Genomic DNA, 1,153,433 nt, shown 5'->3' with positions numbered 1-1,153,433 from the left:
CTCATCGTACAACATGCCACTAATCTTCTTCGTACATTACGTAAATCTTCACCCTTATCCGTGCTTTGGAAAACTGCATAAGCTTTGATCTTGGCAAGTGTCCAAGTGGAAGGGAATTCCATAGCTGCATGGCAACCACTGAGAGAGTGAGTCTGCACTTTCTGAAATAGTTTAGGCTGAAAAAAGAAGTGTCACTTGCCTCCAGTTCTGTGTCTTCCTGATGCAGAGGTAAGATAAAAACTCTGGAGTATATACTATTGATCTACTTTTTATATTTTCAACAGACATGTGGCTAGTGGTCCTTCTGTCTGTGTGTGTGTGCGCATGCGCGCATCTGCGTGTGAACCTAGGCCAGGCTCTGTCATGCTGCCACAGAAAGATACAGATATCAGGTTCTGTGGTGACGCCCGTAGAAGTGCCCATAAACCTGAAGATAGCAAAAAGCTGAAGTAACTGAGGCCCAGAGTCACTTCCTTTTCCTTCATCTCAGCTCCCCACAATGGAAAGAAAGCACTACAAATTTTACACAGCTATTTCTCCATGGTATATCTCTAAACTCCTATTTCTTCTTTGCTAAATTAGTGGTTTTGCTCTATTATTATTTATTTATTTATTTATTTATTTATTTCATTTCTATACCGCCCAATAGCCGAAGCTCTCTGGGCGGTTCACAAAATGCTTTTTCTAGCCACAAAAATGATGCTTGAGTATATATTCTTTGTGACCTTTTTGATGTAGGCCTAGAAATACATCCACGCATCGAAGCCTTCAACAGCTTCTCGGGAATTCTAACCACAAAGCACTGCAATTTTGTTTCCAGGTCCAATGTGCAGTTTTTGAATTTTATAACTGCAGGGAATCCTTTCCACATCAATGTTCTGCATGCCTGCCACTGAATCTCTGTGCATTGAAGAGGATTCTGGGAATGTAGAAATGTTCTAGAATGGGCAAATCCCTCTCCTCCCCCAGTTCCTCTCAAACACTTCTTGTCATTATCTTGTAATGCACATACTATTCCATACAAATCGTGTAACAGCAGCATCACACCACAACCACTCCAGTTATAAGAAGCAGTGTGTTTGGACCAGCCTTCCTCAACCTGGTGCCTTCCATAAGTTTTGGACTACAACCTCCATCATCCCTGTCCATGGGGTATGCTGGCTGATGGCAGTTGTAGTCCAAAATATCTAGACAGCATCAGGTTGGGGAAGGCTAGTTTAAACTTTCACCACCTCAGTAAATATGTCTTTTCTGGTTATTTTTAATGTTTCACTATGATTTTATCTATACTTTCTATTTTATAAACTTTTTGTACACCACCTCGGATGGCTTCAGAACATCAGTATAGAAATACAATAAATCAATAAATAAGAATATATTGATGGAATAATGAGGCAAGCGAATTTCATTAACTGAGACTGCCCAAAATTTCCTAATAACAAACATCCATGGAGAGTTGTCATTTCAAAACGGACTGCTTATATACGTTCATTCCACAACAATTAAAATACATACTCCTCAGCAGTCTATTACCTGAATACAAGGATTTAAAAATATAAAACACCAGAAAGGAACAGGCTTTCTGTCATCCTGCTACCCCAGGGGGCAAGACTAGATCAAATGTGCCTAAGTTACAGCAGACTACATTATGGTTGAACATTAGGAGAAACTTCTAAATGGTAAGAGCATCTCAACAATGGTACCAATTACCTAGCAGGGTGGGCTCCACCTCACTGAAGATCTGTTGGGGAGGCTCTTGCTTTGCATTTCCTGCATTGAGCAGGGGGTTGGATGCGATATATTACAAGGCTCCCTCCAAGTCTATGGGTGCTTCCAGACAAGGCTTTATAGCACCATTGTCCTGCCTCATTCAGAGCATTTGGGGGGGAGTGGGTGTCCTAGATTATGATGTCTTCCACTCATAGCTCTCTTGCATTTTCCCCACCACTACTTCTGTCTTTTCTTACCATGGAAAATCCATTAAATAAAAAGAAATGGGGAGCTTTTGGATTGGTAGCTCCAGGAGTCCTCCATCTGGAAACACCCTATGGATTCTAAGCCACATCATTCAGCGCATCTAGGCACACACATTCTGGTGCCAATCTCAGCCATGGCAAAGGCACAAACATTGTTTCATGTTGATTCACCACAGGCATAATGCTCAAAATACTTCCCTTGCATATTTGTTTAATATATATATTTTTTTAAGAAATGGTAGAACTTTTTGCAAATCAAATTGCTGTCATGTGCATCATGTGGCAGCACTCCGTATACATATTAAACTTCCTTGAAAGCATTGATAAAAGTCAGCATCTAACTAACTAAGGGTGCAATCCTATGCATGCTTAGACAGAAGAAGTCCTACAACTCCCAGCATGACCCAGGATGTGTTTCCACCAGCGAGTTACTCCAACCTGGCTGCACAGTGAGGTCTCTGTGTTTCCATGAAGTCGTGGCCATTCAGCCCCAGCCCCGCATTTTATCGCGGAAAAAACACTTCTTCTGAGACTGGTTATAGTCTGACTTTTCCTGCTTGCTTCGGCTCCATTACTGAGCTGTTATCACAAGCAGCTGCGTGTGAAGGAGAGGGGGAGATGATACTAAAGGGAGCAGTCAGGCAGAGATGAAGAGATGCAGTCATAAGCACCCTGGCATATACCTGCAGTGACCGCCCAGTATCCCTATGACGTTCCCAGTCAAGGTGGTGACTGGGACGGCTTCATGGAGAGATGGAGAGTTGTTAAGATGTTAAGGCACATCCACAGTTTAGGGGGAGATAGTACTGGAGGGAGCAGTCAGGCAGAGATGAAGACATGCACTCATAAGCACCCCTGGGGTGCAGTGTCCACTCACCCTGGGTATCCCTATGACGTTCCCAGTCATGGTGGCAGCAGGGAAATCAGGAGAGCCACAAAGATGGCTTCACCGAGAGTCATTAAGGCGGCTTCACACAGAGACGGAGAGTCATTAAGTCGCTAAGTTGCATCCCTGCTTTAGGGGAAGAAAGGGCTTAAAAGGGGAGGAGCTGCACACAGCTTTTTCACTCCTCTGTTAAAGTGCAAGTGCGCTTTAAAACTCACTTTAAAGGGAAAAAAACAAAAGGGCTGTAGCGGAGCAGAAGGGGGGGGCGAGGGAGGCAGAGATGAAGAGATGCACAACTAGTACATCATCCACTGGCTCTGTTCGCCATTTCCTCCCTGTGTATTTCCCCTTTAGTGCTTTGTCCCGCTTTGTGTGGGCATGTGCTAGGGGGTGTTACTTCTGAGTAAACTCACTGGCTGTACAGCTTTCCTTTCCTGGGAGTAACTGCCACTGACATCTGTGTGGCTTGCTTCTGAGTAGGCATGGATAGGAGTGCAACCCCTTCAATGCATTTACTTGGGGTCTCCATTCTCAGCCATGAAGAAGAAAGGCTTGACAGTTAGGATTTCAATGGGTATTTAAAGTGCCTTCGATTGGGAAGCCAGTGAGCCACTACTTCTTTTTCTAGCCCACCCTGCAGGGTCGTTGGGAAGCCAGAATAAGGGGGAAGAGCAACAACAGTGGGGGGGGGAGGCAGCCACCAACTGGAGCGGAGCACAAAGGGACGAGGGAGGGGGAATTGGCAAGAGGAGGAGGCAGGAACACTGATGAGGTAATCTGGCCCAACCCAGATTCTACCCAGCCATCAAGAAAATAATTCAATTAGAGCTCAGTGGAAACAGCACAGAGACCCATGCTACAGCAATGATAAGCTGGGTCTTTAAGGACTGTGGAAACAGGAAAAAGAGAAGATGCGATTGGGGAAACATCACAACAAAGTTGCAAACAAAGTGAAGCGGACAGTGTGGAAACACACCTCCAGTCAGCATGACTGGATGGGGAATGCTGGCAGTTGTAGAACTTTTTTTCTGTCTAAACATGCATAGGCTTGTGTCTTATCAATTACACCTGGTACTTGGGCATATCCTGCAATTGTACCTATTTAACAGATACAGCAACTTCCTCATGGGCTATGTATCAACTGAACATATGAAATCAACATAAATAGCTACCTTACACAGAGTCCACCTAGCCCACTACAGTTTACTTTGACTGCAAGCAGGTTTCTATCCTCTCAGGCAGATGTCTTTCCCAGTTCTGCTACCCGAGACCCTTTATCTGGGACCTTGTGCATCCAAACCATGTAGGGTGGCCAGGTGTCCTACTTTACAGAGAACAGTTCCAGGCCGCCCAGTCTAATTCTGGTTTAAAGTTGAAAAACCATAAGAAGGCAGAGCAAAGGCCTTGAAGTTGCCCATTAAGAGTTAGCACTTTGGCAGCCGACTGAGCAGGCACACAGGTCACCTGGCCATAGCCTTCCCTACTCTGGAAAGAAGTATTGTGTTTCCCTCTAAACTGAAATTGTTCTTTCTGAATTTGGCACCTCTCTCTCTCTCTCTCTCTGCATATGTAAATGTTATGCAAATTGGTATTCTCTTTTGCCCTATTTTTTGGCCATGCCTTTTCTCTGTTTTGGCGATGCGTAAAGCGGCCACCCTAAAATCATGAGCTCTACTACTGAGATAAGGCCCATTGAGGACAGGTGTTATGGACTAAACTTGTACTCAAAGCATTAGTTTATTCTTCAGCAACACCCGCATCTCATTTCTTTGCTAATGAGCATGGAATTGTGCACACCTCATATTTTGATATCCAAGAATGAATGTACATAACGCTGCCAGAACAGCAGGGCCACCCCTGTCATGAGGCAGGATGAGGCAGCCCACCTCTGGCAGCAGATTTTGAGATGCCATCAAAAAATGCCATGGCAGTAAACTGACATGATATATATTTTTATTACTGTGGGGTGAGCTATTTAGCTTTTCTTCCTCAGGCACCAAAATATTTTGGGCCATCCCTGACCAGAAACCTGTTATTTCAAAAGAAATGTCCCTCATTCCTGAACATCCTGGCAGCTCTATCAAATGTAAAACGAATATGTGATCCATCCAGGCTACATTTTGACTACGTTCGGACAATCATAACTCAGTTTAATAAGCTGAGTTATGAACAAGGCTTTTGCCTGCACCCCTTTGCTCCTCCCTTAATGGAGGGAGTGAACAAACCAGGAAGTGCTCAATTAACTATCCTTTCCCACTTTGTCCAAACCAGAATATTAAACCATGGTTGGAAGTTGGTTTAATATCCTGGCTTGTTCTAAAGCTGGTAACCATGGTTTTCGAGGAAACTATAGCTAAATTAAGTCTGTTTTGTTTGGCTGCATATACACCTCCTTCAGTCCTCTATTCATGGTGTATGAACGGAGAGGAATGAAAATACTTTATCTACAGGCAAAAATCTCATTCATATCTCAGCTTATTAAGCTGAGATATGATTCTCCAGATTCTCTAGGACAAGCTTTAGAATCCTCTTTTTGATCCGCTAAGTCTTATTTTTTCCCCTGACACTGAGCGAAATATTTATATTTATATACATATACATATGTGCATGATCTACATGCACAGTTCTCCTCTGTATCTGTGCTTCACAGCATGGTTTTAAAATCATAGCCAGAATCTTCAAAACATCATAAGCTGTCTATCTTATTATTGGGATGAGGCTGATGGTCTGGAAAAGCTGTTTGAAAAGATACTAGAGTCAATGGAAGTCACCCACCGCTCACTTTTGCTTGCTCACAATGGTATCATTTTCACTGATTGATTGATTGATTTGATTTATATCCCAACTTAACACTGAAAAATAACAAGCAGCTTCTTAACCAGCACTTCAACCCTACACATATTCCATTGGAAGAAAATCCAGTGAAACTTGCCTTGAAGTCTGCATAAGATTGCAGACTTCTAATAAACAAGCGTTCCTACCATCATCAAGGTAGGGGTGGAGTTATTTCCCCTATAGCATGGAAACTTTGATTACTTGAGTCATCTGAAGCTACTGTGCCGACTGTTCTGATTGTTGTAAGATACAAACTGTTCTCCAGCATATACATATGTAAGTTCACCGCAAGTTAATTGGTGGGGAGTTATAGAATCATTGGCCCTGCCATGCAACAGAGATGACTGACTGATCCTACATTCTAACACTGAACCCATTTGCCGAGTGTAGGTCCTTATGCAGCCAAAACAGCAACACTGATGTAAAAGGAGGAGGTATCAGCAGGCTTGAGGGAAATCCAAAGTTCAGAGAAGTACAAGAAGCATTAAGAAAAAAAAAATCCCTAAGGGGGTGGGGGTGGGAACCAAAACAGTCCAATGAAGAACATTCTCAGTGGTCACAGAAAGGTAACTGATTATTGGGGTGGGGGGAACAGAAAACTGGTGTGAGGGAGGAGTAATGGAATGGAGTATGTTGGAAAAAGGCATGGCTGGCTGGAACTCTGAACAGGAGCGCTCCACGCAGCAACATTTTGTTGCAGGTCACACCTGTCCTTTCGACATGGATTATTTACCTGTATTAGTAGCAGCTCTGGGATTCTTTGCCTTAGAACACAGCTGCATTGGATGGAATGCAACAAAAATCCAGTACTACTGCCTATCCTTTGGTTTGAACACCATAAAAGCTAGATTTCCGTGTGAAGTATATGTCTTACTTTTTAAGCTTTACTTCAAAATAAAAGAAAATCTCATGATAAGGATCATTCAAATATTTCACCCAGTTACTTTTTTATATCTTTAAACTGCATATCCATTTTTTCATGCAACAACCATAGCTGAATTCAAGACCTGTTTCTTTTGGAGGTAAATGAGTATGAGACATCCACGTCCAACTAAATTCACCTGAGCCCACAGGCTAAAAAACTAAAGATACATGTTCTGCAAAACCAGCACATCTGAAGTACAATAGCTTAGCCACAAAAACACATGTGTGGCATACAATCATCATATGGAATGCACCCCCCCAAATTCATTTCTCCAACAAATGGACTTGTTCAGCAACCTCAATAACTCATTTAGAAACATCAGAAGCTGAAATTAGCTAGTAGTACTAATAATGGCCCCACTAAAATGCTAGGGGAGTTTATGACGTGTCATCAGTTGTCTACAGTGAAAGAGAAGCTTCTATAACAGCGATTGCTGGTGGGTACATGACGTGTCATCAGTTGTTTTCATTCATTCATTTATTATATTTCTATGCTGCCCCACAGCCAAAGCTCCCTGGACAATGAACAAAAATTAAAAAAAACATTAAAATACATTATATAAAATATAAAACCATTCACGTAATAATATAGAACAAATAACACACACAACAACAACATAGATCTAAAACAAAAACAATCAGCCAGAGACAATCAAGAGACTCATTATACGCTGCCAAATGCCTGAGAGAAGAGGGACGTTTTAACCTGGTGTCGAAAAGATGACAATGTTGGCGCCAGGTGGGCCTTGTCAGGGAGATTATTCCATAAATGGGGAGCCACTACGAAGAAGGCCCTCTCCCTTGTTGCCACCCTCTGAGCCTCCTGCAGAAGAGGCTCCTGGAGGAGGGCCTTAGATGCAGAGCATAGAGTGTGGGTCGTAGGGATGTACGAAACTTACCTGTTTCGTAAGTGGCATCCGCAGTGGGGGGGGGAGGCGCTCCATCCCTCCACCCGGAATCCTCCCCGGCTGGCTCCATGGCGACTCCGCAGAGCCACTGGCTGGGTGCATCCACAGCCGGACATCCGGCTATGGCAGGTCTGCGGATGCAAATGGCAGCTGGCGTAGCGGCCGCCATTTGCATCTCTTCGCTGAGCCATGATAGGCTACGTAAATACTTACGTAACCTATCACGGCAAAGAGCGGGGACGCAAATGGCACAGCAGCCGCCATTTGCATCCCTGCTCTTTGCTGTGATAGGCTACGTAAATATTTACGTAGCCTATCACAGCTCAGCAAAGGGATGCAAATGGCGGCCGGTGTAGTGGACGCCATTTGCGGCCACAGCCCGGCAGCCGCCAGAGCCGCCACTGCCACTGCCCCCACCGCCAGAGCTGCAGCCAGGTAGGCTCCGTTCCGGGGGGCTTCCGTGGGGTGGTGGGGCAGGTTGCTCCGTTCCACCACGGATTCCAGGGGACCGAATTCACTGGAATTCGGCCTCCTGGGGATCCGTGGCGGAATTCTCTGACATCCCTAGCAGGTTGGTTCACACCGGGAGAGGCGTTCCATCAGGTACTGTGGTCCCGAGCTGTGTAGGGCTTTATAAGTCAAAACCAGCACTTTGAATTCAGCTCAGAAGCATATAGGCAGCCAGTGCAAGCGGGCTTCTCATCCCTGTTATCAGTCTGGCTGCTGCATTTTACTCAAGCTGCAGCTTCCAAACCATCTTCAAAGGCAGCCCCGTGTAGAGTGCACTGCAGTAATCTAACACGGAGGTTACCAGAGCATAGACAGCTAAAGCCAGGTTATCCTTGTCCAGATAGGGGCATAGCTGGGCCACCAACCAAAGGTGGTAGAAGGCACTCTGTGCCACTGAGGCTACCTGAGACTTAAGTGACAAAGATGGTTCCAGGAGGATCCCCAAGCTATGAATCTGCTCCTTCAGGGGGAGTGCAACCCATTCCAGAACAGACTGAGTACCCTCCCTCTGGTCAGGAGAAACACCCACTAACAGCATCTCAGTCTTGTCTAGATTAAGTTTCAGTTTATTAGCCCTCATCCAGTCCATTGTCGCACCCAAGAACCAATTTAGCACATCCACGCATCACCTGAAGAAGATGAAAAGGAGAAATAGAGCTGCGTGCCATCAGCATACTGATGACAGCACACTCCAAAACTCCGGATGACCGCACTCAACAGTTTCATGTTGAGTGCTGTTTCAAGTATGAATAAAAGTTGTCCCATGGAAGGAATAAAAGCAAGAAATCTCTCTCTGGATGATGGAAAGTAAGATATTAGAAAGGAAATTTCAATCACATATGGAGAGAATGTCCCTTATTAAAGAAGTATTGGGTGGAAAATTGATAATCTAATAAAGATTTTAGGATGTGAAACTCCACTTGATCAAGCATTTTTCTTGTTAAATTATATGGTTGTTTCTGTCTATCAGGAACATAAAGAATTAACTTCTTTCTTATATGGTTGCCGCAGCAAGAATATTAAATGCCAAAATATGGAGATCATTAATTATGCCTACAATATGTGAGTGGATAGAAAAAAAATTGTGAACTTGCTCTTACAACTAAATGAACACATTATATGAGAACAAAAGGAAAAAAAGACAATGACAAGACAATTTTATAATGAACTCAATACCATTTATTGAATTTTGTAAGAATTTCTTGCTTTCAAAAACACAATGTGATTTTTCTATATTTTGAATCTCGTGATTATGTGATCTATTTTTAATTGTATTCGGAGGGGGGAGGTTTGAATTCTAACGAAAGATAGCTTAAAACAAGTATATTGTTTCCTGTTTAATATTTGAAAATAATTATATTAGATAAGATCAGGTATGCCTTTTAAAAATACATATTATTTTAAAAATGGAAAAGGAAACAAGAGATTAGTTGACTAAGAGGAGCAAGTACAAAGAATCACCAGGCTGACCTCCTGTGTGAAGTAGTCAAACTCTACTACAACCTTTACGGCTGCAACTTTTAGCCCAGAACTGGGGAACAGATGGCGCTCCAGATGTTTCTGGGCTACAGTTCCCTTCATCCCTGACCACTGGCCATGCTGGCTGAGGCTGATGGGTGTTGTAGTACAATAACATCTGGATGGCCAATAGTTCCCTAGCCCTCCAGGTGTTAAATGGTTTGTTTTAATTGATTTGCTATTCGATTAAAACCCTCCTGAATAAAAAGGTGCCACTTATTAATCAGGTAACATAAAGTTATATTATTTTTTAATATAACATACTTATTTTAAACAACTGTAACTAGCCTGCACTACCTTTGGGTTTCCCCTTCTTTCTCATGGAGGATAGAATACTTCTAAGAGCTGGTGCCTGTTGCAGCACATACTTGTTTTTATTGATTTATTACGTTTCTATACTGCCCCATAGCCAAAGCTCTGTGGGTGCGTCAAAAAAAATTAAAACCCTAAAATACAGCATGATAAAAACATATTATCAAACCTTGAAAAGTTTAAACAATAAGACCAAAGTAAAAACCAGCAGCCAGGTAAAGATCTATCCAAAAACTAGAGCTGTGTGTAAATGGTCTCTCGAAATTCTCCGTCGTAGTTGTGGGCTGAGAAATTGGGGGGACAATTTCACTGAATTTCTCCAGGGGGAAGAGAAATCCTCAACAGCTTCTCACAGGCACAGCTCGCCATTGGCAAGGATTGTAGCACAGCCTTTTTCTTTTTCATGGGTTTGGGGGGGGGGGTTTGCTGCCACTGCAAATGGCAAGGCTGGAGGCATTTTGCACCCACCATAATGCAGGTGTGAAGGGGACAGTGTTGCATCTAGCTCCACAGAAGAAGTATCCAGTGCTGTGCCAAAATCTGTCCTCCAATTTCCTCAAAGTTTTCTTCCCACATGAAAGAGGCTTTCATTTTTCTACCTCATTTTCAGGGCATTTTATAATTTTTTTGAATTCCCTTTGCTGGTGTTTTTGAGCTTACCTAATCATTGCAAGGCGGCCAAAGGTGCTCTTTCTTCCTCTTCTTCTTCCTCTTCTTCTTCCTATTCCACCTCTCTTCATTGCTCCACAGCCTTTCTGGCTACTGGTGCTTCCTATTCTGAAAAAGCCCTATGGTGGGAGGAATTACCCTATGATGTCTTCCCCTGGGCTTTAATTTAAATGCAGGAAGCCAAGGAGGCTATAGGCAGCTGGAGAGATGATTGTACAATGAAAAACAGGTCACTTGCACACACTCTACCTCCTAAGTAACATAAGCACAAGAAACCTGAACCCAAGCCATGAGAATGTCTCCAAATTTTTCTTCACCACTGAATTTCTTTTCAAAAGCCATTTCTTTTCTATCAAACTGAATGAGAATGTTCAAGAAAATGTGGGAACAATTTTTGGCACAGCACTACTAAAAACACAATGGTCGGGTCTGGACACTTGCAGGGGCAAAAGAACCCATTGCGGGTTCTTCCCCCACCCCCACATATGCGTGACCACAATTTGCATACTTACTCACGATGCAGCACGGGTTGCCATATCATCCAAACCCAGCGCATGGTGCAGCGGGGATGGCTTCTTACCTACCCCACAACCCATGGCTTGCAGTAGGGGTTGTGGGCTGGGTAAGAAGCCAGCCCCATGATGCTGTGTGTTGGGTTCTGTGCTGCATCATGGGTAAGTATGCAAATCATGGTCACGTGCACAGCACATACGGGAGTGGAAGAAGAACCCACAATGGGTTCTTTGGCCCCCATGATCGTCCAAATGCAGCCAATAACACATTGAAAAATAAAATTGAAAGACTAAAAAGCCTAAGAGGAAAAAAAGGTGAAGTACCAGAGGACTGGAGGAGGGCAAATGTTGCCCCATCTTCAAAAAGGGCAACAAGGAAGATCCGAGGAATTCCAGACCAGTGAGTCTGACATCACTATCTTGGAAGATTCTATAGCAGATAATAAAGCCCTTGATCTGTAGGCACCTTGACCCTAATGCAGTGATCACTAGAAACCAGCATGGATTTATCAAGAACAAGTCCTGCCAGACTAATCTTATTTCATTTTTCAATTTGGAAGCTTCCTCAGTAGATTGTGGAAATGCTCTGGCCATAATACATCTTGACTTCAGCAAAGCATTTGACAAAGTACTCCATGATATCCTGAACAAGCTAGTTAAGTGTGGAGTGGGTGGCATTACTACTAGATGGATCCACAGCTGGCTAGAGAATTGTACTCAAAGAGTGCTTGTCAGCGTTTTTTTCATCAAACAGCAGGGAGGTATCGAGTGGGGTACCACAGGGCTCAGTCCTCGGGCCTGTACTTTTCAACATTTTTATTAATGACTTGGAGGATGCTTATCACATTTTCAGATGACACAAAATTGGGTGTAATAGCTAATACCTTAGAAGACAGAAACAACATACAGAATTATCTTGATAGGTTAGAAGACTGAGCAGAAAATAAGAGACTGCAAGAAAAGTGCAAAGTTCTTCGCATAGGAAAAAGAAACCAAAAGCAAAAGTATACGATGGGGGAGGCAATAGTATGTGTGAAAAGGATCTTGGAGTTGTAGTCGATCACAAGCTGAATATGAGTCAGCAGTGTGATGTGGCTGCAAAAAAAGCAAATGCAATTTTAGGTTGCATCAACAGCAGTATAGTTTCAAAATCACAGGAAGTAATAGTTCCACTCTACTCTGTGCTGGTCAGACTTCACCTCTAATACTATGTCCAGTTCTGGATACACTTCACTTTAAGAAGGATTGAGATAACCTGAAACAAGTTCAGAGAAAGGCAACAAAGATGATCAGGGGACTAGAAACTAACTAAGTCCTATGAGGAAAGAGTGAAGGAACTGGGTATGTTTAGCCTTGAGAAGAGAAGACAGATATGACAGCAGTTTTCAAGTACCCAAAGGGTTGTCACACAGAAGAGGGCTGAAACCTGTTCTCTGTCATCCAAGACTGGAGGACATGAAATAACAGGCTTCAGTTACAGGAAGGCAGATTTCAGTTAAACATCAGGAAAAACTTCTTAACAGTCAGGGCAGGCAGACAATGGAGCCAAGTGCCTAGGGAGGTGGTGGGCTTTCTGTCACTGGAGTATTCAAGCAGAAACTAGACAGCCACCTGTCAGGGATGCTTTAAACTGGATTCCTGCACTGAGGAGGGGGTTAGCCTCGATGACCTAAATGCCCCCTTCCAGCTCTATAATTCACCTGATGCCAAAAGGACTACAACGTAGGTGACAGGCGAGCCTCTCTGGGGAGGGTATTCCACAATCAGGGTGCTATCACTGAAAAGGCACTCTCCTCTCCATATGTGTTGGGGATGCCCTAGCTCTGAATTCCCAGCATCAAGCAGAGGGTTGGATTTGATGGTTTACAAAGCCCCCTCCAAGTCTATCAGCTCATGATTTCTTTATCCAGACTTATAGCCTGTCTGTCCACAAGAACGTGCCCAAGAGTTTATCTCTGGATATAACTTCTATTGTACGATCCAACAAACTTCAGCTCCTGCAGAAACCTCACTAAGGACATAATAAGAGCTGTGCTGGAACAGATCAAATGCCTATCTATGCCAGCATTCTGCTCCCCCATTGGCCAAACAGATGCCTATGGGAAGGCCACAAGCAAGTCATCAGTGCAGTCACACCCACCAGTCTGTGTTCCCCAGCAACTGTTATTGAGAGGCATACGTGACGGTAATATATAGCCATCATGACTAATAGCCATTGATATCCTCCATAAATTTGTCTAATTCTCTTTTAAAGCTGTCCAAATTGGTTGCCACCACTACATGTTGTGGTAGCAAATTCCATAGCCTAACTAAGAACTAACTGTGTTTCCCATATATAAAGAGAACATAAGAAGAGCCATGCTGGATCAGACTAAAGGTCCATCTAGACTAGCATTCTGTTCAAACAGTGGCCAACCAGATTCCTATGGGTAGCCCACAAGTAAAGAAAGGGGAATGGAAGAGAACTATGCCCTGTGTGAAGAAATACTTCCTTTAATCTGTCTGGAATCCACACTATTTAGCTTCATTAGATGACTCCATTGGGTTCTAGTATTATGAGAGAGAGAGAGAGAGAGAGAGAGAGAGAGAGAAGTTCCTATCCACTTTTTCCACTTTCACTCCCGACATACCACTGTTTGATGTGCAGTGTGTGTGTGTGTGTGTGTGTGTGTGTACATGACTGTTGGTTCCCGCATCACAAAGGTCAGGAATCCACAGTTAATTAAGCTGTCAGGAATAAATGCTGCTGTCAAAAGACTTGTTATCACAGCTTCAAATGTTAAGTTGCAGAACAAGAATAGCATGTTTTAATGCTACCAAAAGATAAAGGAAAATATGCCTGGCTTTCTGTACCCATGGAAACTGCTGACCAAATTGACTGGACAACTTTAGGATAACAAATATTTAAAAGGGATATTTTCAGAATTCTAACAATCAATTAACATTATGTTCAAAATTAGCTCCTTTCCTCTTGTTTAATACAACACAGCAGCATTTACAATCACTTTATATAAATGGTGTGCCACAGCATTAAAAACAACCTTTATGTATACTGCAATCAAAAGAACTCCAAAATAAACCACACTCATCCGCTGTTACTTCTTAAAAGGCTATCGTGGATAACATTAGGATAGGGCCAGCATCCAGGGTTGGCATGGTGGGGCACCTGCCGAGGGCCCACACCCCAGCAGGGGCCCACTGACAAGACCCCTTTGGAGTTGCTGCTGCTCCTCCTCCTCACCACTGCAACCTCCTTGTTTACCCGCCTCTTGCTCTGGCCCAGACAACAATAGTGATGACAAGGAAGATGCCACTGCTAGCTTGCTCCCTGGCTGTCTGTAAGCGAGCAAGTGGTGTTAATGATGAGGAAGAGGCAGAGGATCAAGAGCAGCTGGTAACAACAGCAGGGAGAAGGTAGGCCCACTGAGGGTGTGGGCCCATTGAGGGTGTCTTGCCCAGAGGCCTGCAAAAACCTGGAGCCAGCACTGTGCTAGGAGTTGCTAATTGCACAGCACTGTGCCTTCGAAGACTCTCAGTAGCCAGTCTGATCTTCAGAAAACAATCACGCCAGGCCAAAGGGTTGCATCCTCCCTAACTTTATGCTTTGCCCGAGGGGAGCCGTGTGTCCTGCTCTGGAGTGGATTGCACTCCCTTTGAAGGGGCTTCAGAGGGCAGTCCTCTGTATCAAGGGTGGGGAGCCTATTTTTGTCCAGGGGGTGAATTGCTCCCCCAGACTGATGAGGTGGGCCAGATGATGTCAGGGGGCAGGTCCATGCCACAAAACCCCTGCTCCTGACATTGTCTGACCCGTCACCCATTTCGCCTTTCTCCATGCAGAGAGAGGCACAGAATTCCATGGCAAGGGACTTGCCGATACCTGGAGGAGCAGCTCCTTCAGGTGCCGGGCAAGTTAGGGCACCATCTCCACATGCCGCTCGCTGTCCTGATCCAGGTGGCCTGTGCTGCATGAAGGCTCACTTGTCCGGTACCTAGAGAAGCAGCTCCTCCATGCGCCCGCCAAGTCAGGCACCTCCTTTGCACGCTGCTTGCTGTCCCAATCCTCCAAGCACCAAGTCACCAATTGGGAGTGACAAGTGCCAATGATGAGAGGACGATGAGAGGCATGTGAAGCCGGATATCTGCTGTTATCTCTGATCACTGATCGAAGATCATAGCAGGGATTCCCCTTTGCTCTGCTCCCCCTCCAAATGATCAGAGCTAACAGTAGGGATTCCTCTCTGGAGAAAGTCAAGGGGGCTCCGCAGACTGGAGGTTCCCCCCACCCCTGTTCTATTTAAAGGTGTTTTCTATTTGTAGGGCTGCCCTCACCAAGTCTTCTTTAAAGATAAAAGAAAAACAGGAACGGAGGGCAGCAGGGCCCTTGAAGTTCCCCATCAACAGTTAGTGCCGTGACAACAGACTGAGCAGGCACACAGGTCACCTGGTCACAGTCTTCTCCGCTATGGTGACATGAGTATTTCTATTTAAAATATTTTATTTATTTATTTATTTATTTATTTATTTATTGCATTTCTATCCCGCCTTTTTTCCTCTTGCAAGGAACCCAAGGCGGCTTACATTCTCCTCCTCCTCCTCCATTTTATCCTCACAACAACAACCTTGGGAGGTAGGTTGGGCTGAGAGTCTGTGACTGGCCCAAAGTCACCCTGTGAGCTTCCACGGCCGAGTGGGGATTAGAACCTGGTTCTCCCAGCTCCCAGTCCAACACTCTCGCCACTACACCACACTGGCTATTTAAATTATAATAACCATTTCTCAATTTGCATCTATGCATATAAATCAGCATGCGTACATTTTATGCAAATCTGTGCCACGGTAGTTTGTTTGCATACTTTCTGTTTTGGCAGTGCGTAAGTGGCTACCTTACCTCTGATCCATTTTGTAAGTGACGTTTCATTCTTAGGCCATTTCACACATTAAACCAGCCCATGTTTGCCACCAAGACAAAGGGCTTCTTCACAGGCGCTTTTATCCTGCTATTGGGATTATTCACTCATGAAGGTTTGCAGGTCCTTTTCATGACATCATCAACCTCCAGGGCACATCCAGAGGTATTTCCCAGTTATTCCATGTTTAAAAGATTTGGAGAAAGTGAGGTATCAAAATACATTGGATTGTTGTGCTATTAAAACAGCCACTAGATGGCGCTGTTTCATTGAGTGCTATGAACCTTGGACATTAAAAACTCCCCCTCTCAGCAATCACGTGGTCGCCATCTGGAAGCCCGCAGTAAACACAGAAAGGCTCCACAACAGGATTTTGTGGATTTTTTCTTTAATGTAAAGGCAGCCAAAGCAGCAGCCAATCCCGACTTCGGACAGAGTATACCTTGATGATACTTGTATTTTCAACACGCTTGTTTGACGCATTCACACTTTACAGTTTGAGGTGCATACTTGGAAAAAAATCTTGGGTGCACACCTAAAAAACGTAATCTGCGAAGAGACTCTTAAGAAGTGAGACAGTTGGCCTGTTCTTACATGTGACAATGGTTTCTTTTCACCTCTCAAATTAAACAACTGACACAGCTTATTATTTTTGCTGTCAGTTTATTTTTATTTATTGCTTTCTTTAGCCGATCAGGCCATCCGCATACAAAAACAAACAGAATTCTCATATCAACCAAAAAGGAAACCAAAACACAAATTACAAATAAAATAATCAACAAAAAACAAATTAAAAATATTTTAAAATCCTAAAACAATATTTGCCAGCATGTTATTACCATGTTTACAGATTTAATTTTTTTTAACAGTCAATTACTTTCACCTCTCCAGGGCTCGACTGACAAACTTAGCAGTCCTAAATGATATATAATGATCTGTTCTCAGTTTATATGTTTTTATGTTGTTTTACTCTGCTGATATTGCCTTTCTCTGCTGTTGCAATAATATTTTTGATGTGCTAATGTGATTCTGTGATCTGTGTTACTGTAGATTGTTTCAACCACCCAGACAGCTTCGGCTATTGGGCGGTATAGAAATAAATACATACATACATACGTTGTGAGCTGCCTTGAAAGGGATAACCCTAAAAGGTGGCCTATAAATACTGAAATAAACAAATAAATTCAATCAAGTTTTGCTGGTGGCCACTTGGAATGCCTACTAAAACAGTTTTGCCACAACTTGTCTTCAAAAGCAAGAATCTGCTCAACCACACTGCAAGGACACTTGCTAGAACACTCTTCAGTGTCTTATATGATTGCTTTTCTTCACATCTATTGCATTTATGATATCAGTAATAAAACGTGGGCCAAGATCACACCAGGGAGATATGATGAATACTGAACACTGGATCCTTATCATTAATTTGTGTTTGGAGAACCTCAAGATCCTAATCTCAGAGCAGTCTTTCATTTTAGCAATCAGTCATTTATTCTTGACAGCTTATCTACAAGTTTGCAAAAGCACCATTACCCAGAAGCTAAACCAGCATTGCTGAGATCTCCCTGCAGATAAGGCAACTATTTACATAATCTAAAATGTGCATACCAAAAGTTGAACGTTACCTTCTCAGTAAAGGGTAACGCAGTGGTGGTCAAAGTGCAGTACAAAGGGCTTCCAAGCTGCAAAGTTTTCACGTGCAGCTCTCAGATGCTATCAAAGGGAAGGCTATGTCCTACCTCCAGTATCAGAGGCAGTGAGCCTATGTACACCAGTTGCTGGGGAACATGGGTGGGAGGGTGCTGTTGTGCTCATGCCCTGCTTGTGGGTTCGTGGTTGACAGCTGGTTGACCACTGTGTGAACAGAATGCTGGACGAGATGGACCCTTGGTCTGATCCAGCAGGGCTCTTCTTATGTTCTTAAGGATATTTTATAACACTAACAGCATGAACCTATGCATGCTTACTCAAAAGTAAGCACTACTGTGTGAGATGAGCCTTACTTGCAGTGAAGTAGCCATTACAGCAGGTATAGCTCACAACAATATATTGTTGATGGGAAATCCCCCCCGCCCCCCAGCTACTGTGAGGATTGCAGTTCAGAGGGAACAGGTAGGGTATCTAAGGGAAATGCCAGATGAGGTCATCGTCCCTACTAACCAAAAAGTCCCAGTGCTCTGACCCTGCGAGCCCCAGCTCCACTACCACACTGCCATGAGATCAGGACTGAGCAACTTCTTTGGCCCTGAGGGAAGCGTGAGGTGCTGGGTGGTAGGTCAGAATCGCTGCTTCCCAATGCTATGAGCAGCATGGAAGAAATCATCCCAGCTGCTTTGGGGTTGCTAGGGGAGAGGCCTAAAGCCTTCCTCCAGCAATCCCAATTGAGATCACTGTCCTAGCACAGCTAACAGTGGTCTTTTCCCTGCAGCCCAGCTGATCACCTGGGCTGCAGGGGAAAGTGGGTGGGGCTCCCTGAACAACCCCTCCTTCTAAGAGAAGGGCCATGGCTCAGTGGTAGAAGACATGCTTTCCATGTAGAAGGTCCCATGTTCAGTTCCCAGCATCTCCAGGTAGGGCTGGAGATGGTCCGAATGCAGCCAATATGGGCACAATACGAAAAAGTGCTTCCCACAATAGCAGCAGTGGTGAGTGAGCGCCAACCATGATTTGCTCCCATATACAAAACAGATCAAAATCAACCCTAGGAAAATCATGATGACATCACTGCTTATGGGAGTGGCAAATCAAGGCCAAATCCTTCAGCTCCACAATGGAACCTTCAGTGCTCCAATGGTCTACTTAGAAAAGGATCTTGGAATTGTTGTAGATCACCAGCTGAATATGAGTCAACGTGATGTGGCTGCAAAAAAGGCTAATGTTATTTTGGGCTGCATTAATAGAAGCATAGCTTCCAAATTCTGGGAAGTACTAGTTCCCTTCTATGCAGCACTGGTTTGGCCTCATCTGGAGTACTGGGTCCAGTTCTGGGCACTGCACTTTAAGAAGGATGCGGACAAGCTGGAGAGGGTTCAGAGGAGGGCAACACAGATGATCAGGAGACTGGAAACAAAGCCCTATGAAGAGAGACTCAAAGAACTGGGCATGTTTAGCCTTGAGAAAAGAAGACTGAGGGGAGATATGATAGCACTCGTCAAGTACTTGAAACGTTGTCACAGAGAGGAAGGCCAGGATCTCTTCTCGATCATCCCAGAATGCAGGACACAGAAGACAACAATGGACAATAGGCGCATGCACTGCAATGGAGAGAACAGCTCTGACAGCACCCAATAATAGTCTTCAGACACATGTAGGAAGAAAGCCAGACTATGAAGCACATGGTCTTCGATGTCTATATACTAATGCCCAGAGTATTGGAAACAAACAGAACGAACTTGAACTCTTAATACAAGAGGGAAATTATGACCTGATAGGTATAACTGAGACTTGGTGGGATGACTCTCATGACTGGAATACAGGAATTTGAGGATATAACTTGTTCAAAAAGAACAGGAGGAACAGAAAGGGAGGTGGGGTTGCACTGTATGTGAAAAATACATATCTCTGTACAGAAATACAGGAGGAGGAGCTTGGTAGCCCCATCGAGAGCATCTGGGTTGAAATAAATGGAGCAAAGAATAAAAGGAACCTGGTGGTCGGAGTCTACTACCAGCCACCCAATCAAGGAGAAGACAAGGATGAAACTTTTGAAAAGCAAATAGCCAATGTTTTAAGGAAGCATGATGTAGTAGTAATGGGGGACTTCAATTTCCCTGATATTTGTTGGGAGACAAATTCTGCAAAACATGGCCCCTCCAGGAAATTCCTGACTTGTGTGGCGGATAACTTCCTCCTACAGAAAGTAGAGGAAGGAACTAGAGGATCGGCTATCCTTGACTTGATCCTAACCAACAGAGATGACTTAGTGGATAAAGTAGCAGTTACAGGAACTGGGGGAAAGCGACCATGTTGTACTTGAGTTCTTGGTTCTAAGGGAAGCAAAAGCCGAGTGTAGTCAAACGCGTACCCTGGATTTTAGGAAAGCTGATTTTCATAAACTCAGAACAATGATCAGTAAGGTCCCATGGCAAGCGATGCTAGCAAGAAAAGGAGTCCAAGATGGGTGGGAGCTTTTAAAAAAGGAAATTCTCAAGGCACAATCACAAGCAATTCCAACAAGAAGAAAAGGTGGAAGACAACAGAAGAAGCCAATGTGGCTTCACAAAAAGCTTAGGGATGACCTGAAAACACAAAAGGACACATTTAGGAAGTGGAAAGAAGGCCAAGTAACAAAGGAAGAGTACAGGCAGATAGCACAGAATTGCAGGGATGGCGTCAGGAAGGCTAAAGCTGAGAATGAGCTGAGGTTAGCAAGGGATGTTAAAAACAACAAAAAGGCTTTCTTCAGCTACGTGCATAGTAAAAGGCAGAGGAAAGAAATGGTGGTTCAGCTATTAAATAAGGAGGGCAAAACAATAACAGATGACAAAGAAAAGGCAGAGGTGCTCAATTCCTACTTTGGCTCAGTCTTCTCCCAATAGAGGGTCTATGACCCCCCTGGCAAAGGCGAAGTACAGGCTGAAGGGGCAGGATTGCAGCTTGAGATCGACAGGCATATGGTCAAGGAACACCTCATTACTTTGAATGAGTTCAAATCTCCAGGACCAGATGAACTGCATCCTAGAGTCATAAAGGAACTGGCAGAAGAACTCTCAGAACCGCTGTCTATTCTCTTTGAGAAATCATGGAGGACGGGGGAAGTGCCAGATGACTGGAGGAGGGCTAACGTTGTCCCTATCTTCAAAAAGGGTAAAAAGGAGGAACCTGGGAACTACAGACCAGTCAGTCTGACATCAATCCCTGCGGAAATTCTGGAGCAGATCATAAAGCAATCCATCTGGAAGCACCTTGACAACAATGCTGTGATTACTCGAAGCCAACATGGATTTGTCAAAAACAAGTCCTGCCAGACAAATCTGATCTCATTTTTTGATCAAGTAACCTCCCTTGTAGACCGTGGGAATGCTGTAGACATCATATACCTCGACTTCAGCAAAGCTTTCGACAAAGTGCCCCATGATATCCTGATGAGCAAACTAGCTCAAAGTGGGCTAGATGAAACAACAATCCGGTGGATCCACAGTTGGCTACAGAATCGGACTCAAAGAGTGCTTATCAATGGGACCTTCTCAAACTGGGGAGAAGTAACGAGTGGGGTACCGCAGGGCTCAGTCCTGGGCCCAGTGCTCTTCAACATTTTTATTAATGACTTGGAGGAGGAGGTGCAGGGAATGCTGATCAAATTTGCAGATGACACAAAATTGGGAGGGATAGCTAATACTTTGGAAGACAGAAACAAAATTCAGAGTGATCTGGATAGACTGGAGCGCTGGGCAGAAAACAATAGAATGACATTTAATAGGGACAAATGCCAAGTTCTGCATCGAGGAAAAAGAAACCAAATGCACAGTTACAAGATGGGGGATACGTGGCTCAACCACACTACAAGCGAGAAGGATCTTGGAATTGTTGTCGATCACAAGCTGAATATGAGCCAACAATGTGATGTGGCTGCAAAAAAGGCCAATGCTATTTTGGGCTGCATTCATAGAAGCATCGCTTCCAAATCCTGGGAAGTACTAGTTCCCCTCTACTCAGCACTGGTTAGGCCTCATCTGGAGTACTGTGTCCAGTTCTGGGCACCACACTTTAAGAAGGATGCAGACAAACTGGAGAGGGTTCAGAGGAGGGCAACAAAGATGATCAGGGGACTGGAAACAAAGCCCTATGAAGACAGACTGAAAGAACTGGGCATGTTTAGCCTTGAGAAGAGAAGACTGAGGGGAGACATGATAGCACTCTTCAAGTACTTGAAAGGTTGTCACAGAGAAGAAGGCCAGGATCTCTTCTTGATCATCCCAGAGTGCAGGACACGGAATAATGGGCTCAAGTTACAGGAAGCCAGATTCCGGCTGAACATCAGGAAAAACTTCCTGACTGTAAGAGCAATACGACAATGGAACCAATTATCTGGGGAGGTGGTGGGCTCTCCCACACTGGAGGCCTTCAAGATGAGGCTGGACAGCCATTTGTCAGGGATGCTCTGACTTGGATTCCTGCATTGAGCAGGGGGTTGGACTCGATGGCCTTGTAGGCCCCTTCCAACCCTACTATTCTATGATTCTATAAGAATGGGCTCAAGTTACAGGAAGCCACTGAACATCAGGAGAAACTTCCTGACCGTTAGAGCAATACGACAATGGAACCAATTCCCTAGGGAGGTGGTGGGCTCTGCCACACTGGAGGCATTCAAGATGAGGCTGGACAGCCATCTGTCGGGGATGCTCTGACCTGGATTCCTGCACTGAGCAGGGGGTTGGACTTGATGGTCTTGTAGACCCCTTCCAACCCTACTATTCTATGATTCTATGATTGGTTATTCCTGTTGCCGGCATCCTACTCTGGAGCTATTGAACACATCCCACCTTTGGCTATTTGGTGCTGCCACGGAATGTTTTGAGTTAACTTGAAACAACCCCCTATGGTGAAAATAATGAAAACCCTAAAACATTCCCCTGAACCACCATATCAGCAATTCAACTATTAGGGCTTGGCAAGGTAGCTCGCTATTTTCTAAAGAAAATATAAAAAGACAACAGTCTGCTTCATAAAATACAACCATTGCCTACCACTAAGGAAAATCATATAGACCAATGATACATAGCTGTCTCTTCCATTTTGGATCCAGATATGTTGTGCACATGGGCAAAATGTTATCTCAGGAGAGTAATGATTGGTAAAATTATTATTTGTCTTTAGTCAAAACAAACAGTGTCCAAGCAATTAAGTGCCCTTTTAATGGATGACTATGCATTTCTTTTTAAATGCTTACGTAGCGTAGCTTTATCTCAACTGCAGTTTTTGCATTTTGATTTCTAAGTATTAGAGAGTTTTATACCTGATGCTATTGTGCATGTATTCTGGAGAGTTTCCATATGTTGGGGCATTGTCCTTATGTGTGGTTGTTCAAAAGAAACTTTATCACACAGTTTTTCACAAATCTAATGTTACTGTTCATTTTTGTCTAGGGTTGTTTTTTGTTTTTGCTTTTATATAAACATCCAAGACAGATGACACCCTTTCACTTAAATGCAAACATGATACGGATGCATTCAGAAACAGGTGCAGCTATCAGATCAAGAAAAAAAAAAGGTAAGGGCCTAACATCGTCCTGAATTTTGGCATTCCAAAACACTGGAAACAAACACTGTCCATTTCCATATGAACCTGTTTTGGGTACTGTATTCTTTGGACTTCAGCGTGGTAGTCAATATCCTTTGCACACTCTGCACAGTTTTCTAAGCATTGTACAAAGATTAAGAAAACAACACAGTCCCTTCCAGCAGGGTTACAATTTAACTGACACCATCCAAAGGGAAAAAGGAATAAAGAGGACACAGTAAAACAAGCAAATTCAGACATGGATGGAGGGCAGTACCCAATACTGGCGCTGCACTCCTGCTCGATCTGTTGCGCAAGCGGGACCCACCGGTCGCACAACAGAAAGCTAGCGGTTAAAATAGCAACCCCAGAAACAAGCAGAACTTGTTTCTGGATCAGAACAGTTCAGCAGAGCTTCCTTCTGCAAACTCCGCTCACCTGTCATTCTCCAAATGCGCTTTTCCACTTGTTCCAGGTGGCTTTTAGAACCGCTAGGCCCCCATTGCATTAGTGGTGGGTCCCACTGGTGCATGGGCAGGCTTGGATACCGCCCAGAGTCCACAAAAGCTTGTGCCAGAATAAATTTGTTAGTCTTTAAGGTGCCACAAGACTCTCTGTTGTTAATACAGCTTGGGACCAAGCCTGGGACCAGGCTAGCTGAAAGACCGCCTTCTCCCATATGAGCCTACTTGGTTCTTAAGATCTTCTGGAGAGGCCCTTGTTTCAAGACCGCCACCTTCAAAGGCACATTTGGTGGCCATGTGAAAGAGGGCCTTCTTGGTGGCCGCTCCCTGGTTGTGAAACTCCCTGCTGAGGGAGGCTAGGTTCTCTCCCTCTTTGCTGTCCTTCTGCTGGCAGGCAAAGACTGCTTTATTCAAGTGGGCCTTTGGTGTGTAAGGGGCCTGTTGGGTTGGAGCCTGTTTTACTCTGTTACTGTTCTGGTTTTTGTTGTGTTTAATATATTTGTTTCATTATTGTTTTTATCAAATGTTATTAGTGATTTTAAGCACCCTTGAGTGCCATTTTTGTAGAAAGGCAGGGTACAAGTCAAACAAACAAATAAATAATAAATGAATACTTCATCATTATGTTAATGTTTCAGGGGCGGGCAGAATGGCCCCTGGGAGCGACAGTCCTGTAGACCCCCTCTGAGTTACCTGCCCTTTTTTACAGAGGACGGTCCTCTGTTGGAAGGTGTCTTCACTTTGAAGGGCTGCCCATTCCAAGTCCTGTTTAAAGACAGAGAACCATTAGAGGGGAGACCGGAGGTCTTGATGTTGACCATAAGCAGTTCACACCTGGACAGCCAACTGAGCAAGCACTCAAGTCACCAGGTCAACCATTCCCACTATGGTGAGATGTAGTGTATTTTTATTTAAATCACAGTCATCATTTCTAAATAGCCTTCTGTACATATAAATTAGCATATGCAAATGTTATGCGAATCTGTCCCCTCTTTTGTGATGATGCATTTCCTCTTTTTTGGCCATGCATAGGAGGTCACTCTACCTCTGAGAAGGGAAGTGAAAGAGACGTCTTTCTCATCATAGGCTTTTGCCATTTCTGCAATGATCACTAATTGAACTACCACTTCCCTGTAAGTTTCTTCTACATCTTAGTGCATGTAATTTAATGCTACACATTGTGGTGGCCATTGGCTATGAGCAATACGTTTTGTATATGTAATACTACACGGAATGGCCTGCAGGAATTTCCTGTTATTTATGCAATACAAAGTAAAACGTTCCTCCAAAAGCTTTTTATCTTTTCACATTTCTCCAAAAAAATATGCACAAACAAACAAACAAAAATATGTGGGATTCCCTACTGAACCATACTGTTCATCTTGTAGATTTTCCCAGTGAACTGTTGGATGCAGGCTGAAAGAAACACATCCTTTTGGTGCCATTTTCTAACAATATAATCCTATACATTTCTGCTCAGAAATCCCATTGAGTTCAGTAGGGCTTTCTTTCAGGTAAGTGAGCATAGATTGCTAGAATAAGCAACAGCCATTAGTTAAAATCCACTGTATGGAGGAGAAAAGCCAACAAGGGTACAATCGTATCCATGTTTAGACATTAAAAAAGTCCTATAACTCCCAGCATCCCCCAGTCAGCATGGGGATGCTGGCAGTGGGAGGACTTTTTTCTGTCTAAATATGCATAGGATTGCACCCTAAATGGTTAATGCATGTAGGGAGTTGGGTTGCTAGGGGTTTTGGTTTCGCTTGTGTCTACCTACTTTACTTTAGTTGTTAGAAAAAGATGCCGGTTAACATTAAGTAAAAGTCCTGTTAAAGCTTGCGGCTGTCTTCTGTCTCAAGTGAGGTCAGACAAAACCTACTCTGCAACAAGAATTGCAGCCTGCCTAAATCTGCTTTTGCACACAAGTTTTTGAGTTATGATTTTCTGCCCTGCGTTGCTCACCTCGTATCACAACAGTCTGCATTTCCCCAGTGCCCCTCCATATCATTGACTGCTGATGGCTGGAGACAGGAAACATAGAACGTTGTGGCATCATAATCCAAGCTAAAATCTTCTAATGCTACCCTCTGGAAATTCTTAAAGAGAAATCCCCGTGAGTGCATTTGCTTGGAACAACTTGGTCCCTGTTAATCCAGTTTTTCCTTCTTTAGGGGCAGCCGCAGCCTTGGGAGCCATGAGGCCCACACAAAGGTGCACTTTAGCCCATCAAACCTGTTCGTTTCCATACAGCCAGTGTGAATTCCTCTTGCAGATCTCATGGGAATCTCAAAACAAAATTCACAAAGCACTGCAGCAAATTGGGGACTTCTTTGCAGAATGAGCTTTCTATAGACGATTTAGAGGACTGCAGAGTTCTCAGCTGCAGGAAGAAGACCCAGAGATGGCGGAGGGTTGAGCTACACAGCAGGAAAAATGAGCAAATGACTCTATGTACCATTAAGTACGCTGATTAAGTAGTGTGCACTATGTGAAAGTTCATGTCACAAAACACCAGTAAATCCAAGCTGCAAGCAATAGTGCTTGGGTAGTGGTGTATATGAGTGGCAGGGGGGAGGGTGGCCACTTATGCATTGCTGAAAAGAGGATATGTGTCTTCAAAACAGAGGCCAAAAGTGGACACCAATTTCCATACAATTTGCATGTGCTGACTGGTATGTACGGATGAAAATGAAGAGATAATTACTATATAATTTCAATCAGAAGACTTAAATCAGAAGACATAGTAGGGAAGTTTGTGACCTCCTGTGTGACTGCTCAGTCTGCTGTCCAGGTGTTAATTGTTGATGGGGAACTTCACGGTCCAGCTCTACTTCCTTAAGGTCCTTTATCTTTATACCAGATTTGGAGCATCTCTACACCAGCCTAAAATCCTGAATTTAAAATGGGGCTTTCTACTTCTGTTTTAAATGCAGGATCATGATGGACCCTCTTTACATGCTCTCTTTCCCCTTTATCTGAGTCTTTCATATGTTTCATTATACAGCCACTAGCTGGCGCTGTGGTCTAGCGCCTCTTTTTGCAGGTTTTCCTCTTTTCACGAGAGAACTCAAATGGAACTCAAGAGCTGTAATTTGATAGCTCATTATCTCCGATCTTTTAAAAAATGGAATAAAGGTATGCAGGACGCCTTGGAGGTTGATGATGTCATCTAAAGGACCCGCAAACTTCTGTGAGTAACCAATCTCGACAACAGGATAAAAGCTCTGTGTGGAGAAGCCCTTGGACTGGACAGCCTTTCAAATGGAGGACTGTAAAATAGGACACCTAGCCACCCTAGGGTTGGTTGCTACAGACCAAAGTACCTACTTGGAAATCTGTAACTAACAGGAAATACCAACCAGGTCAACCCCTGGACTCATAAAAGGATCAAGGTATGGAGGGGTGGATAACCTATGCCTACATCCCGATGGCATCCTTAGTATTCTTGTTGTGTGGGTCTAACCTTTTCCTCTCTACATCTGATCTGGCCAGTGGAGGCTGGTGACTCCAATGTCAGTTGGCTGGTGAATCTGCTCCGGGTTTCAGTTAGAACCAGTCAGAACTCTAAAGGGGCTATAGCTCCTTTAGAGTTCTGACTGAAACCCGGAGCAGATTCACCAGCCCACTGACATCGGAGCCACTGGCCTCCACTGGATCTGACACATCAGCCACTGCAGTCCTCTCTTGCATCCTCTTGTAGTGCCTACAGCAGTACGGGCGCTACTGAATTTCGGCAGCCCAGATATAAGAGAAAGAGTGGGAGACATCTCTACAGGTATCGAGAGCTCAAAAATGCTGGCTCCCACAGAGCTCAAATTCCCATTTAAGTGGGCCTGCCGAGCTCCAGTTACTGGAAACACATTTTAAGGACTTGGCAATGCCAACTATTTTATTCATTTTCTAGTAAACACCTTCAAGAGCCCTTCAGGACCTTCAAGATACTCTTGCATCTATTCTTCACAGCACGGCATTTCTCCTCTCCAGCTGTTGACATAGTTGTGACATTTACTTTCCAAGGAAAAGAGGCTGGGTAATGCCTCTCCAACCAACAGCAGCCAACCTTGGCTAAACAATAGGAGTCGTCTAGATTGGGTCATCATACCCATGCCCATCTCCCACAAAACAGATTATCTGCACTGATACAGATTCTCTGATAGGACAGAATATGGGCTCCTTCACACAGAGCTTTTATCCTGCTATTGAGAATGCTCACTCACAGAAGTTTGCGGGTCCTTTTCATGACATCGTTAACATCCAGGGCACATCCAGAGGTATTTCCTGGTTTTTCCATCTCAAATAGATCTGGAACTAATGAACCATTTTTTAAACTCGAAATGTAATGTGATTAAAACAGCCACTAGATGGCACTGTTTCACTGATGTCTACGGAACATTGAAAATTAAAAGCTCCTCTCAGCAATCACATGGTCACTGTCTGGGAGCCCACAATAAATGTGGAAAGCTCCAGAATGGCAGGACTATGGGGGTTTTCTTTAGTGTAAAGGCAGCCTATCTATCTATCTATCTATCTATCCATCCATCCATCCATCCATCGAGAGAGAAGCCTGCTGCTAGTGGCATAAGCATACAGCTGGATCATACCTGTAGGGGTTTTTTATTTTTTAAAATTGGCAAGCCTAACAATCCCGCTGCGAGAATGGCTGGTCCTACACCAATTTCTCTGTCTACAGCCTGGTTTGAAACTGTGATTTGCTGGTTCAGATGTAACAGGGATTTGCTAAAAGCCAAAAAGTCACTAGTCAAGCAGAGCATGCGAGGGGAGAGGGGAGAGGAAGGGCTCATTCATGTAATGCCAAACCATGCTTTGGTGTTACAGCTGATCCAACCCACGAAGTAAGATGGGTTCAGTAGGTGCACAGTGCCTTTGCCACAACATAATGAAACAAGAGGGTGCTTAGATATCGGGGATTAAAGGGAAAGGCCTCCCAGATCAGAGAGGTGCTGTTTTTTCAAACAGTCCTGAGCCCCCAGAAACTCCTTTGTGACAAATTCAGCACTGGTGCATAGATTAGATTTAGCACTGGTGCATAGATCCTACAAGCTAGGCTTCAGCAGTATGTGAACCGAGAACTACCGGAAGTACAAGCTGGGTTTCGAAGAGGCAGAGGAACTAGAGATCAAATTGCCAACATTCGCTGCATCATGGAGAAAGCAAGAGAATTCCAGAAAAACGTCTATTTCTGCTTCATTGACTACGCTAAAGCCTTTGATTGTGTGGATCGCAACAAACTCTGGCAAATTCTTAAAGAGATGGGAGTACCAGACCACCTTACCTGTCTCCTGAGAAACCTGTACGAGGGTCAAGAAGCAACAGTAAGAACCAGACATGGAACAACCGATTGGTTCAAAATTGGGAAAGGAGTACGACAAGGCTGCATATTGTCACCCTGCTTATTTAATTTATATGCAGAGTACATCATGAGAAATGCCGGGTTGGATGAATCACAGGTCAGAATTAAGATTGCTGGGAGAATTATCAACAACCTCCGATATGCAGACGATACCACCCTAATGGCAGAAAGCGAAGAGGATCTCAAGAGCCTCTTGTTGAGGGTGAAAGAGGAGAGTGCAAAAGCTGGTTTGAAACTCAACATTAAAAAAACGAAGATCATGGCATCTGGCCCCTTCACTTCCTGGCATATAGAAGGGGAAGAAATGGAAGCAGTGACAGATTTTACTTTCTTGGGCTCCAAGATCACGGCAGACGGTGACTGTAGCCATGAAATTAAAAGATGCTTGCTCCTTGGGAGGAAAGCTATGGCAAACCTAGACAGCATAGTCAGAAGCAGAGACATCACCTTGCCGACAAAGGTCCGTCTAATCAAAGCTATGGTTTTCCCAGTAGTAATGTATGGCTGTGAGAGCTGGACTATAAGGAAGGCTGAGCGCCAAAGAATTGATGCTTTCGAACTGTGGTGCTGGAGAAGACTCTTACGAGTCCCCTGGACTGCAAGGAGGTCAAAATCAGTCAATCCGAAAGGAAATCAACCCTGAGTGCTCATTGGAAGGACAGATACTGAAGCTGAAGCTCAAGTATTTTGGCCACCTAATGTGAAGAGAAAACTCTCTGGAAAAGACCCTGATGCTGGGAAAGACTGAGGGCAAAAGGAGAAGGGGACGGCAGAGGATGAGATGGCTAGATAGCATCACCGATGCAATGAATATGAACTTGAGCACGCTCCGGGACAGAGCGCAGGACAGGAAGGCCTGGCGTGCTATGGTCCATGGGGTCACGAAGAGTCGGACACGACTGAACAACAACAAGCATAGATTAGGATTTATTTTTTTTAACAAAGACAGAAGATATATTTCCCTCATCACCTATTCTATGAAGTGCCTCATTCATATTCCCCTCTTGGCACAGAATACTTGCCTAACCTAGACACTCACCTACTTACTATCAGGACAGTTTCCTCCCCTATGGGTTGATCTCCCTTCTTCCGTATCTAAATGCCATCAACTAGCTCTGCTCAGTAGCAGAAGCTGATTCCTTGGTATTCTGATTTGCATGACATGCAAATGATGCAGCCCAATTTTGACTTGCATGTGGCAGCCCCCGCAATTCACATACTAAAATGGCTGTTTCTGCACATGATATTTTCACATGGAACCTAACACTTCTTTTCCCTAAATTGCTGGCAGTGATACATTGGGGAAAAATAGAACAATTCATTTCCCACTGTATACTAGATTTAAGTTACCTAGGGTGCAATCCTGCAGGTGTAGACAGAAAAAAGTCCTAAAACTCCCAGCATGCCCCAGCCAAGGGCATGCTGGGAGTTGTGGGACTTTTTCTGTCTACACCTGCATAGGATTGTACCCTTAATTTATTTGTTCTGCAGAACTATTGTCTTGGGAGAGAATCAACAGAACAGCAGAGAGCGGTATTAAAGGAAGTCTTCCCCATACAGGCACCAAGAGTCAGCATGGCTGGGCACCTGCAGAGGGCCCACACGGCAGGTGGGCTTACTGACAAGAGCCCCCTGCACATGCTCCTCCTCTTACAACCTGCTCTTTCACTCTCTATTACTCTGGCCCAGACAATGGTGGTAGTGTGAAGGAAGGAGAAAGAAATGCCACTGCCTATTCGCTCACTGGCTGTCTGCCGGGCAAGCAAGCTGGTGGTAGTGAGGAGGAGGAGGGGGCAACAATGCTGGTAAGAAGGTAGACTCACTGACGAAGGGCCCCCCACTGATGATGTCTTGCTCCAGGTCCTCCAAAACCTGGAGCTGGTACTGTCCCCATTCTTCAAACAGTTAACTTCACCAGGGACAAGATAAGGTAGTCTCAGCCTCAGGCTCTCCATTTTCAAGCATAAGCATTAAAACTTCCACAGAGGATGTTCTGCCTCGGCACACAGTTAAACAGTCTGAAACAAGCTGAGCAGAAAAGTAACACTGTTTTACTGATGGAATTGCTGTGTATGATAATGTGCGAATCATGCTGCAGCTGCTACAGAAAACAGTATTTTAAATACCGAAGATGGTATCTATAGTTTAGGAATGGTAACATAGCCTATAAGAAGGCTTTTCTCGCATTGGGGTGTGGGGTGGGGTGTCATCTGGATTTAGTTATAATCCTTTTCTATGTGTGTGTGTGTGGGGCATCTATCCTAAATGTTCTTTCCCTATAATGGAGAGCCAGCGTGGTGTAATGGCTAGAGTGCTGGACTGGGAGCCGGGAGATCAGGGTTCTAGTCCCCACTCAGCCATGGAAGCTCACTGGGTGACTTTGGGCCAGTCACAGACTCTCAGCCCAACCCACCTTGCAGGGTTGTTGTTATGAGGATAAAATGGAGAGGAGGAGGAGGAGGAGGAGAATGTAAGCTGCCTTGTGTTCCTTGCAAGAGGAAAAAAGGCAGGATATAAATGCAATCAATCAATCAATCAAGTCTTCCAGAGAAGTTGATAGTTCACCTAAGGCTTCACATAATACATTCAAATTATAGTCAATATTGTTGGCAGTGGTGTGGTCATATTGGTTCATACTTTCATCTTTGGTGGGAATGTTCTACAGTGCGGGAGTTTTGGAACATGGCTGCTGAGTATTGTCAGGAATTTCTTCACCTTAGACCACTGGTAACTCCTAAAGCAATGCTGCTTCATCTTTTTGAACCTAGCAATCCTGGATTCCTGTGTAAAGACCTTTTTAAGCATTTGTATACAGCTGCAAAGTTATGTATAGTATGTAACTGGAAGTCTCCAAAGCAACCAACTAAAGAGCAGTGGACTGATAAAATTTGGGAGACTATGAGTATGTATAAACTTACTCAGCAAGTGCAGTGAGCAGGGAATCCTACTTGAAGAATAATATTATGGCACCATGGTTTCCATTTACTTTCTGTGTTGAAGCTCTTCAAACTTTTGATAAAATTCCAACCAAGTGCAGTTGCCTATATTTTTTCTGATTCATACACACATACACACGAAATGACATACACTCCCAGACACTCCTTTTATGTGTTGTATTTTACTTTCATCAGGTATTGAGCTCCTACTTAGGCCATTTGACTGTAGATGTTCCCTAAGCATATCAGTTATAGACTAAGGTTTATCATTCATGAGCACAGTTAAGAACAAGAACTTTCCCCTCCCAAATGCTGATTGTTTAGCAGGCACTTCTTGGAGACAGAGAATGTATCCAAAGACCATCCACAGATCGTTATGCCAATGCTGAGCACCTCATTGCAGGGAACTGATGAAATAAGAGTGATCCAAAGGAAACTGATGCACCTGGGAAACATAAAGCACAACCCTGTCCTCCATTTATACTGGCTGGGGGAAGATAGGATCCCAACTATGTCACGCCAACATTAGAGACCATCACAGTAGCAGGGCCATTGGATGGATCTGCCCAACAGACACTGTTACCCAGCTCTTAGGTCAGTTGATAGTCTTCAACAAGCTGTTGCCTCTCAACAATGGCTCTCCATCTGTAATGGGGATACAATCCTGTGTGCACTTTCCTGGGAGTAAGCCCCATTGAACATAGTGGGACTTATTTCTGAGTAGGCATGCATAGGAGTTCACACAGTAAGTGACCGATCTGAGGGACCCTATTGAAAAACCAATCGGATGTACAAACAGCAGGTTTGAGATTATGATGTAAAATGATGACACTCTTTGCAGATTAAAATGATGTAAATTGAGTACTATTGCACTGTAATTAATTTAACATACAAGCATTTATTGTCTTCCAATGGAAATCTATTTTTCTATATGATCCATTAGGGTTCTTTTTCTTCCCCTGTTCAATTTGATTAGAAATTAGTTCTTCTGACAAATTTCTAGATGGAAGGCAGTATAGTAGCCTTGACAGCACCTGCCCCCCTAAATAAAACCCCATAAATTATGTCAAACAAGGTACAGTACATGAACCATCATGGCTAGGTAAGTAGAACTTAGACTGGCAACTTCCAGTGGCTTCAATGGAACAAAATTGGTATAAAAACAAGCACGCTGGTTTATGCGATTTGTGAACGATACTCTCAATAAAACTGCTTCAAGCTTTCTCATTCCAAAAGCTCTGCAATAATCTTACCCATTCAGCATACTAAGGACAGAGGATGAATTTGGATATTATTGCTTTTCAGGACCTCCCACATTTCATTTTGGCATATGTTGCAACAAGAATCTGTTTGCTTTTGTTTTTCATTTCATAGCTGTTTGTTCACCACAATGGTGTACAACTGTTCTCAGAAAAAACACCCAGACATTTGCACAGCAAATATTATCTGCTTAAGCAAAATAATGAATTGTAGAATAAAGCTTTGTTGATAGGCAAACAATCTCATTCCTCAGACATCACTCTGGTAGAACCCCAGCCCATGTCCCAGAGTGGGGTAGGCAACCTAGTGCCCTCCAGATGCCTTGGACTACAACTCCCAACATCCCTGACCATTGGCCATGTTGGCTGGGGCTAATGGGAATTGTAGTCCAAAATGTCTCAAGGGCATCAGTTTGCCTGTCCCTTTCCTATACCATCATTTAGTCACGTACAGGCCAGATGGCAGCACTGGGCATTCTAGGACAGCTGTCATAGGACCCATTGCCATTTAAACCTACCTGGGTCCTCCACATCAGGGCTGTACATCTGGGAGCCTCCATTTTAATTACCCACAATGCCCCAGAGTGTTACTACATCAGGTGGCCCAAGGCATTGTGGTAAATTTAAATGGCAGCTACCCGTCACCCTTGCTGCTGCTGCCCCCGCTGCTAAATAAGCCTGAGAGGGCACATCAACCTGGAGCTGGCCCTGGCTTCCTGGTCTTTGATCACAAGAGCTCTCTTATCCCTTCATCAGTGCCGGCTCCAGCTTTTGGGAGGCTCTCAGGCAAGGCCTCCTCTCCAAGGCACTGCTGCTCACTTCCTCTGGGCCCAATACACACAACTGCCCAGAATACAGGCTGCTGCTCCATCTCCTAATTTTTCTCATTGCTTGGATGCTCGGAGAGGGCAGGTGAACAGGCAATGGCAGCAAGGAAGAAGATGATGAAAAGCAGGAACAGGAGGCTCCAGAGAGTGGCTGTGGGCAGATGGGCCTCAGCAGGTGCCCAACAATGTCTGCACCTGATGCCAGCCATGACTGCACTTGCTTGCTGCAACTAAAAGATGGCAGAACGACAATGAAAAGCATCTGTGTGTAATATAAAACCCTCTCGGCTGAACTCCTAAGCTACAATCCATACATATAATCATTATCACTGTAGCCCGTGGCTTTAAGCACACTTAACTCTTTATGTTGGATTTTGCCCTAGTGCTCAAACTGATTGCTTTGTCCAATCTAGGATCCTGCTTCATTCCTGCTTCAACCCTCCTGATGGCACACCATCTTGATCTTCTTGCCTCTAGTTCTCAACCTGGCTGTACATCCTGACAGTGATCTCTGTGCTTGACATCTGAGTGTAGAGCCTTCCCCTGGCTTTCATCCCAATGGCAACCTAGATGTCACTAGTAATTTTAGTCCTAGGCTTAGTCATCCTGCTTTGAAAAACCACATAAAATGTTCTGCTCAATTTATCACTACCCATCCTATCTCCATATTTAGGACCTGGAATATGCTCCCATTTGTACTTATATACATACATGTGGTGTTTTGGGGAGGGTGGGTGGGGGTTGCTGTGTTTTCTAAAATTTAATATTATAGCCTGCCCCCTCTGCCTCTTCCAGTTTGTGCTCTGGTTATACCTGCAAAAACCTCAACCCATATCTTTAGTCTCAGAGCCCAAGAACATTTTGCTAGTGTATGAGGGCCAGTTTAAATTTGTCCTTTAATAATCAGCATACAAATAACTTCTGCCTGTTTATTATTAGAAGCTAGAGTACAGTTGCTACTGTATGCTGACAACTAGATTTCTGTCACCCTCTTCTCACGTTGTTTCGACAGGCGCTCTTTATCTCTAGGAATAGACTAGGGTTTCTTTTTTAAAAATTAAACAAGAACACTCCACTTTTAGGTTGGCTGGAAAAACAAAAGTAGGTGGGGGACTATGAAAAATTGGATACAGTTTTTGTGATAAAGGCAAAGAGAATGCCAGCTTCTGATATCACCAGTAATTTCCAGCTATTTATAGAGTGACAAGAGTTTATAAAGGTGCAATCCTATGCATGTTTAGGCAGAAAGAAGTCCTACAACTCCCAGCATGCCCCAGCCAGCATGACTTTTCGTAGGACTTTTTTCTGTCTAAATATGCATAGGATTGTGCCGTAAGAGAGTGTAGTTAGTTTTTGAGAGACTGGATGGCTTAGGCTGGGCCTGCATAACTTGTGACCCACCAGACCAAAAGAAGCCCGTCAGCGATGTTTTAAAGGCTGCCAGGTGCTTAACAATCACTTTTTTTGTTTGCAGACAAGCAACAAAAGCAGAACGTTTTTTGAGCTCCCAATAAGCCACGATGCACGGCTGTTTGGTTCCATTTGGTGTCATGGTCCCAAGTTGTATTAACTTAAGTTTGGCTATGGCTGTATTCAAGATCTGCACCTGGAACATCTTCTTGAGGCTATTCATGTTCAAAAACTACCCACTCTTTGGGAACTCAGCCATCATGCCTTCAGCTGGCATGATTTTCCCACAGCATGCAACTGCCCCCTGCTGTAAGGCTTAGGACCTCCCCTCTTACTTTTAAAAAGTACATTTTTTAAATTCTCCAGGTGCCTTTGAAGAACCACAGTCTATCTCCCTTTTAGACTGTATTCCCTTCCTTCACCTTTAAACATGAGGCAGTATTTTTATATGATTCTATTATTTTAATATTATTCCATTATTTTGTGTATGAGCTTTAAAGCATTCCAAGGACCCGCCTGGGGGGGGGGGGAGACAGACGAAGAAGAGAACCATACAAATATTGGAATAATATTATTACTCATGTGCAAAATACCAATCATGATATGTGTGTGTGCGTGTGTGGTGGGAAAGGCAGTATATCGCAGGGTTGTGCGACACACTGCAAAACTCATGCAGGCCCTGCTGGTGAAGAGTGGACCATCCAGTAGGTTCTGGCCCACTGCATCATCACTCGCAATGCAGTGCTTTAATTTTTTCTCATAAGAATAAATGTTGAAAAAGCAGACGAATGGGTCACTATGGTAGTGTGGGTTAAAACTGTTCTCTGCTTGTACTGACAACAGCCATTAGGAATCAATCTATCTTCACAGTTCCAACCTGGAATCCAATTCTTGGTCACATCAATGTGTGACAGAATTTTAGGAGAGCAAATGGAATTTTGAAAGTGGCTGGGGAGGGGGGATCATAGAGGCACTCTCTTGTAAAATATACATTGCATCTTACTGGCCAAATGTCCCACCCATTTCCACTTCAGCATCAACACACAAGCTAAGAACATGGATGTAAACCTCTTTAATCTCATTGTGAATATATCCAAGAACAGTTCAAAGTTGAAGTCTGGGCATGAAAACTAACGTCCTTTTTATATCCAGCAACTTTTCATAGCTGTGTGTATGTTTCTAAATAAAAGGCACTTGTAAAGAAAACTGAATCCATTTGCAGATCAATATGAACTACAGCAGAGAGAGGGCAAACCACCTTCAAGCTCTTATATACATTTTACAAATATCAGATTTAATGGAAGAAGCTCTGGGAGAACATGGGAGGCCCACCAATGAATGGCAACATCCTGGGGAGCCTCCTGTAAAATGTGAGTGAATGTGGGCCTGGCCGTTCCACACTGGACAACTAATGTGGAAGCATCCTAGGTTTGTTTGTGCCTTACTGACCATTTCCTTTGACAAGAGGGTGATGAGCACACCATGGAGACTACAGCAGTTTTTGGAAAAGGTCATTCAAGGAAAATGTCAGTATTCAGAAGAGGCTACAACTGGGGCAGGCAACCTCCTTTCGTCTGGTGGCCAGATCATCTGCCTGGACTGGACTGGTGGACCAGATGATATCAAGGGGGTGGGGCCCACTCTGAAGCCCCTCCCCTCCCATCATGTCACGAGGTGCAATCCCACCCACTTCCCTGCCCCCCAATGCAGTGAAAGCAACTTGGACAGTGCTTGCTGGAGCCAGCTCCTGAAAGTGCCAGTCAAGAGGGGCGCATCCTTCCTTCCTTAATTGGGGCCCAAGCAGCATGGGAAGGGACTTGCGTGGACCTTGCAGGACCCAGTACTGAGTCCAGTTCTGGGTGCCACACTTTAAGAAGGATGCAAACAAACTGGAGAGGGTTCAGAGGAGGGCAACATAGATGATCAGGGGACTGGAAACAAAGCCCTATGAGGAGAGACTGAAAGAACTGGGCATGTTTAGCCTTGCGAAGAGAAGAATGAGGGGAGATAGGATAGCTCTTGTCTCGTCAAGTACTTGAAAGGTTGTCACAAAGAAGAAGGCCAGGATCTCTTCTCGATCATCCCAGAGTACAGAGTCCATAGTTTGATTATGCATTGGAACAATGGTGCAATGAACAATAGGAGGCTTGCAATGACATAGCACTATCTGAAGTCAGCTGCCAAGTCCCAGCTCAATCTGCCATGAAATGGACAAGGTAGTACCGTCTCTGGAGTGAGTCTAGAGCTGACGTGAGAAGACTTCAGGTTTCTGGTATCTAGTTTGTATTTTTACTAGAATCTCAAGGTCCATCAAGTGGAGTCAGGTGGAAAATAGTGTCTCATGGCAGACACAGACTATGTGAATTAAAGAACAGGGATTAGGGTGGAGGATTTGGGGCCCAACTATGGATGCAGTTTTAATATTTTTAAATATTGTTTTAATATTGTTGAAAGAAGCAAAGGGCTTGGGCCCTATTCCTTCCAGTCCTCCCCTATTAGGGTATTACATTCTTTTGTCCACCGGTACAATCAGAAGTATAGTTTCATTCAGTATTGACTGAGCCAACATTTTTTAGAAAATAATTCTCTTTTTTCACCCTTCCACCAAAAATTGTTGGACAATTCCATATTGACCCAGAAAATATTCAGCGAAATCCTCCCTCCTTCCCAAATTTTACAGCCTCACACAAATATCACGGAGAATTGGGGGGACAGACGGATGCATTTTTACTCAGCCCTAGATGTGTTCCTAGAAGATCTCCCCTAGGATGTCGCTGAGCAATTTAGACACTACCCCAGAAAAGGCAAGGCCACCACCCATATTTATTTATTTAGAGGAGTATGTTTGAATTGCCCCACCTCCAATCAATGAGCACTTGGGGCAATAAAAACAACAAGAAGAATAAAATACATACCAATACAAAAACCTAAAACAATTTTTCAAAACCAGGGATTAATCATAAAAACATTAAGTATTAAAAGTTCAGTGGAACAATATCGGCTCCACCAGCCATCTAAACGACACTAAAGAGGAGGCTGGCCTAACCTCTTCAGTGCTGGCTCCAGGTTTCTGAGGGTCCTTGGGCAAGACATCCTCCATGGGCCCCCTCCCTCCGCGAGTCCACCTTCTCACTACCATTGTCATCAGCTGCTATTGCTCCACATTCACTTTCTCAGCTTTGCTACTACTTGCTTGCTTAACAGTCAGAGAATATGACAAAACAGGACTGTTGGGTCATGCACAGCATCCAAGCCTTTTGTAGGAGTTAGCTGGTATCTAACTAGCATTCAGAACAGCAGTCCTGTTTATTTCTTTTTGATTATGGTAAATGGTGGCTATAGGTGGAAGGAGCTAATCATCTTTGAATGTAGGAGCGTATGTTCTTTCCCTCCTTTTTTGCATTCAGCTACCAGCCGCATGATGAGGATTATAGAGTTTGAATAGGTAATATTTACTGGTTCCATGTAGGAAGTTTAACATCATGAGAACATGTTTTAGTAAAGGCTGTAATTACTGTTTGTATTTTTCCCACTGAGGAGGAGCGGTTTGGCCAAAATGCGTTTGGGAAATAGGCACTGTATATTTGTACAGCCTTTTGATTTATGTTGTAACTATGTATATGTGATAAAGTGATGAACTGCTAATCAACTGTTTTAAATTTTGTGTGAAATATCAGTATTTATATCAACGTTTTGTTGTATTTTTTTAATACACACAATTTTCCTTTAACCTATTCTGTTTTGTTATGTGTTAGTAGTTAAGGACAGAACCATTTTACTGGTGTTTGACAAGTAGAGAGCCAGTGAGCAAATTGGCAGGGGCATCCGCTGCCCCTCCTTCTCACCAGCACCGTTGTCTGGGCCAGAGTGAGAGGCACGCCAACGAGCAGGTTGCAGTTTTTTTAAATCAGTTTTTTAATTATGAAATTAAACCAAACCAAACCAAACAAACATAAAACATAAAAGTATAACAACATATTCTAAAATCTTCAGTTTCAAATATCACAATATTCTAAGGAGAGAAAAAGAAAAAAAAATGGTTATACAGAAACTTCAGTAAAAGCAGACCAGATAATCAAATATAAGTCCACTTGCAAGTTACGCCTGTATACCACTCTTTCAAATTTTGATAGTGTTGTTAAGTCTTCAACCCACTGCATTATAGGTGGCGAGCTTTTATCCTTAGTATAGTAGTATCAGTCTTTTAGCAACCACAAGGGTGCAAAAGATCCATTTACGCTGACCATGTGTCACATTCCAAAACACAGGTAAGTAATTTAGGGTGCAATCCTATTGGGATAGGCAGCCGCCTCCAAACTCGGAGGTGACCACCTATCCAATGCAGGGCAGGAGCTGCACCGAGGGGATTGTAACCCCTCTACGCTTCAGCCACCCTGCATTTGCGGCTAGACAGCCTATTTTGGCTGTGTTGCCATGGGAAGTCGGAGCGGGGGGTGGGGCAGATGCCGGACAACACATAGGAAGTGTCAGAAAGGCACTTCCTCCCCCCGCCCCGCTCCCAGGAACGCTCCATTTTCGCTGCCAATCCACGCTGCGTACAAGGCAGCATGGGGGGGGTGGGGGTCGGTTCCCAGGAGCCGACCTATCCTATGGCCGTCTACCCGCTGACTAGAGGCCATAAGATTGCACCTTTAAGAGAACATTTACATCAATAAATATTAAAGAGCTTTCCAAGACAAAATTTATTATAATAACTTAGGGTTGCAGTGTTGAAGAAGATGAGCAAGTCCAGGGGATTCCTGTCAGTGTGTGGACCCTCAGCAGGTGCCTAACCATGCCTACCCTTGATGCTGGCCCTGAGGGAATTCCACAACTGGGGTGCTAATGATGACAGAACACCCAGTAAGGTGTCTGAAACTCATCTTAAGCTTGCCAAGGCAAGTTGTCATGGGAGGAATGTGGATTTATTTATCCCACCCATAGGAGTGAATAGCAGCCATTTGCGCCTACGGAGTAACCGGGTTCATGCATGGGCACCACTGGGAGAGGTGCTATTTGTTCTAGGCTGCTCCTATTAACATCCACTGGATCTGTCTGCAGTGTAACAGGATTGGATGTTTGTGTGATATCCTGATGGACACCTCTGGGTACAACTGGGAAAAACTACAGTAGCTGGGAAAGTAGCAAAGGACAACCCTTCTCCAGCTTCTTCCTCGGCAGATCACAATAAAATGCAACACTAACTGTCCTTGACATTTGGGAACTGGCAAGCACAGGACAGTAGCTGCCAAATTACACAAGCTCAAAACAGTCCCAGGGAGTACAAATGGAATGTACTTATAGCTCCAATTAAAACAGAGCATTTTTTCTTAATGAAGCAGTTAAGTTTTCTTTTATTAATGAACTGATGAGTCCACTGATGAAGGGACACACACACACACACACACACACACACACCAGAGTATCTCAGAGAAGAAGTTCTTCTTGCAGTAAAGCACTCTTTCCTGGTCACAACAGGAGGGGGGGAAAAACCTTGCCCTGTACATCATTAACTTGCACGTGCCCCAAGTTAGACTTAATGATGTTTTAAGACTAATTACGACTTTCTAATTTCATTACCTCAGATGGGCCGCACCCTTTGACAATGCAAACTCGTGGTGGAAAAGATATGGTAACAAAAGGCTAAGAATAGATCAGAAATGCAGGAAGTTTGCTCTGGGATTTTTTTTATATATATATATATATATATATATATATATATATATATATATGCGCGGACAATGTTTTACTGCACCGAAGTCACGCTGGAAAAATGGCCTTGATTTAAAAAAGGAAGAGAGAGAGAGAGAGGGAGGACAAGAGAAAGCTACAAGCACTCAGAGGAGATTATCCATTTCAATTGCTAAATGGGAAGCTCTGCTCTTGTATTTTTACCACTGCTCGTCTGCAAATTACTTTTAATTGGAAATAATTTAGCTTTTTATTTCATTATCTAGCACAGCAGACAAAAGGGACAACAAATTTGTTTTACAGCTGCTCCAGCACTTGCTCTGTCCATTAACACAGACAAATCAAGGCCAATTAAAGCTCTTAAGTCACATTTTCAGAATATATTGTTCTAAATGTTCTCTGAGCAGCACATGATGGCAACTGGATGCACACTAAAGTATTTCGTGCTTCCTCACATTTCTGGAAGTTCGTGTATTTTTAACAATATTGTACTGACCAGCTTTCCCCAACCTGGCACCCTCAAGATGTGTTTAGACTACAACCCCCATCATCCACAGTCAGCATGTGTACTGGGGGAGTTGTAGTCCAAACACATCTGGGGGCACCAAGTTGAAGGCTGGCATAGACTTTGTGCATGTGTTTGTTTTGTCCAAATCAAACAAAAAAGGCACAGCATGTGATAACACAAGCACTTTGGATTTTAAACTAGTGAAAAACAGGAGACGAGACTATCTGAAAGCTTTCTTCTCCTTTCCTTTCCTTCCTTCCTTTTTTAATTACTCCTTTTCTGAAAAGAGAAAACATAGAAGATCCCCTCCTGGACTGAGACGATTGGCCACAGTTGTCCAAGCCTTGCACCTTCTAGGCTGGTTTACTGTACTGTAATGCAGAATAACATGGGGGTGCCTTTGAAGTCTGTTTGGAAACTGCAGCTAGTCCAGAACACAGCAGCTAGGCTGCTAACAGGAACTGGGCAACCAGATCGTATCAACTGAAGCTGTATTGAAACAACTTCTTTGGCTCCCAATATGTTTGCAAGCTCAATACAAAGTGCTGCTTTTGATCTTTAAAGCTTTATATGACTTAGGGCTCAGATATTTGCTGGACCTCCTTCTCTCCTATCAATCCACCTGTCCACTGAGATTGTCATTTGGGGCGTTTCTCTGGGTCTGATGCCAGTGGAAGTACTGTGGGTGGCTACGAGAAAGAGAGAGAGACTTTTCAATGGTGGTTCCTCATCTTTTTTATGGTTATCTGAATGCACACTTGCTGTTTCCATTGTTTTCGTATTTGTGCTTTTTGTTATACCTTACACGGTATTTTATCTATACTGTTAGCTGCTCTAGAATAGCATGACCACTTATGCATCGCCAAAAAAGAGGAAATGCATCACCGAGAAAGGGGACAAAAGAGGATACCAATTTGCATTACATTTCCATATGAAATTTGCTTGTATAGATGCACATTTATAAATAATATCTATAATTGGAATAGAAATACAATATCTCACCGGAGTGGAAAAGACTGACTAGGTGACCTGTGTCTCAGTCTGCTATGTCCAGATGCTAACTATTGATGGACCAACTCTCCCTCCTTCTGGTTCTTTGACTTTGAACCAGATTTGGCCCAGACAGTTCATCAAACCGAGGACATCTTCAAATAGAGGACTGTCCTCTGCCAGCTCACCAAAATAAGAAACTATCCTCTGTAGAACAGGACACCTAGCCACCCTACTAGAAACATACATCTATGCTGAAGGTGGGGAATATAAATTATATACAGAAATAAACAGATAAATCACCACAAATAACAACTGGTTTTCATTCATAAATGCATGAGACAATGAACAATTCTGTTATATAATTTGACCTTCAGCACACACCCTGCTTTTTATTATAAGGTTTGCCTCAAGCTGCAATATTTCAGTAGCTTGACATGCAACAGGAACTGATCTCCTTGAGAAAAGTGTTCAGAATAAAGAAACTCAATTCAGTGCGCCGGCCCTACAATTAGGCAGAGTGAGGCAGCTGCTTCAGGTGGCAGAAGCTGAGAGCCAGGGAGCAGCAAGAAGGTGCTGAAGGACAACACTGTGTGTGCTACATGGCCTGCTCTACATCACCTACACTAGCCTACTGCCCTCAGGTGCAGTGGAGGACACTGCCCTGTCTCCAGGGCTGAAGTAAAATTCAACTGCCAGCCTAGCTGGCTGTTATACATGGAAGGGGTGGCGTGGGGGTTGCCATCTTGTCCTTCACCTCAGGCAGCAAAATGTCTTGGGCAGGCCCTGTTAAGTCTGATTCTCTTGCTGAACCACATCCACTCTCGGGCAGCCTTCCCCAGCCTGATTTCCTCCAGATGTGTTGGACTGCAACTCCCATAATCCCCAGCCAGCATGGCCATGCTGGCTGGGGATTATGGGAGTTGCAGTCCAACACATCTGGAGGAAATCCGGCTTGGGAAGGCTAGTCTACAACATGGGTGGGGAACCTGTGCCCCTCCAGATGATGTTGGACTACAACTCCCATCATGTCTTACCAATGGTCATGCTGGCTGGGGCTGATGGGAGTTGCAGTCCAGCTACATCTGGAGGTCCACAGGTTCCCCAAACCTGGTCTAGCAGATGGGGAGATGGGAGATGGTAGGTGAATTGTTCCTCTGCCTTCCTCTTTCCCAGCTCAGTTCTAAGAATCCAAAATAACTCCCTCAAGCATACAATCCTTGGGTAAGTCCATGGGAAGATCAGCCCAAGTGGATGACTGCATCCTGTGGATTAGCTAGGGATGTTAGATCCCCATTCAAATTTCTGCCTGGATTAAAGGTTCCCAAATTACACAACGACATCATCCATTGACTCTTGTCTATCCATAAGTGAAAGATATCATATATAGTTCTGATGTAGCTCATATATATGTGAATGAAAATACTGGGTGTTTATGTTTTCTCTTTTCAGACATGAAAACAAGACTGTCTGCACAGCAAACAAGATCTTGTTTGCAGAGCAGCACCAGAGATCAAGTGATCCATCTCTCCCCCAGCCCCCATACCTGATTTCCAGACAGACTGCTGCATATGTGCATTTTACAGTTTCTCTCTCTCCCCGCACCTGACAGGTTAGCTAAGCACAGGAGTGCATATGTACATTGATGAAGACACCACACAAGGAGGAATCTTGATGTCATTGCACAAACATTTGCATTGTCATTTAATCAACACATCCATGCAAAATAGATGCATCATGAGAAGTATATTTAATAAATCAAATCTAGCTCTCTTATGTAAAACTCTTTAATAACAGGTAATATCTGAATAATGTGGAGAAAGGTAGGAGCTGACATTTACTATGACTGTTTCTGCTGTGTTCACTCTATATATGTTAAATGTAACTGTGGGCCCAATTCAGAGACTTATAAATAGCATTTTCCCTGGTTGCAAGTATGAATTGCACCCCCAGGCAGGGAAGCTTTATAGAAGTTGACTGTGTACTTCTCTCAGGCCTATGGTAGATAGGCAAGCTTAGCATGCACTAAGACCTTATTTTCGTCTTATACTAACATCTACTAACATCCTCATGATGCAAGATAAACCTTTTATGGCTCATAAAACTCGATGCAAGATAAACCTTTTTATGGCTTCTGGGAGGAAAATGGAATCAACGGATCTGTCATGGTCATGCAGATGCAAATTCAAAGATGTTCAGATTTCTGTGGAATTAATATTCCTCCACTAGGTGAATGAGACTAGAGAAAACTCTGTAAGGCAAGTTCCATTTTATACGAGTAGTTAAAAACACACACCCTGACGCCCAGGAGAAAATACACTACCTTTTAATTATTGGCTGAAATTAAACAGTGGGAATAACTCTACATTGCAGGTGTACCCAAGGAGATAGCCTTCTTCAATTTGAGGACTACAAAATATAGGAAAATTCTAGCAGCTTTTGCTCAGAAAAGGACAAATAATTGACTTCATTCATATGCCTCTTTATTTCAACACATATTTATTTGTTGCCCCTTGAATAAAAAATCTTCTCGATGGCACAGAACATAAATTATTCACATGCACAATCAATCTACAAAACATAAAATGCTGGTATAAACATACAAGAAAAAACAATGGAGCAGGATGGGCAGATTTTTAAAGCCTTAGTAAAAAGTGTTATCCTCCGGTTAATGGAATGTAAATAATGCAGCAGCTAGGTGAGTCTTCTTGGGGAACATATCACCAAAAAGGCCCTGCCCCAACAGACTAAACTCCAGAATGGTAGGTAATAGATAAAACAAAGCCTCAGCAGATGATGTAAAGCAGGGATGGGAGGGCCTCTTTCAGCCTGAGGGCCATTCAATTTTAGAGGAGTTCTTAGGGGCCACATTCCAGTGGTTTTGAGAATGGGGAGGGGGGAGAGATGTGCACAAAAGCTGGGAAACCACCAACAATCAGCGGTTGGGGGACAGGGGCATGGCCTTCCAGGGAATGCCAGACAGCCAAATTTGGCCTCCGGGCCTGAGGTTCCCCATCCCTCATGTAAAGGAATGGGGAGGGTCATACAGGAGTCACTCTGTTAGATTTCATATCTTAAGGATGTCTGAATCAGCAAAATGTGAGCACACCAAAGTTTTCTGAATTCCATCTTGAAACTCGTTCTGACTTGAGTCTGTATCAACTGTGAGCTTTGTTTTTTTTCTTTTCATGTGAAAATCCATCTATATTTTCATGCACATTTTTCCAAATGTATGGGTCACTTGTGTGCATTTTTCATGTGCATTTTTCAAATGGACGCATGCTGCCAAACGCTTTTTTTTTGTTCCCCAAATCACAATGCAAGTTTGGAAATGTACGGACTTTAACTGCAGACTGCATTCAAGCCTGCGTTCGGTTCAAAAGGTACAAACGGGGTAAATCCTGATCAAAAACTGAAATTAATTTCTCGTACATCCCTATCACACCTTAAACAGTCTCAAGATATGGGATTTTTCCAGAGTGAGCGAGAGCTGGATGCAGCGACCATGATAAAGTTAAGCAAGTCTGTCTTTTCAGTGTCTGAACAGGATATTGCCTGGGAACGTTTTTACACTGCCTTGAATTCCAGTTTGGAAGGAAGGAAAGATATAAATAAAATACTACAGAAAAACAGACCATTTATTACGTATATTAATTGCTTGGATACATATGAAATCAAAATATTGTGACTGACTGTAGTAATAGTGGGCGACTCCTTGCTGCATGGGATCGAAACCCAAGTATGTCGCGAAGACTGATAGACTCGCAGGTATGCTGTCTCTCAGGAGGATGGATTAGAGACATGACTGAAGGGGTGCCTACACTCATAAAGCCCATTGACAGGTATCCCTTCACTTGATCCTAACCAACAGAGATGACTTAGTGGAGAAAGAAGCAGTTACAGGAACTCTGGGGGGAAGTGACCATGTTATACTTGAGTTCTTGGTTCTGAAGGAAGCAAAAACCTAGTGTAGCCAAAAGCGTCCCCTGGATTTTAGGAAAGCCAATTTTAATAAACTCAGAACAATGATAAGTAAGGTCCCATGGCAAGCGACTCTAATGAGAAAAGGAGTCCAAGATGGGTGTGAGTTTTTAAAAAAGGAAATTCTCAAGGCACAATTACAAACAATTCCAAAAAGAAAAAAGGCGGAAGATACCAGAAGAAGCCAATGTGGCTTCACAAAAAGCTTAGAGATGACCTGAAAACAAAAAAGCAGCACACATATAGGAAATGGAAGGAAGGCCAAGCTACAAAGGAAGAATACAGGGAGGTAGCAGAGAGTGGAAGGGATGGTGTCAGGGATGGCGTCAGCTTGTTGTCGATCACAAGCTGAATATAAGCCAACAATGTGATGTGGCTGCAAAAAAGGCAAATGGTATTTTGAGCTGCATTAATAGAAGTATAGCTTCCAAATCCCAGGAAGTACTAGTTCCCCTCTACTCAGCACTGCTGAGGCCTCATCTGGAGTACTGTGTCCAGTTCTGGGCACCACACTTTAAGAAGGATGCAGACAAGCTGGAGAGGGTTCAGAGGAGGGCAACAAAGATGATCAGGGGACTGGAAACAAAGCCCAATGAAGACAGACTGAAAGAACTGGGCATGTTTACCTTGAGAAGAGAAGACTGGGGGAGATAGGATAGCACTCTTCAAGGACTTGAAAGGCTGTCACAGAGAGAAAGGCCAGGCTCTCTTCTCAATCATCCCAGAGTGCAGGACACGGAATAATGGGCTCAAGTTACAGGAAGCCAGATTCCGGCTAAACATCAGGAAAAGCTTCCTGACTGTTACAGCAACACAACAATGGAACCAATAACGTAGGGAGATGGTGGGCTCTCCCACACTGGAGGCATTCAAGATGAAGCTGGACAGCCATCTGTCAGAGATGCTTTGACTTAGATTCCTGCACTGAGCAGGGGGTTGGACTCGATGGTCTTATAGGCTGTTTCCGATTCTATGATTGGTTCACAACACTGTCTGAATTTCATTATTATGGGTAGGGATGTACGAAATTGGCCTTACCTGGCTCCGCGGGGTTCTGCTGAGGGGGGGGGAGGCGCTCCGTCCCTCCCCCCCAGAATCCTGGCTGGCCGGATCCGCTCTGCAGGGATTCCGCGGAGCCGCCGGCCGGCTCCACCAGCAGCCGGACATCTGGCCTCTGGCTAGCAGGGACACAAATGGCAGCGGCCATAGCCGCTGCCATTTGCGTCCCTGTACTCAGCCGTGATAGGCTACGTAAATCTTTACGTAGCCTATCACGTCTGACTTAAAAAAAAAAAAACCGCGCGTATGCAAATGGCGGCGGCTATGGCCGCTGCCGTTTGCATTCCTTATTTTGGCCCGTCTTAGTCTACGTAAATATTTACGTAGACTAAGACAGTGAAAATAAGGGGAACGCAAATAGCGTAGCGGATTTGCGTAAGCGCGTTGTTTTTTTTTAAAGTCAGATGTGATAGGCTAGGTAAAGATTTACATAGCTTATCACATCTTCTTCTTTTTTTTAACACTGGAAATAGCAGCGGCGGCGGCCAGTCGGAAGACTGGCCGCTGCCGCTGCCGAAGCCGCTGCCGCCGCCACCCGGAAGATCCGCCCCAGGTAAGCCTCGTCCCGGGGGGGATCCACAGGGGGGCAGTGGGTGGCAGGCCATTCCGCCACGGAGTTTGGGGGGCCGAATGCACTGGCAATGAGCCTCACCGAGATCCGTGGCAGAATTCTCTGCCATCCCTAATTATGGGAAGCTATCCTTGTAACCACTTCATTCATGACAAAAAGTCTTAGAAATACATAGCTATGGAAGAGAATGAAAATGTTCTTTGTGAGACTGTTACTCCACTCCTACCCAGAAATTGTTCTGTGATAGAGACATATTAAATGTTCATAAATAAATCTTTCAATATTCACTGAGCATGGGAAAATCTTGCTGGCAAATAAATAAGCAGTACTTCCATTGTTTGTTTGTTTTAAATCAGAGTTAAGTTACAATCCCATTAATTTCAAAGACTGATCTGATCTTCTCTTCAATTTTCCCATTGAAATCACTGGGACTTAAACATACTCAACAACATTGGCTGGATTGTGTCCTAAACGATTATCATAAAAAGGGATTCATGATATCATAAAAAAGGATTCATGATATCTTGATATTTCTTGAGAAATACTTTTGAAGCATCTGCATGATATTATAATGAATTACTTTTAAGTCAGCTTCTGCGGAAATCATTATAAAGACTTAATGCAAAATCTTGTATAGTTTAAAAGATATAAGGCTATCAATAGCTATTAGTCATGATAACTATATAACACCTCCATGCCTTAGAATTCCAGTTCCTGGGGGAAACAGAAGAAACATCATAGCACCTTGTGGTAGTGAATCCCATAGTTTAACTATGCACTGTGTGAAGAGGTACTTCCCTTTATCAGTCTTGAATCCCCCACCAGTCAGCTTCATAGGATGACCCTGGGTTATAGTATTACTTTTCTCTCTCTGCTTTCTCCACACCATGAATAATTATGTCCCTGCTCCCATTTTTTTAGGGTGGTCAGTATCCTACTTTACAGATGACAGTCTGCTATTTGAAGGCATTCTCGGTTTGAAGAAATGCCCAGTCCAAGTCTGGTTTAAAGACAAAAGAACCATGAGAGGGGAGAGCTGGGCCTTGAAGTTGACCATCAACAGTTAGCACCTGGACAGGAGACTGAGTAGGCACCATGGTCACCTGGTTACACTAATTCACACTAATAATTATTTTTAAATTTGCAAATATACACATATAAATTAGGATGTGCAAATTGCTACTCCCTCTTGTCCTCTTTTTGGGTGATACATTTCCTGCTTTTGGGCAATTCATACATGGACAACCTATCCTTGGGGTACATCCTTTCTTTGGGAGACCCTACTGGTTACATCCCTGTACATCAAAACTGGTCTTAAGTGGGGAGCAGCTACAGTCCCTGTTCTGATGCTGGCAACCTTAGAATCCCCTCCCTCCACCAATGGTGATGTAAAGCTCCTAATTTTGGTGTGTTTCAACTGGAAATACTATTAGAAATGAAAATTCTAGAAAATACAGTCAATGCTCTCTCTCAAACTAAAATAGGCCCGAGTGAAATGGAAAGGGAAACTTGACTTCTTGTAGCCAGTATTGTAGCAGTAGAATCTATATTGAGCTTTTAAGAGAGCCGTCATCCCGCGCCCCCTCCGTTCTTTTCATTCTTTATTGAGTTCAAAAGTCAACGCTTTCCCAAAGACTCATGATGCCTGGCACACATGTCCATTTAGAGCTCCCAAAGTTTAGTTATATAGAACAGGCTGAACCTTCTTCCTATCTGACAGTCCCATAGGAGCCAACTGAGTTCACTGTAACTAAAGAGGGGAGAAAAAAGCAGGGCAGGATAACCTCAAAAGTTGCACATAAACACTACTGTATTTACATGAGCTTCCACCACTGCAAATATATTTCCGCTGGCTCTTGTTATGAGTAAGACACGAAGTGAAACGGATGTAAAATACAAAAGGGGGACTTCTTTCTCTCCTCTCTCTCTCCACAAAAGTGACACAGGACACTCACTGAGGTTTTCCTTCTGTCAGGGAGCATAGATAGCACTATTCGGAATGGGCGGACCTACATAACACACATGGTCCATATTCATCACTATTTGAATATCACGATTCCATAGAAGTGCAAAAAGGAACACCTAATGTGGTACTGCCTCCAGAATTCAGTTTATTGAGAAACCTGGCTTTATTTTTTAAAGTGAACAATCCATCCCCTCCCTTCTTCACGCCTCCACGTACAATTTGTTGTTGTTGTTCAGTTGTTTAGTCGTGTCCAACTCTTTGTGACCCCATGGACCATAGCACGTCAGGCCTTCCTGTCCTCTGCTCTCTCCCAGAGTGTGCTCAAGTCCATATTCATTGCATCGGTAATGCTATCTAGCCATCTCATCCTCTGCCGTCCCCTTCTCCTTTTGCCTTCAATCTTTCCCAGCATCAGGGTCTTTTCCAGGGAGTTTTCTCTTCGCATTAGTTGACCAAAATATTTGAGCTTCAGCTTCGGTATCTGTCCTTCCAATGAGCACTCAGGGTTGATTTCCTTTAGGATGGACTGATCTGACCTCCTTGCAGTCCAGGAAGTAAGAGTCCTCCCCAGCACCACAGTTCGAAAGCATCAGTTCTTCGGCGCTCAGCCTTCCTTATAGTCCAGCTCTCACAGCCATACGTTACTACTGGGAAAACCATAGCTTTGATTAGACGGACCTTTGTTGGCAAGGTGATGTCTCTGCTTCTTACTATGCTGTCTAGGTTGGCCATAGCTTTCCTCCCAAGGAGCAAGCGTCTTTTAATTTCATGGCTACAGTCACCGTCTGCGGTGATCTTGGAGCCCAAGAAAGTAAAATCTGTCACTGCTTCCATTTCTTCCCCTTCTATATGCCAGGAAGTGATGGGGCCAGATGCCATGATCTTAGTTCTTTTAATGTTGAGTTTCAAACCAGCTTTTGTACTCTCCACTTTCACCCTCAACAAGAGGCTCTTGAGATCCTCTTCGCTTTCTGCCATTAGGGTGGTATTGTCTGCATATCTGAGGTTGTTGATAATTCTCCCGGCAATTTTAATACCGACCTGTGATTCATCCAACCTGATAGAAGATGACTGGATGCATTTCTGCAAATATTTGTATTGTAGTGACTGCATTAGTCACTCTCTTAGAACTTGAAGCACACTATTAAGTATGCTTTGATTTTTTCTCTCTGGCTAGCATGCCCTATCGGCAGAATTGTTTTAGCAATCTGAGTGCCTATACTTTGTATTTCTATTTTCTCTTTGGAAGTCTGTAATAAACCAAAGATGCTTTCCTTCCCTCCCATGCTTTGGGGGAAGAAGGTGGGAAAAGAGTATTTTAGGAAAAATCTAGAAAGCATCAGTTCCCAAGTGCTGGGCTGGAAATCTGTTCAGCGGTTCACTAGACTGTCTACAGTTAAGTTATGGTTCAACACAAACACATAGAAAATCAATCATAACCTGAAATGCTGCATATTTTAGCCACATGTGATTTAATCATTTTTATGTCATTCTCACAAAACAACAACATGGACGCCCACTGACAACTGATGGATACGTTGCACTTATTCTACAATCTTGGTATTCAAAGAATGTTTCCTTCCAGTACAAGAAAATGTAGTCAGACCCAGAAAAATGCTGATGATTATTAATTACATTTATATCCCACCTTTCTTTCATCCTAGGGAGCCGAAGGCGCTGTACACAATCCCCCTCCTCTCCATTTTATCCTCACAACAACCACCCTGTGAGGTAGGTTGGGCTGAGTCTGCGACTGGTCCAAAGTCACCCAGTGAGCTTCCATGGCCGAGTGGGGACTAAAACCTGGATCTCCTGACTCCCAGTCCAACACTCTAGCCATTAAACCACACTGACACTGTGCCAGGCTTATGAATGATGACAACAGGAAAATGAAATTTCACTGTTGTTCCTGATCACGTGGTGCTTTTTGCCATCCCATTTTCAATCACATTTCTATAAGTATGGAAGTGGCAAGTCCCACTTCTCTCAATGGCATTTACTTTTGAATAAAATCTAAAGCTGTGTACCTCTCAAAATTTTCCACCCTATTTGTGGGCAGAGACATTGGGGTGGGGTGGGGGACCATTTCAGTGGATTTGTCCAAGAAGAGTAGAAATTCTCCAACAGTTTACTGGGAGTGGGGTTCACTGCTAGCACTGGCAGGAGCACAGCTTCTTTCTTTGTTTCCTAAGGTTTTATGTTTTTGTGTTTTTGCTGCTGCTGCTGCACTTGAAGCGGTGTGGTCAATTTTCATTCTCCAGTCCCTCAGACCTAGCGTAGTTCCAGGGAAAGTGGAGGAGTACATATGGAGAAAACTCTGCAGACTGCTCTTTGGGTGGGTGTGAGAAAAAGAAAAAAATCAGACATTTTCAGAAAAATGTCTTCGGAGACATTTTGATTCAGCTGTACAGTAAGCTTACATAGGATCAGAGCATAGTGTGCAGGATTCCTTGCCAATGAGCAAGATCCAACCAAACTTAGGCACACAGACCCTACTTATCTCAACAGGAGAAAAAGATAAGTACACATTTCATTCCAGACAAGAATTCCAGTCATTCTAACCTCAGCATTTCCGCCATTTTGCTCTGCGGATTTGTTAAGTCAATAATTTTCATGCTTGACTGCAGGGTGGTGGAGGAAGAATTAACGGAGTTTCTTAAGCATTCTGTAGATGGAAAACAAGACCAAATGGTACTGTATTGTTATTAAGCATGAAAAGCCTTACCTGCCTGGTTTTCCAATTTGTCAAGATGTGATTCACTAGTAGCAATTACCACTTAAACTATGTCAGAAGGTCCAAAGAATGCGAAGCTCAGAGCCAGTACAAAAACCAAAACTTCACTTCAGTCCTATCGTGCTAGGCTTTGGATTCTTGAGGGGAAAAAATGGAATCCAGCACAAGAAACCATTTTGAAGAGTATTTCTGCTGAGCTGTGTGGAGGGCCAAGTTTTGTGAAAGTGATTCTTGGTTGACCAACTTCAGACAAAGACATCATAACCAACACCCAAGCCATGCTTCTTGTTGTGTTGATGCAGCTAGACTGACCTCTGAGCCTATCTAGCTGATTTAACAGAGGTGGGTGGGGATGGCAATGAAAAAAACTGTAGGAGCCTGTGGATCCTCGCCTCTCCCCTCCCCACCTATTGTCTCACCCCTTTATTAACTAGCAGTGATTCAATGGAAAAGTATTTATTTATTTATTTATTTCATTTCTATACCACCCAATAACCGAAGCTCTTTGGGCAGTTAACAACAATTAAAACCACTAATACAGTATAAAAACAATATAAAATATAAAAGCATTAAAACTACAGAATAAAAGAACAACCAGCATAAAAACCAGCAGCGATGCAGAGATTTAAAATACAGTAACAAATTTAAAACAGCAGAGCTAGAAGACTAGAATGCTAAAATTCCTGGGAAAATAAAAAGGTCTTCACCTGGCACTGGAAAGAGTACAACGTAGGTGACAGGCAAACCTCTCTAAGGAGCTCATTCCACAACTGGGGTGCCACAGCAGAAAAGGCCCTCTTCTGCAGGGGCAGAAGTAGCATGGTCAATCCAGCTGAGAGAGCTCTGTTGCAGGGGTGGTGGGGTGGCCTAAGAAGTAATGCTTCCAACCAAGACCATAAGTACATGCTCAAAAGCCAACATTTTCCTGCTCTGAGTTTTAGCCAGAGCCAGGTACAGCCTCTTCAGTTTCATACCCACTTCGGAGTCCTCAACCTGAGAATTCTGTGGTAGGTAGGGATGGCGGAGAATTTCTCCACGAATCTCAGGGAGGCCGAATGCCAACGCATTCGGCCCCCGAAATTGGTGGTGAAATTCTCCGCCACCCCCCCCCCCCGGGATGGGACTTACCTCCTTCGAATATCCCTCTCGGCGGCGGGTCCCAGCAGCGTTTCGGTGGGGGCGGCGGCCGGTCTTCCGACCGGCTGCCGCCACCGCCACCATTACAAAGTAAAGTAAAAAAAAAACACAAAAACACGTGATAGGCTACGTAACGATTTATGAAGCCTATCACGGCTAGATTTTCAAAGTCAGCCGTGTGATAGGCTACGTAAATCTTTACGTAGCCTATCACGGCTGACTTTGGAAAAAAAAAAGCGCGTACGCAAATGCGTTCCTTATTTGGGCAGGGGTAGTCTACGTAAAGATTTACGTAGACTACGGCGAAAATAAGGGCAACGCAAATAGCGTTGCCCTTATTTTCGCCATAGTCTACGTAAATCTTTACGTAGACTACCCCTGCCCAAATAAGGAACGCATTTGCGTACGCGCTTTTTTTTTTCTTCAAAGTCAGCCATGATAGGCTACGTAAAGATTTACATAGCCTATCACGGCTGACTTTGAAAATCTAGCCGTGATAGGCTACGTAAATCGTTACATAGCCTATCACGTGTTGTGTTTTTTTTAATTTACTTTTTTTATTTTGCGGCCGGGGAGACGGGACGCTCCCCCCGGGCCTGAATTTCGGCAGCAAGGGATGGGGCACCTCCCCCCCGGCCTGAATTTCGGCCGCGAGGGGCGCCTCCCCCCCGCCAAGAACTTCGGGGGGAGAACCGAAGCGCCTCCCCCCCACCGCGAAGCAAGCTGCGGGACCAGGTAAGGGACTTTCGTCCATCCTTAGTGGTAGGTAATTTGTTTGTTCACTGGTCAGTGTTGCTAATAAAGAAACAATAGTCTCAGTCTTAATTTGCCTAACAGTAGCCACAGTCTCCAAGTAAGCCAGAAGTGGTTTGCACATAATTTGACTGCCGAGCGAAATTATTTCCCTTTCAGAACAGAACGGGAGGAAGTTTTTCTCTGTTCTTCAAGGTGACTAATATATTGTGCTATAATCCCCCCCCCCCACTGTTTTACAGAACTTGTGGAGTCAGAGGGGTCAGAAAAGCCACCCCATTTCATGTATACAAAAGAATTAATGAGCATCTTTCTCTGGTGCTCTCCAGATGCTTTTGACTACATCTCCCATCAGCCCCAGACAGCATGGCTAATGGTCAGGAAGGCTGTGAGTTGTAGTCCAAAGCATGTGGAGGGCGCCGGATTGAGGAAGGCTGCTCTACCCTCTTTGCGGAACTGTTTTGCAACTACAAGCAAGGCTGTTTGCTGAATCGAAGAAACAAACAACCCGTCTCTGTAATGCAATATTTTAGTAAGCTCTCTCCCCCACACACACCCCACCCCGCCTTCGCAGAAGATTAGAACAGGAATGTCCCAACTGCCTTTTTGCACAGCTGAGGCAGTCAAAAGTCACACTCTTCCAAATGCCCTCAATTCCCATGGAAAGTCCGTTTAATTAGTAATTCTTTGCATAGCACTTACACCGTGCAAGAGGCTTTAGAGCCTCTTTTCTCGTTCTCTTGTACAACCTTGTGGAGCAGGCTGCTATCGCAGACAGGCAGAAGTTTAACAGAATTTCAGTCTGACTTGTATCCCAACGATCAAAATCTTCTGAAATGCCTCCAAAATCTCACCTAGGCTTAAACTAGTTTCTTGAGTCTCTTTCAGACGTTGGTTGTTCACACAGGAATAAAGACTGGGTAGCTGCTACAACGGAGTCCTTTGTAATATCAAACAGACTTCTATGAAAGCTAGGAGAATCCCAGGAACCTGGTCACAGAGGCCCTAAAGCAGCCTTCCCTAACCTGGTGCCCTCCAGATGTGTTGGCTACAACTCCCAGGGTGGTCATGGTGTTTGGGGCTGATGGAAGTTGTAGTCCAACACATCTGGAGGACACCAAGTTGGAGCAGATGTCCGAAAGGACAGTCCTATTCGAGCAGTGATGGGGAATGCGTGGCCTTCCCAGATGTTGTTGGACTGCAAGCCCATCACCCCTCACCATTGGCTATGATGGCTAATGGGAGTTCCAGTCCAACAACATCTGGAGGACAGCACATTCCCCATCACTGCTCAAATAGGACTATCCTTCAAGAAAGCCTGCCCCAAGGGGCCCTCCAGATGTGCTGGGCTACAACTCCTATCATCCCCAGCCACCATGAGCAACTTGACAGTTGCAGCCCAACATATTCGGAGGGCACCAGTTTGCTTTAGGGCCTCTGTGGCCAGGTATTAGAGCATCCCCCTTCTTGGTCAATAAATAGCAGCTGGGGGGGAAGCCCGAGAGGCCTTGGGGTGGAGGATGGATCATCTAACTCTTTCTCTCCCTGCCATGGTCCCAGCAGTATTTCTTCTCAGTAGGTGCTGTTCGCATTTCAAAGGAAGCTTCCATTGGCACCAATGGGGTTTCCCTTTAAAAGCAAAGAGCAGAGTTAAACTTCACCTCTCTACCCTCCTCATGTAGTTTTGACGCTGCTCCCCACAGCTGCAATTTACATAGCTATTAAATGTGCACATTAATTGCATTTACATCTAGTAATCCCCCGACATTATGATTTTCATATTGGGAGCACCATACACTTTAGATTAAATAGCTTATATCCCGCTTTTCTCCAAAGATGGACCCAAAGAGGCTTAGAAAGATGAACAGGACCAGCATGCTCACCACTACTGCACATGACTGATAACTCTTCCATATCCAAGTGCCACATCAGCTCCACCATTTTGGATGTGGATGTCATGTTGCTGCACTCAAATGAAAACCCAACGGCTCAGGACATAAAACATCAGCCATCATGGATGTGAATACATTGTTCATAGCTAATGTGTTACTTATGTATACTAGCTCCATCCTGTTGGTGGATAACCGTGACGTACAAAAAGTCTTGGCACCTGTAAACCGACAGCAGTTGAGAAGGGGGTCTATGTATTTTAGCTCATGCACAGATACTACCAAGTACAAACTCCTTTTTGAAATTATCAGGAAATACCAGATTCCTCTCTATTATGATTTTTTAGGGCTGACTTGAATATTTCGTTCCTCCAATGACACATTTGATCCCAGCCCTGGCACCACATACAACACTTCAGCCTGTGGAAGTGAGAGGTCTAACAATGAAATCAGCAGACCGCTGCCTCTGCTTGAGGTATTTCTCTTCCATTACCCTGTACCCTCAGGAATTCCAGGGCAACTGTATTGCACCTTTATTTATTTATTAATTATATTTATATCTCACCTTTCTTCCGTCATGGAACTCAAGGTGGCTACAAGCGGTTCCCAGGTGGTCTCCCCTCCAAGCACTGACCAGACTCAGACCTGCTTAGCTTCAGCAAGGTGGCTGCCTCATGTGCCTTCAGACTATGCTCTGGGACCTGAGACTATGCCCTGTATCAATTGCCAGCTCCAGTTCACGTGGGTATTGACTTCCAGTATGCCACAATGGATAAAGAACAGCATTTTATTTTTCTTATAAAGTAACAGTAACAGTTCATGTTCCTCTACAGTCAAGTAAAATAATTAAACCAACACACACAAGGATACTACATTCCATTTCCCTCAGCTTTCAGCCCAGTTCCCTCCTTCAGCCTCCCACTGTCATAACTCTCTCCCTCTCCCTTTCAGCTGTCAAAATCCTCTCAGAATGAGAGATGTATGAGAAATTCATTTTTGCTCACAAAACATGCAAGCATGCCCTGTTTGAAGCACTGAGTGCAAGCACATGTCCGCCAAAAATATTCAATAATTGTTGAACACATGCTCACGTTTGTCTCGTCCTGATTTCCAGTTTGATTTGCACAAATTTCCTTCATGGACTAAATCAGCCCCGCTTTAGTGTCTAGAGGAAAGTTGTGCAAATTAGGAAATTGTGCTAATCTAAAAAAAACTTGCGCAAATCTCCCCAAATCTCTCCACATGGGCAGGAGGGTGCTGTTGCACTCGTGCCCTCCTTGTGGATTTCCCATGGACAGCTGGTTGGCCACTGTGTGAACAGAATGCTGAACCAGATGGACCCTTAGTCTGATCCAGCACAGCTCTTCTTACATTCTACCATTCGACTGTTGCTCAATTTCTGCATGTTTCTGGACAGCAGACTGAACAGGCAGACACACAGCTCACCTGGTCACAGTATTCCCCACTATGGTGAGATGCACCGCATGTCTCTTTAAATGTATAGCCATGATGTCTAAATTTGCATTGATATATAAAAATTTGCATATGCAAATTGTATGCAAATCACAGTCCCTTTAATTATGCAAATTACAGTCCCTTTTCTTCCAATGTAGAACTCAAAGTGGCTACACATGGTTCCCAGGTGATCTCCCCTTCAAGCACGGACCCAACCCAGACTTGCTTAGCTTCAGCAAGGTGTCTGCCTCACATTTTTTAGACAGAAAAAAAGTCCTACCACTCCCAGCATTCCTGAGAGTTGAGAAGTGGGTATGTTGGGAGTTGTAGGACTTCTTTGTGTCTAAATATGTATAGGATTGTGCCCTAAGTTGTTTTAATATTTCACATTGCAAGATGCCCTGGAAGCTCTTTTGGGGCCAAAATGGAACTCAGAAATACTTTTTTAAAATAAAATTAATTAATTAATTAATAGGTGTGAGTTTATTTTCTGCACAGCTTTCTGAATGAAGAGACAGGCATCTCCTAGTAACTGTCTTCCTTTCTGAGCACTTTGACTTTTAAAGGGCTTTTTTCCCAACCCAGGGTTAACTAGGTTTCCCCATGTTTGAGAAGAAGCAAACACAACCCTCAGGGTTTTCTTCTAACGCTGTAGCCTGCCCAGCAGTCCATAAAACTGCCAGCTTCTTATCATGGGGTGATGCTGATTCTAGGTGGCATTTTATCTCTGTAATCCTTTTTGTGAGAGATGTGGTACCAAAATTATGGCAGCAATTGACCTACTGCAGTCAGAAAAAAATCCGTTTTCCTATTAGCAGAAAAGAAAAAAGAATTCTTATGCTTACTCATGGGAAAGGGATTGTTTCCCTTTAAAACAATAAAAAGCAAAGATGCAGCATCCCAAACAACTATGATTTTAGAGCCCAGGCTAATCATTATGCCAAGAACTATTCTGCACACACATGCATACTGGAAGAGGAAGCGGGTGAAGTCAGTATAAGATGTTGATGCTGATTTCTCCATGAACAAAAACTAGACAATGGGGGTATGACATTGACACCCAACACAAAAAGCACACCATGTTAACAGTAAGCCATGACTGCATTTCATATATGGTTTCTTCTTCTTTTAGATAGGAGCACAGGGAGGGAAGACAGATCAGGCCTGGGAATGGAGGTTGAACCCTCCCCACCCCAACTTCCAATGTTTTGGTCCCAACACAGCTAGATTTTTATGTGCAGAAATCTTTTGGGGGGGGGTTAGGGGGGAGCATTCCATCTTCTGAGCCCTTACTTACACTCCTGTGATACACTAGGGTGGCCACTTAGGAATCACCAAAAGGAGGAAAAACATCAACCAAAAAGGAGGACAAAAGCGGACAGTGATTTGCATAGAGTTTGTATATGGTAATTGATATGCATACATGCTAATTTAGAAATAATTATTATAATTTAAATAAAAATACAGTACATCTCGGCATAGTGGGGGAGACTGTGACCAGGTGAGCTGTGTGCCTGCCTGCTCAGTCTGCTGTTCAGGGGCTTACCGTTGATGGGCAACTGTTCTTAGGGTTCTTTATCTTTAAAACAGAATAGGACAGGACAGCCCTTCAAACAGATGATGCCTTCAAACAGAAGACGGTCCTCTGGCAGCCCATCAAATAGAGGACTGTCCTCTGGGGGGAAAAAAGGAGACATGGGCACCCTATGTACACTCATGTTTGCCACCTCATCTGTTGTTTGTAAGAACTAGGAATTAGTCGTGCCTTCAAAATGTGAACTAGCAAAGTCTGTGGTTTAATTCTCACCACAGCCGTGAACTCACTAGGTGGCCATCCTGATCACCAGTTACTGATAACTTGTGGACTGTTACTCTGCTTATCTGGTATGCGTTTAACCTTTACCCAGACGACAGGTCATAGGTCTTTTCAGATCTTCTCCATTACATGAAGAACAAATGTGGGAGGGGGCTGCACCCACCAGCCCCGCCGCCACCAGCATCGCCACACCTCAATGACCCTGCGCCAGACCTCTGCTCAGAGAGTTGAACATATGAAATTGGATGCCTACAGCATGCACGTAGGTGCCCCTTTTCAAACTTTGAGTTCTCCCCATGGAGTCTGGGGCAGGGCCGGTGGGGTGCAGCAATGTTGCTGGCGTAGCCATCCAGCAACACACACACACACACACACACACACACACACCTGTTAAAGGAGGATGCCACTTCACGCATCTAACAAAGTGGACTTAATAGTCCATGAAAGCTTTATGTCTTAGAAATCTGTCTTTAACATGCCATAAGACTCTGTTGTTGTTTCAGGTAGCCATAGGAAGTTCACTTTCTCTCAGCCTCAAATCCCATCTGTCATAGAGGCCTACTTTGCAAGTATTCAGATGACATATAAGACGCAGATAAATGAATAAAGTGAGAACGTTTGTGTCTCAATGCTGCCTTCACACCACACCCTTTTTCCTGGAAGACCTTCCTGCTACCCCTAGATATGTAGCTGCCTGTCGTAGTTATCCGGCGTTGTAGGAAAAGTATCCTGCGCCACATCAAAAGCACATTTTCACCCATTCCAATGTTCTGAGTCCAAACAAAACAAGGGGTAAAGCACACTGAGCCCTAGCCCCCTGGTTCAGAACTGATCTCTCCCCATTAGGGTTTTCACATGTTTTGCTTGCAAAAGCCACACCGATGACAGAGCAAGAAGTTCAGCACTGGGAAGATTCCAACACAAGGGCCAAACATTTCCAGCATTCAGCACCCTCCTTGCTTTAATCTCTGAGCTCAGACACCTTCAGACGTAGACTTATCTGCCTCAGCATGCCTTTGATGGAGAGCAGTATCTCTGTGCCACAACTACAGCTGAGTGATGGATGCAAGGAGCTCCAATAAAGATATCGCTCCAATGTCTCTTTTGCTGTTCAGATCTGATGCCTTCACGAACTAGAACTGGCATAAAGTGCAACCCAGCTGTTACATAAACAAAACAAAAAAGTGTTTCCCCATGTCTGAAAGCAGATTACTTTGCATCTAAATACAGATCGCATGCAGCAAAGAACAAAACCACAAACCTATTTCAGAGCACAATCCTGGGCATTCTATCTAAGCTTAAAAAGGAAGTGTGTTTGTCAAACCTAGGCTTTAAAAGCTCTTAACTGCTACATTAAAACCTGCATTACTGGCAATTTCAAAGGACCTCAAAGAAACCTCTGTGGTTGAATATAGAGGTCCAATTCTAGTCTACCTTAATATTTGTTTATTTAGAATTCTCAGGGTGCATTTCCTTTAGGAATGTCTTTAGCCAGCATGTCCATCTCGCAGTGTTTGAAACATATCTCTCCTTGCACATTTGTGCTGTTCAGAATTTAAGCACTGATTCAAACAAATGGAAAATGTTGAACGTGATAACGTAGATGATATACAACAGGTCTCAATCAAGATTCACAATTTATGCTGAACTGTTTTAATATCATAAAATGAAATTGCTTTAAATATATTTATAATATTAGATATAAAATATAGATATATATTCTCATCTATTCATTTGAAGTTTATTACATTTATTTATTTTATTAAAAACATTCACTCACTGTCTTTCAGTTAAAACTTCCATGGAGGCTTACATGCATATAAAAAAAACAAAATTAAAATACTGTCTATAAAGGCAACAAAGATCAACAGCAGATGCAGTAAACTGCAGCAAGCAGTTGTCACAAATCAGCAGTCAAAATATCCCAAAAGCTCAACAAAAAAGGTTCTCCTTGGCCTGAAACCCAAGGGCCACCAAGGAAGGAATGAAGCAGACATTCCATAGGGAGAGTGTTCCACAGTTTTAGTGCCTTCGCAGAGAAGACCCTCTTTATTTATCTGGAGTTATTCCATAAAAGTTGAAAGATATTTGTATATAATGTATACAATCCTCAATTCCTTTTTCAAAGTTCCTTCCACTTTTATAACCCAAATATGGTATTAATGACCTTGAACTTCATATACTGATCATTTTGCTTGAGGGACCTGCAAAAGTATTAAATCTTTTCAGTTTGAGGGGTCTACAATAAAACTAAACTTTTCAGATTCAGTAAAACCCAAAACATGGGGCTCACTTTTAAAGTCTTTCGCTTTTGCTACATAGATAAATCATTTACTTCCTCTTCTTTTTTCTTAAAACAAACCAACAAACACAAATATGAAACAAACTCCAAATATGGTGTACATATGGCTTCTTTATGAAACCTTGGGAAACCTGGCTAAGGATGATCCACCATAGCAACGGTAATCAGACAGCAAATAAAAAAAAAATCGTCCAGTGTGACTATATATTCAGCTCAAAAAGGTATGGCTCTCATTTAGAAAATGACAGTGTTCCTTGCTGTCATTTTAATCTGTAGAGATATGGCGTGCTGAGTTCAACAAAGAAAATGATGTGCACTTTCCCCCTTTTTCCCCATGAGTGACAATTACAGTCACTATAATGAAAGGATTAATCCATATCCAGGTATATTTCCATTATTATTTCATAAACATCTGTCCCTATTTATCCCAAAGGTTAAAGTGTTTGTTTTTTTCAAAGTTGTTGTTAATATTTATACAGCACTGTGAACTTGCATGGCGCTTTGCTGAGTAAGACACAAGGTCCTGCCCCAAGGAGATTACAGTATAAATTTGGACAGTGGGGAAAGACCACAGAAGAAGGGCAAGAAGACAAGGTAACAGGGGGAAAATATGCATGAGTTCAGCTACACTTGGAGCCTCCAAGGTGATGCCCATGGGCACCAATAGGCTCACAGATATCTCTCTTGCTGCCTGCCAGGCTACCCACCCCTCATTATTTTTATTTTATTTCTTAAGATGTTTTTCTTTTTCTTTTTTAACTGAGACACTGGTATGCTGCAAAGCAAAGTGCTACCCTCCCGTGCCATCTTTATTTGGGTTCCAAAGGGTTCTGGAGCTCAAAGCCCACCTCTGCCTTGTACTTAGGTTCTTAGGCAAGTTACGATTCTTTTAGTCTCATCCGTTTTGTGACCGGCCATGCCCACCATGGCAGCCATTTTATGAATGGGCAAACCCCACCTCCATGGCAGCCATGTTGTGAGAGCACTCACAACACTCTCTCAAAATCCCAAGTATGCCCACTGACCCAGAAAGGTTGGGGACCCCTAAACATGTACTTTCAGCTTCAACAGGAGATGAAGAGACCAAAGGGTAGGCCAAAGACTTCACAGTTGAGATGGGTTTTGAAGAGAGAGAGAAGCTGGGCAGAGTTGGGGTCAGCATAGTCAAGGGCCTGCAGAGGTCCACTCCTGGCAGGGGGCTCAACACTTGAGGAATCTCTGGCCTCTGGTCTTTCTCTTCCTCATTCTTGCCCAGTTGCCTGCCCTATTCCCTGTGGCCAAGGAGTGGGGGAAAACCACTGCCGCCTGCTTATTCACTACCCTCTCCTCTGAGCATCAACTAGGATTGGACTGAAGCTGGTCCAAGCCCACCGCCACGCAGAGACAAAGGCAGCCAAGCCACCAAGCCCTCCTCCTCTCTGATATTGTCACTCATCCACTTTCTCCCAGAGGCATATGAGTGAAGAGCAGCCTGCATACTTGCCAGCCCTATGCCTAAAAAAGTAAATATAGGCACCCCTATACACATGCATGTGCGCACACACACACACACACACACATATATATATGAACTCAGTGTTGTAAAAATATAAAGCAGCCCGAGTGATTTCTCCAGCAGCATTGCCATGAACACTTACTCCCCTTCTATTATTCCAGCACACCTGCATAACAACAGCATCTGCACGTCTTTGCGGTAGGCCATTCAAGATAATGAAAAATCTATAGGAAAGGAAAGCTGGCACCTCAGATTTGCAAACAAATGTATTTGGGATGATGCAGTCTCACAGAATTTAGTGGCTCTCAACTTCTAGGGATCGGTGAGAATTTCATTTCAGTTTGTTTTTCATAAGAACATACCGACATTCGCAAAAAGTCTTCATATTTGGGATGGAAAGGACCTGAGATTTAAAAAGTGTGACTGTGAGAGAAATGGAAACTGAGAGATTTGTCCATCTAGGCCCAGGGCTTTAAGGGCTTAGCTCTTAAGAGTCTAGGTCTGAATCCCTGCTTAGTCAAAGGTGTTGGTAGTGCTGCATTAGGGTTTCCACTGCTTTTTTCTGCAAGCTCCTCATCTTTAACAATTATATGGAAGGAAGATACAATGTTGTCTTCTCCACGCTGGGTATTGCTGTACTTATTGAAACTGGCTGATGCACATGGGTGAGAATTTCTTTCAGTTTGTTGTTGATAGGAATTTATCAAAATTTGCAAATTTCTTTGTATCTGAGATGGAAAGAACTTGAGATTAAAAAAAATGAATGTGGGAGAAAGCAAAACTGAGAGATTCATCTATCCCTGTCAGCTTCTGAGGCGATGCTTAGAGACAGAACACCTTGATCCACCTGTCCTGGTTAGCCGCCATTAGCACATCACTTACACTAGGATAATGCTACATTCGGCACTGTGTAGATTTAAGAGCAATCCAAGTTGAACTGCACACCGCAAACTAGCACTGCAGTTCTAACAGCAGATATGATGCAGTCCTCAAAGCTCTCAACCAGGCTAATAACCAAAATGTTTTGATGTAACGAGTCTAAGGATATCGTGTGTGGGTACTGGCAAGCTGGGGGGTGGGGGGATTTTTGTTGGCATTTTAAAAACATTTAACCCACCTTATGACCCTATAGTGCCCTCAAGGCAGTTTTATGAGAACTGTAAAAACAAAACCACGATATTAAGGCAATCTACACCAAGCAGAAACCTAAATATAAGCTAAGGTTACGATTCTATACACATAGTTGAGAGCAAGCCACCCTTGGCTCAGTTGGGCTAACTTTTGAGTAAACATGCAGTTGATTAGGCTGTAAAGCTAAATGACAGTTTTAAATATAAAAATAATAAATACATGTTGATTAAGTTTTATAAATAAATAAATAAATACATAAATAAATAAATAAATAAATGGAATGGACAAATCTGTCTATTTTGATTTCTCACAGCTTCTCATTTTCCCAATTTTTAAGTTTGGTTCATCCCGAATTTTGAAAATGTTTCCAAAAAGTTTGCATGAAAATTCTTGTGCACATCTCTCCTAATACATGAATTTAGGGTAAATAATGTTGCCTAATATACACATTTTTGAAAGGAATTTTTTGCAAGCAGTATGCCTATATACACCAATTGGGCCATACACAGGGAACATGGGAAGAAGGGTGCTGTTTTACTCATGTCCTGCTTGTGGGTTTCCTGGCTGGCCACTGTGTGAACAGAATGCTGGACTAGATGGACCTTGGTCTGAGCCAGCATGGCTCTTATGTTTTTATGCTCTTAATTTTCCTAATAGAATATATTTTGAACATTATTTTCACTAATATATACCTTTTTGTAGGAATTTTTTAATTAGAGAACTCCATTACAAAATTTGGAAAAGAACTCTTAACAGAGAGAAAGCCCCATTGAACTCCTCGGGACTTACTTTTGAGCAAACATGCATAGAACTGGGCTGTGAATCCTGCCCTGTTAGGCTGCTCAAAGCCCACTGGATTCAATGGGCTGTTTTGATTATTATTATTGCAATAGAAAAGAGGGATACAAATAATAAATGAAACTAAAACTAAACTAAAATAGAATTGAAGTATGAGAAGTGCTTGTTAGATTGTAATCACTCCCTCTAATAGTGAAACTCAGGTGGTAAGTGCCAACAGAAATGGAGCCAAAACAGAGCCATTGAGAAGCCACAGAGGTATTGACATGCGGAGGGGAATCCCAAAATTTGCAGGACTACAAAAAAAAAAAAGTTTAAAAAATTGAAGGGGGGCAACAACAACAACAACAACAACAACAACAACCAAAACAAGCCCAAAGATGACTGAGAATGGACTAGAACGGCTAGCTGGAAGCCCGAACAGGAGCATTCCTGTTAGGAGGGAGGACACACTGCATTTTGTTACAGGTCCAACTTGTCATGGACTGTTGAGGAATCAGTAGTTTCCATGTTTACTTTAGTGCTTTTCAAAAGCTTTGATTTCCTCCACACCCCACGCACCCCACTGTGCAAAATATTTGCTTAGCTATATATATGTGCTGAGGGTGGAATTATAGTAATACAGAATTAAAACCTTCCATGTTTTGCATATCAGATAACCTTTGTGGTTGGCTTTTGACCCTTCATGGGTTCAACCTTGTATTGGGCTTAAAATACATGGCTCTATGGCTAGAAACACGGCCTACCGATTTTACAATGTCTGACTCAGAAAGCCTCAAACTGCTGCCATATCTGCATGAGCAATGTCACCTAACAGTGTCACCCTGAGTGACTCACTGGGGCTTCTCAGGTAAGCCGGCCTACTTGGCCAAGAGTTTGAGACATGTGCCATGTTAACAGCAGAACAGCCGGACCAAATGCACACAGTTATAACAAGCAGTGAGGAAATATTATGCAAGACCACAGGAAGTCAGAGGAGACAGTATTCTGGGCAGGCCTGGCAAGCAGTCTGTGTGAACTTCAGCTAACAAGCAGACCTCGATCATTGGCGCCAAATCGAGCAGAGAACATTCCTAATGCTTCTGAGGATAATGCTCCACATGTCTTTGCCAGTGGGCTGTACTCCAGAATGTTGTGTACCTGACGGAAATCAGATAAACTAACTCAGGTCTCTCTCTCTCTCTCTCTCTCTCTCTCTGACTTTGCCAACTGTTCTTTTTTTTTGGTTGTGGGGAGGGAAAGGAGAGGGGCATTCATTCAATATTTGTTAAAGTGGGAAATACATTGCTCAAACAACGGCTTTGTTAATTGACTTACCTCTCCCACTCTTAGCTATGGTAAATAACCTTACAAAGCAAAAAACAAAAACATTTTTCTCAATTAATTCCTGTTTTCCATGTACCTTTGCCCATGGCTCTATTGAATTTTCAGCCAAAGTGAACCCAGCTGGTGAGTATATTGTTGCCTGATATGTGATTGCTTGCACAAATACACTGTTCTTCAGAGGTTCATTGGTCAGCAACTGGTCGGTAGCTAATTTTGCTAGGAAGACCACACTGAGAAGGGAGGAAAGGGAAGATGGTATCCCACTTCCAAAGATGAACTGCTGCCAAACCCCATTTGCACAAATGCTGTATATCCACATCCATCTTTTTAGTAATTAGGGCTAGCAATTTGGAATCTGGAAGACAAACTGAGAGGGCTGGTTCAGCCTACTTGTTCAACCACAGTTTAGTAATTAGAAGTCCTATGTCCGAATACCTGAAAATATGTACAGAGTCCTATTAATTCCAGTTGAATGTCATAGAATCATAGAATAGTAGGGTTGGAAGGGGCCTATAAGACCATCGAGTCCAACCCCCTGTTCAATGCAGGAACCCATGCCAAAGCATCCCTGACAGATGGCTGTCCAGTTTCATCTTGAATGCCTCCGAGAGCCCACTACCTCCCCAGGTAATTGGTTCCACTGTTGTATTGCTCTACAGTCAGGAAGTTTTCCCTGATGTTCAGCCAGAATCTGGCTTCCTGTAATTTGAGCCCATTCTTCCGTGTCCTGCACTCTGGGATGATCGAGAAGAGATCCTGGCCTTCTTTGTGACAACCTTTCAAGTACTTGAACAGCACTATCATATCTCCCCTCAGCTTCTCTTCTCGAGGCTAAACATGCCCAGTTCTTTCAGTCTCTCCTCATAGGGCTTTGTTTCCAGTCCCCCGATCATCTTCGTTGCCCTCCTCTGAACCCTCTCCAATTTGTCTGCATCCTTCTTCAAGTGTGGTGCCTAGAACTGGACACAGTACTCCAGATGAGGCCTAACCAGTGCTGGGTAGAGGGGAACTAGTACTTCCCGGGATTTGGAAGCTATGCTTCTATTAATGCAGCTCAAAATACCATTTGCCTTTTTTGCAGCCACATCATATTGTTGGCTCATATCCAGCTTGTGATCGACAACAATTCCAAGATCCTTCTTGCTTGTAGTATTGTTGAGCCAAGTATCCCCGATCTTGTAACTGTGCATTTGGTTTCTTTTTCCAAGGTGCAGAACCTGGCATTTATCCCTATTAAATGTCATTCTGTTGTTTTCTGTCCAACACTCCAGCCTATCAAGATCACTTTGAATTTTGTTTCTGTCTTCCAGGGTATTAGCTATTCTGCCCAATTTGTGTCACCTGCAAAGTTGATCAGCACTCCATGCACCTGCCCCTCCAAGTCATTCATAAAAATGTTGAAGAGCACTGGGCCCAGGACTAAGCCCTGCGGTACCCCGTTCGTTACCTCTCCCCAGTTTGAGAAGGTCCCATTGAAAAGCACTCTTTGAGTCCGATTCTGTAGCCAACTGTGGATCCACAAGATCGTTGTTTCATCTAGCCCATTTTAGCTAGTTTACTTATCAGGATATCATGGGGCACTTTGTCGAAAGCTTTGCTGAAGTCGAGGTATATTATGTTCACAGCATTCCCACAGTCCATAAGGGAGGCTACGTGATCAAAAAATGAGATCACATCACCATGAGGTCTGGCAGAATTTGTTCTTGACAAATCCATGTTGGCTTCGAGTAATCACTGCATTGTTTTCAAGGTGCTTACAGCTTTATAATCTGCTCCAGAATTTTCCCGGAGATTGATGTCATACTGACTGGTCTGTAGTTCCCAGGTTCCTCCTTTTTGCCCGTTTTGAAGATAGAGACAACATTAGCCCTCCTCCAGTCATCTGGCACTTCACCTGTCCTCCATGATTTCTTTAGGGATGTATGAAAGGGACTTACCTTGTCCCGCAGCTTTTTTTGCGGTGGGGGGGAGGCACTTCGCTTCTCCCCCCGAAGTTCATTCGAGGGGGGGGTGTCTTCCCGAAATTCAGGCCGGGCGGGAGGCGCCCCATCCCTCGCCGGCGAAAGTCAGGCCAGGTAGAAGCGCCCCGTCTACCCGGCCGCGAAAAAAAACCCAAAAAACACCACCCCCGTGATAGGCTACATTACATAGGGATGGCGGAGAATTTCTCCCCGAAATTTCGGGGGGCCGAGCGCCAACGTGTTCAGCCCCCTGAAAAAGTTTTGGGGAGAAATTCTCCGTACCCCCCCGCCCCCCGCATGCCCCCCGGGACAGGACTTACCTTTCCCGAATGTCCCTCCCGGCAGCGGGTCCCGGCGGCGGTTCGTCGGGTCTTCGTCAGGGGCCGCCGCCATTCCAATAAAACTAAAAAAAAAAAACACCCCCGTGATAGGCTACGTGACGATTAACGTAGCCTATCATGGCTAGATTTGCAAAGTCAGCCGTGATAGGCTACGTAAATCGTCACGTAGCCTATCACGGATGACTTTAAAAAAAAAAAAGCACGTACGGCTAATGGCGGCCCCCATAGGGAGCCACCATTCACGTTCCTTATTTGGTCGCTGTAGTCTACGTAAAGATTACGTAGACTACGGCGAAAATAAGGGCAACACTATTTGCGTTGCCCTTATTTTCGCTGTAGTCTACGTAAAGATTTACGTAGACTACAGCGACCAAATAAGGAATGCAAATGGCGGCTCCCTATGGGGGCCACCATTTGCGTACACGCTTTTTTTTTTAAGTCACCCGTGATAGGCTACGTGACGATTTACATAGCCTATCATGGCTGACTTTGCAGATCTAGCCGTGATAGGCTACGTTAATCGTCACGTAGCCTATCACGGGGGCGTTTTTGTTTTTGTTTTACTTTTTATTTCGCGGCCGGCCGAGGCGCCTCCTCCCCGGCCTGAATTTCGGCCGGGCGAGGCGGGAAGCCTCCCCCCCGGCCTGAATTTCAGCCGGGCGAGGCGGGAAGCCTCCCCCCCCGGCCTGAACTTCGCGGGGAGAGCAGTGAAGCACCTCCCCCCCACCGCGAAAAGCTGCGAGACCAGGTAAGTGGCTTTCGTGCACTCCTAGCTATGTAATGATTAACGTGGCCTATCACGGCTAGATTTGCAAAGTCAGCCGTGATAGGCTACGTTAATCGTCACGTAGCCTATCACGGGTGACTTTGAAAAAAAAAAAAGCATGTACGCAAATGGCGGCACCCATAGGGCGTTGCCCTTATTTTCGCCGTAGTCTACGTAAATCTTTACGTAGACTACAGGGACCAAATAAGGAACGCAAATGGTGGCTCCCTATGGGGCCCCCATTTGCGTACGCGCTTTTTTTTTTTCCAAAGTCACCCGTGATAGGCTACGTGACGATTAACGTAGCCTATCACAGCTGACTTTGCAAATCTAGCCTTGATAGGCCACATTAATCGTTACATAGCCTATCACGGGGGTGGTTTGTTTGTTTTTTTAACTTTCCTTGTAATGCCGCCCCCGCCCCTGATGAAGACCTGATGAACCGCTGCCGGGACCCGCCGCTGGGAGGGACATTCATGAAAGGTGAGTCCCATCCCGGGGGGGGCGGGGGGGCGGAGAATTTCACCACTGATTTCGGGGGGCCGAATGCGTTGGCACTCGGCCCCCCAAAGTTTCAGGGAGAAATTCTCCCCCATCCCTAGATTTCTTAAAGAGAACAGACAGTGGTTCTGAGAGTTCTTCTGCCAGTTCCTTTATTACTCTAGGATACAGTTCATCAGGCCCTGGAGATTTGAACTCATTCAGAGTAATTAGGTGTTCCTTGACATATGCCTATCGATCTCAAGCTGCAATTCTGCCCCTTCAGCCTGTACTTCGCCTTTGCCAGGGGGCTGATAGACCCTCTTTCAGGAGAAGACTGAGCTGAAGTAGGAATTGAGCACTTCTGCCTTTTCTTTGTCATCTGTTATCATTTTGCCATCCTTATTTAATGGTTGAACCACCATTTCTTTTTGTTTTTTACTATGCACATATCTGAAAAATCCTTTGTGTTGCTTTTAGCATAGCATCCCTTGCTAACCTTAGCTCGTTCTCAGCTTTAGCCTTCCTGATGCCATCCCTGCAATTCTGTGCTACCTGTTTGTACTCTTCCTTTGTAGACTGGCCTTCCTTACACTTCCTATATGTGTGCTTTTTTGTTTTCAGGTCATCTCTAAGATTTTTGTGAAGCCACATTGGCTTCTTCTGGTGTCTTCCGCCCTTTTTCTTGTTGGAATTGTTTGTAATTGTGCCTTGAGAATTTCCTTTTTTAAAAGCTCCCACCCATCTTGGACTCCTTTTCTCGTTGTTCTGAGTTTATTAAAAGTGGCTTTCCTAAAATCCAGAGCGTTTGGCTACACTTGGCTTTTGCTTCCTTTAGAACCAAGAACTCAAGTACAACATGGTCACTTTCCCCCAGAGTTCCCTTAACTGCTACTTTATCCACTAAGTCATCTCTGTTGGTTAGGATCAAGTTAAGGACAGATGATCCTCTAGTTCCTTCCTCCACTTTATGTAGGAGGACGTTATTAGCAACACAAGTCAGGAATTTCTTGGAAGGGCCATGTTTTGCAGAATTTGTCTCCCAACAAATATTGAAGGAATATTGAAATACTGAAGCCCTTGAAATATTGAAATTGAAGTCCTCCATTACTACTATATCTTGCTTCCTTGAAACATTGGCAATTTGCTTTTCAAAAGTTTCACCCTTGTCTTCTCCTTGATTGGGTGGCCAGTAGTAGACTCCGACCACCATGTTCCTTTTATTCTTTGCTCCATTTATTTTAACCCAGATGCTCCCGATGGCACTACCGAACTCATTGGGTTTTGGGGAGCTGCAGATACTATTTGAAAGTTGCATTAAGAAGAGGGAGAGAAATCCTAGGTTTGGCCCAGAATCTTTGGCTCTGATCCTCCTAAAAGATAGTGATGGGTAGGGTTGGAATTCTGTGCATACTTACCAGGAAATAACAGGGCAATCCTATGGTTCCTGGGTGAGAAAAACCCTTCTGAGGCTATATTTAAAAATGGCATTGCCACAGAACTAGGGTAGCTATTTACATATTGGCAACAAGAAGACAAAAGAGGACACAAATCTGCATATAATTGGCATATGCTGATTGATATGCATGGGGCAAATTTAGAAACAATGGCTATAATTTAAATAGAAATACAATACCTCATTCTTGCTACAGAGGGGAAGACTTGTGACCAGGTGACCTGTGTGGTGTGCCTCCTCAGTCTGCTGTTCAGGCGCTAACTGTTGATGGACAACTTCAAGGCTCATGCTCTCCTTTCTTATAGTTCTTTATCTTTACTGGCCTCGGACAGCACATTGTTAAAATATGGAATTCGCTGCCACAAGACATACTGATGGCCACCAATTTGGGTGGCTTTAACAAGTGGTTAGACAAATTCCTGGTGGAGAAGGCTATCAATGGCTACTAGTCCTGATAGCTACATGCTACCAGTATCAGAGGCAGTATGCCTCTGTACACCAGCTGCTGAGAAACATGAGTGGGGAGGGTGCTGTTGCACTTAGATCCTACTTGTGGGTTTCCCGTGGACAGCTGGTTGGCCACTGTGTGAACAGAATGCTGGAATAGATGGACCCTTGGTCCTATTCAGCAGGGCTCTTCGTATGCTCTTCTGTTCTTATGACAGCCCTTCAAATAAAGGACTGACCTCTTTAAAGAAAGACACATGGACACCCTACACCAAACCTATGTTTACTCTTCAAGATCACATTACAAGTGACCTCCTTATTATTAACAACTTGAAGGATGCTGCAAGATTTCTTGTGGCTGGGAAAGCACCCTAGAATGACCACTAATGTTATAAGGGCACAATGCTATGCATGTTTAGACAGGAAAAAAGTCCTACAACTTCCAGCATGGCCCACCCAGCTGTGCTGGCAGGGGAACACTGGGAGTTGAAGAACGTTTCCCTGCCTAAACATGCATAGCAGTGTACCCTAAATCACTTACTGATGGTGGATTGTCATTTCAATCAATATGTACACAGCCCAGGAACTGCGGTTATTGGGCAGTTTAAAAGTACAGAAAATAAATAAATAAAATTGATATTATCACATGGCAATGTTAGGTCAGGTCACTCGAAAGGTTGGTAAGCAGAAGAGAGATTTTTGTTACGTGAACACCAGGATGTTTCCATTCCTCTTCAATATATGTTAAGGCACAAGTGATGGCGTGGGCACCTGATTCCATCTGGGAATCCGGCGGAGTCCCCCCCACCAGCACCCCTGAGCCCTGCTTGCTGAACCCCTGCCCCCGCTCACCCCCTGCCTGTGCTCATTGAGCTGCCCACACTCACCCCAGGGGCCTCGTCAAGCTCCGCGGTCGCCATTTTTTGAGAAATACATACAACGGCAATCGCAAAATTGCACATACTTGAGTATGCACGAAAATGCGCATTTTTGCAAATTTTTGTGTATTTGCATATGCACAAAAATGCACATTTTGTGAAAATGCACATTTTTACACACACACATATGCACATTTGCAAAAATGTGCATTTTGCACATACACAAATATGCACATTTTTGTGATTGCTATTTTATTTTTCAACAAATGGCAACTACGGAGCTCACCAAGGCTGCTGGGGTGAGTGCAGGCTGCTCGCCAAGCATGGGAAGGGCTTGAGCACGGTCCGGGGACCGGCAGCAGGAGCTGAGTGGGCGCCCAGAGAACCCGGACAGGGGTAGGCTCACACATCCCTATATGGCACTGCCGTTAAAAAAAAAAAAAAAAAGACATCAAAATTATTAGATGTAATCTCTATACAAGAATTTTATACTGTATCTGGACCAAGTTCAGGAGTAAAAATTCTGCTTTAAGCCATATGAACACAGAGGCCCAATTCGGAATGAATAGTCCAAGCTTCATAAACCATGAGAAAGTGGAAATTAACATCAGGGCTGAGCAGTCCTACCTCACCCCTCCCGTCCTCCAATCATGCACCAGCTTATTTTCCCAATGTGCTAGCGTACAGTAAACCAGGGTTTCCCAGTCTATCAATCTATCTATCTACACACACGCGCATGCACGCGCATGCACACACACAACAATTTTAGCACTCGAGTGCATTATAGTGTTCCCTACAAAGTCCACCACATATGCTGCTTAATAAATCTAAACAAGAGGTGTACACCCATAGCTGACCCAATTGTGCAAACTGGCACATGGTAGAACCCTCATAAGAGGAGACTGCAGGAATCACCTGTCTGAAAATGATCCAATGTGAAAAGCTCCCTGCAAACATAAATTTCATATCAAGAAGGCTAGGATAGACGCCTTTTGGTTGACATGTTAGCTTTCCACATGTGGGGAGCTTTTAATATGGGGGCATATTCAAACATCCATTCCCCATATGCTGTCTGGAATATTGCAGTTCTTTGAGAGGACCATACCAGTATCTGAATCAGCTTTCAGACTTTTTGGAGAGCAATGCCAGAGAAGAGCCCTGTAATTCTTTTTCTTCTCCATCTTCCACTGGAATACACTTAGGATAATTTTAATTATGCTTTCATATGTCAACTAAAATGGTTTTTCAATATATTGCATCTGAATGTAACAGAGGACCAGGGAAACTGGATTCAAACCCCTTCTCATCCACAACGCTTGCTAGGTACCTTATGTCAGGGGCTGTTCACAAAATAATCAGTGGTTTAGTGTGGGTTGTTGTTGAACCGGGGGGGTGTTGAACCATGGGTTAGCATGTTGTCTGAACCCAGGACATTTTCCGCAGGGTGGTTTGTTAATCATGCAGTGTGGTTTGTTAACCATACTGAACAACCCAACAACAAACCATGGGTTCTCAAGGTGGCTTGTTCGAGAAAAATAAGACACACTGCATGGTTATCAAGCCACCCTGTGGAAAATGCCCTGAGTTCAGACAACACGCTAACCCACGGTTCAACAAACACATGGTTCAACAACAACCCACACTCAACCACTGAGTGTGGGTTACTGTGTTGTGCAAAACTCTCTCTCTCTGCCTAATCTACTTCATGGGGTTGGTTTGAAGATTAAATTGGTGGAGGAGAACCCAGTAAACTGCCCTGAGGTCCTTGGAGGACAGCCAGAATAAAAAAGATTTTTTTTAAAAATGAAGTAATTGGATTTTTTAAAACCACCTCTCCAGTTGACTATGAATGTACAGGGGGCAGGGTGCTGCAGTTACAAATTATAACCCTGCCTCCTTGGTGCTACTTAAAAAATGAAAATATCCTCATTAAACCCTCATATAAACATTATGATTTTCTTTGATCTAAGCTGAAGCAAAGAACAAAGACATTCCAAGTTTGGTCTTAAGTCCAACAAGATGGACTAATGTTTTTTCAAAGTCTAGTAACTTCCATCAACATAAAGAACCTTGAAGAATACAAGGTAATTCTCAAGGGAGGTCTAAACATATAATCATGAATCAACTGTAAAATATATATTGGGGAAAAGTTTACATGACCTTTCCACTATTTCACATACCCTCCAAAATAAAACACAAAAAAACCAGTTTGACTATAAGTCAACCTAAGATGAAACTGAATGTTAAATGACTCTTGTGTAAGGTTCCATTGGCACCCAGATCATCAACTCCCATTTATTCTGTCCATTTTTGGAGTCTTCGGAATGTGCTGACCCATTCAGACACCAGTGCAATCACTGACAAGACCAGTTCAACTCATACACATTTCAACCAAAGTTGACACATACACTGAGTTCTCTCTGGGGAGGGGGGAGCAGGGAGGCAGAATAATGGCCATTTGAACTGAAATAGATAGATTCCATTAATCTGTGAGAATCAGAATTTTTATTTTAAAAAAGATAAGAGGAACCTTCTAATTTGATGTTTAATTTATCTAAATTTCCATCTCACCCTAATCCAAAGGCTTGGGATGAGTAATAATTGATTAAAATAGAACAGAAAAAATGCTATTATATTTTTGCCAGTTGTGGTTTCCTTCCATCCTTCAAGTCAGTAAATTGAATAAGTACCTTCACCACATCAAGAATCGAAAGCTGCATGCAAACAGGGATCAAATTTGATATATCTTCTTACTCAAATTTCATAAACATGAAGTAGGAAAGCAGCTGGAAAATGGCTAAGGCACACATCTTTGTAACACCGGAATGGTCAGATGTGAGCATGGAACACGGATTTTGCATTACTGTCTGGCTTTTTAGACATTGTAAGTACACATCTTCAGACATTTTCTGGTTGCTTCCTTACTTCTTTTTGGAAAACACAAATAGCACTGGAAACAGCTCTAAGAGATCACCCATTTGTACTTTTCCTCCCTCCAAACCTTGGAAAAAAGGAACAAGGGATCTTCAAAACTTCTGCTCCCCACTCCTCAATATACAAACAAAATAGAACACACATATCAGTAGATATATAGTACTCTGATTTGCATAAATTTTTAATAGCAAAATTTGAATTTTCTGGTCACAGAATGTGGAATTTTCTATGCAGAATATCACACCACATACATATTCATCTGATATAGCAAGATAAGCCATGGTACATTTCAACTAACATGAGCAACTGGTGTGTGTTTGTTTTTTCCTTCGATCTGGCTGCTTCTGTAAATGTCCCTTTTGGAAACAATGCCAATTGCTTCCCACTCCCACCCCCCATCATGTGAACTAGGAGAGTTTGAAGAGTCCAAGGGTTTAGGTGCTTTCAGAATGTCAACACAATTAAATAAGCAAAACAGTTACCCTTCACAGAACCAACTTCTGCTGGTAAATAAAACCCTACAAATTGAATCAAGGTATAATTTAACGTATTGTGTACATCACATTCTACAGATTCAAGATGACAACAACAATCTATGTCCATCATCCACAACAATAGGTCCATCATATCCAAGGTATATTCATTGTGCTTTAATCCCTCGGTACTTACCTAGCCAATTGTTTCCAACGGTATTTAATCTCTACAAAGATGTTGTCATAAAGGTCACATCAGAACTGATGCAAAAGCCATTGAAAATTACATGTTGCTCAATGGGTGCCACTTACATAGAGAGATATGAGGGGGTGGCATGGCAGGAAAAGTTACACTGCAGATTGCAAGATAGCATAGGTGTCATACTTTAACCACACCTTCCCATTAATTCTAAGTCATTGCCATTATTAATTGATGGTAGTAATAGGCCCAAATGGCGATCTGTGTTACTTTTTGCAAACCAGGTATGTAAGACAGAAGCTGATCTAAACAAGGTTATCAAAGCTAAGGCAAGACAAAAAGATAAGATTGGGAACCAAAAGCCAAGGCAGCTTTTGTTTCACCAAGACTAAAGAAGATGAAGCCCTCTGTTAGACTTGTTGAATTTAGAAAGCTTTAGATGACCTTTCACAATTATCTTGCAAGACAGAGATAAGATTGATGGATTTGTTTTTACTTCACACCAGCGGGCCAGCTTTTTCCAAGTCGTGTGGATTCCATGGACTTGCGGGTTGATTTTTTTTTACTTCTGGGGGGAATTTCTGCAAATGCACACTTGCGTAAGTACACTCTTGCACTAATGCACATTAGCGCCAGTGCAAATGTGCAGATGAATGAAATCTTGTACAAAAAATCCAATTCTGTCAATGAGCAAACCACAGACCGAAAGATGCCTGACAATCTGCAAAACACAGATGGAATGGTCTTAACAAAATCCATACATCCCTGCTATCAACAAGCGAACAGAAAAGTTCCAAAACACACACACAAACCAACTGCAACCAGTGCTGGCTCCACGTTGTGGAGGGCCCTTGGGCAAGGCACCCTCCATGGGCCCCCTCCCTCAATGAGTCTACCTCTGCCTGCTGTTGTCACCAGCTTGCTCCCCCTCCTCTTTCTCACCATCGCGACCACTTGCTTCCTTGACAGGCAGACAGCCAGTGAGCAAGTCGGCAGGGGCATCTCCCGCTCCTCTTTCTCACCACTGCCACCATCGTCTGAGCCAGAGCGACAAGCAGGGGAACAAGCAGGTTGCAATATTGAAGAAGAGGAACAACTCCAGGAGGCTCTTTTCAGGGGGCCCCTTCTGTGGGCCCTTGGCAGTGGCCTGACCACGCCTACTCTTGAAACCAGCCCTGACAACCTCAGCACAGCAGGGTTTTGTGCTTCCGTTTTGGTCATTTGGCGAAAGCTGCGCAAAGAGTCTCTATGTGAGTAACAAACAAAAGAAAAGTAAATGGAAGAGGAGTTTCTCCAAGACACCAATATAAAATTTCCTGACATTTCCCCACCCCCACTGCTTATTCCCCAGGGTTCCCCAGCCCTGCCTTTGAAGTCAATACATGCCCATACAAAGAGTGATTTTGACTCTGCCATTGTGACTTATTTCTAGCACACTTAATGCTCACCATTATGCAACAGTTCAGGGCAACTCTGAGAAACAACAATAGAAAGAATAGTTTTAATTCAAACATTCGAATTTATTAGTAACAAAAAAGAAGAGTGTCTTGCCAACTCTTTTGAGAGCTACGAAAAACAAAACATAAGAGGTGTAGCAACATGACAATTTAAATACTGAAATGTTCATTGGAACTTATTAATGCTGCCACACTGAGAAAGATAGTGCTAACAATTTTGCTAATAAAAAATACATGCACATAGAGAGCAAAACAACATTCTGGCATGAAAGCACCCTTTTGTCTATTCACCTGGGTAAGTAAGAGTTGCTTATGCAGCGGTTTTTCTAAATGGATGAGAGCTGTTTGAGGTATTTCCAACCCACTTTCAGAAACAAAAGCTTGAACATAGCCTGCAATAAAATAAATTAAAATATAATAATATATAAACTGTTAAAAAAAACAACCCCGATAACACCATTCAATAATAAAACTGTGAGAAAAGCAGCGGGGGAGCGGGAGACCAAAAGGGCAGATAATTACAAATCAAATCAGCGGATAAAAGGACTGGCCAAGTCTCCATTAAAAGCCATGAAAGACACGTGAGAACAGCACCAACTTTGCCTGGTGCCAAAAAGTTAACAAGGAAGGCACCTGGCAAACATGCCTGGTAAGAGAGTTCCACAGTTTGGCTGCCACCACTCAGGAGACCTTCTCTCCAGTAGTCACCTGGCCAGCTTCTTTCTCCCCCATCCCCTTTCAGACGTCTACGTTCCACAAATGATTAACAAGGTATGGATGGACAGGCAGAAGGCTTAAGAAAAAAAAGTATGACCTAGAAACATTTGAGAATTTATTTGCAAGGCCAAAAGCTATTCAAATTAATGTACAAGTCTGGGGGTAGGGGTTTGTTGTAGTCTTACTAAAAGAAACCCGGCTAAAGCCTTATAAATATAAATGAACAAACTGCTTCCACAATAGTCATCAAGGACAATCTAGTCCACAACCATTCTGTTTCCACCAGCAGCCTACCAGATTTTATTCCTTTAAAAAGGTGACATGTGCTGAAATGATAAGCTTAATTAATAGGCTGTATAGTTCACACTGCTGGAAACATCTAAGTCATCAAGGTGATTTCTTTATCACATGTGGGGGACATAATCTAATGCAAAAAAAAGCCCTGGAGGAAGCTAACAATGTAGATGGAAGGAATCCTAGATTATACCAAAAGATGGATCTAATTACTCATTTCTTAACATATACAAAAGGCTTGGGACCATGTTACTTGAAGGACTGCCTTCTCCCACATGAACGTGTCCAGCTGTTGGGATCTTCCAGAGAGGCCCTTCTCTATAGGCTACTCAGGCAGACCACTCACATGTTCTATCAACGTGTGAGTGGGGTGCCACAACTAGCCCCACCCCCAATATCACTCACTCCAACTGACACTGCCCCCTGGTGGCCATTCAGTGCAAACATCTATAGCAAGGAAGCCTTCACATGTACGATTATATGTGAGAAGGCCTCCATGCTACCTAGAACCCTGATCGTGCAAGGTTCCAGATTGCATGGAGGCCTTCACATGTACAGGTGTACGTGCGAAGGGTCCCTCCATCCCACCAGTCATTTGCAGTGTATGAATAGATGTCGGGAGCTGGGCTGGTTCGCACAGCCCCACTCACACACAGACATGTGCCTTCTGTCTTGTGAAGATTCCATGTGCATTTGGCGAGAAACTGGGAGATGGCCTTCCCAGCAGCTGCACACAGGCTATGGAACTCCTTTACAAGGGAGGGTATCTAATATAACTTGTTTATCTTAAAAATTGATCAGTTCTTTAATATGCATTTTAGTTATGGTTTGTTAATAGACCTTGAGGCACCTCTTCTTTAAGTGCTTCTTGATATTTTTTTTGGTCCAAAAAGAAAATTATAACCCAACCTTCTGACCCCAAAATGGGACCTCCGGGACAACTAGCTTTCAGAGTAAAACTAAAAACAATATAAAACCAATTAAACCAATTAAACCAACAAGCAGCATCAACAAAAATCCAACAGCAACAGAAGCACATAATAGAAGCCAAGCTAAAGCCATTTATTATGGGGGGTTCCTAACAGAATCTCTTCAGACTTTTTCTTCCTGCAATCTCTCTTGTAAACTTCAGCTTTTACTAAAACATGAAGGTCACTGAAAACGCAAGTTCTGCCGAGATATCTGATGGTCTGGATTCCAACAGAGTGCGTTGCTTAAACAACTATGGAACAAAAACATGTCTCAGTATCTCTTTACTCAGAACTTTAGAACATAATACCAGAATGTAAGAAGCGCCATGCTGGATTAGACAAAGAGTCCATCTAGTCCAGCATTCTGTTCACACAGTAGCCAACCAGCTGTCCACAGGAAGGACATGAGTGCAACAGTACCCTCCCGGCCATGATTCTGAGTAAGTGGTGTATGTAGGCATACTGCCTCTGATACTGGAAGTAGCATATAACTATCAGGACTAGTGGCAATCAATAGCCTTCTCCTCCATGAATTTGTCCAATCCCCTTTTAAAGCCATCCAAATTGGTAGCCATCACTACACCTTGTGGAAGTGAATTCCATAGTTTAACTATGCACGGTGTGAAGAAATACTTCCTTTCATCTGTCCTGAATCTCCCACCAATCAGCTTCATGGGATAACCCTGAGGTTCTAGTATTATGAGAAAGGGAGAATAATGTCTCCCTATCCACTTTTGTTACACCATGCAAGGTTTTGTACACCTCTATCATGTCTCCCCTTACTTGCCTCTTTTCTAAGATAAACTGCCCCAGATGTTGTACCCTTTCCTTGTAGGGGGTTGCTCCAGCCCCTTGATCATTTTAGTTGCCCTTTTCTGCACTTCTTCCAACTCTACAATATCCTTTTTTAGGTGTGATGACCAGAAATCTGCACAGTATTCAGAGTTCAGCCACACCATAGGCTTGCATAAGAGCAGTACGATTTTGGGAGCTTTATTTTCAGTTCCTTTCCTAATTATGCCTAAAATGGAATTTGCCTTTTTTTTCTTTTTCTTTTTTTTAAAGTGGCTGCACACTGGGTCAACGTTTTCATTGAGCTGTCCACCACAACCACAAGATCTCTTTCTTGGTCATTCACTCCTGCCTCAGATCTCATCAGCTTATAAATGAAGTTGGGATATTTTGCCCCAACATGCATCACTTTACACTTGCTCACACTGAACCACATTTATCATTCTGATGCCCGTTCTCCCAGTTCCGAGAGACCCTTTTGGAGCTCCTCACAATCCCTTTTTGTTTTAACCACCCTAAATAATTTGGTGTTATCAGCAAACATGACCACTTCAGTCCTTACTCCTAATTCCAGACCATTTATGAACAAGTTGTGAATTTTCTTTCCCAAAATGCCCATTGCTCCATTAAGGGTTGTTGTTATTTTTTAATAGCCAGTGGGTGTAAAAGCAAACGTAAAAATGATAGACCTCATAAGTAATCAGAATTGAGCAAAGGTGGAGATGGGGTATCTGGTAGGATGGGATTCTGTACAGTATCTTAGAAAATGAGGCATTAGTAAAATAGTGGAAGACAAAGGCTAGTAAGGAATAAGCTGGACGCACTGTCTTAATTAGCATGAAACAAAGACAAATGGGGGAGACACATTTTTGTTTGTATGGTTGAACTTTATTATGTTTGATGCTGATACCGCTATTGTATTGTTCATGATAAGTCAATAAAAGTTTTTTTACATGAAAGTACCAGCAGGGAGGGAACAGCCAGCTGAGCCTGGGATGTACTGCATTACAGTGGTTTCGCTCCTACTTGGATAGTCTGCTCCAGAAGGTGGTGCTTGGTGGATATTACCGAGCTCTGTGGATTCCCTCCAGTATGAAGTTTCACAGGGGTCAATTTTGTCCCCCATGCTATTTAACATCTACATGAAACCACTGAGTGGGGTCATCTGGAGTCTTGGAGTGTCATCAGTATGCTAATGACACGCAACTCTATTTCTCTTTTTCATCTTCTTCAGCTGAGGCTGTGGATGTGCTAGATCAGTGCCTGGTTGCAACAATGGATGAGAGCTAATAAACTGAAACTCAATCCAGACAAGACTGAGATCCTGTTAATGGGTAGGTTTTTTGACTGGATGGAGGGTGCTCAACTTGTTCTGGATGGGATTATTTCCCCCCTGAAGGAGCAGGTCCATAACTTGGGGGTTCTCCTGGAGCTATCTTTGTCACTTGAGGCTCAAATGGCCTCAGTGGCACGGAGTGCCTTCTACCAACTTTGGATGATGGCCCAGCTATGCTCTTATCTGGACAGGGATAGCCTTGTTTTAGTAGTCTATGCTCTGCTAACCACCAAGTTAGATTACTGCAATGCACACTATGTGAGGCTGCTGTTGAAGACTGTTCAGGTTGTGCAAAAAGCAGTGGCCAAACTGATAATGAGGACCAGAAGGTCCAAATATATAACACTGATTCTGGTCCATTTGCACTGGCTGCCTGTATATTTCTGAGTCCAATTCAAGGTGCTGGCTTTGACCTATAAAGCCTTACACAGCTTGGGACCACAATACCTGACAGAGTGCCTCTCCCAGCATGAACATACCCATATACCGCACTCATCATTTGAGGCCATCCTCCGAGGAAGGCTGGGAAGGTGGCAACAAAGGAGAGTGCCTTCTCAGTGGTGGCACCTCAGTTACTGGAACCATCTCCCCAGTGAGGCCCGCCTGGTGCCAGCATTGTCACCTTTTCAGGACCATGTTAAGACTTTCCTCTACTGTCAGGCATTTGGCAGCATAAGGTTTTTAACCAGGTCCTAGGATTTCTTATCGCGGATTATTAAAATAGTTTATATGTATCTGTGTGTGTGTTGTCTGTTTATATGTTTGTATGTAAATGGTTTTTTATATTATGTACAATATTGTATTTTTAAGGCTTTTAATCTCTGCAAACTGCTCAGAGAGCGTTGCTTATTGTGTAGTATAGAAATGTAATAAATGAAATAAATAAATAAATAAATAAATTTATTACATCTGCCCACCAAATACAAAACCTACTCCCAGGCATTTAATGGCATATGATGGGGCATTTATGCCAGCTGTCAGAACAGGTCTAGTATTTCACTGAAATTGTTTTTAGCTGTTTTAATTGGTTTTTAAATTTTATACATTTAAATTTTTATGTTATATTTATCTTGTGATTGTTGTGAACTGCCCAGAGGGCTTCGGCCATTGGGCAGTATTGAAATTATTATTATTATTATTATTATTATTATTGCCAGAGAAATGATCGGCACACACCTGTGCCATGGGATGGCTGCAGCTGGGTGTATGACAAAGCAACTCTACTGGAGAGAAGCTAAGTCACACAGATTGAGCAATGCTGGATGTAAGCATGGTATATCCGGTACTTTCCTGCTCACAGCCTCTCGCATAGTGTGATCTATATTGAGCACTAGGTGTATTTCAAAACAGCAAAGGAGATTGGACTAGATGATAGGTCTTTTTGGCCTCCCAAGTTTATAATTCTATAAGTCTACTTAGAATAGGGATGTTAGAGAATTCCACCACGGATCCCAGGGGGGCCGAATTCCAGTGAATTCAGCCCCCTGGAATCCGTGGTGGAACGGAGCAACCCGCCCCACCACCCTGTGAAAGCCCCATGAAACAGAGCCTACCTGGCTGCGGCTGTGGCTGCAGCGGTGGCTCCGGCTGCTGCCGGGCTGGTGCAGACGCAAATGGCATCCTGAGTAGGGGACACCATTTGCGTCCCTATGGTAGCCCGTGATAGGCTACGTAAATATTTACGTAGCCTATCACGGGCTACCATAGGGACGTAAATGGTGTCCCCTACTCAGGACACCATTTGCATCCGCACCAGCCCGGCAGCGGCTGGAGGCCCCGCTGCGGGTTGGCCTGGCCGGTGGCTCCGCAGCCTGGCCACAGAGCGGAGCCGGCCGGGCAGGATTCCAGTGGGGAGGAACGGATCACCTCCCCCCCTCGCCGAGGATTTCGGGGGGAGGGATGGAGTGCCTCCCCCCCACCGCGGATGTCCCTGGACAAAACCAGGTAAGTGTTTCGTACATCCCTAACTTAGAGGGCTATAAAACCCTAATTGCAGTGGTAGGAGATAAGCTACACGCAGCTCATGACACCTGAGTGCATTCAACCAGCTTGTGTTAGAATACTGTGAATTCCATAGGGATGTACAGATTCCCCATCATCCGTTCCAGTGGGGAATCTGCGGGGGGGGGACACACGATCCATTCCTCTCCCCCGGAATCCGTGCAGCACGCTTCTACTCCGCGAGGATTCCACAGAGCTGAGGGCCGCCCCATTCCACCATTCACATGCCCCGAATTCCCCCATTTTCCCCCTGCTCCCCGAACTTACATAAATAATTCCATAAGTACCGCCCAAAAATCCTTTTTGTGCACCCGCCATCGGTCTCCATAAGCCTTGGGTCATAGGGAAAATACCTATTTATTTTCGTTAAAAGGGTAAAGCCCTTCACGGGGATTCCCCACGTAACTTCCGGTCACCTGACCTCACCAGACCTGTCCTGACCTCACCTCACCTCGCCAGACCTGTCCTGTCCTGTTCCTCACCTCACCGGACCGGACCTCACTTCCACAGACAATAAACAGAAAAGATGGAGGATTTCCGTGGAGTTCAAGACTCGGCCCCAGCGAAAGAAAGCCTTGGGTCACAGGGAAAATGCCTCGCAAAAAGGGTAAAGCTGCGTTCTTCTTCCTCCATTTCCAATTTATGGATTTCTTTTCGTAATTATTTTCGTAAAATCCGCCGTTCAGCAGACCAAAAAAAAAGGGTCCGTGTGAGCTCCGGTCCGAGTCAACCAGGCTGCTCCGTTCTGAGGAGGATTCCACGGACTGGACTTGTCAGAATTCAATCCCATTTAAAATTAGTGCGGAATTCTCTGACATCCCTAGAATTCCAGTATCCTATTTATTTTAAAAAATGCTTCCTAACCAACACAGATGACAAGAATAAGGTAGAAAATTGGATGGCAAAATTAGCACAGATTGAAAGCATGGAGTCAAACAACAAGAAGCTCAGATTTGTTACAAAACAAGGTGTTCCGATGTATACACGAGCACCTTTGTGAACAAACCTTCCCATTTATTTCACTGTTGGGGGGCAGACCCATGACATACACCAGAGATGGGCCACACACAGCCCATGGATTGCATACCACCTGCCACGGCCATTTGTGTGACCTCCCCCCAGCCTCTGCCAATGCAGAATCTTAGTGATTCTGCTGGGAAACAAGATATGCAGAAATTGTGTGCCTTGTTTCCCAGCAAAACTGGGCTCCCAATAGCCTGCCAAACAACTGTTTGATGGGCTGTCAGGAGTGCAATTCTGCTGGAAAACAAGGCAAGCACTCCTTGCGCACCTTGTTTCCTAGCAAAACTGCTGTGATTCCGGTGTCAATGGCCATTTCCTTTAGTGACTGGGAAGGAGTGCAGTCCCTGCAGGTTTCTGGGGGAAGAGCAATGCGGCCCCCCGAACCGCAGAAGTTGCCCACCTCTGATGTTCATAAATGGCAACCCATACCACTGAAGTGAGCACATGCAGATTTCAGTCACACATCAGAGCTGCCATGAACCAAAAAGAATAAGACAGAACAAGGATGCTTTTTCCTTCCCCAAACATCATGATTTGTAGATCAAGACTGATGTAGGCTTTCTTCCTTAGAGGGTAAACACTTCAGAGTAAGAATATTTGTAATCTCATAATTTTACTCTTTAGCCATTTTATTTTATCTGCTTATTTAGGGAATTGATATAGCACCCTTCAGGTTAAAAAAAAGATCCCAGAGCAGTTTTACCAAAAAAATATTAGTAAGAAGTTAAGCACAGAATCATAGGGTGGGAAGGGGCCTACAAGACCATCGAGTTCAACCCCCTGTTCAATACAGGAAGCCTGATTCCCAGGCAGTCTCCCTTCCAAGTACTAACCAGAGCTGACCCTGCTTAGTTTCCAAGATCAGATGAGATCAGGCACATCCAGCCCTTTGCAAGAACATTAATTAAAAGGCCAAACTGAGATCTAAAATCCCTGGTCCCTGCCTACCATCCACCTCACCTCCAGCGCCAGAGGGGATGGGAAGAACAGCAACAGCACATGATCTTAACATCCAGAAGGATCGCTTTGGAGAGAGGCGGTCCTTTAGGTCAGTGGAAGGGAACCTATGGCCCGCCAAACAGTATTGGACTCCAATTTCCATTAGCCCCTGCCAGCATCGCCAATAGTCAGGGATGATGGGAGGTCAACAACTTCTCAGGGGGCCCAGCTTCCCCACCCTTGCTTTAGGTTTCTAGGACCCAAGCCAAACTGGCAGCCATTGAAGTTCTTTGAATAGTTTTCTATTTAAAAGCATCCAGCCCAGCAGCCAACCCAAAAGCACAACAATAAATAAAATGTGCCCAATACCACAATTAAAAAATGCCTCAATTAAAACCTTAGATGTTAAAACTACTTGAAATCACAATACTTGCATCATAAAGTCATAATCTAAATAAAAACAGCATTAGAAAACATATGAACAGGGAGAAAAGGCCATAGTTGAACAGCAGGAAAGGTCTTCTACTACAGTCTTTTACTAACTGGCAGGGTTCTAGTATTGCTACAAACAGATTGTGGACAGCTGTATTTCCCTTTTAATGGAAGTCCTATAAGAATCTCCAAACCAGCCAATGGACCAACCTGCCATTAGGATTTTGAGGAGTGTATAAAGATATCATGCTTAATCTACAGACTTATTTTTTTATCACAAAATTTTATTTTCAAATAAAGTTAACAAAATAAAGGCAACAAAAAGAAGATATAGAACAATAAATCAAGATTGCTAAAGAAATAAAAGAATTAATTAATTATAATTCTCAGTCTATCACCGATATGCTTATGGAACATCTACAGTAAAAGGCTGTAGGAGCTCAGTACATAATGAAAGAGTAAAAATACAATTTATACAGAATATAAAAGGAGTGTGTGTGAATGTGTTATTTTGTGTGTATGTCAGAAAAAAATACAGGCAACTTTTAAAAAATAAAATATATAGGCATATATTTTGTTTAGATAGATAGTGCTCATTGGAAGGACAGACACTGAAGCTGAAACTCAAATATTTTGGCCACCTAATGCGAAGAGAAAGGTCACTGGAAAAGACCCTGATGCTGGGAAAGATTGAAAGCAAAAGGAGAAAGGGACAGCAGAGGATGAGATGGCTGGATAGCATCACCAGCGCAATGAATATGAACTTGAGCACACTCCGGGCGAGAGCGGAGGACAGGAAGGCCTGGCGTGCTATGGTTGGACACGACTTAACGACTTAACAACAACTTACTATCTATTGTATGCTTTTTATGTTTTTAAATTTTGCGTATTGTATTTTTAATGTTTTTAATCTTTGTAAACTGCCCAGAGAGCTTTGGCTATGGGACGGTATAAAAATGTAAATAATAATAATAATGATAACTGTACTTGCTTGGAATTTGATGAAAAGTTTGAAGAGCTTCAACACAGGAAATAAATGGAAACCATGGTGCCATAATATCTTTCTTAATATCTACAGACTCATAATGCCTGGGCACTATGCTGATCTTTGCACCTTGATTTTTTTACCCAACACCATGTTTTTTAATTAGTGTATATTAAATGTGTTTAGTAGATTTTTAGATCTCAGGCTGACTTTTGTAATATTCTGCCATTGTCAGTAAGTAATCAGATTGTACATATAAAATACATCAGTCACTCTTTAGGTTATACACTGATATAGCTATTATGCTCTGCTTTTCGTTTTTCAGTCCTCTTTTGGGGCAGGGAACAATAGACTGTTTCATTTTTTTGGCCACCCATGCCCTGTTTTTCATTGCTTTTTTTTTTTCCAGTACAGAGACTACTGTGCCCACCAACTATATTTTGGCATCTTTCATGCCAGCAAAAGTGGAGATAAAATGATAATGTTGTGCAAATAGAAGCATGTAAATTAGCTGTGAGTGACTGAAAACATAGCCCATAAATAGGACTGTGGAAAGTACCTGTAAAGGTGAAGAAAGCTACATTCTGAGTTGATATCAATGGCTTTGCTTTTTTTTTTTAAATCCAGCATAAACAAAAATCATGGTATTTTCAAGGCATCTCCAAGGAACTTCAAAATACTGAAAAAGCTAATTCAATTGATAACATCAAGGATTTGTTTATATGGAGGGTAATCTAATTGTGAATACACATGGCTAGGAGATTTATTGACAATGTTATCCGGAGGTGGGATATTTCAAGGATCAGTCTGTGATTTTCCATACAAAATGAGAGTACGAACAAGCAGCATGTTATTTGAAATTAAAAGTGCAGTAAACATGTGCCACTTATTGCTGCCATTAAGTATGGCTAACCTAATCAGTAGCAAAATCAAACGCAAGCCATCTTGCTTAACTGTGACAAAATCACGTTTATGGAAACTACTTTAGAGCCTCTTAAAAATATGACCTTCAGACTTCCTTTTATCTCAGGCAGCAAATGTTTGCTGAGATGCCAAGTGCACAAATCGTAGATTCTAGAACACTTACAGTTGAAGCGCTATTGAATCCATTCATGCAAAATTCTCATGATTCTTGGATTGGATGGCCTTTTACTTTTTTGTACACAGCACTGACTGATTTGGAGCTTGTGTACCTAAATACAGACAACAGCTTTGTGCTGTTACGAGAACAGGTGTTACCCAGGGAAGGCGTAATCATGATGTTAGGTAAGCTTCAAAGCATAGCCCCATTCCAAATTGGGCTCAGGCTGAGTAACAGAGCAAAAGAGCTTGTTTGATATCCATCCATACTGATCCTTACATGGGGCTCCTTTGAAATTTGCTACAGTTCAGAATGTGGTGGCTGTCTCTCCTCCCAAGACAGAGGAACATGTGGACACGTTTCCAAGAATAGGAAAATCAGACAATATCCATAAAACTTAGCCACTATGAATGGCTAAACAGAAAGGATTATGGTCAGGTTTAGAGGTATGTTTAGCTCATGTTCCCCAACCTGGTGCCCTACAGGTGTCTGTCTGGTGGTCGTTAAAAATAAATAAATTGGGGGCTCTTTTAAGGGCCAAAAGCCAGCATATAAAAAATCTTGCAAATACATGAATAAATAAAATTTCAATCTTGCAAATACATGAATAAATAAAATTTCAACCCCTACTTTCCACCTATAAGGGTCCACAAGCTGGCTACCAACATAAAGCAAGAAACTAAAATAAGATCAAGCAATAATAAACCAATCAAGTAAAGAGAAAGCATTGAGCAATAGACAATAAAACCACAACAAGCTATGAAAAAAAACAGAAGCAAACAACTGAACACTCAATTATCCCAAAAGCTCTCAAAAGTAGTTGCATTTAGACTTCACGATAAACCCTAGTTTATCATGAAGAGAATGAGCCACAGCAAAACTCGGGCTTGTGCGATCTCCCCTCTCCTCCGGCATGACTGTGAGGAGGAGATGGGAAACTTTTGCTTCCATTTTCGATTAAAATGTTTTAATTTCAACTATGCTTTGTTGAAAAAAGTCATTTTCGATTGAAATTGCCTTGCTTCAAACAAACCATAGTTAAGGTTAACCACAGTTTGTCAGGTTTGGATGAAATGACAAGCTGCCGTTAATCAAAAACAGAAGCAAAAGTTTCTGAACTCCTCCTCACAGCTGCACCAGAGGAGAGGGAAGGGAGGGACGGGGAGAGGAGAGCCTTATCAGCCAAATGCAGCCATCTGAGAGCCAAGCTACAAGTTCTGCTAATTGCACAGATGTAGCTGAGCCTGATATTTTTCTTTACTCCAGTGTAGCTGCTTGCAGTCCTGAATCGGATCAGGACCAGCATGCTCCAGGAGCAAAGGATTAAACCTTCCCTTCACACCATCTGTTCCTCCCCCCCCCCCGCCAAAAAATATTCCAACACCCCTCTCCCATGAGGGGTTTAAAGGAAGAAAGAAAAGTCTCCATTGGAATGTTTTTTCTCTAGTGGTAAGTAATACTAAAACTCAGTTGATGCTGCTCAGCAGAGGTAGCAGGAAAAGTTCATAAGGACTTTGCTTTCTGAATCACAGCCTTCTTCAATCTGGCACCATCCAGATGTGTTGTACTACAACTACCATCATCCCCAGCCAGCATGGCTGGGGCTGATGGGGGTTGTAGTTCAACACATCTGGATGGTGCTAGGTTGAAGAAGGCTGCTGCAGCAAGAGGATCTGCATGTTTTCATTGACAAAAGGACTATCTCACTCCCGCTTGTTAAAATAGACATGCTACATAAGAACATATATCTATCAGTTCACCTAATCCAGCATTGTCTACTAAGACTGGCAGTGGTTCTCCAGGGTCTGAGCATGATGTTCTCCTAGTACTTTTTCCCATTATCCAATCTAAGTGGAGGTACTACCCACTGAATCTTGGATTTGGCATGTGCTCTACCACCTACTCAACAGTAGTTCATTGTGGGTTTGCATATACGTACCTTTGTCCCCAAGATGAGATTGAGGGCTTCTCCACATCAGGCTTTTTATCCCACAATTTACCGGGACTTCTGCTCCTGGATTCTTTACAAATTAAGATCAGCTCCTTACACAAACTTTTCTTTCTGGGACTTCCTTTGTCTGCATGTTCTACATGTTTCATTATATAGCCACTAAATGGTGCTGTGGTATAGCAGAAGTGTGTAATTTCCCACAGCCATTAAAGAGGAATAACACTTATTATCACATTATCCACAGTCTTTTAAAAACCAAGTAAACATCAGAAAGCACAGGAGAAGCCCTGGAGGTTGATGACATCATGTAAAGGACTCACAAATTTCTGTGAGTGACCAATCACGAGCGTGCAATAAAAGCTTCATGTAGAAATGCTCTGAGAGTGGCCCTCGGGCTCACTTGCTCCCCTCCCCTCTTTTCCTCACTGTAAACCAGTCCTCCCCAACCTAGTGCCCTCCAGATGTTTTAGACTAGAAGTCCCAGGATTCCTAAGGCTAGGGCTGATGGGGCATTGAGGTTCACAACCTCTGGAGGGCACCAGGTTCGGGGAGGCTGCTATAAACAGGTAAACTGGGGAAACTGTACATTGTTCAGAAGGCTGGACCTCCTGGTTGACTGATAACCTCCTATCTGCCATGAAGGGAACAGAGAGAAGTCTCTATCTAGATAGAATACTGGAGGTGAAGTAACACCACAATGGAGTATTAAGGGGTATACGTCACTTGAGCACCACAATCAACGGCAGCAAAGTTGTGTTTTAGGGGAGGATCCTACTATAAAAAGATATGCCCCTTATGAATTTAATCTATGAACAAGTCTCCTCTGACTTCAGCTGAGGGGGATCCGGCCCCTTGAAGTCAACAAAAGTTTAAAAGATGCAAACAAGTAGGCAGACCACTTCCCAGAACAGCCATGTTAAGCCACCTCTCTCTTACTTCTCACGACAGAGGGATGTAAAGGGTGGGATCCCACAAAGATCTGTATTGCTACCAATGCTTTTTAACTTATTCACAAATGATCTGGAATTGGAAGTGAGCAGCAGGGTGGCCAAATCTGCCAATCACACCAAACGATTTAGGGTGGTTAAAACAATAAGGGATTGTGAGGACATCCAAAAGGGTCTCTCCAAACTGGGAGAATGGGCATCAAAATAATAAATGTGGTTCCGTGTGAGCAAGTGTAAAGTGATGCATGTTGGGGCAAAATCCCAGATTCACATATATGCTAGCGGGATCTGAGCTAGCGGTGACTGACCAAGAAAGAGATCTTGTGCTTGGGGTTGTACCCCTTGCCTCTGTCTTCCTCCCCTCCAGTCCCTTGTTGCCTACTCCTTTGCCAAAATTTGGACTTAAGCTCCTTGGGGCAGAAACAAGTCTTTTTTGTCCAGGCTACTTTGTAAAAAAGGATGTATTTTAATGGCACTAACCATCATCATCTTTCTTCCCATTGCCACTTCACCCAGGAAAAAGCAACACTATTATCCTAACACTTTATGGCAGATAGATAGTTGGATGGATGGATGGATGGATGGATGGAAAAAGCAGCTTAGGCTCACTTACTTGGAAGCAAGTCCCATTGAACTCATGGGGCTTACTTCTGAGTAGGCATGTACAGGATTGCACTGTTAAGTTTTAGAACTGCCAAAAGAAGCAGCTGTCGCTACTGCCAACTCCTGATTCAGTGCTGCAGGGTCTGATATTCCTCTAACATGCACATTTATTCTCAATAACTTGTGTTCCAAATTAATGATTCGTGGAACAGAGAAAAGGCATTGCCAACATTCATCAGGAAGAAAAGGCAAAAAACAAACAAACAAACAGAGTAGCACACTGATAATGCAGAGAGTGTCTGAACTTTATTCTTTTCACTCCAGCCAACACTGGCAACATTCTGCATCCAATAATCCAAATTAACTCCTAGTAGACAAAACAGCAAGATCTACTTGGCCTTGTAAACGCCTTCAGCAACAGCAACAACACAATGTTTCATTACTTTTTAAAGACCACACAGAGACTCTGACTAAGTGAAAAACCAAGAGCTTTCATGAATTCAACTTAAAATATTCTCATAACACCGGAACAGCACATTTAAAAAGAAAACAGGAAATGTATCCCAACAAGAAGTAGACGTTTGGCCATATTAGTCTAGAGCATGGTGACATGCGGCGCTCAGAATTACATATACAGTATAAAAAAATCATGCTCACTCAGATGGAAGTCTCACTGTGCTCAATGGGACTTACTCCCAGGTAAGTGTATATAGGATTGCAGGCTTAGTGTTACTGATTTACTAAAGGGGTTCAGAACCTCAGGCCTGAAGGCCAAATCTGGCCCTCCTGGGGGCCAAATCCGGCCCTCTCAGGTTCCCCAGATAGCCATGTTCTCCTCCCCTTGGCCCCACCCTATTTTCCCCCAACCACCCATCAGTTGGTGGTTTCCTGGCTTTTGTGCAGTTTTTCAACCATTCTAAGAAGTTGAAATCCCCCTCCTAAGGCTTAGCTACTGGCAGCGAGACCTTTAAGCTAAAATATGCTGGAATTTGGGCCCCACCCCTTTTGCCTTTGGCCCCACCCACCACTGGAACGCGGCCCCCAAGAGCTTAACTGAAATGGAATTCAGCCCATGGGCTGAAAGACATTCAACACCCCTGATTTACTAGATGGCCAGTATGGCAGAGTACTCTTTATTTTACAATGACAAAACTTCACTGGACGCACAGCACATTCTTTTTTTCAGAACCCCTCTGGTGTCCTAACAAGACACAGAACAGATATAGGAGCTCCCCAAAGTGTCTGGAAGAGACCCCTGGAGTTTTCATGTTAGGTATGAATCACCCTTAATTTTCCCTATTTTGATATGGCAATTTGACACTACAGAGAATACATTTTCTTTAAGACTTGAACACTCCTTATCCATTATATGCTCCTACACTCGTGAAAAAAAACACACTAAACCCCAATTGCAAAAGCATATATATTTATTATTTATTTGATTTATATCCCGCCTTTTTTTCCTCCTAAGGAATGCAAGGCAGCGTACATAATCCCTCTCCATTTTATTCTTACAACAACAACCCTGTGAGGTAGGTTGGGCTGAGAGTCTGTGACTGGCCTAAAGTCACCCAGTGAGCTTCCACGGCCAAGTGGGGACTAGAACCCGGATCTTCTGATTTCCAGTCTAACACTCCAGTCGCTACACCACACCGGCTTAAAAAAACAATGATATATTCGACAGACTTGAATTTAATACACAAAAATTATGAAACTGTAATGAGAGTTGTGGTTTATATTCCAGGGATGCAACTATATTGGGAGGTTATCTGGGATCTGTAAAGATTCCCTTGTTGATTCATAGATCACAAACACCAACCCCCATACTTTATTCCTGTACTTGGTCTTCAACAACAGCAAAAACCCACCTGGGAGTATGAATTTCTTTTTAAAAACAAAATACAATATTGAATAGTTAATACCTCCTTTTCTTAAGTGCTGTATCAACATAATTGTTAGGCTGTTAAATGAGACCTTTTTACTAAGTTGGTGTCATATAAACCCCCAATGCTCCGCCATTCATCCTCCTCAATACACTTTTAGTCAAATAAGAAGAAATGTAACGCAAACACACACACACACACACACACACACTAGGAGGGGAGGGTGGAAGACCACAAGCAATGAACCACTCTGTTGTAGAATACGTGGGCTATGAGGTGACACAGATCAAGGGGGGAACATTTTACATATGTTATACCCCTTTGGAGTCAGTTATTATACTCCCAAAGGCACAGGCAGGTTAACTATTCAGTACAGTAAGTCGGGAAATATGTCAAAGCAGAACCAAAAGTGGCACGCCTTCCTTCTACACTAGCCAGGTTTCCCTCCTTTGAAACCATCAGCTCCACCCCTCAAAGAAAAGGGACCGCGCTGGAGGACCAATGCTACAGTCCCATGCATATGTTCTATACAGCTCAAGATGGCTTCGATTTCAGATTTTCTCTATGCCTCTGGGAATCTCTGTACAGAGCTATATTCCCTCAGCTCAGGGACAGCCCTACCGTTAGACAGAGTGAGGTGTGCACCTCAGGGAGGCGGTTTGGGGTGTCATGAAAAGGCAGTAAGTTGTCAGTTATCACTGTCATCATCATCAAGAATAATGAAGATGATGATGACGATGACGACGATGAATTGTTTCCAGGAGGAAATGCTTGTGAGATTTACTGCCTCAGGTGCCAAAATAAGTAGGCCATAAGCACGTTGAATTGTGGGTAGGGTAGCCACTTACACATCACAAAAAATATCGGCGAAAAAGAACACAGACTTGCATAATATGTGCATATGCTAAGTTGTATGTAAAAATGCAAATTTCAAAATAATTGCTGTAATTTGTACTGAATAATAATAACATTAATAATAATAACTAATAATAATAACAAAATACAACATGAGAGTGGGAAAGTTAATGTGACCAAGTGACCTGTGTGCCTGCTCAGTCTGCTGTCCAAATGTTAAATGCTGATGACTTCAAGGCCCCAGCTATCCCTTCCTAGGGGTCTTGTATCTTTAAACCAGACTTGGACTGGACAGCCTTCAAACAGTTTTGTCCTCTGGCAGTCCTTCAAATCATAGACTCAAAGAGTTGGAAGGTGCCTCAGAGATCATCTATTCCAACCCCCTGTTAAGTGCAGATTCTGCACAGCAGGGTGCAACTGCAGCATCCCTGACCGACAGCCAATAAAGGACTGTCATCTGTAAAGCAGGACACACGGATACACTACTGGGGTGGGGTGAGGGTTGGAGAGCACCATCTGCTCTTCCCCCTCAAGTATCAAAATGTCTAGGGCCATCCCTATTCCCTCCCTCCCCCTTGCACACACATATATACATGAACTCTCCTTGAAAAGCCACCAAGATCAAAAAGATTATTTTCCTCACGTGAGCCATAACCCAAAGTTCCACAATGTTCCATTGTACACATGGAGCTCCACATACACAGTGCAAACCGCCCCTTTCTCTTCCATGCAGGCATGGAACACTCCCAGACTATAAAAAAGAATAGAATGGCTCCTACCTGCCTGGATTTCTGTGTATAGTGCAGGATCAGTAACTCTCTCTATATCTGAGAATTACCTTTCTATTATTCATGGTTAAAGCAGAGTCCAATACGCCATTGTAAATTGAAAGCTTCTACCAACAGAAGTGAGCCAAATAAAACGATATAACCTTAAATCTATTTTGTATGTCTTAGATAACAGACTAAACAAGATATGTACACAAAAGATTTGAAGCCCTCTCAGTGTTACTGGAAAGTTAGAAAAAGACAGCGATCTTCTAGCCTAATCCTTTTCTTTTAACAGCACCAGGACATGATCCCAGCCAATGTTAAGCATGTTTGAATCCTGTTGAAGTCAGTGGAAAATATTCTAAAGCGTTTAAGGCTACAATCTAATACACATTTACCTGGGAATAAGTGCCAGTAAATTCACTGTAGCTTACCTCTAAGTAGACAAGCATAGGATTGCACTGCAAGACCCACTGAACTCAATGAATTTACTTTTGAGTGGACACACATAGGACTGTGCTGTTATTTTAGCTGGATTGTGGCCCAGATTTCTCTTTTCAGGGATGGATACATGGGGTAATTTGTTTAAAACAATTGTGGCAACTCACAGGTAAGCCTGGTTGATGGGGCCTGAGTCACTTCTCCATTACAAGAATTCAAAGATAGTTATAAATTTAAAATTAGGGTTACAAGCTTTAATGGATTCATCAATAAGTTATCTGAAGCTTTAGCTGATTAATCAATGAGGCTGAGATTGGAAAAACCAACCTTATTTAATTTTTTTAGCCACTGAATTCTGGTGCATTGCTATAATCAAGAATAACGAAGAACATAACAAAGAAGCCCTTTCCTTCTAGCAAATCGGTGGTATCTGTTTAAGAAATGGTGTGTTGTGTCATGCTTCCTTCAATATCCTAAAAAAAACAACAACACCCTTCTATACTGAGGTTTGGTGATATGCCAAGTTTGGCAATACAGCAAGTTGATTTACATGTGATGAATCAACTAAAAATATCTAGCTATTTGGAAATGAATAATTGATATTAGTTGATTTAATGCAGGGGTAGGCAGAAGGTTGATCTCCAGACTTTTTGGACTTCAACTCCCAGAAGCCCCTGCCAGCATGGCCAATGGTCAGGAGTGCTGGGAGTTGAAGTGGAAAACATCTGGAGATTTACTTTCTGCCCACCCCTAGTTTAATGTACATGTTAAGTGTTTCCTTACAGTAATACATCTCATAATTGTACAGCACTTTTCCTAAGTGCTCAAAGAGTATTGCATACATTCTCACAGTCATCCTTTGAAAAATCCTGTATGCATATATTATTATCCCTTTATTATAGATTTGGGGGGGGGGAGAACTGAGGCCAAGAGACTGTGGCTACCCAGTGTGTGAGCTGAGATTCAAGCTCATACCTCAAGTTCTTCATCATGATGTTATACTAACAGTGCAATCCGATCCATGTCTACTCAGAAGTGAGCCCCATTAAGTTCAATGGGAGTTACTTCCAGGTAAGTGTTTATAGGATTGCAGCCTAACTCACTGATAGCAGTAAATGATGGATAAAACAATGGGGCATAGCCAAACGTATGGTGGAGAAAGCTATGTATGTTCTTACACAGTCTTCCCCTACTTGGAGCCGCCCAGATGTACTGGACTACATCTCCTATAATTCCCAGCCAGCATGGCCATTGACCAGGGATAGTGGGAACTGTAGTCCAACACATCTGGAGGGCACTATGCTGGGAAAGGCTGTTCTTAATTCTCCCTTTGTAATCAGGGGTTAGATCCAGATTTAGTCATACTTACAGCAGACCCGCTGAAATCAATGGGACTTAAGTGAGTCATGACTGACTTAAGTCCCATTAATTTCAGTGAATCTATTCTAAGTATCACTAAGGGTGCAAAGCTATGTATGTTTAGACAGAAAAAGTCCTACAATTCCCAACATTCCCCAGCCAGCCATGCTACCTAGGGAATGCTGGGAGTTGTAGGACTTTTTTTTTCAGTCTAAACATGCATAGGATTACACCCTAAATCTTGATCCAGGCCAGTATGACTCAAAATGCTTATTAGGTCTAAGCATTTTGCGCCCATTAACAATACTTTTTCTTTTGGTAATTTTACCATCACAAAGGCATTAATCATGCCTTTATTAGACACCATAGATATATACTTTATGCATTTAGCCTACTTTAATTCTCTTTATGACAGATTTGCAGCGATAGTATATTAAGAATATAGTTCATTCTCTGTGCAGAATATCAAAGGATATTAAGAATAAGATACTGTCTTCCACGTAAAGGAGCCAGTCACATTTTTAAAGGTATTTATTTGACATAATAATAATGTGCATACTGGTAAAGCATAGTGTGCATTGGAGGTCTGGACTTAAAATAGTTCACATAAATGTATCACAATTAGTACTGTCCATTGACCACTGCATGGAGACTGAGCAATACCCCCTTCCCAACCTAAACCCACTTAAGGTAGCAACCAGAAAGTCATGTGAGCCAGGCTTAAAACCCAGAAATACACTGTGCTTCAGACAAGGCTTCCATTGCCCATTTCATTCACAGAACTTCACACAGGGTCCAGATGACAATACTGTATCTTCCACTCATAAACCTCCCATGTTTTTGCACTTCTTCCATCTTTTATCTTATCACAGAAAATTAGTTAAGGAAAAACAAGACAGAATAGCTGCACAATGCCTTGTGACTGATAGCGTTAGAAGCCCTGTATCTGGAAGCACCTACACTGTGCTCAGGCACATCCTGAGCATGTCAATGAAAAAGCAGACAAGCAAATGATTGTTAGGGGGATGGGGGAAGGGGGTGCATTGAAGAGTCATTGTTTCTCCTCAGCCCCAGGCCCGACCTTAGGAAGGAGTCAAGAAAACCCTAACTACTGATAGCACCCCTAGTTAACATATACATTTGAACTTATGGGGGTGGTTATACATAACTACACATATAGGACTCTTCTTGAACCTGGTGCCGTCCAGATGTTTTGGGCTAGAGCTCCCAGGATTCCTGACCATTGGCTATGCTGGCTGGGGCTGATGGGAACTGAAGTCCAAAACATCTGGGGAGCACCAGTTTCGGGGAGGCAGACATATAACCTGATACACAACAGACTGTGATTAGTCCTTAGGTGCAAATAGCTAGTCATACTTAGAGCACACCCATTGAAATCAATGGGACATACTAAGTCCCATTGATTTCAGTGGGTTTACTCTGATTAAATCTGGAACCAATCCCTAGTATTTATGGCCTTGACTACATTTTGAAAATAGGCTACAATAACGCAGACTCTCCAACTTTGCCTCTGTATTATATCCTAGCTTGTTTTTGTTATTGCTTGCATTCCAGACTACACATATACACACCATCATTACAGAAAAAATTAAAGTGTTGCCTATGAAATGCCTGAGAGCTAAAAAGGCACAAGGCAGCCATCACAAAGGAAAACATGCAACCAGTGTGTCGTAGCGGTTAGAGTGTTGGACTGAGACTTGAGAGATCCAAGTTCTAGTCCCCAGTCAGCCATGAAGCTCACTGGGTGACCTTGGGCCAGTCACTGGCTCTCAGCCTAACCTACCTCACAGGGTTGTTGTGAGGATAAAATGGAAAGGAGGAGGATTATGTGAGATGCCTTGGGTTCCTTGCAGCAAAAAAGGCTAGATATAATATAAATAAATAAAACAAACAAACAAAAGCCAATGGATTATCACATCAACTTCCAGCACTCTGTATCCGGTCTTAGGTTTGCAATATTGACACAAAACATGACCTAGGAGAAATTCTGGTACTCTATTTTGCCAGATTTCCCAATTACATGTGATAGCTAGCTCCCTCCCTCCCTCCCTCTTTCACTCAACAAATACACAGCAGTGTATGTTGATCTTTGCCAATCTTGTAAAAGAAATACACAGTTACATAACGTATCACCTATGACCTGCCTTCAGAACTGGACGAAGACTGCTCTGTTGCAGTCTCTCCCTCTTCACCTATCCTTTACAGAAGGGTAATAAATGACTTTATCAAGATTAAATCAGTAACGTTATTGCAAACCACACTGTATGAATGTATAGGAAGAGGCAATGAGACCAAGGGTGTTCTAACACAACTGCAAGACTTCCAAGAGAGTAGTCATGATCGCTTGTGGGCTGTGATTTAAAACTTTATTATTTCATTATGTTTCTAAGGGCCCAAACAAACATTACTTTAACCTAGCTGTGAACTAGGAAGTCTCTAGCTCAAATCTGCCTCTGCCATGAACACACCGGGTGATGGCTCTCTGTATTCTTATCTGTAATGTGGGGATGACGATGAACGTTTCTATACCACCCATAGCCGAAGCTCTCTGGGCAGTTTACAGAAGTTAAAACATTAGAATACAGTATATGAAGTTTAAATACCATTGACATAAAAGCATACGGACAATACATACAAACAACATATAACTGAAAACATTTTAACAAAAATAAAATGAAAATCCAACAATAAAACAACACAGCTTAAAAACAGTATACAAGACTCAGCAAAAGAAACAAAAGTTCCAAAAAGGGAAGTCTGCTGGGATGCTGTAGCTTCATCCTGCATTGCAGAGCCTGCACTGGGCAAGGGCTTGGACCAGACTCACAGGGGTGGAAGAGACCTTGGAGACCATCTAGACACTAGATTCAATTATCTCTAAGCTGCCTCCCAACTCTATGATATTTCATCCCTGAACAGGCATCAATGGGGGAAGGGAGAAAATTCAACCCAGTTTCCAAGAAGGGGCAGGCAGGATGGCTACAAATAGGTTTGAGGGACAGCGACATTTAGAATGCATCCAAAAAGTGGCCATCCATTGAGATGGGAGGAGCATCTTCACAGGCCTATAGCCGGGAGGGGGGGCTGGGGAGGCTGCCCTCCCTAATTTTTCCCTGCCCCCCTATATTTTTTAGAAAGAAATAATTAAAAAACAGTTTACAATTCTGTCTTTAAATGGCCTGCAAACCAGATGAACTGTCCCCCTACTTGTCCCCCCCACCCCGGAACTTTTATGCTATCTACGGGCCTGCATCTTTGTGGACACAAGCCTTTAAGGAAGATGAACCACAGTCAAAATTCCCGCTTTACACAATAGGCAGTTTGTAATGAGGTGGGGAGTAAGAAGGGGGATAGAAGCGGCCAGGGAGGGTGGGAGCTGGTTTGATGAGACATGGATGGAGCTGGTGTCTGTGTGCCTGTGTGTGTGAGAGAGAGAGGGGGGTGGGGTGGTTGTGCAATCTGAATTAAGAAACCCTTTAACTGCCTGGAAGCTGCTGGACCTCTCCCAAAGCAGATCAGCTTGAGATCCAAAGGGGTGGCTTGTTGTTGCCACAAAAAAATGAACAAGTTGCTCGGGGTACCTTAAAGACTTGAGGCGCCACAAGACTAATTCAAATTAACTCCCCTGCCTTCGACACCCTCGCGCATCTAGTACTGCACATTTAAGGCAGCTTTTCAACCAACCCAAGAGCTGACCCACAAAAACGTCCTCTCTACAGAACCAATCCCTCCCTGAACTCTCCTTGCCCTGCTGATGATGAACACTTAGTTCAATCTGGTGTCACTCCACAAGTCTTTGCGGTGTTGCACCAGTGTTGCGGTGTTGCCATGGCGGTGGCGCTCTTTCAGCTGATCCTGTCCAGAAATGTTATGTGGCGGCAATCCCCCACCCCTCCGCAAAAAAAAAACAAAAATCACTTCTTGAATTCTACTGAAGCCCCTGGAATCAGGAGTACTCAGGAGTAAGCAACTGATGACACGCAACCAACGCAAGGGATAAATAAGAGTGAACTTGGGTCCAAGGAGCACGGAAGGCTGGCCCTTTACTTCCCATCCTAGCTGAAAATTCAGCATGAAACTTAATATTTCTCTCTTGTCGGTGTGTAAATATATGCCGGATTAACGTTGAACTGGTTCACTAAAGGCCCACAGGAATGGGGGTTGGAGCAGATGATCTCTGGAGACCTCTCCCACTCCCTGAAGTGCTAGAATTTCAGCCTATGGCAAGAGGGAAAAAATGATGCAAAGTGGCCAAGGCTGTTTGCTGGATTTTAGTAGCTTGCTGCTCTCTTCCTCAGAACTCTCTCTGGAGAAGGTCGACAGCCGCTTTCTCCCTCCTAAACGCAGTTCTGCCTCAAACTCCCACTGCGTGAAGTGCAAATCAGTCCAGTAACTAAAATCATTAGCCTCACGCGTTCACCAACTCAGGATCGGGGCCATTCCTTTGCTTTAGTAGCAGCAAGCGGCTTTCCAGGACAGGTTTGGAAGCATCTTGTGAGTGTCACCCAAACCAGCCCAGGCGCTGGAGGCAAACCTTTAAACGCACACGGTCACGAACACCCGCGGAGAAGCAAAGACCGGGCATTCTGCTTCACTTGAGTGGACGACTTCGCTCATTACGAGAAACCGGGGAGCGACCCAGCCAGAAATAAGCGCTTGTAAACCCCACGGAGGTCAAGGGCAGGATTCAGCATGGGCTGCCCCCTCATCCCTTGAAATCAGCGGGACCTCCGAAGACGTGAGCTCTGCGTATTTTACTGAACAAGGCGTGCTATGATCCATTCCTGCCCAATTGAAGCACCCTTAGGTCCCGTTGAGTCCAAGGCATGGAAGCACACGCTGAACCCTTGCCGTTAAAAATACTTAACTTGGGCTAGATCGTCCCAATCTTAAAAAAAAAAAAAAAGCAAAAAAGCAAACACGAACGAGCGAATCGTACATCTTTCCAACCAGACGAGGCTTCTCAGATCGCATTCTGCTTTGAAAACAAAACAGAAACGCAACACAACACAACCACTCGCCCCGCATTTCTTGTTTTCTCTGGGATCGCCCTTTCTAGGGCAGATGCCCATTCGTGTCACACCACCACGGAGGCCTTCCCGTCGAAGAAACTCCGCTCAAGAAAGCTGCTGCTATTAATTATTATTAATTTATTTTATTATTATTATTATTATTTATTATAATTATTAATAATTATTATTTATTTTAGATCAAGTTGACCTAGTAGGGCGGGCGACAGCTCAGCCAGAGAGGGCAACTTTGAAACAGCGGCTCCACCGCTTTACTGCGCAGGGAGGAAAAAAAGATATTATTTTCTTCCTTTTTTAAAAAAAACCTGCTGTTCGGATGCCTCCATCCATCCCCCCCCCCCCCCGCCGCCCCCTTGCCTTACCTCTTCTTTTCCTTCTCCGCTGTCATGCTGGAAGTAGCCGCCGCCGCCGCTCTTGCTGCGTCCCCGGCTCCCCGCCGGCTGGTTAACCCCAAGCGCAAGGCTAGGAAGAACAAGCCGGTCCCCGTGGGCGTCGGGCTCGGCAAGGGCAGCGCGGGCGGGCGCCCGCGGCTCCGGGCAGGGGGCCTGGCTCGGCTGGGCGGGCGGGCGGGGAGGCCCCTGGCGGCCTCTGGCGGGCGCGGGGCCGGGCTGCCGGCTCTGCGGCGTCGCGCTGCTCCGCGCTCCAGGAGGCGGGCGGCTTCCTCGCGCCGCCAAGGGCCGCCGGCTGCGCGCTCCCTCGCAAGGCTGCCGAGGCGGCAAGGAGCAGCAGCAGGAGCCGGAGGGGGGGGGAGGAGGCGGCGCCGCCGACCTCAGGCTGCAGTCCCGCCCGGCCGCCCCCGAGCTGACCATACAGTCTCAGGACACTGCCGAGGACTGCACAGCCCGCTCAGGGGAGAGCGCCCGGCGCGCGCTGCCCCGCTCTGCCTGGGCGTCGGGAGGTCTGCGGAGGCTGCGCGGCGTCCCGGGCTCCCTTTAAGCCGTCGAGCCTCGGCGGGGCGCGCGGAGGGGGCAGGCGCGGGCTGCCGAGCCGCGGGCTCCGGCACCAGCTGGAGCCGACGACGGGCCGTCCGCCAATGGGCGGGCGAGGCGCCGGGCTCCGGGCCCGCCTCTCCCTCCTCCGCCGAGCGAGTTGCCGGGGCTCGTTGGCGGGAGGGCAGCGGAGGGAGCTGGCCCTGCGCGGCGGCGGGGCCAGCCGCGGGCAGGCGAGGGGGAGGCGGCGAGGGCGGAGGGCGGCCCCCGCCGCTGCCCGGGGCGAGGTCTGCGCTGGCGCTTTCCATCGGCGCTGAAGGGCGCTGCTCGCTCTTGGGCGAGTGCTGCATTCCGTGTCCCGCTGCTCCGGAGTTGTTGCCAGTGGAGGCTGGTGGCTCCGATGCCACTGGGGTGATAAGTCTGCACAAGTTTCAGTCAGAACGCCAAAGGAGCTCTCCAAGGTGCTTTGCTTGCTGTAGAGTTCTGACTGGGACGTGGAGCGGGTTCACCGCCCCGCCTTGGATAGCCGCTTTAGAGTTCTGACTGAAACCCCGAGCAGGGGCGCTGCCCGGCTAACGTTGGAGCCCCCAGCCTCCGCTGGTTATTTTCTGCTTTTTATCCTGCATAATAAAGGTATGAATGTGCGAGAGGGATATAGCGTCACCATGATGGGATTGTATCAATATGACACCCCTGTTGTATAGATCTGGCCCTAGGTGGCATATAAATAATGGTGACACAGTAATAATAAATGGGTCCATCTGGCCCAGTGTGCTTTACACCGAGTCAGACTGTTGGTCTATCTAGCCCAATACTGTCAATACTGGGAGTGGCTCTCCTGGGTTTCAGGCAGGAGTTTTTCCAGCCCTACCTGGAGATGCCGGGGATCAAACCTGGGATCAACGGCAGTTAAAATATCCGCTCTACCACTGAGCCACGGCCTGGCCCCTCCCGTTCAGAGTTCCACAGTCTAGGTGTGGCCACACAGAAGGCCTTAGGTTTTGGTTTGTTTTCTTTTATTCTTTCCTGGTATATGGTCGAACTGGGGTATAAAAATACTCAAAGTTACTATTGTTTGTTGTTACTTGTGCTATCCTTCATTCTCTTCATCTTTGTAGTTTTATGTTTCTGTTTGCTTTTCTTGTTGATATTGGTAGGTGCCTCAAAGGCCTGTGGATGAAAAGGCAGGCCAAAAAATAACAATAAAATAAAATTATGCTCTTAAAAAATAAACTATCTCGGCTCAGCCACAAAGCTCACCGCTCTTTCTTGGGTTAACCTACCTCACAGGGTTGTTATGAAGATAAAAGGGGAGGATCCTGTAAGCTGCCTTGAGTTCCTTGGGGAAGGGTGGGATAAAATAAACAAATATCCCTACATGGTAGGTGAAAGGATGGAGGTGAGAGCAAATTTGTTCACTGTGCAGTATGAGGTGGTAGAATTCTGGATTGTACCACTTCAGGCCATATCCCTGGGTGTAAAAAGCTCCTTGCATGCAGTATACTATCAGACCATGGGCTAAGCTAGAGGCCTTTCTCTCTGATGTGCAATTTATCATGCATTATGTACAAAATAACCAAGGGAGCAATTCTGTGGCCGCTAGACACTGTCCAGAGGGCCGTAGGATTTTTCTGTTTCTGGGAACCGAGGTCAGAGCCATGGCTCCGACTTTGGTTCCCAGAAACTGCACTCCCCGCCCCACCGTTGCTGGTGCAGTTCTCTCCGCATTGGCTACATCTTCAAGCCCAGAAAAAGGGGCTGTCCTGGGGCAGGGCAGAGAGGAGACCGCAGAAGTTGCGTTATACAGCTTCCTATGTGCTGCATGGCCTCCTTCCCACCCTGAAGCCACGGCTAGACAGGCGAAATCGGCCATCTAGCCAAAAACGCAGGGCGGCCAAAGCACGGAGGAGAGGATTGCCTCAGTGCTCCAGCCGCCCTGCACTGGATACTCAGCAGCCTCCGACTTTGGAGGCTGCCGATTATCTCAGTAGGATTGTGCCCTGAGAGTCCCTTCTCACTAGGGATGGCATAAAAAAAAAGGTAAAGGTGTCCCCAACCAGTCGTGTCCGACTCTAGGGTGCGGTGCTCATCTCCATTTCTAAGCCAAAGAGCCAGCGCTGTCCGAAGACGCTTCCGTGGTCGTGTGGCCGGCATGACTGAACACCGAGGTGCACGGAACGCTGTTACCTTTCCCGCCGAGGCAGCACCTAGTTATCTACTTGCAATTTCTTGCTTTCGAACTGCTAGGTTGGCAGGAGCTGGGACTGAAGACGGGAGCTCACTCCGTCACGCAGCACTCGGGTCTCGAACTGCTGTCCTGCCGACCTTCCGGTCTGCAGTTCAGCGTCTTAACCACTAAGCCACCGCGGCCCCATAGGGATGGCATACTAATAATTTAACCTGTCAAATAATGACAGATGCATGATCAGTTGACCACTTATTATTTGACTCTGGTCAAAGGATGCTACTGTATCAGTAGCAGCTTTTTTCTTTTTTCATCATGGTCTCATTGGCTAGCAAGAGGAAGAGTGAGGGCTGCACAGTCCTGCAGAGATCAGGGACAAACCTAGCAGCAGGGCAAAACGTCTCCTATTGTCCACCTGCTAGAATTGCAAGCATCTTCAAACAGGAACACCGTCAACAGGAGGCAAAGGTCACTGCCTAGGACCTTCCCTCCCACCATCTCATCTTGCTTTCTGCAGGCGCCAGGGGGACTCCCCTTCAAATGTTCTGATTCTTCCATAAAGCTCCTATGAGAGATATTGGACTGAAGTCTAGAATTTTTTTATACAATTTTTTTAATTGAATTTCAGTCATATTAACAAAGCAAAATCAAACCAAACCAAACCAAAATAGAAACTAAAATACAACAAATTCCATCAGGATTACATCTTCTTGACATACACAGATAGTTCTTATCAGTGCTACTAGATATTTTATCAGATGGACTCAGGATTATTCTTCATCTATTTTCTTCCTTATAAAAGCCATACGGTTTTATAGTGCGAGGGAATCGAATATTGATGTTCTGTTCTGTTCGTATACGCGATAAAGTCAAACCGTATCACACAGAATGAATCATGTTTGCTTTGACCCCTGTCCACCTTCAACTTGTGCAATATTTTTTTCCATTATGGCAATTTGCCAGACCATGGCATACCAATAATCTAATCCCTGGAAGGTGAATCCCTTCCAAAACCTAGCTATCGTGGATCTGGCAGCTACAAGGAAATGAGTAATCGGCTCCTTACTGTTTAAATCACTGGCCTCCCCTATAAACAAGTTTAATACTGCTAGACTTGGCATATGTGGGATATTTGGGTTTGTAATATGGCCCATCTCTGCTGCCACTGCCTGCCAGAATGGTTGGGTTCTGCACAATCCGACCACACGTGCCGGTACGTGCCTGACTCCTGGCACCCCCTCCAACAGTGAGGAGAAGTTGAGTATGTCATAAGTGAGAGATGCCTTGGAGTCAGATACCACCCATGGACTATTTTCAGTGACATTTCTCCAGTTCGGGCTGATATTGATTTATATGGAGGCTTATCCCATAGTTGTTGCCACAACTGGCAACAAGTCTAGAAATTTTTTAACCATTAAAAAGTTAATTGCTTTGTTTCACAATAACAGTTAACAGATTTGTTTTTGTAATTAGCATAAATGTTGATGATCCCAGTATCTTTGTTCCTGTTCTATTAAAGTTAATGCTTAAAATAATAATAATAACAACAACAACAACAATACTTGACTGTTATTTGACAACATTTGACTTGGTCGATTGACAAACACTTTCTTAAAATGGGGAAAATGCCCAACCTTACTTCCCACATTACCTTTGGGTTGCAGGAAGGAGCCATGTGGATAACAAGTCATGCCTGGGCTGTGGGGGGGAGCCCATGTGTACAGCTCCTCCCCTTCCAGCATTGCCCCTCCCAGAAACTGAGTACATGGTCGCACTGTGAAATCCCTTCCCAAATCCAAAGCCCTGCCAAATCGTTGCAGCCGCAGCAGAAAGTGGGGCTAGCTTTTCCCCACTTTTCCTTACCTTTTCCCCCCCATTGACAGAATGGGGGGATTCTTCTTTCTCCTTCTTCTTCTTTCCCTCCTATTGATGGCAAGGAGAGGGAATTAATTATGCCAGTTGCAGGGCTGCCTTGGGGAAAATGTTATTTTAATCCCCCCCGCCTAAGATTCCCAGCATAGTTATTTTTTCCATTCCTTATTAAAATGACTAATGTATCTTTTATTGATAGACATGTAGGGATGATCCACGTCATGCTCAGTTTCCCAATATGTGTCAAGAGTCACCATATCATAATATGTGGAGAAAACATTATTATTATTTATTCAATTTATAGCCCCACTATAAATTGAATATTCTAGGCGGTGTACAAAGTTAAAAACAATTTAACAAAAAATCCAACAATAAAAACAACACAGCATAAAAACCATATACAAGAGTCAACAAAGGAACGAGACTTCTAAAAAGGGAAGGCCTGCTGGAATAATAGCATCTTTAATGCCTGCTTAAAAACCTTCTACGAGGTCAGCAGGCGCATTTCAACTGGCAGGTCATTCCACAACTGAGGGGTGGCAAAGGAAACGGTCCTTTTGCGTGTGGCTGCCAGTGTCACATTAGGCAGATGCAGCAGAGAGCCCTCAGAGGACCCTAGGTGGCGGGCTGGGATGTAGGGGAGGAGGCGCTCCCTAAGGTACCTTGGACCAAGACCATGTAAGGCCCTAAAGGTAAGCAACAACACTTTATATTGTGCTCAGAAACAAATTGGCAGCCAGTGTAAAGATTTTAAAACCACTGTAATATGCATTCCTGACAGTTTTAATTTTCTTCTATAGTGTCGTGTGCTTCTGGGCTTGTTCTGGTTATACATTTATGTATTTAGCAATATCTCTGAATCATTTACATTAAAGAAATTTCTAAGCGATGTGAAATGTCTTTATACAGAAGACGAAATTACCTCCTGGGAATGCCTATTGGAAAAAGTCTGTTTTCAGTAGGTGCCTAAAATCTGGAAGGGCTTAATCATAACATTTATTATTTGCTTCAGCATCTCCCTTTTCCCACCTCTCGCCTGTTCGAAGTCCTCATACCGCTACCACCTTGGTCCCTTGTTAGGAAAAGAAAGAGTTCAAGGCATGAAGAGAGGAATCAGTTACAGTCATGGGGAATAAAAAATACCAAAGACCAGAAAAAGCTGCGCAGCTGGACATGGTTCCCGATTAATTTTTAAAAATATATTTTAATATAGTGCTTCTAATTGCTTGGGACAACTTTTGTCTGCTGTAGGACAGATAAACAGACTAAAACACAGTGAATCCAACAGTGTAAATATTGGACTGTTGCTTGACTCATCTAACTCTTAACTACATTACATTTTAATTTAATTAATATCAGCTGGTTTAGGAAACAATCACAAGTTTCAGAACCCGTATTAGTGGAATACTTTTATTAGGCTAGCCAAAAGATCACCAAAAGTGTGCAAGCTTTTGAAATCTCCAGATCTCTTCATCAGGCAAGATATTGTAAAAAGCAGGTTTGGGACAGGGGCAGGGGAGCAAAAAAACTGACAATAACAATATCTGGCTTTCTACTGTGTTGGGTTGTGCATATTGATTTTTCATCCGTTCTTCTCTGCACCGTTCTATATATTGTCTTACGTTGTGCAAATGTAGGGAAGTTCCCTCTTCTTGTCAGACTACACCTGTAGCATAGGAGAGCCTACAGCAATATAGGGCAGTGATTTATGGATGGGGGTAGGGTTGGAAGACAGGGGAAATCCCCTCGTCCAGCCTGTAAATAATGGCTCCTTGTTCCCTGACTTTTTACCAGAATGACGATTTCCCAACTGATAGAATTTATTAGCCACCCATGCTTTGCTAATCAAATTGTGTCTCCTTGTTCAGTTCAGTCCCCATCTCCCTATTTTTCTTGGGCTTTCCACATTTTACTACCTGAGCAAGGCATTGCACTCTAAGCACCCGCTAGTCCTGTTTGGCTGGAAAGAAACAATCCAACAGTTACCCTAAATACTCACTTGTATCTTCCTTTCCTATCTCCAACACATAACTGTGTTGTTTGTGCGCATAAATGTTTCCCCTCTTCTTCCCCTATTGAATATGTGATGCTTGTCTTGATTTATTTTCATGCACAGCTGGACCTTTGTCCCCAATGCTACCTTCCCTTTGCTTCAGATGTGCTAGTACCAAAACAGGTCCTAAGTTATGGTCTGAAAGCACATGAAGCAGCCACTTTTCTGAAGCTAAGCGGATCTGAGTCTGGTTTTGGAGGAGAGACCATTTGGGACCCACACGTAGCTACCTTGAGTTCCACAATGGAAGAAGGGTGGGATATAAATGTAATAACTAAATAAAAGCAGGTATTACTTTAAACCTGTATCTAGCAGCTCTGTCTTCTTCCCATTTTTTTCTCTAGAGTAGGTGTAGAGTCCCAGCCTGGATTGGCCCCCTGCACCTACTCTAGAGTAAAAATAAAAAAGCCTTCTTATATTTATTTAAGGAGCAATCCTATGGCCGCTAGTTAGTGGCTAGACAGCCATAGGATATCTGGTTTTCCGGGAACTGACCTCAGAGCCTGCGCTCCGAGGTCAGTTCCTGGAGAACCAACCTTCCCCCCGCTTCCATGCTACCTCGCAGGCAGTGTGGAACAGCCCCATGCTCCACACTCGGAAGAAGAGTGCGGAGCAGCAAAAATGGGGCATTCTGGGGTGGGGAAGGCAAAAATGCTGGTACAACACATCCTATGTGTCGTCTGGCAGCCTCCTCCCCCACTCCGTCTTCCCATGGCTTCCTGAAATCAGCTGTCTAGCCACAAATGCAGGGCATGAGAAGTGCAGAGGGAATTATTCCCTCTGTGCTTCTCCTGCCCTGCATTGGATAGGCAGTCACCTCTGAGTTTGGAGGCGGCGGTCTATCCCCATGGGATTGCACCCTTACTTACTTATAAATTTATGCTTTGATTTATTGATTGATTTATAAATTTATGAGTTGCCTTCTGGCCCAAATAAATGAAAACTGAAAACAATTTAAATGCGCTTAAAAACTTTAAAATAATTTGAAAACTTTAAAAAACATTTTAAACTTTAAAAACAAATTTAAGACTTTAGAATATCACCAACAGCAGAATTAAGAGTGGGAGATAATCTTAAAAATACAGTGGGGAGCTAATGCATTTACAGAGCAACTCTATGGCCCCTGGAAGAGCCTCCCAGGGACAACAGGATGTGGCGGATTCCCCCTCCCAAGGCCGTAGACACTTCCCCTACCCCCATCCCCTTGCAGCCACCACAGAAAGCACTGCAGTGGCTGCTCCTCTGAGGTGGCAGCAATGACCTCCAAAGAGCTCTGAGAGGGCAAAAAGGGGGCGGAACAGGGGGAGGGGAAAGGAGAGTAGAGGTGTGGATCCACAGGATCCTACAGTCTCTCCATCATCATCTCCGCCCATAGCAAGTAAGTCAAATAGACTCAAAGGCCCATCTACCTGAAATTACTTTTTTAAACCCTGTGAGGTAGGTTAGGCTGAGAGTCTGTGACTGGCCTAAAGTCACCCAGTGAGCTTCTATGGCTGAGTGGGGACTAGAACCCGGATCTCTTGACTCCCAGTCCAACACTCTAGCCACTACGCCACACTGACTCTTAAAATACTAAAAAGCCACATAGAACAAGACAGCTTTAACAGCTTGCCTAAAACTGAACAAAGAAGGGGCCAGGCTAATTTCCTTTGGGAGAGAGTTCTAGTTCTTTAGCTGCTAGATATGGATTTAAAGGAACATCTGTTTTGGCCCTTAGATCTCTGAGTTTTGGCCCTTACATCTCCTGGGGTCCAGGAGAACAAAGTATAATGTACCCCTTTTATGAAACATATTTCAGTGACAACATAAGATGATTATTTTCATTTCCCTCACTGCATACCTCACCACTGTGCCTGAACAAGTCCACAAGGCTGCTTTAAGTAAAATCAATTAAAAAAATTAAAACATCCCAAATACAGCCCCAAATCAAAGACTAAAATTAAAGGACAGTAGTAAACGCTACTAGGATGTTTTTTTCTGCCCTAAAGCATCTCACCTTCAGAATAAGCACAGACAGCCTGTGCTTCCAAAACTGCCGTTGAACCCCCCCACACACACACACTGGCCAGTTTCCTAATCTAAGGGCCTTACGTGGCCAGTCCTAGTGGACTTGATGGACTTTGATTACAGACAGACCATAACTCTGATAGATTGATTGACTTTGATTGACTGATTGCAGACAGTCCAATAATCAAAGTTAACTGGATGTTATACAAGTAAATTAAAAAATGAAATATAAAATAAAAAAAGAATAACATAGCACAAGTTAAATAACATAAAGTGAAATCAGCAGCAAGGGGTAAAAACACTGCAGCACATAATAACCAAAGTAAGACCATCAGCAAAAAAAACCCAAACAGTGCAGAGATCTAAAACCACTAAAATAGTTATTTAAATGCTTGGGAGAATATAAAAGCTTTCACCTGGTGCCAAAAAAGACCATAACATAAGCGCCAAGTTAGCCTCTCTGGGGAGGGCATTCTACTGACGGGGTGCTGCCACTAAAAAGGCCCTCTCCCTTGTAGCCATCTGCCTTACGTCATTTGGGGCACCTGGAGGAGGGCCTTGGATTATGACCTTAAGCTCCAGGTAGGTAAATACAGTCAGGGCCAGGAATATTGGAACAAGGATAACTGTTTTGGCAGTTGGCCTCCATGCACCACCACTAGGGGTGGACGAAAGTCACTTACCTGTCCTCGAAGGACGTTCGCGGTGGGGGGGAGGCGCTTCGCTGCTCCCCCCGCGAAGTTCCGGCCGGGGGGGAGGCTTCCCGCCTCGGCCCAGCCGAAATTCAGGCCGGGGGGGAGGCTTCCCGCCTCGGCCCAGCCGAAATTCAGGCCGGGGAGGAGGCTTCCCGCCTCGCCCGGCCGCGAACGCGAAAGTTAAAAAAAAAAAACACAACGCCCCCTGATAGGCTACGTGACGATTCACGTAGCCTATCACGGCTAGATCTGCAAAGTCAGCCGTGATAGGCTACATCAATCGTCACGTAGCCTATCACGGGTGACTTAAAAAAAAAAAAAAAGCGCGTACGCTAATGGCGGCCCCCATAGGGAGCCGCCATTCGCGTTCCTTATTTAGTCGCTGTAGTCTACGTAAATGTTTACGTAGACTACGGCAAAAATAAGGGCAACGCAAATAGTGTTGCCCTTATTTTCGCCGTAGTCTACGTAAACATTTACATAGACTACAGCAACCAAATAAGGAACGGGAATGACGGCTCCCTATGGGGGCCGCCATTATCCGTACACACTTTTTTTTTTTTAAAGTCACCTGTGATAGGCTACGTGACGATTGACGTAGCCTATCACGGCTGACTTTGCAAATCTAGCCGTGATAGGCTACGTGAATCGTCACGTAGCCTATCAGGGGGCGTTGTTTTTTTTTTCTTTTATTGCAATGGCGGTGGCGGCAGCCGGTCGAAAGACCGGCTGCCGCTCCCGCCCTGCTCGAACACCCGCCGAACCGCCGGCCGGACCCGCCACCGGGAGGGACATTCGGTGAAGGTAAGTCCCGTCCCGGGGGGGGGTGCAGGGGGCGGGGGGGTTCGGAGGATTTCTCCCCGAAACTTGTTCGGGGGGCCGAACACGTTGGCGCTCGGCCCCCCGAAGTTTCGGGGAGAAATTCTCCGCCAACCCTAACCACCACATTGAAGTTGAAAGGAAACACACCCAGATGGGAGTGAAGTCAGGACTTTCAGCTGTAATTCAAGGGGTTTGACAAAAGTGGGGCACTAACCATTCAGGAAGTACAGCCAGTGGCCTACACACACACACCCATTGTTGGTGGCTCATAAGTAATGGAACGAATGGCTGACAAGCAGCTGCATGGCCAGGTGTGCCCTGTTTCCTGGGTAGCCCATGACCAATCAAGCAGATAAAAGGCCTGGAGGTGGTTCTGAGTGTTACATTTGCATTTGGGAGCTGTTTACTGGAACTCCCAGCATGAGGCCCAAAGAGGTGTCCATGCGTGTGAAGGAGGCCATCATTAGGCTGAGGAAATAAAATAAACCCATCCGAGAGATAGCAAAAACAGTGGGAGTGGCCAACACAACAGTTTGGAACATCCTGAAAAAGAAGGCATTAACTGGCAAGCTCAGCAACAGCAAAAGGTCTGGCAGGCCATGGAAGACAAATAAAGTGGATGACCGCAGAATTCTGCTCATGGTGAAGAGGAATCCTTTCACAACATCTAGCCAGGTCAAGAATGTTCTTGAGGAGGTGGGCATGTCATTGTCAACATCTACAGGCAAGAGACGGCTTTATGAATGTAAATACAGAGGCTTCACAACAAGGTGCAAACCACTGGTAACGCTCAAGAACCGAAAGGCCAGATTAGCCTTTGCCAGCAAACACGTAAAAAGGCCTGCCCTGTTCTGGAATAAGATTCTTTGGACTGATGAAACCAAGATTAACTTGTACCAGAATGATGGGAAGAGAAAAGTATGGAGAAGGAAAGCAACAGCTCATGATCCAAAGCATACCACATAATCTGTCAAACATGGTGGAGGCAGTTTTATGGCATGGGCATGTATGGCTGCCAATGGAACCGGGTCACTGGTGTTTACTGATGACCTGACTGCTGATAAAAGCAGCAGGATGAATTCTGAAGTGTCTAGGGCTATACTTTCTGCTCAGATTCAGCCGAATGCTGCCAAACTGATAGGACGCCGATTCATGTTGCAGATGGATGATGACCCAAAACATACAGCAAAAGCTACCCCAGAGTTTCTCCAGGCAAAGTAGTGGGATGTTCTTCAATGGCCAAGTCAGTCACCTGATCTCAACCCAACAGAGCATGCTTTTCAGTTACTGAAGACAAGACTGAAGGCAGAAAGACCCACAAACAAGCAGCGGCTGAAGGCAGCTGCAGTAAAGGCCTGGCAAACCATCTTGAGGGAGGAAACTCAGCATTTGGTCATGTCCATGGGTTCCAGACTTCAGGCAGTCATTGACTGCAAAAGATTTTCATCCAGGTATTAAAGGCGATCCTCAAGTTTGAAATTATGTTGGTTTCTTCCATTACTTATGAGCCACCAACGATGGGTGTGTGTGTATGCCACTGGCTGTCCTTCCTGAAGGGTTAGTGCCCCACTTTTGTCAAACCCCTTGCATTAGAGCTGAAAGTCCTGACTTCGCTCCCATCTGGGTGTGTTTCCTTTCAATTTCAATGTGGTGGTGTACAGAGGCCAACTGCCAAAACAGTTATCCTTGTTCCAATATTTCTGGCACTGACTGTATATGGGAGGAGACACTCCTTCAGGTAACCTGGCCCCAACCCATTTAAGACCCTAAAGTTTAAAACCAGCACTTTGAATTTGGCCTGGAAAGGGACTGGTAGTGGAGTTGGCAGAGCACTGGCATAATATGAACTTGTGGGCACACTCTTCAAATGTCTGCTGTCATGCAGAAGATGGAGCAGACTTGTTTTCTGTTGGGCCAGAGGGTAGAACTGGAGAACAAGTGGCTGGAAATAGCAAGGATGCAGATTTTCCACAAAACATTATGAGAAACTTAACAGTAAGAGCTGTTGGATGGTTAACTAACTGCGTTGGGAGGTGGTGGGCTCTCCGTCACAGCCAGTATTTAAGCAGAAGCTAGAAAGCGATTGTTTGGGGTTGCTGTAATTGCAGCCTGCATTGCAGAACCTGCATTGAGTAGGGAGTTGAACCAGATGACCTCCAAGGTCCCTTCCAATTCTATTATAAGAATTCCACAGGGTGGATGCGACCACCAAAAAGCCTTGCTTCTCTGCTGGCAAGCCTTATATCTGAAGGCTGAAACACTCCAAACTGGGACTCATCTGATGATGACTACAATCATCATGTGTGTGTTTTTTACCCCCTTTAAAAACTCATCTTTGCTAGCTTTCATTGTTATTGTTTGGTTGTTGTAATTTTTCTTACTGTTCCTTTCTGGGAAAGCAGTGTATACATCTTTTAAAATAAAATAAATCTCGGCAAATATGCTTCCTCATACACTGAATAATGTGATTCCTCTGAAGGGCTCAGTTTACATCACTCAGTGTACACCATCAACAGCACTTAATCCCAAACAAGTGTGCATAGGAGTCCAGTCTTGGGGGGACACCGCCAGCCAGTGTAGACAACATTGGGCTACAAGGACAAATAGTCTGACTTGGAATAAGGCAGTTTCCTATATGTATTCATGTATTACAACTAGGGATGTCGGACAGATCTGCAATGGATTCAAATCAGTTTGGATTTCTATGAATCCAACCTGTGGATTCTGCAGCGGACCGGCTTTTTCCAAATTGCATGGATTCTGCAGATTTGCAGACTGGTTTTCTTTTTTAGGGGGGAATTCACACTTGTGCTAATGTGCACTTGCACCAATGCACATTAGCACAAGCACTAATGCGCATTAGTGGAAGTGAAATGAAATTCTTGTACATTCCTAAAAAAAAAAGAACTGCCATTGAGTGGATGATGGAATGAAAGGTGCCTGACAATCCTCAAAACACAAATGGAATGGATTTAACAAAATCCGTACATCCCTAATTACAACCATCATCACATACCTTTCAAAATTTCACAGTTGTGATACCACTGTGATATGTGTAATGCCCATGGCATATTCTCACCTGAAGAACCATTGTTTGATCCTTCCTCCACTGTTTCATATTGCTGGAAGCTCTTCACTATGGTGTCTTCATTTATCCTGCACTGCATGTACCTTTGGGTTCATGTGCATGCATTTGCATGCATGCACACTAGGATGACGATATGTCCTACTTTGCAGACAACAGTCCTCTATTTGAAGATGTCTCTATTTGAAGGGATGTCCAGTCCAAATACAATTTAAAGACAAAGAACTGGAAGAAGGGAGAGCAGCAGGGGCCTTGAACTTGCCCATCAGCTGCTACCACCTGGACAGCAAACTGAGCAGTCACACATGTCATCAGGGCTAGATCTACACTACTGCTTTATAACGGTATTGAAGTACACTGATAACTGTTGGGGCACATTGCACTTTTGATATACCTTTGATATACCGTAGTGTTATTTCCTGCTTTTTATTCCACATTATCCAATATACCACAACAAATGTCATTGTGTGTCCTACAAGGTATAAATGCACAAGAGTGATATAGCATTACCATGATGGGATCGTAATGATATAACACAAGGTGAAGATCTGGCCCTGGTTATAATCTTTTCCACTGTGATGAGATGCATTATATTTCTATTTAAATTATTATTTCTAAATGTATATCTATCTATGCAGATAAATTAGCATGTGCATATTTTATGCAAATCTGTGTCCTCCTCTGTCCTCTGGCTATTTGACGGTATTGAAATGTAATATAAATCAATCAATCAATCAATCTTCCCCTCTTTTTTGATTATGTCTGTGTGGCCTGTCTACTTCCATTTAGAAGCACCCCTGGCTATGGGGGCTGAAGCCTGGAGAACGATAAGTCTCACAACTCATACAAACTAACATTTTTTAAAGGTGTCTCCCAAATCTCCTTCAAAAGTAAAAGAGGGTCAGTGAAAACCAGGTGTCTCTCCCTGTTAAACAGGAATGGTCAGAACATACACCACTAGTAAACTCGGCTTTCTCATCTGAAGAGTCAAGCATGCCTGCAAAGCAAAAACCTGATCGTATGGTAACAGAATCTAAACAAAGTCAATCTGCAAATATTTGAAACTTCAGTTAACCAGAATGTGTGTGTGTTGGGAGGAGGGTCTAAATTTAGCCTACAGATAATAGAAGAACATAGCAAGATCAAAGAACCAGGTCACTCATTCCCTAGATTAACTGAACTTTAGGATTTGTGCTGATCTGAGCTGAATTCAAAGCTTGTTTTCTGTATCTGATTCTAGGATAAACACTCCTCTTCACAGTCAGACAAGTAAAATATTTCAACTGGCTCAATGGGAAGGCACACAAACAGCCAAGATTCAGATAGGCCGGGCCTATCTGCCAGTAGTGAGCCCAAGAGGTCTTGTTTTGCATGCTTGGGTTTGAATTACAGCTTCATGGACTGGGGAACAGAAATAGTTGGTCCCTAGGCAATGCTGGTGGTCTTCAAAGCCCCTCTCCCTTTGATAGCTTAAAAAATTGAATTTATGTGATGCATAGCAGAAGTAGCAGCCAGGTACTAAACAGACAGGTAGCCTAGAGTTTTCTGCATTGGTTGTGAATTGCCAATAGGGTTGAAGCACCGGGACATTATGATTAGCAGGGATGATTAAGTCATATGCCTCCCCCCTTAGACTTTGCTGTTCCCTCTGAGTTTAGCTGCAATCCCCACAGCAGCTCCGAAGTGGGAGCCGATTTTCCCAGCAGCAATATATTGTTGTGAGTTATCCCTGTAATGCAAAGTAGTTTGGGGTGGCCCGGTCTTAAAAGGGCCATTAAGAACCATTAGCTTGACAGAAGACCTGCTCCTAGTAGAGATGGAAACGGCTAGAACTGGTTTGTGGATATGAACCAATACAGCTGCCTGTATTTTTGGACTCTCCTTGGGGGCATTGCTATGGGGACTGTTATTATGAGCTGCATGTCAAAATTTTCCACTACACCACTGTGAATGGCCCGCAACATACCTACTGTAATGAGCAGAGTAATCTTAATTGGGGGTGAGGAGTTACATGGGAGGAGATCTGCCAATTCCCAAGCCCTGTCTGCTCACTGTGGCCAGGGTGGGAAGTGGTGGTAGAGGCTTTCTTCTCAGCTTTTAACTAGCAGTGTTTCTTAAAAAAAAAAAAAAAAAAGAACTCCTCCCATTGAAAGCAATGAGAGGAAACTTAACTACACCAGCTTCAGAGTGGCGCAATCTGGGGGCATGTCAGGATAGCAAGGGGGCTTTGGATCCAGTGAACCCAAGGCTGCTCCCCGATACACCCCTGGAATGCCCCATTTCAGCCTCTGCTGCTGCCAAGAATACCACTGGCAGTACACTTACACCCATGGAGCTTTCCCTAGGTGCACCAGGGGCCTCTGGGGTGGACATGCTGCCCTGCCAGGAGACCGCCTCTCCACCGCTTCCTCCCAGTCCTAACCCCCTCAGCCAGCCTTCGGTGGAGGTTAGGATTGCTCTGTAAACCTGTAGCCAGGATTTGCTCCTCCTCGTCTTCAGCACTGCAACCTTCTTGTTCACCTGCCTCGTGCTCTGCCCCAGACAATTGTGGTGGCACGTAGTAGTAGTAGTAGTAATGATAGCAACAACAACAATAATAGTAATGGGTTTTTTGTTGTCTGCCCTGAGGTGTATATGAAAGGTAGGAAATCATCATTCTCTCCATTTCTGATGTAGAGGATTGAGTGCCATTACGTATGTAGCCGAAATAGCGCCACCCACGCATAAGACGGAGGAGGTATCAGCAGGTGTGTCTCCCCTGTGTGACCCACCAGTGCCTAAGTGGTTTCCCCAGTCTCTCTCTCTCCTCCTTCCCTCTTCCCCTTCGCTGGCTGCCAACTATTTTTTCTGCTCCCTCCTGGGCCGGGGAAGGCTTTTCTCTCCTGCTCAGAGAGTGGAGTCACAGAAGCGCTATAGCCCACCATACTCTGTGGGTTTTCTCTCAACTTCTTGAGAGAGAAACCATGGAGTATGGAGGGCTAGAACATCTTTTGCTGTTCTGTCTCACTGTACCTCATGGTTTCTCTTTCAAAAATAAGATCCTTGAGTGTGAAAGCATGGAGTACTGTGGGCTAGAATGGCAAAAGACCCTATGTAGTTTCTCTGTCAAGAATCTGAAAGAGATTCATGAAGCAAGGCGGGCTAGAGGGGTTCCCTTTCCTCCCAGGGAGGGGGAGTCATGGGGGGAGGGGAGGTTTGACCTGTAAAAAGGCAAAGAGGGGAAGTGCGCACGTGCGTGTGCGTGTGTGTGTGTGTGGAGTCTCTGTGTGCGCATGTGCGCACAAAAGTCAGATAGTGGGGGGGAGTGTGTGTCCCTGTGTATCTGAGACACAGTGAGTGTGTGTAGGGGGAAGGTTCTGTGCATGTGTGTGTGTGTGTGTGTGAGAGAGAGAGAGGGGGGGGAGAGAGAGAGAGAGAGAAGCTAGGGTGGCCACTTATAAATCGCCAAAAAGAGGAAACACATCACCAAAATAGAGGACAAAAGAGAACAGTGATTTGCATAAAATTTTCACATGCTAATTTACATGTATAGATGCAGATTTTGAAATTATATTATAATTTCAATAGAAATACAGTACATCTCATCATCGTGGGGAAGACTGTGACCAGGGGACCCATGTGCCTGCAAGTTCAGGCGGCTGCTCAAGTGTTAACTGTGGATGGGCAACAGTTCTGATGGTTCTTGATCTTTAAACCAGAACTGGGCAGGACAGTCCTTCAAATGGAGAATGCCTTCAAATAGAGGACTGTAAAAGAGGACACCTGGCCACCCTAAGTCCCACATGCTGTCCAGGGCCAGCCCAGACCCTGCCCACTGCTGTGTCTGCCCAGGCCCTCCTCCAGCATGCGATCTCCGACCTGCTGCCACATGCGGCCCTCGGAGGCAAAAAGGTTGCCCACTCATGCTTTAAAGGCATCTCTGGAGACTTGAAGCTGTGAGCACAAAGATTGTCATGTACCCCTTTGCCCACATATTTTTGCCTTAACCAGCCACAAGAACCCTCTGCTTCTGTTTTCTAGATAGAATAGGGCTGAACAGAAACCTGGGCACTCCTGCTGAACTGGATTATGAACTGCAGCCCAAAACACAACATGTTTTCTTGTATGCTACTGCAAAAAGAGAGAGGGGTGGAGGGAGAGAAAACAGACCACATTTCAGTAATACTTGCATAGTTTCAACACTGAGCTCTTCAGACTGGTGGCGTCTCACTGTCGCAGAGGGCTTTCACTGTTTTAGTGCTGGCTGTAACATGCAACTCTTATTACTTGTTTTTAAACTTTGCATATTGTATTTTAATGTTTTAACTTTTGTAAACCGCCTAGACAGCTTCGGCTATGGGGCGGTATAGAAATGTAATTAACAACAACAACAACTCACCCCCCCCCCACTCCCTGCCCCATGAAATGGAAGGTGGTGGAGCTATCCTTGCTATTGGAGATCACTTTTTAAAAAGTCCTAATGGCATATACTAGAACAGCCTTCCCTAAACTGGTGCCCTCAAGATGTGTTGGACTACAACTCCCACCATTCCCCACCCAATATCCTCCAACCAGCATGACTGGCAGGGGACGCTGGGAACTGTAGTCCAGTACATCTGGAGGTCGTCAGGTTGGGGAAGGCTGCACTAGAATATATGAGTCCACAGCCTCCAGCGGGGAAAAGCAGGTGTGGAGAGAGGCTCCACACAAATGGGGGAGATTAAAGACGTGCGCTGGAATGATATCACATGAGTGCTGTTTAATAAGGCACCCGCCAGGGACACTCATGCAAGCACACAGGGCTGTCCCAAGATAATTTGCTGCCTGAGGCAAAGGTCAAGATGGGGCCCCTCCCCATCTTCTGTGTACAGAGATTGGCTGGATTGGCACCTGAAACGTACTTCCACACCTGTGAAACGACAGTGTCTGCCACCCCACCTGAGACAGCAGGGTAGGTTAGGGCAGGGGTTCCCAACTTTTTTAGACCCAACCTTTTATTTGGGAATTTGAGAAACTGCTGTGGGCACCACCACAAAATGGTTCCCACAGAGGATGTGGCTATTCACATAATGGCTGCCATCGGGGTGTGGCTAGTCAAAAGAGTAGAGGGGGGAGAGAAATAGTGAGGCTAGAGGCTGGGAAGGAGTGGAAAATAGCAGGGCAAAGTGGCAGAGGAGAGAGAAAGAGTGAGGGTAGAGCTGGGGGTGGAAGAGTGAGTGAGGTAAAAAGGTGGTGGGGAAGAAATAGCAAGGCTAGAGGCTGGAAGTGGAGAGAAACAACAAAATAAAGGGGTGAGTGGGAGAGAAAGAGCAAGGCTAGGGGTTAGGAAGGGAGAGAAGGCTAGGGACAGGGAATGGAGAGAAATAATGAGGAAAGGGACTGGGTGGAGTGAAACAGCAAGGCTAGAGGCTAGGAGTGGAGAGAGAGACAGAGAGAGAAAGCGCGCAAAGGGAAAAGGTCATTGTGGATGGAAGAAGATTGGGTGGGGCCAGGAAGAAACTCTTTCTTTCTCTTCCTGCTTGCTGAACAGCTGATCAGTGGCAGGTTCAGGAATAGGAAGGAGAACTTGGTGCCCTAACTTTTTTTTTTCCATTAAAAATATTTTTTTGACAGGGGCAGGGAGTGGAGAGCTTTATGGGCACCAGTGGAGGTCTTTGCAGGTGCCACATTAAGGACTCCTTATTTAGGTGGCCCAGGGCAAGTTGCATAGTATATACAGCTTTGTCCTCCAACAGCGGGGAACAGGCAGGGAGTTTGGGAGGAACAGCCAGGAGGCTGTTGCCACTGTCCCCCAGCATCTGCTGCCTGAGCAGTCACCTCACTCTACGTAATGGAGGGCCTGGCCCTGCAACCACAGTCCCCAGGACAAAACCCAGAGAATAGTCACACTTGCTGGCCCCAAATTGCTATTCTCCAGCAGCCTCAGAAAATCTTTACCCATTCCTGAAAACCAGTGATTTGCCAGCAGAAAGCAGATATCAGCTGAACACTGAGTACCCACTGCATCATCTCCCCACAAGGACAGCCCTTGTGGTGTATTGGATGCGTGTTGGATTTAGAATAGAGGGATTCTGGTTAAATTCTCTGTCCAACAATGAAGCTCACTGGCTGACTTTCAGCTAGTTTCTATGTCTCAGGCTAACCTATGCAGGGTTGTGGTGAGGAGAAAGGGGTGGCGTGCATATTCCCATGAGCTTCTAGGAGGATTAGTGGGATTTCAAAAGCAGTTGTCTGGAAGCCCCCATTGCAAGCCATTCATCCTTGGCCAACACTGGTAATACCTAAGATATGGTGGAAAGTCAGTCATTCAAAGCTGATGGAATTTCCAAAGCCAATCATTTCTTAAATATGAATGGAAGACAGCTTTCTGCACCAGATACGACCATTTTGAATATACCGTCATGCCGTTTGGGTTATGCAACGCTACCGTTGACTTCCAGCACTTTATGAATGACATCTTCCAGGACTTCTTAGACTGCTTCCTAGTGATTTACCTGGATGACATTCTTATCTTCTCACACCACCCCCGGGAACATGAGAACCACATACGGTCAGTGTTACAGCAGCTAAGACAACATCACTTACTCACCAAGCTGGAGAAGTGCGAGTTTGACCTGGTGACCATCAACTTCCTGGGCCACCATATCTCCACCTCCGGAATTCAGATGAACCCAGCAAAAGTAGAGACCATCTTGCAGTGGCAGGCCCCCCGCTGTGTGAAGGACATACAACGTCTCCTTGGCTTTGCCAACTACTACCGGCTAGGGATGTCAGAGAATTCCACCACGGACTCCAGTGAGGCCGGATTCTTTAGAATTCACCCCCCCGGAATCTGTGGCAGAACAGCCTCTCCCCCCCCCCGCCACCCCACAGAATCCCCCCAGGACGGAGCTTACCTGGCAGCTGCGGCAGCTCCAGCTGGTCTCTTGGCCAGCCGCTGCTGGGCTGCTGTGGCCGCAAATGGCGGCCGTCGTAGCAGCTGCCATTTGCGTGCTTGCCTACTGTGATAGGCTACCCTAACCCTAACCCTAGCCCTAACCCTATCACGGCAAAAAGCAGGGACACAAATGGCCATCATTTGCGTCCCTGCTCTTTGCCGTGATAGGCTACGTAAATACTTACATAGCCTATCACGGCTGACTGCAATCACGCAAATGGCATCCAGGACGTCCCTGCATCCCTGCTTTTACATGATAGGCTACACAGATATTTGCGTAGCCTATCGCATTAATTAAAAGCACGGATGCAAATGGCATCCAGGACGCCATTTGCAGCCATAAAAGCCTTAGTTTAAGGTAAATGCAGCCATTTACAGATGCATTTACCTTAAACTAAGGCCTTTATGACAGCAAATGGCGTCCCGGATGCCATTTGCATTTGTGCTTTTAATTAACATGATAGGCTTTTAATTAACGTGTCCCGGACGCCATTTGCGGCAGCAGTGAATCTGGCCCACCAGTGATACAGCAATGGCAGCCGTATTGCTGGCACTTTGGAGCCGGCCGGCAAGGAGGATCCAGCCAGCGAGGATTCCTCGTGGAGGCAGAGGTAAGTCTTCTGATCCTCTACAGACTCCATGGACTTCAAAAGAATCCAGCCTCACTGGGGTCTGTGGAGGATTTCTCCCCCATCCCTACTCAGCAGGCATTTCAACGCCTTAGGACGGCATTCACCTCCGCCCCATCTTGCAACAACCTGATCCCATCCAGCCTTTCATTGTAGAATCGGATGCCTCTGACAAAGCTGTGGCAGCAGTCCTGTTACAGCCAGTGGCAAAAGGCCAGACTCTACTCCCCTATGCCTTCCATTCGAGAAAGCTCATCCCATCCGAATGGAATTACACCATTTGGGAGAAGGAGCTCTTGGCCATCAAAGTGGCATTTGAGGTGTGGTGCCACTTGCTAGAAGGGGCCCATCATCTGGTGCAAGTATGAATGGATCACCGAAACCTGGAGTACTTGCAAAGTGCCCGGAAACTTAACCAATGCCAGATCTAGTGGTCTCTTTTCTTTTCTCGGTTCAACTTCACATTCACCTACCTCCCAGGACACCAGAATAAACAGGCAGGTGCACTCTCCCGGAAGCCCAAGTACCGAGCCAAGACCACTAGTCATCCTCTGCAGTCTATCCTCCACCCAGAAAACTTTGCAGCCACCCAGCAACACCCATCTCTGGTGGACTGGGTACAGGGGCTGCAGCAGAGTGACCCCTATGTACCAGCGCATCGGCCAGAATCCCAGTCTGGAACCCCGATGACCAACAAACCCTTCTCGATGCAGGATGGCCTGCTGTACCATCGACACCGCCTGTATATTCCTCCTGGGGCCGTACAGGGGGAGGTGCTCCAGCTTTGCCATGACAGTTGACCAGCTGGTCACTTTGGGACCTATAAGACTCTACACCTAGTTTTGTGGGAATTCTTGTGGCCTCAGGTACGAGTGGATGTCAAAGACTATGTGGCAGCTTGTGACACTTGTTGACAGGCTAAGGTTGCTCCTGGGTGGCCACCTGGCCTTTTGCTTCTACTTCCCACTCCTCTGGGGCCATGGCGATCAGTATCCTTGGACTCCATCACCAACCTGCCCAGCTCCAAGGGAATGACCACGATTCTTGTCGTGGTGGACCTGTTCACCAAGATGGCCCACTTCCTCCCATGTGCCGGTCTCCCCTCAGCTCAGGTGACAGCCCGGATGTTCCTGACCCAGGTGTTCCATCTTCATGGTCTTCCGGATCATCTGATGTCGGACCGAAGGACCTAATTCATGGTCCGGTTCTGGCAAGCCTTGTTTTGGGCCTTTGATGTGCAAGTTCACTTGTCCTCAGTGCATCACCCTCAATCAGATGGCCAGACAGAGCGCACCATGCCACACTGGAGCAGTATTTACAATTAGGGATGTCAGAGAATTCCGCCATGGATATCGGTGAGGCCGAATGCCAGCGCATTTGGCCCCCCGAACTCCGTGGCAGAACGGCCTGCCCCCCCGCCCCCCCCGCGGATCCTCCCTGGGGTGAGACTTACCTGGGGCGGATGTTCCGGGCAGCGGTGGCTGGTCTTCCAACTGGCTGCCTCCACCGCCATTTGCAGTCTTGTCGTGTTTTTCCCCCCCACACAAGATGTGATAGGCTACGTAAAGATTTACGTAGCCTGTCATGGCTGGGTAAAAAACAAACACCCGCATACGCAAATGGCGGCAACTACGGCCGCCGCCATTTGCATTCCTTATTTTTGGCCATCTTAGTCTACGTAAATATTTACATAGACTATGACGGTGAAAATAAAGGGGAACGCAAATAGCATAGCGGGTGCTATTTGCGTCCCTTTTTGATTCGCCGTTTTAGCCTACTTAACTATTTGCGTACGCCATTTGCGTACGCGTTTTTTTTGGTTTTTTATCCAGAGCCCTCTGTGGCCGGAAATCCGGCTGCGGACGGCTCTGGCCTGGGCCTGGCTGGCTGCTCCGTGGAGCTGCCGCAGAGCACAGCCAGCCATGGAGGATTCCGGGGGGGAGGAACGGATCGCCTCCCCCCCTGTTGAGGATTCCGGGGGGAGGGACGGAACGCCTCCCACCCCATCAACATAATCCACAGAAAGGTAAGTGACTTTCGTACATCCCTATTTATGATGCTACATCGATTTCCAGCAAGATGATTGGGTAGATCTACTCCCACTGGCAGAATCTGCATACAACAATTCCCTGCATGCCTCCACCCAGCAGGCCCTGTTCTTCACCACCTATGGCTACCACCCCAGATTTTTCCCGTCAGTGGTCCCACCCTCCCCGGTCCCCACAGCAGACTGCATGATGCAGGAATTGAAGACCATACAGGCAGTCCTGAGAGAACAACTAGACCAAGTGAAGGAGGCATACAAGCAATTTGCTGACCGCCACTGCCAAGTGGGCCTGCCGCTGAAGGTAGGGGACAAAGTGTGGCTTTCCACCAAGTTCCTGTGGACCTCAAGGCCGTCCTGGAAGCTAGACGCATGTCACATTGGTCCTTTCCTCATCACCCAGCAAATCAACCCAGTAGCCTTCCAGCTGCAACTCCCTGCATCCCTCATTCTTCACCCCGTGTTCCACCATTCATTGCTTGTTCTGCCCCCCCGACTTCACCCCCTGTGTGCTTGACCGCAGCCTCCACTGCCGGTGCAGGTGGATGGGGAGGAGGAGTTTGAAGTCGCAGAAATTCTGGACTCTCGCTGGCATGGCGGCTGGCTCCAGTAGCTGATTGACTGGAAGGGGTACAGTCCAGAGGAGCGTTCCTGGGAAGACGCGGTCCAAGTCCACGCCCCCTGGCTGGTTCGCCAGTTCCGCTGGCAATACCCAGCCAAGCCAGGGATGGGGAGTGGTGGAGGAAGAATAAGCCTGGGGAGGGGGATAGTGTCATGCCCCGCTGGACTGCTCCGAGGATGAAGGGGAAGAGCAGGCTCCAGACCCAGGGGTAGGGACCAGCACAAAAGGAGCCCGAGCCCCCGAGCCCCCCATGGAGGTTCCAGGCCCAGTTGCAGTCTCCCCAGAGGATTCGGAGGACGAAATGCCACTGACTCCTGCAGAACGAAGGCAGATGCATGTCCAGGAGCAATGTAGGCAAGCCTCTGTCTGTTTAAGACAGAGAGGCTCTCAGAGGCAGGAGAACTGGTTAGATACAGCTGCCTCAAGTCGTGGCCGTTAAAAGGGGTTGGCAGGCTGGGGCGAGACCGCTGAAGAAGCAACGTCGTGTCACACGCCGGATCTCAGCCTCAGCCCTTGTGCGCTGCTGTGCTCATGTTTCCTCTTGTGTTTCCTCGTGTGTTTTGGACCCAGGATTGGATAACGGACTTCTCTTCGCCTCGATGCTTTGGACTCACTGCCTAGGTAAAATATCCCTTGCTACACGCCACTTTTTCACTTCCCAGCCTAAGACAGGTTTGCAGCCCTGTTATCAGCCTGTGATTTATTGCCGCTAGCTGCAATCAGCTGGCAGAAGCTGACAGTAATATCCAGCACAGATTGTAGCAGGCCATGTATATTTATTTCCCTGCCGGCTGTTTTAACTCGGCTTACTGAGAATGCAAGCTTATACAAATGAGGAAATATTAGGCTTTTTTAGTCCATCTCAAGAACCCTCCTTGTGTGGGCTTTATTACAAAGATTAACATGAAGGGACTGAGACACAGGGATGGATGTCAAAGCTTCCATCTACAGAGGTTTTTTATCTTTGGACTCATCTTTCACTGTAAAGCTCCACAACAGAGAGGAGAAAAATTCATAACGTGAATCTTGCAACACCTTCTCAAACAAGTCTTCGAAGAAGAGTCGACCAAATGAGGAGATGGGGGGCAGCAGGTTGTGGGGGGCAGCAGGTTGTGGAAAGCTGCACTAAATTAACAAAGGTGACAGAAAGGATGTGGTGTAGACTGGGCCTCCTCTTTGGCCAGCACTCAGTGGCAGATGTCTCTCAAACACATGCTAAATCAGGATAAACCACTTAAAAAACTCGTTCTGCCCCAACAAATATAGAATTTTGTTTTTTTTAATTGCCAGAGGTGTGTGAATAAAAATAGCTTGAGGTTTCACTCTTTGCAGCCCTTGACAAGTCTCATTTTCAAGTTTCCCCTTGCACCCTGGAGGTTGCAGTCTCAGATTCTTAAAGAATCACATGACCAAAGGAGCTCTGACTTTAACAACAAACATCAGGTACCGTGTGACTTTTGACCTTGTGGTTGGGGATGACAAGATGAAGAAGAATGTGATTTGTAGGTTGCTCGGAGTGGGTTTTGCAGAAGTGGTGGCTTGGGTGTGTATGTGTCTTTCTTAATTTATATAAATTGCACAGGGGTAATTAACACCAAAAAAGGTGATATCATGTCATTTTTACAGCTACTTTTCTTCTATATAATTAACTTGCAAAATCTACTGTAGTTACATTGAACCAAATCATTAGAATCATTATCAATTAATTATCCTCTGTTTATACAGCACTATCAGTGTATATGGCATTTTAGAGTGCAAGAGAGGCAAGAGGCAGGTCCGTGTCCTGAGGAACTTACGATCTACATTTAAACAATAAAAACCAAGGATGACCACATTGGTCTAAGAGGGAAAATCCATGATTGGGCAATATCTTGTATTAGGACCAACCAAAATGCCACCAAAGTGTGTGCAAGCTTTTGAGTTCTCCAAAACTCTTCATCATGCTAGGTGGCAAAAAAGGGGTGTGTGTGGATTTAGGGATGAATATCTGGCCTAATTTGGGGACTTTTCTGTTTCTTCTCCCATCCCCTACTTTTTGTGCCACCTAGCCCAGGGGTGCAGAGGTTCAGTCTGCAGAGGTTCAGGAAATCTGTTCCTCCAGGGATTCCCCAGATGGCCACGCCCCTTCCCTTGGTCCCACCCCCTTTCCCCCAATGACCAATCATTTGGTGGTTTCTCAGATTTTGTGCCATTTCTTCCCATGCTAAAAAGTTGAAATGCCTGTCCTAAGGCCTAGTTCCTAGCAGTAAGAGCTTTAAGCTAAAGTGTGCTGGTATTTTGACTCCATTTCTTTTGCCTTCAGTTCCACCCACCACCGGAATGCAGCCCCGGAGACCTTCTCCATAACAGAATTTAGCCCTCAGGCTGAAAGAGGTTCTGCACCCCTGACGTAGCCTGATGAAGAGTTCTGGAGAACTCAGAAGATTGCACACGCTCCTGTGGCATTTTGGTTGGTCCTAATAAAGGTGTTCCCCATTAAAAGCATGTAACACCTGTGGTCCACATGCCAAATTGCTCCCTCCAAAAACTTTTCTTGTTTTAACAGATGTTGTTTTATGGGCTTCCATATAATCTTTAGTTAGCCCTTTACAGTGCTTCCTAACAATACATGGAACAGTATGATTCACACCTGCTAGGCAGTTTGTGGAACGGCCATAGCCAAGTGGTAGAGAACATGCTTTGTGTATTTCATACATACATATGTACTTCTTCACACAGCGCATACTTGAATTATGGAATTCGCTACCACAAGATGCAGTGATGGCCACCAATTTGGATGGCTTTAAAAGGGGGTTAGACAATCCCTGGAGGAGAAGGCTATCAGTGGCTACTAGTCCTGATGGCCATGTGCTACCTCCAGTACCAGAGGCAGTAAGCCTGTGTACACCAATTGCTGGGGAACATGGTCGGGAGGATGCTGTTGTACTTGTGTCCTGCTCGTGGGTTCCCGGTTGACAGCTGGTTGGCCACTGTGTGAACAGAATGCTGGACTAGATGGATGCTTGGCCTGATCCAGCAGGGCTCTTCTTATGTCACTATGCAAAAGATCCGGGGTTCAATTCCTTGCATCTCCAGGTAGGGCTGGGAAAGACTAGGAATGTTGGAGGAATCTGTCTGGGAGGTGGAGCAGCTCGCCGAGCTTTCTTCAGCTCGGCCCCCTGCCCCTGTACCTTTTCCTCTGTGAGGAAACAGCCAATTGAGTCACTGGAAACACTGGCGGGTGTGTGTGTGTGCTTTATCTTTGCCTCAGTCCCAGTGATCCTGAAGCTGAGATTGCTGTTTCCTCGCTGCTATTAGCGCTCTGGTTATTGCTCAGAGCACTCTGGCTCTAGAACCTGGAGTGGGGGAGTCTTGAGCCTTGACCCCCCTACCAGTGACCTGGATCAGGGTCACTGGGGGAGTGGGGCAAGGGGAAGAAATTTTCAGCACCCCTACCCCAGAGATCCCATCCCCAGCAGGTGTGGAGGAGAGCTTTAAACCTCCCCATCCCTGCATGCTGGGGGGGGGGGGGGCGGTGGTGAGGAAAAAGTGTGTGTGCATGCGTGTGCGTACGTGCATGTATAAGCATGGGGGCATGTGTGTGCAGCCACCAACCCAGCTGTATGTGGCCCTCAGAGCCAAAAGCATTCCCCCCCGCCTCCTGCTGCGGACAATCCTGAGCTAGATGGCCTGACTTATTAAAAGGCAGCTTCCTAAGTTTCAAGTTATACGCAACCGCAACTTTAGCTTATTGTCTAGTTTGGCCTTTCTAGTGCTGTAAACTGATTACCTGTATCTGAAGTACCTGGTGTTTGGGGAACACATGCTCAGAAAAGTCTTGTAGAACCTTAAAGACTATCTTATTAGTTATGGCATAAGATTTTCTGGGCTAGAACCCACTTTCTCATATGCACTGAATGAACTTGCTGTAGTCCATGGCAGCTTAACTCTGTTGGTCTTTAACCTGCCTTAGGACACACATGAGGATTTGCTGTTAAAGACTAAAACAACTACCCCTCTGATGTTTGGGGAGTGCCCAGAAGGTCAGAATATAGACCAGGAATGAAGAAGAAGCAAAAATTCCTCACAGTGACAGCAAGGTAAGCAATATGGTGCTTTATGGCTGGTATACACAAAACTGAAAAGGGAAGTAGCAATTTAAAGTCCAATGGTGAAGACTAGCTCCTCGGGCCTGTAAGTCAGAGTCACTGAGCTAACCCTTTAAGGATTGCTTTTGTACAAGGAATACAGGAAACCACCTTATGCCAAATGGGACTGTTTTTCCACTTAGCCTGCCAGTATTGTCTACCCCTGACAGAGGCTCTTCACGAGCAAAAGGCCAAACTAGATGTAAGGATGCGATTGCATGCTTGGTTTTTATTTTGGTTTTGTTTCATAGAATCATGGAATAGTAGGGTTGGAAGGGGCCTGCAAGACCATCGAGTCCAACCCCCTGCTCAATGCAGGGATCCAAGTCAAAGCATCCCTGACAGATGGCTGTCCAGCCTCGTCTTGAACGCCACCAGTGTGAGAGAGCCCACCACCTCCCTAGGGAATTTGTTCCATTGTCGTATTGCTCTAACAGGAAGTTCTTCCTGATGTTCAGCCAGAATCTGGCTTCATGTAACTTGAGCCCATTCTTCCGTGGCCTGCACTCCAGGATGATCAAGAAGAGATCCTGGCCTTCTTCTCTGTGACAACCTTTCAAGTACTTGAAAAGCGCTATCATATCTCCCCTCAGTCTTCTCTTCTCAAGGCTAAACATGCCCAGTTCTTTCAGTCTCTCTTCATAGGGCTTGGTTTCCAGTCCCCTGATCATCTTCGTAGCCCTCCTCTGAACCCTCTCCAGTTTGTCTGCATCCTTCTTAAAGTGTGGTGCCCAAAACTTGACACAGTAGCCCAGATGAGGCCTAACCGTTGCTGAGTAGAGGGGAACTAGTACTTCCCAGAATTTGGAAGCTATACTTCTATTAATGCAGCCCAAAATAACATTGGCCTTTTTTGCAGCCACATCACACTGTTGGCTCATATTCAGGTTGTGATCTACAACAATTCCAAGATCCTTCTCGCTTGTAGTGTTGTTGAGCCACATATCCTCCATCTTGTAACTGTGCATTAGGTTTCTTTTTCCTAGGTGCAGAACTCGGCATTTATCCCTATTAAATGTCATTCTGTTGTTTTCTGCCCAGCACTCCAGTCTATCCAGATCACTTTGAATTTTGTTTCTGTCTTCCAAAGTATTAGCTATCCCTCCCAATTTTGTGTCATCTGCAAATTCGATCAGCATTCCCTGCACCTGCTCCTCCAAGTCATTAATAAAAATGTTGAAGAGCACTGGGCCCAGGACTGAGCCCTGCGGTACCCTGCTTGTTACCTCTCCCCAGTTTGACAAGATCCCATTGAGAACCACTCTTTGAGTCTGATTCTGTAGCCAACTGTGGATCCACTGGATCGTTGTTTCATCTAGCCCACTTTGAGCTAGTTTGCTCATCAGGATATCATGGGGCACTTTGTTGAAAGCTTTGCTGAAATCAAGGTATATTATGTCTACAGCATTCCCACAGTCCACAAGGGAGGTTACTTGATCAAAAAATTAGATCAGATTAGTCTGGCAGGATTTGTTCTTGAAAAATCCATGTTGGCTTCGAGTAATCACTGCATTGTTTTCAAGGTGCTTACAGATGGATTGCTTTATCATCTGCTCCAGAATTTTCCCAGGGATTGATGTCAGACTGACTGGTCTGTAGTTCCCAGGTTCCTCCTTTTTACCCTTTTTGAAGATAGGGACAACATTAGCCCTCCTCCAGTCATCTGGCACTTCCCCCATCCTCCATGATTTCTCAAAGATAATAGACAGTGGCTCTGAGAGTTCTTCTGCCAGATCCTTTATTACTCTAGGATGCAGTTCATCTGGCCCTGGAGATCTGAACTCATTGACCATATGCCTATCGATTTCAAGCTGCAATCCTGCCCCTTTAGGCTGTACTTCGCCTTTACCAGAGGGGTCATAGACCCTCTTTTGGGAGAAGACTGAGCCAAAGTAGGAATTGAGCACTTCTGCCTTTTCTTTGTCATTTGTTATCATTTTGTCAGCCTTATTTAATAGCTGAACCACCATTTCTTTCCTCTGTCTTTTACTATGCACGTAGCTGAAGAAAGCCTTTTTGTTGCTTTTAGCCTCAGCTCGTTCTCAGCTTTAGCCTTCCTGACGCCATCCCTGCCATTCTGTGCTACCTGCCTGTACTCTTCCTTTGTTGCTTGGCCTTCTCTCCACTTCCTATATGTGTACTTTGTTTTTGGGTCATCTCTAAGCTTTTTGTGAAGTCACATTGGCTTCTTCTTCCACCTTTTTTTCTTGTTGTCTTCCACCTTTTTTTTTGTTGGAATTGTTTGTAATTGTGCCTTTAGAATTTCCTTTTTTAAAAGCTCCCACCCATCTTGGACTCCTTTTCTCATTAGAGTCACTTGCCATGGGACCTTACTGATCATTGTTCTGAGTTTATTAAAAACAGCTTTCCTGAAATCCATGGTACGCGTTTTGCTACAATCGGCTTTTGCTTCCTTTAGAACCAAGAACTCAAGTATAACATGGTCGCTTTCCCCCAGAGTTCATGTAACTAGTACTTTCTCCACTAAGTCATCTCTGTTGGTTAGGATGAAGTCAAGGATAGCCAATCCTCTATTTCCTTCCTCTACTTTCTGTAGGAGGAAGTTATCTGCCACACAAGTCAGGAATTTCCTGGAGGGGCTATGTTTTGCGGAATTTGTCTCCCGACATATATCGTGGAAACTGAAGTCCCCCATTACTACTACATCTTGATTCCTTGAAACATTGGCTATTTGCTTTTCAAAAGTTTAATCCTTGTCATCTCCTTGCTTGTGTGGCCAATAGTAGACTCCAACCACCAGGTTCTTTTTATTCTTTGCTCCATTTATTTTAACCTAGATGCTCTTGATGGGGCTACCAAGCTCATCCTCCTGTATTTCTGTGCAGAGATACGTATGTATTTTTCACATATAGTGCAACCCCACGTCCCTTTCTGTTCCTCCTGTTCTTTCTGAACAAGTTATATCCATCAATTGCTGTATTCCAGTCATGAGAGTCACCCCACCAAGTCTCTTTTACACCTATCAAGTCAAAATTTCCCTTCTGTATTAAGAGTTCAAGTTCGTTCTGTTTGTTTCCCATACTCTGGGCATTAGTATATAGACATCGAAGACCATGTGCTTCATAGTCTGGCTTTCTTCCTACATGTTTGTGAAGGCTATTATTGGGCGCTATTAGAGCTGTTCTCTCCATTGCGGTGCATGAGCCTTTGTCCATTGTTACCCCCAACTTTACGTCTCCCTTCCCCGTAGGATTCAGTTTAAAGCCCTCCTGATGATACTGTGGCCAAACACATTCTTCCTAGCCTTTGTGAGGTGCAACCCATCCCTTGCCAACAGCCCATCTTCCAGGAAGTATAGCCCGTGGTCCCAGAATCCAAATCTCTCTCGTCGGCACCACCTTCGTAGCCAGTCATTCACCCGGAGTATTTTTCTTTCCCTTTCTATCCCTCTTCTAACTACTGGAAGGATAGATGAGAAAAATATCTGGGCCTCAAAGTTCTTGAGCTTCCTTCCCAAAGCTTCAAAGTCTGACGTGATTTCTTCGTAGCACCGCTTGGCGGTATCATTTGTTCCCACATGGATGAGAAGAAAGGGATACCTGTCAGTGGGCTTTACGAGTGCAGGCAACCCTTCAGTCACAACTCTAATCCATCTTCCCTGGAGACAGCATACTTGGCGAGTCCACGGGTTTCCTTGGTTTAAAAAGCAGCCACAAGGGGGGGGGGGTAGGGACCTGGATCAGGGCCATGGCATGCAGGGAGGGGAGAGGCAGGACCAGCATCAAGGGTCAGCACCTGCCGAGGGCCCACACGTCAGCAGGGGCATCTGCCTGGCAAGCAAGCTGGTGGTAACAACAAGGAGGAGGAGTTGGACTCACTGAGGGAGGGGCCCGTTGAGGGAGTGTTGCTCAAGGCCCCTGCAGGACCTGGAGCTGGCACTGGGGGGAAAGGATTTAACCCTATGCTGCCAACATGGTCCTGATCTGGATTGGGTCCCCCACTAGCTGTTCTTTGCCCCATCTTGTCATTGGACTTGGGCAGCAAAAACCATCAGGTGGCTAAACAGGGGCGGTGTCAGCTCCTGGCACCCTTAGGCAGCTGCCCAGGCCCTGGGCCCCTCTGCTAAGTGCTGTTGACACTCGGAGCAGCAACGGGCAGCTGGACCGAGCCACCCTTTGAATTTCTAACAGTGCCCCCAATCTAGCGTGGTTCTGGAGCATGTGGGAAATTAAAAGGGGGGCGAGATCCAGCTGCCCGGTGCTGCTTAGTGCACAGCCACCACAGCCAGGTAAGTCCACCAGGGCCCAGTGACCAAAGCGTGGGCCTGCCAGGGGAGACTTTGCCCAGGGCCCTGCAAAGCTGGAGCTGGGCCTGATGGTTAAATCCACAAGGCTCCAAAGTCCAGCGACCACTCAGATATACTGTCACACTTTTAAAAATCCAGTCCAGCTCAAGGAAGGCATTTCCTGTTCCAGACCAGGGTGGCTTTTCTTTGTCTTTTACAGAGGAGAGGACAGCCCTCTGTTCGAAGGTGTCCTCTATTTGAAGGGCTATCGTGTCCAATTCCAGTTTAAAGGCACAATCCTATGCATACTTAGACAGAAAAAAAGGCCTACACCTCCCAGCATGCCCCAGACAGCATGGCTGGCTGGGGCATGCTGGGAGTTGTGGCCTCTTTTTCTGTCTAAACATGCATAGGATCGAGCCCTAAAGAACTGTTTCCATCAACAGTTAGCACCCAAAGAGCAGACTGAACAGGCAGGCGCACAGGTCATGTGGTCACAGTCTTCTTCACTATGGTGAGATGTACCGTATTTCTATTTAAATTATAATAATTATTTCTATATTTGCATCTATCCATAAAAATTAGGATATGCACATTCTATGCAAATTTGCGTCCTTTCTGGCTCTCTTCTTTGGTGGTGTTTCCTCCTTTTTGGTGATTCAGAAGTGGCCACCCTATGTGTCCCCAATGTCTCAGTGGCCAAAGAAACAACAAGTGATTCCAAAGAATTAACTAGGACGTAATGGGGCTGTTAACACAGCACGCTAACCCACACTCACTAGTTGAGTGTGGGTTGTTGTTGAACTGTGGGTTGTTTGTTGAATCATGGGTTAGAGTCTGAACCCAGGACATTTTCCAGAGGGTGGCTTGTTAACCACCCTGAACAACCTCACAACAAACCATGGGTTCTCGAGGTGGCTTGTTCGAGAAAAAATAAGCCATACTGCATGGTTAACAAGCCACCCTGCAGAAAATGTCCTGGGTTCAGACAAGAAACTAACCCAGGGTTCAATAAACAACCCACGGTTCAACCACAACCCACACTGAGTGTGGGTTAGTGTGTTGTGCAAACCCAGTCAATGCCTGTAGAACTCTATATACATACATACATAGGCAGAGTGGCTAGAATCCAAGGTTCATTGGCCCAAGTACCCATAATCCTTATTTTCCATTTACCTCTGCTTTCACCAGGTAATGGTTTGCTCATGACAAAGGTGTTAGTTATGCAGAAACTGACCATTGTTGGTATTATGGCTAGCCCTGCACATTCATCTTTTCTTTTCTTTCTCTCCCCACCCCTCCTGTGTTTAGTGGCCTTCATGGAAAATGCTGACCAAATGGCACAAAGTGCTAAGAGATATAGAATGATCTACTTATGTTACCAAACCAAGGAAAAAGGTGTTAAAAAATGGGTAAGGGTGACAGTTTATCATTGGACCACAAATAAAAGGCTTTCGGGAGGTGTCCTATCAGCAAACAATATCAGCAAACAATTACAGATGGTAAACATTTACATGAGTAGGCAGCAAACATCACCAGCGACCATGTTCCGGTGTTTGGTTCATTGCCTTTCATTACATTTTGGATTTATAGGTACGCATCGCAATGTGCCGGAGATCACACTTCACGATACTGTGTATGCTAAAAGATGATGCAATAGACATGTTGAGCACCATGAAAGAGGCCAATGAAACTGGAGGTCAAATCTGATGGACATGAGGATGCTAGCTGTAGTAGGTATCAAGATTTGATCTCTAGGATGCTGATGGGAAATATGCAGTTTTAAAATAGGTAGCATGGTTAAAAATAGGTAGCATTTGTCATCGTCCCCCCTGTGTCTGTGTGTGTGTGTGTGTGTGTGCGCGTGTGCGCGCATCTCTCTCTTCAATAGGCAAAGGAAGAGTGTTCATTAATTCATGCTTACACAATACACCAAAAATTTATTGTGTAGTATTTTAGTTATATTGCCTATTCCAATATTTATTTATTTATTTATTTATTTATTTATTTATTTATTATTCTTATTTTGAATCCAGTTGTGCCTTCAGAAGGGCTTTTGACTCAGTAGAGGACTCGACTAATGGAAGAGGAGAGGAGGTAATTCCCCCTCTCCCCCTGTACCCGCAGAGATGTGCTCCATAATGTTGGGGTACCCTCTAGAACAGTAGAACAGTGTGGAAGGAGCTACAAGGGAAGGGGGGATTGGAAAAAATAATCCCCTCCCCTCCTTTTCTATTAACAGAACCCTCCACTAGATCAAATTCTCTCCTCCTCCTTCTTTAATTTGTACCTGAGTTTTCTTTCTGTATGCACTACATTCAAGGCAGCCTACCCCACCACCTTATACCCTGGGACTGACAGATGTTGCAAACCCACACATCTGGAGGGCACCAGGTTGAGGAAGGCTGACATACTGGAGACAGAGGCAGTGAGTCTGAAGACAGTCCCAATGACTTCAATGGGAGACTGTTATTGTTACACACATGTTTAATTCATCCATTCAAATCAGTGGGACTTAACTGTGGTTGCATCATGCCCTATGCAAGGGGATATGGGTATCCTTGGTTCAGAAAGGAAAGGTTCCTCCTGTGCAAATGCTGGGTCATTACTGACCCCTAGAGGGACACCGCTTACGCTGGTGTTTTCGTGGCAGACTATAGCGGGGTGGTTTGCCATTGCCTTCCCCAGTTGTGACTACCTTTCCCCCAGCAAGCTGGGTACTCATTTTACCGACCTTGGAAGGATGGAAGGCTGAGTCGACCTGAGCCGGCTACCTGAGACCCGGCTTCCTCTGGGATCGAACTCAGGTCATGGGGAGAGTTTCGGTTACAATACTGCCACCTACCACTCTGCGCCACACGAGGCTCATCCTTGGTTCAGACCTTAGTGTACACTAGACACAGCTCTGACAATACATTATAAGGAAATATATTATATCTCAGTGGCACAAGAACAAAGCCATTGAAAATTGCCTCTCAAGGTGGTGTTGCTTTTAAAGGGCACAGTCTAGCCAAGTTAGGCACTTTTAAGTCTCACTGATTTCACTGAAAGTTAAACGTATGTGTAATTTCCCCATTGAAATCAATGGGACTTAGAATTGCTCAACTTTGGCTGGTTTGCACCCAGTCTTAATAGCATAAGCTATCATGTGACTTTCATAAGGAAAATTCATAATACTACTTAATTTCTGTAAGTTAGCAGGCCCAAGGAACACCATCCATTTTAATTAGGGCTATATGTACCTTACACTTTAAAGCAATGCCCCCCATTAAATTCTGCCCCAAAGTAAATACATTTCTGCACCAAGAAAAGTTGAGTTCTGCAACTTGCATAAATTATGCTGACCAAGCAAATTTGCGTATGAACCAAATCCAGTTCCCAGTGCCATGTTTTATTTTTGTCCCGAATCCACCCAGCACTGGAGCCAGGTCAGATTATACATCTCCCCAGTCCAGACCATTCACATGCAGGGAATGAGAATGCACTTGCCCCCTACACATGCCTAGGCCAAAATTGTGCAGTTGGTTACTACAGTTGATTAAGGAAATAAACTGTAATGTTGGTCTCTGTGCATTGGATTTTATGCACGTTTTGCATGCAAATGGGTGTGATCAGGAAGAGGCATCATCTGATGTAGCCCCCCTTTTTACCTTATGGAAAGGCTGCCTGCAGGCCAAATGGAATAAACAGTGTCAAATGTGAAACCCAGACCTGTGGATAAGGATGTTCCTAAACACTGCAGACAAGACCCTCATCTAAATAAGACATTTCACTGTGTGTGAAGTATACCAAGAGCAGCAGGATAATCTGCACAGCTTTTCATCCAAGTCTCTTTCTTAGCTCTCTTAGGGCACAATCCTATGCATGTTTAGACAGAAGAAAGTCCTAGAACTCCCAGCATTCCCCAGCCAGCTGGGAGTTGTAGGACTTTCTTCTGTCTAAACATGCATAGGATTGCGCCCTTAAACATGTAAGCAAGGAGTCACCTGTGGGCTCGGTCAAAAAGATCCAGGGACCAAGATATAGCAGCCATTCATCAGAGATCTAACACACAGGAATGGGAAACCCCAGGGGTATCATAATGTTATTCCCTTAAAATGTAGAGCTTGTCTATATTTCTATTTGTAAAAAGCCCTGAGCAGCTTATGGGTTGTATCCAATGGTACTCCTACTTAGAGTAGACCCATTGGAACAAATGGGACTTAAATTAGACTAACATTGGATACAACCCTATGGCATAATCCAACAATGTTTATACACTCTTAAGTCCAACTGCTTTCAATGACAGAGTTAAGCACCATCAATATGCGGATGACACCCAGCTCTACCTCTCTTTCTCATCAAAACCAGGTGAGGCAGTGGCTGTTCTGAACCAGTGCCTGGGCACGGTAATGGACTGGATGAGGGCTAATAAACTGAAACTCAATCCAGACAAGACGGAGGTACTGTTAGTGGGTGGTTCGTCTGCCCGGCTAGGTGATATTCAACCTGTTCTGGAGGGGGTTGCACTCCCCCTAAAGGATCAGGTTCGTAGTTTGGGGGTGCTCTTGGATCCAGAACTGTCACTTGAGGCACAGGTGAACTCAGTGGCACGGAGCACTTTTTATCAGCTTAGGCTGGTATACCAACTACGCCCTTATCTGGACAGAGATAGCCTAGCTACAGTTATCCATGCTCTGATAACTTCTCGTCTGGATTACTGCAATGCGTTATACGTGGGGCTGCCTTTGAAAACGGTCCGGAAACTTCAGCTGGTCCAAAATAGGGCAGCAAGATTGTTAACAGGGACTGGCCTGCGAGCTCATATTACGCCAGTACTTTTCCAGCTGCACTGGCTGCCAGTCCATTTCTGGGCCCGATTCAAAGTGCTAGTGTTAACATTCAAAGCCCTTAACGGCTTGGGGCCAGGTTACCTGAAGGATCGCCTCCTCCCATATGTGCCTGCCCGGACCTTAAGATCATCATCAGCGGCCCTTCTCCGTGAGCCCCTGCCGAAGGAAGTGAGGCGGGTGGCTACTCGGAGGAGGGCTTTTTCTGTTGTGGCACCCCGGCTCTGGAATGAGCTCCCTAGTGAGGTTCGCCTGGCGCCTACATTGTACTCCTTTCGGCGCCAGGTGAAGACCTTTTTATTTTCCCAGGCATTTTAGCTTTCTAAATTTTTATCTTTGCTGTTTTAAATCTGTATTTTAAACTCCTGTACTGCTGCTAGGTTTTATTGTGGTTGTATTGTTATATTGTGGTTTTAATGTTCTATATATTTTAAATTGTTTTATTGTGTGTTGTTTGGTTTTAGTTTTTGTGAACCGCCCAGAGAGCTTCGGCTATTGGGCGGTATAGAAATGAAATAAATAAATAAATAAATAAATAAAGCACAAGCATTCCACGACGCCATTGCATTCTGCTCCACCAGCAGAGTTAAAAGTTTAAAAGAAAAAGTATCACTGTTGGCTATGATCCTAGGCATCCTCACTAGAAAGACATCCCATTGAAGTCTCTAAAATATGATCAAGTGGCTGGAGCAACTCTCCTATGAGAAAAGGTTACAACATCTGGGACTGTTTAGCTTAGAAAAGAGGCGAGTAAGGGGAGATATGATTGTTGTTGTTCGGTCGTTAAGTCGTGTCCGACTCTTCGTGACCAGGCCTTCCTGTCCTCCGCTCTCTCCCGGAGCATGCTCAAGTTCATGGAGATATGATAGAATTGTACAAAACTATGCATGATGTGGAGAAAGTGGATAGGGAGACATTTTTCTAGAACCTGGGGTTCTAGAATCATGAATCACCAATCATGAAGCTGATTGGTGGGAGGTTCAGGACAGATAAAGGGAAGTATTTCTTCACACAGTGCAATTGGATGGCTTTAAAAGGGGATTGGACAAGTTCATGGAACAGGAGACTATCAATGGCTACTAGTCCTGATGGCTATATGCTACCTCCAGTATCAGAGGTAGTACGTCTATGTACACCAGTTGCTGGGGGATATGGACGGCAGGGTGCTGGTGCACTCAAGTCCTGCTTGTGGGTTTCCCAAAAGCAGCTGGTTGGATACCATGCTAACAGTATGCTGGACTAGATGGACCTTGGTCTGATCCAGCAGGAGTCTTCTTATGTTCTTAAGTCTGTAACACTTCTGAAGGAATCATGTTTACTGATAAGACCATGAGAAGATATCTGCAGGATCAGACAAAAGCATCCTGGTTCCCATAGTGGCCAACCAGATGCTATGGGAAGCCCACAAGCAGGACATGAAGGCAATACCCATCTCCCACAGTTGTTCCCCAGCAGCTCGTAATTCAGAGCATATTGACTGATCCTGGAGGTAACTTATAGCCATCCTGACTGGGAGTCCTTGATAGACTTATCCTCCATAATTTCTCCCGTTCCCCTTCAAAGCCACCTGAACTAGTGGCCAGCATCACATCTTGTGGCAGCAATCCCACAAATTAATTGCACCGGCCTTCTCCAACCTGGTACCCTCCAGATGTGTTGAACTACAACTCCAACCATCCCCCAGCCAGCTATGCATCAGGTTGAGGAAGGGTGAATTATGTGTTACACGAAGAAGGACTCCCTTTTGTCTGTCCTCTGAATCTCCTGCCAGTCCGTTTCAGTGGATGAGCCCAACTTCTAGGGCTTCTTCACACAGAGGTTTTATCCTGCTATTGAGATTGCTCACTCACAGAGGTTTGCAGGCCCTTCAGATGATGTCGTCCACCTCCAGGGTGATTCCTACACTAAATGATATTTATTCCATTTTTTAAAAAAGATCAGAGATAATGAGGTATCAAATTACTCCACTTGCATTCCACCTGAGTTCCCTCCATGATAAAGGAAAAGCCGCAAGAAGAGGAGCTAGATCACAGCACCATCTAGTGGCTATATAATGAAACACATGGAAGACTGAGATAAGGTGGAGAATGGGGGGGAAAGGGGAGGGGGAAAAGGAAGCCTGGGTAAAGGGAGTCTGTTGTGATTCTGCATTTAAAATGGAAGCAGAAAGCCCCGTTTTAAATGTGGGATTTTAGGCTGGTATAGAGAGGCTCCTAGTATGATGAGAGAAGAAAGAAAAATGTGACCCACCTAGTCCAAAATTGTATATTCCAGGAGTGGGCAGACTTCAGGCTTGCAGGATCATCTGTGTGTGTGTGTGCGTGTGTATACTAGAACTGAGACCCAGCAACCAGAGCCTGGTACAAAAGACATACGCTTAGAATTAAAGAATTCTGAGCCTAGGAATTTGTTTTTGAGTAGCAGAACAGTACGGAGCTCACAGTCCTTGAACACAAATGTCTACTCCTAGTTCCCCCAAGTTTTCTTCATTTCCAAAGTATAATTTAGGACGGGATGGGGTGATTTTATTGCTACTATTGTCAAACAATTAGGTGTCTGAAATCCTAACTGATCTATTGCAAATGTCCCAGAGATGCATCAGGAGATTTGGATCTACCTTCTGCCCACCCCGTGTCTACTCTGCAAGGTTTTTTTCCCCCAGCCCGAGATCTTTCCTAGCTCTGCCCCTTGGAGATGCCAACAAGTGACTCTGGGGCCTTCTGCATGCAAAGCGTGTATGTCATGATACCATTGGGATGCTCCACTTCTGGAGTAGTTGCATTCATGTGGATGGGATTTGCATAATGCCACCCTCATGGGTGAGCGGCTTGGTACTTCCATTCTTTATGACACATCTTGAGGCTAGAATCCAGGCTTCTCCTTTGTAGGTGCCATTTGGTTTTTGCCTGAAAAAACAGCTTCACCAATGTCCAAAGCTCCTCTACACATCAGGCCCACTAGACATTGCCTTATTATTGTTCTCATTCTCGTCCCTAAACAGGTCCAAAGTCTAAGCCACCTACGTCACTACGGGCAGATAGAGCCTCTGAATGTACTCGCTGGTTTAAAAAGATTAGGAGAAAGACACTCAAAGTTAATGCATCTCTATCTTAGGTTGTCTTCTTCCTAGGTGTAATCAAAAGCCACTGAGCAAAGTCCAGTATGCTGATACGGTATATAAGGCTCAGGGATTGCAGGAATGTGGGTCTCATGCAGACCCCACTGAAGTTAAGGCTGCCTTATATATGATGTTCGCCCTACGAAGGTGAAGACCTGTGTAGGAAGAAAGCTCTCACACACCTGTGTACATTGTGATGAGTGCAAATCACAAATGAGAGCCAGTGTGGTGTACTGGTTGGAGCGTTGGACTAGGACTGGCGAGACCTGCGTTCTAATCCCCACTTGGCCATGTAGCTCACTGGCTGACTTTGGGCCACTCACTGACTCTTAGCCTTACAGGGTTGTTGTGAGGATAAAATGGAGAGGAGGAAGGCCATGTAAGCAGCTTTGGGTTTCTTGCAAGAGAAAAAAAAGTGGGATATAAAAGTAATAATAAAAATAAAAACTGGGATAGTATCAGTATATGGCATCCTCTGGCTTGGTGGGCCCAAGTAGGACCCACTCGTGCTGAAACATGCCCATGAATTGAGTCTGTTCATTTCTTCCAGTTTTTTTTTTTTAACTAGCTGTAAGCTGCCCAACAGATAAAATTTCCTCCTGCCCACCTGTGTAAATTTCTCCCAGTGTCCCATATAGGGTGGCCATGTGTCCTACTTTATAGAGGACAGTCCTCTATTGGAAGGGCTATCCAAGAACAGTTCTCTGTTCTGAAGACATCCTCTTGAAGGTCGGTCCAGTTCAAGGCCAGTTGAAATATCAAGAACCCTGAGAAGGGGGGACAGAAATCTTGACATGGCTAGTACTTAGATATCAGACTAAGCAGGCAGGCACATGGGTTCAATGAGTACCGCATGGCTCGGCCTGCCGCCATTTTTATTTCTGACCCAACCACCTAGAGCTCATGAGAATTTGACTGCTACTGCTGCCAGGTAAGTCCACCGAGGGGGAGGGGTGACACTGATATAGGAGGGGGTCCACCAAAGGGCACTTTGCCAAGATCCCTCTCAAAATGGTGCTGGCCCTGAAGCCTGGTCAATCCATGCGGGAAAGTGGTAGAATCTTGAAGCAGGAGAGTGGATTGCACCACTTCAGGCTGCAGGTAGGGGCGGCCATTTTGAATGCCCCCTTGTAAATATTTCCTTCAGATAAAAATCTAGCACACCAGAGAGCAAGGTTCTATTCCAGCCTGCTCCCAGCTGCAGCAGTTTTTTATACACAGGGAGATTTGGTTTGTTTTTTTTTCCCACAGGGAAGCATTTACAATATGATTCCCCCACCTATAGTCTGAAACTTGTTACAGTCCATTGTATTGCCCTCAGGCGTCTGCCATTTCAGTACCACCCCATTCTAATCTACTGCATGCGTTGACCCCAGCTTCAGAGATAGCCAAAATGAGTTAAACCCTCTGAAGATAAGACTGTGTCAATTCTGCCCAGTGCCTAGCACATAGTTGGCCCTGAATAAATGTTAAACAGTGACCCTAGTCAAGTTAAACCTTTCATTGGGCTACGTTCAGTTGGTGAAGTAGTGGTATACTCCTTCCCCAAGTGGAAGCAATAAAAAAGTATCACTCTCATAGGGCGCAGTCCAACTCCTTCCTCATCTTGACACCAAAGTCAGGAGAGGATCTACCTCAGAATAGATCATAACCTTTCCCTTGCTTGCCGTACTGGCATTGCAATGCAGTCGGCAATTCATAATAAGCTGAAGCAGTAGGGATATTGGAGAATTCCGCCACGGACTCCAGTGAGGCCGGATTCTTTAGAATCCGGCCCCCCAGAGTCCGTGGTGGAACAGACTACCCCCCTGCCACCCCCTGAAATCCCCCCCGGAACGGACCTACCTGGTGGCGGCGGCAGCTCCGGGTCATCTTCTGGCTGCTGCTGGGCTGCGGCCGCAAATGGCGGCCGCTACGCCGGCCGCCATTTGCGTCCCTGCCAAGCCATGATAGGCTACGTAAGTATCTATGTAGCCTATCATGGCAAAAGGCAGGGACGCAAATGGCGGTCGCTACGCCATTTGCGTCCCTGTCTTTTGCCGTGATAGGCTACGTAGATAGGCTACGTACGGCAAAGAGCAGGGACACAAATGGCGGCCGGTGTAGTGGCCGCCATTTCGGGCCGCAGCTCGGCAGCGGCCGGAAGTCTGGCTGTGGCCGGGGAGGATTCCAGGGGGGAGGGACAGATTGCCTCCCCCTCCAACCGCAGACTGCCGGCCGGAACGGGGTAAGTGCTTCGCACACCCCTATGAAGCAGTGCCACGTGTGAAAGCCTGGGAAAGCTTAGAGGTGAGGTAGAGGTCAGCCCAACATATCATGTCACATGCATTGCTGCAGTGATGAGGTAGAAGACGGTGCATTGCAGCAGTGACCAGAACCATGCTAACATTGGTCCCAGGGCATAGTCTGAAGGCATGTGAGGCAGCCACCTTGCTGAAGCCTAGCAGGTTTGGGTCTAGTCAGTGCTTGGAGGGGAGACCACCTGGGAACCACATGTAGCCACCTTGAGTTCCATGACAGAAGAAAGGTGTGATATAAATGTAATAAAGAAATAAATAAACATTGTACATTTCTGCAGCATCATACTGCAAATCCTGTATTATGAGCAAGGGGAGCAGTGTTTGACAGGTATGTTTTTGTGCACAACCCATGGCATAACACAACATGGTGTTCTATCTCAATTTTCATGCCAGATTTTCATTTTGATGTATTCATTTAATCCACACCGACCATTCCTGTTGGTGTCGGACAGGTTAGCTTAGAAAGATGGTGAGTAAGGGAAGACATGATAGAGAAGTGCAAAATTATGCACGGTGTGAAGAAAGTGGATAGAGAGACATTTTTCTTCCTCCCTTGGAATACTAGAACCCAGGGTCAAACCATGAAGCTGCTTGGTGGGAGCTTCAGGACAAATAAAAGGAAGTACGCACAGCACATAGTTTAATGATGGAATTCCCTTCCACAAGATGTAGTGATGGCCACCCATTTGGATGGCTTCAAAAGGGGATTAGACAAATTCCTGGAGGAGAAGGCTATCAATGGCTACCAGTCATGATGGCTATATATTACCTCCAGTATGAGAGGCAGTATACCTAAGTACACCGGTTGCTGGGGAACATGGACAAGAGGGTGCTGTTCACTCACGTCCAGCTTGTGGGTTTCCCATAAGCAGCTGGCTGGCTACTGTGTGAATAGAATGCTGGACTAAATGGACCTTGGTCTGTTCACCATGGCTTGTCTTACGTTCTTACGATTTTTGGAAACTCAGATCTGTCCCCTAGTCTATACCATAGGAGCCTTTCCCCAACCCCCACTCCCCCCAGCTGCATGGTGTTAAATTTGCACAAATCAGGGATGCTCTTATGTTGACCTCAGGTCCAGTGATACAGTTTGGGGGGGGGGGGTGGAGAGAGAGAAACCTGCCAATCCTGCCTGACTTGCCAAAGTTGCGGCCATACAGGCCTGACAACTATTTGAAAAATGTAATTGAAGGCTTCGCTTATGTGCCTGCAGCTTCCTTGTCTACAAAAAAAATCTCTCTTTCTTTCTCCCTTCCCTGTCCCACTTTCCTTATCCTTGAGATATATGATGGCCTGGACTACACATACAGCAGAATGAGGGGGTAGAACAGATTTTACCACATCAGACTGCAGGTGGGACGCACCATTGTTGAATTCTCCTCTATGTAACCATCTCCCTAGAAGTAAACAGATAAAAAACACAACACCTAGGATTGGAACGGCCACTTGTGTGGGAAAATGCATCACCCAAAAAAGAAGATGAGATTAGCATAGCATCTGCATATGCTAATGTTTTTCTATATATGCAAAGTTAAAATATTGGGTTGGATCCAGGATCTGTCTTCTGCTCACATAAGGTACCTTTGCCTGATTTTCGGGGATCCCCCATAGCTCACCCCACTGAGCAGGGTCCCCCAACCCTCTGTGTAGCATTATTGGGGGGCTGGATGGGCAGCTGTGGGAAGAGGAGATGGGGAGGTCTGCTTCTGCCAGCCCAGTTGTATGTGCCTCGCTGTGGATCCAACCCAATTGCCCCAAGGAGGAGGAGCTAGAGCTCCCAGGGACGGATGTTGGCACTGAACCATCTATATCAGGAGGCTTGGGGGAGCCTGGGCCCTCAGGGGAGAGGACCATGGGTCCCATAAGTCTCCTGATATAGATAGTTGCAGCTGCAGCTGGTGCGGAATGCAGTGGCTCACCTGATTAAAGGCAGCCACCAGCATGATCGCATCACTCCAGTGCTAAGGAGTTGCATTAGCGATGAGTTGTTTTCTGGGCCAAATTCAAGGTGTTGGTTTTGATGCTTAGAACCCTATGCGGTTCTAGCCCAGCCTATCTCAAGAAGCGCCTCCAGCAACACCAGACAGGCCGCTTAACAAGATCTGCCTCGGATGGCCTTCTCTCTGTCCCATCAGCCAGGACAGCTAGGCTGGTGAGAACGAGGGAGAGGGCCTTCTTTGTGGTGGCCCCCACGCTGTGGAACTCCCTCCCTAGGCAACTCAACCATGCCCCCTCTTTAATGAGCTTCTGCCACACACTGAAAACCTTTGTTGTTCAGGCAGGCATTTGGGGTGGGGTATTTTTAGAAAATGATGTTCTAATGTCTAATTTTACTGTTTTAGACTGTTTGTACTGTTGTACATCGCCCAGAGTGGCCAGGTGACCGGCCAGATGGGTGATTAAGACATTTAATAAGCAGCTAACTAACTAAATAAATAAATAGTTCAGTTGCATCATCCATCCCTGGGAGCTCTAGCTCCGAGGAGGATGAGAAGGAGGAGGAGGAATCCTGCAGCAGGGGCATGGCAGGTTCAAACATCACAACAACCTGCACCCGGCAAGGGTAATTAGGTGAACTGGGCTGCACGCAACTGGCATGTGTGGGGGTGGTTAATAAGCCAGTGTGGCTTATTAACCACCCTCGTGTCGTGTGAACCCTGTCAATCTCTTTCCTCCTCCCTTGCCTTATCTCTGTGTTTGTTATCGTCCTCTGGTTAGTTACTATTTGAGGAGAAGAAATGCTTCGCTCCGCTCCACCTTCAGTTGTCTTTTTGTGTACGAACGATGATCTCTGCCCCAATCTCTGATATTTTCGTGTCTGTCAAGTCCACATGTTCAGAGCTGTGTCTGCATATGTTTGCGATAATGCCCAGCCCGAGATGTTTGCTGCCTGAGGCAGAGCAGAGGAGCACACGGCACCCACCCAAGTCAAGTTACCTCGTATCTAAAACCAGGTAAGTTATTTTGGCACACGAAGCAGAAAATCCCACAAGTGCCTCTTCTTATCCCTGGCAGTGAAAAATGCAAGAATAACAAATGAAGGGCACAATTAAGGGCATGCTGGGAATTGTAAGACTTTTCCCCATCTAAATATAGGATTGCACCATAAGCACAAATAAATAATCTGCTGCCCTTTCTAGACACCCCAAATCTGCTGACTGAGGCCACTGCCTCTGGTTAATGGTAGCACTGGCCCTGTGTGTGATTGAGGCAGTGACGTGGCAGTCTGTTTATAGTTTGGATTGATCATGAAATTTGTTGCCTTGCCCATTCATTACCAAAAATCTTTTCAAGTGCAAAATTTCTCCAGGGATTGTGGGGGGATGGGTTTCTTGCTGACATCGCATAGGGCCAACCAATCAGCATTATGTACAGCCTTCTACTTAAAACAGTAGAATGCTAGATTTGGTAACATGAAGGTCATCTAGTCCAGCCCCCTGCTCAGTGCAGGCATCTTGCAACTACAGATGGCAACTACAGTGCAGACATCTCGCAACTACATCCCTGACAGATGGCCATCCAGCCTCTGCTTAAATATTTCCAGCAAAGAAGAGCCCACCACTTTGTGAGGCTGTTCCAACAGTTCTTCTCATTGGGACATTTCTCCTCATGCTTAGCCAAACTCTGCTTCCTTGCCATTTCTATCCATTGATTCTTGTCCTGCCTCTGGAACAGGGCCAGCCCAAGATGTTTTGCTGACTAAGGAGAAGAGCAAGTAGGGATGTCAGAGAATTCCGCCACGGATCTCGGGGAGGCCGAATGCCAGCGCATTCGGCCCCCCGAAATCGGTGGCGGAACGGTCTGCCCCCCCCGCCCCTCCCAGGACGAGACTTACCTGGGGTAGATCTTCCTGGTGGCGGCGGTGGCTCCGGCGGCGGCTCTGGTGACGATTCGGTGGTGGCCGCAGCGGCAGCTGGTCTTCCGACCGGCCGCCACCGCCGCCATTTCCAGTTAAAAAAAACAAAAAAGATGTGATAGGCTACGTAAAAATTTACGTAGCCTATCACGGCTAGGTTTTTAAAAAAAAACCGTGATAACCTACATAAATGTTTACATAGCCTATCACGGCTGACTTAAAAAAACACCAAAAAATGCGTGTACGCAAATGGCAGCGGCTGTGGCCGCTGCCATTTGCATACGCGCGTTTTTGTTTTTCTTTTTAAGTCAGCCATGATAGGCTATGTAAACATTTACATAGCCTATCACAGCTGACTGCAGGGATGCAAACGGCGGTGGCTATGGCCGCCGCCATTTGTGCCCCTGCTAGCCAGCGGCTGGATGTCCGGCTGCTGGCGGAGCCGGCCGGTGGCTCCACAGAATCCCTGCGGAGCACAGCCGGCCGGCCAGGATTCCGGAGGGGGAGGAACGGAGCACCTCCCCCCCCGTCCAGTATTCCGGGGGGAGGGACGGAGCGCCTCCCCCCCCACCATCAACATAATCCGCGAAAGGTAAGTGACTTTCGTACATCCCTAAGAGCAAGATGGTGCTCTCTCCCATTTCAGTGATGATGGGACAGCATCCTCCACTGCACCTGAAGGCAGCAGGCTAACTTAACAGGTGCAGAGCAGGCCACACGGCACACAGGTCTCTCCTCTAACACCTTGCTGCTTCATTCTGCATAACGGTAGGGCCAGCCTACTCCACTTCCAGTACAATGAGCTTTCAGCTATTGGATAGGTATAGGCACAGCTATCCTCCCCGCTGCCCCCGTGCTTAACCCTGGAAAGGAATAGGTACGTTTGGATTGAATGGCCCCTCCAGGAAATTCCTGACTTGTGTGGTGGATAACTTCCTCCTACAGAAAGTAGAGGAAGGAACTAGAGGATCGGCTATCCTTGACTTGATCCTAACCAACAGAGATGACTTAGTGGATAAAGTAGCAGTTACAGGAACTCTGGGGGAAAGCGACCATGTTGTACTTGAGTTCTTGGTTCTAAGGGAAGCAAAAGCTGAATGTAGTCAAACGCGTACCCTGGATTTTAGGAAAGCTGATTTTCATAAACTCAGAACAATGATCAGTAAGGTCCCATGGCAAGCGATGCTAGCGAGAAAAGGAGTCCAAGATGGGTGGGAAATTCAGGCTGGGGAGGAGGCTTCCCGCCTTGCCCGGCTGCGAACGCAAAATTTTGAAAAAAAAACAAAAACGCCCCCTGATAGGCTACGTGACGATTCACGTAGCCTATCATGGCTAGATCTGCAAAGTCAGCCGTGATAGGCTACGTCAATCGTCACGTAGCCTATCACGGGTGACTTAAAAAAAAAAAACGCGTACGCTAATAGCGGCCCCCATAGGGAGCCGCCATTCGCGTTCCTTATTTAGTCGCTGTAGTCTGCGTAAATGTTTACGTAGACTACGGCGAAAATAAGGGCAACGCAAATAGCGTTGCCCTTATTTTCGCCGTAGTCTACGTAAATCTTTACGTAGACTACAGCGACCAAATAAGGAACGGGAATGGCGGCTCCCTATGGGGGCCGCCATTATCCGTACACACTTTTTTTTTTTTTTAAAGTCACCCGTGATAGGCTACGTGACGATTGACGTAGCCTATCACGGCTGACTTTGCAAATCTAGCCATGATAGGCTACGTGAATCGTCACGTAGCCTATCAGGGGGCGTTTTGTTTTTTTTTCTTTCATTGCAATGGCGGCGGCGGCAGCCGGTCGAAAGACCGGCTGCCGCTCCCGCCCCGCTCGAACACCCGCCGAACCACCTGCCGGACCCACCGCCGGGACGGACATTCGGCGAAGGTAAGTCCCGTCCCGGGGGGGGGCGGGGGCGAGGGGGGGCGGAGGATTTCTCCCCGAAACTTGTTCGGGGGGCCGAACACGTTGGCGCTCGGCCCCCCAAAGTTTCGGGGAGAAATTCTCCGCCATCCCTAGGCTTAGGCCTCATCAGTTCTGGGCACCACACTTGAAGAAGGATGCAGACAAACTGGAGAGGGTTCAGAGGAGGGCAACAAAGATGATCAGGGGACTGGAAACAAAGCCCTATGAAGAGAGACTGAAAGAACTGGGCATGTTTAGCCTTGAGAAGAGAAGACTGAGGGGAGATATGATAGCGCTCTTCAAGTACTTGAAAGGTTGTCACAGAGAAGGCCAGGATCTCTTCTCGATCATCCCAGAGTGCAGGACACGGAATAATGGGCTCAAGTTACAGGAAGCCAGATTCCGGCTGAACATCAGGAAAAACTTCCTGACTGTAAGAGCAATACGACAATGGAACCAATTACCTGGGGAGGTGGTGGGCTCTCCCACACTGGAGGCCTTCAAGATGAGGCTGGACAGCCATTTGTCAGGGATACTCTTGACTTGGATTCCTGCATTGAGCAGGGGGTTGGACTCGATGGCCTTGTAGGCCCCTTCCAAACCTACTATTCTATGTTTCTATGATTCTACGAATGCAATGGGGGCACTTCCAAAATGGCCTCCGCTGGTCTAAAAATGTTATGTCTATCTTCAGCTTCAGTGTCCTTAGGTCATTCATTATTTCTCAGTCTAATCTTCTTCACAGGGTTGCTGTGAGGAAAAATGAGGTGGGGGAGAATCCAGTACTGTTCTTGAGCTCCTTGGAGAAATGGTGGTACATAATATAAGAATATATATTTCAATAGATTTTATTAAGTCAGCTGTTATCTTCCTTTTAAAATTTGCCACTAGCCTGTGACATCACACACACACACAAACACACACACACACACCATAACTGTATTTTATTAATTAAAAAGTTGCTATTTTACACAACACATCATGCATCTTCAAAACCAAATTCTCCACTTTATATTTTTCATTTTCTGGCATTTTGGAATTTTACTGTGCCCGCATGATACCTTATCAGACTCAAATTTTGCTCTCTAGTAAGGCATGTACAATTCCAGCAGGTTTTGGCAAAACTGGAATCAAGGACATCCCACTGCTTGTAAATTGTAAAGAGTACAGAGTTCCGTTTAGGATGAAAGGCAGCATATAAAATGAAACCTATTATTATTGTTATGTCATTATTATTATGGGTAAAATCAAATGCCTTTTGGGGAATATAATTAGATCGTTATGTTAGAGGATTGCTGCTAGAGATGATTTGGCTGCAGTTATGTCAGCACTTCCAATATAAACCCTCTTTCTAAAGCCTCTATTACTCAGTAAGCAAAATTAGGGCTTAGAAAGAAAATCTGGTAGAAGAAATCTCAGCATAGGCAACACCAGCAGAGAGCAGGGGTGGGCAAGGTTTCCCTGACAAATTACTTGGCCCTGCACCCCAAACCTCAGGGCTGAACTAAGCATTCAGCAGCAAATGTGGGTCTGGAAACCCAGGTCATCACCAGTGGCACCGTCAAGTCAGGACTTTGCGGCAGTAGTCCTGGGCCCCACTCATCGGAATGAGCAGGAAGGCCCCAAACACAGCAGGGCTGGCTTATCACATTTTGAAGTAAGTTTAGTAAGGCACGTCACCTTCTAAAAAGCCTCTCCAATCCTCCGGTAAGACAATTAAGCCCACAGTCTAAAATTGTTGAAGTGCACCACTGATCACTACTTCTCACATGGGAGTGAGGTTGCAGTGGAGAAGTGGCAGCTGGAGGTGCTTAACCCTTCCCCTGCCTGCTAGTTTTCCCCTCCAAGCCCCCCCCCTCCCTGTAGCCACTTTCCCCCACTTTACATGGCAAACACAAGTCTAGGAACAAAGCAGGGAGGGGCTGCAAGGGGAAAGTAGCAGCTGGGGGAGAGGGTGGAGCGTTAGGCCCCACAATTTGGGCCCTGCAATTCCCCATGCAACCGCTGCTTTGCAGCAGAGAACTGATGGCCCAGGTTCCTAGACCCCTGTTTGCCAACAGATCGTTTCTTCACTCCTCAGAAAGCTCCTCACTCTGTATGCTCCCCTTTGTCTCTCCTCACTAGTTAACACTGGTGGGAAGAGCCCTGTTCAGGACAACTAGTCAAAGGAGAATAGTTGTGAGAAGTAACAGGGCCTTTTCTTCAATAGCCCCCAGGCAAACTGGAAGAAGCTTCCAGAGGATGCACATCAGCGTGGTTCTTTGTTGAGGCTTAGGAAGCTTTGTAAGGACCAGCTTTCTAAGCAAGCTTTTGGGAATTGATCTGTTCTTTCTTTCTTTTGCTATTTAAACCAATTCTTTCTTTTTTAAATGTGTTGAAGCTAATTTATATCCTATCTTTCCATACACAGATGCCCAAGCTGGCTAACAATGTAATATCCATAAAACATTTTTAAAAACAAACAGATTAAATGCAGACTAGATGGCAGATAAAACTAACCAGGAAGGTTAAGCATGGGACTGAAATAAATGTGTCTTCAAAATATGATGGGTACTACAGAGCCAGCCCAAGTCAATTTGCTATATGAGGCAAAGGACAAGAGCAACACCCCGCCTCCACCCCCACGCCCACAATTCCACATACCAAAGCCAACCAGGCTGGCGTTTAGCTCTTACTTCAAAACTGGCAACGGGGCAGTCTCTTCCACGGCACCTGAGGGCAGCAGGCTCACTTAGGGGGCACAGGGCACGCTGCATGGTACGCACGGCTCCGTCCTTCAACAGAGGAGAATGGCTGGAGGGCTCAGGTGGAATGGCTGGGAGCTGCCATAGCTGCCCCCACAAACACCCAGCATCCACCAGTTGAGGCAGCTACCATACTCTGCCTTATGGTAAGACCGGCCAGGCAAGGAATATCTGTTCTTCTTCCCCCAGTTAACAGCCAAGCTCTTGTATTCTGGACCAGCTGCCATTTCCAAGCAGTCTTCATAGGCAACCCCACATATTTCATGCATTCTGGTAATCTATCATGAGCCACTGTTCTGAATGTATCTCCTGAATGAGGAGGCGGGCCCAGAACAGTGATTCATGGAAAGGTACAACAGGCAACCTCATTTAACTCTGCATCATGACTGAATGATCCAATCACACAAATGAGGAGACAGGATTACCCTTTACCAGCAGAGGTGATTACAGCAGAAGGAGATTAAAGATCCATTGTAGGAAGTAACAGGGCCTTTTCTGCAATAGCTCCAAAGAAATAAGTAAAGAGGAGTGAAACGTGCAGAAGTGCTCACAGAAGCCTTGAATTATTAGCACTCAGAAGTAGTAAGTTCCATGGAGTTCAATGGTGCTTACTCCCAGGTAAGTGAGTATAGCATTGCAGCCTGATTTCATGTATTTTCATGCCTCTTAGGGGTTCTCCTCCAGCATGCTAGTGTGAGCAGTGCAGTCACAAATTTGGGACCACTGCTGTTAAAAGTAGGGCTGCATCTTGATGAACATTTCTTTAATTAATCATATGAATTTTAATTTGCATACCAGATTAATTTGTATATGGGTAAAAAAAAACACAAGCACATTATCATTATTATATTGTAAATAATATTTTAAAAAAACTGCTCTGCATTTCATTGTGGTACATTTTTAGTCAACTAAGGGTGCAATCCTATGCATGTTTAGGTGGAAAAAAAAGTCCTACCACTCCCAGCATTCCCCAGCCAGCATGGCTGGCTGGGGAATGCTGGGAATGCTGGCACTTTTTCCATCTAAACATGTGAAGGATTGCACCCTAAAAGTGTTTTACTTAATTAATCCAACCCAAACTTTCCCAACCTGGTGCCCTCCAGATGTGTTGGATCTGCGCAGTCAGCATGGGAATGAATGATGGGAGTTGCTGTCCAATACATCTGGAGGGCACCAGGTTGGGGAAGGTTGATCTAACCAATTAATCCATTCGTGGAGAATGTTTTTCAGCTCAAGGGCTGCATTCCTTTAGGACTAACCTTCCAGAGGCCTCATGCCAGCAGTGGGCAAGGCCAAAGCAAAAAGTGGGCAGGGCTACACACGTATCCCACACTCACATGGACACACAAAACATATGCACACATTCCTACACATACAACACAACACACACACACATTCTTACACATCCTCCTGTAACAAACACACCCATGCTCTCTCACACACGCCCCCCACCACAGCAGTTGGGCTTCCTAGCTGGCCTGCAGCATCCCCTCTTCAGTGCAAGCCACATCCAACTGCCAGTATCCCACCTACGGATCAATCAGTTCCGTGTTGCAGCCTTAATGTAAAAGATTCCAGTATCTTCAATATTTTGTTTTATTGAAATATGTCATGTAGTACATCCCAAGTGAATTAATATTTTCAGGCAGGGCCAATGCCCAGAGAGGGAAGACCCATCTCTATGTTAAAATTAATATTTGTGCAAAGCTTTGAAGCTGCAAAGTAGTGTATTTTGTGTTCTACAATAATGATGCCAATTATAAACATTAAAAGAAGGCTCAAAACGTTAGGTAGCAGAAGCCAAACTTTCTTCTTGTTGTTTGATGTGTTACCAAAAAGATCCATAGAAATGGCCTTAGTGAGAAGATGCTCCACAGGTATTTTATTGGTCTGTAGCCTGAAGCCATCTGTGGGTGGAGTCAAAGAATAGTGCAAGCAATATTAACACCCAGGGAAAAACAGAGGGTTCCATCTGTATGCCATGCAGCTGGGGATGGGGAAGAAATTTGTTTGGCTTGCTTTTTAATTTTGCATTTTCAAACCAACACATGGTGCAAAACTCAGTGTTCCTTCAAAATGTGCACGTCTCCAAATTTTGCAGTGGAATTCTCCAATCAAAACATGTGTACACAAATGTGTATATTAGAGGACAGTGCGCACAAAAATGCACATTATTGAAAATAACATTAAAATGCATTATATTAGGAAAATTGCATGTACAAATGTGTACTTTAGGAAAAACTGTGTATAAAAATGCATGTATCAGGAAAAACACACAAAAATGTGTACGCATTTTTATGCAAACTTTTTTTAAATTAAAAGTTCAGGATGATTCAAAGTTCAGATTAGAAAAGTCTCAAAATTGGGGACAAACTGACTTTAAGTTTGGAAACAGGAGGAACCGAGAGAAGCCAAAATGGGCAGATGCATTCATTGTTACATCCTGCACAACAGATATCCCTGCATGTACTTGCACTGGCCATGTAACAGAAAATCAACTAAGGATTCTGAATCCCCAAAGGCCACTGTGCCTGCGGCATACGTGACCCAGAGTCAGACGCAGTTTTGTGGGGACCCTTGTGCAAGATGCTGTCAGAGGTAGTGGAGGCTGGTGGCTGTGATGTCAGTGGGGTGGCAAATCAGCTCTGGGTTTCAGTCAGAACTCTAAAGAGGGCATTGCCCTTGGATAGCTCTTCTAGAGTTCTGACTGAAACCTGGAATGGATTCACCGCCCCACTGACGTCGGAGCCATCAGCTTCCATTGGATCAGGGTGCAGAACCTCTTTCATCCCAAGGGCCAAATTCCATTTCATGGAAGCTCTCAGGGGCTGCATGTGAGTACTGCGTGGTGCTGAAGGCACAACAGGGCAAGCCAGAAATACCAGCGTATTTTAGCTTAAAGTTCTTACTGCTAGTAATTAAGCCTTGGGAGAGTATTTTAAGTAGGGATGGTGGAGAATTCCGCCACGGATCTCAGTGAGGTTGAATGCTGGTGCAATCCGTGGCTGAACGAAGCCCCCCCTGCCCAACCACCCTGTGAAAGGTGCGCGAAACGGAGCACCTACCTGGTGCCGTTTGCACTGCTTTGTGAATGGTGGCCGCATCTGCGGCCACCATTCACTTCACGATTTTTGCCGTGATGGGCAAAATACTTACATAGCCTATCACGGGTAATGCAGGGATGCCATTTGCGTCCCTGCGGAGGCCGTGATAGGCTATGTAAATATTTACATAGCCTATCACGGGGAAAAAAAGGGAATGCAAATGGTGGCTGCCGTAGCCGCCGCCATTTGCATTCCCTTTTTTCACCCTGATTGGCTACGTAAATATTTACGTAGCCTATCATGGTGAAAAAAAGTGATGCAAATGGCAGCAGCTACGGCAGCCGCCATTTGCGTCCCTGCGCAAACAAGCAGCGGCCAGATGTCGCTGTGGGCAGCCCTGGCCGGCGGCTCTGTGGAGTCACCGTGGAGCAGAGCCAGCAGGCAAGGATTTCGGGGGGGGGGGACGGAGCACCTCCCCCCCCCCCGGATGTCACGAAATGAAACAGGTGAGTTGTTTCGTACATCCCTAGTTTTAAGCAATCCAACCCAAGCTTTCCCAACCTGGTGCCCTCTAGATGTGTTGGGCTGCAACCCCCAGCATTCCCAGCCAGCATGGGAATGAATGATGGGAGTTGCTGTCCAACACATCAGGAGGGCACCAGGTTGGGGAAGGTTGATCTAACCAATTAATCCATTCGTGGGGAAAGTTTTTCAGCTCGAGGGCTGCAGTCCTTGGTGACTAACCTTCTGGGGGCCGCATGCCAGCAGTGGGCAGGGCTAAAGCAAGAAGTGGGTAGGACTACACACGCATCCCACGCACGCATGCACACACAAAACATATACACACATTCCTACACACACACACACACACAACGCAACACACATGCATTTTACACATCTTTGTGTAACAAACACACCCATGCTTTCTCACACACGGATTCCCCCAATGATCCAATTTCATCATTGTCCACATAACCCAATTGTGAATTATCATGTTTTCAATGGTCAGCTGCTAAAGGTCTAAACCGGGGTGCAGAATCTCAGCCCCAAGGCTGAATTCCATTTCGGAGAAACTTTCAGGGGCCACATTCCAGTGGTGGGTGGGACCAAAGACAAAATAGACCAGCAAAATTTAAACTTAAAGTTCTTACTGCTAGTAATTAAGCCTTGGGAGAGGCATTTCAACCTTTGAGAATCAGGAAGACGCTGCACAAAAGCCAGGAAACCACCAAATGACTGGTCGTTGCGGGGAAGGGGGCGGGGTTGGGGGAAGGGGTGAGATTGGGGTCTTGCCTCAGAGGTTCTGCCCCCACTGGCTTGTAGAGCCCAAACACCAGTGCTGTCTGTCTCTGCACTCTTCTCAGTCTTTGACTCTGGCTCCAAACTGCGGTCGCTCTTCACACACAGACATCCCCATCACAGCTCGCTCAGTGGGGAGAGGCATCCCCCTTTCCACTGCTTCCCAGGTGGCAGAAGAAAGGACATTGGCAACCAATCTCCCTTCCCTTCCTGCTCTCACTTCCTCTCCCATCTTGCATGTTGTCAGCCCAGCAGACGATAAATAAAAGCAGGCAACCAATAGTTTTGCCCATGTCTGTACACTTCAGATCCTGTCCAGCCACCCCAGCAATGGTGTAATTTTTTTAAAGTCTTAGTACTGTTTATGTTGGTCTTACAGGCCCACCCTTCTTATAAGCCCCATTTAGCATCACCCCCACCCATCTTAGGCCACACCTCTTCTTTAAAAAGATGAATAACTATACCACAAAGAAAAGTACCCCAGAGGAAGCACAGATTATATATGTCCCATTCTGAAAATGCTAAGTTTCACAAATAATGAAACCACCAGCCAATGAGGGCTGCATGCCTGTGCACACTTTCCTGGGAGTAAGTCCCACTGAACACAGCGGGACTTGCTTCTGCGTAGGCATGCATACGACTAAGGTCCGGGGCAGCCCATTTAGCACCACAGCCTCCCATCTTAAACCATGCCGCTCCTTTAAAGAGAGACAGAGATGAAGTAATATTGATAAATGCAAAGGAAAGTCCCTCTGCAGAAGTACAGATTGATGGCCCTTCTCCAGTACTGCAAGTCTCAGTGCAGCCTGTGGCCACACGCTTTCTTCCCAGGGCAAATAGCAGCCTGGGGAGGTCTGGACTGAGACCACAGCAGGGACAAAGGGACAAAGCCAGCCCCCCCCCCCCGGCGATCCTGTGGTTCCCCTGATCCAGACCCCCCACCCCCATCCCTGGTGGTTGGTATTTACTAAACAAAAACGAAGCTCACAAGGGCCAATCACATGTGTAACATCACATCTAGTTTGGGCCTTATTATTGAGGAGTAGAGACCCACACTGGACCAAACCTTGGCATCCCCATTTTTAAAATTAAACACTTCTCAGCCTTCTTGGATAGTATGTCAAGAACACAGCCCAAATGTTTGTTTGTTCATTAAAAAAAAAAAAAAAATGCCACACATTGAACTCCTATAGATCAAGAGGAGGGCAACCTCTGGCCTGCAGACCTAATCTGGCCTGTGTAGGTTTGGGCATCCTCCATTGGCTCCTCACCCTCACCCACCCCATGCCCTGCCCACTGACCTAGGGAGAGAAAGCCCCATGTTATCTCTGATCTCTGGAAGCAGGACCATTACACTAGTCCAGTGGAAAAATTAAGTAATTTTTCCTCTTCCCTCCCCATCACCTTGTCCTTGTGTATTATGTGTTCTTAGATTGTAAGCCTGAGGGCAGGGGCAGTCTTGTTTTACTGATTGCATGTCAGCCACTCTGGGAGCCTTTTGGCTAAGGAACAGGACAAAAATGCTTTAAATAAATAAACATAAACTTTACAGCATACCTAATATTTACTGCTCCCATGGAGCTGAATGGGAATTATGCCCAGTTAATGCGCTTAGGATCGCAGTCTTAAGTGACTAGTGAGCTCATTACTTGTGAACTTTTTCCTTTTTGGAATGGAGCTTAAACAATTGCACAAACATAAATATGACAACTTCCAGAGGAGTAACTGTGTTGAATTCAGTGAAGATGATGGACTCTGTCCAGATGAGAGGCGTGGTTGCTTCTGCTCTCCAGGTCTTGTAGATGGCCTATCAGTGAAGACGAACATGTTATTACCCAAATGCTATCAATTCATTAATCTAAGGAGCCTCATTTTGTGGAGACGGCAGAAGCCATCAGACAGTTGCATAAGCAGCACTAGCTGCTGGTACCTGTCAAGAGTTTAACTTCACCGAGCTCAGCTAGAGAGAGATCTGCAATGCTGATTGGGAGGGCAAAATGTTGCCCCTTCATCTGCAATGCACACAAATTCCTGCGGACCTCTTGCCCCACCCTGAGCCTGCCTGCTTGGAAAAATCTGAGAAATTGCATAGGAACTGCCCTTGAGGCGACAGGTGAGGAGTTCCAACAGCCGCCTGATGGTGAAAGATGGGCATAATTATCATGATTACGTTAATACATGCCGTCCTTACAGTGTCAGCATTAGCAGAGAAGACAGTCTGAGATGGATGGACAGGAGAGGTATGGGAGATCACGAGACAGATATGTCTTTGGACCAACATGGGAGCTTCCAAGCATGAAGTTCAGCATTAACAAGGGTTTCTTTCACCCTCTTCATACGTTAGCCCAGAAAAGTAGCAATGATAGCCTGTAGCAGCAAATGACAAGAATCTGTGTGTAGGGCATTTCCATAGGAACAATGGCAAGAGCTATGATCACATCTTCCCCCTTATTTCATTGCCTATAAATTGCAAACCATGCAACATATTGCTGTGGAGGCAAATTTGAGCTTGCCTCTTAATGTATAATTCTATCTTCAAAGGAGATCTTGCTTCAATTGTTTTGTAATGCAGATGTAAAACCTACATTAACCAGAATTAATTTCCAGGAAGACAGCTATGTTAATTCTGCTGCAGCAAAACCAACCAAGGGTCTTGTGGCACCTTAGAGACTAACACATCTCTGATGGCATACGCTTTCATGGACCAGTATTAATTGTCACTGTCAGTATTTCGCTTTACGTCATTGTCACTGTTCTTTTTACGCTTGTTTCCCTCTGACCTCCCCACTCCCACCCCAACCATGTGGGTGTATACTTGCCAATTCTGGATTGCACCATGCATCTGATGAAGTGGACTCTGGCCCACCAAAAGTATACCATGCATTTGTTAGTCTTTAAGGTGCCACAAGACTCTTTGCTGCTACTTACTGGAACGTACATTAGCATTAGAACTGCCCCTCCCCTGAGTTCTCTTCTGTGTTTAGCATAATCAGATGTTGACATAAATAGTGGGCCAACACCGAAAGGCAGTAAACAAACAAAAAAATCATCTATGAAAAATGCTTTGAAGGTACCAGTCCAGAGCAGCATGCATATGCTTCTGCATTCAAGCATGCACTCTGCTGCAATGTTATTAGGCCAACATTGTGCTTACTACTCTCAGCTCTAGTGACACTGATCAGAGGATTTGAGGAAAGAGGGGAAAGATGGCCCATGCACGCCCCTTCTTTCTAAAACATGATGTAATTTTTGATGCAGATAACAAAAAGGAAGAACACTTCTTAATAATACAATAGAAATAGAAGTTAAGATTTTGTTTTTTAAAAAAGAGAAAATGTAAATGTAAAATTCAACTCACTGAATAGAATTCTTAGATTGTTTCACAGACAGTCCCATGGGACAATGTGCGTAAAACCCAACAGGAGGATTGCTACAACAGAGGAAATTTGGGGCTGTATGGCATAGTCCTGGGGAGTTACTGGACATACATCTTGATAGGAATGCAGTCGGAGGCAGGAAAGGCTCTGCATAAGAGATAATGGCTGCCTTTCAATGTCATGATAAACCATGGTTTATTGTGACAGAATGAGAGTAGCCTCCTCCCAGGTTTGCACCCACCCCACCCCACCACTTCTGGCATGGCCATGAGGAGGAGTTTGGAAGCTTTCTCTTCCATTTTTTAAAATTAACCCCAGCTTGGCATACCATCTGAGCCTGACAAGCTGTGGTTAATCTCAACTATCGTTTATTTGAAACACGACAACCTCAAACTATGGTTTGGTTAATCACACTGCAGGGTTTCAATGTAATGGGAAACTGTGGTTAATAAAAAACTGGAGGTGAAAGCTTCTGATCTCCTCCTGATACAGTGGTATGGTCGTACGTTTTGAAGGGCAGGCACTCATCATGACTGCCCCCATAGCCATGCCCTCAAGGAGAGTCCAAAAATTACAGACAGCTGTGTTGATCCAAATCAGCAAGCCAGTTCTAGCAGTTTTCATCTCTACCTGGAGCAGGTCTTTTGTAAAGCCAATGGGACTTAATTGCCTATTCAAGAACAAACCACCCAAAATAATTTGCATTACAACAGGGAAGAATATATTGTTCCTGTGAAAACCCATTTTCCCACAGCTGCTGTGGAGATTGCAGCTAAACTTTTGTTTCTTAAGTTCATTGTATTGTATTTTGTAGTTTTTGCATTTATTTTTATGAATTGTTGTTAACCAACCAGCGAGCCTTGGCTACTGGGCAGTATAGAAATGAATGAATGAATGAATGAATGCTTGGAGGTAACAGGGGATTCAGGGGAGGGTGGCAAATGACATCAGTGTCCCTGCTAATAAAAAAGTGCCTACGCTGTGTCCCTGTGAGCCCTGACTCCACTACAACACTGTCCTCACAGTCACACCAGTGGAGGAGAGGGGAAGAGGGAGTGCATGAGCGAAGGAGGGAAGCTAAGCTGTATCTCAAGAAATGAATATATTCTGAAGTTTATGGGACTGGGACCATCAAAATGTTTCCAGGAGTATTTAGTATGGAGCACATCATTGGCTGTAATATAATAACGTTAAGGAAAATGGACAATCAGCTAGGGATTTACAAAGATGTCACTGTCCAGTCCGGGGGGGGGGGTCTGGTGCGAGGCAATTTGGGCCGCTTGGGGCCCTGCAGAGTCCTCCAGAGCCCTGCTGCATCCACTGGAGTTGGAGGAGCAGATCTTCGGCTTTCTAAAAAACATGATATGCCAGTGGCGGCTGTCTTCAGCCTATCATGGGAAAATTACAGCTATAAATGGCATATTTTACGCCAATTGTGGTCGTAAAGCACTTACTTTTACCTAAATTGCAGCTGTTTACAGCTGTATTTAAGTAAAAGTAAGTGCTTTATGGCTGCAAATGGCATACAATATGCCATTTATGGCTGTAACTTTCCTGTGATAAGCAAATGGCAGCCGCCATTAGCATGTCACATTTTTTAGGAAGCTGGACAGCCGCCCAGCTGGAACTCCTCCAGACCCCGTAGTAAGTGCAGCCAGTCCGCTGCAGACTTCAGAGGTCAGATTCTTTGGAATTCAGCTTCATTTGAATCCGCGGTGGATTTCTCCAGCATCCCTACAATCAGCCCCCTCTGCAAACCCCCCGCCAAACCCAGCTTTTTTTCTCATGAAAATTTTATTATATTTCAAAATAAGTTTAACAAAATAAAGGAAACAAAAAGTAGAAGAAGAATGTACATAATAATAAATCAAAATCACTAAAGAAACAAAGGAATTCAGCAATGATAAATCTTAGTCTATAACTGATATGCTTATGGAACATCTACCATAAAATGACCTAAGTAGGAGCTCAATATCCAATGAAAGTAAAAATAGAAGTTCTACAACTTATAAAAGGTACGTGCGTAAGTGTAGGTCATGTTGTGTGTGCGTATTATTAATGAGAAAAAATACAGGCAACTGTACTTTGTTGGAACTTAATCAAAAGTTTGAAGTGCCTCAACATAGGAAATGAAAACCATGGTGCCATTATATCATGCTTTGAGGTAGGGTTCCTTGCTTGCTGCACTTGCTGAGTAAGTTTATACACACTCATAGTCTCCCAAACTGTATTAATCCACTGCGCTTTAGTTGAAGGATCAACTAAATCACAAGCCAGCTGAAAGTCATGTCTCAAACTTCCCAAATACTCTGCTACATCATGAAAAAGGGGCTGCAGCAATCTTGGTGCAGTTGAACCCAAGCCATAGTGTGCCCAACAAAAGACCAGAGGCCACTGTAGTACTAAGGAGACCTTGGAATTCAGATCTTATCAACAGACTGCGAACTTGCAATGTGAGATGACTGTCTGGATAAGTGAGACTCATGAAGCATCTCTACACCAGCCTAAAATCTTGCATTTAAAATGGGGCTTTCTGCTTCCATTTTAAGTGCAGGACCACAACAGACTCCCTTTACATGGACTTTCTCTGCCCCTTTCCCCCTCCTCCTTTTCCTCCTTATCTGAGTCTTCCATGGGTTTCATTGGTCTAGCCCCTCTTCTTGTGGCTTTTCCTTTTTCACGGAAGGAAATCAAGCAGAACTCAAGCGCTGTAATTTGATAACTCATTATCTCCGATCTTCTAAAAAACGGAATAAAGGTCATTTAGTGCAGGAGTCACCCTGGAGGTTAACAGCATCATCTAAAGGGCCTGCAAACCTCCGTGAGTAACCAATCTCAATAGCAGGATAAAAGCTCTGTGTGAAGAAGCCCGTGGTGAGTGATGGTAGGAGCAGCAAGGTGTCTTAAGGGCTGGCTGCACCATTTTAAAAAAATGAAAACCTCTGTTCAGAACCTGTCCAAATGCACATAGCAGGCCATGCTACAGCCATTAGTCTGAGATGCTGCTTTGTTCTAGTTCAGTATTTTAGTGCATTTTTTTAATTCTTCAACTTTGTTTCAGGAAATTGTGAATTTGGATGCTCATCAAAGGATTCCTCAAAAAGCTTCCTCAAAACTCAGTGTGCCCATCCTCGCCTGCATTGTGCAGCCATAGGAGAGCATTGGCTGTGCTCTAAGGTGCACTCCCAGGTCATCCAGGACAATGACGAGGCCCAATACGCACATGGCCAGCAGTCCATGTGAACTGAATATGTGAATAGTATGTGCATGCACTAAAACATGCTGCAGAATTTTCTACTATGCACAGAGATGCCCCTGCACATGTCAGCGTGGAAAGGGTTCCCTGAAGGCATGTTTGGAAAATCACAGCTCTAGGGTGGTATCCCTGTGAAATCCGATTGGGAAATCAGCTCAGCAAAGACCCCTTCGTTGCATGTTTAGTTGACCCTACCATTGCACTTATCAGTCATGACGCACAGTTGCAGGCTAATCCAGAAGAACAGGAAAATCTCTAAATTGCACAATAGAAGTCAGTGACTGGCAGCCTCTGGGGCAGCTCTAGCCCTCTTAGAGGTACATTCTAGCCTCCTAGTTGGCAGTAGTGCAGCTATGGCTGTACTTTGGGCCAAGACCAAGGTGCCCCACAGGCCAGTCCCCCACAAAGGACAAATGATGGGGTGATCAGAGGCACACTAGGACCCAGTGGGACTGATGCTGCTTACCGCAGCCCCCTTCCTCTCTCCTCATTTTTCTAAAAAAACATTTAATATTTGAGGGCAATTGGCTGGGCATGCATGTGGTTACAGATGCTCATGTTATTGTTTTTATTTGAAATATATATTATCCTTTTCTACAACAAAATGGTGCCTATTCCCAGGTAAATGTGCTTATCAACAGTGCAGCAGAAGAAAACTCCATTTTGGTCCTGAAGTCATGATGCTGCCATGATTTAAGTGAGGTTAAAATGTGAAACTGCACATGCTCAGAGTATTTCTCGAATTAGCATGTTTGGCAAACACGTCCCCTCTCCCCCCTATGTTCTATTAGGAATGCAGAAGCAGCTGAAAAGCATGGAATGGCAGTGGGGGGAGGACAGAAGAGAACTGCTAATTGCGTGCTTCATAACGGAAGTAATACTCGCTGTCACAAATCCCTTGGCCCCCTCTATTCTTAAGCACTCACGCACACACAAATGGAGGGGCTTCAGTCTCACGCCTTTACTTCATTATTCACAAGTTCATTACAGATGCAAATGCTCCAAGACTCTCTGGCTACAAAGTAATGCCGCCAGGGGATTCAGATGGGATCACCGAAAGTTGCCCGCAGTTTGAAAGGGAGGCTTTCTGGCTAGGCTAACTTAGGGAGGGGGTCCCGCCCCTCGCGTGATGCTTCCCTGCATAGCCTCCCACGCATCGCTAACCGGTTCAACTGTCTGAGCTCCGCCCCTGACGTTTCCCTCTTAGCTCTGCGCCGCCTGGCATCTCTTAGGTCACAGTCCTCAAGCCCCTCCTCCTCCTGCTCGCTGCTTCTCACAGAGGGGGGCAAGGAGGAAACTTCATGCCCAGCCATCTGGGAGTTGGTAACCTGAGAAGCACGCCTACCCATATCTGAACTGGCTTGTGAAAATTCCTCCCCCAGTTCCACGGAATCCCCCCAGGATGGCACTTACCTGGGGCAGATGCGGTGGATGCGGCGGCAGCAGCGGTTGGTCTCCTGGCCGGCTGCAGCAGGACTGCTGCCGCCACCATTGGCGTCCTTGCAGCCGTGATAGGCTACATAAGAATTTACGTAGCCTATCACGGCTAACCTCAAAAAACACACAAAAAACCCCGCAGCGTATGCAAATGGCAGCAGCTACGGCAGCCGCCATTTGCATTCCCTACTTTTCGCCGATTTATCTTACATAAATATTTACGTAAGATAAAATGGCGAAAAGAAAGGGGAACACAAATAGCGTAGTGGATGCTATTTGCGTTCCCTTATTTTTCGCCGTTCTAGCCTACGTAAATATTTACGTAGGCCAGAACGGCGAAAAATAAAGGAACGCAAATAGCGTCCACTACGCTATTTGCGTTCCCCTGTTTTTCACCATTTTATCTTATGTAAATATTTACGTAAGATAAATCGGCGAAAAACAGGGAACGCAAATGGCGGCCGCCGCAGCCGCCGCCATTTGCATACGCTGCGTTGTTTTGGGGTTTTTTTGAGGTTAGCCATGATAGGCTACGTAAATTCTTACGTAGCGTATCACGGCTGTCTGGCTGGATGCAAATGGCGGCCGCTACAGCAGCCGCCATTTGCGTCCACACCATCCCATCCGCGGCCGGAAATCCAGCTGCGGACGGCCCTGGCCAGCTGCTCCATGGCCTGGCCGCGGAGCGGAGCCAGCCATCAAGGATTCCGGGGGGAGGAGCGGATCGCCTCCCCCCCGTCGAAGATTCCAGGGGGAGGGATGGAGCGCCTCCCCCCCCACCACGAAAGATTCCACGAAAAGGTGAGTTTCGTACATCCCTAATGAAACTCTTACCTGGCTCCGCACCGGGCAATCCACGGTGGGGGGGGAGGCGCTCCATCCCTCCCCCCGGAATCCTCCCTGGCTGGCTCTGCTCTGCGGTGACTCTGCAGAGCCGCCAGCCAGGGCCACCCGCAGCCGGACATCTGGCCGCTGGGCTGCACAGGGACGCAAATGGCGGCCACTGTAGCTGCTGCCATTTGCGTCCGTGTCTTTAGCCATGATAGGCTACGTAAATATATATGTAGCCTATCACGGCTAAAGACACGGATGCAAATGGCGGCGGCTACGCCATTTGCATCCCTGGCCTGAGCCATGATAGGCTACGTAGATAGGCTACAGAAGTATCTACGTAGCCTATCATGGCTTGTCAGGGACGCAACTGGCGGCTGGCGTAGCGGCCACCATTTGCGGCTCCAGCCCAGCAGCAGCTGGAGCCGCCGGAGCCGCCGCCGGAGCCTCCGCCACCGGAACCGCAGCCGGAGCTGCAGCCAGGTAGGCTCCCTTTCACAGGGCTTTTGCGGGGTGGTGGGGCAGGTTGATCCATTCCACCACGGAATCCGGGGGGGGGCAAATTCACTGGAATTCAGCCTCCCTGGGATCCGTGGCGGAATTATCTAACATCCCTACCCAGTTCTGGCTGCTCCTCTTCTGAATCTGAGCTGCTAACTACCTCCCCACACTCAGAATCAATCCTTACACTCATCACCATCTAAAGGGGGGTGCTTGTAAGACCATTCAGTCCAGGGTCTAAAACTACCTAGCTGCACGATTGCTGGTTGGCAACACAACTAGAGTGGCTGTTTGTAAATCACCAAAAAACAAGAGGTTGAAAGAGGGCACAGATTTGCATAATGTTTGCATATGCTTATTTATAAAGATAGATACAAATTTAGAAATTATTATTATAATTTAAATAAAAATACAATACATCTCATCATAGTAGGGGAAACTGTGACCAGGTGACCTGCCCCCTTGCTCATTTGCTGTCCAGGTGCTGTTGATGAGCAGTTCTTCCTTCTCATGGTCCTTTATCTTTAAACCAGACTTGCACTGGACAGCCCTTCAAGCAAAGGGTGCCTTCAAAATAGAGGATGGTCCTCTGGAAGCCCTGCAAATAGAGGACTGTTACAGAGGATAGTCTCTTCTACAGAGACGAGGATGTATGGCTACCAAACACAGCAAGGGGCTGGGGGGAGCATGTACCCACTGAACTTGCTAGCAGCCCTCTTGGGGAGTGTAGTTGGGTCATGGCCCACAACGCTCTATCTGCTTCCCCAAGGGGCTCAGATCCAAAAGCTGGTAAACTCCTGGTGTAGCACATGGAATTAGCCTGCAGGACTGGATCCAGGTTTGAGGGGGCCTTCAACTAAATACTCTCTGCTGGGATCCCTCCTATGACAGTGGTAGGTTTTATTATTGTTACCCCAAACCAGTAGGTCAGAGGAAAAATGGCCTGGGTTCAGAATACCTCAGGTACTGCTTGTCTCATATGACCCTACCTGACAGCTAAGATGTTCCTCAGAATTGCTTCTCTGGGTGCCCCCGGCCATGGAGTTTAAGCAGGTAGTTACCACGGATTGGGCCTTTTCTATGGTTGCACCCTAACTGTGGAACTCCCCCCCCACCACAGGGAGATCTGTCTGGAACCTTCTTTATTGTCCTTTAGGCACCAGGCAGAGTCCTGCTTCAGTGGGCTTTTGGTGTTGTTTCATAGAATCGTAGAATTAGAGGGGGGCTTGTAAGCTGCCTAATCCAACACCATGCTTGACACAGGAAATCCAGAGCTGGAGCATTTGCACAGATAGCTACCCAGCCTCTGCTTGAAGACTTCCAGTGCGGAAGAGCCCACCACCCCTCCAGGTCATTGGTTCCATTGCTGAACTGCTCATACTGTCAACATGTTTCTTCTAGTGTTTAAACCAAAATCAATGCTCTTGTAACTTAAGCTCATGAGATCTAATCCTGCCCTTTGAGGCAGCAGAGACATACTGTCTTTGCCCTCTTCTTTGTGACACCCTTCAGGTCTTTGAAGAATGTTATCATGCCCACTCCCCTTTAAGTCTTCTATTCTCCAGGCTAAAATACAGATCCTTCAACATTTTCAAGACTTGTTTTCCATGACGCTGATCATTGCCCTCTCCAAAATGCTTTCCAGTTTGTTTATCAGTTGGTTTATTTGGTTTTCTTTGTGTTCTGGCTCTGGTGTTACAATAGCTTATCTGTGTTGCTTTATAGTTCTGCCCTTTTATTCAGTGTATTTAGTGGTTCATATATATTTTGCTATTTGTGCTTTACGTTGTATTTTTCCTATTATTATTATTATTATTTAAAAATTAAATACGTAATTATCCAGCCTGCTAAGTTCAAAATATTGGTTCCAGAAAGCAACAAGTGGCTGCCATTTCAGGAAAAAAAAAAGTCACAGCACAAAATACAATCATTTCTATTGCAAAACCTATCTGTTAATTTATCAATTTGAGCAACCTCCAAAGCGTGAAATAACCATTCTCTAGACGTGGGAGTTCTGACATTTTGTATCTGGCCAGTACAATTCTGGCAGCTATTAATACATTTATATCAATTCCTTAACAGCTTTTTTTCTGTAACCTCGGGTAAATAATTTAGGGAGCAATCCTATGGCTGCTAGTCAGTGGCTAGACAGCCATAGGATATGTGGTTTTCTGGGAACCGATCTCAGAGCCTGCACTCCGAGGTCAGTTCCCTGAGAACCAACCTTTCCCCCCTCCCGCGCTGCCTTGCAGGCAGCTCGGAATGGCCTCATGGTCCGTGCTCGGAAGAGGAGCAAAGAGTAGTGAAAATGGGGCATTCCGGGTGCATTCCAGGCTGGGGAAGGCGGAAATGCTGGTACGACACATCCCACGTGTCGTCCAGCAGCTGCTTCCCCCGCTCTGCCTTCCCATGGCTAGACAGCCGAAATCGAAATCGGCTGTCTAGCTGCAAATGCAGGGCAGGAGAAGCACAGAGGGAACGATCCCCTCTGTGCTTCTCCAGCCCTGTATTGGATAGGTGGTCGCCTCCGAGTTTGGAGGTGGCCGCCTATCGCCATAGGATTGTGCCCTTAGTAATATAGATGTATCAATTTTTATGCATCAAATGCATCAAATTTTATGTTCATTCCTGTTGTTATAACAACAGGTTCCCCAATATTCTTGGACCTCTGGACAATTCCATAGTCCATGAATAAAAGCTGCATCCAATCTCTCACACTTTCAGCAACCAAATCAGTTCTTCATTCTGTTCATTCCTTGTGCCACCTATATAAAATTTTACACTAAGCTTCTTTCCAAGAAGTACTCACTGAAAAGGGTTTACTTAAATTAAAGATTTCTAACTTCTGCTGTAGATCTACCAATATCTCTCTCCAATCTCTTCTTAGATGTGACATCAAATTTTAAAAGATGATAATAAGCTGATATAATTGTGGTGGTATTTTTTTCTTTCCTACTTCAGCTGCAATAATGGCCTGAAATACAGCCCTCTGTCTCAAATATGTTAGTTTTAGCTAGTATAAAATGAAATTCCTGATTGGAAAATATTCATACCATGGAGGTGTCCACCCAGTCCTATTTTCAGACACGTATCTCTCTGGATAACCCCTGCATCATTTACCAAGCCTTGTAACCTGCAGCAATCATAAATTTTCCATTGTTGAAAATTCCTTCCTGTATTAACAAACTTTTTATGCCTAATGACTGACATTCAAGGAGAAAACTCTAGGCTCAATCTACTCCAATACAAATAGTCAATGTTTCAGGATGATTTTATCTTCCCACTACTTCCTTCGCCATCCATTTATGATGTTTTACTCTTTGTTAAGCTGCCTTGAATGCAGTTTGCAGAAGAGTGGCCTACATCAGGGGTCCCCAACCTTTTTGGACCCGTGGGCACATTTGGGAATTTGAGAAACTGCTGTGGGCACCACCACAAAATGCCTAAACAGCGGGTTGCTGCTTTGGCCTCCACCTGTCATGTCTGTAGATCTTAGGCTTCATCTTTTTCAGCAGAAACTTTTGTTTCGCATCTATTGGACACCACAATGTCTGTTTAATACGGGATTGTCTAATTTGGCTAATAGTTGGCGGTGCAGCACAGCTAATGCTTCTTTTAAACACATGTTTTGGCAATGTCCAGTAGTTGCTTCTTTTTGTGGGGGAGATTTTTACACAGAAAAAAGTTGTACTGGAACAGTCTTTAATATTCACTGATGTACATGCTCTTTTAAATGATTTACCTGCTTCATGGAAATTAATGAATAGTCAGCAGAAATGGATCCTCTACACCCTTTTAACAGCTAAAAGACTGATATTACAACATTGGGAGGATAAACAATCACCTCCTATAATACAATGGATTGAAGATCTTATAACACTTTCAATATTTGAACAGGTGACATATAGACACAATCTTCAAATGGATACTTGTTTGGATATTTGGTCTGCTTCTGTTGAAGCCTGTTATAACTGCTAGAAAGATATATGCATTTCATAGATATTAATTGCTATACATATATACAAATCTATGTACGTACGTACGTACGTGTATATATATATATATATATATATACACACATATACACACACAGGAATATTCTTTTTCCGGATGCCCACGGACACCACATTAGAGATCCCTTTACAGGTGCCACTGGAGGTGACCGCGAGTGCCATGGCACCCATGGGCATCATGTTGTGAACCCCTGGCCTATATGGTCACCACATCTCAAAAAAGGATATTGTAGAGCTTGAGCCTTGTAGAGCACCTTAAGGGCAACCAAAATGATCAGGAGCCTGGAGCAATTCCCCATAGGCAACTGGTTGGCCACTGTAGGAAATAGGATAGGCCGTTGGTTTGATTGAGCAGGGCTCTTCTTATAGCTTTATTTTTTAAAAATACGACAAAGGATAAATAAAATTACCTCAATTTTCCCGACTCTTTTACCAGTACACAAATGGGAGCATGAGCAGCCCTGGGGATGTGGGGGGCCAATGGATCTATGGATGGGAGGTGCGCATAGGCCTCCAATTGACATTTATGGCCATATGTTTTCCCAAGTTCTGAGCCCTGCATTCCAGCTAGGGATGTCAGAGGAATCTGTCCGAGGGGTGAGCTTGCCGAACTTTCATCAGCTCAGTCCCCCCGGACTTCGTCTTAGTTCCCTGTGAGCTGCCTACACGCAATCTGCATTGAGTTGGGCGAGCCTGTGGATTTTCTGTGATTTTTTTTTAAATAGAAATTTATCAAATATTGGCCATCATTTGCACAATTTGCACAAATCACACAAATCACAACTGCAATTTACACAAATCACACAAATCACAACTGCAATTTACACAAATCACACAAATCACAACTGCAATTTACACAAACTAAGCGAATTATGGCCGAAATTCATGCAAAGTACAGCTGCAATTTGCATAAATTTTTATTTACGAGGAAAAAAGCTTGAAAAAAATTCTCCAATTTCAGGAAAGACCTGTGGCTTGGCTCACAAATGCAAGCCGAGCCAGGCAGGCAGCGGGAATCTGTTGGGCCCAAAAAAGGCTGGATTTTCAAGTAACGGACATCGCTAGTTCCAGCCACTGAATATAGTGGAACTTGTTTCTGAATAATAGGATTAGGCTATAACAAGGGCCTAATAATAAGGAGGGGGAAGCTAAATTGGACAATACCAGCAAGAGCACCAGTATTAAAGGGCCTGCCCTATCAAAGGCCCATGGATGAGCTGGAAGGCAGACAGCAAGAAGTGTTGCAGCAATGCAAGACTATAACCTATCTCTTTTTTTTACTCTGGATTACAGTGCTGGGTCCAGTTTTGGGGAACCCTTCAGCAGGACATCCTCAATGACTCCCTCTCTGAATGGGCCCACCTACTTCTTGTCACTGTCACCACTGTGTGCTTGCTTACCCTCTTTCTCTGGGCCCAATTGATTAGAAGGAGAGCACAAGGCAGGTGGAAGATGTTTCTTCTTCTCCTGTCACTACATGCATGCTAGGTAGGGTGGGCATGTGTCCTACTTGACAGAGGACATTCCTCGGTTTTGAAGGCATTCTTTATTTGAAGGGCTCTCCGATGGGGCCCCATTAAAAAAAAAAATGTGACAGGCCTGTGTGTTCAGCCCTTAGAGGTAGGGCAAACAGCAATGGGGTAAGCAGCAACAGGAATATTGCACTATTGGGAAAGTGTTAGACCCTGGTCCCCCCATCTACCCCAATGAAGCAGCCCTAATATGAACTTCTCCCCCTGCTTGCCAGGATTAATTATAATCACACTAAAAATAATATTACTTTAACTATATAATAAGGAAGACACTTATATTTTAACAATGGTGATTGATTATTTAATTGCATAATAAATTTGAGATGTCGTACGACCCCAACACAGGTTGAACTGAGCGCTCAGTGGGCCTACTGTTGAGTCACGAGAGTTGTTACTGCCAATGTCCTCTCCACCGCCCTTGAGGCTGAACCTGGATAAAGTCTTTCTTCTTCTCTTCAACAAGAAAAGACTCTTGACATTACGAAAGTAAACAAGGTGTTGAGAGTATTGTCTTATTGAGAGAATTTCTTAATTAGTTCTTAGTTGTGACTAACACCTCTATCCGTTCAGAAATAGATTCTGCTATGTTTTCCTCCTTGTTGTGAAGCTGTTAAAGTAGTACATGAGCCAAGCCACAGAAAAGAAAAAGGGCAGAGAAACAAAGAAAAAAGGTGAGAAATCTGCCAATATCTATAACATTGACTGCTATAGGACAGACTACAAAAGCTTTCCCCAACTCTTTGCTGGGGGGGGGAGAGACTGCACCCTTCTGTACCCATCTCCATGAATCATTGAAATATACACACTCTTTCTTTACACATATCCCCCCCTCACTACATCACAATGAAAAGCATTTTGTTAGTCATAGTATGAAAAGGCTGTAAGATCTTAAAGCAGCCTTCCCCAAGCTGGGGCCTTCCAGATGTTTTGGACTACAACTCCCAGCATTCCTGGCCATTAGCCATACTGGCTGGGGCTGATAGGAGTTGAAGTCCAAAACATTTGGAGGGCACCGGGCTGGGGAAGACTGGTAGATTTCTGCATCAACAGGATGCTTTTCATCATCTTCCAAGATTCACAGAATACAGATAAATAGGTAAGTAGATAAATAGTAAGTAGATATCTACCTACCATATTCCTAAAATTCTGGAAGATAGCACAATTATAAATCTAATCCACTATTACACATGGAATACAAGTAATAACACTTACAATAAACAAGAACACTTAAATGAATGATAACAAATAATAACACTTTGCATGTATACAATGATTTTATCATGCTTAAAGTACTAAATATACATTATTCTAGTAATCCTTATAACAGCCCTATAGGCTAGTATTCTTAGGCTGCAATCCTCTACACACTTATCTGGGAGTAACCCCTACTGAACTCAGTGGGGCTTAGCTCTGAGTGGACATTATAGGATTGCAGTGGAAGGCTGCAATCGTATTTACTTGGGAGTAAGCCCCATTGAACAAAGCAGGATGTGCTTTTGAGTAAACATGTGTAGGATTGGGCTCCAATTCCCATATTATGGATTGGGTGTGTGTGGCTGAGCACTGTAAACAGAGGTTTGCCTAAGCCAGGGTGGGAAACCTGTGGCCCTCTAGCTGTTGTTGGACGACAACTCCTGTCATCTCTGACTATTGGCCATGCTGACTCCATGCTCCATTGGCCATGCTGACTATTGGCCGTGACAACTCCCGTCATCTCTGACTATTGGCCATGCTGACTGGGCCAGATGGGAGTTCGAAAGCAACAATATCTGGAGGGCAACAGGTTCCTGACCACTTTACTAAGTCAATCCGCTAACTGAGTTCATGGCGGAGGTCAGTTTTTTAAACTAGGAGCTTCCTAGCTTACACTGTTTAAACACTGCATTACCGGACACCAGTTCAGGTCCTTAAAGTCTCTAACATTTAAAACAGTCCTTGCTGTTTAATAACCTTTAATAACAGCTGGTGATAATGTCTTTTTCCATGCGACCATGAAAAGGTCCACCTGCTCATTTCTGCAGATCAAGCCGATGTTAAAGCAGAAGATCAAGAGAGGCCTAGTGGACAGTTGTTGGTAACCTTACAAGTCTTACAGATTTTAAAAAAACAGCCCATAGGGACAATGCTGGCTGCAGAAAGCTGATCCAAACCAGGTCACCTCATCCATGATATGGTCTGACCACATCCTGAATTGTTTGGATTTGTGGTATCCCAAGGTATTCTGTACTGGGCCTTGGATGCCTGTACTGGTGCTGGTATTGGGGAAAGTGGAAACCATATCAGCGCAGTGGGGTAAGAATTCAGTTCTTGCTGGACAACACACATACCCCACCCCCACAAATCACTTTGTGTCTCCTCCAGATTTGCCTGAAATGGAAGATTTCTATCTTCATTACAGAAGACTTCCATGTGTTGAAAAGGACCCTTTTGACTTTTTCATCTGTTTTCCCCTCAGACTGTTGGAGCTGTGATTGCAAGCAGAGCCACATCTTAACTGTGAAGGGAGGGAACCTTGTTCATGACAACGGGGAACAAGCACAACATAGCAACAAACATCTATTTGTCCAGGTTATTATCTGTTAAGAAATAAACTTAATCTTCCTGTCAAAGCATGTTAATCTTTTCAAAAGTCCCCACCCCCCTTAGTTCAAATATGTCCTCTCCATTTAAGAGTTCAGAGATAACTTCGCCCATCTTGGAATCTGTCTTATTTCTTGAACAAATGGCAGACCGTCTCAGGAATGGAAGAAGAGAAGATGCAGGCGCGTTCTTCTTCTGGAGACACCGTCTGTTACTGATGCTGCATCTCCTGGCCTATCTTGCTTTCAAGCCCGGTTAGGCAGCCTCAGAGACGCCTTCTCCTCACAGCATTCCATCCTGCATTCCTTGGGGAACGAAGCAACTATCTCTGAGGTTCAAAAGCCTTGAGGGGAATGTCGGACAGGCTTGGCTTGGCTTGGGGCTTCTTTGAATCTCCATTTTACCGCTGCTAATATTCTCTCATGCTGTTACATTTTAGGACAGTAGTCTTTGTCAGGAACTATATATATAAAGAAGAGGGACCCCTCAAATCTGCAAATCTGGCAAGAAAATGTGAAATGCACCTTTTTTAGCTGCAACCAGTGTCAATGAGGTGGAGAGTGTGCAGGTCGGACAGTCCTCTATTTGAAGGGCTGCCAGAAGACTGTCCTCTATTTCAAGGTGTCCTCTATTTGGTGGCCTGTCCAGTCCAAGTCTGGATGAAAGCCAAAGAACCAGAAGGAGGGAGAGCAGCAGGGGACCTGGTGTTGCCCATCAGCTGTTCGCACCTGCACAGCAGACTGAGCAGGCTCACAGGATACCTAGTCAGTCCACCCTATTATGGTGAGATGTATTGTATTTCTATTTAAATTATAGCTGTTTCTAAATTTTCACCTATACACATAAATTTGCATAAGCAAATGTTATGCAAATTGGTGTCCTCTTTTGTCCTCTTTATTGGTGATGCAACTCCTCTTTTTTGGCAATGCATGAGTGGCCACCCTACCTTTGGCACTTATAGCTCTGTCCTCCACTGCCTCACTGCCACCAACCACCTCTCTGGCATCCACCACCTGAGCCAGATGTTTCAGTCTGCTTAGTGGTAGGGCTGGCCTTGTGTTGGAGGCCGCAGGCCCAGAGCCAAGTTTGAGGGGCCCTTGGGCAAGGCTCCCGCTGGTCCCCTCAAAATGTCACCCTGTTGGGGACCGCCTGCACAAGCTTACCAGGCGCGCCTGGGCCCACTTCCATTTTCTTTTAAGGTTGGACCTGATGCTGAGTGGAGACATGGATGGGTTGGATTACAACTCCCATCATCCCCAGCCAGCAGTTTCCAGGCCCCTGTTGTAGAGCCTTGCAAAGGCCAGTGAGTTTCAGATTATTCAGTTTAGATGGAACTCAGGTCTAAGTCCAACACATTCTCCTCTGTGCAAGACATTGAAACAGTTCCACCTGCTGAGATGAAAGGCACTTAAAAGCCTCTTTAAAAAGACTCTGTCCTTGTGCAGCAAGTTCGCTAACCTCTCAGGCCAACGAAAATCTCTTGCTCTAAGGATGCACTGCAGTATTCGGTTGCATGCATGAGTGGCCACGTGATTTATGTCATGTGGAAGATGGCCACATAATCCGACTAATGTTCATGGGTTGAAGCCAGCGTGGAGTAATCGCCTTTATTCATGATTTTTAGAAGTTAGCTGCTAAAACCAGAACTCAGAGCACTGAACGTTCTTTTCCTGTCTTTGTTTTTTTGACCATGGTCTTGTTCCATTATTTCTGTGCTGATCCTTGTAAAAATATTGTGTACGTGGTGCCAGTACTTCTACTCAAAGTTCACAGTGTGCGCGTGTGCTGCGAATAAAGCAGTGGTAGCAATGGCAGCCCTTTGGGACTGGGTTTAAAAAGCACATCTCTGCCACAAAGAGTAGAGATCTCTATCAGTATCCACAAAAGAACCATCTCACCGATCCACAACACAATTATGCCAAAGGGAAAGGGATTAAACTTAGTTTCGCCCTATCGACTTAAAAGGGACTGCTAACAGACTCGCTTAGTTCCAGTATCCACAAAAGAACCATCTCACCGATCCACAACACAATTATGCCAAAGGGAAAGGGATTAAACTTAGTTTCGCCCTATCGACTTAAAAGGGACTGCTAACAGACTCACTTAGTTCCATCATGGGATGTACTCCCAAATCAGTACGTATCTTATTGCAGCCTAGGGTGGCCAGGTGTCCTGCTTTACAGAGGACTGTCCTCCATTGGATGGCTTTCCAGAGGACCATCCTTTGCTTGAAGGCATTCTCTACTTCAAGTGCTATCCTGTCAAATTCCAGTTTAAAGAAAAAGAGCGAGAAGAACTGTTGCCCATCAACAGTTAGCACCCGAACAGCAGACTGAACAGGCAGGCACACAGCTCACCACCTGGTCACAGTCTTCTCCTGCACTATGGTGAGATCAATGTATTTCTATTGAAATTATATTATTTCTAAATATAATATACATATAATATAACATGTATATAATATAATATAATATAATAATGTGTGTAAGATAATTATGTTATGCATATTGTACTGTATACACACTTCGTCAAAATCACACTCCTCTTTTGGCCTCTTTTAGGGTGATGCATTTCCTCGTTTGTTTTTGGGGTGATCCATATGTGGCCACACTATTAAGCAGGGCTGGCTTCAGGCTTGAGTGGAACCACAGGGAAGACTCCTGGGGCAGGCCTCTTTCTCTGCCAGTCTTATTTGACAGGCTTACGTTTGCACCTGGCTCTAGCCACCCTTAAATTTCCCACCGTGCACAATGCTAGGGCAGGGACGCTGTGATACATTGAAAGGATGGCTAGATCCAGCTGCCTGGTACTACGTGGAATGCTGGGCCAGAAAAAATAAAAGACACCCCCCACCAGGCGGGCATCAGCAGTGGGAGTTACCAGGGCCCTGGCAGTTGCCCAAAGATGCCAGGCGCTGCTGAAACCAGCACTGCACCCAGCAATCCAATCCCATGCACGCTTACTGTTTTTCTATTTCCATAGTGTTTTCAACCAGTGGAGGCTGCTGGCTCCAGTGTCAGTGGGGTGGTGAATCCACTCCGGGTTTCGGTCAGAACCTTGGATAGCTCCTTTACAGGTCTGACTGAAACCTGGAGTGGATTCACCACCCCACTGACACTGGAGCCCCCACTGTTTTTAACATAGAACAGCATTTGAAAATGTGCTTCTCCATCTCAGCCTGAAATGGTGCCACTGCCACATTCTGCCATCTCGTTCTGCTGCGCGGGTCTCCCTGCTCATCCTAAACGTGGCTGCTAAGGGCAAAGATCGGGCGGCAATGGCTCCCACTTCGATGCAACGTTAGAAAAAAATGATATTATGCCACTGTTATGCCTGACCTGTGCAACTTTTCATTTTGAAATCAGGTCAGCAGAGGCTATAGATGCTAGTTTTCTGGTTCAATCTGGTTTGAGAGAGCCAGCGGTTTGACAGTACATTCATCCTCCTAACTAGGAATGGGTCAGAATTTAGTTTGGTTTGCATTTTTGTGTGGGCATACCTAATTTGCACTCCCACAAGTAAAGCACAAGTCCGAACACATTTTCCAAATGTTGAGCTCAAGCTGGGCAAGTAAAAAAAAAAATAGCCACAAAAATGTGTATACTAAGAAAATGCGTGGATAAAATGCACATATTAGGGGAAGTGTGTACAAAATCACTTTATGGCAGGAAAATGTGTACCTTTTAAAATGTGTATTAAAAATGCATACATTTGGGAAATGGTATTAAAAATGCATATATTTGAAAAAATGTGCATGAAAGCATGCACAGATCTTTATTTTATTTTTTTTTGCCCCATTAACAGTCTGCGAATCACTGCAGAAACAAGTTGGAAGCCAATGTAGGAATCCAATGGGCTTGCCAAAAATAAACCTGACTGATTCACCCATTCCCAATCCTAACTGGAAATCCAGTTCCAATATGCATTTGCATTCTGAGGAATGCAGGAGGCCTGCTCCAGCCCAGAGCGGGTTTTGCCATCTCTTCGGCTCTTCATACAGCAGTGGATCTTTTGCCAAACCACAAATCAAGTTCTTCACTTTGGCAGTTCCCCCTAAGGCTACTCTGGCTGCACGCACGACGGTCTCGCCTCTTGCACTTTCCCACCAAAGATTTAGCAATCAATTCATCATCAATTATGTAGCAAGGAAAAATGGGAGGGGACTCTCAGATGGTCTGAGACATTCCAATTAGCTACAAAGGGTTGTTAACATGAAGACACGCCTTGCCTTTTTAATGGCCATTTTGCAGCTATTGATGACATATTAGTAGGGCTGTGCAGGCCCCCCGCCCTCCTCTGGAGGCTGGTTCAGAGCTTCCAAATCACACTCAACTAGGGATGTCAGAGAATTCCGCCACGGATCTCGGTGAGGCCGAATGCCAGTGCATTCGCCCCCCCGAATTCTGTGGTGGAACAGCCTGCCACTCCCCAGCCCCCCCCCCCCCGCGGATCCCCCCCGGGATGAGACTTACCTGGGGCAGATCTTCTGGGCGGCGGCGGCTCCAGTGGCAGCTATTTGTGTCCCTTTTTGATTCGCCATTTTAGCCTACATAAATATTTACATAGGCTAAAACGGGGAATCAAAAAGGGACGCAAATAGCACCCGCTACGCTATTTGCATTCCCCTTTATTTTCGCCGTCATAGTCTACGTAAATATTTACGTAGATTAAGATGGCCAAAAATAAGGAATGCAAATGGCGGCAGCCGTAGCCCAGGATTTTTCCCCCAGAGCCCTCTGCGGCCGGAAATCCAGCTGCGGACGGCTCTGGCCTGGCTGGGCCTGGCTGGCTGCTCCGCGGAGCTGCTGCGGAGCACAGCCGGCCGTGGAGGATTCCGGGGGGGAGGAACGGAACGCCTCCCCCCCACACCATCAACATAATCTGCGGAAAGGTAAGTGACTTTCGTACATCCCTACACTCAACCCACCTTGAACAGATCCAGTGTTGGCCCAACACACTTTGGCCTCCAGATCCAAAGTGAGACCCGGACAGCTGAAGTGTGTACCCCCCTGCCCCTCCACGAAGGCCCTGCACCCACCCTCTGCCCAGCTGCATGGGCCCCACCCCCACCCACCCCCAGCTGCACAAGCCCTGCACCCCCACCCCCAACCATGCAAGCCCCCTGCTCCTCCTTACCTAGACCCGCGGGGAGCGCCTGCAGCCATCGTCGTCTTGGCAGGAGTGACCATTTTGGTAACCCTTCTGGGAAGTAGATGGTGTGTAGATTGCAGCTGTAAAGGGGCCATCTATGCAATATTACAGGCGTAGATGGCCCATTTATGCCTACAAGATTGTCCACTTTCCCCATTGATATTCAGCTTATGTTTGGAATCCCTGGCGTGTGCTATTAGACAAAATAGTAGCATTCATGGATTTGTCTGTTTTGGTTTAGAATTTAAAATTAGCCTTTATGCTGATGATCTTTTGTTGTTTATCTCAAAACTCCATTTGTTGGTTCCAGCTTTGATGAAATTGATTAATACTTTTGGTAAATTGTCTGGCTATTCAATTAGTTGGTCAGAGTCAGAAAATAATGCCAATTGGAGATAGGGTATACTCTAGTGTATTGGCCAATTGGCAATTTCGACGGTACCCAGAATCTATTATTTACTTGGGAATAATTATTCCTAGGGATATATCTCAAATGATTAGGTTAAATTTAAATAAGTTGCTTAATGATATTTCATGAGATAGATAGGCATCTTTAAAGTTGAGTTTATGGGGTAAGGTTAATACACTTAAGATGAATGCTATACCTAAAATTATTTATGTTATACATGGGATCCTTATAATAATACCTGGCAAATATTTCTAGAAATGTAATGCTCTGTTTCTACATTCTTTTGGGGTTCCTTTTCACCAAGAATATCTTTGAAAAGGATGCAACTTCCAATTAATGAAGGTGGGTTCTGTTTTCTGAATCTAGCTACATTATATAGGGATGTACGAAACCCTGCTTACCTGGCTCCGCCGGGTTCCGCTGCGGGGGGGAGGCGCTCTGTCCCTCCTCTCGGAATCCTGGCCGGCTCCGCTCCACGGGGATTCTGCGGAGCTGCCGGCCAGCTCCGCCAGCAGCCGGACATCCGGCCGCTGGCTAGCAGGGACGCAAATGGTGGCGGCTGTAGCTACCGCTGTTTGCATCCCTGAATTCAGCCATGATAGGCTACATAAAGACTTATGTAGCCTATCACGTCTGTGTTAAAAAAAAAACAAACGCGTACGCAAATGGCGGTGGCTACGGCCACCGCCATTTGTGTTCCTTATTTTTGGCTGTCTTAGTCTACGTAAATATTTACGTAGACTAAGATGAAGACAAGAAAGGGGAATGCAAATAGCGTAGCGGACACTATTTGCGTTCCCCTTTATTTTCACCGTCTTACTCTACGTAACCCCTTCATGGATCACTGCCTTGTTGTGGTGAAGGGGCTTGCGTAACTCAGTGAAGCCATAAGCTATGCCATGCAGGGCCACCCAAGACGGACAGGTCATGGCAGAGAGTTCTGACAAAATGTGGTCCACTGGAGAAGGAAATGGCAACCCACTCCAGTATTCTTGCCAAGAAAACCCCATGGAACGTATCACAAGGCTAAAAGAGATGACGCCGGAAGATGAGCCCCTCAGGTCGGAAGGTGTCCAATATGCAACTGGGGAAGAGCAGAGGGTATTTCCAAGTAGCGCCAGAAAGAGTGAAGTGGCTGGGCCAAACCCGAAAGGACACTCAGCTGTGGATGTGTCTGGTGGTGAAAAGAAAATCCGATGCTGTAAAGAACAATATTATTTTGGAACCTGGAATGTAACATCAATGAATCAAGATAAGCTGGAGGTGGTCAAACATGAGATGGCAAGATTGAACATCGACATCTTGGGAATCAGCGAACTCAAATGGACAGGCATGGGCGAATTTAATTCAGGTGACCATCATATCTACTATTGTGGGCAAGAATCCCTTAGAAGAAATGGAGTAGCACTCATAGTCAACAAAAGGGTGGGAAAAGCAGTACTGGGGTACAATCTTAAAAATGATAGAATGATCTCAGTACGAATCCAAGGCAAACCATTCAACATCACAATAATTCAAGTCTATGCCCCAACCACTGAGGCCGAAGAAGCTGAGGTTGATCGGTTCTATGAAGACCTACAACACCTTCTAGAACTAACACCAAAAAAAGATGTCCTCTTCATCATAGGGGATTGGAATGCTAAAGTAGGAAGTCAAGAAATCACCGGGATAACAGGCAGGCATGGCCTTGGTGTACAAAATGAAGCAGGACAAAAGCTAATAGAGTTTTGCCAAGAGAACATGCTGATCATAGCAAACACTCTTTTCCAACAGCACAAGAGGCGACTCTACACATGGATGTCACCAGATGGTCAATATCGAAATCAGATTGATTATGTCCTTTGCAGCCAAAGATGGAGAAGCTCCATACAGTCAGTCAAAACAAGACCTGGAGCTGACTGTGGCTCATGAGCTGCTTCTTGCAAAATTTCGGCTGAAATTGAAGAACGTCGGGAAAACCACTAACCATTCAGGTATGACCTAAATCATATCCGTTATGAATATACAGTGGAGGTGAGGAATAGATTTAAGGGATTAGACCTGATAGACAGAGTGCCTGAGGAACTATAGCTCTTTCGTGTAGCTCACGAAAGAAGGGAAGCGAAAAGCAAGGGAGAAAGGGGAAGATATACCCAACTGAATGCAGAGTTCCAGAGAATAGCAAGGAGAGACAAGAAGGCCTTCTTAAATGAACAATGCAAAGAAATCGAGGAAAACAACAGAATGGGAAAGACTAGAGATCTCTTCAAGAAAATCGGAGATCTCAAGGGAACGTTTTGTGCAAAGATGGGCATGATAAAGGACAAAGAAGGCAGGGACCTAAAAGAAGCAGATGAGATTAAGAAGAGGTGGCAAGAATACACAGAAGAACTATACAGGAAAGATCTGAATGTCCCTGATAGCCATGATAGTGCGGTCACTGAACTTGAGCCGGACATCCTAGAGAATGAAGTCAAGTGGGCCTTAGGAAGCATTAGTAACAACAAAGCTAGCGGAGATGACAGTATTCCAGCCGAGCTATTTAAAATCCTAAAAGATGATGCTGTTAAAGTGCTGCATTCAATACGCCAACAAATCTGGAACACTCAACAGTGGCCACAAGACTGGAAAAGGTCAGTTTACATTCCAATTCCAAAGAAGGGCAATGCCAAAGAGTGTTCAAACTACTGCACAATTGCGCTCATTTCACATGCCAGCAAGGTGATGCTCAAAATCCTACAAGCTAGGCTTCAGCAGTATGCGAACCGAGAACTACCGGAAGTACAAGCTGGGTTTCGAAGAGGCAGAGGAACTAGAGATCAAATCGCCAACATTCGCTGCATCATGGAGAAAGCAAGAGAATTCCAGAAAAAGGTCTATTTCTGCTTCATTGACTACGCTAAAGCCTTTGATTGTGTGGATCACAACAAACTGTGGCAAATTCTTAAAGTGATGGGAGTACCAGACCACCTTACCTGTCTCCTGAGAAACCTGTTACGAGGGTCAAGAAGCAACAGTAAGAACCAGACATGGAACAACCGATTGGTTCAAAATTGGGAAAGGAGTACGACAAGGCTGCATATTGTCACCCTGCTTATTTAACTTATATGCAGAGTAGATCATGAGAAATGCCGGGTTGGATGAATCAGAGGTCGGAATTAAGATTGCTGGGAGAATTATCAACAACCTCCGATATGCAGACGATACCACCCTAATGGCAGAAAGCGAAGAGGATCTCAAGAGCCTCTTGTTGAGGGTGAAAGAGGAGAGTGCAAAAGCTGGTTTGAAACTCAACATTAAAAAAACGAAGATCATGGCATCTGGCCCCATCACTTCCTGGCATATAGAAGGGGAAGAAATGGAAGCAGTGACAGATTTTACTTTCTTGGGCTCCAAGATCACCGCAGACGGTGACTGCAGCCATGAAATTAAAAGATGCTTGCTCCTTGGGAGGAAAGCTATGGCAAACCTAGACAGCATAGTAAGAACCAGAGACATCACCTTGCCGACAAAGGTCTGTCTAATCAAAGCTATGGTTTTCCCAGTAGTAATGTATGGCTGTGAGAGCTGGACTATAAGGAAGGCTGAGCGCCGAAGAATTGATGCTTTCGAACTGTGGTGCTGGAGAAGACTGTTACGAGTCCCCTGGACTGCAAGGAGGTCAAATCAGTCCATCCTAAGAGAAATCAACCCTGAGTGCTCATTGGAAGGACAGATACTGAAGCTGAAGCTCAAATACTTTGGCCACCTAATGCGAAGAGAAAACTCCCTGGAAAAGACCCTGATGCTGGGAAAGACTGAAGGCAAAAGGAGAAGGGGACAGCAGAGGATGAGATGGCTAGATAGCATCACTGATGCAATGAATATGAACTTGAGCACGCTCCGGGAGAGAGCGCAGGACAGGAAGGCCTGGCGTGCTATGGTCCATGGGGTCACGAAGAGTCGGACACGACTGAACGACTGAACAACAACAACTCTATGTAAATATTTACATAGACTAAGACGGCGAAAATAAGGGGGAACGCAAATAGTGTCTGCTACGCTATTTGTGTTCCCCCTTATTTTCGCCATCTTAGTCTACATAAATATTTACGTAGACTAAGATGGCCAAAAATAAGGAACGTAAATGGCAGCAGCCGTAGCCAGCGCCATTTGCGTACGCATTTTTTTTTTTTAACCCAGACATGATAGGCTACATAAGTCTTTACGTGGCCTATCACGAATGGGGGGGGGGGGAACCAGACTGCAAATGGCGGTGGCGGTGGCGGCCAGTTGGAAGACCAGCCGCCACCGCCGCCACTGCTGGAGCCACTGCCGTCCGGAACATCCGCCCCAGGTAAGTCTCATTCCGGGGCGGATCCGCGGGGGGGCGGGGGTGGCAGGCCGTTCCACCACAGAGTTCAGGGGGCTGAATGCACTGGCATTCGGCCTCACCGAGATCTGTGGCGGAATTCTCTGACATCCCTAGCTACATACCATTGGGCTTATTTGCTGACCTGTACTAAATTTTGGCCTTTTCCACTCAGATTTGATTTTCCACCTTGGTCAGTGTTGGAATCTTCTTATCTAGAGCCTCTCTTTAAATGGATGGCATTACGTTCCCAGCATATTAAGGCAGACAGAGCTCCTCCCACAATCTTGGCAGTCAGAGATGTCTGGTGTATAATGTCACGCCAATTACAGTTTGACCCATTTTCCCATGCGAAATTGACATTATGGGAAAATCCAGGTTTAGGAACTGGAAAGAAAATGTTTTTTTATGGAGGAGCTGGACAGATAAAAGGATCTTTAAAGGTAAAGGTGTCCCCAACCAGTCGTGTCCGACTCTAGGGTGCGGTGCTCATCCCCGTTTCTAAGCCGAAGAGCCAGCACTGTCCGAAGACGCTTCCGTGGTCATGTGGCCGGCATGACTGAACACCGAGATGCACGGAACGCTGTTACCTTTCCCGGCGAGGCGGTACCTATTTATCTACTTGCAATTTCTTGCTTTTGAACTGCTAGGTTGGCAGAAGCTGGGACTGAAGACGGGAGCTCACTCCATCACGCAGCACGCGGGTCTCGAACTGCTGACCTGCCGACCTTCCAGTCTGCAGTTCAGCGTCTTAACCACTAAGCCACCACGGCCCCTGGATCTTTACCCTGGATCAATTAGTGAGTGTTGATGATAAGTTTTTGCTATTTTCAACTTTGCGAGATAAATTTGGTTTGCCTGCTACAGCAGAATGGCAGTATTTGCAATTGAAACATTACCAAAGTTCACAAATTTCTCCATATTTGGGACATAAAACGAACTTGAGATTTTATAATTTCAAATACAGGACTAACCAAAACTGACCAATTCTAGGGATGTACGAAAGTCACTCACCTTTTTGACAGGGTGATTCGTGGGGGGGGGGAGGCGCTCCGCACCTCCCCCTGAAATCCTAACCTGGCCCCCTCCACTCCGCAGCAACTCCGCAGAGCCACCTTCCGGGTGCATTCGCAGGCGCCATGTGGAGCCTGCAGACACAAACGGTGGCGGCTACGGCAGCTGCCATTTGCGTTCCTGTTTTTTGGCCGTGATAGGTTACGTAAATATTTACGTAGCCTAACACGGCAAACAAACAAACAAACCAGGGGCGCAAGTGGTGTAGTGGCCGCCATTTGTGCCCCTGTCTTTTGCCGTGATAGGCTACATAAATATTTATGTAGCCTATCACGGCCTCTGGAGGGATGCAAATGGTGTCCCTGTGTTAGCCGTGATAGGCTACGTAAGTATTTACGTAGCCTATCACAGCAAAAATACGGAAGCGAATGGCACCAGGTAAATGTCCCGTTTCGCGCGTCTTTCGCGGGGTGGTGGGGCGGGGGGCTTTGTTCCGCCACAGATTTTGGGGGGCTGAATGCACTGGCATTCAGCCTCACTGAGATCCATGGCGGAATTCTCTGACATCCCTACCAAATTCATCCACTCTGGCCCAGGGCTTTGAGTGCTTTGCTCTTAAAAGTTTGGGGTTGAATACCTGTGTATTAAGCCATGTCAGTGCTGAATTAAGGTTGCCACCTCTTTTTTTCTGACAGGTTCCTCATCATTAACAGCTATACATTATACTCCTTTGCACACTAGGAATAGCTGTACCTATTGAATTTGGCTGGTGCAGATGGGTGAGAATTTACTTTCAGTTCATTTTTTATAATAAAGTATTTAACAAAATTCGCAATGTTCTTCCTATTCAGGAGAAAAAGAACTTGAAATTTAAAAAAAAACCTGAATGTCGGAGAAAGCGAAACTGACAGATTTGCCCTTCCCTAGGACAAACTACATGTTACATTGGGGGCTGGAACCCAAATGTCATTTTCTTCTTTAAAAGTAGCCAATTTGTAAAGAAGCTGCAGCGTGATGGAGGGGTTCAGTCCTTTGCCTCCATATTCTGACCCTGGTCAAAATAAAGTGGCTATTAGCTTCGGTGTACCGGCACAAAGTTGTGTTTGTAAGTTTCTTCCTCCATAGATAATACCAGCTGTGTGTGTGCCCAAGAGAGAGACAGAGACAGAGAGACAAGAGAGAGACTTAAGTCAAGGAATGAAACCCTGCTCCCGCTGTGTTGCTGCTGCTACATCTGATAATTATGGGAAGGCTGAACCTATAAGTCAGGGGTGGACAACATCCAGAGGCCTGGGGCCCATTTTTGCCCCCTATACCCCCAGTGCAGGCATGCAGCCCATAGGGTGCCCCCCCGAAATGCCAAAATTCTGTGGCAAATCATTCCATAATACTACATAGTGCTACAATGGTTAAATGTAGCTTGCAATCAAACTAAATTTGGCCGTTCGGTTGCACCATAGCCACTTCGGACACATGCTGCCCACCCCTGCTATAAGTGAATACCTGTGTATGTAGCATTTGAAAATATTTTTTAAAAAAGGCAGTAGCTTGCCAGAAGCATGGATGTAGCTTGATGGCATGTGCATATGTCATGCAAACTGTAAAAATGCTTCTTCATCCAAATACTCTGTGCATGCTCAGAGCTCAGTGTCATCATTTAGCATTGCTTCCAGAGCTTTAGGTTCAAGGTGGACTGCTGGTGAATGCAGCCTCAAACAAATCCTTGGAGGTATCCCTTTATAATAATAATAATAATAATAATAATAATAATAATAATAATAATAATAATAGACTCTTTGCAATCCTACAGAAGGCAGGATGTGCCCATTTGCCTGTCTGTCTGCTTGCAGACTCTACACAGCATTCACAGTGCATGCCAAAATCTGAAATTCGGGCTCGGAGGCTTTTTAATCAATTGTGGATGTCTTGATTTTCTGTCCAGAGCACTCCATTTGGAAGAGCGTTCCTTTTATTTCAGGACACCAATACATTCAGCATCCAGGGAAGAGGACTGATCAGCAGTCACGACAGCTAGAGGCAAAGGCCCAAGAATCTGATGTCATGGCTTCTCTCTCTCTCTCTCTCTCTCTCTCTCCTGCTTGGAAAGATCTCTTTTGAAACCATTTCAAAGGTTCAGTTTGTGATGTGTCACTGGGCATCTGTGACAGAACATGATGAGGTGAATCAGTCGCTCCTTTCACTCGGTGCGGGCCCTCTGTAGCCATGGCACAAAAGTCGATGGCTTCCTATATTGCGCTTGGAATATTATATTATATTCCAATATTACGCTATATTGCATGCAAAGCCAGGTGAGGCGGCCAAAGCACAGGCAAAGGACACTCATTAGCATCTTGATCAAGACTCCCTTTTTCATCTTCAAAGTGGTACGTTGCGAGGGGGACCTACTCTGACGTGCAGCTCTGTTTTAACTTGTTAGGTCACATGTTCTGGGAAATCTGTTTCCCTGAATCCCGCCACCCCTTTTGGGGAGGCTGAAATGTGGAAAGAATGCCAGCGATTTCTTTTTCTTCTTCCTCCTTCTCAAGTCAACTGTTTCTGTGTGCTGAAAGTACTTTGCAAAATCAGTCATGAATGACTTTGCTGTCCCAAGAGACCGATGTAGCCTTTTTTCTTTTTTTTTAAAGTGCACTCCGAGGCTTGAATTTATTCACGAACCACAATAACTCAGGATATGGTCCTCAGATTGGGAATGTGCATCTGTTAGCGGGTGGGATGACCTGAGTCACGAATCTTTCAGTCTCGCAGTTCCCAGTAGCGGAAGTTCACCGTCTAAGCCGGAATCTGCTTTGAGAGATGGCAGTGTAGTTTCATCGTCTCCCTTTGAATGGAACATTGGCAGGGGGCTGGCCTTATCACTAGGCAACGCTGCTCATGCAGATGGTAGGACCTTTCCCTTTGCTGTGCAGAATAAGCCGGAGAAAGGAAAGAGGCTTGAGTGGTGAAACAATGTACAGATCATCAGACGAATGCTCCATAAATAGCACTCGTCAGCTAAAGTCCTCAATGAGGCGATGTTGCCAACCAAATGGCAAAAGGGAACAAGTCTTGTGCCGTTACCAGCAGCTCAGTTTGAAGTAATCAGCTGCTGAAGTTTTTCATGACAGCAGGGAGATTAAGGATTAGTGTCTGCCAGTTAATATCTGCTGTTAATGGTGCAAAAGCAGGACCCAGCAGAAAGTTGGCAACTCTAAGGGAGGTTCACAAGCAGGGTGTTATGGGACTGCTGTCATGTTATGACAAGTGAAGAGATCACTATCTTTTAAAGCTCTTGTATAGACTGTGTGTGGGCTTAATGTGCTTTGATGGCTAGTGGCTACTTGCTTGGGCAAGAAGCTAAAAAAATAGTTTGGCAGTTGGGCTGGAAGCAGCAAAGTATGAACAGGTCTATGCTTATGGAGATCTGTCAAGATGCAGGATGGGTGGATGAGTCACATGCTGTTTGCTTTTGGAAGTTGGTGCTTCTTTAAAGATTACCACTGTCTGAGGATCTGAAAGGCTCCCCGCTAAGGAAGCCATAAGCAGTGGTGCAGCTAGGACTGACCCGTGGGGCCAAAGTCCCAGGCCCTGCAGCTGGGGGGCAGGGGGCAAATGATCATCCAGAGAGCGGCAGATGCAGAAGCAAACTCCACTGTATTTCTGTAGTCATTCTGGTGCTATTATTTAAGCGAGTTCAAACTGGAAAACTGCACATGCTCAGTGCTTTGTTTATTTTTTAAAAATCAGAGTTGGCGATGTTCTGGAATGTAGAAGTAGTTTTAAAGCATGGAATGGCAGTGGGAGGGGGAAATGTTAGAAGCAGTTAAATGGGCTTATACACTAGATGTGTACATTATACAAATTCTTTTTTTAAAAAGAAGGTGAATGTTTCTTGTAATGATTTCATAGACCCTAAGATATGCTCGCTGAGCACTCCCTTCAGAGCTAACGGCCCAGCTGCTGCCAGAACATGAGCTAACGATTTTGTTGAGTTGGTGATTGCTGTTTTGGGAACGACGGGCAATTTTGTGGCTGCCTGAACGCATTCACATTGGCCAACGATTAACTATTATGAAATCAACCATTGCGGAACACAATGCGTGTCTTGAAAGAGCTGTCATTTGGAAGGCTGCAGCTTGATGAAACCCTGCAGTGATTTTTGTTAATGAATAGTTCCGGGTGGTAATTGATCATCTTTACCATCAGTTATGTAGGACTGGCTAAGAGGATCTAGGGCCTATTTGCGTTTGGCTGCAGCATTGCGGAGCCTCCGTATTTTAGTTACGGAGCCCGTGATTCACAGCAATCATAGAATCATAGAATAGTAGAGTTGGAAGGGGCCTACAAGGCCATCGAGTCCTACCCCCTGCTCAATGCAGGAATCCAAGTCAGAGCATCCCTGACAGATGGCTGTCCAGCCTCGTCTTGAATGCCTCCAGTGTGGGAGAGCCCACCACCTCCCTAGGTGATTGGTTCCATTGTCATATTGCTCTAACAGTCAGGAAGTTTCTCCTGATGTTGAGCCGGAATCTAGCTTCCTGTAAGTTGAGCCCATTATTCCGTGTCCTGCACTCCAGGATGATCGAGAAGAGATGCTGGCTCTCTGTGACAACCTTTCAAGTACTTGAAGAGTGCTATCATATATCCCCTCAGTCTTCTCTTCTCAAGGCTAAACATGCCCAGTTCTTTCAGTCTCTCTTCATAGGGCTTTGTTTCCAGTTCCCTGATCATCTTTGTTGCCCTCCTCTGAACCCACAGTTTGTCTGCATCCTTCTTAAAATGTGGTGCTCAGAACTGGACACTGAATTGTAACCAATGTGGTGCCATGGAATGGCCACATGTGAGTTATGCTGGGGAAACCCCTTCCAGAGTAAGTTCCAGGCATACAGATTCACCTCGATCGCCAGAAGGCCAGGCTGTGGATATGGCTTGATGTCAGACCTGATCCAAGCGACTGAGGGGCTTGCTCAAATAGAATGGCCGGGCCTACCCTTAGGCCAGGGGTGGGGAACCTTGGGCCTGGGAGCTAAATCCAGCCCACTAGGGCTCCTCAGATGGCCATGCCCCTTTCCCCTGGGCCAACCCCCTTTCCCCTAACCACCAGTCGTTTGATGGTTCCCAGCTTTTGTGCCGTTTTCCCCCATTCTAAAGGACTAAAGTGCCTCTCCTAAGGCTTCGTTACTGGCAGTCAGAGATGTGTGGTAAAATATGATGGTATTTTGGGCCAAGCCTTTTTGCCTCTGGCCCCAGCCACTTTGCCTTTGGCCCCTCCTACCACTGGAATATAGCCCCCAAGAGTTTCTCTGAAACTGAATTTGGCTGTTCCCCTCCCCTGTCTTAGACAAAGTGAGATAGCAGTCTTCTTTGGAGCGTCGGCTTTGAGAAGGTTAGTAGGACCCCTGCTGTACCACATTAAGGACATTTAAAAATCTTTCCTGGATCACACCAAGGCTCCATCTAGTTGAGCAACCTGTTTCCCATAGTGACAATATGAAAATAGTTGCACTTGCCCTTCAATCATAAAGACCCCCCCAAGGAGGTTAACCACACAAAATCAAACTAAAAGAACACAGATGTCTCATGGAATGCATGGAGACTTACTTCTGAGTAAACATGAATTGGATTTGGGCATTAGTCAGTTCATTGCATGAGTTTTAGTTGATTAATCCATGAATGCATTGATTAACATCCTATACAAATCTACCCAAATATTAGTCCCATTGAATTAAATGGGGCTTACTCTCAGGTAAATGGATATAGCCAATATGGATATATATTGTGGTTTTAATGTTCTATATATTTTAAATTGTGTTATTGTGTGCTGTTTGGTTTTAATTTTTGTGAACCGCCCAGAGAGCTTCGGCTATTGGGCAGTAAAGAAATGAAATGAATGAATGAATACATAAATAAATAAATAAAGGACCGCAGACAGGCAAACCTATCCGGGGGGGGGGGGCAGTGGGGAGCAGTGAGGTGGATCTAGCTAATCTTCCACCCTGTTTGCTCATGCAAACGGGAACAGAGGGGCCGTTTCACCACGCTCTTCAGCATGGATCCAGGTATTTACAATTTCTCCCCCACTGACAGCAATGGAGGGAGGAATTACTTATCCCAGCTCCAGGGCTGACATAGCTAACGGCCCTGATCTGCTGAGCATCCTGATGTATTGATTTTATTCTTTGCTGTTGAGAATAAAATACTATATTTTATATTTTGGTCATTTATTTATCTATCTATCTATCTATCTATCTATCTATCTATCTATCTATCATCAATACAATTTATAAGTTGCCCTGGAGCCAAAGCTCTCATGGCAATGTACAGAAATGCAAACTAAAACACAATACAAGCAGCAATGAAGAGCTATATAGATTAACTAAGCCTGAAAATGAACGAGGTACGATAGTGGTGCAACATGATCACAATGCCTGATGCCAGTCAGTATTCTTTCTGCCATATTTTGTACTAACTGAACTTTCCCGACTATCCTCAAATGGAGTTAGGCTACAATCCTGTACCACTTACCTGGAAGTAAGCCCCACTGAATTTAAGAGGATGTATGTCTTGAGTAGACATCAGAAGAGCCCTGCTGGATCAGACCAAGGGGCCATCTAGTACAGCATTCTGTTCACACAGTGGCCAACCAGCTGCCCACGGGAAACCCACAAGCAGGACATGAAACTTCAGTCTTATTCTGCTTGGTCTGGAAGAGCTGCCGGTCAAGCTCCTTTATTGCACTCATCAAAGAGGCAAAACCTGCTTTGTGAGAGGCAAACATCACTCCAATATATTAACTTATTATGTAACTTTATGACTATACATTTATCAATATGTGGCATGGTGTACTAGCAGGTTCTAGAAATGGAGAGCTGATAAGGTGCTCTTGGAACCATTGTGCAAATACATAGCAAAGGATGGCTACATTTTAAGATGATTTGGGTATGTCATCCATTTTGTATTATTTCCCTATTTGGAAGAGAATTGTTAATGTTTAGGGTACAGTGAATGGCAGGAACTCAAAATGTCAGTATTTACTGGTAATGTTTAACATTCAGGAGGTCCATGGTGGGAAATGTCAAAAAAAGACACCAGTAGAGTTCAAGATCCATCATGCCTATGAACAATAATCCAATTTCATCATTGTCCACATAACCCAATTGTAAATTGTCATATTTTCAATGGTAGGTTGCTAAAGGGTGCAGAATCTCAGCCCAAGGGCTGATTTTTTTAAAATGGGGGAAAAAAAAACTGCACAAAAGCTGGGAAACCACCTTGGGCTTGGATAAGAGTCCAAAGTTGGAACCCCCAAAGTCCACACAGTCCAGTTCAGTCAAGGAGCAGGCAATTATGAAAGTCACGTCAGTCCAAGGTCAAAGCCCGCAAGGGCACAGCGTCAGACAAGGAGTAGTCAGGCAGTCCAGGGTGAGTTACAGGGATCCAAAGCTCTCTTCACACCTGGCATTTTATCCCACTACAAACTGGTCCTTTTGATTCCAGATCTTTTCCGGGATTTACGCTGGCCCTGTATAGCGCGTCCCTCCACTCTTTTCAGGGCTGGGTCGAGCTGCACGGAACAATCAGGACAGAAGGGAGCTGCTGGCCCAATGCTGCCTCCCCTCCCCTGATCATTGGTTCCTGTAACATGATTGATGGCTCCGCCTGTCCCTCCGCTGCTCCACAGCAGGAGGGAAGTCGGAAGCCCTTCCAGTGACCTGGATAGTGGGCTATGGGAGCTGGTCCCCTCCTTCCTCCGACTTTGTGGCGAGAGGGAGGGAGCCTTCTCGGTGGCTTACCCCAAGCCTGCTGGTGCTGCTAACCCTTCCCTGCTAAATATGTCAGTGTGTGATGGAATTAAATGCAGTATATTGCTTGCACTGCTGAGTTTGAAGGGTATACCAATTTCTGGGTTCCCAACTACAGAAGAAAGAAATCCACAAATGGACTTGTATACAGTCAATACACCAAGCCACCCCTAGCAGCCCTCCCCACCCAGGTGACTGCTTCATGGGGGACACCTTCTTAATTAGACCCAGATTGCTTCCCCCCTCTCCGCACTGTTGTTGCTCTTTCCCCTTATTCCAGCTTCCCAACAACCCTGCAAGGTGGGCTAGGAGAAGGGATAGTGGCTGACTAGGTGGAAGGGAGCACCATGGAAAACCACCTCAGCATTACTGCCTTATCTAAAACAACTCCACATCCCAAAATGAAACCATTCAAAATGACCATTCCAGCTCTGCATGATGAATTTATTCAGGGGAGGAGAAAAGAAACTTGTAATACCCACTGAAATCCTAACTATCAAGCCTTTCTCCTGCGTGGCTGAGAAGGGGGACTCCCCCATCCACCCTGGAAGGAAAAAAGCCCATCAATCTGGTGAGCAAAAGGGAGAAGAAGCAGTCAGTGAAGTCAATGGGAGGGGGAGGTTCAAAGTAAATGCAGTGAAGGGGATGGGAGACCTTAAGATTGCTGCTCTAAGGAGACTTACAATGCACTCCTATGCATGCCTCCTCAGAAGCAAGCCACACAGATTTCAATGACACTTACTCCCAGGGAAGGAAAGCCTTACAGCCAGTGAGTTTACTCAGAAGTAAGCATTGCTGTGTTCAGGGGGATCTCGGAGAAGCATTTGGGATGGTTAACCACTTTACAGTTCAAGCGCCTGTAGAAGAATGGGAGAGAGACAGAAAGGGTCACTGGAAGCCCAGTCGGTGACCTGCCCCCCCCATTTGTTGTCATGACAATGTTATTCAACATCGCCCAGAAACACTCCCTAGCACACGCCCACATAAAGTGGGACAAAGCACTAAAGGGTAGGGGTGCACGAAACCCACTTACCTGGTCTCGCAGCTTTTCGCGGTGGGGGGGAGGCGCTTCGCTGCTCTCCCCCCGAAGTTCAGGCTGGGGGGGAGGCTTCCTGCCTCGCCTGGCCAAAATTCAGGCTGGGGGGAGGCTTCCTGCCTCGCCCGGCCGAAATTCAGGCCGGGGAGGAGGCACCTCGCCTCACCTGGCCGCGAAATAAAAAGTTAAAAAAAAAACACGCCCCCGTGATAGGCTACGTGACGATTAACATAGCCTATCACGGCTAGATCTGCAAAGTCAGCCGTGATAGGCTACATTAATCATCACGTAGCCTATCACGGGTGACTTTAAAAAAAAAAAAAGTGCGTACACTAATGGCAGCCCCCATAGGGAGCCACCATTCGCATTCCTTATTTGGTCGCTGTAGTCTACGTAAAGATTTACGTAGACTACGGCGAAAATAAGGGCAACGCAAATAGCGTTGCCCTTATTTTCACCATAGTCTACATAATCTTTACGTAGAGTACAGCGACCAAATAAGGAACGTGAATGGCGGCTCCCTATGGGGGCCGCCATTAGCCGTACGCGCTTTTTTTTTTTAAAGTCACCCATGATAGGCTACGTGACGATTTACGTAGCCTATCACGGCTGACTTTGCAAATCTAGCTGTGATAGGCTACGTTAATCGTCACGTAGCCTATCACGGGGGCGTTTTTTTTTTTTTTAGTTTTATTGGAATGGCGGCGGCGGCAGCCGGTCGAAAGATCGGCTGCTGCCCCCGCCCCTGACGAAGACCCGATGAACCGCCGCCGGGACCTGCCGCCGGGAGGGACATTCAGGAAAGGTAAGTCCCGTCCCGAGGGGGGGCGGAGAATTTCTCCCCGAAACTTGTTCGGGGGGCCGAACACGTTGGCGCTCGGCCCCCCGAAGTTTCGGGGAGAAAATCTCCGCCAACCCTACTAAAGGGGAAATACACACAGGGGAAATGGCAATTTCAGTCACAAGCACAGACAGTGCCAGGTTTTCCCCATTCTCAGATAGCATGGGAAGAGGGAAGGGAAGTTGTGAGATAGCAGCAGGAGAGCAGCATCCTCATTTAAAGCTCCCATGAAAACCAGTGATTAAAGAAGACCGATCCTGCTAAAAAACCAAGGTGTGAAGATAGCCCAGGAGTCAGCAACACAAGATATTAGTCCAAGGAATAGCAGGGACAACGGAAGTAAGGTTTCAAGATAATAAGAGATGAATGCTGTTTCAGCAGCAATCAGGCCTGAACTGAAGGCTTATAAATCTCCAGAACCCCCACCCAGGTCCCAGCTGGAGCATGTCAGAGAATTCTGGAAGAAGTCCTCTTCATGAGGAGGGCCTACTCATTAGAAGTCCTTTACTCACAAGGAGCCCTCCTTTGAACAAAGCACTCCTCCTCTTAGGGGTCCTACTGGCCTGTCCCTTGAGCTGATGATACTCTCAGGGGCTAAGTGGTCACTTAGCCTCTGTCTCAGAGGTGGAGTTGTCCCCCCCCCCCCCCGCTGCCTGGCAGGGATGGGTCTGCAGCCATCTTTCCTGGGCGCCCAGGGTCCTCCCGCTTTCTTGACACAGGCTGCTCCTCAGTGTGGTCTGTCTCAGGGAGCTCTAGCTCATCCTCTGAGGAGGACTCCTCTAGTGGGGGGATGACACTGCCAGATGATCAGTGGGTGGCGTGGAGGGACTGGGGCCCAGGAAACGGGACACAGCCATCTGAGGAACCCTGGAGGGCCAGACTGGCATTCCAGGAGGGCCAGATTTGGTCCCTGGGCAACGCTGGTCTAAAAGAAGTCTTGTTAAATGGTTCTTTGTCGCATTTACCACTTAGCAGAGCAATCCTAGGCACTGGAGTGCTGGTGGTGGGAAGATCTGTGGCAGAGTCACTGCTGCAACCAGGGCCCTGCTGGTTAACAACGGCTAGGATGAGAAGTGTGTGTGTGTGTGTGTGTGTGTGTGTGGTGGTGGTGGTGGAGGAGGAGGAATATTTCACTCATTTCTTTGCTGGTGTTTGCTTAAGAAAAAACGTTTCCCCTCCAAGCAGGAAGGAATTAACTACACCAGTTCCAGGTCTGGCATAGTTTCAAGGCCTGTTTGGCCTCCCCTGACCCATACCCATAATGCCCCATTTTGCCTCCCACTACCTGCAGAACACTTTAACTGCTAGATTGGGGAGCATCCGATGGCCCTTTCAGCTGCCCTCCTGGACTGCACAGGATAGCTCCCAAAGACTGGTAAAATACATTTGGTTAGTTCACTAGATAGTGTCCTCGTTTCCATCTAGGCAGGGAGCATATCGTATGAAAGTTCTGTTTCATGCCAACATTAGTGCATAGTCCTCTGGAGCTGAAGAATATTCATGGTGTGTGTTTTAGTCACATGGCATTTTTCTGCTTTTTAAAAGTACCCCATGGCAGTGTTTTCCCAGATATTCGTGAGGAGATGGCCTAAGCAATTTCCTCTCTGCTTATGTCACCCCCCCCCCCCAAGGTCGCTCATTCTTCCACTTCCAGCTTCTAGTTGCTTAAGGAAGAACATTTATGGCTGGGCTTAATTTTTGCCTTGAAACTATATGGTTCCAAGGAGAATGCCTGGAATCTGTTGTTTACAAGCAAGGATCAGGAGGTCAGGGAAACATTTGCAAGTTCCAGTGGAGGAATAATGCTAAAGTTGTTCTCTGTATATTACAGAATCATCATCACTTACCCAGCTGTAATCCTCTCTGTTTCCAAAATCAGTTAGTGTGTTGAGTCTGCTGCATAAACATTAGATTACTGGCAGGTTTTGCTGTAAAGTAAATTGTCCCACATATGAGTGCTGTAATTTTTACATAAAAACAAATACAAATCACTTCCAAAAGGCGAGGAAAATCCAAACAAACCCTCTTTAAAACATCAGGAGTTGGATCTAGGATCTTCCTTAAGTGCGAGGAAGGGGTCTTCCATGGGAAGAAAGGCTCCACTCATGGAAGGTCCCTCCACCAGATTTTGGGGGATCCCCCCTCACCACAGCAGGGTCTCCTCACTCTCTTCATAGCATTTTCAGGGGGCTGGAGGGGCTGCTGTGGGAAGGAGGCAAAGTCCACTTCCACCCATGCAGTTGATCCGGCATAAATCTGGATCCAGCCCCGGTGGCTGCAATCTTATACTTACTTACCTGGGAGCAAGGCCCACTGAAATCAGTTCTAAGTAGACACATATCATTCTACTTGGATTGCTGCACTGAGCAGGGGGTTGAACTCGATGGCCTTGTAGGCCCCTTCCAACCCTACTATTCTATGATTCTATATAAGATTGCACTGTAAGATGTTTTGGACTTAAATCTCAATACTTAAGAATCTCTTTGTTTCCATGTTTCCTATGCAAATGGAACAACCATCATTTACTTCCTTGGGAACTCCCGCTCCCCCAAAGCAAAAAAAGAAGAAGAAGAAGCAATTGTGTGTCATGCTTGAATCACTAGTGCACACATTTCAGGCCTATGTGCTGTAGCATACATTTTAAACACAGATGCGGGTGAGATCTGTGCATTTCCAAATTGCACATTACGCAATTAAAAAAAATGAAGCTCGAACCCCCATGTGCTAAGGATGCTGGTAGGTGAGCCACACAGCAGCACAGGCAATGCTCACAGCTGCTATGCTTGTAAAAGCAGCATTCAAATGAGAGGTTCTTGTTCATCATTGTTGTGGTTGCTGCTGCAATACACTCCAAAGTTAAGCACATGCTTAAAAGCTTCCTGGTAAAAGAAATGGTTCAGATCCAACACAGCCCATCAGAGTAGCCAGGCTGTTTTTAAAAGAGCAGAAATCCTACAGATCAGCAGTTTGGTGCAGGAGAGGGAGGACAACTGAATTCATCCCATCCCATTCTCACTCCCTCACTTGAACATCTCATCGGTGAGATTGGGGGGGGGGGGTTAAGGTTTATGAATGTATAACCCCAGCCATTGGGCTGGAACAGGGGATCATATATGCAGTACCTGTTTCCTTGTGTGATTCCCCACCTAGCTAGAGATTGGCACTTCCTCCTCTTCCCCCCTTCCATTTCTGATGTTCAGGCTGTGAGTGCCATTCTTTATGTTGCCAAAACTGTACCACCCCCACACATCAGGGAGGTATCAGCCTGCACAAGGAAAACCCAAGGTTTGCAGAAGAAGAAAGAACTTTTGCATGGGGGTGGGGACCTTAAGGGGGAGAACCCTCCCAAAACACCCCCCTGAGAACTGAGCACGCACCATAGCTTCAGAATGCTAACTGGCCATTGGAAGTGGGGGGAAATGGAAAACTGGGTGGGAGTGGAAATGGAATGGAGTATCACAGTGGGAATGGCTGACTGACCAAAACACTGGAAGGGAGCAGTTGTGCTGCATAGCCCAGTGGTGGTGGTGATAATGATGCAATCCTGTGCTCCCTGGGAAGGCAATGGGCCATAGGATGCTGCTGATGCTGAGCTCCGTGGGAAGAGAGGGAGGTCCACTGCTGGACACCTCCGCAGTCGCTCTACCACCAGCAGTGTTCTGCCTTGGTGGGGCTGGAAACCAGCTGTCTTTCTGGGGAGGGGGGGTTGTCAGAGAAGGCCATGAATCCAGTGGATCCTAAGTCCTCTTGTTCCCCTTGATGTGCTGCTTACACAGGCCCAGAAGTGTAGTAAAACCCTTTCCACTGGAGTCAGCGGAAGTGCGGAGGAAAAAGGATGGAAGAAAAGATGGTAGATGAAGCAGATCCCCCCGCTTCCACCTCTCGCTCTGACAGGGCTTTGGATGTGGCGGAGCAAGCACCAGGGATTCCCTCCTCCCACCTCCACAGGGATGCTCTACCAGGCGTATTCTATATAACAGCATTCCACAAGCTGGGGCTCTCCAGATGTGCTCAATTATGCCGGCTGGGGGATTCTGGGAGTTGTAGTCCAGCACATCTGGAGGGCCCCAGGTTGGGAGCGGCTGTTCTACATCATCTATGCACTGTGCGAGATTAAAACGAAGCAAAGGCCCTGGCAGGAGGCTCATAATTTAAAAGGCCTGACATGAGAGCAGAGAAAGGGAGTGAAACATCAGGACAGCCATGCCTATGAAGCCCAGATAGCCATCACTCTGTGGAAAAACACAGCAATCTCATCAAGCCATAGACTTTGGCCTGCTTTTCAGAGAGGCGATGGTTGGGATTTGGTAAGATTTAGATGCTGGAGGAAGCATCTGGCAGCTTCAGAACAGATAAGAAGTGGAGTAGAGGCCTGGCTTCAGGGAATGTCTAAGTGCTGGTCGGGTGGTTTCAAATTGACATGATTCCTGTGAGGAAAGCTGATGAGGAAATGTCGAAAGACTCACCCCAAAAATCCCCTCCTTAGGACATATATTTCATTAGCTGAGCAAACAGAAGACTTTGGTGTAATTCACCTCCTTGAGAGTCTGTTTGCTCATTTACTTGTACCTGAGCTCTGTTGAACACTGAAATATCAGAATGAAATTGGGTTAACATTACAAACATATTTATTCATTTACAATATTTACATACCGCTCCACATCAAAAAAATTCAGAGCGGTGAACAACGAAGATAAAAGAATAGAACATCATATTAAAACAATTAGAACATTTTAAAAGAAACAAATTCTGAACTTAATAAACCGTGGCTGTTCACTGAAGGATGGCCTCTCAAAATAACAGTGTCTTCAGGAGGTGCCGAAAGCAGCACAACGTTGGCACCTGCCTGACCTCCAAAGGCAGGGAGTTCCACAGGAAGGGGGCCACCACACTGAAGGCTCTTTTCCTGGTGGACTCCAGCCAGGCCAGGGGTCCATGTGGAACCACCAGAGACATGCCCTCTGATTACCGCAGTGACCAGGCAGGTTGGTAAACACAGGTTTAGGATCCTGCAGGTAGGGTGTCCATGTGTCCTACTTTACAGAGGAGAGTCCTCTATTTGAAGGACTGTCCAGTCCAAGCCTGGTGTAAAGAGGAAGAAGAATCAGAAGGAAGAGCTGGGCCTTGAAGTGGCCGTCAACAGCACCTGGACAGCAGACTCTGCAAAGCACGCAGCTCACGTGGTCACAAAAGCAGATGGGTACAGGGTGGTTCTGGGAGAATTGGCTAGTGGAGAAAGGGTTAAGCCACCCCTTTTGCATCCATTCTCAGACACAATTTGCCCCCTCTTGAGGGTGCTTTGTAAGTGAAAAGGGACTGCAGGGCCTTCAAGCCTATGGCTGCCATATAAGGTGTTTGCCCCTTAGACGAAGTTTTATCCTGAGGAGTTAGAGGAAATAATGTATAAGCTATAACATTTAAAATACAAACTATATATTTTTAGAAATTAACCTACCAGTCAATGACCTTCTTGTTTATTATCTCTGCTTAAGATCTTCTTTCAGGCTTGTGGCAGTAGCGGTGGAGAGGTTGGGCCCCTTGTGCAAGGACTTCCAAGGCTGGTGACTTTGGGTTGGATCCAGATTTATGCTGGATCAACTGTGCTGATGGAAATGGACTTCCCTGCCCCCTCCTTCCCACAGCAGCCCCTCCAGACCCCGAACATGCTACTCAGAATGTCAGGAGACCCTGCTGAAAGGGGTGAGAAGCAGTGTGTGGGGAGAGTGGATCCCTTCCTCTCATAGAAGGTCCATTCCTCTTGCAGAATGCAGATCCTGGATCCATCCCCCTCTTTGTAACACAGTTGACAATTTCCTGGTAAAACCTCCTTTTGGACAGGGCAGTGGCCCATTGCAGCTTTTAAATTCCATTGCCAGAACAATGGAAAAAGTACAATCGAAAGGGTTGGATCCAGATTTAGTCAGAGTAGACCCACTGAAATCCATGAGGCTTAAGTTAGTCCTGACTAACTTAAGTCCCACTGATTTCAGTGAGTCTGCTCTAGGTATGACTGAGTCTGGACCCAACCCCGTCACAGAGCTAGCAATGCAGCTGCCATCCATGTGCGTGTGTCCAGCTTGTTTAGCAAGCACAGAAGGGATGTTTTACTTATTTATTTATTTCATTTCTATACCGCCTAATAGCTGAAGCTAGGGATGGGGGAGAATTTCTCCCCGAAACTTCGGGGGGCCGAGTGCCAACGCATTCGGTCCTCCGAAGGTTTGGGAGAAATTCTCCACCCCCCCGCCCCCCGCCCCCCCCCCCCGGGATGGGACTTACCTTTCACGAATGTCGCTCCCGGCGGCAGGTCCCGGCGGCGGTACGGCAGGTCTTCGTCAGGGGCAGGGGCGGCAGCCGGTCTTTTGACCGGCTGCCGCTGCCGCCATTACAAGAAAAGTAAAAAAAAAAACCTGCCCCTGTGATAGGCTACGTAACGATTAACGTAGCCTATCACGGCTAGATTTGCAAAGTCAGCCGTGATAGGCTACGTAAATCGTTACGTAGCCTATCACGGGGCTTTTTTTTTTTTTTCTTTTGAAGTTTGCGGCCAGGGAGACAGGGCGCTTCTCCCTGGCCTGAATTTCGGCCGGGCGAGGCGGGAAGCCTTCCCCCCGGCCTGAATTTCGGCCGGGCGAGGGGGGAAGCCTCCCCCCCCGGCCTGAACTTCGGGGGGAGCAGTGAAGTGCCTCCCCCCCACCGCGAAGCAAGCTGCGAGACCAGGTAAGTGACTTTCGTACATCCCTAGCTGAAGCTCTCTGGGTGGTTCACAAAAATTAAAACCAAATGGCACACAATAAAACAATTTAAAATATATAGAACATTAAAACCACAATATAGCAATACAATCACAATAAAACCTATCAGCAGTGTAGGAATTTAAAATTAGGGATGTACGAAAGTCACTTACCTTTCACGGATTATGTTGATGGTGGGGGAGGGGAGACGTTCTGTCCCTCCCCCCTGGAATCCTCGATGGGGGGGGAGGCGATCCGTTCCTCCCCCCCGGAATCCTCCGCGGCTGGCTGTGCTCCGCGGCAGCTCCGCGGAGCAGCTGGCCAGGCCCAGCCAGGATTTCCGGATGCGGAGGGCTCTGGGTAAAAAAAAAAACTGTGTACGCAAATGGCGGCTCCCTATGGGGGCCACCATTTGCGTACGCGCTTTTTTTTTTTCAAAGTCACCCATGATAGGCTACGTGACGATTAACATAGCCTATCACGGCTGACTTTGCAGATCTAGCCGTGATAGGCTACGTAAATCGTTACGTAGCCTATCACGGGGCTTTTTTTTTTTTTCTTTTGAAGTTCGCGGCCGGGGAGACAGGGCGCTTCTCCCTGGCCTGAATTTCGGCCGGGCGAGGCGGGAAGCCTTCCCCCCGGCCTGAACTTCGGGGGGAGCAGCGAAGTGCCTCCCCCCCACCGCGAAGCAAGCTGCGAGACCAGGTAAGTGACTTTCGTACATCCCTAGCTGAAGCTGTCTGGGTGGTTCACAAAAATTAAAACCAAATGGCACACAATAAAACAATTTAAAATATATAGAACATTAAAACCTCAATATAGCAATACAATCACAATAAAACCTATCAGCAGTGTAGGAATTTAAAATTAGGGATGTACGAAAGTCACTTACCTTTCACGGATTATGTTGATGGTGGGGGAGGGGAGGCGTTCTGTCCCTCCCCCCTGGAATCCTCGACGGGGGGGGAGGTGATCCGTTCCTCCCCCCCGGAATCCTCCGCGGCCGGCTGTGCTCCGCGGCAGCTCCGCAGAGCAGCTGGCCAGGCCCAGCCAGGATTTCCGGCTGCGGAGGGCTCTGGGTAAAAAAAAAATACCGTGTACGTAAATGGTGGCGGCTACGGCCACCACCATTTGCATTCCTTACTTTTGCCGTCTTAATCTACGTAAATATTTACATAGACTATGATGGTGAAAATAAAGGGGAACGCAAATAGCGTAGCGGGGGCTATTTGCGTCCCTTTTTGATTCACCGTTTTAGCCTACGTAAATCTTTACGTAGGCTAAAAAGGCAAATCAAAAAGGGATGCAAATAGCGCCCGCTGTGCTATTTGCGTTCCCCTTTATTTTTGCTGTCATGGTCTACGTAAATATTTACGTAGATTAAGACGGCAAAAATAAGGAACGCAAATGGTGGTTGCCATAGCCGCCGCCATTTGCGTATGCGGTTTTGTTTTTTGTTTTAAACCCACCCAGCCATGATAGGCTACGTAAAGATTTACGTAGCCTATCACGTTGTGGTTTTTTTTTTTTTTAAACCTAGCCATGATAGGCTACGTAAATCTTTACGTAGCCTATCACGTCTTTTTTTTTTTACAAGCCTGGAAATGGCGGCGGTGGCAGCCAGTCGGAAGACCAGCCACTGCTGCCGCCGCCGGAGCTGCCGCCGCCCAGAAGATCCGCTCCAGGTAAGTCTCATCCCGGGGGGGATCCGCGGGGGGGCGGGGGGGCAGGCCATTCTGCCATGGAGTTCGGGGGGCCGAATGCACTGGCATTTGGCCTCACCAAGATCCGTGGCAGAATTCTCTGACATCCCTATTTCAAATACAGATTTAAAACAGCAAAGCTAAAAGTCTAGAAAGCTAACATGCTAAAATGCCTGGAAAAATAAAAAGGTCTTCACCTGGCGCCAAAAGGAATACAATGTAGTTATGTAGGTGCCAAGCGAACCTCACTAGGGAGCTCATTCAACAGCCGGGGTGCCACAGCAGAAAAAGCCCTCCTCCGAGTAGCCACCCACCTCACTTCCTTCGGCAGGGGCTCACGGAGGAGGGCCGCTGATGATGATCTTAAGGTCCGGGCAGGCACATATGGGAGGAGGCGATCCTTCAGGTAACCTGGCCCCAAGCCGTTAAGGGCTTTGAATGTTAATACCAGCACTTTGAATCGGGCCCGGAAATGGACTGGCAGCCAGTGCAGCTGGAAAAGTACTGGCGTAATTTGAGCTCGCAGGCCAGTCCCTGTTAACAATATTGCTGTCTCATTTTGGACCAGCTGAAGTTTCTGGACCTTTTTCAAAGGCAGCCCCACGTATAACGCATTGTAGTAATCCAGACGAGAAGTTATCAGAGCATGGATAACTGTAGCTAGGCTATCTCTGTCCAGATAAGGGCGTAGTTGGTATACCAGCCTAAGCTGATAAAAAGTGCTCCATGCCACTGAGTTCAACTGTGCCTCAAGTGACAGTTCTGGATCCAATAGCACCCCCAAACTACGAACGTGATCCTTTAGGGGGAGTGCAACCCCCTCCAGAACAGGTTGAATATCACCTAGCCGGGCAGACGAACCACCCACTAACAGTACCTCCATGTTGTCTGGATTGAGTCTCAGTTTATTGGCCCTCATCCAGTCCATTACCGTGCCCAGGCACTGGTTCGGAACAGCCACTGCCTCACCTCGGTTTGATGAGAAAGAGAGGTAGAGCTGCATATTGATGGCACCTCAGCCCACACCTCCATATAACCTCCCCCAGCGGTTTCATGTAGATGTCGAACAGCATGGGGGCTAAATAGAGCCCTGTGGAACCCCATGGCACAATTGCCATGGCACAGAGCAATAATCCCCCAGCACCACCTTCTGGAATCGGCCATCCAAGTAGGAGCGGAACCACTGCAGTGCAGTGCCTCCAACTCCCAACCCAGACAACCTATCCAGAAGGATACCATGGTCGATGGTCTCGAAGCCGCTGAGAGGTCCAGGAGAATCAACAGGGCCGCACTCCCCCTGTCCCTCTCCCGGCAGAGGTCATCCCACAGGGTGACCAAGGCAGTTTCCGTTCCAAAACTAGGCCTGAAGCCCGATTGAAATGGATAATCCATTTCATTCAACAGTGCCTGGAGCTGTCCTACAACCACCCGCTCAAGCACCTTGCCCAGGAAGGGAATGTTGGCCACTGGCCTATAATTGTTATCATCCTCTGGGTCCAGTTTAGGCTTTTTCAGGAGTGATCTAATTACCACCTCTTTTAAAGTGGCAGGCACCACTCCCTCTCTCAAGGAGGAATTTACAACTTCCTGGACCCAGCCGGACATCCCCTCCTTGTTTGATTTAATAAGCCATGAAGGGCAAGGGTCAAGCACACAAGTGGTCGATCGGACTTGGCCTAGCACCTTGTCTGCATCCTCAGGCCTCAGTAACTGAAACTCATCCAATAAAACTGGACCAGACAGTGCTCTGAACACCCACCGGCCACCCACTGCTGCTTTCAGGTTCAGCGGATGTGCAAAGGGGCTGAACACACACACACCTGTCTGTGTGTAGGCCTCCCTCATGCAAATGGGAACCCTGGGTGAATCAGGAGCGTGAGTGGCAGGTGCAGTGGCAGCAGGGAGTGTAGCTTGCAGGTGCAATCCTGCTACTCCCTTATACATTCAGTAAATGTGGGAGGGGATTGTTAGAACTCCCCCTCCCCAGAATGAATGGCCACCCACTAGCCAAAGTTAAGCACTTTTAAGTCCAGTGAGAGAGCGCTAGCTATTAAAACATAAACAAACAGGCAGCTGCATCAAAACTGATATTGTGGTACAGAATGTTGGATCTGGGTTTGTAGTCTGCATCTCGTCATGCAGACCTGGGGTTGGATCCAGATTTAGGTGCATGCAACTGGGCTGGCGGAAGCGGACTTCCCTGCCCATCCCTCCACACAGCAGCCCCTCCAGCCCTCTGAAAATGGGGTGAGCTGTGGTGTGGGGGGAGAGGTGGCTCCCTCAAAGTTGGGCCGAGGCACCTTCTGTGAGAGGAGTGTTTCTGCCCACAGAAGGCGGATCCTGTATCCGCCTGGGATGCGATCCATGACTCCATTTCATGTGTTGAGAAATCCCACTTTGGAGTAGTTGCCAGCCCACCGCTGGTGTACCAGCACTTTTCGGGGCATGTGTTGTGAATCTCAACTGTGGTTTTAGGCTCCACCAAGAGGTTGGCAACAACTGTTATATTTACAAGGTTAATCTATACAGCTGTCTGGCAGGGCTCCTAACGCCAGCCCCCAGCAGGGTCTCTCTGAAGTGTAAGCTGGGGGCCACACCTGTGGCCTTCCAGATGCTGTTGGACTCAAATTCTCATTAGCCCCGGGCAGTGTGGCCAATGGTCAGGGATGATGGGAGTGTAGTCCAAGAACATCTGGTGGGCCACAGGCAGCCCACCCCTGGAGGGGGAGCCTGGGACCTAGGTACTCCACCACACAGGCTCATGCCTAGGGAGGGGACCAGTGGGTGGATTTCAGTTAGACCATGACAAGAGCACAAATATGTTAAAGTCATTAAGGGTGCAATCCTATGCATGTTTAGACAGGAAAAAAAGCCCTACAACTGGCTGGGGCATGCTGGGAGCTACAGGGCTTTTTCTGTCTAAACATGCATAGGATTGTGCCCTTAGTTGCGCTCATTATTAGTACAATGAAATTACCGCTTTCCAGAACTTAAAAAGAATTTGTAATTTCAGTGCTTGTGCCCTTGACACCATCCTGCTGTGCTAGGAGCACTGTGTGAGGGTTGGTATCAGGCGAGGTGTCCAAATCCTTTAAGCATGGGTTTCACTGACAATTACCCAGAGTTAACAAAAGGCAGAGTGATTACTTGAGGAACAATGAAAACAAATTCACAGTAAACTGAAGTCTGGGATGAATGTGAACAGAACTAGTAATCTCCTGAAGCCTTTCCCACTCAGATAATCCCCTCCAGCCTCTTCCCCCGCCAGCTGTCAATTGTCACTTCGATCCCAACTGTCATTCCCTGCTCCTTTCAACTCCCCTCCCTGCGCTTACCTTAACATTCCATCCTCCAAGCGATCTCCTCACACCCCTCAAAACATGAACCCCAAACATCGTTCCTTACACCCCCATTGGCCAGAGTCTTAAAGGGCGGTCATGGGTTTACCTCATACTGAGCTACTGGACAGGATATTGTCCACATGCATTTCCTTCTGTAGCCACAAGTAAAATGGCTGCAGACATACCTTTTTAACTGAAAGCTGGACTTTTGGGGGTGGGTAAGATGGCCACTTAATGAAACACCAAAAGAAAGAGGACAAAAGAGGTTCGTGATTTGTATACAATTGGATATGCACATTTATATGTATAGATGCACATTTAAACATTATTGTTATTATTAGTAGTACAACAAACTGTGGCAAATTCTTAAAGTGATGGGAGTACCAGACCACCTTACCTGTCTGCTGAGAAACCTGTACGAGGGTCAAGAAGCAACAGTAAGAACCAGACATGGAACAACCGAGTGGTTCAAAATTGGGAAAGGAGTATGACAAGGCTGCATATTGTCACCCTGCTTATTTAACTTATATGCAGAGTACATCATGAGAAATGCCGGGTTGGATGAATCACAGGTCAGAATTAAGACTGCTGGGAGAATTATCAACAACCTCCGATATGCAGACGATACCACCCTAATGGCAGAAAGCGAAGAGGATCTCAAGAGCCTCTTGTTGAAGGTGAAAGAGGAGAGTGCAAAAGCTGGTTTGAAACTCAACATTAAAAAAACGAAGATCATGGCATCTGGCCCCATCACTTCCTGGCATATAGAAGGGGAAGAAATGGAAGCAGTGACAGATTTTACTTTCTTGGGCTCCAAGATCACAGCAGATGGTGACTGTAGCCATGAAATTAAAAGATGCTTGCTCCTTGGGAGGAAAGCTATGGCAAACCTAGACAGCATAGTAAGAAGCAGAGACATCACCTTGCCGACAAAGGTCCGTCTAATCAAAGCTATGGTTTTCCCAGTAGTAATGTATGGCTGTGAGAGCTGGACTATAAGGAAGGCTGAGCGCCGAAGAATTGATGCTTTCGAACTGTGGTGCTGGAGAAGACTCTTACGAGTCCCCTGGACTGCAAGGAGGTCAAATCAGTCCATCCTAAAGGAAATCAACCCTGACTGCTCATTGGAAGGACAGATACTGAAGCTGAAGCGCAACTATTTTGGCCACCTAATGCGAAGAGAAAACTCTCTGGAAAAGACCCTGATGCTGGGAAAGACTGAAGGCAAAATGAGAAGGGGACGGCAGAGGATGAGATGGCTAGATAGCATCACCGATGCAATGAATATGAACTTGAGCACGCTCCGGGACAGAGCGCAGGACAGGAAGGCCTGGCGTGCTATGGTCCATGGGGTCACGAAGAGTCGGACACGACTGAACGACTGAACAACAACAAATAGAGATACAGTACATCTCACCACTGTGTGCAAGATTGTGCCCAGGTGAGCTGTGTGCCTGTCCATTCAGGCTGGATCTACACTTACCGCCTTTTTTCGCTTCCAATGAGGTTTCACCGCCTGCCTTTCACACTACGTAGTACCCACCTCGATTTGGAACTGGAATTTCCCACTTCCGTGCTCCCGCTTTCAATGCCCTATTATCCCGGTATTTCCCCTTAATGTGCTCTGATTTTCCGCCTTCGCTACCGTATCCGGTCGTAGTCCCCTCCCCCACCTGTCCATATACGGCGGTGCTTGTATTTCCCTCCTGTCCAATCACAGCACTTGACAGCCCCATGTCTTCTTCCGGCTACTGATCGCATAGCTTCCTCAGCAGCCCCCGTTTCCTCAGCAACAAGCAAAGGGCTGGATGTGCGCGCACTTGTGTGATCTCGGAAGCTACGTGGGGTCGGCCCCGGTCAGTAGTTGGATGGGCGACCACCTGGGAATCAGGCTTCCTGCACTGAGCAGAGGGTTGTTCTATCGCTTCAAATGAGATTAAATTTTACCCCCTCCTATCCCCCGCTCCGGATGGTTTTTTAAAAATTAAGGCGTTATCCTCGCAGAATCGGGGCTTCTCCGCGATGTTTTTTTTTTTTCCTAATTCAGGCATGATCTTCGAAGCTTCACAACTTCAAAACTTCAAAGATCATACCTGAATTAGAAAAAAAAACATAGCGGAGAAGCCGCAATTCTGCAAGGATAACGCCTTAATTTAAAAAAAAACATGTGGAGTGGGGGATAGGAGGGGGTAAAACTTAGTCTCATTTGAAGGGATAGAACAACCACCTTCTCAGTGCAGGAAGCCTGATTCCCAGGCGGTTGCCCATCCAACTACTGACTGGGGCCAACCCTGCTTCGCATCCGAGATCAGACAAGCGCGCACAGGAAAACAGCAGGAAAAAAACAGCACAGCGCTCGAGTGTGAACCGAGCTCGCGCATTTGATGAAGCACTGCAACGGGGAAAATGGGTGAGTGTGAATAGTCACGTTTTAATGTGAGAGCGTTTAACCCGATGGGACACCGAATTCACTGCAGTGGCGGGCGCAAGGTAGATCGGCCCTCAGTCTGCTGTGCCGGTGGGCAACAGTTCTGATGGATCTTGTTCTTTAAACTGGAATGGGACAGGACAGCCCTTCAAACAAAGGACGGTCCTCTGGCAGCCCTTCAAATAGAGGACTGACCTTTGTAAAGAGGGCACATGGCCACCCTACTGCCAGGCGGTAGTATCTCTGAGGAGGCTAATGCCCGCACACACACACACCATTGCCAATAAGGGAGACCATTAGGTGCCTTATATACAGGTATCCAACTGCTGGCTCTTTCCCAGGTCTCTCAAATGGACGATGAGTAGCTGCTGGGATGCTTGAAGGGCCTGGCATTTGGAGTATATGCAACCAATACTATGCCACTTACATTGGTTGACTATTTGTTTTCAGGCTCAATTGAAAATGCTGGTTTTGACCTTTAAAGCTCTAAACAGTCTGGGACCAGCTTATTTGAAGGCCAGCCTGCACCCATATGACCTACCCAGATGTTAAGATTGGCCTCAGAGGCCTTGCTTGCAGGTCTGCCATCCAGGTCCATTGGCAGGCACTATAGAAAGGGCCTTTTTAGTGATGGCCCCACTTCTTTGGAACGCTTTCCCAAAAGAGGTTCACATAGCCCCAGCTAGATTGATGTTTAAAAGAGCAGTCCTGTGGTCCTTGGCAGAGCATCCCAGGGACCATAGGCTTGTTCGGAGTCCCCCTCTCAAGTCCGTAGACACTGCTATGACCTTGGAAGGGGGACTCTGAGTTCTCTGATTCCCTGCCTTCTCTGCCTCAGAAATAACTGTTCTGGCTGCTTCCTGACGTCAGCCTCAGAGGGAAGGAAAAGGGGGCATCCCAGTGGGTGGGGAGGGGAGGAAAGAGAAGAGGCCTGGATATGATAAATCCTATGGCCTCTCCAGCCCTGGCCAGCCCTTGCCAGCGCACCCTGTCTAGATGGGTTCAAAGGTTGGTCTAGAGGAAAAACACAAAAAGGATGGAGAGGCAAAAATTGCCTCCATCATTCCTTCCACCTGGCCAGGAAGAAGCCCGGTATGGCATTGGATATGCAGAAGACTCGGAGATTGGAAGCTTCCTTCCAAAGGGAGCGCAATTCATAGGATTGTGCAAATGTATTGTAAAAAATGACACGTTTCTGTCTGTGTTTTATTGAGGTGTTGTATGCTGGGTTTTAACCTGCTCCTGTTTTTAATTCAGAGAGGGAGTATGTGCGTGTGTGACACACACATACAGATACATTTTCTTATGTTGTTTTAAATAATAGTGTCAGCTGATTTAGGAGGGCTTTGCCCTGAAAGTCAGCATATAAATTCCTTAAATAGTAGTAGTAGTAGTAACAACAACAACAACAACAACAACAATAATAATAAATATCCTGCCTTTTCCCCAACTGGGACTCAAGGTGGCTTTACAGCATTAAAACTTGTACAATTAAAACCTATAAAAAGAAATATAAATACAAGTGTACAGAAGTTAAAAATATAATTAAATCATCAATATTAAAATTGTAAAAATATCAAAACATTAAGAGACAAGAAAAATAGTATCCATCCGTCATATTTTCACAGGTCCAGACTAGTTATCCCCAAAGGCCTGCTGAAGCAAAAAAGTTTTTACATGCCTACAAAAGCATATCAAGGAGGGTGCCACTCTCACCTCCCTGGGAAGGGAGTGCCAGAGCCTTGGGGCAGCATGGAATCCCTTGGGGCAGCAAATACCCTGCATGGAATCACGTTGGTATTTAACGCTTGAAGACATTATTTATTTGGTCTCTCTTTCTGGAAGTGTTCATGATTTTATGTATGGAAATAATCTACTGTTTGATTTTTGTTGAACTGGAATATCCTGTATAACTTTCTTGAGAAATAGTAAAAAGTGACATATCCCCCAAATTTGAACAGGCTTCTGAAAGTCAAGCATTTAAGTTAAATTTTACTAGCTCCCATAGAGTTTATCTTTTTAATCACCATAAATGCATAAGGAGTCTTCTAATCTCCTGCCTTAGATAATCACAATTTGAAAACCTACCTAAAACAATTCTCCGCTCGGTCTTTTCCATAAGCAAACATACACGATAACAGAAGATCATGTAAGAACACACTGGTGTGTTAATCTAGTGTGGACAAAAAAGTGCTGTTCTTCTTTGCTTTAATTGAAGATGAATTGATTTGCGTCCTGGTTTACACAATAGTTTGCTCAGCTGCGAACACATGCAGCAGCTGAGTACAAAGGCGTTAGGCCAAGGATAGCCCTTCCGATTCCACCCACACTTTCTTATCCTGTGTCCTTGCTGGCACAGGTTGCGATCGTTATGCAATTCAATCAGAAAAAGTAAGCAAAAAGTGGAAGAAGGCACTTAGGAGCAATAGTGTCAACACTGAGGTCATTTCTGAATTCCACAGATCCCTCAAGGGCTTTGGCAGGAGGGCCAAATATGTCATTGGGAAACTCCCCAAGGGCCATGAGGAAACCAAACCATCAGGATTCATTAGCCTCCAGGAGGTGGACCATCTGAATGTCCATCCCCACATCCCTCCCTCACAATTCCTGCTGAGATTACGAGTCCCTGTAAGTCTAAAACCCATTCACAAAGTTGACATAAAAAAGGGATGGGGGTCACATACCTGCCTTATATCAAAGCAGGTACATGTGCGAGGGCAACTGAATCCTCCCCTCCTTAATTCCCATCACCGACAACACCAGGCGCTATTCTCCCAGTCCAGCTCTGATACCAGACTGCGTGGAGAGTTCACCTCTCCTTACTTGCACATCTTTTTGATGAAGAAATTAGGGCACCCACCCACCCTCTGCTTCATCTGTGAACTGGCGCGCTCAAGTATAGATCCCCTTTTTTAGGCCTTTGAAGGCCTAGTTCTCACAGAGGTGATCGACCTGGGCCTAAACTGTCTAAATTGGCTGTGGGGGCTCACATGGTTGAATATTTTTCTGTACAGAAGAATTTCCTCCACTTGGCATGTCAGGGAGAAGACTAGGCTTCATCTCTTCTTCCCAACATATTTCTGTGAAGGGAATTGTTTTGTATGGCAGAGTAGTTGATCATGAGAATTCCTACCTTAGGATAATACGGCCAAAAAAGAGGAAATGCGTCATCAGAAAAGAGGACACAGTTTTGTATAACATTTGCATGCGCTAACGTATATGGAGAGATGCAACTTCAGAAATAATGATTAAAATTCAAATAGAAATACATCTCATAGTGGGGAGGAAGTTACTGTGACCAGGTGATCTGTGTTTCCTGATCAGGCACTAACTTTTGAAGGGCAACTTCAAGCCTCCTCACCCTTTTTATGGTTCTTTATCTTTAAAGTGGACTTGGGGGTTGGATCCAGATTCACAGTGGATCAACTTTGCTGGTGGAAGTGGACTTCCCCACCACCTGCTTCCCTCAGCAGCCTCTCTAGCCCCCTGAAAGTATGTACATGTCCAAATGCATGCATGGGACGAGTGTGTTTGTTTGTTTGTTACATTTATATACTACCTTTTCCTCCAAAGAGCACAAGGCAGTGTACATGATCCTTCTCCTCTCCATTTCACCTCCCCAACAACCCTGTGAGGTAGGTTAGGATGAGAGTCAGTGACTTTCGAAAGTCACCCAGTGAGATTCACAGCTCGGGACTCCTGAATCCTAACCCAACACTCTAACCTTGGCAGCACATGCAGGCATATATGCTATTCAGCTGGGATTGGCTAAAGCTCCCTGTGGTACAGACCTTACTAAACATTAAATGGGAGCAGTGGGGGCTGGTGGCTCCGATTTTGGTGGGGCTGTGGATCCATTCTGGGTTTCAGTCAGAACCAGCCAGACTGCTAAAGGAGGTATCCAAGGTGCTGAATCCCATCTCCAAAATGGGTTCAGCACCTTGGATAGCTCCTTTAGCAGTCTGGCTGCTTCTGACTGAAACCCAGAATGGATCCACAGCCCCACTGAAATTGGAGCCATCAGCCTCCACTGAATGGGAGCTTTTTCACTCAACAGCTCATTCTGTGGGGAACATAGGACGCTGCCCTATACCAGACTGAGCATTTGTCCATCTAGCCCAGCATTGCCTGCTCTGGCAGCAGCACTGCAGTGCCTGAGGCAGAGAGAAGTCTTCCCATCACCTGCTACTTTGTCCTTCTACCAGGAGATGCCTGGGAATGAACCTGGGGCATCGGCCCCCAGCATGCAAGGTATGTGCTCAACCACAGCACTATTGTCCCTCCCTTCCCATGTACTTTTCCCAGGTAACATGAGCAATGTTACCTGTGAGCTTGCAGCTCCCCGAACTCAGCTGCAGCAGGCTGTGGGCAGTTACCGATGTTCTGCGATGTTAGCTCTAGGAACTCCGCAGGGTGAGGGTCACTCCTGACATTACCTTTGCTATGTAGGACCCACTGCTTCCGCTGCAAGATGCTTCCCAGAGGGCTGTGGGGAGACAGGCCTGCACAAGCTGTGATTTACCAAGGCAAATGCAACATATAAGCCATGTATTGTGGTCCAGCAGGAGCGTGAGGGTCCCTAACTTCCTAGCGGCATCGTGGGTCAATGACTGAATGCATGTTTTGCATGCAGGTCACAGGTTCAGTCCCCAGAATCTCCACTTTAAAAAGATCTCAGAATCATAGAATCATAGAATAGTAGGGTTGGAAGGGGCCTACAAGGCCATCGAGTGCAACCCCCTGCTCAATGTAGGAACCCAAGTCAGAGCATCCCTGACAGATGGCTGTCCAGGCTCGTCTTGAACGCCTCCAGTGTGAGAGAGCCCACCACCTCCCTAGGGAATTGGCTCCATTGTTGTATTGCTCTAACAGGAAGTTTTTCCTGATGTTCAGCCGGAATCTGGCTTCCTGCAACTTGAGCCCATTATTCCGTGTCCTGCACTCTGGGATGATGGAGAAGAGATCCTGGCCTTTCTGTCTGTGACAACCTTTTAAGTACTTGAAGAGCGCTATCCTATCTCCCCTCAGTCTTCTCTTCTCAAGGCTAAACATGCCCAGTTCTTTCAGTCTCTCTTCATAGGGCTTTGTTTCCAGTCTCCTGATCATCTTTGTTGCTCTCCTCTGAACCCTCTCCAATTTGTCTGCATCCTTCTTAAAATGTGGTGCCCAGAACTGGACACAGTACTCCAGATGAGGCCTAACCAGTGCTGAGTAGAGGGGAACTAGTACTTCCCAGGATTTGGAAGCTATGCTTCTATGAATGCAGCCCAAAATAGCATTGGCCTTTTTTGCAGCCACATCACATTGTTGGCTCCTATTCAGCTTGTGATCGACAACAATTCCAAAATCCTTCTCCCTTGTAGTGTTGTTGAGCCACGTATCCCTCATCTTGTAACTGTGCATTTGGTTTCTTTTTCCTAGGTGCAGAACTTGGCCTTTATCCCTATTAAATGTCATTCTGTTGTTTCCTGCCCAGTGCTCCAGTCTATCAAGATCAATTTGAATTTTGTTTCTGTCTTCCAAAGTATTAGCTATCCCTCCGAATTTTGTGTCATCTGCAAATTTGATCAGCATTCCCTGCACCTCCTCCTCCAAGTCATTAATAAAAATGTTGAAGAGCACTGGGGCCAAGACCAAGCTCTGCGGTACCCCACTCATTACTTCTCCCCAGTTTGAGAAGATCCCACTGATAAGCACCCTTTGAGTCCAATTCTGTAGCCAACTGTGGATTCACCAGATCGTTGTTTCATCTAGCCCACTTTGAGCTAGTTTGCTCATCAGGGGGCACTTTGTCAAAAGCTTTCCTGAAGTTGAGGTATATTATGTCTATGGCATTCCCACGGTCCACAAGGGAGGTTATTTGATCCAAAAATGAGATCAGATTCATCTGGCAGGATTTGTTCTTGATGAATCCATGTTGGCTTCGACTAATCACTGCATTGTTTTCAAGGTGCTTCCAGATGGATTGCTTTATCATCTGCTCCAGAATTTTCCCAGGGATTAATGTCAGACTGACTGGTCTGTAGTTCCCAGGTTCCTCCTTTTTACCCTCTTTGAAGATAGGGACAACATTAGCCCTCCTCCAGTCATCTGGCACTTCCCCCGTCCTCCATGATTTCTCAAAGAGAATAGACAGCGGTTCCAAGAGTTCTTCTGCCAGTTCCTTTATTACTCTAGGATGCATCTGGCCCTGGAGATTTGAACTCATTCAAAGTAATGAGGTGTTCCTTGACCATATGCCTGTCGATCTCAAGCTGCAATCCTGCCCCTTCAGCCTGTACTTTGCCTTTGCCAGGGGGGTCATAGACCCTCTTTTGGGAGAAGACTGAGCCAAAGTAGGAATTGAGCACTTCTGCCTTTTCTTTGTCATCCATGTTTAATAGCTGAGCCATCATTTTTTTCCTCTATTTCTTTACTATGCACATATCTGAAGAAAGCCTTTTTGTTGCTTTTAGCCTCCCTCACTAACCTCAGCTCGTTCTCAGCTTTAGCCTTCGTGACACCATCCCTGCAATTCTGTGCTACCTGCCTGTACTCTTCCTTTGTTGCTTGGCCTTCCTTCCACTTCCTATATGTGTCCTTTTTTGTTTTCAGGTCAACCAGGGCTGAAGAAGACTCTTCGGGAGCCTTGGTAGCTCAGTGGTAAGAGCACCTGCTTTGCATGTGGAAGGTCCCAGGTTTGATCTTCAGCATCTCCCAGTAGGGCTGAAAAAATTCCTGGCTGAAACTCTGGAGAGCTGCTGCCAGTCAGTGTCAATAATACTGGGCTAGGTTGCCTAATGGTCTGACTCAGTATACAGTGGCTCATTCTGCCTCCTCCTCCTCCTCCTTTTTGCAATCCTAGGATGGCAGCTTAATGGAGCTTATTATGCCTTTTTTAAGTTGCCACACATGGCTGTGTTTAATTTGATAGATCACATACTGTGCAAGCCAGCATTACGATCTTGAAATCAAAGTAGCCAAGGCCAAATTAAAAAAACCAAACCAAAACCTTTCTACTGGGGCCAAGTAGCTCATCAGTACTGTTCTTCCTATCTTAACCCTTTGGATACATCTATTGCTAACACCTACTGTACAGTGGTGTGGTGGAGGTGGACTGGAGGGGACCGCAGATCTAGGGATGTCAGAGAATTCCGCCACGGATCTTGGTGAGGCCGAATGCCAGCGCATTCGGCCCCCCGAAAACCGTGGCGGAATGGCCTGCCCCCCGCGGATCCCCCCCGGGACAAGACTCACCTGGGGCAGATCTTCCGCGTGGTGGCGGCTCCGGTGGCGGCTTCGGCGGCGGTGGCGGACGGTCTTCCGACCGGCGGCCGCTGCCGCCATTTCCAGGCTTGCCTTGTGTAAAAAAAAAAAAAAGACGTGATAGGCTACGTAAAGATTTACATAGCCTATCATGGCTAGGTTTTTTTAAAAAAAGACGTGATAGGCTACGTAAATCTTTACGTAGCCTATCACGGCTGGGTGGGTAAACCCCCCCCCAAAAAGTGCGTGCGCAAATGGCGGCGGCTACAGTCACCGCCATTTGCGTTCCTTCTTTTTACTGTCTTAATCTACGTAAATATTTACATAGACTATGATGGCAAAAATCAAGGGTAACGCAAATAGTGTAGTCGGCGCTACTTGCGTCCCCTTTTGATTCACCGTTTTAGCCTACGTAAAGATTTACGTAGGCTAAAACGGGGAATCAAAAAGGGATGCAAATAGCGCCCGCTATGCTATTTGCGTTCCCCTTTATTTTCACCCTCATAGTCTACATAAATATTTACGTAGTTTAAGACGGCCAAAAAGAAGGAATGCAAATGGCGGTGGCTGTAGCCGCCGCCATTTGTGTATACGTTTTTTTTTTTACCCAGAGCCCTCCGCGGCCGGAAATCCGGCTGCGGACGGCTCTGGCCTGGCCGGGTTGGGCCTGGCTGGCTGCTCCGCGGAGCTCCCACGGAGCACAGCCGGCCATTCGAGGATTCCAGGGGGAGGAACGGAGCGCCTCCCCCCCCGGCCAGGGTTCCGGGGGGAGGGACGGAACACCTCCCCCCCCCATCAACATAATCCGCAAAAAGTAAGTCACTTTCGTACATCCCTAGGCAGATCTGGGACTTTTAGAGCAGGAAAGATGACATCTACCGGAGTGCCAGGGTAACTGACAGACTTTCCTTCTTCTGGCACGTGAATGTTGACAAGGCTTTCAAGTTTTACTAGCACATCCTTGCAAGATTGTTTGCCCATCTAATTAAAAGCTAAAAGGTGGCACTTCAGTGGGCTGAAGATCTTTGGTTAAAGTTCTCAATGTGTTTTACAGGCTGAAGCTATGCAGTCAGAAGGAAGCACCACCGAGTTCAACGAAGTGTACTCCCAAATAACTGCACAGGACTGCAGTCATGTCCCATAAATGTAATTAGTGGTTTATTTGTTTGTTGTTTTTGCATGTCTGCATTTTACAATGGAGTTTTGAACCAGAGCGCTCACTCCTTTGAGTCTAGAAAAACAAGGGGAATGTGACTATGAATTCTCCATGGGGGTGTGGCTATGGGGGTTCCTGCCCTTCAAATTTACAACTATATCATGCTAATGCAGACTGCATACTCTTCATTCCTCATTTGAAAACACTTGTGAGAGAGGCAAAAGTAAGATTTTAACATCCTTGTATTTATTAGGTTCTGAAACAATACACATTCACATCCTTTAGAATACAGTACATTTGGCACAGTAATAATGGCTACCATGAAATAACCCTAATGAATGGCAAGAGATTCAAATTACAACTGTAAGAAAAAATCTGTACAAAGAAAGCCTCACGATTAAAAAACATACACCTCCCCACTCCTGTAAAACTGAATACATTTCATATTTCCCCCCAGAACTATTCTGCACATAATTTTGAAAGAAGTCTCTTCTTCTTTTCTTTTTTTTAAAAAGCCTTTTAGGAGAGATGGCATTATTTTTACTATATTGGGTGGGGGGGACACACGACATATTCTCACTAAACAGTGTCTCTAAAAAACAGAGAAAGTGAAAATATCCTGATTTCTTCAAATTTTTGTTTGTTTGGCATTTTGCATACCTTTAAGAACCCCCTCCCCCATGCCCCAAACAGATGGAAAAACTTCACTGGAGAGGAGGAAATGTAACAGCATCTTCATTTTAAATAAGTTCAAGGTAGAAGACAAAACCTGCTGAGTAGAAAATTAGTTGCACTGAATTAACTTGTGCTGAAGAAGGCTGCAATACCTGCACCCAGCCAATTCCGACTGATCTCCAATCCAGGTGTACCATCTGGTGGCCTTTGATGCTGATACACACATACCCATTTCTATCCCAAGATGCATCCAGACCGTTCAATCGGGCTCAGATGAGCATTGTGATGAAGATGGGCATGTGCATCTCAGGTGCACATCTGCATTGGAAACACCCACCCAAGGCCACTTCCGTGCAAGGACCTCTTTTGCTGGATTGAGGCAAAGGCCTTCAGGATCACAGTTGCCATATTTCCGTCTGTGCTAAGGTTTTAGCTTTTCTACTCAGCATCCTGAAGAACAAAATGTGGGTGCTGGGGCATTTTTAGAATGAACGTTTGTTAAGAGATTTTTCATGCCAGGAACAAAGGAGTCACAAACTCCACAAGCTTGCTTACGAACACTTTGTGGAATGCACTTATTTCCCTCAAAAGAATGGCTAATCCCCATTTTGTATCAAGGCCTCTCATTCCATACGAACAGTAGTGCACTGTACAATAGTTCTAGCTAATGTCTGGGCAGCTTCAGAAGACCACTTGCTACCTCCAAAGCTGCCATTTGCCTATAGAAAAGACCACTTAGCAATGTCAGTTCTTGCACTGGATGTCCAAAGCTAACATGTGGCAGAAATACACAAAACTGGTATTACCACACAGAAAACAAATGGGCAGTTTTACACTATCCCCCCCCCCCAATAAACATAAAGCAATGAGATGATGAAACCTTTGTAACGTCTCTGTGCTTCCATTCCAGAAGCTAAGGGGGCTTTTAATCCCCCTGCCCCCAGCCCTTACATTTTTAACAAAGATAAATTAAATTATTCTAAGCGGTTTTGATCCATTATTACATTGGTAAGCCAGACAACACATGACTTGATATAGCATAATATTTTGAAATCATCGTATGAATACATATATAAATATATATATGTATATATAATAATTACACCTGAGTTTAAAAAACACACACCGACGTAATGGAATTGAATGTCATCATCGTTAAAAGTGGCTATGAACAGCCAGGCGCAAAACTGATGCTAACCTCATCTGTCCTTTTGAGACGGCAACTTCGGCCAACTTCCTAAGCTACTTCTGTGGCATGGGAGCCACTGCAGCGCTGCTTTGCCCTCTGCTTCTTCAGTAACCCACGACATTCCAGGCCATCTGGGAGAAGCCCATGCGAGACTCCTCCCCATGCCAGTTGTCCCTTCTGGAAAGTGGAGCATGTTATCTTCACTGGCAGGGACAGCGCCCTGTTTGAGGGAGCCCTGGGCAATGTGACCTCCTCTTGTCATTGGACCCCCTCAGGCTTACCTTGTGGTGGCAGATGGCAACATTCTGAGCAGTACTCAGTCTAGCCACCCATTTTAATTTCCCATAATGCTCCTGAGTAATGTGATGACAGCGACGTTGTGGGAAATTAATGACAGCTAGACCAACACTGCTCAAAGCATTGGGCCAAAACTTTTTTTTTAATAGAGCAGGCATCAGCAGTGGGTCATGCCAGGTATTGGGGCTCTCTGGGAGCTGCCCATGGATGCTAGGTGCTGACACTGGCCCTGTCCGCTGGCTAGGGTGGCCGCATATGAACTGCCAACAAGAAGGAAATGCATCACCAAAATAGAGGACAAAAGAGGACAATGATTTGCATAAAATTTGCATATGTGAATTTATAAGTATAGATGCACATTTCAAAATGATTATTATAATTTAAATAGAAATACAGTACATCTCATCATAGTGGGGAAGAGTGTGACCAGGTGACCTGTGTGCCTGCCTGTTCAGTCTGCTGTTCAGGGGCTCACGGTTGATGGGCAACTGTTCTTAGGGTTCTTTATCTTTAAACCAGAATAGGACAGAACAGCCCTTCAAATAGAGGATGCCTTCAAATAGAAGTCATCCTCTGTAACAGAAGTCACAGGTCCTCTGGCAGCCCTTCAAATAGAGGACTGTCCTCTGTAAAAGAGGACACATGGCCACCCTACTACTGACATGGAAGCCCTCCCATATGGCCCAGGACTTATCTCATTATTTGAGCATGAGAGGCCAGGGAAGAAACCTCAGTGAAGCAGTTTCCATGCCACAGAGGTAGATTGAGAAGGGGGCCTACATCTCCCAGCTTCTGCCAATAATGGTCCTTCCTTTTCTTTTACCCAACCCCCGCTCCCCCATCTCTATCATTCCACATAGAGTTTAAGAGAACTATACAGGAGATTTAGTACAGCTTGATATAGGTCTACATCTTCTTCTTTTTTAATAACAAAAAAACAAATAGGAAAAAAACCTCATCTTTTGACAGTATAACTTGAACCAATACACAAACAGAGTATTGCACATGGACATTATCATAGTTATTCTTTCATAGGCTAACTTTTTTTTAATAATATGCCTGAACATGCAGCAGTTGATACCTCTATATTCATTGAATTCCACAGGCCTTGCAGTAAACACCTATATACAAAATCCTCACCTGTACAAAAGGCAAAAAAAAACCCCAAAGGAAAATAATAAGGAAAAAGCTTTTCGAGTGCCACTTTGCCCGTCACAAATATATATATATATATATATATATATATATATATATATATATGCGCAATTGGAAAATCCAAGTGCAACAAGTAAAATGGATTCACTTAACTGATCATTCAGTATATATATATATATATATATATGTTTGACCTCAACAATACATGAACACACACGCGCACGCAAACACACACACACAAACACAGGGTCCAGAAATATAAGTACATAACACTGTCAGCGTATCTACAGGTGGTAACTTCACATTTGTTAATGTATTTTCCACATGAGTTACCATTTCTTTAATGACTACACAAAAAAATCCATGTACAACTCTCAGCAATGTCAGTTTTTGAATCTTGATCTTGAGTCTCTCAATACATTTTCACAGAATGAATGGGATTGCTTGGCTTTGTATTCTTCCTATATAGCACAGTTTTCATACCAGATTTATTTTTCAAAATCTTAAAAAACAAAAGAACAGTAGTACTATTGGGCATGATCCAGCTGGACGCAAAGTAGAGTAGTACAGCATCATGTGATGCTCATACCCCCCCTCCCCACGCTTCCCCTGTCACCTCTGATCCTTGGCCAGGAGTGATGCCTCAGTGCCAAATTACACCTGACGTTAAACGAGTCTTTGTGTTTAACGTGCACAGTTTTTAAATCCCAAAAGCAGCTGCTGGAGGGATTGATCATTATTTGGATCACAGCAGGCGGGGCGGAGGGGACTCTTTCTTCCCCTGCTGCTCTCCTGATGAAAATTGTCCCTTTGAAGCATCTTTCTTTCTTTCTTTCTTTCTTTCTTTCTTTCTTTCTTTCTTTCTCTTTACATTAAATGCAGAAACGCATGTAACATCACATCGAGTTTGGCCCTCAGCCGGGCTCATATGTATCTCCCATTCTTAGATCCGAGTGGCCCTCCTCTTCCCAGGTAACCTTGAGGAGGTCAGGGGGGCTGCTGGATCTATGTATGGGAGTTGTCTATAGGCCTAAGGTATCAGGACATGGCTGATCCATCGCAGTATGCCACTCCTGCCCAAAGGTCAGCAGGGGTGGAACGGGGGAGGCAGGGGTGGGGGAAGGTTATGCACACAGAAGGATGGATCATGCCCAATTTATTTATTTATTTGTAAAAGTCTGCAAAAGTAACACACTGCTATTAAACGTATAAAAACAAAAAGCAAAAAACCCAAGCCATTCAAGCGGGCAGTCTTCAGATTTGATACAATGAAATAAAAATATGACTTTTTTTCTTTAAAACCCCTTCACACCTGCCATTGCATCAATGACATGAATGATTCAGGCACTAGCTTTTCAATAGTTTTACTAGGGAAGGATTATCATGTACATGCCGAAGAAGCTGTAAAATTTGTAGAAAACCTACATGGCTTTATTAAAGCTATTATAGGTTTTTGGAGAATTTGTCCACTCGTTAGCCCTTTAACACCTGTCTTTAAAGCATCTGTGTTTGTTTGTTTTAATTCTTGATATCATTTCTTTAAAAAAAAGAAAGTTAAAAAATTGTTATGTATTCTTAGAAAAAAAGTATTTTTCCCTGAAATAATTTCCATGACAACTTTATTTATTTTAATTAGACAGAACTCCTTCAGTCAGACTATTTCTACTATTTCTTAAACCTACAATTAGTCTTGGAAAGAAGTGCTTTTTTGGTATTTATGTTTTTAAAAATATATTTTTGGTAAATATTTTTGCTCCATTCATTTAAGTGTCACAGTGTGGCTTTCTGGTGGGATTTGGCAAGAAAAATTTCTCCCTCTCCATTATCTGCATTCCAGGGACACAAAGTTGGGAGGAACAGATTTCTGGAAGAATTTCTTATAGATCCAGAAACCAATTCCCATTTTCATTTATTTATTTTATTTATTTCATTTCTATACCGCCCAATAGCCGAAGCTCTCTGGGGGGTTCTACTACTGGGCCCATCTACTTCCATAAGTGCTTTTTCAATCCTATACATATTTACTCAGAAGTAAGCCCTACTGTTTCAATGGGGCTTACTTTCAGGTAAGTATGCACAGAAGAGGTTACTCTTAGTTATACTTAGAGCAGATCCACTGAAATAAATGGACCTTAAGTTAGTCATATAACTATAGAATTTCAGCACAACACATGATAGCACTTTCATTCATTCCTATTGCACTCTCAGCCTATGTTCCCATCAGAGTTAACAAGAAAGAAACAAGTTCTCTTCACCCTCCTTTCCACTGGGCACAAGCCTTGGGCAGCCATCAACCAAGGGGCCACAGCTGCCCTTAGCACACAAAGTCGTGGTTCTACCTTGCTAGATAGTGCAACACAGCAGAACTTTTAAGGGAAAAAAAGCCTGCATTGTCTTCTGCCTAGGAACAAACCCCCTGTCTTAGCTTTACTAGTTCAAGATGTTTAAAGCATGGAGTTGAAATCAATCCTGATGGAATCCTAACTCCAAACATCTGAGGGGATTTCATGCACCAAAGACCATGCACCAAATAATTAGCAGGAACTCTTTTCCACTTTCTCATATGTGCACCGATATCCAACAAGTCCCTGTAGGCATGGAGCTCCTCTGTTTGTATGTGCAAAGCTGATTTTTCCTTTGAATTGATGAGGAAATCTACCACCTCAGAAGCTCCATGTGTCTCCCCTAAGAATATATTTGGTTTTGCATCAGAATGATGATTCAATGGTTTTTATGCTATTTCTTAACTTTTGAGCATGAAGATGGCATTCTTTGCCAATCAAGTCAATATAATGCACTCTCTCTGGCTGCATTCATACATAATGCTAAACTATGGATTATGTTAACCGTGGTTTATGTTACTTTAGCCATCAATTGTTTTACAGATGAATGCACAAAGTGCAGATTGTTTGCCCTATTTCTGGTTTATCTCCTGACCATTTTGCTGGACTTCAGAGTATTTTAACTTCTAGCTGCTCTTGCTGGGCACCTCTGTTTCAGGGTGGACAGCAGTGCAAACAAGCCAGGGATAAGCTATGATTTCTGGATTCATCCATCACAACAAGCCATGGTTTTCAAAAGCTAGATTTTGTAAGACAACAACCAACCATAGGTTCTATTTGTGGTGTATAGCTGGTTTACAAACCATGACTTGTTTGAGAGGATGGGTTCAGACACAATGACAGGCCAGATTTCAGCACTGTGTGCAAACCAGGCCAATCTCTCTCTCATTCTCTTCATCCTTTACCACAGTTCTAAAGATGATATACACCCTCCTTCAACATATGAACATATTACAGTTATCACCTTGATCAATACCCTAACTTTAGCCAGTTTGAGTTCAACTGGTACATGTAATACAGCTGCCAAATGAAGGCTGCTTTAAATGACTTTCTCGCATTGCTGTCCCAGGGCAGTGAACTATTTGTGTGCATCAGTTTGTCATGTAGGATTGGGTAAGTTTCCCCAACCCTTCCCCGAAACAAATGTGGGGATAGCCACTGTGGCAGCAATTCACAGGGCCATCACATGGCAGCCATGTTAGGTGCACTGACCACCAGGGATACTGACATAGCTCAGTCCTAGTGCTTCATCCTGCACTGAATGGTACAAATAATATGTGGTTTCAGCGGTGAATTTTTCATGTAGGCATCTGAAGTTCATTTCAATGTTCACTGGAAGCCTGACACCTCAATCCTAAACATTTATCTGGAAGGAGATTTCATGAATTTCAATAAAACTTGCTTCTAAGAGCCAAACTAGAAGTAGCTCACATGGTTAGCCCTAGTGCGCAGGATTTTTAAAGCAAAAAGGGCAGGCATGGAGTGGAGAGAGCTTCATCCATGCCGCGGTCCCTATCCAGGTAGGCCCCCTCATACCTAGAATTTGCATGTGGGGGGTGGGGAAGCTTCCATTTGCTCCAATGGGAGCTCTTTTCCAGTGCAAAATCCATGTGTCGGGCCCCTGATCTGAATCAGGACCACTGCAGGGGTCAAGCAGTTAACGTCCCCTTATCCTCATGCCAGGGCATGCATCTGGATCAGGGTCCCTGTGCCTGCAACGTATGTTTTAAAAATCCTGCACACTAGAGCAAGCTGCGTGAGTAATGTCACATTTAGTTTGGGCCCAAGTGTGCATCCGTGAGCTTAGAAGAGGGATATGAATATCTTCATAGCCTTTTAATACCTGTGCAGCAATGATGACACCTGGACCCTAAACATATTTACTCAGAAGTATGCCCAAATATTTTCGACCAAGCAAAGGCACCAACTACACATTACATGCAAATACATGTAATGAAGCCCAAATATTTTGTTTTTGTTTTTAAATAAATGAAAAGCAGCCCTGGGAGGCAGCAGGTTTGAGAGGAGTGGAGGGTACATAACCCTTTCCTCTTACTCAGAATGGCTCTTAACTGCTTCTCCCCCACAAAGGGTTCCAGATGTATATTTAGCCATGTAAATATCCACCTGAAACCCTTGGGAGTGCGGGAAAGCAGGAGGTACAATTTGACATGTATAATGGCATGTGGTGAAAGGGCCGCTCCTCAGTTCAGAACAGTAGCCTTCTGAGTATGCTTCTCATTCCAAAGAAATCCAGGGGTATCTCTGTTGGAGAAGTATGGCTCACCGGGACCCCAATCCTATCCATCTGCATTTGGGGTACGTGTCTTCAACAGGTACGCTTCACATCCTGTTGAAATCAATGGCAAAACTTTCACGGATTTTAGATTTGCATCTCATGTTCTACAATGCCCTCACAATGCTGACAGAATGCAATGGGTTGGATCCAGATTCAGCCATACTTGGAGCAGACCCATTGAAATCAATGGGGCTTACGAAGTCTGGATCCAACCCAATGTTTTCTGAGATTGTGCTGGGGCAGTATATCTTACAGCGGATTTATAGAATTGCGTCTGAGGTGAAAACGTCACCCAAGGTGGCTTCCTCCTCCTCAGTGTTCATGTAGTACACATACTTGTCCTTGTGCCACTATGTGATGGGATGATTATTTAGCACATCTTGGAAAACTCTTACCGTCTGAGCACATTCTCTAGGCCAGGGGTGGGCAGAAGGTAAGATCTCAAGATGTTTTGGACTTCAACTCCCAGAAGCCCCTGAGAGCATGGTTGCTGGTCAGAAATGCTAGGAGTTGAAGTCCAAACCCCTTGCTCACCCCTGCCCTAGACTACACTTTCCAGTGTGAAAAATGAATTAAAAAATCCTTCTAGTGACTTTTTCTACTTCAAAAATGACTGAGTCGGTCTGAAGGTGATATATTAAATAATAATAATTTAAAACGGCAAGTCCAGCCTTCCTGGGAATAAAAGAAAGATGCCAAATTGAGAAAGAAAAAAAAGCAAGGAAAAAAATTAAGCAGCAGCAGCAAGAAACAACAGCAATGTGTTACCTTTGCAATTTCTGATACAAAATACTTTGCATTGCTTTGTGAGACAGATATTAAGAGTGCCTCCAGATCAAAGAAGAAAGAAAAATAACAATAAATAGATAGTATAAAGTCAGGGGATCTGGGCTCATGGTCAGACAAGTAGCTCTTGATGTTGTAGCTGGAGGATCTTTTCAGACCCACATCTTGCAGTGTCAGTGATCTGGCGATCCCAATTTGGGGGGAGGGGGGTCCTTACGGCAGCAGCTCTTCTCCAAAATACGAGAAGCCTTTAAATTCTTCTTGGTTGATTTGCTTTATAATTGTCTCATCCACTTGTGTTAATATTGGGTCTTCTCGTGTAAAGTCTTGATCAAAGTTATTTACATCCCTTTTGGTTTTCTGAGGAAGGAAAGCAGAAAGTTATGGGTAAGTGTTTCATACTAACAGGCCAAATCACAAAAACAGCTTTTTGGGGTGGGGTGGGTGATGTGAAGTTGTTTTTTTGTTTTGCTTCTAAAAGAAGGCAGTTTTCTGGAATGATATATAAAAAGAGCCACTTCATACAGGAGAAAATGAAGATGACCCGGCGAGATCACAGAAGCAAAGAATGGTTTCAGAGAAGCCAGTTGGCCTCTTACAGAGACATTGAGAGTGATGCAATGACACAGCAGATAGCTGAAATTATGGTATTATACAGCAGTAATTTTGATAAGTAAAAGCATGAATTCAAATGTACCTTGCTGTAAATCGTGTCACGGATTGATTACAACTTTGGCATGAACAAGGAAGCAGGGCAGAGAACACGGGCCCTATTATCTACCATGAAGAAGACATTTGTTGCAAGCTAAATCTCACAAAATGCCATCCTTTAAATGTCTCTCCTTTCAGGCATTGGCCTTCTGCAGTGATCACAGCACTTCCAACAATGGCTGGTTTGCGGACATATCAGACTCCTGTGACGCAAAGGTTCCTAGTGCAGATAGTCCTAATATATAAGTAAGGTCAGCACCGGGGTAGGTGTGTAGAGGCAACGGAAAACATCATGCTATCACTCTCAGACCCTTATGATAACAAGCAGGTCATCTATGAAATGCTTCTCGTTTCTCTTCCAAGTTTGCAGCTTTGCTTTGGAAGCACCGTTAGCAAAATAGTTTTCAAAGTCAAAGGCAAATCTCCAAGGAGTAGCACAAGCTAGTTTATTTTAGACCCTGGACTTAATGGTCTTACGGGGCGGGGCTTAGATGGCTATGTTGTGTTACTTAAGCTGTGAAGCATGCAACTAACATTCCTTCTCCCCTGCTTCAATTCCATGTTTTACAACTGCTTCTACATTCCTGACATGTTAGAGCAAAGAGGCCAAACAAAAACAAACAACAACAAAAAACCATTGCCAGCCCTGATTTTTTTAAAAAAGCAATAATCTGAGCATGTGGAGTTTTACATTTTAAATTTACTGAAAACATAGTGCCATCATGATTACAGGAAGAAAATGGAGTTTACTTTTGCTGCCCTGATGCTAAACACACTTATTTGTGAATACACACCATTTTATTGTAGAAAAATATAAAAAGGTAAAGGTAAAGGTGTCCCCAACCAGTCGTGTCCGACTCTAGGGTGTGGTGCTCATCTCCATTTCTAAGCTGAAGAGCCAGCGCTGTCCGAAGATGCTTCCGTGGTCATGTGGCTGGCATGACTGAACGCCGAGGTGCACGGAACGCTGTTACCTTTCCCGCCGAGGCGGTACCTATTTATCTACTTGCAATTTCTTGCTTTCGAACTGCTAGGTTGGCAGGAGCTGGGACTGAAGACGGGAGCTCACTCCATCACACGGCACTCGGGTCTTGAACTGCTGTCCTGCCGACCTTCCGGTCTGCAGTTCAGCATCTTAACCACTAAGCCACCGCGGCCCCCAATATAATATAATTTTATTATATTATAAAATTATAAAATATATTATAAAATATAATATAATTTTAAAGTGAAAATAATAAAATAAGCATCTGTAACCACGTACCTACCCAGCTGGCCACTCCCTGACTATAAAATGTTTTAAAAATAAGAAGAAAGAAAGGATACTGTGTGAGCAGCATCAGCCCCTACAGGCACCCCAACATGCCCATGAGCTGATGCTGGCTTTGCCACTACCTCCATCATCTGGCACTCTCTCAGTGGTCATTTGGGTCCCCCCTGGGTTGCAGAGCCCTAGAGTTCAGCCTTGTGGTCCAACCTTAGCTGCACCACTGCTCCTGATAGGCTTTTCTGGTTAGGGCTGGCCCAAGACATTTTGCTGCCTGAGGAAAAGAATAAGAGGGCGCCCCCTCCCATTCCATGTACAAAAGCCTTTTTTGTACATGGAAAAGGCGTGAAGGTAGAATCACTGGCCCAGTTCGCATGACTGCAGCTCGGGAAATAAGCCACAGTAACTTATCCCCACTCCCCGCCTGCTGGTCACATGCTCGGGGGATTAGCACCATTATCCTCGGCCACACAATCGTGCTGTGTGAACTCGGCCAGGGTGGCTTGTTGCCATGGATAACAAGCAACCCAGAACCCACAGGCTGTTGTAGGGTTCTGGGTCACTTGTTACCCATGGCAACAAGCAACCCTGGCCAGATTCACACAACATGAGAAGCTGTGCTGCTGAGGGTAAATTATGCTAATATCCTCAGTGCACGACTGGCACACGCAGGGTGGTTAACAAGCTACAGTTCATTACTGAGCCACAGGTCACTGTGGGAGGGGCCCCACTGAAGGTGTCTTGCCCAAGGTCCCTCAAATCCATGGAGCCAGCACTGGAACCTAGACCCCACTTCCCCTCAATCTCTATCTCCCCCCCCCTGCCCCCCAAATAGAGATTGCTGCCAGGCAAAGGGTCTGTTCTGTTCTTAGCTGCATTTAGCGAGGGGGATATACGTTGTTATTTTCAGGTCTAATGGAAGCAAGCAATTTTAGTGTTTTGTAGGCTAGTCTGAGTTTGAGAACACTGGCCTTGGAACTGTGGCCTCTGACACAATTATGGCTTTGTCTTGCACAGCACGGCAAGAGTTCATTATAGCTGACTGAATTAAAGCAATGAAAGTTGCACCTTTTGTACACCACCAACCCCAAATGGCTTGTGTAGGTTACTGGGAGTAAAATGGGGGTCACACAATTAAAGTCACCAGAGTAGGAAGAAATCACACACTTCCACAGGTCCGTAGAGCATGAAGCAGGGAAATGTAAGTGCTACAGCTTAAATGAATCTGTGTGCCAAAGAACATTCAAGCAAATTCCTCCAACTGAAATACCCTTGGGAATACTAAAATTATGCATCCACCACCAGTAGGGTAGATGTATGAGTTCCCCTTTGCCTGAAACCTGAAAACCTCTACAGAAGATGTATGAGTCACTCAGTCATCTTCTGTATACAAATTGGGCAGCCAACCTTTTAACTGGCCTCCTGCTCCTGTACCTTTGAACAGCAGTTTGCCTTGCATACAACAGGATGCTTTCTTCTCTGCTGCTGCTGCTTTCTGCAGATCAAGTGACTGTTAAAGGCACAGGAGGAGGGCAGGATTTGTTCTGGTCAACTGGCAACCCTAGTAGAAAGTCTGCAAGTCGTCTACTGTTAGCTAGCTGCTACCTGTTGCTGCTGAAGCACCTGTCAGAAGAGAAAAGAGGACTTCACTGCCTCTTAGTGGCTGAAAAGAAATTCTCAAAGAGGGAAGAGTTTTAAGAATGCTGATTGGGGCATAAGGAATTCAGTTTGTTTCCACTCTAGGCACATCACTTGTTTACTCATTTATTATCAAGAACCCAGATGATGCCACAGCCAAACTGCTGCAAAGTGTTTCCCCTGTTGTCCTGTGGTCTTTTTCAAGACCTGGTCTGTGGCCATTTTCCTAACTTGGAATGTAGCTGCAGCACCAGGCTGCACAGTGTGGACTGGCAAAGTGCTGTTGAGGCACTTGGCCAGAGGCATGGCCTGAGACGGTGGAGCCCCGCCTTTCCACACTGGCTTGCCCTGCACTTACGGGTTGCTCTTCCTCCTTCCCTGCCAAACAGCTGTAGCACCATCTCCTCCTCCCTTACTATTCAACTACCTGCACAGGCTTGTTTCTTATTTTTAAAATGTTTAATTTTGTTTATCTGCTAAAACACAAACATACAAATAAAAACCAGTCCAAGTGTCTAACGATTGTATCACACTGGCTTTCACACTCAGGTATCAGTGCTGGACTAACACTGAAAACATTTGCGGTGGCTTGCAAAATTTATAATAGTACATTAATAGTGATTTTGGGGGGGAAGATTTTTTTTTTTTAACAAAGTAGCAGAATAAATTCAAACTAGACCAGGAAGTAGGATAAGTTTTGGGGAGGGTGGTGGTGGTAGTAGTATTTGAAACAAGAGGGAGGCAAGGGTTTGGAGAGAATGAGGCAGGGGTATCCTTACTCCAGTATGGGTCCTGACGGCCCCTTTTGCCATGCCATGAGTAGGGAGCCATCACAGGTAGAGAATAAGTGTGGCCACCATAAGTTGCATCCTCCAGCCCCACGCCAGCCTCCTATCAGAAGAATCAGTATTAAGTAATCTGCTAATGTACCTCTGAACAAACAGATTGGTGGAAGGCAGCTAAAGTTAGACTTGGGGTTATGGACAAAAGCCAATCATCCAGGAACCAACTGTACTAAGGGCCAAAACAGACATGACATTAAATGGGTTGTTGTTGTTGTTCAGTCGTTAAGTTGTGTCTGACTCTTCGTGACCCCATGGACCATAGTAAATGCATCTAATATTTCTGTTTTGGCCCTTAGCCCATGTAAATGCAGAACTGAGAACAACTTACTGGAGACTGGTCCTCCATTTCCTTCTCAAGTGATTTGTTTTGAAGCCCTTTGTTGGGGCCCATCCGCTAAGCAAAATGAACCATCTTAAAATGCCTATCTTATGGGTAGGCGTCCAGTCCAAGCAAGGACAAGGATGATTTCTAAAAGTGCAGCAGATATTTGGCTGAGTTGAATATTCCCGAATTCAGGAAAGCTTTCACACTGGCCAGATTTAACATCTTGCCTTCAGCCCTACTGGATGGAAGGTTTAGAAGTATATACCCTACCAAGAATGGGTATGCCCTTGTGAGATGGGAGAAGTGGGAACAGTAGGCCACGTTTTGTTGTATTGTACTTTTTACCAGGATTTGTGCCAAACATTTATTATCTCTATCTTACAGCGAGCCCTTGGTAGATCCGATGAATATTATCTAAAGAATCTATTGTTGGAACAGGATCCCCAAGTTACTCTTCTTGGATCTATTGTTGGATCAGGATCCCCAAGTTACTTCTCCTGAACAAAGAAGGGTTTTCCTGGCTGATCCTTCCCCCATGCTTTCCTTAAAAAGTGAGAGCAGACACAGTCAGCATCTTGACTTTATGTTGTCTGCTTCCTCCGGGATCATGGAGTGGTCACTGCCATCAGCCTCGGTCACTGGAATTATTCCCAGTCATTGGAATGATTGTAGTTAACTCCTCCCACAATTCCAGGCAGAAGAATATGCTACATCATCAAGAGGGACCATAGCTCAGTGGTAGAGCCCCTGCTTTGCATGCAGAGGGTCCCAGGTTCAATCCCCGGCATCTCCAGGTAGGGATAAGAAAGACTCCTGCCTGAAATCCAATCACTGTTGACAATAATAGTCTAGATGGACCAAGGGACTCAATAGCCCTATTCAAGCATTCTGATAGTGGAGAGGGGCAGCAGACTAGCCCCTCCCCTTCCATTGTTACATTTGTTGCCCTGTACATGCAGAGAGTGTCTTCTTTGTGAAGATGAGAGCCTCCTTTATCTGGGACGGGGGAATGGGGGGTGGGGGCTCTCCATGTGATTTGAAATGCTGGAAAATCAGAGGCTCATATGAGGTGGACTGGGGCTTGTTGCCCCAATTCTCTTTGTGGAAATTGAGCAGGGGCATTTGACTTTGTGGGCACTCCTAATCTATTTTTGATGCCACCCCAGTATCTCAGTCTTTTGCTGCTCACTGTACTCTTTCATATGATACACATAGAAATGTAAGGTTAAGAGATGGTAAAAGGTGCAGGATAAATGCAGAACTAGCAAACTGTAATATTACAAAACCAAGAACTTGGGGAGGGGGTGGGGGAAGAGAATGGAAATAAAACATTGCAGGATTTCTTGGACACAAACAGAAGCAACATAATGAAAAGTTGTTCCACATATAAATATTTGAAAACCTGCAGTACTGAGAAGTAGCTTGTAAAACAAATACATCAAAAGAACAAAAGAAACAAAAGTAGCTGTATTGCCCATAAGAAATATTCATTTTTTATGTTTGGTGGTTTAACATGTTGTACACTGCTCCAAAATCTTTTGATGTACAGCAGTTTCGAAATCTTACAATAAATTAATAAATTACTCATCTTACTTCACAGTATGGTGGCAACTTAAGCCTAAAACAGCTCTTTTAGACCATGACAGAAAGATAGCATGAAAAATAAGCAAGTGGTGGGGAAGTGAAGCATTGCTGATCTGTATAATAAAAATCATAATAGGAATAATACAAAAAAATCATGGTTTGTGTATTTTGCACTGACTTTTCCTTTTTGTTACCCACCTCTTTTATAATATATAATCGTTTAATAAATATTTGTGAAATGTGGGGTTTTCTGGATCTGGAATTTCAGCTGAATTTCTTTTATATATCTCATATAAGGTATGTCTTTTTCCTAAAGTGAGAAGAACATGCACATGAAGCAATTTTTGAACACTACATGACATAGGGGCAATTGGTACTCCATCCAAACAGTTTTGCAGTCCTTAACAGATGTGGCATTTCGTTTACTTTTCCATGGACACCACAGTATACCATTTGTGTTCAGGAGGGTGCTGCTATGTGGGGGAATATTTCTGGTGATTTGCTGATGTTTTGGATTACATGTAAAAGTGATTTAAAAAAACCCAGAGTTTCCAAATTTACACATCAGAACCAAAGCATTTTTGGTACAACATATTCCCTTGGCTTTTCAAATAAATAGATAAGTGCAATTGCACGCCCTACCCTTAACGCTTCTCCTTCTGCTCTAAGGTGGCAAGGCCCTCCATTGGTGGCCACCAGTTTTGTGTAACAGTCACAATTTCTACCCAGAATTCCCTGCAGCAATGCTTTGGGTTGGATCCAGAGTTAGCCCTGCTTAGAATAAACTGATTGAAATCAATGATACTTACATTAGTCATGACTATCTTAAAATCCATTTATTTCGACGGGTCTAAGTATGATTAACCGTGGATCCAGCCTTATGTCTGGGGCATTCCATGGAGCAGAGCGGGAGAAAGGGTGGCTGTCTATCACGGGGTCTTTTTTTTTTTTTACTTTTTGTTTCGTGGCTGGGGAGACGGGGCGCTTCTCCCCGGCCTGAATTTCGGCGGGGCGAGGCGGGAAGCCTCCCCCCCCTTGCCTGAACTTCAGGGGGGAAAGCGAAGCGCCTCCCCACCACCGCGAAGCCAAGCTGCGAAAAGGTAAGTGACTTCTGTACATCCCTACTGTCATCTGCTGAGACCAATTCCATCACTGCTAAAGAGGTAGTGGCACCCCTCCAAACCAACCCACAGGGCCAGCACCTGGCATCCTTGGGCAACTGTCATGGCCCCCCGCCTGGCAGGGCTCGCTGCTGATGCTTGCCCTGAGCTCCCTTCCATTTTTTGTTTTTCTTTCCAGCCTCACAGAGCAGCACTGGGCAGCTCTATCTAGCTATCTCTTTACATTCCCACAGTGCCCCCAACCTAAGATAACCCAGCATGGCTTACAGAGCTGCCTTCACAGCCATGTAACTCCCTAGGGTCCACTGATGGCAGAAGGAGGCTCATCAGAGGGCCTCTCATACCTGGAGCCAGCCCCAAACAACCAAACAAACAAAAATTAGGAGAAAACTGGTAAGCCTCCCTCCCTGAACATTTTTTTTGCAGGGGCTACCCCCTGAGATTGCTCCTTGTTTCATTCCCTGCTTTTCACCCACCCCTTGAATTTCAAGTTGAAGGTTTTAAAGATCTGAATTTTCATCTTGGCCCTATGAAGCTTTTATCTTGGAAGCTTCTCAGTTCCAAGCCTATTAAACATGATAGATTTGGCCCTTTTGTTAGAATGGAGTATGTTGGTTTCTAGACATGCTAACAGCTCTGAGATGAGGGTAGATATTACAGATGGAAGAACTAGTGATTTTTTAGATCACTCAAACTCCCCACAATGCCGTGTTAAGCTCGTTTTGCCTCGCTCCTTATTTTCAACCTATTTTTTTACTTGTTCAAACAGGAAAAGTGTGCATTTCTTGCATAGTTTTCGGATGTGTGCAATCTTCTTCCATTGACTAAAGCGTAAAAATGCACATTTTTAAACATGCACATTTTCCGAACGTGAATTTGTGAACACTTCACCAAAAAATTCTACTGTCTATGGTTTCTGTTCGGGATTGTGAACATGACTTTTTTGGATGATTTTCAGACATAAACAAAAATTTTATACATCCCTAGGAGAGAACAGTGTAATGGCTGCTCATGTCATGAAGGCACTGAGGGCTCCCAAAATCAGAGAAAGCAGTGCCATTCCCTTATGCAGTTCTTAGGGAAAAGGGATGCTTAGGGGTAATTTCCTATCCCAGTTGAAATTGAGCAGTTTTACTAGACACAGTCTACTTCATTCCCCTTCCCCTCAGCTTTCTGACAGTAGGACTTCCGCCGAGACTGACAAAGTAATTCAGGAGGAGGAGAAGGCAGACAGACAGACAGACTCATAATGCAGGAGATTATTGTAGAGCAGGAAAGCTTGTGTCCCTCCAGATGCTTTAGCCTACAACTCCTATCAGCCCTAGGCAGCATAGGCAATGGTAAAGGATGATGGCAACTGTTGGACAAAAAACCTGGAGGGCCACAAGGTGCCCAACCTGTTGTAGAAGATCCCTGCATTATGCAATATTTACAAGTGGATTGGATCCCGAGTTGCCATGAACGGAACTCTCCTCACAGGATACTCCTGCTGGTGGAAGGAGGAGAGGCAGTTTTCACTGATTCCACTTTCTCCCCAAAATCCCCCCATGTGCTCCAAAAATTTGTTCTGGACATGCCACTGGGGACTGCAGGGGGAATTAGTGAAAATCAACTCCCTCCTGACACCAGTGGAGGCCTCCATTGGATTGGAGTCCCTTCCATGAATGGAAGGAGCCCTTCAGTTTATGGAAGGGCAAATCAGGATCTAAGTCATTATCTTTAGAAACCCCATCATGCCCCAAACATCCGCATCACTGGGGCTGGAAATCCTTAAAATGACAGCTCTCGAAGCAAGAAGGAGGCCTTCCAAAGAATTTACCAGCTTCCCTGATGGATCAAGTTTAATGTGTGGATCACAAGGCAGTGCATTCACCTCTCCATCTGTTTCTATGCCTGCCCACCTCCCAGCATCATTTTGACAGACAGACCTCAAAGCCAGTGTTGCAATCCTCTATTTTTCATGGAGTTTTGATTTCCTGGGACAACCTGCCCTGGGGGCATCTTATGATGGACAAGAGATTATACCCCCCCCCCGCTTGCTCCCCGCTCCCTATTGATCTACCTACACCTGTGGCCACGCCACGGGCTGAATGGCCTCTCTCTGACTAGATGTAAGGTGGCATGAGTAACTTTCTTCTTCGCAAAGTACGTGACGTCCGTGGTCTGAAATGGGTATTGTGAGTCAGCTACCATGGCTAGGGCCTTCCGAGACAGCAGCATTTCAGGTAAGCGATCAGATGAAAACAATCACAACTAATGATGTAAACCAGCACTTCGAAATGTTTTACCCTTTATAAAGAATTTATTCAGTAACCCCATCTCCTGAGTTTCTACTCACATAATACCTCCTTCCTGTTAGGAAATTGCCAATTCTCATAATGGGTTTCCTAGGTAAATATTCATGGGAATGCTACCATCAAGGAAATGGCATGCCAACATACCAAGGATGTTGGTATGTTGGTATGTATGCTCACTGGCAGAGAGACTCACAGAGGTGTAGGACATTAGTGTCGAATAAGGGAGGGCAACTTGTGTCCCTCCAGATATTTTGGCCTAAACTTCCATCAGCCCTAGCCAGCACAGATAATTGTGAGGGATGATGGGAATTCCAGGCCAAAACATCTGGATGGACACAAGTTGCCCACCCTGTTGTAGAAGATTCCCTGCATTACACAATGTTTACAAATGAATCCTACAAAATGGATTGGCTTGGATCCCCACTCTTCTGAGGAATGCTGGCATGCAGGTTCCATACACAAATAATTCTCATAGTATCGTTTCCTGCTTGCCCTATTACAGAACAGTCTGCTGATTGGGAAGAACATGGTACATGAATGAGCTTGCAAGCAAGTACAAAAATGTCCCCCCCACCCCAAGAACAAAGTTTTACCAGCCACCTGCTCATATGTACTTTGTGTGAACAGGGCAGCTGCAGGTTCAGTGGTGGGTCTAGCAAATGACTCACCTGGGAGGAACAGATACTATCTCCAGATGAGCAGACAGGTGGCTAGCTGCAAGGTTACTCTAACCCAGTTTTTCCCCAAATCTCTGATAAATGAATGGAACACACCCTTATTCCCCATTAAAACTGGAAGTACTCTTCGCTCTAAAAGTAAACCTGTCCAGTTTTAAAGGTGAGATATTTTTTAAGTATAGCAAGTGGTATATAAATGTATAAATAAATAAACAAGCAACAGTACAATCCCATCCTATACATGTTTACCTGGAACAAAGGTAGACTAGAGCCCCCTTCAGTTGTCCCTCCCTGATGCAATTAGAATTGTGTGAGTGGGAGAGTGAGGACTAGCTCCTTGGCCTCGTCCTCATCACCCTCCAAGTGTTGGAGGGGTAACCTCTGCAGTAGGGTAGCTGCTCTACTCATGTCGGCATCCTGTGCGATTTAGAGCCCTGGAAGATCAGGGTTCTAAATTGCGAAGGGGCCCCACAGAAGCAGAGCAGGTTCCATGCTGCAGAATTCTAGCCCATGACGTGTAGACAGGCTGTGGGTCTGGTGATGGGGACATGCAGGAGGGATCCGGGCCAATGGACTCATCCCTGCTGCTATGGTAATTGCATGGGGCTGGGGGTGGGAGGAATGACTGAAGAGGGCTTAGGTTCAATGGGACTTACTCCCAGGTAAGTGCGCACAGTGAGAGTAGGAGTCACCTGCCCCCATTAGGCTGTGGGAAAATAAACACCCCACAATTCACCATCACATTTAAGGTGACAAATTGGGGGGGGGGTTGGGTGATTTTTCACCTAAGGCTCTGTGTGTGTGTGTGGGGGGGGGTCCACTGAGATGCACATTTGAACATGCTATTAAAGGTGCAATCCTATGCATGTTTAGACAGAAAAAAGGCCTACAACTCCCAGCATGCCCCAGCCATTGTGCCCTAAAAATGATACTGTTCACTGTTGCTACCACAGCAGTAGTTAAGCTCCTGCCCTCCAAGACTTTTTATAGAATTCCTTCTTTTTCACCCACCATGTTTCTGCTTGAGTCACTGACTTGAGCATGCCGAAATCAGTGACTCATACAGAAGCACAGCGGGAAGGCTCCTTTTAGTGCAGGTCAATCCTGTCACTTCCCTGTATTGGCTGTGACCTCATGAATGAACCAATAGCTCTTGGTGCAGCAGAATGATCCACTCTCAGAAGAGGCTGGCTGGCTGGAAGGAGGGGCACCCAGAAGAGTGACTCTTGCAGAGGTGCAGCAGCCAGCTCCTCAAGAAGTTTGTGCTCATTGGGCTCACAAGAGCCTTTAATTGTGCAGCTCCTTTATTTCTCTTTCAGCACAGTACTGTAGTCTGCCATGTGGTTTGAGGATTACTGCTCTAATATTACTGGACACTACTAAATATATTAACAAACATAAGCTACGCATAGGCACATTCGAGCATTTATTTGTATACACTGATCAGGATAGTTGACCCAACCATGAGAAGGGACCTCATGATCTTTGAGTCGTTAAGAGTACAAAGGGAGGCGGGGAATGAATGAAATCCAACTGCACATGGGTCAGCCCCACTGCCCAAAGTTGATCTGAGCAAAATACATTCCATGCAGATGCATGCAATACAGCCCTCTTGCCCCCCCCCCTCTGCTAAATGCCAGCTGCCATGCACCCGGATGATTGAATGGAAATATAGTATGAAACTGGAAGGACACCTCAGGTTTGTATATTAGGCCTAAAAATGGACCTACCTGGACATATTCCCCACTGTAGGCCTTACCTTAAAGAGGGACATTCACACTGAAGCAAACTTGAAAAGAGAGAACATTCACACAAAAATAAATTTACTTGGCCAGTAATTTCTGGTGTTCCCATTACTATTATTGAAGGAGAGTGCATTTTAAGAAGGGATTTTTAATTATATATTTTTTTGCCACCGCCAAACTGCAAAGTCATAAATCTAAACCTAGGATAGGTCCAGTAAGAAATTGCATATGCAACGTTATGACTTCAGAGCAGCAGAATAAAAACACCCTAGTAAAAATGTACAAATATTTTGGCATATCACCAGGCGTTCAAAGTCATTTAAAAAAGTGAAAAACAAACATGGCAAAATTCAGTAGGTTTATTTCTGTTTAAAATGTTGTCTCCAGAAAGAAAGTCCCTCTTTAAGAATTCCAGCCACATTTCATTGCAACCTTGTATCTGCTGCGACATTATTATTCTTTTTTAAAAACAAACAAACAAACACAGATTTTTCCGCAGGTGCCACATTTCTGCAGCTGGCACATTTTCATCCACTGACACATCTTTCTTATTAGATTAATGCAAGTACGTTCTGCAAAAAATGTTGCAGCGTGGAGGTCTCCTGTTAAGCCTTCCGGACACTCCATTCCCTCTCCTTCTTGGTTTCCACCCCCTCCCCACAACAGTCAGTCAGAATTCCATGGCCACTGAGCATGCTCAGTCCTCATTGGGGTCCCCCCTTAAGAGTTTTTTCCTAAGTATTTTTTTGTACTGAAAATCTTGGGTTTTCTCCAAGCCCACTTATGCATGGGTGGATGGTGCCATTTTGGGTGGCTGGCTGGTGCCATAAGCAACACCACTCACATGCCTGAACATCAGAAATAGAGGGAATAATGCCACCTTTTTCTGCCCAACATTAGCCAAAAGAACAGGTGAATGTGATATATGTATCCATCTGCAAACAGGACTGCTCTCCCCAGTGTAACTGCTGGAAATTGTTACATTTCATCCAGGTTTCACATATGTTTATGATTGCAGAAAAGTGCTTGGACAGTTATCAAATGGGTTAGTGAAGAAGATCTTCTGGACAATTTGCCAACTTTTCTCTGGCTGCAGAAAAAAAAGAGGCTCATATACCAGCTGTCAGCACACACCAGGAATGCAGACTGGCTATTTCTTTTTCTTTTCTCCCTTCCCTTTCTAGTTATTCAAATGAAAACATTTGCTGCAGCACAGCATTGAAAACCTAACACATCGCTGGCATCCTTAAAACAAGACTTAGCAAAGAACAAGAAAGCTACAAGGACAGTTTTGAACAAAATAAACATACAGTAGCTTCAGATTAAAAGACTACAGACAGGACTGTGATAACTATTATTTCATTCCAGGGGGACAAAACATTTCTTTACTACTGTGACAAAGATGAGAGCAGGGCAGCCTGACAAGTAGAGGATTAGCAACTCTAAAAATGTAAATTGCCTATTATAATAATATATTACCTTAGATCAGGTCTGCAGAGCTTGTGTGACTCACAAGAGAAATGCAGCCCAGCAGCCACAGGGACTTTATAAACTTTCTGGTTTTGATGCCTGCTTAGGACTGCAAAGACAGGGGCAGGGCCTGTCCAATACATTTTGCTATCTGAGACAGTGCAGCAAATGGTACCACTGGTTTTTTTTTTTTTGCATGAACTCTAGCTTCATTGGTGAGGGAAAGGCACTTAGTACATGCTCAGAGTTTCTCCATAACTTAACCCTAGTTTTGAAAACAAACTCATTGGCTGAATCCTGGTGAAGTCTTGGCACAAATGAAGTTATGGGGAAGAAGTTACAATGATAGCTTGTGCATAACAAGGAGGAGGTAGAGTTGCACAAAACAAGACATCGTTTTTAATGAAGAGTTGCTGGATGGTAGGATGAGGAAGGATGGTTGCATGGAGGGAAATAGAATTGCTAGGGGGAGAATGTAAGTGCTCAGTGGTGAAAGAAAAGCATTCTGCATAGGCTCAGAGGCACTCTCTATTTAAGAACATAAGAACAGCTGTCTTGCATCAGACCAAGGTCCATGTAGTCCAGCATTCTGTTCACACAGTGGCCAACCAGATGCCCATGGGAAACCCACAAGCAGGACATGAGTGCAATAGCACCTTCCCACCATGTTCCCCTGCTGCTAACATTGGTGAAATGTAAATAAATTCTAGTAATTCTAAATTTGCATGCAGGTATATCCTTCAGGAACTTTGCAGGTTTCTTGCCTGGGGGTCACATCTAATGACCTGTGCATTTTCATATAAACTTACCCAAGGAAGGGGTAAAGGGAAGGGAAAGCAAATCCCTCCCCCAAATTGGAGAACTCCCCTTCCTCCAACTTTGCTGGTTTCTTACTTAGGGACAACTCTAGGCTGTTTGTAATTTTCAGAACAATGGTCCACAAGGAAAATAGGAAGATAAGTATGTCCTCTTTTGGAGACCTCAAAATGTCAAGGCCACCCTTGCACAAAAACCCTTCTGGCTATCATTCTGAAATTTGGCAGACATGGTCTCCTCTGATGGGGCAATGAAACCTGAATTTTTATCCAATTCTTCCAAGGAATTAAAATGTTATTGGTAGTTCCCTTTAAAAGAAAATCAAAATATAAACCCTGCACCTATTTTTCTGACACTGGGCAGGTGTAATCCCCTTCTAGGGGGCTACTATGCCTGAAATTATCATCCAGTTCTGACAAAGAGAAAAAAGTTACATGTTTTTTTTTTCTAATTTCCCATGGTAGCCAACAGGAAGCATAAAGGCTCATTTTTCCAAACCTTGACTCAGGTTTGGTGCCAAGCTGAAGTGGTCCGACTATAAATTAGCCCAAACAGAAGTTTTCCAAAACGCTGCATCAGGGTCTGAGTTGAAGTGGGGTGGGGGGTCAGTTCATACTTCTTATGTATGTATGTATGTATGTAATCTATGTACACATGCAAGCACACCACATGCACACCACACACACACACACACACACACACACACACACACACACATTAGAGGTGCTCTTAGACTCTGATATATATACACACACACCTGCAAATCTGTGTTATGGGCCTGTGCCCTGGATCTTTTAAGAAACTAGCAATACCCCTGCTGCTGTCAGAGGTGGCTGCCTCATGCTGCCTAATGGCAGGACAGGCCCTGGATAGGGGTGTTGCCAGGCACTTAGAGGCCTCAATTCGCAGCTGATGGGCTACATTCCCTTTGTGGCTTCATTCCTTTGTTTCTATCTTTTTTTTAACCGTTTCTTTTTCTTTCTTTTTTTGATATTTCTACCAAAGATATTGCCCTAAATCCAGACAAAGATGGACATGCTTAAGTGCCATGGAAATCAACAGGACAAGTTAGTTGCCAGTAAGGGTGTAATCTTTTACCCACTTACCTGGAGGTAAGCCCCACTGAACTCAGTGGGGCTTACTGCGTTACTACATGAATAGAACTGCACTGTAATTTATGTTCCATTAATTTCCATGGGAGATCAGTATGATGAGCTTTCTTTGGATTTGGGCCACTGTTTGTTCAGATGCTACTTTCCTGAGAGTACAGTCCATGAGGTAAGATGCTTGCATGTACATTTTACCATGCACAGAATGGCACTTCCAACTTAAGTCTACCATGTTCTTTTTAAAAATAGACATATAAAAATGGCCATATTTTCTTCATACAAATAATTGCCACCATTGAAAACTATTATTATATCATATTGTTATATAATGATGACAATATTGGAGTATAATTTACCATTTTTACAATCACATCTAATTAATCTCCTCATCTTTAAACCCTAGCTTTAATCTTATAAATTGGATCACAGGCTCCCAGAACTTCAGTATACCCTTAGAACAACTGGGGTCTCTTTAAAAAGCAATCAATTTAACTTAAGTTAAATTATTTTAATTTGGTTCCACATTTTCCACATTCATTTCACTTTGGTTTTTCTGTGTTTTTGCAAAAGCTATTCTAGCTTAATTCCCCCCTCCCCTCTTCCCTTCCCATTCCTTTTTCCTTGTCTGCCATGTCTTTTTAGGTAGCCTGTGGGCAGGACTGTCTTTTTTTGCTGATCCAAGAGCCTTTTTCTGGCCAAGGACAGGGAGAAAAATACTTTAAATAAATACATATAAATAAACATACAAAATTGGCATTTGTTTTTCTACAGGGACACAATTTTTTTAACAAAATTCAGTAAGCACACAACTGGATCCATTTCTACCCTAAGTTGAAATGTTTCATTAACTAATCCAGCTACCATCCTCTAAAACCTACTGTATCTGCCTTACTACAGTTACATCACATATGGGTTCTACTATGTTCATCGGCTCAGCAGCTCAGCTAAGTTGATCTGTTTGTGGTGGGGTGTTCTTCCTATCTCAATATTTAGTACCTGACAATGGGGACTTTTTAGAGGGAGGGGCCATGGCTTGCACAACGTGATTTGTGTAAAAAAGGCCCCACATACAATCCCCTGGCATCTCCAGGTAGGACTGCAAAAGACTACAGGCTGACACCTGGGAGAGGTACTGCAGGTCAGTGTATACAATATTAGGCTGATCAAGGGTGAAAGGTATGGGCCACAGCCCCACCGCAAAGTTTTGTCTGGTGGCCCCCCAACATTCACTGCCTCTGCTCAGTATGGAGAAACACACACTCTCCTCAGGTGTTCTGCATGGATCAGCTGAGGCGGGGAGGCTGGGAAGCGTGTGTGTGTGAGAGAGAAAAGAGTTACAATCTGAAAAGAGTTACCAATGCAAAGAACCATACAGAGATGATATGAGGGCCCATGATATTGATCAAGGGCATGATCCAACCCATGCTAAGCACTCTTATGAGCCATTGATTTCATCAGAGAGATTTTAAAACATGTGCCTCAGTCCCAATGAAATAAATGAGACTTAGGGTGCAATCCTAAGCATGTTTAGAGAGGAAAAAGTCCTACAACTCCCAGCACTGGGAGTTGTAGGACCTTTTCCTCTCTAAACATGCATAGGATTGCAGCCTTACAGTGCACTATGGTGGGATGTGGGAGAGGGCCTTCTCTGCTGTGGCATTCCGGTTGTGGAATGCCCTCTCCTTGGAGGCCCGATTGGTGCAGACATTGGTTTCATTTTGGTGCCAAGTAAAAACATGGCTTTCTACCAAAGCCTTTGTAGGCTAAATGCATTCCCTAAAGTAGCACACTGTTTTAACTGTTTTATTGTTTTAGATCTGAATTGGTATTACCTTGTTTAATGTTTATTATGTTTTTAGCTATTTAACGTATTTGTTGTTTTATCATACTGTTTAAATTGATTTTCTGTACGCCGCACTGAGATCTTAATGATATAGGGTAGGATATAATTTTTTAAAATGAATACATACATAAATGAGCAAAGAAATAAATAATTCATGTCTACTAAGAAGCAAGTCCCAGTGACTTCAATGGGACTTATTTCCAGGTACGTGTGTATAAGATTGCTGCTCTACAAGTGCTTAACTTTGAGTGGATCCCACCATAATAATTCTACTTCTATTTTAAAAATAAAATGTACATTTCATATTACCTGCCCTCTCCAAACCTAAATAATGAATTACTGTCCTACTTACAAATGACCCTGCAACATACACACTAAGAAAGCAATTTGCAGAGTGGGGTGTAATGCTATTAGTTCTTATGGTTATAACTACACTACAATAATGTATGAGCTTGATACCAATTCAATAATCATGGCTTTTCCCAAAGAATCCTGGGAACTGTGCTTTGAGGGTGCCAAAGATCCGAAACCTCTCCTTACTAGGGCTGGGAGAGAAATTTGTTTAGTTTGTATTTATTTGCGAATGCACCTAATTTCACATTTTCGAACTGGTATACGAACCAGAACTCAGTCATCCTTCAAAATTCACACTTCTCTGAATTTTGCCATGAAATTCCCCAATAAAAAGGCATACAAAAATAGGTATATAAACAATAAAATAACAATAAAAATTGCATTATATTCATTAGGAAACATGCTTGCAAAAATGTACATCTCTATTAGGCAAAAACGCATGAAAAATGTATGTATTAGGAGAAATGTGCACAAAAACGCTTGAAAATTCAAAATGCAAACATCGTTTGTAAAAAATCCTTGAAATTCAAGATTAACTGAATTTAAGATTGGAAAAATAAGAAGCTGAGATAAACCAAAATTGATGGATTTGTCCATCCTTACCCCTCATAGAAATAGTTTCCAGAGTTTCTTGGAAACAGGGAATGGCTGTTAAACTAATTTCAGTCTGTTGTGTAGATACAGTATATGAGCCCATTTAGGGCGCTATTCATCTCGCCTCCTTAAAGAACAATGTTTTCGCTTTGAGGAAAGCGAAGGGTGAAGAAATAAAACCAATTCACAGAATAAGAATGCACTGCTATTCAACAAATTCATTATAATTCTTGATTAGTTTTAAAGTAGGGTTGGCCAACTTGTGGCCCTCCAGATGTTTTGGCCTACAATTCCCATCAGCCCTAGCTAGCATAGCCAATGGTGAGGGATGATGGGAGTTGTAGGCCAAAACATCTGGAGGGCCACAAGTTGGCCATCCCTGCTTTAAGGCATCTCTCTTTCTCTCTCTTTATGCAGACTGGTTTTCTTGGACTGGTCCTCATCTCATGCCTGTAGAATTTAATGTAACTCCCATGAACAACTCCCATACCTGCAAGTTGTGCAAATATCTTGTCTGAATAAGAACTGAATCTGATCCTTAAATAAGTCGGTCTCAGGTTCTCTTCTTTGGTCATGCTACAGCAGCATTTTCCAAAGTTCTAATAGCTTTGGCACACTTTAGTTTTGCTGATTTAACACTGCACTCACACCTCCGCCAAGGGTTTACTTTCACAGTACAAAATAACAAGAATTACCAGTAGGGATGCTCAAGGATTTTGTTTGGTCCACCTTTTTTTGTTTGGCCCCCATTTTTAAGCAAACTGACTTGATTCACACTTCCCAGACTTTTGGATTACATAACTCCTAATTTTGCAATACAGTTCTTAGCTCAAAGATATACCCCAATGTGTATTTTAGGATAAAATGCATCCAAAAATGTGTATTTAACTAAGTACTGAAATGGGAATTGTCATGTATTTTTTCAGTTAAATAGTTGACATGGAAATGGGATTGAATAGGCTTATAAAAGATAAAATGTGAAAGTGATCAGAATTAGAGTGATCCATCCTTAATTACCAGCCCTTAGAGCTGCCCAAATCTGTAGCGTTTTGGCGCAAGTCAGCGTTCTGGGCATGCCTCCCAAGTGGAAGGAGACCATCCCAGAACACTGACTCTGACAGAGGCACAAGAGGAAGAATCCTCTGGGTGGCTAAGGGTGAATCTGCTGTGAATGTGTATCAGGAGGGATTAAACACTACCATCACACATGACACAGAGAATTACCCACACCCACTGGTGGCTGGTTAGAAGGAACATGGCTAGAGTGGCAGATCAAGCAGCTTCCTCTGTGGAAGAGTGCTTTGGGCTAATAAAAGCCTTTTGTTATTTATAGGAATTAATTCTTTTGACATTCTAGATGCTATTTTGTAGCATGCTGGAGAGTGCTCTGGCACCCGGTTCGGGAATTGCTGTGCAAGAGTGTGATAGCCTGGGAATTGGGGCCTTTACAGCCTCTATGTGTGCAATATTCAATTTATGGAAGTTCCCGAGTTGTCATATTTTTTGCAAAATGGCGACTGCAGGAACAACGGGTACTCGCAAATGGCCCAGGGTAAGTGCAGGCGGGGGCAGCAGCTCAGAGGGCACAGCCCAGAGGTGTGAGCAGGGGTGAGTGGAGTCTGTTAGACTCCAGGGCTCACCTGAGTGCCCACGCCATCCCTAATTGTGCTAGCATGGGTTTATGCTAGCACAACATCATGAGCATTAGCACCGTGACAGCAGTGATACTGACTATCATGTCAACAATGGGTGAGGTACTGCTTGTATTACTTGTGGGAACGTTGTTGAAGAGGTTGGGGGGGGAAATCTTTGGTTGTGTGTAAAGCTGTCCCATGTGGTGAGCTATCAGAAATGCAGCTTAGAACATCTTCCTGGCAGAAAAGTATTTACAAGCTCTAGACTGGCTCCTGCTTGCCCAGGCTGTCTGTTGAGTCCTTCCGGACAGGAAGGGCTACAAAAGACTTCCTGTTTGGGCTGGGACCCTAGTTTAGGCACAAGATCTTTCTGGCTCTGGCAGGTATCTCTGCATTCCTCAGCTCTGACTTGCTGGCTTGGTCTCTCAGCTCTGACTTCTAGTTCCCCTCTGACAGCTGCATACCACTTGACCTTGATACTGGGCCACATGACTTGGGTTTATGAGCTAACTGCTCTCCCCACCCACACATACACTTCACCATTGTCCTTGGAGTCACAAGGTCCTGGACAAGTGCCGTTATTTGTAGGATATCTTATGGAGATGCTCGACGGAAGGTCCAGTCAGAGGTATGGATGACTTGGTGTCATATTGAGGCTCCAAGCCCACTGGATGTAGACACTTGTCTACAGTGGCGTCTTTCACCACAGACGGCCACAGCTGTATGCTGTCCAGTCCAGCTGCTGGTTGGAAAAGCAGCAAAGTTTTGCACAGAACATCTATATTTGTGCAATTCTTTCCTCCTCCCCTGGCAGGGCTGTAGTCAGTGCCATTCTTGATTGAGTATTGTTATTATTAAAAACAAGAATGAGAGATCATGCAAGAAGGGAAATAAAAGTGCATGGAAAACAGCAAGCAAATGATGTGGCTAATCATCAGCTTGTATAGGAAAAGATGGATAATAATTACAAGTGAGTTCACTTGGAACTCCCCATTCGGCTCTTGCCGCTCTTTCACCAAAGGGTTTTTGATGAAGCCAGGGATAGGGGAGGGACAGAAAAGAACAGAAATTAATACAGAACGAACAGTTGTGCTTACAGTTAAATGGCATCAATATTCAGAACTTGGTCAAATAAAATAAACAGTTAAGCATACAAACTGGTTTTAAATAATGGATGGAAAGAAATGACTAGGGACAGGGCTGGTGGCAAGGGAAGGCATATTTGGGCACTTGCTGAGGGCCCACACCCCAGCAGGGGGCCACTGATACAAGCCCCGTGGAGTTGCCCCTCCTCTTCACCTTGTTCACCTGCTTCTCACTCAGACCAGATAATGATGGTGGTGAGAAGGAGGAGCAGTAAATTCCACTACCTACCTGCTCCCTGGCTCTCTGCATGCCAAGCAAGCAAGTGGTAACAGTGATGAGAAAGAAGATGAGGAGCAAGACCAGCTGGTGACAATGGCGGTGAGAAGGTAGGCTCACTGAGAGAGGGGGCCTATTGAGGGTATCTTACTCAAGGGTCCTCAAAAACCTGGAAGTGGCACTGACTGGGACAATTTGTAGGTGTGAGTGGGTTCTCACATATGTGTACATACTCTGGTCTCTCATCACTCAACACTTCATGACTCTCATCTGAGATGTGTTTCAATTGTGTGTGAACTGACATTGGGTGATAGGAAAAAGATCTAACTGCAGTGCCTCATCTGGGTGGCTCATTCATCCAGGAAAGTTATCTCCCCAGGCTACAGTCAACAGTTGATAATTATGCATTAATCAGCCCTAAGACTAGGAATAAAGGAAATAATTTTTAAAAAAATGTTCTTGGATATTTTCGGGGGAAATTTCTCAGAGCAGAAATATATTATTTTGAGAAAGTGAGAGAAATACAAAGTCACCAGAATATATTAATGCTCTTAGCATCAACAGCAACAGAATGTAGACTTGATCTCACTGCAGAATCTACCAAAGACTCCGGTGGAAGCAGGATAAAGCTATAGGGGATGAAGTAAATCTTTCAAGGCTCTGTTTTCACACCATTAGAAAGAACCTACAGTTGTTGGTAGGGATGGGTGGATCACTTACCCTGTTCCGGCCGGGGGGTCTGCAGGCGGGGGCAGGCGATCTGTCCTCCCCCTGGAATCCATCCAGGCCGGCTCCACTCCACGTTGATCCCACGAGCTCTGCATCGCTGGCGAATGTCGATATGGCAGGCAGCCATTGCCATGCTGTATCGCTGTGCTAACTCTCCGGACCCAAATGGCGTAGTGGGCGCCATTTGCGGCCGTAAAGCTGGTAGATTAGCCTAAATGCAGCCATTTCGCTAATATATCCGTAGCCTATCGCGTGAACAGGAATGCAAATGGCGTTCACTACACCATTTGTGTCCCTGTTTTTTCTCACGATAGGCTACGCAAATATTTGCATAGCCTATCACATCAAAAAACAGGGACGCAAATGGCATAGTGGATGCCATTTGCAGCCGTACAGCTGGTAGATTAACCTAAATGCAGCCGTAAATGGCTGCATTTAGGCTAATCTACCAGGTTTATGGCCGCAAATGGCGCCCACTACTCCATTTGCGTCCGGAGAGTTAGCACAGTGATACGGCACGGCAATGGCTGCCGACCGTATCGCCAGCGATGGGGAGCAGGCGGCCAGCTCCGCAGGATCGACGCAGAGACGGATCCGACCAGGACGGATTCTGGGGGGAGGCGGAGGTGAGTGCTCCGTTCCACAATGGGCCCCAATGGGGCCAGATTCTTGGAATCCGGCCTCACTGGGGTCTGTGGCAGAATTCTCCCCCATCCCTAGTTGTTGGCAGTACTATTTGAGTATCTCCATCAGTTACTATTTTTCTTAAATTACAACACTGATGAAGCATCTAGGCCAGGGATGGACTAGTGTGGGAGGTCCGGGGGTCATTTTTGTTCCCCCTCTCTGTGGGCCACCCTCTGAATATTTTTCTTAAATAATCAGCAGTTTGCCGCCAAAATTCAGCAGCAAAACACTCCACAGTGTTCTGTAGCGCTAAAGGGATTAAATGTAGGTTGCAAATAAGCTAAATTTGATGCTTCTAGTGCTCTATAGGACTAAATCTGCCTATTTTGGGGGGAACTTTGTTCCCATGCTGCCACCCATCTTTGATCTAGGCAAAAAGAAATGATGCAACAGAGAAGGAACAGAGCTGAGGAAAGCTTGAATTTTTCCAAGGCTTACTTTAAGAAAAATGTAATGCAGAAATGTGCACCAATGGCAATTCTATAACTAGGGATCCCCCATGACCTAATGGGGCATTGAGTCTAAACTAGGGATGTTGGATAAATCTTCAATGGAACCAAATGAGTTGGATTTTCATGAATCCGACCCATAGATTCAACAGGGACTGGCTTTTCCCCCGTCGGGTGGATTCTGCAGACTTGTGTATCATTTTTCTAACGTTCCTGAAATTTGCACAAATTTTGTCATAGAAAAATATGAAAAATAAAAAAACCAGCCAAAAATGTCAATTTTCCTCATAGGCTAAAGTGTGAAAATGTGCATTTTGGGGGATTATGCACATTTTACATGTGCAAATTTGTACAAATGAAAATTTGTGCAAATGCAAATTTGCACAAATTCGGAAACAAAATAAAAATCTGATTCCATGGATGGGCAGACGATGGAACAAAAGGCGCCTGACAATCCGCAAAACACAGTCAGAACAGTTTTTACACAATTCATGCGTCCCTAGTCTAAACACAGGGCTGACCAAAGTCTTTAGGTGCTATTGCTCCCAATGGCATCAATGACTAAACTTCCAGTCAAGAGGATACATTCTCAGCCCCCATATTAAAGAATAAATAAAGAACATTTGATCAGGGAGTTAAAGCAAAAAGCAAAAAAAGCAGAAGCGAAAAATGAAAAGGGTTTTTCTTGACTTTGGCTGTTTTGCCTAGAGATACATTTGCTGTAAAACATAGTTAACTATTCCTGCAGTGGAAATCCTGTATGCATGCCCCTTCAAGTGAAGCCTTTTAGACTTCTTATTTATTTTATGTTGTTGTGATTACATAATCCCCAGCATATGCAGTCCAAAGATTCCCTGGTGCAGAAACTGTTGCATTATATGTTTGGAAAGAATGCATATTCCCATATGAACATGTTTTAGTCAGAGATGTCCTTGGATACTGAGGGTATATTCACAGATTCAGAGTCACGCTTGATCGGTGCTAGTCAATACACAGTTACCTTAGAGGTGATCCCATGATAAGTGGCAGTGGGACATGATGCCTGTTCACTTCTTAATCAAGATTAACAGTTTTAGATTGCCAGGCTATCAAGTGGTAACAGTTATATTCTGTCTTACTTAAATGGTGGACTCAGTTTAAGAAACATGATTCCATGGGTTCTTGGGTTTATAATAATGATAAACCAACCATTTTCACATTCAGTGTATCGTTTGCTAATGTGACACTTACCTCTGAAGAAGCTAACTGCCTGACTCTCTTTGGCATGGCACATATTTGGCTATTTTGGCTTTTCAGTTCTACTGTGGCATTACAGTCATAATATTGATTGATTGATTTAAAGCATTTCTATCCTGCTTTTCCGTCAAAAGAGTCCCAGAGTAGCTTATAAGAATCAACAATCTATCATAAAAGAAATCAACTAACTTTTATGTATTTTCAACAGAGCTCTCTTGCACAAACTCAGAGCACTACTTACAATCCGAGGTTTGAAGGGTGGCTTGATTTTCCTTTGTTCTAGGAGAACCCAGTCAATTTCCTTGAAGAACGGGTGTTGTTTAATGGCATCTTCGCCATTCTGAGCTGCCACACAGCCGAGTCGCTTATTTGGATTTTTTGTCATGAACTGGATGAAAAAAAAAATGTACCGAGCATTAATTATATGGTGGAAAATGGTACAATCAAGGTGCAAAGGAGCACCAAGCCAAGGCTCTGGAAGAACAGGGAAGGCCTTATGAAGTGTTCAATTTGATTTGTTTTTTCTAGTGCTCTTCCTGCCTCAACACAATCTAAAAGTGAAGAAGTTCCTTTACTTCTTATTGTTATCTGACAACCGACTAAAGTTGCAATCCTATGCATGTTTAGACAGAAAAAGTTCTACAGTTCCCAGTGTTCCCCAGGAATGCTGGGAACTGTAGGACTTTTTTCTGTCTAAACATGTCTAGGATTGTGCCCTAAGGGTAACATTCCAGGCTAGCTGGAGGCCTCTTTCACAGAAGCCTTCATCAAGCAGAATTGGAGCATTTCAGACATGACCTGGAAATAAACCACAGCCAATCCCAGCAATCAGATTAGTGTAACCTGTATGATACATATGTTTGCAAACACCTGTTTGTTGCATTCACACATTACAAATTTAAGTATAAATATTTAATGCATGAAGCAATCAAGAGAAAGATACATACGACTGAGAATAAACTATATTAAGCTATAGTAAGTTGGTATGTAATGGAAAACAAGCCATCTTCCCATTCTAACAAAGGCTCCTGTGTCACTCTCCCTGGCATGAGATGGGGACATTGCTCAGTGGTAGAGCACATGCTTTGCATACAAAAGATCCCAGGTTCAATCCCCAGCATCTCCAGATAAGGCTGGAAAGGCCCCCAGTGTAAAACTGGTGAGATGCTTGCTGCCAGTCATATAGACCAGAGGTGGGCCATGTAGACCTCTAGATGTTTTGGACTTCAACTCCCAGCATTCCTGACTATTGGCCAGGTTGGCACAGGCTTCTGGAACTTGAAGTCCCAAACATCTGGAGATCTGCCCACCCCGGTGCAGGCTACATGGACCAAAACTCTTACCTGGTATAAGGTCATTGCCTACATTCTTGAGAGCTATGTGGACCAAAGGTCTGACTTGGTATAAGGTCATTGTCTACATTCTTGAGATGATACGCTGAAGACTGTGCAATCTGTCTGAGAAGCTTACCTCCTTAATCAGCATTATTAGGGCAAGGCACTTAGAAACACTTCTCTTTGTGATGATGATGATAATCATATATCAACATATGGTCTATTAGTATATAACACTATGAAGCTGTCAGACCACTTGAGCTAGTCTTGTCTTTTCTGATTGGCAACAGCTCTCCCAGGCCTTGGGTTGAGATCCTTTCCAACTTTCCTGCATGGGATCCTGAGATGCTGGGATCTTCTGCATGCAGCACATATGTTCTACTCCAAAGCTACAGCTCCTTCACTTTTCATATTCTTGTAATTCTTTAAGGGAACCAAGCCTAATCCTTAAATAAATATTTCGAATTCCCAAAAGTCACAAAATATTTAAACATTTTAATAACTTCAGGGTTTTGTACTGTCAAGAAATGGATGGGACAACCACCAACAGAGCCCTGTGAAGATTTCAGTTTTGCTTTAGAGAAATTAAATCGCAGATTCTCATAGTTTTTAGTTTCAAAGCATCCATGGAAGCTGAGATTGTAAAGCATTTCTGGGAAATATAAATAAATCACAGAATAATGCCATAAAGAAAATAACGCTGAATACAAAGCAGAGGCCATACTGCAAAAGCTACTCAAAACAATGCTTTTAAAAGTCTTAATAGGAGTCTGATTTACAGTGCCTGACGAACAAACCCATGTCTAACAGTACAATGTGAGGAAACAAAGCGTTCCAAAGCTAATCCCTTGTTAATATTCTGCAGTCAAGTTCAGAGACGCCCCTCCATTTCCTCTGTTTTTCCTGCTCTCCTGTTAACTTAATGCCGTTATAAGTACAAGATGAAGAACACAAGTTTTAAACACTAAGCTAAGCCTAAAACTAACCCAAGATCAGTTGTTTTCTTTTTGTTTTTGTTAAATGCAAAAAGACAGAATCCTTTACATGTATTAAACGATGCAACTCTATTCACCTCAATCGATTCACCCTTATGTTCTGAAAGAATACGACGAGTGTTTCCACCCACCATGAAATCAATGGGACTTAGGGCTACTTCAAATGCTACAGCCCCCATGTTGAGGCCACCCAAGATTCCTCTGTATGGCAGTGCTCTGTGCAACAGGCATAATGCTTGGCAGCAATTTACCATGGGGTTCAGTCCAGTTGCATGGGACATCTCCATGTCAGTGCTGGGATGGCATGTGTTCTGGCGGGTTCCACATAGGGGCTGGAACATTTCATTGGCCTTTTCTTTGAAGCAACTGGGTTTAGCTTCTAGGTGAAAGTGTGGTGTAGTGGTTAGAGTACTGGACTAGAATTTCTGTCATGGAGCTCACTGGGTGACTTTGGGCAGTCACTGCCTCGCAGACTAACCTACTACTACATCACAGTTATTATGAGGCTAAAAAGAGGAGGGGGATCCTGTATGCCATCTTGGGCTTCTTGGAGGAAAGGTGGACTATAAACGTAATGAATCAATGCATAAATAAATAAAATTGTCAGATCCTGCAGGAAGTGATGAATTTGTTACAGTTTTTAAAAAAATGACTGGCCATGTTGAGGCATCCAGGACCTGGGCTTCTGACCCTAGGATGCTGATGACCTGCTGCTCTCCATGTCCTACCTGCCTTGAACTGCCTGTAATTCTCTGACGAGCAGACCCAGTAATACAGGGAGTATGGATATGGAACTGGTGACCTGGAGGGCTCCTGCTACAAGCTCTGTTGTTAAGAGTTCAGGATTCTTAGGTAAAGTTTACAGTATGGCCTTGATCCAGCTGTGCATACGGGCAGGAGCCAGGGCTGTTAGTCCTGTAAGAAAACTTACCATCACACCATGCAGCATGGTAGAAGAAGCAGCACTCTGCTCGCCTTCCAGAAGAACAGTGGAGAAATGCAATGGTTGATTTTCTGCCTTGATCCCTCAAGGAACCCAGAAGAATTTTTTTTAATGCTAATAAGGCTCCTGAAGTTTACACTGAGGCTGTAATGCCATGCAGGCTTACTTGGGAAATCAATAGGACGGACTTCTAAGTCAATGGTCATTAAGGGTCAGGCTGTCACTATGTTAAGTATGTTTTGGATCGGGGCCCAACCTAAATACGTAGGCCATGTTTCTTTAATTACATAATCTTTTCTCCACTGTAGCAGCCATGCAATGTGTCGTGTCAGCCTGATAAGGCACTTCAGTTTGCTTGTGTTTCTTCTTCTTCCTAAAACATGATTCTCAAGGGCATCCATTTATACAGTAACATGGCCACAAAGAACACAAACATTTTGTCCCTTTCCCACAAGAAGCGTAATTCATCCCAGACCTCTTTATACTGGCAGTGGCACTCTGAACTGTGGTTGAACTCCCAGTGGTGGCTCTTCTTGAACTCTTGTAGGAAAATTCAAATGTAAGGAGAGAGAGAGAGAGAGAGAGAGAGAGTGTCTTACTGCTTTCAAAATGCTGACAGCTTCTTTGCTAAGCCATACTGGATACAGCACATCATCATGCAGGATGGACTCAAAGAGGTCGTCTTCATTGTCAGCTTCAAAGGGGGGTTGTCCAGCCATCATTTCATACATGAGAACACCCAGCGCCCACCAATCTACTGAGGGACCATATTCTAATTCCTGGAGGATCTGTTAGAGAAGAAGGAGAGGGGGAGGGAGGGGGAGGGAGGGGGAGAGTGAGAGACAGAAAGAGAGAGAGATGCAAAATTTACAAAAATGAACAGGCTCACATTTCCTGGTATCTCAAGAGGAAATTAATTAAGGTTTGGTTTTTTTTACCAGTTTGTGTGAAGCACCTGCACATGACCCCCCCCCGCCCCATAAATTCCTCAAAGACACACTGGCAATGGGACATTTGTCATACATGGTCCCCTACGTCTATGAAAATAATAGTCTACCTGTCCAATATATAACTCATAATACTAGGACCCGAGGTCATCCAACGAAGCTGAATGGCAGGAGGTTCAGGAGAGACAAAAGATAGTACTTCTTCACACAACACAAACTGTAGAACATTGGTGAGAAAAGGGCTGTGCCACTCAAGTCCTGCTTGTGGACGTTCCATAGGCATCTGGTTGGCCACTGTGGAACACAAGATGCTGGACTAGATAGGTGTTTGATCTAATCCAATGGGGCTCTTTTTATGTTCTTACAATTTGTGGAACAAGATGGAATCTGGTCTTGAATGATAGCAGAAAAAGAGTGTTTCATCCTGCTGCTTTTTTGTGCAGTAAGCACATATTTATCTCATTTTCCACATTAACCCCCCCACACACACAAACACACACACAACAAAAAAATAGCAAGATGAAGTTATATACAAAAGGAAACAAGTTAACAGGTAGAATTGCACCTTACAAATATTCTATTCCTTGTATGACAGAAGCATGGGAATGCTCATTTACTTCAAAATGTCTTTAATACGTATTGTGTACTTTGGGCTGGCCCTGACCAGTTTCCTCCACGTGATCATTCTCTGGCTCACACATGCCCATGGCTGTGTAGACATTCCTTGATCAACCAGAAGTAAACAAGCATGTGGGATTGCAGTGATTTCTACAATCTTAGCAGCTCTAATCTGCCCCACAGAGACTCATTTCTTGCCTGAGAACAACATGGCCTACACCTGCAACAAGTGCAAGCTGATCACACTGCTGGAAGAAAAAGTAAGTGGACTGGAGCGGCGACTGTCGACCCTCCAGGGAATAAGAGAACACGAAGAGTTCTTGGACAGAATGGGGGAACTACAGCAGCAAAGGGAAGACCAGAAGCTTGAAGAGCAGCAGCAAGATGAGGCAGAAGTGGGAAATGCTGAGGTGAAGAAAAATGGAATAGAGAATACTCCTTGGAAAAGGGTTACAGTTAGGAGAAGAAGAACTAGACGCCACTCTGCACCAGTGGAAGCAGTGGAGCTGTGGAACCGATTCCTGGTACTTGCGGATGAGACTGGAGGACAGCCTGCAGAGGAAGAATCACAGGGGAACCTACATGAGAGTAAGCAAGAGGCTGAAGGTCAGTCAAACAGAGGCGATGAAACCCAGGCCTACAACTACAAGAAGAGTGGTAGTAGTGAGAGACTCCTTGCTGCGTGGGATCGAGACCAAGTATGTCGTGAAGACCTGTAGACTCGCCAGGTATATTGTCTCCCGGGAGGATGGATCAGAGACGTGACTGAAAGGTTGCCTGCACTCATAAAGCCCACTGACAGGTATCCCTTTCTTCTCATCCATGTGGGAACAAATGATACCGCCAAGCGGAGCTACGAAGAAATCACGTCAGACTTTGAAGCTTTGGGAAAGAAACTCAAGAACTTTTGGGCCCAGATAGTTTTCTCATCCATCCTTCCAGTAGTTACAAGAGGGATAGAAAGGGAAAGAAAAATACTCCGGGTGAATGACTGGCTACGAAGGTGGTACCGACGAGAGAGATTTGGATTCTGGGACCACGGGCTATACTTCCTGGAAGATGGGCTGTTGGCAAGGGATGGGTTGCACCTCACAAAGAATGGGAAGAATGTGTTTGGCCACAGCATGAAGAATTTCATCAGGAGGGCTTTAAACCGAATCCTATGGGGAAGGGAGATGTAATGTTGGGGGTAACAATGGACGTAGGCGCATGTACTGCAACGGAGAGAACAGCTCTGATAGCGCCCAATAATAGTCTTCAGACACATGTAGGAAGAAAGCCAGACTTTGAAGCACATGGTCTTTGATATCTATATACTAATGCCCAGAGTATGGGAAACAAACAGAACAAACTTGAACTCTTAATACAGGAGGGAAATTATGACTTGATAGGTATAACTGAGACTTGGTGGGATGACTCTCACGACTGGAATACAGCAACTGAAGGATATAACTTGTTCAAAAAGAACAGGAGGAACAGAAAGGGAGGTGGGGTTGCACTGTATGTGAAAAATACATATCTCTGCACAGAAATACAGGAGGAGGAGCTTGGTAGCCCCATCGAGAGCATCTGGATCAAAATAAATGGAGCAAAGAATAAAAGGAACCTGGTGGTCGGAGTCTACTACCGGCCACCCAATCAAGGAGAAGACAAGGATGAAACTTTTGAAAAGCAAATAGCCAATGTTTTAAGGAAGCATGATGCAGTAGTAATGGGGGACTTCAATTTCCCCGATATTTGTTGGGAGACAAATTCTGCAAAACATGGCCCCTCCAGGAAATTCCTGACTTGTGTGGCAGATAACTTCCTCCTACAGAAAGTAGAGGAAGGAACTAGAGGATTGGCTATCCTTGATTTGATCCTAACCAACAGAGATGACTTAGTGGATAAAGTAGCAGTTACTAGGGATGGGGGAGAATTTCTCCCCGAAACTTCGGGGGGCTGAGCGCCAACGCATTTGGTCCTCCGAAGGTTGTTCGGGGAGAAATTCTCCGCCCCCCCCCCGGGTGGGACTTACCTTTCACAAATGTCCCTCCCGGCGGCGGGTCCCGGCAGCGGTTCAGCAGGTCTTCGTCAGGGGCGGGGGCGGCAGCCGGTCTTTCGACCAGCTGCTGCCTCCGCCATTACAAGCAAAGTAAAAAAAAACAAATGCCCCTGTGATAGGCTACGTAATGATTAATGTAGCCTATCACGGCTAGATTTGCAAAGTCAGCAGTGATAGGCTACGTTAATCGTCACGTAGCCTATCACGGGTGACTTTGAAAAAAAAAAGCGCGTACGCGAATGGCGGCCCCCATAGGGAACCGCCATTCGCGTTCCTTATTTGGTCCCTGTAGTCTACGTAAAGATTTACGTAGACTACGGCGAAAATAAGGGCAACGCTATTTGCGTTGCCCTTATTTTCGCCGTAGTCTACGTAAATCTTTACGTAGACTACAGGGACCAAATAAGGAACGCGAATGGCGACTCCCTATGGGGGCCGCCATTCGCGTACGCGCTTTTTTTTTTTCAAAGTCACCCGTGATAGGCTACGTGACGATTAACGTAGCCTATCACGGCTGACTTTGCAGATCTAGCGGTGACAGGCTACATTAATCATTACGTAGCCTATCACAGGGGCGTTTTTTTTTCTTTTCTTTTGAAGTTCGCGGCCGGGGAGACAGGGCGCTTCTCCCCAGCCTGAATTTCGGCCGGGCGAGGCGGGAAGCCTCCTCCCTGGCCTGAATTTCGGCCGGGCGAGGAGGGAAGCCTCCCCCCCCGGCCAGAACTTCTGGGGGAGCAGCGAAGCGCCTCGCCCCCACCGCGAAGCAAGCTGCGAGACCAGGTAAGTGACTTTCGTGCACCCCTAGCAGTTACAGGACCTCTGGGGGAAAGCGACCATGTTGTACTTGAGTTCTTGATTCTAAGGGAAGCAAAAGCTGAGTGTAGTCAAACTCACACCCTGGATTTCAGGAAAGCTGATTTTAATAAACTCAGAACAATGATCAGTAAGGTCCCACGGCAAGCGACGCTAACAAGAAGAGGAGTCCAAGATGGGTGGGAGCTTTTAAAAAAGGAAATTCTCAAGGCACAATCACAAATAATTCCAACAAGAAGAAAAGGTGGAAGACAACAGAAGAAGCCAATGTGGCTTCACAAAAAGCTTAGGGATGACCTGAAAACAAAAAAGGACACATATAGGAAGTGGAAAGAAGGCCAAGTAACAAAGGAAGAGTACAGGCAGGTAGCACAGAATGGCAGGGATGGTGTCAGGAAGGCTAAAGCTAAGAACGAGCTGAGGTTAGCGAGGGATGCTAAAAACAACAAAAAGGCTTTCTTCAGCTACGTGCATAGTAAAAGGCAGAGGAAAGAAATGGTTGTTCAGCTATTAAATAAGGATGGCAAAACGATAACAGATGACAAAGAAAAGGCAGTAGTGCTCAATTCCTACTTTGGCTCAGTCTTCTCCCAAAAGAGGGTCTATGAGCCCCCTAGCAAAGGCAAAGTACAGGCTGAAGGGGCAGGATTGCAGCTTGAGATCGATAGGCATATGGTCAAGGAATACCTAATTCCTTTGAATGAGTTCAAATCTCCAGGGCCAGATGAACTGCACCCTAGAGTAATAAAGGAACTGGCAGAAGAACTCTCAGAACCGCTGTGTATTCTCTTTGAGAAATCATGGAGGACGGGGGAAGTGCCAGATGACTGGAGGAGGGCTAATGTTGTCCCTATCTTCAAAGAGGGTAAAAAGGAGGAACCTGGGAACTACAGACCAGTCAGTCTGACATTAATCCCTGGGAAAATTCTGGAGCAGATGAGAAAGGAATCCATCAGTAAGCACCTTGAAAACAATGCAGTGATTACTCGAAGCCAACATGGATTTGTCAAAAACAAGTCCTGCCAGACAAATCTGATCTCATTTTTGGATCAAATAACCTCCCTTGTGGACCGTGGGAATGCTGTAGACATCATATACCTCGACTTCAGCAAAGCTTTCGACAAAGTGCCCCATGATATCCTGATGAGCAAACTAGCTCAAAGTGGGCTAGAAGAAACAACGATTCGGTGGATCCACAGTTGGCTACAGAATCGGACTCAAAGAGTGCTTATCAATGGGACCTTCTCAAGCTGGAGAGAGGTAACGAGTGGGGTACCGCAGGGCTCAGTCCTGGGCCCAGTGCTCTTCAACATTTTTATTAATGACTTGGAGGAGGAGGTGCAGGGAATGCTGATCACATTTGCAGATGACACAAAATTGGGCGGGACAGCTAATACTTTGGAAGACAAAAACAAAATTCAAAGTGATCTTGATAGGCTGGAGTGCTGGGCAGAAAACAACAGAATGACATTTAATAGGGATAAATGCCAAGTTCTGCACCTAGGAAAAAGAAACCAAATACACAGTTACAAGATGGGGGATATGTGGCTCAACAACACTACAGGCGAGAAGGATCTTGCAATTGTTGTTCGTCACAAGCTGAATAGGAGCCAACAATGTGATGTGGCTGCAAAAAAGGCCAATGCTCTTTTGGGCTGCATTAATACAAGCATAGCTTCCAAATCCCGGGAAATACTAATTCCCCTCTACTCAGCACTGGTTAGGTCTCATCTGGAGTACTGTATCCAGTTCTGGGCACCACACTTTAAGAAGGATGCAGACAAACTGGAGAGGGTACAGAGGAGGGCAACAAAGATGATCAGGGGACTGGAAACAAAGCCCTATGAAGAGAGACTGAAAGAACTGGGCATGTTTAGCCTTGAGAAGAGAAGACTGAGGGGTGATATGATAGCGCTGTTCAAGTATTTGAAAGGTTGTCACAGAGAGGAAGGCCAGGATCTCTTCTTGATCATCCCAGAGTGCAGGACATGGAAGAATGGGCTCAAGTTACAGGAAGCCAGATCCCGGCTGAACATCAGGAAAAACTTCCTGACTGTTAGAGCAATATGATGGTGGAACCTATTTCCTAGGGAGGTGGGGGGCTCTCCCACACCGGAGGCGTTCAAGACGAGGCTGGACAGCCATCTGTCAGGGATGCTCTGACTTGGATTCCTGGATTGAGCAGAGGGTTGGACTCGATGGCCTCGTAGGCCCCTTCCAACCCTACTATTCTATGATTCTATGAAATTTGATAGCGCTCTTCAAGTACTTGAAAGGTTGTCACAGAGAGGAAGGTCAGGATCTCTTCTCGATCATCCCAGAGTGTAGGACACTGAATAATGGGCTCAAGTTATAGGAAGCCAGATTCTGGCTGAAGATCAGGAAAACCTTCCTGACTGATAGAGCAATACGACAATGGAACCAATTACCTAGGAAGGTAGTGGGCTCTCCCACACTGGAGGCATTCAAGACGAGGCTGGACAGCCATTTGTCAGGGATGCTCTGACCTGGATTCCTGCATTGAGCAGGGGGTTGGACTCGATGGCCTTGTAGGCCCCTTCCAACCCTACTATTCTATGATTCTATGATTCATGGGAATGGCTGGAAGGGGCAAGGATAATCCCAAGTTGCTGTGGGAATGTCATCCTACAGTCACCAAACCAGCCGCTCAGAGATATTTTTAAATATGGACAGTGGTATATTCGATATAAATATATTAAATAAATAAAACAAAACATGCACAAGCCCAAATATGAGCACATGCAGGGAATGCATGCATGCATGCAGCGCATGTGTGAACTGGTCCTTTGTGTAAACTAGCAAGATAGCAAATACTTTGCCAGAGATTTAGATACAGACTTTCATACCTCTGGAGCTATGTAGTCTGGCGTTCCACAAAAGGTAGTAGTCGTTACTCCATTCAAGATCCCTTCCTTACACATTCCAAAGTCAGCCAGTTTGCAGTGACCTTCTGCATCCAGAAGAATATTGTCCAGTTTCAAGTCCCTTGAATAATAAAGAAGTCGGAAAGTTATCCCCCATTAGCAAAGAGCAAATATCTCCCATTCTTTAGAAAACTGTTTAGTTAGTGGAAGCATTTAATTTAAGGAAAGAATGAAGTTCTTGCATGTTCTGCAGGGTATGTGGATGAGATGATGTAGACATTTCCTAAAGATAATTTCTTTTATTATCCTGAAGATAATTTCTTTCATTATCTGTCATTTCATGATGATGGGCTGCATTTGTTCCCATTACCATCAAAATCCCATTGGACAAAGCCCACTTGCAGAGTTTAAAAAAGAGTTTGGAATGTATTTTAGTTTACATCCCTGCTTTCCTCTTAAAATAGTGTTCAAGGCAGCTAAGAATAATAAAATATGGATCAAATGTAATGTAATTAAAACATAAATACATACATTAAAACACATCAGTTAAAAACACATCAAAACCTATCACCTCAAAAGAAATAAAAATATATATTTTTTTGAGAACTGCCCAGAGAGCTTCAGCTATGGGGCGATACAGAAATATAATAAATGAAATGAATGAAATGAGTTTTGAAATAAGTCAGATGCAGTGCTGGTTCAGATGTTACTTTTCCCTGTGAATGTGTGAAAAGAAGCAGATGACTTCATAATGTTAGAGTGCTGAGATGCAAGTCTGATGCAGGGGGTTTAACTGCTACCAAAACAGGATCCGTCAATCCACTGATGTGGGCATATAAACATGGCCTTCTCTGGGTTAAGCAACTGGCCCCTGTTTGACAGGTAAGATGGAGGACACATTCAGGTTTGCAATGGGGCCTTTGACGCGGGCTCCCTTTGCTGTGTCCGTGGGCCTCCACACTGCAATGAGCAATGGGCAACCCCAGCTCCTCGTACTTGTCCTCCCATCCTATCAAAGTCTATCAGCAAATGGGCAGGACATTGGGGAGAGAGAGGAGGAGGATGTGTCGCCAACCAAGGAAGCAGAAGAGGCATGACAGCTGGGCAGGAGGAAGGGCAGCAGTGAGGAAGCAGAGTTAGGTCCTTGACAGCTACCAGCCCAGTCCACTGGGCCAGATAAAACAAAATTGCACTGTACTTAAACGAGCCCTTTTTCTCAGGTGGGCAGGTCAGCAGTTTGTGGCACATGCCAGTGGGACTCCAGTAATGGCACTGTCCTTGCAACAACAACAAAACACCAACCCTAAGGAAGCTTCCTATTGTTGCCAGCACACACACACCCTGCCCTTCATGTTGGTTTTGGCGGGAAATAAATATCTGTGAACACCTTGCAGGAGTAGAATTTTATGAGGCATGGAGGGGGGAACAGATTTCCTGGAACCAGCTCAAAGAAGCAGCCAGATATTTTGTTAACTAGGAGAGTGAGTCAGTAACTGTCAGCCTCTGGAATGCAACAGAACCGTCTACCAAACTATCCATCTCCCTTCTGTGGTTTCCCTGTAGTGATGCCAACAATTTGCCTTTAAATCAGAGCCTACCCAAAGACATAATGTAGGATAACTTAGGGGACAATATTGTATTAAATTGCTCTTTTTCTCCCTTTATGTTCTTCGCTTGAAGACCAAAAGAGCGGCCACATCCCAAAATGAGCAAAGGCAAATTCTATTCACACTGTAATTACACATGTTAACAAACAACTCTGATGAGGAAAAAGGCCTGGCTTGTGCAAATGAAATGGTAATTTATTAACCTGTATTTCTTCAGAATTGGTTGGCTGATGTCTATCATATGGACAATTTGGTTCAGTGAAATAGTAGGTGCCATGAACTTTCTCTTTTGAAAACAAAAAGAAAAGAATAGATTTTACTAGAATGAGTTGGGCCTCAGATTCAATTGCCAGCAACTTTCACCACACAAACAATTTGCAAGCTTGTCAAGGAACTGCTGAGGAAAGGTCTAGGCCAACAGCAGTAACCATGAAAAACCTTTTCTGTCAGGGGAATGTTCTGCCGGATTTAAACTCACCAATCAACCTCAGCTTCTTCAGCATCAGTGGTTGGGGCATAGACTTGAATTACTGTGATGTTGAATGGTTTGCCTTGGATTCGTACTGAGATCATTCTATCGTTTTTGAGATTGTGCCCCAGTACTGCTTTTCCCACCCTTTTGTTGACTATGAGTGCTACGCCATTTCTTCTAAGGGATTCTTGCCCACAGTAGTAGATATGATGGTCACCTGAATTAAATTCGCCCATGCCTGTCCATTTGAGTTCGCTGATTCCCAAGATGTCGATGTTCAGTCTTGCCATCTCATGTTTGACCACCTCCAGCTTACCTTGATTCATTGATCTTACATTCCAGGTTCCTAAACAATATTGTTCTTGACAGCATCGGATTTTCTTTTCACCACCAGACACATCCACAGCTGAGTGTCCTTTCAGCTTTGGCCCAGCCGCTTCACTCTTTCTGGCGCTACTTGGAAATTCCCTCCGTTCTTCCCCAGTAGTATATTGGACACCTTCCGACCTGAGGGGCTCATCTTCTGGCATCATCTCTTTTAGCCTTGTGATATGTTCCATGGGGTTTTCTTGGGAAGAATACTGGAGTGGGTTGCCATTTCCTTCTCCAGTGGACCACATTTTGTCAGAACTCTCTGCCATGACCTGTCTGTCTTGGGTGGCCCTGCACGGCATAGCTTATGGCTTCACTGAGTTACGCAAGCCCCTTCACCACAACAAGGCAATGATCCATGAAGGGGTTCATTTTATTAGCTAACTTGATATATTTTTCTAGGGAATATTTTAGGAATCAAACACAAGTTTGTTCAGAGATGGTCTTTATTCTTTATGTCCTTGAATATTCATTTTCAAGTCATTTTACTTACGTGTTCTTTTCAATGTTATAATTGACGGTACAATCGTATACGTGCCTACTCAGAAGTAAGTCCCATTGCTTTCAGTGGGCTTACTCCCAGATAAGTGAGTATATGATTGCAGCCTGAACCTTTATACAACATTTTGTACTCTTATATGATATGTCAAAAATACATTTTATTCAGCTGCTTTTCTTTGTGATGGACCTTTTCCAATGATTTCCACATTTTAAGTTGCAAACGTAAGTGAACTTTCTGAAAGGTAAGCATCTATTCTATAAAACCTTTCCAAAACTTGCAGAAAACTAGTTGACCAAGCTGTCAACTGAAAATGGAACCATGAACAGGTTTTGAAGAAGGAAAATTAGAATAGTCAGAAGTATGGAAAACAAGTCCACTGAGGAAAGGTTGAAGGAATTGAGTATGTTTAGCCTGAAGAAGACTCCAAATAACTGAAGGGCTGTCATGTAGAAGTGGGCAAAAACCTATACTCTGCAGCTCCAGATGGCACGGCTAGATCTGACAGGCCAAAGTTACAGTAGGGGAGAGTTCAGCTGAACATTAAAAGAAACGTCTTGGTGGTTAGGACAGCTCAACAGTATGAATGGGTCTGCCATCCTCCCCCTGCTTTGCATTTTAGCTAGATGAGCATTTTTGCCTGTCTGAGGCGTCGGGGAGGGGGAGGGACTGAGGCTGGGGAGGGCTGGGGATAGCTCATATCACTGCTTCCCCAGTCTCCTCCCCTCCCCACCTGCAGAACTTCCCCTTTTCCCTCCTCTCCGAGGTTGCTTTTGTGAGCTTGGAGATGCAGCTGGAGTAGTTCTCCCTGCACTGGCTGCGAAGGGGGAGGGGCAGGGAGATTGGATCAAGGAATCCGAACTATCCTGTGCCCCCCCCCAGATGTTGCCTAGGGGCCATAGGATTGCTCTCTAAGGGCACAATTCTATTCAGATAGGCGGTTGCCTCTGAACTTGGAGGCGACTGCCTATCCAATGCAGGGCAGGAGAAGCACAGAGGGGATCGTTCCCTCCATGCTTCTGCTGGACGACACATAGGATGCATTTCTGCCTTCCCTGCCCCGGAATGCCCCCTGGAACACCCCATTTTGGCCGCTCTGCACTTCTCTTCTGAGCATGAAGTGCAGGGCCATTCCGCATTGCCTGCGAGGCAGTGAGGAAGTCGGGGAAGGTTGGTTCTCTGGGAACTGACCTTGGAGTGCGGGCTCCAAGCTTGGTTCCCGGAAAGCCAGTTATCCTATGGCGGTCTAGCTGCTGTCTAGCGGCCATGGGATTGCTCCCTAAATGTCCTTTCCAGGACACAATTAGATTATTACACTGATTTCTTGATACCTGTAGATTTGCAATAGTGATGGGCCTATTCATTTTTGTAATTTATTGTTTTTATTATTAAGATTGCTATCTCACTCTTCAATAAGGGTAGCTTACAATAAAATATTAAAACACAATAAAGGTGCAACCCTATGCATGTTTTGGTGGAAAAAAGTCCTAAAGGTCCCAGCATTCCCCAACCAGCCATTACTGGCTGGGGAATGCTGGGAATTGTAGGACCTCTTCCCCCATCTAAACATGCATAGGATTGTGCCCTAAAATACTGCATGGTGTGGTGTTATATGGGTGCACTTTTGGTGGCTTCTAGGTACGGTCCACAATGTTTCAATTGGCCACCTATGTGCCAAATCCTTCCTTTAGTAGCCACTCCATGACCAGTCCCATGGGTTCAAACAAGGATAGGATTCATTTATCAAAGATAATTTTTTTCCTTAAAAGACATAATGCCACTTGTCTTGACTAGCAAAAAAGAAGTCTGACAATATGCTGGTATACATAAAGTAAATAATATAAAAGCTTTAGAATACAGGCAGTGAGGTGGAAAACAAAATATTTTGCTGCATATGCCTTAATCCTTCCAAGCAAAACAGCTAAAACAATTTTACCTGAAAAAAGCCATATGTTGAAAGATGATGAAAGGATAGTGTGACACTATTACCTTCTAGTCAGATCAAGTTTGATGGTTGAATGCTTAAAAAATAAAGTCAGCATGTCCTCAAAGGCCAAATTTCTCTATAGGCATATTGCTGAATTTTACATTCATATTGGTTGAAAAGGTTAATTTTATTTATCAAACAAATGATTGCTTGCTTTGTTCAGCTGCTTTCAGTTCACATATAGATAAAACATCAAACAAAATGAAAACTAACAATGAGAAATCATAACGCAAAGCAAAACAGGAGCTGGCTTTCATGTGCAAGATTGTCTAGGGAGGCTGGTGTTCTCCAGATCCTTTGCCTATGTTTACCTCCCCCCTCCTCATAAGGAGAAGAAAAGAAGCATTGAAAATGGGACAGTTCTAGAGCTTATTCTGTTACTCTAAACCTAATATAAATTATGCCAGTGAATACTTTCAAGAATAGGTTGCGCTGCACAGGTGTGAGTCATTGGTGTCCTTATTTGATACAAGGAAACTGGGGAGGGATGCCAAATAGGAACCCATCTGTCCTTCTTTTGTGTCACACGCACACACACACACACCCTGCTTACTGTAAGCAGCAGTTATTAAAGGTATTTCTACCCAGTCCACATGTCACCAGATTCGTTTGATATGTGAATCTGCTCTGACTTAAGGCCATTTAAGCACTCGTAATCGATGGGGCTTTTCAAGCATCTGTTACTTTAGACACTGGTGATTAGAGAATCAAGACTTGTATCTCAACACACATGCACAGGATTGCTTTTTGTCTCAATTCGGGATTACTCAGGGAGTTTTGGCAGGGTGCCTCCATTTCCCCTTTAGAATGCAAATGAAATGCAGAAAACATGGATTGTTAATCATTGATCATCTTGCCAACCTGAAGAGAATTTCAAGTGCAATAAAATATTTAAAATATCCCAAGAATGGATGTGCATGCTGTGCGAAGGGATGTGGCCAAACTGTAGTCCTCCAGGTGTTTTGGCTTATCAGCCCTAGCCAATGGAGTTGTAGGCCAAAACATCTGGAGAGCCACAAATTGCTCACCCCTGTTTTAGAGAACCCACATTTATTTACTGTATTTATTAACAGCTTTCTGTACAGCCGTTCAGTATTTAATGGTGGAATCCTATGCAAGTTTAGACAGAAAAAAGGCCTACAACTTACTCCAGCCAGCCATGGGGCATGCTGGGAGTTGTGGGCCTTTTTTCTGTCTAAACTTGCATAGGATTGCACCTTAAAGTGCTCAGAAGGCACTGTACACACAATAAGAGATAAAAGAGTTACTGCAACATTGCTTGTGCATGATGGGCTCTCTCCCTGCCTCCCTGTCCCTCAAGGAGGCTACTACACCATCCTGCAATGTGGAAAGGGTTTTTTTTTGTTTTTTTTTGCCATATGTCACAGATGTGTAGTCAAATATGTAGTAAAATGGGAATCTGTATGCACCCTGCGTCACTTCAGAGTCATTCTACACAATGGGCTGAATCCAGATTCAGACATCTGCAACTCAACTGGTGAAAGTGGATTTCCCTGCCCCCTCCTCCCCATAGCAGTCCTTCCAGCCCCCCCAATGCTACTTAAGAGGGTCAGAACTCAGAAGAACTTGCTATAAGGGGCAGGCTGTGGTGTGGGGGATGGGACTGAAGGTGAAGGGAGATCCCCCCAAGTTAGGAGGATGCTCTGCTCTTGGGAGGTGCTGCTGCCTGATTTGGGGGGATCCCCCTTCCTCCCACATCACAGCCTACCTCAGTCAGCAGGGTCCCCTGATCCTCAGTGTAGCATTTTGGAGGTGGGTGGGTGAGTGGGTGGAGGGGCTGCTTTGGGGAGGAAGAGACAGGGAAGTCTGCTTCCACCAGCCCAGGTGTATGTGACTATATCTGGGTTCAACCCATTATGTTGATGAAGGGGCAGAATTCTGGAATGGAACCATTTCAGATTCAGGTAGGGCAAGAATCATATTTTCTTGCCCTACCTGAATCATATGATGATTCCTGTGAACAATCATATGAATGTTCCTGTGCAAAAAAAGAAAATAAGCACAATCGCAGGGCTATGTGACAGTTTTCTCCTTGATGTGCTAGTTTACTATATACAGCAAGGGTGCAAAAAGTGCATCCCATGGGGCACATGTCCCCCCCTGGCCTTTGTGGTGGACCCCCTAGACCCCCCAGGACCCCTGTTGCCACTATTGGAAAAAACACGCCAGCAAAAACAAAGAATGCAAATGAGCTTGTGAGGATGAGCTTATATTTCAACGAAAATGGACAGTCCCCCACTGCCACCACCACAAACATTCATTTTGGGGGCTACTGTTGTTGGGGGTTCCTTCATTGCTGCCAAGAACAATTCCTTCTATGCTGACTTCTGGAGTCACTCTGGGAAAGAGGCCTCTATGGCAGGAACCATGGAGTCCTCCAGAGTCACCTGAGGAAGATGGACTGCCAGAAACCAGTAGTTTCAATTTGTTCTCCCTCATCCAGTTAATCATCAATACCAGACATCTATTCAGAATGTCAACAAGTTCCTTGGATTGTGATTGAAAGAAGAAATAGAGCTGGGCATCATTGGCATACTGAGGACACCAAACTTGAAAGCTCTGGACAACCTCTCCTAGCGGTTTGATCTAGATCTTAAATAGCATGGTGGATAGAACAGAATAATGTGGGACACCATAGCTAATGGCCAAGGTGTCAAACAAGAGTCCCACAGCAACACCTTCTAAAACTGCCCCTCCAGGAAGGACTGGATCCACTGCAGAACAGTGCCACCTAGTCCCATCCCAACAAGGTAGGATACCATGGTTGATGGTATCAAAAGCCGCTGACAGGTCTAGCACAAACACCAGGGGCGCATGCTCCTTGTCTAGTTCCCAGCATAGATCATCCACTAAAGTGACCAAAGCTGTCTCCACTGTATAACTGGGCCTGATTCTGGATCATAACAGCTCCAGAAAATTTACGCCATCCAGATGAAGCCTTGAATCCCATGGTAAGCTCTCCATACCAGCCCTTCTTGATGGCAGCTTCGCGTCCCTTGCCGGAGTAAGTTGAAGTCATCCAGTTTGATAGTTTCTTCCCTGTCAGGTGAAAGTTGCTCTTGGAGAGCCTTGGAAACAGTTCCCAGGGCACCCAGACTCAATGGAGGCAGCCCCCTACATTTTCCAGAGTAAGTTCTGGGAAGGAGGGAACTGGCAGGGAGTTTGGGATACGTGTGCAGAGTGTGTGTGAGGTCCTGCTCTTTCCAGTTTGTTGGCCTTTCAAAGTTTCATGAGAAAAGCTCAGAAAGACTGCAATGTTTTTAGAAAATTCTGAGCATCATGCAAGGCAAGGCAGGAGGAGCTTGCTAACAGATTAAACTGAGTTTTAATTGTAATTTTAAAAAAAGATTTTATGATGGTGGAGGACTAAGCTTTTATAATAATAAGCCAGATGCTTCTGAGTCAGTGAATTCATCGGCCTCCTTCTGAAGTGGTTCACTGAAGTTGTTCACTTGCTCTGAAGTGGAGCAAGAGAGGTCTAATGAGGACCCTGGCAGAGAGAGAGGGAGTTTTTTTGGGACACCTCTTTTTGCACAGAAAAGAGAGAACTCCTCATGCCGCATCCTCCTAGGAAAAGGAAGGAGGAGGAGGAAACCAACCTCATGGCACAGTGAAACAACATTATGACATCACCGGCCAGTAAACTAATCATTTCCTTCTGCTCTCTCTCCAATTTTCCTGTTTGAAAATTCCACGCTCACAGAAATAAGCCACCCTCCCCCGCTCCTCACCGTTTGGTAGGTATCTTGTTGGTATTTCATAATATCCAAGGCTAATATAGCCAATTTAAAAAATAAAATAAAAAGATAACAGATTTCTCAGCTGTGGTCTCAAGGGTATCCTTGAAGGGAAGAAACAAGTAGCTTTTAGCGCCATGATATCTTCCTCCTGCAAGTTTCCATTGCTGGAGGATGGACTTTAGATCTTTGCAATGGGAAGTCTTTCCATGAGCAACTTAGAATAGATGATTGTTTCATAACAACAGATGTTTGTCTTATTTATGGAACTTAAGTATAATGAAATAACATATCAAGTAGGTGGTTCCTTAACAAGCTGTTGACTTACAAGGACTACTAGGTGGAAGGTTTTAATTTCTCCTACAAGAGGGGTTCCAACAGCAATGTTCATGTGTTTCTGCTTGTGTGCACGTGTCTTTGAAAAAAAAGAATCACTTGCCCATGTGTTGGGAGAGACCCGCCCATTGATATACTAAGTAAGTTTTCTGGCTGTACATTTTGTTCCCTAATGAATCTCTGCTTTAAAGACTTTCCCGACATAGGAGCAGCCAGGGAGAGCTGTGTGTGTGTGTGTGTGTGTGTGTTACTACAGCTTAGAGCTGTAGCAGCCCTTTCCAGACAGTTCATCCTTTGCTAGACTTTGCACAGAACAGAAATGCTGATGCATGGTCTCCCCACTGTCAGAGACTTTGAAGACTTTTAAAGGTGCAATCCCACAGATGCTCAGACAGAAAAAAAAGTCCTACAGCTCTCAGCATGCCCAACCCAGCGTGGCTGGCTGGGGCATGCTGGGAGTTGTAGAACTTTTTTTCTGTCTAAACAGGATACATAGGATAGCTCCCTAAGATGCTGTTGGTGACATGACTGCCTAGGAGGGAGGCTGCGTATATCCCGAGGCATCTAGATGATCTGTCAAGAGAATGCTGGAGAAGAAAAAGTGGCTATCGTTCACCTCTGGGGCTGAAAACAGACATGATATTGGAAATGCATGCTTGATTCTCCCAATCTTTTTGTTGAAAAATAATAATACTTAAGGTAGTGGAGTTTTAGTGGAACAGCAGTACTGGTAAATAAGGTTTCCATACACCATTCCTCTAATGTAAATACCACTTCTGGACTGGCAGCTCCAGGTCAGATGGTGCCTCTCAGAAGGCCAGACTTAGCCTAGGAGCTGTCAGTGGATGAATTCTGATCTATACGAATTCGCCAGTGAATTGTAGTAGGAGACATTTGTTGTAGGAATTTCTGCAGACTTTTGTATAACCCTCTGAAGACGGCTTTAAAATAAAAATAGGCCGAAATGCGTTGGGCTTTTTACAGATAAAATCTTTGCTCTCGCATCCTGAGACATTTGTCTCCATGTTTGGGTCAATCTTGGATGCTCCCCTGCTTCTGGATCTCTATGATTAGGCCTCCCAAACTGCAGAAGATGTACCAAAAGTTCTTAGTAATTCTATACATTACATTTAGAACATTGTAGGTATCCTCAGGGATGTATTTACCTGTTGGCAAAGGGCTTCAAAGGGCAATTATATGGTCTGCTGGCTAAATGGTGACAAGTGAAAATTTTATGGCCCAGTGGATGACTAATGGCTTTTTAAAGGATTCCAAACACACGCGGAATTAATAGCCCTGTTCAGGCGTTTTGGCAGCAGGGAAACTAATACACACTAAAAGAGCTGCCTAAGTACATAGTTACTTAAAACAATCTGCACTAATGGGCTCTGAGCCCTTTTAAACCAAAATCTCTACTATTATCTTTCATTTGCACAAGGCAACATCATACGATGGAGCATTAAACAAGGTGGATCTTGTGCTAATATGAGGAAGAGATGGGGGAACTCCAACACAGCGGTGATGTGGAGCCAGGGAGAGGTTGGCAGGTGCATGCTGCATCCCAGTTTGCTTCCTGAGCGGGATGGGCAGGGCCAGTGGACAAGCACCACTCTAGGCTGCTGGCCTATGCAGCCTGCTCAGGGATCAGGGATAAAGTATGACTGCTGGGAGAACAGGGAGTGGATGGGATGAGGAAGCAGTGAATGCCAGTGAGGAGGAGGCTTGCCAGAGGGGGTGATCAGCTTGGTTCAGGAGGACTCCTTGCATCGAGTGCACGAGCAGTTCATGATCCATGGCCCAGTGTAAAGTCTTCAATATTTATTTATTTAGTAATAATTACTAATACACGTGACTCTCTTGTTACAACAGCTTCACTGGCTACCAGTCTGTTTCTAGACACAATTCCAAGTGCTGGTTATGAGCTATAAAGACCAATATGGCTTGGGGCTAGGCTATCTCAAAGATCACCTTCTCCTGTACGAGCCTGCCTGATTCCTAAGATCTTGAGCCTGCCATCTTCAGAGGTGCATTTGGTGGCGACCCAAAAAAGGGCTTTGTCAGAAGCCATTCCCAAGGTGTGGAACTCCCGCCCAAGGCAGGCTAGGTTTGCTCCATCTCTGCTGTCCTTCCACGGGCAGGCAAAGACCAATTTATTCAAGAAGGTCTTTGGTGTGTTGGTGGGTCTGTTGGGTTGGATGCTGTTTCTATTCTGTCACTGTTGTGTTTTAGGGCACAACCCTATGGTCATGGACAACTATCAAATGCAGGGTGGCCAGAGGACGGAGGCGAGGATTGATGTTGCCTGTCTAGCTGGGGAGCTTCAGAGTAGGACGGGAGGAGGCTGTGTGGCCCATCGGAAGCTGCGTAATGCGGCTTCCATGATCTCCTCCCCTCCCTGCCCCCAGGACTGTCCCCTTTTCTCTGACTCTGTGCTCCGTTTCCAAGCGTGGAGGTGTAGCTGGCACAGAGAGAAACACACCGGCTACAAGGGGGCATGGGGAGGGGGCGGGGAGCGTGGTTTCTGGGAACCGAGGTTGGAGCCCTGGCTCTGATCTCAGTTCCCAGAAACCGAAACATCCTATGGCCCTCTAGACAGTGTCTAGTGGCCATAGGCTTTCTCCCTTAATTGTGTTTTCATGCATTTGTTTTATTATTGTTTTAATCAAGTATTATTTATGATTGTCAGCTGCTTTGAGTGCCATTTTTCTTGGTAGGAAGGCAGGGTAGAAATCAAACAAATTAAATAAATAGTACAGGGTGTTTCAAAAAGATGGACCTGATTTGAAATTGCTATATCTCTGCAACCACGAACCGCCCATGAATAAAACTCTTACCACTTGAAAGGGTGGGGCATAGAGTTTCAAATGATTACTGCTAGATGCCTCTCTCAGCGCACAAACAGCCCCTAGCCTCAGCAATCGCAAGATAGCGACCCCGCAACACAAGGCATTTTGTGTTCTGCAGTTCAGCAAGACTGAATCCACAATTGCGGTGCAGCGTGCATTTCAACAGCATTTTGGCATTGATCCGCCAATGCCAAAGAGCATTCGTCATTGGTACCGACAATTTGAGGGAACAGGCTATTTATGTAAGGGGAAGAGCACAGGGCGACCACGCACTTCAGAGGAACACGTGGAAAGAATTCAAGAGAGTTTTCAGCGTAGCTCGTGCAAGTCCAGTTGTCGTGCCAGCCGAGAACTTGCGATCTCTCATACGACTGTCTGGCGTGTGTTAAGGCGACATTTAATCATGAGGCCATACCAGTTGCAATTGGTACAGGCTCTTCGTGCAGGTGATATACTACTTTGAAATTGGGTCCATCATTTTGAAACAGCCTGTATTTTTAATATAGTAAAATCTCTACATCCCCTTCATGGATCACTGCCTTGTTGTGGTGAAGGGGCTTGCATAACCCAGTGAAGCCATAAACTATGCCGTGCAGGGCCACCCAAGACGGACAGGTCATGGCAGAGAGTTCTGACAAAATGTGGTCCACTGGAGAAGGAAATGGCAACCCACTCCAGTATTCTTCCCAAGAAAACCCCATGGAACATATCACAAGGCTAAAAGAGATGACGCCGGAAGATGAGCCCCTCAGGTCGGAAGGTGTCCAATATACTACTGGGGAAGAGCAGAGGGAATTTCCAAGTAGCGCCAGAAAGAGTGAAGTGGCTGGGCCAAAGCTGAAAGGACACTCAGCTGTGGATGTGTCTGGTGGTGAAAAGAAAATCCGATGCTGTCAAGAACAATATTGTTTAGGAACCTGGAATGTCAGATCAATGAATCAAGGCAAGCTGGAGGTGGTCAATCATGAGATGGCAAGATTGAACATCGACATCTTGGGAATCAGTGAACTAAAATGGACAAGCATGGGTGAATTTAATTCAGGTGACCATCATATCTACTACTGTGGGCAAGAATCCCTTAGAAGAAATGGCGTAGCACTCATAGTCAATAAAAGGGTGGGAAAAGCAGTACTGGGGTTCAATCTCAAAAATGATAGAATGATCTCAGTATGAATCCAAACCATTCAACATCACAGTAATTCAAGTCAATATCGAAATCAGATTGATTATGTCCTTTGCAGCCAAAGATGGAGAAGCTCTATACAGTCAGTAAAAACAAGAACTGGAGCTGACTGTGGCTCAGATCATGTTCTTGTTGCAAACTTTCAGCTTAAATTGAAGAACATGGGGAAAACCACTAAACCATTCAGGTATGACGTAAAACATATCCCTGATGAATATACAGTGGAGGTGAGGAATAGATTTAAGGGATTAGACCGGATAGACAGAGTGCCTGAGGAACTATGGATGGAGATCCGTAACATTGTTCAGGAGGCAGCAACTCAATCCATCCCAAAGAAAAAGAAATGCAAGAAAGCAAAGTCTGATGAGGCTTTACAAGTAGCTGAGGAAAGAAGGGACGTGAAAAGCAAGGGAGAAAGGGGAAGATATACCCAACTAAATGCAGAGTTCCAGAGAATGGGAAGGAGAAACAATGAACAATGCAAAGAAATCGAGGAAAACAATAGAATGGGAAAGACTAGAGATCTCTTCAAGAAAATCAGAGATCTCAAGGGAACATTTTGTGCAAAGACAGGCATGATAAAGGACAAAGAAGGCAGGGACCTAACAGAAGCAGAAGAGGTGGAAAGAATACACAGAAGAACTATACAGGAAAGATCTGAATGTCCTTGATAGCCATGATAGTGCGGTCACTGAATTTGAGCCGGACATCCTCGAGAGTGAAGTCAAGTGGGCCTTAGGAAGCATTACTAACAACAAAGATAGCAGAGATGACAGTATTCCAGCTGAGCAATTTAAAATCCTAAAAGATGATGCTGTTAAAGTGCAGCACTCAATATGCCAACAAATTTGGAACACTCAACAGTGGCCACAAGACTGGAAAAGGTCAGTTTATATTCCAGTTCCAAAGAAGGGCAATGCCAAAGAGTGTTCAAACTACCGTACAATTGTGCTCATTTCATATGCCAGCAAGGTTATGCTCAAAATCCTACAAGCTAGGCTTCAGCAGTATGCGAACCGAGAACTACCGGAAGTACAAGCGGGGTTTCGAAGAGGCAGAGGAACTAGAGATCAAATTGCCAAAATTCGCTGCATCATGGAGAAAGCAAGAGAATTCCCAAAAAAGTCTATTTCTGCTTCATTGACTATGCTAAAGCCTTTGATTGTGTGAGCGCCGAAGAATTGATGCTTTTGAACTGTGGTGCTGGAGAAGACTCTTATGAGTCCGCTGGACTGCAAGGAGGTCAAATCAGTCAATCCTAAAGGAAATCAACCCTGACTGCTCATTGGAAGGACAGATACTGAAGCTGAAGCTCAAATATTTTGGCCACCTTATGCGAAGAGAAAACTCTCTGGAAAAGACCCTGATGCTGGGAAAGATTGAAGGCAAAAGGAGAAGGGGACGGCAGAGGATGAGATAGCTAGATAGCATCACCAATGCAATGAATATGAACTTGTACACACTCCAGGAGAGAGAGCGCAGGACAGGAAGGCCTGGCGTGCTATGGTCCATGGGGTCATGAAGAGTCAGACACGACTTAATGACTGAACAACAACAACATCACAACAAACTGTGGCAAATTCTTAAAGAGATGGGAGTACCAGACCACCTTACCTGTCTCCTGAGAAACCTGTACGAGGGTCAAGAAGCAACAGTAAGAACCGGACATGGAACAACCGATTGGTTCAAAATTGGGAAAGGAGTACGACAAGGCTGTATATTGTCGCCCTGCTTATTTAACTTATATGCAGAGTACATCATGAGAAATACCAGGTTGGATGAATCACAGGTCGGAATTAAGATTGCCGGGGGAATTATCAACAACCTCAGATACGCAGACGATACCACCCTAATGGCAGAAAGCGAAGAGGATCTAAACAGCCTCTTGTTGAGGGTGAAAGTGGAGAGTGCAAAAGCTGGTTTGAAACTCAACACTAAAAAAACGAAGATCATGGCATCTGGCCCCATCACTTCCTGGCATATAGAAGGGGAAGAAATGGAAGCAGTGCCAGTGACAGATTTTACTTTCTTGGGCTCCAAGATCACCGCAGATGGTGACTGTAGCCATGAAATTAAAAGACGCTTGCTCCTTGGGAGGAAAGCTATGGCAAACCTAGACAGCATAGGAAGAAGCAGAGACATCACCTTGCTGACAAAGGTCCGTCTAATCAAAGCTATGGTTTTCCCAGTAGTAACATATGGCTGTGAGAGCTGGACTATAAGGAAGGCTGAGCGCCAAAGAATTGATGCTTTCGAACTGTGGTGCTGGAGAAGACTCTTACGAGTCCCCTGGACTGCAAGAAGGTCAGATCAGTCCATCCTAAAGGAAATCAACCCTGAGTGCTCATTGGAAGGACAGATACTGAAGCCAAAGCTCAAATATTTTGGCCACCTAATGCGAAGAGAATACTCACTGGAAAAGACCCTGATGCTGGGAAAGATCGAAGGCAAAAGGAGAAGGGGACGGCAGAGGATGAGATAGCTAGATAGTATCACTGATGCAATGAATATGAATTTGAGCACACTCCGGGAGAGAGCGCAGGACAGGAAGGCCTGGCGTGCTATGGTCCATGGGGTCACGAAGAGTCAGACATGACTTAACAACTGAACAACAACAAAATCTCTACATAGAATTTTTTTTAAAAAAATAATCAGTTAAAATGCATATATAATGACAAAATTTGTTCTGATTGAAGTTTAATATAATCCTTTCCTCCCCTTCTTTTGCTATCCTCCTTCCCCCCCCCCTCAGAATACTGTAGTGTTGGAAACTGAAGATTCTGATTATGTTGTTGGTATTGTTTATTTCATTCATAAAAATAAAATAAAAATAGATTTTAAAAATGCATACATAATGCAACACTACAATAATAAATAATATCACAATATATATAATTTCAGCTTGCAACAACAAATGTTAGCTCAAGAGAAAAAATAAAGAGAGACACTAAAATGAGACAGCAAAAAATGAGACAGCAAAAAATGAGAGACAGCAGCATGATAATCAGCTAACTCTAACTACATTGATTCTTATAACACAATAACCAGAAATTAGTCCCTGACCAGAAATATAGGTGTTCCAAATCATCACACATGATCTGAAACATTTTTGGACACATGAGCCCATTGAGTAAAGTGTGTCTGCACACATTTTGCACATTTTTTCAAATGTGTGCATGTTGTTGAATGCTTTTTCTTTTCTTGTTTTTGTTTTGCAGAACACATTGCAAGCCTAGAAATATATGAATTGAGAGGTATACATTGGGTAAATCCGTAAAAAAAGCTTGATGGAGCACATTTCTCACATGTCGCTAGACTCTGATCATGATCTCAACAACTATAGAGATTCATGTGGGAATAGGTGGTTCATTAGATAAGAATATAAGGATTGCCCTGCTGGATCAGACCAAGGTCCATCTAGTCCAGCAATCTGTCCACAGAGTGGGCAACCAGATTCCTGTGGGAAGTCCACAAGTAGGACATGAGTGCAATAGCACCCTCCTGCCCATTTTCCCCAGCAACTGGCATATACAGGCATACTGCCTCTGATCCTGGAGGTAGCATATAGCCATCATGACTAGCAGCCATTGATAGCCTTATCTTTCATGAATACCGGAGTCTTAGGCTGTACAGAACTTTAAAAGTTAAAACCCAAACTTTTGATTAAAATCCACTTGAATTTTAGACTTGTATGAGCATAATGAGCTTGAACTGTGAGAATAAATCATCCTAATTTTTGACAAAAATATGGTTTCTGGGATATAGGAAATACATATTCTGGCTAATACTTCCAAAAGCCTTTTAAAGAGCATGTCACTACATCCTACCATGGAAGGATTTTTGCTCCTTTGGCTCCCTAAATGGCCTCTACCAGGCACTCCTTGTTCACTTATAAAAGGGAACCAATAATTCATTCCCGTCACATGCTGTAGAGGAGATCCATGTTTATATATGAGGATTTGTGTGCTTCTACCTTTCTTGTACATAATAACATCTATATTTTTCAACTCAGCAAGATAAACAGGCTTGTTTTTTTTCTTTCTTGTTAAGAAAGTAAATATAACCACCAAATAATCTAAAATAATTGATGTTTAAAACAGAAGATAAAATACTGTTTCCATACTTCCTCTCAGCAGAATTAGTTTGCTGTTGTTATCGGACAGAAAGCACTGGTCCCCTTCCTAAGGGCTCCACAGGAAAACGGCTGCCCTCTCAGGAATGTAAACTTGGCCTGTTTCTTGGCAGCCTCCGACTGTCTCTCCCTTTCTCATTTTAACAAAAGATCCACACTATTCTCCGAATGTTAAGGTCAAGGCTCTACTTACATGATGCAACATTGTACAGGTGAATGTTAAGGAAGGGATATTCTTGAAGTCCTTGCAATGAAATGAATTCTGCTTTTCCAACAGGCACTTCACACAAAGGTAAGGGCAATGTAGTTCAGAACGGGCTGCATGCTGTCAAATGGGAAGGACCTCATTTAGATGCCACCCCAGCCACATCTCACCAGGCGAGATGACATGTAGGGAGTATTACAATTTTGTTTCTCTTTGTAAATCATGCGACATGACCCATTTGCAATCTGGAATATGAACGCGAGCAGGAGCACTTGTTTTTCAGGAAATGTTTGCAAATTCATGAATTTGCAATCACATTAAAACAAATGTGCATTTTTCAAAACCATTTACATTTTCATGCTTTAGTCAAAGGGGAAAAGGTTTGCGCTTTTGAAAAATATACAGAGAAATGTGTTTTTTCCCCATTCCGGTTTGAATGAGCCAAAAAACAGGTCAAAGCAAAAATGGGAGCGGGTTGAAACCAGCTTTGAAGTGATTTTCGGAGAACTTGGGTGAGCTCGAAAATTGCTGGTTCTCCCATGCATAATGAGATTGTGTCTGACACTCAGGTGTGTGTGCTCCAATCCACTGCCTGTCTTCCTTGCTCGCTAACAACACATGGCATCCTCAGGTAGCTGCTGGGGCTTAAATAACCTGGCAGGGCCCACCAAACAGATGTTTGCTTGCCGCTCCCCGAGAACTGAGCTATTTTGCTTATGCCACAATGCCCCAGACCTTGTGTCAGTTTGGGGCACCGCAGTGGGGGAAATGACAGCTGCAAGTGGGGGCTGCCAGGTTTTTGTGGCGTCTATTTTGCTTTTTGCACAATGCCCTCTTTAAGGAAGGGCACACAGATTGGGTCTGCTGTCCACCAGCCTGATCTGCACCTTCAAACCTCCCTCTCCTCAGGCAGCAGGCTGCCCAGTGTTCCATCCTAAAAAGGGGAGCTTTGAAGGCTCCCCCCTGCCCTGCTCTGTCCTTTCTGTTTTCCACATTAATCATGGTTGTAGTGTTGTATCTGCCCTAAAGTTAATGCTAACCATGGTTCCCTTTGTCCAAGGTTTGCAAATCACCTTCAAACACTAGTTTCTAACTCCGGCTTAAAGCTAATCATGATTAGTGCGAGCAGTGGAGCAAGCCCCTGTGAGGGCTCATTCTCCCTCAACTGTTGCCACCAGCAGCTATTCCAGTAGGCTGTACTGAGGGAGATGACAGGGGTAGTGGAGCCATTCCACCAGACCTATTGAAAGGCTACTTCCCCACCCTCTTTCTTTCCCATCCCTTTTTCCTTGTGTGTCATGTCGTTTTAGATTGTAAGCCTGTGGGCTGGAGATGTCTTGTTTTACTGATTATAGGTAAGCCCTCCAGGAGCCTTTTTGGCTGAGGAACAAACAAACAAACAAACAAAAATAAATGTGTAATGCTACACCATGGTTAACACTGAAAATTATTAATACATGGTTAAGTAAACATGGTGAAGGGTGAACAAAGTTAAGAAACTGGGAAATGTTACAGCTGTGCTAGGTCTCTGTTGTGTAATGCCTGCATACCAACAAAATGTTCAGTCCATGCATTCTGTAGCAGGGCAGTTAGCTTAAGAAGCTAATCATGTAATAATACTAATACTGCTAATAGCAGCACTTTAAAGGCAGTATGAGAAAGCAAAGGGCGTTACACTGGGACAGGATGGGCTTTGATATAACAATGTATCTTTCTATGAAAATAATATTTATGTGAACTGATAATGTGACTTTTGTTTCATCACAACCACAGGGATCAGATAAGGCCACTCTTGCATTTGAATAGGTTTTATCTAAAGCGAATGTAAATGAGTTCCGTGACTGTGCCAGCCAAAAGATGACATGAACTTAGAGCCCTTATGCTAAACTGCAAATGAACTGACCCTTTGAACTGGGTAAACTGAGGATAAAACTGGACGTCTAAAAGGTGGTTACTCATTAGCACTGGAAAAAAGAAAGCCAGTGGCTACATAGAAAAGACTGGCATAATTTGTGAGCCACCAAATGAATGCAACCCATCACCCATGCCAGGGGCTCGACAAGCCCACTGCTTCTGCAGGACCAGGAAGATGGCAAAAACAGCTTTGTCACACCTCTAGTGAGCCACCATACATGGTTGGTGGGCTGTAAGAAGCAAACACTGGGACAGCCAATCACAGATTCCCCTGCCTGCCCGCCTGCCCCGCATCACATCTAGGTCGGTCCTTAAGCCTGTTTCACACAAACAAGAATTGGGCTGGTAAAATGTCTTGGGCTATACCACTTCAGACTGTGGGGGTATGTGCATGGTTGAATGTTTCCCCATTTATTTATTTAAAAAAATATTTGTACTTGCAAAATCACCCTTTGCATACTAAAGCAGCACCTCAGTCCACATCCCTAGATAACCTCCCCCAGCAGTTTCATGTAGATGTTAAATAGCATGGCAGATAAAATTGTGCCCTGTGGAACCCTGTGATATAATTGCCATAGAACAGAGCAATAACTCCCCAGCACCACCTTCTGGAAGTGACCATCAAAATAGGAATGGGACTACTATAACTCAGTCCCCCTTCTTCCAACCCAGATAGCCGCTCCAGAAGGATACTGTAGCATCAAAAGCCACTGAGAAGTCCAAGAGAACCAATAGAACCGCACTCCCTCTGTCTCTCTCTTGGGAAAGGTCATCCCACAGGGTGACCAAGGCAGTTTATGTCCCAAAACTGGCCTAAAGCCAGATTGGAATGGATCTAGAAAATCAACTTCATCCAAGAATATCTGGAGTTGATCAGCAACCACACACTTGAGCACCTTGCCCAAGAAGGGGATGTTAGTGACTGGTCGATAGGTGTTCTCCACTTCTGTGTCAAATTTAGGTTTCTTCAGGAGCGGCCTGATTACCGCCTCTTTTAAGGAGGCTGGTACCACCCACCCCCTCTGTCAAGGAAAAATTTACAACCTCCTGGAGCCAACTGGCCATCTCCTCCTTCTTAGATGTAACAAGCCAAGATGGGCAAGGGTTGAGCATATGAGTGGTTGGTCAGACTAATCTAACCAAGCACCTTATCTGCATCCTCATGCCTCAACAACTGAAACTCATCTGATACAACTGAACCAGACGGTGCTCAGGATACGTCCATTAGTGGAACCACACTAATAGAGGAGTCCATCATGCTGAACATGAGTGGTCTTCAAAGATTCGTGCAAATTTATCACAGCAAGCTACTGAGCGTGTGACAAACAATTTCTCAGGGTTGGACTGTAATAACCCCTTCACCACCAGAAACAGCTCTGCTGGACGATACCGTGAAGATGCAATGGAGGTGGAAAATAACTTCTTTGCCACAATCACCACCAGACACTAGGCTCAATAGTGAGCTCAACCCAGTGTTCGCTCAAATTCAGCATTAATCTTTCTCCACTTGTGTTCCAGCCAACATCCTTCAGCTGCAAGGTCTCCCACCCTTCACTTCAAACCTCAGTTCAGCTTGCTCCTGCTCTTGTGACCTTTTTTGGCTCATTTGAATGGGAAAATTGTGCATTTTGAATGGGAAAACTGTGCATTTGTTTAAAAGTGCACACTTTTCCTCCATTGACTAAAGCTTAACAATTCACATTTTTACAATGTGCATTGTACAAAGTGTGCATTTTTACAGGAATCTGCACTTTTACAATGCAGACTTTTAAAGATGCACACTTCAAAGCATGCATTAAAATGTGTATTTTTAAAAAATGTGCCTTTTTAAAAAGTGCACTTTTTTTGAATGTGAACACATGTTTGGGAATTCGCAAACATTTTCAGAGAACGTGTGCTCCTGTTCATGTTCAGGATTGCGAATGGGGCATTTTCAAGTGATTTGCAAACTGAAACAAAATTCTTGTACATCCCCAGTTTGTGAGGAACTTGCTTTCTGACAACGTGGTTAAGTGGTATCCACTTTTAAAATCCTTTTATTTTAGTTGTAACACAGGCAAACTGCTGCACTCAGCAAATCACTCTTAAGAAAAGCCTCGGGAACATCACTACATGGTGACACAGAATCATAGAATAGTAGGGTTGGAAGGGGCCTATAAGACCATCGAGTCCAGCCCCCTGCTCAATGCAGGAATCCATGTCAGAGCATCCCTGACAGATGGCTGTCCAGCTTCATCTTGAATGCCTCCAGTGTGGGAGAGCCTACCACCTCCCTAGGTAGTTGGTTCCATCTTTGTATTGCTGAAATGGATCCCAACATAGCATGGTTCCCAGCGACATTGCGCAGAATGTCATAGCATGGTTCCCAGCGACAATGTATGGGGCAGCCATCTTTTTTTCTGTGCCATGTCACTGAGAACCACACTCTGTCATCACATAACGATGTTCCCAGCTCCATTCTTCTAAGTGATTTTAACGAACAGGCATCCAGCTGCTGAGTGCAGCAGTTTTCCTTTGTCTCAAGTTAAAAATAAAAAATTAAGAAGACTGCTACCTCTTCCAAAGGAAAGGACCCTGCCTGCTCTGCAAACACATTGTGGCCTTTGTGGGAAGCTCACAAAGGTCACAGAAATGCCCCGCCCTCCTTCGCTGGAGGGAGGAGGATGGGTAGGGAACAGTCCCAGTAGATAGTGGTGTTTGCAGTGGCAAGCACTATGAAGTGCAAAGTGGAAAAGCATGCTTGCAGACATGGAACGGACATGGCTAGGAAGCCACATCCACTTAGGGTAGCCACGTGTCCTCTCTTTCAGAGGATCATCCAAACTGGTCCAATTCCAGTTTAAATAAAAATAACTATTTATTTATTTATTTTATTTGTACTTCACCTTTTGACCCAAAGCTGGCATTCAAGGCGGCTTACAGAAACTATCAGCATTGATTAAAACAATAAAACAATACATTAAAATGCAGAAAAAACATAACAATTACAGAAATATATATATTAAAAACAGTACCCAATGGAACAGATCCACATACAGGCTAAAGGCTTTCTTAAATAAAGCAGTTTTAGCCTGCCAGCAGAAGGATGGCAAAGAGGAAGCAAACACAGCCTCCCTTGGGAGGGAGTTCCATCGCCTGGGAGTGGCCACCGAAAAGGCCCTCTCTTGGGTTATCGCCACATGTGCCTGTGAAGGCAGTGGTCTTGAAAGAAGGACCTCTCCAGAAGATCTTAAGAACCAGGCAGGCTCGTATGGGAGAAGACGGTCTTTCAGGTAGCCTGGTCCCAAGCTGTATAGGGCTTTATAGGTGATTAGCAGCACTTGAATTCTGCCTGGAAACATACTGGTTCCTAGTGAAGCTGTTGTAACAACAGAATCGCTCCAGTCAACAGTCCACAAGAACGGCTGCCCATCAACAGTTTGCACCTGGACAGCAGACTGAACAAGTAGGCACGCAACCTACCTGGTCACAGTCATCCCCACTATGAAGACTGTATTGTACTGTATTTCTATTGAAATCAATATGTACTGTATTTCTATTGAAATCATAATAATAATTTCAAAATGTGCATCTATACATAAAACTTAGCATATGCAAATTTTATGCAAACCACTGTCCTCTTTTGTCCTCTATTTTGGTGATGCGTTTCCTCTTTTTGGCAATTCGTAAGTGGACACCCTACATCCACTGCATGTCCCTGTGTGCTCACACACACACACACACACACACACTCCCTCCCCTACTGTTTCATGGTTTCCGGTGCTTGCCGGCCCAATCTCTGGTTTTTCTGCGGCAAACCCCATTGCCACGTAAAGTGTGAATAGTGCTTTGTGGACTGCACCCTTCGAGTACTTCATGAAAGAGAAATGATCCCATCGCCAACTTCCCGAACTGCAGTGCATTCTGTATATGTCTGCCAAGATTTATCTGAAGTAGTGAAAAGCTGCCAAATTTTGTTTTTTGTTTTGAAAAGGGAAAAGAAAAAAAAAAGGAGAGGAAGGGTGAAACGACAAGATAAAGGCCTTCATAAACAGAGAGATAGTAGGTGAAAATTTCTCAAGTGATTCCTTGTTTCTAATAATAAATATTTATCCCCGGGTGCATTCTTCACGACCTAACGAAAGATTAGCAATTTAGCTTTTGTTATTGTTCCGATGGTGAACTGGGGCAGCAAGGAGCAAATTCAAGTTGTCTTCAAAGTGCTGCTTCCTGTTAGCGGTTGAGTCTTTACCCTCATAGTCAAGAGGAAAGGGCATCATGTACAAAAACCTCGCAAAACGATTATCCCAGCTCTATCAGACTGGAGACAACTGGGACAAACAAACTCAGGAAGTGGCAGGGAGTTCAAAAATGAGAGGAAATCTATGGCAGAGGGAGAAAATTGAAGAGATTGCACTGATCTGCAACCAAAGTCAACTCTGGGTCACAGTGTGCCAAGGTTTTTAAAAAAGCTTTGCTTGTCTTATAATACAAAACTGGCACCCACAGCTGGCAATGGCTGCAGAGACGATTCAGATGTTAACATTCAGAATGATAAACAGTTCCACCCTCCCCCCAAAAAAGAAAGAAAAAAAAGTTCTATGTAAGCACGCAGAAACAAATAGCCAATCCAGTTGCTAAGAGACCTTGGATTTCAGCCAATAGCAAACCAAGAGACTCAAGAATTCTTTATTTCAGCCCTGCAAAGAAAGTACCTGTAGATGACGCCATGTTGGTGGAGAAACATGAGTGCCGATGTGACCTCTGCTGCATAGAATCGGGAGCGAGGCTCGTCAAATTTGCGTGAGCGTTGAATCTGAAACATCAGGTCTCCACCATTGACATATTCCATGACGAAAAAGAGGCGGTCCTGAAATTCATGAAAAGAGGGCCATTTAGCTGGGTTTTTTTTTTTTTTCCAGGTTGCACAAAGACACTACTGTATGTACGTGGCACATTAGGAAATTAGGGTTTGCATCCAGAAATGGAAGAAACAATCGAACACATGGATTTAGCTAATGAAGAGTGGCAAATTGCTGTAATCAAAGATAAATTAAAGGAAGTTAGAAAAATGACAAACATTGCTTTAGAATAACTGTATTTACTTTTAACTGTTCAAGGAAGCGTTTAGCAGATGTGCAATCCACCAGAACAATTTTCATAAGCCATTTGAAATCGCATGGCGTTTTCCGTCCATTTCATCTAGCCCCTAATGTGGAGAAAATGGTGGGAGCCAAAAGGGATTGTTGACATGCTACTTCAAACCTATCTGCACCTGCATAACATTTTCAGGGTGCTGGAGTGGTCCAAAGCCTCATTCAGGCTTTAGCACCAATAAAACCCTTGGACAGGTGGAAGAGCCATTTGAAATTCCCCCTTGTGGTGAACCGGTCATGTTAAGTAGGTACAGTAAGTGGGGGGGGGGAGAATCTTGAACCAGGGACTCCAGCAACCAAACTTACTTGTCTCTGCCTCTGCCCTACCATATCTGCTTGCCAGAAGAAGAGGCTGCTACTCCTGCTGTTGTACTAGCATCTGCAGTGACTTAGGAGACCCCACTGCATTTGACCAGAGGGTGCTACTGCATTTTAAGATTCAGCAATCATCAAGTGACACAAGTGGGCCAATAGTGTTCCTGGTCCTTTAAAGCTGGGGTGCTGAACCTCTGCTTTAGAGGACCAGGAAACGGCCAAATTCCATTTCAGAAAAGTTCTTGGGGGCCAAATTCCAGTGGTGGGTGGGGCCAAATGCAGAAGGGGCGGGACCAAAAGACCGGCCACATTTGGCCTAAAGCTCTTATTTCCAGTAACTGAGCCTTAAGAGAGCCATTTCAGCTTTTCAGAATGGGGGAAGAATTGCACAAAAGCCAGGAAACCAAACGACTGGTGGTTGTGGAAAGAGGTTGGAGCCAGCTGGGCAACCCCAGAGAGCTGGACTGGGACCCCAGGCAGCCTGGATTTGGGCCAGAGGCTCTGCATCTCTACTTTAAACCCTAAGACACTGTCTGGCTCCTCAGTGAGAGCAGAGGAACTCATTACCTGGGGGAAGAGCAATCTGCTTGGAGATTGCCCCTACTTACTTACCTTTTTGTACCTGCTTGCTATGTCCTTTGCTCCTGACAGATACTGTGTGCGGAAAGTCTTTTGCATGGCATCTCAGACTTATATTCAGGTAGGTTTGAAGTAATCTATCAACAGTCCTCTCTGGAGCACGCCATGAAGGGTTCATCCAGATGGGAAAGCTATCATAGGCGTACACTGTTTAAACGACTGAACTCATGATTGCAGTGGCTGCAATCAATATTTGATCTCCTGGATCAGGTGGCCTGTCGGACAGGCTTCCTCACCTCACTTCTTATTCTATGCCCTCTCTGCACCATTCCTACCTTTACCTTAACCGTGTGTGCATCCAAGTGAGCGTCTAACTGCTTTATTTCCTTTCAATCAATGTGTTGAACTGACCACTGAACTGCTGGCCTTTACAGAAGCTCATAAAAGATAAGAGGAGGGCTGTAAAGGGACAGGACAGGGGAGATCAGTGACCAGGAACGAGACCAAGGAAGGACTTAGGGCCAATTCACATCTCATGCAAAGGCAAGCCTGGGTTTCCCACTGAATGTATTCTCTTCAGGGAGCTGATATCAATCATGGTGTACCAGAATGATACACATATTTGCTGTGTTTGCATATTGCATTTTTAAGCACACACTTAAAACGTCTTAAGACCTACCCCTAAAAAATAAAATGGACAAAATGGTTCTCTTCTCTGACATGTCATGAGTGAAGCTGTTTCACATACAGATGGGCGAACTCATGTGCTACTTGCCAGACCACCGCCGCCTGCCCACCCATATTCGGAATGTCATGCAAGCTACCGGACAGTCTGTGGGTGCCCAGTGCCCTCATGTCCCACAAGCCACTATTTTGCATGAAAATGGCAGCTTCACTATTTATGTATGTGGCTATTTGCATAAAACGGCAGCCATAAATAGCCCCATTCACACAAAATTACAGGCCTAAATGGTCTAATTAGACCACTTAGGCCTGTAATTTTGCATAAGTGGGTCTGTTTACGGCTGCCGTTCCATGCAAATGGCAACTTACGTAAATAGTGGAGCCACCATTTTTATGCAAAATGGCGGCTCGTGGACAAGTGGGGATCCCCGTGCTCGCCCGACTTGGCACACACCAGACAAGCATGGAAAGCCACAGACAGGTGTCCAGGGGGCTGAGTCGGCAAGAAATTGCCAAGCCTTGAGCCCCAGCCGGACTCTCGTGACATCCCTGGTTTCACACTCTGATCATTCTGCAGCTACTGTCCTGCACCTATGTAATGCCATTAACTAGCTTCCAACAAGAGACTCCAAAGCTGGTAGTTTACTTTTCTGCATGATAAAGCCGTGGTGACCAGAGAATATGCTCACTTTAAAAGTGGCTCTGTTCTGCTTTCTGTACATTTGTTTGGAGACAAAATAGTGCACTCTTAGAGACAGATGTGGAGGCCCACTTGGTCCCACTGAAGTCGAAGGATTAAAAGCCTGAATGGTAACTAGGTGCAGGACTGAAGCCCTGGATTCCTGCTCTTCTTTCTGATTGTTCTTTGCATTCGTGTGCATTTCCCCCCTCCTACAGAATTAGAGCCACTTAGGTCACGGCCTAAGCATTTAGCAGAAATGAACAGGACTTCCCCTGTGGGCGGGAGAGTTCCGGACCAAGAGCACATCAGAGCCCCTGCACCGGCTGGATCAGGGCCAGCATCAAGTTATCTGGGAAGAATGCTGAGGAGGAGGGTTTGATGAACAGAGCCAGCCAGCAGGATGAAGATAAACGGAGGTGAAGACATGGAAGCATACAGTCCATTGTTGATAAGAAGACAACTTTATAATGCAGTCGTGGCCTGATGCCATAGATCTGGCTGATTAGTTAAAATCAATATGCAAAATTTAGCCTTCCTGGGCATGTGCATCTCTCGTCTATGCCCATTTTATCCTGGTTTGCTCTTCCCACTCAGACTTCCAGCTTTGGCTCTTCCCGCTTGCCTCCATTCCTCAACCTCTTTGTGTTCCAACCCTCCTCTACTAAGCTCCACCTTGCCTTCTTGGGTAGGTTATCTTCTTCCATCTGTGCCCACTTCTTTCTTAGGCTCTTGGTTCTTCCTTCTCTAGCATGGCCATTTATGGACCCCCCCCCCCCCCGGAAATGCATCACTCAAAATGAGGGGGAAAAGTGGACAGCAATTTGCATAAACTTTGTATATGCTCGTTTATATGTATAGGTGCAACTTTAGAAATAATTATTATAATTTAAATAGAAATACAGCACATCTCATCATAGCGGGGAAGACTGTGACCAGGTGAGCTGTGTGCCTGCCTGCTCAGTTGGCTGCTCAAATGCCAACTGTAGCATGCTTTAGGCATCAGTTACAGAGCCATTTCTTTATCCAGGCCTTCCCTGAGTGATTGTGCTGCCCAGTTTGTTTGTAATGATGGTGTTGTATTGGTTTTAATGTTTTTATTAATGTTCTTTATAAATGTTTTAGTAATTGTTATGTATTTTATGTATATCACAATGTATTTTAATTTATTTAATTTTAAATAAAATTAAAAATGTAGGCTGCCTCCTACAGCGGGCCACAGTTCTTATGGTTCTTTATCTTTATACCAGAACTGGACAGGATGGCCCTTCAAATAGAGGGCTGTCTTCTGTGAAGTTGGACACATAGACACCCTATCTCTATGCCCTTCTTGCCTGCCTTGCCCATCTGTAGAATCTGAGCAGTTCAGCCAATGGCAGCCAGATACCGTCTGCCTGTCACACCCCTCTTTGACATCAGGGCAATTCAGCCAATCACTATCCATACAGGTCAGGTCTGTACAACATGTAGATTCCCCACCCCCCAGCTGAATGCAGCCCACCAGAGGTTCTGGAGGCTTCCTCTTTTTGATGCCTGCCTGGGACTGCAAAAAGCAAAACAAAAATGTTTGATACGTCACAATGCATGACTGCTTTGGCATGGTGACAGCATCAAATATGTTTTCCAGGCTATTTCTAAGGTAAATCCAAATTCATAGTATTATAGTAGTGTTGGAGTGTTACAGTAAAAAAGATAAGAAGTGAAATAGTATTTTTGCTTTAATTACTTCTCAAGATGCATCAGCTAGCTTTATGGTGAACCTTTGCTTGTTTTCATTTTAGAGATGCCAAATGGGAATTAGTCTACAATTATTTTGCTCGTGACATTTCCTCTTATTTTGGCTTATGCAATTCAAGAGTTCCCAGGACTGCTTGGAGTTTATTGTGTTGCTCATAGTATGTTGCTTAAATGTTACAGGTATGGAGTCCAATCACAATTATTAATAACAATTTTAATCACAAAACTAATTGCAATTGTAAACGTCAAGTGTACGGTAACATATAAATGATTATGAAAACAGACATAGATCATAGATCACAGAATCATAGGGTTGGAAGGGGCCTACAAGACCATCGGGTCCAACTGTCCTGTGCATACAAGCAGGGTGGAAAGGAGGGAATGGGATCGTAACTGGTCCCACCCCCAACCACCGTATATCGACTGAAACACCATGCATCCATTGAGCCTACACACATCCACATGCACATTGTAATGCATGAAACTTCAGGACAATTGTCTGACTCAGTGAAGCCGCTTCGTACATTCATCAGCTATGCAGTAACCGTAAGCACATTTGCAGCCATCCAGGCCTAAATAGAGTGTTGATTCAAGTGTTTGCTTTGCTTCAGTAACCCTCCATAAGGGCCAAAACAGACATTACTTTAAATCCATATCTAACAACTACATCCTTTTTAATTTTTACTCCAGAGGAGGTGCAGAGAGCTTGATCCAGACTGAGATCTTAACATGGGGGGTAGGGGGGCTTTTAAGATCCAGATTGGGGACCCTGCACCTACTCTAGAGTAAAAAAACAAAAAAACACATAGCTAATAGATACGAATTTACAGCAATGTCTGCAATCTTCCAATGTTGGAGGCTCTGACATTCAAAGCCTACATGTATTGGAGTATAGCAGCATGGGCCAGTGCACAACTTCCAATCAATGCATGGAAGCTGGAGGGGGAGGGCATGTGATTCCATTCCCCGCTCCCCCCTCCATGCATTCATTATGCCACTGGTTCATTGGCACATGGCTTCTGTAAAGTATTTCTGGTCTTTGGCGGTGCTTTGTCTCTGATGAATACCCACTGACCACTCAACTAATTGTATAATCCATCCCTTCCCATGTGCATAGAGCTGTCCAGCAAAAGAGGGGATTCCCCATAGAGCTTAATGGAGCCCTTTAACTCCGCTCCCTCACTGGACTTTGGACAGGTACATGAGTAACAACAGCACACTGTGCTGCGACCAACCATTTCTTGCAATGGGAGTGCTGCTAATGCTCCTATGGTGAGGTCCAGCAGACCCATTCACCTAAAGGCCCAGATGCTCAGTGATGCATACTCAGAGCACAAGCAGCTTGCGGGCATGGCCTTGGGGACGAGTGGGGCAACACTGGCGACTTAATTGGCTCTCATTGTAAGCAATGACTTGTGCCAAACTGCAGTGGCACACACACATCCACTCAATGGTTGTTGCGGGTAGGGATGTCCATTTGGGGGTGGAGCTCAACAAGCTTCCCTCAGTTTGGCCTGCTGGACTTTGGTCTGTTTTCCGCGAACTGGACCAACTTGATCTGCATCGAGTTAGGCCAGTTTGCAGATTTCCCCTTAAAAAAAAGCAACTGTGCAAACAGAGATTTGTGAAAATTGCAGTTGCACAAATTATGCAAACTGTGGCTGCAATTTGTGCAAATCTCTATTTGGGCAAATAAAAAAAACACAGAAAAAGTTCCTGGATTTCAGGAAAAACCCATGTCTCAGTCTGCAAATGTGAGCCAAGACAGGTGGGCAGTGGAAGTCCAAAAGGGCTGGATTTCAAAGCGACAGACATCCCCAGTTGCAGGTGAGGACTCCATTGAGCTCTATGGGGAATCCCCTTTGTGTGTACACTGCCCTTTCTTGAACATTTTGCTGGTTCAGGCCTCCTTAGAGCCCTGATCACCCTTTCAGCTGTGAGAAAGTGCTGAGTGCATTATCATTGCCCCCAAGACTACCTAAATGTAAACTGTCAGAAACAGAATTGGGCAGTCCTCATAAGAAGTTATGAGTGATGACCAACAGCTTCCTCCAAGGAGGAATAAATATTCGTGCTATTCAGTTGTGTTTTGGTCCAAGACTGTCCACGAACCATTGAGTGTTTACACATGAAAAGATACCATCAGTGGGGGAATGAAACTCTGTGTAAATTCCAGACAAAAGGTAGTGCCTTTGATGTATTGTTTCCAGCCTGAGAATGTCTGCATAAAGAATACTCTTTTCTTTTTTTGGCCCCTGGATTCTAACCGAACTTAATCCACCTTTTCTTTTGTTTGTTTTTCCACTTTTTAATTTAATGACGCTGGATTAGATTACACCATGACAAAAACACACTTAGTAGCGAGCAAGAGGGCATGAGCGGGGATTGCTAGAAATCTGGAGGACAATCTTGGCCCGCTCTCAACAAAACTTTGAGAGCTGGGCAGCCTGTCAGGCCGCCGAAGACAGCCTGATTAGCTGAAATGCCACAAAGCAGGGAATAAATCACACAATATGTTTCCCACTTCCAAATCTGAGACGTGTGTCCGTGCTGTGTAGCAGGCAAGCAACATCGTCACCATCAGTCCTAGACTCTTGGAGCTACCCTTGCAGTTCAACCCCCCCACCCCCCAGTCAGGAAAGGCATCATACACACGCCCCTCAATAAGTAGAATTCACAGCTGATAAGACTTATCAGCATTTTCCAAGAGGCATTTCTCCCACTTGTTTTATTTTTCTCAAATAAATGGGCGTGAGGAAATTTTTTCTGATTCCAACAAGTCCTTAAACTTCAGTTCACTGTGTCATTAGATTTCCCCCTTCCTCCCTCCCTCCCTCCCTCCCTCGTGGAAACGATTCTAGCAAGTTACATTATTACATTATTTCGCCAAATACTAAAACATGTTACAATTGTTTAGGAAATAGAATGATTCCTGAAAACTTAAGAATGGAAGCCACTGGCAGCTGGAGTCCACACATTGCCTATTCAATAGCAGCTCCATTCAAGCTAAGGTTGGGCTGAGTATACCTCCCCCCAACCCCAGCACACTTTAACAAGACCATTCAACCCCTGCGAAAGTGAGGGGAATCTCTGGCAACTTTCAGGATATGTGAATTCTAAGAATTTTCAGGGGCGGTGGTCTTACCTTTAAAGATGAGGTGGCCAATAGGAATAGCCATCTTTTCCCTCAAAAATGTCCCTGGGAATGACACTATATTATGATGCAGTGTCATTCCCATTGGGCCATTCTGTCCAAGGAACACCACCGGGCTACTGAGGCCAGGCAAGCTCTACTTGAAATGGCAGGAAGTGCGGGTTTTTTTTTTCTTTTAAGTAGACAATAGATCTTTGGCCACCTCATCTTTAAAGACCACCCCCCACAAATCCTTTGCAATCCCCCCCGCAAGATTAATCCTAGTTTTGCCACACTTTTGAAATGTATGAAAATAGCTGGGCCTGAATATTATAAGCATCAGGATGAAAGAAGAAAGAAGAATATATCCCACCCTTCCTCTAAGGAACCCTGGACAGTGTTTTGGCTTCTCCTTCCCCTTTTATCCTCACAACCTTGTGAGATACGTTAGGGCAGGGGAATATGACTAGCCTAGGATTACCCCAATGAGGTTCATGGATGAGTGGGGATTTGTTCCTCGTCCAACACTCTTACCACTGTACACTGGCTATATGTCATTGCAGGCAAGAACATACACACTAGGGAAGCTGTCTGGCTAGGAAACATGAAAGTATGACGTTTGGTCAACAGAAAAGCAGGTAAGTGAGACCAAGTAGTCAGTACAGCTGAATCTGTACCTCAGTAGGAAATCGCTGAGGCAGAGGAACCAGGCCTGGTTTTATAGTATTGCGGTGGAACCCTATTTGAAGAGTGGTTGAAGAGACAAAGGAGACAAAGGAGACAGAGGCTAAGAGGTAAGTGGGTTGCAGGAAGCCCAGGGCGCTGCCCTTTATCCTTCTGACTGGCTGTGAGCTCACCAGGAGCTTCTGAGAGCTCCAACTGAATTGGAGGGGTGTGGCCTGAGTACTCCCAGCAGCTGACTGGGCGGGAAGCTTCAGTCTGTTTCCCGCCTCCCAGCTGAGCAGAGCAGAGCAGAGCAAGCTGCTCCAGCTGGTCCAGGGACTACAGAAGCAGGCAAGCTCCCAGAGAGCGAGCGACCAGAGCGAGTGACCAGAGGGAGCAAACAGGAGTTGGCCAGGGGAGTTTGGCAGGGGAGGTAAAGGGGGAGGCTCCTAACATTTTTTTTATTTTTTAACTAACTTCCCCCCCCCCATTTATTTGTCTTGTAACTCACACTTCCACACCAGTGGGACTCTGCTTTTAACCTCTACTGAGTAGAGGAGCAGGCACAGGCTAGTCTAGAACAATCACAAAGCTAGACACAAAAAGGGAAAAGAGGCTATGGAAGGACAAGACTCTCCAGTGGTGGTGACCTGCAAGGTGTGTGCAATGTTTGTTTTCTTGCCTGAGAACAACATGGCCTACACCTGCAACAAGTGCAAGTTGATCACGCTGCTGGAGGAAAAAGTAAGTGGACTGGAGCGGCGACTGTCAACCCTCCGGGGAATAAGAGAACACGAAGAGTTCTTGGACAGAATGGGGGAACTACAGCAGCAAAGGGCAGACCAGAAGCTTGAAGAGCAACAGCAAGATGAGGCAGAAGTGGGAAATGCTGAGGTGAAGAAAAATGGAGTAGAGGATACTCCTTGGAAAACGGTGACAGTTAGGAGAAGAAGAACTAGACGCCACTCTGCACCAGTGGAAGCGGTGGAGCTGTGGAACCGATTCCAGGTACTTGCAGATGAGACTGGAGGACAGCCTGCAGAGGAAGAATCACAGGGGAACCTGCATGAGAGTGAGCAAGAGGCTAAAGGTCAGTCAAACAGAGGCGATGAAACCCAGGCCTACAAGAAGAAGAAGAGAAGAGTGGTAGTAGTGGGAGACTCCTTGCTGCGTGGGATCGAGACCCAAGTATGTCGCGAAGACCCGTGGACTCGCCAGGTATGTTGTCTCCCGGGAGGACAGATTAGAGACGTGACTGAAAGGTTGCCTGCACTCATAAAGCCCACTGACAGGTATCCCTTTCTTCTCATCCATGTGGGAACAAATGATACCGCCAAGCGGAGCTACGAAGAGATCACGTCAGACTTTGAAGCTTTGGGAAGGAAACTCAAGAACTTTGGGGCCCAGATAGTTTTCTCATCCATCCTTCCAGTAGTTAGAAGAGGGATAGAAAGGGAACGAAAAATACTCCGGGTGAATGACTGGCTACGAAGGTGGTGCCGACGAGAGAGATTTGGATTCTGGGACCACGGGCTATACTTACTGGAAGATGGGCTGTTGGCTAGGGATGGGTTGCACCTCACAAAGGCTGGGAAGAATGTGTTTGGCCACAGCATGAAGAACTTCATCAGGAGGGCTTTAAACTGAATCCTACGGGGAAGGGAGATGTAATGTTTGGGGTAACAATGGACGTAGGCGCATGCACTGCAATGGAGAGAACAGCGCTGATAGCGCCCAATAATAGTCTTCAGACACATGTAGGTAGAAAGCCAGACTATGAAGCACATGGTCTTCGATGTCTATATACTAATGCCCAGAGTATGGGAAACAAACAGAACGAACTTGAACTCTTAATACAGGAGGGAAATTATGACTTGATAGGTATAACTGAGACTTGGTGGGATGACTCTCATGACTGGAATACAGCAGTTGAAGGATATAACTTGTTCAAAAAGAACAGGAGGAACAGAAAGGGAGGCGGGGTTGCACTGTATGTGAAAAATACATATCTCTGCACAGAAATACAGGAGGAGGAGCTTGGTAGCCCCATCGAGAGCATCTGGGTTGAAATAAATGGAGCAAAGAATAAAAGGAACCTGGTGGTTGGAGTCTACTACCGGCCACCCAATCAAGGAGAAGACAAGGATGAAACTTTTGAAAATCAAATAGCCAATGTTTTAAGGAAGCATGATGTAGTAGTAATGGGGGACTTCAATTTCCCCGATATTTGTTGGGAGACAAATTCTGCAAAACATGGCCCCTCCAGGAAATTCCTGACTTGTGTGGCGGATAACTTCCTCCTACAGAAAGTAGAGGAAGGAACTAGAGGATCGGCTATCCTTGACTTGATCCTAACCAACAGAGATGACTTAGTGGATAAAGTAGCAGTTACAGGAACTCTGGGGGAAAGCGACCATGTTGTACTTGAGTTCTTGGTTCTAAGGGAAGCAAAAGCCGAGTGTACTCAAACGCGTACCCTGGATTTTAGGAAAGCTGATTTTAATAAACTCAGAACAATGATCAGTAAGGTCCCATGGCAAGCAATGCTAGCGAGAAAAGGAGTCCAAGATGGGTGGGAACTTTTAAAAAAGGAAATTCTCAAGGCACAATCACAAACAATTCCAACAAGAAGAAAAGGTGGAAGACAACAGAAGAAGCCAATGTGGCTTCACAAAAAGCTTAGGGATGACCTGAAAACAAAAAAGGACACATATAGGAAGTGGAAAGAAGGCCAAGTAACAAAGGAAGAGTACAGGCAGGTAGCACAGAATTGCAGGGATGGCGTCAGGAAGGCTAAAGCGGAGAACGAGGTGAGGTTAGCGAGGGATGCTAAAAACAACAAAAAGGCTTTCTTCAGCTACGTGCATAGTAAAAGGCAGAGGAAAGAAATGGTTGTTCAGCTATTAAATAAGGATGGCAAAATGATAACAGAGGACAAAGAAAAGGCAGAGGTGCTCAATTCCTACTTTGGCTCAGTCTTCTCCCAAAAGAGGGTCTATGACCCCCCTGGCAAAGGCGAAGTACAGGCTGAAGGGGCAGGATTGCAGCTTGAGATCGACAGACATATGGTCAAGGAACACCTCATTACTTTGAATGAGTTCAAATCTCCAGGGCCAGATGAACTGCATCCTAGAGTCATAAAGGAACTGGCAGAAGAGCTCTCAGAACCGCTGTCTATTCTCTTTGAGAAATCATGGAGGACGGGGGAAGTGCCAGATGACTGGAGGAGGGCTAACGTTGTCCCTATCTTCAAAAAGGGTAAAAAGGAGGAACCTGGGAACTACAGACCAGTCAGTCTGACATCAATCCCTGGGAAAATTCTGGAGCAGATCATAAAGCAATCCATCTGGAAGCACCTTGACAACAATGCAGTGATTACTCGAAGCCAACATGGATTTGTCAAAAACAAGTCCTGCCAGACAAATCTGATCTCATTTTTTGATCAAGTCACCTCCCTTGTAGACCGTGGGAATGCTGTAGAAATCATATACCTCGACTTCAGCAAAGCTTTCGACAAAGTGCCCCATGATATCCTGATGAGCAAACTAGCTTGAAGTGGGCTAGATGAAACAACGATCATGTGGATCCACAGTTGGCTACAGAATCGGACCCAAAGAGTGCTTATCAATGGGACCTTCTCAAGCTGGGGAGAGGTAACGAGTGGGGTACCGCAGGGCTCAGTCCTGGGCCCAGTGCTCTTCAATATTTTTATTAATGACTTGGAGGAGGAGGTGCAGGGAATGCTGATCAAATTTGCAGATGACACAAAATTGGGAGGGATAGCTAATACTTTGGAAGACAGAAACAAAATTCAAAGTGATCTGGATAGACTGGAGTGCTGGGCAGAAAACAACAGAATGGCATTTAATAGGGACAAATGCCAAGTTCTGCACCTAGGAAAAAGAAACCAAATGCACAGTTACAAGATGGGGGATACGTGGCTCAACCACACTACGAGCGAGAAGGATCTTGGAATTGTCGTCGATCACAAGCTGAATATGAGCCAACAATGTGATGTGGCTGCAAAAAAGGCAAATGCTATTTTGGGCTGCATTCATAGAAGCATCGCTTCCAAATCCCGGGAAGTACTAGTTCCCCTCTACTCAGCACTGGTTAGGCCTCATCTGGAGTACTGTGTCCAGTTCTGGGCACCACACTTTAAGAAGGATGCAGACAAGCTGGAGAGGGTTCAAAGGAGGGCAACAAAGATGATCAGGGGACTGGAAACAAAGCCCTATGAAGAGAGACTGAAAGAACTGGGCATGTTTAGCCTTGAGAAGAGAAGACTGAGGGGAGATATGATAGCGCTCTTCAAGTACTTGAAAGGTTGTCACAGAGAAGAAGGCCAGGATCTCTTCTCGATCATCCCAGAGTGCAGGACACGGAATAATGGGCTCAAGTTACAGGAAGCCAGATTCCGACTGAACATCAGGAAAAACTTCCTGAGTGTCAGAGCAATACGGCAATGGAACCAATTACCTGGGGAGGTGGTGGGCTCTCCCACACTGGAGGCCTTCAAGACGAGGCTGGACAGCCATTTGTCAGGGATGCTCTGACTTGGATTCCTGCATTGAGCAGGGGGTTGGACTCGAGTGCCTTGTAGGCCCCTTCCAACCCTACTATTCTATGATTCTATGATTCTATTTGTTCTTCCTGTCACCTGACCCCTGCTGAACTGGTAGCTGCATTACCAGCCTCTGGTCACTGGCAGTGGTGGTGCTCAAACACAGCTGACAGCAATCCAGAACTTCCTTCCTCTGGCAAGCAACCAGTGGCACAGAAAATAAGTTACTCAGCTCTGATGGCCAAAGTCCCCAGTTGGAAACCTTAGTGTCTTATACGGTACATCCTGGGTGCTCCTACACTAGACCCTCATAAACTGGAAAGGTGCATTGTGCTAAATGAATGCAAAAGTCAAGAGGGAGATTGATTTAAGCTATGCAAATATATGGTATTCTTGATATGTCTTGTAGGAAGATATTGTATTCAAAATTATGGGGGTATGACATTATTTCCCAGCCATCATGAAATGGTGATTACTCAGCTCTATTTAAACAGGATGCTCAAACACTTTGTTTAACATGACTGAAAACTGCAGCAACTGTCCCAGCCAGGAGGGCTTGAATAAACATTTCCTTCTTCTTGACTAGACCAAGCACACAATATTAAAGGCAAACAAAGGAAGGGTCTGATCAACAACAGTTCTACGCTCTGAATTACCTCACCTCCATCTTAGGGAATTGCTGACAAGAAAGACCACAAGGAGATACACACATGGAATTTTTTAAAAAGAAAAAAAAAGATTCAGGTTTACACAAACACACATTCCATCGACACGATACACAAAACTGGTTTTATTTTTGTGAGCCATGCTCTAAAAATAACATCGTCACTCAGCATTATATGGCATTTTGAGAGGTCAGCATCATTATTATCCCCCTGTTACAGAGGAGGAACAGATATTGAGAGAGAGAGAGAGAGAGAGAGAGAGAGAACGCACAAGGCTTGCCTAAGTATGCAATTGGTTTGTGACCAACCTGAATCCTACAGGTTTCCTATAAAGTGGGGAAGGTACAGCATGGTTTTGTGTGTGTGGGTAGGAAGGGGGACTGAACCTTCTCTCCTCCAGCTGTATTTTCCATCTGAAATCATGTTTAAAGCAGCTTTTCTCCTGTTGGGAATTACTTTTGGTCATATAGACCAGGGGTGGGAAACTTGTAGCCCTCCAGATGTTTTGGCTTACAACTCCCACGATCCCTCACCATTAGCTATACTGGTTAGGCCTGATGGGAGCTGCAAAACATCTGGAGGGACACACATTGCCCACCTCTGCCACAGCCTGAAGAATACAAGCAGGCAATATGGGAGGGATCTGCATTAAAAGTATTCAAGGTTCACTTGGGAAAGAAAGGGGATAATCATTAATAATTTATTAATCTAAAGAAATCCCACTGTTAATTGCCATTACATTATTCTTAAAAAGGAAATTGCAAACTAGCCATGATGCCCTTGCAAAACTGCAGTGTGCATAGGCTTTTGATCACAATTGCCATAGGGCTTTTGAGAAAGCTGGTGTAGTAGTAACCAAGGATGTGACCAAGACAAGCCTCCCAATGTAAATCTCATTGGGGGAGTTGATATAAAATGCAGCATGGGCAGATAGGAGCGGGGAGTTGAATCCTCCTTCCCTGATATTGCCCCATCTGCTTTTTAAAGACTTCCCCCCCTCCCAGTGGGTCTACATCAGGGGTGGGAAGCTTATGGTCCTCCGGATGTTTTGGCCTACAACTCCCATCAGCCCTAGCCAGCATACCCAAGGGTGAGGGATTATGGGAGTTGTAGGCCAACACTTCTGGAGGGGTCACCAGTTGCCCATGCCTATAATATGGGAAGGGCAGAAGGTTATCAAAGAATGTTAAGCAGCACACTTTGAGAACGTATCCTCATCCCTAAACAATTTGGGACCAGGGTACCTGAGAAAGCGCCTTCTCCCTTATCAAACCGCTAGGCCACTGAGGTCATCAGAGGGCATGCTCCTGCTGATTCCACATGGACCTATGGCCCAATTGTAGTCCACCAGGAGAAGAGCCTTCAGCATGGCAGCCCCCTTTCTTTGGAATTCCCTACCCTTGGAGGCCAGGCAGGCACCAACACCAAGGTGTTGTTGTTTCTGGTGCCTCCTGAAAACAGCACTGTTCCAGGAGGCATTCCTTAATTGACCAGTTATGCTTTTTACTGGCATTGTGTTTTTTTAAACAAGTATAATTTTAATATGGTATTTTAATCTTTTTATTCTTTTACTGTTTTACCTTTTGTGTTCACTGCTCTGAAATCTCTTCTAGATATGGAAAGGGAAGGTTCCTCCTGTGCAAGCACCAGGTCATTACTGACCCCTAGAGGGGCGCTGCTTGCACTGGCGTTTTCATGGCAGACTATAGCGGTGTGGTTTGCCATTGCCTTCCCCAGTCGTGACTACCTTTCCTCCAGGCTGGGCACTCATTTTACTGACCTTGGAAGGATGGAAGGCTGAGTCGACCCGAGCCGGCTACCCGAGACCCGGGTATTGTAGATAGATAGATAGATAGATAGATAGATAGATAGATAGATAGATAGATAGATAGGATGCACTATGTGCATGGGTCAGAACTCTGCGCATAACATCAGCAAGTAGGAGCAGCCACACACACCAGCATGGAATTCTGGCTGCCACTGTGCCAGAGCCATGCCATGGTGTACCTGGTTTGGCATTGCAAAGATGCTCTACCAGACATCTGGCCACTCAGGCCTTGTTTTCCAAGTTGCTCTTGCTTGGACTAGACCAGGTGTGTCAAACCTCTTTCAGCCTGAAAGTGTAATTCAACTTTGGAGAAGCTCTTGGGGGCTGCATTCCAGCGGTGGGCAGCGCCAAAGGCAAAAGGACATTTTAGCTTAAAGTTTTAGCTTAAAGTTCTTAAGTGCCAGCAACTAAGCTTTAGGAGAGGCATTTCAATCTTCACAATGGGGGAAAAACCTGTGCAAAAGACAAGCAACTGCCAAATGATTGGTGGTTGGGGGAAAGGGTACGGCCATCTGACGAACCCCAGAGGACCAGACTGGGACCCCAGGCAGGCCACATCTGGCCCACGGGGCCTGAGTTTCAACAGTCAAAAAAGAAACAGCTGCACCCATTGAATTCCCAGTGCCAACACTTGCTCTTTATCAAGAGAAAAGCTCTTGGAGATTTTTTGTGTGGAGGATTCCCTGTCCCTTGCTTCTTCCAAAGAAGAATGAAAAGTATTCTACCTTTCTTAAAGTCTTTTCAGTCTTCTTTGGAAGAAGCAAGGGAGAGGGAATCCTCCAAAAGAATCTCCAAGAGCTTTTCCCTTGATAAAGAGCAAGTGTCGAAATGCATTGGGAATTCAATGGGTGCAGCTGTTCCTGTTTTTACTTTGGTTTCCAGCCGTACAGCTTTTTTTTCCTGGTCCCTCTTGGCACTGTTGCCTGAGTTTCAACAGCCCTCAACTAGACAGAGTGTCCATTCAGAATAAGGCAGGGTGCAAGGGGGTCTACCGTGAGCCAGAAGATAGTCCATCTGAAGATTACCAACAATCTTGCAAGAACCAGAATATTGTGATGTGGAGAGAATTTAATGTGCCCCAGGACTTACGATGATGGGATTCATGAGTTTGGTTATCATATCAGGCCTACTGGATGTCTTCCTACACTGGTGCTTGAGAGAAAATGCTGCTCTCGGCTTGTGACAAGCCTTCCCCAACCTGGTGGCCTCCAGATGTTTTGGACTACGACTCTCAGGATACCTGACCATTGGCTTTGCTGGCTGGGGCTGATGGGAGTTGAAGTCCAAAACATCTGGAGGGCACCAGGTTGGGGAAGGCTGCTATATTTAAACCAGCTTAAAACCATGCCCGTGGCATCCTAACCTGTACCCATGAATCCTTTATTGTTAGTTACAAGGAAAGAAGGAAAGTGAGACTTTTCAAATATTTGTTGCATACAGTGGCAGAGCCCACAAACTATTGCCAGCTTCTAAGGATGAAGCCAGTTGTTGTTTCTCCTTGGAACAAGACTCTGCTACTTACTTAACAGGAAAGCCAACCATCTAAGTGTAGCACTAGCCTCATTAATCACTTGAGTAGAATCAATGGGTACAAACCACTGGGAAATTCTGCTGCCCAGTAACACTGAACTAAATGGGCAAGAGCCCTTTAATTTCAATGGGGCTTGCACAGGAAAAACTCCCAGTGCATTATGCCAAATGGCCTGATACAGTCCTAGTCATGGGTAACTGGTCACATGCAACAACTGGTACATATCAAAAGATGCATCACATCAGTTCCATAAGGGATCATAAGCACTGGGATTAGAAATGGGATGTAGAGAAGAACATTGGCTTTCACATCAGCTACACATGAGGAAGCTGCTTCCATACGCACATCTCACTTGTTGGAGGCGGAAAACTGTATCTAGCAAAGTTTGAGTCTCTATATATGAATATGACAAGCATTAATGCCTATAAACATAATTTAATATGGCTCAATTGTCTTACAAGGAAACTGTGGTACATCCTTCCTTGGACGTTCCAAGGAAACCTTCCGTTAGACTGCTGGTGGTGCTTCCTTACGCCTAGGATAGCCTACTCAGGGGCAGAATGACATGTAACCAGCACCTAATTTGAATTAAGCACTTGGGATTTATACTTTGAATTAAAAACTTGAGCAGATTGCACCATTGGGAATGGGGAGAGAATATACTACTTCCTAAAGCGTCCCTAACTTAGCTGACCTTGTGAACATACAGCTGATCAGCAAGGAATCTGGGAAACCTAAAAAAGGATATTATAGGGTTGGAAAAAGTGCAGAAAAGAACACTAAAATGATCAAGGGGTATGGAGCAACTCCCATTTGAGGAAAGGTTACAACAGCTGGGATTGTTTAGTTTAGAAAAAGGCAAGTAAGGGGAGACATAATAGAGGTCTACAAAATTATGCATGGTGTGGAAGAAGTGGACAGGAAGACATTTTTTTTCTCCCTCTCTCATAATACTAGGACCTGGGGTCATCCCATGAAGCTGATTGGTGGGAGATTCAGGATAGATAAAAGGAAGGACTGATTCACACAGCACATAGTTAAACTATGGAATTTGCTACCACAGGATGTAGTTATGGCTGCCGATTTGGATGGCTTTAAAAGGGGGTTAGACAAATTGCTGGAGGAAAAGGCTAGTAATGGCTACAAGTTCTGATGGCTATGTGCTTCCTCCAGTATCAGAGGCATTATGCTTATGTACGCCAGTTGCTGGGGAACATGGGTAGGAAGGTGGTGGTGTACTCATGTCCTGCTTGTGAGTTTCCTGTGAGCAGATGGTTGGCTACTTGGTGAACAGAATGCTGGACTAGATGGACCCTTAGCTCTTCTTATGTTCTTAAACCACCCTGCATGGAATCCCATAAATAGTGCTAGTCATTTTTCACCTGGGAGTTTATACTGGGAGGCTCAAATGCTCCACCCAGCTGGTCCAGCTAAAGGGCAGAAATACACTTCACATGTATGTACCTGTATCAAAGGCCTGATGGTTGCTTTTCCTAAGAAAAAGCAGATTTGGGTGAGGGATTTGGAATGAAGAAGTGGCGGGTGGAGAAAAGGATTAACTATTCCCTCCCCTTGCTGCTTCTCCACTCCAAGTCTCCCTCCAGGAGCTGCTTTTCCCTAGCGATTGCTGCCATGGGGTTCATGTCACACATGTGTTCATGTAACATGTTGTTAGGCCCTGCAAACGATCTGCCATGTGCAGATACTTGCTAGAAAAAGCAGGAAACTACCCCCCCCCCCGCTCTTTGACCATGTGAAGTGTTTCAGCAGAGTTCCCATGTACTCATATGCAAAGGTCAGCCAGTGACAACAGTGGGCTCCAGCTTCACAGCACAGCAAGAGACTTCTGAAAGTGCTGTGATCCTCCTGAATGGAAAATTTACAAAAAAAAAATACTGTTGGGTCACAAACTCTGCCCTGGTCTAAGAAATAGCTTATTTTCACAATTGATTTGAACACAGTGTTCTGAATAACTTAACAATTCATTAAATTTCCATAAAGCCAGATTTCTTTTAATGGAACAGATAAATTCCACTGGGATGGAAAGGAATGGCTGGAATGCACTAAGGCTGAAAACTCACGCAATTTACTGCAGACTACCCCTGCAGATGTTAATGGCTTCAGTGGGCCTACTCAAAAGTAATTAGTGTTTTGAGGGCTTCAGCCAAGAGGTCTAACAATATCCTGTTCATGAATCACAGTGTGTTAAGGTTGCAACATGACTGCATCTCTGTGCTGGGAAAAAGCTGTACCTGTTGAATGGCTACTTGTTTTGCAGTTATTAAAGGTACAGAGCTTCAGTCCGATAAAATGCCTACCTAGAATGGATTGAAATATCTTTACATCTCTACCCAGATTTTGAGACAACCGTTGCTTCAATTTACATTTGTTATTCAAAAGTATGCATGGTGTAGATGAAGTCGATAAGGAGACATTTTTCTCCCTCTCTCATAATACTAGAACCTGGGGTCATCCCATTAAGTTGAATGGCGGGAGGTTCAGGACAAACGAAAGGAAGTACTTTTTCACACAGTGCATAGTTAAACTATGGAGTTTAAGCTACCACAAGATGTGGTGAAGGCCACCAACTTAGGGGGCTTTAAACATGGATTAGTCGAATTTATGGAGGATAAGGCTATCAATGGCTACTAGTCATGATGACTATATAGGACCTCCCGTATCAGAGGCAGTATGTCTCTTAATACCAGCTGTTGGATAACATGAGTGAGAGAGTGTTGTTGCACTCCCATCCTTCTTGTGGACTTCCCATAGGCATCTGGTTGGCCACTGTGGGAACAGAACGCTGGACTAGATAGGTCTTTGGTCTATCCTTATGTTTTTAGTTTTTACTCATTGATTGTATTGTTTCCATTCAAGGTATTTCTTTTATTGATTTACTATATTTATATACCACTGATTATATTTAAAAATATTTCAAAGCAGTTATCATTTATATGGTGCTGATATCATTCTCTCTCTCTCTCTCTCTCTTAAATGTTTAGGTTGGACACTGAGAATTCTTATCCAGTCCTGGTGGGTCAATACTCGTAGTGGGCTTCAAGATGTGCTCGCCTAACAATGGACCTGGAAGCTCAAGGAATCCACCCAATTGACAAGTACCTTTACTGAAATTCTTCCCATCTCCCCCATGGCATCTTGTCTAATTCCTCTTTGTAGATCATAGAATCTTAGAGTTGGAAGGGGCCGTTTAGGCCTTTGTGTCCAAATCCCTGCTCAGTGCAGGAATCCAGTTTAAAACATCTCTGAGAGAGGGCTGTCCAGTCTCTGCTTGAATACCTCCAGTGACCGAGAGCTAGGGATGGATGGACTCACCCACGCCCAGCCTCACTGGGCGCTTGCCCCACCGCCGCCCACCCGGCCCTGTTTGCAAGCCCGCATGAGCTTCTGGACGGCCCGGGGAGAGCCCAATGATGCTGCAGGGCCATCTGCCCTCAGAGCTAGCCGCCATTTAGTGCAACAATGGCAGCTCGAGTTCTTCCGGGAAGGTAATGTTGTGCAATTGGTGGCCATAAAGGACCCATTTACAAAACATTACAGGAGCCTGGAATGTTGTGTAAATGGCCCCTTTATTGCTGCCAATTGCGCAACACTGCCTTCCTGGAAGAGCCCGAGCTGCCACTGTGGTGCAAGATGGCGGTTTGCTACCAGGGCAGATGGCTGCCGGGTGCTTGCCGAGGCACGGGGCACTTGTTGAGTTGGTATGCGAGTGCCCCGCAGCTCAGCAAAGGGGATCCAGGAGGGCGAGCAAGGGGGAGTCCACTGGACTCCACCACCCCCACGGACTCTCATGACATCCCTGTGGAGACACCACCACCTCCCTAGGCAGTTGGTTTCATTGTCTGACTGCTACAAAGCTTTTGCTGATGTTCAACGGGAATCTGCCTTTCTGTAACTGAAGCCCATTATTTTGTGTCCTACAGTCTTGGATGTTCGAGAACAGGTTTGTGGCCCTTTTCTGTCTGACAACCCTTTAGGTACTTTAAAAGTGCTATCATGGCCCCACACAGTCTTCTCTTCTCAAAATATTGTTTACTTCAATTTTATTGTTAAATGTTTTTTTTTTAAATGTTTTTTGTTTTATTGTAATCTGTCCTGTTATTACCCACTTTGGCAACTGAAAAATAGAAAAGCAAACTATAAATGCTTAAACAAACAAACAAACTTTCCTGATGACATAATCACACAATGTTTTATATTTCCCTGCCTTACAAGAAACCATCTACAAATAGGGAATGGGGTAGAGAAAGGACCTTCCTGATGATCTCACAACATACGTGGGACCTGTGACAAAATGTTTCAGTGTGGAGCGCTCCTGTTCAGCCAGCCACACCCTTTTCCAAGGAACTCCATTCCATTCCCCCTCTCCCCAGCCATTTTCAATTTCCCCCAGATACCCAGTGTTCTGTACCAAGAACCATGCTCAATCCTCATTGGCCTGTTTTTAGGCCGGGGGGGGGGAATTCTACAGTTTTTTAAATACTTCTCCTCCCTCTTGTGTGTGGATGGTGCCATTTTGACTACCAAGCAATCGGCAGTTGGAAAACGCACTTGCTATTAGTATACAGAAATCCTGCATATAATGCGAGGACAACTTGATGAGGGAATGCCAATTTGGGCAGCATGGTGTGTATATCCAACTTCAGACAGAAGTCAGAGCCTTCAAAATTAGCTTACACCTTACATATCAGTTTTTGAGTTTTTGTACAGTTTACCTCCTTGGTTAGTTACAACACGGAAAAATGACTATGGAATAGTTGCCATCCTGTTAGGAATGCTCATAAAAAGGAAAGATGCTTGTAAAAGGAATCTGCAGAATGTCGTCGTCTTTTTTGCTTTAAGATAAACTGAGAAAGGAATGCACATGTTTATGGATATTGTTAAGAAGCTACATTGCGAAAGCAACTTAAATGATACTGTTTCCTCAGATTTGGAGATGAGATGAGGCTCTCTCAAAGCTGTTGGAAGTTTAAAATGAAGCTAACTTGAACGTTAACTAGAAAAGCTCTCTCAGAATGTTAACCCAATGCTGCAAAATATTGGAAAACTTTGATCTGTATCCTGACACCAGGATATGGTTGGTGGCTAGAGATGGCATGTGTCCTCTTTTACAGAGGACAGTTCTTGATCTGAAGAACTGCCAGAGGACCATACTGTACTTGAAGGTGTCCTCTGTTTGAAGGGCTATCCAGTCCATGCCAGTTTTTAGATAAAGAACCCTAAGAAGGGAGCACAGGGGACCTTGAAGTTTCCTCCCATGTTATGTAGGGTGGCCAGGTGTCCTCTTTTACAGAAGACAGTCCTCTATTAGAACTCATCCTCTATTTGAAGGACTGTCCTGTCCCAGTCCTGCTTAAAGATAAAGATCCTAAGAACTGTTGCCAGTCAATAGTTAGCATCTGCACAGTAGACTGAGCAGGCAGGCAGAGAGGACATCTTGTCACAGTCTTCTACACTATGGTGAAATTTACTGTGTTTCTCTTTATTCTCTCTTTAGATTATAGTAATTATTTCTAAACTTGAATTGATACATATGAATTAGTATATGCAGATTTTATGCAAATATGCACCTTCTTTTTTGGTGATGCTTTTCTTCTCTTTTGCCGATTCATAAGTGGCCACACTAGTCATCTCCTGACTTGGGGAAGAGGGAGCAGTAGAGTGTATTTGCGTATGCTGTCATGCGGTTAGAGGGTCCTATAAGAGTAGTGTGTGTCTCAGCATGAAGGTCAGCTGACCTACAAGAAGGGAATGTCCAGATTTTGTGAAATCTGTCCTCTGTGTGTTTCTTGGATTGTGCAGTGTGGTTTGTTCTGGCATCTGTTTACAGATGGATTTGAATCCCCCCGCCCCCCCGGTAATGCGGAAAAACACGCAAATAATTCCATAAGAGGGTTTGCAACAATTTGTGTAAGTTACGTTAGTATGTAACATTTAGCGTATTCTCCTCAATTCCATTCAATTTTTCTCCACATATATTTTCCAGGATGGCATATGTCTCAGCAGAAACTTGCATATTTTCCTATGAGTAAATTTGAGTAAATTTTGGGAAAGTAAAAAAAAGATCTGAAAGTCCACGGACTCTGCACGGCCTGAGGAGGCTGATCTACAGTGGATTCAGGTTGAATTCTTAGAAATCCAAACTCATTTTATTCCGTTTCTAATTTCTCCAGCATCCCTACTTACAAGCCTCACTAAACCCATTCAGCTGACTGGGTATCATGTGAGTAAGCTCTGAGTGTCATGGATGGGGATGGGGGGAGCAGGGTGGATGGCTGAATATATAAAAAAGGAACATATCAAGTCATAAGCAATGTTAGTGCTACTTGAAGTAGACCCATTGAAATGAATGGGTGTTAAGGTAGTCATGACTGATTTCAGTCCCATTCATTTCTATGGGTCTACTCTAAGTAACACTAACATTGGATACAACACCTGGCTGTGAAGCCTATTTGGGGCCAGAAAGGAATTCTGGCTCTGGTTTCTGGGTTTAAATGTTCAGTCAGGTAAACTGGAAGATGCCAGCAGGGTAATTAGGCTCCCATTCTGAGGGCCTTTGATGCACACCTGCCAATCAAGTGGGGTGGGGGGGTTAGGCTTCGGGGCAAGGAGATTTCCTGGGCAAACCTCATATTTTGGCAATGAGAGGTGGACAAAATGGGCTTCTGGCACATGCACTGTCTGTGTTCGGCTCGGGGAGAAGTTGACGCTTGCGCTAGCAACTGCTTGAGCCTCTTCGGGAAATCTGGTGCTAGAAGAATCTCCTGGCTAGGGAAGAAGATCAGTGCATTCATTCCAAACAGCCTATAATAAGTCTTAAGTGCTGATTAGGATCAAGAAATATTAAAAACCATTACGATGCCGTTGAGTTACAGGGCTGAGAGGGCACTTCAAGATGGACTTAATAAAGCAAGATTTATACTCTGAATAACTTCATAATACTCTCAGACTCATTCTCCCAGCCGGAAGTCTAGTTCAAGCTTAATATAGTTCATATTTTATTTCATGGGAGCTTTTTTTCCTTTTTCTCTGTCTACTGCACAGAGGAAAAAAAAACCTGAAATCAATTCACACAACCTCAAATGCCTCTTAGACAACCAGTTCCGTTCTCTCGTCAGGTGGGCTTTTTAAGAGCCAAGCCAAAGAAAACATGTTTCTATGTCTACGCTGAGTGAGAATAAAACAATAAAAAATTATTTCAGCTGCTGCAGCTCAGGAAGTAAAACAAAAACACTACATAGGAGCAAAAAGGAAAAAAAATATTCCTGGCTTTCAGACTCCTTGTTCTCTTTCGAACTTTATTGTCCAGTTCCTAAAATAGGCACCCGGCTGAACTTAAAAGTATGCTAACTTTAAAAAACAAAACAAAACTCCAAACAGGTCTGGTTTGGTTTTTCATCTAAATCCAACCTGCTATGCATTGGATCAGACAGAGCCATGTCACAAATTGTACCTATCAACTACAGTCCCCTTTAAATATAAAAAGTAGGACCTGCAGCAAAATGTTACAGTCCATCCTTACCTTCCGAGAGGAGAGCTCCTTCCAACCAGGCAGCCATGCCCTCAACCAGGATACTCCATTCCCCCCAATACACACTTCCCATTTTCTTTTCCAACTGATGCTCAACATTTTGTTGTTACTGAGCATGCTTAAACTGGGCTGTTTTTAAGGAGTCTCCCCCTTAAGTTTGTAAAAATACTTTTTGTGTGTGCAAGCCTTGGGGTTTCCCTGCACATCCAGATTCCTGCCTCTTGCTTCTAAGTGGCCTCATTCTGACTCCATTTCTGTCGGCACTCACCATCTGAGTTCACTATTAGTGGGAGCAATGCCAGTTTCTCATATTCCATTGCATTCTAGCATGACTAAGAAGCAGAAAGCAAGACAGACGTAGGGAGATGAAGGAGTGGGGCTATGCAGTTAGGAACAGGCTCGGTGCTCAATGTGGAGGCAGGGAGCAGGTTAAGCACTCACTCCAATTTGTTGTTGTTGTTGTTGTTCAGTCGTTCAGTCGTGTCCGACTCTTCGTGACCCCATGGACCATAGCACGCCAGGCCTTCCTGTCCTGCGCTCTCTCCCGGAGCGTGCTCAAGTTCATATTCATTGCATCCGTGATGCTATCTAGCCATCTCATCCTCTGCCGTCCCCTTCTCCTTTGGCCTTCAGTCTTTCCCAGCATCAGGGTCTTTTCCAGGGAGTTTTCTCTTCGCATTAGGTGGCCAAAATATTGGAGCTTCAGCTTCAGTACCTGTCCTTCCAATGAGCACTCAGGGTTGATTTCCTTTAGGATGGACTGATTTGACCTCCTTGCAGTCCAGGGGACTCGTAAGAGTCTTCTCCAGCACCACAGTTCGAAAGCATCAATTCTTCGGCGCTCAGCCTTCCTTATAGTCCAGCTCTCACAGCCATACATTACTACTGGGAAAACCATAGCTTTGATTAGATGGACCTTTGTCGGCAAGGTGATGTCTCTGCTTCTTACTATGCTGTCTAGGTTGGCCATACCTTTCCTCCCAAGGAGCAAGCGTCTTTTAATTTCATGGCTACAGTCACCGTCTGCGGTGATCTTGGAGCCCAAGAAAGTAAAATCTGTCACTGCTTCCATTTCTTCCCCTTCTATATGCCAGGAAGTGATGGGGCCAGATGCCATGATCTTCGTTTTTTTAATGTTGAGTTTCAAACCAGCTTTTGCACTCTCCTCTTTCACCCTCAACAAGAGGCTCTTGAGATCCTCTTCGCTTTCTGCCATTAGGGTGGTATCGTCTGCATATCGGAGGTTGTTGATAATTCTCCCAGCAGTCTTAATTCCGACCTCTGATTCATCCAACCCGGCATTTCTCATGATGTACTCTGCATATAAGTTAAATAAGCAGGGTGACAATATGCAGCCTTGTCGTACTCCTTTCCCAATTTTGAACCAATCGGTTGTTCCATGTCTGGTTCTTACTGTTGCTTCTTGACCCTCGTACAGGTTTCTCAGGAGACAGGTAAGGTGGTCTGGTACTCCCATCACTTTAAGAATTTGCCACAGTTTGTTGTGATCCACACAATCAAAGGCTTTAGCGTAGTCAATGAAGCAGAAATAGACGTTTTTCTGGAATTCTCTTGCTTTCTCCATGATGCAGCGAATGTTGGCGATTTGATCTCTAGTTCCTCTGCCTCTTCGAAACCCAGCTTGTACTTCCGGTAGTTCTCGGTTCGCATACTGCTGAAGCCTAGCTTGTAGGATTTTGAGCATCACCTTGCTGGCATGTGAAATGAGCGCAATGGTGCGGTAGTTTGAACACTCTTTGGCGTTGCCCTTCTTTGGAATTGGAATGTAAACTGACCTTTTCCAGTCTTGTGGCCACTGTTGAGTGTTCCAGATTTGTTGGCATATTGAATGCAGCACTTTAGCAGCATCATCTTTTAGGATTTTAAATAGCTCGGCTGGAATACTGTCATCTCTGCTAGCTTTGTTGTTACTAATGCTTCCTAAGGCCCACTTGACTTCACTCTCTAGGATGTCCGGCTCAAGTTCAGTGACCGCACTATCATGGCTATCAGGGACATTCAGATCTTTCCTGTATAGTTCTTCTGTGTATTCTTGCCACCTCTTCTTAATCTCATCTGCTTCTGTTAGGTCCCTGCCTTCTTTGTCCTTTATCATGCCCGTCTTTGCACAAAACGTTCCCTTGAGATCTCCAATTTTCTTGAAGAGATCTCTAGTCTTTCCCATTCTGTTGTTTTCCTCGATTTCTTTGCATTGTTCATTTAAGAAGGCCTTCTTGTCTCTCCTTGCTATTCTCTGGAACTCTGCATTCAGTTGGGTATATCTTCCCCTTTCTCCCTTGCTTTTCGCTTCCCTTCTTTCCTCAGCTACTTGTAAAGCCTCATCAGACAGCCACTTGGCTTTCTTGCATTTCTTTTTCTTTGGGATGGATTTCGTTGCTGCCTCCTGAACAATGTTACGGATCTCCGTCCATAGTTCCTCAGGCACTCTGTCTATCAGGTCTAATCCCTGAAATCTATTCCTCACCTCCACTGTATATTCATCAGGGATATGATTTAGGTCATACCTGAACGGTTTAGTGGTTTTCCCGACGTTCTTCAATTTAAGCCGAAATTTTGCAAGAAGCAGCTCATGATCTGAGCCACAGTCAGCTCCAGGTCTTGTTTTTACTGACTGTATGGAGCTTCTCCATCTTTGGCTGCAAAGGACATAATCAATCTGATTTCGATATTGACCATCTGGTGACGTCCATGTGTAGAGTTGCCTCTTGTGCTGTTGGAAAAGAGTGTTTGCTATGATCAGCATGTTCTCTTGGCAAAACTCTATTAGCTTTTGTCCTGCTTAATTTTGTACACCAAGGCCATGCCTGCCTGTTATCCTGGTGATTTCTTGACTTCCTACTTTAGCATTCCAATCCCCTATGATGAAGAGGACATCTTTTTTGGGTGTTAGTTCTAGAAGGTGTTGTAGGTCTTCATAGAACCGATCAACCTCAGCTTCTTCGGCCTCAGTCGTTGGGGCATAGACTTGAATTACTGTGATGTTGAATGGTTTGCCTTGTATTCGTACTGAGATCATTCTATCATTTTTAAGATTGTACCCCAGTACTGCTTTTCCCACCCTTTTGTTGACTATGAGTGCTACTCCATTTCTTCTAAGGGATTCTTGCCCACAATAGTAGATATGATGGTCACCTGAATTAAATTCGCCCATGCCTGTCCATTTTAGTTCGCTGATTCCCAAGATGTCGATGACCACCAGACACATCCACAGCTGAGTGTCCTTTCGGGTTTGGCCCAGCCGCTTCACTCTTTCTGGCGCTACTTGGAAATACCCTCTGCTCTTCCCCAGTAGCATATTGGACACCTTCCGACCTGAGGGGCTCATCTTCCGGCGTCATCTCTTTTAGCCTTGTGATACGTTCCATGGGGTTTTCTTGGCAAGAATACTGGAGTGGGTTGCCATTTCCTTCTCCAGTGGACCACATTTTGTCAGAACTCTCTGCCATGACCTGTCCGTCTTGGGTGGCCCTGCACGGCATAGCTTATGGCTTCACTGAGTTACGCAAGCCCCTTCGCCACAACAAGGCAGTGATCCATGAAGGGGACTCACTCCAATAGTATCCCCCAAACCACCCCACTACTGTTCCCTGTAGGAGTGGATGGCAACTACTTACTTATATGGGAGAAAGTAAAAGTGCTGAACATAGGGACACCGAATGTGGTAAGGGCTAAGCCTGTCTTCATGCCCTAACCCTGAGGGCTTGGCCCCTGCTGTCAGAGTTCCTGCAGGGGTTCAAAGTGCCCCTGCACTATATACACCCTAAGCACTTGCCTGGCATAAGGATATACCATTTTGCTAGATGCCATCACAATCAAGGGAATGTGTGAACTTGTCTTCACTTATGGGCTTTCTTTTTCAAGGAAATTTGGAAGTTAAACATTACTGCAGTGTAGGTTGATTGGACTGAAAAAATATTTACACACACACATGCACACAGTCCAGCAAGACATTTCTTCCTTCCGAACATTTCATCTGCACAGAGTATCAAATCAGGCAGGTCTTCTGTTATCCCAAATACAATACAAAATGTATCACCTCCAAGAAAGCTGGCTACCTGAAGTCTCACGCTCAACTGTTTTTACCTTTGAATCATACTGCTACAGAAGACCTGTGTGCTTTCTTAAAAAGAAAAAGAAAAAAAAGATTACCTAGCATATCAAATCACTGTGAATTACAACAAAGCTTCAGACATGTTGAGGACCTGTTAAATTATAACTTCAGAAAGGATGCCAGGTTCATGACTGAGAAAGGCAGGGTATAGTTCATGTGAAATCATTAGAGCTGAACCTGTTTAAGCCGGCACTAGCTGGCAAGTTTACGAGTGATCCAAACATTACATAAACCCACAATCAAAACTCTAGAACTTCGCTATTTAAATTCTCAGTTTATACTTCTATTCTTTTATTTTTGTTTTATTTTTCAGTGATTCAAACAGAGATAAGATCTTCATATTAGTAGTTTACCTTTGGAATTCAATAACCCAATATGCCTCTTCTCCCCTCGAATTCCACCAGCCAAAGACTCCACAATTTTGGGGGGCATACTACTATTTTGTTTTTGATGGTGTCCAGAGATATTGTCACGTCAACAAGGGTTTTCTTAGAGCCTGTTCTTATGCATGCAATGAATAGCACTCAAAAGCTTTGGAGCCCAAGCCCATAGGACAAAAATCTGCACAAAATTTGCATAAGCCAATTTGTATCTATGCATGCAAATTTGGAAGTGATTACTAGGATTTATTTAATCCATTTAAATTTTGCAGAAGGCAGTGCCAGCCAATTCATTTCCCATCCACATCACTCCAAATAAAAACTTCCTTTAGCACAAATGGAATGTTTTTTCTTAAGTTTCATTGACACATGGGGGTGATTTGGGAGGGGAGGATGCAGTGCACAGCAAGAGGAGGATTAACCCTTTCCTCCCAAACTGCACCCCCCTTTATGTGTGATCCTTGGGAGGGGTCATAACATGTGGGGAGGGATGCATCAACTCTTCCCTCTTCAGCTGTGATTCCCCCTAAAAATAACCCCTCATGGCAAATAAGCTCAGAAAAAAAAACTTCCATCAGCACCAATGGACACTCAGAGCTCTTGTAAATAGATCTGGGGCCCTGGAAAATAGATTCGGCTCCACGGGATGTCTCTGCCTCATACAGTGACTGTACCACTTTAAGTGGAGGCATTAGAATGAAATTGTTCGCATATGAAAATGCCAGCCTTCTCTATGATGTTTGGCTTTTCTACACAAGGCATTTATCATTCACTCATCATTCCTGACTCATGTTTATGGGTTCTTCAGATGACGTCATGACCCCGTCAGTTTTGCTTCTTTGTCTAACCAGCACTTTTGGCGAGTTTTTTCTAAAAGCAGGGATAATGTGGCATTTAATTGTCAAACTGAGAGATACCACTGTTTCCCCTTTTATATTTGTGCTATTCTACTATTCCACAGTGCCACCTAGAGGTTATATAGTGGACAAGCAGCAAAGGAAACATTGTGTGTAGTGCTAGGATCTCAATTCTGCGACAAAATCAAAAGTAGATACAGTGGATTAACAGCCGATTAACAGCCTTGTGTAGAAAAGCCTGTGGTTAATTCTGCCATCACAGTAGAGGGCTGTTGCCATCCTAATCTTCCTGTGGGCTTCCAAGAACCATCCATTTGGCCACTGTGGGAAAGACAATGCTGGACTTGATGGACTTTTGGTCTGTTCCAGGCCCAGTACTCTTCTTATGGAGTCAGCCGATGGTTCTTTGGGTGTGGCAGGAGAGAGGGAATTAAGACCTAGCCCATTCCCTCAAATAAGCAGGTCAGACACTGGAGAGATTGCAACAACTTTAAAGAACTAACTCACAATACTGTTGTGAAGATGAATGAGATAAAGTAGGGATGTTGGAGAATTCCGCCACGGATTCCAGGGAGGCCGAATTCCAGTGCATTCGGCCCCCGGAATCCGTGGTGGAATGAAGCAACCCCCCCTGCTACCCCCCAAAATGGGCCCGGAATAGAGCCTACCTGTTTGCGGTGTCCGGTGCTCTGCGAATGGCTGCTGCATCTGTGGCCGCTGTTCGCCTTCCCACGAATGGCCGTGATAGGCTATGTAAGTGTTTACATAGCCTATCACGGCAATAGGCAGGAACACAAATGGCAGCTGCTATGCCATTTGCATCCCTGTCTTTTGCCGTGATAGGCTACGTATATATTTATGTAGCCTATCATGGCAAAAGACAGGGGCACAAATGGTGTAGCGGCCGCCATTTGCGTTCCTGCCTTTTGCCGTGATAGGCTACATAGATATATATGTAGCCTATCACGGCAAAAGACAGGGGCGCAAATGGCGGCGGCTATGGCGGCTGCCAGCCCAGCAGCGGCCGGATGTCTGGCTGCGGGCGGCCCCTGCCGGCGGCTCTGCGGAGTTGCCGCGGAGCGGAGCTGTCCGTGGAGGATTTCAGGGGGAGGGACGGAGCGCCTCCCCCCCACCGCAGATGTCCCTGGAAGAAACCAGGTAAGTGTTTCGTACATCCCTAAGATAAAGGCACTTAGCATGTCAGAGAAACTATTCATAATCACAACTGTTTTTGTTTTTTGTGGGGAGAAAGGGGAACAAAGTCATCTTTGTCAGCCTCTTGATGCAAAAAAATAAAAATAAAAATCAATATTCTGGCACAGTCCTGAACTTATAGCCTGAAATGCATTGCTTGAAATATCTAGGGACACATCACAAAGGTGGCGCCAACGTAGGAAGGCACAGTTAACCTCGACGAAAAGGAAAGGGGGGGGATTTCAACAATAAGTATTTTCCTTTTTATAAGCAGCTGCCTTCTTGAACTTCACTTAAGCAGAGGAAGTACTGCACAGCTGTGCTACTGCTGTTACAAAGACACTAGTTAATTCCCCTGCTGCACTTTTAAGGTTGGGCATAAAGGAGGATAGAGGTAAAAAGATGTATGACGCTCCCACAAACTTATCTTTTGTAAGCCTGCATGCTTCACTTATCTTAAAGCCTGTGGCTGTTGTGCCTTTTTTAATCTACTAAACTGAAAGTATTGCAATGAACAGCGAGGAATTTTACCAGCCTTAGCAGCTATTTCAAAACCTTGCTCCACCTTCTGACTTTTCTGGGAGTTATGGTCATGGCAACAGAAGGATATCATATCATATTATACTATATTATACATTATACCATATTATACTATATCATTTCATATCATATCATATCTCACCTTTCTAGGCAAAATGCCCACTCAAGGCAGATAAAAATGTCTTACGATAAAACAGTAAAACAAAACAAAGTAAAATCAAACAATTAACCTCCAACAATAAAAACAGCAGAAAAGGAAGAGCAAAAACAGAGGAAAATCATCTTTAAAAGGCCCATGGAAATAATTCATAATAATTCATAATAATGTAATAATATGTGATATAATAATAATTTAGATACTTTGTGTATTTAAAATTATAAGCCCCCCAGTGACAAAAGACCAGGCAGGAACAAATATTAAACACCAGAAAATATTAATTAATAGGAGGAGAATTAATTAATTCCCACAAGATTCTCTATCAATGGAACCCCACTCCAATAACGTGTGTGTGAGTGCGAGTGTGTGTGCATGCATGCAAGTGCAATATATGAAGGCGAGACTGAAAATGATCTAAGCATTCACCCATGTCATAGCATTTCAATCTCCAAATCTTAACTGGAAGGTTAAAAAACTGAACTTATACAACTGCTAGCCCATGCTGTGAGAATATTTCAGCCATGTGTTCTTGCCTTGCCCATGCAAGCAACCTGCCAAAGGAACATCAAAACAAAAAAACATGTTTTGGTACAAAACTCTGATCTTCAAGAAAGTTCTATTGTTTAAATCAAAGCAGTAAAGGGATTAAACCAGCAAGCCCACACACAACTAGATGAAAAGGCACTTCACTCTTTAACATGCCCACATTATTCTTGTCTATGATCCAGAAACTTCAAAAAGACAAGCTATGTAAGAAGTCACAGTACCTGGATCAATCCATTCTATGCAACCTCTGGTAATTCTAACCTGTGATCATGTAACAGAAATTATATTTCACATAATAAGAGACAAGACTACCAAGGATCTCACTACAAAATAACTGCTTGCAGTTTTCTATAACTCTTTTTACAGTCCGATCTTTTATATTATCTAGATCCATTTCAATTGGGCTTCAGGCCTGGACATGGGACAGAAACGGCCTTGGTCGCCTTGGTGGATGATATGATTTGGCTTTGGATGGGGGCGAATGCTCCTTCCTTGTTCGCCTCGACCTCTCAGTGGCTTTTGATACTGTTGACCACAGTATCCTCCTGGACTGCCTGAGAGGGGTTGGGCATTGGAGACATCATATTACAGTGGTTCCGGTCCTTCCTCACCGGCAGGTACCAGAGGGTAGCACTGGGAGAGGAGGTTTCTGTGGCCGCTCAAGTGTGGGGTGCCACAGGGTTCCATCCTCTCCCCGATGCTATTTAACATTTATGTGAAGCCGCTGGGGGCTATCATCAGGAGGTTTGGGGTGTGGTGTCATCAATATGCGGATGACACACAGCTCTACCTCTCGTTCAAATCTTCGCCAAGGTTGGCCGTGGAATCCCTGTCCAAATATCTGGAGATGGTGAGTAGCTGGATGGGGAGGAATAAGCTGAGCCCTGACAAGACCGAGGTACTTTTGGTGGGAGACAAGAGGAGGTTGTGGGATGTTGACCTGATGTTGAATGGGGTACGACTACCCTTGAAAGACCAGGTCCACAGCCTGGAGGTCATTGTAGACTCCCATGAAGTCTACAATGAAGGCTCAGGTGTCAGCTGTGAGCCGGACAGCACTGTAGCAACTCCATCTGATACGGCAGCTGTGCCACTACCTTCCCGACCATCTACTCCCATCGGTAGTACATGCCCTGGTCTCCTCTTGTCTAGACTACCGTAATGCGCTCTATGTGGGGTTACACTTGAAGACAGTTCGGAAGCTGCAGCTGGTGCAGAACGCAGCAGCTTGCCTGATTAAAGGCAGGCACTGGTGTGAACATATCACTCCGGTGCTGAAGGAGCTGCACTGGCTACCAGTTGTTTTCTGGGCCAAATTCAAGGTGTTGGTTTTGACCTTTAGAACCCTATATGGTTCTAGTCCAGCCCATCTCAAGGAGTGCCTCCAGCAACACCAGACGGGCCACTCAACAAGATCCGCCTAGGATGGCCTTCTCTCTGTCCCATCACCCAGGACAGCTAGGCTGGTGAGGATGAGGGAGAGGGCCTTCTCTATGGTGGCCCCACTCTGTGGAACTTCCTCCCTAGGGAACCCCACCATGCCCCTTCTTTAATGAGCTTCCACCACGCACTGAAAACTTGGTTGTTCAGGCAAGCACTTGGGGTGGGTTAGGGTATTTTTAGAAAATTATGTTTTAATGTTTAATTTTACTGTTTTATTTTGTTTGTACTGCTGTACATCACCCAGAGTGGCTGGGTGACCAGCCAGATGGGCGATTAAGAAATTTAATAAATAAATTTAATAAATAATACGTGTCCACTCAGAGCTACGTCCCACTGAGGCAGGCTTTACTCCCAGGTATGTACAGAATTGCAGCCTAAGATATGCACAGGTTGCATAGGCTTTAGTGACACAGCAGGTCAGACTTCCAAATTACCTACTCTTCTTTTTCTACACCAGTCTTCTTTGCTGGGAAAACTGCAATGTGTTCCCATTATGGCCTGGTTCACACATAATGGCAACCCAGAAGCTTGAATATGGGTTGTCATTGAATCATGGGTGGTGGTTATGTACGAATCCTGCACTATGATTTAACTATTGGATGTAACCACAAACAATCCAGGAAAAGAACCCATGGTCTGGTGTTGGGTCGTGAACTTGGTTGCTTGTGGTTAACAACCCATAGTTAAACCTTACTGCAGGGTTCTCACGTAATGACAATCCTTAATTCAACAACAACCATGACTCAATGACAACCCATGATTCAACGACAACCCATACTTGACCGATAGTCTGGGCTGTCATTATGCGGGAAGTCTATGTCTAGAAAGCCCAGCTCACTTTTCTGATTAAGAGGACCTTCAAGCTATCAGGAAGTGTTTTACACTGCAATCTACTAGTAAGTACATTAGAAGGCTTGCTCTGATGAAGAGCCCTTCTGGCTCAAAGCACATAGGGCTATTTGGCATGTTAACTGGGGGTGTTGGACTTTTTTCAGCCTGAGGACAGAATTCAGTTTCAGAGAAGCTCTCAAGGGCCACATTCCAGTGGTAGGGGGGGCCAAAGGCAAAAAGGGCAAGGCAAAAATACAAAAAAATACCAGCATATTTTAGCTTAAAGCTCTTATTGCTGTAACTAAACTTTAAAGAGACATTTCAACCTTTAGAAATGGGGCCAGGGGAAGGGTTAGGGTCCAGCCATCTGGGGAACCCTGGAGGGCCAGATTGGGACTCCAGGAAGACCAGATTTGGCCTGCAGGTCTGAAGTTTGAAACCTTTGGCCTAAATCATGGTTTAGCGCTACAGGAATGTGCTTCAGGCTCACTCGCTTGCTTCCTCCTTTACTGTGGGTGGAAAAGAATAGGGATAGCGGAGAATTCTGCCACGGATTTCAGTGAGGCCTAATACACTGGCATTCGGCCCCCCAAAATCCATGGCAGAACGGCCTGCCCCCCCCCCCGTGGATTCCCCCCGGGACGAGACTTACCTGGGGCGGATGTTCCGGACGGTGGTGGCTCCGGCAGTGGCTCCGGCAGCGGCTGGTCTTTCAACTGGCTGCCACAGCCGCCATTTGCATTCTGGTCTTTGCCGTGATAGGCTACGTAAGTCTTTATATAGGTTAAAAAAAAACCAAAACCAAACAGCGTACGCAAATGGCGGCGGCTACAGCGGCCGCCATTTGCGTTCCTTATTTTTCGCCGTTTTAGTCTACGTAAATATTTACGTAGACTATTATGGCGAAAAAAAGGGGGAACGCAAATAGCATAGTGGGCGCTTTTTGCGTTCCTTTTTTATTCACCTGTTTAGGCTACGTAAATATTTACGTAGGCTAAAACAGCAAATAAAAAAGGAACGCAAATGGTGGCTGCCGTAGCCGCCACCATTTGTGTACGCCTTTTTTTTTTTACCCAGCCATGATAGGCTACGTAAAGACTTGCGTAGCCTATCATGGCTCCCTCGCTGGACGCAAATGGCGGCTGCTACAGCGGCTGCCATTTGCGTCCGCACCAGCCAGTCCGTGGCCGGAAATCCGGCTGTGGATGGCCCTGCCCGGCTGCTCCGCAGAGCTGCCACGGAGCAGAGCCAGCCATCAAGGATTCCGGGGGGGAGGACCAGATTGCCTCCCTCCCGTCGAGGATTCCAGTGGGAGGGACGGAGCACCTCCCCCCCACCATGAACACAATCTGTGAAAAGGTAAGTGATTTTCGTACATCCCTAGGGTTGGAAGGTTTTGCTTCTGCTTTTAAACTAATCACAATGCCTTGTTATGTCCAAACTGGGGGGATGTTAAACCATGGATAGTTAACAAGTCACGATCATAAACCATGGTTTGATCCTGGCTTGTTTGACAAAGCATAATTTAAACTATAATTTAAACTAACCATAGTTCCCCAAGTGTGGTTGTAAAAAAGGAATTCTGCTTAGTTTAGAAGGAAAAAGAAAAATTCTGATCTCCTCCTCACATTTGCAGCAGAGGAGGAAAAAGGAAGCAGATTGCATGGTGCAAATCATAGTTTAGTGTTATGTCAAAAAGGCACACTGGGTCAATTACATGACATTCCTGCAAGAAATAAAGATTCGTGCACCTTTTGCGAGTTTTCACTTTTTTTAAAAAAAAATTCATTGGCACAGCTCTCTTTCTGATATTATCAAACTTTAATTGTGTTTTACACTATACAAAACAATGCCCCTAAAAATATATTTGGAAAGAAACTGCGTTACTTTAATGGAAATCATTCAGTTTTGTGTAACGACGTGACCCTTGAAAACAAAGCAGAGGAGGGAGACCCATTTGTTTTTTGTTTTTGTTTATTCATGCTTCCGGGGGGGGGGGGATATATTCTGTATTATCATAGTCAGATGAATATGAACTTGAGCACGCTCCGGGAGAGAGCGCAGGACAGGAAGGCCTGGCGTGCTATGGTCCATGGGGTCACGAAGAGTCGGACACGACTGAACGACTGAACAACAACAATCATAGTCAGATCCTCAGCACAGGAAACAGAGCTTTAGCAGAAGGATGCTGGGAAAACCATAGGGGATTAACCTAAATGAGAATCTAGTTCATGGCAATTACTGGAAATTAGTAACTGCTGTTCACATCAGTATAAGGAAATGAACTGAGAGTTCTAGAAAATGTACCACAGACTGAGAAACTACAACTCTTACATAGAACAAGATATCTATGGGTTTCTTGGGGGCAAAAGAGAGCTTCAGCCAAACACTGTAACATTTACTTTGAATGACTGATTGCCCACCAAGCCTTAGCTGGGCTACTGGAAAGAGAGAATAGGGTGTGTGAGTAGTTGTGTAATTGTAATGATGCCCTTTCTTCAAAAGTACAACCTGTTTCACAGATTTGTTAAAAGCCCGCTCCCCCCGCAATAAGCGAAAGGGCAGGTAGAAAGGTTCAACTGTTCAGAAAACCAGATCTTCCATATTATGAGGAATTGGCAGGGCATTTTTAAAAGAACAGAACATTGCAGTTTCTGCTGCACTCTGAGCACGAGTTCAGATCTTACTGGAGTTATCTGCTAAGAGGTCATATTTATTTATTTTATTTGCTGGTAAGTGAACACGCTTAGGGACAGGTGAATGAGTGACATTTGACATGGCTAGAATTCTCTGAATCTTGTCTCACCGCTCACCTCAGGCCCAATTCCTGTTCGTGTTTGTGATCTCTACTCGCTCTGAGAGAAAGGGAAAATGGCCTAAATCGAGCAGTGATCAAACGTGAAACTTGCAGAATTTCCTAATTTGTGCAACTTTCCTCCATAACCTAAAGTGGGACCTTTGGTCTGCAGGGGGAAATTTCTGCAGATCAGGACATCTGTGCAAAACTGAACTGGGAAAGTTGGGCAAATGGAATGCAAGCACACGTCCAGCAATTTAGGAGCATTTTTGGCTGACACGTGCTCGTGCTCACATTCGGGACTTCAAACAGGGGATGCTTGCGTATTTATGGCTGGTTCTCACTGAAAGTCAGAATGGATTCACAGTCCTATCAAAATTGGAGCCTTCAGCCTCCACTGCATCTAAGGGCAGACCCATACATCCTGTGGCAGACACAACTGCTATGGATACAAATCTAAAGCAGGCTTCCCCAATCTGGTGCCCTCCAGATGTGGACTACAATTCCGTTGCCCTCCAGCCAGCATGGCTACTGGAAGTTGTAGTCCAGAACATCTGGAAGGCACCAGGTTGGAGAAGGCTGATCTAAAGTATAGGTAGGAAACCTGCATTTTCACCCATGAATTAGGGATGTGAGAGGAATCCTTTGCGGGGTGGAGCTCAGTGGGTTTTTGCTGGCTCAGCCTCCCAGACTCTGGCTCAGTCATCTGCGACTTGGTCTGATCACATGATGAGTCCAGCCAACTTACGGATTTTTGGGTGTGTGTGTTTTTGCACAACCTGTGATTTGCACAAAACGGTGGCCATAGATAGTGCAATTTCTCCATAATCACAGCTGCAAATGGTCTAATTTGCACGAATTAGACCATTTATGACCACGATTTTGCACATATTGAGCTATTTAGGGCCACCATTTTGCACAAATCGGCCCGTGATTTTGCACAAGACCCCCTAGGTAACGTTCCCAGATTTTGGGAGCTAATGCACAGCTTGGCTCGCAAATGCAAGGCAAGTCAGGTCCATCGTGGGGATCTGTTAGGCCCCAAAAGGGCCAGATTTACTTGTGCTGGATAACCCTACCATGAATACATGCCCAGGAATCCTGATTTACCCAGGTTTTCAGAATGAATTGGAACATAGGAAGCTGCTTTATAGCAGGTAAGACTATATGTCTATCCAGCCCAGGACTGTCTATTCCTACAGGCAATAGGAGCCCAGAGTCTCAGGCAGAGAAGTTCTTTCCTATCACCTACTACTTGAAATCTCTTTAACTGGAGATTCCAGGGACCTAACCAGAGACCTTCTGCATGCAAACTATGTGCTCCACCATTAAGTTATAGCCCCATCCTAAAATCATGATTTATGAAGCTGCTTTATACCTAGTCAGTCTACTGGCCTATTTTCTCCAATACTGTCTGCCCTGATTGGCAATGGATCTCTAGGGTCTGGGACAAGAGGTCTCTCCCACCACCAGCTATCCTTTTAATTGGAGATGCCAGGGATTGAGTCCAGGATCTTTTGCATGCCCATTGATGGAACTGGATTTTTTAAAATTTCTGAATTTGCACAAATTCACATATGCAAAAATGGGCAAATTCAGACAAAAGTCTGAAATCCCCCCCCCCCACGTGCATTTTCATGCTTTAGCCTATGGGGGAAATGAACATTGTCAATTTTTTTTCTTTTATTTTCTTTTAAATTTGCAGAATGTGTGCAAAATTCCTGAAGGTTAGAAAAATGGTCTGCAAGTTTCTGGAATCTGCCCAACAGGGGAAAAGCTGCTCCCCTGTGGAATCCGCAGGTGGGATTAATAAAAATCCAAACTTCTTTGGTTCCACGGTAGATTTCTCCGACATCCCTATTTGCTTGACCATGTGAACATCCCTCCTCGAATTCTTGAGCGCAAACAAGTCTTTACTTTGTTTCTGCTTGAAGCTTCCATTTTTCCTGCTACCTACTATATTGGGGACAAAACTTACTTTGGGGAAGGGGATTGAGGCAGTAGATGACTCCCTTGAATACAAGAGAGGCCTCCTGGCCACAAGTAGGGATGTTGGAGGAATCTGTCCCGGGCTGGGAGAAAGATTCCTTTCAGCAGTTCAGACCCTCAGACTTTAGTCTGCCTCCCTGCGAGCTGACTCAATTTGATTGTATTGAGTCGGACCAGCTCGTGGATTCCACCCCCCCCCAGGTAAATAGCAACTTGCTCAAATTGCAGCTGCAAGTTGCGTCATCTCCCAAAGTTTGGCTGAAATTTGTGCAAATTACACAAATGGCTAGTTATGAAAAGAAAAACCAAGAAAAGTTCCCGGATTTCAGGAAAAAGCCCATGGCTCGGCTCGCAAATGCAAGCTGAGCCAGGGGTGCTGGGGAAATCCTGCAAGCCCAAAACGGGCTGGATTTCCCCGCGATGGACATCTCTAGCCACAAGTAAAGTGAACTGCCAGTGTAGTGGTCCTGCATCTGCCACATGCGGGTTGAACTATGCAGACCATTGGGCCTCTCATTGACAGGAAAGGATTCTGCCAACATCATTACACTGGCAGCATGTCAGGAAGGAACTACTTTCCACTGGGCCTCCCTCAACCTCAAAGGAGCTGCCTGTCAGGCTACATTGACTCCCTTCCCAAGGCCAGTTTTTTCCCCCCTTGGAGGAGGGGATCAACGTACCAGGTGGCAGAGGGAGCCTGGCCCTTCAAACGGGCCCTGCGGATCCTTGAAAAAGCCCTTGAGATTTTTCCAGTGCTCAAGCACTTGCTTGAAGGACCCAGCTGGTTTTTCAGGGAGAGCCCCAGGCTACTCACCCATTTCTAGAAAAGAGGTACAGCAGCCAATGGGCCACTCCTGATCTCCTTAACATGCAGTCAAGGATGGGCAACATGTGGCCCATGGGCAATATACGGCCTGTGGGCAACATGCGACCCTCCATGCCTGTTTGTGCAGCCCTACACATGTTCCCTCTCTGCCACCAGTGTTGCTGCCCAAAAGACCCACCACTGCTAAAAACCCCACCCTGGAGCACAGAGCTCCCACTAGCCCAGCTGTTGGGAGGGTTGGCAGGAGCCCAATGCTGCATGGAAAGAGGGTGTGTGTGTGTGTGTGTGTGTGTGTGTGTGATACCTTTGCATATGTGTGATGTGTAAGTGTACATGCCCAGGGAGGTGCGGCCCCTGACCACCCACCCAAAACCCTATGCAGCCCTCAATTTGAGGGAAATTGCCTACCCCTGCATTAAGTGATTGGAACATATCTGAACCAGGGCAAGGTCATCCACGCCTAACATGTTTACTGTGGGAAACACTGATGTATCACTGGTGTCTCACTGATGTATCATGACTGCACTGCACCACGGTGCTGAGCCATGGCCCTAAGACTGCCAGATCGACATTTCATGCCACTGCTGGCACACTATGCATTTGGCCATGAGATGTCAAGATTGGCAGGGTCCTGCACTCTAATGCCTCCTAATTCAAGGAAATGAGGTCCTTTTAGGGCTGAGTGTTCTCAGGGTGTATTTTTACCAACTGCACTGTTCTCAAATTAGATTTTTCAAACTGAAACCCTCCTTGTTTTGATGTTTCCCATGTGCCTTTACTGGACTGGAAGATGTTTTCCCTGCAACATGACGTAGGTCTTTGGGACGTTTCAACAAGTTGAGAAGGAGTTATATAACTCTTCTGACTTTCAGAGATTTATAATTAGAATTACAGGATTATGGCAGAGATCCTAGAACAGATTGAGACTGACCTCTTGTGATGAAAGAACAAGCAGAGTCTTGAAAAGTACAGGCCTAGAGTTAGGGTTCAGGGTGGCGGTGGTTAGAGTTTAAAAGTATGCACAGTTAATTTTCAGCAAACTCTTACATTGCGTCTAGCATCTTTAACATTGTGCAAATGTTAAAACATCACCCAATTTGCTACTGTCAAAAACAATGAGCCATGCATGCATGTGATGAAGATAAAGTACCAAATCCTGTAGAATGAAACATTAACAGAAACTGGCAGTTTCTGTTTTATACAAATTTAACAGCCATACCCTTCTGAAAGGAATTGAAGGAACTATAGCTGATGCCTCAGTTCACTGCTGAGAATGCTTTCTCTCAGCGATGGCTGAAAATACCCGAGAGCAAAGGAAAAACTTGTAAATTTACACTATATTTACAATGTAGTCTTTTCCAACTCGGTGTCCTCCCAGTGTTTTGGATGAAAACTCCCAGCATTCCTGACGATTGGCCATGCTGACTAGGGCAGATCAGAGTTGAAGTCCAAAGTTTAGCATGGCTGGCTGGGGGGGCATGCTGGGAGTTACAGGCCTCACTTCTGTCTAAACATGCATAGGATTGCATCCTAAGCGACTGGATTCCAGACTTCACCTCACCAATCCTACTTTAGCCATTAGGGTTGCTGGTTGTGGCCTTTGGTAAGTCACTGTCACTCAGCTTCTATTACCCCCTTTTGCAAAAAGAAAAAAAAAACTAGGGATGGGTGAACCAGGGATGCTTGAGCTTGATGAAATTCTCCAAACTTCACTTCAAAGCTTGGTTTGACTTGCTTCCATTCTTGGTTACAACCTGCTTTTTCTGTTCGTTCAAGCGGGAAAAGTGCACATTTCAAACCAGAAAAGTGCACATTTCCCCAAAGTGTACACTTTTCTCCCAGTGACTAAAGTATGAAAATGCGAATTTTTAAAAGCGTACATTAAAAAAAAAGAGCACAGTTTAAATTGTGCATTGAAAAATTGTGCTTTTTTAAAAGTGTGAATTTCTTACTGTGGGTATTTTTAAAAGTGCATACTTTTCACCATTGGTTAAAGCATGAAAATGTGAATTTTACATTTGCAGTTTGAAAAATGCACCTTGAAAAATGCACTTTAAATTGTGCATTTTTAAAAGTGTGCATTTCTTAAAGTGTGCATTTTTAAAAGTGCACATTTTTAGAAGTGCGTATTTTGTGAATGTGAAAGCACATCTGGGAATGTGAGAACATTTTCTGAGATCATGTGCTTACATTTGCCTTCTGGATTGAGAATGGGGCATTTTGAGTGATTTATGAACTGAAATTCTCATACCTCCCTAAAGAAAACCTGTATCAAAAGACTGATATGAGTCTAAATTAAAAAAGAAATGGTCTGTATATATGGCTACAATATTATAAATGAGAATATGCTGGATGACAGCACAAAACACAATCCTGCAATAAGTGACATCTTCTGAAACGCCCCCTTATGATAAGTTTATGAAGTCAAAGAACCACATAGGGTTGCTTCCCTTAGCTGTATTCCACATGGGTATTTGATCATTTGTAATAAGCTCATGTGGCTGAGGACATATCTCCAGCTGTATTTTTTAGTGGTCTCCCTGCCTCCCAAAGATCCTTACAGATAATGCAGCTAGCTCTCTCCAGTAAACTCTTCTTTACATGCAGTGTGTTCAGCAGTCTGGTCTCATAGAACTGAAAACGTTTGTCCCACCCCATCACAGATAATTTTGGGTAGTTCTTCTGGAAGCACCTCCTCCTTCTCTTTAGGCGTGAGACTTGTAATGCTGTGTTCCATCACTAGGCATCGCTAGGGATGTAGGGATTCCCCACCTTCTGTTCCAGTGGGGAATCTGCCCAGGGGGGAGGCAACCCGTTCCTCCCCCCCAGAATCCTCCAGAGCGGCTCTGCTCCACGAAGATTCCACAGAGTCTCATTCCTGCTCCGTACCGCTGCGCTTAGCTCTAGGAGGATTCAGGCTGGAACGGCACTAGGGCTCCAGAGCGCTGACGATAGGCTAGCCTATCACAGGAAAAAACAGGAAAACAGGAATGATGGCTGCGATAGGCTAGTCTATCACAGGAAAAAACACAGCCGCAAATGGCGTATAAATGCCGTTTACGGCTGCATTTAGGTTAAACTCAGCGCTTTATGGCTGCAAGTGGCATCCACTACACCATTTGCGGCCGTATTCCTCCCAGCAATACGGTAATGGCAGCCGCCATTACTGTATCACCAGCACTCTGGAGCTGGAGTGCCGTTCTGGCCAGAATCCTCCTGGAGCGGATGTAAGTGGAGCATTATGCCGCAGATTCCGGAGGCCGGATTCCAAAGAATCCAGCCTCATTTGAGTCCGCGGCGGATTTCTCTGACATCCCTAGGTGTCGCTACCAGTGTCGCTACCCACAGTCTGACCCTATGGGCTAAGCTCTGTGTGTGAAGCCAGGTTTTGAAAAATGGCAACCTTCAGATGCTCCCATTCACATTTAAAGAAAGAATCAAGTTGTTATGTCTCCTGCCAAACTCAGAACAAACCACAGAAAGATAAACACAAACACTGGCTGTGCAAACTTACTCTTAGTGCCCTCTGAGCCCAGATCAATAACAGAACTTCCTGTTTACTTAATTCAACTATACTGTTTCTGGAAATGTTGGGAAGTCTATTACTTCCTTCTGGAAATGTTACCTTCATTTTCAAGGTCATTGGCCGCTCTCATCTTCTGCATTAGCTAGCACCCCAACAGAATGAGGAGCTACTGTGTATCCATCTATCTCAGGGGAGGGAAACATGTGACCCTCCAGATGTTGTTGGATTGCAATTCCCATCAGCTCCAGCCAACATTGTCAATGGTGAGCGATGCTGGGAGTTGTAGTCAAACAACTTTTGGAGGGCCACATATTCCCCACCCTTGATCTACGTACATCTCTATCTATATTTCACTTGGGGAAGACAGAAAAACCAGCCTGAATGGAGTTCTGATGTTGGATGATTATGGATGAAGCTTCAAAGAGCTGGTGAGGTTCCTGGGAGTTCAGAGTTTATATCTCATTGGGTGGCTTGGAGGAAGCAATCAGCTTAGTTCCTCAGCCTATCTCATAGGGTTGTTGTGAGTTAAGTACCCCTGTGTTTTTTCCTTAGACAGACATTTCCTCATCGGAAGGGAAAAGGTGAAAGGATGCCAATATCCTTAGAAGACATACGAAGGCCATTACATTCTGCAGAGCATTCCCCTAGCATAAGTCTCAAGTGCCTACATGCCATTCCCCACACTCTTACTGTGACGGAAAAGTAACAAGTGACCTGGGACACACCACATTCATTTGAACATAGTATCTCCCTGACCATTCAGTGTGTCCTCAGAAAGAATGGTGTGTGCGTGTTTTAAAACTGAGTTGATACATCTGTCACAATGAAGTTACCAGGTGACAAAATGAAAGCCATTACTGGCTTTATTGCAGGGGTGGGAGACATGTGGCCCTCCTGGTTTTTTTCCCTACAACTCCCAACAGCCCTAGCCAGCATAGCCAATGGTGAGGGATGCTGGGAGTTGTAGTCCATGCTGGCCAGGGGGTGCTGGGAGTTGTAGTCCAATACATCTGGAGGGCACTAGGTTGGGAAAAGCTGGTGTATAGATACCAAGCTGAAATTTGTTATTCAAGACTGCCTCGAAGAAAGACATGCATTGGGCTTCATAATAATTTTTAACAATGCATTGAAATGGAATGGGCTTCATAATAAAAAAAAGACTTTTTCCCCTGTGCCCCCTCTCTTTCCCTTCAGCACTAGTGGGTGATATAATAAAGGAATGACTGAGGCCTTAATATGGATGAAACATTTTGCTCAGTCTTGTTTCACGGTAACTGTTCCACCATGCACAGAAGTAGGGACAAGCAAGAATTCTTCTTCAGGTCATCTTTTTGATAAGAACTTCCCCAAAGTCGCAAAGTTTGTCATAAACAAGACAAAATGAACTTGAGATTTATTTTTTTAAACAGAATGCGGGAGAAAGCAAAACTGACAGATTCACCCACCTTTCACCATGACCACCACCACCGGAAGAAGGCCTTACCAGTACCACCATGACCAGCTAGCCCACTCACTTCTCCTTAAAGCGTGGAAAAGACTGATCTCTTCGGAGAGCAGCACAACTTACTTCTATTATTTCTTATTTCTATACAGCCTGGTCATGCCTAGATAATTAATTGTGTGATTAGAGCAACTGATCCTCACTCTAAGGTGGGAATCTTTTAGAGCACTTGGAGGATGGTAGAGAAGGAGGAGGAGAATTAGGGAGAAAACCAAAGGGAAGCACAGTGTATATTGACATGAAATACGCCTCTGTGTATGTTCTGCTAGCCTTGGAGAAATCATTATATCTGAGAAGAGCCATGTGTGCTTTGCCTATATAAACAGAAGTCCTGCACAGTATCTAAGCAGTTCATAAATTAGCTGTTGCACCATGCACATGAGACATTTCTAGATCAGAGTATATGCTCTCACACATTTAAGCAGGTGCTGCTAAAAACAAAAACACCCCCCCCCCCCGAATATCAGAGAATACTGATTGGGATTTTGCATACCCCAAGAGCCTGGAACATTCATTTATGCATCTCTGAAGCCTTACAGCAGAAGCAAGGATGGATGGAAGAAATTATTTACAAGCCTAATACATGGTCAGAATTTACCACAGCTGCATGCTAGCTCCAGAATCAGAGGCTGTGTGTCTCTCAGTACCAGTCGCTAGGGAACAACAGTGGGAGAAGGAGGTTGCCCTTGGGTCCTGCTTGTGGCCTTCCCATAAGGAATCTCGTTGGCCACCATGGGAGACAGGATGCTGCACTAGGTAGCAAGGATATTGGAGAATTTCGGTCGCTCGGTCCACATTTTCAAGCAAACTAACCCAATCTGCACTTTTCAGACAAATATGGGTATTGGAATGCAGGTACGCTTTGGGCTGAGCACCTCTCCAAATTCTCCGTTGCAGTTCTCAGCTTGAGAAATGCATACAGAAAAGCGTGTTTTTAGGGTGACATGTGTACAATTTAAATGCAAATATTGGCTTATTTTTATTTTTTTTTTTGGCTGGGGGCAGAAAATGGGATGGAAGTGATTTAGAGTAGAACACATGCAAACCCGATGCAGACTGGAAATAGATGGCATCCCTTTGGCACAGGAGGACTCAGGAAGAAGTGGGAGACAATGCGGATTGTTGGGCAGAGGCACCTTCTGCTCCACTCACAGTGGAGGGCCCTGTGCGATTTCCCAGCATCTCCCCCTTCTCCCTGAGCCCACAGGCCACCCCATCTGACCCTCAGGGAAGCATGGGGGGGGGGCTGTGGAGGCTGGTGAGGAGAGGAGGGGGGAGACTCAGCTCTGGATCCAGCCAAACGCTGTTGTATTTTACTACTGTGATTTTGATTACTGAAAGCTGCCTTGAGCAACACACGTGTATTAGAACAGCAGAGCATATGTTTTTATAACAAATAAGGGCACAATCCAATACATGTTTAGACAGAAAAAAAGTCCTACAATTCCCAGTATTCACCAGCCAGCCATGTTGGGTGGGGAATGCTGGGAGTTGTAGGTCTTTCTTTCTTCTTTCTTTCTTTCTTTCTTTCTTTCTTTCTTTCTAAACATGCATAGGACTGCACCCTAAATAAACTATAAAGGCTGGAAACGTGGCCTTAATTAAAAAGTACCTTGAGATTCTTGAAATGCTGAACTCTGAAGCTCTTATAACGTTTTCTGCTTGCATCATGCAAATACAGACATAGAGAACACTCAGCCCCTTTTCTTACAATAAATTCACTCACTTGCTTCTGAACTCACTTGCTTCTGAACTCACTTGGCGTCCTCTGCCCTTGATCCAGGAAAGAACATCCACGTCTCACTTCCTTGCAGAAACAGGCGTTTTCATGGGCAAGGAGTGGGGGTTGGGAGGGGAATCCTGGTTATGTGCAAGATGACATGCACTGAGGCCATAATGCGCAATAAATTCCTCGAAGCGGGACTGCCTGAGCACTGAACGGCTTCTTAGGGGACAAAAGGCTATGGGCTTCAGATTATAAGAGAGGAAACTATACGCAAAAATAATAATCAGCCAGTATGTTTGTTCTTCAAAATCAAATCTTGTGTAGCAGCCTTCTCCAACATGGTGCCTTCCAGATGTGTTGGACTACAGACCCCATTATACCATTGGCAGTGCTGGCTGGGGATGGTGTGAGTTGTAGTCCAGCACATGTAGAGGGCAACAAGTCAGGGGAGGCTATCCTACAGAATGGAAACTTTAAAAAATATGTTTAAAATGCCTTGTTTGTTTGTTTTTTTTTAAGAAGTTAAATCAGCAGGCCATCATCCTGGAGGTTTTTTAGGGTGGGTGGGTTTTTTTTTTTTTATTTGTTTATTTTATATATACCCCACCATTCTACCCAAAAAATGGCACTCAGGGCAGTTTTGCAGTCATCCTGACAACGATAGTAAACCCTTCCAACTTAAATGTTGTTTTTAGATATATGCTGTCTTTGTGTATACTGTTTGTTTGTGTGTTTTATCATGTAAATGGTTTTAAAACTGCTACACTGTACTTTAATATTTGTTTCTTTACTGTAATTTACTGTTCAATGTTTTTAATCTTTGTAAACCTGCCAGAGCGCCTCGGCTATGGGGCGGTATAGAAATATAACAACAGCAACAGCAACAGCAACAACAAAGGCAATCAAATGGTTTACATCCTGTTAAACATGGATTACTAAACCCCTGTTTTATTTGGGGCGCAATCCTATGGCTGCTAGCCAGTGGCTAGATGGCCATAGGATAGGTGGGCTCCTGGGAATCGACCTCGGAGCCCGTGCTCCGAGGTCGGTTCCCAGGGAACCAACCTCCATCCCCTCCTGCGTTGCCTCGTAGGCAGCGCAGAACAGCCCCGCACTCAGAAGAGGAGCATGGAGTGGCGAAAACGGGCCGTTCCTGGGGGTGTGCCGGGGTGAGCAGAAGTGCCATTCCAACACTTCCTATGCATTGTCCGGCATCCATCCCCCCCCACTCCGACTTACCATGGATAGACAGCCGCTTTCAGCATTCAATGCCATGAATGCAGGGTGGCTGATGCGCGGAGGGAACGATCCCCTCCATGCTTTTCCCGCCCTGCATTGGATAGGTGGTCTCCTCCGAGTTCGGAGGTGACTGCCTATCCCAATAGGATTGCACCCGTACTTTTTAAAAATTCCCTTGCAGTCCCCAAAAGGCGACAACACACATACAGTCACCAAAGGTTCCCCAGTACAGCTCTGGCTCCATTCTACCATGTGCAAGCTCTGAGCATGGCCACTTGAAGCAAAGCAGGAGAGTTTCAGAGGGAGACTCCTGCGGAAGGATGCCTGGAGCTGGTAGCGGAAGACAGAAGGCAGAGGACGAGAAAGAGCCGAAGTGGCTGGAGTTAGATTCTGGCTAGTCTGGATGGGGAAAGGTACTGTCAAAGCAAATGCTGTGTGAAAAATTCCTTCTGAATGGTCCATTACTAGGTACCCAGTACCAGAACATGGGTAATCAGACAGCAAGAAGGGGAAGTGGAGAAGCGGGCGATAAGCAAGCCCATCTTGACAGGAATGAGAAGCAAGGAGGAGAAGAAGTTGTTTGAGGATCCAAATTCTTTGAGGAGATGAATTAGTCAGCTGTCTAATGCGAAGCGCCATCCTTCTATGCTACCCAAAGGCTACACAGCCCCCTCAGGGACAACTTAGACCCAACAGTGCTGCCGCAACTGCAATTAACATGCACTTGCTTGTCATGTGCATAGCAGCTGCAGGACCACATGGAAGGGTAACTCTTTCTTTCCCTGCCATGATCCTGACAAGAATTGCCTCTCTGAAGCTGCTATTTGCATTTCAAGGTGAGCGGTGATGTTGGTCAGGGCTGTGGCAGGAAGAGTTAAACTTACCCCCTGCCCCCAGTCTGGAGGCTGCGCAGGCATCACCACAGCTGCTATTTATATTGCAAAAATCATACCTGTTACTTGCATTGATACAATGAGCATCACGGCTGCCTGAGCCATCAGTCAGCTTAGAAGTGATACAGAGGCAGGCTCCCTAAGACTTTAAAAGGCAGCCTGGCAGCATCTCTTTGTTTCAACCTCCCCACCCACTTTTTGTGGGTTTCCACTTATGGGGGTGTAACGTTGCGCTCTCTTGCACCTCATTTCAATGCTGCTCAACACTGGCTCCTTTGCAGATGGTATTCCTCCTTGGCGTTAATGGCAAGAACTTTCAGTACAGAAGGTATCTTGGCTATTAGAAAGAACACTTGGCTGGGACAAACAGAAAGATATGAACACACACGCATACACAACCTTTCATTGTATGGTGATAAAATCTAAGGAAAGCTATTTTTTGTTTTGTTTTTCATAGCGTAGGCTTCTTTATTCAAATATAACAATTTCCCCACCCAGTCTGCTAAGACACAATGTTCTCTCTTCTGTCTGGGAAATAGCTTGGTTATGAATGCATTTTGCCTTTCACTTCACATTAAAAACAAACAAAACAAAAACAAAAAAACAAAATAGAACCGGCAAACCCATGTTATCCTTTGACTTCTCCGAGCAGTTACTTCCATAATTGCTCCCCCAAATGTAAACAAGTTTAGAAACTCCGCACTGCTAATGGATAAAACATGAGCTTCCCTTGGGCTGGGCCAACAGCTGGACCTTTTTGCTAGCATTGCTGTGGGTGGTTTCCTGTCAACCAGGGAACTCCGCAATGCTCAGCAACGACCTCTGCAGTTTCTGTAAGAATCACCTACGTCACCCTGCTGCCCTTTTCAACAAAGGAGGAAGGTGGAATGGAGAATATATGGAATAGAAAGACAACAGGCTATATGGAGCATCCGTTCCACCCCACCCCATCCCAGATTCTGACAGCTGAGGCCTACTTTAAAATTGGAAGCACGTGTTGAATTTAGAAACTGAAGATGGAGGTGGAATACAACCCCCCCCCCACACACACACACAATTCAGAAATTCACAACCCATAATGAGTTGAGCTCAAACCCCTCTGAATTCGGGCTAGCAACGTACAAGAAATTTGTTTCAGTTCATTTTTGATCAGGATATACCCAATTCAGCAAACTGGGGGGGGGGGGTGTTCAGCAGGAGAGGGACACACATACCCCCAGCCATGTTACAATCTTCTTGGCATCCACCCGTAAATAACTCAGGAGCAAGATACCGAGCAGATTGCCTTCCCCTATACCTAACCAGCCGGCCTCTGAGACCTTCAGAGGAGGCCTTGTGGGTCGTTCTACAACCATTAGAATGTCACCAGGCAATATCACAGAAGTGGGCCTTCTCAGTAGTGGCACCCATCCTCTAGACACTCTCCCACATGTGATTAGAGCCAGAAACTGCAGCAAGTTTCAAACGCCTCTTGAAAACCTATCTGTTTACACAGACTTTGCCTGGCCTGTAATGGGCTGTGACATTGCTGTGTTTTACTGCTGTAATGTTTTAAATTATTTATTATTTTTATATAGTTTTCTTCTTGTAAAACATATGCATTTTAGTGTAAACCAGACTTGCGCCCTCCAGATGTGTGGGACTACAAATCCCATAATCCCCAGTCAGCCATTGAAGAAGGCTGGTGTAAACCAATAGAGATTTTATTGTATCAAGTGGTTTTCAGCTACTATAAATGCATACATAGGCTGGATTTGGGGAAGGGTGATTGTGGCACATAGTCCAGTTGCGTTTTCAGATCCAAGCCCCACCTTTAGCTCAAGCATGCATTTGGGGACCAGGTTCTTAATTTTTTTTTACCAAGCATCTTAGGGTGATAGTGCTGTTGTTATGACCCGCCTTAGTTTAAGCTGGAACCCAGCCCTGATTGACTGGATGAAGAACAATTAGCTAGGGGCAGGGAAACGTTAGAGAGTCCGGGGGTGGAGGTGGAGAATTTCCACCCCCAGAACTCACCAGGGGCCACATCCCCGCCTCCAAAATTGCCACTGCAGAATTTTGCTGGCAATTCGGCACCAAGAAACAAAACCTGTATTTCCCATTTAAAACCAGATGTACAGGGAGACTGCACCTTGTTTCAATGCAAAATGACATTCTCAGAAGACCCCTGGGCAAGTGCGGCTTTGCACTAAAGCAAGGTGCGCACTCCCTGTGCGCCTTGTTTTAAAGGGAAAATGCATTTTTTTCCTCACCCCTGCACACTGATGAAATTTGGTGGGGCTATCAAACAGGCCCGCATGTTGCCCACCCATGATCAAAGCCATATGGAGCCACACAAAAGGTAGTCGACAGCCAGGCTAATAAATAAAACCCAAATTTCATCCCCCCCTCCAAATCACAACTGGTATAAGCCAACAGTTTGCAAAATATTTCTTAAGTGAAGTTGTAGACTTTTACAAAGTGAGAAGGAGCAAGAAACATGACCGCATTGTCCAGAAAGCAGTCTAAAGGAAAGAAAAGGAAAGCAAAAAAAAGAAGCCTGTAATCTAATCTAGAGTCCCTATTTAAACATTTCTACTCCATTGTTCAACTAATAGATTTACATCTAGCTCAGACATGCACCAGCTTTTGAGTTTTCATCTGTTTTTCTTTTTCGAACTCGTGTACCTTAAATGATTACTGTATAACTCAAAAGCTCATATACAAAAAGTTAAATGCTGTTTGGCCTAACAGAAATCACCACTGTATTTGCAAAGGGTATCTGATGGTTCTGCAAAAACAGCAGGCACTCAATAGAACTGAGCATGCAGGTAAACAAATTAGAGGCACTGACGCTGGTTCTTCCCTCTCCCTTTGGAAGATAGTATAGGTAAGTTAGGTGTGTCCCTGATCAATGCACAGTCTTGCCAAATCATGTGCTGAGAGTTTCACTGTACGGATTAGCATCGCAACCAAGACTGGCTGGTAAAAGAAAGGGGAACACACTTGGATGCAGAGTTTCTTACAAGCCTTCTTAAAGACTGCATTATCACCCTAAATAGTGTTGTGCAGGCAAAGTAAAACAATGTGCAGATATTGTGTTACTCAACATGGTTGAGTTCACAAATTAGCCTTAAGGATATATGAACTCCACCATATTGTTTCTTATATAACAATACAACCTTGACCTAAACCATGGGGAGGTCAATTAATCTCTTTGGGCACATCACCAGGAACAATTCTCTCTTCACTTTTCCCACAGATGGATCATTTCAGGTCGGGTGTATCTGCAAAAAACCAGTGGTTTCGCTTAATGAAATCTTCCGAGGTTCAGATCCTTAACCTAATGCTCGAGGCCAAGCCTCTCACTTAGAAATCTCATACTACCATCAGCAGCCTCCTCTTTTTTTCCTGTTTGGAGTAATTCTAGAAACACTACAAAGACCATTCCCCGTGGTATTCAGATGCAACAACAAGGAATAAAAGGTCTATCCCTTGGAAAGTGCAGGAACAAGAACTGAACACAAAGGTTAAAACGAAAAAGAAAGAGGGCATCGTCTCTTCCTACAGGGACACAGGACAACTGTGGAGACAAAAGGGATTATTTCATCTGAGCCCTGGAGCTGCAGTCTAAACATAATTTACGACCAGATAATAAGGCAGTGCTAATTCAGTTGTCAGGAGGGCCGGTTCTACTTCCAGAGCGGCTGCCCCAAAGCCAATGCCTGTCCTGAACACCTGCTCCGTTGAGTGGCTGCTGGCATCTGGAATATGGTCTCACATGAGGGTAATGTAGCGGCTAAGAGCAGAAGCTGTGATCTCTAAGTGCCCCAGTTCAAACCTCATGTTACACAGCATACTGATGGCAGAGGGCAGGGATGTATGGTGATTTTGTTTTTGCTCACAAAACACGTGAGCGAGCCCCGTTTGAAGCCCCAAGTGCGAGCATGTGTCTGCCAGAAATATCCGCAAATTGTCAAACACGTGCTCATGTCCGTCTCGATTCCCAGTTCGGTGTTGTGCACATTTCCTCAGTGGACTGAATCAGCCCCAATTTGATCTATGGAGGAAATCTGTGCAAATGTGGGGGGATTTGCACAAATCAACCTGCGCAAATCTCCCGTTCGATTGCTGGTTGTTTAGTACAAGTTTCCCGTTCATGCAAAGCAAGCAGCAATTGCAAACACAAATCTGAGACAAGTTCGGATGCTGCTAGTGATCTCAAACATCACTCGTTCACCCACCTTTAGCAAAAGGAGCATACGTGCCAACCGCATGGATGGGGCTCTGAAATAGGTGGGCGTAAATTCAAACGGTGGTTTTAAAAAAATACATCCTGCACAGTGTTGGCGTGACTGGACCGAAGACCTTTTTCTTTGTGCGGCCCTGCCTATGGTATGTTCCCCTTAGGGAGGCTTGCCTGGTCCTTGGTCTGCTATCTTTTCAGCCCAGAGACCTTTTTATTCTCCCAGGCTTTTAAGGTCATACTGGACCTCTTACGCCATTCTTGGTATTTAGCTCTGTTTCATCCAGTGGTGACTGACTGACGCTTTATTGTCTGTACTTCTGTTGCTTTCCATTGTCTGGCTTTATAGTTTGTAGTTGTTCGTTAGCTGCCCCGAGGGCAGTGATGGTGAAGGTTGCAGGATAGAAATTTAACCGGGGGTGCTCATAGATCCAGCTCTGTTGCTTGAGGCCCAAATGGCCTCAATGGCACAAAGTGCCTTTTACCAGATTTGGTTGATATACCCGCTATGATCCTACCTGGACAGAGATAGCCTGGCTACAGTTATCCATGCACTGGCAACCTCCCACCTGGGCTATTACAATGTGTTATATGTGGGGAGACCTCTGAAGATGGTCAGTTAGTGCAGAGCAGGGCAGTGAGGCTGCTTACTGGGACTGACTATTTTGAACGTATTACTCCGGTGCTGCATCAAGGGCACTAGTCGCCAGTCAGTTTCTGGGCCCAATTCAAAGTATTGGTACCAACCTGTTAAGCCCCAACGGTGCAATCCTACGTGTGTTTATACAGAACAAAGTCCTACAACTCTCAGCATGTCCCAACCAGCCATGGGCACATAGGATTGTGCCCTACGCAGCAGAGGACCCATCTACCTGAAGGAGCGCCTTCTCCCATATGTCCCTGTCTGACTTCTAAGATTGTCTTCCGAGGCTCTTCTCTGGGTGACGGGTGGCTACCAGGGAAAAAGCCTTCTTTGTAGTGGCCCTGTTTGTGGAATTCCTTTCCCAGGGAGATCCACCTGATGCCTTTGTCATACACATTGATTTAGATGCCAGGTCAAGTCTTTCCTCTTTAAGCTAGTATTTAATCTTTATTTTAATTTTATTTATTATTACATTTATATCCTGCCTTCACTCCTTTGGAAGGAACCCAAGACAGCTTACATGATCCTCCTCCTCTCCATTTAATCTTAATTAAATCTTAATTTCACTGCTGGCTCTTCAATGTTTTAAATACATTTTTAATGTTTTAATGTTTAATATTGCATTATTGTGATACTTTTATTGTTGTCTTTGTTACTTTGTTGTTGTTGTTGTTTGGTTTTATGACTGTGAACTGTCCCAAGGGCATCTGCCAGTTGGGCAATATAGAAATCTAATAAATACATACAATATAATGCATGCATGTTGACATACATGCATGTTTTTCTCCCTCTCTCGTAAAACCAGAACCCACTGAATCATCCAATGACGCTGATTGGTGGGAGATTCAGGACAGACGAAATAACATACTTCATCACACAGCGCGTAGTTAAACTCAGAATTCGCTACCACAAGTTATGGTGACAGTCATGAACTCAGATTGTTTTAAACAGGGATTAGACAAACTCATGGAGGTTAAGCCTATCAATGGCTACTAGTCATGATGGCTACATGCTACCTCCAGGATTAGGGGCAACATGCCTCTTAATACGAGTTGCTAGAAACAACAGCGGGAAAGGTGTATTGGTCCCCATGTCCTGCGTGCAAGCTTCCCAGAGACATCTGGTTGGCCACTATGGGAAACAGGATCCTGGACTAGATAGAGCTTTGGTCTGATCCAGCAGGGCTCTTCTTATGTTCTTAGGTGCATACCTAAGATGTATGCAGAACCTAGGTCATTGTGTAAGGTGATGACTGGACCTGAGAGGCAAAGATCTTATCATGCTCCTCATGCCACAAATGGAGCTCTCAAAGCAATATAAGAGCCAGTACGGTGTAGTGGCTACAGTGTTGGATTGGGAGCTGGGAGATCGGGGTTCTAGTCCCCACTTGACCATGGAAGCTCACTGGTGACTTTGGGCCAGTCACAGACTCTCAGCCCAACCTACCTCACAGGGTTGTTGTTGTGAGGATAAAATGGAGAGGAGGAGGATTATGTATGCCACCTTGGGTTTCTTAAAGAGGAAAAATGGCAGGATATAAATGTAATAACTAAATAACTAAATAAATAAATAAAATGCTTACAGTTAGTAATGCAAAATGAGAGGCAAAGCAGACATTAAAGACGTAGCTAGCAGCTACATCCTTCTTTCGTTTTTACTCTACAGCAGGCACAGGTCACCCAATCTGGGCCTTTCCCCCGTATGAGCTGATCAGGATCAAACCACATACACCCCACCCCAGGCCTACAATGGAAAATAGTGATCCATTTGATTTATGTATCACTGTTTCGCAACAGAAATTGCAGGTGCCCCCACATTGTCATGAACTGGGTTGGAACCATAGTCGGGGTAAAAGGGTTAAATTCCCCCTACCCTCCATGCTCAGGGCCAGATTGGGTGTCCTGCACCTACTGTAGAGTAAAAAATGAAAGATGTAGCTGCTGCCTATGTTATTAAAGTAATGTCTGGTTTGGTCCTGACAAGGATACGTGAACGGGCGACATTCAAGATGGCTAGGATTCTCCTAGCATCTTTTCGCTGGTCATCTCGTCCCATTTGCATTCACGATCGCTGCAAGTGATCAAGCAGGGAGCGAATGGGAGATTTGCGCAAATCTCTCAAAATTTGTGCAAAACTTCTCCATAGACAAAAGCGGAGCTGATTCACTCTACTGAGGACATTTGCACAAATTCAACTGGGAATCAGGAGCGAGATTAATGAGAGCACGTGTTAGACAATTTATAAATATTTTGGTGGACATGTGCTCGTGCTTGCAGCTTCCAACAAAGCATGCTCATGAGCAAAAATGAAATTCTCATGCATCCCTAGGTCCTGAGAGGCACTCAGATTTCACAGTCTGAAAGCTGAAGCTCTTGTTGCCTAGGTCTACTTGATTTGCCTTGATCTCCATTTCAAGTGCATGATGATTTGTTGGCAAAACATCCCATTCTGACAGCTGAAGACATTGGCAATTCACGACTATAAATTAGTCAGATGAGAGACATGACGGGGCTGCGCTTCAACTGCATTTCCCATGCTGTCAGGCTCAACTGTGGCAGGTGGAGAATGACATTGGTAGAGAATCAGTTCCTTAATTTTCACCCATAAGGAAAAGGGAAGAGTTTTGTCAATAAGTAATGTCCTATAGCAGTGATAAAATGATGGGTCCAGTGAAATCTGTATGATTTGTAATGGATTGCATCAACACTGGGTTACCTCATATTCACTGTTTTCCAGATTCAGGAAGTTGGCAATAGAACAACGTTTCTACTTAGCAGTGGTGGTTGTAGTAAAAGTTCTATGTTCCAAATTATTATGTGGGTCTCTTCAGATACTGGGTTGTGTCCAGCACTGACCATTCGCCAATGGAACAGGTTTCTGCTCCCTCCTGCAGCCCCCCCAATCTACTGTGGAGGGTTGGGGGGCACTCAGGAGCAGATTTGGGTTGCGCAGGGATGTGCAGGGTGGAGGGGAGAAAGAAGGAAGTTCCATTATGCAAGCAGAAGTCCACTTCCATGATGTTGGATTTAACCCGAAAATATCAGCGTGGATACTCAATGAATGCAAGGTTTGGATGACAGGGTGATGAAGATGCCGTAACAATGGAAACTCCAGTTTGAGCATTACATTCTCTCTACTGTAAGATTGGCATTAGAGGCCCTGTTCTTTGGCCCCTCATAGTTAAGATCAGATACGCTGGTACCAGGGACAGGGCCTTCTTGGTGGTGGTGCCAAGTCTGTGGAACTCTCTCCCTGGGGAGATCTTCAAAGTCCATTTTTAGATAGCCTTTGCATACTTTTTTTTAAAAAATTCTGCCAGGTTTCTTCTTCTTCTTCTTCTTCTTCTTCTTCTTCTTCTTCTTCTTCTTCTTCTTCTTCTTCTTGGCTCTTAGATGAGATCTTTGCTGATGTATTCTTTTTAAAATCTGGTTGACATGGTGCATATCCTGCTTTTTATTCTGTAATTTTAAATGGGCATTTTGTGTTTGTTTTTTGTTTCTTTTGTGAGCCACAATGGATTTGGAGGTGGGGGGAAGGCAGGATAGAAATATCTCAAACAAATAAGTAAATAAATACAAATCTGTGTGATTTCAGGTGAGAGATGGTTCTCTCTCTCTCTAATGTTGTCACCTTGGCTTTATCTTGGTGTGTCTTGGCATACACAAATATGATGTGTGATGAGGACAATAATGGATATGGCCAAGTTAGGAACGGAGGAATTAGCCTTATACTGAGTTAGACAATTGTTCCATCCAGCTCAGTATTGTCTATAGGGATGGGGAACATGTGGCCCTCCAGATGTTACTGGATTGCAACTCCCATCATTTTTCATCATCACTGGCTATCCTGGCTAGGGCTGATGGGAACTGCAGTCCAACAACATCTGGAGGGTGTAGCAGAAATGCGGAAGATGGCTGTTATTTCAAGGAGTTGGTAGTGTATAAAAAATTGCTCCTGTTTAGACTTCCACTTGGGCCTGTTGCTTTCAGTGGTTAGCTGGGCTTCTTCTCATTAATTCCCAGGGCCAATTATCTCTTTGAGACTGTAGAGCTTGAGAGGCTAATGGTTAAGCCTCTGGCAAGATCTCAAGATCTCTGGCAAGATCTCAAGATCTCACTTGTTGTGAGAGTAGCCGGGATCAGTTCCCTGACTAGGGAACCATCCCCCCACTGAGGCCCGCCCGGCACCATCACTGTCATCTTTTCGGCACCAGGTTAAAACCGTCCTCTTCTCCCAGGCATTAAATGGCATATGATGGGACATTTATGCCAGCTGTCTTGAAGAGGTCTAGTATTGAAATTGTTTTTAGCTGTTTAAATTGTTTTGAATTTTGTATCTTTAAATTTTTATGCTGTATCTTATGCTGTACTTTTATGCTGTATTTTATTGTCTTATGAATTGTTGTAAACTGCCCAGAGAGCTGCGAGTATTGGGTGATATAGAAATGAAATGAAATAAATAAAGGAGGACCAGCCAGCAGCTGCACCGGGTGATCCTGAGCCTGCTTCTGCCCCCGCCCACAGGTACTTAAGGCGGGGCTGCCAGAGGCTGCTCGGGAAGGAGCCTGGGGAAGGAGGACCAGCCAGCAGCTGCACCGGGTGATCCTGATCCTGCTTCTGCCCCCGCCCACAGAGACACCAGCAGCCACAACACCAGCAGCAAATAGCAGCAGCAGCAGAGGGCAGCAGCTTTAAAGACCAGGGGAAGGGGCAAACGTGGACTATCTGCTCCTTCTTCGCTGCTGTTCTCTTTTATCTCTTTTATATTCTTTTAAACTGTTGTATATTTTATATCTTAATATTTTAATATGTGCCTGGGAGGACTATTGGACAACTCAGGGGGTGGGGGAGGTGCCACCATAACTGTGGTCACAGGCAGGGGGAGGTATGGCGTTGGGGGATTAACAGGCCAGCTGAGGAGAAGAGGGGCTAGACACCTTACAGCTGTCCCCTCTTCTGGTTCTTCCCCCAGCCTGATGGTTCCTGGCAGCCTTACCAGTCTGCCCTTGGGTCTGGTGGTGCTGCTGCTGAATGCCAGGTCGGCCCAAAATAAGACCTCCCTCATCCATGATTTGATTGTGGATGAGGGGGCTGACCTGGCATGTATTACTGAGACCTGGGTGGGGGAACTGGGAGGGGTCACTCTCTCCCAGCTGTGCCCTGCTGGGTACTCAGTGCAGCACCAACACTGACTTGAGGGTCGGGGAGGGGGGGTTGCCGTGGTCTATAGGAATTCAATCTCCCTCTCCAGGCTTCCTGCTCATTCGAGTGCAGATCTTGAGTGTCTGTACCTTGTGTTGGGTACCCGGGACAGATTAGGGATTCTGTTGGTGTACCGCCCACCCCGCTGCCCATCAGACTCCCTGCCTGAGCTGACGGAGGTGGTCTCGGACTTGGTGTTGAGGACCCCCAGGATGATGGTCCTGGGGGATCTCAACTTCCATGCCGAGGCCGCTGTATCCGGGGCGGCTCAGGACTTCATGGCTGCCATGACAACCATGGGGCTGTCCCAACATGTCATCGGCCCAACGCATATAAAAGGACACACGCTTGATCTGGTTTTCTCGACTGGGAAGGAGGATGGTGATCTGAAAGTAGAGGAATTAACATCTGTCCCTTTGTCATGGTCAGATCACTTCCTGCTGAGGTTTAGACTTCTGGCGGCCTTTCCCCTCTGCAAGGATGGGGGACCTATTAAAATGGTCCGCCCCCGGAGATTAATGGATTCCAGAGGGCTCTGGGGGATTTTCCTGCTGGTATGGCTGCTGCTCCTGTCGAAGCCCAGGTCGCTCTGTGGAATGCAGAGATGACTCGGGCGGTTGACACGATCGCACCCAAGCGCCCTCTCCCTCTGAGCAGAGCCTGGCCAGCTCCTTGGTATACACCTGAGCTGAGGGCAATGAAGCAAGAGGGGAGATGGCTAGAACGCAGGTGGAGGAAAACTTGTGCTGAGTCTGACCGAACACAGGTAAGAGCCCACTATCGAGCCTACTCTGTGGCGGTGAGGGTGGCAAAGAGGCAGTTCTTTTCCACCAGCACTGCATCTTCTCAGTGTCGTCCGGCGGAGCTTTTCCGAGTGGTTCGCGGCCTCTTACATTCTGGGCCAGGGAGAGAGACGGTGGAACCCTCGGTAGCACGCTGTGACGAGTTTGCGCAGCACTTTGAGGATAAAGTCGCTCAGATTCGTCATGAATTGGACACCACCATTAATGCAGTTCCATTGGTAGAGGCGTTCAGAGCACCGTCTGGTCCAGTTTTATTGGATGAGTTTCAGTTACTGAGGCCTGAGGATGCGGACAAGGTGCTTGGCCAAGTCCGATCGACCACTTGTGTGCTTGACCCATGCCCTTCATGGCTTATTAAATCAAACAAGGAGGGGTTGTCCGGCTGGGTCCAGGAGGTTGTAAATTCCTCCTTGAGAGAGGGAGTGGTGCCTGCTGCTTTAAAAGAGGCAGTAATTAGACCACTCCTGAAAAAGCCTAACCTGGACCCAGAGGATGTTAACAATTATAGGCCAGTGGCCAACATCCCCTTCCTGGGCAAGGTGCTTGAGCGGGTGGTTGTAGGACAGCTCCAGGCACTCTTGAATGAAACGGATTATCTAGATCCATTTCAATCGGGCTTCAGGCCTGGTTTTGGAACGGAAACTGCCTTGGTCGCCCTGTGGGATGACCTCTGCCGGGAGAGGGACAGGGGGAGTGCGACCCTGTTGATTCTCCTGGACCTCTCAGCGGCTTTCGATACCATCGACCATGGTATCCTTCTGGATAGGTTGTCTGGGTTAGGAGTTGGAGGCACTGCACTGCAGTGGTTCCGCTCCTACTTGGATGGCCGATTCCAGAAGGTGGTGCTGGGGGATTATTGCTCTGTGCCATGGCAATTGTGCCATGGGGTTCCACAGGGCTCTATTCTATCCCCCATGCTGTTTAACATCTACATGAAACCGCTGGGGGAGGTTATCCGGAGGTGTGGGCTGAGGTGCCATCAATATGCGGATGACACCCAGCTCTACCTCTCTTTCTCATCAAAACCAGGTGAGGCAGTGGCTGTTCTGAACCAGTGCCTGGGCACCGTAATGGACTGGATGAGTGCTAATAAACTGAAACTCAATCCAGACAAGACGGAGGTACTGTTAGTGGGTGGTTCGTCTGCCCGGCTAGGTGATATTCAACCTGTTCTGGAGGGGGTTGCACTCCCCCTAAAGGATCAGGTTCGTAGTTTGGGGGTGCTCTTGGATCCAGAACTGTCACTTGAGGCACAGGTGAACTCAGTGGCACGGAGCACTTTTTATCAGCTTAGGCTGGTATACCAACTACGCCCTTATCTGGACAGAGATAGCCTAGCTGCAGTTATCCATGCTCTGATAACTTCTCGTCTGGATTACTGCAATGCGTTATACGTGGGGCTGCCTTTGAAAACGGTCTGGAAACTTCAGCTGGTCCAAAATAGGGCAGCAAGATTGTTAACAGGGACTGGCCTGCGAGCTCATATTACGCCAGTACTTTTCCAGCTGCACTGGCTGCCAGTCCATTTCCGGGCCCGATTCAAAGTGCTGGTGTTAACATTCAAAGCCCTTAACGGCTTGGGGCCAGGTTACCTGAAGGATCGCCTCCTCCCATATGTGCCTGCCCGGACCTTAAGATCATCATCAGCGGCCCTTCTCCGTGAGCCCCTGCCAAAGGAAGTGAGGTGGGTGGCTACTAGGAGGAGGGCTTTTTCTGTTGTGGCACCCCTGCTCTGGAATGAGCTCCCTAGTGAGGTTCGCCTGGCGCCTACATTGTACTCCTTTCGGCGCCAGGTGAAGACCTTTTTATTTTCCCAGGCATTTTAGCTTTCTAAATTTTTATCTTTGCTGTTTTAAATCTGTATTTTAAACTCCTGTACTGCTGCTAGGTTTTATTGTGGTTGTATTGTTATATTGTGGTTTTAATGTTCTATATATTTTAAATTGTTTTATTGTGTGTTGTTTGGTTTTAGTTTTTGTGAACCGCCCAGAGAGCTTCGGCTATTGGGCGGTATAGAAATGAAATAAATAAATAAATAAATAAATAAATAAATAAATAAAATCTATGCTGGCTGTGATCCCACTTGCTAGAGCTCCAGAATAGGAGTGGAGTTAGTAATATGGATCCTCCCAGAGCGGGATCTTGATGCAGGCTGATTCAGAAAGGTGCTGCATATAATCAGGCTGGTACTGGAGCCATGTCCGCTGCCATATTTTCATGAGGTCCCCGGCAACTGTAGGGACATAAGCTTATAATCTTGCTTTGAAGGGGACTGCTGCAATTACTTTGTTTAACTTTCTTTTGCTGTGTTAATGTGCTCCTGCTTAATAAATCTTTAGCCTTCACCCATTGGTGTGTTTATTGTATTCTGAATTCTAAAAAGAGCTATTGCCTCTTGGCAACACAGAGGGCCGCACATTTCCTAACCTTGGTTTACACCGAGTGGCAGCAGCTCTCCAGAGTTTCAGACAGGTGTCATTCCCAGTCCTACCCAGAGATGCCAGGGACTGAACCTGAGAGCTTTTACATGTAAATCATGTGTCCTACCACTAAGCTGTGATCCTGCACCAAGTTCGGCAATACTGCCAAAATAAAAAACAGAAACAATCACAACAGCTGCCAACCATAAATGCATTGTGTGACCTGGCCATAGAGACCATTTTCTCTGGGAGCCATAAGTATCTCCCACAGCTTTGGTTACACTGGAAGAACGCTAGTTTCTTCCTGGACAGAGCCTCTTTCTTATTACAGGGCAAGCATACCTGATTCTTAAGCTGTTGAAGGCTTCCTAATTTCCTTCAAGTCACATGCTCAGGAAACAAACAGAGGAGCGATTACAATTTAAACCACACTGCAGTCAGTGTTTTCAAAATGGCCTTTCCTAAGGAAGCAACAAGGGAGAGGCCTTCTCAGTGGTAGCCCTCTGACTGTGGAATGATCTCCTTGACGAGGCTTGCCTGGTGCCAACACTGTTATTTTTTGGTGCCAACATTGTTATCTTTTTGGTGACGGGTTGAAACCTATCTCTTTCTCAGCATCTGGCAGCATATGATGAGTATTTAATCAATCCTCGATTTGTCTTATGGTTATGGCTGATTGCTCAATGTTGTTTTTAGATATATAGAAACATAGAATACTAGGGTTGGAAGGGGCCTATAAGACTGAGTCCAGCCCCCTGCTCAGTGCAGGAATCTAAGGGAAAACATCTCTGACAGATGGCTGTTCAGTTTCATCTTGAATGCCTCCAGTGTGGGAGAGCCTACCACCACCCTAGGTAATTGGTTCCATTGTCGTATTGCTCTAATAGTCAGGAGTTTTTCCTGATGTTCAGCCGGAATCTGGCTTCCTGTAACTTGAGCCCATTATTCCATGTCTTGCACTCTGGGATGATCAAGAAGAGATGCTGGCCTTCCTCTCTGTGACAACCTTTCAAGGACTTGAAGAGCGCTATCTTATCTCCCCTCCGTCTTCTCTTCTCAAGGCGAAACATGCCCGGTTCTTTCAGTCTCTCCTCATAGGGCTTTGTTTCCAGTCCCCTGATCATTTTGTTGCCCTCCTCTGAACCCTCTCCTGTTTGTCTGCATCCTTCTTAAAGTGTGGTGCCCAGAACTGGGCACAGTACTCCAGATGAGGCCTAACCAGTGCTGACTAGAGGGGAACTAGTACTTCCCAGGATTTGGAAGCTAATGTTGTCTTCGTGTATACTATTTGTTTGTGTGTTTTGTGTAAATGGTTTTTAAACTTCTATACTGTATTTTAATGTTTTTTTTAACTGCAATTTAAAATGTTTAATGTTTTTAATCTTTGTAAACTGCCCAGAGAGCCTTAGCTATGGGGCAGTATAGAAATGTAAACTAACAACAACAACAACAACAACAACAACAACGATAATGGGCAGTTGCTAGGAAGAACCATGGGATCCATGATAACAGATGACAAAGAAAAGGCAGAGGTGCTCAATTCCTACTTTGGCTCAGTCTTCTCCCAAAAGAGGGTCTATGACCCCCCTGGCAAAGGCGAAGTACAGGCTGAAGGGGCAAGATTGCAGCTTAAGATCGATAGGCATATGGTCAAGGAACACCTAATGACTTTGAATGAGTTCAAATCTCCAGGGCCAGATGAACTGCATCCTAGAGTAATAAAGGAACTGGCAGAAGAACTCTCAGAACCGCTGTCTATTCTCTTTGAGAAATCATGGAGGACGGGGGAAGTGCCAGATGACTGGAGGAGGGCTAACGTTGTCCCTATCTTCAAAAAGGGTAAAAAGGAGGAACCTGGGAACTACAGACCAGTCAGTCTGACATCAATCCCTGGGAAAATTCTGGAGCAGATGAGAAAGGAATCCATCTGGAAGCACCTTGACAACAATGCCGTGATTACTCGAAGCCAACATGGATTTGTCAAAAACAAGTCCTGCCAGACAAATCTGATCTCATTTTTTGATCAAGTAACCACCGTTGTAGACCGTGGGAATGCTGTAGACATCATATACCTTGACTTCATCAAGCTTTCGACAAAGTGCCCCATGATATCCTGATGAGCAAACTAGCTCAAAGTGGGCTAGATGAAACAACGATCCATTGGATCCACAGTTGGCTACAGAATTGGACTCAAAGAGTGCTTATCAATGGGACCTTCTCAAACTGGGGAGAGGTAACGGGTGGGGTACCTCAGGGCTCAGTCCTGGGCCCAGTGCTCTTCAACATTTTTATTAATGACTTGGACGAGGAGGTGCAGGGAATGCTGATCAAATTTGCAGATGACACAAAATTCGGAGGGATAGCTAATACTTTGGAAGACAGAAACAAAATTCAAAGTGATCTGGATAGACTGGAGCGCTGGGCAGAAAACAACAGAATGACATTTAATAGGGATAAATGCCAACTTCTGCACCTAGGAAAAAGAAACCAAATGCACAGTTACAAGTAGGGATGGCAGAGAATTTCTCCACGAATCTCAGGGAGGCCGGATGCCAACGCATTCAGCCCCCCGAAATTGGTGGTGAAATTCTCCGCCCCCCCCCGGGATGGGACTTACCTCCCTCGAATGTCCCTCTCGGCGGTGGGTCCCGGCGGCGGTTCAGCGGGGGCGGTGGCTAGTCTCCCGACCGGCCGCCGCCACCGCCATTACAACGTGAATTTAAAAAAACACACACACACCCGTGATAGGCTACGTAACGATTTACGTAGCCTATCACGGCTAGATTTCCAAAGTCAGCCGTGACAGGCTACGTAAATCATTACGTAGCCTATCACGGGTGACTTTGAAAAAAAAAATGGGCGCCGCCATTTGCGTATGTGTTTTTTTTTCCCAAAGTCACCCGTGATAGCCTACGTAACGATTTACGTAGCCTATCACGGCTGACTTTGGAAATCTAGCCGTGATAGGCTACGTAAATCGTTACGTAGCCTATCACGGGTGTGTGTTTTTTTAAAAAAATTCACTTTTTTATTTCACAGCTGGGGAGACGGGGTACTTCTCCCCGGCCTGAATTTCGGCTGGGCGAGGCGGGGCGCCTCCCCCCCCAGCCTGAATTTCGGCCAGGCGAGGTGGGGCGCCTTCCCCCCCAGCCTGAACGTTGGGGGGAGAACCGAAGTGCCTCCCCCCCACTGCGAAGCAAGCTGCGGGACCAGGTAAGTGACTTTTGTACATCCCTAGTTACAAGATGGGGGATACGTGGTTCAACAACACTACAAGCGAGAACGATCTTGGAATTGTTGTCGATCACAAGCTGAATAGGAGCCAACAATGTGATGTAGCTGTAAAAAAGGCAAATGCTATTTTGGGCTGCATTAATAGAAGCATCGCTTCCAAATCCCAGGAAGTACTAGTTCCCCTCTACTCAGCACTGGTTAGGCCTCATCTGGAGTACTGTGTCCAGTTCTGGGTACCACACTTTAAGAAGGATGCAGACAAACTGGAGAGGGTTCAGAGGAGGGCAACAAAGATGATCAGGGGACTGGAAACAAAGCCCTATGAAGAGAGACTGAAAGAACTGGGCATGTTTAGCCTTGAGAAGAGAAGACTGAGGGGAGATATGATAGCACTCTTCAAGTACTTGAAAGGTTGTCACAGCGAAGAAGGCCAGGATCTCTTCTTGATCATCTCAGAGTGCAGGACATGGAATAATGGGCTCAAGTTACAGGAAGCCATATTCCGGCTGAACATCAGGAAAAACTTCCTGACTGTAAGAGCAATACGACAATGGAACCAATTACCTGGGGAGGTGGTGGGCTCTCCCACACTGGAGGTGTTCAAGACGAGGCTGGACAGCCATTTGTCAGGGATGCTCTGACTTGGATTCCTGCATTGAGCAGGGGGTTGGACTTGATGGCCTTGTAGGCCCCTTCCAACCCTACTATTCTATGATTCTATGATTCTATGATCCCTCCCTCTCCATTACTGCAGACATTATTGTGTAAGTCTCGACTCTCCCATGACCCATACTTCCTGCTGGTGTTACATGGGTGTGCTATGTGGACTTTGCGAAATGCTCCAGAACAGCATGGGCTGACAATGAGGCAAGTATTCAAAAATGTGAACCCTCTCCTCCTGCAACTGAATACCTTAGATCCATTTCAAGTCAGGTCTAGACCCATTCGAGTTTCAGCAGAACTCAGCAAGGTACCACAAGCCCTCGCCAGTTAGGGTGACCAGGTGTCCTACTTTACAGAGGACAGTCCTCTATTTGAAAGTTCACAGAGGGAAGTGCTCTATTTGAAGGGCTGCCCAGTCCAAGTCAGGTTTAGAGATAAGAAGGCAGAGCAAAAGGAGCCTTTAAGTTGCCCATCAGCAGCTGACACTTGGAGATCAGACTAAGAGCATTTCTACACCAGTGATTTATTGCACACATGTGACTGGCTACTCATGGAAGTTTGTGGGTCCTTTATGTGACATTGTCAACCTCCAGGGTGTCTTTCCCCCCTTTATCCTGCTTTCAAAAGGATCGGAGATAAAGCGATACGGGACGCCAATGCAATATATTGGCAGCGCCAACTATAATGAAACATATGGAATTTACCGAGAGAAGAAGTCTTTGATTCAAAACACGTGTCTACCTGTGTAAAGGAGTCGATCTGTCTTGCAAAGCATCTGGAAACAGAAGCCCCGGTAAACTGCAGGATAAAAAGCCTGGTGCGGTGAGGCTCTGAGAAGGCACAAAGGCCACCCAGTCAGTCTTCCCCACTATAGTGAGATGTACTGTATTTCTACTTAAATTACAGTTATTTCTAAATTTCCATCTATATGTTGAGATTAGCATATGCAAATGTCAAGCAAATCAGTGTCCTCTTTTGTCCTCTATTTTTGGTGATCCATGTCCTCTTTTTTAGTGATTCATAAGTGGTCATCCTAACTCCACTGCAGGGCCTCCTCCCACCCTTCCACAAGCAAAAGGGAGTGAGGAAAATTAAGAAACCCCTTAACATGGTTTAGGAAGGGGAGGATAGGAACAGGCAGGAAAAGTAGTCCAGCTGACTAACCAGGCAGGCCTCCATATTACTTCCCAGATGCAGAAGTGGAAATGATGCTTTCTGAGTATGCTCAGTAATGTAATTTCCTGCAGGGATCCACAGGATTTTGGTCTTTGGAAACAATTTTTTCCCCAGTGCGTTGATAGCAGCTTGGGGGAGAAGGGAAATTAGATCAAGGTAATGACACAGTGGGGAGGGGATTAACCCTCCTTCCCCCAGCACTGCGAACTGGCCAATAAAACGATCACATGTTTTGCAAAGCATGGATTAAAAGTAAAATAAAAAACTCTACAATTATATTCAAGTTGCAAACGTAATTCTTTATAAGCCCTGCCATTTCCTATTGTGAAATACTCTGCAATATACCACACTTACTTCCCTCCTCACCCTGCTTTAAAGTAATAAAGCATTTTGAAAGTATCCCAAACATGATCTTCCTGCATTGGGGGGGGGGGAGAAGGGGGAGGGAGCAATGGAAGCTACTGAAGATTCAGATTTTTATGTACTGTTTCCTTTTTCCTGAACCCTCCTACAGGGTTATAGGCTTGTTTACTTGAAGGAAAATTGGATCGTAAGTACATGCCTAAAAGATTTTCCACAATCAAGTGATCACGATATCAGCAGGTGGTTTCTCTGCAATGTCTAAACAACTAGGTATGATGACTGAGCTGAACTGGGAGGGGTGGTTTTTGCATATCTATTTGGCAACTTTGAGAAGCCACCCCCATTTGGTAATTTTTCAGTGGTTGCTGCAAAGGATGCAAAAGTGTTCGCCAATTTAGGAAGCAGTGCCCTCTCTCTGAATTGGCTTCATGCAGCCAGATCTGATCATGATTTCATCCTCTTCCCTACATGATCTCTGATTGGCTGGTATTGTCCGTGTAACTATTGCTAGGAAGAAGGTCCAGTAGTTATAATGGAAAAAATGCCACTGAAGCAGCCTCAGATCAGGGATGAAAGGAATGAAAACCGTGAACAGTCACACAAGTTAGGGTTTTCTTACAGAAAATATTTCTGCTTCCTGAAAGCACTACTTCAATCTCAAAATAAAAATGGGTAGAAATACTTGAGTACAAAATACACACCCCCTCAAATCAGTTTTGAATTGATCATATGTATTAATAACGTCAGCAAAATACACAGAAGAAACTAAGTTCCTATGGATCAGTAATTATTAGGGATGTCAGAGAATTCCACCATGGATCTCGGGGAGGCCGAATGCCAGTGCATTCGGCCCCCCGAAATCGGTGGCGGAACGGTCTGCCCCCCCCGCCCCCCCGGGACGGGACTTACCTTGGGCGGATCTTCCTGGTGGCGGCGGCTCCGGCGGCTGCCGGTCTTCCGACCGGCTGCCGCCGCCACCATTTCCAGTTAAAAAAACAAAACAAAACAAAAAAACGTGATAGGCTATGTAAAGATTTATGTAGCCTATCATGGCTAGATTTTTAAAAAACACCGTGATAGGCTACGTAAATGTTTACGTAGCCTATCACGGCTGATTTTTTTAAAAAAACAAAAACGCGCATATGCAAATGGCGGTGCCCATGGGCGCCGCCATATGCATTCCTTATTTTGGCACGTCTTAGTCTACGTAAACATTTACGTAGACTAAGACGGCGAAAATAAGGGGAACACAAGTAGCGTAGACGCGTTTTAGCATAGATGCCATTTGCGTACGTGTGTTTTTTTTTCTTTTAAATCAGCCGTGATAGGCTACGTAAACATTTATGTAGCCTATCACGGCTGACTGCAGGGACGCAAATGGCGGCAGCTACGGCCGCTGCCATTTGCGTCCCTGCTAGCCAGCAGCCGGATGTCCGGCCACTGGCGGAGCTGGCCGGCGGCTCCGCAGAATCCCTGCAGAGCGGAGCTGGCTGGCCAGGATTCTATGATAGACTCCAGACCATGAACATGTCTGGGGGCCAGGAGCACCTGAACATAACATTAAAGTGAACTTTGCTCCTCTAACATGCATGCAGATTCAAGCCCCTGAATGGGATGTCTGTGAATTTTATTTGGAAGGTGGTGCACTGACCCTTGGAGCATTTTACCTTTAGCAGTAGGGATGGCTTCTATTTTTATTATTAACTTTAATCTAGTTTGCCACTATCGCCACCTCTGATGTTCAGAGAGTGGGATTACACCAACATTCATCCCTTATCTTTAGCAGCCAACCCACCCTGCTCCTAAAAGTATGGGGCAAATTTTGGTGCACTCCATCCTATGAAAATCACAGAAATGGCCCCCAATATTTGGAGAGCATTTAGACCAGCCCTACATGAACATGGCACTTACTTTTACATATGCAAGCATCACAGCACCAGTCTATGTTTAAAGCAGGGGTGGGGTGGAGAACCTTTTTTTTCTTTTGAGAGCTACATTCCCTCAGGGTATTCTGTCGGGAGCCCAGATGCCAGTGGTAGGTGGGACAGGGCCAAAAGTGGGTGGAGGCAGAGCTAAAGTTCTCTCTCTCTCTCTGCCACCCCATCTCTCCCTCTCTCTCTCTGCCACCCCATCTCTTCCTCTCTCTCTTTGCCACCCCATCTCTCCCTCTCTCTCTTTGCCACCCCATCTCTCTCTCTCTCTCTCTCTCTCTCTGCCACCCCATCTCTCCCTCTCTCTCTTTGCCACCCCATCTCTCCCTCTCTCTCTCCCTCTCTCACACACAATCTCTGTGGCACCCTATCTCTTTCTCTATGTGCTTCCACCCTCCATCTCTCCCTCAGTTTTCCCCTTCATTAACACATGTCAGAACTGACCCAAATCAGGAGGGGCTATGGCTCAATGAAAGAGCATCTGCTTTGCATGCAGAAGGTCCCAAGTTCAATCCCTGGCATTGCCAGTAGGGCTGTAAAAAGTCCTGGCTGAAACCCAGAAGAGCTGCTCCCAGTCAGTGTTGACAGTACTAGACTAGGTGGACCAATGGTCTGGCTCAGTATAAGGCAGCTCCCTGTGTTCCTGAAGCCCCGCAAAGGGCTTCCACTCTCCCTTCTATTACTCCATCCACTTCAGGGTCCCGTCCTACCCGCATTCCATTCTTCTTCTCCCCTTCTGGGCTAGCCCCACCCTATGGTTTGCTCTCTGGCTTTTTTCTCTCAGACTCACTTTGGAACAGCCCCGTCTCCTTCTCTACCTCTATATCTCTCTGGCACACACACACAACAGGGAAGATGTGTTTCCCTGAGAGGTGGTCTGGAGAGTATGATTTCCCAGAGGGGTGGTCTACAGTGTCTGGAGGGCTGCATAACATTCATGTGGCCCCCAAGCTGCAGGTTCCCAACAACTGGTTTAAAGGAACCTGTTGAACATGAGGTCAGATTGTTTATTAACACTCTACTAGTATATTCACACATTCTCTCTCTCTCTCTCTCTCTCACACACACACACACACACACGCACACTATATCTTAATGAGTAGATTCCTATGACAGCTTTCTGTGCTCTTCGGGAGTAAATCCTGCTAAGGCACAGGATACGTTTGTACTGATACTGACGCTAAGTGTTTAAACTAAAAGGGCTGCTTGAAACAATAGAGCTTCAGTGAGCTAACCAGGCTTTAATGATTTTCCAAGGACAGCTACAACCAACTATGCAGCATATCAGCAAGTTTTTCCAAAATCAGGTCAGCAAACTGGACACAACAACAGGAGCTTCTGTCTATGCCACAATAATAATGTTCAGCATTTGTTCAACTTTGCCATCCTGCTTATTCCTTCCCCAATGCATGTGCACACAGACACAGACACACAGGTTCCAGCCACCAGCCCCAGGACTATGCATAGTTTTTATGATGTTATTTATGGCGTTGGTGTATTTATTTGTATAAGGCACAAATTGTTTTTCTGTGAAAAGTTCACAAAGTGATGTACCATCAAGAAAATGGGGGGGGGGGGAGTTAGAATATAAGAAAGACAGCAGGAGGGCAAAAAAAATTCGTTTTAGAAAACCAGCTCATCTAGTCTCCAGCCATAAAAGCAGCAAAACTCGTATTTACTGAAATACAGCCAATACAGATGGATAGACGGCAAAAAGGAAAACCATGAGCCAGAAGCCTGGCAAAACAAAAACGTTTTGACAAGCTGCCCAAAGCTGTACAGTAAGGCAGGGCCTGCTGCACCCTCCAGAGGGAGGGAACTCCAGAGTTTTGGTGCTACTGTTAAGAAGGTGAATTGACTGACTCACTCACTGGGGTATCTGCATTCTTAGAAAACTAACATTTGCTGCATGAGTTGCCCAAGGCACTCCAATGACTTCTTTTCTTTTCTTCCTTTCTTTCTGAAAAGGGGCATTTTTACATCTCTCCCACAAAACAGAGGGCTCCAATTGTATGGCTGAGGTGCTTCCATGCAGGTGATCTAAGATAAAATCTTGCAGAAATATAGATCAACCCATCCCCATAGCTAGACAGGAGTGACAGAGGAGGATATGAAGTTTATTTCAAAATAGTTAAGAAGACACTTCTGCAGCATCCAGAAAGCTGAACTTTGGTACACGTATAGCTCAAGGCACCTTGATTGCTAGGAAAAGTTGAATCAGGGAATATTTTTACAGCCAAAACATGGGATGTGATCTCCAGCACGGAGCAAGCAACACTATACATGGGATGTAATGTTGTGCAGAGGGAGCTCCATTGCCCTTTGCACACTTGAATCAGCACACTTGGATTTCTAGTAGAAACATGGAATGAAAACAGAATTTACTAGTATTCTAAAGAGCACAATGGTACTGGCATGTAATGTATTGTATGAATCAGACCAAAGACACAACTCTTCATTGCCATATATCAGGGCTGAACTACAGCCTACATTAAATAGGGATGTTGCAGGAGGCCAAGAGGGGGTGGAGTCCAGCGGACTGCAACCTGCTCAGCCTCCTGGACCCTGTTCACTGAACCACCACACTTGCCAGACCCCACCTGCTGAGCCATGGTGTGGTCTGAGAGCTTCCTGCAGCAGCATGACCCCTCAGCAAGCCACCATTTTGTGAAAAAATGGCGGCTCAGGCTTTTCCGTAAATGTGATGTTATGTAAAAGGTGGCCATAATGCTGTGTAAATGTCCTTTTACAGACGCCATTTATGTAACATTACATTTATGGAAAAACCGGAGCCACCATTTCCCCCCCAAAATGGTGGCTTGCTGAGGGGTGCTTTCCAGGCACCCACAGGGTGGCTTGTCCAGGGAGCTGAACAGGCACAGGCGGACACCACTGGCAGGTTGGCAAACACCCAGGGACACAGACAGAAATCAGTCCGTCCATCCCTAAGGTTAAATACATAGTTGCCCTCCCCTCTGCACAGGGGCTTTAAAAGTTTCTCTCTATTTTAGTCCCCACGTGGGGTGGCGGGAGGCACAAATTTAAAGGAAAAAAGGTTTAAACCTCCCCTACCCATGCTCCCAGTGGTCCTGATCCAGATTGGGCCCTGCACACTTACACAGAAGTAAATAAAAGAGCAGATGTGCTACAAGCTACGGATTTAATATAGTGTGTAGTTTTGCCCTCTGTGTTTTATCATATCCTATCTGTTATGAAATGTTCTGGGAGAACGTTTGATATGTACTTTTAAACTAGGATGTGTTTGTGGTCTAAATAAAAATATCCCAACAGAACTACACAGTTTTTGTACATTTATGATCTGGCAATAATAAAAGACTGTCGCTAAGGTGCAGAACGTGAAAGATGGCCCTCGCACAGTTTTAATGTGACACACAGCAGTAATATCGGACAATGTAAATGCTCTTTAAATGGATTACATCCATATAGCAGAATCTGCATAACAGGTTTAGCTGCTTAGCAACCTACACACAAGACGATCAGGTAAAATGGATTACAAACCATTGATTAGCCCCAGACCAATATAAGACTGACCAGCCAGTCAGGCTAATTTGCACTCTAAATCACAAATGACACACTTTTGCCCTTCAGCCATTATTATAAGAGAAATGTAGGCTGCTGTCCACAAATCAGTTACTGGAAAGTTGCCATGGCATAGTTTGTCAACGGGATCTGCATATAGCAACAGCTCCAGAGACATTTTTGCTAAATAAAAGCAAGGAGAAAACAGCTTTTTTATTGTGATGAGGGACAGATTGGGACACACTCACTTTTTCTTTTCTAAAGGGTCTATCAAGCTTGTAGCATTGCATGGTGCCTACATAGTACGTGGGACCGGAGGACAGAAGGGAAGCTCACTCTGGGTTGTGCCATCAGCCAGGGGAGCTGTGGGGCTGCACTTCTGGCTTCCCAGGAATAACATCAAGCCAAGGGGGAGACCATCGTGGCTCGCTTCCCCTTCCCTGCCAGAAAGAGTACTTGGTGCCAACTGACAGTTGCCCTGAGACTGCAGAAGGAAGGGGGAAACACACTCAGGCCCCATCCGTTGGCTTAAGGAACAAGGAATGATTTCTTGCCTCATTCAAACAAGAACACCAAGGGAAGATCACCCTGGCCCAAAGTACCTGCCATCAGAGATCACCACTTTGTTCTGGCCTTGAAAAACGGATCTTCCTCCACTTCCTTTTCCCTCCACTCCCCTTCCCTTGTGTGTCTTGGTATTTTAGCTTGTAAGCCTGATAGCAGGGCCTGTCTCTCTCCCTTTTTAATTGATGTGAGCCACTCTGGGAGACAATAATTGCCTGAAAAGCAAGATAAAAATGCACTGAATAAATAAACAGTAAATAATAGTACCGACTTGATGCCAGGCTTGCCCTCAGCACCCAGCACCCTTGGGCAGCAGTCAGGGCCCCAGCAGCCTGAGAGGGTCCACCGGTCCTGATGTCTGCACTAGGACCCCAGGTAGCGCGAAGTGGCTATGAACCATAATTTTAAATTTCCTACAATGCTCCAACTGCCCTTAGTGTAGCATTTCTTGGGGGGTTTGCTCAGAATTTTAGGAGAGGCTCATCACCCAGCCAATATAAAATCACCATTTTGCTCTTGGGGTTTGCTGATTTTATTCGTTATGAAATTGTTCTGGTAATCCATAATTCATCTGAAACAAGTGGCACCTATGCCATAATCACTTATGCAGATTAGAATAGGGATGTATGAGAATTTCGTTTTTGCTCATAAAACATGTGAGCATGCCCTGTTCGAGGCCCTGAACGTGCATCCGCCGAATATATTAGCACAGTATCAAACTTGTTCCCAATTCCCAGTTCTATTTGCACAAATTTTCTAATTTGCGCACATCTCCTCGGTAGACTGAATCAGCCCCACTTCAGTCTATGGAGGAAATCTGTGCAAATTTTGGGAGATTTGTGTAAATCTCCTGTTCGATCAGTGCTCAATTTGCGCAGGTTTCCCATTCGCGCAAAGTGAGCAGTGATAGCAAATGTGCATGGGGATCAGGCCTGAGACAAACAGCAAGACCATGTTCAGAGAATGCTAGCAACCTCGAAACGCAGTCGTTCACCCATCCCTAGAACAGAATACTTCCTCCATGCCTAAACATGCATGACAGTATCTGTTCCCCATCTTTATCTGTACGAGTTATATACAAACATAACATTTACAAACTTGCATTGAGAACATGCACGATCTCATCCCACCTTTAACTCCCTAGGTTCAATCATGCAAAATAGACACTTGTTGTTTTTCAGGAAAACGCTTCTGTAAGTAGAATACCTTGGAGAAACCTCATTGTCCTGGTGCAGGAGCAGGCATAACTATTTTGGCCTAATAAACCACAGTTAGTTGGACTGAGAACGAGTATTCTGTCCAGGTACTCCCTTTTCCTTCTTTCTAGTCTTGAGCACCTTAACTGTCCTTAATGCAATATTTCAGTAAAAGGCTTGTTACGCCATAGGGTTGTGCAACATCCAAGAAACTGTCATTTAAGCACTGACTAGGGATGTATGACAAATAGGTTTCAGTCCATTTTTGATCAGAATTTACCCAGTTCACATCTTCCGAACCAAACACAGACTTGGATGCAATCCGCGGTCAAAGTCTGTACGTGAGCTTGTAATGTGATTCACAGACCCCAACATGTATTCAATGGCATGCATACATTTGAAAAATGCATATGAAAAAATGTGTACATTCAAAAGATGTGTACAAATACGCTTTAATCAAAGGGAGAAGAATGACTACATTTCAAAGATACAAGCAACTGATGTATACATTTGGTAAAATACACATGAAAATATGGATGGATTTTCACACAAAAAGGAAAAAAAGCTCACAATCTGATGTGGACTCGAGTTGGAACAAGTGTCAAGATGGAATTTGAAGAACTTCAGTGAATTCAAGCGTTGCTGATTTGCACATCCCTAGGACTGACTACAAACCAGAAATCTACTTAAGAGGGCTACTGTGTGGGTGAGCAAAATGAAGAACAGAAAGGCACTGCACACAGTAAAAGTGTCATGGAACAATGTCAAGAAAGGATTCACAAAACAAGCACAGGACAAAACCATTTTTTGTAAGTTACTGTACAGTCTAGGGGGATTCTGGACATGTCATGCTTCCAGAATGAATACTCCCATCCTATATTAGTGTGTGTGGGGGTGCACCCCCGATGTGTGTGGTAAATTTTAAAATTTACCTTTCTTTAAACTTTTTTGGGCTACCTTCTGCTAAGCAGCGCCCAACTGCCATCTCCCCCCCCCCCCCCGGCGGTCCAGAAGTTGACTCATTCTGGGCATTGTGAGTAAAATAGAAAGAAAAGAAAAAACAAAAGGACGCCACTACGGAATACATTTTTGTGCAAGTGGCCACTTTTTTTTTTTTTAACCCACAATACCCCAGAAGAACTCAATCTCTAGGGCATTGGGAGGAAACAAATATGGCAGCTGGAAGCAGTTTGGCAAAAGACTACAAAAAAGTTTAAATTAGAAAGTTCCCTATTCTAATCCCACCTCGGTCATATCTCACTGCATCGCCAAGCCACAATCACTCAGCCGTAGCCCCAATCTGCTAGTAAGGGGCTCATCCTGAACGGCCTTATGACAGGAAGGCTGTGATCATATAGTGAAGGACTATGAAGATCGATGCAGCTCTATAAAAATGATTCTGGTTTTCTGTAGGGGATATCACTATTGCGATATGCATACTAGACATAGCTGTGGATTAAGAGCAAGTTTCAAACATTCTAATGAAGGGTCCCCCCACCTCAAACCTTAGAAATGCAACTTCACTAAACTCAGCAGAGCACTGAATTCCTTACATGCATTTAGGACATTCTTTTGCCTGCAATCCACAAAACACCATTTCATAGCAGAAATCCTAAATGGGGAGCCTACATTGGAAAAACAGAACAGGAATCGCAAAGGCTGATTTTCAGTCCTAAGACCACATGGGCAGAGCTTGTGTCATTGTACAAACTATGATCTAAGACTTCATCTTTAAAAAGAAAAGAACATCAAGGAACATTCTTTGCATTTTACTGCATGAGAAATTGTGTGTGGAGGGTATGAAGATATAAGAAACAGCCAGGGTCCAGGTTCAGACATAACATGACGCTTTTCCACCCTGGTAAGTTCCGTGTTAGTTCAGCCACTCCCGCTTGCAGGGAAATACAAGTGGGAGTGATTGGGAAGCATGCACCAGCATGCATGCTCGCAAATGGTAAGCCGGGGTTCTGATGAATTCTGGCTTAGCCTTTTGTGCGAACACAGCAATTGGCTCTCCGGGGACCTCCCCAGTCTGGTTGCTTAAGATCTGTTAACTAGAATTGTTATACATCTGTCAGGGCTTCATTGATGGAAAGAGACATCCCATCTGTCCAACATAAAAATCATAAGGTCTTTCCATGTTTGTGTTTGTCCTTTCAAAAGATTTAAAAAGAATTTTGAGTTTGGTACCATGCAGCTCCTATGAATATTTTGTAGGAACTTGTGTAACCAGCCAATTTTCCCCAGAGACTGGGAGAACAATATGACTTTTTTTTTTCATCTTTAGTGCCATCTTCTGGCACTTGAGAGGCAAGGCAGAAATTAAATTTAAACTATACTGAAACAAAACCCATTAATTTCAGTGGAGTTTGCACCAGGGAATTTGCTGGTGGATTGTGTAACCATTGACAAATTTACAAAAAATATGTCTAGCAAAGCAGCTTTCTGTAACTAATATTTTCTTTTGCATGCTCAACGTAACGCACAATAAAGGAAACAAATCCCATTCAAACGTTCACATTATAGAAACGATAGTGCAACCTTCTACAAAACACAGTATCTTCGTAGAACCATAGGTATCAACAGATAGAAGGTAGGGATGGGCAAATCAGTTTTTTTGCACTGCATGTCACCTTCATATGTGTTCACTCATTGGTCCGTTATATCCCATTTCCACAATAAACTGAATTTTTAAAGAAAAAAAAGCTGCATGAAAACTTGCATTGAAATAGAGATTTATGTGCTTTTTTCCACTTAAAACCCCCGTTTTCTCTCAAAATTTACATTTCTAAACATGCTTTTTCACAAAATACACATTTGTAACTGAATTTTGATAACTTTTTGAGCTGAGACTTGCATTCGAACATTTGGGAAATGAGAAAGCCAGCGGGCAATGAAGTTTAGATCTGCACATTAGTCGGGGAGGCACAATCAAATCAGTTCTTATCAGAATTCACAAATATCAAATTCCTTAAGCATCCCAACTAGAAGATATCTCAAGAGACAAACTATTCTACCATGTGGGCATTCTCAAATAATCAATAATACTGTTTCTTCGTCAAAGGGTCAAGAGAAGGAGATACCCAAGTATCCCCACATAATTCTCACAATCAACTACCTTTACAGGGTTCAATGTTTTCCTCTGCCCCAACATTTTAAGGATAATCCAGGAAAAAAACAGTCATGACTAGTCCCCATGAAATCACTGGGGCTTCAAATTAATCACAATTAAGTCGGATTTCATTGCCTTCAGTTGGATTTGTGACTTAACTTTTGCTGGATTGTGTCCTATACTTTAAATCTTCCTCCTTGCCATTCAAGTTGCTCATGTTCTGTATTGTACTTAAATATTTGAAGGTGCATAGCTCCAGGGACGGAGGAATTTGTCTATTTCCAATCTGCATCACTTTCACATTTTTCAACCCATATTTCTGTTCCTACATTCATCTGCAAATTCCTCCCAAAATACATATTTAAATGCACCATTTCTCTCAAAATAGATATTTAAATGCATAATTTGATATATTTAAACTGCTAAGAACCAAATCTAAACATCTGGAGAAGTGTGAAATCTAGTAGATATGTAGCTAGTTTCTGATTCACACATTAGTCCAAGATCAGGCCATTATGTATAAGATGGAATTCCCAAGCAACACTACATAGCTCTTTCTAATCTTTCATCTGATCTAAACATGCCCCTGTTACTTCAGTTTGTTTTCACATACCTTACAATAGTGGAACCTGTGGTCCGAGATGTTGTTCTTCCAACCGCCATCATCCCTAGCCAGCCTGGCTATTGGTCAGGGTTAATGGGAGTTGAAGTCCAACAACTTCTGAAAGGCCTCAGGTCCACCAACCCTGCCTTACAATTTAAACTGTTCACTTTTCTCCTCTGAAAGAAGCATTCTTTTCCAAATGTTGTGCCCTCTGGCTAAGCTGAAAATATACTATTATCTCCTTTATCCAACAGCTCACAGACCCTGTTTACGAGATCCAAAATTTATCCCACTACAACCAAAAAGAGTTATGCTCACAGTGCTGTACATTTCTGATGCACTTCTACGAGTAATTTTCTATGCTATGGACTCACACACAGACCAGATTCTGTGGATCCTCTGTACCTCAAGGCTGGGGATAGATTTAGGAAACCTACCTTGGTCTGGAAGCAGCAGTAGAGCTGTGTTAAGTAGGGATGTTTCCGTGCCAACGCCAGAATCCTTTTTTCTGTCATTGTACAGTCCACATCATCATCTTGTAGGATGACATCTTTCTTTAGGACTTTCACAGCATATACTTCGTCTTTACCTTTTAGCTCAGCTAGCATGACCTAGAACCAAGGACAAAGCTCATTTACAAGACTTAAAGCCTAGCCACATGTTGAACTCAGCAAGCGTATTCACCATGTTAGCTTGGTCATGGGAATCAGCTTTTAGATTTAGGCTTGATAAGTCAAGAATCTATTTAGGACCTCACTTAAAGAAATTTCACACTTTTAGTGGTCTTCGTGTTTACTGCAGAAACTCCAGTGTTATGCACCACTGCATAGAGACATTGGGTTTCTAGAAAATTTTCCAGGAAACTTTTCTATCCCAATTGCATACGGAAATTTGCACTGGAACATTTTCTGGTGCCCTAGAGAGTGATCTAATTTAGCATATTTGGGGTGCAATCCAATACATATTTAGACAGAAAAATACTACAATTCCCAGCATTCTCCAGCCAGCCATGCTTGCTGGGGAATGCTGGGAGTTGAAGAACTTTTTTCTGTCTAAACATGCATCGGATTGCACCTCATTTTACTTGTATTTAATAAACAACAAAGCTATAAAAGTACTCCAGATTAATTATTTGGCTCAATACACCACGAGCATTTGAACTGAAATATTTGAGGAAAAAGTTAAAGCACACTTAGGGTGCAATGCTATCGGGATGCCTGTCATCCTCTGAACTTGGAGGCCAATGGGCACCCTATGCAGACTAGGAGGAGAGTGGAGGTGATCTCCGCCTCTGTGCTCCTCCCACTCTGCTTTTTTGCCAGATGGGCTTTTTCACCCATCTAGCTAGGAATCTGAGGAGTGGGGGGAAGGGGGCCGGGGAGGGTGGAAGTTTCGTTGTAAGCCAGCCTCCCCAGTCCCCTCCCCGCCCACAGAACCTGCCCCGTTCCCTCATCCCCAAGGTTGCATTTGCAACCTTGGAGAGGCAGCCAGTGCATTTCTCTCCACACTGGCTAAGAGAGGGAGGGGGCGGGGAGCTCGGACTCCTGGGATCCAGGAATCTGAAAAATCCTATTCCCCCCTGAACGCTGTCTAGGGGCCAGAGGATTGCTCCCTTAATGTGATTCCAGTGTTATATTATGTAGACATTTTTATTGGAAAGCATGTAAAAATGTAAAGACAATAGCATGTACTTTCCTTACATTGCTTAAATTTAAGGGGGGGGGGAACCAGTAGTACTGAAAACTGTTGACACACTAATAAATTTTAGCAACCCACAGAAATGTGCATGATATACTGACAGCCTCTCATCTACAGTGTTGAAACAGCCAAGCTTGCCTAATACTGTATTTGCAATCAGTATCCATTCTTTGTTACTAATGAACTTATGAAATGGAAAAATTTCCGTGGAAAAATTAACCACTGGAATTTTTTCCACCCCGTGTCATTGCCGGTATAACAAACATTTAAAGTGTGAATGGCAGACAGATGTTCTTAAAACACTTGCATGGCACACTTGGGGGCCATGGCCCATTCAAGGCTTCTGAATGCATGTACAAAGGTGTTGATGATCTACATATTTTCTGCAGGGAATCCCATTGCAAAGTGCAGATCTGTTTGCAGACATAAATCAAATCCAGATTTGCAACACACTGGGTTGACTGAGTAAAATTTCTTGTGAGCTTTGTCCCAAAGAAGATTTTTAGCATCCCTCTTTTGGGCCTTAGAACTGTGGTCACCCCAACTTTGTTGCCACTTCAGATTTCAGATGATTTCTAATTCCATATAAGTTGCTGAGAAAATAAACATCCAATTTGTTCCACCAGCAAGAAGCTGCAACACATCTATAATGGAGAGAATGAGATTCAACACTGCTGCTTCCATCATCATTAAAATCACCTCTGCGACTCCTCTTTATAGCATAGCGGTAGGAGGCAGAGCAAATACAGCCTAAGATTTACACACTTTGTTGAGTTTGCATGGCTGGCAAGTTGCGGGGGAAAACAAATTATTTGGCTTGCAAAATCAGGGAATATGAAGTGGGAATCACCTTCAGGGAGAATAAATGTCATGCCCCCCTACAGAGCACTTTCTGCAGTCAACTGCCTGGATAAAAGACACCAACTGCAGTTTAGCATTTCAATTGCCAGACATACTTTCAACTGACTGACATTTAAAAAAATCCAATTTAGAAATGGGAAACATCTTCACCACTGTAAGGCTGTACAGAAAAGAGATCGCTATCTGTTATTGGCATGGTTCTTTTTAGTGCAAGGGTGCCATCTGTTCTTTTCTAAACTATTCTAAGAGCCACCAAATAGAGTAGGTTCATGTGAGATATTGTCACATGACATGTATAAGAACATCCTGCAGCTGAGCAGCGGTGCAGAGTGGTAGGCTGCAGTACTGCAACTGAAACTCTCCCCACGACCTGAGTTCAATCCCAGCGGAAGCCAGGTCCCAGGTAGCCGGCTCAGGTCGACTCAGCCCTCCATCCTTCCGAGGTCGGTAAAATGAGTACCCAGCTTGCTGGGGGAAAGGTAGTCACGACTGGGGAAGGCACTGGCAAACCACCCCGCTATAGTCTGCCATGAAAATGCCAGCGAAAGCGGCATCCCTCTAGGAGTCAGCAATGACTTGGTGCTTGCACAGGAGGAACCTTTCCTTTCCTTTCTTCTGCATCCAAACCTCCTCCATCAGCCTCTCCCAACCTGGCACAGTACAGATATGTTTGACTGCAACTCCCATCATCCCCAGCCAGCACATGCTGGTTTGGAAACATGGGAGTTGTACTTAAACACATCTGGAGGACAACAGGTTGGGGAAGGTTGTGCTATGTTATCCACTGATCCATGCTTGGCCCTCAGGATAGCACCCCCTGGAGGGACTAGGCAGACACTTTTCCCCATTGCACTGGTTTTAAGCTGGTGTGCCAGGTAATTCCCAGCACTGAGCAGCTCAGAGCTGGCACCACTCGTAGTGGGAAGTCAAATTTCTGGGTCAGGGCATAGACTGATGTGGCATGGTACAAGAGGTTCCACTTGAGTGCCCAGAAACTGAAATACTGACAGCACATGTAGCAGCTTTGTCGAACCCTAAGGCCAAGTTCAAGGGCCAAGTTCAATTCTCGAAGAACTCCCAGAGGCTGCATTCCAGTGTTGGGCAGGGCTCAAGGCAAAAGGGGCTGTGGCCCCAAACCCCAGTGTATTTTAGCTATAAGCTCTTACTGCCCATCACTAGGGCTTAGGAGAAGCATTTCAACCTTTTAGAATGGGGAGAACCTGTGAAAACGAATGGCGGTCAGAAAGGGAACGGGGATGTGGCCTTCTGGGAAACCCTGGATGGCCAGATTTGGCCCACAGGCCTGAGGTTCAACATCCGTGGGCTGGCACATCAGACAAGGACTGGGAAACCTGAATTAAATCCCTACTCAGCCATGAAACTGACGTTGGTGAGCTTGACTGATCCCTGCCAAGTCAGGGCTCACCCGGTTACCTCCAAGCCCTGATGCATAGGAAGATTATCTCACTTCTGCACACCAAGGGTAGAATCCAACTAAAGTCCTACTTAGAATAGGACCATTGAAATACATGGACTTAAGTTAGTCATGACTAACTTGAGTCCCATTCATTTCAATGGGTCTACTCTAAATAAGACTTTAGTTGGATTCTACCCCAAGATATAGACTCCCCTGAATTTGCTATAGCCATCTTGGCATGGATTGAGCCTAATGCAACATCCTGGTAAACCCCCTTTTCAGAGGCCAGGGAGCAAAGGTCCAGAGGCATACAGCATGATTGCCTCATCATTTTCTGACTTGGATTCCTGCACTGAGCAGGGGGTTGGACTCGATGGCCTTGTAGGCCCCTTCCAACCCTACTATTCTATGGTTCTATGAGCATGGGAAACTACAGTTTTCATGATGCTACACGAACACAGGTTGCACCATGGATGCGAAGGTGCATTCATGTCCTTCTTGGGCCTATCAGTAACGTATATTTTTCTTGTAAAAGGGTGAACACAGTCAAGCTGCAAGCAAAGACTACCCACCTTTCCAAAGCTGCCTTTTCCTAACACTTTAATGAAGTTAAACTCTTCGAGGCCCATACGCTTTGTCTGTGCTTTCACCTCTCCATTTTCACCGTTCTCCCCTGGTGTGTTAAGCTGGTTGTCAGTTGAGGTTGTTGCAGCTCCCCTGTGCTCCTCTCCTCGATTGTCAAATGATAACGCTTTCCTAATGTTGTTTTCAAGCTCTTTAATTTCTGAGAAAATATCAAAATGATCATGATAGATCTAGCCATAGTCACGCATGCTTCAGTTAAATCCTGTCTGGACTACTGTAACACACTCTACTTGGGGCTGCCTTTGAAAACTGTTACTTCAGCTAAGGGTGGCGAACTCACCCGCGCCCACCCCACCCACCGCTTGCTGGACTCCCGCTGCCCACCCACCCGTTTGGTGTGCGGGCTGAGCTGCCCATTGGTCCGTGGGCATGGCAAGAGCTCATGGCCCCTCTTCTTCCCACGAGCTGCCATTTTATGTAAAAATCGCAGGCATGCTACTTACGCAAATCATGATTAATGTAAAATGGCAGCCGTAAATAGTGCCATTTGTGGCCGCAATTTTACGCAAATCGCAATTTACTTAGGTAGCATAACTGCAATTTTTATGCAAAATGGCAGCCTGTGGGGAAATGAGGAGCTGGAAAACTGCGAGCTTACCCGACTTAGTGTGTGCTGAGTCAGGCCACCTTAGGGGTCCATGGACTGGCATCTGGGGGTGTTGAGCTCGTGAGAACTTGCTGAGCTCCACTCCCAAGCCAGGCTCCTCTGCCATCCTAACTTCAGCTGGTCCAAAATGCTGCAGCCAGACTGTTGATTGGGGCCATCTGTAGGGAACATGTGACTCCCTACTTACAATAGCTTCTCTAGCTACAAGTCTGTTTCTGGGCACAATTCAAAGTGCTGGTTATGACCTATAAACTCTATACAGCTTGGGACCAGGCTACCTGAAAGATCGCTTTCTCCAATATGAGCGTGCCCAGGTTTTAAGATTATTATTAAGATCTTAGGTGGAGGCTCTTCTCTTCGCCTCAGCACATTTGATGGGGATGCGAGAGAGAGCCTTCTCTGTGGCCATACCCAAACTCTGGAACTCCCTGCCAGGGGAGGCTAGGTTGTCCTTCTACCAGCAGGTAAAGATGTTTTTATTTAGGAAGGTCTTTGGTGTACAAGCTGGTCTGTTGCTGAAGGGAGGTTTAATTGGTTGGTGCTGTTTATTTCTTTTACTGTTGTGTATTTAACTGTGCTTTTAATTTATTTGTCTGTAAGCTATGTTTTAATTAAGATTTTGTTAATCTGGATTTTATTGTTAGCTGCCTTGACTGCCATTTTGAGGGAGGAAAGGCGAGTAGAACTCAGTTAATGAATAGATATTTTACAGAAATCACAAACATCTCTGCAATGTTATTTTATATTAATTTTGGAAGAAGTAGAAGCGGGCATTATTTTCACTTGCTCTACTTAAAAGACAGCAATCCTATGGTCCCTGGGCAAGTGTCTCAGGGTCCATAGGATGGCTTGGAACCTTGCACCCCCCACCTGAGGTTGGAGACAGCGCTCCAAGCCTGGAAGGGGGAGTTGGAGAGCCAACCCCAGACCCCTCCTGCTTGCAGCTGGCACAGAGAGAATCATGCCAGCTGCCTCTCCGAGACTGGATATTAACCTCAGAGAGGGGAAAAAGGGGTGTTCTGGTGAGTGGGGAGGGGAGAAGACCAGAGAGGTCAAGATACAATTTATCCTGCGCCTCCCCCACTTCCCTTCCCTTCCCCCCTCAAGTGTCCTCGCTAGACAGGCTGAAAAGCTCATCTAGCAAAAATCAGGGAAGATGGGCACGTGAAGACAGGATGGGCACTCTGCTGCTGCTCCCACCCGGCCAGCTTCAGCCCAGCAGGCACTGGGAACTCAGAAATCTCCTAGTCCAGGGACCTCCAAGTGGAGAGGGAGCAATCAATAGGACTGTGCCCTAAAAGACTGTGAGAATCAGGACTGAGAGGACTGAGGCCCACTGCAATTCCGGTTGACCTCCACTGTCCTTCCTGGTGTCCAGGGAGCAGGAAACAGAGGGGCCTCATGGGGAAGTGTAAGCCGGAGACCAGAGGAAAAGGGGCTATAGGCCACCCGGATCCGCCTTCTGCTGCAAGGACCTTGAAGAAACCGAGCCATGGAGTTTCAGAGAGGAAACAGAGGGGCCTCATGGGGAAGTGTAAGCCAGAGACCAGAGGAAAAGGGGCTATAGGCCACCCGGATCCGCCTTCTGCTGCAAGGATCTTGAAGAAACCGAGCCATGGAGTTTCCCATTTGGCACCCCAATCTTATACAGAGAGACACAAAGTCCCCACATGGTCTCAGTTCTCCCTCAGCCTTGGCGGGGAGTGTGTGGGTGGGGAATGTGTGTGTGTGTGTCCATTCCAGAACCTTGTGAGAACTGTCAGCAACCGCTACAACGATACAGTAATAAAGATGCTACAATGCAGGACTCCCCTCCCTGGCGCCTTCAAGATGTGGGGCCATATTGGCTGGGGATGGTAGGGTGTGTAGTCCAATGCATCTGGAAGGCGCCAGGGTAGGGAAGGCTAGCTTATAAAATGTCCCAAGTTCAGTACCAGCATTTCCATTTAAGCTTTAACCTAAGATCCCTTCAAGGGATGTTAGGTACAAAAGCAGGGAAAAGGCCCCATCCAAGACCTTGGAGTGCTACCGCAGGTCCCAGTAGATAGTACCTGATGAGGTTGACCTTTATTCAGGATAAGGCAGTCCCATATGCCTTGGTTAAATCTGAGCTGGCAGCCCTGCAGTTTTACAATGCCATGGCTCAGTGAGAAGACCAAAAGAATGCCATATATTTATCAGTAGAAAAGAAAAGTTGGTGAACCTTGATCACACGGGGAAGTTGGCGCTGACTTTGACCGATCATCTTCTCCTGGTGAGGATCCAGGAACCGGTGGTTGAGACTCTGCACCTGGAACAAGCTAAGAAGAGGCCGACAAAAGGGACACTTAGCCATTGTGGGGTGTTGTTCTGACATGACGTTTAGGAGAGAGCAAAGATGCAATTCCAAATAACAAAGCTGCTGCACCAAAAGAGGAAGGCAAGTGAAAATACCTGAGTTGCCATCTGCATCACAGATAGACAAGCATGGCAATTCATCCTTAAAAAGAAATTATTGTATTCACTGTATGGAAAACTCAATTTGTTAGAAAAAGTCCCATTTTGAGCATGGTAAATGCTGCTATGCTTGCCAAATGCACAGGAAAAAAAAATCTAGCTGAAACTCAAGTTGAGTCACATATGGGAAGCCTACACCCTACCCCCCAAAACATAACTTCTGAAATGAGATCTTCTTAACTTTCTGCACTGAATTCCAATCCTGTCTGAATGGAAGGTCATAATTCACGGAGCACCCATTGAAACACAAGTGTGAGTTAGTATGAAGAGGAGTTGTGCAAGAGTAGAGTTTGGGTGGATTTAAGAGAGATTTGGCTCAGCAAAAGATGAGGATACTCGACTTAACGCTGATGTCTACCAAATGCAGATTTCCAAATTCAGCATGATTTGTGCAAGGAATATCCTCAGAAGGAATGAGATGTTGCTCTACTCCTAGTGCTGAAGAGGGCTGATACTATAAATGACCTGGGTGGGAGATCATCTGGGAGAGGTATGGAAGTCACTCTGAGACTCTTCAGAGGAAGGATGAGGTATTAGCAGGACCAGTCAGTCAAAATGATGCAAAGCTGCTGGTGACTAACAAGTCATCCATCTTGATGCTAGAGCGTGCAGCACCACAGTCTTCCCATACTATATCATCATCATCATCATCATCATTTACTCTTCCTACTCCTACATTTATATCCTGCCTTTTTCCTCTTGGAAGGAGCCCAAAGTGGCTTACATGGTCCTTCTCCTCCTCTCCACTTTTATCCGCACAACAACCCTGTCAGGCAAGTTAGGCTAGGAGTCAGTGACAGGCCCAAAGTCACCCAGTGAGCTTCATGGCTGAGTGGGGACTAGAAACTGGCCTCCCGAGTCCCAGTCCAACACTCTAACCACACCGGCTCTGTGAACCTGCCTGAGTCCTAAAATCCTGATCTATGCCCCATCACCATACGGAGGATGGCAGGCAGGCATAAGGGCCTCCAACATAGCATCTACTCCTGACAGCAGCAGGACTGAGAATACGAGTCCCAGAAATCCCCAGTGAGAAACCGATGCTATGGCCATCACTTCTACCGGGAAGGCGCTCCAAGGACAACCAATGCCAGGACACAAAGGCTGCAATTAGAGATGCGTGAACCCACCCCCACCTGGGTTCTCTGGGTGCCTGCCCCACCCCTGCTCCTACTTGCCAGTCTCCAGACTTTGCTTGAGCCCCTCCCGTGTTCAGCAAGCAGCCCACACCCACCCCAGCGGCCTCATCGAGCTCTGTAGTCGTCATTTTTGGGAAAATAAAATGGCAATAGTATGTGCAAAGTGTGCATTTTTACAGATGTGCATATTTGCGTATGCACGAAATTGCATTTTTTCAAAAATGTGCATTTTCACACATACATGAATATGTGCATTCACCAAATGTGCATTTTTGCACATATGCGAAAATGCGCATATTGCAATCGCCATTTTATTTCTCAGAAATGGCAACCACGCAGCTTGATGAGGTTGCTGGGGTGAGTCTGGGCCACACACCGAGTGGGGGCAGGGGCTCGGCGAGCGGGGCTTGGGGTGGTGGACAGGGGCAGTTCCGCTGGATTCTCAGAGGAAATTGGGCGCCCGTGCCATCCCTAGCTGCAATCCAATACACACTTATCTGGGGGGAAAGTCCCATGGTATGTACTTCTGAACAGCCGCACATAGGATTGCACTGAAGTTATGTGTAACTCTTGGCACAGCTGACCCAATGTACCTGAGATGGTTTGTGATTTCTTTCTTTTTGCCCCAATGCGGAAGGGATCAGCTTCTGTGAAGTGACTTTGCAAACTTCTGCTGAACCCAAATCTCTTTCAGAAGAATGTTATTTCGGTGCCTTTCCATTTGTCATCACTATAATGTCATGGAGGGTTGATGGGAACATCGGACAAGGAATGATCTTTTGCCAGTTTCACAACCAGATAAGACTATTTATGTTCATATGTGTTCCCAGAGCGGGACTTCAAAGCTAGTGACTTTGATGTTTACATGGCTTTCTGACAAGAATGATTCCTTCTGACAATTGAAAAATAATAAAGGCCCTCGTGACCATTACGACTGAGGTCAAATGAGTCTAAGGGCCAACTTACATGTTCTGTTTTAACGTGTAGGATGTAGCTTTGCCTTCTGATTTACTTTAAGTAATTACAGGTGTGGGAGGATCTGGGGGACAGGCTTGCAGTGTGTGGGGATGAGACATTTATCCCATCCCACCCTTGCTGTGCCCCCCTCCCCGATGATCAGATGTCCCAAAAGGGTAAGAACATTAGGAAAAAAGTTCCCATTGGCACCAGTGAGAACGTTTTATTAATGTTTCTAGTGATGGTGGTGGTGGTGGGGGAAGACGTTCAGTGGCATGGCTGGGGATGGAATGGATAAACCCCCGTTCCCTGTGTTGCAACCCCCCCATATATCCTCCTCCCCACACGCCTGTAATTACTTAAAGAAAATCAGAAGGTGAAGCTGTATGCTATGCATTAAGGGTGATGTGAAGAAGGGATGTACAAAAATTTCATTTTTGCTCACAGAACATATGAGCCTGCCCTGTTCATAACCCCAAATGCAAATGCAACGATATGTCTGCCAAATATGTTTGCAAATCGCTGAATACATGCTTGCGCTCAATTTACAAATTTCCCTGCTCATTTTGTGCAAATTTCTAAAGTTGCACAAATTTTTCTCATACACGAAATCAGCCCCATTTTAGTCTATGGGGGAAATGTATGCAGCTTGGGGGATTTGTGTGCAGCTTTCACATTCAATTGCTGTGCAACTTTCCTGTTTGATTGCTGTTCGTTTGGGCAACGAACAAAATTTGAGAAGCGATTGCAGATGCGGACATAAAGTGGGCATGAGACGAGTGGTGAGCCGATGTTCTGAGAATCGTGGAGGGCTCGAACATCACTCATTAACCCATCCTGAATGTGAGGTTTGGCCCTAAGTCCTTCCAGAGTATCTTCCAGCTCATTCAGTTGCATCAAGGACTAACTACACATTGTAGGTGGGGATGCTGGAGAAATTCGAGATGGACTAAAATGAGCTCAGATTACTCAGAATCCGACCTGCAGAATCAGACTGTGCAGAGTCTGCAAACTTTTGGATTGTTTTGTACTTTCCCAAAACTTACGCACATTTATTCATAGGAAAATACCCAAGTTTCTGCTGAGGAAAGGTTTAGTGGTACAGGGGTTATGTACCTTAGTACGTAACATTTAGCGAATACGCTAAACATTACATAGTAAGATAAATTATGTAAATTGTTACAAAACCTCTGATGTAATTATTTGTGTATTTTTCCACATGACGAAACAAAATCATATCTGTCTGTGAGCAGACGATGGAAAAAAAGGGCACCTGACAACCTGCAAAACACAGATGTATGGACTGTGCAAAACCTGCTCCATTCCTAATTACGGGTGACACAGGGCTGCTGTTTAAAAAAGCATGTCCGAATCAAGTATTCCCTCACCTGCGGCAATGTTTAGGAATGCTTATCCATCTTGTGAGGAGAAGATGTTTTGCATTTACCCACTTCACATTACTGGCTGCCGCTTGCAGGGGCTGCTCCATGACAGAGGTATAGGAGAGAATGCAACACAGGGCTGCCATTTTGTGGCAGCTACATAACCCATACAGATGGGCGAATCTCTGCTTTTGGCCTGTGTCACTTTTGCATGCTTTTACCCATCATTCCTTTCCATTTCCATAGTAATCTGTCAATTCATCCCAAAATATGTAGTTTTAACAACATTTCTAAATTCATATTTTGATATGCTTAAACTGCCAAGAACTGCTTTGCAATATTTGGAGAAGGTTGGAAGTTCCCTTTCAAGTCTTTGATTCTATGAAATCCCATGGATAGCTAAGTTCCATTCTGCATATTAGCATGAGGGGTGAAGATAAGGTCATCTTTGTGTAGGAACTCGCAAATATCCAATTCCTCAAACATCCTTAAGTCACCTATAATGTGTAGTTATGCACAGAGATTCACACCTAAGTGAAGGAAACAGGATCAATTCTTTCATTCTTCATAGTGCAGAATGGTCATTTGTTCATATTTAAGATGGTTCATTTGGTTACCTTCTTCCTCCTTTGTCCACTATTAGTGATCTTATCTGGAGTGACGCCGAGATCTGCGAGGACTTTAGCTATCCCTCTAGCATCCACTCCACAGTTTGGTGCCACATTTGTTTCACAGCGTCTATGTACATTCATCTTGCAAACTGTAATTTAAAGCAGGCAGGGAGAGAGGGAAAAAAGCCAGGAGAAATTAGATTAGGTTGTCTTGAGATATCAGTATCTACCATCTATCTGGATCGTAAGGGTCCTGGATTGTAGCAATATTCCTTGTATTCAGAAAGTGATTTCGATGGGAAAGGGCTACACTAGCATTCGCGTATTCAATTCATAGCCTGTTAGATATTCTAAGAATACAAGAACAGCCTTCCTAGATCAGACAAGCTCCATCTCAACTAGTATTCTGTTACAGCAGCAACCATTCAGGGATGTGTCTGTATCTCTCAGTTTTGCTTTCTCCCACATACAAATTTTTAAAATCTCAACTTCTCTCCCAAACATAAAGAACTTTACATATTTTGGTACAATCTTATAAAAAGCGAACTGGGATGAAATTCTCACCCATCTGCACCAGCCAAGTTCAATGGGTACAGTTATTCCCACCGTGGAGAAGACCATGGCGTCCTTGCCTGCCATAGAACTGTTAAACATCAGGAGCAGGGCCAGCCCTGCCATGAAGCAGCCTGATGTGGGCGCATCAGGCTGCGGAATATGGGAAGAGCAGTGAATTGTGCTGCTCTCCCCCTCCAAAGGGCCCTGCTGCTTCTTGGTCCTGCTGACCACCTAGACCAAGAAGTGGCCACTCACTCGCTTACCTTCCGCCCATGTAACCTGCTTGGGCAGACAGCTGGCTAGCCAGCCAACCCAGCTGATTACGCCTGTCTGCAAGCCAGCTTACTTTTTTGGGTGTGCATTTGCCACTATTTCTACCCGTCAGCTGCTTCCACCTTGTGCAGCAGCCATGGCACAATTAACTCTCACGATACTTTGGCTGACCTCTTGCAGGCATCCCGCAGCTGCTGTGCACAAAGTGGAAGCAGCTGATGGGCAGGAGTGGCGGCGAGGTGGGCATGCCAAAAAATGCATGCCAAAAAAATAGGTAAGTAAGAAGACTCAGAGGCACGTCAGCTGAGCATGCGGCTATTTGGCTTCCACAAGCAGGGAAAACTGGCACCAATTCCACCATGTGCCTGTGAAGCCAGGGAGAGGAGAAGCAATGTGGACACAGTAACACAAGCATCCTCCCACACTTACTTTTTATGGGCTTGGGTGGGCCAAAGAGGTGGAAGGGGCTGCAAAAAATGAGTTTTACCCCAGGGAGCTCCAAATACAGAGGATGTATGTAGCCCATGGTATGTTACACAGGCCCAAACTAAGACCAGAAAATGCTCTATCTGCCTCACATGACAAATATTTCAGGGAGTTCTGCCTTGAAATATAGAAAAGGAAGCAGCAAAAAATTGGGCTACTTAATATTCAGACTCTTTCTTGTTTGTTGACAGCTTAGTAATGATGCTAGTGTTATACTTTATATTTGAGTGCCCTCTTGTGGACGGAAAAAAGTGCACAAAATTGTAAGCACATTAATACTGCATACAATATTGCATCCTTTGGAGGAAAAGCATTATTTTCTTTTTGCCCTCCAAATGGCATGGCTAATAGGACTTCCCATCCTCTCCTCCCTGCTACAGCTCCCCGTGCACTCTCCAAAACTGCTCTGGAGGATCGGGGGACTCTCCAGAGCAGATATGGAAGGCATGCGAGGGGCTGCAGGGCAGAGCAGTGTCCGGGGAAGTCCTATTCTGCCAGTGGCACCCTCCCATTGGTGGAACAACGATCTTGGATCCAACCAATGTGTGTCCTGCTATGGCTGGATCAAGCTTGGCGTTAGGTTAAATGAAGGGGCAATCCAAAAGCAAGTCAATAAACAGACAATGGTCAAAGGCACAGTTTTAGCAGGCAAGAGGGAGAGTTCCAAGAGAGAGACCTGAAGAGCAGCTAAGGTCAAAACACAGATCAGCAGTCAGATACAATACACCAAGAAGGAGAATCAAGCAGGAGTTCGAGGTCAGTAGCATGAAAGTTCAACCATGGAGCTCAGAAAAACAAAGATGGCAAAATACATTGTTTCCAGCAATGGCTAGGCTGATACTGAAGGCTTATATGGCCAGAACTTCATGAGCCCCACTCAGGACTCAGCTGCAGTTCATTACAAGCCCTCCGGCAAAAGTTCTACTGATGAGGAGGGTCTTGCTCCCAAAGGGGCCTTTTATGCAAGCAGGCGTTCCTTTGCCTGGCCATGGTCTGAGCCTGTTCCTTCAGGCGCTGGTGTTCTTGGGGGCTGGGTGGTGGCTCAGCATCCCCCTCTGACTCGGAAGCACAACTGCCCACCTTTCAAGGGGGAAGATCTGAAGTCCTCTCTCCTGAGGGCCAAGGGACCTTCTTGGTCAGCCCCAGGTTCCCCTGAAGTGCCTTGTTGCCCAGGGACATCTAGCTCAGGCTTCACATCATCATCTGAGGATTCCTCCAGAGGGGGCATGACGATGTGCGGGTTTGTGGCTTATGTAATGTACCTGATTGGGAATGGGGGCTCTTATTACTTGCTAGAATTATAGTTGTCTCATACTAGCAGAAAAGCTAACGCCACAATCTGATCCCCACTGACCTGGGAGTAAGGCCCACTGAACTCGATGGACTTACTTCTCAGCAGACGTGCATAGGACTGCACTGTAAGAGGAAGTCCTGAATGGGGAAACCCGGGCTGCAAAGCAGGAATGCATCTTACCTTTGCATTGTAAACCTTGTCTCAGAAGTCCCCAGAGCAACGAACCACAGTGGTCACAGAAGGTGGGCACTTTGTAATTGTGAATGCTGAACTTGTGAGGCATGTTGACACTGAAGCGCTGGGAGCCCACCTGGAGGGAAAACAGCAAAGCATGACAGCACAAACAAAATTCCACACTGGCCCTCAAGTCTTTACCAGTCAATGACTTGCAAATTACTTACCACAAAAAGAGAGTGAGAAAAGCAGGGGGGGGGGATTGAATGGTATGGGGAGTGTGAATGGCAGTGGGTGAGTGTGAGTGAGAAAGAGACAGAGAGAAGGGGGGAGGCGAGAAGGAGAGGGAGAAAGAGAGAGAGAGAGAGAGAGAATTGGGTGGATCGGGCCTGTATTTGGGTGACCAGTATAGTGTGGCCCCAGGGAAGGTTTGTAATGAGGCTATGCAACCCTTGAGCCAAAAAAGCCCCCTGCCCCATATACAGTAATTGCAAACTCGGTTCTTGATTCTCCATGCGCTGATCCAAAACAGCACCATCCACATACAAGAGTGTCAGGGTGGACACTGAGCCCATAGAATCCCAGAGTAGTTCTGATTCTGAGGAAGAGGAGTCGCTCCTGGGAGAGGAGTGCACTCATCTTTCCCAGGGCCAACAGCTGACAGAGATTCCTCCCACCGGCATTCCTAGCTTAGATAGCAGTCCTGGGAGTGACAGAGCGCAGGAAGCAGACTTGCTGGATGCGCGACGCCGACGCAGAGAGCGGCGCCAAATGGAGGGTGCGGAAAGGAGGCGTAGTGCCCGGTTGGCGCGCAAACAACGGCTGCGCCCAGAGGATCCAAGGGAAAAGGGGAGAGACTCTCCCTAGCCCTTAAGTTCAGGGTCTGCCAGTGATTCCCTTTCAAACGGGGACCAACTGTTCCAACTTAGGGCATAGGTACTCTGCTGCTCAGATCAAGTTGCTAACAGTAGAGTTGTTAAGTTGTAAAAGAGGAATAAAGCTTTGAAAAGAATCCCTTTGTCTGTGTCTGGACTTGGCTACTGGATTAGACTGAGAGAGGCCTCCAAGGAGCCCTTGACAAAGAGGGACGTATCAGCAGACTTGTTGGAACCTCAAAGTTTGCAAATGTACAAAGAAAACTTCAGGAAAAAGAAAACCCTACCAGAGGAAGGCGTGGTGGGGGACCCCCCGCACAATGTAGACTGAACATGCTCAGTGGGCACAAATGCTAACTAAGGGTGCAATCCTATGCATGTTTACACAGAAAAAAGTCCGACAGCTCCCAGCATTCCCCAGCTGCATGCTGGGAGTTCTAGGACTTTTGTCTGTCTAAACATGTATAGGATTGCGCCTTAAGGGGAGCTTCTCTGCCATTACTGATTTATTGGGGACCCTTGCGTCATTCTGAAGGAGCCTCTGGATTGTACAGAATACCATTTGGAAAAGTTACTGCCCTAAATGGATCACATTTGCTTCATAAACAACCAATCAGTTGTTTAAAGGAGTTCCCAATTGCACATGGAAATTCACTGCATGATCTCCCTACCCCCACCCGCCGGAAACAATCCTCCTTTCATTGGCTTTTCTCCAGGAGTCCTTCCAACAATAAAAGCACCCATTCTGAAATGCCTCCAACCTTCCTGGTGCCTGAGAATGTAAATCAGCACAGGAATTCCCATATCCCTTACTAGCAGAAAGGCATGTCAGAAGTTGGTAGACCACCATCTGACATGAGATATCAAAGCACGAATACAGGACTGCAAGGCTGAGGGGACAACACAGGGGATGAAAGTAAAACATTCATCTGCTATAAAGCTGTAACAATGACATGGTGGGTATCCAGTGGTGTAGTGTAGCTAGGGCTCATAGGGTCGAAATGCCAGGGCCATCTGATGAGCAGAGATGATAGTGTCACCTGCCACACAGACATGCTCCGCCCCCCAGCTCAGGCTCCTCAGTTCCCTCTGAATTTAGCTGCAATCCTCAAAGTCGCAGGAAGGGGCGACAGCGGAATGGATTTCTCCAGTAACAATATGTAGTTGTGAGTTAATGCAAACTATTTCCAGATGGCCTGGTGTTGAATGGGCAATTGAGACCCACCAGCTTTACAAAAGAGCTGCTCATGGCAGACGCCTCTGGTCTGTCTGACCTCTTGTTAAGCAAATGTCTGAATGGGATCTTCCTTTCCTCCTCCCTAAGGAAGATTGTTTGGCCAGATCTTGCTCAGGCGCCTGAAGTCTTGGTGTTAACTAAATGGTTATCAACTCTGGGAGCACAAGGAATGACTTGGCATTCTCTAACTTAGTCCCTGTTAATGCAGGGAGCTTGGGTTGCGGCTGAGATGTTGACCCGGTTCACATGATCATGGTGGGGGAATACGCCACAGTGGCTTATTTCCCCCACTGTGTGTGGCAGTCGTGTGCTGGGTGGAGGCCGGGGGGATCTGCGGAATTAACCTCACCGGCACAGTTTGCTGGGCTGTGTGAACCCAGCGAGGGTGGCTTGTTGCTGTGGCTTCTGGGTGACTGCCTGTGGCTTCTGGGTGACTTGTTAACAGCAGCAACAAGAGACACCCCCACCAGAGTTGCATGACGTGGCAAGCTGTGCTGGCAACAATAATTACGCCAATTGTCCTGGCATGTGACCGGCAAGCGCAGTGGGGGAAATAAGGCACTGTGGCTTACTTCCTCTGGCATGACTGCACGAACTGGGCCAGTCTCAGGGAAGGAAACAGCTGGGGGATTTCGCTGGTGCTGTCATGGTGCTAGGAGTGCCCCCCCTCCCAGAAATCTGATGGGGGAGAAGTGTCTGTTGGGGTGTTACGCTGTGAATCTCCACCTACGCTCAACCTGTATATTTGTAAATAAATGCAGATACTACAGAATGCCTGGTCTGCAATGATCTCATTCAAAGGAAAACAGCCCTGGGAAATGCTTGCATCCATGGAGTTCTCACTGCTCAGAGGATTAGGATGACAGCACATAACAATATAATTAAATAGTAATTATTTTTCATACAGAAGGGAAATGGCTGTTCACAGCGCAGGTGGAGACGTTACCTCAAACACAGGATTGCCACTGAAAACAGCAGCTCTCTGCCTATCTCCTCCTCCTTCTCCTCTCCCCTGTAACAACAGACAATGAAATGTGTGCTATGAACATCATGTGTGTTTCCCTGCCTTTGCTTCCCACTGCTGTCTGCCACGTGGAGGAAGAGGAGAGCAGGGGGAAATGCACAGGCCTGGCCTTGCCGTTAGGCAGAGTGAGGCAGCCACTTCAGGTTGCCAGGAAAACGCAGCAATTTTTATTATGGAGGGGTCATGGCATAGTGTTAGAGCATCTGCTTTGCATGCAGAATGTCCCAGGTTCAATCCCCAGTGTCTCCAGATAGGGCTGGAAAAACTCCAGCCTGAAGCCCCGGAGAGCTGCTGTAAGTCAGTATAGACAATACCGGGCTACATGGACCAATGGTCTAACTCAGTATAAGGCAGCTTCCTACGTTAGTTATTTAAGGGTGCAATCCTATGCGTGTTTAGACAGAAACAAAGCCCTACAACGCCAAGCATTCCCCAGCCAGCTAGCTGGGGGATGCTGGGCATTGTAGGACTTTTTTTTAATCTGTGCCCTTATTTCTAAATATGCATAGGATTCTGCCCTTAATGTATTATTATTACTATTATTGTATTTTTACTGACAAGGAGAGGGAGAGAAACTGGTGGGATTTCTTGCCTCACATGCCGAAAGAACCTGACCGGCCTTGGGTACTATGCACCTTGATTTGGGGGGAAGGGAGGCAGCCCTGCGCTCCACATGACAACGTCACCGTATGAGGTTTCTTACCACATGTTGTGAAGAAGAGGTTAGTGAACAAGGCAGAACCACTGTTTTTGGTGGCAACCCCATGAGTAAGTAGCATCAAATTCTACTTTTTTCCCTTACCATACTATGCTTGGTTTTCTTTGAAACAACCAATAATAGTTGTTCCCAAAGAAATTAGCCAGAGCCATTCTCTGGTCATGCAAAAGTAAATGATATACTAAACAGAGACTAGAATGATGCAAGCAAGACCCATCTCTCTCTCTCTCTCTCTCTCTCTCAGCAAATAGGGGAGGTGGCAGTGACTTGAACTGACATATAAGTGTGTGCATGTGTGTGTGCATGTGTGTGTGGGTGTGTGTGTGCATGTGTGTGTGGGTGTGTGTATGCATGTATGTGTGTGTGTGTGTGTGTGTGTGTGTGTATATATATATATATATATATATATCCCACAAAAACACAGCTTCCTTTTATCTAGACCATTTCTTCTATAAATATTTACCTCGTCGTGGGCTTCCTGCTTCTTCAATCCAGCGCATTTTGTTATTATAAGCTCATGGCATCGCTTGTGGACTACGCAAGTGCAAACTGTAAACAAGAGAAACTGTGACAGCCTGAGTTTCCACAAAGACAGTTTTCTTATTGTGTCCACAGACAAGAGAGAATTGAATTAAAGATTTTTTTTTTTTTTTGCTGGACTACAACTTCCATAAGGCCCAGCTAGTATGGCCAATAGTCAGGGATTGTGGAAGTTGTAGTCCAAAATATCTGAAGGGCGTCAGGGTGCCTACCCCTTTTCTAGGGGATTCCTCCTGCAAACACCCCAGCAGTTGTTCACAAGACTGGAGGTTTTGCAGATGACACAACTTTTGTAAGTCAAACCTTTTTGTACTCTCTGACAGTCTCTTGAATTATTTTGACATAGTCTCTTGGACTATTATGACTATCTATATTTTTGGATTGATTTCATTGTTGAATTTTTATTGCTAATTTAAAAAATAAGCAAAAAGAGAAAAAATTATTTAATGGAGGACACAATCCTATGCATGTTTAGACAGAAAAATGTCATACAACTTCCAGCATTTCCCAGCTAACAGTGGTGGCTGGAGCTGGGAGTTGTAGGGCTCTTTTTGGTTTAACCATGCATAGGATTGCGCCTTGAAACAGCCCTTCATGTTGACATGGCCTGGATCTTCACCAGATACTAGGCCTGATCCAGAGATTAGCGTGGGCCTTTCCTGCAGTGGCCCCACAGCTCTGGAACAGGTTGCCATCAAGCGTTCATCAGGCCCCATTGTTGCAGGCTTTTAGGAAGGCCTACTTGTCTAGCCTTCCCTTGATTATGTGTGTCTGTTTTTCTTGTTGTTGTTTTAGACTGTTATTTTTATGAAAGTGTATCTGTCTATTTTATTGTTGTAAACTGCCTTGGGAGGGGGCTCCTGCCCTGAAAGGTGGCCTAGAACTATTTTAAATAAAGAAATAAATAAAAACTGTGGGCAAAGGAGTCCTTGCAGAACTACACATGGAATTTTGGTGTGGACTGATACACACCAACGCCAATGCATTAAAACAGCCAATCAGGGAGGAGAGACTGGCTACCCAGACTGCACTGCCTCTGTGCCCATTTCCACCTTGACCACACCTTGTGTATATGGAAACATGTGCTGGTTCACTCTACCAAACTGCCTGGGCTGCCTTTATTACCCACGCCCATCCCGCAGGAGCGCACCCACTTCTGGAGGGCAACACCTAGAGATAGCTACTGCCTTCAAACCCTGCTGGTGGGCTTTCCAGAGGCAGCTGGTTGGCCACTGTTGGAAGCAGGATGCTGGACTAGGTGGAACTTTGGTCCGTTCCAGCAGGGCTCCTCTGAGGTTCAGAATTCCACACAGGCTCCTGCACATGGAGGGCAGTGGTGTGGATCTTCTTTTATTCACTTTGTGGGGTGGGCCCCGCAGGGGCTGCACACAAAGAACAGCTCTTCTGCAAGCAGAAAAGAATTAAGGGATCAGGGTGACCTCCCACACTTTCTCAGGTTTATTTCTCTAACCATGATCGATCCAGGGCATCCAGAACTACTGGGTATTCATATACTCAAAACATCTGCCTGGCTGCAATTTCCTGTAAGCCATAAATCACCGTCTGTTCCAACCAAGGACCAATGCACAGCAAATACCCTAGCTCCTTCTATATTCCATTAATATTTCTAATAGATGCAATTCTCCTTACCTTGACATTGGTACCCTTGCTTTCCTATTACTCCCCTGTAGACAAAAACACATAGAGAGCAAATCAGGAACTGAAAACAGAGTTCAGACAAATTTTCATGTTGTCGTGGTAAAGAGACACAGTAAACGACCAGGGGCGCATGCACCATATGCAGGCTAGCTACATTCTTATTTATTCAAGGATATTGTTCTCTTCACTGAACAGATGGAATTCTCAAGGCTGAAACCTGCTTTTTGCTGGTTTCCCTCCTACATTTTCTGAAATGCCACCAAGCTATTATTTGTTCCATGCCAAAAATTAAAATAGGCCATTCTTCTTGCTCCTTGGTATTCCATTTCCCCCTTTAATAACTTTTCTTTTGAAACACACGATTACGTGGAAGGAGTCATGTGTGTCTGTGCAGTCGTATGTGTCTCATAGTACTGATCAGGTTTGTGGATGCTGGCCCTGAACTGGCACCTTTGATGGCTCTGATGGAGAAGCAAGCAGTGGCAGCTGGTCACTTCAGTTCCCGAGGGGAAACGCTTCCATTCCGGGTTTTAGTTACAATGAGCCAAAACTCTAAAGGTGCTATCTAAGGTGCGGGATAAGGTTCAGCACCTTTAGAGCTTTGGCTGGTGGTAATGAAAACCCAGCATGGAATTGCTGCCTGCCTGGGACTGGAGTCACTGGCCACCACTGGAATCAAGACTGGCTAGGGCTGCTGCTACAAAGGCCAGAGAAGCTGTCGCTCGGGGGGGGGGGGGAGGCAACTTGTGGTCCTCCAGACGCTTGGCCTACAACTCCCATCATCCCTTAGCATTGGCTATGCTGGCTAGGGCTGATGGGAGTTGCAGGCCAAAACATGTGGAAGGCCACACAACTGTAGCTGCTGTAGCTAATGAATTCTTCCCTGCCACACAATTAGTAAAGTTGTGTAGTGGAGCTAGGACTCACAATGCCAGCACTTTTTAATTAGCAGGGACGCTGAGGTTAGCTGCCACCCCACGTTCCCTCTGAGCTCAGCTGCAATCCTCACAGTAGCTGGGAGGAAATAAATCTTCCCAGCGATACTATGCTGTTCCTTGTTGTAACGTAAATTATTTTGGGGTGGCTTGGTCTTGAGCAGGCAATTAAGATCCATTAGCTTTACAAAAGTCCTCCTCCTAACAGGTGAAAACTCCTAGAAGTGGTTTGTGGGTACGGATCAACACGGCTGCTTGGGATTCAGGACTCTCCTTGAGGGTGTGGCTCTAGGGACTGTAATGATGAGCGCCTCCACTTCAAAAGTACCACTACACCACTGATTACAGACAGGTGCAATAGGAAAGGGCCAGAGGCTTTACAAAGCAAATTAGGTGCAACAGGAAAGGGCCGGAGGCTTTACAAAGCAAATTAGGTGCAACAGGAAAGGGCCGGAGGCTTTACAAAGCAAATTAGGTGCAACAGGAATGAGCCAGAGGCTTTACAAAGCAAATTAGGTGCAACAGGAAAGGGCCGGAGGCTTTACAAACCAAATTAGGTGCAATAGGAAAGGGCCGGAGGCTTTACAAACCAAATTTAGACAGATAAGGCTGGCTAAACATTCCTTTCTGCTGCATGTAGGGCGATCTGAGGGAGAATGAAACCCTAGGAGTGATCACCTCAAATGTTATATCACCAGCAGCTCTGTAAAACAGACATACTGGCTGGAGTCAGACAGTCTTTTTGCCTTGAGCCCTGAGCATTGCAGAACACAATCCTACGCATGTTTAGACCAAAATAAGTCCTACAACTTCCAGCATCCCCCAGCTATGCTGGCTGGAGAATGTTGGGAGTTGTAGGACTTATTTCGGTCTAAACATGCATAGGATTAGGCCCGCAGTTGCCAAGGGATGGCAACCCAAGTGGAATTTGATTGTCCAAAGGGGTTCACTGAGCAATGGGCTCTGCAGCTGCCGTTTCTTGGATAGGCTGTGGGAATTTTCACTCATCCAACGAGTGCTGGCTATGAAGTGCATCCATACTGAATTCCACACATCAGCTTCATTACCACTATTTGGAGATGGCGAAAGCCAAAATATCAGACTGGTCCTTAATTGGATCTAAGGAAGGTTCTGAACTAAAAGTGCAATTCTATGCTGTCTACACAGAAGTAGGTCCCACTATACTCAATGGGACTTTGAGCATAGGGCTTACTCATAGGTGGTGGTGGTATTATTATTATTATTAACGTTTCTATACCGCCCCATAACTGAAGCGCTATGCAGTGTGTGCACGGGGCTGCAGCGTAACTCGGTTTCACTGCCAGAGGGCGTGACGAGTTCATTGTCCATCATATATTTTTGCAAATGATCATTTTTGTTATTGATAATAATAATTCATTACTTTTTCCTGAAATAGATGATTCAAATAATCAAGGCAACTCAGAACAATTATGTTACTATGCAAATACAAGGAGCTAGTTCCTATCAGAAATGACGCCATATATAAAAAAAATTACCATATAAAGTCTCGGCAGTGTGAACAGTAGGTTGGTTGCCTAAGATAGGTGGCCATAAACTTGTGCCCGTTAACCTGATGGACCCTGCGTCGCACTGCCCCCTGGCGCTTCCTTGGCCGCATCCGCTCCCTAAACACTCGTTCTTCATTGTCTTTGGGTGCTGGAGAGAACAAGAGAGAGAGACAAAAGGGAGGGAATGATCAGCGCAGAAACATTCCAGATACAAAAAGAATGGAAGTAAATAAACAGAATGTGCAGCTGCAATTTGTTTCCTGTGCAGCCATGCCTTTGTGTATTCCAGAATGCTGTGCAAGTGCAACCCCACCCACAGACTTTGGTTCCCTGTGCAGATTTCAGCATCCTGGATGTCAGGAATGAACCTGTGCATGTGGAGCTACCTAGCAGCTCAGACTCAGAATGGGAATGGCCAGAACGGGGGAGACTCCCTCCCTAGTGAGCTCAGACATGGCAAGGCCTGCTTCTCAAGGCCTTGGCACACAGATGGCTCGACCTGAAGGGCTTCCCCTCTCCTCCTCCATGAGAACCCAGGTCTCGGGGGAGGAGGAGGAGTGCGGGGCATGACTTGAGGGATGCTAGGGTCCGTCGCAGAGCGAAGTGGGAAAAGTTAGAGGCGGAGCTCAGATGCTCCTCCAGGTTGGCTATGCGTGATAGCCTATGTTGGAGGGAGCCACTGTAAGGGAGTGGCAACCCCCCTAAGCTAGTCTGGCTGAGAAGTTCTTGTTCAAACTGCCGGCAACTTCTCTAACTTCCACTTTGGCTCCTCTATTGGTATTTGTAAATGTGTGGAGTAGCTGTTTCCTTTGTAGCCTGAGAGTTTCCTAGAATTTGCATTTGTAAGGTACCTGGTCGTTAACTAATAAAGTAGTGAGCCTGAAGCCTGGTATTTTGGAATGTGTTGACTGCGAAGGGAGAGGACTAAGGAAGGTGACACTGGGCCCCTCAACTTTTGGGGGGTGGGGGGGACGTTTCTAGTCCTTATGGCTGCAAATGTGTACAGCAATGTCTATAATGTCTTGGGTATCAGAGGCAGTATGCCTATGTATGCCAGTTATGGGGAACATGGGTGGGAGGGTGCTATTGCACTCATATCCTACTTTTGGGTTTACCACAGGCATCTGGTTGGCCACAGTTTGAACAGAATGCTGGTCTAGATGGAACCTTGGTGTGGTTCAGCATGGTTCTTATGTACTTAAATATTTGAAGCCAGATAGAGTTTCAGCAGGTTTTTTTCTTTCAGTAATGAGCCTGAAATACGTAGTTCTGAATTCATGGCCGATCCACTGACACTTGGGAGTGTCCATTGCTGCTGGAGCACCTGGGATATGCAGTTCCAAATGCTTCAGGGCTCAATGGATTTGGCCAGGAGGCATTTGGAACCACATATCCCAGGCTGCCATGAGGGCAATGCAGGAAGATCTAGGCCTTTCGCCTGAGGCCTCCTTGCTGCTGCCACCCTTTAAGATCGTTAGGTTTGAGAAAGGGAGGAAATGGGAGGCTTGCATGGGGGTTGGGGAAGCCAGGAGTCCAATGGTGCCTTAGCTCAGAATGACGCTGAGCTCATTTGAGTTAATTTGAACCCTACCTGCATCAAGTTGGAATTAGCTTGTTCGAGACAAGCCTATTCCAAATCAAAATGGGGAGAGCTTGCCCATCACTACTTTTTGGTGTATAGGGATGAGGGTGGGTAGCAGCTTCAATGCCTTGCATAGCTGCTTGACTAGAAGCAAAATAAAATTATGCAAAATAAGATGAATGTGCTTATTTTGCATTATTTGTACAGTTTACAGAACCTGTAGGATTTGCTGCCACAGAAGTTGGATTGCTGTGGTATAAAATTTTTCATTTTTTGGTGCTTTGAGATGGTGCAGCCATGCAACGGAAATAAAAAAGGAATTCATACAACCCATTTCCATGGGGAAATGTCACCACAAAATGAACAATCTCTTGACATCCCTGCCCCACCATTTCTTAGAAATATGCTCCTGTATGGGGGGAAACTATGAAAATTAGTCACATGGCCTAAAAGTAGAAATGGACGAATCTGTCAATTTCATTTTCTCATTTTGGCAGTTGTTTGTTCATTCTGTCCTGTTTCTACATTGGTTTGGTTACTTTAATCTGCAAGAAAATTTGTATGCATTTCTCCTAATATATGCATTTTTGTATGCATTTTTGTCTAATATACACTTTTTTGCAAGCAGTTTTCCCTTTTATAATGCTTTTTCATACTCTTTTTTCCCACTAATATAGACATTATTGTCTACACTTTCCCTTAATATTTTGATACATTTATTGTTCAGAGAATTGCATTGCAAAATCCCAAGAAGTGCAAATACTAAAGGATAACTGAATTCTGTCCTTCCCATTAATCATGTATGGATTTGGGAACGACCCATTTGGTAAGTTTGTATTGAAATGTGAACCGAAAAAAATTGTCCCCCACCTTGATCTACAATACTAACATTGCTGGAGAAAAATGGGAGTGGTTATAGTATCTGATGACTGTTTAAATAACTGTGCTAAGGACTCTAGGAACAGGAGGTGAAAGTTTACATGATCAGAATCTTGAGAATAACCTCCATCCAGCCAAAACATTTTCCGAGGCTGCATGAAATACATCCAATGATAATCAATGCAAACTCTTGCATTACAAACCGTTTTCAAACTCTGCATCTTCTCCAGAGCTCTGTTTCTATGAGGCTACTGACTGAATATATGAACTAATTAGCAGCAGAGAAAGCACTGTAGTCTCTGTTTATCAAGCAGTTGGTGACACACAGCAGATCTGCATTAACCTCTCCTATTTGACTCCACAGGAGAGATGCATTCCCTTCTATCTATTATCAGAAATCAGTGTCCGCTGTTATGAAGGTTTGCTAATAATTACTTCTGTATTTGACCAAGGTTTATCTCACATAAGTGGCCCAGCACTGCCCCCTTCTCATTGTCTCTTCCTGCACCTCTTCCCGTTCTAGTTCCTGGCATGATATTCCTGCAGTTAAAGCTGGGTCCAGGTTTGAGGGGGCCCTTAGCAAAGTGCCCTCTGGCAGGGCCGGCCTTACCATTAGGCAGAGTGAAGCAGACACCTCAAGCGGCAGATACTAGGAAGCTGCAGCAAGGTGCTGGAAAGAACTGTGTGCCGTGCAGCCCACGCTACACCCTGTAAGTTAGCCTGCTGCCTTCAGGTGCAGTGGAGGAGGCTGCCCCGTCATCTGCGTTGAAGACAGATTCATCATCAGCCAGGCTAGTTGGCTGTTGTACATGGAATGGGATGGGGCGCCATCTTGTTCTTCACCTCAGGCAGCGAGTTGTCTCGGGACAGCCCCGCCCTCTGGTGGGCCCACTCCTAGGTCATTGGCTGCCTGATGAGCAGCCTGAGTGATGATCAGCATCATTCCCAGGAGTGCTGGGTGCTGCAGCCACTGTTTTAGTATCCCACAATGTTCTGGAGTGATGCTATATATATATATATGGGGGACATTATGGGAAATTTAACTGGTGGCTCCCAGACCCAGAGTGCTGGAAAAATGCTGTTTTTAAGTAGGGTACAGAACCTCAGGCCCGGGGTCTCAATGTACCCCACCTGGGTGCCAATCCAGCCCTTTGGGGGTTCCCAAAGGCCCCCACCCCTGACCCCACCTCTTTTCCTCCAGCAGCAATCATTGGGATGTTTTCTGACTTTTGTGCAGTTCCTCCCCCATTCTAAAAGGTTGAAATCTTTGGGAATATTGCAACCTCATCTGGAAGTTACAGGAAGGGGGCAGTGTTGTAGTTAGTTAATTCATGGGAATTTAGACCACAGCTAGCCTTAGGAACTCTATAGGCTACAGTGTGGTTTCCTGTGATTGATTTCTTTTGCTCCTCCCCTCCCCTCCCAGCCCCCCCTCCCAACCTTCCACCGTTGCTGGAAGCATATGTGTTTTTCTCTCTTGCTCCTGCCAGTGTAATGGAACACAAAATGGACTGAACAAACTCTTTGGAAACTCTACACCATACCTGCAGTGTAGATGCAAAAAAACACTAGTGAGTAAAACTGTTTTCCTTTCTTCACTGAAGAAAAGTGTGGTCTCCTTTTGTTGTTCTACGATAATCTGTGTGCACGTGAGACTGGTAAACGCTTATTCCGTTTTGCTTTTGTTTTTCCTCTGCTAATTGCCTTTCTAACAGGAGGTATCATTACTAAATACTCCCATCAGATATGCCCCCCCGCCCCCGGGCTTAGTTTCTGGCAGTAAGAGCTTTCAGCTCAAATAGGCTGGGTTTTGCTTTGTTTTTGTGTTTTCGGCCATGCCCCTTTTACCTTTGGTCCTGCCCACTACTGGAACACCCCCCCCCCCAGCTTCTCCAAAAATGGAAATTGGCTCTTGGGCTGAAAGAGATTCAACAGCCCTGGTTGAGAGGTAAACGGGGCACCAGGGAATGAGTCGGCACCAACCTGATCCTGCTGAGGATGCCACGGGCAGCTGTCGGGCCTGTCTGCAGAGGCAGAACAGTTGGCAAGGCAAGATCATGGCACCGGCACCAGTGAAGGGACAAAGGTGGCCTCTTGCACCAGCCCTGCAAACCCAGCACCCAAATCTGTGCCTGTTTCAAGTCTGCAGCAGCTCACGGGAATTGGTTGTAGCTAAATAAATCACATTATTCCTTATTCTCTTAATGAAATGGCACGGTTTTCAATGCAAATTGAAAATGGCACAAACGTGAAGTGTCTGCATCAGATAAAAAATAATTCTCAAGATGAGAAAACAAGCGATTCCATCAGCATATCTAATTCCAAATGCCAAGCATTCTGCACAATTTCTAGGGCTCCTTTAGGCAAGCAGGATACCGCACAATAGATACAGGGGTAGTGTTCCACCCAGTTTTTCTTTTTTCTTATGATCCTTCTGTACGTCAAAGTGCTAGTTTTCTTAAATGGGGAAGCAGTGGTTTCTTCCTTGTCCTCAGGTATTCTGTTAAACCAAATGCTGTGTGTGGGGGGGGCAGTGACGTGCAAAGAGATCACACACACAACAGTTTGGTTTCCTGCTGTGACTCCACCATCAATGTGAAGCCACACGGTTGCTGTGATGTTTCCAGCTGTGTTACATTTCACTGTGTGAGACATAGCCCGCACTCTCACCCTTCTGGCTCATAGTGGGGAATCACAGGAACAATCTGAACCAACTAACGTCAGTTTCAGAGGTACATCTGAGGGGACAGGCCCAAAGGGTTCGCCCCGTTGCTGACATTCTCACTGGGTTGCCTTGGGCAAGAATGAAATATATCGAAAGAGGAATGACCTGGGGTTTTTCCAGCCCTGATGTTTTGTGTTTCATAGTGATCAATAGCCACACTCCCCTGGGAAGGTGTGATCGATTACAAATTAGCTGCAATGAATAATGTAACAGAAAAAAAATAATAATGCTATTTTTAATTCTGAAAGGTGATGTAAGAATCCTAAACAAACTTTATGAAAATCTTTCCATCTTCTTGAGAGGTCCTTCTTTGCCCCTACATGCTCAGACGTGTAGCATGTGGCACCCCGTGACAGGGCCTTTTCATTCGTGGCACCATGACTTTGGAATACTCTCCTGAGCCGGGCTCACCTAGCATTGAGCCTGATATCTTCTCCATGTCAGATGAAGCCCCTCTTTTAAAAAGTCCACCTAGGCTAGTCTTCCCCAACTTGGTGCTCTTCAGATGTTTTGGACTACATCTCTCATCAGCCCCAGCTAGCATGTGGTCAGGAATGATAGCACTTATACTCTGAAACAACTGGAGGGCTGACCTAAGCTTTTTAATATGATAAATTTTAGTTGGTTTAATTCTAGCTCTTGTTTTCCCCCCTCTGCTCTTACTGTTTTATATTGCTTTTATGTATTTTTTAAAAAATCTTTAAATACACCAGAAGGATGAAACCAGCTAAGGAGACAGGGAGGAGCCGTAGCTCAGTGGCAGAGACCCTGCTTTGTATGCAGAAGGTCCCAGGTTTGATCCCCAGCATCTCCAGGTAGGGCTGGAAAAATTCCTGCCTGAAACCCTGGAGAGCTGCTGCCAATCAGTGTCAGCAATACTGGGCTAGAAGGACCAATGGTCTGGCTCAGTATAAGGCAGCTTCCTATGTTCCTATGACAGTTGCTGTGTTGGATGATAAGGGAGTTAAAGGAGAACTAAAGGATTATTATTTGCATGTGTCTTCATGGTAGAGTAGATATCTATGCCTGAACGGATATTTTCAGGAAGGGAGTCTGAAGAGCAGAGGCATATAGTGCTGACCAGAGATGATGTCATGATCAGGCCCGGTGTCAGCAGTCGGCATGGCAGGCAACTGCCGAGGGCCCATCAGGTCAGAAGAGCCCATGTCCGTCTGTCCTCCTCCTCACCCCCCCACTCCGCCCCGCCCAGCTGGCCAGCCATGCTCCACTAGCAAAAGGGAGTGCCGTGGTGCCATGGCACTCCAATTTAAAAGAAAAAAAAAACACCCTTACATTTCGAGTTGCAGTGCTCTGAACCAATCAGATACTGCCTTGGAGGGGAACTCAGCCAATGAGAGAACAGGAGCAAAATAAAGACACCCCCCCCCGAGCCCTCACTGGCCAAGTGTCATTCCCTCCGCCCCCAGAAAGGCAGCATCTAATTGGTTCAGAGCTGTGCTACTCAAAATGTAAGTATTTTCTTTCTTTTAAAAGCATGTGCAGGGCCTGCACACACTCAGATGGCTGTCCGGCCACTATGCTTTGCCAGTGGGGCCAGCCGAGGTGGAGGAGGAGGCGGAGGAGGAGGAAGAACTGCACCCCTCTCTAGGTAAACAAAAAAAAAAGTGAAAGAGGGAGCTACTTTCTGCAGGTGGCTTCAGGCAGGTGGGGGGCTTCTGTGGGTGGGCAGGTAGGCAGCCAGGTGTGGAGCGGCTTTGGTGGTGGTGGTGACAGCAGTAGCATGTAGGCATGGGGGCTTTGGTGGGCAGGCAGGGGCTCCAGCAGAGGGAGGTGGGGTCTTCTGCAGGCAGGCAGGGGGCTTGGGTGAGCAGGCAGGCAGGGTGGGGGCCTTCAGTGGTGGCATGGGCCCAGCGACACCGCTATGCTGAGGGCCTACTGGAATCTGTTGCCAGCCCTTGGCATGATGCCTACAGTATCATGGACAGTATGCTTCTCACTACCAGTTGCAGGGGAACATGGGCGTGAGGGTGCTGTTGCACTCATGTCCTGCTTCTGGGTTTCCTGTGGACAGCTGGTTGGCCACTGTGCGAACAGAATGCTGGACTAGATGGGCCCCTGGTCTGATCCCGTATGGCTCTTCTTACGTTCTTATTTATGTTCTTACTATAGCACTCCTGACAGATGATTGTCCAGATTCTGTTTAAATGCCTCCTGCAGAGGAGAACAAGGTAGTCTGTTCCACTGCTCTTACTATTGAAAAGTTTATCCTAATGTTTAGCCAAAATCTGCTCCCCTGCCATTGGTCCTTGTCCTACTCTCTAGACTAGGAACAGAGAACATGCCTGCTCTATCTTCTGCATGACAGCCCTTCAGATATCTGAAGACAACAATTATGTCTCCCCTTAATCTTCTCTTCTCCATACTAGGCCCCCATTTCCAACATGGAGTTGATAACAATTAGGGATGGCGCAGGTGCCTGGTTGGGGCTTGAAGCCCAATAAGAAGTCGCTGGCTCCCCCCCCCCCAATGTCAGTCTGTAGACCCCAGTGCCTGCCCGGCTCGGTGCACTCCAAGCTGGGCAAGCATGCCGGCATCAGCTCCCTGGTCGAGCACCATCTGCCACCCAAATGGCTGCCTGTTCTTTTCCGTCAGTATCCCATCTACGCAAATGGGGGCCTTAAAAGGGTGATGTCCAAACATTTCCGGCATTGCCTGGGCAACTAGATAGAAGGCTGTTGCATCGTCCTGCTCCCTTTGACTTACAAGGCCCTGCCACAGGCCCTGTTTTGTGCAGCTGTGTAAGGTCAAGGGATTCTTCAGAAACAGAAGTTTGACTTCTAAGTTAACCACTCAGCCAATGGAACCAGTTGGCTAGGGAGGTGCTGGGCTCTGCATTGCTGGAAGAATTCAAGCAGAGACTGGGCAGCTGCTGGACAGTCAGGGATGCCTTAAACTGGATTGCTGCACTGAGCAGGGGGGTTGGACTCAGTGGCCTAAATGGCCCCTTCCAACCCCGTGATTCTATGATTCTAACTAGTTGCGAGATACAAAATCCTACAGCAAATGATGTAGTTAGAGAATACTATTTTGTGGTGTGAGGCTGCCGACAGGCAGCACATGGCCACCCCTCCCCTAGAGAAATCTGTTCCTCTTGGATATTGTGATCTCAGTCAATGGAGGCTGGTGGCTCCAATTTCAGTGGGGCTGTGCTCCCATTCTGGGTTTCAATCAGAGCCAGTCATAACTCTAGAGGAGCTATCCAAGGTGCTGAACCTATTTTGTGGGGGAGGGCTCAGCACTTTGGATAGCTCCTTTGTAGTTATGGCTGGTTCTGACTGAAGCCCAGAGCGGATTCACAGCCCCACCGTAATCGGAGCCACCAGCCTCCGCTGATCTTAGTATTGTCAGACTGGTCCATAAGTACACACTGGTGTAGTACTGAGGCTAATTTTTCCTACAAAAGCAGAAGTGGCAGCCCTGTCCAAAATCAAATGTGACCTTTAGAATGGAGAACCCCCTCAATTAATTTTAGCTCTGCTCTGGCAACGGTGATAGTGGTCTGCTCCCTTGGTTCATCTCCAGCCTAAGGTGCAAAGGCCTGGGCCAACTCCTGCAAGCCTGCTTCCAGAGCAGGCATCCTGGTCCTAGAGCTGGCCTGGCCCCTGCCCAGATGACTCGCACACCAATTTTTTGCAGGCATGTCTTACGCATATCTCACTGGAAAAGCCCCTGATGCTGGGGAAGATTGAAGGCAAAAGGAGAAGGGGATGGCAAAGGATGTGATGGCTGGATAGCATCACCGATGCAATTAATATGGACTTGAGCACACTCCGGGAGAGAGCGGAGGACAGGAAGGCCTGGCGTGCTATGGTCCATGGGGTCACGAAGGGTCGGACAGGACTTAATGACTGAACAACAACAACTTACGCATACCAACACAGAAAACAAGAGGCTGATTCACACAACATGTATTTTCACTACACAGAAATTTACAGGCACTTGCTTCATACCAGAAATTCTGGTAGCACCCTTTCCTGCAAACAGAATCCTTAACGGGTGGTTCCTTCAGTCGAGTTCCCCTATACATGTGTTGCTGGGGCCTGGCTCAGCTATGCACGTGTCCTCAATCATGTGGGGGAGGGTTTCGCTTGAACCTGAGGAATACACAGATGCAGCTGGCAACAATTTCCATGGTTGCAGAAGCAGTTTCTCAGTTGCTGTGGCTATTTCTGTTCAGGGTACTGATACATCAGGGGAGGTTGCAAGAAACCACATTGAGGTGGGAGTTGCACATCACATTCCAGAGGTTCTGGAATCTTTGCACTGTGATATTGGCGCGCACACACATATTCATAGATAATGTCTGCCAGTTACTTTTAGGTCTCCTGGGATAGTTACTTAACTGAAAACCAGGGGTGGGGAAGCTTTTTTGGCCCAAAGGCCAAATTGGATCCAGGCAAGCACACATGGTGGTGGTGGGCGGACCACACTCAAAGTGAGCGGGCCACTGCTCTGCTGGCATGTGCCCCCAATGTGATTGCCCAGACCCAATATTCTCTCTCTTTCTCTCTCTCTCTCTCTCTCTCTCTCACTCACACACACACACAGAAACACACATTGCTCTACCCTTCCTAGCAGTGACCCTCCTCTAAAAATGTGCTGCACTTCAATTAGGGTTTACAAACCTCAATTTGAAGGCCTGAATGCAGTGCAGGGAGGGGCGAGGGGGAGTGGGGAAAAAGCTATTATTTCTGATCTCTGCAGAGATTTCCACAGATGCTTCACTGGGAAAATCTTTTCCTCCAATCAGCTCCTGATTCGTGATAAGAGATTTTGGTCTGGGGGTGGGGCCAGGGGAGGGTGGGGAGACAGGGGAGAAACTGGCAGGATGGATGGGCCCCACTTGCAGGCCGTATCAGGCTTATGGGCCAGAGCTTCCACGTCGCTGCTGTAAATCCTTAATCCTGACCATCTTAAAATCCATTCTCTTGACAAACTCTAATTCAAACCCTTGGAAGGTGAAGCGATCAACTGATCACAAAATGACGAAGTGTCTTGCACAAGGGCCCTCCAAAACCTGCAGCTGGCACCGGCTCTTCCACCCACTCCCAGTGCAACTCTTATGCCTTGCTAGAACCCAAGCACAGCCTCATTCCATTGTATCTTCCAGCACTGACCATAGGAGCAAGCAAAGTTTTATGTGAAGCTCTGCTTCTGGAACCCATGTGAGCTCTGCTCCTGGATCCTAAGCAGCTACCGTACCAGACTGCTTAAAATCAGTAAGTGGGGCATCTGTAGTGGAAAGTTTTAGCTCAAGAAGGTGGGCCAACCTCACTTTCAGCATGTGAAAAGTGCTTTAATGCAGCCCACCTTGGGGAGGGGCCATAAGTCAGTGGCTGAGCTATTCTCTTAACACATATGGACACCAACTTTAGGGATGTGCGAATCAGTAAAACTTGAGCTTGCTGAAGTTCTCCAAAGTCTATTTAAAAGCTCATTCCAACTTGACTCCATATCGGATTGTAAGCTTTGCTTTTATTTCTTTTCACACGGAAGTCCATGCGTATTTTTCCAAAAGTAAGCATCTTTGAAATGTACACATTCTTCCTTAAAGTGTATATGTGTGTATTTTTCAAAAATACACATTTTTCATGCACATTTTTCAAATATATGTGTGCTGTTGAACACATTTTGGGGGATCCGCAAATCACATTGCAAGTTCGGAAATGTACGGTCTTCAGCTGCAGATTCTGTCTGGGTCCATGTTTGGTCCAGAACATGAGAAGTGGGTAAATCCTGATCAAAAACAAACTGAAATGAATTTCTCATATATCCTTATCCAACTTATAGAACTCCAGTTCAAGGGAGCTCAGGGAAAAATGCTGGAAAGCTGCCACTAGTCAGAAGAGACAAATATGTTGGACTCGATGGCCTTGTCGGCCCCTTCCAACCCTACCCTTCTATGATTCTATGTGGGGATAGATAGATCACTGGTATGACTCAGTAGAAGGCAGCTGCAAATGTTCCTATGTCCTTGAATCACTTCCTCCTCCATCTGTGTTCCCAGGTTTTTAAAAGGCAGGTAGGCTGTTCTATATTGGTGCCAGACTTGGAATATGCATGCTGTAATTTTTATATTAAACAACAGCAGAAATACACAATAATATAATTTTCCAATTTCCATTTCCTGGAACTCTAAAATAGTCACTTGTAGCACTGCAAAATCAATGATGTAATGAAAAATCATTACTTAATTTATTGTACATGCTCGGTGGAATTTAGGAAGAAATTTAGTGCCGAGAGTTGATCCAGCTAAGGAGTGCCAAAATGCATTAGCTCAAATCTAGATAAACTAACTGAGCACAAATGAAGTAATATATAATGAGAAGCTAATTGTCACTGGGCAAAGTGCTGAAAACATTAGTTTTGCCTGCATAATGTAGATCAAATCTGTTTCAGTTCTTGTTTCTCTAACACCAATCATATGCTCTGAGCATTAACATGATGCTAGATTATCTTCTTAGCTGCAGAGAAACAGCTTCACATAGACTGGGTTTGCACAAAACACTAACCCACAGCAGGCAGTGTGGCTTATTTTTCTCAAACAAGCCACCTTGAGAACCCATGGTTTGTTGTTGGGTTGTTTAGGGTGGTTAACAAGCCACACTGCATGGTTAACAAGCCACCCTGTGGAAAATGTCCTGGGTCCAGACAACGAGCTAACCAACAGTTCAACAAACAACCCCAGATTCAACAACAACCCACACTCAACCACCGAGTGTGGGTCAGTGTTAGGGATGTACGGATTGTGTAAAATTCAATCCATCTATGTTTTGTGGATTGTCAGGCGTCTTTCGTTCTGTCGTCTGCCCAGCAACGAAATAGGATTTTTTTGGTTCCCAAATTTGCACAAATTCACATTTGTGCAAAGTCACATGCAAAATGTGCAAATTCCCCCCAAATGCACATTTTCATGCTTTAGCCTATGAGTAAAATGCACCTTTTTGCCCAAGTTTTTTTTTATTTTGTGTATTTTTCTATGACAAAATGTGTGCAAAATTCAGGGAAATTAAAAAAATGGTACATGAGTCCACAGAATCCCATAGGGCAAAGCCAGTCCGCTGCGGAATCCGAGGTTGGATTCATGAAAATCCAAATTCATTTCATTCTATTGAGGATTTCTCCAACATCCCTTGTTAGTGTATTGTGTGAACAGCCCCTATGTCTCAGCTACTAAGCTAAGGTACAGCGGCAGACCCCGGGCTGCATCATACCAGGCTGCAAGACAATGATATTTTGGAAACACTGAGCCAGCAATGCTCATCGTCATACTCCCTTCTCCCCATAGCCAAATAACGGGCCATTGTTTTTCATTTCCCTGGCTTCACTTAACACTGGCAAACATTCCATCAGGTGTTCACACCTCAGTGAAGCAGAGTAGGGAACATCATTCCTACTAGCAGAAATTCTGCTTTGAGGTTGGCTTGGCTTGGCAAATCAACTCAAAAGCATTTGCAGACATTAACTCGATTTATTTCCAAGTCAAGCAGGGGCAACCTTGTCCATCTATAATGGCAAGGCTCAACGAGACAATTGCACAGCGATTCCTACACTGAAAACTGTGGTGCGGCGTTTCCCAACCTCATGCCCTCTAGGCATCATCTGGAGGGTGCCATGGAAGGCTGGGGGCCACTGGGACTTGTAGTCTAAAACATCTGAATGACACCAGGTTGGTGAAGACTGGTTTATTGTGCTTGTCATTCAATGAGGGCACCATCTGGATACATCAGGGGACTCCAATGTGGTGCCCACAGGCAACCAAATTTTTATTCTTATTTTCCATTTTTTAAATATACATACATGGATTTGTATGAAATGCATACAACACTCTAGCCATTATACATAGGCTACAACAAAAGTGGGCCAAATATCCGAATTGGTAACCATTTGGTGATGCGGTATAGAAATGAAATGAATAAATGAATGAATGAATAAATAAATAATATATGCCACCCTTTCAAATATTGAAAGTGTTGCAAGGTCTTCAGTCCACTACATGATAGGAGGTGAATGTTTATCCTCCCAATGTTGTAATATTAGTCTTTTAGTTGTCAAAATGGTGCAGAGAATCCATTTACTCTGATGTTTTGTTAATTTTCATGAACCAGGTAAATAATGTAAAAGAGCGTGTACATCAGGGAATATTGAAGACAGTTCCAATACAAAATTTATCTGTGTAATAACTTCCCCACAAAAAGAAACAACTACTGGACCCTGCCAGAATATGTTTAAAAGAATATGTTTAAAAGAAGCATTAGCTGTATTGCACTGACAACAATTTGCCCAATTAGACAATTCCTTATTGAAGAAACATTGCAGTGTCCGATAGAAATGACACAAAGGTTTTTGCTGAATAAGATGCAGGCTAAGATCCATAGACACAACAGGTAGACACCAAAGCAGCAATCTACTGATTCGGTATTTTGTGGTGGTGCCTATGGCAGTATCTCAAATTCCCAAATGTGCCCACAAGTCCATAAAGGTATATGTCTTTAGGCTGCCCGTCTTTCAGGAATTCTGCCTTGCCGCCCAACGATTCTACAAAGCAGATACTCATGCAAAACCACAGCAATGCATTTCCTTTTATCTATCAACACATCTTCTGGTAGTTCCTGTAATTTTATTTTGTATGCATTTAAAAACACTTTTGGCAAACTAACAACAACAAAAACAACCCACCTTCCTCTAATTTTGAGGTTAAAGCATGATATGGTATCTAGCTTGCTCAGCCGTGAAAGCACTACTGCAATATAGTTGCTAAAGAAGACAAATTGCTGGGAAATAGAGAAGGAAAAGAGGCCCATTTATTGTAATTTCTATGTTTGTTGTTGTTGTTCAGTCGTTAGGTCGTGTCCGACTCTTCGTGACCCCATGGACCATAGCACGCCAGGCCTTCCTGTCCTCCGCTCTCTCCCGGAGTGTGCTGAAATTCATATTCATTGCATCAGTGATGCTATCTAGCCATCTCATCCTCTGCCGTCCCCTTCTCCTTTTGCCTTCAATCTTTCCCAGCATCAGGGTCTTTTCCAGTGGCTTTTCTCTTCGCATTAGGTGGCCAAAATGTTTGAGCTTCTGCTTCAGTATCTGTCCTTCCAATGAGCACTCAGGGTTGATTTCCTTTAGGATTGACTGATTTGACCTCTTTGCAGTCCAGGGGACTCGTAAGAGTCTTCTCCAGCACCACAGTTCGAAAGCATCAATTCTTCGGCGCTCAATCTTCGTTATAGTCCAGCTCTCACCGCCATACATTACTACTGGGAAAACCATAGCTTTGATTATGCGGACCTTTGTCGGCAAGGTGATGTCTCTGCTTCTTACTATGCTGTCTAGGTTTGCCATAGCTTTCCTCCCAAGGAGCAAGCATCTTTTAATTTCATGGCTACAGTCACTGTCTGCGGTGATCTTGGAGCCCAAGAAAATAAAATCTGTCACAGCTTCCATTTCTTCCCCTTCTATATGCCAGGAAGTGATGGGGCCAGATGCCATGATCTTAGTTTTTTTAATGTTGAGTTTCAAACCAGCTTTTGCACTCTCCTCCTTCACCCTCACAAGAGGCTCTTGAGATCCTCTCCACTTTCTGCCATTAGGGTGGTATCATCTGCGTATCTGAGGTTGTTGACAATTCTCCCGGCAATCTTAATTCCGACCTGTGATTCATCCAACCTGGCGTTTCTCATGATGTACTCTGCATATAAGTTAAATAAGCAGGGTGGCAATATGCAGCCTTGTCGTACTCCTTTCCCAATTATGAACCAATCGGTTGTTCCATGTTCTTACTGTTGCTTCTTGACCCTCATACAGGTTTCTCAGGAGACAGGTAAGGTGGTCTGGTACTCCCATCACTTTAAGAATTTGCCAGAGTTTGTTGTGATCCACACAATCAAAGGCTTTAGCGTAGTCAGTGAAGCAGAAATAGACGTTTTTCTGGAATTCTCTTGCTTTCTCCATGATCCAACGAATGTTGGCGATTTGATCTCTACTTCCTCTGCCTCTTCGAAACCCAGCTTGTACTTCCAGTAGTTCTCGGTTCGCATACTGCTGAAGCCTAGCTTGTAGAATTTTGAGCATAACCTTGCTGGCATGTGAAATGAGCACAATTGTACAGTAGTTTGAACACTCTTTGGCATTGCCCTTCTTTGGAATTGGAATGTAAACTGACCTTTTCCAGTCTCGTGGCCACTGTTGAGTGTTCCAAATTTGTTGGCATATTGAGTGCAGCACTTTAACAGCATCATCTTTTAGGATTTTAAATAGCTCAGCTGGAAGACTGTCATCTCCGCTAGCTTTGTTGTTACTAATGCTTCCTAAGGCCCACTTGACTTCACTCTCTAGGATGTCCGGCTCAGGTTCAGTGACCACACTATCATGGCTATCAGGGACATTCAGATCTTTCCTGTATAGTTCTTCTGTGTATTCTTTCCACCTCTCCTTAATCTCATCTCCTTCTGTTAGGTCCCTGCCTTCTTTGTCCTTTTATCATGCCCATCTTTGCACAAAACATTCCCTTGAGATCTCCGATTTTCTTGAAAAGATCTCTAGTCTTTCCCATTCTGTCGTTTTCCTCTATTTCTTTGCATTGTTCATTTAAGAAGGCCTTCTTGTCTCTCCTTGCTATTCTCTGGAACTCTGCATTCAGTTGGATATATCTTCCCCTTTCTCCCTTGCTTTTCGCTTCCCTTCTTTCCTCAGCTACTAGTAAAGCCTCATCAGACAGCCGCTTTGCTTTCTTGCACTTCTTTTTCTTTGGGATGGATTTAGTTGCTGCCTCCTGAACAATCCCAGTCATTAAAAAAAAAAAGCCTTCATGAAATTAAGCTGCACCCATTTAAACAGAACTTATCCTCCCTTCATACATATATTTACAGGCATATGCCACCACTATTCTGCGCTTTACTATTGCTTCTATACTCCTGATTATGTTAGAACAAAAAAACAAACAACCCCCAAACAAAACAGTTTGCCAACTCTGAGAAAATAGAAATAGTTTGAGCATGTGCAGTTCCGCATTTTAAACTCATTTAAATAAGACCAACATGACTCCAGGAATAAAACGGAGTTTGCTTCTGCTGCTCTGATCCAAAACACACTTATTTTGGAATAATATGCACCATTTTGTTGTAGAAAAGGATAATAATAAAGTACAAATCTACCTCTGGGCTACTACAGATCAGGAATTTTAATATCAAATCCTAAAAATGCACCGAGAGAGCTGCACAAATGCATGATTATAGGCAATAAAGCAACCAATGACTAGTACCATTTTACAGATGAGGAATACTGAGTCTGGTGTCACTAAGCAACAATATTACCAGCACATTTGTCTTAATGTTGGTGGCACTGTAACTTCTTTTAACCAGCTGCTAGCATGTGTCAGTGGAAACCTGTACTTTCCATGATCATCTGGCAGACAAATCACGGGCAAACTCTGGGTTGTCATTACACTGGAGGCTCCTCTTTATGGGAAAATGGGACACCCCCCTCCAAAATATAATTAAATATTGGATTGCATTAAATTAACCTGCTAAAAGTTCCTGTGCGACTCAGGCAAAGTCACTGACTAAATAATCCTGGTTTTCTTTTGGTTGTCCAGTCCCATTGCTTTTTTCTCTCATGTCTGAGCATCTAGTCTCAAAGTGGATTTTCATTCAGACATCTCTTACAGCCAGCAGGGCAAAGGCCTGCAGATGAGAGACTCGTGTGCCAAGGATTCCTTGTTCCAGTTTTCTCACTACAGGGGGACTTCACTTTTGGGTCCCTCTTCTCAGGAAATTGGCAAAACCTTCAGCCAATTGTTGCTCAGGCTGCTGGCAGTTATAAGGCAATTTCAGCCAACAGCATAGATCCAGTGAGCCTTGTGTTGGGCCAGCCCCTCAGTTATCTCTGGGATAACACTTCCCTCCAATTGGCTTAATTTTCCCTATTAGGGCAGAGCCATATAGGAACCAATTGCCATATTAGGAAGGAAGGGCACAATTTGAAAGAGCAAATCCCCCCCTTCCTGTTTGCAAGAAGCATGGTTTCCCTAACAGGCTCAGTTGGTGTAAAAAGATAGGCCTGACCTAGTAGTCTTTTAAGTTCAAATTTGTGCCCCAGCATCCCTCTAAGGAATTATGTTCAAATAATTCATCAATAACTAGTCCCGTTCATTTCAGTGGGTCTACTCCAGATCTAACCAATATCTGCTTGCCAACCACCTCACTGTTACAGGTGGAATTATTTTATTTACAATGTTTTTATATTGCCCTCCATCACATGAAATTCCACCCAGAGTGGAATCTCGATCTCCTATTGAAATGTCACCAATAAACAGACAGGAATCAGATAGGCCAGGGGTGGGCAACTTGTGGCCCTCCAGATGTTTTGTCCGACAACTCTCATCAACCCTAGTCAGCATAGCCAACAATACGGGATGATGGGAGCTGTAGGCCAAAACATCTGGGGGGGCCACAACTTGCCCACCCTTGGATTAGGCACCCTTGGATTAGGCAATCATGTAAGCAATTTTTAAAATAAACATACGAACTGCAATGCTTTTCAATCCAGTTCAAATACCGGGAGAAATGAAAATTTATCTTTGTATATATCCCTGTACGTGGTGCAAGAGTGTGTAATCTACATATACACAAGGCTCACAATCTAAGCAAAGCAAAGCATTTTGAAGTTCCATTTCTTCCAGAGAAATCTCTCCCATTTAAAGCAATGCACTTAACGTTTTGCCCAAAATTTTGCAGGTGCTCAATTTTGGTTGGATTATGCCCAAAGTGCAAAGCACTTTCTAGACTAGAACAAGATTTATTATTGCACTGTCACTACCAACACAATTAAGTAATGGAAGCTTGACAGCCCATGGCTCAGTCTGTGCTTTGGTGAGCAAAGTGGCTGTACCTAAGCCATTTCGTGTGATTTATGTGTGGAACAAATGTGAACCCATCCTGGGAGGAACATGGCATTTGGCCTCTCTGGTCTTTTTGAGTTTGTTTTTCAGGATCTCGTTAAAGATTAAGCAATATTCTGGAACAACAACAAAAATCCCACTGACAGATGCAACTGTTAGGCAGGGGGCAGTGGAGGTGTGTGTGCAAGTAGTAAGGCAGGATAGTAGAAGAACCTAATTGAATAATAAAGGCAAAGAGATGTGGAAAAGGAACTGAGATGGGAATAATAAACACCTCTGAAGGAGGAGACTGGAAATAGCATCGTATGTGGCCTCGTGAAACTACAATGAATACTACCCAGAAAACAAGCTGGGCAATGTGCCTATTAAATGGGTACTAATAGTTAAGAGCTACAGCTGGAGAATATGAAACAGCTGTAAAATGACAGAAGCCTGACAAATGTCCGAGTGGAGGCTGGTGGCTCCGATGTCAATGGGGCTGTGAATCCATTCAGGGCTTCAGTCAGAACCTGCTAGAACTCTAAAGGAGCTATCCAAGGTGCTGAACATATTTGGGGGTCAGCAGCTTGGATAGCTCCTTTAGAGTTCTGTCTGGTCCTGACTGAAACCCAGAATGGATCCACAGCCCCACCGAAATCACAGTGGATTCACAGCCCCACCAGAATGGATTCACAGCCCCACCGAAATCAAAGCCACCAACCTCCACTGTCAACACTACCTCTTACAATTGAGATCAGGCTCTTTTTCCTAGTAAAAAAACCAGTGTTGCCACAAAGGTATCCCTAATCCCAACTCTACTTATGCAAATGTATGAGCCCCACAGGCACCAAAAATAGATTATAGCAGATTCTTCGTACTGGAGTCAAATTATACAATTGTTACTTCAAGCCCACATGAGTGATTCACTTCCCTCCAGGTCAGCAATTTAAATTATCCTTGCACACCACTGGAGGTCACTCTAGCCTGGCAATTAAAACAATATCAAATTGTTTTCCTTTTTAATTGTTGAAGTACTGAGGCCTTAAAAGCAATTTTCCCAGCATCATTCACTAAGGGGTTGACTTTCACACACAGCATATGAAAACTCTGTGGAAGAGTTTGTGTGTGTGTGGATACCTATTTCTAACATTTCTCCAAACTATAAACTTTTCAACAGAAATATATACTATGTTGGTTTGCGAAAATCTTTCTGAAAATAGGAGTGCTTTTTTTTTTTTTAAAGTATCTTCCTACAAAGAACCTAATATTATATTTCAGGACTTTGTTAGGACAGATTGTCACTGAATTTCGGCAAGTTCCTATCATTAGAAAGCATGAGATGCAACAGAAACTGCAGGTGAACATTTTATTAGTGGCCACAATTCACAAAAATGTTGCTGTGACTAAGTCCCACTGAGAGCAAGGAATAGGTCATAAGCCCCATCGGAATGTGGGGAGGAGCTGTCCCCATTCCTTTGGCATGCGTGACCTTCACATGTTTGATGTTACATCTGAGGATGGGCCATCTATCTATCTATCTATCTATCTATCTATCTATCTATCTATCTATCTATCTATCTATCTGTCTGTCTGTCTATCTGTCTATCTACCTACCTACCTACCTACCTACCTACCACTACAGAAGCTGACAATCCTGTGTCATTTACATGTAGACAGTGGCCTGATTCAGATGTAATGACTAAAACTCATGAGATGCAACTTCTTCCTCTCTCCTTCACAGACGAGGGGGAGAAATCAAAAGCTTCTGGTCATAGGGTTGTATCCAACTGTGTCTTTTTGCCTTTTGAATGGACACCCCTGGTGGGTCAAATTCCACCTCCCCCTGCAGCCCCCTGCATGCCCTCCCAAATCTGTTGTGAAGTGTTGGGGAACACTTCGGAGCAGATTTTGGGGGTGAGCATGAAGAAAAACTCCAACTGTGTGAGCTGAAGTCCTGTTGCGAGCATGTAATGTTGGATTTAGCCCACAGTTGTAACAAACCGATTTCTGGTTTCATCCTAATGTCAGAAATTGTGGTTTGTGCAAAGCATAGTTAGTTAACAAATCAGGATCAAACTGTGGTTTGATGTCCTGTTTGATAGCTAACTATGGTTTGTATGAACCAGAGCTTCCAATATGCACCTTCAGTAACAACTAACAGTGCAGAAGCTGTGGCACTTGGTGTGAGGATAAATTCCTGATTTCATCTGTAATATATTGGAGGGGATGCAACCACACTGCATTGTTAATGTGTGCAAGTAGTATCAGCACAAGGCATCCTTGGGCATCTGCACTGGACTCCAGTAATGACTGCCCCAGGCTCCCCTGATGAGTTCCAGGAGAGCTGTTTGAATTTCCCACAAGGCCCTAGAGCAACACTACAAGGGGGCCATTGTGGGAAAATAAATGCCAGCTCCCAGACAGCTGAGGGCTGCCCAGCACTGCTGCTGGCCACCAAGTGGGCTGGCCGGGGGGGCACTAATGTAGGAGGGGGGCATCACTGAGCACTTTGCTGAGGGTGCCCTCAAACTTGGAGCTGGCTTGAATGTGTGACCTGGGCCTGGGCCAATCACACTGAACCATTTCAGTGGTTTCCAAGCCACAGTTAAATAGGGAGCCCTTGATTTTATTAGATTTTATTTTTGCTATCCTGATTTACATTTTCACTCAGAGGTGACTGGGATTTACTTATTTAAAAATCCACATCCTTGCTTTCTAGCGTACAACAGCATGGGTTTTTCAAGTAGGCCTACATAAGATCAAAATGCACAAAGGGATCAACGGAAAACAATCGAAGCTAGCTGGCAGTCAACATCAATGGAATAAGAACACTCTATGGCAGTCCATAGTGCAAGTGAGCACTTTATGCTGTAAAGGCTTGTTTGAACAAAAACGATCTTAGCGAGTCTCAGAAAAATCTCTATCGAGATAGTCTGATGGGCCTCCTTAGGCAAAGAATTCCACAAAAATGCTCTTCCCCTTGTAGGAAGTACGTGTGAATTCACATGTATTATTAATGAGCCTTCTTTGATCTAGCAGTGTTTTCCTGTTTTGCAGGTGCACAGCTCCCTAGCTGAGAAAAGCAGATGAGAACAACCAATTTTCATTTGGGACATCTCCTCTCCTGATTCCCCAGAGAACCATGAATTAGGACATCTTACAAGTGGGACCTGCAACAAATCATTGCAGTGTGCAGTGCGGCTCTTCAGAATTCCAGCCACTCCATCCCATTCCATTCCCCCTACCCAGTTTTCCATGTTATTTAACCCCAACTCAATCAGTATTCTGTGGCCACTGAGCACGCTCAGTCCTTAAGAGCATAAGAAGAGCCCTGCTGAATAAGACCAAGGGCCCATCTAGTCCAGCATTCTGTTCGCACGGTGGCCAATCAGCTGCCCACGGGAAGCCCACAAACAGGGCATGAGTCCAACAGCACCCTCCTACCCATGTTCCCCAGCAATTGATATTGGGCTGTTTTGGGTGTTCCTTCGTGGTGGGGGTGGTTGTGGGGTGATGATTTTTTGTACTTCTGAAAACCTTGGGGTTCCACCAAGCCTGCTGATACTTTCCTCTTGTATGTGGGCAGATCCCTTTCAGCTACCTAAGCAACGGCACTCACAGCCTGAATGTTGGAAATACAGGGAATGATTTAATCTCCCTTACATTTTCCTCTTTAAATTAAAAACTCTGCATGGAGCCTGCAAACCTTAAAGAGCTAAGCCTACGTGGCCAGAGCAGAAATATATATAAGACATTAAACCTGCCAGCTTAAGGAGAAGCCAGTGGTATTGGCATCCTCCTCCCTGAGGTGCCTGCCCCAATCTCATGTTGCCCGCACCGATTTCTTTGGAGCATGTCCATAAAAAAGTAAAATTGGTGGGCATGCTCTTTCTCTCCGCCTTGACTCCATAGGAAGCTGCCCATCTCCTTTATGTTGTTGAGCAGAGTTTAGGCTTACCCACTTGTCAATAAGTTGCTCTCCTTCTTTTCTTTTTCAGTATGTGTTCAACTCTGTACTTTTCATAACTCCCACCTGAAGCCTTGAAAAACAGTATTTCTTTCAGAATCAATTTTGTCCTTTTATGGTTTGTCGAACATTGATTCTGCCTTTGTTTTCTTCCTTGCCTAGCTTTCAAAAGCACTGCAGCTGTCACTGAAGTAGTTCTGGCCAGTTTTTATGTACAGTAACTGCCGATTTAATTGCAACTCCAGTCTTTCTTTCCTAAATATACTGACGCCAGGACGATACTTACTCTGCAGTGTGCAGGCCTGGCTCCAGACTTGCGGGGGCTCTGGGCAGGCTGCCCTTGGTGCCCCCCCAGCACCCCCCAATGCCTAGTAACACTTGAGCCCCTATGGTGGCAATGCTGTAGATGCCAGCCTCAGCCCCCCCATCACGGTGACTGAGCTTACCCAGCGGCGGCAGTGTTGCAATGTGCTGCAGTCAGCTCCCTGGTTCATTACTGTACAACCACCACTTCCTTCATCACTGGGTAAGCCCACCCATGAACATGAAGGGGAGGCCGTCTGTTGGAGCAGAACAGCCAACTTGGGGCCAGGTGACAGCGAGCACCAAAAGCATACAATTTTTTTCCAAATCTGACACCTCAGGACAAGAAAAAAAAACCCAGCAAGGTAAGTCAGTCTGCTATGTAGTCTGGTCCTAGATTGTTGAGGGTTTTGTATGTCGACAACAGAACCTTGAACATGGCTCGGTACCTGACAGGCAGTCTGGGCAGTTCTTTTAACACAGGTGTAATTATGTGTATAGCTAGGAGCCCCACTGAATATCCTAGCTGCCACATCCTTCACTAGCTGCAGCTTCTGAACCAGGTACAAGGGCAGCCCCACGTACAGCACATTACACTAGTCTACTCATGAGGTAACCAGTATGTGAGCCACAGTGGCTAGGGTAACCTGGCTAGGAATTCTGTGAGCTGCAGTCCAACATATCTGGAGGGCGGCAGGCTGAGGAAGACTGAACAACACAGACCAGGGAATTTTGATAGGTGCTGTGTTTTATACCACTGTACTACTGCAGGAAGAGAAGTTGTGCTAGCCAAATTTCTCTTGTCTAACACAACAGGAGCGCTCTCCCCTTGTCTCTATTGCATCTGGTCATTCTAAGTACCATTCAGAACCCTTGGAAGGCAGCAAACTGATAAGGTAGATCATAGTAATCATGATCAAACAGAGCAGAGCTGAAATTTCTCAGAAAATACTTTTTCTGATTTTTTTTCTTTTTCTCACCTCTATCTTTCTAGAAAAAGAAAGTCACTATGCAGATTTTTTTCCTGAATATTCTCCACCAAGTGGCCGCCATTTCTCTCCCACAATGCTACATCTGGGGTATTGTGGAGATGCAAAATGGTGGCCAGGCAAACACAGCTTCTCCTGCCCCTAACTGCCACTTCCAGTGGCAGCAAAACAAAACCTGGTGAGGGCGCGGGAGAGAAGAACTGTGCTACTGCCACAGTTGGAGAATGCCTCTTCCTCCTGGAGAAATTTGGTAAAATGGCCTCCGCCCCCCAATTTCTCTGCCCACAAACAGGGTGGAGAACTTTGAGAGACCATTGGCACACAGCTCTATTATCAACTGCAAAACCTTCTCTCTCTCTCTCTCTCTCTCTCTCTCTCCCTCTCTCCCTTCCTTTCTCTCCTTATAGTTTATAATCCTTTGGTTCAGTGTTTGTTGTTGTTTATTCATTCCGTCGCTTCCGACTCTTCGTGACTTCATGGACCAGCCCACGCTTGAGCTTCCTGTCGGCTGTCACCACCCCCAGCTCCCCCAAGATCGAGTCCGTCACCTCCAGAATATCATCCATCCATCTTGCCCTTGGTCGGCCCCTCTTCCTTTGGCCTTCCACTTTCCCTAGCATCAGCATCTTCTCCAGGGTGTCCTGTCTTCTCATGATGTGGCCAAAGGACTTCAGTTTTGCCTTTCATATCATTCCCTCAAGTGAGCAGTCTGGCTTTATTTTCTGGAGTATGGACTGGTTTGATCTTCTTGCAGTCCAAGGCACTCTCAGAATTTTCCTCCAACACCACAGTTCAAAAGCATCTATCTTCCTTCGCTCAGCCTTCCTTATGGTCCAGCTCTTGCAGCCATAGGTTACTACGGAAAATATCATTGCTTTAACTATGCGGACCTTTGTTGTCAGTGTGATGTCTCTGCTCTTCACTATTTTGTCATTGCTTTCCTCCCAAGAAGTAAACATCTTCTGATTTCCTGGCTGCAGTCAGTATCTGCAGTAATCTTTGCACCTAGAAATACAAAGTCTGTCACTGCCTCCATGTTTTCTCCCACTATTTGCCAGTTATTAATCAAGCTAGTTGCCATAATCGTGGTTTTTTTGAGGTTTAACTGCAAGCCAGCTTTTGCACTTTCTTCTTGCACCTTCGTCATAAGGTTCCTCAGCTCCTCCTCGCTTTCAGCCATCGAAGTGGTAACATCTGCATATCTGAGATTGTTAATGTTTCTTCCAGCTATTTGAACTCCAGCCTTGGATTCATCAAGCCCAGCACGTCGCATGATGTGTGTTCTGCGTACAGGTTGAATAGGTAGGGTGAGAGTATACAATCCTGCCATACTCCTTTCCCAATCTTAAACCAGTCTGTTGTTCTGTGGTCCGTTCTTACCGTTACTACTTGGTCGTTATACAGATTCCTCAGGGGGCAGACAAGGTGATTTGGTATCCCCATACCACCAAGAACTTGCCACAATTTGTTATGATCCACACAGTCAAAGGCTTTAGAATAGTCAATAAAAAAGAAATGGATGTTTTTCTGATACTCCCTGGCTTTCTCCATTATCTAGCGGATATTGGCAATTTGGTCTCTTGTTCCTCTGCCTTTTCTAAACCCAGCTTCTACATCTGGCAATTCTCGTTCCATGAATTGCTGGAGTCTACCTTGCAAGATCTTGAGTATTACCTTACTGGCATGTGAAATAAGTGCCACTGTTCGATAGTTTTAACATTCTTTAGTGTTTCCCTCTGAGCCAGCAGGGCTCTTCTTATGTTCTAGCAGGGTGAAAATTCTCAGGCCCTGGAGAAGATGGACCAGAGTACCAAAGGGTGGCATGGTTGGGCATTTGCAAAGGGCCCAAGATCAGTAGAGGGCCCAATGACCCAACAGGGCTACCATTTCAACTTTGCACAGAGTATCCAAGGAGATCAGATGCAGCCTAAGAGAATTCTCAGTCTGTATGGTCTGCCTCTTCCAAGATAGGGGGCCTACTGAGGCTGCCATACCAAAGGACCCCTACCCATAAAAAGAACTTGACGGGGCATATTTCTCGCCCTTCCATAATGTAGGTACACCCCTAGAGGTGGCACTAAGGCTGGAATGCAGGAAGTTTCAGACCTCTTTCCCCGCCTCCTTGGGTGCTCTAATTTAAATGGAATCATTTCAGTTTTATGCTTATTTTTTAAACACACACACACAATTCCACATTTCAGCTCCAAAAGTCCTGCTTATCTACTATGAAAACTTTTGGCATTGGACATGCTTACATAATTCCAACGCTGGATGTTTAATGTAATGTGGTCTGGTACCTCCCTGGGGAACTCCTTTAAACATCTAGAATTTACGCAGTCTGCTGGGCAACACCCAGGACTTAAGACTGTGTCCCCCCCCATCTAAAACACAAAACAAACAAACAAACAACCACATTTCACAGGAAGGTTGTTGCGAGTTTGTGTATGCATGGCCAAAACTTCCTTGACATTGAGCCACCCAAGCGTCTCCTGACAAGATAAAAGTTGCTTAGGAGATAAATATTTTTTATAAAGCAGTACTCAGGAGAGAAATCACTGCTCAATCTTAGATTGACAAATTTAACTTTTTTGGATCCAATACGATTAGAAGCACCTACCAGGCACGCACTGTAAACAGCTCTAAATCCTTGCTTTCAGGTGAGTAACTCAGACAGAAGGAACCTGCTAGATCAGACCAGAGGCCAATCTAGGCCATCACCTGTTTCCGCAATGGCCAACTAGATGCTACTGGGATGCCTACAAAACAGGAGATCATGGCAATAGTCTTTTCCCATCATTATTCTCCAGCAGCTGCCTGTAATTCTGGAGGTAGTATATGGCAATCATGACTAGTGGCCATTAATGGCCTTATCTTCCATAAATTTGTCTAATCCCCTTTTAAAGCCATCTAAGTTGGTGGTCTTCATCACATCTTGTGGTGGCAACTTCCATAGTTTAACTATGTGCTGTATGAAGAAGTATTTCCTTTTGTCCATCCTGAATCTCCCATGGATGTGTAGACAAGGGAGTTTCAAAAGGTGTGACTGGTCTTTTAGGGGTGGGAAAAGCCCTACATCACGGGAAAGCAACACACAGGCTGCATATTTATTTATTTATTTATTTTATTTACTTACTTACACTTCTATACCTTCCAATGGCCATATCTCTCTGGGAGGTTCACAACAATTACAGCATGCATCATAAAATACAATGTAAAATGTAAAAGCTTACAACTACAATGCAAAGTACAAACCACAATAAAATCCAGCAGCAATGCAGACCTTCATAAGAGGAGTTCCATATATTTTTCTCCTGTATGTAAGGCAGAAAATGAGCCTAAACTTTCTGTGAACTGCAAACATGTGCCATTCACCAACATGTGGTTTCCAAGTATTCTAGCCTTACAGAAAGAAATGGATATGAGTACATTTTCAGACTTTTTTTATGGGATCATATTTTACAGAAAACGTGAACCACATGAGAGAAACAAAAGCCAAATATTACTCCTCAGCTCTAACCAGTAGTTTGAAGGCTTGACAGAGCTTATTGAGGATGGGCTGCTGGAGTTGCAGGCATGTTATGTGGTTGACTTGAACCATGACAGTACTGAGGGCTTATAATGAGACCACAACTCTGATGTTTTACATAGCCACTAAACACCAAGAATACCCCATAACTGTCAAACCAGCACAAACACTTCTGTTCTTACTGCACTTACACCAAAAACAAAAACAACTTTAAAATATATTTATTGATGTGCTTTATACCCCACCTTTCCACCAAGGAAATGGTGCTCAAGGTGGCTAACGATTATAAGAACCAATATTTAAAAAATGCTTTAAAAAATAAAACAGTTGAAGCCATCAAAAAATGAATGCATTAAAAGTACAATTAAAAACACAGCAATGAAAGAATAAAAGCAGTACCCAACCCAACAGACCACCATACATGACAAAACCCTGCTTGAATAATCCAAACAGTTCAGCTCATGTTCTGTTTGAATTGAGTACATCAACGAAATACATGATCTAGTAAACAAAGGGTCACCAGCATTAGATTAAAAAAAAAAAGAAAAAGTGGGGGGTCACACATGGATGCAAAGCCAGCACAGGCCAAAGCCGAGACAGACCAGGAGGGCAGACCTAGCAGAGCAATGCTGGAATATGCCCACAGAATGGGCAAAGGGAGTGAGAGCGCACATGTACCAAGGTGTCAAGGTTCCCTTGTTGCCTACTGAATACTCCAATAGCCAAAATCAACACTCAGACAAAAGGGCTGCTTTCCAAGGCTTTAATTCCATTTATCCTAATGAGGCATACAGATGCTCATTGCATGAGACTCAGAGAAACTCCAAAGGAACAGCCATCTAGGGGTTCTAAGGGTTAGTACGTCAGTTGATCTCCATTTGGGAAAAAAGCGGCAACTCTCTGAACTTAACAGGTCGGAGGGGAAGATCTCCCCCCTCCCGTGATGCTTCTGGGCACAGCTGTTGACGTCGAGCCCATCGGGCTGAGTGCTGAAGCTCGGCCCCTGCGATCTCTCGCTTGTGCCTGTGTCTGTGCCTCGCGTCTAAAAGTTCAAGTTGTACCTCCCTTTCCACACCTGGTTCGCTGTCACTCCCAGGGATGTGGGAAGGGGGGACTCCCCCTCCAGCTGCGCTTCTGAAGTCTGAGAGAGTTCCTCCCCCATGAGTTGTCTCTCCTCCTCAGAATCAGAGCTGCTTTGGGCTCAGATACAACCTTGACACAAGGAACAATTTCTAAAGGTACCATCAAAAAGCAAGGGGGGCACTGGTCTTTTGCCTTTCCAGAGTGCAAGTGAGGTAGCTAAACCCCACAATTTAAATGAAGTACTCAGATATTTGTTTCTCCTTTTCCTCTCAACTGAAACAGCTGCACTTATTTGTTCACTATACAGGGAAAGAGCTGTGGCAAATAGCAGGAAATGGCAGTAGTAAATAGTGTTGAACAGCAGCAACCAGTGTGGACATAGAGCCCCGCCTTATCAAAGTTCACGGGTCACAGGGCATGGTCTGAAGACACACGACATAGCCACTTTGCTGAAGCTAAGCAGGACTAGGGCTGAGCAGTGCCTGGATGGGAATCCCTCTGCCAACCCCATATATGCTGCTTTGAGTTCCATGATGGAAGAAAAGCTGGGCCCCATCTATATGGCACCACTTTGACCCCCCACCCTGTTGCCACTGTGCAGCAATGCAGCTTCGAATCACCATGCCCTGCGATACACTCGCGATGTACTGCACACTTCCCTAAGAGACTCGCCGTGCCCCCCTTTTTGCCATTATACTGCAATGCACAGCTGTGCAGTCCCATGAGTATGGGAGTGCAACACTTCAGTGGCTGTTTTATATTTGAGGGGCTCTGCTGTGTCTTTCTGACCCTGTTTTAGGCAAAAATCGGGTGTTTTGTGCTCCTTCATTTCTGCACCATCAGTTTGTCAGTTCCCCAGCCTGAGACTCTCGCGATGGTTTGCACTCACAAGTGTGAGCGCTACGTGCCTAGCCATCACTCCGAAATGGTGCTTGGAGCGATGTTGTTCCTCCCTCAAGACTCTCCTCAGCCCTTGGGTACTGAGTCCAAAAGCAACCATTGCGAAGATACGAAGCTGCAAAAATGCGCTAAAGTGTGATTGAATAAATGAAAATGTCCCTCTGTGCCTCTGTAACTGTGCAGCTGCGACGGAATGCGGGAGTAAAGGGGCACCACAGAGTGACGCAGGCACTACGCACGCCTACAACACACCCACTGTAAGATGTGAAGTCAGTTCGGGGAACGAACAGACGGCCCGCAACTGCGGGGGAACCCGCAGCAACCCCCCCAAATCACAGTAAAATGACTCCTTGGAACTCTTTTTTTCTGGGTGAAAACCACGGAGGGCTGCGAAGTCGCGACTGCACGAGGGACCTCGATTTGCACCCACCCCAGAGTAAAAGCCTGGTGTAGATGGGGCCCAGGATATAAATAAATAAATAGGATGTGGAGGAGACAAAAGCCACTAGCCAAATGCACAGCCATGGCCCTAATTGAATAATTCAGGCATTCTGTGAAATGTGTCTAAGCTTCAACTGGGGAGGGGGCAGAAACGTGCACACAAGCCCCAGCCAAATGTCCCCACATGTGGTGGCACTTCTGACTTGTGCACAGTGAATGCAAAGGTCTGAAGGTTTATCCTGAAATTTGGTGGCACAGCAGTGGCAACCCCCCCCCCCACACCCAGTGGTTTGCCGTCGACTTTGGGCAACAAACCACAACAGAGGCTGAACAGGGGCAAAGGTGCTTATATTCAAGCTAAACTGGTTCGTTTTCAGCCTCCATTGAAAGTTGGCAGCAAACCACCACATTTCCCCCCCCCCCCGCTACGGCTGTGCTGCCCAATTGCAGCACTAGTGTCAGGATTGGGGCCAGACTCTCTGCAGAGCCCGTGGGAGAGGGCTCAGAGTTGGATTTTATTTATTTATTTTATTTATTGCATTTATACCCCGCCTTTCTCCCTCTCGCAAGGAACTCAAGGTGGCTTACATTATCCTCCTCCTCACCGTTGTATCCTCACAACAACAACCCTGTGAGGTAGGTTGGGCTGAGAGTCTGTGACTGGCCCAAAGTCACCCAGTGAGCTTCCATGGCCAAGTGGGGACTAGAACCCGGATCTCCCGGCTCCCAGTCCATCACTCTCACCACTACACTACACTGGCTCTCAGAAGAACAGTGCGCAGCGGTGGCGGAGGAACCCGAGCCTCAAGGAGGCAGAGACAAGGTTGAATGTTCCCAGGTGCAGACTAATCATTTGGATCAAAGCCCAACCATAACCTCTCCTTCTGTGGGAACACAGCAATTCACGGGGGGCGGGGGAGGTAGTGGGCATGACCAATGCAAGGGTCAGAGGTGGGGTGAAAAAGGAGGAACAGCATAGGGACGTAAGGCATTCTACAAGGTTGGCCTATCACAAGAGGTCTCTAGGGGAAGACCCTCCCTGAGGGTGGGACTGAGAAAGCCTTTCAGGTTCCGTGCTGCAGATTTGGTGACAACTTTCTCTCCTACTGTTATGAATCCCTCAAAGAGATCTTTAGGTAAGCTACTTGGCATTGTGCCAGTTTAATCATGGGTCTTAGCATTAGGTTGCCATAAGATAACCAAGCCTGGAACCTAAATCGCTGTTAGGCTTTATTATGCAAATCAATCAGTCTGTTTACGTGGAGATTGACTTCTTTGACTACTCACATGCTGGGAGGACTCAAGACCTGACAACTAGAGACCAGGGGAGCTGTATGCGGCCCGTGGGCTGTGTTTTGCCCTCCCCTGCCTTATATAACGCTTGGATATGTTTTTTCACACATATAAGCATTTTCGTGTGCACTTTCTCCTAATTTACACATTTTTGCATGCAGGTTTTTGTTAACAGAACTGCATCACAAAATCTGGAGAAGTGTGAATACCGCAGGACAACCACGTTCTGGTTTGCAAATTGATTCAGGAAGTAAAAATTTGACAAGTTTGTATCAAAATGTGAATTCAAAGAAATTCTCCCCTATCTCAATTCCAGTCCAGGACAGCCCAGTGCCCAGCATGGACAGGCGGGGCCAGTCCAGAAATTGAGAATGGGTCACTGCCAGAGAGATGTTCCAAGCTGCAGTTCTGATAGCTGCTCACACAAGGCTAACACACACACATACACACACACACACACACACAGAGTGAGTTGCAGGAAGGTAAGCAGTCAAACAGGCAACTCACACTGTTCCTAAATAATAATGAGTTCAGAATGAAGAAAAGGGCCAGAGCCAGAAACTTTATAGCACAGGTTGTTAACCCTGAGGGTCCCATCAGCTCCAGGTTTGAGGGTTAGGTGGCCACTTATGTATCACTAAAAAAGAGGATACACATTTGCACTACATTTTCACATGCTAATTTACATAGACAGGTGCAAATGTAGAAATAATTACTCTAAGTTACATACAAATCCAGTACATCTAATTACAGTAAGGAAGACTTGTGACCATATCAGCCTGTTGCCCAGGAGCTGTTGATGGGCAACTTCATCAAACAGCACCTATTCTCTTTTCTTAGGGTTCTTGATCTTCAAACTGCACTTGGACTGGACAGCACTTCAAATAGAAGATGCCTTGAAATAGAGGACTGTCTGCAAACAGTCCTTCAGACAGAGGGCTGTCCTCTGTAAAGCAGGACACATGGACACCCTATGGAGGGAGCTTGAGGCAAAATGTAAGCAGGCCCTGGCAGGCTTGCCTGGTGGCAATGGCATCATGCTGAACAGGACAGGGCTTATCTCGTTCCTGATGCTGCTTAACATCTATATAAAACCGCTGGGGGAGGTTATCCAGAGATGTCACCAATATGCAGATGGCCTCTGCTCTGTCTCTCCTTTTCATCAAATCCAGGTGAGGCAGTGGGTGTTCTGAATCAGAACCTGGGCACAGTAATAACTGGATGAAGGCCAATAAACTGAGACTCAATCCAGACAAGACAGAGGCATTATTAGTGGGTGGTTTGTCTGCCCAGCTAAGTGATGTACAATCTGTTCTAGAGGGGGCTGCACTCCCCCTAAAGGATCGTTTGTGGTTTGGGGGTGCTCGTGTTTCCAGCATCGTCACTCAGTGGCACAGAGCACCTTTTATCAGCTTAAACTGATATATCAACTACGTCCTTATCTGGACAGAGATAGTCTAGTTACCATTATCCATGCTCCGATAACCTCTCATTTCAGTGCCAGGTCAAGACCTTTCTCTTCTCCCAGTCATCTGGCAGCATATGATGAGTTTTTATCGATCCTGGATTTGTCTTATGGTTGTGGTTGATTGCTTGAAGTTATTTTTAGATATATGTCTTTGTGTATATTGTCTGTGTGTTTTCTATGAAAATGGCTTTTAACCTCTGTAATACTGTATTTTTAATGTTTTTAATCTTTGTAAACTGCTCAGAGACCTTTGGCTGTGGAATCATGGAATCACAGAACAGTAGGGTTGGAAGGGGCCTACAAGGCCATCGAGTCCAACCCCCTGCTCAATGCAGGAATCCAAATCAGAGCATCCCTGACAGATGGCTGTCCAGCCTCATCTTGAACGGCTCCAGTGTGGGAGAGCCCCACGTAATGGGTTCCATTTTCATATTGCTCTAACAGTCAGGAAGTTTTTCCTGATGTTCAGCCGGAATCTGGCTTCCAGTAACTTGAGCCCATTCTTCCATGTCCTGCACTCTGGGATGATCGAGAAGAGATGCTGGCCTTCCTCTCTGTGACAACCTTTCAAGTACTTGAAGAGCACTATCATATTTCCCCTCAGTCTTCTCTTCTCAAGCCTGCCCAGTTCTTTCAGTCTCTCCTCATATGGCTTTGTTTCCAGTCCCCTGATCATTCTTGTTGCCCTCCTCTGAACCCTCTCCAGTTTGTCTGCATCCTTCTTAAAGTGTGGTGCCCAGAACTGGACACAGTACTCCAGGTGAGGCCTAACCAGTGCTGAGTAGAGGGGAACTAGTACTTCCCAGGATTTGAAAGCTCTGCTTCTATTAATGCAGCCCAAAATAGCATTTGCCTTTTTTGCAGCCACATCACACTGTCAGCTCATATTCAGCTTGTGATTTACAACCATTCCAAGATCCTTCTCGCTTGTAGTGTTGTTGAGCCATATATCCCCCATCGTGTAACTATGCATATGGTTTCTTTTTCCTAGGTGCAGAACTTGGCATTTATCCCGATTAAATGTCATTCTGTTGTTTTCTGCCCAGCGCTCCAGTCTATCAAGATCACTTTGAATTTTGTTTCTGTCTTCTGGCTACGGGGTAGTATAGAAATGTAATCATAATCATGATAATCATGATTACTGCAATGTGTTATACATGGGGCTGCTTTCGAAAACACCCCAGAAACTTCAGCTCATCCAAAATAGGGCAGTGAGATTAATGGGAAGTGGCCAAAGTGATCATGTTACGCCAGTACTTTTCCATCTGCACTGGCTGCCAGTCCATTTCTGGGCTCAATTCAAAATGCCAGCATGAACAATCAAAGCTCTAAAGGTTTGAGGTTGTGGTACCTGAAGGATCATCTCCCCTCATATATACCTGCCGGACCCAAAGATCAACTTCAGAGGCCGTTCTCCAAATCTAACCATCAAATGAGGTGAGGTGAATGGTACCTAGGAGAGGGCCTTTTCTACCACCTACATTGTGGACTGTTTGGTGCCAGGTGAAGACCTCCTTATTTTCCTAGGCAGTTTAGTCTTTCAGTTTATGTTGTTTTTGAATCTATTATTGTATTTTTAAAATTGTTATACTGATGCTGGTTTTTACTTTGGCTTTATACTGTAGTTTTAAACTTTTTAAAGTGTTATATTAGGTTTCATTGTGCTTTATTTTATGGTTTTAAGTGTTGTGAACCACCCAGAGAGCTTTGACTAGTATGTATGTATGTATGAATGTATATAGTGTCATCAATGTACATGACACTGTACAGAATAAAACAGTGTACAGAATAGAACAAGTGAACATCCTAATAAAATCGCATAAGGGAGGGAAGGGAAGGCATGAAATGGGCACAGGGAACAATACAAAAATAATCAATATTACCAAAGCAATGAATAAAATCTAAGCTAAAATTCCAAAGGCTTTGGAAAAGAGAAAAGTTTTTAACTAGATTTAAAAACAGAAATTGAATCAACCATCCACAAATCCTCTGGAAAAGAATTCCAGGAATAGGGAGCAGCAAGAAAAAAACGGATGGAAGGAAAAACTCTTGGGTGGGTAATGTAATACATACATAAAACAAAACTGGGTGTCAGGGTCTCTCTAGCCACTTGATGCTACATTGGGTGCATTGTGGGAAATTAAAATGTGGCTAGATCCAGTGGTTTGACACTGTTCAGAGCGCTTGGTCAGAAAAAAATAAAGGGGCAGGGCAGGCATCAACAGGAGGCCCTGGTAGCTACCCAAGGTTGCCTGGTGTTGACGCTAGCCTGACTATCACAGACGGAAAGGCAGAATATAAGTATTGCAATAAAACAGTAATTCTAAGCACTGTTCTTTAGTAGAAAGGTGGGATTTAAATTAAAAATTAGAAAATCCAACAACAGGAGGAGTTGGGTGTGAACCTACCAGTACCCTACAATCATCATTTGAGGCCCTCCTTTGAGTGCCTCCTTCGAGGGAGCGAGGGAGGTCCAGAAGATGGCAACAAGGGAGAGGGCCTTCTTAGTAGTGCCCCCCCCCCATTATGGAATGCTCTCTCCAGTGAGGCCTGCCTGCCACCAACATTGGCACTAGCTTAAGACTTTCCTTTATTAGGCATTTGATGGCATAGGATGGACTGTGTAAGGTATTACTAGTTGAATTGTTTATGGTAGTCACTGTTTTAGTTGTTTTATAGGACAGTGGTATTTTAAGGGATAATTGCTGTTGCTGTTTGAAATGTTGTATGCTTTGATGTTATTGTAAGTCACTTTCAGTCTTTTTCTTCCTTATTAGAAAAGTGTACTAGATATTTAAATAACACTACTAATACTGATAAACAGGGAGCGCCTGTTGGAAGATGGATTTCCAGAGGTGAGACAGGCTGATGTATGCACGTCATATTTTGTGTTCCATTAGCAAGCACAGTTGAAAGATCAGTCAAAGGCAGCCTATTTATTACATTTGATTTCCGACCAGTAACTTAGTCAGCATATGCTAAGCCATAATGGAGCAGATTAAAATAAAATGTAAGAAGGCCATAGGGGAACCACTACTGTGTTCATGTACATCTCACATTTAAATTAACTTTGAAAAAGAAAAAAGAAAAAGAAAGGAGGCCTACAAAATAAATACGGCCACAACACATGCTGCTAAGCAACAGAAGTCCAGGCAGGATTAGTTATCATCAGTTCAGCTATTTGATGGCTATTTCCGTTGGTAACGATGAGAAAAGAAATAAGTCACAATTTCTTGTCCTCCGTGATACCCAGACAAAAGAAATCAAACCAAGTGTATTGTTGAACAAATCCAGCTCAGGCAGAGATGCTGTCTGGAACCCCTAAATGGTTTTATAAATTAGAATAAAGAGAAAGGAAATGACAGGGTCATGCTGTTCTAGATACCACGGTCATAAAACAATATCTGGATTAGTCATTATGGATGTCCCTGGCCAGTTTTGTTTTGTACCAAATTTACATTGACTGTTGATTGAAAGTTACCTCCTATAATCCATTCCAAGACCATTTTATAGCACCATCTATATAGGAACAGTGCTCACAATCTCGATATAGTTGCATGAAACAACCAACAATTCACTGGTAGCCCAAGATGGCATTCGGTGGACACAATTGCAATGCAGATAGAAACTGACATCTTCACTCACACTTCACCTTGTAGTGCAACACTGGATGCCCTACATATGAACCAACACTGCAATGCAAAAATGCATCAAGATACACATCCCCACCCATTTGGTGCACATGGTTCGTTACCTAGGAAGGGAATCTTGCTCAGTTGGGACATGCTTTTAGGAGCTATCAGCTTGCAGAATATAATTCGGACTGGAATTTGAAACACTTGAGTTCAAATAGCATTTACATGGAAATGCACATAGATAACACTTCAGTATGTCACAAGATGGATCAAAATAGATAATTTGTTTTTAAATAAGAAAAAGAATTGATTTTTTTTAAGTGGGAGACAGCAGCGTGGTTGTAAATCAGGAAATGAAATGGATGTGATTTATTTTCTTTGGCATCCAGATAAATTAAATACACAGATACACACAGATAGACAGAATCTGAGCACATGGGTGGAGATGGGGAATGTATGAGCCCGAAGCCTGTTCATAATGGCCAAACCATGGTTTAGAAATTACATTTGAACCAGACCACCTTTCTTACTGCACAGTGGCGGTCTTCATGAGCTGCTATCACATGCGGTGCCCCCTCACTCAGGGGGAACATGTCACTTCCTCTCCTTTCCAGCAAAAGGAACAACATGACAATGTAAATACAGCAACTCTAGACTTCATTAGTTCTTGTTACATGACAGAATCATTTAAGTTAGTAGTTGCAGGAGCACAATCCCTTCTTAGGGTCCAAAGTAAGTAGCTACAGGATAAGGTGGAATGCACCCAGAGCCATGCTGGTAAGTAGATGCAGAACCAGGATGGAGGCTCACAGAGCAAAATAAGTAGCTACAGGACCAGGATGAATGCTTATGGGACAATATGGCTAAGTATCTGTAAAATCAGAACAGATTCCCACAGAGTGAGTAAACAGCTGCAGGACCACGGTGGATGTCCATGGAGCAATATCAGTAAGTAGCTGAAGGATCAGGATGAAAGCCTACAGAGCAGGGTAAGTAGCTGCAGGACCAGGGTGAATACCATTGCAGCAACACAGGTAAGTTATCTCTAAGATCACAAAGAATGATTACATAGTGGTGCAGGCCGTAAGTAAGTAGTTATGGAGTCAGGATGATCTGCTACTGAGTTTGCTGCGGAAGTGGGAAAGCATTTTCTTGTCCTCTTGTCCTTGTATTTTCTTGAAGGTTTCTTTTACTGTTCCAAGCAGCCAGTCTTCTGATTCAGCTCCTTGGCTTTCTAATAAGCTCACTGGTCCCTTTCCCTTCCTGCTACCCCTTTTTGTACCTTCTGGTCTTTGTTCCTTGCCAGGTCCTCCTTCTAGCCACTCCTCCTGAGTCTCTTTACTGCTGCTTTGTCTTTCTTCTCCCCTTGTGTTTCCAGCATTCAGACTTTTATCCTGTGCTTCTGCTCCACCTCCTCCTTCTCTCTCAGAAGTCTTTGAGCCATTTAAAAAGCCCCTGCCCCGATTCCCTTACCTTCTGTTTACCTGGCCTACCTGTGACTGGCTATTGTTAGGCAACCAAGGAAACCTGAGGGATTTTATGGGGACCTCCTATGGCTCCTCAAAGCTACTCAACAGCTGCCTTCAATAGAGACCAATGAAGAACAAAGACTAGAGTGATGGGATTGGATATAGGAGACCAAGGTCTCCTATATTTAGGCATAAAGCTCACTGAGAGACTTTAGGATTGTGCTTCCCTTAGAAGGAAGCCTCCAATCTCGGAGGTTTCTGTGTATCCAATACTCTGCTGGGCTGTTGCTGGAAGGGTGGGAGAAGGAGCAATGGAGGCGATTTTCACCTCTCCATCCTCCTTTCACAAATCTTTCCTCTAGATGGGCCTCTGAGTCCGTCTAGAGACAGTTCACTGCTGGGGGCTGTAGAGACCATTGGATTTCTCATATCCTGGCCTCTCCTCTCCCCTCTTTGCCCACTGGAATCCCCCCACCCCATTGTCTCTCTCCAAGGCCACATTTGTGCCCCCAGGAAGCAGCTGGCGCAGTTCTTTTTGTGGCATTTGTGTGGGGGCGGGGAATTGAAACTTAAGAGTCCCCCTCCTGAGGTCATAGCAGTGTCTATGGCCTGGGGAGGGGGACCCCCAAACAAGCCTATGTATCTTGACACGCTCTCCCAGGGACCATAGGATTATTCTCTAAAGCAAGTAACCATCTTTCAGTCTAACATTCCTTATGTGGGCCAGGATCCAAAGAACCATGCAACCAGTTCCACATGCCTAAGAGGAGTCTGGGACTGCATTTTGAGAATACTAGTCTCCAATATTACATGGTAAACCTCTTTTGGAACTGAAGGCATTTTCAAAAGCAGTTTGTGATACATCGGGGGGGGGGGGCAAGCAGAGCATGCTATTCAAAAATAAAAATCCCAGTGAGTATGCTCAAGTCCTTAAGACTTGCGTGGTGAACCTGTGGCCCTCCAGATACTGAAGGCTTACAACTCCCATCATCCCTGATAATTGGCTATGCTGGCTGGGGCTGATGGGAGTTAGAGTCCAACAACATCTGGACAGCCATAGGTTCCCCAACCCTCCCTCAAGGAAAGACTTGCTAAACATCCTATATACTCAAACATGCCATATGTATACTCAGACGTGCTAGATCCATTCATCTTTCCTGTACAGCTATTCATTCAATTTACATGGATCAAAGTACCATGGTTTAGTGTTCTGTTCAACAGGATGCTCCCAGTAGACAACCAAGAAGCCACCTGAACTGATGCCAGAGCATGGTCAGAAGGCACATGGATCAGCCACCTTACTGAAGCTAAGCAGGTCTGGTCTAGTCAGTGACTGGATGGGAGACTGCCTGGGAACCCTATGTATGCTGCCTCAGAGAGCCAGTGTGGTATAGCAGTTAGGACTAGGACTGGGGAGTTGTTGTTTATTCGTTCCGTTGCTTCCAACTCTTCGTGACTTCATGGACCAGCCCACGCCAGAGCTTCCTGTAGGCCATCACCACCCCCAGCTCCCCCAAGGCCGAGTCCGTCACACCTCCAGAATATCATCCATCCATCTTGCCTTTGGCCAGCCTCTCTTCCTTTGGCCTTCCACTTTTCCTAGCATCAGCATCTTCTCCAGGGGATGCTGTCTTCTCATGATGTGGCCAAAGTACTTCAGTTTTGCCTTTCATATCATTCCCTCAAGTGAGCAGTCTGGCTTTATTTCCTGGAGTATGGACTGGTTTGATCTTCTTGCAGTCCAAGGCACTCTCAGAATTTTCCTCCAACACCACAGTTCAAAAGCATCTATCTTCCTTCGCTCAGCCTTCCTTATGGTCCAGCTCTTGCAGCCATAGGTTACTATGGGAAATACCATTGCTTTAACTATGCGGACCTTTGTTGTCAGTGTGATGTCTCTGCTCTTCACTATTTTATCAAGATTTGTCATTGCTCTCCTCCCAAGAAGTAAACATCTTCTGATTTCCTGGCTGCAGTCAGCATCTGCAGTAATCTTTGTGCCTAGAAAGACGAAGTCTGTCACTGCCTCCACATTTTCTCCCTCTATTTGCCAGTGATCAATCAAGCTGGTTGCCATAATCTTGGTTTTTTTGAGGTTTAACTGCAACCCAGCTTTTGCACTTTCTTCTTGCACCTTCGTCATAAGGTTCATCAGCTCCTCCTCGCTTTCAGCCATCAAAGTGGTATCATCTACGTATCGGAGATTGTTAATGTTTCTTCCAGCGATTTTAGCTCCAGCCTTGGCTTCATCAAGCCTAGCACGTCGCATGATGTGTTCTGCATACAGGTTGAATAGGTAGGGTGAGAGTATACAACCCTGCCGAACTTCTTTCCCAATCTTAAACCAGTCCGTTGTTCTGTGGTCTGTTCTTACCGTTGCTACTTGGTCATTATACAGATTCCTCAGGAGGCAGACAAGAGGATTTGGTATCCCCATATCACCAAGAACTTGCCACAATTTGTTATGATCCACACAGTCAAAGAGTCCAAATCCCCATTCAGCTCTGAAGCTTACTGTCAGACTTCAGACCCAGTTACTATCTCTCAGTCTGAATTACCTCCTTGGGTTGTTGTGAGGGGAGAACCATGGTGAGGGGATGCATATGCTGCCTTCAGATGCTTGGAGGAAAGGTGAAATATCAATGTACTAAATAAAATAATAGGAAAGCTGAAAGACTCAAGTAGTGACCTGAGAAACTGTAACGGGTGATGCCAATTTAAATGTGGAGTTTATGTCCCTGCAAATGAATCACCGTTCAAAATTGATTCATATTCATTCATTCATGCTATTTATATTTGGTGTCTCTACCAATCAGAATCCCATGCCGCTTCAGAGCTCCTTCACACATTATGCAGCACCCAATGCACACCTTATGTCTCACTTCATACACACAGAGCTGAAAGGGGTGGTGATTCTCCGTTTCCTGGAATTTGCACCCGTATAAGGCATACGTTTGTCATGTGCACGCACTGTATTTTTATGCGTATTGTACACATAGAAGATTTTAGGTATACGTGCCAAAACATACAGTGCGTAAAGCAGCCCTAAGAATTCAGATAACATACAAAATAATACAGTATTTTCTCAAATCAACAGGAACATAGGAAGCTGCCTCATACAGAGTCAGGCCATGGGTCCATCTAGATCAGTATTGCCAACACTGGCTGGCAGTGGCTCTCCTGGAGTTCGGGCTGGATCTTGCCCTACCTGGAGATGCCGGGGATTCAACCTGGGACCTTCTACGTTCAAAGCAGATGCTCTACCGCTGAGCTACTGCCCTCACCTGTCATCCACCTGTACTTTTCTTCATGCCGTGGGTTCTCTCCCTCTTCCACAGCCACATAATTCAGTTCAAAGCAAAGGTTCCGCCCCACCTGTCAGCTCTATCAGCTCCCCATGCAATATTTTTCCAGTGTTTTCGTTAAACCGTAATCAGCACGGCTCTTTCTGTTTAGCACCACCAACAGCACCTTCCATTTAGCAGCATCTTACAGCTGTTGCACCAGCATCACAGCTAACCTCAGCAACACAGTTCTCAGAATAGCATTTATTAGCTCAATGAAGGCTGGAGGGCCAGCAGTGGGAATACACATTACTGTGTCCAGGTAATCCATCCTCGCCGAGCAGATATTGTTGCCGTTGGGGTTGTGCGAGGAATCGGGGATGCTCCAGATTGTTGCAATTTCATTTCATTTATTTCATTCATTTATTATATTTCTATACTGCCCCATAGTTGAAGCTCTCTGGGCAGTTCACAAAAACTAAAAACCATTAAAATACATTATATAAAATATAAAAACCATTCACATCATGACATAAAACAAATAACACACACAACAACAACATATATCTAAAAGAATTTAAAACCGCCAGAGACAATCAAGAGACTCATGATACACTGCCAAATGCCTGAGAGAAGAGGGCAGTTTTAACCTGGCGTTGAAAAGATGACAATGTTGGCGCCAAGTTGGCTCATGTAGATTATTCCGTAAATGGGAAGCCACCACCAAAAAGGCCCTCTCTCTTGTTACCGTCCTCTGAGCCTCCCTTGGAGAAGGCTCCCGGAAGAAGGCCTTAGATGCAGAGCGTAGTATGCAGGTCGGTTCATGCTGGAAGAGGTGTTCTGTCAGGTACTGTGGTCCCGAGCTGTGTAGGGCTTCATAGGTCAAAACCAGCACTTTGAATTGGTTGAAAAAGCATATAGGCAGCCAGTGCAAGCTGGCCAGAATTGGTGTTATATGTTCAGCAATGCTTTTTTTCCCACAGAACCACAGGGCTAGAAGATACCATCAAATGTGTAAAATCACCCATTGCAGGGGGGAGGCCTCCAGGCAGCCATTCCCCATATATTGATACATGCACATAGTCCAGGCCACAGAGAAGCACAAGCAGAGGTCAAAAGCAACAGAAAGCTTACAGCACGGGTGGGGAACCTCAGGTCCGGGGTCCAAATCCAGCCCTCCTGGTGTCCCAGTCGGGCCCTCCAGGGTTCCCTGGATGGCCCCACCCCTTCCCTTGGTCCCACCCCCTTTCGCCCAACCAACAATTGTTTCCCAGCTTATGTGCAGTTTCCCCCCACCCTGCCTCATTCTAAAAGGTTGAAATTAGAGCTCTGTGCAAACGGCCTCTCAAAATTCTCCAGCCTATTTGTGTGCAGAGAAATGGTGGGGGGGGGGGGTTCATCGAATTTCTCCTAGGGGAAGAGAAATTCTCCAACAGTTTCTCACAGATAGGGCTCACTACTGGCAGGGGTTGTAGCACAGCTTCTTTCTTCTTTCCCAAGGGTTTTTGGTTTATTGCATTGCTCCTATAAGTGGCAACAGCATCAACTATGTTGAGGCTTCCACTTTTCTGAGGCAGAATTTTGCATTTCTTTTGATTTTTGAGCTTACATAATCACCACGAGGTGGCCAAGGGTGCTGTATGTGTTTTCTCTTTCTATTACACATCTTTCCATTGCTCTGCAGCCTCCCAGGCCACGTGCCATTCCTGAACTAAAAAAGCCGCATGGGAGGAATTGCCTCGTGATGTCTTCCTCATGATGGCTTTCACTGAAGTGCGGGAAGCCAAGGAGGCTACAGGCTGCCAGAGATTATTGTACGAATACAGACAGGATGCTCATGCACACTTCTCAGCCACTTCATAAGTAAGGTAAGCACAAGAACCCCAAAGCCAACCCATCAGAAGTTCTCCAAAATTTCTCCTCTTTTGAATTTCTTTTCGAAAGCAAGTTCTCTTCTATCAAATTGATATTTGGTTAAAAAAAAAAAAAGACTCTTATGAGTCCCCTGGACTGCAAGGAGGTCAAATCAGTCCATCCTAAAGGAAATCAACCCTGAGTGCTCATTGGAAGGACAGATACTGAAGCTGAAGCTCAAATATTTTGGCCACCTAATGCGAACAGAAAACTCTCTGGAAAAGACCCTGATGCTGGGAAAGACTGAAGGCAAAAGGAGAAGGGGATGGCAGAGGATGAGATGGCTAGATAGCATCACCGATGCAATGAATATGAACTTGAGCACGCTCCGGGAGAGAGCGCAGGACAGGAAGGCCTGGTGTGCTATGGTCCATGGGGTCATGAAGAGTCTGACACGACTGAACGACTGAACAACAACAACAACAATGGTAAAAAAAAAAAAAAGTGGGGAAAATTTTCGGCACAACACTAGTCGAAATGCCTCTTCCAAGGCTTAGTTTCTGGCAGTAAGAGCTTTAAGCTACAATATGCCCACCCTGCTGCTCATCAGACTCCCTGCCTGAGCTGACGGAGGTGGTCTCGGACTTGGTGTTGAGGACCCCCAGGATGATGGTCCTGGGGGATCTCAACTTCCATGCTGAGGCCGCTGTATCCGGGGCGGCTCAGGACTTCATGGCCGCCATGACAACCATGGGGCTGTCCCAACATGTCATCGGCCCAACGCATACAAAAGGACACACGCTTGATCTGGTTTTCTCGACTGGGCAGGAAGATGGTGATCTGAAAGTGGAGGACTTAACATCTGTCTCTTTGTCATGGTCAGATCACTTCCTGCTGAGGTTTAGACTCCTGGCGGCCTTTCCCCTCTGCAAGGGTGGGGGACCTATTAAAATGGTCCGCCCCCGGAGATTAATGGATTCCGATGGATTCCAGAGGGCTCTGGGGGATTTTCCTGCTGGTATGGCTGGTGCTCCTGTCGAAGCCCAGGTCGCTCTGTGCAATGCAGAGATGACTCGGGCGATTGACACGATCGCGCCCAAGCGCCCTCTCCCTCTGAGCAGAGCCCGGCCAGCTCCTTGGTATACACCTGAGCTGAGGGCAATGAAGCAAGAGGGGAGACGGCTAGAATGCAGGTGGAGGAAAACTCATGCTGAGTCTGACCGAACACAGGTAAGAGCCCACTATCGAGCCTATTCTGCGGCGGTGAGGGTGGCAAAGAGACAGTTCTTTTCCACCAGCATTGCATCTTCTCAGCGTCGTCCAGCGGAGCTTTTCCGAGTGGTTTGCGGCCTGTTACATTCTGGGCCAGGGAGAGAGACGGTGGAACCTTCGGTAGCACGCTGTGACGAGTTTGCACGGCACTTTGAGGATAAAGTCGCTCAGATTCATCATGAATTGGACACCACCATTAATTCAGTTCCATTGGTAGAGGCGTTCAGAGCACCGTCTGGTCCAGTTTTATTGGATGAGTTTCAGTTACTGAGGCCTGAGGATGCGGACAAGGTGCTTGGCCAAGTCCGATCGACCACTTGTGTGCTTGACCCTTGCCCTTCATGGCTTATTAAATCAAACAAGGAAGGGATGTCTGGCTGGGTCCAGGAGGTTGTGAATTCCTCCTTGAGAGAGGGAGTGGTGCCTGCCGCTTTAAAAGAGGCAGTAATTAGACCACTCCTGAAAAAGCCTAACCTGGACCCAGAGGATGTTAACAATTATAGGCCAGTGGCCAACATCCCCTTCCTGGGCAAGGTGCTTGAGCGGGTGGTTGTAGGACAGCTCCAGGCACTCTTGAATGAAACGGATTATCTAGATCCATTCCAATCGGGCTTCAGGCCTGGTTTTGGAACGGAAACTGCCTTGGTCGCCCTGTGGGATGACCTCTGCTGGGAGAGGGACAGGGGGAGTGCGACCCTGTTGATTCTCCTGGACCTCTCAGTGGCTTTTGATACCATCGACCATGGTATCCTTCTGGATAGGTTGTCTGGGTTAGGAGTTGGAGGCACTGCACTGCAGTGGTTCCACTCCTACTTGGATGGCCGATTCCAGAAGGTGGTGCTGGGGGATTATTGCTCTGTGCCATGGCAATTGTGCCATGGGGTTCCACAGGGCTCTATTTTATCCCCCATGCTGTTTAACATCTACATGAAACCGCTGGGGGAGGTTATCCGGAGGCGTGGGCTGAGGTGCCATCAATATGCGGATGACACCCAGCTCTACCTCTCTTTCTCATCAAACCCAGGTGAGGCAGTGGCTGTTCTGAATCAGTGCCTGGGCACGGTAATGGACTGGATGAGGGCTAATAAACTGAAACTCAATCCAGACAAGACGGAGGTACTGTTAGTGGGTGGTTCATCTGCCCGGCTAGGTGATATTCAACCTGTTCTGGAGGGGGTTGCACTCCCCCTAAAGGATCAGGTTCGTAGTTTGGGGGTGCTCTTGGATCCAGAACTGTCACTTGAGGCACAGGTGAACTCAGTGGCACGGAGCACTTTTTATCAGCTTAGGCTGGTATACCAACTATGCCCTTATCTGGACAGAGATAGCCTAGCTACAGTTATCCATGCTCTGATAACTTCTCGTCTGGATTACTGCAATGCGTTATACATGGGGCTGCCTTTGAAAACGGTCCGGAAACTTCAGCTGGTCCAAAATAGGGCAGCAAGATTGTTAACAGGGACTGGCCTGCGAGCTCATATTACGCCAGTACTTTTCCAGCTGCACTGGCTGCCAGTCCATTTCCAGGCCTGATTCAAAGTGCTGGTGTTAACATTCAAAGCCCTTAATGGCTTGGGGCCAGGTTACCTGAAGGATCGCCTCCTCCCATATGTGCCTGCCCGGACCTTAAGATCATCATCAGCGGCCCTTCTCCGTGAGCCCCTGCCAAAGGAAGTGAGGCGGGTGGCTACTAGGAGGAGGGCTTTTTCTGCTGTGGCACCCCGGCTCTGGAATGAGCTCCCTAGTGAGGTTCGCCTGGCACCTACATTGTATTCCTTTCGGTGCCAGGTGAAGACCTTTTTATTTTCCCAGGCATTTTAGCTTTCTAAATTTTTATCTTTGTTGTTTTAAATCTGTATTTTAAACTCCTGCACTGCTGCTAGGTTTTATTGTGGTTGTATTGTTATATTGTGGTTTTAATGTTCTATATATTTTAAATTGTTTTATTGTGTATTGTTTGGTTTTAATTTTTGTGAACCGCCCAGAGAGCTTCGGCTATTGGGCGGTATAGAAATAAATAAATAAATAAATAAATAAAATATGCTGGTCTTTTTCATATTTTGGGCCCTACCCCCTTTTGCATTTGGCACCAGTCCTTAGCCTTTGGCCCCGCCTGCCACTGAAAAGTGGTTAAAAGTCAGCAGAAGTGCTGGGCTGGCCCTAAAATGAGGCAGAGTCGGTAGTCACCTCAGGTAGCAGATTTTAGGTATCATAAAAGGGCAGGGAATGGTTAGTTATTTACTTTGTTATTATTGTATTTCTACTGCCAGGGATGAGGAGAGGTGCTTTTGGGATGTTCTGTCTCATGTACTGAAATAACTTGGCTGGCCCTGCCTCAGGAAGCAAAATGTCTTGGGCCGCCCTTGCAGAAGAGCATGCTAGGGCCAAAGAGCAAACCAGGAGGCAGCTCAGCAAGACCTTGTCGCTCAAGCAAGGCTCAACTGAAATGGGAAGCAGAGAAATTGGGGGGGGGGATTTCGTCAAATTCCTCCTAGGGGAAGGGAAATTCTCCAACAGTTTCTCGTAGATAGGGCTCAGTACTGGCAGGGGTTGTAGCACAGGTTCTTTTTCCTTTCCTAAGGGTTTTTGGTTTATTGCACTGCTCCTGCAAGTGGCCCATATCACGGTAAAGGATGTGCTGGCTGACATTGTTTGGTCCTGTGACAGTGTTGCTCACGTAGATATGGGGGATGGGGATCGGCACCAGGTGGTTTGGTCTTCTGGGTTTGCATCTCTGTTTGGTGGCACGCTGGTGCTAGGGAATAGTTGTGACCAAGGATAGTCCTTCCACCCAATGCCTTTGAGGAGGAGGAATAATTTTCCAAGATGGGCTGCAGATCCGTATGTGCTGAAAAGGTTTTAGCTGACAGCCAGGGCCAGGGTCAATGTAGAAATGGTTGGGCACATGCAGAAGGCCCAGACAACGGTGGTGGTGAGAAGGAGGAGCAATTGCTCCCTGGGTCTCTCCCTCAGTTAAGCAAGCAACAGCAATGACGAGAAAGAAGATGAAGGGCAACAGCAGTTCTTGACAATGGTGGTGAGGAGGTAGACTCATTGAGGGAAGGGGCCCATTGAGAGTGCCTTGCCCAGGGGCCTTCAAAAACCTGGAGCCAGCACTGCTGACAGCTGTAGGTGACATGCAGAGTTTGCTATTTTCTGCACCGGACCTGCTCTTTAGTAGGTGGCGCCTAGGAAACTGTCTGGCTGATGTCAATCTGCACCTTCACTTCTCTGGCTGAGTCCTGCAGTTTGACGAATGCCCATCACATTATGATAAGATCCAAGCCGTGTGAGTGCGTGTCCCATTACCACCTATTGGCCACCACCGATCTTTCAGATAATGCAATCTGAATGGAGGAGCCAACTTTTAAAAAGTGGACTATAACAGGTTTCTGGATTCATAGATTACAAATAGAAGTTAAATAAACTATACACATATACCAGCAATCCCTCCTGCATCTGCCTCCATTAAAATGAAAGGGAATTGTGCAAAAGCTCCAGCCAAGCTCCTGCATGTATCAGCTTCATGCCAATGGGTCTCGGCACAGGTCAGCAATTGCTCATTTTTTCCGCTGCACTGAAACGTAAACACACCAGCCAAATTGCTCCACTGAGCACATATAGGCAAATCTCAAGCATGGGTTGCCCCATCCTTAATGCTGAGAAATCATCCATGTGTGCAGTCCCACCAACTTCTAAATAAGCTTGCTTAACCTGAGAATTGATGTTGACTCTGGCACTCATTCACCCAATGATAAATCAAATTTAATATGTGAATATTAAAAGCCTTTCCTGTCAGCATGCAAGCAAACCAAAAACAGCTTGTGTTGATTTACAAACTACAACATCATCCTAAATTTTATTCGTTAAGCAATAATCCTCTTCCTAGGAACATATAATCCCTTTCCAATGGAAAGTTTTCTGCACTAGAGAATGTCTAGTTGACCGAGACATGAAAAATGAGAGCATCAACAACAGCAGCAACTTCTGTTGTGCTTCCCAGAGGGGGCATTCTGTGATTTGCTACTGTCTCTTTCAACATCTGAATTTTATTTTTATTTTTTTATTGCCCATTCTAATGTGGAACATGACATGTCATCCTGAACAGCTAATGTTTTCCTGAGAAAAATGATGCACTGTGCTGAATGTGTTTGAGGAGACAAGCTCAACATCCTCTGCAGAGCCGGCCCATGACATTTTGCTGCTTGTGGTGAAGGACAAGATGGCAGCCTGTACCATTCCATGTACAGAAACTGACCAGACTGGCAAGTGAATCCTACTGCACTACTGGTGGTCGGATAGCATCCTTCACCGCTCCTGAAGGCAGCAGATTAGCTTAGGGGGTGTTGGTTAGGCTGTGTGGCAAACACAGTCCTGTCCTCCAATGTCTCACCACCACCCTTCAGCATTTGCTGTCTGAGGTGGCTGCCTCATTCTGCCTAATGGTAGGGCTGGCCTTGATCCACTGGATGGGAGGAACAGCCCTGGGACACTAAGAAGCAAGGTTGGTTGAAATCCTCACCTAGGACCATTTCAGTAAACAGCAACTAGATAACCCTCTCGTGCAGAGACCTCAACAGATAAGGTGGGAGAGGATGCTTTCTCCATCATTCCAGGTAATGTCTCCCAGCTGACATTTTCAATTAACAATGACTTCTGATAAATCCATTCAACTCTTGGCATCTGCCACCATACTAGTCCCAGAGCCAGTCATGGGTACACCAGGGTCTACCAGCATCACCAAAGTCCACTTCCTTTAACTGCAAGCTGATCTTCTCCACGGAGATGCAGCTAAGATTACACAGGGCAGTATTTCAGCCCTGCTGCCCAGGGCTGAATTGATAATGAGATACTGGGTTATGGGCCATAGCCATGCATCCAACCAGGGTCAGCTCTACCATTAGGCACAGTAAGGCAGCCGCCTCAGGCAGCAGATGCTGAGGGGTATGGACTGGTGGCAAGGTCACAGAATCATAGAATCATAGAATAGTAGGGTTGGAAGGGGCCTACAAGACCATCGAGTCCAACCCCCCGCTCAGTGCAGGAATCTAAGTCAGAGCATCCCTGACAAGTGGCTGTCCAGCTTCATCTAGAATGCCTCCAGTGTGGGAGAGCCCACCACCTCCCTAGGTAATTGGTTCCATTGTCGTATTGCTCTAACAGTCAGGACATTTTTCCTGATGTTCAGCCAGTATCCGGCTTCCTGTAACTTCAGCCCATTGTTCTGTGTCCTGTCCTACACTCTGGGATGATCGAGAAGAGAGCCTGGCCTTCCTCTCTGTCACAACCTTTCAAGTACTTGAACAGCGCTATCCTATCTCCCCTCAGTCTTCTCTTCTCAAGGCTAAACATGCCCAGTTCTTTCAGTCTCTCCTCATAGGGCTTTGTTTCCAGTCCCCTGATCATCTTCGCTGCCCTCCTTTGAACCCTCTCCAGTTTGTCTGCATCCTTCTTAAAGTGTGGTGCCCCAAACTGGACACAGTACTCAAGATGAGGCCTAACCAGTGCTGAGTAGAGGGGAACTAGTACTTCACGTGGTTTGGAAGCTATACTTCTATTAATGCAGCCCCAAATAACATTTGCCTTTTTTGCAGCCACATGACATTGTTGGCTCATGTTGTGCCATGCAGCCTGCCCTGCACCCTCTATGTTAGCCTGTTGCCCTCAGTTGATCATCTCGAGCAAATTAAAGTAAGATTCAACTGCCAGTGTCTTTTGTACATGAAATGGGGAGACATGCCATCTTGTTCTTTGCCTCAGGCAGCAAAATGTCTTGGGCCAGCCCTGCATCCAACCCCAGAGCCCAGGGTCTTAATGCCTGGTGTGTCGTCTCCAGTTCCTTATGCGAACAGTGTGTTCACCACACACTGCTGACACCACAGTGGTGTCCCTGCCGAACCTTGAATTCTCTTTTGCTAGGGCTTCAGGCACTTAACAGGCCAATAATGAAGCCCATTTTACTTCACCAATGATTACTGGAGTCATCTGGGAATATGCCTCCAAAAGCATCATTTCTGAGCCTCTAGCTTACAGAAGAAGCTGGATGCAGAGGGTCTTTGATGATCTCTATTGGTTTGGGTTCCATCCTGTTCATAGTTTTATGTTCACATTTTGGGAGCCCTGTCTCTATTAGGCAGGGATGCTTATGGCATCTGTCTCTGACAGATTCTGCCCCAGATTTTGAGATTCTGCTTTATTAAATACATTTACCAGAGTTGAAGTCAGAATATCTGAGTTTTCCAGAGGTCTATCTCCAGAATTTTGCTAAACTTTAAAATGTTTGGTTTAATTTTAAATATATATATATATATATATATATATATATATATTAATGCTTTTTATTCCAGTTTTTAGGGGATGGTACTGAAATTCTGCAACTACACAAGGAAAATCACACACGTTATCTTGGTGTAATGGAAAGCACATAAGAGCAGCCCTGCTGCATCAGGCCAAAGACCTACCTAGTTTAATATCCAGTGTCCCACAATGGTCAACGAGGTGCCCATTTGAAGCTCACAAGCAGGACATGAGAGCTACAGCCCTTTCCCGTTGTTGCTCCCCCAACTGGTAAGAAGAAAGGAGCAACAGGCAGTAAAAGCAGCCACCAGGTGCTTAATAAACCATCTGACTTGCCCATGATCGCTGGCAGAAAAAGATGCACAGAGGCCAATCCTGGCTTCTTCTCCTGCCTTCCACCTCCTGATACCCCTGTTTCCTAACATGAAATTGGGGTGAGGGGAGCTGTCAGAAAAGGGAGGAGGTAAGCCCCATTTTGAGCACGCCCAGCCTGAATGAGGCTAGACCCAGCTCGAAAATAGTTCGCATTTTGAGTGATTCCCTTTAAAAACTCTCCCAGTCCCTACATTTAACTCCCTTTTTGTCATGATGACCGGAACGTCTACAGCTGAGCTGCATGTATCTAGGAAGCCTCTTTTAAAACAAAAACAGAGACCACCAAGCTTCTGATAATATATGCAGCCTCTCCAATAGTGTGATGGGGCTGGCGGGGGCATAGCTCAGTTGCAGAGCACCTGCGTTGCATGTAGAAGGTCCCAGGTTCGATCTCCAGCACCTCCAGATAGGGCAGGAAAAACTCCTGCCTGAAACCCTGGAGAGCCGCTGCCAGTCAGTGTGGACGATACTGGGCTGGATGGATCTGTGGTCTGACTCAGTACAAGGCAGCTCCCTGTGTTCCTATGGGATTAAGAACTTTATATTGAGATTGTTCAAAGGATATGGCTGATATTTGCTCTTTAGATTAAAAAGGGTAGAAGATCGTAATAAAATAGTATGGTTTAACTCTTGTAGAAATGAAACTAAGTACTACTGGGAACTAATTTTCTAAACAGGCCTGCACTGCTTGTGACCTACTAAGCCGAATGAAGCTTGCCAGAAATGTATTGTGACCTGCCAGGTGCTTAATGACCTGCCCCCTTGTTTCAGTCCAAATGCAGATGGCAAAATCAGGAGGTTACTGGGCTCCCGTTGGGCTGCCATTCTTGGATGGTGGGTGGAACGCGGTGGAGGCCTCTTCTAGAAGTTCCATGATGTTGAAGGCATGTATTTATGTTTGGGGTTCTTCCATCACATAGATGTACATGGAAATTATGCAGCATATTTAAAATTAAGAGGGGGAAGCCCTTCACAGCACTGCTCGCTCCATTGTAGCTTCATGAGACCTGAATAAAAGCGGCCAATTCTTAAGAACCATGAATAGAAAATGTTGCTTTTGCCATTTTCACCAAGAACATTACCAGCATGTGATATGCCCATCTCTGTGCATTTGAGCTCTTAATAGAGTTTCCATAGCAACAGCAGCGGGATGAAAAATCAATTTCCAAAGTGATTCTAAAAAAAAAAAAAAGGTCTTGTGCCTGCAAAGACAGAAGGAGCCAAATCTATGGAGCAGAAGGGGAAACACTAAAACAGCACACTTACTTACCTGGGACAAAGGCCCAGTGAACGCCCTATCCAGTTGAAGTTACTTGCAATCCTAAGGATGCCGCAATCCTAAGCATGCTTACTAGAGAATAAGTCCCATTGAGCTTAATGTGACTTGCCTCTGAGTAAATATGCTTAGGATTGCACTGTAAGTTCCATTGAAACCCATGGGATACATTAGGACCAAACTAGATGCTTGCTTAATCTGTAGCATGCAACTATGTTGTTTTTCTTAAATAATTACAGGTGTGAGGGACCTCCCTATCCCATGCAGGGAGGGAAGGCTTATCTCTTCAGGCTATCCCCTGCTCCCAACAATCGGAATGAAAATTGCTTCTCTCTAGGCATCATAAGGAAAAAGTTCCCATGGGTGGAGTGGAGGCTCATGCCTCCAATGTCGGTGCGGCTGTGAATCCACTCCGGGTTTCAGTCAAAACCAACCAGAACTCTAAAGGAGTTATCCAAGGTGCTGACCCTATTTGGGGGATGGGGTTCAGCACCTTGTATAGATCATTCTGGCTGGTTCTGAATGAAACCTGGAATGGATTCACAGCTCCACCGAAACTGGAGCTGCGAGGCTCCGCTGCACTGGTGATAATGGGATCCAGCATCTCACTCTCTTGAGGCCTGATGAACCTGCCATTTTGAGCCTGGCTGAGATAGATGAAGAGAGTGGGAGTGAGAGAGCGAGCTGGGGAGGGGGGTGTCTTCCAAACACAATGGTATTTGGTGGTCCACATTCGACTTGGTGGGTCGCAGTTTATTCACTTCTGTTCAGGAACGTTCTGCTGCTCTTTTGGGGAGGGTGGTAGCCTGTTTGGCCAGGAGCCAAATCTTAGCTCTCCATTGATCCAGGGGTGGGGCTCAGGAAAGGAGGCAGTTTCTGAGGTTTGCAGGCTGATTGCTACTCTTATAATTTATGCAGCACCAAGAGTATGACGGAAGCTCCAGGGATCTGCTCTAGTATTCCTTGTTTTTTTGGCTCCTTGAAGCACTCTGCACCATCTCACTCCTCCTGTTTCTGCCTTATGGTTTATCAGAAGGATCACAGTGCAAGGAAACAAGAGGGAGATCATAAAATTAGTAGGGGTGGGGATAGGAACACCTCTCAGTGCATACTTTTGTGCTGTATAAAATGTAAATCGAATAAGAGAGTATAAATTGCACTCAGTCAATATGCCCAGAAGAGAGTTCACATGTCACTGGGTCCAAAGAGCAAAATCTAGGCATATTGCCATTGTGCTCACAGTCTAAGAACCTAGGCGAACACCCCGCCCCCTTCAAACTTCATGCTCACTTAAAGGACATGGGCACAGCCAACACTAACTTTAGGTCCACATTTGGGTTTGTATTGCACCATCCCGTTCATGACTATTTATCATCTTGTTGAATCAGACAGCATGTTAAAAAGTAGCTCAGTGCACAGTCTAGCTGGTAAAAAAGCTCCCACACTAAAGCATTTTAAACTGGCTGTGAAGAAGGCAGTGCTTGCCACTTTAAGAATCTCCCTGTCTACCCCAATACACTAGCAATTTATGTCAAGCCAAGCTGAAGGAACAGTGTCTGTCTCTTCAAAACTCACAAGACCACCTACTCCAGCCTTCCTGAATGTAAGGACGTCCATCACTGGGAAATCCAGTTCTTTTTTCACTTGATGGAATTCCGTGGTGTGTCTGACTCACTTTGTGTCTGTGAGCCAAGCTGCAGGCTGTACCCTGAGCTCCGGCAACATTTTTGCTACCGCCCACAGGAAAGTCAGCAATTTGCACAGATTTCTGAGCAAACTGCGCAAATTATGGCCGATTTTCCAAAACTTATTGTGCAAATTCAGCCACAATTTGTGCGAAATTGCCTATTATCTTCGCAAATTGCTTAGAAATTTGTGTAAATTACAGAATCTTAAAAAATGAGCAAAATTCCCAGAAAATCCACAAACTGGCTTACTTGCTGCAGATCAAGGTGGGCGCCACAATGGGAATCGTAATGCAGTCTGGGGGACGGATTTCTCCGACATCCCTACCCGAATGTGGTACCCTCCAGATGTGTTGGACTACAACTCCCAGCATCCTCCAGCCATGCTGGCTGGGGTGTGCTAGGAGTTGTAGTCCAGCACATCTAGGGGTGCCAGGTTGGGGAAGGTTGAGCTACTGCATTTCTCAATTGTAGAACAATTCTTTGCAAAGTAGAGATGGGAGAATTAGCGATGCTCGAGATCACGAAGGTTCTCCGAAAATCATCTCGCTGCTCATCTCGTGCGAGATTCTGCTACAACAGTGCGATTGCTGCTCGCTCTGCATGAATGAGAAAAGTGCACAAAGTGATCGAACATGAAATTTGTGCAAATTTCCCCAAATTTGCACAACTTTTCTCTATAAACGAAAGCAGGGCTGATTCAAGTCTATGATGAAAGTAGCACAAATTAGGAAACATGTGCCACTCAAACTGAGAAAGTTCCGCAAATTGAACACGAGCACATGCTAGGCCATTAATGAACATTTTTGGTGGACACATGCTCATAATCATGTTTGGGGCTTCGAACAGGGCATGCATGCATGTTTTGCAACCCCTCCCCCCAAATTCTCATACATCCCTAGTAGAAAGCATCTCCCTTAAATACACAAGTCTTACTTAGGAGGAAGGGAAGAGGAATATCCCTGCACTTTATACCTTTCTAAATTTACTTCCCCTGGCTAAAAATGTGCTAAGTGCTGTCTTCTGTGTGTACATGTGAGACCTAACCAACTCATTAGGCTCCCACCTGATTGGAGGGTTTCCCTCCACCTGTCAGTCAAGAACTCCCTGACAATACAGAATAAAGGGGGTTTTTTTATCTTAGCTTATAGTGACTCATCATAGGCAATGCAGAAGATTCTTTGTTTAATTGTTCATTTGCTGTGCCTTGGTTTTTTTTCTCTGAATCCCTTTTTCTTCTAACTTTAATTTAAAATTTCTATTTGGGATATTCAAGTGCCTGCTTTAAGAACCCAAAGACTAATCTTCCACTTGTCCAGGTTTTATGCCTGTTGCAGGGCCAGGCAACCTATTGCCCTCCAGATGTGTTAGACTGCAAGTTCCATAAAACATAGCCAGCATGGCCAATGGTAAGGGATTATAGGAGTTGTAGTGCAAAACATCTGGGAGGCACCAGGTTGCCGACTCCTGATTATTATTATTATTATTATTTATTAAATTTATTGATCGCCTATCTGGCTGGTCACCCAGCCACTCTTCTGAAAGGGGAAGTAAAGGGAACATGGGCTGAATCTTGCACAATGGCATCTGGGCTCTCCCAGTTTAAACTTGAAGCTCCTGGGGTTTCCTCCTACTCAGGAGTAAGAGTGGAAAAGAGGGGGATGGGAGAGTTTAAGAAAGAAGGGCTGTGGCAAGCAGCCCACCTTACGTGTTGCTGTACATCTGACACACTTCTCTACCAAATGGAACAACAGAAGGCCATGTGTGATGCATCATAGGCTCCCTGCTTCCTAGATACCAGGGTACCCCAATTTGCAAATTTCACAGCTCAGTACTTACACTTTCAATGCACACAACAAGGACATGGTTCAACATGGATTAGCTCTGAAATAAGCAGTCTTTAACTTCCCCAAAGTTAAAGGAAGTTAACTCCCCCAAACCCCTTCATGGATCACTGCCTTGTTGTGGCGAAGGGGCTTGCGTAACTCAGTGAAGCCATAAGCTATGCCGTGCAGGGCCACCCAAGACGGACAGGTCATGGCAGAGAGTTCTGACAAAATGTGGTCCACTGGAGAAGGAAATGGCAACCCACTCCAGGATTCTTGCCAAGAAAACCCCATGGAACGTATCACAAGGCTAAAAGAGATGACGCCGGAAGATGAGCCCCTCAGGTCAGAAGGTGTCCAATATACTACTGGGGAAGAGCAGAGGGAATTTCCAAGTAGCACCAGAAAGAGTGAAGCAGCTGAGCCAAACCCGAAAGGACACTCAGCTGTGGATGTGTCTGGTGGTGAAAAGAAAATCCGATGCTGTCAAGAACAATATTGTTTAGGAACCTGGAATGTAAGATCAATGAATCAAGGTAAGCTGGAGGTGGTCAAACATGAGATGGCAAGATTGAACATCGACATCTTGGGAATCAGCAAACTAAAATGGACAGGCATGGGCGAATTTAATTCAGGTGACCATCATATCTACTATTGTGGCCAAGAATCCCTTAGAAGAAATGGAGTAGCACTCATAGTCAACAAAAGGGTGGGAAAAGCAGTACTGGGGTACAATCTTAAAAATGATAGAATGATCTCAGTACGAATCCAAGGCAAACCATTCAACATCACAGTAATTCAAGTCTATGCCCCAACCACTGATGCCGAAGAAGCTGAGGTTGATCGGTTCTATGAAGACCTCCAACACCTTCTAGAACTAACACCCAAAAAAGATGTCCTCTTCATCATAGGGGACTGGAATGCTAAAGTAGGAAGTCAAGAAATCACCAGGATAACAGGCAGGCATGGCCTTGGTGTACAAAATGAAGCAGGACAAAAGCTAATAGAGTTTTGCCAAGAGAACACGCTGATCATAGCAAACACTCTTTTCCAACAGAACAAGAGACGACTCTACACATGGACATCACCAGATGGTCAATATCGAAATCAGATTGATTATGTCCTTTGCAGCCAAAGATGGAGAAGCTCCATACAGTCAGTCAAAACAAGACCCGGAGCTGACTGTGGCTCAGATCATGAGCTGCTTCTTGCAAAATTTCGGCTGAAATTGAAGAACGTCGGGAAAAGCACTAAACCATTCAGGTATGACCTAAATCATATCCCTTATGAATATACAGTGGAGGTGAGGAATAGATTTCAGGGATTAGACCTGATAGACAGAGTGCCTGAGGAACTATGGACGGAGGTCCGTAACATTGTTCAGGATGCAGCAACGAAATCCATCCCAAAGAAAAAGAAATGCAAGAAAGCCAAGTGGCTGTCTGATGAGGCTTTACAAGTAGCTGAGGAAAGAAGGGAAACGAAAAGCAAGGGAGAAAGGGGAAGAGATATCCAACTGAATGCAGAGTTCCAGAGAATAGCAAGGAGAGACAAGAAGGCCTTCTTAAATGAACAATGCAAGGAAATCGAGGAAAACAACAGAATGGGAAAGACTAGAGATCTCTTCAAGAAAATTGGAGATCTCAAGGGAACGTTTTGTGCAAAGATGGGCATGATAAAGGACAAAGAAGGCAAGGACCTCACAGAAGCAGATGAGATTAAGAAGAGGTGGAAAGAATACACAGAAGAACTATACAGGAAAGATCTTAATGTCCTTGATAGCCATGATAGTAATGTCCTTGATAGCCATGATAGTGCGGTCACTGAACTTGAGCCGGACATCCTAGAGAGTGAAGTCAAGTGGGCCTTAGGAAGCATTACTAACAACAAAGCTAGCGGAGATGACAGTATTCCAGCTGAGCTATTTAAAATCCTAAAAGATGATGCTGTTAAAGTGCTGCATTCAATATGCCAACAAATTTGGAACACTCAGCAATGGCCGCAAGACTGGAAAAGGTCAGTTTACATTCCAATTCCAAAGAAGGGCAACGCCAAAGAGTGTTCAAACTACCGCACAATTGCGCTCATTTCACATGCCAGCAAGGTGATGCTCAAAATCCTACAAGCTAGGCTTCAGCAGTATGCGAACCGAGAACTACCGGAAGTACAAGCTGGGTTTCGAAGAGGCAGAGGAACTAGAGATCAAATCGCCAACATTCGCTGCATCATGGAGAAAGCAAGAGAATTCCAGAAAAATGTCTATTTCTGCTTCATTGACTACGCTAAAGCCTTTGATTGTGTGGATCACAACAAACTGTGGCAAATTCTTAAAGTGATGGGAGTACCAGACCACCTTACCTGTCTCCTGAGAAACCTGTACGAGGGTCAAGAAGCAACAGTAAGAACCGGACATGGAACAACCGCGTGGTTCAAAATTGGGAAAGGAGTACGACAAGGCTGCATATTGTCACCCTGCTTATTTAACTTATATGCAGAGTACATCATGAGAAATGCCGGGTTGGATGAATCACAGGTCGGAATTAAGATTGCTGGGAGAATTATCAACAACCTCCGATATGCAGACGATACCACCCTAATGGCAGAAAGTGAAGAGGATCTCAAGAGCCTCTCGTTGAGGGTGAAAGAGGAGAGTGCAAAAGCTGGTTTGAAACTCAACATTAAAAAAACGAAGATCATGGCATCTGGCCCCATCACTTCCTGGCATATAGAAGGGGAAGAAATGGAAGCAGTGACAGATTTTACTTTCTTGGGCTCCAAGATCACCGCAGACGGTGACTGTAGCCATGAAATTAAAAGACACTTGCTCCTTGGGAGGAAAGCTATGGCAAACCTAGACAGCATAGTAAGAAGCAGAGACATCACCTTGCCAACAAAGGTCCATCTAATCAAAGCTATGGTTTTCCCAGTAGTAATGTATGGCTGTGAGAGCTGGACTATAAGGAAGGCTGAGCGCCAAATAATTGATGCTTTCGAACTGTGGTGCTGGAGAAGACTCTTACGAGTCCCCTGGACTGCAAGGAGGTCAAATTAGTCCATCCTAAAGGAAATCAACCCTGAGTGCTCATTGGAAGGACAGATACTGAAGCTGAAGCTCAAATATTTTGGCTACCTAATGCGAAGAGAAAACTCTCTGGAAAAGACCCTGATGCTGGGAAAGACTGAAGGCAAAAGGAGAAGGGGACGGCAGAGGATGAGATGGCTAGATAGCATCACCGATGCAATGAATATGAACCTGAGCACACTCCGGGAGAGTGCTCAGGACAGGAAGGCCTGGCGTGCTATGGTCCATGGGGTCACGAAGAGTCGGACACGACTGAACAACTGAACAACAACAAACTTCCCCAAAATCAGAAAATGGCTCAACTCATTTCCAAGCCTGGTCAAACTGAAAACAGCTCTCTCCTAGCCATGAGAAGCCAGCGAATGTGGAGTTTTAGAAGCCCCTATGTTCCCTGGCTGTCAAAGGTTTCACATTGCCAGGGGAAACACAGACACCAGTGGCTGTCTTTAACAGTCAGGTTCCTCCATGTTGGGTGTGCTTACCTTGAATAAACCAAACATAAAATCACAGCCCATAAAAAACCCCAAAGCAACAGCAACAACAAAGGCAATAGTAAGGACCACCAATATTCAAGTTGCCAACTCTCCAAAGACCTTCTTAAGGAGCTATATTTTTGCCAAGCAGTGGGAACTGAACAATGAAGAAGCAGGTGGGCCTCCCCAGAGAGGACATTCCATATTTCCACAGCACTGGTGCCACAGCCAAAAAGGCCCTGTTTCTTGTACCCGCTCATCAAACTTCAGATGGCAGGGGTGGCAGCCTGGAACAGACCTCTAAGCAAGAGGGGCTATATATATATATATCGGAGGAGGCAGTCCTTCATACTATTTTTTAATTAAACAAATAACTCAATATAAAATAAATGTACTTATTTTCCCCTGTGAAACGTTGCAGCATATTTATTCATCATTACTTCTGATATTACCTTTGCCTTTTAATTCAAAAGTACATTCAGTTCTCCTACTTAATCCAAGTGTGAAAAGTTAATTAAGTCACATAAATTAGCAGGCTTCTTACAGTCCCTAATAGGCATCAGCAGAGCCCCCACCTCCCACCCCCAAATTTCTATAATTTTTATTTTCCTAGGGCATCCACAAGGGAGTCAGATGTTTTTATTAATAAATGATACCTCACTCTACTCCCTTTTCGACTTCTGTTCTGCCACTCTGCCCTTCTAGAAGATCTACTGATTACTGAAATTTTAGTCATGGTTCAATAGGGGAGGGGGAGACTTCACCATACGCAGTGGAGGCAATTAACCTGAACAGGTCCATGCTCAGATTTTATGCTGTAATATTCAAAGTGGTTTTCCAAGAATCAGCTTTCCAGTAAAATCGCCTTTGTTGATCCTCTGATATAGATCAAGCCTGATGAGGAGGGAGACATGGTGATAATATTAATGCCAGGGACCTGTTGAAAAAACCCAACAGCAGCTCAAAACGCAGCGACCTGCAGAGCCTTCATATCCCTAGGGGGAGGGGGCAAAAGAGGAAGAAAAGAGACTGCTGAAAAACAGCTTTTGCAGATAGGAACTAAATCCATTTGAAAGTAACAAATCTATGATTGCATCACTAAGTTATTGCTATAAATCAAATGCAAGCCACTGTTTCTTTGTTTTCCATTAGAAGTCGCAAGCTTCAATCTTTCTTATCTTCCCAGATGTAGCACAATACATTTCTCCGATTGGCTATTTCCTTTTCTTTCCTTTCCCCCTAAAGCTTTGTAGTGATTGTAAATAATGCCCTCCTGGCTCCTGAGCTGTATAAGCAAGGACTGAGATGGACTGTATCCTCCAGATAAACCTTGCCTGTATGGGAAGGATGCATGAGGTGCTGTTATGGCTCAGCACATGGGGATCATGGGGGACTATACTTGCCCATTCCTACCTGAGACTTATGATAAACACATCTCAGACAGTCACTGAATCCTTCTTTTGAACAATGTGGCTAAGTTACAGACTTAGAGATATTCTTAAACACCCAAGGAGGTTTAATCAGAAGCCTGTCACCCACAGCAGGAAATCAAAGACTGTGAAAGCCCATATCTGAAGTAGCAGGAGGACCAAACTGAGGGGTGATGGGATTTCTCCCACTCTGGTTTCTTTCTCTGTGCCCTGTGCACAAGGGTGGGCAACTTGCGGTCCCCGGCCTAATTTCATGCAGCCCTTGGTCTGGTTTCAAAAGACCTCTGCATGCAATTTATTTATTTATTTATTTATTTATTTATTTATTCATTCATTCATTCATTCATTCATTCATTCATTCATTCATTCCATTTCTATACCACCCAATAGCCGAAGCTGCAATCAGTTCAGACCTCCAGCGAAAGTGATCTGTCCCTTCCCTGGCAGCCTGCTGTGTAGCAAGGGAGAAGGAGAGAGATTTGAGGTGTGTGGGGGAGAGAACGGGGTGGCAGAAAGAGAAAGAAAAAAGGGGTGGACCATCCACTTTTTGCTGTGGTCCTGCCCACTGCTGGGTATGGCTCCTCTCACTGTCGCCATGTGGCCCCCAACAGATTACCCATGCGGCCCCCAACAGAAAAAAGGTTGCTCACCCCTGCTCTAGGTGATTGTCTGATCATGTGCAGGTGGGATTCCTCCTTCTGTCTTTCTGAGAGGGATAAATCACCTAAAGCTCATGGAATCAGCTTCCATTAAGGGTTTGCTAGGCCCTTTCTTTGCAGGTCTTTAGGAAGGCTCTGAAGACACAGCTGTTTCCACTAGCTTCCCCATACTTTGTCGGCTGCAGGTTTTATTGGTATAATGTTTTTTTTATAGTGTTTTGTAGTATTTTATTGTATATTTGTTGCCTATTTCTATACTTTTGTATGTTTTTTTTAATCCTGTATAGTGCCTTGTGAGGGGTTTACCCTTAAAGGCAGCCTAAGAATAACTTTAAATAAAACTAAATAAATAAATCAACCAGGCCTCCAAATAGTCAGACTGATCAATAACAAAGAAATAATGAATGAATGAAGCCCAGATTTGGTTCGATTAGTGATGGGTGAGTCCTGCCCAATCCACGCTTGGAAATAAGTTGAGCTACTTTCCCCAGAATTGGGAAGTTGCTCTGCTTATTTCCAAACCAATCTCATGTAATCCCTTGAGTCTTGCAAGCTGACTCCCAAACAACCAGCCCTCTACTTAAATTGCCGCTGGTTGTGTAGGGTTCACCACTGTTGGCTGTAACATTTGGATTTATCCTTTGGTTATACCATTATTAACTAATCCTTCTGCTTGGGTTTTGCTTTGATCTCTTCCTGTTTCCATATGTTTTCAGTTGTGGATCCTTAAAGAGAAAAGTGAGATCCATGAAGATGGTTCAACTTATTGGCAAATATAATATCGTGATGGGATGCGCCTGGCTGTTTTTGTATTGATTATGCCATTGCTATAGCAACTGTTTGATACTTCACAAACCCCGTTGTGAATTTTCCTGGTGTCTGATGCTTTAAAAAAAAAAAACCCAACACAACAGTTGACAGCAGCCTAACGTAATGCAACCATGGTATGATTAAAATCATCATCTGCTTGCAACCTGCTCATCATCAACCAGAAAATTCTGATTCCAAAACCCTGAAAAATCTGCTTTGATGTTGTTATTCTGCATTTCAAGTATATTTATATCACACTAGCCTGCTGTTAAATTTAGTTCATGTTGGGGCATCGTCAGGCTGAGTGCTCACAAGAGCCAGACCAAGCTATTTTTGTCAAATAGAACTGGCAAATAAGTCCGAGTTTTGAGGCACTGCATTTCAGCATCTAACAGACATATTCTCCTATTGCCTCCCAAGTGAAATACACTTTAGCTCATTATTCGTCTGAAAGACAATTTTTCCACATTTGCAACAGCCTCACATGTAGGAGAAAGATTTGTTAACCATCACAAAAGAGAGATATCTGTACAAGCAGTGTATACAGCTGTACGTCCTAATCACCACATAACAAAACAAGAAACAGCCAGGGACAAGGCATAGTTAAATTCTCAAGGGAAGGGTTTCATGTTAGCCTTTCACCCACACGGGGCTGCATTTCAAAGAACAATGAACGAGTACAGAATTACAGTGCTTTCTCACCTTGCAGTGACATTTCCCTATATGAATGAAATGGCAGAATCATGAGATGGTAGCTGTGCCGTATTGGCTGCATGTGTGGGATGCCCTTTTTGCATGCTCCTCCTCATCAAAACCAGAAAAATGCTGCAAGTTTAAATAAATAAATAAATAAATAAATACACACAAAACTAGCACAGAGGTTCTACACTACCCTTCTCCCGAATGCACTAGTTTTCTACTTGCAGGGGATTTTCTACAGAGGGGTGCATTCAAAAAATTGATTACCCCATCTGCAGTCTACAGTGGTACAGTCCATTCTACCACTTTACCATTGCTGGCTCCGAGTTTGTTTGTTTATTTATTTATTCATGTCATGTCTAGACCACCCAAGAGCCAAAGTCTCTGGGCAGTTCAGAAAAATTAAAACCACAGAGCGCAGCATAAAACAATATAAAATATGAAAGCTTAAAACCACAATATAAGTTTTTTTGGGGGGGGGCTTAGGTAAGATGCCCGTAGTGGGCCTCCCTACTCCTTGACATCACCCATATTCTACCTCTGCCCAGTTCTCACTGCTGCCTAAGGAGAAAGGGCAAGTGAGTGAGCAGGGGGCAGTAGCAGCTGCTGCTTCTCTTTGAATTGTTACGCACTCACACTCTCCCTCTAGGCCAATGGTGGGCAACTTGTGGCATTCCGGCTGTTTTGACCTACAACTCTCATGATCCCCCACCACTGGCTCTGGTGGCTAGGGCTGATGGGAGTTGTAGGCCAGAACACCTGGAGGTCCACAAGTTGCCCACCCCTGCTCCAGGCCATACGGAGGGGGAGAGAGAGCGAGAGAGCAGGCAAGCAGGTAGCGACGGCAAGATAAGCAGCATCAGGGCCAGAGGGAACTGGTGCTCAGCTGTGGGCCACCTGCTAGAATGTGGGCCTTGGCAGGAGCTGGATGATGCACACCGTTGGCCCCAGCCTGACTTCATCTCCCCCTCAACCCTTTGCACTTGATGGGCCGTCGCTCAGTGGTAGAGCGCCTGCTTTGCATGCAGGGGGTCCCAGGTTTGATATCTGGCATCTCCCGGCAGGGCTGGAAAATACACTTGTCTGAAAGCCTGGGCAGCTGAGGCTTGTCAGTGTAGACAAAAGCAAAGCTTCTAATAACCTTATGAAAATGGATAAAAGGCTGGTGGCGCATGTCAATAACCACCAGGGAAAGGGAAGGGTTAAAACGTCACTGCGACCGGGTTGAGAAGCGGACACCCGGGATCTCATCACCCCCTTCCCAAGCAAAATCAACCGTTTCATATTCCTTCCTTCCTTCCTTCCCTCATTTCATTTCTATACCGCCCAATAGCCAAAGCTCTCATAGGCATAGCCAACCACACTGATGACTACAGAGTTAATGCCCATGAGAGCTTGGGATCAATTTCAGTCCTTGCATGGGCTCTGCGTGTGATCAATAACCCCGAAAGCGCTTACGGTGCATTTACAGAACGCTCTGCCCCGGGAGGATCCCTGTAATTTTCAAATTTTCTGAATGGGCTAAAGATCCCTTACTGTAGTCTGCATTCAGAAGGGAAACAATCAAAGCAATATTCCGATGTTTAGCAAAGAAAGGAAGTGCTGGGAAGCCAAAGACTATCTGAGACACAAGCAGAGCAGTATCTTCAGAATAATTTAACGGTGTTGCATCTGGTCAAACAGAGCGGACTACTCAGGCTGCTCCATCCCCGCCCCCCCCCCCCGGAAAAGAATACAGTGTTGTAGTGGAGCCCGGGCTCACAGCGATGCAGCGATGCCACTTTTTGATTAGCAGTGATGCTGATGCCATCTGCCACCCCACTCAGACCTCCCTGTTCCCTCTGAGCTGAGCTCCAATTCTCACAGTAGCTGGGGAAAAATGAGTTTACCCACCAACAATATATTGTTCCCTGTTGTCGTGCAAAGTGTTTTCGGGTGGCTTGGTCTTGAATGGGCAATGAAGGCCCATTGGCCTTACAACAGACCTGCTCCTGGTGGATGTCATGCCGTAAATGGAGGAGGATTCGTCTGAGGAAGAAGAGGAGGGGGAGAGCCAGCACAGTCGGCCTCAGCCAGAGCTAAGCACAGAACAAGAGGGCTTGTTTGACCGTCCTCCCCTGGAAACATTTCAGGAGCAACCTGGCTCCTCTCGAGCAGTTCCTCAATTTCCCCAAATGCTGGAAGCAGAACCAGAGTTGATCCATCCCTCTGAATGGCAGAGAATCAGACGTGAACAGAAAAAGAACAAAAAGAAGTCACAGTGTGGGGCCTCCCTTAAAAGCAACACGCTGACCTAATTAGCCAGCTGTGCTGATTAACGACCAGCGATATATTCATCCCCACAGATGCCAACTCTCTGCTGCAAACAACAGCGCCTTAACCTCGGCTTTGGCATTCCAGGATATCAGATCTCACAGGTTCCTCAACCTTCGGCTACCCATCTGGACAACGCTTTTGGACACCTCCCTGACTGGCCTTGACTCTTGAGTACATGGACGCTGCTGAACCGACCTTTGGAGTGCTCTGACCTCACCTCTGCCTGTGCCTGCGTTGAAACAGGACAGTGGAGGTGAAAACTGCTAGAACTAGTTTGTCGATATGGACTGACACAGCTGCTGGAGGTTTTGGATTCTCCTTGGGGGGGGGTGGCTTTGGGAATGTCATGATGAACACCTGCACTTCAAAATGTACCACTACATCACTGAAAGAATGTATGCCAATACTGCTATACATTGTGTCATGTTGTGCAAACCCGGTGAGCATGGGTTATAAACAACCCTCACATAACCCATGCTCGCCAGGTTCACATGACACGACAACCCCCAAGTGGGGGTTCGATATGCACAGTGGTGCTCATGAGCACTGCAGCTCATCGTGGGTTAAATAACCCCTGTCGAGCCATGCCGTGTTGTACGAACCGGGTTGCCATGTTGCCCCACCACTGTTCCTTTCCAAATGATGATGATGATTATAATTAGCAGTCATGATGGTGGTGGTGGTGGTGCTAAATTTGGAAGAGCAGGCACTCGTCACCACAGTCAGTGACCATAGCCCCAAGGAGAGTCCAAAAATTCAGGCAGCTCTGTTGCTCCTTATCAACAAACCAGTTCTAACTAGGGATGGCGGAGAATTTCTCCCCGAATCTTCAGGGGGCCGAGCGCCAACGCATTCGGCCCCCCGAAATCGGCGGTAAAATTCTCCGCCCCCCCCCCGGGATGGGACTTACCTTTGGCGAATGTCCCTCCCGGCGGCGGGTCCCGGTGGCGGTTCGTCGGCCTTTCGTTGGGGGCGGGGGCGGCAGCCACCATTACAAAGTGTAAAAAAAAACCCAAAACGCTGTGATAGGCTACGTAACGATTAATGTAGCCTATCACAGCTAGATTTCCAAATTCAGCCGTGATAGGCTATGTAAATCGTTATGTAGCCTATCACGGGTGACTTTGGAAAAAAAAAAGCGCGTACGCAAATGGCGGCGCCCATAGGCCGCCGCCATTTGCATTCCTTATTTGGTCCCGGTAGTCTACGTCAAGATTTATTATTATTATTATTATTATTATTATTATTATTGCATTTATATCCCGCCTTTTTTCCTCTTGCAAGGAACCCTAGGCGGCTTACATTATCCTCCTCCTCTCTGTTGTATCCTCACAACAACAACCCCGTGAGGTAGGTTGGGCTGAGAGTCTGTGACTGGCCCAAAGTCACCCAGCGAGCCTCCATGGCCAAGCGGGGACTAGAACCTGGATCTCCCGGCTCCCAGTCCGTCACTCTCACCACTACACTACACTGGCTCTTTATGTAGACTACTGGGACCAAATAAGGAACGCAAATGGCAGCGCCCATAGGCTGCCGCCATTTGCGTACGCACTTTTTTTTTTCAAAGTCACCCGTGATAGGCTACATAACGATTAACGTAGCCTATCATGGCTGACTTTGGAAACCTAGCCGTGATAGGCTACGTTAATAGTTACGTAGCCTATCACAGGTTTTTTGTGTTTTTTTTACACTTTGTTTCGCGGCCAGGGAGACGGGGCGCTTCTCCCTGGCCTGAATTTCGGCCAGGCGAGGCGGGAAGCCTCCCCCCCCGGCCTGAATTTCAGCCGGGCGAGGCGGGACAGTTCCCCCCCCTCACCTGAACTTCGGGGGGAGAAGCGAAGCGCCTCCCCCTCACTGCGAAGCACCCCTGCGAAAAGGTAAGTGACTTTCGTACATCCCTAGTTCTAACAGTTCACCTCCACCAGAAGCAGGTATTTTGTAAAGCTCATGGGTCTTAATTGGCCATTCAAGACCAAGCTACCCCAAAACACTTTGCATAACAACAGGGAGCAATATATTGTTACAGCGAAATTCCACTTTCCCTCAGCTATTATGGGGATTGCAGCTAAGCTCAGAAGGAACAGGGAATTCTGAGAGATGTGGCAGATGACATCAGCGTCCATGTTTATCAAAAAGTGCTGGTGCTGCGTCCCTCTGAGGCCTGGCTCTGCTATACCATCGTGTTTTACAGAATCATGGCAACAGTGGTAGCGCTCTACCCAGCAGCTGACATATTACTATTCTATGACTGCATTGAGCAGGGGGTTGGACTCGATGGCCTTGTAGGCCCCTTCCAACCCCAATATTCTATGGTTCTATACCCAGAATCCCTTTGCAGAATCGAGCTGCATTGTTCCAAGGAGGCTTCTAGGGAATACAAAATGGGAGACAATAGGAAGAGCTCTGCTGCCATGACACCCCTCCCTTCCACTTTCACCCTCTCCCTGAAAATCATCAAAATGCCTCCCCAATTTTGCCACCCACAAATGGGGGGGGGGTTGCAGAGGAATTTCAGCTTAGCCTTGGTTTGTGGGCTTCCTGGAGGCATCTGCCTGATAGCTGATGGGAACAGATGTTGGATGAGATTACCCTTAGTCTGGTCCAGAAAGCTCTTCTTTTGCAATGGTTTGAGTCTGATTAAATGGTTTCTTTCCGTTACACAATCAGATGGATAGATATGATTCCATCCATTATATATACCCTTTTTAGGAAGTGGGGGGGCATTTTAAAACTCATTTGGGAATGCACAGGAGCTCTAAACGTATAAATCAAATGATTATCAAAAATGTTATTACCGAAAATGGGGTGGGGAACACTCGGGGAAAGAATACAATTGAAGCATTTCTTTGTATGTGATATCCAGTTTCTCAAAAGCTAATGGATGCTGCAATCCAACATGAATAATGGACCTTTTAAAACTTTAATGGAACTGTTAAAAGAATCACATCAAAGTATCACTGGGGCAGGAACGAATGGATCTATAAAGGAATTTTAAGCCATTCGACACTCCAAAGCTCCTAATTTGAGAAGAAGTTTCTGGAACAGAAGAGAAAATGGAAAGCATTAACATAATCCTAAAGGGGGGAAAATAGCTCAAAGGAAAGAATTTATAAAGTGATAGTGAACATAACTCTGGCCCTGTATTTATTTTTTAATTTCAATTTTTAAAATAAAGGAAGTTACAATGCAATCTGATTGTTCCTGGGAGGGAATCCCAGGGGCCTGAGGATACTGCAGACCTTCCTCTCTGCCCATGGAGAGGGAATTATGCCACCAGAGCCCTCCTTCTTGTGGCCTTGGAAAGTACCATCAAAGCACAGTTGGTGCTGTGATGGCAAAGGAGGGGGAGAGGTGTGTGTTGGGGTCGAGTCAAGGGAGGCCTTGGATCTGCAGAATCCAGATTCCTCCCGTCTCTCTGACAAGGGTGAAAAAGTACACCAACTGGCATACTTATGTTTCCTTCAGTTAGTGCTGATTCTATTAGACAACCAGTGTGGTATAGTAGTTAGAGTGTTAGACTAGGATTTGGGAGGTCTGGGTTCTAATTCCCACTTGGCCATGAATCTCACTGGGTGACTTTGGCCCAGACACTTACTCTCAGCCTAACCTACCTCATAGGATTGTTGTGAGGATACAACGGAGAGGTAGAGGACCACGTAAGGCGCCTTGGGTTCCTTGCAAAAGGAAAAAAGGTGGGATGAAAATGTAATAATACATAAATGAATGTATGAATGAGTGGGGGGAAATTTTAAAAGGCAAAAGACAACAACAACCCAACACCAGGAAATCCGCATTCCCTACCTCTGCCCTGGTTAGTGAAACATGTTGCATAAACAAGTTACATCAGTTGAACAGAGTGCCTTATTTTGCCAATAGTCAATCAATGATTTCCAGTTTTAAGAGAATCTACTGTCAACATAAATAGTTTTGTCATCATGCATCGCACAAATTGCCTTCTCACTCAGCAATGTCCCAAGATCTTGCCGACCCCAATTTTGCTGCTATGGTCATTTATGAAATCATTTCTTGTTGCTGTTTTGGTAGATTTTTTTTTTAAAGCAAAGATCAGCATGAATAATAAAAGATCCAAACTGAAATTCATCCCAGTAATCTTTCCTGTTGTATCTCCTGTCTTCCCCAGGACTGTTTAGCAAACTTACAAGCCCACTCCACATTGAAATAACTGCCCTTCTTTTTCTGATCAAGTCAGTGGAGTAAGCATCAGCCACTGAATGGAGACTTAGTCACAATTTCCACATTGAGGCATTGGCACTTTTCTATAAACAGCAGACAAATTTGGTTGAAGTCCTATAATTATTTATAGGCAAGTTATTTTTGGAAATGAACTTTGGTCATTGGAAAACAGATGATTACCATCCTGAAGGCTGGTCTTTTTAATGGCATTTTGCAATGTCTACTTCTAATTGCCATTTCTTATGAATATCTAGTGATATGCTAGTTTCCACTTTGAATCTATGGTAGAAGTAACGTAACAATGTTGGTATCTCTATATGTAAATGAGATTCAAGTCTATGAGTGAGTGAGAGAGAGAGAGAGAGAGAGAGAGAGATGTCTAAGGCCTAACTAAATCTTACATTAATGGTGTGGCCTGCAGTCATCCCAGTTTTCTTTTTTTAAAAATGTAACCCTAGGCACGGTATATGTGCAATTTCCGTAGGGACCATAACATGTGCGGATGTGAGGGTTAACTTTTCCCAGTGGTGTAGTTGGTAAATTTTGAAGTGCAGGGGGCTCATCATGGCAGTTCCCATAGCCACACCCCCAAGGAGAACCCCAAACTTCAGGCAGCTGTATTGATCCAGTTTTCATCTCCACCAGGAGCCGGAATTTTGTAAAGCTCATGAGTAGGGATGTGCAAACCCACCCCGTCCGGGTTCTCCAGGCACCCACCCAGCCCCTGCCCCTGCCCCCGCTCACCAGTCCCCAGCCTGCACTCGAACCCCTCCTACGCTCAGCAAGCAGCCGGCACTCACCCCGGCAGCCTTGTTGAGCTCCGCAGTTGCCATTTTTTGAAAAACAAAATGGCGATCACAAAATGTGCATATTAGTGTGCATTTGCGGATATGCGCATTCACAAAAATGTGCATTTCGCGCATATGCAAATATGCGCATTTTTGCAATCACCGTTTTATTACTTAAAAAATGGCGACCGTGAAGCTCAATGAGGCTGCCGGGGTGAGTGCAGGCCGTTCACCAAGCATGGGCAAGGGGTGAGCAGGGGCAGGGCCTCAGCAAGCAGAGCTTGCGGATGCAGGCAGGGGTGGTTCCGCTGGATTCCCAGACGGAATCAGGCACCTGCGCCATCCCTACTCATGGATCTTAACTGGCCAATAAAGACAGAGCCACCATAAATTACTTTGCATTACAACAGGGAATAATAATAATATGTTGTTGGGGAAATCCACCCCTGCCCCAGCTCTTGTGAGAATTGCAGCTCAGCTCAGAGGGAACAAGGAATTCTGAGGGGGGTGGCAGATGACATCAGCATCCCTGCTAATAAAAAAAAATGCAGGTGAAGCATCATTGTGAGCCCTGGCTCCACTACACCCCTGTAATGCTTTTCCCTCCCCAGCCACCATCCGTACAAAGTCTCCCCCACACTGCAACTCCTCACCATACACAATGGTCCTGATAAAACACACTCCTCCCTGCCTCCCACCCTCCATTCCTGCATCTAGGATTAATTTTTAAAAATCCCCTGACATGGCTGTAAATCACGGTTAACCTAACATGAAGTTAGGCCCTAAAGTTACAGGCATGAGCTTCAAGCTTATTATGAGAATTCAATCTGCAACAATCCCAAAATGCATTTCAAATCTGGATGCACACAAAATTATTTTACCCTTTGGGGGACTGGAGCAGCAGGTGGGGAGATGAGCAGAAGCACCGGAAGAGGACACAATAGTCATGAATGAAAGAGCTAAGATTCCAGGGTTATCCAGTGACAGTTAGCGCTTTACAAAATGATGGTTCCAGTTTGGATTAACTTTTAGCCCTGGTGCTTACATTCAGCTGGAGACAGAGCTGAAATAACACAGTGGGAGAGAGGAACCAGCCCCTCCTCTCTCTGGGGCGCCTGAGTACCCATGACAGAAAAAGAGGTCAGCTTCCCTACCGAGGCAGGGCCTTCTGGTGAGGGAGGCTTATGTCCCCAATTTAGCCTCTTCCCAGAATGAGTGTTGACTGGACAAGGAATCAGAGTGCTTTGTTCTAGCACTTTGACACAAGATATGGGCCCGTCAAATTAAGAACATAAGAACAGCCATGCTGGATCAGACCGAGGGTCCATCTAGTCCAGCATTCTGTTCATGCAGTGGCCAATCAGCTGTGCATGGGAAGCCCAGAAGAAGGACATGAGTGCAACAGAACCCTCCTGCCCATGTTCCCCAGCAACTGGTGTACATAGGCATACGGCCTTGGATACTAGAGGTAGAATAGAACCATCAGGACTAGCAGCCATTGATAGCCTTTATCGTCCAGGAAATTCTGCTTCCCAAATTTTCTTTGAATGGTTCTGGTTTGAACCTGTCCTTCTGTTTTCTGTTTAGGGAAGCTTGGACAGTAATGTCTTCATTATGCAGAGATTCCCATGACCAAGTTTGAGATGCCCCAAATGTAAGCAAAGGAAAAGCCAGATGGTCCTCGACTGGAGTAAGGATGGGAGAATCAGTGAAGCTCAATCTTGTTGAGATTCTCCAGTTTCCACCTCAAAGCTCATTTCCATTCCCGATTGCAAGCTGTTGTTGTTGTTCGAATGGGGAAAGTGCGCATTTGAATGCAGATCTGTAAAGTGTGCACACAAATGCATACTTTCCCCCATTGTCTAAAGCATGAAAATGTGCATTTTTAAAATATAATGTGCTTTTTTCTAATGTACACATTTTACAAATATGAATGCAACCTCGGGAATATGTGAGCATTTCCCCCAACATGCTCTCGTGTTTGCGTTAGGGGTTGCGAATGGGGCAAACTCTGGTCCAAAACAAATGAAAAAAAAATGTTCTCATACATCACTAGATTGGAGTTTTGAGAATTGAGCCTGGAAGGAACATCTTGCCATTCAGGAGAACTGCATCTGGCATGGTACAGAGCAGAGGAGAAAGGGCAAGTGAGTGAGCTGGCAGTAGTAGTGGCTGTTGCTTCTCTCTGCAGTTGTTACTCACTCATATTCTCCCTCTAGGCCAAGGGTAGGCAACTTGTGGCCCTTCAGATGTTTTGGCCTACAACTCCCATTATCCCTTGTCATTGGCTATGCTGGCTGGGCTTGATGGAAGTTGTAGACCAAAACATCTGGAGGGTTCCAAGTTGCTGTAGAGGATGGATTAACCAAATGACACATCCTTGGAACTTTTAGTCCTTTCGAAGAGTTATTTCCTGCCGTTCTGAGTCTTTTGCTTTCTAGTTGGGGAGTTGGATGTTGTTTAGTCAGTGCTGGCTTCTGGTTTTGGAAGGCCCATGGGCAAGACACCCTCAGTGGAGCTCTCTCTCTCAGTGAGCACTATCTTGCCAGCAGTGTCAACAGCTCTTCCTCTTCCTCCTCTTCCCAGTTAGACAACCAATGGGCAACTTGCCAGCATTGTTAACAGCTCTTCGTCTTCCTCCTCTTCCCAGTTAGACAACCAATGGGCAACTTGCCAGCATTGTTAACAGCTCTTCGTCTTCCTCCTCTTCTCAGTTAGACAACCAATGGGCAACTTGCCAGCATTGTCAACAGCTCTTCCTCCTCTTCCCAGTCAGACAACCAATGGGCAACTTGCCAGCATTGTCAACAGCTCTTCGTCTTCCTCCTCTTCCCAGTTAGACAACCAATGGGCAAATAGACAGTGGCATCTACAGCTCCTCCTTCCTTCACACCACCATGGTTGTCTGAGCCAGAGCGAGAGGAGGGTGAACAAGCAGGCTGCTGTGCCGAAGAAGAGGAGCAGATGCAGGGGGCTCTTGTCAAGAGGCCCCCTGCTGGGATGTGGGCCCTCAGCAGGCACCAAGCCATGCCAATCTTTGATGTCACCCCTGTGTTCTGTCTTTATTATGGCAGTTGCATCAGTGTCTTTAATTAGTTTAATACCATCAAGCCTTTGGTATGTTGCAGCATTTCTGCAAATAGTTCTGCTGTGCTTACGGATGAGTCTCGCCATGTCTCCTGATGTTCTCATTTGATTTCAGAATCCATCAGCAGCCATCCAGTCTGTATCAAACCGAATCCCAGATTCCCCGATGACCATCCAAGAGCCATCAGCTCATCAATTAAGAATCAGAAGCCCTCTATGGATTCCTGCTTCCTCCAATGGAGTCACTACAGAGAGTTCATGGCAACCTCTGCAATTCTGCATAGAAAGCTCACCCAGACCAATGTGCAAATGCACAGTTTTAAAATCATGGGCCAGGAAGGGAAAAGCAGAAACATTAGAAACTGCCTTATACTAGGGATGGCCAAATCTGTCAATTTCGATTTCTCTCAGTTTCTCATGTGTTCAATCTTAAATTTGGTTCATTCTGAATTTTGAGAATATTTGCATTTTAAGATTTCCCAAAGTCTGATAATTTTCTAAAAGCTTCACCCGAACATTTCTATGCATCTTTGTGTTCATTTCTTCTAAGGCATGCACTTTTGTACACAATTTTGCCTCATATACACACTTTTTACAAGCAATTTTCCTAATGGAATGCATTTTCAAACATTATTTTCACCAATAGGCAATCTCACCCTGTTTTTAATCTAGAGTAGATACAGGGGCTGCTGTTACAGATCAGGACTCTAGCATGGGGGCAGGGGGGATTGTAAGATACATAGTGGGGGCCCTGTGCTTACCCTAGAGAAAAAGGGGATGGGGAGACGGAGCTGCTAGACAGATTTAAAGTAATGTCTATTTTTGCCCTAAGAATCAGCAGCTAGAGGCACAGAAGCCAAATCCAGCCCTCTGAGGGTCACCATCTACCCCAGTCCCACTTAGCAACCCAACCCGGAGGAGAAAAGGCAGTGGGAGAGGGGCATTCTGCTTAGCAAAACTCCTCACCGATCACACGGCACTAAAACCAACAAGAACCCAGAGTGGTGACAAAGCAGCAGTCAAAGAAGTTACTATTAACTCATCATTATTAGTGTTCATCATTGCAAAGCAATCTCACTGCGCTCACCGGCTGCAATAGCAGTTGACAGGGTTCACCGTGGAATGCTGTTTGCTGCGCTCAGTGCAGCCTGCTGCACTTGCCCAAAAGGTGGCTTATTTAACATCTTTAAACGTCACCGTGACTGGACTGAGTGAGCAGCGGCTGTCCAGGGTTTCAGACAGGAGGCTTTCCCAGCCCTACCTGGGACATGCCAGGGATTGAACCTGGGACCTTTCTCATGCAAACCATGTGCACTACCACAGAGTTAAGTCCCCGTCATCTCCCTCCCTCCAAGCCCTTTCTCCCTTGCCAGGGAAGGAATATGGGATCTTTTCCACCTCCTCCACCACCTGTTATGCTCTCCCACCAGGGTCGGCTCTACCGTTAGGCAGAGTGAAGCAGTTGCCTCAGGCAGCAGATGCTGGGAGGTGGCAGCCAGGTGTTTGAGGAGAGATCTGTATGCCATGTTTCCTGCTCTGCACCCGCTAAGTTAGCCTACTGCCTACAGTGGAGGATGAGGCCCCAGTGTTGAAGACAGATTCTTCAGGAAGTCTCAGGACACTGAGAAGACATCCATCACCTGCAACAGCCATGCCCTTCTAGTACACCCTGGTCCTCCTGATAGCTCTTGTCCACTTCCAGGCCTGAACACAACCTGAGCACAACAGGGCAAGGAGGAGGCAGATGTGAGCACCAATAAGAGGTGAAACTTGGCTGGGCTAGCAAGCATGACATTCTAATCTCCTTGTGGAGCATGGCCAAACTGGATGGTCTTTTGGTCCCTACCCACGGTGAGATTTTGTGAATTAAGGCTGTCACAGAGGCAGCGTTTGCTTTCTTTTAGTTCTTCAATTTGCTATGAAAACATCTGAGAGCAAAAAAGAAAAAGTCTCGTTACAAATCCCCAAACAGCGCCAGAGCAGGACTGGACACACACCCTCAAAACAACAGAATTCAGCTTGCTAAACAGGTCGTTTTCTCAGCATGCTCTGCACCAATTCTATCAAATTATCTTCCTTTTAAAAAACGTTTTCTGATCTACATAAGAACATGATGCAGTTCTGTGAGTGCATCTAGCTCTAACACACACACACACACGCACACACACACATACACACATGCGCACACGTGTGCGTGCCCCAAGTGAACTGGGGCACTTTTAAACGTTTTTTGAAATAGCTGCCCTAAGAACTGTAAAACACACCTTCCTCTGAATGAGACACTGAAGTACCCCCTGGGCTGACTGATTTTAAACAACACTTTCGGAAGCTGCCAAAAATGCAGCTGTGAATAAAAACTGCAAATGCCACCACAGCACACAATGAAGTTGCTACCATAACACCGACCCTCCTAACCAAGAGCCAGCAGCTGCAAGCAAAATAGTTTAAGAGCAGAAGGGGTAACATTTTGAGGCCCTGGAAACGGTGGATTTTCTGACCCAGAAGCCTGGCAGAAAGATTTTTCACCCACTTCAAATGTTGCACACAATAAAATGAGACTGCAAAATGAAATCCCAATTTATTTAGTAAATGGATATTACAAACCATGTAAAAGTTTCTTCCACTATGTGAATGCTTGCTTTAAGCACTGATTTAAGTCAGGGGTGCACAACCGACAGCCAGGGTGCCACATATGGCCCCCAAGGCCTGAACTGTGGCCCCAAATGTGCCCCAATCCCCCACAGTACTGAATTCCCACACCCAGAGATCCTGATATTGGTCTTTCCTCACTTATAGCAGCAGTGAGAACAGAGTAATCTGTATCAGGATTGCTGGTGTGTGTCTCTGTGTGCGCGCAAACATTTATATATGTGCATGCAGGCACATGTGTGTAGATGCGTGCGTGCGTGCATGCAAATGTGTGTGCACATGCAAATGTGTGTGTATGCATGCAGTCCCCGAGCCAGCATTACATGCAACCTTGGGGCCAAATTGGTTGTGCACTCCTGATTTAGATGCATTGACTGAAATTCTAAGTAGAAGTTGCAGGCCACCGAAATGTGTGATGGGTTTGCATATGACCACCACAACCCACATTTGGCCCATCTATGGAGTTAGTTTAGCTAGGCTGCAATTAGTGATGCAGGGGAATGCTTTATTTTTTCATGGATTTTTTTTCCATTTCATAAATTCATTAGTAAAAACAAATGGATGCCAATTGCAAATACAATATTAGGCAAGCAGTTTCAAAGTTGTAGTTAATTTTTTTCAGGTGACTATCCCTAGCAAGTATGTGAGAGAATACATATATGCCACTGAAATACATATATGCCTCAGAGTGAAATGGACCTGCTAAACAGCAACAATGAAAATGAAGCTGCCCCAACAACCCCAGTGGAAAAGAGCTGAAACCCACTGAAATAGATGAGTGGCTGTCAGCATATCATGCACAGTTCTCTGGCTTGCTAAAATTAATTAGTGTGTCAACAGTTTTCAGTCCCTTTGGTTTTTTTTCTTAAAATTTCAACAATGTAAGGGAAGCACATGCTATTGTCTTTAAATTTTTATAAGTATTCCAACAAAACATTCTACCTAATATAACATTGAAATCACATGGAGTAAGCAATCCTATGGCTGCTAGTCGGCAACTACAGCCATAGGATAACTGGTTTTCCGGGAACTGACCTTGCAGTCCGCGCTCTGAGGTCAGTTCCTGGAGAACCGACCTTCCCCCACTTCTGGGGCTGCTCCACACTCCTCGGAAGAGCCCCGTGCTCGCAAGAGGAGTGTGGAGCGGCCAAAATGGGATGTTCCCAGGGGCCGTTCTGGGGTGGGGAGGGCATAAATGCCTGTACGACACATCCAATGTGTCGTACGGCAGCCTCCTCCCCCACTCTGCCCTCCCGTGGCTAGACAGCCACAACCAGCTGTGTAGCTGAAAAATGCTGAACGATCCCCTCCGTGCTTCTCCTGCCCTGCATTGGATAGGCGGTCGCCTCCAAGTTCGGAGGCGGCCGCCCATCTGCATAGGATTATGCCCTAAGTGTGCTTTAATTTTCTTCCTCAAATATTTCAGATCAAATACTTCTGGTATACTTTTATGGGACAAAAAATTAACACGGGGTACTTTTTTTAGCTTTGTTATTTACTAAATACATGTAAAATAAACATTCTAAATTAAATCTCTCTAGGGTATCAGAAAAATTTCCAATGTAAACTGAAAATTTCCCTATGCAAATGGTCCTATGCAAATTAACCTACTTTGCATTGGAAAATTCTCTGGACAATTTTCCAATTCGAAAATTTCCAGAAAACCGACATTGCTGGCTGCAATCCTATAGATGTTTAACTGTGAGCAAGTCCCACTCGATTCCATGGAGCTTACTTCCGAGTAGATCTTTATACAATTGCAATGTGTGTGTTTTTTAATTGAGATGTACCCTCCTGCATCGCATGGACTCACATTAGGGTGGGCCACTTGTTGTTGTTGTTCAGTCGTTCAGTCGTGTCCGACTCTTCGTGACCCCATGGACCATAGCATGCCAGGCCTTCCTGTCCTGCGCTCTCTCCCGGAGTATGCTCAAGTTCATATTCATTGCATCGGTGATGCTATCTAGCCATCTCATCCTCTGTCGTCCCCTTCTCCTTTTGCCTTCAGTCTTTCCCAGCATCAGGGTCTTTTCCAGAGAGTTTTCTCTTCGCGTTAGGTGGCCAAAATATTTGAGCTTCAGCTTCAGGAACTGTCCTTCCAATGAGCAGTCAGGGTTGATTTCCTTTAGGATTGACTGATTTCACCTCCTTGCAGTCCAGGGGACTCGTAAGAGTCTTCTCCAGCACCACAGTCCGAAAGCATCAATTCTTCGGCGCTCAGCCTTCCTTATAGTCCAGCTCTCACAGCCATACGTTACTACTGGGAAAACCATAGCTTTGATTAGACGGACCTTTGTCGGCAAGGTGATGTCTCTGCTTCTTACTATGCTGTCTAGGTTTGCCATAGCTTTCCTCCCAAGGAGCAAGCGTCTTTTAATTTCATGGCTACAGTCACCGTCTGCGGTGATCTTGGAGCCCAAGGAAGTAAAATCTGTCACTGCTTCCATTTCTTCCCCTTCTATATGCCAGGAAGTGATGGGGCCAGATGCCATGATCTTCGTTTTTTTAATGTTGAGTTTCAAACCAGCTTTTGCACTCTCCTCTTTCACCCTCAACAAGAGTCTCTTGAGATCCTCTTCGCTTTCTGCCATTAGGGTGGTATCGTCTGCATATCGGAGGTTGTTGATAATTCTCCCAGCAGTCTTAATTCTGACCTGTGATTCATCCAACCCGGCGTTTCTCATGATGTACCCTGCATGTAAGTTAAATAAGCAGGGTGACAATATACAGCCTTGTCGTACTCCTTTCCCAATTTTGAACCACTCGGTTGTTCCATGTCTGGTTCTGACTGTTGCTTCTTGACCCTCGTACAGGTTTCTCAGGAGACAGGTAAGGTGGTCTGGTACTCCCATCACTTTAAGAATTTGCCACAGTTTGTTGTGATCCACACAATCAAAGCCAAAAAGGGGGGAATGCATCACCCAAAAAGAGGACAAAAGATGAGGGCACATGTTTGCATAAACATTGCCTATCCTAATTTATTTGTGTATATGCAAATTCAGAAATTATTAGCTTTTAAATAGAGATACAGCACCTCTCACCATGGTGTGGAGGACCGTGAGCAGGTGAGCTGTGTGCCTGCCTGTCCAGTCTGCTGTTCAGGCACTCATTGCTGATGGGAAACAGCTCTCATGGTTCTTTATCTTTAAACTGGAGTTGGATAGGACAACCCTTGAAACAGAGCATGCCTTCCAACAGAGGACTGTCCTCTGTAAAAGACAACACACAACCACCCGGACTCATGGCGGCTTACAGCAGTTCCTTCTCAATGGTAATAGTTCCACCCCCTAGGAGCTCACAGCTGAGAACCCAATACACCATGCCCCAGTGTTAATGGACTTCTCAAAATGACACAGACACTATGCTATATTGTCCTGGTGACGACCCAAACCAAGGCAGGGGACATAGTTTGAAAATGGATTCCAGGACCATAAGACACAAACGAGGCACTATCTTTACATGTCTTCCTTTCATTTATTTATTTATTTATTCATTCATTTCATTTCATTTCTATACCGCCCAATAGCCGAAGCTCTCTGCCTACATTCTGCCTACATGGATCACATTCAAGAAGGAATCAGTCTGGCAGCTTTCAAAAGATCTTAAAAGGTGCAGAGAGAGGGGGAAAGTCAAAAGGCACTTAGAGCTGAACTTTGAAAATCCCACCCATTACATCCATGTGATCAAGTGCTAAGCTTCCCTCGCCACTCCCGAAGACATCAAGCCCTTGTTATTTACACTATTAACAAGGCTGTGTTGCAGCTTTGTGATAAATCCCTGTGGAATCTGAATCACTCCACCATCAGGCCCAAAATATTCCCATCACACCCAGTGTTTTACAAAGACAGACTTGGGATGCGTGGTTTACTCAAAGATAAGGCAGGCCAGGTGATCTTGCTCTTTCACTGCCAACTAGCATTATGGAAATATCCCAAACTCAAAGGATTTACAATCTGGAGAGTAGGCGGTATTAATCTGTGTTGGAATCCATGCATCACAAACTATGTTGACATCACGGCAGAGCTCTCTCCAGAGCCAGCTTTCCATGCCTGGGGCAAATGCTCAATTGCCAATTGCCAATTCTGTTAGTCCCCGCCATAATAGAAGCATAGGATGAAAATCACACTCCCCATTAAGTTGTAAGCATGGGTATCAACCTCTGTAGCAACAAAGGCCTGGAAAATTACTTGGAGCAATATTGCACTTTTCCCTGATTCTAGGGTTGTTTTTCAAATGATGCAAACCCATTAAGGCAGTTAATCAATTACATATCAAAATACAGCCACTGTACTGTTAATGAGTAATTTGGGGAGTAGACAGATGGTGCTGGTGGTAACTTGCTATGCTTGTGGGGGGGGGGGCATCCCCATGTAGCCATAATCAACACGGACCTAACACTCTATAAAACATGTCAGTTCAGTAATCTTTACGCCAAGTCTATAAAAGGTATGCCAGTATTATTATCTCCATGTTGCTGGGGGAGGGGGGGGGGCTGGGAGACAGACAAACGATTAAGACCACCTAGTGAGTTTATGGAAGGGGTGAGGTTTTAACTAGCGACTTCCTGCTTCATATCTTGGGTTTCCACGTCTCCAGCCTTGGACCAGAGACAAAGGTTTGGGGGGCTCCTTCTCTGGGCCTCCAGGTTGACAGCCTAAATGTCTGCTCTGTCTGTTAGACCTCAGGCACTTGATGCATGCCTGCCTGGAGCATGGGGGAGGAAGGGGCCAGAAGATTTAAAACAATGCATGGTGCATATACCAAATCTAAACTCAATGGGATTTACTTCCAGGTTAAGCGTGTATAGGATTTCAGGCCTAACTAAGGGCATCTCTACACCTGTAATTTATCTAGGGTTGGCAGAGAATTTCTCCCCGAAACTTCGGGGGGCCGAGCGCCAACGTGTTCGGCCCCCCGAACAAGTTTCGGGGAGAAATTCTCCGCCCCCCCCGCCACCCCCCTGGGGCGGGACTTACCTTTGCCGAATGTCCCTCCCGGCGGCGGGTCCGGCCGGCGGTTTGGCGGGTCTTTGTCCGGGGCAGGAGCGGCAGCTGGTCTTTCGACCTGCTGCCGCCGCCGCCATTCCAATCAAAGGAAAAAAAAACACGCCCCCGTGATAGGCTACGTGACGATTAACGTAGCCTATCACGGCTAGATTTGCAAAGTCAGCCATGATAGGCTACGTAAATCGTCACGTAGCCTATCACGGGTGACTTTAAAAAAAAAAAAAAAGCGCATACGGATAATGGCGGCCCCCATAGGGAGCCGCCATTCCCGTTCCTTATTTGGTCGCTGTAGTCTACGTAAAGATTTACGTAGACTACGGCGACCAAATAAGGAACGCGAATGGCGGCTCCCTATGGGGGCCGCCATTTGTGTACGCGCTTTTTTTTTTTTTTAAAGTCACCCGTGATAGGCTACGTGACGATTAACGTAGCCTATCATGGCTGACTTTGCAGATCTAACCGTGATAGGCTACGTTAATCATCACGTAGCCTATCACGGGGGTGTTTTTTTTTTTTTTAAACTTTTTAGTTCGCGGCCGGGCGAGGCAAGGCGCCTCCTCCCCGGCCTGAATTTCGGCCGGGCGAGGCGGGAAGCCTCCCCCCTGGCCTGAATTTCAGCCGGGCGAGGCAGGAAGCCTCCCCCCCCGGCCTGAATTTCGCGGGGGGAGCAGCGAAGCGCCTCCCCCCCACCGCGAAAAGCTTCGAGGACAGGTAAGTGACTTTCGTCCATCCCTAAATTTATAGCACATTCATGATGGCCACTCACGGAAGTTTGCGGGTCCATACCATGATGTCGTAACCCCCCAGTGATTTTCCCACCATTTCCTCCTGCCTATCCCGTGTTATCCCCAAATGGAAAAATGCAGTATTTTTTCAGCCTGAGCAACAGGATTACCATGGCCTGCCCATGTTCTCCCACAGCATGAAAAACCTGCTTTGTTTGGGGTTGCTGGGGGCGCGGTCATGATGACAACGGCAGTGATGAGGGCGGGTGGGGGGCATGTCAGTATACCGACCTGCCGGCTTGCTGCCATGCCGCCATGCCATGACTAAATGCAAGGCACTTCCTTTGGCCACGACACAGCCTAGCCAACATGCTGAAATGCCAGCATTCCAGGAGTTCTCTGGGAAACCGATGCCTGCGGGGACGGGGTTCAGGTAGCTCAGTGGAGGTTGCTGCCCACTCGCCTTGCATGTCAATCACAACCAAACCACCAGTAATCCTCAAGGGAAGGAAAGGGGCAGGAAATTTTGCGATGCCCCCGGTGTGTATAGTGGCTTTTTGTGGAAAAGTAGCCATCCTGTGAAAAGGCAAGGAACAGAATATAACAAGAGATAAACACTGTGTAAAGGAGCCCAATCTAATCCTGCGATGAAACCAGAGGGAGAAAACCCTGGTACTGATCCAGCTTTCTGCCCCCATGTGATGAACCCTGCTGTAAATAAACCCAATTTTCCTCTTCCCTCCCTTTTAGACTGCATGTCATTATTTTAAATTATGGTCGGCGGGACAGCGGTTCGAGACCCGAGTGCTGCATGACGGAGTGAGCTCCCGTCTTCAGTCCCAGCTCCTGCCAACCTAGCAGTTCGAAAGCAAGAAATTGCAAGTAGATAAATAGGTACCGCTTCGGCGGGAAAGGTAACAGCGCTCCGTGCACCTTGGTGTTGGGTTATGCCGGCCACATGACCACGGAAGTGTTTTCAGACAGCGCTGGCTCTCCAGCTTAGAAATGGAGATGAGCACCACCCCCTAGACTTGGACACGGCTGGCTGGGGACACCTTTACCTTTTACCTTATTTTAAATTATAAACTGCCTTGAGTGCACTGGCAGACAAGAAATGCATCAATGTGGGAAATAAATGCCCAGCACAATATGGACATCATTCCCTCTAGCTGTGAACTCAGTTGGTGAGTGCCAACAGGATTGTAATCAAAATGGGCCACTAAGAAGCAAGAGGAAGGTATCAGCATCCTTGGGGGGAAACCAAAGGTCTGCAGAACAACAACAAAATTAGGTGTGTGTGCAGGGGGAACTAACGGTTCCCCCTACACACACACACAACAATAAGGACTGAGTATGCTCATAGAATGGCATAGAATGCTGAATGTCTGCAGGGCGGTGGGAGGGGAGATAGAATTGAGTATCCTGGAAAAGGGCATGGCTGGCTAGCTGGCTGGAATCCTGAGAAGGAGCACTCAACATTTTGTTGCAGGTCTCATGCGTTAGAATCTAATTAACACCCTTCTTCTTTCTCTTCTTTTGTGGAAGTCCCTCTTTTGGATTGTTGTCCTTGCCCAGTGTGTAGCTAGAGTGACAATTCAACTGCCCATGCATATGCTTCTGGAATTTCGTGATGAAATGTGTACCCCTTCCTTTTCTGCCCCATGTTTAGTTAAACCATGAACTCTAAAGGGATAATGATCATCCATCTTATCACTAATACTTGTTTTAACCCTGGGGTCCTCAACAAGGTGCCCAATGTGCTTGCAGGCACCTCTCTTGGCACCCACTAGCCTCCCTGCACCCCCTGATTTTAATTTTATTTCTTCAAATACTTTAAACACATATTTTTAAAGTGGGAAACTGGCATGCTGCAAAGCAAGTGCTGCCCTCCAGTGCCATCTTTATTTGGTTTCAACAGAGTGGTTTTGTGTCTTGGAGCTGACGCCCAACCTGTGTCTATTACTTAAGATTCTTGGGTGAGTTACTTTTTTTTCAGACTCAGGCTGAACCTACACAAAGCAGTATTACCATTATCATACTGCAATGATAACTACTGGTGCACATGACACCAATGGGCACCAATAGCTTTCACTGCAGTATGATAACGGTAAAATTGCTATATGTAGATTCAGCCTCACTGGTTTGCCTTCTGAGAAATGAGTGTTTTGTGACCACTCATGCCCACTGTGGAAAGAATTCGAATGGGCCAGCTTCCACCACAACAGCCATTTTGTGAGAGTGCCCATGAGACTTTCAAAATTCCAAATTTGCCCACTGGGGGCCCCTGCTCCATCCCCTAGGGATAAAGGCAAGCAATTAAAATCAGAAAACATAAGCAAACATTATTTTAAACTGCTAAAACATACGTTATTCTGTTTCTCCCACTGTTCTATGCTCCTTCTTTCCTTGTAAGTTTTTAAAATGCAAATCAGGATTTCTCATGAGGCAAGTTGGTGCGATGATGAGATGCGAAGTTGAGCTGGCTGTTTTCCAAAAGCATTCAGGGGTAAAATTACTTAGCAGGAGCACTTCAGTTCTGACGTGACCTTCTGCCGTCTGACAGGATATGGCACCTATAAAAACAGCCCATCTCTTTATCGCAGTCACAGAACGCTTCTGTCTGGAGAGAATGTTGAGGCACTGGCCAGGTGCTTGTGACAAAAAACAGAGAAAGAGCTAGTAGATTTGAAACCTCCTGCCCTCATTCTAAAATATGGCCTTTAAAAGAAAAAGAGGCTTTGAGATACAAAAAACTTGCACTATATGTTTTTCCATGAACAGCAGAGTTTTAAAAAAGCACACGATTTTGCCATGCGATGAACCATCTTAGTTATTATATTGTTTTATTTATTTATTTAAAATATTTATATCCTGCCTGACATCAGGCCCAATGGGACTTATGACACAAAGTGAACACACAATAAAAATAAGATTTAAAAGAAATTGAGGAGATGGTGGTGACTGAAAAAGGGACTGTACTACAACTTCAGCTTTTTAAAGGTGGTATAGTGACCACATGAGACAGCCATCCCCAACCTGGTACCCTCCAGATGTTTTGAACTACAATCCCCAGAACCCCGAGCCAGCATGGCTAATGGTCAGGAATGCTGGCAGTTGTTGTCCAAAACATCTGGAGGGCACCAGGTTGGGGAAAGCTGACATAGGAAAACTGCCTCAACCCAGAGCATGGTTTCATCCCTAGGGGGCAGCTACCTTGGGCAGAAGCCAGGGCTTTTCTACATGAGGCTTTTAATATGCCGCTTTACTGAGGCTTCTGCTTCTGGATTCTTCGTGGGATTCAGATTGGCTCCTTTAAACATGTCCCCCCCCCCCCCCGGAGGTTTTCTTTTTCTGCCTTTCTATACGTTCCATTACACAACCACTAGGTGGTGCTGTAGTATAGTGGAACTGGGCGAATACACCAGGGTTTCATGCCGCCATTCACAGAAATGCCAGACTTTCTTCTTTAAAAACACACACGCTATAATGGTTGAAAGCATGGGAGTGGCTCTGGAGGATGACGACATCATGTAAAGCACCCGCAGACTTCTGTGAATGAGCAATCAGGAGTACACAATCAATGCCTCGTGTAGAAAGGCTCCCAATGTTGCATGAGCAGACATCCTCTCTCACAATGGGACTTTCTCCTCTTCTCCTTCCAGCCCCCAGCAATGCCCTGCACCCTCCCAAAATCTGCTCTGGAGGTTTCCACAACCCTCTGGAGCAGATTTTGGGGGTGTACAAGGGGGCTGCAGGCAGGAGAGGGCATCACCTCCGTCCCAATTCCCCTGATGGAAGGATTGATTGATTAATTAATTATTTAAACAATTTCTTGGTTGCCTTTCAGGGACGAAGCCCTCCCAAGGCTACTTACAGCAATAAAATACATAAAAACAGTTAACATGTTGAAAATGATAAAAACATAAACACAATAAAATAGCACTAAAAACCACCAAAGCAGCCGACAATAAAACCGGCAGCAACACCAGTAACCGCAACAACAGGAATCATATCAAGAGAAGGCCATGGTAAAATAATATGTTTTCAAGCCCTTCTTAAAAGCCTGCAATGACAGAGCATGGCAGACCTCTGATGGCAACTTGTTCGAAAAGTGTGGGGCCACTGCACAGAAGGCCCTCTCATGTGTTGTCACTTATATGGATTCCACCCCTTGCCTTCAGCAGTTGGATCGTCTGTGGCTCCTGGCTCTTCCCAGCAGCAGTGGTGCCTAAAACAAAGTTCAGAGGAGCTCTCTGGCACATAAAAAGTAGGCATGAGGAGAGGAGGCTGTGGGGCTGCACGAGCTAACTACATCACCTGCTGCCAACATGCCTCTTGGTCGCATGTTCATCAGCTGTGAGAAGAGGCTGTATGAGCATACTAGTGTGAGTGTGCAAAGCTCCTCAAATCAAGGGGGAATCTTGGATCCATCAGGATTCCCACTTGCATGGGCAAGCTTCACACATGAAGATCATGTACATGCACAGGATGCCTTACCAGGGTTTCCAGTGTGCAGAGGCTTCTAAGCGCATGTGCATCCCTGCACATTTACTCCTTGCATGTTCACATGAGCACCTGAATAGGGCTAATGTGTCTGAAGGGTATGATGCATCTCTGTTGCTGTGATTCCCGGTGTCTAAATTTTCTTGTTTACAAAGCTGCTTTAGTAGATACCTTTTGGATATTGTCCTCCATTGTCTTGTCAGACATTTGAAGCCTTAAAAAAAAATTTCACTGGATTGTAAGCTACTTGCCTATGGCGAGTAAGAATTGTGGGAAGCTTAACAAAAGATTCTTTTAGGAGATAAATTATCATGCATGCTACTAAAAGAAAGAAAGAAAGAAAGAAAGAAAGAAAGAAAGAAAGAAGGAAAGAGGGTTACTAACTGTTCTGGACTCTTATACAAGGATGTGTTAATGTTTATTGCTTAGAATATAATTTATCTGCTTAATTGCTATAAAAATGGAAGATGGATCAAGGATGTTTGCTGTAAAACATGGAGTAGAAAAGGAAAAGTGGAGAAATGATTGTGTGTGAATATATGTGTAATATAGGAAGGCACAGGGTTTCATGTGGCTGAATGGACCACGGTTTTGTTCTATGCTGTTATATACAGGAAAGGAGAAAAGGAGATAAAGGCACATGGGCCCTGAATTTTGAAGGCTGGACAAATCAAGAGACAGGAGCAGGCAATGAACATATCAAAGATGTTGTTGACAAGAGAGACTTGGAAGCTGTGTAGCAGCTATCACCGCTGTTCATGGGCCAATAGCAAGGGGGACCCTTAGCTACTGCACGATGTTTAGTGGGCAAATAAATTCTTCACTCCCATTTACAAGGCTGCTTAAACTGATAACATTTGATCATCCACCATTTTATTGGGGAGGAATTAATTATTTTTCTAACTGCATACATTTTAAAGTAAATCAATGTTGTTGTATCCCCCCAATCTTGTATAACACAGAGGCTGGGCAAAGGTAGCCTGGTCATTTACAATAATAACTGACATAAAGGGGTTGTGAGCTTGCTTGGGGGATGGGGTGTCATGCAGGGAGGATTCCTCAAGAAGGAGATGTGGTGGGCCTGGTGAATGCAGACTTTGACTGGCTGCTCTATAGCTTAAGACCTTTGCACGCACCTGGTCCACATAAACATCCCCTACCAAGGAAGATTTGCATCCTCTTTTAATATCTGAACGTTCCTCATCGCACTTGCCAGAGGAGGGTCAGGCAACCTTTCTTCTGTTGAGGGGCACATCCCCTCATGGGCAATCTGTCAGGGGCCGCATGTTTGCCTGTGACTGGGCCATGCCAGAGCCAAAAGTGGGAGGGTCACCCCTGTTCCCTTTCTTTTTCTGCCACCCCCTTTTCTCCTGCTCTCCCTCTTCCTTCCCACCCAGGAAGTTGCCAAGGAAGGGACAGACTGTTCTTGCCAGAGGTCTGAACTGATCACACGCAGAGCACTTCTGAAATTAGGGTGAGGGCTGCAAATAGCCTGAGGGCTGCAAGTTGCTGACCCCTGTGCTAGAGGGCGGTGCCACATGCAGCGTTGGAAGCAGAATAACTGAAACCCAATTTCGACATATATCTGTTGTGCTAGAAGCTTTCTTGGGCCAGAGCCCCCTTCATCAGAGGAATTTTGTTCCATTCCTACCACCTATGGTGGTGGTGGGGGGGGGTGGAAGCAAGAAAGAAACTTCCACTACTGCTGCTACAGGCAAACAGCTGACCTTTCGGGCAAATTTGCTTCCCCCAGAAATTTCCCCCATTCCACCTCAGCCATCTCCAAAGCAGGTTGTCAGGGAAAGGCCAAAGCCACGGAGAGCCATCACCAAGTCTATACATGGATGGTGTTTTCTGGTCAGTGGTTGGAGCTAGAGAAGCTGGAGCCTGAAATGCAGAAGATACTGCTCCATTGGCCCAGCAAAGGCAGAAGGCCAGGGATTTTATCCCAGGACTGGCCAATCCTGAGGCTTCATACTATGGGCCAATTACAGGGATGCTGCTGCACATCTCTATTTCCTCCTGTGCCTGAAGAGGCGCCTGACCTCTTCTGATCTCGGAAGCTAAGCAGGGTCAGCCCTGGTTAGTACTTGGATGGGAGACCGCCTGGGAATCAAGCTTCCCGCACTAAGCAGGGGGTTGGACTCGATGGTCTTGTAGGCCCCTTCCCACCCTATGATTCTATGACACTAATCCCATACAAACCATAGTAGCTCACTAAACTAGGTTCCTGCCTTGAACCCTGGATACAGGTATTAGAGCTAAGCAATTTCACTTTTAATTGTAAGATCAAAAATACCCAGGTCACACCAGCACTGGCTCTGTTAGCAATATGGGAAGAAAAAATTCAAATGTGGCATCTAAGGAAATACTTGTGTTCATGCTGACGGCGGCTTGTAGGATAATAGCTGAAAGTTTAACATTGCAGTCTTGGTAGATGGAGCTGTGGAAAGCAGCTGTGGCAGAAAAACTGACAAGTCAACTTAAATGTGCAAAACATGAAGTTGAATTATGTGACTGCAGGGATGTCAGGGAAATCTTCAACGGAACCAAATGTGTTCAAATTTTCATGAATCTGACCCACAGATTCCACAGCGGACTGGCTTTTCCCCTGTCTGGAGGATTCCACAGACTTGTGGACTGTTTTTCTAACCTTTGAGAATTTTGCACAAATTTCATCAGAGAAAAATAGGGGGGGGGGGAATTAAAAACTGGCTGAAAATGCACATTTCCTCCATGGGCTATAGGGCAAAATGCACATTTGGAGGGAATTTGCACATTTGTGGGAATTTGCACATTTGGAGGGAATTTGCACATTTGGGGGAATTTGCACATTTGGGGGGAATTTGTGCAAATTCACATCTGCACAAATTTGGAAACTAAAAAAAAATCCAATTCCTTCGATGGGTTGACGACAGAATGAAAGGTGATTGACAATCCATGAAACGCAGGCGGAATGGATTTTACACAATCCGTACATCCCTATCTGATTGTTATACAATACGGCATGATTCTATTTCATATACAAATCAGGGACACATGCAGCAACATCTATCAAAGACTCAGATCATGGAAAAGAGACTGACAGAGCAAACCTATGGACCCTGGGCAAGTGTCCCAGGGACAATAGGTTGGCTCAGAAAACACTTCTGAAGTCAAAGACAGTGCTCTGACCTCAGAAAGGGAGACGGAGATCTGCCCCTGCCCTCTCGTGGCCCGTGCAGAGAGAACTGGCTGCTGCTCCCAGGTCAGAAAATTGACCTTGGAGAGGGGCGAATGGGGGCGTTCTGGTGGGGGTGAGTGGGGAGGAGACAGGAGAGGCCAGGATGTGATATGTCCTGAGCCTCTTCCAGCCTTCTTCCCTCCTCCTCCAAATAACCTTGCTAGACAGGCTAAAAAGCCCATCCACTGAAAATACAGATTGGAGGAAGGAGAGGCAAAGATCGCTTCCGCCGCTCCTCCCGCCCTGCCAGCTTCAGCCTAGCAGAGTATAGGAATCATGGAAGCTTAAATATAATTTGCTGTAATACAGAAAATCCCCAAGCAGCAATAGATTCTACCCATATTGTTGCCTGTAAAGTAAAGGGGGAGGGGGAAATATGTTAAGCATACTACCCTCTGCCAACAACTAGATTGAAACTTGTAATTTCCTTTTCTTTTTGTTTGTTTGTATGTTTGTCTTTGTAACTGGAAAATTAATAACATCTAAAAAACAAACCACCCAGGTACGATTTCCCCCTTGCAACTGCACTTGGGGCCATTTGACACATCGACAGTGCCAGATCACAGCTGCCTCCATTTGCATTCTGTGCAATTCAAAGTGGGGTTTGTGTGACTGTGAATACACACACATCTTTGAATTGCACAGAATCCAAATGGAGAAAGTTACATTTATACTAAATGCAAAATTGAGCTGATTTTTTAAAAAAGACTTTAGATTGCGTACTGAACACCACAGGTTCAATCCCTGGCATCATCTAAGATAGGGTTCCCCAACCTTTTTGGACCTGGAGGCACATTTTGGAATTTGAAAAACTGCTGTGGATGTCACCAGAAAATGGCTCCCATGGTAGATGTGGCTAGTCACACCTTGGCTGCCATGGGAGCCTGGATAGTCAAAAGTGAGCTAAAGAGGTGGCGGGGGAGGGGAGAGAAAGAGCAAGGCTAGAGGCTGGGAAGGAGGGAGAAAGAGCAAGGTAGAGGGGAGAGAAATAGCAAGGCTGGAGGCTGGGAAGGGAGAGAAATAAGACTGCCCTAACATTTTCCAAGGCTTTTCTTAAAACTATTTCCTTTAGGGGGGCAGGGACGGGGCAGAGCTTTGTGAACGCTGTTGGAGGACCCCACAGGCACGACGTTGGGAACCCCTTATCTAAGACTTTGATTCTAACTCAGAATTAGAGCACTCCCATTATGACTAAGTCTGGCTCCAAACCAACACTGGACTCGATGGATCGATGGTCCGGCTCAATATAAAGTAGTAGCTTCTTATATGTCAAGCTCACTTTCGTTGGCCAACTACTCATTACATGACTTTCCCAGTACTAGGGTGGCTGGGGGAGACTTGCATTACACTGCATTGCATTACAGTTAATATTTTTCCATCTATAAAACAGGAAACAGAAGCCAACCACCCAGCCATCCAAAGGATTCTTGCTACAGGCAGAACTTAGCCATTAGAAGGTAACAGTAAGAAATTGGAGGTCAAGGTCTTTTTCTCATAGAAATTGTTCGGAGCTTTGCCATTGACTACAATGGCAAGGGAAGGGAGGGAGTAGGAAATGGAAACCACCTGTGTTTTATTGCAATATTGCATGGATATGATGCACTGAGCCTTATTTTTCTTCATTAAAGCTAAACGCCTGCAAGTAATCACAGCCCTCTAATTCCTTCCAGATTTTGCAGACAATGGCTGTTCTCTTGCACAGTCGAATGGAAAATAATAATGAAGGCAGCCCAAAGACTTTTAAAGGTTTACCTGTGATAATACTTTCCAAACACTAGAATGTTCAGTCATCCAAGGGTTAAACTGTTCTAATAAAGTGGTCCAACACCCCCCTCCCCATATACACACACACCAACCCCTGGGGGTGGGGGTGGAATCCATCACATGGGTTAGAATTTCAGGGATACCTGCACTACACCATCCTAGAAGTTTATCCATCAACCATTTTAGTCCTATGCACACTTCCTAGGAAAGAAAGCAAGGCTGACTTCTGAGGAAAACATGTATTGGATGTGGCTGTAATTCTTAAACAGTATAATCATGGGAGTGACCCGGTGTGCCCATAGATAGGGATGGTGTGGGAGTCTGAAAAGGGGATGGAGTCCAACAGACTCCGCCCCCCATCTGGCCTCCCAGACCCCGTCTGCTGAGCCCTGGGGCGCTGAGTTCAGCGGGTGACTGGGAGTGCCATAGCACCCCAGTGCTCTTGCCCTGGCCTCCTCAGGAGGAGGCCAGGGCGAGAGCGCTCGGGTGCTGCTGAGGCACTTCCTCCCCACAAGAGCTGTCAAGGGTTTCCTTACCAACCGGTGCCTAGGGAGCACTCTAGCACTCTTGCCCTGGCCTCCTTAAGAGGAGGCCAGGGCGAGAGCACTGGGGAGTGGCCATGCAAGGACCGGTCCTGACAGTGTGGGGAGGAAGAGCCTCAGCAGCATCCCAATGCTCTCACTCTGGCCTCTTCCCGAGGAGGCCAGGGCAAGGGCACTGGGAGATGGCCACGCCAAGGACTCGGCAGTCAAACCCTTGTGTGCATAAAGTACAGGGGCTTGACAGAGTCCTTGGCTCAGAGAAGAGGAGCGGCGTGGTGGGTGGGTGGCTCGAGTTCCTTGAGTGGGGAGGCTCGCCCTGCGGGTCCAGGCCACATGAGCTTGGGGGGGCAACTCGTTGACCTCCCCCCAACCCAGACAGACATGGGTCCCACCCATAGGTCACTCTGTCTAAAAATTCTTCCTAATAATTAGAAATGTATGAGATTCCTCCATAGACTTCCTGGAGAGATCTATCAATGGCTACTAGTCCTCATGGCTATGTGCTACCTCCAATACCAGAGGCAGAGAGCCTATGTGCACCAGTTGCTGGGGAACATGGATGGGAGGGTGCTGTTGCAGTCATGTCCTGCTTGTGGGTTCCTGGTCAACAGCTGGTTGGCCACTGTGTGAACAGAATGCTGGACGACTAGATGGAGCCTTGGTCTGATCCAGCAGGGCTCTTCTTATGTTCTTATGCTCATGTCCAAAATTAATTGGAATTTTGAGGGTCCTGGGCAAATATTATGTTCTGATTTTTTTTTAGTGATTTAATTGTTTTAAATTTTGCACTTTAAAATTTTTTAGATCACATTTTATTATAATGCTCTACTATAATGTTCATGTTGTTGGAGTTTTTGTATTTTCTTGTGATTTACTGTGAACTGCCCAGGAAGCCTCAGCTATTAAGCGGTATAGAAATGAAATGAAATGAAATAACTAAATAATTGAAAAAACCTTCCTCTCCTGTCGGGAAGCCTCTACCACGTGTTACCATCTCGGTTCTTAAAGTCCTTATTTTTTTCTTGGAGAGAATGGGGAGCTGGAAGGGAGCAGTACAGGCAGGGAACTAGCCCCATCTTGAGTCAAGTCTAGCCAGATGTGAGAGAAATCAATTTGTTTCACATTTTAATGCAAACTTACCTAACTTTGCACTTTTGAATGAATACACAACCTGAAACTCAGTTATCCTTTGAAATTCTCTAAAGTTTTCAACAGAGTTTTCCAATCAAATAAATGAATACAAAAATGTCTATAGTATACATATAAAGCTGCACAGAAAAATATGTATATTAGTGGAAATAATGGTAAAAATGCATCATATTAAGAAAACCTCTTTCAGAAATGTGAACACTGGGCAAAAATGTGTACAAAAATATGTGTATTAGGATTAATACACACAAAAATGCATATCACTTTTCATGCAAACTTCAAAAACAAATTTTTATTAAAGGCTGGGAAGAACCAAATGTAAGAGTGGAAAAACGAGAAACTGAGAGAAACCAAAATGGGCGGATCCATCCATTCCTAAGTCCCACTAAAGAAGGGCATGACAGAAAAACAGATCTGTATTTCTTTCTTCTTTTTGGCACTCCTGCTCAAAAGGGGAATGGATCCAACTCTAAATGGGGCCAGCTTGGTAGGAGAAGTTTGCATTTCAAGGTTCCCCTTTTCAAAAGCTCACCCCATCCTTCCTAACCATGCATTCTGCCAGTAGGAGGGCCATTTTGTGGTGGTTGACATTCTCCGGCAGCACCCCAGAACAATGTTGCATTCAGGGTATTTTGGGTGCCTGGTCTACTGCTGCTGGGCCTTTTGTATGTAGCACTAAGCCACCACGGATTAATTTCCCTGTGGGGCTTAGTGGAGTGCGCCAGCCGCCATTTTGAGTATGCAAGTGGCAGTGTGCTTGTACCTTGCGGTGCTATGTGAACCCAGCGTCGTAGGTTGTTTGAGGGGGTAGACCACTTTTAGGATTATTTGAGGGTTGTCTACCCACAATGCTGAGTCAGCAAGTCACGACAAACCACAGCAAGCAAGGATGCCTGTGTGTGCCATGCAAAAAGAGGGGATGTGGGTGCCTCACACACGGCTATATTAACCAAGTCAGTGTCTGTAGCAGCAGCAAAAAAGTTATTAAAAATAATAGTCAAAGAAGATGCTGTTGCTGCAACTGCTAAGGTTGACTGGCAGCGGCTCTCCGGGGCTTCAGGCAGGAGTTTTTCTCTGTCCTACCTGAAGGCTTTCTGCTTGAACCTGGGGCCTTTGGCATTTAAGGCATGGGCTCTACCACTGATCCATGGCTCCTCCCCATATGATGGGAGCAAATTTTAATCACTCACCTTTTAAAATTGAAGGAATCCCCCCCACCCCGCCAATATCATTATATGTAGCTGGTACAAAAGCCTTTGACGTTATGAAGTTATTTTGCATTGCTTTTATTCTTCATTTTAAAGTTTGTATTTTATGTTTTTAATCTATTGCACACAGCCCACTCCAGATAACGTCAGTTACTGGGCAGTTTAAAAGTACAGTAAATAAATAAATAATGACAAACGAGAAATACATTCATCTATTTCATCCCCAAGCGCTTTCAAGCACACTGATTTTATGAAAGTGTGTGAATGGGGTTTTTGAACGCTTAACAGCGGTTGGCTCATGCCCTACCGTCATTGGCAAAGTTGTTTGTTTCTGATCTCTCATCTACAGGAATGTTCTATATTTTTAACTGGTAATTTCACATCGCTACCTTCTTTTTACACTTCTGTGTTTTCACCACCCCCACCCCCACCCTCCACATGTGTCTGAATTAAATTAAGCCACTCTGTATGCTGCATTTTTGCAATGGCTGCTTTTCACAATGTAAAACAGAACTAAAATGTTCTTCGCTTTGTTTGCTTGTAATAGAAATAATATGTTCTTCGTTTTGTTTGCAAGAAGCAGAACAGTGTTGGATACTTTGGGCTGGATCCAGACTTTAGAGCTATTGGAATCAGTGGATCTGAAGTAGGGATGTCCAGTGTGGGGAAACCCAGCCCTCCTAGGGCTCGTTGGATTTCCCCCGAGCCCCCAGCTTGGCTTGTGTCAGCGAGCGAAACCATGGGCTCCCCGACAGAACTCACAGACTCCCGCCACTGTGCACAAGGCCCTGGAAAGGAGAAGGAAAGAGGCGCAAAGCGGCAGGGCCGCTGTGTGCAGATGTCTCCTTCTTCCTCCTGCCCCCACTGCTGTGCCACTGGAAAATCTGCCAGCTGGGCCAACTTGGTGCAGGCCGAGTCAAGCCAGCTGACAGATGTTGGACTGGAATCGGGGGGGGGGGTTCGAGCCAGCAAAAGCTCTCCAAGCTCCACCCCTCAAATGGATTCCTCCAACATTCCTAATCTTAAATTACTTATGACTGACTTAAGTCCTATTATTTTGATGGGCCTGTTCTAAGTATGACGAAGTCTGTATTCAAGCCTTTGTCTGTGCATATCAGTTAGAGTAAAATCCAGCCAAAGTTAAAGTGCTTCAGGCTGCAATCCTATGCATGCATGATTAGGAGTAGGCCCACTGTACTCAGTGGGACTCAATTCCAAAGTAACACGCATGGGATTGCACTATAAGTCACGCTGCTTTCAGAGGCGGGGAGAGAGGTACACATGCTTAATTCTCCCAAAAACAGTTGATTGGATTGTGCCCTTAATTTGAGGGAGCAAGCCCATAATTTCACAAGTAATGTGACAGAATGCAAAGGAGGACAGAGCTTCCATGTTTTTAACAGTCACGTTGAAAAGGAAATTTCAGCAGCTTGTCACGTAGGAATGGTAGAAGTGGCACATGCCCAAATCTCCCCCCATCTACACAACAATTCAAAGCTATTTTTCTTTTGCATCTGGTCACTGTTTTCATAAAGCCTACTCAAATCAGTATGGCTTTCAGAGTAAAACAAAACAAAACAAAACAAAACACCAAAACATGTATTTTAACACCTCCCGGAAACTCAGTGGACAAACAACTCCCATCAGCCCCAGCCGGCACGGCCAGTGGTCAGAAATGCTGGGAGCTGCTGTCCAAAATATTTGCAGGGCACCAGTTTGGGGAAGGCTGGTCTACACAGAAGAACAAGCAGCCCCTAAAACACAGTATTGCAGTGTGCAGTCCTGCTTTTTCCTCTTCTAACCAATCAGCCATGCCTTCCCCAACAATACTCCATTCCATTCCATTTACATCCAACCATCACTCAAACGTCCAGGAGGGGCTGTGGCTCAGTGGTGGAGAACATGCTTTACATGCAGAAGGTCGCCAGTGTGATCCCCAGCAGCTCCAGGCAGAGCTGGAAGAACTCCTGCCTGAAACGCTGGGGAGCCACTGCCAGTCAGTGTCAGCAATACTGGGCTAGATGGATCAAGAGGTCTGACTCAGTATAAGGCAGCTTCCTAGGTTCTGCGGCAACTGCGCATGCTCAGTTCTCACTGGGCTCTTTTGGAGGTGAGCCCAAAAGATTTTTGGTACTTTCACAAATCTCAGAGCTCCATGGAGCCTGATGATACCCCTCTTTTGTGAGTGGGTGGTGCCATTTTGGCTAAAAAAAAAAAAAATCAACCCTAATGCCTGAACATCAGAAATAGGGGAAACACATGGCAGACGGGGGGACAACAAAATGTTCTCTGTGTGGAAGCTTCAAACCTCTCCCTTCAAAGGCAGAAGTTTGCCCAAAGTGAGCGAATGTGCAGGTACTTCTATGAGTCTCGTCCTCTATTCTATTCTTCCAGCCACTCTATTCCATCACCTGGTTTTCAGGTTTTTCCCTCTCAACTCACAATCAGCATTCCATGGGCACTAAACGTCTTGGGCTGTTTGGTGGGGGAAGGTCCCACCTTCATGTTTTTTTTTTTCCTAAAGATTTTTTTTTAATCTTCTGCGAGCTCTGGTGTTCCCCTGAGTCTGCCGATACCACCCTCCAGGCCTGTAGCTAGCCTAAAAGTTTGTGGGGGAGGATAAAAAAAAAGAAGTAGAGGGGCAGTTCATCTGGTTTGCAGGCCTTTTAAAGACAAAACTGCAACTGTTTTTGAATTGTTTATTAAAAAAATAGGGAGCAGAAAAAATTAGGGGGCAGCCCCCCCCCCCGCCCCCCTGGCCACGGGCCCACCTCCCTCCTGTTAATGGCTGTTTTCATTTTGGCTACATATAGGGATGGCAGAGAAATCTGCAATGGAATCAAATGGGTTTGAATTTCTATGAATCTGACTTGCAGATTCCACAGTGGACAGGCTTTTCCTGGCTCACATGGATTTTGCAGACCGGTTTTTTACTTTCCATAATTTTACACAAATTGAGTCATAGAACAATATATACAATAAAAAAACACCAGCTGAAAATGCACATTTCCCCTGTAGCCTAAAACATGAAAATATGCACGGGGGGGGGGGTGTTGCATGGGGGGGGATTTGCACATTTTCACGAGTGCAAATTTGCAGAAATGCAAATTTGCGCAAATTCAGGAAATTGGAAAAAATCCAATTCTGTCAGTGAGCAGATGACGAAACAAAAGGCACCTGACAATCCATGAAAGGCAGACAGAATGGATTTTACAAAATCTGTACATCCCTAGCTACATAGCACTCACAGAGTTGAATCAGAATTAGAATACAGTGTGATCATATTGGTTGGCCAAAACACGGTGGGTTCTTCCTACATTGGAGCCACCCCTCTGGGAAAGAACCACTTCAGAAAGTTCCGTTGTATAGTTATCACTGCAGCAGTGTGGGACGGAGCCACGGCTCTCTCCAATAATGTATGCATAAAGCTTTACCTAAGAGAGCAACATACCACAGTTAACATCCAATATCCAAGGGAAAATAAACGAGTCTCAAAATGATTTTATGAATAGATTTTAAAAATCCGTAATTAGCGGTGCCTTACCCTTAGAAATGATACACAAGGGAAGGAGATGGCTTCCCACACAGGGTAGTGGTAAAGTTGCTCAGTTTGAAAAAGAAGACAAAGATTTTAGGTAAGCACTAGCGAAATGCTCTGAATAGGAATCACACAACCGTAGGTTTAGGTTAGTTGGCTACTGTTTCCTCATTCAATGCATGGTTTCCGTAAAGGCTTCTTAGCAACTGCAGCAATTAAAGGAGGCCTGGCCTATATCAAAGGTTCAATTAAATGGCTCCAAATGCTCTGCAAAATAGATGCGCAGGAAGTATCTAAGCTGTGAAATGCATCGTTAGGGTGAAAAGTATATTTCATTTTGTTTACTTATTTGAAATATTTATACCCCACTTTTCATTTTAAAAAACACATACCCCTAATTGCAACAAATAAGAGAAAAAGAATCAGGCTAACAGTAATTACAATACAATTAATTTCTACCAATAAAAAACAACAACGAAAAACAGCAGCAACAAAACAAAGCTAGCTGATAAATACCTGAGCAAATAAAATCATTTTTACCTGGTGCCTGAAGGATAACAAAGTAAGTGCTTCCTATATCTGTATCTCACATTGTATATTACCTATATATTAACTGTGCAGGGGACATATTGTCCATTGATAATATTATCATTTCTTGTTCACTAGTTATTAGATTGCAGAACCTAGAGTTTTGCACCAAAGAAATGGCTTTAAGGACTGGCCCTCAAATGGCAGTTTGGTGCTCTGGGAGAAGAGCATCAAGAACCAAGAGTAGAAGAGCAGCAACGAGCTTGGAATTGGTACAGCAGCAGCTGTGGGCTATAGTATGCTAGCTTGCACCACCACTATTAGCTTCTGGGCATCAGCAGGATGGAGACAACAGGTAACTGGATAGCTCTCTGGAGCAATTTCCCAACAAGATGCTCTCCCCTTAGCACAACTCTGCCTCATTTAACTTCTTCTAGCGACAGAACTAGACATTATGGCACTTGTGTGGCTGCCATAAAAGTATATCACGAATTACCTCAATGCAATTGTCATGTTCTCCAGCCTAGATTCCCCCCTCTGGCTCAGAGGAGGACTCAGACTGGGAGAGGCTTCATCCAGGAACCCATCATCTGCTGTTCTGGGACTTCCCAGGCTGGAGGACGTGGCTTTACCAGACCCCTCGGACTCAGAGGGCACCCCTCCCATGCAATCCTCCATGCTGTAGAAGCCATCAACACCAGCAGAAGTGGACAATGGCCCTTGAAGAAGTAGACAGCTCCACAGAAGGGGTGAAGTTAACAGCAGGTCCAGACACGCCAACCTTCATAAGGCTTCAGACACACGTTGCTGAGACAACAGCTTTGCCTGAGTGACTGCCAGCCAGCATGGATCTGCCCAGGGTTCTCTAAGGTCTGGTTATCCTACACAGCCAAAATCGCCTCTGCCTTGCCCTGCTCCAGACTGGCTCCTCTGGGAACCTTGAGCTGAGCTAGACAGGACAGTAGTATTGTAAGGTTCTGCTAAGGGGCCAAAGAAAGGGCCAATGAGAAATACAGATGGATTTATTTGCAGTTTTATTTGCAATTTGGGTTTTTTCTCTTTTCAAGTTAAACGAAGTACACATTAAAGAGACATGTGCATGTGTGCAAGTGAACACACACACACACACACCGACAACTCCATTACAATTATGTTCTGTTGGGAGGGACAGTTGCTCATATTGGTGGTAGAGCACATGCTTTCCATGCTGAAGACTCAAAGCTCAGTCCCTGGCATCTCCAGGTTAAAAAGGATCAGGCAACAGATGATGGGAAAGTTCTCCGACGGAGACCCTGGAAAGCCATTGCCAGTCAGAGTAGACCAAGAATAGGCAACCTGGTGACCTCCAGAGGTGTTGGACTACAACTCCCATAATCCCTGACCTGGCTGTGCTGCTGGGGCTTGAGGGAGCTATAGTCTAAAACATCTGGAGGGTGTCAGGTTGCCTACCCCTGGAATAGACAATAGTGGTCTGATGGACAAACAGTCTGACCTGGGATAAGGGAGCTTCCTATGTTCCTAAATTCTACATCATGCTTTTTTGTCATCCCTTCTAGAAAGGAGAATTGTATGTCACACTGACTGGGTTTGGGCAGCACGCGAATCCACACTCAGTAGTTGAGTGTGGGTTGTTGTTGAGCCGTGGGTTGTTGGTTGAACCGTGGGTTAGTGTATTGACTGAACTGAGGACATATTCTGCAGGGTTGCTTGTTAACCATGTAGTGTGGCTTGTTAGCCACCCTGAATAACCCAACAACAAACCATGGGTTCTCAAGGTGGCTTGTTTGAGAAAAAAAGTGTGGGTTAGCATGTTGTGCAAACCTAGTCACTGAGTGGGGGTTAGTGTGTTGTGCGAACAGCCCCATTATGTTTCCCATATGAGTAGGTGGGTGCACATGATCATGGGTTCTGGGTCCACCTCACCACCCGGGGGCTATTTCTAGGATGGTCAATGTTTTGATTAGCTTGATGTTAAACCATACTTTATTCTGAAAATAGATGTCAGGGATGAGTCCAAGCCCCTTGAGATGTCTGACAGCTCCGATTCTGAATCAGAGTTGGAACAGCTAGATCAGAGTCCAGGGGAGGCACCTTCTCTAGAGAGCCAAGATGCTGGGAGAGATTCCTCCAAAGGCCTTGACAAACAGATGGCCCAGGCTGAGTCCCTGCCCCCTCCCTCCACTGTGAGAACTCAAGTTTCCGAGGAGGAGAAAGAGGGGCGTGACTTGATAGTCACTAGGGCATGTCGCAAAGCAAAGTGAAAAAAGTTAGGGGCAAGGCTCAGACGCTCTGCCAGAATAGCCACTCTTGTAAGCCAACGTAGGAGGGAGCCACTCAAAGGGAGGGGCATCACTGCAAAGCAATTTTGGTCATGAGGTTCATGCCCAAACTGTCAGCAACTTCACTACCCTCTGGTTGGTCTCCTCTGATTAGAGATCGCAGATTAGTTGTTTAGGGCCTGAGGCAGTCTGAAAGCTTCCTTGAAACTGCATTTGTAGAAAGGCTTATCTCTAGTAAAATAAAGTTGTATTAGCCTGAAGCTTTGTCTCCTTGTGGTGTTGATTGTGAAGGGGAAGGATTAATATCACCCTAGCAATAAAGAATCTACTTTTCCCCCCAATGGCTTGACATGAAGTTTTATATTAGGCAAAAGTTTGTTTCCTGCTACAGAACTTACAGTAAACTTCAGACCTTACATATTTCATGTTTACTCCTTCCATTATGCATTTAAAAAGTAGTGCTTTATGATGTTTAGGCCCATTCTTTGGCAGTCGGATGTTAGCTGCATGGGCTCTCAACAAGTGGGCAGCCTTTATCAAAACCACAGAATATAACAATTATGCTAAGTGCACTGTGGTGAAAAAAGAATAGGCAGAGGAGCCTCACAATGAAGGAAATGTACATATAGGGATGCATGAAACTCATCAAAATGGATTTCTGTTAATATGAACTCTTAATAGGGTTGTCCCTAAAAGCTGGAACTAAAAGTTGGTCTTTCTTACAAGATGATGTAGATATTCTACATCCTATGGTGGTGATGGGCAATTGTTTAATGAACACAGGCTGAAATGAACTGGTTGTGGTGAAGGCATGATTTGCAAGTATGGAAACCAGAAGATTTCAATGTGCTGCTCTTGGTGACACATACAGATCCCACCTACACTCATGAGCTGTAATATTTTATTGAAGCTTAATCTTCCCACTCTTGTTCTGAAATCTGAACCTGTATTTTTCAGTGAAGTGCAGGCAACTAGACAAACATAATTAATCACCTTGCCGTAATGCAAAGACATTTGGTTCTGGAAGGCATGGCAAAAGGAGATATGAAGAAGGAGGGTGCAAATGTGAATCACGATCTAGTTCTTTGACCAAATGTGAGAAGGAGAAAAAATGGCAGTGGCCCTAAAACAAAAGGATTTACGGTATGCGTCTGTCAACATGCAGCAATTGCATTTTCCAGGGCAACGACAAGTAAAGTTGCAACTGGAAAAGGATTGATGAGAACTTATGAATGATTACTAGCACAACCTGGCATCCTCCAGTTGTGTTAGACTGCACAGGAGCTGCATCCAACACATCTGGAGGGTGCCAAGTTGAGGAAGGCTGGATTCAAGAGAGTCCAGAGTTCCCAGCCAGAACTCACAGCCATCACAGCCAGAGGCACACCCATTCCTAAAGAGATATGAGAAACAAGAACGCCTCTTGACCAGTGCCTGGACAGACTTTAAAGAGGAGAATCAGAAGACAAACTGGTGATGGGGATTGAATTTGCACCAGGCCTGAGCTGGATTTGTGTGTGTGTGTGTTTTTAAAGTAGGTCAGGCTTCAGAACATGTTCAACACTGTGGGTGACTCAGGATGGGCAAATTGTGGCCCTCCAGATGTTTTGGCCTACAACTCCCATCAGCCCTAGCCAGCACAGCCAATGGTGAGGGATGACGGGAGTTGTAGGCCAAAACATCTGGCAGGCCAAAGTTGCCCACCTCTGCTCTACATTAATTAAGCTAGAATAGTGCAGAAACAGAAGGAGCAGAAACAGCAGGAGACCAAAGTACAGCAGAGGCAGTGTTCTGCTAACCAGGCAGTGGCAGAAGGCCAGGTTCCTAGCATTTATCCTAGACCTAGCCAATCCACAGGCCAATCACAGAGACGGATGTTTCCCATATATCCTTTTGTGTCTGAAGAAGGTTCTGACATGACCACATCCAGTTCCAGGTAGCTCTCATCATCATCATCCCATTCTAGATTCAAACCAGCATCCATGACTTTAGCTTTGCTTGCTAGTAATATTACAGAGCGAGCGGGTGTACAACAGTGAGAAAGTACAACCCTACGTCACACATTTGGAATTAGGGTGGAAGTCCTGAGGACTTCTCACCTTAGAAATTAGGCACAGTTCCTGAGAACAGTGTCATCATAAGACATGGTGATAGGAGTGTTTAAATGCTGGCTGGGGAAGGCTGGGAGTTGTAGGACTTTTTTCTGTGTAAACATGTATAGGATTGTACCCTCAAGCTTTTACTGCCAGTAACTAAGCCATAGGACAGGCATTTCAACCTTTTAAAATTGGGGGGGTGGGTGTAAAAACTAGAAGTCTACCAAGTGATCAACAGTAAGGGGGGAAAAGTGAGAACCACCTGGAGATGTGGGGAAGGCAGCATGGCTGTTTGGGCAACCCCAGAGAGCTAGATTGGGACTCAAGGTGGACCAGATTTCACCCATGGGCCTGAGTTTCAACACCTGTGCTTTAGCCAGATAGGCTGGTATTGAACCTGCATCCTCTACAGGGAAAGTACATGCATGCTACCAGTGAGTTATAGCTGCTCCACCAAATATTTTATGCATGGCGACAATGGGGGAAACCAACCAAATCAGCGGCAGTGGGATTAGCACCCAGGTTTCTCAGTCAATAGAGCAACTCCTGATCCATAGTGGCAGGCAGACAAGGATACTGAACGCTTCTCACTTGTGGTGGCAATTCACTGCTTTTTAAGAAATCAACAGAATGGGGTACTACATATCCCATCATGTTCCAGTTCCCAAAAGCAATCCTTGTTGCACCTGATGTCCCTTTTCATTATTTTCTTGACTAGAGGAAGATCACTGTCATGAGATTTGAGCATCTCTGTATTTGAGGAGAAAAAGACTGTCTCAGTGTAGCATCTTCCCAAGAACAGCTTGCAACATGGTATGGGCTGGACACATTTGAAACACTTTTCACATGTGTAGCATGAGTTCTGAGGAACTGCTATGTTAGGGAGCTTGTCACTCCATGCCTGTACCAGCTTCGCTGGCTGCCGGATGTTTTCTGGGTGCAATTCGGGATGCTTATTATCACCTTCGAAGCTCTAAATGGCTTAAAGTCAGGTTTAGGATCCTCCTATGTGGTCCTACCTATTCCCTGCATTCAGTTGGTGGGAACAAGGGAAGCACCCAAGATGAGGAACAGCCTATCCCTGGATTTTCACCTTGCCCTGAGAATATTCACCTATCCTGAGATATTCACCTTCATGGCTGGTCTTCCATTACTCAGTTTAGGCAAGTATTTGTCTTGCCTTCTCTTTGCTTTTATTAGTCTTCCTTGGGCTGTTTTGATGTGCTCTGCTGTTGTTTTATTACTATTTCAGTGAATTTGTTTCCTGAATTATTTTTAAATTGTGTTGTTAACGTGCCTTGGGGGCTCCTTATTGGAATGGAAGGTGGGATGACAAATCCCAATGAAAAAATAGCTGGGCCCTCACCAGCATGGATCAGGACGCAGGACAGAGTTGAGTCCAAGGGTGCCATCTTAGTGAACACTCCCAAGAATGTAAAGCCATATGCAGTGGAGAGGGTTCCCAGAAGATAAAATGTTTGAAAACCATAGCTTGGATGTTCTCACTCATCATGTGGGTGGGTGGGGAGAACAGGTCTGCGCTCTCTGGCCTTGGCTCCTCTATTACATCCCTGATGCCTGGCTTGGATGTATGTATGTATTTTATTACATTTCCATACCGCCAAACAGCCAAAACTCTCTGGGCAGTTCACAACAATTAAAACCATAAAATACAAAATGGTAAAGTGCAATAGAAAAATTTAAAGGTTTAAAACTACACTATAAAAAAGAAAATAATAGCCAAACAGCAGCAGGGCAAAGATTTAAAATACAATCCCAGATTTTAAACAGAAACTGAAAACCTAAAATGCCTGGGAAAATAAAAAGGGCTTCACTTGGCGCCCAGAAGAGCACAGTGTAGGTGTCAGGCTGTCTGGATTGATTCTGAGCGCAGGCAGACATTTAGCAGCTCAGATTCATAAGAGGAACAGCCAGAACGGGGGGATGCATTTTCCCAAGCCAGTTCAGATATGGGTAGGTGTGCTTCTCAGGTTACTATCTCTCAGATGGCCAGGACTGAAGCCTCCTCCTTGGCCCCCTCTGTGAGGAGGACAAGGAGGAGGCGGAGAGTGGGGGCTGTGATCTAAGTGATGCTAGACTGCAGCGCAGGGCTAATAGGGAAACATCAGGGGCAGAGCTCAGATGGTCTACCCGGTTAGCGATACATGAGAGGTGACATAGAGATGCATCACTGGAAGGGCGGGACATCCCTCCCTAAGTTAGTCTAGCCAGCAAGCCTCGCTTCAAACGGCAGGCAACGTTGGTGTTCCCATTTGAATCCCCTGGAGGCATTCCTTTATAGCCTGAGAGTCTTTGAGGATTTTCATCTGTAATGAACCTGTTGATAATGAATTAAAGGCATGAGACTGAAGCCTCTCTATTTGTGTGTAAGAGTGCATAAGGAAAGAGGGGGCCCAAGGAAAATGTGACACAGGTGAGCCTCTCTGTGAAGCTCATTCTACAAGCGGGGTGGCACAGCAGAAAAGGCCTTCTTCTTAGTAGCCACCCACCACTTGGTATGGGTAGGGATGTCAGAGAAATCCTTCACGGACCCCGAGGCTGGATCCTATTGAATCCAGCCCCCCGAAGTCCGTGGAGGATCGGATCTCCTACCTCCGCCTCCCTGCCAAGTCCTCGCTGGCCAGATCCTGCCTGCCTCTGGCTCCGAAGCCCCAGCGATATGGCCGCCATTGCTGTATCGCTGGCTGGACTGATGGACACAAATGGCGTCCACAATGCCATTTGTGTCCCTGCTCTTTGACGTGATTGGCTACGTAAATCTTTACGTAGCCTATCACGTCAAACAGCAGGGACGCAAATGGTGTCTGCTACGCCGGACGCCATTTGCATCCGCAATACGTCAGTCCAGCCAGCGATACGGCAATGGCGGCTGTATCGCTGGAGCCAGCCGGCGGCTCCGTGGAATCTCTGCGGAGCAGAGCCAGCCAGCCAAGATTCCAGGGCGGATCACCTCCCCCCACAGCGGAACCACAAAACAGAACGGAATGAGTATTTCATATACCCCTGGGTATGGGCTCCCAGTGAAGGATAGCTGAAGATGATCTTAGGGTCCAGGCACAGGGCTTTTGACATGCCGGATGGTGAAGGTCTGAAGTGGGAACCTGCTATAGAATTGGAGGATCCACTGCAATTTAGAACTCTGTGTGATCGTTCAGGGCCCCTCCAGACACTAAGCTTCCTCCTAAAACAGAGAAACAGAGGTTCTCTGTTTTAGACCTTCCCTGAACAGAGCATGGGAGGCAGCAGAACCATGTGACGACACTGCCCCAGCTCTCCTCCTCATGCATTTATAATTATGTGAGAGATAGAATGGCCAAGGAGGCCTCATTGTGATGGCAGAATAAGGTCTTGGATACCATATTTAAAAAGAAAGTTTCAACTTAAGTTCAATACAAACAGGAGGTGGCTTAAAAATCTTTGTTGTAAGAAAACAAGAGGGGGAAACAGTCTATGGATGCACTTCATCCTAGAAATAATGCTTACTGAAGAGGAAAGTCAGCTTACTATGGAAAATCAATGTGCTCTTGGGACAACTGCCAATGTAAAAAAGGAGCCAAAGAAGAAGGAATGTCATACTGTTAAGACTATCATCTTCCATCAAAGCGAAGAGAATGGAGAAATGCTTTCTCCTCCAAACTGCTGACTCAGTGATAATCAGAGTTGAGGATTATGAAGTAAGCCATTCTACAGGGTGCATACACACAGAGGAAAGCAGCTTCCAGAACGAGACGTCAAGATGAAATATGACAAGACACGAATGCCAGAACGCAGAGCCAGTGAAACAAAGAACGACAGCATCACTAGAACAGATAATGGAACTGTTGGAACCGGTTCTATACTCCTTTTTTCTCTTCCCCACTTTCTTGAGTGAGTTACCGCTGCATTATGCTCGAGTAGTAATAACAAGAATGCCTATACATCAACTTGGAAATTCAGAGTTTCCCTCGTAACTGTTTTTGTTTTCACCATTTGCCATCTTGATCAATGGAGGATGGGGCCAACAATCAAAGACATCAGTATAGGACTTTATAAGGCAGCCTTCTGCAACCTGACACCTTCCAGATGGGCTCGACTACAACTCCTAACATCCCCACCCACTACAGTGCCATTGACCATGCTGGATGGGGATGACTGGAGTTGTAGTCCAATATAGCCCACGTTGGGAAGACTGTTACAAGGGTGTTTCAGAGGCAAGCTCATATAATTAATCATACATATAGTGTTGTTATTGTTGTTTAGTCATTAAGTCATGTCTGACTCTTCGTGACCCCATGGACCATAGCACGCCAGGCCTTCCTGTCCTATACATATAGTACTTACATGCAAACTCCTCCTTTTTGTTTTCTTTTTTAAACAACGCAACTTCAAATGTAAGCTCTTATCAATATTCTTTCTTTCTTTCTTTTTTAGAGATTGAAAACAGATGTTTACAGGGACTCTCCTAAGAACACAGAGTTAATTCCTGGCAAAACAAATCTCTGGATGCATGTTTACCAGCCCAGCTCCCAATATTCAATTTCCACTGAAGGCCTTTGAGGATTATTCAATCTAATGAGTAGTATATATTCAGTTTATTTAATAAATGGATGTTATTCTATTTCAACTATTTCTACCCCTCTGTTCATCGAATTGGGATTTCAGTAAGTATAAATAAAAAAAATGCTACAACATGACACAACAAAACAACAACATTCATAGCATTATAACAAAATGAGAGATAGCAAACAAAACTATGAGGCTGACTGAGGCATTAAAACAATTAAAATGCCTGGGCAAATAAGAATGTCTTAAGTCTCAATCCTATGCATGTTTAAACAGAAAAGGCCTACTTAGAGTTGGGCCTCACCAGAAGCTTTCAAGACATGGGCAGGCCGATATGGGAAGAAGTGCTTCTTCAAGATCCTATTCCACTGTGGCTCCAAATTATCTCTTATCCAGATTACTGATCAGATCCATACCTGTTCAGCTCCAGCAGTCCTCCCGCATATAGAGTTCTTTGATCATTCATGGTGCTCCATAAGAATGGCATGGTGAAGGGTAGAGATGTTGGAGAAATCTACAATGGGTTCAGATTTCTATGACCCTGACTCGCAGATTCCATAGCAGACTGCCTTTTTCTGAGTCACATAGATTCTACAGACTTGTGGACCAATTTTTTACTTTGGGGGGCAGGATTTTCACAAATGTACATTTCTGCTAATGCTCATTAGCAGTAATGTGTATTTGTGCAAGTGGATTGAAATTCTCATACATCTCTAAAAAAAAGTATCAGATTCTATCAATGAGTGGATGATGGAATGAAAAATGCCTGACACAGACGGATGGATTTAAGAAGATATGTACATTCCTAGTTACGGGACACCTGTTCTTTTCAATGACATTGCAAAAGCTGAATAGCACCATGCCTAAAGATCACTGATTTTGCCAACCCTTGGATCAGATTTATTTAGTTATGTGGAACACAGGAAGTTCTTTATATTGTGTGGCTGTGTGAGGCTGTAATTCATACATTTATTAATATAGATATAGTCCAGTGGATGGATTGGATGTCATCCGCTGGATTACTTCCAAAGGATGGGCAAATAGTCAAAGAAAAAAGAGACCTGCTGCTATTCCTTTGTTGTCTGTTAGTCACACTGAGTAAATCTTCTTCCTCTATCCAATCTGTACCCATACGTGTGTGTATGCGCGCACGCACACACACACAGAAATGTGATCTACTTTCTGTCCACCTTTGTTCTAGACCACTCCATACCTGCTTTGAGAATACACAGGGCTCTCTGGTTCAGAATAAATATGCAGAAGTCAGATCTCACTTATTCAATTTTCATATGATGATGATGTATTCACTTGATTTTCCACCTCACTTCCCCTTTGTGATTGGCCTCTCTTTAATTTACAGAACAGCAAGAGAAAAACTGACTGTACAACTCTTATTACCATGACATTTCAAGGCTTCAATTCAAAGCCTCATCAAAGCTTTGAAAAAGTGAAAGATTAGGGCCACCCGTCAGATTTAAAACTTGGGGATCTAGTTTCATTTGATTCCACTAGAAAAAAGAGCACTACTGTTTCCTGCCATAACCTGAACTGACCCTCTCATTGCAGAACAAAGTAAACTGCCAATTACAACTGAGGTCTGTAATCCTGCAGATCATTTCCTTAATATATTGAGAGCAGCAATACACTTGGGGTACAGGAGGATCACAAAGTTAAATGTCCAAGAAATCCATTAGCTTAGCAAATGCATACTTCACAAAATGTTGGCTGCTGTTAGAGAGCATCTCTACACCAGCCTAAAATTCCACATTTAAAACGGGGCTTTCTGCTTCCGTTTTAAATGCAGGATCACAACGGACTTTACACATGCTTCCTTTTCCCCTTCCCCTTCCCCCGCTTCTTCTCCCCCTTCTCTGAGTCTTCCATATGTTTCGTCGATCTAGCTCCCCTTGCAGCTTTTCCTTTTCTTCACAAGGGAACTCAAGCGGAAATGAAGCAGGGTAATAGCTTCATGTGCATAGCTTATTATCTCCCATCTTTGTAACAATGGAATAAAAATCATTTAGTGCAGGAGACGCCCTGGGGGTTAACGATGTCATTTAAAGGGCCTGCAAATTTCCATGAGTAAGCAATCTTATTAGCAGGATAAAAGCTCCATATGAAGAAACCCATGGCCTCCCACTGCTGCTCAGACCTCCACACCTTGCCATCCTCAAGCTAAGTGTGCAAGTTTGGGGGCGGGCCTTAGTAAATTTTGGGGTTTTGCTGCCTCCCCTGAACAGCAAAACAGGAGTGGGTGGGTGTTCAACCAAATGCTATAACATAAGATACAGCTAGTGGGCTTGATGGATCACTGCTTGTGCAGATCCACTGTAGACATTATTACCATTCTGCTTCTGGTATGGTCTCTGCATTTATATTATAGCCCCTATGTCAGATTCAGACAATCTGCCACTACAATTCCAAAAATGTTGTTTGAGAATTCCAAGATTAAAAGATAATTAGGGTAAACTGTGGGCATTAAAAATGCTTAAAGAAGCAACCTATTACTTGCAACCTGCAGAGTCTTGCAGGAATTCTGAAAATCGCAGCTTTCATTTGAAAAAGAAAGAAAGAAATGCCATATGTTCTTAAAGATGTTCAGCCCTTGTGATTGCTTACTGTGTGTACGTACCATTAAGTTCAGAAATAGAAAGTCCCCAATCCATTTCCAAATGCAATATATTCTATTTTCAAAGGTTCAAGATCTGCAGAAAGCTTAGGTGAAGCCTGTCAAGTCGCAGCTCATACACAAATGTATTTGCAGTAAAGAAATGAATGCAAATCCCTGATGTTCACAACTATGAGAGTCTTACGTCAACAATAATAACACAAATCCTTCAAATCCCTGGACCTCTAAACATTCAATTTCATAGTCATGGAACAAGCTAAAATGCAAAATTCATCCACTGTTGTTTAAATGAAAACAAACACATACACGAATATACTCAAGTGCCAGCTGCATGTGCAAACTGCAGAGTGTCCAGTTGCAGGTGGAAATGCTTATAAAGTTTTCTCCATTCAAATTTCTCCCAGATTTGGGGGTTCTACAATACCTGACCTGGGTTCTGGAGAAGCACCGATGTACTAACCATTGGCCATTCTTCCATTTTTTAATGTCCTGTTCTTCACATTAGAAGACAGGCAAAGCTTTCACCTGCCCCCTTTTGATTAGAGTGGTAGGAAAAAATTCTACATATTTCCAGAGGAGGGGGGGGGCTTCCTAGGAAACAACCAAAGGTGTTCACTGTTCCCCACTTCTATCCTTAAGCATCATTGCTCCACGACCGCAAGAGGTCATGCGGCAGCAGCATTGGGACTGAAGGCTGCCATTCCACACCAGTCCCCCCTCCCATTGCCTGTTTGAATGACACTAAGGCTATACCCATTTACCTGAGAGTAAGTCTCATTGAGCTCAATGGGACTTACTTCTGAGCAGACATGCACAGGATTGTGCTGCAAGTCCACCCTTGATCTACAGAGAAAGAACACATCTCAACAAAGCCCAATGTGTTTTGGCCCTATTGTTTTTAGGGGCCTTCTTTAGGGGCTAGAAAATATGCAAAATCAAATGTCTTAAAATGTACAATAACAGGGCCAAAACGCATTGGGCTTTATTGAAAATAAAGTTATGCTTTGCAGCTTCTTGAGATGTGTTCCCTCTCTGTAGATCTGTGGTGGATGCTTCCCCGTTTGTCTACATGCATTGTAAATCAACCTTCCCCAACCTGGCATCCTCCAGATGGGTTGGACAACAATTCCCAACACATCTGGAGTGTCAGGGTGGAAACTGAGCTGACAGAACCCCAGAGCAGTTCTGATTCTGAGGAGGAACAGCAATCTGTGGGAGAGGAGCGTGCTCATCTCTCACAGGCACAGCAGCTGGCAGAGATTCCTCCTGCCAGCATTCCTGAGATAGATAGTGACCCTGGCAGCGAGAGAGCGCTGGAGGGGGGCTTGCTGGACGCTTGACGCCGGGAGTGACGACAGCTGGAGGGCGCGGAAAGGAGGCGTAGCGCTCATTTGGCACGCAAGCAACGGTCACGTCCCGAGGACCCAAGGGATAGAGGGAGAATCTCTCCCTAGCCCATAAGTTCAGGGTTCTCCCGTAATTCTCCTTCAAACGGGGACCAACTGCCTAACCTGGAGCATAGGCTACTCTGCTGTTCCTTGCTTAGTCGCTGGTGATTAGCATCTGAAAAAGTCATTAAGCTGTAAAAGGATTAAAGCCTTGAAAAGAATCCTTTTGTCTGTGTCTTGAGTTAGCTATTGGAGTAGACTGAAAGAGGCTGCCAGGGCGCTCCTGACATGGAGGGCACCAGGTTGGGGAAGGTTGCACTACATCGTGATGATGCAGCATTTCAGATGCATTGAGAAAAAAGATGAAGAAGCATAATTAGCACATGGCAGTTGCAAATGATACATGTACACATCACAGGGAACTTCTGATTGGTCTGGGCTCCCTTTGGCACATCATGCACACAGGGACTCGTATCTTCAGAGGAAGGGGTCCTGAATGTACTAAAATTCTGCTATTTATAAGGGAACATGATAAAATCCAGCTGTCTTACCTTCACCTGATGAGCCTGAAAGATCTATGATGACATACACTCTTCCTTCTGGCTCCAAATCAATCTGCAGTTGAAGGAAGCAAATATTTATTATTAGAATTCCGCTGTGTTCTTTTCATAGGGTATGTTTATTTTTTATTTATTTTGCTAAATGTCATCCTGTGAATCCTTACAGCATACTCAGTTGCGCTCATGGCAACCAATGATTTTAAGAATCTGAAAAGGCTGGCAAATTTGGATGCATCATCTCAACCCAGACTCAGATTAAGTGGGAAGTTTTCTTGTAAATATTTGGTTACACTCCTAGATTTGGACCTCACAGGGCCCTTTACTTAATTAATAGAGAACAAGTAAGGACAGCATTCTATCCAATTCTTGAATTTACAACTCTGCCTGTTCCAAAAGCTTGGAGTAAGCAAATAGAGGTTAAAACGAACTATAAACTATCCTGTTAACAATATATTAAAACAACTAAAACATAACAGATGTTTAAAACCTTCAAAGCTCTGGAAGCTTCAGCGTTTCCAAATGTCTGTCGAAACATGATTTTATAAATACTGAAAGGGGTAGCTTCATGCATTGGACATTGCAAAAAAATGGATGTGAGTACAACTGACTCATGTGTCCACTGTCCACTGGTATAGCCTACAAAACGGGACACATCTCTGATGGTGAGATATAAATATGGCACTTCGGAAATCCTGCACCTTTTTACCTAGGAAATGTGCAAGTTCCCCCTTCAGAGGTTATACCAGAAGAGTGAAAGCCAGAAGCATGTGTCACTTGCGCATCCTCTTCACACCACTGCTTGTCACATGCGAAGATCATAGAATCATAGAATAGTAGGGTTGGAAGGGGCCTATAAGGCCATCGAGTCCAACCCCCTGCTCAATGCAGGAATACAAGTCAGAGCATCCCTGACAGAGATGAGAGGTGCTCAGGTCCCCAGGATGTTCCAGAGGCATGGAGCATCCAGGGACACCACGTCTGTTATCTTGCCGGTGTTGGCACATAGATGGGAGTTTCAAAATTATATTCAATCTTAGTTGACCTTGCTGATTTGGTGGCCATGGGGGAAGAGAGATGATCTCTTACATATGCTGTGGCCATATTTCAGGCTGTTGATGCAATACATGTGCGTACTTGGCAGTAATACATAGTGCCTACTGTGTGCAGCCAATGTCTTGAAAATAATTCTTCTTCCCACAGTGGGTGTCTTTTAGTTCAGGAATTGGGAGATTTCAGCCTTATCTGATCTACATTCTTTCTTTTTTACTAGAACCTCAAGGCCCACCAACCAAAACTAGGGGCAAAGAGTGGCTCCAGGGCCACAACTTATTGCCCTCTGCTGGAGTGCTGAACCTCCAGCCTACTGAGGTTCCCACTCTGGCCCTCCAGGGTTCTCCAGGTGGCCACCCCCTTTCCCTTGGCTCCACCCCCTTTCCCCTGACCACCAATCGTTTGGCAGTCTCCTGGCTTTCACACATTTTTTCCACGTCCTAAAAGGCTGAGATGCCTCTTCTAAGGCTTAGTTACTGGCAGTAAGAACTGTAAGCTACAATATCCTGGGGTTGCTTTGTGTTGTGTTTTGGTCTACCCCATTGCTTTTTGGTCTACCCCATTGCTTTTTGGTCTACCCCATTGCTTTTTGGTCTACCCCATTGCTTTTTGCCCTGCCAGCCAATGGAATGCAGTCCCTGAGAGCTTCTCCGGAATGAAATTCAACCCTTGGGCTGAAAGAGGTTTGATACCCCTGGCCTCCATGAGCCATATACTGGAATGATGTACATAGGCAAGTACAAATCTATGTCCAAAATGCCACCGATCATTAATTCTTTTAAAAAGAAGAAAAAAGAAGCATATTTGTTATTGCCATTGTTAAACAACTGCGGGTATCTCTACAACAGCCACAAATCCCGCATTTAATTAAAACAGGGCTTTCTGCCTTCTCCTCCTTTTCCCCCTTATAAGTCTCCCATATGTTTCATTATATAGCCACTAGATGGCGTTGTGGTCTAGCTTGTCTTATCGCAGCTTTTCTTTTTTCATGAGGGAACTCAAGCAGAACTCAGACACTGTAATTTTATAGCTCATTATCTCTGATCTTTTAAAAATGGAATAAAGACCATTTAGTGTGGCACATCATTTAGTGCAGGAGACACCCTGGAGGTTGGCGGTGCATCCCTGTTTTATTTAATTCTGCTAAAATTTAAGATATCACATTAATAAGTCCTGGGCAAGTGAAAGGTAACCGCCTCTCTTGTTTGAGGTGAAAGGCTGCTACCCCCCCCCCCATGTTTTACAAAGAAATCATTGAAGGACCCCCTTCATGGATCACTGCCTTGTTGTGGCGAAGGGGCTTGCGTAACTCAGTGAAGCCATAAGCTATGCCGTGCAGGGCCACCCAAGACGGACAGGTCATGGCAGAAAGTTCTGACAAAATGTGGTCCACTGGAGAAGGAAATGGCAACCCACTCCAGTATTCTTGCCAAGAAAACCCCATGGAACGTATCACAAGGCTAAAAGATATGACGCCGGAAGATGAGCCCCTCAGGTCGGAAGGTGTCCAATATGCTACTGGGGAAGAGCAGAAGGTATTTCCAAGTAGCGCCGGAAAGAGTGAAGCGGCTGGGCCAAACCCGAAAGGACACTCAGCTGTGGATGTGTCTGGTGGTGAAAAGAAAATCCGATGCTGTCAAGAACAATATTGTTTAGGAACCTGGAATGTAAGATCAATGAATCAAGGTAAGCTGGAGGTGGTCAAACATGAGATGGCAAGATTGAACATCGACATCTTGGGAATCAGCGAACTAAAATGGACAGGCATGGGCGAATTTAATTCAGGTGACTATCATATCTACTATTGTGGGCAAGAATCCCTTAGAAGAAATGGAGTAGCACTCATAGTCAACAAAAGGGTGGGAAAAGCAGTACTGGGGTACAATCTTAAAAATGATAGAATGATCTCAGTACGAATCCAAGGCAAACCATTCAACATCACAGTAATTCAAGTCTATGCCCCAACCACTGAGGCCGAAGAAGCTGAGGTTGATCGGTTCTATGAAGACCTACAACACCTTCTAGAACTAACACCAAAAAAAGATGTCCTCTTCATCATAGGGGATTGGAATGCTAAAGTAGGAAGTCAAGAAATCACCGGGATAACAGGCAAGCATGGCCTTGGTGTACAAAATGAAGCAGGACAAAAGCTAATAGAGTTTTGCCAAGAGAACATGCTGATCATAGCAAACACTCTTTTCCAACAGCACAAGAGGCGACTCTACACATGGACATCACCAGATGGTCAATATCGAAATCAGATTGATTATGTCCTTTGCAGCCAAAGATGGAGAAGCTCCATACAGTTAGTAAAAACAAGACCTGGAGCTGACTGTGGCTCAGATCATGAGCTGCTTCTTGCAAAATTTCGGCTGAAATTGAAGAACGTCGGGAAAACCACTAAACCATTCAGGTATGACCTCAATCATATCCCTGATGAATATACAGTGGAGGTGAGGAATAGATTTACGGGATTAGACCTGATAGACAGAGTGCCTGAGGAACTATGGACGGAGGTCCGTAACATTGTTCAGGAGGCAGCAACGAAATCCATCCCAAAGAAAAAGAAATGCAAGAAAGCAAAGTGGCTGTCTGATGAGGCTTTACAAGTAGCTCACGAAAGAAGGGAAGCGAAAAGCAAGGGAGAAAGGGGAAGATATACCCAACTGAATGCAGAGTTCCAGAGAATAGCAAGGAGAGACAAGAAGGCCTTCTTAAATGAACAATGCAAAGAAATCAAGGAAAACAACAGAATGGGAAAGACTAGAGATCTCTTCAAGAAAACTGGAGATCTCAAGGGAACGTTTTGTGCAAAGACGGGCATGATAAAGGACAAAGAAGGCAGGGACCTAACAGAAGCAGATGAGATTAAGAAGAGGTGGAAAGAATACACAGAACAACTATACAGGAAAGATCTGAATGTCCCTGATAGCCATGATAGTGCGGTCACTGAACTTGAGCCGGACATCCTAGAGAGTGAAGTCAAGTGGGCCTTAGGAAGCATTAGTAACAACAAAGCTAGCGGAGATGACAGTATTCCAGCCGAGCTATTTAAAATCCTAAAAGATGATGCTGCTAAAGTGCTGCATTCAATATGCCAACAAATCTGGAACACTCAACAGTGGCCACAAGACTGGAAAAGGTCAGTTTACATTCCAATTCCAAAGAAGGGCAACGCCAAAGAGTGTTCAAACTACCGCACCATTGCGCTCATTTCACATGCCAGCAAGGTGATGCTCAAAATCCTACAAGCTAGGCTTCAGCAGTATGCGAACCGAGAACTACCGGAAGTACAAGCTGGGTTTAGAAGAGGCAGAGGAACTAGAGATCAAATCGCCAACATTCGCTGCATCATGGAGAAAGCAAGAGAATTCCAGAAAAACGTCTATTTCTGCTTCATTGACTACGCTAAAGCCTTTGATTGTGTGGATCACAACAAACTCTGGCAAATTCTTAAAGTGATGGGAGTACCAGACCACCTTACCTGTCTCCTGAGAAACCTGCACGAGGGTCAAGAAGCAACAGTAAGAACCAGACATGGAACAACCGATTGGTTCAAAATTGGGAAAGGAGTACGACAAGGCTGCATATTGTCACCCTGCTTATTTAACTTATATGCAGAGTACATCATGAGAAATGCCGGGTTGGATGAATCAGAGGTCGGAATTAAGATTGCTGGGAGAATTATCAACAACCTCCGATATGCAGACGATACCACCCTAATGGCAGAAAGCGAAGAGGATCTAAAGAGCCTCTTGTTGAGGGTGAAAGAGGAGAGTGCAAAAGCTGGTTTGAAACTCAACATTAAAAAAACGAAGATCATGGCATCTGGCCCCATCACTTCCTGGCATATAGAAGGGGAAGAAATGGAAGCAGTGACAGATTTTACTTTCTTGGGCTCCAAGAACACCGCAGACGGTGACTGTAGCCATGAAATTAAAAGACGCTTGCTCCTTGGGAGGAAAGCTATGGCAAACCTAGACAGCATAGTAAGAAGCAGAGACATCACCTTGCCGACAAAGGTCCGTCTAATCAAAGCTATGGTTTTCCCAGTAGTAATGTATGGCTGTGAGAGCTGGACTATAAGGAAGGCTGAGCGCCGAAGAATTGATGCTTTCGAACTGTGGTGCTGGAGAAGACTCTTACGAGTGCCCTGGACTGCAAGGAGGTCAAATCAGTCCATCCCAAAGGAAATCAACCCTGAGTGCTCATTGGAAGGACAGATACTGAAGGTGAAGCTCCAATATTTTGGCCACCTAATGCGAAGAGAAAACTCCCTGGAAAAGACCCTGATGCTGGGAAAGACTGAAGGCAAAAGGAGAAGGGGACGGCAGAGGATGAGATGGCTAGATAGCATCACGGATGCAATGAATATGAACTTGAGCACGCTCCGGGAGACAGCGCAGGACAGGAAGGCCTGGCGTGCTATGGTCCATGGGGTCACGAAGAGTCGGACACAACTGAACGACTGAACAACATTGAAGGACAGTTTACAATTTCATCTTTAAAAGGCCTGCAAACCAGATGAACTGCTGCCCCCTACTTTTGTGCCCCCTTGAACTTTTAGGCTGGCAATGGGCCTGAAACAGGATGATAGTCTAGATCAGGGGTCGGCAAATTGGTGCCCTCCAGATGGTTTGGACTACAACTCCCGTCAGCCCCAGCCAGCATAGCCAATGGTCTGGGATATGGGAACTGTAATCCAAAAACCTGGGGGGCACCAGTTTGCCTACCCCTGGGTTAGAAACTCCCCCCCCCCCATCAAAGGCCATATCCCCTTTGGGATAATTTGTCAATGGCTGCATGCTACTCCTTCCCTCTCTTCCTCCTCCTCTCCCCACCCAGCAAGCTGACAGGGAAGGGACAGATCGTTCTTGCCAGATCGCTTGGAGATGGCATAGGGAATTTGGCTGAGGACCACATGAAGGACATATGTTGCCCAACCCTATTCTAGATGAAAGCAGAAAGGTGTGTGTATATGTGCGTGTGCATACATACACACACGCACGTCTATGTATGCACACGCACATATACACACTTTTCATGTATACATGAAAAGTTGGTTCAGGGAGCAATCCTATGCATGTTTAGACAAAAATAAATCCTAGAACTCTCAGCATTCCCAAGCCAGCATGGCTGGCTGAGGGTTGCTCAGAGTTGTAGGATTTATTTCTCTCTAAACATGCATAGGATTGCGCCCTTAATGTAGCAAGTTGGTGTTAAAAAGTGGGTCCCAGAGCATCTCTACACCAGCCTAAAATCCTGCATTTAAAATGGGGCTTTCTGTTTCCGTTTTAAATGCAGGATCACAACAGACTCCCTTTACATGGCCTCCCTTTCCCCCCTCCTTCTCCCCCTTATCTGAGTTTTCCATATGTTTCATTATACAGCAGCTAGATGGTGCTAGATGGTGATCTAGCTCCTCTTGTTGCGGCTTTTCCATTTTCACGGAGGGAACTCAAGCGGAACGCAAGCGGGGTAATTTAAGAGCTCATTATCCCCGATCTTTTTAACAATGGAATAAGGGTCATTTAGTGCAGGAGATGCCCTGGAGGTAAACGACGTCATCTAAAGGGCCCACAAACTTCCGTGAGTGAGCAATCTCAATAGCAGGATAAAAGCTCTGTGTGAAGAAGCCCCCAGTCTGTAATGGTTGAAGACTGCTGCTCTAAAATAACACATGCAGTGCTCTCCTTTTTTTTCTTTATTGTCATGACATTTCATTTTGAAATAAAGTGAACAAAATAAAGGCAACAAAAAGAACACATATAATAATAAAGCAAGATCACTCAAACAAAGGAATTCACTAGTTATAATTCTTAGTCTATAACCAATATGCTCATGGAACATCTATAGTAAAACAGCCTAAGTAGGAGCTCAACACCTAATGAAATAATTAAAATACAATTTATATAGCATATAAAAGGAGCGTTTGCAAGTGTGTGTTATTTTGTGTTTATGTGTGTGTCTGTGTGCATTAGTCAGAAGAAAAATATAGGTAATTGTACTGGAATTTTGCTCAAAAGTTTGAACAGCTTCAACACAGGGAATAAATGGAAACCATGGTGCCATCATATCTTTCCCAAAGTTCAGATTCCTTTCTTGCAGCTGCACATTGTAGAGAAAGATGCTGAAATGGTGGGTGTAGTCAAGACTGTCTGCTATTACTGATCTTTTCATTGATGAATCCCCCGATAACCCTCCAAGAAAACTACATTTCCTACGTACACCAGTGAAAATCACTGCTAAATAATATCTTTAACAACACTGCACCATACAATGCCAGTTAGGTACACATTATTTTCTCCACAAGATCTACACCTTAAGGAGGAATTCCATTCAACTGAAATTACACAGGCCAAAACACATTTGCAACCATGAAAGACTATCATTTGCTCCACCTGGAGCTACTGAAACAGGGCTGGCCCTACCATTAGGTAGAGTGAGGTGGCAGCCCCAGACAGCTGATTTGGGGCATCCTGAAAGGACAGCAAATTGTCAGTTATTTAACGTATTATTGTTGTATTTTTAGTTGCAGGGAAGGGGAGAGGTGCCTGTGGGATTTACTGCACCTGGAGACAAAATAATTTGATCAGCCAGTGTAGTGTAGTGGTGAGAGTGACGGACTGGGAGCCGGGAGATCTGGGTTCTAGTCCCCACTTGGCCATGGAAGCTCACTGGGTGACTTTGGGCCAGTCACAGACTCTCAGCCCAACCTACCTCACAGGGTTGTTGTTGTGAGGATACAACGGTGAGGAGGAGGAGGATAATGTAAGCCGCCTTGAGTTCCTTGCGAGAGGGAGAAAGGCGGGGTATAAATGCAATAAATAAATAAATAAATAAATAAATAAATAAATAAATCAGCCTTGGGTAACATGCTCTTTGACTTTGGTGGGTGGGTAAGGGACTCAGGCAGCAAAAATATCTTGGGTGGCCCCTGTAATCTATAAAGGCCTTTTCTAAAGCTTCAGCCTGTGTAAAATGTAATAGCTCAGCTCAGGAATGGGGAACGTGTGGCCCTCCAGAAGTAGTTAGACCGGCTATTCTGGCTAGGGCTAATGGGAGTTGCAGTCCCCCAACATCTGGAGGGCCACACATTCCCCACCCCTGGCTTAGCCAATGAATTTGGGGTTCAGGAGAAGGATACAGATGAGGAGGAAAAGCCATGTTGGCTGGAGAATGCTGGGAGTTGTATGACTTTTGTCTGTCTAAGCTTGCATAGGATTGCACCCTAAATTGTTGACTACTGTGGTGGAGGGAGAGATAGGAAAAGAGCATTCAAGCCATTTCCTCCTTAAATTCACATAGCATTTGCTGCTACAAGAAAGAGAGATTCCAAAATCACTCAAACAACTCCACATAAGCATCACGTTAAATGCACGGGCATGACTAGTCTGTGCCCATTGTTAAAGGAAGTGGACACACGTGCGCATGCACGCACGAAATTGAGAATAAATGTCTCGCAAACTGTACTTCGGTCATTAGTTTCAACAAGCAGAGTTTACTTTTAAATTATTAATGATAACAGCTCAGTCATGCCAGCATTACATCATTGCTGGGAAGAAGAGAAGAACTGTCCTTTTAGGGAATGTGCTAGTATAATTCTGCATCACATCTTGATAGATGTTCTTCAGTTTTGACCGGGGAATGGTGGTGGTGGTGAGGAACACAAGACTTGCTTTAAACCTAACAACAAAGACCCTTAAAGATTAACAAATGTGTTCTGACATAGAAGTTTCATGTCACTGAAGTGTGGTTGTGGCAATTAAGAAGGCTTTGAACCCCCTCCCTCTCATTTCAAACTGGCTTATTGGTCATGCTGCTGCTTTACCGATGTGTTATTGATGTTCTTCTGGGAATGTTTTTTCCCCAGAAGTAAACAGTAAAAACATTAAAAGTATACATTTTGAAAGGCTAAATTTAGAAAGAATATAAAGACACAAGACAGTGGTCTTTATTTAAATAAATCAAGTGCAAATTCTCCCATTACCCTTTTGTATACAAAGTGTAAAAATTATTGGGGGCGTTCTGCCCATCAAATTCAGTAGAGGAAGACGTGTACTGTCAGCATGGCAGTATGTCCTTCAAACTGAGCCCCGCATTACTGAGTGGACAATTTTTAACCTGGAATAAAGCTTAAATTGATCAATAATATATCAAATTAATATAGCCCTAATTTTTCAGGGTCATTAAGCATGGGATGACTTGAACCACATCAGCTGGGATGGAATCCTCTGCTTTCAGTCACTGTGCTTCTGTAAAGAAATACAAGCCTCCTTGGGTTTAAATAGCTTTTCTGGCACTTTGCCTGGCTCTACACCTCCCCCATGGCCTTTTCTAGTCCATTATATAAACCTCTCTTTCCAATTAGTATCCCAGCACCTACTGCATGTACTTCACGTACCCCACTCCTTACTTTGTCCCTCCCAATTCCTGTCTGACTTGCAGGAAGTCCTCCCCGCCAATTCTTCAGCCTCCTTCTACTTCTCTTGCCATGTCTAGCTTATTTATCTGCTGGCATGCCTTTAATGAACTGACCTCAACTTGCCTCTTTGACCTATGGTTTTGCTTTACTCCTAAATCAGAAATCTCAGCTAGACTAGCATGTCCAACAGGCCCCAACCCTACTAAAATCCAGACTACTCATCTGATCCCAGGGGGTTCCAACTCTGCAGAGGTTCAATGGACTACTCTAGAGCTTTTCTACACAAGGCATTTATTGTGCGCTCATCATTCCCTACTCATGGTTGTTTACGGGTTCTTTAGATGACACTGTGACCTTCCAGTTTCGCTTGTTGGTAAACAGCACTTTCTGGAAGGGGGGGGAGAATGGGGTATTATTTCTGATGGCGAAAGAGATGCTGTTCCCACTTGTGCATCTGCGCTATTCCGCTATACACCTAGAGGTTACATAGCAGAACACCAGGAAAGGAAATGCTCCTCATGTAGCGCTCAGATCTCAATTCTGTGATGAAACCAAAAGTAGATGCAGTGGATTAACAGTCCCTGCTGTGTGGTTTAACTCTTGAACCTGATAGTGGTTTTAAGTTTTGCATCTGTAGTAGAGTTGCATCCATAGTATAGTATAGTATAGTATAGTATAGTACAGTAGTATCTGTAGTATGCTCTGTTGGTATATTTATTGGTTTTATGTTGTTTTTATTATCGTTTTATTCTATTTATTATGGTTTTAAATTTATTTTACACTGCCTAGAGAAATATATTTTATTAGGCGTTTGATAAATCACCAAATAACTAAATTAAATCCAACCAGTGAGTGATGCATGGTTGCCAAGAAGATGTGAGCGATGCTCACTGCTCTAATAAAACATACAATACTATATCTGTAAGCTGCAGCAGCATTGTGGGTGCCAAGGCCCTTGGGAAATTTAGTTTTTCAAGTCTTCAAGGCCCATAATAAGGACTTAGAAGCCCTGGGAAACTACAGTTCCAAGAGATGCTGCTAATGCCTACTGAAGCCTTCAAAAATAGTCCTTCTTGTTACTACTACCTTTAATAGGTAAGTTCAGCTGGAAAGGGAAAGGGGTGGCTGCAACAGTGGAGAGGATAAGGGCAGTTATATCCGAGCTGATCACAAAGATCAGAGATGTTTGGGTTCAACTCATAATTAGCCCAGAAGTTCCAAACTGGAGAAATTCTTACTCTGAAATCATGAATTCTGAACTGTGACTGCATAGAGCCATTTTCAAAGCCATCGTCTACCCATGAGTTATTCTACTTAAGAAGGTAAAGAGGTACCAGTGAACAAGGAGAGTGATATGAGAGCAAGAGTTCTTTTTCTAAATAAAAGAAGTGTTCTGTGTAGGTGAGCAGGACAGGCTTACCAACATCTTTATAGAAAATGATGACAGCTGTATTAGTGAGTCCGTCCGTCCCCACAATAAAATTCAATAAAATATTGGCATTTTCTGTAAAATAAAAACAGGCACTGATAATGTTGAAATGCTCTCTGTCTCTCTTGTAAACGTTTTAAGTGCAGTCTATTAGGACATCAGAAAAACAAGGTGCTAGGAAAATGTTTTGAAGTCAGAGGATGGAAGCCTTTGAACCATGTCTGTAATGTTCTGCAGATGGCCTCTTAAAAGGAAAAGAAACAGTACTCCTAGTTACCCAATTAGTACCACTCACACACTGTGTTTAATCTTGAGTTCTTTATGCAATTTCAAATCCCTCAGATAGCGCTAACCTACACATTCCACTGTGGCCACATGTAACATTAGTCCAACATTAGCCCCTTTCCTTTGGGAGAAGGTGTTGTGCACAGAAGGGGGGAAGGGGAGAGAAGCTAGCTGCCCTTAGTTGCTTTCTGATCCAATGTACTACACAGGTATTTATGTCATAAGCATAGGTCTGGAACTCTCCCTCTCCTCAATGGGGTTCTAGACCTGTGCTTGTGAGATAAAAAAAGAGTCCAGAATAATGGGGCTCTGTGTGTGCATGTGCGTGAGACAGCGAGGGCAAGTAAAGAGGCATTTCAGAGAAAAGCAGCTGGTTGGGGAAAGGTGAAAGCACCTTTCTCTCTCCTGTTCTGCATCTTCCCCCTACTGTACTACAAATAAGCTCCTACTTAAGGTGCCCATGTATTCTCTTTTACAGAGGACAGTCCTCTATTTGAATTTATCCTCTGTTTGAAGAGCTGTCCTATCCAATTCTGGTTTGAAGATAAAGAACCGTAAGAATGGTTGCTCATCTGAACAGCAGACTGTACAGGTTGGCACACAGCTCACCTGGTCCCAGTCTTCCCCACTATGATGAGATGTACTGCATTTCTATTTACATTATAATGTTCCTCCTGTGCAAGCACTGGGTCATTACTGACCCCTAGAGGGACACCGCTTGCGCTGGCGTTTTCATGGCAGACTATAGCGGGGTGGTTTGCCATTGCCTTCCCCAGTCGTGACTACCTTTCCCCCAGCAAGCTGGGCACTCATCCTACCGACCTTGGAAGGATGGAAGGCTGAGTCGACCTGAGCCGGCTACCCGAGACCCAGCTTCCACTGGGATCGAACTCAGGTCGTGGGGAGAGTTTCGGTTGCAATACTGCTGCCTACCACTCTGCGCCACACGAGGCTCTTACATTATAATAAGCATGTATAAATTTGTATCTATTCCTGTAAATTAGCATATGCAGAATTTATGCAAATCACTGCCCTCTTTTGTCCTCTATTTTGGTCATGCACTCCACAGGAGAAGGGACTCCAGGCTAACATTACACATGGCTGCAGTATAACATATAATGGGGTAACAGTGGCGCAAACTATACAAGTGCCTCTGAGTCAGTCAGAACTTCCACTGAACATCTTGGACTACAGCAGTGATGGTCAACCCTTTTGGGAGAGAATACCTCATCCAGTCCAAAGAATGAAAGAATACAGCTCTAGTCCACATGATCATGGGTGGACGTTGCCTCTGGTCTACTGAGCTGGGGAGGAGACAGCTGGGCAACACAGGAAAAAGAGAGCAGGCCTGATTCTAAGCCAGTAGTCCTCAAATATTTTGGACACAGGACCCAGCTCCTAGATACAGATTTAAAGAAGTGATTGCTTTGGCCCTAATTCAAAGTGTATGTCTTTGGCACCAGGCTCTAGTTGGTGGCTCTCGGGGTTCTAGGGAAAAAACAGAGTAGATCCTACGAGTCTGAAGTCTGTCCATACCTAAAATTTAATATAATAATAATGTTATAATAATTTAGGTCTGGACTCTTTCATACCTTCACAAAGCAACTTTTCAAACTGAAAGATCCAAAAGTAAAATAAACATTTCATAGGAAAATCAAAAAGGTATAACAACTGTCTTTAATGCCGCCACTACCCTGGTATTTTGCATTGAGAATAGCATGCCTACCAATCCTAGTCCCACCAAATAATGGGATGACGGTGGTTTGCAATCTGGAATTAGCATTGTAGTCAATTAAACTACTGATGAAAGCTTGCGGCCTAAAATAAAACCCACGTTTGTTAATAAAAGAAGCTTTGTGACTGTGTTTGTGACAGTCTCTGAGTTTCATGATCTATGTGAAGTCATAAAGTTAAATGAACCTGAACACCACAGTAGCAGTAAACACAAAATACCCCCCGTCCCCAAGGAATACAATCTGCTTTCTATCCATAAAAGCACCTACTCTTTGTGACATTCATGCATTATGCAATGTCTGGAAAGATAAATTCTGGAGCACTGCAAGTGATCACATTAGTAATGTTGGACTGCAACCAGTCAGATACTCCTGACTGAATATATGAAAAAAGCAAGATGGCTTCATTCTGGACCAAAACTGATGCTGTTATCATTTTTGTTGTTCAGTCGTTAAGTCGTGTCCGACTCTTCCATGGACCATAGCAGGACAGGTCTTCCTGTCCTGCACTCTCTCCTGGAGCATGCTCAAGTTCATATTCATTGCATCGGTGATGCTATCCAGCCATATCATCCTCTGCCGTCCCCTTCTCCTTTTGCCTTCAATCTTTCCCAGCATCAGGGTCTTTTCCAGTGACTTTTCTATTAAAAGGCCTGCATTAAGAATCTTAACTGGAATTGACCATTAGTTTCTAGTCTAGTTTCTCATTAGAACTCCATATTTATAAAGATAGCATTTTCATATAATCTCTGTTTGTACACTGGTGCTCTGCTTTCTTTTAACCTATTGATTTAATCATTTTTATTTGGTTTTACAGGATACATGTTCAACAGAAGGACACTGTAGTTATGTGGAGGGCTGTGTATACAAAGAACTAGATTCTGCACCAAGGAATAAAGTGTGCCCTTTTCTACATAGACGTCTTTTGCTGTTGCTGCTATTGACTCACACTTCATTGCCGCTGCCCCTGGAGGCTGCATCCCGTTAGGAAGTGTGAGATCAACCATGTCAACATGTTCTTCCTTAAATTACTTGAGAATGCAGAGGCAGGGAGCAGCACATTTTTTGCCACCCTACTCTAGAGAAGAAGCCATGCCATTAGAATATTTTATTTTATTTTTATTTATTGCATTTATATCCCGCCTTTTTTTCCTGTTGCAAGGAACCCAAGGCGGCTTCCACGATCCTCCTCCTCTCCATTTTATCCTCACAACAACCCTGTGAGGTAGGTTGGGCTGAGAGTCTGTGACTGGCCCAAAGTCACCCAGTGAGCTTCCATGGCTGAGTGGGGACTAGAACCCAGATCGCTGGGCTCCCAGTCCAACACTCTAGCCACTTAGGGTTGGCGGAGAATTTCTCCCCGAAACTTCGGGGGGCTGAGCGCCAACGTGTTCGGCCCCCCGAAGAAGTTTCGGGGAGAAATTCTCCGCCCCCCCGCCCCCCCCGGGACGGGACTTACCTTTCCCGAATGTCCCTCCCGGCGGCGGGTCCCGGCGGCAGTTTGTCGGGTCTTCATCAGGGGCGGGGGCGGCAGCCGATCTTTCGACCGGCTGCCGCCGCCGCCATTCCAATAAAACTAAAAAAAACCCAACGCCCCCGTGATAGGCTACGTGACGATTAACGTAGCCTATCACGGCTAGATTTGCAAAGTCAGCCGTGATAGGCTACGTAAATCGTCACGTAGCCTATCACGGGGGCGTTTTTTTTTTAACTTTTTATTTCGCGGCCGGGTGGGGCGAGGCGCCTCCTCCCCGGCCTGAATTTTGGCCGGGCGAGGCGGGAAGCCTCCCCCCCGGCCTGAATTTCGGCCGGGTGAGGCGGGAAGCCTCCCCCCCCGGCCTGAACTTCGGGGGGAGAGCAGCGAAGCGCCTCCCCCCCACCGCGAATAGCTGCGAGACCAGGTAAGTGACTTTCGTGCACCCCTATAGCCACTACACCACACTGGCTCTCATACATATTACATATGCATTTCTAAAGATGGATAATCGTGGATCCTGCTGATGTACTAACTGCAGACTGGACTCCCTGACGGAATTTGCAAAGTTGGTCTTGGAAGTGGGGTTGAGGCTATCCTAGACTTGACTGGATGTCACATCCTGGCTTCCCATTACTGAAGCTCAAGTTTCAGTAAAAATTTTTATTGCCATAATTCCAGTAATTGACTTTCCGCCTTTACAGTCCCAATAACAATAAGCAGAGAACAGATTACAATCTAGTTCCTTAACCAGGATCAGTTTAAGAATCGTTGTCCCCCCACCCCCGAAAAAGACCCAAACAGACTTGGGTCCAGCAGACAGAATAAGTCCAAACAAGTTTATAGTTCCATCAAAGAAGCAACAGAAGGAATCTTTTCAGGTTAGAAAGACGCTGCTTCCAGCAAACTCTACTGCCTGTTGCTCTCATTTAAATACAGGGAAGTGGCTGCTAAAGATCACTATCGGACATTTGACCCTGGCAGGGAAACCTAGTTTGCAAATGCATGCTATGCCTCACCAGACATCTCTATTCCACCCTCTTTATCCAACAACACATTTTAGGACACACCTCAGAAACCCCCTCCGCTGTCGAGTCCTCCCCCTGCTGCCCCGTTCTCATGGAAGATGTCCCTGGTCTAGAAGCACGGGCCTGTCAAGGTCAGGTCTCCCACCTGTGGAAGACACGCCATATCAGCATCCTGAGTCTCATCTTCTCCCGACTTGTAACTAGGTGGGAGGCCCAGCAGAACTGTATTCTCAGAAATCTGGCTTCCCACAGCTGGGCCTGGCTTCACAGTGTCCTTCTGATTCAAAATCGGTGTCACGGGCTATAGTTCCCCCTGGACTGGGACAAGGCTTGACACTGGGCTTGCCAGGTTACAACCTGGAGATCTGCCCTGTACCATCGTCAGGAGAGAGGCAGATGTGATGCGTCAGGAGATGTGATGCGTCTTCCATCCATTCCTCCCCTATTCCTATCCACCCACCATAATGAATAGGATTTGCAGTGTGTGTGACACAGCAAGTAGGGAGGATGACAGGAGATGGAACAGGAAGGAACAGGTCGGGCACATGTGATCCGCTGGGAATGCCCTAGCTCTGGATTTCTTGCACGAAGCAGGGGGTTGGACTAGACAGCCTTCAAGGCCCCCTCCAACTCTACGGGTCTATGATCTCTAGGTTGAGATCCAGTAGCCCTAGACATGACCAGCTGGTGTTCAGGTCATGTGATTAGGCCCTATGGTAGTGGTTTCCAGCTTTGGGTTCTTGCAAGCTCTATATAGTTTGAAGTTGTATATTGCCTTGGGAACCCTTTTCAGACAGGTGATTCATAAATATTTTAATTAATAAAGAAATATTGTTGGATTATGTATTTATTAACAGTTATATAGCTAAACTAAAACATAACAAAACATAAAATACAGAAACTAGACTGTGCTAAAAAACCATCAACGTGGTGTACATCAATGAAAAACAATAAAACCTTTCAACAATAAAATAAGAACTAGATGGACTACAATTCCCATCACCCCTCACTATTGGCCATGCAGGCTGGAAATGATGGGAGTTGTTGTCCAACAACATCTGGGGGTGGAAGGTTGGGAACTACTGCTCTAACGCAACTCCAGGTCTCTCCAGATGATAAGATACCTTGCACACGTGACATTAGATTCCTAACCTGTTAGGTGCTGCAAGACGCTTTCTTATTTTTGCTGACCCATCTGGAAGGGAGACTAATAACATTTATTGTGGCATGATGTTGGTTTTACTGGATCTGATGTTATGCACAGGCCTAATACTCTGATGATAGCATCTGTTAAGAAAATACATTCCTTGCGGTCAAAGATAAGAAGATGGGGTTATGTATGTTTCCTAGCTCCATGAGGATGGTGAACCAGTTATGTTGATCAGCTTCCCCAGAGACTCACAGAGCCATTCCTATCGCATCCTCAGGAATGGTGGATAACTAAGTATACTGCGTAACCAACACTGAAATCATCCAGTTCCTATGGTATTTAAAAGCAAACAGATATGAGGCTCGATGTACATATTGCACTCAGAAACTTTTAGAAGCCTCTCTCAAAATTCTGACTCAGCCAGCAGGAGGCATTGCAGAGAAAATAAAGTGCTGAGACACATTAAGTGTTCACACATTACACTTTGTCAAAGGAAGGACACATTGATGTGAAGGTTTCTGGTTTGTCATGACACAACATGATGACATTTTGATACTGCACTGCTGAAAATGAATCCTCATCTTTACCCTACGGCTATGCAGATAGTCAATGATCACTGAAACACTTTGCTAGAATGTTTCATCTTCAAAGTGTTTGCATGAATAATACACAAGCCACTAATTGAAAGGGATGCTGAAAACTCAGAATATACCAAAAGCAATTACAATCAACTTAAAATTTGCTGTCTCCTCCCTCCCTCCTGCAAGAAGAAGCAGGAGGGAAGACCCTCCTGGAGGGTGGGACTGGGAAAGCCTTTCAGCTGCTGGGCTGTCTTATAAGGCATTTCCACACAGGAGACCTAAATCTTGCTTTACTTGTTTTGCAATGCAGGTGTCAAACCTATGTGGGCCAGAATGCTCACCTGTCCTGCAAATGCCTCTCTACAACTTTTGACAATGATCAGAGAGCAAACATAATAATAGCATGAGAGAAATTCAAAGCTGATTTAAGCAACCTCTATGAAAACACTTTAAAATACTGAACTCTCTGTCAGCTCTCCTCAAACCATAGGGTCAAACAAGATGCTGTGCGGGAGTTCCACAATTAAAACAAATGGATAACTTTTTGGCAATGAATATTACAGGTGCGGGCCTCTGATCTGGATTAGGACCACAGAGGGGGCAAAGGGTTAAAGCCCCCTACCCCCACATTAAGGTCCTGATTTGGATTGGGGGACCTGTGCTTGATGGATTGCTTACATTTCTATACCACCCATTAGGCAAAGTGCTCTGGGCTGTTCACAAAACATAAAATACAGTAACACAGTAAAACTTAATATAAAAACCATAAATTTGAAACAGAATAAAACCAAAGTAAGAAACAAAATAAAAGCCAGCAGCATTATAAAGATCTAAAAATGCACAAACACAGTTGTAAAAAAAAAATATGGAAAGACTAAAAAGCCTGGAAAAATGAAAAGGTCTCCACCTGGTGTCGAAAAGACCACAACGTAGGTACCAGGAGAGCCTCTTACTTTACAGCAAGGAATATGTAACTTGGCTACTCCTGGGCCACGGTTTTTATTAATATCTTGAACTGGTCAAAAGGTGCTATGCCTGGGTCTCCAAACTGGTGCCCATACACACCTATATTGGAGCCCACTAGGCTCCCTGCCCTTCCTCATTTTTATTTTTTAAATTTAATTTAATTTTAATTTTTTCTACTGGATGGTTGGCATGTTGCACAGCAAAGTGCTGCCTTCCAGCACCATCTTTCTTTGGTTCAAAAAAGTAGCTTTGTATTTTGGAGCTCAGACCCCACCTCTTGTCTTGTACTTAGGTTCTTGGACAAGCTACCTTTCTTTAGTCTCACCAGTTTGCCTTCTGGGAAATGAGTGTTTTGTGACCAGCCCTGCTCACCATGATAGCCATTTTATGAATGGAAAAGCCTCTCTCATGGCAGCCATTTTGTGCTCATGACACTGTCAGAATTCCAAATGTGTCCACTGACCCCCCAAAGGCTGGGGACCTCTGTGCTATGCTGAGTTGCCATGTCCAAGTGACACAATTTGGTGTGTGCTACCTAGAATAGCGTTGATTGGCTGGGCTGAAGCCAAGTCAGCAATGCTCACTTTTTTGTAGCCTTTCTCCTCTTTGCTTCCACACGTCCTCAGATCACCCTCGGGAACTCAAAGCACACAATCAACCAAAGGAACCAAGTGTCTATTTCTGTGCATTCCTATACAGAATGTCTTAACCCTGCAATAGGCAAATAGGAAGTGGCCTCATACCAGGTCAAACTATTTGCCCATCTAACCCAGTATTGCCTACTCTGACTGGCAACGGCACTCCAAGGTCTTAGACAGAGGTCTTTCACATCATATCCTACCTGGTCCTTTTCACTGGAGATGGTGAGGACTGAACCTGGGACCTTCAACCATGCAAACTGTCAGGATTGGGCACAGACTCCATGAAGAGTCCATAGAAGAGGAGTCAGAGTCTGATGATGAGCAGGGCGAGGGCGAGGAACCCAAGCCTCAAGGAGCTCAAGGAGACAGAGAAACGGAAGAATCTTCCTAAGGGCAGGCTAATCAATTGGATCAAAGCCCAACCATAACTTTTCCTTCTATGGGAACCCAGCAACTCCTGGGGGAGAGGAGGTGAGTGTGACAGATGCATGGATCAGATGTAGAGTCTAGAGAGAGGAGCAGCGAAACGAAGTAAGACACTCTACGAGGTTGTCCCATCACAGGAAGTCTCTAGGGGAAGATCCTCCTGGAGGGTAGGACTGGGAAATTCTTTCAGGTGCTGGGCTGTAGACTAGTGTCAGACTTGCAACAACTTTCTCTTCTACCTGTGTGCACTCCTAAACGGGATCTTTAGCTAAGTTGTGTGTCACCTTCATCGGGGATCTTAGCCTTGGGTTGTGGCCAGGTCTGTAATCTGTATTACTGACGGATTGTTTGCTTCAAATAATAAAGCCTATTTACTTGGAGATCAACTTTTTTGTTTGACCCACAGTGGGAGGGCTCGAGACCTGACACAAACCACGCGCTCTATCGCTGAACCATGGTCCTACGCATGGTGCTGTATTAAATTGCATGGTCCTGCACATCCCTGACAGTCCATCCCAAAGAAAGCATCTGCTGAGCACTCTGCACAACCAACTTCCCACTACGAAATGTCCATCGTACCTGAAGGAATGTTTCCTGTGCTTTTGGACTCAAAAAACTTTTTGCACAAAAAGGACTTTTGCACAAAAGTAGACATGCCAATGGGATGGATTCAGCTCGCCATTTCCCTTTCCAACCCTCACAGCCTAATCCATGCATAAGCATATTTATGGCAATGGGTTCAGGCTGACCTAACTCTACAAAGGCTCAGTGTGAAACAGCTTGAACTAGGATTTATCAGTAAGCTTAGTTCTATTAATTTAAACCTCAGTTGGGATATTGGTTTCCACTCCCGCTTACAGGTGTTAAATTGGATTCATAAAAGCCAGGGATATTGCATTAATCACTGAGTTCTGCCACCGAGAATGGTCCCTGTGCACTGAACTTGTATACATTTCAGCTTTACATAAGCTTCTCCACTCCCAAAGCAAGAGGGTCTGAAGGTAGGTTATAAGCACATTGATCTCCATGCTCAATATGCAAAGGTCAACAGTGCAGAGGGTGGAGCTGGCACACACTGGGACATTGGGGGTGAAGCAGTCACAGGCGCTCCTGCATCCCCTACACAGTTTGGACTCTCACAAGTTCAGCTGAACACCTGAATAGGAGTAGAGACACTTGCATTTCATGCCTATTTGGACACACTGTTTACTCTCTCCCGCCTTCTTTTGTCTCTGTGGCAATAACTGCAAAATGACTCAATGAGGATAATACTTCATGTGCCTGATGAGATGGGCTTGAGCCTATGAGAGCTTACACTAAATTAAATTGGTTAGTCTTTAAGGTGCCACATGACTCGTGTTTGCCACAACAGTCTTTTGTGATTGCCACAGCCCAATGAGAACAGGTCGCTTGGATGCACCAGAACTGGCAAACCCCACGAAAGTAGACTGAAAAGTGAATGGGGTTTATGGAAAATGTATTTCCTCACCACCCACTCTGTGGGAGATAACATCTATACTGCACTGCATTTGTGGCAGTGATGATTGAAGGCCTCCCATATAGGGGTGTACGAAACCCCGCTTACCTGGCTCCACCGGGTTCCGCTGGGGGGGGGGAGGTGCTCCATATCTCCCCCTGGAATCCTCGCCGGGGGGGGAGGCGCTCTGCGTCTCCCCCCGGAATTCTGGCAAGCCTGCTCCGCTCCGCGGGGATTCCACGGAGCCGCCGGCCGGCTCCACCAGCAGCCGGACATCCGGCCGCTGGCTAGCAGGGATGCAAATGGCAGCGGCCGTAGCCACCACTATTCGCGTCCCTGAATTCAGTTGTGATAGGCTAAGTAAAGACTTACGTAGCCTATCACGTCTGGGTTTAAAAAAAAAACGCATACGCAAATGGCGGCGGCTATGGCCGCCGCCATTTGCATTCCTTATTTTTGGCCGTCTTAGTCTACATAAATATTTACATAGACTAAGACGGCGAAAATAAGGGGGAACGCACCCCGTGGCAGAATTCTCTGACATCCCTACTCCCATACTGAGTGGCTGACTGAGCTATATAAACATCCAGAGGGCACCAGGTTGGGGAGGGCTGCTTTAGGAACATAAAATTGTCATTATACTTTAAAACTTTTAAAAGTGAACTCAGTACATTTGTAATTCTTGTCTGAAATAGATTAGAACTACATAAAATGACTGCTATTGAATAAAACTTCAGCTTTCAAGAATGCACAGCGGTGACTCTATTCACATGTTGGGAAAATGAGCATAAATGTCTATCAGTAAAATATATTTTAGATCAATAATTTTAATAAGACCTGAAAGAACTATGCTGGGAATCTTACAGAGAGGATTAAAAACTATTTTTCCCCATGGCCTCTTTATTTCCAGACATTTTACATCTCTAGTCCTTCTATAAAAGTGTTCTTATTACATAATTTTTAGAAATAATTTTTGGGGGAGTATCATTTTGGAGGGAATCAAGGCTGGGTAACAATGAATAAATACTTTGTCTTAAATTCTAAAAGAAAATATTTCATAATCCAAAGCTGTTCAATTTTTCCAATTTGTCAGAAAAAAAAACACAAAAATGGTCCCCAGAAAAAAAACGGGAGAAAACATTTTTTCCCCCTGACTATTTCCGGGGGGGGGGGGGGTGTTCCAGGCCTTCACATCTCTATGTATACATACTGCTGTTCACCAGCCTTCCAAAGCAGTTTACAACCATTAAAACAATAAAGCCGAAATAATATAATATGAACTGAAAACACTGCAGCAGCAACAAAATGCACCAAGGAAGAGCAGTGGTGAAATCTCAAAAGCCAACTGAAGCAAAAAAAAGTCTGAACTTCTCTGCAGAAAGGAGGCTGTTTGAACTTCCCTCAGAAGGGAGTTCCATATTACTGGGAACACCACTAGTAAAGTGGTGATGCTGAGCACCAAACTTGGCTGGAGGCCACCCAGCCACCTTGCAACTGAGGAGTGGCAGTTCTCTTGCTCCCCACCCCCGAAGCCTCCCCTAGTCACCCAGATCACAGCAGCTGGCCCACTGCTAAAGCAAACAACAATGAAAAGCTAGAGAGCCCCCTGCTGAGAGATGTAGTATATTTCTATTTAAATTATAATAATAATTTCTAAGTTTGCACCTATACATATAAATTAGCATATGCAGATGTTATGCAAATTGCTTCCTCTTTCGACCTCTATTCTGGTGGTGCGTTTCTTCTTTCTTTGGCAATTCATACGTGGCCATCCTAGTTTTCACAGGCACCCTTTCCATCTTACCATCACACCCTTCATTGTATGGTAAGGAGCCATGCTACAGTCACTTGGCCCCATGCCATGAAGGTAACACTAGAAAGGGTCTATAGCGAGACATCACATTCTAGTCTTGTGACAATCTAAGCTTTGTAACATTCTGCAGCTACATCCAGGCCAAGTGAAATGATGAGAGAGAGAAAAGGAGCATGGATCGGATGTGCGGTGGCCTGTTTTCGAAGGCTTTGTGATGTGAGACCCTGCATCTTGAAGTTCATATAATAAAATCCCCATCCACAACTGACATTAATTGGCGCACTTCTTGGCAGTCTCAGCAGGGAGACTGCAAATTAGCTGGACATGGAAACAATTACTCAAATAAGGCTGAACTACTTTTAACCCCAAACGCGTGTATCATTTCCTCTTGCTAGAGGTAACTGGAGCACTCTGGAAGGGGATCACACAATTGCGGCCTTGATCTATGCTGAATCTATGAATAAGTTTGGAATATGATTGTAATTTTCCAAGGCTTTTGCTAAGTGCCTACTCAACAGAAATGCAGCATGGATATAACTTTGATCTGATCTTTTTTCACATATATGCTTCCAGAACATTAAAAGATTTTCATTATGAGAGATGATGGAGCCAGCTTGCTTGTAAAAATCTGTGCTTCTATCCACTATTACAATTAAATGGCTTCTTAATAAGAAGAGCCATCCTGGATCAGACCTATCTGGATCAGGCCTATCTAGTCCAGCATTCTGTTCTCAGAGTGGCCAGCCACATGCCTATGGGAAACCCAGAAGTAGGACATGAGTGTGACAGCACCCTCTTGTGTTCCCGAGTAATTGATATTCAGAGGCATGCTGCCCCAGACGTTGTGTGGTACCATATAGCCATCATAACTAGCAGACATTGATAGCCTTATCCTCCATGAATTTTTCTAATCCCCTTCTAAAACCATCTGTGATGGTGGCCATCACTACATCTTGTGGTAGCCGTTCATTCCATAGTTTAACTATGCACTGCATGAAGACGTACTTCCTTTTCTCTGTCGTGAGTCTCCCACTGTTCAGTTTCATGGGATGACCTCTAGCATGATGAGGGGGGAAAAACATTTCTCTATCCACTTTCTCCAAGCCGTATATAATTTTATACACCTCTGTCATATCCCCCCTTAGTCACCTTTTCCCTAAGCTAAAAAGCCTCAAATATTGTAATCTTTCCTCATAGGGGAGTTACTGCAGCCCCTTAATCATTTTGATTGTCTTTTCTGCATTGTTTCCAACTCTACATTATCCTTCTTTTGGTTGTCTTTTCTGCACCTTCTCCATCTTTTTTTAAGGTGGAAAAAGATCATAAGAGAAAAATGTAAGGAACCGCCCCGCCGCCCCCCACCCACACCACACATACCTTCTGCCTTGGCTGCAATGATCTGGTAGGGATTTCAATTTGGCAGTAGATCCTCCATGAAATATCCATCCCCCACCCCATTCGAATTGCTCCTTCCGTGTCATGTGTTCCTTCTAAAGATAATGCTGCGAATTCCCTATTAGAGATTCCCAGTCCATCTCATAGACCTACAGTTCCCTGAGAAGCAGAATTGAAAGCATTAAACTCATTTAAGACTGTAATGTAGGTATCTTCTAAGTGATGGTAAGCCAGTTGAATTAGTAATGAGCCACAGGCTCAGGCATTCCCTTCTCCCCTCTCATGCGCAGTTTCATTTAGTTTGCAGTTTAGCACAAACCATTGTTTGCAGTGACATCCGAAATGGGAAAACTATGGCTTGTGTCTGCCCTCCAAACCAGAAGCAAAAAACATGCCTTTGTGGGCTTTGGATCATGTGTATATGGCACCTGTATGTTTTTCTCCATGGGGCAAACAGCAGCTTGGGATAAGGGAATTTAGACCAAGGTTAACCTCATGGGAGAGGGAGGGTTAACCTTCTCCTCCCAGTGCCACAGCCCTAATCTGATTCCCCACATCCCTGGCTTTGTTTATCTTTGGAGAAAGAAAACAGTAGAAGATCCAATTACGGATCTCCTAATTTCATATCTAGTTTGGCCCAAAGTGCCTTGCAGAAGCTTGGTTTCATTGAGAATATGTTCACTAGGAACAGAGGCACTCATGGAGTTATCTCTCAATTCTGTGGCTCACAAATATTTATTGTAATCTGTTGACAGATTTTATTACATTCAGCAATATACAAATGTCACAAACAAACAAATAAATAAGGATCCAAAGCTTGGCCTTCCAACACTTTCCCATTCCTTTTTTGTTAACATGTAAGGGTGGTCCTAATCTTTCTTCTCCAGCATTTGATAGCTGACCAAGGAAGGAATGTAGATTGTGGTCAATTTTCTGTATGGGTGCAATAATGTGTCTGTCTGTCTGTCTGTCTGTCTATCTTAACATTTCTATCCCGCCTTTTTTCTGCTTACAAGGAACCCAAGGCAGCTTACATCGGGGTCCCCAACATGGCACCCATGGGCACCTCCAATGCCGCTCGCAAACAGGTCCCCAACGTGGCACCCATGGGCACCCAAAATATTTTCTTGAACTTTTAAAAAATATACATTTATTTTTATTTTTTCCGTTTTTATTTTACATACATGGATTTGTATGCAATGCATACAATGTTCTAGCAATTATATATGGGTTTCAACAAAAGCGGATCAAACATCCAAATGAGTATCCATTTGAAGGTGGAATCTATATGCACCCATTCAAATATTGAAAGCGTGGTAAGGTCTTTAATCCATTGCATTATGGGAGGTGAGTGTTTATCCTTTCAATGTTGTAATACCAGTCTTTTAGCTGTCAAAAGGGTGTGGAGAATCCGTTTACCCTGACAATCTGTTAATTTCCATGAAGCAGGTAAATAATTTAAAAGAGTATGTATGTATATCAGTGAATATCAAAGTCTTTTCCAGTACCATTTATCTGTGTAATGCCTCCTCCTCAAAAGAAGCACCTACTGGACGTTCTCAAACCATATGTTTAAAATAAGCATAAGCTGTATTGCACCACCAGCAATTAGCCGAATTAGACAATCCTTTATTAAAGAGATGTTGCAGTGTCCAACAGACTCAAAACAAAAGGTTTTGCTGAATAAGATGCAGCCTAAGATTCAAAGATGTGACTGGTAGACACCAATGCGACGATCCATTGATGTGGTAGTGCCGACAGCATGATCTCAAATTCCCAAATGTGCCCACGGGTCCAAAAATGTTGGGGACCCCTGGCTTACATGGTCCTCCTCCTCTCCATTTTATCCTTAAAACAAGCCTGTGAGGTAGGTTAGGCTAAGTGTCAGTGACCGGTCCCAAGTCACCCAGTGAGCTTTATGGCCAAGTGGGGACCAGAACCTGGATCTCCCGAGTCCCAGGCCAACACTCCAACCACATCACACTGGCTCATTTAGAAGTTCCTTCATAATACATTCCTTCTAATTCCATCCATTAACTTGACAAGAAATGAAGAAATGCACAGAAAGAGATTGTGTTTTATGGATATTCATGCACAGAGCCAGTTTGCCTCCAGGATTTAACTGGCCCATTGGTTAAAACAACACTCAGAAAATCATCCGGATGGCAGAATTGGAAGTGAAACCATTTCCTGTCTATGAACAGCAACAGATCCTGAGGAGACTCAAGGAGGTCATATTTTATGTTGTCTTTGCTTAAACATTACAGTTTGCCTTGTTCACCTCAGATGCAACTCTAGCTATGTTGATGCAAACTGTTCTCCATGTAGCGTTGCAGCTAAGGCTACCTTTGGGATCTGGGTGAAAGAAATGCAATTAATGAACTTAAGAAAGAAGGAACTGCTAAAATACCTCTAACTGAGTTAAAATACAAGGAGGAGGAGAATATTGCCTTCACAAAACATTTGTATACAAAACCTCTCTTTGTATATATGGAGGCGGAAGCAAGACATTTACTCCACACAGGCTCTCTCTGTAGGCCTTTTGATATACAATGGGAGCTTAAAGGGATATGCAGGCTTTTAAGTCCGCTGTAAAATAAATATTAATAATATTAAAATAAATACCTAACAATACACAAATCACAGTAGTGGCGGAACACAGCTTTGCAGGGAGTGTTTATACAATGTACCCTCCTTGCAAATACTTTGGCCCCTTGCCGTTTGCCAAGTATTTAATGGATTTACCTGCTTTTAAAAACATCTGCGGTCAGTGTAAATATCAGTGCTCTTCATACAAAAGCAAAGCAAAAGTGTAACACTAGGTTTCTGGGATTCCATCCCCCCCCCCTCTGTCCAGATCAGGCTTAGTGTCAGTTTGGACATAACTATAAGCCAGAATTACCTGGAATGAACAAACATGATGGAGCAGGCTTCCCCATTGCTCCTGCTTGACTCCTCCTTCCAGGAGAAGCAGCTAAACAAACCAGGAAACTTCTGTTTGTGGGCTGTTTAGCATGACATCTGGCTTGCTCTCCTAACAGTCCAGAATCATAAGCCAAGAACAAACCCTGGCTTATGATACTGGCTTGTTAGGAAAGCAACAAGCCAGGGATCCCAGTTTGGAAATTGTCATAATTGTTCCAGCCTTCGCAGGTCCTTGGCAGAGCTACTCACCTGGCCGTTGCAAAATGTGTTTCTTACACTTAAGCCCCTTACATTAAGAGAAGCATAGCTTCCAGATCCCGGGAAGTACTAATTCCCCTCTACTCAGCACTGGTTAGGCCTCATCTGGAGTACTGTGTCCAGTTCTGGGCACCGCACTTTAAGAAGGATGCAGACAAGCTGGAGAGGGTTCAGAGGAGGGCAACAGAGATGATCAGGGGACTGGAAACAAGGCCCTTTGAGGAGAGACTGAAAGAACTGGGCATGTTTAGCCTTGAGAAGAGAAGACTGAGGGGAGATAGGATAGCGCTCTTCAAGTACTTGAAAGGTTGTCACAGAGAGGAAGGCCAGGATCTCTTCTCGATCATCCCGGAGTGCAGGACACAGAATAATGGGCTCAAGTTACAGGAAGCCAGATTCCAGCTAAACATCAGGAAAAACATCCTGACTGTTAGAGCAATACGACAATGGAACCAGTTCCCTAGGGAGGTGGTGGGCTCTTCCACACTGGAGGCGTTCAAGACGAGGCTGGACAGCCATCTGTCAGGGATGCTCTGACTTGGATTCCTGCATTGAGCAGGGGGTTGGACTCGATGGTCTTGCAGGCCCCTTCCAACCCTACTATTCTATGATTCTATGATTTTCTAACCTTGCAAAATTAATATGCTGGGGCAGTGGGCAGGAATAACAGTACACCTGTATGCACGTAGTCCTGCTCCAGATGTTCAAATGAACATGCGTAGGTCAGAGATATTGCTGGCTGCTGCAATGTCCCCACAACCATCTTGCAAGCTTGTTCTGCATGGTTAGAATGTCTCTAACAGGTTCCAGTTTCACCAGTGGAGGCTGGTGACTTCCATTTCAGTGGGCCTGTGAATCCATTCTGAGTTTCAGTCAGATCCAGAACTTTAAAGGAGCTATCCAAAGCCCTGAACCCTATCCCCCAAATGGGTTTAGCACCCTGGATAGCTCCTTTAGAGTTCTGGCTAGTTCCAGCTGAAACACAGAATTGAGTCACAGCCCCACCAAAATCAGAGCCACTAGCCTCCACTGGTCTCACTCATCTCTTCACAGAGACTTTCTCTAAAGTGTGACCCAGCCAACTACGGTCTGCAGCACAGAGTGTGTAGTTTTACTGCTGACTCATTTTTTATTATTGTGTTGTTTTACTGCTGTATCTTGTTGTTTAAATGGTATTACATCTTATGTTTACCACTTTGATACCTCTGTGGAAAGCGGTATCTAAATCTGAGTAACAGCTCAAAATTCAACAGTCAGTTTCCAACTGGGCTGCGAATGTTTGCTTGGAAGGAAAAGACCTAGTACCCTGCCAGGCATTGGCTCTATTCACTCATAAAGTATAAGTAAGTGGAGGCAGACTAGTAATTCTTGTGGACTCATTTGCCATTCTACACGAAATGTAGACATTTATTCAGATGTTATATTTGGTGTTGGAGAACTGAAAATACCACGTTAAAAGAAATGCCTCCAAAGCTTCTAATCGTGCAGCATAATTTCTGGAACATGTATTTTCTTTCCAGAACATTAAAATGACTGGTTCTATAAGTGAGTATATTGTTCCTGTCTGAAATAAGTGTAGTTTTGTCCCCATCCACCACCACCCCCATCACTACCACCTTGGAGTACACACACCCCAAAAGCAAAACAAATAGCACAAGGACTTGATAAATGCTTTGAGAAGCATTTGTGGATCATTTCATTGTTTGCTCTATTTACACAGCTTTTCTCTTGCTCTGAAGATAGTGTGCCTCTGTTTACTTTAGAAGATTAGAAAGGGATTAATGAAGCCAATTCTCTTAACAAAATGGCCATCTCTGCTGAAGGCTGCAAATTACCTATGATTCACTCCAGCTTCCTTTCCAGTGCCTTAGCCACAACAAAACCAAGGCAATCCCAATGTCAACTGATTTGGGCTAAATAAAGAGATCCGTCCTACCTGTATTTAAGGACAGACAGGAAAAGGCTCTGCCCTGTCAGAGACCAGCTAGCCCAAAATAAGCAACTAAAACACACATGCTGCAGGAAACAGGGCAAAAGCAGGTCAATGCTGCCTTCTCAAGTGCAAAGATTAGGAGAGAGAAAATACAGAAACAAAGTGTCTGAACTTGTTCTGGTTTCACAAAATAAAATAAAAACAAAAGAAGGGCAAAATTAGAATAGAACTATAGGACTAACTAATGTTCAGTTCTGGAAGCAAGCTTTCAAGTTGACACAGCACTCTTCTTCAGAGCTAGATATCCAAACCAAAGGATTAAAAATAAAAAGATCATGTTACTGGGTTGGGCGTGTGATTAACTGAGTTAGTTAAATGTTGTTTTAAAACAAGGAATGGGAAGGTTTAACGATAGGGATACTGTAATAGGCTTTGATGGAGTGAGTTAACATGACATCTACAGAAAGATGCTGAATGGTGGGAAATTCAGGACTTCTTCACTCAGTACATATTTCATCTATGGAATTCTCTGTCGTAAGATGTGGTGATGGCCACCAACCTAGATAGATTTAAAAGGGCAGTAGGCAAATTCATGGAGGATAAGACTATCAATGGCTGCTAGTCATGATGGCTATATACTACCTTCAGGATCAGAGGCAGTATGCCTCTGTACACTAGATGCTGCGGAACATGGGTGGGAGGGTGCTGTTACGCTCATGTCCTGCTTGTGGGTTTCCATAGGCATCTGGTTGGCCACTGTGCAAAGAGAAAGCTGGTCTAGAGAGGCCTTTGCTCTCACCCAGCATGGATCTTATTATGTTCTTGCGGGGGGGGGGGGGGAGGAATCAGCAAAATCTAGGTTGGGGAAAATTCAGCCAGGAATTGCAAAGAAAGTATATTGCTGTTCTAAATGGTTTCCTGGAATGCCTGGATTTGGAGGGGTTCCATAAAGCCTAGGGCACATGATATTTTACTATTATTATTTCTTCCAACTAAAGCACAGTTTACTCTGAGCTAAGGCAGCATCAGGAACAGATTTCAATACCAAGTCTCAACCTGGTATCTATCAATCCTTCTTCAGAAGATGTGTCTTCTCATCTCCACTAATGCCTTTTCCAGACACGGGTAATCCCTATCCTACAAGGATATACATTTCATGTGCCTGTGTGCGGCTTACTTCATCCCAACAATAGAAGTAGTAAAACTGTTCGGGGACTGTACCATTTCAGACTGAAGGTGGTGATCCATTAGACATTAAACAAAACCAAAAACCAAACCTCCCTTCTTGTAGAGGACCAGATGTCAAGAGGAAGGTCCTAGTTTTCTCTCTGATCTGTTAGTTTTTTGTGGGCAGGGATTCCATCCCCACGCCCCACAGGGAAGCAAGCATTCAACTGTGCAATCCCCATCTGCTGTCTAAAGTGGTGCACTCTAAGAACAGCTCTCTCACCTCATCTGGTTTTGGAGGAATTGAACAACAGACACAGGAAATGCAATCTACTTGTCCACAGGGCAGTTCCTGTCCAGGGGAAACAAGTCCTGGATGGCTGGGGAATATTAGGAGTTGTAGGACTTTTTCTGTCTAAACGTACATAGGATTGCACCCTTAGAGATTAACAAAAAACTGTGTCACAGAGAGAGAGACAGAGAGACAGAGAGAGAGAGACTGTGGGCTGAAACACACATGCCTGTTTATTTTTTTATTTATTACATTTCTATACTTCCCAATAGCCAACGCTCTCTGGGCAGTTCACAAAAAATTCAACCATAAAATGAAACATGATAAAACATCATATAAAACCATTCAAAGTTTAAAAGAGGAGGAAAAAAAGAATGAAAAATCAGAGTGAAAGCCAGTAAGAAAGCGAAGATCTAAAAACACAGTAAGACATTTAGAAAGCAGAACTGAAGGACTAAAAAGCCTGGGAAAACAAAAAGGTCTTCCCCTGGTGCCCAAAAGACCACAATGTATGCGTCAGGCGAGCCTCTCTGGGATGCCAGCACTGAAAAGTAGCCACCTGCCTCATCTCATTTGGTGGGGCACACAGAGGCGGTCCTCTGAAGATGATCTTAGGGTCGCACACTCAATAGCCCCCTTCAGAAGTTACCTTCCAGATATTCCAATAAGGCATAGACAGGGGAAGAAAGCTGTGTGTGATGGCCTCACCCCCAACAGTCCCACTGGGTCCACACCCAGAACTTTGCATGTTGGGCAGAATTTCTGAAAGAGAAGCCAGTGTGCATTTGGCTAAATGTGAGAAGACTCCTTCACACTGTTGGGAACCCAAATCACACAGGGCTCCCAATTACACAGAGGAGTCTCTGCACATTCAGCCGAATATCCACAGATTCCCCCTTCAGACCTTTCTCCCAACGCATGAAGGTTTGGGGCTAGAGCCAATGAGGACATTGGCAGCAGCGGCAGGGACAGTGTGCGCAGCCCCACTCCCCCTTCCACATGTTCTGGGAACGCATGGAGGATAACATCTCAAGGGGGTGAATGAGCAGGGACCTGCATGTATAAATGAGCCACCATCAGAGGTAGAACTTTTCAGATTACGTCTAATGCAACGTTTTTTCTGTGTTCTTGCATTCAACCACCAGTGTTCATTAGCTGTTGAGTAATCAACTGGTCAACGTCCATTGGGAACTTGGCCCCATGAACTGCCCAGCATCTCTGTTCTCTGTTCTTCCCAGTCCAACACACACTATCCATGAGGCTACATTGGCTCAAATAGTTATGGCATCTTTCTTATACCAACACATATATGCAGTCATTTTGCACTTTGTCCAGCTTCCATGTTTGCTTAGAGATGTGAAGGCTTGGTGGGAAATAAACAGAAAACCTCTGGAAAAATCCATTTCAACCCCTCCCCTTTCCAAACATCCCTGGAAAAAACCAGGAGGAAATATTTTTTTAGAACAAAAAAAAATTGTCGTCTCCTCCTGCCCCCCGCTTTTTTCTGTTTTTTTCCCAGGCCTTCAAATCTCCACGTTTGCTTGATTAGCACATAATCCTTCATTAATATTCTTCCCGGCATGACTTCTATATTTTGCCTTTTTACTAGGGTAATCATTTCCTAATAAAGTACTCCTTGGCAGGTTGTTAGGTGTGACTACAAAATGTAGATAATTATACTTGCTCAGCGAAGCACAATCCTTTCACTTGGCTATAAAGACTGATTAGAAAGCCAGGGAGGGGGAGGCCAAAATAATTTAGGCACCAAGGAAAAAGAGGAGCCCATTATCTGGAAACCTGCAAGAATCTGTTCCTCTGCTTTCGGAACCTCAGTGGTTTAAGAGAAGTGTCCCTTCCCATGACCTCATGACATTAAAATGTCATTTGGGAAGGATGACAACACCTATTCCATCTTCAAGGCAGATGTAAGTATGCCAAGCTTCTAGAATAAGGCCTAATCTAGACTTCCAAGAGGGCTATTTTCCATGTTACAAAACATCTACACGCAAAAGTTGGTCGCAATGGCAAACCCACACATGCAATCCTTGCATATCTTATGAACCATATGTGGGCTTCATGTTAACACCTACACAGAACAGATGTGCCTTCCATGCAGGGATACCAGAACCTGTAACTCACCTGAAGGGTGCCACCTGGCCTCCAGTTGCAGATTTCCCCCTTTTTTCTCTACTCTATAAACAGATGTTTCAGGCAGCAAAGAGAAGAGGAAGTGAGAAGCACAGGGCAGGGGAGCATGAAAGAGAAACAGAAGGAAGCTGGAAATACTATACTATAGCATGGCCTTTTATTTCAGAAGTTTCAGTCAGCAGAACAGGCAAATATCTGAGCATACATCCATAGGATTGCACAGTAAGTAGGAACAGAAAAATCTGTTTTTCCAGTCTTAAGTTTGGTTTGTCCTGTTTCCACATCAATCTGATTTTTTTAAAAAGAAGCTTCTGAAAAAATGTGTGCATATTTTTGTGGGAATGTCTCCTTACATATGTATTTTTGTATGCATTTTTTACTAATATATGCATTCTCCAAACAAATTTCCCTAAAATAATGTATGTTTGTATGTTATTTTCACCAATATGTGCATTTTCCCCTTTAAAAAAATTGGAGAATTGCATCACAAAATTATAATTCAATTTTTTTTCAAATTTTCAAAACTTTGAAAAGTTCAAAAGTATGAATATCAGTGGATAACAGCATTTCAGTTCATGTATCAAAAGTGTGAAAGTGTGAAACAAATTTCTCTCCCCATCCCTAAGTCCCACTGAACTTAGTAGAGCTTACTTCTGAGGATTCATGCATATGCTGCATATCGACTAAAACTCATACAATTAATTGTCTCACAGTGCAATCCCTTGGATTTCAATAGGACTTACTCTGAGGTAAGGGGGCACAGACTTGCAGGCTTAATCACATGGCAACCTTAGATTATGTCTTTCCATTGCCTAGCATTATTTCTTACATCTGTATCCTGACTTTAACTCCAACGAGCTCAAGGAGGCATACACGATCCCCCTCCTCTCCATTTTATCCTCACAACTAGGGGTATCGGAGTAATCCACAACAGATTCAAGTGAGTTCAGATTTCTATGAATCTGACCTGTGGATTCCCCTGCGGACCAGCTTTTTTTGAGTTATGCAGATTCCCCATACTGGCAAACTGGTTTTTCACTTTTGGGGGGATTTGTGATAATTTGCATTAGAGTAACTGGGCACTAGTACTAATGTGCAAATGTGCATTTGTATAAGTACAACATTTTGGTTTTTAAAAAATCCAATTCTGTCAATGAGTCAACGACGGAACAAAAGATGCCTGACAATTTGTAAAACACAGACAGGACAGGTTTAACAACATCCGTACATCCGTACTCGCAACAACCCTGTGAGGTAGGCTAGGCTGAGATTCAGTGACTGTTCCAAAGTCACCCAGTGGGCTTCATGGCTGAGTTAGGACTTGAACCTGGGTCTCCCGAGTTCCAGTCCAGCATTCTAACCAGTACACCATATTGAGGCTGACCTTACTTGAAGTTGGGTGAGAAAAAAGGAGACCAGTCTAACAAAAGGCAAGGCACAGAGAGGAAGGACAGTGAAGTGGTTCTTCAAAACTTCACTGAAAAAAACATCACTTTTAGTATAAGGTTTTTTTTTTATGATTTACAGCAGAGGTGGGCAACTTGTGGCCCTCCAGATATTTTGCCCTACAACTCCCATCATCCTTCACCATTAGCTATGCTGGCTAGGGCTGAAAGAGGTTGTAGGACAAAACGTGTGGAGGGCTATGAGTTGTCTACCCCTGGTTTACAGTATGATCTTGCACATGTCTACTCAGAAGCAAGACCTATGGAGTTCAGTAAGTGTGCATAGGACTGCACTATTAATGGGAGAGAAAACAAGCAGCTGGTTGCACTCCTAGAAATACAGGAATCAAAGAAAAGTCTCATTTGCAAATGTCAGAACATAGACTCTCTCTCTCTCTCTCTCACACACACACACACACACACACGCACACACACAGAGTGTGTTTTTATACTGAAAAGCTGGGAGTTTCCACAAAACATACCTTATCGTTTTTCAGTAGGCTTTAACCTGAATCCAGCTGGCATCAGGCAGCAGTACTTCTAACTGCAATGTGTACAGATGGCTCCGAACTACCCAATACAAAAGGCATTTCACGAGGAAGAAGAAAAAACAGGCTTCAGCAAGTATGCTAGTTTCATTTCAGTCCCTTATTCAGGCCTGCCTTGGGTATTTAAATTCACAGTAGAAATATAAAGATAGGTCCAATGTCACCAGTGCCCCTTCTCCTTTTGGAATACAGTACTGATGGTTTAACAGCTTGCCATATTTTACCCTGATCCCTTCGGCATGGGGGCCTCTGGCCACTTTTGCCCGATTTCAGTCAGTGCTGGATCCAGGTATGAAGGAAAACTTATTATATAACTATCTTCTGTATACCCAGAGGAGCAAGGTGGAATAGGTACAGGGCATTATGGAGGCTCTGGTCTAAGTGGCATACCATCTTTTAGTGGTTTGCTTGGGATAACCTTTAAAGAAAGACTTTAAAGTTGTAGCTCCTCAGTGATTATGACTATTGTGACCCACCCAGAGGGCTTTGGCTATTGGGCGGTATAGACATGAAATGAAATAAATATATAAATAAATAAAGTGCCCTCTAATGCAACCCTGTTACCTCAGTGGGCGTTGGAAATGGAGGGTGGGGCAGCACCAACACCATTTTAATTTCCCACAACCCCCTCTGCCCATGCAGCATCACTCCAGGGCATTGTGAGAAATTAAATGGTGCCACGTGGCACCCAGCACTGACCAGAGCACCAGCTAATGCAACAACAACCTTAAAGGGGGAGGGGCTAGGCAGGGGGCAATGGTGGCCCTTACAAGGTTGGCAGGAGCCTCAGGAGTTGCCCACAGATGCTGTGTCGTGACGCTGAGCCTCATTTCATTTGCTTCTTATCAAGCAAGTTATAGGGATCCTGTAGTTGCAACATTCCTGCATTGCCCGGAGGGGAGGGGGGAGTGCTAGAAGACCCCCCCCAGGTTCCTTCCAACTCTGACATGCTATGATTCTAATCTTCCCCCCTCAAAAAAAGCCCACCTGTCTATTGGCACCAGGTGCCAGTCTATTTTACTTCTACCTCATCCTTCCTCCACAGATGTCCCCCTCCATTTTATCCTTTCACCACCCTGTAAGGTAGGACGTGACGGGAGAGTGACCCAAGGTCATCCAGTGATCTTTATAACAAAGGGGAAATGTCCTCACTCTAAATCCAACACTCTAGCCACTACCACCACAGGTGATAAAACATCTCAGTTGCATATGTATGTATAGCGGAAACAGCATACACCCAGGTAGGGGTTGCCACAGGCTTCACATGTGACCAGCGCTACATCAACATTCCCAAATGGTACACTCCAATGGAGAAAAGAAAGAATGGGGACTTCAAATGAATATTCCCACCCCACCCCGGCCTCTCAAAATCTTAAATAGGTCTTGTTGTACAGCAGCCTGTGCCAATGGGAACTATAGCAATTGTAGCCAACCTTTTTGGCAGGAGTTCCACAAGCTCACTTTAGTGCAGGGGTGCAGAACCTGCAGCCCACACATATATGTGTATACATGTGCATGCATGCAGCCCCCGAGCCAGCATCGCATGTGGCCCTCGGGGCCAAAAAGGTTGTATAGCCTTACTTTAGTGCGTATTAATGTAAATGTGCACGCCTCCTTGGCCTCAGGGTGTTTTCCCCTCTACTTTGACAAAGGAATCTGCACATCATTGACTGTGTCATATCCTTGATTCTCCCACTCTGGTCCAGAAGTGCCACAAACTCTTGCCGTCTGCACTGTTCATTGCCTGTTTGGCCACAATTTAAAACCTAAAGAAGCTGGGAAAGATGTCACAATGGGTCCCCCACTTAGAACAGGTGGTGGCAATAATTCGTGTTATACCACAAGAGGAAACAGTGCTGGTGGCTTTTTCTCCCCAGTTCCAATTTGATTATTCAAAACAGTGGTCTTTTTGTCAGCTGCAAAGATCAAAATGACTCAGACTCACACACAGCCTTTCTCACTGTCAGGGTAAACCCCCACAAATAAAGTTCCCAGGGGAACCTTATAGATCTCCATGATGTCTGTGTATAAGTTGAGTGTGAGCTTTGGAGCAGTTCCACTTATGATTCACTGACAGCGTGCTGCTGCTTGTGGCTATATTCAATACACAGCATTCTGAACTTTTCCCAGGAGTTTATACAGTTTCTCTTTTGGCCTTGGATCCAATTGCATCTTCAGCAAACCAGCTGCTTCCAAATGCCTCCAACACATTGACAAAGGTCCTCTCCCCACCCACCCACATGCACACACTCTCTCAATCATAAAGAGTTTTCCACTCCAACCCCCCACAGAGCCCCACCAAAGTATTTTTTAAAAAATCCCCCCCTCATGAGAAACCTGAGAAGCCATAATAAGATGCTCAGAGATCTGCTTACAGTAACGGTTATCCTAGGATAACAATCCTTGAACTCACTTCAACCTCTCTCTTTTTGTTTGGTTTAATACATTCAAGGGGTCAGTCAAATGTTGAAATATAAGAAATAAAACTCTGAAACAACCACTACCTCTTGCCTCACGTGTATGGCTATGGTTTTTGTTTTGTTTTGTTTCACACCTTATTTTCAGGCAAAACTGTGTTTTCTGCTGAGTGTACAGCCTATCATGACTGTCAAACAACAAGTGTATGTGTAAGATACACCTGTATGAAAAACTGTGTTGGTCTCACTCACACACTATACAGTAAATGTTCACTTAAAAACAAGGGTGCAGAAACTCCAGCCTAGGGGCCAAATCTGGCCCTCCAGAAGTTCTCCAGATGGCTATGCTCTCTTCCCCAGGCCCCACATCTTTTTGAACTTCACCATACAAGGCTAAAATCCTGCATCCTTACTGGGGCTTTTGCTTCCAGATTCTTTGTGAGATTAAGATCAGTTTCTTTACACAGGTGGACATGTGACTTGAATCCCTTTCTCGGCAAGTTCTATATGTTTCATTTTACAGCCACTAGATGGCATTGTGTTTATAGCAGAACGATCACACACAGCCGACATATCAGATTAACGGTCCTTATTGGGTTATCTCCAATCTTTGTAAAAGCAGGATAAAGGTCAGAAAGCGCTAGAGACACCCTGGAGGTTGATGACATCGTGTAAAGAGCCCGCAAACTTCTGTGAGTAACCAATCACAAGCATGCAAGAAAAGCCTTGTGCAGAAATGCTCTTCCTCTGATTACTGATCATTTGATGGTTTCCCAGCTTTTGTGCAGCTTTTTCTCCATTCTGAAACTAATTCATTTCATTTATTATCCTAAACCTTCTCCTAAGGCTTTATTGCTGGCAATAAGAGCTTTAAAGTAAAATATGCTGGTATTTGGTGTTGTTTTGTTTTTTACCCTGCCCTTTTTGCCTCTGGCCTTTCCTATCACTAGAATGCAGCCCCCGAGAGCACCTCTGAAATGGAATTGAGCCCTTGGGCTGAAAGTGGCTCTGCACCCCTGCTTTAAAATATACATGTTTAAAGTGGCCCTCATTTGTACATCATAAGCAATGAGGTAAGAATAGCATAAGATGTTTGAACAGGTGAGGAAGGTAATGCTGTATGAGAAGGGATGAGTCAGCATATAAGTGCATATAAGTGCAGAGAGACAAGGAGGGGTATGACCATGGAGCGCTTTTAAGGTAAGGGACAGGAAGCTTGTGTGGGATCTGGGAGTGGACAGAAAGCCAGTGAAGGGATTTGAGTGACATGGCCCAAACAAAAGAGGTATAATTTATAATGATTTCCACAGAACGTATAGTATTGCATGTCTAAAAAATATATAAAATTTTCCTGCTAAAGGACATGCAGTGAATCTTTCTGCATGTTTTCTCCCATTTAATGTATATTTCTTAAAAACAGAGTTAAAACGCAATTACACTGAAACAGCTCCAATTAGCTGCCATTAAGTTAATGTTAAGGTGGGAGGAGTATGACACTCTCCTTCCTGTGTTGCAACCACTGTTTAAGAGGAGACAATAAGATGGAAATTGAAGGGCAAGACTCTATAACTTTACACCTTAGTAAAAAAACAAACAAAACAAAAACAAAAATTGCTTTAGGGCACAATCCTATGCATGTTTAGACAGAAAAAAAGGCCTACAATTCCTAGCATGCCCAAGCCACAATGGGCTGGCTGGAGGAAATCTGGGAGTTGTTAGGACTTTTTTCTGTCTAAACATGCATAAGATTGAGCCCTTAATTAACCAATTCCCTTCTAAATTTACTCATGGACCACAATGAATCATAGTTCCCTAGGAGCTTTCCCCATTGCTCCAAATTTTAATTGACATTTTCATAGTAGGAAAACACAAGAGCAGTTTCAAGAAAAGAAGAGCCAAGGTCAATGGAAAACGTAACAGGAACCCCAACACATTCTGCTGAGATGTGCCTGATCTTGTCCTGATCTCGGAAGCTAAGCAGGGTCAGCCTTGGTTAGTACTTGGATGGAGGACCGTCTGGGAATCAGCCTTCCTGCATTGAACAGGGGGTTGGACTTGATGGTCTTGTAGGCCCCTTCCAACCCTATGATTCTATGTATGCACACATTGATCAACTGTCATATACCAAAGGCTCCACCAGAATATACTCATCAATTTCCCTCAGCCCGATTTCGGTCAATTCCTCCTTCAGGCAATTCCGCCTTCGCACTGGAGAAGGTGGAAGAGAAAGATTGGTTGAGCAAGCTCCCTTCCGCTCGTGCAACCACTGAATACATTTCATTTCATATATTCCATTTCTATACCACCCAGCAGCCAAAGCTCTCTGGGCAGTTTACAAAGATTAAAAACCTTAAACGTACAGTATTGTACATATTATAAAAAATATTGACATACAAACATATAAACAGACAACACACACATGTATGTGTATCTAAACAATTGTAACAATCAACAATAAGAAATCCCAGGACCTGATTGAAGACGTCACCATATGCTGCCAAATGCCTGAGGTTAGAGGAAGGTCTTAACCTGGCACCGAAAAGATAACAACATTGGTGCCAGGTGGGCCTCACTGGGGAGACTGTTCCATAATCGGGGGCCACTACTTAGAAGGCCCTCTCCCTTGTTGCCCTAAATACTGTTAATCATCAGGCCATATGTAATTATTCCTACTCACCATTCATACATTCTGAAGCAGCCCGCTCCACATATGGTCACAAAGTGAAACCATTTTGCTGCCTGAGGTACAGCAGGAAATGGCCACTCACCAAATCGTAATACCTAAGGTAAGGCAAGTTACTTTGGCACACGAGGCAGGAAATCCTACAATCGGCTCTCCTCATCCCTGGCAGAAAAAGTATAGATACAATAATAATCAATTAGTAGGTGTCCTGTCATGACAGCCTGAATCTGTTGCCTGAGGTAGCTGCTTCACTCTGCTTCATGGTAGGACCAGCCCCAGTGGCTGAGAGACTGAGGGTGCAATCCTATGCATGTTTAGACAGATAAAAGGCCTACAACTCCCTGCATCCCCCAGCCAAGCTGGGGAATGCTGGGAGTTGTAGGCCTTTTCTCTGTCTAAACATGCATAGGATTGCGTCCTGAGCTACTTTTCAGAATGTCCCTAATTCAAATTTTACTTTTGCCATGAACTCACTAGGTGGCCTCAGTCCTTCCATCTCCAATATGGAGAATAACAGTAACTTGCCTTACAGGGTTGTTGTAAGCATTGCAACTATATAATGCACTTGAAGCACTTTGAACACTTGAAAGCACTATACAAATGTATGGTTGTTAATACTATTAGGGTGCAATCCTATGCATGTTTAGACAAAGAAAAGGCCTACAACTTCCAGCATGCCCCAGCTAGCAATGCAGGCTGGGGCATGCTGGGAGTTGTAGGCCTTTTCTCTGTCTAAACATGCATAGGATTGGCCCTTAAAGGAGTTCTTTTTTGCATTGACTTGAACAGAAGACAATGAGCTGTCATGCTTCATTTCCCACTGTTTTCTTCCCTTCTTTGACAGACGAATAACTGTTTTGTACCATTGTGTTATATCACAAAGGGTCTTTGTGTCAGTGTGTATTAGTGTGGAATATAAGGCTGCTAATAAGTGACCCCATCCAAATGGAGATAGAACTACATGAGTATTGTCATGCAAAGAACACTCAATTAACTTAATTTTGTTTTAGATAAATTGCACAATTTCTTTACAGCTACAATTTGCTGTAGATTATAAAGAGTCTCAAAATCAAACCATACCATCGAAATAGCCCAGTAAAAATCGAGAGTGGGCTCAAATCCAGAGGATAATCTATTTTGCCCCCCAAATGATCTATCTTTGGACAAATTCACCAAAAATGAAAAACTCAGTTTGTGCCTAGTTCCAATATATGTTTCCATTTCTATAAATCTTACTAAAGAAGGTAAGGTATCAGATATGACATCTGGCACATTATCTTATAAAAGCCAATTCAAACTTATTGATTAAAAAAATCCCCCCCCACACACAAGAAAGGGTATTTCCGGGAACACTCAAGAGTATTAAAACTACTTTTTAAGCAGGAACAAGTCTACCCAGCCTAATCATTAAATTAGCAGTGTACAAGAACAACAGCTGTTTAGTTAAACGCAAAACAATTGGAGAATCAACTGTTTTACTCTGAAAGAGGTGATCTTCTTCCAATGTCTTTTTCACCCACAAAATAAAAACTTTGGGGTAAACATTTGACTAAATATATTAGGTAGAAGACACAATTACTCTATGAAGAGTTACTGTGCCAGATATAGAGACTTAATTAAACCATTCAAGTGGGAAACAGAGGGTGATTCATCCTGTTTAAGTGGAAATCTCTATGTAGCCATAATCTATTGAGTTGCTGCCGCTTCTTGCTGCCTCCGATAAAAGCAGAAGGGGGTCTCTACACATACAGAACTCTTCCCACTCAGACTCATTATACTGTTATCCACTTTAGACGCGCTGCACGTTCACCCACTCATTATTATTAGAACTAGCTAGAAGAAGAAGAAGAAAAAGCACCTTTCCATTTTGCAAACATTGTTTCCTGTCCAATTTGGAACTGGGTTGAAATTATAGATTTCCAGTTTTCTATGGAACTGTCTCACGGGAGTCTGTACTCTCCCTCCTCCACTCTTGAAGCACACTAGAAACACCAAACTTGGGAAACTGTCTTACAGCCCATCAGACCATTGGTCTATCTATTCAGTACTGACTATTTATTTAGTTCCCCTTCAGGGATCACTGCCTTGTTGTGGCGAAGGGGCTTGTGTAACTCAGTGAAGCCATAAGCTATGCTGTGCAGGGCCACCCAAGATGGACAGTCATGGTGGAGAGTTCTGACAAAATGTGGTCCACTGCAGAAGGAAATGACAACCCACTCCAGTATTCTTGGGGAAAAAAAAACCCCATGGACTGTATCACAAGGCTAAAAGAGATGATGCTGGAAGATGAGCCCCTCAGGTCGGAAGGTGTCCAATATACTACTGGGGAAGAGCAGAGGGTATTTCCAAGTAGTGCCAGAACGAGTGAAGCGGCTGGGCCAAAGCCGAAAGGACACTCAGCTATGGATGTGTCTGGTGGTGAAAAGAAAATCCGATGCTGTAAAGAACAATATTGTTTAGGAACCTGTAATGTAAGATCAATGAAACAAGGTAAGCTGGAGGTGGTCAAACATGTGATGGCAAGATTGAACATCGACATCATGGGAATCAGCGAACTAAAATGGACAGGCATGGGCGAATTTAATTCAGGTGACCATTATATCTACCACTGTGGGCAAGAATCCCTTAGAAGAAAAGAAGGGAAGTGAAAAGCAAGGGATATATCCAACTAAATGCAGAGTTCCAGAGAATAGCAAGGAGAGACAAGAAGGCCTTCTTAAATGAACAATGCAAAGAAATCGAGGAAAACAATAGAATGGGAAAGACTAGAGATCTCTTCAAGAAAATCGGAGATCTCAAGGAATTTCCAAGTAGCAGAGGGAATTTCCAAGTAGCGCCAGAAAGAGTGAAGCGGCTGGGCCAAAGCCGAAAGGACACTCAGCTGTGGATGTGTCTGGTGGTGAAAAGAAAATCCGATGCTGTAAAGAACAATATTGTTTAGGAACCTGGAATGTAAGACCAATGAATCAGGGTAAGCTGGAGGTGGTCAAACATGAGATGGCAAGATTGAACATCGACATCTTGGGAATCAGCGAACTCAGATGGACAGGCATGGGCGAATTTAATTCAGGTGACCATCATATCTACTACTGTGGGCAAGAATCCCTTAGAAGAAATGGAGTAGCACTCATAGTCACCCTTATTTTCTCCATAGTCTACATAAATCTTTACGTAAACTACCGGGACCAAATAAGGAACACATTTGCGTACGCACTTTTTTTTTTCCCCCAAAGTCACCCGTGATAGGCCACGTAACGATTTACGTGGCCTATCACGGCTGACTTTGGAAATCTAGCCGTGATAGGCTACATAAATTGTTACATAGCCTATCACGGGTGGTTTTTTTTTTTTACTTTATTTTGTAATGGCGGCGGTGGCAGCCGGTCGGAAGACCAGCCGCCGCCCCCGCCCCCGATGAACCGCCGCCGAACTCCCGCCGGGACCTGCCGCCGAGAGGGACATTCGAGGGAGGTAAGTCCCATCCCGGGGGGGGGGGGGGCGGAGAATTTCACCAACAATTTCGGGGGGCCGAATGCATTGGCATTCGGCCTCCCCGAGATTTATGGAGAAATTCTCCACCATCCCTAGAAAGACTAGAGATCTCTTCAAGAAAATCGGAGATCTCAAGGGAACGCTTTGTGTAAAGACGGGCATGATAAAGGACAAAGAAGGCAGGGACCTAACAGAAGATTAAGAAGAGGTGGAAAGAATACGCAGAAGAACTATATAGGAAAGATCTTAATGTCCCTGATAGCCATAATAGTGCGGTCACTGAACTAGAGCTGGACATCCTAGAGCATGAAGTCAAGTGGGCCTTAGGAAGCATTACTAACAACAAAGCTAGCGGAGATGACAGTATTCCAGCTGAGCTATTTAAAATCCTAAAAGATGATGCTGTTAAAGTGCTGCACTCAATATGCCAACAAATTTGGAACACTCAACATTGGCCACAAGACTGGAAAAGGTCAGTTTACATTCCAATTCCAAAGAAGGGCAATGCCAAAGAATGTTCAAACTACCGCACAATTGCGCTCATTTCACATGCCAGCAAGGTTATGCTCAAAATCCTACAAGCTAGGCTTCAGCAGTATGTGAACCGAGAACTACCGGAAGTACAAGCTGGGTTTCGAAGAGGCAGAGGAACTAGAGATCAAATCGCCAAAATTCGCTGGATCATGGAAAAAGCAAGAGAATTCCAGAAAAACATCTATTTCTGCTTCACTGACTACGCTAAAGCCTTTGATTGTGTGGATCACAATAAACTCTGGCAAATTCTGAAAGAGATGGGGGGTACCAGACCACCTTACCTGTCTCCTGAGAAACCTGTATGAGGGTCAAGAAGCAACAGTAAGAACCAGACATGGAACAACCGGGTGGTTCAAAATTGGGAAAGGAGTACGACAAGGCTGCATATTGTCACCCTGCTTATTTAACTTATATGTAGAGTACATCATGAAAAATGCCGGGTTGGATGAATCATAGGTCAGAATTAAGATTGCTGGGAGAATTATCAACAACCTCAGATATGCAGACGATACCACCCTAATGGCGGAAAGCGAAGCGGATCTAAAGAGCCTCTTGTTGAGGGTGAAAGAGGAGAGTGCAAAAGCTGGTTTGAAACTCAACATTAAAAAAAACTAAGATCATGGCATCTTGCCCCATCACTTCCTGGCATATAGAAGGGGAAGAAATGGAAGCAGTGACAGATTTTATTTTCTTGGGCTCCAAGATCACTGCAGACGGTGACTGAGGCCATGAAATTATAAGACGCTTGCTCCTTGGGAGGAAAGCTATGGCAAACCTAGACAGCATAGTAAGAAGCAGAGACATCACCTTGCTGACAAAGGTCCACATATTCAAAGCTATGGTTTTCCCAGTAGTAACGTATGGCTGTGAGAGCTGGGCTATAAGGAAGGCTGAGCGCCGAAGAATTGATGCTTTCGAACTGTGGTTCTGGAGAAGATTCTTACGGGTCCCCTGGACTGCAAGGAGGTCAAATCAGTCAATCCTAAAGGGAATCAATCTTGACTGCTCATTGGAAGGACAGATATTGAAGCTGAAGCTCCAATATTTTGGCCACCTAATGCGAAGAGAAAACTCTCTGGAAAAGACCCTGATGCTGGGAAGGACTGAAGGCAAAAGGAAAAGGGGACGGCAGAGGATGAGATGGCTAGATAGCATCACCAATGCAATGAATCTGGACTTGAACACGCTCCGGGACAGAGCGGAGGACAGGAAGGCCTGGCGTGCTATGGTCCATGGGTGTCAAGGGCTCCTTGGAGGCCTCTCTCGGTCTAATCCAGTAGCTAAGTCCAGACACAGACAAAGGGATTCCTTTCAAAGCTTTATTCTTCTTTTACAACTTAACAACCCTACCGTTTGCAACTTGATCTGAGCAGCACAGTACCTATGCCCTAAGTTGGAACAGTTGGTCCCCGTTTGAAAGGGAATTACTGGCAGACCCCTGAACTTAAGGACTAGGGAGAGTCCCTCCCCTTTTCCCTTGGATCCTCTGGGCGCAGCCGTTGTTTGCGCGCCAACCGGGCACTACGCCTCCTTTCTGCGCCCTCCATTTGGCGCCGCTCTCTGCATCGGCGTCACGCGTCCACCAGGTCTGCTATCTGCGCTCTGTCACTCCCTGGACTGCTATCTAAGCTAGGAATGGTGGTGGGAGGAATCTCCGTCAGCTGTTGGCCCTGGGAAAGAGGAGCGCGCTCCTCTCCCAGGAGCGACTGCTCTTCCTCAGAATCAGAACTACTCTGGGATTCTATGGGCTCAGTGTCCACCCTGACAATGGGGTCACGAAGAGTCGGACACGACTTAATGACTGAACAACAACAACAACAAGTTATTTATTTAGTTAGTTCACTTCTATACCACCCGATAGGTGAAGTTCTCTGGGCAGTTCACAAAAATTAAAACCACAAGGTGCAACATAAAACAATATAAAATATGAAAGCTTAAAACCACAATATAACAGTACAACCAGAATAAAACTTAGCAGCAATGCAGAGATTTAAAATACAGCTTTAAAACACCAGAACTAAAAGACTAGGAAGCTAAAATGCTAAAATACTGGGAGAATAAAAAGGACTTCACCTGGTGCCAGGAGGAGTACAATGTAGGCGCCAGGCGAACCTCTCTAGGGAGCGCATCCCACAGCCGGGATTCCACAGCAGAAAAGGCCCTCTTCTATACTGATTGGCAGTGGCTCCTCAGGATTTCAGTCAGGAGCCTTCCCTTGCCCCACCTGGAGATGCTGCAAATTGAATCTGGGACCTTTCGCATGTAAAGCACTGCCACTGAGCTACGGTCCTTCATCTACTCAACCATGTAAAAAAAAGAAAGAAAAAAAATTGGGAGCGAATGACAAGCAGAAACTGGGTGGGTGAAAATTTTCCTCTGTGCAAATGCAGTGACAAAAAAGCTTCACAATGTAAATTCCTAGCAGCCACGTAGCTTTAGAGCAGGGGTGGGCAACCAAAATTCAGTGGCAGACTGGATCACCCCCATCCAGCCCTCCACTGGCTGAATGATGTTAAAGGGGCATGGTTGCCCCCCCCCCGATATTGGGGGGGGGGAGCACACAACAGACCAATGTGCTGCCTGGCTTTGCTCGTCCTTTGCTTTTTCCGCATGACAAATACTATGACAGCAGCATAGGAATGGTAAAATTTCCTCCATGTTATCTCTACTCAGACATTGGGGCTGTGGAGGCTGGTGACTCCCATTTCAGTGGGGCTATGAATCCACTCTGGGTTTCAGTCAGAACCAGCCAGTAGTCTAAAGGATCTATCCAAGGTGCTGGACCCTATCCCCAAAATAGGTTCAGCACCTTGGATAGATCCTTTAGACTTCTGACTGGTCCTGACTCAAACCTAGAATGGGTTCCTCACCCCACCACAATCAGAGCCACCAGCCTCCTCTGCATCAGGGATAATCTTTATGTATGTATGTATGTATGTATGTATTTACACAATTATTTAAATTTATTTTATTTAAATAATTCCTTAATTGACTAGTTATGGTTTTTTATTAGAATTGTGTTTCTTAAACAACTGTAATTTTAAAGTGGTGTTTTAATCTTTTTATTCTTTTACTTCTTGTGTTCACCACTCCAAAATCTGTTTTAGATATGGAGCAGTATATATATATTGTAAGTAAGTAAGTAAGTAAGTAAGTAAATAATTTCATTTCTATACCACCCGATAGCCAAAGCTCTCTGGGCAGTTCACAAAAATTAAAACCACAGAGTGCAGCATAAAACAAAATAAAATATGAAAGCTTAAAACATGGGGATAACATGGGGATTCCTCTCCCAGGACCTGGGGAGTGGAGGGGGCAGGGTCCCTCTGTGGACTGAATCAGGCCCACAGGCTAGAGGTTGCCATCCCCTGCATCATAATTATCAGCTCCATCCCCAGCTGGTTCAATCTACATTTTTTAAAACCTGCACCTTAGATGCAAAGATGCCTTTAACTTCATGTGCATGTAGTTTGGCCCTCAGTCACATACCAAACTGTAGCACTGACAAGTTCACATCTTTTGTGCAGAAATTTAGCATGTATGCGCCCAACAGAAATTTAGCATGTGTGTGTGTGTGGGGGGGTTCCTCCTGGCACAGAGATGGAATTGGGGGGCTGGGAGACAGTAGCAGGCAGCAGAAAAAAACACAGGAGCTCTGCCAGAAGAGAAAAAAAAAGGCCTCAACCACAGTAGTTAAACTATGGAATTTTCTACCACAGGATGTGGTGATGGCCACCTACTTGGATGGCTTCAAAAGGGGATTGGACAAATCCATGGAGGAGAAGGCTACCCATAGCTACTAGCCACGAGAGCTAGATACTGTCTCCAGTATCAGAGGTGCTGGAGTTAGTGCTCTGCTGACAATGTCAATTCTTCCATTTTCGGCATGGGGGTGGGGTGGGGACAAAAACTCTGTCGAAAGAGGCTGGGAGAGGTGAGAATTTCAGAGAATTTTTTCCTTGGGGCGTGGGGCTGGATTTCCATATACTTCTGTAAGTTTGGGTAATTCTTGAGGGGTCTTCTTTCTAGCTTTTATTTTTTTAAACACCCCCCACACCTGCAGGAGCCCAGGTCTCTTTTCCAGCCTGGCAGTTCTTCCTGAACTCCCAGAAGACCATGTGGCCTTGCCCTCTCCAACAGGCATTTGGGAAAAACTCTCAGCTGCAGAAGGTATGTGGAAACCCTGTCCCCCTCCCCAAGGAGAAAATTCTCCAAAATTCTCCCCCTCACTGCAAAACAGGCAGAAAAAACAATGTCTCTTTCACAGGGAGAGAAAATGTTCTCAAAACAGGGCAGGATTTGGCAGAGCACTAACTGGAGTTCTATCCCCTGTATTGGAGGCACTGGAGTATTATCTCCAGTATCGCGGGCACTCCAGGATCTCTGACTATGAGTTGCCAGGGAACACAAGTGGAAGGGTGTTTTACAGTCATGTCCTGCTTGTGGTCATCTCATAGACATCTGGTTGGTCCCTGGGGGAAACAAGCTTCTGGATAGGGCTGTAGCCTGATCCACGGGGCTCTTTTTAAGCATCTGCAGAGGAGACAGCAGCCATAGGAATATGAAAGAAAATGAGGTTCACAAAGCACTTTTGAGCAGTCACGTTTCACACTTAGTGTCTATTCTCTGACAGCAGGAACAACAGTAGTTTCCCTCACAAGGTTATCAGGAGAAGAAACAAAACAAAGATGGAGGGCGTGGGAATTTCTATATTTGAGGTCATATATACATGGTGAAAAATTAGAGTAAGCAGGCCAGGTAGTGCAGCTAAGAAATAGCCTTTAGGAGGCCTTGAGTCAGTGGAGGCTGGTGGCTCTAATGTCAATTGGGCAGTGAATCCACTTCAGGTTTCAGTCAGAACCACTCAGAACTCTAAAGGAGCTATCCAAGGTGGATCTTTCTTTGGTCACACCAAAGTAGATTGTATGTATTTCCTAAAACCTTGAGGTAAACGTGTTGCTCTCCTCCAACCCGAATAAATTCCCCCATTTTTCTACCTCCTAATCTCCATGCCATTTGCAAGCAAGCAAGCCATCCTGGAGCTTTGACAGCTTGCACACGTCTGGGAATGAAGGATGTGCTGCCAATTAGGCTTGTTAACTTCCCCCACAAGGAACTCCTGCTGTTTTATTAACCCTAATTGTGGGGTTGTTGGCAGCAGCTGCCAAACTTGCCGCTGCCTGGGACAGAGTTTTAACTCCTAATTCGCCAAACTGTGGTGCAATGGGCAAACACAGACATGTACCAACCCCATCCAAGCTCAGAGGACGTTAACATAGGGTGGTCAGATGCAAAAGAGGGCAGGGCCCTGCAAGGGACAAGTGACACCTGCTGAAAGTACCTCTTCTCACCAACTCTTAAAGGTGGAGGAGCCCAGCCCTTTTTTCTTTTGGCCACCCAACATTAAGACTTTGGGCCTTCTCCTCAGTTTCACGAGCTCTCATCTGCTCAATTACACATGGTGATATTACAGGATTTTACAGGAAGGAAGGGATTTAGACCGATACAGCATGTTACACAGAGGTGAAAGCTGTGCCTGATGAAATTCCCCTTCCTACGTAACTATTACAGGAAACAGAGCCCTAACCACCTTTGCCATCTGGTCACCTTGGTAGTATAATGTCAATAATTGGTTTAATTTAGCTGTGTGTGTAATATATATGAAATTATCAATACACATTTTAAATGAATCCTTATCACATAAAAATTTCCTCTTGCTTCCTAAATCTAGCACAGCCTTTTCCAACCTGGTGCCCTCCATATGTGTTGGACTACAAATCTCATCACCCCCCAGCCAGCTTCTCTAGCCTACCAGTGGGCAGAAGGTGGATCTCCAGATGTTTGGGACTTCAGCTCCCCAGAAGTCCCTGCCAGCATGGCCAATGGTCAGGAATGCTGGGAGTTGAAATCCCAAACATCTGGAGATCTCCTTTATGTCTACCTCTGATCTAGCAAGTTTTATTTGATCAGAGAAATTGGATAGTAGAGAAGGTGGGGTCATCCAATGAAGCTGAATGGTGTTAGATTCTGGACATATAAATGGAAGCGCTTTTTCCCAAAGTTTGTTTGTTTGTTACATTTATATCCTGCCTTTTTTCCTCCTTGATTTTATTTATTTATTCATTCATTCATTCATTTCATTTCTATACCGCCCAATAGCCGAAGCTCTCTGGGCGGTTCACAAAAATTAAAACCAAACAGCACACAATAAAACAATTTAAAATATATAGAATATTAAAACCACAATATAACAATACAACCACAATAAACCTTAAGGAACCCAAGGTGACGTTAAACTATGAATTTCACTGGCACCAGATGTAGTGATCCCAACTTTTACAAGGGGATTAGACAAATTCATGGAAGATAAGGCTATCAATGGTTACTAGTTAAGATGGCTATGTATTACCTCCAGTATTGGAGTCAGTATGTGTCTGAATACCAGTTGCTAGGGCATATGAGTGGGGGGGTGCTACTGCCTGCATGTCCCGCTTATAGGAGGTCCAGAGAGGCTTGCCTACTTATTTATTTATTATTACATTTCTATCTTATTTTATTTCTTCTTGCAAGGAACCCAAGGCAGCTTACACGGTCCTCTTTCATTTTATCCTCACAACAACCCTGTGAGGTAGTTGAGGCTAAGAGTCAATGGCTGGCCCAAAGTCACCCAGTGGGCTTCATGACCAAGTGGGGACTAGAACATGGATCTACCAGTCCCAGTCCAACACTTCAACCACTACATCATACTGGTCTAGACAGGCTTTTGGTCTGAACCAGAACAGCTCTTATGTACTTAAAAAAAAAAAAAATCTTATCGCAAACTGAGCTTATGCATGCTTCTTCAGCAGTAGGACCTACAGACTTCAATGGGACATCCACATCACTGTGCAGATTTATTCCAGCAGCACCAGACAGGCCACTTAACAAGATCAGCCTCGGGTGGCCTTCTCTCTGTCCCATCAGCCAGGACAGCTAGACTGGTGGGGACGAGGGAGAGGGCCTTTTCTGTGGTGGCCCCACTCTGTGGAACTCCCTCCCTAGGGAACTCCGCCATGCCCCCTCTTTAATGAGCTTCCATCGTGCATTAAAAACGTGGTTGTTCAGGCAGGCATTTGGGGTGGGTTAGGGTATTTTAGAAAATGTTTTTATTGTAGAATTTTATTGTTTTAAATTGTTTTATTGTATGCTGTACATCGCCCAGAGTGGCTGGGTGACCAGCCAGATGGGCGATTAATACATTTAATAATAAATAAAAATAAATAAATGTTTACTCAGAAGTAAGCCCCACTGAATCTAATACAATTCACTTCCAGGAAAGTGCACACAGCAAAAAGTTAAGATAGCAAGAAACCGTTGACCCTTGCTTCTGTATCTATCGGACAGAAGCTTTAATCAATACGAGGCAGTGTTGGTACTAAAGAAGCCCACGCAAACTAAAAAATAAAACAGACTATAACTAGAAATGTGTTCTTGAACTCTGCCCAAAGCACACAAGAAGCTGGCTCTTAAAAAGCCACCAATGTATCCCCAGAGGGAGCCCATCTTTAGCCCTTATAATATCCTATATTTACTAGCTCAAATCCATGCTTGGAATTAGTACTTCCTAACAGCCTGCGTTTACAGATCTCCTCCATAACCCCTTCCTTTCAAATGCTTACGGTTCTTTCACAGGCTTCATGTCATTACACAGGCCATGTAATATTAGAGTCGGTTATATTTATTGCTCACTGTTTATTTGTTCTCTTGCTGACATGCCTGAGGCACTTCTTGGGAATTGACCGGGAGGCTGATAATGCATTCGAAGTCCTTGTCAAACTCTGCTCTAGGGAAACAAGGATCACGCTACAGGTCAGGCAAGTGCGTGTCAAAGAATCTGTATAAACAGTCCCAAAGAGCGCCTGTTGCAGGGGCAAAAGAATGTGGGTTAGTTTATAAAACCAGATGAATGGAATGGTCGAATGCTTTTTTCTTCTTGGAATGTACCACTTCAGGCTGCAGGTAAGGACTGGCATATTTAAACCCTCCACCACAACCAAACTCCATGCACACAGAAAAAGAGCATGACAGGGAAGAGGAGGACAGGTTGAACCTTTCTTCCTGACATGACGTTCCATTCATCTGTGGAACTGATTCCAGGTACTTGAGGATGAGACTGGAGGACAGCCTGCAGAGGAAGAATCACGGGGGAAACTGCATGAGAGTGAGAAAGAGGCTGAAGGTCAGTCAAACAGAGGCGATGAAACCCAGGGCTACAACAAGAAGAAGAGAAGAGTGGTAGTAGTGGGAGACTCCTTGCTGCGTGGGATCGAGATCTAAGTATGTCGCAAAGACCCATGGACTCGCCAGGTATGTTGTCTCCTGGGAGGACGGATTAGAGACGTGACTGAAGCGTTGCCTGCACTCATAAAGCCCACTGACAGGTATCCCTTTCTTCTCATCCATGTGGGAATAACTGACACCGCCAAGTGGAGCTACGAAGAAATCACGTCAGACTTTGAAGCTTTGGGAAGGAAACTCGAGAACTTTGGGGCCCAGATAGTTTTCTCATCCATCCTTCCAGTAGTTAGAAGAGGGATAGAAAGGGAATGAAAAATACTCCAGGTGAATGACTGGCTACGAAGGTGGTGCCGACGAGAGAGATTTGGATTCTGGGACCACAGGCTATACTTCCTGGAAGATGGGCTGTTGGCAAGGGACAGGTTGCACCTCACAAAGGCTAGGAAGAATGTGTTTGGCCACAGCATGAAGAACTTCATCAGGAGAGCTTTAAACTGAATCCTATGGGGAAGGGAGACGTAAAGTTCGGGGTAACAATGGACAAAGGCTCATGCACCGCAATGGAGAGAACAGCTCTAATAGCGCCCAATAACAGTCTTCGGACACATGTAGGAAGAAAGCCAGACTACGAAGCACATGGTCTTCGATGTCTATATACTAATGCCCAGAGTATGGGAAACAAACAGAACGAACTTGAACTCTTAATACAAGAAGGAAATTATGACTTGATAGGTATAACTGAGACTTGGTGGGATGACTCTCATGACTGGAATACAGCAATTGAAGGGTAACTTGTTCACAAAACACAGGAGGTACAGAAAGGGAGGTGGGGTTGCACTGTATGTGAAAAATACATATCTCTGCACAGAAATACAGGAGGATGAGCTTGGTAGTCCCATCGAGAGCATCTGGATCAAAATTAATGGAGCAAAGAATAAAAGGAACCTGGAGGTCGGAGTCTACTACCGGCCACCCAATCAAGGAGAAGATGAGGATGAAACTTTTGAAAAGCAAATAGCCAATGTTTCAAGGAAGCATGATGTAGTAGTAATGGGGGATTTCAATTTCCCTGATATTTGTTGGGAGACAAATTCTGCAAAACATGGCCCCTCCAGGAAATTCCTGACTTGTAGCAGATAACTTCCTCCTACAGAAAGTAGAGGAAGGAACTAGAGGATCAGCTATCCTTGACTTGATCCTAGCAAACAGAGATGACTTAGTGGATAAAGTAGCAGTTACAGGAACTCTGGGGGAAAGCGACCATGTTATACTTGACTTCTTGGTTCTAAGGGAAGCAAAAGCCGAGTGTAGTCAAACATGTACCCTGGATTTTAGGAAAGCTGATTTTAATAAACTCAGAACAATGATCGGTAAGGTCCCATGGCAAGCGACTCTAACGGGAAAAGGAGTCCAAGATGGGTGGGAGCTTTTCAAAAAGGAAATTCTCAAGGCATAATTACAAACAATTCCAACAAGAAGAAAAGGTGGAAGACAACAGAAGAGGCCAATGTGGCTTCACAAAAAGCTTAGAGATGACCTGAAAACAAAAAAGGACACATATAGGAAGTGGAAAGAAGGCCAAGTAACAAAGGAAGAGTACAGGCAGGTAGCACAGAATGGCAGGGATGGTGTCAGGAAGGCTAAAGCTAAGAACGAGCTGAGGTTAGCGAGGGATGCTAAAAGCAACAAAAAGGCGTTCTTCAGATACGTGCATAGTAAAAGGCAGAGGAAAGAAATGGTGGTTCAGCTATTAAATAAGGATGGCAAAATGATAACAGATGACAAAGAAAAGGCAGAGGTGCTCAATTCCTACTTTGGCTCAGTCTTCTCCCAAAAGAGGGTCTATGACCCCCCTGGCAAAGGCGAAGTACAGGCTGAAGGGGCAGGATTGCAGCTTGAGATCGATAGGCATATGGTCAAGGAACAACTAATTCCTTTGAATAAGTTCAAATCTCCAGGGCCAAATGAACTGCACCCTAGAGTAATAAAGGAACTGGCAGAAGAACTCTCAGAACCACTGTCTATTCTCTTTGAGAAATCATGGAGGATGGGTGAAGTGCCAGATGACTGGAGGAGGGCTAATGTTGTCCCTATCTTCAAAAAGGGTAAAAAGGAGGAACCAGGGAACTACAGGCCAGTCAGTCTGACATCAATCCCTGGGAAAATTCTGGAGCAGATGATAAAGTAATCCATTTGGAAGCACCTTGACAACAATGCTGTGATTACTCCAAGCCAACATGGATTTGTCAAGAACAAATCCTGCCAGACAAATCTGATCTCATTTTTCGATCAAGTAACCTCCATTGTGAACTGTGGGAATGCTGGAGACATCATATACCTCGACTTCAGCAAAGCTTTCGACAAAGTGCCCCATGATATCCTGATGAGCAAACTAGCTCAAAGTGGGCTAGATGAAACAACGATCCGGCGGATCCATAGTTGGCTACAGAATCGGACTCAAAGAGTGCTTCTCAATGGGAACTTCTCAAACCGCGGAGAGGTAACAAGCGGGGTACTGCAGGGCTCAGTCCTGGGCCCAGTGCTCTTCAACATTTTTATTAATGACTTGAGGAGGAGGTGCAGGGAATGCTGATCACATTTGCAGATGACACAAAATTGGGCGGGATAGCTAATACTTTGGAAGACAGAAACCAAATTCAAAGTGATCTGGATAGACTGGAGCGCTGGGCAGAGAACAACAGAATGACATTTAACAAGGATAAATGCCAAGTTCTGCACCTAGGAAGAAGAAACCAAATGCACCGTTATAAGATGGGGGATACATGGCTCAACAACACTACAAGCAACAAGGATCTTGGAATTGTTGTCGATCACAAGCTGAAGAGGAGCCAACAATGTGATGTGGCTGCAAAAAAGGCAAATGCTATTTTGGGCTGCATTCATAGAAGCATCGCTTCCAAATCCCAGGAAGTACTAGTTCCCCTCTACTCAGCACTGGTTAGGCCTCATCTGGAGTACTGTGTCCAGTTCTGGGCACCACACTTTAAGAAAGATGCAGACAAACTGGAGAGGGTTCAGAGGAGGGCAACAAAGATGATCAGGGGACTGGAAACAAAGCCCTATGAGGAGTTCTTTGTTTGAAAGAACTGGGCATGTTTAGCCTGGAGAAGAGAAGACTGAGGGGAGATATGATAGCGCTCTTCAAGTGCTTGAAAGGTTGTCACAGAGAGGAAGGCCAGGATCTCTTCTTGATCATCCCAGAGTGCAGGACACGGAAAAATTGGCTCAAGTTACAGGAAGCCAGATTCCGGCTGAACATCAGGAAAAACATCCTGACTGTTAGAGCAATACGACAATGGAACCAATTCCCTAGGGAGGTAGAGGGCTCTCCCACACTGGAGGCGTTCAAGATGAGGCTGGACAGCCATCTGTCACGGATGCTCTGACTTGGATTCCTGCATTGAGCAAGGGGTTGGACTCGATGGCCTTGTAGGCCCCTTCCAACCCTACTATTCTATGATTCTATGCAGGTTTTCTGCATTTTTTTGTTCCACAGCAAACCATTCCAACTTGCAACTTCCCACCTGCACCCTGCAGAGGTTTAATAGTTAGAGTTGCCAGCTAGCTAGAAGAAAAACCAGGCTGGTCTGCTTTTGTGACTTTAATCCTGATATGAAGGAATATTAGTAGGTGGAACTTTTCGGGGCACAGAGACAAGGATTACGACCTGCACTCTCTTTATATCAAGCTAGTGTTAACGGCACTGCATAGGATCTGGTAACAAAGCTTGGCACCTAGATGCCCTATATCAGGGGTAGACAACGTGGTGTCATCCACATGTTTTGGACTATGATTCCCATCAGCCCCAACCAGAATGGCCAATGAGGAGAGATTATGGGGGTTGTAGTCCTAAATATCTGGAGAGAACCACATTGCCTACCCTCTACCCCTAAACCTACTAGGGATGGGTTCTCATATTTTCCCCCATGTTTAAATTTGTTCCATCCCATTTCCACATCCAATTGTGATTCTTTCTCTGAAGTTGGCACAAACATTTGCAGGGATTTTTTGCAAGAGCCAGACACATGGCTTAGAGTGTCATCCCATTTTTCACATGCTCACTGCTTGGCCTGGAGTTGTAGAATACTTTAAGGCTGTAGGGACTGGTGGCTCCAATTTCAGTGGGGAAGTGAATCCATTCTGGGGTTCAGTCAGGACCAGCCAGAACTCTAAAGGACCTATCCAAGGTGCTGAACTGATTTTGGGCATAGGGTTCAGCACCTTGGATAGGTCCTTTAGAGTTCTAACTGGTTCTGACCGAAACCTACAGTGGATTCACTGCCCCACTGATATTGGAGCCACCAGCCTCCACTGCTTTCAGGGACTACACACAATCAAGCAACCTGTATTCGTGGTTCTCAATCATTCAGGTAAGCCTATGCCTGTAGAGTTGGGACATGTAAAGAGTGGTGTTCTCATCTACTACTAAATGCGCAAATGGGGGCCTGGTCCCGCACCACCCTCACAGGTTCAATCAGTGTATGGAGGGAAGTGTCACGTTCCTTTGTCCTCCCTCTTCACAATCAACACACCCCAGGAAACAAAGCTTCAGGCCAACACTACTTTATTAGCAAATTACTGGCTTCTTTACAAATGCAGATTCTAGGGAACTCTCAGACTGCATTGAACCAGGTAATCCACACATATATGAATATCAATAGAGGATATGTAGTGGAAGTTGGAGAAGTTGCCAACAGTCTGGGCATAAACTTCATGGCCAGACTTGCTTCGCAGGGATGCCCCTCCCTTAGGATGGCTCCGTCCTACATTGGCTTCCACGAGTGGCCAACCTGGCGGAGCGTCTGACCCCTGCCCCAAACTTTTCCCGCTTCACTCTGCAACAGACCTTAGTGTCTCTCAAGTCATGCCCCTTGCCCTCCTCCTCCTCTCCCTCCAAAACTTGAGTTCTCATGGTAGAGGAATGAGGGAGCCATTCAGGCTGGGCCATCCGTGTGTCAAAGTCTTGGGAAGAAAGTCTCACCGTATCTGGGCTCACTAGGGAGGCTGCCTCCCTCTGTTCTTGCTGTTCTGATTCTGAATCTGAACCAAGCTGCCAGACATCTCCACATGCCCAGATTCATTCCTGACAGGAAGGTGTGAACTAGGGTTATGTAATCTCTGCCTACAGCTCAAAGTTATTTTACTTTGCTCTCTGTATATATTTTAGGTTAGGACAGGGGTGTTGAACCTTAGGCCCACAGGATGAACCTGGCCCACCCGGGGTCTCAGTCCATCCCTCCAGGGTTCCTTAGATGGCCACACACCCTTTCCCCTGACCACCCATCATTTTGTGGTTTACCAGCTTTGGGACAATTTTTCCCCATTCTAAAAGGTTGAGATGCCTCTCTGAAGGCTTAATTACTGATAGTAAGAGCTTTAAGCTAAATTATGCAGGTATTTTTGGTATTTGGGGCCCACTTCCTTTTGCCTTTGGCCCCACTCATCACTGGAACACGGCCTCGGCCTCTGAGAGCTTCTCCAAAACTGATTTTGGCTTTCAGGCTGAAAGAGGTTCAACACCCCTGAGTTAGGATAATCTGCATTTAGATTACAGGCCAAGCCATCTAGCTGGGCGATGAGTCACTTCCAATTAACTAGCACTTGTGTCCCAAGACTTTATCAGATTAATTGATAAACACTTTCCAGGTAAATAAAATCTGACAAAAATACATAAAAATGGTTCAAAGAGAGTGTAATCGATTCCTACAGAATTGCCAAAGCCTTAAATTAATTTTCCTTTTATGATGGCCCAGAACATAAAACTGGATTTTACATTCTATGCAGAAGTTTGCTTATTGATTATACACCTAAGCAGCTTGAAACAGCACATTTGCCTTTGCTAAGCACTAACTATGGTGTAAATTAAGAAGAGGAGGAGGGCAGATCCATTTTAAATCTGCTTTCCTCAGAGCTTAAGCGTGGAGGAAGGATTTATAACATCTGAGCTCAGGCTGCTTATTAATAAAATAATAATATATTTCACTTATTTATTTAAAACATTTGTATTCTGCCCTATATCATTAGGATCTCAGGGCATCATATAGATAAAATCAATTTAAATGGCATAAAACAATAAATAATATAAACAGCTAAAAGCATATTAAACCATTAAACAAGCTAATACCAATTGAAAGATATAAAACAGTGTGAAACATTAGGGAATTCAATTAGCCCTCAAAGGCTTTGGTGAAAAGCCATGTTTTAACTTGTCAAGGGAATGAAACCAACGTCTGTGCCAATCAGGCTCCAAGGGGAAGGCATTCCACAACCGGGGCGCCACAGCAGAGAAGGCCCTCTCCCACATCCCACCATGGTGTATGTCTCACACTAGTGGGACGCAGAGGAGGGCCCCTCCAACAGATCTCAATCCTCAGGCAGGCATATATAGGGAGAGGCGCTCCCTCAAATATCAAGGTCCCAAACCACTTAGGGTTTTGTACAGGTGGAACACATGGCTTCTACAAAAACAAGAGCCCCTTGATGAGGTTTAGTCTGTGATCCTCTGGCTGGGGCATGCTGGGAGTTGTAGGACTTTTCTTCTGCTTAAACATGCATAGGATTGTGCCTTTATGGAAGGGAATTCTGGGCTCAGCACAAACATGAGCCACTGTCTGGTTTGGATTTTCTCAGTGTAAGCAAGGCTAGCATCAAGGGCAGGCACAATCACACCCAGAGTTCCACTGACAAGAGTTCCTTGGAGTTGTTCCTCTTCTCCACCATGGCAGACTGCTTGTTCATGTTCCTCTCACTCTGGCCCAGACAACAGTGGTGGTGAGAAAGAGGAGCAGTAGATACCACTTCCTACTTGTTTCACTAGTTCTCTGCATGTCAGTGATGAGAAAGCAGATGGAGAGCAACAGCAGCTGGTGACAATGGCAATGAGAAGGTAGACTCACTGAGGGTGTCTTGCCCAAGGGCCCTCAAAAACCTGAACCCAGCACTGGCGGTAACAGTGTATAATTAATTTTATTGGAAGATCAATCACCTAAAATCAGTAACCTGGACTGAGATTTCTTGGAGGGGACAGTAGAGAAGCCAGGAAGTTGAAAGGAACTAAAGAGGGTGTGGTGTCCATAAATATGTCTTAACTCCCAAAATGTGAGATATTCTAGTATTAGTATATCAAGCAAAGGGCTGGATGTGCCTGAGCTCATCTGATCTCGGAAGCTAAGCAGGGTCAGCCCTGGTTAGTACTTGGATGGGAGACCGCCTGGGAATCAGGCTTCTTGCATTGAGCAGAGGGTTGGACTTGATGGTCTTGTAGGCCCCTTCCAACCCTACGATTCTATGTTCCATTGCATTTATGCAAATTTCCACAGAATTCTCACTTTGACTCAAAGATATCTAAATAGGGTATTACTTTGTGTATCACCTTCACAATTAAATGCTATAGCAGATCGCAGTAAGAGTGAATTTCCTGATACAATGAAGGCTTCCTGTTATCCAACTTCCTTCCATTGTACTTCAGGGAAACAAAATTTCTATACCGAGCTGTCCTTTGATAACTACAGTGGCCATTTATGAATTGGCAAAGGAGAGGAAATGCATCACCAACAAAGACAACAAAAGAGGATACCTGTTCGTGTAAAATTAGCATATGCTAATTTATAAATCTAGGTGCAAATTTAGAAATAATGATTATAATTTAAATAGAAATACAGGACATCTGAGCATAGTGTGGAAGACTGTGACCGGTTGACCTGTGTGCCTGCCTGTTCAGTATGCTGTTCAGCTGCTAATAACTGTTAACGGGCAACAGTTCTTAGGGTGCTTTAAACTAGAATTAGACAGGACAGCCCTCCAAATAGTAGCTGCCTTCAAAGAGAAGACAGTCCTTGGCAGCCCTTCAAATAGAGGACTGTCCTCTATAAAAGAAGACACATGGCCACTGTATAACATAGGTTATTTTAAGCTGTCACACTAGGCTTTGAAAAGCTATGCTGCTTCCCCACTAGGCATGAAAAAATAAATGGTTCACATATGTATAAAAGCCCAAGGAAAACACATTTTAAATGTAGAATCCTCTGATGGCATCAGGCTTAATACATTTTCATGTGGTTTGAGATCTGAACCACTCCTGATGATATTTATTTCCAAGGTGAAGAGTAATGCATTACAGCATTATCTCCATAACACTGCAAAGAGGTTTATAATTTTATGACTTCAAAACATGATGCCCTCATGAATGCTTTTATCTTCTTCAAAGTCTCTGCTTGTGAAAATCGTAGTCTGCCATTGGTGCTCATATGATTATTGTCCTCGTAACCACGGAAATAAGGCTGCTGTCTCGTGGCTCAAAATTAGTCTGACACAAGAGGCTCTATGGGCCAATTTTAGACCACATAAACACTCCAGCAGCTAGAACAGCCACTTACACATTGCCCCTCTCCCCACGCCAAAAAAGAGAGAAGAAATGCACCACCAAAAAAGAAGGTTCACCTCTTCCCATCAGTGCTGGCTCCAGATTTTGGTGAGCTCTTGGGCAAGGTGCTCTTGGTAGGCTCTCTCTCTCTCTCTCTCTCTTTTTTTTTCCCTCTGGGCCCCCTCATGCTTTCTAAAGTACCACTGCTCACTCACTTGCCCTCTCCCTCTGGGTCCAATTTGCAGAACTGCCCAGCAACACCTTTCCGTTAAGACCTTGGGAGAGGAAGAATTGCTCATGTGGATGCTATGTTTCTCCAGATTTATACTCCTCTATGCATCCATTCGAGATCTCATGGACTACATTTATGTAGTTCCCACTGGTCACACTATGTACATTATTTAATTTTGTATTTAATTTGAAATATTCCTCTTTTACCTTTCAGTCAGACATCTTTTCAAGGCATCTTACAAAATTAACAGAACAGTAATAAAATCAACAGAGCAGTTATGAAAGTAAAATTTATAAACCAGAAGAAAAGCAGCATTAAATGCATTGGTTTGACTCAAAAAGGGCAAACATAATGGGTTTTGCATGGTGCCTAAAACCAGTAACAGTAGGTGTCAGGTGAACATCACTGGGGCAGGCATATCAAAGCCAAAGCAGCTCTGCCAAGAAGGCCTGAGTCCCAGTCGTCAACCAGCTAAACTCCACAGGTAATGGTCCTCAGAAAAGGGTCTGTCTAGATGATATCAACATATTAACATGTTTGTATGGGAGTAAATAGACCCTGTCATATTCTGGTCTCAAGTATGGGTCTCTATGGATTAAGAACAGCACTTTGAATTATGCCCAGATATACACAGGAAGACTGTTTTAAAATGGTGAGATATATTTTGTAGGGGTATACGAAACCCCGCTTACCTGGCTCTGCCGGGTTCCACTGGGGGGGGGAGGCGCTCCATCCCTCCCCCCGGAATCCTTGCTGGGGGAGGAGGCGCTCTGTGCCTCCCCCAAGAATCCTGGCCAGCCGGCTCCGCTCCGCGGGGATTCCGTGGAGCCGCCGGCCGGCTCCGCCAGCAGCCGGACATCCGGCCGCTGGCTAGCAGGGACGCAAATGGCGGCGGCCATAGCCACTGCCATTTGCGTCCCTGAATTCAGCCGTGATAGGCTATGTAAAGACTTGCGTAGCCTATCATGTCTGGGTTAAAAAAAAAAACGCATACGCAAATGGCAGTGGCTACGGCCGCCGCCATTTGCGTTCCTTATTTTTGGCTGTCTTAGTCTATGTAAATATTTACATAGACTAAGACGAAGACAAGAAAGGGGAATGCAAATAGCGTAGCGGATGCAATTTGTGTTCCCCCTTATTTTCGCTGTCTTAGTCTACGTAAATATTTACGTAGACTAAGGCGGCCAAAAATAAGGAACGCCTATAAGTCTTTACGTAGCCTATCACGAATGGGGGGGGGACAGACTGCAAATGGCGGTGGCGGCAGCTGGTTGGAAGACCAGCTGCCGCCGTAGCCGCTGCTGGAGCTGCCGCCATCCAGAACATCTGCCCCAGGTAAGTCTCGTCCAGGTGGGGAAACGCGGGGGGGCGGGGGGGCAGGCCATTCCGCCACGGAGTTCGGGGGGCCGAATGCACTGGCATTCGGCCTCACCGAGATCCGTGGTGGAATCTGACATCCCTAATATTTTGATCATCCTGTACCAGTGAATGGCTCAACTTCCGTATTTTGAATCATCTGAAATGTCCAAGAAGTCTTTAAAGGCAGTCCCATGTACAACACATTGTAGTAGTCTATCCTGGATGTCACTGGGGGACAGATAACAGATATAAGGCTACCTCCATCTAGGGCCTAAGCCAGTGAGGGGTGTTTCATGAGACATATGCCAACTGGGCAACCAAAGTAACAATGGAGTCTAGTAACAACCCAAAATGAAAACCAGATTCTGCAGGTGGGAGTGCAATCACATCCCAAACGCCACAAGACTACGTAGGCCTCCTTGAGCTCTGAGACATTGGGGCGAGTTGAAGATACAAGTCCTGAGGATACATCTCCAGCACATAGCTCGGTGGTAAACAACATGCTTTGCCTACAGAAGATTCCAGGTGTAACTGGCATCTCCAGTTAAAAAGGATCAGGTAGCAGGTGATGGGAAAAGACCCTTCTCTGTCTGAAACCCAGGTAAGCCGTTGCCAGCCACAATAGTGGGGAAGATGGACCAGAGTGGACAATACTGGATGAGATGGACCAGTGGTCTGACCTTTACAAGGCATGTTCCTACACAAGTATTGACAATTTCCAAAAGCGAAGAGAACTAGGTGAAAACAAAATCCAGCGAACTTTTAATTACTATATTGGAGAATGGTGGGGATCATGTCATTAGAATAGAGTGTCATTATCTATATCTACCCCCTTCATGGATCACTGCCTTGTTGTGGCGAAGGGGCTTGCGTAACTCAGTGAAGCCATAAGCTATGCCGTGCAGGGCCACCCAAGACGGACAGGTCATGGCAGAGAGTTCTGACAAAATGTGGTCCACTGGAGAAGGAAATGGCAACCCACTCCAGTATTCTTGCCAAGAAAACCCCACGGAACGTATCACAAGGCTAAAAGAGATGACGCCGGAAGATGAGCCCCTCAGGTCGGAAGGTGTCCAATATACTACTGGGGAAGAGCAGAGGGAATTTCCAAGTAGCGCCAGAAAGAGTGAAGTGGCTGGGCCAAAGCTGAAAGGACACTCAGCTGTGGATGTGTCTGGTGGTGAAAAGAAAGTCCGATGCTGTAAAGAACAATATTGTTTAGGAACCTGGAATGTATGGTCAATGAATCAAGTTAAGCTGGAGGTGGTCAAACATAAGATGGCAAGACTGAACATCGACATTTTGGGAATCAGCGAACTAAAATGGACAAGCACGGGCGAATTTAATTCAGGTGACCATCATGTCTACTACTGTGGGCAAGAACCCCTTAGAAGAAATGGAGTAGCACTCATAGTCAACAAAAGGGTGGGAAAAGCAGTACTGGGGTACAATCTTAAAAACGATAGAATGATCTCAGTACGAATCCAAGGCAAACCTTTCAACATCACAGTAATTCAGGTCTATGCCCCAACCACTGATGCCGAAGAAGCTGAGGTTGATCGGTTCTATGAAGACCTACAACACCTTCTAGAACTAACACCAAAAAAAGATGTCCTCTTCATCAGAGGGGATTGGAATGCTAAAGTAGGAAGTCAAGAAATCACCGGGATAACAGGCAAGCATGGCCTTGGTGTACAAAATGAAGCAGGACAAAGGCTAATAGAGTTTTGCCAAGAGAACACACCGATCATAGCAAACACTATTTTCCAACAGCACAAGAGGCGACTCTACACATGGACATCACCAGATGGTCAATATCGAAATCAGATTGATTATGTCCTTTGCAGCCAAAGATGGAGAAGCTCTATACAGTCAGTCAAAACAAGACCTGGAGCTGACTGTGGCTCAGATCGTGAGCTTCTTGTTGCAAAATTTCGGCTTAAATTGAAGAACGTAGGGAAAACCACTAAACCATTCAGGTATGACCTCAATCAGATGCCTTATGAATATACAGTGGAGGTGAGGAATAGGTTTCAGGGATTAGACCTGATAGACAGAGTGCCTGAGGAACTATGGACGGAGGTCCGTAACACTGTTCAGGAGGCAGCAACTCAATCCATCCCAAAGAAAAAGAAATGCAAGAAATGCAAGAAATGCAAGAAAGCAAAGTGGCTGTCAGATGAGGCTTTACAAGTAGCTGAAGAAAGAAGGGAAGCGAAAAGCAAGGGAGAAAGGGGAAGATATATCCAACTGAATGCAGAGTTCCAGAGAATAGCAAGGAGAGACAAAAAGGCCTTCTTAAATGAACATGCAAAGAAATCGAGGAAAACAACAGAATGGGAAAGACTAGAGATCTTTTCAAGAAAATCGGAGATCTCAAGGGAACGTTTTGTGCAAAGACGGGCATGATAAAGGACAAAGAAGGCAGGGACCTAACAGAAGCAGATGAGATTAAGAAGAGGTGGAAAGAATACACAGAAGAACTATACAGGAAAGATCTCAATGTCCCTGATAGCCATGATAGTGCGGTCACTGAACTTGAGCCGGACATCCTCGAGAGTGAAGTCAAGTAGGCCTTAGGAAGCATTACTAACAACAAAGCCAGCGAAGATGACAGTATTCCAGCTGAGCTATTTAAAATCCTAAAAGATGATGCTGTTAAAGTGCTGCACTCAATATGCCAACACATTTGGAAAACTCAACAGTGGCCACAAGACTGGAAAAGGTCAGTTTACATTCCAATTCCAAAGAAGGGTAACGCCAAAGAATGTTCAAACTACCGTACAATTGCGCTCATTTCACATGCCAGCAAGGTGATGCTCAAAATCCTACAAGCTAGGCTTCAGCAGTATGTGAACTGAGAACTACCGGAAGTACAAGCTGGGTTTCGAAGAGGCAGAGGAACTAGAGATCAAATCGCCAACATTCGCTGGATCATGGAGAAAGCAAGGGAATTCCAGAAAACGTCTATTTCTGCTTCATTGACTACGCTAAAGCCTTTGATTATGTGGATCACAACAAACTCTGGCAAATTCTGAAAGAGATGGGGGGTACCAGACCACCTTACCTGTCTCCTGAGAAACCTGTATGAGGGTCAAGAAGCAACAGTAAGAACCAGACATGGAACAACCGATTGGTTCAAAATTGGGAAAGGAGTACGACAAGGCTGCATATTGTCACCCTGCTTTTTTAACTTATATGCAGAGTACATCATGAGAAACGCCGGGTTGGATGAATCACAGGTCGGAATTAAGATTGCCGCGAGAATTATCAACAACCTCAGATGCGCAGATGATACCACCCTAATGGCAGAAAGCGAAGAGGATCTGAAGAGCCTCTTGTTGAGGGTGAAAGAGGAGAGTGCAAAAGCTGGTTTGAAACTCAACATTAAAAAAACTAAGATCATGGCATCTGGCCTCATCACTTCCTGGCATATGGAAAGGGAAGAAATGGAAGCTTTTATTTTCAGATTTTATTTTCTTGGGCTCCAAGATCACCGCAGACGGTGGCTGTAGCCATGAAATTAAAAGATGCTTGCTCCTTGGGAGGAAAGCTATGGCAAACCTAGACAGCATAGTAAGAAGCAGAGACATCACCTTGCCGACAAAGGTCCGTCTAATCAAAGCTATGGTTTTCCCAGTAGTAAAGTATGGCTGTGAGAGCTGGACTGTAAGGAAGGCTGAGCGCTGAAGAATTGATGCTTTCGAACTGTGGTGCTGGAGAAGACTCTTACGAGTCCCCTGGACTGCAAGGAGGTCAAATCAGTCAATCTTAAAGGAAATCAACCTTGACTGCTCATTGGAAGGACAGATACTGAAGCTGAAGCTCAAAGATTTTGGCCACCTAATGCGAAGAGAAAACTCCCTGGAAAAGACCCTGATGTTGGGAAAGACTGGAGGCAAAAGGAGAAGGGGATGGCAGAGGATGAGATGGCTAGATAGCATCACTGATGCTATGAATATGGACTTGAGCACGCTCCAGGAGAGAGCGCAGGACAGGAAGGCCTGGCGTGCTATGGTCCATGGGGTCACGAAGAGTCGGACACGACTGAACGACTGAACAACAACAACAACATATCTACCCACCTCCACCTCCCCGCCCCCCTGAGCTACACTTGCCAGAAATTTCATGCTAGATTCATCTCCCTGCTTTAATCTTATCTAGCCCTCAAACCTCTTGCCATTCCATATGGATGCACCATAATTGCCTTGGAACATGACTTTTCGTTATCTAGTTGCATGTACAGTGTGGGCAGAATCCCCATGTGGGAGACAAGAATAAGAGAATACTATGTCACTTGCCTTGCTCAAGAAAAAAAGAAAGGATGCAGGGGGGGGGGGTCTGATCTGAGTAGGGAAAAGAGCTGAAATTATGGTCCTGGACATTCTCAACAGATACCATATGGGCACCATGGGTATAAATGCCTTCTATACACAGCATCAAAAGGAGTAAGAATAAAGAAGCAATAAAGCAGCAGAAATGCCCAGGGCACACAGAACTGTATGTTGAAATGAATGAAAAGGCAGAGTAGGAATCGGGAAGGCGCTGGAGGCAGAAGAATTTGGAAGCCAAAAAGGGCATGTCAAATTTGCACCATTTACATGCAACCATTTTATTCTGCCGAAGGTTAAAGGAAGAAAAGTAATTATTTGCCTGCCAAGAGGCGTACAAAAAGGGCTATGACTGGAATGCAAGCTGGTGATGAAGCACAGGAGGAATGAAAAGAAGTTAAAAATATTTGCAGTCTGACCTCTTTCTCAGAATCAGGGAGGTTTCCAGTGCATTCAGACAATATTCATAAAAGCAGTAATAAACATAGTTTCTCACACACACACACACACACACACAGACATAATGAACTATAATAAAATCTTTATTTATTTATTTATTTACTTACTTACTTACTTACTTATCGCCCATTTGGCTGCTCACTTAGCCACTCTGGGCGATGTACAACAAGAACAATTTAAAACAATAAAATACTACATTAAAAACATCACATTTCTAAAAATACCCTAACCCACCTCAAACGCCTGCCTGAACAACCATGTTTTCAGTGCATGGCAGAAGCTCATTAAAGAAGGGGCATGGCAGAGTTCCCTAGGGAGGGAGTTCCACAGAGCGGGGGCCACCACAGAAAAGGCCCTCTCCCTCATCCTCACCAGCCTAGCTGTCCTGTCTAATGGGAAGGATGTTGAGCAGACTGTCTGGTGTTGCTGGAGGCGCTCCTTGAGGTATGCTGGGCCTGAACTGCATAGGGTTTTAAAGGTCAAAAACAACACCTTGAATTTGGCCCGGAAAACAACTGGCAACCAGTGCAACTCCTTCAGCAATGGAGTGGTGTCATCTTGCCGGCGGCTTCCTTTAATCAGGCAAGCAGCTGCGTTCTGTGCCAGCTGCAGCTTCCGAACTGTCTTCAAGGGTAACCCCATGTAGAGCACATTACAGTAGTCTAGACGAGAGGAGACCAAAGCATGTACTACCGATGGGAGCAGATGGTCGGGAAGGTAGGGGTGCAGCCGCCGTATCAGATGGAGTTGGTACAGCGCTGTCTGGCTCACAGCTGACACCTGAGCCTCCATGGACAGCTGAGAGTCTAAAATGACCCCCTGGCTGTGGACCTCGTCTTTCAAGGGTAGCCGTACCCCATTCAACATCAGGTCAACATCCTCTTGTCTCCCACCAAAAGTACCTCGGTCTTGTCAGGGTTCAGCTTCAACTTATTCCTCCCCATCCATCCACTCACCGTCCCCAGACATTAGGACAGGGATTCTATGGCCAACCTTGGTGAAGATTTAAACGAGAGGCAGAGCTCCATGTCATCCGCATATTGATGACACCACACTCCAAACCTCCTGATGATAGCCCCCAGCGGCTTCACATAGATGTTAAACAGCATCGGGGAGAGGATGGAACCCTGTGGCATCCCACAAGTGAGCAGCCACGGGTCTGAAACCTACTCTCCCAGTGCCACTCTCTGGTACCTGCCAGAGAGGATGGACCAGAACCAACACAATACGGTGTCTCCAATGCCCAACCCCTCAGGCGGTCCAGGAGGATGCTGTAGTCAACGTTATCAAAAGCCACGGAGAGATCGAGGAGAACAAGGAACGAGCATTCGCCCCTATCCAGAGCCCTCCTTAAATCATCCACCAAGGCGACCAAGGCCGTTTCTGTCCTATGCCCAGGCCTGAAGCCTGACTGAAATGGATCTAGATAGTCGATTTCTTCCAAGTGTGCCTTCAACTGCATCGCCACCACCTGCTCAATGATCTTGCCCCAAAATGGCAGATTCGAGACTGGGCGAAAGTTGTTCAGAACCTGGGGACCCAAGGAGGGCTTCTTTAAGAGTGGTCTTATAGAATCATAGAATCGTAGGGTTGGAAGGGGCCTACAAGGCCACTGAGTCCAACCCCCTGCTCAGTGCAGGAATCCAAGTCAGAGCATCCCTGACAGATGGCTGTCCAGCCTCATCTTGAACGCCTCCAGTGTGGGAGAGCCCACCACCTCCCTACGTCATCGGTTCCATTGTCGTATTGCTCTAACAGTCAGGATGTTTTTCCTGATATTCAGCCGGAATCTGGCTTCCTGTAACTTGAGCCCATTATTCCGTGTCCTGCACTCTGGGATGATCGAGAAGAGATCCTGGCCTTCTTCTCTGTGACAACCTTTCAAGCACTTGAAGAGCGCTATCCTATCTCCCCTCAGTCTTCTCTTCTCAAGGCTAAACATGCCCAGTTCTTTCAGTCTCTCCTCATAGGGCTTTGTTTCCAGTCCCCTGATCATCTTTGTTGCCCTCCTCTGAACCCTCTCCAGTTTGTCTGCATCTTTCTTAAAGTGTGGTGCCCAGAACTGGACACAGTACTCCAGATGAGGCCTAACCAGTGCTGAGTAGAGGGGAACTAGTATTTCCCGGGATTTGGAAGCTATGCTTCTATTAATGCAGCCCAAAATAACATTGGCCTTTTTTGCAGCCACATCACATTGTTGGCTCCTAATCAGCTTGTGATCGACAACAATTCCAAGATCCTTCTTGCTTGTAGTGTTGTTGAGCCACGTATCCCCCATCTTGTAACTGTGCATTTGGTTTCTTCTTCCTAGGTGCAGAACTTGGCATTTATCCCTGTTAAATTTCATTCTGTTGTTTTCTGCCCAGCGCTCCAGTCTATCCAGATCACTTTGAATTTGGTTTCTGTCTTCCAAAGTATTAGCTATCCCGCCCAATTTTGTGTCATCTGCAAATGTGATCAGCATTCCGTGCACCTCCTCCTCCAAGTCATTAATAAAAATGTTGAACACTGGGCCCAGGACTGAGCCCTGTCAGTCTTATCTGAGGACTTATCACTGCCTCCTTGAGGGCTGATGGCATCACTCCCTCCTCAAGGGAGCCATTCACCACCGCACGGAATAACACTCCTAATCCAATCAATTTTATCCGCAAAGTGCCTTGCCAAGGCCTCACAGGAGGCCTTAGAATGTTCCAGCGGTTCCAGAGCAACTGGACCGACCATGCTCCGGACTACTTGGAACAGCTTCCTGGGACAGCACTCTGCGGACGTGATACAGGCAGCATAATATTCCTTTTTTGCTGCCTTCACCACCATGTGATATGCTGAAGATACACCTCTAGTCCGTGTCTGATCATCTTTGGAGCAAGACTTCCGCCACCGGCACTCTAGCCGTCTCACCTCCTGTTTCAGAGCTCGTAACTATGGATTGAACCATGGTGCAGTCCAAGCCCTGTTCAGGGGGAAAGGGTGTTTCGGAGCCACCCAATCTACTGCCCCAGTGACTGCGGCATTCCAGCCACCCACCAGGATCTCGACCGAGTGGTCGTTGGCCTGTTCCAGAGAATCCCCAAGCGCAGTCAGGAATCCATTCGGATCCGTAAGATGCCTGGGGCAGACCATTTTAATTGGTCCTCCACCCCTGTGGAGGGGTTGTGGAACCGAGAAGTCCAATGTCACGAGATAGTGATCTGACCATGACAAGGGGGTGGTGAATATACCTCCGACTTCCAGATCACTCCCCGCTTCTCCAGAAACAAACACAAGGTCTAGTGCATGGGGTGAACAAAAGTCACTTACCTGGTCTCGCAGCTTTTCGCGGTGGGGGGGAGGCGCTTCGCTGCTCCCCCCGCGAAGTTCAGGCCAGGGGGGGAGGCTTCCTGCCTCGTCCGGCTGAAATTCAGGCCGGGGGGGAGGCGCCTCTTCTCGCCCGGCCGCGAAATTAAAAGTTAAAAAAAAAAAAAAACGCCCCCGTGATAGGCTACGTGACGATTAACGTAGCCTATCACGGCTAGATCTGCAAAGTCACCCATGATAGGCTACGTAAATCGTCACGTAGCCTATCACGGGTGACTTTAAAAAAAAAAAAAAGCACGTATGCAAATGGCGGACCCCATAGGGAGCCGCCATTCGCGTTCCTTATTTGGTCGCTGTAGTCTACGTAAATCTTTACGTGGACTACGGCGAAAATAAGGGCAACGCAAATAGCGTTGCCCTTATTTTCGCCGTAGTCTACGTAATCTTTACGTAGACTACAGCGACCAAATAAGGAACGGGAATGGCGGCTCCCTATGGGGGCCGCCATTATCCGTATGCGCTTTTTTTTTTTTTAAAGTCACCCGTGATAGGCTACGTGACGATTTACGTAGCCTATCACGGCTGACTTTGCAAATCTAGCCGTGATAGGCTATGTTAATCGTCACGTAGCCTATCACAGGGGCATCTGTTTTTTTTTTCTTTTATTTGAATGACGGCGGCGGCAGCTGGTCAAAAGACCGGCTGCCGCTCCCACCCCAGACGAAGACCCGCCGAACCGCCGGCCGGACCCGCCGCCGGGAGGGACATTCACCAAAGGTAAGTCCCGTCCCGGGGGGGCAGAGAATTTCTCCCCGAAACTTGTTCGGGGGGCCGAACACGTTGGCGCTTGGCCCCCCAAAGTTTCGGGGAGAAATTCTCCGCCATCCCTACTAGTGCATGACCAGCTACATGGGTAGGCCCAGTTAGAATAGGGTGCAGCTCCCAGGAAGCCATGGTCTCCATGAAGTCCCGAGGTGCCCCCGTGAGGATGGCCTCCAAATGTACGTTGAAGTCCCCCAATACCAATACGTTAGGGGACTGAACACGCACATCAGAGACCACCTCAAGCACTTCGGCCAGGGAGTCAGTCATGCAGCGGGGTGGGCGGTACACAAGCAGAATCCCCAGACTAGGGATGTACGAAAGTCACTTACCTTTTCACAGCTTGGCTTCGCGGTGGGGAGGAGGCGCTTCGCTTATCCCTCCGAAGTTCAGGCGAGGGGGGGGAGGCGTCCCGCCTCGCCCGGCTGAAATTCAGGCTGGGAGGGGAGGTGCCCCGCCTCGCCCGGCTGAAATTCAGGCCGGGGAGAAGCGCCCCATCTCCCCGGCCGCGAAACAAAAAGTAAAAAAAAAAAAAGACCCCGTGATAGGCTACGTGACGATTTACGTAGCCTATCACGGCTGACTTTGCAAATCTAGCCGTGATAGGCTACGTAAATCGTTACGTAGCCTATCACGGGTGTGTGGTTTTTTTTTTACTTTGGTTTTATTTTTTTTTTGCAACGGCGGCGGAGGCAGCCGGTCGGGAGACCGGCCGCTGCCCCTGCCTGCAACGAACCGCCGCCGAGAGGGACATTCGCCAAAGATAAGTCCCGTCCCGGGGGGGGGGCAGCGGAGAATTTCCCAACCAACTTCGGGGAGCCAAATGCGTCGGCGCTCGGCCTCCTGAAGATTCGGGGAGAAATTCTCCGCCATCCCTACCCCAGACCGCCCTTTGGGCCCAACCTCCAGCACATGCACTCAGCAACCTTGAAAATACTATCAAGAAATAGAGGATAGCACCCAGGGGCATTGCTAGGTTCTTAAAAGATCCAGGGCACAGGCCCATAACAAAAATTCGCGCATACACACACACACACACACACACACACGAGTCTAAGCACACATCTAATGTGTGTGTGTGTGTGTGTGTGTGTGTGTGGCGTGCATGCGGTGTGCTTGCGTGTGTATATAGATTACATACATACATAAGAAGTGTGCACTGACCCCCCACCCCACATCAACTCAGACCCCAATTCAGCATTTTGGAAAACATTCCGCTTCTGCTCTGGCCAATTTGTAGTCGGACCACTTCAGCTCAGCACCAAACCTGAGTCAATGTTTGGAAAAATGAATCTTTATGCTTCCTGTTGACTACTATGGGAAATTAGAAAAAACCTGTAACTTTTTTCTCTTGGTCAGAACTGGATGATAATTTCAGGCATAGTAGCCCCCTAGAAGAACATCAGTGCCTGCTCCAGTTGGACTCTCCCTGCCCTCACAGGGCTGACATCCATGGCCCTGTGGGGAAGAGGAAGGAGCGAAGGAGCAGGCAAAGGGAACATCAGGGCCTGCTCCAGTTGGACTGCCCCTCCTTTGGGAGATGAGAGGGGGGAACAGGGCCATCCCACCAGCCCTGCTGACAGTTTACTTAATTCTTTTTTTCTCCCCTCCCCATTGCCTTTTCCTTGTGTGTTGTGTCTTTTTTAGATTGTAAGCCTCTGGGCAGGGACTGTCTTCTTTGTTCATTGATTGTAAGCCGCTCTGGGAGCCTTTTTTTGGCTGAGGAGCAGGATAAAAATACAATAAATAAATAAAAGAAGGGGATTATACCTGCCCAATGTCAGAAAAACAGGTGCAGGGTTTATATTTTGATTTTCTTTTAAAGGGAACTGCCAATAACATTTTAATTCTAATTAATTAATTTAATTAATTATTAATTTAATTTAATAATTTTAATTTTAATTCAATAACATTTTAATTAAATTACTAATTTAAGTTCTGGGCACCACACTTTAAGAAGGATGCAGACAAACTGGAGAGGGTTCAGAGGAGGGCAACAAAGATGATCAGGGGACTGGAAACAAAGCCCTATGAAGAGAGACTGAAAGAACTGGGCATGTTTAGCCTTGAGAAGAGAAGACTGAGGGGAGATATGATAGCGCTCTTCAAGTACTTGAAAGGTTGTCACAGAGAAGAAGGCCAGGATCTCTTCTTGATCATCCCAGAGTGCAGGACACGGAATAATGGGCTCAAGTTACAGGAAGCCAGATTCCGGCTGAACATCAGGAAAAACGTCCTGACTGTAAGAGCAATACGACAATGAAACCAATTACCTGGGGAGGTGGTGGGCTCTCCCACACTGTAGGCCTTCAAGACAAGGGGGGACAGCCATTTGTCAGGGATGCTCTGACTTGGATTCCTGCATTAAGCAGGGGGTTGGACTCGATGGCCTTGTAGGCCTCTTCCAACCCTACTATTCTATGATTCTATAATTCCTTGGAAGAATTGGATAAAAATTTCAGGATTCATTGCTCTATCAGAGAAGATCATGACTGTCAAATTTCAGAATGATAGCCACAAGGATTTTTGTGCAAGGGTGGCCTTGACATTTTGAGGCCTCCAAAAAAGGACATACTTATCTCCCTATGTTCCTTGTGGACCATTGTTCTGAAAATTACAGACAGCCTAGAGGTGTCCCTATGTAAGAAACCAGCAAAGTTTCAGAAGGATAGGTGCAGCAGTTCATGTGGAAGGGGTGTTCTCCAATTTGGGGGAGGGAGTGATTTGCTTTCCCTTCCATTCACCTCTTCCCCAATAGTTTTTGGGTAAATTTGTATGAAAATGCACAGGTCATTAGAGGTGTCCCCCAGGCAAGAAACCTACAAAGTTTCTGAAGGATATACATGCATGCAAATTTAGAATGACTAGAATTTATTTACATTTCACCAAAGTTAGCAATGTGGGAACATGGGTGGGAAGGTGATACAGCACTCATGTCCTGCTTGTGGGTTTTCCTGCGGGCATTTGGTTGACCACTGTGTGAAAAGAATGCTGGACTAGATGGATCTTGGTCTGATGCAGCATGGCTCTTCTTATGTTCTTAAATATAGAGTGCCTCTGAGCATGTGCAGAATGTTTTTATTTCACCACTGGGCACTTAAATTCTCCCCCTACCAATTCTATTCCCCTCCATGCAACCATCCCTCCTCATCCTACCACCCTGCAGCAACTCTTCATAAAAACAGATGTCTTGTTTCGTGCAACTCCTCTCTACCTCCTCCTTGTTATGCACAAGCTCTCACTGTATCTTCCTCCCCATAACTTCATTTGTGCCAGGACTTCACCAGGATTCAGCCAGTGAGTCTTTTTTCAAAACTAGGGCTTAGTTATGGAGAGACTTTGAGCATGCACTAAGTGCCTTTCCCTCACCAATGAAGCCGGAGTTCATGCAAAAATACCCCAAACCCACAAATGACAAAACATGCATAGGACTGAGCTGAAAGGGTAGTCAATTCATTAGATGGAATTGCGTAGGCACTGTGTTAAGCTTGCAGAACCATGCTCACAACTGAGTAAACATGCAGAACATCAAGGTGCAAACCTCCCTGCAAAAGTAACATGTTTGAATCCTATGCACACTTTCCTGAGGGTAAGCCTCATTAAACATAATGGGACTTCTCAGTAGGCATACATAGGATTGCAGAAATTAGCAATATTTCTCTCCCCTTCACTTAAAAAACAAACTGAAACTCCTATTTTTTAATTAAAGTTTTTTGTTCATAGGAACATAGGAAGCTGCCTTATAATGAGTCAGACCCTGGACCCATCTAGCACAGAATTGTTGACACTGACTGGCAGCAGTTCCCCCAGGATTTCAGGCCGGATTCTTTCCTAGCCCTACCTGGAGATGCTGGGGATTGAACCTGGGACCTTCTGCATGCCAAGCATGTGCTCTACCACAGAGCTACGGCCCTTCCTATTGCTGGATAATGGCAGCTGACAAACAAAACAGCCCCAGATTTGTTTCTCTGCAACCATGTGAACCCACTTTTCTCAAAGGCTTGAGTGAGAAGGAGAAAAACCAACCCTCTTGTCTGTTTGTATAAAGTCAAATATAGTTCAGAACTTCTCTTGCCCGCTCAAGAGAAGTTTCTTTAAGAATTCCCCAAGATATGCTCTGGATGGAATAAAGAAGAGAGAGAGAGAGAGAGAAGAGGGGAGGGGACGGGAGGGGAGGGGAGGGGAGGAAAAAAAGAATGGTGATTGGAAATGTGCATGGGGTTCGGGCATAGAGAGAATTCCCTAAGCCAAGTGGCTCCTTTCAGAGAGGTAGTACTTCAGAGGAATTTAGGAGGCTGTGGAGGGTTTGTAAGGACTGTACATACTTAAATGAACTTTATGAGGTGAGGGGGCTGAGAGCTTTTTCAAGCTTTCTTAAAACTACAGAACCTGTAGAAATCAGAAATACAGGAGGATAAGCTTGGTAGCCCCATCGAGAGCATCTGGATCAAAATAAATGGAGCAAAGAATAAAAAGAACCTGATGGTCGGAGTCTACTACCAGCCACCCAACCAAGGAGAAGACGAGGATGAAACTTTTGAAAAGCAAACAGCCAATGTTTTAAGGAAGCATGATGTAGTAGTAATGGGGGACTTCAATTTCCCCGATATTTGTTGGGAGACAAATTCTGCAAAACATGGCCCCTCCAGGAAATTCCTGACTTGTGTGGCAGATAACGTCCTCCTACAGAAAATAGAGGAAGGAACTAGAGGATCGGCTATCCTTGACTTGATCCTAACCAACAGAGATGACTCAGTGGATAAAGTAGCAGTTACAGGAACTCTGGGGGAAAGCGACCATGTTGCACTTGAGTTCTTGGTTCTAAGGGAAGCAGAAGCCGAGTGTAGTCAAACGCGTACCCTAGATTTTAGGAAAGCTGATTTTAATAAACTCAGAACAATGTTTGGTAAGGTCCCATGGCAAGCGACTCTAACAAGAAAAGGAGTCCAAGATGGGTGGGAGACTGAAAGAACTGGGCATGTTTAGCCTTGAGAAGAGAAGGCTGAGGGGAGATATGATAGCGCTCTTCAAGTACTTGAAAGGTTGTCACAGAGAAGAAGGCCAGGATCTCTTCTTGATCATCCCAGAGTGCAGGACACGGAATAATGGGCTCAAGTTACAGGAAGCCAGATTCCGGCTGAACATCATGAAAAACGTCCTGAGTGTTAGAGCAATACGACTATGGAACCAATTACCTAGGGAGGTGGTGGGCTCTCCCACACTGGAGGCGTTCAAGACGAGGCTGGACAGCCATCTGTCAGGGATGCTCTGACTTGGATTCCTGCATTGAGCAGGGGGTTGGACTCGATGGCCTTGTAGGCCCCTTCCAACCCTACTATTCTATGAACCTATTTAAAAGCCCCACCAGTTTCTCGATCATGACGCCACACAGTCCTAACCCTCCCTTTGTGATTATTTGAGTCCTACAGCTATTTAGGAGAAATTAAAGTGGAGGAGGAGAAAGAAGTTTGTGGAGGCTGACTGGATCCTTTGCTGTACTGAAGCTACGAAACTTCTGCAGAATTGAAAGATTCCAGTTTGGGGCAATAAAATCAGATGCTGTGAAATACCAGTATTTCACATGGAGCTCTTTCTTCCCTTCCTTCTCCCTCTTCAAAATTTCATTGCAGGCAAGCTCCCAACAGTGGGCATGTAAGAGCAGAAAAGTAGGGGGAGAGAGGGTTTTTGCAACTCAAAAAAACCCTACACCAGAGTAATCTCCTAATGGTCACCTTAAACAACTTCTGATTAGGTTCCCTAATCCCCTGGGTGGTTTGACAGTTTTTACTTTTTGTTTTAGACTTTGGGAAAAGGAAACTTTATGCATGGCTAGCACAAAAGCCACTGGACCTATAGGGGTGTACGGATTCCCCAACGTCTGTTCCAGTGGGGAATCCGTGGGGGGAAGGCGATCTGTTCCTCACCCCCCCGGAATCCTCCAGAGCGGCTCCACTCTGTGAGGATTCTGGGGGGCGGGGAACCGGCTTAGGGGCCACTTACCTTCCCTCCTGCCAGCCAGAGCCATTCGCCTCCTCCCTGTCCCTGCCGATTGCCATGTCTTTTCTTTTTTAAAAAATGACGATTGGGAGGATGTGCCCATAGACTTAGACGCAAATAGAGTCATGAATCTTGTGTCTAAATCTATGTATCCATAGGCTTATATGCAAGATTCATGGCTCTATTTTGTGTACAAGTCTATGGGCACATCCTCCCGATCGCCTTTTTTTTAAAAAAAAGAAAGAAAGAAAGAAAGAAAGAAAGAAAGAAAGAAAGAAAGAAAAGACATGGCAATTGGCAGGGACAGGGAGGAGGTGAACGGCTCTGGCTGGCAAGAAGCAGCCGAGTGCCATTCTGCCTCCAGTCCTCCTGGAGTGGAGGTATGTGGTCCCAATCCACTGTGGATTCCTGAGGCCGGATTCCAAAGAATCTGGCCTCATTTGAATCCGCAGTGGATTTCTCTGACATCCCTATGGACCTAACTGTCTGAAATTTGGCAGGCTCAGTCATCTCTATAGGGGCTGCCAGGTCCCCAAATTCCATGCACGTATGTGGAAGCACAAAAAAAATATAGCTCTTTGCTTTGACACATTTTTTTGAAAATAGCAAATTTTACCTGTGACTAGCACAAAAGCCACTGAACCTAACTGCCTGAAATTTGGCATATACAATCAGCTCCATGGGGGCTACCGAGCCTCTGAATTTTATGTCTTTGTCATACACACTAAAAAAGGTTATGGCCATTTTTATTTTCCAATGCAAGTCTATGGGAAAATGTAAAAAAAAAAAAAAAAAAGGGCAATTAGGACAGCTCAAAAGATCCAGTGCACAGCTCAAAAAACATCCGGGTCCCATGCCCAGGTGGGCTCTTTTATAACAACACCCCTGATAGCAGCTAAACCTCCAGGAGTGGTCCAAGACATTTTGCTGCCTAAATTTCTACCTAAATTTGATAATTTAGGTAGAACACTAAATTATCATTTCATTTCATTTCATTCATTAATTTCATTTCTATACAGCCCAATAGCCAAAGCACTCGGGGAGGGGGTGTTCACAGCATGATGAAACTTAATATTAAACCTTTAACATTCAAAAATGTATAACAGTTTGAAAACAAGTGAAAATTCACAATTCACAATAAACTGCTAGGACCTGATTTTTTTAAAAGAACTAAAATGCCCCATCATGTGTTGTCAAATGCCTGGGACTAGGGGAAAGTCTTAACCTGGCATTGAAAAGATGACAATGCTGGTGCTGGATGGACCTCACTGGGAAGAGCATTCCACAGTTGGGGCCACCACCGAGAAGCCCCTCTCCCTTGGTGCCATCCTTGAAGCTTCCCTCGGAGGAGGCCTTTGGAGGAGGGCCTCATAGTGTATTGGGTAGGTTCATACCAGGAGAGGTGCCCCATCATGTACTGCAGTCCCAAGCCGTGTAAGGCTTTATAGGTCAAGACCAGCCCCTTCAATTGGGCTTGGAAACATACAGGCAGCTGGCCAGAATCCATTTGTATGCTCAAACCTTCTGGTCCCCACTATCAATCTGGCCACTGCATTTTGCACAAGCTGCAGCTTCCGAACCATCTTCAAGGACAGTCCCACGCAGAGCACATTGCAGTAACCTAACCTGGAGGTTACCAGAGCATAGACTACTGAAGCCAGGTTATCCCTGTCCAGGTAGGGGCATAGCTGGCCCACCAGCCAAAGCTGGTAGAAGGCACTCTGTGCCATTGAGGTGACCTGAGCCTCAAATGACAATGATGACTCCGGAAGAACCCCCAAGGTATGAACTTGTCCTTCAGGGGAAACGCAACCCCATCCAGAACAGGATGAACACCCACTAACAGCACCTCAGTCTTGTCTAGTGTAGACTGAGTTTCAGCTTATTAGCCCTCATCCAGTCCATTGTTACAGCGAGGCACGAATTTAGCACATCCACAGAGTCACCTGATAAGGCTGCAGATGCCTCCCTCTCGATGCCCCCCAAGTCAAGGTGCATAGTTACCAGGAGTAGCCAAAGCTGTGTACAGTTCTAGTCACTGCACCTCTAAAAGAATATTGTAGTGTTTTGATCAAGGGGATGGAAAGCTTCCCTATGAGGAAAGGTTATGATGTCTGGGACTGTTTAGCTTAGAAAAAGGGCAAGTAAGAGGAGACATGATAGAGGCGTACAAAAGGATGCCTGGGGCGGAGGAAGTGGGTTGAGAAATGTTTTTCTCCCTCTCTCATAAGTAATCTCATGATGCTGAATCGTGGGAGATTCAGGACAGATAAAACAGCGCATGGACACAATCACAGCTGCAATATGATAGCCAGCAGTATTCTAACCAAAAGCAGAACCAAACCAGCCAAACTAATCAAAGGTCTTTTGAAAGACACAAGGTTTGGCCTGGTAACTGAAAGAGAGCTTGTTGGAGCTCTCTATGGAGGTCATACCACAAAGTTGTTGCCACTACTGAAAAGGCCCTGCTCCTTGTAGAAGTCTGCCAGCAATCTCACCCAGAGCAAGACCTTACCATTTCCAACTCCATCATCTGCAGAGGCACATATGGAAGAAGGTGGTACTGAAGATCCCCAGGTCCCCATGTGTAACTCAGGGGATGTGAAATGAAACATAGTGCAACCTACATTATTAGCATCTCACTTGTTCAAAATCTGAGGTTTACTCTGGTGGGTTGAGAAGTGTAAGGCCTGGTTCACACATGCACAGATATCACTTCTCTACCTTGATTACTGTGTATGACTGGCAGCTGAATGTATGAATCAACTCAACTGAAAAGCACTACAAAGCGAGATTCGGGTTAAGTTCTACCTGTGGTGTTTTAGTTTTGAGTCTCATATTCAACTATCACTGGATGTGTGAACCAGTCCTTAACGACTGAAACTCAAGTTGTACGTTAAACGTGTCATCATCATAGATTGTTGTTGTTGTTCAGTCGTTCAGTCGTGTCCGACTCTTCGTGACCCCATGGACCATAGCACGCCAGGCCTTCCTGTCCTGCGCTCTCTCCCGGAGCGTGCTCAAGTTCATATTCATTGCATCCGTGATGCTATCTAGCCATCTCATCCTCTGCCGTCCCCTTCTCCTTTTGCCTTCAGTCTTTCCCAGCATCAGGGTCTTTTCCAGGGAGTTTTCTCTTCGCATTAGGTGGCCAAAATATTGGAGCTTCAGCTTCAGTATCTGTCTTTCCAATGAGCAGTCAGGGTTGATTTCCTTTAGGATGGACTGATTTGACCTCCTTGCAGTCCAGGGGACTCGTAAGAGTCTTCTCCAGCACCACAGTTCGAAAGCATCAATTCTTCGGCGCTCAGCCTTCCTTATAGTCCAGCTCTCACAGCCATACATTACTACTGGGAAAACCATAGCTTTGATTAGACGGACCTTTGTCGGCAAGGTGATGTCTCTGCTTCTTACTATGCTGTCTAGGTTTGCCATAGCTTTCCTCCCAAGGAGCAAGCGTCTTTTAATTTCATGGCTACAGTCACCGTCTGCGGTGATCTTGGAGCCCAAGAAAGTAAAATCTGTCACTGCTTCCATTTCTTCCCCTTCTATATGCCAGGAAGTGATGGGGCCAGATGCCATGATCTTAGTTTTTTTAATGTTGAGTTTCAAACCAGCTTTTGCACTCTCCTCTTTCACCCTCAACAAGAGGCTCTTGAGATCCTCTTCGCTTTCTGCCACTAGGGTGGTATCGTCTGCATATCGGAGGTTGTTGATAATTCTCCCAGCAATCTTAATTCCGACCTCTGATTCATCCAACCTGGCATTTCTCATGATGTACTCTGCATATAAGTTAAATAAGCAGGGTGACAATATGCAGCCTTGTCGTACTCCTTTCCCAATTTTGAACCACTCGGTTGTTCCATGTCTGGTTCTTACTGTTGCTTCTTGACCCTCGTACAGGTTTCTCAGGAGACAGGTAAGGTGGTCTGGTACTCCCATCACTTTAAGAATTTGCCACAGTTTGTTGTGATCCACACAATCAAAGGCTTTAGCATAGTCAATGAAGCAGAAATAGACGTTTTTCTGGAATTCTCTTGCTTTCTCCATGATGCAGCGAATGTTGGCGATTTGATCTCTAGTTCCTCTGCCTCTTCGAAACCCAGCTTGTACTTCCGGTAGTTCTCGGTTCACATGCTGCTGAAGCCTAGCTTGTAGGATTTTGAGCATCACCTTGCTGGCATGTGAAATGAGCGCAATTGTACGGTAGTTTGAACACTCTTTGGCGTTGCCCTTCTTTGGAATTGGAATGTAAACTGACCTTTTCCAGTCTTGTGGCCACTGTTGAGTGTTCCAGATTTGTTGGCATATTGAATGCAGCACTTTAGCAGCAGCATCTTTTAGGATTTTAAATAGCTCGGCTGGAATACTGTCATCTCCGCTAGCTTTGTTGTTACTAATGCTTCCTAAGGCCCACTTGACTTCACTCTCGAGGATGTCCGGCTCAAGTTCAGTGACCGCACTATCATGGCTATCAGGGACATTCAGATCTTTCCTGTATAGTTCTTCTGTGTATTCTTGCCACCTCTTCTTAATCTCATCTGCTTCTGTTAGGTCCCTGCCTTCTTTGTCCTTTATCATGCCCGTCTTTGCACAAAACGTTCCCTTGAGATCTCCAATTTTCTTGAAGAGATCTCTAGTCTTTCCCATTCTGTTGTTTTCCTCGATTTCTTTGCATTGTTCATTTAAGAAGGCCTTCTTGTCTCTCCTTGCTATTCTCTGGAACTCTGCATTCAGTTGGGTATATCTTCCCCTTTCTCCCTTGCTTTTCGCTTCCCTTCTTTCGTGAGCTACTTGTAAAGCCTCATCAGACAGCCACTTGGCTTTCTTGCATTTCTTTTTCTTTGGGATGGATTGAGTTGCTGCCTCCTGAACAATGTTACGGACCTCCGTCCATAGTTCCTCAGGCACTCTGTCTATCAGGTCTAATCCCTGAAATCTATTCCTCACCTCCACTGTATATTCATCAGGGATATGATTTAGGTCATACCTGAACGGTTTAGTGGTTTTCCCGACATTCTTCAATTTAAGCCGAAATTTTGCAAGAAGCAGCTCATGATCTGAGCCACAGTCAGCTCCAGGTCTTGTTTTGACTGACTGTATGGAGCTTCTCCATCTTTGGCTGCAAAGGACATAATCAATCTGATTTCGATATTGACCATCTGGTGACGTCCATGTGTAGAGTTGCCTCTTGTGCTGTTGGAAAAGAGTGTTTGCTATGATCAGCATGTTCTCTTGGCAAAACTCTATTAGCTTTTGTCCTGCTTCATTTTGTACACCAAGGCCATGCCTGCCTGTTATCCCGGTGATTTCTTGACTTCCTACTTTAGCATTCCAATCCCCTATGATGAAGAGGACATCTTTTTGTGGTGTTAGTTCTAGAAGGTGTTGTAGGTCTTCATAGAACCGATCAACCTCAGCTTCTTCGGCCTCAGTGGTTGGGGCATAGACTTGAATTACTGTGATGTTGAACGGTTTGCCTTGGATTCGTACTGAGATCATTCTATCATTTTTAAGATTGTACCCCAGTACTGCTTTTCCCACCCTTTTGTTGACTATGAGCACTACTCCATTTCTTCTAAGGGATTCTTGCCCACAATAGTAGATATGATGGTCACCTGAATTAAATTCGCCCATGCCTGTCCATTTGAGTTCGCTGATTCCCAAGATGTCGATGTTCAATCTTGCCATCTCATGTTTGACCACCTCCAGCTTACCTTGATTCATTGATCTGACATTCCAGGTTCCTAAACAATATTTTTCTTTACAGCATTGGATTTTCTTTTCACCACCAGACACATCCACAGCTGAGTGTCCTTTCGGGTTTGGCCCAGCCGCTTCACTCTTTCTGGTGCTACTTGGAAATACCCTCTGCTCTTCCCCAGTAGCATATTGGACACCTTCCGACCTGAGGGGCTCATCTTCCGGCGTCATCTCTTTTAGCCTTGTGATACGTTCCATGGGGTTTTCTTGGCAAGAATACTGGAGTGGGTTGCCATTTCCTTCTCCAGTGGACCACATTTTGTCAGAACTCTCTGCCATGACCTGTCCGTCTTGGGTGGCCCTGCACGGCATAGCTTATGGCTTCACTGAGTTACGCAAGCCCCTTCGCCACAACAAGGCAGTGATCCATGAAGGGGCATCATCATAGATACCTGGATCTTAAGACCTTCAGAGGACTTTCTGCATGTGCCCCCACCAACTGAAGTGTGGTAGGTGGCTACTACAAGGAGGAACTTCTCAGTGGTGGCCCCCCTGTTTTAGAATTCCCTTCCTAGAGAAGCTCTCCTGGTGCCTATGCTTTGGTCTTTGGGGGGCTAGGTGAAGAAGTTTTTAATTCCCCCAAGCTTTGAATCCTAAATATCTCCTACTGACCAATGGAGCTTTTGATCTTTGTGGAATTTAAAGCTGAAAATGTTTGTTGTTGCAATTAGCTTGTACTCGTGTACTCTTTCAGGCACCAGATGAAGACCTTTTTGATTTTCCAAGCATTTTAGCATTACAGTCTTTGCTGTTTTAAATCTCTTACTGTATTTTAAATCTCTGCATTGCTGCTAGTTTTTATTCCTGTTGTATTTTTATACTGTAGTTTTAACGCTTTTATATTTTGTATTGTTTTTATTCTGTACTTTGTGGTTTAAATTTTTGTGAACTACCCAGAGAGCTTCAGCTATTGGCTGGTATAGAAATGTAATACATAAATAATTAAATGCATACATACATAAAAATTAGCTTTGTTAAATTTGCTTTATCCTCTGCTGCTGTTTTATTCTGTCCTTAGGTTTTGGGGGGTGGGGGGAATGGAACTGCTTTACTTTTGTTAGCTGCCCTAAAGACTTTCATTATGGGGCAGTATATTACTGTAGAAAGTAAATAAGTAAATCAATGAGTCGTCATGAACATAAAGCCATGGGTAGAATTCTGTATCACTTCAAACCCAGTGCTTTTCAGTTGTGTTGATAGGACAAACGTCCTCCTTGCATTTCCTCTGCTGGGGTCAAATGGGGAGAAAAATCAATTTATTGAAAGGACTCCTTCTGCACAAGCTCAGCTCCCATCTGGTAGTTAAGCTAGCTCTGTACTCCAGCCAACCTCTGCCTTGCCCTCTGTGGAGAATTAAATGATTCCCACATCATTTCTAAAATCCTTTTTAAAAGAGAAGGGGTGGGGAGAGTTAGCATCTGAAGATTTGATTTCATACAAGGCCAACAGCTGTTCAGTTCTGTGGAGGTTTAGCTAAATGTAGGAAGGGTCTGCAAAGCAAAACCTGATGGAGAAGAGTCAGGCATTCTGGGTAACAGGTAGGATAAAACTGAATGAAGAAGGGGAGAACTGGAGAGAGACGAAAACCGTTTGCGTGGCAGCTAAAGCAATATGGCACCACTGTCCAAAATAAGCTTATCTGTATTATTGAAATACCCATATCCTGCCAGGCTTTTAATATTGATGGGCCATGTCCTAATGGTTTCACTAGAAATTATGTAAGTTTGTTATTAGTATTGTACGCCACCTAGAGTAGCTGGGTAGCCGGCCAGATGGGCAGCTAATCAATCAATCAATCAATCAATCAATCAAATAAATAAATAAATGAAACCAAGGACACACAACAATGCAAAGTGAATATATAGACAGATAATAATATAATGAAGTCACAAGTTGTTAAATAAATGCCTCTACACATTCAAAGTAGAGATGTGATGGATCATGGAGGCATCTGAGAATCATAATATTGCCACTTTGAGAGAGTTTTATCCTTAAAGGCAGACTAAAAATAATTTTAAACCAATAAATAAGACTGTTCTGGAGCTGAGTGGGAAGGTTTCGTATAAAGGACATGGTATAGGGGGAAAGGGTCAATCCCACCTCTCCCAGCACTGTGTCCCTGATCTGGATCAGGGTGGGGGTACAATCCTATTATACATATCTACCCAGTGGTCACATCCATTGTGTTCATTGGGCCTTACTCTACAGTAAGTGTGCACAGGGCCACAGTCTTAGGCGTGTTGAATTTGAAATATGAGAGCAAAGTGTGAGAAAAAATGGAGGACTTTATGAGAATGAAGAAAGAGGCACTTGTGGAGTGGCCAGTCCTGGGCAACTGAGTCCATCTAGTTCCTTCATGTGCTTGACAAAGTGGACCTTAGTCCTTCAAAGCTTATGCCACAATAAATCTGTGGGTCATTAAGGTTTCCCAGGGACCTTTGATGTTTTTGCTACTACCACAGACTAGCAAAGGAACTAAGTTACGCCTCCCACCACCCCCAAAAAACCCAAAATTTCCCCCCCCCAAAAAAGCGGGGAAAAATCCACAGGACTTATCCCCTGTGGTTCCCATTACTGACTTAACATAAATGCACTCTTCACATGCTAACAGAGAAACAGAATCATAGAATCATAGAATAGTAGGGTTGGAAGGGGCCTAAAAGGCCATCGAGTCCAACCCCCTGCTCAATGCAGGAACCCAAGTCAGAGCATCCCTGACAAATGGCTGTCCCCCCTTGTCTTGAAGGCCTACAGTGTGGGAGAGCCCACCACCTCCCCAGGTAATTGGTTCCATTGTCGTATTGCTCTTACAGTCAGGACGTTTTTCCTGATGTTCAGCCGGAATCTGGCTTCCTGAAACTTGAGCCCATTATTCCGTGTCCTGCACTCTGGGATGATCAAGAAGAGATCCTGGCCTTCCTCTCTGTGACAACCTTTCAAGTACTTGAAGAGTGCTATCATATCTCCCCTCAGTCTTCTCTTCTCCAGGCTAAACATGCCCAGTTCTTTCAGTCTCTCCTCATAGGGCTTTGTTTCCAGTCCCCTGTTCATCTTTGTTGCCCTCCTCTGAACCCTCTCCAGTTTGTCTGCATCCTTCTTAAAATGTGGTGCCCAGAACTGGACACAGTACTCCAGATGAGGCCTAACCAGTGCTGAGTAGAGGGGAACTAGTACTTCCCAGGATTTGGAAGCTATGCTTCTGTTAATGCAGCCCAAAATAGCACTGGCCTTTTTTGCAGCCATATCACATTGTTGGGCCCTATTTAGCGTGTGATCAACAACAATTCCAAGATCCTTCTTGCTTGTAGTGTTGTTGAGCCATGTATCCCCCAGCTTGTAACTGTGCATTTGGTTTCTTCTTCTTAGGTGCAGAACTTGGCATTTATCCCTATTAAATTTTATTCTGTTGTTCTCTGCCCAGCGCTCCAATCTATCAAGATCACTTTGAATTTTGTTTCTGTCTTCCAAAGTATTAGCTATCCTGCCCAATTTTGTGTCATCTGCAGATCTGATCCGCATGCCCTGCACCTCCTCCTCAAGTCATTAATAAAAATGTTGAAGAGCACTGGGCCCAGGACTGAGCCCTGCGGTGCCCCGCTCGTTACCTCTCCCCAGTTTGAGAAGGTCCCATTGATAAGCACTCTTTGAGTCCAATTCTGTAGCCAACTGTGGATCCACCGGATCGTTGTTTCACCTAGCTCACTTTGAGCTAGTTTGCTCATCAGGATATCATGGGGCACTTTGTCGAAAGCTTTGCTGAAGTCGAGGTATATGATGTCTACAGCATTCCCATGGTCTACAAGGGAGGTGACTTGATCAAAAAATGAGATCAAATTCGTCTGGCAGGATTTGTTCTTGACAAATCCATGTTGGCTTCGAGTAATCACTGCATTGTTTTCAAGGTGCTTACAGATGGATTGCTTTATCATCTGCTCCAGAATGTTCCCAGGGATTGATGTCAGACTGACTGGTCTGTAGTTCCCTGGTTCCTCCTTTTTACACTTTTTGAAGATAGGGACATTAGCCCTCCTCCAGTCACCTGGCACTTCACCCATCCTCCGTGATTTCTCAAAGAGAATAGACAGCGGTTCTGAGAGTTCTTCTGCCAGTTCCTTTATTACTCTAGGATGCAGTTCATCTGGCCCTGGAGATGTGAACTCATTCAAAGGAATTAGGTGTTCCTTGACATATGCCTGTTCATCTCAAGCTGCAATCCTGCCCCTTCAGCCTGTACTTCGCCTTTGCTGGGGGAGTCATAGTCCCTCTTTTGGGAGAAGACTGAGCTGAAGTAGGAATTGAGCACCTCTGCCTTTTCTTTGTCATCTGTTATCGTTTTGCCATCCTTATTTAATAGCTGAACCACCATTTCTTTCCTCTGTCTTTTACTATGCACATAGCTGAAGAAAGCCTTTCTGTTGCTTTTAGTATCCCTCACTAACCTCAGCTCATTCTCAGCTTTAGCCTTCCTGACGCCATCCCTGCCATTCTGTGCTACCTGCCTGTACTCTTCCTTTGTTGCTTGGCCTTCTTTCCACTTCCTATATGTGTCCTTTTTTGTTTTCAGATCATCTCTAAGCTTTTTGTGAAGCCACATTGACTTCTTCTGTTGTCTTCCACCTTTTCTTCTTGTTGGAATTGTTTGTGATTGTGCCTTGAGAATTTCCCTTTTGAAAAGCTCCCACCCATCTTGGACTCGTTTTCTTGTTAGAGTCACTTGCCATGGGATCTTACCGATCATTGTTCTGAGTTCATTAAAATCAGCTTTCCTAAAATCCAGGGTACGCGTTTGACCACACTCGACTTTTGCTTCCCTTAGAACCAAGAAGTCAAGTATAACATGGTCGCTTTCCCCCAGAGTTCCTGTAACTGCTACTTTATCCACTAAGTCATCCCTGTTGGTTAGGATCAAGTCAAGGATAGCCAGTCCTCTAGTTCCTTCCTCTACTTTCTGTAGGAGGAAGTTATCCGCCACACAAGTCAGGAATTTCCTGGAGGGGCCATGTTTTGCAGAATTTGTCTCCCAACAAATATCGGGGAAATTGAAGTCCCCCATTACTACTACATCATGCTTCCTTGAAACATTGGCTATTTGCTTTTGAAAAATTTCAGCCTCATCTTCTCCTTGATTGGGTGGCCGGTAGTAGACTCCGACCACCAGGTTCCTTTTATTCTTTGCTCCATTTATTTTGATCCAGATGCTCTCAATGGGGCTACCAAGCTCATCCTCCTGTATTTCTGTGCAGAGATATGTATTTTTCACATACAGTGCAACCCCACCTCCCTTTCTGTTCCTCCTGTTCTTTTTGAACAAGTTATATCCTTCCATTGCTGTATTCCAGTCATGGGAGTCATCCCACCAAGTCTCAGTTACACCTATCAAGTCATAATTTCCCTCTTGTATTAAGAGTTCAAGTTCGTTCTGTTTGTTTCCCATACTCTGGGCATTAGTATATAAGCATCAAAGACCATGTGCTTCATAGACTGGCTTTCTTCCTACATGTGTCTGAAGACTTTTATTGGGCACTATTAGAGCTGTTCTCTCCACTGCGGTGCATGAGCCTTCGTCCAGAACACTGACTATCAGTGGCTACTAATCATGATAGCTATGGGCTACCTGCAGGATCAAAGGCCTCTCAATATCAGTTGCTAGGGAACAAAAGTGGGAGGGTGCTATTGCATTATGTCCTGCTTGTGGGCTTACCAGAGGCATCTGAGTGGTTAACATGGAAAACATTAGGCTAGATAGGCCTTTGGTCTGATCCAGCAGGACTGTTATGACCTTATGAGCAGATTCAAGGATTGGGAAGTTCATTTTTGTCTACTAGGCAGTACCTGGCTATAGATTGTTTGTGCGTGGAAATGACCAGATAGTGGGTTGGATCCAAAGTTCTGCTCAAGGAAAGAGTTTTGCTTAAGGAAAGGGTGCTCCCAGCACCCACTAATGGAAGAGGGTGGGTGATTTTTGCCACTTCCGCTGTACGCCTGCAAGCCCCTCAAACATTTGTTCCAGATTGTTGGTGGGATGCTCCAGAACAGCATGGGGGTGGCCCAGGGAGTTGCGGGGGGGGGGGGAATCTGAAAATTGCCTCCCACTCTTCCGTTAGTAGGAGTTAATGCCTAGTCGAAGGTTGTTCCATTCATGGAAGGCCTCCTTCTCGAAATGGGAGGGCCCCATTTGGATCTTTTGAAGGCAAAAGGAGAAGGGGACGGCAGAGGATGAGATGGCTAGATAGCATCACCGATGCAATGAATATGAACTTGAGCGCGCTCCGGGAGAGAGTGCAGGACAGGAAGGCCTGGCGTGCTATGGTCCATGGGGTCACGAAGAGTCGGACACGAGTGAACGACTGAACAACAACAACATTTGCATCTAACCCATTCTGTTTTTCTGTGCTTTTTTGCATACTACTCTGTACGCACAGCTATTAGGTTCTTGACTATACACTGGTGGTAAGAATGGCTATACATGCACTGAACTCTTAAGATTAAAAAACGGGGGAAGCTATGTGGGGGCTTTACACTCTTCAGAATAAAAAGCACTTTTGTAAAGTCCTGCAACTCCCAGCACTCCCCAGCCATCCATTTATTTTTTTTGGTACTTCTGCAAACTTTGAGATTCCCGCAAGCCTGCCAACCCCTCTCTCCTGCAAATAGATGGTGCCATTTTGGCTATATAAGGACGGACACTGAAAGAATATTTGTCTAATAGGATTATCTATTACATTTTTATCCCAGCCTTCCTCCACGGAGCTCAGAGCACTCTACATGTCCCCCCCCCCCATTTCATCCTCACAACAGCTCAGGAGGTAGGTTAGGCTGAGAGAGTGACAGGCCTCAAATCCTCCAGTGAGTATTTTGGCCTGAGTGTGGATTTGAACCAAAAAAGAAGGAAAGACTCACTAGATGCTATTTCAGTAGAGAATGGCTATTTTCTCAGCCACTAGCTGTTAACCCATTGCCTTTCCTTGCACAGGGATGTCCTGCCACTATCACTGATCCAAATTAGAGCTAATTTAGCACTAAGCAGGAAAAAAAAAATCCTTCCATTTACCTTGAATAGCGAAATGAAAGGCAACCCCCACCCCCAAACAGATAACATTGAAAATGGGAGGATAGAAAAAATTGCAGGCATTTGTCATGGCAGTTAGCAGCATTCACTAAACACTCATATTTATGCTGCAGTCTCTAAGTAGTTTCTGTTATTAATCCATTGAAGCCACTGGGGAACGGTGGAGCACATGCAAGGGTTTTGTCCTAAGGCCCTGAAGAAGCACTGCAAATCAGGGCACGCAGCTCTGTGCTTGATGGACAGCCCAAAGGCCTCACTAGATGGACCAATGTAAGACTGTATCACCTGTCCATATGCCTTAAAGGAGTAGACTGGGTTTCAATTTGACCTTTGAAAACTTGCACCTGTGAGGGCCTCTCCCTGCACCTGCACCTCTGAGAGATGAGCGGACTCCTCTCCCACGGGTTGTAACTCTTCCTCAGAATCAGAGCTGCTTTGGGGCTCTATGGGCTCAGTTCCAACCCTGACAGTATGATATGCCCCTGGTGTTGTTAGGCACTGGCAAAAGTGCCAGGAGGTGGGGTGGGAGGGAGTTGGCTGTCAGGCCAAGAAGGCCAGAGCACAGTGAAAGCCAGGCATGGGTCAAGATCCAAGGCAGCCATCAGTGAAAGGGAGCAGGCATTTAGGCAGTGTCCTCATGCCAGAGACAAGTTACTCTGCCAGCTCCAAGGCCAAAGCTTTATAGGGCTTGGTGGCTAAGGATTGGCCCATCAGCTGACAGAATGTCCAGGCAGGCTGGTATTGCAGCTTAGATGGCACCCATGAAGCACGGAGTTCAGTCTGCCAGGCTGGCAGAGGAAACAGTGGTGGCCGTGCAGGGAGGAAGACAGTGGAACCTGAAACCTGCTCTGGAAACGCAATACCCTTCAGGTGTCTCCAGAAGGGTAGCAGGACTGGCAAAGAAGTGTGCCTAAGAAAATGGACAGATGGGTTTGAAACTAACTTGCCATCAGCAATGAGAGTACAGAGCTAGGATTCTCCATAGGTCTGAAACTGTCTATTTGATGCTCTCAGCCAAATATGAAACACTCTTCCGGCACCCCTAGAAATCGTGTAGTCTCGCAAACAGCAACTTTAGAATTAAAATCCCTTTGAAGGAGAAGGCCAGAAACGCTGGCTAAGGCTGTACCTAGGGCAGACTTGCAGGTGTAGCTACCCAGGGCATAGCAAGGGATAAGGTTATTGTTTTTGCGCAAATAATTGAAGCAATGGTGGTGGTGGGACAGATATTGAAGTCTGACCAGAACACAGAAATGTCTAGCTCATGAAGTTTGCTGGAAGTAAAATACATTTTAAAAGATATTTTCTCATAGGTGGGCAGGGGGCGGGGATGACAGGGCAAAATCCTCATTCCCACTAGATGGCAGTATTGTTTCCTTGCAGGCTTACCAAAAAGAAGAAGGAGGGAAAGCTGCTTGCCAATAATCAGAAAGTCAAAGGAAAAGAGAAATGGATCTTTAGCATTTTCTGATGGTGAAAATAATTGTGATATACTGAAAGAGGAGTGGAGAGGGGCAAGGAACAATGAGAACGCCTCTTCAACTTTAAGTCCCGGCAATAACAACCAAGAGCTAAAGTATAATTAGTCAGAACCATCTAGAAGATTATGCACATTGGAGAGCATCAAATAGGATTGTACTACAGCCCTGCAGGCTGATAACTGGAATAGCTTTGGCACTGCTAGCTGTCCAGCTCAGCCTCCCACAGTAGGTCCGTAGGTGTTAGTAGCATTGTATAACCAACAGGTTAAAACTCCAGGAGGAAAGAGTTAGCGTGATTCACTCTTCAGCATTTCACAGTGATTTTAAGCACCATGCTGGAGCAGAATTTGCAAAGCTCCAGGAAATTTTACAAAACTCCAAGTGAGTAGCTATGCCCCCCCCCCCCATTTAAAGTGCATCAGCGCAATACCTTTCTTTCCATTTTGGTCCCAAGCACCTCTGACATGGCTGTGAAGAATCTTGGTCAGTTTCACTTCTTGTCTAGACTTCTTCGGAGCACTGAGCAGGGCCTACAGCTGTCCTAAAATATTTTATAATATGCAAAATAAAAAAGTAGAAATTTACAAAATGGTAGAAACATAGCTGAGGAGAGTCATCTTGGCAGCCACTACTTCAATGAGAATGTTGATACTTCCACCATATTTTTCACAGCAAGTCATAATTTCAAAAAAGATGCTGGGGGGGTGAGAACTGTGTTTTCATGGCAATGAAATATTCCAGCACTCCATCCAAACATATGACGCTTCCTTAAACTGAATTATCTATCTATCTATCTCATCAATTCTGGCCAGGGCTGGCTTTCTAAGATCTTGAATGTTCAATGTTTTTCAGTCCTGCTACCCGGGATCCTTTGGGTTGTAGTTGCTGAGTATTAAACACAGCACCGTGTGTTTGCAAAGACCCATTCTCTCTCGTTCCAATGCTCAGCGAAAACGGTACCACCCACACACACAGGGAGGTATCAGCAGACTTGGGGGAACCCTGAATTTTGCAGACATGCAAAGGATACTTTAGAAAAATAAAGCCTAACAAGGGAACCCCAAAAATCAGCCCAAAGATAACTGAGTGTGCTCTGGGGCTACAGGATGCTGAGTGACTGCGGGAGATGGGGAGGAGAGAGAGACAGGGAGGAGGGCGAATGGACTGTCTGGATCCTGAAGCACTCTGTACTGGCTACATGACCCACTTGTATCCTCTGTCACTGAGCAATGGCCCCATTTCCCAACCTGGTATTTTGCAGACAGACATTTGGATCCACCGCAATAAATCATTGCAGGAAGCCAAGGAACCATGGAAGACGGTGCCTTATCAGTTGCCTCCATACAACTGCTAATTTGAGGCATACAGTCAGGGCCGGAAATATTGGAACAAGGATAACTGTTTTGGCAGTTGGCCTCTGTACACCACCACACTGAAGTTGAAAGGAAACACACGCAGATGGAAGCGAAGTCAGGACTTTCAGCTATAATTCAAGGGGGTTGACAAAAGTGGGGCACTAACCATTCGGGAAGTACAGCCAGTGGCATACACACACACCCGTCATTGGTGGCTCCTAAGTAATGGAACGAATGGCTGACAAGCAGCTGCATGGCCAGGTGTGGCTTGTTTCCTGGGTGCCCCATGACAAATCAAGCAGATAAAAGGCCTGGAGGTGGTTCTGAGTGTTACATTTGCTTTTGGTAGCTGTTCACTGGAACTCCCAACATGAGGTCCAAAAAGGTGTCCATGCGAGTGAAGGAGGCCATCATTAGGCTGAGGAAACAACTTAAACCCATCAGAGAGATAGCCAAAACAGTGGGAGCGGCCAACACAACAGTTTGGAACATCCTGAAAAAGAAAGAATTAACTGGCCAGTCCAGCAACAGCAAAAGGCCTGGCAGACCACGGAAGAAAACTAAAGTGGATGACAAGCAGAATGCTGCTCATGGTGAAGAGGAACCCTTTCACAACATCTAGCCAGGTCAAGAATGCTCTTGAGGAGATAGGCATGTCATTGTCAACATCTACAGTCAAGAGACGGCTTTATGAATGTAAATACAGAGGCTTCACAACAAGGCGCAAACCACTGGTAATGCTCAAGAACAGACAGGCCAGATGAGCCTTTGCCAGCAAACACCTAAAAAAGCCTGCCCAGTTCTGGAATAAGTTTCTTTGGACTGATGAAACAAAGATTAACTTGTACCAGAATGATGGGAAGAGAAAAGTATGGAGAAGGAAAGGAACAGCTCATGATCCAAAGCATACCATATCATCTGTCAAACATGGTGGAGGCAATGTTATGGCATGGGCATGTATGGCTGCCAATGGAACCGGGTCACTGGTGTTTATTGATGACCTGACTGCTGATAAGCAGCAGGATGAATTCTGAAGTGTATAGGGCTATACTTTCTGCTCAGATTCAGCCGAATGCTGCCAAACTGATAGGACGCTGCTTCCTATTGCAGATGGATAATGACCCAAAACATACAGCAAAAGCTACCCAAGAGTTTCTCAAGGCAAAGACGTGGGATGTTCTTCAATGGCCAAGTCAGTCACCTGATCTCAACCCAATAGAGCATGCTTTTCACGTACTGAAGACAAGACTGAAGGCAGAAAGACCCACAAACAAGCAGCGGCTGAAGGCAGCTGCAGTAAAGGCCTGGCAAAGCATCTTGAGGGAGGAAACTCAGCATTTGGTCATGTCCATGGGTTCCAGATTTCAGGCAGTCATTGACTGCAAAGGATTTTCATCCAGATATTAAAGGCGATCCTCAAGTTTGAAATGATGTTGGTTTGTTCCATTACTTATGAGGCACCAACGATGGGTGTGTCTGTATGCCACTGGCTGTCCTTCCTGAATGGTTAGTGCCCCACTTTTGTCAAACCCCTTGAATTACAGCTGAAAGTCCTGACTTCGCTCCCATCTGGGTGTGTTTCCTTTCAACTTCAATGTGGTGGTGTACAGATGCCAACTCCCGAAACAGTTATCCTTGTTCCAATATTTCTGGCCCTGACTGTATGTAATAACACACATCATTCTGACCTGCAATGCAGCTGTAAATATTTGGGAATCCATACAGGCACAGAACGACTGTCGCAAATGTCTCTGGTTTGACATTGGGACAGATTTTCCCACTGCAACGTATTTTGCAAATAAGCCAACACACACACACACACACACACACACACACCATAAAATAAAAGAAAATGACTGAATGAGAAAGCTGGATGGGACTTCCCGCTCAAAAGCATTCCATTGTTAGACACCACACCACTACCACCACCACCACCACTCCTGTTGAACGAAGGCAACAAAGAGCAGGGTCTTCTAGCTGCTCAGTCATACAAGGCAGCTTGACCGGAAGCCATTATAGGGGTCAGGAAGTAGTACTTCACCTGATCTATTCTGGCCTACTGGTGAAAGGAGGTTTTCCTTGCCTGCAGTTCTTTTCCTTGGGCCAAGGCGGTGCTGCATAGGCGGAATTTGTACCTGCTTTTGCTAAGATTTGAATCCTGACAGCACTGGACCAGGGTACAAAATTCTTGCTAGATATATGGCCTACATTTGGGACTTCTCTTCTGATGCAAGTATTTCATTATCAGTTTGTTAGAATCAGTACTGGCTCTAGGTTTCTGAGGGCCCTTGGTCAGGGCATCCTCAGTGGGCCCCCTCCCTCAGTGCCTCTACCTTCTCACCAGAATTGTCACCAGCTGCTATTCCTCTGCCTCCTCTTTCTCATCACTGCTACCACTTGCTTGCTTGACAGACAGAGAGCCAGGGAACAAGTAGACAGTAGAATCTATTGCTCCTCCTTCTCACCACCACCCTTGTCTGGACCAGAGTGAGAGGCAGGCGAACAAGCAGGTTGCCATGGTGAAGAGGAGTAGCAGCTCCAGGGGGGCTCTTGTCAGTGGCCCCCTGCTGGGGTGTAGGACCTCAGCAAGTGCCCAACCATGCCTACACCTGACGCCAGCCGTGGTCAGAATGCAATTTACCCCACAGAAGGACGAGGCAATTTGAAACATATCTCCAACTTGAAGAAAAAAGATCTACTCCCCAGTGCTACATTCACTGGAACTTGGAAGGTGACTTCTCACACCTGAAGAGGTACTGACCTCTTTGAACGAGATTTAAATAATCATACTTATTTTCTAGTCTTCATGCAAAGATAAGAGCTGGCGAGCTGATGAAAAAACAAACATCGTTGTAATCTGAATGGAAAGACAAACATAACTGCAGCTAGAGAATCCGCTGTTATCAGCTGCTGCAAATAATCTCATATTCTAAATTGGTATTTACGAAGACTGTTTTATAAACTCCTAAAACTTCATTAAAGACACAAGCTAAAACTGTATTTTACTGCAAACACTTGCTGGTGCAGCTCTGATGACACATGAAACCATGGTTTGCATTAACCATAATGCAGAACCCAAACCATCGTTTGCAATTCCAAATGTAGAGACAAACCAAGGTTCAGGGTTCTGTGTTTCCTTTCATTTCCACCAACACATCATTTCTATGGTTCAGGGCCCCCTGGAGAAGAGCAACAGCCATAACTATGATATGTCAATTCAGACATCAAACCAAAACATAGTACAACCATGGCTTCCACACCCATTTTAAACCATGGTTTTGTATTCAGGTTTGCTAATGGATTGCAAACCATTATTTGACCATTTAGACCTCAGTCCAAACCACTGTTGAGCTTCCTTAACCATGGTTTAGTGTGATTTGTGAATTGAGCTTTCACATTTGTTTGTGTACCATATGGCATTGCTGGTAACCTAAACAGACTGCAAGCACTCTTATATAATAGAAACATTGTTGAAAAATGTCAAAATGACTGTGGAAAATGAAGATGAATAGAAGGGGCCTGTCAATTGACAGAATTTTGGGGTGCTGATTGAAGCGGAATGGACATTTCACACAACGACGTTCATCAGATGACAGCTGCAATAATTATGTAGTGAAAGGCCAGTTGGGTGAAAAGTGACTTATGATATACAATGCCTTTATGATATAAATGCAAGTCTCGTCACTAGAGACATGTTTGTAAAAGGCACCAGAAGGAGTGGACTAACAGCAAAGCCCACTCCACTGGATCAGCTGGGGCCAACTGCCATTGATTTTGGCTCCTAATCTCCCAGAACTATTTCCATCAGCAGCCATTTCCATCTGACTTGACTGAGGGAGAGGACATACAACAGGGGTGAGCAACTTTGGGGGCTCCGGGGGGCAACTGCAATCACCCAGAACCCACCAGGGACAACGCTGCCACTGCTATATTGTGGTGGAGGTGGCATAAAAACCATTGGTGGCAGCAAACCATGATTGTGGCCCAAGAAGGCCAAGTTTAGCTTTAAAACAAGGGGTGCATCCTTTTAAAAAAGCTAAATCTGGCCTTTGTAGACCACTGTCAGCAAACCTCCAATTGTTTTGCTGCTGTCACTGCAGCAACAAATTCACGGGTTGCCGGGGCTGCACTTAAGGCCAGGGAGCTGCATGCCTCCACCTTGTCAGCTGTGATCAACTGCCATTTTGGCTCCTCTACTCCCAGAATGCTCTCCTCATAGGGTCACTATAAGATCAGTTATTTAACTTTAAGAGCTGGCACCTGAATGTATTTGCTTTCCTCTCCTTTCCCCATCTCTTTTCCATTTTGTGTCGTGTCTATTAAATCTATTAGATTGTAAGATTTAACCATTCTTAAATTGTTAAGAATGGGATGGGGCTGTCTTTTTTAAAAAAAATATCTGTACAATTACAGCAACAACAACGACAACAACAGACAAATATCACTTGATAACTGCTGCCTCAACTGAACGGAACCAGCCACGTAAGGCTCCTCTGTGGGGTCATTTAGATTACATATTTTCTCACATGAGAATTGAAGCGACAGGGTGAGTAAAATGGCTGCCATGGTGGACATGGCCAGTCACAAAACACTCATTTCCCAGAAGACAAAGTGGTGAAACTATTTGAAACATACCTTGCCCAAGAACCTAAGTACAAGGCAGAGTTGTGGCTTGAGCTCCAAAACACAAGCCACTGTTTTGAACCCAAATAAAGATGGTGCTGGAGGGGAGCCCTTCACTTTGCAACCTCTCGGTTTATTTTTTCTTTTAATTTTTCTTTACAAATAAAAATAATAAATATGAGGAGTGGCAGGGAGCCTGGTGGGTGCCAAGAGAGGTGTCCATGGGCACCATGTTGGAAACCAAGGGCTAGCTTGTCATGCTTGCCTTCCCAGCTAGTAATGAGTGAGTGCGCACATTCAGACTGCTAGCATGAGAAACAACATTACAAGACAACACAGATCTTTGGATCTTGACAACTACTAGTACAGCTCCATTTAGGGGCATCTGCCTGTGGTAGTAAAAAATCTGTAAGTGATGATGGTGGTTTTATACCATCAGGTCACCAGTGTGTGTGTCTGTGTGTGTGGGCTGCTCATCCTCAGAGCTAGTGTGATGCATTAACATTTCTGAGGTGAAAGAGTCACCCACACGTTGGGTGGCTCAAAAGAAGAGGCTCACTGGCCCGGTAAATGTATGAAGTGAGCCATGGATGAGAAGAATCTGCAAGGGTTTGCCAAGATAAAATTATTTACATTCCCTCAGGATGAACAAAAGACTTTCCCTCCACAAAAGCAAAAAAGACAGAAGGCAAGAGCTGCCATACACCAAATCAGTTTCTGTGAACAAAACCTCTATTAGTTAAGACGGAGATACGGTGGGGGTGGATAATATGAGCTTTCTCCACAGGCAGCTGAACCCTGCTACCATGGAAATCCCTGCATGTTGTCTTCGTTTAGCCTAACCCACTTCTCGCAAATACTCCACCACTTCAACAAAATGTCAGAGGTCACATTTGGATAAAGTCACCGTTGATTATAATTGTGTTCTTTGCTCCTTTGTTCCATTTCTTCCAGTGACATTTTAAAAACCCTGTTCTTACTTTAAAGCTGTGTTTTGGACAGAAGGTAGATTGGGACCTACTGGTAGATCTCTGGATGACTTGCAGCAGGTCACCAAGAGTTTCTAACTCCCAACTGTTTAACAACAGCAATAACAAAGTCAGTTTCTGAGCCCGATTCAAAAGTGTTGGCGCTGAACTTTAAAGCCTTAAGGGTGCAATCCTATGTATGTTTAGACAGAAAAAAGGCCTAGAACTTCCAGCATGCCCCAGCCAGCCTTTCTTCTGTAGGCCTTTTCTCTCTCTAAACATGCATAGGACTGCACCTTAAATGGCTTAGCATCCATCTACCTTAAAGAGCATCTTCTCCCATATGTTCCTGCCCGACAGTTAGGATCATCTTCCAAGGCTCTTCTCTGGGTGCTGCTGCCCACAATGGCGTGTTAGGTGTCGCTACCCGGAACAGAGTCTTCTCTGTAGTGGCCTTGCGTCTGTTGGAATACCCTTCCCAGGGAGCTCTGCCTGGCGTCTTCACTGGATATATATAGACTCCATGTCAAGATCTTCCTTCAGTCCTTTAATCTTTCATCTGTTACTGTTAATTTATTGCTGCCTCTTTAATATTTTAAATATATTAATGTTTTAATATTTCAGTATTTTCATGCTGTATTTATTGTTTTGGTTGTTATTTTATTGTTGTTTAGGATTTTATATTGTAGACTGCCCTGAGGGCATCAGCCAGTTTGGGTGCTATATAAATCAAATAAATAAGTAAAAAAGGCCCTCCCCTGCTCCTTTCTAAATTAAACACCTGAGTTACAAGAAAGCTAGGGGGAGGGACCAGGATTTGTGCGTGACTGGACTGTGAGCTAAATTCTGGTACTGAAAAAAACACCAAATTCCTAGCCTCAGCATATGCTCAGAGGCACCCTGGTTGCTTAATTCTAAGACTATGTTCTCCCCTGCCCCATCACACACACACACACAATTCTCATGCCACTATTTTGCACCTGGCATCAGCTGGTGGACCTTGGGTTTCAAGTAGGTAAGCATATTACAAAGAAGTGAAGGCCTGGAAAACCCCCCAGAAATATTTGAGATCCCCCCCCCCCCGCACCGAGGACTGTTTTTGTTTTTTTCTGAAAAATTGTTTGAGCGACATACCAGGATTTGTGTGTTTCTGGACTGTGAGCCCAGTTCTGGCACTGAAAATATATTCCTGGTATACTCAGAGGCACCCTGGTTTCTTAATTCTAATAAAATGTTCTCTCTCACCCACCCCCATGCACATACATAAAATTCTCACGCCGCTATTTTGCACCTGGCACCAGTTGTGAAACCAATAGAACAGCTGAACAGGTAAAGAAAAAACTGTCAGCAATTCTTTCACCTTTAAAATGTTTATTTAAAACAGGCTTGTAATAAGACTTTTTTAAAAAAAATCCTACACACACACACACACACTAGCTCTCACTGGCACCGAATGGGCAGTAAACCAGTAAACCCCTGCCTTGGGCTTCTGCAGCTAAATATCCTCTTGTTGGGCTTAGAGCTGCAGATGGAAACCCTTCTGTTTGCAAACAGCCTGACGAGCAGGCACGCAGGCAGGCAAACCAACAGAACAGGTGGGTGCTCACAGGGTGCAGCAGATTGTAGCCAGAGTCCCTCTCCCACCTGGCACCAGTTGGTGGACCTCGGGTTTCTAGTGAAAAACAAAGTAGGTCACACAGGTCTGAAATCTGCCCAACTTTAAAGCAATCATGACAAGCAGATGTCCTCCATGCAAGGGTTTTACAAGGGCTGCCAGAAGAGGCCTCATGAAAAGAAACCCTGCTTCTGCCACTAGAATGGGCAAGAATTCAAGCTTCCATTGCTCTCTGCCAGTCTATTCATTTGCCCTTTCTATTGTGCCAGTCTGCTGAATTCTAGATTGTAAGGCCTGTGAAAAGCAATTCCAGTTTTCTGGGTTTTTGAAATTGTACAGTTCTGAGTAATGTTAGTTGTTTCACGAATAAAAGAGGTCGGTGATCATGATGATGAAAACAACGACATGGTAGCCAGACAGGGGAAATGTGTTATTCAGAGATGTTCCAGCACAGCTCTTAGACAAGGGTGTTTCCCATTTGGTGACCTAGTCAGAGATCAACTGGCAGAAACAGGAGAAATGTGTCAGGGATTTTTTTTAAAAAAAGTTCTATCTGTGAAGAGCCATATTTTCTGTTTTAGTTGGCCAAGCCAACCTCGAATGTTACTGCAAATAGAAATAACAGATCCATAAATTTGCACAGTTGAATGCAACACTTCATAAACTGCACTTATGTTCATATTCACATGCATACGGACAGATCTTTACCCGCAGGGGTAAGGGGGAAAGCAAGCGAGGGGTGACTTTCAGTGGGGAAAAGCACAGAAGGTCCACTGAACCCCTCGCCTGCAACTCCTGATGGGCTGTATGGTTGCATTTTTGTAGAAAGGGCAAAAACCCTCAAGGAAAAGCTACGCAAGACTCAGGATGTAGCTTCTGTACTAGTACAGTACAGATGTTATACTGCTGCTAACATGAAGGACGTCGCGCCTGCATCAGCTATCACCGGCGCAATGCCAATAGCACTCAGCGGTGTAACGGGTTTCCCCAGAAAACTCGTCATCCCAACCAGCGCTATTGGCATTGTGCTAGAGGTGGTTTACGCCACTGCAACATCTCACTGCCTCTACTGAATCCTCCATATGCCGCCCAGCAGAGCTTTTCAAGGTCGTCCAGGGCCTGTTACATACTGGCCCTAAGGACACTGTGGATCTGTCTGAGGCCCGCTGTAATACACCTGCTAGACACTTCCAAGTCAAAATCCCTTGCATCCACCAGGATTGAGACTCCAGTGACGCAGCAGATGACTCAGGTGAGGCATCCAGAGCACACCCTTGTCTAGTTTTTCTAGGATGAGTTTCTGTGGGTACCGATCAAGGACACTGACAAGGTACTTGGACAGGTTTATGCAGCCACTTCCCTACTGGATCCTTGGCTTGCCCCTTTTGGCTTATAAAAATCAGCAGAGAGGGAACAGCTGGCTGCACCAGGGAGGTAATTAAGGCCTCCTTCTGAGAGGGAGTGGTCCCATGCTGTCTGGCAATGGGACCATTCCTGAAGAAACTGTCTCTGGACCCAGAAGATCTTAACAACTTTAAGCCAGTGGCAAATGCTCCTTTCCTAGGTAAGTCCTTGAGCGAGTGGTGGCCAACCACCTTCAGACACTCTTGGATGAGACCGATTATCTGGATCCATTTTAGTCGGGGTTCAGGCTGCGTTTTGGTTGCCCTGTATGATGACCTATGTCAGGACAGAAACAGGGGGAGTGTGGTCCTGTTGATACTCCTGGATATCTCAACGGGTTTCAATACCATTGATGATGGTATCCTTCTGGGGCGACTGTCTGAGCTGGGGGGGGTACTCCATTGCAGTGGTTGCACTCCTACTTGGATGGCCAGTTCTAAAAGGTGAATGCTTGGGGAATATTGTTCAGCCCCATGGATTGTCCAGCATGGGGTTCCTCAAGGGTCGGTTTTGTCCCCCATGCTATTCAACATCTACATGAAACCACTGAATGGGGTCATCCAGAGTTTTGAAGTGCATTGCCAACAGTATGCAGATGGCAAACAGCTCTACTTCTCCTTTTCAACTTCATCAGGTCAGGCTGTGTATTTTCTGAATCAGTGCCTGGCTGTGACAATGGACTGGATGAGAGCTAATAAACTGCAGGTCAATCCAGACAGGACTGAGATGCTGTTAATGGGTGGTTCTTCTGACCGGATGGAGGTGCTCAACCTGTTCTGGATGGGGTTGCACTCCCCTTGAAGGAGTAGGTTCACAGCTTGGGGGTTCTCTGTCACTTGAGGCTCAGGTGGCACAGAGTGCCTTCTCTCAGCTCCGGCTGGTGGCTGCCAGACACCTGGTCCCTGGCTTTCTTTGCAGCCAAGCTGTTGAGTCCTATCTGTAGCCAATCACTTTTATTATGCAAACTATAGGCAAACAGGCATGGCCTCAGGGTACAGACAGTATCCTCATTCATCCATTAAAGTCAAGCTTTTCAAAGAGACTTTGCATCATACAGGATTGCATAGACTTCAGGTAGTCACTACAGAAGTTGCTACAGAACTGCCACTGGCTACTGTGGGCTCCCCTTCCCAACCTGGGGGGCCTACCAAGTCCCGCCCTCAAGGTCTTTCCATGGGGTCACTTTCCTGGCTGCAAGTCTCTCAGACTGCCTTGTGTAAGGATTGGACCCACCATCTCTACAGAAGCAATCCAAGAAGGTGCAGGAACAGATTCAGATGAGGAAGAGGGGAAAGGGGTAGTGGAGCTACCAAGGTTACTGGAGATAAGGCAGGGCAACACTGGCAGAGAGGAGTCTTTCTAGATGTCGACTAATCAGTTGGATCAAAGCCAGCCAAGGATCTCTCCACCGATGGGAATGCAAGACCTTATGGTGGGGGAGGAGTTGGGAGTGACAGACCCGAGAATCAGACATCGGGTGAGGAGGGAGGAGCGACTTCAGGATAGGAGGCTTTCTAAAAGGTTGGCCGCTCAAAAGAGGTCCCTAGGGGAAGACCCTCCTTGAGGGCGGGGCTGGAAAAGCTACTCAGGTTTCGTACTGTTAGCTGGCACCGGTTTTTGTTTGTTTGTTTGTTTATTTATTTATTTCATTTCTATACCGCCCAATAGTCGAAGCTCTCTTTTGTTGCAACTAACACAGTGTATTCATCAAAAGGAAGATTCTTGTAGTCTAATTAGTATTGTGCAAAGCTGACTAGAGAACTGAGCTCTGTGTTGCTGTATGCAGATTACATCTGTGACCTGACAGACAGCTGATCAGGCTCTAGCTTGCATAATGAAAGCTGTTTACTAAGAGATCGTCTTCATCGTGCGACTACAAAGATGACCAGAGGCTAGGCACTTGACACCTTGTGACCTGGCGTTGCTCCTCCCTCTTTATCTGGCATCCAAGTCTTGGGTCTCTGATTTCTACCCCCTCCTCCTCTTTGCTAGGAGCCTGCATTCCCACAGGTTCAGAGGGCCTAGTCTGGCTGTCCTCCAAAGGATTAGCTGGCAGCAGGACGCAGGACGTCCTTGTCTCTGCCACTGTTATTCTCACTGGCCTCCTGCTTCCGTGATCATGGTACTTCAACAAGGCCTTCCTCCTCCCCACCTGACTCAGAATCAGTTCCCATGTCTTTGTGGGGCACGTCTCCAGAGGTGCTGGGCCCAACCCCTATTGTGGCCCAGCTACACCCCTACCTGGATAACCTGGCTTCAGTAATATATGCTCTGGTAACCTCCAAGTTAGATTACTGCAATGCACTCTACGTGGGGCTGCCCTTGAAGATTGTTCAGAAGCTGCAGCTTGTGCAAAATGTGGCAGTCAGATTAGTAACTGGGACCAGAAGTTATGGTGAACATATAACACCAATTCTGGCCAGCTTGCACTGGCCGCCTGTATGTTTCCAAGACCGATTCAAGGTGCTGGTTTTAATCTATAAAGCCTTACACAGCTCATGATCACAATACCTGGCAGAACACTTCTCCTAACCTGAACCTACCCAGATGCTACAATCAACATTGTTGTGAACTGCCCAGAGAGCCTCATCTATAGTGCAGTATAGAAATGAAATTAATAGTAATAACTACTACTACTACTACAGCATCCGAGGCCTTCCTCTGAGCGCCTCCTTCAAGGGAGGCTCGGAAGGTGGCCACAAGGGAGAGGGCCTTCTCAATGGTGGCCCCCCAACTCTGAGCTCCCCACTGAGGCCCGCCTGGCACCAACACTGTCATCTTTTCAGCACCAAGTTAAGACTGCCCTCTACTCCCAGGCATTTAATGGCATATGATGGGCCATTTATGTCAGCTGACTCGAAGAGGTCTAGTATTGAAATTGTTTACTGAAATTGTTTTTAGCTGTTTAAATTGTTTTAAATTTTGTATGTTAAAAGTTTTATACTATGTTTTATTATAATGTTGTATCTATGGTTTGTAATTTTTGTGAATTGTTATGAACTGCCCAGAGAGCTTTGGCTATTGGGTGGTACAGAAATGAAATAAATGGTAAGTAATAATAATATATTGTGTGAAACAGTAATTTATTTGGCTATTTACTGCAAATTTTTGTAGCCCTTTGAAAACTCACAAAACCTGTTTTGTCGGAATCCATAATGGGAAATAAAATAAAAAAACATCTGTGCCCATAGGCACTGATGAATAGCCACCCTTCAAGTCTCTGGAATTCTTCCAACTGTAGCCAGCCTTAAAAGTGCTTACATTTAGTTGCACTGGAAAGTAAACAAAATAGCACAATTTCAGCCTGTTTCATGAAAGACAGTATTTTCCCACTAATGGATGTCCGCATGAACTGCACGTCAAAAACGAGTATCCAATGAGGGATTTTGCCATCGACTGCACTATATCCAAGTTGATACCCACAGAATTTAACTAGTGTTTGTTCTCGTATATAGGGGAGTCAGCAATAGCCATTATCCAGTTGGTGAGATTATCTGAAGACACCCCCCTCCCCCAGTAAGAAGCAGGAGAAATCATCTCATTTTAAACTCTTTATCTATGATCCTCCACTTGGAAAGGAGAGATATGGGAGACAAGGCCTATCAGCTAAGGAGTAATAGATGGATGTAGACAGGAGATCTTGAGTTTAATCAGCATGCAGGACCTTGGAGGAGCCCAGAAAGATCCATTTAATTCAGTCAGTTCACAACAGCCCTTTGTAACACAACAATATAGACAATGGGGTGATATTTATATCTATACCTTTATGTCCATTCAGTGGGATCCACCTATGTCAGTCAAACAGCACTATGCAATGCAATGTGATTGCTATTTTGAAGCTTATTATTATTATTGACATTCCTATACCACCCCATAAACTTCTGCTATTGGGCAGTATAGAAATGGAATAAATAAATAAACAAACTCTGGGCAGTTTACAAAGATTAAAAATAATTAAAATACAGTATACAAAGTTTAAAAACTATTTACAGAAACACACACAAATGGACAGTATACACAGAGGCAACATATATTTAAAAACAACTTTGAGCATTCAACCAAAACCATAAGACAAATCCAGGACCAATTAAAAATACATCATATGCTGCCAAATTCATGAGAAAAGAGAAAGGTCTTAATCAGGGGCCAAAAAGATATCACTGTTGGTGCCAGGTGGGCCTCGCTGGGGAGATCATTCTACAATTGGAAGGCCCTCTCCCTTGTTGCCACCTTCCAAGTCTCCCTCAGAGGAGGCACCCAGAGGAGGACATTAGATGCTGAGTGTTATAATAATTACAACAGGGATTTACTATAACCATTTTGCTAGTCACTGAAATGCTTAGCATTTATAAAGTGCTTCACATATATCATTTTGCTCCAATCCAAAAATACCTGTACAATTACAACAACAACAACAGATGAATATCACTTGATAACTGCTGCCTCAACTGAACGGAACCAGCCACGTAAGGTTCCTCTGTGGGATCATTTAGATTACATGTTTTCTCACATGAGAAGTGAAGCGACAGGGTGAGTAAAATGGCTGCCATGGTGGACATGGCCAGTCACAAAATGGGCAAGTTGTGTCTACCAGATGTTTTGGCCTATAACTCCCAGCATCCTTCACCATTGGCTATTCTGGCTAGGGCTGATGGTAGTTGTAGGCCAAACATCCTACAAGTTGCCTGTCCCTGCTCTAATCCTTACAACAACCCTGTAAAGTAGATCAATATTATCATCATGTTACAGCTAGGACATGAAAGCACATCTAGAAACCCTGTAAACTAGATCTTGTGAGTCTTCCTTCTTCTTCCTTGCATTACCATTTGCATGCCTCTTGGATACCTGTCAGTCAGAGTGGAAAAGAAGATTTCACATCTGTTATGAAACTTAAGGCCAAGCTTGTTGAAACAACATTCATGCAATTAATGATTGCATGAATGGCTTTTAAAAAGTAAACTGTAGATGCAAGGGCATGCAGATCAGGGTGGGGTCCAGGTACTGATTGAGCACACACACACCCCGCCTGCTATATGCATTGGGGGGGGGGGCAAACTCCCATCCATGCCACGGAGACACAGTGGGGTGAAACGGTTAAAGTCCTATAACTCACCACCACCACCACCAAACATACACACACACAACCGCTGCTAATTGCACGAATGACATCTTATCTAGTTTAGCCCATAGGTTGAAGAAGAGAGTGAAGTCCCTGCAGTTTGCTTGGAACAGGAGCAGATTCTTCCCAGCAGCTCCCAAAACACCCCCCCCGCTCTTTCTTCCACATTTCTGAGTTCTGTTTTCTCCACCTCCATGCCTTTTCCTCCAATCTGCAGAGAAAAATGGCAGCTTGCCCAGTGACTGCCCATGTTTCTCAGCCTCTTCTGAGAAAACCTGCCACCTTCTGCTAACTCGGAGCAGCCAATACCACGGTATGCATACAGCCGTACAAGGAAACCTAGATACTGATGGTGGGACACTCCATGTCCAAATCCAGCCATTTCTTCTTGAATCCTTCCAACTCTTCCAAAGCACCTAAATCTTTCATGTCTGCTTCCTACTCTCTAAAATCCTACATCCCTCCTCAACCTTGATCCCCCCAAAAAATGTGCATTTGAATTTATTGCCCTAAATGGCATGAATTTATGAGATTCAGCTGATTTTTCAATTCGAATAAAATCTCCAGCACTATATACAATCACAAATTGTATGCTAGTAGGTCTCGTATGCTTTTATTGTTCAATGTTGTTTGCAAGCCAAACTTGGAAACTTAGACCCTAGCTGTTCTTGGCTTTCAAAATGCATTCACTAGCCAATTTGAGTACCACATTAATATTTTCTACCATAATTCTGATTTGGAAGGCTTCCCATCTGTCGTCCTTAATCATGAGCCCAATTATTCACATTTCAGGATACAGCAGATTAAAATTCTCAAAACCTGACTCCATATCAGAATTCATACAGAGGATACAGAGATCCCCAATGGGAGCATGAAATTCAACACCTGCTTTTAAAAGAAGTTTAATTATGCCATCCATTGATCTCATGACTGTTACCACTCTAATCCTGAGGGAACATGTCCAAGGACCCCATTGCACCAGGCTGACAAACATCAGGGGTTACACTCAACCTCCAGAGCAAGGTCAGCCAGCAGGTTAATTTGCATGAGGTTCTATCCAAGGGAAGGGGGCAGGTGGGCCAACTTTTGCATTGCAGTGACAGCTGAAGAAAGAAGGGATAAGAGAGGAAAGGGAGAAAGCTTTTCCAAGATGCTAAAAGGCTTATTCCTACAATCAGTTCAGTTGTAGATCTACCCAATAAGCATATCCCTCGACAGACACAAGATTGAGTTCCGACAACCCTCCAAAAGGATCAAAAACAAGCCTCCAGCTCACACACTCCCTCCTCCCTTCATGATCCCTGAGTCCCTCATACAAGCCATAGTTTGCCTCCCAACTAGAAATGGAAACCATAGTTCCAATAGGAGGCAGAAATATAGTTGGGAAGCAAATCATGGTTTTTGGAAACCATGGTTTGCCCAATTTGGATATCCCAGCAAATTATGGTTGACTGAAACCATGAAGTGAGGGAAGGCACTGGAACCCACAAGGGGAAGGTGCAGCAGGTGAGCCTCAGGTCATTTCCAATCTTCCAAACCATGGTCTGGAGGACAATCTGGATCTGGCTTGAGGCATCCTTCCCTTCCCCCACCCCCCTGATAATTGGCTGTTCATGTTGCCATGTGGTACAAATCAAATGGAAGTGGGGCCTCTGAACGGGTTCAATTAGCAATATATTCTGCAGCCACTATGCACAGCATAAGCTGGAAAAATGTAGCTTACCCAAGAGATGTTGGCTACAGAAGCCATTGCAAGTTGGACTTGTTCCTCTTGATTCCTACCACATGGTGGATGCAAAAATCAATGTTTTTTGTGGGGCAGGGATTACTAGTTCCAAAGTACTCCTGCAATCAGCAACTGATCCATAGCAACGATCTCCCATCTTTAATAGGATATCATTATGATCCAGGAGCTGATCTAAGATGACCTTATCTGTGTGACAAATTCTTCACCCCGGTGGTGCTCAAATCATTCAGATAATCTTTGGTATAGTTCAGAGCAGGGCTGCACAATTTGTGATCCACCAAACTGAATGCAGCTCAGCAACTATGTATCACAGGCCTTGGCAGACCACAGCATGCAGCAAGCACAGGGTGTTTACCAAACCCCTGGAGAGGGTACATGCTTGGTGCATTGCATGCAGCTTGATGGTTCACGCATGATGCAGGCCTGCTTTAGTGGGAGGCAGAACTACTTTATTGGAAAGCTCTTTTATGTTACAGAATCCCTATGCCAGCCTCCCTCAATCTGGCACCCTCCAGATGTGTTGGGACTAGAACTCCTATCATGCACATTGGCCATCTGTCAGGGATGATGGCAACTGCAGTCCAGCACATCTGGAGGGGACTAGGTTGAGGGGGTTGCCCTGTACAAGAAGCATCTGTAAGCTGGAATCTGCGTGAACCTCCCCTCCACCCCACCCAATGGAGATGACCACACATGGCAACTGCACATGATGTCCATGTTAATTTTTAACTTGTGCATATACACTGGGAAGCTTTCATTGGCCAGTGCTTTCTTATTACCTTAAGTATACATGTATTAAAGAAAAACAAACCATCTGCAGAGGTTGAATTAGGGGGAACATAAGAAGAGCTCTGCTGGATCAGACCAAGGGTCCATCTAGTCCAGCATTCTTTTCACACAGTGGCCAACCAGCTGCCCGGGAGAAACCCACAAGCAAGACGTGAGTGCATCAGCACCCTCCTGCCCATGTTCCTCAGCCACTGGTGTACAGAGGCATACTGCTTCTGATACTGGAGGTAGCATATAGCCATCAGGACTAGTAACCATCATCTTCCATGAATTTGTCCAATCCCCTTTTAAACCCATCAAAACTGGAGGGTGTCACTACATCTTGTGGAAGTGATTTCCATAGTTTATCTTGGAAAGGAAAGGATAGGAAAGGAAACCCACAAGCCCACCCATAGTCTTCTAAAAACAGTAGCTAAGGGGGCAGTCACCAAGGTAAAGGGTCTGGGCACCCTCTTCCCTCACCCCAGTAATTTGAGCACTGCCAATATGTACACATATTAATTGCTACACAAAACTGCCCTGCAGGAATTTGAGTTTACACACTTCAGGAAAACACTACTTCCCATTAAACCAGGCCTACACAGCATGAAACCCACCTAGCTGAGTGCAACCCACAGACAGTTCCGGCTGGGCAGTTCTAGTCGTATTACAGCCTACAGTCCTCCCTGGCTAGGAAGTCTCATGACACCAGAGGCCCAATCCAGTGCCACTGGCTTATTTAAGGGTTTCAGAGCTGCTGCTTTCCCCCAGTCTGGACAACTGTCACAGAGGAGACCGTCAGACCTGGTCCTCTCTCTCTGTCACCAGACTTCTATCCTTCAGCATTTTGCACTTAAAAATTCCGCTTGCACGATTCCAGCATTGAGTGTTCGGCCTGCCTGCCTGCCTGCTGTCCTGGCTTCCTACCCAAGATGGCACTTGACAAGAGGATTGCAACCACACCACATATAGGACTAATGAAGTCAACTTGATCCTTCTGCTCATCACTGGAAGAAGAACTGAATTTAAGGCCTCTGCATGCATTGGTGTTCTGTGAGAGTTCATTGCCTTGCTTTCTACATTGTCAAAACACCTTTGGTAATGAAGGCATTGCCTTCTGATAATATGATTTTCTTGTGGATGTTCCTTCTGCTACTGATGTATATTTGGATCTTCTTCTGCCATTGCAGTGTTCACAGAGAGCTGAAGGAAGCAGGAATTCAATGAATAAATCGGGCCCAAAAAACAAGAATACAGATGGCTTTTTCTTTAGTTCTGCCAGCATGCCGTGACGAGAAATCCACCTTCATGGGACTGATTGGCTTCCAATACCCAAATTGCCAGTAGCATCATCCAGGACATATATTTTCAAGTTACCTTTACATTCTTTATAAATGAACCTAACACATCACCACTGGGCAGATGGTTGGGACAACATACCAGCCATTCCACCAGGCTGCAGAGCAGAGGAAAAGAAATTGGGGTATTTCATTGCTTCTGCTGAAAGACCAACTGCTTTTGGAACATAGGAAGCTGCTTTTATACTGATTCAGACCACGGGTCCATCTAGCTCAGTACTGTTGGCACTGACAAGTAGCAACTCTTCAAGGTTTCAGGCAGGAGTTTTCTAGCCCTACATGAAGATTCCAGGGATTGAACCTGGGATTTTCTTCATGTGGAGTATATTTTTTACCACTGAGCTACAGCCCTTTCCTCTCAGCCCTCTCCCAACTGTCACCTAGTGGCAGTCTTTCCATCAGGTTACCTGAACAATTTTCATCCCAGCTGGTCCTTACAAAAACAAGAACTTGTGCCTGAGCTTCCTTTTTTCCTTCTCCCTCCCCACCCCTTTTCCGTTGTGTGCCATGTCTTTTAGTTTGTAAGCTTGAGGGCAGGGACTTTCTTACTGCTGATCTTTGTTAACTGTTCTGGAAGCCTTTTTGGCTAGAGTGGGGTAAAAATGCCTCAGATAAGTAAATAAAATACTTGAATCTCTTGTCACCACCATTCACCAACCCATCATATCTGTTTAACTGGCAAGTTGGTGCAACTTCTCATGTGCCTTCTTTAAATATATCTCTATAACAATGTTGCAGGAAGAGACACCACCAAAAACTCTGACCCTTTCCCAAATGTAGTATACACTTTTCAAGTGTAGATGTGGGCCCAAAATGGAGTACGATGTGGTGTGTTATATTAAGCTTACTATCTGTAGATATGCTCCATGCAGACCAGCCACTGTAACCTGGGAGATGCGGTAGCTGCTAGAATGGGTACCACCTAATGACATTTTACTACTAAGCTAAATTAATATGGCCAAAGAAGACTCTAATATTTTACATCCACAGGAACCATAAAAATAATTCCATATGCCATTCCACAGAAGGCACAAACTAGATCAAATTGAAGATAGAGCTCTGTGGCTTCAAACATGGTTTCCAGTCTTTATTCTGTTTTTGGAGTGGAGATATTTGGTCTACAGTCTAGTGGTATACAAGGTCCTTTATACCACCTGAATATCTCAGGCGGTATATTTTAAGAACATACTGCAACAATTTTTATTTATTTACCATTGTTATGATTTTAGTGTGTAAACTGTCTCGAGAGGACTGTATAGGCCAGTAGTGTAGAACCTCAGACCTGGGGGGCTAAATTTGGCCTTCCTGGGTTCCAATCTGACCCTTCCCTGGCCATGTCCCATTCCCTGGTCCCAACCTCTTTCTCCCAACTTCCCATCATGGGTAGTTTCCCGAATTTTGAGAATTTTCCCCTCATTCCAAAAGAATGAAATACCTCTCCTAAGTTTTAATCACTGGCTTAAAAGCCTTAAGCTAAAATATGCTGGTATCAATGATATTTTGCCCTGCTGCTTTCACTTTCAACCCCACCCACCACACTTGAGAGGTTCTCCGAAATGAACTTTGGTCTTCATGTTGAAAGAGGTCCAACACCCTTGGTACAGGCCTTAAAGGTGATATATAAATATTTAAAATACATATAAATAAATGCTTTAGAGCACACAAATTGGCTTCACTTGAAAACAACAAAAAGTCTTGAGTCACGTTAAAGATTAACACATTTAGGGCACAATCCTATGCATGTTTTGACATGCTGGAAGTTATAAGACTTATTTCTGTCTAAATAGGCATAAGACTATGCCATTACTATGTTAAGTTTTTGTAGCTCTACCAAATTTGTTACTCTTTAAGCTGCCACAGGATTCTTCATTGTTTTTGCTGAAACAAACTATGGTGGCTGCCCCTCTGGAAATGGCTGCAACTGAACTCCTCTTGTGTAAGTGTTTGATTATGATGATGTATTACTAATACTTATGCCCTGCCTAATATAGTAAAATCTCTAAGCATTTTACATGGAAAATTTAAAAATCACAGTTAATAATGCATATATAATACCACACTGAATTTGAGCACACTCCGGGAGAGAGCGGAGGACAGGAAGGCCTGGCGTGCTATGGTCCATGGGGTCACGAAGAGTCGGAACGACTGAACAACAACAACAACAACAACAACAACAACAAATACCACACTAAAACATTACAACTTTCAACAACAAATGTTAGATTAAGGGATAAGTAGGTTGAAGAATTTATCCAAAAGCAGAAGGCAAGCTGTTGACCAGACCCTATTTTCAAGATTTATTCCTGGAGATGAAATATTTACTACAGATGAAATATAAATTGTTCCTTTTAACAACCTTTCCCTGAGGTACAGCATGTCTACAGCTTGGGATCAGGTTGGTCAATGACCTTGAGAAACAGCAATGGCTAACTTGTACATCCATTTCATTCTCTAAACGTCACTAGTAATAATTCAACATGGGAGAAAGAGATTTACAACTTCGAAGGGAGTGTTCCATCTTGAGACAAGGCTCATTTTACAAAGGTTAGCAAGAGATGAGAGAACAGAAATACAGGCGCAGCTTTTCTGCAGACCAAACTTGGTTCCAGTTTGTGATGTGTCTAAACTCTTTGAATTGGAAGGTGTCAAGAGTTAAGGCTAAAGCAACAAAAAGTCTTGTGGCACCTTGACAGGTTTATTGTTAGGACTACCAGGAATAAGCTTTCAGGGAGAACAGCTCACTTTATCAGTGTTATCCTCTGTTGACAGAATAGCAGCTGATCGGTACATACACGTATTTTAAATTTTGTATTGTGCTTTTTGTTGTTTTGTTACATTTTATTGTTTTCACTTTTGTAATCCACCCAAGGAACATCTGTTACTGGGCAGGTCAAAAATATAATGAAATAAACAAATATGCATGAGTATAAAGAAAATAAAATGTAAACAGGGGGGACAAATGGTCATGGAATGTAAGTGGTAGAACCAGTTGAAATGTACAGTTGAAATGTATATAAGATAAGCACAATGACTGAGCTCAATAGGGAAGGGCTGTAGCTCAGTGGTAGAGCACAGACTTTACACCCAAAAGGTCTCAGGTTTAATCCCTGGCAGGGAAAGACTCCTGTCTAGCAAATTGCTGCCAGCCTAGACTAAGGGTGGATTAATATGTTTAGGTTTCTACCACTTTAAAACTTTCTGAAGCACAAATTTGCCCCATCCCGAGACTGCATCAGTTTGCAATTTGGGGAGTGGGGGTGTGTGTCATTTTTTGCATGAAAATTCAGTCACATTTCTCCCAATGTACAGTCAGGGCCAGAAATATTGGAACAAGGATAACTGTTTTGGCAGTTGGCCTCTGTACACCACCACATTGAAGTTGAAAGGAAACACACCCAGATGGGACCGAAGTCAGGACTTTCAGCTGTCATTCAAGGGGTTTGACAAAATTGGGGCACTAACCATTCAGGAAGGACAGCCAGTGGCATACACACACACCCATCATTGGTGCCTCATAAGTAATGGAACAAACCAACATCATTTCAAACTTATGGATCGCCTTTAATACATGGATGAAAATCCTTTGTAGTCAAGGACTTCCTGAAGTCTCAAACCCATGGACATGACCAAATGCTGAGTTTCCTCCCTCAAGATGCTTTGCCAGGCCTTTACTGCAGCTGCCTTCAGCTGCTGCTTGTTTGTGGGTCTTTCTGCCTTCAGTCGTGTCTTCACTAAGTGAAAAGCATGCTGTATAGGGTTGAGATAAGGTGACTGACTTGGCCATTGAAGAACATCCCGCTTCTTTGCCTTGAGAAACTCTTGGGTAGCTTTTGCTGTATGTTTTGGGTCATTATCCATCTGCAATAGGAAGCGGCGTCCTATCAGTTTGGCAGCATTCAGCTGTAACTGAGCAGAAAGTATAGCCCTATACACTTCAGAATTCATCCTGCTGCTTTTATCAGCAGTCAGGTCATCAATAAACACTAGTGACCCGGTTCCATTGGCAGCCATACATGCCCATGCCATAACACTGCCTCCACCATGTTTGACAGATGATGTGGTATGCTTTGGATCATGAGCTGTTGCTTTCCTTCTCCATACTTTTCTCTTCCCATCATTCTGGTACAAGTTAATCTTGGTTTCATCAGTCCAAAGAAACTTATTCCAGAACTGGGCAGGCTTTTTTAGGTGTTTGCTGGCAAAGGCTCATCTGGCCTGTCTGTTCTTGAGCGTTACCAGTGGTTTGAGCCTTGTTGTGAAGCCTCTGTATTTACATTCATAAAGCCGTCTCTTGACTGTAGATGTTGACAATGACATGCCTACCTCCTCAAGAGCATTCTTGACCTGGCCAGATGTTGTGAAAGGGTTCCTCTTCACCATGAGCAGAATTCTGCGGTCATCCACTTTAGTTTTCTTCCGTGGTCTTCCAGGCCTTCTGCTGTTGCTGGGCTTGCCAGTTAATTCCTTCTTTTTCAGGATGTTCCAAACTGTTGTGTTGGCCACTCCCACTGTTTTTGCTATCTCTCTGATGGGTTTCTTTTGTTTCCTCAGCCTAATGATGGCCTCCTTCACTCGCATGGACACCTCTTTGGACCTCATGTTGGGAGTTCCAGTGAATAGCTACCAAATACAAATGTAACACTCAGAACCACCTCCAGGCCTTTTATCTGCTTGATTGGTCATGGGCTACCCAGGAAACAGGCCACACCTGGCCATGCAGCTGCTTATCAGCCATTTGTTCCATTACTTATGAGCCACCAACGATGGGTGTGTGTGTATGCCACTGGCTGTACTTCCTGAATGGTTAGTGCCCCACTTTTGTCAAACCTCTTGAATGACAGCTGAAAGTCCTGACTTTGCTCCCATCTGGGTGTGTTTCCTTTCAACTTCAATGTGGTGGTGTACGGAGGCCAACTGCCAAAACAGTTATCCTTGTTCCAATATTTCTGGCCCTGACTGTATGCATTTTTTCTGTGCATTTCTCCTAATGAGTGCAATTTTGTACGCATTTCGCCCAACATACACAATTTTCTGCATGGTTTCCCCTCATATACGTATTTTTGTATGCATTCTTCGATCAGAGAACTGGATTGCAAAATTCAGAGAAGTGCGAAAACTGAAGGATAACTGCGTTCCAGTTCGCGGATTAGTTTGGGAAGAGCAAGTTAGATTGGTTTGTTTTAAAAAGCGAACCAAACTGATTTTTCCCCCATAACTAGTGTAGATAATACTAAGCAAGGTGGACCAATTGTCTATTTGGTATAAGACAGCCTCCTGTGTTTCTGCACAGTAATAAGTGAGAACATAACCCTCCTAGCTTTGATGTGTTAATTAACACCTAGGGTAAAAGAAGATTCCCTGGTCACAATCATTCAGTTGCTGCAACAGATTAACAGGGCTGCCTCAATGAAAAAATTAAGGAGGAAAGAAGCCCTGCACCTAATTACTCATGTACAAGTCCCCCTGAAGTCATGATGGTACCTTTCGGTAGGGACAGGGGAGAAATTTGTTCAGTTCACATTTTAATGTGACTTTACCTAATTTTGCACTTTCAAAACAATACACAAATCGAAACTCAGTTAACTTTTGAGATGTGCACTTCTTGGAATTGTACAATGAAATTCTACAATTAAAAATGCATACAGAATGTGCACATTAGGAGATGTGTATACATGTGTATGTTACTAATATGCATGATATTAGGAAAATTGCATACAAAAATGTATATATTAGGCAAAAATGCATGGATTAGGAGATATGTGCACAAAATGCCTACAAATTGTCATGGAAACTTTAACCAAAACACTCTCAAAGTTTAGGACAAACCAAATTCAAGAGTGGAAACATTCTCAAAGGTCAGGAGGAACAAGATTTAAGATTGGAAGAAGAACCGAGAGAGCCTGAAATTGACAGATTCAAACATCCCTACCTGTCAGCTCCTCATCTGTGCTTCCACTCCAAGGAATGTAAATTTGGTGATCAAACAATGCAAATCAGTATACTTTCACCAACATACACTGGCAACCTGCATATTCATAGAAGCAGCCTACCTCTGTTTACCACATACATGTGAGCTTGCTTATTTATTTATCATTTGTTTTATTTTATTTTATTTGTTACATTTATATCCCGCCTTTCCTCCAAGGTGTGTACCCTCATGTCCATTTTACCCCCACAACACACCTATGAGGTAGGATAGGCTGAGTGTCTGTGAGCGGCCCAATGTCACCCAGCGAGCTTCATGGCTGAATAGGGACTAGAACCCAGGTCTCCTGCATCCCAGTCCAACACCCTAACCACTACACCACACTGGCTCTCAAACATCCTCACTAGCTTCCTATAGGTATCAGGTTGGCCACAGTTGAAGACACCATGCTGGACACCAGAGCCCTTTGTGGGAACCGGCTTAGGCAATTCTTACATTATTATCCATTAGGAACAGCTTGTTCAATTTGCATTCATAATTTGGAAACTTGACATTTTGCAGAACATGCAGGCGTTGGCAAGGAGTGCTTTGGTGGTAGCAGAAAGAGATATGGGTAACTGAAGGTTAGAAGGGGTGTGCGTGTGGGATGTGTGACTGGGTGCTATCTATCGAACTTGGGTTCTGTTCCTAGTATTTTTTTTTTTCCTTGCAAATCTGTGAGCTACTGAGCTTTCAGAGATCATAGGAACCATATGCATCAGAGGATGGTGCGTATGTGCGATCTGAAGAGACTTAAACATCAGCCAAGACATGCATCCCCTACAGAAAAGGAGCAAGGATTTCTGAATGGAAGCACAAAACCAGCTTGTTTTTCCGAGAACTAACATTTGCCCAAGGCATTCCTCCCTATTTCTCCTCTAGTCTTCCTGATTTCGTAGCAGCTTGAGTAACCAAGGAGTGACACATTTTGCCAGCTCGGGCTGCTCTGTCATCAGCACTGTACCCATCTGCATTGACATTTATAAGTCAGTCTAACAGGATGAACTATTCAGCAGCCCTCCCAGCCATGTGCATGAGACACTTGGGGTTCATACTGCTTTATCTTGCCAAGAGTTTTCTTTTCCACAAGCAGAGGCATTTTCAGATGTATGGAGCAGCTGGGTTCGTTCAGAAAACCCAGTTTAGAATAACTGGGCAATTTCAGACAAGGGCTGACATGCACCTGCCTCTTGGTTAACTCACAAATTATACACACTGAGAACATTGTTGCCGCTCTGTTGGAGCACCCGCAAAGAGTATTTTTTTCAGAGATGGGAGATGCTCATTCTGAACCACACAAACTACAGGGCCTGAGGTTTACCCCAAGCTAGTCAATAGCCATGCCTGCCCACACCCCCTCCTGCCATGTGATGAATAAGACTTGCCTCCAATTTTCCAGTTTTACAAACTGGAAAAATAACTAATGTAGAAATGTGTGGGCAGGTGGGCTACTATCGTGGACTTCTTTGCATGGCTGTGTTCATTCAAAGTGACATCCCAAGGTGACACATCCCAAGGTGTTCATCGCCAGGTCCCCCGACAGCCTGTATAGGTGGGGCAGGGAAAGTCACCACATGGCTAGCATCACCTGAGATGTTGGTGGGACTGTGATTAGCTGGGCTTGAGTGAAAATGTGGTACTAGGCACAGAAACAGCCATCCTATGAAGCTCAGATTTCTATTCTATGTTGAGTGTGCATGTACAGAACCAGGTTCGAATCCTCAAGACTGTGCTAATAGGCCTTAGAGGGCGGGTAATACCCAGCAAGATCGCAGAAGCTGCAAGAAAGAGCTAAGCATGATCTTCAGTGGTCAGGTACATGGCTTTCATGCCATGTACCTCCCATCACGAGCAGAAACAGTATGATATATGCAATTACATCTCATCTCACTTTCTCTGTGATGCCTTCTGGTAAAATTCCTTAATTGTATCCCCTCCTGAAACTAAACTTAGGTTCGTGCCACTGAAATGGACACACATTATTTCCTAATTGATCCTCATTTCTGTCTTCCTCCTCTCCTGCTGTTGAATTTTGGATGGTAAATAAACAGACAAATAAATCAATAAATGTCACATCTGCATGATCTCTACAAGTCACAGAACCCAAGTCTTCTTGGCATGGTGTACAAGTTTGATCTCTTTTCTTTTGCACATATTGGTGTAGATTTTTTCCTAGCTTTATCCATCACTCCTTCTCATAGCGAACTCAACTGGTGAGTGCTGACAGAGATGTTACCAAAATGCCTTCCCCCTACCACCCAAGAAGCAAGAGGGATACATCAGAATGCTCAGGGAACCCCAAAGTTCGCAGAAGTATAAAAGTACCCTTAAGGGGAAGAAAACAACAACCAATGTGCAAACAAATCAAAGAACAGCCCAATGAGTACATAGCATGCTCAGATGGCCTATTGTAGTTGAACACTGGGGGCAGGGGGCATGAATGGAATAGCCTGGAAGATGCTGACTGGCTGAAACCCTGAACAAGATTTTTCCACGCCTACATTTTGTTGGGGGTCCCACTTGCAGACATAAAAATCAGCTCCCTCTCACTATAGTTGGAATGTTCCTTTGAGCCCTTTGACCAAGAAAGAACACCCAGGACAGGGCAAAGCTAACAAAGTTAAGCAGAGTAAGACCAGGTTTGATATGGAAGGGCTGGTGGTGGCCAAGGCAGGGAGATCATTCAGCCCCCAGCTCATTGGTATCTGCTAGGTGTACTCCTTTCCTTTCCTGAATATAAACTCATGGACTCAGGGACACCAGGCTTGGCCCAAACCTCGGTAAACACCTGATCCATAGAGGAACCCTGTAACCTAGATCTCACCAGCACCCAGCGATGCTAAGCCCTTGCCACAACTCAGGCTGAACAGACCACTTGGGCAATGAAGGGAAAAAGGGGTGGGATGGGAAATAGGTACAAATTTCATAATAAATAGATAAAACAATAGGTGGTCTTTAAAGGTGCTGGATACTAGGAAAAAATCCTCAGAAGCTGGACCGAGGGTGAATGGGAGTGTGGCTCATAGTGAAGGTAAGGACTTTGAGGTGTGAGAGCATACCTTTTATGCCAGCTTACTAGGCTTGGTTCCCGCCTCAGACCCAAAAGTTGCAGGTTCAAACCCCTGAGTCCCCTCCCAGGTATTCATTCTAAGCATATCAATGAAATATAGGCACCATTTTTACTGTCACAGCCAGAATTGGCTCCAGCTTAAAGCAGAGATGAATACCATGATAATTCTGGAATAATGGAAGGGGTGAGAGGTCTAAAAACGACCCTGGTTGACTGGCAGTTTTGGAAAACAAAACCCAGAGGGCCCACAAGGGCCAAAAAGCTACAGGAGTGAGGAGATTCCATCAGATCCAGGAAATCCAGCACAGGCTAGGAGCACCATATCAACCATCTACATTTCCTCACCAGCCTCTTGTCCTGGACAAACCTGATACCTGCAGGAACACCCAGCATTGACTGAGTAGTATTTGAAGTTCACTCTTACCTCCTGCATTTGTGTGTGTGTGTGTGGGGGGGGGGATCTGTTCTACTGCATCATGAGCTATTTGCATCTCATACCATGTTCTAAATGCTAACTAGCAGACAGCATTGCCTCTCACAATAGTGCCATATGGAGTTAGCATCTGATACTGCTTGAGTATGACTCCATCCTCGTCCAAAACACGTCAAACAGTGCTGTAGATTACACTGTGGCATTTAAATAGTAATAATGTGATGTGAGGGCTAACTTAAAAAATGTGTTGCATGTTAGCAGCATAAATTCCTCCAGCAGGGATGGAAAAAAATAACAATTAGTCACTGTCTTTCAGCAGCAGAAGCCAAGGTGAGCAAGCGAGATCCTCCTAGATCTATTATAAAATCCACCTTTATTTTTTACCTTGGAGAAAAGCAATTAAATTTAGGCTCTGCTCCAGCACAGCATTAAGGATGCTTAAGCCCACTGATTTCAAAGGGCTTAACTACACCCAGCTCTATGTTGGATTTGGAGCTATGATTCACAAACCAATTAAGCTAAGTTTTATTTATACAAAAAATTCAGGACATTTTTACAAGTGGCAATTAAATCTTATTGGGTGTCCCCTGCCCACAGGTGCAGCAGATCTCCTCTTTGGAGGCAGAAGTCATAGAAACAACCTCAAAGGATGAGATTTGAGTGTGTCATGCAATTCATTCATGTACTTTTTAAATCCGTATGGGAATTCGTACTTTTGGGGTGCTCATTTTTTGTCTCACAGGAGCCCATCATGAAGCGCCCCCAAAGAGAGTACAAAAATTTAGGAGAGTCTAAAAATGCAGGCAGCTGTGCTGAACCCCATCGAAGAAAAGGAAATAATCTACTGGATTGCTTTCCTCATTCTCTGACTCCCTCTATGTTAATCTGCCACAAACAACAGTAAAACTTGAAAGCCTTGTTATCACCTCATTCCCTTGTCAGAGGGTCCCTCATTTACTCTGGCACTCAGGTAGATGACATCATCACCCCTGCTCTGAAAAATGACCTGGGTGGCACTCTCATGTTCCTCCGCCAGAGCACCACTGCTGTCAAACTCCGCTTTTACAGCTACACATTTCATTGGGCGACCGTGGGCCTCCATTACTGCCCCCCAAACTATGTCACAGTCTACTTCACAAGCTTGCTGTGAGGGTAACATCCTAATGTATGCAAACCTGATCTGCTTGGGTGAGATATAAAATTAACAGATGGTGAAGTGAACATACAAAGTTGCCCCATACGAATGTCAGACCATTAGTCCATCTAGCCCAGTACTGACTATTTTATTGCCCGTTGCTCTCCACGGTGTCTCTCATCAGAGCCTTTTCCAACCCTGGAACCTGATATTCATTTACCTGGTGCTGCCAGGGGTTGTACCAGCGCCTGTCTGCATGTAAAGCATGTGTGTTACCACAGAGCATTGCAGCCCTTCCCTGAGTAAATGTGATGGTAAACACACACTTCAGTTTTGGACTTCAAGTCCCATCAGAACCAGCCAGCATGGCCAATCATCAGGAATGAAAGGAGCTGTAGTACAAAACATCTGGAGGGCACAAGGTTGGGGAAGGACAATCGACTGTGACTGGGAACTGCTCTCCGAGGTCTCCAGCAGAGATCATTCCCATTACCTGTTATCTGATCCTTTAAACTGGAGGTGCCAGGGATTGAACCTGGGACCTTCTGCATGCAAAGCAGGTGCTCTACCTCTGACTACGATCACGCCCTGCGAGATGTGACGCGGCAGCCATCTGCATACTTTTCTGTTCCCATATAAAGTGGGTGTCGGGGCCTACTCTTTAGATGAAAAGGGAGCATGCAGGGTCAGGGAGCAAAATCCTCTCTCCCCCTGCCAAGAGCCCAGCCCAGAAAAAAGACCCCCAGCCTGGGGTCTTTTTTCTGATTGATCAGAGAAGTTCAGGTGCAAAACAACTGCTTTTATTATGCAAACCACAGTCTGTTCAACAGTGCCTCAGGTTACAACTGGAATCCACGAACAGCAGCGAAGTTCTAAGACAGCTTTGCATAACACAGGACCACGTAGGCTACAAGCAATTATCTTTGATTAATACACTATATTAGATAGTTGAAACGAAAACTGGCACCAGCCATCTCTTTGATAACCTGTGTGGTTGGTTAAGTCCCTCCCTGAGAGTGGGTCTTTCCAGAGGGACCTTCCCTGTGCGGTCAGCCTCTTGGAATGCTTCACATTGCTCCTCTCAACTAGCCCGACGCCTCACCCTGAGATCTAATATTTCTAACTCCTCCTCCTCCTCCTCCAGCACTGGCATTCCCACAGGGGAAGAGGGCCCTAGCTAGCTACTTTCCAAATGATTCGCTTGCACCTGGACACCTCCACTCTGGGACTACCAGTCTCCTGCCACCTTGGTGCCTCAGCAAACCCTTCCGCCTCCTCCCCCTCTGACTCAGATCACCCACATGTCTTTTTTGGGTGCCTCTGCAGAGGTGCTGGGCCCAATCTCTACACCCCCACATCTTACCTTGGCGCAGCAAGGAAGTACTTCTCCACACAGCACAGTTAAACTATGAAGCTCACATCCACAAGGTGTAATGATGGCCATCACTTTGGATGGCTTTAAAAGGAGATTGGACAAATTCCAGGAGGAGAAGGCTATCAATGGCTACTAGTCCTGATGGCTATATGCTACCTCCAGTATCAGAGGCAGTATGTCTATGTACCCCAGTTGCTGGGCGAGAGGGTGCTGTTGCACTATGTCCTGGTTGTGGGTTTCCCATGGGCAGCTGGTTGGCCACTGTGTCAACAGCAAGGTGGACTAAATGGACCCTTGGTCTGATCCAGCATGGCTCTTCTCATGTTCTGAAGCCCTTTTCTCTCAGCCCAGCTCCAATGCTGGAAGTGAGCCAGGCCAAGAGAAAATTGATGAAACTCACGGTCTGCAGTAAGGAAAGGCGGGGGGGGAAGTAGTTTTGCTCTCCTCCCCTACGTAGTCCTTTGCCTGTATTAAGCAGATCCCATCCCACCCTCACTTTATATGGGAACAGGGAAGACATGTGGATAAAAGACACATGGTGTCCCTGTCAAGCCCAGTTTGACACAGGCCTCCACAAAGGTGCTTGCAGAGTGTCTAAGAACATGCAGCAAGTAGTGTAAGTGCAGATAACAGCATAAAACTTTATAATATTACTTCAGTAGTTTCTGCTGTTGAATTCATCACAGAGAGAAAGAGAGAAGGAAAATAGCCTGCCAAGTTTTGTGTTCTTTTAATGAAATCCAGAAAAACTGTCTCCCCACCCCCCTCAGGCACTAACACACAAAATCCACAAAAGGCAAGGCTGCAGTATCAAGATTCTGTCAAACTAAAGCAGAAACTTCCCTCTACTGCTAACCAGAAGAGAGCGGTCAGGGTTACTAGGTCTCCTGTCTGCTCCAATTTAGCTATCCAGACACTGTACTGGAGACTTCAAATTCCTCACATTTGTACCTAAATGGAAGGGATTAACCTAGAGATTCCTAGTGACCAACATGCCAAGAAGGATAAGCACTGAAAAGCCTGATCACTAACTTGTCTCTTACTTTCACTGCTACAACGGTTGCCTTTTTGAAAGAATGCCTCCTCCATTTCTCCAGAGGTCTGCATTCCGTAGAATTCCACAGCACTCTTCTCACACGGGAGCAGTGGAACCAGGCTGCCCAGCACTGGCACTTATTTTTATTAGGAGGGATGCTGATTGCGACTCCCCCCCCCCAAGTTCCTTGTCCCCTCTGAGCTTAGCTGCAATCCTCACAGTCAGTAGGGGTGAAATGGATTTTTGCCAGCAACCATATATTGTTCCTTGTTGGGATGAAAAGTATTTGGGGGTGGCTTGGTCTTGAATGGCCAGTTAAGACCTATGAGCTTTACCAAAGACCGGCTCCTGGTGGAGAGAAAAACTCCAAGAACGGATTGGCAGATATGGCTCAACACAGCTGCCTGCAATTTTGGACTCTCCTCAGCCCAAGGGGACTGCCAGGATGAGTGCCTGCCCTTCAAAACTGACCACTACACCACAGCATTGGAGATTCTGGTTTGGTCTTGCAATGCCAGGTTAAGAACACGCTTACCTGCACTTGAAGCAATTTGAGGATCACTGCTATGGAGGGAGCCCAAATGGCGGCAGTACAAGGACAAATCTGAAAGGAACCAAGAGTGGTCTCAAAGGAGGCACCCACAGCAGTCACCCTTTGGCGCCAGCAGCACTCAGGCCCAATGAACAGCTAGTCAGACTATGCTCTAAGAGTGTCCTCTAGGCCAGGGGTGGGAGAAGATGTATCTGGATCTACTGGTAGATCACAGGGTGATTTGCAGTAAATTGGCAAGGATTTCCCACTCTCAGCTGTTTGGCAATAGCAATGACAAAATGACTCCCTCCCCCTAAATTATACCGCTGAAATTAAGAAAGCTTGGAGTAACCAGGAGCGGATTTTTTTGTGGAAGGACTTTGAGCCCCATTTAGTTCTGGAACTCAAAACCATTTCCTGGGCTCCACATTCTTTTACTGTAAGTGTATCTCTTTTGCACCCTGTTCCAGTTGGGAGATCTTGGGGTTCTAATAAAAAACAAAGTAGATCCTGCAAGCCTCAAGCCTGCCCACCTCTCCTGTAGTTTACAGGATGGACTTGAGTGCTGTCAGCTGATACCACAGCCTGGCTGTGAAAACCAATGAAGATGCACCAGGCCTAATTAAAAACAACAACAACACCTTCCTTCCAGACTAATCCAACAGTCTGAGAAACTGGTCACAATGGGTAATAGTGGAGACAGGCGTACCCCACATTGTCTCATGTGCCAACGTGGTACATGACCTCCAGCCAAAGCGAAGCTACATCTTAGGGATGGACAAATCTGTCAGTTTTACTTTCTCCCACATTTAAATTTGTGGCCCCTGAGAGTTTTTCCGAAATGCAATTTGGCCTTTAATAAAGGCCGTTTCTCCTTTCCCTGTCCTGTTGCTCTCTCCTGTGAGAAATCCCATCCATTCACCAAGTTCAGGCATTAAAAGCATGAGAAGCACTCTTGTGCTAATTGCAACTCGATAGCTTCTCAGAGACTTGGTGGTAGTAGGATAGAGTTATAATTGCTCCTGGTTAAACCAGTTTTGTAGGTTTCTGCAGTGCAGACTTGTGTTTAACCACTGCCCTGGTCGCCATAGGTGACCAGGAATTCTATGCAGGTGAGTGAGTGGGATGGTGGAGAAGGGACAGATCGCTCCTCTTCCAGTCTGCTTGGTTCTGTCTGTAGAGGAAGGCAAACCTCTTTTTTCCACAACCAGCATGACATCAAAGCAGACTGGTGAAAAACAGACAGATCGCTCCATTTCTCTTCTATCAGTCTGCTTGATAGGAAGCAATTGGGGGGGGGGGTTTGACCTGGGCAAGCCAAATTTAGCCTGTGGGCCAGACGTTCCCCACTGCTGGATTGAGTAAATGTGGAGGTTACAGAAGTGTCTACAGAACTTCATTTTTGTTATTAATGAAGACTTTCTGTTTGAAAATGACCTTACAGAAGCTACAGCATCTATCCTGAGAACTAAGTTAAGAAAAGGGATAGTGAGTAGCCCAAGCTACTCACTGGGGTTTGTTGACAACTTTAAACTAAGATCTAGTCTAGACAAACAGCACATCATATAGTAAAACTGTTCCTGGACTGTACCACTTCAGTCTGCAGATGGAAGATAGCTTGACTAAATGCCTCACAAACTGGAAAAAAAATCCTTTCATACAGAAAGTGAACATGGCAAGCAGAAAGCTCTTGTCCCTGCCATTTAGATTTCTATGTGAAGGGGAGTTCTTTACATGGGGAAACCTTCCATCATAGAATCCCTTATCTGTAGTCTAAAGTGGTACAGTCCAGGAACTGACCATGTGATGAGGTGTTTAAACTAGTTCTAAATGAACTCTTTCAGTCTCTTGAAAGACACAGTCTGAGAATTTCCAGTTAATTATGTGATATGCTTTGATGCCCCTTCATGGATCACTGCCTTGTTGTGGCGAAGGGGCTTGCGTAACTCAGTGAAGCCATAAACTATGCCGTGCAGGGCCACCCAAGATGGACAGGTCATGGCAGAGAGTTCTGACAAAATGTGGTCCACTGGAGAAGGAAATGGCAACCCACTCCAGTATTCTTGCCAAGAAAACCCCATGGAACGTATCACAAGGCTAAAAGAGATGATGCCGGAAGATGAGCCCCTCAGGTCAGAAGCTGTCCAATATACTACTGGGGAAGAGCAGAGGGAATTTCCAAGTAGTGCCAGAAAGAGTGAAGTGGCTGGGCCAAAGCTGAAAGGACACTCAGCTGTGGATGTGTCTGGTGGTGAAAAGAAAGTCCGATGCTGTAAAGAACAATATTGTTCAGGAACCTGGAATGTCAGATCAATGAATCAAGGTAAGCTGGAGGTGGTCAATCATGAGATGGCAAGATTGAACATCGACATCTTGGGAATCAGTGAACTAAAATGGACAAGCATGGGCGAATTTAATTCAGGTGACCATCATATCTACTACTTTGGGCAAGAATCCCTTAGAAGAAATGGAGTAGCACTCATAGTCAACAAAAGGGTGGGAAAAGCAGTACTGGGGTACAATCTCAAAAATGATAGAATGATCTCAGTACAAATCCAAGGCAAACCATTCAACATCACAGTAATTCAAGTCTATGCCCCAACCACTGAGGCCGAAGAAGCTGAGGTTGATCGGTTCTATGAAGACCTACAACACCTTCTAGAACTAACACCAAAAAAAGATGTCCTCTTCATCAGAGGGGATTGGAATGCTAAAGTAGGAAGTCAAGAAATCACCGGGATAACAGGCAAGCATGGCCTTGGTGTACAAAATGAGGCAGGACAAAGGCTAATAGAGTTTTGCCAAGAGAACACGCTGATCATAGCAAACACTCTTTCCCAACAGCACAAGAGGCGACTCTACACATGGACATCACCAGATGGTCAATATCGAAATCAGATTGATTATGTCTTTTGCAGCCAAAGATGGAGAAGCTCTATACAGACAGTAAAAACAAGACCTGGAGCTGACTGTGGCTCAGATCATGAGCTGCTTCTTGCAAAATTTCGGCTTAAATTGAAGAACGTAGGGAAAACCACTAAACCATTCAGGTATGACCTCAATCATATCCCTTATGAATATACAGTGGAGGTGAGGAATAGGTTTCAGGGATTAGACCTGATAGACAGAGTGCCTGAGGAACTATGGACGGAGGTCCGTAACACTGTTCAGGAGGCAGCAACTCAATCCATCCCAAAGAAAAAGAAATGCAAGAAACAAAGTGGCTGTCTGATGAGCCTGTACAAGTAGCTGAGGAAAGAAGGGAAGCGAAAAGCAAGGGAGAAAGGGGAAGATATATCCAACTGAATGCAGAGTTCCAGAGAATAGCAAGGAGAGACAAGAAGGCCTTCTTAAATGAACAATGCAAAGAAATCAAGGAAAACAACAGAATGGGAAAGACTAGAGATCTCTTCAAGAAAATCGGAGATCTCAAGGGAACGTTTTGTGCAAAGACGGGCATGATAAAGGACAAAGGAGGCAGGGACCTAACAGAAGCAGATGAGATTAAGAAGAGGTGGCAAGAATACACAGAAGAACTATACAGGAAAGATCTCAATGTCCCTGATAGCCATGATAGTGCGCTCACTGAACTTGAGCCGGACATCCTAGAGAGTGAAGTCAAGTGGGCCTTAGGAAGCATTACTAACAACAAAGCTAGAGGAGATGACAGTATCCCAGCTGAGCTATTTCAAATCCTAAAAGATGATGCTGTTAAAGTGCTGCACTCAATATGCCAACAAATTTGGAACACTCAACAGTGGCCACAAGACTGGAAAAGGTCAGTTTACATTCCAATTCCAAAGAAGGGCAATGCCAAAGAGTGTTCAAACTACCGCACAATTGCGTTCATTTCACATGCCAGCAAGGTTATGCTCAAAATGCTACAAGCTAGGCTTCAGCAGTATGCGAACCGAGAACTACCGGAAGTACAAGCGGGGTTTCGAAGAGGCAGAGGAACTAGAGATCAAATCGCCAACTTTCGCTGCATCATGGAGAAAGCAAGAGAATTCCAGAAAAACGTCTATTTCTGCTTCATTGACTACGCTAAAGCCTTTGATTGTGTGGATCACAACAAACTCTGGCAAATTCTGAAAGAAATGGGGGTACCAGACCACTTTAGCTGTCTCCTGAGAAACCTGTACGAGGGTCAAGAAGCAACAGTCAGAACCAGACATGGAACAACCGAGTGGTTCAAAATTGGGAAAGGAGTACGACAAGGCTGCATATTGTCGCCCTGCTTATTTAACTTATATGCAGAGTACATCATGAGAAACGCCGGGTTGGATGAATCACAGGTTGGAATTAAGATTGCCAGGAGAATTATCAACAACCTTAGATACGCAGATGATACCACCCTAATGGCAGAAAGCGAAGAGGATCTAAAGAGCCTCTTGTTGAGGGTGAAAGAGGAGAGTGCAAAAGCTGGTTTGAAACTCAACATTAAAAAAACTAAGATCATGGCATCTGGCCCCATCACTTCCTGGCATATGGAAGGGGAAGAAATGGAAGCAGTGACAGATTTTACTTTCTTGGGCTCCAAGATCACCGCAGACGGTGACTGTAGCCTTGAAATTAAAAGATGCTTGCTCCTTGGGATGAAAGCTATGGCCAACCTAGACAGCATAGTAAGAAGCAGAGACATCACCTTGCCGACCAAGGTCCATATAATCAAAGCTATGGTTTTCCCAGTAGTAACGTATGGCTGTGAGAGCTGGACTATAAGGAAGGCTGAGCGCCGAAGAATTGATGCTTTCGAACTGTGGTGCTGGAGAAGACTCTTACGAGTCCCCTGGACTGCAAGGAGATCAAATCAGTCCATCCTAAAGGAAATCAACCCTGACTGCTCATTGGAAGGACAGATAGTGAAGCGAAGCTCAAATATTTTGGCCACCTAATGCGAATAGAAAACTCTCTGGAAAAGACCCTGATGCTGGGAAAGACTGAAGGCAAAAGGAGACGGGGACAGCAGAGGATGAAATGGCTAGATAGCATCACTGATGCAATGTATATGGACTTGAGCACGCTCCGGGAGAGAGCGGAGGACAGGAAGGCCTGGCGTGCTATGGTCCATGGGATCACGAAGAGTCGGACACGACTGAACGACTGAACAACGAAAAATGGTTTGATGGCTGATTTTTTCCCCCTCCATCCCCTTTTATATGGGCATTTAACTAAGAGTCAATTATCTTACTAGTTGATAGGAAAAGATAAGAGATCAGGATGGGTTAGATGCTGGTGCGTGTTAGAAACCTTTTTTCCCTATTAACTTTAACAACATGCTCCCTGAGATCAAAATGATGGGTGTAACCTAAAATGAGAAATGACAGCTATGCGTTCCTTCATTACTTGACACATCAGTGGTTAGCTGTGATGGCACACTATTTGTATAAACACACATCCATTTCTCAGGATGATTCTAAAATCCAGCACCTGCAATTTTCAGAAGACCATGCTTTTCAAAGCACATATTTTGTAAGTAAAAACAAAACAGCGCAACGAAAATGAAAATGCTGATTTTAGAACAAAATTACATAAGCAGGGCTCATAAAGTAGAAAAGGCATCTTTGTTAGTAAATCTTCATCATACAAGACATGTTTGATATGAGCAAATGCTAGGAGTGAATGCCACTCTATATTTCAGATGTCATGTTCTGGGGCCAATAAACTACGGATTGGATCATGGGTTCATATGCTGGTTTGTAGGCAGTGATTAAACCGCAGTTCCCTGGTACAGTGCAACGTACCAGAACCCAAGCATCAGCAAAATACATACTGGCATTTACATAAAGCACACATCTTTGTGATACCTCCTCTGAGAGAGAGAGAGAGAGAGAGAGAGAGAGGCAACTAGCCCTCTGCCACCACTTGCAGTATTTTCCTCCATTGCACATGCCCTCAAGAAGTATACAAAGGTGACTGGTCTCCCCTGCATACAGTCAGTAACAGACCACCCTGTGAAATCTGTGAATTTGGGGAATTCCCTGTGGTGCATGAATCCTGGAAAGATACCCTGGAAAGGCAACAGCATATCTAACTTTATTTATGTATGTATTTATTTAAAGTATATTTTTCCTACTCCCTAGCCAAAAAGCTGCTGGAGTGGCTTACATGCAACCAGTAAAACCAGACAGTCCGTAGGCGTGCAATCTAAAAAGTCGTAACACATAAGGAAAAAGAGATGGGAAGGGAAGAGGAAAAAATTAAGTAGTCTTTCAGCAGAGCTGTTGAAATGGCTCCGCTTCTCCTCTCATCTCACTCTGTACCGCCTGCTGGAATGGCTGTTATAATTTTATTTATAACAGCAACACATTTGTAAAGCTTTTACATAAAGGCTGAAATCTTATACACACTTACACACACTTGCCTGGCAGTAAAACCCCCTGAACACAGTTTCTACTTCCAAATAAACACACACAGGGTTGCACGGCATGTTAATCAAGCCAAGTGGCTTAACAAAATAAACAAAACACCGTCCTCCATCCTATCATAACTAATTCCAGTTATTTTTTCTATCCTAATTTATTTAGGCAGCACTTTTCTAATTGCTTTCCTAGAAGATCAGACTTCCCATTGATACTTTAAATTATTTTTCTAACTGCCAAGCTTGGCCCTCAACCTCACAGTTTGATCAGGCTTCCCATCAGTGAAATGGACTAAATCTCACACCAGACCAAAAGTCACCAATCCTACAGGAGTTCTATAACTTCCACAGTCAATAAAAAATTATATTTTCTTCTTTCCTCCCCACACCCCAGCTTAACATTAATCAACTGGTATTTCTTTTTACTAAATACTATTTCTCATTGCCCCAATAATAAACATATAACATCAAACACATGCTTTCTTCTTCTTCTTCTTCTTCTTCTTCTTCTTCTTCTTCTTCTTCTTCTTCTTCTTCTTCTTCTCCTCCTCCTCCTCCTCCTCCTCCTCCTCCTCCTCCTCCTCCTCCTCCTCCTCCTTCTTCTTCTTCATATATTGGTATGTTTGTCACATGCATACATATTCAGATTCTGAAATCATTTACTCCAGTTGCAAAAAGTCTTGGTTCAGTCACCTCAAAATCCAAATGTTGTGTCTTTTAACACACACAGGCTTGGTTCGGACATAACACTGAATCATAGTTTCACATTATCTGCATGAATCTACTCCATTTCCCCTCTCCTCCAGTGTGGCTGTGAGATCGGAAGCATCTGCTTCCATTTTTGACTAACCCCAGTTTATCATTTTGTCTGAACCAGGAACTGCAGTTAGTTTTAATTATGGTTTATCCAAACAAGCCAGGATTAGAAACCAGCATTTGATCCTGGCTTGTTTGGACAAACCACAGTTTAAACCAGGGGTTCGCAACATGGCACCTGGTAGTACCTCCAATAGCGCCCACAAAGCTCTCCAGTCCCTGCTACCTTCAAATTTTTATTTTTAATACAAACTTTCAAAAACATTAGGCCTCTAGGTTCTCCTTCCTGTTCCTGCACCTGCTAATCAGCTGTTGGAGGGCAGGCAGAGAAGGAAAGAGTTGCTTTCTGGCCCTGCCCAGTCTTCTGCCCACACAGACCTTTCCACTTTGCTCTCTCTCTCCCCACTCCCTATCTCTAGCCTTGCTGTTTCTCTCCCCATATTCCCTGTCCTCTCTATTTTTCTTCTTCCCCTATCCCTAGCCTTCTTTCTCCCCTTTCTAGCCTCTAGCCTTGCTCTTTCTCTCCCCTTTATCCCTTTGCCTTGTTATTTCCCCTGTCCTCCCAGCCTCTAGCTTCATTACTTCCTCCCTCTTTAACTCTGTTTCTCCCTGCTCCCAGCCTCTAGCCTTGCTCTTTCTCTCCCCTCTACCTTGCTATTTCCCCCTCCCTCCCAGCCTCTAGACTTGCTATTTCTCTCTCTCTCTCTCTCTCTCTCTCTCTCTCTCACACACACACACACACACACCCCTTTAGCTCACTTTTGACTAGCCAGGACCCTATGGCAGCCATTATGTGATTAGCCACATCCACCAGGGGAGCCATTTTGCGGTGCCGCCCACAGCAGTTTCTCAAATTCTACGGGTCCAAAAAGGTTGGGGACTCCTGGTTTTAACTAACCACAGTGTCCCAGTTAGTTGGAAAGGGAACTGGGTGGTTCCATCTCCTCTTTGCACCTGTACCAAAGGAGGAGGGGGAAGGGGGAATACACATAGCACTAAATAAGGACCAGCAGTTTCTGTCAGTTTCACATTTTTCTACATTAAATTTTTTAAAAAAATCTCACATTTCTTCTCTCTCCGGAATATATCAAACTTTGCAAATGTTTATAAAAATGAACTGAAATGAAATTATCACCCATCTGCACCAGCCAAATTCAATAGGTACAGCTATTCCCAGCACGGAGAGGCCCATGATGTACCTGCCTGCCATATAACCAGTAAAGATGAGAAGCCTATCAGATAAAAGAGGTGGCAAGCCTTAATTCAGCACCACAAATATAGCTGAATCCACAGGGATTCAAACCTAGACTTTGAAGAGCAAAGCACTCAAAGCCCTGGCCTAGATGGACAAATCTGTCAGTTTCAGTTAATTCCATATTCACATTTTTTTTAAATCTCAAATTTCATTTGTCCTGGATATGAAGAACTTCGCGAATTTTGGTAAGTTGAAATCAAAACCAAACAGAAACAACATTCTCACCCATCCCTAGCAGTAAGCTATGGTTTAATATTACATCCATATATGGCCGCAGGCAAGTGCAGCTTTCTGCTGCTTCTTTGCACCCTTTTATTCTAATCCTGTCCTAGCTGGTCTATTCTACAGTTCTCAATACATAGATAACCTGTACTGTTTGGGTCCTGGGTATCTTGGCATCGCTTCCAATATGAGCCTGCCTGCCTATTAAAGAAATGAGCAGAGGCCTTGCCTCGTGTACTACCAACATCAGAGTGCAGCTGGTGGTGACCCAGGACAAAGCCCTTTCTGTAGCAGTGCTCAGGTTGGGAGTTCCCTCCCCCTGGAAGTTTGCAGCCAGTGTGGCATAGTGGTTAGACTATTGAACAGGGACTGGGCAGACCCAGGTTCAAGTCCCCCTCACCCATGAAGCTCGACCATGACTTTTGGACAGTCACTGACTTTCATCCTAACCTACCTCACAGTCACTCTCAACCTAACCTACTTCACAGGATTGTTGTGAGGATAACATGGAGACGAGGAGAATCATGCATGCCATCTTCTTGGGCTCCTTAGAGGAAAGGTGGGATATAAATGTAACAAATAAATATTAACAATTGTACAGCTCCCATGCTACAGGTTTATCTTGTCTGTAAACACTATCCATCAGGTTTTTGGTATGGAGCAATTGTGTTTCCCTGGCATTTAACTCTCACTCTGCTGTTTGATATTAATTTTTAAAATGGTAAATATTTAATGTTTTATTGTGGTTTCAGTTATGAGGTTTTACCATTGTTTTGAATTTTATTTGTTTTGAGACCCCACTGAAGGCCTTGGTTGACAAGCAGCATAGAAATATTAATATGAATAAATGGATAAGTAAATGAGTGAAAGGGCCCATGTCCTGGGCATGACCTGAAACTCCTTTTCTCCGCCTTTCACTGGTGGTTTTTGCCAAAAGCAGCTAGCTACCAGTGCATGGGGTTTACATAGCCGTAAACCAAAAGGGAAAACATTAAAACTGTTGCCAGACCAAAAGCGCTGTTCTTTCTGAATCCTTACTGTGCTATCATAAACTTCCACGGCACTTTTCTAAATAAATAAGGTGATGAGAATGCTGCTGCTGTGATAAACAAGTGAGGAGTAAAACCCATCATCCTTGGAGACAACAGCCTAATATGCAGGTGAGTCCAAACTGCACAGCATTCCTGGGTCTATTTTTGGAATGTGCCGCTTCAGTCCCTGCTCTGAAGTTCTGTAAGCAGCACTGGCATCTGCCACCATCTCTTCGAAATCATGCTTCCAATTATCTGAACAGGATAAGAATCTGAAGAACATCTGTGCAGTCTGGAATCAGAGACAAACCTTGGGTGTTCAAAGCAGAATGGACCAGATGCCTCCTAAAAAGCAATAATGTAAAGATTTCTTAACAGTTCACTTAGATATCAAGATGTGTGAAGAAATCCAGCGAGAGACAGTCCTGGAACAATATGGTGTAAAAGATGGGGTCAGATACTATATTTTCAACAGAGAGTGCTATGGCACATTGCATGGAGGGGCAATGGTGTGTAGTGGGAAATTGTGAAGTGCGGGAACTCATCATGAAAGCCCCCATAGCCGCATCCCCACAGAGAGTCCAAAAATGTGGGTAGCTATGTTGATCTCTCTCTCTCTCTCTCTCTCTATATATATATATATATATATATATATATATGTTTGTATGTGTGCACTATATGTCTTTGTAGGTCTTTTTTTTAAGGCAATGAATCTTAATTAACCATTCAAGACTAGGGTTCTGCATAAGTTGCGCAGATTGGAAGGGGTATTCCAATTCCGTCATTCATTCACCTGCAAAATCGGATTTTTTCCCCCACTTCCAAAAAGTATGTTAAAATAATTGCTGCAAAGTATGCCATTCATGTGCCAATTTACGCAACTTGCATCATATTTGGCATATTTTCCTTGGTGTCTGAATGCCACGTTCCTTAGTATGTCAAACTGTGCTCTGTGGTCGTGTTTTCTCCCATAGGCACTGAACAAAGAATGCAAGTTTATGAAATTCTGAGTTAGTCTCCTTTTAGCTTCCGCATTCTATTCAATTTTGCCTCTTTATTAGGCTTCGTATTTCCGATCTTTGTGAATTAAGACCAAGCCACCCAAAAATACTTTGCATGACAACAGGAATAGCTCACAACAATATATTTTTACTGGGAAAATCAATCCCCCCTTTTGCTAGCCCCCAGCTACTGTGAGGATTGCAACTAAGCTCAGAGGGAACAGGGAAGTCTTGGGGTGGGGTGGGGTGGCAGAAGACATCATCATCCCTGCTAATAAAAAGTCCCGGCACTTCAACCCTACGAGCCCTGGCTCCACTACACCACTGATGGAGGGGGTTTGGTTTACATGTCTGAACAGGCTCCAAGGGCAGCTCCATGTGTGAGCCACCAACCAGCAACGTGCGATCCAATGGCGCCCTACCCCAGTGCAGCCCCTCCTCACACAGTGCTGGGGCCACACCAGGCAGCACCGCTGCTTCAATCCCCGGTGGGCATCAGCTAACCACCTGCCGTTTTGATGTTCCCATAATGTCCCGATGTAAGGATGGACGACTCATTCAATTTTGGTTTCTCTCACTTCTTCATTTTTCCAATCTTAAGTTTGATTTGTCCCGAACTCTGACAATTTTGTTAAAATTCGCATGAAAATTCATACACATTTCTTCTAATGCGTGCATCTTTGTATGCATTTTTGCCTAATGCACACTTTTTTTGTAAGCAATTTTCCAAACATAATGCATAATATACACATTTTTGTGTTCTCTTCTCCCTAATAAACACATTTCGGTGTGAATTTTCTGACTGGAGAGCTTCATTGCAAAATTTGGAGAAGTGCAAATTTCAAAGAATAGCTGAGTTTCAGTTCACATATTTCTTTGAAAGTGTAAAATTAGGGAAGCTCGCATTAAAATGCAAACCGAATGCATTTCTCCCCCATCCAAACCCTGACATATTGTCACTGCTGGCACTGGGAGCATGTCAAGATGATGGCTTCCGATCTGCCCACTGCTGTCACTTGATAAGTTCAAATCATGGACTTGGGCAGCAGGGAGAGCAAACTGTAATGCCACTGGGCCTTCCTGGGCCCCCAGCAGCTGCCCAACCATGATGGGTGCTGGCACCACGCCTGATCAGTCCTAACATTATGGGTCCATATAGTCAAATAGCCAACATGGTGAGTTCACGATCCAGTCTGGAAAACAGAGCAACACCCATTTTATGAACCAGTCCTTCCACACGGATGGATAGATAGATAGATGCTTTATACCAAGTCACATATTCTAGGTGCAAAGCATGTATTCTACCACTGAGCTTTGCCCCCTCTCCTACATCCATATTACTGCAATTTGTGCAATCTTGACAGCCTTCCCCCCTCTTTTTTGAGCTGCAGTGATCATGCAAATCCCAGCAGGCACCCAATGCACCAACTTCCTTCTGGAGTCACCAATTCATACAATCAACACCTTCATGCAATCCGTACTATGTCACAAGTAGGCCAGTACTGGCTATGTCTGCCAGCAGGGTACCATCCCCACCCACCTCAGAAGCTATTACATGGGAGTTACTGGTTTTAAGCACTGACCCCATGCTTCTGTCGAACACAATCTTAGATATGACATTTCTCTGGGTCAAAACAGATGATATGTTAAATATGTGATCGCATTTAATGTATCTATTTTCCCATTTAAACATAACAGCTGTTGCAGGGGGGAGGCAGCAGGGAAAGATTGGGAAAGTGGTGCATAGAGAGGTGACATGAGCCCTTTTCACAGGGCCACAGCCCTGTCAAAATTCTCTCCCTTCCCAGCTCCTATTTGCCCTGGGAGGGAAGCTGCTGTTGGCATCAATGGCAGCTTTCTTCTTGGGGGTAAAAAGCAGCTTCGAGGGACTTTTTAAAAATTATAACCCATTTCAAGAGGTTTAAATCTTATTTTAAATAAAGTTCTCCCAACCTTTCCCACCTCCGAGAATCCCCTCTGTTTCATCTCTCTCACCCCCAATCTACCCCCCATCCCTCAATAACAGACACAACTACCATGAACAGTAATGGGGGGGGGAATTGTAATAATAAAAGGAATATTTAAAAGGGATGGTGAGGGGAAAGCACTTGCTATGCCTTCTCATCCAATGTGTCCCTATTGCTAATAGTCCTAACTCAAAATATTCTGAATATAATTCCAATAAATCAGGCCAAAACATTTGAAATTTCTCTTCCTTCTGTCATTTAATATAAAGGATTTTTCATGAGCAGCCAAAATTGGGAGATCATGGCCGGCCATATCACGAGAGGACGCCACCCTTAAAAACGGCCTAGATTTATTTTTTTTTTAGATAGATAGGGAGAGAGAGAGAGAGAGAGAGATCATGTCTGTATCCATCAATGTTTGGTGTCATGTTAGATTCCCAGTGCAGAAAGACTATCAGTTTGGTGACTAATGGGATGTGGGTGGAGAGACTATAGCCTTGGAAGATGGAGTTAACCCCCACACCAGGACATGCACTATGTTAAATGCAAGCAAGCATCTAAAATATAAGCATTTCTGGCCCTTCCAAGTTGCAATCCTGTCCAGCTAATTTGCATGTAAGCCAAAGTCATACATTTCAGCTGGAGTTCCATGCACAGATTTATGTTAAAACTACCAGATGTTAAGTGAGGGGCACGCAATCTTTTGGGGCCTGTGGGCATATTTGGCAATTTGAGAAACCGTCCTGGGCACCACCACAAAATGGCTGCAATAGGAGTCATGGCAAAGGCAAAGTAACTTGTCCAAAAGACTGATTACAAGGTAGAAGTGGGGTCTCTGCCTTGTACTCCTTTGAACCCACAGTTTTCGGCACCAACAGAAAACTATTTCACAGCAATCCCAGCCTCCAGTAAGAAAATGTGTACTCGTTTCTTTTTTTAAGGGGGGGGACCTTGGTGGGTACTACGAAAGTTGTCCGAGGGTGCATTGGTGGCCACAACCGCACAATGACTACCCCTGCATTAGGTTACTTCTTGAATCTGGGTCCACTGCGCTCCATTTACATAACATTGGCAGCAGCTATTTCTAATGTTTGAATGTTAATCCTACTCAGAGATGGATTAGCAATAACACATCTCTTTTACCTTAGCTGTGGGAGCTCATGGCTCAGGACGTTTTGAAAGCGCTTTCCCTTGGGAATTGTGCCCAAAACATCCATAGCTGAAGAAAACACAAATGCCCATCTGTTCATGGCTGGGTGCCGAGCCCACCCACGGAGACAGGGGAATAGCTACAAAAAAACAAAAACAAAAAAATCTTGGATTGTAATTGTGTTTAATATTGACAGGAGCTCTTTCGCAGGGCAGGTTTCCAAGCATCTGAACTCAGAAATACTGCTGCTACCAAAAAGATCTCATGCACTTGCTTATACAGGTTTCCAATTCTGCAAACATTTATACTTCCTTGAATGGTACAGAGGGAAGAATACAAGGATGTAAAGTGTACGTTGCTCAGAAATCCCGGCTCTCAACAAGACTTGTTGTATTTCAGAGTGTGGTCAACTAAGTTTGCACTGAGCTGAGGATCAGTGTTTCACCTGTAACAATTCTTTGGTGAGCGTCCACACAGTAATACTAGTTCTGACACTTCATGGCTCGAGTCCTTACACTCCATTCTAGTCTCCTGCTAATTTGTTTATATACTTACTCATTTAAAAGACTTCTACTCTGCATTATCTGGCAAAAGCTAGTGGCTAACATGTAATTTCAGAGAGGCTAACACGTAACTCAGAACAACAGTAACAAGTAAAAATGTTGAGATGAAAACTGAGCAACAGAAGAACAATATAAGCCATGTTAACAGCACCAGGTAACAGGGAGCTAAAAGGCTTTGGCAATTGTTTTTGTTTCTTTAAGATTGTTGCTTGATGGCAGCAAGATATCAGGCACAGTGCCAGGTAATTTTCTTGCAGAGGGAGTTCCATTGTTGAGACACCATAACTGGAAGAAATTTTCATGGGTCTCACCCACCTATATTCTGAAAGCAGGGTGAAATGAAAACAGTATTTCCAAGTGGGAAGGCCTTAAGGTAGTCTAGTCCCAAGGTATTTAAGGCCTTAAAAGTTCAGCCTTGTACCTTGAATTGGGCTGTGAAATGGACCAGGAACTATTTGTTCTTTAAACGGTGAGATATGATTCCAGATGGCCAGTCCCAGTTTGTAATCCAGCTGTTATATTTTGTACTATCAGTAGATATTTGAACAATCTCCAAGGGCAGTCCCTCCCCAACATACAGTGCATTGCAGTAATCGAAACTAGGAATGGGTGATGAGGCTCCATGGATTCAGGAGGTTCTCCTCCTCAGAAAGTCACCCTCCATGAGTACATGATCCCAGGTCATAGTCTGAAGGCACATGAGGCAGCCACCTTGCTGAAGCTAAGCAGGTCTGAGTCTGGTCAGTGCTTGGAGACCACCTGAGAACCACATGTAGCCACCTTGAGTTCCACAGTGGAAGAAAGGTGTGGTATACATGGAATGAATGAATGAATGATAAATGTGATGATGGAGGGGTGAAGCCAGTGAGTTCTCTCTCCTCATTCATTTAGTCTCCCCTATTTTGGAATCCCTGAATAGCATCTGAATGGACTATTTATCCATTTATCTGTTTAAAACAATGCTGTTCATCAGCCGAAATACACAATGGGGTGTAAGAAAATTGGTTTGGCTCACAGGTACAGCCTTCTCCAACCTGCCCTCCTCCAGATATGTTGGACTACAAATCCATCAACCCCAGTCAGATAGGGGGGCTGAGAGTGGTAGATGTTGTAGTCCAATACATCTGGAGGGGAGCAGGTTGGCGAAGAGCGGTATAGGTAAACAGAACAGTAACAATGGAGAAACTTCAGGGGAGCTTGGCTGGGGAGGAAAAAGATAAACCTCCCCTCCCCACATGCTGTGATATCCCCTGAAAAACATCCCCACCACACCTGTAGACGTTTTAAAGTATCAGAGTGTGATGCTGCACACTACACAGTAAGTGTAATGTGTAGTTTGGCCCTAATAAAGCAAATGCAGAAATCTTCAACTCTATGTTACTTATAAGTAGGGATCAGTGATGAAGCAATTTACATGATCAGCCAGGTCCTCCAAACACCACCTTGAAGCTCAGCTCCCCTAGTCTTTTGTGTTTGTTCATGCTCTTTTTTCTTTTCACTGGAAATGTGCATTTTACCCCCATAAAAGTAAACCATTAGAATTTGCATTTTTTAAAGTGCACATTTTTTCAAGCGCAAAGACAAGTTCAGGAAATTGCAGGCATTTGGGGAAGACATGCCCTCCTGCTCGCGTTCATGTCTGGGGATGTGAATGGGACATGTTCAAAATTCTCATACATCCCTACTTATAAGACCAAATACTTTAAAAAAAAATTCTACAGCAGAGGTATGCAACCTTTTGGAGCTGTGGGTATATTGAGAGTCTATAGGTACAAGAGGAAATACAGGAAATCTGAGAATCTGAGAAACAAACCAAAAATTCCTTGCTGTTCATATTGTCAGATGGACCCAGCAGAAGCATCTGTGCGAGCATCCTGTTAGTTCATTAAAACTAAATGGCATTTTTCCCACTACTTAAAAAAAAATCAAATATAAAACTAGATCTCATCTTTTGATTTATTTTTTTATTGCAAATCATGCATCAAAGCGTGTCCTGTATTGCAAAGGATTGTACACAAATTAAAAGGCAATAGGCAGTATGCAAGCTTTCACTTCAAAAAGAATTGCAGAAATGAGTTATAGAAGACTTTGGGGAGGGGGGCGGGAGAGAGAATTTAAATACCTCAATCCCACACTCATAAACAAAGGCCTGGTTTGCACATTTTAAACCCTGAATTGCTGTGAATGAGCCAGTGTGCTGGTGCCCCTTTACACTCATTGTTCTGTTTATCCGTCTCACTAGCCCAGGAGTGAGGCTGCTAATACAACCATTTTACAGATGGGTAACCTGAGACTCAACGACTGCCCCAAAGATATCCAATGGGTCCATGGCTCTAACAGAGCTTGAATCCACTGATTTAAGTCTAGTGCTGTAAGACTGTGCATCTCACTATGATATTGACCCGGTTCGCATGACATGACAGCCCATCATGGCTGCGGGCACCATTGCTTGCATGATGCCCGTGGTCACCCAGCTAGCTGTGGCTTGTCGTGTTGTGCGAACCCAGGCAGAAGAATTGCTTAAGGATTAGACAAACCTAAAATAACCCTAAAACAAGCCCTGGGTGAATTAATTTGAGAGGTAAATTAAGCCACAGTGAGCTGTCATGTCATGCAAACCCGGCCTCCTCCTCTTCCTCCACCTTCTTCTTCTTCTTATAATTATTATTGCATTTCTATATCACCTATAGCCAAAGCTCCCTACAGAAGTTAAAACATTAAAATACAATATAAAAGTCTAAAATCCAATTACATAAAAGCACACAGACAATATACACAAACAACATATAACTAAAAACAACTGTAAACAGTCAGTCATAATTAAAGACACATCCAGGACCAATTAAAACTCATCATGTGCTGCCACAGATCTTTGCTGCAGGAAGATATGCCATTAAAATGGGGGGAGGGGGTGTCACAAGCTGCTGTCTTAAATACACTTATGAGCGAGCGACACCACCTGTAAGGCCTAGCTGCACATCACAACAACCCAGTTTGTTTGTTTTTTCAAACCTTGGGTTGTTGTGAACAAGCAAGCATGCCAGTGTATGTTGCCCAAGCACTCCCTTTGTGAGCAGGACCTAAATAGCCGGGGCATGTGTTTCATGATGTGTAAACCAGAAGCTCTGGCTTGTCTCTGCCCTGATCCCTATCAGAGCCATGGACTCACTGGGTAACACTGGGGCAGCCATTCAGTCTCAGACGACCCATCTGTAAAACGGTCACATCAGCAACCTATTTCACAGGGTCGTGAGGGTGATAAACAGGACAATGATTACAAAGCACTTCAGTGGTCAGGAACCTTCCAGATGCTTAACTCCAACTCCTATCAGCCCCAACCATCATGGCCAGTGGTTGGCAAAGATGGGGGTTGTAGTCATTTAGTTGTGATGTTATCATTCGCTCAGGATGCTGTCCAGGTCTGTTGAGTCTCATGTGAACTCAGAATGCACCCTGGAACATACCCAGCACTCCCCTGCAGCTCCACATTGCAGGGGGACAGCCTGTAGTAAAAGTCAAGCTATCTTCCTTGCACTGATTTTCTCACTGGGGCAGAGATAATCCCAGGTTTTAGGGGGCCCTTGGGCAAGATGATATTAGTGGGCCCTTCCTCACTGACTGGGCCCTTCCTCTGCCCATTTACTTGCCTCTCCAGTCTTAGGCAAGGTTCCCAAATGCAGGCAGTGTTATAAACGTGTTCAAATCAACAACGCATGTAAAAATACCCAAACACCTTTCAATCTTCGCACTGAACATCCAAAGATCTCCAAGGTAGCTGGATGTGTGTGGGGACATTGCGGGGAGGGGGGAGGCAAGGTTTCCCCTTCCCAGATTAGGTCTACCTGTGTTGCGAGTGAACACCTGCCTCGGACTCCCCTCCGGACCCAAACTGCACCATCTTCTTCTCCAGCACACTCCTCTTACTGCATGCTCAGAGAGGGCAGGTGACAAGGAGCACGGAGGAGCAGCAGCAGGGGCAGGAGGTTCCAGAGACTGGCAGTTGCTTCTCTGTTGGGATGTGGGCCTTGCAAGGTGTCCGGTGATGCCAGCTCCTGACGCCAGCACCCTAACAATCTTCTGATGAAGCCTGCGATACTTTGAAATCTGTTGTTGCCACATGCCACAAAAAGAACGTTACACCCAGCTAAAATGAATCGGGGTGGGAGGACAGAGAATTTCCAGGGCCTCTACACATCTGGATCCGGCATGTCCTTCCTTACGGAGGCTTGGGTTTCTTAACAGAGGAGCAAAAGCCCAGCCCTGGCAGCCCAAATGTCATTGAAGGCGCAAAGGTGTTTATATCTACTGCAGTGAGCCAGCGTTCACTTTGAGGCTGTATTATTCTCAGCAGTACTACTGACTAATGTAATTTTGATGCAAACCTCCACATCGATAAAGCCCTAATGACTCGCATTCATTGCAGAGGAACCTTGAATTGCATAGCCCAACAGAGGATGTAACTTCGGTGCTGCCAAAGAGCAAAATAAAGCGACATTATTTTCTGCTGCAGAGGCCCGTTTCTACATATTAGTATGCAACAGTTCAGTCTTGACATGGTATGTTTTATGGTGCAATGTTCTCCTGAAAGCCAGCATCTTGCCCAGTGCGGCGAAAGCGAGTGTAATGAAACAATACAGTGTTTGGCCAAATGTAATAAAAGTGGATATTATTTATCACATGGTGTGCAATGTTTGTATCGTTTATTGAAGGGCTGTTAAAAAGATAAATCACTCCAGCATTTGCTGAATATGCCAGGGTTTTCTTCTTGTTCTTCCTGCATTACTGCTAAATTGGATCGGCACAAGCGAAGTGTTACTTACTACAGAGGCGCAGAGGTCAAGTGGCCAGAACAGTTGACTCCATTCTTAAAGGTTGTAGGCTAAAATCAGGGAGGGGGAGGTGTTTCCTCCTGATTTCTTTATGTATTTATTTATTACATTTGCATATTTTATTTATGTATTTTTATTTGTTTATAATATTTACATCGCTCCACATCTAAGCAAATTCCAAAGTGGTGAACAATAAAGAAGTAAAAAGATAAAAGAATAAAGCACCATATTAAAAACACCATATTGTTATTCTTAAAAACAGAATAGTGGTTAAAAACAACAACATGGCTGGTCAGTCAAGGAAGGCTTCCTAAAATAAAGATTTTTTTGGGGGGGGGGAAGCAACACACTGTTGCCGCCTGCCTGTCCTCCAAAGGCAGGGAGTTCCACAGGAAGGGGGCCACTGCACTGAAGGCCCTTTTCCTGGCGGATTCCAGCTGGATCATGGGTCCATGTGGAACCAACAGGGACATGCCCTCTGATGACCTCAGTGACCGGGCAGGTTGGTAAGGAAGGAGGCGCTCTCTCAGGTATCCTGGTCCCAAGTTGTTTAGGGCTTTGTACACTAGTACCAAAACCTTAAACCTGGCCTGCTAGTTAATGGGCAGCCAGTGCAATTCCCTCAGCAAAGGAGTTGCATGCTGAAAAGGGGCAGCTCCTGACAACAGCTGAACTGCTGCATTCTGCACTAGCTCCAGCCTCCACAGCAGCCTTAAGAGTAGCCCCACATAGAACGCATTGCAATAATCCAGTCTTGAAGTTACTAGCGCCTGTACCACTGTGGCCAAGCTATCCCTGTATACTACCCAATAGCCAAAGTTCTCTGGGTGGTTCACAAAATAAAGCTTAGAATCATAAAATACAATAACATAGTAATACATAATATAAAAACCTGAAGTTTAAAATAGAATAAAACTAAAGTAAATAGCAGGGTGAAAGCCAGCAGCAGTGAAAATATCTAAAAATGCAGTAATGCAATCTTTAAAATGGCAGGACTAAAAAGCCTGGGATAATAAAAAGTTCTTCACCTAATGCTGAAATGACCACAAAAGAGGCACCAGACAAGCCTCTCTGGAGAGGGCATTCCACAACCAGGGTACCACCACTGAAAAGGCCCTCTCCTCAGTAGCCACCCACTTCACCTCATTCAGCGGGGGCACCAAGGGTTGCCACTTTTGCACTTGCCATGCAGTCAAATCTCTGAGGAAGCAGATTGCCTGGGGGTGTTTAGCACACACTGGACTCCAATGCTACCATGTTCTCATAAGTTATATATATGTCTTCTTTGTCAACGCAATGAAGAGTCTTGTGGCACCTGAAAATTTGTAAAGCACTAACACATTTATTATGGCATAAGCTTTCACAGTCACTGTCCGCTTCATCAGATGTGTGGAATATTAACCTCAAGTTGGCAGATTTAACTTGAGGCTGACACTCAGTGCATCTGATCAAGTGGACCATGTCCACGACAGCCTTTGCCATAATACACGTGTTCATGTTTTGGGTGCCACAAGACGCTTTGTTGTTTTTGTTGCAACAGACTAACATGGCTGCCCCTCTAGAAATGGTTTGTTAACAAGTTATGGAACACCACCTTTAAAAACTGCTTTGATATCCAATGTGTCGTACCGCAGCCTCCTCTCCCGGTCGCCGCCCCCCCCCCATGGCTAGACAGCCACAAACATCTGTCTAGTGGAAAATAACAGGGCAGGAGAGGAGAACGATCCCCCCTGTGCCTCTTCTGCCTTGCTTTGGATAAGCAGTCGCCTCCACCTATCTTGATAGGCTTGTGCCTGAAGTGTGTAGGCTTTCCCTTGTAGACATCCATGCCTGATGCATGCACGAGCCTGACACTTCACACAGGCCCCTTTCTGTTCATGCACGTAGTGCCAAACTATGGTTTATCATTATGTGCAAACACAACATTTGCTCCCTTCATTGCTTCCTTCATGTTTGACTGCACACACAGTAAGAGCAAGGATTCCCTGGCTGGCTACGTAAATTGGCAAGCCCTTACCTAAATTACTCCAACTAATGCTGGCAATAATTTTCACCCACTAACTTGTCCCCTGGTATGTATTTCTGAAACCACAGCTTAAGGATAGGTTTTAGCTTTGGCTACAAATTTGCTCAGGCTGCCTCTCTTGTGATCAAACCATCAGCTGCTGATTGAGGGAGCATTTGCAGTTGAATCATGGAATCATTGAATAGTAGGGTTGGAAGGGGCCTATAAGACCATCGAGTCCAACCCCCCCCCATCACGTTGGGAGGTTTGATGCTGTTAAAATTAAGAACGACAAAAGAGGCCCACACCTGACACTAACAGTCAGTCCCATAACCAAGCAATATCCTCTCATAAATGGCTTCAGAACAAAACTAGCCACGTTGGCAGCAAACCCATCTCTTGACATGCACCTTTGGGGGGTTCAACTTGAAGAGCAAAAGCGGTGTACCAGATGAAAGCACTAAACCCTTCCTCAACCATGGCTTATCTCCCCAAGACCTCTCGCCACAAAACATGTACTTTCATCCAAACCAGACTCCAATAACACAAGTGATCCTGGCTGAGGGAAAAAGTGGCATTGAGGGACAGTTCACCGGGAATTAAGTCATTGTTGCAGGGAGGGCATAATACCTCTTACCTGTATGCTCCTCTTGCTCATACAATTGGACTTCCTCTCTCCAGCCTCCACTTATATGTGACAGAGGTTTTAAATTTGATTTTAAAGAGGTTTGCTATTCTCACATTTAGTTTGGGCCTAAGCCTCTCAAACCACTGGCTAGAACCCAAGGGAGACACTGGGCCGGGTCACACAATCACCACAGCCCACCGTGGCTTATCAAGCCATGGTGGGTTGCGGTGCATGCCAGCAGCCATTGTGAATATTTAAGCTGCGGCGGGTGGATGCTGCAGCCTATCATAATGTCTGAACCCGGCAAGGGTGGGTTATCTCTGTGGTTGACAAACCCACAACCCAAGGGCTTAAATATTCACAACAGTGGTCAGCATGCGCTGCAACCCACTGTGGTGCTGCAACCCACCATGTGAACCAGGCCAGTAACTACATGGCTGATGAAGTAGCTATGTGCCTGCTTGGCCACAGTGCAACCAAAGCGGCAGGGTGGGAGGGACAGCACAGCTTCGTGGTAGAACGCATGCTTTACAGGCAGAAGTTCACAGGTTCAATCCCTGGCATCCCCACTTTAAAGGACTGGCTAGCAGGAGACAGGAAAGATCTTGGCTGATATCCTGAAGAGTTATCTGAAGTAGTCCTGAGCTATCTGACCTAGTATAAGGCAGCTTCCTATTTTCCTAGCTCAAAATTCACTGTGCTCTGTTGTAACACTCAGTGATGTCAGTTTCTTGGAATATTTTCCAGGCCATATTCCAATGCACATTAGGCTAATTTGCATAGATCCATTTGCATTGGAAAATGTTCAGTTTGCATCAGAAAATCATTAGAGAGTAATTTAATTTAGCATGTTTACTAAATACAAGTAAAATAAATAACAACGCTAAAAAAGTGCCCCACGTTAGTATTTTTTTGACCCAATACATCTCAAATATTAGATCTGAAATTTATGTTTGTATGCATGTCTTTACTTATTTTTTAGATTTCTATATCGCCCAATAGCCGAAGCTCTCTGGGAGGTTCATAACAATTAAAACTACAAAAAGCATCATAAAATACAATATAAAATGTAAAACCTTAAAACAACAATATAAAAGTACAAACTGAAATAAAATGCCTGGGAAAATTCAAAGGTCTTCACCTGGCGTGGGAAGGAGACAAGGAGTACAGTGTAGGCACCAGGCTAGCCTCTCTGGGAAGCTCTGGGAAATATTGGAGGGAGAAAATTAAAGTGCACTTAATGTGATTTAAATGTTTTATTATGTAGACATTTTTATTGGAAAACTTGCAAATTGGAATACCGTTAGGGATATTCACCTGAAAAACATTAATTACAACTTTGAAATGGCCAAGTTTGCCTAATATTGTATTTGCAATTGGCATCCATTAATTGTTACTAACAAATTTATGAAATGGAATTTTCCCACAGAAAAATAAAGCACTGGAAAAATTTCTGCCCCACATCACTGATGTCTTTGCCATTATGGAAACCGTCCTTAGTGTGGAATACTGGACATTGTTTCCTTAACCCTAAAAAAAAAAGAAAGGTAAAATCAAGAGGCATATTTCATGCACCATTTTGAGTGTGCATGTTGAAGTCTCGATGGGTCTTACTAAATATGTAATAAAAGCCCAATAGGTCTTTTGTTCACTGGTAGAAAGTGACTTTTAGCAAAGAAGCTGTGTCTGTGTGCATACATGCCTACGCCTTCATCCACCTTCCAGTTCTCCACTGAAAATCTTTCCCAATGCTATAGCACCACATTTATAGCATCACATTCCCAGACATATATTTACTGGAAGGAAAATAGCGTGGAGGCCATTTTCAATGGGAAAGCAATGGCAAGGATTCCTCTCCTATCACCACAATTACACTCCACATTAGCTTCTCCCCCAGTGCTGTGCCATGAAGAAGCCAGCCATTGGGCAGCCCACTCCGAAGCAGCAAGGCCATTGTAACATCCCACCTGAGCCCCACAACTTGACTACTCGGGAGGATTCTGGCCAGGTACACCAATGATCTAATCTGGTCAATCCTCCAACACCAGGAACATCCTCAAGAATTGGACTGAGTCAGAACATATTGAGCAATGTCATCTCCACAGGTCAGAACGTGACATGGCTGCTCCATAATGCAAATAATCCAATTAGAGATTGGTGACTTATCCAAGGCTCACCTCATATTAACTGGGAAATTATCTGAGATCTTCTGCAAAAAAAGAAAAAAAAAGAAAAACATCCTGGGCTTGGAGATAATTCCTCATCCCCCCCTTGAGGGAATTACATCTCCCACAGTCACTCTTACTCAACATGTCAGGAGAAGAGAAAAAGAGGAAACTCCCCATCTGCTTATCTCCCTTCATGCTTCTGCTGCTGCTCTCATTGCAACACCAGTTAAAGAAAGGGAAGGGGAGGAGTTTTTGGAGAGTAGTAGGTGATGACTTGGGGGAACAAAGGTAGAGGAGATGGGTGAGTAGAAATTGGGCATTCTTCTCTGGCTCAAATTTTGATCTGAACTGGAGCAGAATCTCAGGGCTTGTAAAGTTTGAAATGGGCTTTAAGAGCTCCTGAAGTTTGTTTCTGAGCTTGGCTCAGGAGAACTTTGTTAACATCCCTAGTTCGAATTGCTCTCACTTTCTCATCTGTGGACCAGAAACAATAGCTACCTGTTTCACCTGTTGTTGTGAGGGAAACTGTTCACACCCTTTGCCTGTTAAAAGTACCATGTAAACCATCAATAGTGCCGTAGGCTTTGTACACAAACTCATCCACCCACATGCTTAAAAGCAAGATCTAGCTATGAAATGGTTAAAGTTATGTTTAATCCCTAAAAACCAAAAACATCTGGAGAACATTATGTGTGGTTTAAAAAAGAAAGAAAAGAAAGACAGAGAGAGAGAGAGAGAGAGCGCTGGCATTCCAAGAGTGGAAGCCTCTGTGCCAAGCTCTCTCAATCTATATTGCAAGAGTTTATAATGGAAAAAGTGACTGGGCCCTCAACCAACAAGGCTGACACAATGCAATACCAATTGCACTGAAATGCAACTGCTGCTTGTTTAATTGTCAACCGCTTAGCCATACTATCAGCCAACCGACTTCCGTTATGATGCTGAATAACTAGGAGCATCCTGAATGTATAAGCTGCGAGGGACGGACTTTCCACTGCATTCTTTTCTCACTTCTTCTCAGGAATTGATGATGATGGCGCCAACATTCAGATTTGGCTGAGAATATACATTTGTCCAGCTGGTAATACTCTCGGCTGCATTGTGAATTGAATGTCATTTCCTCGAAAATCTCTCTCGTTGTCAATTGAGCATCTTCTTGCCCCTGCAAAGGTTGCAATGGGAAATGTCGTTCCATCAGGGTGCTTGAGTAACTATCCATGCCCCATGGCTCATTATGTCTAGGGCACTGCTGAGTAAGAAAGGAGGCATGGGGAAAGTAGCACTCAGTGTATCTGATGTCCATATTAATAACTTGGCAACTTTCAAAATGTACAATTTCCACCTGTCACAGCATTTAAGACAACAGGAAGAAAGGTCCTGCAGAGGGCTCTCTGTTGCTGCTAGGTAAGCGGGAAGAGAAGGCGTAGGGGGGCAAGAGTCAAGAGTACACCAGGGGGAGGGATTTGGACCCTGTGGTCATCCCACTAGTGCCAAAATGATGGAATTCCAGTTGATGGCCATCAACTTTGATGGCTTTAAAAGGCGACTGGACAAATTCATGGAGGAGAAAGCTATCAATGGCTACTAGTCATGATGGCTATATATTACCTAAAGTATCAGAGGCACCTTGCCTCTGAATAAAAATCAGTCAGTGGGGAACATGAGCAGGAGAGTGCTATTTCTTACCTGTGGGATTCCCAGATGGTTAGCTGCTATGTGAACAGAATGCTGGACTAGATAGCACCTTGGTCTGATAAAGCTTTGCTCTTCTTATAGTCTTAATTCGAATTTTGAAACAGGTCAGAAACCCACCAAAACTTTTTCCTAACTTTGGGGGGGGGGGAATAGCGAGTTTGCCAAGCCCCATTCCAAATCAAGCTGAGAAGAAATCACCCATTGCTATCAGCAACAGAACTGCACCAGACTTCTTGATGATTGTAGCTGCACCAGCACTGAAAGGAATTAGCAGCAACAGCAGCAAGGAGTCCAAATTTTGCAACAGAATTAAAGCGAAAGACAACTAACAGCCAACTGCCAGCACCCAAGGCAAATGCCTGATTTGTCCGATGGGAGAGCGGGCTCTGACTATAGCAATATAAACCAGGCCTCCTCAATCACATTCCATAAATTTTTGCTTAGTTATGAGGAGGAGATACAATGGCTCAGAGTTCAATGCAGCACAATTCAAAGTGATACAAAATTTCCACATCCTGGTGGAGCAGTGTTGGGGGGGGGGGTTGTTTTGTTTTTTTCAGTAGTCGGGCTTTCCCTCAGAGGGAGGAAGACGGAAAAAAGTCACACGGCAGCTGAGCCAATAAAGAAACCGAAACCAAATTCTTCTGAATATTCTAGTGTTTCTACAAGTCAACTGTAAGCTTGCAAAGAAAAGTGAAGTGAAGTGAAGTGAAGTGAAGTGAGAGAAGAGAAGAGAAGAGAAGAGAAGAGAAGAGAAGAGAAGAGAAGAGTGCACTGGAAGGTTAACATAAGCCTTTCCCTCATAGAGAATGTACCACAGAGAGTCCTTCCCCAAAGCAGGCAGCAATAACTTGTGATTCATGGCTGTTTAATCATCTAATAGATTAGAAACAAGGGCAACATCTCCTAGAAGAGGAATTGTTCAGTGCAGCAAACTTCATTGCAACAAATAAGAAAAGAGGAAAGGAAGGAAGGAAAGCCACATCTGAAGATTAAGAAGAGCCCTGCTGGATCAGACCAAGGGTCCATCTATTCCAGCATTCTGTTCACACAGTGGCCAACCAGCTGTCAACCAGGAACCCACAAGCAGGGCATGAGTGCAACAGCACCCTCCCACCCATGTTCCCCAACAACTGGTGTACATAGGCTCCCTGCCTCTGGTACTGGAGGTAGCACATAGCTATCAAGACTGGTAGCCATTGGTAGTCTTCTCCTCCAGGAATTCGTCCAACCCACTTTTAAGGCCATCCAAATTGGTGGCCATCAGTATATCTTATGGTAGCGAATTCCATAGTTTATGCACTGTGTGAAGAAGTCCTTCCTTTTATCGCCACAGATGTGGAGATGCATGGCATACAGCAGAGCAACATCTCACGGCAGGCAGAGAATCCATGGCCGCTGAAACTGTGAGTGGATTAAAAGTGAGAATCCTATTTCCCATGCAGACAGAAAGAACCAAAGGGCGCTTAGTTTCATACAGCGTACCACATACCTTGGTGCTAAAACTTAACTTGAAAAATAGTACTGCTCTCTAGTCGATGCAGCCCTGAATTCTCCTGAGAATCATGTGTTATACTTAAGAGTTCTCAAGAACTCTTGGCTGGAAGGGCAGGATTAGCAGCCTCACACGAGGTCTCCCTGGTTGGGCTAGGCCACTTCAACCTGCGGAGTGGCACTGCATGTTTGACAATTCCACCCTATAAGAAACGTGATATATTTATTGGTTTGTTTATTACATTTCTATACTGCCCCACAGCCAAAGCTCCATGGGCGGTTCACAAAAATTTAAACCATAACATGCAACAGGATAAAACATAACATAAAACCATTCAAAGTTTAAAACAGAAAAAGAAAACTAAGGAAAAAAAAGAGTAAAAGCTAGCAGCAGTGTAAAGATCTAAAAATGTAGCACCCTGAAAAACAAAACTGAATGACCAGAAAGCCTGGAAAATAAAAAAAGGTCTTCCCTCATGCCACAAAGACCACAATGTAGGCACCAAGTGAGCATCTCTGGGGAGGGCAATCCCTCTCCTTAGCAGCCACCTGCCTCACCTCATTTGGCAGGGGAAAGCAGGAGGAGGGCCTCTGCAGATGATCTACATGCAACTCAGCCATATTTTATGTGGCCTGTAGCATCTCTGGCAGGCTCTAGCTGCGCCTTCCCTGCCCAGGTTGGGAGGAAATAAGTACATCCCATGTATGTGTGTGTGTTTGTGTGTGTGTGCATCTTGTGACTGTCAGGAGTGCGAATGGGGTGTTGTAGATGAGTATTGTCAATAGACTGGATAGTATGTGTGTGTGTGAGTGAGTGAATGAATAATGTGTGTGTGAGAAAGAGAGAAAAAGAGTATTTTGCCTCTTAAGATGGAAAAAAATTCCTACAATTCCCAGCATTCCCATGCTGGCTGGGGAATGTTTTGAGTTGTAGGATGTTTTCTTCTGTCTAAACATGCATAGGATTGTTCCCTTAGAGACTTAAGGCCAATAGTCCAACACATCTGGAAGGCACCAGGGAAGGGAAGGCTGTCCTAAGTGGAAGAAATCTGAAAAGCTCCATCCAAGATAGATACCTGATACCTTAAAGGGACATCAAAACATCATCCACAGCATTGAATGCCCAGCCCTGTGTATTCAACTTGGCTGTGTCTTCAGTGACCACTGCCTATGTTAAGAAAATCTGCTAGTGACAAAGAAACAAATTGAATCAGGGAGGATACCCTGCCATGTGGCTGTTTGGAAAATGGAATTACTTGCCTAGGTGACTGGAGAAGGGACACACATTCCTGATTTTGATGCCATGAACAAATGAGCCTCAGGGGAATATTATTACCTTAAGAACAGCAGTAGTCACAGTGTGTACTATTCTGAGTGCATTTGGGGTTTCCAACCCACCCGCTACTAATATTGTGGCTTTATATACCCTTGTTATGTTTCTGTAGAAACTTTCAAGAATAAATGTACAAATTAAGAAATCAAAGTACTAAGCAGCCTCAAACAGAACCCTTAAGAAAAGGTTAAGACCTCAGAGAGTCATGTCAGATCCAAAATGGCCACCACCTCTTCAAAAACACTGCTCATACAAGCTGTCTACAGTGTCCTCAATCTTTTTGGGTAGGTGGGCACATTTGGAATTTTGGGAGAGTGTCATAGATGCTCTCAAAAGATGGCTGCCATGGGGGGCTTCCCAGTTCATGAATGGGGTGGCATGGGTGATCACAAAACACTCATTTCCCAGGAGGCAGACAGGTGAGACTCAAAGTAACTTGTCAAACAACCTAAATACAAGGCAGAGGTGGAGTCCAAGTTCCAAAAGACAAAACCATTATTTTGAACTGAAAGAAAAATGGTGCTGAAGGGCAGCCCTTCACTTTGCAGCACGCCTGCTTCCCAGTTAATTTTTTTTTTATTTAAAAAAACTTTAAGCAACAAAATAAAAATCAGGAGTGGAACAGAGCCTGATGGGTGCCAAGAGAGGTGTCCATAGCCACATTGGTGCCCATGGGCTCCAAGTTGGACATCCCAGGTCTATATACAATGAACAGTGTAATGTGCTAGCAACCACTTTGCACAAGCACGTCCCTCCTCTTCTCTGAACTGGGAGGGGGAATCACAACTTGTGACTTTCCCATTCATGGCTTCAGCAATGTTTTTGTGCAAGTCGGTCTCCGATGCAGCATCTGAGCCAACTCAAGGAAATGAAGCTCTTCCTGCCCCAGCCCACGAAGGGCTTTTTGAATGTGACTTTATTTTGTACGCTTTCATAAGAGACACTTAAGTATATTTGCAAATTTCCCACATCTTTGTAAAGATGCCACACCAACCTCCATGACACATATTCAAATATGAACGATTTTACAATCCTAGGAGTGCCATTGCTGGTATTTTCTAGTGTAAGAGAAGTTGCTCCCCTGAAGGTGAGAGCCCAGATGTTTATCTCTGATTTAAAAAAAAGAAAGACCTTTAGGGAACAATCCTAACTAGACAGGCGGCCGCCTCTGACCTCGGAGGCAATAGCCTATCCAAAGCAAGGCAGGAGAGGCACGGGGGAATCGTTCCCTCTGCACCTCTCCTGCCTTCCTACTTTTCACTAGACAACCTTTTTTGGCTATCTAGCAGTGGGGGGGGCGACTGGGAGAGGAAGCTGCCGTACGGCACATTGGATGCATTGTACGTGCAGCTCCACTCTCCCCGCCCTAGAACGCCCCCCAGCCCCACCCCTTTTCAGTCACTTGCAAGCATGGAGGATGGGGCTTCTCTGCGCTGCCTCTGAGGCAGTGCTGCCGGGAGGGGCGGTCAGTTTTCCAGGAACTGACCTCAGAGCGCGGGCTCTGCGGTCCGTTTCCAGAAATGAGCATATCCTATGGCCCGATGGACAGTGTCTAGAGGCCATAGGATGGCTCTCTTAGTGACCAGCAACTGTTGGGACTCAAGCTCATGGAGGCTCAGCAGGGATTCAGTTTGCATGCCACCACCCAGCTCTTCTAAAGGAGAGAACTATAGGGAGATCAGCTACATGAGCAAATAAATCTGCGATTGCACCCAAGTCCATGTTCGATCCAAAAGATGTGAACTTGGCAAATCCTGACCAAAAACGAACTGTAACATACTTCTCTTATATCATTACCTGTGTGCCTGCCTGGTCCATCTGCTGTTCAGGGGCTAACGGTTGATGGGCAACAGCGCTTATGGTCCTTTATCTTTAAATTGGACAGCACAGCCCTTCAAATAGAGGACATCTCAAGGCAATGTCCCCCTTCAAACAGAGAACTGTCCTCTGTAAAAGGCGACACATGGCCACCCTATCTCAGACAGAGGCCTTTCCCATCACCTGCTCCCCTGAGCCTTTTCACTGGAGATGCCAGGGATTGAACCCTGGTGCTTCTGCATGCAAAGCAAGGGCTCTGCCTCTAAGCGGTGGTTCCTTTCCCAAGCAAACCATCGCTAGGTGTTGCCCGTTGATGAAAGTGCATGTGTGACTCGGCCCTTAGATCCTGAAAACGAAGAGAACAAATGGAAAATAAGACAGCACAGACATATTGATGATGGGGCTACTTAGCACGTGGCTGGAGACACATGGTCGTTGTGCCTCCACACAGTGGTGAACTCCTGAGCCAGAAACAGCTCATGCAGCTCATACCTCTCCCATCCACACACAAGAGATAACAGCTGCATGCAGCAAAATACTAAAAGGCAGCTAAAGATGACATTGCTTACCAAGCAAGTTACTATGGGCTCCAAGGGGAGCATATCCATTTTGCTTTGCTGACAAATCCCAACCCCTGGCATTTATCCCAATTTTGCAGGACACAATGTACTAGGGCCAAGATTTCAATTATAAATCATCATCAAGCAATTATTAAAAGAACAAGATTAGTCGCCGGCACAAGATTCTTGCTGAGCCCGGCAACTGACACTGCTGCTCCCGTCTTTGTAGAAGGGCACATCAGCAGTTCGAGATCTCCACACTTTAATTACCCTTCTTAACTGTGATTTGTGAACTGCAGGCCTCAAGGGAAGGGGTTCCCATTAAAGTGAAGTCCTTTTGTTCTTTTCAACAATTGCTCACCCACAGATCCAGGAGTGGGGATGGGAAAGAACAGAAGTGTCATTTCTCCGCCTCCCTCTGCCCCAGAAAGCCCTAAACAGCACTACAAGGCTCCTGATCTGGGTTGGCTGGAACCCTGAACAAGAGCACCCTTCTTAGCAACTGAGGATACACAGCAACATTTTGTTGCAGGCAGACCCCATTGCTTCTATGTTCATTCAGTCCTTGGCTAGTCTACATTTAGCATGACACACTCACCATCTTGTCTTTAAGTGTAGATCAGGGGTGGGCAACTTGTGGCCCTCCAGATGTTTTGGCCTACAACTCCCATCATCCTTCGGTGATGGGAGTTCTAGGCCAAAACATCTGGAGGGCCACATGTTGCCCACCCCTGCTGTAGATTGTAAGCCTACATGCAGGGTCTCTCTTTTTTTGTACAGCTATTAGTGATTTTAGGTGTAGTAGCGGTAGATGTGGGCAAAGTGGTCAATTTTGGTTTCTCTTTGTTTCTCATCTTTTTAGTCTAAAGTTTGGTTCATCCTGAACTTTGAGAATTTTTCCAATCTTAAATTTGATTCATCCCAAAGTTTTAAATACGTTTGCATTGAACTGTGTATGCATTTTGGCGCACAATTCTCTTAACAGATGCATTTTGGTTTGTATGCAGTTTTGTTTAACATGCCCATCCTTTCCAACCATTTTTCCTAATATAATGCATTCCTGAATGTTACTTTCACTTGCATATGCATTTTTGTGTGCAATTTTCCCTTTTAGAAAATTGCATATGCATTTTTGTACACATTTTCCGATTAGAGAACTCTATTGCAAACCTTTGGAGAAGGGTGAATATTGAAGGATAACTAAGCTTCAGTGTGGAGCCTTCTGCAGTGGCTGGGAGGGGCTGGGAGGGGCTTGGTGGAAACAGAAGTACCACCATTGGACCCTCCTCTGAGGTAGGAGCTCTGTCTCTACCCTCAGAGAGATTGCTCCGCTGCATCCTATGGCCCTCTGACACTGTCTAGGGGCCATAAGATTGCTCTCTTAAAGCCTGGTCTCTAGTGACTGTACTTGGGAATAAATCCGGTTGATTTTAATGGAATTTACTTCCAAGTAACGGTACTCAGAATAGTAATCTGAACTGAAATGTAATGGGATATTTTATGTGTGTGTTTTGATCCGGTGTTACCTATCTACAGCTTCTGCCAATGATGGGCTACCCATTTCACAGAAATAAATATTTGATGAGTGGATAAGGAGGAGACATTTTCACATCCCTATCTGCAGTGATGGGCACATCCATCAAGATCAATGGAGCATCACTGCATAGAGGCATACTTGCATCTACCTCATTCGTGCATATGGATCTCTCTTGCTAGATAGCAATTTTGAATCTTCCTTCCTTCCTTCCTGTATAAATTTGTGAGTTGCCTTTTGGCCCAGATAGAGCCCCCACCCCAAGTCAACTTACAATTCAATATCTTCATAAATTAAAATGGCACTTTTTTATCCCAAGCACATTTGCTGCATAAAAATTTAAACTATTCTGGAACAGTCAACAGATTACAATGATGGGTGGCCCATTTTTGTTGATATGAGACAGTATGTTGTTGATACTGATTTTTTCCTCATCTTTTGGGAAATTTAATTTTCAAAATCTATTTTCAAAATCTATTAAAAATTTAAGGATAATTCAGGCCGCAATCCTATACTCAATGGGAGTAAATCCCACTGAACCCAATGGAGCTTGTTTCCGAGTATGGATGTATAAGATTGTGCTGTTAATACCTCTAGCTTAAATAAAATGTATTTTTAAGAAATTATTTTTAAGAAATGTACATTCCTTATTTTTGTCCATTCTGGAACCAAATAAAGGTGACTGTATAAACTGGGTAATTTACTTCAGTATTTCCAAAAAGCTTTAATTAAAAAAAAATCCATCTCTGTGGAATGTTATGTAATATATAATGTGTTTCATTCTATAAAATGCACAGGAGATTGCAGATTTATGGCTTATTTTTTCAAGGGCTCATGAGGAAAGCATTATAATGTTTTGCTGTTTTAAATATGGCAAAAATCTGTCGCCTCATATAGTTTCCATCTCTAATTTCCAGCTTGAAGGAAAAATAAACGATTGGTGCTTAGATTAGACTCATATTCCCCCCAAATCATGATCAATGGTTCTCCAAGGCAAACAATGACATTTTCCACTAAAAAAATTAGTATCATCATCCAGTATATGTATGACAATGTCACTCTCCCATTCCAGTCATTTCATTGACCCAGCAACTGAGAAACAAGTTGTGATCAGGTTCCCCACAGCTTTTGTTGCATGAGAGTTGCAAACCTTCCGACTCCTATGCAGCCTTCCGTAACCTTGTGCCCTCCAGATATTTTGGACCACAACTCTCAGCATTCCTGACCATTGGCTATGTTGGCTGGGGCTGATGTTAACTGGTCCAAAACACTTGAAGGGCACCAGGTTGGGGAAGGCTGATCCAGGAGACAAAACATAAAGCTCAAGAGTTTTATAACTGCATTGAAGGGAAAAGCTAGTTCAGATGCTGCAGTGAGCTTAGCTACGGAACTGGGGGCCATTGGTAAAGACCAGATGTTGGCCAGGTGGTTCTTTATGAGAGAGAAGTTGATTTTATCTGGCCCCTGGCCTAACTTCAATCAAATTACGGTAAAAGTGTGGACCACACCCACAAAGAAAAGAAAATCATTTTGGAGGTTTTTTTGAAAAAGTTGCGACATTCCACACCTTAATGATAACATTTATTGATTTATTTAAAACTTCTATACCGCTTCTCCTCAAAAAAGAATAATCTCATAACTGTACATAATATTTGTCTTTTCCTCACACCCTAATGAGGGGGGGGGGACTTCAGTCAGGGCCAACTGCCATGTTATAGTCACCTCTCTATACTTTGGATATGTGGCTGTGGCAAGAAAAATGGGCTCAAGATGTGCAGCTTTATAACATATGAACAACTGGACACAAGAATGGGATGTCCAAACCACAGAGAAGATCCCAGTAAGCTTTGCCAGAATGTTAATCGTATAATATTAAACCATTACAATATTCCAACCAATCCAATACTATACAGACATGTATTTTTGCTCATCACCAAGCCCTCTTCAAAAGGCAAATAGATAACTGCAATGATAGAAGTGGTCCCCAATGTCCTATGACAGGAGTTTTCTTACCTCTTCTAGCCAAGTACCATACAAACGTTTTCTTACCTCTTCTAGCCAAGTACCATACAAGCTATTAAAATATATATAAAAAAAATAGCAAGAGGGACTTTGGCAATTCAGACTGCAAAGAGGGGAAAGCATGCAAAAAGCTAGCAATTTTGCAACAAAATTCTTCGATAAAAATATGAGTTTTTTAGGGAAAATTGCACACATAACTGCATATTTAGTGAAAATAATGTTTAATGTGTATAAATACATACAAATGTTTATGCAGACTTTAAAGAACGACACCTGGTACCTTAATGTTTAACCAATTTATTCTGGCATAAGCTTTCAGGGACACCGTCCACTTCATCATTCTGATGAAGTGGTCAGTGTACATGATAGGAGTGCATGAGAATTTTATTTTTGCTTGCAAAACATGCGAACAAGCATGCCCTGGTCGAAGCTCTGAATGCAAGGGTGAGCATGTGCCTGCCAAAAATATTCGCAAATTGTTGAACACATGCTCACATTTGTCTGATTCCCGATTCCCAATTCAATTTGTGCAAATTTCCTCATTTATGCAAATTTCCTCATTTATGCAAATTTCCTCAGTAGACTGAATCAGCCCCGCTTTACTCTATGGAGGAACACTGTGCAAATTTGTGCAAATGTGGGGTGATCTGGGCAAATCTCCCATTTGACTGCTGCTCGATTTGTGCAAATTTCCTGTTTGTGCAGAGCGAGCAGCGATTGTAAACGGGAATCAGGCATGGAAGAAGCAGGGAGACAATGTTCGGAGAATGCTGGTAATCTCAAACATCGCTCGTTTGCCCAGCACTAGTCCACGACACTTATGACAAAAGAAAGTTGTTAATCTTTAAAGTACCACAAGATTCTTCATCATTTTTGCTGCAACGGACTAACATGGCTACTCCTCTGGACAGTAAAAAAGCAACAACACAAATTCTCAAATGTTTGGGACAAATAGAACCTAAGATTGGAAAAATTCTCAATGGTCAGGAGAAACTGAATTTAAGATTAGAAAAAATGAGAAACTGAGAGAAACTGAAATTGACAGGTTCACCCATCCCTACTAGGAACCTGATGATGCCAGGGATCCGTGTTGGCCCTCACAGGAATCCTGTACATACACAATAGGCTGTCACAATCTCTGATTCTGGCCCAAACATGTAGGTGTTTGAACTCTCCTGAAGTCAGGGCCTCCTCAGAGAGCAAGGATCACCACCTTCTTGGAGTCAGGAAGGAGAACTTAGATTCAGCTTGGGTGATTCACTTCACCGCCTGTAGTCTCTCCTGGAGCTTTGTGGGATCTCCATGTCAGGATTCCCTTTTTGCCCTGCTAAGAATTCCAAAAGCCAAATCAAAACACAGACAAGAGGCTTTTATTTCCATGGCTTTTATTCATTTACTCTACTGAGGTATACAGATGCAAATTGCTAGTGAATCCCAGACTACAAAGGAAAAGCCTTCAAGGAGTTCAAAGTGAAGCTACGAAAGCTGATCGTTTGGGAAAAGGCGGCAAACTATCCTAACTTAAGGGGTGGGAGGGGAAGATCTCCCTCTCTTCCGTGACACCTCTAGACGCAGCTGTTGACACCGAGCCGATCGGGCAGACCGTCTAAGCTCTGCCTCTGCCATCTCCCGCTTGTATCTGTATCTGCACCTGGCGTCTACGAGTTCAGGTTCTCCTGCCCCCACTTCCCCCTGTTCGTTATCTATTACAGGGCTGTGAGAAGGCCCTGCTCTCCATCCAGCTGTGCCTCTGAAGCCTGGAAAAGTTCCTCCTCCACATTTAGCAGCTCTTCCTCAGAATCTGAACTGCTCTGCCACTCTATGTGCTAAGAGGCAACCCTGACACTCCATGGAAGCACTGTGCCTTGACTTCCTTAGCTACCACTCTGCAACCCAATGGGTCCAAATTTTTAAAAGAATGTTTTAAAATTATTAAAGATTAGGTTGGGGTTATAAAGAGATTTTGGTGAAGCAGACAAACAGCATCTCCTGGAGAAGATTAAGGGGAGACATGATAGCTGTCTTCAAATATCTAAAGGACTGTCACACAGAAGATGGTACAGACTTGTTCTCTGTTGTTCCAGAGGACAGGATTAGAATTCATGAGTGGAAATTACAAGGAAACAGATTTCGGGTAAAGATTAGAAGAAGCTTCCTAATGCTAAGAGCTGTTTGACAGTGGAACAGACTCCCTCAGGTGGCAGGCTCTCCTTCACTTCTATTTAAGCAGAAGCTGGATGGCCACCTGTCAGAGTTGCATCCTGCACTGTAAATCTTGCTCTGAGCAGGGAGTTGGATTAGATCACCTCCAAAATCCTTTCCAACTCTAAACATTGGTGATTCAATAACAAATCAACCCCCAAGTTAGCTTCTAACTACCCACAGCATTTAGTAGTGTAAGCAACATCTCAAGTCCTATAATACTGACAACAGGCACGTGATGGTCAACTAGGATGGTTGGGAGAGGGAGGGGAGATTTTTTCCATAGGAAATAGTTTAATCTTTGATCTTTAGCAGCCAAAAAATAAGACAGGAAAGTGGAGCGAAACGTCTTCTCCCCGTTTGTCCTTCAAACATCCTTTCAGTTTCTGGTAAACGTGAATCAGGCAAGTCATAATGGCATTCTCAAAATAAAAATGCATAGCCATGCAGGAGGGGGCGAGGAAGTGTGAATTTGAAAACTAATTTTTACAAAGGTTTCCAAAATGGGGAAAACTCTGAAATGTAATGAAATGCAAATCTTACAGAAGGGGCAGAAACAAATATACTATGGCTCTGCTCTAGCTAAAGTTAGCTGTCACAGAGGCTGAAATGGCGCTTAAGTGTAATCCTCACTGAACCAAGTGGAAATTAATTCAAAGTAACCATGCATAGGTTTGGGCTGTTAAGTCCCACTGGATACAATACAAAAATGTCAGTTGCAACTAACTCAAGTCCCTTTGCTTTTAATGGGAATTAGGCCTCAACTAGACATGATGTGGGGAGATCCGTAATAGTGGATACCTGTTTATTTTCCTCAGTAGGACAAATAGCAGCTTCCAAGAGGTGGGCAATTTTCATTAAAAAATAGTCTGGGGAGAAGGCTCCTCAAGCGCTGCTGTCCTGATACAAATCCCCTCTACCACTATAGGAGTCATCTTAGCTCAGTGACACCTGTAAAAAGTGCCCGAAGGTGCTAAATTTCAATCCCTGGCATCTTAAAAAAAGATGCCAGTTAAAAAAAGACCAGTTAAAAAAGATCAAGTAGCAGACGATAGGAAGTTCCCCTGCCTGAAATCCTGCAGGGCTCCTGCCAGTCAGAGTAGACCAGGGCTGGGGAACCTCCAAACTGTGGGCTAGATAAAATTTGTAGGGGTACTCCATCTGGCCCATTAGCTTCTTTCCCAGGCCCGACCCTCTCTCTCTCAGCAGGGAAAAGCTCTTATTTGTGATTCATCAGCTGATCGGAGATAAGAGCCTTTGTTACTGCATAGCAGGGAAGCTCTTATCGACATTAGCTACTGATTGGGGATAAGAGCTTTTCCCAGCAAGGGAGAGGGGGCAAGGCCTGGAGAGGAAGCTGCTAAATAGTCCTGCTTACTACTGAAGCTTGCCTTGCTTACTTGTGAGTAGACACGCAGAGTCTTGCTGTACTGACTTGTGTGTAGACCTGCTGCTCATGGTTACTTCTGAGTAGGCTTGCAGAGGCTTGGCACTTGGGATGCTATTGGAAAGTTCTGCTGAATTATTCATTCCTGCTTACTTCTGAGCAGAAGCCTTGTCCTACTTACTTCTGAGCAGGCTTAAAGTCAGTCATAATTTTGGCTCCACCCATTCTGCCTTTGGCCCTGTCCACAGATGGAAGGTGGCCCTCGAGACCATCTTTCTCAAACTGGAATTTGGCCCTCAGGCTGAAAAAAGTTCCCCACCCCTAGAATAGACAATACTGAGCTCGATGGACAAATAGTTTGATCGGGTATAAGGCAAATTTCTACGTCCCCCTCCCCCACGTAGCAGCTGCTATTCAGTGTTTTAAAATGCATGAGATCTGATACAGGAACTGCCACCATCATGTGTAGTTTGACCCACAGTCGTACCTAACTTAAGCTCAATTGAGATCCCTATCTAGTATAGAACTCTGTCAATATTATTTTCCTTTATACCATCTGTAATTTATTTTTTTCCCTAGAAAATAAAAGGTAGGTATTATTCAAAATAGTTGGCTCTCAAGACCAACCAAAGACTCTCCAGAGTTCCCATGTCCCCTGGCAGGCTACTATTAAAGAAAACCACAAATATATACTATTTCTTGATTGGGCCTATTTGTCATTTGTAATGAGCACATTTTGGAATATAGCCACTCCCCCTTTTCTGTTCTTGATTTCCTAAGGCAGCTTTCCCCAACCTGGTGCCTCCCAGATGTGTTGGACTAAAACTCCTTTGAGTTGTAATCCAACACATCTAGTGGATGCTGGGAACTGTAGTTCAACACATCTGCAAGGCACCCAGTAAAAAGGCTGTTCTAAGGAACCAGCTCCACAGCCAATTCCATAGCAGGAATATCTTTACTGAGAAAACTGCCAGTGAGGTCATGTAGATATTTTCTGTGTCCAACAAAAGCAGGTCTGCCCATCTCAACTGAGGCGGGGGGGAGTATGAGAGGTTTTCTGCCATCCATTTCGACCTACTATATCAGGGGTCCCCAACCTTTTTGGACCTGTGGGCACATTTGGGAATTTGAGATACTGCTGTGGGCACTACCACAAAAGGCCTAATCAGTGGACAACCATGTTGGCATCTATCTGTCACATCTATGGATCTAAGGCTGCGTCTTACTCAGAAAAAAGAGTCTGTTTTGTGTTTATTAGACAACACAACGTCTCTTTAATAGGGGATTGTCTAATTCAGCTAATTGTTGGTGGGGCAATACAGATAATGCTTCTTTTAAACACACGTTTTGGCAATGTCCAATAGTTGCTTCTTTGGCAGTTTGTTGCGATTCGTAAGTGGCCACCATATCCCAGAGTAACATTACTGCTGTGTGTTCAACTGAACTGAATAGCGTGAAGTCAAATAGAGTGTCAATGACCAGGGCATCTGATGATGTCCCTGTGTAAATGCAGAGCCATTTTTATTATAACTCTGTGCTGCTTAGGTGGAGGCGGCGGGGGGGGGCGGGGAATTGGTGCTAGCTTGTTTTGGTTTTAGTCCATAGAATAAAAGAATAGTAGGGTTGGAAGGGGCCTACAAGGCCATCAAGTCCAACCCCCTGCTCAATGCAGGTACCCAAGTCAGAGCATCCCTGACAGATGGCTGTCCAGCTTCATCTTGAATGCCTCCAGTGTGGGAGAGCCCACCACCTCCCCAGGTAATTGGTTCCATTGTCAAATTGCTCTAACTGTCAGGGAGTTTTTCCTGATGTTCAGACAGAATCTGGCTTCCTGTCACTTGAGCCCATTCTTCTGTGTCCTGCACTCTGGAATGATCGAGAAGAGATCCTGGCCTTCCTCTCTGTGACAACCTTTCAAGTACTTGAAGAGTGCAATCCTATCTCCCCTCAGTCTTCTCTTCTCAAGGATAAACATGCCCAGTTCTTTCAGTCTCTCCTCATAGGGCTTTGTTTCCAGTCGCCTGATCATCTTCGTTGCCCTAGTCTGAACCTTTTCCAGTAAAGACAGGGGACACATCTGCAGCACGCTTCATGCCCAAAGCACTTTTATCAAACACAGACACCCAGCTACAACCATGTGAATGAAGGCCAGATGCTCCATCCCTCTCCCACCTCTATAGTCCTGAGCTGGAAACTGTATAAAATATCAGGGTCTCCATCAGCACCAGGCCTTCCATCCTACAGATAAAGGTGACGTTTGAATGTGGTGCATGCAGTGGAGGTGAGAATGAGGTGGTAGAAGCCCTACGGTGGTAGATGACGGTTGAATGTGTACATGCAACAGCGTTGAGAATGAGGTGGCAGAGTACTACAATGGTAGAATAGAATGTACCACTTCGGCCTGAAAATGGATGCGGGGGGGGGGGGGGAAGGCTCACATTTTCAAACTCTCCCCTATGTAAAAATAAATAAATAACAAAACAAAACACTCTGACGTTTTAAACTAGCACCACAATGAAAGGACTGGGCTGGAACTTTTCCCCCGGGTGTCCTATTTCGTAACTGGAGAGAGGGGCTGTGTTTGTCTGTTTATGTGTGGAAGAATCCCCCACCTAGAGTCTGAAGTGGTACAGTCCGCCTCAGAACTCTACCAGCTCATTCTACTACTTGGGTAAACTAGTTCATACCAGGGTTAAAGAGAAAGTTTGACATTGTGAACTTGGGGTAAAATTTTGGGGTGGGAGTAAAAGGGGTGAAATGAGAGGTGCGAGTACACAAGCGCAGCTTACAGGTGATGGTACATTTCCTCCGCACTTCCACCCCACAGCCACTGTTTAGCAGTGGTGGAGGTGGTGCTCCCAGAGACCACCTGCCACCCTATTTATTTCCCCCATAATGCCCCCCGAAAGATGCTACCTTATGACATAGAAATGTTCCTTAGGGGCATTCCAGGAGGACATGGCAGCCTCCACTTTAGACAGCCAGAAAGTGGGGGGGGGGGGCACCATTGTTTCCCCAAATACTCTTCAGAACAATGCTACGCTGTGATGTAGCATTTTCCGGGGGCATTATAGGGAATTAAACATGGCACAGATGGCAACAAGGAGCCGGAGACCACTGGTGAGTTTTGCGTCCTCCAGCCCTTGAAACACACACCCCCACAGCCAAAATGGCACCTTTATTTTGCCACCCACAAACAGGGTGGTGATATATATGGACCATTTCAGCTGAGCCCTAATTCTCAAAACACAGTTGATAAGGTGGCAAAACTGTTCCTGGACAGGACCTCCTGGAACTGGAGACGGGGTGCATGATTGAATTCTAAGCTAGTTTTTTTTTTTCTTTAATTCATTTTCTACAGCAAGGGAATGTTTTTCAAGGAGAAGCCAACAAATCTGAGATTACCTCACCTGCAGTCTGAAATGGTACCATCCAGGAATAGCTTTACCACCTCGCCTACTGTTTCTGCAAACTAGAAATGCATAGAGGTAGAGACTGGTGGCTTCGATGTTAGTGGGGCAGTGAATCGAACCTTGAATAGTTCCTTTAGAGTTCTGACTGAAACCCGGAGTGGATTCATGGCCCCACGGATATCGGAGCCACCACCCTCCATTGGTGCATAAGTGAGGATGTCTACTGCTTTGACTCCTCTCCAAACTCAGGCCTCTCAGTCCCATATTTTATTACCTCAGCAGCTCAACTGTAGGCCTATTTTAATGTAGTTTACTAATTTGTTACTCAAATCATAGAGAACACCAGAGTGAAAGAAGCTGAACAGAAATAGATGCCTCGCTGCTAGGTTGAAAGACCACTCAGAAGCTCCCATGTTAGCACACCCTCCATCATGAGGTGCTTGTGGGTGCTTGCAATGTCCTGTTTTCACAGCAAGGATCACTCCCTGAGTGCTCCCCCGCCCCCCCGGGCCATACACTGCTGAAGATTCTTTTCCAGATGCTGTACATTAAACTGGCTATAATAATTCACTTATCTGGGAAACGTATGGGGGATGAATAGAACGTTTAATCTCACAATGAATCTGGTTGTACTTATAGAATAGTATAAATGCATTTAACTATCTGGATAGGAAGTTACAGGTAGTGCTGGTCTGAAGCATTCAGCACAGCAATCTAGCTAAGTTTGGGGTTGGAGCGAAAACGCCCTCCCTCCTACCCACCAGCCACCCCAAAGACTGGATTGTTGTTTGCGGGGTGGGCAAATTCTAGGATTGTTTGGGAGGTTCTTCCTGTTAAATAAAAAGCAGCTGGCAGTTAGTTTATCTTTCTTTCTCCCCCTCCCCACCACCCCCACAAAAAGCCTTGCTACTGCTTTAAGGCAGTTTGGCTGTCATCAGCAGCCCAGCAGCGGTCCTGGGAGAAAATGCCCCATGGAAATTATACTACATCATGACATGTAGCATTGTTCCGAGGGTCATTAGGGGCAGCCATCTCCCCCACCCCCACCCCAAGAATGCCTCTCGGAACAACTCTACATCATGATATAGCATTGTTCCCATGAGACATTCTGACCCAAGAATGCCATAGGCTGCTAAGGGCAAGAAAGATGACACCTGAAGCAGCAAGAAGGCACCTTTTTTTTGGTGGAAAGAAAGAAAAAAGGAAGGAAGGAAGGAAGGAAGGAAGGAAGGAAGGAAGGAAGGACCAATCTATGGCCACTTTGTCTTTAAAGGTAAGGTCACCACTTCCCCAAAATTCTTAGGAATGCTAAGAACTACTTGCCCCCTAAAAGCTGTCGAATCACTCCCCACGTACACTTTCAGGGGAACAATTGGTCCTCTGAAACTCTGTGTGTGTGTGTGTATGTGTGTAGGGGACTATTCAGTCCAGCTTTAGCTGCAGGAGTGAGATGTCATGGCATTCTATGGCCATGTGTGTGCATTTACATGAATGTAAATTTTACTTCTAGCGATTCAACATCTTCCCCCCAAAACAAGATAGCAACAAAATAAGGATACTGCTTTACCAGGGACACGTACCAAACAACAGAGACTACCCCAGTATATAGAGACAGTTAGGATACATGTACTAGTTGGCACTTGCATTACAACATTCAGAAGCCAAACCCACCAGAAAACCATCTCTCGCCTATGTCTTTGAATAACTGCACTCCAACCTGTCTTATGTGCTGTTTTTTTTTTAATCCACATTCTACCCTAGGGAAACAGTAATTCTGCAACCAACACTTATTATGTAAATCAATCACATTTACACAAAATTGCCCATTTTGCATAGGTCAGCCCTTTTTTGCTAGTTAAGGGGATGGCAACTGTGTAGAGCACTAATATCCAACTTCCTAAGTAATGGAATTCCATCAGGTTTCTGAAAAGTCATCAGATTTATCTCTGAATCCGTAAGTGCTGGTAGCTTGATTTTAAAAAGAATAGAAAAGAAAAGGAAGCTGTAGTTCCTCCACCCAGGTATTTATTCCTACACCCAATACTAAATATTGTATATATGTTACCCAAACACAGATTATCTCAAACACACAGCACAACATCATAGAAAATTACATACACACACAGTCCCCCCGCTTTTTTTTCCTTCTTCATCCCCAGAGACCTATGCTACACCCACATCACACACAGGTTTCTTTCCTTACTCATTGTCACAGCTGACTTCATTCACGGAGTCCTGGGAAATTATGAGCTCATCCATTTCTGAATTCCAACAGGCCATTGTCCCAAGGAAAACAGTCATCCTACAAACCTATAAATGTTCAAAACTCGGGAGGCAAGCCAATATTTCATAAGTAGAAAACCAAAGCAATAAACTGCTGTTCTCCATCACTACGACCTGGCACAAAAATGGGAGTTAACCCATCACAGGCATGTAAGAAAGTAAATCAGACTTAATAAACTTAAGCATACTCTAATAGCAGAATATGCTATTTATTTCAAATGTTCAGAGTAATTTAAAGTAACCCTTAAACAGGACATTTAACTTTATGCAATAATACCAGTCCTGGATAGTTGTTTCAGGATTGCACACCTGAGCTGCAATCCTGCACATACCTAGGAAAAAGGTATAAACACAGTGACATTTAAGTCTGAGTATTCATGCAATCATGTAGGTTAACAAAAATCTTGACACTTGTTGGCATCACAAAGCACTAGCACTAACAGCTGTAAACTAAAGAACAACCCAAATATGACCCAAATTTGTGGGGCATGTCCTAACTTAATGACAAAACCAAGTCCTGAAATCTCCCAGCTTCATCCTCAATATTTATTATTGCATTTTATTATAGGCTGGCTTAATGCTCAAGCTGTGTGTTGTCCTTTTGCTGGAATACCTGTCCAACTTCCATTTAAAACTACTTAGTTCAACTTCTCTGCACACTGTTAACAAAGAGGGATCAATAAATATTTTTATTCCAGATGAGAAGAGAGAAATAAAATGCTCCAGCTTTTAATCTGCTGGGTCCTAACTCATTAATATGTCATAGAAAAAGTCAACACGACCCCAGTGGAGTCAAGTTCAAATCTATAGCCAGGACTTTCCATTCATTAGATGGCCTTAGTGGCTTGCGTGCAAAAGAACTGGTAACCATGGGCCTGTCCCCACATGTCGCCGGCTCAACACAAGTGGCCCAACACACACTTGATCTGGTTTTCTTTGACTAGGGAGGAAGATGATGATCTCAAAGTGAGGGACTTAACATCTATCCCCTTGTCATGGTCAGATAACTTCCTACTGAGGTTTAGACTCTCGGCAGCCTTTCCCCTCTGCAAGGCTGAGGGACCCATTGAAATGGTCCGCTCTCAGAGGCTAGTGGATTCTGATGGATTCCAGAGGGCTCTGGAGGATATGGCTGGTGCTCCTGTCAAAGCCCAGGTCACTCTGTGGAGTGCAGAGATGACTCGGGCAGCTGACGTAATTGCTCCCAAGCGCCCTCTCCCTCTGAGAAGAGCCCAGCCCACTCCTTGGTATACACCTGAGCTGAGGGCAATGAAGCAAAAGGGAAGACGGTTAGAATGGACGTGGAGGAAGACTCGTGCCAAGTCTGACCAAGCACAGGTTAGAACTCATTACTGAGCCTACCCTGTGGCGGTGAGGGTGGCGAAGAGAGAGTTCTTTTCCACCAGCATTGTATCTTCCTTGGCCCCCACAGTGGGGGCTGCCTGTGGACCACAGCCTGCATGTTGCCCACCTCAGGTTTAAGGGCTGACCCAAGTTTTTAGCTGCAGTTTGGACCCTGAACATGATATAAAGATCGAGAGAATTTCATGCAAAATTATCTGCAGCACTTTGTCTCACACAAGTTTTCATGTGGCCCCTTAGGGGCGAAATAATCTGCCCGAACTATTACATAATGCATCCTGATTGAAAACTCCATTAGGTGATCCTGCATTTTGCACAGCTGCAAACGGATACATTGCCATGATGAAGCCCATGCTAAGGAGCAAAGGAATTCCTGTTTGGCTAAGGTCATGCGTCAGAAATACCCTTTTCTGTACATCAGGCGTTTGAAGGACAACACCTCACTTCCTGCCTTGATCCGCAGACATGGTACTTTTTCAAAACAGTGAAGATTTAAAATAGCTTTTTGCATCACAACATAAAAACCTCTAAAATCACACTACGGTTCTATTATCCTATTATGATTTTATCTGAAATTTGGAATAACAAGTTCAATAAATGGCAGTTCTGAATATGATGATTTACAATGTTGTTGCAGGAGACCATGGAACACTGTTATAAATACAAAAAATGTTGTTAAAATATATGTTGTTACCCTGGCTGTTTTGCAGTTTGGTTTTAAGGAGTGGAATTGTACTTAAGAAACATGTAAGTAAACGCCCTGGAGAGATTACTCATTACAATACTTTTTACAGCATGCCAAAAAGAAGAGGTTATGGCTATCAGTGGCTACTAGTATGCCTCTGTATACTATTGGCTGGAGAAGATGATTGGAAGGGTGCTATTGGGCTCATGTTGTGCTTCTGGGCTTGCATCTGGTTAGCCACTGCAGGAACAGAAAACTGGACTGGACAGGGCTTTGATCTAATCCAGCATGGATCTTTTTGTGTTCTTAAGAGAGAAAATTGAAAACGAATATCTCTCTGAAAGAATGCTAAACCAAGGCATCTTTTTATGCCATATTCTGTGTTACATTCGGTGATGTGAGGGGTGTCGGGGATCTTCCAGTACTTAATTTTTCCAGGCACATTTTCCATTTCATTTGTTCATTAGAAAAAATGAATGTATACCAACTGCAAAAAGAGTATTAGGCAAGCCTGGCCATTTCAAAGTTGTAATGACTGTTTTTCAGGTGATTATCCTTGGCAAGTATGTTGAGAGAAAGCATTTCAGAGTGAAATGGAACTAATAAATAGTGACAGCGAAACTGAAGGTGCCTCAGCAACCTTAGTGGAAGACAGCGGAGCTCTGTTGAAATAGATGAGTGGTTGTGAGCATATCATGCACAGTTCTTTGGGTTGCTAAAGTTAATTAGTTTGTCAACGTTTTCAATACCTTTGGGGGGGTTCTTTAAATGTAAACAATGTAAGGGAAGTACATGCTATTTTCTTTTATTTTTTAAATATGTATTTATTTTATTACATTTCTATTCTGCCCAATAGCCAAAGCAATCTGAGTGGTTCACAACAATTAAAAACATAAAATACAAGATGATAACATAAAATATAAACATTTAAAACTAGAGTATAAAATAAAAATAGAAACCAAAATAATACCTAGCCAGAGTGCAGAGATTTAAAATCCAGTAACAGATTTAAAACAACAGAAACTGAAAGACAAGTATTCCAATAAAAACTTCTACGTAATATAACATTTAAATCACATTAAGAGAGCAATCCTATGGCCCCTAGACAGCATCTGGGAGCCCATAGGATAGTTCAGATTCCTGGATCCGAGGTTGGAGTCAGGGCTCCGATCTCAGACTACAGATGTAAAATTTCCGGAAATTTTGAAGCTGGGGGGGGGGGGAGTTTCTTTGGGGTAGGGGGATGGAAAAAATTGGAAAAATGGAAAAATAAGCAATACTTATTTTTGTAAGCACTCTTTACAGATCTAAAGTCACTTTGTTGCTTTAGGACAACCTTCCCCAACCTGGTGCCTTCTGGATACTTTGGACTTCAGCTCCCATCACCGTCAGACAGCATGGCCAATGGTCAGGAATGCTGTGCACTGTAGTCCAAAACATCTGGAGGGCACCAGAATAGCCTTTCTGTTCCTACAGTTATTTTATGTATGACTTAGTTTGCTCATAAAATTATCATTATATTTTAAAACTTTTAAAAGTAAGCTTGGTTAGTTCATTTGTAATTATTGTCTGAATAGATTAGAACTACATGAAATGACTGCTACACCATCAGAAACACAGAACTCCCTAGAACAAAAACCAAGCTGTCAAGATTGCACATTTACTGTCAAGAATGCACAATAGTGACTCTACCCAAGCTGTCAAGAATGCATATTAACTGTCAAGAATGCACAATGGTGACTCTACTCACATGTTGGGAAACTGAGCATAAATGTCTATCAGTAAAATATACTTTAGATCAATATTTTTAATAAGGAATGAAATAACTAACTATGGTAGGAATATTACAGAGAGGATTAAAAAATATTTTCCCCATGGCTTCATTATTTCCAGGCATTTTACATCTCTAGTCTTTCCATGAAAGTGTTCTTATTACATAGTTTTTAGAAATTATTTTGGAGAGAGTAAAGGTACAAGTAGCTGAGGAAAGAAGGGAAGCGAAAAGCAAGGGAGAAAGGGGAAGATATATCCAACTGAATGGAGAGTTCCAGAGAATAGCAAGGAGAGACAAGAAGGCCTTCTTAAATGAACAATGCAAAGAAATCGAGGAAAACAACAGAATGGGAAAGACTAGAGATCTCTTCAAGAAAATCGGAGATCTCAAGGGAACGTTTTGTGCAAAGACGAGCATGATAAAGGACAAAGAAGGCAGGGACCTAACAGATGCAGATGAGATTAAGAAGAGGTGGAAAGAATACACAGAAGAACTATACAGGTAATATCTTAATGTCCCTGATAGCCATGATAGTGCAGTCACTGAACCTGAGCCGGACATCCTAGAGAGTGAAGTCAAGTGGGCCTTAGGAAGCATTACTAACAACAAAGCTAGTGGAGATGACAGTATTCAGCTGAGCTATTTAAAATCCTAAAAGATGATGCTGTTAAAGTGCTGCATTCAATATGCCAACAAATTTGGAACACTCAACAATGGCCGCAAGACTGGAAAAGGTCAGTTTACATTCCAATTCCAAAGAAGGGCAACGCCAAAGAGTGTTCAAACTACAGCACAATTGCGCTCATTTCACATGCGCTCATTTCACATGCCGGCAAGGTGATGCTCAAAATCCTACAAGCTAGGCTTCAGCAGTATGCGAACCGAGAACTACCGGAAGTACAAGCTGCGTTTCGAAGAGGCAGAGGAACTAGAGATCAAATCGCCAACATTCGCTGGATCATGGAGAAAGCAAGAGAATTCCAGAAAAACGTCTATTTCTGCTTCATTGACTATGCTAAAGCCTTTGATTGTGTGGATCACAACAAACTGTGGCAAATTCTTAAAGTGATGGGAGTACCAGACCACCTTACCTGTCTCCTGAGAAACCTGTACGAGGGTCAAGAAGCAACAGTAAGAACCAGACATGGAACAACCGAGTGGTTCAAAATTGGGAAAGGAGTACGACAAGGCTGCATATTGTCACCCTGCTTATTTAACTTATATGCAGAGTACATCATGAGAAACGCCGGGTTGGATGAATCACAGGTCGGAATTAAGATTGCTGGGAGAATTATCAATAACCTCCGATATGCAGATGATACCACCCTAATGGCGGAAAGCGAAGAGGATCTAAAGAGCCTCTTGTTGAGGGTGAAAGAGGAGAGTGCAAAAGCTGGTTTGAAACTCAACATTAAAAAAACTAAGATCATGGCATCTGGCCCCATCACTTCCTGGCATATAGAAGGGGAAGTAATGGAAGCAGTGACAGATTTTACTTTCTTGGGCTCCAAGATCACTGCAGACGGTGACTGTAGCCATGAAATTAAAAGACGCTTGCTCCTTGGGAGGAAAGCTATGGCAAACCTAGACAGCATAGTAAGAAGCAGAGACATCACCTTGCCGACAAAGGTCCGCATAATCAAAGCTATGGTTTTCCCAGTAGTAATGTATGGCTGTGAGAGCTGGACTATAAGGAAGGCTGAGAGCCGAAGAATCGATGCTTTCGAACTGTGGTGCTGGAGAAGACTCTTACAAGTCCCCTGGACTGCAAGGAGGTCAGATCAGTCAATCCTAAAGGAAATCAACCCTGAGTGCTCATTGGAAAGACAGATACTGAAGCTGAAGCTCAAATATTTTGGCCACCTAATGCGAAGAGAAAACTCTCTGGAAAAGACCCTGATGCTGGGAAAGACTGAAGGCAAAAGGAGAAGGGGACGGCAGAGGATGAGATGGCTAGATAGCATCACCGATGCAATGAATATGAATTTGAGCACGCTCCGGGAGAGAGCGGAGGACAGGAAGGCCTGGCGTGCTATGGTCCATGGGGTCACGAAGAGTCGGACACGACTGAACGACTGAACAACAAACAATATATAAACACTTTCTTAAATCGTAGAAGAAAACATTTCATAATCCAAAGCTGTTCAATTTTTCCAATTTGTCAGAAAGAAACAAAAATGGTCCTTGGGGGGAAAAAAAAAAAGCCCACAAAACAGTGTTTTCTTAATTTTTCTGGTTTTTTTCCAGGCCTTCACATCTTTACCTCAGACCCAGGAGTCTGAGCTCCCCGCCCCTCTCCCTCACAACTGGCACAGAGAGCACCATGCCTGCTGCCTCTCTGAGGTCGCAAATGTGACCTCAGAGGGAAGGTAAAGGGGGCATACCTGTGGGTGGGGAGGGGACTGGGGAAGCCAGCTTACAAGGAATCCTCTGGCCTCTCCAGCCTCCTTCCCTTCCGCTCTCCAGCACCTCAGCTAGACAGATGAAAAAGCCCATCTAGCTGAAATGCAGGGTGGGAGGACCATGGAGGTGAAGATCACCTCTGCCTCTCCTCCTGCTCTGCATTGGATGTTACAAGGCCCCCACAAAACAATCAAATGTGATCAGATCACAACATTTTTTGACAAGATTGAATCCCTCCACCAAAGGTGAAGATAGAAGTCTCAGTATTCCATTATATGAGGACTAACTGACCTGCACTTCATTTCCGATGAACCCATTTATTTCATCATTACACTGTAAAAAAGTAACGGACCCCTTGCTTCCCATTTGAAAAATCCCAGCAAATCAAGATTTGTTGAAACATATGGGTCTTTCTTTTTTAGTATGGAATATTGCAGGTTGAAACACACATAGACAGGATAAATAATTCCTAAAATTACTTCAGAAACATGATATAATCTGCATCCAGGAGATATGGATAACGGACACAGAACCAAACAAGATCTATCTAGAAGGTTACTCATCTAGAACCCTCCCTGCAAAAAAGCTTTCTTCCAAGGGCCGTCCAGCTGGTGGCCTTGCCACCTTAATAAACCAAAAATGGAAGCTTTACATTGAACAGATCAAAGTGGAAGCTGCCCCATCCCTTCTGATAGTAAGGTGTGGTCAGGGAATAGTTTTTCCCTAATCATAATTAACATCTATACCCCACCCCACAGTACAAAAGCCCCCCTTAACACGCAGTGGACTGAATTGGATACGGCCCTTGATTACCTAGAAAATGAATTCCCACTCGTTATTATTATAGTAGTGGGCGATTTTAATGCTAGAATTGGAGGAAACAAAAATAAGTTAGCAGGCCACCTAAATATTGATGAAGAAGAATTGCTAGCTGTCTTTCCACAGAACTTGAGAGACAAGACTACTAACATAGAGGGTTACAACTTTTTGGAGTTTCTGTTTAAAAGGAACTATTCAATCTTGAATGGTTCCTATCCTAAAGATACCCCAGGAAACTTTACCTATTTATCAACAAGGGGACAAAGCATAATTGATTATGCCTGTGCTCCTCTGAACAAGATTAAAAACTTCATTAATTTTGACGTCATACCTATGGGCCATTGTGACCACCAGCCTCTAAGGTTCGAGTTCTTTAGAGAAGATGGAAGCCTCCAGATTTTTGCCTGTGAAGAGTTCCAGGCCAGAGTCAATTTTCTTTTTGTACTTGGTCAAAGGAGGGTTAAATAGAATAATATTACAATGGATATAATAAATCATACCCTCTTATCGGAACAGATGTTATCCCTTCGTAATAATATACTAGAATTAGATGTTACTTCAGCAAACGGTGTACCTCTATACCAGCATATAATGAGTATTCTAAAGCCTAATTTGATCAGAGGCAAATGCAGAGCTTTCTGCAGCCAATATCAAGAAAGTTGGTTTGACCAGGATTGCAGAAAGGCTCGATCAGCAGTAAGAAGCTATTCTAGGAAAATGAAGTCTAACCATTCCCCTAAAATAATTGAGATATTTGTGAATAAGAAAAAAGAATACAGGGAATTAATCAGAAACAAGAAAATGACATTTCAAAGACAACTCTGGCATAGCTTGGATACTGCTATGGAGACAAAAGATATGTCAGCCTTTTGGAAGATTGTAAACAACAGCTTAAACAGTGATATATCTAATGTAAATCCACAGATATCAAAGACAGACTAGGAGAAACATTTCAGTGTTTCATTTAATGCCCATAGCCCGCAATTACATCTGCCTTTGTGCTGCGTCCTTGGCACTCCAGATCCATGGCACTCTGTATCCCATAAAGAGATAGAGTGATTAATTAATACAATGCCAGCTAAAAAAGCCCCAGGAGAAGACTATGTCCCAGCAGAGGTAATCAAATATAACATCAAGTGGTGGCTGCCTATTCTGGCCAAACTGATCATATAAACCTACTTGGGGAATTCCCAAAGGATTGGAATACTTCTATTGTAATTCTGATATTCAAAAAAGGAGACCTTAATCTCCCTTCAAATTATAGGCCAATTAGTTTTATTGATATTGCAGCCAAATTATATGCCAGACACCTGCTGAAAAAACTGGAGGATTGGGCCTCCATAAATAACATCCTTATAGAAGAACAAGCTGGTTTTCGAGCTGGTTATTCAGCAATGGACCATTGTTTTGTACTAGAACACCTGGTTAATAAGTATAAAAATTGAAAAAAATCAAAATTGTACGTGGCATTCGTTGATTTCAAAGCCGCCTTTGATTCAATTACTAGGAACAGGTTATGGGCAAAACTGGCAGACCTAAATTTAGATCGACGTCTCTTGATTCTATTACAACTGTTGCATGAAAACTCAAACATTCAGGTGAGATTTTCTACTGCTGGACACATGACAGATAATATCGCAGTATCCCGCGATAACCCGAGGAGTTAAACAGGGGTGTGTCCTGGCCCCTCTTCTCTTTAATCTATTCATAAATGATATAGCTTTTGATTTGACTGGTGACTTTTATTTCCCAGTAAAATTAGAAGAAAGGAAATTGTCCTTTCTTCTTTATGCTGATGATCTGATTCTCATCTCATATACCCAGATAGGTTTATGGAGATTACTATCAGCACTGGCTGAATATTCCCATAAAAACCTACTATCTATCAATTATGGGAAAACCAAAGTCATGGTCTTTGGACATAGATCCCCATTACATAAATGGAGAATAAACACCCACCCTATTGAGCAAGTATCCTCGTATCATTATCTGGGTGCTCTTTTTTCAGCTTCAGGAGGCTGGGACACCCATTTCGAATCCTTGAAATTAAAGACAAACCAACAACTAAATGGTTTACTGAAGTTCTGGCATACAAGGGGAGGTTACCACATCCACTCAATGCTAATTCTGTTGAAATCAAAACTTATCCCTCAGTTTGTATATGGAGGAGAGTTATGGGCTTTCAAGTCTTTGTATAATATACAAATATTTCAAAACAAATTGCTGAGAACAATTTTAGGTTTGACAAGGTGTATCCCTGCTTCATTTTTACGTTCAGAAACTGGTGTAATACCAGTTAAATCTATCATGGTCATCAGGGCCTTTAATTATTAGCTCAAGACTTTTTTCTCTCCTTCAACTAGATTACCTAAACTGTGCCTTTTAGAACAAATGAGAGTTAACCCATCAAACACATTATTCTGATTTCAGAAACTAATTTCTTACATTCATTATTATGGTTTTTCCTTTAAACATTTTACCACTTTGAATGTTGCCCACAGCAAAGAGGTCTTTAAGGAGAAGGTTTACAGCGTTTCTATCCAAAAGGATCTCTGTTCAGTGTCTAGTAATAAGATAGCACCTTGGTTTGCAAAGACCAAGCTCAAATGTGAATGTGAACACTGTCTGACTTTAATTACAAACCCTCGTCTTAGATCCGCTCTCACATGATTGAAGATGGAGCAAATGAAAACAGCAGTTTTAGAAGGGCATTTTAACAAGACTCCCTATGCCTCGAGACTTTGCCGTAGTGGCAAAGTGGAAGATCTGCCTCATTACTTATTCTATTGCCCTATTTATTTCCAAATTCGTTCTAAACATTTGCATCATTTTCTTAAAAAAAAAGTCCAGCTGGTCCGATTTAGACAGAATACACTTTTTGTTTACTTCCAAAAGTAAGACAGTCCTATTGGCATTGGCCAGTTTTGCTCTCACAGCCCAATCACATAGAGTTAATTTTATGACCTTGCAGGAAATTAAAAATTAATATGATTTGTTTGATTTCCTCTATGTATATTCTATCTTTGCTATTACTCTGCTTGTTGTAACCTTTGGTTGAAACAATAAAAGCTTTGATTGATTGATATTCTGAGTTTGGAGGCTTACAACCATCCCCATAAGATTGCACCTGAGTGTGCTTTAATTTTTCCCCTCAAATATTTCAAGTCAAATACTTCTGGTGCGTGGGGACAAAAAATTAACACCAGGTAATTTCTTTTTAGCTTTGTTGTTTACTAAATAGAAGTAAAATAAACAAGCTAAATTAGACCTCACTAGGGAATGAGTGGGCAAGTTGTGGCTCTCCAAATGTTTTAGGCTACAGCTTCCATCACCTCTAGCCAGCATAGCAAATGGTGAGGGATGATGGGAGTTCTAGGCCAGAACTTCTGGAGAACAACAAGTTGCCCCCACCCGCCCACCCCACCAAGACTCTAGAGCATCAGAACATTTTCCAATGCAAATTGAAAAAAATCCTATGCAAAACCCTATGCAAATTAACTAATTTGTATTGCATTTCCCCCCCCAGAAAATTTCGCATTTCAAAAATTTCTAGAAAATCTACATTACTGGTTACATTCCCCTTCTGCAATTTGTCTCTTTTCAATTGTGACCCTGTTGACATCATCAGTCTTTTATGGAATTTTATGTAAAGTCTTAGGGGTTTTTTCCACCTGAAAGTTATTACTCTTATTCATCACCATCATGTACAAATGTTCATACCAATTTGACATGGTTTCCCCAAAGAATCCTACGAACTGTAACTTGTTCAGGGTGCTAAGAATTCCCAATTAGATCCTGTCACACCTCCAGTCAGAGAACTGTCATTTGCAGGGGAAAGTAAATGAATCTTTAACACTTTTACATTTGCAGTGTAGATAGGAATCTATTCTATGCAGAAATGGTTCCTCGCCAGAGCTCAATGCCTATACACTACCCCGAGTACTTCAAAAGACAAACATTACCTGTTTAAGAAGATCAATACTGTATCCATAGTGACTAACTTCTATCACTTTTGATCTGAAACTTCAAACATAAGTGAACATTAAAGTCACCTGTACTGGAAGATTGGCAGGGGATGGGGGGTGTCAGTAAGCATAGGGATACATTTTTCTCATAATCATTTCTCATCATTTTTTCCCTTTCTCATAATACTAGAACCCAGGGTCATCCCATGAAGCAGATTGGTGAGAGATTCAAGACAAATAAAAGGAAGTACTTCTTCACACAGTGCATAATTAAACTATGGAATTTGCTACCACAGCATGTAATGATGGCCACCAATTTGGATGGCTTTAAAAGGGGTTAGACAAATTCCTGGAGGATAAGGCTATCAATGGCTACTAGTCCTGATGGCTATATGCTACCTCCAGTATCAGAGGCAGTATGTCTATTTACCCCAGTTGCTGGGAAACATGGGTGAGAAGGTGCTGTTGCACTATGTCCTGGTTGTGGGTTTCCCGTGGGCAGCTGGTTGGCCACTGTGTGAACAGAATGCTAGACTAGATGGAGCCTTGGTCTGATCCAGCACAGCTCTTCTTATGTTCTTATATTCTTAAGCAGTCACTGGCAATGACATTTGGCACCAATACTTCTGCACAAGCTGCACATGACCGCTTAGCCCTTCCTGAAGGTACTCAACGCATCAGACTATCTAGCCCCCTATATTTCTACAGCCACAAGCTGCATGTGCTTTGTTTACTGCTCACTTATCCTGAACTGCAGGGCTTTCCAACATGCAGATGGTTTTGAAGAAAAAAAATCTCATTTTCTTTGATGGCTTCAAAAAGCCGGAAAGAATCTCTCTCCCCTTCTGGAGAGCCAAACGACCAAACCAAAGAGAATTGCTGTTGAGCTGTGTGATCATTAGAGCCCGTTATAACTCAGTTGACCTTCCTTGGCCTTAAAATAACTTGCTCTGTCCTTGTGAAAGGTATACATGCGCATCTGCTCTAGGAACTTTGTCCTTTTACATAGAATGAAATTTCCAAGAGTGACTTTAAGTGGAAAAGCAGTCTAATGACAGACATACAGAGGAAAAGCTCAACTGAAGTCAGCAATAAGATTCGAGGTGAATTCAACTGATCCTAAAATTCCCTTACTCAGTTTGCCTTCTTCTAATAAGGAGGTGTGTACAGATCAGGAACTTATACTAAAACAGAGGATGGGTCCTGCCTCCTCTAGAATGCCTTTTGAGCTGTAAGAATAAAATGTTCCTCTAATTTTTATTTATTATTACATTTATATCTCACCTTTCTTCCATTGTGGAACTCAAGGTGGCTACATGTGGTTCCCAGGTGGTCTCCCTTCCAAACACTGACTAGACCCAGTCATGCATAGCCTCTGTAAGGTGGCTGCCTCATGTGCCTTCAGATCATGCCTAATTATAATGGGCACCACAGCGGTTTGCTAAGAAGCTGGCTAGCCCTGCTAGATGCTAGCGATGTAATGAGGACAATGCCTCACTGGCCATATGATGTCAGCATGTCCCATAGTGGCTCCTTTTTGGTTGGAAAACATTGCTCGGGTAAATTTTGTTATTGAAAAATCTGTGATAATAACAAATGTACATCCCTGTGATGTGGGGTTGCATTCCTGTGATGCAGAGATTAACAGATGGACTGCAAAAGTGGATGCTGAGAGCTGTTACAGTTGCAAAGAGACTTATACTTAAGCGTGGAAGCAAAACCACCCACCACCTATCTCTCAACAGACTGAATATCTGCTTACTGCTCTTGCTGTGCTTGAGCATATCTCCTACAACTGCCAAAGTTGTATGGATGCTTATTTAGGTATATGGACTACATATATTAACGTATATATTTAAAATGGAAATGTTAATCCTTTTTTCTTTCTTTTTTTTCTTTTCCCTATATCAAGGGAGATGTTAATGATTACTGTATATTGATATGTTTCATGATGATTTCCCCCTCCCCCACCTTGTTTAAAAGGATTTAAAAAATAATAATGTGGGGGGGACTGTGCATCAGCTCTCCGATGTTTGGGCCTCAGCTATCAGAAGACTGTGCATCCTTTAAAAAAATTAAGCACTGCGTGCAGTTAGTGGCGTATTAGTTACAATTCAGTTACAATGAGGGACGTATCTCTCACTTTTTGTTAAATGCTACCATACGGAGGGCACAATTCTGTGGGGATAGTCAGCTGCCTCTGAACTCAAAGAGGTGGCCAACTATCGAATGCAGGGTGGATGGAGTGCGGAGGGGATCTTCTTCTCCATTCTCCAGCCACCCTGCAGTTGCAGCTAGACGGCCAGTTTCGGAAGTCTAACCAGGTCGCCTTGGAGCAGGTGGGGGAGAGGCCGGATGGCACATGGGAAGCATCGTACTGGCACTTCCGCAGTCCCCTCCCCTCCCCACCCCCAGGAATGCCCCCTTTCTGGCCACTCCACACTGCTCTTCTGAGCGTGGAGCAAGGCACGAACTGGGCCGCCTACGAGGCAGCAGGGGAAGGGAGGAGGAGTTGGATTTCTGGGAACTGACCTTGGAGCACTGGCTCCAAGGTCAGTTCCCAGAAACTGAAAAATCCTATGGCTGTCTAGACATTGTCTAGCAGCCATAGGATTGCATCCTTATTTTATTACATCATATGCAGAGTACAAGATACCATGTACTCAGAACTGAAAACAAAAACAAAAAAAAACAAGCCTTATAAATTTTTCAAACTTTAAGAGCAATGTTTGTTTAGGTTTTTTGTTTTTGCTTTTTAAGATCAAGGTATATGCATTTCCCTTCTTCCTTTTCTTTCAGAACAGCCGCTTTGGGTTGCATTAGCAGGAATAGCATATGCAAAGCATGAATAGTAAGAGCCATTTCATAATCAGTCTTCCTGTGTGGTCACATAGGACTGGACAGGCCTTCAAACAGAAGACACGTTCAAATAAACAGAGGACTGTTCTCTGTAAAGTAGGATATGTGGCCACCTTATCCATTCATTAGGGGGAAAAACCCACAAAGAATATTTTCTTCTGGTTAAAAGAAAAACATAACTGTCCTCCAATATATTATCAAATAGTTGGCAATATCGAGTGCAGCAGCTGCAGTGTGCGAAATGTCAGGCTGTTTGTCACATGGTACTTTAAGTGTTTGTCATGAACATGCATTTCTTTGCATGCACACTAGCAATGAGATGCATCCACTCTGAGATGGAGGGAGCCAAAGCCCAGTGAATGACAGGTCTAGCAACACACCCTAACGAAAATGTAACCACGCATCCCGTGAAAGAAAAACCAGGGGACAGTGATTTAGCAGCACAGGGAACAGAAAGGGGGACTGTTCTGGGTAAACGGGAACAGTTGGGGACATAGGAGTTCAGTGTCTAATTTTGCATGTTGTGTTTCAAAGACCTGGGAAGGAAGGGGATTCACAGAACAGCAGTGAAGATAATAACAGCTTTGGAATCTAGGCCATATGGGGCAAAGGCTGAGAAGACCTGGCCATCTTTAGCTTAGGGAAAAGAAGATTATGGGGGAAGTATTATAGCAATTTTCAAACATCAAAAAGGCTGTCTGAAAGACGAGGAGGACCTGTGCTTAGCAGAGTGACTGGGGAAATTTCTATCACTTTCCAGCAGGAAGCAGGTACTGCACTAGCCTGGAGCTGGAACCAACACATCTCTCTGGAGGACAACAAGTTGGGGAAATTTGTGGTACACTACACTTATTGTACACTTCAAAAGGTAGCAGTTCCTCAAAGTTGGGTAGAGAGCAAGCCACTTCAACAGGCTGTAGTGATTGGCCCTCCTTACTAACATTTGGCAGAGGAGGACTTGAACTTCAAAATATGCATTTCCAACCATCTAGAAAAAATGTATGTTTGTTCCTAATGTGCACGTTAACTTTAATCTATACTTTTTTATATTCTCAAATCATTACATAATAAACCTCATTTTTAACCTTTTATTTAAAGTATGATTATTTTTAAAAAGTTTTAAAAGAGGTAAATCTGAAAGGTCTTATTTAGCATTTAGCCTCCATAATAAAACAATAATATAGTCTGAAGAAACCATACTGTTAGCTTGTCAAGATCCAGCCTCATTTAAATGAATTTTTGGACATCAAAACTGGCATGTTTTAAAACACTCTAGCAATTACATTCTCTTTAAAAAGGACATGTACTCCCGCCAAGTGCTGGATTTCTTTCCTTTTCTATTTAAGTATGAGTAACTTGTCACAAATCTTTCAAAATCCTTATAGCTTAATCCAAAGTTTATATTAGAGGCCAGATTTTTTAATGTCAGTATTTGAAGTGTAAGAAGGTCATTTGGCAAGAACTACAATATCTGAAAAGCCGGGATGAAAATTAGCACATAAGTAAAACCGAAGGCTTGAAATCTGAGGAATTCGAAAATGAAATGTGTTTGCCTAAGAAATGATTAAAGGAGACATAATCCATTACACTGGTTTGCATACCCACTTTGAATCATGGGTCCTTATCCTGGTTTAAAACCAGTCCTTAACCATGTTTTAATATTTTAAATATTAGACATAACACATAGCCATGGTAAAGGAAAACTAACCATGGTTAAATGTAGTCAACACAGGGCCACAATGGTGTGATTCAGACATAAGTTCAATTCTTGGTAAATGACCCTGAGGCTTGCATGCTGTCCCCTATCCTCATGTGTGGTCATTTCCCACCTTCCTGTCCTGCTTTAATAAAAAAAAACATAGTTTGATATTTTATCCAAGCCAGCAAACCATGGGTTACATATGTAATTGTAAACCAGGATTGGAAGCCAGGGTTTTTAGCTAGGGTCCAACCACAGTTGTTCCCACCTCTGTTCCCATTCTCTATTCGATCTCCAAAAATCTTTGTAAATATCAGAGGACAGATAATGGCCATTTCTCTTGCTAATGGGGTTGTCAAGTTTTGCTCTCAAACATTCTGAAACTTTGGGCTGAGTGCCTCTTGGCATATGGAGAGTGCTTTTCCTTTGTGAAGGGGACAGGTGTGTGTGTTTTTAAGTGTATTTAAGGACACTTTGCCTCCGAGGAATGTGAGAGATACAAATACAAACACACACACAGATATAGATGCCTCTGGGCTGTCCTAATTTGAAGCATTCAATCTTTGATATATTTTTTTTAATTGAAATATATATCATGGATTATGTATGTAAAGTAGAGAAATAAGAACGAAAACACTGTGCTGGCAAATGGCCAAGAGGATAAAATCCTGCATGGTCGCTGTCTTTGCACTGTATGCCATTTGAAATTAATCTCAATCCTGCAGATGCATTTCTGTGGATCAGTCTTCTGTATTTCTGCTCGAAAAGGTGTTCTGTGAAAAAATCACTGCTATGCTCTCGGAAAGATGCAGGTTCCACTCTCTGGCTTGTGCAGGGGCCAGGTTGGGAAAGCTGGAGATCTGCTTTATGTGTTGTAGGTAGTGTCTGTGTTGATCTAACACAGGCCTGTACTCAAGCAGGCATTGAAGGGGGCAGGCCTGAGCACAAGCCATTGGAATCTTGTTTATGTAAAAACCCACTTAACATATTATACAGATGACATGAATAGACTACTGTTTGCCGAATTACAGCCACAGAACTGTTTTGAGAAAGTCTTTCCAATTAATTTGTCCGGCTCAAACAAATTGGGCCAGCCCAGTGTTCCTGACACTTCCTGCTTTACAGCCATGTCTCTTTTTAATGAGCCGCAAGGGTAGCAAGGAATAAATTCTCCCCAGCATTGCCCAATCTGAACTGGTCAGGCAGGTTTTACAACCACATGGTTGACGGGTGTTTAATTCTGCCCAGAACCCAGGCTGCTACGCCAACTGCCTCTTCTGCATCCATGTGGTGTTTCGCTCCCATTTCTACAATGCAAGAAGCTTGTTCTTTATTGGACCATAAGGTTACCGTCCCAGATTTGCCTCAGGAATACATAGTATTCTTTTTTTTCAGTGGCTGCTGATGGCTCCAATGTCAGTGGGGCTGTGCATCTGCTCTGAGTTTCAGTCAAAACTCTAAAGGAGCTATCCAAGGTGTGGTGTGACAATAACTGTTGCCATGCAGTGGTTATGGTAGAACATCTTGGCTTTGGATCAGTGAATTTATTATTGGGTAGCAGGCATTTTAAAGCCAGTTGCCTGCCTACAAGTGTGATAATGTCCTTCCTCTGCCTGCGATAGCGGCAGAATTAGCTTGCCTCAAACCAAGAATGCAGAGTGATCATGCCCTCTCCAACCAACCAGTATCCTCTGATGAACAGTGTGCAATCAAAGTGTTATCCTCCACGACTGCAAATATTTTTGCAAAATTTAGAAACTGGACAGATTTTCTAGGACTCAGCTTGGATGGCGCAAATGGACTCCTGAATACACCAGTGGGATAACAGACTTTGTTCTCACTGGTGCAATCCAATTTGAAATCCCCTCCCCCACCCCAATGACCTTCCAGGCCATGCTTAATTGAGAGATGCCCGGGTGCAAGCCAATGTGGAACTGAGGGCTAACTAAAAATCTGAGGGGGCCCTTAGCAAACTGCCTGCTAGTGGATCTCCTCTTATGTCTGGTGGGTCCCTAGCCACAGGCTTACCTGGTGCAGGCAGTGGCAGGTGGCCATTTTAATTCCTCACAATGCTGTAGAGCAACACTATGTTGGGGGCTCTGTGGTAAATTCAAAATGGTGGCTCACAAGCTGAGGCCAGGCATTTTAAGGCCACTTGGTCCTGCTGGTGTACTAGCAGTTGCCCACAAGTGCTGGGTGCTGATGCTAAGACTGCAGGAACTCACAGCTTTTGGCCATGTCCCTTCTAGGGATGCACGTTGCTGGGAAATCCGGTTCTTTTTTGGCTCAATGGAGTTCTGAGGCATGTACGACTTGCTTTGTATCTACGAGCCGAGCTGCGAGCTGTTCCCCAAATTCCAGGAACTTTTTTACACATTTCTTGGGGGGGGATCTACAATTTGCACAATTTTTTGAGCAGTTTGCAGAAATTATGGCCATATTCGTGCAAATCACACAAATTTGGCCATAATTTCGACAAATTGCAGAACATTCCAAAAACTGCAAAATTCCTGGAAAATCCACAAACTGACCCAACTCACTGCAGATCAAGTCGGCCGCCGCAGCGGAAACTGAAACCAAGTCCGGGGGGCTCAGCCTAGGAAAACCTGTTGAACTCCACCTCACAAACAGATTTGTCCAACATCACTAGTCTCTTCCTCCAGTTACTGACTGCTAGTTGTAATTATTCAGTGGGGTGTGGGGGGAAGGCACTCTGCAAATGCTTGAAGAACTGGTTTGCCAGTAGAAATTAGTGATTTCTTTTTTTGGACAATTTTCTTGTGCAAATTAGATTCATTTGCATTGGGTAATTTCCCTCAGAAAATGTTCAGTTTACATCAGAAAATGTTCAGTTTGCATCAGAAAATGCTCTGATGCCCTAGAGCGGCCTTTCTCAGTCTGGTGCCCTCCAGATATTTTGGACAACCCCTGACTATTGGCTATATGGCTGGGGTTGATGGGAGTTGAAGTCCAGCACCTCTAGAGGGTTTCAGGTTAGGGAAGGCTACCCTAGAGTGTAATCTGATGTAGCACATTTATAATTTTGTGTGTTTTAGTAAACAACAAAGCTTGTCCCAGTACACCACAAGTATGTGACCTGAAGTATTTGAGGGGAAAAATAAAGCACCTTTAATTTGACTGAAATGGTATATTATGTAGCCACTTTTGTTGGAATACTCGTAAAAATTTAAAGACAATAGCATGTACTTCTCTTTACACTGTTTAAATTAAAGGGGAAAAAACAAAGGTACTGGAAACAAATGTTAACACACTAATCAATTTTAGCAACCCAAAGAACCGTACATGACAGCCTGACAACCTATAACTGTGAAACAGCCAAGCTTCTTTAATATTGTATTTGTAATTGGTGTCCATTCATTGTTACTAATTAACTTATGCAATGGAAAATTTTCTGCAAAAAAAAAAAAAAGGCATTGGAACTTTTTCCATGGAAAATTGTCTGCCCCACATCACTGTATGAACTATGTCTGCCACCATGGGACCCCAAAAGAGGTGGTGGAGGTTGGGGCACCTCATTCGCCACTATTTAAGCATGTGGTCGCTGACTGACTAGCCGCCCTGCCGACATCACCAGCCTGTGCCTGCAGCAGGGAGTGCAGCCAGCCAGTCAGGAGCTGTGTGCTTGTACACAACGCTGACTGCGTATTTCCCTGTGATCGCCATGCAGCAACAGCCAGCCGCTTCTAACAGTGAACTAGATCACTGCCTGGTTATCCTTATTTCATGTCTTCCAGACCCAAGTCCTAGTGTTCAAAGAGATTCTGGCCTGGCCCCTGGGAAACCCTGGCTTGAATGACGTCCTGCTTCCAGGGGAGGCGATGGAGGAACGGAACTGATTGATTGATTTTTAAAGGAAAGGGGGGGATGAGGCAAGAAAAGTGAAAAAGGCCCAATCTGGGGCAGATGCAGAAGAAAATTGTATTTCATTGAATTTTATTGTTCTGTATTCATTTTTAACTTGTACATCCCCTTGGGGAAGTTCCACCATTAAAGGTGGCCTAAGAATAATTTTAAATACAATACATACGTAAACACAGAGAATATTATGAGGAAAGGAGAATAGAGGGGGAAAGAACAAAGTGAGTTATATAGAGGAGGAGGACATAAGAGGAGGTGGCAGCTAGATACTACACAGTGCAACATGCATGGGAATATAATGTCCTGTTTCCTGTCCTCTTCAGAAACCCAGGTGCCAGTTATATGTCCCAATATTTATGTTGCCAGGGACGACTGGATGCCTGGATTTCTGTACCCCTGTTCTTTTCCAGTTACTCAGCAGCGTACATATGCCATGTACATAAGCACTGGTGGTGGAAACGCAAAAACCACACAAGCATGGAGAAATCAAGACAACAAATACATTAAAATAAATAATGTGTTGTAAATTACTTAGGGGTTGTCTAGATACAGACAGTCCACTTGAATTCACTATCTGCTACCAGTGATATGCTTTTTATGGTGATTATTATTGTTCCTGGTAGTTGTTATTAGGATCAGAACAAAGACTTGTGCTGTCCAATATTCTCTGCCCACACTGGCCAACTAGCTGCCTATGGGAAGGCCGCAACCAGGACATGAGCTCAAAGCATCCTCCCTGTCATGTTCCCCAGAAAGTGGCGTTCAGAGGCAATCCTGGAAGTAATATACTGTCATCACAACTAGTAGCCACTGATAATATTATCCTCCATGAATGTGTCTAACCTCCTTTTAAAGCTGTCCACATTGGCCCCGGGAAGGGAAGGTGGAAAAGCAGGGGCACATGATTTTGCCAGTTTTCTCTTCCACTCATGGAACAGGGGGTTGCCGGCCCATGTCAGGGGTGCATTTGAAACGACCCCAGGAGCGATTGGTGGAAATCCAGGCTTCCTTGTACAGGTGCAAGTGCCTCCTGCTTGCATAAGTGTTCAGCTGGATCCAAGCCAATGTGCCTGCAATAAGCCCTTTAAAAAGCGACTGTCTCGGCCTGTGCTCATGTGCTTTGCATTATATCCTCAGCTGCTAGAAGCACCCACCTACATTTTCCTTAAGAGAGGGACATGGGTTGTTGTTTTTTCCCAGGCTTATAAACTGCCTCATTGCCTGTTGTGAGAATTGTCTCTCGGCAACATGGCTAGGAAGCTTTTTGTAACCTGAAAGAGGTGTGTGCTTGTTCTTTTAGGCCATTGCTGTGCCGCATAGGACTAATATAGCTGGCTAATAAAAATAAGCAAACTAAAAACTCTTGTGGACTAGTAACTTCTGTAGATTTGTTGGCAAGCCTGAATGTGTTTACATCTGCAGTGCAGCTGGCTCTGTGGATGCTCACAGGGAAATTCCATTTACACATTTCACTTTAGAACGTCTAACAATAAACAAGAGTAGCTGGCTGATAAAATGTTTACATGATACATTTCTAACAATCCAGCACCATTCCTTCATATTTACAACTGCTATAAACACAATCAAAGTTTGTCTCTTAACAGCTCCTTTCTGGAGAAATCAAAACCTACAAACTGTAATGTTTCCTGTGTCTCCCAAGGATGTTCATTAAGGTAGTTTCAGGTTTTTATTCTTCTGATGGAAGGCTAGAATAACTCCATCACAAAGGAAATTTAACAATTTCTCACCAGAGGAGGTCAACGTGCCTCTGGGCTTTAGAGCTTCAGGTGAGAGCTCATATGATGGAATGTTCCTCCATTAAAAGTTCACACATGTAAAAAGCTAGCATGTCAGGAAGAAAGCTCTAGGTTCAGAGGCAGCAAACCACTGAATATCAGTTGCTGGGAAGAAACAGTGGGAGATAGCAGCTGCCTCAATGCCCTGAATGGGATCTTGGGAGTTGTAATACCAACACATCTGGAGAGCATCAGGTTGGGGAAGGCTTGGGTAACCTCTCCATTGTGGGGAGTTGTGTAGTGGAGGAGGAGCTCAGTTCCAGGACTTTTTTCAGGTGATGTCATCTGCCAGAATGCCAGGATAATGGATGAACCCTCCTTGCTCTGGCAAGCAAATCAGGGGATAATGAGGCTTTCAAGTTTTACTTCTGTTTGTGACAGATTAGCATAGAAGACATCAGAGAATTAAAGAAAATATTCAAGCAGAGGCTGGATACCTCTTCCCTTTACTTTGACAGAGTAATTACTTTGTGCAGGTTTAAATGGTGACACTTCTTTTGCAAATCATTCACATTTCTCATAAGAAGCCAAACGATTGCATTTCAGCAGGCAGAAGATCTTTGGTTCAAGCTCAATGCATTTTACAAATTGAACCTCTCCAGTCAGACGTAAGCACCGAGTTCAATGGAGCTTACTTCCGGGTAACTGTGCATAGTACTGTAGTCATGCTGATCCTAACAAACTGAGTATTATGCTATATACTGCTGCTCTTTGGTGTTTGTGTTTGTTTACAGCAGGGGTGTTGAACCTCTTTCAGCCCGAGGGCTGAATTCCATCTCGGAGAAGCTCTTGGGGGTTGCATTCCAGTGGTGGGCAGGGCCAAAGGCAAAAAGGGCAGGACCAGAAAATACCAGCATAACGTTGGATAATAGGAACAACTCCGCAAGCTTCCAGACACTAGGGGGCGATGACAATGTCCTATATCTTGAACAGTTCCTATTTCCTGTCATCTTCCTTCTTCCCCTGCCTCTGTAATGAGCAGCAAGGACCATGCAGGAAGCAAGTCGTCAAATCTCCATGCCTTCACTTACACTCACACTCCCAGCTTTAGGTGGTGCTTGTAGTTAAACACTGTTAGACAGCCTTCTCTAACAATGTGTATAAATGCACTAACACAGTACATTGATTTGAACTTCTTTTAAACTGGCTGTAGCCTGCATTTATTGCCTCCAATACGAAAAGTTGTGTTGCCATGCTTTCTCTATATAAAGCAACTCAGCTGTAAGTCACACCAGATTTTCCAGCACATATTTTAACTTAAAAGTCTTACTGGCAGTAACTAAGCCTTAGGAGAGGAATATCTACTTTTTAGAATGGGAAAAACTGAACAAAAACTGGGAAACCACTGAACGATTGGGGTCATGGGAAAGGGGAAGAGGTGTGGCCTTCTAGTGTACACATACATGCATACACGCACTGTCATGATGAGTTTCTGAACTACTGTGAGGATACTGGAATAGATGTGCCTTTGGTCTGGTCAGGAAGGGACCACAGCTCAGTCGTAAGAGCACATGCTTGGAAAGCAGATGGTCCCAGGTTCAATCCATGGCAACTCCAGGTAGGTCTGGGAAAATCCCTTGTCTGAAACCCTGGAGATCTGCTGCCAGTCAGTGTCGACAATATTGGGCTAGATGGACCAAGGGTCTGACTCAGTATAAGGCAGCTTCCTATGCTTCTATGTCCTATGTTTTTATGATCAGTTGAGTGCCTCCTTACAATCCTTACTTAGGTACTGATTTTTGACAGTGGACTGGGGCTCTGGTTTTCAATCTTCCTACCTTTGAGGAACTTTTCCCCACTCAGGCTCATCTGCCATGGAACCTGTGAGCCATGCACATATAATCTGTGTACATGTTCTAGGGTGGACACGCCATAAGTTCATGCAGGGCGCTGATAAGGCCTGTTGGGTTTCACCAGGCCCCCCACTAAAGCTGGAGGTCAAAGTAGACAAAACAGAAAGAGATCTCCTAACTCTTTAACATCTGGCAAAAAGCAACCACAGGGCGTATTCATGTGACATTCAGATTATCACCCTCACCCCACCCCAGACACTCGTTGTCCCATGTGGAAATACATGGCAACACATACACCCTTTCCCCCAGAGCTACAATGCCAGTCTGGATTGGGCCTCTTTGTGGCTGATTGTTGTAAATATTTTGAGATGGAATAACCAATCAGGGATTCTTTGGTCTCATATACTATTGGCCCAAGAACGTGGCCACATGCAACACTCCCTTTCAGCTGCACATTGCAGGAAAAGACCGACAATGATGGGCAAGCTGTCCATCAGGGAACACAGTAGGAACTTCAAGCTGTCCATCAGGGAACTTCAAGCTGTCCATCAGGGAACACAGTGGGAACTTAAAGCTGGGAACACCTCTGTCCCTGTCCTTCCTTGCCTCGGGTTTCCCTCCCCCTCACCTCCCAAAGTAAATATGGGAAAGAGCGGAGAAGGAAAACCCAAGGCAGAGAAGAATGTTGCCAAGTAGAACTAATTACGAGTCAAGCCAAAATTTGGAGGACTTCAGCTGTCTAGGTAAGCAGCTGGAAACTGGAGGAATTTGTTTCGCAAATCAGTTCAGAAATTTTCTTCCCCAGTTCGGAACTTTAGTGCTATCCCTACTTTTGTCTGCCATCAGTGTTGCATTAGAACAAGGAAGGGAAAAAAAGTGAAACTGTTACAAACTATTGACTTAAATTGGATTTTAAACTGGCTAATTGCATGCAGGATTGCTGCTGTAGTAGTTTTATTCCACCTCCTTAGAAGCCAAAAGGCTGGACATTTTTAAAAAAATGCAGTAATTTGTTGCCAGTATAACATAGGCTGAATTGCTTATTCCCCTTTTAGTAAACAGCTGCCAGTAAGAACAGAGGAACAGCCTTGATGCATCATATCAAGGGTTCATCAACAATCTGGACAGTATCCAATAAGGTGCTGCACGCCTGCCAATTCTGTTTCACCCCCACCAATTCAGTTCCGCAAGCGTCCCCTCCCTCCAATTCTGCTGCGCAAGCGGGACCTACTGCTTGCACAGCAGAGATCTAATGCTTCCTACAGGAAGCCTCAAAATGAGCAGAAATGCTCATTTCTAGATTGGGACAAGTCGGTGGCACTCCCTTATGCAAGCTCTGCTGACCTGCAACCTTCCAGAAATGAGTGTTTCCACTTGTTTCCGGTTGCTCCCGGAAGTGCTACATCTCTGTTGCTCAAGCAGTGGGTGCTACTTGGAGAATAGAATCAGCTGGGCACAACGGAATCGGTGGGGGCACAGTGCCCCATTGGATACTGCCCTCCATCTCTCAACAATGACCAGCCAGGTGGCCATGGGAAGTTCACCAGCAAGGCATGATGGATCTCCCAGTGATAATTTCAAAGGCAGTCTCCCACTTGCCAAATGCAAAGTCTACTGTGTTTTGAGAATATCCAATAATAGGATCCAGTGGGGGGGGGGAATCTAATATGAGTGCTCCCTATTCAATAGCTTAGGAGAACCCTAAAATAAGAGTGTGATGTTTTGCTGTGTATAATGAAAAAGGGCCAAAGTCCCCTGGTGCTGCATCCAATGTTAGCCCTCTTTAGGGTAGACCCATTGAAATTAATGGTGCTCATGTTAGTCATGACTAACTGAAGTCTCATTGTTTTCAATAGGTCTACTCTAAGTAGGACTAACACTGGATGCAACTCAGGGCAAGCATCACTGGGTACCTGGCCAGGGCCCTTGTCCTAGGAGGGGGTCCGCTGCCAATCCCAGGAGCCTCTCAGTCCTACTTCTCCTTGCAGTCTCTGCCTGTTCACCTGCCCTCTCCAAGGGAGCAACAAGAGGAATGAGAAGGGCAGCAACCTCCGCATGCCTTGTCCTCTCCCTGTGGGAGGTGGTGAGGATTGGGATCAGAGGGAGAGGGAAGTGAATGGGCAGTGGCAACAGTGATGGTTAGGAAGTGGGTGCAGGGGCCTAAAAAGAGCACCTTGCCCAAACCCCTCTCCCCTGCTCAACACCTGGAACCAGCACTGCAGTGGAGTTATATGTAAAGTTTAGGATGACAGATCAGTCTCAGATAGAAGTATGCCAGCCATTCTGACTCTACAACAGGGATGGGGAACCTCCGGCCCATGAGCCGGATGTGGCCCCTAGAGGTTTCCCCACCCAGCCCACAACAGTCTTCTACTGTTATTTATGATCAGTGATAAAAGAATAAAGTCAATTCAATTTAAAATATTCTACACAGAATTTGAGCAGTGCTTTTGCAGGCATGAGAGCTGTTGCAAAAGTTTGATTTGGTCTGAAGTTGCACAATGATAAAAGGACTACAGCTTTGTTTCAATGACACTGCTCCGGTGGAGCACAACCCGAGTTGTAAATATTTGGTAACAGGTGCCCCACTGCGGGAGAGAAACATGCTCGCATAATTAACACCTGAATGTGGTGATATAACTCCTGCTTCCTTGGCGTGTGAATTTATTAATGTGCACAGTTTTGTCCTGCACTCTTGGGACAACATTGTACTTTATTATTAAGGCCACACAATGCAATTTTCAGTTGTAGTGAGGAGGACCATAGTTCAGAAACAGAGCGCATGCTTTGCCTGCAGGAGTTCTTATGTTTAATCCCTGGTATCTCCAGTTGAAAGCCTCTCAGGTAGCCAGTGATGTGAAAGACATTCTCTGAGACTCTGGAAAGGTGCTGCCAGTCAAGAGTCAACAGTACTGGACTAGATGGATAAAAAGTCTGGTATAAGGAAGCTTCCTATGTTCCTACCTAAGTTTTTCTTAAACCATACAATTAATATGTGAATGCGACAAGTGCATGATTGGAAAAACATATACCCTAAAGGTACACCTGTCAAGAGAAATGAGTTTGGCCAAAAATCCCTGTTGAATGTATACTAGGTAGCCATCTAATGTGAAAAACATCCCAGTCAAAGCTCATGGCTTTTTCATTATCCAGGAAGAAAACAAAACACTGTATCTGTTGCGTCTTACATCCAGAACTGAAATACAGAACATGAAATCTACTGGTCTTCGTTCTAAAAGTGATGTATTTAAACTGCAACTCAGTGTGCAGCAGCTGTGAAAAAGGCAAATTCCATGCTAGGAATTACTAGGAAAGGCACTAAAAACAAAACGGCCAGTCTCGTAATGTCTTTATACAAATTTATGGTTCAGACAAATTTGGAATACCAGGCACAGTTCTGGCTTCCCCCATCTCAGAAAGGATATTGTACAGCTGGAAAAGCTGCAGATGTTGCTGGACTACAAATCCCATTATCCAGGGCCATCATGGCCAATGGTTGGAGATGGAGTCCAACAACATCTGGAGGCCACAGATTACCCACCTCTGCTCTAGCCTGCTGTTCAAGCCTAAATACCATCAGCTGATCCAACAAAATGGTCAGCTGACTTTACAGGCCAACGGGGACACACTTGGTCACATAACGCTCTCACATTCAACACAGCTTTTTTAGTCTCAGCAACTCGTCTTGCTAAGTACCTACAGGCTCCCTTCCCACATTACTTGTCTCTGATCCCTTTGAACCATTTGCTTGTGCCAGAACAAGACACCCGCCCCCCAATGACCAACTTCATGTCATTTTGGTACCAGTACCAGCTAAAGTGTATGGGTTTCTTTTAACTACCACTTTGCTGATTTGGTTTTGTAGTGCTATATACATTCTATACCACCCTGAGAAGTTGTGGTTTTTTGTGTGTGTATGTTTTTACTGAAAGGTAGCACAGAAAATTTCAAAAGCAAAACGGTTATTTCAATGTAACCATGGTTTGCTAATCTGTGTACCTGACAACTTCAGATTTTTTAAAAAATGTCTTGGATATAGTGAGTATTGTATGAAAGCAATAACTTTTATACAGAAGATAGAGAGAATTTATTCAGTATTTCACTCTGCTCTCATATGCAGATGTCTTGCAAGAGCATATTGCTCAATGCACAAAGGCAACCACTTTGGTTTTTAACATGTTAAGCTGTCTCTAAAACAGGAGTCACAAAGATAGTAAAAGCATAGAGACCAACAACCCTACTTTAACCATGCTTACTCAGAAGCATGTCTGAGTGATGTCAGTGCCACTCACTTCCAGCGCCAGCTCCAAGTTTTGGAGGGCCCTTGGGCAAGACACCCTCAATGGGGTCTCCTCCCTCAGTGGGTCTACCCTCTCCCCAGCTACTATTGCTCCTCCTCTTTCTTATCATTACTCCAGGGGGCTCTTGTCAGTGGGCCTCTGCTGGGTTGTGGGCCCTTGGCAGGTGCCCAACCATGCCTACTCTTGATACCAGCCCTGCTTGCCCCACTCCATATAGTCTCTGATCCACCTGCCTTTGCCTAGGCCTGACCACACCCAGCCTTACTCCCCCCATCTTGGCAGGAGGCTGATCTGGCAATGTGCCTCCATCCTAAACAGCCTGGTCATGAACTCTCTTGTTTCATGCTGGCCGCAAGCCTCTGGTACACACTTGAGTCAACACCAGCCTGTAAGCTCAGCCCTTGAACTAAACTGCACCAGTTAAGATCCCACTTTGACTCCTGCGGAGAAGCAAAGGATTTCAGAAGTACAGTCCTATGTGCTCTAAACTGCGCTGGTAAGCTCAAGGCATAAAACCAGAGCAGAATGGTTAGAACAGAAATGATTCTCACTCCACAAGGCTGCTACCAACAGGCCATGTTGAGCATGAGAAGAGGTTAACATGCTGGTTGGCCTGCACTAAAATGACTGTGATTTAATTCTATGTCCTCTGCTTACAGCAGAACTCCCAGCTCTGTCAGCTGCAGGGAGTTATCACAGACGGAACGGAGAGGTTTAAAAAAAGAACAAGAAAGCAGAGGCAGGCACTGAAGCAACCTTTACAATTAAATCAGCACAGAGAACAGCAGTTGCTGGCCGCACGATGTTCCTTGCTGTATACATACAGCTGTATTCCCCAAATGAATGATTTCACATTGCTTCTCATTTGTTTTTTTTCCATCCTTCCATCCTTGCTCCTACTAAGCATGCAGCAAGAATAACCTATCGAGCAGGGATAGGCAACTTGTGGCCCTCCAGATGTTTTGGCCTAAAACTCCCATCAGCCCTGGCCAGCATAGCCAAAGGTGAGGGAGGATCATGGGAGTTGTGAGCCAAAAAATCTGAAGGGCCAGAAATTGCCCACCTCTACTATAGAGTGACCACTTACACACTGCCAAAAAAAGAAAAATTGCAGTACCAAGAATAGGACATATGTCTGCACAATATTTGCATATGCTCATGTATATGTATAGATACAACTTTAGAATAATGACTATAATTTAGATAGAAATAAAATATGTCTCACCATAGTGGGGAAAACTAACCAGCAACCTGTGGGCCTGCTACTCAATCTGATGTCCAGGTGCTGTTGATGAGCAACTTCAAGGCCCCTGCTGCTCTCCCTTCTTATGGGTCTTTAGCTAAAAACTGGGCATGGACTAGACAGCCCTTCAAACAGAGGGCAGTCTACCTCTCTAAAGTAGGATACATGGCCATCCTAATACCCTACCATTCTCAATGAAGAGTTTGGTTTAGACAATGGAAGGCAAGACGCTTGGTGATGCAAACTCTAGCATTTACAAGTGGGATCTGCAACAAAACTTTGCAGCGCGGACTGTTTGTTCAGTGTTCCAATCAGTCATGTGTCGTTTCAGAATACTTCATTCCATTCTACTCACCCCAAATCTTTTTTCCCTCCACCTGCACACAACAGACATTCTGCAGCGACTGAATATACGCAGTCCGCATTGAGCTGTTGGCAGCGGGGAGGGGGGGGTCCCCTTAGATTTTTTTCTAAAGTTTTCCCTCTTGTTTCTCAGTAGCTCCCTTTTGGCTACATAGCCACCATAGCACCACAGTTTTGTTATTAGTACATATACTGTCTCCTCACCTTTTGAAGAGCATATTGCTAACAATTTTGTTGTTCAGTCGTGTCCAACTCTTCGTGACCCCATGGACCATAGCACGCCAGGCCTTCCTGTCCTGCACTCTCTCCCGGAGCGTGCTCAAGTCCATATTCATTGCATCAGTGATGCTATCTAGCCATCTCATCCTCTGCCGTCCCCTTCTCCTTTTGCCTTCAGTCTTTCCCAGCATCAGGGTCTATTGCTAACAATATCACAGCCAACAATAAAGAATTCTTTAAATATATCAGAAGCAGAAAACCAGCTAGGGAGGCAGTTGGACCATCGGATGCCAATTGAGTTAAAGGAGTACTGAAGGAGGACAAGGAGATTGAAGAGAAGCTGAATTAATTCTTTTCATCCGTCTTCACTGCAGAAGATATGGGACAGATAGCTGTGCCTGAACTGATGTTTTCAGAACGGGAGTCCGAGGAACTGAGGCAAATACTGGCAACAAAAGATGAAGTTCTCAACCTTATTGAAAAATTGAAAGCAAATAAATCACCGGGCCCAGATGGTACCCATCCTAGAGATCTCAAAGAACTCAAATATGAAGTTGCTGATCTTCTAATCAAAATATGCAACATGGTCCTAAGATCAGCCTCTATACCAGAAGACTGGAAGATGGCCAATGTAACACCAATTTTCAAAAAAGGATTGGGTGGGGGGATCCAGGAAATTACAGGCCCGTTAGCTTAACATCTGTTTAATAATGTCTTCATTGGTTGAAGGCATTATTAAAGATAAAATTAGTAAGCATATAGAAGGACAAGCCCTGTTGAAAAAGAAGCAACATGGCTTCTGCAAGGCAAGTCCTGTCTTACTAACCTTTTAGAGTTCTTTGAGAGTGTCAGTAAACATGCAGACAGGGGTGATTCGGTAGACATTGTTTACTTGGACTTCCAAAAGGCTTTTGATTAAGTCCCTCACCAAAGACTCCTGAGCAAACTTAGCAATCATGGACTAAGAGGACAGGTCCTCTCATGGATCAGTAACTGGTTAAAGAACAGAAAGCACAAAGTAGGAATGAATGGTAAATTCTCCCAATGGAAGGAAGTAAATAGTGGGGTCCCACAGGGATCTGTATTAGGACCAATGCTTTTCAACCTGTTCATAAATTATCTGGAATTAGGAGCGAGCAGTGAAGTGGCCAAGTTTGCGGATGACACCAAATTATTTAGGATGGTTAAAACAAAAAGGGATTGTGAATAACTCCAAAAGGATCTCTCCAAACTGGGAGAATGGGCATCTAAATGGCAAATGCAGTTCAATGTAAGCAAGTGTAAAGTGATGCATGTTGGGGCAAAAAATCCCAATTTCAAGTATAGCCTGATGGGATCTGAGCTAGCAGTGACTGACCAAGAAAGAGATCTTGGGGTTGTGGTGGACAGCTCGATGAAAATGTCAGCCCAGTGTGCAGCCCCTGTAAAAAGGGCAAACTCCATGTAAGGCATAATTAGAAAAGGGATTGAGAATAAAACTGCCAACATCATACTGCCCCTATACAAATCTATGATGTGACCACACTTGGAATACTGTGTACAGTTCTGGTCACCACACGTACAAAAAAATATTGTAGAGTTGGAAAAGGTGAAAAAAAGGGCAACTAGAATGATCAAGGGGCTGGAGCATCTCCCCTATGAGAGAAGGTTACAACAGCTGGGATTGTTGAGCTTGGAAAAAGGAGGGTAAGGGGAGACATGATAGAGGTTTACAAAACTATGCATTGTGTGGAGAATGTGGATAGGGAGACATTTTTCTCCCTCTCTCAAAATACTAGAACCCGGGGTCATCCTATGAAGCTGATTGGTGGAAGATTCAGGACAAATAAAAGGAAGTACTTCTTCACACAGTGCATAGTTAAACTATGGAATTCGCTACCACAGGATGTAGTGATGGCCACCAGTTTGGATGGCTTTAAAAGGGGGTTAGACAGATTCCTGGAGGAGAAGGCTATCAATGGCTACTAGTCTTGATGGCTATGTGCTACTACAGTACCAGGGGCAGTGAACCTACGTACACCAGTTGCTGGGGAACATGGGTGGGAGGGTGCTGTTGCACTCGTGTCCTGTCCAGTGTCCAGTTCACTGCTTGTGAATTCCTGGTCAACAGCTGGTTGGCCACTGTGTGAACAGAATGCTAGACTAGATGGACCCTTGGTCTGATCCAGCAGGGCTCTTCTTATGTTCTTATGTAGGGAAATGCCCTACGTAATGCACACATTATTAGGGGGAAAGTAGGGGTGCCTTTAGGAAATCCACAAGCCCCAAACTCTAATTTCCTCCAACTTTGGCCAAAACATGCACCCCTGTACTCTTCTAAAAACAGTTGCTAATGGGAATGTCAAAAAAAATAAGGGGTCAAGGCTCCTCTGCCCCATTCCATAATTTGAGCAAAATCCGAAGTACTGCCAGATTTTATTTGTTTTAAGTATTGTTATACAGCCCTTCAATCATAAGAACATAAGAAGAGCCATGCTGGATCAGACCAAGGGTCCATCTAGTCCAGCATTCTGTTCACACAGTGGCCCATATTCCCACAAAAAGAATAAAACAATTCAAAGATTTTTTTTAAAGCTAAACACCATAAAAATATAAAAGCAGCGGGAAAAAAGATGGCAGGATGAAAATTGTATCTAGAAAGCTTGGGAAAATAATTAAGCTCTTCGCCGGGCACCAAGGTGGACAATAAAGTAGGCACTGGGTGAACCTCTCTGAGGGGGAGTGTTCTGCAACTGGGGCAACCACTGAAAAGGCCCTCTCTCTTGTAGCAACCTGCCTTACCTCAGATGCTGGGGGCATCTACCAGAGGCCCTCCATTTGAAGATCTTATTTGAGAGATAGAGGAGTAGTGTACAGTAATTTAAAATACAAAACACTGCGGTAAAAGGAAAGCTATCAATAAAACAGCGGCTGGAATTTACTCATCAGTCAGTTTACTCATTAAATGCTTGCCTGGAAAGAAAAAGTATTTCACAAACGGCAAAAACAATGCAGTGTAGGAGCATGCCTGATCTCAGTTGGAAGGGCATTTCATATGATGAGAGCCACCACCTTAAAGGCCCTACTCCTGCTGGTTTCCAAGCGGATCTCCCACTAATGTGGGACCATCAGGAGTGCCTCGTCAGAAGACCACAGTGATCAGGCCAGATGATAATATAGAGACAGGCAAACCTCCAAGTACCTTAAAAACACTTGAAGAAAAAAGCTTAAACACAATAAAATCATGAAGCATTATGCCACTGACTGTTAATTATGCCATTCTCTGATGAGCTTCCGCCGGGCTTTACAAACCTAGCTGTTCAGGCAGGCATTTGGAGTGGGTTAAGGTTTTTTAGACCAGTGTTGTTACGTTGTTTTGTTCAGTTGATTATATAAATTTGTTATTAGCAATGTACGCCACCTAGAGTGGCTGGGTAGGAGGGCAGATGGGCAGATAATAAATTTAATGAATTAATTAACAAACAAACAAAAACCCACACAAATGCCTTTAAAACAAAAGCAGAAAAGTATTTCTCAGGCACAAGTTTTACTATTTAAACATTCAGCTTAAAACAAATTAAGAGGGCAATCATATGCCTGTTTGGACAGAAAAAAGCCCTACAACTCCCAGCATTCCCCAGCCATCCTGGCTGGGGAATTCTGGGAGTTGTAGGACTTTTTTCTATCTAACCAACGACGGGATTGCGCCCTAAAACTAGCAAACATCTCTGAGGTGAGTATTCCATAATGAGAGTGCTTGTACTTTAAACCCTGCACTGGGAGGGGGAAGCTGTGTGTGTCTGTAGGGTGCACAATTTGGAGGGGGGAAACACCAGATGGTTAAGTTCCCATTCCCAAAACGCTACTTTTCTGCTCTCAATCTCCCCTTCCAAAGCAGTTTTCCTACTAAACAAAATTGGCTTTGGGTTTTTAATATGCATGGATTTCATGGCTTGTGAATGAGAAGCATATCCTCTTCTGTCTGTTGGGGAAGCTGTCAGTCCTATAGACGGGGCCCTGAACTGGGTTGCCAACTACATCTTCTAAACATAAGTTAGCCTCTAGTCGTGAATCCAGTGGTGCCACCAAGGAAGGACTCTGGGGCAAACGTCGGGAGCCCAGCTCATCAGAATAAGCAGGGTGAGGGGCAAACAGAGCAGGAATAGCTTACCATATTTTGAAGAAATTCACAAATAGGGGACCTCGCATAAGCCCAGAGTTTAAACTTACTTAACTGCACCACTGGGTGAATCCATTTATTTCCAATCCATGTTAGAGCGAAACTACATGCTACACAATTAGTGTAGCATGTAGCTGAAGCTTGTCTTTTCTCCCCCCCCTTTCTTTACTCTAGTGTGTGTGCTGCTGCAATTTGGATCAAGACCAGCATGCTCCAGGAGGGGAAGATTAAATCTTCCCCTGCAGTTTTTTCCTCAAAATTCACTCCCTCCCCCTGCAGTTTGCTTGGGGATTGGGGGTGGGGGAGGTAACAAAAGAAAAAAGTCTTCAGTGGCATCAATGGAGGCGTTTTTCTTTTATTAACCCCCCTGTGGGGGGATTTCAGGGGGAAATGGTGGGGGAGAAAGTCTCCCCTCCCAGTGGTCCTGATCCAAATTTGGCCCATATGTGCTTACACTACAGTTAACAAAAAAAAAGGACAAGTCTCAGCTACACACTAGTAATTAGCATAATGTGTAGTTTGGCTCTTTCACATTTGTTACCCAGAATTCCATGCTTTTCTTTTTCCACATTCATCTGTGATTTTTAAAATACACATTTCAATATTTATTTTGAAATATATGTAAATGTTTATTTTCCCTCAAAATACTCATTTAAATATGTATTTTGATAAGGCTATACTGCTGAGAACTGTGCTGCAATGCTTGGAGAAGTGCAACATGCTGCGGAGAGCTATGTTCTGATCCATAAGGTAGGCCAAGAGGTTCAGTTTAGGACACTTCATATATGAATGAACAAAGATCAGATTCTTCAAGCACCCTTAGTTCAGACCAGCAGCCCGACAGACTGGAGCATCACTTTGCTACTTAAAACACAGCACGCCTTAGTCTGTTCTTGTTCCAACCAAAATGGCTACCCTGTACCAAGAGATCAACAGCCATCATTATCCCGAACCTGCTTCCCACATCTAACGTCAGGGCCAGCATTGAAGGCAGGCATAGTTGAGCACTTGCTGAGGGCCCACACCCCAACAGGGGCCCACTGACAAGAGCCCCTGGAGTTGTTCCTCCTCTTCACCATTGCAACCTGCTAGTTCACCTGCCTTTCGCTCTGGCCCAGACAACAGTGGTGATGAGAAGAAAGAGCAGGAGATGCAATTGCCTGCCTGCTCACTGGTTCCCTGCCTGTCAAGCAAGCAAGTGGTGGCAATGATAGGAAAGAGGAGTGATAGCAGCTTGTGACAAAGGTGATGAGAAGATGCGCTCGCTGAGGGAGTGTGGGCCCATGAAGGGTGTCTTGCCCAAAGGCCCTCAAAACCCTGGAGACAACACTGCCTAGAGTATTTCACTTCACACCTTCTGCAGGCACCTGTGTATTTTCCAGTATGCTAATGCAAAAAGGGTAGCCGGATAGAGTTACTTAACAGAAAGATCCTATGAAGGAACTGAGTTCCAAAAGAGAAAAAAAGGCCTCTATTGGGGAAAGAGACAGAAAAGCTGCTATTGCCCACCTCAGAGGCCGTACCGTGTCAATATGTGTGCCGTTTCATTCCAACTGAGCTTAACTGCCAGGTTAGGACATGAGCCATCTTTGTGCATGCAGCGATGCCACAGTCGCATACTCGAAGCCACAGATATCTTCACTGCAATGAAATGTGATTAAGCAATACCTTTCCTATCGCCTAAAACATCAGGCAGAGAAAAAAAGGCCAGTTTGAAAGGATAGTGCCTTGTCGAAAGTCATTCGGAGCCAGCAAGAATGCGGAAAAGAAGTACTGAAAGAAGGGGGGGGGGTCACATGATTGTCAGACAAATCCTTGCTAGCTTCCCCCCTCCTCCCCCAAACATTTTGAGTTTGGAGGGCCCCTTGTTTAGACAGTGTTTAAATTCTGGCCAGCATATAAAGCTTAAGTGTAGCTTTATTGCATTCTTTCACAGAAACCAGAGGAATGTACTATGAAAACCTGCGATATCTCACTTCAATTCAAGCAAGCAATGGGAGCATTTGCATTGCAGAAGCTCTCCTTTACCCTTTAAGGAGGACCCAAAAAGACAACTCAATCGCTGCTTCAAAAAGACTAGTGTCAAGAGATCAGCATAGCCAGGCACCTGTCAAATCCCCAGAAGCCAGTGCCAGATTTAGGAACACACCAAGTAAGCCATGGCTTAGGGCCTCATATTATGAGGGGCCTCTAAATACTTTGGAAATAACTAAGATTTATTATAATTGAAATCACTTTGGGTTAAATAACTTTTTATATAAAATGCATCACCCAAATTCTGAACCCTGACCTCGCCATCCCAATCCACACCCAATCCCATCAACTTCCATTCCAGGGCTGCTAGACTACTTGCATCAATCACAGCTTGCCAAACCTCACCTCAGACCTCAGAAGAGACAATGGAAGCTAGGATTATTGCCTCTATATATTTTGTTTAGAATAGCAGTATTAATTTTTCATTACAAGCTACATTACTATTTCTATTAACTAAGTTCTGATCTCGGTAATTGCTCTTGTGTTTCTATAAATTAAAAGTTTTCAGTTTCATATATGGTAATTAAAAAATCGTAAGTTATTTGATAATGCAAATAAAGCTTTTTGAAAGAAATAGCCTTTATTTAGTTGTTTCTCATTACATCTTTTGCCTATGTATAGATGCAAATATAATGGTTTACCTTTTGTGTTATAATGTAATACACATTTTTCTCATTATTTTTTATGGCATGAGGCCTCTGAATCTTGACATGGCTTAGGGCCTCAGCACGTCTTAATCTGGCCCTGCCAGACAGGGTTCCATTGCCCATCCATATGGCGCCAGGATTGTTCTTCCTCCTTGTTATCACTTTCAGCTCACTTGCCCTCTCTGAGTGGTTTAGTAAAGACAGCAATAAGAGGGGCAGCAGCCTCTGTTTGCCTTGCTCTTTCCTCCTGGACAGCTATGGAGGCGAGGCCCAGAGGAAGAGGGCATGTCAATAATAGGCCAGGGTAACTGTGCCCAGGAACCAGCACTGTACTGCAGTATAACGCCATTTCTCAGTATGCCTCAAACAGCCACACCATTCAAAAAAGCTAAGAACTCTTGATACAAAGGAGCACAGCTTAAAAGGATACAGGACTAAAGGGGAGATGAACAACCACTTAGAGTCATCTGGACAATGGGTGTTCAGATGGCATTTATATAGTGTGGATTATTTTATTTTAGCTTTACATGCTCAAAATACTTCACAAATAGTATCTCAATCACTGTTACAACCACCATGTTAGGTAGGATCAGTATTATCACCTATTGCAGCTGGGAGGCTGGAGGTGAGAAACAGTGGCTTACATAAGGCCCCTTGGACTGGGCTCTTATATTTGTGCAGCAGTGTGGGAGGTGTTACAGCATGGCTCCTCCGCATGTCACTGGGATAACAATAGGGAACCCGGGCCAGGGCTGTCCCTGGACCAAGATATGCACTACTTCAAGCCCCAGGGCCAGATCTGGCCCTCCAGGAGTCCCAATCCAGCCTTCTGGAGTTCCCCAGAGGACCCCCCCTTCTCCTGGCCCCACCTTCTTTCACACCATCATTGATTGTTTGGTGGTTCCCTGGCTCCTAAGGCTTAGTAGCTGGAAGTAAGAGCTTTAAGCTATATTATGGTTGGATTTTTGGTATTTTTGCACACCTCCCCTTTTATCTTTGGCCCTACTCACGATTGGAATGTGGCCCTTGAAAGCTCTTCCAAAATTAAATTTGGCCCTCAGGCTGAAAGAGTTTCCGCACCCCTGCCTTAGACCTAATGGTGCCCCAAGACAGCAGCATCTTCAGAGACCCCCTCCATTTGCCTATTTCACAACTTCGACACACACAGCACAATTTGCACGCATGGTTTAAGTTTGTCACGTTAATACATACAAATAGCACAAACAGTTAATATAGGATGTAAGCACTGATTGACAAGGATCTGTGAACTGGCATTTATCCATTCCATGTGAGCTATTTGTGCTATTTGTTTCAGCTGTCAAGGAGACATGCTGCGACAGCTACACCCCAAACCCAGCACTTACCAAGCCTGGCAACCTTGACAAGTGACCTGGGTTGCCTCCCATAACCCTGGTTCTGTACAAAGATATGACACTGTGGCTTCTCCCTGTATCCACATCAACCCAATTTCTGCAGGGCTGTGACGCTGGTGTGGGGGAAAAGCTGTCGTGTGGGTTCCATCCTTGCCTGTAGCCAGGGGGTTCTCACATTATCCTGGTATAGTGGAAGCAGCAGCACTGCTGCGGCATGCACCCCCAAACCACAGAGTTTGCAGCTCACATAGAAAGCTATCTTATACTAGGCAAGACTACTTGTTCAACTTGCTGAGTATTGTCTACCTCACAACTTGTGGGCCTCCAAATGTTTTGGCCTACAACTCCCAACAGCCCTAGCCAGCATAGCCAATGGTGACGGCTCATGGGGGCTGTAGGCAGGGAAGTTGGAGAAATCCACAACAGAACCAAATGAGTTCAGATTTTTATGAATTCGACCCACACATTCTGCAGAGGACCAGCTTTTCCCCTGTCGGGCAGATTCCACAGACTTGCAGACCATTTTTCTAACCTTTGGGAATTTTGAACAAATTTTGTTATAGAAAAATATGCAAAAAATTAAAAAAAAACACCTGTCAAAATGCGCATTTTCCCCATAAGCTAAAATGTGAAAATGCAGAGGGGGGGGGATTGCGTATTTTTGGGGAAATTGCATATTTCTGATGTGCAAATTTGCATGATGTGAATTTGCACAAATTTGGAAACTATTAAAAAATCTGATTCCATCAATGGGCAGATGACAGAACAAAAGGCACCTGGCAATCCGTGAAACACATATGGAACAGATTTTATACAATCTGTATATCCCTACATCTGAAGGGCCACAAGTTACCCACTGCGGTCTATTTTACGGAGATTTTCCAGGGTCCTAGACAAGAGGTATTTCCTAAGAGCTGCTACCTAATTCTTCTAACTGGAGATGCCAGGCATTGAACATGCAAATTCCTGCATGCAGAGCATGTGCTTTTATACTGCCAAATAACAGTCCTTCATTTTCTTAGCCATTACACCAAACCAGTTCTTTTCTTTTTATCTTTTTATTATCATGAAAGTGAAAACAAGACAAATATATAAAAAAGGACCAAATAAGAACATAGCAGTACAAAATAACACATAACTGAAAACATTCATAACTGAAAACACATTTATACACATAACTGAAAACATTCAGGGCATGTCCTTAATCTAATTCAACTCCACAATATTATACGACCACAGTCTATGTTATCAGGGCCTGTATTTTGAATATTCTGCAACAGCTATTTCCAGCTTTCTAAAATGTGTTTGTATCTTTGCAGATTTCTATCACTGCTGTTAATTTGATGACTCTCCATTGTTCTGCAAATTTCCAGATTAGCTCTAATAAGGAGGGGATTTTCCAGTGGAACGGTATGTGGCTGTTCACACATAACGGTGGAAAATCATGGGTTAATTTATGAGCTTTGCAATGTGATTTGCAGACCAAAACGCGTTCAACGGCATGTATACACTTGAAAAATGTGCATGAAAAATGTGTACTTTTGAAAAATGCACACAAATATTTTAATCAATGGGCAAAGAATGCATACATCTTGAAAAACAAGGACAAAAATATGTTTGGATTTTCATGCAAAAAGAAAAAACAAAAAAACAACAAAGCTCACAATCTGATATGGACTCAAGTCAGAACAGGCTTCAAAATGGAATTCGGAGAACTTTGGTGAACTTGAGGTTTGCTAATTCGCATGTCCCTAATATACACACACACATGTGCGCACACGCACACGCACACACACACACTATGGCTGCACTTGTTACAGGCTGCTCACATTCCATGGAAGTCAGTGATATGTAAGCCACCTAAGTGTGCAAGTATGTGCACAGGATAATAGCCTCTATGTGTTCAGTCTTTGCTAGGCTTGTCTGATTGGCATATGGTGAAGACTTGTAGCCTGCAAGCCTTTGGCAACCTTTGCGCTTCTCTTGAGTGCTCGCTTTTCTGGCCGTACTCTAGCTCATGAAGCTCTCTTAACACCAAACCTTTTAAAGCTGGGGTTAAACTCTCTAGATATATCCTACAAATCTGAAAACCCGGTAGCAGGTATAAAAGGAAAGAAAATGAAACATCACTGTCAAAATCAACCCGCTTTCTAATTACTGTTTTCAGAAATGAATAGCCATTGCTATAAGTATACCAACCTTTCTCCCCCCAGCCCCCTGCAGCATTCCTCCACCCCACAATTGATCATCTGTTACATGGGGGCAATGATATTGCACAAGGCCTCTCACTGACAATGCGCTATGAGATGCAGATGTGCTGTAGATTATTTAGTAGATGGCTGAATATTCCATAATCTAAAAGGAAAATTGCCTTGTGCATGCATGTCCTATGAATGCAACTGTTGCTATCATGATCCCTAGCACTGTTCTTGTGTATCGTCGCAAGCGCTTGCTCTGTAACCATGGAATCAGTCTACATCACTGTCATAATAGAGGGAAATATATCCAGCACCTTCCTACAGAAGAACAAAAACCGGGGAAGTAACCAAATACATACACTTTTTCTAAATTTTGCATAATTCATACAGATCACACCCTCCAGCTTTGCTTAATGCAGAACTTGACTTCCTGGTAGGGAGGAGCAGAACTCTGATGTTGAAGCATAGGAGACAGGGAGACACATGTCCGCAACCACATAACCACAAAGGAGAAAGGCAGTGGACTAAGTTTATCACCTGCACATAAAACACCTGCCTTTTTCTTCTTACAGCACACACACACACAGAGCACTCAATATGGGGAGGGACTACATTTAAATCGGTGCATTGGAAAGGAGAGCCATCCAACTCACCCGAGGAAGGAAGGAGGGAAGAAAAGAAAAGAAATGCATGCAAAGGGTGAGGACAGAAATATATGGTAACAAATTAACATGGAAGTCTTACATTGCAGATTGGGATGCAGGAGCTCTTGGGTCTTAAAAGGTTAACAACTACTGTCTCAAGCAGCGTATTAAAATATATGTAATGAATTAGGACAATCAAAGCAGGAGAAATGGCTAACTACGTAAGGGCTGCATCTTCTCCCTCAAAAACAATACAGTGTTCCTTTTAATATGCAGAATTGACTGAGATGCTATCGCTACATATGGGCACCCTAACAATTGCTCTAGAATACGATACACAATTGGTAATCTCCCTTTAGTGCCAACATTCACAAATAAAGAATAGCGTTTGCTTGTAAATGAGCCACTGATAATTATCTTCATTTTACTGCAGAATGTAGTCAAGCTATTAATATGCTGATAAGATACGTTCTCAATGTATTTTGGATTTTAGCAATTCTATTGTAATGCCAAAATACAGTTTTGGAAGCAGTACATATGGGCATTATGCTTGATGATAGCATATGTACCACATCAGAGAATCGACATGCTAAATACAGGTTATAAGATGATAAGTTACAATGTTCCTCTAATACCTTCCTCTCTGGGGACTGGAAAAAGACCATGTTCATACAAATCAGCTAGAACATCTTGGTAGGAACATAGGAAGTGGCCTTATACCGAATCAGACCATAGGCCCATCTCACTCAGTGGGCCGGTTTGCATGATCAAAACAAGCCATGGTGGCTTGTTGTGAGCCTTGGCATGTGCCCTACAACAGCCCATGGGGTATTTGAGGTTTGTTTAACCCCCCCAACAAGCCAAGCCACCATGGCTTGTTGGCTTTATTTATTTATTTGATTTAAACCCCCACCTTTCTATTAAAAAATGGCACTCAAGGCAGTGTTTTGATCGTGCAAATCAGGTCAGTGACTGGGTTCACACAACACACTAACCCACACTCAGTGGTTGAGTGCGGGTTGTTGTTGAACTGTGTGTTGTTCGTTGAACCGTGGCTTAGCATATTGTCTAAACCCAGGACATTTTCCCCAGCGTGGCTTGTTAACCATGCAGTATGACTTATTTTTCTCAAACAAGCCACTTTGAGAACCCATGGTTTGTTGTTGGGTTGTTCATGGTGGTTAACAAGCCATTAACTGTGGGTTAGCGTGTTGTGTGAACAGCCCCAGTAACTCTGTTCACATGACACGACAGCCCACTCAGGGACTGTCGTGTCACGCAAGCCCAGCAAGCATGGGTTAAACAACCTTTGCATAACCCACACTCGCTGAATTTGCATGCTATGATAGCCCCTGAGTTGGGGTTGGATATGCAACCTGGAGCCTGCACATACCACAGCTCATCGTGGTTTAAAGAACCCACGATGAGCAATGGGGTGTTGACTGAACCTGGTCAGTATTGTTCAACTACGCACTGACACGCACTGACAAGCAGCAGCTCTTCAGTGATTACAAAGAAATATTTTTTTAAACTAACAATAAATTAAAACTAACATTAACAATAAAAGTGTGAAACAGAACTTGGGAGCATATTAACACCCATGAGGTGTTTAAAGGAAACAGGGGGATGTAATATTTAATATGTTTTTGTTACTTGGAAAGTTATAAGAGGATATATAAAGCTCCAAAGTAGATGTTGTATATATCTTAATTCTCATAGTTGGTCCCGTACATATCTGTTTATGTATAATGTATCTATAACCTTATTCAAATCATCTAGAGGCTATGTATGTTTATTTTATTTTGAAATTTAATTTAAAAATATAATACATATTACTATTGGCCAATTTATGCTTTATGGTACTTGTCCATTATGCAACCCAAGGTGCAAACTGTAATGTTTGACAGGGGGAACACATCCATAAGCACACAAGTGATAGGCAATGAACAAGTATATCACCTGCACATGATAGAAGACACACAATAGTCAAGGAATAAGATGGTCTGCCACGGAAAGCATGGATTGGCCATGAGATAGACAGAATCAGTGAGTTAATAAGGGTGAACCTGTGGTTCAGAGATGTAACAAAATAGTTTAAGTTACACTAGCCTTTTCTAAGGTGAACTAACTATTAATTGGACTATTGTGATGGTAACTATTACCATTCATGATTTTATATTTTTAAAAAAACACCTTAAAATTTTTAGACATATTTTATTCTTCTCCTGATTTTATGCCATTTTTGTCCCATACTGAACAGAGATTAGGAATGGGCTTATTCAAATGTTGATGATGATGTTTTCTTTTTCTTTTTTTTAACTTTCAAGAATTCAGGACGCCACTGTCAGGAAAAACCAATAATAACTCATTTCAATTATAGATCTGAAAAACAGGCACTTTTTCTCTTTCAAGACCTGAAAATGGCAACAGCACCTGACAGGTGACTATATTAATACTTTTAGATTATATAGTTGATGTTCTGGCACAGGCACATTTCTCCCCATTAAAGAAGCAAAGGTGAATTACGTTTGCACCGTGACCTCTTTTTAAAATTGTCAGTGTATTTGTTTTGCATTCTGCTTCTTTATTTGAGTGTCAATGGGTATTTGTTTAAGGCCACTACACATATTACATCATTATGCGTACAAGTAATGTTTTTTTTAAGAGTACACCTAAAAGTGTAAAATGCCAACATGACAAACACATCTAGCGTACAATTACACATCTCAGGGAGCTGGGGTTGGTCTCAGTTCCCCAGCACCAGATTTGCCTCTGTATAATGTATGAAGCAGCTCTTATTTGTTTGTTTGTTACATATATATCCCACCTTTCTTTCATCATGGAAATCAAGGCAGCGTACATGGGGTTCCTAGGCACTGACCAGATCAACACCTTCAGCAAGGTGGCTACGTCATGTGCCTTCAGACCATGGCTTAGGACAGGGGTGGGAAACATAGGGCCCTCCAGATATTTTGGGACCACAACTCCCATCAGCCCTAGGTACCATGGCTAATGGTGAGGGATGATGGGAACTGCAGTCCAATAACATCTGAATAGCCAGGTGTTCCCCATCTCTGCCCTGGGACCTCTAAATATGAGCCTAAAAAAGCTCCCTATTTACTCCCAAATATTTCTTCTGCAGTCACTTCCAGTTTCCAAAGTTAATATCCTTTTAGGATATTATGAACACTAACTATGTTGCATTTGGGCTGCAGTCTTGGGCTAAGAAAATTTCCGTAGGATGGAGCTGTGAGTCAGTCTGCAAAAAGCTAAAACTGAACCTTGATGGCATTTGGCTTCCCCATTCGTTTCTCAATGCTTCATGTGAGATGAAAACATGACACAGATAAAACTGAACCACCCAGTTCCAGGGGGAAGGGCTATGGCTCAGTGGCAGAGCACCTGCTTTGGATGCAGATGGTTCCAGGTTCGATCCCCGGCATCTCCAGGTAGGGCTGGGAAAAATCCTGCCTTAAACCCTGGGGAGCCACTACCAATCAATGCCAACAATACTGGGCTAGATGGACCATGGGTCTGAGTCAGTATAAGGCAGCTTCCTCTGCTCTTTCCATACTTTAGCTTTGCCATATGAGTAAAGACAAAAAGTAGATATTTCTGATGTCTCTGTGTATTGATATATCACCTACAAACAATAATACTATGAATGCATGAATCCTTGCTGTTTGGGGAGATCTGAACTTCAGGGCATAGTGTGGTTCAACTGGGAATTTGTTTCTTTCAGTTGGTTTTGAGGTGGTGGTAGTTTACAAGGTCTCTGATCGCTGGTTCACAGCTACTAGGCCAGAAGAGAGATTAATCCGACACTGCTGCAAATTTTGGGAAGAACCTCAAGCTCAGTGGTAGAACACAGGCTTTGCAATCAGAAGCTCCCAGGTTCAATCCATGAGATCTCCAATTAAAAAGAATGGATATCTGGTAGCATGACTGGGAAAAGTATGAGATCTCGGAAAGGCCATCACTGGTTGCAAAATAGACAGTACTGAACTAAATAGGCCAATGTTCTGTTACAAGTGCGAAGACAGTGGAAGTGGTTGACTCCTCATTTGCAGCATTTGGAGACATTTGTTTACAGGGCAGCAAGCATGTGTGTTCAAACCACTTCCACCACAGAACGTCTGTCTGAATTCACCCAGAGACAGCCTCATATGTTCACTTGCAGATATGCCAGCTGAAAATGTCTGCGGAAGGCTGCAATCCTATGCTCAATGACAGCCTACTTGGGGGAACTTACTTTCTCCACATTGTAAAACTCAAGTCTTTGCACATGCATCTGTGGAGCTAATGTGGTCCAACTAGGTGGACTGGAAAGATCTCAGACAGCCAAGCTCAGCCAATGCCCTGATCAGCCGCAGGCACACTGGGTGGTCTGTGGCACGTCTCTGGCTTTCTTCACTCAGAGCTTTTATCCTGCGATTGAGATTGCTCCCTCACAGAAGTTTGCAGGCTCTTTACATGACGCCGTGACCCTCCAGGGCGTCTCCTGCACTAAATGCCCTCTGTTTCATTTTTAAATAGATCACAGATAATGAGCTATCAAATTACCCCAAGAAGAGGAGCGAGATCAATGAAAGATAAGGGAAGACTCAGATAGGAGAAAGGAGGGGGAAAGAGGAGGGGGGAAAGGAAGCAGGTGAAAAAGGGAGTCATTGTGATCCTGCATTTAAAACGGAAGCAGAAAGCCCCGCAGAAAGCCCCGTTTTAAATGCAGGATTTTAGGCTGGTGGAGAGATGCCATCTGTCTGTCTCTGCCTCTCTCCAGGTGCTTCCAGATGAACAGCTCGTAGTGCTACCAATCAAAAGCCATAGTGCAGGTATTCCATCTTTCCCCCCTTAACCAATTTTCTGTGCTAAGAGAAAAGTCAGAAGTAGTGGGAAAACACAGGACAGTTACAAATTGAAGATGTCATCATCTGCTCCCCACCCCCCACCAATCCATAAAAGGAGCAGGACAATAGCACAATAAAAGCCTCATCTGGAAGCACCCTCGGTCTTCGTTCCCCATCTGTAAAATGGGAATAGCAAGGACCTGGCACAGGATTTTTATGAGGCAAAAGGCAGAAAACTACTTTGGACATCAAATGGGCCATATACATAATTAATCATAACAATAATGGCTTTTGCAAGAGGCTGATATTTACAGGTCCAAATATTGCACATACCATAATAATGCAGCATTGGGGTTACTTCCACTGTCTCACCACAAATACCAGGAAATCTGCAAAATTTGAACACTCGTTCCCACCTTTTAACTTTCTCTTGCTCCCATCTTTACTGTCCAAAAACTGTATAATCCTCAAATAACTTATTTCAGCAGAAAAATCACTGAATGACTACAGTTAATTCCAGGGAAAATGGCTTGAGGATTGGGGCCAAAGGTTGTACACATGCAGTTCTTCTACCACTGGAATAATCCCTTGGGCTCACAATACTCTGATCAGATGTGCATTTTTAAAAAAATTATTTTTACTTCCAACAGAGAACTAATTTAAATGTACATGGAGGAATTTAACATGTGAAATCCAAACAAGAATACATCACAGCCTTTACCTATTTCCTAGCCAATTCATAAAGCAGGTCAGAGTACCATAAATGCAATGTAACAGAAAGTTAATGATGCTTATGTCCATTTCATACCCACACTTAAATCACTTTAAGCCATCTGACAATTGCACAGGAGTTTATCTCACATTTAAAACCAACTAGTTTTTAAAAAGAAAACATATAGCCACTGCTAAGGTGTTTCTATGACCAAGCATCACAGCTGTTCTCTTAAACCTGATTATATTTAACTTCCCATGATGGGTATTTATTTATATTGTATTTATTTTAAAACCTCCTTTTAGGATAAAGCCTCCCAAGGCAACGTAAAACCATACGACATAATAAACAATGACGAAAAACAATAATAAATCCTAACAAAAAATCATAAAAATGCACACTTTAGGACTTAAGATTTTACATCATTTCCAGGGGTCTACCTGGGATTAGGCCTCAAGCCCACATGTTCACTCCTTCTACTCTATTCTAAGTGGGTAGAAGGTAACTTGCGGATGGGCGGATCTCATGGTCAGATATATGTGGGGTCTCCCAGTTCATTCATTACTTTCTACTCACAGCCAGACCAGAGGGAACTCACAAGGCCAAGTCCTATTCCCAAGTCACCCCAAGAAGAATCTTTGGGACCATATAACATCTGAACAGGCCCTCCATAGTCTCTGCCTGACGCATCTCTCCCTCTGAAAAAAGACTTTTATTGGTTTAGTGTCAACGTTATTTCTAAAGCCAGCTGTCATGCTGCCTCAGTTCTAGATGGTCCCAGACGCTCTACAGTGGTCTTTAAACTTTGCCACCTCCCAGTCCTGTTGCATCAAGACATCCTGAGATACTAGATACATACTTTGCGGGGGAGCTGTAAACAACCAGATGCATTTCAAGCACATACAGCCAAATCTCTCCATCATGGAAAGCATCAACCCAAGAAGTCTCAGAATCCGGATACCATATATAAGAATCTGTTCTTTCACCGATATTCCTGGGGTTGCTTGGGATTATGTGCTGTCTATGTATGTGTGGGCATGAAAACACAGAGGGAGGCAGAACGTATCTTGACTCTGCTTCTGCCACCAAGGTAAAAGAGCTGAGCAGTTGTGGCGAAAGGCTGCCTCGATTCAAGTCCTGGCCTGGACAAGAGTGACATTGTTACAATCAAAAGGCAACCTAAGCCCAATAGCACAGAGGCTGCAGAGGTAGTAATAGATGTTCTCTTAAGCGCAGGAAGTGGAACATTCAGCTGGTTGCTGTTTTGTGTACTTAAGGCAATAGTGCACCTGGGGATACTCATGTCTCTCGGGTGAGTGCCATGTGAAAATAAAACCCATAACAGTCAGGATTCGGACCTTTTAGGGTTTTGTTTGGGGCTTGGGGCTTTTTTTAGTATGCCTTCATTCACACATGGTAGATCTGAAAACCTCACCTTGCACAGTCCTCCTGAATAGCTCAGCCACCTGCCTGAGCATCAACAAAACCACCCATCCAAGATATGTCATGTCCCTGACACATCTGTCAAACCAAGCGCATCCAGCTCAAAGCCTTATAAAAACCAGACGGCCACGGATGCGCGCACCGTCTGGGCACTCACCCAGTCCTCGAAGTGACGGCTCCCATTCTGCAGCAAGTCCTCAAACTGGATAGTACAGTTAGCCACAAAATCGTCGTACCCAATGGGGGCATCGTGGAAAACGGCCATCTCAATCTTCCTGCCATTGCAAACATCAGTCACAAATTCATCGTTCCATGCAGGGCTGTTGGTTTTCTGTTTGGTCGAGGTCTGCCCGATCCGGGAATCATCCACGTTGAGGGCAATGTAGGGGTCCAACAGAAAGGTCTGTGGCCTGGGACCCACTGCATGCCTTAGTGACCAAGGTGTGGGTTTCAGATTCACCGCTTCGCAGATTTTAATTTTCAGCATGCCATTGAAAACCACCATGGTTAGATGGCTTCACTTTTCCCTGGGATTAAGCACACTCTGGAGTGAGGAGGGATCCTGGGAGATTTCTCCAATAAATAAGAAGGCAGGTTTGAGGGAGGGGGGGCAGGGTGTGCAAGCTAAGAGTAGGGGGGCTCCTTTTTGTTGCTTTTGCTACCTATGGTTCTTTAGCCTTTCCTCTTGCGACACCCAGTGAATACATGCATACATACATACACACACACACACATATAGATAGATAGATATTTCTTTGCCCGTGTGTTTTCTAACGGACAAACAAGGAGGGGACAGGAGGGAAGGGAAGGGGAGGGGGGATTCGTCCCTGCTTGCAGAAATCCAAAATGCAATCCGAGCACAAACCAAAGATCCTCGGAGGGTGGATACAGAAACAGGCGTTCTTTCCCCCCTCGGCTCCGCCGCCGCCTCCTCCTCCGTTTTTCCTTTGCTTTTTAGATCATAATCCTGGAGCCGTCTTCTGCGCGCACACGCACGCGCACACACACACACACAAAAGCAATCCGAAGCTCTTGCACGCGCTAGTGGTGTCTTGTCTGTGCGGCGGCGGCGGCAGCAACAACAGAGGAGGAGAAAGGAGGGAGGGAGAGGAAAGGGGGACAGAGAGAGAAAGAGAGAAACCCACCCAGAAACACCAAACCAACCAAGCAGCCCTTCCTACTTCACAGCCTTCCGATTGAAGGGGGGGGGAGGAGGAGGAGGAGGAGGAGGAGGGGGGGGGAATCACACAGCCTGGGGAACCTTACATCCGCCTCGGCTGCTGTTGCTGCAGGAGCTTCCTCGCCTTCTCCTCCTCCGCCTCCTCCTCCTCCAAGGCCAAGGATCCAGGAGATCGAATCCAATGCATGGGGAGAAGCTGCTCCGGATCAGACCGCTCGGGGAGTGCAATTTGTTTCTTCCTTTAAAAATGCAAAGCGCAATCCATAGAATTGCTGAGAAGGAAGCCTCCGCGATATATTACGAAACGAAACAACAACCACCACCCCTCCAAGCAGAACCGCGGGGGGCCCCCCCACCACCCCTCCCGCCCCAACCGTCTTCTGGATGGCCGGTGCTGCTGCTTAAGCCTGCCTGATGCTGGGGTAAGGAGCACAACCCCGCCTCTCGCGCTCGCTCCCTCTCGCGCTCGCTCTGTGTCTGTTTCCCTAATGCAGGAAATGCGCAAAAGACGTCAGTGTGTGTGTCTGAGTGAGCGAACAGAAAGTTTTGCCTGTTGGGGGAGCAGTACGCTTAAAGTGATCACCAGCAAGCAACACAGCCACAAGCCGGGACAGAAGCGCCCGGGCTGAGCCGCCGCCGCCGCCGCCGCTTTCTCCCGGGGAGGGTCGTGACTTTGAACACATCCTGGGCAGGAATCCTGCTCCCCGTCACCGCTCTGCGTGCGCCGTGTGCGTTTCCTCTGCCGCCGATTTCAAACGTCGGCGGTGTCGCTGCTGTCGCCATCGCCCTGGAAGGCGCCGCCGCGGCCGGCAAATCGTGATCCCCCCCCCCCACACACACACTCTTGCAAGAAGGGGGCGATTTTAAAAGCCCCAACTTTCCCCCGCTTGTTGATTTTAAAAGCCCCAACTTTCCCCCGCTTGTTGATTTTGTTTCGTTTAAAAACGTGTCTGCGCCACCGCCGCCTTTCCACCAGTTTTCAAGGCTTTCAAACCATGTTACAAATAATCCAAGCAATGGGGGGGGGGGGGTGCCATCATAAAACTGCAAATCGGAACATAGCGCAGCAAGCACACGATACACACGAGTCGGGGCGTCCAGTGTCTTAAACGCCGCTAGAAGCTTGGGACTGTCAAAACTCTTTACCTAGCGGAACCCTCACCAAAAAAAGAAAGAAAAAAGTCGATTATACTCACTGCTATATCATAAGAACATAAGAAGAGCCCTGCTGGATCAGACCAAGGCCCATCTAGTCCAGTATTCTGTTCACACGGTGGCCACCCATTTCCCCATGGGAACCCAGAAGCAGGACGTGAGTGCAACGGCAGCCTCCCGCCCATGTCCCCCAGCAGCTGATGTACATAGGCTTACTGCCTCTGATACTGGAGGTAGCACATAGCCATCAGGACTAGTGGCCTTATCCTCCATTAAGATGTTGATCCCTCATTTAAAGCTGCCCAAAGCGGTGGCCATCACCAATGGAAGCATCTTGTGGTAGCAAATAACTATGTGCTGTGTGAAGTACTTCCTTTTACCTGTCCAGAATGTCCCACTACTGAGCTTCATGGGATGACCCCTTTGGGTTTTAGTATGATGAGGGAGAAAAATGTCTCCCTATCCACTTTCTCCACACCATGCCATCAGTCCCATCTCAATTCAACGATTTAAAAGCCATACTGAGAACTTCATACCGCACCCATGCACCCTATAGATGACAGCACTGTGCTAAATCCTGATCATTTTTTAATTGCAAAAGACGTAATTATCTTCCCCCACCCCACCCTTGTTTTGCTTCCCCCACACCTGTCAAGTGGGCTATTCTCAAGGGAGATCACACCCGGTTTTTAATTTCTGAAAATAAAGGTGTACGTTTGTGGGATCAAGCCTCATGGGAAATCCTGCAAAGTTTTTTGGAAGCCCTTGCTCCCAATCCCAGATATGAGGGGAAGGGGTGGTGGAGTAAAGAAAATGTATTTTGCAGTGCTCGCTTGGGGCTGCTTCAGATGTGTCAACATTCCTACATGGAGAGCCCTTTTGTGGAGAAAACAGCATGCAACATGTGGGTACAAGATCATTGAGGGTGACAATTACACATACGTGTATTTCACCTCATGTAAATGCACTGGCATGTTTCAATGGGCCACCTGTTCTTAGCAAATGTACACATTGTGTGCAAGCAGTGAAATACATAAATGTGCTTTCTTTGGAAACTAAAGGTGGTGTGTGTGCAAACTACAGCTGGTTCAAATTGCTCCTGCCAGGCTGTTGACAGGGTCCCATTATGCAGACTACACTGGCATTCAATCTCCGTTGGCTACTGCTGTGTTTCTGAGCCCAATGCAAAAGAGCTGGTTGTTATCTTTAAAACCTACAGATTGGGTACAGAGTATCAAAACAGCCGCCTGCTTCCGCCGACCTGGTAAAATGTTCTGGGTAGGCTCTTACCAGGTGAGACTGGTGAGCACACCTGTCAGGGTCTTCTCAGTGGTGGGGCCTAAGCTCTCCAACTCCCTCCCTCAGGAGGCTTGTTTAATCTCTTTCCTCCCAGCTTTCAGAAAAATGGTTAAACCCATTTTGTTTTAACATACGAGTTACATTGCCTGATCCCTATAGGAATTGTTATGGTTATGATGCTGATGTTTTAGTAATCAAACTGATTTTATTGGTTTTATTATGTCTGTGACCTACAGAGCCAAAAAGCAGCATATCAATATTATATAATAAACAAACAAACAAATATGCAAAACCATCTCCACACAGGTTGCAAGTGATTTCCCACAGGGAGATGCTTTAATTCTGTGAGCAGGAATTATGTGGTATAGGTGGGAATTAGATCACTTTTGAAATCATCCTCAGGTGTACTCTGTTGCTACTTCAGTTGTCTCAAGGGTTTCAAGCTTTCACTGTCAAAGGCTTTGGGGATTCAAGACAAATTACACTGATATATGGTATCTTTAGCTAAGGCCTAGAGCAGCCTTCCCCAGCCTGGGTGGTTAGGCATGCTGGGATTTCCAGTACAAAATATCTGGAGGGCCTCAGGTTGAAGTAGGCCGGCCTAGAGTTTCTAAGGCCTAGTTTTCAGTGAGGGGGAAAACCTGTGTCAGCTGGGTTGTACCACTTGGGAAAGCATAAGAACTTAAGAAGAGTCATGCTGGAACAGACCAAAGGCTGACCTAGTCTGTTCACACAGTGGTCAACCAGCTGCCTGTGAGATGCCCACAAGTACAACATGGGAGCAATAGCACCCTCCCAAGCAGCTGGTAGAAAGGGCATACTGCCTCTGATTCTGGAGGTGGCATATAGCCGTCATGACTAGTAGCCATTGGTAGCCTTATCCTCCATGAATTTCTCTAATCCCCTTTTAAAGCCATCAAAGTTGGTGGCCATCACTACATCTTGTGGTAGCGTATTCCATAGTTTAACAATGCACTGTGTGAAGAAGTACTTCCCTCCTTTAACTATGTGCTGTGTGTAGAAGTAAGCAGGTGGGTGCTTACATAACATTGCCACTCCAAACACATTAAGGGAACAATCCTATGGCTGCTAGTCAGTGGCTACACAGCCATAGGATACGTGGTTTTCCAGGAACCTACCTCGGAGCCTGCGCTCTGAGGTCGGTTCCTGGAGAACTGGCCTTCCCCCCCCCCCCACCTCGGCGCTGTTTCTCAGCCCTGTGCTCCACGCTCAGAAGAGGAGCCAAAACGGGGCATTCCAGGGCGGGGAGGGCAGAAATGCCAGTACAACATCCTATGTGTTGTCCGGCAGCCTCCTCCCCCACCTTGCCTTCCCACGGCTACACAGCCAAAATCGGCTGTCTAACCCCAAATGCAGGGCAGAAGAAGCACAGAGGGAACAATCCCCTCCGTGCTTCTGCCCTGCATTGGATAGGCAGTCGCCTCCGAGTCTGAAGGTGGCTGCCTACCCCCAAAGGATTGAGCCCTAAGTCCCTACACATAGAAAACTAGGTATCTGAGAGAAGGGTTTCAGCCTAGCCTTCTCCGTGAGATCTAGTTTTCTGCGTGTAGGAACTTATTTTGTATGGAGGAACATTCATTCATGTGAGTCCCTACTACCAACTTGCAGTCCAAAGTAGTACAGCCTAGACATAGGTTTCGTACCTCAGTGGGATTTGGCCTAACACAGAGAAAATCACTTCCAGGCAGGAGTTTTACAGATATTTTCCCCTATATACCTCAAAACACACATTTATAGATTTGTCCTCTCACACGCACAGAGGTGCCAGGATTTTCTTTAACCTAGTGCTTGTCAGGGCGGAAACTGAGCCCATAGAGCCCCAGAGCGGTTCTGATTCTGAGGAAGAACAGCAATCCGTGGGAGAGGAGCTCGCTCATCTCTCACAAGCACAGCAGCGGGCAGAGATGCCTCCTGCCAGCATTCCTGGGATAGATAGTGACCCTGGCAGCGAGGGAGCGCTGGAGAGGGGTTTGCTGGACGCTCGACACAGACACAAGGAGCAACGACAGATGGAGGGTGCGGAAAGGAGGCATAGCGCTCGCTTGGCGCGCAAACAATGGTCACGTCCCGAGGACCCAAGGGAAAGAGGGAGGATCTCTCCAAAGCCCATAAGTTCAGAGTCTTCCCATGGTTCCCCTTCAAACGGGGACCAACTGCCTTACCTGGAGCTTAGGCTACTCTGCTATCTTTCCCCAGTGCTGTTCCTTGCTTAGTCGCTAGTGATTAGTATCTGAAAGAGTCATAAAGGAATAAAGTCTCGGAAAGAATCCTCGTCGTCTGTGTCCTGAGTTGGCTATTGGAGGGGACTGCTAGAGGCAGCTAGGGCGCTCCTGATAGCTTGGTCCCCGTTCCTCTTTTTTTTCTCTCTCTCTGCTCCTACTGCCTCTGGAGGCTGCCATGGATTCGGCGGTGCAAGCTCTCGCAGAGAACCAGGCTCTTGGTGATCAAGTGGCTCAACTGATGACTGCCATACAGAGAATGCAAGCTGCGGTTCAACCCCCACCACCTCCGATTCCCCCCTGCCGCAAGTGCCCGGTGGCTCTGCCAGAGAGGTTTTCTGGTGAGAAAGGACTTTTTCAGATTTTCCTTGCCCAATCAGAGCTGTACATGCGCCTACAACCTGAGGATTTCCTGACAGAACAGGTTCGTGTGGGCTTCATAATTAACCTACTTTCAGGCGTGGCAGCTAAATGGGCTTCGGGACTTCTCGCTAATGACCCCCTGCTCAGGGACTATCAAGGTTTCATGACAGCGATGGCCAGTTTTTTCAGTGACCCCCTGCACACACAGACGGCTTCTCGGGAGATTCGCCGCCTCAGGCAGGGCAAGGACTAAGTTTCCAGCTATGAGACAACTTTTTGCTTGCTGATGAAGGATTTACAGTGGAATGATGCCGCGCTGGTGGCTCAGTTTTTGGACAGTCTGAACGATGAGATCTTGGATGAGTTGACACGCACGCCTAGCCCACCTACTTTGGAGGACCTCATCCAGACCTGCCTCCAGATAGATAGTCGGCTGGAGGGGCGCCAGCAGAACCGGCGGGGTGCCAGGGCCCGAGATTTCCCTCCTCCCATTCCCCCACATTTCCTGCCCCCTCCCCCACCCCCTCCCCTGCAGTGGGGGCGGAGGAGACCCCGATGCCGCCGGAGGAACTAGAGCGGCGGTGCACGGAGCGCCGATGCTTTCAGTGTGGAAAGCTGGGATATTTCACCAAAACGTGCCGCACCAGACCCGCAGCCCCACTGCCTCCTCCTCTTCTTTTCCCTCCTCCTCCTCCTCCTCCTCCTTGTCCCCAGGCCTGACTAGGCTGCCCCCCAAGCCTGTTGGGGGTCTCCAGTGTGGGGGTCGGCTCCCCACCAGATGGATGCCTTCCGCAACCCCCCCCCCACCCTCCCATCTGCTATTGCATGTTCACCTCCACTCCTCCCAGTGGGGTGGGGTGGAGGCCCTAGCTTTAGTGGACTCTGGGGCTACAACCAGTTTCATGGATGAAACGTTCGCTCACTTCCACAAGATTCCTACCCTGCCTCTTCCTGCCTCCTTGGCAGTGGGGACCATCGATGGGCGTCCTCTTTCTTCGGGCGCAGTGACCCGGATTACAGCTCTGCTCACTCTGCGCGCCCAGTCCCACGTTGAGCAGATTCAGTTTCACTTGGCCAAGGTTCCCCAATACCCAATCGTGCTGGGTGTTTCCTGGCTTTCTAAGCATAACCCTCAGATTTCTTGAGGCCTTCAACAAGTGGAGTTTACGTCTCCCTACTGCCGGGAGCATTGTCTCCCGGAGGAGGTGCCAGTCCCAGCCCAGGTCTTAACCCTTTCCTCCCCCTCCTCGTCTGCTTCTGGCAGTTCTTCTGGCAGCTACCATGATCCTCCCAGAGAAGTATGCGGCTTTTCGGGATGTTTTCGACAAGAAGGAGGCCGACCAGCTCCCCCCTCACCGCCCTTTTGACTGTGCCATTAACCTCATTCCAGGGGTGACCATCCCTGCCGGCCAGCTGTATTCAATGTCGGAGCCGGAACTTCAATCTCTGTGGGAGTTTTTGGATACAAACCTCAAACATGGCTTCATTTGCCCCTCCTCCTCCCCCGCCTGCACCCCTACCATCTTTGTGCGCAAAAAATCAGGAGAACTCTGCCCTGTGCACGACTTCAGAGTGTTGAATTTGGTCTCGATCCCTGACAAGTACCCCCTCCCCCTCATACCGGAGATGCTGGAGCACTTGGGGCGAGCCAAGATTTTCACAAAGTTGGACCTGCGTGGTGCCTACAATCTGATTCGCATCCGGGAGGGGGATGAGTGGAAAACCTCTTTCAGAACCCGGTACAGAGCGTATGAATACCTAGTGATGCCATTTGGGCTCACCTGTGCCCCCCCCCCCCATTTTCGCGTTTTATGAATGCCATCTTCTGGGACTATTTGGACACTTTCCTCATTGTGTATCTCGATGATTTACTTATATTTTCTGAGGACCCCCACGGCCATCAGCACCATGTCTCTGCTGTCCTCCAGCGCCTCTGCGAGCACCACCTTTATGCCAAGCTGGAGAAATGTGCATTTGACCTAACCTCTTTGGACTATCTCGGCTACATTATCTCAGCTGACGGTATCAGGATGGATCCTGCAAAGGTCCAGGCTGTCCTCTCCAGGCAGGCTCCATCCACCAAGAAGGACTTGCAAAGTTTTCTGGGGTTTGCTGATGTTTACAGAAAGTTCCTGCCCAGCTTTGCTCGGCTGACATCTCCTCTCACAGACCTCCTTAAAGGCAGGAAATCTCCTTTTCATTGGGCGGCATCTGCCCAACAGGCTTTCGAGGAACTTTAGAAGCTTTTTAGTTCTGAGCCGATCCTATTACATCCCGACCCGAGGAAACCTTTTGTAGTGCAAACTGATGCCTCTGACTTTGCAGTGGAGGCGGTGCTTTTTCAGCCAGTTTGGGTGGGCAGCAGGTTGCAACCCTGCTCCTACCACTCCAGGAAGCTGAACATTTCTGAGAGGAATTATACCATCTGGGAGAAGGAACTGTTGGCCATCAAGTCCGTTTTGGAGACCTGGCGTCATCTTCTGGAGGGGGCACAGCACCCAGTCGAAGTTAGAACCGACCGTCGCAACCTCGAACATCTTCAGACAGCCCGTGCCTTAAACCAGAGGCAGATTAGGTGGTCGCCTTTTTTTTCCCGGTTCCACCTTAAGATTTGCCATGTGAAGGCCTCCAACAACCTACAAGCAGATGCTCTTTCTCGTAAGCCGGACCTCCAGCCAGGGGGTAAGGGAAACTCCCCTTCTGATTCTTCCCCCCCAGAGCCTGGCGGCAGCTGCGGTGCCTCACTTTTGGGAGGACCTTATTCACTCTGATGCTTTTGCTCAGGATGCTTTTGTCCGCACAAAAGTGGAGGAATTGGGGCTAGCCTCTGGGCGCCCCCCCCCACTCTACCCCCTTCTCTTTGCGAGGTGGCCTGCTTTACCATTCTGGCTGGGTCTATGTGCCTTCTGGATGCCTCCGCAAGAAGGTCCTCCATCAGTGCCACGACTCCCCCACTGCTGGGCAACTTGGCTTTACCAAGACCCTGCACGGAGTGACGCGGGATTTTTGGTGGCCTCGTGTGTGTTGGGATGTCAAGACCTATGTCGCCTCCTGCCCAACCTGCTAGCAGGCGAAGGCCCCCTCAGGCAAGCCACACAGGCTTGCTTCACCCCCTGCCTACCCCCTCAGGACCTTGGAAACTGCTCTCCCTTGACTTCATCACTGACTTGCCTCGCTCACATGGTAAGACCACTATTCTGGTGGTGGTGGATTTGTTTTCTAAGATGGCCCATTTCATCCCCTGCTCTGGGTTGCCCACAGCCAGAGAGACGGTGGAGCTTTTTTTGGCGCTTGTTTTCCGGCTCCACGGATGACCCGAGTGTCTCATTTCGGATAAGGGGGCCCAATTCACTGCCCATTTCTGGAGGGAGCTACTTGGGCTTCTCCATGTGACGCTCCGTCTTTCCTCCGCCCACCATCCACAGACGGACGGTCAGACCGAGCGCACCAATGCAACTCTGAAGCAATATTTGCGCTGTTATGTCAATTACCAGCAAGATGACTGGTTTTCCTTTCTGCCTCTCACAGAATTTGCTTATAACAATGCCTGCCATGCTTCCACCCGCCAAACTCCATTTTTTGCCAATTTTGGTTACCACCCCAAGGCTTTCCCATCCACCCTAGCTCCCTCTTCAGTGCCAGCGGCCCATGAGTTTTTAGAGGAGTTGCAAGTGGTATACCACCTCTTACAGGACTCCCTTGAGCAAGCCAAGACAGCCTACAAGGCCTCTGCGGACCAGCGGCACCAGCCGGGTCCATTTCTACAACTGGGGGACTGGGTTTGGTTGTCCACCCAATACCTCCCCTCTCACTCGCCTGCAAAGAAGCTTGCGCCTCGCCGCACGGGGCCTTTCCAGATTACGGCCCAGATTAACCCTGTTTCTTTTCGCCTGACTCTCCCCCCCTCCATGAAGATCCATCCTGTTTTTCATCAGTCCTTGCTGACCCCCCTGGTTTCTGGCGACCCTCATCACTCAGCCGGCTCCCCCCCCGCTGCCAGTGCTGGTGGAGGGGGAGGAGGAGTTTGAGGTCGCAGAGATTCTGGACTCCCGCCTTTCTCGTGGCCGCCTGCAATATCTGGTGGACTGGAAGGGGCATGGCCCAGATGAGCGATCCTGGGAACCCGCGGAAAATGTGCATGCTCCGTTGCTGCTGAGGCGTTTCCACCAGCTGTACCCCCACAAACCCGGGGGCCCAGGGGAGGAGCACGAGGGGGGCCTCATGGGAGCAGGGATGATGTCAGGGTGGAAACTGAGCCCATAGAGCCCCAGAGCAGTTCTGATTCTGAGGAAGAACAGCGATCCGTAGGAGAGGAGGTCGCTCATCTCTCACAAGCACAGCAGCTGGCAGAGATTCCTCCTGCCAGCATTCCTGGGATAGATAGTGACCCTGGCAGTGAGAGAGCACTGGAGGGGGGCTTGCTGAACACTCGGCGCAGACGCAGGGAGCAACGATAGATGGAGGGTGCCAAAAGGAGGCGCTCCGCTCATTTGGCGCTCAAACAACGGTCGCGTCCCGAGGACCCAAGGGAAAGAGGGAGGATCTCTCCAAAGCCCATCTTCCCATGGTTCCCCTTCAAACGGGGACCAACTGCCTTACCTGGAGCTTAGGCTACTCTGCTGTCTTTCCCTAGTGCTGTTCCTTGCTTTGTCACTAGTGATTAGTATCTGAAAGAGTCATAAAGGAATAAAGACTCAGAAAGAATCCTCGTCATCTGTGTCCTGAGTTGGGTATACGAGGGGACTGCAAGAGGCAGCTAGGGCGCTCCCGACAGCGCTCCTCCTAAAACTATCTCCAGCTTTCATAAGATAAAAACAGTCTTGTTTTGCTCTACTATTGTTTTCCACCTACCAAGGAACCTATTGTGTTTTGGCTAAGGTTGGAGACTTTTGTAATTTCAAAAATTATGTGTTTGTTTCTTCATCCCAGCAGTCCTAGGCATAACCTGAAACCATAGCAGCACCTAGCAGAGACTAATTTGAATGCCCTGGTTTGCACGTAAAGACAACCCAGAGTATGGGTTGAGTATGGTTTGTTGTTGAATTGTGGTTGTCGTTATGTGTGAACCCTGCACTATTGTTTAACAATGGGTTGTTAACCACAAACAACCCAGGAAGGGAACCCATAGTTTGTTGTTGGGTTGTGAACTCTGGGTTTGTGGTTAACAACCCATAGTTGAACCATAGTGCAGGATACTTTGTGTGTGTTATGTATTATGTGTGAACCAGGTCAGTGTCTGCTATCTCCTCCTACATTCCATTGTAAGACTGTAACTAAATGCAGAATCCATGGCTTCACCATCAGTCAACTCCCCCGCCCCTTTGCCATCTAAGAGTTCTGGAGAACTCAAAAGCTTGCACACTATTTTGTGACATATTGGTGTAATATTATATCTAAGTAGCATAATACAAAGCCAAATGGACAGAGGTCTGGAATGTCCTGGGCTAAAACAAATATATCCAAAGTAGAGAAAAGAGATTTATTTAGGGAAATATGAACATAAAATCAGTCATAGGAGAAGATAAACATTCACATAATATGCTAACTTAGCTGTTTGAATTAGCTGGAAATGAGAAGCTCCATCAGGGCATGAAACTACGAATGGCTTCAGATGTTATGGCAAGCTCAGTCACACAGATGTGCAAGCGCTTTGTGCTTCCAGTTGTTGTTCTGCAGCTGCCACAATGTCTGAAGGAAAACTTGCACTAGTAGCCTAATTCTGTATATGTTTATTCAGAAGCAAGTCTTACTGAGTTCAGTAGAAAGTTTGCATATGATTTCAGCTTAAACACTTAACATTATATAGGGGCAATCTACATTACAACTTTAAACTGGTTTCAAACTGGTTTATCTAAAGGGATCCTGCAGTTTCATGAGGGTACTGAGAATTCTTTGCTAGAGACCCCTGTCCCCTGCCCAAGTGGCCCCTTTTCCTAGAGCTACAATTCCCAAAATTCCTGTATTTGGTAGCCATAATCGCTAAAAACAGGTTTGAAACCAGTTTAAAGTTGTAATGTAGATTGCCCCTGAGACACTATAATCTGTATTGCTTCACACGTTCCAAGATTTAAAACAGAATCTAAGGCTGAGCTCAGCCCTGGCGTCTAAAGGGATTTGGGGTTTGGGGGAGAGGGGAACGACATTAAATTATTGTAATAAGTTGGAGGAGAGAGAGCATGCCAGGGTTAATTAATTAAGGGCGCAATCCTATGCATGTTTAGACAGAGAAAAGGCCTACAACTCCCAGTATGTCCCAGCCAGCATGGCTGGCTGCCGCATGCTGGGAATTGTAGGCCTTTTCTTTGTCTAAATATGCATAGGATTGCGCCCTTAGTGTGTTTTATTTATTATGTATATTCCTCTTGTCTATTTAAATAATGACCAAAGCAGCTTGCAACATATAATATATATCATTAAAAGAGAACATCAACAATAAAATACCAATAGTAAAAACAAACATCAAGAGACAGAAGAACATAATCTTCATCATCAGGAAAAAATCAGGTTTTTGATTAAAAGCTAGCTTATTTTTTAAAGGGTTTTCCATCCATCGAAATATGGGAAGAGACGAATCCTGTGAAACTCTACCAGCAGAGAGTCACAGAGTTGTGGCTCCACCAATGGGAAAGCCCCATCTCTCCCCACCCACCCCCCACACCGGATCTCACACATGGACAGAACAGAGAGCTGAGTCTGATTGCAAATTCCAGGCTGCTTAATAAAGGAGCAGGGGGTTCCTGAGGCTAATCCAGTTCCAAGCGGTTTAGAATTTTAAAGACCAACACCAGTACTTTAAATCAAGTCAAAAAACAAATCAGCCCTTCAAACTGAGCCCAGAAATAAATGTCATGGCCTGGTAGAGAGAGGAATATTTGGCAGGGGGGACAGACCCCATACCCATACTCCCATGCATATCCCCCATAAATTAAGGATAGCAATTTATGAATAGCTGTTGCACAGTTTATATGAGTAAAGAGCATAATCGCATGGAAACTGGTGCCAATACATGACATTAGCACACGAGGAGATGTAAAAGCCTGGTGTGAATATTTATGCTTGCTTAGAATTTTCCATCCAGCTGTTTAGTTATTCCCTCGTCTCCTTTCATTTATCTTGAAATCAAAATCCCATTGGAATCTTTGTAGCATTTTCCAAACTGTGATAAATTGTTGACAACTGTAAGTTTGGACGCAGGCAGGGTTGGAATCCTCCTCTCCCCCCACCCCCACTCCACATTGCTTTGAAGAGCTGTAGCTGGCTTAAGTTAACCCCCCTCCATCTCTTGCTGAGGGACAGTGAGGTAACGTGTTGGGATTTCAGCACGTGCTCCTTCTGGCCCGCATCAGCTGTGCAGCCATCGCTCCCCACTACGCCAGTATTAGAGGGGGCAGAGCCTTGGCTTCTAAAGAAAGAATTTCCTCAACTTCCCTGTTAAGTGCCTGGGAAGCGAACAGAAAGCCAAAGGGAAACGGCCTTCCCAGCTGGATCGGAGACTACGAGGAAGGGAACAGTGTGGATATCCCTCTGCTGAGTGGGATGTTTGGAGGGCAGGAGGGGACAACAATGCAAACCAGCAGAACGATACAACAGGATGGAGTTTGCCTTCTTCCACCAATGAGTTCCTTGGGCCTCATGCACACAATTTCTAATGACAGTTGTCATGCTGATGATATACAGCTAGGATCGTAAACTCATGCGAGGAGATGTTCAGACATTACAAGCAAATGTAACCGTATTTTTTTGTAGAGCTGAAATGTTTAGTTGATTGATTGGTCAGATTAGTTCAGTGGTTCTCAGACTTTATTTTTTCTGTGGAGTTCTTGAACATTGATGAGGGTCTCAGTGGGTCCCTTAATAAACTTGTTTTTGTCCCACAACTCAAAGCACATTCATATATCATATTTTATTTTTTAAAAATCTTCAGCATCCCATGAAAAATTCCACTTAATAGGAGGAAACTTTCTTGATTTACATGCAGAGTAACATGCAGAGTAATGTGATTCACCACAGAACCAATGCAGGACAACAAAGAGACGTGCTTGACACAACCAATTTATTTTAAAAAGTAAAATGTATATATGTTTAGGTAACAATTTATCCAATTTTTGCTTAGGGCACAATCCTATGCATCTTTAGACAGAAAATTCCTACAACTTTCAGCATTTCCCAGCTAGCCAGGGCTTTTATCTATCTAAACATGCATAGGATTGCACCCTTAATGGTTTTACTTATAGTCATTAAACCTTTACTTTTTAAATATGGGATGATATGAAGATAGGAGGTGGAGACCTAAACAGGAGAGCAGGAGGTAGGAGGGTGAAGGGTTTACTGTTTGTTTTGTACTGGAAGATGAAAAAATAAATATAATAAACTGTTAATAACGCACAAACAAAAATCTTCAGCATTAGCATCATCTCAAAGCCACTACCGTACTATGACAAACATGGGCCCCAGGCCAGACCAATGAGAAGGGCCTCTTTATCAGGTAAGTTTCTCTTAGCCCCTCAGAGAACCTGTGTTATGCAGCAGCTGTACACATTTAGTAAATGCATACTATGTACATACATACCATTTAGAGAAAAACTAGTAGATTGCACCAGGGCCATATTATGAAAATCACAGCCCCCAAGCCAGGGTGGCACAACCTTATTTCTCTTGAGGTGTATGTTCCCATGTAGGTAACCTGTCGGGGTCAACATGTTGATAGAGAGTGGAGCCAAAGCCAGAGTGGGCAGGGCCAGAGCCAAAAGTGGGTGGGTCACCCTTTTTCTCTTTCTGTCACCCCCTTTTCTCTCTCTTTCCACCACCTCCTTTCTCTCTCTTTCTGCCACTCCCTTTTCATTATCTTCTTCTTCCTTCCCATGTAGCAGGCTGCCAGGGAAGAAACAGATTGCCCTTGCCAGATGTCTGAACTGTTCGCATGCAGAGGGCTTTTGAAATTAGGCTCAGGACTGCATGTGGCTCTAGGGTCATAGGTTGCCCACGACTGCCCTCGGCCAAAGTGTTGTTAGCCTGTTCGATAATCCAGCCCTTGTCAAAACAGCCTTGATCTCCATCATCAGAGAAATGAGTCAAGGCCAGTCCAAAGTATAAATATTGTCAACTGTTCTGCATCCTTTCCATGGTCCATCAGTGGTCCACAGACCACAGTTCAAGGACCTCTGGATTAGTTGAACAAAATCTTTTTGATTGACTAATAAGGTGCCCTGATTAACTGGGCAACAGATTTTTAACAATTAATTATTTGTTAATACATGTACTTTAAAAAAATGCACCATAGGCATCATTTTAGAAGATACATCTTCCCTTTTCACAAAGGGTGGGATGTCTCTTCCAAGATAGTGTCTGCTGTGACATGAGTACATTATATATATATATATATATATATATATATATATATATATCCTCTACCTTTCCACCAATAATGTGTACATTGCTCAGGGCACCTCCCACGCTGGGCACCTACCAAGGGCCCACACCCCAGCAGGGGCCCACTGACAAGAGCCCCTAGACTCACTCCACCTCTTCACCATTGCTCACCTGCCGTTTGCTCTGGCCCAGACAATGGTGGTGGTGAGGAGAAGCAATGGATGCTCCTGCCTCCTTACTCACTGGCTCTCTGCCTGTCAAGCAAGCAAGTGATATCTATAATGAGAAAGAGGATGAGGCACAAAAGCAGCTGGTGACAATGGCAGTGAGAAGACAGACTCGTTGAGGGAGGGGGCCCATTGAGGGTGTCTTGCCCAAGAGTCTTCCACAAACTGGAGTGAGCACCTCCTCACCATGCTGATGGTAAAGAGACATCATATATACTAACAGCAAACTCAGGTGCTGAGTTATGATGGCTTTGTAGCCCAAATGGGGCTACTGAGAAACCAGAGGGAGGTATCAAATGTTCTCTGGAACCCCTGGGTTTGCAGAAGGAGAAAAAAAAATGTTTAAGGAAGAAATTGAAAGAAAAAAACTAAAATAGGCCAATGATGACTGAGCATGCTCAGTGGCTACAGAATGCTGAGTGTCTGTTGTAGGGGCAGATGGAATGGAACAGAACGGAACATCCTGAATGAAGGCGTGGCTGGCTGGAACAATGAACACTCCACACTACAATATTTTGTTGCAGTTCTCACGTGTATAAAGCAATAACATACACTTTCCCCCTTCAGAACTGTTGTTTTTACTAATATGGCATGCAGATTTGTCTTACTGATTAAGATTTCCCTATTGGGAGAGTTTTATATTACCAATGTCAAAGCAGGAGTTCTCTGTTGTTAACTTGTGTCACAGAAATTTCAATAGCCAGTGCCTCAGATTATCATGAATGGTATACTACTGATGATCTTATTGAATATATCTCAACAAGGATGCTGAAAATACTGAAAACAACAGTGGATAAAAGATATTCATATCTGCCTTCTTGGCATAACTAATTCTGATAGCAAGGGTTGGGTTACCTGCATGCGAGATGTGGATATTTGTAGCACAAGGCCTTGCCGTTATCCACTGGCATTGTCTCTCCTGCCATCATTACAGCTGCCAGCTGTGTTGCTAGTGAACAAATTTCCCCAAAGTATGGCATTAGGGTTGACATATTTTTAATAGACAAAAGTGAACAGCTGCACATTAAAAAAAAAAAAATCAGCAGGTGAAGGTTTTGCAAATATAGTTTGGAGAAAGCTGCACCCATCAACCTTTTGCCTCCTGTGCAGCTGCCAAAAACACAGATCCTTGACTCATTTAAAAAAGGGGGCAAAGACCTCCTCTATGTAATAGAGATGGCCACATTTCCTAGCAATATGAACTGCAGGCATATGCAAATGCATGTGTATTTACATATGCAAATATATGTGCATACTTATAAATATTTACTATAATTTAAGTTTTATAGTAGACAAGCTAATTAACCCCTTGCTTGCTTTCCATGTCCCAAATTGTGCTTGCTTAAAACTTACCCTCCACGCACCCACACTTTTCCTTGGTCTTTCAGGCCCAAATCCAGACAGGGAGGATGGAGTGTCTTGGACCAGCAAAGAGCTGTATGGCACCTTAAACATTTACTGATTAACTGCAAACTGAACAGGGCATACTGGCAAGGGAGAGTGTGGGAATGTATTGTAGACTAGAATATATGCATGCCTATATATATGCATAGCTGCAAACTTACACAATGACTAGGGAGTAACTCCTTTTAAACATAATGGGATTTACTTCTGAGTAAATCCTCACTCACTTGTCCCCTTGCCACCCCCATCACCAACAAGCACAACAGCACCAGAGATCTCAGGACGGGAGGATGTTGCTTTGCTGCTCCTGGTCCTTGGACCAAGTGGGGAGGCAGAGAGATCTGCCACAAAGGTGGCTTCTCCTTTTATTTCAAATCCCGCCCCCCTTTTTTTGGAGTAGTTTCTGGGATTCTAGAACACATTTTTTTTTACAGTTCTTCAGTTCTAACTTCTTGAAATCCTAACATATACACCAGATGTTGCAATATTAAGTTTCTAGCAACCTCATCATCATGCAACTCTTAGGGCGCAATCCTATGGCCACTAGTCAGCAGCTAGACAGCCATAGGATAGGTTGGTTCCCAGGAACTGACCTCAGAGCCCAGGGTGGCTACTTTTGTTTTTGGTGGTTTTGTTTTTTAAATTACCAGAGTTATCAAGCCCGAGTTTCTCTCTAGATCCAGATACTGGAACTATCTTCAGGGTGGACAAGGCAAGTTGCAGCTCTGAGCACTTACAAAGAGTAAGTCACTTGTCCCCACTCATCCCAGTCAAGGTTCATAGTAGTACTCAAAGCCAGTCCAGTTGCTTTGGCCCCTGATGCAGAAAATCCTACAAGCACCTCTCCCTTTCCTTGCCAGTGAAAATACAATAATAATAAATTAAATAATTGTCCGCTTTTCATGATGTGAAAATCATGAAAACTGTTCTATGATTCTATGATTCTCTGTCCCAAATCAGCTGTCTGAGGCAGCTGCCTCAGGCTCTAAAATGTGTGTGTGTGTGTCTTTAAAGGAAACAGCTATTGGTAAAAAGGGATGTATGGACATGGGAGAAGAGGGCATCTGACTGCAGGGCACCATGCCACAAATTCAGACGTTGCTGTTCATTCAAACCCTTTTTGCAAGCAAACCGACTTCTGTTTCCCCCCAAGGTTAGTTACTGGCCCTATGAGCTTTAGGGCGCAGTCCTATCGGGATAGGTGGCTGCCTCTGAACTTGGAGGCAACCACCTATCCAATGCAGGGCAGGAGAAGCACAGAGGGGAGCCACTCTGCATTTGCGGCTAGACAGCCGATTTCGGCTGTCTAGCCACGGGAAGTCGGAGCGGGGGGAGCGGACACCAGACGACACATAGGAAGCGTCAGAAAGGCGCAACTGCCCACCCCACCCCACCCCATTTTTGTTGCTCTTACGAGCGCGGAGCGTGTGGCCAATCCACACTGCCTACAAGGCAGCATGGGAAGGGGGCGGAGGTCGCTTCTCAGGGAACCGACCTCAGAGCGTGGGCTCCAAGGTTGGTTCCCAGGAACTGACCTATCCTATGGCCGTCTAGCTGCTGACTGGCAGCAGCCACAGGATTATGCCCTTAAACTGTGATATATGATGGTATTTGGGGGTATCTTTGGCTTCTTTTGATTTTGGCCTCACTTGCCACTGGAAAATGGCCCTTGAGGGTTTGTCTAAAATAGAATTTGGCCCTCGGGCTGAAAGAGGTTCAACAGCCCTGCGGTAGATAATACTGGGTTAGGCAGATGAATGAATGGCTAAGTTTTGGAGAAGCGGCTTCTTCAAAACTTCATCCTTCTGGCACCAGATGAAGACCTTTTAATTCTCCCAGTATTTTAGCGTTTTAGCTTCCTAGTCTTTTAGCGCTGGTGTTTTAAATCTGTATTTTAAATCTCTGCATTGCTCCTAGGTTTTATTCTGGTTGTACTGTTATACTGTGGTTTTAAGCTGTCATATTTTATATTGTTTTACGCTGCGCTTTGTGTTTTTAATTTTTGTGAATTGCCCAGAGAGCTTCAGCTATTGGGAGGTATAGAAATTAAATAATAATTTAAAAAGTTCATTTGCAAACCCTCAATGACTCTAGCCAATTTTATTTTGGGGGAGGGGTATTTCTTCCTGGCCTTAACACTGTGACTTGCAAATCCAGTTAAATGATAATGACATTACATTTGCAAGCTTGCAAGTAGCAACAAGAACTCATTTATTTTTTTATTCAACTGCATGTATACTGAGCGACTTGCTGTCCTTGTCTGGCGTTTTGCACAGCCTGCACTTGCTCTTTTTCTCTGCCAGGGTATCGGCAAAGCGAAATGAGAAGAACTTGACAGCTGCAGGCTGTGTGTTACCTTGAGCCAGCCCCTGACCTTTGCATGGCCTGTGAAGAATTCTAAGTCGGCTGTGTGGAGAAACAGCACTATCTGCTGGAGAGAGTCTGCAAAAATCCCAAAAGGGGTTGAATGTTTAATGAGCTTTCTCATTCAGCAGGACTGCAGTCACTGGTGGTCAGAAGAATTCATAAGAATACTGGAGAGTGTCTCCCGGGGACGGGGGGAGCGAGGGTCACAGACGATCATCATAGCTGATCATTTGGCCTATCCCTGATATGTTCACTGTTGCTGTTTTTATTGCTTTTTAAGACCGTATCAGTTTTTATTATTTGTTTTATTATTCTACGCCGCCCTGGGAGGCCTCCTGCCCTGAAAGGGGGCCAAGAAATATTTTAAATGAATAAATGTGCCCCTACAGGACTCTTCTTCAGCCACATGTACCTTTTCTGATGCTCCATCGGGTGGGCTGCAATGCAAGCCCCAACACCAATGTGCCCCCCTGTCCCTACCTCCCCCCAAAAGTTAACAAAAAACATTTTTTAAATTAAAAGATGGCATCCAGAGCACTATGGAGCACCAAAAAACTCACATTCAGCTTGCAAGCAAGCTAGATTTGACCTTTTGGGCACTCCATAGTGCTCCGGGCAATTTTGTTTTTGGTTAATTTTTAACAAAATAATTTTCTGGGAGATGGTGGGCTGCAGGTGGGGTGGGTGGTGAGGGGGGATGGCAAAAATAGCTCCTAGACTTCCCGAAGTTGCCCACCCCAGTATTACATAGTCAGGCATTTCTGGTGTTCATAAACTGAAATGTTTGAGATTGGATAAAAAGGAACTGGTTTCACACATATTACATGAACAAGATAATTGGTTCCCAGTTATCAAATCAGATCTAACAAAAGGTTTAACTTAATGGAGGAAGCAATCCTATGGCCACTAGACACTGTCTAGAGAGCTATAGGATATGCTCTTTTCCAGGAACTGACGTCGGAGCCCACATTCCGAGGTCGGTTCCCAGAAATCCAATCTCCCCCTTTGTCCGCGCTGCCTCCAAGGCAGTGTGGAGAAGCCCCGTCCTCCATGCTCGGAAGAGGAGCATGGAGCAGCTGAAAAGGGGTGGGGCTGGGGGGCATTCCGGGGTGCAGAGAGCGGAGCTGCACGTACGACCTGTCCTATGTGTCATATGGCAGCTTCCTCTCCCGCTCGGCCCCCCTGCCGCTTTCTAGCTGAAAATGGCTGTCCAGCGAAAAAAAGCAGGGCAGGAGAGGCATGGAGGGAACGATCCCGCCCTGCCTCTCCTGCCTTGCTTTGGATAGGCAGTCACCTCCGATTCAGAAGTGGCTGCCTATCTAGTTAGGACTGCGCCCTAGCTGCATTTATTGAAACATTCAACGTTTAGGTGTCTCTGAATCCCATCATGGTTTGTTTACAAGCCATATGTTACTGGCATATCATTATACTTTGGCCTGCACCTCTGTTTATAAAGTTGTACAAAGACTCTTTTTGCATTCATACTTAATTTTACTCCAATTTGCAATTAATTATGTTTGTTTAATTATAGTTGACCTTTTAAAAGTAAAATATAAAATATTTTATATTAAAAATAAAATTTATAGTACAAACAAAGCTTTATAGTACATCATTATAGAAGACAGCCTAATTCTTAAAAAAAAAAAAAAAAGCTTTATGGACATAAACTCCTGACTTTGAATTATAGTGAAAACCGTTGTTATTCGTGGAATCTGCATGTCAAGAGCTTTCCAATTAAGTGTAGTTCATGAGAATTGGTCAAGGGGAAGGCAGTCAAAAAGGGATGATCAGCTAACTCCCAGCTTTGAATTATATATATAAGATAGGCTGGAAATGGAGTGCTTATTAACAGTGGAATTCCCCACAACCCCATCAATGACAGTGCTGCAGAAAAGTCAGAATGTTCATGAACAATCTAATGGCTGAGGCAGAAGGTTCAGCCACAAAATGCTGACAAAGAGTGAAGCTGTTATGAATGAAATGGTGGAAGACCTTTAGGACAGCAGAGTAAAACAAATGTGAAATAGTTGAAGGCTGAATTTCACATATCGATTTGATATAATTGGCTAAACTGCTGTCTACAGATCTGTAGCTACAGTGTCATGTTTCTACTCTTCAAGCATTCTACGATTACCTCTGTCATGTCTGACCCAGATCCAGCCTCAGGTTGCAGAGCCTGAAGACCATGTGGAACCCCCTGATGCTAGTTTTACCCAAGGCCCCAGCCCCCAGCAGTTGTAGGAAAGTTACATCAGGCCCCTCAAAAGTGGTGGGACCTGAGGAATCCATGGACAGGGGCTCTGCAGATCGTGCCTCACCCATGGTGTCAGAAGTAGGCTGAACAACTGCCTGGCCTGAGAGAATGCTGGAGCCTGAAGCTATGGGCTAAGACCATGGCCAGGTGAAAGAGTGTCTGCTTTCAGAAAAAGACTCCTCAAGAGTAAAGGCCTCCTCATAAGCAAGGGGCTCCTCCAGTGCCTTATACACTTGCTGGGTGACTGATCCTTTGTGCTATTGATTAGAGCTGTGCCCAAACAGCCTCTCAAAATTCTCCAGAGTATTTGTGGGCAGAGAAATCAGGGGGACAATTTCACTGAATTTCTCCAGTGGGAGGAGAAATTCTCCAACAGTTTCTGATAGGTAGGATTCACAATCGGCAGGGGTTGTAGCACAGCTTCTTTCTGTCTTTTTAAGGGTTTTCAGTTTTTTCTGCTGCCACTGCAGGTGTTGAGGCTTCCTCTTTTCTGCATCATTCTCAGGAAATTTTATAATTTATTTTGGCGATGTTTTTGAGCTTACCTAAACACTGCAATGTGGTGAAGGGCGCTGAGTGTGTGTGTGTTTTCTTTCTATTACACATATCCCAATTGCTTTGCAGCCTCCCAGGCTGCCTGTGCTTCCTGATCTGAAAAAAAAAACACTATCAGAGGAATGATTTTATTGTGCCTTTCCCTGGACTTTAATTGAAGGGTGAGAAGCTGTGGAGGCTACACCCTGCCACAGAGATAATTGTACAATGAACGACAGGACACTTGTGCACACTCTTTGGCCACCTCCTAAGTAAGGTAAGAGCAAGAACCCTGAATCCAACCCCTGAGAATTTCTCCGAAATTTCTTTTCCTTTGAATTTCTTTTTGAAAGCAATTTATTTTCTATCAAATTGAATGAGAACGGTTGAAAAAAGTGTTGGAGAATTTTTCAGCACAGCACTACTACTGACCCTTGACTCCTGCTTCACTCTGCTTCTTGGACTGCTTTTCGGATCTGACTGCTTATTTGTGTTTGGACCTTGGCTGCTCCTCAGATGTAAACTGTGCCTTTGACCATTGCTGTTCCACTGTTTACTCCTGCCAGGAAGTCCTCTATTGCTGGACTGATATCTCTGTACTTGACCTTTGCCTGTTTGTTGACTTGCCCTTGCACTGACCCTTAGTTTGCCCTAACGTTGAGCCTAATCCAGCCATAGCAGGACAACTTTCAGGAGATTTGATTTTCTCTCTCTCTCATATATCTAAAACAGGTTTACATGTAGCGGGTTCAGTTTGCTCTTCACTTCAACAGAAGAACTCCTGTTGACATTCCTCATCACTAATGAAATGCAAGAATTATTAAAGATTTGTCCCATCCCCCTGATATGGTTGCCACCTTTTATAGCAGCTCTGCTCTTGTGCCTTTGACTAAAGCATAACACATGGACATTTAGCAGGGGAATCTCGTTTTGCTACCAGTCTCCATGCCAGGAAAAGCTTTTGTGTATGAAGGCTGTTAATGGCCTGGGAGCAAGGCCAGTTCATCCATCCATCCATCCATCCATCCATCCATCCATCCATCCATCCATCCAAGGTATTTATATGCTGCTTTTTAGGGCCAAGCCCTTGCAAAGCAATGTGCATAGAAATGAATGAAACAATAGTATTCTAGGCAGATCACACAGCTATACGGTAGATACAGCAAACAGGTCTATCAGAAAACAGCTTTAGAAGACACAACCATCAAGTTCTCTTTAGAAAAGACACCAATAAAACTATTCTTAAAGGCCTGAACTGAAGGGTCTAAGCAACTGTCAGATGGGAGTTCTACAACTGTGGGGACACCATTGAGAAGGCCCTATTGCTTCTTGTAGTTCAGTCATGTCCAATTCTTCGTGACCCCATGGACCATAGCACGCCAGGCTTTCCTGTCCTGCGCTCTCTCCCGGAGCGTGCTCAAGTCCATATTCATTGCATCAGTGATGCTATCTAGCCATCTCATCCTCTGCCATCCCCTTCTCCTTTTGCCTTCAGTCTTTCCCAGCATCAGGGTCTTTTCCAAAGAGTTTTCTCTTCGCATTAGGTGGCCAAAATATTTGAGCTTCAGCTTCAGTATGTGTCCTTCCAAGGAGCACTCAGGGTTGATTTCTTTTAGGATGGACTGATTTGACCTCCTTGCAGTCCAGGGGACTCGTAAGAGTCTTCTCCAGCACCACAGTTCAAAAGCATCGATTCTTCGGTGCTCAGCCTTCCTTATAGTCCAGCTCTCACAGCCATACATTACTACTGGGAAAACCATAGCTTTGATTAGACGGACCTTTGTCGGCAAGGTGATGTCTCTGCTTCTTATGATGCTGTCTAGGTTTGCCATAGCTTTCCTCCCAAGGAGCAAGCATCTTTTAATTTCATGGCTACAGCCACCGTCTGCAGTGATCTTGGAGCCCAAGAAAATAAAATCTGTCACTGCTTCCATTTCTTCCCCTTCCATATGCCAGGAAGTGATGGGGCCAGATGCCATGATTTTAGTTTTTTTAATGTTGAGTTTCAAACCAGCTTTTGCACTCTCCTCTTTCACCCTCAGCAAGAGGCTCTTGAGATCCTCTTCACTTTCTGCCATTAGGGTGGTATCGTCTGCGTATCTGAGGTTGTTGATAATTCTCCCGGCAATCTTAATCCCGACCTGTGATTCATCCAACCCAGTGTTTCTCATGATGTACTCTGCATATAAGTTAAATAAGCAGGGCGACAATATGCAGCCTTGTCATACTCCTTTCCCAATTTTGAACCAATTTGTTGTTCCATGTCTGGTTCTTACTGTTGCTTCTTGACCCTCGTACAGGTTTCTCAGGAGACAGGTAAGGTGGTCTGGTACCCCCCATCTCTTTCAGAATTTGCCAGAGTTTGTTGTGATCCACACAATCAAAGGCTTTAGCGTAGTCAATGAAGCAGAAATAGACGTTTTTCTGGAATTCTCTTGCTTGCTCCATGATCCAGCGAAAGTTGGCGATTTGATCTCTAGTTCCTCTGCCTCTTCGAAACCCACCTTGTAGTTCTGGTAGTTCTTGGTTCGCATACTGCTGAAGCCTAGCTTGTAGGATTTTGAGCATAACCTTGCCGGCATGTGAAATGAGCACAATTGTACGGTAGTTTGAACACTCTTTGGCGTTGCCCTTCTTTGGAATTGGAATGTAAACTGACCTTTTCCAGTCTTGTGGCCACTATTGGGTGTTCCAAATTTGTTGGCACCTATTGCTTCTGCTCACAGCCTAATTGATTTTACTGGCAGGCAGATAAGCAAGACCTCTGATGCAGATCTTCAATTATGGGAAGGAACAGACAGCTATACTAGATCCTTAAGATAACCCAGCCCCAGACCATTTAGGGCCCTAAAGGCTAACACTTGCACTTTGAATTGGGCCTATAAACATACTGCTAACCAGTGCAACTGGCACAGAACTGGTGTTACATGGTCAGATTCTCTGGCACATTCAGGTAACCACATTTTGCATCAACGGAAGTTTCTGAACAATAAAATTCCCTACTTGTTCTGTTCTCACTGCCAATTTATCTGTTGAATCTCATTAATAAGATTAGCTTCTCTTGAAGTACTAACTTGTACATCCCAATTATATTCATTTTTACTCAGACATAAGACCCACTCCTTTAACTACTTGCTCTCCCAAGCAAGAGTGTACAGGATTGAGGAGGGGCTGGATCTCAGTGGCAGAACACATGTTTTGCATGCAGAAAGCTCCAGGGTCAAAACTTGGCATTATCAGTCAGTTACAGAGAACGATGGCAGTCAATGCTGTAAAAATGGTTATTGCAGGTGCTTTTACTTTATCACAGACAGCATGTGGTCCTTTGTCCTTATTCCCTTCTTGAGCTGTGATACTGAATTCCCAATATTGATAACTGCTATGTTAACCAATCTCATAAAGACTTCTCATATGTTGTTCAGCCGTTAAGTCGTGTCCGACTGAGGTACCATTAAGAGTAAACTACTGTATTTTAAACTATTTTTAAACAAACAGTTATGTTTATATGAGGCCCTATGTGATCCTAAAAAGAAGCCCTTTAATAACATAACAGTTAGTTCTAGTCATAGTAACAGTTAGTTCTACAACAGCTAATGGGCTTGGATGGAAACATAAGAAGCTGCCTTAAACTGAGTCACACCAGGGATGTCGGAAAAATCTGCAACGGAACCAAACGAGTTCGGATTTTAATGAATCTGACCACAGATTCCACAGCAGATCGGCTTTTCCTGTCAGGCGGATTCTGCGGATTTGCAAATGACTTTTTCTAAACTTCAGGAATCTTGCGCAAACTTGCTCAAAGAGAAGGTTACAACAGCTGGGATTATTTAGCTTGGGAAAAAGGGGAGACATGATAGAAGTGCGCAAAATTATGCATGGTGTGGAGAATGTGGATAGGGAGACATTTCCCCCCCCCCTCAAAATACTAGAACCCAGGGTCCTCCCATGAAGCTGATTGGTGGGAGATTCAGGACAGATAGAAGGAAGGACTTCTTCACACAGCACAGTTAAACTATGGAATTCGTGACCACAGGATGTAGTGATGGCCACCAACTTGGATGGCTTTAAAAGGGGGTTGGACAAACTCCTTGAGGAGAAGACTATCAATGGCTACTAGTCCCGATGGCCATGTGCTGCCTCCAGTACCAGAGGCAGTAAGCCTATGTACACCAGTTGCAGGGGAACATGGGTGGGAGGGTTCTATTGCACTCATGCCCTGCTTGTGGGTTCCTGGTCGACAGCTGGTTGGCCACTGTGTGAACAGAATGCTGGACTAGATGGAGCCTTGGTCTGATCCAGCAGGACTCGTCTTAGGTTCTCATGTTCATCATAAAAAATGCAAAAGTAAAAAAAAAAACCCAGCTGAAAATGCACATTGGGGGTGGGGGGTTTGCACATTTTGGGGGGATTGGTGCATTTTTGCACGTGCCAATTTGTCGCAAATTCAGAAGCTAAAGAACAAATACAATTCCGCTGATGAGCGTACGATGGAAGCAGGAGTGAGTGAGCAGGTTGATTCCCACCATCTGATTGTGCTTGCTGGGGATAAACAACCCAGGAACACCCCATCCCTAGGTTGTCAAGCATGATGTGTGAAGTGGGATTTTTTAGTTGTTTTGGGGAGAGACAACCCAGAGCTGTAATGGGGCACCCCTGGGTTATGTTGCACCTCCCACTGGCAACGGCAGCAATCATGCCCACTCACTCGCACTCCGTTCATAACAACCCAGGGCTTTTAAAAAACCCTGGGTTGTTGTGACGTGTGAATCAGGTCACTGTCCCGGAGCAGCTCTCCAAGGTTTCAGGCAGGATGCTTTCCTTAGCCCTACTTGGAGACACTGGAGATTGAACCTGGGACCAGTGGAGGCTGGTGGCTCCAATGTAAAAAGTGGGGTGGTGAATCCACTCCGGGTTTTAGTCAGAACTAGTCAGAACTCTAAAGGAGCGATCCAAGGTGCTATTCAACTCCTTTAGAATTCTGACTGGCTCTGACTGGAACCTGGAGCGGATTCACCACCCCAGTGACATCGGAGCCACCAGTCTCCGCTGCTGGGACTTGCTACATGCAGCACATATGCTCGACTACTGAACTACAGCAACAACACGTGTAATCATAGGAAGCTGCCTTGTGCCAAGCCAGACCATTGGGACATCTACCTGGAAGTGATAAAGTGAAGGCACTTCCAATAATTTTTACAGCTTTGATTTCCGCTTCTTTTACAGCTTCTCTCTCATTGCCTGCCAGTGATGCGAAGTGTTGAACCTGGAGTATTGTTGACGGTGACTGGCAACAGACAGGAGCCTTTCCCAGTCCCAGCTGGAGAAGCCAGGGATGGAACTCAGGAGCTTTGGCTAGATCTGCACTGGGTTGTGCATGGAGAAATATCTGATTCAGGCTGGCCGCATTATAGCTCATGCTCTGCATGCAAATCAGCCCAGGTTCAGTCCCCAATACCTCCAAGCAGGGCTGGAAGAGACCCCCTGTCTGAAACCCAGGAAAGCTGCTGCCAGTCAGTATAGAGTAGAGCAGGCTTCCCCAACCTGGTGCCTTCCAGTTAGCTTGGACTACAAATCTCAGCTTCCCCCAACCAGCCCTGGAGATTGAACCTGGCAGGTGCAGAAGATAATGAGCTAGATGGACTGATGATCTGACTCATTATAAGGGCGTTTCCTATGTGGTGCCGGCTCCAGGTTTTGGAGGGCCCTCAGGCAAGGCACCCTCCATGGGCCCCCTCCCACAGTGAGTCTACCTCCTCACCATATTGTTGCTGGCTGCTGTTGTTCCTCCTCCTCGTTCTCACATTGAGAATGATGATGGCTATGTGCTACCTCCAGAACCAGAGGCAGAAAGCCTATGTACACCAGTTGCTGGGGAACATGGGTGGGAGGGTGCTGTTACGCTCGTGCCCTGCTTGTGGGTTCCCGGTCAACAGCTGGTTGGCCACTGTGTGAACAGAATGCTGGACTAGGTGGACCCTTGGTCTGATCCAGCAGGACTCGTCTTAGGTTCTTATCATTGCTACTGCTTGCTTGTTTGGCAGGCCAGTGAGCAAGTAGGCAGGGGCATCTACTGATCCTCCTGCTCAACACCACAATTGTCTGGGTCAGGGTGAGGGGCAGGTGAACAAGGAGGTTGCAATGATGGAGAGGAGGAGCAACTCCAGGGGACTCTTTGTCAGTGGGTCCCTGGTGTGTGTCCTTGTCATGTGCCCGCCAATGCCTACCCTTGATGTCAGCCCTGTTCCTATCATGATGTTTTCTCTGGACGCTCAGTTGATTTGTGGCCTCTGCCGAAGGTGTCTGCACTAGTTCATTGGGTCTGTGACCTTGCCTGCTATATAGTGTTCATTTCCAGAGAGGCTGATAATGGGAGGAAGGGATGTTCCCTCCAAAACGTAATAATCACAATCCAACACAGAATCAGGCGCACTTAAGCCCAGTGGATGATATATATTTTTTGCAACAAAAATCAAGTCAGTGAAAGAAATGATGAGAACATTTTTTTCTATGCCACAAGATGGCAGAACACCAGCAATGACAAAATTCCAATTACACGCAGACACTACTCTGTTCATCCTTGTTGATTGAATTTCACAGCCTAATGATGTGAAATCTTCATAAATATATTTAACCAATACTTGCTAAGTGTAATTGACTGACATCCAAAACAACTAGATAGCTTTAGTCTCCCACTCGAAAGGTTTCAAATGCATTTCGAAGAGTGATTCGCTCACAACTTCCTTTCATGACAGAACATTATGTTCTTCCTTAAGAGGAAATATGGGCTCTAAATTAGTGCTAATTGAAAGCATACATTTGTATAAATCAATTACAGTGCTCTCAGTCCAGAGACAGCATAGCTTTCTGATTCTCCATCAATACAGCATGATTTGAGCAGCTTGGCTGAAGTCAGGATATTTGCTTTTTGCCTTCTGCAGTCCCAGATATGAACTTGGTGAAATACAGCAGATTTTGCATCTGTTAGTGAACATGACCCCCAAATTTCTGCACAATCCTGCCAGTGACACAACATATCAAACATCTGTGTGACTGGTGTTGCTAACTCTTTTTGTTCTTTTCTTCCAAAGAGGTATTGTATGTAGGGTTGTCACCTTGCAGTCTGGAGGTTTGTGTTGTATATTTAACAGCTATAACCAGGGTTAGAGGCAATATGCCTCTGAGCACCAATTGTTAGGTAGCAACAGGAGAAGACTATTGCCTTCATGCCCTGCCAGGAAACAGGGTGTTGGCCCAGATGGACCTTTTGGTCTGACCAAGCAGGGTTCTCATAGGCAACTGAATGCTGGTGGTTGCAACATCAGATTTATCCAAACCTGTGTGTCATTGTAAGTCATGTTACTGGGGCGGGGTCAGATGGTCTACAGCAGGGGTGGCAACCTGGGGCCCTCCAGGTGTTGTTGGGCTCCAACTCTCATCAGCCCCAGCCAATGCTAAGGGATGATGGGAGTTGTAGTTGAACAACTTCTGTTCTGCAGGCTCCTACTGTCTCCATTTACTGCTTGAAGACTTCGCTTGAGGAGGGGCCTCCTACCACTCCACTGAATTGGTTCCACTGAAATTTTCAGCTGAACATTAGGAGAAACCTCTTGATAGTAATCACAGTTTGACAGTGGAGCCAATTACCTAGAGAGGAGGTGGACACATCTTGTCTCTAGTGTGCACACTTACAGTTTTGAAGGACTGAACAGGCCAATAGCTCATGTGTGCTTGAGAGCCTTTGATGATGGCTTCAGTAGGCAGGCAGGTCCATGTAGGAGATGGTAGTCCTTCAGATATCTTGGTCCTAAGCCATTCAGGGGTTTTAAAGTCATCACCAGCACTTTGAATTGCACCTGGAAATTACTTGGTAGTTAGGGCAGCCCTTTGAATCAGGCAGTCACACGCCCCTATTAACAATTGGGTGTTACATTCTGGACCAATTATAGGTTCTGAATACTCTTCAAAAGCAGCCCCATATAGACTGCACTGCAATAATCCAAATGTGATGTAACATATGTCACCCTGGCCAGATCGGCATTCATTCTTGTTCAACAGTGCCCTAAATTGCACTCTCGACGATTGCATTTTGTTCTTTTGAGTATGAGTTTTGAGTGTGGTGTTGATTTGATCATCACACACACAATTATTATCGTTGCCATCATACAAGCAACTGTACAGCCCCTGCTTAGTCTTACAAGAATGATAACCCAATTAAGACTATGCAAAGCAGTGAATGAAGTTTGTTTCTGTGCCATATTAAAACACCGATTTCTACTCAGAGCACTGTAGGAAGCTGATGATGCATAGAGCTATTTTTGGGGTGAACCCAAAGCCTTTCATCACAAATATTACCAAAAAAAAAAATTTAACTAGAGCAAACATTTACATTTATAGCATAGGTTATTTATATTAATACAGGGTCTGTACGTACTTAAAGAAAGATGCTGGGTGGTGGTTTAAAAATAATAATGCCAAGGGTTGTATCAGGACAAACTCTCGGTTAGGGATGCCAGCTGACCAAGGAAAAGACGTGGCCTGCTCCTGAACTTTTAACAGTAGCAGCTTGATCTGCAGAAATCAGCAAACAGTTTTTTTTTCACAGGATGAAGAATTACCATCTGTTAATATTTGCAGATCACTTGCTGTTAAGGGCAGAGGAGCAGGGGTTGGTAAAAAGGTTGGCAGCCCTACTGCCTGTGGTCCACAAATGTTCTAACTGGTGTGTGTGTGTGAGAGAGAGAATTGGCCCTATTTTTCAGAAGATAGCCCTCTATTTGAGGACACCCCCTGTCTGAAGGGCTGTCCAGTCCAAGGGTAAAGTCCAATGTAAGTAATGGCTAACTTAAGACCCATTCATTTCAATGGGTCTGCTCTAAGTAGGATTTATGTTGGATTTTAACCCAAGTATGGATTAAATCCTGGCATATAGAAGGGGAAGAAATGGAAGCAGTGACAGATTTTATTTTCTTGGGCTCCAAATTCACTGCAGACGGTGACTGTAGCCATGAAATTAAAAGACGCTTGCTCCTTGGGAGGAAAGCTATGGCAAACCTAGACAGCATCGTAAGAAGCAGAGACATCACCTTGCCGACAAAGGTCCGTCTAATCAAAGCTATGGTTTTCCCAGTAGTAACGTATGGCTGTGAGAGCTGGACTATAAGGAAGGCTGAGCGCCGAAGAATTGATGCGTTCGAACTGTGGTGCTGGAGAAGACTCCTAGGGGTCCCCTGGACTGCAAGGAGGTCAAATCAGTCAATCCTAAAGGAAATCAACCCTGAGTGCTCCTTGGAAGGACAGATACTGAAGCTGAAGCTCAAATATTTTGGCCACCTAATGCAAAGAGAAAACTTACTGGAAAAGACCCTGATGCTGGGAAGGACTGAAGGCAAAAGGAGAAGGGGACGGCAGAGGATGAGATGGTTAGATAGCATCACCGATGCAATGAATATGAACTTGAGCACACTCCGGGAGAGAGCGCAGGACAGGAAGGCCTGGCGTGCTATGGTCCATGGGGTCACGAAGAGTCGGACACGACTTAACGACTGAACAACAACAACAAATGGATTAAATATAGAGTCATAAGAAGGCAAAGCAGAGGCCTTGAAGTTGCCCATCAAGACTTAGCACCCAACCAACAGAGAGAATGGGCACAGGTCACAGTCTTCCTCACTACTGTGAGATGTACTGCAGATCTATTTTAATGGTAGCCATTATTTCTACATTTGCATCTACATATATGTTATCATATGCAAATGTTATGCAAATCTGTCAGGGTTTTGGTTATGTGTTTCATGGGGAGGGGAGGATGTGGTAGGCCAGGCGTAGGCAACCTGGTGCCCTCTAGATGTTTATCGGACAACTCTCATAAACTCCAGCCAGCAAGACCAATGTTTAGGGATTATGGCAGCTGCAGTCCAAAAAATCTAGAGGGCCCCAGGTTGCCCACTCTTACGACATAGAACAATCACACAGGGCAGGTCCGACTTAAAACACTTTTGATAGCTTACGGTGCCATCCGAGGCATGTTTACACAGAAAAAAGTCCTACAACTCCCAGCATTACCCAGCCAATTGGGGCATTGCTGGGGAATGCTGGGAGTTGTAGGATTAACACACATCGGACGGCGCCCTGAATGGAATTACGTGTTTACCAGCACACAGCACCTTACCTGTCTCCTGAGAAACCTGTACGAGGGTCAAGAAGCAACAGTCAGAACCAGACATGGAACAACCGAGTGGTTCAAAATTGGGAAAGGAGTACGACAAGGCTGCATATTGTCACCCTGCTTATTTAACTTACATACAGGGTACATCATGAGAAACGCCGGGTTGGATGAATCACAGGTCGGAATTAAGATTGCTGGGAGAATTATCAACAACCTCCGATATGCAGACGATACCACCCTAATGGCAGAAAGCGAAGAGGATCTAACGAGCCTCTTGTTGAGGGTGAGAGAGGAGAGTGCAAAAGCTGGTTTGAAACTCAACATTACAAAAACGAAGATCATGGCATCTGGCCCCATCACTTCCTGGCATATAGAAGGGGAAGAAATGGAAGCAGTGACAGATTTTACTTTCTTGGGCTCCAAGATCACTGCAGACGGTGACTGTAGCCATGAAATTAAAAGATGCTTGCTCCTTGGGAGGAAAGCTATGGCAAACCTAGACAGCATCGTAAGAAGCAGAGACATCACCTTGCCGACAAAGGTCCGTCTAATCAAAGCTATGGTTTTCCCAGTAGTAATGTATGGCTGTGAGAGCTGGACTATAAGGGAGGCTTGAGCGCCGAAGAATTGATGCTTTTGAACTGTGGGGCTGGAGAAGACTCTTACGAGTCCCCTGGACTGCAAGGAGGTCAAATCAGTCCATCCTAAAGGAAATCAACCCTGAGTGCTCATTGGAAGGACAGATAATGAAGCTGAAGCTCCAATATTTTGGCCACCTAATGCGAAGAGAAAACTCCCTGGAAAAGACCCTGATGCTGGGAAAGACTGAAGGCAAAAGGAGAAGGGGACGGCAGAGGATGAGATGGCTAGATCGCATCACCGATGCAATGAATATGGACTTGAGCACGCTCCGGGAGAGAGCGCAGGACAGGAAGGCCTGGCGTGCTACGGTCCATGGGGTCACGAAGAGTCGGACACGACTGAACGCCTGAACAACAACAAAAGCACACAGCAGCATCTAGTGGCTAAATAGTACAACTTCCAGATAGTATAGTCTTTCCCCATTTTGCTTACATAATATTATATTCTTGGCGCTGTAAACCCGCAGCAACACACTTCCTAAGGCATAAGCCCCCTTGCAGACGGCGGGACGTGAAGCCCAGTAAACGTGCATGAGGATCGAGCACATCTTCGCTTTGCATTATTCTGAATTTTATCCACAGCAGCGCGACGCTCCCGGATCGCCGCGCTGGCAGGCGGGGCCCGAGGGCAACGAGGGAGGAGCGTGGGCGTCTCCGGCCCCCTCCCCCGGCCCGCTTCCCGCCCCCCGGTCCCCGCCTTTCGATCCCCAGCTAATCCGAAGAAGCCCCGGCCTTCGAGAGCTGATTGGAGCCGGGGCTGTTCCGGGGCTTGCTCGCCACGGGCCGCGATCACTTCCTCCTCCTGCTGCTGCTGCTGCTCCTCTCTCCCTCGCTCGGCTCGCCAGCGGCTTGGCGGGGTGTGGAGCGCCCGGGCGCCGCTTTCAAATCCGCAGCCTGCTTGCAGGAGCGATCGGAGGAGCGCAAACAGAGCAGAACGTAAAAGGGTTGGGGCGGGGAAGGCGTCGTCTCGAGGCCCCTTCCGCAGCCGAAGCTCCGGGAAGGTGAGTGAGGGAGACCAGGATGGAGCGCCCAGCCTGGCGGATGCGGGGCTGATGTGTTCACACGATCGTTCTCTGCTCCCGTGAATGGCCCCTGGGCTTTAAAAACAAAAGGGATGAGAAGAAGGAACGAACGCAGCTCCTTCTGCCCACCTACCTCGGTGTGTGGGGCTGGACGATGGTTGCTGTTTTATGATGCTCTAGGGGAGAGGGTTTACGTTATCTATCTATCTATCTATCTATCTATCGGATCAGAACCCATAAAATAATTAATTGGCAGTTAGGTCTTCACTGGTGCCAAAGTTCAGTAACCCTAGTTTTTCTTCTTCTTCAAATGCTGATGCTCACTTCTTGGACATGTGAGCAGGGGGTTGGACTCAATGGTTTTATAGGCCCCTTCCAACCCTACTATTGTATGATTCTGTGTGCAGTCATAAGTGGCACTCCCCATATGTTGCTGAGCAAGGCCCTCTGTTTATGTCACAGAGTCTCTTGTACATGCATGAGAGGCATATCTGTGTGCTTATGCGGAGTGCCTCTACCTTGCTGCCAAGGAATGTCTGTATGTTTTTGGCATGAGGGAAAAGAGGTTAACTGGAAGGATGGGGTTTCTAGGTACGCTGGGGCCAGAGGCTGCCTCTTGTTGACAGCCTGGCCTATCTGTTTTTGAGCAGAAAGCCCAAATTGTACTGCCTCACATCTTGTGGCCCAGTCCCACTCCTAAAATGAAATGACAAAGAGTCTTGCGGCACCGTAAAGGCTAAACCGTTTTTTTTTTTTTTTTGTGGCTTCAGCTTTCCGTGTTGTCCTCACTTGGCAAATATAAATATGCATGGTAGAGAAACATCTATAGATGCATATAAAATGTATGGCATGCTCCTGTTCAGCCTGTTCCAAGATACTCCATCCTGTTCCCTCCCCACCTAGTTTTCTATAACACCCCCCCCCATCAGTTAGCATTCCATGGCCTCATTGGGCTGTTTTGGGGGTTCTGCAACTTTCCCCCCTCAATCTTTGTTTGTATTTCTTCCAACCAGGGGTAGGCTTTTGGGCCTGTGGGCACTTTTGACTGTTTGAGAAGCTGTCCTGGGCACCACCACAAATGGCTGCCACAGGAAGGCATGGCAAAGGGAAGTAACCTGCCCAAAAGACCGAGTACAAGGAAGAAGCGGGGTCTTTGCCTTATGCTCCTTTGAACCCACAGTTTTCCGCAACAACAGAAACCTATTTCAAAGTGACTCCAGCTTCCAATAAGGAAATGTGCCATTTTTTTTGTAGAAGTGGGAGGGATAGGGCACTTTGGTGGGTGCCAAGAAAGGTGTCCAGGGGTGCACTGGTGGCCTTGGTGCCATGTTGCGCAATTCTGTAAACCTTGGTGTTCCGCTGTGTCTGCCGATACCTCTCTCTTGCGAATGGGTGGCGCTGTTTTGACTGCATAAGGATCTACACTTGGAAAATGAATTTGCTGTGAGTATGCAAAGAATGGGGGCCAAAAGGCCATGAAATTCAAGGGGCAGCCATAGTTGTGACATTTCTATGGCGTGTCCAGATGTATACGAGACAATCCTAATTGGGAAGCCCGCATTGCACAAGACCAGGAGGACCCGTTCACAGTGCGCTATCTGTTGGTGGGGGGGGCGTTGAAATGATGTTCACGCGTGTATGCCAGACATGTCCCCTGCTGGCTGTGTGAGACGGGGCCCTATGCACATCCTGATGTATGCACAGAGCGCTCCGCAGCACAAGGCCGGGGGCGGGGGGATCCTGATTGACCCAGGATCCACTCTTGTCCAGAATTGTTTGCTGAACTCATGGCCGGCAGGAAGCAGCACTAACCCATGTGCGCCATTGTGCTGGGCACGTTCTTTCTCCGTCATTTTTTCCACAACAAAAATCAGTTTAGAAAGTGCAAGCATCATGACGTTTAGTCAAAATAAGCATAAAAGAGCACACCTCCAATCAATGAAGCCAAATTAGATATCCTTTATTTCAGCTTTCCCCAATCTGCTGCCCTCCAGATGTGTGGGACTGCAACCCCCATTACTCCCAGCTAGCCTCATGGGAATTATAGTCCAACACATCAGGAGGGTGCCAGGTTGGGGAAGGCTGCTTTATTTGGATTAAGCCTTTGACTTTAATCCAGTAAACCTGTTATTCACAACCAAGGATGTTAAAAAGTTAGTACATGCTGACTGATGGAGTGGAGGTTCTGGATAGAATCCAACTAAGGTCCCACTTAGAGTAGGCCCATTGAAATGAATGGGACTTGTTAGTCATGACTAACTTAAGTCCCATTCATTTCAATGGGTCTACTCTAAGTAGGACTTTAGTTGGATTCTACCCTCTGTTTCTTGCACTGATGCTTGTGAATATGGAAAAAGAAGGGGTAGATAATCCAGATTAATATTTTTAAGTGTTCCAGGTAGAGGAGGGGCCAAAGCAGGTGGAGTGCCTGCTTTGTATGCAGAAGATCCCAGGTTCAACCCCTGGCACCTAGTTAGGATTGGGAAAGACTCCTGCCTGGAGTTCTGGAGAGCCGTTGCCAATTAGTGATAGCAACCTAGTGCCCACTACAATTCCTATCAGCCCCAGCCAGCATAGCCATTGGTTGGGGATCATGGGAGTTGTAATTCAAAACATCTGGATGACACTGGGTTACCTACCCCTAGTGCAGGCTGCACTAAGTCATATGGACCAGTAGCCAGACTTGGTAAAATCAGCTTCCTATGTTACTAAAAAAGATGGATTGAAACTTTTCACCCTGCTATGGTTGGAACTCCTAAGGAAATGCTAAACTGCAGAAAAATACTCTCCGTGTTAATTAAGAATAAATTTGCATCTGACAATCTGCAGTTGATTGAGCAATTGCTACTGTTGTATACTGGTCCTTAGAAACAGGACTGAGCAAATTGATACGGGCTATTTTTTCTTCCCCCTCAGATGTCAGCTCTGCCTAGAAGAGCTCGAACACCAGCAAAACCAGAGGTTCCAGAAGATGAACTGCCTTCCTTCCTTAAATCGTGAGCTGAAATTTCTGTTTAGTGCTCATTTTAATGTAAATAAGGGCAATCTCCCAAATTCCTTGCATCTCAGACAAAGTTGCTTGCACTCTTGAACTTTACGGGAATAAGAATATACACAAAATTAGTAATGTCTCCTTCCTTTGATGAATGTCCCGTTTAGTTTGTAAAGATCTAAGAAAAGAAATTCCAGTGATGGAGGTATACAAGGTATACAGCTGGAGTGGTATAGTAACTGATAGTGCAGTCTTGTACATGTTGACTCAGAAGTAAATGCTGTTCTATTCAATGGAACTTACTCCCGGGCAAGTGTACATAGGATTACAACCAAAGGGCGCAATACTTTGTGTATTTAGATAGAAAAAATGGTCTCCAGCTCCCAGTACACCCCAGCCAGCATGGGACTTGTAGGCCTTTTTTCTGTCTAAACATGCAGACTGACCTCTGAATCAGGATGTCCCAGATTCGGATCTTGCCTCTGCCATGAATTCACTGGGTGAAAACAAGAAGGATAAACAAGATAAATACAACTCCTAGTTCATACATAAATAATAACAACAATTAGAATTTATCTGCTATATTAACTTAACCCTGACTGCTGTCTGTCTGCTCAAAACAGAAAACAGGACTGGCTACAGGTTGGGAGGAGCCTCTGGCAAAGGACCTTCTGACATCAGTGACTGACTACATAACCCACCCACTCACGGGCTGGTTGGTGGCAGTGGGTGGTTACAAGCCGCCTGCCATTTTAATTACCCGCAGTGCCCTGATGTAGTGTCGTGCCAGGGCATTGTGGGAAATTTTAAATGGCTTTTAGCTGCCTGCTGCTGGCACCAGATAAGCCCAGACGTGTGTGTGTATGTGTGTGTGTGTGTGGGGGGACAGGTGGGCCCAACCCCAGAGCAGGCCTCAGCACTAGTGGAGTGTACCAGGCAGCTGGGACCCCGGCAGGTGCTGATGCCATGCATGGCGGGACGTTTTTATTGTACTTCTAGAAGGAACTGATGCTCAGACCTGGATTAGTCTTTAGGGTAGACCTGTGTGACTTGTGACCCGCCAAGCCAAATGGAGAGCATCAGTCACCACCTTGAACGATGGCCCTGCTGGTTTAGCTGTACAAGGCAGGCCCCTCAAGCACCTGGCTGGCCAAAATACATGGCTGGTGGGCAGTGTTTGGTTTGGTATTAAGAACCTGAGTTAATCTGATTGGCATTCAGCCATCTTTTCTGAGAGGCAGTTGTTGCTTTGACTTGCATCTTTGTACTCCATGATTCTGACATTTCTTGCAAATCCTTTGTGCTTAAATATTCCAATCAATGTGTCTTTGTCATGTTTTGGAATGGTAAATTTAGAGATAATGTTCGTCTGTATTCATTGTTTTCCCTGATCTGATTTTGTTGTTATTGTTGAAAGATATGTACACATGTATTGGCTGAGTATTTATGTTAATATTTTTAAATATGATTAAGTAAGTATATATAAAAAAATCTGATGTTTCCTCTCTAACATCATCATTATCAATATTATCAATATTATTATTATTATTAAGATTTCTTAAGGTACAATCCTATGTAAGTTTAGACAGAAAAAAACGCCTACAACTCCCAGCATGCCCCAGCCAGCATGGCTGGTTGGGGCATGCTGGGGGTTGTAGGCCTTTTTTTCTGTCTAAACTTACATAGAGTTGTACCCTTAGATGCCTTTCTCATAAAAGACTCAAGGCAGCTTACCACAACATTAAAAACATAACAAATTTAAACCAGATAAAAACAGTTATCCACTGCAATACCACCACCACATAAAACAAATAAAACATCAGTGACAACCATAAACAATTCTTGTTGTTGTTGTTCAGTCGTTAAGTCGTGTCTGACTCTTTGTGACCCCATGGACCATAGCACGCCAGGCCTTCCTGTCCTCCGCTCTCTCCCGGAGTGTGCTCAAACTCATATTCGTTGCATCAGTGATGCTATCTAGCCATCTCATCCTCTGCCGTCCCCTTCTCCTTTTGCCTTCAATCTTTCCCAGCATCAGGGTCTTTTCCAGGGAGTTTTCTCTTCGCATTAGGTGGCCAAAATATTTGAGCTTCAGCTTCAGTATCTGTTCTTCCAAGGAGCACTCAGGGTTGATTTCCTTTAGGATGGACTGATTTGACCTCCTTGCAGTCCAGGGGACTTGTAAGAGTCTTCCCAGAATCACAGTTCAAAAGCATCAATTCTTCGGCGCTTAGCCTTCCTTATAGTCCAGCTCTCACAGCCATACATTACTACTGGGAAAACCATAGCTTTGATTAGACGGACCTTTGTCGGCAAGGTGATGTCTCTGCTTCTTACTACGCTGTCTAGGTTTGCCATAGCTTTCCTCCCAAGGAGCAAGCATCTTTTAATTTCATGGCTACAGCCACCGTCTGCAGTGATCTTGGAGCCCAAGAAAATAAAATCTGTCACTGCTTCCATTTCTTCCCCTTCTATATGCCAGGGGCCAAATGCCATGATCTTCGTTTTTTAAATGTTGAGTTTCAAACCAGCTTTTGCACTCTCCACTTTCACCCTCAACAACAGGCTCTTTAGATCCGCTTCGCTTTCTGCCGTTAGGGTGGTATCGTCTGCGTATCTGAGGTTGTTGACAATTCTCCCGGCAATCTTAATTCCGACCTGTGATTCGTCCAACCCGGCGGCGTTTCTCATGATGTACTCTGCATATAAGTTAAATAAGCAGGGCGACAATATGCAGCCTTGTCGTACTCCTTTCCCATTTTTGAACCAATCGGTTGTTCCATGTCTGGTTCTTACAGTTGCTTCTTGACCCTCATACAGGTTTCTCAGGAGACAGGTAAGGTGGTCTGGTACTCCCATCTCTTTAAGAATTTGCCAGAGTTTGTTGTGATCCACACAATCAAAGGCTTTAGCGTAGTCAATGAAGCAGAAATAGACGTTTTTCTGGAATTCTCTTGCTTTCTCCATGATGCAGCGAATGTTGGCGATTTGATCTCTAGTTCCTCTGCCTCTTCGAAACCCCGCTTGTACTTCCGGTAGTTCTTGGTTCGCATACTGCTGAAGCCTAGCTTGTAGGATTTTGAGCGTAAACTTGCTGGCATGTGAAATGAGCGCAACTCTGTGGTAGTTTGAACACTCTTTGGCATTGCCCCTTTTTGGAATTGGAATGTAAACTGACCTTTTCCAGTCTTGTGGCCACTGTTGAGTGTTCCAAATGTGTTGGCATATTGAGTGCAGCACTTTAACAGCATCATCTTTTAGGATTTTAAATAGCTCAGCTGGAATACTGTCATCTCCGCTAGCTTCGTTGTTAGTAATGCTTCCCAAGGCCCACTTGACTTCACTCTCTAGGATGTCCGGCTCAAGTTCAGTGAGCGCACTATCATGGCTATCAGGGACATTAAGATCTTTCCTGTATAGTTCTTCTGTATATTCTTTCCACCTCTTCTTAATCTCATCTGCTTCTGTTTTTGTCCTTTTTTCTTTGCATTGTTCATTTAAGAAGGCCTTCTTGTCTCTCCTTGCTATTCTCTGGAACTCTGCATTCAGTTGGATATATCTTCCCCTTTCTCCCTTGCTTTTCGCTTCCCTTCTTTCCTCAGCTACTTGTAAAGCCTCATCAGACAGCCACTTGGCTTTCTTGCATTTCTTTTTCTTTGGGATGGATTGAGTTGCTGCCTCCTGAACAATGTTACGGACCTCCGTCCATAGTTCCTCAGGCACTCTGTCTATCAGGTCTAATCCCTGAAATCTATTTGTCACCTCCACTGTATATTCATAAGGGATATGATTGAGGTCATACCTGAACGGTTTAGTGGTTTTCCCTACGTTCTTCAATTTAAGCTGAAATTTTGCAACAAGACACTCACGATCTGAGCCACAGTCAGCTCCAGGTCTTGTTTTTACTGACTGTATAGAGCTTCTCCATCTTTGACTGCAAAGAACGTAATCAATCTGATTTCGATATTGACCATCTGGTGATGTCCATGTGTAGAGTCGCCTCTTGTGCTGTTGGAAAAGAGTGTTTGCTATGATCAGCATGTTCTCTTGGCAAAACTCTATTAGCCTTTGTCCTGCTTCATTTTGTACACCAAGGGCATGCTTGCCTGTTATCCCGGTGATTTCTTGACTTCTTACTTTAGCATTCCAATCCCCATCTTTTTTTGGTGTTGGTTCTAGAAGGTGTTGTAGGTCTTCATAGAACCGATCAACCTCAGTTTTTTCGATCTCAGTGGTTGGGGCATAGACTTGAATTATTGTGATGTTGAATGGTTTGCCTTGGATTCGTACTGAGATCATTCTATCATTTTTGAGATTGTACCCCAGTACTGCTTTTCCCACCCTTTTGTTGACTATGAGTGCTACTCCATTTCTTCTAAGGGATTCTTGCCCGCACTAGTAGATATGATGGTCACCTGAATTAAATTTGCCCATGCTTGTCCATTTTAGTTCGCTGATTCCGAAGATGTCGATGTTCAATCTTGCCATCTCATGTTTGACCACCTCCAGCTTACCTTGATTCATTGATCTGACATTCCAGGTTCCTAAACAATATTGTTCTTTACAGCATCGAATTTTCTTTTCACCACCAGACACATCCATAGCTGAGTGTCCTTTCGGCTTTGGCCCAGCCGCTTCACTCTTTCTGGCGCTACTTGGAAATTCCCTCTGCTCTTCCTCAGTAGTATATTGGACACTTTCCGACCTGAGGGGCTCATCTTCCGGTGTCATATCTGTTAGCCTTGTGATACATTCCATGGGGTTTTCTTGGCAAGAATACTGGAGTGGGTTGCCATTTCCTTCTCCAGTGGACCACATTTTCTCAGAACTCTCTGCCATGACCTGTCCGTCTTGGGTGGCCCTGCACGGCATAGCTTATGGCTTCACTGAGTTATGCAAGCCCCTTCGCCACAACAAGGCAGTGATCCATGAAGGGGATAAACAATTCTACTGATGTGTTAAAGAGCCTATCATGTGCTATCAAATGCTTGGGAATAGAGAAAAGTGTTAACCTGGTGCCAAAAAGATGACAATGTTGGCACCAAGTCGGTCTCACTGGAGATGGCATTCCACAGTTGGGGCCACCACTGAAAAGGCCCTTGCTTGTTGCCAGGCTCCAAACGGTCCTCAGAGGAGGGCCTTAAATCTTGATTGTAGTATACAGGTAGTTTTATATATAATTCCATCCCCTCTAAAGCTTTGTTTCTTTATTCAGATCTTCAGAATCGGAAGAGGAAGAGCCTGAAGATGACTGGGAGCCCAAAAAGAAAGTTACAAGAAAGGCCAGGGTGCCAAAAATGAAAGGGCCCAGAGCGAAAAAACGCACTGCAACCCCCCAAAAAACAACTGTGGCTCGGAAAAGAGCTAGGAAGGTAGTAGTAAAAGAGGAACCGGTAAGTAGTAGAATCTAGGAAGCAATTTATTTGTCAAAGCATTGGAAGGAATGGATAAAAATTGTGTAGGGGTGGGGGAGGGTTTACACTTGGAGATCCTCCTACCTGGCTTGATTTTTCAAAGGTGCTGATTAGGAACTGATTTTAGCTAACTGCAGATGCTTACTAGTTCTAGTGAAAAAGACTAGGGTTGCAAGACCTGAAGCATGCACAGAGATCTTCATGCAAGCAAGATCTGTCGTATTCTAGATAAATCTCTGTTGCCCATGAAGGACTTACTTTAAATGAAATACAATAAAAGTTGAAAGCTGAGACTGGGTGCAAGCTGAATTCTGTCCCTACTATCACAGTCTGGGGAGACATGATAGAGGAGTACAAAATCATGCATGGTATGGAGAATGTGGATAGGGAGACATTTTTCTCCCTCTTTCAAAATAGTAGAACCCAATGGGGTCATCCTATAAAGCTGATTGGTGGGAGATTCAGGACGTATAAAAGGAAGCACTTCTTCAAACAGCGCATAGTTAATGGAATTCGCTATCACAGGGCGTAGTGATGGCCACCACTTTAGATGGCTTAAAAAGGGGGCTGGACAAATTCCTGGAGGAAAAGGCTGTCGATGGCTACTGGTTCTGATGGCTGTATGTTACCTCCAGAACCAGAAGTGGTGAACCAATGTACACCAGTTGCTGGGGAACATGGGTGGGAGGGTGCTGTTGCGCTCATGTCCTGCTTGTCGGTTTCCTGTGGACAATTGGTTAGCCACCGTGTGAACAGAATTCTGGACTAGATGGACCCTTGGTCTGATCCAGCAGGGCTCTTCTTGTGTCTGTGATTTTCCTGTGTTGCTACAGAGTTATGGCATAGACCCAGGCTTCAGCAGTAAAATATATGGATGGGAGGGTGAGTCCTTTTGTGGCTGCTGTTGTTAAACAAATACTACAGGTTACCCAGTGTCTTAAATCTTGGGCCTGATGCAGCCAGGACCTATACACCAAGCAGATTGTAAGATACCAATATGACTGAAGTCCACTTGTGTGAAAGAATGATGGTTTATTGATGGAAATTGCATGCAGAGAATTGTCAGGGTGGACACTGAGCCCATAGAATCCCAGAGTAGTTCTGATTCTGAGGAAGAGGAGTTGCTCCTGGGAGAGGAGCGCGCTCCTCTTTCCCAGGGCCAACAGCTGACGGAGATTCCTCCCACAGGCATTCCTAGCTTAGATAGCAGTCCTGGGAGTGACAGAGCACAGGAAGCAGACTTGATGGACGTGTGATGCCGACGCAGAGAGCGGTGCCAAATGGGGGGCGCGGAAAGGAGGCGTAGTGCCTGGTTGGCGCGCAAACAACGGCTACGCCCAGAGGATCCAAGGGAAAAGGGGAGGGACTCTCCCTAGCCCTTAAGTTCAGGGGTCTGCCAGTGATTCCCTTTCAAACGGGGACCAACTGTTCCAACTTAGGGCATAGGTACTCTGCTGCTCATACCTAGTTGCTAACAGTAGAGTTGTTAAGTTGTAAAAGAGGAATAAAGCTTTGAAAAGAATCCCTTTGTCTGTGTCTGGACTTGGCTACTGGATTAGACTGAGAGAGGCCTCCAAGGAGCCCTTGACAAGAATAAAAGCAAAGATAAGCTTGCATATGTCCCCCGATTTGCAGTCCACAGTCACTTTGGTTCCCAAAAAAGTGACGGGCTTTCTCCCAGGGTTGGTTATCTGAGCAGGTGGTGTGCCTCCCCCTCTCAGATGAGAAGAGGTAGCAGGCCAGTCTGCCCAGGGTTTTATAGGACCTGTCTCCTCAGACTGTCAGAAGACACACATGCATACCCCTCCTTCACCCAGAAGGAGAAAGGGTGGTCTTTCTCTTGGCAGGAAATTCAGTTTCTCAGAGCAAAGAAAGAAACGTTCTTATCAGTTAGAAGGTATGCACTGTGAAGAGCAAGTCGTGAAGATTGCCAGCTGCTCTAACAAATTAGTATACTTATGCCTTTAGACACTGCATATGACTCTGTGTACATTCATACCTGACTCCCCGGCATTCTTCGAAATCCAATACACCCAGAGAACTACCAGTAGATCCTGACTACCTTTTGGCCACCCCTGGTCTGCTGGGTATTGTTTCTGTTTGTGGTACAAACACAATGCTGCTGATTATCATTAAGGGCAGTTAATTGTTTTCTTGGCTAGGAAGTTAGCCCTGATTAGGGGTAAGCCAGCTTTCCTGGTTAACTTAAGGCCTGGAAACAGCTTTAAACGTTATTTGTTCATTCATTCATTTAAAGTATTTTTATCCTGTTCCTTAGCCAAAAAGGCTCTGGGAGTGGTTTACATGCAATCAGTAAAACAAGACCCTTGTGGGTTTACAATCCTGAAAGACACAGGGCACAAGGGAAAAGGGATGAGAAGGGAAGAGGAAAAGATTAAGTAGTCGTTCTGCAGGGCTGGTAGAACGGCCCTGCTTCTTCTGTTACAACCTACTTGAATGGCTGCTGGTGCCGAAAGTTGAGGGAGAAGGAGCCTAACATAGTTTCAGGTCTTGGATTAATTGGGAACCCAAGTTAGCCTTAACTGCAGGAAACGTCACTGCCGATAACAGCAGTTAAGTGCATCTTAGAGCGGTGAAGGAAATTTGCGCTTCAGAAGGAAGGATTTGAAAGGATCATATGCTTAAGATTGCTTACATGTGGTTAAGCAATCAGAACCATTAACATCTGTACTGACTTTAGGTGATACTAATGTAACTGCTTGTACCTTGCAGTTGCACTTAAAAAGCAGTTCCCTATATGCCTGTTTCTGACTCTTGGAGCAGGGCTGAAATTGTATCTGACCCATTGACTGTGTGCACGAAAAAAAAAAAAAATAAAATTCTGCATGCGGGCATTCTAAATTATATGCCAAGAAAAGCTGAGTTCTGCAACCTATGTAGGGTTTGCAAATTTGCATAATTTCCCCTTCTATTACATCCTTTATTCTGCGTTTTCTTTGCTGTTCTGTCCAGTTTATTCCATTTTTCCTAGCAAGGGTTGGTGGAGTGGTGGGGTGGTGGCAAGCACACTGAAGCCCCACTTCCAATGGCTGAAAGTCTTAATTTGGCCTCTTCTCTGGCATCTGAGATTTTATTAGGCATTGCCCACACATTTTCAAGGTTATTTTCACAACCATAACGGCTAGAAACTTGCTTAAAAAATAAAAGCTGAGATTCTCTGGAAGCTGAATTCCGCATCATATTCTGCACTTTTTCTGTATTTCCATGTAATTATGGCATAGACACAGGCCTGGCCACATGATGCCTTTCCCACTCTTGATTTTAACCAAAACCAACGCAGGAAAAAATCTTGTTGCATTGTTGTTAATTGGCTCTGGACTACATAATGTCATTTTCTTGAAGTCTAATATACTTTCCATTGATCAGTCATGGTTTTATGTATCTTAAACTGAACTTTGGCTATGCAGAGTATGCCAGTAACTCCAAGAATTCTCCCCCTGCCCTCCCCCAGGTTAACGTAGGATCTGAAAGTAGTTTCAAATGTGGTTTCAGATCCTGGATTAACCAATAAACCAGACTAGACATAGCAGTGATCAAAGTAACTGATAACACAATGGTTCAGATGTCAGCTTCCTGGTACAACAAACCATGGTTGCTTAGAATGGGGGCAGGCTCAAGCACTCCCCTGCCCCCTTTCCCTCCTTTCATGTCCAGCTTCAGAGAATCCTTCCTGGTTTGTGTTAAACAAGAATTTCCTGTGAAGTCTGAACCAGGAGTGGTTTGATCCTGGTTTACGATCCTGGTTTGTAGGGAGTGCTTAAACCACAATTTCCAGGTTCTGATGTAATGGGCAATTGTGTCTTAGCAAACCAGGAAGTCTACTTTGAGGGGAAAATAGGGAAAGCCTGAGCTTGTTGCTCATTCCTATTGTAACAAACCATTGTTTGCTGGACTGGGGATGTTAATAGTTGAACCAGGCAATGCAGTGAAACCTGGTGAGAAAAAAAGCCATTCCAGAAGATAGGTGGTGGGTGGGAGGCCTAATCTAGAGACTTGACCTCATTGTTCAAGCCATGTAATCTTTTGTATTTTGTCAGCTTCTTTCCTTAACATATTTTGATGCTTTGGCCAGGACGCATCTTTCTCTGTTACTGCTCCTGGTGAGAGCGAAGGAGGGTTGCCACTATGTCAGCCTAAAGAAGAGGACAATACCAAGCTGCCATCTCCAGCCAACCCCCACACAATGAAAAATGTCAGCGTCGTTCAAGAACATCCTGTCTGTGTCCTGGAAAACACCGAAGGTCCCTCCACAAGTACTGCAGCCTGTAAACAAGAAGTGAAGGCAGAAGAGTCTGGAGAGGATTTTACGTTTGATGAGCCTCCTTTAAAAAAATTCAAATCTGCAACATGTCCTCAGGGGAATCCTGTAAAATCCACTGCAAGCGCCAAACTGGATGACGACCATAAAATGAACTGGGACATTGTGCAGGTCTGAGATCTTTTTCCCTTTCATAACAAAGCTCACATAAACCTATACTGCATAAAGAGGGCCTGTGGCCAGGACTGGGGCATAAATTTGGTTTCTATTGTATATAATAGCAGTTCTGGATGGAATCCAGAATGTAAATTGGCCTCTCTTTATTTTTATAAAATAAATTGCATACTTTCCCTCTGTTTTTAATGAAAGCTTATCCTGAGCATAAGCTATGGTGCAGGAAGGTTACAATTAGGATTGGGTTTCACATGAAAACATCAAAAAGAGGTCATTCTGATATTTCTAAGTAGAAGGGAAATTATGAGGGTAATAATAATAAAAAAAAACACCAGCAAACTCAGAGTTACATTTCTACAATTTGAAAACGCCACAGGGAGGAAAGATGATAAAAAGTGTAATATCTATCTTGAAGCCTTTTTATATACAGTCAGGGCCAGAAATATTGCAACAAGGATAACTGTTTTGGCAGTTGGCCTTCATGCACCACCACACTGAAGTTGAAAGGAAACATACCCAGATGGGAGCGAAGTCAGGACTTTCAGCTGTAATTCAAGGGGTTTGACAAAAGTAGGGCAATAACGATTCAGGAAGTACAGCCAGTGGCATACACACACCCTCCATCATTGGTGGCTCATAAGTAATGGAACGAATGGCTGACAAGCAGCTGTATGGCCAGGTGTGGCCTGTTCCCTGGGTACTCCATGACCAATCAAGCAGAGAAAAGGCTTGGAGGTGGTTCTGAGTGTTACATTTGCATTTGGTAGCTGTTCACTGGAACTCCCAACATGAGGTCCATGCGAGTGAAGGAGGCCATCATTAGGCTGAGGAAACAAATAAACCCATCAGAGAGATAGCAAAAACATTGGGAGTGGCCCATACAACAGTTTGGAACATCTTGAACAAGAAGGAATTAACTGGCAAGCTCAGCAACAGCAGAAGGCCTGGAAGACCAGGGAAGACAACTAAAGTGGATGACTGCAGAATTCTGCTCATGGTGAAGAGGAACCCTTTCACAACATCTAGCCAGGTCAAGAACGCTCTTGAGGAGGTAGGCATGTCATTGTCAACATCTACAGTCAAGAAACGGCTTTATGAATGTAAATACAGAGGCTTCACAACAAGGTGCAAACCACTGGTAACGCTCAAGAACCGAAAGGCCAGATTTGCCTTTGCCAGCAAACACGTAAAAAGGCCTGCCCAGTTCTGGAATAAGATTCTTTGGACTGATGAAACCAAGATTAACTTGTACCAGAATGATGGGAAGAGAAAAGTATGGAGAAGGAAAGGAACAGCTCATGATCCAAGCATACCATATCATCTGTCTAACATGGTGGAGGCAGTGTTATGGCCTGGGCATGTATGGCTGCCAATGGAACCAGGCCACTGGTGTTTATTGATGACCTGACTGCTGATAAAAGCAGCAGGATGAATTCTGAAGTGTATAGGGCTATACTTTCTGCTCAGATTGAGCTGAATGCTGCCAAACTGATAGGGCGCCGCTTCATATTGCAGATGGATAATGACCCAAAACATACAGCAAAAGCTACCCAAGAGTTTCTCAAGGCAAAGAAGTGGGATGTTCTTCAATGGCCAAGTCAGTCGCCTGATCTCAACCCAATAGAGCATGCTTTTCACTTACTGAAGACAAGACTGAAGGCAGAAAGACCCACAAACAAGCAGCGGCTGAAGGCAGCTGCAGTAAAGGCCTGGCAAAGCACCTCGAGGGAGGAAACTCAGCATTTGGTCATGTCCATGGGTTCCAGACTTCAGGCAGACATTGATTGCAAAGGATTTTCATCCAGGTATTAAAGGCGATCCTTAAGTTTGAAATGATGTTGGTTTGTTCCATTACTTATGAGCCCCCAACAATGGGTGTGTGTGTATGCCACTGGCTGTCCTTCCTGAATGGTTAGTGGCCCACTTTTATCAAACCCCTTGAATGACAGCTGAAAGTCCTGACTTCGCTCCCATCTGGGTGTGTTTCCTTTCAACTTCCATGTCGTGGTGTACAGAGGCCAACTGCCAAAACAGTTATCCTTTTTCCAATATTTCTGGCCCTGACGGTGTGTGTGTGTGTGTGTGTGTGTGTGTATGTATGTGTGTATATGTGTGTGTATGTATGTGTGTATATATGTGTGTATATATGTGTGTGTATGTATGTATGTATGTATGTATATATATATATATATAAATAAATAAAATTAAAATTATATTCAGGCTGCCTTTAAGGGTAAAACCCTCTCAAGGTGGTATACACGCTAAAAACCCCATATCAAAATATACAAATAGGCAAAAAATATAGAATGAAATGCTATAAAACACTATAAAAACAGATTGCACCAATAAAAATTGCAGCCTATGGATTATGGGAAGGCCAGCGAAAACAGGTGTGACTTCGCTGACAGTTTTTAAACTTTATTCATACAAGAAATCTGAGTTTGTGACATTTTTATTAGAGCTATGCTGAACCCCCCCCCCCATTCCGCAAAATTGGGGGAATGGCTACTTTGGGGGCTGTAGTGGTAAAGTTGTAAGAAATGTATGGGCCAACTGTGGCTTGCTATAGTGTTATATGAGGTGGCTGAAGCGTCCTCCCTCTCCTTTTTTTCTTACATTTAAAAAAAAGCCGTATTGCAGTTGCTTGTGGTAGGCAGCGAAGCTGTCCGTGCAGCATTCGGGCCACGATTCCTGTGGGGGTAAGGGGTGGGGATGAGTAATTCTTATAGGCATTCTTTCAGCACGGTCTCCAGGTGGCGCAGCTGGGGTGCTGTGCAAAGAGCCTCACCACCCACTGAGAGCAGTAGCAACAAGGCTTTTTCTAAACTACAAAAAAAAGGGTGGGAAGAGGACTCCTCAGCCATCTTGTATTATACTAAAGTAAGCCCCCACCCCCTAAAAATTTCTTAGAGCTTTCCACATCTCTGGGGGCTTCCCTGCCCACGCATAAATTGCCGAAAAAATGGGGGCCAAAAAGTTTGGTCTAGCTCGAGTTACTGGCAGTAAGTGGTTTAAGGTAAAATTGAAGATAGTTTGCTATAAACTATTATAGTTTGTTCTCACGCCAGTTGGGAATGAGAATTAGAAATTAGAAATTTCATATTCCGAATTGTAACTTGCTTTGAGTTTTTTAAAAGATATATATAAAAAAATCAACATGGGCTGTACCCAGTTTAGCAGCCCAGCTACCAAACATATCAGCATACTTTACCTTAAAGATCTTACTGGCCAGTAACTAAGCTTTTGGAGAGACATTTCGGCCTTTTCGATTGGGGGGGGGGGGAAGCTCCGCCATAGCTGGGAAACCACCAAATGGTTGGCAGTTGGGGAAAGGGAAGAGCCCAGGAAAAGGGGCATGGACATTTGGGGAACCCTGGATGGCCAAATTGGGACCCCAGGAGGGCCAGATTTGGCACATGGGCCGGAGCTTCCCCACTGCTGATTTGGGAGTTGTCTGACTCTCATTGCCTCCTCATCACTGCCAGAGAGGAGAAGGAGCTGTTGCTGCTGTTGCCCCACGCCTGCCTGTTCCCTCCCAAGCACTACTGAACCATGCCAGGCTTATAGTGTTCAGAATTGTTTCCGCCGAGAACAATTGTATTTGACTTGCAGCGTTCTTGTACATTCATTTCATTTATTATATTTCTATACCGCCTCATAGCCAAAGCTCTCTGGGAGGTTCAGAATTTTTTTTTTTTTTTAAATTAAAATACATTATATGAAGTATAGAACCATTCACATAACAACATATAACAAATAGCACACACAACAACATATATCTAAAACAATTTAAAATGATCAGCCAGAGAATATCAAAGAGACTCCTTATATGCTGCCAAATGCCTAAGAGAAGTGGGAAGTTTTAACCTGGTGCCGAAAAGATAATAATATTGGCACCAGGTGGGCCTCGTCAGGGAGATTATTCTATATATGGGGAACCACCACTGAAAAGGCCCTCTCCCTTGGTGCCACCCTCTGAGCCTCCCTTGGAGGAAGCTCCCGGAGGAGGACCTTAGATGCAGAGTGTAGTGTATGGGTCGGTTCATACCCGGAGAGGTGTTCCATCAGGTGCTGTGTTCCCAAGCCGTGTAAGGCTTTATAGGTCAAAACCAGCACTTTTAATTGGGCACAGAAGCATTTAGGCAGCCAGTGCAAGCGGGTCAGAATTTGTCTTATATATTCAGGCATCCTGGTCCCCGTTATAAGACGGGCTGCTGCATTTTGTGCAAGTTTCAGCTCTGAACCGTCTTCAATGGCAGCCCCACTTAGTGCAGTAATCTAAGTTGGAGGTTACCAGAGCATGGGCAGCTGAAGCCAGGTTATCCCTGTCCAGATAGGGTGTAGCTGGGTCACCAGCTGAAGTTGGTGGAAGGCCCTCTGTGACACTGAGGCTACTTGAGCCTCAAGTGACAAACACGGCTCAGGGAGAACCCCCAAGCTTGTTGTCCTTTTCCTTGTTGCTGCAGGTCTTGTCACAAAGGACTGGTATTGAAGAATGGGTGTGTGCCAACATAATCCGCCTCTTCAATGATGACAATACAATTCCTTTCATCGCCCGGTATCGAAAAGAGCTTATCAACAATCTTGAGGCTGATGCGTTGCGTGAGGTGCAGCAAACGATGGAGGAACTACAGTATGTGGTGGGGTGGGGGTGGGGGTGGGAAGGCGAAAGGGGGGAATATAAACTCAGCCTCACATCATCCTGTACATGTGCTGAAGTGAGGTCCAAGATCGCTAGGCGATGCAGGTGCATGGCCAAGCAACGTTACTAATGGAATTGGTTTCTAGGGAAGAAGGTGCCTTCTTTCAACCTGGGACCTAATTTCAGTAGGGGGAGATGGGACAGTGGTTTCTCTGCATTTTGCCTCTGGTACATTTCCTCTCTACAATGGCTGTGTTCAGATGGCAAGATAAACCGTGGCATATCATGGCGTGAATGAATCTAGGCGAATCTTGTGTGCCCTCATCACCCCCCGTTCCTTCTCCAGTGGAGCTGTGAGGAGGAGTTCAGAAGTGTTTGTTTCCATTTTTGATTAACCACAGCTTGCCATATCCAAACCTGGTAAACTGTGGCTAATTTTCGCCATGGTTTGTGAGAAACAAGCCAACTTCAAACCATGGGTTATGAAGCTGTCTGGCTTCAACAAACCATAGTTAGGATTAACCACAGTTTAGGGTTTGGACATCACGTTAAACTGTGATTAATCAAAACTGGAAGCAAAAACGTTCAATCTTGGCCATGTGGCCATGCCAGAGGAAGAGAGGTGAGGGGCAGAGCATGCGAGTCCAAAACTCGCCTAGGCTTATTCCTGTCCTGATAACACATAGGTTATTATGATGTCTCTTGGGCTCGAAATACACTACTCTCCAAGGAACTGGCTTGGCCAATTTGTCCAGGACAGATTGCAGAAACCATTCCAGATTCCATAATCCACTCCAGAGTTTTGACAGCTGAATAAATTAACTCTTAATTCTACAGGAAGGAGATACCATTCCATGCACACGTTTCTTTGGCTTGTGAAGCTGATCTTTCTATTGATTAAATGGAGCAGCCTCTAAGTATAGGAGGTCCCAGTGAGCAGCGCACATAAGGTTCTGGACTGGGATGATACAGAGGAGACACATGCAGCGTTAGGAGCAGTGTGTCTACATTGGTATTATAGTTGGCTATGTATCGTTTCACTGACCACACCATCTTTGCTTTTGTCTTAGCACTGTAGCAAAAAAGGTTCATGGTTCCATACAGAAGCTTAAGAAAGAAGGAAAACTGTCAGGAAGCCTTTTAACTGCTTTGTTAAACTGTAAAACCTTGGAGGAGTTGGATCATGTGGTTAGTATCATTTTTTAAAGTAATTTCTTTAGATCATTAGTGAGCAGGGGTCCCCCCCCCACCAACCTTCCATCCTTCTTTCTGTGTAAGTTTTGTCTGCCAAGGATGCCTGTTCATTGCAGGGGATTATGGGGTGAATTCTAGGATACCTTCAGTTAGGAACATAGGGAGCTGCCTTATACTGTGTCAGATTGTGGGTCCAGCTAGCTTGTATTGTCTCCATCTGGGGTCTCCAGTGGGGTGCTCATAGATACCTCTCTTCATGCCTGCCAGGCACTCTGCTCCCCCGTTTTTTATTTTATTTTAAAATATTTTGCAATTATTATTTCACTGGGAGGCTGGCATGCTGCAAAGGGCTGCCCTCCAGCACCATCTTTATTTGGGTTGAAAAGCGTGGTTGTTTTTTAGAGCTAGGACCCCACCTCTGTCTTATTCTTAGCTTCTTGGGCAAGTTACTTTTCTTTTAGTCTCAACAGTTTGCCTTTTGGGAAATGAGTTTCGTAACTGGCCGTGCCCACCGTGGCAGCCATTTTATAATGGGGAAGTGTGCCATTTTATGACAGTGCCCGCAACACTCAAAATTCCAACTGTGCCTACTGACCGAAAAAGGTTTCCTATTCCTGGTCTACACTGGCTGGCAGCAGCTCCCCAGGTTTTCAGATGGGATTCTTTCCCAACCCTACTTGGAGATGCCGGGGATTGAACCTGGGACCTTCTGCGTGCCAAGCAGGGGCTCTACCACTGAGCTAGAGCCCTTCCCCAGTTCATATAGAATGGTGGCCAGGCCTTTTGGGCAGGGGAATCTTGCAGGGGGAGCACCAATAGACCAGAAGAGTGAAGGAAGAGACAGGTGCCAAGCAGGTGACTGGAAGTATGAATATATTATGTAAAGATGGCCCAATGAGCTGCAGCCAATGGCCTGTCTCAGGAGACTAACTGTTACACTAGTTAAAACTGAAATTAGGGGAAGGTGGCATGAGGTTGAAAAGGAGAGTGAAATTGCACCCCTTCCTTTGCTGTTTCGCTGTTGCCACCAGTTAGTTCTGCAGTGGTGGCAAGGAGAAGTCTTCCTAGTAGATACAAAGTGGTGGCCACCATATCTCCACTCAGAAGCCATGTGGGGATGACACTGCTTGATGATTTAGCATCATTTCCAGAGGAACTCTGGGGCCACTGGGAAGACCTCTCTTTGCCTCTGCTGGTAAGCCCCCCAACATTTCATTTCCCCCTCCCAAATCTGTGAAATCTGACCCCATATCACTGTCTGTGGATCAGGCGGCCAAATGGGAGCAGCATTTGGATGGGACCTAGTTAAAACATCCTTTCTACTCTTTTAAAATTCAGTATAGCAGAATAAGAAACATGACCCTTGCTCCCCAGGAGGACACTTACCCAATGCATTCCTTTCACATAATAAATTATGTTTAAGCACCAGCTTGAGACTTGCATCCTTAACCTTTCGGGCCTGTTGGGCCACTCTGTTCCCCTCTGTGAATTAAAGCTCTAATCCTATACCCGCTTACCAGGGAATATGCCCATTTAACTCAGTGGGGCTTACCTTCATAGATGTGTATCTGATTGCACTGTAGGTCTGTACTCTAAAAACCATTTGACATTCCTGTAGACCAGGAATGGGGAATCTGGCCCTTGGAGGCTTGGGCTCCTTCACGGGCACTCTCCCTCCCCAAGCCCTGGCCCTTGGCTTGGGGACGAGAGGAATCCTGTTTTGTCTCTGATCTTGTTATCTCCAAACCCCTTGTTATCTCCGATGGCCCAACGGGAGGGTGAATGGTGCAAAGCGAACTCCCTTTGTTATTTCCAGTTAAAGGTCAGAGATAACGGGGATTCCTCTTACTTAGTGCATCCTCCCCCTCCCAGTTGGGAGGGGAGCAGTGTGCAAAGTGCCGTGCACTTGGCTGGTGCTTGCAGGAGCTCCTGCAAGTGTCAGCCAAGCACACTTTGCCCCTGCTTTTCCCTGTGTGAAGCCAGCTGCACCCTCAGCCAGTGCATCTCCTTGCGGGAAATGCGGGCCCCTGACATCATTCGGCCTGTAGGCGGGTCTGGGGGTGGGGATCCAGCCCCTGGAACAAATACGTCTCCCCACCCCTGCCTTAGGAAAAAATGGGAAATGATGGACAAGCTCTCATCCAGGAAGGGTTGTTTGATCTTTTCATTGATGGAACACCCAACAAGCATCTGAGGAATCCTGGGTTCCCCAGAACACTATTGGAAAAATTGCCTTGTTGAGGGTACATGTTTGGTTCTCCTTACTATTTAATCCTAATACTATTTCCTCAGGAATAAATCCCTGATTTAATAAATTAAAGGAATAAATAAATTGATTTCTGCAGAACTTGCTTTTAAGTATGCCAGAAATGCGGGGCGAGGATGGGGGTCGCATGGCCGGGACCGTTGTAGCTCAGGCTGCGCTCTCCAGAAAACTTTGAATGAAGCAACACCCCAATAGTACTGTGGCTGTCTCCGCTTACCTACTGTTTAAATAGATTTTATTTGTACACTGCCCTGAGATCTTAATGATATAGGATACAAATGTTTTAAATAAATAATAAATAAGTATGCTTGGGATTACAGGGTTTTCCCCCTTTTATCTTTCATCTTTCATTTTTCCCCTGTTTGTTTGTTGTTGTTTTTTTTAAGAAGGATGGCTTAAAAAGGGTTTGAATGTACTACATAGTCACTTAAAATCATCCTAAGTACCAACTGGCAGTGTAGATGCTTTACATTATGACTATGATCTCTACCTGTGAAAAAGTAAAACACAGAAACATCACAGAAATCATGGCAACAAAACTCAAAATAATACCCGCATATTTCTCCTTTTTAACTGAATGCATTTCTTATGCCCAGTCTGCATTATCTGTCCTAGTATGCACCATATAAAACTGGAAGCAAAGGAACTAAGGCACAAAGAGCCAGACAACTGGGATTAGAACATGCAGCCAATTTGCTCCTTGAGAACCCAAGAGAACTCAACCTATTTTCTTACGTCAAGCCCAGTGTTGAAGGTAAGTGCAGACCTCCCTGAAGTGGCAGTATCATCTGGAACATTCCTGCCATCGGGTAAAGATGGCTGTGTGGGTTTGATTTCCCATTTTGTGGAAACTGCATAAGAGTGAACTCAAGTCCCCTTGAGTGAAGGACCTAGCACACATGCTTTGCATGCCAAAGGTTCCGGGTTCAGACCCTGGCATTCCTAGGTAGGCCTGGAGAGATCACTTTTCTGAAACCCAGGAGAGCTACTGTCACTATAGTCAGTACTGAACTGGATGGTCAGACTTGGAATAAATCAGCTTTCTATGTTCTTAATATGCTTTCCTTGGATACCTACTGAAAATGGTCAAAAAACTTTTAGGAAAAATGGGGGTCTCCCCCTGCCCCCATGACCACACACACCAAAGGCTGCATTGTCAACTTAAAATTATTATTATCATCATAATCTTCATTGTCATTCTCATTATTATTCAAATTTATATACCGCTTTCCACAAAGGTTTCAAAGCGGTAAACTTAAAAGTATTATTATCATTATTATCATCCATATCATTGTTGTTCACATTGATATACCGCTTTCTACAAAGGTATCAAAGCGGTGAACATAAAATACAGTGGCATCAAAACAACAGTAAATGCAACAAAAACAACACGATACAAACTAGTCAGTGATGAAACCGCAAACTACCGTGTGCTACATACCATAGCTGGCTGTGTCACGCTTGAGGGAAAGCCTGTGTGAAGAGATGAGTTTTAAGAAGGCGTCTACATGTCAGAACTGTGGGGCCCTGTCTAATGGCGGTTGGTATAGCATTCCAGAGGGTGGCTGCTGCAGTACTCGGTGGTCTACTGCAACTGGGACCCTCAGAAGTGCTCCCTGTGATGATTGCAGAGGTCAGGCAGAGACATACAGGGTGAGCCGATCCCTAAGGTAACCTGGTCTCAAGTTGTTTAGGGCTTTATATGTGAACAACAACACCTTGAACTTGGCCTGGTAGCTTATTGGCAGCTAGTGCGGTTCTTTTTGTAAGGGTGCAGCTTGCTGTTGGAAAGAGATCCCAGTTAGCAGCCTCGCCACTGCATTCTGCACCAGCCACAGCTTCTGGACCAAGCGCAAAGACAGCCGCACATAAAGCACATTAGAATAAGCCATTCTTGAGTTACCAGTGCCTGGACCACTGTGACTAAGCTATTAATATCTAGTCAGTGGCACCAAAACTCCAGGCGCATGTGTGGTATTTCTCTCTCTTCTCTCAAAGATGTACCACAGACTTTGGATAAGCAGAGGCATGCATACTTGCATATACAGGAATGAGCTTTCTCTCTCCCGCATGCGTGCATATGCAAAGCTGCATAAGTACACCTGCCGAGTCACATAGGTCTGTGCACTGTCCCAGTTGAATGCCTATCATTTCAGTCACATACCAGCCCGCTCCCCTCTTTTCAGTGGAAAGCAAGAACTCTTTTGATGACCTCTGACTAACAGGTCAAAATACAGTGACTGGATTTGCACAATACACTAACCCAAGCTCAGTGGTTGTGTGTGGGTTGTTGTTAAATCGTGGGTTGGCATGTTGTCTGAATCCAGGACATTTTCCGCAGGGTGGCTTGTTAACCATGCAGTATGGCTTGTTTACCACCCTGAACAACCCAACAATGAACCATGGTTTTTCAAGGTGGCTTGTTTGAGAAAAACAAGATACACTGCATGGTTAACAAGCCACCTTGTGGAAAATGTCCTGGGTTCAGACAACACGCTAACCACAGTTTAACAAACAACCTACAGTTCAACAACCCACACTCAACTAATGAGTGTGGGTTAGCAAGCAATGCGTGGCCACCTGTTTTCTTCAGGTCAACCCAGGCAATATCAACTTCCTCCTTTCTTGACAAAATATTAATCAGATGCTGAACAGGCCTCTGTGGTTTTCAGCAGGAATTATTGCACGCAGCCATCTTTCACCACCATCTAAAGCAGCGATGGGCAACTTGTGGCTGTCCAGATATCTTGGCCTACAACTCCCATCAGCCCTCACCATTGGCTGTGCTGGCTAAGGCTGATAGGCCAAAATGTCTGGAGGGCCACAAGTTGCCCACCACAGATCTATACAATGCAAGAGGTGAAAAATATAATGCAATAAAATGAGATAAATGGCTACGCTCCAGGAGAGATTGCAAAAAAGAAGTCAGATATTGCTCGTATAAAATTTTAATAGGTGTATGAAAGGCTGCAAGAATGAAATATGAATTATCCTTGCTCCAATCTGGGACATTGAATTTTATGTGAGAAATGAAGTGGTGCCGTATGGATCAAAATGCAATGCAGTTTTGTGACTGATACCCAGCTTGCAAAAAATGCCCCATTTTAAACTTCAAGATTTAAGCGTGGCTGAGATGTCATGTTCTCCAGCAGAGCTTTAGATTTAGAGGCCAGCTACACACAAAATTGGGCGGGATAGCTAATACTTTGGAAGACAGAAACAAAATTCAAAGTGATCTGGATAGACTGGAGCGCTGGGCAGAAAACAACAGAATGACATTTAATAGGGATAAGTGCCAAGTTCTGCACCTAGGAAAAAGAAACCAAATACACGGTTACAAGATGGGGAATACGTGGCTCAACAACACTACAAGTGAGAAGGATCGTGGCATTGTTGTCGATCACAAGCTGAATAGGAGCCAACAATGTGATGTGGCTGCAAAAAAGGCCAATGCTCTTTTGGGCTGCATTAATAGAAGCATAGCTTCCAAAACCCGGGAAGTACTAGTTCCCCTCTACTCAGCACTGGTTAGGCCTCACCTGGAGTACTGTGTCCAGTTCTGGGCACCGCACTTTAAGAAGGATGCAGACAAATTGGAGAGGGTTCAGAGGAGGGCAATGAAGATGATCAGGGGACTGGAAACAAAGCCCTATGATGAGAGACTGAAAGAACTGGGCATGTTTAGCCTCGAGAAGAGAAGACTGAGGGGAGATATGATAGTGCTCTTCAAGTACTTGAAAGGTTGTCACAGCGAGGAAGGCCAGGATCTCTTCTTGATCATCCCAGAGTGCAGGACACGGAAGAATGGGCTCAAGTTACAGGAAGCCAGATTCTGGCTGAACATCAGGAGAAACTTCCTGACTTTTAGGGCAATACGTCAATGGAACTGATTACCTAGGGTGGTAGTGGGCTCTCCCACAATGGAGGCATTCAAGACGAGTCTGGACAGCCATCTGTCAGGGATGCTCTGACTTGGATTCCTGCGTTGAGCAGGAGGTTGGACCCGATGGTCTTATAGGCCCCTTCCGACCCTACTATTCTATGATTCTGTGAATACTATTTATTTTCTCAGCAGGAAGCCAGCTGAACTGCCCATTTGGTCTGATGCCCTAATGCAAGAGCATCCGGCTGAAATGAAGTGTCTTCCGCTGGAAAAAAAATGTCAGTACAAAAAACATCCCCTAATACATGCCTGTGCCCAGCTCTTTATCACCCTTGTATTCTTCCTGCATCGCACAGATGCCGTCTCTCAAGTCTCATTGATTTCAACGGGAGGGTCAGCAACTCCAGGTGAAGTCCCCCTGCACTCCTCCTCTAGTTAAGAGCGCCAGTGTGGTGTAGTGGTCAGAGTGTTGGACTGGGACTCAGGAGACCTGGGTTCTAGTCCCCACTTGGCCATGAAGCTCACTGGGTGATTTGGGGCCAGTCACTGACTAGTTTGGGTGGTGGCCCCATGTCTGTTGTCTGAGATGTAGTTTGGCCTTTGATGAAAGTGAATGAATTTGAAACTACCTTCGAATAAAGATTTTTAAACAAGCAGATTCCCTGTTTTTAAAATCAAAAGCTCACCTCAGGGCACAGAAAGCAACACATAAACTTAGCCTGCCACAGGTCTGCTGTCGAAACAAGACAAAAAATGCTTGGTTGTAAAATGAGAGGGTGAGTTTCATCACAGAGCAAATCTGTACAAGTGCCTGGGCTTAGGCCCTTGTTGTCTCATTCACTGCTTTCCCCATGGTACAGTCAATGGGGCAAGAGCAGGGTCAAGGCTTAAGCTCACGTGCACATGATAGCATGCATGCATATACACACTGTCCTCGTTATTGGGATGCTGGATTTCCTTGACCAACATGAGGGAAGGGCTGTAGCTCAACGGTAGAGCACATAACCATACTTTCAAAAGGTCCCAGGTTGAATCCCTGGCATTTCCAGATAAGGTTTGGAAAATCCCCTGTCTGAAACCCTGGACAGCCACTGCCAGTCAGTGTCTACAATACTAGGCGGGAAGGAACCCATGAGTACTGACCCAGTATGAAGCCGTTGCCTATGTTCCATTGACCCTGCAGCGTGCTCTGCAGGGGGAATGATGGTGTGTAGGGTCAACAAGAAGCTATGTAATGATAAACACAAGGCATGTTTCGATGCTCATATCTTGGCTTACACAGCCCGTTCACATGAGCGAATGAACAAACCAGGCAATCTGCCATGAGCTATGGTTTCCTGTTCCATCTGGGCTGGGAAAGTATGGTGAACAGCTTCAGAGCAAGCTTAATATCTAAGTATAACATCCTGGCTTGTTTGGAAGCTGCTAACCAGTTCTGCAGTCTGGACAAAATGGGAAGCCATGGTTAATGGAAGCCGCCTTGGTTTGCTCACTTGCTCACATGAAGCAATTGTGTGCGTGGCCGAAAGGCTTGTTCCTATCTTGGCTTATTAAGCTGAGACACGTTTGTCCGAATGCAAACAGCATAGCTCAATTTGAATTCTGTACTCGGTACGGGGACCAGAGGGGGAGGTTTGCTTGAGCTGGAGCAACTTTGCTGTTATTGCCTTAACTCAGGGGTGTAGAACCCCAGGGGCCAAATCTGGCCCTCCAGAGAGCCACGGCCCCTTCCCTTGGCCCCACCCCTTTCCCCAAACCACCAGTTGTTTGATTTGCTTTTATGTAGTTTTTTCCCCCATTCTGAAAGAGCTTTAAGCTACAATATGCTGGTATTTTGGCCTTTGGCTCTGCCCACTTTTGCCTTTGGCCCCACCCACCACTGGAATGTGGCTCCTGGAACCTTCTCTGAAATGGAATGTGGCCCTTGGGTTCAAGGAGCTTCTGCTCCTTAACTGCAGTCTTGGAGAATAGTTTCTAAACAGACCCAGAGAGCCTAGCTGAGAACCACTTGCAATTAGGACCCTTGTTAATTTCATATAGAACGAAACTGATAGCAGGTGTTACAGTACAGGATGGTAATCATGGTCTATTTTGAGGGGAGGGGAAATTACTATTGAAATAAGTGGTCTTTTTTGCTTCTACTTTCCACCACAAAGTCTCAGTCTCTTTCTCTGTGTGTGTCTCTGTGTGTAATTATAGATAAATCTGTAGGGGGCAATCTTAGACAACAAAATGCATTGGATTTATGGGGTTTTTTTTCAGCAGAGGAACAAATATTTTCTGGTTCAAGTTTAAAGAGTGTTTTTTTTAAAAAAATGCTAATGCTGAGCAATATTTTGTTGGGACAAGCTCTAAATTTGCACTTATTAGGTAAACAATCTTTGGTAAAGTGGGAATGTTTCAATTATTCCAACTCGGTACTGAAGGCAAAATAACTGGATAGCTAGATACTTCCTAAATGTAAGGCTGGGGTGCACAACTCATGGCTGGGGGGTTCCATGCAGCCCCCTAGGTCTTGACTGTGCCCCCCCCCCGGTGCCCTGATCCACTCCTTCCCCCAGTGATCCTGAGCAGTGGTGAGGAAGGAGCGAACTGTATTGCTGGGATGCGTGTGCATGGATGTGTGCGTGGCCGGCCCCCAAGCCAGCATATCACATGTGGTCCTCAGGACTGAAAAGGTTGCATGCCCCTGGTGTAAGGGATCGTCCACAGTGTTGTAAATCAAAACACTGGCTTTACCCCGATCCTCCCGCCTTATCATCATCATCATTTAATTCATATGCCGCTTTCCCACAAAAACTGCCCCAAACAGCTAACGAAACAGCAATACAACAAAAAAGCATACCAATACATCATTATAATAGGACCTCATTACAATCACAGACAACTCATTTCACTGATACTAACATAATGACGTTTCAGATTAATTACAAAATAGGCAAAATCAAGCATTGCAACACAATATCAGTTATCTTTCAATACTGTGTAAACTAGAGCCCAATAAACTAAATCTTTCCTATGCGTTAAAGCTTTAATAAGCACTATGAATTGCAACAGCTATGCCAGGAAAACAAAGTTCAGAAAATAGCAGCCAGGTTTCTTACAGCCGGCAGCAGATCTCTCCCATGCTCCACTCTCACACGCTGGTGAAGTTTTCAAGACTCCAACAGAGACAAGGGTGGTGGTGTTCTGTCTCTTCCCCTGTGCTCTGGATGTCTGGAATGATTCGGAAACAGCAGCGGTCCAAAATAGGGCAGCAAGATTGTTAACAGGGACTGGTCAACGAGCTCATATTATGCCAGTACTTTTCCTGCTGCACTGGCTGCCAGTCCATTTCCGGGCCCAATTCAAAGTGCTGATATCAACATTCAAAGCCCTTAACGGCTTGGGGCCAGGTTATCTGCAGGTTCGCCTCCTCCCATATGTGCCTGCCTGGACCTTAAGATAATCCGCGGTGGCTCTCCTCCGTGAGCCCCTGCCAAAGGAAGTGAGGCAGGTGGCTACTAGGAGGAGGGCTTTTCTGCTGTGGCACCCTGGCTGTGGAATGAGCTCCCTAGTGAGGTTTGCCTGGCACCTACATTGTATTCTTTCCGGCACCAGATGAAGACCTTTTTATTTTCCCAGGCATTTTAGCTTTCTAGACTTTTAGCTTTGCTGTTTTAAATCTGTATTTTAAATCCCTGCATTGCTGCTAGGTTTTATTCTGGTTGTATTGTTATACTGTGGTTTTAATGTTTTATATATTTTATATTGTTTTATTATGTGCCCTTTTGTTTTAATTTTTGTGAATCGCCCAGACAGCTTCGGCTATTGGGCGGTATGGAAATGAAATAAATAAATAAAAATGTTTTTGCTGCTCCTGGAGGGCCTGTGGTGGCTGCAGATACATACCCAGCTATTCTGGAAACCAGGTGTTTTCAATTTCCCCAAGGTAGAACTCACCATACTCCACTCTGTCATGGTGGTGCAGTTCTCAAGGCGCCAACAGAGACAAAGGTGGTGGCATTCAGTCTCTTCCCCTGTGCTTTGGGTGTTTCTGCTGCTCCAAATGGCTTCTAGTCCTGATGGTTATGTGCTACCTCCTGTATCAGAGGCAGCATGCTTATGTACACCAGTTGCTGGGGAACAGGGCTGGGAGGGTGCTGTTGCACTGATGTCCTGCTTGTGGGTTTCCTGTGGGCAGCTGGCTGGCCACTGTGTGAACAGAATGCTGGACTACATGGACCTTGGTCTGATCCAGCTGGGCTCTTCTTAGGCTCTTAACTGCTATTACACAATGGAGGCTTTCTCAAGTCTCCGTTCCAAGACAGTTTTGCTTAATACAGTGGGAATATATTAATAAAGAAATTGGCATCTCAAAGCAGACACCAAGATTTTTCAGGGAAGGTTTGAGGTCATCTTTAGGGACCAGTTCATGTTTTTCACTCATTGGGTGGCATACGTCCAGTTTTTCCGCCCATAAGCTGCCTCAACTCAATTCCCCCCCCCCCGCCCCGCATTTCCCCACTCCCACTGCAGTCCTCTGTCCTGCATCCAAGGTCTTTTCTCAGGAGAGGCCTTTTAGGGCCTGCCAGGAGCTGCAGTGGGGGATGATGGAAAACCCCTTTGCGCTTGCTTACTAACTTACGAAAAACAGCAGCATCGTAAACAAAACTCCGCAGATCAGATAAGCACAGCTAAAGAAAATAGTTTCAACAGTCTTTCAGATGATTCCAAGGGGGGAGTTATGCAGCAAAGGTGTCACTAAGAAGGCCTTACCTTGCATACTTACCAAGTGCATTTCAGATGATGGGGGCGGGGGAGGGATGCAGAGCCTCCCTAGATCTTAACAGGCAGTCAGAGTCTTGGCAGGAGCCAGATATCTCCGACCAAAACCTTATGGGCGTTTAAAGTTTCCAGCTCAAGCCATTGACCTCAGGGACCCTGAGCTGAAAACCCTCCAGGTCTTAGCTGCGGATTTAGCTGCCCATGGGCTTACCCTGACCTTGGTTTGCGGTCACAACCATTTTTTGATTAGTCTGCAGTTGCCATTGTAATCGGGGGGTTTAAAACTACCTTTAATTGTTGGATTTTGTAAGCTGCCTTGAGGTCTCCATGTTGCCATCTTGGCCGTGTGCACACATTTTGAAACAATTTTTTTTAAAAAAAGGAATAATATAAGGGGCAAACTTTTTATTTTTTTTTATTTTTTTAGGACTTTCTGCCATCGATGAAGTAAAATCTGGGGTGCAGCACATCTTGGCTGACATGATCGCTAAAGATAAAGAGACATTGGATTTCATCAGAGATCTGTAAGTGTCTTTGTTACAGCAGACTGCTTTTATTCTAGGCCACTGCGTTCTTGTTTGTTCAGCTTCTATGGATTCTCCTCTGTGTCTCTTCCTATGCAAGGGGCTTACTAGGCCCTGATGCAGCGGGAGAATAACTTCGGCTTTTCTGTTGAGTCCGATCAGCTTCTGCAAAAAAAAAGCCCCATCCGTGGCCAGCTGTGTAACAGTGCTGAGTGAGCTCTCAAAATCTGTCCTATTAAATCTGGGTTATGTAATGCAGTTATAGCATGCTTGCGCTCCCATACTTGAGTTAATGGTGGGGTGAGGGCCGGGGGAACAGTAGTTCAGTTGTGGAGGACCTGCTCTGCCTGCAGAGTTTAATTTCTGGCATCTCCAGTGAAAAGAGTCAGCAAAAGGTGATGGGAAGGCCCTCTGGCTGAGATCTGGGAGGATACTGAGCTAGAGGAAAAATCACCTGACCTGGTATAAGGCAGCTTCCTAATGTCCACTTAAAATTTAAAGGTCAAATAATAAGGAAGGGACTCACCAGAGGGCACTCTGCCAAGGTGCCCCTCAAACCTCGAGCTGGTCTAGATGGTAACCATTTGCTTGATAAGATCGTCAGGGACATGAAGCAGGTACCTCACGGCCAGAGTCATAGACTTAGCCCAGGGGTTCCCAACCTTTTTAGTCCATTGGGCATATTTGGATTTTTGAGAGAGTGTCATGGGCATTCCCACAAAATGGCTGCCATGGAGGAGCTTGGCATTCACAAAATGGCTGCTATGGTGGGTGTGGCCAGTTGCAGAAGGCAAACTGTTGAAGCTAAAAGAAAAATAAGTGGCCCAAGTCAGAGGTGAGGTCTGAGTTCCAAAACACAAAACCCCTCTTTTGAATACACAGTTTTCTGTTCCAACACCCATTTCACAGAAGGCAAACTTAGGAGGCGCAGAGACAAGTAAGTTTGCCAAGAAATGGAGCACAAGGCAGAGGTGGGGTCTGATCCCCAAACGTCAAATCGCATACTCCCGCCCATCCTGCAACACAGATGCAAGGGCATGTGTGCGCACACACGAAAATACCCATTTTACAGAAAGCAAACTAGTGATGTTCAGAGAAATACACACACAGGGAAAACACCCACCCATTCCACATGCTCATACAAAAAGTTCACAAAAATGTTACTCATGTACAGGGGGAAATTCTGTTCACTTTTCTTTTTTTAAATATAGATGCCAAAGAAAGTACGTTTGCATTCAGTCATCTTTGGCAAAAGTGACCTCCAAAAAAGCCAATGAGAAAGACGTCAACAAATTTCATTTGTACCAGAATTTTTCTTGCAATATAAGGAACATCCAGCATCACCAGGTATGTGTGTCGTCATGGCATAAAGGAGATTTTAAAAACAGAACAACAAAGAAGAAAATAAAAAGCTAGATATTCTGCTCATCTCCTCTAGAAAATGTATTTCCTGATCTGTTTTCCTATTGCCTAAGGTAACCTTGTTTTCTTGGAAAAAATAACCTAAAATCCCACTGGCACTGGTTGGGTTCACACAATGCGACAGACCAGAGTATGAGTTGAGTGTGGGTTATCATTCAACTGTGGGTTGTTGAATCATGAATTGTTCTGTTTTGTGAACCCAGCTGCACTAACAGACCATGGTTTGTTAACCTTGAACAACCCACAGTTCACAATCCAACAAAAACTATGGCTTCAAACTTTTTGGAAAAAAAATAGCACTTTTTTTTTTTTAACCTGGGTATGTGAACATTTCAAAATATTTTATTTTCCTGGGCCACTGTTGTACATGATGTTGGGCTATTATACAGCTTTGTGTTTGGACACAGTGTACTCTCCCTACCTGCTGACTTGAGTGCTCTCCTCTCCTCCGGCATGGAAAGGAGGAGGAGATGGGAAGCTTCTGCCTCCATTTTAGATTAACCACAGTTTAGCATGTTTTCCAAACTTTAAGCTGTGGTTAATCTTAGTTATGGTTAGTCAAAACAAACCAGCTTCAAACTGATTTAAAGCTGGCTTGTTTCCACTAAGCATAGGTAAGATTAACTACAGTTTGTCTGGGTTCAAACAATATGACGAGCTGTGATTAATCCAAAATGGAAGTGAAAGCATCTGAACTCCTTAACAGCTGTGCCAGAGGGAGAATTGGCGGGGGGAGCATGCAGGCCCACAAAAGAGGCTAGGCTTGTTGTTGTTGTTGTTGTTGTTCAGTCGTTCAGTCGTGTCCGACTCTTCGTGACCCCATGGACCATAGCACGCCAGGCCTTCCTGTCCTGCGCTCTCTCCCGGAGTGTGCTCAAGTTCATATTCATTGCATCGGTGATGCTATCTAGCCATCTCATCCTCTGTCGTCCCCTTCTCCTTTTGCCTTCAGTCTTTCCCAGCATCAGGGTCTTTTCCAGGGAGTTTTCTCTTCGCATTAGGTGGCCAAAATATTTGAGCTTCAGCTTCAGTATCTGTCCTTCCAGTGAGCACTCAGGGTTGATTTCCTTTAGGATTGACTGATTTGACCTCCTTGCAGTCCAGGGGACTCGTAAGAGTCTTCTCCAGCACCACAGTTCGAAAGCATCAATTCTTCGGCGCTCAGCCTCCCTTATAGTCCAGCTCTCACAGCCATACATTACTACTGGGAAAACCATAGCTTTGATTAGACGGACCTTTGTCGGCAATGTGATGTCTCTGCTTCTTACTACGCTGTCTAGGTTTGCCATAGCTTTCCTCCCAAGGAGCAAGCGTCTTTTAATTTCATGGCTACAGTCACCATCTGCGGTGATCTCGGAGCCCAAGAAAGTAAAATCTGTCACTGCTTCCATTTCTTCCCCTTCTATATGCCAGGAAGTGATGGGGCCAGATGCCATGATCTTAGTTTTTTTAATGTTGAGTTTCAAACCAGCTTTTGGACTCTCCTCTTTCACCCTCAACAAGAGGCTCTTGAGATCCTCTTCGCTTTCTGCCATTAGGGTGGTATCATCTGCATATCAGAGGTTGCTGATAATTCTCCCGGCAATCTTAATTCCGACCTGTGATTCATCCAACCCGGCGTTTCTCATGATGTACTCTGCATATAAGTTAAATAAGCAGGGTGACAATATGCAGCCTTGTCGTACTCCTTTCCCAATTTTGAACCACTCGGTTGTTCCATGTCTGGTTCTTACTGTTGCTTCTTGATCCTCGTACAGGTTTCTCAGGAGACAGGTAAGGTGGTCTGGTACTCCCATCACTTTAAGAATTTGTCACAGTTTGTTGTGATCCACACAAAGCATTGACTTTAGCATAGTCAATGAAGCAGAAATAGACGTTTTTCTGGAATTCTCTTGCTTTCTCCATGATCCAGCGAACGTTGGCGATTTGATCTCTAGTTCCTCTGCCTCTTCGAAACCCAGCTTGTACTTCCGGTAGTTCTTGGTTCGCATACTGCTGAAGCCTAGCTTGTAGGATTTTGAGCATCACCTTGCTGGCATGTGAAATGAGCGCAATTGTGCGGTAGTTTGAACACTCTTTGGCGTTGCCCTTCTTTGGAATTGGAATGTAAACTGACCTTTTCCAGTCTTGCGGCCATTGTTGAGTGTGTCAGATTTGTTGGCATATTGAATGCAGCACTTTAACAGCATCATCTTTTAGGATCTTAAATAGCTCAGCTGGAATACTGTCATCTCCGCTAGCTTTGTTGTTACTAATGCTTCCTAAGGCCCACTTGACTTCACTCTCGAGGATGTCCGGCTCAAGTTCAGTGACCGCACTATCATGGCTATCAGGGACATTGAGATCTTTCCTGTATAGTTCTTCTGTGTATTCTTGCCACCTCTTCTTAATCTCATCTGCTTCTGTTAGGTCCCCACCTTCTTTGTCCTTTATCATGCCCGTCTTTGCACAAAACATTCCCTTGATATCTCCAATTTTCTTGAAGAGATCTCTAGTCTTTCCCATTCTGTTGTTTTCCTTGATTTCTTTGCATTGTTCATTTAAGAAGGCCTTCTTGTCTCTCCTTGCTATTCTCTGGAACTCTGCATTCAGTTGGATATATCTTCCCCTTTCTCCCTTGCTTTTCGCTTCCCTTCTTTCTTCAGCTATTTGTAAAGCCTCATCAGACAGCCACCTGGCTTTCTTGCATTTCTTTTTCTTTGGGATGGATTGAGTTGCTGCCTCCTGAACAATGTTACGGACCTCCGTCCATAGTTCCTCAGGCACTCGGTCTATCAGGTCTAATCCCTGAAATCTATTCCTCACCTCCACTGTATATTCATAAGGGATATGATTGAGGTCATACCTGAATGGTTTAGTGCTTTTCCCTACGTTCTTCAATTTAAGCTGAAATTTTGCAACAAGACGCTCACGATCTGAGCCACAGTCAGCTCCAGGTCTTGTTTTGACTGACTGTATAGAGCTTCTCCATCTTTGGCTGCAAAGGACATAATCAATCTGATTTTGATATTGACCATTTGGTGATGTCCATGTGTAGAGTCGTCTCTTGTGCTGTTGGAAAAGAGTGTTTGCTATGATCAGCGTGTTCTCTTGGCAAAACTCTATTAGCTTTTGTCCTGCTTCATGTTGTACACCAAGGCCATGCCTGCCTGTTATCCCGGTGATTTCTTGACTTCCTACTTTAGCATTCCAATCCCCTATGATGAAGAGGACATCTTTTTTTGGTGTTAGTTCTAGAAGATGTTGTAGGTCTTCATAGAATCGATCAACCTCAGCTTCTTCGTCATCAGTGTTTGGAGCATAGACTTGAATTACTGTGATGTTGAATGGTTTGCCTTGGATTCGTACTGAGATCATTCTATCATTTTTAAGATTGTACCCCAGTACTGCTTTTCCCACCCTTTTGTTGACTATGAGTGCTACTCCATTTCTTCTAAGGGATTCTTGCCCACAATAGTAGATATGACGGTCACCTGAATTAAATTCGCCCATGCCTGTCCATTTTAGTTCACTGATTCCGAAGATGTCGATGTTCAATCTTGCCATCTCATGTTTGACCACCTCCAGCTTACCCTGATTCATTGATCTTACATTCCAGGTTCCTAAACAATATTGTTCTTTACAGCATTGGATTTTCTTTTCACCACCAGACACATCCAGAGCTGAGTGTCCTTTCGGTTTTGGCCCAGCCACTTCACTCTTTCTGGCGCTACTTGGAAATTCCCTCTGCTCTTTCCCAGTAGTATATTGGACACCTTCCGACCTGAGGGGCTCATCTTCCGGCGTCATCTCTTTTAGCCTTGTGATACATTCCATGGGGTTTTCTTGGGAAGAATACTGGAGTGGGTTGCCGTTTCCTTCTCCAGTGGACCACATTTTGTCAGAACTCTTTGCCATGACCTGTCCGTCTTGGGTGGCCCTGCACGGCATAGCTTATGGCTTCACTGAGTTACGCAAGCCCCTTTGCCACAACAAGGCAGTGATCCATGAAGCCTAGACATTTCTAGGCTGTCTGTGGAGGAAGGGAAATTCCATCCTCTGTAGCCAGCATGGAAACGTGGGCTATAGTCGCTTAGGAAGCTAGTTCTTGTAATGCAGAACAATAGCTTAGTGTTCCATCTGATCCAGCCCATTGTAATGTTTTTCTCCGAACAGTCACTGGCTAGTTTGTTCAGCCTTGTAAATAAGCTCAAAAAAGGTACTGGCATTTTTAATTTTTTTTTTACCAACCTGCTAGTTGCCTACATTTCTAGGCTTTATGTGGAGGAAGGGAAATCCCATCCTCTGCAGCCAGCATGGAAACGTGGGCTATAGTCGCTTAGGAAGCTAGTAAAACTAATGTGCCTTCTTTCAAGCAGATCTGTCAGCCCACCGTATTTTTGTGCTGGTTGTGGAGGAAGCAACTATCTTCCCTCCGCAACTAGCATAGAAACCAGGCAGGCTGGCAGAGGAAGGATGGAGCAGTGTGTCCCTCCCCCATCAGGTGGAATTCCTGGTCACCTATGGTGACCACTTAAGTTGTTAAATATGAGGCGGACTGTGCTATTGGGCAGGGTGTCAGGTCTAATTAATCCATATCCAAAGTTCTGACTTTCCTCCTTGCTATCACACACGGGCTATTGTACATCCTCCCACATTCTTTGCAGGAGGCATAATTGCGCAGCATCTACTTCAAGCAGCCATGGGGCTGATTTGGACATAAACCATAGTGTTACATGCATGAGATTTGAAGGGCCTTGAGCTTTTGAGCTCTCCTCTTCCCTCTCCTCTTTTGTGTACCACAGGAGGAAATCAGTAGCTTCTACTTCTGGCTTTAAACCAACCAGAGTTTCCTTTTGCACCTGAACTCTGGGAACTCTGATTAGTTTAAAGTCAATCAATCTCTCTCTCTTTCTCTCTCTCTCTGTATGACACCCTCCCCCCATATATCCTGCTCTTGTCTCAAGAAGCTCAGGGTGGAAGACATGGGGATAATCCCATTTTTTGTGTGTACAACATTCCTGTGAGGCTAGGTTGAGAGATGGTGACTGATACAAGTTTACCTGTTTGAGATTCATGGCTGGGTGGGTTGGTTTGTTTAAAAGACTTAGAAGCTGCCTTTCAGGGTAAACCTTCCCTAGGCAACAAAACTAAAACCACAAAAGATAAAACAAAGAACAGTAATAAAAAAATGATAAAACTGGAATGAACAGTTAAAACCAGACACAGTACTATAATGGCCCCGGTAAAATCCCAACTGTATTACAGGCCAAGTTAAACAAATTAGTTTTGGGGGCCCACCAGAAAGCCTGTAATGATAAGATCTAGTGGATCTCAGTTGGAGCAGAATTCCACAAGCAGGGGACCACTACCAAGGATGCCCTATTCCTGCCAGCCTACCTGCCTGGACAGGTGGGCACACAAGCAGGGCCTCTGGTGTTGATCTCAGAGTGAATGCAGGTTGCTATGGGTGAAGGCAGTCATTCAAGTATCTGAGCCCAGGTCTCCCCAGTCCAAGTCCTATGTTTGGTCCGCTGCTCCTTCACGGCACCAGTCTGCTCCTTCTCAGGCCCTCCATGTAACGCTGCTCCTGAGAGCTTCAATCTGTGAACGGTGAGGCTGCAAAAGTGCAGGCCTCTGAATGCTTCAGGGTGAGATACAGGGGACTGTCTTGGCTTTGAGGTGAATTACGTGGCCATTTTGTGATGATATTTCCAGTCAGTGGATGACTTGGGAGGGGGAGGTGATGCTGGAGCCTGAAGGGGCCCATCTGCACTTTGCACGTCTTGGGGTGAGGGGTTGGTGGTGGGGGGCAAACGGAATTGAGCCATGGCCACAACTCATTAACCCAACAGAAAGATCTGCAGTTGGCCTTTAGCATGAGCAAGCTGTTTCTCCAGAGGTATGAGGGAACATGCCTTGCTATTCCAGGACAGTGGCTGAAGAAGAATGAAGCATTGAATAGTTTCCTCCTGGGACTGACAAGAGTTTGGAAGGCTTACTTTATTCTTCCCCATCTTTGAACCTCTCCCCTTTTTTTGAAGTTGTGCCCTAAGCCCCAGTTTGTTCAGTTTTTGTTCTACCGTTTTCTAAATCTGACCTCAGACATCTCGGCTGATGTCATGTCTCCTGTGTCAATTGTTGCTATGTGGAATGGCTCGGAGAGCATCCACATGATTGAGGAATGCTCTGAGCCACTTGACATTAAACCTGTCACTTGAAATTGGTCTGAAGCAGCAAGAAAAGGTTAGATAATTGTAATTAAAGGTGACCTAAAAGGATGGTGTGTGTGTGTTTCTCTCTCTCTCTCTCTCTCTGTCTTTGTGTGTGTGTGTGTGTGTGTGTGTGTATAAAAACTGTGAACTTCTCTTATGTGTTATAGTTCCCATTACCAAGGTGAAAAAAGACATTCAGTATCTTCTTTACTCACTCTCTCTCTCTCTCTCTCTCTGTAGTGCTGGGGTCTCAAATTTAGTGCCCGTTGACACCAGTATGCCCATGCCCACCTCTCTTGGCATCCACCAAGCTCCCTTTCCCACCTGTTATTATATGTTATTTCTTTACATTTGTTTACTTTATTTTTATTTGGGAGGCTGGCATGCCACAAAATGAAGTTCTGCCCTTCAGCACCATCTTTATTTGGGGTCAAAAGAGTGGTTTTGTGATTTTGAGCTCAAACCCCACTTCTGCGTTTTCCTCAGGTTCTTGGACAAGTTAGTTTTCATTTAGTCTCACCAGTTTGCTATCTGGGGAATGGGTGTTTTATGACTGGCCATGGCCAATATGACAACCATTTTATGAAAGAGCAAGCCCCCCCCCCATGGCAACCATTTTATGAAGCCACGTATTACATTTTCTCAAAATCCCAAATGTGTCCACTGACCCCAATAGGTTGGGGACCCCTGCTATAGAGGAACATAGTTAAAAGTTTGTTTTGGGGTGTTGTTTCTTCTTCTAGATACATCATCTTCTAGATAAATTCCAGTTGAATTCCAGACACTACTCTGGGACTAAACACCACAGAGTGAGTCGTGATAAAACATTTTCCAGTTTCCTAACCATGCTTAAGAGTATGCCTGGCATCACCATCCTCTACTGCCTGCCCTGGGCCCTCTTTACAATTCATTTTCGTGTTCATTGCTGGATGACCACCATTTTAAATTTTCCACAATGCCCCAATGTAGTGTTGCTCTAAGGCATTGTGGGAAATTAAAATGGCACTCAGCTTGGTGCCGATCAGGGGAGTACTGGCACTGGGTGAGCCCACTAGGAGAGGCTCTGGTGTTGGAGGGGACCCACCAGATGACACTGTGCCAAGGGCCCCCTCAAGCCCGGGGTTAACCCTGGTTAACGCATCAGAAGCACCATAGAGTTTCCATCTCCTCCCTTCCGCATGAACTCACCCCTTCCATTTTCATTTTCAACCGTGGTGCAGTGTTACGTCTGCAGCAAGGTTAATATCAGGGATATGATGGGACTGCATCTCCCAACAGTCCTAGCCAGCATAGCCAATGGTGAGGGCATGATGGAAGTTGCAGTCCCAAAGTATCTGGAGGGTCATGCATTGCCCTCCTCTGGTTAATACCAGCCGTGGTTAACTTTGTACCAGGGTTTTTCAAGCCAGCTGTAAACTCTAGTATGGGAGTGTCATGCTGCAGCTAATGTTGAAAAGGAAAGGGTGTGGGAGATATGCACAGGAGAGGGAGTGTCTGAGACTCTGAGGCACTACCGATCTTTTAAGCACATGTAGGTGATGGGGAAATGTTACGTTTGCACTCTGGAATGGAGCTGGAGTCTGTGGAATGTGGGTTCCAGTCTGTGCTTTCATTTGTCCTTCAGTTCACTAAGAAGTGAAAAGCCATTTGAGGATTTAGTTGCTAACCTTGAGTTTCACCTTCCTCCTGGAGTCTCCCGAGCCTTTTCAAATGGATTTCCTGTGCTGCATGCTTATGTGCACAAGGGCTGTGATTTGAAATGAGCCCATACACACACAAAAAGCAAAAGACTTCTGGCTGGCAGCCAGAAATGTTCTTTTTACTCCAGATCAATGCATGAACTTCAGCGTCTCTCTCTTCTGCAGCTTGTGAATTTATTTATTTATTGTATGGATTCCCTCTCTCCATTCTTTCTCTCTCAAATTTTAATCTCCTTTCATGTTTCATTTGATATCCTTATGTACCGTTCATTTCCCTGCCCCATTCTTACTTTCAGCTGCCTGGCCTGGCCCTGCCCGGCCTAGCCCAGCCCAGCCTTTTGTAGAAGAACAACCTTATGGACAGGGGAGGGAGATTCTGTGGCCAACCAGGGCAGAAGGTGGGAGTAGAGGAGCAGCGCTTGCTCTCCTCCTTAGCTTTTTGCTGTTGGCTTGTCATTTTTTTAAATTTTCCCCTGGCATTAGTCTTGGTGGGAATGGAACTGAGGACAGCATCTCCAATGTATGGATTTTGTTATATCTGTTCTGTGCATCATGGATTGTGAGGCATTTTTGTTCCTTCATCTGCATATTGGGGGGAGTCAGATTTCTTTCTAGGGCTGTACGCAAAATTTGTTCTATGCAAGTGTGCATTAGCGCAAGTGTGCACTTGCACCAATGCGCATTAGCGCAAGTGCAAATATGCGCAAACCCTCTCCTTCACCAAAGTTAAAACCCGGTCTGCAAGTCTGTGTGACTCAGAAAAGCTGAGAATCCACAGCTTTTCTGAGCTGGAGAATCCCACTGGAGAATCCACAGGTTGGGTTAATAAAAATCCAAACTCATAGAATCATAGGGATGGAAGGGGCCTACAAGACCATGGAGTCCAACCCCCTGCTCAATGCAGGAAGCCTGATTCCCAGGCAGTCTCCCATCCAAGTACTAATCAGGGCTGACCCTGCTTAGCAGACGAGGTCAGGCGCATCAGGATTGGGGAAACTCATTTGAATCTGTTGTGGATTTCTCCAACATGCCTAGCTCCAAGACAGGCATACTCCCACCCCCTCCCCCGCCAATCTGGGTGTGAGTCCAAAGAATGAGGTGACTTTGGATCTGACAGACCCCAAACCTTCCCTGAACTGCCCCTGACATATCCCCAGAATGTCCCCTTCTTACCTGAATTTTTGTTGTGCTTTCTCCCAAATGTTCATTCCCCTTTCAGGCTTTATCTGACACCCTTGTCCACCCTTAATTTCTCTGGCTCAGTCCTCCTTCCAGCACTCTGTTCTTTCGTTTCCTTTTGTAGAAGAGCAACCTAACGGTTGAGAAGATGCTGTTCTCCAGCCAGTGTTTACAAGGGGCTTGAAAATAGGATGCTTTAGTGAAAATCCCTGTGAGCTGGAAGAAGTGGTGCTGTGAGCTGTATTGGATGACATTGTTTGCTTAAAGTATTTTGATTTCACTTGAGAGATGGACATTTTTGCTTTTGTCTCACCCTGTCAAAACGGGATAAATATGAAAAAATGTTTTGTTCAGAAATGCACACCCTCCTAATTCCTGCCATTTGCTTTGGCAGTCAAGGTACCAGATGCTATAATATTTCATATGTAATTTTTATTCTTTGCTGTGTTGTTCAGTGATATGTCAGGGCTGGTATGTCAACAAACACAGGAAAAGCTGAGGAATATAAATTGGTGCTATGTCCCTGGGTCATTTGTAGACCATTGTTTTTAACATATGTGACATGTCTGAGTTAGCTAGTGATTGAATTAAAGTTCATGATTGACATGGAAAGCTTGCTCGCGACAGGGCTGAGGGACTATAGCGTACATCAACATACATGACAACACAGGAATGTCAGCTTTTAACAGCTTTTTAATGGTTTCTGCAAGTCTGATGTATCAGAAATGCATGATTTTGTTAACTTTCCAGAGCATACGGAGAGCAGCGTACATAGCAATTATCTGTTTTCTCTGTGCTGGCTCTTAAAATGCATTTTTATTATTTCATGGAAATTATGAGCTTCCATTAAGTAAGTCAAGAATGAGACTCTATAGAGACCAGTGTGGTGTAGTGTAGTCTCACTCAGCCGAGAAGCTTGGTGGGTGGCTTTGGGCCAGTCGCTCTCTCTCGGCCCAGTCTACCTCCCAGGGTTGTTGTGAGGGTAAATGGATGGGTGTGGGGGGAATCTTTCGGATTTGCTAGCTGTCATGAGAGCAGGTTGTGCTGAAGTGCAGGATAAAAATGGCTTAAGTAGATCTAGCAACTTCCCAGACCTACTATAGATGTAAGGCTGCCCTATTGCTTAACTATGGGTAGGTGAGTGGGAGTTCCCTGTGGACTCATAGGTTAGTATCCAGTGTTAGTCCTACTTAGAGTAGACCCACTTAGGTCTGCTCCAAGGAAATGAATGGGACTTAGGCTACTTATGACTAACCTAGGGCTCATTCGTTTCAATGGGACTACTCTAAGTAAGATTAACATTGGCTACTGCCTATACATTCTGCTCCCCTCACTGGTAGGCTCCCCCCCCCCCACACACACACCACATCCCTTTCAGTTTTGGAAGTAACTTCCGTTACTGTTATGCTAGCGCAGGGCTGGAGAACCTCAGCCCTGGGGTCAAATCCAGCCCGTCTGAGGTCCCAATCCAGTCCTCCAGGGTTCCTGAGAAAACCCTTCCCCCCTCCCCTGGACCACTGATCATTTGGTGGTATCTATCTAACATCTATCTATCAACCTATCTAAAATTATTTCCAGGATGCCTTTAAGGCTGGAACCCCTAAATGACTGGCTTCCTGTTTTTTGTGCACCCCCCCCCCCTGCCTTTTAAAATGCCTCTCATAAGGTTTAGTTACTAGCAGTAAGAATTTTACGCTAAAATATACTGGATTTTTGGGCCCCACCCCACTCATTACTGGAATGCGGCCTCTAAGAGCTTCTCTGAAATGGAAATGGAAATTTCCTGAGGCTGAAAGAGGTTCAACACCCCTGTGTTAGTGTCACAGCTGCTCCAGCATCTTTCTAAAATATGCAACTCTGGTTAGGAGTGGGCATGCAGACTGTAGAAGGGAGGGGAGAGGAGCATGGAAGAGGCTGCAAGGTGCTCCTGATTCTCATTCCCTCTCCGGCAGGCCTTAGGGGTTAATTTCTGAAGAGAAAAAAAGAATGCTGGATGTCCAAGTGGCCAGGAAGTCCCATCAGATGTAGACTGCAATACCTTGGCTCAAGGAGTGTTTTTCTGGGGAGGATCTGAAGGGTTGCCAGCTGATCTGCTTCATGTGCACTGGACGTCCTGCCAGACTGATCAGTAGCTTGGAATAAAGCAGCAAACTGACAGAGTAGATTTCCATTGAAAATATGGTATCCATTCCATGCTCTTCACTAGGTTGGGTTAGCACTGTGCATGGAATTTCTAGCTTGGAATTATCAACCCCATCTCTGTACATAACTTCTGCTTTCTTTGGGAAATGCCAGTAATGCCTGCTTCATCTTAAAAGGCTGGATCTTGCTAAGTTATGGGAGGGACAAGAGCTGAGACCCCAACCACTGAAAATCTGCTTCAGCCACCTCTGCGTTTTGAGACTTCAGGAGGGATTGCTCAATTTCACGCCCAAGGCAGGGGTGGGCGACCTGCGGCCCTTGGGTTGCACGTTGCCCTCAGCCTAATTCCATGCACCCCTCAGCCTAATTTCAAAAGCCGTCTGCCTGCAATCAGTTCAGACCTCTGGCAAGAGTGATCGGCCCCTTCCCTGGCAGCACACCCTGGGAAAGAAGAGGGGGAGAGAGAAAAGGGGGTAGGAAAAAGAAATTCCAGCTCCATGTTTTGGAGGTCCCTTGGGCAAGACACCCTCAGTGGGTCCCCTCCCCTGGTGAGTTTACCTTCTCACCACTATTGTCACCAGCTGCCATTGCTCCTCATCCTCTTTCTCATCATTGCTACCACTTGCTTGCTTGACAGGCAAAGAACCACTGAGCATGGAGGCTGTGGCATCTCCTGCTCCTCCTTCTCACCACCACCGTTGTCTGGGCCAGAGTGAGAGGCAGGTAAAGAAGCAGGCTGCAATGGTGAAGAGGAGGAGAAAGTCCAGGGGCTCTTGTCAGCGCCCCCTACTGGGGCGGGGCCCTCGGCAGGTGCCTGACCATGTCTACCATTGACACTGGCCTTGGCAGAAAGAAAGAGAAAAGGGGTGACCCACCTGCTTTTTGCTCTGGCCCTGCCCCCCCCCCGGTTTTGGCCTTGCTCGCCACCAACATGTGGCACCCAACAGATTACCCAAGAAGCCTAAGTGGATCCCCTCCCCCCAACGTATTCTGCCCCAGAGCCAGACCAAGGAATTTTGCTGCCCAAGGTGAAAAATAAGACAGTGCCCCTCCCATTCCATGTACAAAAGCTGACTGGACTGAGAGATGAATCGTTTTTCAACATTGATGATGGGACAGCATCCACCACTGCACCTGAAGACAGCAAGCTCACTTAGGAGGGGGCAGAGGAGGCCACATGGCACACGGGTCTCTCCTCCAGCGTCTTACTGCCATCTCCCAGGATCTGCTGCCTGGGGCAACTGCTTGACTCTTCCTTATGGTAGGGCCAATCCTGTTCTGCCCTTTTTCTGTGTTTCTGAGGACTCATGGCGTACCTACAGCCATTCCAGTAGTTTTTGCAGGTGGACATATAAAACTGCCTTTATACTGAGTCAAGCCTGTGGTCCCTTTAACTCAGTTCTTTCCCACGAACAACAGAATGGGTTAGAAGTTTGAAGGTATTGACTGGCTTAAGCTTTTCATCTTCTAGCTATTTTGTGTGTCCTTTTTTTTCTTTTACCATTTATATTTTGCCATTTAGATTCTTGCCATTAACCGAGGAGAGAATTTGAAAGTCCTTACGGTGAAGGTCAACGTTCCTGATGGGGTGAAGATTGAATTCTCAAGATGGTGTGTAAATGGAAGGTCTGTATGGGATGCGACCTCATGCATGTCAGTGTTTAATTTGTCTTACTTATAAACACTGTACACTGAATGGATCTCGCATGGGATTATGTTGTAATGGAAAGTAGGTTTTGCCGAATACATTGAAAGTGCACCAGCTATTGGGGATGCTCTAACTCGGGGGCTGACAGGCTTCAGGTATGTGGGACCTATTTTGTTTTTTACCACAACCCCGAAATCCACCAGCCAGAGTTTGGTGCTACAGACATTCACTTAGAACAAAGATGGGGAACCTGTTTTGGGGGGCAAATTGCCCCTGCCAGGACCTCCATGGGCTGGATGATATCAGTGGGCGGGGCCACTCTCATTGATGTTATTGGACGTTCTGCCCCACCATTTTGCCTTCTTCCCTGCTGAAAGAGGCATTGTCAGGGTGGAAACTGAGCACATAGAGCCCCAGAGCAGTTCTGATTCTGAGGAGGAACAGCAATCCGTGAGAGAGGAGCTTGCTCATCTCTCACAGGAACAGTAGCTGGCAGAGATTCCTCCTGCCAGCATTCCTGGGATACATAGTGACCCTGGCAGTGAGAGAGCGCTGGAAGGGGCCTTGCTGGACGCTTGGCGCAGATGCAGGGAGCGATGACAGCTGGAGGACGCGGAAAGGAGGCGCTCCGCTCGTTTGGCGCTCAAACAACGGTCGCGTCCCGAGGACCCAAGGGAAAGAGGGAGGATCTCTCCCTAGCCCATAAGTTCAGAGTCTTCCCGCAGTTCTCCTTCAAATGGGGATCAACTGCCTTACCTGGAGCTTAGGCTACTCTGCTATCTATCCCCAGTGCAGTTCCTTGCTTAGTCACTAGTGATTAGCATCTGTAAGAGTCATAAAGTAATAAAGGAATAAAGCCTTGGAAAGAATCCTCGTTGTCTGTGTCCTGAGTTGGCTATTGGACGGGACTGCAAGAGGCAGCTAGGGCGCTCCCGACAGGCATGGAGTTCTGTGCCTGTCTCAGCACAGAGAAAGGGACTTGGCTAGTTTATTTATATTTATTTATTTAAAATATTTCTTGGCTGCCTTTCAGGGCAGAAGCCCTCCCAAGGCGGCTTACAACAATAAAATACATAAAAACAATTAAAATATTAAAAGCGATAAAAATATAAAAACAATAAAACCAACAATAAAAGCCAACAATAAAACCAACAACGATGTTAACAACAGCAACAGCAGCAGTCATATCCATAGAAGGCCAAGGTAAAATAATATGTTTTCAAGGCCTTCTTAAAAGCCTGCAATGACAGAGCATGGTGGACCTCCAATGGCAGCTTGTTCCAAAGGTGTGGGGCCACGCTAGAGAAGGCCCTCTCATGTATGGTCCCAGCTAGTGCTGGGAGGAAGGGAGTTGGCCAGTGCAGTTTTACACACTGCATATCTTGCCGATGGGAGTGGAACGCAAACAGACTTTGCTGGCGTTTAGATGGCGCTGCATGTCATCCCTATGGTGGGAGCACGTAAAGACGCTGCTTGTGTTGGGAAGAGCTCCTGCTCCTCCCAGCTCCAGCTTCCCCGCCATCCTCATCCATGCTCTTATCTCCAATCTGTGATTTAAACTAACAGCAGGGATTCCCTTGAGCGTACTGCATGCCCTGCCAATGGAGAGGGGGAATGATGCAAAGGCCAAACCCCGCCCACTGGAGGAATCCAATCTGGCAGATCGCTTTCTCTTTTTTCAACTGCTGGAACCATCTGCTACTGAGAGTTGGATGCGTTGAGATGTTTCATGGATGTTCTGGCAATGTTGTTTCAGCAGTTCAGAGGTGGGGTGAGCACGATTGGCTGATTCTGTAATCATTCTGTCCCAGGCTATGCTGTGCACTCAGGGGTCTGCTGTTCTAAGGGAAGAACTTTGGCCCGTCAGATACGGATCATGAGCCTTATGCTGCTTATTCTTGCATTAGGTTCATCAGTCAGATCTTCTGTGAATGTTTCTGCATCCTGAATCTTGAGTCCTCTCTTGAGTCCTCTGTGGTGCATCTTGTGCAGTAATGTGAACAAAATGTGCCCTTCCTCCTAATCCACTGGTTCTGGTGGATTTATATTCTGTTGAATTTGCACTTTTCATTGGACTAACATTATGCTTGTCTGGGACATCAGGCTTAATGGGAACATGCCCTGTGAAGTAAACTGTGTTACATCTGAAACCCCAAAAGGGGACCTGGGTAACAAACTGGGACAGTGAGGTCTAGCTTGATCCAGGGGGTAGAGCATTGGGTCTGGAACTGGAGAACAACACTTGACGTTATGAAGTGTGCTATCTCAGTAACAATTCCATAAGGTAGGCCAACCTTATTGTCTCCTATTGTTTGGGGACAGGTGGCGCTGACGCTGATAGGGCAATTGCTTGCCCGAGGCCACCTAGTGGCTGGGTGAGATGTAACTTGGCGACTGTCTGGCTCACAATTGTCACCCATCACCCCTGCGCTCTGTCCGCCATATTTGCCTGGATCGACTTTGAATTTGTTGGGTATTTGGGCAATTGGTTGGCTTTATGTAGGTTTTGGGGTTACCTGGTTGTTGTTTTTTATTTGATTTCTGCTCTTGTTCAGCGGTAGTTCTTAAATAGGCATACATTTAATAAACTGATAGACGCATGCGAGTAATAGCCAGCTTTCCCTTATCTCTCTGATAGTCCAAACAGCTCCTTTCGTTAGCTTTAAAGATATGTGTTGGGTAACCAGTAGGTGTTGGATGCGACTCTGAAGATCTGACTGGGTCTCTAAATTGTGGCAAGAGCCCCTCCCCCCAATAGGCTTCTGCCCACTTAGCTTGCACTAGTTCTGTGTGCTCAGGGTTATTTCTGTGGTTCAAGCTGCTCTATGGCTGCTATGACTGGAGATATTCACCTCCATTCGTTTAATTGTCCAAGTCTTTGCCATTTATTTGACTTTCATTCTTAGACTTATTAAACACCTTATATGCATGCGTACCCTGAGGAGGGTTTGCCATTTTCAAGCATTTCAAGGTCCTATGAAGAAGACCTTAGTAACAGACATTAGCTGCATTCAGGCATTCTTTTAAGGGTGTTCAGTGGACACATGGGGGGCGGGGGGGAAGCAAGGACCAACAAGCTAGTCCTGCCCCCCTCCACCCCAATCCTTGTTGCCCTCCTCATGTTCAGGGCAAACTTCTGCAATGGAGAGCCTCTTCTTTAGAGGCTCTCCCTGTGATGTAGAACTCTGGAGAATCCGGCTCTGTGCTGCAGAATCTTGCCCTGAACACAACGAGGGCAACGAGGATTGGGACAGGGTGAACAAGGGCAATGAGGATTGGGACGGGCTGAAGCCAGAGTGCTCGTCTTTGCTCTCCCCCGCGTGTTAGTCGAACATATATTTTCTTTAAGGGAACCTCCGGATAGGGCCACTGTGAATAACTCTACCCATTCTGTCTTGATAAAGATGGTTTGCCTCTTGGCAGGCTATGCTTTAAAAATGTTGACAAATGACCTGTGTCTTAAAATTTTCGGTGCACAGGTGGAGACCAAAGGCCTACGCAAACCCCGAATTAATGGAGCTGCTGCGTTATTCCGTTGAAGACGCCTATAAACGCCTGATTTATCCTCTCCTCTGCAGAGAATTCAGGTAAAGCAATGCATCTTCACTAATAAAGGATGAGTAAGAACATAAGCCCCTTCATGGTTTTCCCAGTAGCAATGTATGGCTGTGAGAGCTGGACTGTAAAGAAGGCTGAGCACCGAAGAATCGATGCTTTCGAACTGTGGTGCTGGAGAAGACTCTTACGAGTCTCCTGGACTGCAAGGAGGTCAAATCAGTCCATCCTAAAGGAAATCAACCCTGACTGCTCATTCGAAGGACAGATAATGAAGCTGAAGCTCCAATATTTTGGCCACCTAATGCGAAGAGAAAACTCCCTGGAAAAGACCCTGATGCTGGGAAAGACTGAGGGCAAAAGGAGAAGGGGACGGCAGAGGATGAGATGGCTGGATAGCATCACTGATGCAATGAATATGGACTTGCGCACGCTCCGGGAGAGAGTGCAGGACAGGAAGGCCTGGCGTGCTGTGGTCCATGGGGTCACGAAGAGTCGGACATGACTGAACGACTGAACAACAACAAAAGAACATAAGATCAGCTCTGCTGGATCAGACCAATGGCCCGTCTGCTCCAGCCTCCTGTTTCCCACAGCAGCCAACCAGGGTCCTCCAGGAAGCGCTCAAACAGGGCACGAGGGCAGCAGCCCCCTTCCCCCTGTTGCCTTCCAGCCAATAGAATTCGGCAAACATGCTGCCTTTGCAGATTCTATTGAGCCACCATAGCTAGGAGCCTTTGGGCCTGTCCTCCATGGATTGGTCTAATCCAGAGGAGGCTGGTGGCACCAGTGTCAGTGGGGTGGTGAATCTGCTCTGGGTTTAAGTCAGAACCAGTTAGAAGTATTTATTTACTTATTTATTTATTTCTATACCGCCCAATAGCTGAAGCTCTCTGGGCAGTTCACAAAAATTTAAACCAGCAAGCACACAGTAAAACACTATAAAATATAAAAAAATTAAAACCACAATATAACAATACAACCCGAATAAAAACAGCGTAAAACCTAGAAGCAATGCAAAGATTTCACATACAGTTTTAAAACAGCAAAGCTAAAAGTCTAGAAAGCTAAAATGCCTGGGAAAATAAAAAGGTCTTCACCTGGCGCCGGAAGGAATACAATGTAGGTGGCAGGCGAACCTCACTAGGGAGCTCATTCCACAGCCGGGGTGCCACAGCAGAAAAGGCCCTCCTCCTAGTAGCCACCCGCCTCACTTCCTTTGGCAGGGGCTCACGGAGAAGGGCCGCTGAGGATGATCTTAAGGTCCAGGCAATGTACAAACCACCTTGGATAGCTCCTTTAGAGTTCTGACTGAAACCCGGAGCGGATTCACCACCTTGCCTTGGATACTCCATTAGAGTTTTGACTGGTACTGACTGAAACCTGGAGTGGATTCACCGCCCCACCTTGGATAGCTCCTTTAGAGTTCTCACTGGTTCTGACTGAAACCTGGAGCAGATGCACTGCCCTACTGACATTGGAGCCACCAGCCTCTACTGGTCTTATCCCCTTCCAAAGCCATTTAAGCTTGAGAGGTTTGTCTGTCCAGGATATACATTCTAATCCAGCCTTCCCCAAACCTGTCACCCACACAAATGTGTTGGACTGCAATTCCATAATTGTCAGCCACAATGGCCCTTGGCTGTGTTCTAATCCAAAGGGCCATGGCCATCTAAGATCTCCCCAGAGCTCCATGCAAGCTCCATGCAATTCACCCCATTCCCTTTAATGCTGGGAAAAGATACCTTCCCCAATGTTGAAGTAAGTGGTGAAGCTTCACTCCTTCCCTCAGAGTTCCATTTGGCCACTGGAACATATATTTGTTTATCATATTTATATGCCACCCTTGAACAACAAGTCCTCAGCGCAGCTCACAAAACAGGTTAAAAACAACGTATACAATAATAAAAATTAAAATTCCCCGGGGGAAGAAAAGTGTCTTTCTGTGCTGCCGAAAAGATAGCAGTGTGGTTGTCGCGAGCCTCCCTGGTGAGGGCCTTGCATAAACAGCATCACAACTGAGAAGACCTTCTCTCTTGTAGCTGCCCACCTAAATTCATTTGGCGGGGGCAACTGGAAGAAGGCCTCCAAAGATAAGCTAGTCCATCAGTCATTCAATTTGGGCTTTGAAAATGTAAGTGTGAGAATTTTCTCACATTGGATTGCTTTCAGTAATGGTTTGTTTCACATATATTTCAACACTTGGCTGAGTTTGTATTTTCCCGGGTGCTTATAGAGTCACATTTTAATTGGATTGAATGTTGCTTTAAAGCAGGGTTTAGTAGACGACTTATTCTTAGGGAATGGTGTGTTCCACCCCACCACCAACCCCACCTGGATTAGCATAAATTCATTCTTACCCTACAAAAACAATGCATTTATATTTTGTTGTGAAAGCAAATGTGGGAAAATCTGGTTGATGCTGCTTCCTGGTATCCCATCTTCTCAGTGAGGGCTCAGGAATGGAACCAGTTTTTAATGACAGTGACTATACTTCGGGGATTCACCTGCAGGATTCTCTTGCAGCTCTGCATCACGGAATCCTATTGTGTTCTTATTGTTCCTTCCGTTGGGATGATGTCACTGCCCTTATATTGGCGGGGGTGGGTTGGCTGAGGCTTCATGAGATCCCCTGATTTTAATGGGCATAGAGGGGTGGATGTATCCAATATAGTGGATTCATTTTTCTAAAGTGTACTTCAATCCCTCTTTTAGGGCACAGTTTGGGAATGGTTGCTCTAAAGTAGATTTATGGCATGTAACAAATAATCTACATCTGTTAATTCTTGAGCTTGCTGCATTCGGATATAATGCGAAACCATGGTTACAAGAACGAGTCTAGCCTTTTCCAGGCTCTCACAGTCCCTCCTCCCTCTCCTCATTTGGGAGAAAATCCATTCAGGAGGAGGAGGAAATCCGACGTTTCTGCTTAAGATTAATCTCGGTTTAGCATGTTGTCCAAATCTTAAACTTTGGTTGATCTTAGCTATGGTTAGTGAAATCAAGTCAGCTTCCTTCATAAAGTTTGAATTTGACTTGTTTCCACAGTTAAAATTAACCACAGTGTGTCTGGGTTCGGATGACACAGCAAGCTGCTTAACCAAACATGGAAGCAAAAGCTTCCGAACTTTTCCTTGAAGCTAAGCTGAAGGGAGCGCATGAGCCCAGGAGGGGCGTGGGGGAGGCTAGGGTCATTCTCATAACACTAAAATCAGCCCTACGTCTTTAAGGAAACGTCTTGTCTGAGATGGTAAAACTCTTGCTTTTATTGAGGTGATATATTTTAATTTAATATATTGACTTAATTTTATTGATTAATCCAAAAGAGGCATTAACTGATTTTTTAAAAATGTGGTTGCTCCTTTCCTATGTAAGAGAGCAATTTTGAGATATGAAGAAGTAAAGTCCATTAGAATCAGTAGGAATTACTCCCAGTAGATGTGTGCATGATTGGAGTTGCTGATGTGTTTTTGAAACATCCTCTCTTACCAGAGACAGTTGCATAATTTGCTCTTTAGGTCTAAAGAATATGCAAAATTTGGCAAGTTAAAGGCACTTTTCTATAACAGTTAGGATGGTGGAAAAGAAGTTAATGATCGAAAATGCATTTTAAATGGGTGGAAGGTTGACAGCTTGTGTACGCAAACTGCAATTTATTTAACATTTTTAATGACAGTGCCATATTGTGGTGTTTTTTTTGCCTGTATATTGAGCAATATGTCAGTTTGTTATAATGGTCGTGATGCAAACCACTGTGCTGCCAAAATTATTTTGTTGTATCAGTTTCACAGTCACTGTGTAAATAATGCTCTCCATCATGTTGTTCTAATCCTATTTCTCATACTTCTCTGGAGAGAATCAGAAAGGCTAATTGCTCTAGTTATAAGTATCTTTGTAACTGTCATCTAAATTAACAATTTAATAGCATTAATATCGGGCTCAACTCCGCTATGGGTTCTCTAATGACTACAGACTATGAAGCAATGTGTTTTACCAGTGACAATATAATGGCTCCTGTTACCAGCTGAAGTGCCATTTTGGTATTGCAGGAATAAAATATGAGTTTAAATTTAAACACGTAGTTCCAAAAATACAGGCCAGGGGTAGAAAACTTGGTGCCCTCCAGATGTTTTAGAGTACAACTCCCATCAATCCTCACCAGCATGGCCAATGGTAAGGGATTATGGGATGCCTTAACAGTTTCCCTGGTGTAATTATTTTTTTAAAAAAACCTACCTGCTGATGGATGAAATAGGAGGGGGAGAGAAAATCGTAGGAAAGGGCCATGGAGTGTTGGTGTGGGAAACCAAAATGTGTTTTGTGATGCAATAATCATTTTTGCAACACTCCTTCCTTAGATCAAAATTAACATCGGATGCAGAGAAGGAATCTGTAATGATGTTTGGAAGGAACCTCCGCCAATTGCTTCTTACAGGTCCTGTAAGAGGACGGACCTTGATGGGAGTTGATCCTGGCTACAAGCATGGCTGCAAACTGGCAATCATTTCACCAACCAGTAAGTCTGGTATTCCAGCTGTGAAACATGGGAGCTGTGTTGGTAGGACATAGTTCATGTTGGCTGATGGTTACTCTGCATGCATAGTGATTCCTTTTAGAACAAATCGGGATGTAGTGCGGTGGCTGTGAAGTTTTTTCATTGACTTTTGTAGCCTTTTACACTTTTCAGTTATCATCCACCTTTGTAAAGCATGTAAAATTACTAGGCCCTGTACAAAAATTTAAAATAACATAGGTCACAGGCTTCCAGTCAGGCTGAGCAAACAGAGGCAGCTGAATGTAGAAACAGAGGAAGACAGTTTGATGTCAAGCAGTAATGAACTCATTTTATTGATATGGGCAACACTGATTTTTGCCATCTTAAAAACTGTACTGCAAGTTTCTCCTAAAGTAATTGCCCGTTTCATCCCATCTCCTCCTTCGGCATGGCTGTTACAAGTGGATTGGAAGCGTTCACTTCCTGTTTTAAACTAACTAGAGGTCCTTATTATGTCTGAACTAAGGGAACTCTGGTTATGGTTTGTTAATAAGCCAGATTTGGTCCTGGCTTGTTTCAACAAACCATAATGTAAACTAACCAGAGTTCCCCCCATTTTGGACATAACAGGAAACCCTGATTAGTTTAAAACAGGAAGCAAAATATTTCAATCTCCCCTCAGAGAGAGGTGGGCTGAATGCAAGGTTTGCTGAGGTTTGTTCCCAATGCGTGAAACCATGGTTTAATGTTATGTTTGAAACAGGCCATAGAGATTCTTCCTTAACAAGATAGCTTTTCCTTTCTTCTTGGCTTAGGTCAGATACTCCATACTGATGTTGTCTACTTACATTCTGGTAAAGGATTCCATGAAGCTCAGAAGATTCGGAAACTTCTGTTGGATTACAAGTATGTTAAAGAAGTTCTTGCTGCTATTTTGTCTACACTTACTAGAGCTGAGCTGAAATGAAGAAGGTGCTTTTTGCAATCTTTTTCATGCCTGAAAAAGATTGCAAAAAGATTCCCCTGAAAAAAAAAGATTCCCCTGAAACCACCCCTTATTTTGCAGTCTTTCTCAAGTCTTTGTGGGTATTGCAGGAGAGAACATTAGCATGTTCATTAGGGCCACCATTTCCTCTTGTGCTGTGCAGGTGGGCAATGAAATTGCCAGTGGAGTGTAGCATGAGAGGGGCTGCATTCTCTCCATCTCGGCTTAACAAGCTGAGATATCCAGAAGCCTTGTGCCCGTGAACACAAGCGTTTTCCTCCTCCCTTCTTGCCTCAGTACAGTGCAGAAGTCTCCAGTTATCCAGAGTTTCCTATTCCGTCTCAGGCCAACTGCAAGCCATGGTTTAAAGATTGTGGCTTATTCTGATCTGGATAACCATAGTTTCCCAGGCTGGATGAAACTGCACAACACGAAGGGAAGAGACAAGGGGCTACATGAGTGACCAAAAAATATGTTCATAACTCAGCTTATTAAGCCAGGTACAGTCGTCCAGTTCTGGCCAGTCCTGTTGCCCCTGTAATGGAGCCACTCTACACCCCTTCAAAGTAAGTTTTCAAACTTCCCTGTTAATTTGGGTATGTATGCCAGACATAATATATTTGTGCACTCATGCATGCATGGTTCAGAGATCAGCAGGCTTCACTTCTTTTCTCTGATGGAAATTTCCCTTCCCTTCTCCTATCAATGTTAGTGATGCAGCATTATGTTAATAGTTACTGTAGTAACCAGGTTCAGTTCTCTAGAGAAGATACTCCCAGCATCCTCTGCACATGGAATAGTGGTGGTAGCCCATGCTGCCCCTTACAGCCTCTGTTACATTTTCTAATCCATTCAAGAGACATAAATAAATGGAACTGGGTTAAAGAGATCAAGGAGAAGCTTACACCAACCAGCGAGAATTCTTTTGTTTTTATGAAGGAAGGTTTTCTGAGGGAAGGTTACAGCAGCTGGGTTTCTTTAGCTTGGAAAAAAGGCGAGTAAGGGGAAACATGATAGAGGTGTACAAAATTATGCATGGTGTGGAGAATGTGGATAGGGAGACATTTCTCTCCCTCTCTCATCGTACTACAACCTGAGGTCATCCCATGAAGCTGATTGGTGGGAGATTCAGGACAGATGAAAGGAAGTACTTCTTCACACAGTGCATAGTTAAATTATGGGATTTGCTACCACATGATATAGCGATGGCCACCAATTTGGATGGCTTTAAAAGGGGGTTGGACATATTCCTGGAGGAAAAGGCTATCGATGGCTACTAGTCCTGATGGCTATATGCTACCTCCACTATCAGAGGCAGTATGCCTGTGTACACCAGTTGCTGGGGAGCATGGGTGGGAGGGTGCTGTTGCACTCATGCCCTGCTTGTGGGTTCCTGGTGGACAGCTGGTTGGCCACTGTGTGAACAGAATGCTGGACAAGCTGGACCCTTGGTCTGATCCAGCAGGGCTCTTCTTACATTCTTATATTTTATATTTGGATTGTTTTTGGAAACTGCCCTAGAATCATGTAAATAAATACATACATAAATAAATACCAGCTATTCGTACTTTTACTGGCTGCATTCACACAAAATGATAAGCTAGAATTCCAGGGAATCCGGCCTTACCATTCACAAGCAAGTTTGCCAGTGCCCAAGCAAGTTGCCAGAAGAACTCACCACGAAGAAAAAGCTTAGTGATACATCCGAACTGAGACTCTTGGGTTTGTTGCTCCCCTAACAAGCCAGAGTGTGATACCAGACTTTGAAGTTGGCTTACGATTCCTGGCTTAGGCGTGAAAAGCCAAGAGTCAGATTTGGGTGTAAGAATATGCTTTTTCTTGCTAGTGAGTTCCTGGTTACTGATGCCACTGGTGGGAGGAGCTAAGTGGGAGCGGTTAGGCAGTAAGCACCAATATGCTTGCTTGTGAATGAGAAGCCAGGATTCTGGCTTATCATAGAGTTGGAAGGGGCCATTTAGGCCTGCGTGTCCAACCCCCTGCTCTGTGCCAGGAATCCAGATTAAAGCGGCTGTCCCATCTCTGCTTGAATACCTCCAGCGACAGAGAGCACTCCACCCCCCTAGGCAATTGGTTCCATTGTCTCACTGCTGTGACCATTAGGAAGCTCTTCCTGTTGTCCAGCCAAAGTCTGCCTTCCTGTTAGGGATGTCGAAGGAATCGGTCCAAGAGGTGAAGCTCGCTGAGCTTTCAGCACCCCCCCCCCCACCCCGGATTCCGGCTGGCTAACCTAACTGCTGGCCTAACTTGATCTGTATGAGTCAAGCCAGCTCATGGATTTTCATTCCTCCCTTCCCCTAAAATCACCATTTATGCAAATTGCAGCTGTGACTTGCACAATCTGTGCAAATTGCAGCTGCAAGTTGTGCAACGTGTGGCTGGAAATTGCTTAATTTGCTCAGCTTGCACCTGCAATTTGTGTAAAATTAAGCAATTTATGATCATAGTTTGCTCAAATTAAGCAATTTATGGCCATAGTTTGTGCAAACTGAGCAATTTATGGCCACAAATTTGTGCAAATTATGCAAATTGCAATTCGCATAAATGGTGATTTCAGGGGGGAAATCCCTGAGAAATTTCCCGGCTTCCGGGAAACAGCCTGTGGCTCAGCTCACAAATGGAAGCTGAGCTGGGGGCTCGGGAAATCCGTCGAGCCCAAAAAGGGCCAGATTGCCCCGCCATGGTCATCCCTACTTCTTGTAACTTAAGCCTGTTGTCTCATGTCCTACAGTCTTTGTGCAAATGCAGTCATTGTCTAAAACAACATACCACATTATGTGGGTCTGTGCATGTTAACTCAGTTGGGTACAGTTTTTTTTAAGGCAGGTGCACCTTCTTTTCTCTGCCCCCCTGATGGTTAGATGGCAGGGGAAGCAAATATAGGGGTTGGATGGTGCGACCATTTTAGACTTCCTTAACCTTAAACTTCTCTTCCTTCCCATTGAAAGCTGTGGCACTGTTGTGATTGGCAATGGAACGGCTTGTAGGGAAACAGAAGCTTACTTTGCTGATTTAATTATGAAGAAATACTTTGCACCTCTGGACGTCGCTTACTGGTGAGAACATTTATGACGCGTGTTTATGTCAGTTGCTTTCATAGCAGGTTGTTTTGAGACTGCCCTTTCCCCATGTATCACCTTCTACTGAATCAGCTTGTTTTCCCGCCTGTGAGAACAAATCTTAGGACTCTTTGGGACACACAAAGGGACACTAAACTGCCCTTACTTACTGTTGTTTATTTTAGCTAGACTGCCCGTATAGAGAAAGTAAAAGAGACCATTCAGTGGTGACCCTGTTTTTTCCGGGCCTAGTGTTACTGAGCACATGTGAGTAGCAGAATGGCTAAAGATGAGAGCTGGGCTGGCTCCAGGATTGAGGGGTCCTCAGGTAAGGTGCCACCTAGTGAGCCTCCCTAGGGATTATGAGGAGGTTACCTTGGTGGTGCTGGCAACTATAGGCAGTGGCCATAGTCCCCCACAATGCTCCAGGGTCATTGGCTGCTATCACACAAACATGGTGAAGGGTGAGTTGTCTTCTGGGGCACTGTCCAAACCAAAGGATGGCAGCTTGTTGGGGCCAGTATGAATGTTGTTTTCACAAAGGGCCCAGGGCAGGTGTTGGTGCTGGGCCTTGCTAGGATGTTTTGATTCCCTGCCTGGGAATGACACCCAATGACACCAGGCCTGGAGCTGAGATCCAGAAAGGCCCTGGTTCAAACGTTGCCTTAGTCATACACTTTCCAGTGGGCCTTAGGCCAGCAACTCTCTCAGCCTCATCACCACATCTGGAATATCCGAATAATGCCACATTACTTTACAAGGTTGTTGTAACGATTACCGAGATTATGTATGTGAAGAGCTTTCACAATTGCCATGCCCATGTGAACCAGCCCAACTGTTAGAATCTGATTCAGCCCATCACTGTTAGGAAAATGTTGGTGGGAAATGGAGACGGCCTTTTCAGTGGTGGCATCGCAACTGTGGAAACTAGTGAGGTCCAACAGGCTTCCTTCCTCTCTGCATTTAGCGGGGTGGCTAAGACAGTTTTTGCTGAGGCAAGCTTTTAGCGTTTCGTTGTTCTGCTGTTTTAATTGAGTCATCTTGTCTCTGCTGCTTCTCCTTTTTATTTATTTATTTAATTGACTATTTTAGTGATCATTTATGTTTTTTATTTAGATATTTATAAACAGCCCTTCATCAAAAGCTACCAGGGCAGTGAATAATAGATATTACAAAAACAAACAGAAAATGCAATCATTAAACAGCTTTGCTTAAATATTATGTGTTTATCACTGATTTTGTAAAAATATACACATGCAGAGAGGGAGAGGGAGAGGGAGAGAGAGAGAAAGCGAGAAGCAGCATATAAATAATATGATAAATAAATGAAATGGCCAAGGGGGGGCGGGGATGCTCATCAGTACTAGTTGTGCTTTCAGCTGAGAATCCTCAGGCTTAATTGGAAACTTATGTGGCAGATAGAAGTTGGTTGGCAATTGCCCTGGATACTATGTTACTGCAGTAATGTTTAAGCAGAGAACCCTTCCACCATTAGCCAGTTATGCCAGCCAAATACCAAAATGAAACTAGACCACCAGTGATGAAAATCATAGAATCATAGAATAGTAGGGTTGGAAGGGGCCTATAAGACCATCGAGTCCAATCCTCTGCTCAGTGCAGGAATCCAGGTCAGACCATCCCTGACAGATGGCTGTCCAGCCTCATCTTGAACGCCTCCAGTGTGGGAGAGCCCACCACCTTCCTAGGTAATGGGTTCCATTGTTGTATTGCTCTAACAGTCAGGATATTTTTCCTGATGTTCAGCTGGAATCTGGCTTCCTGTAACTTGAGCCCATTATTCCATGGGAACTTTATAAGTGATATGTGCTCTCTACCAGGACTAATATTAAAACACTTCAAGTGTTTTATTTCCAAATAGGAAGCTTTGAGCTGAAAGCTTGTTTTTGTTACTACCAAATCCAATCAGTGTAGAATTTTGCACTTTTTCAAAAAGTCGTAGGCCCAGTTCAGACATAATGGGTTTCACAACCTGGTTTGGAAGGAGCGTTTAAACAGCATCTCCTCAGTTCGGATATCACCAAGAAACTAAAACAGCTTTGCTGAAACTGTGTGCTTGAGGGGAGGGCGGAATGCAAGCACACAGCTTGTTCCCTGGCCAATAAACCATAGTTTATCAGACTAGGATTGGTATGTCAGAACTGGGCTATACTGCAGATAGTGGGCACAATCCAACAATAGTTAATCTGGACTAACCCTTGTTTAAATCAAGGTATCTTTAGTTGGCACAAGTAGTCTGAGTTTGAACATTTTATTGTATTTGACTAATAGCCATTACGAACAACTTAACTTAAAGCATCATGCAGTTGTCGTTGTTCAGTCGTGTCTGACTCTTCGTGACCCCATGGACCATAGCACGCCAGGCCTTCCTGTCCTGCGCTCTCTCCCGGAGCGTGCTCAAGTTCATATTCATTACATCGGTGATGCTATCTAGCCATTTCATCCTCTGCCGTCCCCTTCTCCTTTTGCCTTCAGTCCTTCCCAGCATCAGTGTCTTTTCCAGAGAGTTTTCTCTTCGCATTAGGTGGCCAAAATATTTGAGCTTCAGCTTCAGTATCTGTCCTTCCAATGAGCAGTCAGGGTTGATTTCCTTTAGGATGGACTGATTTGACCTCCTTGCAGTCCAGGGGACTCGTAAGAGTCTTCTCCAGCACCACAGTTCGAAAGCATCAATTCTTCGGCGCTCAGCCTTCCTTATAGTCCAGCTCTCACAGCCATACATTACTACTGGGAAAACCATAGCTTTGATTAGACGGACCTTTGTCGGCAAGGTGATGTCTCTGCTTCTTACTATGCTGTCTAGGTTTGCCATAGCTTTCCTCCCAAGGAGCAAGCGTCTTTTAATTTCATGGCTACAGTCACCGTCTGCGGTGATCTTGGAGCCCAAGAAAATAAATCATGCAGTAACAGAACGTAAGCAGAATCAAGTTAACAAATCACCTGCACAGTCCATTGCTACAGCATTCAGAGTGATTGCACAAATATGTTTTGCTGTCTCAGCGTTTTGTGTGTAATGTAAGGGTCGCAGTCTGACAGTAACCAACAGATCTTCGCATAGATACTTTTACCCTGTAAGGGTGCCAAAATCTGTCCCAGGAATCTCTCCCTGGGATATTGATATAAAATACAAGGAGGTCAAATCAGTCAATCCTAAAGGAAATCAACCCTGACTGCTCATTGGAAGGACAGATACCAAAGCTGAAGCTCAAATACTTTGGCCACCTAACGCGAAGAGAAAACTCTCTGGAAAAGACCCTGATGCTGGGAAAGACTGAAGGCAAAAGGAGAAGGGGACGGCAGAGGATGAGATGGCTGGATAGCATCACCGATGCAATGAATATGAATTTGAGCACACTCCGGGAGAGAGCGGAGGACAGGAAGGCCTGGCCTGCTATGGTCCATGGGGTCACGAAGAGTCGGACACGACTTAACGACTGAACAACAACAACAGTACAGTAAATAATGTGAGATATCCTCTACCTCTCCCATACCACAGAGACAGAACCGTAGGTTTCTTGGAACGTGCCTATATCTTCCATCCAAGAATGCTGTGGTCACGGTTTGGAAGCATAGTTCTGTAAATGAGGTTCTCAAAGAAACAAAAATAAGAGTTTGCAGGTATTGAGCTCTTTCATGATCCGTTTTAAACAAATAATACCACTGAGAAAAGTTTGAAAATTTAATTAGATCTAGGTCCTGTCTATAGTTGCAAGTAAGACTTGTTGTTTTCAGCGGGATTTAGGTTCAGTTTTCTTGGACGGCAGATGGGGGAGTCCCTGAACTGTACCACTTTAGAATGAAGATGAGGGCTCATGTAGCCGAATGCTCCTTCATTACCCCCAATTCCCTGCACACCAAAAACTACTGTGTCAGAGAGGTTATAGTTTAACCTTGTCCCTGATAGGTTTGTTGGAGGGAATTTTTTGGTACGGAGGCGCATTCAGTCAAGTTACGTCTAGGTATTTGTTTCCCGCCGCGTATGTGATTTGTTAGGATTAGGCCTTAGTTGCCCATTGTGATGCAATTCATTTAGAAAACAGCAATTTGAAAGCAAAGCTTGGATCAAATGGTTGCAGAGCTTTGGAATGAGGTGCCTCAACAATGATGTAAAGTGTCTGTAAATGGTTTTGCTTTTTACATTTTATTCTGTTTCTTTGTCTGTATTTCCACCTCCTTTATGATATGTTCATAGGCTTATTTTATCCCAGCAGTTCTTTTACAGTGTACTTTCCATTTGTCGTAACATGCCTTGGTCTCTATTGTTTGTGGAAATGTCGGTTATACTACTTGGGAGAAGTAAATGGAAGGAGAAAAAAAATCAATTGTTGAAATAGTAAAAATGAAGTCTCACAAAACGCTACTTGTGTTGGCAGAATTTGCTACTGTGTTGGCAGTAGACAATTCTATTGTCTGCTTTACTGGAATTCAAATGCTAGACAAAAATAGTGTTTTGTTTTGTAACACAAAACTACATCAATGTTAATGCTACTGAAAGCCAAGTATGTGTAAAGTATGTCTCTGCATAGAAGGAGAAGGGCAACAGTTGCTAAACAACAGCAAAATAATGCTATAAAGTACCCAACTGTTGTATAATAAAATGATCATTTGAAATTGTTATAAATAACAGGTAAAATTAAATTGTGCAAAGTGCAGCACAATACAAAAAAGGGGAGAACAAAATTAACTCAGGACTGAGCTTACAAAATGCACAGAAGGAGATAGAGTCAAGCATCTGGTAGTGTACCTGTTTCGTGGATCTTCATCAGACGTTATCTAATAATGTGAATTCTTCTTCAGTTGAACTGTGAAAAATCATAGCCAATCCAACAGTTTCACTTCTATCAAGGCCAAACATGGTCAGTTATTTTAACAAGAAAAAACCTTTCCTATGCTGACTTATTGGTTGTTTCCCTTTTTCATTCCAAAAGGCTGCTGTTCTGAAGAACAGTAATAAATGAGGACTGCAGCCAACTGTTTGGTTAAACCAGGTGGGTCTCCATGGAGGCTTCTCCCCCTTTTTACCCCCCCCCCCATGGTGTGTGTGTGCATGGGCGTGGAATTTCAGGGGAAAATGGGTGGGGAGGGAAAGTTTTAACCTCCCCCTCCCAGATCACTGTGTGTCAGGAACACCCTGTTGTTGTTGTTGTTCAGTCGTTCAGTTGTGTCCGACTCCTCGTGACCCCATGGACCATAGCACGTCAGGCCTTCCTGTCCTCCGCTCTCTCCCGGAGTGTGCTCAGGTTCATATTCATTGCATCGGTGATGCTATCTAGCCATCTCATCCTCTGCCGTCCCCTTCTCCTTTTGCCTTCAGTCTTTCCCAGCATCAGGGTCTTTTCCAGAGAGTTTTCTCTTCGCATTTGGTGGCCAAAATACTTGAGCTTCAGTTTCAGTATCTGTCCTTCCAATGAGCAGTCAGGGTTGATTTCCTTTAGGATTGACTGATTTGACCTCCTTGAAGTCCAGGGGACTCGTAAGAGTCTTCTCCAGCACCACAGTTCGAAAGCATCAATTCTTCGGCGCTCAGCCTTCCTTATAGTCCAGCTCTCACAGCCATACATTACTACTGGGAAAACCATAGCTTTGATTAGACGGACCTTTGTTGGCAAGGTGATGTCTCTGCTTCTTACTATGCTGTCTAGGTTTGCCATAGCTTTCCTCCCAAGGAGCAAGCGTCTTTTAATTTCATGGCTACAGTCACCGTCTGCGGTGATCTTGGAGCCCAAGAAAGTAAAATCTGTCACTGCTTCCATTTCTTCCCCTTCTATATGCCAGGAAGTGATGGGGCCGGATGCCATGATCTTCGTTTTTTTAATGTTGAGTTTCAAACCAGCTTTTGCACTCTCCTCTTTCACCCTCAACAAGAGGCTCTTGAGATCCTCTTCGCTTTCTGCCATTAGGATGCTGTCGTCTGCATATCGGAGGTTGTTGATAATTCTCCCAGCAATCTTAATTCCGACCTCTGATTCATCCAACCTGGCATTTCTCATGATGTACTCTGCATATAAGTTAAATAAGCAGGGTGACAATATGCAGCCTTGTCGTACTCCTTTCCCAATTTTGAACCACTCGGTTGTTCCATGTCTGGTTCTGACTGTTGCTTCTTGACCCTCGTACAGGTTTCTCAGGAGGCAGGTAAGGTGGTCTGGTACTCCCATCACTTTAAGAATTTGCCAGAGTTTGTTGTGATCCACACAATCAAAGGCTTTAGCGTAGTCAATGAAGCAGAAATAGACGTTTTTCTGGAATTCTCTTGCTTTCTCCATGATGCAGTGAATGTTGGTGATTTGATCTCTAGTTCCTCTGCCTCTTCGAAACCCAGCTTGTACTTCCGGTAGTTCTCGGTTCGCATACTGCTGAAGCCTAGCTTGTAGGATTTTGAGCATCAACTTGCTGGCATGTGAAATGAGCGCAATTGTGCGGTAGTTTGAACACTCTTTGGTGTTGCCCTTCTTTGGAATTGGAATGTAAACTGACCTTTTCCAGTCTTGCGGCCATTGTTGAGTGTTCCAAATTTGTTGGCGTATTGAATGCAGCACTTTAACAGCATCATCTTTTAGGATTTTAAATAGCTCAGCTGGAATACTGTCATCTCCACTAGCTTTGTTGTTAGTAATGCTTCCTAAGGCCCACTGGACTTCACTCTCTAGGATGTCCGGCTCAAGTTCAGTGACCGCACTATCGTGGCTATCAGGGACATTCAGATCTTTCCTGTATAGTTCTTCTGTGTATTCTTTCCACCTCTTCTTAATCTCATCTGCATCTGTTAGGTCCCTGCCTTCTTTTTCCTTTATCATGCCCGTCTTTGCACAAAACGTTCCCTTGAGATCTCCGATTTTCTTGAAGAGATCTCTAGTCTTTCCCATTCTGTTGTTTTCCTCGATTTCTTTGCATTGTTCATTTAAGAAGGCCTTCTTGTCTCTCCTTGCTATTCTCTGGAACTCTGCATTCAGTTGGATATATCTTCCCCTTTCTCCCTTGCTTTTCACTTCCCTTCTTTCGTGAGCTACTTGTAAAGCCTCATCAGACAGCCACTTTATTTCTTGCATTTCTTTTTCTTTGGGATGGATTTCGTTGCTGCCTCCTGAACAATGTTACGGACCTCCGTCCATAGTTCCTCAGGCACTCTGTCTATCAGGTCTAATCCCTGAAATCTATTCCTCACCTCCACTGTATATTCATAAGGGATATGATTGAGGTCATACCTGAATGGTTTAGTGGTTTTCCCTACGTTCTTCAATTTAAGCCGAAATTTTGCAAGAAGCAGCTCATGATCTGAGCCACAGTCAGCTCCAGGTCTTGTTTTGACTGACTGTATAGAGCTTCTCCATCTTTGGCTGCAAAGGACATAATCAATCTGATTTCGATATTGACCATTTGGTGATGTCCATGTGTAGAGTCGCCTCTTGTGCTGTTGGAAAAGAGTGTTTGCTATGATCAGCGTGTTCTCTTGGCAAAACTCTATTAGCTTTTGTCCTGCTTCATGTTGTACACCAAGGCCATGCCTGCCTGTTATCCCGGTGATTTCTTGACTTCCTACTTTAGCGTTCCAATCCCCTATGATGAAGAGGACATCTTTTTTTGGTGTTAGTTCAAGAAGATGTTGTAGGTCTTCATAGAACCGATCAACCTCAGCTTCTTCGTCATCAGTGTTTGGAGCATAGACTTGAATTACTGTGATGTTGAATGGTTTGCCTTGGATTCGTACTGAGATCATTCTATCATTTTTAAGATTGTACCCCAGTACTGCTTTTCCCACCCTTTTGTTGACTATGAGTGCTACTCCATTTCTTCTAAGGGATTCTTGCCCACAATAGTAGATATGATGGTCACCTGAATTAAATTCGCCCATGCCTGTCCATTTTAGTTCACTGATTCCCAAGATGTCGATGTTCAATCTTGCCATCTCATGTTTGACCACCTCCAGCTTACCCTGATTCATTGATCTTACATTCCAGGTTCCTAAACAATATTGTTCTTTACAGCATCGGATTTTCTTTTCACCACCAGACACATCCAGAGCTGAGTGTCCTTTTGGTTTTGGCCCAGCCACTTCACTCTTTCTGGCACTACTTGGAAATTCCCTCTGCTCTTCCCCAGTAGTATATTGGACACCTTCCGACCTGAGGGGCTCATCTTCCGGCGTCATCTCTTTTAGCCTTGTGATACATTCCATGGGGTTTTCTTGGCAAGAATACTGGAGTGGGTTGCCATTTCCTTCTCCAGTGGACCACATTTTGTCAGAACTCTCTGCCATGACCTGTCCGTCTTGGGTGGCCCTGCATGGCATAGTTTAGCTGCCTCTTAAAGTCCCCTCCAGTAGCCCAAACAAGACGCAGACAAAAGGGATTCTCTCCAAGGCTTTATTCCTTTACAACTTAATGACTCTTTCAGATGCTAATTGCCAGCGACTAAGCAAGGAGCTGCAAAGGGTATGCTAACAGGGTAACCTAAGCTCCATCTATGCAGCTGGTCCCCATTTTGAGGAGAAGGGTGGGAAAGCTCTGAAACTTATGGGCTAGGAGGGGAGGCTCCCCCCCTTATCCGTGGGGCATTGGGGCGCAGCCGTTGCTGTAGTGCCAAGCGGGCTGAGCGCCTCCTCTTGGCGCCTTCCACGTCACGCCTCTCTCTGCGCCAAGAGAGTGCCTTGCGTCTAGCAGCAACCGATCTCCCGCTCTTTCACTGCCAGGGTCACTATCTCTCTCAGGAATGTGAGCAGGGGGGCCTCTCCCTGCAGCTGCGCCTCTGAGAGACGAGCGGGCTCCTCTCCCACGGGTTGTAACTCTTCCTCAGAATCAGAGCTGCTTTGGGGCTCTATGGGCTCAGTTCCAACCCTGACATCGTGGTTCTGATCCGAATCAGGGCTGTACGCACTTACAGTAGCCCTGTAAGACTGGAAAACTATCATGCATAGCTATATTATGTGTGATTATTAGTATGTTTAGTTTGGTCCTGAGGGCCAAAATAGAGATTACTTCAAACCTGTATCTAGCAGCTATGGCTTTTCAATTTTTTTTACTCTATAGTAGGTTCAGGGGGCCTTATCCAGATTGTGTCCCTAACATGGGGGAACGGGGGAACTTTTAAGATCTGGATTGGGGCCTCTGTGCCTACTATAGAGTAAAATTGGCGGCGGGGGGCAGGAGATGTAGCTGCTAGATTCAGATTTAAAGAATCTGTTTTGGCCCTGATGGTCAAACTACATGTTATGTTTAATATGTAGCGGGCAGATCGATATATTTTTTTCCTTATGTGCCTGGAGGGGAGGTTTAATCTCCCCAGTTGTGTCCCCGCTCCCAATGCAGCAGTTAGTGCGAATAATAAAAAAATCTCCCATTGGTGCCATGTACAGCTTTGTTATGAACGGTATCTCTCAGGTATCTCTCAGGATACCTAAGAGAGCGCCTTCTTCTTTACCAACCTGCCCAGTCACTGGAGGGCTTGCTCCTGGTGGTTCCACATGGACCTGTGGCCCGGTTGTAGTCCACCAGGAAGAGAGCCTTCAGCGTAGTGGCCCCCTTCCTGTAGAATTCCCTGCCTTTGGAGGTCAGGCAGGTGCCAACGTTGTGTTGCTTTTGGTGCCTCCTGAAGACGTGATATTCCAAGAAGCTTTCCCTGAGTGACCAGCCATGGTTTGTTATGTTCATCGGTTCTTTTAAAATGTTTGAATTGTTTTAATTATGGGATTTTATTCTTTTACCTTGCTGTTCACCACTCCGAAATCTTTGATGTGGAATGGTATATAAATATTGTAAATTAAATAAACAAACAAACAAATAAATAAATAAAAGCTAGTATATTTGGGGGGCCTTTCCTGAATGATTTTTAATCTGAAAATGAAGACTTCCTGTTTCCCATCACAAACATTCCCCTTGTGGCCTATTGTCAGTTCTAGATTTCAGGGGGAGATGTGGTGTTTATATCTAAAAGACAAGCTAGGCTAAATTGTTCAGTTTCATCCTTAAAAAAAAAAAGCAGCTCAGGTTCATCCAGACACCCTGTTTTGTCTTGGCAAGATCCAAAATACATTAAAGACCACAACAGTATTAAAATTGCTATATATTTCATTCTTGAATAACAGGAGTGTGGTGATAGCAAATGGCATCTTGGGAGGATGGGCTATAGACTGACATTCTTAGGAAAACAAAATCCTGAGCCTGACTTTGCTTTTCGGAAGGTCATTCTTTGTAACTGAATCAAGGGCAGGATCTAAAGAACCATGCGACTAGTTCCGTGAGCCCACGGGGACTTTAGACTTGTTTTTTCTTGGCATTATGGATTCTCCTGCATCCTGTGCAGGTTTGCCATAAAAATCAGTCTTCGGGAGTGTAATAGTGAATTGTTCCTCCAGTTTTAACTCTGAAAAAAAAGTGTGCAATAGCTGTTAAAAGTTTCAGAAACACAGATTTAGATTCTACTCGTCTTCACATTTTCTGACTGGAATATATTATTATAAATTTAAATATGTGTAGCAACCCAGATTAAGGTTTTCTGGGTCGGATGTGTTCAGATGCCATGATTCATTATCGTTTATTGTGACAGAAATTAGCCTAGCGTCCCCCCAGGCTCACACATTTCCCCCTCCTCTCTCCTCTGGTGCAGCTGCAAGGATTTTGGAAGCTCCTTGTTTCCATTTTCAGTTCACTGCAGATTCCTGTATCGTTCTAGCCAAACCGTGGTTAATCATAAATATGGTTTGTTTGGAACCAACCACCTTAAAACCGTAGTTTATGAAACTAGCTTGTTTCAACAAACCATGCTGGCTGGGAAATGGCTGGGAGTCATAGGACATTTTTCTGTCAAAATGTGCATAGGATTGCGCCCTAAACGGCTGTTATCAAATTAAGAGTATGTCCAGCTTTCCCATATGTATCTTTTGTCTTGCTTAAGACTTGTCTTTATTACTAATTGTATTTTATTTTTTCTTGCACCATGTGATTATTCATTTACCTTTTGGTAACACCCCCCCCCCCTTTCCTGGCTCTAGAAATTGGCAACATTTTGGGCCATTGGTCATCTGGGAGCATTTAAATATGCCGAAACAGATTAAGCCAAAGCCACTGAGCATCTAATTTCCAGTGCATTCTACTTTGTTGCTTAAGCAATTTAAATATCAGTAATAAATGCTTTGGTCTTTTTCTAATGGAATCACTTCCTAGCTTTGATGTGGGGCCCCTTACTGGCGAAAGTTTTAGTTTAGTGTTTAGTTCCTTTGTATTATTATTTTTTTTAATACGTGTCTGCGCAAACCTTTATGCACCCCTTTCGACTTTAATGTGTGTTACATTGCCGAATATCTGCATTATTCTCTCTGGACTTTTAAGTAAATGCCACTTTCAAGTCCTCTCACTTCCTCTGTTTCTAGTGTTTCACCCAGCCTTAATTACCTTTACTTTTCTGCTTCACAGCACCCTCTCAGTTTGAAGGGCGACTTAACGTTTAGGTTCACATTATGATAATTATATTTCAAGACCATGGTGGGAGGGATTAAGATGTCTTTGCTCTGGCTGTAGATAAAAAGGGTTCAGATCCACTTTTAAAACTAGATTGGTTAGCAGCCCATAGTTTTTATTATATTTGCTACTCATGCAGCATTAATTCTTAATTCATCAGGTACCTAGGGTGCTGTAACTCTAGAGGTGACCTTGGGACTTGATTTACCTCTGCTCAGTTTTCTTTGTTAATGTGCCATGAAAGAAGTACATGAAAGATAGACAACTTCAAAGCCCCTTTTAAAGTAAAAAGGCTGATACAAATCCCCTGGCATTTAATGATGTCTGTCAAATGTTTCAGCTGTCTTGCGTCCTTTTACAAGCTTTTGCTTGCTACACTAAATCAGTTTGTTTTATGTTGGGATGGGGGCATGAGAGAAGGATATTTTTTTGCAGGGGTCACTTTTAAAATGATGATGGTTTATTAATAGCAAAGCCCTACACATGCCTACTCAGAGGTGAATCACATTGATTTTAGTGGGACCTTATTCCTGGGTAAGTGTGTTAAGGATTGCCTCATAGGACTTACTTCTGAGTAGACATAAATAGGTTTGCACGGCACAGTTGTTTTGTTGCCTTCCTCTAGGAAAAACTGTATTCAAAGCTGAATAATTGAATTTTGTATTCAGAGCTTACAAAAATGCAAAGTAAATGAGTACAGCAATTAAATACAATTAACAACACAACAACAGAGAAACTTATGTTTCTTCTGGTAACTCTCTTCATTCAGACTTTAGAAATACAATTATATGATTTCATGCGACACATGTACATCAACTTGAGTTCTGTCATAGAAGGGAGGTGGAATATAAAATACATGCAAGAAGAAGGCGGCTTTCACCTACTGGCAACAAGAAAACCAGCCATAGGCAATCTGGTGCTCTCACATGTGTTGGACTGCAACTCCCATCAGCCCCAGCCAGCATGGTCAATGGTCAGGACTGATAGGAATTTTAGTCCAAAACACTGGGACTAGGTTGCCTATACCTGAAGGAGACCACTGCACTGGGAGACGCCAGTTTGAACTGGTGGCTTGGGACCTAAAGTGAGTTGTGTCCTGAACTACGCTGAGTTGCTCCAGTCATACTGCTGTTTTTGGGGTGGGGGTTATGTTTGCTTTGGTTTCTTAAGAACATCAGAGCCATGCTAGATCAAACCAAGGATTCATCTAGTCCAGCATTCTGTTCACACAGTGGCCAACCAGCTGCCCACAGGCAACGCACAAGCAGGACATGAGTGCAACAGTCCTCTTGCCCATGTTCCCCAGCAACTGGTGTACATAGGCATACTGCCTCTGATACCGGAGGTAGCATATAGCAATCAGCACTAGTGGCCATTGATAGCGTTTTTCTCCAGGAGTTTGTCCAACCCCCTTTTAAAGCCATCCAAATTGGTGGCCTTTACTATGTCTTATTGTACTGAATTCCATAGTTTAATTCTGCACTGTGTGAAGAAACTCTTCCTTTCATCTGTCCTGAATCTCCCACCAATCAGCTTCATGGAATGACCCCGGGTTCTAGTATGATAAGAGAGGGAGAAAAATGTCTCCCTATCCACAGTCTCCACACCGTGCATAATTCTGTACACCTCTGTCACATCTCCCCTTACTTGCTTTTTCTTCAAGCTAAACACTCCCAGCTGTTGTAACCTTCCCTCATAGGGGAGCTGCTCCAGCCCCTTGTTCATTTTAGTTGCCCTTTTCTGCAGTTCTTAAAGAGTTAAAGTAATGCCTGTTTTGGCCCTATATGTTGTTCTAATCGTGTGGCATGCAGCTACATCTGTGTGTTCTCTTTAATTAATTACAGGTGCAGGGGTGGGAATTGTCATCAGGACCACAGCATGCGGGGAGGTCAAGTTTATCCCTCCCCAGCTACAATTGGAATGAAAATCACCTCCCTGCCTTTTGCAAATATGCGGCTTGAGAAAAAGTCCCAGTGGGAACTTCTTTTTCCTAAGCCCCATAGCCATTGGAGCCTCAGTTTTTGTCTTCCTTGCAGCTGAGGAAAGGAAGGAATACGCCTCCCCGCCCCACGCAGTCTTGGTGACAATAGCCTGACAATTGCTCCTCTGCACCTGGAGAAAAATCACGAACGTAGGTGCACTCTGCACATTTAACGTAACATTTTATTATGTATGTATGTATGTATGTATGTATGTATTAATATACCAGTCCACATCAAAAGATTTTGGAGTGGTGAACGGCAAAGATAAAAGAATAAAACACCATGTTAAAACAGTTAAAACATTTTAAAAGAGACCAGTTGCAGTTAGGCTGAACTTAATAAACTGCGGCTGGTCACTCAAGGAAGGCCTCTTGAAATAACAATGTCTTCAGGAGGCTCCAGAAGGAACACAACGTTGGCGCCTGCCTGACCTCCAAAGACAGGGAGTTCCACAGGAAGGGGGCCACTGCACTGAAGGCCCTTTTCCTGGCGGATTCCAGCTGGATCATGGGTCCATGTGGAACCACCAGGAGCATGCCCTCTGATGACCTCAGTGACCCGTCAGGTTGGTAAGGAAGGAGGCGCTCTCTCAGGTATCCTGGTCCCAAGTTGTTTAGGGCTTTGTACACTAGTGTTGTTGTTGTTCAGTCATTAAGTCCTGTCCGACTCTTCGTGACCCCATGGACCATAGCATGCCAGGCCTTCCTGTCCTCCGCTCTCTCCCGGAGTGTGCTCAAGTTCATATTCATTGCATCGATGATGCTATCTTGTACACTAGTACTAATACGTTAAACCTAGTCCAGTAGTGAATAGGCAGAATAACATGTAGTTTGACCCTAAGTTCCAGCTGATAGAGCAACATCCTATGGAGTTGATGGTGATGGTTGGACCTGGTTGGTGGTTGCTCCTTTCCCTCTTCTTGCAGAACAGTAGGGGCTTGGGATTCATTTGCCTTGTATAGCAAGTCTTTGTTTTCAATATGCTTAATGCAAATCCAGCGTGTGAACTTCTGTAATCTTGGAGGAAATTGCCTGTCTATGCCTCACGGACCTCATGATGAATTGTTTATATCAGTTACATTCCTATGTACTGGATTGCATTAAAGTGTACCCGTACATTCTTGACGTAGTTGACATTTTAAAGTTTTGGAAATGAGATCCAAACACTATTTACAGTCAAAAGGAAAAGGAAGCCCTGCAAGATATTAAGCATTTTGTCAGGCAGCAGTTTTAAACTACTGGTAGAAATGTGTGTGATTCACCTTCATAAGAGCCTCCCCCCCTTTGTAACCCTAACTATGTAGTCTTTCTGTAAGTCTTTGTTTCAGTATGGAAAAAAATGGGATGTGTGTAATATATATGTAGGGATCAACAGAATGTTGCCATGTTTCATAATGAAAGTGGTCTTCTCAGTAGTGGCCATCACCCACTGGAGCATACTCCCCCTGTGTGCTTCAGGAGGCAGAAAACGTGGTGAATTTTAAACAACGTTTACACAAGCTTTCCCTGGCTTGTAATTGATCATGCTGCTGCTCTGTCTTACTGTTTTATCTCTTATTTCTTTGTTGCAAGTTGTAACTGTTTATTTGTTATACTGTATGTGTGTGTGTGTGTGTGTGAGTGTTAACGATGGTTTTTATAGTATTTTGTATGTAAATGAAATAATGAAGTATAAGATCAGAGAAGCGAAAGAGACATTTATAGTAGAAGAAACTGAAGAACTAGAAAGCAAGCATGACACATTCGAGTTACATAAAAACGTAAAGGAAGTGACAGCTGTAGGGAAAAAGGAACAGACCGGTTTATTAAAAGATAAACACGGAACAATTATAGTAGAATTATCACAAAAACTTCAGAGATGGGAAGAATACATTAAGGAAATATTTGATGATATAAGACCAGAGTTGAATAAAGAGGATGGAGTTAGAGATGGATCTGATATAATGTATGAAGAGGTAGAATATGCTATAAGGAATGTAAAGGAAAAAAATGGCTGTTGGCCTTGATGAGATACCAATTGAATTACTCAGGTTAATTGAATAGGATGAAATACAACTCTTGGTACATTTATATACTATCTATAAAACTGGTATCATACCAAAAAAATGGTTTAAATCAATGTTTGTAGTATTACCCAAAAAAGACAACGCTAAAGAATGCTTCAAATACAGAACAATCAGCGTTAAATGCTACGCATTAAAAATATTTTTCAAAATTATTCACAATTGAATGTATAAGAATTAGAACTGTATATAAGTGAAATGCAGTTTGGATATAGAAGTGGGATGGGAACAAAAGAAGCATTATTTGGAGTTAACATATTAATTCAAAGATGAATAAAGACATATACTTGGGATTTATTGATTATGAGAAGGCATTTGATAAAGTTTGTCACGAGCAATTGATTTGACATACTGAGAAAAACCGGTATTGATAGTCTGGAGATTCGGATTATAGAAAAATTGTATTGGAATCAAACAGCCTCAGTTTGTATAGATGGAGAGTTATCTGAAGAAATTCAAATCCAAAGAGGAGTAAGACAAGGCTGTGTTCTATCACCTATGCTGTTCAGTTTCTATTCTGAAGCTATATTTAACGAAGCACTTGCTGAACAAATGACTGGCATAAACATCAATGGAAAAATAATTCACACAGTTCGACACACTGATGACACCATAGTAATGACAGATAATATATCCGACTTTCAAAAATTACTAGATTGGTTTAATAAAGTAAGTAATGAGTATGGCCTTAAAATAAATATCAAGAAAACAAAATATATGGTGATGAGCAAAAAGCTTTTTACTGCATTTAATATTATGATAAATAATATACCAATTGAGTCACAAAATACAAATACCTAGGAACTTGGCTCAGTGAAAGAAATGAACAAACACAGCAGATAAATGCAAGAGTGGAGATGCCAAGAACAGCATTTGTTAAAATGAAATAATTATGTAATTGGGACCTTAATCTTGCAGAAAGGATTTGGATGGTAAGATGCTATGTGTTCTCCATGCGGAGTGGAGGCTTGGACACTTAAAAAGAACAATCTGAGGAAAATCGAATCCTTTGAAATGTGGATGGACCAGTGCATGCTGAAAATACTGTGGACTGATCGAGTTAACACATGAGAACATACTATGCAGAGTAAGCAAACAAACAGAATTGGTACAGACCATCAAGAGAAGAAAGTTACAATAACTTGGTCATATTATCCAAGGCAAAAAATACACTATTATACAAGGGGAAATTGAAGGAAAAAGATTAATAGGAATAAGATGAACATCATGGTTAAAGAATTGGAGGGAATAGTTCAGCTGTACTCTATACAACTATTCAGAGCAGTGGTGTCAAAAACAAAAATACCTGTAATGATAGCTAACCTCTAATAGGAGATGGCAGTAGGAATAAATGGTAAATTTTCCCAGTGGAGGGAAGTAAATAGTGGGGTCCCACAGGTGTCTGTAGTAGGACCAGTGCTTTTCAACCTGTTCATAAATTATCTGGAATTAGGAGCGATCAGTGAAGTGGCCAAGTTTGCGGATGACACCAAATTATTTAGGGTGATTAAAACAAAAAGGGATTGTGAAGAGCTCCAAAAGGATCTCTCCAAACTGGGAGAATGGGCATCTAAATGGCAAATGCGGTTCAAAGTAAGCAAGTGTAAAGTTATGCACGTTGGGGCAAAAAAATCCCAACTTCAAGTATAGCCTGATGGGATGTGAGCTAGCGGTGGCTGACCAGAAAAGAGATCTTGGTGTTGTGGTGGACAGCTCAGTGAAGATGTCAACCCAGTGTGTGGCTGCTGTAAAACAGGCAAGCTCCATGCTAGACATAATTAGAAAAGGAATTGAGAATAAAACTGCCAACATCATACTGCCCCTATACAAATCTGTGCTGTGACCACACTTGGAATACTGTGTACAGTTCTTGTCACCACACCTAGAAAAAGATATTGTAGAGCTGGAAAAGGTGCAGAAAAGGGAAACTTGAAGCCAATGTGGATTTATCAAGAACAAATCCTGCCAGACGAATCTGATCTCATTTTTTGATCAGGTACACCTCCTTTGTGGACTGTGGGAATGCTGTGAACATAATATACCTCGACTTCAGCAAAGCTTTTGACAAAGTGCCCCATGATATCCTGATGAGCAAACTAGCTCAAAGTGGGCTAGATGAAACAACTATTGGGTGGATCCACGGCTACAGAATCGGACTCAAAGAGTGCTTCTCAATGGGATCTTCTCAAACTAGGGAGAGGTAATGAGCGGGGTAACATAGTCTTGAGCCCAGTGCTCTTCAACATTTTTATGAATGACTTGGAGGAGGTGCAGGGAATGCTGATCAAATTTGCAGATGACACAAAATTGGGCAGGATAACTAATACTTTGGAAGACAGGAACAAAATTCAAAGTGATCTTGATAGACTGGAATGCTGGGCAGAAAACAGAATGACATTTAATATTCAATGCCAAGTTCTGCACCTAGGAAAAAGAAACCAAATGCACAGTTACAAGATGGGGGATACGTGGCTCAACCACACTACAAGCGAGAAGGATCTTGGCATTGCTGTTGATCACAAGCTGAATATGAGCCAACAATGTGATGTGGCTGCAAAAAAGGCAAATGCTCTTTTGGGCTGCATTAATAGAAGCATAGCTTCCAAATCCCATGAAGTCCTAGTTCCCTTCTACTCAGCACTGGTTAGGCCTCATCTGGAGTACTGTGTCCAGTTCTGGGTACCAGCACTTTAAGAAGGATGCAGACAAACTGGAGAGGGTTCAGAGGAGGACAACAAGGATGATCAGAGGACAGGAAACAAAGCCCTATGAAGAGAGACTGAAAGAACTGGGCATGTTTAGTCTTGAGAAGAGAAGACTGAGGGGAGATATGATAGTGCTGTTCAAGTACTTGAAAGTTTGTCACAGAGAGGAAGGCCAGGATCTCTTCTCGATCATCCCAGAATGCAGGACATGGAAGAACGGGCTTAAGTTACAGGAAGCCAGATTCCGGCTGAACATCAGGAAAAACGTCCTGACTTTTAGAGCAATACGACAATGGAACCAATTACCTAGGGAGGTGGTGGGCTCTCCCTCACTGGAGGCATTCAAGATGAGGCTGGACAGCCATCTGTCAAGGATGCTCTGACTTGGATTCTTGCACTGAGCAGGGGGTTGGACGCGATGATCTTATAGGCCCCTTCCAAACCTACTATTCTATGATTCTATGCTTCTGTGAAGTAAAATAATCAAGGGGCTGGAGCATCTCCCCTATGAGAGAAAGTTACAACAGCTGGGATTGTTTAGCTTGGAAAAAAGGAGTGTGAGGGGAGATATGATAGAGGTCTACAAAATTATGCACGGTGTGGAGAATGTGGATAGGGAGACATTTTTCTCCCTCTCTCAAAATACTAGAACCCAATGGGGTCATCCTATGAAGTTGATTGGTGGGAGTTTCAGAACAGATAAAAGGAAGCACTTCTTCACACAGTGCATAGTTAAACTATGGGATTTGCTACCACAGGAAGTAGTGATGGCCACCAGTTTGGATGGCTTTAAAAGAGGGTTAGACAAATTCCTGGAGAAAAAGGCTATCAGTGGCTACTAGTCTTGATGGCTATGTGCTGCCTCCAGTACCAGAGGCAGGAAGCCTATGTACACCAGTTGTTGGGGAACATGGGTGGGAGGGTGCTGTTGCACTCATGCCCTGCTTGTGGGTTCCTGGTCAACAGCTGGTTGGCCATTGTGTGAACAGAATGCTGGATTGGATGGACCCTTGGTCTGATCCAGCATGGCTCTTCTTATGTTTTCATGTTCTTATGGCACCTTAAGAAGAAGTATGTAAACCGCTTAGAGGTTTTATTATATTAAGCGGTATATAAGTATTAGAACTAACTAACCATTCTCTCCGTTGTGCAGCTGATTTGTTTTGAAATCTTGGTATTGGTAATATTGGCATTTCTCTGGTCCTCCATAGATCCTTTCTGAGGAGAGTTGGCATTTTCGTCATAAATCCAGCTTGTGATATTATTCCATCTGTTAGAGTCACCTTGACTCACTTGTGCCAGCAGGATGTCTAAAGAAGCCCCATCGGATTATGGGTGCAATACCCAGGTCTCTGGGAATCACCCAGACAGTCTTGGAGAAGACAACCTCTGGCCAGCCTTGGCTATCTAGCAGTGGAGGCTAGTGGCTCCAATTTTGGTTGGGCTGTGAATCCATTCTGGGTTTTCAGTCGGAACCAGCCAGAATTCTAAAGGAACTATCCATAGGGTTAAGCACCCTTTAGAGTTCCGGCTGGTTCTGACTGAACCTTCTCCAGGATATTTCTTGTAAGCTGTTAAGGGGTTGAGCATCCTGTCAGTTCTCTCATCTTCTCTGCCCATCCTCTTCCATTTCCTTTTTTTACCCCACTCAGCTGACATCGCAGTATTCTTTATACCCCAGAAGCTCATAGATCCTTGTTGGGCTGGGTTTGGTTTTTTTGTTATTTTGTTTTTTAAAAAACTATTTAAATTGCTTCTGTATACCTGAGTATGTTGAAACTACTATCTTATTTTTTTTAAGGTGGTTCCTGTTTTGCTTCCTTACTGATAGGCACTCAACTCTCAACCTCTTTTTCGCTATTAGGGGGAACAGTAGCTTCTAACTGAAGAGCATCCTTTGTTACTTTCCAGGGCACATTCCCAGTTCATGTTGAGCGCTGCTCAAAGTTGTTTGACCTTGTCTTCATCCCAATGAAGGCTGTGTGTGCACTAGGCCTGGATATTGCAGGGGAGAATGGTGGGCGAGCTGTCCCACATACTGATCTCTCCTTCCTCATCACGCAACCCCATGATAAAATTCTGAGGAACCTCAGAAACACAGTGGGTTGGATCCTGAGTTGCCCCCCATTCCAAAAGGGCCCTTGATCAAGAGCTCATGCTGGCAGAAAAGGGGAGAGAGAATCTTCATTGATTTCCCCTGCACCTCCTGAGTTACCTTCTTCACTGTTCCAGAGGGTCGCATAACTCTCCAGAGCAGATTTTTGAGGAACACAGAGCTGGAGGAAGAAGGGGGAATTGGCAGAAATCACCTCCTCGCCTTCCACCAGGGGGAGCATCCTCTGAGTGTAGTAAACCTCATGGGATTTCAGGATGCAAGACAGTTTGAGTCCTTGATCCCACATAGCTCATCTTTCCATGACTGTGTCCCTCCGCATTTCATGGTTTCTGAAATTGAACCTGCTGCTGATATGCAGCACCCTCTTCAACGGGAACCCCATTCCTCTCTAGCCTGATTGGATTGTCCTGTTCAATTAAGTGCAGTCGGTTCTTCAGCAAGGAAATTAAGTCAGCCCACAAATCAGAAGCTATTTAGTACTTTTGGTAGGATGCGCTAGAATTAGCATTTTGATAAGACATAGTTTGACATTTGAACCTGGTAAGAAGTGTATTAGGGAAATGATTTAGACATGTGCCTTGCCTGGAATACTTTTGTCGCACTTTCATTTCTCTACTGCGAGGAGGGAAATTTCGGGAAGACTGACTGTGCAGTCCCTTGGTTCTGCTCTGTATAATTTTTGATCATGTTATGTCAAAGTTGGAACACATCTTGCCGCTGCCCCTCGCCTCATCTCCTTTAAGCAGTGGCATGGTTGATGAATGTGGGTATTTATTTATTTATTTGTTGTGTTTGTTTACCCCTGCTGAGCAATTGTTTATAGATACGGGAGTTCCAGGGTGTTGTGGGAGGTCACCCACCCATTGGGACTCCCTTATTCATTTCAGTGGAAGAAGCCCATTCATACCTGCATCCTTTGGCTTGTCCTGATTGGCTCCCTTCATCCCAGCACAACACTGGTAACAGAGTGTTTCCTCAGCATGGTTAGAAGTTCTCTGGAAAATCCTGGTAAAAATTAATGGTGTGACTACATCAGATTCCTGATGTGGGACCCTTCTGAGAGGGGATATTTTCTAAGAGGGGCCTTACCCATTCACTTTCTATAACCCACCCTTCCCCAACTTGGCATCCTCCAGATGTGTTGGATTACAACTCCCGTCATCCACAGCCAATATGGATGGTGCCTGGTTGGGGAAGGCTCATATAAACTTTTCACATGAAAAAGTCTTAGGAACCATTACAGCCATGAGAAAGCCATAGTTTGTTTGTATGTATGTATGTATGTATGTATGTATAAATAAATGTATGTATGTATGTATGTATGTGGAGGCTAGAAGTCTAAAACAGGTTGATTTATAAAATACACTCTTGCCATCGACTGCTGTATTTTAAAGTAAATACAAAAGCCTTTGTTTTATTTATATTTCCTTTAAAGCGAATGGACCCGGCTTTGCATGGGTTGGCATAGCCCTTTGTTGGATACAGTGAAGCCTTCAAGCAAACTTAAATGGCTGTCAGAGTTGAACACATTCTGCCCACCCTGTCTGAGTGAAGCCATGAATGCTGGCACCGGTAGGCACAGCCCCTGCCATGGTGCACCCCTATAGTACCCTGAGGGAGAGGTCTGTCCACACTATTACCCTTAATGGGGGGTGCCCCACAGCAGTGGGGTGGGGGCAGGCATAACACTGTGCCTTGGCCTACTAATCTCCATAGGCTTCAAACTGTGGACTGCAAAACTATGTGCTGGTTAGGGAAGTCTGCCCCTAGTGGCTGAAAATGGTACTGCAGTCTTCAACCACATGAACATATTAACATTAGTTAAAATTAATGTTTTTTTTTTTTTTTAAATCCCTGAGGTGCACAACCCTAGGGTCCCCTTAGTATGCACGCCATGTTTCAGGTGTCTAGGCGTCATGGTCTTGGTGATATGGCACTGACGGACAGGTGGATGACATACATCCTTTTTATTATTCTAGATTGACGTATTGATATCCTATCTTTCTGCTTTATTTCTAAAGCACCCAAGGCAGCCTGATGTCATCCAAACATAAAACCAATCAGACATAAAAACAACCAACAAATATCAGAACAATGAAAACACAACAGGGCAGATAAGACATCAAATGAGTCAGGGGAGTAATAAATCATGAGAGAGCTATGCAGTAGGGCCTGAAGCCATTAAAGAGGGAGCTGAGCTGATATTGTAGGCCAGGGGTAGGCAATATGGTGGCCTTGGTTACCAGTGTGTCCCTGGACACCTAACTCTGTGCCACTGAGACACCCTCCTGCTCCCAATCTTTATTTTTTAAAGATTTTTTAACGTTTTCTTAATGGCAGCTGGGATTCCTTCAAAGTGAGGGGAGAGCCTTTAGCTTCTGTCTTAATTTCCCATGAATGCCTCTGGACCACACATGGGGCTCAGAGACAATCTTAGGAAATGAACATGGTGGGTAGCTGCAAGTCAGTACTTTCCTCTGCAGCATGCTCAGCCCAAAACAAAGGAGGGAGGGGAACCAAAAAGGACCCCTGCTGCTGCTGTTTGTTAAGCTGTTTGTTGGGGACCAAAGAACAATCTGGGATGAGAGAGAAGAAGAGATGGGGGTAATGAATTGGCTGACAGAGAGTGGGGAGAGAAAAAAGTTGGCCTTCTGTGAAATAGGTTTCTGTTGGCACCATAAGCTATGGAGAGGAGTTGTTTTGTGGGTTGGAGCTGAGCTCAGATTCCATCTCTGCCTTGTCTTTTGAGCAGGTTATTTGTCCTTTGACTAGCTACACCCTCCATGGCAGCCATGTTGTGGTGGTGCCCAGCACAGTTTATCAAATTTCCAACTTTGCCCCCCCAAATTTGCCTACCTCTGTCCTAAGGCAGAGAGTTCTATAGCCTGTGCACCACCATGGTGACACTCTCACTTGTCTCAGTTAACCATACATCTGATGGTGGTGGGGCATGAGGGATGTTGGGGTTTATTTTCCACTTTCCCCCCAATGAACTCCAATGAGTGTACATGGAGTACTCAGGTGCCCATCCAGACATTGCCCAAACTAGGACCTTCTTAGCTTCAGTAAGGTTGCTGTGCCATGAGTCTTCTGACAGTGCCCCAGGCCCGTCATGGGTTACTCTATGTATGGAAGTGCTTTTGACATGTTTGGAGACTATTGGCTTGTACCGAGCTCTTTTTGGCTGATGCTTTTCCCCTCATTAAAACAAACAAAGCTTTAAAAAGATACTTGAAAAAGAGTCTCAGCTGAGCTTGTGCATTTCCACTTGCCAGTTGTTAGAAGTACAAATAAACAGTTTTGTATATGATGGCAAGCCCTGCCCCAAACATGGCTGCTTGTGTCTGCCAGACTTAGGGATGATGGCCATGATTTCCTGGGAACATGCTCTTTTAATGCACCTCATGACGAGCTGAGCCTTGGGATTATGGATGTTGGGTAAGAGCATAGCAAGGCGCAGAGAAGTGAATAGTTCATGGGCATACTTGGAAAGATTTCTCAGACCTCATTGTTTAAAGTGCTCCTGTGGCTGTAGACAGAAGGCCAAAAATAGTTTGTTACCAATGTCACAGCCACAGCATTACTTTCTTGCCTGCATCTGCAAACTGGAGCATCTGTAGAGGCTCTTTGTTCTCATCTACCATATTTGCATTCCATCATGTTTCCAAGGAGATCAGGATGATGGACATGGGTTTTGCCCTTTCTGCAATCTCCACTTTTGCAAGATTTTGCATTTAAACAATACCACCACAAAGTAGTTGTCATGGGGAGGGGGGCACAGCAAAGCAATTTTTTTCCATGTAAGACAAGTATATGTGCGTACACAGCATGTAGCAGGGGTGCAGAACCACACATCTGGGAGCCCTCCTGGATTTCCCAAATGGCTATATCCCCTTCCCCCAGGCCCACTCCTCTCCCTCAGCCACCAGTTGTTTGGTGGTTTCCTGGCTTGTGCCTTTTCCCCCATTCTAAAAGGTTGAAATGCCTCTCCTAAAGCTTAGTTACTGGCCGTAAGAGCTTTAAGCTAAACTGTAATGGTGTTCTTGCAATTTTGGTCCTCCCCCTTTTGCCTTTGCCCTTACCCACCACTGGAATGTGACCCCCGAGAGCATCTCCAAAATAGAATTTGGTCCTCAGGCTGAAAGAGGTTCAACACCACTGGCCTATGGGCAGATCAGATCTTGAAACTGCTTGTACCTTTTATCCAGCTGTTCTCTCTGCCCTTCTCTTCCTGGGTACAAAGGGACATCCATGGGTTCAACTGGGTGTGATTTGGGAGATTCATGATTAGGATCCCCCTTTTAACTTCTTGGCAGCTGCTTTGAAGATCAGAGAAGAGGCATTGGGGAAGGGGATATATAGTCCAGGACTTGCTCCAGAGTTGAAGGAGCCTCAGTGTCAAGTGCCAAGCCCTCCTGGCATGTTGGTAGTCAAACAAAGAAGTCAGTCTCCAAGGAAATAGCCTTTATTATGTGAATCAATCAGTACAACAGGTTTCAGATTTTGTCATCCTACGGCAACCTAGCACTAACATCCCCAATTAAGCTGGCACAATATTAAGTAGACTACCTGAAGATCCCTTTGATGGACGCACTACTGTTAGGAGAGAAGTTGCTGCAAATCTGGCACCAGTCTGCAGTACAGAACCTGAGAGGTTTTCCTAGAAACCTCTTGTGATGGGCCAACCTTGTAGAAAGCCTTACTTCCTGAAACTGCTCCTCCTTCTTGACCCGATGACTGATCCTTACATCTGTCACACACACCCCGCCCCCCGAGTTGCTGTGTTACCACAGAGGGAAAGGTTATGGTCGGGCTTTGATCTATCTGATTAGCCTGCACCTGGACAGATTTTTCTCTGTCTCTCCCTGAAGTCTGGTCCCTCCCCCACCACTTCACACTCTTCCTCATCTAACTCCCGAGTCCATTCCTGTGTCATCTTGAGAGGCCTCTGCAGAGATGCTGGGCGCAATCCTGACACTCACCAAGGTCTACATTGGCTGCCATTTAAAATTTCCCACAGTGCCCCAGACCAATGGGAAATTAAAAATGGAGGGTGGTCCAGGGCCTCAGCTGCTGTCCAAGGATAGCAAGTGCCAACACTGGCCTTGATTTAACTCTTTCCCCCCCTCCCATATCCCGAATCTAAATCAATGCTTCTATTTCCCCCGAATTTAGGTTGATGAAATAGCTTGGGAAGAAAGGGTTAAACACCCCGTCCGCTAGCACCACGTCTCCAGTCTTCAAAGCAGCTGTGTGGGCCTGCTAGTTAGTAAAACTAAAAAAAAAATGATGTGATCTTAATCATGGATTTTCTGTGTCGTCGTGTCTTGTTTGGCCCTGATCTGTCTGGATACAGCATTCATCTGTTCCCAGTGATGTCTGCCTAGGCCCTGTGTGTGTCATTTCCTAAGCTGCATTAAAAGAATGTCTGAAGATCTACTGTGATTAAATGTATGATGTCATTGGAACACCCTGGGCAGATTTAACACTGCTTTAATGTGAAGTAAGTGTGATCTCCAAAAGCAGGGTTGTATCTCTGTTCTTCTGTCTTGGAGAGTAGAGCAGCGGCAATTCTCAGATTTCCTGATATTTGGAGCCGGTTTGGATTCAGATCAGCATCTGTGATGACAGATGCTGAGCAGATGTATTCGATAACCGGCAAAAATAATATTTAGAACTCTGACAATGAGGAGCAGTAGAGAAGACGTGAAAAGAGCCCTGAAGGAAGGCCACTGCATAATTTTAGAGTGTTTTGTGGAATGCATTCATGTTGCTCTGTGACTATTGAATTTTTTTTTCCTGATCCTAGATTTTTAGGGATGATGAGAAATGCTTCAGAAATTATTTTTTAAAATAGATTTTACATATAGTATTTTGGCTCAATATCCATTCTTCGTCTCTTAATATAGTCTTGTATTTCTTTTTTCATTTTTTCCCGTAGATTCATGTTGATATACACTAGTGTAATTTCACTTTTGAGCCTGCAATTCAATTGCTGTTCTGCTGAATGTTAAATGTATTGACCATATATGTCTAGTCCCATCATTACCTACCAGTAAATAGCAATATTTTTTATGACAGACAGAGTGGGATTTTTTAAAAAAATTGCTGTCTCTTCATGGCATAAAAATACCGTAAGCAATAAAAGCTCTGTCGGTTAATTTTGTTGACATTTGATAAGCAGAAAATGAGGAAGGAATGTAAAATCGTAAATGCGGACATTGCAAGAAGATTAAAACTTAGGTGTTCTAATATAATTAAACATCAGCAGAGCACAAGTAGTTATCAGAAAGAGATCAATCCATGGACTTGAACATAGTTCCTTAGAAAAAAATTGTGTAAACCCCAGATGACTTGCATCAGGAATGTTTTTCTTTCTTTCTTAGAATATTCTAAGAAAGAAAGAAGAGAAGGAAGAGAGACACCAAAGCTAATGAAATAAAGATGAGCATGGAAGAAATAGTCATATAGACTATTATATTTTCTGTCCTTCACCTTCTGCTCCTGGTCGAGAGCCTTGTTTCAAACTCTCTGATCCTCTCAATAATGTTCACTTTGAAGCAATTCCTATTAATTTCAGTGGGACTTATTTCCAAGTATGTGTGCTTAGGTTCACAACCCAGGAATATCCCCTTCTTTCCAGAAGTATCTGTTAATTAAAGAAGACACAGCTGTGTGTACTTAATGGAGGAATTAAATGAAAAGCAAGAAAAAAAATTGTACTGTCGTGATAATCTCAAATTGTATTTCCTTGTTCTGGAGTCAAGGAAGCCAACTTGGATCCCAGCTCTGGTTCATAAACATTATTAGGCTTGGAAGGAGCCAGTGGGTTACTTTAAGCATGTCCAAGGGCTTGCATGTGCCCACTGGGTTTTTATTTGGACTAATTTTCTTCGGGCAGCTGGCCTCCATGGTCACACACTGTTTTTGAAGTTCCCCTGCTCTTCAGAAGTAGTTTGGTTTGCCATGTCTGGTGGCAGGTTTGGGGGCTGATAAAAAATTAAAATCTGAAGCTCCACTGAGCAAGTGGAACCAGTTGTGGAGTACTTTGGATCCTGGCTCTGTTTCTAGAGCAGGAATGAGACTTTATATTTGACATCCTTCCCAAATCTGTAGCCATGAATGTTGAAGAAAATTAATAGTGGCTTGATATTCACATCTCTAAGGGGTACTTCTGAGTCCATACATTAAGGGCTACTTGACATTACTCATTATGGGCTGTTCTAGAAATTACATGGCAGCTGACCTGGGTTTATCCCTGGTTTAAGCTCAATTGAAGCTTAATCCAGACAAGACAAAGGTGCTCTTGGTCAGTCGAAAGGCAGATCAGGGAATAAGGAGTCAACCTGTGTTGGATGGGGTTATGTTCAGAAGACTGAATTTTGGTGTACTCCTGGATTCAGCCCTAAACTTGGATGCCCAGGTTTCAGCAGTGGCCAGGGGTGTGTGTGTTTATTTATTTATTTACAATATTTATATACGCTCCACATCAGAAGATTTCAAAGTGGTGAACAAGTAAAAGAATAAAACAGCAGGTTAAAAGGGTTAAAACATTTTCTAAAAAGACAAACACCAATAAAGTGGAATTTAACAAACCACGGCTGGTTATGCAAGGAAGGCCTCTTGAAATAACAATGTCTTCAGGAGGCGCCGGAAGGAACACAATGTTGGCGCCTGCCTGACCTCTAAAGGCAGAGAATTCCACAGGAAGGGGAAACACTGAAGGCTCTTTTCCTGGTGGACTCCAACCAGGCCATGGGTCCATGTGGAACCACCAGGAACATGCCGTTTGATGACCTCAGTGACCGAGCAGGTCGGTAAAGAAGAAGGTGCTCTCTCAGGTATCCTAGAATCATAGAATAGTAGGGTTGGAAGGGGCCTACAAGGCCATCGAGTCCAACCCCCTGCTCAATGCAGGAATCCAGGTCAGAGCATTCCTGGCAGATGGCTGTCCAGCCTCGTCTTGAATGCCTCCAGTGTGAGAGAGCCCACTACCTCCCTAGGTAATTGGTTCCATTGTCGTATTGCTCTAACAGTCAGGAAGTTTTCCCTGATGTTCAGCCAGAATCTGGCTTCCTGCCACTTGAGCCCATTATTCCATGTCTTGCACTCTGGGATGATCGAGAAGAGATCCTGGCCTTCCTCTCTGTGACAATCTTTCAAGTACTTGAAGAGCCCTATCCTATCTCCCCTCAGTCTTCTCTTCTCAAGGCTAAACATGCCCAGTTCTTTCAGTCTCTCTTCATAGGGTTTTGTTTCCAGTCCCCTGATCATCTTTGTTGCCCTCCTCTGAACCTTCTCCAGTTTGTCTGCATCCTTCTTAAAGTGCTGGTACCCAGAACTGGACACAGTACTCCAGATGAGGCCTAACCAGTGCTGGTTAACCAGTTACCAGAGGGGAATTAGTACTTCCCGGGATTTGGAAGCTATGCTTCTATGAATGCAGCCCAAAAGAGCATTGGCCTTTTTTGCAGCCACGTCACATTGTTGGCTCATATTCAGCTTGTGATCAACAACAATTCCAAGATCCTTCTCACTTGTAGTGTTGTTGAGCCACGTATCCCCCATCTTGTAACTGTGTATTTGGTTTCTTTTTCCTAGGTGCAGAACTTGGCATTTATCCCTATTAAATGTCATTCTGTTGTTTTCTGCCCAGCGCTCCAGTCAATCAAGATCACTTTGAATTTTGTTTCTGTCTTCCAAAGTATTAGCTGTCCCGCCCAATTTTGTGTCATCTGCAAATTTGATCAGGATTTCCTGCACCTGCTCCTCTAAGTCATTAATAAAAATGTTGAAGAACACTGGGTCCAGGACTGAGCCCTGCCATACCCTGCTCGTTACCTCTCCCCAGTTTGAGAAGGTCCCATTGATAAGCACTTTTTGAGTCCGATTCTGTAGCCAACTGTGGATCCACCAGATCGTTGTTTCATCTAGCCCACTTTGAGCTAGTTTGCTCATCAGGATATCACAGGGCACTTTGTCGAAAGCTTTGCTGAAGTCGAGGTATATGATGTCTACAGCATTCCCACGGTCCACAATGGAGGTTACTTGATCCAAAAATGAGATCAGATTCATCTGGCAGGATTTGTTCTTGACAAATCCATGTTGGCTTCGAGTAATCACTGCATTGTTTTCCAGATGCTTACAGATGGATTGCTTTATCATCTGCTCCAGAATTTTCCCAGGGATTGATGTCAGACTGACTGGTCTGTAGTTCCCTGGTTCCTCCTTTTTACCCTTTTTGAAGATAGGGACAACATTAGCCCTCCTCCAGTCATCTGGCACTTCTCCCGTCCTCCATGATTTCTCAAAGAGAATAGACAGTGGTTCTGAGAGTTCTTCTTCCAGATCCTGTATCCTGTATCTAGGATGTAGTTCATCTGGCCCTGGAGATCTGAACTCATTCAAAGGAATTAGGTGTTCCTTGACCATATGCCTATCGATCTCAAGCTGCAATCCTGCCCCTTCAGCATGTACTTCGCCTTTGCCAGAGGGGTCATAGACCCTCTTTTGGGAGAAGACTGAGCCAAAGTAGGAATTGAGCACCTCTGCCTTTTCTTTGTCCTCTGTTATCATTTTGCCATCCTTATTTATTAGCTGAACCACCATTTCTTTCCTCTGTCTTTTACTATACACGCAGCTGAAGAAAGCCTTTTTGTTGCTTTTAGCACCCCTCGCTAAACTCAGCTTGTTCAAGTTGTTTAGGGCTTTGTACACTAGTACTAATACCTTAAACCTGGCCCGGTAGCGAATAGGCAGCCAGTGCAGTTCCCTCAGCAAAGAAATTACATGCTGAAAAGGGGAAGCTCCCAACAACCGAGCTGCTGCATTCTGCACTAGCTCCAGCTTCCGCACCAGCCTTAAGGGCAACCCCACATAGAGCGCATTGCAGTATTCCAGGGATACTCGCGGGAGGAGAGTAATGCTGTAAGTTCAAATCTCACCAGGAAATGGTCTGACAATGACAATGGGATTACCTGGAGCCCCTCAATCTTCAGACTACCCATCTCACAAGTTGGAGCAAAAACCAAATCAAGGGTGTGCCCTGCTTCATGCGTTGGGCCGATGACATACTGAGACAACCCCATGGTTGTCATGGTGTTTGTGCAACTAAGGGTAGTGCACCAACTGCACCTGTTCCTGGAGATGTCTGTTATTGCTACGGTGACACATGGCTGTGTTACTACTCTATGCTCTATAAAAAATGCTCTATGTGGAACTGCCTTTGAAAAGTGTTTTTAGCTGGTCTAGAAAGCTGCGGCTAATCTGTTGAATTGGACTAGCTATAGGGAGTATGTAACTCCCTTGTTAAACAGTTTCATTGGCTACCAGTCTGCTTCTGAGCACAATTCAAAGTGTTGGTGATGGGGCCTTACATGACTTAGGACCAGGCTATTTGTAAGACTGTGTTCTTGGCTGGGATTTGAGATCCTTGGGAGAAGCCCTTCTCTCAGTTCCTCCACCATCAGAAGCACATTTGGTGGGAACATGGGAGAAGGTCTTCTTGTTGGCTGCGCTGAGGCTCTGGAACTCCCTGCCAAGGGAGGCAAGGCTAGCTTCATCTCACTTGTCCTTCCACTGGGAGACAAATGCATTTTTATGTAGGCAGCCTTTAGGATGATGCACTGATGATCATCTAAACTAATCTGCTGCTGAAGTAGCCCAGTTCTAGCAAAAGGCCAGCACACCTGTCTCCAAGAGCCCCGCTATCCATGGAGCCAGAGTGCCAAGACAGGCAGGGTGCCGAGTATGGCCTCTTGGAAAGATGACAGAGCTCTGGGTCTGCCTCCTGTCCAATTTGCAAGGAAGGGGTGGAGTCTGAGAGAGGGTGCTGGCTGTCTAGGCATAAAAAGCTTCCATGTCATCTCAGACGTTGTTGCAGCAAGTTGCTCCCTAGGAGCTCTCCTTGGTGCTGCGGCACTCGGCCTGCCTTGCTGCCCTGAGCCCCTCCTTGGGACCAGAACATGACACCCACCAACTTTGGTGGTCTGTCGAAATGTATGTAGGTTTAACCATGGTTTTCTGGGACATCTAAATTACTGGATATGGTTTGTGATCAGCCAGCAAACCATGGTTTGCACTAACTGTGGTTTGGTGTGAAGTTTGGCAAACCATAGTGACAGCTATTGCTCTGCCTCCAGAGGCTGCTTGCACCGTGGAGATGAGAGGAGCTGAGGGCTGAGAGGACAGAAGACAAAAGCAGATGGGCAACTCTATGCCATGGATTGCCTGTCGTATGTTTGAAAGGTCAGACTTTGGTTTGGCTTCTAAATTGGTTAGCGCAAGCCATGCTTTGGTGTGATGTCTGAGTCAACTCTGAAAGTGTAAATGAAAAATATTATTTTTGTTAGCTGGGTGATTAATTTAGACGTGAACAGTAAATATGAAGCCTCTTATTTATGGTACTCTTTCCAATAAGGAAAGAACGCTTCTCCTTTAAGTTGCAGTGGCTTTATTACCTACGACAGAACTTGTATTCTAATGCTGTCAGTAGAAAGCAGTGGTGGTGGGGAGTGCAGGTAACTGTCACCTTTTAAGCTCAAGAGCTGTAATGCCAGGACTTCTCTTTCCGACACTAACCTGGGATGCGTATTTCTGCTGGGGGATGAATTGCTAGCACCAGCTTTGTTCTGATAACAGCATCTGGCACTAGATTGATTTAACAGACTCTGAGGTTTGCTCTTTTCAGATATGCATTCTTACGGCAGCTACTGTGTAGTTCTGACATGGCCACACGCTGCTGTTGTTTTTTCTGCCTCCTAGCACCACGTGTGAAGCTAAAGCTCTTTGACACCTGCCATTTGGGCCCCTTTCTTATGGAAAAATGTCATAATTTTCCGACAAGATGAAGACAGATATCTGATCGTTCTTCTCTCTGCAGAGATGTGCTGAGGGCATGGTTCATAGATGAATGGATAAAGGATTCCAGTGTCACAGTTGCACAGTTTGCTACGTTTGGTTTAGTAAGCTAGAGGACGATTTTAGTGCTTTGGATTGGAAGATCCTATTCGAAATGGAATATAGGTGACGTTTAGTTTAATAAGACTAAAAATTGCTCCGCTATTTGCCCTGATTTGTCTTGGAAAAATCACCAGTGTAAAAGCTTGTGGTTTATTACAACATCTTTAAAGGAAAGTAGGAGTACGGAAAAAAATGGATCAAATCTTGTAATAATGGTCACACTTAGATGATCATATCTTGGCTTAATAAGCCAAGATATGAATACACCTTTTGCCTGTGCATGCTGCCTCTTCATTGCTCCCTTCACAACAAGAGTAAAACAAACCAGAAAGCTTATAATGAAGCATGGGTTGAAGTTGGTTTAGGGAGCAAACCTATGGCCACTAGACAGTGGCTAGACGGCCATAGGATGTCTGGTTTTCTGGGAACCGACCTCGGAGCCCGCGCTCCAAAGTCAGTTCCTGGAGAACCAACCTCTTCCCTTTTCCGCGCTGCCTCGGAGGCAGCGCAGAACCACCCCATCCTTCGCGCTCACAAGAGGAGTGTGGAGCAGCTGAAAAGGGGCATTCCTGGGGGTGTTCCGGGGCTGGGAGGGCACAAATGCCTGTATGACGTACAGCAGCTTCCTCCCCTGCTCAGCCCTCCCGTGGCTAGACAGCTGCAATTGGCTGTCTAGCCGAAAATGCAGGGCAGGAGAAGCGTTGAGGGAACAATCCCCTCCGTGCTTCTCCTGTCCTGCATTGGATAAGCAGTCGCCTCCGAGTTCGTAGGCAGCCGCCTTTCTGAATAGGATTCCACCCTTAATGTCTTAGCTTGTTCTGAAGCTTGTAACCATAGTTTCCTGGTTTGGATGAAATGGGGAAGCTCATTTGTTCATATCTTAGCATATTAAGCCAAGGTATGATCACATGTACCAGCTCATCATTTGAAAACTTAGCGAAAATTTTGGTATGCATTTTAAGTGCCTCTTATGCTTAAAATCTGTTCATGCATGGCACTTCCAGTCATGCACGGAGGAAGTGTGGTGAGGGCAGACTGACTGAAATGAAGGTGATTTAAATTCCAGTCTGGGTTCAGGCCCAGTTTCAGCCTTGGTCACCCTGATTTTGGACAGGGGAGTGCACCTCTGTTACTACTTCTTAACCCCTCAGTGACCTTTGATACTACTGACCATCCTCCTGGACTGTGTCTGGGAGTTGGGTGTATTGTTTTATGGCAGTTCAGTTCTTACTTGTAGGGGTCAGTTCCAGAGAATAACATTGGGTGACTGTGCCTTGGCCCCCTTGCAGTCGAACTGTGGGGTGCCATAGGGCACTATTTTGTCCCAGATGTTGTTTACTATCTATATGAAGGCTTTGGGAGCAGTCATTAGGAGAGCTGTATTTTTCTCTAACATCTGATGGAGGGGCTGTGCATGTTCTGAACTGGTGCCTGGATGCAGATGGGCTGGATGTGAGCTAATAAACCAAAATTGGATCCTGATAAGATAGAGACCCTATGGATGAATGGTTCCCAGGTTGTTTGCTTGTTCTGGATGGGGTTGCACTCTCTCTGAATGAACAGATATGTAATTTGGGGATGCTCCTGGTCCCATCCTTGTCCCGGGAGGACCAAGTGACTTCAGTGGCCCTGAGCACCTACACCAACTTCATTTGGTGCACCAATTACACCCATTCCTGGATAGGGGTAGCCTAGCCACTGTGGGTCATGAGCTGGTAACCTCATGATTAGAGCAATGTAACATGCGCTATGTGAGCCTGCCCTTGCGCCTGGTTTGGAAGATTCAGGTAGTGCAGAATGCAGCATCTGGGATGATCAATGGGGTGCCTGGCTATACACATATTACACCTGTGTTAGAATTGCTGCACTGTCTGCCTGTTAGTTATTTAGCCATATTCAAGATTCTGTTGTTGACATACGCCCTAAATCACTTGGGAACAGGATATCCTAGCAGACCATCTTCCCTGTATTCACTCATTCTACCCTTGAGAACTTCAGAGGAGGCCTTATTGGTCATTCCGTGATCAACTGAATGTCAACATGTAATATCACGACAGCAGGACTTCTCAGTAGTGGCACCTACTCTCTGGAATACTCTCTCATGTGTGGTTCTATAGGCAGAAACTGTAGCAAGTTTCAAATGCTTTTTGAAAAGCTTTTGCACAAGCTTGTAATGGATTAGAACGCTGCTTTTTTATTGTTTCCTGTGCAAGTTTGGGCCAGTCACAGACTCTCAGCCCAACCCACCCCACAGGGTTGTTGTTGTGAGGATAAAATGGAGAGGAGGAGGAGGATGTACACCGCCTTGAGTTCCTTGGAGGAAAAAAGGCGGGATATAAATGTAATAAATAAATAAAATAAATAAATATTACTTACGTACTTTAGTGTAAACAACTTAGGGCCCAATCATAACTAGATAGGTGGCTGCCTCCAACCTTGGAGGCGACCCAAAGCAAGGCAGGAGAGGCATGGGAGTATCGTTCCCTCCATGCCTCTCTTGCCTTGCTATTTTTTGCTAGACAGCCGTTTTTGGCTGGGGGGCTGACCAGGAGAGGAAGCTGCCATACGACACATTGGATGTGTCGTACACGCAGTTCTGCTCTCCCTGCCCCGGAACGCCCCCCAGCCTCGGCCCTTTTCAGTTGCTCTGCACTCCTCTTCCAAGTGTGGAGGGCGGGGCTTCTCCGTGCTGCCTCCAAGGCAGCGCAGACGAGAGGGGCGGTCAGTTTGCCGGGATCTGACCTCGGTTCCTGGAAATGAGCATATCCTATGGCCTGCTAGACAGTGTCTAGCGGTCCATAGGATTGCTCTCTTCAGGAGTTTATTACGTTAACTGACATAATAATGCCCCTCAGTTGTGGAATGTCCTGCTGGTTGAAATGTGCCTGCAGACCTCTTTGAAGGTTTTTAAGCAGGAATTAAAGACTCTATTATTCCAGTAGGCCTTCCCTTTTTAGAACTCTCGTTACTTTTGTTGGCTCTTGTATACTTTTTTTTATGTTGTGTTGTTTTTATTGTTGGATTTTTTTGTTAATTTGTTTTTAACTATGTACGTCACCTAGAGTGTTTGTATATAGGTGGGTTATAAATTTAATGATAATATAAGTATTATAAATACAAAATAAATACCTGCACTCTTTCTTTTTTTTTATACTTTTCCCCATATGAAGTTGTAGGTTAGAGAGTATCAAATGTTTATGTTTGATAGGCAAAAGAAAACTGTACTATGGCAGTGCATTCTTAATTCTTCAGATTTCTGGGTACTCAGAATTTTTCTATAAACATGGTTTTGTTTGACCTTTCCCTGACTCGCTCAAATTTACTGTGAAGAGGGATTTCAATAGCTCTGTAGAATGTGAGAGAATGATTAAATATGTCAGTATTTGATACATGAGTTATTCCAAAAGATCCTAAGGTTAACAAAATAATAAATTGGACATAAATATAGCCTACCTCAAATTGAGTGTCAGATTGCGACGTTTTTCCCCCACACAAGTGAAAATGAATGTTGGTGGGGGGGATTGGTGGTGGGGATTTACCAAGCAAGAATGATGGCACACTGCAAATCTGACAATTCCCTTCTGAGATGCATTATTTTTGAGACATATGCCACCTCTCTTGACCCGTAGCTGGCATCCAAAGTCATTCTCACGTTTAGCTGCCAACCAGGGACCTGGTGTAAATGGCTGCTGTTGCGTTGCCTCTAGGGTTCTTTTGCACTGGGGCTAAGTTTGGCTCTAGCAATACTGTCAATCCAGCATTCCTCTAACCTAATTGGAGTTGAATTCATTTATTTATCTGTGCGTACATGTGGGCACACACATACAAAAAAGTGTTTAACTTTGTCAAGCAGAAATCGATGAGAAATTACTTTTGAGAAGGGCAGGAATGGTTTGGAATTGTGCAAAATTAAGCGGATGCCTTATAACTCTAATGTAATAGTTCAGCTTGTTCAGTTCTTACCTTTATGGTGGTTCTTCAATGTATTGTTATTTTTCCCTATCTTCTTCTTCTTCTTCTTCTTTTAAGCTGATTGCACTGGATGGGTTTTATTGTGTGTACGCTATTTAGTTTCAGTTTACTGTGAAACCCTTATCTCAGACTGAATTTTGGGACAATTCTTCACATTCAGGCAGCAATATTTGAAATGAGCTCTCCCGCTCTTTCTGTTTTCCAGTTGCTGTTTATTGAGGACTGCACTGAAATCCATTCCTCCTTTTGTATGCATGCAGAAATACAGTTGCAAATTCATGTTCTTTTCACTCACCATCACAGCCTCTACAAGAGCCCCCTTGGCATAACCTTGACAGTGTGTATTTGCAAAATGTTTGTATTGCTTTATGGGGAGAATAATGAAAAGTGTTGAGTGAGCTCAAGTGGGGATTTACATCCAGTTGAGGACTTAGATGGAGGCGCATTTGCTTCACAAAGAGGAAAAGAGATTTTTAAAAATGTTTTGAGAATCCACTGTAAAGAACAGAGACAAATGAGATGGGTTGTATTTTGCCATTTTTGGCCTACATGTGGAGTATGCTTCTCAAACTGTGGCACAGCCTCGATTGTACGAAAGCACTCACCATGAGAGCACCAGCTACACTTAAGAAATAAATTAGCAAGGCTTGCCTTCATAGGAGCAGGAGGCTTTACTCTCCTGACCTCTTGGCTGCTGCAGCTCGAGTGTGTTTGACGAAGGTTATGTGGCTGCATTCTAAGTCTGATGAGCACGTCGCACTTAACGGCAGTCTCCGGAGTTCTGGGAGCGGGGTGGCGGCAGCATGTTGAAATGTGAAGTGCTGCGACGTTGTGCAATAATGGAGAAAGATGCACCAGGACAGAGAAACTATCAGAACTCGCGTGTGCATTTGCATTGCATTCATGTGTACATAAAAAAGCATAGGACTGGCAGGTGTCCAGAAGAATTTTATATGTCAGCTAATGCTGCCAACTTCCCCCTTAGGAATTTTTTGCAAGATTCCTGTGGCCCAGTAATGGTGACAGATTGGCCAAATCCTGCCATCCAGATTTCTTGCCTTGCCTTCGTCATCACTGCAAACTCGCACACCTGTTCTTGACAGTTGCATTTGCACGCACATAATGGATAGGTTTATCTTTTGATGAATGCTGGACAGATAGGAGGAGAAGTGGGAAGCCAACGTGGATATCTTGGATTGCAAGAAGGCAGCAAGATGAGGAATGAAAGAGCCCCTTTGGACACACCTGAGAGGCTTAGACAAGACCAGTGGCAGACGCTCATGCCATATCACAACGCTATTTTGAATGTTCCCTCAAGATCAGCAAAGGTTTACAACTGGGGGACACACACACACAAACACAAAGCCCCCTTGGATGCGCAGAACTAGAAAATTTGGATCCAGGTTCAAAAGTGATAGAAAGAGCTCTGAAGAAAGACATTGAAATCCCTCAGCATCGTTTGGAAGTATACAGGTGTGCGCCTTTTCCCTCCATCTACTTCCCCAGTCCCCAGAAGATTGGAGCAAGCATGAACCTTGGGACCCCAGCTGGGTTGTGACTTGGACCTTGGTGTTGGGCATGTAGCTAGGAGCCTAGGTCAGCAGCAGACTGTCGGTGGGAGCTGTTGCATCAGCACCAGCCCAGCCAAGACTAAGAGCTTCTGTTGAAGCTAGGTATGTCTGTCGCTGGGAAATCTGGTTCTTTTTTGGTTCGACAGAGTTCCGCAGCATGTATGATTCGAGCTGCCTCTACAAGCCAAGTGGCGGGCTCCAGGAACTTTTTTGCACATTTTTTTTTTGGTGGAGAGGGGGAGGTTCTGCAATTTGTGCAAATTACAGCTGAACTTGTGCAAATTGTAGAACCTTCCCCCCACCTTCCAATGCGTAAAATTCCCAGAAAATCCACGAACTGGCCCAGCTCACTCCAGATCAAGTCGAGCACCGCAGCGGGAACAAAAACGAGGTCCAGGGAGCTGAGCCTAGGAAAACCCATTGAACTCCACTGCCCCCCCCCCCGCCAAAGGATTTCTTCAACATCCTTAATTGAAGCTAGTTACTCCATGCCTTCCTAGCTTATATCTTGGTCCTGCCATGGTACTGTGCTGATTTTGCCTCGACCCTCCCGCTGCATCTTTCTTCGTACAGGTAATGTGGGTACTTGCCAGATATGACTGCTCTTTTAGGATGGTTTAGGCCACAGGTGGCAAAGAACAGGCAAATCTGATTCATTTGCACACCAGTTGCAGCATCCAGCTGCAGCATCCAGCTTTGCTCAGCCCAGATTTTGGGTTACTTCAGCACTGAATTTTGATTTCTGGACTGTCTGTTTCTGTGGTTGAAAAAATGGGAAGCTGCACTGAATCCTACCTTGTGCCTTGTAATATTTTGCTTTTCTATTGCAGTTATATTTCCACATACTTGTATTGCTCTGGGATACTACTTTCCTCTCTAGAGCCTATATTTGGATGGTAACTGTATTTCTTCTCCAGGCTACATCGAATAGCTTTCTGGGCTGCAGTAAAATCATTCATCCTTTATTAAAGAACGGAACTGTTTGTCAGAGAGTGTATATCAACTCCCCCCCTTCTTTGCTGGATATTGTCATCTTGTTTTCCTACTGTGTATATAAATTATGACTAGAGCGTTGCCCAGGTGTGACAAGGGTAATAATTGGGTTTCTGGTACGGGTGTTAACATGTGTCCTGTAATGAGTTTGTGAGCAAAAAGGTGGACTTCACAGCATTCCTGTATGCTGCTGAGTACGCCTAGAGACCTGTGTAGTTTGGTTTAGCCAGCAGCTTTATAGTTAATTAAGCAGGCCTTTCACACTCTTTAATTGGTTCCAAGCAAGTTGTTGTTCAGTCGTTCAGTCGTGTCCGACTCTTCGTGACCCCATGGACCATAGCACGCCAGGCCTTCCTGTCCTGCGCTCTCTCCCGGAGCGTGCTCAAGTTCATATTCATTGCATCCGTGATGCTATCTAGCCATCTCATCCTCTGCCGTCCCCTTCTCCTTTTGCCTTCAGTCTTTCCCAGCATCAGGGTCTTTTCCAGGGAGTTTTCTCTTCGCATTAGGTGGCCAAAATATTGGAGCTTCAGCTTCATTATCTGTCCTTCCAATGAGCACTCAGGGTTGATTTCCTTTAGGATGGACTGATTTGACCTCCTTGCAGTCCAGGGGACTCGTAAGAGTCTTCTCCAGCACCACAGTTCGAAAGCATCAATTCTTTGGCGCTCAGCCTTCCTTATAGTCCAGCTCTCACAGCCATACATTACTACTGGGAAAACCATAGCTTTGATTAGACGGACCTTTGTCGGCAAGGTGATGTCTCTGCTTCTTACTAGGCTGTCTAGGTTGGCCATAGCTTTCCTCCCAAGGAGCAAGCGTCTTTTAATTTCATGGCTACAGTCACAGTCTGCGGTGATCTTGGAGCCCAAGAAAGTAAAATCTGTCACTGCTTCCATTTCTTCCCCTTCTATATGCCAGGAAGTGATGGGGCCAGATGCCATGATCTTAGTTTTTTTAATGTTGAGTTTCAAACCAGCTTTTGCACTCTCCTCTTTCACCCTCAACAAGAGGCACTTTAGATCCTCTTCGCTTTCTGCCATTAGGGTGGTATCGTCTGCATATCGGAGGTTGTTGATAATTCTCCCAGCAATCTTAATTCCGACCTCTGATTCATCCAACCCGGCATTTCTCATGATGTACTCTGCATATAAGTTAAATAAGCAGGGTGACAATATGCAGCCTTGTCGTACTCCTTTCCCAATTTTGAACCACTCGGTTGTTCCATGTCTGGTTCTTACTGTTGCTTCTTGACCCTCGTACAGGTTTCTCAGGAGACAGGTAAGGTGGTCTGGTACTCCCATCACTTTAAGAATTTGCCACAGTTTGTTGTGATCCACACAATCAAAGGCTTTAGCGTAGTCAATGAAGCAGAAATAGACGTTTTTCTGGAATTCTCTTGCTTTCTCCATGATGCAGCGAATGTTGGCGATTTGATCTCTAGTTCCTCTGCCTCTTCGAAACCCAGCTTGTACTTCCGGTAGTTCTCGGTTCGCATACTGCTGAAGCCTAGCTTGTAGGATTTTGAGCATCACCTTGCTGGCATGTGAAATGAGCGCAATGGTGCGGTAGTTTGAACACTCTTTGGCGTTGCCCTTCTTCGGAATTGGAATGTAAACTGACCTTTTCCAGTCTTGTGGCCACTGTTGAGTGTTCCAAATTTGTTGGCATATTGAATGCAGCACTTTAACAGCATCATCTTTTAGGATTTTAAATAGCTCGGCTGGAATACTGTCATCTCCGCTAGCTTTGTTGTTACTAATGCTTCCTAAGGCCCACTTGACTTCACTCTCGAGGATGTCCGGCTCAAGTTCAGTGAGCGCACTATCATGGCTATCAGGGACATTAAGCTCTTTCCTGTATAGTTCTTCTGTGTATTCTTGCCACCTCTTCTTAATCTCATCTGCTTCTGTTAGGTCCCTGCCTTCTTTGTCCTTTATCATGCCCGTCTTTGCACAAAACGTTCCCTTGAGATCTCCAATTTTCTTGAAGAGATCTCTAGTCTTTCCCATTCTGTTGTTTTCCTCGATTTCTTTGCATTGTTCATTTAAGAAGGCCTTCTTGTCTCTCCTTGCTATTCTCTGGAACTCTGCATTCAGTTGGGTATATCTTCCCCTTTCTCCCTTGCTTTTCGCTTCCTTTCTTTCGTGAGCTACTTGTAAAGCCTCATCAGACAGCCACTTGGCTTTCTTGCATTTCTTTTTCTTTGGGATGGATTGAGTTGCTGCCTCCTGAACAATGTTATGGACCTCCGTCCATAGTTCCTCAGGCACTCTGTCTATCAGGTCTAATCCCTGAAATCTATTCCTCACCTCCACTGTATATTCATCAGGGATATGATTGAGGTCATACCTGAACGGTTTAGTGGTTTTCCCGACGTTCTTCAATTTAAGCCGAAATTTTGCAAGAAGCAGCTCATGATCTGAGCCACAGTCAGCTCCAGGTCTTGTTTTGACTGACTGTATGGAGCTTCTCCATCTTTGGCTGCAAAGGACATAATCAATCTGATTTCGATATTGACCATCTGGTGACGTCCATGTGTAGAGTCGCCTCTTGTGCTGTTGGAAAAGAGTGTTTGCTATGATCAGCATGTTCTCTTGGCAAAACTCTATTAGCTTTTGTCCTGCTTCATTTTGTACACCAAGGCCATGCCTGCCTGTTATCCCGGTGATTTCTTGACTTCCTACTTTAGCATTCCAATCCCCTATGATGAAGAGGACATCTTTTTTTGGTGTTAGTTCTAGAAGATGTTGTAGGTCTTCATAGAACCCATCAACCTCAGCTTCTTCGGCCTCAGTGGTTGGGGCATAGACTTGAATTACTGTGATGTTGAATGGTTTGCCTTGGATTCATACTGAGATCATTCTATCATTTTTAAGATTGTACCCCAGTACTGCTTTTCCCACCCTTTTGTTGACTATGAGTGCTACTCCATTTCTTCTAAGGGATTCTTGCCCACAATAGTAGATATGATGGTCACCTGAATTAAATTCACCCATGCCTGTCCATTTTAGTTCGCTGATTCCCAAGATGTCGATGTTCAATCTTGCCATCTCATGTTTGACCACCTCCAGCTTACCTTGATTCATTGATCTGACATTCCAGGTTCCTAAACAATATTGTTCTTTACAGCATCGGATTTTCTTTTCACCACCAGACACATCCACAGCTGAGTGTCCTTTCGGTTTTGGCCCAGCCACTTCACTCTTTCTGGCGCTACTTGGAAATACCCTCTGCTCTTCCCCAGTAGCATATTGGACACCTTCCGACCTGAGGGGTCATCTTCCGGCGTCATCTCTTTTAGCCTTGTGATACATTCCATGGGGTTTTCTTGGCAAGAATACTGGAGTGGGTTGCCATTTCCTTCTCCAGTGGACCACATTTTGTCAGAACTCTCTGCCATGACCTGTCCGTCTTGGGTGGCCCTGCACGGCATAGCTTATGGCTTCACTGAGTTACGCAAGCCCCTTCACCACAACAAGGCAGTGATCCATGAAGGGGGAATCCAAGCAAGTACAGCTCTATATATCAAAAATTGCACATTGCTAAGCCTTTGCCCAATTACCTCATGAAGTGATAGAGATAACAGTGTCATGCCTTGATTCTCACAGAAGAGCTGAGAAACTCCCCCTCCCATGTTGAAATGTTGGGTCCCTGTTCTCAAAGAAGGGGTGATTGATTTCCTAGCCTGTGATGCTTCAAGCACCTTTGGGAAAGAGACACACCCTTTCTCCTGAATGTGTGTGTGCTGGCCTGTCAGCTTGGCTGAAGGAAATAAAGCTTATCATGTAAGTTAGTCTGTAAAGCATGAGCACATGAAGATGTGTTTAGCCAATTATCTCCCCCCTCCCCCAATCTAACACATACCAGAACATGAAACAATTGATTGACTGATTTTTACATGGTCAAGTTGCATCAAATTGAGAACTGTTCAAGTTGTATATTGGCTCAGAGTAGGTCTAGGCTTCCCCCCACCTTTAATGATCTCAGGATCATGTAATAAATTAGAACTCTGACCCTAAGATCATCTGAAATCAATGAAACTTCCCAAGTTCAATGTTTAGAGCAGGGAGGACGGTAAAGCTCAGCAAGGTTCCGTTAGGACTTATTTTTACATAATAAAAGTTGTGAATGATATTAGAGGATTAATAACGATGGTAAAGGAATGATCTCAAGGTGAGAAGCATAGCAGTCTGTCAGGTTATTCATCCGTTTAGCCTAGTATTGATTACTCTGATTGGCCACAGCTTTACAAGTTCTCCAGCAGAGAGACTCTTTCCCATTACCTGCTACCTGATCTTCTAACTGAAGATGCTGGGGATTAAACCTGAGATCTTCTGTGCGCACAGCAGGTGCACTATCACTGGGTTGTGGTCCATCCCCAAGATACTGTATTTTTAAAATAAGACATGGTTACCTTCTCTAAGAGCCAAACAACATGTTGAGTGGGTTCACACAACACATTAACCCACACTCAGTGGTTGAGTGTGGGCTGTTGTTGAATTGTGGGTTGTCTGTTGAACCGTGGATTAATGTATTGTCTGAACCCAGGACATTTCCCACAGGTTGACTTGTTAACTATGCAGTGTGGCTTATTTTTCTTGAGCAAGTCACCTTGAGAACCCATGGTTTGTTGTTGGGTTGTCCAAGGTAGTTAACAAGCCACACTGCATTGTTAACAACCCACCTTGCACTCATGGTTTAACAACAACCTATACTCAACCACTGAGTGTGGGTTAACGTGTTGTGTTGTGTAAACAGCCCCATTATTTTAAACATGAAGCATACAGTTACGTCTGTTCTTTTTTCTTACTCAGAAGTAAGCATGATGATCCTGATCTGGATCATGACCCTAGCAAGAAGGATAAGGAGGCTTTAACACCCTTCTCTCTGCCCCTCCTGTGGTACCAGTATGGATTGGGCCATGCAATGTGCACAGGAAAAGGCTTCCACTTACTTAAGTGCAAGCATTTTTTCTCTATGCAAATTGCAGATGCAGGGTCCCTGATGTAGATCAAGACCACAGTGTGTGGGGGCAAAGAGTTAAAGCCCCCCCCCCCCTTTAAGGTCATGTTCCCTGTGCTTACTTTTGAATAAGAAAAAAGAACTGATATAGTTGCATGGTATGTATCGAAGGTACTATTTAGTTTGATGCTAACTCTACACGATAAAGTAGGATAAAAGTGCTCAGCTGTTTGGGACCAGAATACAGAGAGATCGCTCCCAACAAACTCGGTGTATTTGAACAGGGCTTGTGTAACAATGTCCAGTGGTACAACTGTACTACTAGGACTACTAGCTACATTCATGGAAGGTGGGAATATCACCGGTTGTTAGATATCACCGGTTGTTAAGGCTGTCAGCTTAAGGTAGGGCACCTATATTTTAATATAGAGCACTTTAAAATAACACTAGTTAACATGAATGAGATTCATGCCAAGTGTTGGAGAAGCACAATATTTTGCTCTAAAATGCAAATATAGCCATGGACATCTGTACGTTTGTAATAGAACATGATTGTGGTTCAAATCTTGTATGTGGCAAAGATTTAAATTTTTAATAATAATATGCTCATTCTAATTATCATGGGAAATCTTTTGCTCAATCAAATATAAAATAAATAAATAAATCCAAATGGTCTTGCCATACAATAGAGAGAAAACATAATTAACAATATCACATGTATTGGTAAGCCTTGTTCTGCATATGTGTGTGTGTGTGTGAGAGAGAGGGGTGTGTGTAATATTTATCTAAATACTGAAAAGTTGTTCAGTCGTGTCCGACTCTTCGTGACCCCATGGACCATAGCACGCCAGGCCTTCCTGTCCTGCGCTCTCTCCTGGAGTGTGCTCAAGTTCATATTCATTGCATCGGTGATGCTATCTAGCCATCTCATCCTTTGTCATCCCCTTCTCCTTCTGCCTTCAATCTTTCCCAGTTGATTTTACACTTTCCACACATTTTGGCTCCCCCTCATCTGGAATTTCAAGCAGTAACCACAGGCAGTCACCAGATGGTGCCAAAGCAACATTTTTAAAGGTCTTGTGGTGGATGTAATGCCATTTACTATCTTCCGATAACTTTAGGTAAGATAAGGGTTTCTTTGATCTGGCTTGTATAGGCGACCCTGAGAATAACTAAGTAGGGAATGGTGTATTGGTGTTAAAATTAGTTTTAGTTGCACTTGAAAATATAACTTCGAAAGCTTGTATATGGAAATCAGATTAAGGGGAAAGCAGCAAATATGAAAATATTTCCATTGAAGTCCAAACATGTTGTTGGCTTGAACGGAATAGAGTAGACTATATAGGGTTGTATTAGGATTGTATCCACATTGAGAGACAGGCCCTCCTTCTCCATATTTCTCCAAGGTGCCTACATCTCTGGCCAACATACTGACTACTGTTGTAAATAACGGTACTACCTAAGTATATTTTCCAAGGACACAAATCCCTTTGCTTAAAAAAAAAGTGTGTCCATGTTTTTGTGTTCATAATATTGTTGTATGAGGAATAGCAAAATAAAGACAGACAGACAGAGAGAGAGAGAACAAGCGTAACACACCAAATCTGATATGGAGAATCAAGATTTTGGGGGGTATATGGTGGGCTGCATGGTGGGGCGATTCGCCCCTCCCTGTTACGCTGATGGAACCTGTTCTGTCAGCGGGAGGGATTAATTGGATACCACCCAAAGCTTTCAAATGTCAGCTTGGAATATATCCAAGAGTGGACCTTTTGACCTTGCTTGTTCCCAGTACAATCTGAAACATATAGTGCTCTTAGATGAGGAGTTTATGGCCAGCATCTGAAGTGTGAGATTATATATTGCAAACTGCTTTGGGGCAGAGTTCTGAGGGTTTGGGTTTTGTTTTTAATATGCACAACAACAAACAAATATCTTGGTGCAACATAGACATGGACAGACCCATAAATAATAAGTGATAATTCATTTTTCATAGTGAATGGCTGATCTCTTGTGTCATGTCTCAAACTGCTTTGGAAGCTCGCTTCTGTTTCAAAAGAGGGTTGGGATGTAGAATCAGGGCTTTCTGTTTGAGGAACACACAACTGCAAAGACCTCTTGAGCTGGTAGTAGTTGCAGTTCTTTTGATTCCAGCTCTGTGTCTATTTATAACAAACACAAGAAGATCCCTGCTGGACCAGACCAAAGGCCTATCTAACCCAATGTTCTGTTCCCACAGTAGCCAACCAGATGCCTGTGGGAAGCCCACAAATTGGACATGAGTGCCATAGCAGCCTCCCAATCATGTTCTCCAGCAACTGGCATTAAGAGACCTCTCATAATGCCTCTAATTCTGGAGGTAGCACATAGCCATCATGACTAGTAACCATTGATAGCCTTAGGGCGCAATCCTATGGCCGCTAGTCAGCAGCTAGACAGCCAGAGGATAGCTCGGTTCCTGGGAACCGACCTCAGAGGCTGTGCTCCAAGGTCAGTTCCCTGAGAACTGACCTTCACCCCCTCCTGCACTGCCTCATAGGCAGCGCGGAACAGCCCCGTGCTCCACACTTGGAAGAGGAGTGCGGAGCGGCGAAAACGGGGCATTCCTGGGGGCGTGCCGGGGCAGGGAACTTGGAAATGCCAGTATGACACATCCAACATGTCGTCCTGCCGCTGCTTCCCCCGTTCTGACTTCCCACGGCTAGACAGCCGAAATCGGCTGTCTAGCTACAAATGCAGGGTGGCTGAAGTGCGGAGGGGATGATCCCCTCCACACTTCTCCTGTCCTGCATTGGATAGGCAGTCGCCTCCGAGTTCGGAGGCAGCTGCCTTTCCCGGTAGGAGTGCTCCCTTATCCTCCATGAATTTGTCTCATCCCCATTTAAAGCCATCCAAGTTGATGGCCGTTACTACATCTTGTGGTAGTGAATTCCATAGTTCAACTGTGTGTTGTGAGAAGTGCTTTGTTATAAAACATAGTTCAGACATGAAATTTGAAGCTATCAAGTGATAGCTGTTTCACACAGCAGGCTCATTTTCTCTCTCTCTCTCTCTCTCTCTCTCTCTCTCAGCAACATAACTGTCAAGATGAATTTCAGGGTATGCCGCTTGGCCTTTAGATGCCTAACCTTTTCTTTTATATGACATATTTATTGCAAAAAGTGGTTTGCAATGTTCATTGTTTTCACCCCTCTGGACAATTCTCTGTACCAAAATTTATTATCATTTTGTAGATGGGCACCTAAGATTGGGAGTGGCATCCCCAAGAGAGAAAACTTGCCAAGTTAATATCTTTGTATTACGTTATTGTTCATTGCTGTGTAAGAGTATGCAAGCTTTTGAACACCTAACTGTTCATCAAGCATATGAGTTAATAATTTACAGTGAGTTCTGTGTAATGCAAAAGCTTGCATATTCTACACAAGTAGAAGCGGGTTTATATACTTTAATTCAGTGGCAGCACCTGAATATGACTAAGATGTACAGAGAATGCCAAATTCATGCTCAGTTTTTTTTCCCATTTCTATAAAGAAAATAATAAAAAATAGATTAAAAATTCAGACGGTGCACGCTGTTTCCCCCTATGCTTTTCTTAAATTCCTTTAAATTCAGTCTTCCACATATTGCACTTCAAAGTGAAAGTGTATGGGCTGATCCTAGAAACCTGATGATGTTTACCTCTGTTTATGCTATATTCTGAATTTGTTTCTAACAATCCTCTTAAAAATCTGAGCCGTTTGGTGCTACTTGTTTATCATTTGTCCAGATCTGTTAAAATGTGAGGTGCTTTACCTTTATCTCATTCCAATGGCGATCTGCCTTATTGTCTATACTTTTACCAATCCAGCAAGAGCAAGCCATATAGCAGATACAGGGTTCTGTACCTCCCGTATTAGCTATTGCCTCTGTGGGCAATGGTGCTCCCAAAGGGGGCTCACCTGCAGATTTTAATAACTGGGTAGGTTCATAATGAGACATTATCCCTTAGATAATAAAATGGAGAACCCCGCAAGGAATGCCAAAAAGCCAAAAGCGAAGGGGTAAGACAGCTTATGACCTGGTTATATAAGGGATCACAAAAAGCCAAAAGTGAAGGGATAGATGTCGTGTGTGATTGTCCTCCCCCTTTCACAATCAACAAAACAGAGGCTGTAGTTCAAGCTATTAGGGCTTTATTATGCTAAAGACAAGCCCTTCCACAATGCACATTCAAGGAAGCTCTCAAACTGCTCCAGGCTCTGACTATTCTAAGATCTCTATTAGGGAAGACAATCTGCAGGCAAGTGAAGTTGCTGACAGTTTGCCCATGGACACCGACAGTCAAACCTGCCTAATGGTGATGCCCCTCCCTTAGGGCGGCTCCCTCATACGTTGGCTTCTAAGACTGGCTATCCTGGCAGAGTGTCTTAGCCCCATCCTTAATTCCGCCCGCTTCGACTTGCAACATGCTGTGGTATCTCTCAAGTCGCACCCTTCTTCCTCCTCCTCGGAACATGGGTTCCCAGGGGGGAGGGGGAGGCGGCAACTCAGCCTGGCCTATCTGTTTGTCAAGGCCTTGGGAAGATTCTCTCCCAGCACCTGGGGGCTCTGGGGGAGGTTCCCCCCTGTTCTCTGATGTAGCTGTTCCAGCTCTGATTCAGAATCGGCATCCTCAGAAATCTCACAAGGCCTGGGCTCAGCCCTGGCAGTAGACAAAAATAATATTTTATTCGATGAAAGAAAAAGGTTCTAGTGCATTTTGCCTGACATACAGGACCTGTATGTGGTCCCAAACACGTTGGAATCTTTTTGTTTCGTTGAACAAAACATCCTTTTTGTCTACCCCTTTGCTTTTGGCTTTTTTGGATCCCTTAGGTAGCCAGGTCAGAAGCTACTTAGGGTTTTAAAGGTTAAAACCTTGAATTGACCCGAGAAAGCAACTGGCAATGAGTGGAGGTCATTCAAGACAGGTGTAATAGTGCTACAAACACAAGATCACTGCTGCCTGATCATCTGTTCTGGGAGGCTGAGTCCAGGGCCAGAGCTCACCACAATGATGATGACTTATTACTGATTTCTTCTGCTCTTCCTCCGAGGAGCTTTGAACTTTGAATCTTATCTCCCCATCCCCATTTTATCACTCTGTGAGGTAGGAACTGACCCAAGATCACCAGGTGAGTTTTATGACTGAGTGAGGATTTGAACCTGAGTGTCTCTGGTTGTAGTCCAACACAGTATGTTGTTTAGAGACATGTGGATGACTTACTTTACTCTGCTGTGTTACTTGCTGTTCTCTGGTGAGGACATTTGTCTTAACATTTAAAGAAGCCAATCAAATAATGTTTAGGTTAGTAAACAAAACAAAAAGTATTTCTTGCTTAATTGTCACCAACAATTAAGCCTCCAATCCTCTGTCGTCTTTGTTGCAAACAACATCCCTTGTTCTTTTTTTGGTTCTTGTCTGTTTGTAATGTTCCCTGGCCCAGAGCCAGTGCCTGAAATTGAAGAAGAAATGGAGGAGATTGTTTCATTTCAAATTTGGCCCATTGAAAAGAAGTGGGGCAGTTTTCCTCCCTTCCCCCAATCCTGTCCCATACTACCCTATTCCACCCCACTTCAATACTACCAAAAATAATGAGATCCCCATCTATGCGTTATTTAATCGTGCTTGAAACGTCTGTAATTGATAGCAGTGATCAAGAATACTAGATTACCTTAATTCACACAAGCAACCATGCCTATGCAGTTCCGAAATAAATCACAGTAAGTCTATAAAATCTTGGCTAAGAATGGTTGAAACTAATACATTTGTTATAAACTTGTCCTTCTGTTCACAACAGCCTCCTGTTTCATGAGGGAGTTTTCAAATTTGAACTGCAATAAACATAATTACATTTGTTGTGGGCGGGGGTGGTGGTGGAATTTTCAGCGGAAATTATAAAAGCACATCTTACCCTTGAAAAAACTATATCATCAGAAATGGCTGTAATCTTCCTGCCATTTGTATGCAAAATTTAATCAGCACCAAAAAGGTGAATGAGCAAACTCTCTACATAGTATTATGTCTCATATATATTTATGTGCCATTTCTATCAGCTGTGTGCAAGGGATTTTTGAAGGAGAGAGGGGAAACATCACTTTTCTATATCTGTACATTTTTAAAATATGTTTCATACTTTGCTTCAGCACCATTGACCAATTTGTATCTGATATTATTTCAGAATTTAATATGTGAAACAATCGTCACAATCATATAAATGGAATATCTAAAATGTATTTTTTTCTACTGAAGCTTTTCTGACTTTGTAATCTCATTTACTTTTAAAAGTGTAATGTATTAATTTAACTTCCTTTAACTAGGAGTGGTTTTTTGGGGGGGAGTGGGAGAGCAAAATGGTCTGCATCCATTGATTAGATAAATTCATCAAATATTTGCTGATGAAAATCAATAAGATATCAGTTATCTTTGGATTACCATTAAGTTGCTTTTTAAATCATAAAAAAGTCATGAATGGATAAATACTTCCATGGCATAGTATTGTCAGAATCTATGCTCCATGTCACTGTGTCCATTTTAAATCTTTTTTATATGCGATGGTGAGGTGAAATGTGTTAAACGTAGGCTGTATTTTAACACACACTATTTAAAGTCAGAATGCCCTTTGGAAACCATTATCAGTCATTTTCAAAAATGATTGACAAGAGTGTTGAGAAAAGTTACCTGAAAGGCAGCTCCTTTTGTACATCCCGAGAGAAAAGATTTCTGGACTCTTCTCTGGAAACCGTTTAGGTTTGTTGTGTGGCCTCCATTAGGGTCCTCTATATTCACCAGAGTTTGGCAAAAATAATTAATTAGGGATTTTAGCAATCGAGAGTGCTTTCAAATGTAAGGCTGCAAACTCCTTATTTGGAACATGTCGCTTCTAAATGCCATGAATGCAGATGGAATGCTCAAAAGGTTTTTTTTTTTGAAATGGAATAAATATATTTTTAAAAATCCATGGTGGTTTTACTTTTGAATTAGAGATCTGGAAATGTAGGGGAAAACGTGATTTAAAGCAATTGTACTTGTGAAAAATGGCTTTTGTTTCAGCTATTTGTAGAAGTTAATTTTCTCCTCTTATTTTATTTTTCAAGCCTGTGGTGGAAAAGAGTTGGATGGCAATCTCTGCATGTGGTGCTTAGCAATTTAATTCAGAACATTTTGAAAGTGCGTTAATTGTTTCTTAAAAAACAAGCAAAAAGCACCCACCACCCAACTGCCTTTTTGACTAGGTTCTTCTGTGTCATTTTTCCTGTGGTAATGTTGCTAAAATTAAAATTCAGTTGGAGGAGGGGACTCCTGATCCTATCCTATCCTATCCTATCCTATCCTATCCTATCCTATCCTATCATCAAAACATACTTTATAATAAATGGTTTCTTGACACCTTTCAACAACTGGATGCATCTTGGACTCTGAATATATGAATAAAATTGAGTCCAATTGCCTCTGACCTGTAGATTTTTAAAGGGGCTTAAAGGGGCTGGTTCTTTGCTATGAACAAAAATGCCATTGTTTTCTCCCATTTCAGTCAAGCTTTTCAATAGAAGGTGAAAAGGAGCTTATTTTCTCTTAGCTGATCCTCTCCTCAGGATTTCTATTTTAGCCTTTTAAAATACGATACAGTTTCGATCATTATTTCAGTTCACCTTCATATCTGGTTGTCTAAAACTTCGGGGGCATTTGAGTGCACCTAACTGAAGGAAAGTTGATACTCCTGCCTTGTAAGTTTGCATTTTGGGTTTGGTAGCTTCAGCTATTAAAGCTGGCCTTGTATGTGATGTTGTGACTCTGGTAGCTTTTAGAGGAGAAGTCTGTGTGTGTGTGTGTGTGTGTGAGAGAGAGAGAGAGAGAGAGAGAGAGAGATTAATGTGGTAAGACAGGATAGAAAATTTTATCACAATTTTGTGAGCTAGTGCTGTGCTTTATATTCAGGAATGCTTTAATATGCATGTAGGTCGTATGAGTATGAGTTTGATTGGGGTGCGTGTGTTTGTGTGTGTGTGACACCCTGGATTGGGTAGTGTGTTATTTTTGCAATTCAATGACTACTGACAGCGCTACACTTATCTATCATGCCAGAGCTACAGTTCAGAGTTCCTATGTAGCAATTAGGAACTGGCCAGCGATTATTCTTGTGAACGGGCAATTATGTCTTGTTACTATCATGTTATATTAGCTTTTCTAAAATGTGGCCTAAATAAATAAATAATAAGAATAATATAATACAGAAATAAATCAATTTGTACTAAGAATTGTTCAACCTCCCCCCCCCCAGTTTGCAAAGTGCTTTCCATTTCTGTCCCATTTAGCTGCATAAGTAATTTTACTTCGGATGGATCTATTTTTAGATGTGTTCACAAAGTTTTATTTTAAATGACAATTGGTGTGAGCAATATACATAGCCCAATAGACTGCAAAGATAGGATGCAGTATTGTCAGTTTTGTTTATAAGTGTAAACAGCCTAAACTGAGAGGCAGAAAATTTTCAGGTGGATATTTTGGGTGGTCAGGGGGTGTTAAACCAGAATAAAATCAAAAAGCGTTCTTTCACTTATCAATAGCACAATGAATGCAAAGGAGAAGGTGGCATGAGTGAAAGGTGATATGTACCCTGAAGACATTCACATGTATGGTTCTTACAGGTCTGGCACTTGAACCCTAAATATTGGAAAGAAATCCCATACTTTTCAAATTGCTTTCAAATACGTATGTTTAGGATCACTGCCTGAGATCTTACAAAAGGGCACTTTATATAGCGGCCAGTGCATTTTAGACTCTGACATTAGTTCCTTTTATAAGCATTCAATCTGTATATTGTATTAATGTGCGTTTTGCAAGGTTTTGATGATTTGCTTTCTGTTCTGCAGCATTACCAATGAAGCAGGAGCCTCTATATATAGTGTTAGTCCAGAAGCATGTAAAGAGATGCCCGATTTAGACCCTAACCTACGAAGCGCAGGTAAATTATTCGTTACTTTCTTATTTGTATGACAATCAGAGTGTATGTATGTGTTAGGACCATTAAATATGGTATGACAATATTATAAAAGGCTAAGAGCTTTTATATTATTATTAAGAAGATATAGGGGCTGAAACTATGTTAATGCTGCCACTCATAGCTCTGTATGATTTTCCTTTCTTCAGTTCCTTGAATGTTAAAGCCTTCATCAGTGTAGTTTAGCATGGTCATAGAAACAAATTATAAACTGAGAGTTTTCCTTATTTAGGGGTCTTGAGTAACTTACTTGTTGATTAGACTGATCCAGAACATAATTAGGATCTAAGTTTGCTGGGGATTTACATGATACAGAAACTAGGGGAAAAAATGAATGACATATGTATTCATTGTGTTTGACAAGGCTTTACCTTGATAATTTTATATCTGCTTTTCAAGTAGGAATAACTCCAGTAGACAAAGCGCTGATCATGACAGAATTTTTCTTCCCCTCACACCCCTGTATAAAAATACTTGTGTCTCTCTATAGGGGTTCTCTATAGGGGTGGTCAGAATTCTAAAGGTACTTCCACAACATGTAGAAACTTGCTACAGACCTTTTCCAGATTTCCCTGAAAAGTGGACATTTTACCTGTCTCCCTTGAAACTCTGGTGGTGACGTTTTCCTCATAACTACAGCCAGTACTTTAGCACAGAACAAGCCAAGGCACAGATGGACTGAGGGAGTTCCAAACTAATCTCAGCTTCAGCAACGGTAGCTTTGTAGTGGCAGCCAGAAACATAAGAGCGAGAGTAGGACCCGCCACCATGTGTTGCACTGTCTCCTTCACAAAAATGTAACAGACTTTGAACTGGGGCTTTCCAGTGGCCATCAGGAACATATCTGTGGTTGCATAATGCAACCTGTGTTTACTACCACCTGAAAATGAAATTGTAACTTTGGGTCTCTTGGTTTCTCACATGTTTATTTTTTGTTCCTGATGTACTCTTTATGACTGTATCTTTTACTAAGAATGAAAAAGTATTCTTAGTAATACTTTTTATTACTATATACGGCTGTTAATACGTTCAGATGTGTTCATCTCTAACTTGAGCTTGTCTTTCATTCCTCCTTTCTCTTATCATCTTTGCGTTTCTCACTTACTGCTGTCAGAGTCCGTATTTCTTCCTCTGTTTCACATACTTGTGCTTTTTTTCTTATTGCTCCATATATACAGAAATATTTGCCAGCCAATTTTTATTAAATCAATTCTCCTTTGAATCTTTTTAGAAAGCTGCTTAATTCTCCCCTTGTTCAGCTATCCTGTGTCTAACCGTTTTTAGTTTTCTTTTGCATTTTGTTCTATTTATTTTAGGTATTTTGTTCTTTGTCTAAATTTTACTATAAGTCTGTTGGGCACAGTTTCTGTCCTCTGCTCAGCTCTGGTTTTTTAGATACTATTATTAAAAATAATAAACTTTTTTATGAAAAGGGATATAATGAAAAAGGGATATAGAAATTCTCTGAAATAAATAATAAATACTATTATTACACATTTATGCATGAAGCTGAAAAGTGAAGTCAAGCTGATAAGGACTTGATACTCTGGTCTAAATACTCCATGGGGATGGCGCTATTTATGTGTGGGAGAAGGAGCACCTGCCTGTTCACCAAACACATCTCAAATGAGATGGGTGTTCCACACAAACACTTGATTTAATTTTATTTATTATTATGGTTGCTCTAAGTTATTAGACACCAAGTTGAAATTAACACTACAAACGAAAAACTAGAGTGGTTGTTGAGATTTCACCTAATGCGGAAGCTGGAAAAAATACCAGCAAAATTTCTCAACCATATCTGTGAGTGTTCAGGATCGTAACTAGATTTTTGCCTCGGTTACTTCTCCTGAGAATTTCCAAGGGAAACCCAACACAGAGCTAAATATCTTAAGAGGAATCCACATACTTAAACATGTTGGGCTAGGATACCTCAACTATCAGGGACAGTCTGCCTTTTTATGCCAGTTGCTGGGAACACGAGCGGGAGGGTGCTGTTGTCCTGCTTATGGGCTTCTCACAGGCATCTGGTTGGCCATGGTGCAAACGGAATGCTGGACTAGATAGGCCTTTACTCTGATCCAACAGGGCTCTTCCTTTGTTATATTCTTAAATGTTTGCTGCCAGTATCGAAGCTCAAAACGTGCCCCTGCACCACCACCACAGGCTAGTGCCAACAGTGTAAAAAGTCTTGCTGCACCACTCAGACACCAATTCCTGCCTTCATCTGTCTCTCCTCATGGTGCCGCCTGAAGCAGGCCATTTCACCTCGTTGCATGGCAGGGCTGCCCTTGATAACTCTGGTTATGATGCAGTAACACCAAATAAATTATGAGAAATTTAAGACAGACTTACCTGAGGTCGTTTTTTCCACCGGGAGTTAACATGGTGAGGATAAGTATAGAATTGTGTCCAGCTGCCCCTTTCATATATTCCTCAAAGGAGAATATATACTGCATTCTACATGGCTCTCATGATCAGATTGCACCTAGTCATGTCAACCCATCTACCAAGTAATCTACCAAGCATTGGATGCAATCTACCAAGCGTCGCATCCATGCAATTGCTGTTTATTCAAATTTAGCATGCTAACATTCAAATGCTGAGATAATTCCTGAGGTGGTGGTTGCATTCCTCCAGCTCTGGCCACCCGTTCCTTCTCCCTTTCTCCCGTTCCCATTCCACCTAACGGGGTTTGGACTTGATGGTCTTATAGGCCCCTTCCAACCGTACTATTCTATGATTCTATACTGCTACCACAGACGCATGGGTGTGGGTGCAGGAGAGGCAGCGAGAAGATCAATCTCTGTGCTTTTTTCCAAGTTCTTGGGGAGAAGACAGAGAGAGAAGACCTCGCTCCCACCTTGCCAGGACGCATGAGTCCAAATGAAGCAGCACGTTGCCACCATTGGGAGTTGCACACTGCTCTTCTTTCCCTTTCCCTTCGGCGGCTGTGAATATTCAAGGCAAAAGGCAGAGAGAGGCAGAATTATGCAGGCATCCCAAAATGTCACAGGCCAATTCTGCCTCCTTGTAGCCTCAAGAGCATCTGGTGAGCAGCGCTAGCCCAACTGGCTCCATGAATAGCTCAACCTTGCTGGGGGCCTGTTGCTACTTGCTCCCTACTAGTCTGTAAGTTACAATCGTGCATTCCATCATGCTTCCAGACATACCTAGTTTTGCAAAAGTCCTGCACTTAATCATATATGTAAATAATCATTTTCTTGTTCCTCAAGTTACTTGGAAACTTGTAATGAGTGATGAATAAAATCCATGAATGTAGGTGGCATTAAAGGCCTGCTTCTTCAGAGAAGTGACAGCACTTGGCTGGTCATCATATAGGCTTAGGAAGATGTCTAGTCTATGGTGAAATTTGTTTCTGCAGTGATGTGTTCTTCATGTTTACTGGGTCCGCATTTTAATTTGATATTTAGGCCACAAGAACACATGGAATCAAGGAAATTTTTCTCTCCCCACTTTTGTTTTAATTGCCGTGTTAATCCATGTCAAGTTCTGTGTCGACATGATTGAATTCAGTACATTAAAAAGCAACAATAGCTGATAGCTGCATGATGAAATGTGACATTTGGAGTTAAAATAAAAGGTTTTGCAGGCGTTACATAAGACAGCTGTGATCCTAATGTAGTTTGCCACTTTAACATTTCTCTCAGTGCAAAATAGTGAGGAGGAGGGAGTCAGTTCAGCAAAATAAAGGGAAAAGACTTGTATCTGCTAATAGTGGGTATTTTTTGTAAATGCAGTCAGATGAGGCCTTTTATGATAAACGCACACCGCGCAGTGGCCTTTTCTGATCCATTTTCATTACTTGTATAATTCTGATTTTCATTTCTTTTAAAAGTCACATCTGCTTTTATTTAGCCTAGAATTTGTTTTATAATACCCTATCGAGCTGATCCCAGGAGGGCCAAAGTAGACATTAATTTAAACATACAACTAGCAGCTAAATGTAGTATTCATTTTTTTACTCTGAAGTAGACACAGGGGCCCTGATCTGGATTGGGACCCTAGTGTGAGGGGTCGGGAGGTTTTTAACCCTTTCCCTTTTCCAGTTTTGCAATAGAAATTGCAGGCACAGTTCCCCCGATCTGGGTTGGGTCCAAAGCAGAGTAGTGAGAGCTAAAGCCCCCCCATTCCCCACCCTGGGGTTCCTGATGTGGTCCCCCATGCCTACTTTAGAGTAAAGTAATGTATGTTTTTGCCCTCGGCTAAAAGGAAAAGGATTATTTCTTGATTGGTTCACCCTTTTTTCAGGGCTTCCAAAGTACAACATTCGTGTGAGGAGGTCATTATAATTCCTATTTCGATTACAGTGAACTGATGCTGAGAGATAGGGCTTTTCTACATGAGGTTGTTAATCCGCTATATCCATTTTCAGCTTCATGCAGAATTGAGATCCGAGCACTATATGAAGAGCATTTCCTTTCCTGTTTTTCCTCTACATCACCTCTAGGTGGCCCTGTGGTACAGCAGAATAGTGCAAATACAGAAGTGGAAATAGCGTTTTCCTTTGGTTTCACAAATAATATTGCATTTTCCCTGCTCTAAAAAAACGCACAGAAAGTGCTCTTCAAAAACAGAAGCAAAACTGGAGGGTCATGTCATTGTCTAAAGAACAACCATGAGTAAGGAATGATGAGCACACAATAAATGCCTTGTGTAGAAAAGCTCGTAGTGAATTGTTCCAGCCCATTGCAAAACTAGATTGTTAGGTGATGACCTACACATGTGAATAAATGTCACAGACCAAACACCTCATATAGAGTTTTAATATCACCTCATAGGACCACAGGAAACATTCCATTTTACTACATCAAAACATTGGTCCATCTAGCTTAGTATTGCCAACACTGACAGGCAGCAACTCTTCAGATGGAAGTCTTTCCCAGCCCTACCTGCAGATGCTGGGGACTGAACCTAGGACCTTTTGCATGCAAAGCATGTGTTCTACCACTAAACCACAGCCCTTCCCCTCACACAGTGGTATCACTTCATGTATACAGCTGTGGGTTGTCAGCTGTTGAGTAGTCATAGGATGAGAAATCAAGCAATGTATATGAATGCATGTATGAACCAGACCATAGGCATGTGGAGAGTTTAATAACTAAGATTGTCTGGCGAGAGCTTTCACTTAAAACTGAAGGCACATAGGATTTAATCAGGAAGTATTCTTTATTTAGCACCAACAATATATGTGGCATTTTACAGAGTACCAGGAAAGGCTAGGCATGGGAACCTGGTGCCCTAAAGGAGCTCAGCTCCTTTATAAGCTGAGAACTTGCAAAGGAGCTGGAGGCTTCACCCTTTCCTGGCTCTTAGCCAGGTCTTGATCCAGGTGGGTGCTTACTTGAGCATCCCTCTCTTCCCAGGTAGGCTCATTTGCAGCTAACTGGGCACTTTAGCAGTAACCCTAAAGTTCCTGTCTGGCTCACTATCTCCTCCACTCTGGTGGTCTTAGAAGGGGGTGTCCAGTAGCTGGCCCAGGACTCAGGAAACCAGTGTGGACACCTCCAGTCCTGCAGCTGGAATATCTAGGTCCTCAGGATCCCCAGAGCTGCCAGCAGTGAGGGAGGAGTGTCTAGTGGGGGGCGGCCCTGCTCCCCTGCTCCTCCTCCAAGGAGACCCCAGGTTCCAGCAGGGCTGAATTCTGACAGAAGCAAAAAGCAGAAATGCTCTGCCCTGAGGACCATGCAGTCCACATTTTTGTGGTGGGAGAATTGCAAAAGGAAAAGGAATGCCAAGGATGGCAGCAAACAATTGAAGAAAACTGTGGCTTTGATAGATGATAGTTTTAGTACATTGTGCATCCCAAATGTTTTTGCTTGCAGATTTGTAGACTTCTGGAAAAGAATGAAATCTCCCACTAATATGAAATCCTACTTATAAGTGTGCCATAATCCAGAGCAACTGTTATTTGAGAGAAGTAAGGACAGGATCCCCCCCACCCCCCGCATCGCTTCTGTACTGCCTTATGAAATCTTGATCCACACATTTCATGCAGATACTGGAGGAACATTTACTTGGAAGTAAAGTCACGTCAATTCTTACCTGGAAGTAGTTAGATCCCCAGTCTTAAGGGTAGGAATGAACAGGACACACTTAACTGGCTGCTTCGTTAGTTGAATTTGAGCTCAGAAATAAAAATCATTGTATTGGAAGAGACAAAAGGGTTATGGAATCTGAACCACTGTAGTAATGTGCGATCCTAGGTGCCCCCCACCCCTGGCAAAAGCCCATTTGTGCCCTTCAAGTGTTCCCATTGAGCATTCAAAGGAATTCCTGAGAAGCCCAAATGGGTGAAGCATGGACTCCCTTCCCTGCCAGTTTCCCCCAAGCAAAATGAGGGAGGGAGGGAGAGAGGGAGGGAGGGGATAATATAGGAAGCTGCCTTATATCACGTCAGACTGTTGGTCTATCTTAGCCCAGCTTTGTCTACTCTGGCATCAGCTCTCTGGGGGTCTCAGGCAGCTCTTTTGCCAGCCCTGCTACCTGAGATCCTTTTAACCGGAGATGTGAGGGACTGAATTTTGCTGTAGCTCTCTCCTCTAACTAGAAGTGAGTCATCTTCGCCACCTCTAACCCCTTTGCTATGTTAAAGTGTCTGTCTGTCTGTCTGTCTGTCTTGGACAAGGAAATATAACTGGCTGGAGGGCTGGGTAATGGCAAGGTTGGCATGTGAACCTCATTTTGACTCAGCTCGAAGGAATTGAGACCTTATTCACAGAATCATCGAGCTGGAGGGTTCCTTGAAGGCATCTTGTCCAATGTCCTGCTTGAAGCAGGAAATCCAGAGTTAGAGCATCCTCAACAGATGGGTGTCTAACCTCTGTTTTAAGATCTCCAGTGAGGGAAAGGCCACCCTCTGGGTAACTGTTTTCATTGTTGAATTGCTCTTACCATCACAAGACGTTTCTCCTAATATTCAACCGAAATCTCCCCTCCTGGAACTTAAGTATATTACATCTATTTCTGCACTCTTGAGCAACAGGGAACAAGTCATTGCCGCCTTCTGCATAAAGGGGGCATTTCATGACTGCTATCATATTCCCCTGAGTCTTATCCTTCAGCCTTTCCTCATAGGATTTATTTTCCATACCCTGACTATCTTCAGTGCTGTCTTCTGAACGCATTCCAATTTGTCTGTATCCTTCTTCAAGTGGTAGTGCCCAGACCTGGACACAGTACTCCGGATAAGGACCACCTCCATAAGTCTGGAAGTATTACTTCCAGTGACTTGGAAACTATGATTCTATTAAGGCACCCTAAAGTTGCAGTCGTCTCTTTTGTAGCTGCATGACACTGCTGCCTCGTGTTCAGCTTGTAATCAACTACAAGCCCAATATTGTTTTCACATGTACTACTGCCAAGCCAAGTAATCCCGCATTCCATGCCTGTGCATTTCCTTTCCTCCTCCTCCTCCTCCTCCTGCTCCTGCTCCTTCTCCTTCATGAGTCCAGACTCTTTGAGCTGGGGAGATTTGCATTTTGAGCTTCTCTCTTTGATTTCTAATGCGAAGCCCCCATGGTGAGATAAGACCATCAGTACACACACACACACACACACACACACTCACACACTCCTGGTCATCTTATGTAGTCCATATTGTTGAAAAGTACTTACAGAGCAAATAATTTGAGACAACTCCTCTATATGAGCTGGCCTACATATTGTAAAAAAAAAGCCACTGGGATCACTGCCAAACCTATCCGTGGGGGAGACGTCCCATCTGACCCAAAAGGGGCAATCAGCATGGATGGAAGCAAAACTCACCCCTGAGGGAAATTTTACTGGGCACACCTCCACAGAACACAACATATTCTGTCTTTGCATTTTAGCATCTCCTCATGCTTCAGAGGATCCTTTTGCAGGTTAGGAAGTAGAGAAAGAAACCCAAGTCCACATGCAGGGAATAAAAGCTTTCCTAATCCCAGAGCGTGCAAGCATTAAAAAAAGAAAAGAAAGATGATTCCATTTTCAAATTTCAAAAAGTTATTCTACTCCATCTGCAGGTTTCGAAATATCCCTCCGGTAGCTGTCAGACTGATGCTACTCAGGATGAATCTGGTACATTTGCAAGAGACGCTTTCAAGATATCTCTCCTCTAGCATTGCTTAGTGTTAGATGTGTTTTGGTTTCTTATGGTAGGCCAAGTTGCCAACTTCCTTCAAAAACACCGTGGCGCTATCATGTGTTTGTAAGGCAGCTCCTGAGATAGCATTTAACATCATTAGCGCTTGCTAGTGCAAAGGGAAAAAGTGGTGATTTGCCGGCAGTCTAGCAGCAAATCGCCCCCTTTCTCCTTTGTACTAACAAGTACTAATGATGCTGCTCTAGCGTTGATGCTAGCACAGTGTGATTTGCACTAGTGCTGCAACATCATCCAATACTGCCTCTTTTCTTTAACTTCCCCCTGTTTGTAATTTCTTACTATGTTCCTCTGGATGGCAGCCATTGGTTACAATGCAGTGAAAGTTATTAAGCTCAAGTGTCATTGGAATCAATAGGACCTAAGTTCTTCATAGTGCAGTTTCATCCTGCGAATTTCAGTGTAACTTATACTTGACGTTCCCTGGATTGTGGCCATTGTGCATTATGGTACTTTAAAGTATTACACCAGTCCCATTTCTTAATTCACAGTTCTGTTTTTAGAACCAGTAAACAGCATCTACTTTGCCATGGTTGGAGAAAATGTTGGATAAGATGGACCTTTGGTCTGATCCAGCATAGGCAATTCTTAATGTCTTTTAGGGTGCAAGGCAGGAGAAGCACGGGGGGGGGGATTGTTCCCTCCGCGCCTCTCCTGCCCTGCTTTTTCTGCTAGACAGCTGTGGGGGGGTGGGGGAGTGGGAGAGGAGGCTGCTGTACGACACAGAGGATGTGTCATACACACAGATCCGCTCTCCCTGCCTCCAGCAGGGAACGCCCCCAGCCTCGTCCCTTTTCAGCCACTTCGCGCTCCTCTTCCAAGCGTGGAGGACGAGGCAGCGCGGACGTGGGGGGAGGACAGTTTTCCCAGAAACACACACATCCTATGGCCTCTAGCCGCTGTCTAGCGACCATAGGATTGCTCCCTCCAGGACCATATTACACTGTTCAGATCCTTTTCATGCAAGAGTAGTGCTGGTATGGATGATAGGTACGGGAGAAAACGTGCCATCAGATACAAAAGAATTCTGAACTAACTAGGCTGTGTAATATAGGCAGCAACTGATCAAGTGACACTTTTTTTTTCAGCTACTGAATGTAGGAGAGAAACCCTGTTGCAATTAACATTTTTCTTCATGATAATAACCTGAAGCAACTGTAATGCTGCCAAATCCTGGAGAGAAATTTCCTTAAAATTGAGTGTGATAATTGTTGTTATGATGTAGTGCAATTATTGGAAAGATTGGCCTGTGCGTTTTGGTTGGCGGGTTGTTGCACTGATTTAGGAATTCTTCTGTTCTCAGGATATTCCACATTGTTTCCATTTTCTGTTTCATTTAATGACAAAATATTTTTTCTCTGCCCCTCTCACCTGAATGTCTGTTTATGCTTCTTTTACCATATATGAAAACCAAGCTAGCAACTCTGTGTGCTTCATTGCACCAACTCACAGAAAGAAATCTAAACAAGCCACAGTGCAAAGATTTCTTCTGACATGGAGTAAGATAGGAAAGGGCATTCCCTCTTACCGACAAGGGCATTTATGCTATCCTATGTCAAAAGAGATCTCCTTAGTAGATCTTGTCTCTATTACTTTTGTAAGTCAGTGCAGCGAAGCACAGAGGGACACTTTCATTTTAATTTCAATTTCACCTGTTAAAGCAGAGGTTGTACCCTTTTTTTTGTTTTTGTTTAGCTTTTTTTGTTTTTGTTTAGTTTTGTCTAGACTGCAGGGCCTTCAAGAGGAACCTGCTTTCCTCACAAGCTAGCTGTCAGGGCCTTGGGAGCCTGTGTCCAGCTTCAGAGCACACACTTGCCTTGCCATGTGGCAGATGTTAGTTGTTAGAACGTAAATGACAGACTGTTTCTACAAGCCAAACTTCCTGACCACAGTCCTGTGCTCTAACCGCTATGTCACACATCATCTTACCTGTGGGGTTTTCAGTGCCTGTGTATGTGTTGAAAAGCAATTTGCCACCATGCCATGGAATCCAGGGGCAGGTGAGAGTGTTGGACTGGGAGCCAGGAGATCCGGGTTCTAGTCCCCACTCAGCCATGGAAGCTCACTGGGTGACTTTGGGCCAGCCACAGACTCTCAACCCAACCTACCTCACAGGGTTGTTGTTGTGAGACTAAAATGGAAGGATTATGTAAGCCGCCTTGGGTTCCTGAAAGAGGAAAAAAGGCAGGATATAAATGTAATAAAATAAATAAATAAATAAATAAATAAAATAGATCCTTAAGCAAACAGAAATATTTGTTTCCAGAATGGGGTAGGTCAGCGGAGCTCACAGGAGATTGCTCCACTGACCTGTGCCATTCCAGAAGCAAGCGTTTCCACTAGTTTCCGGGGTTGCTTTATTTTATTTTATTACATTTTTATACTGCCCAGTAGCCAAAGCTCTCTGGGCTGTTCACAACAATTAAAACCATAAAATGCAAGACAATGAAATAGGAAGTGCTTAAAAAAAAACAACACAGCAGGGGCACAACAGCGGTATAGAATACTGTCCATAGAGTTGAAAGAGACCTTAAAGGTAGGGATGTAGAGATTTTGTGAAATCCGTTCCATCTGCATTTGCCTGTCATTCCATCATCTGCTCATTGATGAAATTGGATTTTTCCAATTTCCTGAATTTGTGCAATTTGCACTTGAAAAAATGTACAAATCCCACCCCAAATGCACATTTTCATGCTTTAGCCTATGGGGAAAATGTTCATTTTCAGCCAGTGTTATTTAGTTTTATGTATTTTTCTATGACTGAATTTGCATAAAATTCCGAAAAGTGGGGAAAAAAACCAGTCCGCGGAACCTGTGCAGCTCGGGAAAAGCCAGTCCACTGTGGCATCTGTGGGTCGGATTCATAGAAATCTGAACTCATTTGATTCTGTTGTGGATTTCTCCGACATCTCTACTTAGAGGTCATCTAGTCCAACCTCTTTCCCTGACAGATGGCTGCCCAGTCTCTCCTTATCTAGCTCCAGTTAAAGAGAGCCTACCACATCCTGAAATGATTTTTCCACTGTTGATGGCATGGGCCCAGTCCCTCAGGCACACACACTGGCATTCTGACACAGGACACCCCAATTCAGTGAGACTCTTTTATTGTAGCAAATCCCATGGTAAAAGCTTAATGGTTACACTCTCCAGAAATAATATAGCTGATGGTAATTACCTATAGGCTCCATGTAATTCTAGAACAGTCAAAAGCTAATAACGATAACCGCACCAGAGATCCATACAACTTGGGTTTCCCCGTTGCAATCTCTACAGCTCAGAATACAGTGCAAGGAGCTCCAAAGATTCTTGGCATAATTCATCCCAGGCAATCCAAGACAAGGGTTTCCAAAGACAGGGATAGAGATGTGAAGGCCTGGCAGGGGGGAGGGGGGAATGAACTCCCCATTTTTTTTCCAAGGACCATTTTCATTTTTTTCTACAAAATTGGAAAAATTGAACAGCTTTGGATTATGAAATATTTTCTTTCAGAATTTAAGACAAAGTATTTATATGTTGTTATCTAGCCTTTATTCCCCCAAAATGATTTCTAAAAACTATGTAATAAGAACACTTTTATAGAAAGACTAGAGATGTAAAATGTCTGGAAATAATGAAGCCATAGGGAAAAATATGTTTTAATCCTCTCTATGATTCCCAGCATAGTTAGTTCTTTCCAGCCTTATTAAAATTATTGATCTGAAGTATATTTTACTGATAAACATTTATGCTCACTTTCCCAACGTGTGAGAAGAGTCACCAGTGTGCATTCTTGACAGTAAATATGCATTCTTTACATCTTGGGTTTTGTTCTATAGAGTCTTGTGTTTCTGATGCTGCAGCAGTCATTTCATGTAGTTCTAATCTATTCAGACAATAATTACATTTTTACTAAGTGAGTTTACTTGATTCTTTTGTAAATATAATGATCATTTTATGAGCAAGCTCATAAGTCATACATACAATAACTTTAGGAACAGAAAGGCTGCTTTATGTTTCTAAAGCAGCCCTCCCCAAACTGGTGCCCTCTGGATGTTTTGGACTACAGTGCCCAGCATTCCTGATCATTGGCCATGCTGCCTGAGGCTGATGGGAGCTGAAGTCCAAAATATCTGGAGAGCACCACATTGGGGAAGTCTGTCTTAAAGCAACAAAGTGACTTTAGATCTGTGAAGAGCACTAAAAAAAGTATTGCTTATTTTTCAATTTTTCCAAAATTTCCAATTTTTCCAGAAAAAAAGGAAAAATAAACCTTTTTTTTCCCATGGCCTCAAAATTCCTGGAAATTTCATGTCTCTATACAGTGCAGGTGCTCAAATAATTCCTGGCATAAGCCATCCCAGGCAATCAAAGACAAGGGTTCTACAAAAAGACCTAAACAAATCCACATACAGAGAGATTTAGTCTAATCCTGAAATCTTAGTTGGAACCTCCACACTACATGGGTCAAGGCCTATCAAATCCAAAAGTCAAAACACAGGGTCAAGTCCAGAGTAATCCCACATATGCAGAAGTTTCAATGAACTTAGTTTCCACTTTGGTATCTCCACACTACATGGGGTACAGGCAGAGAATCAGGATCAGTCCAAGCCAGCTAGCAGCTCTGGACTATTGTCGATGAAGATACATAATTCGTAGCAAACAAGACTTCAAGGTCCATGAAACATATAGCAGTACTTTTCATGGCAGGTTCTTAACAATACGAAGTTCAAAGAGACAAGAATCCAAATTGGATGGAGAATCTATGTGCCTCAAGATGTTCAGATGGTAATAAGTTCAAAGAGAGGATTTGGCCAGTAAAGATGAAAATGTTCATAGCAAAGGCTCCCAGCCTGGGCATCTGCTTAAAAACAAAGGTGTGTCTGCAATAGCCCTCCGGAACAGCTAACTGACAAGGGATTTTAGCCCATCAACGAGGACCCTGCCCAACAGGGTCTCTCCATTCTGCCCTTCAGGGGTGATACTTCAACCTGCGTGACACCTACGATGTCCCCCCCCCCCCCGTTAGGGTGTCACAGAGAGGCTGCCAGGTTCCTTCCCCGTCAAGGCTTGCAGCTACAGGAATACAGGAATAACTTAACTACCACCTGCTTTCCTCTGAGAACACTGACAGAGAACACTCACACTGATCCTGACATTCCACAGGCTGAGTAGGCCCCAAACCCTTCTAGACCACTTCTGATCAGATTCTGGCTATAAACTGTAAGGCCCACTGCAGCTCATATCATCAAGAAGTGTCTCCTAATGTTTAGCTGAAATCTGTTTTCCTGCAATGTCCACCTATTGGTTCTAGTTCTGACCCCTGGAACAACAGAGTACCTGTATGCTCCATCTTCTATATGGTGGCCCTTCCAATATTTGAAGAGAGCTCTCACGTCTCTCCTTAGTTTTCTCTTCTCCAGCCTAAACATAGCTGTCCACAAAGTGAAAAAAATCTGCATGTGTTATAGCCACAAGAGCCAAACTACAAAATAATTCATATTTGGACATTTTTATTTTATTTATTTATTACATTTCTATATTGCCGAAGTTCTTCCATGTAGAAATTGGGTAACTGGAACAAATGTTACTAGCATCTCTCTTCCTGTGGTTTGGGGGAATGTCTCTCAACATCGTTAATCACAAATGTAGACTATCTTTGTGCCTATCCAACTGTTCAACAGTTCTTACAGCTCATTTCTCTCTTTCCTCTTTCACTTTCTCTCACTTTTCTCCCTCTCTCTCTTCCCCTTTCTCCCTCCCTTTCTCCATCCCCCCTCCCCTTTCCCACTTTCTCTCTCCCCTTTTTCTCTCTCTCCCCTTTCTCTCTTCTCCCTTTCTTTCTCTCCTGTCTCTCCCCCTTTCTCTCTCTTCCCCTTCTCCCTTTTCATTCTCTCTCAATTCCCCTTCTCCTTTCTCTCCCTTCTCTCCCGCCCCCCCCTTTGGTGGCTCTGTTTTGATTTTGCATAGCTGTAGGTACCATGCATACTCAGTGATATTTTTTTAAGATGCAGAGCAATGTGAGCCAAAGAACAATCCCAAGAGGAGGCATGTGGACTAGAAACATGTGAAAAGCAGGTGACTAGTAGTGAGGATGAACTGTGGTGTTGGAGGAAAATTCTGAGAGTGCCTTGGACTGCAAGAAGATCAAACCAGTCCATACTCCAGGAGATAAAGCCAGACTGCTCACTTGAGGGAATGATATGAAAGGCAAAACTGAAGTACTTTGGCCACATCATGGGAAGACAGGATACCCTGGAGAAGATGCTGATGCTAGGGAAAGCGGAAGGCCAAAGGAAGAGGGGCCGACCAAGGGCAAGATGGATGGATGATATTCTGGAGGTGATGGACTCAACCTTGGGGGAGTTGGGGGTGGCGACGGCTGACAGGAAGCTCTGGCGTGGGCTGGTCCATGAAGTCACGAAGAATCGGAAGACTGAACAAATAAACAACAACAAAAGTAGCGAGGAACAAATCGAAGCACAACAGAACTTGCCACAACTGCAGTAGGGGAGTGCTAGTGCAGACCTAGCCCAGGTTGCTCTTGATTTAGATGTTGCAAAGGTATTCTGCAGGGAGCAGGAGAGCATACATTCTTGTTTTTAGTTGGAGGTATAACTACAGATAGAAGGAGCTGCTGTAAAAAGGATGGCTTTTGAGTGAAGGAAAATGAAAGGGAGAGCAAAAGGTCACACAACACAGCTTGGCTTAGCATTGTCAAGTCCCATCTGCTTGTCTTCTCTCCACAGGGCAGAATACATTGGATTATTGTACACTCAAAAGTTCAGCAAACCACTTGGTACTTTCCATTGCAAGAGAATGCCTTTTAGGCATTCGAGGCTTGTTAGGACTTTGTGACTGTTCATGCTACAGGGGTTTATACCCTTGGGTGCTTTTTACAGATAGAGACGTACCGTTCAGAGCTGTCACAGTGCCCAGCAAATGGAAGGTAAAGATTGGAGACAATATAATTTCTTCTGACTTTATCTTAGGGAAAGTAAAACCATCTGATGATTAGATGTGTGGGACATAGTGCCTTTATGTCTACTTGAGCTAATTTCTTCGGCTTCTTTAAAAGAGCACTGCTCCCCTTTGGCTGCTCAAAAGAGAAGGTCACTTTTCGAAAACTTTACCAGGGAAAAGTCATACACTTAACGACGCACTGGAGAGAGAGAGGTGGTTTTAAGTGGAAAATACTTGCAGCTAACCACAGAGAGCCAATGTAATGCAACATTAGAAATATATTACAAGGATGAAAATATATTATTAGTCAAAGTGTAAATGTAGAACTAGCTGGTGTGTTTGTTTTTTTAAGATTCTAAGAGTAGATATAATCTCTGTAACATTGAAATGATACAGCATTTTTTAATTTACTTGTGACCTAAATAGCTAAAATGTCCACGTGGGTAAAGAAGGTTTGCTTGGACCAAGATTCCCAGTGCATTTCGAATTTAGAAAGAGTTCCTCAGGGAGAAAGCTCACATATTTGGTATAAGCAAGACCTCTGAGCATGTTGCTTCTTTATGGAAACATTTGTCTAGGTGATCTTTTTCCCTGAAGAATTCTTTTGAGTTTGAAATGTTGGGAATCCTGTACTAAATGAATCCTGTTTACCTCTGTAGAAGCCAAATTGCTCTTTTGTGCACTTTGGCGGTGCCCTCTTGATGTTAGCTTAAGTAGCATACCACCAAGTCTTCTGGGATTCTATCAGGAACCAATTTACTCATATTAGCTTGGATCCAAAGAGCCATGGGTAGAATTCTGTTTTCACAACACAGTTTCCTCCCTTCTTTTTGTAACCTCCCATCCCCCCTAAAAAACCTGCCCCTGAGGGGATCCTCCTTGAGGGCTTGTAATGTGGTGTAAGCAACTGAAGCTGGGAGCGGTGGTGTGTGTGTGTGTGTGTGTGTGTGTGAGAGAGAGAGAGAGAATTGGTGACCCTTCCTTTGCACAAATAGAAATGTCTTCTGCCCACTCAAACGACTCTGTAGATCCAAACCACTATCTTTACTTAATAAGCTGCAATGTAAATACAATCTTACTTGAGTGAGACTTGAATCATCAAAAATGAGTGTCTGGTTTTTGTCATGCAAGACCTATGTTCCTTTGGATCCAAAGGCAGAAGCATGTATCCTTCAGCTAGAACTGGAGGATATGAAATCTAATTGCTATATTACAGTGTATTAACATTTAGTTGTGGTATGTTTGTATATAGCTAAGCGAATGAGGTTGATTTTATAGTGAATGCTCCCTTCAGACAAATTAAATGGGAAATCAGTGTGTGTCCTGAAGCAAAAACCTAATCCAAGTCATATGAGGCAGCCCCCATTCGGAAAGCAGAGAACAGACTTTGAACCAAGTTATATTCTGACTGAACTTGCATTGTTTTTGAATTTGTACATTTTTCCTACGATTTATTTGTTTGTTTGGCAGGATCTAGTTAGGATGAGTCTTGGGAAACACCTGAGGTAGTCAAGATGTTGGGAAGAATGAAGGTATTTGTTGGGGGTTTGTGGGGAGGCAAGGGGAAGAATCCATGTCAGAGTAAAGTTGCATGGGCTGTCAAGGCAATAGGACAAGTGATTTACTGCTGCAACACTACCCAGTATTGCCGTCTGCACAAACTATAGAAGCTTGACAGAAAGTATTCTTAGTGTGGTGTAGTGGCTAGAGTGTTGGACTGGGAGTCGGGAGATCCAGGTTCTAGTCCCCACTTGGCCATGGAAGCTCACTGGGTGACGTTGGGCCAGTCACAAACTCTCAGCCCAACCCACCTCACAGGGTTGTTGTTGTGAGGATAAAATGGAGGAGGAGGAGGATTACGTATGCCGCCTCGGGTTCCTTGAGGAGGAAAAAAGGCGGGATATAAATGTAATAAATAAAAATAAAAATAATTAGTTTACTTAACCTTCTCAAGTGGATAGCAACTACCTGGGGTAGGTGCTAGATGTAGGTTGGACATTCATGTGAATTTTGCTGTGTGTGTGTGTGTGTTGCTGTGAGCCAGAAAACCCCCTCCCTTATTGTTTGTATGCCACTTATGAACATCTCATCTTGGATTTATTGCATGTTTGTACAGTTGATATGGTTACAAAAATGATCAGTATAAACCCCAATTGGAGTTGACCGTCTTGCAGAGCATTTTTATAGAAATCCTATTTGTTATATTGAAAACACTTCTATGCCACCTTTTAGTCAAGAGGTCTCCCAAGACAGGTTATTACAGAAGTCGGAAACCTTTTTCTCCCGATGGCCACATTACCTCTGGGGAAATCTGTTGGGACTGCATGCCAGTGCAGGGCCAAAGCCATCCTATACTCTGTCTTTTCTTCATACCCACACACTCGCACGCACACGACACCAATTCACAACCCCAATTCACAACCCATCCATCCATTCCACTCTCTTATGTCTCTCTTCCCCATTCTCTCTCTCTCTTTCCTCTTTTACTTTCTCTCACTTTTCTCCCTCTCCCCCCTCTTCTATCTATCTATCTATCTATCTATCTATCTATCTATCTATCTATCTATCTTTCTTCCTTTCACTCTCTCTCTCTCTCTCTCTCCCCTTCCCTCCCTCCCCCGCTCCCTCCCCCTCCCCTCCCCCTCCCTCTCCCTCTCCCTTCCACCTTTTTTCTCTCCCCCCCTTTCTCTCTCTCCTCCCTTCTCCTCTCCCCCCTCCCCCTCTCCCCCTTTCTCTCTCTCTTCCCCTTCTCGCTTCTCTCTCTCTCTCTCTCTCTCTCTCTCTCTTTCTTTCTTTCTCTCTTGCCTCCACTCCTCACACTTTCCCCTTTCTCCCATCTCTTTCCACTTCCTCAGTTACCTTCCTTCCTTGCCCTCACCCATACAGAAATTGGGCTTTTTAAAAAGTTACTATTTGCACCAATGGAAGCTTTTTTAAAAGCCTGGTCGATGTGCACAGGGGTGGGGTGGGGTTGTACAGCTGAGGAAGCAATGCTGCTGGGCGGATGAAGGGGGTGGTGGGTTAGTGGTTTCCCCATACCGTCTTACGACTTAAAACAGAGAATCCTAAAAATAGCAGTAACAATATGTTGCCTTTCTGGTATGATTGCTGCTGCAATATCCTCATCAGTGGTTTAATCCTACACAAAACATACTGATGTTTTGATCATATAGGTAGCCCAGATCTCATGGGTGTATCCTATAGAGTACTGGTGGCCCCAACAGTATTGCCATCCACACAAATTAGTGCATCAGTAGAATGAAATGGAAATGTTTGAACAAATTTAAAATTTGTGGTGAATTTAATAAATTCCTACTCTATTTCCCCCATCATAATCATTTTCTGTAGGAGTTTTGTGGCTACTGCTAAACACTGTGATTGGCAGTGCCTGTGAAATTTGTGTTGTTGTGCATTTCACTGGGTGTGTGTGTGTGAGAGAGAGAGATTGAGAGAGAGAGAGAGAGTTTAAATCTTACTGGATTTGAACTAAGATTCATGGATAATAGAGCACAACCAGCTGAACCAACCAGACGAAGGTGCTGCGACAAACAAGGAAATCAGCTTGGTGAAAAAAGTAGCTTGTGTAAAGAAAGGAAGATTGTTAAGTTTGCCTTAAGAGATACTGGAACAAGTCCAGGGGTAATTCTAAAAGGTTGAACTTGACCCCTAAAATAAATAGCAAGCAGCATGGATTTAATTATGATTTTGTTACACACATAATTTTCACATGCTTCTGCTTTAATGATATGTGGCACAATATCCTTTGTTTAAAATGTCCTGAAGTGCTTTATTACTTTTACAAGCTTCTTCATGTATATTATCTTATAAAAGCCTTGAGCAACTGCTATAAATGCATATAGTGTTCTGATTTAGATTTTATGCTACAAGAAGAGAATGCGAGAGAACTAGACTTATGACAAGTAGAAAATTAATATCTCTAAGTCTACAGCATGGTTTCATGTCTGCAAATTAGACATGAAATCAGTCTGTAAATTGGACTAGCAGCGACCAGTTTTCTGCAGAGAGATTAATGGTGATTTTTATAATGCCAGTGCCATGAGGAAAAATGAGTCTTAAAATTAACCGTTCATTGTGAATCCAGCATGAAAAATATTGCAGTTGCAAAATCTAAGTAAAAATGGTAGTGATTTAAGAGACTGGCGAATGTGTGCTTAGGATTGCAGTTGAACAAAAAGTAGAGATAATATTTCATTTGGCACAAGTAATGAAGTCTTTGCTAAATTGGAAGTTTCCACATTAGAACTCAGCTTTTAAAATAGCTGTTGCATATTACCCTATTTAGAACTTACAAGTTTCAATTTAAAACGCTTCATTATCAATTCAAGATAATTAAAATACATGTTTGAGAGTGCAGCTTTGCTTTTAAGTAAGTTGTAGAATAATGGGGTTTTTCCCCCTGTAAAGCTACACAATAGCTTTTGCTTATTTATTTTTTACTTTTAAGTATTTTTGCATTTTATTCATCGTATTCATTTTATTCATTTTTAGAACTCTTTTTTACATTTCATGTTAACAGAAGACTGTCCATTTTGTTTTTATAAATCACAGCCGTGTTGCAGGTTATCGGTTTTATAGTGTCAGAAGTAATCCAGACTCTAATCTTTTCAAAACAAAAACCTGACAACTTTTACAGAATAAGAGTTTTAGATGAGTTACAGCTGTTGAGCAGCTGCTTAAAATAGGTCTCATTTTAACCCAGCCAAGAAGATGTATGAGGAATCGAATTTGTGTCACAAATACTGTCCTACTCAGAGCAAATTCTTAATACAAAGACTACTGTATTCTTTACTGTATCCTTTACGAAGAAGGTGAAGTTCGGGTCAACAGGACTGAAGTCTATTGAGGCTTGAGAAACCTGAACAATCGATCATTGAGTAAATATTATTGTGGACTAGCAAAATACCCCTGAAATTTCACAGGTGGGAAGAGAGGCAGGGTGTGAAGTAAGGGCTCTATCCTCATCACACCATCTCTCCTGCCTCCCTTTCAAACCTATTCCCCTGACTATCTTTCTCCCTTCTTCTTACAACATCCCTCTGGGATTGCTCCCCACCCCATATCTTTATCTTCCCTCTTCAGTATTCCTCTGGCATTCATTCTCTCTTTTCCTCCCAAGCACGCATCTTTATTTTACCCCATAGGAATGAATGGCAGCTAATCAGTTATATCAGAGAAAATAAAGGTGTGTACTTGGGCTGTATGACACCATAGTACTGTATCCAGTTTTGGGCATTGCACTGTAAGAATTACCTAGACCAATTGGAACACATTCAGAGGTGGGCAATGAAGATAATCAGGGGTATGGAAAACAGATCCTATAAAGAATGGTTGTAGGAACAGGATATGTTTAGCCTGGAGAAGACTAATGGGGGATATGGCTGCACTATTCAAATACCTGAAGGTCTGACACATAGAAGAGGGCAGACTTGTTCTCTGGTGCCCCAGCGGACAGGACTAGATATAATCAGCTTAAGTTACAAGAGCATAGATTTTGGTTAAACATTCGAAGAAATGTTTTCATGATAAGAGCAGTTCAACAATGGAATGAATTACTTAGAGGAGTGGTAGGCTTTCCCTTGCTGGAAGTCTTCAAACAGAGGCGGGGGGGGGGATGCTTTAGCACTGGATTTCCAGCATTGAAGGGAGTTGGACTAGTCTCCAAGGGATTCCCTATACTCCTCTGAATTCTGGCAAAGGGCCCTGAAATCCCAGGCCTACCCACCCACCTACCTGCAATCAACTTGCTAAACGCAGCGTTGTCATTTTTTACTTGAAAATTTTTTCAATCCATCTGATCCTGGTGCTTGATGGCCCACAAGTCCCCCTCCAGCTCTATGATTCTATGATACTCCTTGTTTTTTCACAGTCATGACTATTTTCTTGAGTTGTAATAAGCTACATTTACAGCTTTCTTGTCTTCCCATTGTAATTTTGCACACAAGTCTGTTAGTTCGTTTATCAGATGCGGTACGTTTGTTTTCCATTGCTTCTCATACATTCAGTAGTTCTGGTCTATCAGTTGATATACTTATTAGTTCATTCATATGATCGGGTAGAAGTCAGCTTCTTTTAGAACATAACTATTCTACTGAGCAATGTAGAAAAACCCTGAACTGTAATTGTTGCGTTTGGAAGTACCCAGAGATGAATTCTTACTTCATTAATTCCAGGAAACAGCACCAAGATTGGATTGAATTGAAATGTTGTCAAATAGAAAATGGCAACGCTGCATCTGGCTAGTTGATTGTGGGAGGGTGGGCATGGGATTTCAGCCACCTTTGGCTAGAGATTTCAGGGGCCCTTTGCTAGAATTCAGGGGAGTGTAGGGGATTCCTTGGAGCCTAGTATCTGAGAATCATTAAGAATTGAGCCTGCACCATTCTACAGAGCCCTTCCCGAGTTCTGTTTCTTGGTCACTCTGAAGTGTGATAGAACGTTGTTAGAGGACAGGGGGATGGCATGCTGGGAACTTTGTATAGATTCTTATGGCAGGGAATTAATCTCTAACCCAAGATGTAGGCTCAAAAATTCTCATACTATATTAGATGATATGCTTAAATCTTCTACTTATAAGGATGCAAACCGCTCTGTTTTCCTCTCAAAGTGCATTTGTGTGTATGTGTTTATAGCTTTAATTAAGATTTCTTTTAATAACACCTTTTAAAAATGTCAAGCCACTGAACATACGTTTTTAAACGTTTTAGGTTTTTAAAGCAAAGGAAATATAAACTGCAGCCACTGAAAATACGTTTTGTACTTGTGCATTTCAACTCGGAGAAAATACTAAGGCTTGAACAAAAAAATACGGAATGTTCTTATTTATGGGAAGATTGAGGTTGAGCTAATCCTAGCCTAATAGCTTGTGGTTGTCATATGTTTGTTTATATGGTCATTTGTAAAATTATGCCCATTCTGCTAGGATCTGGAAGGCTCATAATATTTAAATACACAACTGTTCTTGTTGGCTTAGAATGGTGAAGCCATTTTAGTTGACGTTGTCTGGCAAGTGGTTTCACTTTGTAGGGTAACTATGTTCAAAGTGTTTGTTTAAAAGAACAGAATCCAGGAAAGACACTTGCATATCTGATTGCAAACATCTGATCTATGTTCAACAATTGTAAGAAGGGGAGAAGAGGGAGGAACCGAGATTCCCCCTCCACACACACACTTCTTTTCCACTGGCATTTCCCCCTATTATATTGGCCTTGAATAGCATAAGGTGGTGGGAAAGTAAAAAAGTGTGTTTATTACAGGAAAAAGTCCACCACTGATATTCAAAGGGTGAGAAGAATGCTCACCTGTGGTAGGGCCTATATATTAATCACCCAGTGTGTGACGATGAATGACTTCCTTTTGTGTGTGTTAAGTCTCCTGTCAATCAGGTTCATTGGTGGGTGACCCCGGGTTCTAGTGTTATGGGACAGTCCACTTTCACCACATTCTGCCAATTTTTAAGACCCCCTAGATTGCAGCCTCAAATAATATCTTGAAACCAGTGAAATGTTGTACTTTTCCTAACTCCCACTAAAAATATCTTACTATATGGGGAAACAGAGGGGAGTGAGCCTAATGAAGTAATATTTTTTTCTTAATATAAATTGGAAAATAAAATTGTTTTCAATGTTTATTATGTATAGTATTACTTAAATTTACAAGCCAAGAAGGTTCCTTGCTGCTATAGTAACAATTTTCTTCATTCTTGCAATTCCAAAGGTATCCTTTTCAATATGTAAGCAAGTTTTCAACCACTTTCTAAATTATCCATATACCTCAAACAGCATCCTCCTAGAGGTAGTTTATGTTGAGATGAACCTTTTAAAATTGTCATGGTCTTCTTGAAAAAGTAGCTAAACCATTTTAGGGCTGGTTTAGAAGTTGTCATCTCTATGAGAGTGCCATTGAAAATTCTCAGCATAATGTGGTGATTTTTATTCTCTGATCCATTACTCTCTGCTTGCCTGTGCAGATATATCCCTGGTGACGGCAGCAGAGATATTCATAGACTCCATATCACTGCACGTGGAGTAAGGAGAATTTCAACATTACTGATTTTGCGAGACTTGCCAAAGGGAAGAAAATTTTGGTAGCAATTGCATAGATGCAGTAATACGTAAACCCCTAGTTTTAGTCATTATTCCCCCCCTCCTTAATATATGGCTTTCTCTACTATCTAGAAAGTTATTAATCGCTCCTTCTAATAGCAAACGCAGTTGGTGAGTACTGCCAGGACTGTAGCCAGCATGGAGGCCACTGGGAAAGAAGAGGGAAGTACGCAAACACCAAGGTTTGCAGAAGTGTGTCCAATATAAACACACATACACACACACACACACAAAGCCCCCCCCCCCCAAGACAATGATGACTCACCATGCAAAATATCCATGGAGTGTAGTGTGATGGTTTGGGGGGGGGGAGATACATGTGGTGGGGGTGGAAAGCCATACCCTGCCCTGTCCCACCCTGCCCTGAATGGAGAGAATGGGTGGCTGGAACTCTGAACAGGAGCACTCCTTTTAGGAGGCACGGTATACTGCAACATTTTGTGGCAGGTCCCACTTGTCCTTTCTGATTCTCCATTCATTAGTGATACTCTTGGTACTGCATATAATACTCAAAAATGTTTAATGCAATTTAATATAATTAATTATATAACAATTAATTAATAATTATAATTAATATATTAATTAATTATAATTTAATTTATGCATGGGAACGTGTTTGGATCTCACTGACTTATTTGTTCACAAAATTGTTAAGGCTCTTCCACAGTAGCAAGAAATGTTGATACACCTGTATCCCAATACTTCTGATCACTAGAGAAGTCTTAATAGAATGTATTTACTTTCCCCCCAAACCTGAGGTGTGAAGTCTGCTCGATAACCACCACCACAAGTACTGCTGAATTATGAATGTTCCCCCTTCACGCTGTTGAAACAGCTCAGATTGGGGGAGACAGGATCAGCTGCAGCTGTAGAAAAGTGCTTTTAGACAGTTGTATGTAAATGACTCTCTCATCTTGCTGCATCATGTCACAGCCCTTGTTTGCCCAAGTCTGAAAGTGCCCTCAGAATCCACATATGCAATCAAATACCACAAGCACCAAAGGTACAGCATTGGTGGTATTTATTTTTCCTCTTTTTTACATGTCTATTTGGGGAGTAGTTAATCATCCTCTCCACTGGACAGTATGACCTGGTTTGGGTGCATGTGGGAGCGAGCAAATGTGCTTCCTCCGGACCGCTCACCCACTTCTGCTTCGGTAAACAACCCAGTAACACCCTATTTCTGGGTTCTCCATGATGTCTGAACCCGTAACTACAGGTTGTTGAGGGAGAAATAACCCAGAGTTTTAATCCATGGTGTGTTCTTCCACAAAGCGGAAGTAGGCTGGTTGGGAGCTGGTATACTCTCTTGCTCCTTTTCACTCCTGTGCACTCCCAAACAACCCATGGTTAACAAACTGTGAATTGTTTAACCATGAGAAAGAGATTTTAAAAACCCTGCCTTTTTTAAAACCCTGCAGGTTTACAATCTGAATTAACATATAAGGAAAAGGAAGGAAGAAGGTTGATAAAGAAAGGCAATGGGAGACATTACTCTGTGCTTTTGTCCTTAAAAATCAGGGCCCTAGATTTATTCACTCATGCTACATTAGAGTAGATGAACATCTTTTGTTTGCATATATTGGGTTGTGCGCTAATATCTTTGTAGCACCAGTCGCTTACCAGCAGTTACTGCAAAAATTGGGTGTAAAATGTCATTTTTGAGAGAGAAAGAATTAATATGGTTATGTAAATGGTGCTCTGAGAAAGAAGGCACAACTTAATTTGTTAGCAATCATCGTGAAAGGTAAGGAGTTGATGTTATTTGCTTGGTTTTTACTTAGAACAACTACCAGAAGCTTTTGCATGTGCTAGGCCTGCCTCCTACCTCTCCCCAGCAGCACTGTCAATGCATGTCACTGCTCCTTGGCAAACACGTTAAGCTATGTGGTGGCTTTGTCATGTCAGATATGCAGCATGAGGTGGACTGAGCCCACCAAACTGTTATTAAATTGCCTCTTTTGCAAGGTGCCCTGAGCTATCTAGATGATAAGACGCTCTCTGTGCAAAAATGTCTGCATTGTACGCCAGAGATGCCGAGGTGAAAAAATGTGTGCATGAAATTTGTTTTGCCACCTGGCTCCTCCCCTCCCCTCCAGCTGTGAAATTTTACATGGGCTTCCTGCATGACAGCACAATATGCTGTTGTCATACCAGATGTTGCAATCATGTTTTATTTCTAATTGATGACCTAAAAGGTTTCGCCTCCGCTTGATTGGAGGGAGTCTTTGGGTTATGTTTTCTGAACAAATTGAAACAGCCTCATGTAGAAGTCAGAACACTGTATCACTCTTGTTTTGCTTTTTTTAAAAATTTAAAAAGAAGTACATAAAAGTTTAAGGTTTGACTTTCACAAGGCTCTCTTCACACTTCTGGAGTTCAGATTCTTGTTTTGACAACAGTATTTTAAAGATTATGAATGCTCTTTGATGTTTGTCCTGGCTGACCTTTAAAGGAAACGTTAGAAAGATTGCTACCCTCTTCGTATGTATTTTTAACTCCTTATATTTGTATAAATGGAAAGAAAAATCAGATGTCTTTGAATGAAAACAAGATTCAAGATTATAATAAGCAATTAAAAACAATATGTATGTTTTACTTTGCCCCAAGAAATTGATGTAGAAGTAATTTCACTTCCAATTATGTTAAAAAAAATTAACTATACTATTAATGTTTTTGATACTTTCAGTTTTTATTGCAGTATTTCAGAAAATATTTAAATATTTACATTGACTGTTAATTTTATTTTCTCCCAGGAACAGAGTCCTATGGTAAATTCCAGACTTATAGTCATGTTAGTCTATGGCAGGAACAACTAAGAGTCTTCTGGCATCTTAAAGACAAACAAATATATTGTATCATAAGCTTTTGTGGGCCAGAACTCACTTCCTGTGATTCAGAGCCAGATAACTGGTTTACACTTACTGTTAACTCATGGTTTATTTAACCCATGGTTTGTTAATCTACCCAGTATTTGGCAGACAATTGAACAAACTGGTTTGTTTTCTTAATCCCTGGGTTGTTTGTTTTCCTCCTCCTTTGCCTGCTCCCTCCCTGTGTCCTAGACGCCTTTGCAGCACTGTAGTACTGCCGTGTTGTTTTTAATATTTTATTTTTGTATTTGTTTATTCTTGTCTGAATTCTTGTAAACCACCTTGGTTAGTTACAGAAAGGCGGTATATAAATGCAATTAATTAATAATGTAGAGTAGCTTGTTTTTTTTGTTTTGTTTTTTAACAATCTTGCTTGCCACCTCTGTAGCCTGGTGAAACAACCCATGGTTCTGGGTTCACATGTAACAACAACCCGTGGTTTAAAAAACCCAGTGTCACAAACCAACAAAAAACCATAGGTTCTCTTTCTGGGATATTTGTGGTTCACAAAACATGGTTCCTTAGCACAGCTGGGTTCGCACATCATGGCAACCCAGGATTCAACAATCTGTGCATTAAATAAAACATTGGTTAGCGATATGTATGAACCAGGTCAGTGTGGTGCAGTGGTTAGTGCGAGGATCTGCAGCACATCACTGATGGGTGACAAGATATCTGTGAAGATATTCTTCAACTCCCACATGGCTCTTCCTCTTTGCTCCCTTTGCTGAGTCGTTCAGACTTGCACCCACCCCACTGCTGCCATAGGGGCAGCTTGGCCCAACAGGAAACCTGCTTCTGCGGACTTCTGATCAAACAGAGTAAAGAGCGGAGAGGGCTGGGATATCCACCAATAATGTTGCTGAGAGAACAGGGGAGCCATGGTGTGCTACTCTTTCACAGTACGTATGGCTTAAGTAACACTTTCTCCCACCGTTTCTTCCTTCCTCCCCCAGTGTGTGTATCTTCCTTTCCCCCTACCTGCCACCTTTCCCATTGCTGGGCTTTTCTTTTCATTCCCCCAATGGCTGCCATTTTGTGGTGGCCCCCATATCACTTGCCCAGAATTCCAAATGTGCCCCCAGACCCAAAACGGTCAGGGACTCCTGAGTTGGTTTGTCAGAGTAGGGCTGGATAGAACCATGTTGAAATATGCACTCGGTCATTAACTCACTGGCTGACTTTGCACCAGTCACGATTGCCCTCTTTAGTCGTTGGTGTGTACACAGTACATGTTGAAAGGGGCGGGGGGACTGGGACCATGCCACTGACCCCAGCATTTGTGGTAGACCCTTAGGGTCTGAAAAGGGCACCTGTAAAGGGTACAGCTCTATGTAGAATGGTCAAGGGCAAGGCCAGTTTGGCATGTTATGTCAGCTTTAAGGCCAGTAGCACAGTTCCACTCCCCTCTCTCCTTGTGAACGTTGTACGTATGGAAAAGGTCTGAAGAGGGATTATCTCTCAGCCTAATTTAACTCACAGGGTAGTTGTGAGGCAGGAATGCATGACCTCAGGCATGCAGGATAAATCTGGGCCACCTGGGGGCCCAATCCAGCACTCTGGGGTTCCCCAGATGGCCATGCTCCCTTTCCCAGGGTCAGCCCTACCATTAGGCAGGGTGAGGCAGTCGCCTTAGGTGGCAGATGCTGGGAGATGGCAGCAAGTATTTGGAGGAGAGAGCTGTGATCCACATGTTAGCCTGCTCCCTAGGCGGGATAGAAATGCAATCAATCAATCAATCAATCAATCAGTCAATTGCCAGTCTTGAAGAAAGATTCAACAGCCAATCTAGACAGCTTTTTTATATGGAAGGCAAGGGGGCGCCATCCTGTTCTTCCCCTCAGGCAACAAAATGTCTTGGGCCAGCCCTGCCCTTTCCCCCCACTGCCAATCATTTGGTTATTTCCTGGTTTTTGCATGGTTCCCCTTCCTCATCATTCTAATATCTCTCCTTACTGGTGGCAAGAGATTTAAGGCACAATCCTATGCATGTGTAGACCGAGAAAAGTCCTACGACTCCCAGCATTCCCCAGCCAGCATGGCTGGCTGGGGAATGCTGGGAGTTGTAGGACTTAACTACGCATGCATAGGATTGTGCGTTAAGCTACAATATGCTGGTATTTTTGGTATTTTGGCCCCGTTTTTCCTTCAGCCACACCCACCGCTGGAATGCAGCCCTCCCAAGAGCTTCTCTCAGGTTGAATTCAGCCCGGGCTGACCAAGATTCAATGTCCCTGTTGTAAGGGATATACAGCTGAGGGAGGACTGCAACTTTGCTATCGGCTTTTACATCGGATCATTATGACTTGATAAGATACGATTCAATGCTATGTATATATCGTGTCAGTATCTGTTTGGTTTTGTTGTAATTTCTTTGTGCTCTTCGATTTGATTTTGTTGGCTGTCCTAAGGATGCTAATAGAAGTAGGGGATATACTTTAGATAATGCACAGTTCTCTTTATATGCTGAGGTATATTTGTTTGGCTCAGGTAAATTTCTTCTTTGCAATGTTTGCAACTGTGCTTTCCCTCATCACTTTGTTCTTTATCCCCATCTCCCCCCCCCCCTGCTTTATCCCAACCCTTCATACCTTTCCTCCCATTCTTCTTTGGTAAAATAATACTGTCTTTTAAAGGCTGTTCTTGATCTGTACCACTGGAGCTCCGCTTGGTAATTATATGAGCCATTATTATAGGAAAGCATTTCTCTTGTAAGCTGTAGTGCTTGCACTGATTAACCTTTTGTGATTTTGACAAGAAAGGCATATGTGAAAGCCTTTGAATTCACAAGTTCTCTGTTATAGAAGCCGGCAGATCAGATGTCACCAGTGTAGTTCTTTCTAAGCCAAGCCTGCAAGCTGCCATTGTTAGTGTATGTTAAAACTTGTAATAAAGGATGTGAAAACTTGTGCGTGACCGAGCAGTGAACTTAACGTTAACTATGCATCTTTATCTTTATCAGAAGGTGGGGATGTAGACCTTTGAATGTGAAATGGCTCATGATGCATTCAGTTGTGTGTCACACATCACACACACACAGACACACACGCACGCAAACGGACCCGGCTTCGCGTGGATTGGGATAGCCCTTAGTTTAAAGCCTTCAAGCAAAGTTAGGCAGCCTTGTTATGCCTGCCCTGTCTGAGTGAAGACATGTCCTCTGGCACTGCTGTAGACCTTTGAGGGAGGGCTGCCTCACAGCAGAAGGAAGGGGGCAGCCGTACAGTCCCTCAGACTATTCCCCCCCCTCCCAGTTTCAAATTGTATTGACCGCAAAGCTATGTGCTGGTTAGGGAAGTCTGCCACCTAATAACTGAAGATGTTAGTGCAGGCTTCAAACACGTGGATGCATTTAAATACATTAAATTTAATTAATACATTTAAAAATTAAAAATAAACCCAGAGGTGCACACTCTCCCAGGATTCCCTTAGTGTGCACTTTTATAGGTTTCACAGTCTTGGAGCTATGGTGCCGACAGACAGACATACATCCTCTTTTATTATTATAGATATAATTTAACTGTGCGTGCACTTTCTGTTGTGGTATTTGAGATGATTCACATAAACAAATATTAGATTTGTTCTCTGGATCAGTTTCTGATATAACGCCTGCAAACTTCTCTAAGCAATGCATGCATAATAATGGATGTTGTTAAACATTGTTAGTGATGCCATTGGTTTACTAATGTCTGGGTGCTATTTGGAAGGGCAGTTCCTAGGGTTGCTTGCTTGTACTGAACACTGTTCTTTTCTTCCCTGGTCAAGGATAGGATCCAGTGGTGTTGCGGCGCTAGTGCTAAAGATGTTGCGCAGGTGTCGATATATGCCAGCGTACCGTCATTAACGCTGCAACGGCATCGGATCCTCCCTCACGTTTTTCTACAGACTTTCAGCTGCTGGGGCTTAAGCTGGGAAATGGTTCTGTGTGCAGCTGCCCCGTGCACTGAGCTGTCAGAACTGAAGCCTGGAACATCGTCTTGGCAGTGAAATACTCTCAGGGTCTGGACTGGCCCTGCCCAACCAAGCTGGCTATTCGATTCTCTTGGACAGACAGGGCTTATATAAGGCTTCCTCTTTGGGCTAAGACTTTGCTGAAGCAATAAGGGCTTCTTGGCTCTCGTATGTTCCTCTGTGTTCCTCAGCTCTGACTCTCTGGCTTGGTCCCTCAGCTCTAATTCCTGGTTCGCCTCTGACAGCTGCCTAGAGCTTAACCTTGACACCGGCCTTCAGACCCTTTCCCAGGAATGCACAACATGCTGCCCTCCGAGCCATGGGGCCCCTGCCCAGGGTTTTCCTTGTTAGTGCTACAGCCAGCAAGGGAAAGCCTGGGATTTCCCTTGCCAGTGCTAACGCAAGGGCTGGCAAGGGAAACCATGCTAGCACTGGTGTGTGTTTGTGTGTGGGGGAGTGTGTGTGCGTGTGTGTGTGGGGAGGAAGCATGTATATGTGGGGGATGTGAATTAGTGTGAGTTTATGAGTGTGAGTGTGTGTATATACATGTGTGGCCCCAGGCACCCCAACAGACACCTGATGTCGCCCTCTCACTTGAGAAGATTGTGCACCCCTGCTTTTTGCCATTTATCACGTCCCTCTTCTACAGGCCACTGCTAGGCCTGCAAGCCCCGTATTTTATTACCTCATCCCTTTTAAGTTCATTATTTCTGTATTCTCTTTTTCCCTCTGCCCTTTCTGCTCTTTTATTCCTCCCCATAACCCCCCCCCACACACACACACGGCAGCTTCTTTGTTGCTTATTTATCGCCATCTTCTCATATTACACTTTAGGTTAATCTTGAGACCTCTTGTATTCTGTGAACGCTTGGCAGCAGGTGATTCAGTAACATGAAGACACACCTGTACCTTTGTCAATTTTATCCCTCCCCAATTGGCTGCTGTTACATCTTATTTTTATAATGTGACAAATTCTAGAGGGTTGCCATATTACAGCAAACATACAAAAAAGTGTCTTTTTGTTTGCAAAAGCATATTCCAGGATAAATCTGCTAGTCTGTAAAGTGACAGAAGACACTTTTGTACAGAGGTGTACAAAATTATGCATGGTGTGGAGAATATGGATAGGAGACATTTTTCTTCCTCTCTCACAATACTAGAACCCAGGGTCATCCCATGAAGCTGATTGGTGGGAGATTCAGGACAGATAAAAAGAAGTACTTTTTCGCACAGTGCATAGTTAAATAGAATTCACTTCCACAAGATGTAGTGATGGCCACCAACTTGGATGGCTTTAAAAGGAGGTTAGATAAATATTTGGAGGAGAAGGCTATCAGAGGCTACTAGTCCTGATTATTATTATTATTAAATTAAATTTATTAATCGCCCATCTGGCTGGTCACCCCGCCACTCTGGGCGATGTACAACATACAATAAAACAGTTTAAAACAATAAAATTCTACAGTAAAAACATTTTCTAAAATACCCTAACCCACCCCAAATGCCTGCCTGAACAACCATGTTTTTAATGCACGACGGAAGCTCATTAAAGAGGGGGCATGGCGGAGTTCCCTAGGGAGGGAGTTCCACAGAGTGGGGGCCACCACAGAAAAGGCCCTCTCCCTCGTCCCCACCAATCGAGCTGTCCTGGCTGATGGGACAGAGAGAAGGCCATCCGAGGCTGATCTTGTTAAGCGGCCTGTCTGGTGCTGCTGGAGGCGCTCCTTAAGATAGGCTTGGCCGGAACCATATAGGGTTTTAAAGGTCAAAACCAACACCTTGAATTTGGCCCGGAAAACAACTGGTAACCAGTGCAACTCCTTCAGCACTGGAGTGATGTGATCTCGCCGGCGGCTGCCTTTAATCAGGTGAGCCGACGCGTTCTGTACCAGCTGCAGTTTCCAAACCGTCTTCAAGGGTAACCCCACGTAGAGTGCATTGCAGTAGTCTAAACGAGAGGACATCAGGGCATGTACTACCGATGGGAGCAGATGGTCGGGAAGGAAGGGACGCAGCCGCCATATCAGATGGAGTTGATACAGCGCTGTCCGGCTCACAGCTGACACCTGAGCCTCCATGGACAGCTGGGAGTCCAAAATGACCCCCAGGCTGCAGACCTGGTCTTTCAAGGGTAGCCGTACCCCATTCAACACCAGGTCAACATCCCCCAGCCTCCTCTTATCTCCCACCAAAAGTACCTCGGTCTTGTCAGGGTTCAGCTTCAGCTTATTCCTCCCAATCCAGCCACTCACCATCTCCAGACATTTGGACAGGGATTCTACGGCCAACCTTGGTGAAGATTTGAATGAGAGGTAGAGCTGCGTGTCATCCGCATATTGATGACACCGCACCCCAAACCTCCTGATGATAGCCCCCAGCGGCTTCACATAGATATTAAATAGCATCGGGGAGAGGATGGAACCCTGTGGCACCCCAAAAGTGAGTGGCCACAGGTCTGAAACCTCCTCTCCCAGTGCTACCCTCTGGTACCTGCCGGAGAGGAAGGACCGGAACCACCGCAATACGGTGTCTCCAATGCCCAACCCCTCCAGGTGGTCCAGGAGGATACCGTGGTCAACGGTATCAAAAGCCATTGAGAGGTCGAGGAGAACAAGGAAGGAGCATTCACCCCTATCCAGAGCCCTCCTCATATCATCTACCAAGGCGACCAAGGCCGTTTCTGAAGACCAGGAACCTTCTGAATGTAAAGCAAGTATTCAGCCACTGAGTTACGGCCCTTTTCCAAACTTTCACCTTTATTGACAGACTCCTTTGCATCCTCTTGTAATTGCTTTGATCCACCTAGCCTTAATGATACTGTCAGTGCATCAGGTTCAACTTCAGAGAGTAAAGGCATGGCGAAAGACAGGCATCCTTAGGTGTGGAATTCCCTTCAGCTGCAGACTCACCAGCCAGAGTATCTCTCAGAAGTGCTGTAAGACTTACCTGTTTGGTCCAGCCATTGTGCCAGTATTTCAGTTAATTTGATGAAATTGTATTTTGTTTTGCTTGGTTTTTATTTCTTCATTCCTATCTTTGTTATCTTCCTCAAGCTTTTAACATGGGGTGAGCTATAAATCAGTGCTGTCATCCGATTTATCTTAGTCTGCTCTGCATATTAATGATTGGAAGCAGCTTTCTCTGTATGAACACCCCCCCCCCCCCCGATCTGTTGCAGTTTTTGTGAATTGTAACCTGGTTGAAGGCAAGAAACCTCTGGGGAGTGAAGGGAAAAGGGAAACCACTTTATAGTCCTCTTAGGGCGCAATCCTATGCATGTTTAGACAGAGAAAAGGCCTACAACTCCCAGTATGCCCCATGGCTGGCTGGGGCATGCTGGGAGTTGTAGGCCTTTTCTCTGTCTAAACATGCATAGGATTGCGCCCTTAGTTAACCACATCTGACCTCTTAGATAGAGCCTCTCATATACACAGGCACCTTTTTGCTACGCAAAACATTGGAAGTCTCAGCCACTGACTGACTTCTTTCCTCATATACATACTTCAGGATCACTTTAGCATTTGATGAAATTGGTTCATGGAAATCACTTCTGTAGGAGAATTTGCATGTTTCCTGTATGGGGTTTCTCATATGTGACAGTCCTGTATGTGTATAATGCTCTGTACTTAAAAATGTAAGAGCTACCTTGCTGGTCTGGAGCAAAGGGCCTCAAGTCCGGCCCTACCATTAGGTAGAGTGAGATGGCCACTTTATGGAGCAGATGCTGGGGGGCAGGGAGTGGTAGCAAGGTGTTGGAGGAGGACAGAGCTGTACGTGCCACATGGGCTGCCCCAGGCTCGTAGCCAGCCTAAAAGTTCGGGGAAGAGAGCACCAAAAAAGTAGGGGGTCTGTTCATCTGATTTGCAGGCTTCTTAAAGAGAAAATTGTACACTGTTTTTTTAATTATTTGTTTGTAAAAAAACAAAAACAATTAGTGGGGGCAGAGAAAATGTAGAGGGGGCAAGTCGATCCTAGCCCAGTCCTGGCTATGGGCCCGGGCTGCCCTGCACCCCTTAAGCTAGCCTGCTGCACTGAGTTGTGCTGAGGACGCAGTGCCATCACCAGTGTTGAAATAAGAGCCAAAACCAGTCCAGTCGGTTTCTGTATATAGAATGGGGAAAGCATCTAGTTTTTTTGCCTCCGACAGCAAAATGCCTTGTGCCTACCTTGCACTGAGCCCAGAGAATTCTGTCTCCAGTTTCAACCAGCTATGTGCCTCTATGCCAAAGGGGCATAGCTTTCACTGTTCTGTTCCCATCATTTGCTACTTGGGTATATTCTGCCTTAACGTGTAGAGATTCAATTTAGCTGTTCAAATCAATGCATCTGAACTGAGGCAAAAAAACTGTTTTCAGTGTGCCTCTCAGTGTGTAACACCATCATCAGGGGTGCCGAAGCTCTTCTGGCCTGGTGGTGGGCAGGGCTGAAGGCAAAGGAGCCAGGGCCAAAACACAAAAAATGCCATGCTATTGTACCTTAAAGCTTTTATTGCCCTTAACTTACCCTTGGGAGAGACATTTCAGCCTTTTAGAATGGGGAAGAAACTGGGCGAAAGCCAGGAAAACATCAAATAATTGGTGGTTTGGGGAAAGGGATTGGGGCCAGAGGAAGGGGTCGTGGCTATCTGGGGAACCTTGGAGGGTCAGATTTCGCCCCTGGGTCTGAGGCTCTGCACCTCTGACCTAGATGCATATCTGTAGGACCTGTGGCTTGTCAGGCGCCTTTTGTTCCATCATCCGCCCATCGATGGAATTGGATTTTTTTAAGTTTCCAATTTTGTGCAAATTCACACATGCAAAAATGCGCAAATTCCCCAAATGTGCAAATCCACCCCAAATGCACATGTTCACCCTTTAGCCCATTGGGGAAATGTGCATTTTCAGCCAGGTTTTTTTAAAAAATAGCATTTTTTTCTATGATGAAATTTGCATAAATTTCCCCAAGATTAGAAGAACGGTCCACAAGTCTGCGGAATGTTCCCAACAGCAGGAAAGCCAATCTGCTGTGGAATCCGCAGGCCAGATTCATGAAAATTGGAACACATTTGGTTCCATTGTGGATTTCTCCAACAGACCTGGCTAGGACTATGTGTATGTAAAGTCAGGAATGTTATGATATAACACATTTTTACTCAGTTTACTATTGCATATAATCCAACATTTTAAAATACTGAAATGTTTAAAATAAACTGAAAAAATCAACACATTGTTTACAAAATCCTTATATCCTTATCCTTACTGTAAGAGAGAGAGAGAGAGAGTAATAACTCTAATGAACAGTATACAGGGTGAGTATTCCCAGATGTGTTTCAACCTTGTGGTCTTCTTCAGCAAGAGATAAATGACAGTAGATTAACTGCTCCACGGTAGAATCAGAATCAGGTTTTCCTTAATCAGGAATTATGCTCATATATTTCTTTAAATGAACTTAGAATGGAAAGTCCTCCACTCCCCCAGACTCTCTAAGTCTGGACAAAACTTTGATCTAACTACAATTCCCAATGTTCTGATGCAAGTCCCTGAATTTGTCCATCAAAATGCAAAAGAAATGAAAGACCTGTTCCCATGTCCTTTGTTGTCTTGGTTATATATATATAGGGTAATCACATGTTAGAAGCTACCAGCACCAGAACAAAAATATTGCAAAAGGGACGCAGAAGGGATGAATTGCATTTCTCTGCTGGCTGTGGGTGGGATTAGAAGGGTGAGCACCAAACTATTTTTACTTTCATAAGTGAACGATGAATTCATGAGAATGGCAAACTGTTTATGCATCCTTCAATATACAAAACCCATGATGCAAAATGAAATTTCTTGGTTAAGGGTAACAGATCTCTTACTCCCATTCTGCACTGAAAGGCCAGCAGCTAGAAAATGCTTAGCGTCATCTTTATGCTTCTCCCTGTAGATTTTTTGGACCAAAATTCTGACTTGGTAGCACACCTCTCTCTCTCTCTCTCTCTCTCTCTCTCTGTCTGTCTCTCATTCTGCTCCACTATTAATTGATGATAACAAATAAGAACCCTCTGAGAATGTGAAAAGTGCTTTTTCTGAACCTCTCTGTTACTATTACATTACATTTATATCCTGCCTTTTTCCTCCTGCAAGGAACCCAAGGCAGCTCACATGATTCTGCTCACAACAACCCTGTGAAGTAGGATAGGCTGAGGGTCAGTGACTGGCCCAAAATCACCCAGTGAGTTTCATGGCTCAAGTGGGGACTAAACCTGGATCTCCAGGGCCCCAGTCCAGCACTCTAACCACAACACTACATTGGCTCTCACTGGATCTGTTGACGTAAGAGGGATTTTTCCTCCCACCACAAATCAAACTAACTCTTATTTTGAATATTGTGCTGCCCCACCCCCAAGTCTTCGTAATAAACCATAATGCACTGCCCAGTGTTGATGAAAAATCCTCTGATGCTTCTACTTTTCATTTGATAGTGCTAGTTCTTCACGAAGTGCATTCATGGCACTGTTTACTTGGACTTCCAAAATGCTTTTGACATGTTTCTCACCAAAAACTCCTGAGCAAACTTAGCAGTCATGGGATAACAGGAGATGCCCTCTTATGGATAGGTAACTGGTTAAAGAACAGAAAGCAGAGAATGGGAATAAATGGTAAATTTTTGCAGTGAAGCGCTGTAAACAGTCGGGTCCCACAAGGATCTGTATTGGGACCGCTGCTTTTTAACTTGTTCGTAAATGATCTGGAATTAGGAGTGAACAGTGAGGTGGCCAAGTTTGGTGATGACCCGAAATTATTTAGGCAATGAAAACAAAAAGGGATTGCAAAGAGCTCTGAAAGATATCTCCAAACTGAGAGAGCGGGCATTAAAATGGCAAATGTGGTTCAATGAAAGCAAGTGCAAAGTGATGCACATTGGGGCTAAAAATTCTAACTTCATGTATATAATGATGAGATCTGACTGACGAAGAAGAGATCTTGGAATTGTGGTGGATAGCATGATGAAAATGTTGGCCCAGTGTGCAGCTGCTGTGAAAATGGCAAATTCTATGATGGGGATCTTTAGGAAAAGAATTGAGAATAAAACTGCCAATATCATAATGTCCTTATACAAATCTATGGTGTGACCACACTTGGAATACTGTGTTCAGTTCTGATCACCACACCTCAAAAATGATATTGTAGAGTGGAAAAAGGTGCAGAAAACAGCAACCAATGTTATTAAGGGGCTGGAGCAACTCTGCTATGAGGAAAGGTTGCAACATCTGAGAATGTTTAGTTTAGAAAAAAGGTAAATGAGGGGAGACTATCATTTTGGTGTACAAAATTATGCATGGTGTGGAGAAAGTGTCTCACTATACTAGAACCTGGGGTCATCCCACAAAGCTGAATGGTGGGAGATTCAGGACAAGTAGAAGGAAGTATTTCACACAGCCCATAGACTACAGCATTCACTATCACAAGATGTAGTGACGGCTTTAAAAGGGGTTTAGACAAATTCGTGGACGCTCATGCTGGGGAACATGAGCAGTTAGTGCTAAAACGCGCTCATGTCCAGCTTGTGGCCTTTCTCATAGGCATTTGGTTGACCATTGTGCGAACAGAATGCTGGACTAGGTAGGTCTTTGGTCTGATCCAGTTTGGTTCTAGTATGGAGAGATGTTCTGGTGTTTTCCAGTGGAAAGAGAGTGCAGACTGGAACTTTGGAAACTCTGTTCATATCCAGTCTTACTTGTGAATTCACAAGATGCTATGGACAAGTTACTGTTGGGCTTAAATGTTGTTTCCCAAACTGTACATGAGAAATAATAGTGATCTGCATAATTAATTTGTTTATTTGTTTCATTTATAGTCATTTTATACCACCCAATAACAAAATTATCTGGGCTGTTTCAAGTTGAGATGAATAGGGATGTTATTTTGAACACTGCTATTGATGCCATATAGATTAATAATAATAATTAGGGCTTCCATGTGATTCAAGAAATCTTTCTTGACTAATCATATTTGTTTTAGCTGATTCATCTTATCTGGCATTTGGATATTTTTAAATGGGTAAAAGCAATAGTTTTGAAATATGTGCACAGTTGTAGAACAGACAACTAATTGCATGTTTCAGTGGATACATAAATATTGTTGTGTGTTTTATGTATACCCATGTATAACCTTTGTATAACACAACAGAGCATATAGAGTAAATTATCAAGTTTAATGCAGGTCACTGCAGAAAATATAACACTGATTTTGGCCCACTTGAACTGGCTGTCTGTACATTTCTGAGCCTGATTTAAGGTGCTTGTTTTGACCTATAAAGCCTTATACGGCTCAGGACCACAGTACCTGACAGAGCGCCTGTCTGGGCGTGAACCTACCTGTATATTACAGTCATCATCTGAGGCCCTCTTTTGAGTGCGTCTTCTGAGGGAGGCTTGGAAGGTGGCAACAAAGGAGGGGACCTTCTCCGTGGTGGTCCCCTCATTATGGAGCAATCTCCCCAGTGAGGCCACCTGGTGCCAACATTGTCATCTTTTCGGTGCCAGGTTAAGACCTTTCTCTACTCTCAGGCATCTGGCAGCATATGATAAAGTTTTTAATTGGGTCCTGGGATTTCTTATTGCTGACTGTTAAAAAAAAAAGTTTGTGTGTGTTGTCTGTTTATATGTTTGTATGTAAATATTTTTATATTATGTACAGTATTGTATTTTTAAGGAGTTTAATCTTTGTAAATATTCCAGAGAGCTTTGACTATTGGGCAGTACAGAAATGAAATGAATGAATGAATATTTTTCATTATATACTGAAAACAGCTGTTTCAACAGATGAATAATTCTTGCACATATTTTCTCTGTTAAGATATGCTGTTAGAATATTTGTAACATAACACTGGCCGCTTTCACAGAACAGGGCAGCTACAATTAAAATTCATTTTTTAAAAATGTTCAATTAACCAAATTAATGTATTCAGAGAATCTACTAACTGACTAAGTCAGCACAATCAAAAATAGCCTTTTATGTTCTAATTGCCTACGATTTTGTATTGTGAGGCCATGTTTTATAAATTACTGCACAGTTTGTGCTCTTTTTATGCAAAGGGTATGTTTTACCAGTGATTTCTGCCTTTGTTGTATTTTTATTCTATTTTAATGTATTTTTGTTGTATTTTGTGACATTGTGATTTTAGATTGTTGTAAGCTGCCCTGAGTTGTGCATTGGCACTGGAAGGATGGGAAAGAATGTCTAAATCAATCAGTCAATCAATCAATCAAATGTAAAAGAAAAACTTCAGCTTTGTATATAATTTGCCTATACTAATTAATGTTAGCTTCAAATGTTAGCTAGGGGAAAGTATTGATATCAGATTACTGAAGCATGTGGTCCTTTTAATCTGTTGCTGGCGTTTTGTTGTTGTTATTATTTTAGTATATAATTAATATGCTTTTCAGTTTACATGGCTGGCAATGACAGGGTTATTTTTTTAAAGCTGCATTGATGAGAATGTGGGACATATTTGCAATGAATTGCATTTTCCCATTTGAAGTTTCATTTTTGCTTATATTATGACATTCTTTTTCATGTGGCAAAGAATAGAATGAACGTTCAGAACACTAGACAAAACATAACGGAAAGTACTTTCTTAGTCCTGCGTTTCACGGAACACCATTTTTTGCTTTGTTTTCCCCCCAGTTTCCATAGCTAGACGCGTACAGGACCCATTAGCTGAACTAGTGAAAATTGAGCCCAAACACATTGGAGTCGGAATGTACCAGGTAAGGCAATGCAGATCATTTTAATCTAAGTATAATCCAACATGATATGAAGAAACACTGAAACAGTGCTTGGTAATTAAGTGTCAACTAGTTATATGTCTGCTTTAAAAGTTTTGTGGAATGGTAATAAATATTTATAAGTCCATGTGCAGGTTTTTTCTTTAAAAATTCTCTGGCTTTAACGATTACAACTGAGACTTAGCAATGGCTGCAGCCAGATTTATTGTCTATTAAAAACATCAGATCAGGCTGGTAACTTGATCTGCAAAGCCTTCTCCTTTTCACATAGCTACAACAATGGGTTTGTTAAGCTCTCTTGAGAAAATACTATAAGATATTGATCCTCCACTCAGAGGCTATTGGCCTGTCTTTGTCTGTGATCTTTCTTCAGCTAATGTTTATTTCACATACTTTTAATTAAGTAAAGGTGCACTGTGAAATGTTTTGATGATAGTAATATTTGTGCCAATATGTATATTAGCACTTGGTGGGAATTCCAAGTGAGTCTGAAATTGGATGCTTTGTAAACTGTATGTAACCATGTATGTATAAATGTGCGTAGTTGAAGTTGATGGAATCCACTGCGTTGAAAAGATACGTTTAATGTATATTTAAGTATTTCCCCCTCTCACCCCCAGAATTCTTTCCTTGAAAGGGGGTGTAGCATAAGTGAATCCTGAAACATTTGGGGGGGGCAGGGGGGGAATGCCACACCAAGCACTATAGTTTGAGAGGTCTCATTCAGCAGATGTAGACATGATCACAAACGGAATTTCTCCCCTTCTGTATAAATACTGTAAAACAGGCAAATTTTCCATGAAAGCAGACCTCTTTTTAAGAGGGAATGAATTATCGGTAATGATGGACAGTAATTCTGCTGAGTGAGACTTTTAAGAGTTCCACCCTTGAGTGGAAGCATGTAGATTTCATATCTGTCATCTATCTATATTTGATGTATCTCTTTCCCTTAAAACAGTCCACAACAGAAACCCAAGATATATCTTGGAGCCAATGTGGTGTGGTGGTTAAAGTGTTGGACTGGGACTCGGGAGACACGGGTTCTAGTCCCTACTTGGCTATGTAGCTCACTGGGTGACTTTGGCCCAGTCACTGACTCTCAGCCTAACCTACATCACAGGGTTGTTGTTGTGACAATAAAATGGAGAGGGGGAGGAGCATGTAAGCCAACCTGAGAACCTTGCTAGAGTAAAAATGGTGGGATATAAATATAACTATAATCATCATCATCAACTTAGCATTTGTATAGCACTTTTTCCCCGAGCGCTCAAGGCACTTCATACATTATCACAGTAACCCTTAAAGCAATCCTGTAAAGTAAGCACATTTTACAATTGCCTACTGGTTTTATTGTGGTTGTATTGTTATATTGTGGTTTTAATGTTCTGTATATTTTAAATTGTTTTATTGTGTGTTGTTTGGTTTTAATTTTTGTGAACCGCCCAGAGAGCTTTGGCTATTGGGCGGTATAGAAATAAATAAATAAATAAAATACTGATGAAATACTAAGGGCCAAACTTCACATGATGCTGAAGGTGTCATTAGAACCACATCTGTGTTTTTCAGGTTGCAGTTCTGAAATTACACACTTACCTGGGAGTAAGCCTCATTAGACTCGATGGGGCTTACTTCTGAGTAGACATACATAGGATTGCATTGATAGGAACTGAATAGACGGCATGAGGCCCCCACAATTTTTATTGGGACTGCAGTGCACAGGGAGGGGAGATTTAATCTTTTCCTCTCCTGCTACGATCCTGATGAAAATGGTTTCCCCCTCAAGTTGTTACTAGCACTGCAAAAAAAGCTCCTGGGGGCTGATTTTCATCAGGACTCCAGCAGGGGAGAAAAGGGTTATACCTCCCATCCTCTCATACTGTGGTCCCAAAGAAAATTCCCCATGCCTGCTATTATTTTTTTTAAAAAAACCCACAGACATGTTTATAACCCACGTAGTGGCATGTCTAGTTTGTCCCTGAGAGAGTATTAGCTTGTCTGTAGGGCCAAACTAAATGTTCACTAAAGCATGCTTAGTGGAACTGCGCATACTAGCTATCCCTACTCTCGTGTAAGCGGATGCAGCCCTGATTTGCACTGGGACCACAGCATTCCAAGAGGGTTTAAAAAGAAACCCCTCCCCCCCTTTTCTCTTCTTTTTTTTGTGAAATTCCACCACTAGCATCCATAGTGGGGGTGGGAGGTTAAAACTGAATGTTTAGTTTGGCCCTAACTTGCCCAACGGGTTTGTGTATGCGGTGAGATTTGCTCCACAGACATGTGGTGGGATGTTTAGCCACTACAGTACTCCAGCTCTCATGTTGATACGGCTGAATATGATGAACAAGGATGAAATATAAAATATACGACACTTAAACAAACAAAAACATCCTATCAGTCTGTTCTTGGATGTGAGATTACACCACATATTCAAAAATGTCCAGACCCTAGCAAGCCTCCAGAAGAAGGGCATTTCATAGCTGCTGGACATACAGCCAAGGAGCCTTCTTGCCCAGATAAGAGGGCAGTCTTGGTCAAACATTGAGCGCCCCCAACGGGGAGTTGTTTGAGAGAGTCAGGTGCAATGATTATGCATGACAGACACCTCCAAGCTGCAGGGCTTGGGCTGACACCTGTTCTGATAGCTGCTGCTGCTTCTCCAAAGAAGTAAAAAATGGTGGTTGTTCCTACTTTTGCAGAATAATGAGCCGGCATCTTCCACTTATTTAATCAAGGAGCTGATAAAAATGCTTTGAAAAGAAATTGTCCTTTTATGACCAAACATGGAGTGTAGTTTGATTAATAAATGAGCATCGCAACCAAACATTGAGGCAGGGGGGCAAACCTAATTTTTTGTGTTGTTTCAAATTGGTGTCGGTTAAAAATAAGTTCCCAGTGCCTCTTGTGTTATATGCATGAATCTTGTGAGGATACACAAATCAACAGAGCAGAGAGGTTTTGCATATGTAATGTGCTTCTGCCATTTGCTAGGACATTGACACGAGCCCCTTGAGAGCATCTTCTGGTGTTCTAAAGACCGTACTGCCCTACTGAGGAGACAAGGTGCTGTAATACTCTGATGTCAGCAAGATGACAAGTGCATTTAGCCAGTTCCTGTCCTCTCCTCCAGTGATAACACAGAGCAGAATACCTTTGGGTAGACAAAACCTCTTGTCAGAAGTTTTTACGTGAAAATATCACCCCAGAAGGTACATAAGATGCATGCTTAGTGCTGTAAAGGAATTGTGAATCACCCGAGCATTCAGTGCCACTTTCGGAGACAAATTGTTCAACTTGTTTGTCAAAAGACTGATTATCCGTGGGCAACAGAATAAGTCTAAAAGGGAGAGGATTAAGTGATTATGACTTTTCTTCCTTTAAGCACACTTTAGTTATATGTTTTCAACAGAGAAGTTTGAGAACAGGAAGACCTCTTGGATAAGTCCATCCTTTCTTTGTCCAGTTTTGAAAATAATCATGATATTAACATCCATTGGGGAGAGATTCCCCACCTTTGTGTTCTTATATGTATGGAGAGGTACAGAGAAGACCAATGATGCATGTAGCCTGTGCTGGATCTCCTTTTCATTCATGGAAATAATATATTTGGGAGCATAGCTCTTGTAAAAATTACATTTCTTTTCTTTTGGGCTACTGCAGGAGAGGCTTCCCCTATGATGCTCGGTATTATTGCTTCATGCCAGCCTGCTTAGCATGGACATCCTAAAACTTTATAAACAAGACAGATAAATTAATGAACAGTTTTGCATCATCATTGTTTTAACGTCATGCTTTAGTGGTACCCTAAGCAGTGATGTGCGGTTTCTAGAAAATATTGAATTGAAAAATCCTCTGGAAAGTTTTTTGGAAAATTGTTCAGTGCCCTAAGCAATTGGAATCTGATTTAACATGTTTGGATTATGTGTACTTTTGGTTTTAATTTACCCCTCTGTTTATACCGCTCCTCCATGCCATTTACAAAAAAGAAGAAAAGAAAAATAGACAGTATATACATGTGATATATATTTATATGCTTCCTAGGGATATTGTCATCTGGATAAAGTTATTTACAACTTTGAAACTGCTCAGTTTGGCAGTTCATTATGCTACTAATTGATGTTATGATTAATGTTATGATTGATTAATCATAACACAAAATATACAAGGGAAGGCCTTTTCCACAGTGGCCCCATACCTCTGGGATGGGTTCCTTTGGGCATCCGTCAGGCTCCATCATTGCAAGCTTTTAGGAAGGCCCTGAAGACTTACTTGTTTTCTCTGGCCTTTCCCTGATTTATGTTTTATTGGACTTTTCTGGTTTGTAGCTGTAGTTATGTTGCAGATTTTAGTATTGTCTAGGCCAGATGTTTTATTACTAGTGGTCGTATGGGTTTTTACTATATGGGATTTAATTGTTGTAAACCATCTTGGGGATCGGGGAGGGAGGCTCCTGCCCTGAAAGGTGGCCTAGAAATATTTTAATTAAAATTAAATAAATATTAGAATGTGTTTTTAGAAGTTGAAAATGCTTCTCTCTGAATCACTGGTCCTAAGGTTTAGAAACATGATTTGTGTTTTGCTTTTTGAAGTGAAACCTGGTTTGTTTGTTTTTTAACAATGTTTAAATTCGTGCTTGTTATCAAATTCTGTATAAACACACTATCGTTGCAGGCCACAAACATCCCTGCTAAGTCAAGATTTAGGCTTTATTTGAGTTTTTTTATATTAACACGACTTTAGAATAGCATTTGGTTTTCTGAGAGTTAAATGAGGGAAATTCTATTACTCATGTTACATTTGTGGTATGAGAGCCACTGCAACATGGCGCCTTCTCACCGAGACATCATTGCCCCAAGTTATGGGAGGGGCGAGGCACTGTGAGGCAGAGCTACAATGTGGGCTCCTCCCATGTGCTCCATGGCATCTGATGTTCCAGCAGGCCTATTAAATTGGCATGGAAAGGAGCAGCACTACAGTGTGCCCTACACCACAAATGTAACAGGAGTAAGAATATATACCATTTTAAGATTTTATTGACCAGCTATATTGGCAAACAAAGTAAAAAAAAATCCTTTCAGTAATACATTCCTCCTTGTTCTACACTCTGAAATCTTCTCTCCTTAGCACATTTGGGAAATTAACATCCTTTAAGGATATGAGAGATAATATGTATAGTTTTTCAAACCCCCAGAAGGGAAGCATACTTCATTCCAGATGTAGCTGAGCATTTTGTGTCAAATAAAATCTGTGAATAATGCTTTTATATGTAGGCTCCTTAAGGGAAAACAGTTGAACTAATTTCTCCCCCTAGTTTCCATGTATTGCTCCAGGGTCCTGATCAAAGAAGGATTTTATAAAGTATAATTGGAATACCTAATGTGAAGTTTAAATACAATGCGGGTAATGCCACACCTTCTCCTCTTGCCCTGTTCCTGGCCTTTCCCTCTTCCCTTGGTAGCTTAATGTGTAGGTCCGTCCCCCCCTTTTCTTTTCAAAAATTTTGTTCTGGGACCTTTACAATTCCAAAATGAAACTGGATATTTTACAGTCAAGCTTTTAGTATCTAAAAATTAAAAATTAAAATCAAGATTGATGGAAGAGTACTGGAGACCAGTTTCTTAAAATAACCTATTGGAAGTTAAGGGAATGTTGTTTCACAAAGGGTTGCTTCCGCTTTAATTGACAGTGGGAGATTTCCTTTAATAATCTCAAGTGACCAGCTGGTATTGCTGTCATATGAATATAGACTTGGTTTTTAAAGTTTTTGCACCTAATTCTTTAGACATTCAGTGCCATGAATGGGTCCATTAAACCATCACAGGGCCTTCTCGGTTGGATCCCAGTGGGAAGTCAAGAATTCTTTTTTCCTGGCAAGCAGAGTGGAAGTTTTCTTCTTCACCCCTTGGTATGAGATTCTATGCTTGGATTCTGTGCCAAGCTGGTGATATGTATGTAAGCAATCAGGCTTTGTTGAAAGAGAATCTTGAAATCCCTCTTGTGCTTGGTTGTGGAACTGCTTATGGCATTCATACTTCACACAAAATACACTTTTAGCAGCTACTCAAGAAGTTGCATAACACAAGTAATGACCCACTTAAAATCCACACTAATTTAAAGAAATTGTGGCATTGCAGAATGAGAAAGCTGTCTTCTAGTTCTGGAGTCGCCTGTGTGGCACCGGTGGGTGCCAATGTGCCCACAGACAGCTCTCTTGTTGCCTGCCAGGCTCCCTGGCACTCCTGGTTTTTATTTTATTGCTTCATATTTTAAAGTAAAACACAAACACCTCAGAGTCTGGCTTCCTTCAAAGTAAGGTGCTGCCCTCCAGCACTATCTTTACTGGGGTTCAAGAGTGGTCTTGTGTTTTGGAGCTCAGACACACCTCTGCCTTGTACTTAGGTTCTTGGGCAAGTTACTTTTCTTTTAGTCTCTCCAGTTTGAATTCTGGGAAATCAGTGTTTTGTGATCGGCCATATCCACCTTGGCAGCCATTTTGTGAGAGCACCCAGGACAGGCTCTTAAACTTCCAAATGTGCCCACCAACCCAAAAAGGTTTGCGATCCCTGGTTTAACCCTTTCGGTCATATTTACCTTTTGTGTTTTGTGTTGTTTTTAAAAAAAACAAGCAGAAAGTTTGATATTTTGACTCTTGAGGTCTCCAGATTTTCCTGCCATTGGAAGTCAGGAATGGGGTTACTAGAAAGAGGGCCTTTTCTGTAGTGGCTGTGGAATTCCCTAGGTGCCATGTTATCGATGCCCTATTTTCCTGAGCTTTTTATTGACAACAGTGAGCTGGTTCACATGTACAAATAAATCATACTTCTGTGTTATGAGAACAAGCTGCAGCAAACCTTGGGCTTGCACCCCCCCCCCCTTCCCTTCTCCTTGTCCGGTGCAGGTCTGAGTAGGAGTTTGGAAGCTTTTGCTTCCATTTTTGATTAATGCAGCTTGTCATGACATTTGAACCTGACAAACTATGGTTAATTGCAATTGTAGTTTGTTGAAACAAGCCAAATTCAAACAAATCAGCTTTGAAATCCAAGGTGCGGACAAGCCTGGTAAGATTAACCACAGTTTGGGGTTCGGGTGATATGCTAAACTGAGGATAATCTCAAATGGAAGTGGAAGCTTCTGATCTCCTTGTGGCTATGCTAGAGGAGGAGGAGGAGACCGATGGGAGAGGCATGTGAGCCCAGAGCTTGGTGCAGCTCATCCTTGTAGTGTTAAAACATGGTTTAGCATTATGTGTAAACTCTCCCAATCTCTTTTATGTTTTTAGTATGGTTTCCCGGTTTTTACTCTAGATTTTACTCTTTTATTCTGCTTTTTGTTTGTTTTACAGTTTATGGATATATAGTTTTTATATATATGAAAAGGGGAAGGTGTAAGCATTTCACAAATAAATACTCATATTGTACACGTTGTGTTGATGGCCACTGGTTTAGATGGGTTAGGTGAATTCAAGGAGGATATATCTATCAACAAGTGGGAGCCCTCATTGCTAAACTGAGTCTCCATGTTCAGAGGTAATATTTATTTATTTAGTGTTTATTACATTTATATCCTGCCTTTTTTCCTCTTGGAAGAAACCCAAGGCAGCTTACATGGTCTTCCTCCTCTCCATTTTATCCTCACAACAACTCTGTGAGGTAGGATTAGGCTGATAGTCAGTGACTGGCCCAAAGTCACCCAGTGAGCTTCATGGCCAAGTGGGGACTTGAACCCAGATTTCCCGAATCCCAATCCAACACTCTAAGCATTGTACCACACTGGTGTATGATATACCTCTGAATATCTTATGATGGGGACAACAGCAGCGTGGGACAGGAGACGTCACCTTTACGCCCTGCTAGTGGCTTCCTAGGGGCATCTAGTTGGCCTACTATATAAAGCAGGATGCTGGACGTGACCGATGTTCAGTCTCATCCAACAGGGGATCAATTTATGTCCTTATGAGGGCAGAGGAAGCATGTATTGCATACATAAAAAGGCTTTCTCCTTGCTACTTGTGAGAAGTATGAATTGCCCTCAAGCTGCCAAGCAGGGAAGCATTTGTAAAGTAAAAGAGTATTGCCTGGGGTGTTCTCCCCTTCATTAGCTTATTGATAAACTACACATTATTGACATAAGTACACAGGGAAGCAGGCTAGTAAGGATTGATCTGTGGGCTGGTAACTTTCATAAAGTAATTTGCAAGTCTGACATAATGCGTGCTTTGATAGATGTGCTTTGAAAATAATGAAACATGTTCACTTTTGTCTACTCCTTTATTCTATGGGCTACTCATTTGTTCTGTGCTGAAGTTTTGGGAGAGCTGTCTGATTCAGTGAGATTTTTCTTAATGTATTGGTACCATGGAGATATAAAACTCAGGAAATTTCCATGCATATGTAAGTTAGGGATGGTAATGCACTTTGTGTATTGAAAAGTGCTGTTGCAAATGATGCACAGTACTAACATAAGCCATAAAATAGAACAGTAATTAGGCATATTTTGATGCTCTACGGAGGAGAAAAAACAATACTTATTTGGAAGGCCCCCAGAAATCATTGAGACTTGGGACCCCTACACACACACACACACACACACACACACTTCTACACCGTGGAGCACTCCCACTTGTCTGTCCTTGACTGTGTCTATACTGCAGCCCCATGGCATCGTCCTGTAGTAAAGTGGCTCCCATGCACCTGCCAGTTTATGTGATAGGGCCTTAGAGCAGGGGTGGGGAGACATTAGACTTGTGGGAGCTACTTTGTTTTTACTAGAATTCGCAAGATTCACTAACCAGAGCCTGGGACATATGACATACACTTAAGCCCTGTTCAGCTGTTCCACTGAGCATGTGCGGGCTTAAAGTGGGTAGAGGGTCAGGGCTGTGCATTCTATGTCCCTGTGTACTCTGGCCCTGCTCCCCTCAGTTCAGACCTTGCTGTGTGATTGGGAACTCTCATAAGGCAGGGTCCGTGACTGTATGGAGAGTTTTACTCATGTTCAAACAAATGCAAGCGGAACTCCCTTTCAGACCTTGCCGATTCAACACGGCCAAGTCCAAACTGAGGGGGGCAGGGCCCATGTTCCAGGAGATGTAGGGTGCTTCTACATTAAGCAAAGAACCCGCAAACCCCCACGTCCTTTCCGGAGCTTCCTTCTTTCTGTTTCTTTGCAAGATTAGGAAGGGCTTCTTTACATGGCAGCCAAGTGGTTTGAACTGAGGGAATGCTTCCCTTCCTCCCTGGCATGTGTGCAAAGGAGGGGGGGCAGCCCCCAGGAAAACTCTTGACTTACTTCTGCGTAGACGTAAAATGTAAGATTGTGCTGTAAGTCTGCAACCCTTGGCACACTTAAGTGGGAGGAAGCCCCATTGAACGCAATGGGACTTACTTCTGAGTAGACATAAGATCACCCTGTAAGTCTGCAACCTTGGAACACTTACTTGAGAATAAGCCCCACTGAACTTAATAGGGTGCTTTGAAAGAACAGAGGACGTTGCTTCTGAGCTTGGTGGGGTAGGGGATCAGATGTGTCTCCCTTCATTGCAGGGAAGCATTTTACCATCTTCTCCCTCCAACTGAGAAATGCAGAGGCAGGAGACGCAATCACCAGGCGATCCTTGCCCTTGCTCCTGTCAAATCTCATCCTGACTGCCCCCCAAACTGAAAACAAACGTCCACAGCAGGTAGACACAGCTGTTTCTTCCGCTGTTGGAGAATTTCACGCGGAGGTCATGGCACTGTGGGCTGGAAAAAATAACACATTTTTTGCATTTGGGGAAAACATGAGATAGGCTGGAGGAAATGACGGGAGACACCCTGGAGGGTAACGGCGTCATCTAAAGAGCCCACAATCTTCCAAGAGAGAGCCATCTCAATAGCAGGATAAAAGCTCCATGTGATGAACACTGTAGAGGGTGGGGCCAGTGTGCACAGCCCCATCATCCTACCCTCTTTAAGCATTCACGGGTTCAGGCAAATGCCTGAACAGGATATAAGAATGAAAGAATACTGAGCCCAGGAATTAGTTTTGAGGACCAGAACTAAATGTCGCTCAGAGTCCTTCCACGCAAAAACTCACTCCTGCTTACCCCGAGCTTTTTTAAAAAAATTCTGCAGTAGTTTTTAGGGTTGGATAGGAGCCATTTTGTTTGCTGCTATTGTTAAATAATTGGGACTTGGAGATTAGTGCTGATCTACCGGAAATCCCTCAGAGATCTGCCAGTAGATCCAGATCTACCTTCTGCCCACCCCTGCCTTAGAGTTAAACTGCAAGTTCAGAAGTGTCACATGGTACAGCCTTGCCAAGAGTTTACAACAAACTGCAGTTGGGGGATTGTATATTTTAATGTACCGTTTGTTTGTTTGTTTGTTTAATACCTCTTCACCTTGTGAAATGTGATATCTCCAAGTTTAATATCTGGAGGTCATTCAAACAAAACTATTACTGTGTGTGTGTGTTTTGTAAACACACACACACTTTCAGTGAAGGTAAATGAAGGATAATAGAAAAATTTGGACTCTAATCAATTCTAGAAAAACCAGGAAGATTAAATTAGCCACAATACTAGTTTATTTACATTAATAGTAAAAAGAGAGTTCTGAAAAGCCAGAATGTTTAATCATGGAGAGGACACACACACACCTTCAATTTCAATGGAGTTTCATTGAACTTCAATTTAAATGTCTTTAGTTCAGTGAATTCAAATCTGAAAGAAGGTTTGGATTTTTCAGAAATTTGAGGTACAGCCTTCTAAGTTTGAGAATCTGTCATGCTGCAACAGGGAGCTAATGCCAGAGCTTAGGGGCCTCCACTGGAAAAGCTTGTTTGGCAGGGGCCACGAAAGATTAAAAAACACACGCAAACTGAAGAGCCCCTTGAAAATAGCATTTATATTATTAATATATTAATGTATTATACATTATAATATATTAATTTATTATAAAACCTTTAGGGTGTAATCCTATGCATGTTTAGGCAGAAAAAAGTCCTACGATTCCCAGCGTGCCCCAGCGAGCTTGCTGGGGCATGCTGGGAATTGTAGGACTTTTTTCTGCCTAAGCATGCATAGGATTGTGCCCTTAGGTGTTATAAGAATGGGCCTAGGCAAGCCACGAATTCACAGAGGCCTCTCCTCCTTTGCCACAGTCACAAGTTCAGAAGCTTCCATTTGTGTTTTGAAGTAAATTCAGTCTAGTATGTCATCTGAACCCTGAACTGTGGTTAATCCTAACTGTGGTTAAGAGCATAAGAAGAGCCATGCTGGATCAGACCAAGGCCCATCTAGTCCATCTTGGCATTACGTCCACATGCAGCCACTGAGATATTCAGCATCTTATAATTTATTTCTGTTTTATATTTGAATACATAGATGTATATAGATTCCCTATATTTACTTTAGTAGTTATGAATCATGTATGCCAGCAGACTAATGGTAGTTATGCACATAGACGTGTTTTTCTACTTAGTACATATAGGATGAATAGGACTGCAGGGCATTTCAGGTACAATAGAAGGTTGGTGTCTTGAGACAGTTGCTTGCAAAAAGTGATTTTGAGGGATGATGTGCAGCTGACTGGTTTTTAAATCTCTGAGGTGTGATTATGTCATAACAACTATAACTTCTGGACTTGCTTTATTACTTTTATTAAAACAAATATGTATGAAGGTGCTTTGTATTTTGTGTGTGTGTGTGATGAGGGAAATGAGGTGGTTAATTTATGAGGTGAACAAACTTCCAGTGGGCCATGTGCCATTTGCTTAGATATGCTTAAACCACACAGCTTGCAGGAAAATGATTGTTCAGTGGTCTGATTTGTGGGGTTTTGCTGTCAATGTTAAAATGTGTGGCTTGTCTCCAAAATGGGTAGTGTGTATGTGTAAATAAAATCTCCCCCTTAGGAGCCGTGTCCCAAGGTGATGGAAGCGCATGTACTTGGGTATTTCATCTTACAATAAAGGGATGAGCCATGGTGTTATATGAGAAAGGTTTTATGAGGTTTGTGTGTATGTATGTATGTATGTATGTGTTTGTTTGTTTGTTTGTTTATTAAGATTTTTGTCCCACCCTTCACGCTCACGCTCACTATCACTATTAATGTATTTTATATAAGAAATAAAGTAAAAACAGCAAATCTATGAAAGAAGCATAAAAATAATATCAAAATAATCCAAGGAAAATAGATCAGTGGAAGTTAAACAGTTTTAAAGTCTGGGTAAATGAGAAGGCCTTTGCTTTGCATCATAAAGAGCGGGCAGCAGGTGAGCCTCTCTAGAGAGAGCATTCCAAATCAGGTGTGCCACCACAAAAAAGACCTTCTCCCAAGTAAGCACATGTTGCACTACAGATAGCAGGGGAATCCAGAGAAGGGCTTTGGCGCTGATCTACTTGGCATGGCAGCTTAGTTTTTTCCAGTTACAGTTTTTTGCAAAAGAAAAGAAAACCACCCTTGCCATTTCATAGAACTTTAAATAACCCCCTGCCCAAAAGTAATGCAACATTCATCCATCCCCCTTGAAAATCCCCTATATTTGCAGGGAACTAATCTCTAAGTGAAGATGTTAGTTAGCCCCACCTGAAACTTATACCAGATACAGACCAAAATACCACTGCTAGGTAGTTGAATGGAGTCTGAACAACTCCACTGGCTGCCAATCCATTTGCAAGCACAGCCTAAACTGCCAGTGCTTACCTTTTCAGCCTCATATCTTAGGACCCAAGTATCATGTGGCCCATTCCCACATGAACAACACAAGTGTGCAGGTTCCACATGAAGTTGCCCACGTATATTGAGGTCACCTTCTGAAGCCCTATGAAGAGTAGACACATGGTGTCCAAAGAAAGGATACCACGTGCCTACAGTTTTGGTGCCTCTCTTTCAAATACCTTTCCCATAAAGGCTGTCGTTTTGACATCAAGCAAAGACATTTTTATTTACCCAGGCCTTTAAAAAGGTTTGGATTTTTTTTAAAAAAATCTCTTCCTGCTGTATTTTTGATTTTACTGCTCAGCTGTTTTAATATATTTTAAATATTTTGGGCAGTATCCAGTACTGCCGCTGCACCTCCACTGGTTCAGTTGCACTGCTGGACCCACCAGCAGTGGAGCAGGAACTAGTGCTTCCTAAAGGAACTCCGGAAACCAGCAGAATCTCTTGTTTCCAGAACAGGACAGGTCAACAGAGTTTCCTTTTGCGAGCTCTGTTAAACTGTACCGTTCCCGATACTAGTATTTCTGCTCGTTTCCGATTACCTGGGGAACCACTAGGTTCTCGTTGCACTAGTGGAAGGTCCCACTAGCATGGGGGCAGTCTTGGATAGTGCTACTTGACATTTATTGTTCTATTTTGAGAGCTGGAATATTATTGTTAAACTACCCTGGAAGTGATAGCGGTGAAAAGTGGGATGTAAATCCCTAAACCAACACAAAAACGCAGACAAATAAATACCCTGCTGCACGCAAATGTCACAGAAGGGGCCCGATTCAGTTCATCTTGGGGAACACAAATACACATGTGGTGGGAATGCAAATATGTACAAATGTTCTGAATGAAGATGTTTAATGGAATATTATTGTTAAGCTGCTCTGGAAGTGGTAACAGTGAAGGGTGGGATATAAATTCCTAAACCAACACAAAAACACAGACAAATAAATACCCTGCTGCACATAAATGTCACAGAAGGGCCCAAATTCAATTCATCTAGAGGAACACTAATACACATGTGGTGGGAATGCAAATATGCAAATGAACATATGTGCAAATGTTCTGAATGAAGATGTTTAAAGGAATATCAGTGATGACACACCAACAGATTGTCCCAAACTCTTTATTGGCACTCTTGTCTGTGTATGACAAAACAATGCTCCATATACATTACAGAAACCTTGTTAGGTGCTGCCCAGATGGAGGTAGCAAGGGGATGTAAAACCAAGTCAGGTTACATCATACAAGGATGGTTTTCCAGAATATGGCAAGAAGCTCCGTTGGAAAAAATGGTCTCACCACAGTAGATGGGCAGAGGTATTTCCAAACAAGATCAGTTCATAGAAATTTGCTATCTGTTTATATCCTCTGTGAAGAAGCGGTGGGAGGGTGCTACTTTTGAACCACCATTTCAACAGAGGTTGTTCTGAAGGGATGTAATGCTTTGAAAAACTATATTTAAAAAATGGACAGTTATCTTACCAATCCTGTGCGATCTGTGTAATAGCATTGATATGGTTGCTGTGGAAGTATATTGTTTGGAAAACAAGTCCTTGTACTCTGTAGATTTTGGTATAAATAAATATTTTGGAAAACTAGTTTGCCATGCGGAAAAGAAGTGTAAGCCCTGTGGAGCCCATGGAGCCAATTGAATGTTGGATCCAAGGTCAAGGTACTCCCAAATGTTCTTGGTACTTTTGCATTGCTGTATAATTTAACATTTAAAAGTTACTAAGCTGATAATTTATTATAATTATGGTGTTTACAGTGTTCTTTTTTTTATTTCTCTCCAACTTCCCAAGAAGTGCATTTAAATAAATATCCCACTTTATCCTTTGACTTTAGCAAAATAGATTTATTTGTCATGCAATAACTATTACTTCAGTTTGTGCTTTTTCTTTTTTGTTTTCAAACAAGGTGTTTATACAAAGTATGTATTATTTTATCTTGTTTTAAAATTTCTTACTTTCTTGATTTTATCTGGCTAATGGAACTTCTTTGCAACTAGTCCCCCCACTTCACCCGACAACACTAATAAACTAATATCTTGTTTTATTACACAGTGATTATTATCTCTGACCTTTATTTTTGGATCACCACCATAAATATACACTTTTTTCTATGTCAGTCATTGTCTTAAATTTCATCTTTGTTCTGCTTTCCATTACATACCATGAATTATGTGAAATTAAATTAATTGCTACTCTAAACAGAAATTAGATGTGCCCTAATCCAGAGTTACGTTGTTTGCTTTTACAACTGTAAGTCATAAGTAATTAATTTTCCTTGGAAAATTAATTCACTTGCCATTCCCAGTAGCATCATATGTTGACACAGGGTTATAGATTGTTTAATGTTTTTCTTCAGCAAGTTGGGCTCAACTTTGGAAGACCTTAAATCAAAACAAATTCAAATTTACTCAACTGCATATATTCAAGCTTATTTAAGATGAATGTTGTCTTTCTTGCTGTCATCCAGATGATGATTCTAAAACTATATTCAAAGTCGAAAAATCTTATGGCTGTGAACACCTGCCAATCTCTTTTTAGTTTTGTTTTACATTTCCTCCAGTGTTAAGTTCAACCAAGGTTGACTACCATAAGACTAAACAAGGAGACTCACCAAAACCCAAGGATCCCGAAGATCTTTCAGAACTGTGGTAAAACTTAAATGTTTGGCTTGACTTTCTAGGGTTAGTGTTAAGCTGGCAGAGAGGTGTGGATTTTTAAAATTAGGTTGGAGCTATCAAAAGAAGAAACCTTCCATTGGACAAAGGGAATCTTTGGACCTGTTGTGTTTTAAAATGTTTCTCATGCCTTGCCATCATAATACAATGAACTATAATGTAGCATGTAGTTTTGGAAAAAGAATCTTCTCATTGAATAAATAGGGTTCTATCCAATGGTGGCTTTGCCTTTGCAGAAATTGCTTCTGCTCACACACTTTTTTGCCAGACGCACACACGGAACTACCATAGCTCTCTGTGCCATATTGCAATCTGTTCAGGAAGGACCCCCAACCCACAGGAGCAGGTTTGGAAAGGGATGGGAGGTTTAAGTGGGTATTGGGAGGATCAGTGAAAATTGGGTGCCCCAACTTGCATGTTCAGAAGTGCTCTCTGCTAAGAGAAAGCCACAGCATTGCATACAACCCATAGATTCTTCCACTTATCTCAGTGATGAATATCAGTGGCTCCTAAAACAATTGAAGAGATCAAGGACAGGAAGCATGCAAACATGCAGCACCTTTCTGATATTTAAATAATTATTTGGCATGCTGAATGACTCCTGAATTGAGTTTTAAATTAAAAGCATTTCATAGGATGCCTACCATTATTATTAATTTAGGATGGGGTTTAGTGAGCTACTTAGTGTCCGAAGAGGCTTTGGGCATGCCCAATGACATCTTTGACTTCTTTTTTTTAACCGCGGAAGCCCATACCATATCACAAGCTACATTCCTTTTATGTTCAAGTGGCTTGACATGCTGTATGGGATGTCACGAAACCCAAGTCCAAAGCCCCCTTAGGTTGTGGAGACCTAATTGTATTGTTCTTTGGTTCCTGGCTATAGTGTTCCTGCTTATGCAATACTTTACCATTCTTCTCATTTATCCATACCATCACCCAAAGGGGGCGGGGGGTTGAGGTTGAGGCCAGCGTGTCTCAGTGGGGATTTGAACATGGTTGTAAAAGCTCAAATACACACCTGACTGGCCCAATGAATCAGACCATTAAGATAAGGCAATGGACATATCTCATAGGCATGAGTGCTGCTCAAAGAAACTTAGTTAAATATGTCTATAATACGAAATGTGTGTGTTGACCCATACATAGACTGTTTGAGTTGCTGGAAGTAGGTTCTTGGGGGGGGGGGTGCAAGCGCTCACACGCGCATGGGTATGTGTATGTACATATATCTTATAAAGAGAGAGAGTGAGAATGAGCTCTACCTTTTACCAATCTAGAACAATGGTTAATCCATATTTCTTTAGGGAATTTATAACCAACTTTTCAGATGGGATTCTCAAAGTGGGGTTCAAAATGGAAAGTTAAAAACACAAGATAAAAAACCACAAAATAAAAAATACAACAAATTGCGGTGGAGGCCCTAGCTTTAGTGGACTCTGGGGCTACGACCAGTTTCATGGATGAAACGTTCACTCTCTTCCACAAGATTCCTACCCTGCCTCTTCCTGCCCCCTTGGCAGTGGAGACCATCGATGGGCGTCCTCTTTCTTCAGGCGCGGTGACCCGGATTACAGCTCCGCTCACTCTGCGCGCGCAGTCCCACGTTGAGCAGATTCAGTTTCACTTGGCCAAGGTTCCCCAATACCCAATCGTGCTGGGTGTTTCCTGGCTCTCTAAGCATAATCCTCAGATTTCTTGAGGGCTTCAGCAAGTGGAGTTTGCATCTCCCTATTGCTGGGAGCATTGCCTCCCGACGGAGGCGCCAGTCCCAGTCCAGGTCTTAACCCTTTCCTCCCCCTCCTTGTCTGCTTCTGGCAGTTCTTCAGCTACCGTGATCCTCCCAGAGAAGTATGCACTTCTTTGGGATGTTTTCGACAAGAAGGAGGCCGACCAGCTCCCCCCCCCTGCCCTTTTCACCATGCCATTAACCTCATTCCTGGGGCGACCATCCCCGCCGGCCTGCTGTATTCGATGTCGGAGCTGGAACTTGGAGCTCTGCAGGAGTTTCTGGACACAAACCTCAGACTTGGCTTCATTCGCTCCTCCTCCTCCCCTGCCTGCGCCCCTACCATGTTTGTATGCAAAAAATCGGGAGAACTCCGCCCAGTGCATGACTTCAGAGCATTGAATCCGGTCTCGAACCCCGACAAGTACCCCCTCCCCCTCATACCAGAGATGCTGGAGCGCCTGGGACGAGCCAAGATTTTCACAAAGTTGGACCTGCGTGGCGCCTACAATCTGATTCGCATCCGGGAGGGGGATGAGTGGAAGACCTGTTTCGGCACCCAGTACAGAGCGTATGAATACCTAGTGATGCCGTTTGGGCTTGCCTGCACCGCCCCCCCATGTTTTCGCGTTTTATGAATGCCATCTTCTGGGACTATTTGGGCACTTTGCTCATTGTGTATCTCGATGATTTACTTATATTTTCTGAGGACCCCCATGCCCATCAGCACCATGTCTCTGCTGTCCTCCAGTGCCTCCGTGAGCACCATCGTTATGCCAGGCTGGAGAAATGTGCATTTGACGTAACCTCTTTGGACTATCTAGGCTACGTTATCTCAGCTGACGGTATCAGGATGGATCCTGCAAAGGTCCAGGCTGCCCTCTCCTGGCAGGCTCCATCCACCAAGAAGGACTTGCAACATTTTCTGGGGTTTGCTAATTTTTACAGAAATTTCCTGCCCAGCTTTGCTCGGCTGACATCTCCTCTGACAGACCTCCTTAAGGACAGAAAATCTCCTTTTCATTGGATGGCATCTGCCCAACAGGCTTTCAAGGAACTTAAGAAGCTTTTTAGTTCTGAGCCGATCCTGTTACATCCCAACCCGAGGAAGCCTTTTGTAGTGCAAACTGATGCCTCTGACTTTGCGGTGGGGGCGGTGCTTTTTCAGCCAGATCAGGCGGGCGGGCGGCGGGTTGCAACCCTGCACCTACTACTCCAGGAAGCTGAACATGTCTGAGAGGAATTATACCATCTGGGAGAAGGAACTGTTGGCCATCAAGTCCGCTTTGGAGACCTGGCGTCATCTTCTGGAGGGGGCACAGCACCCAGTTGAAGTTAGAACCGACCATTGCAACCTGGAACGTCTTCAGACAGCCTGTGCCTTAAACCAGTGGCAGATTAGGTGGTCGCTTATTTTTCCCCGGTTCCACCTTAAGATTTGCCATGTGAAGGCCTCTGACAACTTACAAGCAGATGCTCTTTCTCGTAAGCCAGACCTCCAGCCAGGGTGTGATGGAAATCCCCCCCCTCTGATTCTTCCCCCCCAGAGCCTGGTGGCAGCTGTGGTGCCTTACTCTTGGGAGGAACTTATTCACTCTGAACAGGCTCAGGATGCTTTTGTCCGCACAAAAGTGGAGGAATTGGGGCTAGTCTCTGGCCTCCCCCACTCTACCCCCTTCTGTTTGCGAGGTGGCCTGCTTTTAGAGATGTCAGAGAATTCCACCATGGATCTCGGGGAGGCCGAATGCCAGTGCATTCAGCCCCCCAAAATCAGTGACGGAACGGCCTGCCCCCCCGCCCCCCCGGGACGAGACTTACCTGGGGCGGATCTTCCAGGCAGCAGCGGCTCCGGCGGCGGTTCGGCAGCGGCGGCGGCTACAGCGGCCGGTCTTCCGACCGGCTGCCGATGCCGCCATTTCCAGTTAAAAAAAAAAAAAAAAGACGTGATAGGCTACGTAAAGATTTACGTAGCCTATCATGGCTAGATTTGGGGGGGGGGAAACCGTGATAGGCTATGTAAATGTTTACGTAGCCTATCACATCTGACTTAAAAAAAAAACCCCGCGCGTACGCAAATGGCGGCGGCTACGGCCACCGCCATTTGCGTTCCTTATTTTGGCACGTCTTAGTCTACGTTAAGATTTACGTAGACTAAGATGGCGAAAATAAGGGGAACGCAAATAGCGTAGCATCCGCTATGCTATTTGCATTCCCCTTATTTTCGCCGTCTTAGTCTACGTAAATCTTGATGTAGACTAAGACGTGCCAAAATAAGGAATGCAAATGGCGGCAGCCGTGGCCACCGCCATTTGCATACGCACATTGTTGTTTTTTTTTTAAAGTCAGACGTGATAGGCTACGTAAACATTTACGTAGCCTATCACGGCTGACTGCAGGGACGCAAACGGCGGCGGCTACGGCCGCTGCCATTTGCGTCCCTGCTAGCCAGTGGCCGGATGTCTGGCTGCTGGCGGAGCCGGCCGGCAGCTCTGCAGAATCCCTGCGGAGCAGAGCTGGCTGGCCAGGATTCCGGGGGGGAGGCGTGGAGCGCCTCCCCCCCGGCGAGGATTCTGGTGGGAGGGACAGAACACCTCCCCCCCATCAACATAATTCGCGAACAGGTAAGTGACTTTCGTACATCCCTACCTGCTTTACCATTCCGGCCGGGTCTATGTGCCTTCAGTCCCCTCCGCGAGAAGGTCCTCTATCAGTGCCACGACTCCCCCACCGCTGGGCATTTTGGCTTCGCCAAGACCCTGCACGGAGTGACGCAGGATTTTTGGTGACCTCGTGTGTGTTGGGACGTCAAGACCTATGTCACCTCCTTCCCAACCTGCCAGTGGGTGAAGGCCCCCTCAGGCAAGCCCACAGGCTTGCTTCACCCCCTGCCTACCCCCTCAGGACCTTGGAAACTGCTCTCCCTTGACTTCATCACTGACTTGCCTCGCTCACACGGTAAGACCACTATTCTAGTGGTGGTGGATTTGTTTTCTAAGATGGCCCATTTCATCCCCTGCTCTGGGTTGCCCACAGCCAGGGAGACGGCGGAGCTTTTTTTGACGCATGTTTTCCGGCTCCACGGATGACCCGAGGGTCTCATTTCGGATAAGGGGGCCCAATTCACTGCCCATTTCTGGAGGGAGCTACTTGGGCTTCTCCATGTGACGCTCCGTCTTTCCTCCGCCCACCATCCACAGACGGACGGTCAGACCGAGCGCACCAATGCGACTGTGGAGCAATATTTGTGCTGTTATGTCAGTTACCAGCAAGATGACTGGTTTTCCTTGCTGCCTCTCACAGAATTTGCTTATAACAATGCCTGCCATGCTTTCACCCGCCAAACTCCATTTTTTTGCCAATTTCGGTTACCACCCCAAGGCTTTCCTGTCCATCCTAGCTCCCTCTTCAATGCCGGTAGCCCATGAGTTTTTAGAGGAGTTGCGAGCGGTACACCACCTCTTACGGGACTCCTTTGAGCAAGCCAAGACAGCCTACAAGGCCTCTGTGGACCGGCGGCGCCAGCCGGGTCTGTCTCTGCAACTGGGGGACTGGGTTTGGTTGTCCACCCAATACCTCCCCTCTCACTCGCCCGCAAGGAAGCTCACACCTCGCCACACAGGGCCTTTCCAGATTACAGCCCAGATCAACCCTGTTTCTTTTCGCCTGGCTCTTCCCCCCTCCATGAAGATCCATCCTGTTTTTCATCAGTCCTTGCTGTCCCCTCTGGTTTCTGGTGACCCTCATCACTCGGCCCGCTCCCCCCCGCCACCAGTGCTGGTGGAGGGGGAGGAGGAGTTTGAGGTCACGGAGATTCTGGATTCCCGCCTTTCTTGTGGCCGCCTGCAATATCTGGTGGACTGGAAGGGGTACGGGCCAGATGAGCGATCCTGGGAACCCGCGGAAAATGTGCATGCTCCGTTGCTGCTGAGGCGCTTCCACCAGCTGTACCCCCACAAACCCAGGGCCCCAGGGGAGGAGCACAAGGGGGGGCCTTATGGGAGCGAGGATGATGTCAGGGTGGAAACTGAGCCCATAGAGCCCCAGAGCAGTTCTGATTCTGAGGAGGAAGAGCAATCCGTGGGAGAGGAGCTCGCTCATCTCTCACAAGCACAGCAGCTGGCAGAGATTCCTCCTGCCAGCATTCCTGGGATAGATAGTGACCCTGGCAGTGAGAGAGAGCTGGAGGGGGGCTTGCTGGATGCTCGGCGCAGACGCAGGGAGCGACGACAGATGGAGGGCGGCGAAAGGAGGCGCTCCGCTCGTTTGGCGCTAAAACAATGGTCGCGTCCCGAGGACCCAAGGGAAAGAGGGAGGATCTCTCCCTAGACCATAAGTTCAGGGTCTTCCTGTGGTTCTCCTTCAAATGGGGACCAACTGCCTTACCTGGAGCTTAGGCTACTCTGCTATCTTTCCCCAGTGCTGTTCCTTGCTTTTTCGCTAGTGATTAGTATCTGAAAGAGTCATATAGTAATAAAGGAATAAAGTCTCGGAAAGAATCCTCGTCATCTGTGTCCTGACTTGGCTATTGGTGGGGACTGCAAGAGGCAGCTAGGGCACTCCTGACAATGGTGTAAGACCGAAGAGCCAGAATTACTCATTCGAACTAACTAATAAACACTGCTTTAAAAAGAACAGCCTAAGCTGCCCTCTTAGAAAGGTGCACACACTTGGATTTGTCATGCTGCAGCAAGGAGCTAGTTCCAGAGATTAGGGGCAAAGAACCACTAGAAAAGGTTCTTTGGCAGGGGCAATCAACAGATAGAAATGTACAAGCAAACTGAAGACGCTTGAGCCATTGAAAATGACATTTTATTTTATTAATATATTAATGTATTTATTATAAAATGTACTCAATCTATTAATAACAAAACCCTATAGCTGCAGACCTATGCGCACTCAGGAGTAAATCCCATTGCACTCAGTGGGACAAGCATCTGAGTAAACATGCATAGTATTGGGCTGCATGTATCTTAAGACAAAATCAGAACCAAACAACATCCCTTAGAGCCAACATCTCTTAGAGCCGAACACAGAACAGTCAGGTTCTCTGAAATCTTACTTAAAATTCCTGTCCCCTTCCATGCAATGTCTTTACTACAAAGCTTTCTGAAATAAAATCTGCAACAGTTTCTTGAAGCTGTGAGTTCCAAGGACAGGCACTACTTTTTTTTTTTAATAGTCGTTGGTTTCTCCATCTGTCAAATATTGCAATGAAATATTTGCATATATGTACGTGTAGTAGGGCTGCAACATGGGCAGAGCAATCCTATGGGGTGGGGAGAAGGAGAAGCCATGGTGGAAGTCCTACCAGACTCACATGTGGTGGAGCAGAGGGTACTTCCGCACCTTTCTTTTTCCCTCCTATTGGTTCCAGTGGGAGGGAAAATAAGTACTCCAACTCCAAGGCTAGCATACTCATCCCGCCCCGCTCATTCCCCCAACCAATCCTAAGCTTCCCCCCCCCCCAACGCCTTTTGCCATTATTGCTATTGGAGTACAGATCATGAAGCAGCAAGGGCAGTGGAGGTTTCTGTGCCCTAAGGAGGAGGGTGGCAAGGACCTCCTTCTCTGTCCATATACTTCTGCATGAGCAGAGTTAGAGATCCACTAAATCCTACGGACCCTGGGATGCCCTCCCAGGGATCACAGGGTTGTGGTTTCAATTGATTATTGGGATATATTGGCTTAAAAAAATATGGTGCCCCAATTATTCAGGGGCTTTTCTGGTGGTGGCCCCCTGGGTCTAAAATACTCTCCCTAGGAAAGATTGTCTGTCACCCACGTTGCTGCCCTTTGGCCATCTGACTAAAACGTTCTGGCTCTGTCAGGCATTTCAAGTATTCTATTATTTTCTACTATGTTTGTTCCTGTGGTGTGGTTTGAACTCTTGTATCTGATGCCTAGAGTATTCTATAAATAAATATTTCCTATTAAAATTCTATATTTATAGAAATCTATACATATATAGACATTATTTATTATAAATATAATGAATACATTTCAATGGATCTACTCTTAAGCCTAACCGTTTCTGGATCCAACTATTGTGTTTGTTTATATCAGGGGTGGGCAACATGTGGGAAAGTAGTTGAGGGCTGCATACCGCTGGTGGCAGTAAGGTGAAAGTGGACAGGGTCAAAGGCGAAAGTGGATGGGCCACCCCTTTTCTCTCTTTCCATCTCCCCCCTCCATCCTTTCATGCATTCATTTGCTTTCTGTCACTCTCCTCCTCTCTTTCTCACATATACACCCATTCACACATAAGGACTCCTCTCCTTCATTTATTACTCATTGATTACCCCTTCCACTCACTGCCTGCCCACCTGCCCAGGTCTGCTGTGCTTTGCCTATCTGTTTCTGTCTTCCTCCAATTCTCGGCACAATGTATGGGAGGCTTTGAGGTTAACGTGAGCTGCAGCTGAGATGTGTGACCATAGATCCTGCCAGAAAGAGCACTGAGTGGACTACCTGGCGCCCTCTGTTGTCATCTGACTGAGAGTATCTCCAGGATCCAGCAGTAGCCATTTTGCTGCTTTCGTGATGGCAATTTTGGGGGGAAATCAATGGTGGCAGCACTGGGAGGAAATTTGTGGGGGTAGCCAGGACATTCGACTGTTCTCCTGTCACAGCAAATATTGGCAAATCGGCAGCAAATTTGGCCATTTGGGCAGTAAATTAGTGGTGAGGGAATTTGGCAGGACAACCAGGTCATATGTGGGCAACTAGAGAGACCTCATGAGGGCTGCATGTGGGCCACAGTTTGCCCACATGTGATTTATGTAGATATTCTGCACAATCCTCTACATTTTCACTCAGAAATAAGTCCCACTATGCTCAGTATGACTTGTTCCCAGGAAAGTGCACATAGCATCACAGCCTTATTCTCTGCCTCTCTGCCAATGGTTTCCATGTCAGTTTAAATACTTTAAAAAAAGCAGATAAAATGTAAAACAAAACAGTCTAAACAGCATCATCTTTATAGCAGATAAATGCCATGAATGGTGCAGTAATTATATCCTGCCAAAAGCCAGGAAGGCTTGAACAGTTTTCATGTGGCACCTGAAGGATGGTAAAGTGGCCACAAGGCAAATATATTTGGGGAGGGTGATGTCTTATTGCAGTGCTATGACAGAAGAGGCCGAATTGCCCCGGCCATAGGCTTCAAACTCCTAATTTAGAGATGCCAAAATAGTGATAAATCAGACCCAGTTTATTGAGTAACTTACAGCACACAGATGTACCAATGGTTGGATCAGACAGCTTCTCTGAACCCAGAGCCATGGGGTACAATGGGTTTTATACCATGCATGTTAGCAATGAGGCAGCATGACAGCAGCAAGCGCCACCTAGCGTTCGTTCCCAGCATAGACTAACAGCACTTGGTTCTCAGCACAGCCACCTGTAGCTTTAAGGTAAACAAACTTCCCAGGCACATCTTGATTAGATACTCTACTCATTAATATGGAATGTGCTAGGCTGCGCTATTGGCCCTTTGACTCATCTTCACATGCTCAGAGGCTTACCAGCAAGGGAATTGCACTAATAATGAACTTAAGAAAGGCATTATGGATCCCTAGGTCCCTCTAACACTACAGGTGACTTGGTCACGCTCCTGGGGCCAATACAGAGACCCTGCTCCTGGCAGCAACCCACCTAACTTCCAAAAACAGGCATACCTGGAGCTTGCCTGGATGCTAGCCTGCCTGTCCCTGTATACCTATGTTGGTATACTTTTATTTACTATCACCATTTCTCCATTAAGCTGCTTTTCTGTACATGGTGTGACATGCAATCAAATATTTATAACTACATATAACATTAACCCTCCCAAAGAAAAGTGCTTCGTAAAAGTTACCTGCCAGATCATCCGGATGGAATTCTTAATCACTTTAGGTGATCAGGAGGGTGGCTATTTACAAGCCAGGTTAATACAAGCACCCCCAGTAAACATGTGCTGCTACTGGTAAAGTTGAGACATACATTTAAACTTTGGCAGCCTGTTTGCCTGTTCGCTTCCACTAAGCTATGCCTTTTAGAAGCATGTATATTAAGACTTCCATTAAAGGTACACACTGCGACCCCAAATACATTGGAGAGTGGGGATTACCTCAAAAGCTTTATGACACTACTGTTTTGTTAGCGTTCTCCTCTCAGTGTATTGAATCTTGATTGTCGTTGTAAGGATGTTGTGCCTTTTTCTAACAGCAAAATTTTATATTGGAATGAAAACCGGATTCTCCCCTCTCTTGTCCCCACCTGAATGAATAAATAGCGTGGCGGTGATTGCAACCCCCCTGCATTCATGCAGAATGCAACCACCAGTTCACAAAGGCACATTTATAAAATAAGCCTCTGTCTGTTGGACTGTAACACTGCCGCCACTGGAGTTTCACCTCGGAGACTCAAATAAATATAAATAAACTACAGTAATAAACACTATATGTTTTATGGAGCTGTGTGAACCTGAAAAAAGATGTCTCCAGGCTAACCACCTCTTGGCAAATGCAAAGAAGAAGTTAAAAAAGAGAAAGAAAATGATTCGTTTAGATCTTGAGGTCCCGTGCAACCAGCTGGAGAGAAAAGAGAATAGTAATAGTAGTAGTAGTAATAATACAGCTCTTGCATTGCATTCTGTAATGTTCTAAGAATATGTCCATTCTCCACAAATCATTTCATGAGAGTAAGACTTCCGTTTGCGCCCAGTGCATTGCCAATAAACAGGTCCCAAGCACAACCTTAGCACTGAATGCTGATAAAATTCTCCCCCAAAGTGTATGCATTACAGCACTGAGGACACATCTAGGCTAGGCTAAGCAGTGTGTGCTGAAGTGAGGTTAGGAGAAATAATTACTTCAGACACCTTATAGAAGGTGTAAGGCATGATTCTTTTCACCAGTCACAGGTGGACAAAATTCAGAGGGGCTCCAAAGCATCTTAAGGAGGTCACTTGGGAACCAATTTACATGTTACATGTTCCAGGAAAGGGGATCACTCCTGCAAGTGATTTTAATGCCTTACGGACTCTAGTGTGCGTATAAATTGCTTCTCCCCAAAACACTGAATTGCCAGAATGCCAAATTTTGGATTGTCAAGGCTCATTATTTCTAAGGAAGGGCCCACGTGCTCTGAGAATCTGACCTGTAAGATTTCAGCATGGTGTCCAGGTGACACAATGTGATGTGCCTGGAATGAGTTCCCCAAAATGGAAAAGGACCCAGACATAAGGATGCCATAGCTTGCTTGGAGAAGCAAATGCTTCCTGTGCTGTGGCATTGCAGACTGGGCTATACCAAAAAGCAGAAGAGGGCGTACTCTTTTTTACTCCTCTCATTTGTGTGCAGCTTTGGCAACCTGGACACTGGTCCAGTTTTAAAGCTGCGAGCGGCAACTGGATTCTTGGTGTTTAAAACTGGTGGACTAGAATTCTGTGCACAGCACCTAGTCCATAAGCCCCTTGATTTCAATAGGACTTATGCACCCAACACCACAATTGTTTCCTTGACGCTATTTTTTTCATAAAACGTCTTACTAATTTTAATGATGATGAAGATGATAGCATTGTATAGTGCTTCCAAGTGCTGGAAGTGTTTTCAGGTGCACTATCTAGTTGTAATCCTTAGAGCAGTCTTTTAAGGCAAGTCCCTATTATTCATCCCCCGTATTGCAGATGGGGAGACTGAGGCTGAGAGAGAGCGGACTGCCTAATAGCACTAAGTGGTGCTATTCATGGCTGAGGTAAGATTTGAACCAGGGACTTCCTGATTTCCAGCTCAGTCTGTTAGCCACTATGCCACATCACCCCCCCTCTCTCAGCAGAGTTTCATTTTGCAAGGGGTTTTTTTTTGCTACACTATTATGTTTGGCAGTGAACTTGAACCTATGCACGAATCCTCCATTGATTGAAACGTGTTAGGTGTTTTTTGTATTATTTATGCTATTCAAAACATGCAAGCCGCCCCTTCCCCCCGCAATCCTAGAGAAACATTACAATAGATAAAATCAGGGTTTTTAGGAATGACATGCATTTGCAAACCAAAATGCAGTTTTCGACTGCCTGGCTGTGAGCTGGCAATCACTTTTGAAATAAACATCAGAGCTGTAAACTCCAATAGAAGGAAAACACAGAAGAAAAATGAACAAATAACATACAGTGTCTCTTAATGTAAACGTTTGCCTTTGCACGGGCCACCAAGAAGTCTGCAATGATTGACAGCCATCCTCGTTCAGTATTTTTTTTCTCCTGCGGCAGCACTGAAGTCAGTCAAAGTATATAGACAAAGCTAAGTGAATACCAGTTTCCCCAGTACAGGGGCTATTTTTTTAGGAAGTCTAACTGAAACCAGATGTTTTGCCTAGACTTAGAGTTCGTTCCTGCCAAGCATCTCATCAGAGGTCAGAGTTCTGGGCTCAGGGCTCTGCTAGAATTCTTTCACAAATTGCTATTCGGTGAGGTTTTAATCCTAATGGAAAGAATAATGTGCTTGTAAAATCTGCAGTTATTACAAACACAGTATACATATTGTGGACTTCAAATGACTACATATTTCATTCCCATAAACAGGGAATGCAGATGAATGCCCTGTGTAATAGCTCTAGACATTCAAACTTAAACCAAGGAGAGAGTTTATACTACTGTTAACCATTTGCACTCTTAACACCCCTGTAAACGGAATAGTAATCTTGGCTTGCAATTGCTAACTTCAGCATTTTTTTTAAAAGGGCGAGGGGCGGGTGGCGTGGCACGGAAGAGCTTCTTCTGATAATTGTTTTGAGTTTTATTTACAAAAATCTCAGAGTGTTTGCTAGTCTGCAGAGTTCTTTCTTAGGTCATGTTTGTACAGTTAAAGTTAACTTTAGTTTTACTAATACATGCTTGATACAGACAACTGCTTTTGTTGCATCAGATACAAACTGGTAGCCCTTCAAAAACAAAAAACAGATGGTCATTGCAAAGATAACTCTGCTAAAATCTTAGGCGTAAGCCAGTCTTCCCACCTGTTGCCCCCTAGAAGCGGTGGACTACAACTCCCATCACCCCAGGCAGCATGACCACTGCTAGGGATGCATGGATTTTGTTAAAACCATTCCGTCTGTGTTTTGCACATTTATTTATTTATTTATTTATTTATTATTAAATTTATTAATCGCCCATCTGGCTGGCCACCCAGCCACTCTGGGCGATGTACAACATACCATAAAACAATTTAAAACAATAAAATTCTACCATAATTTTTTTTTTAAAATACCCTAACCCACCCCTGCCTGCCTGAACAACCACATTTTTAATGCACGACAGAAGCTCATTAAAGAGGGGGCATGATGGAGTTCCCTAGGGAGGGAGTTCCACAGAGTGGGGGCCACCACACATTGTCAGGTGTCTTTCGTCCCATCGTCTGTTCATTGATGGAATCGGATTTTTTGTACCAGAATTTTGTTTGTTTGCAAATGTGCATTTGCACTAATGTGCAAGTGTACATTAGTGCTAATATGTAGTAGTGCACCTGGGTGAGTGCACAATAATGCAAATGCTTATATGCGCATTTGCACAAATCCCCACCAAAGGTTAAAAATGGACTGCAAGTTTGCAGAATCCACATGACTTGGAAAAGGCCGATAGGCTGCAGAATCTGCAGGTCAGATTAATAGAAGTTTGAACTCATTTGAATCCGTTGTGGATTCCTCCGACATCCCTAAGCAGTACTGGATGGCACTCAGGTGGGGAAGGCTGGTGTAACCCATTATATATTTATTCATTTAAAATCATTTTTAGGCTGCCTTTAAGGGTGGAACCCTCACAATATGTGTGCATATTATTGGTATTTGTATATTCTGCCCTCTTATTTATTTCAGCACTCAAATGTTATGAAAGCCATGTACAACCCTCCCCCCACCAACCTGCGTCATACCACAAAATGCAGAAAGCGACATCAACACAGTGTGACAGCCCTCAAAATTTAAAAGCCTGCTGGAGCAAAAAGGTCTTAACAGCCTGCTTTGCACATCTCCTCAGAGAAATCCTCCTGCAATGTAAGCGCCACCACAGAGAGGCCTGTCTCTTGTGCCAAACCGTTGCACCTGTGATGATAAGGAAATTCACCAGATAGCCCCGCTCACATGATGAAAGCGCGGGCAAGAGGGTTGCACGGGCTAGCCCTGCCTGCCATCAGTGATGTGCATGTGCGCCATGCCCCTCTGCTGGCCATGTGTTTGGTGGGACCATATGTGTGCATCAGTGTGCATTCAGTGGGCCCCCTTTTACAACTGCCAGATGCATAACCAGAGCAGGACAGGGCCAGCACACCAGAGGGGGGGCACTAGCAGGCACAACTTTGCGTCCCCCTCATATATGTTTTCAACTCATGAAATGGGGTCATGTGAACCTCATATTAGGCCACAGGGAATGGCTTCTGTTATAACACACATAACAGGTCACATCAATGGAATGCTTATCTTTCATGATGTGGTGTGGTTTAAGAAGAATGAGTGAAAGTCAGTATGGTACAATGATGAGTATTGGCTTAGATATGGCAAATTGAAGTTCAAATCTCCACTTGGCTATGAAGCTCCCTGGAAAGGCTTGAGCATGTTAATTAGCCTATAGCACAATCCTATGTATTTTTACTTAATTTGTTGTTCAGTCGTGTCCGACTCTTCATGACCCCATGGACCATAGCACGCCAGGCCTTCCTGTCCTGCGCTCTCTCCCGGAGCGTGCTCAAGTTCATATTCATCGATTAGACTTCACCAAATACATCCAAATTATAGCCAGTATTGTTGGAAGAGGAGTGGTCATACTTCCATCTTTGTTGGGAATGTTCTACAGTGTGGGAGTTTTGGAACATGGTTGCTAAGTACTGTCAGGTATTTCTTCACCTTAGACCACTGGTAACTCCTAAAGCAATGCTGCTTCATCTTTTTTAATCTTATGATCCTGGATTTCTGCATAAAGACCTTCTTAAGCAATTGCATACAGCTGCAAGGTTATGTATAGCATGTAACTGGAAGTTCCCAAAGCAACCAACTAAAGAGCAGTGGATTGATAAAATTTGGGAGAGTATAAGTGTGTATAAACTTATTCAGCAATTCAGCGAGCAAGGAATCCTAACTTGAAGAATGATATTATGGCACCATGGTTTCCATTTATTTCCAGTGTTGAGGCACTTCAAACTTTTGATAAAGTTCCAAAAAAGTACAGTTGCCTGTATTTTTTCTGATTAATACGCACAAACACACAAAATGACCTACAGTTATGCATGCTTCTTTTATATGTTGTAGAACTTCTATTTTTTTTACTTTCATTAGATATTGAGCCCCTACTTAGGTCGTTTTATGGTAGATGTTCCATAAGCATATCTGTTATAGACTTAAGTTTTATAATTACTGAATTCCTTTGTTCCTTCAGTGTTTTTGATTTATTATTATGTACGTTCTTTTTGTTGCCTTTATTTTGTTAGCTTTATTTCGAAATAAAATACAATTTCAGGATAAAAAAGTGAGGTGAACCGTGTTCAGTGGGCTTACTCCTTAGCAGGTGAGTTAGGAATCGCAACAGGTTAAAAGTCCCGCTTTGAGTTCCTTCATCAAAGGGTGAAGTGCACAAATAACGCATTGGTGAGCTTCTACTCCCTATTATGTTGAAATCGGTTAGATTGTGAGATGCTTTTTGAAGTAACAGAAATGAATGACACAGGAAACGCTTTGTTACAAAACAAGGGTGAGTTTGTGGCTGTAAGGGCAGTGCATATAATGGGAGTCCACAGGATTGCAGAAAAAGCTGCAGAATATGGCACTGATTGCAGAATTCAGGTTCCTGAAAATCCAGCTTTAAATTTTAGAAAAGCAAGTTTCTACTTCTTATAGGTGCAGATAATGCTTAACAGAGACTGGACAGTGCTCCTTTCAAGCAGAGATGTTTCTAAAAGACTTCCAGGGTCCAGAAAGCAAGGCTTCCGTGCACTCTACAACTCCTTCCTTCCACCATGGTTACAGTGGCTAGGGTGTTGGACTAGAACTGGGGAAACCAGTTCAAATCCCCACTCAACCATGAAGCTCACTGGGTGACATTGGGTCAGTTACTTCTCTCAGCCTAGCCTATCTCACAGGGTTGCTGTGAATATAAAATGTGCGTGGGGGGCATGTATACTAGATGGAACTACTTGGAGGAAAGGAGGGGTATAAATGTAATGAGTAATAGCTGCTTGGCTCATGCCAAGCAGAACCTATTTATACAGAGCTGTAGAACAAATTAAGCAAATTAAGAGAGATCATGCAGGTTTGCTTAACTGACATAATTTGACAGGTTGCCCCCCAAAAAGTATTGTAGAATTTGCTATCCTTTGTTGTAGAATTTTGATTTTTCTTCATGCAAAGTACGTTTGGCTATTATTAGAACGTCTGCCCAGGGAACCTGGCTCAATGGGGCTTTGGCATATTGCTGCCAGTGGGTCCCTCCTGGCACAGACCTAGGCCCCTGCTGCCATTGCGTCTCTGCCCAGCATTGCTGGAAGCAGACAACACTACTTGCCCCGCTCCCGGTGACACTACAGCCAACCAGTGATTTATGAGAATTACATTTCAGTTCACAAATCACTAAAAAATACCCTGCACACCAACGGAAGATCATGTTCTCCGAAAATGTTCACAAATTCTTGAACTTGTGTTCGGGTTCAAAAATTGTGCACTTTTAAAAATGCACACTTTAAGAAATGTGCGGATATTTTAAATGTGCAGATGTTTTAAATCTATATTTTAAATCTCTGCCTTGCTGCTAGGTTTTATTCTGGTTGTACTGTTATATTGTGGCTTTAAGCTTTGATATTTTATATTGTTCTATGCTGCGCTCTGTGATTTTAATTGTTGTGAACCGCCCAGAGAGCTTCAGCTATTGGGAGGTACAGAAATGCAATAAATAGAATAATAAAATAAAATAAAATAAAGAAATGCACATTTTTAAAATGCACCCTTTTGACAAATCCACCCTTTCCCCATTCAAGCGAACCCATAAAAGTGGTTTCAAAAGAGAATAGCAGCAAAAGAGAATAGCAGAAGTTTGGATCGTTTTGGCGAGCTCAAGCATCCCTGGTTTGAAAATCACTTTGATCCGCTGGGTTTGCATACTTGTGAGATAGGGAGGTTGAGTTTGAGCACGCAGCATTGTGTCCTGGTACCCAAAGCTAGACCCCCATTGCTGCTCCGTGGATGCTTGCATGCTGCCTTCTGGCTTTCATATGGCAAAACCATGTTGTGCAGGTTGTCATGGCAGGGGTGAGATCACTGAAAGCTTTTTTGTGATGTTGTGAGCTCTGACACAGCAGGCTCAAGTCTCCAGAAATGGAGCTGCAGTGAGGGAGCTGCTGGTCACCTCCTTCCCCTTGTACAGGCTTCACTGGTGGCGGCAGCACTTTGGGGATGGGAGCTGCCTGGCCACAGATCCAATCAGTACCAGTAGGCACCATGTTATATTCCATGGTCATTGCATTGCACCCAGGATCATATTGAGTTGGATCCAAATCTGCCCTTCCATTCACAGAAGTGGAGGAGGTGATTTTCACCAGTTCCTCCCCCACTGCATCCTTCTCCGAAAATCTGTTCCAGAGGATTGAGGAACCCTCAGTGTGGGACGTGATGTGGGGGCTGCATGGGTGGAATGGGTGGAAATCGCCTTCTCCCCCACTTGATCCAAGCCCCTTCCATGAATAAGAAGGCAGTGTTAGATCTAACACCTTATTTTTTGTTTTACAAATAATGATTTACAGATAAAGTACAAGTAACATTTTTTCTTTGTTTTATAATGTAAAGGTCACAGCTTATGCATTCCCATCTGGGCTTCTTGAGTGAACACAAAGAGGGAGTCCCTGATTTTTGCCAATTCCTCTATTTATCTGAAAACCCCTGAGCCTCCTTTTACCTAATGTTTGAGGACCCGCCTCATTAGGATCAGTTTTTCAGAGGACTGAATGGGAATGGGAAAGCAAGAAAATCCTGTTCCATGACCAGAGCTCTATTCACGATTCTTAGGATCCAACCCAATGAATTTATTATTATAGATCAATTTTACCTTTATATGTATTTATTGTATTTCTGTACTGCCTTTCTAAAGCCAAAAGGTGGTCTACAAAAGGTTCAGAAAACAGAAACCATAATCAAATTAAAAAAAGACATAGTAAAACATTAAAAAAAATTAAAAAGCATAACAGCTGTGATGATCTACCAGGAGCTCTTCATTTCCCCTCAAATTTAGAATGTTCACTTTTGCCTGACACTGACATGAATTAGAGATGTACGTACACATTTTGTGTCATGTAAGGTAATAACAGTATGAAGTACATTACATTTACAGAAAAGAAGGAGTGATAAACCCTGATCAAGACCCAGTCAATACATCATCATAATTCAGGTGCAATAAAAATTGTGGCTTCCAATCAACATCTCATAAAAGAGAGCCCCCTTCCCCCCTCATATTAAAGAGTTTCCATTTGCTAATAACTCTTTCATTTGTAACTTGAAACATTCATCACCCCACAAACAGTCCTTTCTAAGACATCATTTGCAGCTTTGTCTTGTGTTTTTTGTCCTTGATGTTGTGAAAATGGCCATCTACAGTTACAAAACTGAAAAGAGATCCCATTCAAATATCTTTTGTGTTTCCACTTTCAGCAGGGGAAAAAAGAAGAAGAAAATGTTTTTCAAACCTGCAGCTGGTTATTTCTGCAGGAGTTCCCACTTATATTCGGTCTTGATTGACATTCTGAAATGGCAGCTTTTCATGAAAAGCTGTTAACTTGTAGAATTTGGTTATGGTACTAAGACAGACTGACTTTGTTCTACTGTTGGGGCCTGTCCAACCTAAACAGAACCTTGCATCTGAATTTAATAGTGCTGTTCAACCCAGAGAGAGCGCAGTTCCTAACAGTGGTGCTTCTGATGCGTTTTTAAACATGACTCAATTAATATTCTTCCTGAAAACTTTTTGTTATATAATTATTTTAATTGGATTTTCTTCTTTCTTTGTCTTCTGCTGATCAGGTACTTCTTCCACAGTTCGCCTGAGCAGTGGAAACTGTTTGTTACATGTGGTAGTGTATAAACCACTCACCAATCTCTTAAAAAGTAAAAAAGAGGGGAAAAAGAAATCTTGCTGGCTTATATTTCTCCAGTCCACTATTTTTGAGGTGCTAACAACAACAAAAAAGGTCATAGTCTTAACCAATCATCGTAACACTGATTACATTTTAATTTCCAGCTGAAAACTGAGAGGCTAGTGAGTAATATATCATAATTTTCTCCTAATCTTTGCCAATCACTTCTTTAATGACCTGCCAGCTATTTGAAAGTCAAGCATATAAGGGAGGGACTCTCTCCAAATGCTCAGTTTCCCTTTCTGCATCTATTACCATGCTCCAAAAGAAAGTGTGCATGGAAGTATATTTTTAACATCTCAAATTCATGATCTTATTTGCTTAACAGAAGTAGAGGAAAGTAAACAAAATAGAAATTTAAGCACTCCAAGTCCTTTACTTTGACATATAGCAGTGCCCTGCTTGTGTGTTAAAAGGTAAAATTCTGCAAATATTATCTTTACTGTACTGATATACAATATGCACTTTTCTTTCCTGGAGACTTTAACATTACAGCTTCTTAAGTGTTAATGTAAAACGGTGGTTGAGCTTATGGATTCTGAATTAATGGAATTGTTTGGGGCCATAACTGCACTCCATGGTTTTGGGTGGTTGTGCTTTATTTTGTTTTTGTTTTTTAATCACCAGCCAATCGAGTTGGGTTCAGCTTTTTTTTTTTTTTACTGAATTTTTCCAAGTAACAATGAACAGTAACAAATCCAGATACACTACATGTGTGTCAATTTCCTTACAGTCTTTCTGATCACTCGGGATTCTATTTGGTACAAGCAAGATTATCTGATAAAGTTATCACTCATCATCCTAATAGATCATGCCCTAGAGTTCCATGTGTCTTAGGAGGTTGCTGTGTATTCTTCTCAATATTATCACATTCAATAAATGGTTACCATATTCCATAAAAAGTGCCACTTTCTACTTGGCCTCTTTGTACGTGAAGATGTTTAATGAGTTTCTCCATTAGTGCAAGGTCCCAAATTTTCTGTTTGGGGTGGCGATGGCCGACAGGAAGCTCTGGCGTGGGCTGGTCCATGAAGTCACGAAGAGTTGGAAGCGACTGAACAAATAAACGACAATATGGAAAGAGAAAGTTCATTTGCTGATTTCCAGTTAGCAGCTGTGACCAACCTGGCTGCTGTTCAGAAAAAAGTCAGGAGCTCTTTATGTCTTATTTGTGTATTGGAGTCCGTATAAAGAGATAGTAGTCCCACTTTTTTAGATAGTGTTATATCTTGTTGTGTGACCTCACTGGCAAAGATCTGGACCCAAAACCTTTGCACCACTGGGCAATCCCACCACATATGCAGATAGGTGCCTATGATGGCTCCACACCTCCAACAACTAGGATTCACACTACATTTAAAATAGCTCTGCTTTACTGGTGTAACATGCCACCCGTGTCTCATCTTCAATGCATTTTCTTTCATTCTGTGTGACGCAGACTTCATTGGGGTCTTAGAACATAGTGCTGGTTCAGCTTTTTTTTTAAAAAAAAAATTAACACTAGGACAGTGTATAGTGGGCAGAAATTAGACATGTTTGCATTTATTTTCTCAATTTGAGTGATGATTTTGCTTCATGCAGACATCAGAGCAAGTTTTTAGTTCTTGCTCCCTTTATGCCATCTCCCTCAAAGTGAAGTGGTCTGTTTCCTGAGAGTCCCCTCTGTTAGGCCATCACATCTGTTCAGTCTTCTAGTGCAAGAGGACATGGTGACAGGCCAGTCACAGTCCTGAATTCATAAGTAAATGGTGGATCAGGAGGTCTGGTCTCCCCTTTCTCTCCATCCCACACAAAATCTATTGCTATTAAACCGCCTTTGTTCCTGTCTCCCAATTCTGTATCAGTGTGTACTGCTCCCTGTTATATCCTTGAAGAGCCTCATAATCAATTTCTTCAGAAAAGTCTTCTTTGGACCTTACCTTGCTGGCATCTATTTTTTGTTGACTCTTCGCTCTTCTACTCAACCCCTGTCTGGCCTTGGCCTAGCTCCAAAATGGGCTTCAGCTGGGGTCCAGTTCAGGTGCGAGCAGATGATGATCAGAAAGACCAGAGACAATAGACAATAGTCAGAGACTGGCAGGAGTCAGGTGCCAAATCAGGTAAATGGTTATCAGACCGCCAAAGAGCCAATAGATGTGGTTGGAGACAGGCTCAGTCAGGTACCAGATCAGGCATATGAGAGACATGGACAAGTTGCACAGATTGATAAGCTGGCTTGGCTACAAGGGCTTTATAGGGCCTGGTGTGTCCCAATTGGCTTGTATACTCAGCTGACGGTATGACAACTGAGAGGTCAGCTGACTCGTCAGATTGGAACTGCAGCCTAAAGGGCATCTTTCCCCCTAAGGCTTGGTCTGTCTGGCTTTCTGAAGAACCAGGGTGCTGGTGGTGCAGGAAGTAAGGCACTGGACATTTCTTACTGGGTTGGAAAGACACACACTTCTCGACGCTTTACAACAACCAGGTTCTGACCTCTCTCTCTCCTACCCCTGTCTTGTTTGCATGCTATAGAGATTGTAATTCATATGAGCAGTGACTACATCATTTCAATTTTCTGTAAAACACCTAGCACTCCTTTCAATCCAAGATGTTGCATTTTTCAGCCGTATCAGCCTGTCTCTATGTGTTCCTGCGTGACTTTTGTCTGTTTATCCATCCCAGGATGGCATTTTGCTTTCCTAGGCCCTATTGAGAGCTCATCCTCGGGTGGTTATATAGCACAGCTCCTAGAGCCTTTTTCCTGTCATCCCCTCACCAGGATGCTGTATCCCCTCTTTTAAGTGTGACCTGCCTCCTTTGATGCGCGACCTTGCATTTGGCTGTATTAAAACACATGTTGATCAAATGAAACTGGCGAATACACATTCCAGATTTGAATGCTACCACTTTGACACTGATGGCGGAGATGATAGCATGCTACGGTTGTAATTTCCTTGTGGAAAAATATTTGCTTGCAAGATTGAAGAAATACAATCAATATGCCTTAGGAGTTGCAAAAAACTTGCAACCTGTTAAATCCCACCAAGGCCTCAATGTTGAAGTTATTCTAAGCTTTGAAAATAATAAAGTCTTTGAGGTGCTTTAAAATCGAGCAACTGCAGCTCCCTTGTTGTATCTCAACTTCACCCTCCTCCACAAGTAAGGATGTTAGAGAAATCCACATCAGAAACAAATGAGCTTGGATTTTCATGAATCTGAAGTACGGATTCCGCAACAGCCCAGCTTTTCCCCTGTTGGGTGGATTCCATGGGCTTGCGGACCAGTCTTGTAACTTTCCCAAATTTTGTGCAAATTTCATCATAGAAGAATACACAAAATAAAAAAACAGCCCAAAATGCACATTTCCCCCATAGGCTAAAGTATGAAAATGAGTATGGGGGGGATTTGTACATTTTTGCATGTGCAAATTTCTGCAAAACCACATTTGTGCAAATACGAATTTGCGCAAATTCGTAAATTTAAAAAAAATCTGATTCCATAAATGGGTGGACAATGGAACAAAAGACGCCTGACCATCTGTGAAACACAGACAGAAGGGATTTTACATGATCCATACATCCCTATCCACAAGTATGTTGTTTGGTCATAAAAGGTCATTCCATTTGAAACCCTAAATTGCAGAACTGTATAACTTTAGCGTATTCAAGATTTTGCTTATTTCCAGAAATGGCATGTCTAGACATGCACCAGGAAAATATGAAAATGTTTACATGTACTTTCTTCAAAAAATATATGTGTTTGATGCAATAATAATAATAATAACAACAACAACAACATTTGTATAGTACTTCCAAGTGTTCGCCAAAATACAAAAACATTTGTATAGTACTTCACATTCAATATCTAGTTGTAATTGCTATAACAACACTGTAAGGTAAGTCAGTATTTTTATCCCGCATATTGCACATGGATAGACTGAGGCATAAAGAGAGTGGCTTGCCTAAGGCCATCAAATGAATTCATGGCAAAGGCAGGATTCAAACTGTGGACTTCCTAATTCATAGCTGAGTCCCTTAGCCACCATGCTATATCAACTCTCACAACTTCAGTGCAGTAGTTAAGTTTAAATTAGCAACCTAATGCACAACTTGGTAAAAGCACCTCAACTCTCACCTGGCACAGCATTAAAAAAACAATTTCATGTTTGCTTTTGAAGTAAAGATATCAGTTATTTGTCTTAGTGTTTTATTTCTGTTCCTTGCTCTTATTGAAAGTTAGCTCTCCCAAGTAAAAATAATCTATACCTTTTGATCGATTGATTTTTAAATGTTGCACTTTATATGACTGACACAGAACTAATACTGTACATCTCTGTAACTGTATTTGTGGTGCCAAGTCTTTCTAATCATATGCTCAAGCATTAGTTTATGCCATCTATCTATTTTATTCTAATATTATTTATTTCATTTTCATTAGTTCATTTTATTTTTAAAACTGCACACTTCACTATATATTGTGGATGCTGCAAATCTGCCACCCTGAAAGCCCAGACAAGACTGTTTTTGGTGCATTCAGCTTTGTATTCATCAATAAGTGTATATTGAATCATGAGAACATGCATAGCCATAAACCAACGAAATGCAACGAAATGTAAACCAGTTTACTATTACTCATATATAAGATTTTAAAAGCAATTATAAAATGCTTAAAATACAAAAACTTTTCAACACATTTGCTTGGATCCAGACTTAGTCATGCTTAGGTAGACCTATTAAAATCATGAGTAACTTGTCCCATTGATTTCAGTGGGTTTACTCTAAGCATGACTAAGAACCAACACATTCTTAAAAAAACAACATCCTCATTGCAAGACAGAGAGAAGTAACAGGATGAGTAACAATTCAGTTGCCAGATGCCTTTCAACACTGCAGTCTTTTTCAGTGGCACAGAAATAGCAATTTGTGGATTAGTTGCTCTAGAGTTGAATCCGATTCAGCCTTGCTTAAATGAGGAGTCATGCTCTTAAAAATTACTATTGCATTTCCATTGTTGTACTATTCTATTTTTCTTATAATACTCCCCCACCCAACCCCCGGGTATAGAAAAATATTATTGGTTCGAAAGCACCATGTCCTTAGCAGAGTTCTGCTCAGAACACTCCCACCAATAGAAAAGGGGGAGGGAATTTTAGTCCATTTCCCCTTCCATCTATCAGAGCCACCCCCCCCCCCAATCCTCTGGAGCAGATTTTTGGTGGACCTAGGGGGCTGCAGAGGGAGGAGGGAATCAGCAAGTATTGCCTCTCCCCCATTCCTTCCGTCAGCTGAATACCTAGTCTAAGAGAGTAGTCTAAGGGAGTCCATCTGGAACAGGGCTTGCCCATGTCCCAGCGCTGCCTGTCCCCAGCATCGATCGGCTGTTGCTGGCTTCCAAGAACATGAACTGGCTGGAGCCCTATGCAGTGAGCCAGCTGCTGATATTGTTGGGGCTGGGCCTCATATTGGTGAGCTTCACATAATTCATGTGGAGTTGGTGGTTGCCCCAAGATAAACCACTGTGCAAACTTTTTATGCAGGAATTCATTTTGGAACTGTTTGCTGCTCTCTTGGTTCCACCCCTGTTAATATGACTCACCAAAGCCAATGGTGGTGATAGATTGTATAGGTCAGGTCTGCAGGCCGAATCCAGCCTGCCTGCATCCCAATCTGGCCCTCCAAGATTCCCTAGATGGCCACGCCCCTATACCCTGACTGCCAATCATTTGGTCGTTTCCTGGTTTTGCATGCCCCCCCCCCAATTCTAAAAGGTTGGAATGTCTCTCGTAAGGCTTAGTTACTGGCAACAAAGAGCCTGAAGCTAAAATATGTTAGCATTTGGGGTATCTTTGGTATTTTAGCCCCACTTCCTTGGCCTTCAGCTCCACCCACCACTGGAATGCGACCCCCGAGAACGTCCCCAAAATGGAATTTGGCCCACGTGCTAAAAGCGGTTTGACACCTCTGGTCTAGGTAGAAACATGAAGGCTCCGTTGATATAAAGGATAGCCACTATATTATCTGTAATTTATTTATTTCCCACCTTTCTTCTATCGTGGAACTCAAGGTGGCTACATGCGGTTCCCAGGCGGTCTCCCCTCCAAGCACTGACCTGCTTAGCTTCAGCAAGGTAGCTGTCTCACATGCCTTCAGACCATGTCTGGGACTGTATCATGTTCTATAGTATGGAAGATAATGTGTAAAGTATTTCAGCCTGTCACTAACTGAGATCTTCCCTAAAGGCACCCCGGGTAACTTTCAAAGGATAGCTATTGCACGGCACCTTGTGCCGCACACACATACCAGTAAGAATGAGGACAGTGCAGCAGGGTTTGAAAATTAGAGAAACGCTGGATAATTTCTAGGCAGCAAAAGGAATGGTAGTGTATCCTCTCACCAGCTGGGAAAACAAAATATACAAGCTCCCCTGCCAACAAATGCGGCTTTTGTTGTCTTAACAGTACATTCCTTCAGTGCAGTGATTGGTTTTGTAAGTTGGACCCATTTTGCTAGATGTCAGAGAAGCATGTGGCCATTCACCATAATGTTCCTTACTGTTAAAGGGGAAACTTTATCTGTTGCTGTAGTTACTTCCAGAAAAAAAATATGTTTATTTTAAATTATATATATCTACAACTTAGGACTGAAGACTTGGATAAAATAAGAGAAGGAATGCGCTTCCTTGGTTAGGTGCAGGGAAAGCCTTTATGTGTGTTTTGGGACATAATTCCCATCTATTTCGGTGGGACTTGCTCCCTGTTAAATATGCACAGGATTTCAACCTTAATATGTGTTGCACTTTTTGAACACATAAGAAACTTTAGGGGAGATTCTGTCACTCTAATGGTGGCTTTAATTTTTTTTTTTTTTGCATGATAATTTCATAGTATGGTGTTGTGAGCCACTGTTGGTCTCATGAAATGAGAAACATAGAGCTAAACTAACCAGGTTTGAAAGCAACTGAACTGAAAACAAGTTCATGAGTTATGCTAAACGTGACAGGATTGGCAAAGCCAATTTAAAAATGCTCGGTTGATATTTCCTGCTTGTTAGAACAAAGAAGCCAGCGATTGGAACAGCTCTCTTGTTCATTGGGCTGCGAATTACAAATTCCGGAAGGGTTGTTGTGTCAGTTTGGCACAGCAAACACAAAAAGGACTTCTGTGGCAGCTTGGAGACTACCAGATTTATTGAGGCTTAAGCTTGTGTGGACCAGAGCATAGACTAGGCTAGACTAGAGTGGGCTGTAGTTCATGGAAGCATATGCCTCTATATACCTGTCAGTCTTTCAAGTACCACAGGTCCTTTTGAGATATACAAATTACATATATGTTGTATTTCGGACATCAACCATGAAAAACAAGGGCATTTCTTCAGTTTGGTCCTTGCCTGTAACACTGATATATTTGGCCTATGATTGGATCATTGAGTGTTATCGTTTCAGGTGATGACTCATCGGTCCAAGCAAACTGGGCAACGGTGTTGATCGTTGTTGTTTCAGTGTGGTAAGACTTGCCAATCTTGCTGTTCCCAGTCATGGTAATGGCTGTCTTGGAAACCAAATATATCAGCATTTCCCTACCAAGCTGTCATTTAATAGTCTGTGCCTGGGGTCCCTAACACAGCACCTGTGGGCACCACTGCCCCAGCAAGGCTAGCTTAGGTGCCCACTAGGCTATTTTCCTCCTCTGCAAGTGAATTGAGTGATTTCTCCATTCATTTTCATGAGCAGGGGGGAAGGATGCTGCCCTGCCAAAAAATGGCAGGATGGGGGCAGAAGTCCATCTCCTACCAAGCACCCTTGGGGCAACAAGTTATTTGGTGGGGGATGTCTTCCCCCTCCTGCCATTCCCTCCTCCCTATTCAAGTGAATGGGGGAATCACTCCATTCATAAGAACATAAGAGACATACTGGATCAGACCAAGGGTCCATCTGGTCCAGCATTCTGTTCACACAGTGGCCAACCAGCTGTCAACCAGGAACCCACAAGCAGGACATGAGTGCAACAGCACCCTCTCACCCGTGTTCCCCAGCAACTGGTGTACATAGGCTCACTGCCTCTGGTACTGGAGGTAGCACATAGCCATCAAGACTAGTAGCCATTGATAGCCTTGATTTACTTGGATAGGGAGGAAAAAAGTATGCTCCAAAATGGCTAGAAGAGGCAGAAGCTCGCTTTGCTTCCAAGGACCCTTGGGGAAACAGAGTCCTGGGCTGTGGGAAGGTGCTCCCCCCTGCCACCATTTTTGGGGCAAGGCAGACTTTATGCTTTGAACATGGTAATATGAATAGGCCCTCTGTGCCCAATGGAAGAGGTGGCCCTCCATATGTTTCCTTTTCATCAGTACTATGAAGTGGGGACATTTTAAACATTGTGGTGGAAACTGTGCCGAGATGCTTTGGAAAGGAGATGATTGTATTTTGTTTGTGGTACTGAAACTGCTGTTCCCTGGTACCTGCAGCCAAATCATGGGATCAAAGTCATTTGGAAAGGAGCAAAAAACACCCAGCATTGAGTGTCTCTCCCCACTTCCCCCATTAAATGAACCATGGCAGTTTCTGCTGTTTTGTTAAGACATTGACATTAATGATGGGTGCGTGTGTCTTTCTTGGGTTATCTTAAGCACCTCAAGCTTTTGCTTGAAGTATTCACCAGGTTTCTTTCACAGTGGGTGGGCAGTCGACTCATCTGCCACTGCTTTGCTAAAGTGTTTCCGTGCCGCGACTGCTTTTCCTGAGAGGAAAGTTTTGACTTCCAAAACTAGGCAGTCCTCAAAAGAGGAAGGAAGAGAGGTAAGGTACTGCTGTTTTACTGGTTGTTTCTATGGAGCAGTGCAGTGCACATGAGCTCCAGGGCCAATTCAGCTTTCCTTGGTAGAAAAGTTGGAGAATGAGAAGCTGCTACAGGTAGACAGGAATTCAGAACCAATGACTTTAGATGCTGGCCTGAAGACGAATGGGGAAATTCCATGACAAGTTGTTCCCTGTTTTATTACAAGCAGCCAAACTCTTTGGCTGCAGAATTAAAGTCCAGGGTAGGTGTTGAAATGGCCAGAACTATTAGCAATTCTCTTGGTGTTTTCTTGTTCCAGGCCATTTGAACATTTAAACAAACATTACCGTATTGGGTTTCCTCAGCCTTTGTGGAAATGAAGGAAATGCCAGGGTTTCCTTGGTGCTCCCTTTAAAGATGTTTTATGATCCACAGAAATATTTGTCAGGTCATCACCCACGCCCCTCCTAGTCGGGGCACAATTAGGTGCCTGTCTCATGCAGCCATTTCTTCTCTTAGGAGTATGACCAGATTTTGGCAAGACAAAAAGAAGAATCGTTTTTTAAAAATTTTGTTTCAGTGATACAAATTACATACACACACGCATAATAACAAAAAACTGAAACAAAAGGGAAAAAAAGAAAAGAAAAGAAAAAAGAGGAGAACAAAACCACAAAAAAAACCCTAACATTTACACAGGATGCTTCTTATATCTGTTACAACATTGAATAATGGGTTATATCAGGAATCATTGCCATTTAGGCTATAAAATAAAAATATCAAATCTTAAAATCTATTAATTTTGTATTTACTGCTTCCTTGATGACAAATCTGTCAATATGCCTTTCCAGTACTTTGATTGATGCTTTGGAGGATTATGTAAGGAGTTTTCTGTATTTATAAATAAGATAAAAGGGAACCAAGTTTCTTCAAAATTATCCATATGTCTTTCTCCTTTTACATATTTTAATTTACTTGTCAGTTTTTCCAATAGCTTTTTTCTAATAGTTTTTCTAGAGTTGTCCAGACTCTAACCAATTATGCTCTGTAAGACCATTTAAATTTTCCATCGCTAAGCAATTTCAGATCTAGCTGCAGAAGGAGGAATGCAATCAAATCTTTATGTCTTAGGGAGCAATCCTATGGCCACTAGTCAGTGGCTAGATGGCCACTGGATATGTCTGTTTCCAGGTACTGACCTCAGAGCCTGTGCTCCGAGGTCGGTTCCCGGAGAACCGACCTTCCCCCCCGCCCATGCTGCCTCACAGGCAGCTCAGAACAGCCCTGCTCTCAGAAGAGGAGTGTGGAGCAGCAAAAACAAGGCGTTCCGGGGCGGGGAAGGTGGAAATGCCGGTATGACACATCATATGTGTCATCCGGCAGCTGCTCCCCCCACTCTGCCTTCCTTCGGCTAGACAGCTGAAATTGGCTGTCTAGCTACAAATGCAGGGTGGCTGAAGCACAGAGGGGAAAATCTCCTCCGTGCTTCTCCCGCCCTGCATTGGATAGGTGGTCGCCTCTGAGTTTGGAGGAGGCTGCCTATCCCCATAGGATTGCACCCTTAATTGGTCATTTTGTCCAGAATATATAGTCAATAATAATAGCTCACCCTGTAACTGTATTGACTGATTCATCATTTGTGACAGGAAAGAGATCACTTGTTCCCAAAAGGATTTCAGTATTGGGCACTCCAGCCACATATGTTTAAGTGATCCTCTTTCACTGCACCCCCTCCAGCAAGTCATGGATATATTTTTACAGAAGTGTGAGAGTTGGACAGGGCATAAATGCCATCTATGTGTCACTTGCAGCACATTTTCCTTTGTTGAAGCTGATAGGGATCTATACGGAACAGAGGTCCGGATCTTGTTCCATTTCTCCTCAGGAATTTCTATATCTAAATCAGATTCCCATGAAAGTTTAGAACTGTGCAGTATCCCCATTGGATTAACCAGTTATATATGCATGAGACTTTTCCTCTAGTAATATTAGTAGTGGTGACACAACAGTTTTCACAAATAGTCAAGGGCCTTAATGATCCATTAGTTCGATAAAGTTTTTTACCAAATAAAATAATTTGGTATTTTTGGTATCATGAGGCCTCTAAATTCCCTCATTTATAATCAAGTTGGTCTGTAGTTAAGGACTTCCTATTAACAAACGGATCTGTTAATCTGTATATTCTCCTGTTTTTTCCATTGTGAAAATTGATCAAATTTATCTGGAAAAGCACAATCTGGATGTGAGAGAAATGGAATTAAAGGTGATGGCTGTGGGGCTAATATTTTTACCCATTGGTCCCAGGTTTTCAAGATGCATAATAGAAATGGATTATTAATTTTCTGAGTTTCTTTGGTTCTTCAAGATAAAAAGGGCAACATATTATAATTTGGACCAATACCACTGACTTCCATTTTGCTGTATCGTCCTCTCTAATAAATTGTATCATATTTTGAATATGGTATGAAGCGAAATACATGTCCAGCCATGGGACAGCTAAACCTCCTTTTTAGTATACTATATTTGCTAGAAATGGTCTCTTTTTTTGTTTAGTAACAAAGTTTTCTAGAATCCATTGCCAAATCTTCATTTTTGATTGTCCTGGATATAATGGAATTGTTTGGGGGAGGGGGGGGAGAATCTGGGAAGTATATGTGCCTTGAATGTGGCAATTTTGCCCAGTATTGATAAATTAAGGATTTTCCATTCACTCATCTTGTTTTTTATCCATATAATTAATGGATCATAATTTCTGTGCAATAACTGTTTCAAATCTTTTGTTAATATAATTCCCAAGTATTTAAGACTAGAAAAACAGAGTTAAATCAAATAAGTTGTTAATTTTATACTTTTCATTTATGGGTATATTTAAGCTCATTCATTTTGATTTGAATTTGATGGTCTTATAGGCCCCTTCCAACCCTACTATTCTATGATTCTATGACTTCACATAATTTATTTTTAGGCCAGAATAAGATCTTAAAGAGTCGATAATCTTTTTTATCTGTGGTAATACTGCCGTTGGGTTTATGAGAAATAATATTATATCATCAACATACATATTTATTATATGTTCATGACCATTAATATTTATTCCTGTAATGCTGGGATGTGTCTTAATTAGTGAAGCTAATGTCTCTCGAGCTATAGCAATTAAGAGGGTGACAGTGGACATCCTGTCTTGTACCTTGTATCAAACAGTGCAGAGTTCAATCTGTTCGTTCTTACCAGTGCCTTAGCATTTGCGTATCATCTGTCTGTTATTGAAACAAAATATTCCCCATAATTAGCTTTTTTTAGCAATTCAATAAGGTAAGGTATCCTGGCCCTATTGAAAGCTTTTAAGGTACCTAATGCAACTATTGCTATCAGAGATTTAGATTCATTACCATGATATATTACATTAAGAGCCCTTTGAATAGCATAAGAAATCTGTCTTTTTGGCATGAACCTGACTTGATCAGTTGAGATATATTTAGGGCGCACTCCTATCGGGATAGGTGGCCGCCTCCAAACTCAGAGCCAACTGCCTATCCAATGAAGGGCAGGAGAACCATGGAGGGGATTGTCCCCTCCTTGCTTCAGCTGCCCTTCATTCGTGGCTAGACAGCCGATTTCAGCTGTCTAGCCATGGGAAGTTGGAGCGGTTGGGGGGAGGCGGACTCCAGACGATGCATAGGAAGCGTCGGAACGGCACTTGCGCCCTGGCACGCCCCCAGGAACTCCTCGTTTTCGCTGCTCCGCACTCCTCTTCGGAGCACGGGGCCGTTCTGCACTGCCTATGAGGGTTGGTTCTCAAGGAATGGACCTCGGAGCACGGACTCCGAGGTCGGTTCCCGGGAACCTCTGGCTGTCTAGGTGCTGACTAGTGCCCATAGGATTGCGCCCTTAGTCATTTATATTTAGCAATATTTATATTTAGTAATGAAACTATTTAGCCTACTTGCTAATATTGCTGTTAGAAGTTTAACATTTTGGTTAAGAAGTATTATCGGACGATAAGATGTTAATTGTGAACTATCACTATTGGGCTTCAATATTGTAGTAATCTTTGATAATTGCCATGATCCAGGCAGGTCTCCTCCTCCTAAGACATTATTGAAGAGATGCTTATTATGGGGAGATAAATCTTCACAAAACACTTCATAGAATTCTCCAGGGAAAACATCCAATCCTGGAGCTTTCGCTTGTTTTGATTTTTTTATTGCAGATAAAATTTCTGTCTCTAATATCAGAGCGTTTAAAGATGCTTGATCTACTTCATCAATCTTTGCTATAGGAAGGGAATCTAATATTTGTTGTAGATTCATTGTAGGGTCAAAATCCGATGTGTATAACCTGGAGTAAAAATTTCGGAACTCCTCATTAATTTCATTGATAGTAAACAGAGGTTTTTCTGGGTGGTCTTTTATCAAGAAGAATAATTTTTGGCAAGAATGTCACCATGTGCTGATACTTCTCCAATACCATTCCTTAGTTTTGTGAATATGGCTGACATGTTGCAAGATCTCAGACTTCCAGGTTCTGGAAAATGTTATTTATGAACATTTTTGCAGAACATTCGCTGCCATAAAATGGCTTTCAAAGGGGATTAGACAGCTAGCTTAGATGGCTTTAAATGGGGATTAGACAGATTCATAGGGGATAAAGCTATCAGTGACTACCTGTCATGATGCCTATATGCAGTGGAAAGTGGTGGCTCCGATGTCAGTGGGGCAGTGAATCTGCGCCTGGTTTCAGTCAGAACCAGTCAGAACTCTACAGGAGCTATCCTGTACTTTAGGCAGCTCCTTTAGTGTTCTGACTGGTTCTGACTGAAATCCAGAGCAGATTGACTGCCCCACTGACATCGGGGCCACCAGCCTCCACTGCATATAGGCCTCCTCTAGGTTTAGAGGTGGGTATGTCACTGGGTTCCAGTTTCTGAGGAACCATCAGATGGTTTGGTGCAGACACAAGAGAGAGCATTGTGGAACTCCCTGCCAAAGGAGGCTAGGTTGTTTTGTTTTTAATCTGTATTTTATGTATTATCTGTATGTAAGCTACATTGGGTGCCATTTTTTTATGGAAAGGCGGGATATAAATTAAATAAATAAAACAGCAGAAGAGGGCTATTGACCCTGCTTGGCTTTCCAGAGGCATCTGTCTGGCTGTTTGGGAAAGCAGGATGCTGAACTAGATGGACCCCTGGTCCAATCCAGCAGGACTCTGCTTATGTTCTTAAATAGTGATCTTTCCATGGGAGTGCATATTCAAGAGTATCTCACTGTGCAAACATTTTAGGGAAAAGTCGCTTTGTGGTGCCATTTCCATATTGAAGATGCTAATGTGGATGAATGCGGTGTCTGAACTGAAGAGCCCCGCGCTTCCTAGCTGAGTCCATTCCATTTTTATGGTGGTTGTGATTTAAAGCTGGCTATCTTTTACCAGGGCTTCCATATTCAGTTAATTTACTCGGATTTTAAAGCTCACCCTATCCCAAAGCCTCAATAAGATGATCTATAATCATTACAAGTACTGCATTATTAGCACCTTCTTCCATATCAACCTGACAGTTCACTGAGACCTACAGACCAGGGCCTTGAGGTTGTCCTGTCATCTGCACAGGTACATCTGACAGCAACCAGGGGGAGGGCCTTTTCTGTTGTGGTGCCCCACCTTTGGAATTCTCTCACTTCTACCATGCAGCTGGAGCAAACTTTGAAGGGGTTTATGCACATGTTGAAAACTTATCTGTATACCTAGGTATTTGCTGTTTTTAATACCCAGCTTGGTAGATTTTCTTTATCGTTATTTTTTATCTTTGTATTTTATTTTAATTGTTCATTTAATGCATTTTGTACATCACCCTGTGATTTGATCATGAATGGCAGTATATGATGATGATGGTGATGCAGCCCTCAAAACTTAAGAAACCTTTGTCTTACAGTTTCTATTATGGTGGGCTAATTTCACTGCTGTTCCTGGAGTTTAGTAGATCTGAGTTTGGAAGCAGCTGGAAGAGATGTTTATATCCTATCACTGCCAGGTCTTTAAACTTCTGCAATACTGTTTAATAGCTCTCCCCTTCCAGAATGTTAGATTTGGAAGCCTGAGGGGGATGGCGCAGTTATAACTTAATTGAACTCATCATCTGAAAGAAAGAGAAAAAAAACCATAAAAGCAGAACATGCCACATAAATTTCATCACTGAGATGAGTGCTTAAGCAGAATTGGACGAGGATGAGAGGGCTGCTAACAAACCTGTTTGATCAGATGCTTGTGGGGTAAGCTAATCGTTTACGAGAAAGCTGCATAAGGAAAGTCTAGCCTGGTTTCCCTTGCAACTTTCAAGATAAATCGATTCCACTGATACCTATCTTTGTATATAGACCCATGCACCTAGATCTATAAAATCTGTCATCAACGTCATGATCTTACTTTAACCTTCCTACACTCATACAGAATACTTTACTAATCTGACAGTGGCATCAATTACTCAGATTTAATGTAAAATCTGGAATTGTATTAAGAATTTTTGGTTTGGATCCAACAAACTGTCAATGGAACTATAGTCAAAGAAAGAAACTGCCCTCCTGCACTGCAGCCTCTTGCACTCCCAAAAAACTGATGCGGAGGGTTGGCAGACCCTCAGGAAGATCATGGGACAGAGTGTGGAGAGCTCATGCAAGGATCCCTTTGGAGCCAATTTTTTGGGCAGTATCCAATACTGCCATATTGCCTCTGCAGGTTCCATTGCACTCACAGGACCCACCCCTAGCACAACAGGAAGTAGCACTTCCCAAAGGAACCCTGGAAATGAATGGAAATGTTTGTTTTCAGAACGGGACTGGGTCACGAACTCTGCTGATTGCACCCTTTTGAAAATAAGCATTCTGCTCATTTTGGGAACTGTTAAGTTCCCATTGCGCTAGGTCTCACTAGCATGTGGTCAGTATTGGAGATTGCCCATTGTTTATAATATAAAAGTACAACTATGAAGGGATGGTATTCTGGGCATTAATCCCATATTAGTGTGCAGCCTGTGTGACTAATACTGCCTCTTTAACTTTGCATTAATATAAAGCAGCTATTGTGTTGGGTTTTCACCAAGTTGGAGTCATTTAGGCCCCAATATCTTGGATCTCCAGTGCTTAATTCCCCCCCCCATTACCCCCATAGTGTTTTAATGAAAACCTCAACTTTTTTTTTTTAAAGGAGGGGAGGAACAACAAATGCACGACCAAGCCATTATCCCCTTTATTGTTGAAGAATTCATGGAGTATAATTAGTGCATGAAGTTGTACATTTTTATACTCTTTTATGATCATCTATGACCCAAAATCCAGTTAAAATAAGGGGAAAGCAATCACAGGGTGAAATCCAATGTTGCGTGAGCAGACCGCTGGTGCGGGGGCACTTTCTTCTCACTTCCTCCCCGCTGCAGCCCCCGCGCCCACCTAAAATCTGCTCAGGAGTGTCCCCCAACCCTCTGGGTTTTGAGGGAGTGGGGAGGGGGGAATTGCGCTCCTCCCCCTTCTGCTGACAGAAGCAGTTCCGTCAGTGGGAAGACGTAATTGGATACCTCCTACATTGTCTAAGAGTTTATATGACTTCAGTTCAAATATCTTGACAGTGACTGATGCAAAACTAAGAGTGGCAGGAAGCCTAGGTCCTAATTTATATGTTGCCTGAGCACAGCTGTTGTGATGTGGTGGCATCACTCAGTGGTACAACTAGGTAATTTTAGACCTTGGACTTAACAGACTTGGGGCGGTGGGGCAGGAGCCTTTTATATGGCCACGTGTATTGCTTCAGCTGTGAAGCACACCGCTAACCTTTAGATTCACTTAAATCATAGAACCAGTATGGCTACAGGAATAAAATGGAGTTTGCTTCTCTGTCTTGATGCTGTCGTCACCTTCTACTCTCTGGGTGGTGGTGGGGGGGGCGCTAGGCTGTGGGGCCCTGAACCTCCACCCCAAGGTCCAGGCCTCACTGTGCCACTGGCTTTGCATGCCATTTTGTTACCATGTGAGGGGAAGCCATCCTGTGAAGGGTCTGAGTGACATAGGTACTTCCCACACCAGCATCATAGCCAGAGCCTCTGAAGGAGAGCATGTTTTTATATAGAATTCTGTAAGTAAAAATATGCAATTTTTTTCTTAGAACAGTAGAAACATGAAGTTGTTTTTATGTCTGTGGCTAATTAAGAATACTGTTGCTTTTTTATTTCCTAATGTTATTTTCAGATTGTTTTGCTTCTGCTGGCATTTGGTTTTTTTTATTAATTTAAGCACAATAAAAACTAAAATAAAATGAAAGGGAAAGGGAGACTTCTGTTGAACAGATGCTGTGCTTTATGTGACCTTTGGGGCTAACAGCTCTTTTTTTCTCTTGTGTTATAAAACAACAGCAGTTCCCTTGTATTGAGTGTGACCGCTAGTCCATCTCTGGCTTGCTGGAGCCCTCTAAAGGTTGGGCAGAGCTTTTTCTCAGCACCTGCTGCCTTTAACTGGGCATGTAACTGGCTTGAACTTGGGACTTCATGAATGCGGAACTTTTGCTGTACCATTAAGCTGTTGGCTCTCTTTGTAAATATGCAAAATCATGTGCCTAGCACATGCAGAATTTTAAATACTTTAGACATAATCTACAGTGCCTTTTTCTCTGAGTTTGCCTATCAGAATGTGTGTTCCTGCGAGGCCCTCAAACTCCCCTTGTTACTTTCCTTCCAGTTTCCCCTTTAAGGAACTAGTGCCAAATCCTCTAAACCAGCCTTCCCCAACCTGGTGCCAGTGGTATAGCGGAGTCAGGGCTCACAGGGACACAGCAGCAGCACTTTTTTATTAGCATCAATGATGTCATTTGCCAGCCCCCCTCAGAATTCCCTGTTCCTCTGAGCTTATCTACAATACCCACAGTAGCTGGGGCAACATGGATTTTCCCAGTAACAGTATATTGTTCCCTATTATAATGCAAAATATTTTGGGGTGGCTTGCTCTTGAATGGGCAGTTGAGCTTTATAAAAGACCTGCTCCTGATGGAGATGAAGGGTAGTAGAGAGCCAGTGTGGTGTAGTGGCTCTCGGCCCCTCGCCCGGATTCCCGTTCGTGGGCCTTGCAACACTTCCTGGACCCATTCGCTGAGTGCAGCACAGTCTGCATGTGGGGGTTGGCTGCCAGCTCCTTCGCTGAGCTGCCATTGTTATGCAAAATGGTGTTTTAGGTCTTTCCAGAAAGCTAATGTTGCATAGATTGCAGCCATAAAGGGTCCATCTATGCAACATTACAGGGGCTTTTGCGGCGTGATGAGAAGGTGCGAGTAGCAGTGGTGGCTCAATGAGTTACCAGTGTCCCCAGATGGAGAAGAGCCCATCCATGCCTAGCAGTATCCAACTGTCTCATTCCATTAGCACAAATGATGTTGCACTAGCAGAAACTAGGTTCTGAACTATGCACAAGAGAAGCATTCAACTAAAGTTACGCTTGCACAAGCATGGTTGCGCAAGCAGTTTTGCATAACTCCTGTGCAACTTGTGCATTCCACTTGTGCAACCAGTTACGCTACTGCTTGTTGTACATTGTGCAACCAATTGCACAACTGCTTTCACAACCTTTTGCACAAGTGTAATGGGCAACTTCTTGGGCAATGGAAAGATTCAGCAGAGCTCTGCTAGCACTAGTTGAGTTTGAAGAATGTCACCGTTGGATACTACCCCAAAACTTCTAGAAGTGGTTTGTTGATATGGATCAACACAGCTACCTAAATTTCTGGACTCTCCTTTTGAGCATGGCTATGTCATGATGAGCACATGGACTTCAAAATTTATCACTACAGCAACCTTAAGAAATTGTTTAGAACACCTGTCCCTGACCTGGTGCCCCCCCCAGATGTTTTGGACTTCAACTCCCATCAGCCCCAGCCAGCATATCCACTGGTCAGGAATCCTTGGACCAAAACATTTGGAGGGCACCAGGTTGGGCAAAGCTGCTGGCTGGGGATGATGGAGTTGTAGTCCAATGCATCTAGCAGGCATCAAGTCCAGGAAGGCTTCTCTAAACTACATCTTAAAGTTTAGGAGAGATTAAAGAGCCATTTTGATGATTCTGCCAGGATTCCTTTCACAAAGCGAATTATGAGGGGAAAATAAAGTTGTTTGTGCACTTACTCCTCTGGATCCTGGCCACGAACATTTTAAAGAAATTAGCAGAAGATGGATTTGAAATCTATATTCCTTTTATGTGGAAAACCTCAAGAACTGCATGCAGCGTCATGTATGGTGGTTCTTGAGGAGATTGTGCTTGAAAGTAAGCAAGCTAGGACTTGATCAGAAACTTCAGACGTCTTATTTGAACTCAGAACTTTTTCTGAACTGTTGTTATAACATGACACTGGTAAATGCTATAGAAAAATGAGGAAGAGTTCAGTTTTTCCCCAAAAGCGGGATGGATGTTTATCCTGATCTGCTGAAACCATTAAAAAAACCCAGAAAAGAAACCCCAAGACTGGATAGCCAAGTTAATAAACATCTTACCATACCTCAAAGTTTGCCCAAAGAAAGATGAGGTTTGCATTCCAGCTGCTGTCTGAGCATACTGTTGTTAATTAAATGCTGTGAGTTAAATACTTTTGATCAAACTGTGTATTCTCCTCAGAGAACTTTGAGTTTCTTTCTCTTCTTTACCCTTTGGCCTCACTCTGAAATATAGATTGTAATTCAAGCCGGAGTGCTGCAGAAATTTCTGGTCAGAAGGCTGAAGTTCAATGGTAGCATGCGGGTCTTTGGGGTGTAAACTTCCCAATTTCAGTCTCTGGCACCAACAGTTAAAGGGTACAAAATATGTTGACTGGGAGAGAGTCTATATCAGGGGTGGGGAATCTGTGGCCTCCCAGAGGTTGTTGGACTACAACTCCCGGAATTCCTGACCTTGCCTTGGTGGCTGGGGCTGATTGGAGTTGGAGTCCAAAAACATCTGGAGGGCATCACATTGAGGAAGGCTGAACTACCTAATCCCTATTGTCCATGCAGTCTGGGCCTGATGGGAATTCGAATATCTCCTTGGGAAGAGAGCTCCAAAGTGATGAGGCCACCACAGAAAAGGCCCTGCTCCTGGTACTCACCAGCCTAATAGCTCTTGCTGAAGGACCAGAAAGCAAGGCCTCAGAAGCTGCTCACAAGTTTTTATCCTACCATGATTTCCTCCAAGCAGCTAAGTGTAGCATACAGTCCCCACCCACCCCCTTCCACATATCCTCACAACAACCCTGTGAGATAGGTTCGGCTGAGAGATAGCGGCACAAGTAAGCTTTCTGGCTGAGCAGGAATTGGAACTGGGCCTTCCCCAGCTCAAAGATATGTGGGCTACAACTCCCATCATATCCTGCCAGCATGGGGATGATGGGAGTTGTCGTCAAACACGTCTTGGAGGGCACAAGTTTGGGAGAGGCTGTTCTAGCCGCTACATCACATTGACTGTCAAGGGGATTCTTACCTCCCTCTGAAATAAAACTGAGAGGCCTAAATTGCGGAAGGGACAAGAGAGGTGTGATGCAATGCCAGTGCTGTAGATGGAGGATGGAAATGGTGTGGACTCAAGCTGGCCTTAGCCTCTGCTGAGTTGTTGCGGGGCTGTAAGAAGCCATAACAGGAAGCCTCCAAGAGAAGGCTGACAGCCTGACCCCAGCAGTAGGAAGCTTGAAAGAAGTCCTGAGACTTAGTCAGTGGAGGCTGGTGGCTCCGATATCCGTGGGGCAGGGAATCCACTCCAGGTTTCAGTCAGAACTCTAAAGGAGCTATCCAAGGTGCTTAATCTTGGATAGCTCCTTTAGAGTTCTGACTGGTTCTGACTGAAACCTGGAGCAGATTCCTTGCCTCACGGACATCGGCTCCAACAGCCTCCACTGGACTTAGTAGCTACCTAGATATGAGTATGTAGGAAACTGCCTTATGTGGAGCTAGACCATGATTCCATCTAGCACCATATTGCCCATACTTGACTGGCAGCTGCTCTCCAGGGCTTCGGACAGTAGTCTTTCCCAGTCCTACCTGGAGATGCTTGGGACTGACAGCATGTAACTGGAGATGTAGAGAACTGGCCCCAGGTTCTAGCGTGGCCACTTGTGAATTGCCAAAGAAGAGCACACTGATTTGCACAACATTTGCATTTGCTCACTTAGAGGTAGAGATTTGGCTTTAGAAGTAACTGTTAAAATCTAAATAGAAATAGAGTACATCTCACCATTGTAGGGAAGACGTGTAAGCAGCTGACCTGCTCAGCCTGCTGTCCAGGTGCTACCTGTTGATGGATAACTTCAAGGCTTCTGCTCTCTCTTTTTATGGTTCTTTCTCTATATACCAGACTTGGCTTGGACAGCCCTTCACATAGAGGAGGCCTTCAAAATAGAGGACAGTCCTTTGGCAGCCCTTGAAATAGAGGACCATCCTCTGTAAACGAGGACACATGGCCACCTGACCAGATTCCCAGGGCTGTGCCATGGTATTCCGAAAAAGTTTTGAGGATTTAAGCTCCAGCCCCGGTGAAGCCCTGTATAGTTCTGTAAGCATCTCGAGGTAGACACAAGTGCTTGGATGTGGAATGTTGCCCACCCTGACTCTGCTAAGGCTTGTAATGGGCCCCTCATAAACGAAAAATACTGCTACGCCTTGAAATAGAAAATAAGTAATTAGAAAACAATTATATTACTTAATGCCTGCCGCAATTAAAATGTTACTAGAACACACACGCTAGACTCATGAAAATAATTGCCTAATTAGATCACTGATTCATCAGCATCCTGAAGTGGCTGTGGATTATTAGTGGGATATGATGATCTAATTCTCTCCTAATGTACACCTTGTGCAGTCATTCACACCTACGTGCCATGGGTGCAGAGTGGCAGCTCAATTGGAATCCCCTGCTCATTTTTGCATAGGAATGAATAAGCCACGCATGGAAACACTGCAGTGGAGAACTCGGGAATGGGTCCTCCTATGCAGATGTTTCAATAAATTACAGAAGCTCGAACAGCAAGATTATTATGGGTTGCAGCAATTCAGAATTAATGTATAATAAAAGCTATTTTACAGATCACTCGTCTGGAATATTGTTCCTTTTTTGTGAATTTGGAATGCACACTTTCCATTCGGTGTTTTCTCCCAGAAAGTATGGAAAGGGAGGATATTTTAAATAGTTTTATTGCTATATCCCTAAATATATGTCTTGGGATGGATATTTAGATAGACATGTAACTTACCTAGCAGAACGCATCCTGGTATTTTCTAGCATTGGAAGCCTTTTGAGGGTTGTGATTAATTGCGCTCTCTCTCTCTCTCTCTCTCTCTCTCTGTAGTATATAGTAAAAACAAATGGTAATTTTAAAATTATTTTATAACGATAGCTATTTTGCAAGTTGTTTTGAGGGCCTTTTTTGGATCAAAAGCAGCCTGTAAGTTGAAATATAAAATACATAAATACAAATCATGAAAGTGAATAAATGACTAATGTGTTAATTCAATTGAATTCCAGCATTCAGCTATGTTAAATTTAAGGAGGAAATATTTTGGAGGAACTGCTATGATTAATACATTAAAAGAAACCAGATTAAATGTGAGCAGCCACTTTTGTGGAAATTGTATACAGTAAATGCCTTTTTCAGCAGGTATGTTTTCATGGTATACTGGATCTGTTGCAGTCTTATAGATGTTTATATCACATACCTTTTTTAAAGCACACAGACACCTTACATGCTTGGGGGTTTCCTTGGGGCAAGCTGAAAGTATCTGCAAGCGCTCCCAAACCGTGCCAAAAATAAGCGGGCGAACCATTTTGCAGGAATCTCCTCCCAAGAGGCAGAGATGGGAAAACGTGCAGGGTGCAATCTGGGAAAGTTATGTGGTGATGCAAATGGGTGGTTCCCATTTCTTCATCTCAAGGCATTCACCCTGCAGTCCACACTGGAGGAGGCCAAATGCAACGGTTGAAGGAAGGGGGACCACACTGTGGTAAAACCAAAGGGAAAGTTTGCCGACTGGCCAATTGAGCAAGCATGGTGTACGAAGTAGAGTGGCTGATTAGGACTGGGGAGACTCAGGTTCAAATCCCCACTTGGCCTTGAAGCTCAGTGGGTGACCCTGGGCAAGTCACTATCTCTCAGCCTACCCTACCTAGCAAAGGGGTTGGGAGGATAAAATGCAGGGCTGAGCTACCCTTAGAGACAAGGTGGGATATACATTCAGTAAATTAACAAACAGAGGGGAGAGATGAGTGATCTCCCTGATCCACTGTGTCTGTGCATATGAAGCCACAAACTCTTAATTGATCCATTAAAGAGCACTGGAAGGTATAAAATGCATAACTATTGAACCAACTTGGGAGCCAGTAGCCATTATTCCACTGCAACCACTCTGGGTGAAATCTTATCAGGACCGCAGCAACCTGTTTCATTCTGAATCCATGGAAGATAAAGCTTTCAATGGCTAGTAGTTGTCATGGCTGTATATTACCACCAGTAGTGGAAACAGTATGTCTCTCAGTACCAGTTGCTGGGGAACATGGGCTGGTCAGTGCTATTGCGCCCTTGCCCTGTTTGTGGGCTTCCCGCTGAGGGAAACTGGTGGTCCACTGTGGGAACCGAATACGGAGCTATATAGGCATTTAGTCTGATCCAGCCGGGCTCTTCTTATGTTCTTACGCGCTTCTCCCCCCCTGATGTTAATTACATTTATGTGCTACCTTTCTGTAGAGGTGCCCGAGGCAATGGGTTATTAAAATTTACAACCATAAAACAAATGACTCCCTTCCCATTTTTATTTTTATTTATTTTTTGCTTAAATGTGAGCAGGTTGGGTGTGAAATAAGCAGTGCTGAAATTGGTGCCAGTTGTGGAAGACACAATGGTTGTTTATGTGCTCTGTTTGGAGAGTCCCAGGGATACTGGTACTGACCTCACAGCTCCTCTGTTATGTCAAATGTTTCCTGGTCTTCTATCAGCTTTCAGTCTTCCATGGGTCATTCCACAGGCACAACAACCCTGGGTGACTTCTTTGAGCTGCTGTGTGCCAATCAAATTGAAATGGGATGCTTTCCTGAAAGCAGAGAGAACAAACATTCCTTCTTTTATTTGAACTTATCTGAATGTTTCTGTGGAAGACTTTCCCTCATCTTCTTTCATTCAGAATACTATCTTGACCTTAAGGCTACAATCACATGTACATTCATTTATCCGGGAATTTCTTGTGCTCTATGAGAATTACTTCTGAGTAGACATATATAGGACTGTGCTGATAGTTGCTGTGGTAGAGGGTTGAAACAAACGGACCCCCCACCATCACCCCTTCAATCAGTCTATTGAGAAACTGCATCTGTTTTAATACAGATAGGCAAATCTGTCCATTTCGGTTTTGCTCAGTTTCTCATTTTCCCGACTCTAGGTTTGTTTCAGCCTGTTTCCACCTCTGCTTATGAAGCTGACCAAAAAAAGTCTGCATCGAAATTTGTATGCACTTTCATGCACACTAGTGTGTGCACTTTTGTACAAGTGGGTTTTCTCTTATATAATACCCTTTTGTGCATACTTTCTCCTAATATACATATTTTTTGAGCTGTGAATTGCATCGCAAAATTCTGACAAAGTCTGCACAAGTGCAGTCAGGTTCATGTATAGGTTCGGGTGGTACAAATTGGGTAAGTCTGTATGCAAATTTGGACCAAGCAAATTTCTCATCCATCTCTATGTATGAACAACTTTTCTTAAAGGGGGAGCAACCTGTTTTCCTAAAGGTGGCTTGCAATAACCTTTGCTAATGTTAAGGTCTTCCTTAAGGAGGAAAAAAGTGGGATATAAATGTAAGAAATAAATAAAGTAAGTCTCTGCCATAAAGTCTGCATTTTTTTAACTCCTAATTAAATCAAATAATCACAATGATCAAATAATCACAATAAAACCCAATTCCATTATGGAGGTGAGGTGCTGACTTAATGTAATTGCTCCCTGCCTCCCTGCAAAAGTGTTAAATAATGTACTACTGAAGTGATTGAAGTGGGGTAAATAATTAGAAAAACATGTTTAAATCGTGGTCTACAAAAACTTGGAAAAAAATCATCACGGTGCAAATCACTTCTATTTAGGCCACTGTACCAAACTGCTAAGACTTAAATTATTGTAAAACACTCCCCCCTCCAATTCCGTGTGCATTTCTTTGGGAATCAGTTACATGGATTTCAGTGGAAGTTCCTTCCAAGTAAGCGTTCTTGGGTTCAAGAATGATAAATAAACGTTATTATTAGCCCAGATCTCTTAGTCACATTTTAAACTGATTGCTTGCAATCACTAGAATACATTGCTACTGCCACTGTTTGATGTGACAGCTACTGCTGTTTCTACTACACAATTGTTTGCTTATTTTGTCATTTATATCCTGCCGTTCTTTACTAAGTATATTCAACGCAGACAGCATATAGAAATTAGAAATTAGCCATGACTGACTAAAGACCCATTCATTTTAATGGCTCTACCCTAAGTTAGTTGTGATTAACTAAAGCCCCATTCATTTCAATGGGTCTACTCTAAGTAGGACTAACATGGGATCCAGCCCATAGTAAGCTAACCTATAATCCTAAAATAATAATTACTTAACAGCAGCCATAAAATGCACCAACCAATAGCAATAATGAAACATCCCATCTAATGTCTTAACAAAAAAAAAAGTGCCAGTTGTAATTCAGCAATTTTGAGTGCATGCTTGAAAGTGAGCAAAGAGGTGGCCAGGAGAAACTTCCTTGGAAAAGCCCCCCCCCCCGCCGCCTTTTTGTACCTCTGTTAGCAGGGGAGGAGTAACAGGGAGTAGGGCAATCTTCCCAAGCCTGGGGAATGAAGGAAGTTGTAGTCTAGCACATTTGGACGGCACCCTGTTGGGGAAGGCTAGTGTAGGGCCTCAAAAGCCAAACAAATTTCACAAGTATGTTCCTATGGGAGGATGCCATGCTGAGGTACTCTGGTTCCAGGTAATGAGCTACTGAGGCTGTTCCTGAGGTAAAAGGTAAAGGTGTCCCCAACCAGTCATGTCCGACTCTAGGGAGTGGTGCTCATCTCCATTTCTAAGCTGGAGAGCCAGCGCTGTCCGAAGACGTTTCCGTGGTCATGTGGCCGGCATGACTGAACACCGAGGTGCGCAGAATGCTGTTACCTTTCCCGCCGAAGCGGTACCTATTTATCTACTTGCAATTTCTTGCTTTCAAACTGCTAGGTTGGCAGGAGCTGGGACTGAAGACGGGAGCTCACTCCGTCACACGGTCTCGAACTACTGTCTGCAGTTCAGCGTCTTAACCACTAAGCCACCGTGGCCTGCAGAGTTCCTGAGGTACTCTGGCCATTTAGGGTTTTAAAGGCTAAAAGCAGCACCTTGAATTGAGCCCAGAAGCAAATCAATAGCCAACGAACCAGATACAAGATTGGCATAATATGGTCCCTCATAGCGGCAGTTGCACTCGGTGTTGTATACGACACAGAAGTCACATGGGGTTGATATAGGGATGTACAGATTTTGTTAAATCCATTCCATCTGGGTTTTGCAGGTTGTCAGGCGTCTTTTGGTCCATCGTCCACTCATTGACGGAATCTGATTATTTTTAGGGATGTACAAGAATTTTGTTCCGCTTGTGCTAATACGCTCTTGCCCTAAAATGCACATTCGCACAGATCCCCCCAAAGTAAAAAACCACTGTGCAAGTCCGCAGAATCTGCACAACATGAAAAAAAGCTGATCTGCTGTGGAACCCCCAGGTTGGATTAATAGAAATCTGAACTCATTTGAATCCCTTGTGGATTTCTCCAACTTTCCACAGGTCTCTGGACACGGCTCCGCACCCCTGCATGCTGACCCAACTTAAATTAGTTGGCGGAGCACTTATCACATCTTGCATAGGTGGTGGGCAAGCCCAGAATCTGTCTCTCTCCTGCTCCCTTGTTTAGATTCTGCAAAGCTGTATCTCACTGGCCATCTCTTTGGTGGATACCCATCCAGATCTGAGCATATGAATATATGATGCTGCCTTATGCTAAGCCACACCATTGGCCTGTCTAGCCCAGTATTGTCTATTCTGACTGGCAGGGCCTTGGTAGAGCTTATTTGCTAGCCTTGCTAGCTGACAAGAACATAGGAAACTGCCTTATACCGAGTGAGACCATTGGTCTATCCAGTTCAGTATTGCCAACAATGGCTGGCAGCAGCTCTCTGGGTAGATAGCAGTCATTCCCAGCCCTACCTGGACCTGCCAGGGATTGACATTTAACCAGAGATGCAAAGGCCTGGACTTAGGACCATATGCATTCAAACCTCTGCTCTGACACTGAGTTAGGGGACCACTTTGGTGCTGGATGCCAGTGGGAGACATTTAGGTACCCAAAAAGCTGCCTGAATACTAGGCTGCTTGTCCATCTAGCGGCCCCTTTCCCTGGAAAATTGCTACAATGGGAACGAGGTTAAAAACTCCTTCCCATTGCAGTGATGCTGTTGAAGATCGCTGCAGTGGGGAGGAGGCTTTAACCTCACCCTCATTGCAGCTATTCTCAAGGGAAAGAGGGCCTGCAGGGATGATTCCTCGCAGGCTCCTGCCAGCCTGTCAAAGAGCTGTTTGGTGGGCTGGTGGGAGCCAAATGTTCAAGGGTGGCGCTTCTAGTATTGGTGGGGGCTTTTCAGCATCAACATCTGCGGCAGGGGGGACCTGCGCGGGCATGGGTCATGTGTTGCCAAGCCCTGATCTAGCCCAATACTGTCTCGTTTAACTGGCAGTAGCTCTTCAGGGTCTTAGGCAGAAGTCTCATTTTACCTGCTCCTTTATCTGGAGATGCCAGGAATTGAATGTGAAATCTTTTCTTGAAAAAATTTGTGTTCCACAGGTTAACTTCTGTGCAGATTTTTTTCAGAACATAAGAAGAGCCATGCTGGATCATACCAAGCATCCATCTAGTCCAGCATTCTGTTCACACAGTGGCCAACCGGGTGCCCATGGGAAGCCCACAAGCAGGACTTGAGTGCAACAGCATCCTCCTGCTGATGTTCCCCAGCAACTTGTGTACATAGGCGTGCCGCCTCAGATACTGGAGGTAACATATAGCCTCAGGACTAGTAGCCATTGATAGCCTTCTCCTCCATGAATTTGTCTATTCCCTCTTTAAAGCCATCCGAAGTGGTGGCCATCACTACGTCTTGTGGTAGCGAATTCCACAGTTCAATTCTGTGCTGTGTGAAGAAGTCCCTCCTTTTATCTGTCCTGCATCTCCCACCTATCAGCTTCATGGGATGACCTTGGATTCTAGTATTATGAGAGCACAATATGAAGATTACCTTCACTGGATAGGGTCAATAGTCTCTGTCTTACAGTGCCAAGAAACCTTTGGTTGTTGTTCAGTCGTTAAGTCGTGTCCGACTCTTCGTGACCCCATGGACCATAGCACGCCAGGCCTTCCTGTCCTCCGCTCTCTCTCGGAGTGTGCTCAAATTCATATTCATTGCATCGGTGATGCTATCTAGCCGTCTCATCCTCTGCCATCCCCTTCTCCTTTTGCCTTCAATCTTTCCCAGCATCAGGGTCTTTTCCAGGGAGTTTTCTCTTCGCATTAGGTGGCCAAAATGTTTGAGCTTCAGCTTCAATATCTGTCCTTCCAATGAGCACTCAGGGTTGATTTCCTTTAGGATTGACTGATTTGACCGCCGTGCAGTCCAGGGGACTTGTAAGAGTCTTCTCCAGCACCACAGTTCGAAAGCATCAATTCTTCGGCGCTCAGCCTTCCTTATAGTCCAGCTCTCACAGCCATACGTTGCTACTGGGAAAACCATAGCTCTGATTATACGGACCTTTATCGGCAAGGTGATGTTTCTGCTTCTTACTATGCTGTCTAGGTTTGCCATAGCTTTCCTCCCAAGGAGCAAGCATCTTTTAATTTCATGGCTACAGTCACCGTCTGCAGTGATCTTGGAGCCCAAGAAAATAAAATCTGTCACTGCTTCCATTTCTTCCCCTTCTATATGCCAGGAAGTGATGGGGCCAGATGCCATGATCTTAATTTTTTTAACGTTGAGTTTCAAACCAGCTTTTGCACTCTCCACTTTCACCCTCAACAAGATGCTCGTTAGATCCTCTTCGCTTTCTGCCATTAGGGTGGTATCGTCTGCGTATCTGAGGTTGTTGATAATTCTCCCAGCAATCTTAATTCCGGCCTGTGATTCATCCAACCTGGCGTTTCTCATGATGTACTCTGCATATAAATTAAATAAGCAGGGCAACAATATACAGCCTTGTCGTACTCCTTTCCCAATTTTGAACCACTCGGTTGTTCCATGTCCAGTTCTTACTGTTGCTTCTTGACCCTTGTACAGGTTTCTCAGGAGACAGGTAAGGTGGCCTGGTACTCCCATCTCTTTCAGAATTTGCCACAGTTTGTCGTGATCCACACAATCAAAGGCTTTAGCATAGTCAATGAAGCAGAAATAGATGTTTTTCTGGAATTCTCTTGCTTTCTCCATGATCCAGTGAATGTTGGCGATTTGATCTCTAGTTCCTCTGCCTCTTCGAAACCCAGCTTGTACTTCCGGTAGTTCTCGGTTCACATACTGCTGAAGCCTAGCTTGTAGGATTTTGAGCATAACCTTGCTGGCATGTGAAATGAGCGCAATTGTACAGTAGTTTGAACACTCTTTGGCATTGCCCTTCTTTGGAATTGGACTGTAAACTGACCTTTTCCAGTCTTGTGGCCGCTGTTGAGTGTTCCAACTTCATTGGCATATTGAGTGCAGCACTTTAACAGCATCATCTTTTAGGATCTTAAATAGCTCAGCTGGAATACTGTCATCTCCACTAGCTTTGTTGTTACTAATGCTTCCTAAGGCCCACTTGACTTCACTCTCTAGGATGTCCGGCTCAAGTTCAGTGAGCGCACTATCATGGTTATCAGGGACATTAAGCTCTTTCCTGTATAGTTCTTCTGTGTATTCTTTCCACCCCTTCTTAATCTCATCTGCTTCTGTTAGGTCCCTGCCTTCTTTGTCCTTATCATGCCCGTCTTTGCACAAAACATTCCCTTGAGATCTCTGATTTTCTTGAAAAGATCTCTAGTCTTTTCCCATTCTATTGTTTTCCTCGATTTCTTTGCATTGTTCATTTAAGAAGGCCTTCTTGTCTCTCCTTGCTATTCTCTGGAACTCTGCATTCAGTTGGGTATCTCTTCCCCTTTCTCCCTTGCTTTTCGCTTCCCTTCTTTCCTCAGCTACTTGTAAAGCCTCATCAGACAGCCACTTGGCTTTCTTGCATTTCTTTTTCTTTGGGATGGATTGAGTTGCTGCCTCCTGAGCAATGTTACGGACCTCCGTCCATAGTTCCTCAGGCACTCTGTCTATCAGGTCTAATCCCTGAAATCTATTCCTCACCTCCACTGTATATTCATAAGGGGTATGATTTAGGTCATACCTGAATGGTTTAGTGGTTTTCCCTACGTTCTTCAATTTCAGCTGAAATTTTGCAAGAAGCAGCTCATGATCTGAGCCACAGTCAGCTCCAGGTCTTGTTTTTACTGACTTTATGGAGCTTCTCCATCTTTGGCTGCAAAGTACATAATCAGTCTGATTTCGATATTGACCATCTGGTGATGTCCATGTGTAGAGTCGCCTCCTGTGCTGTTGGAGAAGAGTGTTTGCTATGATCAGCATGTTCTCTTGCCAAAACTCTATTAGCCTTTGACCTGCTTCATTTTGTACACCAAGGCCATGCTTGCCTGTTACCCTGGTTATTTCTTGACTTCCTACTTTAGCATTCCAATCCCCTGTTATGAAGAGGACATCTTTTTTTGGTGTTAGTTCTAGAAGGTGTTGTAGGTCTTCATAGAACCGATCTACCTCAGCTTTTTCGGCCTCAGTGGTTGGGGCATAGAGTTGAATTACTGTGATGTTGAATGGTTTGCCTTGGATTCGTACTGAGATCATTCTATCATTTTTGAGATTGTACCCCAGTACTGCTTTTCCCAGCCTTTTATTGACTATGAGTGCTACTCCATTTCTTCTAAGGGATTCTTGCCCACAGTAGTAGATATGATGGTCACCTGAATTAAATTCGCCCATGCTTGTCCATTTTAGTTCACTGATTCCCAAGATGTCGATGTTCAGTCTTGCCATCTCATGTTTGACCACCTCTAGCTTACCTTGATTCATTGATCTTACATTCCAAGTTCCTAAACAATATTGTTCTTTACAGCATCAGACTTTCTTTTCACCACCAGACACATCCACAGCTGAGTGTCCTTTCGGCTTTGGCCCAGCCGCTTCACTCTTTCTGGTGCTACTTGGAAATTCCCTCTGTTCTTCCCCAGTAGTATATTGGACACTTTCCTACCTGAGGGGCTCATCTTCCAGCAACATATCTTTTAGCCTTGTAATATATTCCATGGGGTTTTCTTTGCAAGAATACTGTATGGGTTGCCATTTCCTTCTCCAGTGGACCACATTTTGTCAGAACTCTCCACCATGACCTGCCCGTATTGAGTGGCCCTGCATGGCATAGCTTATGGCTTCACTGAGTTATGCAAGCCCCTTCGCCACAATAAGACAGTGATCCATGAAGGGGGTCAAGATACTTACAATGAGTAATTAAGAGTAGAAGTTAGAGAAATGTGGCAGTGATGTTGTAAGTTATTTGAATAATCTTTTTTTTCTTTCTTCTGAGTATTAGTTTCCCTTCTTTTAAACTCCTAGAGGCAGAGCTCCTAAACTGGATGTGTCAGCATTATCTGTACATGAATTAAATTCCATTGCTTATTTTGTAACACAGATGTACTCATGACAGACATAAGGGTTGGTGTTGTTTGGGTTTAAAAAAAATAAAATAAATGAAAAAGGTAAATTCAACACAGATGGATAATCCCAAATGCAATTTAAAATGTAATGGTATTTTCAGGTTTGTCCAATGTTTTGATTGATTGAAATAAAAATTGATTTATTTTTTTTTGCCTCTGGGGATATTTCTGGGTAGCATGTTGCTATTAAAAACAAACAGCATTTTGCTTTGAAAGGACAAAAAATGAGTCAGAGTAAAAGTACAAACTAGAACAAAAAATATCCCAATTTGCAGCAGGAGGGGGGAAACCACATACCAAAAAAATCTTCAAAAGGGAGTCTTGAAGTAAGGCTCTTTTATCAAACATCAGAAGGCTAAGCTTGTGTTCTTAGAATCTAATTGAAAGGGTTTTTCCAAACGAGACGCTAAAGATTAAAACCTCTGGTCTGAACTTTATGGGACTTCTACCTGAAGATGTAAGGTTCCTTCCCCCCCCCCCTTGTGTTGGTTGTCTTTTAATTCTCCACATGAAAGGGTGTTGCTTGTCGTGCATCACATCAGCGTTTCCCTATGTAAGATTTCATGTTTTGATTATGAGCTTTGAGTTTTGGGGAGAGAAGCGATATCATGTCTTGTACATGTGAAACTGCAGCCAGACCTGTTCAGGTTGTTCAGAGAAGCTCAAGATGTATTTCATGGGTGATTGTGAGTCTCTCCTAGGGTGGCTGTATGTCCTTTACACAGGGCATAAGAACATAGAAACATAAGAAGAGCCATGCTGGATCACACCAAGGGTCCATCTAGTCCAGCATTCTGTTCACACGGTGGCCAACCAGGACAATCTTCTGGACAAAGATCTGTACAGTTGACATTTGGTTTAAAGCTAAAGAACTATGAGAATGGAGAGCAGGGGCCATGTTGCCCATCAAATTAGCACATGGGCAGCAGACTGAGCAAGCACACAGGTCACCACCAATTTGGTTGGCTTTAAAAGGAGATTGGACAAATCCCTGGAGGAGAAGGCTATCAATGGCTACTGGTCCTGATGGCTATATGCTACCTCCAGTACCAGAGTCAATGAGCCTATGTACACCAGTTGCTGGGGAACATGGGTAGGAGGGTGCTGTTCACTTGTGTCCTGCTTGTGCACTTCTTGGTCGACAGCTGGATGGCCACTTTGTGAACAGGTTGCTGGGCTAGATGGGCCCTTGGTCTGATCCAGCATGGCTCTTCTTATGTTGTTATGTCACCTGGTCACAATAATTTCCCCTCTGTGGTGACATGTATTTCTATTTAAGCCATAGTAATTATTTCTAAATATACATCTATAAATTATCATATGCAAATTCTATGCAAATCTGTCCCCTTTTTTGTCGTCGTCGTCTTCTTCTTTGGTGATGCATTTCTTCTTTTTCTGTTTGGCCATGCATAAGTAGCCAGCTCAATCCCTCACAGAGTGCAGAGTATCCCCAATTTCCTCCAAATGTCTGTGTGGTGGTGGTGAGAACCTCTGATTTTTTAGCAAATAGCAGCCCTTCTCCAAGACCCATATTTGCTGATGTTGAAAACACCCCAGTGGGAAGTGTGGTGATTAACCATTGGGTGGGGAGGGGAAGAACTTGGGTGGGGAGGGGAAATGTGGAGGCATTGATTTGCCTCCTGAAACTTAAGGTGTTAAGTTTTCCCAATTTTTGCCATCACTACCTGAAGATGAACTAAAACTGTATGCAATTTCATCTGGAAGATGGCTAGAATCAGGGACGGCATCAGGGGTAGCCTGAGCACTCAGCCTGTTGACTGATAGGTCCCAGAGCCCTGTGGTTCAACAGTCATGTTTGCATCCCAATGGGCTCCTGCACTTCGTCACTTGTCATACATGTGCTGGTCCCTTTGCCCAAGGCATGTTGTGGTTTGAAAGGGGGTTGGCGTTCCGATTGGAAACATGATTTCCTAGTTTTTGTGTGTTCAGTTCATAACTGAACTTCATAACGCACAAACCACCATAGGTTTTGCCACTGATATCAACGGTTTTATTAGGAAAGTTCTTAAGGCATGTCCTTGATGCCCCCTCTTGCTTCGCTCCTGCCTCCCCACAAGTATTGCAGCATGGTTGTAAGAGCACAAAGGGGTGTGGAGACTCCGGTGCTTATCAACACTGGAGTTGTAAGAGAAGATTTCCCCACATTTAGAGCATTTCTACATTTTACGTGTCATCTGGAGTGTACAGTGGCCACGAAAACTGGCAAGCTAAAAGTCTGGGGGCAGGGAAGTTGGGCTAAGTGGGCACAACTCAGCTGCTTTTTTTTTGGATAAAAGGTTGCTTCTCGAAGGTGTAAGCCAATGGGAGCAGAGAAGCAGCAGGTGACTGGGAAGGGCCACCCCAGGGCTGGTCAAAGGCATGGTTGGGCAACTGCTGAGAGCCCATACCCCACCAGGGGCCCATTGACAAGAGCCGCCTGGACATGCTCCTCCTCGTCACTGCTCTGACCTGCTTGTTCACCTGCCTCTAACTCTGGGTCAGACAACGGTCATGGTGAGAAGGAAGAGCAGTAGATGCTACTGTCCGCTTGCTTACTGGCTCTCTGCCTGTCAAGAAAGGAAGTGGTAGCAGTGATGAGAAAGAGGATGAGAAGCAATGGTGGCAAGAAGGTAGAAAGGAGGAGGCCAACTGAGGGTGTCTTGCCCAAGAGCCTTCAAAAACCTGAAGCAGCCACTGGCCAGAACGTCAGCACCTCTGTCCATGGCTTCCTCCAAGCGGGAGCTCCTTACGTATGACTGTTTGCTTTGTGGTGTGTATGCATATGTTCACAATCTCCCTTTTACTTGTAAAGTTAGCAATTTGTCATGGAAATAATCTAAAGACAATATCCATGGAAACCGGGGGGGGGGGGGAATCCTTACGTCCCTATTCTGAGTAGTGAATAACTTCAAAGGGAGACAGGAGTATAAACCAGGTTTACAAGCTGCTGGTTATAAAGCTTAAGGGTTAAGGTGTAATTTTAATATCAGAAGTTCCTTTGATGCTTAATTACAGTGTGTAATGCTTTTATTTTTTTATTGCTGAAGTTGTAACCAGACATTTGGATGATCTAATTTTATCCTGTGGTATTTCCCATTTTGCTGGTGATAACCTTAGAATGTGAGAGCCAAAAGTCTCACTTGGAACCCAGGTGAAAAAATGGTATATTCTGAATACCGTCTTCTTTTTTAAAAATCCTTTTTTGTAAACTTCTGCCCTATCAGAAAAAATCACATGAAGTATTCTGTAAGAAACATTTTCCAGTGTAACATTTTCCTCAGTGGTGCGGGGGCAGGGTGGAGATGCTGGTTTGGAATTATTTCCTAGGAGGGGCTACATCTGTAATAACTTGTATAAACTGTATCAGTTTCCAGGAGACAGGAGATTTTTGCTTGTCTGTTTTTACAATAAGCACAAAGGACTTTGTGGCTGAGAGGCAGGGACTTAAGTGTGGTGATGCACCCTTTACACCTGGGGCCTCTGACATGGTGCCCGCAAACAGCTGTCCTGCTTCTCCTGATTTTTATTTTATTTAAACTTTTTTAAAATTAAAAAAAAATTAACTGGAAGGCTGGTATGATACCAACTGAAGTGCTGCCCAAGATGTAGTACTGAAAATCTGCTGATTATATTGGTGGCCAATTTAGAAACAGGCCCCAAAGATTTGAAATCTACAGAGGTCCACTGGATTCAGGATTGTGGCCTGTTCATTTATTTAGGCATTCTCTGGCTAATGTGTTTATAGTTTTATCTGCTTTTGGCTGCTGCCTAGTTTCTGCTCATCATTTTCTTTTCCATTAAAATTGGTTTGATTGATTTGGTATGCATTTTGCATTTGATGGTTGGATTGTTTGATTTTGAAATTACACCTTGAGAGTTATTGAAAGGCCAGTTAAAAATCCAACGAATAAAATGGTGGAAGAGGAAAGTAAAAATAAACAGAAGGACATCCCCAAACACTGTGGCTTTTGTTCCTTCAGCTAGGTGCCTAGTGCAGGTGGCTTCCTAGCCTTAGCCTTCCTCATTTAAGAAAATTATATTTCTGTATTTATAATAAGTGTGGTCTCCAGGACATAATTTTGAAACCGAGTACCAGGGTATACCTACCATATTGATTCATCAACATAATTTCCATTGCTTTAGGATGGCCATGTGTCTTCTTTTACAAAGGACTCTGCTGTATTTGAACTCATCCTCTATTTGAAGGGCTGTCCCATCCAATTCCAGTTTAAAGATAAAGAACCATAAGAACAGGCAGGCACAGAGGTCAACTGGTCATAGTCTTCCCCAGTAGGGTGAGATGTACGGGATTTCTAATTAAATTATAATAATCGTTTTTAAATATGCATTTATTCATATAAACTAGCATATGGAAATGTTATGTAAATCACTTTCCTCTTTTTTTTGGTGATTTATAGGTGGCTACCCTATTTCCCCATGGAAATGAAGGAGCTACAGGGGTTTGCCGAAGGAGCTACCTGTTAAAAAAACAACTTTTAGAGTCAATAAATTATTATGTTCACGGAAATATGTTCGTTATAGGCTGGGCCACCAATCAGGTGGACAGAAATGAAATCTTGTGCACTTAACTAAAATTGAGTTTTTTGGCTATTCAGTATCATCATAGCTCAGGACTCGTGTATTAATAGGGTATCTTCAGTTATTCTACCCTCTTTTGAGTTGTTTGCAAACTTTATCAGCAGTGATCTTATGCCGAAATCAGAAAATAATAGTGATGGCAAAAAAAAATAAATATTTAAAATATTAAAATAAATATATATATAAAAAAATTTTGACAGCAAAAAAAATATTTCAGCAATCAGAGGCCTTATCCTTTATGATGGGGAGGGGAATCCTATAGTTTGCCTATAAATATGTCAAGTTTTTTCTCCCCCCTCATAGTACATAGATGCACAGCAGATGTCTGCTCCATCTGGTACAGCTATTATCTGTTGAATGTAAGAAACTTGTGGGCGCCTCTTTCTTAATGGAGGCTTTAGAGCTATTCTAGCAGGTGTTAAGCTGCATGCATTTGTTGGGCAAAGCTGCGGCACGCTGACAAGAAGAATTAATAAGCCTTTTTTCAGGACAGAAATATATACATTGCTATGGCTTTCAAAGGGTTCCTTGTTCCTTCTCTCTCATGCTTTGCTCACCAGACTGTTTGTATAGACAGTCAAGTCACTCCTCAGAATTACATGACAAATAAACAGTTGAGTGAGTGGGCAGTATGAAGGAATTGACAATGGATCCATGGTTAAAAGGTATAACAAAATTTCACTTTGAGATGTCAAGCTCTATTTTTGAAGAGGAGATGATATTTGCAAGTGTTTTAAGGAGAGGGAGGGAAGAAATCCTGAAAATATATAAATATATATTAAGACTGCATGAAGCACCAGTTCTACTGTTTGCAACTGTATAATTTTAAAGTGTTTTCACTCCTTTCCATTTTAATTCCCACCAAATATCAGGTGTTTAAAAAGAAAACTAGTTAACATAGCAATACTCCTATGGCTAACATGTTGGACGTTGTGCCAAGTGGTGATGCTTATATAGGAACATAGAAAGCTGCCTTATACTGAGTTGGCCTCTCCAATCTAGTATCATCGACACTGGCTGGCAGCAGCCCTCCGGGAATTTTTCCAGCCCTACCTGGGAGATGCTGGGGATTGAAGCTGGGACCTTCTGCGTGCAAAGCAGGTGCTCCGCCACTGAGCTACGCCCAGGCATGGTGCATATCAGTCCCTGATAAGGTTAAATCCATGTGTTTGGTTGGATAATCTGTTAAAAAGAGCTACAAGAATTTAGAGTACAAATAAATTCTCCCTGGCCTATTCTTTTAAGCCTTTCATGCAAGAAAGCTGTGGGTTGCTCTCAGACAGGAGCTCGGAGAGGCAAGTTGGGGGACTTTCTATCACCAACGTTCAGCCCACATTCATCACTTCTTGGCTTCAAAGACTAAGTGTGATATTCAACAACGTCTGTCCATCCTCCAACCTGCAGCCCCTCGCCCACCCCAGACTCTACTCCAGGGGGTTGGGCGACCCTCTGGAGCAGCTTTGGGGCACATGCAGGGGAAGGAGAGGAGCACACAGTGACCATGCACAGTTACACTAGAGTAAAACAAAAGACAAGCCTCAGCTACACGATCAGTATAACGTGTAGTTTATCTCTCTGCCCTGTTCAGAACGTTAAGTGCTTCTAATCTTATGCAGTTGCCTCTTGAGTCCATGCAAACATATTAAAATCACCTCTCTATTTTTTCCTCTTGAGTGGCTACTTTTTCCTGTCCTTATTCATGATAAACCCCTGCCTCTTATTTTAAAGACTTTTTATGATCTCCCTCCCTCCAATCTCTTCTCCTTGATTTCCTCTTATGTATCCTCTCATTCTTTACATCAGCCTTCTGCAACCTGGTGCCCTCCAGTGGTTTTGGATTTCAACTTCCATCGGCCTCAGCCACCATAGCCAATGGTCAGGAATGCTGGGAGCTGTAGTCCAAAACATCTGGTGGGCACCAGGCTAAGCAAGGCTGCTGGCTGGAAATGATGGGAGTTGCAGTCCAACACGTCTGGAGAGTACAGAGTTGGAGAAGGCTGCACCCCATCCCGTGAAGATTGTTAATTCTATCTGGCTCCACTTTGGGCCTCTGAGCACCTTCTGCTTCCAACTAATTAACTGTTCTGCACAGATCACTGACAGCTTTGAATCCTGTGCTCTAAGATTGTTTACTCTGGAGTTGCTGGTGTAGCATTTGGCAGCTGTATCTGCAATTGAAGTGGTGGGAAATGAGAACCATTTCTCAACAAGTTTAGGTCAAGTTGTCATTTAAGGGGAGGGGTGTGTGCGTGCGAAGTGCAATAAGACCTTACATGTTTATGTCCCATGTTTTGGGCAAATAGAGAAAAGCCTTCAGTCCGTGTCTATACGTTTAGTTCACACTATGAACTAAATATTGCTTTATATATACTTTGAGTGGTGGGGAGGGAATCTCAGCTGTGTTTTTCAGGGGTCTGCAAATATAAACTGGGCTTGGGTGCTAACCATTATTTTTTGGTTCAACACTGGCCTGTCCTCTTCATTTTATTTGTTTGTTTGTTGCCCAGCTTTCCAAATGGCACTCAAGGTGACTTCACCTTCACAAGCCACATGCTCGCAAGCTGAGCAACAAAATGAATAAGTAGATAAATAAATATGAAGCAAACAGTCCACTGTGAAGGTTTGAGGCCTACAGAGGCAAAGGGGAAAAAGGTCAGGCTTAGGGGCCTGGAGTTTTCTGTTGGAAGGGGGTATCCTTGAGAGGAGTAGTTTCATTTCCACGGTTAAGTTTCAGTTTCATTTCTGCAGTTCAGTTTCATTTCTTCAGGTTTGAAGCAGTACTTTCAGTTTTGAGGGAGGAGGGTATATAAAGAGACTAGAACAGAGGCAGGGAGACCAGAGCCTGAAGATGGAGCAGGAAGAAGCAGCCTGTTAGTTCCTTTACAGCTCGGGTAAAGGAACTTATGTTTTGCAACTTTTGTTTTCTCTTAATGCCTTTTGTATCACACAGTTCTATTGTGTAAATACTTTTAGTTGTGATTTGCGTGCTTTAGGGTGTAATCCTATGGGGATAGGCGGCCGCCTCCGAACTCGGAGGTGTCCATCTATCCAATGCAGGGCAGGGGAAGACCAGAGGGGACTGTTCCCTCTGTACTTCTCCTGCCCTGCATTTGTGGCTAGACAGCCGATTTCGGCTGTCTAGCTGCAGGAAGGTGGAGCAGGGGAGGAGGCTGCCGGATGACACATAGGATGTGTTGTACCAGCATTTCCGCCTTCCCCGCCCCTGAATACCCCTCCCGGAACACCCCAGTTTGGGTGCTCTGTGCTCCTCTTCCAAGTGTGGGGCTGTTCTGCGCTGCCTGCAGGGTGGTGCAGAAGTGGGGGAAGGTCGGTTCCCAGAAAACCAGATATCCTATGGCCGTCTAGCCACTGACTAGCAGCCATAGGATTGCTCCCTTAATTTATCATTGAACTGTTGTGGTTAAACGCTGTGTCTAGAGTGTCAGTCACCCCATGTCTACGGTCTAAACCCCACTTTCAGGGTGGACACTGAGCCCATAGAATCCCAGAGTAGTTCTGATTCTGAGGAAGAGCAGTCGCTCCTGGGAGGGGAGCGCGCTCCTCTTTCCCAGGGCCAACAGCTGACGGAGATTCCTCCCACCAGCATTCCTAGCTTAGATAGCAGTCCTGGGAGTGACAGAGCGCGGGAAGCAGACTTGATGGACGCGCGACGCTGACGCAGAGAGCGGCGCCAAATGGAGGGCACAGAAAGAAGGCGTAGTGCCCGGTTGGCACGCAAACAACGGCTGCGCCCAGAGGATCCAAGGGAAAAGGGGAGGGACTCTCCCTAGTCCTTAAGTTCAGGGGTCTGCCAGTAATTCCCTTTCAAATGGGGACCAACTGTTCCAACTTAGGGCATAGGTTCGGTGCTGCTCAGATCTAGTTGCAAATGGTATAGTTGTTAAGTTGTAAAAGAAGAATAAAGCTTTGAAAGGAATCCCTTCGTCTGTGTCTGGACTTGGCTACTGGATTAGACTGAGAGAGGCCTCCAAGGAGCCCTTGACACCCACTTTAGTGGAAAGGGGAAGGAAGGTGGGACCCTTAAGGAGGCAAGAGATCCTGAGGGAGTTGCTCAGGGGGTCAAGTTCAAAAGGGGAACCTTGACACCAGTGTTGACCGAAAAACAATGGTTGGCTACCATGGTTGACCATGGACACACTGAGCCACCTCTCCCTTTTGTTCATAATCCATGCTTCTCCCCTCAACAGACGTAGGGAAGTTGCAGCTGCTCAAGCAGGTGTCAGCTATGCACTAGACACTATCATGGCCATCGGCTGTCAAGTGCTTCCTATTTTGTCCCAGGAGGTGTGCAACAGCGTGACAACATGCGTTCTGCCGTGCTCATTGTGGCTGTCAGAAAAAACCCTCTCAAGCCCAAGACGAAAGCAGGGGCAGCCAGTGTGGTGCTGTCTTCTTGTCCTGCCTAACAGGTGGAGGAGGTGGAAATGGTTCTGCCATCTCACCGGCTCTGGAGGTTGCCAGAATTAAAATTATAGTTACCACTGTCGACTATGTTTGTGACACCTACACAGATTTTTTTAGGGAGTTGATGTTGTTGTCAGATATTCATACCCCACTTTTTAGTATAGTCTTTACAAAGCAGCCTACAAGACTAGTTCTATGAGATATATACACACACACACACACACACACACACACTTAAAGTAGTGAATCGAATCATTTAAACAATAAGAATATAAGCCATATAAAATTTAGCATAAAAATAGAAGCAATCGGTTATGAAAAGCTGTCTGAAATCAAAAGGTCTTTAAAGCCGATCTGGAAGTGGGGAGAAAGTAGACTTAGAAAATTTCCCTAGGGAATAAATTCCATTGCTGCAGGTCTTAACTAGCAACAGGCCAGAGAGCATGGCCTCCAATGCTCATCTCAACACTTGGGCAGTGTCAGGAATGAATCTGAACGTGTGAAGATACCTAGCAGCTCAGATTCAGAATGGGAACAGCCAGAACAGGCGGAGGCTCCCTCCCTAGTGAGCTCAGATATGGCAAGGCCTTCTTCCCAAGACCTTGGCGCACAGATGGCTCAGCCTGAAGGGCCCCCCCTTTCCTCCTCATGAGAACCCAAGTTTCAGGGGAGGAGGAGAGTGCGGGGCATGACTTGAGGGATGCTAGGGTCTGTCGCAGAGTGAAGTGGCAAAAGTTAGAGGCGGAGCTCAGATGCTCCACCAGGTTGGCTATGCGGGAAAGCCTATGTAGGAGGGAGCCACTGTAAGGGAGGGGCAGCCCCCCTAAGCTAGTCTGGCCAAGAAGTTCTTATTCAAACTACTGGCAACTTCTCTAACTTCCACTTTGGCTCCTCTGTTGATAGTTGTAATTGTGTGGAGCGCCTGTTTCCATTGTAGTCTGAGTGTTTCCTAGAATTTGCATTTGTAAGGAAGCTGGTAGTTAACTAATAAAGTAGTGAGCCTGAAGCCTGATATCCTGGAGTGTGTTGATTGTGAAGGAGGAGGACGAAGGAATGTGACAGGTAGGTATATGTGAATGCAGGTGACCCTTAAAAGAACCCCAAATAATAAAATAGCCCAAACTGTTTAGGGCAGACTTCCCCAACCTGGTGCCCTGGAGATGTATTAGACTCCAACACCCATCTCCTCAACCATCATGGCTGGCTGTGCTCACTGTGGATGATGTAGTTCACTGCAGGGCACCAGGTAGGGGAAGTCTGTTTTAAGATCAGCATCATCTTTCCTACATAGAACTCAGGGTAGCATACAGATTGCCACTTCCTCTTATGTGTACAACCATGGCCTGAGGGTAGGCTGCCCTTGGTGATAATGATTAGCCCCAGATATCCAGTAACCACTTAGATATTTTATTATATTAAGCAGTATATAAGTATTAGATTTTTTTTAGAGATTTCTTAATATGGTCGATGGTATGTAAGAGTGCAATCCTATGCATGCCTAGACAGAAAAAAGTCCTGCCGCTCCCAGCATTCCCCAGCCAGCCATGTGGGAGGGCAGGACTTTTTTCTGTCTAAGAGAGCAATCAATCAATTGTTGTTGTTGTTCAGTCGTGTCCGACTCTTCGTGACCCCATGGACCATAGCATGCCAGGCCTTCCTGTCCTGCGCTCTGTTCTGGAGTGTGCTCAAGTTCATATTCATTGCATCAGTGTTGCTATCTAGCCATCTCATCCTCTGCCGCCCCCTTCTCCTTTTGCCTTCAGTCTTTCCCAGCATCAGGGTCTTTTCCAGAGAGTTTTCTCTTCGCATTAGGTGGCCAAAATATTGGAGCTTCAGCTTCAGTATCTGTCCTTCCAATGAGCACTCAGGGTTGATTTCCTTTAGGATTGACTGATTGGACCTCCTTGCAGTCCAGGGGACTCGTAAGAGTCTTCTCCAGCACCACAGTTCGAAAGCATCGATTCTTCGGCGCTCAGCCTTCCTTATAGTCCAGCTCTCACAGCCATACATTACTACTGGGAAAACCATAGCTTTGATTATACGGACCTTTGTCGGCAAGGTGATGTCTCTGCTTCTTACTATGCTGTCTAGGTTGGCCATAGCTTTCCTCCCAAGGAGCAAGCGTCTTTTAATTTCATGGCTACAGTCACTGTCTGCGGTGATCTTGGAGCCCAAGAAAGTAAAATCTGTCACTGCTTCCATTTCTTCCCCTTCTATATGCCAGGAAGTGATGGGGCCAGATGCCGTGATCTTAGTTTTTTTAATGTTGAGTTTAAGGAAGCAGGCAATCTCTCTCTGTGACTATGTGGGTAATTCAATCCATGCTTCCCTGGTCTGAGTCTAATATTGTAGCCACTATAATAGAACAACTATAAGCAATATAAGTCTCATTATAGGGGACAGATTCTGGGTGTCCAGAGGCTTGTGGACAGATTCACAGTGTCTGAGTTTCAGCTTTTTGTGCGTGTGAAATCAAATTATCTAGCTGAATGCACAGGTGACGATTGTGGTGCATTCATGAAATCAGTTTCACTGGAAACTTCCATGACATTTGGTATTATTGTGAGCTTTGGGTTTTCCTTATCTTATCATATGCATCTCATCATTTTGCTGTTCGTCATGGTCACTGTGTGCTTAGATTTGGCAAACTGTGATAAAGGAATGGGGGCTTGCTGGAGGACGGCTTAGGGATCTGATCTGATATTAACCACAATTTAATGAATTACAAATATGAGTCGATGGTGTCTGATACTGGTAGCATGTCATATTTTATTAAAATAACTTTAAAAGGGCTCAGTGACTTAGAAGTTAAAACAAACTATTGGGTGAAATAATCTGGGATCTTGGCTTGAAGCCAGCATGATGTCCCGAACAGATGCATCACAAAACCGCTGCAGATCAACCCAGATTTATATGAGTGACTTATAAGAGCCCCTGAGCTAAGCCAACATGGTGATTGAATTAGCTCCTACATTTGCAAAGCCTTCAGGCTGCTTGTGGGCTTGTGCAGGAACATTCACTTTATTGTTGGTTTAGATGTGTGTACTCTCCATCGAAAAAGAGGGTTCCGGTAGATTTAGAATACATCAGCTTTTGAAAAGCACAACTAACTTCTAAACGCAGATATAAACACTAAAAACAAGAAAGGGAACAGTCAACACCGAAACTGCAGCCAAAGGCCTTCACGATCCCATGGTCAGTAAGTATTTTCAGTTCCACTTTTGTTGGCCACAGGGCTGCAACATATCCTGCACATTCTCATCCCTGAGTACAATTTATTTACTTACAGCATAATCCTATGCATGCCTACTCAGAAGTAAGTCCCACTGAGTGTGTTTGTTATCATTTACATGCGACCTTTTCTGCTAAAAAGCCATCAAGGTGGTGTACAAGGGTTCAAAACAATAACAACTTAAGATAATAAAAATATTCAGTTGGGCTTACTTCCAGGTAAGTGGTATAAGATTGCATCTTTACTTACTTGCTCAATTGGAGAGCAATACTGTGGCCCCTAGACAGCATCTGGGGGCCATAGAATGGTTCGGATTCCTAGATCCGAGGTCAGAGACAGTGCTCCAACCTCGGACCCAGGAGTCCAAGCTCTCCTCCTCCTCTCAGCTGGTGCAGAGAGAACCATGCTGGCTGCCCGTCCAAAGTTGCAAAAGTCACCTCGGAGAGGAGGGAAAGGTGGTGGTTCTGTGGGCAGGGAGGGGTGGGGACTGGGGAGGTGGGGATAAAAGCTATCCCCAGCCTCTTTACCCCCCCCCCCGCCCCCACCTCCACAGAGCTCTAGCTCAATGGGCAAACACAGAGCAGGAGAAACACAGAGATGAAGATCGCCTGTGCACCTCTCCCATTCTGCACAGGATGGGCACCCAGATAGGATTGCGCCCTTACTTTTGCATTGCACCTTATCCTGGAGACTTGGAATGGAAGACAAACATATAGCATACAAACTTCAGCTAGTTTTAACCCTGAGAGCCAAATGCCATCCCCAGAGAAAAGGTCTTCCAGAGGATCTGCAAGCCAGTGGAAAGGGGATGTTTTATTTTATTTATTTATGTATTTTAAAAGGTTGTGCACCTCCTTTTTCAAAAAGGAGTTCAAAGCAGCTTACAAAATAAAAGAATGAATGTAGTCTGGGCTTCTCAGTTTTAAAATCTGTGTGGGCTGCTGTGAGGTTTTTGCTGTTGTTGTATTATGCTGCTTTTGATTTGGAAAGGAAAGGTTCCTCCTGTGCAAGCACCGGGTCATTACTGACCCCTAGAAGGACACCGCTTGTGCTGGCGTTTTCATGGCAGACTGTAGCGGGGTGGTTTGCCATTGCCTTCCCCAGTCGTGACTACCTTTCCCCTAGCAAGCTGGGTACTCATTTTACCGACCTCAGAAGGATGGAAAGCTGAGTCGACCTGAGCCGACTACCCAGGACCCGGCGTCCGCTGGGATCGAACTCAGGTCATGGGGAGAGTTTCGGTTGCAATACTGCCACCTACCACTCTGTGCCACATTACTACTACTACTACTACATTTAGTAGTAGTATTTTAAAAGTATTGTAGTAGTAGATCCAAACTGGGATCTAGAGAGGCCTCTATGCATACTAGGTGCAGCCCATCACATAACCTTGAAAATAGCTCCAGAGAGTCTGTCCTCCTTCAGGAGGTGTTTTCAGAGGGAGCCATTGACTGCACAGAGGGATGTCTGAAAAGCCAGGGTGGGTGGAGGTATTAATATATTCTCCATCTAATTGAAATTACTTCATTCCTCCTTAAACCTAGTACAGCCAGCTAGGAAGGTTATTTTGGATGTCAGCTTTAACTAGTTTAATCAGTATGGTGCATTTTAATTAGAGACAGTAAATTTTAATGGATGGAGTTAAGGGGGTATCTTTGTTTATTTCCGGAGACTATTTTGTTAGGCAATAACAAAATAGTCTACTCAATAGGCAATAAAGAAGAAAATAATATAGATGGGCGTTTCCTTCTAACACTTACTGGTAGCTTTTTAACTATTAACTTTTAAATGGTTACTCACACTTGCAAAGAGGTGCTTGTATTATGGCTTTGATGATATGCAGTTATTTGAAATTAATAGATTAATTGGTTAAATTAATATATTAATTAATTGGTGGAGGGAACGATCCTGTGCCCCCTAGACAACATCGGGGGGGGCATAGAATAGTTCGGTTTCCTGGCTCTGAGGTCACCATGAAATGGTACTCCCTGCCCCCTCGTAGTCAATGCAGAGAGAACCATACTGGCTACCTCTCTGCACTTGGAAAACAGAGCACAGAGATGGGAAAAGGGGGTGTTCCTGCGAGCGGGGAGGGGAGAAAACCAGGGCAGCTGCGATACGATGTATCCTATGGCCCCCAGCCTCCTTCCCTCCCCCTCTGAGGCACTGCCACTAGACAGGCGAAATTGCCCAACTAGCAGAAATGCAGGGTGGCTGGAGCATGGAGGTGAAGATCGCCTCTCGTGTCCTCCCGCTCTCCATTGGATACTCGGCAGCCTCTGATTTTGGAGGCTGCCAGCAATCCACATAGGATTGTGGCCTTAAAGGCAGCACTCTGATCCAACAGTTGCACACAAAAGAATGTGCAGAACTGTGTGTGTGTGTGTGTGTGTGTGTGTGTGTGTGTGACCCCTTTAAGGAAACTGGAATTGTATCAATCGGGGGTCTGGGGGGTCTGAACCCAATCCTCCATTCCTTCTTCCAAAACCTGTTGCCCTAGCAGCTGAATCAAGCTAGGAGTCATTTGCCCACCACTTAAGTAGCACGAACATGTGCTACTTAAGCACATGTTTGGCTGTTAGCTGGATCAGGATTCAGATTATTATTCATTCTCAAACTTTGTGATAAATAATCTATTAAATATGTGTCACAATGAGGAAATTGAAGAGAGCACACATAAGCAATAGCACCTTCTTACTTCATTCCCATTTTTTTGCCCTGCTTAGAGAAAAATGCATAAAATAGACCCGTGTTTGCCCAGTAACGAGTCTCTGTTTTGAGAGGGAACATGATAGGTTGTCTGTCATGTATATGGCGCCTGTCCGACATTCTTGCAAACTGGGGGAAAAGGGTCAGCTTGAAAATAAATTCAAGTGAGCTGTGCTAGCTCTGCAATGCAAACAGTGGCAGTACATCAGATGTTCCTCTCCTGGGCTCTAATAACATGTTGATATTATATCAGCAAATGTTTTTGTTGAAATTGCCATTCTCTGGAATTCTCATTTCTGTGTAGTTTCTGCAATCTAATATTAGTCAGTTGTTGTTGGTTTTGCTTTCTCTCCCCACAACCCCCCCCCCACAACTTGCAGCATGACGTATCTCAGACCCTGCTCAAAGCAACCCTGGACAGTGTGGTGGAGGAGTGTGTCAGCTTTGTAGGAGTTGATATTAACATCTGCTCAGAAATATTATTGAGGTGAGCTTTGAAGACTTCCCTGTTTCAGTAACCACATGGACCCGGATCATGGGGGCTCATGTGCTCAGATGTGCCCCGGTTCTCAAACATATCTTGTGACCACTGGCTTGGATTGTAACTTTCCACTCTGTTCATGGAAGGAGACTTATGCTCATGGAAGGGGTCTATGGGCAGAACCCAGTGGGGTGCTTATGCCCCCGCCAGTTCCTTTTGCCCTGCTTATTCCCTTCTGCAAGTGGTGGGTCCCTCCAATTCCATTGCGCAAGCAAGACCCAGCACTTATGTAAGGGAGACTTAGCACTTCCTACAGGGAGCTCCAAAATGAGAGGAAATGCTCATTTCTGGAAGGAGGCAGGTCTGCTGAGCTCCCTTATGCAAGCTCTGCTGACTTCCAGGCACGAGCGTTTCCTCTCATTTCAGGTTGCCCCGGAAGTGCTAAATTGCTGTTGCGCAAGCAGTGGGGGATACTTGTGCAAAGGGAGTGGTGGGGCAGAAGAGAATCGGCAGGAGTGGAAGTTAAAGGTTAAGATCCAAGCCAGTGTCTTTAACTTCAGCTAGCTATAGCCTCATCACATTTGTCAGGAAGCAGAGGGAAAGAAAATTCTGGTACTTTCTCTAACCCCACTACCACATCCCTTGTTCTGTGTGGTGCAATTGGGCTAAATTGGCCTATTGTCCATGGCAGGGGTGCAGAACCTCAGGCCTGGGGGCCAAATCCCTCCAGGGGTCCCAATCTGGCTCTCTGGAGTTCCCCAGAAGGCCACACTCTTTCCCTCCAACCACAGATCATTTGGAACACTGTCTAAATCTGGATTGGGACCCTGTGCCAGCTTACTGCTGAAAATGTCCAACCCAGCCGCTTTGTGCCCACCCCAAAAGGATGTGTTTACTGCAAACCCCATATTTGCTGGCAGATAGCAGCCATGGGGTGGGTGATTTTCAACAGGATAAACATGTGGGGCTCCAGTGTGGACCGGGTTCATGTTTTGGTTTTCTGTTTTTTGTGCAGTTCTTTCCCACATTCTAAAAGATTGAAATGCCTCTTGTAAGCCTTAGTTACTGGCAGTGAGAGCTTCAGTCTAAAATATGCTAGTATTTTGGCCTTGCCCCCCTTTGCCTTTGGCTCCGACCACCACTGTAATGCGGCCCCCGAGAGATTCCCCCAAATGGAATTCGGCCCTTGGGCTGAAATGGCTTCTGCATCCCTGATCTATGGTGATCACAGTGTTTGGAGGGAGAAGCAGATTTTGCCTGCACGCACAACTGTACCCAGATTGCAGCCTATTTTCCTTACAACATAGTGCCCAACTACACATTGTAATGAACGAAACAGTAGGTGTGGTGCTGTGATCCAGAACAACGTCTTAATCTGGATTGGGACCTGGTGCCAACTTCCTGCTGAAAATCTCCAACCCAGCCGCTATGGGCCCACCCCAGAAAGATGTGTGTACTGCAGACCCCACATTTGCTGGCAAAGAGTTGCCATAAGGATGGGCGCTTTTCAACAGGATAGGGATGTGGGGCTCCAGTATGGACCAGGTGCATGTTCCAGATTGAAGCCCCATAGGTGCTTTCCCTTCAAAATAAAAGTGCAATGTCAGCACTTAAAAAATGGTGTTCATCATAAAATGTAATTTGGCCCATAGGACTTACTGGGATCCAGTGGGAATAAACCTGCTCCTGGTGCCTCAACATTTTGGAGGAAATCTTGCCACTAGTGGAAATTCTGGTAGGTTGGAGCATGGAATTGGGCAGGTCTCATCCCATGTGCCCATCTAAGGCTTCCTAGTCCACAATCTCGATTCCGTTTGCTTTCCTTTTGGTACACAGCTTCAGCTATTGGGTGGTATCGAAATGTGGTTGATGGATTGATTGATTGATTGATTGATTGAAGTCAGGTGGTTTCTCCCCTTTCAGTTGAAAACTCTGACACTTATTTTGCGATGTTTAGGGAGCAATCCTATGGCTGCTAGACAGCGGCTAGACAGCCATAGGATATGGTGTTTTCTGGGAACTGACCTTTAGAACAAGGAAAGGCAACTTGTGGGCCTCCAGAAGTTTTGGTCTACAGCTCGCATCATCCTTCACCATTGACTATGCCAGCTAGGCTGATGGGGTGTTTTACAGCCCAAAACATCTTGAGGGCCATACGTTTCCCATCCCTGCTCTAGAACAAGCAATATCCATATCGTGCATTTACATTAGTTATTGCTTAATTTTATCATGTGTAATTCAATACCTATATTTGATGTGGGAACACCTCCTCTCCTCTCTGTTTCTTAGGCATATTGCAGGACTGAATGCCAACAGGGCCAAAAATATAATTGAATGGCGAGAGAAGAATGGGCCATTTGTCAGTCGGGAACAGCTCAAGGATGTCAAAGGACTCGGTCCAAAATCCTTTCAACAATGTGCTGGCTTTATCAGGATTAACCAGGAATACATCCGAACTTTTTGCAGGTAGTGTATAAATGATGTGATGTGGACAACAGGGTTATTTCTTTCCCACCTACTTGTTGGAGGAACTGTCAAACATGGCAAATCACTCTACTTCCAACTAGAGGCAGAAATTTAGTAAAAGAAAGAGCCCCAGGAGGGAATAGTATAGAGCAGCCTTGCCCAACCTGGTGGCCTCCAGATGTGTTGGACAGCAATTCCCATCATTCCTAGCCAACGTGGTCATGCTGCTTAGGAATGATGGGAGTTGTAGTCCAACACACCTGGAGGACACCAGGTTGGGGAAAACTTGCTTGAAGTCTTCCCCTTTCTTTCCTGTTCTAAGGCTCTGCCTCTAGAGTGAGATATGTTTTGAAGATAAGTTGCAAAACTACCGTGTTGCCAGGATCTGGTGTAAGGAATTTCACAGAGCACCTATGTGGTGTAGGGGTTAGAGTGTCAGGTTAGGACTGGGAAGATCCAGGTTCAAATCCCAGCGTGGCCATGAAGCTTATTGGATGACCTCTGGTCTCAACCTAATAAAATTAAGTGAGCGGCAGGGGGTGGGAGACAGAGAAGCGGGCAAAGACCACCTTGGAGCCTGTTCCGGCTGGACCTTCTCCCCTGCTCTCCCCAAACCATCTTCCATCGACTGCCCTGTAGGAAGTCTTGAATACCGGTTATATGCTGACACTGGAAGTTTTTTAGGGGGTTGTGGTTTTTTAATGTATCTTGATGTTTCTTGTAAGCTAGCGTGGACGGCTTTTTGTCCTGAAAGGCAAGGATATAAGTAACTAATTAATTAATGTCACCCATAGCTTCTTGGAGGAAGGGCAATATAAAAATGTAATGAATAAAATAAATAAAAATGAAATAAGTTGTTCATGAAGGTATACAGAAGGTGGAGCCGCATTGCAAAATGACCCACCAGGGAAGGGGGAGAGCCTCTTCCTCCTCGCTCTGTATCATCCTGTCCGCACACTGAATTATCGCAGGCCCCCACTTGCAGTGACTGAAGTGGAGTTGTTTAGTATGTTGCTATGTCCTTGCAATGCTATTTTGACCTTGGCAGCTGCAGACATTGTCTGGCCAGTTGGGACAATGTGTCATAATAAACTTTCTCATCACTTCCAATGGAAGAAACCCCAAATGACAGTTCAATTAAATTTTAAGTAGAGCAGTAATGTAATATCTACTTGACTGAATTCAGTCTGGAGGCTGACCCAACCTTGGATATAAAGTTACTTTGAAGGCTAACCCCAAAGCACACGGAATAGGCATCAATGTCTGTGAGATGGCTCCACCAGCCAGCCCTGGTTGGAAAGGTCTGTGTTATGAGGACTTATCTATGTATGAGGAGCAACTTTGCAGTCTCTATGGGAGAGATGAACGCACGGTAAGATCAGTAGTGTGAACTCTGGCCCTCGTGCTGATGCATATGTTTTTAATATGTGCAATTGTGTCTGCCAATCTGAGGCTGGACTTGTATCTTACGTGTGAAGGCATAAGAATTAAGTTAGGAGATAAGCTGATACCCATCCCTGATAGCGGAGTAACAGTAAGTTTGCAAGTCAAGTGTGTTCTATGCCACTTTTTGGCTCAAAGTCCCCCCAGCTGTGTACGATAAAATAAACAACAATTCAAACAATCTAGATTAAACGACAACGATATGAAGACAGCAACACACACATGCACAAAATCAGGAGGCAAGAACTACAGTCTCGATTTTCATAAAAAAGCAGTATGGAAAAGGCTCATCTTTAAAGACTGTCAGAAAAAAGAAAGGAACAGTACATTACCGCAGCCATCATAAACAGCGTTGCAGCTAAGGACATCCAAGGCCTATCTGATTAGATGGGACATGGTGCTGGCTGAGGAAGTGCAAGAACACATATGAAGCTGACCTCTACTGTCAGGGACCCTTTGTCCACCCAGCCAGCACTGGCCACTCTCGGGCAGAGGACTTCCCGATCTGCGTTCTGAAACTCTGTTATGGAAGAGAGGAAGCTGCCGTTTACCGAGTCAGAATGTTGGTCCATCTAGCTCCATCTGGCTACATGGACCAGCAGTGGCTCTCCAGAGTCTCAGCCAGAGCTCTTTCTCAGGCCTCCCTGAAGATGCGAGGGACTGCGCCTCGGACCTTCTGCACGCAACACATGTGCTCTACCATTTTGCTATGGCCCTGTAGCTGAAGTTGTTGTGGATGGAATCTAGAACCTTTTGTGTGAGCAAAGCATGTGGCCCCATCACTGAAGGCTTTGAGGAAGGCCCTGAAAACTTACTACTTCACTCTGGCCTTCCCCTGATTATGTTTTATCAGACTGGGCTGTAGCTGCAGTTGTGTGTTGTAGGTTTTGTTTTTTGATTGTGTTTATTGTTGTTTAGAATATTTGCTGCTGTTGCTGTTTTTACTTTTTTTTTTATTACCACACCAGGTTTTACTATGTGAGTTTTACTGTTGCATTCCACTTTGGAAGGGCCCCTGCCCTGAAAGGCAGCCAAGAAATATTTTAAATAAAAAATAAATAGGAGAGCAATCCTATGGCCCCTAGACAGCATCTGGGGGGCCATAGGATAGTTCGGAGTCCTGAATCCAAGGCTGGAGACTGCACGCTCACCTCAGACCCAGGAGTCTGAGCTCCCTTCCTCCTCCTCCTCCCAGCTGATGCGTAGAGAGCCACGCCAGCTGCCTCTCTGAGCTTGCAGAAACGACCTCGGAGAGGAGGGAAAGGGGGCATTTCTGGGTGGGGAGGGGACTGGGAAAGTGGAGAGATGTGCTATCCCCAGCCCTCCCCAGCTTCCTTCCCTCCCCCTCTGTAATGCCCTAGCTAGACAGGCAAAAATGCCCGTCTAGCAAAATGCAGAGTGGGAGAAGTGCGGAGGTGAAGATCGCCTTCATGCTACTCCCGCTCTGCATAGGATGCCTGTCAGCCTCCAAGTTTAGAGGCCGACAGGCATCCAGATAGAGTTGTTCCCTAAAACAGATAATGTGTTCTTTCTTTGGGCTGTCCTTAAAAGGATGTTTATGCACAAGTTTACTCCAGCAGTCTTTCACTTGAGGCAAACCCGATAGCTGCTACATGCTTATGATATTTGCAGGTCCGCTGTGGACACAATTTTAAAGGTTTGTTCCTTATGAAATTCTTTTTCACTCATAGGTTTCCCTTTCCCTTTCTGATGCTAGCAGTGGCTACAGAATTCTTAAAATGGGGGTCAACGCATTGTCCACGTCTTAGCTTTGCCCAATCTGAAGAGGAGGAAAACATACATTTCAGAAACAGTCTTTTTGACTAAAACTATATCTTTCTCTTTCTCCCATGATTTTGGACAGCAGTCAACAGGGAGAGCTTGCAGCTGGGGGTCATAAAGCAGCTGCAAATGAGAAACAGGGTAAAAAGAAAACAAAAACGGCAGCAAATGTCGTTCGGCAGCCAAATCCTTTGGATCAAACTTGCATCCACCCAGAGTCATACAATATTGCAATGAGGTAAGCAATAATAAAATGGTTATATCTAGCAATGGCTTTTTGTTTTAGAAGCTGTTTGTTTGTTTTTACAGATAATGGAAAAAACTGGGGGGCAATGGGTTGAATCCACATTGTTGTGCTCTGAAGGGCTCCAGGGCAGATTTTCAGGTGGCACAGAGGGCTGTGGGAGGTGGGTGGGGAGACGGAGACAGTCCCATTGCAATAATTTCCACTAGCATAATGTTGCATTTAACCCTATGTGTTTAATAAAGCTTATGCTATAATGCCGGTGAAGTTAGAAGTCCTAGGGTGCTACAGTTTGTTTTGTGTGATAACTTGGTCACTTTCTGGAAGTTGTTGTGACCCAGCCAAATGCAACTCCCATCAGCTCCAGCCAGCGGACAGGGATGATGGGAGTTGTAGCCCAATAATATCTAGTGGCCTTCAGGTCCCTCATCCCTGATGTAGGTTATGTTTATGCATCTGTGTGTGGTTCATGATAATGAGAGACATGTAGTGGTTAGAGTGTCAGACTAGATCTAGAAAGACTCAGCTTCATATTGCCACTCATGCTTGCCCAGTGACTTTGGCCAGTCACCTGCTCTCAGCCTACCCTACCCTACAGGTTTGTTGTGGAGATGAAACTGCAGCCAAGGGTGGGGGACTGTGAAAGCCACCCTGATCACCCCGGAGGAAGGTGGAATAAAGCTAGAATAAATAAACAGAATAAATAATACATCAGGGTTTGCAAACATAGTGGCAGTTCTGTGTTAAACTTCCCTTCTCTTTTTCGTTCATATGTTTAAATTTTCTTTGCAATTTATGCTTTTATGATGTTAGTAGTAACTGCAGAATTCTTTATAACCATTTTTTTTGTTGTTTGTTCGGTCAGTCGCTTCCGACTCTTTGTGACTTCATGGACCAGCCCACACCAGAGCTTCCTGTCAGCTATCGCCACCCCCAGCTCCCCCAAGGTCGAGTCTGTCACCTCCAGAATATCATCCATCCATCTTGCCCTTGGTCGGCCCCTCTTCCTTTGGCCTTCCACTTTCCCTAGCATCAGCATCTTCTCCAGGGTGTGCAGTCTTCTCATGATGTGGCCAAAGTACTTCAGGTTTGCCTTTCATATCATTCCCTCAAGTGAGCAGTCTGGCTTTATTTCCTGGAGTATGGACTGGTTTGATCTTCTTGCAGTCCAAGGCACTCTCAGAATTTTCGTCCAGCATCACAGTTCAAAAGCATCTATCTTCCTTCGCTCAGCCTTCCTTATGGTCCAGCTCTCGCAGCCATAGGTTACTATGGGGAATACCATTGCTTTAACTATGCGGACCTTTGTTGTCAGTGTGGTGTCTCTGCTCTTCACTATTTTATCAAGATTTGTCATTGCTCTCCTCCCAAGAAGTAAACGTCTTCTGATTTCCTGGATGCAGTCAGCATCTTTGCACCTAGAAAGACAAAGTCTGTCACTGCCTCCACGTTTTCTCCCTCTATTTGCCAGTTATCAATCAAGCTGGTTTCCATAATCTTGGTTTTTTTGAGGTTTAACTGCAACCCAGCTTTTGCACTTTCTTCTTTCACCTTCATCATGAGGTTCCTCAAATGAGGTTCATCATGAGACCTCAGCTCCTCCTCACTTTCAGCCATCAAAGTGGTATCATCTGCATATCTGAGATTGTTAATGTTTCTTCCAGCGATTTTAGCTCCAGCCTTGGCTTCATCAAGCCCAGCACATCGCATGATGTGTTCTGCATACAGGTTGAATAGGTAGGGTGAGAGTATACCACCCTGCCATACTCCTTTCCCAATCTTAAACCAGTCTGTTCTTACCGTTGCTACTTGGTCATTATACAGATTCCTCAGGAGGCAGACAAGATGACTTGGTATCCCCATACCACCAAGAACTTGCCACAATTTGTTATGATCCACACAGTCGAAGGCTTTAGAATAGTCAATAAAACAGAAATAGATGTTTTTCTGAAACTCCCTGGCTTTCTCCATTATCCAGCGGATATTGGCAATTTGGTCTCTAGTTCCTCTGCCTTTTCTAAACCCAGCTTGTACATCTGGCAATTCTCGTTCCATGAATTGCTGGAGTCTACCTTGCAAGATCTTGAGCATTACCTTACTGGCATGTGAAATAAATGCCACTGTTCGATAGTTTGAACATTCTTTGGTGCTTCCCTTTTTTGGTACGGGGATATAAGTTGATCTTTTCCAATCTGGTGGCCATTCTTGTGTTTTCCAAATTTGCTGGAATATGGCATGCATCATCTTGAGAGCATCATCTTGCAAGATTTTAAACAGTTCAGCTGGGATACCGTCATCTCCTGCTGCCTTGTTATTAGCAATGCTTCTTAAGGCCCATTCAACCTCACTCTTTAGGATGTCTGGCTCTAGCTCACTGACCACACCATCAAATCTATCCCCGATATTATTATCCTTCCTATACAGATCTTCCGTATATTCTTGCCACCTTTTCTTGATCTCTTCTGCTTCTGTTAAGTCCTTGCCATCTTTGTTTTTGATCATACCCATTTTTGTCTGGAATTTACCTCCAGTGTTTCTAATTTTCTGGAAGAGGTCTCTTGTCCTTCCTGTTCTATTATCTTCTTCCGCTTCTGCACATTGCTTGTTTAAAAATAATTTCTTATCTCTTCTGGCTAACCTCTGGAATTTTGCATTTAATTGGGCATATCTGCCCCTATCACTGTTGCCTTTTGCTTTCCTTCTTTCTTGGGCTGCTTCCAGTGTCTCAGCAGACAGCCATCTTGATGGGGAAATAAAATGGGATGTTAATGCAGCTGGATATGACCACATTTATTCGTGCTGAAGCAAGTACATAATCAAGTGTAGTTGGACATATGAGGGCCTCCTGATACTGTGTTGTTTGTAGCACTTTACTATTTAGCAGGTCATGAAAGGGTCGGTCCAGACTGCTATGGTGACTAAAGTGACTGCATACGACATAGCCCAATTTATTTATAAAATCTGGAGGCTTAGAAAACTAGTTTTAAGAAGCTAGCAAAATCCTCCAACAGTTGATGAACCATATTTTGGCCTTTGTCTATCATTCCCTCTAAAAGCAACCTTTGGTGGTTAAGTGCCTGTCATTTGGGAAGTGAAATGGGATGACTCAAAAATAAAGTAGTGGCTTCTGTATACTTGGAGGGCTTCCTACATACTTAGAAGTACATAAGTTTGTGAATTAAAATTTTAAAATACATTAAAAAAAACCAACAATGCCAAACTGCTTCACAAGAACCCATGAGCTTACAGAATGCTGATGGCAGTTGAGCCTATAGAGGGGCAGGAAGGCTTTAAAGAAAAAAATGTTGGAGCCATTGGCTCCTTAAGGGCACGTGCAATGCAACCCTAAGCTTGCTTATTTAGAAGTAATAAATAAGGAGAGGGCCTTCTCTGCAGTGGCCCCACATCTTTGGAACAAGCTGCCATTGGAGGTCTGCCATGCTCCATCATTGCAGGCTTTTACGAAGGCCTTGAAAACATAGTATTGTACCGTGGCCTTCAATTGATATGATTGCTATTGTTGCTGTTACTGCTGTTAACGCTGTTGCTGGTTTTATTGTTGGCTTTTTTTGTTATATTTACTGTTTTTTTGTTTTTATCACTTTTAATATTTTAACTGTTTTTTTATTTTATTGCTGTAAGCTGCCTTGGGCGGGCTTCTGCCCTGAAAGGCGACCAAGCAATGTTTTAAATAAATTAAATAATAAATAAGTGAGGGTGTTTGCTTCAGGGGGGAATCCCCCATTGACACGAATGGGGGATTCCCTCCCTATGCAGGTACTTTCCTCAAGATCGCAGCAAGAGATGAAGAGGTTAAATTCCCTCTCCGTGCTTGCTCCAGTCCCATTAATCAGCCTCCCCACCTCCCAGCTGATGCTCTCTGCGTTTTTTAAAAACAGCACATTAGATGCAAAAACACATTTAATGTCACGTGTTGTTTGGCCCTTACTTCCATGTAAACATTCTTAGGTTTGTACCGCATGTGCCATTAAGGGGCTAAATATTCCACTTTTTCCCCATAATGGGCATGACATTTGAACTGCATCAGAAAGGGCAGGGAAAGACTATCCCATATGTACTATAACCCTAGGAGTATCTCATTGCCAACACCCACTGGATTTCTGACACGCCTTGGGTAAGTGGGAGCCTGGGAAACAGCCCGCCAGGAATTTTATGGCTTCTGGCAAGCAGCCTATGCCTGGTTACTAGATTACACCCCAAACTTTCCAGCTGACGACAATTCAGAGCTGCATAAATAATAAAGGCACCAAGCTTAAGAGAAGAGAGGAAAATCCATTTCTAACTGGATGTCAGCCCTACTTTTAGTTATACAGTAGTTATCTGGTATTAACACTAGCATCATTTAAACGTTCCAGTTGCTCATTACTAAACTTCATAAGCCCTGCTCAGCAGTTCACCCACATACACAATTAGAATTCCATGAAGGGGGAAGCATGAAGGGGTTTTATTGTGTGCTGTTTGGTTTTAATTTCTGTGAACTGCCCAGAGAGCTTCGACTATTGTGTGGTATAGAAATGAAATTAAACAAACAAACAAATAAAGACATTCATCTTCCACAACATGGAGGGCAATGGAGCCAAACCAAGGAAGCCCTCCTTGGATCCCCAAGTTTTGAACAACTTTCGCCCGGTCTTGAATCTACCATTTTGGGGCAACATCATTGAGTGGGTGGTGGCGATGCAGTTGGAGGCACACTTGGAAGAAGCCGATTATCTAGATCCATTTCAATCGGGCTTCAGGCATGGGCATGGGACAGAAACCGCCTTGGTCGCTTTGGCGGATGATATGAGGAGGGCTTTGGATAGGAGTGAATGCTCCTTCCTTGTTCTCCTCGACCTCTCAGCAGCTTTTGATACCGTTGACCACGGTATCCTCCTGGACCGCCTGGAGGAGTTGGGCATTGGAGACACCATATTACGGTGGTTCCGGTCCTTCCTCTCTGGCAGGTACCGGAGGGTAGCACTGGGAGAGGAGGTGTCGGACCTGTGGCCGCTCATTTGTGGGGTGTCACAGGGTTCCATTCTCTCCCCGATGCTATCTATGTGAAGCTGCTGGGCGCTATCATGAGGAGGTTTGGGGTGCGGTTCATCAATATACGGATGACATGCAGCTCTACCTCTCGTTCAGATCTTCACCAGGGTTAGCCGTGGAATCCCTGTCTAAATGTCTGGAGCTGGATGGGGAGGAATAAGCTGAAGCTGAACTCTGACAAGACTGAGGTACTTTTGGTGGGAGACAAGAGTAGGTTGGGGGATGTTGGCTGTCAGGAGTGCCGTAGCTGCCTCTTACAGTCCCCTCTAATAGCCAACTCAAGACACAGATGAAAAGGATTCTTTCCAAGGCTTTGTTCTTTTTACAACTTAATGACACTTTCAGATGCTAATCACCAACGACTAAGCAAGGAACTGCACTGGGATAGTTAGCAGAGTAGCCTAAGCTCCAGGTAAGGCAGTTGGTCCCTGTTTGAAGGAGGAGGGCGGGAAGACTCAGAACGTATGGGCTATGGAGAGGTCCTCCCTCTTACCCTTGGGTCCTCGATGTCAGGGTGGAAATTGAGCCCATAGACCCCCAGAGCAGTTCTGATTCTGAGGAAGAACAGCAATCCATGGGAGAGGAGCTCGCTCATCTCTCACAAGCACAGCAGCTGGCAGAGATTTCTCCTGCCAGCATTTCTGAGAGAGATAGAGACCCTAGCAGTGAGAGAGCGCTGGAGGGGGCGCACTGGAGTGGGGCTTGCTGGACGATTGGCGCAGACGCAGGGAGCGGTGACAGATGGAGGGCGCCGAAAGGAAGCGCTCCGCTCGTTTGGCGCTAAAACAACGATTGCGTCCCGAGGATCCAAGGGAAAGAGGGAGGATCTCTCCATAGCCCATAAGTTCAGCATCTTCCCGTGGTTCCCCTTCAAACAGGGACCAACTGCCTTACCTGGAGCTTAGGCTAGTCTGCTATCTATCCCCAGTGCAGTTCCTTGCTTAGTCGCTAGTGATTAGTATCTGTAAGAGTCATTAAGTAATAAAGGAGTAAAGCCTTGGAAAGAATCTTCATCGTCTGTGTCCTGAGTTGGCTATTGGAGGGGACTGTAAGAGGCAGCTAGGGCGCTCCTGACACTCGGGATGCTACTGTTGTTTTAGCGCCAAGCAAGCAGAGCACCTCCTCTCAGCGCCCTCCATCTGGCGCCGCTCCCTGCATCTGCGCCAAGCGTCCAGCAAGGCCCCATTCCCCGCTGTCTCGCTGCCAGGGTCACTATCTCGCTCAGGAATGCAGGCAGGAGGAATCTCTCCCTGCCACTGTGCCTGTGAGAGATGAGCGAGCTCCTCTCCCATGGGTTGTTGCTCTTCCTCAGAATCAGAACTGCTCTGGGGCTCTATGGGCTCAGTTTCCACCCTGACATCGACCTGGTGTTGAATGGGGTACAGCAACCCTTGAAAGACCAGGTCCGCAGCCTGGGGGTCATTTTAGACTCCCAGCTGTCCATGGAGGCTCAGGTGTCAGCCATGAGCCAGACAGCACTGTACCAACTCCATCTGATACGGCAGCTGCACCCCCACCTTCCCGACCATCTGCTCCCATTGGTAGTACATGCCCTGGTCTCCCCTTGTTTAGACTACTGTAATGTGCTCTATGTGGGGTTACCCTTGAAGACGGTTTGGAAGCTGCAGCTGGTGCAGAACATGGCAGCTCACCTGATTAAAGGCAGCCGCCCGCATGATTGCATCACTCCAGTGCTGAAGGAGTTGCACTGGTTACCAGTTGTTTTCCGGGCCAAATTCAAGGTGTTGGTTTTGACCTTTAAAACCCTATGCAGTTCAGGCCCAGCCTATCTCAAGGAGCGCCTCCAGCAACACCAGACAGGCCGCTTAACAAGATCAGCCTCAGATGGCCTTCTCTCTGTCCCATCAGCCCGGATAGCTAGCCTGGTGAGGACGAGGGAGAGGGCCTTCTCTGTGGTGGTCCCCACTCTGTGGAACTCCCTCCCTAGTGAACTCCGCTATGCCCCCTCTTTAATGAGCTTCCGCCATGCACTGAAAACTTGGTTATTCAGGCAGGCGTTTGGGGTGGTTTAGAGTATTTTTAAATAATGTTTTAATGTATAATTTTACTGTTTTAAATTGTACCATTGTACATCGCCCAGAGTGGCTGGGTAACCGGCCAGATGGGCGATTAAGAAATTTAAATAAACAAACAAACTATGGGAATGCAACAGGAGAGATGAGGCCAACGAGCGGGGTCCCGCTGTCTTCCTCACGCAATTGTAATCTCAGGCGGGGGCAGGGGGTGAACACCTGAACAAGGCTATATGATGGGCTCCTTAGTGCATCAGTTGAAATGTTTATGGTTGCCACTGATGTTTTAATTGTTTTATGTGCTTGTGGTATTTTATTGAGAATTGTTTTAGATGTTTTAAATGATCATATGTTCTCATTTTGTTGTAAGTTGTCTTGAGTCTTTAGTTTTGAGGAAGACATCTAAGACATTTTAATAATAATAATAATAATAATAATCCTCATCATCCAGATTCAGGAGAGAAAACCTGTGGAATGTGCCTCAAAAAAAGAGGTTTGCAAGGATGCCCTGCTCACATAGACACAAAACCACACACATCATAGTCAATGAAGATGCTAATTGAATGCCACTTGAAAGACAGCTCAGTGGCTTGGGAGCCATTTTTTAAATCTAAGAACTATCTGGTAACCTGAGAATGCTGACCTTATAACCATATTGATTTGTAGCTAATGCCAGTGTTTTCCTGCTGTATCAAAGGCCCAGTTAAAACATGCAGATTTGGTTGCAGATAATCTTAGCACACTTCCTGGCTGGAAAAAATGTGAGGTGAACACTTTAAGGGGAATTATGGAAAGCAAAGAGTATGCATTCATCCTCTGGGCCATCTAAATAGCACCGTTTATCAGTGCAGATTGTCCTCTTAGTGCCAAACTAAATGTGATGGCTCTGGATCAGGTTGCCGCTGAATCTTTGCAAAGTGCTGTGGGAGACCTGAACCTTTCCCCTGTCCATCCACCCCAACTCAGCCCCCAGCTGCTTTTTGTTTGGCCCTTTTTCTCCTTTGGGTGGCTCTTACCATCAGAAAAAAAGACTAAAATGTAGTGTGAGGGAGAGCAAAAATGGCAGAAGGGTTCAGCTCTCTTCAGCACATTGGACCATGCTACATTTGAAATTTCCCTTTAGCCAAACTTTATAGGGATTCAGCACTACCCAGATTGGCGGATGCTGTCATCATACTTGTGGCCTTAACGTCAATCCAATAGGTTTGTTGGGTCTGAATTTACATAACCCTAGCTCAGTCTGGCAAGGTAGAGCAAAATGAGTTCTCAATAGGTGCCAATTCCTTTAAATGTAACAGATGTCAAGCCTGCTTTTGTCTATATATAGCTATGTGTAATTATCATGTGGGGTTGCATCCAGACTTACTCATGCCTGGATTAGACCCATGGTGTGTGAGATCACTGCAGAGTTTCAAAGGAAAACCTTATTAGAGTCATATAAAAATTACCTGGTCCATAAAATAGTTAGGATGCTAATCAACTGTACTTATATGTAGGTTCAATTAACTTAATTTAGTTCCAAGCAAATTACACCATCTAACATGACAATGTCCCTCAAATTCAGTAAATAACATACTGTGGGGTGATGTTTAGTGAGATTTAGCAAAATGCTGATGCCAAGGAGAGCAACTAAGAATAAGGACAAGTTTATTTATTAAAGAAATAAATAAACAAGCACATATATTTTTTTGTGAAGAAGTGCTGAAAAGTGCCAAAGGGAAGATACTTTTGGGGAGGAACTGCTTGTAAGAATAGTTTCAGCTTAGGCTTGATTTAATTTTGTTCTGGTTGCTTAAAAAAAAAACCATTCCAAAAATGGGAGTTTTCATGTGAAACTATTTTCATTAAATGGAGAGATTAATTTCAAGTGTGTCCTAATAATTTTTCATAAGTCAATAATGATTCTTGTGGAATACCACCATGTGTGTCACCAAGCTACTGATCGGTGTTAAGAAAAGAACGTAGGGAGAATTTTGATGCCATCAGACTGTTGGTCCATCTAGCGCAGTAGAGTCTGGATGAGCCTTCCCCAGCCTGGTGACCTTCAGATGTTTTGGACTACAACTCCCAGAATTCCTGGCTAATAGCCTGGCGACATTCAGATGTTTGGGACTACAACTCCCAGAATTCCTGGCTAATAGCCTGGTGACCTTCAGATGTTTGGGACTACAACTCCCAGAATTCCTGGCTAATAGCCTGGTGACCTTCAGATGTTTTGGACTATAACTCCCAGAATTCCTGGCTAATAGCCTGGTGACCTTCAGATGTTTGGGACTACAACTCCCAGAATTCCTAGCTAATAGCCATGCTAATTGGGACTGATGTGAGTTGAAACCCAGAGTATCTAGAGGGCACCAAGTTGAATTCCTGGCTCATCTACACTGATTTGCATCAACTCTTCAGGGTTGCAGAAGGGGCCTTTCCCAAGGATTGAACCTCGGACCTTTTGCATGGAAAGTGTATTCTCCCCCACTGAGCTACAGCCCTAAAGGTGTGGTGCAAACCAGACATCAGGGAGGGTGTGCAAATATGTGGCTCTCTTAACAAATAAGTTCAAAAATTTTAAATTTTGTTTTGTGAAACACCCAGAGAGCTTTGCTGTTGGGCAGTATAGAACTATAATACATAAATAAATAAACACACAAATATCAAATATGATTCATTTGTCCACATAACAAAACTTGGGAATCATTTATGTAATCCACCATATAAAGGCCATATAATAGACATACGGCATAGAGAAAATTACCATTACAAAAAAAAAAAAAATACTGTACTGCTGAAGTATCAAAAATCCAGCAAATATTTGAAACCACTAACTGCTTTTTCCTTGAAATCAGGTTTTACTGCATTAAAGACCAAGCTTCTTTATATTAAAAAAAATTGGTTTTAAACAAGATTGCTCCCAAGTGGTGACTTGTTCCACCCAGCTTCAATCTGCAGCCACTTTTTGTGGTCAAATTAAGATCTCCCGAAAACAGGGACAAGAAGGTTGTAATGGAAACCCAAATAATAGTTATATTTTCAACATGTAGAATATAATCCTTTTACCTTAAATGTTCTGAAAAATACATGGCAAACATGTAATTGATATAAATGATCAGGATGTATTAATCCGTTTCCCACTGTGGAAATTCAATACACTTCAGCATTCTAATACACCGTATTAATGTTTTTAAATGTTTGTAATACAAATCCTTCTTGGACTTACAAACTTAAAAAAAAATCTGCATAAGCATTTTCAAGGCAGTGTGTTGGATCCAGACTCGGTTAGTCACACTCTAGTCATGTGTAACTAAGTCCTGATCCAACCCAGTATGTTTTCCTGGAATCTTAGGATTGTGTATTAAAACTCTAAAGAAAGTATATAAGCAAAAAACAGGCCTCTGTGGCAGATCATCCTATGACAATTAATACAGTATGGACAAACGATCCAGTCTGTAGAAACATTGCAATAGAAAAACGGGAGCATACTGTATATATTCTTTGCTGTATTGCATTGGTCTACTGGGTGAGGTGATTTTTCATTAATTAGATGTAAATGTTTGCCAACAGAAAATCTCAGAGAAAATGCTCATTAAGACAGGGTGTTAAACAAATTATGTATATTATGTGGCCAAATTGCAACATCTGGTTTACAGATTATGTTTCATAGGGATTGATATTTTAGGAGACTTGTACCATGCCTTATTAAAAAAAAAATACTAGTATTTAGTACTATGCATATGGGAATCTCCTTTTGTAAATTATACAGCTCTTAGTGCCGTTAATACCAGTTAATCTTGTTTGAGTGTTTTCTTCTCATCCCACGCTACTATTCCCCACTACATCCTAAAGAGTGCGTTGAAGTAAAGATATATGCCAGAGCCATACTGTATTAAGAACATAAGAAGAGCCGTGGTGGATCAGACCAAGGGTCCATCTAGTCCAGCATTCTGTTCACACAGTGTCCAACCAGCTGTCGACCAGGTACCCACAAGCAGGGCATGAGTGCAACAGCACCCTCCCACCCATGTTCCCCAGCAACTGATGTACATAGAGGACAACCCATAGTCCAGAGGTAGGCAACCTGGCGCACTCCAGATGTATGTTTGGACTACAAGTCCCATCAGCCCCAGCCAGCATAGCCAATGGTCAGGGATTATGGAGGCTGTAGTCCAACACATCTGGAGGGCACTGGGTTGCTTATCCCTGCCTTAGTCCCTATACCCTACTGCAACTTTCCCTGACTTGGTGCCCTCCAGATGGGTTGGACTGCAGCTCCTGTCATTCCCAGCCAGCATGGGAATTTCCAATTTGTAAATGCACTAAGACAACTTGTCTGTTTTTGCCTTGTCATTGTGCATTAACATAATGGGTTATATCCAATACTGCTTGAGTGGAAGTCAGTTTGCGAAAGAGGGCTCTCCCACCCTCTCCTCCCCACGTCATCCCACTACGCACCATGGAAAGCTTCTCCTGAAGGTCGAGAAAAGTCTGGAATGTGGTGTGGGTAGCTTCAATTGGGAGAGAAGAATAACGCAAACTCCTGTCGGATGTGGGGTGATTCTCCCCTCTCACTGCAAATACCAAGTGTTCTGTGATGGGTCCCCTCACCCTAATGAAAGGCGTTTCAGGGGGCATAGGGAGACACAGTGTGAAGGAGGATGTGGGGAAGGCCCCATTTCTTGCAGGATCTGTGGAAGCCCCACCACGCAGCATTGGAGACAAGCAAAGGAGTTTGTACTCTCACTGCTTACTCTGTTGTTGTTTATTCGTTCAGTCGCTTCCGACTTTTTGTGACTTCATGGACCAGCCCACACCAGAGCTTCCTGTTGGCCGTCGCCACCCCCAGCTCCCCCAAGGTCGAGTCCGTCACCTCCAGAATATCATCTGTCCATCTTGCCCTTGGTTGGCCCCTCTTCCTTTTGCCTTCCACTTTCCCTAGCATCAACATCTTCTCCAGGGTACCCTGTTTTCTCATTATGTGGCCAAAGTACTTCAGTTTTGCCTTTCATATCATTCCCTCAAGTGAGCAGTCTGGCTTTATTTCCTGGAGTATGGACTGGTTTGATCTTGCAGTCCAAGGCACTCTCAGAATTTTCCTCCAACACCACAGTTCAAAAGCATCTATCTTCCTTCGCTCAGCCTTCCTTATGGTCCAGCTCTCGCAGCCATAGGTTACTACGGGGAATACCATTGCTTTAACTATGCGGACCTTTGTTGTCTGTGTGGTGTCTCTGCTCTTCACTATTTTATCAAGATTTGTCATTGCTCTCCTCCCAAGAAGTAAACATCTTCTGATTTCCTGGCTGCAGTCAGCGTCTGCAGTAATCTTTGCACCTAGAAAGACAAAGTCTGTCACTGCCTCCACGTTTTCTCCCTCTATTTGCCAGTTATCAACCAAGCTGGTTTCCATAATCTTGGTTTTTTTGAGGTTTAACTGCAACCCAGCTTTTGCACTTCCTTCTTTCACCTTCGTCATAAGGTTCCTCAGCTCCTCCTCGCTTTCAGCCATCAAAGTGGTATCATCTACATATCTGAGGTTGTTAATGTTTCTTCTAGTGATTTTAGCTCCAGCCTTGGCTTCATCAAGCCCAGCACATCGCATGATGTGTTCTGCATACAGGTTGAATAGGTAGGGTGAGAGTATGCCACCCTGCCATACTCCTTTCCCAATCTTAAACCAATCCGTTGTTCCATGGTCTGTTCTTACCGTTGCTACTTGGTCGTTACACAGATTCCTCAGGAGGCAGACAAGATGACTTGGTATCCCCATACCACCAAGAACTTGCCACATTTTGTTATGATCCACACAGTCAAAGGCTTTAGAATAGTCAGTAAAACAGAAATAGATGTTTTTCTGAAACTCCCTGGCTTTCTCCATTATCCAGCGGATATTGGCAATTTGGTCTCTAGTTCCTCTGCCTTTTCTAAACCCAGCTTGTACATCTGGCAATTCTCGTTCCATGAATTGCTGGAATCTACCTTGCAAGATCTTGAGCATTACCTTACTGGCATGTGAAATAAGTGCCACTGTTGGATAGTTTGAACATTCTCTGGTGCTTCCCTTTTTTGGTATGGGGATATAAGTTGATCTTTTCCAATCTGGTGGCCGTTCTTGTGTTTTCCAAATTTGCTAGCATATGGCATGCATCAACTTGACAGCATCATCTTACAAAATTTTAAACAGTTCATTTGGGATACCGTCATCTCCTGCTGCCTTGTTATTAGCAATGCTTCTTAAGGCCCATTCAACCTCACTCTTCAGGATGTCTGGCTCTAACTCACTGACCACACTGTCAAATCTATCCCCAATATTATTGTCCTTCCTATACAGATCTTCCGTATATTCTTGCCACCTTTTCGTGATCTCTTCTGCTTCTGTTAGGTCCTTGCCATCTTTGTTTTTGATCATACACATTTTTGCCCGGAATTTACCTCCAGTATTTCTGATTTTCTGGAAGAGGTCTCTTGTCCTTCCTGTTCTAGTATCTTCTTCTGCTTCCGCACATTGCTTGTTTAAAAATAATTCCTTATCTCTTCTGGCTAACCTCTGGAATTTTGCATTTAATTGGGCATATCTGCCCCTATCACTGTTGCCTTTTGCTTTCCTTCTTTCTTGGGCTGCTTCCAGTGTCTCAGCAGACAGCCATCTTGCCTTCTTGGTTTTCTTTCTCTTTGGGATGTTTTTTGTTGCCGCCTCCCAAACAATGTTGCGAACTTCTGTCCATAGTTCTTCCGGGACCCTATCTACTACATCTAGTCCCTTAAATCTATTCTTCACCTCCACTGCATATTCATGAGGAATATTAGTGAGCTCATATCTAACTGATCTGTGGGTCTTCCCTATTCTCTTTAGTCTGATTCTAAATTGGGCAATAAGAAGTTCGTGATCTGAACTAAGGTCAGCTCCAGGTCTTGTTTTTACCGACCGCATAGATGTCCGCCACCTTTGGCTACAAAGGATGTAGTCAATCTGATTTCGGTGTCAACCATCTGGTGAAGTCCATGTATAAAGTCGTCTTTTAGGTTGTTGGAAGAGAGCGTTTGTTATGCACAGTGAGCTTACTCTGTTACTGCGTAGTTATTACTTGAAAGAGAACACTTGTACCCTTTGCATAGCCCTGTCCACCACACTGTTTAAAAAGGAAGTTTCAAAAATATGTATTAAACAATCCTTTTTATTCTGCTCAGCAGTTGTATTTATCAACATATTTGCTGCAGATTCTGTGGTAGTAATTGCATTCAGATATGTACACTAGAAGAATAATTTGCCTGTTTGCTGTATCAAACATGGCCATTGCTGGCAGATCTCTAACCTACAAAAACTTTTGTGTGAATTATAATTTTCATTCATTCTATTGGATATTCTAGCTCATTCGTTAAAAAAAATATTGACATTTAAATTAACACTTCCATTTTATGATCTAAGCTTGAACAAATTCACTAAGAATGTGGGAAGCATAATGAATTATAAATCTCTCTCTCTCTCTCTCTCTCTCTCTCTCTGTTACAGTGAGTGTCCAAAATGTGATGCATTTTGACACTCACATGTGAATATTAACTATCCTAGCTAAATTTTGAAAGGCTGCAGTCCTGTACCCACTTATCTGGGTGTAAGCGCCAAGTAAATAAATAAATTGTTGCACCCTTTATGAATGTCTCACTTCTGGTGAGTAAGCTGGGAGTAAGAACCATTGAACTCGGTGGGATGTACTTCTGAGTGGACATGTATAGGATTGGACTGTAACTGTTGAAAACCTCAGAGCTACACTGGTGAATTTTAAGGTTACCTAAAAGTGAATATCAGCATTCATTGGCATATTGCAAAAGGTGGAATATTCCATACATATATTTGACACTATCTCCCCATTCATCTGGTATTCTTTGCATCTGCATTTAGAATGTCAATATTCACCAGAATTGGGACATCTGTGAAGGATACAACTGTTTGTTTGTTTGTTTTATTGCATTTCTATACTGCCTTTCTGGAACCAACCAAGGCAGTTTACAAACATTCAGAAAACAAAAACCATAAACAAATAGACATAGTAAAATGTTTTCAAACGACCTTAAAAACCATAACGATTTAAAAAGCCAAACTAAAAAGTTGTGTCTTCACCCCCTTCCTGAATCCAGGGAGATTGGGGACCAATCGTAGCTCCAGAGGTAACACATTCCAGAGTTCAGGAGCAACACACAGGAGAAAACCCTTTCCCACGTGCTCAACAAGAGGGTGTCTTCAAAAGGGCCTCTCCTGCTGATTTTAGTGACTGAGCAGATTTATTCTGAGACAGTCAGATAGCCAGCCCCTAAGCCAGTCAGAGCTTGAACAGTTAAACCAAACTCCTTGAATTGAGCCTGACAAACAATTGACAGCCAGTGCAGATCGGTCAGTATTGGGGTATGTGATCACATACCGTGAACCAGCTAGCAGCTAAGCTCCCTCATTTTGATTGCCTCCTCAGATTAGGAGTGTTATTCTGTGCGCTGTGGATACAGTTAGTGAGCAAGAGGCGGTCTGTGGCAAACCGGTTTTGTGGGATCAGTTCAGCTTCTTCCTTCTGATGAAGCGGACAAGGTGCTTTCATTTGTAAGGTCAACCACCTGCTTACTTGATCCTTGCCCAGCTTGGCTCATTATGGGCTGCAGAGAGAGATTGGTTGAGGGGATCAGGGTGGTGGTGAACACCTCCCTTGAGGAGGGAGTGATGCAATCAGCCCTCAAGGAGGCAGTGATAAAACTGCTCTTAAAGCCCTCCTTGGATCCCCAAGTTTTGAACAACTTTTGCCCAGTCTCGAATCTGCCATTTTGGGGCAAGATCATTGAGTGGGTGGTGGCAATGCAGTTGAAGGCACACTTGGAAGAAGCCGATTATCTAGATCCATTTCAGTCGGGCTTCAGGCCTGGGCATGGGACAGAAACGGCCTTGGTCACCTTGATGGGTGATATGAGGAGGGCTCCAGATAGGGGCAAATGCTCTTTCCTTGTTCTGCTCAATCTCTCAGTGGATTTTGATACCGTTGACCATGGTATCCTCCTGGACCGCCTGGAGGGGTTGGGCATTGGAGACACCGTATTGCGGTGGTTCCGGTCCTTCCTCTCCAGCAGGTACCAGAGGGTAGCTCTGGGAGAGGAGGTTTCGGACCTGTGGCCACTTACTTGTGGGGTGCCACAGGGTTCCATCCTCTCCCCGATGCAATTTAACATCTATGTGAAGCCGCTGGGGGCTATCATCAGGAGGTTTGGGGTGCAGTGTCATCAATATGCAGATGACATGCAGCTCTACCTCTCATTCAAATCTTCACCAAGGTTGGCTGTAGAATCCCTGTCCAAATGTCTGGAGACGGTGAGTGGCTGGATTGGGAGGAATAAGCTGAAGCTGAACCCTGACAAGACCGAGGTACTTTTGGTGGGAGACAAGAGGAGGCTGGGGGATGTTGACCTGGTGTTGAATGGGGTATGGCTACCCTTGAAAGACCAGGTCCGCAGCCTGGGGGTCATTTTGGATTCCCAGCTGTCCATGGAGGCTCAGGTGTCAGCTGTGAGCCGGACAGCGCTGTATCAACTCCATCTGATACAGCGGCTGCACCCCTACCTTCCTGACCATCTGCTTCCATCGGTAGTACATGCCCTGGTCTCCTCTCATTTAGACTACTGTAATCCGCTCTACGTGGGGTTACCCTTGAAGACGGTTCGGAAGCTGCAGCTGGTACAAAACGTGGCGGCTCGCCTGATTAAAGGCAGCCGCCAGCGAGATCACATCACTCCAGTGCTGAAGGAGTTGCACTGGTTACCCGTTGTTTTCCGGGCCAAATTCAATGTGTTGGTTTTGACCTTTAAAACCCTATATGGTTCCAGCACAGCCAATCTTAAGGAGCACCTCCAGCAACACCAGACAGGCCGCTTAACAAGATCAGCCTTGGATGGCCTTCTCTCTGTCCCATCAGCCAGGACAGCTAGACTGGTGAGGATGGGGGAGAGGGCCTTTTCTGTGGTGGCCTCCACTCTATGGAACTCCCTCCCTAGAGAACTCCGCCATGCCCCCTCTTTAATGAGCTTCCGCCACACATTAAAAACATGGTTGTTCAGGCAGGTGTTTGGGGTGGGTTAGGGTATTTTTAGAAATATGATTTTAATGTAGAATTTTATTGTTTTAAACTGTTCTATTGTTGTTCATTGCCCAGAGTGGCTGAGTGAGGAGCCACAAGGGCAATTAATAAAATTAATAAATAAAATAAAAATAAATAAAATTTAGTACCAATTGAAGCTTCCAGACACTCTTCAAAGGTAGCCGCATGTAGATCACATTGCAATAGGCTAACTGTAAGGTAAATAGAGTGTTTACTGCATTGATTTTCTTATAGGTAGGAATGCATACCTACTAAATTTTTTGTTTCAAAGCTTAGCACAGCTTTAAATATTTATCCACATAGGGTTTTGGATAAATACCAAACACCCTCCCCTAAATGGTGGATTTTACAAACAGCTAATTGAAATTTGCCATTATCAAGCACCTGCTTCGTTATTACAAAGACAAAAATGCAATACTTAAGAGGAGGGACGGTTATTTATCGTAGACTCAATCATTTGCTGTCCAAATAAAGCCACTAGAAGTTGTCCATTAATATTCTCGTGTCAAATATAGTATTCCAATCCATTGTTCAGCCCAACAAAAACCAAATGAAGGCGGGGAAAAGAGGAAGTTGCTTGTGACACCGTCTGTTTTTCTTTCTTTCTTTTAGCATATAATACCCTTATATTCTGGCTCCATTTTCTGTGACCTTGCTGAAACTCTGAGGACGTTTTGCTACATGCAAGAGCATTTCACTTTGTTCTTCTCAATGACATTTAAAAATAGAGATGGTCAATATGCATTACTGCTGAGATGGAGCTTTCTGTTTAATATTGATTTCTGTTCCAAGTGCCCTCCAAGCACGTTTATTTGGGTGAAAATGATCTATGAAATATGTAACCAGATTAAACAGCCTCTCTTTTAAAAAACAAAACAAAACATCTGCAATCACTAAGGACACTGCTGACATGGAAATCACTGCTTTCCCTAAGCCAAACAAGGATCAAACAAGAAAACGGTATTGTTCCTTTGAGGATGGCTTTATGTTGTTTATTATATGGTTTGATTTTTTTTTAAAAAAAATTGCGGCTTTCCTAATAGAAGGCTACTAATGAAGAAAAGGTGTATATATTCTTATATACACAAAGGTATATATTCTTATTCTCAGAAATGTGTAATGTGCATTCTTTCAAACCTGGAGCTAGGTTGAAATTGCTGAGATTGATCTCAGCAGGACTGGAGCCTCTTCCCACATTACTTGGGTGGGAAGGGTGTAGGACTTGTGTCCACTTGGCAAAATCCTGTGCTGTGGTGGCAAAGGCTTGTATACTGGAACCACATGGGAAGGGCTGATCCCACAGGTCATTTTCAACCAATCATTGCCCACCCACCCCCCTTCACAGCTGAGCAAAGATTGGTTGGGAACAACCAATGAAATTTCCCCTGCGTTTCCAGTGCAGTAGAGTGGAATCTTGCCATGGAAAAGCAACTCCCATGCCACAGATAACAAGAGAAGAGGCTCTGAATCCATGCATTTATTTTCAGTTAGTCCTAAGTAGAAACAGACATTCTAGAGCAATAGGTGGAAGATGGTTTTCAAAATGTCATGTAAGAATGTATAGATTTTGTAAATTCTATTTTGCCTCTGTTTCACGGACTGTCGGGCACTTTCATTCCGTCATCTGCCCAGTGATGGAATCGGGATTTTTTGTTTCCAAATCTGTGCAAATTCGCAATTGTGCAAATTCTCATCTGCACAATTTTGCACATGCTGGAATGCACAAATTCTCCCCAAATGCACATTTTCATGCTTTGGCTTATGGGGGAAATGTGCATTTTTGGTAGGGTTTTTTATTTGGTCTATTTTTCTACAATGAAATTTGCACAAAATTTGGGAAAGTTAGAAAACTGGTCTGCCAGTCCATGGAATCTGCCTGACAGAGGGAAAACTGGTCTGTTGCGGAATCCACGGGTTGGATTCATGAAAATCCAAATTCATCTGGTTCCATTGTGGATTTCCCCAACATCCCTAATTTGAAGTGGGCCTCCTTTGTTGTTGTTGTTCAGTCGTTCAGTCATGTCCGACTCTTCGTGACGCCATGGACCATAGCACGCCAGGCCTTCCTGTCCTGTGCTCTCTCCCGGAGTGTGCTCAAGTCCATATTCATTGCACTGGTGATGCTATCTAGCCATCTCATCCTCTGCTGTCCGCTTCTCCTTTTGCCTTCAATTTTTCCCAGCATCAGGGTCTTTTCCAGTGACTTTTCTCTTTGCATTAGGTGGCCAAAATATTTGAGCTTCGGCTTCAGTATCTGTCCTTCCAATGAGCACTCAGGGTTGATTTCCTTTAGGACTGACTGATTTGACCTCCTTGCAGTCCAGGGGACTCGTAAGAGTCTTCTCCAGCACCACAGTTCGAAAGCATTGATTCTTCGGCACTCAGCCTTCCTTATGGTCCAGCTCTCACAGCCATACGTTGCTACTGGGAAAACCATAACTTTGATTATATGAAACTTTGTCGGCAAGATGATGTCTCTGCTTCTTACTACGCTGTCTAGGTTTGCCATAGCTTTCCTCCCAAGGAGCACGCGTCTTTTAATTTCATGGCTACAGTCACCATCTGCGGTGATCTTGGAGCCCAAGAAAATAAAAATGTCACTGCTTCCATTTCTTCCCGTTCTATATGTCAGGAAGTGATGGGGCCAGATGCCATGATTTTAGTTTTTTTAATGTTGAGTTTCAAACCAGCTTTTGCATTCTCCATTTTCACCCTCAACAAGAGGCTCTTTAGATCCTCTCCGCTTTCTGCCATTAGGGTGGTATTGTCTGCGTATCTGAGGTTGTTGATAATTCTCCCGGCAATCTTAATTCCGACCTGTGATTCATCCAACCCGGTGTTTCTCATGATGTACTCTGCATATAAATTAAATAAGCAGGGCGACAATATGCAGCCTTGTCGTACTCGTTTGCCAGTTTTGAACCAATCAGTTGTTCTATGTCCGGTTCTTACTGTTGCTTCTTGACCCTCGTACAGGTTTCTCAGGAGACAGGTAAGGTGGTCTGGTACTCCCATCTCTTTCAGAATTTGCCACAGTTTGTTGTGATCCACACAATCAAAGGCTTTAGCGTAGTCAACGACGCAGAAATAGACGTTTTTCTGGAATTCTCTTGCTTTCTCCATGATCAAGAGAATGTTGGCAATTTGATTTCTAGTTCCTCTGCCTCCTTGAAACCCAGCTTGTTCTTCCGGTAGTTCTCGGTTCACATACTGCTGAAGCCTAGCTTGTAGGATATTGAGCATCACCTTGCTGGCATGTGAAATGAGCGCAATTGTACGGTAGTTTGAACACTCTTTGGCATTGCCCTTCCTTGGAATTGGAATGTAAACTGACCTTTTCCAGTCTTGTGGCCATTGTTGAGTGTTCCAAATTTGTTGGCATATTGAGTGCAGCACTTTAACAGCATCATCTTTTAGGATTTTAAATAGCTCAGCTGGAATACTGTCATCTCCGCTAGCTTTGTTGTTAGTAATGCTTCCTAAGGCCCACTTGACTTCACTCTCTAGGATGTCCAGCTCAAGTTCAGTGAGCGCACTATCATGGCTATCAGGGACATTAAGCTCTTTCCTGTATAGTTCTTCTGTGTATTCTTTCCACCTCTTCTTAATCTCATCTGCTTCTGTTAGGTCCCTGCCTTCTTTGTCCTTTATCATGCCCGTCTTTGCACAAAACATTCCCTTGAGATCTCTGATTTTCTTGAAAAGATCTCTAGTCTTTCCCATTCTATTGTTTTCTTCAATTTCTTTGCATTGTTCATTTAAGAAGGCCTTCTTGTCTCTCCTTGCTATTCTCTGGAACTCTGCATTCAGTTGGGTATCTCTTCCCCTTTCTCCCTTGCTTTTCGCTTCCCTTCTTTCGTGAGCTTCTTGTAAAGCCTCATCAGACAGCCACTTGGCTTTCTTGCATTTCTTTTTCTTTGGGATGGATTGAGTTGCTGCCTCCTGAGCAATGTTACGGACCTCCGTCCATAGTTCCTCAGGCACTCTGTCTAATCCCTTAAATCTATTCGTCACCTCCACTGTATATTCATAAGGGATATGATTGAGGTCATACCTGAATGGTTTAGTGGTTTTCCCTACATTCTTCAATTTAAGCCGAAATTTTGCAAGAAGCAGCTCATGATCTGAGCCACAGTCAGCTCCAGGTCTTGTTTTGACTGACTGTATAGAGCTTCTCCATCTTTGGCTGCAAAGGACATAATCAATCTGATCTCGATATTGTGTAGAGTCACCTCTTGTGCTGTTGGAAAAGAGTGTTTGCTATGATCAGCATGTTCTCTTGGCAAAACTCTATTAGCCTTTGTCCTGCTTCATTTTGTACATCAAGGCCATGCTTGCCTGTTATCCCAGTGATTTCTTGACTTCCTACTTTAGCATTCCAATCCCCTATGATGAAGTGGACATTTTTTTTCGTGTTAGTTCTAGAAGGTGTTGTAGGTCTTCATATAACCGATCTACCTCAGCTTCTTCGGCATCAGTGGTTGGGGCATAGACTTGAATTACTGTGATGTTGAATGGTTTGCCTTGGATTTATACGGAGATCATTCTCTCGTTTTTGAGATTGTACCCCAGTACTGCTTTTCCCACCCTTTTGTTGACTATGAGTGCTACTCCATTTCTTCTAAGGGATTCTTGCCCACAGTAGTCGATGTTCAGTCTTGCCATCTCATGTTTGACCACCTCCAACTTACCTTGATTCATTGATCTTACATTCCAGGTTCCTAAACAATATTGTTCTTTACAGCATCGATTTTCTTTTCACCACCAGACACATCCACAGCTGAGTGTCCTTTCGGCTTTGGCCCAGCCACTTCACTCTTTCTGGCGCTACTTGGAAATTCCCTCCGCTCTTCCCCAGTAGCATATTGGACACCTTCCGACCTGAGGGGCTCATCTTCCAGCGTCATATCTTTTACCCTTGTGATACATTCCATGTAGTTTTCTTGGCAAGGATACTGGAGTGGGTCACTCAAGGAATTTAAACTATAATTGTGAGCTTTCTGAGCTCAGTTCTTGTGGAAGTAGAGCAGTATTTGAAGGACAGTCTGCAGCTTTACAAACCTGCTGGAGCCCTAAATTCAGCCATGGAGGCCCTTCTCATGTGCCTGCCAGTAAGATCTATCAGGTTGGTGGGCACAAGAGTCAGGGCCTTTTATGTGGTGGCCACATCCATATGGAATGCCCTTCTAGGGGAGGTATATCTGGTTCCCTCCCAAACTATTTTTAAACAGGCCTTAGAGGCCTGGATGCTTCAATCCACTTTTAATTCATGCTGGTCTGTATTCTGTATTTTACCGTTTATGGTTTTAACTATTGCTGACATTTTTATTTGTATTGGAATTGTATTTTAATGCTGCTATTTTATTTAAGTTTGCACATGTTTTAGTTAAGAGTGTGTAATCAGCCATGAGAACTTTTTTTTTACATTTAAAGGAAGTATAAAAACCTTTGTAGTAATAATGATGAAGATGATGATAATAGCTTCAGCTACTGGGTAATATAGATAGATACTAAATAAATAAATAAAGGTTCAATCCTGTCTATGCAAGTTTAGCTGGCTGGGGAATGCTGGGAGGTGTAGGACTTTTTTCTGTTTAAACATGCATAGGATTGTGCCCTAAATAACAGTTTGCTGACCACTGTTGTGAATTAGTTCCACTGGGTACCTTTAAAGACAGTGTTTGCTATCCTTGGCTTTGGCAAGCTCTGTTACACCTATGGGACACTGCATTCTTGTTTTGTTGTTGTAAAGGGCAGTATCCAACAGGGTCATTCTGCAAAGTTAAATAGTGCTAACGGAGCTCCATCAAATTGTTCTGTTGTACAAGCTGTTCCGCATTACATTTGCACAAGTGCTTGTGCAAGTATAATGTGCAGCCACACTTGCATAAATGTAAGCTTAGTTGCATTCTCCTCTTGTGCATATTTTGGAACCTAGTTTCTGCTAGTGCAACATTATTGGATCCTGCCCAAAATTATTTATACCTGGCCTTGCAGTTCTTTACAATAAAAATAGAAAGACCATCATGCATGCATTCTTGTCCCATTGATTGAAGTGTATTTGTGCACATTTTTCAAAAGCATGCATTTTTTCATGCACATTTTTCGGATGTAAGCATGCTGTCGAACACATCTTTTTGGGTCCACAAATCACATTGCAAGTCCGGAAATGTGCGGACTTTGATTGTGTCCAAATCTGCATTCAGTCCAGAAAGTGGGAATTGAGTAAATCCTGATAAAAAATGCACTGAAATGAATTTCTCATGTGTCCCTTCTTAGGGAGGCTTTGAATCTGAGAACAGACAGCCTTATCAGAGTCATTAAACATATATGTTTTGCATGTGTAAAATCCCAGATTCAGTTGCTGGTATCTCTGGAAGGTGGTCTGATTCAATGTAAAAAGTACCTTCTTGTATCCTTAGACAATTAAAAACTTGGTGAAGGCCTGATAAGATTAGACAGACTTTATAATATGAAAATTACAGCTTACTATATCCAGCATGCTATACTTTTCAAATTAGGGTGGTCATCTGAATAAAGAATTTTTAGTTGATTAATCCTCTACTTTTTATCTATTTCAGCAATTTAATTGGTTTAAATTGCCTAGTACTAAAAGGTTTTTGTAGATGCCTTTTTGAAATACTGAAGTATTGCAATTTAATGCAGGGAATGAACCAACCAAAGTTCAGCACTTTTAAGACCAATTGATTTCACTGGGAGAGTTTAGCGTTCACCCATTTAATTCAATTAAACTTAAAAGTGCTAGATTTTGGATGCATTATTGCTGCTGCTGCTGCTATTGTTGCTTTGCCCACATGCTTACAATCATTTTTTAAAAAACACCTGCCATGTAAACCAAGGTTGAAATCCTCCACTCAGTAGGGAGTAAATCCCACTGAACTTAGTGAGACTTAATTCTGAGTAAACTTGCATAGAATTGCATGCAGTGCTGCCACATTACTTTAGAAGGAAAAGTCATCTGTTTTTATGGTTTTTAATCTTACTTTTTCCTAATTACCTTGGACATCTTTTAAATAAATATTTTATTATTATTGCCACTTACAGTAACACACCAAAACTGAAATTGCTTCAAAAGGTAAGCAAGTATCACCTCATCTCTCAGACCAACCAATTAAATTTGCCAGTCTCAATCAAAATCCCTCCTATGCCAATTAGTACTTTAAAGCTTCGTTTGCTGAATCTGTTTGCAGCTCTAGTTCCAATGCCTCTCTCACTCAAAAGTAATGTGCATAAAGATTACTTATAAAATAAGAAATAAAATTCCTTTAAAAAGTAGTCAGTACATGGATCTTATTCTGTTTTTCCTTTTATACCTAAACATACATCTGCAGAATGAGCAGAATATGTTATCCATATGTCTGAGTGTCTTATGCAATACATTTGGAAGGGGACATAGCTCAGAGGTCGAGCATATGGTGTGCATTCAGAAGTTTGATCCCTGGCATCTCCAGTAGGGCTGGAAAAACCCCTGCCTGAAACTCTGAACAGACGCTGCCAGTCAGTGTCGACAATACTGGGTGAGGTGGACCAAGGATCTGACTTAATATAAGGCAGGTTCTTATTTTCCTTTGTGCATCTGTCTCTAGTCGATGTGGCTGCAATCGTGGGCAGGATCCAACAGTGACATTCTATTCCAGTAGTGCTAGCGGAGCTCCACTGAATCTTTCTGCTGCGCATGCGGTTGCATATTATGCTTGTGCAACTGATTATACAAGCATAATGCACAACCGGTTGTGCAGCCATGCTTGCACAACTGTAACTTTGCTTGGATTCTCCTCTCATGCATAGTTCAGAACCTAATTTCCACTAGTGTAACATCATTTGTGCTAGTGGAATGACTCAGTTGGATACTGCCCCATGGACAGCAAACAGTGTGTTTTTAGTCATTAATGCACAACTATGGCAGTGCGTGTATAAAATATTTAGAATAAAGTATGGCTCAGTACAGGCACCCAGGGTTGCACGTCCAGCCCTGGCAAAATAGATTCCAGTTTGTGAATGTAAGGACATTTTGTAAGCCTTCTGCGTCAGGACGTTGTCAGCTCGTAGGAGACTGTCAGCTTACATCTGCCGTGTCAGTCAAAGCTCAGGCAGCTTTTGCTTGTCACTGTGATCCTGGTGTGGTGTGGCTCATCTATCAGCGTTAAGAGTCAGCAGTTCCCTCTCAGGGATTTAGCGACTGACCAATTATCGAAGAACAGTAGAAGAACGAAGTAGCATCTTTTAGGCTAACTTAATACTTTAATTTAGGTTTTCTACATGAGCTTTCATAGGTAAAACCTACTTCATCCAATGCAGTAATGGATAGAAACAAGGTAGGAAGGCCTCTTACAGCCAGGTAGAGAGCAAACATGCCATTCTTTAAAAAAAAACTGGATTTTTGTTCTCTACTTGCCTATAATTGACCACCCCACTGTGCTTCTGTTCAGCCTTCCCCAACATGGTGCCCTACAGATATTGGTGGACTTCAGTGGCCATCAGCTCTCGCCAGCATGGCCAGTGGTCAGGAATTCTGAGAATTGTAGTCTAAAACTTCTGGAGGGAATCAGGTTGGGGAAGGCTGCATTATTGCATCTGATGAAGTAGGCTTCAACTATTTGTTTAAAAGGTGCTACTTTTTAAGATAGCAAGCTCAGTGGCCGTGGAAAGCTGGCTGACCTGTGTGTGTGTGTGTGTGTGGGCTGTGTGTAAAATTAGGGGTGCAATGGAGTATCTTGGAAGAAGGCATAGCTGGCAGGCTGGAACCCTGAACAGGAACACGCTATACTGCAATATTTTATTGCAGGTTCCACTTACAATACTTCATAGTGAACTCTTTGATGTTAACATTGTATCGCAAACTATAATCTCTGATTTTGTGTGCAGTTAAAAGCCAATCTGATGCCAAAGATTTTCTATCTTAACTATTTACATATTCATATACCCAACAAGTACGATGGTGAGCTAAAGGGAAATGTGGATGAAATCAGAGCATCTAAAGCACATTTTCAGAAATATGCCTGTAGGAAAAAATATAGTGGTAGCATAATGTTCCGTAGGTGTAAAAGGACCAGCACATTCTGAATCTCTAGTTCGACATATGTAAAAGTTCTTCGTGTGCTATGATTCAATGCCAGGAGATTTCTCAGGAAGGGATAATTTGCACACAGGAAGGAGAAACATAATTTTATTTATGCACATAAATAAAATCTGTCAAGGATTCATCAGTCTAGTTTATAGACCAATACAACCTTGGCTTTAAAGTTTTTCCTCCTTGAAATACTAAATTTTCCATCTGGCGCGCACACACACGCACACCTAAAGTTGCTAGCTTTTATCATTGCATGATCCCTGTGGGGGTTTTGCAGCTCTTAATTTTAGAATAACATGTTCCTAGATATTCAAATGCCAAAGAAACCACAATCACTTATTAATTAGTCTTCCAGTTGTATGAGGGCTACATGTTAGTGTGTACATAACAGCTAATTTTGCCTAGGAAACGTGTATTTAGCTCATGGATGGCTCCAGACCTTGGTGGAGTTGAGCTATTTCTAGGGACCGGATTGTCAGGAGCTGCTGGGATTAGAACCAGGAACCTTTGATTCTGTGCGTGAACTTTGGCAACTGCAGCTTGGAACACTTTCCTGACAGTGAAGCATTCTCAGGTACTGGACTGGTCTCGCCCATTGTGCCATCTTGGGTAGGAAGTGGTGTAGTGACTAGAGTGTTGGACTGGGAGTTGGGAGATCTGGGTTCTAGTCCCCACTTGGCCATGGAAGCTAACTGGGTGACTTTGGGCCCGTCACAGACTCTCAGCCCAGGCTACCTTACAGGTTGTTGTTGTGAGGATAAAATAGAGAAGAGGGGGATTATGTACGCTGCCTTGAGTTCCTTAAAGAGGAAAAAAGGCGGGATAGAAATGTAATAAAATGAAAAAAAAAAGTTTCTTGTGGGGCTGTGACCTTGCCTGAGCATCAAGATCTTCCTGGTGTGCTTCAGTGTGTTCTTTGGCTCTAATTCCCTCACTTTGGTCCCTTGACTCTGACTCCCTGGCTCAGTTCCCGGCTTCTGGTTCCCAACCCCTAGCTCACCTCTTGACAGCTGCCTGTGGCTCAGATCCACAAAGGGAACCACTTAGCCAGTGCCAGCACTGTCTTCTTGGCTTTCCAGTGGAAAGTCTGGTCAAGTCTGAGACAGCATGCACAAGCAGTGCACCAGCCCCTCTGACAACAGGTGATTCTGGGATGCTGGAATCGCACACCTCACTCCCCTTCACTCCTTTTCACAATTAAGAGGCCTAAATTGCCAAATCTTCCCCCCACCCCAACAAGAAAGTTAAAAGGCATCCCTGATTTTGATTTGTGCCAATGTGCAGTTGCTCATCGGGCTCCATAACATGCTGCAACTCTGTGTAACAATATGCCATGGTGCTAGTAAGACTGGTTGGCGTCTCATAGGCAAAGACTAGCAGCCATGGATAGCCTTATCCTCCATGAATTTGTATAATCCTCTTTTAAAGCTGTTCAGATTGGTAGCCATCACAACAGTGAATTCCATAATTTAACCATGTGCTGTGTGAAGAAGTACTTCCTTTTCTTGATTCTGAATGTCCCACCATTCAGCGTCATTGGATGACCCTGGGTCTAGTCTTATGAGAAAGGGGAACCCCCCCCCCTTCCACTTTCTCCACACCAGGCATAATTTTGCACACCTCTAAGATGTGCTCCCTTACCAATTTTCTAAGCAAAATAGCCCCAAGTGTTGCAACCTTTCCTCATAGGGGATTTGTTCCAGCTCTTTGATTGTTTTCGTTGCCCTTTTCCATGATCCTCAGCAGGAAAAGACAGTGTGAAACCAGCCTTGGTCTTACAACCTGTTTGATGACCACCCAGCTGTAGATGGAGACCTTATTTATTCATTTATTAATGTCAGTTGGCCAGAGAATAACTAATGAACTGTTTGGCCATGAAATCTGGTGTACTTTCACCTTGCATATCCAGTGATTTGAGTGGGAATTGGGCGTTGACTTTGAAGGCGTAGGAATTAATTTTCCTCTAATCCAACAACAGCATTAAATACTGAAACTAGTTTTTATCTAAAGGATGAGACTACAAAATCCATATGGGATAGCACGTTTGTGCTGAGTATATCAACATGTTTCCGCCATGTACTCCAAGTTTGAAAAATTGCAAATTCCTTTTTAGAAAGGTCTAATCTATAGGATTTTCTCTTCACTACCCTGCCTTTTTGTTTTGTTTTGACATACAAGCTTTTTAACTCTCAGTGGAGGAAGTCCCAGTGATATAGGAAAGTCAGAGATGCAGCAAAAAGTGAATGTGATAATCAAAAGAGAAGGGATGGAAGGAATAGCAAGAACGTTGAACACAACAGGACAAACGCTGCAAATAATCATCGATGGATTGACTCAGCCTGAAGGCTTTGACATTCGGAAAGGTAAGATGTTTGAAGCCATTGTTTCTGTTATCTCCAATTCACCATTTTCTCTGTTTATTTTTGTATTCATTAAGCTGCTGTTATTTTTGGGTGGATGGATAGGTCAGTTCCCTTAAGTTGTTTTGGAAGAGAAAGTATTGCATTACTCTGTGGACTGGGTAGCAAGGGTTAGTTTTAGAATTACGAAATTTGAATCCTGTCTCTAAATCATGGTCCTTTAGAGTCATAGGATGGTTTCTATAGCTCCTTACAAATGAGAGCACTTTGGTATGTTTCCACACAGGTTAGGTTTGTGATCCTTAACCTGCTTGTATTAGCTCTACTGGTCCAGGTTCTTTGAAGATGGGCTGTAAATCTTCTCCCCTTTTTGTCCTGCTCAAATAGTGCAGAAAATGTTACACTGAGGAGCAAATGATCAAGTCTCTTTATTCACAAATGTAATGTTCTGTTTCTGTGGGAGTCTGTGGGTTACATGTTTTCTGAAGGTTAGATGAACTGGAACACATCCTCTACGTGTGGATCTTTGCTGCGGAGCAAAGCTCATGTATTTAAAACATTTCTACCCCACCTTTCCCTAAAATATCCAGTGTGGTTAACAATTACAATATATACAACAGCCACAGACGCCTGTCATTCAGTTCACAACTATAATGTCAACAATGTGTAATAACAGGGATGAATAGCCATGTACATAACAACAGAATGCTGGTCAAAATCTGTTTCAGCAAATTGCCGTTATCAAGTCCATATCTGTAGATTCTAAGTTCTTGGAAGAAAATATTTTCTGGTCCACTTTAACTTAGTTATTGCTGGGCTTCGCTTCTCCACTCTTCTAGTGGTAAAAGCAAATCCTTATAAACCAACCATGAGTGTGAAAACAGTTTTTACAAATTCTACCTGACTGAAATGTTTCTACAGCTCCTTCACAATGCCCAAGGACAAATGTATCCACTCCCATTATTAACACTGTTGACAATACAGTTGTGAACTGTCTTATTGGGGTTTGTGGTTGTTGTATATTGTCTTAGAACCCCTAGCCGTGTAGTATTCTATCCTTGTTTAACAATTAGAACATTTTTTTAAGTTGCAGCATAGAAGGTAGGAAGTGATGTATAGGATGGGGAAATCAATGTATTTCCAGTCATATCACTGTTCACCCATAAGTCCATTCCATCCCGTGTCTGCATTAATTTGTTCATTATTATTTTTAAATACACATGAATATTCACATTTAAATTAGCATTTCTAAATGTATTTTCTCTCAGAATACACATTTCTGAATGTATTATCCCTCAAAATGCACACCTTTGAACATATTTTGATGCTTTAAAAAATGAAGTTGGAACATTTGTGAAGGGTAAAAACTAGTTCATGATTAAATTCCAGTCCAGACATTTATCCATGAAGTGTGGATCAAGTCAATTTGTATCAGAATTCAAAAAGATCTCATTTCTCAAACATACCTAGTGATGTGACATCACCTGTGTTCAAATAACACACAAAGAACTGGGAATAAAGTTGTCAACAGAATGCAATGAATCAGACGATCACATTGATTAAATGACTTTGAAATAGGGAGACTTTTTTTTCCCAGAGTTGCTCTGAACTGCAAAAAGCACTACAGTTACAAGTATACACCAGAGGTATCTGGTACTCTCCAGATGTTTTGGATTACAGCTCCCATAAACCCCCACAAGCATAGTCAATAGTAAAGGATTATGGGAGTTGTAGTCCAAAACATCTGGAGGGCACCAGGTTGTCTACCCCTGGTATATACAGTTGCAATACCAAGCCATAAAAACATAGCACAAGAGCTATGAAGACATTTAGGAACTTACCCCTAAATGGTATCCCATAGGCCATGGCTAAGTGTGCTCTGGGGAAATATCAGTAGGAAATGAAGTATGAAGCTTTAAACAGCAAAACAGTGGGAGAGTTCAGACGTCATGCTAAACATTTAGCATGATGATAACGAGCTGCAGGAAGCCTTGGGCCCGTATGTGCAGCTCCCTCCTCTTCCCCAATGCATTCGCAAGAAGAAGTTTGAATGTTTCACTTTCATTTTTGCTTAACCAAAACGTTGTCATTCAAACTGACAAACTGTGGATAACATTGGCGCTTTAAAAGTATTTAAAGACGCCAACTTCATACCATGGGTTATGAAGCTGGTTTGTTTAAATCATCCATGGTTAACATTAATCACAGTTTACAGTTCAGATGACATGCTAAACTGTGGTTAATGGAAACTGGAAGTGAAAGCTTCCGAACTATTCCTTACATTAGGGGAGGCGGGGGCAAATGAATCTGAGACTCGTTATGGCACATTCTTGTCATCCTAAACTATAGTTTTATTTTTTGGTATGATTTCTGAAAACTGTCAATAAAACACAGACAAAACATTTGAAAAAGCAGTCCTCTGAAATGTCTGTATCTCATCCCACCCCCCAAGAAAAACCTGACAGAACAAAATAATGCCCCAAAGAATAATGCACCAAAACTCTTATTGTTGGACCCCACTTGCAACGTGTGTGTGTGTGTGTATGTGTGTGTACACACACACATCCCTTCAGACATGGTCTGAAAGCACATGAGGCATCCACCTTGTTGAAGATAAGCAGGTCTGAGTCTGGGCAGTGCTTGGAGGGGAGACCACCTGGGAATCGCATGTAGCCACCTTGAGTTCTACAATGGAAGAAAGGTGGGAGATATATATATGACTGAGGCATAGTAGGGATATATATATATATGTATGTATGTGTGTATGTATGTATGACTGAGGTATAGTAGGGATGGATATATATATCCATCCCTACGAAGCAGAGAGCTTCGGCTATTGGGCGGTATAGAAATAAATAAATAAATTATATATATATATATATATATATATATTTATCTCCCTACTATGCCTCAGTCATTCTTCAAAAACAATCCTTATTCCAATAGATGCATAATTATATAAATGCCATACCATTTTATATTTTTAAAGTTTGAATTATCTGCTTTGCTGAACATTAGAAAGTAAATGATTTTTGAGCTGCCAGCATCACTGACGAGAGCTAATAAAAGTAATGGAAAATATAATGTGTGTGTGTATATATACACACATATCATCTTGCAGCCAGAAGTTTTAATTATGAACAGAGGGGACAAAACTAGGGTCTTTTTTATGTGCACATGTTTAACAGCTGATCCTATGTAGGGAGCAGATTAAGGGGTGCAAAGCCACTCGGACCTGCCAGGAATACCACGCGCGCGCGCGCGCACACGCACACACACACACACACACACAAAAAGAGCACTTTGTGCCCTTGACTTGCTACATAATAATATAAGTGCCTCTTGACTTGCTACATAAGCCTATCTCGGCTATAACCATTAAAAGCTGTTTACTTAAGGCTTTTGGGGGTGGGAAGGTTGTGTGTCAGTGTGTGTGTTTAATGGAAAGTGCTGCCACTGCGCAGTGTAATATTGCAAGAAGCTTAACTGTTTGGGAGTTGAGTAATTAGGTTCATTTCTTCACTGGAAACGTTGATGTCATGCGGTCTGCTGCTACCCCTGCTAGACCTGACTGTGCAGGGTCTTTTCCTTTCCTTTTTCTTTTTTCCCCCCTTTCTTTCTTGCAAAGCTTTCCAAAAACATTAGAAACATTCCCAGTGATTTCAGGTGACGCCACCACCTTGTACTTAAAAATAAATATACGTTTGAACGTAGCTTTTGATTCCAAGACCTAGGATATAAGGACCTTCTGCTGGGAAATGTGAACATGTCTCTGCTAAACTCACAGTGACAGTGTATCAGGAAGAGAGGGGAAATGGGGGGGTATAAAATTGTGGTCTAAAAATAACGAGCAGTTGGTGAAGCTGAATGAAGAGAATCTCAAGAGCAGCCCTGTATTTTCTCATGTAGTGTACAACCAGAACCGTTGTACACATACAGATAAATCACATGATACACAGTTCTTGGGACTATACCATTGCAGACTTTAAAAAGAAAGGAAAAAGAACAACCTGCACATAGAAAGGGGCCATATCTGGGGAAAGGGTAGGGTAGAATCCTGCTGCTGGCATGTTAGTTTTCCACAAGAAAGGAGATTTTGAAACGTGATCCTCTCCCTGCAGTCTGAAATGAAGTTGTGTCCTGAATTCTTGTACTATATGTGAGCTGTCTGACCGTGCAGACTAATATCTGTCTAAAACTCTTGATGTGATCCTAAAAACTATTTTCAGCTAGGTCAATGGAGAGCGGCACCTTAAAAACACAATATTGTACCACTGAGACCTGCAGCCAAACATTGCAGTGTGGAATGCTCCTGTTCAGTATGCCAGCCAGGCCCTCTTCCATGATACACCATTCCATTCCCTCTCCCACCCAGTTTTTCATTTTCCTCCCAGCAATCAACATTCCATGCTCACTGAGCATGCTTGGTCTTCATTGGGCTGTTATGGTTTTTGTTTTCCTAAAGATTCTTTTGTACTTTTGCAAACAGTGGGATTTCCCCAAGCCTGCTGATACCCCCCTCTTGTGTGCGGATGGTGCCATTTTGGTGACATAAGCAACGGCACACACCTTTGTACATCAGAAATAGAGGCAGAGATGAAATTCATTTAAATGAGCAGACATATTCCTCATAGGTCTGGATGTGGCTTGCAGCAAGCATCTCTATCAGATGGAGGACACAATACCCGGGCATTTGGACATGCCATCTGCCTCCCTTCTCCACTCCTTGACTAAAGTGCCCTTTCTTATGCCAAATGGATTGACCTGAGCTCATTCATCCTTTCTAGTCCTGTTCTCTTTCCTTCCCAGATTGTATTGAGTTGAGTTGACCCATGGTGGCATCCTTCCTAATAGCTGAGCATGCTTAGCACTCCACGGCAGACTCCAGGGGAATATGACATTTGAGAAGCAAGTGGTATCTTACTTATACATATCCCTTTGGGGAAATAACAGGAAGCCAAATTTGAGTGGGAAACATGAGTTCCTCCCTAGTTTCCATCAACCTTTGATTTTGATAAAGGTCTTGGCAGACTCAGATCTGGATTCCCTCCCATCCATGAAGTTCTTTGAGCAGCCCCTCTCAGCCTCAGTAGGCTGTGTTCCTATATACCAGGGGTGTGTGACATGCAGCCCCTGCCCCCCTCACTGCCACCCCATCCCCCAAAAGTTTTAAAATATATATTTTTAAAATTTCCGGGGGGAAATGGCACCTGGAGCACTACAGAGTGCCCAAAGGATCAAATCTAGCTTGTTTGCAAGCTAGATTTGACCATTTTAGGGCTCCGTAGCTCCTATGGAGCCCTAAAAGGTTCAAATTTAGTTTGCAAAGCTAGATTTGACTTTTTCAATGCTTCCCAGTGCTCCAGACATGATTTTTTTCATTAGATACGACTGAATTTTCAGGAGACTGCAGCCCACCAGTGGCAGGGGGTGTCCGGAGGACAAAAAAAGCCCCTAGACCTCTTGAAGTTGCTCACTCCTGCCGTACATGCTTAACTTGGCCAAAGTCCTATTGAAATCCATAGAGCTTACTTCTGAGTAAACATGGATAGATTCCAGCTGTAAGCTCAATGTGAAGATTAACGGAGAAACACAGATCCAAAGAACTGCTCAACTGGTTCCACATGCATGCCAATGAGGCTTTGAGCTTATGTTTCTTTTGGAGTAGCCTTCCCAAACCTGCTGCCCTCCAGCTGGTTTGGACTGCAACTCCCATCAGTCCCATGAGTAAGTCCCATTCTGTTCAATGGAGCTTACTCCCTAGTAAGTGTGTGTGGGATTGCAGTCCAAAGGAACCTTTTATTTTGGAGATGTACGGGTTCTGCAACCATGATGCCAGCCAGTCAGTTCTGAATTTGAGGGATATGAATAGGTGTGTGTTTCATGTGTTTATAATGTCACCAGAGTACTGTAGGTGAATCACCTGCTTATGTAGACCACAAGCACTGAAATATAACTATGATTATACAGTTGTATTATAAACCATCTAGAATCAGATGCACACATACACACATCCTTGAACAAATGAGGGCTCTATTTCTAGTATGCCCGGATGTCCAAAAAGCAACCTGCTTTTTTTGTACTGGTCCTGCCAGTTTTGCAGTGCTTAGCTTAACATATAATATGAACCCCACTGAGCAGCCAAAAGGTTAGCAAAACAAGAACCCCCTACTGCACTGGTTTGCAAATTTTCTACCCTTCCACATCAACCCTGCATTTTTGCCACAGAGGATTCTGTCCACTGCAGAGGATTCTGCAGCATAGTCTAGGGCAGGGGTGGACATCATGGAGTCCGGGGGCTGCATGTGGCCCCCCACCATCGCCACACTGCAGAAGCTTCCAGGAGTGTGATTTTGCTTTAAAACATGGCTCGCTCCACACACACCTTGTTCTAAAGAGAAAATGCTGATTTTTCCTGCTGGTGAATTTTGGTGGCGGGGAGGGCTGCAGCCCCTGGTGAGTTGGGGGGCAGATTGGGCCCTGAACACCCAGAAGTTGCCCACAGGTGATGTATGGACACACACTCAGTTCACATGGGACCTTGAACCTCACTGTCATCCACTGTGAAATGGGAATATGCCTTAGAAGGCACTCCACGCTCCCCAACAACTGAGCTGCAGATCTGTAGTAGTGAGCAAGGTATCTTTCAGCTTGCGTTTCCCTGGAACACAGTTTGATATCCACAGTTTTCTTATAATCTTTATTCCTTATGGAAAGCCAGACAAACTCTTAGTGGAGACGCCGAGTATATTTTCTCATTCTTTCTGTAAAAACAAATCATGGCTATCTGTTAAAGACAACCAACATGGACGGTTGTCTTTAAAAGTCTTATTTTAAAATGTGGACATGGATGATCTCTTTAAAAGTGGACGGTTCTCTTGAAAAGACTTATTTTAAAAGTGGACGGTTCTCTTGAAAAGTCTTACTTTAAAAGTGGACGGTTAGGTGGACGTGGACTGTTTCTTTAATGGTGGATGGTTCTCTTTAAAAGTCTTATTTTAAAACGTGGACAGTTCTCTTGAAAAGTCTTATTTTAAACGTGGGTTGTTCTCTTTATGAAGTCTTATTTTTATTGCCCATAAATGCCGAATATATTTTCTCATTCTTTCTGTAAAAACAAATTATGGCCATCTGTCGATTGCCTGTAGTCCCAACGTGGACAGTTCTCTTTATGAAGTCTTATTTTAAAATCATGGCTTTGGGTTTTTAATTTGTCTTCCCTTTTCATGACAGATTTTGATAAACCCGATTTCAAGAGAAGCATCGTTTGTCTTGAAGACTTACGTGTGGGAACCATCCTCACGGGAAGAGTCGAGAACGCGACTCTCTTTGGAGTTTTTGTTGACATTGGAGTTGGTAGAGCAGGACTGATTCCAATTCGGAACATAACAGAAGACAAACTTTCGAAAGCAAAGAAAAGGAGAAGCCTGGGTCTGGGTCCAGGAGAAAAAGTAGAAGTCAGAGTACGTGAAATTGACATCCCAAGATCCAGAATAACATTGGACCTCATCCGTGTGTTGTGAGCACTTCGTTGGTGCCTTTCATTTTAAGGGCTACCATTTCACTATGATGAGCAAAATACTGTGGAAAAATAGGGACCACTCATGGCAGACCATACATCTGTGGGGAGCGTGTTGGGCTAACTGGAAGCTCAGAATCAGGCCAAAAATCACACCCAGACTCCAATTGCATGAATGATTCTATGATTTTGAGGAGGGGGAGGTGGGATGAACATGGTCATTTCAATTTGTGCAGTTGTGAAGGCCCTTTTCGAAACTGCTATAATTTCAGAAATCACAGCAGCTGTTTATGTAGCCCCCACATGGAGGTGGCAAGCTATACAGTCAGCTGTTCCATGGGACTTCGACTGAGTTGCAAATCCACTGGCAGCTGGCAGACTCCCACTGGTGATTGCATGGGGGCCCAGCAAGTGTCTGAACCAAGCTTAAGTTTCTCCAGTGGAGAAAAATGTGTAAATCCAGCAACCATTAGGCCTAGTCCTCACTGCGGTAGCCCCAGACCCAGGCCACAGCACGTCAGACTTGTAGGTGGAGGCTCATATGTCTGAATGCTCTTCCATATAAAACATCCCATGTCGAGGAGAAATATTCTAGCCACTTCGCTTTCGCCTTGAACATAGTTTTTTATTTCTGTTCGTTTGTTTGCATGGAGGAATGTTCAGCCATATTATCCCTCCCCCTGTAGTATGAAGTAGAACAGCCCAGACTCACATTTCTTTACTCCTGCTTAAGTTATGGTGGTGGCCTGAGCATTTGACTTTCAGCACGAATTTGCTCCCAGGTAATTGCTCACCTGTTTTGATGGCTTCATGGATCTGTTTCTGCAATGCTAGTTTTAAAAGCCGTTGGATTTGGGGGGTGGGGGGGAATTGGCTTTAAAACTGTTAAAGAAAAAAAGAAAATATAATAACTGAAATTAGGGTTGTCTAGAACCAGAATAACAGAAGGAATTGCACTGTGCCAATCTGAAAAAAATTCATTTGTTAACTCTAGATGCAGATTTTTTTTTATATTTTGTGTTACTATCTTGATACGCAACAGGAAAATGTTTTCATTAATGGATTAAACTTTGTCCAATGTTTTCTTTAAACGTGTTTTTATTAAAAGAAGAAGGAAAAGAAAGATAATTCATTCTTTGCCGAGTATCTTTTGTCCTATTTACTGACTCTGTTGCAGAACTCAGAGTCGGAGAGACCACGGAGTGAAGGAAAAAGAGTTTCTTTATTTAACGCGCGGGCTTAAGGCTGGAATCATTTCCAAAGAGCCAAAAGCCCCGATTTACATCAGCACATTGTTTTTATAGATATTGTGACACATAGGAAACAGCTCCTCCTCTCCCTCCCGTGTGGGGTTGCAGTCCTCAACATTTCTTCTCCTAGCACCATTGTTTATAATACAAGAAATGGGTTATAGGGTAGCCATGATAAGCAGAGAACAGCAGAGAACAAGATATACAATTCTATGACCTTAGCCTTTGTTGACAAGATAAGAAATTCCTGTGTCTCGTCAGCTTACAAACATATATTTCAGAGAGCAAGAGCTCAGCAAGAACATGAAGCATGAGACTGCATGAGGCTACTTAGTCTAACCCCCGATATGGCTGCTACATTCCCCCCTTAAATGCATAATTTCATTACAATTATAGCATTTCATTACGCAAATAGACATTCTGGTTTGCAAAGCATAACACAGGACTCTTATAGCAACCCTCTTACTTAATATCCTGTTGAGCTATTAGAGTGTAGAGGGCGGCAGTTTTACTAGCCAAGACATAAAACAGATTGGTTAAACAGCGCATAAGACAAGGAATGCAAAGGCATAACAGTATCTCTATGAACAACACTGGTAGAATTAGGATGAACAATGCCTTAAGCCAGCTAAGATCTGGAAGCCAAGGGGTTAACCAATTTAGCTAATTGTTTTGTCCCATTGTTATGTTAGCTACTATATTATGCATGCAGATTATTGATTTGAACATCTACAGTATTACTATTAGTCAAATTAAATGATGGAGGAGAAAAAGATTAAAAAAACCTGTTTGCAGGTATATCTCTTGGCAAACAAAAATGTTTTACTCCAGTGATGTTAGCCAGGTGAAGCCAGTAATTATCAGCGAATTGCTGGGACAGATTTCCCTCTCTAGGGGCAGACCCCCCTTTTTCTCACCTTATTAAGGAAACACAATGCAACACTACTAACACTACAACACGCATGTTTGATCTTCTTTGGGATCTGACCGTACGCTGGGCAGCTATTCACCTGGCAAGCTGCAGTAGGGTCTAGTCCCCTTCTTCAATTTCCCCCAGTTGCAGGTCTGACCGTACGCAGGGTGGACAGTCTCCCGGTGTGCCCACAGTAAGGTCTAGCCTGAGTTTTCTTACTGCTTTTTCAGAATAATTTTTAAAGGATTTTCAGCTACAGTCCACTTTCCCTTTTGCTTTTTTGACTCGTGTCCAATGTATCCAGGGTTTAACTCCAGCTACTTTCACAGCTGTGGGGGTGGAAAGTATAACAGTTTTCGGTCTTCTCCACTTGGGAGTTAAAGGGTTATTTTTTCCCTCTTTAACTCATACTTCATTTCCTGGTTGGAAAGGATGAACTTCTGTGATGGGAATTGGGGGCTTATTTTCTAAGACAAAGCGACGCTGGGCTTGAAGAACTTTGCCCAGTGTTTGGACTTCTTGTTTAAGGCTAACGTTTGCTTGCTCTTGATGCCACTGCAGTGTCAATCATGAAGTCAATGTCACGGCCCCTCTCGAGCTGTCTTTTATCTCGCCCATTCTGGCTCCTTTGGTTTTCTCCTTTGTGTATTTGATTCATTTTATTTGGGCATTCATACCACCAATATCTGTCTTGTTCACACTGGGCACACTGTGCCTCTGCTTCTGCTGGGTCTTCTTCTATTTCCTTGTCCACGTCTTCTTGGGCCTCTGGGTCGAGGGGGGTATACTGGCAATAGGCATCTAAAAGACGCTCTACGTACGCTCTGGGGCCTCGGTGGCACCTTGCAGCACTTTAGACACTTTGGTCATATTAACTGACTTCTTCATACCTGCCTTCATGGCTTCTAACAGCAGGGTTTGATACTGGGTGAGGCGCTCTAGCCCCGCTTGTGTTTTGGGATTCCAGCCGGGGGTGGGGGGTTACTTACAAGGAGACTTTATTGGGTAACTTACAGCACACAGGCGTACCTAATGGCTGGATCAGACAGCTTCTCTGAACCATGAGCTATTGGGCTAAATGGGTTTTATACCATACATGTTACTCATGAGGCAGCACAACACAAGCATGCATTTTCAGCATAGGCTAGAAGTGTTTGGTTCTCAGGCACAGCTTTCTGTAAACAAACTTCGCTTCCCAAGCAAAGTGCTTGATAACACTTTCATTCATTAGTATGGGAAGAGAAATCTCTCTTTCTTTTGCTTTCTTTTTCTTGCTGATCTGCCTGTATTGCAGATCATGTTTCAAACTTTTTACATAAAACTCTCTTCTCTATGCACCAGCCTTGTCTCTTCATTTGTCTTTTTTCAAGTTAAACTCACTTACTTAAACCTTTCTGCCCTACACTAGTCCCAATGACACACATTTGGGATATGCTCTTCTTCTCTTTCTAGTTACATTTTCTTCATCTTATAGAACTATTACATTATTGTGGCTACTTTACCCCAGGTAATAAGCTCCAGGCATAATCAGCTGCTTCTAATTCACCCTGGGGGCAACTATGGCCACGCTTCTTCTCTACAAATGTTCATTCTCTTTGCCTCTTGCCTTCTCTTTCTTCTTTTTTTTTTCCTTTCTCTATCTGTCTGCCACTTTCTCTATTTCTCTGTCTTTTTCTACTTGCCTCTGTCTTTCTCTACTTGTCTTTGTCTTTTCTCTTGTCATCCATTGGGAACCACACTTAATATCATTTGGAGTTGCAACTAACACTAATCTGCAAATATCACATATATTTTATGATATTTAAGAAATCATAAAATATACACAACAAACTTTTTCCTGCAATTTAACACAATGAATGGAAAACACTTATTGCATGGTAAGGCATGATGGAGCAGATCCAGCAATTGGGGGGGGGGGGAAGCTCTCGGGGCTATCTATCACTAGACAAGCTAGCCAGGGATTTACAATATCACACACACACTCACACCCCTCTTTTCTTCTCTTCCCCTTCAACTTGGTACATGAAAGCAAAGTGCCGAAACTCAGGACGCTGGGGGGTGATGGGCATCGCCTTATACTTGCATTTTTCAGGCAGCCATTAATCTTCTTCGGGGAGGCGATGGGGTGATTTGCAGGACTTCAAAGGCAAGCTTCTCAGTTTGTTTGTATTTGTAAATCCCAAGCTCAAAACAGGACACGATGAGGTACAGGGCAGCTAAATTTTTGCTTTGGCATGGGCAACAAATAACTCGGGTCAGCTTTCTTCGCTGGGGTCTCAAACAGGAAAGCAGTCTTAATTTAAAGTTGTAACATCACTGACAGCGTCAGCCAGCCAGCTACACAGATCTCACTGTTTTTTAAAACAGTTACTCTAATATCTTCTTCTCAATCAGGTTGGGTCTCTCAGCTTACACAGTTTATTGCAGCCCCCAGGAGCATGGTAGTAGCGTGATTTTGGCTTGACCAGGAACATGCTGTCTGGTTTCTCGGTCTCTTCAGCACACACACTCAGGCAGTCTACTGGACACTCAAATTAGTGAGATTTCTTCATTGCAGGGAATCCCACGGCAAAAGCTTAACGGTTACGCTCTTCAGAAATCATATAGCTGATGGTCTACAGGCTCTATGAAATTTTAGGACAGTTCAAAGCTAAACACGGCTACCTTGACAGAGATCTTCATCGTGGTCTTTCCACTTCATTCTGCCTCGGGACAGTCTTATGGCACACTTTCTACTCGAAGAGGGGTCTAGCCTGTGCTCTGGGGGCTGATTCTTCACTTTTATTCTCCATTTTGCGCCTTCATCTTCTGGGTCTTCATTTTCAGTTTCTATTTTTTAGGGATTTTATTTCAATTAGGCGAGGTGATGATGTTGCACAACTCAGAACGTTGTGGGCAATTTTCCTGCCCCCCCTCTCGGCGCGCTAGGCTAACAGCTACTTCTTCGGCTTCACACTCCCACGCTTCTTTAAAAGCCAGGCTGTCCTGCAACATTTCTCTAATTAACAGCCTCAGATCTTGTTCTTTTTTTTTTTTCTCTCTCAGCTCGACCTTGAGCTTTTTGCTGTTTCCTCTCTCTATTCTGAATCCTTTTTAAAAAAATCTTTTTCCTTTTTTTTTTTTAACATACATCTCAAGGGGGTGCAAGTCTTGCTTCCCCCACCTCCCATAGCCTCCCTCCTAAGATGAAGACGGACACAAAGAGGGAAGGGGATTGGTCAGCGAGTAAGGGGTCTCACTGGCCGACACAAGAGGAATTTCACACCACGCACTTTGCTACTGGCCTGGGCACCTAGACGGTCAACGGTATGCAACAGAAACTGCAGTAGCCACTCACACAATCATCAATTTCACCACTTCATTCATATGTCCCTGCCACCCACTTTCCCACTTTTTCACTAGAGCGAAGCAGTTTCCTCAGCGCCTTGCTGAGTATTAGTGCCTGCTTGGGGGAGTGATCAAGTCCCCCCTTCCACCCCCAATCAGGTGGGTCACCTTTTGTATACGTATACTAACACTGACCTTCTTCATAAGGCGAGGCCCTCTTTTTTTCTGCCCAGTGGCCTTTCTCCCAAAGGCGGGGCCCTCTTTTTACTCCATATACTTGCCTTTCTCCTGAAGGCTTCCAATGTGGGTTTCAACTCAATTGCAGCTGCAGTATGGGCAGGGCTCAAGTTCCTTCCTCCGCTTCTCAAGGTTCTCTTGCCGCTCGCTGCCGTTTGGGCGGTCCCGGCGCAGGCTTTCTCCCGTTCACCCGACAAAAAGGTCGGTGGCGCCAAGAAAGGGAGGCATGCGCCGAGCCCTCCCGGTGCGGCAATTAAGAGCAGGCAACTGCCACCTCTCTGTCTCAGAGCCTGCCACATCCGAGTCACGGCACCATTTATGTTGCAGAACTCAGAGTCAGAGAGACCATGGAGTGAAGGAAAAAGAGTTTATTTAACGCGCGGGCTTAAGGCTGGAATCATTTCCAAAGAGCCAAAAGCCCCGATTTACATCAGCACATTGTTTTTATAGATATTGCGACACATAGGAAACGGCTCCTCCTCTCCCTCCCGTGTGGGGTTGCAGTCCTCAACATTTCTTCTCCTAGGACCATTGTTTATAATACAAGAAATGGGTTATAGGGTAGCCATGATAAGCAGAGAACAGAAGAGAACAGCAGAGAACAAGATATACAATTCTATGACCTTAGCCTTTGTTGACAAGATAAGAAATTCCTGTGTCTCGTCAGCTTACAAACATATATTTCAGAGAGCAAGAGCTCAGCAAGAACATGAAGCATGAGACTGCATGAGGTTACTTAGTCTGACCCCCGATATGGCTGCTACAACTCTTGATTGCAAACTCTGAACAGATCTTTCTATGAACACCTTTCAGCAGCATAGTTTGCTGGATAACCACTTTGAGAAGCCCACCAGTTGGAAACAATGAGGGCAGGGCTGTAACACCCAGTCCTAGCAGGATGTTTCATTGCTATAACCTCCACTCTCTCCACAGCCCTCATTTGCTTCTGAGTGAGGGCCAGTTAAGGTCCAAGACATTTCTCTTGAGGGCCATTTAAGGCCCAAGTGCCACTTATTGCTGATCCTGCTGTAGAAGGCATACTGTGCTACTTTTCTGGAGTAGGGATGGCAGAGAATTCTGCCACAGATCTCGGTGAGGCCGAATGCCAGTGCATTCAGCCCCCCGAACTCCGTGGCAGAACGGCCTGCCCCCCCCGCCCCCCCGGAGATCCCCCCTGGGATGAGACTTACCTGGGGCGGATGTTCCGGGCAGCAGCGGCTCTGCCGGCGCCTGTGGCGGCGGCTGCAGCGGCAGCGGCTGGTCTTCCGACCGGCTGCCACCGCCACCATTTGCAGTCTTGTAAAAGAAAAAAAAACCGACGTGATAGGCTACGTAAAGATTTACGTAGCCTATTGTGGCTGGGTTTTTTTAAAAAACAACAACAACGTGATACGCTACGTAACGATTTACGTAGCCTATCGTGGCTGGGTTTTTTTAAAAACAACAACAACGTGATAGGCTACGTAAAGATTTACGTAGCCTATCATGGCTGAGTTTAAAAACCAAAACAAAAACCGTGTACACAAATGGCAGCGGCTACGGCCACCGCCATTTGCGTTCCTTATTTTTGGCCATCTTAGTCTACGTAAATATTTACGTAGACTATGATGGCGAAAATAAAGGGGAACGCAAATAGCGTAGCGGGCGCTATTTGCGTCCCTTTTTGATTTGCTGTTTTAGCCTACGTAAATATTTACGTTTTAGCCTACGTAAATCCGGCTGCGGACGGCTCTGGCCTAGCTGGGCCTGGCCGGCTGCTCCGCAGAGCTGCCGCGGAGCACAGCCGGCCGTGGAGGATTCCGGGGGGGAGGAACGGATCGCCTCCCCCCCATCGAGGATTCTGGGGGGAGGAACGGAACGCCTCCCCCCCACCATCAACATAATCCGCGGAAAGGTAAGTGACTTTCATACATCCCCATTGATTTGTGTTTCTTTATGCTTTAGACTGAGGGTGCAAAACCTTAGGCTCGTGGGCCAAATCCAGGCCACTGGTCCCAGAACTGCCTTCCAGCATTCCCCAGATGGCCTCATCTCCTTTCCCCTGATCGCTGATTGTTCTTTGCCTTCTTAGCTTTTGACTGAGGGTGCAAAACCTTAGACTCATGGGCCAAATCCAGCCCACTGATCCCAGTGCTGCCTTCTAGCATTCCCTAGATGGCCTCATCTCCTTTTCCCTGATTGCTGATTGTTTTTTGATTTCTCAGCTTTTGCTGTGTTTTTTCCCATTCTAAAAGGTTGCAAATGTAATCCCTCCCCTAAGGCTTAGTCGCTAGCAGTAAGAGCTTTAAGCTGAAAGATGCTGGTATTTTGGATATGCCCCCTTTGGTTTTGGCCCCACCCACCAGTGGAATGTAGTCCCCAAGAGCTTCTCTGAAAATGAGTTGAGCCCTTGGGCTGAAAGAAATTCACCACCCCTGTTTTAGACTGTGATGGACTGAAATTTAAGATGAAGAGCGTTATGATTCAGTGGCTAAAAGACTCATCCAGACCTCATCCACAGAAAGTAGGAGAGGAACATTGCTACTGCTGTTGTACAGTCATGTAGTTCCAGTAGTGTGCTTGTGTCAGGGTCCAGCAGGCGTGGGTCTCCAGGCAGGGAAGGGTCATGGCTAAGCAGTAGAGCATCTGCTTTGCATGCAGAAAGTCCTCAGTTCAATCCCTCACATCTCCAGGTAGGGCTAGGAAAGAATCCTGCCTGAGATCCTGGACAGCTGCTGCCGGTCAATGTTGACAATACTGGGCCAGATGGACCAATGGCCTGAGTCTGACTCAGTATGGCAGCTTCCTATGTTCCTAAGCTGTCAGGTTTTGAGGTCTGGAGGGGCGGCAGAGGTGGCCATGGGGGACTTGACAGGGCCAAAACTAAGTAGCCAAGGCAAGCAGGGCACAAATTTTGAAAGCAAAGCAGCAATCGAAAATCCAAAACCAGGCTGGAAGCAGGTCACAGCTTCCAAGACAAGCAGGAGCTGATGTTCAGAAGGAGCAGAAGGTGAGATATATATTAATCACTGCAAGGATTATATACCATCTCTGCTACAGTGGAAAAAGAAGATTTGGGCTGTCATAGTGAGGAATAAAACAAGAAGTTATAAGTTGCTATTGATGGGAAGAATGAACTCCATCCAGACTTTCCCGAAAAGTTGGGCACTGTTTTCCAATTATTGGAACAGACTTTAGATCTAGCAACTTTAGATATACTATACAGGTATAATCTAATGTAAAGCCTACTTAGAATAGACCCACTGAAATGAATGGGTCTTAAATTAGTTATGACTAACTCAAGTCACATTTATTTCAATGGGTCTACTTTAAGTAGGACTTACGCGGGATTTATGCAGTGTGTTAAGTTGAAGTATTGCAATTGGCTTGAATGATTGTATTGGAAACAAAATTAAAATGTATATATAAAAAAGCAGGAGGTTGAGAGAAGCAAGTAGAAAATCAAGACTGGCACGCAGGAGGTCTAATTCCAAAAGCAGCAGTGTTGGGGAAGAGAGGAGGAGGTTAGCCAACAAGGGTCTTCTCCAGTGAGACCAAAGATCTCCTTCAGAAGCTGAAATGGGATACTTCTTGGTGGAGCCAGATTGGTTCTTGGCGGCCAGTTGATTGAATGGACATCCCTAGCTGTGCCCGGGCATCTTGTCTTCAGCACAATAAAGCAAGCAACCAGCAGAAGCAGTAAGGGCAACTGCATTGACACCACCTCCTCCTCTGTTGGTTTGCTTTGGGCACCACACACCTACAGAACTGCCATGCCCACAGGAATGTTTATTGGTGGCTCAGCCTCAGTTGAGCCAACCCAACAGGCAGTGATTTGTCCGTGTGACCCCTCCACCGCCCATCTGCACCCTTCCTTGTGTGTTGCTCCTATTGGCTGCTTCTGCTCGATGACAAGCCTTTTTTCAGTAACGCTTCCTGCCTGTAACAAAGAGCCCCAGAGTGGTTGCCGCCATTAAGCCTTCCCCATGCCTTTATAAGCAGGACAGTTGATTCCAGGCCTGCGCGATACAAAAAAAATGAAGCTTAGATGCCCTGCCCACTATACTCAGTAGCAACAGCCGGCAATAATGCGCACTGCAGCCAAGAAACCAAAGGCCTCGGGCGGGGTGCTGGTGTGGGAGGGGGGTAATTCCCTTTTAGACCTTTTCTTTCTGGGGGATTTAGAGGGGTGCTGCACCCCCCGCACTCCGATTAGTACCACCCCTGGCTACTGTACCGAACAGAGCAGTTGAATAATCCCTTGGCTTGTGGCTTGCAATGTATGTTTGATGAATGACGCAGGGAAACAGGAAAGAAGGTCAGGAATTTGCAGTGAGTACTGGAAATGAGAAAGGAGGAAGTTGGGTGTCATGGGGGATACCTGAAAGATGTGTACCTGGGGTTGGACCCAGATGTAGTTATGTGTAGAGTAGACCCACTGAAATCAATAGGGCTTGAATTAGTCATGAATAACTTGAGTCCCATTCATTTCAATAGGTCTAACTCTAAGTATGACTAAATCTGGATCCAACCCCTGGAAGGAAAATGTATGTGTAGAACTCTCCCATACGTTAACACCCTGCTCATGTAGGGTTGTGGTGTGCAGTGACCCGGGGGGGGAGGGGAGTTGGGGAACTACCAGCAAACCAATGAAGAGCAAAAAGGAAAGAAAAAAAGCAACAGACAAACCCCTCAGGTGTACAGTCTACAGCTCAAGTAAGGTGTAATAAATTGGATTTAAGTAGTACAGACTCGGAGCCTGTTTTAAACAGCTTTGTCTACTGGAAATTAACTTCTAAGGGAACCAGGATGGTTGCCAAACCTATCTGTTCCACAGGTAGGTGGGTATAAATTATTTTTCACCCCCTCTACATACATTTTGGGTATAGCCCATTTAGATTAAGTTTGCGGTCATGATATGCAGGATGGTGTGAAAAACATACTGCCAGCATTGAAGATTAATAAAAGAACTGGTTTGGCTAGTCCTTTACATTTTCACAGCTAGTGGAAAGGTGGACCTGAAAACACATGATTTGCTTCATAAGAGGACAGGTGAGTTCCTGGTAATTTATACCAGGCAATAAAACATAAAACATGCCAAAGAAATGTGTGTTTGGAATATTACCCAGATGATTAATGTCTCCTCTAAGAACCTTTAATTTGATATTTTATTCCATAATAGATGCAAAATTAACCACTATTTCCTACAAAGCTATACTTTGTTTTCAGTCTGATATATAGACTTAACCTCACTACAGAAAGTGATAGTAACAAGGGTCTCACTGAAACTTCTAACATGATCCTTGAGAGGGGCTGCCACAGAGACCGTTGAAGAAAGAAAACCAGGCCCCCTTCTGGATTTCTCTCAGGGATACCATTTGAATATGTAACAAAAAGGTTGCCCTGACAATTGTATTTTTAGCATTTAGACATGGATTCATTGGACCTATTGGAAGAAACATATTTAAGGGCACAATCCTATGCATGTTTAGACAGAAAAAAGTCCTACAACTCCCAGCATTCCCTAGCCAGCCATGCTGCTAAGCATGCATAGGATTGCAGCCTTAATTCCTTCCCAACTCCCAGAATTGCCAATCAATTAAAAACCTGAACATGAAAAGAAGCTCATTTGCTGGAACTTAGACATTAAGGGCTGGGAAAACACCACTGCTCCTCCTTCCCTGGTAGTGTCTTGTAACACAAAGGTCATTACGTGATGTCGTTTTCCCCCACACCCTTATTCTATTTCATTGCCTGCTGCTTGCAGGGGGGTGGAACGTGGAGTGAGATGACATCATGTGACATGTAACTAAACGTTACTGGGGAGAGCTGATGGGGCTGCTGTTTTTGGTGGCTGCCACGCAACTTCTGGGCCAAAGATGCTTTGAGTGGGACACCAAATCACTCCAGCATCTCGGACTGATACTGTGACTATAAGGGATGACACATCTAACAGTCTTTGACATCACCTGCTATTACCATTATTGACCTTATTCTCTTCCTTGAATGAGATCATCAGTTGGCTGAAGACAAACTGGCTGGAGCAAAATTCAGTCAACAAAGAATTGGGGGGGGGGGGCAGTCAGGGAAGAAAATAATGAGCACTGTTTATGATCTCGGTAATACCGTATCATTTTCACTAGACGTCCTCTATCCATGCCCACGCCCCCAGTGACTGCACACAGTCTTGAGATCCTCTTGGATTTGTGTTTGATTCTGCAGCCTAATTAGCCACAGCTACTGAAAGGAAAGCACAGCCTGATTTCTTGTGGCCAAATGACAGCCCGTCCTGGCAAGATGCAAAAGTAGCCTTGGTGAAGTCTGTGTTCATGCCTTCTGGGCTTGCTTTATTTGAAATGGCCATTGCGCAGGAAGAAAGCCACTGGAAATGAAAGAAGCTCACCTTGGCAGCAGCCAATCCCTTCCTTCGTGGAAGGTGGTGCTATTCCATGAAAAGGTATCTGTTGTAAGTAGGGATGTACAGTTTTTGTAAAATCCATTCCGTCTCCATTTCACAGATTGTCAGGTGCATTTCATGCCATCGTCCGCTCATTGCCAGAGTTGGATTTTTTCCAATTTCCTGAATGTGCACAAATTCACATTTGCACAAATGTGCAACCCCCCCCCCCCATGCATTTATTTTTCATGCTTTAGTGTTTGGAGAAAATGTGCATTTTCAAGCAGTGTTTTTTAAATTTTCCATATTTTCTATGACTACATTTGCGTAACATTCCAGGAAGTTAAAAAAGAAAAGAAAAAAAGTCTGCAAGTCCATGGAATCCATGCGACTTGGGAAAAGCCAGTCTGCTGTGGAATCTGCGGCTGGGATTCATAGAAATCCAAACTTGCTTGATTCTGTTGCAGATTTCTCTGACAGCCCTAGTCTCCACCTCCATTCTCACTGGTTTACCTGACTGCTGTAGTCATCTGTAGGGATGGATGAATCTTATCAGTTTCAGTTTCTTTCAGTTTCTCATTTTCCCAATCTTAAATTTGGTTTGCCTCGAATGTTAAGATTGATTTTTTTTTAAGTTTGCATGAACATTCGTAAGCATTTTTGTGCACATTTTGGTGTGTGTTTTTGTCTAATATACACATTTTTTTGCAAGCAGGTTTCCTGATACTATGCAAATTTGAACATGATTTTCTTTAATATATGCATTTTGTATGCTTTTTTAAATGGAGAACTACATGGCAAAATTAGGAAAAATTTGAATTTCAAAGGATAACTGAGTTTCAGCTCATGTAGTGTTTTGAAAGTATGAAAGTAGGCAAGTTTGCATTAAAATGTCAACTAAACCAATTTCTTCCCCATCCCTAGTCATATGTCTTGTTCTCGAATTCAGTCTGAACTAGAGATGGGTCCTTCTCAAAAACCTACCTGATGGCAGCAACAGCACAGCAGCAGTGTGGGAAGAGGGAAAGCGGAAAGATTACAATGTCTGAGATTGTTTAGCTTAATAAAAGGAGAGTAAGGGGAGACATGATAGGGGGCACAACATTATGTATGGTGTAATGGAAGCAGATTAGAAGACATTTTTCTCCCTCTCTCGTAATACTAGAACCCGGGATCATCCCATGAAGCCGACTGGTGGGAGACTGAGGACAGAGAAAAGGAAGTACTTCTTCACACAGTGCAGAGTCAAACTATGGAACTCACTTCCGCAAGACATGGTGGCCACCAATTTGGATGGCTTTAAAACGGGATTGGGGAAATTCATGGAGGAGAAGGCTATCGGTCACTAGTTCTGATGGTTATATGCTACCTCCAGTATCAGAGGCAATATTCCTCTGTACACCAGTTGCTGGGGAACACGACTGGGAGAGTGCTATTGCACTCATGTCCCACTTGTGGGCTACCTACAAGTAACTGGTTGGCCACTGTGTGAACAGAATGCTGGATGAGATGGACCCTTGGTCCGATCCAGCAGGGCTCTTCTTATGTTCTTAAAGAGGGTGGTATGTCCCTTCGTCTGCTGCCACCTCCCTCTCCAGTACCCTGGACAAAAGCTCTAATGGCCCACACAAGATGTAGTATGGGAAGAGAAGGGACAGACCTTCCTTCCCCTGACCCTGCATACTGCCAAGTAGGTCTTTAATGTGGAGGGTGTTTGGGGATTAGGGGCTGGCAGTGAGGGTGTTCTGGGGATCAAGCAGGATGGTTGAGACGAGTAGGAGGGAAGATTTTGATCCAAGTCAGAGAACAATTGGAGGGCTCATAAAGCTCTCCTCTTTGAGGCAGGCTTTATAAGCCCCCAAAGTATATCTCCAACCCCAAGTGCAATGGGCTTTGCTGGCAGCTCTGGTCTGTGTTCACTCTTTTAAGAAAAATTCTGCTCTGAAATATGCTTGCCAAAGTTTTGTGAACATTCAGTTCATCGAAGAATAATAGACTTCCGACTTTCAGAAAATGCTTTAGGTCCCCCTGACCCCCAAGCAAACGCCTAGCTTTCCATGCTGGCTTAAGGTTTGGACATTGGAAATTTCTATTATCTTCAAAATCAATTTCCTTTTTAGACATTGTGGTTTTCAAGTTCCTGACATCATAGTCTGATTATTACAGTTTTTCCTATGCTTTTCTCTTGCTTTGAGACTTCAGGAACAATTGTACCACATGTTTTTCCAATAAGCACTGGGAACGTCTTTCATTGTGTGGTCCCCTCATGCAGTGGAATAAAAAAATAAAACTCAGTCATTGGACGGAATCTATGACATATTCTTTCTTTAATGATATTAAGTGCAACTCCTTGTAACTTTTTTTTTTAATTAACAACTGTCTATTTTAAGAGCATGTGTTGCAATGACTGTTTCATACTGAATAATATAGCATTGTCATCAGTGCAAGTCAGTCACCATTATTATTATTATTATTATTATTATTATTATTATTAACATTTATATAACACCCCATAGCCGAAGCTCTCTGTGCAGTTTACAGAAGTTAAAACACGAAATACAATGTAAGAAGTTTAAACACACAAACAATATACACAAACAACATATAACTAAAAACAACTTTGAACTGTCAGTCATAACTAAAGACACATCCGGGACCTATTAAAGCACATCATATGTTGCCAAATGCCTTTGAAAAATTATAGTTCCTAACCTGGCGCCAAAAAGGTGGACCTTATCAGGGAGCTCGTTCCACAGATGGGGGGCCACCACTGAGAAGGCCCTCTCATTGCCCCCTTCAGAGCTTCCCTTAGATGAAGCACTCAGAAGAGGACCTTCGATGTTGAACGTAGCATAAGGGTAGGTTCATTTGGGAGAGATGTGCCGTCAGGTATTGTGGTCCCAAGCCGTGTAGGGCTTTATAGGTTAAAACCAGCCCCTTGAATTGAGCTTGGAAGCATATAGGTAGCCAGTGCAAAGGAATTCTTCTTGTTCTATTCTACCATATATGCCTACTTAATTGTCGTCCCTCTCTGCCTGACATAAGAGCCCCACTGGATCAGATCAAAGGTCCACCTCAGGGGTGTTGTGCTTCTTTCAGCCCAGGAGTTGAATTCAATTTCAGAGAAGCTCTTGGGGGCTGCATCCCAGTGGTAGGTGGATCCAAAGGCAAAGGACTGGGGCCAAAAACACTAGCATATTTTAGTTTGAAGCTCCTCCTGCCAAGTTACCAAGCGTTATGAAAGACACAACAACCTTTTAGAAGTGGGAAAACTGCACAAAAGGCAGGAAATCACCAAACAATTGGTAGCTGGGGTAAAGAAGGTGGGGCCTGTGGAGGGGGTGCTGCTGTCTGAGGAATCCTGGAGGGGGAGCCCAGGAAGGGCAGATTTTGTCCCTGGGCTGGAGGTTCTGCACTCTTGGTCCATCTAGTTCAGCATCTTATTCTGAAGTGGCCAACCAGATGGCTATTAGAAACCCGTGGCTGGCCCTAGGAATGTCAGAGAAATCTGTAGTGGAACCAAGTGAGGTCAGATTTTCATGAATCTGACTCATGGATTCCACAGCTGACCAGCTTTTCCTCCTATCATGTTGATCCTGCAGACTCGCGGCCAGTTTTCTAACTTTCCTGAATTCATAGAAAAATACACACACACACACACACTCCAGCCAAAAATGCACATTTCCCCCATAGGCTAAAGTGTGAAAATGCACATTGGGAGGCAATTTGTGCATTTTCGCATGTGCGAATTTGAGCAAGTGAGCATTTGTGCAAAATTTGTGCGAATTCAGAAACAAAACAAAAATCCGATTCCATCAATGGGCAAACAGTGGACCAAAACCCTCCTGACAATCTGCGAAACATAGGCGGAATGGGTTTCACACAATCCATACATCCCTAGCTGGCTCAGCTTGTTTTACTACCTGAGGCAAAGGAGAGTACCTCAACATTGGCAATGGGATGCTGTCCTTCATCACACCTGAGCACAGCAGATTAGCTTAGGGGGTGCAGGGCAGGCCGTGTGGCACACACCACTCTGTCTTTGCTGCTACTCCCTGCCCCTCAGCTAAGGCAGCGGCTTCACTCTGCCTAATGGTAGAGCCCACAAGCAATAGCGCTCTCCCAGGGTTGTTCCCAGGCACCTGTTACTCAGAGCCATGCTGCCTCTGAACCTGGAGTCAGCCATCATGACTAGTATCGCCTTGGTCCTGCTATGGCTGGATTAGACTGGGTGATAGGGTAAATTAAGGGGCAAGCCATATGGCAATTCAGTAAACTGTCCCAAAGTCAAGCACTGAGGTAACAGTCCAGCAAGAGGGCAGTTCAAAGCAGGAGTAGTCAGTAAACAGGCAATGATCAAGCACAATATTATCAGGCAAGAGGGAGGGTTCCAAGATGCAGAGTCAAGTGGAAGTCCAATGGTCAGTAGCACAGAGGTTCAGTAGAAGAGCAAGGTCAGACAAACAAGGTGCTGTTAATAAGATACTGGCTGGGTTCACATGTAATGTTAACCCATTGTGGGTCACGTTCTGGAGCACCCACAATGAGTTAGTGTGTCCCAGGTGTGTGTGTGTGTGAAATGCCTGCCCATGATCAGTTAATTACCCAACCTGGGTACCCACTCTCTGCAGTGGGGGTAAGGGCCCCCAGGTTGGATTACCATGTTGTGTGGCAGGCATTCTGTTGACAAATCTGGGCTCTCTGTTGATAAATGCAACATAGAGACATGTCTCTATGGAGATAAATGTCTCCATAGAGACAGCCACCTAGAGCATCTGGAACTTCCAGCAATGCTCTAGCCAGCATGGGCGATCTCTATGGTCACATAGTGAGGGCTGGAGCGGCCAGCACAACCCAACTCCCACCACAGTGGCCGCAGCGGCAGGAGGATAATGCAGGAACCACACTGTGCGGATGGGTGAGGAACCACGCTTCGGAGCATGGTTCCGCGGCCATGTGAGGGGCGTTGGTGTCATGATTTTCTTACCCCTCCCTGCAGCATATTCCCCCCCCCCCCGTGATCATGTGAATGGGTCCATTGTTTCCAGCAACTAGGAAATTCCAACTGGAAGCCTATATGCTGGAGCATCCAGTGCCCAGCCCAGGACTCAACTGTGGTACATTAGAGGCTGGTGTAAGAAGTCCTCCTGACGAGGAGGCCCCTACTCACAAGGAGCCCTCTTCAGCAAGCGGGCACTCCTTTGCCTGCCCACCATCCTAGCCTAGGCACTGGCAATCTCAGCAGCCAGGTGGTGGGTGGCTCAGCATTCCTCTCTGCCCCAGAAGCTGAATTTTTTGCCCCTTGGGGAGACAGATCTGAAGGCCTCACCCCAGAGGACCCAGGGCTGTCTTGGGTAGTGCTGGGGTCCCCCAAGGCTACCTGTTCCCTGGGAACATGTAGCACTGAAGATTCAAGCTCTTCTTCCAAGGATGATGCCTCTAGTGGAGGCATGACATCTGGGACCATGACAGCCTTACACTCCACACATTTGTCTAATCCCCTAATTTGTCTAATGTAGAGCCACTGCCTCAGAAATAAAAGTGCTTCTCAGGAATAAGCACATGTGGTCTAAAATCCAGTGTGTGTGTGCGCGCGCACCACCCATACCTTCCCTAAATATTGCCTGTCCGCCACCTACTATACATCTTCTAGTAACAAACATTCGAAGACTGAGGTTCCTTCTGTCTCTCCCTGTCCCAGCGGACAGGTTCTAATTCTTGCAAAGGGGATGAGAAGACCTTTCAAATATTTCTTTTTTCGTTTGACCTTGGGCACATGAAGAAGTGACGGGGGTGGGGTGGGGTGGGGGATGCTCAACGTCTTTGACCAAACTTGCATTCTTGATTTTTTTCCCTCTTGATGCAGTCCGTGAGTTCCAAAGTAGCCATTTGGTTTGGTTTTATCCCTGTCTTCGGGCAGTTTGAGACAGCATCTCTCAATTTGCCTGGCACTCCCTCCACCCCCAGCCATGACTTAGATTGCAGTTAAAATGATAAAATCACTCGTGGGAGAAAAAGCAGGATTCGAATGAGAGACAGAGCAGCTGGGCCAGGAAGCAGATGGACGCTGGGAGTTGTAGGACTTTTTTTCTAAACATGCATTGGATTGCGCCCTAAATGTACCAAGTATGAGGGTGAGATTAGCAGGGGTAATTTTAATCATGAGGCCCATATAGTGGGGCCCCCTTTCCTGCCTACACAGCCTAGACAACAAATACAAAAGATAATTCTAATGCAGTTAATATTTGTTTATTTGTTTGTTACATTTCTATGCTGCCCAATAGCAAAAGCTCTCTGGGCGGTTTACAAATATTAAAAGCATTAAAAATGCAGTATACGGAGAGTAAAAGCCAGTTGCATAAAAAAACCCCTCAAACAAACGATATACACAAGAGAATATACATCTAAAACAACTTCAAACAAGCAATCTCAAAGCAAACAACCATAACCATAAGACAATCCAGGATCAATTAAAACTTATCATATGCTGCCAAATGGCTGGGAGAAGAGAAGGGACTTAGCCTGGCACTGAAAAGGTAATAATGAGGACATCACTCAGTGATAGAGAACATGCTGTACCTGGGATCCTAGCATGAAGCCCATGGTCACCAATGTGCCCACACACAACTCCCTTGGTGTCAGCTACATTCCCTGTCTCTCCCATTATTTTTTTTTTTAAGTTAGATTTTTTAAATTATTTTTTTTCCTGAGAAATGGGTATTTTGCTGTGGGGACAAATACGTGATTTGGCATTTGGGCACAGACTCCACCTGCCGCAAACCACTGTAGCTTATCTGAGCCGCCGTATCTCAAAGCGATCTTGCGAATCAGGCCATTGTGTGTACGAGGGGGATACCAAAGTTGACAATGGTTGTGTCAGCCCAGCAAGGTAGACCATTGTTGGTACTCTGGTACTGCTGGGAGGGAGGGAGAGCAGTGCATGGCACCCCTGCAGTGTAGTCTAGTGCTGTTATCCAGTCTGCTTGTATGTTGGTTCTTTTTTAGGGAAATGCAGTTGCAGGGGTGGGAAGCAGGGCTGGCGTCAAGGGTGGGCATAGTCGGGCGCCTGCCAGGGGCCCACAACCCAGCAGGGGCCCACTGACAAGAGCCCCCTGGACTTCCTCTTCAGCATTGCAACCTGGTTGTTCACCTGCCCCTCACTCTGGCCCAAACAACAGTAGTAGTGAGAAGAAGGAGCAGGAGATGCCCCTGCTTATTTGCTCCTTGGCTCTCTGCCTGTCAAGCAAGCAAGTGGTAGCAATGATGAGAAAGAGGAGGAGGAGGAGGAGAAAAGGGCAGTGAGAAGGCAGAATCAGCAAGGGAGGGGCCCCATGGAGGGTATCTTGCACTGGTGAAGTTGAGAGCTATACAGCAATCTGAAGGAAAGAAGGTGGGGGAGAAGAGAGATTTATTTATTATTTTATTTATTCAAAGCATTTCTATCCCTCTGTGTTCTGTCAAATGGCTCCCAGAGCTACCTACAAGAATCAACAGTCAGATAGCCCCTGCCCTCAGGCTCACAATCTAAAAATGTAGGAAACACAAGGAAAGGGATTGGGAGGGAGGAGGTGATTCTTGATTCAGTTGGCCAGGTGGATGGGAATTTATCAATTAAGAACATAACAGCATAAGAAGAGCCCTGCTGGATCACACTAAGGGTCCTTCTAGTCCAGCATTCTGTTCGCAAAGTAGCCAGCCAACTGTTCATGGGAAACTCATAAGCAGGACATGAGTGCAACAGCACCCTCCTGCCCATGTTCCCCAGCCACTGGTGTGCATAGGCACACTGCCTCTGACCTGGAGGTAGCATAAAGCCATCATCAGGACTAGTCACCGTTGTCAGCCTTCTCCTCCAGGAATTTGTCCATGAAGGAATTGAACTGCATCTGTACTTTGCTGGGCTGTTCCTCTTTTCTCTTCTGCAGTCTTCTTTTGAGTTCAAGCCTAATGTGCTACCTCCAGCACCAGAGGCAGTGAGCCTATGTACTCCAGCTGCTGTAGGCTACTCAGCTCAGTTTCAGCTTGCCCACTTCCTCTGCAACACGGCAACAATAATACTGACCTGCCTTCTGGGTTGTTGTTAGGATTAGAAGATTACAAGTGCCATGAACACTCAGAAGTGCTCTATAACTGCTAATAATATTATCATTTGTAGTTCCACTTTAGGGGCACATTTGCTGGGTAAGTTTCCTACACACAACACTTTGGAATGAATCGGATTTGCACAGAAATTGTACAAGACCACAGGACTGTTCCTGGTGTGCTGTGCTCAAGAAATAGTCTTCCAATTAGATATTTCGAAGTTACTGTGATTTGAACAGGAGTGTTGGCAAATAAGTAGCTGGAAAATGTTGCAGCTTAACATTTTGCAAGCTTTCTTGGGGCCAAATGGTGGAGCTTTGTCCCATGGGACAGATGGTGAGATGTAAGAAGTGATGTCATTTGTTTTACAGCTCATAACATAAGCGAAAAGCATGGCATGCAAGTGATTAATCTCTGTGTGGCTGATCTTTCTTTTTTGAAGAGGCTCTTGATTGATATATGTTGTATCCATTGTGTGTCATTTATAAGGAGCTATATTTGTTCTGTAATCATTCATTGTCTTTAAAGCATAATTGTCCTGTAACAGGAGTGGCTGGAAAGTGTCGTTCAACATGCAGAATTCAGAGCAAGAATATGTAACAAAAGACAAAGTGGAGCATTTTTCTCATATTACAAATCCTCCGCTGGCTTAGCATCAGCACATGTTGAGCCCTACAGGCTCCGGAGGATCCACTGTTGCTAATGCTGGCCTCCTTTTGAAATAATACCCCCCCTCTTTTTTTAGATGCTCCAAAGAGCAGCTCTGGGTGAGTTGTAGCCACCATCTTAATTTCTCTAGGGCCCAAAGGTATTCTGGGGAAATTAAGATAACAGCTGCAGCTGCCTCACCCAGCACTTCTCTTTGGAGTGCCAGGGTGTGTGCCTCCATCCGTCCATAAGAATATAAGAGGAGCCCTGCTGGATCAGACCAAGGGTCCATCTTGTCCGGCATTCTGTCCACACAGTGGCCAACCAGCTGCCCATAGAAACCCACAAGCAGGACATGAGTGCACTCCCGCACATGTTCCCCAGCAAGTGGTGTACATAGTAGGGATGTCAGAGAATTTCACCACGAATCTCAGGGAGGCCGAATGCTAGCGCATTCGGCCCCCCGAAATCAGTGGCGGAATGGTCTCCCCCCCCCCACCCCCCCGGGACAGGATTTACCTTGGGCGGATCTTCCTGGCGGCAGCAGCTCTGGCGGCAGTTCGGCGGCGGCGGCTGCCGGTCTTCTGACCGGCTGCCACAGCCGCCATTTCCAGTTAAAGCAAACAAAAAAATGTGATAGGCTACGTAAAGATTTACGTAGCCTATCATGGCTAGATTTTTAAAAAACACTGTGATAGGCTACGTAAATGTTTATGTAGCCTATCACGGCTGATTTAAAACAAAAACAAAAAACGCGCGTACACAAATGGCGGCACCCATGGGCGCCGCCATTTGCGTTCCTTATTTTGGCACGTCTTAGTCTACGTAAACATTTATGTAGACTAAGACATGCCAAAATAAGGAATGCAAATGGCAGTGCCCATGGGCGCTGCCATTTGCGTACGCGCATTTAAAAAAAAAAATCAGCCATGATAGGCTATGTAAACATTTATGTAGCCTATCACGGCTGACTGCAGGGACGCAAACAGCGGCGGCTACGGCCACCGCCATTTGCGTCCCTGCTAGCCAGTGGCCAGATGTCTGCTGGATGTCCGCTGGCGCAGAATCGCTGCAGAGTGGAGCCGGCCGGCCAGAATTTTGGGGGGGAGGGACGGAGCACCTCCCCCGCCGGCCAGAATTTCGGGGGGAGGGACGGAGCGCCTCCCCCCACCTCAAATCAATTTCGCTAAAAGGTAAGTGACTTTCGTACATCCCTAGTACATAGGCATACTGCCTCTGATACTGGAGGTAGCATATAACCATCAGGACTAGTAGCCATCGATAGCCTTATCCTCCAGGAATTCGTCTAACGACAAATACTGTTCACTGAGGTGCCTCCCTACCTACCTTACCCAGGGCTCTGTCAAACTTGGTCCTGATCATGGTTCCCCCCCCCCCGCTTTCTTTTCTTTTACTAAAGGAAGTCACTTCATAGACACACTGTGATGTGACCCCTCAAAGTCCCTATCTATGGTCAAAGGTGGTTGGACACTCTAAGCCTCCTTGACTGCCATTTTCTTGGTAGAAAGGCAGAGTAAAAATCAAGTAAGTAAGTAAGCCCCTTACCCACTGAGGGCTATGTGTGTGTGTGTGATCTCTTCCTTGGCGGAGGTGCCCTCATGGTGTTTCATAAGAACATAAGAAGAGTCATAGAATCATAGAATAGTAGGGTTGAAAGGGGCCTACAAGGCCATGGAGTCCAACCCCCTGCTCAATGCAGGGATCCAAGTCAAAGCATCCCTGACAGATGGCTGTCCAGCCTCGTCTTGAAGGCCTCCAGTGTGGGAGAGCCCACCACCTCCCTAGGTAATTGGTTCCATTGTTGTATTGCTCTAACACTCAGGAAGTTTTTCCTGATGTTCAGCCGGAATCTGGCTTCCTGTAACTTGAGCCCATTATTCTGTGTCCTGCACTCTGGGATGATCGAGAAGAGATCCTGGCCTTCCTCTCTGTGACAACCTTTCAAGTACTTGAAGAGCGCTATCATATCTCCCCTCAGTCTTCTCTTCTCAAGGCTAAACATGCCCAGTTCTTTCAGTCTCTCTTCATAGTGCTTTGTTTCCTGTCCCCTGATCATCTTTGTTGCCCTCCTCTGAACCCTCTCCAGTTTGTTTGCATCCTTCTTAAAGTGTGGTGCCCAGAACTGGACACAGTACTCCAGATGAGGCCTAACCAGTGCTGAGTAGAGGGGAACTAGTACTTCCCGGGATTTGGAAGCTACGCTTCTATTAATGCAGCCCAAAAGAGCATTGGCCTTTTTTGCAGCCACATCACATTGATCACATTCAGCTTGTGATCGACAACAATTCCAAGATCCTTCTCGCTTGTAGCGTGGTTGAGCCACGTATCCCCCATCTTGTAACTGTGTATTTGGTTTCTTTTTCCTAGGTGCAGAACTTGGCATTGATCCCTATTAAATGTCATTCTGTTGTTTTCTGTCCAGCGCTCCAGTCTATCCAGATCACTTTGAATGTTGATTCTGTCTTCCAAAGTATTAGCTATCCTGCCCAATTTTGTGTCATCTGCAAATGTGATCAGCATTCCCTGCACCTCCTCCTCCAAGTCATTAATAAAAATGTTGAAGAGCACTGGGCCCAGGACTGAGCCCTGTGGTACCCTGCTTGTTACCTCTCCCCAGTTTGAGAAAGTCCCATTGATAAGCACCCTTTGAGTCTGATTCTGTAGCCAACTGTGGATCCACCAGATCGTTGTTTCATCTAGCCCACTTCGAGCTAGTTTGCTCATCAGGATATCATGGGGCACTTTGTCGAAAGCTTTGCTGAAGTCGAGGTATATGATGTCTACAGCATTCTAGGGGTGCACGAAAGTCACTTACCTGGTCTCGCAGCTTGCTTTGCGGTGGGGGGGAGGCGCTTCGCTGCTCCCCCCGAAGTTCAGGGGGGGAGGGACGGAGCGCCTCCCCCCCCGGCCAGAATTTCGGGAGGAGGGACGGAGTGCCTCCCCCCCACCACGAATGTCACCCTTCGAAAAGGTAAGTGACTTTCGTACATCCCTAGAAGTCATTGTGGTGAGTTTATTAAAATCAGCTTTCCTAAATCCAGGGTACACATTTGACTACACTTGGCTTTTGCTTCCCTTAGAACCAAGAACTCAAGTACAACATGGTCGCTTTCCCCCAGAGTTCCTGTAAATGCTACTTTATCCACTAAGTCATCACTGTTGGTTAGGATCAAGTCAAGGATAGCTGATCCTCTAGTTCCTTCCTCTACTTTCTGTAGGAGGAAGCTATCTGCCACACAAGTCAGGAATTTCCTGGAGGAGCCATGTTTTGCACAATTTGTCTCCTAACAAATATAGGGGAAATTGAAGTCCCCCATTACTACTACATCATGCTTCCTTAAAACATTGGCTTTATTTTTATTCTTTGCTTCATTATTTTGATCCAGATGCTCTCGATGGGGCTACCAAGCTCATCCTCCTGTATTTCTGTGCAGAGATATGTATTTTTCACATACAGTGCAACCCCACCTCCCTTTCTGTTCCTCCTGTTCTTTTTGAACAAGTTATATCCGTCAATTGCTGTATTCCAGTCATGACAGTCATCCCACCAAGTCTCAGTTATACCTATCAAGTCATAATTTCCCTCTTGTATTAAGAGTTCAAGTTCGTTCTGTTTGTTTCCCATACTCTGGGCATTAGTATATAGACATCGAACACCATGTTCATCATAGTCTGGCTTTCTTCCTACATGTGTCTGAAGACTATTATTGGGCGCTATTAGAGCTGTTCTCTCCATTGCAGTGCATGAGCCTACGTCCATTGTTACCCCCAACTTTACATCTCCCTTCCCTGTAGGATTGTTTAAAGCCCTCCTGATGAAGTTCTTCATGCTGTGGCCAAACACATTCTTCCCATCCTGAGGTGCAACCCGTCCCTTGCCAACAGCCCATCTTCCAGGAAGTATAGCCCGCGGTCCCAGAATCCAAATCTCTCTTGTCGACACCACCTTCGTAGCCAGTCATTCACCTGGAGTATTTCTCGTTCCCTTTCTATCCCTCTTCTAACTACTGGAAGGATGGATGAGAAAACTATCTGGGCCCCAAAGTTCTCGAGTTTCCTTCCCAAAGCTTCAAAGTCTGACGTGATTTCTTCGTAGCTCCGCTTGGCGTTATCATTTGTTCCCACATGGATGAGAAGGGATACCTGTCAGTGGGCTTTATGAATGCAGGCAACCTTTCAGTCAAGTCTCTAATCCGTCCTCCCGGGAGACAACATACCTGGTGAGTCCATGGGTCTTCGCGACATACTTCGGTCTCGATCCCACACAGCAAGGAGTCTCCCACTACTACCATTCTTCTGTTCTTCTTGTTGTAGGCTTGGGTTTCATCGCCTCTGTTTGACTGACCTTCAGCCTCTTTCTCACTCTCATGTAGGTTCCCCTGTGATTCTTTCTCTGCAGGCTGTTCTCCAGTCTCATCTGCAAGTACCAGGAATCGGTTCCACAGCTCCACTGGTGCAGAGTGGCGTCTAGTTCTTCTTCTCCTAACTGTCACCCTTTTCCAAGGAGTATCCTCTACTCCATTTTTCTTCACCTCAGCATTTCCCACTTCTGCCTCATCTTGCTGTTGTTCTTCAAGCTTCTGGTCTTCCCTTTGCTGCTGTAGTTCCCCATTCTGTCCAAGAACTCTTCGTGTTCTTATTCCCCGGAGGGTCGACAGTCGCCGCTCCAGTCCACTTATTTTTTCTTCCAGCAGCGTGATCAACTTGCACTTGTTGCAGGTGTAGGCCATGTTGTTCTCAGGCAAGAAAACAAACATTGCACACACCTTGCAGGTCACCAGCATTGGAGAGTCTTGTCCTTCCATAGCCTCTTTTCCCTTTTTGTGTCTAGCTTTCTGATTGTTCTAGACTAGCCTGTGCCTGCTCCTCTACTCAGTAGAGGTTAAAAACAGAGTCCCACTGGTGTGGAAGTGTGAGTTACAAGACAAATAAATGGGGGGGGGGAAGTTAGTTAAAAAATAAAAAAAATGTTAGGAGCCTCCCCCTTTACCTCCCCTGCCAAACTCCCCTGGCCAACTCCTGTTTGCTCCCTCTGGTCACTCGCTCTGGTCGCTCTCTCTCTGGGAGCTTGCTTGCTTCTGTAGTCCCTGGACCAGCTGGAGCAGCTTGCTCTGCTCTGCTCAGCTGGGAGGCGGGAAACAGACTGCTGGCTCAGACCAAAGGCCTGGCATCCTGTGACCATAGTGGCCAGCCAGAAGCCTCCAGAAAACCCACAAGTAGGACGTGAGTGCAATAGTACCCTTCTACCTGTGTTCCCCAGCATTCCTAGGCATATTACCTCCGATAACGGAAGTAATATGTAGCCATTCATGACTAGTAACCATTGGTAGCCTTATTTCTTCCATGACAAGGTGTGTTCCCTTTTGTAAGACTGGTGGAAGGTTTTGCCCCTCAGCTATCCATTGTTGTCACCTGCTTTGTCTCCCCACCACAACCAGGGCAGGAGAGAGCCTTTAACATTGGTCAGGCTGACCACATATTGTTGCCAGGGGCACTGCAGACCTCCTGGCCTGGTCATGTAACACCCAGCTGGGCAGGTTGGGCCACAGAGCCACAAGACAGAGTCCAGAGTCCACCCCCCCCCCACACACAGCTGCTGCAGTTAACTAAAGCCATTCCTGTCTTTAGCCTCAGAAATCATATCTGGGTGGAACCAGCGGCAAGGTGTCCTCTTTTACAGAGGACAGTCCTCTATTTGAAGGTGTCTTCTATTTAAAAGGGTTGGCCTGTGCACATCTGGTATGAAGATAAAGAACCATCAGAAGGAAGAGCTGGGCCTTGATGTTGACCATCAAGAACACCTGGACAGCAGAGTGAACAAGGCACACAGGTCACCTGGTCACAGTCTTCCACATGATGGCGAGATAGATGGTATTTCTATTTAAATTGTACTAATTATTTCTAAATTTACATATGGCCATATAAATTTGCATATGCAAATTGTCCTCATTTGGTGATGCATTTCCTCTTTTTGGGGTGATTCCTAAGTGGCCACCCTAAAGAGGGACTATAAGCTCAATGGCTTATGGTAGTTTATGTAATGTTGATGAGTTTTAAAATCTGGGGGCACTCTTCTCCCAGGAATTGTCTCTCCTTTTTAAACACAGGTGTAACATTGCAGATTAACTGACATAGATACATAAACAACCGTACAAGCTATAATGCAACATATCCATCCTATATACAGCCAAGAATCCTCCAATTGCCCATCCTGCTTACCATTAATTTTGGAAATCCTGGGTAAAATCCAATGTAAGTCCTATTAAGAGTAGACCCAGTCATTTCAATGTGTGTTCTCTAAGTAGGATTTACATTGGATTTCACCCTCTGTCTGAAGAGAGGGACTGTACTCAGTGGTCCACCACATTTTTGGCATGCCAAAGCTCCCAGGTTCAATTTCTAGTATTAAAAAAATCACCTGACCAGGATGCAGGTGAATAGAAAGACCTCTGGTTGAAGCCCTGGAGTTTCCCTACCAGTCATAATGAGCTAGATGGACAAATAATCTGATCTGGTATTATAATACAGATTCATATGTCTGCTCTTCTTCAGGTAGGGCAGGTAAAACTCCTGCCTGAAACCCCAGAGAGCCGCTGCCAGTCAGTGTGGACGATACTGGGCTGGATGGATCTGTGGTCTGACTCGGTACAAGGCAGCTCCCTGTGTTCCTCCCTTATGTTCTTACGCACATCCTTGGAGTATTTCTCCTTTATCAGGATTTTTTTTTCTTTCTTCATTTTTAATGTGAAATTTTAACAACAACATTTAATTTAAAAAGAAAGAGAATACACACACAGAGATTTGTATATATATCGCTATCAGTGCACACGCACAAAATGCATACATATGAAAATACAACTTTCTAGCAATTATACATAAGCTTCAACAAAAGCAGACCAGATATCCAAGTAAGTATCCATTCCCAGGTGGTGTCTATACGCTACCCGTTCAAATATTGAAAGCGCTGTAAGGTCCAGGGTTGGCAAACTCTCTTTCGTTTTTGCTCCGAAGTATCAGGAACGTAGAAGTAGTTCTCAAGCATGGAACGGCAGCGGGGATGGGAGAAATGTTTATTGTGTGCTTCACAGCTGAAGTATTACATAAAAAGGCCCCTATAGGACCATTAGGGGCTGCGGTGGCTTAGTGGTTAAGACGCTGAACTGCAGACCGGAAGGTCGGCAGGACAGCAGTTCGAGACCCGAGTGCCGCGTGACGGAGTGAGCTCCTGTCTTCAGTCCCAGCTCCTGCCAACCTAGCAGTTCAAAAGCAAGAAATTGCAAGTAGATAACTAGGTACCGCTTCGGCGGGAAAGGTAACAGCGCTCCGTGCACCTCGGTGTTCAGTCATGCCGGCCACATGACCACGGAAGCATCTTCGGACAGCGCTGGCTCTTCGGCTTAGAAATGGAGATGAGCACCACACCCTAGAGTCAGACATGACTGGCTGGGGACACCTTTACCTTTTTTTATAGGACCATTACTTCCAGGGGTTACAGTTACTTACCTGCTTCACTGACAGTGAAATCCTATGCATGTCTACTCAGAAGAAATTCCTGCTAAGTGCAGAGGACTGCAGCCTTAAATATTGATAAATGAACATGGATTTTCATAAAGTTTTAAGAATAAATGCCTAGTGCTCATCCCACTGCTTTTGCATTCACTGGCCACAGCCTTGGAAGATGGGACTAAAGAGGGAAGATGGGATGAATTGGGAAGCTTGGAGGGAACCTCTCTTCTAGGTCATATTTTGATCCGAGCTGGCAAAGAATCTGGGGGCTTTAAAGCTCACCTCTCTTTTGAGGTGAGGTTTTGACTGAGCCCTTGAACTTTGCTACTTCAGTGTGGCTCAGCAAATTTTGCTGCCATCCCTACTGGGAACTTACTTTTGCAAAATGAAAGGGGATACTCCAGGCGAGAGGTATGGTATGTCTGTGTACTGGTGGTGCTGGTAGGTCCGTGCCTATGGCCTTGTCTACAGTAGTGATCATGAGTCTTCATGACTTTGTATCAGTACAGCCAAATGGACAGTTGAATTTGGATCCAGGTTCAAATCTCATCTCATTTATAATCCCCAGTCCCTTTTGAAAAGCGCAATATGCATACACTAATATCCTGCTGCCTTCTTACAATGGATAGGGAGGGTAACTTGTTGTGTGGTGTGCATGTGTGTGTATGTCTGTGATTGCCTGGTTACCATTTACTTCTTTTTTTCTTATTACCCAGGGTAGATGTGCACGCCAGTGCTAGACATCAGGACCATACAGCTAGAACTAAATTTATTAAGAGAAGAATTGCTACCATGACCTTGAGCTGTCCCATTCTTTTCAATGGGGTTTGGACAGGAGAGCATCCCAGTGGATGCTGCCCTAAATCAGTACTCTATGCTCATGGGTTAAGGTTAGAAAAAAAGCGGGAAACTATTTTTTTTAGATCATCCAGGCTATCATTTATCACTTAAACCAAACTGTTCTGTAACTTCACTGATTCTTTGCTTGCCGCTTAATTTTTGTTTCATGCTCCTATTGGCCTCAGAGCTGCTTGTAAAATCCTAGCTGTGGCTTGCACTGGGTAACAACAACCCAGGGGAATAAATCTTACGGTGGGAGAAGCAGCCCTGCTGTAATTCACAGTGACGTATAAGTGCATGCTGAAATTCAGCTGGATGCCCTGGGATCATTACTCTGGTGCTAATTTGTGCAAGCAAAAACAGCAGTAGCAGCTCCATGATGAAATGAAAGATCCCACTAACTGCTATCATATATGGAAGAGTTTAGCAACGAGAATGTCATCAATGGAGCCTAGATTGCTCCGATTTGTATGCCTGGTCTATATTGCTTTGTGTAACTACTTGCCCCAGTGGGCTTGGCAATTGCGGCTTCTCCAAAGACCCTCCCAGCTGCAAGAACTGATTGAGAGACTCTGTAGGCAGATGCTCTTGCCAGATTCCAATAAAGATGGGGCCTTGGGAAAATATAAGGCAATTATCGATGGGCAGCAATCCTCTAATCAGACAATTTCAAAATTAATCCCATATTCCCTCACTGTATTAGCTTTGCCTTCGTGTTTGTGTTAATGGAGGAAATTCACAATTTGAGGGGAAACTTTCCCCTCCGGCCCAATTACTTCTTTCCAAGGGTATTAAATTAAGAAAAGGAGACATATTGAAAGTGGCTGACAATTAGTTTCTTGAAAGGGCAAGACAGACACTCAAAGCTCCTGTCTCAAAATATGATGCATGCTCATAAAAGTAAACAACCATTTTTCTTCAGCATAGCTGAATGAAGGTGGATGAACATTAGGCCTCATTATAAAGTTGGCCGCACATGAAGTGAGGGGGAAGATAAATCTGATTTTGGACCGTTACTGATATTCTCTGAAATGTGTCTTGTTTGTTTGTTAGTGTGTGTTTTTGCAGCAGTTGTCAGAATAATGAGAATTATAATCCCCCCCCCCCCCGCCCCAGATAAAAGTGAGGCCAGAATTCCATCTCAGGAAGCTAACCTAAGATTCCCAGTCCAGCATTCATCTTTGACATAAAAAAGTGAGAATAGGGAGATATTTGAAGGGGGGGAGCAGGGGGAGGTGTGCTTAACCCTTTCCCAGCTCACTGCTTTTCTTCTGGAATTTCTCCCCATTGCTGTTTTTCCCCAGCTTGGCTTCAAGGCTGTTTTTTTTTTTAGTCAAGTGGGGTCAAGTCGCTGGTAGTCAGGAGCTGCACTCCTGATAACACAGCTGCTCTTTTTTGGATAAAAGTTTGCTTCTTGAAGGGGTAAGCCAATGGGAGCAGAGAAGCAGTGGGCAACTGAGGAGAGGTGTGAAGACTGGGCACCTGCCAGGGGCCCACACCCTAGCAGGGGTGCACTGACAGGAGCCCCCTACAGTTGCTCCTCCTCCTCACCATTGCAGCCTGCTGGTTCACCTGCCTCTTGATCTGGCCCAGACAACGGTGGTGGTGCTGAGGAGGAAGAATAGATGCCCCTGCCTCCTTGCTCCCTGGCTTTTGCCTGACAAGCAAGCAAGTGGTAGCAATGATGAGGAAGAGGAGGCTGAGCAATAGCCACTGGTGACAAGGGCAGTGAGAGGGGGAGCCCATTGAGGGGGTATTTACCCAAAGGCCCTCAAAAACCTGGAGCCATCTGGGAGCATCTAATTACCCAAAGGCCCTCAAAAACCTGGAGCCATCCAAAGGCCCTCAAAAACCTGGGGCATCTAATTACCCAAAGGCCCTCAAAAACCTGGAGCCATCTGGGAGTATCTAATTACCCAAAGGCCCTCAAAAACCTGGAGCCATCCAAAGGCCCTCAAAAACCTGAGGCATCTAATTACCCAAAGGCCCTCAAAAACCTGGAGCCATTGAGGGGGTATTACTCAAAGGCCCTCAAAAACCTGGAGCCATCTGGGGGCATCCTGGAGCCAACTGGGGGCATCTAATCCTTTCACCGCCTGCTGTCTCCCTCCTCCAAATTACACCACCACACCCATAACAGTAGCTTCCCCTGCAGGGTTTCAAATGTGTATTTGTCCTGTGAGTTTAGTCCATCGTCATCATGCTACCACCCTCCTATTTATTGGATGCCTTTGTGCTTACTACAAAAAACAAAAAGCAAACAAAAACCTTAGCATGATTAGAAGATTGCAGAGAGCACGTATGGACAATATCAACATCGAGGTCACCCCTGCTTGCTGCAGTCTGTACATGACACGGCTCTCCTTTTTTATATGCTTTTAAGCAGGAAACCTGAGCAACATAATTCTCTGGTTGATAGGAGGCAGACTAGCTGGACTGCCATCTGGATTGTTGCATTCAATTTAGGCCACATGAACGATCTCTGCTGGAGGTGCTTTCTGAGAAAATGGCAGGGAATTGAGCATGACGTGAATAAACCAGCAAATTGCACGACTTCCCCCTTGAAGCACCTGCTTTTTGTTAAAGACATGGTTGGTTGACTAACCAACATGCAGAGCCTTCTCTCTTCTCTGTCCCACTGACCATTAAAAAGTTTGATACGGTAGTACTTTATTACCGTCTTGTGGTTAGAGCCTTCATTTAAATGTGCAATGGATTTCTTTTATATATTTTTAATCATACCATATGCCTTGCACTGGTGGAGGCAGTGAGGAGGGGAGAGGAAAAGATCGAAAACATTAGTAGAACTGACCTCTAGTTGGCCATTTTTCAAAACAGGATGTTGGCCTTGATCCGGGCAGGGGGGGAGAACCTAGGGCCCTCTAGGAGTTCTGGGGTTTCCCACAAGGCTACGCCCCTTCCTATGGCCCCACCCATTTCACCCAACCACCGTCCGATCGTTTGATGGTTTCTTGACCTTTTTGCAGTCCCCCCCCATTGTAAAACATTGAAATGTTTTTCCTAAAGCTTAGTTACTGTCAATTAAGAGCTTTATGCTAAAATATGTTGGTAGTATTGGCTTTTTTAAAATTTTTGGCCACTCCTTTTTTGCCTTTAGCTCCACCCAACACTGGAATGCAGCCCCTGAGAGCTTCTCCAAAATGGAATTTGACCCTTGCCCTAAAAGAGTGTCTGCACCAAGGGTGAATCTTTGGTCTGATCAGGCAGGGCTCTTCTTATGTTCTCATTTATCTCCTGAGACTCTCCCAGGATGCTCATGTATGTCCAAAGTGACTTTCCATCTTGTTAAATAACTTGATATAAGCCTGTTGCATTGTACTAGGGCAGCCCTGTAAATGAGTTGTGCTGTGCTGACCCCTATTTGGGGGAACTTTTTCTCTCCCTGCAAAAGAGGCAATGTTTTTTCTGCCTCTTTGGCAGGGAGGGGGACCTGGTTTCCACATACCTTTTTAAGTGTAGGCGATTCTTGAGAGGTCTTCTTTCTATTTTTTTTTTTAAACACCCCCTGCACTTGCAGGAGCCCAGGACTCATCTCCAGCTCAGATTTTGTCCCAAATGCCTATTGGCGAGGGCAAGGCCACATGGTCTCCTGGGAGTTCAGAAACAACTGCCAGGCTGGAGAATAGGCCTGGACTCCTGGGAGGGCAGGGGGTGTTTTTACAAAAATAAAAAAACAGAAAGACTCCTTAAGAATTGCATACCCTTAAAAAGGTATGTGGAAATCCTGTTCCCCTCCCTAAGAGAGAATTCTCCAAAATTCTCACTTCTCCTAGCCTCTTTCTCTAGAGTTTTCATCCCCCCGCCACAAATGCTGAAAATGGAAGAGTCAAAGCTTTTCGCACAGCACTAGAACGAGTGCACAAAAGTGACTAGCTGGCAAAACACTTTACTAGTCTGCTGCATTTCTGTTGGGCTCATGAGGAGGGACAGAAGGCTTCATCAGGTCCCTCCTCTGCCAGCCTGCTCACGTTGGAGGGCTGGATTGGGACCCCAGCCAGGCTGGATTTGACCCCTTGTTCTGAGGTTCAACACTCTGGCAGAGTCTTGCAGTGTGTTCCCCTGACTTCCTTGGGTGGTGTGAAGTTCTAAAGGCAGTACTCCCTGGTTTGGTTACCTTTGGATGAGAGAGCACCAACATTTGCTTCATTAACATTTGAAAAGATATTTATAAAGAAATGTATATCCCTCTCTGGTAATGCACAGTGGTTCACTCAGACTAGCTCACAACAATTAAATACCACAATACAATCTGAAACTGTATTCGGTTTTAAAAATGCAATTTATTCATTATTTATTCATTATTACATTTACATCCCGCCTTTTTTCCCTCGTGCAAGGAACCCAAGGCATCTCACATGATCCTCCTCCTCTCTGTTTTATCCTCACGGCAATCCTCACAACAACCCTGTGAGGCAGGACAGGCTGAGAGTCAGTGACTGGCCCAAAGTCACCCCATGAGCTTCATGGCCAAGTGGGGACTAGAAGCCGGATCTCCTGAGTCCCAGTCCGACACCACGCCGGATCTCCACATAGAGAGGGAATAGACATACATAGGCGGAGTCCTTCACTAAAATAACCTTGAAACAAAGAGAATTATTAGCAGACGAAAGCCAGACAGAATAGAAATGTCTTCATCAACTGGCAAAAGAGATCGGGGGGGGGGGCACCCACACGCCACAGAGTGAGGCATTCCAGGATACTGGTGCAGCCACTGAGAGGGCTCTTTCTCTCATCCCCATCAACCATGCCCCTCTCCTATCTAAGTAAAGGAGAAGCCAAGGTGAACAGCCGGCACGGCTACAAGGCAGCAAAACCACCACCCACAGGAAATCTGCTGTTCTGCCTCAGGTTTGCAGAAAGAGGAGCCTTTCTCCGGCTTTGTAATTCCCACCTGCAAGCTGCTGCTTCTTCAGCATTACCTCTACGCACGCGTGCGTGCGTGCGTGCGTTATTCAAGCTCTGATGGCTGTCTCCTTCAAAATACTCAGGAGTGATCTCTGGGTATCAGGAGACAATCTCCTAATAACTGTTAGTGGGTGGTTCGTCTGCCCGGCTAGGTGATATTCAACCTGTTCTGGAGGGGGTTGCACTCCCCCTAAAGGATCAGGTTCGTAGTTTGGGGGTGCTCTTGGATCCAGAACTGTCACTTGAGGCACAGGTGAACTCAGTGGCACGGAGCACTTTTTATCAGCTTAGGCTGGTATACCAACTGCACCCTTATCTGGACAGAGATAGCCTAGCTGCAGTTATCCATGCTCTGATAACTTCTCGTCTGGATTACTGCAATGCGTTATACGTGGGGCTGCCTTTGAAATGGTCCAGAAACTTCAGCTGGTCCAAAATAGGGCAGCAAGATTGTTAACAGGGACTGGCCAGCGAGCTCATATTACGCCAGTACTTTTCCAGCTGCACTGGCTGCCAGTCCATTTCCGGGCCCGCTTCAGAGTGCTGGTATTAACATTCAAAGCCCTTAATGGCTTGGGGCCAGGTTATCTGAAGGATCGCCCCTCCCATATGTGCCTGCCCGGACCTTCAGATCATCCTCAGCGGCCCTCCTCCGTGAGCCCCTGTCAAAGGAAGTGAGGCGGGTGGCTACTAGGAGGATGGCTTTTTCTGCTGTGGCACCCTGGCCGGCTGTGGAATGAGCTCCCTAGTGAGGTTTGCCTGGCACTTACATTGTATTCCTTTCGGCGCCAGGTGAAGACCTTTTTATTTTCCCAGGCATTTTAGCATTTTAGCTTTCTAGACTTTTAGCTTTGCTGTTTTAAATCTGTATTTTAAATTCCTGCACTGCTGCTAGGTTTTATTGTGGCTGTATTCTTATATTGTGGTTTTAATGTTCTATATATTTTAAATTGTTTTATTGTGTGCCGTTTGGTTTTAATTTTTGTGAACTGTCCAGAGAGCTTCGGCTATTGGGCGGTATAGAAATGAAATAAATAAATAGTAACTCACCATAGTTGGGAAGACTGTGACCAGGTCAGCTGTGTGCCTGCTGGTTCAGTCTGTTGTCCAGGTCCTAACTTGTTGATGGACAACAGTTCTTATGGTTTTTGGGCCAGATCTACACCTTGTATCATATCATTACTATGGTAACACTATACGCCTCTTGTGCATTTATATCTCGTAGGACACACAATGACACTTGTTGCGGTCTGTTGGATAATGCGGAATAAAAAGCAGGAAATAACACTACAGAAGTGGTATATAGAATGTGTAATGTGCCCCAACAGTTATCAGTGCACTGTAATACAGCTATAAAGCAGTAGTGTACATCTAGCCTTGGTCTTGAAACTGGAAGTGGACGGGACAGCCCTTCAAATATAGGACTGTCCTCTGTAAAGTAGGGCAGATGGCCACCCTAATTCCTGTGCACATTTACTTGGAAATAAGCTCCACTTAATAACACGGGGCTGACTTCTGAGTCAACATGCATAGGAGTGGGCTGCATGAACTCCTCCCTCCACAATCTTTTTGGCAGGCCTAGGCTTTATGGTCCAGCTCAGGGGTGGGCAACCTGTGGCCATCCAGATATTTTGGCCTACGATTCCCAAGAGCCCTAGCCCTAATGGTGAGGGCTGATGGGAGTTTACAGGCTACATGATAGCAATCCAGGTGTCAGTCCAGTGGAGGTGAGTTGTCAGCAGATCCAGAGCTGTTTGGACTCTCATCATTTGAAAACATTTTTTGGCGAGCCATATCTATGCGTGGAGAGAGGGTGCATTGGGCACATGGGACATCAGGCTATGGAGTGTGCACAAGGATATTTAAAAACGTAATTGTATACCCACTTACTTGGGAGTACACCCCATTCAGTTCAGCAGGACTTATGTCTGAGTATATAGGATTGTGCTCTAAATTCCAGGTGCTTTCTTCATACCAGTGTACAGCAGCTTTACCCAGCCTGGTGCCTTCTAGTCCCAGATGTTTTGGACTACAACTCCTAGCATTCTGGACCATTGGCCAGGCTGGCTGGGGCAGATGGGAGCTGATGTCCAAAACATCTGGTCTACAGGTTTGCAAAGCCTCTCTGACTGGCCCGTTAAGCATTTGCTCCCTCCTCTCTGGGCACCAATGCCCTTGTCTCTTTGCTGGGCGGCTCCCAGCTCCTGATGGCACTCTGTTTTTTATACACATGCATTCATTTACCCGTTCTTAATAGGATTTATTCCCCACTTCCCCCCTCCAAATGGAGATGTCCAAAGCAGCTCAGAACTATGATTAAAAAAAAAATACCAGACAACAATAAATAACAATAATCCATATCAGGAATCAAAGGCAGCAGCAAAGCAACAAAAACTGAAATCCAAGTAGAGAGCCATAATAAAATAAAAAGAATCACGGGAGCAGAAAAACCGAACGCTTTCTGAAAAAGAAAAGATTTCAAGTGACAGGACACTGACAGAGGAGAACTTACCTCACCTTCCATGGCAGGGAGTTCCATGTACCATGGTTCCATGTGGTGTAGGCACCACTACAGAAAAGGCCCTCTTGTATATTGACACCAATCGCATCTCTGTGGCAGACATGCCATCATCTGTGGCACCTAGCATCTTGCGCGCTTCGCACCATCACTGCCGATTTTAAGCAGGTTTTACTGCCCTTTTGCGGCACTGAGCTTCAGTATATCATGGCCTTGCTGCTTTCAGGCAGTAGTCAGTTGCTGCATCTGTGTCTCAAGGACACACAGGAGCGAGCTAGGTCAAAAAGGCAAATGGAGATAAGCCTTTTATTGTTTTCTACAGCACCAGTCTAATTTTTTGCCCTTTCCCAAGAGCTTTGTGGCAACTAAGTAGATCCTAGTCAAGCTTAGGAGTGTCTCTGGTTGTTTTTGCTATTTGTGCCACACAACACTGATGGCAGACCTGCACAACGCTCTCACTGAGGAAGACCACATTAGAGTGAGAGGAAAATGGAAAGATGGATCCATAGCCTCAAACAGTGCTTAGCTTTTAGAATAAAAGCCACAAGAAGGCTGCGCAAACCAGAAGGTGTTGGAAATGAACCTTTGCACACTCGATTCCCTTCCTTTTTATCTGTGTTTTGCCATATGTAATCTCAAACAGTAACACACATTTACTCTTCAGTAAATCCTGTGCTCTATGAACTTGAGCACACTCCGGGAGAGAGTGGAGGGCAGGAAGGCCTGGTGTGCTATGGTCCATGGGGTCACGAAGAGTCGGACACGACTTAACGACTGAACAACAACAACAACAACTCCTGTGCTCTAGGTATTGCTTAGGAAAAACAGTCACGTCACAGACAAATGTTAATAAACTCCCGGAGCTGTCGCCAGAGTTTGCCGTGATATGATTGAAATGCAGAGCTTAGTCTTGTTATTTTTATGAAACTGTGAATAATATAAGTATCCAATTGATAAAATGTTATTAAAGCTGACAGCCCTTAAGTGATCTAAGTGGTAAATATTGAAATTAAGTTGCTGCAGTGCGGCGGTAAGCGAGAGAGGCCTACGGCTGTAATAAGGACTAAACAATGATTTAATGTTGTTCGGGGGAGGGAGGGATTGCTATTTCAACTGAGAGCCAAAGCTACTCCCTTTAAATAATTAAACTGTGATTTCAGAAATTGATCTAAGGGTAGTTGTAATGGTTTGTTAAAAGTCCAAACGAGCTAAATGAAGGAAATCTATCCTAGGGCAGCTGAAAGTCAGGTGAAAAGATAGTTCGACGAGTCTCCCAATACCTCTCCCACAGAGGCAGGTTCGCTGGCAACTAGCATATTTTATCATCTCTTTTGTAATGTAAACAGACTTTTGTTGCCGGAAGGTGGATAACAGCTAATGAGCAAAGGGGGTTCCACAGGGTGCAGATTTTATTAGCAGAGCTTATAAGAAATGGAGAGAAATTAAAAATGCAGCATCTTTGAGATAATCTGATAATCAGTGTCCCTGTGGGGAGCGTATTTACCTATGCATAGCAGAGGGGTGGAAGGTTTATCCACACGTGAATGCAGCAATGTGCAAATTATTTCCTTAGCCACATTTGACAGTTGTACAACAGGGAGGGAGAGAGAAATAATTTTTTCAAGCTAAATTAGAAGTAGCATTTTCTTAGACCAGTCGAGACTGTTCCCATGCTCTAAGGGGTTCATCACATGGAGCTTTTATCCTGCTATTGAGATGGCTCTCTGTCTCAGATGTTTGTGGGATCTTTACATGATGCTGTTACCATCCAAGGTGACTCCCGCCATTTCCCCCAGCCTATCTCGTGTTTTCCCCAAACGCAAAAAAATGTGGTATTTTTCCCAGCCCACAGAACAGGAGTGCCATGACCTCCCCGTGAAATTCTCCAATAGTGGAAGAAACTGCTGTGTCTGCTGTGGGCGTTTATTTTCAGTTGTTGGGGGCACGGTCAGGATGACGAAGTCATTGAGGATGGGAGTGGGGTTGCACAGAAGGAGACCCGAGCAGATTTGACAGGCATGATTGCGACTCCTGCCTCCACATTTCTCAGTTGGAGGGAGAAGAGGGTAAAATGCCTCCCTACAATGAAGGGAGACACATCCGATCCCCTACCCCACCAAGCTCAGAAGCAACGTCCTCTGTTGTTTCAGAACACCCTGTTAAGTTCAATGGGCTTACTCCCAAGTAAGTGTGCCAAGGGTTGCAGACTTACAGCACAATCTTACATTTTATGTCTACTCAGAACTAAGTCAGAGGTTTCCTGGGGGCTGTGAGAAAACAGTACAGCAGAAGTTAAGCTACGAAAACAAAACTCCCCCCTCCTCCTTTGCACACATGCCAGGGAGGGAGGAAGGCACTCCCTCAGTTCAAACCACGTGGTTGTCGTGTAAAGAAGCCCTTCCTAATCCCTCCAAGAAACTGAAAGCAGGAAGCTCCGGAAAGGATGTGTTTTTTTGCAGGTTTTTTGCTTAATATAGAGACACCCTAAAAGAAAAAGAAACATATCTGAGGGCCTCTTCACACATTATGCTTTCTAGCATATAATTGTTATTGTAATGGTTATTAATATTGGTTGGATCCAGACTTAGTCAAACATAGGGTAGACCCGCTGAAATCTACTCGAGCTAGATTTGGATCCAGCTCAATGTGTTTTACACTTAATCCGGCAGGCATCAGAGTCAGGGAGCTGGGATTGGCTTTGGCTCCCAGTTGGGTGTACACTTGGGGGCAAATCTATTATGACATGTAATGTGTAAATGACCCTTACTTTCTGAGATCTCCTGACAACTTGATATTGTGCTCCAGAGTATGTGTTCTTATGTTACCATCAGTTGTTGTGTCTGTTGTACCATCTACCCAATCAGGCCATACCAACAACAAAAAGATCAGTATAGATTTAATTTGTGTGAATCTACACTGAGTTTCCATATAAATATTTTCACATAAGATCTCAAGTAGAGGCCCTGATCCGGGCTCCCCCACCTTCAGCAGTGTGGTGGCAGGAAAGCTACTGGGGTCAGGGCCTTCTCAGTGGAGACTTCCGTATTGTGGAAAAATCTTTGCAGGCACACTTGCCAGGCTGGCTTCCAGGCACTGGCTGAAAAATGTTTCCACTTGCTCTAGGCTTTGAATATCATTTATGTGTTTGTTTGTTTGTTTATATAGGTCCATCAATGGGCATAGGGCTTTACAAAATATTAGAGTGGCTCTGCCCCAAGGAGCCTTTAATCTAGGGATGGACAAAAGTCCCTTACCTGATCCCGACGCTTGCTTCGCGATGGGGGGGAGGCGACCCATCCCTCCCTGCCGAAATTCTGGCTGGGGGGGAGGCACCCCGTCCCTCCCCGCCGAAATTCTGGCTGGGGGGGAGGCGCCCTGTCCCTCCCGCCTCGAAACCTCATCTCCTGCCGGGACGCAAATGGTGGCGGCCATAGCCGCCGCCGTTTGCGTCCCTGCAGTCAGCCGTGATAGGCTACGTAAATGTTTACGTAGCCTATCACGGCTGACTTAAAAAAAAAAAAAGCGCGTACGCAAATGGCGGCGCCTAAGGGCGTCACCATTTGCATTCCTTATTTTGGCACGTGTAGTCTACTATTTGCTATTTGCATTGCCCTTATTTTCGCCGTAGTCTACAGAAATGTTTACGTAGACTACATGTGCCAAAATAAGGAACGCAAATGGCGGCGCCCATGGGCGCCGCCATTTGCATACGCGCTTTTTTTTTTTCCAAAGTCAGCCATGATAGGCTACGTAAACATTTACGTAGCCTATCACGGTGTTTTTTTAAAATCTATCCGTGATAGGCTACGTAAATCTTTACGTAGCCTATCACATTTGTTTGTTTGTTTTTTTACTTGGAAATGGCGGCGGCGGCAGCCGGTCAGAAGACTGGCCGCCGCTGCCACACCACCGCCGCACCGCCGCCAGAGCCGCTGCTGCCAGGGACATTTGAGCAAGGTAAGTCCCGTCCTGAGGTGGGGGCGGAGGGGGCAGACCGTTTCTCCACCAATTTCAGGGGGCCGAATGCGCTGGCATTCAGCTTCCTCGAGATTCGTGGAGAAATTCTCTGACATCCCTACTTTAATCCAGCATTTAATGCATGGGGGGACAACAGGAAGGAAATACAAGTGCAATGAAAGCAGCTGTTTTGTTCTGCCTGCGCTGTTGTTTTAAGTGTTCTGACTGTTTTCTGTGATATTGGTGTTTTATAGTTTCCCCTAGCTTTTCAGATGTGTCGGGATTGTAACTCCATGGAGGATAATGGGACTTGTAGTCTAACACATCTGGAGTGGACCAGGCTGGGGATGGCTGGGGTATTGTAAGCTCCCTTAGGCTGCAATCTTGCAGTAACTTACCTGGGAGTGAGTCCCACTGAACTCAATTGAGAGCCACTGTGGTGCAGTGGTCAGAGTGTTGGACTGGGACTTGGGAAAACTGGGTTCTAGTCCCCACTTGAGCATGAAATTCAGTGGGTGACTTTGGGCCACTCACTGAATCTCAGCTACTTCGCAAAGTTGCTGTAACGATAAAATGGAGAGAAGGAGGACTATGTAAGCTGCCTTGGCTTCTGTGCAAGAGGTAAAAAGGCGGGATATAGATGTAATAATAAATGAATAAAATGGGGCTTACTTTTGAGTAGATGCATCTAGAATTGCACTGTTAGGAAACAAACTTTGGATGAATGGCAAGATTATAAATCTTTAAAATAAATCAAGGAATATCAGTGCTAGAGAATGAACGAATCTAGAAAGGTTTGCCATTGTTGGCTTACTTGGCAAACTTTACCAAGAGTCATAATTGGTGGGGAAAGCTGCTATGTTTTAATTTTAAATATTATCTGGGGGAGCGGGAGAAGGGGGACCAGAATGTCACAGCTCATTAAGCTGTGGCAAATATTTACACGAACAATCGTCATCAAACAGGTGAAAAGAAAGTCCCAACATTAAAGAAAAGCTTCAAAAAGCTTTTATATAGTTCACTTTTATGTTTTAATAGCCTTTTAGGAGCCTGTAAATAAAGAGTCAATTGGTTTTTAGATTGTTTCCATAGTTATGTTACACACCCAGGGAGAATTCAATAAAAGAAATCTTTTATTTAGTCTCTGACAGGTAATTAAAAATGTGCCCCTGCGTTTCTCTGTCTTCAGTGGAGCAGGACGGGCCTGCGATCTGGATTTCTAAAGGGTACAGTTAGTCACTAATGTGGTACAACTAGATTTCTCTTTCTGGGCACTAAAACTGCACATGGAGAACTGAGTTCGATGGAAAGTTCTGAGTCACATTTAACATTTTGGGCCTTGAGTTTCTTGCTTTAAGATCAGCCGCTGCATCCCTCTTGCATGTACATTGCCTGTGGAGGCATAGCTGGCAACAGTGCGTGAGAGGGCTTCCCTGGTGTCGGTTCTCCACATTAATTTATTTATCTGTGATATTTATACATGGCTAAATATAATAAAAGTGCTACGCAGTTCACATAAAAATATTACAATCACATTTAAAATAACACTATTAAAAACACAACATTAAAAACAATTCCAATTCCAATACAAGCAATACAAGGAGTGGTGAGATGAACCAACGTGATTAATTTAATTACAGCCCAGGAAAAGCCTGGGTGAACAAGTGTGTTTTCAGGAGACATTTGAAAGATGCCACATTTTCTGCATCCCAAACTTTGCGAGGGAGGGTTTTCCAAAGGGTTAGGGTTAGGTTTTCCAAAGGGTGGGCGCCGTGACCGAGAAGGCCCGCTGTAGAGGTGATGCATGGCGACATTCCAATAATTTTGGAATGACCAGAAAGGTCTCCTCTGATGATCTTAAAGGTCGCCTAGGTATGTATAAGGGAAGGCTGTCTGCTAGGTATCCTGGTTCCCAGTTGTTTAGGGCATGTGGAACTTACTGCCCCAAAACGTTAGGTTATCTTCTGCTTTATCTGTGGCCTGTGGCAATGAAGACATTTATTTTTAAACCAGCATTCGACTTCACTGTTGCTTAATTCTATTTCCTGACTGTTCATTTTGGTTCTTTGTATTTTTGTTTTTTGCCAGTTGTGAATGTCTTCCAGAGAGCAATCCTATAGCCCCTACATATCATCTGAGGAACCATAGGATGCTGCAGATCTCCTCCAAAGCTGGAGAGAGAGCTCTGACCTCGAAGGAGGGGATCCAGTTGTAGACCTCCCGACCCAGCCACTGTGGAAAGCTCCATGGTGGCACCTCTCCTGAGGTCTGAGTTCCAATCTTGAGAAGAGGATGGAGAGGAAGGGAGGGGGGCATGCTGTTGGATGGGGAGGGGAGAAGCTGTGGATCTGCTGGATCCAGAAGCCTCTTGGATCCAGCCCCCAGGAAGGTGAGTGAGCTGGATGTGATCAGAGACTTGTCTAGCACAAAAAGCACAAGTGGAGGAGGGAGAAGCTAAAAAGGCGTCTGCCATTCTTCCTGCCTCGCCGGCAACAGCCCAGCAGGGCATAGGACAGATGGAAGGCTCCAAGATTGGAGCCCGCCATCTGACAGGCATCAGTCCCCTAGGACTGCATCCTTTAAAATGGTTTGCATGCTTTTTATGTTTTGTAAGCTGTTTGAGCAACTTCTTTTTTTGCAGGGGAAAAGGGGGATATTAATTTCAATAATAAGGAAGAAGAAGATCATGTGGGCTGCCTTGGGTTCCTTGCAAGAGAGAAAAAAGTGGGATATAAATGTAATAATTAGTAAATGATAAAATAAATTGGTACAAAGAGGCAAAGGACTTGAAGGTGCTGATATATTTAATGCTTCCATGGCAGATGATTTTAATTATTTATTTATAGGAGGTGGTGGGCTCTCCCACACTGGAGGCATTCAAGATGAGGCTGGACAGCCATCTGTCGGGGATGCTCTGACTTGGATTCCTGCACTGAGCAGGGTGTTGGACTCGATGGCCTTGTAGGCCCCTTCCAACCCTACTATTCTATGATTCTATGATTTATATAGCACTGAACGTATTTAAAAATATCTCTAAATGGTTTATCTCTAAGCAATTGCCTACTCTTCAGCCAAAGAGGTCTCCTGATATTTTTAAATATTTTATTTTAATTATTTTAGGGCATAATCCTATGCACTTTTACAAAGAAAAAAGGCTGGTTAGGGCATGCTGGGAGTTGTAGGCCTTTTGTTCTGTCTAAACCTGCATAGGATTGTGCTTTTAATTGCATTTTTAAAATCCCAGACATGGTGAGAGAGGCTGCATTTTGGATGCCTTGAAGGAGAAGCTCAATGTTTCAAATACAACATTAGCTAAATTGTCAGTTGTCCAGTGAAGGACCATATTCTGTCCTTATGGTGAATTGATTGATCACTACCAGTACAATAAACACAGATGGCTAAGTTCGTGCAGCAGCACTTCCGTGGTGGAACTCCCTCCCCAAGGAGGTTAGGACACTCCTCTTAGTGTCCTTTAGATGGTTGATGGAGACGATAAAGTTGCACCAAGCTTTTTGTAGTTGATGCCTCTCTCTGTTGTCATCATTAATCCTGGTCTTAAAATACGTTGTAGGTCTTTGTATTTTTTTTTTTTTTTACATATTTTAAACTCTGTACATCACCTTGAATACTCACTGAATTGAGGGGCAATCCAGAAATATTCGAACTGAATCAAAAGTTACACGAGTGGACTTCTGCTTGTGCAGTGGGGGTTTCCCTCCCTCCTGCAGCTCCACCACACTCCAAACCCTCTCTGAAGCCCCCCCCCAACCCTCCAGACCAGATCTGGGGGGTGAATGGTGGTGGGGCTGCAGTAGGAGGGGAAATTGGATCTGTTAGTGGTGTCTGTTCCACTGGTGGAAGGACACTGTTGGATACAACCTAGAATGATAAGGGTGCAATCCTACGCATGTTTAGACAGAAAAACGTCCTACAACCCCAAGCATTTCCAAGCCAGCACAGGATTGCACCTGAAATCAACCATTTTTAAATATGGCATCTCTCCACCCCCTGCTTTTATTATTTTTTTTTTTAGCATCCTTGATACTGCAATAAATCCTTTGTGCGGTTGTTTAAAAGTTGGTGAACTGTACCCCATAGACTCAAACAGACTCTGCCTTCCAAACAAACCTAAGTTTTATTTAAACAAAGCAATTTCCACAGAGCTTTCCCAGGCTCTGGCCTCTCTTTCATCAGGCCAGAAGCAGTAGGTATTACCCCCAACCATCTCCTTGTTCCTCCCAGGAAACACAACCCACTCAGGCTGAATCCAGCAGTTCTTTCATATTGTTGCATCTAGGGATGGGTGAACTCACTGGAGCCTGCCTCATGCGCTTCTTGGCGGCCCCCTGCCACCCGCCTGCCCCTATTCAGGGTGGTGTGTGAGCTGCCAGATGGTCCATGGGTGCCACCATTTTGAGTAAAAATTAGACCAGTTATGCCTGTGAAGTTAGAAAACCAATCCACAAATCTGTGGAATCCACCAAAAAGGGAAAAGGCTGGCCCACTGCAGAAACTGTGGGTCGGATTCATGAAAATCTGAACTCATCTGGTTCTGTTGAGGGTTTCTCCAATATCCTTACTTTCAGGTGTGCAGGTATCTTAATAACTTGTCCACTTCAAGTATGTCTGGGTTCAGTGATGACATCCTTCAGCTACCATCCTTTGTTCTACCCCCCTCTGTACTCAGGGTGTGTCCCTGCTGCAGTCTCCTCTTCTGCAGTCTCCTCTTCTGCATTCATCTCCCCTGGACTATCCTCTGGTCTGTCTGCTCTGGACAGCACATGGCAAGATTCTCTGCTTATCTCATCTTGCAGGATCTCCTGCTGGTTACATGCTTGTCCCTCATTTAAATTCATGGCATCACCCAATTCTTCTGTTGTTTGCCTTTAATGTCTTCTGTTATGTCTCAATATTCATATGCTTTCCATCTGTATTTTATATGATTGTGGGTTGTCATGGTAAATTATGGTTGCTTTGTGCAAGATTCTGTCCTGTTTTGTTAGGGATTGGACACTCACTGTGTCCCCTGGCTCTAGCCTGGAAGATCTCTGGTTGATTGGTTGTAATACAGGGCCTGTCTCTGTTGCTGCTATCTCCCCAGTTCACCAAAGGATGCTCCTATAACCCCTGGCTCTAATAGCCCCCCAGTTGTTGATAAAAGTGTCTTTGTTCTTTGACTCATTAACTTTTGTTGTGGACTTGAGTTTAGGTTTTAGGATGGAGTGTCCACTGATCTAGAAGTGCTAGATATGGGTCTGCCCCTGCTGCTTTTGTTTTTCCCAAAAGTTCCTTAGGTGTTTTAGCTGCAGATTCTACTTTGCCATTACTTTGAGAATACCCAAGTGGTGTGTTCAAAATCCCAATCCTTGCTGAATTTCTGGATTTCTGCTGCAACAAACTGGGGCCCATTATCCGAACACACCGTGTCTAGTATACCATATCATGTGAAGTGTGCTTTTATCTTATGTATGACTGTTCTGGCAGAGATATCTGATAAGTAGTCTATCTCCCCCCAAATGGAAAAATAATCTACAATGATCATGTATTCTGTGTCTGCCCAAATCCACATCTACCTTTGCCCAAGGTCTTTCTGGAATATCATGCTGTGTGACAGTGTTTGTTTGGTGGTCTTCCCAGGATCTGCATACTTCACATTTCTCGATGAATGTCTTCAGTTGCTCATTCATTCCAGGCCAATAGACTGCTTGCCTGGCCCATTGTAGACATCCTTCAATTCTCCGATGTGATGAATGACTTTGTGCATGATTTCTGAATCCTGAGTTTTAAGTCATGGAGGGAGGATGTTGTCTTCCACTGTCACTGAATTTATCTCAGTCTTTCCTCAGATATGGGTAAGTACCATACCATACTGATGTTTTCTGCTTCAGCTTCTACTGATCCCTCCATGGCAGCTTCTGGTAGGTATGGCCCTGCTCAGGGTATCTGCTAACATTAGGTCTCTGCCAGGCCACTAATTGATTTGTATATCATACTTCTGCAGATACATCATGTGTTGTAGATGCTTTGGTACACTGAGTAAATTCCCCCCCCCCATATATTTTCCAGAGGTTTATGGTCAGTCTGGATTTCTACTGTGCATCCATATGTGTATTGGTGAATTATCCATTCCAAAAAGCATTGCAAGTAGTTCTTTTTCAATTTGGGCATAGTCCTTTTCTGCTTCTGATAAGGCTCTGCTCGCAACTGCAACTGGCTGTCCTAAATTTGTTTCTGATGCCTCACACTAAAGCATTAATGGCTCTTCTGGGTTGTAATACTTCAAGACAGGGGCTATTGCAATCATCTCCTTTACCTTTTGGGAAACATCTTTATATTGCTCCATCCATTCCCACAGTGTCTCTTGATGTGTCAACTGCCTCAGGATCTCACAGTTTTTTGAGAGGTGCTTATAAAACTTAGTTGGTCATCCCCAGAAATCTCTGGACTCCCTTGACATCTTGGGGTCTTGGCATGTCTTGAATAGCTCTTACATTTTCTAGATCTACCTTCAGGCTAGGGATATCGGAGAAATCCACAATGGCACCAAATGAGTTCAGATTTTCATGAATCCAAGCTGTGGATTCTGCAGAGGACCAGCTTTCCCCCTGTCAGGTGGATTCCGACGATTCGATTCTGGTGATGGGCGGATGATGGAACTAAAGGTGCCTGACAATCCGAGAAACACAGATGGAACAGATTTTACACAATCCGTATGTCCCTATTTCAGGCCCCTTGAGGTCAGTAAATGGCCAATATATGGTACTTTGGTGACCCTCAGTCTGAGTTTGTCCCTATTCAATTTGATATTCCTTTCTCTGCATCTTTTCAGGAATATTATTAGTTTACAATCATGGTCCTGCTGTGCTTGCTGTAGGTCATCACCCTCTCCCATTATCAGCACATAATCAGGTATTGCCCAGATTCCTTCCAGACCCTCCAAGGCTTGTGCCAAACTGTTTTGAAATACCTCAGGGGCAGGATGGATGCCCATTGGCATTCCACACAGTGATGTCTCCCAAACAGTGCAGAGCATGTTGTCAAATAACTAGATTCTTCATCCAGCTCAGTATGTCACAATCCATGTTTGACATCACAGACAGAGAATAGTCTTGCTTTTGACAGATCTGACTATACATCTTCAATAGTGGGCAATGGAACGGGACTTCTTCTCAGTGCTTTATATAAGGGCTTTGGATCTACACATATTCTGGGTTTCCCTGATGGTTTCTGGATCACCACCAGGCTGTTTATCCAGTCTGTACTTTTCTGTACTGGTTGACTCATTCCCCACTATTGTAAACTTTTCAACTTTTCTTTCAGAGGCTGTACTAAAGCTACTAGTACTTTCCTCTTGGGTAACTTAACTGGCTTTACACTTGTATCAGTCTCTAGTTTCTAAACTCCATCAAGCTGTCCATCTCCCTCAAATACTGTACATCCCTGATTTCCCTCTGAATTCTTCCTTGAGTCAAGCTTCCAGTTTCATCTGAATTTCTATCACTTTGCTCCCCACTGTCTGGAATTGTACCTTCATCAATTTCATAGCCCCGACTACCTTAAGGCGTAACAGTGGTACTGCTGTCTAGTCAACTACAACCACAAACTCTAGCCTGTATTTCTTGTTTGTCTCTGGGTTAGAAATTTTGAGTTTGCATTTTCCCACTGCTTTGGATGTAGTGTGATTATACTTTCTTAAAAGCTGATTAGTCTCTTCCAATGGAATATTGGGTTCACTAGGTGGATGAGGATAATATTGCAACAGGCACCATAGTCTAATTAAATGTTTTTAACTCCCAACACATGATTGCATACAGTTGTTTATGTTGCCCTGTTGGCTTTTACTGCATTGTGTTTACTACTTGATCCACATTACTCAGAGAATATCTTCATGTTCACTGTCACTCTCCATATTTACAGTGTGCACTCTAGCTTTGGGCTTCTTCTGTTTTGATAGACACGTGGATACATAGTGGTTAAGTTTGTCACAGGTGTGGCATTTCTTCCCATAAGCTGGGCAACTCTCTTTTTGTCTTGCATGTTTCCCCCCACAGTGCTTGCATTGTTCTGTGGTGTTCACTATTGTCCTTACATCTAGTTTCTCCCTTTCTTCTGTACTCCTACTCTATGGACAGGTTCCACTGTCTGTCCTTCCAGGCCTCTAATCCTGCCTTTGGAGAATGCAGCTGTCCTGCAAATCTCCAAGCTTTTCTTGAAGGTCAAGTCTGCTTCCCTCAGGAATCTCTCTTGTACTCAAGTGTCCTGTATTCCACACACTATCTGGTCCCTTATCAAAGAGTCTTTGATATCTTCAAAATTGCAACTGGCTGCTAGCATCTTTAAAATAGCGCAATATTCCTCAACGCCTTCCCCTCTTGCTTGGTCCCACATGAAAAAGCTGTATCTTTCCACCATTTCATTCTTTCTGGGGTTGCAGTAGGCATCAAAACAACCTATTATTGTAGCCAAAGTATGCTGTGCTGTGCTGTGCTTGAGGAATGTTTCCACATAGTGTCTCACTTATTTCTCTCCCCCTTTCTCCAATCAAATATAGAAACAGTTTCATTTTCACAGTTTCCCCTTTATCTGCCATTGCAGTGTCCGTATAGAGATTAAACTTCTCTTTCTAGGAGTTTCCATGCTTGGGCTAAGTTCTGAACTTGCAGGTTTAATGTGCTTGATAGCTTCACAACCTCTATTTTCACCCTCTCTTCCTTTCTGCTTCTCTCTCTCTTGGTTGTTTTTATTTTGTTTTATTTTGCCAACTCATAGCTGGTTATTCTTTGTTGGTCTGAGGAGAGAAAGGCCACAGCCTGAGAGAGCTCTGTGGAAAAGGCTTTGTTGAAATAAAATTTAGGTACGTTTAGAAGTCCGAGTCTGTTTGAAGCTGTGGGGTGCAGTCACCACTGCCATCTTGTTTCAAAGGTGGTGGACTGCACCCCACAGATTCAAACAGACTCGGACTTCCAAACATACCTAAATTTTATTTAAACAAAGCCTTTTCCACAGAGCTCTCTCAGGCTGTGGCCTTTCTCTCCTCAGACCAGAAGCAGTGGGTGTCACCCTCAGCCACTTCCTGGTTCGTCCCAGGAGGTACAACCCACTCAGGCTGAGTCCAGCAGTTCTTTCACGTTGTTACAGTGGTGTTGGAGAACTTAGTAGATTTTTGCCAATGCTTTCTTCCTAAAAAACTAGTTCAGGAGGAGAGAAAGGGAGGCATGCTTCATCAAACAAGTATGTAGGTGGGTAGAACACATCCTACTTTTTTCTCTTCGTGAACTGTTCTTAAAGCAACAGGTGGTAGCAGCAACTGGTTCCACTGGGGTTGTCATTCTCTGTGGGAACAGGTAATTTGGCATTGCTACTTTGTCCCATGTTGCTTCTCTGTTCCTTGGCCATATGGAAGGTTCTGGAAGATCAGCATGATCAAGAGACTGACCTTCTAAGCTGCTACTTATGCTGCTGCTAGGCATAGCACCAACCAAGATACCTGGCTTCAAAAGCATTTCTCCTTTTCATATCTGAGTTACATCAAGTGCTCTTCTATTCATGGTCTCCCCCTGCCTTAATAAAAGGCATCTGAAATTATTACATTAGCTAGTGTAATCTCAACAGAATGATAAGATTTGCAATGTGGTTTGATGGGATCAGATAGGCCAATAAAATGCCAGAAAACAGCCTAGGCTGGAGGAATGGAGGGGCGGGGGTATTTACGAGCTCTTGGCACGCTCAGAAATAACTGTTTCCATGAATGGCTGTTTTATCAGAAAGAGAAATTACATAGTCATGTAGCAAAAGATGTTTGTAATGGAGGGGAAAAGCCTTCATTTCTGGTTCTCTCTTGGCACTGCCTATCCCCCCCACCCCACATGCACACACAAAAACCCTAATCATGTCGAGCTGTTCATCTGTTTATTATTGCAATGCAGCATTTCAGGTGCGTATAAATACAGCGTCTTTCAAATTAACTCTGATAGCAGCTTTCAAGTGGTCTTTTATCTCTTGCTGCAGCAGTTCGAATCCACTTATTGCATTTGCAGAATTTATGTGTTTTATAAAGCGAACAGAATGCCTCATCTAGTGATTGATGGAAAATCAGTTGCTCAGTTGCTAGAAAATGATTGATTTTCCAACACAGCTGCTCCAGCTGTGCTACAGATGCGATTTTCTGCAACTGTTAGTTGGTGTGGTGTGTGCCATTTGAATCAGGCCCTTAATTGTAATGGTCTCTGAGGAATCAGTAATTTCAACAGATAATTAGGGCAAAGGGCTCGCATAAGTAAACTAGTTCATTATATCAAACAGTATGGCAATTTAAAAAAAAAATGTACTGTCTTTTGTGGTGTCATAATTAGTTATTTCTGTGCCTGGAGCTGACTCAGTATTCTATGCCTGCCCCCCAAGGAGGAATTACCCCTGGACTGGCCTCTTTAAGGAAAGTTTAGTAAAACCTGAGGAGAATGCCATATAAGGATGCTGAAGAAATCTGCTGTGGACTCAAATGAGGCCGGATTCCAAAGAATCTGACCTCTAGAGTCCATGGCAGACCAGCTGCACTCACCTCCAGGTCTGGAGGAGTTCCCGCAAGGTTTACTCTGGCTTACTATAAAATGCAATACGCTAAGGGCGGCTGTCATTAGCTTATCACAGGAAAGTCACAGTCGTAAATGGCATATTGTACGCCATTTGCGGCTGTAAAGCACTTTTACCTAAATACAGCCATAAAAAGCTGCAACTTAGGTAAAATTAAGTGTTTTATGGCCTTAAATGGTGAAATACTCTATGTATGGCTGTAATTTTCCTGTTATAGGCTAACGGCAGCTGCTATTAGCATATCGCGTTTTATAGGAAGTTGGAGAGCCGCTCCGTCAACCCCAGCAGATGCGGCAGGACTCTGGAAGACTCCGCAGGGCCCCAAACTGCCCTGCAATGACCTCCCCCCCCAGACTGGACAATGGGGGGGGGGATTCATACGTCCCTAGTTCCATATCCCTGATTTTCTCCCTTTTTGCTAAAAGTATTCAGTGGCTGAATTTGTTATGTCTGGGGGACATAGGATTTTTCAGATTCCTGGCTCCATGCTCGAAGACTATGATTGGATCCTGGAAAGTGCGCTCCCCTCCTCCCCATAGCCGGCACAGAGAGAACCATGCCAGCTGCCTCTCCATGCTCAAGGAAAGGAGGAGTTCCTGCGTTAGGCTGCAGCCATAGTACCAGTGAAAAGCTGCCTGGCCCACTGCCCTCTCTAAGCTTCTGAGCAAGCGGAGCTTTTTATCAACTACCTTGAAATCATATTTCATTCTTCCATACTGAAAAGAAAATGTTCAGCTAAATGAACATTATTTTAATAGATGGCATTCCATCACCTAACCTTTGATAACAACTTTGCAGTCTTGACCTGTCAAGATTGCTGCCAAGGCAAGTACCCCTGTCACCCCTCACTAGTCATACTACTAAACATCTGCAAGGAAAGGAATGGGTGAGTATTCATGTTACACAGATGTTTGCACCAGGATGGAAGGAAGAGCAGTTCTTACTCAGCTGTGAGAAGAAAGTGGCTTGGGTTGCCAGGTCCCTTTTACAGCCCCAAAGCAGCTGTGAAAAAGGTAAATTCTGTCCTTGAGATTATTAGGAAAGGAAACAAAACTGCCACTATCATCATGCACAGATCTACGGAGTGGCCACATTTGGAATAGCGTGTGCAGTTCTGATCATTCCATCACAAAAAGAATACTGTTGAGTTGTGAAAGTTGCAGAAAAGGGCAACCAAAATGATCAAGGGCTGGAGGAAGTCCCCAATGAGGAAGCCTAAATCTAAAACTATTTCTAGGCCACCTTTAAGGATAGAACCCTCTGAAGGTTACAGTGTCCGTGGTTCTGTGGTTTAGAAAAAAGAGAAGGGAAGAAGCAATCCTATGTCCCCTAGAAAGTGTCTGGGGGACATAGGATTTTTCAGATTCCTGGCTCCATGCTCAAGGACTATGATTGGATCCTGGAAAGTGTGCTCCCCTCCTCCCCATAGCCGGCACAGAGAGAACCATGCCTGCTGCCTCTCCATGCTCAAGGAAAGGAGGAGTTCCTGGCCTCCATGCTCAGGGAAAGGAGGAGTTCCTGGTATGGGGCGTGAGGCCCCTCCCTCTCTGCATAGGATACTCATAAGCCTCCAAGTTCGGGGGCTTACAAGTACCCATGGCACAACCTATAGGACTGTGCCCTAAGGGGGGATATGCTAGACATTTATGAAATAATGCATGGCATTGATAAAGTGGATAGAGTGAAGGTTTTTCATACTGTTTGTTTGTTTGTTTATTTATTTATTTATTGTACTTTTATATTACCCAATACTAGAACCCAAACCCATCCAATGAAACTGATTGGTGGGAGATTCAGACAGACAAAAGGATGTCCTTCTTCACACAGGGCATATTGAAATGACACACTGTGCTTTCACAGGATGTAGTGATGGTTATAGGTCGGAGTGTGGAACATCTTTTGACCCAAGGACAGTTTTGGCTCATCTCCAGTTGCTTTAGGAACTGCTAGCTTCCCGTTGTGCTGATGGTAGGTCCTGCTGGTGCATGGGCAGTGTTGGCCCTCTATGTTTTACTATGTTATTATATTTTATGGTTTTAAGTTTTGTTTTGTGAACCAGCCAGAGAGCTTTGGCTATTGAACAGTACAAAAATGTAGTAAAATAAAATAAAAATAACCCGAGAGTACCTTTGTTTAATTCACAGAAAGATTTGGGCATGGGATGTCTAAGTAAATGAAATGTGGTTTATTATACTGGGATGGATACATGCCCAATTGCTAACACAACCAAATACATATTGGAATGCTAGGAAGCAGATATTTCAACCCACTGTGAAAAAGAGAGCATGTATGCAAATAGGGACGTGGGAGTGGAATACTACCTACCATCATTATCCCTTAATGACTGAGATACTAATTTCAGTCATCAAGTTTAATTTCCTGTCTCCTCTGAAAGGCATTAAAAGCTCTGAACCAACAGCACTATATATCTGAAATAAGCGGTTGCACTTTTAATTTTGTCACTGAGCTACCCAGCTCTAGGGAAGGATGAATGATTGATAAGGCTTGATGTTAATATTTTATGCCAAGTTAGAAGTGGATAGTGTGGCCAAATTGGAGCCTGGGATGAGCTCAGCAAGGTCATCAACTCCTGGAGGACTTTGATAACACCCAGGCCACCACTGTTCTCCCACTTTGAGCTTTCCTTGCCACCTGTTCGTGGATATACGCTACACTAAAGACCTAGTCTCTGATCTAGCAAAAATGAGTCACTCATTCATTTTTCATTTATTACATTTCTATACTGCCTAACAGCCAAAGCTCTCTGGGCAGTTTGCAAAGATTAAAACCATAAAAATACAATACAGTAATGTAATATGAAACCATTCATATGCAAACATATCAAACAATTTTCACAATCAGCAATAAAAATCCCAGGATCTGTTAAAAAAAACAAAAACAACTTCTCATATGTTGTCAAATGCCTGAGAGTAGAGGAAAGTCTTGACTTGGTGCTGGAATGATGACAATGTTGCTGCCAGGCAGAGGAGAGCGCTCCACAGTTGAGGGAACATCTCCAAGAAGGCCCTCCCCCTTGTTGCCATCCTCCAAACCCCCCTTGGAGGAGATACTTGGAAGAGGACCTCAGATGATGATCATAGTATAAGGGTAGCTTCATAGTCATGAGGCACTTAGTCATGTCTAATACTGCAGTCCAAAGCTCATTTACAAGGCACTAAGGGCTCCTTCACATGGAGCTTTTATCCTGTTATTGAGATGGCTCTCTCTCGGAAGTTTGCAGGCTCTTTAGATGATGCTGTGAACCAAGGTGTCTCCTGCACTAAATGCCCTTTGTTTCGTTTTTAAAAAGATTGCAGATAATGAGTTATCAACTTACTCTGTTGTGTTCTGCTTGAGTTCCCTCTGTGAAAAGAGGAAAAGCGGTAAGAAGAGAGGCAAGATCAATGAAAGATATGGAAGACTCAGATACGGGGAGAAGGTGGGGGGAAGGGGAGGGGTGAACGAAAGCACGTGAAAAAGGGAGACGTCATGATCCGGCATTTAAAATGGAAGCAGAAAGCCCTATTTCAAATGCAGGATTTTAGGCTGGTGTAGAGATGCCCTGTCATTTGATTTAGCCATAAGTGGGATGTGCAATAACATGTTGCAGTGTGGAGTACTCCTGTTCAGGACTCTAGCCACTCCATTCCATTTCCCATCCTCACTGGTTTTCCAGCCCTCACAGCCCACAGTCAGTTGGCATTCCCTGACCACTGAGCAATCTCAGGCCTGATTGGGTTGTTTTAGGGTCTCTCCCTTTCTTTCTAACTTTTTTTTTTGCACTTCTGCAAACCTTGGGATTCTCCAACGCCTGCTAATACCTTCTTCTGGTGTGTTAGTGTCTACATAAGTAATGGCGCTCACAGTCTGAGCACTGGAAATAGAGGGGATGATAATGACTAGCTTGTTTCATTGATTAGACATGACTAACTTTAGGTGAGCTGGGTTCTTAGAATGTGGGAACAAGTTATTGCATCATGAGAAAGTATTCTCGGTTAAGACTCTTCCTGAGCTTTGGTTGTGGGTGTGTGGGGGCAAGGGAGATTTGCATTTTTGGAGCTTTGTAGCAGCAGCTTAAGAAATTTCTGTAAGCGTGATGTTGCAGGAATTCTGGCAATAAAGGTTGCATGCAGTTTATGCAGTTTATGAGAAATAGAACCCCATCTGTACCCAAGCAAACACTGTGATCCGTCATGTTAAATCGAGAAATCATTTGGCACATTTATTTCTTGAACAGGAAGTGTTCTGTCAGAACTGTTGGGAACACTGAAATTTTGTACATCTGAAGATGAAAGTAGAAAAAGCAGGCTCTGCTACTTTCTCAGGCCTGGGTCCATGAACATGGGACATGCCTCTCTGCCAATTGGATACAGAACATTTGCTTTTGCATATGGACTTTAATGGTATTGTCTCATTAAGGAATATATGAGATGAATCTGAAACGATGCTACATGTGTTGAATTTAGTGTGGTGTAAAGCAGACGCTGTCTCTAACTGCATTCTAAATGTTATGCCATTGAACAGTTTCATGATGAAACAATTACCAAGAAGAGGAAGGAAGCTTTTATTTTTTATTTTCACCAGGCAATTCATGGTATACTTAAAAAAAAGAAAGAGTTAACACAAATCATAAGTGAACCATAAATGGCCAAGTTCCAAACATGTGATAAAAAAAGTCTTAAGCACACATCTCTTAAGAATGGTCAATTGGCCAACACTGAAAAGTGTTACATTCTTAATAAATGTTCTTCCAAGATTATACTCATTTAGAGGGGCTCCAGACAGTTTATTAATTGTATATGGAGTAAGAAGGAAAACAAAACACAAAGGTTGGTGATGTTTGGCTTAACTATTTAGAAATATTAAAAAACGGCACTGGAGATGTTAAAGCTTTGAGTGCCAGCTGCATTTTTATTGGACGTCTGTAACTTCAAAGCTTTTCCTCTTCAGAAGCTCAGCCAGGTACCATAGTAGGCTGCTCCCAATCTGCTCTTGTGGACTTATTGTTTCTCAATGTGTTTTTTCTTTTCTCCCGAGCTGTGTTTTCAGTTTGAAATTAGGTAGCATTTTTTTAAATGCCCATATTTACTACTATTTTCTTTCCTTTGCTCCAACTGCGAATAAATACATCTCCGGTAATCCCCCCACCCCTTGCTCATTTGTCTTTCACTTAATGTTTCAGTTGCATGCCCATTAGGTGGCTAAAAAAAAAAGACTAGAGCCACCTAGTCCAGCATCCTGGGTAAAACCCAACATAAATCCTACTTAGAGTAGATCCATTGAAAGGAATGCAATGGGTCTCCTCTAAGTGAGATTTATGTTGGATTTTACCCCTCTTTCCCACCAGATGCTTCTGAGAAGCCCTCAAGCAGGAAAAGAAGGCAGCAGACCTCTCTCAGCAGCTGGTACTCAGAGGAATACTACCTCTAAAACTGGTGATTACAGATAACAGCAAAAGAACATAAGAAGAACCATGCTGGATGAGACCAAGTTCCATCTAATCCATTCTGTTCACACAGGGGCCAATCAGCTGCCCCAAAGGGAAGCCCACAGGCAGGACATGAGCACACTCTCGCTTGTGTTCCCCAGCAATTGGTATTACGGGGCATACTGCTTCCGATGCAGGAGGTAGCATATAGCCATCAGGACTAGTAGCCATTGATAGCCTTATGCTCGTGAATTTATCTAATTCCCTTCTAAAGTCATCCAAATACCAAATCTTGTGGTAGCCCCCATGACTAGTAGTCATTGATAGATTTAGCCTCCACAAATGTCTCTAATCCCCCTTTTAAAGCCATCTAAGCTGTTGGCCCCCTTCATGGGTCACTGCCTTGTTGTGGTGAAGGAGCTTGCGTAACTCAGTGAAGCCATAAGCTATGCCGTGCAGGGCCACCCAAGACGGACAGGTTCTGACAAAATGTGGTCCACTGGAGAAGGAAATGGCAACCCACTCCAGTATTCTTTCCAAGAAAACCCCATGGAATGTATCACAAGGGTAAAAGATATGATGCCGGAAGATGAGCCCCTCAGGTCGGAAGGTGTCCAATATACTACTGGGGAAGAGCGGAGGGAATTTCCAAGTAGCGCCAGAAAGAGTGAAGCGGCTGGGCCAAAGCCAAAAGGACACTCAGCTGTGGATGTGTCTGGTGGTGAAAAGAAAGTCCGATGCTGTAAAGAACAATATTGTTTAGGAACCTGGAATGTAAGATCAATGAATCAAGGTAAGCTGGAGGTGGTCAAACATGAGATGGCAAGACTGAACATCGACATCTTGGGAATCAGCGAACTAAAATGGACAAGCATGGGCGAATTTAATTCAGGTGACCATCATATCTACTACTGTGGGCAAGAATCCCTTAGAAGAAATGGAGTAGCACTCATAGTCAACAAAAGGGTGGGAAAAGCAGTACTGGGGTACAATCTCAAAAACGATAGAATGATCTCAGTATGAATACAAGGCAGGCCATTCAACATCACAGTAATTCAAGTCTATGCCCCAACCACTGATGCTGAAGAAGCTGAGGTTGATCGGTTCTATGAAGACCTACAACACCTTCTAGAACTAACACCAAAAAAAGATGTCCTCTTCATCATAGGGGATTGGAATGCTAAAGTAGTAAGTCAAGAAATCACCAGGATAACAGTCAGGCATGGCCTTGGTGTACAAAATGAAGCAGGACAAAAGCTAATAGAGTTTTGCCAAGAGAACACGCTGATCATAGCAAACACTCTTTTCCAACAGCACAAGAGGCGACTCTACACGTGGACATCACCAGGTGGTCAATATTGAAATCAGATTGATTATGTCCTTTGCAGCCAAAGATGGAGAAGCTCTGTACAGTCAGTAAAAACAAGACCTGGAGATGACTGTGGCTCAGATCGTGAGCTGCTTCTTGCAAAATTTCAGCTTAAATTGAAGAACGTAGGGAAAACCACTAAACCATTCAGGTATGACCCAAATCATATCCCTTATGAATATACAGTGGAGGTGACGAATAGATTTAAGGGATTAGACCTGATAGACAGAGTGCCTGAGGAACTATGGACAGAGGTCCGTAACATTGTTCAGGAGGCAGCAACGAAATCCATCCCAAAGAAAAAGAAATGCAAGAAAGCCAAGTGGCTGTCTGATGAGGCTTTACAAGTAGCTGAGGAAAGAAGGGAAGCGAAAAGCAAGGGAGAAAGGGGAAGAGATACCCAACTGAATGCAGAGTTCCAGAGAATAGCAAGGAGAGACAAGAAGGCCTTCTTAAATGAACAATGCAAAGAAATTGAAGAAAACAACAGAATGGGAAAGACTAGAGATCTCTTCAAGAAAATCAGAGATCTCAAAGGAACGTTTTGTGCAAAGACGGGCATGATAAAGGACAAAGAAGGCAGGGACCTAAGAGAAGCAGATGAGATTAAGAAGAGGTGGAAAGAATACACAGAAGAACTATACAGGAAAGAGCTTAATGTCCCTGAGAGCCATGATAGTGCGCTCACTGAACTTGAGCTGGACATCCTAGAAAGTGAAGTCAAGTTGGCCTTAGGAAGCATTAGTAACAACAAAGCTAGCAGAGATGACAGTATTCCAGCTGAGCTATTTAAATCATAAAAGATGATGCTGTTAAAGTGCTGCACTCAATATGCCAACAAATTTGGAACACTCAGCAGTGGCCACAAGACTGGAAAAGGTCAGTTTACATTCCAGTTCCAAAGAAGGGCAATGCCAAAGAGTGTTCAAACTACCGTACAATTGCGCTCATTTCATATGCCAGCAAGGTTATGCTCAAAATCCTACAAGCTAGGCTTCAGCAGTATGCGAACCGAGAACTACCAGAAGTACAAGCTGGGTTTCGAAGAGGCAGAGGAACTAGAGATCAAATCGCCAACATTCACTGGATCATGGAGAAAGCAAGAGAATTCCAGAAAAACGTCTATTTCTGCTTCATTAACTACACTAAAGCCTTTGATTGTGTGGATCACAACAAACTCTGGCAAATTCTGAAAGAGATGGGGGTACCAGACCACCTTACCTGTCTCCTGAGAAACCTGTTCAAGGGTCAAGAAGCAACACTAAGAACCAGACGTGGAACAACCGATTGGTTCAAAATTGGGAAAGGAGTACGACAAGGCTGTATATTGTCGCCCTGCTTATTTAACTTATATGCAGAGTACATCATGAGAAACGCCAGGTTGGATGAATCACAGGTCGGAATTAAGATTGCCGGGGGAATTATCAACAACCTCAGATACGCAGACAATACCACCCTAATGGCAGAAAGTGAAGAGGATCTCAAGAGCCTCTTGTTGAGGGTGAAAGAGGAGAGTGCAAAAGCTGGTTTGAAAGTCAACATTAAAAAAACCAAGATCATGGCATCTGGCCCCATCAATTCCTGGCATATGGAAGGGGAAGAAATGGAAGCAGTGACAGATTTTGTTTTCTTGGGCTCCAAGATCACCACAGACGGTGACTGTAGCCATGAAATTAAAAGACGCTTGCTCCTTGGGAGGAAAGCTATGGCAAACCTAGACAGCATAGTAAGAAGCAGAGACATCACCTTTCCAACAAAGGTCCGTCTAATCAAAGTTATGGTTTTCCCAGTAGTAACGTATGGCTGTGAGAACTGGACTATAAGGATGGCTGAGCGCCGAAGAATTGATGCTTTCGAACTCCTAGGAGAAGACTCCTAGGAGTCCCTTGGACTGCAAGGAGGTCAAATCAGTCAGTCCTAAAGGAAATCAACCCTGAGTGCTCATTGGAAGGACAGATACTGAAGCTGAAGCTCAAATATTTTGGCCACCTAATGCGAAGAGAAAACTCTCTGGAAAAGACCCTGATGCTGGGAAAGACTGAAGGCAAAAGGAGAAGGGGATGGCAGAGGATGAGATGGCTAGATAGCATCACTGATGCAATGAATATGGACTTGAGCACGCTCCGGGAGAGAGCGCAGGACAGGAAGGCCTGGCGTGCTATGGTTCATGGGGTCACAAAGAGTCGGACACGACTGAACGACTGAACTGAACGACTGAAAGCTGTTGGCTCCCACCACATTTAGAGAAATGCATGGAGATTACAACTATCAATGGCTATATGCCATGATGGTTCAATGGAAGCACCATGTTCATAAGTAGCATAGCTCAAAATACCAGATGCATCAGGATTCAATGGAATGTGTAGGTAACCTGAAAATTCAGGATAAGGGCAAAGGCATGCAAACAGAGAAATGTTTTAATTACAACTCTATCCAAAGCATCTTCTTCTAGGTGCCAAGTAGTTTGCCTGGAGTAGCTCATCATGTGGAGAAACCCATGACTTGAAACTTATGGCTTACTCTGTGGGGGCAGTAAGCATGGTAATCAATTTTAAAGTGGGCATCACAACAGGGCCAGCCCTAACATTAGGGAGAGTGAGGCGATGGCCTCAGGCATCAGATAGGGAGTTGCATGATACAACTTGTATTGCAAGTTTGTCTTAGAGTAGACCCATTGATATGAATGGGACTTCAGTTAGACCAGCATTGGATATAATCTGATGAGTGATGTGGTGGGGCTGGTGACAACAGTCCCTTGGTTGTTATTCCCCTCTATTGGAGGACAGTGCTATGTGTTCCACATGACTGGCCTGCAACCCCTAAGCAACCCTGCTTCCTTTGGGTGATGGGGAGGATGCTGTCTCAGTGTGGAAGTAAGATTCAGCTGCCAGTCTAGCCAGCTTCTGTAGGTGAAATGGGGGGAGCGTGCCATCTTGTCTTTTGCTTCAAGCAACAAAATGTCTTGAGATGGCTCTGCATCACATGAATGAGACAAGGAGGAGAACCTTCAATATGACACACCAACCAACCAAATCAATGGACCCACAGATATATATTACAAAAAGCAGAATGATACTCAATTTTTTTAAAAAAATATACATTTTATACTGGGAATGTGTGGTATATATACACCCAACTGCACTTGCTTAGACAAGTAAAGGTCTCAAATTAAGATAGGACTAATTGTTCTTTGAGAATACAACAAGGTATAGTAACAACCAATATAAATTAAATTCAACCATCTCTATGTGGGTCCACTGATTTGGTTGGTTGGTCCTGCACCACCTGGAAACATCGTTTGTGCACCATCCCTTATCCTAAGTATGGTTACTTAGAAACAAGTTCTACTGATTGCAATGGGATGCTCTTTTAAAACAATGTGCTCTTCTACTCTGTAAAGTGCCATTATCAAGGTCCCACTTATGACCTGAGCCCCCGAGCAACCCCTTAAAGATCTCTTGCCTCCTTAAGAGTCCCACCTTCCTTCTTTTAAACTTCCCCTTCCCAATAACACGGGGTTTCAGCTGTAGATGTGGGGAAACTGACACTCTAGACATAGGGTTTAGCCACAACAGTTTACTGGTAAATTTAAAGTTAGCAAATCACAACTAAAGGTATTTACACAATAGAGCGGAGTGAAACAGAAGGCATTAAAAGAAAATAAAAGTTGCAAAACGCAGATTCCTTTACCCTAGCTGTCCTTAGATTTTTCTAGGCTGCTTCTTCCTGCTCACTCTTCAGACTCCGCTCTCACTTCAGGCTCTGGCTGCTCTTACTGGCTCTCTCACTCTCTTTGTATGCCCTCCTCCCTCAAAACTGAAAGTACTGCTTCAAACCTGAAGAAATGAACCTCAAGTGGAGAAAAGAAACTGACACTTAACTGGAGAAATGAAACTACTCTCAGGGTTACCTCCTCCCAACAGAAAACTCCAGGCCTCTAAGCCTGACCATTTTTTCCTTTGCCTCTGTAGGCCTCAGACCTCGACAGCCATGCATGCTGACGGTGCTAAATAAATAAATTAATAAGTAATATGTTTTTAGTGAAAAGAGGCATACAGAAGCAGAGAACAAACATTCAATCCGCTTCAGCTGCAGGTCTGGGGCAGCACTGAGGTAGACTGTCTGTGGGAGGAGCTGCACTACAGTGGCAGAGCACATGCTTTGCATGCAGAATTTCCCAGGATCGATCCCTGCTGTCTCCAGGCAGGACAGAAAAAAACTCTTGCCTGAAACCCTGGGGAGCCACGGGGAGCCACTGCTAGCCAGTATTACCAATACTGGGTTAGATGGACCAATGGTCTGCCTCAGTATAAGGCAGCTTCCTATGTTTCCGCAAACCTAGACAGCATAGTAAGAAGCAGACACATCACCTTGCCGACAAAGGTCCATCTAATCAAAGCTATGGTTTTCCCAGTAGTAATGTATGGCTGTGAGAGCTGGACTATAAGGAAGGCTGAGCGCCGAAGAACTGATGCTTTCGAACTGTGGTGCTGGAGAAGACTCTTACAAGTCCCCTGGACTGCAAGGAGGTCAAATCAGTCAATCCTAAAGGAAATCAACCCTGAGTGCTCACTGGAAGGACAGATACTGAAGCTGAAGCTGAAATATTTTGGCCACCTAATGCGAAGAGAAAACTCTCTGGAAAAGACCCTGATGCTGGGAAAGACTGAAGGCAAAAGGAGAAGGGGACGGCAGAGGATGAGATGGCTAGATAGTATCACCGATGCAATGAATATGAACTTGAGCACACTCCGGGAGAGAGTGCAGGACAGGAAGGCCTGGTGTGCTATGGTCCATGGGGTCACGAAGAGTTGGACACGACTGAACGACTGAACAACAAACGTCTAAAGCAGGGGTGGAGAACTTGCGGCTCTCCCAATGTTGTTGAACGACCATTCCCATCAACCCTGACCATTGGCCATGTTGGCTATGGCCAATGGATATGGGAGTCCAACCACATCTGGAGGGCTACAGGTTCCCCACCCCTGCTGTAAGGCTACAATCCCCAAGGCATTTACTCGAGAGTAAATCCCATTGAACTTTGAGGAATTTAATTCTCGGTAAACTTGCTTAGGATGGTGCTGCATGAGTGTGAGCTTAGAAATCCCCACTTCGTTCAAATCTTGTCTCGGGCATGAGCTCACTAGATGAGCTTGTAAGGCATCATTATCTCTCAGCCTTGGTTCCACACATCCCAAAGGTGATATGGGTAGAATATTATTGACCTAGGGATGCATGCATCTGTCAATTCAGTTTCTCACAGATTCTCACGTTTCCAATTTTAAATTTGGTTTGTCCCATCTCCACACCAGTTTGAGAACTTAAAAAAAACAAATGTTTGCATGAAACTTGCATTCATCTTCATGCTCAGTTCACCTAATGCACACATTTTTGTCTCTCTCTCTATACATTTATTTGCAGGCAACTTCTAATAATTATAATGCATTTGTATCCCTCCCCCCACCGCCACCACTAATGTTCATTTTTGTTCACATGTTTTTGTATGGATTTCTTGATTGGAGGACTCCATCATGAAGTTTGGAGAAGTGAGAATTTCTAGAGATAACTGTATTGGCTTGGAAGTGTAAAGTTCTGAACCAAATAAATTTCTGTCCCATTCCTTCTTACTAGATTGTTGTAAGAATTACTGAGATAAAGTGCATTAATCAGGTTGAACACACATCAAAAAGCATTACATAAATGCTAAGTTGTAGTTTTATTCCTGGGGCTACATTTATGTTTTTATATGTTTATATGCTTGTGATCTGGCATCCATTGGAAGCTCTGGCCTTAATCCAGCCATTTGTATTTATTAGTTTAAGATATTCATATCTCGCTTTATCTTCCAAAAGAAACTGAAGGAGCTAACAATAAGAAATGTTATATATATATATATATATATATATATATATATATATATGGAATTAATTGGCTTAAAAATATCTAAGCGCTCAAAATTTGCACTAAAATGCATATCTTAGCTAAACCTGCTTACAAAAATATGCATATTGGGGAAAGTTGCATGCAAAAATGTGTATGTTTTGGGAAAAAATGCATAAAAACTGAGCTTTTTTGTGATTTTTTAAAAAAATCACAGACTGTTGTGGAAACTGGATGCAATGGACTTATGAGTGAAAACATGTGAAACTGACACACATTGTAAATAGATCGATTTGTCCATCCGCAGTCCACAGACAACTATTTTCAGTTAGTTTTAAAAAATCAGCAAACATTGGCATGGTATTGAATTATAACCAGATATTTTTAGTTTCAGACTTTGACAATTTGGCAAGAAATATGCGGTAAATCCAGTGAAGGTCAGTGAATGTTTTTACTGTGTGTATATTTAGGTGCACATTTTAAAATCAGGAATAGGTTGCCACAGTACAGCTGGCAAAATGGCAAGTATTCCTTATAATTCCCTCCTTCCTTAAAAAACACAAAACAACTTTGGGCTTTAAGCTGTGTAGGAAATTGGCAAACTTGCCGATAAGATCGGGTTTAGAAAAAGAAAAAAGAAAAGATCGCAAGTCAGTCGGCAGGGAGGCATTGCAGAACCACTTGCTTGTTTAGGCATTAAGGCAAGTGTGTGTTTGGGAGTGGGGGGAACTAAAAAAGACTTTGAAGTCACAGACTGCCAATAAAAATGCAGCTGGCATTCAGAAATTTAACAACTCCATCATTTCGCTTTTACATGTCTGTTCCCTAAAACCAAAGCTGGCCAATCTTAGAATGTGCCCCCCACCCCCAGTAGTGTTCTACACTTCTTCTATGGAGGAAGGTCTGGTCTGACCTACCTTTGAATGCTTGGGATGGATCATGAGGTATTTTTAACCCGACGAATTTACTAAGCTGCCTCTTATCAAGTCATTAGACATTAGTCTAATGGCTCAGTATTGGCTGCTCTAACTGGCACCTGCTCCCCAACATCATCAGCAGAGAGATCTTGCTTAACTCTGCCTGCGTGAGTTCCTTTTAACGCAGGCGTGGGCAATTTGTGGCCATCCATATGTTTTGGCCTACAACTCCCATCAGCCCTAGCCAGCATAGGCCATGGTGAGGAAATGTGGGACTTGTAGGCCAAAATATCTGGAAGGTCACAAGTTTCCTACCCCTGTTTTAATTGGACCTGCCAAGGATTAAACTGGGGACCTCAGGCTGAAGCTCTCTGGGCAGTTTACAGAAGTCAAAACATTAAAATACAACATGCAAAACCACTGAAATAAAAGCACACAGACAAATGTCAGTGGGGCTGTGAATCCGCTCCAGGTTTCAGTCAGAACCAGTCAGAACTCTAAAGGAGCTCTCCAAGGTGCTTCGCAAGGGTGGGATTCCATTTCCAAGAAGATCTAAACTCTTCCCACCAACATCGGAGCTACCAGCCTCTGTTGCGCATTCTGCTGGTGGGTGGGGCTGAAAGAAAAGGGTCATGGCCCCAAATACGGAAAAATACCAGCCTATTTTAGCTTAAAACTGATTTATTTTCTTATGTATTAAGAACATAAGAAGAGCCCTGCTGGATCAGACCAAAGGTCCATCTAGTCCAGCATTCTGTTCACACAGTGGCCAACCAGCTGTCCATCAGGAACCCACAATCAGGACATGAGTGTAACAGCACCCTCCTGCCCATGTTCCCCAGCCACTGGTATACATAGGCTCACTGCCTCTGGTACTGGAGGCAGCACATAGCCATCAGGACTAGTAGCCATTGATAGCCTTCTGATCCAGGAATTTGTCCAACACCCTTTTAAAGCCATCCAAATTGGTGGCCATCACTATATCTTGCAGTAGCGAATTCCGTAGTTTAACTCTGTACTGTGTGAAGAGGTACTTCCTTTCCTCTGTCCTGAATCTCCCACCAATCAGCTTCATAGGATGACCCCAGGTTCTAGTATTTTGAGTGAGGGAGAAAAATGTCTTCCTATCCACATTCTCCATACCATGCATAATTTTGTACATCTCTGTCATGTCTCCCCTTACCCTCCTTTTTATGTTAATGCTTTTTTTGTAAGCCTCCTCAACAAAGGCAGAGTATAAATATATTACATAAATAAGGCTGAAACCCTATACTCACTTCCCTCTGAGTAGACATGTATAGGTTTACGCTATAAAATAATTCTTAGAAGTCAGGAGTTGTTGGGAAGGTCAGCTGCATATTTCACCTGTACCGTATAAAGGAGTGGTACCAAAAGCAAGTTTTAAAATGAAAGTGTGGCTATTGATCCGACACATTCTCTGCTCTGGCACTGGCTAAACGGTGCTAGTCGGAATAAATGCCTCAACCATTCATTGGATTAAGAGTGTAGAAAAGCCGACGTGTTCAGATCTTAAGCACATCATATTTTTAAGCATCCCAAAGTGTTTAAAAAGTGTTACTAGGAATGAGCGCATACATCCATTTGCTAGTTAAACAACGTAACCTGTTTCATTTTTAAGCATGCGGGCTGGGGAACAGAGCACATTAAAAATGTTAAACACACTGACATGTTTACAACGTGTTGCGAGAAAGTGTTTAACTTCTTGTGCTCCAAAGCTAAACACTTTCGAATTAGAGGGTTTGCTACCTCTGTATTTATTCAGTACAGCTATCACTTACTCATGCTTATTGGTTTAAGTTTAAATTGATTTGGAGCAGGCAGTAAGTCATACAAACAAGGAGATAATTTTGATTTCAGAACCATATGGGCAAAATTGTGTTCACGGCTTCCAGTGAAATATGTCTGGCTGAGCGCGTTTAATAAAGAGGCTGGTCTTAAATTTATGAACTGTGCTTACCCTAATTCATGTTACGCATTAACAAAGGTTATTGTATCAAATTAGAGTTCAAATTCATATTCATTATGAGGGTAGATTAAGAGCACATAAAACCAATTCTCTGCGTTCTTTTAAAAACATTTATAACCAACAGCTCAATTCTATGGGTTGGTAAGATGCAGTAGCTGAAATAGAAACTGCAGAACGCACATAAGAACATTCGTACTGGATAGGATCAAGGCTCTCTCTTTTGGGTCGAACTTCCTATTTCCTGCCCAGTGGCCAGCCAGATGTTTCTGGGAAGCCAACAGCAGGGCATGAAGATGTCAGCCCTGCCTTGCTGTTTGCTTCCTAGCATGTGGTATTCAGTGGAATATTGCAATTGAATCTGGAGGTTCCATATAGATGACATCATCATCATCATCATCATCATCATTATTATTATTATTATTAGACATTTGTATTATCAGCTGTGAAGCACACAGCTAACATTTCACCCTCCCATCACCATTCCTTACTTTACAACTGCTTCTGCATTCCTGATATGTGAGAACAACAAAATTGTTTGCCAACTCTGATTAAAAATATCTATATTCCGCGTGCCATTGAACTCAGTAGGGTTTGTGCCCAAGTAGATGGGCATCGGATTTCTCTCTAAAAGATTAAAATGGAAAGTAAAGCCATTTATGCTGCAATACTATACAAAATTCCCTGGGAGCAAGTCCCACTGAATGCAGTGGGGCTTACCTCTGAGTGGACATGCATAGGATTGCGCTGGTAGAACTTTTCAACCAGGGGTGGGGAACACGTGGCCATCCTGATGTTGCTGGACTGCAACTCCCATCAGACTTTACCACTGGCTATGCTGTCTGGGGTTGATGGGAGTTGGAGTCTAACAACATCTGGACAGCCACACATCCCCCACTCCCTTTTTAAACTCAATGCCAGCGTATTTGTAATACCACTATATAATACACATGTTACATTTTCCAAATTAATTTTCCAACTACAGACACGAACTAACAAACAATTACATCACTTGTAAGTCTAGTTGTTGACAGAGGGTGGTATGTTTAAAATACCCCCCCCCCCTTTTACTTTACAGACAAAAATATGAGAGGAATCCATTGGCAGCTTAGAGATTTTCTTCATAACAGCAAATTATATTTAGAGAGATCATAGTCCTCTGTCCATCCTATGCCTTGCTGGCAAGAGCCAACCAGGGTGGGAAGAGGATGGAGGTGACCTTGCCTCCTGTGCCTTCTAAACCGCCCCCCCCCAACCGCCATCAGCTAGACAGCTGTGAGCCTCTCTCGCTCACTTACTGGCAGTGGGCAGGGACAGGAAATGGAGAGGCGAAAGCCTTCTGCAGAGACTGGGTTCTCCTCCCCTCTCCCCGCCCTTCCCTGCCCACTGGACCGCCCCTTGCTTGACATCGATGAGGTTGTTTGAGGTAGCTATGGTGACCTCAGAAAGAAGCCTCAGTGGTGCTTTCCATGGTGGCTGTGAGAGGCCAGGACAGGGGAGAGATCTGATGTCGGATTCCCCTCCCAAAGATGTAGGAGTGTCTACAGCCTCAGGAGGAGGAATCTGAAATATCCTATGGTCCCTGGGATGCTCTCCCACTGGCCATGGGATGACTCTGTTAGGGTGCAATCCAAGGCATGTTCAGACAGAAAAAAGTCCTACAACTCCCAGCATTCCCCAGCCAGCAGACTTTTTTCTGTCTAAACATGCATAGGATTGCACCCTTAGTCTCTTGTCCATAATCTGAGGAAAGGCTTTGCTAGATGTTGCTGCATAATAATCATGCTGTATTTAAAAACTTATTTTAGTAAACATATATGTGGAGCATGTCTACATTAATCAAGAATGATGAAACAGAAAGGGCGGTGCCCTCCCATACCATCCTGCCCTCTCCTTGAGATCTGTTAGAGAGATTCTTCTTTGTGTCCTGACGTGGCTCAGGCAAGGCCAGCTGGGGCATTGGAGAGGGCCTTGTCTGAGGCAGAGCCACAGTTTGGGCACAGCCAATCTCAGGAAGTCAGTTTGGCCATATTCCTCGCAACTTCCTGCTGCTTAGCCGAGACCTGAAGAAAATAACAAGAACAGGCATTTAACCTGGCACATTGAGGTTTTCACATTTAACCAGTCACATTGGCTGCTGAACCCCCTTATTTTTATATTGCTTATTTGCTGCATCTGATTTTTTAAACAGTTTTTGTGTGTTTATTTATTTATTTATTTTATTAGCCATGCTTAATGCCAACCCTTTATGTATTTATTACATTTACCACCTGTCTTTCCTCCAAAGAGCCCAAGGCGGCATACACATAATCCTCCTCCTCTCCATTTTACCCTCACAACAACCCTGTGAGGTAGTTTAGGTTGAGAGTCAGTGACTGGCCCAAAGTCACCCAGTGAGCTTCATGGTCAGGTGGGGACTTGACCCCGGGTCTCCCCAGTTCCAGCCCAACACTCTAACCTCTACACCTCACTGGTTCTAGTTCTTGTATATAAATATTTGGATTTTTGTTTGTTTTTAAACCTGTTGTAAGCTGTATCGAGTGGAAGAGCAGGATATCAGCTATCTGAAACAAAAAATAAATATTGCAAGCGTGATCTTCTGCAGCTCTTTCTGTACTAACAGTGTTCAAAACCATGCCTTCTGATCTGAAGCACCTTTAAGTGACTTGGCCTCCTTAATACCCCCCCTTTTTTTACAGTTGCAATTTGATACGAGACCAATTGTGCATTCACCCTCCTAATAAATACAAATGTATTTGTAATGGCTTTCCCCTGGAGAACATTTCAGAAGGCTACACTGGATAAGAATTCATAACCTTTTATGATCCTGTTACACTTCTTGCAAGCCTATGAAATTTTTCCTCCTTTGAGAAAGCCATCCAAATGTTAACAAATTACTTTGTCTTAAACTTCAAATACACACCAAAGGCTGGATCCAGATTTAGTCATGCTTAGAGCTGGCACATTTATTAATTTATTTGTTACTTAGTAACAAATAAAGTAATACATTGTTATTAATTTAATTATTTGTTAACGTAATAATTTATTTAATTATTTGTTACCAAGGATCCCAAGGCAGCATATACTTAATCTTCCTCCTCTCCATTTTATCCTCACAAGAACACTGTGAGGTTGGTGAGGTAGAGAGTCACTAACTAGCCCAAAGTTGCCCAGAGAGCTTTATTTACCAAGTGGGGCCTCGAACCCAGGCCTCCCAAGTCCCAGTTCAGCGCTCTAACAACTACCACACTGGCTCTCAATGGGACTTATATTAACATGGATTTCAATGAATCTGCTCTATGTATGACGATGTTTGGACCTAACCGCATATATTCTGCAGTAGTGGTTATTTCTGAATTAGTTTCTAGACAGCTATGTTCCCCCAACCAAAGAGTTGATACTGAATGCATGGGGGGTGGGGTGGGGTTGGGGAATAGTAGGTTGGATCAGCATGTGCAACTCCCCCCACCCCTCCAGGCTATGTCCAGTATCAGTTGAACAGGATTGTACATGATCATAGGTCTGTCGGGGAGCAAACCTATGACCACTAGTTAGTGGCTAGATGGCCATAGGATATCTGGTTTCCCAGGAACTGACCTTGGAGACCACACTGCGAGGTCGGTTCCCAGAGAACTGACCTCCCCCCACTTCTGTGCTGCCTCACAGGCAGCGCGGAAAAGCCCCGTGCTCCATGCTTGGAAGAGGAGCATGGAGCGGCCAAAATGGGGTGTGCTGGGGCGGGGAGGGAAGAAATGCATGTATGACATATCCAACGTGTCGTTCTGCAGCCTCCTCCACCGCTCAGCCCTCCCACAGCTACACAGCTGCAATCAGCTGTCTAGCTGAAAATGCAGGGCAGGAGGAGCGCGGAGGGAACAATCCCCTCCGCGCTTCTCCCGCCTTGAATTGGATAGATGGCTGCGCCCTAAATGGCTACTGCTCATGATGACTTTATTTATTTATTTATTGCATTTCTATACTGCCTTTCTGGAACCAACCAAGGCAGTTTACAAAAAAAAAAAAAAATCAGACGATAAAAATCATAAACAAATACAGACACAGTAAAACATTAAGAACAACCTCAAAAACATAGTAACAATTTGAAAACCCACATTAAAAGGATGTGTCTTCACCCGCTTCTTGAATGCAGAGTGTCAAGGGCTCCTTGGAGGCCTCTCTCAGTCTAATCCAGTAGTCAAGTCCAGACACAGACAAATGGATTCTTTTCAAAGCTTTATTCCTCTTTTACAACTTAACAACTCTACTGTTAGCAACTAGATATGAGCAGCAGAGTACCTATGCCCTACGTTGGAACAGTTGGTCCCCATTTGAAAGGGAATTACTGGCAGACCCCTGAACTTAAGGACTAGGGAGAGTCCCTCCCCTTTTCCCTTGGATCCTCTGGGCGCAGCCGTTGTTTGCGCGCCAACCGGGCACTACGCCTCCTTTCCGCGCCCTCCATTTGGCGCCACTCTCTGCATTGGCGTCGCACGTCCATCAAGTCTGCTTCCCGCGCTCTGTCACTCCCAGGACTGCTATCTAAGCTAGGAATGCCGGTGGGAGGAATCTCCATCAGCTGTTGGCCCTGGGAAAGAAGAGCGCCCTCCTCTCCCAGGAGCGACTCCTCTTCCTCAGAATCAGAACTACTCTGGGATTCTATGGGCCCAGTGTCCACCCTGACACAGAGGGACTGGGGACCAGTCATAACTCCAGAGGGAGTGCGCTCCAGACTTTGGGAGCAGCACACAGGCGACTTCCGTGTGCCCGAGAAGAAGCGGATCTCTGTAAGGGCGCAACCTTATAGAGATAGATGGGCGCCTCTGCTGCCCTCCCCTGAAGTCAGAGGCGACTGCCTATCCAAAGCAGGGTGGAAGCAGCATGGAGGAGAGGGTTTCCTCCATGTTGCAGCTGCCCAGCACTTTGCCTTAGATGCACGTTTTCGCACGCCTAAGTGCAGCTTCAGGGAGGGCGATGCAACGGGGCTAGACCACATAGGAAGCTGTCTAAAACAGCTTCCATGGTCTCCTCTCATCCCCCAACTCCAGGAATACCCCATTTTCACCCCTCCATGCTCTGTGTCCCGAGCACGGAGGCGGCGGCATGGTTCGCGCCACACGGCCTACGAGGGGGCGGGGCGGGGGGCACGGTTTCCTGGCTGCGAGCTCGTAGCGCTGTCTCCGAGCTTGGAGCTGGGAACCCGGAAAACCCTGTCTCCCCCAGAAGCTGTCTAGGGGACGTAGGATTGCTCTCTAAGTGAGGCTGTCTTCAAGAGGACCTTTCCTGCTGCTGTTCTTAGTAGTTAGTACCTGAACAGATTCATACTGCGATAGGCAGAAAGCCAGGCCCTAAGCCAGTGAGAGCTTTAAAAGTTACACCAAACTCATTGAACTGAGCCTGGAAAACAATGGGCAACCGGTGCAGATCATTCTGTTCTGGGCTGATGTGAATATGACACCATTAACTGGTTAACAGCCAAGGTGCCGCATTTTGCACCCATTGAGAAGCTTCCAGATGTTCTTCAACGTAGAGCACATTGCAATAGTCTGTGATGTAAAAAGAGTGTTTACTGCATTGATTTTCTTAAGAATAGGAATGCATACCTACTGAATTTTGTGTTCTAAAGCTTAGCACAGATTTATTCACAGCTTTCAATATTTAAATTTAAATATTTAAAGGTTTTTTTAAATTAACGCCCTCCCCTGAAATGTGCATTTGACAAATGGCTAATTGCAATTTGTCATTATCAAGCACCTACTTGCTTATTACAAATGCAAAAATGCAATGCTTAGAGAACGGATAGTTATTTATCATAAACTCTATCATTTGCTCTCTAAATATAGCCAACTGGAAGGTGTCCGTTAACATTCTCGTGTCAAATATAGTATTCCAATCCATTGTTCAACCCAACAAAAAACAAATGAGGGCTGGGAAAAGAGGAAGTTGCTTGTGACACTTTCTGTTTTTCTTCCTTTCTTTTAGCATATATTTTTATATTCTGTGATCCCTATACTGTGCACCAGTTAGCAGCCTAGCTGCTGGATGTTGGACCAATTGAAGCTTTTGGACAGTCTACAAGGGTAGCCCCATGTAGAGTGCACTGCAGTAGTCTAAGGCTGCAGTCCTATGGACTGTGCCCTCGCTACTCAGAAGCCCCTGAACTCAGAGGCTTCTGAGATTCCTATGCCCTGCTGGGCTGAAGGTGGCAGGGCGGGAGGAGCAGCAGAGGTGATCTTTGCTTCCCCATCCTCCGATTTCCTTTGTTTTTATTGGACGGGCTTTTCAGCCTGTCTAGCAAAGGATGCTTTGGAGGGGGAGGGAAGGAGGGTGGAGGAGGCTCAGGATAAATCATATCCTGGCCTCTCTAGTCTCCTCCCCTCCATGCCCACCAGAATGCCCCCTTTCCCCCCAATCTTAGGTTGATTTTCCAACCTTGGAGAGGCAGCTGGCGTGGTTCTCTCCATTCTGGCTGTAAGGGGGCATGAGTGGGGATCAGATCTCCAACTCCCCCTTCCAAGGTTGGAGTGCTGTCTCTGACCTTGGAAGGGGGGTTCCGAACCCTGGGACATTCCCTGGGATATTTCCCCGGGGGCCATAGAATTGCTCTCTAACTTTGATGTAACCAAGGCATGGGTGACCGTTGCCAAGTAGGGATGTCAGAGAATTTTGCCACGAATCTCGGGGAGGCTGAATGCCAGCACATTCAGGCCCCCGAAATTGGTGGCAAAATGGTCTGCCCCCCCACCCCCCCCGGGACGGGATTTACCTTGGGCGAATCCTCCTGGCGGCGGTTCGGCGGTGGTTCGGTGGCGGCGGTGGCCGGTCTTCTGACCGGCCGCTGCCGCCATTTCCAGTAAAAAACAACAACAACAAAAAAACGTGATAGGCTACGTAAAGATTTACGTAGCCTATCACGGCTAGATTTTTTAAAAATACCGTGATAGGCTACGTAAATGTTTACGTAGCCTATCACAGCTGAGTGAAAAAAAACAACAACCGCGCATATGCAAATGGCGGCGCCCATGGGCGCCGCCATTTGCGTTCCTTATTTTGGCACGTCTAGTCTACGTAAACATTTACGTAGACTATGGCGAAAATAAGGGGAACGCAAATAGTGTAGACACTACGCTATTTGCGTTCCCCTTATTTTCGCCGTAGTCTACATAAATGTTTACGTAGACTAGATGTGCCAAAATAAGGAATGCAAATGGCGGCGCCCATGGGCGCCGCCATTTGCATACGCGTGGTTTTTTGTTTTTTTTCACTCAGCCGTGATAGGCTATGTAAACATTTACGTAGCCTATCACGGCTGACTGCAGGGACGCAAACGTCAGTGGCTACGGCCGCTGCCATTTGCGGCCCGGCCGGCCAGATTCAGGGGTGGAGGGATGGAGCGCCTCCCCCCCTGGCCAGAATTTTGGGAGGGAGGGACGGAGCGCCTCCCCCCGGCCAGAATTTCGGGGGGAGGGATGGAGCGCCTCCCCCCCGGCTAGAATTTCGGGGGGAGGGACGGAGCGCCTCCCCCCCATTGCGAATCAAATTTCGATACAGGTAAGAGACTTTCGTACATCCCTAAAAATCAGACAAACCAGGAAGGGTCACAGCTGGCAACTTCCAAGTTCGGTAGCCATATGCCACTGTATACCAGTTGCTGGGAAGCAAAGCTATGGAAAGCTATTGCCTTAACAGCCTGCATACGGCCTTCCTGGGGGCATCTAGATGGCCAGGGGCTAGATGGACCTTTGGCCTGATCCAGCTGGCCTCCTTCTGTTATTAGTAAGGAGTGGAGATGTTTCACCTCTCACTCCTTTCCTCCTTTGGTCTGTTGACATATGTTTTACCCACGTTCAACTCCTGCCTGGTGTACTAAACAGGTCTCTCTGGTTTTTGCCCTACGAAAAGGCAAGGGAAGAGAGTGGGCAATGAGACCAGGAAGAATTGAGCCAAAGTAGATTGCTGCATTCTCACTCAGTACTCTTGAATGGATAAAAAATCAAGCAGTTCTGCTGGGTTGCATGCCGGTAACCCAAATATGTGGAAGATAAGGCTTTTGGTGGCTACTACTAGTCTTAAAAAAACCTAATACATTAAATAAATGCATATTTGGTAGATACAAATATATCATATTGTGTTACATATACAAGAAAATAATATTTTACACGACCCTCTCCCACAAGAAATCTCTATAATAAAGGGAAGAAAATATGTGGCTGAATATTGTCCTGACATTTGCTCCCACAACATTGCAAATAGAAGTCAATTTTTCAATAAATGTACTTGTCTCTTGTCCATTCCTTGATTTTCTATAAGAAGTCAATTTTGCTAGGAACACTGCAATATTCCTTCTTATATTCTATAGGAAGTCAATATTCCTGGAATATTGCAATATTCCAGATTTGACTATATCATTCGGTTATCGATGGGGCAGCAGCTGTTGGTCACAATGGCGATATGTTCCCTCCAGGATCAGAGGTAGCGTGCCTCTGAATATGAATCATGGGGGAACAACAGGAGAGGTTTATTACCCTCAGACAGAGGCATCTGGATGACCACTCTGGGAAACAAGAAACCATATGTCCTACTTTGCAGGGGTGTCCTACTTTGCAGAAAACAGTTCTCTATTTGGGGGCGTCCTCTGAATATCAGATCGGTCCAAGTCCAGTTTAAAGACAATGAAGGGAGAGCAGGGCAGGGGTCTTGAAGTTGCCCATCAACAGTTACCATCTGGACAGTGGAGTGAGCAGGCAGCAGAAACATCACCTGGTCATAGTCCTTCCCACTCTGGTGAGATATATTATAGTTCTATGGCAATTATAGCAGTGGTGGACAACTTGTGGCTCTCCAGATATTGTTGGACTGCAACTTCCATCATCCCTCACCATTGGCTGTGCTGGCTAGGGATGATGGGAGCTGTGTTATTATAGTTGTTGTTGTTGTTGTTGTTGTTGCTGTTGTTGTTATCATCATCATCATCTACATTTCTATGCTGCCCAATAGCCAAAGATCTCTGGGCAGTTTACAAAAATTAAAAACATTAAAAATACAGTATACAGAGGTTAAAAGCCATTTACACAAAAAACACATGAACAGACAATGTACATAAGAGAAAGGAAAGGAAAGGTTCCTCCTATGCAAGCATTGAGTCATTGCTGACTTCTAGAGGGATGCTGCTTTCGCTGGCGTTTTCATAGCAGGTGGTTTGCCATTGCCTTCCCCAGTCGTGACTACCTTTCCCCCAGCAAGCTGGGCACTCATTTTACCGACCTCGAAAGGAACATATATCTAAAACAACTTCAGGCAAGCAATCTCAAGCAATCAACCATAACCACAAAACAATCCAGGATTGATTAAAACTCCAGGCACAAACATCTGGAGGGCCACAAGTTGCCTGCCTCTGAATTATAGTCACTATGTCTAACTTTGCATCTATACCTATAAATTAGCATATGCAAATTGTATGCAAATCTGTGTTTTCTTTTGTCCTCTTTTTTGGGGGGGTGATGCATGAGTGACCACCTTATGCTGGGTTAGAGGCGGCTTTAGTCTGATCCAGCAGGGGTGCTTCCTATGGGGTTAATAAAGAGGTCCATCCACCAGAATCTGCCTTACCTTTTCTATGCCTGCCATGTTGTTGTTTTTCCCCCTGGTGCTACCTCCGATGCACAGCTGGACTATTCTGAAGGAAAAGAAATGACTCTGCCAAGCAATGGAAGCACAAGAAGTATAGGAAGGGAGAATGATTTGGGATTCTCCCACACCCTTGCTTGTTTTTCAAACCTGGATATTTCAAAACAGTTGTTGGCTGGTTGCCCATTGAAAGGGAAGAATATGGGTCGGTGTTCATGCTTCAGGTCAGATCGAAAAGATAGGGCATGTAAGGAGGAAGCGTGCCTGTGAAGGATTTTCCATAGCTGAGCCAGGCATGCAAACCAAAGTTATTCCCCCTGCAGCCCTGCAAGGTCAGCTGTTGGAGGCAACTTGAAACCAGGGGTGCTGGTCATGCAAATAGACTAATCATGTTTTTCCTCCCCCTGCCCCACCACAATAATATACAAAATGTGTCCACAGAGGAAAGATTTTTGGGTTAATGTAATGTAAATTCATTATCTTAGCAACTTCTCTTGTGTTCTACCTCGGGCTCTTTCTTGCTGAGAAATGGGGCTGTTTTTCAAGATGGCAGTGCACAAATCAAGCCTATGAAATGTGAACAATTGTTTTAAAAACTCCACTAAAATCCAAAAACTGATTTGTGTATGCTTTTCCTGTGAAGTAGATTACCTTGTAACCTACAAGCTGGAGTGTTATGCAAAAAACGCTGTTGAATGCCTCTTACACTAGACGTGAGCATGTGCAAAAGTTGTTAGCTTCTGTGACATAGAACAGAAGAGAACTGTTTTAGAAGTGAATGAACATCCTAACATTGGTGTTAAATTGCACTCAGTGCACTCAGATTGCATACGTGGAAAATTCAAAACCGGATTTTTGAGTACCTCTGGTGAAAGCAACCAGATCACATATTACCACTGGCCATCTTTTACAAACTCACAGGAGTAATGGACTACTATGGATAATGTAACCTGTGAACCAATTGCAGTCATGTTTGCTGAAGCGCCAAATTATACCTTTGTGATCAGGAAAATCTGAATAGCAGAAGTCCATAAGCTGCCTCCTTGCAAGGTGCACAGTTTATGCTCCCAACAGCATGTCAGCCCTAGGAGTGGGGAAGAATTGTGTTAGCTTGGCATTTTTAAGTGAACTTGGTGGTGTCATGGAGCCAGGGCTCACAGGGACGCAGCACCAACACTTTTTTATTAGCAGGGACCCTGATATCATCTGCCCCCCCCCCCCAATTCCCTCTGAGTGTAGCTGTAGTTCTCACAGCAGCTGGGGGAAAATGAATTTCCCCAACAACAATATACGTTCTGTGTTTTAATGCAAAGTATTTTGGGGTGGCTTGCTCTTGAATGGCCAATTGACCCATTAGCTTTACCACAGACCTGATCCTGGTGGAGATGAAAACTAGCATGGCCAATGGTCAGGGAAGAACATTCCTGAAGCTGCTATGGGGTGGGGAACGGTTAACCCCTCTCGCCACAGGCTATCGTTCCAATCCTGCTTCCCTCTCTCGTGGTGGCTTAATGTCAGGCTGACTTAAGTCCCACTGATTTCAATGGTTCTACTAAGTATGACTAAATCTGTATCTGTAAATCTGTAATTTTCCAGCAGTTTTTCGGGCTCACCATTGCTAGTTCAGTATCATGAAAAACTTTTCCTAAGAGTTTTTGCTGTCATTGCAAGTGGCAACAGCAGTAGCTGTGTTGACAGCCTGGCCGCCATTTTGAATCCTTCACAATGCTCTGAACCTAGGGATGTTGTGGGCTGGTAGTAAATGGTGGCAGTCACAATAAATAGACAAACATTTCCCCAAATGCGGGAAACTCGACTGCGTAATTTGTGGTTTGAGAACATTTGCAGAAAATTCTGTGAAGTTGCCTTCTTTTTTCTTCAGGGGTAAAAAAAGAAAGAAAATCTCAGAAATATTCTTGCAAAAATGTCACCTGAGAAATTTCAGATTGTCCCTTGTTTCATTCTGGAATACAAATGAAGGAGCTGGACAAATTTAACCTCACTGACTTCTCCTAGTGGCAGAAGTATCCTCTAATGTGAGCAAGAGTTCTTCCAGGAAATAAGAACTTAGATGTGTTTTGGGGAAAATGCTTCCTTGAAGAAACTAAGCAGCAAAAGAGAAATGGTCAGCAGCAGCTGTATGCATGTTAGCAAAACTGAGATAATTCAAGCAATTAATAAATGAAAGTCTTGAAATTCTGCATGGAAATGGGCAAGTGCAGTGCTTTCCATTCATATATGAATGAAATTCGGATCATTACTGTTATTTCAGTTGTTGGTGATTTTAAGAGATAATTAGTTAACAGTGAGCTGGATCCAGAGTCATAATTGGAATAGACCAATTGATGGGGCTTAAGTTACTTATGACTAACTTAAGTCTCATTGATTTCAATGGGTCCACTCTAAGTATGTTTGGTTCTAACTCATTGTGTTATGGTGTTGTTGTTGTTTTAAATATTATAATATGAAATACTAAGGAACATCAAACAGGAATATGGTAATAATACTCAGCATTCATGTATACAGTGCTTTTGAATGCCAAAGCGCTTCACGTACATCACTACATTGTAATCATTACAACAGGTCTGTACGGTAGGATATGGCTAGCACATTAATGCTCAGACAAAACATACTTATGAATGAACAAATGAAAAATTGACATGGACTGGAAATAAACTGGTGATTCCAGCCCTAGTTTCTAGTAGGTTCATTAACCATAAAGTTATGTTTCCCAAATTGGGAGCATTGGACATTCCATTATCCTATGACACTACAGCCCATGTCACGGATGAGTCTTTTCTTTGAAGCAATGAATGATTAGTAGCTGAACATAGTCCCAGATCTGTCATTTCCTCAGATTCACTACTTGTGCCTGAATATGCGGAAAAGAGATCCAGTGCAATTTATTAGGAATCTGGACCCCCAAAACACTAATGTTTGGAATATATTCCACTGGGGAATTAGCAGCAATCTTAGCTCCTCAGTAACCAGGGAGCACATAAATCAACAGTTCAGCTCATTTTGTTCAAAGCAGCTTGGAGATTTAAGAGAAGCTATGTTGCATATCAGCACAGTTGGCTACATATCCAGTTTTCCTACCCCTTTTATACCTGCAGGTCTTTCTGTGCTTTAGTGTTCTGTTGTTGCATATGTTTCTGGTCTACAGACAACATTTCATAGGTTCGTTAAGTGTAGCATGTCCTTTAATAGAGAGCCATGGGAAACACCTGCCTTCTTAGCCTTGCCAGATTTTTAATGTACTCTTCATTGCTTTGTGCTTATCTCATTTATAATTACATAAAAAAAGATTTTTGGCAGCTCAGCTGTCATCAAATAATAACAGAGCCACAGCTAATACCTTTTAAGTCCACATTCTTCGTGTCTCAGTAATTTCATACTGCGCTTTTATATACATGCGTTGCTTCTGATTACCTTAAAAAAACCCAACTTGGATTAAAAAAATGAATTTTAACTCAATGTTAAAACACAATCTACAACTGCATTATAAACCATTGCCTTTCAATTTAAGCTCATCTACTTCCCAGCCCAAAGCATGTTGTCTTCAAAAATCACATTCTACGGAAATTGTTTCTGGGATTTTCATGTTAGGGGCTGCACCCCTGCGCCTGGCTGCACACATGTGCAAGTCTCACTGCTTCCAGCAGCACCTGAGTACATGCAAGCTGGCCTCAGGGTCACAGCAAGATTCTTACTTGATTTGAAGTGATCCTGACGAAGGTCACAAGTAACAGGCTTCTAACACAATTTTTCTCCGATCATAGTACTCATTTATATTATGAGTTGGGCACATGCATTCATCACAGCAGGCTGGTGAAACCATTTGCCACTGTTGGTGCAAGCCTAGAGCTCGATTATTTTAACCCCTCATTTCAGGGGTGTTGAACATCAGGCCTGCGGGCCAAAACTGGCCCATCTGGAGTCTCAATCCAGCACTATGGGGCTCCCCTTTTCCCTGGCCCCCATCTCTTTTCCCCAACCACCAATTGTTGGTGCTTTCACAGCTTTTGCACTGTATTTTTCCCATTCTAAGAGACTCCCCTGCGGCTTAATGAAAAGCCTCTGTTAAACCTCTCCCAAGGCTTCATTACTGGAAGTAAGAGCTTTAAGCTAAAATATGCTAGTATTTTTGGCATTTTGGTTCCACCCCATTGCCTTTGGCCCCACCCCCTTAGCCCCACCCATCACTGGAATGTGGTCCCCGAAAGCTTCTCCAAAATGGAATTCAGCCCTAGTTCGACACCCCTGCCTTACTTGGTCTCAGTGCAAAACTGTCCTCCATTCCAGATAGCTGCATTTTAGTCCGTTCTCACTGTCATCACTCATAGGGAGTAGGGTGCTTCCCAATCCCAATCTTTGAAGCAGCAAGTCCCACTATGCGCCCCTGTGATGCCTGCTTCTCCTGGGAACCCATGCTGTCGCTTACTGCCATCAGGCTCTACTTCCATACTCAGCAACAAAAAATCCCCGGTCCGGTTAAAATCTTATCATATGTTGTCAATCCCTGTCACCTGCACTTAAAAACAATTCTTTTGATTATGGCACCTTGCATGAAAATGCTCCACCGGAGTTTTAAAAGGGTGTGAGTGCTTGCAGGATCATCAGCCGAGGGTAGACATAAACTTCCAGACCCTTTTTGAGCTGTGGAAAAATATGGGCTTTGGCCCAGAGAGCTTTCTGGGATCTTTGCTTTGCTCCACCCCTCCCCATGATGATTGGCCACTGACCTTTCCTGTTCCCAAATAACATCCCCTTTTTGCCAGCAGTCTTTGGGCCAAACTAGATGAGACATTAAATGGGTGGTGGCCTTTAATGTGTCTGTCTGTTGTTTCTAAAATAGCAACAGCAGAGGTGGGGTATCAGGTGCCTGGGTGCACTAATGGACTGGATGAGGGCCAAGGACCTGAGACTTGATCCAATCCAGACAAGATGGAGGTACTGTTAGTGGGTGGTTAGTCTGACTGGCTAAGTGGTGTTCAACCTGTTCTGGAGGGGCCTGCACTGCCCATAAAGGATGGGGTTCATACTTTGGTGGTGCTCTTGGATCCAGCATTGTCACTGGAGGCACAGGTAGCACCTTTTATTAGCTTAAGCTCTATACTGACTAGGACACTATTGGACGAAGATAGCCCAGCCCCAGTTATTCATTGTCTTGTAACCCCTTGTTTGGAATACTGCAATGCGCTATAAATGGGGCTGCCTTTGAAAATGATCAGGAAGCTTCTGCTTGTCCAAAATAGGGCAGCAAGATTGTTACAGAGGACTGGCTGATGGATATGATAATACTTTTGTCAGTGCTTTGTGATCTGCACTGGTTTCCAGGCCCAATTCAAAGAACTGGTATTAACTCTTAAAGACCTAAAAGGCTTGGCGTCAGATTAACTGAAGGATCGCCCTCTCCCACATATACCTGCCTGGACCTTAAGTTCATCTTCAGAGGCCCTTTTCTGGGTGCCCCATCCAAGCGAGGTGAGGCAGGTGACTATTACGGAAAGGGCCTTTTCAGTGGTGGTACCCTGGGTGTGGAATGCCCTCCCCAGAGTGGCCCACCTGGCACCTCTGTTGTAGCCTTTTTGGCACCAGGTGAAGACCTTTTTGTTTTCCCAGGCTTTTTAGCCTTTATGCTTTGTTTTTAAATGTGTTATTGTGCTTTTAGATATTTCACTGCTGCTGGTTTTTACTCTGATTTTATTCTGTTTTAATCTTTTAAAGGAGTTATATTATGTTTTAGCATGTTGTATTTTAACGTTTTGATCTTTCTGAACTGCCCACAGAGCTTTGGCTATTGGGTAGTATAGAAATGTAATCAATCAATCAATTGGTGTACGGAGAGAGAGGTTTTAATCTCCCCACCCCATGCTGTGGTTCCAATAACCACCCAAGCTATTATTTTCCTAGGATGGAAACTGCCATGAACATGTAGAGCAGGGTTCAGCAACATGGTGCCTATGGGTGCGCTGGTGCCCACCAAAACCTTTCAGTCTATCTGTGATCGACATGCTTTTCCTTACCTCTATCAAACTCAATGGAGCGAGATCACTCCATTGCCTTTAAGAGAGTTGGAAAAAAGAATGCCCTGCTAAAAAATGGCTTGAGGTGGGGGGAAGCACTCCCCCCCCCGGACCCTTGGGGGCAACAGAGTCCTTGGCAGTGGGTGGGCTTTCTCCCCCTCCAGTCATTTTTTTGCAGGGGTCCCTTTTTAAAGGTTGTCTACATTGTAAACTCTAGTCTAGTTTAGCCCTTTGAATGTGCAGTGAAGTATCTGCTGTCCAAACGGATCAGGTGATGGGGAAAAACTGTTCCTGGAACTCTGAAACAGAGCTCAACTGCTGCCAGTCAGAGTAGATAATACAGGACTAGTTGGACCAAATACTCTGAATGGTATAAGACAGTCTTCTATGTTGCTGAACAGTGCCATTTTTTCTTGGAAAAACACAAATAGGAACTCTGTCAACAAGTATAAAGCCTTCTGGAGGAGATTCTAATATCCTGCCTTACAAAAATCCTGCCAAGTAAAGGGAAAGAGGAACGATGCCTGTTTGTACTAGAAAATGGCATCTCCTCTCATCTTTTCCAATGTACTTTTGAAGGACTAAATATGTCACACGCAGATATGGTGTCACTGAGATAAAGACAAGTGAGTTTATGAAAATGTAGGTGTCAGCAACTTGATGAAGGATAAAACACTAAGTTGTCAACCACAGTGCTATAATTTGTGAGGAAGCTGCTGTTAATAGCAAAGCGTGAAAAGAATACTGTGCATACCCCCAAGGCTAGAGACTGGGAGGTATATTGGAAAGCTAGGAAGTGTCAGCAGCAACAGTGAATGTGGAAACTCTACTCAAATCTGTGGTTTTCCATAGCATACCAGAGTGGCCCCATTTTAGAGCTGCTTGATGAGGGAGCGGGAAAGCAAAGGGTGAGAGCTGTATTCTCAACATATTTTATTTGCAGTTGTTAGCATTCCCCAAAGGGAGAACAAGACAGATATTAGATCAGTTACCTTGCTGAACATCACTTTTTCATGTAAAACACAAGGAGGAATGATCTCAACAAGCAGGAAATATGCTGGTGCCTGGCAAAAAAAAAAATCTTCCCACTTGACATTGGGTAAAGGAGTGCCCTCAACACAAAATGATTCACAAAGGGTCTTGTGGCACTTCAAAGAGGACTAGAGCCCAAATGATCACTTTATAACTAGTGATGGGGTGTACTCACCCAGTCAGGCTTGGAATCGGGCTTGGAAAACAGCTGTGTTTGTTCTGAGCCTATTTTGGAACCTGTTGCTCTTGAAGTCTTCATGAGAGCAGTGTGGTCCAATACCTGGTGGAGCTCCTCTCCCAGTATAAACCTACATGTCCACTACGATCCTCCAGGTGCCTCCTCTGATGGAGGTTCAGAGGATGGCAACAAGGGAGAGGGCCATTTGGGTGATGCCCCCCCCCAATTATGGAACACTCTCCCCAGTTAGGTCTGTATTGATTGATTGATTATTTATTTACAATATTTGTATACCACTCCACAGCCAAAGATCTTGGAGCAGTGAACAGCAAACTGGAAAAAAGAATTAAAACACCTTGTTAAAATATTATTTTATTTTATTTAAAACAATATTTAAAATTTTTAATATTTTTTAAAAGAACAGAGTTCTGACAAACCAAGTTGTGATAAACCATGGCTGTTCACTCAAGGAAGGCCTCCCAAAATAACAATGTCTTCAGGAGGTGCCAGAAGCAACACAACGTTGGTGCCTGCCTGGCCTCCTGGGAATTCCAGAGGAAGGGGGCCACCACACCGAAGGCTCTTTTTCTGGTGGACTCTCGGCGGGTTCCCACATCGTCATCTTTTTGGCACCAGGTTAAGGCCTTCCTCTACTTCTAGGCATTTGACAGCATGTGACAGGATTTTAAAGGGTCCTGGGATTTCTTATTGCTGGTTGTTAAAATTGTTTTATTTTTTGTATGCAAAAGGATTTTTTATATTATGTTACCATATTGTATTTTTAAGGTTTTGGTCTTTGTAAACTGCCCAGAGAGCTTTGGAAATGTAATGAATGAATGAATCCCTCTCCCAACCATCCCGTGGTGGGCATCTAAATCCTCCAAGCCACTCACCTACCTGCCTGCCTCAAACAGAACCAGCAGTGAAACAGGGGAAGGAAAGTCTCTCTCACAAATGTGCAGCAAGCAACATGGCCCCTGAAAGTTCTTCTCCAACCTGGAGAAGCCAGAAGAATATAAATTTCAGCAACATCACTCTTCATGACACTTCATGCATCTGATGAAGTGGGCCACCAGTAATAGCTGTTTTTACAGCAACTGACTAACACAGCTACCTCTCTGGGAGTCATTAGAAAACACTTATCCAGGGCTAGGATCTGTAGGGATTTCGGTTGTCCTGAAGCCTGGGTCAGAAGAGGGTTGTTCAAAGACAAGTTCATGGCATGGGGAACTCTCTGAAAAATTTGGATAAACAGAATTTCAGAAACAATACTGACATGGTATTTTATATCTGTTTGCATAATATGCCTATTACTAGCCTATTTGGAGCAGGGCAACCAGGACAGTGAGAGATCTGGAAACCAAATCCAATGAGGAACGGTTGAAAGATCTGGGTGTGTTTAGTCTTGAGAAGAAAAGATTAAGGGGACAGATAATAGTGGCCTTCAAATATCTGAAAAGCTGTCATGCAGAAGATGGAGCAGGCTTGTGCTCTCTTGTTCCAGAGGGCAGGACTAGAACCAGTGGATGGAAATTTAAGGGAAGGAGATTTTGACTAAATGTCAGGAGAAACTTCCTAATGGTCAGAGCTGTGCACTCAACACCTGATGATCAGGAATGAAAGGGACAGAGCTGGACCACATGAGAATGTTGTGGCGAGGACAGCACCCTGCCCCCCAACACCCTTATTCACTTTTTGTCCTAATGTGTTCTGGCTGAATGACTGAATATGACTAAGGCCTTCAGGAGCTCTGGTGTGTTCCTTTATCCTTGGGGCCAGCCCACAACACTTTGCTGCCTGAGGCAAAGAACAAGATGGCGCCCCCTCCCATTCCATGTACAAAAGCTGACTGGACTGTGTCAATTGAATCTTTTTTTCAACACTGACAATGGGATGGCATCTTCCATCACACCTGAAGGCAGGAGGCAAGCTTAGGGGGGGCAAGGCAGGCCATGTGGCACATAGTTCTCTCCTCTGACACATTGCTGGTTTTCTCCAGTATTTGCCACCTGAGGCAACTGCTTCACTTTGCCTAATGGCAGGGCCAGCTCTGTGTACCCTTGGTTATTCCTCACTCCTCACTTCTTCCTTGCTGCTCTTACCTCCTGGTTTGTTACTTGGTGGTTCTGATTTATCCTTTGATTCTGACTACTGCCTTGCCTCACAGTTCCTGCTTCCCAGATCCTGGCCCTCCTCAGACTGCTGTCCATGGCCTGGCCCTGGGCCAATCTCTCTCTCACAGCCTAACCTACCTCACAGGGCTGTTGTGATGGTAAAATGACAGGGAGGAAACCATGTATGCAGGAAATGTTGGATAAAAATACAACAATACACAGTGGTGTAGTAGTAAATTTTGCAGGTGCTCATCGTGACAGTACCCATAGCCACGACCCCAGGGAAAGGCCAAAAATTCAAGCATCTGTGTCGATCCATATCAACAAACCAGTTCTACCCATTTTCAAAAGATCACCAGGAGCAGGCCCCTCGTAAAGCTATTGAGTCTTATTTGCTCATTCAAGACCAAGCCAAAAATACTTCATATGACAATAAGGAACAATACATTTTTTCTTGTTGGGAAAATACATTTCTGTCCAGATACTGTGAGGATTGCAGCTGGCTCAGAGGGAACAGGGACATTTGGGGGTGGGGGTGGCAGAGGTCGTCAGCATCCCTGCTAATTAAAAAAAGTGCCAGTGCTGCATCCCTGTGAGCCCTGGCTCCATTATACCACTGACGATACATAAAGATTTTCTTTCTTGAAATAATTTCAGGATTGTGAAGGGGTTGATCATGCCCATTGATTTAACTGAAGATAAGGACTAGTTGAATAATTTGTTGAAAAATGCTGAAGCATTTCTGTCTGTTCCTAATCAAAATCTATTTACTTAAGCAACAATAATGCCACTAACTATTTCCAGCTTTGAGAAGGGAGTGTGTGTCAGTTAGGGATGTCGGAGAAGTCTGCAATGGATCAAAATGAGTTTGGATTTCCATGAATCTGACCAACAGATTCTGCGGCAGACAGGCTTTTCCCCATGTTAGGCAGATTCAGTCAACTTGCAGACCAGTTTTCTAATTTTCCTGAATTTTGCGCAAATTTTGTTGCAGAAAAATATGCAGAAAAAAACACAAAACCTGCCAAAAATGCTCATTTGCCCTCATAGGCTAAAGCATGAAAATGTGCATGGGGAGGGGAAATTTGTGCATTTTCGCAAGTGTGAATTTGTGCAACTGTGCATTTGCACAGCTGTGATTTGTGCAAATTCAGAAAAAAAATCCAATTCCATTGATGGGCGGACCACGGAACGAAAGGCTCCTGGCAGTCTGTGAAATACCAACGGAATGGATTTTACACTATCAGTACATCCTGGTGTCAATATCCTCTCCTTCAAAGTTGGAAAATAGTTGGTGGTATGGATACTCTACTCTCACCTTCCTGGCTGAAAAACAGAACTACTGCTGTGTTCCCTTGATACTGAAAGAAAATAATTAATTCTTCACAAAGGTGATGTAGCCAGCAAGGCGCAACATCCCCAGCTGAAGAGGCCTAAATATTTTAGTAAAAACATTTCTTTGAAGAGATGTTTTATGTGGAGATTGATGAGGTCAGGGGAGCTTGTGCAAGGGGAGATTTAGAGCAATAAAACAGGGAGAGATCTGAAATATAAAAGCCAGCCCTTTCTGGAGCTCAGCATCCCCCCCACCCCCATTTTGATTAATTGCTTGGCACCAGAAGTTGGACATTAATGGGGCAAAGTCCATTGCGGAAATGAACTCACTGGGAATCACTGAGGCAAAGCAAAAAGATTTAAAGTGTGAGCCAAAGGAGGCAGCTTTGTTTTAACATTTATGGGGGTGGGTGAGGAGAATTAGTCATAATGAGACCCATAGAACTGACACCTCACAAGTATGGAACATTCGACTCTATCTTAAATCAGGTACAATGCACAGAGCAATAATGGAAGGGTAAGTGCTATAGCACATTTTCGTGCAACGTAAAACTCCATTGTTTGAGGTTATGGTAGAACTTCATAGATCTGAATTCCAGCTCTAGGCAGTGAATGGCCATTCAAAACTCACTCACTCACAATGCTGCACTTTCAAAGGACTTCCCAACTGAGGGCAAAACTAGACAGAACAACAAATTCAGAATTTCCACTGACCATGTGTCGAGTTCCCTTTCCTTGCCACCCAGCAGCCCATAATGTGATGGGCATGGAGGAAATATGGAGACATTGTTGTTGTTGTTGTTGTTGTTGTTGTTGTTATTTTATTATTTACATTTCTATACTGCCCCATAGTCAAAGCTCTCTGGGCGGTTTACAAAAGTTAAAACATTAAAATACAATATACAAAGTTTAAAAACCATTTACATAAAAACATATAGACAATATATACAAAGAACATATAACTAAAAACAACTTTGAACTAAAACCAATTTTTTAAAAATTCAACAATAAAACAACACAGCTTTAAACAACACTGCTTAAAACAATATTCATAAGTCAGCAGAAGGAATGAGAGTTCTCAAAAGGGAAGAAGGTCTGCCGGAATAATAGCGTCTTTAATGCCTGTTTAAAAACCTTCAACGAGGTCAGCAGGCGCGTTTCAACTGGCAGGTCGTTCCACAACTGAGGGGCGGCAAAGGAAAAGGTCCTCCTGCGCGCGGCTGCCAGTCTCACATTAGGCAGACACAGCAGTGAGCCCTCGGAGGACCTTAGGTGGCAGGCTGAGAGGTAGGGGAGGAGGCGCTCCCTAAGGTACCTTGGGCCTAGACCATGTAAGCATTTAAAGGTAAGAACCAGCGCTTTATATTTTGCTTGGAAACAAATTGGCAGCCAGTGTAAAGATGTTAAAACCAGTGTAATATGGTCTCCACGGGATGTCCCAGGGCTGTCAGGGCTGGGGCTTTAGCTCAGTGGTAGAGCATTTGCTTTGCATTCAGAAGGTCCAAAGTTCAATTCCCAGCATCTCCAGGTCTGGTTAGGAAAGTCCCCTGTCTGAAACCCTGGAGAGCCACTGCCAATCAGTGTCAGCAGTACTGTGCTAGGTGGACCTATGGTATGACTCAGTATAAGGCAGCTTCCTATTATTATTATTATTATTATTATTATTATTATTTATTTATTTATTTATTGCATTTATACCCCGCCTTTTGCCCAATACTGGGACTCAAGGCGGCCTTACAACATTAAAACTGCTCCAATTAAAACCTATAAATAGAAATATAAATACAACTGTATAAAAGTTAAAAATATAATTAAATCATCAATATTAAAATTGTAAAGATATTAAAACATTAAAAGACAACCAGAACAACAAAAATGGTATCCATACGTCGCATTTTCCCAGGTCCAGACTAGTTATCCCCAAAGGCCTGCTGGAACAAAAAAGTTTTTGCATGCCTGCGAAAACATATCAAGGAGGGTGCCACTCTCGCCTCCCTGGGAAGGGAGTTCCAGAGCCTTAGGGCAGCCACCGAGAAGGCCCTCTCCCGTGTTCCCACCAGTCGTGCCTGTGATTATGGCGGGATGGCGAGAAGGGCTTCCCCTGAAGATCTCAGGGCACAAGTAGGCTCATAAGGGAGAATACGGTCTTTCAGATAACCTGGACCCGAGCCGTATAGGGCTTTATAGGACGTAACCAGCACTTTGAATTGTGCCCGGAAACAGAATAAAGCTGTTTTAACAGGGGAGTTGTATGCTCCCTGTAGCCAGCCCCAGTCAGCAGTCTGGCCGCAGTTCTTTGAACCAGCTGAAGTTTCCGAAAACTCTTCTGAGGCAGCCCCACGTAGAGTGCGTTACAGTAATCCAAACGGGATGTAACTAAGGCATGTGTCACTGTGGCTAAGTCAGACATCTCAAGGAACGGGTGCAGCTGGTGCACTAGCTTTAACTGTGCAAATGCAATGCACTCCTGGCCACCGCTGAAACCTGGGCATCCAGGCTCAGGGCTGAACCCAGAAGTACACCCAAGCTGTGAACCTGTGTCTTCAGGGGGAGAGTAACCCCATCCAGCACAAGTTGTATCCCTATTCCCTGATCTACCTTTCGACTGACCAGGAGCACCTCTGTCTTGTCTGGATTAAGCTTCAATTTGTTTGCCCTCATCCAGTCCATTACTGCCGACAGACACCGGTTCAGCACCCCAACAGCTTCCTTGGAATTAGATGGAAAGGAAAAGTAGAGTTGGGTGTCATCAGTGTACTGGTGACACCGAACCCCAAAACTCCGGACAACCTCCCCCAGTGGTTTCATGTATATGTTAAATAGCATGGGGGACAAAACAGAACCCTGAGGGACCCCGCAAGCCAATGGCCAGGGAGTCGAACAGGAGTCCCCCAGCACCACCTTCTGGGTCCGCCCCTCCAAGAAGGAATGGAGCCACTGTAAAACAGTGCCTCCAAGTCCCATCCCAGTGAGGCGGCCCAGAAGGACACCATGGTCGATGGTATCGAAAGCCGCTGAGAGGTCCAGCAGAACCAACAGGGACACACTCCCCCTGTCTAGTTCCCGGCGTAAGTCATCCACCAAGGTGACCAAAGCTGTTTCAGTCCCATAACCGGGTCTGAAGCCGGATTGAAATGGATCTAGATAATCTGTCTCATCCAGGAATCTCTGGAGTTGGGAGGCCACCACGTGCTCCAGTATCTTGCCCAGAAATGGAATATTGGAGACTGGCCGATAATTATCCAATATAGTGGGTTTCAGGGAGGGCTTTTTTTAACAAAGGTCTCACCACCACCTCCTTCAAGCAGGCTGGAATTCTGCCTTGCCTAAGGGAGGCATTAACCACTCCCCTTACCCACTCGGCCAGCCCACCTCTGGCTGCTTTTATGAGCCAGGAAGGGCAAGGATCTAGAACACATGTGGTGGCTCTCACCTCTCCAAGGATCCTGTCCACATCCTCAGGCTGTACAAAGTGAAAAGTATCCAACAACACTGGACAAGTAGGGGCCAAAGTTACATCCTCGGGGTCTGTAGCAACTATAGCGTCCAAGTCAGAGCGGATCCAAGCGATTTTGTCTGCAAAGTGCTGAGCAAATTGTTCACAGCGGGCTGTTGAGGGGTTTAAATTATCCTCTAGTGGGCTAGCGTGTAAATGACCTCTAACCACTCGAAACAGCTCTGCTGGATGGCTCTTTGCAGATGCAATAGTGGCAGAAAAAAATATTTTCTTTGCTGCCCATATTGCCACAGAGTAGGCCTTCAAATAGGCTCTAGCCTGTGTTCGATCGGATTCACTCCGAGTTTTCTGCCAACGTCGCTCCAGTCGCCAGCTGCCTAGAAAACCAGGGTGCTGGTGCAGCTCTACTTCGTGAGAGAGGACGCTCAGTAGCGATTGTGTCCACGGCCCTGGTCATTTCTCCATTCCAGAGATCAGCCAGGGCTTCGACAGAATTGCCTGCCGAGGCAACAGGAAAATCCCCAAGAGCCGTCAGGAAACCATTCGGATCCATCAGCCTCCAGGGGCGGACCATCTTAATCGGCCCTCCACCCCTTAGGGGTGGACGAAAGTCACTTACCTTTCGTCGAAGCTTGTTTGCGGTGGGGGGGAGGCGCTTCGCTGCTCCCCCCGCGAAGTTCAGGCCGGGGGGGGAGGCTTCCCGCCTCGCCCGGCCGCGAACTCGAAAGTTTTTTTAAAAAAAACAAAATGCCCCCGTGATAGGCTACGTGACGATTAACGTAGCCTATCACGGCTAGATTTGCAAAGTCAGCCGTGATAGACTACGTCAATCGTCACGTAGCCTATCACGGGTGACTTAAAAAAAAAAAGCGCGTACGCTAATGGCGGCCCCCATAGGGAGCCGCCATTCGCATTCCTTATTTGGTCGCTGTAGTCTACGTAAATCTTTACGTAGACTACAGCGACCAAATAAGGAATGGGAATGGCGGCTCCCTATGGGGGCCGCCATTATCCGTACGTGCTTTTTTCTTTTTTTTTAAATTCACCCGTGATAGGCTACGTGACGATTGACGTAGTCTATCACGGCTGACTTTGCAAATCTAGCCGTGATAGGCTACGTTAATCGTCACGTAGCCTATCACGGGGCGTTTTTTTTTTCTTTTATTGGAATGGCGGCAGTGGCAGCTGGTCGAAAGACCGGCTGCCGCTCCCGCCCCGCACGAACACCCGCCGAACCACCGGCCGGACCCGCCGCTGGGAGGGACATTCGGCGAAGGTAAGTCCCGTCCCAGGGGTGTGTGCGGGGGCGGGGGGGTGCGGAGGATTTCTCCCCAGAACTTGTTCGGGGGCCGAACACATTGGCGCTCGGCCCCCCGAAGTTTCGGGGAGAAATTCTCCGCCATCCCTACCACCCCTGCAGAGGTTCCGCGTGCCAGCAAGTCTAAACCCCACCAGGTAGTGATCTGTCCATGACAACAGAACTATAGAGAGTTCCTCCACTCTCAGATCACTATCACCCCACCCAGCACAGAAAACGAGGTCCAGAGTGTGCCCAGCAGCATGGGTGGGGCCAGATACCTTCTGGGACAGCCCCATAGTTGTCATGGCGGACATGAAGTCCTGAGCTGCTCCCGACAGGGCAGCCTCAGCAGGGATGTTGAAATCCCCCAGCACAACAAGCCAAGGGGTCTCCAGCACCAAACCCGAGACTACCCCAGCCAGCTCAGGAAGGGAGAATGTTGAGCAGCGGGGTGGACGGTACACCAACAGAATCCCTATTCTGTCCCGGGCACCCACCTTGAAATACACACACTTGAACCCAGCAGACTGTGGGATAGGGCACCTGGTAAGGGGGATCGAATCACGATAAACCACTGCCACTCCACCTCCCCGCCCCCCAGGTCTTGCCTGCTGCTGAACAGAGAACCCAGGAGGGCAGAGCTGAGAGAGATTACCCCCCCCCCCAGCTTCGTCCAGCCAGGTCTCTGTAATACAATCCAGGTCAGTGCGCTCATCCAGGATCAAGTCCTGGATAGCAGTTGTTTTACCATTCACTGACCTAACATTCAGCAGCAGCAGTTTCAACCCAGGGGGTCTGTTGCCAGGGCCATCCAGGTTATTTGAATTGGGGGACAGTTTAGGGACAGTCAGCACCCTATTGTTACACACTCTGCCTTTAGAGTGTGACTGTCTCCCCCCTCCGTATCTCCCTCTGCCCTGTAGAACCATAATGGCCGTTCCCTGGCTCCCAATACCTCCCCCCTTCATTGAAAAACACATATTTAATGCAGGCAGTCCAGCAGGCCACACTGAGGCAAACAGTCCCCTTCCTTCCTTTCAAGCAGGGGTACAGGCCCTCGTCCCTGTGCCATCCTCCACTCCACACAATCCCCTTTGGTGTCGCCCCCTTCGGCAGCGACACCTGCCGGTGGAGTTCCCGCCCACACCGGGCCTAGGTTTTATACCCCAGCTCCCAGAGGTGTTGCAGCTGGGAGTGGGGTGGTGCTTGGCTGGAGCTGGGTCTGCAAGGAGGCAGAGTAGAAGTCCCCCAGGTGGAGGTAGAGCTCCAGCAAGGCAGCAGCAGCAAGGGTGCCTGATCCCACCTGCCTTGCAATACTGAAGGGCTTCCTCTCCTTGCAGCAACGATGGCATGAGTCCCAGGTCAGCAGAGGCCCGGGTTTTATGCCCCAGCTCCCACATTCCCATAACTATGCATCATGGGCAGAAGGGAAAGAACTCAATGTGGGGCTGCCATTTTTAGTGGCAACCCTGTGTTTGCCATCACATGTAGTTCCAGCATGACAGCCAGTTTAGACATCACTCTTACTATGGAGACTGGCATCACCACATGAGTTGGAGTCATCACAATGTAAGGCTTGCACCCCACTCCAGTGAACACCACTGATGTGGACAGGGAAATAATTCATCATTGGATGACCTTGACTTGTGTGATGAGTTTTACAAAACAATATGGATGAGTGTGTGTGTGTGTCCATCCATGCAAAACCAACTAAGTTGGTGCCTACATGCTGGTGAGTGTAATATCGAGACAATGCTTCCCCAACCTGGCCCTGCCCAGATGTTTTGGACTACAACTCCTATCTGCCCCAGTCAATGTGGCCAATGGTCAAGGATGATGGGAGTTGTAATCCCAAACATCTGCAAGAAACCAGGTTGGGGAAGACTGATCTAGCCTGTCTCTGAGTGACGCTATGAGGAAGAGATGGTCAATCCAGATTATAGGCATGAACTGATGGACACATGTCAGGATGATAGCGTAGGAAAAGATGAAGGCTTTCTAAGGCAGAGCTATATATAACTTTGGGGCTGAACTGTTTGTCTGCAAAAATCAAATTGGAAGGGTATTACTTTTTAAAGCCAGAGCATACTGAACAAAATGGTGGTGTGTCGCTTAGATCCACGTAAATTAAAAAGTGATTCATTAAAACTCATAGGCAACAGCTCCCATTAAAATCTATAGGCAACATGTCCTGGCCAGCATCCTGATCATGAGGGTAGATCAAGTCCTACTACTCTCAGTGGAACTACATCCAAGTTCCATAGGATTGTAGCTTATGAATAGGGATGGGTGAGAATTGCATTCAGTTCATTTTTTTAACATAAGAATTTATCAAAATTTGCAAATTTGTTAGGGATGGCGGAGAATTTCTCCCCGAAACTTCGGGGGGCCGAGCACCAACAAGTTTCGGGGAGAAATCCTCTGCACCCCCCCACACCCCGCACCCCCCCCCGGGACGGGACTTACCTTCACCGAATGTCCCTCCCGGCGGCGGGTCCGGCCGGCAGTTCGTCGGGTGTTCGTGCGGGGCGGGAGCGGCAGCCGGTCTTTCGACCGGCTGCCGCCGCCGCCATTCCAATGAAAGAAAAAAAACAAACGCCACCTGATAGGCTACGTGACGATTAACGTAGCCTATCACGGCTAGATTTGCAAAGTCAGCCGTGATGGGCTACGTCAATCGTCACGTAGCCTATCAGGAGGCTTTTTTTTTTTAAAAAAACTTTCGAGTTCGTGGCTGGGCGAGGTGGGAAGCCTCCCCCCCGGCCTGAATTTCGGCCGGGGCGAGGTGGGAAGCCTCCCCCCGGCCTGAATTTCGGCCGGGACGAGGTGGGAAGCCTCCCCCCCCCGGCCTGAACTTCGCGGGGGGAGCAGCGAAGCGCCTCCCCCCCACCGCGAACAACCTTCGAGGACAGGTAAGGGACTTTCGTCCACCCCTAAAATTTCTTCAGAAGCACGAGGGGAAGAACATGAGATTTTAAAACAGTTGGATGTGGGAGAAAGCAGAACTGAGTCTGACCAGTTTGTCCACCCAGGCAGTGGGCTTTGAGTGTTTAGCTCTTAAAAGTCTGGGTTTGGTTCCCTATGTATGCAGTTATGTTTGTGGTGCTGAATTAGGGTTGCCACCAACTGGCCAGGGCCAGCCCTACCATGAGGCAGAGTGAGGCAGTTGCCTCAGGCAGCAGATTTTAGGTGTCATAAAAGGGCAGCAAATTGTTAGTTATTTACTTTGTTATTATTGTATTCCTATTGCTAGGGATGGGGAAAGGTACTTATGGGATGTTCTGCCTCATGAACCTGGGGTGTGAGGGAGGGGTTGTCATTTGCTGCTCTGCCTCAGGCAGCAAAATGTCTTGGATTAGCCTTGCAACTGGCTCCTCATCTTTTAACAACTACATGGCAGACAGGCACAACATGGTCCTCTCCATACTGGGGACAGCGGAAGCTAAAGAATGTGAGATTAAGAATGTGAGATTTTAAAAAAATCAAAAGTGAAAGTGACAGTTTTGTCCACCTCTGTCTACGAAAGATGCAGTGTTCCTATTTAATGTGTATTTTTACGAATGAATATTAGAATCTTTTTTTAACTGCAGAAATAATTAATCTCTTGTGAGACAACTGAGAGCCATGTATTGATAAAAAATGAGCAGGTTCCAGTTGAATTAACTTGCAATATATTTTATCCCAACTTTGTTAAGTGCTTAATACCAAGCTTAGGAAAGGCAATTTGAAATGTTTGTAAAGTCAATGGTAGTTAAGAGCCTTCATACCAAAATGTCGCCACTAATTACGTGGAGATTGTGAACTGAATATGTTTGCAGGTTTTGGAAAAATGTGAGGATGGAGTGTTTTAGAGTTTATTCACATATGGTTAAGTCCAGATTTAGTCGTACTTAGAGTAGACCCATTGAAATCAATGGGATGTAAGTTAGCCATGAGACTAACTTAAGTGCCATTCATCTCATTTTAAAGTAGGGGTGAGTCTGGATACAACCCATAATAATTTTTTTTCCAGTTGGAAGGTGACTGTTGGGCAATTATCTCATTGTACCTGTCTATGTGGAATAGCACACTAGGAAGAAGAAAGGTAGGGATGTCCGCCGCTAGGAAATCCATTTCCTTTGTGGCTCGACAGAGTTCTACAGTGTATGAGTCGATTTACATCTGCAAACTGAACTGCACACTGTTCCCCAAACTCCGGGAACATTTTCGAGCATTTTTAAGGTTCTGAAATTGGGCAGATCTGCCAGATTACGGCCAGATTTGCCAGATTATGGCCAGATTTGTGCAAGTTATGCAAATTCAGCTGTCATTTGCATAATTTGTGCAAATTCACCCATAATTTGCAAAACACTAGCCAGCATTTGTGCATATTACTCGGAAAATTGTGCAAATTGCAGAACCTTCAAAACTATGCAAAATTCCTGGAAAATTTGTGAACTGGCCCAACTCGCTGCAGATCAAGTCAGGCACTGCAGCAGAAGCTGAAATGAAGTCTGGGGGGCTGAGCCTAGAAAAACTCATTGAACTCCACCCCTTGACTGGTTTTCTTCAACATCCCTAAGGAAAGGTGGAATTCCTAAATAAACTAGATGAATATACAAAGGACAGGAAAAGTGGTAAGGAGAAAAGAGGGATAATTTGGTGAATGCTATCTCCTAAAGCAGAAGTGGGCAACTTGTGTCCTCCAGATGTTTTGGCCTACAACTCCCATCATCCCTCACCACTGGCTAGTCTGGCTAGGACTCATGGGAATTGTAGGCCAAAACATCTGGAAGGCTACAAGTTGCCCACCCTTGCTCTAAAATGTAGTATAACTTAAGCCCCAATTATTTCAATGGGTCTAGTCTAAATATGACTAACTCTGGATCCCACCCATTGACTATGGATTATATCTTTTTTTCCTTTTAATATGGAGTTTTATCTTGAAGTAAATCTAAAAATGCAGGCAACAAAAAGGAAGAACATACAGTATATCACAATACAACATGATCACTAATTAAAGGAAAAAGAAAACTTGCTGATTATAATCTCTTAGTATATCTAAGGATTTGGGAGAAATTTGTTCAGTTCACATTTTAATGTGGACTTATCTAATATGCATTTCCTGTACCAAAACATCAACTGAAATACAGTTATACTTTGATATTCATACTTCCATACTTCTCAGAATTTTGTGATGCAGTTCTCCTATCAAAAATGCATTAAAATGTGTATATTAGGCAAAAGTGCATGCAAACATGTGCGTATTTCTGACAACAATGTACAAAAAGACATTATATTAAGGAGAATTGCTTGCATAATTGCATGTAAGGCAGAAATGCATACAAAACTGTGTACATTTGGATAAATATACATGAAAATGCCTAGGAATTTACATGAAAATGTGTGGGAATTTTCATGCAGACTTAAAAAATCAAACTGATATGGAAATGGGATGAAATGAATTTAAGGTTTGAAAAATGAGAAACTGAGCGAAACCAAAATTGATGGATTCATCCATATCTAAGTATATCATGGGATTATACTGATGTATCACTGTATTGCCCTGGCTGTGGGTGTTGAACTCTTAGGTTAGAGGTGCCAAGATTGTGATAAATGAAACCCAGGTTTACTTACAAGGAGTACTTTACTGAGTAACGTACAGCACACAGGCGTACCCAATGGTTGGATCAGACAGCTTCTCTGAACTCAGAGCCATGGGGTACAATGGGTTTTATACCATACATGTTAGCAATGAGGCAGCATGGCAGCAGCAAGCGCCCCCTAGTGTTCATTCCCAGCATAGACTAACAGCACTTGGTTCTCAGCACAGCCACCTGTAGCTTTAAGGTAAACAAAATTCACTTCTCAGGCACGGCCTGATAAGGCCTTCTACTCATTAGTAAGGAATGCGCTGAGGCAGCTATTATCAGTCTTTGACTCACCTTCACATGCTCAGAGGCTTACTAGCAAGGAAATTGCACCCATAATGAACTTAAGCAAGGCATTATGAAATCTCTAGGCCCCTCTAACACTACAGGTGACTTGGTTACGCTCCTGGGGCCGATACAATCACGTATTGTAGCCATTCATTGCCAAGTACATATGAGGGGCTGTAGCTCAGCAGTAAGAGCACATGCTTTGCATGCAGAAGGCCCCAGGTTCAATCCCTGGCATGTCCAGGTAGGGCTGGGAAATAATCCCTCCTGAAATCTTGGAGAGCTGCTGCCAGTCAGTGTGAACAATACTGGGCTATATAGATCGATGGTCTGACACAGTATAAGGCAGCTTCCCAGTTCCTAAGCCACATACACAAGACATGTTTTACACCTAGGGATGCTTGAAGAACTGAATATTTGCAAATTCTGATACAAAATGATCTGACCTGCTCCTGCCAGACTGGAATTTAGTTATCTAGCAGGTTTTGCAGTCCCTGCATGTTCTAATGCAGTTATTGGCTTTTAAGAATGGGTCAAAATGTGTTTAAACATGCGTATTTTGAGAGAAAATGTGGTAAGAAATGTGTAATTTGAAATAAAATACATTTTACAATACAAAATTAAATATTCAAAAGAGATTTTTAAAAATAGAAGCTTAATGTGGAAATGGGACAAAATGGATTTATGAGTGAACATACGGAAGTGACACAGACCGGAAATCAACTGATTTGTCCATCCCTATTTACAGTTGTTTAAAAATATGTGTACTATGCTGGGTGGAGGAGGAAAGCAAGAAATGTATTTATTTATTTAGCTTATGTCCTGCCTTTCCAACCAAAAAAGGCACTCAAGGCAGCTAACAATAAAATCCAGATTAAAAACAGAAACTTAATTTAAACTTAATTTAAACTAAGAAAATAAATTAGAATAATAGAATCATAGGGTTGGACAGGGCCTATACCTATAAGGCCTTCGGGTCTAGTCCCCTGCTCAATACAGGAATGGCGGTCTCCCATTCAAGTACTAAACGGGGCTGACCCTGCTTAGTTTCCAAGTTCAGACAAGATCACGCACATCCAGCTAAAAGCGACATTAATGTATAATTAAAACTTTAAAATGTAAGAAGAGACAATTGTTTAAATATCTCTGATATATTGTAAAGCAGTTTTCTTGCTGTGCAATAAATAAATAAATGATTGATTAAAGAACAGAAAGGGCTTCAATTCCTGTTTGAATTTCCTGTCTGAATTTCCTGTCTTTTCTCCTGCAATTCTGATCTTGCTGTCCTTATCTATATCACTGGCCTTTATTTCTTGTTGGTGTTTTCTGTCCATGGAATGACAAGGCTCAAGGAGACATAGTTCCTTGAGCCACATCCATGTAACATGGATCAGCAAGTTAATACCTGTAACATGCATTTACAGGTATTATTTCAATGTAGTTGTGTAAAAATTCATTTTGTTCTCTTCCTCTGACAGTACTCAGCTATGATAGCTTTTGAGCATTAAAGAAGAATTAAGGCACAATCCTATGGCTGCTAGGCAGTGGCTAGAGGGCCATAGGATTTTTCAGTTTTCAGGAACTGACCTCAGAGCCAGTGCTCCAAGGTTGGTTCCCAGAAAATTGCCCCCCTGCCCCCTCCCCTGCCGCCTCATAGGCAGCGCAGTTCACCCCTGGCTCCATGCTCAAAAGAGCAGCATGGACCGGGGGGAAAGGGGGCGTTCCTTGGGGCGGGGAGGGGAGTTGACAGTGGAAGTGCTGGTATGACCTTCCTATGTGCCATCTGGCCTCCCCCGGCCATTCTGAGCCACTCCGTCTAGACAGCTGAAATCAGCCGTCTAGCCACAAATGCAGTTTAGCTGGAGTGCATAGGAGAAGATCCCCTGCGCATTCTGCCTGCCCTGCATTGGCTAGTCAGTCACCTCTGAGTTTGGAAGTGGCTGACTATCCCCATAGGATTGCACCCTTATTCACCGATTTTTGGGACAGATCATAGGGGCCGTTTCGCACATGGATAGTGACTGACTTCTCCAGCAAGGAACCAATCCATGAGTACACCCTATTTCTTTTGTTAAGAGAGAAAGAAGCAAAGAGTTTTGCAGCTGCGGAGATCATAGAATAGTAGGGCTGGAAGGGGCCTATAAGACCATCAAGTCCAACCCCCCGCTCAATGCAGGAATCTAAGTCAGAGCATCCCTGACAGATGGCTGTCCAGCCTTGTCTTGAATGCCACCAGTGTTGGAGAGCTCACCACCTCCCTAGATATGCTGTATATTCCCTTCTGTGTAGAACTCTGTTGTGTTTGGGCATATTTGCTCGGCATTGATGTTGGAAACGGAATAGATGCATCTCCCTCTGTGCTCAGGTTGTCATGGCACTGAGGGTTTCTGCATATGATCACTGGGGTAGATCTGAGGGATGGATGAATCTGCCAATTTCAGTTTCTCTCAGTTTCCCATTTTTCCATGTCTGGGTTGTCCTGAACTTTGAGAACCTTTTTTTTTTTTTTTAAGGCTGTCTGAAAATTCATATGCATTTTTGTGTGCATTTCTCCTCCTAAACTTATTTTTGTAAGTAATTCTGCCTGACATACACATTTTTGGAAGCAATTTTCCTAATATAATGGATCTTTAACATTATTGGTTTAGTAATATATACATTTGGGGTGCATTTTTCAGTAATATACACATTTTTGTATGCATTTTTTTATTATCGGGGAGCTCCATTGAAACATTTGGAGACACGCAAGTTCTGAAGGATAACTGATTTTCAGTTTGCGTATTCGTTCGAAAGTGTGAAAATAGGTGAGTTTGCATTAAAATGTGAATCAAACAAATTTCTCCCCATCCTTAGCAAATACGCAAGTTCCACATTGGACATTATAGATAAGTGCAGTCAGCTGAATGCAGAAGTGTCTGGCCTTTCAGCTGATTACAATCCTCCATAGTGGCTGAACTTGTTGTAAATTTCTGAAGAAGTTTTATACCATTAGGTGAGGGACTACTACAGCTCTGTGCTGTAGGAATTCCTTCTCTCCAACTTCAAGCCTGTAGCATGCAATGGTGGGAAGGAATACCCTCTCCCTCCATCTAGGTATGGAATTCTCTTGGAAGGGATCCCCTGTAAGTTCCCATTTGGGAAGAAGGTCTTATACAAGATGAAAGTGCATCCACAAGTCTTTCATCAAATGGGAGGCAGTAAGTAAGAGTGAGAAAAAAGCGTTACAAAATGCCCTTTGGCTGCTCTTTACTGTGTGGTGAAATTTCACAATATCTCACCTCATATACTATATGGGCCCTGAAGGCAGCTGGAAAGATTTAGAGGTGAATGCCTCTGTTAGTATGAGATTGCCTCTCTGTTATAACCAACATTGTTGCAGGGACTGAGAAATTGGCTCAAATGAAAAGCCCAGACCAAAGCACGGAATGGAAATAGAGCTCAAGGCGATACAGCAGCCTAATCGGTGCCCTCTGTTAAAAGAATCAGCCACCTGACGGCTCATTAGGTAACCGTAAATACAGGCAGGAGCCCAGAACTGCAGATGTCTCAAAATGATTATTGTGCATTCTAATGAGATCATCGGTAGTGTCATAAGGAAAACCGCACTCCAGTCCTCTTCTCTGTGAAGTTTCAAAGTGCTTGCAGGCTTTTTAGGAATGCCTTAATTTTGAGTCATCGTTTTCTGAGAAGATAAAAAAAAAGCAGTTCTATGAGGAATAGGACACGGACCGCACATGTGTTCCATTTGGTCACATTTGGCACTTGTGAGATGATTAGTGTGGTGGTTATAAATGGCATTTATTGTCCTAGCCTTAGTGTTAATTTTCTAAACAATTGGTGCATGTATATGTGTCAGAGAGCACTGTGGCTCTCCTGGCTGATTGGCATGAAGGGCACATAAACCACGACTGTTAAAACAGCTGTTAACACCTACTAGCTCTCTGACAGCTCTTGGGGATTTTCCTGTCATGTTGGCGGGCGATTCTGTGGAAGCCCTGGTTGGTCTCTGAAACAGAGAAATGGCCCAGGCAGTTGACACTGTCACTCCTGAGCATCCTCTCCCACAGAGTGGAACCAAACAAGCCCCCTGTTTTCCAAGCCACTATGGGCAATGAAAGGAGTGGGGCATCCGCTAGAGTGATGTTGGTGGAAAACACAGAATGAGTTGGATCAAACACAGGCTAGAGCTCATTTGGAAGTCATAGCTATAAAAAATTGTACTACTCCACCAGTATTGTGTCTGCTCAGAGTTGCCCAGCAGAGCTTTTGTTGGGCAGTCAAAGGACTGTTACACTCTGGCCTGCAAGAAGAGGTGGACCACTCAATAGCCTGCTGTGATCAAGTTGCATGACATTTTGCAGATAAAAGTGTTCATATCCATGCCAACTTGGATGCCATAGTTGATATAGGTCTGGTGGACGTAACTCTGTCTCCTGCTTGTCTGGCTATAATGCATACCCTTCAATTTGTACAGGCTGAGGATGTGGACAGGATCCTTGAAGAGGTGAGGCCTACCACTCGTGTGCTGGACTGGCTTGTAAAGTCAGCCAGGTAGGGGTAAAGGTAGAGGTTAATGCCTCTTTATGGCAAAGTGTGATTTTTTCTTGCCTAAAGGAGGCATTGGTAAGGCCTTTGTTACCCCCCCCCAAGTTTTGGGGTTCGGCACCACCAGAATGCTGATGATACCCAACTATCTCTCCTTTCCATCTAAATCCAAGGAAGCTGTTCTAATTTTAAATCAGTTCCTGATGCTGGTAATGGACTGGATGAGGGCAAACAAGTTGATGCTTAACCCAGACAAGTCAGCTGAAAGACTGATCAGGGAGTAGGGATTCAGCCTATGGGGTTACACTCCCCTGAAGGAGTTATACTCCCCTGAAGACTCAGGCTCACAGTTTGGGTGTACTCTTGGCCTTGAACCTGGATGCCCAGGTCTCAGTGGTGACCAAGAGTAGGGATGTCAGAGAATTCTGCCACGGATCTCGGTGAGGCCGAATGCCAGTGCATTCGGTCCCCTGAACTCCGTGGCGGTACGGCCTGCCCCCCCGCCCCCTGCGGATCCCCCCCGGGACGAGACTTACCTGGGGCAGATGTTCTGGGCTCTGGAGGCTGTGGCGGCGGCGGCAGCTGCGGTTGTGGAGGCTGGTCTTCCGACCAGCTGCCACCGCCGCCACCATTTGCAGTCTTGTCGGGTTTTTTTTTTTTTACAAGATGTGATAGACTACATAAAGATTTACATAGCTTATCATGGCTTGGTAAAAAACAAACAAACACCATGTACACAAATGGCGGCGGCTATGGCCGCCGCCATATGCGTTCCTTATTTTTGGCCATCTTAGTCTATGTAAATATTTACGTAGACTATGATGGCGAAAATAAAGGGGAACGCAAGTAGCGTAGCGGGCGCTATTTGTGTCCCTTTTTGATTCGCCGTTTCAGCCTACGTAAATATTTACGTAGGCTAAAACGGCGAATCAAAAAGGGACGCAAATAGTGCCCGCTACGCTACTTGCGTTCCCCTTTATTTTCGCCATCATAGTCTACGTAAATATTTACATAGATTAAGACGGCCAAAAATAAGGAACGCAAATGGCGGTGGCCGTAGCTGCCGCCATTTGCATATGCGTTTTTTTTTTTTCCCCAGAGCCCTCCGCGGCCGTAGGGGTGCATGAAAGCCACTTACCTGGTCTCACAGCTTGCTTCGCGGTGGGGGGGAGGCGCTTCGCTGCTCCCCCTGAAGTTCAGGCTGCGGGGGGAGACTTCCCTCCTCGCCCGGCCGAAATTCAGGCCGGGGGGGAGGCTTCCCGCCTCGCCCGGCCGAAATTCAAGCCAGGGAGGAGGCGCCTCGCCTTGGCCGGCCGCAAAATAAAAAGTTAAAAAAAACCCAAAGAACGCCCCCGTGATAGGCTACGTGACGATTAACGTAGCCTATCACGGCTAGATCTGCAAAGTCAGCCGTGGTAGGCTACGTTAATCATCACGTAGCCTATCACGGGTGACTTAAAAAAAAAAAAGCACATACGGCTAATGGCGGCCCCCATAGGGAGCCGCCATTCGCGTTCCTTATTTGGTCGCTGTAGTCTACATAAATCTTTACGTAGACTACGGCGAAAATAAGGGCAACGCAAATAGCATTGCCCTTATTTTCGCCGTAGTCTACGTAATCTTTACGTAGACTACAGTGACCAAATAAGGAACGCAAATGGCGGCTCCCTATGGGGGCCGCCATTAGCCATATGCGCTTTTTTTTTTTTTTAAAGTCACCCGTGATAGGCTACATGACGATTTACATAGCCTATCATGGCTGACTTTGCAAATCTAGCCGTGATAGGCTACGTTAATCGTCACGTAGCCTATCACGGGGGCGTTGTTTTTTTTTTACTTTTATTGGAATGGCGGCGGCGGCAGCAGCCGGTCGAAAGACCAGCTGCCGCCTTTGCCCCTGTCGAAGACCTGACGAACTGCCGCCGGGACCCGCTGCCGGGAGGGACATTCGGGAAAGGTAAGTCCCGTCCCGGGGGGGTGCGGGGGTGGGGGGGTGCAGAGAATTTCTCCCCGAAACTACTTTGGGGGGCCGAACACGTTGGTGCTCGGCCCCCCGAAGTTTCGGGGAGAAATTCTCCCCCATCCCTACGCGGCCGGAAATCTGGCTGCAGACGGCTCTGACCTGCGCCTGGCCAGCTGCTCCGCGGAGCTGCCGTGGAGCACAGCCGGCCGTGGAGGATTCCGGGGGGGAGGAACGGATCGCCTCCCCCCCCGTCGAGGATTCCGGGGGGAGGGATGGAATGCCTCCCCCCCCATCAACATAATCTGCGGAAAGGTAAGTGACTTTCGTACATCCCTAGCCAAGGGTGTGTTTGCACAGCTGAGGCTAGTGAGCCAATTGCACCTGTTCCTAGAGATGTCTGATCTGGCCATGGTCATGCATACATCCCGTTTGGACATCCCGTAGCATGCTCTATGTGGGGCTGCCTTCAAAAACTGTTCAGAAACTTCAGCTGGTCCAGAATGCTTTGGCCAGACTGTTGATCAATTACAGGGAGCATGTGACTGCCCTGTTACAGTAGCTTCCCTGGCTGCTGGTCTGTTTCCAGGTGTCAGGGATGCCCTAGCTGCCTCTTACAGTCCCCCCCCAATAGCCAACTCAGGACACAGACAACGAGGGTTCTTTCCAAGGCTTTATTCCTTTATTACTTAATGACTCTTACAGATACTAATCACTAGCGACTAAGCAAGGAACTGCACTGGGGTAGATAGAAGAGTAGCCTAAGCTCCAGGTAAGGCAGTTGGTCCCTGTTTGAAGGAGAACAGTGGGAAGACTCTGAACTTATGGACTATGGAGAGATCCTCCCTCTTACCCTCGGGGCCTCAGGACACGACCGTTGTTTTAGCGCCAAATGAACAGAGCACCTCCTTTCGGTGCCCTCCATCTGTCGCTGCTCTCTGTGTCTGCGCCGAGCGTCCAGCAACCCCCCTCCAGTGTTCTCTCACTGCCAGGGTCACTATCTCTCTCAGGAATGCTGGCAGGAGGAATCTCTGCCAGCTGCTGCGCTTGTGAGAGAAGAGTGAGCTCCTCTCTCACAGATTGCTGTTCTTCCTCAGAATCAGAACTGCTCTGGGGCTCTATGGGCTCAGTTTCCACCCTGACACCAAGCAGAGTGCTGGTTATGAGCTATAAAGCCCTATATTACTTGGGACCAGGCTACCTGAAAGACTGCCTTCTCCTGTGCAAGCCTGCCCAGTTCTCAAGAACTTCTGGAGAGGCCCTTGTTTTGAAACCCCGCCTTCAGAGGTGCATTTGCTGGTGACCTAAGAGAGGGCCTTTAGTGGCTGCTGCCAGGCTGTGGAACGCCCTCCCAAGGGAGGCTAGGCTTATTCCCTCTCTGTGGTTCTTCTGACAGCAGGCAAAGACTGCTGTATTAAAGAAGGCCTTTGGCCTGTCTGTTGGGTTGGTGCTGTTTTAAAGTTTTTTTCTGTAATTGTTACGTTTTTATTGTATTTTAATGTATTGTTTTATCATTTTAATCAATATTCACTGTCCCTGTAAGCTGCCGTTTTTCATAGAAAGGTGGGGTACAAATTAAATCAACCAATGAATGAATAACTAAACTTGCTAGCAATTTTTGATGGGCTCATTCAAATTAAAACATGTCTCCCTGATCAGGTCAGGAAAGTCTCACAGCATGGAACTGACATCTAAGATTTCTGCTCAGTGCCAGCTCCAGGTTTTCGAGGGCCCTTGGGCAAGACACCCTCAAAGGTCCTCCTCCCTCAGTGAGTCTACCTTCTCACACCACTATTGCCGTTACCTGCTATTACTCCTCCTCCTCCTCTTTCTCATCATTGACAGCACTTGCTTGCTTGACAGGCAGAGAGACAGTGAACAAGTAGGCAAGTATCTACCGTTCCTCCTTCTTACCAGTACTAGAGCAAGAGGCAGGTGAACAAGCAGGCTGCAATGGATGAGCAACTCCAGTAGACTCTTGTCAGTGGGTATGGATCCTTGACAGGTACTCAGCCATGCCTGCCCTTGATGCCAGCTGTGTTCTGCTCCCAAGTTATTCTAAACCTATCCCATCCCATTGATTCCATTTCGCGGTCTAGCAGCGTCTCCACTTATGTGTCATGCTTATATCTCAGTAACAACCTGTTCCATCCTACTCCCTCTCAAGTAAAGACAGATTCAATTCACTAGAATTCTCAGCAAAGATTGATTTACTTTAGCAAACTAATAAACATAATACTCTCTAATACATTCAGGATTAACTTGCTCACCAGCTTAGTTCAGACAGTACAGCATCTTACTGAGCAAGGAAGTGCCAACTCATTTTTTTTTTTTTAATTCAAAGTTGCTTGGCTTAAATGCTAACTTTGGTGGTGGCCCCTGATTATGGAACCTGTCTGGTGCCAACATTGTCATCTTTTCAGTGCCAAGTTAAGACTTTTCTCTATTTCCAGGCATTTGATGGCCTATGATGGGCTTTTAATGCACCAGTTGAATTGTTTATGTTTGTCACAAATGTTTTAGTTGTTTTATATGGTGGTTGTATTTTAGTAAATAATTGTTTTAGCTGTTTTAAATTGTGGATGTTTTAATTTTGTTGTAAGTTGCCTTGAGTCTCTTTTGAGAACGGCGTTTAAGAAAACTAATTACTACTACCATTACTGTTACTACTACTACAGAATTAACTAGTTCCCCCACATCATATTTACTCAATACGGCAATACATCAGGCACACACAATTTTAAACCGGCAACATTGAAAGCATCCCACTAGCCATTTTTGTGCCCTCCCAAATGCTTGACAAACCCTTCTGGTAAGGTTAACCAGGCAACAAACCCAGGGGGTATCTTCAGCATCTGGATGGCTGATGAGCTGTTACATCTTGATGGGTCATAAGTTGTACAAGACTGGAGATTTGGGACCACAGTTCTGATTTCTGAATGGTAACAATATTTCTTGTTTACTTTAATCTATTATTACATTTATATCCTCCCTTTTTTCCTCTTGCAAAGAACCAAAAGTCCTACTTCCTACATAGTCCTACTTCTCTCCATTTTATCCTCACAACAACCCTGTGAGGTAGGTTACACTGAGAATCAGTGATTGGCCCAAAGTAAACTTTATGGCCAAGTGGGGACTAGAACCTGGATCTCCCAAGTCCCAATTCAGCACTCAGCCACTATACCACACTGGCTCTCATTTCTAGAATTCAGAGCTGTCTCTTGTTAGGCTAATGGGTGGAACCTAAATGCAACCTATTACAGCATTTTGTAAGACATAGAAACTGACACATCCTTTAATGAAAACTTTGACTTGTCTTTCCCTTATGGAAATTGCCAGTGGGAGATAAATGAAACAATGCTCAACCTGTACCAATTTACTTTACAGCTGTAAAGATTGACTAGACACGCCAGGTATCAGGATGTGATCCACTCTGTTCAGGTTGATACTGTATTTCCCAACATGAAAATGATCGTGGCAGAGTTTAGGTGTATTAACATCTGGAAAAACCCATGCCACAATAAATACGTTAGTCTTTAAGGTGCCAGAAGACTGTGTTATTTTAGCTACTAATGCTAATCCCATGAATGCAATAGCAACAACTAAGAGTCTTTAAAGTTTGCAGGTAATCTTTTTAAAGAATCTTCAAAGAGTGAAACAAATTATGAATTAGAGGAAAATTATATGTGGCAGATGATTCACACAGACAGCTTCAGCCAAGCAAAGCATAAGTCTACAGGCAAGAACAAAAGCACAAGGCATCTCTTTGGAGGAGGCAAAGATGCTCATTGTAAAAAGGGTTTAGAAAAAGCGAAAGAGGAAAGCCCAAAGGCAGTGATTACAGTAGTGAATGGCTTTGAACAAAATAAATAAAATGACCGTGGTATGAGAGACCAGCTATTATACCCCCTTCTGAGGAGACACCTGTATACGTGCTTTTGTTAAGGGATGTCTGGTATGGGGCGAAGCCATTCACATCAAAGTAACCTAAACAGTATAATAAGTGATGTGAGGTGATGAGCAAGGATGACATAAGTCATTTGATATCCAGGGGAAGGAGTGGAAACATACCTGCATAACAGGTACTTAGCTGGGTCACAGGCATGCCGAACTGGGAAGGGGGCAAGGTGAAAGTGACAAGATTTAATGAGCCCAGATGATGGCGTGCCCTTCAACAGTTTATGTCCCACAAACACGGAAGTTTTTACTTCCTCCCTAATGGAATGAATGGAAACAAATCAGGTATAAAAACTTAGAACATTCAGAAATCAGTGGAAAAACATCTCACTCTTCCTGGAAATCACGGAATGTTTCAAGGAAGTAGAAGTGTGGGAAATACAGGGCCAGCCCTATCATTAGGCCATGTCATGCCTGACCTAGGCGGCTAGGCCTAAGCCAGGAAGCCGCCTCTGGTGACAATCCTGAGGCTGAAGATTCTAAGACCCCCCACCCCTGACTCCAGAATTCCTGTAGGCTTACACCCCTGAAGTGGCCACATCAGGCCCTTCAGCAACAGTGGTCATTGAGAAATTCACAGATGAGGCTCTTGATAAACTTACTTTGCCCATGGAGTCAGAGGAGGAGGCTGAGTGACCACCCAGACCTAAAGAGCAGTGGTACCAAAAGGCCTCCCATTGGCAAAGTGCATGCGTGAGCACCCAAAGAAGCTGGACTCCTCAAAAGAGGGCTCCTCAGGAGCAGGAAGCCTTGGGAACTGGGCTAACTGTTTGCAGTGGGGTCTGGGAGGGGCTCTGGAGACCAGATTACAGAAGCCTTCAGTTCTAGTCTGTTCACTGCTGGAACAACACAAGCCCTATACTCTGTGAACCCTAGTTGCACTTCCCATGTTTTTGACTCACAGCTTTGCCTTGATCCTGCGACTGTCCTTGGTGTTCTCTTCTCTGTTTGAGCCTGGCTTTGCTCAACAACCCAGCCACGGGCCAAGCTCAAGCAGGACTGGCAAAGTGAAGCAGTTGCTTCAGGCAGCAGATGCTAAGGGGCAAAGACTAAGATATTTAAAGACTAACATATTGTGGCATGAGTTTTTCCAGATGTTCATACACCTAAACTCTGCCATTTGTTGTTGTTGTTGTTGTTCAGTCGTTAAGTCATGTCCGACTCTTCGTGACCCCATGGACCATAGCATGCCAGGCCTTCCTGTCCTCTGCTCTCTCCCGGAGTGTGCTCAAATTCGTATTCGTTGCATCGGTGATGCTATCTAGCCATCTCATCCTCTGCCGTCCCCTTCTCCTTTTGCATTCAATCTTTCCCAGCATCAGGGTCTTTTCCAGGGAGTTTTCTCTTCGCATTAGGTGGCCAAAATATTTGAGCTTCAGCTTCAGTATCTGTCCTTCCAATGAGCAGTCAGGGTTGATTTCCTTTAGGATTGACTGATTTGACCTCCTTGCAGTCCAGGGGACTCGTAAGAGTCTTCTCCAGCACCACAGTTTGAAAGCATCAATTCTTCGGCGCTCAGCCTTCCTTATAGTCCAGCTCTCATAGCCATATGTTGCTACTGGGAAAACCATAGCTTTGATTATACAAATCTTTGTCAGCAAGGTGATGTCTCTGCTTGTTACTATGCTGTCTAGGTTTGCCATAGCTTTCCTCCCACGGAGGAAGCGTCTTTTAATTTCATGGCTACAGTCATCTTCTGTGGTGATCTTGGAGCCCAAGGAAGTAAAATCTGTCACTGCTTCCATTTCTTCCCCTTCCATATGCCAGGAAGTGATGGGGCCAGATGCCATGATCTTAGTTTTTTTAATGTTGAGTTTCAAACCAGCTTTTGCACTCTCCACTTTCATCCTCAACAAGAGGCTCTTTAGATCCTCTTCGCTTTCTGCCATTAGGGTGGTATCGTCTGCGTATCTGAGGTTGCTGATAATTCTCCCGGCAATCTTAATTCCGACCTGTGATTCATCCAACCTGGCGTTTCTCATGATGTATTCTGCATATAAATTAAATAAACAGGGCGACAATATACAGTCTTGTCGTACTCCTTTCCCAATTTTGAACCAATTGGTTGTTCCATGTCCGGTTCTTACTGTTGCTTCTTGACCCTCGTACAGGTTTCTCAGGAGACAGGTAAGGTGGTCTGGTACTCCCATCTCTTTCAGAATTTGCCACAGTTTGTTGTGATCCACACAATCAAAGGCTTTAGTGTAGTCAATGAAGCAGAAATAGACGTTTTTCTGGAATTCTCTTGCTTTCTCCATAATCCAGCAAATGTTGGCGATTTGATCTTTAGTTCCTCTGCCTCTTCGAAACCCAGTTTGTACTTCTGGTAGTTCTCGGTTCACCTACTGCTGAAGCCTAGCTTGTAGGATTTTGAGCATAACTTTGGCATGTGAAATGAGCACAATTGTACGGTAGTTTGAACACCCTTTGGCATTGCCCTTCTTTGGAACTGGAATGTAAACTGACCTTTTCCAATCTTGTGGCCACTGTTGAGTGTTCCAAATGTGTTGGCATATGGAGTGCAGCACTTTAATAGCATCATCTTTTAGGATTTTAAATAGCTCAGCTGGAATACTGTCATCTCCGCTAGCTTTGTTGTTACTAATGCTTCCTACGGCCCACTTGACTTCACTCTTGATGCCCGGCTCAAGTTCAGTGACCGCACTATCATGGCTATCAGGGACATTCAGATCTTTCCTGTATAGTTCTTCTGTGTATTCTTTCCACCTCTTCTTAGTCTCATCTGCTTCTGTTAGGTCCCTGCCTTCTTTGTCCTTTATCATGCCCGTCTTGGCACAAAACGTTCCCTTGAGATCTCCGATTTTCTTGAAGAGATCTCTAGTCTTTCCCATTCTGTTGTTTTCCTCGATTTCTTTGCATTGTTCATTTAAGAAGGCCTTCTTGTCTCTCCTTGCTATTCTCTGGAACTCTGCATTCAGTTGGGTATCTCTTCCCCTTTCTCCCTTGCTTTTCGCTTCCCTTCTTTCCTCAGCTACTTGTAAAGCCTCATCAGACAGCCACTTGGCTTTCTTGCATTTCTTTTTCTTTGGGATGGATTGAGTTGCTGCCTCCTGAACAATGTTATGGACCTCTGTCCATAGTTCCTCAGGCACTCTGTCTATCAGGCCTAATCCCTTAAATCTATTCGTCACCTCCACTGTATATTCATAAGGGATATGATTTAGGTCATACCTGAATGGTTTAGTGGTTTTCCCTACGTTCTTCAATTTAAGCCGAAATTTTGCAAGAAGCAGCTCATGATCTGAGCCACAGTCAGCTCCAGGTCTTGTTTTTACTGACTGTATAGAACGTCTCCATTAGGGGTGGATGAAGTCACTTACCTTTCCTCGAAGGACGTTCGCGGTGGGGGGGAGGCGTTTCGCTGGTCCCCCCGCGAAGTTCTGTCCAGGGGGGAGGCTTCCTGCCTCGGCCCGGCCGAAATTCAGGCCGGGGGGGAAGCTTCCCGCCTCGCCCCGGCCGAAATTCAGGCCGGGGAGGAGGCTTCCCGCCTCGCCCCGGCCGAAATTCAGGCTGGGGAGGAGGCTTCCCGCCTCGCCCGGCCGCCAACGCAAAAGTTTAAAAAACAAAACAAAACGCCCCCTGATAGGCTACATGATGATTCACGTAGCCTATCACGGCTAGATCTGCAAAGTCAGCCGTGATAGGCTACGTCAATTGTCACGTAGCCTATCACGGGTGACTTTAAAAAAAAAAAAAAGCGCGTACGCTAATGGCGGCCCCCATAGGGAGCCGCCATTCGCGTTCCTTATTTGGTCGCTGTAGTCCATGTAAATGTTTACGTAGACTACGGCGAAAATAAGGGCAACGCAAATAGCGTTGCCCTTATTTTCACCATAGTCTACGTAAATCTTTACGTAGACTACAGCGACCAAATAAGGAACGGGAATGGTGGCTCCCTATGGGGGCCGCCATTATCCGTACACACTTTTTTTTTTTAAAGTCACCCGTGATAGGCTACGTGACGATTGACGTAGCCTATCACGGCTGACTTTGCAAATCTAGCCGTGATAGGCTACGTGAATCGTCACGTAGCCTATCAGGGGACTTTTTTTTTCTTTTCTTACATTGCAATGGTGGCGGCAGCAGCTGGTCGAAAGACTGGCTGCCGCTCCCACCTCGCTCAAACACCCGCCGAACCGCTGGCCGGACCAGCCACCGGGAGGGACATTCGGTGAAGGTAAGTCCCGTCCCGGGGGGGGTGCGGGGTGCGGGGGGGGGTCGGAGGATTTCTCCCCGAAACTTGTTTGGGGGGCCGAACACGTTGGCGCTCGGCCCCCCGAAGTTTCGGGGAGAAATTCTCCGCCAACCCTAGTCTCCATCTTTGGCTGCAAAGGACATAATCAATCTGATTTCGTTATTGACCATCTGGTGATGTCCATGTGTAGAGTCGCCTCTTGTGCTGTTGGAAAGAAGAGTGTGCTATGATCAGCGTGTTCTCTTGCCAAAACTCTATTAGCCTTTGTCCTGCTTCATTTTGTACACCAAGGCCATGCTTGCCTGTTATCCTGGTGATTTCTTGACTTCCTACTTTAGCATTCCAATCCCCTATGATGAAAAGGACATCTTTTTTTGGTGTTAGTTCTAGAAGGTGTTGTAGGTCTTTATTAGGGGTGGACGAAAGTCACTTACCTGTCCTCGAAGCTTGTTCGTGATGGGGGGGAGGCGCTTCGCTGCTCCCCCCGCGAAGTTCAGGCCGGGTGGGGGAGGCTTCCCGCCTCGCCCGGCTGAAATTCAGAAAAAAAAGAAAAAAAAGAAAAAAAAAGTTTCTTTTTTTAAAAAAAAAACGCCCCCGTGATAGGCTACGTGACGATTAGCGTAGCCTATCACAGCTAGATTTGCAAAGTCAGCCGTGATAGGCTACGTTAATCGTCACGTAGCCTATCACGGGTGACTTAAAAAAAAAAAGCGCGTACGCAAATGGCGGCCCCCATAGGGAGCCGCCATTCGCGTTCCTTATTTGGTCACGACCAAATAAGGAATGGGAATGGCGGCTCTCTATGGGGGCCGCCATTATCTGTACGTGCTTTTTTTTTTTTGAAGTCACCCGTGATAGGCTACGTGACGATTTACGTAGCCTATCACGGCTGACTTTGCAAATCTAGCCGTGATAGGCTATGTTAATCGTCACGTAGCCTATCACGGGGGTGTTTTTTTTTTTTCTTTGATTGGAATGGCGGCGGCGGCAGCCGGTCAAAAGACCGGCTGCCACTCCCGCCCCGGACGAACACCCGCCGAACCACCGGCCGGACCCGCCGCAGGGAGGGTCATTCGGCAAAGGTAAGTCCCGTCCCGGGGGGGGTGCGGGGTGTGGGGGTGTGCAGAGAATTTCTCCCCAAAACTTGTTCGGGGGGCCGAACACGTTGGTGCTCGGCCCCCCAAAGTTTCGGGGAGAAATTCTCCGCCATCCCTAGTCTTCATAGAACCGAGCAACCTCAGCTTCTTCAGCCTCAGTGGCTGGGGCGTAGACTTGAATTACTGTGATGTTGAATGGTTTGCCTTGGATTCGTACTGAGATCATTCTATCGTTTTTGAAATTGTACCCCAGTACTGCTTTTCCCACCCTTTTGTTGACTATGAGTGCTACTCCATTTCTTCTAAGGGATTCTTGCCCACAGTAGTAGATATGATGGTCACCTGAATTAAATTCGCCCATGCTTGTCCATTTTAGTTCGCTGATTCCCAAGATGTCGATGTTCAGTCTTGCCATCTCATGTTTGACCACCTCCAGCTTACCTTGATTCATTGATCTTACATTCCAGGTTCCTAAACAATATTGTTCTTTACAGCATCGGACTTTCTTTTCACCACCAGACACATCCACAGCTGAGTGTCCTTTTGGCTTTGGCCCAGCCGCTTCACTCTTTCTGGCGCTACTTGGAAATTCCCTCCGCTCTTCCCCAGTAGTATATTGGACACCTTCCGACCTGAGGGGCTCATCTTCCAGCATCATATCTTTTAGCCTTGTGATACATTCCATGGGGTTTTCTTGGCAAGAATACTGGAGTGGGTTGCCATTAGGGGTGCACGAAAGTCACTTACCTGGTCTCGCAGCTTTTCGCGGTGAGGGGGAGGTGCTTCGCTGCTCCCCCCGCAAAGTTCAGGCCAGGAGGGGAGGCTTCCCGCCTCGCCCGGTTGAAATTCAGGCTGGGGGGGAGGCTTCCCGCCTCGCCCGGCCGAAATTCAGGCAGGGGAGGAGGCGCCTCGCCTCGCCCGGCCGCGAAATTAAAAGTTAAAAAAAAAACGCCCTCGTGATAGGCTACGTGACGATTAACGTAGCCTATCATGGCTAGATCTGCAAAGTCAGCCGTGATAGGCTACGTAAATCGTCACGTAGCCTATCACGGGTGACTTAAAAAAAAAAAAGCGCGTACGCAAATGGCGGCCCCCATAGGGAGCCGCCATTCGCGTTCCTTATTTGGTCGCTGTTGTCTACGTAAATCTTTACGTAGACTACGGCGAAAATAAGGGCAACGCAAATAGCATTGCCCTTATTTTCGCAGTAGTCTACGTAAAGATTTACGTAGACTACAGCAACCAAATAAGGAACGGGAATGGCGGCTCCCTATGGGGGCCGCCATTATCCGTATGCGCTTTTTTTTTTTTTAAAGTCACCCGTGATAGGCTACGTGACGATTTACGTAGCCTATCACGGCTGACTTTGCAAATCTAGCCGTGATAGGCTACGTTAATCGTCACGTAGCCTATCACGTGGGCGTTGTGTTTTTTTTCTTTTATTGGAATGGCGGCGGTGGCAGCCGGTCGAAAGACCGGCTGCCGCTCCCGCCCCGGACGAAGACCCGACGAACCGCCGGCCGGACCCGCCGCCGGGCGGGACATTCGCCAAAGGTAAGTCCCGTCCCGGGCGGGTGCGGGGTGCGGGGGGGGGGTGCGGAGAATTTCTCCCGAAACTTGTTTGGGGGGCCGAACACGTTGGCGCTCGGCCCCCCAAAGTTTTGGGGAGAAATTCTCCGCCATCCCTAGTTGCCATTTCCTTCTCCAGTGGACCACATTTTGTCAGAACTCTCCACCATGACCTGTCCATCTTGGGTGGCCCTGCATGGCATAGCTTATGGCTTCACTGAGTTACGCAAGCCCCTTCGCCACAACAAGGCAGTGATCCATGAAGGGGAAACTCTGCCATAATCATTGGGAAATACAGTATAAACCATACGAAGTGTTGGAGGACAGAGCTGGGTGTGCTACTCAGGTCCTCTAAGCTAGCCTGCTGCTCTCGTGTGCAGTATCCTGCTATGGGTGGGTCAGGCTCAGCATTAGGTTAAACTATGGGGCTATCCAATGGGGGTGTATGAATTCCCCACCATTTGTTCTGGTGGGGAATACATGGGCAGGGAGGTGATCTGTTTTCCCCCACCCCCGGAATCCTCTGGAGCGGCTCCAGCTATAGGGGCTGCTTACATTGCTGGCCAGAGCCATTCACCTCCTCCGCACCGATCGCCATTTCTTCTTCTTCTTTTTAAATGGCAATTGGCAGGATGTGCCCATAGACTTATACACAGATAGATGTGTCCATAGGCTTATACGCAAGATTCACAGCTCTATTTTGCGTATAAGTCTATGGGCACATCCTGCCGATTGCCTTAAAAAAGAAAAGAAAAGGCAATCGGCGTGGAGGACGTGAGTGGCTCCAGTGGAAGAAGCAGCTGAGTGCCGTTCCACCTCCAATCCTCCTGGAGTGGAGGTAAGTGGTGCCAATCTGCCACGGATTCCTGAGGCTGGATTACAAAGAACCCAGCCTCATTTGAATCTGCGGCGGATTTCTCTAACATCCCTACTATCCAACAGCAAGTCTATAAGCAGGTAGTGGTCAAAGGCACAGTTTTACCAGGCAAGATGGAGAGTTCCAGGAGGGACGTCTGAAGAGCAGCCAAGGTCAAAGCACAGATAAGCAATAAGATAAGCAATAAGCACAGATAAGCAATAAGATAAGCAATAAGCACAGATAAGGAATAAGATATGATATGCAGTCCAAGAAGCAGGAGTCCAAGGCCAGTGGCACAAAGGTTCAATCACAGAGTAAGGTCACTGGTACAAGGCACTGCAGCTGATAGAAGATGTTGTTTCCAGCAATGGCTAGACTAATACTGCAGGCTTATATTGCCAGGGCTCAGCTTCAGTTGCTCCTGAGGAGTGCCTTCCTCTTGAGAAGTTTTTCTTTCTATTGGAGCACTTATGCTTAAAGTAGCCCTATTGGTCTGTCTCTTGAGGCAACAACACTGTCAGAGGCAGCAGAACTCCCCTTCTCCTGTGGGGACGGAACCATGGTCCTCTCCTCTGAGGGCCCAGGCTCCCCCAGGTTTTCTGCCATGGGTGGCTCCTTGGTGCTGGCTATCTTTGGGAGCTCTAGATACTCCTAAGAGGAGGATTCCTCCAGTGAGGGCATAACATGTGGTGGAGGAAGCTGCCCTGTTCCCAGTATTGAAATAAGATTCAGCTCCCAGTCCAGTTCAGTAATGGGCAGTATCCAACTGTGTCATTCTGTTAGTACAAATGATGTTGTGCTGGCAGAAACTAGGTTCCGAAGTATGTGCAAGAGAAGATCTGACTAAAGTTATGTTTGCGCAAGCACTGTTGTGCAAGTGGTCGCACATTATGCTTATGCAACCCATTGTGGAACCAGTTGTGCCTAACTGGTTCCGCATTCTGCACATTGTGCAACTGCTTGCGCAGCAGAAAGGTTTGGCAGAACTCCACTAGTACTAGTTGAGTTTGAGGAATGACACTGTTGGATACTGACCAAAGTCAGTTTCTGTACATGGAATGGCAGGGGACACCATCTTGTCTTGTCAGCAAAATGTCTTGGGCCAGCCCTGGGGAAATGTGTGCTTCTGCTCCATACTCTTCCTCATTTTATCTGATGGGGAAAGATGCCCATATATTTTGCATCAGAATAACACAGTATCCCAGTGCCAGCTTTAGATTTTGGGGATCCCTTGGGCAAGGTGCCATCAGTGGACACACCTCTCTGGGTCGGCCCACCTGTCCCTCCTCTGCACTGTCACCACTGCTCACTCACTTGTCCTCTCCCTCTGGCCCAAATCTGCACCATCACTCAGAGGGATAGTGCAAGGCAAGTGGAGAATGCTGTCCTTGCATGCCCAGAGCAGGGAGGTGAGCAGACAGTGGCAGTAAGGAGGAGGACCAGTAGAATCAGGAAACTCCAAGGATTGGCAGTGGGCCCCCAGAATTGGTGTGGGCCTTTGTAGATGCCCAGTGATACTGACCCCTGACACCATTCCTACACTTTTTCCATGAAGAATATTAGCATCTCTCCTACCCACCTGGTTTGGATGAGACCTGGAAGCATGGGGAGATATAGGACAAGCCACTTGTGTGTCGTTCCCCCCCCCCACTTCCTTGCCCTGTCTTCATCAGCTCTCTCTGTCTGACTTTACAGAGCAACATTGAAGAATTAATCAAGTGCAGGTCTGAAAAGTGAAAATTGGTGATAGAATGGTGGTAACTGTGGGTAGGCATTACACTGGCCTTCTGCTAGTTACAGCACCTTAGCTAAACTCAGCCCCCAAAGTGTTAAAGACTTTTTTGTAGCCGTTCCATTGGAAAGTCATGAGACCACATCAAGTTAAATCAGAATAGTCTGCAGTACATGAGTTGTGAGGTGCTTTAATAATGAGCATGTTGCACTTTGCCCTGGTCTAGGGTTGCGTTGGGTTGGCACCATGCATGATACTAAGTGCAGCACTGTATTTGAGTGAGTGATCAGGGAGAAGCTTTTCTGTTACCTTTGGTGTCAGTTACAGTATGGACCAAAAGACAAAAAAAGTGGAGAATGCAATTATGCATTAGTAACAACCCTCTGTCTTCTTGGGGCATAGGCAACCAACAGTCCCCATGAAAACTCTTCTAACAGCTATATCAGAGGAGGGGAACCTGTGGCCCTCCAGGTGTTGTTGGACTCCAGTTCTCATCAGCCTCAGCTAGTATGGCCACTGGTCAAGGATGATGGGGGTTGTAGTCTGACAGCATCTGTCCCCCACCTCTGATATAGCTGTTAGTTTTCACAGAGACCATTGGTCCCCTATGCCTCTAGAACACAAGAGGGTTGTTACTAATGCATCTTGCATTCATCCTGCCACCCCCTCCCCCAAGTAATACACATGAAGCTGTTCCTTAAGGGTGTGAGTGACTTCATGTACCTAGGGAGCTCCTTGCATAGGCAAGGATGCACACATAGAGTTGTCCCTCCATTGAAGCCATAGGAACTCCATGTGCATATTGGAGGCATTTGGCGCCACTTACCTGGGACTTTGGCTTGTTGGGTAGTTGGGTTGTATTGACATCAATATGAAAAATACACAGATGACAGTAAAACACCTCTGTGTGGGATTTTGGGGTGAATAGCTAGGCTCGTCTTGCCTCTGCATGGCATGAAAATAGGATGTCAACACTTTGGCATCTGAGATGTGCCCAAGAGATAAGATCTTAATTTTTTTTATGTTCCAAATTAGCATGCTAATACACTGTCCCCAAAGAAACGTGGACCACAATCAAACCCTAAGCACATAATTATTCCTATTTCTAATTTCTCATTATCTAGCTGGGATGGTTGGCACTTGGGCAAGAAGCCAGTTTCATCTTCCTTTTATGCATCCCCTCCCCTGTGCCAGTTGCCGAGGGTGCCTTCTTGTCTGTGATATTAGTATAATCTAGGCCCGTGGTCTCCAGTATCATATATTTGGAATTCATTTTCTCAGATGCTGTGCGACTGAATATAATCCTTTGGCAGGAAAGCTGGGGTGTGTCAGTGTGTGCGCATGTGTGAGTCTGCATTACTAGTTTATGGTATCAGGTCTCCTATTTGGAGCCATTTAGTTTCAAAGAAGGCACACATGATGGCACAGCTTCAGGCTGAGCTCCTGAGCCATTGGATCTAAATCATGAAGGTCACCTCTGGGATTGCCAGCATATTAATTATGTCAAATGAAGGAGCCAGTGACTGGTTTCCTAGTGTCAAAAGAGAAAGATGTATGCTAGTCAGGTTGTGACAAATGGAAGGATAACTCTGCTGAAAGTACCATTCACTGAGTTCACCTCTTCCCCCAGAATAATGTAAAACTAGGACAGCACAAAAGGAGTTTGGGTGGTTGGGCCTTTCTCTCTTTGACAATCTGTTCTTACCCCATATTAGTTTATAGGCAATAGCTATTAAAAATCTGTGGTGCAGTAGCAGCTTTTTGCTTGAATGGTACACCATTACAGATATTTATAAGTAAACTTACACTGGACATCGTGAGGGAGATTGCAACTTTGGGTTTGTTCCAACTTTGCCATTGCACCCATGGAACAGATACCGCGGGCAGAATGGGATTTCTGCATCCTCTCCTCCCCCTATATCCTCCCACCCTCCAAATCTCCTCCAAGGGATCCTCCAGCCCTCCATAGCAGATTTGGAGGGTGCATAGGGAGCTGCGAGAAGGAAAAGAGGATGTGGCACCCCCGTTCTGCCAATGGTCTATTCCACAGGCACTATAACAAAGCTGGATCCAGCCCATAGTGTACGTCCTCTTAAGAGAAATAAAAATCCCCCATGCAATGAAATCCAAAAATGAGATTCTATGGTCAATCCAGATAAAGCTTCAATGTAGATAGGGATGGGGGTAGGGTTTTTTGGTTTGCATTTTAATCATACCTGATTTCATACTTTTGAACCAATATGTGAACCAACACTCAGTCATCCTTTAAATGTGCACTACCCTGAATTTTGCAATGGAGTTCTCCAATTAAGAAAAAAATGCAGTTGAAAATGCATATATTGGGATATACTGTATACACAAATGTGTATATTCATGAAAATGGTGTTCAAGACTGCATTATATGAGGAAAAAATGGTTGCAAAAAGTGCATATTAGGGAAAACTGCATACAAAAATGCATGTGTTAAGAGAAATGCACACCAAAATGTGTGTGAAGTTTCATGCAAATAGCCTCAAAGTTCAGGATGAACTGAAGTTAAGATTGGAAAAATGAGAAATGGAGAGAAACGGAAACTGAAAGATTCATTCATGATGTAGTAGACCATGCCAGCTGTTTACTTTTTGATTGGTTTGTATCCTGCAAATAAAAAAAGAAAGAGAGGATGGCCCACCTTGCTCAGAATTGTTTGCAATGACAAGCAGCAGTTGTCTAGGGTTTCAGACAGGAATCTCTCCTTATCTGGAGACTTCAGGGATTGACTCTGGGGCCTTCTGCATGCAAAGCACATGTCTACCATAGCGCTATGGCCCTTCCCCCAAAAAGAAAAAGTGGGTGGCACAGGAATACTGTAAGCATCAGGACATATGCTGGGGCTGCAGTCCTATGGACACTTACCCTATCCTGCTGAAGATGTTGGGGCATATTTCTGAATAAACATAGGATTACACTGCAAGATACTGAACACTTGTAATACACTATGTACATAGACACTTCCTGTTTTCTGCTACCCCTTTATATAGTTCCAGATTGCCAATGGTTGTGGGCTGTCACCCAATCAGGTAAAAATAGCTCAGTATATCTGCCTCAGTAGGTCATAGGTAAATCTCTAGTGGTCAGATGACACTGATTTATGGCAGTCAGCCAAAGTTCAGAGCAGTGATTTGAAAGATACTCTCATAATTAGGAATGTTTTGGCATTATTTGAATGTGACATATTTGTATGTGGTATAGTGCATTATGATCTTAATGCAACATAAATAAAGTTTATAGGCAAACTGTTTTACTTTGGCAGAAGATCTCATAAAACAAACTTCCCCAGCCTGGAGCCTTCCAGATGTTTGGGGCTACAACAAGACGTATGGATTTTGTTACATCAGTTCTGTCTGTGTTTCGTGGATTGTCAGGCATCTTTCATTCTGTTTTCCACTCATTGATGGAATTGGATTTTTTAAACAGATTAGAAAAATTCTGTTCCACGTGCGCAAGTGTACATTAGTGATAATGAGCATTAGTGCAAGTGTGCATTAATGCCAATGTGCAATTGTGCTAGTGCACATTTGCTAATTTGCAGTTCTGCAAATGTGCATTAGTGCAAGTCGAATATGCACAAATCCCCCCTCCCCCATTAAAAATCAGTCTGCAGGTCTACAAAATCTGTGCAACTCGGGAAAAGATGGTCCACTTCGGAATCGGCAGGTCGGATTCATAGAAATCTGAACTCATTTGAATCCATTGCAGATTTCTCTGACATCCCTAGCTACAGCTCTAACTGTTCATGACCACTGACCAAGCTGGTTGGGCTAATAGTATCTGAAGTCCAAAATGTCTGGAGGGCACCAGGTTGGGGAAAGCTGCAAATGCCTGTTCACCCCTATGGTGCCATGGCATATTTCTTAGCTCCTACAGAGTACATGGCTCATCACTGTGAGATTTGGGCCCCAATCCTATGCATGTTTAGATAGAAAAAAAGTCCTGCAAGTCCCAGCATTCCCTAGCCAGCCATGCTCATACAGTTAAGACGTTTCTCCTAATATCTAACTGAAATCTCCTTCCTTAAAAATTTCAGCCACTGCTCCTGCCCTCTGCAGCATCAGGGAACTAATCAGTTCTATCTTCTGCACTGCAGCCCTTCAGATGTTTGAAGAGTGCTGTCACGTTGTCTGTAATTTTCACTTCTCTTGTAAACATACCCGACTGTTTCAACTTTTGTCATGGGACTTGTTTACTAGATCCCTCACTCTTCTAGTTGCCCTCCTCTAAACATGCTCCACTTTGTCAGTGTTCTTCTTAAAATGACATTCCCAGAACTGGATCCAATACTCCAGATATGATGTGATCAGTGCAGAATAGAGTGGAACTATTACTACTTGTGGTTGTCCATAGACAGCCATAAAGGTGACATCACCATGGGGGAATAATGGTCATGTGAATCTGCTGCAAAGAGTCTATGTCAGGGGTGTAGAACCTCAGGCTGGGTCCCCAAATCCAGTCCTCTTGGGGTCCCAAGTCCAGTCCTCTTGGGGTCCCAAATCCAGTCTTCTTGGGGTCCCAATATAGCTGTTCAGGGTTTCCCAGATGGTCACACCCCCTTCCCTTAGCTCCACCCCCTTTCCCCCAATCATCAACCTTGTGGTGGTTTCCCAGGTTTGTGAGGTCTTCCCCTTCCCCATCTAATAAGTTGAAATGCCGCTACTGCAGCTACATTACTACGTGAGTTTAAGAGCTTTAAACTCACATATGCTGGCATTTTGGCTCCATCCCTTTTGCTTTCAGCCCCACCCAACACTGGAATGTGGCCCCTGAGAGCTTCTCCAAAACGGAATTCGGCCCTGAGGTTGAAAGGGGTTCAACACCCCTTAGGTATGGAATTGCCTTTAGGATTCTTGGGATGGCTCCTCTCTAGGCATGATCTGAACACCATGTTGGACTGTTTTCACTCTGTACATCAGAGTGTATATGGGACAGAATATACTGAGAATCCTGTGCCAGAGCTGGAGTCATTACGTACATCTTTTGGACAGATTTCAGTCATCTGGAGGCTGAAGCACATAATGTTGACCTGTATCAATAACGTTTTGCCCAAGCCCTTCAGGTGAAGATAGACTCAAGGAGTGTCCTGTAGCTGCCTGAAATCCAATACTTCCTTCCTGGCAGGATTAGAGTCATATTGTCAATATGTCAACGTGAAATGGAAACAGCCGTGTTTACAAAATTAACAAATGGACTTCAAGTTAAACACTGGGCAATTTGTGAGACAGCGTTGACCAGTCTCCAGGGATTGCTTGCAGGTGAACACTCTGTTTTTCTTTCTGGATTGACTTACATTAACATCATGTCATTTTAAATGGCTTTTCTTAAGAAAATAGGCCAGCAGAATCATTTCATTACCCTGAGTGCTCTTTCGCTTAACTCTTCTTTATGCTCTGCTTTTACCATTAAACACACGCACGCACCCACACATTTTGACTACCCATTTAGGCAGAAGAAGAACATGATATACAATGCACACCACATGGCACATTTCAAAAATGCTTTTGGACCAGCACAAACATCTGGATTTCAATTGGGGGGGGTTCCATAGAACTCTGGTCAAACAATTTGAGAAAGCTTGGAACTGCTTTGAGAAAGGAGGTAGGTAGATGAGGCTGGGACAAGCCCTGCTAAAGCAGCCTTCCTCAACCTGGTGCCTTCCAGATGTGTTGAACTACAACTCCCATCATTCCCAGCCAGCATGGCCATTGGCTGCTCTAAAGGGACCAGTTGGCAAGTAAGGTTGCTGACCCCTCTCCCCCCTTCCATCTTCATTGGCAGCTCAGGGACAGGGGTTGCCCCTCATTGGGTTCAGTTTGATCCAAGGACCTACAGTTTTGAATCCATACTATAAATATTATTTCTATGCATTGTATGGAACACAGAACCCGCCGAAATGTTCCCTGACCATAATGTTTATAATCTACAAAGAGCAGGAAAAGAAGACAGTGTTTGATAAAGGAGTAGTGCAGGCACAGAGTTCACTGACAGCACATAGGAGCACAGAAAAGATCATGCCATGGGTGGTCTGAGTAAAATGCTCATGAAAAATTCTGCCTTGATAGCCATTTTCTCCATGCTCAGAAATGGATTTTCATGGGTAATACATCTGCCTTTTGGGATAGCCATGTTTGTGCTCCCATCTTTTCTATTTTATTGAATTCTGATTTTTGTTACGTGTTTCTCTCAGAATTGCACTGGATTGTGGGTTCTGTAGTTCTAAGGCTTCATAAACAGTAGTTCCCATGCATATTTGTTTTGTACATCCATGATACCGTGAGAGTATGAGCATGTGTGAACAAGTGTTTATGGATCTTTAACACTACAAACCCATGATGTAGTGTACTACATCATAGGTTTTGTACTGTTTTGTAAGTGTTAATGTATGCTTACACACATTCATATTTTGCTCACATTCTCACTGCATCATGTATGTTGTCATCCAGGGTTTCACAAGGCAGCTATTTACTTACTTACTTACTTACTTACTTATTATATGTCTAGGGTGCCCTATAACAAAAAGTTCTCAGGGCAGCTCAGTCATTCTCATGCATTATTTTTGTTGTTTATTTGTTCAGTCGCTTCCGACTCTTCGTGACTTCATGGACCAGCCCACACCAGAGCTTCCTGTCAGCCATCGCCACCCACAGCTCCCCCAAGGTCGAGTCTGTCACCTCCAGAATATCATCCATCCATCTTGCCCTTGGTCGGTGCCTCTTCCTTTTGCCTTCCACTTTCCCTAGCATCAGCATCTTCTCCAGGGTATCCTGTCTTCTCATGATGTGGCCAAAGTACTTCAGTTTTGCCTTTAATATCATTCCCTCAAGTGAGCAGTCTGGCTTTATTTCCTGGAGTTTGGACTGGTTTGATCTTCTTGCAGTCCAAGGCACTCACAGAATTTTCCTCCAACACCACAGTTCAAAAGCATCTATTTTCCTTCGCTCAGCCTTCCTTATGGTCCAGCTCTCACAGTCATAGGTTACTATGGGGAATACCATTGCTTGAACTATGTGGACCTTTGTTGTCAGTGTGATGTCCCTGCTCTTCACTATTTTATCAAGATTTGTCATTGCTGTCCTCCCAAGAAGTAAAGGTCTTCTGATTTCCTGGATGCAGTCAGCATCTACAGTAATCTTTTCACCTAGAAATACAAAGCCTGTCACTGCCTCCATGTTTTCTCCCTCTATTTGCCAGTTATCAATCAAGCTGGTTGCCATAATCTTGGTTTTTTTGAGGTTTAACTGTAACCCAACTTTTGCACTTTCTTCTTTCACCTTCGTCATAAGGTTCCTCAGCTCCTCCTTGCTTTCAGCCATCAAAGTGGTATCATCTGCATATCTGAGATTGTTAAAGTTTCTTCCAGCGATTTTAACTCCAGCCTTGGATTCATCAAGCCCAGCACGTCACATGATGTGTTCTGCGTACAGGTTGAATAGGTAGGGTGAGAGTATACCACCCTGCTGTACTCCTTTCCCATTCTTAAACCAGTCCGTTGTTCCATGGTCTGTTCTTACCATTGCTACTTGGTCATTATACAGATTCCTCAGGAGGCAGACAAGATGACTTGGTATCCCCATACCACCAAGAACTTGCCACAGTTTGTTATGATCCACACAGTCAAAGGCTTTAGAATAGTCAGTAAAACAGAAATAGAGTTTTTTTCTGAAACTCCCTGGCTTTCTCCGTTATCTAGTGGATATTGGCAATTTGGTCTCTAGTTCCTCTGCCTTTTCTAAATCCAGCTTGCACATCTGGCAATTCTCGTTCCATGAATTGCTGGAGTCTACCTTGCAAGATCTTGAGCATTACCTTACTGGCATGTGAAGCTATGGTTTTCCCAGTAGTAACGTATGGCTGTGAGAGCTGGACTATAAGGAAGGCTGAGCGCTGAAGAATTGATGCGTTCCAACTCTGGTGCTGGAGAAGACTCTTACGTGTCCCCTGGACTGCAAGGAGGTCAAATCAGTCCATCCTAAAGGAAATCAACCCTGACTGCTCATTGGAAGGACAGATACTGAAGCTGAGGCTCAAATATTTTGGCCACCTAATGCGAAGAGAAAACTCCCTGGAAAAGACCCTGATGCTGGGAAAAATTGAAGGCAAAAGGAGAAGGGGACGGCAGAGGATGAGATGGCTAGATAGCATCACCGATGCAACGAATATGAACTTGAGCACACTCCGGGAGAGAGCGGAGGACAGGAAGGCCTGGCGTGCTATGCTCCATGGGGTCACGAAGAGCTGGACACAACTTAACGACTGAACAACAACAACAACAAATGTGAAATAAGCGCCGCTGTTATATAGTTTGAACATTCTTTAGTGTTTCCCTTTTTTGGTATGTGGATATAAGTTGATTTTTTCCAACCTGGTGGCCATTCTTGTGTTTTCCAAATTTGCTGGCATATGGCATGCATCACCTTGACAGCATCATCTTGCAAGATTTTAAACAGTTCAGCTGGGATACCGTTGTCTCCTGCTGCCTTGTTATTAGCAATGCTTCTTAAGGCCCATTCAACCTCACTCTTCAGGATGTCTGGCTCTAACTCACTGACCACACCATCAAATCTATCCCCAATATTACTATCCTTCCTATACAGATCTTCCATATATTCTTGCCACCTTCTCTTGATCTCTTCTGCTTCTGTTAGGTCCTTGCCATCTTTGTTTTTGATCATACCCATTTTTGCCTGGAATGTACCTCCGATGTTTCTAATTTTCTGGAAGAGGTCTCTTGTCCTTCCTATTCTATTATCTTCTTCAACGTCCACGCATTGTTTGTTTAAAAATAATTCCTTATCTCTTCTGGCTAACCTTTGGAATTTTGCATTTAATTGGGCATATCTCTCCCTTTCACTGTTGCCTTTTGCTTTCCTTCTTTCTTGGGCTACTTCCAGTGTCTCAGCAGACAGCCATCTTGCCTTCTTGGTTTTCTTTCTCTTTGAGACTTTTTTGTTGCCGCCTCCCGAACAATGTTGCGAACTTCTGTCCATAGTTCTTCTGGGACCCTATCTACTACATCTAGTCCCCTAAATCTATTCTTCACCTCCACTGCATATTCATGAGGAATATTCGTGAGCTCATATCTAACTGATCTGTGGGAGTTCCCTATTCTCTTTAGTCAGATTCTAAATTGTGCAATAAGAAGTTCATGATCTGAACTACAATCAGCTCCAGGTCTTGTTTTTACCGACTGCATAGATGTCCGCCACCTTTGGCTACAAAGGATGTAGTCAATCTGATTTCGGTGTCGACCATCTGGTGAAGTCCATGTATAAAGTCATCTTTTAGGTTGTTGGAAGAGAATGTTGGTTATGCACAGTGAGTTGTCTTGGCAAAATTCTATCAGCCTATGTCCTGCTTCATTTTGTTCTCCCAGAGAATGCTTGCCTGTAATTCCAGGTGTCGTTTGACTACCCACCTTAGCATTCCAGTCTCCTGTAATGAAAATAACATCTCTTTTTGGTGTATTATCCAGTAGGTGCTGCAGATCCTCATAGAACTGATCTACTTCTGCTTCTTCAGCATCTGTGGTTGAGGCGTATATTTGGATCACTGTGATGTTAAATGGCTTACCCTGAATTCGAATTGAGATCATTCTATCATTTTTTGGATTGTATCCAAGCACTGCTTTAGCCACTTTATTATTAATTATGAAGGCTACTCCATTTCTTCTGTGGTCCTCTTGTCCACAGTAGTAGATCTGGTGGTCATCTGATGTGAAGTGGCCTATTCCAGTCCATTTCAGTTCACTGACACCCAAAATGTCTATATTTAACCTTGACATCTCCCCAATAACCACATCCAATTTGCCCTGGCTCATAGATCTTACATTCCATGTTCCTATGGTGTGTTGATCTTTAGAACATCGGATTCGTTGTTCACCACCAGCACCGACGGCCGCTAGCCATCCTTTCGGCTTTGAGCTAGCTGCGTCATCACATCTGGGGCTAGTTGAACTTATCCTCTGTTCCTCCCCAGTAGCATTTTGACCATCTTCTGACCTGGGAGTCCCATCTTCCAATGGTATACCAACATATCTCTGGTTGTACTGATCCATTTAGTTTTCATGGCAAGACTACTGGGGTGGGTTGCCATTGCCTTCCCCAGGGATCGTATTTAGTCTGACCTCTCTGCCATGACCTTCCCGTCTTGGGTGTCCCTTCATGGTTTAGCTCATGGCATCATTGAGGTGCTCAAGCTCCAGCACCACGACAAAGTAACGATCTCCTTTTCTGAATTAATGTGCAACTGCCACCATAAAAGCAATGTGGATTTCAATAATTCTCATTAACATTTCAGAACACCGCACTGCAATAATAGAATCTCAACTGTTCACCCAAATTCAGTTTCAGGTGGAATTAAATGGCAACCTGAGGTTCAGGAAATGCTTTGCCAAAGGAAGTAGATTTTGGAGAGGAAATGGTTGATGGTATGCAAAACTACAGAAATAGGAGAAGGGAATCAAAACAGTGCTTATTAGATGAGCTTGCACAATTCAGGTGAAGTAAAAAGCATAATATGGAGAAACACAATAACGTGGGAAGCCTTGAATGTGAGGACTAGAAGCTTTGAATATTCCAAGGCATAGCTTTGTTTGCTTGGAATCATAAAAATGGGAACTGACTGGGCAGCATGGGGCAGAGGGAGGGAGAAAGGCAGGCTCTCTATCCCTCCCTCTGCCATCCTCTTCCTCTCCCACATTCCTCCATCTGCAGGTCTCATTGTGAATTGCACCCCTGAAGCAACTTGCTGAGAGTCACTATTTGCTGCAAGCTGACTTGGATGAATCAAGTCATCCTGAACACGTGATTCCCTCTGGAGGCCACCTGTGGAGAAAAACTGGGAATTCTGATGCTGTTGTTTTAGATTCACACTAATAAAAATGGGACAGTTTCCTCCTAGAGATAACCAATAGGTACATAAAAACATAAGAACATAAGGAGAGCCCTGCTGGATCAGACCAAGGGGCCATTTAGTTCAGCATTCTGTTCACACAGTGGCCAACCAGCTGCCCACGGGAAACCCACAAGCAGGACATGAGCACAACAGCACCCTTCCACCCATGTTCCCCAGCAACTGGTGTACATAGGCTTACTGTCTCTGGTTCTGGAGGCAGCACATAGCCATCAAGACTAATAGCCATTGATAGCCTTTTACTCCAGGAATTTGTCCAACCTTCTTTTAAAGCCATCCAAATTGGAGGGCCATCACTACTACATCCTGTGGTAGTGAGTTCCATACTTCAACTATGCGTTGTGTGAAGAAGTCCTTCCTTTTATCTGTCCTGAACCTCCCACCAATCCGCTTCATAGGATGACCCCATTGGGTTCTAGTATTTTGAGAGAGGGAGAAAAATATCTCCCTATCCACATTCTCCACACCATGCATAATTTTGTAGACCTCTATCATGTCTCCCCTCACCCTCCTCTTTTCTAAGCTAAACAATCCCAGCTAGGTATTGATCACTGAAAATAGTTTATTGAAACGTAGTATGCTTTCAGTCTAAGCTACGCCTAGTGAACAAATACCATTTGATTAGAATTGCCAACTTTTGGGTAGCCTTTTGAACAGCAACTTGTTCTCCAGAATTTAGGTGGTGATCATGCTTTTGTCCAATCTGTGAAAAACTTCATCTGCTAATTTCTCCATATTAGGGTGTTGTTAAAGGCAGAGGAGCATCTCATGCCATTGTTCCTGGTCAATTGGCAAGCCTACATTCTACCTGTTTAAACCTGCGGCAATTATGAAACTAAAACTTGGAGGAGAAGATGACCATGTCCTAGGCACATTATCCTTCCAGCATTTCCCCAAACTTTTTGCTGGAGGGATTAACGTGACATCCTGAAAGTGTATTAAAAAGTACCTGTCTTGTTTGTTTACTTTCAAGGCTTTCCTATGATCTTAGCTCACTCGAATCTAATCATGTGATTTGCTAGCTTTTGTCACTCGTCTTCCACCCTTTTATGTCTGCACCACAAGTTTTCAAAAACCAATCTATCAGCATCTTGAGAATTTCTGCAAAGATCGTGGAGTGTCTACAAAATAGATCTGCCAGACAGGCTTGTCGTGTACACATATTTTGTTATTAAATGTGTTCAGGCATGAATTTTGGCAGGGTTTCTTCACAGCTCTCTTGAACTTTGCTTGACACCTTTAGTGGCACGTAATATATCTGAGAAGCCATACTTGGGAAGGGTTTAACTTTTTTCTTCTCATTATGAGCTCAAAGTTCTCTTTTGTAAATATCGTCTGGAGGACATCACCACTTAATCGTTATACCAAATGGAGAGAGGTGGGATGCAGGAGTTCTGGGCTGTCTTGGCTGCCCCTGTAGTTTTAGTTAACTGCATGGTCTTGGAAAGTTTGGAACGGGTGGCTCTCTCACCACAGCGCTATGACAACAGAGGCCATGTTTCTGAAACAGGAAATACCTTGAGGTCTGGAGTTGGTGGTACCGTTGCCAACCAACCAGAAATATAGCAGCCAAGCCAGTAGCCAGAAAAAAAAGGGGAGATGCCATTTTTACCATCCTGAGCCTGAGCCTGCTTCTGCCCCCACCCACAGGTACTTAAGGCGGGGCTGCCAGAGGCTGCTCGGGAAGGAGCCTGGGGAAGGAGGACCAGCCAGCAGCTGCACCGGGCGATCCTGAGCCTGCTTCTGCCCCCGCCCACAGGTACTTAAGGCGGGGCTGCCAGAGGCAGCGCCTCGGCGTCGCACTTGGAGTCACGTATGACCTGAAGACCTACCCACCTGCTTCTCCAGAGACACCAGCAGCCACAATACCAGCAGCAAATAGTGGCAGCAGAGGGCAGCAGCTTTAAAGGCAAGGGGAAAGGGGCAAACGTGGACTTTATCTGCTCCTTCTTAGCTGCTGTTCTCTTTTATCTCTTTTATCTTTTATATTTTTTTAAACTGCTGTGCTATTTATATCTTAACATTTTAATATGTGCCTGGGAGGACTATTGGGCAACTCAGGGAGTCAGAGAGGTGCCACCATAACTGTGGTCACGGGCAGGGGGAGGTATGGCGTTGGGGGATTAACAGGCCAGCTGAGGAGAAGAGGGGCTAGATACCTTACAGCTGTCCCCTCTTCTGGTTCTTCCCCCAACCTGATGGTTCCTGGCAGCCTTACCAGTCTGCCCTCGGGTCTGGTGGTGCTGCTGCTGAATGCCAGGTCGGCGCAAAATAAAATCTCCCTCATCCATGATTTGATTGTGGATGAGGGGGCTGACCTGGTATGTATTACTGAGACCTGGGTGGGAGAACTGGGAGGGGTCACTCTCTAACAGCTGTGCCCTCCTGGGTACTCGGTGCAGCACCAACACCGACTTGAGGGTCGGGGAGGGGGGGTTGCCGTGGTCTATAGGAATTCAATCTCCCTCTCCAGGCTTCCTGCTCATTCGAGCGCAGATCTTGAGTGTTTGTACCTTGTGTTGGGTACCCAGGACAGATTGGGGATTCTGTTGGTGTACTGCCCACCCCGCTGCCCATCAGACTCCCTGCCTGAGCTGACGGAGGTGGTCTCGGACTTGGTGTTAAGGACCCCTAGGATGATGGTCCTGGGGGATCTCAACTTCCATGCCAAGGCCGCTGTATCCGGGGCAGCTCAGGACTTCATGGCCGCCATGACAACCATGGGGCTGTCCCAACATGTCATCGGCCCAACGCATACAAAAGGACACACGCTTGATCTGGATTTCTCGACTGGGCAGGAGGATGGTGATCTGAAAGTGGAGGAATTAACATCTGTCCCTTTGTCATGGTCAGATCACTTCCTGCTGAGGTTTAGACTCCTGGCGGCCTTCCCCCTCTGCAAGGGTGGGGGACCTATTAAAATGGTCCGCCCCCGGAGATTAATCGATTCCGATGGATTCCAGAGGGCTCTGGGGGATTTTCCTGCTGGTATGGCTGGTGCTCCTGTCGAAGCCCAGGTCGCTCTGTGCAATGCAGAGATGACTCGGGCGGTTGACACGATCGCGCCCAAGCGCCCTCTCCCTCTGAGCAGAGCCCGGCCAGCTCCTTGGTATACACCTGAGCTGAGGGCAATGAAGCAAGAGGGGAGACGTCTAGAACGCAGGTGGAGGAAAACTCGTGCTGAGTCTGACCGAACACAGGTAAGAGCCCACTATCGAGCCTACTCTGTGGCGGTGAGGGTGGCAAAGAGACAGTTCTTTTCCACCAGCATTGCATCTTCTCAGTGTCGTCCAGCGGAGCTTTTCCGAGTGGTTCACGGCCTGTTACTTTCTGGGCCAGGGAGAGAGATGGTGGAACCCTCAGTAGCACACTGTGACGAGTTTGCACGGCACTTTGAGGATAAAGTCGCTCAGATTCGTCATGAATTGGACACCACCATTAATGCAGTTCCATTGGTAGAGGCGTTCAGAGCACTGTCTGGTCCAGTTTTATTGGATGAGTTTCAGTTACTGAGGCCTGAGGATGCGGACAAGGTGCTTGGCCAAGTCCGATCGACCACTTGTGTGCTTGACCCTTGCCCTTCATGGCTTATTAAATCAAACAAGGAGGGGTTGTCCGGCTGGGTCCAGGAGGTTGTAAATTCCTCCTTGAGAGAGGGAGTGGTGCCTGCCACTTTAAAAGAGGCAGTAATTAGACCACTCCTGAAAAAGCCTAACCTGGACCCAGAGGATGTTAACAATTATAGGCCAGTGGCCAACAACTCCTTCCTGGGCAAGGTGCTTGAGCGGGTGGTTGTAGGACAGCTCCAGGCACTCTTGAATGAAACGGATTATCTAGATCCATTTCAATCAGGCTTCAGGCCTGGTTTTGGAATGGAAACTGCCTTGGTCGCCCTGTGGGATGACCTCTGACGGGAGAGGGACAGGGGGAGTGCGACCCTGTTGATTCTCCTGGACCTCTCAGCGGCTTTCGATACCATCGACCATGGTATCCTTCTGGATAGGTTGTCTGGGTTAGGAGTAGGAGGCACTGC

The 1,153,433-nt window shown here is 44.6% G+C and overlaps 3 protein-coding genes across 21 annotated transcripts in view; 1 reads left to right on the top strand and 2 right to left on the bottom strand.

Annotated features, from left to right (window-relative positions):
* EPAS1 (endothelial PAS domain protein 1) overlaps window positions 1–104,048 on the bottom strand; it is a 202,220-nt gene extending 98,172 nt beyond the window's left edge. Inside the window, exons 1-4 of one of the 7 annotated variants that reach the window (XM_084828985.1) lie at window positions 103,233–104,048; window positions 78,731–78,831; window positions 52,774–52,876; window positions 24,333–24,404 (exon numbers count right to left, since the gene is read on the bottom strand). In XM_084828985.1, the coding sequence (XP_084685111.1) occupies window positions 24,333–24,404; window positions 52,774–52,826 (125 nt within the window). In that variant the 5' untranslated portion in view covers window positions 52,827–52,876; window positions 78,731–78,831; window positions 103,233–104,048. Of the gene's footprint in view, window positions 1–24,332; window positions 29,029–52,773; window positions 54,286–78,730; window positions 78,832–103,232 lie in introns of those variants that run through there. The other 6 variants (XM_084828986.1, XM_084828989.1, XM_084828984.1 and 3 more) reach the window with 6 other exon arrangements.
* A 115,092-nt stretch (window positions 104,049–219,140) lies between these two features.
* Window positions 219,141–717,912, bottom strand: PRKCE (protein kinase C epsilon). 8 transcript variants are annotated; one of them, XM_084828977.1, is made up of 17 exons: window positions 590,993–591,995; window positions 547,523–550,917; window positions 539,064–545,390; window positions 499,372–499,435; window positions 388,457–388,616; window positions 385,996–386,030; window positions 384,269–384,354; window positions 379,958–380,087; window positions 377,176–377,318; window positions 372,788–372,884; window positions 369,905–370,116; window positions 365,794–365,967; window positions 286,737–286,891; window positions 262,714–262,852; window positions 256,024–256,212; window positions 252,394–252,540; window positions 219,141–228,019 (listed from the first exon to the last, which is right to left on the bottom strand). In XM_084828977.1, exons 3-17 carry the CDS (start codon window positions 539,064–539,066, stop codon window positions 227,873–227,875), a joined length of 1,881 nt encoding a protein of 626 aa, XP_084685103.1. In that variant the 5' UTR covers window positions 539,067–545,390; window positions 547,523–550,917; window positions 590,993–591,995; the 3' UTR covers window positions 219,141–227,872. The 8 variants fall into 8 exon arrangements, with proteins under 8 accessions (XP_084685103.1, XP_084685102.1, XP_084685104.1 ...); XM_084828976.1 differs by lacking the exons at window positions 539,064–545,390; window positions 547,523–550,917 and adding an exon at window positions 714,177–714,266 and having other exon boundaries at window positions 590,993–591,103; XM_084828978.1 differs by lacking the exon at window positions 547,523–550,917.
* A 29,802-nt stretch (window positions 717,913–747,714) lies between these two features.
* On the top strand, window positions 747,715–1,023,203 carry SRBD1 (S1 RNA binding domain 1). 6 transcript variants are annotated; one of them, XM_084828968.1, is made up of 21 exons: window positions 747,715–748,218; window positions 751,156–751,235; window positions 756,447–756,624; window positions 760,739–761,095; window positions 765,565–765,731; window positions 766,811–766,928; window positions 769,816–769,954; window positions 778,278–778,374; window positions 779,586–779,721; window positions 792,534–792,637; window positions 796,139–796,246; window positions 800,573–800,730; window positions 801,525–801,615; window positions 804,661–804,768; window positions 857,462–857,553; window positions 897,293–897,375; window positions 978,560–978,666; window positions 980,950–981,126; window positions 984,437–984,589; window positions 1,013,065–1,013,249; window positions 1,020,480–1,023,203. In XM_084828968.1, the coding sequence occupies exons 2-21, from the start codon at window positions 751,156–751,158 to the stop codon at window positions 1,020,767–1,020,769; spliced, it is 2,928 nt and encodes a 975-aa protein (XP_084685094.1). In that variant the 5' UTR covers window positions 747,715–748,218; the 3' UTR covers window positions 1,020,770–1,023,203. The 6 variants fall into 6 exon arrangements, with proteins under 6 accessions (XP_084685094.1, XP_084685093.1, XP_084685095.1 ...); XM_084828967.1 differs by having other exon boundaries at window positions 984,434–984,589; window positions 1,020,480–1,023,202; XM_084828969.1 differs by lacking the exon at window positions 804,661–804,768 and having other exon boundaries at window positions 984,434–984,589.
* The last annotated feature ends 130,230 nt before the right edge of the window (window positions 1,023,204–1,153,433 follow it).

The sequence above is a fragment of the Heloderma suspectum genome, chromosome 1 (genome assembly GCF_057233095.1).
Source record: "Heloderma suspectum isolate Gila_16-S chromosome 1, 16-S_ref, whole genome shotgun sequence".
Classification (NCBI taxonomy): domain Eukaryota; kingdom Metazoa; phylum Chordata; class Lepidosauria; order Squamata; family Helodermatidae; genus Heloderma; species Heloderma suspectum.
The sequence above is the reverse complement of the archived record's forward strand: the minus strand, read 5'-3'. Positions and strand labels throughout refer to the sequence as shown.

Coding starts and splice junctions, on each gene's coding strand:
- PRKCE (XM_084828974.1), bottom strand. CDS start 714,524: ATGGTGGTTTTCAATGGCATGCTGAAAATTAAAATCTGCGAAGCGGTG. Junction 286,892..365,793: donor ACTGCTGCTTCCAGACCAAG/GTAGGTTTCCTA, acceptor CATGAATTTCAG/GACCGCCTCTTTTTCGTCAT. Junction 256,213..262,713: donor CAGACTACATAGCTCCAGAG/GTATGAAAGTCT, acceptor CTTCTCTAACAG/ATCCTCCAGGAATTAGAATA.
- SRBD1 (XM_084828967.1), top strand. CDS start 751,156: ATGTCAGCTCTGCCTAGAAGAGCTCGAACACCAGCAAAACCAGAGGTT. Junction 897,376..978,559: donor TTGGAGTCGGAATGTACCAG/GTAAGGCAATGC, acceptor CACAACTTGCAG/CATGACGTATCTCAGACCCT. Junction 981,127..984,433: donor TACATCCGAACTTTTTGCAG/GTAGTGTATAAA, acceptor GATTTTGGACAG/CAGTCAACAGGGAGAGCTTG.